The sequence below is a fragment of the Hesperophylax consimilis genome, chromosome 11 (genome assembly GCF_061612785.1).
Source record: "Hesperophylax consimilis isolate HC1 chromosome 11, BYU_Hcon_1.0, whole genome shotgun sequence".
Classification (NCBI taxonomy): domain Eukaryota; kingdom Metazoa; phylum Arthropoda; class Insecta; order Trichoptera; family Limnephilidae; genus Hesperophylax; species Hesperophylax consimilis.
In genome coordinates this window covers 409,949-1,563,381 of record NC_142846.1, presented here as the reverse complement: position 1 = coordinate 1,563,381, position 1,153,433 = coordinate 409,949, and the positions used below count along the sequence as shown (strand labels likewise).

The following is a 1,153,433-nucleotide window of genomic DNA, read 5'->3' as shown; positions in this document are numbered from 1 at the left end:
TTTTTTTTCATATCACTTAATTCAAATGTGAAAACGTGACCGTACATATGTTCTCTTCTAGACAGGTATGATTAATATCTGTAAAGAAATGTATATTAAATAAGTTTGCACGTAATTTATTCTTAACTTTTAATTCTATGATTTATTTATTTCTATTGTGGTACATCCTTTTTATAATATTCCCTTTTGTCAATAACATATCATTTTCTCTTATATTTTATTTTTTGTTTCCAAAAAGTATTATTAGTCTAGTCCTTACATTATAATCTAAATCACGTACATCTACCATAATAAATAAATAAATTAGTTAAACTTATTTCAGATTGTGAGAAAGTGAGTTGCCTGTATTTTTTAAAATGAACTAAACTTAATCTATAATTTTATTTATTTTTAAATCAATACCATTTACTTGCATTACAATTGTTACAATGTACGAAGAACTGAAATACTTGAAATTAAATGACACTAAACTGTGCTGTATATATGCATGTTATTATTATCTTACAACAAATACCGAGTTGACACAACTGTATTACTTATATTTATATTTACTTCATGTAAAATAAGGGCGTTAATAAATAAATGAATACGGGCATGAACCAAGTATGGAAGTTTTCTATCTCAATATTAAGACGTTCTGTTTCAATATTCATGTTATATACATACACTTGGACCACCGTTTCTCGCGATCAACGCCATTTTGAACGCAGTGAAGATTTCTCATACAGGTAGTGAGCGCGTCGGTTACAATCGTTAACGGTGTTTTTGTTACAAATTGTATAAAGACTGTAACAATTTCGATTCGAGTTCGTACTAATGAAAATATCTTCTACTGGACTCCGAAAGAACCGACAACGTCGCATTTTAGCAGACTGTGGAATTTTTGTGTTGAAAAAGTGAAGTTATTTCAGATACCTATACTATTTTTTATTTTTTTTTATATGTTCTTTATTCAGTAAAGTTTATACATTACAGTAAACGGGTAAATTTTTGGCCACCACACTAGGCACATGCCCGTGTTGTAGTGGTCAATTTTATGTTAAGTATAATAATACAAATTAAAAATAAGTTGAATGAAAACAAAATAATATAAAAATAAAATAAAATAATTTATACATCTAAAGCAAGTATGAAGTATAAAGGAATTAAAAATAATGCAAAATATCTACATAAGTTTAAGATATATGAATATAAAAAATAGATGTGGAAAACAGAAAAATTTAAAATAATATAAAAAGCATATCAAAGAAAATACGTATTATTGAATTAAAAATAATACAAGGAGCATGTATCAAAAAAAAAGAAAAAATACAAGTACATTTGTGTAATTAAAATAGAATTAAAAGTGTAGTAAAAATACAAGTACATTAAGTACAAGTGTATTTCTAAAAAAAGAATACAAATACAATATAAAATCAAAGAAAGTACTATTTGGTAAGAAAGTAGGGATAAGTTATATCTTGATGAGCGATTTGCATGTGCGTATTATGGTAACATAGGTGTATAAATATATAGGTATCGGCAATTTTTGTGTAAATACACGTTTGAGCTTGTGTTGACTCGACCTCCTAATTGTCCTAACTCGCTTGGATGAGGTTTTTATACCTCTTTATCCCCAGCGTTCAGTTCGCTTTTGCAAAATGATATCGTGCTGAGCCTAGCTAACTCTGAACATCCCCCGCCCCTGCGATATTGCACACAGTAAAATAAGGCCTTCGCTTTGGGGTTGATCTACAATAAATCCCTTAACTTCACGTTGTGTGATTTGTTAATTCGAAGCCCACCGTTATGGGGTGGTAGGTATTTAATGTCTCCTTTCCATGGTAACTCCCGGTTCTTTTTAGCCAAAGTGTGGGGAAAACGTCCATCGACCCTCAGCGAGTACTACAAGAAACGAGTACGTGTCTCACCTAACTTTCGAATACTGGACCCTATTGCTAATTGACCTAGTAGTTTCTATCATATCTCTACAATTTCCTTGTATCCCCGCCCTTACCTAATGTCCCCGTGTTTATAAATTCTAGATTGTGACATAGAACCGTACCCCCCCCCCCCTCCCTTTGTGTACGCGCTACTAAACCCTTCGTTGAGTGGGGTGTTGTTTCCGCATAAGTACTGGGACTCCCTCGTCGACCTCTGTAATGGTGTACTGAAACTAGATAGATGGATTTAGCTGTGGTTAGTAAACTTTGGGTGTTGCGAATGGAAAGTGGAAACGAGAGAGAAAAGGAGATGGGAACGGATTGAATGACGAGAAAAGGTTTTTTTTGCAAACTGGGTCGGCACCTCACTGCCCCAAATAAAATGGTCGCTATTCTTCCAAATGCACAACCCCAAGAACCAATACGTGTCTGGCTTTCCCCGAGGTCTGGTCTAACTTCTTCTTATAGTCGCCTTGACACCTCCGGACCGCTCACGTCAGAGGGAGAGGTAATGCACCTGTTGGAATATCCCAAATCACCCCGCCCCGCTTCCTCCGACGGACTACTTTACTGACTGTAAAAGGGGAATTTTCATTGCTTCCCTTGTCATGATGCTAAACGCGTGCATGTTTCAAATAGGTTTGTTCTGGTGAGGCTTTCAACGTCCACTAGCCGCCAGGCCTACTATCCACCTCACGAAGGTCGCTGCAAAGGATCTCGAGGGTTTTCCAGTCGAGTTGCATCAACCTCCGGGTAAACCCCGCTTTAGTATGTGTTCGTCCTCCGATTTTGAACCCTCGTTCATCACGCCGACGTCCCCTCCACGCGATTTTGAAAGACTTGGAGCCCGTTCAATTAAACGCCTTCGCAGCGAACCAAGGCCCAAACACTCCAACTTGACATTAATTTTCATACTGCCTCTCGTGTCCTCTCATCCGACCCGGCTCCGCGAAAAGGGATGACCTCCCGAACTCTTCGTGATTCTTCATACAACGTTGACGCCCGGAAATCGCGTGATGAGGAAAGTAGAAAAACTTCTGAGCTGAGGAAGTTGTGTGCTTTCTCAAGACAGCTTACGAACAACATACTCCAACGGTGAGTTCTAAGCCGAGGCCAAAGGTATTCGGGAATTTGTTAGTGAACATATAAGGTTATACAAATATTATTAATTTGATTTTTTTATTTATTTTGAGCATGAGTTGGTTGCAGCCAGTCGCTTCCATGTTGATTTGAGGTGCCTCTGCGCGGCTGCCAACTCGGTAGAATTTACGACTTTTGTCGTCAGGCACGGACGTCGAGTGATTTATGGGGTCCCTTTTCTTCCTTTTGGGTCGTGTGTCGCCACTAACTGCTTACAAATAAGTAGGTCATTGGCCTCGTGCTAAACACAGCTGTTAGAAGCAAGCAAACAGTTCTAAATGTGATACTATTTTATCAGTTGCAGCCCCATCTTCGTCGCAATTTTAACGTTCTGGAAATATATATTCATGCAAGATCACTCACCCAAAATCGTTATATTACCAGTCCAGTCGGGATATCGACGACATGTACATTAATCCACGTCCAGGGGCTGTAGGTAGGATGTAGAAGGCCCTAAGCCGTTAAAGGTTCGTATTAAATTCGAAATCGGTTCTCTATGTCACCCGTCTACTCGCCGGTAGAAACTATAACCATATTGTATCTAATTTTTCTAGCTAAAATTTCTACTTTCATACGCCGCTCCGTAGATAGCACATAAATTACCTGATACTAGAATTCGGAATGTTTAAGCGGATCATTTCTTTCAATAGAAGATCTCTTCCTCCCTAACCGTAAATTGATAGTTGACATGCATCGGTATCTGTTGGCCTCCACTGTACCTAGTCTAGATATCTCCCCCTAACGACTATTTTAGAGTATCTAAGTAAGTATTTGCCGAGATCTACCCAAACTCCCTCCCCCTCCCTAGAACCTTTCATATATTATTTGCCACGTTCACTTCGATTTTTTCACTAAATTCTTATATCGTGTAAACCGTTAAAAATCCTTCCCGTGCTCGCAAGGAAAACACTGTCTCTTCAATTTCACAATAAATTTAGAACTTTGTCTTAGCCGTTTTCGTCAGGTCATTTAATAGTTATTATGGTTCTCTATTTTTTTCTCCTCTAATGGCACACGCGTTATTATTAAACATTACTGCAGTTGAGTTTCATCGTTCTATATTAGTCCAAACCAAGAGACTCCAACCCGTGAATTTAGTATTGTCTAATTATGAGTCTACCCTTTTTTTTGGTTGAATCTAATTAAATTTTAAAACACTTCAATTATTTCAATTAATATTAAAAGCACTCTAGCTTCATGAAAATACCTTGATTTTCTAAACTCACAACTTCACTACATTTAAAACTCTTTCAGTTAAGTTTAAAAATAGCACGCCAAAACTGTCGCGACGCCAAAGATCTCGAAGACCGACTCCAACCAAGTTAGAACGAAAAGGCCCTGATTTCCTCCAAACAACGCTATTTAATAATGTTTTTTCGAATAAATCGACTTAAAATTTGTGCGACTTTCGCCTTTATGAATTCGAGGTTTCACTTCCCGTTAAGTTTAGAATTGCATAACCCCGTTTCAGGGTTTTTGGTTCCCGCCTGCCGAGTTGAGGTAGACACCTACCACCCTGCCGAGGCGGGTACAGGCGTGCACTCGGTGACCTGACTTTTGGGCGCCCTCCCGTTAATGATATACGGCGATGTAGATTATTGCGTAAAATTATTTGATTATTTTTTCTCGTACACGTGTTGTGTCCGTAATATTGGTTGATTTCCGGCCTATACACTAGGTGTAGCTCATTTCTATATCGTTGTTTTTGAAATCTTTCCGAGAAATTCGCTATTGATATCGATAATATAATCGATAAACTATCCCAACTAACGGAAGTTTTCTACCCATTATGTCCAGCGCTTGCGCATACAGTATCCTTCCTTGTGTGCTGCCTTCTAGTATTTGATTGGTGTCTACACGATCCGTGGGTGATCCCAGGACACATATACCTTCCCCTCGGTGATGACATACGTAGGCATTCGTTCCAAAATTTTGATCCGACACGTTTTTGTAATTTCGCCTACCTGTTTTGACCCTTTTCGTGATATCCGCCGCATATCTTCTGGTAATCTTTCGTACCCCATCGCTGTCCACTACCCGAATCGTTGAAACCCCTTCCATCATGAGCTAAACTACCTTTCGGGTTTCCTTTCGATTTCCGGTCCTTTCTTTTCGGCGATCTACGCCCAGTACATCCCTGTTTTTACAGTTTTTTGCGTCTAGTTTTAGCCCAACCCATATACTCTTTTCTCGCTTCATCTAGGAATTTCAATATATTATCCTCGTAACTTTGTTTACGCGCAAAAAATGTCGTAAAATTTTGATCGTTAATCAAAGACTTCGTGACCCATTAACTTTTATGTCTTTTCTTAATTACCCCACTTGCATCTCCCCCGTGTTAATATAATTAGGCAATTTCGGCCAAACGTCCTATCTTAAGTTAAAATTTGTGTTCACTGTGGCCACTTGAAAAGAGCACTCAGAAGTTCAGCGAACGTAAACAATTCTCTCTACGAGGATCAACTCGTAATATGTCTCCTGGACCAAACATTCTAAAACACCCTCTCCTTTCACCAAACCGTCACCCCCTTTTTTCGTTATCGATGGTTGGGTATCGCTTTGTTTCTGCCTTAGAATGCAAATTTATCGTCGAATCCCAAGTGCCTTTGCACGTGTCGCGAGGCCGGATCCCAAGGTTAACTCAACAGTAAATCAACCTCGAGTGTATCGTGTCTTAGACCGCCCTTAATCTCCGTGATTGGCGAAAAATTATTTAATTGATTTTGGGAATGATCTGATTCGTTGAGCTCCATCACGCCTCTTTTCAATTATTACGTGGTTAACACCTATTACCGACGTAGGTTTCTATAATAAAGCTTCTAGTATGTCCCAAAGATGTCCATAGTCTGTTCGTTCCTCCCTATTCTCTGAACGTATTTTAATTTATGAAAAAAAAATTCTTTACGTTATTTTACCCCAAACAGGTCCATTACAAGCTACGGCTAAGGATATGTACACAAATGTGGAATTATTGTCACAATATTTTTCGTAATAAACACTAGAGTATAAGAAACATATCAGTGGTGGTAAATATATTTTTTTAATGATGAATATGAAAAAGAAATATATTGTTTAGTAATATACAAGTTATTTAAATTATTTAAATAACTTGTATATTACTAAAAATTTAAATTAAATAACTTGTATATTACTAAAATTTACTTAAAATCTTAAATCATATTTAAAGTTTTGGTAGATTACATAATTAAAGCACCAAGTTGGGATTCATATTTCTAGTGTGCTACGAACCAGGGTTACATATATAAATTCGTGTACACGTTGCTCTCAGGGTTTCAAAATGATTTCGTAATACTAGTTATAAAACCCATATTTTATTTGCATTTCTCACTATTTATCGGATGTCTAAATGAACTAAGTTAAAGATCTAAAAACGCAAAATTTAGACACATTGTTTTACTGTACAATTGTTTAATTTAGGTTTCTTTGGGTAAAGCAATATTATATTTATTTATATATACGCCTAAATAGGCTTTTACATAAAAGTTGTACTTGATGCAGCGTACATAGGAGAATATCTGTACTATACAGGAGGTACCGACAGTAAATAGATATAATCCATTGTAAAGTAGGTACAAAATACACAGTTGTAAAATTGTGATTACAAGTATAATGAGAAAATATTAAGAAATGATTAAAAAAAATAAAACTAAATACCAAGCAATATTAGTAAAACGTAAGAGTAATATAGTAAAAAAGAAATTACAACAACACTACATATAAGACAAATCATTAAAATTAATTTATCAACGCTACTCTAATTTGTAGGATTCGACAACGTGTTGGTATAGATTATGCTTAGTTCTATAAATTGAGTCAATAAATAAATCAATAACATCCCCATACTTGTTGCCTAGATCATGCATCCTATTGGTCAGTGAGTGTGTCTGATAGTTGGTCGTTTATGTATTGCAGAAGAATGTTATATTTGGTCTTGTATTCCTGGTCGGCACATGGAGTTTAATATTGGCAACGATGGCAGGACTATCAATTAAGTTGTTAATGACTCTGTGTAACACAACCAGGTCTGAAATAATTCTCCTGTCAGACAGTGTTATTAGATGCAATCCTATTGATTACATAATTAATGTAATCAATGGGAATTCTGAGCTTAAAACTTTCAAGATCTGCTTAATGACCTTCAAAGCATTGCAGGGAATGGCGCCAGCCTATATATCGGAATTATGTGTCCGACAAAACCTAAGCGATAGACAGCTTACTCTGAGGTCAGCAGATCTAGATGTTACCAATCGTTTAATGGAACTTTCTCGGTCAAATCGAGCTGTTTACTATGATCGCTCTTTTCGTGTAGCTCGCCCACTCATTTGGAATAAACTTCCCCCAGCCCTTACCAATATACAAAATTTGGCTGAATTTAAACGGGTTTTAAAAACAAAATTATTCAAAAAATCATATTTAATAATTTAAAATCATTTATATTCTCATGAATCTAAGCTTCTTTTTTAATATATGTACTATAAAAAGCCAGGTTTTGAAGTTTTCCGGTAATTGTTTGGTTTCGGTTTCCTCCTTATTGTACTTTTATGTTTAATGTCCACCTATTATATAATATTTTAATGTTTTCCTGTTTTATATAATATTTTAATTTTAAAGTTCTTATTTTTCGTGCACTGTCACTGTCCTTTACTGTTGTCCTCTACTAAAATAGCACTGTTATTGTTAAATTTTATTCTCTGCTTTTGTGTAAACCGTTTATTCTTTATTTCACATTATGTAATTAATTTTTTTTTAAAGGAACACAATAGGAAATTTTATTAAGTTTATTATAGTTAAGCGCACTTGAAGTGAAACAACACAAAACTGCGCTATATAAATGGTATGTTATTATTATTATTATTAAAACTTACGTATTATAATATGTTTATTGTTGACAAGTTTGATCTCTGACCCTTGTCCGTTCGTCCACCAAGCCCTTGACGGATACCGTTACACTGCCTCTGGTTAGTTCTGCGAGCCTGGTGCGGTGGTAGGGACGACTATTGGCCTAGAAGTGCTTGGGGGATAGCTACTATGTCTAGGAGACAGTATGGAGCACTGTCCAAGGGAATTTCACAATAAGGGCTGTTGTTTATTTCAGCAGAGCGCCGCCTGAGTACTGAGATCTTCATACAAGGAGCTTTATTATACAATGTTTCTTACGTACTTCTACTCTGTTAGTATCTTGGCTTCGTCTCAACATTTTGTTATCTTCACAATATAGCACAGCTTGGAGATGTTTATCTCTGAATTACTGAATAAATAATTTAATAAGTTGCAATATTGTTAAAAAAGTGTACTTATAAATTTAAAAAAAACTTTTACTGTGCTGATGAAAACATGCTTTGTTGGATAGTTAGTAAAGCGGTTTAAAGCGACGAGTTTCCACTCATGCGTTTAGTTGTCTGCTAGAAAAAACATTTATCATTGCACAAGCAACGTAATCCGCTTATTATTAGCTATAATTAATATAATATTTATCAAATTTCTAAAAAAACTCAATTTACCGTTTAAATCTGAAATTTTCATACACACTACCTACTTCGATCAACGGAGGAGAGGAGGGCGCTCTTTTGAGACCAGGATTCAGTTAACTGAATTTCCCGAACTTCTGGTAGTTCGGAGTACTTCACAATTTTTCTAGTTCAAACTGCTAAAATTTAAAAAAATAAAACTAAAAAAAATTGGTAAAAAATCCGATTAATTGAATTTTTGACAAAAATACGGTCTGCCGAATTCGATTTTTTTTGTCAAGAGCCCTCTCAAAAAAATCACAAATACCCACAGAAATTTGAATGTTTATGTGACTTCTCCATTATTTGGTGCGAGGTGACTACCCATTTAAGTGATACATTTTTCGGTTCTAAGACAAAATAAATAAAATAAAATAACAAAAGTACCCAACTCAAAAAAAGCTGTGAATTGACACTCAGAACGAAATGTATGTTAAAATAATGGTTATGTGAAAGAATTTTTTGTACTAATGTAATTATTTGTATATTTTATGTACTTGTTAAAATTGTATATCTATTAAAAAAAAGTTACTGTTAAAAGAACCCGTTGACAAACTGATGTCAATCAGTTTAATAAAAAAAAATTACAATAATAGAAGATTTATTCAAACAATCTGAAACTTAAGTCAATTATCTAATTGAACTTCCAGTCTATCACGGTCATCTTCAGACTGGTATTTTTTTTTTACTTAAACTGTTCCGTGATACGCTGAAACCAGTAGCGGTAAAAAAGTGAATTTATTTTTTAAATTGTTTTAATAAATCACTAAAATGGATTCCCACCACGAATTGTCAGTATCGAAAGCAGTGTAACTCTATGACATATTTACCTACCTACTATATAATATTTTAACAGAAAAGTATTTTATTTGAAATTTTGAAATTGGATGACTGATATGTTAAAAATTCAGAAAAGCGATAAGTACCTACCTATTCATTCTGCAAGATTGAGGAAATGGTATTCGTTTTTTAATTTTTTAAAATAAATAATGTCATAACATAAATAACTGTTTTTATTGTTATATGGTTAGTTTTAATAGTAAAAATAAGTTTTCATTTTTTGGCTCTCCAAAAAACGGGTCAAATCTATAAAAACTGACCTGTGACGTTACTAATGACCAGTGTCAATAGCCAACATATTTTTGTTCAAAGTCCGGACGTTTTTTTATTCTTAAAGTAACAGTTTTTCATCGAAAAAGGTAGAATCTTGTCATTAATGTTATCGCATTGAATCAAGGTGCAAAAATTCATCCATGGCCGCACCTTTTTTCCGGTTATTAAACACCTGAATTATAATAGTTTCATCTGAATTATAGGAGTTGTCACAGCCTACGTTTAAAAATACCCACAAGAGATGAAGAGATTTTTGAATTCCCCAAAAATCCCTCCAAAGCGCCTTTACCTCCAAAATGAAACAAAATTCTATTGAGATAAATTTTAATTATGTTTTAATTTTTTCTCTTTTCGCATAAAGGTTCTCCCAGCAAAAAACCAAATTCTGGAAAAATTTCGGGTACTCTCCGCGAATTGGCAACTTGATGTGGATTTTATAGGCCACAGGTGTATTAATCGCGTAGACTGGTTGTGGTCAATCAGCAGTTTGGTTGTACCAACAAAGCGGTGTGTTTTAATGCTATGATATTTTATTCGTTTTAAAAAGACGATTTATAATTTCTGCATCTAATAATTTTTAATAAAACTAATATATTCAGAATCAGCGTTTGTTGATCTATGATATTTTTAAGCACAATATATTTTACTGCAGTTCCTTATTGTTCATGTTCTGATATGTGATCTTTACGTAAAATTAAATCTTAACAACTCCTACAGTTATTTTATTTTATTAAAATAATATTAGTAAAACAGGAAACAGTAACATAAAACATTATAGAAACTAGAACAATACTACATATAAGACAATCACTAAAACTACGTTACAGAAGATAATCAAATTTGATGGATTTAACAAAGTGCTGGTATAAATTACGCTTGATTCTATAAATGGAGTCAATAAATATATCAATAGTGCCCCCATACTTGTAGCCCAGATCATGCATCCTATTGGTTAGTGAGTGTGTCTGATAGTTCGTTGTGTATGTATTGCAGAAGAATGTTGTGATAATAATTATTATTATAATGATTTCCCGTAATTTTTCACGTATGTACGCCAGTATTACATTTAAAAAGAACAAAATATGTTTACAATATGTCACTGCAAAAAAAACCCTAATTATATTTCTTTTTTTTTCTTAAATAAAAAAAAACTAACAAATAATGTAATTTAAATGTCCTAATTGGCCCGATGTAGGCTGTGTGTATTGTGTGCGTGTAATTTGTTGGGTTGGTTTTGTAAGGCAACAAGCAGGCTCGTTAGGCATAACGTGAACAGAGCCGACAACAGCAGCATACGTAATCCACCCCCCCCCCCCCCCACCACGCCTCCTTCCCCGTGGAAGTCTTAACTAATTTACCTACCGTGCTTCCGCCATCTACCTGAGATGCTGCGTAGTTTGACGAGCCAATTAATATACCGGAGAGATTTCCCTAGACATCTTTCAACTTTTCTGCTTATTTAAAAAAATATTACTGTGTTACATATGTATCAGGTGCATGCTCTGTCTTGGCATACTATTTGTCCATCTCTTTAGTATGGGTGAAATAGTACCAGTATGCAACATTCTTCTTGGCAGTATAAATGGTCTGCAAAGTTTGCCAAAAGGTAGTTAAATACACCTCCTTTAAAGGGTTCCATTTGATTTTAATGAAATAAATAAGGTATGTAAACAATTGAAGTAGTTAGGTTGTCGAAGATAAAAACTATTGAAGTTGTAGGTTGTCAAAGGTAAACTTCCGAAATAGTCAGGTTGACAAATATAAAGTAAAGCAGTTGTCAATATTTAATAAAATGTAAATTATTACTTATTAAACTATCAAAGTAGTCAGGTTGTCAAAGGTAAACCATTGATTTAATCAGGTTGGCAATGGTAAACTTTTGAAGTATGTAATAAAGTTGATAAAAGGTAAACTATTGAAGTATGCAGGGAAGTTGTCAAAGAAAAACTATTGAAGTAGTCGGTATGTCAAAGGCCTATTACATTTTAATCTCTAAGCCTAGTTGATAAACAATAAGCGCAGATTAAGCGCAAATCTTATTTGTCAATTTATAAAAATGCAAGCACATTTCTGGCGAAACAGAATAGGCCAATCTCGTTTATTCTTTGTACAGATTTCCCCAAGGAGAATAAAGTATGATAATTCTTAATACCTTTAAAATGTTTAAAAAAACTGCGACTTGAACCAATAACGTTAACTCAAATTTGCACCTCGAACAGTTTTACGAGTGAAAAGGCTGAAATCTTCATTATTATTTGGGGAAAACGGGAATATTCGGGTAAATTCCCCAAATTAGGGTAATTTAAAGCCCGCGTTCCCGGAGTTAGCATTATTACTTCGCCAGCGGCGGCGCCCGTTATTACCGCAGTTACATAAATACCAAACAATCATTAAGAGACTTTTCTATATTTTCTTTTAAAAAATTAAATCCATTACAGCCAATGAAATTGGGCACACGAGATTGGCGTCTGTAGGTCAATAACCCACACAGTGGGGATTATTTAAGGCGGATTTCCAAAATTTTCTCTGTGTTTCATTTTTAACCTGAATCAGTTTCCGCCATTTATACAGGATGAACGAGATTGGCCTTATCTATATAAAATACGACCTAATAGGGAAATTGAATGACTTATAATCTTTTCAATTTAACCGAAGGTGTAGACAAAGTATGGACATACCTTGATTCATTTCATCAAAATATTAACTATTCACGACCATATTATGTTTGGGTGATTTAGCGCTATACAAATCATCCAAATATCAATATTATTATTGAAAATTTTATGTACATCCTTAGTTCGGAGTCGAGTTCCATTGAAATCATAAATTATAATTACTTGAAACTCTCAGATCGAAGAATTATATTCAGTTAGATATTTATGTTCACAATTGTTAATGGTAGTACACACAGGCCTTATTTAATTAACTTTATTGAATTTCATATACCTACGAGAGCTAGTCGTTCCAAAATTATGTTTAAATGTAACAATACTAGGACTGAGTATTTGAAACAATCACTTGTATCTAGATTATATTAAATAAGTAATAAATTAAGTTCAAATTTTGCATAACCGTACAACTTTGACGAACACCTTGTGATATCAAACAATCCCCTGTTTTAATTGTTCACTCAGTTGTAGTAGATCTTCCATACTGTTATTCCATACACACACATATATATTATGTCTTAAACTACATACTAGATCTTAAACTGCCTCACATGTACCATATTTCCGATGATTTTATTACGTAGTAAGATGTTAGATGGTCGCGCGGTTTAATTCTTTGAGTTGTCACCCAGACGTGGCGGGATCAATCTAGAGCTGGGTCTACCAATCATTTTACACAACCCGGTACGCACACGACCCACTGGCGAAGTGATCGGGTTGAGAGTACCCGTTCTATGATTGGGTACTTTTAAACATGGAAAAACGCCATGGAGTAGAGAATAGAAGTCCGTTTATGTCAAAAGTACCCGTCGTATCCAAGACTCAAATACCCGTCACACGATCTTTGATCGGGTACTTTCGTTTGACGTAGATGTATAATAGCCTATTTTAGATTTCAGATATCTTCCACTTCTATTTATATAAAGTGATTACAGATGCCCGGTTTACAACATTTACACATCTACTAAGATCGCTCACCCATCACGGTAAACAGGTTCTGACGGTTAATTTTTTTTTAATAACCTGATCGCTCATTGGTGGTTCGTTATCGGGTTATAATGATCGGATAGTTCATGATCGAACCAGGACTAGTTCAATCCTCTGCTAGCTAAGTCCTCCTACACATAAAAATTTTCCCGATACAATGTTAGTAGTGGAAAATTTAATTTATATGACAGGTAATTCATAAACTGGGAATATTTGTCTTTCTTAAAAAAAATTAAAATTTTATGGATCTCGACTTCACCAATTTTTGGTTTAAGTAGTTTCTTAATTTTTTTACAGATGCCCAATGTGATGTTGTTTATACTTTAATATTCTTCTTCCCTTTTCACTGAGCAAATATTATAATTTGGCCTAATTGTAACTTCTTATTTTTTCCCTTTTTGCAGTGCCAATTTTTGATGACTTGTATATTTCTCATTTTTGTTTTTACTGCTTGTGATGATCTCCATTGCACCAATTTGCAATGAACTGGTTTCGGTTTGCAATAGGTACTTTAGTGTGGCACTTCTGGTAGAGATTTAGTGAGTTATCTTAGAGTAATATTCAGGTTGAGTACTTGGTAATATTGTTTAACATTACTTACACTGTTTTTACTGTCGCAATAATTGTACAAGTTACTTAAAGGAAGTTTACTGGTAAAAAGACATAATACAAAAGCAGACACCCGTTTGTAGGTCAGAATAATCATGCTATCTTTTTCATACACGAATGTCTCTTTGTCCGATCTTCTTTTAGCGAAGGTCTCACCTAGTGTACCTTAAACCGGATATTAACGTTTTCTAAGGCTGTGGAAAGAAAATAAAGGGAAAATTTAAGTGTTGTGTAATCTCCCACGCTATATTCCGCCCTGGCCCGGGGGTGGCTTTGTTGTCCCAGACCTCCGTTCCGACTTCGGCCATCAGCGTCCGTTTTATTAAACTGTTTCCGACTCTATTTGCCTACCAAATTACGGCCGGGTTTTGTCGAAGCTCGTTTGCGGGATATCAACTTAAATAATGATTATCTTGGCCAATAAACGACAGTAAAAAGATTTACTTCAGGTTTCCGGACATGTAAATTTATGAAATCATTAAAAACAGAAATAAACCAGTTTTTCACGGTGAAAATTACGCTAGAATGTTATATAAAAATATTACTAGCGCAGACTCGTGAAAAATCACATTGTGAATCAAAAAATATTTGTCGCAGGATCATATTGCAACATTTGGTGGCACCGTTTTTGTACGGTGAATTTACATTAAATTTCATCTCATTAATCGCTCAGTTTATTTTACGGTGAATTTACATTAAATTTCATCTCAGTAATCGTTCACTTTATTGGATGGTGAATTTATATTAAATTTCATCTCATTAATCGCTCAGTTTATTTTACGGTGAATTTACATTATATTTCATCTCGGTAATAGCTCTGTTTATTGTACGGTGAATTGGCATTAAATCTCATCTCTCTAATAGCTTTGTTTATTGTACAGTGAAGTTACATTAAATTTCACCTCGTTAATAGTTCCGTTTATTGCAAAGTAAATTTACATTAAATTTCACCTCGTTAATAGTTCTGTTTATTGTACAGTGAATTTACATTAAATTTCATCTCTGTAATTACTCTGTTTATTGAGACGAGTACAATAAAGTTTGCCCTTTTTTTTATAGTGAATACCTCACAAGAGTCCCAACTGCTCCCGTCTGGAGCCAGTGAGACTATGGCATCCCCAATTGGGGGATGTTGTGAGGCTGAAGGTAAGTGGGGAAGGGAAAGAGGAAGGTGGGGAAGTACCTGGCTATTCAGATCTAGTCACTAAACACGGCTAAAGCCATTTGGAGCAACGTTTCAATTCTGAATGGTGGTCTTACACCAGGGCGATACTGGTAGTATCTTCCACTCTGGAACGCGCCGCAAATATACTATATATTATTTCAATTAATTAACTGTGAAATAACACAAATTAATCAAATAAAATTTATTTGCGCACGCCGGGTTCGAACCCGCGACCTTTGGAATGGCAGTCCAATGCGTTACCACTGGACTATGTCGGCCGTCATTGTACAGTGACAGTGTACAGTGAACAGTATTGTACAGTGAATTTACATTGAATTTCATCTCTGTAATTGCTCTGTTTATTGTACAGTGAATTGAGGCGAGAATAATAAAGTTCGCCCTGTTTCATTGACAAAAACGGCTAAAGATATTTATTTGTACATAAATTCTTGTACTATTATCTCTACCTTGAATGTAAGGACGGGCCAACTAGATAAGGGCGGAATGGGTGGTGAAGTAACCTAGTTAGTGGGGGTAGCAATTGGTGGGTGGCATTGGAGTTGGCGCCGGATTTAGAGGTGTAAACAGTAAACACCGTCAACCAAAGATAAGCCGTTTCCAATGTAAATGGCTGGCAACAATTATCCCTGTTTTACTTTACATCCCAGATATTGGTTTACGTGGTCTTTAGGACCATTTACGATGGTCAAATCCAAAATCAATATTAATTTCATGTTTGCATTGAATAAAATACACTATCTATGTTCTAATCTTAATTTTGGAGGTGGATATGGGTACCGCCGCCCCGGGAACCATTCATTGGATAAGATTAATTGGATTGGATGAGTGGTTCGCTACGTTGGTGACTTAGAAAAGGTGTCATGTTTCATGGGGTGAGGATTTTCTAGGTCTGCCTACCTACTGCGTGGCAGGACGGATTTGAAGAGACTGGTTGAAGGATATCTTTTTACCTCTCCAGCAGAACTCTCTCGACCCATGGCCTTGCACCGCATCACAATGGGTGGAATGATTTCAAACGTCCGTCACTTCTGGACACACAGATCCCTAGATCCCTTCCCACCTCTCATACCTATGCCTTCCCAGATCTTCCTTCCATTCCTTTTTTTCCAAAAATTTCCATTCCAAACCTCTACAAGCATCCCCAAAAATGGCATAGGTCCTTTTTTCAGGGCATTTTGTGTGGAGGGAGCCCAATATTATGTTTTAATTTAGAGTGGGGGGTTTTGCTAGCACCCAAACGACACCTTGTTTGCAAAATGTTCATTTTGCAAACTCGGGCTTCCTAGTGCAATATTTATCACCAACGACACGTCCTCATAAAAATATTTTTCTATTATAATCAGCTATAATAACACAAACAATATAGTAAAAGAGAACACCTAGCGGTTCATTTGCGTTTACAAAAAAACATAAATATTTAACATAAACGCTCCCATATAGTTAACTGCAGATCTGTTAACCCGGTCATTTGCCAATTTAAAAAAAAACAATATGTATTGCACAAAAATACAGAGTACAAAGAGTATAGTTTAAAGGTTAAATCCTATTTCTTCCAGCTAACACAACAAATACACATTATATTACATAACCATTGATGTATCTAATTTAGTTTATGTTCAATGTACATTAGGGTGGTTACAAGGTATAAGGTGAAAAAATATTTTCGTCTTAATGCCGGCCTGACCCCCCTAATATTTTTCATTTGTCTAGAAAATAAGATTTGGAAAGTTTTAGCTCAATTGGATAATGTTAACCTGTGCCTTATCGAGATTAAATATGAAAAATCGAATTTTTTGCAAAACAAAAAAACTTTATTTAATCACTTTTGATCAAATTTTGTTTCCTTTGAACATCATACATTTTTAAACAATATAATAAACAACGTCATATTTAACAAAATAATATAATATATAATAAAACAAACTTTTTTTTCAACTTGCAATGTGTGGCAATCTGCGGTAAATACTGGTCGCTTCAACGGAACCTGCGTTTTGTTAGAACTATTATTAGAGAAAAATCTTCTTTATTTAGCATGTCGCCACTTTATTTTATAAATTATTCTCAAATCAGTTTTTGATTTGAAAATAGGCACAACTACTGGGCCCCACTCGAATATTTTTTTAAACTTTCAGACTGGGTGGTCGAAGCTAGACAAGACAAAATACAAAACTGCTATTGAAAATAAAAATATTAGACATAAAATAGGGAATTCAGATGAAATATCAATTTTTCTTACAGAACAATTAAAAAACCAACAAACAAAGGATGATTACAAAGAATTAATTCAACTTTCGTTGGTTGTGTTAGGACGCACTCCCCCAAAAGATACTTTTTTCAAAGTTCCCGGTGCCATTCATCATGCTAGATGGATGGCAAAGGCCATTTATTGTATCAAAATATATCTTTTCAGGGATTACATTAAAAAATGTAGAAAAAAAGCTATCACTGACATTTGTTTATTTTTAATAAACATTTATGTAAAAGCGTGGTTTAACGCCCCCAAACCCACTTTGGCCCCCAACCAAGACCTACAATTTTTAAAATCTCTTGTAAAATGTAGAGAAATCGATAAAAAACTTGCAGACAAGGCACTGTTTAAAATGATAAATTATCTGTGGTACCTCAATTCCGAGCAAATCACTTTCTTTCTTCGATGAAAAGTTAGAAAAAAGTGTCAAAACAAGCATGACTGTAAAAAGTCTACAATTAATTCCAATTGAAGAACAAACATGTGATAGAGAGTGAAAGCAAAACTCAGTCTCCATCAAGTGGATAATTTATTTGACAGAGATATCTATTTTTTTGTTTCTCATCAAACTCAAAATTTTTTCAAAAGATTTGAAATTGATACAGAATTTTTAAATACGGATCCTGATATATGGTGTGAAAATGCACATTATTTAAAAGCAAAAAAAAATTTTGAACCGTTTCAAGGTTGTCAATGACACAACTGAAAGAGGGGTAAAATTAATCCAAGACTACAATTCCTGTTTGACAAAGACGAAGAACAACGACAGTTTCTGTTACAAGTTGTATCGGAATGTCGAAAATTTTTTCCTGAATCTTCAAAAGCCACGTTATCTAAACCATTACCACCTTAATCTGATAATTAATTGTAAATGTAAATAATAATAATAGTAACTTCTTTCTTTCATAATGCTTTCTTTTGTATTAAATAATAAAACTTTGAACATTATTTCTTCTTGTTTTTCATACCTTTTTGCATTTCTTTTCTCGTAAATTCATCATTTTCAATTTGGAAAATTCAAAAATAAACACGAGTGGATGGAAAACCTCCAGTTAAATCGCGATCTGTTAATTACGAGTATTAATTATTTTTATAAGCAATAATTGTTCGCCTGAAACACTTATCCACATTGAAAAATCTCCTGATAAAAAATACATGACGCCAACGGGACTCGAACCCGTGTCCATTCGATTTCCGGTCGAAAGCTCTGACCACTGAGCTATGGAGGCTTATCTCTTACCCGCGAAATTATTCAATATATGCTAGTGTTTCATTCAACAATTACTGCTTGTTACATTTTTTTTTTTTTTTTTTTTTTTTTTTTTTTTTTTCACCTGAGAACAACCAGCTTTATTTTATATGAGAAAGGTTAATATATATATATATATATCAAATGGTTTTTCTGGCAAACTGGCAACATTGATAATTATTGTACCACTGTTGCCAATTCATTCAGATGTATTCCACAATAGCCAAGTTATATGGTGTTAAAGATGGATCAACTTAGTCTAACAACTTCTTACTGGATCAACATACTACGGGAAGAGGGTCAATATATATATTGACCCTAATATAAATATTATAATATAAATATATTTATATTAATATATTATTAATATAAATATATTAATATATGTTAATATATATTAATATAAATATATCACAAGATCAAGTATTTTACCTAAAAATGTAGACAATTTGTCTCAACGCCATCTAGTGAGAGAGTTAGCACTTACAATGCCTTTCTCATATAAAATAAAGTTGGTTGTTCTCAGGTGAAAAAAAAAATGAAATAAAATAAAAAATGTAACAAGCAGTAATTGTTGAATGAAACAATAGCATATATTGAATAATTTCGCGGGTAAGAGATAAGCCTCCATAGCTCAGTGGTCAGAGCTTTCGACCGGAAATCGAATGGACACGGGTTCGAGTCCCGTTGGCGTCATGTATTTTTTATCAGGAGATTTTTCAATGTGGATAAGTGTTTCAGGCGAACAATTACTGCTTATAAAAATAATTGTTATCCTTTGTGCTATGCATAAATAAAATCTTGTCTTAAAAACATTAATTTATCAAAAAAATAATAATAACGAGTATATTTAAAAATTACAAATTCCTGAGTGTCAACTGAATCCTCCATCACGGCACAATAATTTTAAAGATTACAACTATTTTTAACGAGCTGTTTACGGCCGGCACTCTATCAGTTGAATCAGACGCATCTGTAATCATTACAATAATGGGGCGTCTCCGTGTGCCGGCTCTTATAATCAAACGACTGAACTGCCCACTGCCGGTGACCACCTAGAGGCTGGCCAATCCCTGTGCATTGATGCTGACAACCTAGATTCTGATAAATTCCTCCTTGCTACCGACTGAACCAGCCACATATGCTGACAACCTAAAGGCTGACGAATACCTGCTGGCTACCGACTGAACTGCCCACTGCCGGTGATCACCTAGAGGCTGGCCAATCCCTGCTGCATTTATGCTGACAACCTAGAAGCCGGCCAATTCTTCCTGTCTACCAACTGAATTAGCCATTGATGTTGAAAACCTAGAAGCCGGCCAATTCTTCCTGGCTATCAACTGAATTAGCCATTGATGCTGAAACCCTAGAGGCTGGCCAATTCTTCCTGGCTACCGACTGAATTAGCCATTGATGCTGAAGCCTAGTGGCTGGCCGATTCCTGCTGGCTACCAATTGAACTGGCCACTGCTCCAGCAGTCGCCTACGCCATTTGCTGTATCGTATGGCGCGATGATGCACAATGTGCTCCAATCTGAAATTATCGCTGAAAGAATTCCGGTTGTATCAGTTTTCTATCTGTGTTTTAAATCCCAGTTATATTGAAATACATATAACTATTTCTCGTGAATTGGGTTGGCTGTAAAAAATAGGAATTACCTATAAGCTTCACCCCTTTGTACGTTCTGTATACCAGTGCAATACTTGTAATTAAAATGTGAATTTCGATTCGAATCGTCTTTCTTTTATGATGGTTTGGATAGAACACCTCACGGTGTTTTACTTAAATCATTACCCAGGTTGAGGACTGATGTGTGCCGGTGCTTATTATTTACAGTCTTTTCTTGTGCAGGCAAACATGTCCCGTACAACATCCTCAAACGAGTTAGGTGAGTTGTGAAATTGAAAGGAGCGGGGAGAGGGGGGGAGGACTTGAGCAAGAGGAAGATTGGGTTGGGCTATAAAGATCCAGTAGGTTATGTTGTAAGTATGGTCGTCGAGGATGCGTTTACAATTGATTTCCTATAAAATAGAATAAATGTAGTAAGCTCTTATAATGTAAAAAAAATCAACCCATAAAAACAATTTTTTTTTACCATAAAACATATTTTTTTAATAAATGCATTTTAAAATATTTTTAAAATTATTTTTTTATTTGACTGAGGATTCAGTCTTCCTACCAACTTACTTAATCATAGACAATACCAGATTACTTGAAGTCGGCACCTTTTTCGGTGCAAAAATTCTGAGACTAACTACCATAATTTGTTTTTTTTTAATATTTAACGACAGATTATTAATCCATTTACAGTAAAATCTTTCCTTTCCAACACTCTTAAAATCTGGGAAGATAATGATTCAAAAAAAGACTTAATGCTATTTGAAATGGAATTAAATATATCCAATGATTCAGAAATTTCATTTAATAGCGCCATTCCTTGTGTACATGTTGTGTTAGAACATTCGTTCTACCGTTTGGTATCTTAAATAGGTCATGGCGACGAATATTGCAGTTTTCGGGCACGTATATGTCATATCATTCCAAGAGGAATGAGCTATCAATAGAGATATGAATTATAATAAAACTAAGAATTGCAAGGTTCGAAAATTTAATCTGTTTCCTCAAGAAAGTCTATTTAAGATATACTTATTGCTGCCCAGAATACTATAAGAGGGTAATATAATATATATTCTTCAGTGGACATCTTCAATTCTTTTTTAATTTTTTTTGGAAATCGACAGCTTACATTTAATCAGTTTGTACATAAGTGTTATTTAGTAAAATAAAACCAATTATGGATAATATTATATAATCAGATTATTTGAAAAATCTGATCAAAAACGTAGAACATGTCAAACACGCAACGTACAAACCTCGGTGGAAATGCCCACTTACGAGTTCCCACAGTCATTGTATTCCAGCCAACTGCCTAAAGGTTTTAGTCCATTATTCATAGAATTACATCTATTTCCGTCTGAACGTGGGCAACCTTCACTCAGTTATTTCTTAAAATGAACACTCGGGATTTCAAAGAGATATCGGTTTGAAATAATTGAATGAATTCTGAGCAAGGGATATTATTTTACCTTTCGATTTCTTATATAAACGTATTCAGATGAAAAGAAATTAATGTGTTTAAAAATATCCAAATTAAAAAATAAATATATTTAGATCTTTTGTAAGCTAATAAACTAACCTTCACGCTTTTTATCCCCAGGGGTAGGCAGAGGAGACCGACCACCAAACAAATTGGATCATTCATTTATATACACCGTCTCATACATACCCTTCTATTATTCTTCACCTGACCTTGCCTTTCTCGGGCGTCCCCGATATCTTCTACCATTAATATTAGCGACACAAATTCTGCTTACACTTCTTTTTTCGTTCTTTAAGCGAATGAACATGCCCAAACCATCTGAGGGTCCCTTTTTTAATCTTACTCATTACGCTTACATCAGCCTTGCAATCTTTGCGGATATCCAAATATCTCACACTATCAAACATGATTTCTCTACACGTACCCCTCAGAGATCTCATTTCTACAGGATTCTTTTGTATTTTACAAAATACTGATTATTTTGTCTTTACTACAGTAAAGACAATAGAGTTGTGGAAAAATTTGTGTATTTAGGAAGTATGTTCTAGAGTTCTAGAGAGATGGGAAGGCTGACAGAGATTTTGAAAGAAGGGAAATGCAGGTAATTCCGTTAATGGAGGACTGAACGCAGTTGCCGCTAGCAAAAAATTGTCCAAAGAAGCGAAGTTAGCAGTCCACAACGGAGTGCTGGTACCTACCCTGATGTATGGAAGTGAGGAATGGAACTGGAAAAGAAAGGATGAAAGTAAATTGAATGCTGTTGAAATGAGGCGTATGTGTGGTAAAACTATGTTTGATCGTGTGAGGAATGTGGAGATCCGCAAAGAATGCAAGGCTGATGTAAGCGTCACGAGGAAGATAAAGAAAGGGACGCTTAGATGGTTTGGGCATGTAGGGCGAATGAGCGAAGATAGGAGTGTAAGGAAGATATATGATGCGAATGCGAATGGTAGCAGAAGTCGGGGACGCCCGAAGAAGACATGGCACGATCAAGTGAATCAAATACTCAAGTCGGGCCATGTCACGAGTCAAAATAATAGAAGAGTATGTATGAGACGATATATGAATGTGAATGAGGCAAGGAGTGTGTGCCAAGACTGAGTTGTTTGGCGGTCCGTCCTCTCTGCCTACCCCTGCGAGGAAACGGCGTGATGGTTAGTTAGTTAGTTTGATTTCTTTGAATCTATCATTAAGTGACCTTATATTTTTTGGCAATTTATTGAAGAAATTTGTTCCTAGCATTTGTGGTTTTGTTGACCCAAAGTTTTTTTACAAATATACCTATAAGCCTGAGATTTGTTGTGTTTTTTATTGGTACTGTATTGTTTAATATATATTCTCTTTGTAAACTTGTTAGGTTGAGTGATACATGTAATATTTTCGCCTTTTCACCATTTTCTTTTATTTTTATTTGTTTAAAACAATATAAAATTTTCTTCTCTCTTGGCTATGACCGATATTTAATTTTTTCTCTAAGGCTTTGCATATGTGTTCGCAGGGATGGAAAATTCCTCCCCTACAACACATAAGCCTCCATGAAAATTGGACCCTTTTCTTTGATATCTACAGAAAGCTACTTAAAGCTCTCTTGTACTATATATCTTCATAGACATATGTACTCAACTAATTAATACGTTATTTACGAACTTGAACGCAAATATTTCCGTATTTATATTGTAATTAAATTCCATCAAACGTTGTGTAATTTTTTGATTTATGATATAGGATTTTAATTACCTTCATTTTTGTGGTAACCCCCTTGGTTCTGATCGAGGTGTTGAGTTTCACAATTTAATTGGTCTTTCCATTGCAAACCTAGACTTAAATGAATTCCCTGAATGAGCTAACTTTCCTATTGTAATTATTCTGATTCCCTGCACCCTAACAAAGTCGTAGTTAAACGCTGATAAAAGATATTATACATGTTTATTTGAACAGGTGATTAAATATAAACTCAAATGGTTAATTGTTAGTAAATTTGATTTTGGTAAACTCTTGTGTCTGTGTGGCGCCACTCCTTTATGATTCTGCTGCTATAAGGTACATGTAGAGATTGATTTAGTAGGTTAATGTAATTAGTTAATTGCATATTTGACGAACTCGGAATAGCCCATTTGCTGGCATAATTTGGCTCCAAATCCTCCTGCAAGTAAACGAGATGATCTTGAGTCAACAAGAAATTCGCACAATCCTTTGACACGGCTCTTTGATTGATACCTAAGTTATCGCGTCCCAAAAAGCCTTCCACGTCATCATGTACTGCCTTCAAGTTTCCCCTCGAGTCTCGATACCCCCAAATTCCGACTCCTCCTTGGACTACAATTTACTTAGGGCGAACCGGTTTCGTCCTATATACAATCATATACTCACGGTTGGTGTGGACTTACGGGTCGTGAATCCTCATTCCACGTTTAAAAGAAAATGCGAGAGTGGTCTATAAGACCTAAAATGCAAGCTGTATGCAGGTCCGCATTCTCCAGTAAACAGTACATACGAATAAATATATGTATACATACAGTTTGGGAAAGGTTTATAACTCGCAATACGAGGCTATCTACCTCGCATTCCGAGCTCGGATCTCGCACGAAGAGTTCTGCGAAACTCTAGGATTGGTAACCGAATATATACGTAAGAATAAGGTTATACTAATAAATACTAGTAGAATAAGATCTTATTTGATAGTTTGTTTTGGAGAGCTATCGAACTCCAGGCTTTTGTTTGTTTGATTTTGACGTTTTTATTTAAGAGAATCGCCATCTCTATTTGATTTGGTTAATGGTCTTGTTATAGGAGCGACCACTGCCTCCTATTGATGAACTGTATTTGTTTTAAATTTTTCCTCCAGGGTTCAACATTAATTTTTGTTCATCCTATCCCGTGATTTTCCAATTGTTTCAAGTAGTTGGTTGCCACATTAGAGAGTACTCGACTCTCAAATGTCTCAGGCAACTGATGGGGTTCTGTATGAGCACCCAATCAATAATATTCAAATGTTTCGTATAATTATTCAATATAACCCTACTAACCCGTGATTTTCCAATTGTCGATTGTGAATGATAAGTATTTGTAAGCACGCATCTTCCAGCTGTTTCAAGTAACTAATAAAAACTGTGCGATTATCTAATCAATGGTATTCAAATGTTTTATGTAATTTTTTGATATAAATCTGGCTAACCCGTGATTTTTCAATTGTCGTTTGTGATTGATAAGTATTTGAGAACACGCATCTTCCAGCTGTTTCGGGTAATTAATAAAATCCTTTGTGACTAACTAATTATGGCCAAGGTCGTTTCCAAACTATGCGGTTGGCCCCAATTCTCCAGTGATCCTTTGTTTTATCAACAAATTGAACAATGTAAACATCTCATTTGACCCACTAACCCAGATGTGAGATTGTTTATTTTAAAATATCTCGCGCTCTCCTTGTGATTCAGTTTTGTTACCGTTTATTGTGCGTAGTTAATTTAAATATTTTTAATTCCTTTATTGAAGTTAAACTACTTTTCATTTTCCGAATTTAGTAAATTTACTAGAGTTTAATTGAAGAATAAATATACATATATAAGTACACATATCTCGATTATCAAAATATGTTAACTAAGAGTACATATATTAATAAATAAATATAAAATATATGATTCTACATAGTCTGGAATATTAATAAATACATATTTTCTTTTTCAATAATATAGATATGTCCTCGGGTAGGTATTAAAAATCGCTACCATTTCGATGCTTCGATTAATAAATAAAATACATATATATAATTACATTACTCATATATATATTCTTTATATACAATATTTTACTTTACTTTTATATAGATAAATACACAATATATATATGTGTAATTCCTTTTTGTTGTTTTTACTTTAATATTCAATTGGCATACTTCCACTTCACAGCCCTTCTGTGTCTCCTGGGACCTGAAAATTATTTATAAAAGGAAAACTCACCCCAATCAAGGTATTTCCGGTTGGGTGTACACAACAACCTTGATGAAGAAATACTACCTAATTAATTGTATTTTTCAACTAATTTCAAAATAAATCTTTTCGACTATTTATTTCTATATAATATTTTATTCTCGCTTGAATCATATAAATTAGCTGATATTTAATTTTTCTTCCGAACGAAATCCTAATCCAGATAACCCGTTGATTTAATAACACCTTTCTAGTTTAGGCTTTTGAATGATAGCTGTTTCAAATTCTTTTTCGAAATGATAGACTGATGATTAAAATTCCGGTTAAAACGACAAACACTTTTAACACTGTCGCTATACGCACGATGGATTTTAATTGAACAATTTATTAATTCTAAATTTCTTTTTATATAAATTGATAAGAAAATTTATTCCGAATTGTGCAAACTTTTAATTAACTCGACTCTTAATAAATTAAATTTTTTTCTAACTGTTAATTTTAGAACAAAGGTTTAAACGTTTATTATTATCGAATCCTTTTTTTTTGTTTTTGTGTTTCTTTTAACCTAAGATGAAGTATTTACTATTAATAATTTTAAACAAAATTATAATCTATTTTTAAATATCAATTCACGAGCACATCCACTTTAATTTAACGATAACAAACTCTTAAATTTAATTTGAATGTTTTCACTTTGAATGAAATAATTATTTTTAGAATTTAATTAATTCACAATTCACTTTTTTGCACTTCTCACTTTACTTTTTAAGCACTGAGTTTAAATTATATTTATTTATTAACACTGTTTAATTAAATTAAACAGACTTATTAAAATTTCACTGATTTTAGCACTTGTACTCTTTCTGAAATTCTCTAAATCCAGGGACTTATTCAAAATTTAACACTTAAGGATTTTCCACTGTTAATCCTACCAAAGAACGTAGTACTGCCACGTAACAACTTTTCAAATCCTCGGCGCGACTGCCCGAAAACTGGTCTGTACCGTCATTTTATACCCTTCTCAGATTCCAAAAGACGTATCTGAATTTCCTCTGATGATCGATTCCATCTTTTACCAACTCGCAAATCCGAACATCCCTCCCATCAATATCGATTGTGCTTCCATAAGATGTTCTGCTTTCCGGCTCTAGGCGGTGGTCAGTTTCCATCTCACAAATCTAAATCGATAGGGTCCGAATCGGGTAAGTCTGTGTTAATCGCCCAAGCTCCCTTTGTCCTCTGCTCATACAAAATGTAGTTAAAATCTCATGATTTTGCGTTCCTTTTTTTCTCAATTCGCGATAGGTCCGTCCTCAATAACATATATGCAGATCTCAATTTTATGCATCTCGTGCAAAAATTGTTTAAATCCATGTCGAAATCTTTACCACGCATTTTTGAATTTCGATTTGTTTAAATTCTACTTAATTTTATTGTTACTTATATGAGCTTTTCCATTTCCACCCGTACTTTCTATCTCCCTGTCGCAGATTTGAGTTTTTCCTTTATCTTTGAATTTTATTTTTATCCGCGACGTTTTCTTGCACAATTTCTTCTTGATTCTTATGTCATTTCTCATAACTCTTATAATTACTCATTTTCCAAGTCGTATTTATTAATTTCACGGATAAATTCGAATTGTATCGCTTTTCTCCACATGGATCATTTCCTATCTCCGTTCTTTACCCTTCCTTTTATCTTTTCTTCACTTTTCCCGATGTGTGTGGTCTGCCGGGAAATTTCATACTTCATTTATTATTAATTAATATATAGTTTTCCACACTTCTATGGGAGATATACCTAATTAGACTCTGGGATATCTGTCATTTTTATTGCCTGACCCAATCTCCGCCCATTCTCCATCCCTCACTTACAAGATTTTACATAAATTATACGTCTGGACATATGTTTACGCCTCAGATTTTATGTACTATGGTCGTAAATTTTATTTAATTTCAAACCTATTAATTTTAATCTCTTTTGCCTAATCTAAATATTCCATAAGGTCCACGTTAAAGTTAATCGTCTCTCCAATCGTTTATTACCTTAACGTAAATAAAAATCATGTTCAAATTTCGATTGTTTATCCTTCAAAATATACATGAGACCGCCAACCTTTTATCTTGTTTCGATCCCTCTGTAATATTGTGTAACTCTAATATATATCTAACCTAATAATTATGTAAAATGTCTACTTTTCCTGAATCTAATCTATCGCTATATGTTCAGTTTTACTGTCTTCTTCTGATACTCAATTTTCATGTCCCTAGGACCTTCGTAGCAATTCAAAGTCTCTGTATTATCCTTCCATTCGGTCGCCGCACTTTTCTAAAATGTGTTTTTTTGCGAGATTTTTCATTCAAAATTGATTTACCAATATGTCCGTTTCATCTTAAATTGATAACGATTAATTTCCATTGTTTCCAACACTCACTCCTCTCTTTAGTACGATTTTTATCGAACATGACACCCTCCTTCTATCATAAATAATTGCACTACAGTTGAAATTCCGCCAGTAACTTTCCTTCGCTTTTCCCGTCCTTTTTTTATACTATCACGTTTATAATTTTTTTCATTGCATTTTTGTGTGTGCGCTTTACAACTTGTAAAACTTCCAAGCACCCGATTTCAATGGTTCGATACCCCATAAATGTCTCAGTTATTGTAAACATTCCCAGGAGTTTGTCACCTTGAAAGTCGATGTTGACCCTAAAGTGCGTTCACCTCTAATTTCTGTGAGAATCGAAATGTCGTTAATTATCTTTTTTATTGCCCGATCCACAGTTCATTCCTTTGTCTGTATTTGATGTACGCCTCTCCGTTCACTGATTGGTTACTCAAAATTTTATAGCTCTTTGTTCAGATCTATTGGTTGACAAAATTCAATATTTATTTTTAGGCCTAGGAAAGGGGAAGTACCAGTCGTCCTAGACGATTTTATGACCTCTCTGCTTTCGTCCCGGAACCTTGATTTAATTTCAACTATTACAGGTGTCTACTGCAAGCAAGCTGGATCAATTCTTTCTCCGCCAGATGTCGTTAGCATGTCCGTTTTCATAAATAATTTGCATATTTTTTTGCAGCTATGGTTTATCTGTTTTTTTTTTCACTGTGATTTAAAGCCTTTCATCACATACAGGAATAGAGTATTTAATTTTCTGACTTAAAATTCTTTGAATATGAGTTCAGATGAATATAAAAATGATTTCTTCAATATTATTTTAATTATTAGTTTTTGCACAATGTAAAGAGGTTGTGTGTGAGTTTTATAGGCGCCCCCCATCCTATTATACCATATTGGATTATGGATTGACAGAATGAGAAGTACGTCATTCTCAGTAGTTCTTTATTTAGAATATGTCTCAAGCAGCTAAAAATATAGGGTTATTTTACTCTGTTTTTGAGAATGGTTATATGTGGTATCCATTTTAGGCATTGGTCAATAGTGATCCCTAGATATTTGGTTGAAGTTTTGATTTCAATATTAGTACACAGTAAGTTACAGTGGTGTTGTTGAGTGTTTGGTGTAGAGTGAATCCTAATGTTTATTTCATGCGGCGTATTTGTCTTATTTATGAAAAATGGTACGTAGTGTGTTTTTTTAGAGTTTAACGTTAGTAGGGTATTGTCAAACCATGTTTTCAATTCATTGATGTCTGTGTTAGCCTTTTTGTTCAGTTCTAACCATGTGTTTGCTTTAAGAAGAAGCACTGTGTCATCTGCAAATTCAAATATATCATATAAATTTATTGAAAGAGATATCTTTAACCAAATACAATTTTTTATAGAAAAAAACAGAATCATAAATCCCATAAAATACGGATTTCAAAAAGAAAAAAGTACTACACAATTACTTTCTAATTTCACTGACCACATAAATTGTCATTTAAATGAAAAATATTACGTTGGTATAATTTTTATAGACTTTAAAAAGGCCTTTGACACATTGGACCATCAAACATTACTAAAGGCAAAGGAAGAATGTGGTATTAGAGGTCCTTTAAATAAAATGTTTAAAAATTATCTGTTAAATAGAAAAATTAAAGTAAAAATTGACGGAATTTTCAGTGATGAAATGTTAACAGACACTAGAGTAGCAACAGGGACTGTGGACATACGTGTTATATAATGCGACGGACAAAGGAGTTTTTCATATAAAGCTCCGTTGCTATATAATATGCTTGGAGAAAATATAAAAACTATAGGTACGTTAAATTCATTCAAGAAAATGGTCAAAATCTCCGTACTAGCTGAGAATGATGATTTTGGATCACCCATGTTGTCGCTTATATCATAATTCCTTGTGGAAGCTCTGTTTCGATACAATCCTTATTTACTTACTGCGCATGCACTTATTTACTTCTAAAATAACTTTTGGTTATTTATTATTATGTTACTTATTATTATTATTATCTACTTAATTATCGTATTAATATTTACTTTAATTATTGTCTAGCTAAAATATTTACTTACTTACTTTTTATTATAATATTATCTACTTACCTATCGGGTATTATTTACCTTTTTTTATTTAGTTATTTTTTATTTTTTCTTATAATCTATTATTCATACTATCCATGTTGTAATTGTCAGTATGGTTTCCCTATGCTTGTGTCTGATAAGCCAGCACAGGTACCTTGTACTTTAGTTAACAGAAGAATATTATTGTTGCCAACTTACTTAATAATGCTTCTTTTCTTTTCTTTTCTTTTGTTGACTTTTTTGACTTTTTTGTTTTTTGTTTTTATTTTTTTTTTCATACATTTGTTACTAAAATTTTGTTTATTTTTGTCTACCGGTCTCGAAACGTCCGTGTCATAAACTTTTCTTTTTTTGTTTAAATTTAATTTAATGTTGTTATTATTTTAAATTTACATATATGTATTTTTTTAAATGATATTATTGTAAAGCTGCACATCTTGATACAGGAATGCCCTAGTAAGATGTGCAGAGTATGCTTTTTATGTAAAAACTGTTTTTTGAATTAAATAAATAAATAAATGCAAGTAAACAGTTTACCTTACGTAATAAAACGTTGTAAATGTTACATGTTTGCAGATAATACTTGCATAATATGTGCTGACAGAAATCTACAGAAAATTGAGGAATTTTTACAAACAGACCTAAATAACATAATTAAATGGTCCCACGACAGTGGAATTATTATTAACGCAAAAAAAACAAAATATATGCTTATACACTCTCCATATGCAAGTTGTCAGGATAAAGAATTGCATATAAAAAGTCATTCATACGATTGTTTACACACAAAAAAACCAATCTCTGCCATGTAAATGCCCAAACATAGAAAAAGTTTACCAATATACATACCTTGGTCTTACAATAGATGTCAATTATAACTGGTCAAATCACATTGAAAATGTATGTAATAGATTAAGATCCATATTAGGGAAATTTTACCACCTAAAAAACTTTGTTAATAAAAATATATTATACTGTATATATAATTCATTAGCGGAATCAATTATAGGATGCGGAGTAAATAGTTACGGATTAACGTATAAAACGTACTTAAATAAAATAGAACAATTACAAATCCGTTTCCTAAAATTGATATCAGGCAAAAAAAAATACAATTATGTGAAGGCGATTATAAAAAAATGTTCTCTTTGTGTAATGTGCTTTCTATACATAGTAGGGTAGATTACCAACTAACGCTAAATGAATTCTGGAACACAGAATACAAAAAAACCTTTAAACCATAACTACCCTACTAGGCATTGTTACTGGTTTTATTTTAAATTAATGCCATCCAATACTCGGTCCTCGAGTAATGTTCGGGATGGGCAGAGCATGAAAACACTCACCAAGGCATGGGCACAAAGGAATACAGGTTCTACTAATTGTAGTGAAATGAAAGATGATAGTTTTTGCAAAGTATAAATCATGGAATATATATTTATGTTAACATGATACATATAATGAGTCGGCACTTACCCCCAGGGATCAAAAATTGGTTTTTAATTCTATTTAAACTGTCTAACCACTGAACAACAGGAAGTGAGCGGGGAGCTTCTATCCGGCCGGCGGTGATCTGTCCCAGACGGATCCAGCTGGCACCATCAGGGCTTTGGTCCGAGAGTAACGTATCCAGGAGACGGGTCCAGCGTCTCCGACAAGGTGACTGATAAGCGATTGATTTTATTACACAATTTTTCTCTACCACCCAAAATTTCATCAATTGAGAAGCATTTTAACAAAGAGAAATTTCTACCACAAACGGTTTTTTATAATTCTTATTCTGTGTGAGTTAATTGTAAAATGTGTTCGATATGGCTATTTCACATAAAAAAAACAATATACCCACCTGCTTTATGTGTACCAACTAGAAAACGATAAATTTTCCAAAGCAAAAAATTCATCTATCTAAAATTGAAATACCTAACTAGGTAGGCATATAATACAAAAGAGGCATTATTATCATAAATAATTTTATTTGAGTAGACCCCCAATTTGAAAGATAGTGCAATTATTTTTTATTATTTCTATTTAAACCACTAATTTTGTTTGTTTGTAATCCGCAATTTTCGACTACGTTTTAAGTACAGACGCCCAGAATCATTCGTACCGCGTGGGTGGTTTATTTATGCCCACCGTTTATTTGCTAATACAGCCAACCGAGCTCATCGTATTCTGTCACTAAATAAAAGTACAAATTGTTTGTTAAACAACCCAGAGTTATTTACAATATTTATTTAAGTGAAAACGCCCCTCATGGTCGTATGAACATTAATAATTCCTACATGCCTCTGTCTGAGAACAGTGGACACTTTTGCGAACATTCTCCACATTCTTTGAAGTGCATCTATAAATACACCTCCTGGTCCAATTCCCCGCTTTTGCTCCCAGCACAGCCATGATCCTGGTACGTGTCCTGAGTGGTCAGTTGGACCAGGAACAGTTATCATTAAATTTAATGTTTCTTCTCACACAAGTCCACTTTAAACTTTGCTGATATAACGACTACATCTAGATATACTTTGTGCTTAAGTATATGAAACACTTTAACAATATTATTTAGGAAGGTACTTTTACCTAACCAAATGTGTCCACTTTATAACCAGTAGTTCTGTGAACCTTACTGTGAATTCTGTGAATTATATAACCTCACGTCCAAAAAATTATACTAATTTTATTTTATTTAAAAAAAATCAAAACCAATTGTCCCTGAAATCATAAACTTTGTAAGGAGGTACTTAAATATCTACCCAATTAATAAAAAACCGTATATTTTATGTAACAGTTGTTGTACATTTACATTTTATACTTTTCTTCTAGTTGTTGTACTATTACATTTTATACTGTTCTTTCAGTTGTTGTACTTTTACATTTTATACTTTTCTTTGAGTTATTGTACTTTAAATTTTATGCTTGTTACTTTATACCTTTCTTTGAGTTTGTTGAACTTTTACATTTTATGCTTGTTACTCAATACTTTTGTTTGAGTTTTTGTACTTTCACTATTCTTACTTTTGTTGATGGCAACGTTATGCTGTATATATGAAAAATAAATAAACATTTAAAAAAATAAAATAAGTAATTATACAATTTTTATAAATAATGGTGACAATTATTTTTCGAACTTATTTAAGCAAGTGGGTAGTAGGTAGGTAATATAATATGTCGATTCACATAATATATTAATGAGATTACTGCAAAACAGTTTTTTTTTGTTTTTGTTTATTTTTTTTCTGGTTAACTTATACAAATTGATATTTTTTCCATTCTTTCCATATTGTACTATGACTGTCTTTAACTTTAATGCACGTAAATAGCACTTGCGCCGTTAATTATAAATAAATAAATAAATAATATTTAAGGAAAGCCAATAAATAAGTTCAAATAAACGCGACAAATTCACGTTTGAAAAAATAATCTTTAAGGCCACCATCTTGAAACTGAAACTGAACGTACGTATAAATTTACAGACAGACGAAATGCAAAACAGCCGAGTTAAAACAAGACTTCGCTACGCTCACTCGATATGTTGGTGTATTGAATTCGACAGTAGATTTTTTTTCAGTTCAACTGAAGGTATTATTTACAATATGTTAGAAGTTGGAACAACTTTTGACTTTTTAAGTGTACAGAACTTTAGTTAAGAACCATCCAGGAGTTCAGAAAGCAGAAGAGTAGCGATCACATTCACCAACTGAAGTAAGAAGATCGCAAAGGTGAACTGGAATTGGCTTTCTTCGTTGTTAGGAAAGATGTCAAGAGGTTGCTATTCACCGTGGACGCCTTTCGAACTAAAAAAAATAAAATAAAAAATTATATTATCAGTTAAAAGAATACATATACGTAAGTCAGTTGTAAATCTATTTGTGTGCATCTCTTTTACACTAAAAACAGTCGAACGAACTCGCCATAAAATTTAAACATAATTTTATGTAAGCAATAATTACTCGCCTGAAATATCAATACAAATTGAATATATCTCCCGAGTAAAAATAAATGCCGCCGACGGGAATTGAACCCGCACCTTCTGATTGCCGGTCAGGTGCTCTGAACCACCAAGCACCTTTTACTAAGCTTTTACTAAGAATTATTTGGCGGGTTGGGAATAAGCCGTCGTAGCTTAGTATTTCATGCGAGTAATTATTGCTTAAAATAATTTGATATCCTTTGTGCCATGCATAAAAAACCTTGTCTTATAAATATTAGTTTATCATAAAAAATAATAATTTTCTGCCTGAAATTTGTAGGTCAAAGCTGTTTTTATTTCCAACGTGCTTTAAAACATATAAATTACTTGTCATTAATGAATATTTTAATGTCCTGACCTTTTTATTAAAATTGTTAAGCTCTGGATTTTATTTTTAATCGATATTTTAAATTCTGATATTTAATTGATCTATCTCCACACGTAGCTAAACGAATGACCAAATAGACAGACATAAATAATCTCTAGAAATATCTAAACGAATGACCAAATGGACAGACATAAACAATCTCTAGTCGTAGCTAAACGAATGACCAAATAGACAGTCATAAACAATCTCTACAAATCTAGCTAAACGAATGACCAAAAAACAGACATAAACATTTTACCTATTTACATCGTATACCAACTACGGTTTGCATTCCCCGGTACAAAGTTTATACATTCTTTGTAACAAATATTTGAATTTCACTTTTTTTTCGAGAATGATTGAAAGAAAATCTTTGAAGTGGAAATTAATCCATTTTCCGACTTTGTCGATAACAATGTATTGTATTAGCACTTGGTGGCAATCACGCATACACACGCGGACACAAACAGATTTCTTTTAAATTGGATGAAATTGCATCAGTAAATATACTCAATCGGGATTTGGCTCAGTTGTTAGCACGGTTGACTCCAACCCCTGTGGAGGAAGGTTCAATCCTCAGTTAAACAAAATTTTACTGATTAAAAAAATATTAATGTAGATTTCATGGATATTGGCAGGTTAACTATTTTTATGATACAGATTATTTATATTTTCTGTTTCCTGGGCGTTTAAAATAAACAAAGTAATGTGCTTCATATTTTTAAATTTTTCACTAAGAAAAAGTATTGAAACTGAGGTTAACTGAAATTAACTTACGTTCTTTTGGTTGTGTGTAATTTAGCTTTGGTCTGAAGTCTTTTGGAAAGTATTGTAGGTTCCTCAGAAAACTGTACTTTATATTCTTCAGTATTTCTTCCGTGACGTTTGAAAGCATTTCCCTGCAAAAATTCAAGTATTGAATAGAAAAAGTTGAAATATTAGACATTTTTTAATCGCCGTGTCTTTCAAATCTTAATGAAAATGGTAATAATTGAATTTCACTCACTTTTCTGGAATGACCTGCTTGTAAATCAAGTCATCAGTAAGGCTCCCATTGGTCAAGGAAGTGTTAACGTTGACCATCTCTATGTCCAGAGTACCGTTAAGTTCATCAGTGCTTAGGATGGACCCGTACTCTGTTTGCTCTTCCACTGTTTCCTCGTAGTCCTGCTCCCTAAGCTGCAATTATTCAAGTAACGGTAAATTATTATCTTTACATGTCTATTTCATGTGTGTAGGCTCTTTTCCAGGAAAGGAAAGAGTTAAACTGGGTCTCAAGGTACCCCATGCTGTAGGAAAAAGGAAATACAGAAGCTGGCTAATCATTTGACAGTCGAGCTGTTGGGAAATATTATTTAAAATATATGAAAGTTCAGCATGCATTTTTCGGAGAAAGTGTAGTGTTTGGTGATTTAGGTTCGGGCAGGTTCGGGTTCTACCGAACATAACCGAACGCTACCAACGGCCTCCGATTACATTATGTGGGTCGCGAGGAGCTCATTCTCTCGCTAGACGGCCTTTAGGCAACTTGTTACTTGTATTGTCAGTTTATTATATTCAGAATTAAACAACGTCCGTATATAAGAATCTACGACTATTAATATATATTACCAGATCCCTTCCTCGTTAGAATACTGGAGATTAAGGGCCCAGTATTCTATCCTAAAAACAACGATACGTTACAGAAAGTTTGATTGAAATAGTGATAGTCATTTGACTATCCGATGATATATTTTTTCAGAAACAACAAAAAAATCTAGCACACGTCGTAACGGATCAAGTGATATGCGCTCTGTCTCGTCTTCAGGGTGCTGTTGTACTGAGACGGAGTGCGTATTACGACCCCACTAGGCGGTGGCGAGATGCTATTAATTTTTTTTATCCCTAAAAAAAAAAAATTATACATTGTCTGCATCAAATATGTTCTGGATTCGTTGGTTGAAATTCCTAGGAAATGTGTTTATACAGCCAGTTTATGTAAATAAATAATATTTGATAAAGTACCTTTGTAAACTCAATTTGTGCAATATGCGGTAACTTCTGCAGCTTGGGATAGAAGAAGGAGGCCGCCCTGTGGTCCGGAAATTTTGAGGTCTGCTGGTACACCCCCACCGGCTTCTGGAGCCTCCAGCGAGGGGAGGTGAAGGTCAGGCCTCCATCAGTGCCGGCGTCCAAGGGGTTGAGCTGCAGATATGTATAATTTTACCTCGAGAAGGTTCTGTATGTTTATATAGGAGGGATTTAGCACCACAACATAAAAAAGGATATTTGGTAAATTTCAATCTTTGCAACCAAGGCAAACAGTTGCTGATTTAACATTTTTTCCACACAAAATTTAACGCAATAGCATCAATTGTATCGAACTTCTGTCCCTTATTAATTATAACATACCCAAATTTCCTGAAAATTTTATTAACATACGTGGAGAAGCAGTAGACTTAAAATTTGAAAATTAAAATTAAAAATAGTGGACAGGATAGACATCTCTAGTCAGTTATTTTTATAGATTTTGCTCTGCAGTTAAGTGACAATGAAATTCAGTCATCTGTGCATTAAACAGCTGCATTCATCTGAATTATGTTGTTTGACAAAGAGGGCACCACTATTCCTGTTTCGTCGATTTACGACTAAAAGATTTAAATATTTTTGTCACAAGAAAGTGACAAAAATAATTTTTTAATTACAATGTGTTAATTCAAATTTCATTCTAAATTCTACTCTCTTGAGAGCTTGTCGTGACAGATCATTATTTCATGGTGCGAATGCAAGTTTTATTGTGCTGATTGCCGTCCGCTGCCGAATTTGAAGATTAACCTTGAGGTTAAGGAATTGCTACCAATCTCAATGCGAGTGATATATTCGGTGAGTTCTCTGTTCGATGGTGGCTGGATGATAATTGGTTTCGCTGCCTGCAGAATGAATTTTGTAATTAACTTTTTTTTCATAGGTAATTCATTATTCCCTGATGGTCTGTGTGGCTAACAATCCAGACCATCACCAATACGTACAAAAGAATTGTTTTGGAGTAAAAAATATCAATACAGTTAAATTTTTAAAACTTTAAAGCATGACATCGCACTCGAAAGTCATAAGCTGCCACTGCCTGCCATACAGCATTACTATTCAACACGCCGAATTACAAAACAATTGCAGCAACAAATAACAGTGCACTTCACTGTGTCTGTTCATCCAAACCAATGAGTTAAATAGTTTATTTGACACCCCGATAATGAAAAGCTCTTACATGTTTAACACTTCACACAGTGAATTCGACTTATTTAATACAGACCCTCCAATTTTCAAACCCAAAATCAATAAATAATATTCACACAGTACATATTATTCAACACTGACTATATACATCCCTTTTAACTATAACTTTTTCCCCCTTTCCTTCCTCCCACCAACCCAACCCCATAGGCAAGTGTAACTTTTTTGTCTTGTATATTCACAAAAAATTAAGATACACAAGTAAAAAACCCTTTATTGGTTTAGTAATCATTCTTATTTCACTGCACACTGTTAATACAAGAACTGTTGGTTTTTCGAAATTAAATAAAATATTTGCGTTAGTTAGTTTTTAATTCCTCATTTTTATTTTACATGGAATTTTCAGTTAGTAAAAAAAATACTCTTTACATGTCATTAATGGAGGAAAAAAATAATGTTGTTCCCATATGAAATCCCTGTGGTACTCCGATATATGATGCAAATGTGTAAAGTGTGAATGAATCAACGTTGAACGCTAAATATCTTCCCGATAGAGAACTCTTGAACCATTTCAAAATACTGCCTCTCACCCCATTTTTTTTTCTCTATGCAATTAGATAATGTGGTTTACTTTGTCCAAAGCCTAACTGAAACATCCCATCCTCGTCGCCACTGTAGTATCCTGTAGATTCACCTTAAAAGGAGCTTGAATTCAGGATTGATAAAATACGTAAGGCTGGTTAAATAATTACAGAGATCGTTTATTGCTTGTTAACTGTGAGACTACAGAATACCGAATGACAATACAGACTACCGCCGAAGTGCTCCCCGCACCTCGCGGCCCGTAGGTAGGTACCGTGTACCACAGTTTATTATTTTAGTGATTCTGAGTTCCCAAGGGAAGACTGTCATCAGCAGTTATTAGAATACTAAGTTGTAAAAGTTTTTTTATGGAGACTTCAACATTATATTACAACAATACAAACAGGAAACGCGGTTTAAAAAACAATCGCATTTTACCGTCATTGTTAAGTTTTCTAGCCATTCTCCCTCGCTGCACAAGTCCAGGCTGTTTACTCCGACAAACCAGTCAGGAGACGGGACTATCCTGCACACGAAGGATATCTGGAAATGAAAACAAAAAAATACTAGTGAACAAATAAAACTTCCATTGCAACTCGTCACTTCAATAAACATATCGAATCTATTTTAAAAGTGCACCACAAATACTAAGATTAATTCTAAGAATCGCAAATTATTTTTAAAGTATAGAATCAACTTTCATTATATAAATTGATAGTGCGAAATATTCTGGAATGCACGTCCACTAATCGTTCTCCCAATTAAGAGATTCGTTTAAAATCGAATCCATACAAAGAAAATCAAACCGTGTAATACTCGTAGCTTATCGTGAAGGTTTATATGATCAATTTGAAACATATAATGATCGAATTTCTCACTATAAGCTAAACTATCTGATAGCCAGAAAACCTAAATTTCTTGATGTATTGCTTCTACATGATTATATGCATAATTTGATACACCAGACATTTTATTCCCAAATTCACATTAATAAAATGTAGTGTTGATATTTGGTTGTAGGTTCAATACCGCCCAACGGATGTTGATACAGTGTGTAGATATAAGTTATTGTCATTTAGTGTATATAGATTCAACATATTTCCATATGTGGCAGTATTTACGCTACATGACAGAGACAACATGTCGTCTGTACACGAATGATTACGAGTACAGCCGATGCTAACCGATCCCTAGGCCAGCAGCTCAGTTCGAGTTCCTTCCATCGTTAGAATAATTTATATAGAACTGACGTATGTCGTGAAAGATATTCGTAATTATCTTACGACAATAAAGTTACATACTTGTAATCTTTCACGGACCGAAGCATTTATTGAAAATTCTCGACCTTAAAGTGTGTTCCACTTTAACGGCCCTCGCTATTAAATGTTTCTAGCTCGAATTCGAATATCGAACTCGCTGCACCAGCAGCTGGCAGGTGCGTTCCATTCAACATCAACACGCACAGAGCAAAACAATTTATTATTAATTAAAAATATTGTGATTATGAAAATTATGTTAAAATATATTTTAGAATGTAATGCAATATAACGATAGCTTGATTCATGGAGGAGGTTCTCAGTAACAACATTTAATATAACTTTTTATTTGGAACTTTTTTGATACATACATAGATGAGATGTATTACTATGTGTACCAGTGTACCCATACAAAGGTACATATAGTAATACATAAAGAGTAACAAAAAGCTTGGCCTTTGTTCCAGCCTGGTTTCGCAGTGCGGCCGGGCACTGTTAATACTAAATTGTCTAATTTGATTTGAGGTCACGGATTCAAAACAAATTTAATTTAATTTATATGAGTATATCATATTTTAAAATCATTTTTTTATATAGGTTCATATATATATATAATGAATCTGTACCTCGTTCCAAAGTGGAAGATACGTTCAGTATTACCCTGGTGAGAGACCATAATTCAGAATTGAAAGTTGCTTGAGAACGGCGTAGATATGTTTAGTGACTAGATCTGAATACTGAATAGCCAGGAACTTTCCAACCCCCTCTTCCCTGTCTCTAAATATGTGGACTACATACATTAGGAATATAAATAAAATTTCTTTTGAAGACACTTCAATGAAATAAAATGTTATTGATTTCTTCTTAACAATTCCTTCTTACATGTTTTGGTTTTAGCTGAAACCAATTTTACTTTACTTCTTTTCGGTATTAAGCACTTTTCTAAATACTCAGGGTTTCTAATAGGCATGCAGCGATTATGTCGAGGATCAATTAATTCGGGTAGCATGCAAAAATTGTAAAAGCGTTTCAGCTGTTTAACCATATTAGTCTGCCAAAATTCGTCATCCCGTAAAATTTTTCGATTTTTATTCCGAGTTCAATCCATACAACAAACATACAAATATCTTTTTTGTTCCATGAAATTGGCCCTGAACCTGGTTAAACCAGTCGTGAGATGTATTTACTAGCATTCCTCCATTTTTGTTAAGTTTCCAAAAGGTAATTTTTTTTTACTATACTGCTTCATATATGAGCATGCTGCGAAAGGATATTTAATTTTAATCACGGTGTCTTCAGAAGAAATTCCATCTGGGGTCGCACCCATATACGTATACTCTTCATCTATGAAAAGACCACACTTTTCTATGGTAATGCTTTTTAGTCCTGCAAGCTCCTTCAGGACATTGTATTCATGTTTTTGTCCGTGTCGAATTGAAGGAATATTTGACTAATGGAGCGCAACTGATATTTTGCCGCCGTTTGCACACTTTTCTAAACCACGATGCCGTAATCATATTGCGGCGCATCTCGATCCACTTTCCATTAGATGCTTGAAGTACTGTCGCCCTTTTAATTGCTTGCCTATCTTTGGCTATGGTAAAAAACCTTTTAAAAAAATCATCTTTGATTCTAATTTCTTTATGAGTTTTCCGGGACTATTACCAGTTGCAAATTTATGCAAAGAATAGTGTGGACGATTGGTGTTGAACGCTACTACTGCTGCAGCGCTCCTTCCATTGTAGGACCGTTTTAGAAAATAGTTGATACGCTTTCCGCCAACAAATTTAGCCACATCATTATTATAACACTCCACATTTTTGATGTCTACATCATGTATTAAACTTCGAGCATTAGATGCCAAAAGTCGAACGTGCTGCATGATTCTGGACATTTTCAAGCTCGAAGTCATATTGGGTACGTAATTAGTGTCGCCAGTATCCCGTTTGCAAAAATATGCCCGTTGCTTGCATAGTGAGTGGTCTCCAAATACATGTTATGGACCATTCAATATATCCAAATAAAACTGTTTTATTTTTCCTCTTGACTACAATTCATAGCCTTCCGGTACGATATTGCACAACGTACAGCCGTTCTCAGGCGTAAAATACGGCTTGACACAATCTTCCTCAGTGCTAAGGGATATTTTGTATCTTATGACAGTAATCTAAGTTTTTTGCAATAATTTCGAAGTAAGTGATTTCGGCATTCGATCTTTTCGACTGAAACATTTTTAAACGATGTGTTTCTTTTATTTTATTGTAAGTGCTGGAATATTTTATATACTTTTATATTTTAAAAACATCAAATTGTTTATTACTTTATTTATTAGAAACCCGAAAAAAAGTTAACAATAAATTAATTCTTAATAATATCACATTGTTTATTACCTAGAAACCCGAAAAAATGTTAAAAATATATTAATTCTTAATAATATCAAATTGTTTATTACCTAGAAACCCAAAAAAATGTTAACAATAAATTATTCTTAATAATACTATTTGACACTACACAGCTTCGACGGAAACGCACAGATGAAACATAAAAAAGGCGACACACTATTATAGTCCCTACGCGCAACGCATAGAGTGGAATATTGTTGAAACGTCACATGGAAGTGTAATAATTACGCGGAATTTCGAACTTTGAAAAAAGATTGAAACGACGGACCGTAGGAAGCGTGCATTCACGGCCACCTCATAGAGCCGAATGAGTAGGAGAATTCTTAGATGTTCATTATATTGTATTTAACGTAAATAAATTGTTAGTAAAAACATATATCTTGACAGAAAAATGTATTTATGATAGCCTAGCGTGGCTACATTGTCGATATTTTGACGATTAATAACTTAGATTGTCGTTTGAATCTGACAATTCATGATTCTCCATACAACGATTGAGATCGCTAGTAAGGAAGGCCCTTAAGAAGACAATTAACAATATACCAGTATATTAAACACATCATCAAGAAAGACAGCAAGGAGAATAAAACATTGTTTTTATTTTATATATTATAAAGCCTCCCATACAAGATATTTATTTCCTTCACCGCACTGATCTAATAATAAAATAGACATTTTTATAGATCCGATCAAACAACTTGGGAGGCGGCTTTGGGTTCCGCCACCCCGGGAACCATGTATTTGTTAATAACCATGGGTCATGCCATAAGTCACCATATGGCATCAAGTGGTTTCCTATGTTCGGTGATTTAGCGATGCCTGGGTTCATCAATAAGGTCTGTTCAGGATGCAACTGTCCATATGCTGCGTGGCGTGACAGATCGGGAGAGGCTGGTTTGGGAAGACCCTTTGTCCTCTCCAACTGGTCTCTCGAGCCATCGCCTTGCGCAGCAGTTAACAATTAAATTATCTTTGAAAAAAAATATATTTAAAAAAAAATAAATTACAAAATGATAACAAATTTATAATGTATTATTCCGAGAGAGTTTACAAAACTCATTTCGGGAAAGACAAAACAACATAAATACATTAAAATAAATAAACGCAGAAGTTATTTTGGAGTTCCAAAGAAATAGTGTGTCAGTCATTAATAAAACTGCTGAGGAAATATCTTTTAAGAGCTTTTGCCAATGTTTTTTCGTTCGTTGCCGGAAGTTTTAGATAACTAGGTAATGTGCTGTATTGCTCTGTGCAATGTATGTAATTAATTCCAAATTTAGTCGTGTAAGTAGATGACGATAAGTGTATTTTGCAAATTATGCTTTGAAATATGAATTGATTTTTTTGGTCATGTACATACGTAATATGAATATGAATATAGTTTTGTCCGTATAAAAACTCAATTCTTTCAAGAAAAGTTTTATAAATAGAATAAATAATGTATCGATGATTCAATCCAAAATTGTTTTTTAGATTTCATAGGCCTTGGGGAAAATTATTTTCCTCCAGTGTGGAGTTAATGTAAAATAAAGTTCCAGAGAGATGGGACTTTTTGGGACGAAGCAATGTGAAGAACAGAAGATTGGCTGTTGCTCACCAGCGAATGGTTCCCGTCCACAAACACCTCCTGCTGAGTGCTCCCTTCTCCAGTTCTGATGGCCTCCGCTGTGAACTGGTCGAACACGTGTTCGCCCCCGTCCTTGTCCAAGGAGGCCGAGGCCAGCCCCCGCGGGTCCCCCCGCTCTGCGAACCTCCGCAGTCCGGACGAAGAGGGCGCTCCGAACTTGAACAAACTGTACCTGGTATTGTGGCTTTGACCTGTTCAAAAAATAATCAATGTAAATTAGCAGGACGCTAAAAATTAAAGGAAAATTTAAAAAAATATATATTTAAATGGTTTCCTAGTTATGCAATTTTTTTTATTTATCTGTTTATTTAGACATACGTACACAGTATATTATTGTACAATTGATTTTTATTTTTTATGTGAAACCGCATAAGAGTCCCAACTGCTCCCAAACGTCTGGATCCGGTGACATTTGGCATCCCCAATCGGGTTATGCTAAGTCGTGGGTAGGAGAAGGAGATGGAGAAGATAAGGGTGGGGAAATACTCGGCTATTCAGATATGGTCACCATAGACGGTCCAAACCATTTCAAGCAAATTCAAATTGTTTAAAATTATGAAGGTCTAACACCAGGGTGATACTGAGAGTATCTTCCACTCTGGAACGTGTCACAAATATAGTATTTATTATTTTAAACGAGTAAATTAAAAAAGAAATATAAATTTTCAGAAATTCCATTTCTTTAGTGAAGATATATTTTTCTATGTGAATACTGCTCCCAATCGCCTGGAACCGTTGTAAATTATAGCGTCGCCAATTGGGGTATATTGTGAGACTAAGGTCATGGGGAAAAGAAGGAGATGATGAAGAGGAGGGTGGGGGAGCAACTGGCTATTTAATTTGGTCACCAAACACTGCTAAAGCAATTTCATGCGACGTTTCATTTCTGAATTGTGGTCTTACACCAGGGCGTTACTGAGAGTATATATTCCTCTCTAGAACGTGCCGCAAGAATACTCTATATATTATTTTATTAATTCATCAAATCAAATTTATTAAATCAAATAAAACACTTTGTTTATTAACCACGACTTTTTTATTATTACATCTACCGGTTTCGCTTCAGTCGAGCTTCATCGGGATGTGAAATATAACTAAAAACTAAGACAGACCTTATTCTTATAAATATGCATGACCTCTGTCTTAGTTTTTAGTTATATTTCACATCCTGATGAAGCTCGACTGTAGCGAAACCGGTAGATGTAATAATAAAAAAGTCGTGGTTAATAAACAAAGTGTTATATTTGATTTAATATATAATGTCTAACCACAAAGTGATTGCTTCCTACGAAAAAAAAAATCAAATTTAATTACGCGCGCCGGGATTTGAACCCGCAACCATCAGCTTGCTAGTCGAGACCCTTATCCCTCTACCACGGAGGCCTACATATAACTTTTGTTAACATTTAACTCTTTTCAGTTTCAAATAACGGACTTAAATATTTTAGATTCTCAGATCAACATCTCGAGATAAGATAAGATAAAATAATCAAAAGATCACCATCGATCCAATTTAGATTTAGTGAAAAATATCGAAACGATCTGAGAAGAAACAAGTGCAAAACGGAAAAGAAAAACAAAAGAGGAGCTGTTATGGAGAATTCCAATTAGTACGTAATTTCCCAAAATGTGTCCTACCATTCTAAATTCGAATTTTATTTTCTCAGAAGAAAAGTCTGTTAAAAGGAAAAAAAAAAAAAATTATGGTCAATCTCGCTTAACGACTCATTCGGGTAAATACAGAGGATAGAGCGAGATTTGAATGCAAGCTTTAACGATCTCGGTTGTCGTGTGATTACGATCCTCGGCTACGAATCCGGAGGTAGCGTGTTCAAATGAAAATGTATTCATTTAAAATAACATAACATGTTTGCGACACGTCACAGAGTTGTAGATACTTTCAGTATTGCTCTAGTGAAAGACTCCTCACCCCTCTCACTACCTTTAGCCGCACACATATCCCGATTGGGAATGTCATAATCTAACTGGGTACAGATAATTGGGAGCAAAACAGAGTCCCAACGGACTATAGTGCTGTAACCACATAAAAAGTAAATAGCAGGAATAAGAGAAAATTGCTTAAGGCGATTTACTACGTCGTGTAATATTTTAAATTGAGCCGCTATCAATAATAACCCTTACTTATTTTGTGGATGTTCAAGTATAAATTTTTTTTTCGATTATTTTATAAACAACTTAATTTGCCACATTATACAATAAAACGATAACAGAAAATGGATTCGTAAGTAGGAGATTTTGAACTTTAAAGCAGTTTTCATAGGCCTTATACATTATTTTTTTCTGGGCTTATAAAAAGATTTATCTAAAAAATACTCGATTATTTCAAAGGCCAAGATGTATTCTACTCGCAGTATTTAATTAAAGCATCTGAAACATTTTTGGGCGACCAAATTTTCAAACCAAAAACACATGATTTTGCATTACTACGTATGGCATCGCCTTAAGAACATTTTGCGTTTGACTTGTAGAGCGGATGGATGGATAATGGAGTGTCTAGGAAAAATAATAATGTACCTCCCCCAATTACGGGAACCTTGTGAGGCTGAAGGTAATTGAAAGTGGAAAGAGATGGATAAGAGGAAGGTCGGATGGTACCTGGTTATTCTGATGTGGTCACTAAACATTCAGAAACTCGTTATAATTTGAGATTTTCAAGATCAAAAGTATTTATCGTGATGGTTCTTAGTATCAAGTACTTGACGGTTACTATCAAAACTAAACGCCGAAAACAACATAAGTTTCACCAATTAGTATACTGAACTACCGGTCCTAGAAGGATTAACAAATACTTCGCCACAATCTACTACACATTTGCCCTGATGATGGACACTGGAACTATGTCCGAAATATTGGCTAAAAAAGGAGAAAGTGTCAGAAAAGTCAAATAAGTGTCTTCTATTCTGATATTATTAAATCCTTGATAGACCTATTTGATTCTGTGCATAGGAGGGCGGTCCGTCTGATTGACAAACCGTTGTTAATAGACAGACTGCCATCTCTAATACACAGACGCGATGTGCAATATGAAGGCTGAGTCTTATCTACAAGTATTTTAATGTAGCCTGTTCTAAGGAGCAGGCAGCATTGATCCCCGGTACACCGGTGCACGTGCGTGAAACTCGACGGACACGAGTGGAACACCCGTTCACAATTTATGTTGGATTCATGAGAACGGGCCGCTTCTTCAAGACCCGCATAAAAAAAACCTTCTTACAGCTCCTACCTTAACCCGTCTCATAACACTGCCCAACCGGGTGGCACCATAGCTCCCCTTCCTTTACACTGTACAGATAAGGGCGCTCCTGTGATGTATCACATAATAAAAAATCCCATTGCAAAAAGGCAAAAAAGATTCGCATTTAGGAATTGAAACCAAAATATAAAAATGAATATTTTTATCCAAGATACTATATAGATTGCATTTAGTTCGGGTAAAATCTTGCAATAATACGTAAAAATATTCGTTAAGAAAATGAAGATAATTTTGAAATATGATAAAATTAAATATGACCGAAGAGGAAAGTCGAGTTAGCTCAGTGGTATAGTGAAGCCCTGGGAATGCAATGCTTCTGGGTTTATTTAATCAATTAGTTAATTAGGAAGCGGCCGAATTTTTTTCTGTTTCAAATTTTTCCTTTGAGAATCTTCAATATTGTCTTCATGATTAGACATACTATTGGAGGTTTTACACAGTACGTTATTCCAAAAAAATATGTGTTTTTAAATATATATTTCCGTGCCAGGTTCTGAACCCATAACTCCTCCATCCGCAGGCAATGAGATTTCTGTTCTTATATGGAGGTTGTTTAAAACCATAAATAAGATTGGGTTAAAATAACAAAGGTAAACAAAAATTATAAAAAAAAGTTAATATGGAACATTTTCTGTATTGACGACTGTACTTTTTGACTTCATAAATATTAACCAAGGGAAATAAGTTGTTGTATAAAAAATTAAACCCCCAACTGAGCGGTTCCTTGATAAATCTTCTTCCGCTTTGTTTGCCAGACAATTAACACTTATTATCACGTTATAAATTATTTTTTTTAACTAAATTAAGGGTTGACAACCCGCAATCTCTTAAAATAAAGACCTGATAATTTATTTTTAAAAATTCCTTAAATGTTTGTTTTTTAACTTTATAATTAATAAATACATTAACGGTGGTTTATTAGCATGATTTCCTTCCACTCTACACCTTCAAAATTATTATGGTTACATCATTGATGTATTATTATATTCAGACGAGACATGAAGCGAAAAATAGGTAAATGTCAGTGCCATATAATTTTTTCTTAAAAAATTGATAACTCCTTCATTTGTACACACAATTGCTTCGTACGAAATTTTATAGCATATGATCAGCAGAATCCATTTCTAGCCAAAAAAAAATACCCTTGAAAATTCAAGTCTCTATGTCTATGAAAGGCGATTTTCAGCCCACTGTGCGACGCTCTAACTAAAACTACCGAATTCGCTCTACGCGAGCGCTGATCGCTTTCTAATAGTGGAACAAGTTTTGATGAGATATTATTTATTTATTTATTATGTGCATCTATATAGAAAGGTTTACATATATTTTTTGTCATTGCCTGTCTCACTAGGAAATCCTGTGTCGAGACAGACTAGTTTACCAATATTTTATAATATTAAAATAAATTACATTTTTCAATAAAGCAAAAATATTTCACAAAAAATTTCAGGTTGGTAGGTAGTGGTAACAATAATGAGATAGAGGATTATATTTGGGTTAGGTGACTAATTAATGCGCGACCTTTTTCGATGATCCATCGTTTGATGACGATTTTGTATTTGTTCATATTATTCGATTGTCTTGTTTTTTCAGGTAAGTTATTGTTTATTTTAGACGCAATGTATATGAAATTTCTTTGACCAAATTTTGTGTTTGCTTTAGGTGTTTGTGTGAGTTCTTTGGTTTTGTGCCTCGTGTTTACTATATTTTGGGTATTTTCATAAAATGTATGAGTTTTTTTTAAAAAGATGACTTAAAATAGTTTTTTGTAGATTTTTTGAATATCTAATACATGGAATTTGTAGAATATATCTGCAGTACTTATTATTTATTGAACTTGAAGAATAACATTCAATAAAAATAATAATAATTTTTTTGCCTTCGATAATGAATATACGCAGTAGCGCCTCTAATTTTAGCTCTATGTATTACAGGTCAATCTTTTGCTCGTATGAGAGAGTTTTCTAGACTTGCCGTTTCGCATCACTGAAGTAAACGCCCGGATGGCTGTGGTTGTTTTCTGCAAAGCTTGAATTATTACAATGTTTAAAAATTTTACGTCAAACAAATCTAGGTAAATTACTTACGTACACTGTTATTTCAGGGCACATAGGTAAAGAAAAACACACTCCGATTTCAATATTTGTCTCAGTTTATTTAAAATAGAACTATTTACATGACGACTTGCAATTGTTTAATCTTTTCCAAGATAAAGGACGGCTCGGCGCTCCTGAGAGTTCCAAAAGAACTGCCTCGTTTTGCCTACGAAAATAGACGAGATTATTAAGGAAGCTATTTGCATTTATCAATTGATCATACTAACACAATAGCAAAAGCATTGACAGAATTCTGTCTAATCAGATAACCCCTGTTACATACCTAATCATACCTAATCATAAAGAAACTGTTTCATCATATAATCAGTGAAACATAAGTAATACGGCGGGGTGCAATCAAGCTTCAAATTTAATATCTTAAGATGTATCCTAAGGAAAGGCAAATATACAAAGTTTAATCAAATGAGAGAAGAGCTGAATTAGATTCCAATTAAAAGAGACTGCTTTAAAATGTGTTAATGTTTAGACATAAAATTATGAATAATCAAATTCCTAAATACTTTAAGGATGAAAAAAGTTTTTTACAAAAATATTAATAATTATGATACCAGAACAAAATTGTCCAAAAAAGAGAAGTTAGCAGTCCACAATGGAGTGCTGGTACCTACCCTGATGTATGGAAGTGAGGCATGGAACTGGTAAAGAAAGGATGAAAGTAAATTGAATGCTGTTGAAATGAGATCCCTGAGGCGTATGTGTGGTAAAACCATGTTTGATCGTGTGAGGAATGTGGAGATCTGCAAAGAGTGCAAGGCTGATGTAAGTTTAATGAGTAAGATCAAGAAAGGGACGTTTAGATGATTTGGGCATGTAGAGCGAATGAGCGAAGAAAGGAGTGTAAGGAAAATATACGATGCAAATGTGAATGGTAGCAGAAGTCGGTGACGCCCGAGGAAGACATGGCACGATCAAGTGAATCAGATACTTGAGTCGGGCTATGTCAAGAGTCAGAATAATATAAGAGTATGTATGAGACGATGTATGAATGTGAATGAGGCAATAAGTGTGTGCCAAGACCGAGTTGTTTGGCGGTCCGTCCTCTCTGCCTACCCCTGCGGGGTAACGGCGTGATGGTTAGTTAGTTATGATACCAGAAATTTTAATAGAATTAGATTACCGCATATGAGAAAAACAGAATCACACAATGGCTGTGTAAGGTATTAAAGTTGCACGATGCCTGAAAGTCTGAAGAATGAATGAATTTAAAAAAATGATGTTTACCGCAAATATATAATTTCATAAATAAAGAAATATAACCATGTACATACTAGTTTATATACGTAAAATTTTAAATGAAATAACTCAAAATACAATAAAAAAGATTTACAACATAGAGGGCAACAGTAATCGCCATTAAAGCATAATTGCTTTTTTAAACACGTGATAAATAAATCGTTTTATGATAGGAAAAATATTAATATTGTGATGTACCTACATTTGTTCCCGAAATCACTGTGATAGAGGTGGGTCCTATGAGTACTTTTCGTTACTGGGTACAATGAGTACAGGTACAGAAAAATACCGGTGACAAAATACTCAAAAGTATTTAATACCGACCTGAGGATTGATTCAGAATAAGTCATTTTAATTCTGCCCACATATTCCCCACAAAGAGCTTGATTCCCCACAAAGAGCTTGATTCCCCCTTTCATTATTCGAAATCCACGGGGGAGGGGGGTAATTGTTAGAGAATTTCTGTAAAACATAATTCCCCACAAAAAAAATTCAAAATGAGTGCTCCCTACAATACCTATCATATCAAATACCAGTCACAAATACAAAATAACCATCGAATATACCCGTCAAAAATACCTACTAAAGATACCCATCAAAAATACCCATCAAAAATATCCATCAAAAATACCTACTAAAAATACCCATCAAAAATACCCAACAAAAATACCCATCGAAAATACCTATCAAAAATACCTACTAAAAATACCCATCAAAAATACCTACTAAAAATACTCATCAAAAATACGTATTAAAAATACTTAACAAAAATACCTATCAAAAAAACCTGGTAAATGAACCTATTAAAAATATTTAGTCACGGTATAAAATACTTATGAGTATTTTGGAACCAGGTATTTTGGAGATCCGTCACAAGTACAAAGTATTGCATGGAAATACCCCGTATTTTTACTGGGTACGATAAATACGCCTCACCTCTACATTGTGAACGTTTTGGTTATATTACGTTCGAATATACAGGGTGTATCAGCACGTACCCAAAATACTTTAACCAGTGAATCCAGAGCATATTTGGAGTTAAGATCACGTGATAGCATGTATCCATTGGCGACGCGTAATGAAAAATTTAATTAAAACAAAGGTTATCGAACAGCAAAATGACATGTTTATGTTTTACTCAAAATATGCCCAGGAATCGCAGTATAAAGTTTTTCGAGTACGCACTGCATATGAACATACTGTATGCAATATAAGGTTAGGTTATATTTTGTGGTATTTAAGAATAATCCCAAACCATTTTAAGAACTTAACCTAACAGAAAACTTTTCAAAATGACTCCGTTTAACACAAAAGCTCCGACCTAGATAGAAGACAGCATAAATTTAACCACTGCAGTCACATCAAAAGCTTTATATCTTAGTTTCAAGTTTCCCACATGGCACAACGCAGAACAACTTCATACCATACATTATCTTCCCGGGAATTGGAGTTGTCGCATTTCCACTGCATTGAATAATATTCCCTCACCTCAGCCGTATCAGGTATCTCAGTCGCCGCAGAGCATGCAACTGCAGGGTCTTTTCGTATAATAAGTCATGGTTTCTCAAACTTTTTAGAGTGGCGACCCTCTTAACCCCTCTAGCGTTTCAGGGTCGTATATGACCAGGCGTCCATATTTTATAAAAGTATTTTATCTTTTATTCTATCTTGCGGGACTAAATTTTAAAATTAGAAAGACATAATAATTCTTCCCAGTTTGACTCAAATATTTATACTTTAATCCATTAATAAAATCCTAAAAATAGCCAAACTGAATAATTAATATTTCACGCCGCTACCGCAACAATCGGTTTGGTAAAAAAAATATATGAACGAGATTAAAGTAAAGTTTTCAGTTACAGTTTTCTTACAAATTCTTTAAAAAAACAAAAGCGATTTCGAAATACCGGGTTCTCTCAATTTTTCTTAATTGGAGTAAAATCTTGAGTAAAAATGTGGTTATCTTTTTTGGAAAATTTTTCTCGTTTGATATTAAAATTTTATTATTTAGAAATATGATTTTTATTTTAAATGAATACACCGTAAAGGTAAATTTATTTAGTTTCAAAAACAGTAATTTTATTTAAAAAAAAAATAAAAAAACAAAGATAAACCCTGATGACCCCCTCACTAAATATTTAAATTATTTTTTTCATATGCATCAGATACTTTCTGATGTGATATTATAATCTATATATATAAATAAAATAATGTTTCTTTGTTTTTTTCATAGGCGTTCCTATACCATTCATTCCATTTCACTGATAATGTTTAAGTTTGTTCTTATTAGTGCCAAAAGTGATTAAGGAGTGGTTTGAACGCTTGAGAAAGACTTGACGCATTATCTCTGCATTAGAATAAGGTACTGAGTTGATTTTTGTTTATATTATGGAGACTTTTATGATACTATATGAAGTGAATGGAAGAAAAAGTCAGGAATACCCGAGGAAGACATGAATCAATTAATAATTTGTGGTAAAACGAAGAAAGAGGTGTAAGGAGAATGCATGACTTGGAAGTGAATTGTTGAAGAGGTCGAAGACGCCCGAGGAAGACATGGCAAGATCAAGTGAAAAATTTCTTTAATTACAATTACAGTAAAATTATTTCCACCGTAAAATTGCATCCATTGGTCAGGAACTCTAGAAAATACAACCTCAAAACTTTTCCTTTTGTAATTCACTGCATAAAATTAATTTGTAATTCACTGCATAAAATGGAATGGGGATCTGCCCAGACAACTTGAAGAAGCATTAAGAAAGCAAAATTGAACTAATAACCAAATAAATCTTACACATGTTACAATATTTTTCATAAGAAATATACTACTCCCAATTTACTACTTTGTATTAGTTTTCAGTGGGTTTTTTTCACGTTGAAAAGAAAGAAACAAAACTTATTTTAAATGTTGTTCCCTATTCATAATAATAATAATAATATTTTGACAATTTGTATGGCGCTGTTTTAGTGCAAAATTTAGGTTATTGCGCTAATGACAAAAGCACTGTCTTCCCAATCTTCTACCTACCCCCACCCCCTCCGCTGGACCTGAGCCCATTATTTGCAACCCACTGTAAAAACATAGTATATTTATATTATATTTATATTATACATGCAACTGTAAAATTTTTACTGAGTTTTTACTGCCCCGATGAAACTACAATTGCAATGAAACCTGATCGGCGCTTACCGAAAATTAAAATTGGTATTTAGATACAAAGTTATTGTTATACACATATTTCAATGTTTAAAAACGTTTTACATTATTAAGAACGGATTACTTCACGGAATTCGAATAATTTATCAAATTTCAAAGTTAAAATTCAAGATCTACGAAAGTACTATTTAAGTTCTGTGAGCAGTTTTGTGGCACAACTGGCCAGTAATGATCTAATAACAGAACTTGAAAAGAACCTTTGCTGAAATTGAAAATTGACTTGAATTGTTTGAAATTTGATGAAATATTCAAATTCTGGGAAAAGTCTTGAATATGAATGTCTCACAAGCAACTATTTGAAATGTCGGCTAACACTTCAACCAGAATTATTGTTTGGAAAGTTTGGGCTTGCACGACGATGTGAATACGGAAGCTTAGTAACGGATGCTTTGAAAACGAAATTCAGAAATCATCCTTCATCATTTAAGATTAATTTAATTTTGTGTATTTCAAATGTCAATCCACGTTTATAAAATCTTTTTATTTTTGGAATAAATAAATGTGTAAAACCTCAAATTGAAGACAATGTTAGCGACTCTCAAGAGAAAATTTGAGACAGAAAAATCAGAAAATGAAATGGTCGCATATAAGAACTAAACCCAGGACCTTATCCTTGCCGGGGCTTTGCTGTACCACTGAGCTTATCCGATCCTATGTTTTCGGTCACATTTAACTGTATTATACTTTGACTAAGAACTACCAACATCATCTTCATTTCAATTATGAATGAAACCTCAAATTTTACATATTAGAACAAAGTGTTTAATACCTAGATGCGACCGAAACCTTTTCTGATTTTACGTTTTGAATTTTCGTTTGACAATCTTTTATATTAGCTTCGATGATTAAATAAAATCTTCAAACTCAAACTCGCTTGATCATAACTTGAGATTCATTATTAATTTAAAGGATTACCCCCCACATACCTGATCGCGACACTCCTGGGTGTCGCGACACTCCTGGGGGTCGCAACACTCCTGAGGGTCGCGACCCACAGTTTGAGAAAAGTCGAAACAACCAAATACCCATATTATAGCATTCTATTCAAGACAAGATAAACTCTAGACTTATTAAATAAATATATTTTTTTTATTTACTTATTTATTATTGAATTTTTTTTTATACATACATGGTTACATAAAATATTGAAAAATGTATAAAAAATATTGAAACAAATGTACATAATTAAAAAAAATCCCACGAAAGCGAAGCCTGAGTGTGGGTATTATAAGTATTTTTTATCTTATTTCTATGTTTTAAGTGGAGATACAATATCAAATATAAATTTAAGTTATTTTAAAAGAGTTACTGCAGAGATGCAATACAAGAAACTAAATCATGAAATATGTAAAAGTTTTAAAATAACACAAAAAATAAGGTTAATACTAGTTTTGAAAGAAGACATCTTAAAAAGTGAATTAGCAGACAAAGCATTACAAACAATAAAATATATCCGCTGTTTTGTATGTATGTGAAATAATAAAAAATAATCTCTCCATGAATATAAATGTTATATCCATGTATACCGGCTATATCAGTGACAGTTATCCCCAAACCTTTAATACAATACACTTAAATAATAATAATAATTAAATTTGAATAAATTGGATAGAGCCGTTTTTGTTAAAAATGACCTCACTCATTGAATAAACCATGTTCTTCCTTGAATAATTTTCATGTGCTTATTCATATTTACTGTCACCATGTTTAATATGCAGAACCTCATTTAAATAGTTTTATTTTATTTTAATATTTAACAATTTGACGTGTACCCGGTGTTGCTCGGGGCTATGAATGTTTTGGAGTCAAGTTTTGAGGTTGTTTTACCTGAAAACTTGTAATACAAATACTATCGTAATAAATGAATAGTTTACTTTTAAACAGTATTTGTTTTCCTTGATCTTGACAAGAATTCATTTACCTTTCACTCTCACGTCATACATTGTTCTTACACTCCTTTCTTTCTTCACAATCAAATTGTATCACACTATTAATATTTGATTAATTTGATCATGCCATGTCTGTCTCGGGTGTCCCCGACTCACTGATGTATACCGCATTGTCGCTATTATAAACTAAATTTTATCTACTTTTATTCAACAGAGATAATGGGTTAAGTCTTCCTCGAGCGTCCTTGATTATACCATGCTAACCACTTTTTAAACACTCCTGGCACTAATAAGAACAAACAAACTTTGAAATTTTCACTGAAATCGGTTCAATAGTTTTGAGTCTGTAAAGGACAATAAAATGAACATTCATTTTTACAAATACAGATAATAATATTTATTTCATAAAATAAACTTTAAATTTATAAACATGTTTTGGTAATTTATTATTATAAACCGTGAATTTATAAACATGTTTTGGTGTGTTATTATTATAAACCGTAAATTTATAAACATGTTTTGGTGTGTTATTATTAAAAACCGTAAATTTATAAACATGTATTTGTGTGTTATTATTATAAACCGTAAGTTTATAAACATGTTTTGGCGTGTTATTATTATAAACCGTAAATTTATAAACATGTTTTGCTGTGTTATTATTAAAAACCGTAAATTTATAAACATGTTTAGCTGTGTTATTATTATAATGCGTGACAGCAATTTCACCTTCTGATGGCATTCTCAAATTGTGGAGAAGCCATCTACAGATGATCTATTTATATAATTTCTAGATATTATACAGGTGCTTGAAACATACATATTTTTTTAAATTGTTGATGTTAATTACCCTTTGATGTTTCAATACTTAATTGTTATATTATTGTATTGCTTAAATTTTAGTAAAGATCTATAAAGTGCGGATATTGATGTTACCAAATTAATAATTTGGGGTTTTTAACTGCTAATTGTCGATCGTCCAGTTAATTTCAGTTTAATAATGCCGTTGGAACGCGAAACAACTAACTTTTATTGAAATATTTAATTTGCTTATTTGGCAATACAGCACACCTTCCAAGTAGTCACTGAATTCCGGATAGAGCAATACATTACGCTGTCCGAATACCGTGACGAGATAATGATGTGATTACGAAATTATCTGAGTACTGGTATGTCCGTTACGAAAGTGTTAGTCAGTGAAATGGTCTGTTTGCTGACAGCCCTGGTTGTTTAAAGAGGCACCGGCAACAATAAAGTATGAAATGATTTAGGAGAAATTATGTTCGCCACGGATTTGGTACACGGTGTGACGCGGAATATTTTAACCACCAGAGACGTGCCCTGAATAAAATAAACGGTAATGTTGCCACCAGAGAAAATATCACTGGTGTTTATTATTGTGTCACTAAAGACGACGTGGATTTAGTGCTTCTTCAGTTTTGCCGCATTTTCATCAGAGTTGAAAGCTTTTTTTGGCGGAAAACACAAAATCATCTCAACAAGTTTCAAAAGAATGAAAAACGCATTCGTATCCCGTAAATCTAATTTTTAATTAAGGTAATTTTTATTTGATCAAATTAACAGAATTTAAAAAAAGTCTATTAGTTTAATTCATATAACAATCAATCAACAATCAACAATCATAAACGTCAGACGACTATTTGAATGCTCCAACATTAATCTAATCAAAAGTGTAGTAAAAAGTTAAGTGAATCACTTCAGTTTATGAAATACAGTGTAGTTTTTCGCGCACTATCATCGCGTGATCTTAGATCCTCAACTGTAACACCCGAAAGTATCAAAATAGTGTTTTGAAATTAAAACAATAAACTTCCTACTAGATTGCACAGTTTAATCTCATTAAAAATTAAAATCATATAGACTGCATTTCGACAAGAAGCTATACAAAACAAAGAGAACAATTGTAAATAATTCACAGTTTTTCGGTGAAGATAAGAAGTGAAATAACAAAATAAAAAAGTGCTAAAAACGTTACAAGTGCAACAATAAATACATGTGTATACCCAAGAGCATAAACAAAATATAAACAAGTACTAAATGAACTTTACACAAGTATATTTAAACGTATCCCACGGCTCTCACCCAAGGCTCCATAGCTCAGTGGTCTAAAACGTCAGCACCGCGCTATTCTGTCGATCACAGTTCAATCCTCAGACCGGCGAACAAAAAAAAATAATAAATCTTTTTTTTTAATAAATATAATAATAAATATTAATAAATAATACTCAACCCAGATTATAAAACTCTCACTTGGATTTTAAAAACAGCTTCACAATCAGCTACCATCACGGATTCAAACCAAAACACAACCTGTGTAACTGGTTTTGCCTGCCTATAGGCGCTAGAGAGTGTGCCAGTGTGTTTGCCTACCAACAGGCGCAAGCCTCAAAATACATAACCGGTGTAATTGATTTTGCCTGCCTTTAGGCGCTAGAGAGTGCTATTGTTTTTGCCCACCAACAGGAGCAACCCTAAAAACACAACAACATGTCTAAATCTCGCAGTAAATTCCCCAGCGCGAAGAAAACCACATCTTCACCACAAACTAGCACTATGGACTCACCGTCGGCGACACATCAATCTATGATTAATATAGACAGTGAATCAATATTTGAATTCATCAATACGAAATTCGAGGAAATGAAGACAGTAATGCTCAATAAAATTGAAACAGAGCTGCAAGAAATAAAAAACTTCACGAACTTCATCAATGACAAATATGATGACATTTTACAAAAACTTCAACAAATCATGGACATTCCAAACACCGTCAACAAAATCAAGGAGGAACTAGCGGATAAAGAAATCAGATTATCTACGGTAGAAATCCACCTGGCGGATATAGAACAAGCAGCCCTGCTGAACTCCATAGAGATAAACGGCCTAAAATTACAGGACAACATATCCCCAGTCCACGCTGTTACACGGATCGCTGAACTCGCAGGCGTTACGATGTCCCCAGAGGATACATACAAAGTCACAACAAACAAAACAAATGATCAAACAAAAATAACAATTAATTTTAAGGATACCACAAAAGCACAAACCATGTTAGCATCCAAACACAATGACCCGATAAAAAAATTCAACGGAGAAGGAGCCAAATATGTTTATCTTAATGCGGCATTAACCCAATATTACAAAAATCTGCACTGGAACACCAGAAAAAGAGCCCAAGAAAAAGACTACAAATATGTTTGGGTAAAATCAGGAAAAATTCTCGTCAGAAAATCCAAAGACTCAAAGGTTATGGAAATAAAACACCTAAACGATATATCTAATAAACTGACATAAACACGACTGTACATCTAACACAACCTCACATCACATACTTACACAAATACACACCAACATGGCAGATTACATGGAATATATAGATTCGGACAATCAACACTACTGTGAAAGTACAAATGATATTAACCTCTGGACCAAATTCACAAAAGAAAAACATAGAATCAATATATTACACCAAAACATTAGATCGATCAATAAAAATTTTGATGAATTTTTTATATACCTCCAACAGCTCGAAAATAATTTTGATGTCATTGTGCTGACAGAATGCTGGTTGAATGACAACTACATACCAAAAACAATCAAAAACTATAATACACACCATACAAAAATACACAAAAACCAAAATGATGGTATAGTTATATACGTCAGTGATAAAAATAACACAACCATTCAAGAAATAAACATAATCGACTCCAACTGCATACAAATTACATATGGAAAAGAAACATGTATCCTAGCTATGTACAGATCTCCATCCAAAAACAACATCACAAATTTCTTAACTGATCTTAACAATACATTAAATGATCTCAACAAATACAAAAATATCATCATCATAGGAGATCTTAATATAAACATTCTACAAAACGGACACCCACAAAACATAGAATACCTAGCAATACTAGCACAACACGGACTGGAGCCAATAATAAATGTCCCAACACGGGTCACACAAAACACTAAAAGCTGCATAGACCATATAATGATCAAGACAAAACTAAAAACCAAAACAGTAGTACTTGAAAGCACAATCACTGATCACTACATGAATATGATAGCAATAGACACCGAAAACACTACTTCCAAACAACATAAAATATTTACAAAAAAAATAATTGACTACTCAAACTTAAAAGAAAAACTCCAAAAAATAAACTGGAATACATTATACCAAATAGATAATGTCGATGAAGCCTGGAATACATTTACAAATACGCTTACGCAAGAAATAAATAATTACACTACAATAAAACATATAAAACTTACACACAAAGCAAAAAAAATTAAACTATGGATAACACAAGGAATATTAAACTGTATTCGTAAACGAGACAAAATTCACAAACAAATTAAACAAACACCGTATGACATGGAACAACTTAATTACTATAAAAGATATAGAAACATATGCACGAAAATTATTAGAGTAGCTAAGGAGATGTACTACAAAGAAAAACTTAAAAAAGCAAACAATTACCCAAAGGAAACATGGAGAATATTAAAGGAAGTTACATACACACAAAAATACAAACAAAAAAATACTATCGAACATCTAAATATTAACTCGAAAAAAATAGATGCCAAAACAAATATAGAAATGATGGCAAACCACGCAAATAACTTTTTTGCAACTATAGGGAAAGTTTTAGCGAATCGTAAAAAACACAGCACAAACACACTAACACAAACAAACAGATCAAACATCGATACCCAACCAACACAACACAGATTTATATTAAAAATAAGTTCGGAAATGGAAATTAACAAAATAATAAATACATTAAAAAACCAAATTGCTCCTGGATTAGATGAGATAACAACGGATTGCATTAAAATAATAAAAAATGAAATATTAAAACCTATAACACACCTAATCAACCTTAGCATAACACATGCCTGCTTTCCTAATACTCTTAAAAAAGGACTGGTAATCCCTATGTATAAATCCGGAGATAAAATGGAAATAACTAACTATAGACCAATCACTTTGTTAAACTCTCTATCAAAGATTTTCGAAAGACTATTAAAAAACCAAATAATAAAATACCTGGAAGAAAACAAATTAATCTCGGACAATCAATATGGATTTAGAGAAAAAAGAAGCACAAAAGAAGCTTTAGCTAGTACAATAGATTATATACATAGCAACTTAGATCAAGGGTTTAAATGCATAGCGATATATTTAGATTTGGCTAAAGCCTTTGATTCAATATGCCACAAAACACTTTTTAAAAAATTAGAAAATATGGGTATCAAAGACAAAGAACTACAACTATTAAAAAGTTACATGAGCGACAGAACACAACAAGTCAAAATTAATAACTATACTAGCAAACCACTACCGATTACACACGGAGTTCCACAAGGAAGCATACTAGGGCCAGTTCTTTTCATAATTTACATAAATGAACTTTGCAGCATGGAAATAGATGGAGAAATAATTAGTTACGCAGACGACACAGTTTTACTATTTAAATCTAAGGACTGGAATAAGGTTTATAACATAGCGAATCTAGGAATCACGCAAGTGAAAAAATGGTTGGACTCAAATACACTCACACTAAACATATCGAAAACAAAATTCACAACGTACAGCATAACTAAAACAGGACAGCCAAAAAACAATACAAACACCATAAAAATACACGAATGCATAAACACCAACATCTGCGATTGCCCCCCTCTAGAAAAAACAGAACAAATAAAGTATCTAGGAATCGTAATTGACCATAATCTTAGATGGACACATCACATCAAACAAATCACAAATAGACTCCTCAGAACAATACACATTTTCCTAAACATAAGAAACATATATAAAATAAAACAATTGAAAACAATATATTATGCACTATGCCAATCAATAATAGAATATGGAATAATTGCTTGGGGAGGAGCAACAAACGCAGCTATCGCTCAAATAGAAATCGCACAGAAAACGATATTAAAGGTAATACTCAAAAAACATAAACTAACCGACACAGACCAAATATTTAAAAGCTGTGACGTACTTGATATACGCCAATTATATGTTAAAACACTACTAAACTACATTTTCGACCAAAAAAACAAACCCCAACAAACACAAAATATCACTAATAGACCGGTCAGACAAGCGTACAAAGAAAACATAAAAACTCCGACGGTAAACACTACCTTTGGACAAAGACACCATAAATACCACGCTATTAAAGCATTCAACAGTCTTCCACTTGAAACAAAAATTGAGGAAAATAAAAATAAATTCAAACACAAAATAAAAAAATGGATTAAAGAACAAAAAGACAATATTACCAAAATTCTATAACATAAAAGAATAAAACATATACACGCAACACACAAAAAGATATAAAACACGCAACACGCACAAACACATATATCATTATAAATACCGATTTACATTCTCTTTTGATATTTTTCTTTTATTTTTAATCTTTATTTTTATTTTAAATTTATCTTTATTTTAATGTTGTTTTTCTTTTATTTTTAAATGTATAAATTCTTAAATTATAAAATGGGGGCCTCAGCACGGGTAAACAACCCAGTGAGGCCAACATTACTAAATTGAAATATGAAATATTGTAAAAAAAAAAAATGTATCAACAACAATTAGTCTACCTAAGTCAGTAATTTTGCATAAATAATGATATTATAAAAAAAATGTTTACCTACATCGATAGTTAACCGTAGCTTATATTAAACGCTCAAGAGACCATGCTAAATTAGGCGGGTTTTGTTTACCGGTTTTCGAAATATTTTATGTAAAGTTCTGACCGTGCTCGCATATATCGCCTAACACCTACTTATAACCATTGATGACGGATTTACTCAATATCATTGATACCCGATTGACATTTCAAATAGACTGTGTTTGATGGAAAATAAAAGCTTAGTCGATCGTGGTTTTTTCACAAGGAGAGATCATCAAAAGGAAGCCTTTACCTAGCGATGATGTTGGTTTCTTTTGGAGTCTTGTTGGTTTCTTGAAAATTCCATGGGTAACTATAGTTTATAGGTGTACACCTCATTAAATCACCATTAATGTTAAATTTTCACAACACGGCTCTGTTTTCATTCACCGCTCGACAGAATTGAGCTTGGGGATGAAATTTGCACTAATCCATAGACATATGAATATTAGTAGACCTGCCCTAAGTGATTAAAAGCGTATTATCCCCACTCCCCATACCGGTTCCATTGGAGCCGGCTGTGCTCGCGTATGGCCTCAAGTGAAATTTGAAAACGTGACGTCATCATTCTTGTGCGAACTATGGTCGAGGCATCATCGGTTCATTTTACGAAATAACACGGCAAAATGTTGACTTGTACTATGAAAACTTGTAAAAATAGATTTGAAAAAGAGAATAAACCCAATTGTCGTATTACATTCCATATATAAGCATTATTTTACTTTATTTTAAGCATATTCACATCGTATAATATAGATCAGTTTTAGAAACATATACTATCACATCGAGAAACGTCTGGACGCGAAACACAAAGCTGGTTGGTTGCTGGGAAGTAAATTATGAACATTTATAAAAGTGTCTTAACTAAATACTTAATACTAAATACGAAATATTCGACTCTGAAAATAGAACCGAATTTTTTTGCCGAATTCGGACTTCGCAAATCTGTTCATAACGTGGCGAGTAATTTGCGCTCCCATGTAAAAATGTCTATTCATTCAAAATCAGATTTTACTTTTAAGAAGTAAATGGTGATATTATAATGCGAGATGCCTATTTACTGTCAAATTGATTTATTGACGAATCACAGTCAGCCTTACTCCCTTCGTTCTTCAACAGTTGATTTTACCCCTCGCCATTATCTTCTCGTCTATTAATTCCTATGTCTGTGCACTAATCAATGTATTTTTCCAGTTATCATTAATACGAGTAGCGAAATGACTTGCACTGTCAACGACGAAGAGAATTCGAATCATAAAACAAATAACATTGTGTGTTAATAACAAATGAATAACACTGGCGTCGGTATGATTTATTTCAATTCTTGTTTTTTCCCAAGGTAAGACTTTTAGGAAAGGAACAAAGGGAAATGACAATTTGAATAGGACAGAAATGTAAAACCTGTATAAATGTTGAATATTTGTAATGTGCTATAGTCTCAGAACATGAACAGTCAGAGATGAGACATGAGGCACTACAATGATAAATGTTAACAAAAATAATGCATGTAACGGACGTAGTTGACCATATTATTTAATTTCATAAAAATTGTTTACTTTTATAAAATGTCCCTACTCCACGCCACTGGCAAAATCACCACTCCCCGCCACTGGTCATTTTGTCCAGTTTTCGGCCCAAGCGGCTTGAAAACTTTGACTCCGAATGGCTTCGATACCACATCGCCGGCTTACCTGCCGCGTGGATCAATGTCCAGCATTTTTTCTATGTAAATTTTACATAGAAAAATCAATTTTTAAACATTGCAAATATGTATATTTTACTTGTTCATCCCCTCGGCGGTAGTCAAATAAACACTATTTTCGATATACTACCGCTGAGGAGATATTAAAAAAGCTGTTTTTCACCCATATGTAAACCCATTTTTGAACAATATTTTTTACCTTTTTTGCGTGTACAAAAATCCAGGAACCTCGTAGCATAGTGAATCTTATCTCTTTCTGAGCGCTATGTTACGGGGGACCTCGGAAAAATACTAACTTAACATGTTTTACAAATTTGATCGCTTGAGATCATTTTTACACATTTATTTTACAAACATTTCTTATTTTTTGTCGTATCTTGGCAAACAAAAAATCTAGTTGTCAAGATACACATTCTCATAACTACTATGCTTTTAAACTATGTAATTGTCATTCATGTAAGCGTTCAAAATCTTTTCTAACTCGCAAATTTAAGCGACCACTATCACCATTGCTGCCGACAAAATGAATATGCAACAGTTTGTCGGAGGCTATAAACTCATTGTTGGCGCGGGTACAACCCCCCACCACTTTTGGGCTCCTAGCCCAATGTCGGGCGCGAGTCAGGCTAATTAAATATAAGCAGCCACATAATTAAAAATAAATCAGTTCATCTTTACCACCAAAACCAAGCGTTTTATTATCTACAAGTGACTCCTGCCCAACATCTGCCTCACCTCGCCGAGTCTTCTGCTCCAAGATCTTCTGGTGTTACCTCTTCGAGACCAGCCGGCCCTCCTTTGGAAAACCGCCAACACCAGAAGCGAGCAGAGACGAAAGCACACCCAGTGCCCACCATTCACCAAGCCTGGGTGCGGGAGGCAGATTTCATCACAATATCAACTACAATCATCATCATCGGCCGTAAAGGAGCATTCTCATCGGTTGAAGACACGGTTTGGACCCGGCGCCTAAATCTACAGTCTTGTGCGGACTCCCGTCCAGTACAATGCATATTAATGATGCAATACATATATAAATAGAATTACCAGTTACAAAATATTTCAGAGATCTGCGTCAAACATAAAAAAGCTCAATCACTAATCAACGTTAATCTGCAATAATAACTCATACTGACAGAATGCAAATTAACCAAATGAATAATGCGATATCGATGGAAATACACTAATTGATTCGCCACATTATTTTGTTTGGAGGCTTATTTGTAATACGAACATTGCAAATTAATAATGTTGATCATTCGAGTTGTTTCAATAATAACCAACGTTGTTTTTAAAAACAGAAATCATTTTGTTATGTAATTTTTTTCTGCGATGGAATATTCGTCAATTAATAACTGAAAAAATTGAGAAAAAATGAAAGTTAATATTGAGATTTCAATATAATTTACAATAAAGAATTTTATATTATGTTTTAATAATTTTTGTCAAATTAAAATTGTTTGTCAAATAATACAACCAAATTTGAAGGTTTCATTTCGACCAATTTAGTTTGTTGGAGACAATCGCCAGCTGTTGTAACAATTGTGGGACAATAAAGTCAGGTGTTTCACTAGATAAAGCGAGACAGATATATTATATTGGTATAAAAGCCCATGTATCAGCTTCATATCTCTCTCTTACATCCCAGCTAGCAACTAGAAAGCACGAATCCGCAATTTCTGTTCTCGATTATACAACTAACTAAAGTAATCTAAATTCAAGAGTATCATTATATTAAAAAAGCAAAAATTACAAAAGCGGATATTAAAGATATTCATTCAAATACACTAAAAAATAATACCAATTTCTCTTGATCTTTATTTATTAGAAATTAGTTAGGTAATCCATTTTGTTTAATTTCGCTCTCAATTCAACATTTTCACCTGTAATTAAAAACTTGCTCTTCAAATGGCTTTTGAAGTGAATTTTGTCGAATCGAAAACTCAAAAATTTATTTATTTGTTTACAGTACAAGGGCCTGTAGATAACATAATAAATAATTTATATTTCAGAAAATGCAAAAAAGTTATGTAAACATATTAAAATTATACAATTCAAATTTACAATGAAGAAATCGAAAACAAAAAAGTACACTTATAACTGTTTTGAAAAAATATTTGAAATATTTGACATTATTGGTTGAAAATTTTTTTAGAGATCCCATTACTATATTGGGAACATGAAGGCTGTGAACAATATAAAACATGACTCATAAGGCATGTAAATATTTGGCTTTATTCATACATCTCCAGAAAGTTTTTGACACAAAAGACCATAAAATGTTTTTGTCTAAGCTTAAAAAATAGGAATGGCCGAAACAACAATGAAGTTTTTGACGACATAGAGCGAGAACAATAAGTACAGATTAGCAAACAAAAGAGTAAACTATATCCATTAGAATATGGCGTCCCCCAAGGAAGCATATTGGGACCAATTCAATTTATTTTCGATATAAATAATATCACTAACCTCAACATTAAAGGAAACATAATAAGTTTTCCTGATGATACCGTTACATAATTTCAAGAAGAAAACTGGAGGGAAACATTTTATGTAACTAAAAAGGGGCTTAGTAGACTTCAACATTGACGAAAAATTAACTCACTCACCCTTAATATAAGCAAATATATAATATTTTGAATGAACTCAAGGGGCCAACCAGTAAAATCACTCGAACTAAAGTTACACAAATGCCATTGACATAATTTTCAGTGTCAATACCCAATTATAGAAAAGTCACATAACATAAAATATCTCGGGGTAATTGATGAAAATCTTAGATGGGATCTACATGTCAAAGGTATCACGGAAAAACTTGTATATTTCATTAAAAATCTAAGAAATCCATTACGCCTTGTATCATTCTCGTATTGAATATGGCATTATAGAATGAGATCTGCTGTTGCGTCTAAGTATATATATACCCTGAACATAATTCAAAAATAAATCTTAAAAACCATTCTGAAAGTAGCCATAAGAACGACTTCGATTGAAATTTTCAATAGTTTTGATCTACCAAATGTACAACAAATATATGCTAAAAATATATCATTGAAACTATTGAAAAATTCTGAATCATCTTAAGTACCGCGCATTCATCAAACAAGGTCAAATCACAATGACATAAAAAATATTCCAGGTCATAAAACCACATTCGGACAACGAAATTATATTTATTTTGCGACGAAACTCCACAACATCCTTCTCCCTGATATAAAGCGAATAGATACTTTGAATGATTACAAATCATGTATAAAAATCTGGCTGAAAGAGATAAATGAAAAAACTCATAAATGAATAACTTTAGTTTGCCTCAGCACAGGTCACCCTAGTGAGGGGGACTAAGAAATACAATTTACTATACACATATTTAATATCATATGTTGTATGTACAATGTTTAAATAGTCGCTTTAATAATGAAAACAATATATTTTGCCGACCTAAAATATTTTATGTTAAATGGTTGTTCTCAAGTCTCGACTCGGTAAACGAAAAAACGTATTATACTGCCCTGATGAAGCTACGGTTGTAGCGAAACCCGGTCGGCATTAAGTATTTGCCTATAAGTGATGTTTAGAAAGTTATTGTTTAATTTTAAATTATAATGTCACATCACCAAGTAACCGCTTCATATGAAGAAAGAAAAAAAACATATTTTTACCATAATATATTTTTTGAATAAAATAATAATGTGAACCAACATAGGTTCTTAACTGGTGTTTGAACCTTCCTACCCAGGATCTGAAGACGACCATTCTAACCGAGCCAAATCTCGTTTGGATAAGACCGACATTCATTGCGTGTATTAACTGCTTTAATCTCATCGAATTTCAGAGAAATACGTAAAAGAAAATAAAAGTCAAGTCGATCGAGTTATTATCACAAAGAATTCCTTTCGAGAGGATATTGGGAAGTGGGTTAGTTTCCACTTTCAAGATTTGAATTCATTCATTACCGAAATCAAAAGTGAAATTCAAATAGACACCAAATAAAATGAAATGGCTTAAAGACCTGCTTACTCAACAAAGCTATGTCATTTATAGCATCGTTTCAATAATTATAATTAATTAGGTAAGTCAAATTCCATCAAGTAGAAAATAAATCCAATTCAAATTTTAATCATTACTCGGGATGTTTGTAAGCTACTCTTAATTTTTATTAAATCGACGAGAGCCAAAAAGGCCTCCCATTAAAATGAAACTAATTTGGCTAACGAAGTAGAGGAGTCAGGAGGTGGATTGGCGACCATTTCGAAGCAATATCGGCTTGATTAAAATAATGATACCTTATCTGATCCCCAAATTCAGGATTAACGATTATTGTAAATTAGTGGGTCAGAAAGTAGAGGTCACTCGTGTAGGTTGAGGGGTGAGGGCAGTGATCCAAAAACGTTTGCCTTTGCAATATTTATTATAATAATTTATTTATTTTACATCAACTTTATAAATTCACCGTCAACAATTATGATTACATGTCACGATTAGATACAAACATGAAGACATATTTGGTTAATTTACCTAGAACCGTTTTCGTAAAAATTTTCACCTCAAAGGCGCGTAGATGACAACGAATACAAACTCAAGAAACATATAAAATAGAAAAGATTCGAATATAAATACAAAACATTGTAAGTAGACTTCGGTTAAATTAATATTTATTTCTTTACTAAATTATAATGCAAAATCAGTGTGTCGCGCTCTTTTAATTAAAATCAAATTAATAACTTTGAAAACATCACTTTTTAATAAAAAAGGATTGACATGTTTTAAAACCAACAGATTTTCGTCAGAATTAATAATAATATATATCAAATATGATTTAAGATTTTCACGGCCAAAAGTATTTTTGTTATTTGTTTTTGGGGTATTATGCCGTGTTGCGCTAACTCCTTCTTTAGCCAACGTTTCGGACAGCATTGCAGTGTCCATCATCAGGGCAGATGTTTAAATAAGACATCTGCCCTGATGATGGACACTGCAATGCTGTCCGAAACGTTGGCTAAAGAAGAAGTTAGCGCAACACGGCATAATACCCCAAAAACAAATAACAAAAATAATATATATGTATTTCTTTCGTTAAAATGTGCCTTAATTTATTTACAAGTACGTCAGATGCAGAGTGTCTGTAAATTTATTTGTATGTTCGGTTTCCGATAAGGATGGTGGCCATTTTAATGGTTCAGCAAAGATACTTTTTCAAATGTTAAATCATCGTGTTTACTGAAGAAAGTTAAAAAAAGAATTGTCACTGTAATAGTGGCATTTTTTGAACAAATTGTATAATTCCTTATTTGAAATGTTACACAAACTGTACGGATTATAATTAAATAGGTACCTAACTCAAAATCTTAAGATTTCAAAGGAATTTTTTTATTTTTATTTGTAAAACAAGATAAATTTTGTAATATAATTTAATTTTGTAATTGTTTGCATGCGAGGTAGTCTACAGCGCAAAACTTCAAACGTTGTTAGTTGATGAACAAGTGTGTTTTTTGTAACGTTTTTGTGGTAAATAATAATTTAGCACACAATTTGTATGTATACTGAAAACAACGGACATATTTGACCAGTATTCAGAATGTGCTCTTGTACCACATCGTGCGTACCCCTGGATAGAGTGTTCCATTAGGGTTGTCCATACAGTCTTTCGGCCGCTGGGTTTTTGTCTTAAATCCTCTAATCGTTGACATTAATCGGCTCGGGTTAATTAAATAAGGATTAAGGCCCTCCAGCGACAAAGGGATGGAAAAAAACATTTTTGAAAGGATAAGACCTCTTTTGCTTGAGTAGCTACTCGGGATTAAGTTGGGGTAACTAAGGAAATACTTTATTTTCCGTACAATTCTTTCAAAAAAATTATTATATAAATTTAATCTATGGAAATATTTTTTTTTTCTACTGCCATAATATACTTTTATGAACGAATTCTGATGTGAGTGATATGTAACAAATCAATCCGTATTTTCATTGACCTTTCCTCATATATGTGGTGTCTATTTACTACACATTGCTTCAAATAACTTTAATAACTCTATAAATTCTGGATTCAGATTTTAGGTATTCCTCCGTTATACATTTATGCACTGAATTAAAAAATAATATTTTACATAGTTTTCAAATTCAATTAAAAATCAGATTTTTGAAGTGAAACTTCTTTAGGCGAAGAAAAGGCTTTGAAACTTTTTTCGGGGACGGAGTAAAACCGAGTCAGGATCGACACGAAAATGCGGGTACCCCCACCACCGCTCACCGTTCACTGTCCCTCTCTCACCATATGCGCTTGTTGAGGTGGGGGAGCCGCTCACGAACGTTCTCTCTCTTCTCTTCTTTCCTCTCTCTCAGACACCAGCGAACTGCGCCACGCCAAGCATCAGCTGCTTGGTTAGTATACTGCGTCGTGAGTGTAATACGAGTGAAATACGTAATTGATTGTGGTTCATACGGTTTGGTACAGAATTTCAGTGTTAAAAATGAGTAGTGACGAGATAGAGGTGATGAACACATCAGTGGCACAAGAGGAAATATCCCCTGAGAATCACCAAAGAAGAGGAGAGTCTGATTCACACAGTGATGACATTAACATAAGGTAAATATAACCTATAAGAGTTGATAAATATTTCACAATATAGTAGTATTGTTGGAATAGGATTGTTTAATATATTGGCGAGATTATATTAACAGTGAAATATGATGTAGGAATGTCGTTACAATCAAAGCAATGGCCAACAGGCGGTACAGACAGCGGAAAAAAGAATTAAAGCCTCCCAAACCTCAAGCTAAAACGGCAGCAGAACGTTGTAAAGCATACAGAGACCGTCAAAAACTTTTTAATTGTAATATTGTTATTTATGTAATATTGTATACTTGTGAATAAATTGAAAATTTTTGGAACTATACATTAATCGAACGTCATTAATCTATAAGAAAATATTAGAAAAAGCAAATCCATGCTTCGTCGTTGAATTATTTAACCTCTAATTTTCAAACTAACCTAAGAGAGAAAATAGAGATGATGAAATGAAAATAGAGAGAGAGGAATACTAGAAGTTTCACTTCTGTGGATTTTCGGGGACGGAGTAAAACCGAGTCAGGATCGACACGAAAATGCGGGTACCCCCACCACCGCTCACCGTTCACTGTCCCTCTCTCACCATATGCGCTTGTTGAGGTGGGGGAGCCGCTCACGAACGTTCTCTCTCTTCTCTTCTTTCCTCTCTCTCAGACACCAGCGAACTGCGCCACGCCAAGCATCAGCTGCTTGGTTAGTATACTGCGTCGTGAGTGTAATACGAGTGAAATACGTAATTGATTGTGGTTCATACGGTTTGGTACAGAATTTCAGTGTTAAAAATGAGTAGTGACGAGATAGAGGTGATGAACACATCAGTGGCACAAGAGGAAATATCCCCTGAGAATCACCAAAGAAGAGGAGAGTCTGATTCACACAGTGATGACATTAACATAAGGTAAATATAACCTATAAGAGTTGATAAATATTTCACAATATAGTAGTATTGTTGGAATAGGATTGTTTAATATATTGGCGAGATTATATTAACAGTGAAATATGATGTAGGAATGTCGTTACAATCAAAGCAATGGCCAACAGGCGGTACAGACAGCGGAAAAAAGAATTAAAGCCTCCCAAACCTCAAGCTAAAACGGCAGCAGAACGTTGTAAAGCATACAGAGACCGTCAAAAACTTTTTAATTGTAATATTGTTATTTATGTAATATTGTATACTTGTGAATAAATTGAAAATTTTTGGAACTATACATTAATCGAACGTCATTCATCTATAAGAAAATATTAGAAAAAGCAAATCCATGCTTCGTCGTTGAATTATTTAACCTCTAATTTTCAAACTAACCTAAGAGAGAAAATAGAGATGATGAAATGAAAATAGAGAGAGAGGAATACTAGAAGTTTCACTTCTGTCTTGCGTAGGCTTTTTTGTTAAAAATCGGGAAAAATACACCAATACAATCAACCGTGTGACACTGCTACGCGAAGAGTGTGCGAGGAAATTACACGCTATTGATGTCCCGCTTTAATTCGCTATGCGGGAACATGAGACATCCATACGTCCGCAGTTGTATTTATAACATCGATACCTACGATAGCATAGCTGTGTGTATCCGTCCAGCGCGCCAGCGAGTCGGTCGCGGGCCGTCGTTAGATGTGGACTTCTCGCACGTTTTTTTTAGCATCTGCGAATGGATTTTTCATGTTTTCAGCAATCAAATTACAATTTTTATCTCATTTGTTATTAAACATAATAAACATAAGCGATAAGCTATGAATATTCATAATTTTTGACTAAGGATTCAACCTTCCTTCCCATAGACTGGAGTCAACCGAGCTAACAACAGCACCAAATCGCGATTGGGTAGGACCGAGACTTACTTCGTATATTAACATATATATTAAATTTCAGAGAAATGCATATACGTCCACGTGGGTATGGGTGATTGCCACTTAAAGTTGATCGATTGCATTATCATCGACAACGAGCCTAACTGCCTTGTTCTTTCAGGAACAACTTTTCTTTATACTTATTTTGAGGATTATACCCATCAATGTAATATATCATTGACATAGAAGATAATACTAAAAAATCTAAAAGAAACATGAAACAGAACAAGACACAGAAAACTAAAACAGAAAACAGTCACAACTAAGAATCGAACCCAGGATCTCTTTTGTTCTTTATTTGCTCAACATTAAATATATATAATTAGTATTGCTGATTTTTTTTAAATCTCTTAAATTTATTTGTAATACGGTTAAAAACGGGATTGTACGCCGTTTCCTATTATTATTTTTTAAGTACCTTCATTCATGAAAGGGGAACATATTATTATTTTTATGAACATGTGTTCCGACATCGCGAAAATACATTTCTCTTTTACTAAAAGCTTATAATTAAAACCATCAATTCATTAATTAAAGACTTGCAGTATCGTTTTTAACCGGTTTACGAAAAATTTGAAGAGATCCTTAATAAATTAGCAAAAATTTTTATCAGTAAGTTTAGTAAGAATTAATTGACACGAGGCCAAAATTTAGCGTCAACACACGACGGGCTAATGGTTCATGTTTATGTATTAAATAGGTAGGTTTTAAGTAGGCATATAATTACAAATCTCGTGATTTCAAAGAAAATTTTGGCGTTGATTTATTAAATTAGAGAAAAACAGGTATACAGTTCATAGAATTTCTAGTATAATCATTTGAGAAGATAATTTTTACAAATTTCAATGAAACAAAAACAGGAAACAATCACCCCCTGAAAGACAAAGTTTTAAAAATTATAATATATATTTTTTTGACCTAGTTATGCTATCCATTGAGCCGGCTAGTGGCCAATTTCAAATATATTTATATTTTTGGTTTACCTTAGGATTGATTCCACCTTCCAATTGGGTAGGACCGAAATTCAATTACAAAGAAATGCATATACTTTCGCGTGTGTATTTGACATCAAAAGTTGATACAATACATCGTCATCGACAACGAGCCCATCTGCCGAGTTTTAGCTCGATCGGATGTCGGGTTCCAAATTTTATTTCATTAATTAATAAGATATACATTTTTAAAAATCAATTTTTGGTGGCCCACACGCATTTTTCTGAAATCGAATGACATTGCATTTAAACATTTACAGAGGTTCATAAATGTCGGTACAATCCAATTAAAATAAAAAAAATTCAAAATTCAAAAAAATATTTTTTGCACAAAAAGAGTACAAAGAGTATAGCTTATAGGTTACATCCTATTTCTTCCAGCTAACCCAACAAATACACATTATATTACATAACCCAACAATTACATGTTAAAAAATGCATGTAAATAAAAAATATTATTTAATTTATGTAAGGTATTCATTTAAAGTGTAGTGACATTTGTTTAAAAGAAATGTTTTTAGTGTTGATTTAAATTTAAGTATGTCGGTTATTTGTTTGATGCTACGTGAAAGGTTGTTATCTGATAGTATTAATGTCCCAGCATTTGGACGATGTAGGCCCTCTGATTGGTCAAATTAAAATTGTGTGATTCTCTTAAATTCTGCATAGGGGGTCTGCAGGCAAAAAATACCAATCTGCCCCTCAATTTTAAGCAACCGTAAGGTTCATTTCGGTTTGCAGGCGACTGGATACAAAAAAAAATAAGACATTAAAAATTAAGACACGATTTCATACTGAAAAAGAATCGCCACATGTAATACGAAATTTCTTCAAAAATATCGTTTCTGCTCATACAATTTTTGGATAATATCGAAGAAAATATGTTTTAGAAAGTTCATAATTCATTGGATTAATTACATAACAGTGAAAATTATCCACAATAACGTGATTACGTTTGACGTTTGACGAAAAAAGCACGCGTTCATTCAATATGGCCGCGGCAATAGCTGGCTGACAGAGCGCACCTCTGGCGGTGTAAGAACTAACCAAAAAACTGGCGCGAATATTTAAATATGCAAAAATACTTGACCATTGCGTTTCATAAGAAGATTTCTTCTGGAAGTTTATTTAAACTCTGCAATGGCATTTTTCATTATTATTTATAATTATTTTTTGCTTATTAATTATATCTGATTTTATATTGACATGTATTCTAATTTCTAAAATTTAAAAATTATTTATTTGCGATGCTTTAATCCTGATTGTTTATTTATATCTTAAGAAATAGGGTAAAAATACCGTTTGAAGAGAATATGTTTATTTTTTTTACTTAGTATTCAACTATCAATTTATTAGAATAACCGTTATTAAATGTTATTTGTCTTATGAATATATTGTTTTATGGTTACATGCTATTTTTTTAGGTCTTAAAATACTTCACACAGGATATAAAGCATCGCAAATAAATAATTTAGAAATTTTAGAAATAAGAGAACATGTTTATAAAAGCAGATATAATTAACAAGAATTTTTTAATAAACTATCTTTAAAATATTTTCCCACTTAACTGGTCTTTCATATTGTAATTCCTAATTCTTATAAACCCAGCCTACTCTTACCCCTCCCCCTCCTTCCACTTCTTTTTTCCAATTGTAATCTATATTTAATTTTTGACTTCGGTGTATACTTCGTTCATGAAACATGTATTGGTTGTATATAATAAAGTGATTTAAAAAAAGTTATTTGTTTTTTAATAAAATAAAGTTTAATCGTATAACATTATTTTATCTATTTCCGTTGTATATCAATGCATACATACATAATAAAATGTAAACATTATATTTATTTATTAATTGGACAATTTGCCTAGCGCCGCTTTTGTGAGATATCACCTCAGGGGTGCTATATTGTAATAATCTACCTTTATATATAGATTTTTACTCTCCTGATGAAGGTGTATATTATAATCTTACTTTAAAATTTATTAGATACAGTAACAGTTTTAGGTAAAGAATTACCACCAGTTGGAGTAAAATTCACACCTTTTAATTAAACCGACTGCTAATCTCATCGCACAATTACCCCCCTATTATCCATAAACACGGGTACAATTATGAATATGTAATAATCTATTATTTAAGTCAACTTTGTTATAACTATATTTAATTGTGACAAACTATACGATATTGATTCAACTTATAGTCATTGACGGTTGTAACACCTATTTAAGCACTGCAAGTCTCCTATGAGCTAATTATATTAGGTACGGTAACAGTTAATATCAGTTGTAGACAATAATAGTAGTCAATAATAGTGTTTCATTTGAAATAATCCATTGCAAATACGTAAAATTTCATTTATTTAAACAACTGTCATTCTTATTTTGCGTAAATTTAGCATATCATTATACATTAACTCCTTCCTGTTCCGTGTTTTAACTATATATACTGACCCTCTCTCTGTGAATGATCTAATATCTATCTATTATGTAACTGTTGTTAATATCACTTAAAATGGGCGAATTCTAAGTAATTGCCGCCCGCAGGGACTAGCAGTAAAAAACCCGCGGAGCGTGTTTTTAACTGCTAGTTTACTTTAATGGCCATGTAGTGTGGTTAATTAATTAGGATTCAGATAAGGTGTTAGCGGTGTTGACTCTGGTCTCTGAGGAGGAAGCTGCAATGCTCAATCGAACCAAAATAGAATCATTTTTTGATTTTAATTTTTATAAGACATTTTAAAAATTCAGTTAATAGGCAATCGCTAGAGAGGAAAGTTTTATCCTTAGTCAAACCAAATATAATTTTTTTAAATAAATTATAAATATATGCTATTTAGTAAAAAAACATTGTTTTTGACGGGGGATTTTTAAATATATGATATTTAGTAAAAAAAACTTGTTTTTGACGGGGGATTTTTAAATATATGCTATTTAGTAAAAAAACATTGTTTTTGACGGGGGATCTTTAAATATTATGCTATTTAGTAAAAAAACATTGTTTTTGACGAGGGATTTTTTCTGCAATTAAGAACTAGCTAAATTGATGAAAAAAGGTAATTTACTAGGTGAAACAGTTAGCCTGTTTGATGTTCTCCGCGTAATACGATCTTCTTTTTGTGTCAGAGCATTTTATGATATGAAATAAATAATTTTTCACCGCGGAACAACACCGTGCTCCCCGGGGTTATTACTACAACCTAAATCCTCAGTACTTCTTAGCCTACTATAACTTTATAACCCGAATAACTTTACTTTACTCTGCATGTCTTAGGGCCAATATTTCAGTTGTTTTTTAAACCCGGCTTAACCTCTCGGGTCTGTGAAATATTTTAACATAAGGTCAGAATATTTCCGTTTTGCAATAAAATTCAAATAAAAGTAATATTTCTGAACTTATCTAAAAATTAAAAACTGTTTTAGAAAGATGATAAACTACGCTTTCTTTTTTTACTATTCGAAATAAACAGTAAAATAATTTTGAAACCCAAGAATTTTTAATTTAATCTAAATTTTAAAAAAGCTTTAAAAATAAGCCACATTCGTGTTACTGGACTAAAATGACTGAAAACGAAAAAAAATAAACGTTTCATTAGAAAAATGTATTTTAACATTATTGTTACCTCACTTTTTTGCAGTGTTATATAAAAATACATAATTCACGATATTTCATATTTTTTCTTAAATCAGAACCTTTGATTTCTAAGAGTTTTTTTTTAATTCTTCCGGATTTAACTTCTGGATTTGAATATAAAGTGTATTTTTTTTTCTAACGCCGTTTAGTTCATATTTATCGCCATGAAAGTAACGAAAATACAACGGTTTCTATAAGAGCATATAAGCTGTTCCAAAAAGCGAACCTAGCATAGCATAGCTTGCCTGAAGGGTTAAGAGTAAAGAGACATTTCCGTTCGTTTTCTATCGGGGAGGAAAATCCGGAAAACTCATTCCGACTTATAATAATACTGAAAAATCGATCTTATATTAATACAAATTGAATAATACAGTACATAGAATAAAAACTTACGCAGAAATGCCTTTGATATAGATTTAAATGGAAACCAATATCACCACAGATTCAGTATATTTGGTTCTAGTTCATTAAGGACTTTATCTCTTTCTCTACACATCGTATATTGGCATCCCGTTCCAATTTCGTAATGATGGAAAACAAACAGTTCTGCACCTGAAATTTTAAGCAAAGAATGGCCAGACTTTTGGATCCCACGTGGCTTTTTTGCGTTCTTCTTTATTCTGTGAAACAATATTTATTTTATGCAATTATTGAAGAAGTGAATATGTATTTAATAAAATTTGGTTTAAAACCACCATTTTTTCATTTATTTATTGACCAACCGATGTCGTTTAACTCAAACATCATCAGGATCAAAAGAGTATTAATTTGCACACAGTATTTATTTTCACAATGATGATGTTCATTGTTCAAGTTAAACAAATCCGGTCGGTCGATAAATTAACAAAAAATCGTGGTTTTAAACAAAATAATTGTTTTATTTCATTAAGTATGTCAAACCACAAAGTGATTACTTTCTACAAAAATAGAATATGTATTTGTTTACTAATGGTATTTTAAATAGATACATATTTATCTAATTAATGTATAGGGTTTTCCAATAAGAGGTGTTATTTTGAATAGCCCCCTATTTCGGTAGATGTTACTTTTGAAGCTGTCATTTTTTAACATTTGACTTGTAGAAACTACGCCATTAATAAAAATGGAACAATACACGCTTCAACAACGCATTTAAATTATTAAAATTCACTTGAGTGAATCAAATGCAAATCATCTTGAGTGATGAGGCCCATTTCCACCTCGGTGGCTTTGTCAACAAGCAAAATTGTTGCATCTGGGGCTCGGAAAACCCAAGAGTTATTGTTGAAAAGCCTCTCTATCCTCAATGTGTGACTGTTTGGTACGGTTTATGGTCCGGCGGAGTCATTGGACCTTACTTTTTCGAAAATGAGGCTGATTAATGATTTTTTATGGCCGTAATTGGATGGTATTGATCTGAACAACGTTTACTTTCAACAAGACGGCGCTACATGCCACACAAGCAACGAAACCATTGATCTCTTATGATTGAATATCAAAATAAAACTACTTATTGGAAAACCCTGTATGTGTGCTGCAGGTTTTATTTTTTGCTTGCAAATTCAATTAATGTGTGGCCATTATGTATTTTGTTGTTTGGAAAAAAAAGTATTGATGAAAATACTATTGTATACTTAAATCAGCAAAAAATATTTTAAAGTATTCTGTGTGAAACACTGAAAAGTGACAGTCCCAAACATATGGCAGTTATTTATTACAATAAAAGTGCTGTTATGTGAAATGTAATTTGTAAGTTGTATAAATTTAATTTAAATAATAGTTTTTTTTTAAAAGGAAGACAAACATTCCCGGATTACGAATAACCTGAAACTTTTTGAAATTCTCCTACTGCCACCACATTAAGCGGAAAATTAAGCTTATAGTTCAACACAAGAACTATTATTTGTTAAAGGTAAATACGATACATTTAAAAATATGGACAGTTCCCAAAGCCAACCACAAGATGTACACGTATCTTTTTTACTGACGAAACTACCCAACTACCAAATTAGAGAAATCAATTATTCAATCTTTAGTTTAGTTTGTCAGCATCTATGTTTAATCATTTCAGTTGCCGCTCAAAACCATCCTGCAATAGTTTGAATGATATTAAAAAAATAATAATAATCATGATTGCCTAAGGATTTGTGCGGCCGAAGGTAGCTACTTACTACCCCCTTCCACCCCTAAAGTAATAACCCTCCAGCAGCGATCTTGGCGGTTTTTTTACCGGGCTAGATAAGGCCGCGGGAGAAAGGAGAAGTGGTCGGTAAAAGTGGCTCGTAGCCAGCTAGCAGCCCCGCCACATCTCGGAGAACCCTAAATTAGGATTATCTCGGTTCAATGAATTTCATTTTGTGGTTAACATAAATTAATCCCTAGAAGAAATAATATCTCGACTCGCTGATATAAAAAAGCACTAGATGGGGTAATAAGGCCGCTTATCTTTTTAATCATTAAGATGAAACGTGGAACCGCTTTCGTGATTGCAAGACCAAAATTAATCTGGGATGGATTCTGCCTCTTTTGACCGTACGCCATTTATCAGACGAAATTTTTTGCATAAACCGGTATATTTTTTATTTGAGTTTATTTTCGCAACACAGTTATACATTTTAATTAATTTTACATTTGATATGTTTTCAATTAGGGAGCCCCGAGAAACTTTTATGGATTACCAACACCTCTGCCATAGGTAATCCAGAGGTTGGCTACATTTGATGACTTAGCAGGGGTGCCCGTATTCATCGGGTGAGATGTGTTCAGGATATATACAGGATCGGGAGAGGCTGGTTTTGGGAGACCCTTTGACCTCTCCAACTAGTCTCTAAATTATAAGGTCAACTTGATTTAAAATGTTCATAAGCTAAAAACCGATAGTTTTGAGACCTGCAACATTAAGGTCTATATATTTTTATGTTTACAGGTTGTAATGATTCTAAGGTAACGCATAATTAACGAGGTAACGAGGTCTTGAATCGAATCAACCGCCCCGAAGTTCGCACATGTTGAGTAAATTTACGAAAACCGCGTCGTGGTCAGTTTTTTTATGAAATTACCAAAGCAGTTATTCTCTTGTAAGGCAAACAAATGCAAGTAAATTTTTTCTTACCAACCTGTCTTTTTGTAATGAAAGAAAAAGATTAAGATAAATTTTTTTTTTACCTAAATGAAAAAAGACAGAGGTCAGAAAAAAGACCGCTGGAAAATCGAAAATTTCATAAGGACTAAGGAAAAAAAAGTTTTTTTCTGTTCATCAAAATGAATATAGAATACATAAATAAAACCATTAAGGGCGTATCGTTGAAAAAAAGTTGTCCCATAAAGGGTTAAAGGTACAGTGGAAAATATTAATATCTTAAATCGTAAGATTTGTAGATACTTCTGAGTAAAGAGTCAGTCTCGTTAGTTTGAAATATTCCATGCTTTCAACTTGTGCTACCTTGAAGATCCGTCTTAGCAGTGGCGGCTCGTCACTTTTGGGTGTACAAGAGTGCTTGCATTAAAAATGGTATTAATGATGTATTTATGAATGCAAATCGCGTAACGTGCTACCAACTTTGTCAGTAGAGTGCAACTGACGTCAAACCTGTAGCGTCGCTTTGTGTACGAACACTATCAAATTAGAAAACAAGGAAACATAAAAACTCCGACAGTAAATTCAAGCTTTGGACAAAGACACTACCAATACCATGCTATAAAAGCATTCAACAGTGTAAAACTTGAAATTAAAATTGAGGAAAATAAAATAAATTCACACACAAAATTACAAAATGAATTAAAGAACAAAAAAGACAATATAACCAAAATGTCATAGCACAAAATAAAAATAAAACCTACGCGTAACAAACAAAACCAATATAGAAACACATCACTCACAAACACAGAAGATTATATTTTTAATTTTTTTTAAATTTTTATTAATTTCAACGCCCTGGTGGGCTTTTACATAACAAGTTTTTTACATAACAAGCTTTTACATAACATAACACACAGAAACATTTTTTAAATGGAAAAAGATAGACTGTAAAAATAAAAATTAAAGATAACATTATATGAAAGATAGGTAGATGAATAGATAAGTTTAGGTAGAGTTAATTAATTGCAATAAAAGAGAAATAAACTAGTAGGTATGTTAACAATTACAAAATTACATGTGAATGGCTAAATGTGATACATGACAAAATTTATATATTAGTTTGTTCACACCTTGACGGCTTTTACATGCAAGGTAAATCATACAGGAGCATTATAACAAGTATATAGCATCATTAGAAGTATAACATAGTAAATAAAATAATAAGTTGAGCATGAAAGACATAAGTAGGCACAACACAGGTATTAGTATACGATAAGTTAGTTGTATATTGTATAGTTCAACCAGCAAATACTTATTTAGGCTCAGGCTACAGTACATTCAATTATAATTGTCACAATATTACACAAAACATAATTTCAAACATACTCGAAGCATACCGGTTGGCAGTGGTGTAAAACATTTTCTAGCGATTTATAAAAGCAGGTAATATTCTTGTAATTTAAAATATATAATTTGGTTTTTTTTTAAATGTATTATCATCTCTTTAAATGTATAATGTAGATTATTGGCTACCTAGAATTGCATTGGCAATTGATTAAGAAATTTTAATTGACAGTTTCTTTTTTTAAATTTATTTTTTATTATATATATTTATAAATATTATTATTTTTTTATCTATGCACGTATATATTGTGTTTAATTTTAATTTTTAATAAACTTCTCAATGTTCCCGCCTTTACACAAGAGTAATTTAATTCTCGTAAAGGTTATATATTGTATACATATAATGTGTTTTTACAGTTTTTTAATCAATGTTGCAGGCTTAATTACTCATGATTATGTTACATGTGTATGTATACAAAAACTAATAAAAAAAATAAAAAAATAATATTTTCATATTATAAACTGAAGGCCTCAGCACGAGCAAGCCACCCAGTGAGGCCAACATTACTGGAAAACTTTGAAATGTAAAAAAATATTGTACCAAATAAAAAAAAATAAAAAAATTTTAAAAAAAGTATGGCGGATACTCATGAGCGGCGCGTATGCTACGCGCACTAAACTCGAGTCGCTTGTAAATATCTCCGTGTACGAATGGCCTAACGCTTCAATTGCGCTTCTTCTCATACATCGATATATCTATATATTGTTACAAATTATGTAACATAAATTATGATGAACTTTCCCAGATTAAATATTATTACGTTCGTCTTAAATTTGCATGACCGGCTTAAAAATTTATATTTTAAACATAGAATGGGTTTTTCTGTTTAAAAATGATCAAAAAATGCAAATAGGTCGTAGATTTTTTGCGTTATAAAAGTCAACTGATTTTCCACCTGTAAAATCCATATTTTATTGCATCCAATAACTATCTAATGGAACCCGTTAAACGAAACTGCAAATAACTGCAGTCCACTTACCCCCTTCAGGCAGTTAAACCATTGGAAAAAACTTTAAACCAACTACCAGGAAGTTTTTTCTTTTCGTACAGAGTTTTGTGAAAAAAATACATTTTATAGTACTTACAGCGCTAATTTTTGACGTTTTTTTTTGGTTATTTGAAATGAGATTTATTGTTAAAAAAATAATGTTAATTAATTAATTAATTAATGTTACCTATCCGTAACCATCGCCAGCTGGAGAAATATTTTCCATTAAGGAATTAAATTTTTTGATTTCAGAGGTATCTTTGACCTAAATGGCTTCTAATACTATTATTTAACCATAAAATGTCACGATTTCTTTAAACTAACTGAAATAAATTTAATCATGATTGAAATTGAGACTGGTTTTTTGTAATGTGAACACTGCGCAAGACTTCTCCCAATCATCTAGGGCAAGAGATTCTATGGCATTACCAATTGGGGTATTGTATCGAACATTAAAACATGATTTTATTGCATTTAATATTTTAATATCTGCCAGTTGAAAAATGAATCAAAATAATCGATTACTTGGCGATTCAAGCCGGAAAAAATAATATTGAATACCTGACGCTGACTCATACAGACACTTGCGTGTGGAACGGTAAACATGTGGTTTTGATGAAATTGATATCACAAGAACGCTTGAAATTACGAACGCTTGAACGGTGAAATTACAAATAGAAAGTTAACGAAAAAATTTCGGGCATTCAAGAATTACCACGAGTGGACGAAACACCTCCAGTTACAATGCGATCTGTTATAATTTAAAATTATAAATTTCTGAGTGTCAACTGAAAGAATTTTGACCAATTCATCAAATTTTTAAGCTGATTTTCAAGTTATGTGAAGGTTCTATTCAAGTTCTGTGCTTATTTCCGTTTTGTGAAACAAATTGCCAATACTGATATAATAACAGAACTTGAATAGAACCTTCATTAAACTTTAGAATCAGCTTTGAAAATTGATGAAATGACAAATTCTGTAAAACAACCCGTCCTAAGAATTCTAAAAACTACTGAGAAATAGAAATCAACTTTACTACATCTAATTTTAAAACAACACAAATGCAAAACCATTATACGAGTATTTACCAAGTCATAAAAATTTACAATAATCTGCCCTCTTAATTGCTCTTCATTATAATCAACCAATCAAAGCAAATATTTTTTTTTTTTTAAATTTCGTAAAAACTAACATAAAAAATATTTACAATATGCAACCAAATAAGAATCGTGGCTCCCTTATCAGGCACAATAATTCTTATTTTCTAATAATATATTCATGATCAATTAAATGATACCCAAATTATTTATATTTCAATAAAAATTCATAAATATTTTTTTTAAATGTTAAAACGTTAACCAGGTTTGGTGCGATATAGTCCCCTTGGCTTTACACAGTAAATACAGAGGAGCTATTGTGACGCGGTACAATAAAATAACTGCGTGGTGAACCCACTTTCACTATTCTGGTAAATCGCAATACCAATATTTCGTTTGTCTATTAATTTTTAAGGTTGTTTTTTGTAGGGACATGAAGCAATCAGCATTAGGGTCTAATGCATACACCAAACCTGGAAATGCTCTCGCTACTGGAATTAATCTAATGAGCCGTCGTTAAGTGAAATTCGATTGCTCAGTTGGCACGGCGGTCGTTGGGCGTTATTACAGCTATCCAGAATACAATATCAGAGGCGTTCCACAAGGGCCAGTAACGGTGCAGCTGGTAAAGACTGCACGTAGAAACCATCGTTTCTAAATCCACTAGATAGGTGAGTCCTAAATATTAGAACATTTGCGATCTGTATTTATTTAATGTGAATCACCACTGGGACTGGGAAGTCCATATCCAACAAAATTAATTAACTAACCATCACGCCGTTTCCCCGCAGGGGTAGGCAGAGAGGACGGACCGCCAAACAACTCGGTCTTGGCACACACTTATTGCCTCATTCACATTCATACATCGTCTCATATATACTCTTCTATTATTCTGACTTTTGAAATGGCCCGACTCGAGTATCTGATTCACTTGATCGTGCTATGTCTTTCTCGGGCGTCCCCGACTTCTGCTACCATTCGCATTTGCATCATATATCCTCCTTATACTCCTATCTTCGCTCATTCACTCTACATGCCCAAACCATCTGAGCGTCCCTATCTTAAACTTACTCATTACGCTTACATCAGCCTTGCACTCTTTGTGGATCTCCACATTCCTCACACGATCAAACATGGTTTTACCACACATACGTCTTAGGGATCTTATTTCAACAGCAATCAATCTACTTTCATCCTTTTAGTTGAATTATTTTATTCCCAGAATATTCGAAGTATGATAGATTTAAATATGACTGAAGGCCCGATCGACTTAGCTCAGTTAGTAGAGCGGTGCCCCGGCAAGGCAAGTGTCCTGGGTTCAAGTCCTAGATGTGAACGTATCTTTTTCTGATTTACTGTTTCAAATTTTCATTTAAAAATCGCTAACATTGTCTTCAATAATTAAAAAAATAATTCTACCTTAAAGGTTGACGAATCTTCAAAAAATTGATGTGAGTTATTTTGCAAATAGGTATACGTACATTATATACACACCCACTTATTAAATTAATATCTGACAAATCGAATACACCGCAACAACTCGCAGATAATAATTTTTGAAGGATCTTCTAGGCATATTAGCGATGGAATTGTTGATGGAAGAAATTGAACATAAAATCTTCTTGAGCGATGGCTCTCTTTATTGAGGGAGATTTCTAATAATTGGCAACACAGATATGTATGTTATTGATTTGAAATTCTTAACAATATTTTTTCTTAGAGAGGATATCAATATTTTTCGCAAGCCACGATAAAATAATTAATTTGTGGGATACTTCCTCCATTTTTACGAAATTAATCCGTGGTGTAATTAATGTATCTGTAGTTTATGAGATATTATGACAGATTATCCAGCGGAAGATTGGTGGAAGGCTTAACAGAAGAATGTAAAATCTCAATAAAATTTATTTATTATTCCCTTTAAGGCTTTAACATTTATGTTAAAGGTAAGTTGTTCAGAGGTACAATACAAGTTCAATAATTGTATATAATAAAAAGAGTACAAAATAAGTACTTGAGGTACAATGAAAGTAGTTAAAGAGTAATGTTAAAAAAAATTGTTGACATTTATACAAAATAAGCATGAGCCGTTTGTAGTAAAGCAAGTTCGTATTTAGCAAAACCTCTGTAACGCCAGATTTATTGTTGTACAGAACATAGCTAAATTAATACAGCGATTAAGGGAGCACATAAAGAAGTATGAACGATATAAAGATATATAGAAAGTTGTTCAATAGAGTTTGATAAGTGTTTTATTGTAATAAAAGTATGTGTGTAACATAATGATAATTATAAACATAGAAAAAATAATATGAAGATACAAATGTGCTTATGAAAAAATGTATAGTACTTTTACAAATGGTGACGGTAAACATCGATTGAACTATCTATTAAACTACCAATACTGTAAAGCCTGATTTGGAGAATTATCGAAATAATTATTATCAGACTTTTTAACATTATACATACATAGCAGTCTCGCTGTATCTGTCTCATACGTAGTTACACGTATGGTAATAAGGGTGACTGGGTATGTCATCAAAATGACAATTCAACACACCTCCAAAAAGTGATGACACAAAAACCAGGTCAAATCGGTTAAACAGATAAATATTAAACCTAGTTTTTGTTTCATCACTTTTAATGACTCTATATCACTTTTTAAATGTGTGTTGAATTTTCATTTTGATGAAATATCATGGACCGGAATTAAACTTGTATTTTTCATTCAACAATTATTGTTTAAATGTAATAATAGCTGGTAATTATAAAATAATCTGCTAGCCCTATACAAGACGCCCAGTTTCTTGGAAGCCAAATTTACTCAGGTTTCTATATAGTGTAGAACCCCGATACTTTAGAAGATCTTATATACTTTCTCCAAGCATTTCAATGGAGTCTTTATTGGGTAGGGTGCTTCCATCAAATTGCACCAGACAGTCATTGATATCCCTCTTTGCTGAAATCAGACAAGCTTGGGTTTTTGAGACGTTGAAACTGACCAGGCTGGCCTTACCCCAGGCACAAATATTCTCGAGGTGGTAGTCAACTTTTTGTCATATAAAATACACACTAGGAAACCTTGATCTAATGAACTTTAATCCTAAAGGTAGGAGTATAAAAGTGAATCAACATTAATTTTGCTGGGTTATCCAACTGATAATTTACAAATATATACCAAAATTTGAATGATTTCAATGAATGTGAAAAAAACTTGTAATAAAATTCACCTGGAATTCCAAGTCTAAAATTATCTTACGTCATTTTGAAATCCGGTCCCATTGTTGTAAGAATTTTGGATAAATCGTGTAATTTATGCCTTGAATTTATCGAGAAAACCAATTCAAGTTCCCCTGTAACCACTATCGAACTGAACGGTTAAAATCGATAGAGAAATAAGTTCTTGTACTTTTTCCTTGTTGGATGTTTGAACATGGTTCATTTCGCTACAGTTTAGAGCCCCGGCGGAGTTTGTCGTGCGGTTTCTTGAGATGCAGTTGGGAGCAGGCTGTAGTTGCCAGTTACCAGCATGAAAACTTTTAAAACTAGTACAGATTAGTTCTTATTTAGTAAATAGTTCACTATTTGGTACCTATTTATATTAGACAGTTCATTAAACAGTGATAATCTCAAGAAACGTGTTCCGCGAGAAAACAGAATAGAACTTTGAATTAAAGTGAAGAAGAAAAACAGTACACAACAGAATCATTGAAGAAGAAGTTAATACTAAAAAATCTAAACTAAACATGTAACAGAACAAGGCACAGAAAAATAAAGACATCGATAAATATGGCGCTTAATAAAAAGGTCCCAATGGTCTAGTGATATAAGAGGCACTGTTTTGTAAATACTCTGATTTTTTACTGTTCTATTTTGTGACTGTTCTGTTTTGGCACCATACTGTTTTTTCACTCTTCTACTTTGTCAATATTCTGTTTTCTTATTATTTTTATTTGTTGCTGTTCTGTTTTATCCGATTACCTTGAACTAAATCGTTTTGAAATGGTTTTCAATGATCTTGTGACTTCTGGAACTCAAAGGCGAATCAAATTATTGATAATCTCTTCAAAAATAAGAGTGCCAGACACTCTCAATAACGCCCTGCTATCTAATTAGAATAAGCCGCGCTTGGTGACCAGATCTAAATAGCCAGGTAATTCCCAAACATCACCTCACAATAAGCCCCCATTGAGGACTCCATAGTTCCATTGTCTTTGAATAGTTGGGAGTCTTGGGCAAAATAAAAATAAGAAAGAGAAATAGGCCCACGGATAAGCCCTTTATTTTATTATTTTATGCCCTTAACACATTTCTAGGCGTTAATCTATTCAGTGGACCAGTAGTTATTATTTTAGTGCCGTTGGCCAGTCCATGGATTAAAACCATCGTTGGCTGGTGACTCTCGAGGGGGCAGTTAAAGATTGGAGGTGTAGTGGTTTTAGCGATTTCCTTCCGCCCTATACCATTTCTACTAAGGGACGCTCCTGTTTTCCCACTCTATTTGAATACGGTTATTTCCTCATACAAACCTTTTGTTATGTAAATAGTAGATTGTCTGAAACTCCTTTAAAACGATTAATTACCGCATGTTTACTGAATACAGTGACTATTCAAGACAATTTTAAAAAGTGATATAAAGTCATTGAAAACAACAACAAAAAATATTTTTTTTACCTAACCTGACCTAATCTAACCTAAACTACTTAACCCAGTTAATAAAGTTTTTGTTTCATCACTTTCCATGAATTTATATAACTTTTTAAAGATGTGATGAATTATCATTTTGATGATTTATCCGGTCACCCCAAACAATACCTCGTATACCACAGATATGTCAAAAGCTACTTTTCAGTGTATATCCCCAACACAGTGAATATGGCCCCATCCGATATTAAAAAAAATTCGTGCAGAGGCATCACGTAGTAAATATATATTTTTCTGATTCCGATGTGTAATTTTAGAATTTTCGTTCATAATCTTTTATTTAAAAAATGATCTAAAACCGCACATTCCGAAGCGTTTCTAACTGGCTACATACTTACCTTATTATTGTATCTTAATATATATTTGTACAACGCTCTTGATGTGATTTTGCACAAAAACGGCGCTTTCCAAGTCATCCAAATATTATCATTATTAAAATTATAATGACATACTTCATGAATATGTTTCGACTCAGAGAAAACTGTCACTTTGATCGTAACACTTTGCACCCTAAAATTAAAACGTTACACACATCTCATCCAACACGTTTTTCTCGGTGAAACACAAATTTTAAACTGATTAAATTCACTTCCTTCCTACCCCATCTATTTTAACATCCTAACATGTTACTTTGTAGTTCAATGTATATTGTAACTTTTAAAGATTTAGGAGCAGCGTCTTTTAGGAGATTTTATCACGGAACGGCGTTAACGGAGTACGATTATTCTATATCGCCCGGAACGCACGTCTTTTTTGTCGCGCTAAAATTTTGTTTCTGTTTCCTATTATCAGCGCTTGATAATTAACCGAAATGGGTGACAGTAACGAAATTTTGACTGGGCTTCACCTTCTAACGAAAACGATTGAAAGTTTGAGTGACAAAATGTTGTTTTTTGAAAGGGAACAGAATTCCCTTAAAAATTTGCTGACAACGTATGTCGGTAGCGTTAAAATGTGTACATGTACATGCAGTGTCTCTTCGTCGAACGCCGCAGGTCCGATCCCCCCGGACCCGCGCGTCTTGCCCGCCGCGCCTGCCGCCGCCGCACTAGCGGTCACTACTTTACTACGCTCGCCCCCCTCCGCCCCGCAGCTCTCAACGGGACCCAGCGACATACAGCCAAACAGAGCGGCTAGCCCACCGCCTGCCACAACCCAAGCTGCCTTAGTCGGCTGCCCCAACGCTCGTAAGATTACCACGAGATCTGCTACAAAAAAGGGCAAATCGGAAGTAGACCCTCAACCTGCTATAACATATGCTTCAATGGCATCATCTGTTCCAGATCCATCGGTTCCGATGTCCGGCCTATCTAAACCGAAGAAGATGTCAACTCCCGTTGCCCAACCTACCGATACTATAACATCGAAGACTGCAGAAACCGATACAGCAGAATCCAAATCGGAAACAGAAGCCTATACCTCCACTTCGGCTAACCCCAATTGGCGCCGAGTCACGCATAGGAAAAAAACACGACCAGTACTTCATGGTACCGCGACTGAGCATAAAGGCCTCATAGCCGTTGAAAGGCGCAAATATATACATGCCTGGCAATTCGATGTCAACACTACGGTCGAGGATATGGTAAATTTCCTTCTCAATATAAACAAAGAAATTGTTTACGATGTTGTCAAATTGACAGCCAAAGCTGACTACGCCTCTTTCCGGATTGGAGTCCCGGAATCGAAGCTTTCATTTTATATGGACCCGAACATATGGCCAAATCATGTTGCATTTAATGAGTGGTTTTTTCGGAGAAACGTTGCAACCAATGATAAAACGAAACACTCTAAGAGTGAGAAGTAATTCTAACCTCTCTATCTATTATCAAAACGTTCGAGGGCTAAATACGAAATTGGCAGTATTTAAAAATAACCTATTTGCTCGAGATAGCTTAGATTTAATAGCAATCACTGAATCGTGGCTGAAACCAAGTGTGCATAATTCAGAGCTATTTCCAGAAAATTATGTTGTCTTTCGTCGTGACCGCCTCACACGAGCGGGGGGTGTCGTCCTGGCTGTTCGTGCTGATTCTGTAACCCATGCTGAGAGGATTTCTTCAATGGACCTCCCCGACACTGAATCCCTGTGGGTGAAGCTATCCTTGAAATCTTCAACTGTTTTCGTATGTGTGATATATGTGCCACCTCGTTCTTCATCTTCGTTATACTACAACATGTTCGAAAGAATAGAAAGTAATTATAATCTTCTCAGTGACAAAAATATCTTAATATTAGGTGATTTGAACCTCCCTTCCTGTAACTCCAATATTGTGAACATGTTTAACTATTTTAAATGTTTCTACGGTTTGCAAGAATATAACTTGATATGTAATGATTATAATAACACTCTGGACATAGTTTTATGTAATGCCAAGGATCTTATAAAGTGTGTTGAGAAATGTCATGACCCTATTACAAACGAGGACAAGCACCACCCTGCTTTGTCTATTAGTATTAGTGAGACTCACTCAGGTGTTGCAAATTCATGTCTAAACCCAAGTCCAATAGAAGTTCCCTCCTATCATGGAGCTAGAACCATAAACGCATGGAGATTCAGCAAAGGAAATTTCCACTTATTATATGAATTGCTTTCTGAATGCTCATGGCAACCGGTCTGCCAAAGTTCAACAGATATAAATGCATTATGTACAAATTTTTACAATTCAATTTACAATATATTCGACAAGTGTATACCCATTTCCACACCTCGCACTACGGCACACAGAGTATATCCTAAGTGGTACACCAATAGTATTATTTCAAATATTAAAATTAAACATATTTTTCATAAGCGATGGAAAAAAACACGTCACAACTTGGACTATGCTAGTTTTTCAGCCTATCGCTCCATCGTAAAACATGAAATCAGTGAAGCTTTTAAAAATCATTTAACTTCAATGGAAGAAAAATTATCTATTGATCCCAAACAGTTTTGGAAGTACATTAAGGATCTAAAAAAATCCAACAACTCATTTAAGTCTATGATTCTTGACGGAGAGGAATTGACTACTGATGATAAAATCGCAAATAGTTTTGCGACCTTTTTTTCATCTGTTTACAAAAATGTCCAACCAACTCTCAATATTGACTCTACCCTTCACACTGTACAGATTGGGCCCTCATTCGACCTGGTCAGTATTTCAGAAAAAGATGTTAAGGAGGCACTCTCAAATTTAAAGAAACCTCACTCCATCGGTCCTGACAATATTCCAACATTTATACTAAAGGGTTGTTCCGACCTTTTAATACCACCATTATGTCATCTCTTCAATGTTTGCCTAAAAAACGGGATTCTCCCAGACATCTGGAGATTAACTAAAATAACCCCTATCTACAAGAAGGGAGACAAACGCGATATCCGGAATTATCGACCAGTTGCCGTTCTATGTTCCATCATGAAAATATTCGAGAAAATTCTACATAAATATATACTTAATCACGTTAATCCAATTCTTGATGACCGTCAATATGGTTTTAGACCCCAGATGTCAGTAACATCAAACCTCTTATGCATCTCAGATTTCTTATCACAAACTCTCGACAATCGGGGACAGGTGGATGTTGCTTATTTCGACCTGGAAAAAGCATTCGACAAGGTTGACATCGACATTCTTCTAAATAAGCTAGCTTCATTTGGTTTTTCCAAAAGACTACTCTGTTTTTTTGCTTCATATTTTCGAAATCGTAGACAGTTTGTTTATTATAAGGGTTCCAGTTCTTTGGAATTCACAGTTTTTTCTGGAGTTCCTCAGGGGTCTATCCTTGGACCACTTCTGTTTCTGATTTTTATCAACGATATTGGTTCAGTCATCACACATTCGCTGTATTTACTATTTGCAGATGACTTGAAACTATATCGTTCAATAAAAAACCATCTTGACTGTATTCTCCTTCAACGTGACATTGACTGCGTCTCAAACTGGGCCAAAATAAATGGCTTGAACTTCAGTACACCCAAGTGCAATATCGTCTCGTATACAAGATCAAAGAAACCGCATGTATTTGAATATACAATCAATGAAATTATTCTCCAACACCTAAATCAAATCAAAGATCTAGGAGTTATTTACGACAGCAAACTAACCTTTCACCAACACATCGATGATTTAATAAGCAGAGGATACAGGCTTCTCGGCTTCGTAATTAGAAACTCATATCCGTTTCGTAACACAAAAACACTGACGTTATTATATAACACACTAGTCCTAAGTGTACTTGAATCAAACTCGATCATCTGGGCTCCACATGAATTAACATACACTTTACGCATTGAAAGAGTCCATAAAAAATTTTTAAGGTTTTTATTCTCGCGGCTCTATGGACGTTACCCTTGGCTTTACCCATCGATTTATATATTAGGCATGACCAATTACCACTCCCTAGAGACACGTAGAGGTATTGCTTTGCTTAAATATTTTTTCCAACTAATAAACGGTCACTTATCTAATAATGAGATTCTGGCCCAATTAAATTTTTTTGTACCAGAGTCTCACTCTCGAGGACGTCATCACAATCTTCTATATAGTAGAGCAAGCCGCACTAATTTATTAATGAACTCACCTGTGGGGAGAGCTACGTGCTTTTTGAATGCGGTAGATAAGAAATTAGATTTATTTTTTGTGTCCTATAGCGCATTTGTGAGATTTTTGGCATTGCATATACACTGCATAAATGGTACAATTATAACGTCTTAGGCTTTATTACCTGTAATTGTTATAAATAAATGTACAAATTATATATAAATAAATAAATAAATAAATAAATTATAAAATGCTGACCATATATGTTTTCTCTTGATCACCCAAACCAAATTGCGCTAGTGAAAGATAACCATGAATCGAAACATTGTTGCTTGACGTGGCTTTAGCCGGGTTTGGTAACCAAATTAAAATATCCAGGCAATTAAAAAACCTCCATCTTCGTAATCTCTTTCGCCTCTCCACGTTTTACAGCCACAAATCGTGTCTCAAATGGAGACGCAGTAATCACACTGGTAATGGGCATTTGGGACTCTTGTGCAGTATTAACGTTAAAAAATGAAACGATTTAATACAAAATAAGTCGGAGGACATAAAAACAGAAACATGTACTTGATATAATCCCATCAAGATATATATTAAGATCGTCTAGTTTTTAGTCCGAGAAATCCAAAAATACCAAATTTGATTAAAATAATATGCAGTTATATGTAAAAACGTACACGGAATCGCATTCAATGCTCCGATTACTTACGAACGCTTAATACTGCCAAACAATTTTTTTTTTAAATGTTACCAATCTTAAGAAAAAATGTAAACTTTGTATGCCACGATCACCCTTAATGTATATACACCCTTAATTATCTTTTTTATTTGGTTTATCGGTGCATGCGTGATTTGAAATTGTTGTGCGTAAAATTATTCAAGTTCAATTCACTTTTAATTGTTCAAATATTCTATTGTTTTATGTCTGAATTTTCAAAATTAGAAACCGATACTATAAACCATAACAGTCAAGCTATAAAGTAGGTTTGAACATTATTTTATCACTTTAAAGAAAATTTATGAAATCCTACAAGTATTTTAAGGTTCATTCATTTTTCATGGGACAACCAGCGCAGTCATTTATAATACTACCAATAAACCTGTAAAGAATTAAATAAACGTCGTGAGATGTCTTACTAGAGTATCAGATCATAATTTGTTATTTTATGGTTCAAAATCGAATGGTAAACACAAGCATAATTTATGTATTTCTTTATATTGTGTTTTTACAGATGATCTCACTTACGTGCGAACAAAACCGCAGATCTCAGTTAACGCACACATACAATTACAAAAACATACTCAAACATAGGATTTATCAACATTCATACAAAAACATAACAAATATAAAAGATTTTTTCGTTTAAATTATAGACGAAAATGTCTACTTCAGCACTATATTAATTTTGAATTTATAGAATTTTTTGGGTATCGCGCGAAAGTATTAGGTACCTATAAATTATACATATATTTATAAACACACTATCTAGTAGTACCAAAGATAATACTGGGTCAGACAATACAAGTCAGTTATTATTAATAACGAAAGAAGAATCAGTTGACGCACGGCGAAAATTTAGCGTCAGCAAATGACGTGTTAATCGTTCAGTTAATATTATTTAATCAATGTCATCGATCGCACTTGTTAATTAAGTAGGTAGGTATTTAAGCCCCTACTTACAAATTTTAGGATATTACAAGAAATTTGGGTTTTGACTTCTTAAATAAGTGAAAATTAGAAAGATACTCTTTTGAACGCGAGGTTTAATGTTCACAGAACTACCCGTTAGTCTTTCATAACAATTCAACCCGCATAAAGCCAATAAAGTCTTCTTTCAAACAATTGTACAAAATAATTCAATTGTCGCCGCGTTCTTTTCCCGCACTCGCCATCGCTCCATTTTATTAATAACGACAAAATGTCGGTTCGGAGAGCTTTGAAATGCGCTAAAGCTTGCGGGGATATCCATTGAGATTCCCTCTGCATCCCCGAAGTATCTGATGGGTGGGGGTGATGGGGGTGCAGGGGTGTGTAGATGACGGGGTGTGGTTTTAAAGGGGGTGGGTTAAAAATCCGAGGTTTTTTCCCCGCAGAGCGTGCCCGGAATGTCGACAGCGGATTACAGGAAACGTGAATGTTTAATTGAATCTCGTGCAGCTCTGGTCGGACAAATTCTGCGTCTGTCATCATCAGAGGATTTATTTTGGACGTAATTTGGGACAATCAAAAATACATTCATAAACCGTGGAATATGAACCAATGTTATCTTTTTTTAATATTAGTTGAAATGTTTTCAGCTTATATTCTCGGACCGTGCGTGAAATCTCGGACCGCCAAATAAAATAATAATTTCGGGTGGGCGTTCCTTATGGAGGTCTGGTTCAATGAACTCTGAATTTAAGTCTCATTTTCAAAATTGTAACTGATTGAAGAATTCAGACACGCGGTAAAGTACCCACCTATCAAACAGCTGATTTTGGTAATATGAGCGTTAGGGTGTCCCAAAAAAATTAAAGTTGTTATTTTTGAACGCATACCCTCTAAATTTGTTTTAATAATGACAAAACACTTATAAAAAAAATTTCGTTTATTTTGGACAACTGCAACTCGTGCCGACTTGCATCGAAAGATGTCAGTCTTGTACATTAAGACGCCAGCGAGCAAACGTGTTGATGAGCTTGTAGTAACTTGCTATTTTGTTAGTAAACGAAAATCACTCGTTCAGGCAAGATGTTGTTAGATTTACGCACTTCTAAAAAGAGTATATTTTTAATAGGAGTCGTAAAACACCAAATATCGGGTTCTAAACTGCCATCTAATGGACAAGTTCTTGAAGTTTTGTTCCACAATATCCGGAAAGTGAATTTAACTGTCAATATATACCAAATATAGCCATAGTTGGTTTTTTAAAGCTGTGTTTGAAGTAAAAATCAGTCAAGTGATTACAAGCCCTGACATACCACTCTTCAAAAAGTTTCGAGATAACTGTAAAAATGTTGATCCCGATAAAATTCAGTGCTACAGAGAAAATCTCACATTGCACCTAACCGCTTCCGAAATCAATGATTTGCTTGACTTTTACCGTACTGCACTGACAACAAAAATACTTTTAGATGACTATTGAGAGTTTTTCGAGCTCTCTGTGATAGTTTTAGCAGGAGATACAGCGAGAAAATTTAAGATTCGGCCTCCATGTGCTCGATGGATGGCAAAGGCGCTTTATTCCTTTAAAATGTCATTAATTTGTGCGCAATTTAAAATTACCGGTAAGGATAAGGCGGCACTTTTAGACGTTTGCCTGTTCATAGTAACATCCTATGTCAAGCCATGGTTACAATGTATTATAGCAGTTAAAGCACCTTACCAGGACTTGTGCTTTTTGAAATCGATGAAGGCATAAGAAAAAATTGATGAAAACATCTCAATGGCAGCTTTATTTCTGTTCAGTAAGCAGTTATGGTATTTGACCGATGAAGGATCTATTTTATCGCTGTTTGACGATGCTGTGGATCAAACAACTTAAATAAAAATTCTCGAAATATCAAAAAAAAAAAATTTATCAACCCATGACAAATGTTACATCCCATCGAAGGAAGATCTTGATGGTAAATTGTATGGTAAGTTTATTAAGTAGTTTAAATTATGTTTTGTATTGAGGTTTTTGTTCATATCATAATTTAGTGACTTTTGTTTCAGAGAAAAATATTTACGACTTCATTTCAGTTAAGAGCAAGTATTTGTTTGATCGTCTGAACACAGATGCCAGTTTTCTTAACGAATTCCCTACGATGTGGTCAAATAATGCTTCGTATCAAGAAGTCAGATAGAAGGTGTCGCCGCTGAGGGTAGTGAATGATACAGCTGAAATAACTGTTAAGTTAATGCAAGATTTTCATGACTTAATCTCACGGTCAAAGCGGAACAAAAATAATGTTTGCTACGATGCGTTCAGGAACACCGGAAGATTTATCGTGACTGTAAAAAACGAACTATGAAAAAAAAATTTAATCAATAATTATTTTTTAAATATAAAATACTATATAATTGAACATTTGTGCATTTTTTAATTTTATTTATCCGACAAAAATGAAAGTTGAAAATCCTTCCATATTAACTCTGTACCATATGTTTGGCATCAAGTCGGCACGGGTTGCCGGTGTTTAATCAAAATAATATTTATTATATGAGTTATTTGGATCAAATGGAATAAAATAAGAGGGTATGCATATTTAAATTCATGAAAAAAAAATTCTTCCTTATGTCCTGGGACACCCTAATGAGCGTCAGTCCTGCGTGAAAATTTCTTCAATTAACTCAGCTCTGCTAAGTATTTAGGTGATATTTAAAAAATTAGAACTTATAGTCTGATAAATTCAGACACTAGATAAATAGGTACGTATCGATAATAAAATATTTTTATCACATTTTCAAAATTGTAATTGATATGTCTAGAATTCAGGCAATCCTGTGTTTTTACGGGTCTGTAAGATGAAGTAAACGAATGAAATATAGTAGAAAAATGTACCGTCTAGAACAGAGGTTCCCAAAGTGGTCTATATGGACCCTCAGGGGTCGATATCGGCATGCTGGGGGTCTATGTCAGCGAGAAAAAAAATTTGGGGGTCCACGAGATTCAAATGGGGGTCAACATTTAGGAGTTCCGTAAATGACACAATAGACCTAACACAAATATAATAGACTGAGAAATTACTTATTTGCATTTTTATATTTCTTAAAGTTGTTAATTGAGGTATATAAATAGAGTCAACGTTCCTTTTCTCGTCAGAATTAATATATTCAAGCAAAACATTGCACATTGAAAGCCGCGAATTTTCCTAGTTCCCGAACTTGTTTTTGAAAAACGTCCAGGGTAATAACGACATTCAACATTTAAATGTACTTTACACAGATTTCAAAACTAAGTTTGAGGACAGTTTGACTATCGAAATAGAACGTTGAAGAATCGGAAAACATGTGACAAGAAGAAATGACCGGAATAAGCACTGGCAAAGAACTTAAAGGGCAGTTCTGTAGGGCTAGCTACAGAAAGAAATTCCCGTTGCTTATCCTGCTTCATTTTCATTTGGTGCAATACCTCACAAGGGTGCCCCTGTCTTCCCAATCTAAAGATAGAGCAACTATACCGCCACCCGATTGTTGGGCAGGCAAGGGAAGGGAATATTTTTACTAAAATAATAAATGATTGTCACATGGAACGTTAATAGTTGTAGGAAAATTTAATATTCGGCAGGCAGGGGGTCTACGGAAATAAAAAAAATTTGGCAAGGACTACGGGGCAAAAAGTTTGGGAACCTCTGGTCTAGAACATGCCAGCTTAAAAAATTATATCATTGTCTTTCATAACGTATTAAATGGTCTTTGAGGAAGTGTTTTTTAATCTTAACCACACACAGAAGGTTTTGTGGAAAATAATTACCCTTAGGGCGTATGTCATTTTTGGGGATGCGATATGGAGGGTATTTTTAAGGAAATTAAGGAGAAGAAGTTCTTGGAAGGAAAAAGTTATTAAAGGTGGGTATGAATCTAGGGATCAATGTGTACAGGAGTGACTGACGAATGATCCAACACTTCCACCAAGCGAAACCAGTTGGGGAGGTCAAAGCAAACCAGCTTCCCCCGATCTGGCAAGCCACGCAACTTATGGACAGGCGCATCCTGAACACACCTCACCCGATGAACCCGAGGAGCACCCCTTCTAAATCACCAAAATTACCAAACCACTTGGGGTGATGGAACAGGTGTTGGTTATCCAATAAATGGTACGTGGGGCGGCGGTACCCTAACCCGCCTCCCAAATTGTGAAAATGCACACAATTAAGTGTCGTAATTAGAAGGCATGTATTCTAGTCTTTGATTATATATAGCGTTATTATTGATTTTTAATGATGCTAAATTTCAAATACTATGGAATACATTTTCTGCGTCCACTTTGAATGGGAAATTTTTATAATTTTGTAATTGATATGATTTCAAGCAGTACATTAATCATCTACATGATTTTACCTATATGATTAGGCAGCGATTGAAAAAAAAACATATTTAAAAATTATATACAACTACAATTTCGAAATATTCGCCAAAAAATATCCAGTAAAATATATATACTTTTTTTTATTTTTATTTTTTTTTTATTGGGTACAATATTTTTTACAATTCAGGTTTTCCAGTAATGTAGGCCTCACTGGGTGGCTTGTCCGTGCTGAGGCTTTCATTTTATAATATGAAATATAAACTACATAATACATTTAATAAAAGTAATTTTATAAAAAAATTTATACGTAACAAATGTACATTGTGAATAATAAAAACTCATTAAAAACAAAAAATGTCTAGAAATTGTTACATAGTGAATGTCAAAGAAATACAAAAAATTAATAAGAGTATTTGACAACAGCGAATATTTTATGAGGACGGCGGAACACGTGTTCATACAGATACTGATATTGATATAGACATACAAATATTGTCGCATTTCTTCATGATATCAATTAGGAATAAAACCTGTGTTCTCGATATATTCTGAATGATTTATATTTTATCAGGGAGTTGGCATCCTGTCACTTTTTTTAACAGGATCATTTTTCTCCGTGTGCGTTGCTTCATCAGGATCAAAAAATTTGATTTTTTCAGTTTAAATTACACCCATTTCCCTTAAGTCGACCACTAAACTATATTTATAAAAGAACAAAATCAGTTTACTTGTAAAAACACTGGTATCCATTACATTAGGAACTTTGTCTAGCAGCTTACATTAAAGTCAAGCAGCCAAAAAAGCAATTGCCCAGCATGTGTATTGTAAAAATAAACTGTTTATGTAAAACGTTTTTCTTTACCAATAGTTCCAGAGTTTCAAATGGGTAAAGTTGTCAAAACAGTATGTAAACCTGACAATTTAAGAGTCGATAGCGATTATCCTGTGAGAAAGTTCAAAGTTGGGCGCCGAGCGCAGAAAGAAAGAAGGTGTTTGGTCTGCGGTAAGAATTTTAAATTGCGCCGATAAGTTTGGAGTGATTTACGGTAGATGTCTTTTGGGTAGGTACGTCCTTCCCCGGGTTTATATTGCCTCCGGGAAAGATCTCGGACTTCCGGGGCAGCTGAAAGCGGAAATGCGGTCCTCTTCCGGGACGAAATGTTGCGGCGCAGCCACCTTCACGGATTCTATTTTAAGCTGGAAATGGTTGAAATTCTGGAAAAATATTTTCGAAGTTCGAGTGTGTAATGCTTTGATATAAATCATTACGCTAATTGGACTTCAAAAAACACCTTTTAGACGCAAAGTTGTACATATAATATATGCGAAACGCAACTCAGAACTTTAGAGGAATAAATTAGGTTAATTTTTTTCAGTTTTAACCGGTTTTAAACGGTATTAGAGCTTTACATTAAAATTTAGAATTTAACCACAAATCAATTATAATACACCCCTAAATTAAGCCAAAGGTTACAATCGAAATTTTTGAAATAATTATGAAAGTTCTTGATTTTTTAATTAATTATTTGTTACAGTAAGGTTTATAATACAATTTTTGCTAACAATAATTTTAGTTCAGTGTTTAAATGGAAAAAAAATATGGTGAGCCATTTTTAAAACTTTTTCTAAATCGTTTTCAAAATTGTAAAATATTAATATAATTCATACGAATTATGAATTATAATAATTAAGTTAGAAAGCATATTTTATCACCTTTCAAAATGGATTTTAGTTTTTGAATACATTCAGAAATATTCAAAATATTTGGATTTTATTGCAAAGCGCAAATACACAAAAATTCTCAGATAGTGTCTTTAAGTTTCTACTTTACGATATGGAATAACCACATGGGGACACTCTTGCAAAACTAACTTAAATTAACTTCAATTAGTACAAAATTCTATGATTAAATTACTAGTTCTAAAACAGATATTTTCACAGAGGCGAAACATATCACTATTGTATCGGAACTTGACTGTCTTACCGGTACAGGCCTTATTATGGCACAAAATATTGATTCAGCATATATCTGACTCTGAATATAAGAGGAAAGTCGAACATGAAAATAATACTAGGTTCACAACAAATGAAGGAATGCTTGTACCAAAACATAACAATAAATACGGACAGCGAACCCTGGAATACAACGTGCCCAAAATATTCAACATGTTACCAAGCAATATAAAAAAATGCGAATTACCTCAGAGATTCAGATATATGCTGAAAACATGGCCACTAAGCAGAGATTCTCTGTATTAGTAATACTTTTGATTATGGCAGTGGTTGGTGATAAATATGACGTATAAGTTGTATTGTAATAAGTAATAATATTATGAAAATATGTTATATTGTAATTGAACATGAACATCCTGTTGACAAACTGCTTAATTGCGGTTTAATGGGATTGTACTTTGAAGAACAATAAATAAAAAAAATAAATATAACGGTAAATGAGGCCTAAGGGGTTAACAAATAAAATAAATCATTAAAATATTCTACCGTTTTTCGAAATTAATATAAAATATTCTACCGGTTTCCGAAATTAATATCAAATATTTTACCGTTTTCCGAAAGTAATATCAAATGAATGATTCCGCAAACTGTTTATGTGCAAAATGAAAATTCCATTTTTAACTTAATTTATTTGTGTTTTTTAGATTAACTCTACACAGGATGCCCTGATGAAAATATTTTCCCTCAAGGTCTATGTCATCTTTGGGGATGCTGTGTGGGGGTGTTTTTTAGGAGAAAAGGGAGCGAACGTGGGACTTGAAGAGACCTAAGTTGTAGGAGGGAGAAAACTCAGGCCGGCAAATATTTGAACAGCCGAGCTGTTGAACTCAAGAACAGTCGTAAAAGCGACCCGTTCTAGTATGAAAATATCTCCACTGTTTCCATATGTCTTTAGTTTCTTGGAGCATCTTCCATTGTAATGCCGATTTTATATTGGACTAGCGCGATCCGGGAAAGATCACGAGTGGCTCTAAATTATTGGCAAATCAGTTCCGATTGATGAAAGTGAAAATATAATGTTATAGGTAAGTACCTACTTCATCGTTTGTCTGAATACTTCATGCAATCAGCTCCAATCCGATCCAATTTGAGTTAATCGAATCGAGTCTCACTCAGGACTAACTTAGAGCAATGAAAATCGAAATTATTATATTTGACTAGCGCAGACCAATTCATAATCACGGGATGTTTAAATATAATTAAAACTTAACATGACGTTGAACGCCGAAACAGATGTCACTACAATAAAAAAATACTCGCAGAACTTAATAATAACATTGTTATTTTTAATGTAAAAACTAATGTTTATAAGACAAGGTTATTAATGCGTAGCACAAATGATAACAAATGATTATAAGGAAAAATAATGACGACTGTACTAAACATACAAATATAAAATATATTTTATTTTTATTTTATTTTATTTTATAGTATAGAAACAAAAAGTAAATTATTTACAGAGGCCTCAGTACGGGCAAGCCACTCAGTGAGGCCAACATTACTGGAAAACTTTGAAATGTAAAAAATATTGTACCAAATAAAAAAAAGAGATGAAACAATATTTCATGTTGGGGACCAATGATATGCTTCCTTGTAATGTCTCTAAGTGGTATGTTTATTCCTTTATTACCAGGTAACGTCTGTAGTTAATAGGTGTGTGTGTGTGTGTGTGACGTGTGTAATGTATGTCTGAGTATTTGTTTGTGTGTGTCTGTATGTATGCGCATTGAATAGTTTAAATTATTGACATGATGCCACGTTTGAATTTGGGCGGTGGATCCGAAAAAATGTCTATGTTAGAGTTAAGACAATATTATTTAGAGTATGAAGAGCTCGGTTAATTGTCGAATTAGATGCTGCATTTGCTGCATAATCAAGAGTGTGGAATAGCACTGTATGACGCGTACGTCTCAAAGGTATGTTAAAGTTAATAAGGGAAAGAAGTTCAGTACAGTCAATGTCATTGTTTAAAATTCTGTTTATAAATATTCAGTCAGCTACTGCTTGTCTTCTCTACAAAGTTTCAAGTGTACACTCAAAGTTAATGTTGAATTTGTATGTAATATATTTTATAAATTTGTTTTGGATACGTTGTATACTATATATGTAAAGTTTATACTGTGGATTTCAAATTGGCGATGCATATTCAAGTGTACTCCTGACTAATGCGAAATATAACATTACAATTGTACGCGGATTACTGAATATTTTACTTACTCGTAGCACGAAACCGAGTAAAAATAAATGCCGCCGACGGGAATTGAACCCGCACCCTTCTGATTGCCGGTCAGGTGCTCTAAACCAAAACTACGTCAACTTATCCAATAATATTTCTACTCGTGAGAATTTTTTTTAATGAGTATTTTGTGAAATAAATATTAAATATTATATGAAATACAAATTAACAACATTAAATTTACTTACGCATGCTCGAATTTGAACGCGCGACATCCGGCTTACTAGGCGAGCCTAACTCTTTGACACTCCTGTACACATTGACCTCCAGACCCCTATCCACCCCTCTTACTTTTTTTTCCTTTCCATAACTTTCTCTCCTTCCTATATCTAAAAAAAAAACTCCACACAGCATCCCCGGAGATATAAAAGGCCCTGGGGGATTTTTCCTCTTTAATGTAATTTTTTTCAGATTTTTCCCGGGTGTGGGTAAGTTATATAAATATAGTTTAATGTAAAAGTGATATTAGTCTCGAAAAATTTAAAATTATCTTTTATGAAATAAGTAATTAACTGATTATATGTTTAAATATACCGCGATGCAGAAAACGCGAGACAAATCCTCAGAGATGATGAGTATTTTCAAATGGAACTGGATTAACCGATTTACTAAATGTTTTGTTCAACTGAAATCTAGTTAAAGTACCAAGGGCGTGCGGTTTACATAAATTCATTAAAAAAATCGCACTGAATTCAAAAATAACTCATCGAATAAGAAGATAATAGTAACAAATCTTAAAAAAAACGAAACATGAAACAGAATAAGACATATTTATTGGTATTATCTTCTTCTTCAATGATATATTACATTGATGGGTGGTTTAACCTTCAAAAGTTATTAAAATAAATATGTAGACTTTTAGAAAAGTAATACTAACAGTACCAATACTAACACCCACTTCAACCATTCCCAGTTTTTGAAAAAAATTCCCAGTGTTGAAGATTCAAAAATTATATTCAAAACAAATACTAACTTTCATTTACAAGAACCTAAACACATTTAAAACTTCACAAATTTCTAGCAATACTAAAACAAGAGATGCACACCAACTACTCATACCAAAAACCAAAAACTCTACAGATTCCAGGCCATAAAACTATACAATTCACTTCCAACACAGTATAAAACATCCAATTTTACAGAATACAAAAAACACGTATGGAACTGGCTACAATCCTTTTAATATATTTTTTTTTTATATTTTACATTTGTTTTTGTTTCGATTGAAATCGATTTTATATTTTAATTTGTATTGTTTCTCTGTGTAACTAACTCCACTGTATTGTTTACTATTATATAACTTTACAATTGAAAAAGTCCTCCACAACACAGGTGAACTCCAAGAGTGGAGGACAATATACTATACCTTTGTTATAGTAATATATCTAAGAATAAATAAATAAAAATTGGTATATTATAATAAAACAAATAAAAAACTTTATTCCACTTAATTTAATTTGACCGTAACCGGTTTCAGCTCGTCAAAGCCATCTTCAGACTGGTACACAAAATTCATAGTCTACGGTTTATATACACAACATATGGGGGAGGGGGGAGAGGGGTAGTTTATAGGGTTTTAATCAATTTTATTTGTTACTAAGTCGTTTAAGATTGTCGAATTTCTAAATATTTGGTAAATCCAGTAAGCTAATTACCTTGGGTTTGTAGCTCATTTCAATATTTATTAGGGAAAAAACCTCACAGGTAATATGCATTATTAATGACCTAATTTTATTGTCAAATCATTATTTATGATGGGATTATATTTGCTTTTTGAAAATATACATGTTTACATTTGAGAAATTATTACAGGAATTAAGAAAGTAGGGACTTAGCAACTAATACTAATAGCTTATTAATTACAAAGTTACTTATTGAAGGGGTACATGTTTACATTGAAGTAGGGATGGTCTAACCTAACTACATATTTTAATGTCGAAATTATTATGAAAATTACAATGGATACAAGAGCGGGGACTTGGCAAATGATTCTAATTGTTTATTCATTACAAAGTTAGGGTCTATTTTATTAATTAAGCGAGTAATTTCTAAAGATTCTAATCTATCAAGCTTGTGGCCTTTATTGCAAGTATGGAGGACTTTAACATCTCTGTCTTTATCAAACGAGTGTTTGTTTTCTAATAAATATGATGCTACATTTGACAATTCGCCTTTATTATTTACCCAATTTGTAAAATGTTCTTTAATACGGGTTTTGAAAGATCTCCCTGTTTGACCAACGTAATATGCTGGGCAGTTAGCGCAAATGTAAACATGTATATTTTCAAAAAGCAAATATAATCCCATCATAAATAATGATTTGACAATAAAATTAGGTCATTAATAATGCATATTACCTGTGAGGTTTTTTTCCCTAATAAATATTGAAATGAGCTACAAACCCAAGGTAATTAGCTTACTGGATTTACCAAATATTTAGAAATTCGACAATCTTAAACGACTTAGTAACAAATAAAATTGATTAAAACCCTATAAACTACCCCTCTCCCCCCTCCCCCATATGTTGTGTATATAAACCGTTGACTAAGAATTTTGTGTACCAGTCTGAAGATGGCTGTGACGAGCTGAAACCGGTTACGGTCAAAATAAAATTAAGTGGAATAAAGTTTTTTATTTGTTTTATTATAATATATTATAATGGAATTCCACCACGAATTATCGGTCTCAAAAATAGAAATATTAAAAATTGGTATTTCATATAAATTACAAATCGGATATGTATATATTGGAGCATGGATGTATGAAAAAAAAAATTATGATTGAGAGTTCTAAGAGGGGGGGATTTGTGCCTTATGTTAAAATAAAAATACGTGGGATTTTTCATTTCATTTAATTAAGATCTTCTGCCTCCGCAGTGACCCCAAAAATTGAAAATTAGGGTAAAAAAGTTAAAAGTTTATAAGGCGATACATTATGATTAATTTAGTGGTAAGTAGGTGTTAAATGATAAACAATATATATTAAGATGTTTATTTAGGCATCGCTCTAAAAAAAAAATTGAAACATAATTATACATTTATTATTTAGGTTTAAAATCCTTTTTTAGTTTAAAATTTAGGTATTTTGTTCCGCGATTCCAGCCTGGCATCACCTAGCCGCGACTTTCTTGTACACTGAGAAATGGAAGCTTCTGTCGTAGTCTTTACAGCTCTTGAAATTTGAAACAAACTTGAAAAATTATACATTTATTATTGAGGTTTAAAATCGTTTTTAGTTTCAAATTTAGGCATTATGTTCCGCGATTCCAGCTTGGCATTTATGGCATCTAGTCGCGACTTTCTTGTGCACTGAGAAATGGAAGCTTCTGTCGTATTCTTTACAGCTCTTTCAACAGCTTGAGTATGGCAGGGAAGCCTTATAAACAATAGTTCGCTTTCGCCACCAGATTCCACGATATTCTGAATTTCCTGGTCCGATAAGTTTTTCAAAATCGGTGGTTCGGTTAAGTTTTCCTGGCAATTTATTAAACCAATATATGTAGAAGCATTGAAATCTATCAATGGCACTTGAAACATTCTAGGTGTTGGAGGTTGAGTAGTACTGCGTGCCTTTAGTATGCGGCGGGCTGCCAGCTCTCTAACATGTTTTTTATCATCTGTTATCATCGCAAGTAGAATCCCTTCAGGATGCGCAAAGTAGCCGTTCCTTTGGATAACAGGATCTATAATTTTTTTTAGAGTTTCTGGCAGGTATCTGGAGGCCTTAATGATATTGAACAGATGACGCGTGCCATCTTTGCATGATGGTTTATTTTTAATTGAGAACCAAGACGGTGCGTAAACTTTGACCACAAAAGTAGCCAGAGTTTTCCAATTTTCAGATGGTTCTTCAGTAGATACATACAAACGTAGTATTCGGTTAGCACGCGTGATCCAACGGGCATGTGATAGTTTTCCTGGAGATTTATTGCCTAGGTCTTCTGGAAATTCACCTGAAATTACCGCCGAGACAATTTTATGCAAGTACTGTTGGTCTGAACTCAGATATTTGGCCTTTTCTGGTAGCATTTGACCTTTGATGCGTTCAAATTTTTTAACAAGCAGCTTTTAACAGGTTTCCAGTGATTTTCCCAGTGGACCAATATAAGATTTAGGTCCCGAAGTACACCCATCGATATGAAGAAACAGATGTCTCAAAGGCAGTTCGTTCATGTGAAGCAAACAAATTATCCACTGAAGTGGTTTTTGTAGCTTTTTCTCAAGCAGTCTTATAATTCCAGCATACTTTCCAGTATTTACATTCGTACCATCCCAACCAATTGCCATAATTCTATCTTGGGAAACTTCTTTATGTAACAGAAACCCTGTTATCGCGGTTTCTATTCCTTTTGCTGTCCCAACATCAGGTACCACGTATCCCATGTAAATGGATCCCGGCTCTTGAATTAGTGAGATATGTTCCTCCACAACCATAATCCTGTAGCATTTACCGCCCTTTTTAACAATATTCAAAGTTTTGTCTTTTTTCCCGTCAAAGTATAAGGCCAAGAGCTCTGTAATTGTTGCATTTTCCGTTATTTTTTCTCTAGTTTTAGTTCTCTCTCTTCGTAACTTGTGCCGATCAATGACCTCAACATCAGACCCAATGTCGAACAAAACAGATAATGTTACTGCTGCTGCCGCTCTGTCAGACACTCCATACCTATCCCATATCTTCGATAACGTAGGAAAATTAAGCGTCGATTTTTTATTTTCTTTTTAATAACGCCTTTGATCATGGAGCAATCAGATTTTTCTGTCTCTGATGATGTCGCTGAAGAAATACTAGCATTTAAATTAGCTAACTTTGAAGTGCTTAAGGATGTGTTTCGGCGATTCTCTCGTTCATGGTTCCTTTTTATAGTTTTTTGCATGTTCTTTGTAGCAGTTACGTCGATTCCGCTGATTACCATTATCCGAGACGTTCTTTGATCGGTCAAAAAAGTTTGCTCTCGTTTAGGAACCTTTTTATCCTTAGGACAGATACATTGAGCGAATTTTTTGCACTTGCATGCTGAAATATCAAAAAGTATCTTACTTCTTTGCTGAAAACTATTTAACTCGTCCGAGGAGAGCCTCTTGATAGATTTGAGTAGATTTTTGCACTTTAGATGATATGCTTTCAACATTTGAATGATCCTTGTTCGCGTCACTGTAGGAATAGATGCCGTTTGCCATATATTTTCAATTCTCGACGTTACTATGTCTGCTATCTCGCCAAAAATTGGTTCTTTTGCAGTTTCTAATTGCAATTTCAGTTGATGTCTCGTCCACTCATAGTATTTCACTACATCTTCATAAGTAGGTAGAACGTTTTCTTTCATCTCACAAACATCACCAAATAGAGGACATTTGAATACACTCCGAGTTCTTTGCATGGTTGCAACGAAAGATTATCGAACGTATGTTTAACGATAAACGAGCGTGCGACTGATCCGAGCCACGAACGATAGAGCACTGACGACGCGCGACTCGAGACGCGACAAGTGCAAGCAAGCTCAGTATCACCTCCCGCGCTTCCTCTCTCCCCTTATTTAAATTATAAAACACAAATTCGAACTTCTTTTTATTTTTTGTCAAATCTGTATTATACCAAGTAAACTTTCTTGATAAAAATAGGTAGGTATGTTTATTCAAAAATATCGTACATAAACATTACTTCAAATTAGAGTGTAAAGCCGATTATTTTCATAAATTTGATGCCGTTGCGGAGGCAGTTACCCTAAACTAAATGGTATAATATTTTACATGGCTTAAATTAAACCTAAAAGGCACCAAATTTTGACTCTTACATTACCTTCCAGTGAAAAAAAAAGATTTCACTCCACTCTAATGTATATCCTAGATAATATCTACTTTATTTTTTTTTAGAACTTTGTAATCATTTAAAATTGATGGCTGCTAAAAATGTGGGAAAAATTACTTTAAAGATAATATTGTTAATTTTGAATTTAAAATATAAAATCGACAAAAATTACGTAAAATAGGTCCCAATGGTTGAGTGGTTAAGGGGTCAGGGGTACCTAGTCAACAGTATGGAAAAAATTCAAATTTAAAAAAAAATTAGAGAAGTTTAATTTATTTAAAAAAAATAATACATAGTTTTTATATTATGTTTTAACTTTATTTGACAAAAAAAAATATATTTCTTTATCCCCATATTTGACAGATTATATTTCCAAACTTGATAACTTTATCTTGAAAAAATGCGATTAAATTATCAGAGACTGTCATTTTGTTTATTTTCAACCAAAAAAAGCTTATATGATGTACCAGGTACTAAATTAACAGTAAACGTAATGATTTTATTTGTTTGATTGATTTTAGATGAACCAGTAAACTGTTATGATGGTTCCCGCAAAGCCAAATTATGGAACAGGGTCCAACAAATATGGCGATAACTTGGTCTACAGTAATTTATATATATATATTGAAGTGAAACTTCTTTAGGCGCGTAATGGATTTTCGTGGACGGAGTAAAACCGAGTCAGGATCGACACGAAAATGCGGGTACCCCCACCACCGCTCACCGTTCACCGTTCACTGTTTTCAGTAAAAGCAACAAATCATTAGCATGCGCATAAAAGTTTTTATGTGTTTTATTTAAGTACTTTTTTACTCGGTAGTATAATTTTGTTTGGCGCATGCCTTAGCTGTGGTACAGACGTGGACAGGGCTTTCCTGTACCGTCCGTCCGCCGTTCAGTCTGGTTTACTCGTCCGTCGAGAGCGCTCGCGTCGCGCGCTTTGCCGTTCCATTCGTATTCCAGTATATAAATATTGTTTACTGTCGAGGAAGTTTCACTTCTGTCTTGCGTAGGCTTGACACACCCACTTTTTTTTTTTAATTTTTGCAAACGAAGTGAACAGATAATATATTGAAAAGGTATTATTATTTTTTTTACATTAACCTCACACAGGAAAAGAATTTTCCTCGGGGCCTCTGTCATTTTTGGGGGTGCTGTGTGGATGGTATTTTTGAGGAGAGGGAGTTCTGGGAAGTAAAAAGGTATGATGGGTGGGTAGGAATCTAGGGATCACTGTGTCCAGGAGTAACGAATATATTTGTATCATAAAATAAATGTTTATAAACAACATATGTTTAAAAAAATATATTTTAAATGTGTAATATTTTTTAAATAATAATAAATTTAATTGAATTTCACTCTTGGGAGGTGAAATTAACCAACTTCCCGACACCCGGTCAATTTTGTTGGTTTGACACAAAACTCAACTTTATCAAGCATATTGAAATAATAACCAATAAAGCTTTGAAAATGGTGGGATTTATTTTAAGGGTTATCTAATTATTTCAAAAATGTCAATACTATAAAAACATTATATATGTCACTAGTAAGGAGTCAGATATAATACAATTCCACGGTTTGGTCCCCAAACTACGAGGTTCATTCACATGCGATTGAAAGAATTCAAAATATTTTTTTAAGATATGTTAATTTTAAAATGAGCATTTCTAGAGAATGCCTAAATTACGATAACGTACTTTGTTCATTAAATTTAATAAAATTTTCTGATCGTAGAACCATTTCCGATTTAATCTGTTTGTATAAAATCATTAATTCAATGTTTGATATCCCTGATTTATTAATATGTAATCTCTTTTCATACTCCAAGCAGGTCAGTTACAAGACAGTACCTACCATATTATTGTAGCAATTCTACATCAATGTCCCAATATTACACATACAATAGCTAGGAAACAAATACTCCGATGTTGTTGATATATTTAGTATTTCAATTTCAATATTTAAGCATTCCTTATTGAAGTTTTTTTCATCAAGTAGGGGAATATTTTAATAAAGATATTTAATTTTATTAACATATTAACAGTATTTTGTTGACTGAAAGAAAAAAATATATTTTGGAATTTGTATATTTTGTACCTACATACTGTGTGGATCAAATTCAATAATATTTTAACTTTATATTTATTTTTGTGCAAGTGTTTTAAATAGTCGTTTCCTGCAATATTTACGTGTATAATTTCGTTAATATATTTTTTATTTATATATGTAAAAGCCTTAATAGGCGTGAAATTAATAAATATCAATACATTGTATCAACCAGTATTGGTGGCAATCCATTTAGTTTTATAAATAATTGTAGTTGTTGTTGACTCGACTTGGGTAGGAGGGTTCTATAACCAGATGATATGATTTATCAATTGTGCTGTATTGAATATGACCGTCCGCCACTGAGTTTCACATATTTAAATGTAAATTAGTGGGTACTTAGTTAATAAGCACTTTTTGCATAAATTATTATTTGTGTAAGTAATCTTCCCTGCATTAGATACAGTACTAGTAGATAGTATCTACTAGCCGGAGCAGAATGGGTCGTGTATTTGAATAGCAGGATTAAAGGATATTGTGCTCTTTGGTTAAAAGCACTCGTTTTCGGGTTAAGTGTGATACGGTCTTATGCAAATAAGGACCAATAATAATATGTACTCACGCGGCAAATTCAATTTGAAAATCTAATTCGTGGACTTAAATTTAAATTAACATTTAAAAAGCTTTTCGTTTATGAAGGGGGTGTGTATGTGTGAAGTATACCCTCTATAAATTGACCATTTAAAAACACGGGATAGTCTTTGATTATGATAAAAATAATTTTCTATAATAAAAGATATAAATTTGTTTTAGACCACTTTAATTTTAATTGTACTCTACAGGTTTCGGAAGCACCCTTCCTTCGTCAGGAGAATGTTAAAACTAACCTATGATACAAAATATTGACAGATATATACACAAAAAATATAATTTAGGTGTTGGAGTGGGAGGTTAACAAAGGGGGACGGGTAATTGGGGGAACTCCAGCAATAACAGAGCGGTTTACTGGAAATATATCTAGAATGGGACTAAACGATAAATTAATTTGGTTATTCAATATACTAGCGTTATTATTAAGGGATTTTTTTTTCAAGAACTTCTAAGTTATCCAATCTTTTGCTTTTATTATTACGGTGAAGAATTTTAACCCCTGTGTCTTTATGTGAAGAAAGGGTGCTTCCGAAACCGGTAGAGTACAATTAAAATTAAAGTGGTCTAAAACAAATTTATATCTTTTATTGTAAATTATGACGAGCCACAAAGTAAATGCTTATTACAAATATGAAATAATTTTCTGTTCAAAACTTTTTTTTTTAGGGGCTTGCTTAATCGCTTTTTTGAATTCTTCATACTATCATTTCAAATTTTGAAATGGACACTTAAAATTTAGTACAAATTTGAGTAAAATTTGTAGAACTCCATTTATATGTTTTTAAACTTAATAATTGTGAACTGTTTTGACCTGTTTACCGCGTTTTTGTACTTAAAACAATTAAAATATCTGTCACCAAATAACACGTCATCATAAAACTATGTTGTGAATTGTTTACCGCATTTTCGTACTTAAAACTACTATAATATCTATCACCAAATGATACGTCCTCATAAAACTATGTTATGAATTGTTTACCGTGTTTTCTTACTTAAAACCACTATAATATCTGTCGCCAAGTGCCACGTCCCCAAATAAACTCTATTGCAAACTGTTTTCTTACTATTAAGTAATATCTGTCACCTAATGACAAGTTATATTTCCTTATTTTATTTGCAGACATATATTAAAATATAAACAGATTGACAAGGAGAGAACATCAAGCTTTTTCTTTGTATTTAAAAGTTTGCCACAGACGCTCTTGCAGAATTTTAAATAATTACATACAACTGAAAACCGCCAAACAGCTCACCCAATCAATGGTTGTCTATTTTTTATAATTGTTTTTTATATTAGGTGTCCGCGGGTAAAGTACACTAACTTTGGGAGGTGATTCTACATGATAAGTATCTACAAGTAAAAACAAATAAAAAATTTCGAAATTGTCCATTATCAAAATCACTTTCTACACTTATATTCCCGTCAATGTCCTTATCAACCTTTTTCTCTCAATATCAAGATGCTTTACTGAAGTTCGCTTTCATGAACATAGTATATTATAGAGTATTTATAGTATGTACTGTGCATTGTGCTGTTCAACGTTAAAACATAAACCAAATCTTTGTTTATGTGGAATCGCACCAAGTCCCAACTGCTCCCAATCGTCTGGGGACAGCGAGACTTTGGCATTCCTAATTGCGGTATGTTATGTGGAGGGAAATGTGATGGGAAAGAGGAAGGTGAAGAAACGACAGACAGAAGGGTTTATTTGAAAAGTAACTCATTGGAGGTAAACCTATCTGCTTCTTTATCAGTGGATCTGGACGATTCGATGAAATATGGAATATAACTCCGCTCATTTGACTTACTGCAACTACCCTGAGGTGGCCAGCCTCGGGCCATTTGTTCGCAGTAATGGCGTGCACACATCAGCCAAAGCCAGAGACGTATTTAGACTTCATTCATATTTTTATTTATTTATTAGCTGACATGTATCTGTCGTCGCTCGGGGTTATCAACGGTTCGGAGTAAAGTTTTAAAGTCGAGAATTCTAGTGCACTTGAAAACTGGGTGTAGTTTTATGGTGGAAATAATATTATTGTTAAGAATTGAACAAGTTATTTTCCTAGTACATATTTTTTTCGTAATTTTAAAAAGCATTCACTTTGTGGCTCATCATAATTTACAATAAAAAACACATTAATTTGTTTTTGACCACTATAGTTTTATTTTCACTCTACCGGTTTCGGAAGAACCCTTCCTTCGTCAGGAGAATATTAAAAACTGATCTACTACACAAAATATTGACATATAAATACAAAAATGTTAAGTGTTTGAGGGAGGGGTGGACAAAGTGGATGGGGTAATTACGTGAATTCCAGGAAGAACAGAGCGGTCAACTGGAAATATGTCTAGAATAGGACTATAAGACAGATTAATTTGGTTATTTATTATACTGGAATTATTATTGAGGGATTTTCTGATTTCAAGCGCTTCCAAATGATCTAATTTTTTGCCTTTATTACTACGGTGAAGAATTTTAACCCCTGTATCTTTACTAAAAGTATGATCGGTGGAAATAAGATGATTGGCAAACTCTGAAAAATTATTGTTATTTAAACATCTTAAATGTTCCGCGATTCTAATATTTATATTTCTAGTTGTCTTACCTATGTAGAACGATGGACAATCATTGCAACATAGTTGGTAAATGTCTGAGTGGCTGAATTTGTGATCTTTATCTTTAGTATTTTTGAGTAATTTTCCCAAGTTGTTATCAGTATAGAACGCGGGTTTAATGTGGGTAGGCAAATTTTTTGTACTAAGTGAAGAAAAATTGGATATGTGCAATTTTTTTCAGTTGATCGTGCCATGTTGTCCTCAGAGGTCTCTAACTTTTTCTACCACCCACTTCCACGTCATGCATTCTTCTTACACCCCTTTATTTGTTCGTCGTATGCCTCATTTTAACACAAATAATTATATGATTCATAATAATTTTTTATAAGAAAATAAAATTATAAATAATAAATATATAAGCGGTAATTGTTGACTGAAGTAATAGTACATATTAAATTATTTGGCGTGTTTGAAATAATAAATAAACCGACGTGGCTCAGTGGTCCAGAGCGTCTGGCTGGACATCAGAAGGCGCGGGTTCAATTCCCGTCGGCGGGATTTATTTTTACTCTGGAGATATTTTCAATCTGTATTGATAATGTAGGCGACCAATTATTGCTTATAATAATTTGTTATTATTTGATTCATGCCTTTCTTGAACGTTTTCGAGTTTTATTATAAATAATACTATTTGGATTATTTGTATATTGCGCCGGTTTTGTGCAAAATCACCTCAAGGGCGCTGTACAAATATATAATACAACTACAATGATCTATGTTATGACTAGTCAAACTACTATTAATGTATGTTTAACAGATTGCATCCACCGGTTCGTCAATTACTAATACAAAGCTATTATGTACAATCGCCAACCTTCACTTCATATAGTATCGTGAAGTATACCGGATTGTTACTATATGTTACTATATGAGATAATGTATTAAGTCTTCTTCGGGAAATCTTCAGTGAGGATTTTTTCAGTGAAATCTGTGCATTTTTTACAAACATATAAATATTGCCTTTAATTTAATTAGATTTATTAAACTTATGAGCAAACACATATTGTTTACATTTTAATTTGCTAATTTTTAATAACTTTTTCATACATCATTTTTGCATCTCTCTTTAAATATGCTTAATATATATTGTAGATACATCTTTTGAATTTCACTGGGAACTAAGCTATACATTTAAAATCACGCACCCACCCGAAGAAAAATTAGTATTGCGAATCTCTTTATATTATTGGCAATCCAGTTAAAAATGGGATTGGCTGCCGATTCCCGATAAAAATTTATCAAATTTCTAAAATATCGGAATACATGTTTATGCACGTGCATTTTCCTAATTAACATACAATAACGATATGCGAAAATATTAGGATTGTGGGACGTGTTCCGACTTCGTGATATTCGTCATTTACTAAAAGTTGTTGAAACCTATTAAGGCGATGCCATACGTAGTAATGCAAAATTATGTGTTTTTGGTTTTAAAATTTGGTCGCCTAGAAATGTTTCAGATACTTTAATTAAATACTGCGATTAGAATACATCTCGGACTTTAAAATAGTCGAGTATTTTTTAGATAAATCTTTTTATAAGCCCAGAAAAAAATAATGTAAAGGCCTATGAAAACTGCTTTAAAGTTCAAAATCTCCTACTAACAAACCCATTTTCGGTTATGATTTTATTGTATAATGTGGCAAAGTTATTTATAAAATGATCGAAAAAAATTACTATTTATGTCTGAACATCCTCAAAATAAAATAAAAGGCACTCTTTGGTCATGTTTTTATCTTGCATAAATCAAAACAGGCGGATAGTGTTAAGCGGGAATTTAAACCTTATCGCTATCTACGTAAAGGTTGTTATTGATAGCGGCTCAATTTAAAATACTACACGACTCAGTGCATCGCCTTAATTTATTCATTAAAACCTCCAATCCCATTATAACGGATATAGAATAACGATTAATTTGAGATTCTCAATAAATAGGCAATTTTTTTTCGTACTTGCACTAGCAACCGAAATTGGTAACTCACACAATTATTTAAGGTGCCAACCGGTCCTGAAATCACCCGAAACCATCCACAACTTGCGGCAGACAGGGTGGCCAGATAGCCTAACGCGCCCGTGCAGCACCGGGCAACGCCGGATAACAAATTTGGTTTAATGCAAATTAGCCATAACCAATTAATGGGTTACCCGGACCACGTGACACGTCCCAGTAATTTGATTGGTCGGCTCCGGTCCTGTGAGTTCGCCCATACACGCCGCGGGATCAGTTACGGGATTAGTGGGAACTAACAGAACTACCTGCATGTTACTGGCTCGGGTAGGTACCCATTCTCAAACTACCCATGCAACCCAAATTCCATGCATCATGGTAGTACAAACCAATTTAGGGGGATGAGTTATTGAACTGTAGTAATAATATAATTATATATACGGGGTATCCGGGAGTAGAGTGCTCCAACTTCGGGAGGCTATTTATTCTACATGATAAAAAGAGTAAACGCTTTTTAGAAATTCCAACTTTTATGGATAAATTTCAGGTAAAAGTGTAAAATTGATCCGACGTGTGCGGCCAGCATTATTATTTTGCGTTGTTATCAAACCTACCGTCCCGTACCCCACCACTACCCCCTGCCGAATCAATCAGTATATTTACTTGCCGTGTCTTGTGTCAATGACTTCTATTTTATTCTTTAAGAACTTGATTCACTTGCTAATGTAATATGTATTTACAAAGACTTACTTAAACAGACATATTTATTCAGTGAGTGTTTTCTCCAAAGACTTACTTTTAACATTGTGTTTTTTTTTGTTATTTGTTTTTGGGGTGTTATGCCGTGTTGCGCTAACTCCTTCTTTAGCCAACGTTTCGGACAGCATCAGACAGATGGACACTGCAATGCTGTCCGAAACGTTGGCTAAAGAAGGAGTTAGCGCAACACGGCATAACACCCCAAAAACAAATAACAAAAATACTTTGGCCGTGAAAAATCTCAAATCATATTGTGTTTTTTAGTTGTAGACTTACCTCTCAGAATTAAAATTAATTACTGTAACAATGTCTGGCATTACACACAAAGAAGGGAAAAAAATCATTGTAAACGGTAAAATATCGGTCTTATGTTATTGTTTATGTGTGGTTTCCATGGAAACAGACCAATCTCAAAAATGCAACGTTGCCGCACCCGCTCTCTGCGAGTTCACATCGAATTTATCGGGTAAGTTTGTACCTCACACTAAGGATTTTTGTGGTTATGTCTATATATTTGTGTGGAAAATTATGTTGGAAATTTGTAAAAAGTTGTTTTTTTTACTCCTACCATCATGTATAATCATCTCACGAAGTTAGTGCACTTTACCCCCGGACATCCAGTATATGTTAATATTAAAATTTATTTCAATTAAAAAATATATATTAAAGGAGAGACAAACGTACTGGATTATTTGAAAATTTCTTACCACCAGCAAGTAAATTACTCAGAATTACAGAAATGGGAAAAAGTTGCTTTTGTCGTGAAGGAAGACTTCGGCACCCGGGGAATTTTTGAACTCCGGGTGCTCAAACGCGATGCCAACGTAGCAACTAGCTAGTCGTTCGTTTAAATTATGTATAACACTATGTATGTTCAGTCGCGTAGCTATGGCACTATCACGAATAAGTTCAACTCTAGAGGGGAGGGGTTAAATATCCTACATTACTAAAAACAGTATACTATGCACTGTGCCAATTCCAATTAGCATACGGCATCATAATATGAGGTGGTTTTGTTTAAAATATTATTCATCTTCTACAATATGCACAACAAATAGTAATACGTGTTATTAACAAGCGACCGAAAAGATATTCCTCTATTCGACTCTTCATCTCAAATTTCTTGTTTATAACACAAACAAAAACACTCTTATAACAAGTCACAACACAAAAACTATAATCAAAGGACACTACAAAACATTAGCACTATGACAATTTATATACCTAGATTCTAAATCTTCAATCTTCTCCGTGGTCAAACACCGAAACTAACATACACTACGAAATATGGAATAAAATTTCTTAACTATATTGCCTATTCACTCTAAAACATTTTTCCAGATATGTCTAATAACAGCCGGAATAATCCAAAAATTCAAATTAAAGCTTTAAAATATTATTTTTTTAACATATAAAAACGAAAATACGTAATTCTTGTCGCGTTGCATATTGTTTTGTTTCTTTCTCTCTTCGTTCTATCCCCGGTATTTGTAATCTATTTTTACCATTGGATTAGTGGGTAAGTACCTTTTTTAAATTCCTACCTTGGATCTGTGCTTATGTATATATCCCTGTCTGTTTCTTTTTTATTGTTTCTTCTTGTTTGTTTTACTTAACCCCTCCTTTTCTATTTGTGTACTGTTTTGTGTGTGAAACTTATAATGTCGAACAAAATATCAATGTACATAGAATTGTACCAATTATCTCCCATCTATGTATCGTAAGTTCCTCTTGTCCTACAGTGAGTTTTGTAACTTATCGAGGTTGCTCTAGCAAGAAATAAAAAATAATAATAAAAACTCAACTCCATACTTTGAAACCCACAAATACCTCTATAGAGCCTTACATCTGCAATACATTGCAATTATAACACCCATACATTCGATACTCTAACCACCTAATCTCTCTTCATACATCTCTCACATTCCTTATCCAATTTTCTTAAATAATAATTATAAACATTTATCAAGAATAATATCAATCTGTTATCTTCTCCCGCCATAACCACCGGCGAAATAATATCTACAAAAATGTGTCTAGCGTGAAATAAAAAAAATATATTATTGTATTGTTTTATTTTCTTTTATTTTTTTTTAGCCAGAGTAAAGTTGGCCTCTCAGAAGCTGGGCGTACTGTACAGGGCCCGCAGATACTTTAATAGTACACAACTGCTCACCCTGTACAAATCGCAAGTGCGCCCTACTGTCGAATTTGGCAGCCATCTCTGGTCTGGAGCCCCAAAATACCTGAAAAAAACCCTTGACTCTGTGCAGAAACGGGCGGTCCGTTTGATAGATTCCCCAATCTTAACAAACGGACTGCAATCTTTAGAGCACAGGCGTCAGGTAGGTATGCTGTCCTTGTTCTATCGGTATTACAATGGAAGATGCTCTGAGGAACTAGCGTCATTGATCCCTTCGGCACCGGTGCGTAGTCGGGATACACGCCAAACGCGCGCCCAACATTTGTACACAGTTGACACTTGTCACATGAGAACGGGTCGCTTCTACGATTCGTTCTTAAGTTCAACAGCTCGGCTGTGGAACGAACTGCCGGCCTCTGTGTTTCCTCCCTCCTACAACATGGGACTCTTCAAGACCCATGTTCACTCCTTCCTCTCCAAAAAAAGACCCTCCACACAGCATCCCCAAAGATGACATAGGCCCCGAGGGAAATTATTTTCTTCAGGGCCTCCTGTGTGGAGTAAATATAAAAAAAAAATTCTGAAACTGAGGGCCGTTATCAAGATGGTGGCCGTTTTGATAGTTCATTAAAGAGTTTTATCAAATACGAAATTGTAGTGATATTTCCACATTCTTATTCGCATTTTTTCAATATTTTGTTATCTACACTACAGGTCTAAGAAAGTTTGAAAAATAAATTCTCATTGAGATGGTCACATTTATTTGGAAAAAATGTATTATTTTTTATTTTAAATTTAAAAAAATGTTCGGTTTCATAAAATATAGGTTTTTAACTAATCAAAATATGTTTACAAATATCAAACACTTTTATTGGACACGTGGTCTACTATTGACAGAACTACAACTGGTAGTAAAATTTGTGAAAGTCGCGGTGATTGAATAACTACGTAACATAATAATCAAGTGGGAATGATTCAATTACTATGAGTCAGTGCCAAGCCTCGAAGTTCAAAGGTCAAGAGTTCGATGCCCATTTCGCGGATATTTGAGATGAATCATTTGATACTGATCTAGATGTTGGGTTTTGTCATACACAATTCGAAAGACTTGACCAACCTTGCAGTATTAAGGCTGCTTTACTTTAGCTTAGTGCGTAGCATTCTCGAGAATGGATCTCAGGTATGGGGGCCAGAGGACACTGTCTATGTACTAATGGTCGAGAAGATACAAAAAAAGTTTTTACGATACCTCTACATGAGAGAGTTTGGTTATTACCCATGGCTGTTTCCAACAGCATTTATCTCGGGAATGCTGGGTATATGCAGCCTTAGTTCCAGAAGGGATGTTGCATTACTCCTGATGGCGTATAAGCTACTAAACGGTTTAGTATCAATACCAGACATTCTGGCTAAAATAGGATTTTATGTCCCGGATAATTTCGCGCGAGGCCGCCAACACAGGCTTTTGATTCTTCCTAGGTGCAGAACTAACTTACCAATGGTGATGCCCTTGGGAAGAATCACTAGGTTAATTAACTGCCTCGCAGGAAATGTGGATATTTTCCACATGTCCTACAACGTATTTAAACGTGAAATATTATTATTCAATACTTAAAATTGTAAATCTAAATTTGAAACTTTTTTCTTTGTCCCACTTGTAAATGTACCTATTTGTTATTCACTTTTTTGTAAATGTTAATTATCGATATTGCAATGTTCTGGTTCATACTGTTTTTGCAAATAAACAATAAATAAATAAATAAATAAATATCATATATGTAATGGATTCAAGTACTGAGAATATTGTTATTAAATTACGGATGTTAAAATGAAATCGATTAATAATTCATTTAGTAAACAATTATGAGTTTAAAAATAATATTCACTTTTTCGTGATGTTTTTTATATGCATAAATCAAAACAGGCGACTGGTGTTTAGCGGGAATTTAAACCTTATCGCCATCTGCATAAGGAGTGTTATTGTTAGCGGCCCGATTCCAAATGTTGCATTTGCAGGCGATGCATCACGGTTTTAGCACACTTTTATTATTTATTTTTTTCGTTTTATAATTCATGAGATATTATTATAATATTTTATAATTAAAATTATTTTCTGTTAATTTATTATATTTTAAATGTAGGTTTTACTTTATCGCTTGTCTGAATTATCCATACATCTTGATTCCAATTCTGAAAATCTTAATCCAAAATTTTAAAAAATTTGAGTTCATTGAACGTGAATAATTTCACTTTGTGAATATTTCACATTTCGCACATAAACAACTGAAATTATTATGTTTGATTAGGGCTGACCTGTGAATAATCGCGGAATGTTATAAATGCAGGTTTTGTGAAGCGGAAATTATTTATAAAATATTTGTCTTTCAAAAACAAAAATTTCAATTAATTTTTCACAAATTAGCGAGATACTATCGGAAATTTTCCTTTCGACTATAAAAATCTAGAAATATTTAAAAAAATTTTACACCTACATAATTTTTTTTAATTAGTAAATTGTAAAAATAAAACATTAATAAATAAATTTCCTGTCAGCCTTAAATTTTAAATTTTTGAATGAAAATGTGGTAGAAAAGAGAAAGCTTGGTATCCTCTATTTCTAAAACTGTATTATAAGTCTGACCATAATGGAATGCGGGGGGATTGATGTAAGAGCCGATTTAGCTTACAAGCTAAACTGGGTAGGACCGATATTTATTTCGTATATTAACTGCAGTAATCTCATCCACTTTCAGAGAAATGCGTATATGTTTATACGTTAATTTCCACTCCCAAGAATGCATGTCACTATATGTATGTATGTCATGTATTTAAAAACGATTTATTCTGTGTATTTAAAAATAAATTAATACGCATTTCGTTTTATTTTCGTCATGCAGTTTTGTTCTCATCTTTTTTTATTTTAAAAATTTTAAGAAGAAGGAGATAAACAAAACAATTTTTTGAGATTTGAAATGGTAATTTATATACCGGCCTCTTTGGTATTTGTAGCAGTACAAAAGAAACACGTTTCATCAAACAAAAGTAAAATAAGTTGAAGCTTACCAAACACAACGGACCACTGTGCCGGGGGTCTGAACTTGGGGTAACTCTTCGGGAACTTTTCCTCGCTCCAAAACGTCCTTAAATTCATCCTGTACACAGCCATCCTTGCGATGTCACAGTTCATATTCTCCAGCTGAGAGGTTTCGAAATAATTCACATCGAAAATGGCAGCTTTTGCGAGGTACACCACAAGAAAAAATATAATCACAGAAGTTACTGCCATCTTGGGACGATGGAAAAAAACCGTCAAAGGCAAGCTTTAAATTCACTTTTAAAAATCGCCACTTTTACGTATCTACAAAAAATAAACTAACAATTTAATTAAAAATATGGTAAATTTACAGAAAACAGGGACACGGTTATTACGCACTTTGAATAGAAAAAACCATGTATAAAAGTTAGATAACAATGAGAAGTAAATATTTCAGTTTAAGAAAAAAGGTAATTAATGCATTTTATTATCTAAAAAGAAACTTATATTTTGAGATCTATTCTTCACGCATGTTTTGACATAATTTTTTAATTGTCCTTTGTAAGCTGTTTTTTTTAAATATATTTATGTTTTAATTAAGCCCAAACTTATAACCTATTTTAGGGTCAAGGGTTCATTTTCTGTTTAAATAAGGAAAGAAAAATAAATAAACCTTAAAAAATTTATATCAATATAACAATGGCCACCTATTCAGGTTAAATTTTAACGATATATCCAATAAAATGCACTAATTTCTATTTACGAAAACTGAAATACTTACTTCTCATTATTATCTAAATACTAGCAAGTATTCTAAAAATGAAATGTGCGTATTTTCTGTATATTTACCAAATTTACTTTTGCTGCTATCGAAGTACTCGCGAATTAGATTTGTTTGTAAATTGTTTGGATGTAATTGATAATGAGCAGAGCTTTAGAGTTTCTGGTGAGGTGAGTTAAAGCTACGAAGCTCAGATTGGGACTGATGTGTTACGCCGTGGTATACGGACCATTGCTCTCTCTGCAACGTAATAAACACACGAGTGTGACTGAAGTTTACGAGCGTGACTCACATCTCACCATCATCGTACTACAGGAGAAGTGGCGTCAAGAGGAACGGCTGTGCGGCCTTTATCATACAAAACTTATTTTAAATTTACATACAAACAAATTTTTGTTGTTTTTAATTTAAATTTTTGTCCATCAACATGTTTGTTAATAATAATTGATAAATAATCTCAAATATGGAAAAAATTGCGAATTATTTAATGGCTATATTTTAAAACTTGTGTTTCAATATTATTATCTAAATAAGCCAAGAGCCATTAAAGCCTTAAAATTGGATAATTTGGGAGGTGGGTGTGGATACCGCCGCCCCGGGAACCATTCATTAAAAAACCAACACCTCTGCCATAGGTCGGGCTACCCGGGTTAGTGTGGTTAAGGATTGTCTAGGTTTTGGCGATAGATCCGTCTGCCAATCAGCTGCGTGGCGGGCTGGATCGGGAGATACTGATTAAGGGAGATCTCTGACGTCCCTTGCACTGCAGTGGGAGGGACGGATTCGGAGAGACTGGTTGAGGGAGATATTTTTACCTCTCCAGCAGGACTCTTTTGACCCAAAAGGAAGCGTTCAAACGTCCGGCACTCCAGGATACTGACCCCCGAATTCCTACCCACACCTCATACCTTTTACTTTCGCAAATCTCCCTCTCCTTACATTTAAAAAAACGCCCTTTCACACACGACTCCCAAAGATGGCCTTTTAAAATATAGGAAATAGGCGCTGAGAGATTTTTTTTCCTCGTGGCCTCCTAACTGTATGGAGCTTATGTAAAAAAAAACGATCATTTAAAGTAGCACGTATTTGTACTAGATATTTGCTAAACCTTTTGATAAAAAATTATAATTACTAATTTTTGTAAAGTATTTTGGCATGAGATTCAAATTTAAATTTTGAATGAAAAAAGACGCGCATCCGTTCCTCTTTAAGAGAGAGGAAATGATTTCAATAACGTCGTGTTTTACTAAAGTTATTAATCACGAAAATGAGATCCACTCCTGGTGGTGGTTACAACCTTATAGTGTCGTCGATAATTATCTTTGGCAAGGGCAGAGCATTGTGTTCCAAGCAGTTGGTTCTGGACAAGTAATCGAATCCTGGCTAGCCAAAAACATAAGATTTTGGGAAAATGATTTATTAATCCCTCATATTAAACATAGACATTCAATTTTATAGATTTGTCCTAACATGAAATCCTAGCATCATTTCGACGAGCTGGAGGCAAACCATATGACCATATTTTTGGCACCAGGAGTTTTCGAGAATGTCTTGAATAATCTACGACATAAGTCGTACGTTGAACGCTGAAAACTAGATGCTGCCCAAAAAAGTCAATTTCTCTAAAGTAAGGCAACTGATTGCAGCGCAGTCCAATGTGGAACTTTAAAGTAAGGCAAAGGATTGCAGCGCAGTTCATTGTGGTACTTTAAAGTAAGGCAACCGGATTTGCAGCGAAGTTCATTAAGGAACACTAAAGTAAGGCAACCGTTTTGCAGCGCACTTCATTATGGAACTCTAAAGCAAGGCAACAGATTGCAACGCAGTTCATTGTAAAACTCTAAAGTAACAAGCAATTCGTAAGCATATTATATTTCCATTGATTTAGATTACGGAATGGTGATATTACAATGCGAGTTGCTTGTGTATTCATTTATTGATAAATTACGTAGTGAACTTGTTTCATGATCCAAATATTTGTGCGATCGGGCAATAAACTTTCAACAAAAAACTGTGTTTAACCTAATTCCAATGAATGGATATCTACGATGTCAGGCGAGTGTAAGTTAGAGAGAACTGATTGGCTAAATGGAACATTTATTTACATTTAAATTTGTACGGAAGGCATTTCCAGATTTCTTCTTATCTATGGTATTACATGTATTGAATTGAAATTTAAATATAATACTTTAAACCACAAACTTTGTTTTCTTCGAAAACTTACAACTTTCATACGTTGAAAGCAGGTGATGTCAGTATGGTTCTGACGAAAGCCGATAGAAAATTAATATAGAAAAATATCACACAGTTTTGAAAAATAAACACGATCTGATGAAAATTGTAAAAAGCATAATTAGACCTTTTTTTCAACAATATTTATTTTATCAAAATTTTGGCTAATCCAGTGAAAAATTTTGTGAAGGCTGTTGGAAATTTCAGGAAATTATGAATTTGTGTTAAAAAAAGGTATTAAAAAAGTAAATTTCCTTTTAAGACTAAGAAAAACTAAACGGAAACACTACTACAACTATTTTTAAAATTTTACATAGATTTCTGCTCTAAGATACCCAATGAAGGAAACCTAAATAAACTGTAAATTATTCAAAGGGAGTTATTTGATAAGAATTGCAAACATGCAAATATTAATCAAACGAGATGAGAGCTAAATTTGATTTCCAATAAAAAACAGACCGCTACAAAATGAATTAATTTTATACATTTAATTATGAATAACCAAATGCCTAAATACTGGAATAAACCCGAAGAACGAGGAGTAAGTGTAAAAACCAGCAAAAAAACATTAATAATGGCCTTTTCCCAATACTCTGAATCCACACCTCTTCACATCCCATTTCATCTGAGCGCCGTTTGACATTAATGCTGAAAGCTTTACACATTATGGAAACTATTTTAGTCCCGATTGCTGCTTCAGATTAGAAATGCCAACTATTCCACGAAAAATTGACGCGGAATTCACGAAATATATTTATAAACTGGGCAAACGCTGCAATCGAAAATTCATCGGTTAATTGTAATTTTTGCTTTGAAGTGCATTAGTATTTTCATTGCGCGGATGGAATATTTAATTGAAATGTTTTCTTGCTTTCGTTTATTTTTGCGTGGAACTCTGATATAAAGAAGATTTATTAGAGTAATCTAATCAATTGCGTTATTGCTATTATTGCTTTTTATGAAAATCGTTTCAACAGGCAAAAATGTGTGTATTCACAGTGTGCCTTATATCACACCGAATATACATAGGTAATAGGCATAAAAATTGCTCGTCAAACGGAGTTTAGCGACCAGATCTGAATAGCCAGGTACTTCCCCATCTCCTTCCCTCTACACACAACCTTCAGCCTCATAACATATAACATAACTGCTCCCAACCGTATTCAGCCACTGAGGCTACCTCCAGCTTGCTTGTCGAGAGGCTTAATGAGAGTCAAGAGATTTAATAAAAACAGACATTATATATGTATCCTTTTAATTCAATAAACCAATAATAACATTTACAATTCAAACACACTTTTTAAAAATGAACAGAAAACAATATTTAATTATATAGAAAATTATTTATGTTTTTAATTACTGTAAAGTCGGGAATTGCGCAGGGGTCGCATCTTGGACCCTTGCTGTTTGAAATCTTTATCAACGAGACAGTATTAAGAATAAAAGCTAAAATTAATTGCTGTCTGTTATGATTTTAAGTTGTACAAATAAATTACATCATTTAAAGATTGCACCAATTTGCAAAAATACTTATCATCACTTCATGAATGGTGCAAACTAAATTATCTATATATGTGTGCTGTAATTTCCTGCACCAATAAGATTAATAAATTTTCAAAGACACATTAATAATATTGCTTTATTTAACACAATTTCAATCAAAGACTTGGGTGTGACATTTCACTCGTCACTTAGCTTCAATAATCATGGAGATACAATTTCAAAAAGTGCATCATAAATATTAGGTATAACATCTTATAAGTGCAGAATAAACATTATATAAATTAATTCTGCGAGGAATTCTCGAATACGCATCAAATATTTGGTCTACCAAATATGAGATTCATAATTATAGAATCGAGTCCATAAAAAGAAAATTAACACGTGAAATCGCTTATCGTGAAGGTTTATCTGATCAATTCGGAACGTATAGTGATCGAATTTTTAACCAAAAACTTCACTCTCTTATTTAAATTCTATTACAAATAAGATCAAAACGCCATCAAAAAAAGCCTACTACAGATATTTAGAATTTTAACCCCTGTACCGCGAATATTAAAATACGATAAAACTTTACACTGCTCTAAAAATTAAATTAAAATTAAAAATTAAGAACTTAGTTGACAATAGCACTTTCTTCATTTTTTTGTAATGCCCAAAGCTCGTTGAGGCCAATTACTCGGGAGCTTTGGCAACTTGCACAACGGCTTTCTTGCGCTTCTTTCTGATGCCAGCTTTCAAAGTTGAGTAAGGAACACCGCCAACCTTTGTTAAATAATTATTTTTAAACCTTTTTCCGTCATCCGCATTAGCTCCTTGCTTTCTGGTTTTTATTTTAAATACCACAATTTCTCCAACAAATATAATAAATGCAGTGATATACATAACCACCATCAGTGTAAAGATGTTCAGAAGGTATTTTAAATTGATTTTATTGACGTTCGAGCTAACTTCACTCGGTAATGTCCGCTTCATCAGCTTAGCCACTATCCCAGAGGCTACCAGCTGGCTAGCTTTTTTGCGTATATAAGACGTTAGCCGATCCGCATATGTAGAGAGAAGACAATTCGGATAACTGGTCATCTTGTCAGGCAGAAAGTAGTAATTTCTCACAGATATTAAGGGAAGCAGTCGATCAAAATGTTTGTGGTCTAAAAGCAATGCAAATTCCGTTCCAGACTCTGCGTAATGTTTGACTAAATTTATAAAGTTTTTGTTTAACTTTTGAGTGCTTTCAATAATTTTAAAATATTTTTTCAAGGTTTTGTAATATCCGAAGCGACTTTTAAGTAGTTTCCGTCATATGTCAGAGTCATTATTTTCGAGTCCATTAGTTCGGAGTTTGTGTTATATCTCATAACCTTCGGGTTAGAAAGAGTTTTGAACAATTTGTAATAATAACAAAGAGTTAGGACGGATGATGAAAGGGTCCAGCTGAAGAATATGATTCTGTGCAAGTACCGTCGCGGCTGCTTGGGAACGGACACGGACAAGAAGATGGACCACGCTAGCAGGGCGGTGCATTGCAGTGGGAAACGCTGTCCGGTGGCATGCTCCAACAAAAAGGATATCACCAGGATGCTAGCTGCTCCCACCGCAATTGAAATCACCATATTCCAGTTGAACACCGCGTCCGAGGGGTTCACCACCACCCACACTATATCATCCGTCCCGAGACAGATCAGCGTCTCTGGGGGGACGCTCCCCGTGAATATATACTTAAAGTTAAACCAGTACATATCGTTGAACAAGAAACGGATATACCTTAAGTCATCAAAGTCAGAAAAAATGATACCTTTTTCTTGAGAGTTGATTACAGTAGCCAAACTAGTATTTTCTGTTGACAGAAGTAAAGAAAGCATTTTGTAAGTAGGATGCGAGAAAACGTATTCTTTAATCATTTTTGAACTATCCGTGAACATGTATGTAGAAAAATAAATGCCAACCACGCAGGAAGATGCACTGTTTTCCACAGCCATGTCTTTATTTGCAGAATTCCTAGAGTATTCATTTGGGAGATTGACAAGTTTCCTTTCGGCAATCATCCACGCGCGTGTGGGTAGTGCTTTCACGATTCCGCACTCGTTATTTAGATGTTCCCCAATGAAGACCAACCGCTCTTTAAAAGCAGTGAAAATCATTTTGTGTGGTTCGTTCGCGGTGTAAATAATCGCAGAATCTTGTAGTGGGGTCGCCACTATCTGGACTCGGTCATCTCGTCTCAGAACTGTTGGTATCTCAAAGGTCACATTGCTCAAATAATCTATGAGAAATAAAAAATCACAATCACGGTATATCTCCTTAGAAAAAAGGCTACTTGAAACGTCGTAATAATATTCCTGGAACGTATTTAAGTCGAATTTGTAAACCATCTTGTGACGTAGGACGGCGAGGTCGCTTGAAAATACTGAAAAAGGTCCACTAGGTTCATGCGAAAGAAAGGAGAAATCAGACATCGTTATTCGTACCACAACGAGTCGTGGAGCTTTAGCTATGTTTTTAATGTACTCGTGTATCACTAAGGAGAAGTCGACATCGTGATAAAGAAGTTTTTGATAAATATCACGAGCGTGAGCATGGGCCAACTCTGGGGAGGATATACACATCAGTAAATAGCACAGAAGCAATATATAAGCCATACTTATTTTGTAACTTCAATGCTTTCTTTCAGGAGAATATCTAATAGGAACTTAGGAATCTTAAGAATTTTGAAAATTTGATATGGTTGCGGAAACTGTACTTGCTACTGAAATACTCAATTTTTCTAGATACGGTTCCACTATTTATACAACGCTTTAAATGTTTTCTCACCACATTTTCTCAAACTTTATAAGGTACAGTATAGGCGTAAATAATAAATAATTTTAGCAAAAACTTCTTGAAAAAAGGAATTGGAAAAAAAAAAAAAAAAATCAAGTGAAAATATTATAAGAAGATTTCTGTCATTGATTAAACTGTAAGGACGTGCTGTTTCAAAAAATTTAAGAATATAACCTAACCTAACAGAACTGTTATTTCATATTTTATGTGTAATAAATAAATTAATGCAGTACAAACAACACACTTCCAATTACGTGAATTTTTCATTCTGCGAATTTTGGCTGTTAGTAATTGTGTTCGGTAATTTACCGAATACCGTAACTGTCTAAGCATAGTTTCATTATTTAAAATTTAATATTGTGCCACAATTTTACTTTTTTTTTTTTTTTACAGTGAATACCTCACAAGAGTCCCAACTGCTCCCGTCTGGAGCCAGTGAGACTATGGCATCCCCAATTGGGGGATGTTGTGAGGCTGAAGGTAAGTGGGGAAGGGAAAGAGGAAGGTGGGGAAGCATCTGGCTATTCAGATCTAGTCACTAAACACGGCTAAAGCCATTTGGAGCAACGTTTCAATTCTGAATGGTGGTCTTACACCAGGGCGATACTGGTAGTATCTTCCACTCTGGAACGTGCCGCAAATATACTATATATTATTTTAATTAATTAATTGTGAAATAACACAAATTAATCAAATAAAATTTATTTGCGCACGCCGGGTTCGAACCCGCGACCTTCGGAATGGCAGTCCAATGCGTTACCACTGGACTATGCCGGCCGTCTTCCCCGAATTCATCAGTAATGCCGTATTACTGATGAATTCAATTGCTTGTCAAAAATTTGTCCAATAAATCAACAGTTTGATGTGTTCGGTTTAAATAAGTGATCATTTATTTTAATGCTTTTCGTGCTTTTTAAATTTTAAAAAGTAAATTTATTTAATACGTTTAAAAAGAGATTTTGCATTCTTTATTTTTCTTTTTATCTAAACCTGTATTTTCCCACATTCCGCTATAAAACCAAAGATTTGCCTTAACGACATCAATTATGAACTAGAATGATTTGTATTACTTTTATTGGCGGGGTGTAAAGATTAAATTTTAAAATTAACCCTTTGGGACCTGATTTAAAACTGGCAGTAGAAAAAATTTGATGCTTGCTAACAATTGGTAGAGTAAATTTAAAATTTTCGTTGTTTTTTTTTCAATACTTTAGGAGTTGTTGCTAATTTCATTTGAAATATCGTTAAACCGTCAAAGCCAGAGTCAAACTTCTGACAGTGGCCAACGACAGCTTAAAATAAAATATTTTCACATTATGTTAATTAAAGAGGTTTTAACTAGTGAAACTTTGACTTTCAAAATAGTTTTTACATTACAGTTATTTGACATCTCAGACTGTATCTTCTACGCGTCCAGGGATTTTTTTTAAGTGTGCGATATTTGCGTAGACTGTCGACACGTGGGTTTGATTATAATGGTTATAATCTAGGCAGGTATGTGCCTATGCAAATTAACGCTCTGTTCGCTGAATCAAAAAGATAGGTATTCGCAAATGTGACTTACGGAAGAGTTGGTTGTGATGTTCGATGATATTGAACTAATTATAACTCCGGCTATAATTCGAATTAACACATCGGTTCTTTTATCGGTACAGTGTTTTGGTCAACTGTCATAAGATGAAGTTTTCGCTGCGGCACCGGTGCGGGCACCTAGATTCAACGCAAAGCAACACTGCGCAAATTCAATCCAGTAAAATTTAAATCCTAGCCTCTTTATTGGTTAGAGCGGAAAAAGCGTTAAAAAAATTCAGCGTCACGAAAAAATAAGTAAGACTAAGAATGTTTGAATTTAACTTATGTTTTGTGCTTCAGTGATAGTTATTTCTGCCGATTTAATTCAGGAATAACAATAAATCTTTTCATCAGCTTCCCATAAATCCTGTGTAAGTACTTATTGGTTTTGTACGCACATAATAGTGCCTGCTAGTAACCTCAAATTTCCCTCCAGTCCCATAAGTAACTTCATTTCAGTTAATTACTTTGACCGCGGTGGATCCATTACGGACTAATATATGGCGGACTCACTTATAAATCCACAAAAGACAAGAGGTATAATATATAAAGAGGTATATATATAACGTGCAGTAAGTAGAAGCGACCGAATCTCTTTCTGATTTTTCTGATTTAAATGTTCCATTAAGAATCGCTAATATTGTCTTCCACAAATGAAGTGTTATTTTATTTAATCTTAATTTAATGCTGTAGAAATGAGATACCTGAGGCGTATGTGTGGAAAAACCATATATGATCGTGTTAGAAATGTGAAAATTCGCAGATAATGCAATGATGATGTAAGCGTAATGAGTAAGATTAAGAAAGGAACGCTAATATGGTTTGGGCATTAAGAGCTAATGAACGAGGAAAGGAGTGTATGAAGAATATATATCGAGAATGTGAATGGCATAAAAAGACATGGCGCGATCAAGTGAATCAGATACTTGAGTTGGGCCATGTCAAGAGTCAGAATAACAAAAAAAAGGTATGAATGTGAATGAGGCAAGGAGTGTGTACTAATACCGTGTTTTTTGGCGGTCCGTCCTCTCTGCCCATCCTCGTGGGGAAACAGCATAACTGACCAAGTTATTTAGTTTATTTTTGCCTGTTGAAGTTTTTTGGTACATACATAATATAAGTGTGAAATAGTGTAAGAAATATTAGGTTTTGTTTGGAAACAATCCCGAAATTTTGTATTCACTCAATATGAGATTTGTGGTCAAGATTTTTACACAGCAAGCAATGTATACACTATTTTAAAAAGGACAAGCATATTACATTTTCATAGATAATGATTTTATTTTATTTTTATTTCTTTTTATTTAGGAAGCAAACAGTCGTACAGTAAAAAATTATAACAATAAACATTCATATGTTCTAGACCAGGGGTGCTCAAACGGTCGATCGCGATCGACCGGTCGATCGCGAGTGCTTTTTGAGTCGATCTCGAGAAAAATTTCCCATTTTTCATGTCTTCTTTTTTTATTATTTATTTGTAGTTTGTAGAATTTAAAATATTGCAATCGACTAACTGACGAACATATGTCATCGTGCTTGCAATTAGCACTCGGTAATTACGTACCATCGTATGAAAAGTATGCTGAGGACATGCAGTGCCACGCTTCAACATCCAAAGTCATTATTTAGTTAATTTTAGAAACTAGAACTCGTTTGTCTTTTGTAAGAACCAATAAACTTGCAATTTTGAATAAATATAAGTTTTTTCATGGACTTTTAGTGCAGACCTCCACCTACCGTGACTAAAAAAAATGCATATTGCGAACTAATTTCTGTCGTTCCTCCAAATTCTATGTGGATTCGTGGCCATGCAATTATGCAACGTCCCTATATATACATATATACACTTATACCTGCGCCATGATACACCCTACCTACATAGACGACAATTTTGCATCACACATACTTGCAGCCTCTTGGAGTCGATCGATCGGAATCTAATAATATTGAGGTAGATCGCCAGCAGTTCAAGTTTGAGCACCCCTATTCTAGACTAATTAAGTTCCATTGAGTTAAATGTTGATTTAGTATTTTTTACCTACACAACATATAAAATGGCAAAAAAAAAACATAATAAAGAAATACATAAAATTAAAAACAAATAGAAAAAAAACAACTTTTTGCATAGCTATACTAGGTATTCACTACGTGTGATAATAATGTAATTTTCACAACAAAAAAATCTAATAAGTATGTTAATTTATTAATTTATTAAGCTGAATTTCATATGATATCAAGTTATGGTTGAAAATGTCTACATCTCTAGAGGCATTGTGAGTTTCACAGATACGTACTATTACAGAGTTTTGCGCGTATTTGGATTTACAATGTGGTATTCTAAATAAATCGTTCGATCTGGTGTTTTGCTTGGGGCAACGAAATGCAATCCTTTCTAACAGATATGATGAATCAACAAGGCAGTTCACGATTTTGTGTAAGAATAATGCATCAGAGATTTTTCTGCGTTTATATAAAGTGACAGGGACAAATCGATGGTCACTAAAACGATACGATAGGTGTTTCATAAATTTGTTCTGAATATTTTCAATGCGATCAATATATGTTTGATATTGAGGATTCCAAATTACTCAGGCGAATTCTAGTTGTGACCGTACATATGATATATATAACAGAATTAGGGTGTGTGCTACCGTAAAAGGCTTTGTAATGCGAATAATGAAACTCTTTCTGAAACTTATAAGCTTTTTTTAGAATATTTTCAATATGGTCCCTAAATAACATTTTAGAATCTAGTATTACTCCAAGATCTATTATTGTTTCTACTCGTTGTAGGGGTACATGGTTTAATTTGTTAGTATAATAAATTGAATGTTTTTTTCGTGTAAAAGTAATAATATTACATTTATCTATGTTTAGATCTAGTTGATTGTTTTTGCAATATTCCTCAATTTTACCAAAGTCTTCTTGTAATTGGTCGCAATCATCTATGGATCTAATAGATTTATATAATTTCATGTCATCAGCGTAAAATAGGAAACAAGAATTACTAATAACACGGTTCATGTCGTTTATGTATAAAATAAACAAGAGAGGCCCTAGATGGGAGCCTTGCGGTATCCCTGAGGGAATAATTATAATTTGTGACATGTAACCTTTTAAATCAACAGTTTGACTTCTATTTTTAACATATGAAGAGAACCATCTCAGAAGATTTCCACATATACCAATCTTCGAGAGCTTGTTGAGTTAAGAAAAAAATCAGTAAACTGTCCTAGGTTCGAATCAACAGATCTGCCTTGAAAAAAACCATGTTGATGGGGGCTAGTAATAGTATTTTTGCAAGTTGTATTTTGAGTCAAAAAGTTGGTTGCACACGATTTTTTCCAAGATTTTACTTAGGATACATAGTTTAGAGATAGGTCTATAATTTTCAATGTTGTGTTTGTCCCCTTTTTTAAAAACAGGTGAAACAAAAGCTTGTTTCCAAATGGTAGGAAATACACCTTCTTTAAAAGATTTTTGGAATAGTAGTGTTACAGGAGTAACTAGTGTTTCAGCACAATTAACAATAAAAATTGGGTGTAACTTATCACAACCGGCACTTTTTTTTGTGTCCACATTTTTTAGATGTTTTAACACTAATGATGCGGTTATATCAATTCAATCAAAATTAATTGAATTTATGGTAACATCATTTTTTTTATGCTTCCGATTTTGTTGTTCGTGTTAAATCTTCCCCATAGGAAAAACTAAACCCTTCCACTCACTTTTCCACAAATGATCAGCTAGTCAATCAACACTATGCAAGTGCATTATATAACTAAAATAAATACAAAACAATACAAGAACAACAACACGTCAACTCACCAGAGATCAAATGGGAAAAAAAATTCACCGACTCCAGATATTTTCATATCAGAGGGTTCGGCTCGGTAGAACTTCTAACAGGGCCTATAAATCCTACTGATCCCTCAACATAAATATTAAAAAAATCTTTCGTTATCCTACATGTATTCAAAATGACCGACTTTTGCATCTTTATATATATTTTTTTGATAGATCTAATACTCCTAAATTTTTAATGAAAGAGCTAGGTATAATGCCAGTAGCCGAAATAACGAATGGTAATATTTTAATAGTTTGAGAATGCCAAATTCTTTTTATTTCGTTTCCTAAATCTGTGTATATTCTTATTTTTTCATTAACAGATTTTTGAATGTTACAGGAATTTGGAATAGCGACATCAATGATATAAGTTATTTTATTAATTTTGTCACGTAAAACTATATCGGGTCTACTATGACTAATCGATCGGTCTGTGAGTATAGTTTTATCATAATATATTGTAAAAAATTCGTTTACTAAAAATGAATTTGGTTCGTATTCATAATATGGTACTTTATTACGGCAGTCAATCAAGTTATGTTTAATTACCAAATCTTGGTGAATTATTTTTAAAACTTGATTGTGCCTAAATGTATACTCGGACGGTGCTAATATAGAACATCCCGATATAATATGTTCTATAGTTTTCGGAAAATCTAAACATTTTCTACAGAAATCATCTATTTGATTTGTATCTTTGATTATATGCTTTCTATAATTTTTAGTATTAATGACTATATCCTGAATGGCAAGCATAAATCCTTCTATTTCTGCGCTCAACTCTCCAATACTCAAATATTTGTTTGACGAAAATTTGTCAACATACGTTTGGTTGAGATAATTGAAGTGTTTTGCGGGAAAAATTTTATTTGACCAGGAATCAAATAATTCCTGGTTGGGATTTATAAAAATGTTGGCATTCTCATCGTAAAAATTTAAAGGTGTAATATTTCTATCTGCCTTGCAAATTATTTTGTGCATTTCTGAGCTATGAGCTTTCCTATGGAAAAAAGTTCTTAGCATTTCTACCTGATTATGTTTCAAAGAAGTTATTTTGGCTATACCTCTACCTCCTAAATTTCTAGGTAAATTAACTCGTTCTATAGCTGAATTTGGATGATTGCAATTAAACTTTGTTAGCGTAGTTCTAATAAATCTTTCTAAGTTATCTAAATCTGTATCAGACCATTTAATTATGCCAAATGAATACGTTAATAGAGGTATTGCCCAAATATTTATTGCTTTTACTAAATTTTTAGCAGATAGATTGCATTTTAAAATTTTCCTGATCCTAGTTTGAAATTTAATCCTAATATCATTTTTAATACGACTATGGTCTTATCTATTTGATTGTGGGTATCCTAAATACTTATAAACCTCATCCCTTTTCATACTAGTAATTTGGAAATTTCTAAATATACTCTCGTCCCCATCTACAATTTTGCCTTTCTCTATATGGATCGTTCTACATTTATCTAAACCAAAAGTCATTTTGATATCATCTGAAAAGTTTTTAACTACCTCGATCATTTTCTCTAAATTTTGTTCAGAATTCGAAAATAATTTTATGTCATCCATATATAATAAATGCAAAATTGTACTACTCTCCCTTGTATTACCCTTAATTTTTATTCCAAACTTGCTTTTATTTAACATTTTAGATAGACGATTCAATGCTAAGTAAAACCAAAGAGGACTCAATGAGTCTCCTTGAAAAATTCCTCTTTTAATTGAAATGCCCGGTATTACTATTTTCTTACCTTTTAAATTGATAAATAAATTGGTATTCCAAAAGGACATAATATTTTCCAAAAAGCTTATAATAATGGGGATAATTTTATATATATTTAATACTTTAATCAGTCACGAGTGCGGGACACTATCGAAAGCCTTTTGGTAGTCTATATAGCAAGTATGTAAATTACGTTTTCGAGTTTGAATCTGTTTTAGAATTACAGAATCACTAACTAATTGTTCTTTACATCCCATATGTTTTCTGCGACAACCTTTTTGTTGTTCAGATAAAATATTTTTTTCATCTAAATGAGTATATATTAAATCTGTCAAGCAAGAGGTTAAAATTTTGAATATTGTCGGTAAACATGTAATGGGTCTGTACTGAGAGGGATTAATAATATTTTCGCTTTTGGGCAACATATAAGTAATGCCCTTAGTTAGAAAATTTGGAAAATTTTGTGGTTGACTGACAAATTTTGAAAGATTTTTTGCCAAAAGAGGATATAAAGTAGTTAGGCGTTTGTACCAAAAATTATGTATTCAATCGCAACCCGTGGTTTTCCAATTATAAGTATTTTTAATATTTTTGGTTAACAATTCAACCGATATATTAGAAAAACTCATTTGTTCAATGCCTGAAAAATTGAGTTCTTCATTTTCTATCCATGGACTTGACTCGTTATGTTTTATATCTTTACTCCAAATTTTAGTCCAAAAATCGCGCATATCTGATTCAGATGGCAACGGAATATATTCGAAATAATATTTTGTTTATCGTCAAGTTTGGAATAAAATATTTTTTCATTTTTCTGGAATAATCTGTTATTATTTTTTTTACTATACGTATAATTATATCTTTTTAATCTACTAGCTTTTACGCCCAATTTTTGTTTTAATAAATCCAATAAATAATTGATTATATTTTCATTATTATGACTATCTATGTAATAGCCAAATTTTCTCCCAATTTCATCTACATGTCTCAAAATTTTCCTACTTCTATTCCCATTTTTATATTCCATTACTCTAGCTATGTTACTTCTTAAAAAAACTACATCATTTTCTAATCTGATCTGCCATTCTGGTTTACAATAACTATATAATCTATCATCAGAGGATGATAATTTGATTCCTAACTTATTACAAACAGTAACATCACTGGCATATACTATTGTATGAAGATCTAAAAAACTAATTTCGTCAAAAATGATTTTTTGTAAAATTATTTTATTTAATTCAAAAATTAATTTTGATAATTTCTTTGACGTATGCAATTTTGGTCTAATTGTTGGTGCCACATCTATATAGGTATCTGTTTATATTATTATTTATTTTATTTATTTATTAATCTTAAGTTAGCTCACATCTTCGTGTGTGCTAATAGTTTTATAAACATATAAACATGTACATTGTTTGGCAAACATAATCTTTCTTTAAATATTTCAATAAAGTCACAAAAAAAAGAAACATTAATAATTGAGATAGACATATTTTCTTAATTCATTTTTGAACTTATTAATATTTTCTATCACAGCAATTTCCTTCGGGATTTTGTTATAGAGTTGAAGTTGTTGTTGTTATGAAGTAAGTTAGCTAATTCTCTTACATTATCATCAACAAAGTTTAAATTTGCAATGTTGATTTAAAATTAAATTATTGTATCAACAATATTTATGGATGTTTTATTAGTAGTTTTATCGGGGATAAGGACAGATTAGAAGTAATCGTTAAAAAGATTGAAAATTCGTTGACCATCACTTGAGGAAATGTTTTTGTGATACACCTTATTAGGTACTTCAGAAGATGACTGTTTTGATTTCACGAAAGTCCAACAATATTTCACATCTTTCCTTATATTTAACTCGGCTTTCTTTATATAACTAGTATAACACTCTTTTTCTTTTTTGGCGAGTCCTGAGTAATGAGAAGGTATGATAATCTGATGGGTGTGAATAATTTTTAAGCTTTCGGTGATACTTTAGCTTTTCTTTGATGATTTTGATTAGGTAGGGAGTGTACCACGGGGGATATTTGGGAGACAGATAAATGGTTTATGATGGTACGTAGTGATCAATAGCTAACGGAATAACAATGCGAGTCAACTGTGTACTATCAGATTCATTTATTGATAAATTACGAAGAAGTGCACGTGTTTCATGATCCAAATATTTGTGCAATCAGGCCTTAAATTTCCAACAAAAAAACTGTTTTTACCTAATTCAAATGGGATGGAAACCTACGATGCCAGGCGAGTGTAAGTCAGAGAGAACGCTGGGCTGATTGGCTAAATGCAACATTTATTTACATTTAAATATGCACGGAAAACATTTCTTGTTTTTTCATATCTATAATACGTTAAACCAAAAAGATTGTTTTTTCGAAAACTTACAACTTTCATTCGTTGAAAATAAATTATGTGAGGATGGCTCTGACGAGAGCCAAATTCATCTTTCTATAAATTTATATAGAAAATTATCATACAGTTTTAAAAAATGAACACAATCACATGAAAATTGTCAAATGCATAATTAGCCTTTTTTTTCAACAATATTAATCCAGTGCAAAATTGTCTGAGGGCTGTTGGAAATTTAAGCCAATTTTGAATTTGTAATAAAAAACGTATCAAAAAAGTAAATTTTCTAAAAAAACTAAGAAATAAACAAATTAAAAACACTAGTAAAACATTTTTTTAAACTATAGCAGCTTAACATTTAAATTTCTGCTCAACGATATTACATTTACTTTATGAAGAAAACCTAAATAAACTATTAATTATTCAAAGGGAGCTATTCGATAGGAATTGCAAACATTGTTATGTCAAAATGCATCATATTAATCAAACGAGGTAAGAGCTAAATTTGATTTCCAATAAAAAAGAGACTGCTACGTAATGCATTGATTTTATAAATATAATTATGAATAACGAAATGCCTAAATACTTGAATAGACCCAAAGAACGAGGAGTAAGTGTAAAAACCAGCAAAAAAAAAAACATTAATAATGGCCTTTTCCAAATACCCTGAATCCACACCTCTCCACCTCCCACTTCATCTGAGCTCCATTTGACATTAATGCTGAGAACTTTACACATTATTGAAGCTATTTTAGTCCCGATTGCTGCTTTAGTTTAGAAATTCCAACTATTCCACGAGAAATTGACGCGGAATTCACTAAATATATTTATAAACTGGGTAATCTGTGCAGTGAAAGATTCATCGGTTAATTGAAATTTTTGCTTTGAAGTGCATAAGTATTTTCATTGCGCGGACGGAATATTAAATTTACACGTTTTCATGCTTTCGTTTATTTTTGTGTGGAACTCAGATATAAAGAAGATTTATCAATTGCTTTTTATTGTACCTATTGATGAAAATCGTTTGAAGAGGCGGATATGTGTGTCTTTTTAGTTCGCCTTATATCACTACTAATATAGGTAATAAGCATAAATATCGCTTGGCAAATTGCGTTTAGCGACCAGATCAGAATAGCCAGGTACTTCCCCATCCTCCTCGTCCCCATCTCCTTCCCCTCCACACGTAAGCTTCAGCCTAGTAACATATAACTTCACTAATTTTTAAATGAAACCACACAAAAGTTCCAACTGCTCCCAACCATCTCGAGCCACCTAGGCTACCTCCAGCTTGCTAGTCGAGAGCCTTTACGATAGTCAAGAGATTGAATTGAAACGGACAATATATAGGCATTCTTTTATTTCAAAAATAAAATTTACAATTAAAACACACTTTTAAAAAAAAAAAAGTATTTTTTTTTAACTTTATGTTTTAAATTACTGTAACGTCGAGAATTGCGCAGGGCTCGTATCTTGGACCCTTGTTGTTTTTAATTTTTATCGACGAAACAGTATTAACAATAAAAACTTTAAAAATTTAAATATTGAAGACAATATTAGTGATTCTTAAACGCAAATCTGAAACAGAAAAATCAGAAAAGGAAACGGTCACATCTGGGACACGAACCCAGGACCCTTGTCTTTCCGGGACAATGCTCTACCAACTGCGCTAATGGGACCCTATCCTCATCGGTCACTTTTAACTGTATCATACTTCGAATAAGAACTACCAACGTTGTCTTCATTTTTTCACCGCACATTTTTATTGGCAACTATCTTTATGTATCAACTATCTTTATCCCAGATGTGACCGTTTCCTTTTCTGATTTTTCTGTTTCAGATTTGCGTTTAAGAATCACTAATATTGTCTTCAATATTTAAATATTATAATTTGAGGTTTTACTCAATAAGTTATTCCGAAAAATAATAATAAAAACTTTAACTTATTTGTTGTTTGTGATGATTTTAATTTGTACAAATAAATTTAATCATTTGAATATTGCACTGATTTGCAAAACTCACTTCATGAATGGTGCAAACTTAATGATTTATATTTTAACAAAAAAAATGTGCTGTAATTTCCAGCACAAAGAATATTAATAAATTTTCAAACATATATCACGTTAACGATATTGCTTTACTAAACACAATTTCTATTACATACTTGGGAGTGACATTTAACTCGTCACTTAGCTTCCATAAACATGGAGATACTATTTCAAAAAGTATTTGTTCTCCCTAATATGAGATTCATAATTATAGAATCGAGTCCATACAAAGAATCGAGAACTTATCGTGAAGGTTTATCTGATCAATCGGAACGTATAATGACCGAATTTATCACTATAAACTTCACTTCCTGACAGCCATACCTAAATTATCTGATTTGTTTACCAAATATTTTATTACAAAAAACATCAACACACCATCAAGAAAATCAACAATACGTCACGCAAACAAAGAATATTTCTCCCCTGTACCGCGAACATTCAGATGCTATAATACTTAACACTGCTCTAAAAATGAAATAGACATTTTCAATGACCAATTTAATTTAATTTAAAGAAATTGATATTGATATTGTGATGAAGCCCTCTATTTAAGGAAAGGCAATTTTGTACCTGCCAAATCACTATCTCATTAGTACAGGGGAATTATGTATACATATATCCATGAGTGCACGTGACCATAGTAAATTGTTTATTTGGTTATTTTAAATCAAACCATCCATGTTTATAAAGTTTATGGCACCTTACATAATTTATGTACAGAAATGAAATAAAGTAATTGAACAGTTTGAACACGCGAAACCTGCAAAAATAAGGATAAACAACACTTCCATAATTTTAACAAGAATAATGATGCTTAATTATTTGTAAGAACTTAGTTGACAATAGTTCTTTCTTCATTTCTTTGAAATGCCCAAAGCTCGTTGAGGCCAATTACTCGGGAGCTTTGGAAACTTGTACAGAGGCTTTCTTACGCTTCTTTCTGATGCCAGCTTTCAGAATTGAGTAAGGAACACCGCCAACCTTTGTCAAATATTTATTCTTAAAATGTTTCCCGTCATTCGCATTAGCTCTTTGCTTTCTGGTTTTTATTTTAAATACCACAATTTCTCCAATAAATATGATAAATGCAGTGATATACATAACCACCATCAGTGTAAAGATATTCAACAGGTGTTTCATGTTGATTTTACTGACGTCCGAGCTAACTTCACTTCGTATTGTCCGCTTCATCAGCTTAGCCACTATTCCAGAGGCTAGCAGTTGGCTAGCTTTTTTGTGTATGTAAGACGTTAGCCGATCCGCATATGTAGAAAGAAGACAATTCGGATAACTGACCATCTTTTGAGGTACAAAGTAGTAATTTGTCACAGACACTAAGGGAAGCAGCCGATCAAAGTGTTTGTGGTCTAAAAGCAACGCGAATTCCGTTCCAGACTCTGCGTATTGTTTAACCAAATTTGTAAAGTTTTTGTTTAACTTTTGAGTACTTTCAATAACATTAAAATATTGTTGCAAGCGTTTGTGGCTATCCGAAGCGACTTTGAAGTAGTTTCCGTCATATGTCAGAGTCATTATTTTCGAGTCCAAGAGTTCGGCGTTTGTGTTGTATCTCATAACATTCGGGTTAGAAAGAGTGTTGAACAATTTGTAATAATAACAAAGAGTTAGGACGGATGATGAGAGGGTCCAGCTGAAGAATATGATTCTGTGCAAGTACCGTCGCGGCTGCTTGGGAACTGACACGGACAAGAAGACGGACCACGCAAGCAGGGCGGTGCATTGCAGTGGGAAGCGCTGTCCGGTGGCATTCTCCAATAAGAAGGATATCACCAGGATGCTAGCTGCTCCCACCGCCGTTGAAATCACCATATTCCAGTTGAACACCGCGTCGGAGGGGTTTACCACCACCCACACTATATCATCCGTCCCGAGACAGATCAACGTCTCCGGGGGGACGCTCCCCGTGAATATATATTTAAAATTAAACCAGTACATATCGTTGAACATGAAACGGATATACCTCATGTCATCAAAGTCAGTATAGATGATACCCTTTTCTTGAGAGTTGATTACAGTAACCAAACTAGTGTTTTCTGTTGATAGAAGTAAAGAAAGCATTTTGTATGTTGGATGTGAGAAAACGTATTCCTTGATCATTCTTGAACTATCGGTGAACATGTATGTAGAAAAATAAATGCCAACCACGCAGGAAGAGGCACTGCTTTCCACAGATTTATCTTTATTTGTAGAATTCCTATAGTAATCATTTTGGAGATTGACATGTTTCCTTTCGGCAATCATCCACGCGCGTATGGGTAGTGCTTTCACGATTCCGCATTCGTTATTTTGATTTTCCGCAATGAAGACCAACCGCTCTTGAAAATAAGTGAAAATCACGTTGTGTGGTTCGTTCGCAGTGTGGATAATTGCAAGGTCTTGTAGTGGGGTCGCCACTATCTGGACTTGGTCATCTCGTCTCAAAACTGCGGGTATCCCAAACGTCACATTGCTCAGATCATCTATGAGAAATAAAAAATCACAATCACGGTATATCTCTTTGGAAAAAGGGTTATTTGAATCGTAGTAATATTCTTGGAACGTACTAAAGTCGAAGTTGTATACCATTTTATTACGTGGGACGGCGAGGTCGCTTGAAAATACTGAAAAAGGTCCACTAGGTTCTTGCAAAAGAAAGGAGAAATCAGACATCGTTATTCGTACTACGACGAGTCGTGGAGCTTTAGCTATGTTTTTAATGTACTCGTGGATCACTAAGGAGAAGTCGACATCGTGATAATGAAGTTTTTGATAAATATTACGAGCGTGAACACGGACCAAGCCTGGGGAGGATATACACATCAGTGAATAGCATAGAAGCAATATATAACCCATACACATTTTGATAGCGTCAGAGCTTTCTTTCGGGGGAATATCTTTCTTTCATCAATATTGTAGGTACTTTTTAGGACTCGTAAGAATTTAAAAAAAAAAAGAAATGTTTCGAAAACTGTACTTGTACTTGTAGTTGCTACTGAATTACTCAATTTTTCTAGATAGAGTTCTACTATTTATACAATGTTTTCTCACCACATATTGTCAAACTTTACATATAAGCGTATTTTTTTAGCAAAACCTTCTTGAAAAAATGATAAACTAGAAAAATATTTTTGTGTCTATAAAAAAATATTAACAAAAACCAAGTGAAAGGATTATAACAAGATGCCTGTCATTGCTTAAACTGTAAGGATGCGCTGTTTCCAAGAAATTGAACAATTCATCAAATTTCAAAGTAAATATTCTATTATATTATAACACAAATAATTTTGTTCACATCACTTTAATATATATAACCTCCACATGTTTCATGAACAAAGTTCACCTCATCAGGAGTAAATATATACCTAAGTCAAAAATTAAATATAGATTACAATTGAACAGTGGAAGGAGTGAGGAGGGGTAAGACTGAACGGAGTTTTTCAGAATTAGAAATTACTATATTGTTAAACGAGAAAGACCAGTTAAGTGGGTAAATATTTAAAAGATTTTTTTGCTTATTAATTAAGTTTGCTTTTATATAAACATGTTTTCTGATTTCTAAAATTTCAAAATTATTTGTGAAGCTTTATATCTTGTGTGCAGTATTTTTTAGACCTGATTTTTTATCAAAAGTGTGATCATTATTCAAAATACGATCTGCAAACTCAGATTCACTATTTCCATTTAATCAAAGTCTATTGGTTCGTTCTACCTATGTAAAAGAAATTGCAATAATTGCAATTGAGTTTATAAACTCCTTATTTTTTGTTTGACTATCGCTATCTCTATTATTAAGAATATATTTCTTTGTTTTTTTTATTAGTGTAAAACGCCGGTTGAATAGTATCAGGAATGTTTTATTTATAATTTTGAAAGTTTCGTTACTAACAAATAGAATTCTACGTTATTGTTTATTTCCATCATTAGAAATAGGGTAAATACACCGTTTGAAGATATTATATTTAATTTTTTTATTTAGTATTTCAACTATCAATTTATTAGAATAACCGTTATTAAATGCTATTTGTTTAGTGAGATTTAATTCTAAAGTATAATTTTGAACCGACAAAAGAATAGTAACTAACCTATTAATCATAGAGTGGAAATCCGCGATTTTTTGACAAAAAGGATGATTTTATGAATTATCTATAACAATATCTGTGTATGTATCTTTACGGAAAATATGAAATTCTATTTTAGTAACTCTTAATGTCAAATTTAATTCTAAGAAATTTAAACTCTTATCTTTACCTATCTCTAGTGTGAATTGAATTTTTTTATGTAATTTATAAGAACATTTTAAGTTGTCTTTCTGTTCCTAACCAAATGCAAAAAATATTATCAACATATCTTTTCCAACAACATACATTTTCAAGTATTAAGGCACCGTATTAAAAATCTTATTTTCTTAAGTATTTAAAAAAATTTAATCTTCCGCCACAATTTTACTGATGAATTAAATTGCTTGTCAAAAACTTGTCCAATAAATCAACAGTTTGATGTGTATGGTTTAAATAAGTGATCTTTTATTATAATGCTTTCCGTGCTTTTTAAATTCTGCCCCATAAATTAATTTAATACGATGTAATTTTAAAAAGAGATTTTGCATTCTGTCTTTTTCTTTACACTACACCTGTATTTTCCCACATTCCGCTATAAAACCAAAGATTTGCCTTTACGACATCAATCAGAATGATTTGTATTACTTTTATTGGCGAGGCTTAAAGGTTAAATTTTAAAATTAGCCCTTTGAGACCTGATTTAAAACGGGCAGTAGAAAACAATTGATGATTGCTAACAATTGGTAGAGTAATTTGAAAATTTTCGTTGTAGTTTTTTTTTTCAATACTTTAGAAGTTGTTGCTAATTTCATTTGAAATACAATAAGCCTCCATCGAAGCCAGAGTTAAATTTTTTACAGTGGCCAATGAAAGCTTAAAATAAAAATATTTTCAGCTTTTTAGTAATTTAACTTTTACCTTCAAAATAATTTTAACATTACAGTTATTTAACATCTCAGAATATATCTTTTACGCTTCCAGGGAATTTTTATAAATAAGGCTAACACTGGTTAAAGTTGACTTATGTTTTGTGTTTCAGTGAGGGTTAGTTTTGCCTGCTTTATTCAGAAATAATAATAAATCTTTTCATCGGATTCCCATTAATCCTGTGTAATATTGGTTTCATACGCATATGATAGTGCCTGCTAGTTACCTCATATCTCCCATCAGTCCCATAAGTATGCGCGGATGTAGCCGCGGTGGAGCCATTAAGGACTAATATATGGCGGACTAACTTAACCCGTCACGCCTCGGAAGAACATTACTAGCCACAAAAATCATATTCCATTATAGCCTCTGAAGGACAGATCTGACCTGGGCGACAATACATTTTACATATGTGCTATGTTCATCATTAATTCACAGAAAGATAAATAATTACTCTACACAGTTTGTACCAAATATTTATACATTCTTACATGGATAAAATATTTAAATAAAATTCTAGCGCATGATTACGAATTACGGCATGTTTTCATTGACAGTTGAAAATTTAAAAAAATATTAATATTTTTTATTGTACAAACGGTCTAAAAAGTGATGTGATAGCTTTATTACTTACTACCTACACAGAAGGAATATGTTTTAAAAATATCGAATTTTTTTCAAAATTATGGACGTTCCGAGTCAAAATGTTCTGGTAAGTTTTTTTGTTAAAATATGTTTGGTATTAAAAAATATTTTTAAGAAAGATTATTTTTTTTTAAATGCAATTATTTGAAAGACAATTAGCTTGATGCTAGATTAGCTTCTAAAATTGTACTTTTTTAACGACAACTTCTAAGTAAGTAATTTTTAGCATATTTTAGATACCTTGGGAGCATTCCAAAATTCCAAGAAAATTCACCATTTCGTTGGGATTTAAAAATATTTAAAAAGTCATAAAAAATATTTAAATGTATCTTTCTGAATTTTCTGTTTTAACTGTTCCATTAAGTATCGCTAATATTGTCGTCAATAAATTGTTATTTTATTTAATGTTAATTGAAAGCTGTAGAAATGAAATCCCTGAGGCAAATGTGTGGAAAAACCACGTATGATCGTGTGAGAAATGTGGTCATTCGCAGAGAATGCAAGGCTGATGTAAGAGTTATGAGTAAGATTAAGAAAGGAACGCTCAGATATTTTGAAAGAAGAAAGGAATGGCATAAAAAGACATGGCACAATCAAGTAAATCAGGTACTTGAGTCGGGCCATGTCAAGAGTCGGAATAATAGAAGAGTATGTATGAATGTGAATGAGGCAAGGGGCGTGTACTAATACCGTGTTTTTTGGCGGTCCGTCCTCTCTGCTCACCCTCGATGGGAAACGGCGTGATGGTTATTTATTTTGTTTTTTTTTGCCTTGGTATTTATTACTGTTTAAGATTTTTTTAATGTTCTTATTTTTATTTCTTAAAGACATATTTTTTTCGTTTGTTTTCTATTTAAATTTTTCAATTTTTTAAGTATTTTTTGTACCTTTATAATATTCAATTATTTTTTTTAATGTTCTTAGTTAAAGTTAATCACTCGTAATACACATAACTATTAAAATACAAACAAATCAATGCATTTATTTCAAGGTGAACAATAAACTATTAGTTACGGCTTAGTGGGCATTCAAATTTGGTTCATAAATTCAATTTTTAAATAGTTTTGTGTTAAAATTTTATATACTCGTAATTCGGGATAAGATATAATAAAGTAAGTACTTTTAAAAAGCGGTAGATGAGGAAAGTATTGTTTAAATTGACCCAATTCAGCTGCAGGCAGTAGACAGACCTTGAATAAGCAATATTCTAAATTAACTTATGACCAAGAGACTTCGCCAAAGTTCAGAGAAGCTGTAATTTATTAAACGCATGTAATTATGATATTCCGGGCGCCGCTAAAGGTTAACCGATAAATTTGCAATCTTGATTAATAGTGGTAGTTGATGGCAGCAACAGATGCCGCCGCGTGTATTATATATATACAGCCATTATACTAACTGTTCAGTTATAAATTTATTATATTCATATCATACATTAAAAGTTCTACCACGCCGAAACCACCCACACAAACTAGACCTTGACTTTGATTCTTATTATTCTATCATATACTAAAAGTGACTTGGTTTTTATTCCACTGATGACTAATATATACTAAAATCATTAGACAAGATATATTCAATGAATCTAAATATTTTTTTTTTCTGTATAATATTTACAGCGTTCACATAATTATTTATATTTGTACATGATATATTTCAAACTTATAACTATAATATGTTGTGTGTAAGGTAGGTTTGAGAAGGTGAAACTGTATGTGAGTAATATTGTATGTTTCGTGAACACCTCACTAGGAGAACCTGTGCTGAGGTGTTTACGTGGTTATGTTTAGGTGTGACAAGTATTTATGTGTTGTAGAAGAAAGTTTTTAATGGTTTTTGTAAATTGAATATTCATAATAAATATATAAAAAAAATATATTAATAAATATTAACATATATGTAAGTGACAACAATATCTAATTTGGGAGGCGGGTTCAATTTATTGGATAGTTTCCGTTTTCTATGGTAGGTAATGTAGAAGGAAGTTTTAGTCACAATAAATTGCATTTAAATTGACGGCCTCAGTGGTCAAGCGGTAAGGCTCTCGACTTGCAATCCGAAGTTCGCGTGAACATATCCCAGCGTGCGCAAGTAAATGTTATCTAATGAATTTATATTATTTCACAATTTAGTTATATAAAATAATATAAAGTACACTTGCAGCACATTCCATAGTGAAAGATACTCTTAGTATCGCCCTGGTGTAAGACCAGCGTTCAGAATTGAAACGTTGCTTGAAATGTCTTTAGCAGTGTTTGGTGACCAGATCTGAATAGCCAGGTACTCCCTCGCTTTCCTCTACCCCATCTCCTTCCCCTCCCCACTACCTTTAGCCTCACAAAATATCCCGATTGGGGATGCTCCAGTATCTCTGGCTCAAGACGGTTGGTAGCAGTTGGGACTCTTGCGGATTTCACTTTTCAAAAAATTTGGGTTTGTACAGGATAACCAAAGAATAGGAAGACACGGGTCGTCGCTATCATCAGCTCCTTATGGGATTTACCATTAGTCTCCACACTCTAAACACATATGAGTATTGCAAAAGTGACAATCATACTTTGCCTTGTATTTTTTCTTGTTAAAACATGTTTTACACTTGCTTTTTATATCAAGGAGGTGGTTGATTACGCATAATGCCAACAAAAATATGGCATCGGATTGTAAGTGAATTAAATATTTTAGGAATTTCTTTGGAATCATAGTTTTCTCTAATTTAGTGCTTCAGTATCCTCTGCGGTAATCATTATGCATAGTGGAAATCATATAAAAAATTATTACACAAGAAAATTTCTAGTAAAAGCCTATTTTAAATGTTTTTAAAAAACTTTTTTTTCTCCATATATTGGTTAAATAGTAAATAGATTTATTTAATAAAAAATGATAACTACTTACAGAATAACTACTTGTTATGATTACCTGCGCGGACTTTGACGACGTATGCTTCAGCGTGGGAAGAATTAATATCTCTTCACTTAATTTTAGCTTGACTGCTTAGCGGCAGCTACCGAAAAGCATGAAATTTATGCGCAAATTTAATGATGCATATGAAAATGTGTATATGGATACTAGGTAAAATGATAGCATGTCATCACTGATGTTATCGTATTGAATCAAAGTTCAAAAATGCATCCATGACCGAACCTGATGAACAATTTACCGGTTTTTAAAATCCTGCATTAAAGTATTTGCATCGGTTCCAACGTAAATGTGGACCAGAGTTGCCAATTTATGATTTCTCACAAGTTCCTTTGTCGTCAAAATGAAACGAAATTCTAATGAAATATGCATTGTTTTTTTTTATTATCTAGTCATTTTTGGATTTTTTCTTTCGTTCAGGCTTAAAAATAGACTGAAAATTTGCCGAAAACGAAGTATAGTGCCTTCTCACAACTATTGTAAATATTATTTTTCAATTTAACCTATTTTTTTCTCTTTTCTGCCGTTGGTTACCCCAAGTGGTTCGCCACGTTTTGAGACTTTGCAAAAGTGTCAGGGTTCACCGGAGAGGCCGGTTGAGGAAGATCCCTTGATCTCTTCAGCCGGAATCTTTCGACCCATTGCCCTCACCGCATTATGACAGATGGATTCATACGTACATCACTCCATGACACACGACCCCCAGGTGTTTTTCCACGTCTCATATTTTCTCCTTTCTTTCCTTAACATACTTCAAACAGCATCCTGAACGATGACACTGGCCATGAGGGAAATCACATTTTTCAGGGCCTTGTGAAGTTAACGTAAAAAATATTCATTCACACACTAACATTTAAATCTATTAGCTTTTTTGAGATGTGTAAATTTGAGCACAAGTACGAGTATTTTGTGAACATAGTAATTCAGGTAGTGCAATATTCGTACGTGAAATTCATGCTGGTGAAATTTATTGACACCAGTATGTTACCAGGTTTAGCAGCCACGAATTCCAACTTTGAAATATTTTATTTTATTTCAACGGACTTTGTATAATTTTGGATCCAGGTAGAAATTTAAACCACTTATTTCGCCAGAAATGTTTATTGCAGAAGAGGAAGAAAATTATAAATCAACCTATTTTTAGCACTTTAGACTTTTAGCAGGGGAGCATTTATGGCGACATCTATTGAAAAAACTATCAACTTATTTATTAACTTCAGTCCGTTGGAAAGGCAAGCATCTACACACAGAGACATCTATGCAAAGCCAACAAACTCCAATTTCTAACATAAACTCCCCCCGAAAAAAGGATTGGAGGTCATTTTTTCTGAAACAAACCCCAAAACATAAGAATAAAAATTAAGCAGCTAAATATCTACATATATGCCAAAATTAATTTGGAAGAAACAAAAATAGTAATTATTTACTATTACTGTTAATACAAAAAAAAATTGATTAACAATAAATATTTGAAATAATAGGTAACCTATTTCTAAGCATAAGTTTAAACATAAGACTACTCTAAAAACGAAATGACAATTTCAAACTAACTAAAATTATACAAATTAATTATGAGATTAAAATTATTACTTTCGTTCAAATCAAATTCATGCAATTCACTAAGCTATTCTATACTATAATTTAACAACTAAGATAATTCCAATAACCTTGTTCTAACAGAAATCATAACAATAATCAAACATAAAACAAATAATATAGACAACACAACATGGAGCGCTGGTTTCCTGGTCATCCTTCTTAAGGGTTTGTGTTTTTCTATAGTTCATTACCACATTTATAATTAGTTTCTTCAGATGTATTTGTGTAGTTTGAAATTACATATAGCCAGCAGGCTATCTCGGTTTATAAGCGTTCATTTTTAAAGTGTTTTTTTTTTTTTCTTGGTATATACGGATCTACAATCCTTTTTTTATTTTGTACATTTTTTATCAAACTCGCAAGTTTTATTGTTATCCACTTTTTTATGCACTGTTTTTACCTTTTATTTATTATTATTTCTTCCTTATCTTCTTTTAATTTATTATTATTATTTTTTATTTTTATTTATGATAATATACAAAAATTTTATATTGTTTTTATCACGAAACTTTTTATATTGTTTTGCACAAAACCTTTTTTTATTTTGCGCTTACTCAGCGTCTGGTCCGTTGGGTGGGGGTGTCGACATTTTCAACTCCTCGTTGTCATCTATTGGCAACAGACAGATCTTTGATATGGCCCTCTGGATGATGCCTTTCGACGTGATGATGGTCGCCACGCGAACTCTTCCATCAGCGCCAGGATGAACGGCGCTCACACGTCCCAGCCTCCAGTAGCAAGAAGGGACGTTGTCCTCCTTTATTACGACCATGTCGCCAGACCGCATCTGCCTTTGATTCCTATTGGTCCATTTGCTTCTGGTTTGAAGTTCTGCTAAGTACTCCTTCCGCCACCTCGACCAGAAAAATTGTACAATCTGGATTAGTTTTTGGTAATTGTTTAATCGATTGAATGTGATATGTTCCAAATTTTGTTCTGGAATCGCCGCTAAACTAGTTCCTATTAGAAAGTGACCGGGAGTCAAGGGATTAAGGTCATAAGGATCATTTGATAAGGGAGACAGTGGCCTGGAGTTTAAGCAAGATTCAATTTGACACAACACCGTATTAATCTCTTCATAAGTTAATGAAGCGATACTGGTTATTCTTTTTAAGTGATGCTTAACTGACTTTATCCCAGCCTCCCAGAGCCCCCCAAAGTTCGGCGCACGAGCTGGTATAAATTGCCATTGTATTCCTAATGTGGATAAATAATTATCAATTTTATCATTAGACATATTTAAAAAATTATAAATTTCTCTTAGTTCATTATTAGCCGCCTTAAAATTGGTTGCATTGTCCGAGAACATTTTGCTTGGTCTACCACGACGCGAGATAAACCGTTTCAAAGAGTTTAAAAAACTCTCTGCGCTCAAGGACAGCACAGCTTCTAAGTGCACGGCTTTAGTGACCATGCATACGAATAAGCAAATATATGATTTAACGCTATGTGATTTTCTGTGAATACCCGACTTTATTAATATTGGTCCACAGTAGTCCACTCCTGTTATCTGAAATGGCCTACATTCAGTTATTCTTTCAGCTGGCAGGTCGGCCATCAACTGCTGTTCGGATTTGGGATTACATCTATAACAAATTATACATTTTTTTATTATTTTTTTTTACAACATTCCTTCCCTTAATCGGCCAAAATTTCATTCTAATCAACGCCAATAATGACTGCGTTCCCGAGTGTAAGTTCAAGTAATGATAGTGTTTTACAATTAACTCTGTTAATTTATGATGCGAAGGTAACAAAATTGGGTGCTGCTGGCCCTCGGTTACCATTTTACCTTTGGAGAGCCTTCCCCCCACACGAATTAGATCCCTTTCAATGAAAGGATCTAATGACTTTAGTGCACTATTCCTAGGTATATTACCTCCATTATTTAAAACTCGAATTTCGTCTCTGAAACAGTATGATTGCGCCCGAGATATTAATTTGTTTACTGAATTTTCCAACTCACTAACTGTCAATTTACTATAGCGGCGCTGCGAAGGGTTTCTACAATTAAAAATAAATCTATTAAGGTATGCTGTTACTCTCTGTAATTTGGAAAAATTGGAATATCTATCAAAAATGTCCCAGTCCTGTTTCACAGCAGACAACAGTGCCGAGCTTGTTTTGATCTCTGGTGGATCAATACAAAATGAGTTGGAATTTGGCCAGCACGCTGAATCCAACGTCAGCCAATCTGGACCATGCCACCAAATGCTGGAAATTAATAACTGTGAAACGCCGATTCCTCTGGAAAGCACGTCTGCTGCATTGTCTTCTGACCGTACATGGTTCCATTGCTCCGGCTGACTGGTTTCCTGGATTTCCGCCACTCTATTAGCAACGAAAGTGTTCCATCTTACCGGCTGATCCCTGATCCAGCACAGTACTATTTGGGAATCACACCAGTATGTAGTAGGTATATCCGGATTACATAGAGCATCTTTAATGTAATTCACTAGTCTTGTCAGTAATATGGCTCCACATAATTCTAACTTGGGTAGAGAAACACTTTTCAAAGGCGCTACCCGTGATTTGGACATTATCAAATTGGAGTACTTCTTACCCAATTTGTCAGTAGACACCATATAAACACAGGACGAATATGCCTTTTCTGAGGCGTCACAAAATCCATGTAGCTGTAAATTTACATGATCTTGACATATTATCTTTCTACCTATTCTTAAATTATTTAATTGAGGCAGTTCATTCACATATACTTCCCATGTCTTCAACATATTATATGGAATGGGCTCATCCCATTGAAGCTTTGCCTGCCACAATTTTTGCATCAATAATTTAGCAATAACAGTAACAGGACCTATTAATCCTAACGGGTCAAATATGGACGCAATGCATGACAGTATTTGTCGTTTGCTATTAATTGGATTTTTTAATAACTTCACTGTGTATAGGAAATTATACTGCTGATTGTTCCAAGACAGGCCTAATATTTTGTTGTCATTTGAATCTGTACTAATAATCATATCTGACATGTTTTCTTCCTTCGAACATAACGAGGGCAAATTCGACCGCCATTTCCTTAAGTTCATCCCAGCGGATGCCATGATGGATATTAGTTGTTCTTTAATTATTAAACAGTTTTCTTCAGTTTCATCTCCAGTAATTAAATCATCCACATAAAAATTATTCTTTATAATCTGACTGACCTTGTGGTTTGATGATATATTTTCATTTCCCAGCTGTTGGAGGCATCTAGTTGCCAAAAATGATGACGGCCCCAGACCGTAGGTAACGGTGTTAAGTCGATAATGCTGAATTTCCTCCTCCGGGAAATTTTTCCATACTATTCGCTGTAGATCTCTGTCTTCGGGTCGCACCAATATTTGCCTGTACATTTTCTCAATGTCGGCTGTTATCGCGTACTGGTGTTTTCTGAAACATATCAATTGTGCGGCTAAATCTTTCTGTAAAACAGGTCCTATCATGAGAGCATCGTTTAACGATATACCATTGGATGATTTTGCTGAACCGTCAAATACCACTCGAGTCTTAGTGGTAGTGCTCGATTCTTTCAATACTGCATGATGTGGCAAATAAAAATAACAATCTTCATTAGAAGGTGCTTCGCACTGGGTCATGTGACCCAAGTCTATATATTCCTGCATGAATTCTTTATATTTTTTCATCAGGTCAGGATTTGAAGAAAATTTCCTTTGCAAATTGCAAAGTCTTTTTTCCGCCATGGGCAGCGTTTCTCCCAACTGTTTAACACAGGGGCGCTGTGGTAAGCTTACCATGAAACGACCATTGTCATTCCTTTTATAAGTGTCCTTGAAAATCTCCTCGCACGCTCGCTCCTCATGGCTCCGGTGCTTCACCGGTTGGAATTCTTCTAATTTCCAGAAGTTTTCAATCTGTTTATGGATTATATTTAATGATAGTTGACAAGATTTTACTGGCCTTTTTATTTTTGTTGTGACGATGGGTCCTGACACCAGCCATCCGAATTCAGTTCTCTGTAATATGGGTCCTGAGTCTCCATTTCGAAGTTGATCTTGCTTCATAATTTCCCAAAAGATTTCCGCTCCGAGTAGCATATCTATGGAGCTTGTTTCATAGAAGGCAGGATCCGCTAACTGAAGACCATCAGGTATGTTGGCATCCTTTTTCTGTAAAGAAATTTGCGGCAGATGACTTGTTACTTCTTTCAAAACGAGACATTCTATGTCTCTTTCATACGGTGAATAGTTCGAGAAAATTCTTAAATTTATGCTATTTTTAATATTCAATATTTTGTTTTGGATTCCGGTAATCGGTATGTTTGCCCTTTTGGGTTTTAATTGCAACCTTGTTGCAAATTCTTCTGTTATAAAATTGGATTGAGAACCACTATCCAATAAAACTCTAGCCTTAATCAAATTTCCGTTATTATTCAACACTTTAATAACGGCGGTAGATAACAAAACAAAACTATTAGATATTTTCGTAGAGTGATTTGTAACTAAAGGTTCATTATTTGATGTTGATGGTGAATCCTTATCCTGAGACTTCGAATTATCTGTTTCCTTTTTTAAATGCAACAAAGTATTGTGCGAGTTATTTTCGCATATACGACAATTGTATTTACTTTTACATTCTTTTAGCTTATGACCCAAGCACAAACATTTCAAACACGCATTTACTTGACGTATCTTTATAATTCTATCCTTAGTATTTAATATTAAAAATTTTTTACAATTATAAACCTTATGATCGCCCTTGCAAATAATACATTTTGTCATTTGAGGCGTTAAAGAAATCATAGCTTCTTTTCGGTATTTGAAAGGAAAAGTTTTATTTTGATTAAATTTTCCTTCAGTAATCCCAGCAAATTCTAAAATCTGAACTCGATCTGATAAATATTTTATAAACTCTTTATATGTGGGTAGATTCTCTTTTGTGGCAAATACTTCCCAATGATGTCGAGTTTCACTATCTAGTTTTCGCGACAATAAATATATTAACATGATATCCCAATTTTCGGTGGGTATATTTAACTTATTTAACGATTTTAAATGTAATTCGGATTCATCGATAAGATTCCTTAATGCTACGGAATTTTCAAATTTTATTTCAGGCAATTTAAATAATGCTTCAACGTGCTTATGTATAATAATTTTTATATTTTGATAGCGAGAAGTTAACATTTCCCATGCAGTATGATAGTTCTCCTGGTTATTTGGAAGTGAGGTTAATAATTTAGCTGCGTCACCTTCGAGGCATGATCGCAGATAATACAATTTTTGAATAACTTCTAAAGATGGATTATTTTCAACTAAAGCAACAAAGGTATCCCGAAAATTCAACCAATTTTCGTAACTCCCATTAAATTTTGGCAACTCAAGTATAGGCAAACGTATGTTATGTGATGTTGTATTCTGAACTTTATTTAACAATTTATCTTTAGCCTTAGCAACAAGATTATAATATAAATTTTCAAATGCTTGCCTTTCTGTTTTGGTTAATTCTTCCGGCGAAATTGCTTCTATGTTATCTTGTAATGAGTCGAAAGTGTCTAAAATTGGTTCAAGTTTCTTCAATCTGACTTCAATTTCAGATTGCGACAAATTATCACCGTTTATATATTCATTGAACCTAGTTAATTTCGCCTTGCAAATTCCACGCTGGTTAATCAAAGTTTTGAGATCCATTTTTAAATATCAAGAAAGGAGGTATTCACAGAACGTATTGTCAAATGATAATCACTTGTAATCAATCACTACACGTGCACTGTCCTTGATCACAGAACTTTACTAACTAACCGATAAACAATGAATTTTATCTGAATTTTATAAATGCAACAGCTCGATGGCTGTCAAAAAGAAAACAATTTGACACTATTGTTATTCTCTCCACAATCTCCACCGCGCATGCGTCAGCTTGCTTCGCGGCTGGGTTGGTGTTTTTACCGACTCGCGGTAACTTTCGAAATTTAAACTAACGGATTTTCAAATATAACCGCTCGTAATAAATCTTTTAAGAAATTTAAAATACTTGCTTTGTATTCTAACTTCTTTTTATATTGTTGTAACAATTATTATTGCTTACTACAATTTCGATGATGGGTATGAAATCAATTCAAACAACACTTGGTAACAATCAGCCCGATTCAATTTTAAAACAAACAAAGAAATACGGCTGTGTAATAAATCATGCTCTCCTGCCTGGGAAAATAAGGTAGGTATATGGGATATGGTCACTTGCCCGTTTTTCTGAAGATCCCCTCTGATGTTGGATGTTGAAGATGTTTGCTGGTTCTTTTATCATCCGCGATTCAATCGATAATACGGATGCGGCACGAAGGTCCAATGTATAATTTTGGATCCAGGTAGAAATTTAAACCACTTATTTCGCCAGAAATGTTTATTGCAGAAGAGGAAGAAAATTATAAATCAACCTATTTATTGACTTTTAGCAGGGGAGCATTTATGGCGACATCTATTGAAAAAACTATCAACTTATTTATTAACTTCAGTCCATTGGAAAGGCAAGCATCTACACACAGAGACATCTATGCAAAGCCAACAAACTCCAATTTCTAACAGACTTCCTTAAACAGGCCGAAGCAAATCCCCGGTAATTTCAGCACCGTTCGGGCTGTCTGGTACATTCTGGAAAGTTTGTTCATTGGGTAAAGTTTTGTACTGCCACAGAGGCACTAAAGATTTGGCCGTGGATTTTATAAGGGAAATAACTCTAAAAGGGAGTTATTGCGGGGCATATAAAAGATGGTCTCAACGACGAATACAAAGTTCAAGGTAACTTGGGCTTGTGGGAAATTTGGTACAATCTAATAAAATTTAATAATAATGTAGCAATAACTTCTTTCATCATCATCCTTTCTCACTTTAATACGACTTATATATATGCTGGTTTCATGTTTTATAGAATGATGGAATTAACACTGTGAACTTAAAATAATTGTGTTGAGTAAAAATTCCAGATTGAAAAACCTGCTCAAATTCCAAGCTAAAGTCTTGATGATATCTGCATATATATAGTTGCGTTTTTAGTATCGATGACTTTTAACTTTCCTGGAAAGTCTTGACGATATCTGCATATATTTAGTTACGTTTTTAGTATCAACGAATTTAAAATGTACTGGGAAAGTCTTCACGATATCTGCATACATTTAGTTACGTTTTTAGTTTCATTGACTTTTAACTATCCCGGGAAAGTCTTGACAATGTCTGCCATCTGAAATATTTAGTTACGCTTTCGTATCAATGACATCTAACTGTACCGGGAAAGTCTTGAGTTATTGGCGAACGAGTCACCCTGTTTAAAATGTCGAGAGATTCAAAGAATCGGATATTGCGAAAGTTGGACGGATATAAAAGCCCAGTATTTTTCCAAGATCAATTGTGGGAAAGTTTTTATCCCCTTCTCCCTCCTAACAAAGTAATAGTTTATGGAAATCGCGGGAAGTGATTCTAGGAACCCGCCGGTGGCAATAGGGACGGTGTTTATTGAATAAATTATAATAACTATATCGATGGAGAACCGCTGTCGCACTGGAGGCGAGCAGATCGGAATAGCCAGTTATCTTTTAATGACATCTTGTTCGCTGTATATATAAATAAAGTTGAGGTCGGAGAATTTTGTAAATGAAATGTTGTAGAATAGATACGGAATTTCTTCGCTGGAAGAGAATCTTTGATAAATCCCTGGTATCGAGATAAGTACAAGTTGCTCATTTTATATTAATAGTGGAGAAGCATTAGATTTAAAACTTAATTTAAAATTATTTTAATATACAAACATAATTAATTAATTAATTTTTAAAAATAGAATAGACAAAAAGCGACATCTCTTGTCAATTTCGCATAGTGTTTTCTCTGCAGGTGAATGATAACCAAATTGCGGTCACCTGTTACATCTGTTCAGTAGATTCATCTGAGACATGATATTTCGTCAAAAGAGGTCTATTTAAGATAAAAATAATTAAAATATATATTTTTTGACAAAATAAAATGTCACAAATTCGACACTGTGTGTTACGATGAATGTGCTGATTCATCTCTATCATTAATAATTTTTCTCTCTTGTGAGCTGGTTGTTCCTTATAACCTTTTCGAGTGCAAATGCAAAGTGATTGCTGATTGCTGCCTGAAACTGAAGCTGATGACAAAAATAGAAGACCTCCATTTGTGAATGCCATTCTTGGGTGAGTTTTTCTGTTCATTTGTATTTTGGTGACTGGTTTGTTATTTTTCTCCCTGCAGAGATAGTTTATTAATCCACAATATATTTTTCATAGGGAAATATTATATTCTCTAGATGATCTGTGCTACCTACACGCCAGATCATCATCCATAAGTTTGGTCCTACGTAGCTCGGATATATTGCTAGCGAAAATTGATTAATATTTAGTGATTTAGATTTGGAAACATGATAAATGGATGTTCTATTCACGTAATTTTTTTTGGTGATTTAAGAAGTACCTATCAGTACCAATTTCTAGCATACATAAATAATTTTTCTAGCATTAGAAATTTGCGTATTTTTTGGTAAATTTCATTAAAGCTCAAATTACTTAATATTATTTAGGTATAGTGAATTTAGTTTCGTTTTTTTACGTATTCTTTGGTAGATTCGAAAGATATAATATATTGGAATTGTCGTAATTTTTGGAGAATTCTAATTTACAATACTTACAACATTATTGTTTACTTTTTTTGGTGAAGAATATTTTGTCATCTCATTAAAAATGCCGAGAATTACTGAAGAAGTTTCTGGAGATATTCAGGATAGAACGTTGACTCTTTTGACGGCAAAAAAGGAAAATCTTTTTTTGCGGATGAATGAATTGTATAATTTATCAAATAATTTAAATACCTTCGAGTCAAGAAAAAATGAAGACTTCATGACAAAGTCGGATATGATTGAAGACTTGAGAGTTCAGTTTGAAACTGTTATTGACAAACTTAACGACCGTCAGTTGACTTTGGACGACTCATTTAAACCGGATTTCCAACAATTAAATGCATTTGATGATATTTATTTGAAGGTCAAACGAAGTCGATTTAACCTTCAAAACGCGTCACGCAACGATTCGCGGGATCATTGTATTATTAAATTGCCACCTTTGGAATTACCATCATTTGATGGTAAAATGGGAAATTGGCCTACTTTCTACCAAGCTTTCAAATCTAATGTACATAATAATAGACAATTAACCGACGCCCAGCGTGTTCAATATTTAATTGGTAAATTGACACACGGCGCTTTAAAGGTTACTGCAGGCATTGTACCTGGAGGTGACACATACAATATAATCTGGAATGCTTTGGTAAACAAATTTCAAAATAAACGTGCACTAGGCACACATTATTTAAATAATATTCTTGATGCAAAAAATTGTACAAATACATCTGGCAGTCTTGACTTTTTTATTGAAAATTTTTCTGCATCAGTAGCAGCGTTAAAACAATTAGAGATTGAAAATTTAACTGATTTTATCTTATTTCATTGTGCATTTAGAAAAATTGATTTTCAAATCGCACAGATTTTCGAGCTGTCAGTCAGGAATAAAGAGATTCCGACATATGACGATTTAGTCTCGTTTGTTCAAGATCAGGTTAAGATTTTAGAACGTTTAGGCAATTCAAATGAAGCCGGTAAAAAACTGTCCACCACGTCATCATTTCGTTCTAATAAAAATTTTAAATCGTTCCTTGCTAGCAACGAGAATGTACCTCGGTTTACGGCTTCGCGCACAAATTGTTGTCTTGTTTGTAATAAAACTAATCATACAATTAAAGATTGCGTTAAATTTAAAAATATGAGCTCTTCACAGGCGCGTTTTGAATGTATAAAGTCAAAACATGCTTGCGTAAATTGCCTTAGTGGAGGGCATACAATAAACGCGTGTAAATCGGTTTTAACTTGTGAGTTTTGTAAAAAACGTCATCACACTTTGTTGCATTTTGGCAGTGCTGATAACAATGCTAAAACTCCATCAAGTACCCACGCACACACGTCGCGAACATCTACAGGGACATCCGAAAATTGTGATACACAATTAGAAGAACCTCCGCTAAACATAAATAACTCATGTTCCCTTTCTGTGAAAGCGACACATAATACGATTCTATTATCAACCGCGCAAGTATTCGCAAAGAGTAAAAATGGAAATAAAGTTATTGTTCGGTGCTTAATGGATAACGGTTCACAGAACAATTTAATTACTGTTGATTGTTGCAAGATCCTTAACTTACCAATCATTCCTTTAAACAATTCCTTTGTAAAAGGAATCGGTTCAGCATCCAAACCAATTTTGGGTTACGTTTATTTGGACATTGAGTCCCGCGTGTACCCGAATAATAAATATAATATTTATGCGCTTGTCATTGACAGTATTACAGATCAGCTACCTAATCACTATATAACCAAGGGTGATATGAGTTACTTAAAGGGTATACCTCTCGCTGACTTAACGTGGAATATTCCTGGATGCGTGGATATAGTATTAGGTGCACAACTGTTCCCATATATTTATTTAGGGAACAGGGTTGAATCTGGTAACGGCGAACCTCCGGCATTAGCGACTACTTTCGGTTTTGTATTAATGGGTGACTACCCTAGTAATGTGCTTAATACAAGTACGTCATTTTCGGCACTTGCGCTTAATGACTTAGTACAAAAATTTTGGCTGTTAGAGGAAATACCCAACATGCAATTTCTAAGTCCGGAAGAGACGGAATGTGAGAATTTATTTATATCATCCATTTCTCGCACCGTCGACGGAAGGTATTCTGTTGCTTTACCTTTCTGTAAAGACCCGAAGCAATTGGGTAATTCCCTTGCTACTGCTCAGCGCCGATTTATGGCTTTGGAGCGAAAATTTAAACATTCACCGGCTTTGCGGCAGAATTATAATAAAGTTATTCATGAGTACATTGAAAACGGTTATTTAGCAAAAGTTTCAAGGTCGGATATTACCGATGACGGATATTACATTCCGCATCACGCTGTCACTCGCCCGGATAAACCTATGCCTCGGATTGTACTTGACGCGAGCGCTAAGACACATACAGGATTGTCATTAAATGACGTGATTTATACTGGTCCGAATTTGCAAGCCGATCTGTTTTTGCTTCTGTTAGACTTTCGTCTTTTTCCCATTGCTATTACTGCAGACATAAAGCAGATGTATTTGCAGATTGAGGTTCCAAGCAAGCATCGCAAATATTTGAAAATTCTATTTCGGTTCGCGGACAACGATCCCATACAAACCTTTCAATTCAATCGGGTCCCTTTCGGACTAACAGCTAGTCCATACTTGGCAATGCGCACTGTTCGACAGTTGGCCCAGGATATGAGACAACATTTTCCGGACGCTGCCAATGTGGCAGAGTCTAAGTTGTATATGGACGACCTGGTATATTCTATTGTAGATGAACCCAGTGCCGTACGTCTGTCGCGAGAATTGATCTCGTTGTTTAAGTCCGGTGCCTTTGATTTGGTAAAATGGACTAGTAATTCTTCAGTGGTACTTGAGAATCTTCCAGATTCGCACCGAAGCCCTGTGGACTTTACTGTTGGTTCTAACAATGCCCCTAAGGTGTTAGGCCTTTCGTGGGAACCAGCTGATGACAGCTTCTTCTTTACGTCTTCTTATGTTCAGGAGAAGTGCACGAAGCGGAACATACTCTCCATAGTAGCCCGCTTGTTCGATGTTCTCGGCTTGGTCGCCCCTGTCATTCTGTATGCGAAATTACTTATTAAGGAGCTATGGCTGTGTAACATTGGTTGGGATGATATACCCCCTGAGAGCGTTATTCAAAGGTTTTCGGCTCTCACACAGGAATTTCCTTTAATTTCGACAGTAAAAATTCCCCGCCATGTTGGCGTCCTAAAGGACAGTACAGTGCTCGTTGTCGCCTTCTGCGATGCGAGCATGAATGGTTATGGCTGCGTGATTTATTTGCACACCACTGATCTCTCTGGAAATATTTCAGTGAGGTTATTGTGTGCAAAATCAAAGGTTTCTCCCACGAGAGTGACAACTCTCGCTCGTTTGGAGCTTTGTGCCGCAGTTTTGATGTCAAAATTAATACGGACGGTGCAAGATAATTATCGTGCGCGTCTTTCTATTTCAGGAACATACGCGTTTTCAGATTCTACCATTGCGCTCTCCTGGATACATTCCTCACCGCATCGTTGGTCGGTGTTTGTTAGCAATCGTGTAGCTCAGTGCCAGGAAAATTTGTCTCCGGAAAATTTTTACCATGTCGCCGGTAGTGAAAACCCGAGCGATTGCCTTTCTCGTGGCATGCTACCCTCTCAACTCGTTTCGCATGATTTATGGTGGAACGGCCCATCATGGATTCGCCACCCACCTTTGGAATGGCCAGTAAAACCGTTTCGCCCCACCAATACCGGTGAAATGCCTGAACACAAAGTTAATGTGCTCACTGCAATGGTTCTGGGTGAACAATCGGTTCTGGGTGAACTGGCCCAGCGTATATCCACTTGGGATAAACTACTAAGGAGTGTCGTTTATATTCTCCGATTCATAAAAAAGATATCACCTTCCTCTGGAATTGTCAATAATCTTGTGACTGCTGAAAAGGCTGTACTTCGTTCCGTGCAAATGCTCATTTTTCAAATGATATTGCTGCACTTCAGAAAGGCAAATTCCACTCCAAAAGGCTTCAGGGTTTGTCTTTATTTCTTGATGAGGACAATTTGTTACGTATCGGGGGACGCCTTTCTAAATCGGACTTACCTTTTGAGGTTAAACATCCGGTATTACTACCTAAACATGACTGTGTTGTAAATCTTATCATAGATCACTTTCATGTCATGAACTGTCATACCGGTCCAGGACTTCTTATGTCTATATTACGTCAGCGCTATTGGATATTAGATGCTAGGACGGTTATTAGGGCAAGGGTGCGGAAATGCAACTGCTGCTTCCGCTCAAATCCATCACATCCTACCCCAAAGATGGCAGATTTACCTTCATATCGTATTACTGAAGCAAAAGCCTTCGTTCACACCGGTGTTGATTACGCGGGTCCTCTACGTATTACGCTGGCTCGTCGGAGAGGACAACATTCGCAGAAGGCATATATTTGTCTGTTTGTATGCCTTGTGACCAAGGCCATTCATATTGAGTTGGTCTCTGACTTAACTTCAAATGCTTTCCTGGCTGCTTTCAGCCGTTTTATTTCACGGCGTGGCCCTGTGTCGTGCTTGTATTCGGATAATGGTACCAATTTTGTGGGTGCAAAGGCACAATTGGATGACCTTTACAAGTTTTTAGTTGAATCGGAATATGAGCCCGCGTTAAAACGAGAACTCGCCAAGCGTCGTATCGAGTGGAAAATGATTCCACCCCGCGCACCCCATTTCGGAGGTATGTGGGAGTCTAACGTGAAAAGCATGAAAACTCACTTATACCGAGTGATCGGAACTCAGCTTCTCACTTATGAGGAGCTTCAGACTGTGTTGGTGCAAATAGAGTGCATAATGAACTCTCGCCCGCTCACAGCCGTATCTTCCGACCCTGATCCGGAAATCATAACACCTGCGCATTTTTTAATGACTACACCATTACAATACTTACCTGCATCTATCCCGACGGGCAGTAAAATTAATTTCGCTCAGCGCAAACGATTATTGGATAGTATGGTTCAGTCTTTCTGGAAAAAATGGCGTGTGGAGTATCTGCACACTTTGCAAGTCAGGCAGAAGTGGGCTACCCCTGATCATCCGATTGAGATCGGAACTGTCGTTCTAGTGGGACAGGAAGATTCCCCTCCGTTGAACTGGCCTTTGGGTGTAATCACTGAGGTCCATCCCGGATTGGACAAAATTGTTCGCGTTGCGACGGTGAAGACACGATTTGGGTTCTTCAAACGACCGGTTATCAAGTTATATCCCCTTCCGACTCAATAATTTGCTTACTTCTATTTTTTGTTTTTATTTTTTGTTATTTTTTTTGGTAGTTCAAATTATCTCCGACTATGCCATGATATTCCGTTACAGTTAATTGTACTCTTGTCAGTTGAACTTTATTAAGTTTATACTTTTCGTTCTGTTGAAAGCTTTTTTTTGGTGACCTTCCGACGTAATTCTTGGATATTATATGTGAATAGAGTCACTTGAAATGATTTGACGTTTATTTATTTGTACGTTGTTCTCTTACTTCTTTGCAAGTTCTGAGAACTTCCAAGGCGGGGAGTATGGAGAAGCATTAGATTTAAAACTTAATTTAAAATTATTTTAATATACAAACATAATTAATTAATTAATTTTTAAAAATAGAATAGACAAAAAGCGACATCTCTTGTCAATTTCGCATAGTATTTTCTCTGCAGGTGAATGATAACCAAATTGCGGTCACCTGTTACATCTGTTCAGTAGATTCATCTGAGACATGATATTTCGTCAAAAGAGGTCTATTTAAGATAAAAATAATTAAAATATATATTTTTTGACAAAATAAAATGTCACAAATTCGACACTGTGTGTTACGATGAATGTGCTGATTCATCTCTATCATTAATAATTTTTCTCTCTTGTGAGCTGGTTGTTCCTTATAACCTTTTCGAGTGCAAATGCAAAGTGATTGCTGATTGCTGCCTGAAACTGAAGCTGATGACAAAAATAGAAGACCTCCATTTGTGAATGCCATTCTTGGGTGAGTTTTTCTGTTCATTTGTATTTTGGTGACTGGTTTGTTATTTTTCTCCCTGCAGAGATAGTTTATTAATCCACAATATATTTTTCATAGGGAAATATTATATTCCCTAGATGATCTGTGCTACCTACACGCCAGATCATCATCCAAATAGTATAGAGAAAAAGAATGCTTGTAATCACTGTAAGGTAGAAAGAGAATTATGGCGGTGATTCCGATCGATCTATTTGGTTTAATTTAATGAATCGTATTTATTTATTTCAGCATTTGTCTGTTAATTTGTTTGCGTTTGTACTGAAGAAAGTTTTTAAATGAGTTATCATTGAGATAGTGTCGTTTATGTGGAAAACTTGTATAATTCATTATTTAAAATAAAAATGTTAAGCAAATAAAATATGATTTGTTTATTATTAATTAGGTATGTTTTTAAGCAGAAACATATTAAAAATTCTTATGATCTTATGATCTGGTCCTGATGATATTCCAGAAATATTACTGAAGGTACAAGGTACAGAAATATTACTTACTATATCTAAGCCAATTTGTTTGTTATATAACTTGTCAATATCATTTGCCACTTTTCCGGACTCCTGGAAAGTTTCTTTTATCAGACCTATTTTCAAATCAGGCAATAAGTCGAACATAGAAAACTATAGACCCATATCGATATTATCCCATATTTCTAAAATATTTGAGTCAATAATCACGAAAAAAATCACACATATCTTTAAAAACGTACTGATCAAGGAACAGCATGGATTTAGATGTGATAAATCTACTACTACTAACTTACTATCCTTTACCAATTCCATCGTCAATGGCCTAGAAGATAACCCATAAATAGATGTTCTATATACCGACTTCTCTAAAGCTTTCGACAAAGTAAACCACTCAATCCTTATGGCCAAACTATATGCTATCGGTATTAGAAACCCCTTGCTATCCTTCTTTAATTCTTCTCTAAGCAATAGAAAACAAAGAGTTAAATTAAACAACTTTGTGTCTACTATTATTGAAGTAACGTCCGGCGTACCTCAAGGAGCACATCTAGCGCCGCTTATTTTTAACTTATACTTAGATGTGACCATATCTTTTTGTGATTTTTCTGTTTAAGATTTTCGTTTAGAAATCGCTTATATTGTCTTCAATAATTAAATATTACAATTTGAGGTTTAACTCAATAAAGTTATTCCGAAAAATAAATATTCATTCTAGACTTGCAAAAAAGTCAATAGATGTCGCACATTAAAAATAAAAAATAAGATAGGTTTATCTAAAAAGACGCTGTCTGGATTACATTTAGTTCGGGTTGAATCTTGCGATCATACATAAAGATAGTTGACAGTAAAAATGTGCGGTGAAAAAAAATGAAGACAATGTTGGTAGTTCTTATTCGAAGTATGATACAATTAAAAGTGACCGAGGGGGATAGGGTCCCATTTTCTCAGCTGGTAGAGCGGTGTCCCGGAAAGACAAGGGTCCTGGGTTCGAGTCTTAGATGTGACCGTATCCTTTTCTGATTTTTCTGTTTCAGATTTTCGTTTAGAAATCGCTAATATTGTCTTCAATAATTAAATATTACAATTTGAGGTTTTACTCAATAAAATTATTCCGTAAAATAAATATTAATAATATTTGCTTAGCAACTGTTACATCTATTAAAGACCCTGGTGTCTCTCTTGATAGCAAACTTTCTTTTCGGGATCACATACCTAACTGCAATCGTTAATAAATCCCTCAAACTACTTGGCTTCGGACTTCAAAAACGTAAATACCCTTAGAACTCTTTACTGCTCCTTGGTTCGTCCTCATTTTGAATATGCTTGTGTTATCTGGTCTCCTTTTTATGCTATCCACATTCGACGCATTGAATCTGTTCAACACCGGTTCTTAAGAGGGATTGCTAGTAGGCTAAGATTAGAAAAAGGCAAATACTCATATGATGAAATTGAACTAACTCTAAACCTCTCTCCTTTGGAAGTCCGTCGAGAAAAAAATGACCTCATTTGCTTCTTCAAAATTATAAATGGTATTATTGATTCACCTTCTCTACAAGACAAAATAAAAAATAATATACATTACTACAAAATGAGTAATGTATATTATTTTATGAATTTTAAGAAATGAAGAAGAAACAAAAACAAGAACGAAAAACTCGTTATGCAGGGACCGCGTTAAAATGCCAAAAAATATTTCATTAACACATTTTTATACTTTAATAGAGGCATATTAAAAACATCAACTAACACAGCAGAATAGTTACGAGTGGTGTATAATAACTATTAAACAAACAAAAAAAACACTATTAAGCCTACAGTACTATATGGATCGTTCTTCCGGGGAGGTATAAACTAGATAATCTGAACAAACGCCAGATAGCTAAATTGCTCAACTTCGGGACATTGATTACCTGAAAAACGTCAGAAAACCGGTTGATTTATTTTCATCCTAACCCATTTTCTTACAAAACCAATAAAGTTGCCATTCTGCGCGAAATTAGATTCTATTCAGAAAAAAATATAAGAAAATTTATTAGAGGCATTTTTCTCTTTAAAATACCTTTTTACACAGATTCTTTCGGCAGGTAGAGGGAATTAGCTGGAGTGGCGGGAGATTCTTGCAAGAGATATTTTCTGCAGGAGAGAAGAGGAAATCTCAGTTTAATTAAAATTCATTCCTCCACACAGAGCCAGATCTACGAAAATATTGCAGAGTAATGCAATACGCCAGCCACGGGAAAGCGTTTACGAGATAACCTGAAATTTATTTCGATTTGTAAGTAGCTAGTTCTTGGTTTCGGGTAACAAATTACTGCCTTTACTTCAGGGACACAGTGATCAAACTCGTGATCGTGGTTTCGATTCGCTGTATCAATTTGGAGATTCAAGGAAAAATACGTGTTTCTGTCTTGTAGTCGAATGCGTAGTTGATAAACGTTTCTGGTTTCATGTCAAATGGCTGCCTGCCATCTTCCGCGAGTTTTCTATCTTTTATGATTGTGAATTGAAGCGCTATTCAAAAATGTGTTATTTATATTTTATTTATCTATTATGTTTTTACATTTTACATCTAGGGTAGGTACATATCTAATATAAAACTACTATTTTATTACCTACGAGACTCGTACGTACTAAAATTTTAACTGCACAACAATGGGACTTCACAACACTGCAAGACTTTTAACTTCTATTATTTTTAAAAAGATTTCATTGAACATTGATTTTATACATGGTGATTTAAATTTTGCAGCGTTTTTCATTTCATCTTCTGAGAATATTATAAAACAAAGTCGCTATCTGCGTCTGTCTGTTAGTCTGTCTTAGTTCTTGTAAACTACCCAACAAATTTTGATTGGATTTTCACTATCAATAGAGAATTTATATTTATTAACACCTATGAAGATAATTACTATACAAAAAAAACTTTAGGCTATTTATAGAAGAATTATATATATCTAGTGCTTCTGAGATTTCATTCAATAGCACCATTCCTCTTGTCATGCTATGTTGTGCTAGAATATCTGTTCTGCCGTATGGTATTTTAAATAAGTCGTGTCGACGACTACCGCTGAAGTTTTCGGGCACGTATAAACCATAGCATTCCAAGAGGAACGGGCTATCAATATAGTTATGGATTATGTTAAAACTAAGTATTGCAAGATTTGCATGACGTCTAGTTTCCAAGCTAAATCTATTTGTTGCCTCAAGTAAGTCCACATGGTGCATGAACCTTGGATAAGTTCCACGCATCCGCATATAGACATACCTGAGGAATTTTTTCTGGATTTGTTCCAGCATATCAATATACTTAGTTTGGTGCGGAGTCCACACACCACTAGCATACTCCAGCTTACTTCGTATGACGCCATCAAACATGGCTATCATTGCATCTGGGTCGTGAAATTGTTTACATGTTCTGGTGATAAATCCCAGGAGTTTGTAGCATGCTGTAGTAAGTCGTGATATGTGGTCCGAGAATGTTAGTTTGGGATCAAAGACGATACCGAGATCTTTATAGCTATTGACTCGGCATAATTTTTTCTCTTTAATGGTGTAGTCAAAAACTACGGGCTTCTGAGAGCGGGTATATGTCATTGTTACGCATTTTTTATATTAAATTCTAGTTTGTTTTTATCTGACCATTCTGCTATAGCATCAAGGTCAGATTGCATTTTTAAGCAGTCTTCGTAAAATATTATTTCTATCAAAAGTTTGAGATCATCCGCAAATAAAAGACATCTGCTATATTTGACACAGACCTGGATGTCGTCTATAAGTATTAGGAACAACAGAGGACCAAGGTTTGACCCTTGGGGAATACCTGACAAGGCGGGGAATTGTTTAGATTCCTGTCCATTTATTGATACATATTGTCTTCTGGATTTTAGATATGACGCAAAGAAGATAAGTGTCAGTTGATCGAAGCCAAGTTTAAACATTTTAAGTAATAAAATATCATGATCAACTCGATCAAAAGCCTTGGCAAAATCCGTATACACTACATCTGTTTGGTGTCTCGAGTCCAGTCCGACGGCCACCAATCGCGAAAATGTTAACAAATTTGATACCGTGGATTTTCTTGGCATGAAACCGTGTTGGTTTTCTCCTAGAAACGGCATAATTTGGTGATGTAATTTCTTATAAATAATCATTTCAAATATTTTGGGTATAGTTGACAGAATGGCAACAGGTCTGTAATTCTTAATATCAGCCTTGTCTCCAGCTTTGAAAATTGGGCTCACACGCGTGAGTTTCCAGGAATGGGGGAAACAACCAGTAGAAATGCTTAGATTATATATATAACTCAGTGGATGACTTATGATTTTTGAGATATAAGCAATTGTATTAGGGGGTATTCCGTCTGGGCCATTTTAGTGAAGGAAGAAGAGGAATTTCTAGGAAGGAGAAAAATACCGAGAGGTGGGTAGGAATCAGGGAAGTCAGTGCGTACAGGAGTGACGGAGGCATGAATCCATCTCTCCCACTCCCACTGTTGCAAGTTGGTCACGCATCTAACAAACCTTTCCACATAAATCCAAACGTTGCGAACCACTTGTGATGACCTATGGCAGGGGTGTTGGTTATCTAATAAATGGTTGCTGGGGTGGCGGTACCCATACCCGCCTCCGAAATTGATTTATTAAATAAAAAAAATCATGAAATACCGTTCGAAGAACTACTTGTTTTAATTTCCATGTATTTTATTATTTATATTTTTTCTAGGTAATCTGTACCCATGCTGTATGAATACAATCGTAAATAATTATTTTAATATTTTATTATATTGAGTAGAATGATTGTTTTCTCTTGATAATACATATTGAAATACCCACTTTTATGATCAAAGTTGTTAGTTCTCCGAACTAACCCGAACCCTCCCAAACCTTCGCTTCCTCACTACATTAATACCTCCATAGCAGCCTGGCAAGAGTAATGTCAGTATTCCCCTGGCGGAGGTTAAGTCGCAAACAGCCTACCCGGTGGAGTCACAGGGGCACCATCAGTCCTGAGTCTCAGTCCTTACCTCCTACCCCCTACCCCCTACCCCCGACCCCCTAACGCCAACCGGCCCAAGCTCCACAGGGGTAGGCAGTCACGGCTGCTGAACGCGTTGAGGGTACAATCAATGCCATGTCGAATGCTGTAAATAATACTGAGTTGGATAATGGAGTGAGGCTTTGTTTTCAAGGAGTTTCAAGACACCGTGGGAATTGGGATTTTCCCTGAATTTACCTAAATAACTCATTCTTTCCTTATATACAGGGTGTATCGGCAAGTACCCGACAAACTTCAACCAGCTATTCCTCAGCACATTTGGAGTAAAAAATGTTATAGGCGCTTTGCTGTCCGGTAACATTTTTTTCCATTAAAAACAAAAAATAAATAAAAAATCCACACTCCGTCACTGTCGTTTGCCTTGTTTCTCGCGTTCAATAGCTGTTATTAGCAAGTGCGTCAAAAAGTGTCCTCGCTTTTTCGTACACACCAAATAATAACAGTTAAAAATGAGACAAATGGTGCTGTGCCATTTCGTTGTGATTGTAAAAGCGCGCCAACGTAGGTACGTACGTACATTATTCAACGAAATTTGAACAAAATATTGCCAGACGGGTTTTCAAACTTTGACAAAGGATAAAACATTGGTGACATGTGGTGAAAATATGAATACTAAATTTTTTTTTTTTTTTAAATGTTACCGGACAGCAAAGTGCCCATAACATTTTTTACTCCAAATGTGCTAAGGAATAGCTGGTTAAAGTTTGTCGGGTACGTGCCGATACACTCTGTATAGTAAGAAGATTCATAAATAAATGCAAGTATTACAATGGAGTGCCTTAGTTTTGCTAACGAAATCTTTTCAAGCATCGTGGGAACTTGTAAATATGTTTATAATAATAACTCGTTCTCGGCCTACATTTTGTAAGAAAATTAAAAAATAGTTACAAGTTCACATATAGTTACAATGGAGTATCTAGGTAGTAAAATGAGTTACATTCGAAAAAATTGAAAGGTTGCTTATAAATGACTTCAGTAGTGTTTGTTGACCAAATTTGACTAGCCAGGTACTTTCCCTTCCCACTACCTTCAACCTCAGAACTTATCCCAATAAGGGATGCCATAATATCACTAGCTCCAAACGGTTGGGACTCTTAGCAGTATTCACAAAAAAATATACCTTAAATCTAATTTAAAACTTGATTTTTTTTTCATTTTGTTTGTCAGGGAATTGAACCATGACTTGTAGACCGACCTCGCCATTTATTTCGTTTTTTAACTGCTGTAATTCCATCCGATTTCATAAAAATGCGTACATGTCCTCGTCTGTGTGCGTGATTGCCACCAAAAGTTGATAGAATGCATTATCAGCTACAACGAATCCATCAACTTAGTTAGATATAGGGAAGTGGATAAATTTTAGCTTCCATGCTATTCATTAATTCATTGACTAACTCATTCCCGAAAACAAAAGCGAAATTCAAAGAAACGTATTTAAAAAAAAGTCCTGAATCACTAAAAACTTTTTTTTAGTCACTCTAAGTTGCCACTCTAATTTTGGAAAAATGTTGTGTGGCGGAAGGAAATGAACAATATAAAGTAGAATGACGTTCGTAGAATATCCTGATATATATATTTTCAAAAAATATAACAAGTCTGAATATTCAAAATGGCGCTGATTGGTATGTTAAATATGGGGGAAATTTGACGGCAAATAAATTACCCTAAATATGAGTAATTTGACAATTTTTTAATGTCATTAATTTCCAGAACGTATTTTAACATCCTACCTGAAATATGGTTCGATGAACTCAAATTTGCTTTGAATTTAAGTGTGTTTTTCCAAATTGGAACTGAGATTGTATGAAGAATTCAGATTAGCGATAACGTAGGTACATAAATACTTTATTTGAAAATTGTTTTAGTTTGCATTTTCAAAAATGGAACTGATCGTGTGAAGAATTCAGATAAGCGATAAAGTACCTACTTATCAAATACATACATTTTGGTAAATATTTTTTTTGGAGCTTTCTGCAGCAATTTTACTTGTTCCGAATAAACTTTCAGCTTCAGAAATCCTACCATTATAATATCCCGTGATTTTTCACGGGTCAGCGCTAATATCTGAAACAAATATGGTCACAAATTAATCTCATTATTGATTTCCATTTTATATCAATGTTTTCGATTCGACGATTCCATATTTCGACTAGAAAGCAGATATTTTAGAGCGAGAGGCCCCACTTGTGTGACCTCCCCCTCGCACCCGCGCACAACTGTGGGTACGTGAGCAGAATGATCGCACAGTGGGGTGATAAAATTTCCTAATTTCGGGGGACAATTTGCAAAGTTTCCAAAAGGAGTTTGGAAGCAGTCCAAAACAGTTGCGTGGTGAGCTTCACACTCTTGCATACATACTAGCAATGAGTCGTTTATGAGCGAGCCGCACAAATGAGGTTGTATTCGTACGAATCCTGGTAAACCGTAAAACAGCTCAATCAAATGGCTACCTTGTCTATCAGGAGATATTATAGAAAAATATCGCCATCAAAATAATCCGAGTATTAATTGTTATAACATATTTCTGAGACGTGAACGATCTCTGACAGTCCGAATTCTGGACTTGGACATATGTACCTACACCTACTAACTATCTTGCATCTTATTTATCTCGTGTTATTAGGCGGCTTACCAGTACCAAAAACAGTAAGCGTAGGTTTCTTTCACCTGCGTCAAATCAAATCTATAAAAAGAAATATTTTGGCTAACGCCACAAAGATGTTCGTAAACTCCTACGTTGTATCACGACTCGACTATTGCAATGGTATATACGCAAGTCTCCCTAAAATATACACTGACAGACTTCAGTCAGTTTTCTATGCTGCAGCAAGGCTGATAACTGGTGTTCCCAAATATTCCCACATCTCACAACATTTGCGGAACCTTCATTGGCTAAGTGCCCTGAGAGAATCCAATTCAAACTCTGCTGGATGGTTTTTAAGGCCGTACATGATATGGCGCCACCCTACTTGTCGGAACTCTGCATTCCAAACGATGTTAATGTTAGGCAAGCAACGCTTCGATCAGCATCTTCAACGGCCATAGGTAGACTTTCAGTACCTATGCGCAATCACAATACCAATTTTGGATACCGAGCTTTTGCAGTAGCAGGCCCAACAGCTTGGAACAAACTTCCTTCATATTTGCAAAAGATCGACAGCTCATCTGAGTTCCGAGCAATACTAAAGACTCATTTTTTCAACTTTTCGTATCCAGAATGATGACCTTTTTTATTTTTTTTTCATCAGTAGTATTTCATTGCTCAGTCCAGGGGATTTTTCCACTTGACTTTTGTTTTTTCACCGTTATTAACCGTTTATTGGGCGTAAAATTTTTTTTTTATAATATTTTATAACTGACACCACGGGCAGAAATCATAACAATCGGTACTTGTAAATATAAATTAAATATGTATGTTAGTCGTAAATCTCTAGTTTAAGCCGTAGTTGTAAGTCGTATTATAGCGGTATTGTGTAAATGCCCACTTGGTCATAAAAATATGCATAGTTTAAGTCATTAGTTAAAAGTCTTAGTTGTAAATCACTCGACATTAGTGTTAGTAACAAGTCTCTCTCTATCTATGAAACTTAGTTATAAACCAAAAGTAATTAAGTCTAAGTGATCAATGCATAAATTAAGTTGTTAAGCGCCCTTGAGGTGATTTTCTCACGAAAACGGCGCTATATAAATAATCCAATCATTATTATTTATTATCAAGAGTCGTACGATCATTCTTACGCTGGGAGCTAGGAGCTGGGAGCCGTATCGGGGGAGCCGTACCGGGGGAGCTGTACTGTGGGAGCTATATCGGGCGAGACGTACCATGCGAGCATGATATTTTCACTGCTCTGACCTTACGGCTCTCGTTCAATTGAGCCGTCGTTCAATTGAGTCGACTCTTTGAGCCATTATAAAATATTGAGCTGGTACCGTGATTCCCGCTCTAAATAAAATGAGTCATGACTCATCGATAATATATACGCGTCCTCTGCACTATAACTATTACATAACTAGACATCATGCCGTTTCCCAGCATGGGCAGGCAGAGAGGTAATATAATTTTATACTTCATCTATACTCAATCAACCGTGCTTTTCATACCTTCAATAATATTTTCCATAACATTAACATCGATATTTTTTCGGACTCACCGACAACATTAATGGCGGATTGCTTCACGAAATTTGAAGAATTCATTGATTGATGGTTCTATGCCAGTTCTGTTGTTATATCATTATTGGCCAGTTGTTTCACAAAACTGAAATAATGGAAGAACTTGAATAGAACCTTCACAGAACTTAAAAATCAACTTTGAAATTTGACAAAATGTTCAAATTCTGTAAAATAACAGGTCCTTTGAACAAGATTCTTGGCAATGGGAACTGTTCAACGCGCATACAATTGAAGTGAATTTCATAATAATAATAAGAAGTCATTGAAGAAGAAGATAATACTAATAAATCTAAACGAAACATGAAACAGAACAAGACACAGAAAATAAAAAAAGATAACTTCACGAACAACTTTTTCTTTTTAATTTATTTTGAAGGTAATGCACGTTGTTCCGGTACGACAGAGATCCTGTATTCGATTCCTGGTTGAGACCGTTAACTTTTTATTTATTAGTAACTTTGTAAATTTTAGATTTATTTGTATTTTATTCTTCTGAACGACCAGTACACAGCTTCATACCTTTAAAGACCACGACTGTCATATTGGCGGCAGATCACAGGGAGTGTAATTTTTGTTATTATATAAAATAAATAAAAAAAATATTTAATGAAATTCCTTACTTTATATGATTTGGAACATAGTTGGTAGAATTTAATTTACAAAAACATAAACGTAATGAATATTCGGCTACAAATACGAGCGCAGAAATCAACATGAGATAGAAAACTAACAACTCGCATCAAAATCGTCGCTCTCATGACACCCGTCACTCACGGAGAAATCCAATTGTACCACTCACAACTAAAACATCTCTCGCTCAAAGACACTTCTCATTCCTAGGTCCAAAACTATACAACTTCATACCTGATGCTTGGAAAAAGGAAAACACAGCTGTTCTTCATAAATTGACCAATAATTGGTTTCATCAATTAGGTAGAAAGGAGAGCGAACTTTTACTACACAAAAAATGAAATCAAACACAAACCAAAAAAACAACAACAAAAACTCAAACAAAAAATAAACTAACCAACTAACTAACTAACCATGACGCCGTTCTTCCATTGTTCTGACTCTTGACATGGCCCGACTCATGTATCTGATTCACTTGGTAGTGCCATGTCTTCCTCGGGCGTCCCCGACTTCTGCTACCATTCACATTTGCATCGTATATTCTCCTTACACTAATTTCTTCGCTCATTCTCTCTACATGCCCAAACCATCTAAGCGTCCCTTTCTTGATCTTACTCATTACGCTTACATCAGCCTTGCACTCTTTAAATAAACCATGTAAAATATACCTTTATGTTCTAATCTTTATCATTATGTGTATATATGTACCTACCTAGTATTTTTAAATTAGAATGCTTCCCAAGCACCAGTTAATCTTATGCTTAATTGGATATTTTATTTTATTCTATTTCTTCTCTTTGTTATTCATATTTATACCAAATATGTTAGTAGGCTTAGGCACCAGTTAAAAGTACATATACCTATTATTTCATTATTATTTTAATACTATACTTATCAAACAACTTATCAAAATGTTAACACTCATCCTAATTTGACTGTCCTAAAACGGAAATCCTCCTAATTGGGCAGTCAAAACATTTCTTAAATAACGTATATAAATGTATAATCTTTTACAAAAAAAAAAAAATAAAAAACAAAAAAAAAAAAACAAAAACAAAAAAACAGTGACCAATCAACGTACATATCGAGTTCAAATGAAAATTGGTATCAAATAATTACAAGCAATAATTAGTCTCCTGAAATATCAATACAAAATTGGAAATATCTCCCGAGTAAAAATAAATGCCGTCAACGGGAATGTTCGATCAGGTGCTCTGAAACCACTGAGCTACGTCGGCTTATTTCCAACCCGCCAAATGATTCAATACATAATAGTAGGTACCTCAATCAACAATTACTGCTTATTACATTTTTTCCACCTATAAACAACCAGGCGACTAATTATTGCTTATAATTATTTGTTATCCTTTGTGCTATGCATAAAACCTTGTCTTATAAACATTAGTTTATCATGAAAAAAATGAAAATGAGTATGTTGTAAACTTGGAGGAAAAGGGTTGTAAACAAACTCAGCTTATTGGCAATAACCGTCACATTGACGGCAGTATCTTTGTAGGTATAAACCATTATATTTCAAAAATTAAATAAGATACGTACCGGTTTTTTTCATCAAAGTCGAAAAGTTAAAAAAAAATAATCAAATTAATTAATAAGAAAACATCGTCAAATTACATCGGGCAGCCTTCAAAATGACGGCTACGGTATTTCTAATGTTAAAAGGAACGGCTGTGCGGCTTTTTTCATGAAAAACTAAAATTAAGATTTGAGGCCGAAATACTTACTAAATACCAAATAAACATAATAATATTTTCTTACAAAAGAGATGGCAAATATCTAGTACGGATATACTCTTTTATCTTTTAAATTAAAATATATAGGATACTTAAGAATGTTATGAGAATGATACTTAAGAACCCCGCAATGAGTTTATTAACTCCTGGGAGTACGATGCTTTATATAATATACTATATTCTGTATTGTATACTTTTAATAAATAAAATAAAATAAAATTATTCATGATTTTATGGGCAACATTTTTGTGAATTATTTAATGAAATATTACTTTTTTATTGTTTTGTTTCATTTATTAGATACTAAAAATATAATTAAACAATAATGTATCTTTGACTGTCCAAATGGGAAGGTTTCCCGTTTCAGAACAATCAAATTGATAAGAAATATAATACTTAAATATAATGAAATGTAAAATAAAATAAATATTGTGTTGATATGCGTCAAGTTTGTGTTCTAACGACAACCGGTCGTTTGTAATTTTAATTTAAGCCAATCATAATGATTTTTCAACAATTTATATTTGATTAGGTTGAAATAGAAAATTTGATGAAATTATTTTATTAAAAAAATTTCATTTAACTCACAAATAATTGCCAATGTTGCCTATAAGGTTACCCACCAGCTCTTGTGTAAATCAAGAAACCCACCAGCTCTTATGTATATCAAGATGCCTACCAGCTCTTATATATATCTAGTTGCCCACCAGCTCTTATGTGTATCGAGGTACCCACCAGCTCTTATATATATCGAGTTACCCACCAGCTCGTCTCTATATAAAGATACCTACCAGCTCTTATGTATATGAAGATGGCCACCAGCTCTTATGTATAGAAAGATGACCACCAACTCTTATGTGTATTGAAGTACGCATCTGCTCTTATGTATATCGAGGTACCCACCAATTCTTGTGTATTTCAAGATACCCACCAGCTTTTATGTGTACCGAGGTACCCACCAGCTCTTATGTATATCAAGATACCCACCAGCTCTTATCTCTATAAATATACCCACTAGCTCTTATGTGCATTAAGGTATCATCAATTATTTATTATTTCAAGTCATCCGATTTAATTTTGTCAAATAATATTCATAATATTGTTTGTATGAATCAATTTTGCTACATCAATAATTCATCGCTAACACACATTGACCAACCAGATGGTAATTTACTAAAAAGACTGGCCTTCTATCAAGAGAATAAAAGAGGAAGTACAACAAATTATTGTGCCTATGGCCTGAGTGCTAGCGAGAGCTATGCAAACCGCCTCCTTGTCGTGTTAATTTGTTTTGTTTCTGTCATTTATTTTCTAACTCCGACAACTTGAAAGGGGCCGCCTTCATCTCACCAGCCAACAGTGAACTGGACGGCTCGAGGTGCTGTGACGAGAGTCAAAGATGAGGAGGAATGCAAATCATGCTGGGCGTTCAGTTCCGTGAGTAATTTTATGTAATGTAGTGTCTGTGCTACTGCATCCTTTGGAGAGTCCTGACCGCCTCTAGGTTTCCCTCCCATCCCATATGCAGTGTTTTCCTCCACACCATCCAGTCCCCTCCAGCTGAGTCCTCCAAATGCTCCTTCCGTTATTTTATTTCTTAAATTAAGCTCTTTGGTGGTGTTTTTGTATATTTGCTATCAATACTCATTAACATTCAAAACTTTTTTTTCGATGATATTTTGAGCTATAAAATTTTATGTCCAGTTTATAGCTTTTCTAAAACTACTATGATAAAATTCTATTTCCTACGCACTAAAATTTGGACATGAAACAATATAAAAATATGTAATGTATATCATATTGTTTCTTTGAAAAAAATACATTATATTGAATTTAATTCGATTGCGCATCTCATTCCAGTTCAGATTTCTTCTACACGAAGAAGAATGATATTGTTAAAAAAGTGAGATCATGTCAACTTTCTGATAAAATATTAGTATTTCAGAGTATATCATTACATTTTTTTTTACCGAACAATTGAAATAGATGGGATGGTTAAACGTATAATTTGAAGGTAGTTCTGGGAGGAAATGAGGTAGTGAAATGTAGTGGAGCAAAAAATGGCGAATTTCATGAAAGTAGAAATAATCACCGTTTGAGTATTTTGAGTGTTTTGGAAAAGAACTTTCTTTTTACGAACTTGCCGAGAGATTCGTTGAAAATTCTTCATATTTAGCACGAAATACCAGGGTAACAAAAATATTTTCATATTGTTATTATTTAATAAATAATTCGTTGTTACATAAAAGTGTGATTGTTTGGTTCCTACTAGCATCTCATTATTTTGCTGAAAAATATTTGAATTATGGAACATGATAATTAGAAATAAAAAGAGCAAATTCGAATTCATTTGTTTAAAAAAAAAATGGAAATAACACGTGTTCTTGATATACTCTGAAAGACTAATATTTTATCAGAAAGTTGACATGCTTTCACTTTTTTAACAATATCATTCTTCTTCGTGTAGAAGAACTCTGAACTGGAATGAGATGCGCAATCGAATTAAATTCAATATAATGTAATTTTTTCAAAGTAACAATATGATATACATTACATTGGAAGAAAGTTCTTGAGGTTTTTCGTATCTCGTCGTAAAGTGTACATGATTTCGTTGAAAAGTAAAAATAAGGAAGTTGATTATCTTGTAAGTTCGTTTTGTTGTGGCGATAATTACCTCCAGATATCGCGGTGAAACTCACTATATTGTGATTGTGTTGTGTGTTTCTCGCAGAGATGCAGTGGTAAGGGATTGGTCATACCGTTTTACTTCCTTCCATACTTTGTGCATTTCTGCACATACTATCACAGAATACCAGCAACCAACAATTCATTTCTTTAAATTATTTGCAGTCCATTTTCAAGTGCATCTGAAGTTGTAACTCGTAAGGTGTTTCAGATGTAAAGATATTATCCAAACACACGATGGGAAAAATAATTTGTTCAATTTAATGTATTGCTATCGATTAGATAACTGCTATATATTTTACCTTTTACCTACCTATGCTTTTAAGCGTTTTTCTGATGTCTGAAAGGTGCTTTCAATGCTCGAGGACCGATCGTCTGTATGATTGATGATGTCATGTTTTCCAGATGTAAAGCTGAATTAAGAGCTGGTTAGAGAGCAGAGAGCAGAAAAGTAGTCTTAGTCAAATGCAATTCACTTCATTAAAAATTTTGCAAAATACGCCAATATAATTAGATTAAAAACTCAACAAAGCATCTATTTATCATATGATAAAATATTATGACGACTAGTTTTACTTTCCTTTTATTGCTTTTCTTAACTTCAATAAATCGATATTTCTACTTACAAGATTTTACAAATTTACGAATAGGTAAAAAACTGAAATTTTACACAACATGGTTAGTTTTTTAGAACAAACACTGCCTAGTTAGAAACTAATGTTGACAGAGCCATAACGTTTTCCCATCTATATTGCAGCTTATTCTCATCGCACTTAGTTCCATATTATATTATGTATCTTACATTAAAAGCCATAAAGATTTTTTAGATATTGAACTAGAACGGGCCTAGGTGGGATCCTTGGGGGACACCGATGTTTCCATTTGACTTAATCCCATATAGTTTTTATTGTAATGTATTATTAAAATAAATTAATTTGTAAAGACGGCACCTATCGCGGCGTCCCTGCGCACACATATACATAATTCGTTTATTCTAAACACGAGTAACTGAAGATCTTTCATGTTCTTTGATAGCACTGCATCATCAGTACACAAAAATAAACAGATTTTCATTCATTCAATTCCGAATTTTATTATTTCGGTGATTTTTGGATCTTGCCAGAAGGTGTGACACATACAAAAAAACATTATTTTGTAAATTATATTATTTATTTAAAAACATTAAATTGGAGACATCATATATTATCCAATCATTTTTTACATGGTAAAAATACACAAAGTCAACTAAAATGAATGAGCTCATTAGTTACTATTTTTTTTAGTAAAAACAATTCAAAATTTGAGATCTATGCTAATTTTCCCTAAGACTATGTTAAAATTAACATAAATCATTGTTTAAAATTGATCAACTAAATGGTGATTATGTTGAAAAAATATAATTGATAGGTAAATTGTATTGTTTTTTTTAATTATTTTATTACGTTATAATTATTTACCTTTATCACTGGACGAACTTTTATCTTAGAAGGAGTATGACTTACTTTGTATGCGATCGGTGCTGATTGCGAATATACACAAAACACGTACTTATTAATTGACAGTACATTTTAATAATATCATGAATGCATTGCACACCGCCCAATTCATATTGGTAAGGGGAAACCCGGTGTCATTTCACTGGCAACAAAAGCTAATAAGTAACGGGATAGCACAGAGGATAAATATCTCACAGATTAATTATCAGAAATTTCCACTTTCCTTTGATAATATTTACATTAAATACATAAAATTATTGTAATTTTGATAGATTTTCTACCACCAATAAATGTGATTGACTTTGGTGGTGATTCCTCGATACAGATGGTTAAGTTTGTCATGGAGTAGATTACTCCAAACTCGGGTGAGTGATTGTCTATAAACTTAAATAATACAATTGAAATACAAACAAAGTGCTAAAAAAGCATTAAATAAACCAGCGATGATGCAACGCAAATTTTGCAGAGGATGACGTAGAACACGCATGATATAATGTGAATACAGTTTACTAACGCTAATATTTTTAAAGTAGGTACATAAATATTTTTTCTCAACTCTCCGAAAAACATTTATTCAAAGAAATCATTGATTTGAAAACGTAAAAATAGCTGTAAAGATTATATTACACTCTTAAGTATGGTAACATTGACTTACTCTAACTTAATCTACCATTTTAATGTAATTATTAAACCTGGCCGAGAACAGCAACAGTTTGTTATTTGACACTTCCGAAATGTTTTATTAAGCTTTCTGAACTGAAGTGTTTTTTTGTAAAATAGATTTTTTTTCTTAAATTAAGTCGCACTTTTTTTGTACTGGCATAAACATTTGCATGCCTCTTATTTCAACCCGCTGGAAATTAGCTGGAGTGTGTCTAGCTGGGATGGTGGGGCGAAGGACTGATATATCTTTAGCTTAATGGACTACTATTGAAATCCCTTATCAGGACGAAAAAACTCTTTGAAGAAATAAAATGATTTGATGTTTGTAAATTAATATTGTTATTTTAAGTCTAATCTTTATCAGTCATCAGTTTGTTATCTCGTGGTTTCGCAATGTTTACCAATTCTATCTGGGCAGCCTACTAACTGGAAAGTCGGTATTACAGGGACATCTTATACCAGTTTGCATTTTCGTCAATCCAATTCACGAAAGGTCTGAGAACTGATCTTAAATTATCGAAAATTTTTACAGTATATATTTTCTAACAAAACTTCAGAATTTCGCATAAGATGTGAGGCGCAATTTAAAACAATCATCGCATCGTATCAATCTTTTGGTCTTCTTGTTGTTTTTAGTCTCTTTATTTCATTACCGCCCATTCAAGTTGCTTGGTGTTTTTTGCTTCTATTTCCTTTTTGACTTCATTGATACTGAACAAGATGGATGTTAATTCTGTAATAATTGCTGTTTGTAGGCATGCTTGATTTAGGTATTAAATTCAAGTTTGTTTTTCTCTAGCACTCTTTCTAGATGTTTCTAACAAAATTTTCTCTAAAGCTGTTCATAAAATCTCTGATGAACTATTTACTGCAATTATAGTTTGATGAATATTCTTCTTGTTGATTGTTTCACTAGTGAAAAGTAGTACTCTGCCGCTCCAGTGTACAGTACAGTGTACAGTGGGTGGTGTCCGTCTACCAGTTGAAGTATCCTTTAGGGCAGTCCCTTGCGGAGCCGCACCAGCGCGTCTGTAGCGTGGGCGGGCACGCCGTGCCACCCCGGCGCGCCTTGCGCACCACACGTCGGACCCTGCGCGTCTCACCTATGCCGCACGTGCGCGAGCACGCCGACCACTCTCCCCACTCGGATACGCGGCAGTCGCGGGATGGACCTGGAAAAGAGACTAATTTATTATTGTGTCACTATATTGTTTTCTGGTGGTTTCCAACCCATCCTTGAAGATACCAGCCTAGAGTTAGACCAACGGTTGGGATGATATTGGTTGTGACCGCACGAATGGAAATCGATGTTTGCCCTTACGATAAACTAACAGACCTTATTAATAAAACAACATTTTATGGATGTTTTGTAAAAACAGAATGATGATACCAAGAAATATACATTATAAACGCACAAAATTTGATAACTGATAATTTATTCTTACTGTTTCCTAAAAAGGTATCCATCAAAATCGTAGACATCACGAAAATAGCCCTAAATTATTCATCTTTCCTGAGAAATTATTCGTACAGAACTGTAAAGTTGTTCCTAGTATAATATGATTCTGATTCCTCACATATTTACGGGACATTACCTTATGAATATTAATAAGTTAACTGATAATGGATTTTTGCAAGTAGCCAATAATGCCAAGAGATGGCACGGATTTGTTTGCAGCTGCTGTATATAGGCTTAGATTTTCAGTTTCATTAATCTCTGGGATTATCAGCCTTTTGGCTAAGATGAATCTGTTGTATCAGTTTAATTATATATAAGAGTAATAAATATTGTTTTTTTTACAATTTGATAAAAACCGTCGCTCTAGTTCGTTTTTATCCAACAGACCAAATCGTAAATCGGGAGAAATAGCGCTTCAGAGTTTTTTTTTGATGAAAAACGCATAGGTACACAATGAAATTAGCTCAATTCTAAGCTTACGAAAATGATTTCAAGGGATAGAAATTATTATTTTTAAGTAAAATTCGTACCAAATGTTTAAAATTACGCAGAAAACACGTTTTTAATTTGGATGTAGGACCAAATTTTGGATAAACACGTTCGGAATGTTGTTCAATTTTGGTGGACTTAAGACAAACTGCCTCTTGAAAACACATTAAAAATATTTTTTTCACTTGAATCGTATAAATAAATACTCTCTGAGAACAACTGCATACTTTACTAAATTTCGCCAAAAATGATCTGTTGAAAACTAAGGCGACGCAACGTAAAATGAATGAATGGTTTCTATTTGTAAATACTGATAAATAATTAAGAAGTCTCATTAAAGTATTGAGAATTCTCAAAGATAAGAGTAGTGAATACTATGAAATCCTTGAGGAATAAATCATCTAACAATAGGTTAGTAACAACTGAAATAATATCATGAAAGCGAATAAAATGTTAGTTATTTACTGCGAAATTATCAGGAACATTCGTGTTGTAACGCAAAAATTTTCATGCCCACGTGTTTCGAGATCATGATAAAGTATTTGTAATTTAATTAAAGTTTATCAGGATATTCTGATAATTCGCATCTCAAAACATTTATTGATCCGTCACTTCCAGTAGATTTATTCGTATGGCCTGTTTTAAACGGAATTACCAATAATATTAAGAGAATGCTTAATAAATTATAAGTGGATTTCCGCCAAGGAACTGGAGCCTTTTTGTGCTTTGGACAAGCAAAATTTTTCGCATTTAATGATGGGAGAAGTAATTAAACTCTACTAACGTGTCTTGTGGTGGAGATGCTTCCTGCGCTTGCCCCGGTAAGAGCGCGCGATGCTGCTGAGGATAGCCTCCTTGTCTCCCCGCGGCAGCTCATTGTTCACGCGGGGCTCCACCGTGCTGTTCCTCTCGATGCTGGGACTAAATAACATTACACAGGAATATTAGCAAACATTAGCACCAGGTTGTCAAAAATATTACTAAAATATAAGATCAAAACAAGATGAGATGCCAGAATTCATAAAAACAAAATACTGACACATTCGACACAAACTCTTATGCTTGGTCCACACCGAAGCCAACCTTCCAACTTCAAACGTTTGGACGATCGTGTGGAGGGGTAGTTCGTGCGTTGGAAGTTCGGGTTGGAAGGTTGGTGTTTGAATTGGCCTGGGATCGCCTTCGAGGCGATCGCTACGGCCAACTCTATGGCCAACTAAGGCCAACCCACACGAACCGGCCGTCCGAGCTGTCCACACATCTCTGCGAACGCCAGGCAATCATAACAAAAGTGACATTTGCGTATAAGTGACGTTTACGTATTATATTTTTCGCGCCAATCCGTTAACACATAATGGCAGAGTGGAGTAACGATTTAATATTGTCGGACTCGGATTCGTTCAAACGTTCGGAGTTGGAGGGTTGGCAGCAGTTTCTCTAGGTGGTAACCACACGATCGGCCAACCTTCCAACTCCGAACTAAGTTGGGAGTTGGAAGGTTGGCGTTGGTGTGGAAGAGCCATTAGAGTCAAGAAACGCCGGAAAACGGATCACGCGTAATATGAATAGCAATGACTACTTTGAAATGCTTGAAGTAAGTGTATCAGATTGATTCAAGTATCGGGGTTCCATAAAAACTAGAGTAAATCTAACTTCCAAGAAACTGGGCGTCTTGTATAGGGCCATCAGATTCTTCAGTAGTAACTAGCTGCTAATACAAATGTGTAGTACGCCCAATAATTGCATTCATGAGCCACCTCTGGGCTGGAGCCCCAAAAGCCAGGCGGGTTTCAAAAGTGATTCCCAAATGTTAATGCAAATAACAGAAAATTTGTGATTTTTTTTACCGTAAAGGTAACGATTTAGAAAAACCATGTTTGTTTTGATATAGATTGTTATCTTTTCTGTGGCGTCTATTTTTTCCGCACGGTTGAAATCCCTATTCCCGCCACAAAAACGATAATTATTTTGACATCTGCTTATTGTGAGTTTTATGGAATTTCTGCCATCATTGATTACTTCATTTAAGATGAGATATCAATATTTTCTACTCGAATTACAAATATTTCAACGCATAAAGATGTGTTCTATAGTAATAACATTAGTTCAATTCACTGTTCACAGTCATTTGCCAGAATATCGTAAATGAATTTCAATGTTCATTCAAATTAACACTGGTAGTGACAGACATATTTTCGACTATTATGGCAAATTTTTAAAGATATTAGATATTTATTTATTTCTGAATGAATTTCGGTTAAAATTTTATTTGTTTCAAATCTTAGAGATTATCACTACATTTTAAATGTGTATTTTTGACATGAAACAGTTATTTGTATTACTTTTGTGTTATGTTTATTTTACCTTACTATTTAAAAATACGCTCTGACGTCCAATTTTAAGTCAAATTAACGTAGAATAACTTCTAAAAAAAAAAATTAAATATCACAAATTTTAAAATAATACATATTTTATGTATGTAGAAACAATAATGCGAGTGTGCAAGGGTTAATATAGAGCACATAATTGTACACTTTTCGTTGTTAAAATACAGTCAATCTCGATTACTCCACACTAGTATGCCGTCGATATCTATTAGTAATTACCTGGCAGTGTATTTGTTCTCCGGCGTCGTCTTGTAGCCGCCGTCCCTGTCCAGTATCCTGGGCGGCAGGACGGAACTGGCTGTACTGGCCATACCGACGGAAGGGTGCGGTTCCCGCTCAGCGCGCTCCTGCTCGATGGCCAGTGACAACGCGTTGTTGCCGTCGAGCACGTCGATGTTGTTGGCGGACGGTTGCTCGAGCCGAAGCACGTCGTAACTCCGCTCGTCCGACGAGTGATGAAAGGTCTCGGAGAGCTCGTATTCTCGCAACTGTAATTAATTTAAAGTAAAACAGTTAATACTTGCTATTTATGGATTACACCAATCACTCTGGTAAATATTTAATATTCCACCTTGGAGAAGCAGTCAACTAAAACTTAGTTAACTTAAAATTAAAAATAGTGGACAGGCTAGATTTCTCTGGAAATTCTCGCATAGATTTTGCTCTGCATGTAAAGTGATAATGAATTACAGTTATCTATGCATTAATCAGCTGGATTCATCCGAATCATATTATTTGACAAAGAGAGCACCACTATTCCTGTTTGGTCGATTTAAGACTAAAGGATTAAAAATATTTTTGTCACAATAAAGTGACAGTACTTTAGAATTACAATGTGTTAATTCTTTTTTATTCTAAATTCTACTTTCTTGAGAGCTGGACGTGACAGATTATAATTTCATGGTACGAATGCAGGTGTTATTGTGCCGATTGCCGTCTGCTGCCGAATTTGGAGATTAAGGAATCGCTGCAAACTCAATGCGAATGATATAATCGGTGAGTTCACTGTTTTTATGTATTTGGTGGCTGGATTATAATTTGTTACTTTTCCTGCAGAGTGAATTTTGTAATCAACCCATTTTTTCATAGGGAATTAATTATTCCCTGATGGTCTGTGTGACTTACAAGCCAGATCATTACCACACCTAGTTACCAAAAACAAGGTTAGAAAAAATATTACGGCTCCGTAGTAAACATTAAAAATGAAGAGTATGTTTTGAACGAAAGACATGTTAATACGAATTTAAGAGTTAGGGCGCTGATATAAAACAACGCATATACTTAATAGTCAAGAAAAAAAAATCTTACTCAAACACAACAAAAATCTCGACAAATGGCAATATTTAGAATGCAGAGTGAATTGCAGGTGACGTGCATTAGAATATAGAATATATGTTGGTTACGTGAGGATAGGTTAGGTTGTCTTATTTAAGATTAGTCGTCGACCTACTCAGTGCTCATCAATGATGAAGGAAGTAATGGAGATTAGATTAGAATCAGACCGGTGCTGCCTGGTTAACTGGGTAATATCGGTAATGGAACCCCGAACCAACTAAGCAGTCTTACCAGCAGTCACAGCGAGGCAAGACCCATCCGTCAATATTGGCATTCGTCGGTACCGCCACTGTGGGCCCGCTCACTTGTCAGGGCAAACATTGACTCTGCTAGATACAAACAGACACACAACCACACAGTAACAGCCACACAGACTAAGGACCACACAGTCAAACTACCACTCATCAGGCAGAGATACCGCTATAACTTCTGCCGAGCCGAGAGGCTGTTTTTACGGAGAATTAAAAAAAATAAGATGCATAATTTATGTTTATAAAAAAATATTTGTTTGTTAAATGTGGTCGGCAAACTCAGAAAAATGATAATAATTCAAACACCTTTTATACTTATTTATTCATTAACGCCTTTTTGAGGAAAATAGTAAAATCACACAGTTTATTTAATTCTCTCAGTACTCAATTGAACTACCCCAGCAACATTATTGTATTTATTTAGTGATAAATTTAAGATGTCTACTGACTCGATATAATTATTACTGCCCTACATTAGTATTCCGGGCAATGAGGAGTACATATGGTAGTTAATGCCAAAATTTCTGCACTGAAATAAACCCCCACATCTAGTATTATGTAATTAAATCCGAAAGGGTGTCGATGCAAGCAATTCTAGACTATTAAATGCTTCATGATATAACACAAAAAAAAAATGTGCTGGATGTTGTTAAAATCCATCAATGAAATGGCCCCACCCTACATCTCTACTATGCGTCCCGGAAAACACTGGTCTGAGGCAGTCAACTCTTAGATCAGCAACATCAGCAGCTGTAGGCAGACTGATGGAACGTAAGCGCAAGCCAAATACTAAGTTTGGTGATCGCGCTTTTGGAGTATTTGGGCCGAAGGCTTGGAATAAACTCTCTCCGGAACTAAGATCCGTAACAAGTCCAACAGAATTCAGGTCTAAACTAAAAACTTACCTTTTTAAGCTGTCATACCCGTAAATTAAATATACTATTCCGGAGAGAAAGTCCAGTTATATCTAATTTTCCAATTATGTCCTAAATCCTGTATCCAAATTTCGCTAAAAAACAATTAGGTAGTTAATGTTAATTGAGAGTTAATCTCAAGTGACCTACCAGGTAAGTATTGTACTGTATATTATCTCCATATATAGTAAGTCATTACATAGATCATTGTAAAAATGTATTATAAATTTGTACAGCGCCCTTGATGTGATTTTGCACAAAAACGGCGCTATACAAATCATCCAAATATTATTTTTATTATAATTATTATAAGAAACACAAAATGTATTACTTAACGATACATCATGCTGTTACGCTTGACAGCTGATCCAAAATTTTAATAAACACTGTGACGGGCCGATAATTGGGGGTTACTTTAAGTTTTAACTGAAATGGAAAAGAAGTGAGTTTAATTGACATGTTTGCATCCTATATATCTAAAAAGTGAATAAGTATAATAATTAAGAATAAGGAAAAATCTTGCATTATATTAGCTGCCAGTAAAAATATGCATTAAGGAAATGAATAAAATGTCGCTAGTTCTTAGTTTAAGTATGATACAGTTAAATATATCCGAAGGAGATAGGGCTGAATTAGCTCAGTGGTAGAGCAAAACCATGGATTCAATTCCTTGGTGTGACAGAATCTTTTTCTGTTTTAAATTTTCATTTGAGATCGCTAATATTTTCTTCATTGATTGATTATGTTCAACAAGATAATACTAATAAACCGAAACGAAACATGAAACAGAATAAGCACCCTTTTTGGTTGATCACACAGTTATAATGAATTGGTTTGTAACCTAGATAGTGTCTCGGATAAACACATCCAATTTTTGAAGTGAAACTTCTTTACCCGCGTCATGCAATTTCGAGTACCGGAGTAAAACCAACTCATGACCGAAACGAAAATGCGGGACCGATTAAAGTTCATTTGATCTAGTCAAAGTTTTGAAGTAAAATATAAATGCTTCTTAGCTCATCTCGACAACTGGCGTTGGTGGTGTAATGGTCAGCGTAGTTGCTTTCCAAGCAGTTGATCCGAGTTCGATTCTCGGCCATCGCACATTATTTTTTTGTTTTTAACGCCTTTTTTTTTTTCAATGGTTGACCATAATATCAATCCACTAAGTAATATTTTAGGCCTGTAGCATACTTGAAAAGTTAAAGAATGATATAAAATTTTTTATGATGTTAACGATAAAAAAATAAAAAAAAACATAAAATTACCATAAAAAATGGGCCAACGGCACGCGGTGTTCCCAAGCGGTCACCCATCCAAGTACTGACCGCGCCCAATGTTGCTTAACTTCGGTGATCGGACGAGAACCGGTGTGTTCAACATGGTATGGTCGTTGGCAAACGCTAAACAATATTAATTTCTATTCTACCTGCCAATAAATATATGAAAATTAGTATAAAAAAGCCCTAATAATACTGAAAACATTAGCAAGGTGTGTGCGACGTTGATAAAAATAATCATTACATACGCGCTTGAAAAAGATCGTAATTACATCCATAACTTTGCAGGAATTTTTTTTTTCAATGGTTGACCATAATATCAATCCACTAAGTAATATTTTAGGCCTGTAGCATACTTGAAAAGTTAAAGAATTTTATGATATTATTAATGATAGTAACGATAAAAAAATAAAAAAAAACATGAAATTACCATAAAAAATGGGCCAACGGCACGCGGTGTTCCCAAGCGGTCACCCATCCAAGTACTGACCGCGCCCAATGTTGCTTAACTTCGGTGATCGGACGAGAACCGGTGTGTTCAACATGGTATGGTCGTTGGCAAACGCTAAACAATATTAATTTCTATTCTACCTGCCAATAAATATATGAAAATTAGTATAAAAAAGCCCTAATAATACTGAAAACATTAGCAAGGTGTGTGCGACGTTGATAAAAATAATCATTACATACGCGCTTGAAAAAGATCGTAATTACATCCATAACTTTGCAGGAATTTTTTTTTTCAATGGTTGACCATAATATCAATCCACTAAGTAATATTTTAGGCCTGTAGCATACTTGAAAAGTTAAAGAATTTTATGATATTATTAATGATAGTAACGATAAAAAAATAAAAAAAAACATGAAATTACCATAAAAAATGGGCCAACGGCACGCGGTGTTCCCAAGCGGTCACCCATCCAAGTACTGACCGCGCCCAATGTTGCTTAACTTCGGTGATCGGACGAGAACCGGTGTGTTCAACATGGTATGGTCGTTGGCAAACGCTAAACAATATTAATTTCTACTCTACCTGCCAATAAATATATGAAAATTAGTATAAAAAAGCCCTAATAATACTGAAAACATTAGCAAGGTGTATGCGACGTTGATAAAAAAAAATGGGTGTGTCAAGCCTACGCAAGACAGAAGTGAAACTTCTAGTATTCTTCTCTCTCTCTCTTTTCATTTCATTCTCTCTTTTTTTCTGTCTATTGACATATTTATAAGTAGCATGTGATAAAAAAAATTAAAAGTTATAAAAAAAGAAAAAAAAAATTAGTTAAAGCGGGGATCGAACCTCGGTTCTTCACGACCACAGTCGTGCGCTCTGCCTGTAGACAGCGAAGATGAGTTAGGAGAGTGAGTTAAACTAGGTATATAATATTAGCTAGGCTCCTATAGCGAAATGATCCCGTTTTTTCGTCACGGTCATGAGTCGGTTTTACTCCGGTCCTCGAAATTGCATGACGCGCGTAAAGAAGTTTCACTTCAAAAAATTCCTGCAAAGTTATGGATGTAATTACGATCTTTTTCAAGCGCGTATGTAATGATTATTTTTATCAACGTCGCATACACCTTGCTAATGTTTTCAGTATTATTAGGGCTTTTTTATACTAATTTTCATATATTTATTGGCAGGTAGAGTAGAAATTAATATTGTTTAGCGTTTGCCAACGACCATACCATGTTGAACACACCGGTTCTCGTCCGATCACCGAAGTTAAGCAACATTGGGCGCGGTCAGTACTTGGATGGGTGACCGCTTGGGAACACCGCGTGCCGTTGGCCCATTTTTTATGGTAATTTCATGTTTTTTTTTATTTTTTTATCGTTACTATCATTAATAATATCATAAAATTCTTTAACTTTTCAAGTATGCTACAGGCCTAAAATATTACTTAGTGGATTGATATTATGGTCAACCATTGAAAAAAAAAATTCCTGCAAAGTTATGGATGTAATTACGATCTTTTTCAAGCGCGTATGTAATGATTATTTTTATCAACGTCGCACACACCTTGCTAATGTTTTCAGTATTATTAGGGCTTTTTTATACTAATTTTCATATATTTATTGGCAGGTAGAATAGAAATTAATATTGTTTAGCGTTTGCCAACGACCATACCATGTTGAACACACCGGTTCTCGTCCGATCACCGAAGTTAAGCAACATTGGGCGCGGTCAGTACTTGGATGGGTGACCGCTTGGGAACACCGCGTGCCGTTGGCCCATTTTTTATGGTAATTTCATGTTTTTTTTTATTTTTTTATCGTTACTATCATTAATAATATCATAAAATTCTTTAACTTTTCAAGTATGCTACAGGCCTAAAATATTACTTAGTGGATTGATATTATGGTCAACCATTGAAAAAAAAAATTCCTGCAAAGTTATGGATGTAATTACGATCTTTTTCAAGCGCGTATGTAATGATTATTTTTATCAACGTCGCACACACCTTGCTAATGTTTTCAGTATTATTAGGGCTTTTTTATACTAATTTTCATATATTTATTGGCAGGTAGAATAGAAATTAATATTGTTTAGCGTTTGCCAACGACCATACCATGTTGAACACACCGGTTCTCGTCCGATCACCGAAGTTAAGCAACATTGGGCGCGGTCAGTACTTGGATGGGTGACCGCTTGGGAACACCGCGTGCCGTTGGCCCATTTTTTATGGTAATTTTATGTTTTTTTTTATTTTTTTATCGTTAACATCATAAAAAATTTTATATCATTCTTTAACTTTTCAAGTATGCTACAGGCCTAAAATATTACTTAGTGGATTGATATTATGGTCAACCATTGAAAAAAAAAAAGGCGTTAAAAACAAAAAAATAATGTGCGATGGCCGAGAATCGAACTCGGATCAACTGCTTGGAAAGCAACTACGCTGACCATTACACCACCAACGCCAGTTGTCGAGATGAGCTAAGAAGCATTTATATTTTACTTCAAAACTTTGACTAGATCAAATGAACTTTAATCGGTCCCGCATTTTCGTTTCGGTCATGAGTTGGTTTTACTCCGGTACTCGAAATTGCATGACGCGGGTAAAGAAGTTTCACTTCAATAATCATTACATACGCGCTTGAAAAAGATCGTAATTACATCCATAACTTTGCAGGAATTTTTTGAAGTGAAACTTCTTTACGCGCGTCATGCAATTTCGAGGACCGGAGTAAAACCGACTCATGACCGTGACGAAAAAACGGGATCATTTCGCTATAGGAGCCTAGCTAATATTATATACCTAGTTTAACTCACTCTCCTAACTCATCTTCGCTGTCTACAGGCAGAGCGCACGACTGTGGTCGTGAAGAACCGAGGTTCGATCCCCGCTTTAACTAATTTTTTTTTTCTTTTTTTATAACTTTTAATTTTTTTTATCACATGCTACTTATAAATATGTCAATAGACAGAAAAAAAGAGAGAATGAAATGAAAAGAGAGAGAGAGAAGAATACTAGAAGTTTCACTTCTGTCTTGCGTAGGCTTGACACACCCATTTTTTTATTTATATGCGACACCAATTGACTTTTTTTAAAGTCTATCTGCTTTACTAAAAAATCTACTTGTTAAATCATTTGTTAAACGTTGTTTTTGTTACACATTGTATAAATACTGTGAATGTTTAGATTATAGTTAGTACTAATTCCGGTCATGAAAAAGCTAAGCTATTTCGAACATATCATTTTTTAATTGACTGTTACCGCGTGAATTAAATAAGAATTCTATGAAAGCGGTGTAATTAAATAACATAATTGTTTTATGTATGTACAGGAAAATATAAATTACAGAAATCAACGTTTGATTTTGCGCTAACAATGAATTCAAAATACTTTTATTTTCTCTGGGGATTATTATGATATTTTTTTATTGTATGAACGAGATAAAAAGTGAGGTGAAAGTTTTCTAGCAAATTCCTTCATTAAAAGGAATCTTTCTTCAAAATTTCACAATCTCTCAATTTTTGACGTTGGGAGTAAAAATATGGATGTTTTTTTTTCTCTTTTAAAACTTGTTTCGTGTTTGAAATAAAAATATTCTAATTTTTCAACATAAAAGTCTATTTGAAATACAAAAATTTACAAGGTCATTTTATTTAGTTTCTTTAATGGTATTTGCTTTTACGACATTTTCAAAACTAAGAAATATATACTATATTTAAAATACCTTGGAAATATTTAGAAATTTAAAGTTTCTACAGCGAATAAACAACCCCTTTTCGCTGTGTAAACAATTTATTTATCATTTCATGAACTATTTTATGTCAGTTTCTATATTAGTAATGTTTTCACATTTCAATTTGGTAGGCGGGAATGGGTACCGCCGCCCTGGGAACCATTTATTGGATTACCAACACCTCTGCCACAGGTCACCCCAAGTGGTTCGCTACGTTTGGTGACTAAGCAGGGGTGCCCGGGTTCATGGGTTAAGGTTTGCCCGGGTCTTGGTGGCGGGTGCGTCGGCCCACCTTCTGCGTGGCGGGCCGGTTGGGAGATGCTGGTTGAGGGAGACCCTTTACAACCGGTTACCGCTGTCCGGGCCGCTCGATAGTACAGGGGCCCGACCCTCAGGCTCACGACTAAGGGTGGGCTGCCCCATCAGCGAGTGAAAAAACCCCGCCACTGCTGTTGTGCCGGTTCGTGACCGGAGGGGACCCAGCAGCAGCGTTTGGGGCGCATTGGATGCCCTCTCCAGCCGGACTCTCCCAGCCTATCGCCTAGCACCGCAGTGGGTGGGCTGGAACCAAACGCTCATCACTCCTGGACAGCCTGAACCCCAGATTCCTACCCACCCCTCATACCTTTCCTTTCCAGACCTTTCCTTTCACCTCCTACCCTTATAAAAAAAAATAAAAAATAATAATAAATAAATTCATGAACATACAACACAACAATTTTAACATCGTTACAGCGGCGAGCAGCAGGCGTCCCCGGTGCGGGCCAAAACTGTTGGTAAATTTTGCCAACATTCGCGGCCTGCACACAAATTTAAATTCCGTCCATCACCATCTTTTGTCCCAACGTCCCAACCTTCTTTTCCTATCCGAAACTCAGATAGCCGAGCCGCCAGACTCCTCCTATCTGGACTGCCCGGGCTTTACCCTCGCAAGCAAATTCCGACTGAAAGGAGGAGTCTGCCTCTATAGTCGAGCTGACGTCAACTGTGTGCGAATATTGAGTCTGGAAAACTCCAGATTCGACGTAATGTGGGTGCGCGTCAATCTTGCCAGTACGGCAAGATTCTACGCATGTCTATACCGCTCACCGAACCATAGCGAATCAGACACTTCCGAGCTCTTCAAACATTTGAGCGATACTATTGATGATCTCTTGCCCCGCTACCCTTCGGCCGAGTTTATTGTTCTGGGGGACTTCAACGTTCATAACGAACCATGGTTGAAGTTCTCAGGCCCAACGGACTTGGCTGGCCGACAGGCGGAATCCTTTGCCATTTGCTACGGATTAGAGCAATTGGTTCAGGAGCCTACAAGGGTTCCTGATGTCCAGACTCACCGCTCCAATCTGTTAGATCTTTTCTTAACTACTGTGCCACACGGTTATAAGATTGACGTCACAGCGCCTCTGGGATCATCTGACCACTGCCTAGTGACGACATCAATCCCCGTTAGCCTCAGACCAACCAATGAGAGGCTGAGGAGAAAAGTGTGGCACTATAGGTCAGCAGATTGGTTCGGTATGCGGGCCCATTTCAACGCTTTTCCGTGGTCAGCTGTTTGTTTTCGGACTTCGGACCCTTCAAGATGTGCCCAGGAGATTGGTGAAGTCATCAAATCGGCGATGGATGGCTTCATACAATCGACTACTAAAGAAACTGGTGTGGGCTCAAAGCCGTGGTTCAGTCGACAATGCTCCGAAGCAGTCCGACGAAAAAACGCGGCTTACCGAGCCTACAACACATCTCGAACGCCCGAAAGCAGATCAGCATACAACAAATCGGCAAAGGAATGCAAGAGAATCATCAATAGGTCGAAATTCGAACACGACCTGCAGATCAGCAAAAAGCTGGCTGCCTGCCCGCATGGCAGCAGAGCATTCTGGTCGCTTGCGGGCTCAATAGGTCGAAATTTTTGCAAACCCAGTTTGCCACCTCTTACCAGACCTGACGGCTCACTAGCAAACACCGCCACCGAAAAGGCTAACTTATTAGGGAAAATGTTTGCGGAAAACTCGACCCTCGACGACGGGGGTGCTGTTCCGCCGTCGGTTCCTCACTGCGGCTTCTATATGAAAAAGCTGAGGATCCGGCATCGGGATGTACTCCACGTCATACGGGGGCTCGATGTTAACAAAGCTAGTGGACCTGATGGAATACCTGCCCTGGTATTGCAGAGGTGTGCTGCGGAAATAGTTCCAGTTTTGACAAAGCTCTTCAAAATGTCCCTGAAGTGTGGCACTGTGCCCTCTGGTTGGAAAAAAGCGGTCATTCACCCTATTCCCAAGAAAGGTGACCGCTCCAACCCGGCCAACTACCGCCCCATAGCGATCACATCAGTTCTGTCCAAAGTGATGGAACGTGTGATCAACGACAAACTGCTCACATACCTCGAGAAGAACAAAATTATCAACGACCGTCAATACGGATTCCGGCGGAACCGCTCGTGCGGTGATCTTCTCGCGTATGTGACGCATGTTTGGGGGCGGTGCCTGGAACGTCACGGTGAGACCCAAACGGTCGCACTAGACATATCCAAGGCCTTTGACCGGGTCTGGCACCGAGGACTTGTCAACAAATTGCATTCTTACGGACTTCCCGCATCCCTGTGTACGTGGATTGCTGACTTTTTAAGGGATAGGTCGATTCAGGCGGTTGCTGACGGTTTCACCTCTTCCTCGCACTCCATAAATGCTGGCGTCCCACAGGGATCGGTTCTGTCTCCGACTTTGTTTTTGTTGCACATCAATGACCTTTTGACATGTGCACCGATTCATTGCTACGCGGATGACAGTACAGTTCATGATAGCTTTTTGTTTGACAAGCCCCCAAAGGGCACACAAACTCCAACGGCTCGGAGGGCTTTGAAGCAGAGAATGGACGGTTATCTCGAGAGTATTTCCTCCTGGGGTAAAAATAATCTCGTCGAATTTAATGTTTCAAAGACCCAATCCTGTCTGATTACGTCTAAAAGGGATCCAAATGATAATCTAGTCTCCTTCAACGGAAGCAATCTTCCGAACAGGCCTTCCATTGATATGCTTGGTGTAACTATAAGTGACCAGCTCAGGTACGGGGGCTCCATCGAAGCCAGAGTAAAGTTGGCCTCTCAGAAGCTGGGCGTACTGTACAGGGCCCGCAGATACTTTAATAGTACACAACTGCTCACCCTGTACAAATCGCAAGTGCGCCCTACTGTCGAATTTGGCAGCCATCTCTGGTCTGGAGCCCCAAAATACCTGAAAAAACCCTTGACTCTGTGCAGAAACGGGCGGTCCGTTTGATAGATTCCCCAATCTTAACAAACGGACTGCAATCTTTAGAGCACAGGCGTCAAGTAGGTATGCTGTCCTTGTTCTATCGGTATTACAATGGAAGATGCTCTGAGGAACTAGCGTCATTGATCCCTTCGGCACCGGTGCGTAGTCGAGATACACGCCAAACGCGCGCCCAACATTTGTACACAGTTGACACTTGTCACATGAGAACGTGTCGCTTCTACGATTCGTTCTTAAGTTCAACAGCTCGGCTGTGGAACGAACTGCCGGCCTCTGTGTTTCCTCCCTCCTACAACATGGGACTCTTCAAGACCCATGTTCACTCCTTCCTCTCCAAAAAAAGACCCTCCACACAGCATCCCCAAAGATGACATAGGCCCCGAGGGAAATTATTTTCTTCAGGGCCTCCTGTGTGGAGTAAATATAAAAAAAAAAAAAAAAAAAAAAAAAAAAACATACACGGCCGTTTATCAATTGAATAAAAATTTCACCACGTTTTTTAGTAAGACCGTGGGGAAATATTTAATTTTTCATTGGAACAAGTTTTCTTAAATAATTTTTATAGCTTATACGTTTCGTTTTGTTTCAATTAATTTTGTATTCTTCTTCAATGATATATTATATTGATGAAGGTTATTGAAAAAAATGTTCCGATAAAAAAATAAACGAAAATAATTTTGTTTACCACTATGTTAACTTTTTTATTTTTTATTTATTGTTTTTGTGTTTAATTCGTAGAACTCCATTTAATTTTTTTTTAAACTGTACAGTTTGAAAATGGCCTTGATAGCCTAAACAGCTGTAACAATAACAAAAACCAAAAAATACTTCCAGAACTTAATATTTACATTATTAAATTTGATTTTAATTAAATAAAAAAAAATAAACAAATAAAAAACACTATGTTAACAAAAAATAAAAAAGCATTTTTTGGCCCGTGCAAGCTTGCCGTCAGTAGAAGGGAAGAGAAACGAGGTTAGTATTTTAAATTTAAATCCCCAATTTCCCTTCCTCAGCGCGTTTGACTCATTTCCTTTCAGACAGAACTGCGGAATTGGATTTCCTCAGACAGCTGTCATTTTTTGTGACATCAATGGAGGCTTTTGTAGAGGTTTTCGTAACACAGATATTTTAAGTTAGTTAGGTATTCGAAGACGGGCCTCAATTGGGAATCTACAACCTACTTATAGAATAGAAGATAATTTAGGCAAATTAAAAGATTTTCCAGAATGGTTTGTGATTGATATTTGTATTTGTAATTGCCTATTTGTAATAAAAATCCCAAAAAATATATTTGTGTTTAAGGTACAATAGATTAGAATTTTAATTCTGTTTTTATTGCACAAGTGACTAACTACCACTCTATTTCCCACTGGGATAGACAGAGTGGATAATCTGACGGATATGAGGGTTAAACCGAAAAAAAATTTAAATTGGCTACAATCGAAAAATGATGATTTATGATGAATTGGTCGAAAAATAAAAATAGATGTATTATAGTTAAAAAAAAAATGGGTGTGTCAAGCCTACGCAAGACAGAAGTGAAACTTCTAGTATTCTTCTCTCTCTCTCTTTTCATTTCATTCTCTCTTTTTTTCTGTCTATTGACATATTTATAAGTAGCATGTGATAAAAAAAATTAAAAGTTATAAAAAAAGAAAAAAAAAATTAGTTAAAGCGGGGATCGAACCTCGGTTCTTCACGACCACAGTCGTGCGCTCTGCCTGTAGACAGCGAAGATGAGTTAGGAGAGTGAGTTAAACTAGGTATATAATATTAGCTAGGCTCCTATAGCGAAATGATCCCGTTTTTTCGTCACGGTCATGAGTCGGTTTTACTCCGGTCCTCGAAATTGCATGACGCGCGTAAAGAAGTTTCACTTCAAAAAATTCCTGCAAAGTTATGGATGTAATTACGATCTTTTTCAAGCGCGTATGTAATGATTATTTTTATCAACGTCGCATACACCTTGCTAATGTTTTCAGTATTATTAGGGCTTTTTTATACTAATTTTCATATATTTATTGGCAGGTAGAGTAGAAATTAATATTGTTTAGCGTTTGCCAACGACCATACCATGTTGAACACACCGGTTCTCGTCCGATCACCGAAGTTAAGCAACATTGGGCGCGGTCAGTACTTGGATGGGTGACCGCTTGGGAACACCGCGTGCCGTTGGCCCATTTTTTATGGTAATTTCATGTTTTTTTTTATTTTTTTATCGTTACTATCATTAATAATATCATAAAATTCTTTAACTTTTCAAGTATGCTACAGGCCTAAAATATTACTTAGTGGATTGATATTATGGTCAACCATTGAAAAAAAAAATTCCTGCAAAGTTATGGATGTAATTACGATCTTTTTCAAGCGCGTATGTAATGATTATTTTTATCAACGTCGCACACACCTTGCTAATGTTTTCAGTATTATTAGGGCTTTTTTATACTAATTTTCATATATTTATTGGCAGGTAGAATAGAAATTAATATTGTTTAGCGTTTGCCAACGACCATACCATGTTGAACACACCGGTTCTCGTCCGATCACCGAAGTTAAGCAACATTGGGCGCGGTCAGTACTTGGATGGGTGACCGCTTGGGAACACCGCGTGCCGTTGGCCCATTTTTTATGGTAATTTCATGTTTTTTTTTATTTTTTTATCGTTACTATCATTAATAATATCATAAAATTCTTTAACTTTTCAAGTATGCTACAGGCCTAAAATATTACTTAGTGGATTGATATTATGGTCAACCATTGAAAAAAAAAATTCCTGCAAAGTTATGGATGTAATTACGATCTTTTTCAAGCGCGTATGTAATGATTATTTTTATCAACGTCGCACACACCTTGCTAATGTTTTCAGTATTATTAGGGCTTTTTTATACTAATTTTCATATATTTATTGGCAGGTAGAATAGAAATTAATATTGTTTAGCGTTTGCCAACGACCATACCATGTTGAACACACCGGTTCTCGTCCGATCACCGAAGTTAAGCAACATTGGGCGCGGTCAGTACTTGGATGGGTGACCGCTTGGGAACACCGCGTGCCGTTGGCCCATTTTTTATGGTAATTTTATGTTTTTTTTTATTTTTTTATCGTTAACATCATAAAAAATTTTATATCATTCTTTAACTTTTCAAGTATGCTACAGGCCTAAAATATTACTTAGTGGATTGATATTATGGTCAACCATTGAAAAAAAAAAAGGCGTTAAAAACAAAAAAATAATGTGCGATGGCCGAGAATCGAACTCGGATCAACTGCTTGGAAAGCAACTACGCTGACCATTACACCACCAACGCCAGTTGTCGAGATGAGCTAAGAAGCATTTATATTTTACTTCAAAACTTTGACTAGATCAAATGAACTTTAATCGGTCCCGCATTTTCGTTTCGGTCATGAGTTGGTTTTACTCCGGTACTCGAAATTGCATGACGCGGGTAAAGAAGTTTCACTTCAAAAACTTCGTTCATACAAAACTGATATTCAGTTTGATTGTGACGCGTCATGTATGTTCGTCCCTTTTTAAATCAATTTCTCTCAGAAATTGGGAAATACCAATTCATCATAAATCCTAATGCAAGGCCGAATTTGAAGTGTCACGGGATCAAGTCAGTGCCATCGAGAAATGAAATTTTGCAAATGGCGGCGATTATCCTTAACACTGCTGTTCCCGCTGATTTGTGCGTTGTTTTACCGCCAGTGTATTATGGCAGTGTCACGTGACGCTAATACTCTCACAGCGTTTTTTGGGCGTGGCCTTTACAGATTATCTATAATAATAATAATAATAATAATACTTGGATGACTTGTATAGCGCCGTTTTTGTGCAAAAACACCTCAAGGGCGCTGTAAGAACTTATCATACATTTCTACAGTGATCTATGTTATTACTTAACTATTTATGGAGAAAATATACAGTACAATACTTACCTGGTAGGTCACTTGAGATTAACACTTAATTAACATTATCTAATTGTTTATCGGCGAAATTTAGATACAGGATTTAGGACTTAATTGAAAAAATTTAATATAACTGGACTTTCTCTTAGGATTGGTATATTTATTTAAGGGTACGACAGCTTCTGTTGTAGTATCACACGGAAGCCACAATATTCCTCTGCACCTAGCATTAGCATAAGGAGAAGTGGGAGAGCAAGGAATATCATTTCTTTTTACGGGATCTGTTCGCTATCAAGCTGACGCGTGACCACGGCAGTTCCCTAATTCACACCATAGACCATCAAATTCAAATATCGCTCAACTAGCAGATCACGGCACAAAAATCTAAGCCAAGCTCACACGTATGATTTATTATTATTTAGGTACAATATCTTATATTTCTTAGTACAATTTAGTAATTTTGGCCTCCGATTTAAAATTCAAAAAAATATTCATAATGCATTTAATGAAAATATATAAAATGTTGATAAAGAAAAAAAACATTAGATTAAGATAAATTTAAACTAAAAATAAAGATTTAAAATTAAAGTAAAATAAAACTTAAATGAAATAAAGTAAAAAATCGGTATATTTATATTATATGTTGTGGGTTTGTGAGTGATGTGTGTTTTATATTGGTTTTCTGTGTTACATTATTTTTATGTTAGGAAATTTTCGTAATATTGTCTTTTTTGTTCTCATTTTGTAATTTTGTATCTGATTTTTGTTTTGTTTTCCTCTATTTTATTTTTAAGTGTTAACTGTTGAAATTATTATTTTATTATCTGTCTTGTGTGACATGTCTCTGTGGGATGTACTCCTCTAGTAGGTACTGACTAAGATTAAGCTGCCCTAAAATTTTTGATATAAATTATGATATTAATTTTTAATATTTATAATATATTTATCTTTAAAACATATTTTTATCATTTAGTTTAATCGTCAATTCTATTATGGTTTATAGAATAATATGTTTTATATTCCATGATCTTCTTTGCCCTTGTGTTTTATTATTTGTTTCTACTAAATATTATTTTCCTAGTTCTTACATACGTTAAAATTTAAAACATGTAGGTACGGCTAACATAACACTCATGCCCGTGTCTAGTATGGTAGTTCAGAAAATCACTTAAATTGTGAGTAATAAATGGAAATATGGTGATGTGGGCCGCACTCAAACAACTCTTTGAGAGTGTTGTAATCTTTTGTGTTTATTAAATTAAAATATAACACTTTTAGTAACTGGTTTTATTGACGATGCACGTATTACAAGAAAGATGACAGCAGTGTACAGAGCACAGAGAAAACAAAAGAAAACCAAATGGGTTGCCACACACAACATGTTGCCAACTTTTAAACTAACATTATTATTTTAGAAAATACCTAATGTATTTTATTATTATTTTTTTTTAAATTAAAAAGAAAGACAAACATTCCCGTGTTACGAATAACCTGACAATATTTGAAAATCTCCTACTACCACCACAGTAAGCGGAAAATGTTGCTTGTGTTGTGATGGAGGACTTAGCCAGTCGAGGAATTGAACACACTACGCCTGAATGGGACCCAAGCGCGACGTCAACTCGGCCACCGACCGGTCACAGTGTTCCGTTCATTACATTGAATGTTTTAACAGAGAGTTCAGCGTCGTGTGGCACAACCATTCAAGTATTTTACCTAGTGAAGTTTACTTAGCGACAACACTGGTTCAACGCTGATCACTGAAGGACCGTACTTTAGTCGGCCTTGTCATAATTTAGAGTTTTTGAAGATGTGGTTTTCAAAAATGTATTTGTATTTAAAAACACGGCAAAGTAAACACATTCTTGGTGACAATATTCGAAAACCACGGTGGTGATATGTGAGGATTTACCATGTTTTTTTAGGTTTTCCGTGTGGGCGGCTATACCTATTGCCTAGTTGCTGGTGGGCCGGTAGCTTGTTGAGAGTGGGCGGAACGCCACTGTGATGTCACGTGCCGTGAAAGAATGACAAACTAATGAAGCGACCCACCTGGAACCACCCCCACCCCCCCTCTCCTGGAAATACACGGTGGCTGGAATTTGAATACTCACCTTTTTTTAATTAATTCTTATTCATGTTAATTTATTTTTAACAGAATGGAGACGTGGCTTGAAACCGCTTTAGCTATGTTTAGTGAATAGATATGAAAATCATGTAGGTACTTACCCTATCTCTGGCTAAATCCACAATCCGTTATGGAATCACTTATTGGGGACATTCTTGTAAAACTAATATAAGTTATATCCAAACAGTACAAAACTCCCTTAAAAAATTGTTAATCCACAAATATACCAATGCACACAGAAGCGACACTAAATTAATATACAAGTCTCTGAATTTTTTACCTGTCAGAGGATTATTGTTTTATAATATTGTAAGTCAACATCTTATATTGTCTGATTCCTTGTATAGGGAAAGAGTTTTCCATAAACATAATACAAGATTCACCCAAAATGAAGGACTGCTGGTCCCGAAATGTAGGTACCAATAAATACGGTGAAAGAACCCTAAACTTTATTATACCCACAATATTTAATAAACTACTAGTGACAATTAAAAATATAAACGTTTTTACAGCCAAAGTCAAATATAATCTAAGGAAATGGCTATTAGATAATGTGGATTTATATTGATGCACTACTGAAGACCTTTTTTTCCCAATTGGAATTCACATTCTAGGGAAATGGAAAATCGTTATAAATTTGTATTACCTTGTGTATATTAAAACCTTAGAAGTACTTGTTGATTATATTCATTTGTTCATATTAAATTCATTTGTATTTGTGTTGTTATATGAGGCTATTACTGCTTCTTACATATTTATATTTATACAATTCTGTAATTTAACCAACTTATCATTTATTGTTAATTTATCATCAACATTATACATACCTTCATACTGTTTACCATTGTACCATGTTATTGCAAAAATGTTGTCATTATGTACTTGCTGACAAACACATAAGTAGTTTAGCAGGTTTAAATGTTAATAAAAAAAAATAAAAATTAAAAAAAATCCACTCGAGCGATGGGTGTCATATGTATTTATCATATTATTCGTCAACATATTTTTATGAAATTATATGAAACCGATTACCGTAGTTTAAAGCCAATGAATCCACCTAGATTGCACTGTTTTTCAATATATTAACGTTCAATAAATTTGGCATAATCTGCCAAAAATCGCTCCAGTGATGTACAACAACTCTTATCGATTTCCCGAAAATCAATTGATAAGGCAAAAAAATTCTCAAAAGGCAAAATCTGACGTTATGATGGAATCGTACAATTTTTCTTATATGAAATTTCTATGTCAACGCTACCACTTTCAGGTCTCAATCATATTGACATTATAAACTGTAAATACCTTCCGACTAAGCTGATAAAAAATAAACGTCAACTTGTTTGTAACAAGGTACCATTGGCAGTTGTTCTAGGAGAAAGAAAATTTTTTAAAAAGAGATAGGGGAAGTCTTATATTGAGAGTTCCTTTGAATAGTTCCGTGGAATACCTACAACTACACAAATAGAGAGTTCACGTGGAGTATCTATAACTACACAGTTAGAGAGTTCACGTGGATTACCTATAACTACACAATTAGAGAGTTCACGTGGAGTAATAATCACAACAATATAACATTAGTTTTGTGGTATTTTATTTCCAGTGAGCTTTACTTTAAAATGAAAATATAATAAAAAAAGATGAGGCAGAAAAAAGAACATTCTGAGAAGTCATTAAACATACAAAGTACAAAAAGGAGGAAACCGAAACCAAACAGTTGCTTGAGAATGTAGCTTATTATAATACAAGTAGATTGAAAATAAGTTAAGATTTATGAAAAGTGTGTATCTTTAAGTAATTACGAGTGAACGTGGAATAAATATAACTACCTACTAATAATAATGTTAGCGTGAAGCAACACACCAAATGCCAATGGAATACCTTAAACTACTTCGTTACAGAGTTCATGTCGAATACTTATAACTACCTACTTATAAAGTAAGTGTGAAGTAACACACCAAATGCCCATGGAATACCTTAAACTACTTCGTTACAGAATTCAAGTCGAATACTTATAACTACCTACTTATAAAGTTAGCGTGAAGTAACACACCAAATGCCCATGGAATACCTTAAACTACTTCGTTACAGAGTTCACGTCGAATACTTATAACTACCTACTTATAAAGTAAGTGTGAAGTAACACACCAAATGCCCATGGAATACCTTAAACTACTTCGTTACAGAGTTCACGTCGAATACTTATAACTACCTACTTATAAAGTAAGTGTGAAGTAACACACCAAATGCCCATGGAATACCTTAAACTACTTCGTTACAGAATTCAAGTCGAATACTTATAACTACCTACTTATAAAGTTAGCGTGAAGTAACACACCAAATGCCCATGGAATACCTTAAACTACTTCGTTACAGAGTTCAATTCGAATACTTATAACTACCTACTTATAAAGTTAGTGTAAAGTAACACACCAAATGCCCATGGAATACCTTAAACTACTTCGTTACAGAGTTCACGTGGAATACTTATAACTACCTACTTATAAAGTAATCGTAAAGTAACACATCAACTGCACGCCCACATTTGTGCACGGTTGACATTTGTCACATGAGAACGGGTCTCTTCTACGACCCGTTTTTGAGTTAAACAGCTCGGCTGTCAAACGATTTGCTGGCCTCTGTTTTTCCTCTCTCCTACAACATGAGTCCCTTCAAGACACATGTGTTCACTCTGTCGTCTACTCAAAAAAATCCTCCACACACTATCCTCCATACAGATGACCTAGGCCCTAACGTAAATCATTTCCCCCAGGGCCTCCTGTGTGGAGTTAATGTAAAAAAAAATTTACATGAAGTACATATAACAACGGTTACAGAGTTCACGTGGAGTACATATGCTTACAAAGTTGGCGTGGTGTACCTATGTCTCCTTTGACTGAAAGCTTGTCGAAAAATATTGAAAGTGTTTTTACGAATCTACTATTTTTTTTATTGATTTCTGTTTTACCTTTAATGAAAGCATTTTATTTCGATGTTTCAAAATTGATTATAAACCGCCTATAATGCCAGGACAACCTGCAAAGCCAATAAGGGTGGCGGGGGGGCAGATATAACCAGTAGAAAACTCGAGAGTCTTACCCCGTCACGTTTTCTGCGAATGTCTCATCGCAATACCAACCATCCCACCTAGTAAATATTTTCGTTTGACTGATTAGTTTCAGGAAGCTGATTCACGATTTCGTGGACAGAAATAGATTCGATCACGGAAGGAATACGTAAATCTATTTAAAATGAAATTACACGCCTGCGATAATGTCTAATACGCATATAATACAAGAAAACAATATTTTGAACACGTGGTCTAAAAAAAATTCAAATGAAATGTAGTTATTCTTACGTAAGATAAATAGGGCTACACTAAAACTTTCAGTAAATTTCTTCACAGCATAACTTATTTCTTGTGGAAATGGGGGTGGGGGAATAAGTTATCTTTTGCAATAAATGAGTTGTATTAAATTGGCGTTTAATGAGTTGAATGTAACATACATATATTATCAGACCAGGAGTTCTTTACTCCAATAAGCCTACGTTAGTTAACGCAAAACCCCTTGTGATCGCAATGGGCGAATCAAGAGAAAACTGTAAAAATTAATTGTGAACATTGAAGTTGACACAACTATGGTTGGAGATGGTGAACATGGAGTAAGGAAGAAATCCTACTTACCTCTTTGATGTTCTTCAAAGATGTTGATGGTTGGTTTCACTCACAGGAGATATGATTTATTTTATGCACAAGCTTACATAACATCCAGGTTGGATACGAAAGACATTGAGGGAACCAAATATATTCACTGCACAGGCTTCTACCCTGAGTTGATATCAATAACAGCACTGATAACAAAGAGATGTTCATCAAACAGGTTTCATCAATAAACTGCTTTGACAGTCGCTTTTATGGTTGCAAAATGTCAAAAACATACGTGGGTATACATTGTAGGTAGAATAGGATGGGAAAAATTTCAAGGACCATTGCAATGGAAGATTAATAGTTGCGTCAACATCCCTCAATTCAGAATTTATTATATTTTGTAAATAATTAGTTACGAATCTAAAGAAATTAAATACAACTTGTTTTTTCTTTAATCACAGTGTTTGGTGTTTGCCTCTTTGTATTTTTTGAGATGGTGAGCCAAAATATTTTTATACAGTTTTTTTTGTGGACCTACATGGAACGTCGAACTATATGTTAACTTGACGCAGGAGGCCATGTGATCTTTAGCGAATTTTGTGTGGGCCTTTTAAAAGAAAATAATGGGTTTACATTGTTAAATCTTGCTGGTTCAAATGCAAAATTTTAAAAGGTACATCCGGAATCCATTTTCCCCGAATCTATGACTAACTGAATGATTTTTTTGACGTATTCTTAAGATGATTATTTAGAAAAACGGTCTGGTAAGAAAACCCGTCACCACAGAGACATTGAGTAAAAATAAGGGTAAATATTCGGAATCGCTGGACAAGGATTATATGAAATATTTTTAAATAAAACTTTCTGATTTACCTTAATTACCATAAAAGGAAACTGACTGCATTTGGGATATTTTTAATTTTAGCATTTTTATTTTTAATTACGTAAATCGAAAATTCACTTTCGCTGAATGGGATGACAGCTGGAATGATTTCTGTTGATGACATTTTCTCTGGTTGGTATTCCTGATACGAGTAGCTAGAATTTGAATCATTTCAGAATGCAAATTCTAGTTAGGTACTGTTTTGGCCAAACTCGAAAAATAAAATATTTTTATGTTACTTAAAAAACTTAAATTATTTATATTTAGGTATTATTATAATTATTGTTTTATTTAACCAAAACTATAGTAACCTAACCTACAATAATCCAACCTAACCTAACCTGAATCCTAAAAATAAACCAACCTAACCTAACCTATATCCTAATAATAATCCTACCTAACCTGTAATAATCCAACCTAACCTAACCTAACCTATATCCTAATAATAATCCTACCTAACCTATAATAATCCAACCTAACCTATATCCTAATAATAATCCAACCTAACCTAACCTTACCTATATCCTAATAATAATCCAACCTAACCTATAATAATCGAACCTAACCTACAATAATCCAACCTAACCTAACCTAACCTATAATAATCCGACCTAACCTATATCCTAATAATAATCCTACCTAACCTATAATAATTGAACCTCACCTATAATAATCCAACCTAACCTATAATAACCTCACCTTTTTTAATTTTACTATTTTATAAAACATACCTAAATATCTTTATTTTTTTTTCGAGTTTGGCTAAAATAGTACCTACCTAGTATTTGCACATGGTAAAAAATATAGCCACTCGTATCAGGAATCCAACAAAAGAAAATTTTATCAACAGAAACTATTCCAGCTGTCATCCCATACAACGAGAGTGAATTTTCGATTAACGTAATTAAAAATTAAAATGCTAAAATTAAAAATATCCCAAATGCAGTCAGATTCCTTTTATAGTAATTAAGGTAAATCAGAAGGTTTTATTTAAAAATATTTCATATAATCCTTGTCCAGCGATTCCGTTTTACATTTTATACTTTTAGATATTTTAACATTTTATACCTGTCACTTTATACTTTTCTTTGAGTTGTTGTACTTTTACATTTCATACATTTCTTTGAGTAGTTGTACATTTACATTTTATACTTGTTACTTAATACTTTTCTTTGAGTTGTTGTACTTTTAATTCTATACTTTATACTTTTCTTTGAGTTGTTGAACTTTTAATTCTATACTTTATACTTTTCTTTGAGTTGTTGAACTTTTACATTTTATGCTTGTTACTTAATACTTTTGTTTGAGTTATTGTACTTTCACTATCCTTACTTTTGTTGATGGCAAGGTTATGCCGTATATATTATGTAAAAAAAAACCCTAGTCACACCGCTACCCCCACTTCAACATTAAGTTATATATTATGAGAAAGGAACGGTTGTTCCGCAACCAATCGGCTTATATAAAAAAATATATAGTGGTTCAAACAAAGTCACATTGACTAATTTATTTTTACAGTATATTTATATACCGTAATACTAACCGTGTACAACATTTTAAAAGTTGTGGTAATACATATATAGTAATTGAACCAATAAAAGTTTTTCATTAAGTGTTTCTTAGTAAATTATTAGTGAATATTAAAGAAAAACTAGTTACAATATAGCGAGAAGAATAGTGGGAGAAAGGTTTTCGTAGATAATGTGTATGGTGTGAATGTTATTTATTGATTTTAGGTTTGAAGTTGTGAGTTGCTGAGTTAAATTAAAATGCCATTAAAAGTTAAAGTCGAATTAACTGTATGGAGTGTTAAAAATGTATGAAGCGTGGTGAATGAATGTGTTTTGTTTGGAGTTAGTGTGGCATTGGGATATTTTTAATATGTGGTTTGTCTGGTTTGTCTGATGGGCACTCTTTGATCAAGTTTTTTTTTCGTTTTTTTTATATTAACTCCACACAGGAGGCCCTCAAGAAAATAATTTCCCTCAGGGCCTATGTCATCTTTGGGGATGCTTTGTGGAGGGTCTTTTGTGGAGAGGAAGGAGTGAACATGGGTCTTGAAGAGTCCCATGTTGTAGGAGGGAGGAAACACAGAGGCCGGCAGTTCGTTCCACAGCCGAGCTGTTGAACATAAGAACGAATCGTAGAAGCGACCCGTTCTCATGTGACAAATGTCAACCATGTACAAATGTTGGGCGCGCGTTTGGCGTGTATCCCGACTACGCACCGGTGCCGAAGGGATCAATGACGCTAGTTCCTTAGAGCATCTTCCATTGTAATACCGATAGAACAAGGACAGCATACCTACCTGACGCCTGTGCTCTAAAGATTGCAGTTCGTTTGTTAAGATTGGGGAATCTATCAAACGGACCGCCCGTTTCTGCACAGAGTCAAGGGTTTTTTCAGGTATTTAGGGGCTCCGGACCAGAGATGGCTGCCAAATTCGACAGTAGGGCGCACTTGCGATTTGTACAGGGTCAGCAGTTATGTACTATTAAAGTATCTGCGGGCCCTGTACAGTACGCCCAGCTTCTGAAAGGCCAACTTTACTCTGGCGTCGATGGAGCCCCCGTACCTGAGCTGGTTATTTATAGTTACACCAAGCATATCAATGGAAGGTTAATTAAGTATTATAAGAAGTAATTCATTATGCAGACATAGGTCAGGGTAGATTTTATATTTTCTTACCAGCCCTACAGATTAGAGTCGAATAACATTTTCAACGCAATATTAGGACTAAAAAAGCGACTGAGAGGAGGCAACTATTCTATATCCAAACTAATGGGCAAAATAAATAATTATTAAAACGACTTGATGTCACGCGAAAAATTTCACGTGCATAAATGTTGGGCGAAGCAATGACGTATATATAATATAATAGTTCAGTATCAGGCGACCATTGTTGAGTTGAGTCACCCAGTTTCAGGGAACGTGTGGGTGGTTCAAGTTGACCAATTGAATGTGATAAATGGGGCTGGTAATCAGCTGTGACGCGTACTACAAGAAGAGTGTTCTTCCGAGCTACTGTGGCAGATACACGGGTGTCCAACAGCGCCAGGGGTCGCATACTTCGGCTCGCGAGCCACATTAGATTAATTAAAAGTGGTGTAAACAAAGTGTTTCATTTATACCAAACCTTCATTGTTGCAACCTAACAAAGATTAACGTTATGTTTTTCTTCAGCATGTTTTTCCACTAAATATATTTCTTGTATAATGTTATGTTTTCCTTCTATTATTATAAAATTAAATAGAGTTTTACGAATTAAATACAAAAACACTAAAAAAACTTTTATTTCGCTTTATAATTTACCCTTTGTTAAATTTTGAAACGTTTATAAAAAACTAACTTGAAAAAACATTAACATACTAAAAAAAACCTCGACCAAATTGATAACACACACAAGTAACCATAAACAATGTGACCTTAGAACGTGATACGCCAGAAAGGTCACATTATTTTCAACAGTTGTAAAAAATTATAAAACAAATAAATATATAATCAAAAACGCCACAAAGTAATTTTACAACTATTAATACTACGAAGAAGAAATAAATCATTAAAATAAAAAAATATAACTAATTAACCATCGAGCCGTTTCTCCGCAGGGGTAGGCAGAGAGGATGGACCGCCAAACAAATCGGTCTATGCACACACTTCTTGCCTCATTCACATTCCTACATCGTCTCATTCATAGTCTTCTATTATTCTGACTCTTGACATGGCCTGACTCAAGTATCTGATTCACTTGGTTATGTCATGTCTTCCTCGGGCGTCACCGACTTCTGCTATCATTCACATTTGCGTCATACATTCTCCTTACACTCCTTTCTTCACTCATTCGCTCTACATGCCCAAACCATCTAAGCGTCCCTTTTTTACTCATTACGCTTACGTCAGCATTGCATTATTTGCAGATCTGTACATCTCTCACACTATCGTATATGGTTTAACGCACGTACGCCTCAGGAATCTCATTTCTACAACATTCAGTCTACTTTTATCCTTTCTCTACCACTTCCATATATCATACATCAGGGTAGGTACCAGCACTCCATTCAAGACTGCCAACTTCGCTTCTTTGGACAATTTTTTGTTAACGCCAACTGCGTTCAGTCCTCCATTAATGGAGTTACCTGTATTTACCCTCCTTTCAATATCTCGATGCGTACGATCGATTATTAATATGAGAGTATGGAATGTATCGGCAGCATCTCCTATCCTCTTCCTAATTTCCTCTTCCTCTCCCCTTCCTTTAACACCAAATTAATTTTAAGAAACTAAAACTTCATTTCTAATGCACTTTAACATAAGAAACTTCTGTGGCTTGACTTCAATTTACTTGTATATTTATATCTATCACTGCATATTATATAAAAGCTGTTTGTTTCTTACAAAATAAATAAATAAATCTCTATCAGCCTTCCCATCTCTCTAGAACATACTTCCTAAATACACAAACTCATCCACCTGCTCCAACTATTCATCATTCGCAACTATGATTATTGTATTGTAAGATATATTATATAGTTTTATTTGGTATACCCCTAGTTGATTCTCAATTTAAATCCTTGTAATGTTGATGTTTGGCTCTTTTGACTAATGAGTTTAACGACCACTGAACTGGCCCCGGCCATACATGGGGCACAATGGACTGGCCCGGCCCGGCCTACTGACCGACAGCCCACGACGGATGCCGTATCGGGCACTTTCGCATTCAGTGTGTACGGTACACTGGACACGGGACACCTCTAGTGCACTGTACTGTCACTAATAGTACTGTACGGAGACTTATAGAAACTAAGTCAGTTGTCAATCACTCTGTTCTAATTGATTGCATCCCTTCACGTAATGATTAATAATTATTCGTTTTTAAAAAGGAAAATTATTTTTAAAAAATCTTGGAAACTATAAAGCATAACAGTTTTTATTTTAAATTATTATTATATTTTTTTTACATCCAAGTTCCCCTTAGGAGGCCACGAGGAAAGTTGTTTGTAGGTAATAGAAAACTATTGAACGGAGAGTTTTGGGATCATTGAATTTGAACAGAGTTTTCTATGAATTTACTGTTATCACCCAGCAACGTCATTTCCACAATGACTTACGAAGTTAGGAGGTATTTATTTTATTGTTTTACGCTTATTATTTTAACATAATTATATCTAAAAAAATATTTACGAAATTATGAACGTAAATATTGGATGAAACGACTATTTAAAACACTTGCACAAAAATAAATATAAAGTAAAAATATTATTGAATTTGATCCACACAGTATGTAGGTACAACATATAAAAAATCCAATTTTTTTTTTTCTTTCAAACGACAAAATAGGGTTAATGTGTTAGCCAAATTAAATACCTTTATTAAAATATTCCCCTACTTGATGAAAAAAACTTCAATAAGGTATGCTTATTTATTGAAATTGAAATACTAAATATATCAACAACATCGTAGTATTTGTTTCCTAGCTATTGTATGTGTAATATTGGGACATTGATGTAGAATTGCTACAATAATTTGGTAGGTACTGTTTTGCAACTGACCTGTTTGTAGTATGAAAAGAGATCATATATAATAAATCAAGGATATCAAATATAGAATTAATGATTTTATACAAACAGGTTAAATCGGAAATGATTCTACGATCAGATAATTTTATTAAATTTAATGAACAAAGTACGTTATCGTAATTTAGGCATTTTTTAGGAATGCCCATTTTAAAATTTACATATCTTAAAAAATTATTTTGGATTCTTTCAATCGCATGTGAATGAACCTCATAGTTTGGGAACCAAACCGTGGAATTGTATTCTATATGACTCCTTACTATTGACATAAATAATGTTTTTACAGTATTAACATTTTTGAAATCACTAGACCCTTAAAATAAATCCCATAATTTAAATATTTCGTAAACAACCAACAACAACAAGTCAAGTTGCTGTATTGTTTGATTATTTTCGAAGGTTTTCAATTGATACCAGAAAAATATATTCAGGTTTATATGAATTAAAGCATACTCAGGCAAAGTTGGGCAATAAAGATAGCAATCAATAAAGTATATAAAAAAGGTCAGAGTTTGAGAATAACGACAGAAATCTGTATATATTACGGTGTTTAGACCAAAGCAATTATCAAAAACATCACTAAAAGTCACCAGCCGCCACTGATCTATTTCTCCTTATTATTAAAAATGAGCATTGCAGTCAGAGTTGTGATGTTGGTCGTTAAATTTAACGAACCTTATTAAAATGGCTGTGCAGCTGCGGTAATAAGGAACATTGATAAAAAAAAACATGAAGAAGTTTGATCTGAAAACCAGCCTTTTCAGATTTAAATCCTTGAAGTGGGAAGAACTTCCTGTAAAAATCTATTTATTCCACGGCAACTTTTCGGATCATTGGTCACCATTAGTTACATACAGCTGTCGTACCGCTATGTATATTCAACCTGATTTGGAGATAATGTTCCGCTGAAATACCCAGCACGATAATAATTCGAAAATAAAACGAGGCGCATTAGAATGTAACATTTCACGTTTTGAAAGAAAAATAAATAATTTATTTCCCGAATTAAGCGCGGAATTCTGAGTAAAAGTTGGGCGATGGAAACATTTCCGTAACCAAATGACACGCATCACCAACCCGCGCCTCCCCTATTTCAATTTGTGAAAAGAAATCCGCCATAACCTTAAATTTACATCGTTATAATTCAAACGTGTGAAAATTTTCCCCGTAATTTGGGGTAATATTTGAAAAATTCCCCGCGGCCAATTAGGGGACCGGGCAGGATTCTCATCTGTTATGTTTTATAGCCCCGGGCGGGAGAGGGGGAGAGGGGGCGATGTGGCTGGAACTCACGTCTTATTAGGGTCGCGCAGGTCGTATCCATAAACCCAGACATTGTAAGCTCTGCACAAAGAGTTGGGAGGTTTTCTCAACTCACACCTCCCCAGTTTTACACCACAGCGCTGTCTTGATGTCTTTGACAGGTATGCAGAAAAATATCTAATAAAGAAGAGGTAATTTATTTTCGGATTGCTTGACTTTTTAGACGATATTCATGTCACAAGATGTATTTGTCTCTCTCATATATCAGATACGACAAAAGGCGAATAAATTGATACCAAAATGTCCATTTTAAATTGACCTTTGCAATTTGGGGGCTTTGCGATTAGGATCACAGGGGCCTAGCTACAAAAACTGATGTTTTGAGTAGAGCCTGGTTCATAATCATATTTATTAGTGAAACAAAGCTCTATCTCGCACATACAGCCATTTAAGATATACACTTGGGCATATCAGTTATGCATACAGTTGGGCATATGAGCATTCCAATCTTCATTTGCGTTTATCTCAAAACTATGCTTATCCCTAACTTCTGAATTTGAACCGGTTTTATTATTAAATTAAACATACTTTATGACTGTATTACTCCGGAACTAAGATGCAAAACAAGCCCAACAGAATTCATGTCTAAACTAAGAACTTACCTATTCACGCTCTCACATCCTTACATTAAATAAACCTAATTGATAGTAGCATTCTTGCATTGCCTATAATATATCCTAATCATATTTTTCTTATTGAATTTACACTATACGAATTCTTATTTCTCATTCTATCTCATACCGAGGGACGAATCACATTTAGGTAGGTATATTACTATTCTCGTACTGTAGTACCGAACAACACTATGTTTGCTGTTCCTCTTCTGAATATGCTCATTAACGAACATAAATATATATTATTATTATAACTCTATCTAAATTTCTCTAATAGACAATAAACAGTATTAATCTCAAGTGACCTCTCAGCTGAGTATGGTCCTGTATATTTTCTGCCTGTACCGAGGATAAAAAAAATAATAATATCGGTACATTTTAAGGCAGCATCACGTTCATTTGTCAAATACATGTGCATATTACAGCTGTTAGTGATCGAAGAATCGATGGACGCAATCTTTTAATAATAGTTTGTCGAGTCTATAGTTAGCAATAAGTTGGAGCATTGTAGAAATGTATATTTATATAAATATTTGTACAGCGCCCTGGTAATTTGTTTACAAATACGGCGCTATAAAAATCAGAATATTATTATTTGCTTCGAGTAGGTAGGTGTGCTAAATCTTGGTAGATTTTTTTTTATTTCACTGAGAATTAAGGTACATACTTTGATTTGAATACATTTATACAGTAAACAATTCCGTGTTTTCACAAATTCATTCTTCATTATTTTATTATACTTTTGTCGTGTGTAGTGTTTGTAGAAGTCTGTAATATAATTAAGTATGCCTTTATAGTAATAAATTATTGCTATAAACTTATTTGATAAAATTAAAAACGTTGCAGAAAATTTCTTGTTTCATCAAAATATCAAATTTCTTGCATTTTCTGTATTTTTATCAACTCGTATTTATTACACTTCTATTTGTGTCATTGCTCTATACCGGATTATATGGAGGTTTTTAATCTACCTACATTACTAGGATTGAATTCGGTTCCGTTATCTTGGGTTTTTTCAATATTTTTTTACTCTTCTCACTTTTGAAAAGTGCTGACGCATATACAACTGAACCACAAACAGTAAATAAGAAAAATAAAGTATTGTCCGGCGATTCGGTATATTATATTCCTCGTTATTACTCCTCGCCCCTGAACAAGGTGGCGGCCCACGCCTCACAGAGAGACAGCCCCATTCCGGCCATATGTTGACACTAAAACCATATGTTTATTGCCAAATTTAAAGCGGGAATATTGCTGCAGTAAATCCGTTTGTTTATCGGCAAGACTCTTTCCTTTATTGTCCGGTAATCTTTGCTCGTTTGGCGATACTAAACTAATTATTTTACGACCCCGGGCACTCGCGGCGCCGCTAATCCACAAATTAGACCCGAAAAGCTCGCCATATACAACTTCTGATTACGTTTTCAATTATTGAATATTGCTTCTAAAATTCCCGATAGTAAAATCTTATGGGTTCTCCGCAAACAGCAGAGGTATACACAATAACTTCTACGCTCTAACCTTTACCACTTTGTACACTGTACCTATACATTAATATTATTTTGGTGCCTGTCTCATTATCCAGAATACTAAAGATCGCCTGGGAGCAACCACCCGAATTCGTTTTTTTCAGTTATTTCAAGTATCGGGTCGTGTTTTCGTACCAACTCGTGCACGTAGTGTCACGCAATGACCTGTTGTTACAGAAATATTACATCTCTACTCAACTTGGTAACGCACCGATAAGCGATATTGTATGTTTAATTATACATAATTGGTCCACCTAACCGAATTAATCAGGGAAACCTGAGAATTTTAGCTTCATCGAGATAGTAAAAAAGTTCTAACTGTTCTCCTGAAAAAAATAATCCTTACACAAACCATATTATTTGGAAATAAAGTAACAAAAATATGACTCACTGAACAATGCCATATTTTTTTTTTTTTTTTTTTTTTTTTTACAGTATTACCGCACAAGAGTCCCAACTGCTCCCGTCTGGAGCCAGTGAGACTATGGTATCCCCAATTGGGGTATGTTGTGAGGCTGAGGGTATTGGGGAGGGGAGGGAGATGGGGAAGAGGAAGGTGGGGAAGTACCTGGCTATTCAGATCTGGTCACCAAACACGGCTAAAGCCATTTCAAGCAACGTTTCAATTCTGAATGGTGGTCTTACACCAGGGCGATACTGAGAGTATCTTCCACTCTGGAACGTGCCGCAAATATACTATATATTATTTTAAATTAATTAATTGTGAAATAACACAAATTAATCAAATAAAATTTATTTGCGCACGCCGGGTTCGAACCCGCGACCTTCGGATCTGTAGTCAAAAGCGTATACCACTAGACCACGCCGGCCGTCAACTAGAATGCAAAACCATCTCTCGTATATAGTATATTTTATAAAATCATATTGAAGGCATTTCATATGCGGATTATCAGGCGCTTGCTTATTGAAATTTTTACTATGCGAGTCTCACGGTGCAACTACAAGACCACCACAACTACTAAATCACGTGTTCGAAATCTGGATCATCCTGGATATAATTCAAGCTCAGGGGTTTGAGGTTGGTCCAATGAGGGTTGTGGAGTTGGACCTTATGGCCGGATGGTCAAGGTAAAATGGTGCACCGCTGGGAATTGCTTATAAATTCAATAAAATGGAACTCGAAAGAAAACAAAACAAGGAGAGGATGTGAATAAAGAACCACACAGATAACCAAGGATAGCCAAGCGATTCTAGAGTTGTGGGGTTTACAAATTCCTCTGATCTTTCCCATACCATGTAAAAAATACCTTCATCATGCAATTACAATTACAATTGTCATTGACAGTTATTGTGGTATATGTATTGTGCTAAAACTTGCTGTATTTGTATTGTGTAGGTATATGCAAACAATAATGTAACCTAAAATAATGTATTGCTGTATAGGGACCTATATTGAAAATTTATAAGGAAACAAAAAATGCCAGACAACAGACAAAATAGACAAAATGCGAGAAATAATTAACTAAAAATTCTGCCTCAATACAGGCCCAGCGTTCGCCTAGTGAGGCAGGTTATGGACAACTTAAAATATAGTATATGATGGCGTTTCTATATAACACTCTTACATACATATTTACTTTTTCTTATATTAGAAACTGCTCTATTATTGTAACATTATTCTTTCAACAATGTCATTTTTACTAACTTACATATGGTTATAAAACTTATTAATGATATATTCTGTAATTTTTTGATGAAATAAATTAATTTGTAAAAAAATTCAAAATATCGTTGATAATTTCTATGTGGAAAATCATCTACTTTAATTTTTTATTATTAATTCCTATAAGTTATTGCTTCTTCAAAATCACCTTTAATTTCAAAATAATATACTAATGGTATACAGTTATAGGCCTACAGTTTTCTCACACTTCCCTAATAATAGGTTTGTGACCTTAGATTCATTTTGATTTTCTTATTATGTTCGTTATGACAATTTCTATGTAGAACATTAAATGTATTTTTTAAATTATTAGTTCTAAGGTTATGATGTTAATGATATTTAAGTCTTTAAATAGTTTTCTTATTTTCCCGAATATTGGGATTTTGGAGTTAGGTATATTTAAATCATTCCTTAAATCGGTACATCTTTTGATTTTCAATTAATTTCGTGTCAACTTAGGTAAGTTTAGTAGGGAAAATAAATAAATTTAAATGTTTTTGTGTAGCATCTCTCTGTGACCAATCTCTAAAAAGTGATGTCATGATGAAACAAGGTTACAAAGTTGAAATAAGATAATGTTTTATCCCAAAGAAAATCCAAATATGGTGTTGCATCTGACACCGTAATGTGTTGATTTTTATAAAAACAATGTATTTTGTTTTATACAGAACCGTTGCAATTTCTTTAATATTTTTAAAGATTGCAAAAAAAAATAGCATAATACTTTCTACGGCATGGGTTCTATGTAATTTTAAAAGAGAATATTACTTTTGATAACTGTTTCACTGAATTATTATGTTCATGTTTGTAAAAGCCCATATGGGCGTATAATATAAATAAATAGATAACAACATGTGTTTTAGGAATACCTGAAGTATTGATTTGATATTGAATGTATTTAAGAAGATACGGGCGATTTACAGAGCGTGGTAGACTTTCATTACGTTATGGATACGGCAGGGTTAAATGAATTTAGGCTTAATATGGTATTCGCTAGTGCAGATATTGAAAGCTAAAACGCGGGACGTAATACGAAGAGCATGAGTTTGTCGGTTTTATATTTGGCTTGACTAGACGGAGCACCAGTTGTATCGCAGCAACGTTTGGCATGAATTAACAATTGTTTCAACATGTTTTAAACATTTGTTAAAATACAACGCGTTATGTGATTTATCTTTACCAACTTTCTGGGAGGAGAGAGAGAGCTGTAAGAAGTACCAACAAGTCGATATCCTGACCAATGTTTGTGACTGAATCATATTGAGAAGACGACGAGTTTGCCGTGGTTATTATGAACGCCACTCTTCAGCTTTTATTGTTGTTATGTGTGATCGTCCAAATGCGATTCCGAATTATAGTAATTTATCTCTAGATGAGTATTTTAATTACCATGCATAACATTTACCAAGGTGACAAACAACTCCAAAACCTCTTAACCAACATTTTGTACCACGACCGACACAACTTTATACTTCATCTCTCGTACGGCAGCTAGGGCCTACACACGCCGAACACGTACACAGGCTTACCCGTTGAATAAAGCCATAATTCAACAGAGCAACTTACTCCTTTTGTCATCCCTCGCATCCGATCCATTTGACGGCAGATGAAATTCCTGCTATGAATCTGTGAATTATTGAGTTTTTCTTTCCCTACGAACTGCCCTCACATGCTGCCTCGAATTCTGGATTCGACATTTTACTGAAATCACTTCTCACCAGAAATTCTACAAATGTTATTTTCCATGCTGGTGATGCTCTAAGGGGTTGGGCGTTTATGTACCGACAGCACATCACGCAAATGGACAGCAAATAGTAATGCGCTTTGAACATGTTCAGACTTTTTTCAACAGACTTCAACAGACTTTTCCCCTCAATGATAGACAGACTCATACTGGAACGACTGGATATCGATATTGATGCCAGTGCTGCTGTCGTAAAACGATTTCTCATTTTATTTTTGGTATAACTTAACGAGTAAAACCTTAATATGAAATATTTAATCCTTGTTTTTTTATACATCTCTAAAACATCGCTAATCATTGTAGAGTCCTAAATACCCCCACCCACCCCAAACCTTCTACCGGTAAATGCTTTCCAAAGATGTGGCTTTCGATTCCAACATTGTCTATGCAATCTTTAAGTATTATTGACGGTTCTGTCAAAAGTTGGAATAAGTTTTTGTAGTACCCTGTACAATGGATTATTTTTTTCTTATGAAGCTCTAAAGATTCATCTAAGAGTTTTCGTCTCAAAGCTAACCAAAATTCTTCCACATTTAAACATATTGAGAACTGCGCCGTATCTTAAAATCCTTCGATTGCACAATATTTCCGCACTGTCTCTTCACCCAAACACCATGACATTAGACTTACTTAAATTCACAATTAACTAATTCTTCGTACATGGTTGGTTCATCCTAGGCATGAAAGACTGTAGATCTTTCACACTGTTAAAATTAATCAGCTTAAATAAAAGATAGCAGAAAGAAATTGTGATACTGCTCACCTTTATGAACTGGAAGGTGGCGATGGGCGGCAGGCGCTTGACGTGCGGGTAGTAGAAGCTGCCGGCGGGGTGCGCGGGGTAGCGCGCGGTCAGGCGGAATGCTACCCCTTGAGGCTGCGTGGGCCAGTTGGGAGCCGTGAACGTGAAGCCGTTATCCGTGCCCGCGTCGATGGGGTCCACCTGCAAATAACAGTGAAAGAAAAATATAAATTGAAAAAAATTTCCGAGAAAAATTAATGTCCCTGACGGGAATTGTACCCGCACCTTCTGATTGCTGGTCAGGTGAACGAAGCCACTGTGCTACGTGAGTACTAATATTCGATAAATTTGATGAAGTTTAGACGAAAGTCTTGCTACTAAGAGGTTGGGAGTAAGTAAAGTTGGTTCTTTGAAAAGGAATATGCAATGTTTCTTAGTAGACTTACTAGTCTTTAAGTTATTCTTATTTTTCTGGTGTCTTCCTATATAAGCGGTTGAGTAATATAATGGTAATCTGCACCTAGCAGGCTGCAGCTCAGAAAAAAACTTAAAGATTATTAACAATATATTTTCTTAAATGTTTACCTCGATGGTTATGCTATCGAGCCAGTTTCCATTGACGCACAGGTCAAAACTGTCAATGCCAATAAACCAGTCGGGGGACGGAATCATTCTGGACATTACGGACACCTGAAATAAATAGACAAATTGGATTATAATATTTTCCGTTCTTGTACACACATTTTACAGATGATTACAGTTTACATAGACAGTATAAAGCAAATGTTAATAATCAGTAACTGCAAGTACATAAGGTAGTAGTTGTGTTTTGTGAACACCCCACTGGGACAACCTACACTAAGGTAGTATTTTTGATAAAGTGTTATTCTGCCATCATAAGTTATGCTCATTGAGACTCTCAAGGAGGACACAGCGGTCCCAAGAATTTCGGCAGTATCTTATATTAAGTAAGTATCAGTTGGAAAGTGAGTTAGCTAAGAGCTTTACAGATGCACTCATAGAGGGCAGTGCAAAGAGCTTGCTTGGAAGTCCGTAAGATGGCAGCTAGTAGTCAGTAGTCGCTTGGGCCAGTTAGGCTGCTTCAAAAAAAACATGGTGTTTGCCGATCTCATTTAGCCAGCTCCTAGATAGGTAGACCATCGAAGTCGCTCTTGTAATACTCGAAATATTGAATAAATCACTGATTTCATATAAAGAACTTATTCCTTAAAATTCCTTCCACGACGAGTTGGAGAACTGTTTGTGGGAACACAACAATTATTATCATAATATTATATAGAGAAAATTTAATAAGTACAATGTAGTGAAAACAAATTAAAAGGATACTAGTCGAAGTGATGATAATAAATAACACAAGTATCATTTTTTTAACAGTAAAATTTTGCTGCAGTGTTGAATAAACAATGCAACTGAATTGCAAGGAAACAAGGTAAAGGGTACTAAATACAGTTTTATTTTTACCTATAGCGCATAGCAGTAACTTACATGTATTAAAATCAATAATAATAAATTTACACAAATTACACTTTACAGTATAGTGCATTGGTAATGGTACATAGCTAAAGGCAAAGCACTAGGAAATAAGTTACTTTGAAAAGTTGATCGCTTAGAAATCTTTTAGATGCTTTAATTAAGTCCCACTTTTAAAAACACCTTGGCTTTTTTAATAATTTAGCGTTTGTTTTATAAGTCCAGAAAAAAATAAAGTATCGGGCCTGTAAAACATGCTTTAAAGTTCAAAATCTTCTTCTTACGAACCCCTTTTCGGTTATGGTAAGTCGTATTATGTGTAAACTGTAGAATTTACGTAACTAGGGTATATCTTAACTATAGAACATGGGTAACTAAGGTTAGGTCTAAGCTGTAGAAAATAGGTAACTCGTGTTATGTCTAAACTGAAGAACATAGGTAACTCGAGTTATATCTAAACTGTAGAATACAGGTACCTTGTGTTATATTTAAATTGTAGAATATAGTTACCCCGTGTTATGTCTAAATTTTAGAATATAGTTACCCCGTGTTATGTCTAAATTGTAGAATAAAAGTACCTCGTATTATGTCTAAATTGTAGAATAAAAGTACCTCGTATTATGTCTAAATTGAAGAATATAGGTAACTCATGTTATGTCTAAGCTGTAGAATATAGGTAAATGTATTTACAAAATTCAAATAAAAAGGATAGACAGATAGATATACTCGTTAAATGAATACATCAACATTTTTGCTTTTATGTATTTGAGAAAAGTGAACAATATCTCCAGGAGTGTTCTCGTAAACTACTTCCGTTGGAATAGGCTCGTGTGGAGGACCCTTGGAGGAATATTGTGCCGGGGTAAAATGCTCTTTTTTATAGTGTTTATCGATTCCGGGAACTGGGTCCCGAAGGAACAATCCATATTTACACTGGAACCAATGAAGGAGATCGGAAAATCTGACCCTGGCTTTAAAACTGTGGGAATCGGATAATATATTTTTTTAAAAGATAGTCAAACATTTTCGGATTACAAATAATCCCACAATATTATTTGAAAAACTCCTGCTACCATTCACTATTTTTTATACTATGTGTAAATGTTGCTTGTGTTATGAAGGATGACTTATCTAGCAGAAGGATTGAACCTACGATAGCTGAAATGTAATTCAACGCGTTTATCAATCCATCCACTAATCGGTATCATTGACTGAGCGTGGCGAAGTCCTGTTTGAACTCGAGCGCAATGCGTTTCGTCTATCTGTAAATTTGTTTGTGTGTTCCGCATCTGATCAATTCTGTCAAGATGGTTGCCGAGTTAGATAGTACCTTTTTAATCCCCCAGATTTTGCACGAGCTAGTTACATTAGGTCTGCTATTCACAGAACTTAGTTTAAAAACAATTTTGTGTTTTCGCACATTATTGCTCCCTGAGAGATCATCTTGTGTGCTTGCTTGTGGTGAAGGTAGATTAAACAGAAATCCTTTTTATTACCGCCATACTATCGATATTATTTTTCTATTAATGAATTTGTAATACCATAAAGCAGTCTTCTCTCTGGTAAAACTGCAGAGCAAAAGTGATGCCTAAACTTGGCATCTCTCAAAGGTGATTGAAACTGCAGAAGACGGGCAGGAAATGAGGTATTTCCTGAAAACGGCCAAGACCCCCTAAGGGTTGAAGCACCGATGATGTTTGTAAAATACTTGAAAATAAAAGTAATTTTACAGGGCTGAAGTTTGATGAGCTGCATATTTCCTTGTTCCTATGTATATTGTTCAAACCATTACGAATACTACCTGATGCTATTTTCGTACCAGTCTTCCTAAATATTTAAAAAAAAAATGGATATCAGTAATATCCCTAAAAAGGTTCCAGGTCTCCGCGTGGCCGGTTTCATCCCTCCCCTGAGAGCCGCGTCTTGGGGAAAGGGGGGGGGGTTCGATCAGTCCGTAGATGGAAAAGGGAAAAGAGGGAGATGTGCATACTATAACAGGATATTTTTTGAGATTTCAAATATCTTTTTTTCAATGTTCGGGGCTAAATGGTTCTTTTAATATTAGTTTTTATAGTGTTTAAACGTTTAAATTCAATAATATTATGTGACGAAGAACTGTTTCAGAAGAATAGGAGATATTTGATGATATGAAAATATGTTTTAGTGGTGTCAAAATCATAGAGAATATGAAAAAAAGTGGAGAAATATATTACGTACAACTATATGCAGTGTTAAATATGTTTGCCCAGAAATGCCAAAGACCTTGAAATTTCGCAATGTTTCCAACGTACATTAAATAATAAGCTAAATATTTATAAACTTATAAAAGAAAATACAGGTGGTCAAAAATTTACGCTAATTCTTTTTCTAAACTCGTGTTTAGTTGAAAGTGCGCGTCCTCCAATTGTGCGCCGGTTTGCAACGCAAACTGCAAAGCGCTCAAATATGATTTGAGATTTTCACGGCCAAAAGTATTTTTATTATTTGTTTTGGGGTGTTTTGCCGTGTTGCGCTAACTCCTTCTTTAGCCAACGTTTCGGACAGCATTGCAGTGTCCATCATCAGGGCAGATGTGTTATTAATAATAGTATGATGGACACTGCAATGCTGTCCGCAACGTTGGATAAAGAAGGAGTTAGCGCAACTCGGCATAACACCCCAAAAACAAATAACAAAAATGCAAAGCGCTCAATCAATACGCATGGTAATTATAAACCCGTGCACGATTGGAGGATGAGCGCATTGAATTAAACACAAGTTTAGAAATTAAACAAACCCGTGCGTGTTTCAACGCAATACGCGTGCGGGAAATATTTTTCTCAGGGCATATGACATATTTAGGGAGGCTTTGTGAAGGGTCTTTTATTTCTGTTAAAAACGAAATAAAACAAAATATTGAAATCTTTTAAATTAAACTGAATATTGATTAAATCATGCTTGTGAATTATCGAGTCCTTAGGTACCGGTCGGTGGCCGAGTTGAAATCGCGTTTGGGTCCCACCCAAGCCAGTGTGTTCAATTCCTCGGCTGGTTAAGTCCTCCATTACAACACAAGCAACATTTTCAGCTTACTGTGATGGTAGTAGGAGATATTCAAATATTGTCAGGTTATTCGTAACCTGGAAATGTTTGAATTTCTTTAAAAAAAAAAAAGTTCAATTGCGAAATAAACACTTTGCAGATAAACGCATAAAAAACGCAAAAAAGTATTCTTGCAGCAATTTGTAAGCAGTGGGGTTTCCCGAGGACTCATTATGGGAGTCGACAGAACGCAGACCGCAGACCGCAGACCACAGGCTCTTGCTGCAGACATTTAAATAACGCTGCACTCCAATGCTGGTTTTACATCCAGTTTGTCTATTACGGATTCGGAGTGAAAAACAACTAACATTATGTGGAAATGTTCTGTGTTTATTTCGTTTTACACTAAAAAATTTTAATAAAAAAGACCATACCCAACAATTTAAACATGAGTTTATTACCGACTGTAAATGTGTATAAAGTACTGATAGTTTTTGTGAATCTCACGTGCATTTTTGATGATTTGTTAACATTTTGTGCATTTTGTGCACTGGTGACATTGAAATTTCGCCCTAGCTGGATTTGTTTGAGATGCGATTTAAAAGGTCTATGCAGTGAGAAAGTGTATTAAAAATTTATCTGAATCGCTTGCGCTTGAAACACTTAATTTTCAATTACACGCATCTAGCCTCTCGGGAAGTTCACAAATTAAATTATCTGTGACTGCCATAATTAAATTTCAACTGACGCTTGCAACTAAATTTACTTAACTAAAAAATTTCAAAAAAGTATAAAAGTCTTTATTTATTTGAAACTTTCGGCAACACAAAGCAATATAGGTTATAAAATATTCAATTAATTCCCTTTAATGTGGCTGACAGATTACACTATACGCATCATGGTTTGACTTATTTCAGCATATCCTCCTTACTTAATTATAACCTTAATTAATATTCCATTATTCTCGACAGCTAACGCCATCTATGGGTAGCCTAATAGACTAATCTAATGCCATCTGTGAGTGAGCTCATACATGAATATTAATGATATTATGGTATTTTGTGTATTATTGGAAAGTGTCAAATTTGCGAATTTTCCCGATTCAAAAGCAAAGTTATCAATAAATTCATATATATCTACGCTACCGAAGTTGAAGATCGGTAGAGAAAAGTGGATGATTTTCTGTGGTTCTTAAAAAGACAAAAGCTTGACGAGCCGGATTTTAAAAGGAAATTCCTAGGAGTGCGAGTTTCTCAAGTACAAGTTCGTGTTCGCACGTTTAAAGTTGCCATAAATCAGGACAGAGGAAATATTCCCAGTAAAAACATCTCTCCTCATCAATCTTCCCCGGAGCAAACTGTCCGCTGAAGGGCTGCGGGATGCAGGGACTGGAGTGTGCTAATGTTCGGCCCTGGGTACTAGGCACTAGGCACTGAGGAATTGTCCGATCCATTGCACACATTTCCATTTGGCACTGAAGAACAAGTACAATTTAAGTAATGTCAGGTTATTTGGCATTAAGTAGCATTTATGATTATGGCAGTTTGCTTTAAATAAATTTCAATTTGGGATGCTATTATAGGTACCGCCGCTCCTGGAACCATTTATTTGATAACTAATACCTGTGTCATAGGTCACCCCAAGTGGTTTGCTCCGTTTGGTGACTTAGCGGGGGTGCCAGGGTTCATGAGGTGAGGTTTGTCCGGGTCTCGGCGACAGATGCGTCTGCCCACCAACTGCGTGGCAGGCCGGATTGGGAACTGATTGAGGGAGACCTTATGACCTCTCCAGCAGGACTCTCAGAACCTTACACAGAAGTGGGAGGGATAGATTCATACATCTATCACTTATGCACATACTGATCCCCAGATTCCTACAAAACCCTCATTTCAAACAATCGCAAACTTTGACAAATCTTTCGCATTCATGTTAGGTTTTACGGTCGATGTCTTTTTAAAATACATTATAACTGTACGGTAATTTTTTAGATGCAAATACAAAGCGTGGTGCTATTTATTTCGAAAACTGCTTAAATCATATATCTCACCGTAATATAATAGGAAATGTAACAACTATACTATGAGTCCGTCTCAGTTTCGTACCGAGTTGACCCTATTGATACAAAAAGGAAGCTTCTTGTGAAGTCACGGACGTTTTCGCGGACATTAGAAAATTGACAAATTTATAATTATTTTAAATATTAAAATTTACTATAAAAAAACAGTTATTTAAATTAAACGGTCATTTTTGATAATTAAAAATGGATTTTAGTTCATCATTGCTTGACAGTTGTTTCGACCTTCATATTCATTGTAAATCGTGGCAATAAAAACTGGCCTATCTGAATACAAACCGAAAATGTAAGTTTGGAAATGAGCTTTCATTAAGAAATAAAAAAATGAGGATAGGTAATTAGTGAATTTTTTGCATATTATATGTTCTGGAACGTACATAGCTTTACGTCGCCGAAAAATCACCAGAGCTAGGCAGCACAGGTTTTTTTATTTTTTCCAAGAGTTAGGACCAATCTACCCATAATCATGCTTTTGGGGAGAGTGACTATATTCACTACCTTTCTTCTGAGGGAGACATTTTTCAGTTTAATTTCAATTACGTCAATATTGCAATAAATATATTTTTAAACCGTGTTTGCGTCTCAATTGATATGATTAATAAAAATTGATATAGTTAAAAACAATTGATATAATTAAAAACAATTGATATAATTAAAAACAATTGATATAATTAAAAAAAATGATTTAAATTAATAACAATTTATATAATTAATTACAATTGATATAATTAATAACAATTGATATAATTAATAACAATTGATGTAATTAATAAAAATTGATATAATTAATAACAATTGATATAATTAATAAAAATTGATATAATTAATAACAATTGATATAAATTAATAACAATTTATATAATTAATTACAATTGATATTATTAATAACAATGGATATAATTAATAACAATTGATATAATCATTAACGTAACAATTGATATAATTAATTACAATTGATTTGACTATTAACGCAAAAAATAATACTATAATACATAAAATGTGTGCAAAAGCGTAGGTAAATGAATGCATTAGTAACCAAATGGTTTTCGATCCAAGCACAACAACTTTCGCCATAAAACCGCTATTGCGAACAAACTGAAAGGCATTTCTGAAAGTTCCTGAAATCCCGAAACGTTTCGACATTCGGCGCTCGATGGTTACTGGTTAGGTAGCTAGTTTGGCCAGCCCTGTTCGCTGAATTGCCCAATAGTTGGTGTAATTGGGAAAGGAAAAACTCCGTCTAAACAGAACACGATGTTTTCTTTTGCTCGGCGAACCTGCTTGGAAAGTATAATGACGTCAGAACGGGTCTGGAATGGTGAATCCGAAAACGGATACAGCGTCCCTAGCTACTGAATTGTTCCTGACAAATGAATAAAATAAATAGATCGTTTGATACTGGCATGAAGTATTTACGCTGGGCTAGTTAATAAAGCACAACGCGTGTTCCCATGGCGATTGAAAAATAAATACGAACTAGGATTTGCCTTTGCTTCCTGTATATTCCAGAAAGCATCTATCATCATTACTTACTAATTTCGGTTTTCGGTCTGTCTATGAGTGATTATAACCTTGGTTCAATGAATTTAGATTCGTTTTGAATTTCAGCGTCGTTCATACAAGCAACTGAACAAAAATAAGAAAACTGGAAGTATCACTGAAGAAGTAGATAATGCTAAAAAATCTATACGAAAACAAATTAAACAGAATAAGATACTAAAAATAAAAATATAACGGTAATAATATAACTGGAAATCGAAGCCAGGATATCTGTGTTACCGGGACAACGTCTTTATCCACTGGACCATTGGAATCTTCATATTATACGTTGTCCTGGTAAGACAAATATCCGTGTTTCGATTCCCAGTTGAAACCGTTTTCTTTTTATTTTCTGTGTCTTGTTCTGTTTCATGTTTCGTTTTGATTTGTTGGTATTATCTTTCTTTTCAGTGATAAATTGAAGCAAATGGGTAAATGATTAAAAAATGTTAAAGAAAAGTTGTTCCAATAAAAATTGAAAATTTAAAATGTTTCCGTATGAAATTGAATTTTTTTTTATTTAAAGAAAGCAAGACAAAAATATATATTACAGTAAATAATAAAATAAAATACAAAAAAACAGAAAAGTTCCAATAAACTAATTTTCAGTAGTTTGTCGATGGCAACTTTTCACATAAAAAATATTAAAAAAAGATAAAAACTTATTTCACTTAATGACAACAGTGATAACAATAAAAAATAACAATTTGTTTTAAAAATATAAAAAACATATACACAACAGTGATAGTATCTACCTATAGTTTGTATTAGACTCTAATACAAACTATTTCTTTCAGCGAGCCAATTTTTCAACATAATATTTGTTTTTACATTTGTACTTTTTTTTTATTTCAGCCGGTAACATATTTAAGCAAGTAGGTATCATGTAGTCCAGTGTTCTTTGTTCATATTTGTTTAAATGCTTAGGTACAATTAGTCCTTCAATTTAACGTAAAACGAGTAAAACGTTAAATGAAAACAAATGTGTTTCTGACTTATTACCTTTTAGTTCTAGACTATTTTTCACTCGTTCTGTCTCTCTATAACTTTCCTCGAATTGTATATCACCATCACTTTTGAATTTCGTAATCATGGTGAAGTACTGTATGGATTATATTTGGAACACAAAACACGCCCGTAAGGCACTTCTTGTGTTATTCTTTACTCTATGCCTACCTATAATGTAATATATTTTTTCCAGAAAATTATTTTATTTCTGTATTTGAAATGTGTATTTCTTTCGTTAAAAGTTTTAAGTGTTAATCTTCACAGTTAATTCAGATAATGTGATTTTTGATGGTTATCTAATACGAATGTGCACGGGATTAAATGTTTAAGTGCGTGTTGTTTCGGAGAATTTGAACAATTCACCAAATTTCAACGTTCATTTTCGGGTTCTGTGAAAGTCCTATTCAAGTTCTGTTACTATATCCTTGCAGGCTAGTTGCTTGACAGAACTTAAATAAAAACAGAACTTGAAAATGAACGTTGAAATTTGATGAATTGTTCAAATTCTCCGAAACAACCCGTCCTAAAAGTAAGTACATTTTTATTCTATATTTTAAACAATGCAGTTAAAATAGGTTGACCTTTAGAATTAATAGGTTGACATTAAATTAAAATATGTTCCGTAGAGCGGAGAAGGTTTAAATGAAATTATAAAAGTAGCATTTGTTTTCGCTGTTGAATAATTGGACACGATTTTTACGTCCCACCAATATCTAAGCGTCATAAATCAATTATTATAATTGACATTTCAGGCAATAAACAAAAATAATTGACGTTTCATCAAAATAATACTTCTTTTCTGAGACGCTGTGGAAAAGAAGTGCGTAAAAAGCGAAATTACGAGTTATACTGAAGAGGGGTGTCGCCAGGCGTAATGACCAATTATTTGTGCGCGATCTCGGTCCAGGAATGGGGAGGAGGATGGGGGAGGAGGAGGGGGAGGGAGATCAGAAAAGCTCCTCATCATCATCTATCATCGTCCTGACATGTGACACACACTTCTTCCTAGCCCACACCCCCCAGCGCCATAAGGGGGGCTCCTTGTATTTTTCATTGGAAAGGTGAGGAAGGGTATAGTTTTCAAATACTCTCCGTGAGATTTTTTCGGCATTAAAATAATAAATCATGTATGAAATATAGAAGAAAAACAAAAATAACAATAAAAAAGTATATAATTTAAAATAAAAAAGGGGAAAGAGTTTAAGAGAATATATATAGTATACAATTAAAAAATAATAAAAAACCCTCCGGATCATTTCCATAAGTGCAGTTAGCAAACAGGCTGGATCTTCATACACCTCTCTCTTGACAAACAGACATTGCGTGTGTAATTTATTTTTATCCATTGGCATATTTCTATTAGATTGCTAAAATCACAGATTCCTTAAAATGCGATTTAAAATTTTCAGAATTAAAATGAATCATAATGCAAATGTCTCCAATGAATAAACAAAACAATAATGTAGACAGATTTTTCTTAATTTTATAATTAAAAGAGTCATGTAATCACGATGTACTTTTTGCTATTTAAATAAAAATATAAAATTTACACTATTTGTATAAATATATGCTTTCTCCCGCAATACACTATTCGTATAAATATAAATATGGTTTTTCCCGCAATCTACAAAATATTTCAGTCGTTTTTCTGTAAAAACAGAAGCTGAACACAATTCTCATAACGAAATTGTATCCTAATTTATAATCGGCATTTTTTGCCTTGTCTCCGACTCTAGCAAGCATTAGAATCATTAAATGGTGCCATGTGCCAAATCTGTGACCGGTCAGTGGCTGAGTTAACATCCTGACACACCTAGAATTTGTGATTTCAATTCCTTGGCTGGCTTTCAAGTCCTTCATCACGAAGCAAGCAACATTTTCCGCTTAATGTGGTATTATTAGGAGATTTTCAAACATTGTTAGGTTATTCATATTCCAGGAATGTGTCTTATTATTATGTGTATATTTTTTGAAACGTTTAATTCTCGTATAAGGTACCTACAATGCGCACGAAAGTTACACTGAAACAAATATAAATTAATAGATACCTCTTCTTACATCTTTGTTGTCATTCAATAAAACTACAAAATATATGATAACTTTACAAAACATACGTACTTTTTAAGGTTTAAATGCAGCAATGAGGAGTGCCTGCCACCCATTCCTATAATTACTCGCGCGATCACAACTTATAACCACTACGAAAAACTACTATGTTTAGATTCTTTACTAATACACAAAACTAATTCATTCTTTTTTTAGCATGATGTAATTGATTTTAAAAGTACCTGCACTTTTTCATTAAACTTTTATTAACTGTCAATTACAACTCGCGAGCATGTCATTTTTAATTTCAATTTTTTTGTTCGTCTCTACGCAAACATCTAGTGTGTAAATAAATAAATAAAGCAAGTAATTTAATAATTGACTTTGACTTGCTAAGTCCGTCTTTCTCTCGCTTAGAAGATCAATAGAAAAAGATACATAATCTGTTGATATTTACTGAATAACTAGTCTTCCTTCAAAACTAACTACAAAGGCGGCTGGAATTTGAGGTCAGCTCAAAATATGCAAAGTTCCTACAAGTTAAACTGTGGACCAGTGCTTCTCAACTATGGTCCGCCTTAGACCATGGTATATTATTTTCAACATGCCAAAATCAACACAAGGAGCCAAAGATACTCAGCAGAATTGCATTCTTGTTAGCCGCGTCTGTTTTGAAATCAACCTCGATTATTTTATTTTATTTATTATTAAATTTTTTATTGCATTTCTTTACTGACAATTACCCAATAATATCATAGTAAAAAGTATATATACGACCTGAAAATTGGTAGAAAATTATTGAAGAAATCTTTAAGGACGCAGCTACATCTGAATAAAGTATCGAATGCCAAATGGAACATTGATTTCTGAATATTGTTTTGATTATTTACACGATTCGTGCAATTTCATAAGTTTTTCCAGCTTAAGTACATTCCAACCCTAATGACTGTGATAATTATCCATCAATTTTTCTAATTTTTAAGTCCATAGCTACAATTTATCAATATCGTACATATTATATGTTTATTATTTATTAAAATGTGTGCAGGTGTTATAATGTCTTATCAGATAGATATTTGTTCCAAGCTAGGCAGATTGCCTGTTCTAAGGAACTTAATGGTTGTGAAAATGCTAATAAACTGCATTATGTAAATTAAAACACTTTTTATTAAGACTACCTTCTAAGTGCTTCATTAATAGGTAACTATTTATAATTTTGGGTGACAAAATGATTTTTTCAGACTCCCCTGTACCCAAACCAATAAAGCATTTATTTATTGATGGACCAATGTGGAACATTTTGCAACTTTTAACATTTAATTCTGCTGGGATATTACCTTCTAAGTGCTTCATTAATAGGTAACTATTTATAATTTTGGGTGACAAAATGATTTTTTCAGACTCCCCTGTACCCAAACCAATAAAACATTTATTTATTGATGGACCAATGTGGAACATTTTGCAACTTTTAACATTTAATTCTGCTGGGATATTATTATATAATTCCGGACCCAGATATGTTTAATATACATATTATGTAAACGTATTTTGGTACATTTCCGTGTTGCTCCTCGGAACCATTAATATTTGTCCTTGAATTAAATATCTCTCAATTAAAACAGAGGGCAAAATCATCTTACTGTTTTTTTTTCACAGTTGAAAATTTTCTAAGTATTATTGAACATTGTGAGATAATAAAATTTCAAATTATGGCCACTATTAACGTTTAGGCTGGAAATAGTACCACGCGTTCGTCATCGATCGCTTGCCGTAATATGTAGGTGAATGAGTGAAGAGCTGTAGTGTCACGCGCTGCGTACGAGGACCATCGGTCTGCTATTATTTTATAATTTAAAACATAAATAAATAAAGTAGCATGTATACGGACTCGATAGTTGCCATACACATACCTTATACCTATACAAAAACGAGTTCTGTGATTTTGACTTCTTTCAAAAGGGAATAATGCAAATAAATTGTCAAATGAAAAATTTGCATTAAAAAAATAAAAAATTTAAGTTCTTTAATTCTTAGTATATTTTTTTGTAGATTACATGGACTGAAGGTTGGGAATCTCTGTTTTAGACTGTGGATAATCATAATTAATGTGAAGCCAAAGATGCTTAGTGTTTAGTTCAGTTGACCGCCCCAAACCACTGCTCTTCTTCACTTTAACTTCTTCATTAAGTTCTTTAATAATCCCGAACCGAGAGTAATTATTATTTGGCAGTTACTTCTGTTGGGCACAGCGAGGCAGTGGCTCGGAATCTGGGGTACATGATACGAGTGGGGTCACGTGCGCGGGCGCCATTGCTAAATACTCGAAACGCGACACTTGTCACTCGCACGTGCTATCACATGAACTTTATAGTTAGTTCGAATAAACATTCTGAAAGACAAAATAGAAATGGAGTTGAAAACAACTTCAGACTACATAGCAGAAAATCTGCGACGAAAAAACAAAATAAACACAATACAGCCAAATTCAAACCAAATTTCTAAGCCAGATTCTAGATAATATTATTGTAAAATAGTAGCGTTGGCACATAAAATTTAGACATTAAAAACCTCAGTTTCTTAACGCCAGAGCTCACCACTCAACAGTTTGGTTTTAAAGTGATGATTATTTATTTATGTATTGCATATCACTATACATTAAACACTTTTTTTCACATAAAATCAACCTCACTAGGACTAAGCCTGTACCGAGGTTAACAATTTACATTTGAGTGAAACAAACATAAGAGTATCACAAACATAAAGTAATTCTACATACAAACACAAAATATTTCAAAATTAAAGAAAAAATGAGTATTAGATGTCCAGATGGGTAATTTGACAGTATATTGTAACAATATTTGAACCATAACTAATCATTAATCATTATTCAAAAGAAGAAGCAACTTAAATAATAAAAACACATGTTAGATTACATAAAAACCACGGGATATTACAACTGTAACATTGAGGAAACAAACGGTTTCAATTTTGAATATTACACTTATATAATTCAAAGTAAATTTGAGTTAATTGAACGTGAAAAATTTCATGCGCAGAAAACCAAAATTAGTATTTTTGTTAATGATTGGGTGTAGTTAATTTATCCGTTGAAAGGATAATTAGAATTCTAAATGAATTACTAACCTACCACGTTATTAATACTTTCGGAAAGCGAAACAGTTATCAAACATAAATACAAAAGATATTTAAAATAGGTATTCAGGATGTCAAGGAACGTACTTGACTTACTTTAACCGGTGAATCCTGTTATTATTTAGTAAGACTTGATCAGCTAAGGTCGATGTAATGCTACGTAAGACAAAATATCCGCGAACCGGAACGGAGCAACCGCAAACGGCTGCTTTGTTCCTTTCCCGTATTTCGTGGTAAGGGATTGAGCGGTCCCTCGGCCGAGGGACCAGTGACGACATTGTAAAAATATAATATTTTATATTTTGAAAAAAAAAAACATTAAAAAAGTCAAAAATCTTCAATTTTTTAAAGATTTTTGACTTCAAATATTGTCAGGAATCACTGGTTAAATGTAAGTCATCTGAGTCCAATGATTCTAATTTAAAAAATCCGGGTGTATTTTCAGAAAAGTTTCGTGATCCCTGTAAGCCGTTAGATCCGTTCCAAGAAGGAGTAGAGATTAAATAATCTTGATCATGTTACGGTTAGTGTTCTAACTTTACCAATTTATTGAGTGCTAGAACTCTCTCACACTAACCTCGGTTGGTGGACGGGACACATAGACACTGAACACTGAACAGTATGAACAATGCCCGGACACCGCAAACCAAACACAAAACAGCAGCGAACAGAAGAAGATAATGGTCATATTAAGCTTAGCTTTTTTAGTTCAGTTTTTACATGGTTATCTTTTCATGTGGATTCGGGATGAAAAAAAAAACTCGATCTATTTTGGAACCGATTTTCGTCGTACAGCTTAAGGTTCCATATAAGTTTCAGTTTTTGACTTAAGCTGTAAAAATTGTATTATTTTTAACTATTTTATTGTTTTATTGATACATAATTTAGAGAGTACATGTGGTTTTTTTGTGATATTTCACCCTCCATGCTAGGGATGACCCTGTGTTATGGCGGGTGAATTTTACAGTTTACGGACATAGAATCTATACATTATTATAATAAAAATAATAAACATGATGTATACCTAGTTTGGATCGCAAGAAGAGGATGGAGAAGTTAGAGAATTATAATAAGATGAGATAAGATATATTATGTTTTGTCTGAAAGGTGATTAAATTGATGAGAGTGTAGAATAAATGGGTATTGTATAATTGATTGTTTATTTAATATTGTGGGTACAAGAAACAAGAAACAAGTGTACAAGGAGATGGACTTTCCGAGCGTCACAAGGTTTGTTATCTATGTGAGGATACTGTGTCAGCGCTTAATTAGCAGCAGACACATACCTGGACGGATGACGAACCTCGTGCTGGCACTGTTGGTGGCGCGGTGCACTCTTTCGCTGCAGTAGCTGGTCCAGTTTCCTCACCACCTGGGATTCTTGCTGCAGAGTCTCCATCCTCTACCTTCGTCGAATGTCACAGCGGTGCTGCCAAGGTCTGGAATCCATGAGAGGACATTGTGTCAGCGCTCTATTAGCAGCAGACACATACCTGGAAGGATGACGAACCTCGTGCTGGCACTGTTGGTGGACGCGGTGGACTCTCTCGCTGCAGCAGCCGGTCCAGTTTCCTCACCACCTAGGATTCTTGCAGCAGACTCTCCATCTCCGTGTCACCTGTTTCTGTACTTCATTTTATTTAACTTAATTTCAATTTGTAATATTTATATTATTTTTTTTTGTAATATCTGCATTAACTGTACAGCGTCCCTGAGGTGATATTTCGCAAAAGCGGCCCTATAAAAATCATCCAATAAATAAATAAAAATAAATAAATACAGCATTGTTAAGAGTCCTTTCACCATACCTATTAATTGGTACATTTCAAAACCACCAATGAGTGAATATTGTATCCTTTGTGTTAGTAGAGCATTTAAATCTGTTATTGCTATACAGTTATTGAAGTTTTAAGATTTTCTACAGATGACAGAGATGGCATGTCGGTCATACCCGAATGGTCGTACCGAGTGGTTACGACTACAGCCAATGCTAGCCGATCCCTAGGTAGAGAGCTTACTTCCAGTTGTTTCCCTCATTAGAATAACTCATAGTCTCTGATAGAACGGAAGTATGTCCTGCTAGACATTCATTGTAATTATCATACGATAGTAAAGTAGTCGTAATCTTTGACGAACCAAAGCATTAATTGAATACTCCCGATCTCAAATATTTTCCATTCTATGAAAACTATTATACAATACACCAGTATATTACACTCACATTAATTAGACACAACTAGTTGTTAACTCGTATAATATTATATGAAGCGCCTCTTTAATACCCCTGTATTGTTACTTCCCCCTGGTAAGGTGAAAGTTTTCATCTGTTCGTAAAAGATACGTTCCGAAGTTCGGTATGTTTGTTCGGCTATTTGGCTCTTTATCTCTAGAAGTTGGCTGCGTTCCTGGCCGTTAATGTGCCCGTGTTATTGTATTGTCTATGTGGGTTGCTATAGATCCCCGGCCTCGCACTGCGGATGTAATGTGCACTGTAACTAGTGCTAACTAAAGCATCGTGTCATGAAAATCCCATAGGGGCAGGTAAACTTTAATCAACAGCAATACCAAAAAGAATTAAAGTTGTGGCTGTACAATGCAAATGTTGAAGCATTATTCATTTAATTTTTTCTATTTTGTTTCTGTATAGTTATTATTATTTTATTTTGTGTTCTTTTAATTCATAAATATTATCTTACAATCTTTATTTTTACTTTGATTTATTTTTAATATGCTCCTCTTGCACAATCTTTTAGAATAACTTTAATTATAATCCTACCGTTTTTCTTTATTATGCTTACTGTTTTTTATTTTATTTTTACTGTTATATATTTTTAGGTACAAAAATCTAATGTATTAAATTATATTACCCACGCACAGGCTGCGCCTTAGTGGGTTCCCTTTCATATTATTAAAAAACTTGTATTGTGAAATATTTAAATTGGGAAAAAATAAAGGAAATAAAAAAAAAAAAAAAAAAAAAAACTCCACCAACTACATATATGCAAGCTCTATCTATAATTTAATAAACAAGCACGATATGGTACACATTATCTGCAGTATGCACTGTATGCTGCCTTTTGGATTGGAACTTTTGCAATGTAAGGACACTGAGATATACTATTATATGTATAAGTCCTCTAAAATCTTGGTTTTTGAAAGAGAGAGCACGAAAACAGTGTGCAATATTGTTGTACACTATGAATACTTTAAGCCAGTGGATGAGTTTGCGTATTTGGGAAGTATATTTACGAGAGACGGAAAGGTTGTTTTATATTTTTTATATTATACGCCTGTATGGGATTTTAGAAACATTTGATAATTCAATGGAATTATAATCAAAAGTAAAATTTGAATTTAAAATTATATAGAACCCATGCAGAAAAATGGTATCATAATTATATTGACAAAAACCGTCAAATTGCGGTGAGTCTGCGGTAGTCATTTAAAATTTAACATGTAACATTGCATTTTATGAAATCTTAGATTTTTCAACTCGTCCCAATTTTTCACTTTAAAAACGCGTTGAAATGAAAGCTGACCGGATAACTCATCAAAATGACAATTTAACACACCTTTACAAAGTGATGTAGGTAGTCATTAAAAGTGATGAAACAAAAACTAGGTTGAATAGGTTACGTTTTTTTTTTCATCGCTTTTAATCACTTATTATTTAAAGGTGAGTTAAATTGTGATTGTGTTATTTTTTAATGATAAACGAATGTTTATAAAACAAGATTTCTATTCATAGCACAAAGGATAGCAAATTATTATAAGCAATAATTACTCGCCATAAATATAAATACAAATTGAAAATATCTCCCGAGTATAAATAAATGCCGACGATAAGCAGTAATTGTCGATTGAAGTACTTGTACATATTGAATTATTTGGCGGGTTGGGAATATGCCGACGTAGCTCAGTGGTCCAGAGCACCTGACCGGACATCAGAAGGTGCGGGTTCAATTCCCATCGGCGGAATTTATTTCTACTCAGGATATATTTTCAATTTGTATGAATATTTAATTGAACGAAATTACCAATGCAGCCAATCAAGATATGAAGGTTATAAAAAATTGGTTCGATGGCAATTTATTATCACTCAATACAGAAAAAACATATTGTATTCCTTTCACTCTACAAGAAGATGTGCCAAATAACCTAATTAACATAACAATTCATTCTAAAAATTGTGTAAATGACGGTACATGTAATACGGACTGCGCGAAACTAAATCATAAATCTAACATAAAATATCTTGGTATCTTAATAGATAAAAATGTTAAATGGAAAGACCATATTAATCTCACTGTTGAAAGAATAAGAAAACTTATCTATATTTTCTATAATATACGAAATATTTTTAATAAGAAAACTATCAAAATTGTCTATTATGCATTAATTCAGTCCATATTGCAGTACGGGATTATTGGGTGGGGAGGGGCTTTTAAGGTTTCTTTACATCCCATAATTACAATTCAAAGAATAATTATAAAAATCATCCTTAGGAAACCATATGACTCCCCTACTTTAGAGATATTTCGGGAATTTAATGTACCATCTATCACAGAATTGAATAAGAGAATCGCCTTATATCAAATTTATAAAGAATATTTTATTTATAAAATTCACCCCTCAGATAGCATAAGCAATAGATTCAAAACTAATGGCTTGATAGCCATTCCTATGCTTAGAACGACCACGGCTCAGCACCACTATTCATATTTAGGTGTGAGATGGTAATATATATGATTTTCCAAAAATAAAATTAGTGTAACCGAAACTGTGAATTATGAACAATTCAAAAAGTTAATTAAATCCCTAAAATTGGATAATGATACATTGTACCCCTCATTTTCTTACCCTTACTCAATCTGTAAAAAAATATATATATATTAATTTAATTGTCTTTAAAAAACTATTTTTCTAATTAATAATTAACTAACTAATCTATTAATCAGTATTAGTTCTATAATCAACGTGAACGGTCGCGCGCAGCGAAGTAAAGTATTGTCGCAAAAATTGCAAGCGCTGCCGAGCGCCGAGCGATTTGCGCCGAGCGCAGCGATTTAACACATTATGGACACGGCCATTGTTAATATAAAAACTGAAATACAAAAAATTACAACAGTGAAAGATTCGAAAGCAAAAACGAACCTAGAACAAAATGTTTATATATTAGAAGAGCTTTGGAAAACTGAAAAAATTAAACACCAAAATGAAATAATCAAACTACAAAACAAAATTATCGAAAATTACGAAGAACTTACGAAGAAAATTGAAAAAGTCGTAGAAAAAAACAATAAAATACCATCTTACGCGCAAGTTCTAACAGCAAATAAAAAAGAAATTTCAAAAGAAGAGAGGTTCTCAATAATAATATCATCAACTAAAAAAACAACAAAAGCTGCAGAAATATATGATAAGATACAGAAAGACATCAAACTAGACCAACTTAAAATTGGAATAAATGGATTAAGAAAAACAAATAAAGAGCAAGTAATCATATCCTGCCCAAAAAAAGAATATACCAACACTCTTACGGAGGAAATTAAAAAACTCAATTATAACTTAGAAATAAATGAAATAAAAAAGAAAAAACCCAAATTAATTTTGAAAGGACTCAAATCGAACTTGACGGAAGAGGAAATAGTAAATGGGATACTCACACAAAACGAAGGGATTCAAGACATTGTAACGAAAAACGAAGAAAATAAAATAAATTTGATTACTGAAATAAAATACAAACATTCTAAGAAATACCAACGTGGTACTCGGGATCAAGAAGATGAAGAACAAAACAAATTCTCGAACTATATCGTGGAAACCAGCGGTACAACACGAAAAAAATTGCTATCCTTAGAAAAGATAAATATCCAGTACCAAAGGGTTAACATAGTGGATTGTGATCCTTTAACCCAGTGCTACCACTGCTGCAAATTCATGCACACAGCCGCCAGATGCCTAAATCGAATGAATCCATCGGTGTGCCCGCATTGCACGGGTGATCATACTTTTGCTAAATGCCCTGAAAGAGAAAAAACACCGGTTTGTGCAAATTGCACATCGCAAAATAAGAAATATGGCGAGAAAAATAAAACAGACCACACAGCTTTCAGTAACTTATGTCCGTACAAAAATAAAATGCTGAAAGTAGCAAGAGACAGAATAGACTTCGAAGAAAAATGACAGAATTTTTATATAACGCACTAGACGAAAAAAATAATATTGACGAAAAAACATATAGCAGCTATCAAGAATATCGTACCCACCAAAACGATCTCAATCTCAGTCCTTTAATTCTACACATGAATATAAGAAGTTTGGAACGAAACATGGATGAATTTTTGACAACAGTAAATAATGATCTCAGGAAGCCCGCTTGCATTGTGTTAACGGAAACACATTCAAGTGGCGAAGTGGCGTACTATATACCGGGATATACCTGTGTATCTACTACAAACCGAATTAACAAAAACAGTGGAATCGTTATGTTCCTACAAAATAATTGTGACATATTGTGCGAGGAAGAAATTAATGTGAATGGAACAAACTGCTTACACGTACAAATGAAGTGTTATAACAAAAAAATTGATATTATCTCTCTATACAGAACGCACTCGTCTACTGTAGGTTTGTTTATAGAAGAATTAAGACATGTGTTATTAAACTACAGAAACGCGAATACAATAGTTTTAGGTGACATTAATTTAAATATATCGCACGATTATACATCGAACGATAAAGATAATTACTTAAATATGATGGCGGAATTGAATTATGTGTCGTGTATTAACTCTTACACCAGAAACGTCAATGGGCAACGTCCATCATGCATTGATCACATTTTCACAAATATCAAGGATATAAATAATTTAAACTCGGGAATTATAAAAACCTCAATTACCGACCATTACATGACTTTGCTACATTACAATTCAATAATACCTCAGGCGATAAACCAACATTGCGGACAAACTGCTAATAATAAGAAAGAAATATCTATTGTTAATATCGAATCTTTGAAAAATAAATTGTCATCGGAATTATGGTTAGATATTCTCCGAAGTGAAAACGTCAACGAGTGCTGTAAAATATTTGAAAATAGATTAACAAACTTTATAAATGATTCAAAACAAATTATTCCAAAAGGAAATACAGCAAAATTTCGTAAAATCAAACCGTGGATAACACATGGGCTTGTTGTGTCCATAAGACACAAAGAATGGCTTTATAAAGAAACAAAAAAAAACCACTAGACATTAAATTAAATGTTCATTTTAGAGAATACAAAAATAAATTAACCACGCTCATAAAAAACACGAAAGAAATTTATTATAAAAACAAACTTGATGATTCTGAAAATGACAGTAAGAAAGTTTGGAATATAATCAATGAAATCATGGAAAATAAACAAAAAACCAAAAGTAATACTATTAAGAGTGTAATACAAAACAATAACATAATTAACTGTATTGAAGAACCTAAAAAAGGAGCAAACGCTTTTAATGATTTCTTTGCAAATATAGGAAAGAGTCTAGCAGAAAAAATTACCGTGAAAAAAATAAATAATATGTATATTGAAAATATTCCGAATATAGAAACTAAACTTGAACTCTTCGAACCAACCAATCCGTCTGAAATTGTACAAATTATATCAAAAATGCGAGGTGGTTCTGCTCCGGGATTTGACGGTCTCACCGTAAAAACACTAAAAATCATTAAAAATTATGTTTCTACACCAATCTCTCATATTATAAACAATAGCTTTAAGACAGGAGTTTTCCCGAGCACGTATAAGAAAACCATAATCTCTCCAATATTTAAGTCCGGTAGCCCGGAGGACATTTCTAATTATAGACCCATTTCACTCTTATCTAATATATCGAAAATTTTTGAAAAAATTGCTAAAAAAAGACTAACTGCATTCTTAAATAAAAACAAAATTATAAATGAAAATCAATTCGGTTTCACAGAGGGAAAAAGTACCCAAGATGCCATTGCAAAAATTTCATCTAGTATTCAGAGTACCCTGGACAAATCAAATAAATGTATAGGAATTTTTATTGACTTAAAGAAAGCATTTGACAGCATTTCCCATGAAAAACTTATATTAAAATTAAAACAAAATGGCATTGACCACTTAGCCCTTAAATGGATAGAAAGCTACTTAACAGAGAGACCTCAAATTGTAAAATTAAACCAAACTTTTAGTACACCACTAACAAGTACATTTGGCATTCCTCAAGGCACGGTCCTCGGACCATTACTATTTTTAATGTATGTAAATGACATTTTCCAACAGAAAATCAAAGATGAATTAATCTCTTATGCTGATGATACTGTTCTATTAATAAAAGGTCAAACATGGGAACTAGTTAACAAACTTGCAAATGAATGTATTAATATCTTAAAATCATGGTTTGATAATAACCTACTCACACTTAATGCTAAAAAAACAACATATGTATTATTTTCACTACAAAAAATACCTAAACACGAAGTAAATATCATAATCCATGATGAAAATTGTGACAATATCAACTGTCAACTACTTAATCCTATGTGTACTGTAATCAACTCTTCTTCTGAAATCAAATATCTTGGTGTGATCATCGATGAAAATCTGAAATGGAAAAGCCATATTAGGGAGTTAGTAAAGAGAATAAGGAAATGTATATATATATTTGTTAGGTTAAGAAATATTTTAAATGTGAAAATACTAAAAAATGTATATTATGCTCTTGTCCACTCCCTGCTTATTTACGGAATCATAGGTTGGGGAGGATCTTATAAAAACAACCTAAACTCAGTAAAAGTCTCGCAAAAAATTATTATAAAAGTAATACTTAAAAAAAACTCTACTTTCCCAACAAAATTGCTTTTAAAATTGTTTCCAGTACCAAATATTGATGATATATTTAAGCAAACTTCCATTATAAAAATGTGTAAAGAAAAAAATAACACAGAATATCAAGAATTTTATAAACTCATGAGAAATGGAAATCAATTTATTACGCCAATCTTTAAAACAACTCAAATGCAAAACCATTATATTTACCAAGCCATAAAAAACTACAATAATCTCCCTTCCGAATTGCGCTGTATTACGAACCAACAAGAACAAATAAATAAAATCAAACTTTTTTTCCAAAAAAACTTATATTAAACAAAAATAAAAATATATATATATATTATTATTATAATATATATATTATTATATTATTATTATTATATCTCATTATGAATTATGAATCTAAGTAAGAATCGTGGCTCCCTTATCAGGCACAAGAGCTCCTCTTTTCTGATAAGGTATACATGACCATATATGAACCTTAATATTATATTTTGCAAAATATGTATGTATTAATGTAACCCATATGATGTATATTAAAATAATAAAAAAAAAAAAAAAAAAAAAAAAATTGTTTACCTGATAAATTGTACCCTTAATTTCCTCACGCTTACTTAATCTGTAAAAAGATATATTATTTTAACTATATTTAAAAACACACTCTTCTAGTTTGTGTACCTATGTTAATATTATGTTTTTTATTTAAATCAAAAGTTTTTGATTATTGTTTAAAAAATCATTAGAACTAAAGGTAAATACTCCTCCCATAAACACGAACTCCTGGAGCTCAACTTATGGAGTAGTAGAATAATAACGAAAAAATTATTTATATATGTCTGCATATTGTTATCATTTATAATGTTAAATAATTTACAAGTAGGTAATAAATAAATAAATAAAAATTCCGGCGAGTAATTATTGCTTTTAATAATTTGTTATCCTTTTGTGATTGTGTTGATTTAAAATTGAAAATAAAACGTGGCTTACGGTAAAATTGGAAATATCCGCGATAATAAAAACTGTTGCTTACCGAGTCACCCACGTGAAAAATAATTGTTTTTTCAGGTGCTCCTTTTCATTCGGAGTAATTCGGCGGTCAACTCGCGGCTCAGTTATTCGGAGGTACATGTACACTGTGTACCAACGTTATTTCCACCAGCTTAAGATAAACACTGTGTTATTATTGAGTTGATGATAGAGTTTAATAGGCGTGATTTTATTTGTACAGTGTAATTTTAATTAGTACAATGTGTCTTATTAGAACTGAATTCATAGATGTAAAAATTGAAGACATTTAATTTTTCATTTTTTTACTATTCAATTCAAGTTATAAAAAAAATATTTTATTTTCTCATTTGATAACCATTCCATCGACAAAAAAGTTCATTATTTATTTTGATTTAGGTTGGTTTAAACATGTGGAGTTTTCTTGACTGAGAGACCAAGTATAGATCTCCTCATTATAACAATACATTGTATTTTACAAAATAGTATTTTTAACAATTAACAGTAATTACATTACGAATGAAGATAATTAGAAAAATATATACATAATGCTTTTGGTATTATTTGTTTAAAATCAGTGACTACGGGAGATTTAGAGTTGGGGTATGTTGTGAGGCTGAAGGTAGTGGGGAGGGGAAGGAGATGGGAAAGAGGAAGATGGAAAGTACCTGGCCATTCAGATCTAGTCACCAAGCACGGCCAAAGCCATTTCAAGCAAGGTTTCAATTCTGAATGGTGGTCTTACGCCAGTGCGATACTGAGAGTATATTTCACTATAGAACGTGCAGCAAATGTACTATATATTATTTTTAATAAGTAATTTATGAAATAATACAAGATGATCAAATAAAATTTACTTGTGCGAAATTTACTACGTCGGGATTTGAACCCGCGACTTCCAGCTTACTAGTAAAGAGCCAAGGGGGGGGATATGGTAAAAGGGTTCCATGATAACTCAACACAGTGACAATTCAGAACACTTTTAAAAAGTTATATAAAGTCATGAAAAACGATAAAAAATTTTTAACCTTACCTAACCTACTTAACCCAGTTAGTAAAATTTTTGTTTCATCACTTTCCATGACTTTATATAATTTTTAAAGATATGATGAATTATCATTGTGATGATTTATCCGGTCACCGGCAAAAGATGCTGATATTTTTTTTTGTATTTATCTTAAAATTTTGTTTTCTCAAATAAACCTTCGATTAATGATGAACTTTACTTTAATAACACACGCCATTTCGGGTGACTTAATTGCTTGACCAGCTTAGTTATCCTGACTTAGTTTATTTCCGCGTGTGGGTGTGTGATTGCCACCAAAAGTTGATAAAATGCATTGTCATAGACACTGTAGGGAGATAAAAAATCAATAAAAAGCATCGCTAACGAGCGTCTCTGCCGAGTTTTAGCTAGATCGGATGGCAGGAAGTGGGTATAAAACAAAAGTGAAATACAAAGAGATGTTTTTAAAACTCACTTCAATCCAATATACTTATTTGTTCCTGTGTGTGTTCAAATACACTGGCGTCGTACGTAAAAGTTAAAGAGTTATAAATTTATAATATACGCCTGTCAAAATATATAATGAATTTCACGCCGAAGAAAATGTCTCTTGTTACTCTATTTATTAATTTTCCCCGTCATTAAGGACGAACTTGTAATAAGTTATATATTTTCCATGTAGAATTTTATACAAATTATCGCAAATTCATATTGAACGATAATTACAGTGAATTTTATGCAAACCTTGTAATTAATTCGGGGTCTGATGTTGACGGAGGACTCACTTAGCATATACGTAATATACTACATAGCTGGAACTATATGTTTTATTAATGTACTATTTTGTGTTTAATATCAATTCAAAGGAATATATTAATTTACTTTTCGCTGTAATTACAAAGTGTTTATTTTTAAACATGTAGCTAGTTTTTCACTTTGGGCCAAATTTGTATTACAAATAAAACAATACAAATATTGAAATAAGTGTTGCTGTGGCTCAGTATTTTTGTGCAGATAGAGAAACAATAGCACGTGTTGCTTTTACGTCCAATAGATGGCGCTGTTTAAAAAAGCATGTTTTTACGTGCCACACGTGACATCTATATAATAAAGGTATTTAAAAATAAGCGAGTATTCGAATGCAACTTTTTGTTTGTGCGCGTATTCGAATGCAACATGTTTCAATATTTCAAACCAATCGGAGAATAACTTTCGGAGATTTAATATTTTAAGCAAATTACAATTATATTTTAGTTTAGATAGACTTTATAGATATCTTAAACAAATGTCTGGCTGATTACTGAAACAATTAGAAATGATTAAAACAAATTTGTATTTTTTCTGGAACTCTTCCATTCGTCAGATACTTAGCTCAAAACTCAGCTTCTAATCTACAAATCTTAAGATTTTTTATCGGAACCGAATATTTAGTAACCTGTTGACATTTTTTTTGTTTATTTATGCTGGGTTTCTACAGATGATCTCGTTTACGTGAGAACAATCCAGTTATAAAAAAATTAGGATACGTTCACCTGTATACATCTAAATAAAGATTTAAAAACAAAACAAATAAAAATACTAAATTATAAAATTTTATAAACGCTCACTCAAAATGTAATGTAGGAGACACAAATAGGGTCGCAAAAGACACAAATGAAGACAAAAGTAATATATAATGTAATTAAAGCAACATTTTTTTAGCAGCAGGAGAATATTTTTTCTGAATCCGTATAAATTTTCGGCAAAAATGTCTACTTCAGCACACCTTAAATAAGATAAGGTGTGCTGAAGTAGACATAAATTATCGGCAAAAATGTCTACTTCAGCACACCTTATTTTATTTTATAGTCGAAAAATTTGGGTCAAAGGGCTAAAATAGGCGATATCATTTTTAACATAATATTCAAAACACAGGCAAATGTAAATTACATTCGAATAATGGTGAGCATTAAAATATTGATTTCCACACTTACATTGATTATTTTATTTAACTTAATCGTGCCCTGCCTTCCTGGAGCTTCACCAACATAAACATAATTATTGAGTGATTAACCGATTCCCGACTTATTTGGTACATAAAAAGTCCCAAATACAAAGAGCTCACCGCGTTTTGTAATAATAATAATTGACATAAAATATTGAACAGCGCTTCGCATCAAATAAAAATTCAACGCCAGGAAAACGCTCAAGAATGCATATCGATCAAACCGTCACTGCACATCCCTAGGGGTCCATAAAACTCCGAGCAAAACACGTCCAATATTCCTGTCGGTGTGGAAATATCGATTGCCAGTTTTCCCATCCCTAGCTATTGTCACGGCGAACAATTTCCCGCCGTTTCTATACTCATTCCCGCATTTATTATACCGCCATGTTTCCATGCAAATGTTTGCTTTTCATTTTTGCTATTTGCGCCAAATGATAATAAAAAAGCAATGAAGGAAATTCTGAAGGGAGGGGGCCGTCTCGCCCGAGAAATGCCTAATCGATTTTATATTCTATAAACGGTATAAATGGTGCAAATAAAATACTTGAAAAAGCGTTCATGTATTGGAGGTCTACTTCAACAGAGCATTTGAATAAGTGGAAATCCTACATCGTGTTATTAATTAAAATTGAAATATCAGTATCAACAGATTTTTGCTACCCGACTTTGACCGAGTATGAACAATACCTTTTCTTCTTTTTGAGAAAATTGTATACTTACCGAATGGAACAAACATACCTAATAAGTATTTTTGCAAGTTACATGGTTCTTTCCACTGCTCTTCCGAAGTTGCATGAATCATTTCGTTTCGATCTGAAATTACAATTTAGGAAGAGAAAGCTGTGCCAATTTCTCAACATAACAATTTATAACGTACGAGAGCTTTTTTAGAGCTTTATATATTATCTTGCTTTCTGAATATTACTTTTGATTTTAAACGTAGTTTTTTCATTCAATTAATCATTTACCACATTAATAATAAACGCGTGTTAAATTTAACACAACTAATAAACTACCACTAATTAAACATTCATTCATGGTTGTTAGCAATTGTGTAAAATTCAAAATTTATAAGTAGGTGGGTAAGTCTGTAATTGTAAAACCTGATCATCGCATAGGATAAAATCTGTGCAAATTATTTATTAATTAATTAACGGACTTATGTCTAATATATTACAAAACGACACGAGATTTGGGACAATGTACAATGCAAGAGTAAAGGATGGTATATAAAAGCAGAGAAACAGGGAAAACATAAGAAAATAGAAATGAAATAGAAGTGTCAAGTCAAATCAAGACCTTGCTTAAACTAAAGTAATACAAAATATCCTCAATCGCATGAGCGACAAAAAACATTATGACTTATACCAAAAAAATCAAGGTCTTGACGTGAAATTCGTGAAATCCTAGTTATAGTAAGACATAAAAACAAATATTGGTCACGATATATTTGAGAACATCTAGTAAGGAGAAAATTACTTCTCGCATGTGCGAATTTTCCTAAAATTATATTATATTTGACCTTAACATGTACGTACCTGAAGATAAAAATTAGGTATAATTTGAAATGGAGTCGCAAGGGTCCCCCACAAAATCGCGAAGCGACGGTGTCTCCTAATATTCATTTCGTACTTTCCAGTAACACTTAGATATTACGTACTGCTTTAACCGGACATAGCCAATGTTTGCCCAGCAGTCAATCGCTAAGTAATTGAATGCAATTTGGTGACACAAATATTATAATATTATTCTAGTCATTTCCAGTAAAGTATAACGAGTAATAAAAAGTCAGAATTTAATAGTTTTTACTTAATATCTTTCATATCAGTAACGAGATATATATTTTGAAAATACAGATTGAACACCAAATGCTTACCTAAATCAGAAAGCACGTGGAAAATTATGTTCTCCCTAATTTAGGTTTTACAAAAAACAACTAAGATATAGCACAAAACTCCCGTTTGGGGTAAACGTATTACCCCCTTCGGAACAATTATGTTAATCTTTGTCAAAATCTTTGGAATCGAACATCAAAACGAAATATTCAAAATGAGGACAATTAGACCTTTTTATTTCTTTTTATGAATATTTGAACAGTGATTTGAACCTTTTTTTCGTTTCACCAATACATTATTAACTAGTAGCTAAATGTATTTCCGATAAGTGAAATATGAAGTGTGAATGTCTCGAGTGGTTGAGTTGGGTGGGGGGGGGGGTGTCGTGGCCCGTGAAAATGCCAATCGAAATTGCCACTAAACTTGTCACTTTTATATGCCTGGAGGGTCTACTAAAATGGGGGAATATATTATTTTTATTAGCAACAATTCAATTCAACATTCATTTTTCAGACGTGTGGATTCAATGGAAAAGCCAAATTGAAAATTCGATTAGAATCAGTTTGATGACGCTCGAAGGATATTTTATTTTAAATAAATGAAACGAAAATATATGGTTTTAAGTCACTTTAGTGATACATTTTCACTGTCTACCGGTTTGGTATCTCCGTATAATATAAAAAATTATAAAAATAATTCTATGAAATACAGAAATACACATATATATACACATATTATCAAGAAAGAAAGAGAAAGTATACTAGAGTGGGACAGTGCGTCAGATGAGGGAGAGAGGAGGGGGAGGGGAGTATGGGATAAGTGGAGTAATGGGGAACATACTTAGAATTGGACTGACGATTAAATTTAATTGGTTATTAATGATTTCAACCTTTGAAATTACGGATTTTTTTATTTACAAAGCTTCTAAATTGTTAAGCCTTAAACATATTCCATTTTCGTGTCGGACTTTCATTCCCGTATCATGGTTAAAAGTATGATATTTAGTAATTAAATGCTTCGCGAATTCTGAAAAACCTAAACCAGTTAAGTATCTTAAGTGCAGAGTACTGCAACATTTTCCAAGCACTATTACAAGTTTTACTAATATATTTGAAGTGAAACTTCTTTACGCGCGTCATGCAATTTCGAGGACCGGAGTAAAACCGACTCATGACCGAAACGAAAATGCGGGTACCCCCACCACCGATTAAAGTTCATTTGATCTAGTCAAAGTTTTGAAGTAACATATAAATGCTTCTTAGCTCATCCCGACAACTGGCGTTGGTGGTGTAATGGTCAGCATAGTTGCCTTCCAAGCAGTTGATCCGAGTTCGATTCTCGGCCATCGCACATTATTTTTTTGTTTTTAACGCCTTTTTCATTCAATATCTTATTTTTTAGTAGGTCAGAACATTTTTTAAAAGAAAATAATATTGCAAAATAATAAAAACACTTATCTCACTGTGATAAAACATTACTCCGCTAGAGCGCGCTTTGCGTTATTGTGTTGGATTAAAATTATTATCTAATCCGTATATTATGATAATTGTATTACATTTATTTATTTATTTTGATAATATGTAATAATTTACAGAAAAAAAAATTAAAACTATCTCCCTCTGATAAAATATCCGTTCGCTAGAGCGCATTACGCGATCTTGTGTGGGATTCTATTTCTGTACATTGTACATTATTTTTAAAAATATATTATATTTTGGGTGTGATGTAGGTAACATTATAAAACATAACAAGCTCTCATATTTTCAGAACCTACATAATATAATCAATTTATGCGGCTTTGCTTACAGTTGGTGCTCAGCGTGGTTGGCTTTCAATCAGTTAAGCGAGGTTCGATTCTCGGCTGTGGCATTTTTGAAGTGAAACCTTGTTGAGGTGGGGGAGCCGCTCACGAACGTTCTCTCTCTTCTCTTCTTTCCTCTCTCTCAGACACCAGCGAACTGCGCCACGCCAAGCATCAGCTGAAACTAGAAGTTTCACTTCTGTCTTGCGTAGGCTTGACACACCCACTTTTTTTAAGTTTTATTTTAACCAAGAAACTAGAACAAAAAAACAGTGAAAATATATCAATAAAGTGACTTAAAACCGAGTATTTTCGATTAATTTATTTAAAATGTCAAGTCACAATGTGTTTACTTCTTTTGAAAAAAATTTTTTTTTTGTAAATATATATTAATATTTATTATTTTCGTGACATGTTCCAGGGTGGAAGATACTCTTAGTATCGCCCTGCTGAAAGACCACCAATCATAATTGAAACTTTGACTTAAACGGCTTTAGCCATGTTAAGAGACTATAGCTTAACCGTCAGGCAATTCTCCCAACTTCTTTTCAACCATCTTTTTCCTCTCCCCACTACGTTCAGTCCCACAAGATACCGCAATTGGGGATGGCAAAGCCTCACAGCCTACAGACGATTGGGAGTAGTCGAAATTATAAAACATGGTTTACGACAGTTCAAATGTTTAAATCTCGTACATCTATTTGAAAGTCACTTTTGTTTTCGGTAATAAGTCAATGCAAATTTTGGAAGCGGAAATTAACCACTTTACGACATCCGATCAAACTGAAACTTGGCAAATAAACTCGTTGTCGATGACAATGCATTCCATAAACTTTTGGTGGAAATCACATACATATTTCTCTGAAATCGGTTGACATTACCGGAGTATACGAAACAAATATCAGTCCTACTTGTTCTTCATTTGTCGAGGTAGGTAGAGTTGTTGAATCCAGTTCTTGGGTAGGGAGATTCAATCGTCAGTGAAACCAAATACATACGAGTGTGTATTACACGAAAAGAAAATATTTACGGGTTGATTAGTTTTTTATGTTCTGTAAGATACTTTCACATTAGAAGTCAATCTTTATAATCTGTGTAATAATTGGTGACATTAAATAAAGTAGTATCATTAAAGTATTTAGTAAAGAAGTGGAGGAGAACATTAAGAGAACGTCCGCGCGGTCTTTTTCATACTTAATTTAAATTTGGATTTGATGCCAAAATATCAATAATGATAATAATATGAAACAAATATTAATCAGCGATACTATTTTTAATAAGTTTTGTTTAGAAATACACATAATTTGTATGATATTTAACTCGGATGAGCTCATAACAAAGTTCATTGTATTATAAAATCCACACTAGGGAAGCTGTGAACTGCAATGAACTTGGAAATATTTTCATAGCAGTCATAATTATTCTGAATTAAGATTATTATCAATGCAAGCTGCTACTTCTATATTTAGCAAGAAATACCAGCTTTTGTCGAGCTAGGGGATAGACGCTAGCAGTGGCGTGCGCTGAGTTTTGAATCAGGGTAATTTTTTTCGGAGGCACCGACACATGTAAATCGATGCTATATTATTCGCTGGCTGTCGCAGTTTGTCTCTATTTAAATATAAAGACAAACGGGTCATCTTTTGAATGAATGACTCGCAGTCACATATGTACAATTTTTGTGTAGTTTTAAGTAACATTTTATAAGCTAACGCAAGCGAAATTTATCAAATTTAGTTTCTGCTTTTGACACGTATAGTGTGCGGTCTCGGTACGGTGCGCAATTCGTGGCTGGAACTTCGCGCGTATTTTTGAAGGTATTAATTGATTTCGTACAGTTTATAAAATTTAATAACCCATATTTATATGCAAGAAAGCCAGGGTAGGCGGTGCTTATGTGCCTACATGGAAAAACAATACTGAAATTAATTAATTATTAGTAATCTAGTTAAAAGAGGATTACAGGCCTTTAACGAATGAATTGATAGGTGTTCTAATAAAATTTCAGTAAAACACGAATGCATTATCGCGACGTTGGAACATAATGTTCATAAAGATTCTTATTTTTTTGCATTTTGTCATTGTATATTATCAGCACCAGCGCATGTGCATGAACACTTGGATTTTAATAAATCATCAACACTCATTTTTCTCCGTGTATATGGAATGTACGCCTCTGAATTCTAGTAGCTACTTCCGCGAATTCCTTTGCATCGTGTTTGTCAAATTCCTTGCAATTATTCCCGTCTTCTGTTATTCGCGTAGAATCCTTTGGGGAGGAATTCATCCCACTCGCTGGACCGTAATTAACCCGTCTGCATTAGAAGTATACAAGTGCCGCCCTTCCAAACACATTCCTCCGGCTGGTCTCAATTGGAGACATCCCGATGCGGGCCGCGGGAGGTGGGAAGTGGGAGGTGGGAGGTGGGAGGTGGTTGCACTAATGCAGGCCCCGTGGGATATCCTGCAATTGCTTGATCCGCTGGTAAGGGCTAAATTACCGCATTATTCATCTTAACGAATTCAGACAAAGGTTACGGGGTCACCCTATCTCAGTAAAACGCTACATACAACTGAACTGAATAATATACATGTACCAAATCAATACTTTGTTATATGTTAAATAATTAGTTTGCTACGTTTGGTGACTTAGCAGGGCTGATTGGGTTCTTGAGGGAGAGGTTTGTTTGTTATTAATATGATTATTGCAAGGCGATGCAGAGTATTTTAAAAATTATTATTATTAATTTACAGTATTTAACATCAGTTACTTTTAAAATTATTATTGCACTATCAAAGATATTTAATAATGTCAAATGAATGCAAAAGAAAAATCAATTATAATCATGAAGCGCGTGGGATATGGGACGAAAATGAAAAATTCATGAGATTGTATAAAAGCAAAAAATAAAGCATATTTTTGATTCCGGACCGTGAAACTTTGTAATGAAATTCCATAAGAAATTGCTCAAAGTACATTGTTTGAATTTTTAATAAGCATCAACATAGTCATACAATGTAGGCAGAAATTTAGGTATACTAGAGCAGAGAATCTAGTGATTTCAAATTAGATATAGCAAGTAATCAATAATGTATATCAGAGCAGAGAATCTTGTGATTTCAAATTAGATTTAGCAAGTCATCAATAATTTACGTTTTTAAAAGAGTCATTTTCCTCTTTTTTGAAGGTCACGTGTGCGAAATTTCATCAATCTCAAAATAAAACTGAAGATTTTTATGATAAACGAAGGCAAACCGCTTGCTCGCCACACACATTCTTCTTCAAAGGACGAATACATTAGTTTAGGTTCTAGGTTAGGGTAGATGAGGTTAGGTGGGGTTAGGTTTGTTTTTGTTGAAGATAGGTAGAAATATATCTTAAAATAACGCTTTTACTTCGTTAATAGCGATGTTGCATTGCAAGAAAATTCACAATCTAGGTCTCATTTCTCTTTTTTTTTATATTAACTCTACACAGGAGTTCCTGAAGAAAATAATTTCCCTCAGGGCCTATGTCATCTTGGGGGATGCTGTGTGGAGGGTCTTTTTGTGGAGAGGAAGGAGTGAACATGGGTCTTGAAGAGTCCCATGTTATAGGAGGGAGGAAACACAGAGGCCGGCAGCTCGTTCCACAGCCGAGCTGTTCAACTTAAGAACGAATCGTAGAAGCGACCCGTTCTCATGTGACAAATGTCAACCATGTACAAATGTTGGGCGCGCGTTTGGCGTGTATCCCGACTACGCACCGGTGCCGAAGAGATCAATGACGCTAGTTCCTCAGAGCATCTTCCATTGTAATACCGATAGAACAAGGACAGCATACCTACCTGACGCCTGTGCTCTAAAGATTGCAGTCCGTTTGTTAAGATTGGGGAATCTATCAAACGGACCGCCCGTTTTTGCAGAGTCAAGGGTTATTTTCAGGTATTTAGGGGCTCCGGACCAGAGATGGCTGCCAAATTCGACAGTAGGGCGCACTAAAGGAGTATAATTATTCCGGTTATTACATTTTTAATTAAAGGACGAAAAAAAAGGTTTCTTATACACTTCTCTAAATGTCAAATGTCTCAACATTTAAGGATTAGTTTAGATAAACCCTCACATGTGAACAATGACCGCTTAATCTGCACGTGTGACTATTATACCAACTAATACTATATATATGTACGTGGGGTATTTTCTCCACCAGTGTATTTTGCACGCGTGTGTGTCCGGAGATGGTAATTGCGGGCAATTTATTAGAATTAGCAATAGGGAATAATTACCGCATCCCGCAGCCGGAGAGCTCCCAAAGGACCCGGCATCATCGGGAATTAGCACATTCGGAATTAGTACCTACTTCGCGCTCAGCCAATCAGAATAATAATAAGGCCAAGCAAGTTGTGGTGAATTGGTTCAGCGAAGCTACCTTCACTTGGCGCATGCCACCGCCGCACAGAGGACCGAGTAGAACAAGCCAGCCTGACTAACAAATCTATTATCAAAGTTTTATATAATTATTCTCAACCCAAAAGACGCAGCAATTGCATACTGCGAATAACATCGTATGCATGGACATTTTGGAGATCTTGTTTTGAAATTTTAAATGTTGACTCGTTTTATCAAAAAAATTAGCGTCCTTGCGAGAGCTCTGAAGGGGTACCATCAGTACCTAAAACAGGGTGGGGAAGTGGTGGGCCTCCTCCAGAACCCAAAAGGAATGGCGAGTCACTAAAGTTGAAGTAGCGAGATATTTCAATTTCCGCCTGTATTTTAGCCTTTTAGTACTTCAATCGACAGTATATTTTTCTCTATGCAGTCCTGTGAATCAAAATGTTGTTATGAATTCACCCCGGTACAACTTATAATTAATTTAAGTGTTTGAAATGTTCTTATTCCTTTTCTTTTATGTTTGAAGTACTTCCAAACAATGTGCAAATGTTAATCTATTTTTGATATTTGTATTATTAAGAACAATTTATGTACAACTGGAATAAAAATGGATTATTACTGAATATTGCCCGGTCGGTGGATGAGTTGACATCGCGTTTGGGTCCCACCCATTGGTAACGTGTTTAATTCTTCGGCTGGCTATCACATTGCTCCATCACAACACAAGCAAAATTTTCCGCTTACTGTGGCGGTAGTAGGAGATTTTGAAATATTGTCATGTTATTCGTAACACGGGAATAATTGTCTTTCTTTAAAAAAAATATTTATTGATTTTGATATCCGTTGCAATAATGAAGTGAAGTAGTGAGTATGTTTGTTAGGTCATTAACACCTTTATATCGTTTGATAAATTTTTATGCGAAAGCTTTTGAAATTGTGATTAAATAAAATAAAATATTAATAGTTTTTTTTCAATCCCAATCTATCTCTGTCTTCTCCTACGGATACAAACATCTAGGTGATAAATGTACAAAACCATTTCAATTTCATAATTATAATAATTCTCATTCAAAATATACTCCGAAATGTACTCTATATAAAAGTCATAAATAACGCTTTATACTCGTATCATTAAATGCTTTGAATGACCAAATAATATCGTATAAAAATAATGTTGACAAGCTGGTTTGTTCTAGACGGTCCACTGTGCGCCCCCAGCCGCATTCTCTCTACCCATCTACCAGGACCCACTGTTTATTGGGATGGCATGGCAGGAGGATTTGGTAATGGTCAAAGGCCGCTCTGTGCTCACAGGAAACAGAAGGATTGATGATGGCATGATCAGGAAATGTTCATGCTATAATACTACTTCTATTTCTGGCCTTATTCATTGGAATGAAGATAATTAAAGCGATAGAAGAGTTAGTATTACTGGTCGCATTCCCTCTGCAGTAATGTTACAATATGTTGGTCAGGCTCGCATTTGACAAGAAACAGAAGTGGTAATGATTTTGTTTTATTTAAGACCTCTTTCATAATATGTATTCTTGTCGTCTTGGGGCTATTAAATACTGCGTGTTTCACTGGACAAACCGAGACATTATATTAAAGTACACAAAAGACAGAAAGTTATTAAAAAAAACTTGAAAACACAACAAAATTGATGGAAAAAAAAGTTAGTCAAGTTAAAAAGTGGATGTTATAATATAGTCTCCAGCCATCGTGGTCGAGAGGTAAGGCTTTTCACTAGCAATTCGAAGGTCGCCGGATCAAATGCCGGCGTGCCCAAGCAAATTTTATTTGATGAATTGTGTTATTTCACAATTTATTCATTCTAAATAATAAGTAGTATAACTGCGGCAGGTTCCTGAGTGGAAGAAGATACTTTCAGTATCGCTCTGACGTAAGACCACTATTCAGAATTGAAACGTTGCTTTAAATGTCTTTGGCCTTGTTTGGTGGCCAGATCTGAATAGCCAGGTACTTCCTCACCTCCATCTTCTTCATCTTCTTCCCCTCCCCACTACCTCCAGCCTATCAACATTTCCCGATTGGGGATGCCGTGGTCCCACTGGCTTTAGACGGTGGAAGCAATTGGGACTCTTGCGTGGTTTATCATATATATTTTTTTGCAAAACCGAAATCTCACAATATATTTAACATTTTCTAATTTTGCTTTTCAATCTTGTGTGAAGTACATATTTTAAAGAGAAATATCTGATAAGAATGTAGCCCTATCTTGGAATGACATTAGGGAAATGTAATTGGAACCTTATGCAATTAATTATTGTGCCCTAGCTAGTTGAATATGATTCTATCTGCCCGTTAAGGTTAATATTAAGCTGGTATATACGTCCTATTAAATTATTTTCCTTTAAAATATGTTGTGTAGAGAAGTAAGAGAAATTAGCAAAAGGCACTAAGTGGATTGACTACGAAGCAATTGGAAATGAACAGTGGCATTTTTTAGTTCAGAGGAATGAGAAGGTTTGCCGATTGCCGATATGAGACAGCTAATGGCCATTCCAAGGTCACAGAATTGAGACGAATCGATTTATTTGGGATTTTAAACTCCAGGATCACAAAATGGCCAGTCTTGCTTTCATTGAAAGCACTTTTTGCCAAGTATTAATTAGCCATTTTAAGCCTAAGATTTTCCACTTGTCAAATAGACCTGATTTTTAAAAGCGTTCCCTGCAATTTCATAATAATGAGGGATAATGTTTTTTTTTCATTTTAATTAATTTTCAGTTTCCTTTCATATGTTTCATATGTTTTATGGGGCTTTTTTCGAGGGCTCTCGACTAGAAATCCCAAGGTCGCGGGTTCAATCCCGGCGTGCGCTTGTAAATTTTATTTGATGAGTTTGTGTTACTACACAATGTATTAATTTAAAATAATGTAATGCGGCACGTTCCAGAGTGGAAGATACTCTCAGTATCGCCCTGGTGTAAGACCACCTTTCAGAATTGAAAAGTTGCTTGAAATGCCTTTTAGCCGTATTTGGTGACCAGATCTAAATTTCCAGGTATTTCCCCACTTTCTCCTCCCCATTTTCAATCCTTACAATATTCTACAATATTCTATACAATATTCTAATAATATCTTCTCTAACATTCTCCGATTGGGGATGCCGTAGTCTTACCGGATCCAGAAAGTTGAGACTTCTGTGAGTACATATTATTCTCATCTTCATTGTAATTTTGCTCACTTATCTTGAGATTGAAGATTCTATTAATGTTTTTGGTTACGGCCACCGCTATCGAGAAGGAATGTGTACGCATTATATATTCTACCCATTGATGTATTATACCGACAATGGTACTACCTCATTGCCTATGGTTCTTTTACCACTAACTTTTAGTATATAATGTATTCGTTTATAATTTATGTTGTCTTATGAATGTACTGTATTCGTCTATAATTTATTATGTTGTCTTACGTATGTACTGTATTCGTGTATAATTTATTATGTTGTCTTATGTATGTGCTGTATTCGTGTATAATTTATTATGTTGTCTTTTAGTATATACTGTATTCGTGTATAATTTATTATGTTGTCTTTTAGTATATACTGTATTCGTGTATAATTTATTATGTTGTCTTTTAGTATATAATGTATTCGTGTATAATTTATTATGTTGTCGTATGTAGTACTCGAATACTTTTGTTGTTTTTTATGTTGTGTTCATGGGTATAAGTTGATTTCATACATTTTAGATTAATTGTTCAATTCGTACAGTATTCTGATTTTCATTAAGTTTTTTCATTTCTTGGTACAGCTTTTTTTTGGGTATCTGGGTTATAAATAAAGATAAAATTTAACCCTTTCTGAAATATTATTTTCTTTGTGTTTGTATGCCCATATTTCACTTGGATTATTTAGGTGGGAGTGGATTTAACTAATGTTAACCCTCTCTACATGTTAATACCTCTTAAAAACGGGACTACAAGCTTTTAACGAATGAATTGACAGATTTCATAATAAACTTTCAGTAAAACACGAATGTGTTATGGCGATGTCGGAACACGTGTTCATAAAAAAAACTAATGTTTTCGCATTTCGTCATTATATAATAACAAGATAAACACAGTTGTATGAACGCGTATTCCGATATATTATGAAAGTACTAATACTCGTAGTTTATTAGAAAATGACATGCTATCACCTTTTTGAGAGGGTTTCAATGAATCAGCAATACTCATTTTTCTCTGTGTTCTTGTGCTGTAGTTCTATTTAGAAAGAATCCCATGAATGAAACTACATAGATGGTCAGGGTCCAGAGAAGACAAGGTCAGGATTGAATCGGATTGTCAAGACAGTGGGGGGAAGTGGGCTGGGAGAGGGGAGAGAGGGGAATAGAAGCACAGGTTGAACTGCACCTGCGCCACTGGAATGCCTAGGAGCCGCACAACTTTAGCAGGTCGTTATTTTTACTCCACATTATGTTCCGTCGTGGCCCCCTCCCCTCCCCCCTCCCCCTTCACACTCCGCACCTACCACCGGTAGGGTTGCCGCGAGACTTAAATACTTTATCACTTGTTTTTAAAGTTTTTATTGTTTTCTCGCCGAGTTGGTAAATAATAGTAGTTACTTTGGTAGACGGATAATAATATGTACGTACGTAGGAGTAAGAACTTCGGAGTGTTCTTCTGGGAAATGTTCATATAACTTTATGTGGTTGTGTTTGCAAAGCAGAGACAAGTTTATTTGAAGAAACTTATATTCTCACGCTTTTCATCGACATTCATTTCCAAAATAAATTTCATAAAATATCCAACAAAATAATGTTTTACATACATTTATAGAGAGGCTGGGAGAAAGATGAGATTTTTACATTAGTTCCACACAAGAGAGAAAAAAAATTCCCTCGAGGCCTACGTCATCTTTGGGTATGCTGTGTGTAGGGTATTTTTTAAAAAAGGAAGGACCCTCATGGAAGGAAAAAAGTATGAGGGGAAGGTAGGAATATGGCGGTAAATGTGTCCACTGCGATGCAAGGAGATGGGTCGAAAAAACTCTGGCTGGGCAGCTTATTCCCAACCTGACCCGCCATGCAATAGGTAAGTAGATGCATCCGCCGGGAAGACCTAGAAAAACATCACCCCCATGAACCCGGGCACTCCTGCTTACTCTCCAAACTTATCGAACCACTTGGGGTAACCTACGTCAGTAGTGTTTGTTATCCAATAAATTTATCTTGGGGCGGCGGTACCCACACCCGCCTCCCAAATTGAATTTATCAATTACAAAAATTATTCAACAGAGGAACCAGAATGGGAAGATTTCCGTTTTACGACATTCAAATTGACAAGCTTATTTCAAATCACAAAATAAACAAAGTAAAGTAAATTAAAATAATAATCATTTAATAAAAAAATAAAAATGTGCAGATGAGTTATTTACCAACCATCCTGTATACGCATTATAAGAACAGTTATTCGGTATTACATACTCAAGGAACTTAGATTGCCAACGTTATAGAAAGAAGAGAAATGGGTGGCTTGATTCAGACTTACACAAATTTATCTGGACATTATACATAGGTGTCTTGGCATCCAAGAAACCCTCAACGCCAATGTAAATTATAAAAAATAAAAATAAAAACCTTTGCGTCCAATTCTAGGAATCGCTTCCTTGAAAATACAGGGTTTTCCAATAAGAGGTGTTATTTTGATCTTTAATCGTAAAAGATCAATGATTTCGTTGCTTGTGTGGCACTTAGCGCCGTCTTGTTGAAAGTAAACGTTGTTCAAATCAACACCATCCAATTTCGGCCATAAAAAATCATTAATCATCTCTCACCGTAACTGTTGCTCCAGCCTCATTTTCGAAAAAGTAAGGTCGAATGACTCCGCTGACCATAAACCGCACCAAACAGTCACACGTTGAGGATAGAGAGGCTTTTCAACAATAAATCTTGGGTTTTCCGAGCCCCAGATGCGACAATTTTGCTTGTTGACGAAGCCACCGAGGTGGAAATGGGCCTCATCACTCAAGATGATTTCCATTTGATTCACTCAAGTGAATTTTAATAATTTTAATGCGTTGTAGAAGCGTGTATCGTTCCATTTTTATTAATGATATAGTTGTCAAATGTCAAAAAATGACAGCTTCAAAAGTAACATCTACCGAAATAGTGGGCTATTCAAAATAATACCCTTTATTGGAAATCCTGTAGATTGGTTCATAGAACAAACTTCCAACACGTGTCATCGATGTTACGAAAATAAAGCAATTTAAATCATGATTGGGTTATTATTTGAAGAGGAGAAAGGATTAACTTATATTTCATTTAAAACAACTCAATTACTGTTCAACTTATTGTAAATTCAGATATGAGCTCATCAGCAGAATGCTACACGTTTATTACATAATAATATTAATTGTGCTAAGCAATAATACTAATATTATTGATGCGAGTATGTAAAAAAATATATATATAAAAATGCAAAAATTCGTTATACTAAATACATGTAGGATTACGAAAGATTTTTTAAATATTTATGTTGAGGGATCAGTAGGATTTATAGGTCCAGTTAAGAGTTCTACTGAGCCGAACCCTCTGATATGAAAATATCTGGAATGGAATTCATTGTTTGGAATTGGAATTATTTTCCCATTTTATCTCTGGTGAGTTGACGTGTTGTTGTTCTTGTATTGGTTTGTATTTATTATGCTTATATAATGCACTTGCATAATGTGAATTGACTAGATGATCATTTGTGGAAAAGCATGTGGAAGGGTTTGGTTTTTCCTGTGGGGAAGATTTAACCCGGACATAAAGTCGGAAGAAAAAATGATAGGCCAGAAAAATTGAAAAAAATGTCAGAGAAAAAAATAAATGCCGCCGACGGGAATAAAACCCGCATCTTTCTGATTGCCGGTCAGGTGCACTAGCCACTATGCTATGTCGGCTTATTTTTGAACTTCCAAATAATTAAATACATTTCAAGCCATGTTTTCGATTGTGAATAGGACAGTTCCTGGCCCATTGCGCAGTGGACCTAGCACTGCGCATCCCTGGTCCGGCGAACAGATTTTGGCGTCCCCATTACAAGCGAACTGCGGACTGCGGACTGGACATATTCATGTGTCTCTGTTGCCGTTGAGCGGCGCAGACAGGCTATACCATATACTATACAAACACACCACACCAACATGGCTGCTAACGGGATGCTGAGGTTGGATAACTGTTCCCATAAACATTCTATTAACCAGACAAATATCCGCCAAGCCGAACCACGCGCTAAAAGGAAAACGAAAACCACCAGAATAAAAGGTGGAGGATTATTTTCAAGCCATCGGCATCGTGTAGTATGTTAGACTAAGATATTTTGTATAAATACTAAGTATTATATATACATAGACTGAATGTTTTACAAATGAGATTCAGGTATGGTAAAATCATGTGTGAGCGTGTGAGAAATGTAACCATGACGAGTTGCTTTCCCACCTTCTTTTTACACATCTCCTTCCTCTCCCCACTATCTTCAGCAGCACAACATACCCCAGTTGAAGTTACCATAGTATCACTGACTCCAGCCAGTTGGGAGAGGTTGAGAGCAGTTGGGACTCTTGCGCGGTTTAAATTAGAAAAAAATTAAATAATGATAAAAATTCGATTTTTTTTTTAGTTATTTATTAAGATAAAAGAAATACATATTTCGCTTTATTAACTTAAGTGTACATTGATTAAAACAAAATATATATATATAATATATATATATATATATATATATATATATATATATATAGGTCCCACAACATTTATTGCGTCCGTGCGTAAATCCGTCTTTGGGCGTCCAGCACTTCTAGTTCTTTTTTTTAGATTGTTTTTGTGAATATTGCACTATGTTTTACTCACGATAATCGCTAATATCATATTTTTTTAATATTCATAATAATGCAGGTTTTGATGTTTATTACACTTTCATACATTTCTAGCGTCACGTACATACTCACGTCCGGGTGTATATTTTTTGTATATTGAAGGTTCCTTTTAATATAGGTTTCACGTCCGTTCACTCTAATTCAATTGTTACGTCTGCCGTATATTGCTGACTATTCTAATAAAGGTTTCACGTCCATACTGAATAATATATTCTTGCGTCCGAGTGTATATTATTTGTTTGTTACATGGCGTTTTGAAGGTCGATTTAATTTTTACGTCTTCCGTATATACGGCCCTTGACTCTTGGATTTGTTTTGAGAGTTTCAAAAGGTAAATTTAGGCCGTTGTTATGCCCCTTATATTATTAAACCCCTTAGGATTACATGACTTATTCTGATATGGGAGATATATTTCACCTTAAAAATAATTAATATAAATATTGTTTATTTTAATTCTTTTATATATCGAGACAAATAGACATCTATAATTTTTGCAATATTTTCTTTATTTTGAATATCTACTTATGTGAGACTTCTTATCATTTTTACCAATGTATCTTATTTTATTAAACGCTTTTGTTGTAAGATTTTTTTTTTCATTCTATTTTGTTTTCTCTATTGTTTTAATTTTGAAGAATTTATAATAACTGCGATACTCAACTATTAAACTAGAATGTAAACGTCTATTAGGTGTAATAAATAAATTAACAAATAAATAAACAGCACAAAATATTTCTTACTTTTCTAGTGAAGTTTTCACGTTCATAGTGAATTAATTAATTAATTACAGCATCTGTGGTTGAGAGATAAGACTCTCGACTCGCAATCCGAAGCCCGTAATCTGACGGTCAAACCCGGCGTGCGCAAATAAATTTTTATTTGTTTGTGTTATTTCACAATTAATACATTAAACATAATATAAAGTGTGTTTGCAGCACGTTCCAGAGTGAAATATACTCTCAGTATCGCCCTGGTGTGTGACCACCATTCCGAATGGAAACGTTATTTCCAAGCTTTTGCCGTGTTTGGTGACCAGATATAAATAGCCAGGTACTTTTCTACATTTCTCTTCCTCATCTTCTTCCCCTCCCCAATACCTTCACCCTAGTACTCAGATTGGGGATGCCACAGTCTCGCTGTTCTAGACGGGAGCGGTTGAGACTCTTGTGCGGTATATAAAAAATATATGTATATATATTTATGTTTTATTTTTTTGACATCCAGAAACACACCAGACCTGACAACAAACTGTCTATTGATAGTGAGAACTTTTAATGAATATCTTGTCTCACCTTGTATACAAACGTACCTACTGAGCGCAGGCGTGCGACAATTTTTTTTACAACGATATCCTTAGTAAAAATGTATCATTTCATAACGCGCCAGTTCGCTCCATTGCAGAGGGCGGTCGGACATTTTTAGGTCGGGATATCAATTTACCGTCCACTGTAAACCATCTTACAAAAATGTCCACCCGCGCAAGGCGCTTTTTAGTTCTGAGTGCTAAGTGGCAACGTTGTAAATGAACTGAATGTTGCCAAATCTGGGGTTTTGCTTCACCAAGGACTCAAACAATACATAAAAATGTACAAATTCGCCAACGGCCATGGGGACGCAATACTATCGACGAAATGCGTGGACGCAGCACGGCCGTCGTTATGTATACAAAATAATATCTACTAGTGATTGGTCACGAGGATACAATACCATCGACGCAGAACTTCTGTCGTTACGTATTCAATATAATAATATCTGTTTTTATATTTAACTTAATTAGTTCAACCTCAAATTGCAATATTTTAATTAATGAGTTAAACTTATTAATACCATTAAGTTCAAAATAAAAATATTTTTTTTATTTTTATTTCTTAACATCTTTAGTGTTACAATATTTACAACATAATATTAAATAATATTTAAATCACTTTTCTAATAAGTAAGATGCTTGTGCTTAGGAGAGGACAACAATATATTTTTACATATTTATATTGCAAATATTATTACAAAAACTATTAATAACCTTACAAGAAAATACAATAAAAGTAATAAAAACAGGTTAGTCATAAATAATACCAAGGAATGATAAGCAGAAACATAATATGTGGAGTTTATTAAGCAGAATTGATTTGAAAGTACCTACACGGCACATACGCTCATGTAATCTAGTAAAATAAAAATGCTTGTCTTAGAAGAATATGTTCAACATATGTATAACAACATTCTCTCTGATTCTATCTTCGATGTAACCAAAATAAATATAAAAACTATATTAAAAATGTATTAAACGTGTACCAAACTGCATAAAATGTTATTATATTATGTTATGACATATATTATGTAGTATTACGTTATAATAATCTTCTGTTTTAATAATCTCCTGTTATAATAATCTCCAGTTAAAATAATCTCATGTTATAATAATCTCCCTCTTGAATAACGTTATATTTTTTACAAAATGAAACAATACTATGTTTTAAACCACTTTATATTTATTTTATACAATATTTGGGTCCAATCCAATCCAAACCGGTCGACGAAATATAAATAAAAATAAAGTGGTTTAAAACAAAGTATTTGTTTCATTTTGTATAATGTCAAGCCACTAAGTGTTTGCTTTCTTCGATAAATTTAATATTTTTTAGTTTATAAATAAACGTGTATAAATAAACCACACTGTAAACTGTTGATTTCCCTGAAATAAAATAAATAAATAAATAATTTAAAACAATAAGAAAATTTATTAGGTGGTATTAGAGAATTTTAAATTGTTTTTTTTTTTGTAACTGTCATAATTTTCCTCAGATATATCCAGGAGTAATTTATTGAATAATTTTATACCGTTAAATAAATAATGATGTTTTGCTGTTGTAGTTCGAACTAGTGGTACGGTTAGTCCTCCAATATAAATAATTATTTAGCTTAAAATTAATTATGGAATATTATTTTTATCAAATAAATCTTTATGTAATTGAAGTTCTTAATGTACGAGTATTTTTGTCATACATTTTTGTGAGAAGGGGAACCGGGAAACCTTGGAAAACATTTATTGTTGGATAGTTATATGGCTTTTTTAAATATGATTTTTATTAATATTTTTTGAATTGTCACAAGTGGACGTAGGTATGATTTATACGCACCCCCCCCCCCGCAAACCACGATTTCATATTGTAGTAGTGTAGAATGTGCAAGTGCAAAATAAATACCTTTAATTTTTTTTTAATGATACAGTATTTCTAAGTCTAAAAAACATAAAGATGAGTTTTCTCATTCTGTCTACTGTGGAGTTTATTTGACTTTTCCATTTGATGTTATTATCGATAATTATTCCAAGATGTTCACAGCCTAAGCACCCTGATCAAGTTTCTGAAAGAATCGCTTGGGTACCTACTGGATTATAAGGGTATAACGAGCTATGTATTCGATACATGCGATTATATTAATTGGCTCATTATTTAGATTCACTAATTGACAAACAGTTTGCGTTACATATTGGTATTTCGTTAACATTGATATCAGTAAATTTTTCTTTAGCATAGACTACAATTCCACTACTTTTATTTTTGTGATAATTTGTGACATATTGTTTGCAGTTTGGAATACTTGGTATATTTTTATGTATTGCATGCGAGTGTGCCTCGGATAGTATTAAAAAATCTGGTTGTGGACATAATGTTAAATACATAGGTATACCAGAAGTTCGTCCATGTTTCAAATTATAATCCTTATGTTTAAGTGCAAGATTGTTAGTAGATTTATTATATTGTTCTAGATTTTAGTGCATTCGCTGTATGTTTCACATACGTATTCTTCTATATTTTGATTTTTTGTTGATTTCATTTAAGTTAAAGTTTTCATTGCATTTATGAAGGTGTGATAAAAAATATATTTATAATTCTATGAATATATTAATAATAATCCTCACAATTTGTGTTACGATATTCTTGCTAGATTTCAATTCATATCTTGAGGTTTTTATTTTATTCTATAAGATTTATTTTATATTCAGATAATATTCGGGAACTTATAAATTGTTTGTTTAATTGACAACAATATTTAATTTAAAATAAAACAATAACTTTGTAAACACCACTTTTATTTTTTATACTTTGTGCCGACCGGGTTTCGCTCCCAAAAAAAACGCTTTTTCTTTTAAAAAAAACACAACGGACGCAATACTACCAACGGAATGCGTAAACGCATCACGATCGTCGTTATGCATTAAAAACTACGCAGGATGCTTCTTTGTTCTTAGTGTCAAGCGGCATCGTTGTAAATTAACCCAACGTTGCCAAATCTGATGATTTACTCAACCAAACGCTCAAATAATTTATAAAAATCTACTCGTGAATGGCCATGGGGACGCAGTACTATCGAAGTAATGGGTGGACGCAGCAAAATCGTCGTTATGCATTAAAAACCACGCAAGACGATTCTTAGTTCTGAGTATCAAGCGGCATCGTTGTAAATTAACCAAATGTTGCCAAATCTGATGATTTACTCAACCAAACGCTCAAATAATATTTAACAATGTACTCCGAATGGCCACGAGGACGCAGTACTATCGACGTAATGCGTAGACGCAGCAAGACCGTCGTTATGTATTCATAATAATATTTCAACGTGATCGGCCATGGGGACGCAATACTATCGACGTAATGTGTGGATGCAGTACGACCGTCGATATGTATATAAAATAATATCTACTCGTAATCGGTCTCGAGGACGCAATACTATCGACGTAATGCGTAGACGCAGTACGATCGTCATTATGAGTTAAAAATAGTATATTCTCATGAGCGGCTACGGGGACGCAGTACTATCGACGTAATGCGTGGACGCAGCACGACCGTCGTTATGTATATAAAATAATATCTACTCGTAATCGGTCTTGAGGACGCAATACTAACGATGTAATGCGTAGACGCAGCATGATCGTCGTTATGTATCGAAAATTATATTACTTCGTGGACGCGGCAAGATCGTAGAAATGAATAAAAACATACACTGCTCGATATATACATCGTGTAGCGAACCTGTCGGCAAAATGTCAAACGTTCAATATTCGTTTCCAGACATTCTGAGACATTTTTTGCTTCCACAAAAATTTTTGCCATACGATTCTACATGGGGTAAGCATCGTTCTGGCCAATTTTGAGGTCAAAACATTGCAGCGTCCGTATATCGGACGCTGTAAGTCGGTGGACGCTGCAATGCTATGGAGTTTTTAGGGGTCGGACGCAACAAATGTAGCGGGATATATATATATATATATATATATATATATATATATATATATATATATATATATATATTAATAATTATGGTTTACTACCTTAGTAACGTGTTTTTCTTAAGTAAGAGCGTTTTGGTTTTGCTCATTGATCTTGAGGGCAAACAGTTTTTTCTTAAATATATTTATTCTATTTACGGTTGTCAGGCTATCAGGAAGGAGATTATATATGTGTACACCCTCATGGCCTATGTTTCTTTTACCATACTCTGTCTTTGCTGAATTTGTCTATAATTTATTATGTTGTCTTGTGTGTGGTCATGTACTTGTGATGTTTTCATAAATGAAGTATTTGTGTGTATGAGGCCATTTTGGATTTTGTGAATTAATAGGCAAATGTTGTATTCGTACAGTTTTCTAATTTTAAGTAAGTTTGTTTCTTGGTATGCTCTTTTGATTCAAAATTTTAAATTTGAAAGGGCGGTAATAATCCAAGCAACCACTGCGTGATACGATTGTGAAGATGTGGTATACGAGCGTGAGAAACCTCGCCGATTGCATATTAGTGCAAGTATAATAATGGTATGGCGGCCATTACTGCTAATTGCTTCATAATTTTGCCATTTTTTAGTGAAACAAAGTTGCCTTCTTTGCTACAATTAAAAAAAATAGTGTTCATACTGAAATAATTGTCTTATGTTTTATAGTTAATTGGTGCGCTCACGCGGTTCACGAAGAATTGCTTAAATTAAGTCGCTACTCATCTAATTAAAACATCCATTGCATTAGTGGACCGTACACAACATTGCATAGAAAATAGGGATGTACATACGCACTAAATAATGCAAATGTGCATTATATAGCTAGTTTGATCGGTCCTGGGTGTTGTGATGTTAAAGTTTAAAGAGCAGATAATAAGTATGAATGTGCATGAAGCAAGATAGACACGATTAAAGTATATGGTGCGAAATTGAAAAAGTTATAAAAATAGTAGGAAAATTAAAATTGCGCCATTTTAAAAAATATATTATATTTTTGGGGTAGGTAATAGATATTTGAAGTCAAATTTATCGTTGAAAATTTTATAAAATTTTAATGAATTAACCTTTCAGAGGGCAATGCGGCCTGGTCAGGCCATTTCGATTTTCAAAAGTGATTTTTTTTTTCCGTTGACTTTTTGGCAAGCTGTATTAATATACTATAAAACTCAGTGAGCTGCGTCGAATAGTGCTTTTGCGTTTAGCTTATAGAGTGAAAAAATAACAGAAAAACTTCAAATACTGTACCACATATCCTGGACAGGCCATCGCAGATGGTATCAAGGTCAAGGTGGGTCTGCGATTTGGATACCAACTACCCGCTCAGAGGTGAAGTTAATCAAGATGCACGAGTGGTGTTGGAATTAGTCGACAAGTATCGCTATACCGGCCAAACAGTATGCTGCAATAACTTATTTAAGTTACTCGACTAAGTTTGGTGGAAAAGAGGACGTGTCATCGTTGTTACTGTTCGCGCAAACATTGTGTTTATCCTGTTACATACACATATTAGATATATTGACACATTCATACACACTTTTGCACACCTGCCTTTATATAAAACTAGTTTAAAGCTCACACCTCTTCTATGGCCTGACCAGGCCACATTGATTATCCCATCAGAGAGTTAAAAAATTTCTTCGTCGAAGAACAACTTTAAAAAAAAGCATCAAAGTTCAATCATCGCACACGTTTGAACATAATTAGACACCAACTAATTTGATACATACATTGCATGAAAAACATGCAAAAGTGGCTGTGAATTATGCAGTCGTGCGATATTCGTTAGAAAATAGTCAGAAAAGTTAAAGAGGAATTATTGTGCACGGAGTTGTTTTTATTACAAAATAATGATAGTTTCTTCAGTTCATATGGTTCCGAGCAGTGTGGTGCAGTTTATGCAAATCTGATTTATCTGTAATCTGACAGGAACGTGCTACGTGCTTATACACCCAGAGGAGCTGCTGTAACTTTGCGTTTTTGCCTAGTTCTGGATACTGAAGTTAGCTACACAACTTCGTACGGAATATTCAGTGAATATCAGATAAGCTTTAAACATTGTCGTTATTCGAAACTTTGATTAAAGGTAATTTGTATATGAACTACGTCTGAGAGGAAACAAAACACATAAACTGTAAATTTTTGTAAAAACACTTTGGTCACGTAATCGCTGTATATACACATAAAATTGCTGGTACATGTTTTTTGTAATCCCCTCCTTCTTGATCCAACGTTTCGCACTCTTTATGTATTCACCATCAGTGATTTGCTACGTTTGGTGTCTTGGCAGGGGTGCCCGGATTCATGAGGTAAGATTTGTCTAGGTCTTGATAGCGAATGCGTCTGCCCACCTACTGTATCGGGAGATAATGGTTGAGGGACACGTTTGAACTCTCCAGCCGGAATCTCTCGACCAATCTCTAATCTCTCGCCTTACACAGCAGTGGGAGAGGTAGATTTATACATCCGTCACTCCTAGACACACTGACTTTTATTCCTCTAAAATACTATCTACACAACATCACCGAAAATGATTTAAGCCCTGAGGAAATAGTTTTTCTCTGGCCTCCTCTGTGGTGATAAAAAGGCAGATCCGTTGAGTGATTTACACAGTTGATGATGGACACTACAAGGTTGTAAAATAAACCACAAGAAGGTGATTTTAGAAGTCAGTTCGTATTCGTTTCTTTGCTTTGCTACTCATCTCGTTAGGGAATTCCTGTGTCAAGATGAGCAGCTTTACAATTATATTCAATCAAATAAGTAAGTCACATAAAACATACACAGATGAATCAATCGAATATGGGTATCCTAAGGTGACTCATGACAGGAGTTACAATACGTGGTACCTGCCTTTTGATTTCGTTGTATATACGAACAACTTTGTAAAAATAATGTGATTTTTCAACAGTTTGGTCCTATTCAGAACAATACAACCTCCATAACCCTTGAACTTAAGAAGATTGTATTTAGTTATGCTCAGAGTATTAAAAGTTCAAGCTAGATTTAACTTTACATTTTATGTTAACCTCTCGACTCGGGTAGAATGATCCTATCAAAGAAATTTGATGGCAGGAATGTCCCTTGCAAGCGACGAAGGAAAATTCACGGACATCGCAGAACGAACAAAATTTGATGTGTTTTAACCCCTATTTTTGAACTGCTTTATTGGTACCTTCTATTTCTATAATTCTCATCTCCATATATATGAGAGATGAAATAGATAGCCATTTCATTCTAACTTGAAACGATTCTTTTAATGTCGATAGCTTGCCTTTGTAATGTAGTAGTAGTCTTTTTGTCACAAAGAATAGCATAAGTTTATATCATCAATTCATTTATATCCATTTCATTCACAGGTAGTTTAATAAAACGGTTGTCACATTGAGCGCAGCTGTATCATTAGATTATTTATTTTTTTATTTCTTTTTTTTTTCCAATTTGTATATTTGACATTACAGTTTTATAATAATAAGAAAGAGAACCCACGAAGGCGCAGCCTGTGCGTGGGTAATATAAGTGTATACATTATATTTTTGTACCTGAAAATAACAGTAAGCATATAAGGAAAAACGGTAGGATTATAATTAAAGTTAGTCTAAAAGATTGTGCAAGAGATGCATATTAAAAATAAATGAAAGTAAAAATAAATATTGTAAGATAATATATATGAAGTAAAAGAACACAAAATAAAATAATAATAACTATACAGAAACAAAATAGAAAAAGAGAAAAAAGTAAAAATTAAATGAATAATGCTTCAACATTTGCATTGTATAGCCACAACTTTAATTCTTTTTGGTATTGCGCTAGTTTAGTTGTTACTTGAATTTTTTTTTGGTAATAGTTAAAAGTGCGAGGTCCAATAAAGCTACTGTGAGTTTGCATTAGTTTGGTATTGGTTTGTGGGGTATAAAATACATGATTTCTTCTAAAGTTGATTTTGGGTTCATATTTTTGAAATTTGTTTTGGTTTTTCATGACATATTCAGGCTTTGAAGTAAAAATAGTTTACGGAAGTTGAATATTTGAGATTCCTTGTACAATTGATTAGTCGAAAATGTCCTCTTTTTATTATAAATAACCTTGATAATATGATTTTGTACTAATTGTAGTGGTTTTATTATTATTATAGATTATTTTGCTCTTCGAAATCGACAATAATTATGGGCATATTCGGTTGGGTAATGTGGGGTTGTGCGCAGAGACCCAAAATAAATGAGGGGGAATTTTTTTTTACATATACCCCACACAGGAGACCCTGAAGAAAATAATTTCCCGCAGGACCTATTTCATTTTCTTTGGGATGCTGTGTGAAGAGTCTTTACGGAAAGTAAGTTCTGGGAAGGTAAAAGTTACGAGGGTTGGGTAGGAATCTATGGATTAGTGTGTCTAGGAGTGACAAAAATATGAATATCTCTACCACTGCTACTAGAACGGGTCCAATCGGTCTAATGTACCTAGTACTCTAATGTCTGCCCACCGCCAGTGTTATGAAACGAACTTTTTTAAAATTAAAACATTCAACCCCGTAATATTTTCTTAAAATCAGGTACTTTGTGTTTTTTAAATTCTTTCATATGGTAACCCCTTGGGGGCGTTGACCATTATCGGGAGAGGCGGGGGCAACGAGCGGTCCTCAGCTCGGCTTGGAAGAGACACCGGCTCTTTGGTTTTAGCGCTTGCAACGAGAGGGTGTTACGCTCTCGGCTTTGAATTTGAGACTTGCTTTGCTACACAGTGTGTTGAAAGTGTTTGTCAATTAATTACTAGTATATTTCGATTCATTTTTTCTACTGCCTGCCCCCTGGACGTCTACAAAACTACCTGCGGTATCTTTTCATGCTTTATTTTATTAATTTCTGCCTCTGCTTTCTTCTTATTAATTTAACATCATTTTTTCATTCTTTTAACCATCCACAAAGAGATTTAAGCTTTTCCTACGCGTAGATTCCAGTGCTGTAATATAGGTCTTTTTGAAGGCATTTAAAAGCACCACAATAATAGTGTTTTATTTCCAGAAATCCCGTTGTTTTGTCCCCTCCTAGAAGGCGTCTGATCTCTCTTAACTCAAACGAACTAAAAACACGGTACCTGCTTGAGCTAGCCAGGCATTCTTGAATATATATTACATTTCTATATGCGGTTCGATTCCGTGGAAACGCATTATCTAACAGTAGCTACCTAACCTTGAATAGTATTTAGCAATCACGCTTCACCATGCATTATTAAAATTTAAAAAAAAAGTATCCATATTTGTGACCAATTCAAAAGATTTTTAGATTCTGAAACTCTTATCAAAACAAGAGACTGACTTTTAGATGCTAGATAAAAAGTTTTTCGTATTAAATTAAATTAGCATTTAAACCTGCTTTTCATCAGACCTGATATGCGTAGTCCTTAAAACTAGAACCACATTTACTCAATTACAATAAATCTGCTTTATCGCTACTAAAATATACAATGCTTTGAACACCGATATAAAGTCAAATAATACTATATTTCTTTTTACTACAGTTCCATATTGTATATTTTAAAGGGAACGAGTTTCTAGATTACACGAGTTTCTAACACTGTTCTAACAAAATAATGAAAGCCGCGCTAAAAGTAGAGGCAACTACCGTATGTCGGAATCATATTCTGAGATATCGCTAACAAACCATAGATGACGGATTTCGTCAAGTCGTAAATCGTATTGCTATAGGATTTTATCGATCATCAGTGCTAGACCTTCTGACTTTTGCCAGCTTACAAACTCAGCCGAAAAACTACTGGTTTCCATAATTATGTAAAAAAGTAATTGTAGGAGTTTTGCTTGCTTCTGCCGCGTGACTCCAGATGTCACAGCTTTGAGAAGAACGTTCTAGAGACGTGATATCGCACTGTATTATTTTGCGCAATAAAATACAACGACGCGACGTCGAGTCTGCTCGTTGCCTTTGGTGTAAAAAGTCGCGCGTGGGCGGCGAAGGGTTAAGTGGGTGCTCCAAACTTTACTTCATACAATTTTGCGCAATGTTCTGTGTTCTGTTCTCTTCTGTACAATACCATTATTGAAAATATTCCTTAAGAGATAAGATACACTGAAAAAGGTTTCATTAGGTTCGTTTTTGGGAGGCTCGCTGCCATAAAAACTACTACAGAGTATTGGCGTTTGTTTCATTGCACATCGGTTCAAAAGCAGTTCAGTTATGGAGCAGTTTTTGGTAGCTACTGTAACTAGGTATTTAGATATTATATCTATTCGAGTATAACATTTTATAAAACGGCACTAAAAGTTAGAACCCAAGTCTTGCATTTGTGCCCGTAACACAGATTAGTATTTTACGAAAATGCTTTTGAATTGAGATATTGCTGTTTATTCCACTTCAGACCAAATTTAAACGTGTTCAAAATTCCATTCGTTTCGCCATTATAGAGCATGAGAAAACGACATTGAAAGTTTGAACCCGAGTTTTGTATTTGTGCCAATGGGACTGAACATTTTTTCCAAAATGCAACATTATTGAGATATTGTAAATGATTCTACTTCAGATCATAATTCATAGTACGTGTGTAAAATTTCAGTCCGTTCTGCATCATAGAGCCTGAGAAACCTGCATTAATTAAATCTTTCAGTAGACGGCCTCCGCGATCGAGGCATCGTAGACGGCCTCCGCGATCGAGGGATAGTAGACGGCCTCCGCGATCGAGGGATTTGGATCTCGACTAACAATCAGGAGGTCGCCTGTTCAAATCTCAAATCATTAGGTTTTTCAGGTTCTATTTTTGTACTTTTCAAGAGTGTATCCTTTTAGATAAATTTGCACGATACCGATAAAAAAGTTACACATATTACGGGATATGAAATTAATAAATAAAAAAAATATGTATATTAAATTGTTTATGAAATATATTTACGCATTATCTTGTAATTAAATTAAGAATCATCATATGAATTATACCGAATCCATTAAATTTCATAATTTTAACTCCCTCCAAACACGACGTCTAATTTTTGATCAAATCTTATTATTTAAAATCCTAAATAATTGTCTGGACTCACCAGAACTTACCAATTTAATAAATCTTCATATTCCGTCTAGATCAACCCGACAATCTGATTTATTTTATCTACCCTTGTGTAGAACAAACATTCGAAAAAATTCCCCAATTCCTCGTATATGTGCACAATATAACACAAAATTTTACAGCATTGACATTTTTGGTAATAACCTATAGAAATATCGATTTGAAGTAATGCGTACGATGGATTATTAATATGAGAGCATGGAATGTATCGGCAGCATCTCCTATCCTCTTCCTATTTTCCTCTTCCTCTCCCCTTCCTTTAACACCAAATTAATTTTAAGATACTAAAACTTCATTTCTAATGCACTTTAACATAAGAAACTTCTGTGACTTGACTTCCGTTAACTTGTATATTTATCTCGTATATTATATAAAAGCTGTTTGTTTCTTACAAAATAAATAAATAAAGATACGTTTTTTCTTAAGAATAAACTAACCATTATTGGAATTAAAAAAAATATTGTTGTTAAAACACGTTGAAAAGTTGTTAGTATTGAATATAGAGAAAAAAAAGATTAATAATACTATAACGTGATAGGTGTAGTTCTTTTAAAGATGAGAGAAAATTCACAGTGTGGACGATACTCTACAACCAGTTTAGGCAGTGATGGTTTTTTTTCGGTATTTTGTTGATTGATTTTACATTCATTAAGTTGAACAGTTGCTCTCTGATTTTCGTTGAGATTTTGAATGGAAATCAACAGTTTCAGTCTATTCGTTGAATACATTTTTTTTTAAATTTATTTATTTATTGTAAGATTTTTAATAAAATTTCAAATTTTAAATGCATATTACAAAAATGAATAGTTTTGAGTGACATAAAATAAAATACACTTCATAAAATGATGAAGTCATTTAAACAAATTCATCGCTATTATTTATAGATCTTTCTAAACCGTTTTCAATAGAGAAGAATTTATTACCCCACGTGTAATTAATAAACAGGGATCACCTGAACAATGAACAGTTTAAGACACACGCGTCTAATTGAGCAGTTAATCCTCCCAACAAAACAGAACCAATAAACACATCAACTTCCAACAACATCTATAGAGAAACACTTAGACACACAGTAAAGCTGTCCATTCTGTTTGTACAAGGCAAATAATACCTGCTCTTTTTAACCACTGTTTCCTTTATACAATAAGACGACGGGGATTTCTTTCTTCCGATGGCCGAGTTGGGGGCTAACTCTCTTTGTATAGTATAATAGGTATACGTATAGGTATATTTGGTATATTTATAGGTATATGTGGCGTACCAGGATCAACACACCACCCATGTTCGTTATGTCGCGAAATCTCCGGAACAATCTATTTGCAACTCTAGCGCAGACCCTTGAAAAAACACTGGATTTCAAATTTGTAGAATTTATGAAGCATTGATCAACCATTACGTAAAAAATTGTAGGAATTTTAAAATACCGACTGTAAAAGCCCCATATCAAAAGGAAAGAATAAATAAATAATTTTATTGCTTGAAATGACTTCAGTAACTTTTTGCGACTATATCTGAATAACCTCCCAACGTTTCTTTTCTTTTTCTTCTTCTTTCTATTTACATCAGCCTTATATTATTATAGAAACATAAATAAATTCAAGGATAAAAAAACATGTTAATGGTCTTAATAAGTCGCACTTTGATGGTGTTAATAAGTTTTATTTTTGATACAATATTTTACATTTCATAGTACAATCCAGTAATGGTGGCCTCACTGAGTGGCTTACCCGTACTCAGGCCTGCATTTTGTACTACAAAAAATTAAAAAAAAATACTATTAAAGAAAATATCTACAGGGTTTTCCAATAAGAGGTGTTATTTTGATATTCAATCTTCAAAGATCAATGGTTTCCATGCTTGTGTGGCACGTAGCGCCATCTTGTTGAAAATAAACGTTGTTCAGATTAATACCATCCAATTCCAGCCATAAAAAAATCATTAATCATCTCTCGATAGCGCAATCCATTCGCCATAACTGTTGCTCCAGCCTCATTTTCGAAAAAGTAAGGTCCAATGACTCCGCCGGACCATAAACCGCACCAAAAAGTCACAAGTTGAAGATAGAGAGACTTTTCAACAATAACTCTTGGGTTTTCCGAGCCCCAGATGCGACAATTTTGCTTGTTGACGAAGCCACCGAGGTGGAAATGGGTCTCATCACTCAAGATGATTTGCATTTGATTCACTCAAGTGAATTTTAATAATTTCATTGCGTTGTTGAAGCGTGTATCGTTCCATTTTTATTAATGGCGTAGTTTCTTCTTGTCAAATGTCAAAAAATGACAGCTTCAAAAGTAACATCTACCAAAATAGCTGGCTATTTAAAATAACACCTCTTATTGGAAAACCCTGTATAATGTTAGTGAAGAAAAAAAACATAAGTTTAAGGTAAATTTAAACTAAAAACATCGATTTTAAATTAAAAAAAAAAAAATATATTAAAATAAAAAGAAAAAAATATATATATTTATATTATATGTTGTGGGGAAAAAATATGAAATAATAAACAACGTATAATATAAAACAACGTTTTAATTTTATATTTCGTTATATTAACATAGTAGGTTCGTGAAGATCTTTTCTAAAAATTACTTTTAACTCTCAAAAAAATTCTAAATCTGTCTTTAAATTCATGAATAAAATATACTTTAATGGCCTTTATTGTGTAATACTTAAACATACAAATAAAAGCGCCAGTATCAAAACTACATTTTGCTAGAACTTTTGGTTTTAAAAAAATGTCGTTCATGCATTTTTCTTAAAAGAACTAGGTATTAAATGAAAGATGATAAAGATTCCACCTCCTTAATGTCGTTGACACCCTTACAGAGGAGTAAGCACTCTACTCTGTATGACTTGAGACTCAGCTTTGATACCAGACGCATGTGACGTCATCCGGAGTTCCTCAGTTTTGCAATACCACATTTCCACAGTTCCGCAAGAAAACCATTGGCAGTCAACCCTCTGAATTGAGGAATTTTCCACGTGACAATAAGAATGTTTTATCGATTTACCTTGATTGTATTGCACACGGGTTCAGATATCACAACAATATATTTGAAATGACCAGTTTAAACCTGTTAATTCATTTGTAAGGTTTTATTATGAATTTTTGATATTTAAAAATTAGCAACAGTCATTTTTCTCAGTGTAGTAACTTGTAACTGGTAGCAGGGAATCAGAAGACAGAAACGTTGGGGGGATGATTGCCGTGTTACATGGCCTTATGGAAAATGTTAAAAGAGACTGTTATTTATTATATGACGAATATTTCCGTCATTGACTGAAACCCACATTCAGCTCTGCACGGAACTCGGGGCTTTTCAGCTTGATTTTACATTCATTGAGTTGAACAGTTCCTCTCTGATTTTCTCTGAGCTTTTGAATAGAAACGAACAGTAAAAGTTTATTCGTTGAATGCATGTTAAATGCGATCTTATTAAATAATTCAGTTTCACGCGAGTTTTAATCCACTTCTTTCTTTGTTAAAATCTTCTACTTATTAAAATTATTTTCAGTACATAAATTACTGTAGCGGCTTTTTTTTTATTGTTTTATTTATTGTTTTTGTGTTTAATTCGTAGAACTCCATTTAATTTTTTTATAAATTTAATTTAGATTAAATTTGATAATATTATTATTAAGTTCTGCAAGTGTTTTAGTTTTTTATTATTGTGACAGCTGTTTCGGCTTACAAGGCCATTTTCAAACTGTGGTTAGTCCACAGTAGTACTGTAGCGGCATTCTTTTCTTATCCAACGACGGTTTAATGAAACAAATGACAATTCCACAAAATAGAGCAATGAGAACCATATTGAAGAAAAATGGATACACAAAAATTAAAAACATGTTGAAGGAGTTAAATATCTTGTCATTTAAACAAATTATTTACTTTAATACCATATTTTAATCTACAAGATAATCAATGGCCATACGTCTAGTGAATTCCTAAGAAAAATTGATAAACTACAGAACAAACTCACACATGAGACGAGGAAAAGAAATGAATTGAGACTCCCCTTCAGGAAAAAAACACATGAGTCAAAAGTCATTGATGTACGGAGCGTTGAAGATATTTGGAGAGCTACCAGAAGAAATAAAATCAGAAGAAAACATAAAAACATTTAAAATTAAATTACGAAAATATGTGATTGATTCATTTTAAATGTGTTACTATAATTATATAAGAATTGTATTAGGACATAGATAACTATGTACCTACTTAAAATACCGCAATAAACAATAAACATATCTTCCAAAATAAAAGCGGTAGTATTCTGTAGGAGAAGTTTAATATGACGTAATAACATCCATTACTAAATTGGAGATCACATAGTTTTACTATCTCCGGGCTGCAAGAACTCTCGTTTCAAGTACAGGTGTCTAGTCTTGTTTTTCACATGTTCATATACGTTTTTTTAAAGTATAATAAAAGTCCCACAAGAGTCCCAACTGCCTCGAATCGTCTGGAGCCAGTGAAACTATGGGATCTCTTATTGGGATATACTGTGGACTGAAGGTATTGGGGAGAAGAAGGAGATGGTGAAGAGAAAGGTGGGGAATGACCTAGGTATTCAAATCTGGTCATCAAACACGGCCAAATCAATTACAAGCGATTACGCGATATTTCAATTCTGAATGATGGTCGTACACCAGGGCGATACTGATAATATATTCCACTCTGGAACGTGCCACTAATAGGTATACTTTATATTATTTTAAACGAGTAAATTGTGAAATAACACAAAATAATGAAATCAAATTTACTTGCGCACGCCGGGATTTGAACCCACCACGACCACGACCACGGAAGCCGTCCAATATGATGAAGTCATTTAGATTATCTATGGCTTTTAACAGTTTGGCATCATCGGCAAATAATTGTATTTTTGATTAGTATTGTTGATATAATGTTACTTTTTATTATTATTATATTGTATATTATTGTTTAAAATAATATATTTTCTGATACTTTTTATACCTACCTTTATACATAAATATTTATTATTTAATACTTTTTGTACTTATACAGAAAATTGAGCACTGCTCATTTATTAAGATTTTCTTCTGATTATTTTTAATCCGGTTTAAAACGGGATTGTAATCCATTTCCTGATAAACTTTAAATACATTCCCCATATCTTCGGAGCACATGTTCACGCACCTGCATTTTCCTTGAAAATATGCAAAGAAGAAATGCGGAAATATTAGGATTTTTATGCACATGTGTATTTTTATATATGTGTATACACATCATGATAATACATTCGTATTATACTAAATGTGTTCCGACATCGTGATAATAAATTCGTATATTACTAAATGTGTTCCGACATCGTGATAATACATTCGTATATTACTAAATTTGTTCCAACACCATGTTAAAACATTCGTATTTTACTAAATATGTTCCGAAAATGTGTTAATACATTAGTGTTTTACTAAATGTGTTCCGACATCTTTTTAATACATTCGTATTTTACTAAATGTGTTTCGACATCGACATAATACATTTTAGGAAACCTATCAATTATTTTGTTAAGTTTTAGATTAGTTTAAGATTATTAATAAATAAGCAACATTCGTCATTGGTAATTCTTTTACGTGTACACCTTTTTTTAAACTATTTTATACTTATTCATATTTTTTACACTTCATACTTGTAACTTAATACTTATGTTAATGGCTCATGTTAAAATAAAAAAATTCAAAAATACATAGTGGGTTTACAGGAAGTTCTGTCAACATAATATATTATGAGTGGCTTAAGTTCTCAATAAATAGTACAGAAACCTTGAAACACTTCATTCCGCTGAAAAGTTTTGTAAAGGCTCCGGTACCGAAAGGAAAGTTCCCGTGGAGCCGAACTTCAGCAGTCAATGACGTCCATTATTCCCGCAACTGGAACACTCTCCACTAAGTTCCAGAAAGTTCTAAACGCAGGGATTATTACAACGCGCTGGCTTAACAAAAGGAACATTTCCAATACTTTTTAGATTTATTGGCATCTTTAGGAGCCCGTTTATAAACAATTATTAATCTTCGGTAAAAGCATTCGAATGGATAAATACAGAATTTTAAATTATATTAATTCCTAACTCATAGCTACATACGTTTACAAATATAGTAAGTACAAATATTCAATTGTAAGCCGTGTGTGTTCCGTGCTTATAGTTCACAGATTTAGTATGAACAAAAACAAAATTTGAAGACGTATTTGTTCCGTGCTAATAGTTCACAGATCTGCTATAAACAAATATAAAATTTAAAGACGTATTTGTTCCGTGCTAATAGCTATAGAAGGTACTTACAATGATATTTTTATGTTTTATTTACATGGTGATATCCCAACCAACTAATGTAAGTTCATTTTTTTGATCGTGAAATTTGATGTATTTCGTTTCGTTTCAAAATTCTAATCCGAGTGGTCGTATGAACACTAGAATTCGAAAAATTTGTTTTGAAAATAAAGTCCACATTCTTATCTCACGTTTTGATTCGTTTTATTATTTGAAATGTCACAAGTCTAAGGTTGACTGAAATTGGGTAGAGGATGGAAAATGATAAAGAAATAGAAAAAAGGAATGGTTGTGAAATACTTTGATATTGATGATCAAACCACAAAACATATCTACCAAAATTTCAATCACGTTTCGAATTTGGTTTCACATATGGGCGATATTGGGATTGCCTGTTCTTCTTTCAACTAGGAGTTACATAATAATTACCTGTGTAACCTTTTGGTTATGGCAACGTTGTTTATTTTAGTATTCTTCCGTTTGAAAGATTCTCCTTTACTAAGAAACTGATTGCAATTAGGTCATCGTGTTATTAATATCTATTAAGATGCTCCGAAGAACTAGCGACGATGATTCTAGGACACCGGTGCAAATTCGGGAAATACACAACACGCCCAACATTTATACACAGTTGAACTCTGTTACATGAGAACGAGTCGTTTCTACCACTCTTTGTTCTTTAGTTCAACAGCTCAGCTGTGGAATGGTTTCCCGGTTCCTGTGTTTCGTTCCTTCTACAAAATGGGTCTCTTCAAGACCCAGGTTCACTCTTTCCTTTCCACAAAAAGACCTTCCACACAGCATCCCCAAAGAAGACATCGGCCTAAGGGAAATACAAAATCACGTATCCATATATCGAAGAAAAATAAAGACATTCCGTAACTGTTTGCATAAATTTGTCGCGCTTATAAAAGTAATCGAAGTTTTGATATTATTTTTTACATCTTTTTCCAATTTCTTCTGAAAGTTTGAATGAAACTGGTGCCTGTTTTTCTCCTTAAAAGGTTGCTCTAGATGGGTGACACGTGTGGGAGGATCGACTCTAAATGAAAACATCAAAAAGTTCGAAGGAATAAAGAAGAACACGTGTCATACATAAGAATATTCTCATATTCTGTTTTGACATAGGATATAGGCGCACGAATACTGACAAGATTTAGAGCCAATCAAAATTAACACATCAATCTTATAAGTAAGTATCCAGGCTCTTCAAACGTCTCTATGCCGAAGGAATTGAAGATCCACTGCAAATCAAGACTATTATAATCTAATTCAATATCACTGAAGATGGAAACGAGGGAGGTGAATTTTGAATGGAGCTCAACGAAGTATTATTTAAAAGAAATAATCGTTAGATATCCGAGTAAGGTTTTAAAAGTCTGTGAAACTGCGAAATTCAGATGTAGAGAATTTTGTGAGAGTTCTTCAAGTCCCAGGGTCAGGTTCATCCTTGGATTTTCAGAAAACCAATGTTCATAAATCATATTAGATACTGATGTATGTATTATGAGAGTTAAGTCTCTGATTCAGGTCCATCTTTGGATGTTAAGAAAACCAATGTTCAGAAATCATATTAGATACATGTATGTTTTTGTGCAATTTTTCATTGGTCTATTGAAGTGTAGTAAATTTGTATGTACTCTTCGTTCATTTGTACTGTTTTACTTAGTTCAGGTTATTAAACTCGTTTGTAAAATTCTTTGCCTGTCCAACTAGGAGAAATTTTGCACAGCTAAAGATTAAAAAAGAGAAGAAAAGAAAAGAATTAAAAAAAAAACGAGGGAAAGAATAAAAAAATAAAACAGATTAAAACATAACGAGTGGTTTTTTGATTACCAAACTTATTAAAATAAGACATACATTAACTTAGTAATAAAGGTTTCAAAATAAATATTTCAATAATGAAGACAATATTAACGATTCTCAAACGAAGATCTGAAACAGAAAAATCAGAAAAAGATACGGTCGTATCTAGGGCTCGAACCCAGGACCCTTGGGAGGAAAGTAATACAACAATAATTGGTAAGTAGGAACCTACTTAGATATTCGATTTGAGACTATTTTTATAGTTTTCAATCTAAAATACGTACACGTGTACCTATTTTCTATTTGAATTTGACTGGTTAAATTTACATGGAAGCATTAGAATCTGAAGTCAAGAACCTTTGTGGGCCATCAATGGCATTAATAATGATAGATTTTTTTCACTGTAGAAGGTTCGGTGAGAACTAGAAAGCTGTAGGAGTGGATTAGTTATTCCCTTAGTGGGGAATACCTAATTAACTATATACATCTCCCACCCTCTCGAATGGGTGTATGAATAAGGCAGTATATGGCTGGTTACATACTGGCTGGTGGTACGAGCTAAGAGTGGCTGGGTATCGAATAAATAGCATTTATAATGAACATTTAGATAACTACTTATCTACTGGTTTGGTACAAAATTTTATATTTTCTCTTTGTTCTAGTTTTCTAACCTTCGAAGTTTTCTATGACGGTTTCACGTTGTCCAACGTCGAAAAAATAATAATAACACGAATTAGAGCGGCTCTGCTTGAAATTTTTTAATGTTATTTTAAAGCCAGGTTTTTGCCAAGTACACATTTTAGTAATTCGCATCAAAATTATGTTTTTAGCTTATTTTTTCAAAAAATTGGAAATACGATTAACATATCTGCATTTTTGCCAAGCACCCGGTGGTGTTAGATTCAACAATACATTTCTTTAAGACTAACTTAACTTTTTACAGTTTTTTTGGTGTTTTTAAAAAAATCGCGAAATTTACTTTCTATTTATGTTGTCTACATGGTTTTGAATAATAATTAAATATTTTTTTGGCATTTATACAAAATTCTTAAAAATTGGCAACCGAGTCACTATAATTGTGAGTGATTGCGATTTTTTTTTAATCTAGCAACGCTATAATAATGTTTCAACTAGCAGCTCTTTTCTTATCTCTCTCAATTTGACATATATATTTGCAAGAGAAGACGTCTATGCCAGTCTGGGCTTACTGCAGTTATGAGATTCTATTGAGTTACAAAAATTATTGCTCCGTATGTAAGAATATTTGTTTGTTATAATCTTTTTCAATTTTTTTAAATAAAATGAAATATTTCCCTTGATTTTGTCAATTTAATAAAATTTTGATCTTGTATATTCCATTTGTATAAAATACTGCTCAACTTTTTGATTCGAAACGTTTTTATGGGTCATTTTTCAACAGTATACACGGAGAAAACTTTCTGTTACAAATTTTTTTTTAATTTGTTGAAAATCTCTTTAAATTATTTGTATTCCTGTCAAAAACAGGATTGTGGGCCATTAACTGATAGGGATCTTGATAAAATATAAGTTAAATACCAATGTTTTGTCACAATGTCCGAACACGTGTTCATATATTATTAAAACCAACGCAGGTGGAAGAACACGTGTTCCGATATTATCACTACCAACATTTTACCAGGAAGCGGCTTGCAGTCCTGTTTTTAACAGGATGACTAATAATTTCAAGAGATTTCAAATAAATCAGCATTATTAGGTACCTATTCTGGGAAAGGGACAATCATTTTATCTTTTATTTTCTTTCAATTAAATCTGTGTACCTGTTTAGATAACATAAAAATTTTACCTTGGAGTGGTTCCCGTCCACCGAGAAGTCTGCATCCGTACGGCCCGCGCCCTGCGCCACCCCCGGTGCCGTGAACATGTCCAGCACGCCGTGCGCGCCCTGCACGCCCAGCACGCCGCCCGCGTCACCCGCGCCCTCCGCGGCGGCGCGCACTGCGCCCGACACGCGCGCGCCCAGACGGAACAGCACGTGCGACTGGTCATGGGACTGGCCTGCAATCAGAAAAACAACAGTTAGATTTACGTAGAATGTATTAGAATTAGTTTAAACATGTATATAGTGTAGATACGGTAACAGTATTCTAACAGGCATAATGGCCATGAACTCGAATTAGAACCTACGTGGCAGAACAATACATTTCCTATATCGATCGAGATATTCGAAATCGAGAGGATTGAATAATCGGCTTGGGCAAAAAAGTTTTTTAAACTTTAACCCCACGCAGGAGGCCCTAATGAAAATAATTTACGTGTTGATGATTGATCGCTGAACGAAATTTAGACATGTTTTGATTGTTCCAAAAAATAAATAGCGAACATTAAATTTAATTACCTTTCAAATCCTCCTACTGACTTTATTACATCATAATTATATGATTTGAGATTTCCACGACCAAAACAATAATCGTGATTATATAATATCTAATAAATCACAATTGTATTACACCTAAACAAAATTAATTACTTTTTAAAAGATTATTTTTAAAGATTAACAAATAAATATACCTTAATATAAGAGTGATTGCGCACTTGGTCATGGTGATTCCCACAATAATTACAGTTATTGCTAACTTGTTCATGGTGATTCCCATAATAATGACAGTGATTTCCCACTTGTTAAAGGGGATTCCCACAATAATGACAGTGATTTCCCAAATGATTTTCGTTTTCACAAATCCCAGATTTGATAAAAACAACCTGAAGATGGTGCACCCTCATTCATATTGTTTTTATAATCAATAAAAATATGTAAACTATAAAGTAAGAAATAACTCCAAGATTTATAAGAACACATATTCTTATTTCACTTTTACTGGTGTGGTAGAAATGCAACGCTTGGGTTAGAACTTTGAAAGCCGCTTTCTCAGGATCTATAGCGCCGAGCGGATGAAATTGGTACTTAGAGTTGTGGTCTCAAATGGAATCAATAACCAAATCTCAGTAATGTGGCATTTGTGGAAAAAAAATCATTCTTACGGGCATAAATGCGAGGCTTGGGTTTGACCTATTTAAGCTGTTTTTTCCGGTTCTATGCCGTCAAACGGACTGCATTTTCAGTTAGTACTAAAAATTACAGTCTAATGGAAAAATCAACATTCTTACGGGTATAAATATAAGGCTTGGGTTCAAACTTTGAAAACCGTTTTCTCAGGGTCTACGGCACTGAACGGTCTGAAATTTTCGATTCGTTATTATGATCTGAAGTGAAATCAATACAAAAATCTTAGTATAGTGGTATTTGTGAAAAATTCAACATTCTAATGGGCACAAATAAAATAAAAAGCTTAGATTCGAATTTTTCAATCCAGGATCTATGCTGTCAAACGGACTGAATTTTTGAGTTGTTGCAGAGAATTATGATCTGAAGTAGAATGAAAAACGAAATGTCGGTTAAGTGGCGCATGTTAGTGATATAGCAGTTTGTCGATTTACATTAAACTAATACAGATAAAATTAAAGATTTCGGTTGGTTATGAACGGCGAGAAAAGAACATTCAATTTTAGGGTGGGCAATTACTACCTAGTTGCGGGCAAACACAGTCGAACTTACCCTAAATTATTGTTTTAATTATTACTCTTTTATACGCCCAAAGGGCTTTTACTACCTCTCATACTCTCAGTATCGCACGGATGATAGACAAGAAAAAATAAGAATCAAATGGAATAGATAGTTAACAATAAAAAAATCGTTTTGTTACTAAGCCTTGTAACGTACAAACCAGGTACTTCACAACTTTGTTCTTTAGCTTATTTTATATTTTCCCACATAAAAGAAGATAAGTATTTACTAAGCAAAACTTGTGTGCATTTAAAAGGTTAGACCGTGTCAAGGAATTTTAATAATGGCCTGCGGACGCCTGCAAATAGCGATAAAAATTCATCGTCTAGCAGTAGTTATTTTCTGGATCTGAAAGAACAGTATAAATATATTTTTTTAAATACTCCATCCATGCTGAACGTCCCCGCGCTACTCTGCTTCATTAATAATTTTATTTTATATTTATTTTAAAAAGAAAGACAAACATCCCCGCGTTACGTATTCATCAGATTTTAAAATATTTTACATTGTGTTTGAAAACCTTTTACCACCATCACACTAAGCGGAAATGTTGCTTATGTCGTGATGGAGGACTTTGAGGCATGGTGAGCACCCGATGCGTTGCCAACTCAGCCACCGACCAGTCTATAAAATGTAACAGATCAAAGGGCAAAACTATGAAAAGCATTTCAAAAGAAACATTCTATAAGAAAAAGAATATGCCTTTAAAAATAATATATTTTATTAAAGGAGCTATTGAAGGGAATGAAAATCATTATAACTTTTGAGAAGTGTTTTTTTTTTGTTTGCTTTTCAGACGGTCAATATACATAGACAGACAGTCAATATACATAGACAGACAGTCAATAAACACATACTCATAAGCACATAACATACTGACACTGACATGATCGTTATTGGCATATGTAAACAATTACACGCATTCAATCAATGGATTTAATTCAACTTATATGTACCTATATATCAATATAAATAATTTTGCACAGTGGTGCAGTTTGATTCACTTTTTGCATCCATTGGCACCTTATTAAATTTATAACGTACAAGATAATTGAATGTTCGTTGACCGTCTTTATTAGTAATTTTAGGAATTTTTTACTTAATATGGTGTTGTGTGTTTTTCATATCCTTTTTCTTTATATATGGAGTCCGACAATAGGTTTTGGCATACAATTTCAAACTATAATATCCTTATTTTTTATTGATAAACTAATGTTTATAAGACAAGGTTTTATGCACAGCATAAAGGATAACAAATAATAATAGTTACTGCGTTGGGAGGATCATGTCAATTTCACAACAAAAAGACACCGTAAATTGTGTTATATATTTCTCTCTCTCAGATCAATCCTGAACCTTCAAACAATGAGATGCATATATTTTGCCCTTTTCCAATCAATAGCTACATACGGTTTCGTGGGATGGGAAGGCTTTGCAGCTTCAATTATTTATCCCATGATCTTAATTCAAAAACTGCTACTAAGAATGATATTAAAATGTCACCCATCTCACAATTCAGACCCACTTTAAAAAAAATCGCAATCCTAGACACTAGACAATTATACGTTAAGACAATTCTCATACACATAAGGAAAAATGATTTAACACGCAATACTCAACAAAATATTTGCACCCGCTATTCATCACACCAAAAATGTAAAATTCCTCCAACAAAAACAGTCTTCGCCCAGCGACAGTTCTCTTATATAGCGCATAAAATGTTCAACTTACTGAGTATTGATATTAAGACATCGAAAACTGATGATCTTTATGCCTTAGTGTACAGAACTGGTTATTTGCTCAGGGAAGGAAATATTATAAAGAATGCCCTACATCTTAAAACGGTTCTTATTTTTTCATATTTCTCGAGTAAAAATTTTATCTCTAAATTAACATTCAACAAAAACTTTATATTACGCTGATGCGATTATTCTTGTTTTTATTTCTATTATTCCTAACATTATCTTTTATTTTTATTTGTATCCTACCTTATTTTTATTTGTATCTTTATTTTTACAAGATTCAATCTACCTAATATTATATATTCAGAATTGGTTATTTATGAAGGGAAGGAACTATTTTAAAGAATGCCTGCCATGATTAAATTAAGTTCATTTGCTTTATTATTCTTTTCTTTTCATTTAAATTATGTTTAAAATTTCTTTTTAAAATAATTAATTAATTTATCTTTATTTTCATCTCTTTCTTATTTTACCTATTTCACAAATACATTACATTTCAAAAATAATATATTAACAAATTAATCATGTATTGCATTTATACATATAATTATACACAAATTTCGACTTCCATAATACGGACATGTGTCTAGTGTGGTAGTCGAAAAGCATGTAAAAAACTGTATTCAAATTAATTGTTATGAATAAAGAAAAAAAATTAAAAGCAATAATTAGTCTCCTGAAATACCAATACAAATTGAAAATATCTCCCGAGTAAAAATAAATGCCGACAAAGCGGGAATTGAACCCGTGCCTTATGATGTCCGGTCAGGTGCTATCTTTATTTATTGGTGTATTTCAGTATTTCAGGAGACTAATTATTGCTTATAATTATTTGTTATCCTTTATAAAACCTTGTCTTATAAACATTAGTTTATCATTCAAAAATAATAATATTTGACAAGTCAAAAATATTTCACCAGTAAATGAAGATATTATGTGTCTCGACGCCATCTAGTGAGAAATTTAGCACTAACAAAGCCTTTCCTACGAAAATAAAGTTGTTTGTTTACAGGTGGAAAAAATATAACAAGCAGTAATCGTTGATTGAGGTACTAGTACATTTTGAATCATTTGGCGGGTTGGAAATAAGCCGACATAGCTCAGTGGTTACAGAGCACCTGACCGGACATCAGAAGGCACGGGTTCAATTCTCGTTGGCGGCATTTATTTTTACTCGGGAGATATTTTCAATTTGTATTGGTATTTCAGGAGACTAATTATTGCTTATAATTATTTATTTTCTATAATATCCTTCAAACAGGTAATATATTAATCGACTCATAATTTTATATCTGTTCTTCGTGCATAAATACTGTTGCTTATTAATATTATATAACATTGATGTGCTCTGTGTGAATTGTTTCAATGATGTAAGCATGTGATTGTAGAGTTACAATGCGTAGTACTTAAAAGGCTTTGTCCGGGGGTGGTATATAACAGGATATTAAGGGTATAGTTTGTTGAATTATTATTGTTGCTTCACTATTCTCTCCAAAGTACCCCCAATAGAGATAAACCAAGCAGTATTATGTTTATTATGATATAATTATTAAATTAACTTGTAGGGAGCGTGTTTACTTTAGAGTTCATTTTCACTGAGTTATGTCCAGTTGGGATATGAATAGAAATTTAATGTTGTCAAATTCCACAGTGACTGTAACTTTACTACCGTGACTTAATCCTATTATGAACATTAATCATGTAGTGAAATTTTTAGAACTAAAGAAATGCCATGTTGGCCAGAGGTCGAATAAGTATAATAAACAAAATATATGAACGAAATATTTAAAACGAGTCAGAAAACTTTATTTTAATTTTAAAAAAAATTTGTGCTTATTGTTTTATCATATTTTGCCTAGACCACTTTGCATTTCGTCTGTCTGTTAATTTGTTTTTGTGATGGTAAGATGGAAGCCATGATTGATAGTACTATTTTATTCCGCCAGAGCGCATGGGCGTTGCGATTCTACTGTTCTCAGAACTACTAGTAATTTAATAATAAAGTAATTCTATGTTCCAGTTTGTTTAAAAATGTAATATGGAGTTGATTAAATATTCAATTATACAAGTAAAGCTTAGAAATCATATTTGTTATTTTCAACCAGAAGCAATTATAAAAATATCTCACCTTTATAAGGATAAAAAATAATGTAATAAATAATGTAACTTAACCGAAAAATGTATCATATACCTCATATGCATATATGTCAGCGACATGTCATTGGTACCAATTATTGTACTAACTTTTATAATTTTGTAACTATTGTCATCTATGTAATTATGTACTGTTTGTTTCTGCAATAAACAAAAATAAAATTAAAAAAAATAAAAACAAATTTTTTCACTGACTGAAAATCACCCTTACGAATCTACGAATTTAAAAAAATTGTTATTTCAATGTAAAAGTTACATTAAAAAAAAGAAAAACTTATTTACCCAAGTAATAATAAATTTATACAACTTATGTGAACTTTTGATTAAGGTTCACATAAAAAATAAAACATTTTAACAAATTACGTAAGGGCCTAAAACATTTTTTTATTCCGAATGCTAATTGCTTAGTTTTCTTATAACATCCTTTAATTTCCCAGCGTAAAAAATACTCAGTTAATTGCGCGAGTTCCGCTTGAGGTATTTTTATTTTGTCGTGGAACTTTGTAGACGGAGAAAGCTTTCTTTAATTTTATCACGTCTTAAATATCCGTAAGCAAAGTTGTGCGAATCTGCAACAAGTTTTAATTGCTTCGTTATAAAGCGGCAGGAGGCAGATGGCTCAGTGCGATATGCTAGGAGAGGCTGGGAGGGAGATTTCTTACTCTGATCTGCGAGGAGATGTTTCACTGTTATCTGTTCGGAGAGACTGGAAAAGTTGGCTCACTTTGATCCGTGATGAGATAGCTATCTGTGACCTGCAAAAGTCTGGGAGGGGGGTGGCTTTCTCTGATCTACGAGGAGATGGCTCATCGTGGTCTACATGGAGAGACTGGAAATGGTGGCTCACACTGATCCGTGATGAGATAGCTATCTGTGACCTGCGAAAGGCTTGGAGGGGGGGAGCTTTCTCTGATCTGCGAGGAGATAACTCACCGTGGTCTACATGGAGAGACTGGAAATGGTGGCTCACACTGATCCGTGATGAGATAGCTATCTGTGACCTGCGAAAGGCTTGGAGGGGGGGAGCTTTCTCTGATCTGCGAGGAGATAACTCACCGTGGTCTACATGGAGAGACTGGAAATGGTGGCTCACACTGATCCGTGATGAGATAGCTATCTGTGACCTGCGAAAGGCTTGGAGGGGGGGAGCTTTCTCTGATCTGCGAGGAGATAACTCACCGTGGTCTACATGGAGAGACTGGAAATGGTGGCTCACACTGATCCGTGATGAGATAGCTATCTGTGACCTGCGAAAGGCTTGGAGGGGGGGAGCTTTCTCTGATCTGCGAGGAGATAACTCACCGTGGTCTACATGGAGAGACTGGAAATGGTGGCTCACACTGATCCGTGATGAGATAGCTATCTGTGACCTGCGAAAGGCTTGGAGGGGGGAGCTTTCTCTGATCTGCGAGGAGATAACTCACCGTGGTCTACATGGAGAGACTGGAAAAGGTGGCTCACACTGATCCGTGATGAAATAGCTATCTGTGACCTGCGAAAGGCTTGGAGGGGGGAGCTTTCTCTGATCTGCGAGGAGATAACTCACCGTGGTCTACATGGAGAGACTGGAAAAGGTGGCTCACACTGATCCGTGATGAGATAGCTATCTGTGACCTGCGAAAGGCTTGGAGGGGGGTGGCTTTCTCTGATCTGCGAGGAGATGGCTCACCGTAGTCTACATGGAGAGACTGGAAAAGGTGGCTCACACTTATCCGTGATGAGATAGCTATCTTTAACCTGCGAAAGGCTTGGAAGGGGGTGGCTTCCTTTGATCTGCGAGGAGATAACTCACCGTGGTCTACATGGAGAGACTGGAAAAGGTAGCTAACTTAGGTCTCACTGAGGGAGATGACTTACTTTGATCTGCAAGATCATTTACTTTGATCTGCAAGCTTACCGTGGTCTTATGTGAGGCTGGTAATGGAGGCTCACTCCAAATTGTGATGAAATAACTAACTGTGATCTACGAGAAGCTAGGTGGGAGAAGGATCACTTTCTGAAATGTGAAGAGAGGAAAGAAGGAAGATTACTCATTAAAGTTTGCCGGGAGAGGATTAGAAAGGTGACCCAATCTGATCCGTGAAGAGATGGCTAACTATGATTTTCGAGTGGAGACTGTTATAGAAATATATCACTTTGATCAAATACCAGAAAACTGCTTAATCAATTAATTTTATCTGTTAACCTGGCATAAATTGAAGATTTAAAAAGGTTGAGGAATCAATTTAATGAATTAATAACGAGTGAAGTAAGAAATAGCTATTTTAGGAAAATTTCACGAAGCAATTGTAGCCACTCGAGCAATTGGTGTCATATATATACATTTACCATATTATTTAGTTAATACAATTATTCAAAACATTACTATGGAAAAGACTGAATTTTACCGTTTATCCCATACTTTTAGATTGGGATTCTTTAAATTGGGTACATTATAGCTTTTGCAAACTTGACATGATATGCCAAAAATCACTCGAGTGGGTAAATAAAGAACTTCTAATGATGATGATTGCTTGGTAAGACTTATCACTGGATTTAATATTCACTTAGTGCGGAATGTTTCGTCCACAATATGCAATGAAGTAATTAACAAACATTAGAGTACTTGCAGGTCCCACAAACAAATCATCCTAAAGCACGTTTCTATGTAAATATATAGGCTATGAGGCAAATAACATTGAAAAAATAATAAAAAATAAGAAATTTAAAAATAAAATCAATTTAATATATCCGGTAAATAACAAAAATATAGAAAAATTTGCATGTCTCGAATTCCTCGGCCCAATATCTGAAAAAATTGCAAAAGAAATTAAAAAATGTGGTTTAAATATAGCTTTTCGAACAAACAATAATTTAGGAACAAGCCTTAAAAACTCTAAAAGTAAAATCCCTATACTCAATAACAGTGGCATATATGAATTAAAATGTGACCACGCCGATTGTAACGCCACTTACATCGGACAAACGGGGAGGGCATTCTCAACTAGATTCCAAGAACATATACGATGTTATAATAATAAAAACACATCCTCAAAATTCGCAGAACATCTCTTGGTGAATAATCATACCCCACTTAACAACAAGGGTCCTAAACCATTGCATATAGAAAAAAAGGGCATTAGATTAAATTTACTTGAACAATTAGAAATCAATAAACGAACGAATGACCCAAATTTAACACTAATTAATAAAGTACGGAAAATAATTTACTCACCACTTCTTAGTATTTTCACAAAACCCAAGCAGTATAATGCACCCAAATAATTCATAGCAATAAAGTCATTAGTAAATAATTAAGAACCCATTACCATTTACTGAGGGGAAAACATAGATTGGTTTAACCGACAATAGATCATGTCATCGGTGTAACCAGTAATAAATCAATGTATGCACCTTCAAAATTTACATTTGAAATAGTATAAAAACGTCGTCTCAATGTGGACTAACCACAGTTTGAAAATGGCCTTGTAAGCCGAAACAGCTGTCACAATAATAAAAAACTAAAACACTTGCAGAACTTAATAATAATATTATCAAATTTAATCTAAATTAAATTTATAAAAAAAAAAAAAAATAAAAAAAAAATATAGAGCAAGTGGAGGACGTGAATAGATTATCCTCCTTTATGGGGGAGTACGCTATAACCATGGGAATTAAAGCCGAGGTTTGTGTTTGCTAATCAGGCGCGTTACCACTAGTCGCCATCGCCAGTGCATTATGGCCGCTCGGGGCGCATTATCAACTTCATTTAAATATTCATTTTATAATCGTCTGTTTGTGGCCTTGGGCCTGATAACTTCCCCCCAACCCCTCCCCAATTAGGCACCACGCACGCTGATTTTGCACGATTCTGTTCTGTTCATTTTTCCAGTAAATCTTTAATTGAAAATAGAATAAAAAATATTAAAAGTTTTCTGATCGAACAGTAAATTATATGTATATTATCACTCAACAAAATTAAATTGCAAAAGTTATTCTACGCTATCTTTCTACAAGTTTAAATAAGAAAGATTTATTGCATTACATTATTATCGAGTATCAAATATTCCATTCAAAAATATACAATTACGCCTTTAAATAAATAAAAATGAATCAATTCTTATTTTATAATTTATAGTTTTAAACCCATAGTGTTTCGTAAGTAATGCTCCCTTCTTCAGAGCTTACTTAAAATTAAATTACAAATTAATATAAACTTTTCGACAGGTTAATTTCGCATAATTAATAATAACACTAAAGCACACATTTAACGAGAAGCCACAATATAAAAAGTAAACATATAAGTATAACATGTTAGGTTACTACAATACCAAGGCATAAAATACATAGACAGATAGATATAACACAGTCAACATACTCATATGCATACACACATACTAAAAGGCATACCACATACTTAAATATACTCATAGGCATATTTATACAAGTATGAGCATAATTTCAATGGATACTTATGTACAGGGTTTTCCAATAAGAGGTGTTATTTTGATATTCAATCGTAAAAGATCAATGGTTTTGTTGCTTGTGTGGCACGTAGCACCGTCTTGTTGAAAGTAAATGTTGTCCAGATCAATACTATCCAATTCCGGCCATTAAAAATCATTAATCATCTCTCGATGGCGCAATCCATTCACCGTAACTGTTGCTCCAGCATCATTTCGAAAAAGTAAGGTCCAATGACTCCGCCGGACCATAAACCGCACCAAACAATCACACGTTGAGGATAAAGAGGCTTTTCAACAATAACTCTTGGGTTTTCCGAGCCCCAAATGCGACAATTTTGCTTGTTGACGAAGCCACCGAGGTAGAAATGGGCCTCATCATTCAAGATGATTTGACCATTTATTTACCTTTTTTTAGTTCAGTGGTGCTGATTGATAATAATTGAGATTATTTAATGTAGAATGTACAAGATAAGTGTATGTTGGTTGGCCGTATTTATTGATAATATGAAAGCTCTTTATAATTTCTAATATTTCAAGTTTATCCATATGATACCATCAATACTACAATGTAACAACTTTATTCCATTATTATTATCAATATGACGCTTTGTCTCCAATAAATTATTATCAAAGTTCGACATTTTTTTTCTGTTTAAACACCTCCCTTTCCACTTACGACCATTCTTCAATATTTTTAACTGTACATTTTTACTTTATCCTGAAGAAATGGTCAATAAAATTGGTTAATACGAAGGGAACCAAGGAGGAGTGGAGAGGAGAGCTGAGGCCACCTTTCTTGAACTCTTCCGGGAACCAAATGGGGGGTAGACTCTTCCGTCGGGGGGCCTTCGGGGAACCAAGGAGGAGTGGAGAGGAGAGATCAGACCTTGAAAGATACTTTGTGGCACCAGAAGAAATAGCCTCATATCCAATGACAACCCTGTTGAAATTTATAAAAGAGACCCCTGTGACTGTGAAAAGAATGAGATAAAATATAAGATGGCACAATGGGCTTATGGCCTAAGTGCTCACGAGAACTATATGTAAACAGTCTCCGCTCTGTTAAATAAATAAATGAATAAAAAACAAAGTGCTGATTAGTTTTTAATTAAAATAGTGCTGAATAAGTTTGCTGTAGGTACTTGAAGAAGATTATGAATTAAAAAAAAAAAAAACTAAATTCATATACACAAGAAATTGTTATGACAACTTAATTAACAGCTATTATTTTCAGAAGAATCTCTTTTATACATTATGTACCTTTCTCGATATGATTTTGCCTAACAGTCAACTATTATAACTCGCTTATATTCATTCTGTCGCTTTATTGTCAACTTCCTAACTTTGTTATGTAATTAGTTTGTTATAGTTAACAGGATCAAAATGAGGCTAGAGTACAAACTAAACATGATTAGCATCTGAAATTTATGCTCATAAAGTAATATTAACTATTTAGATTGTATTTATGTCAATTACCGGTTTTATTTCTTTTATAATAGGACACCTGAAATTGTTTGCATTTTTAAAGAAAATATTGTTATTGCTCAACTGATTTACCACAATTCTACAGAACGAAAGAGTGCGGACAAGCTGAAGAGCCTAAGATATCCAAATATATAGACTTGCCCTAACATAAAAAGCGGGTACCAATTCGACGACCTGAAGGCAACAACAGGAGGGTCCGAGATTGCTTTGAATTATCTGCAACATCAGTCGTACATTGAACGCCGAAGAGCGCATCTTGAAATAACTAGACATTCCACAGAAAAGCAAAGTTTGCTAAAGTAAAGCAGCGGTTTTTGCAGCGCAGTCCATCGTGGAACTTTTCTCTGAGGTGGGTAAATTATAACACTTTTGTATAAGTGTTCAGTGTAACTTGAATAGTGTAAAAAAATATTTAGTTTTAGAAAAAGGCAAATTTTTTGTTCACCTGATACGGGATTTGTGGTTAAGTTTGTCACGCAGCCAGCAATTTGCGCGCTATTCTAAATTGACCAAAAAACCGTAATCAGATTGTATTTTTGCGGATTTAAGGTGATATTATCGATAACTGATGATTTCCCGAAAATTAATAAATAAATAAATTACAGTGCGACTAAAGGTGATATTACAATGCGGATTAAAGTTGATATTACAATGTGAATAAAAGGTAATATAGCAATGCGGATTAAAGGTGATATTAAAATGCGACTAAAGGTATATTACAATGTGAATTAAAGGTGATATAACAATGCGGATTAAAAGTGATGTTAAAATGTGACTAAAGGTATATAACAATGTGGACTAAAGGTGATATTACAATACGACGAAAGGTGATATTACAATGCGGATTAAAGGTGATATTACAATGCAACTAAAAGTATATTTCAATGCGGTTTAAAGGTGATATTACAATGTGACTAAAGGTATATTACAATGTGAATTAAAGGTGATATTACAATGCGGATTAAAGGTGATGTTAAATGCGACTAAAGGTATATAACAATATGGACTAAAGGTGATATTACAATACGACTAAAGGTGATATTACAATACGATTAAAGGTGATATTACAATGCGACAAAAGGTATATTTCAATGCGGATTAAAGGTGATATTACAATTTGACTTGCTTGTATACTGTGACCTTTCCGTGGTTGGCTAGTCTATCAAATTGTATGTCTATGGGAAGAGCGCCATGTCCCCGCACAGTAATAATGCGGGCAATATAATAGTCATTAGCACGATATTCAAACAGGCGATTCGAATGCAAATCACGTTTATTATTCCCGCGGATTTATTCTGTCGTTACCGCTATCGTTATGGCGAGAGAGGAATATACGCAGCTTTTATTTGTATTGCTTAAGCTCTCAATTACTGACAAAGCTTTTCGGAATTCATTATAATTATAATGTATGGAGGATTTTTGCTGCGAGGCATTTATTTATTGAAATTGGTTTCCCCACATTACCAACACTTAATATGTCTATTATACCATGGACAAATATATTATTTAATTATTTTTTTCACAAACAACTATCTGAGAACGTGAAATTAAAAAATATATTTTTTTGGAAAAACCTAATGAATAAAACTTAAAATTGTAATATTTAATTATTTAAGACAATATTAGCGACTATATCCAGAATCTTAACGTCGTAAGTAAAGCAGCCGTGCACACAAATATACTTAAATAAATAAATCGATCTTTCCGTGGTGTTTATTACAATTATTTCTGATGAACGTTTTACAAAAATCTAAAATGTTTCCATAGGGATCCACAGAGAAATTACTACTTCACTGTCTAGAAAAATAAAATCGAATGCTTACCCCTAATTTTGTGGTTTTGATATTTTAGTAATACGTTCAGCTGAAATAATTAAAATGTGAGCGTCGTTTGAGCGTCAAACCGTTACCCCGTTCGTTCGTGAATTTAATGACCGTTAGATAATCACAATTTGATTTAAAGATGAAACAGGCCGAGAACTGGAGACAGTTCAAATGCTAAAAAATAGCGCTGTTAGTGAATCTATATGCCGTCATCTGATCACAATCGGATCAAAAGCTGATACAGACCGAGAATTATTGGAGATCGTTCAAATGGAAAAAATAATAACTCTGTTCGTGAATTTAATGGCCGTCAGTTATTCACAATTTGATCTAAAGCTGAAAGTGGCCGAACATTAAAAAAAGCGCTGATCGTAAATATGACCCTCGAGAGTGGTGAAATTTGAAACACATCAGCCCTGAGTTTGAGGGTAGAATATATTTAAGCGCGCTCTACACTCGCGGCGCGAACGGCCGCGAAGGCCGCGAAATGCGAGTGTGGATCTTATTCACGCCTTCGCAATCTTCGCATTCGCGCTTCGCGCCATTCCCCGATTTTTGTCGGTTTTTTGGCCCGCGACAAAGGGTTTAGTCGCGAACAAGACTGAAGCTTTGCGAGTGTGGATGGACACAGTTCACGCGCGAATCGCAGCGTATATTCACGGCGTGAATTCACGGCGCGACTTCGCGCGCGAGTGTAGAGCCAGCTTTACGAAAGAAAAAAATCTATAAAAACCTAACATTAAGAAATATTCAATATGTATTTTTTAGGTTTCTTATTATTTTAGAGTAAATAAAAGTCGATGGTGAAAGAAGCGTTTGTGGAGCTTAGTCTTCTCTGCCTACCCTCTATAGCACTCGGGGGCGTGTCGGCTTAACCCAGAAGTTGGAGAGATCTTATGCGGGGGATAGTGTCAAAGGAAATGTATGGCTGGCTGAAAAATACAGATTCAGAGCCTTGGAAATGCAAATCCCATGGAAGAGTAATGGATTAGATTTAAAAAGAGACGTTTAGATACATAATTTAGTTTGAATTTTTGTAACTGAGCATAATATCGTAGGGGAGAGGAGTGGAAAAAACACAAGGAAAATTTAATATGCATAGAAGCGTACATAAGATTTAGTTTCCTATCTGTGGTATTTTCCACAGTATCCGGAAACTCGCAGTACAACCGGGAAACTGGTGAATCTACATCACATAGCGTCATAGAGAACCAAAAGAAACCATTTATTTTACGAAATGAGCATGAGCATTTCAATTATTTACAGACAGCTTGTCTCGACGCCATCTAGTGAGAGAGCTAGCACTTACAATGCCTTTCTCATATAAAATAAAGTTGGTTGTTTTCAGGTGAAAAAATCTAACAAGCAGCAATTGTTGAATGAAACACTAGTATATATTGAATTATTTCACGGATAAGAGATAAACCGCCATAGCTCAAGGTCAGAGCTGTCGACCGGAAATCGAAAGGACACGGGTTCGAGTCCCGTTGGCGTCATGTATCTTTTATCAGGAGATTTTTCAATGTGGATGTGGAGTGTTTCAGGCTAATAATTATTGCTTGTAAAAATAATTGTTACCCTTTGTGCTATGCATAAAAAAATCTTGTCTTAAACATTAGTTTAGCAAAAAAAATAATAATGAGCATTTCAATTTAGTTTTGATAGGATAGCGCTCGTGTGAGACTAGCATAATGATAGGATAGCGTTCGTGTGAGACTAGCAAAACGATAGGATAGCGCTCATGTGAGACAAGCATAATGATAGGATTGGGACACCTGTTGATCTTAGCAGTTGGAGGGATGGATTCATACGTCCGTCACTCTTAAACACATTGACCCCCGGATTTCTACCTACCCCTCATACCTTTTTCCTTCCCAAAAAACTTTCTCTCCATAAAAAAAACCTCCAAACAGCAACCCCAAAAGATGACATAGGCCGTGAAAATGTATGTTCCTTTAGGGATTCCTGTGTTTCTTGTATTTAATAAAGTTATACAGGGTGTCCGGGGGTAAAGTACGCTAACTTCGGGGGTGATTCTAATTGATAGTACAAGTAAAAAGATTACTATTTTTTTTCGAAACTCCAACGTTTTAAGATAGTTTTAGGTAAAATAAAAAATGCATTGTAAGAATGGGAACATAAATGTTCTTCTATGGAAAAAAAATTTTATGTGAAAATAAACTTTGCAATTTTGAATAAAGTTATATATTTTGGTTACTTGTACTATCATGTAGAATCACCCCCGAAGTAAGCACAATTTACCTCTGGATACCTGTATTAAAACAGGTTGGATTCAAATGAAGAAATTAGCAATGAAGTCGACATCACAATAAGACTGAATGTCGACGAAAGTGATAAATTAATCCTTAAGGAACGCAGCCTCCAGCGAGGATTATAATACTTTTTATCTTCTACCTTCTGCTGACTTTGAATATTATAACCATCTTGTTCCTAACACAATACACTACTCACGTTTGTAATGGCCAGCTCACTGTAACTTTGTGAAGTCAGTGACGGTTAATCGTGTAGTCTCTCAACATTCTAGGCAAATACTTCTATAGTATTAACTATGTCCATTAGGTATATTAAGTGCACAACACACTGGGCCCACGTAAGCAACGTGTGCATTACTAAGTTAGTGATGTGCACACTTTTCTTACGCAACCAACGCAATTTTAATCATATTATCGCGAAATTCAACGCTACGTGTGCATTTCTTAGTTAGTAATGTGCACACTTTTCCTACGCAATTTTAATCGTATTACCTCGAAATCCAATGGATTTTACATTTTAACCTTTCCTTATCTGTGGTGTGTATTTACTAGGTACACATTGCTTCTGATAACTCTAAAAATATAATAATTTCTGGGTTCAGATTTTAGGTATTCCTCCGTTATATATTTATGCACTAAATTAAAAAATATATATTTTTTATAGTTTTCAATTCAATTAACAATCAGAGATTTTTGTTAAAAATCGGAAACAAATACACCAATACAATCAACCGTGTGACACTGCTACGCGAAGAGTGTGCGAGGAAATTACACGCTATTGATGTCCCGCTTTAGTTCGCTATGCGGAAACATGAGAAATCCACACGTCCGCAGTTGTATTATGATTTAGAGCATCGATACCTACGACCGGTCGCGGACCGTCGTTAAATATTTATTTATTTATTTGTTTACGCCCAATTAGGGCTTTTATATATAATAGAATTAAAAATACACTTGATAAAATAAGAGAGTAAAAGAGATATAACAACTAACAATAAAAAATGTACCAAATATAGAAATATTAACTTAAAGCAATAAACAGAATAAACTATATGATGCACATTCCTATAAATTTGGATACATTGAAAATTTATAAACATTACAAAGCTATCAAGATAGACATACAGATTTAATAATAATATGGACCCCTCGTACGTTTTTATAGCATCTGCCAATGGTTTATTCATGTTTTCAGCAATTAAATTACAATTATTATCACTTTTGATATAAAATATAGTAAACATAAGCGATAAGCTATGAATATTCACATTTTTCCGATAGTAAATCGCTTCTTTGAGATGTGTATTGACTACACAGCACCGGAACGCGTTGATTTTTTTAGCGCAGTAAGGGAAAGGTTAAAACACTTCGTACCATCTTTTTTTTCCACATCTTTGAGGATATTGTGTGGAGGGTCGTTTTGGGGAAAAGAAGGAGAGGAAATTCAGGGACGGTAGTTAATGTGGGTTAATGTATCAAGGAATGACGGACATATGAATCCGGGGATGGGACAGAGAGTCTGGCTAGAGAAGTAAATAGGTCAATAGACAATAGACACAGAAGTTAATTCTCAACTCTCGACTAGCAAGTTGGAGGTCGGTTTCAAATCCCGGCCTGCGCAAGTAAGTTTTTTTAGATTATTTTTTTTAATTTCATAAATTACTCATTATAAATATATTTGCGGCACGTTTTAGAGTGGAAGATTCTGTCAGTATCGCCCTGGTGTAAGACCACCATTCAGAAATGAAACGTTGTTTGATATAGCTTTGGCCGTGTTTGTTGACTAGATCTGAACCCCGACACCCCTGCTAAGACACCAAAAGAAACGAAATACCACTTGGGGTGATCTGTGGCATAGGTGTTAGTAATCCAATAAATGGTTCCCGTAGCGATGCGTTAAGAATTCAGACAAGCGTATACCTGACTGTAATATAATATTTTATTATCTCACCTCACATTTATATTGGCTGCTATCTTTACGTATGATCGCAAGATTAAACCCGAACTAAATGCAATCTAGACAGTGTTTGGGATAAATATATCCTTTTTTATTTTATTGCTCTACATCTATTGATTTTCTGCAAGTCGATAGATATTTTTTGGAATAATTTAACGAGTAAAATCTTATTTATTTTTCGGAATAACTTTATTGAGTAATACCTCAAATTGTAATATTTAATTATTGAAGACAATATTAGTGTCCCGGCAAGACAATGGTCCTGGGTTCGAGTCCTAGATGTGACCGTATCCTTTTCTGTTTCAGATTTTCGTTTGGAAATCGCTAATATTGTCTTCAATAATTAAATAGTTAAATCTTAATGTGTAATAATTTACTATTGAAGACAATATTAGCGATTCTTAAACAAAAATTTGAAACAAAACCATCAGAAAAGATACTGTGACATCTAGGACTAGAACCCAGGACCCTTGTCTTGCCGGGCGCCGCTTTACCAACTGAGCTACTGAACCCTATCTCCTTCGGACGTATTTAACTGTAATTCCTCCCACGTAATTATATACTACATTATAATACTATGTAATATATTATGAACTGTATTATAACGCTTTGTAATATATTAAGTACCATACAATAATACTATCTAATACATAAAGTACTATAATATAATACTATGTTCTATATTATAATACTATATACTACATAATAATACTATGTAATATATTAAGTACTATATTATAATACTGTGTGATATATTAAGTACTATATAATAATACTACGTAATATATTATAAACTTTATTATAACACTATGTAATATATTAAGTACCAATATGTACACATATTGAATTATTTGGCGGGTTGGGCAGAGCACCTAATATATTATTTTGAACAAATTACTTGTAATTGTGCTCAATAGCGGCTTTGGAATGATTTTCCGGTTTCTGTATCTCCTACCTCTAACAACATGAGTCACTTCAAGACCCACTTTCATCTCCCTTCCTTTTAAAAAGACCGCACACAGAATAATCCTCACATAACAAGCCTCTAGGGGAATATCGCAGAGTCTTCTGTGCGAAGTTTTTGTGAAAACACATTTTTTCTTTATTCATATAGTTTATGCTAGGCATGTACATTATTAAATTAAAATAAATAGTATGACGACAATACATAAATAAACTGACTTATTGTATCGGATTACCCGATTATTTAATTAAAATGGTTGTCTATTGTCAGAATAACCAGTTATTTTTAAATGGTTATTCTAATTTCAGGTATCTATTACGTATAGCTGGAACCACGGAACGTAACAAAAGTCAATCTGCTATATTCCATAACAATTTTAAAATCGTTAAGGTTCGTGAACACTCCCTTACATTGGGCATTTGCATTTTTATTAAAACCGGACCGCCATAACTTTTAACTAAAGGCCATCCCTTTATCGATTATAATCGATACGGTTATTTTCCCCGATCATATTCGCCCCTTTCAGTCATTTGAATCCAATTAGTGTCTGAAGCCAAAAACATCGAACGAGATCAGGTAAATCTGAAATTTAAACCCGTACACGCTCTTCGCGTTCTTCGTCTCATTGTTCACGTCAGACTGGTAACTTGATATTAGGAACAACATACCTAGGATGGTAAGCAAATATAAACCCAAGAATGTATGAAAACATACTGTTACTGCATGCTTTTCTTACAGGCCTATTTTATATTTATGGAAAAAATGTTTTAAATTGAAGGAAAATTGATTTTAGAACGGTGCCGAATAAAATGGAATGGCTTTCGCGAGAACAATAACACATTTTATTGTTTTCGCAAAGGATAAAACATGACACAAAATTGACATTACTTCGGGTTGATATTTCTCTTGGCAGGATTTGGAGGATCGGGTGGATTAGGGTGGTCGGGGGGAGTGGTGGGATCGGGGGGTCGGAAGATATTGAGGAGCATTCGATGTAGTTTTTCACTTTATAAAAAGAAAGAAAAGTCTCGCGCGTTTAGAGCAACATCTGTTGGCCCGACAAATCAATTCCGAATTCACGGAACGTCGAGGAATCCGCCCGAAATGTGTCATTTTGGCGTCGGAACACATATTAAAGTAAAAATTGAAATCTGTTGGAGGAACTCCGATGGGTTGATGGAACCCGAGAACCTCGGTGAACTAGTAGACGTGGCGAGATTCCCAAAACACTTTTATAGACCTCGCACATTAAATATTGTCTGTAAAAAATGTTTGTTTGTAAAAAATGAGTCTGGAATACCTCCCTCGCACGCGCGCTCGCGTTTACGTTCACGGTGCGAAGGCCCATTGCGCGCCGGTTATATCAGTAATATGAGCGGACAAACTTTCATATTTGTTATTTTTTTCACGCTTATTTCAATATGTGACCAAGATCTTTTTCCATTTAAATCCTAAAGGAGAAAGTAAATAAAAATAGGAAAAAGAAAAGTACTCGTTTAAATGGAGCCCTTGCCTGGAATGATGCCGAATTTTACACGGAGAAAAATGAGAATTGCTGATTTATTAAAGATTTTCACAAATTATTCGTAATCTGGTTAGTAACGGGATTGCAGGCCGTTTCCTGATAAACTTTCAGTACATTCCTAATATATTGGTACACGTGTTTATGTACCTGCACAATGCCATGATATATAATATCATTTCACCTTCGCTTCTACCTCGATCACGTGAAGTTAGTAATAGATACACAGATGTGGCGGATATGTTTAACTGCACGGAAAATAGGTACAAGAAGGCTATACTACCATATTTTTTTATAAAATATTAATTAAACCTATGGCTTCTTATATAGTTTAGTATCTCCTTCCAGATATTGTGCTAATTTTGACACAGTTTTGGTATATTTATTCGGTGGATATTAAATAAATAATGGCGAAATGCGATTATATTATGATTTATGATTTACGCGTTCCAATATCGTGATAAATAAATTCTTTTTTACTAATAAACCTATAAGTTCATTCACTAAGGGCGTGCAATCCCGTTTTATACAAATCATCCAAATATTTTCATTATTAATTAAACGGATAATGAATAATTTGATTTTAAATAAATTAGATTTTTATTAATATTAATTTTCACAGTTTTCTCCGTGTATAAGATCCCTGTCTGAAAAAACTACTTAGCTAAAAATCTAAAAAATATTTAAGCGGCTTTTAACTCTGTCTTACGGTTTACTTAACGTTTTAGACAGATAATAAAATACGTACATAGTTGTGAGAAAATTTACTAAAAAAATTCAATATATTTAAAAATATTAATGTATTAATTAATTTATATGCATAATATTTCGATAATTCAAAATACATGCAGAATTCCGTTTTTCCTCATTCATATAATTCCGGCCTCTTCTTTTCCTACAGCCTCTACCTTAACCCGCCTCACAAAGCTGCCCAACCTTTACACTATACCGACAGGGGCGCTCTTGTGAGTTGTAAAATAAAACCTCCATCAAGTACTACATAAATTCAATTTACCGCCATTAAAAGGAATGTCAGTCATCATGCTACACTAACTCTCTCTGGCGGCTAGATTTGTTGATATTGCCATTGTTTCACTGGAGTTGGGCGTATTATTAATTTCGTTATGTTCGGTATTTTTTTTTATTAATAAATAACTACGAAATTTGGCTGAAGCGGTTTTGGTAATTATTCGGAATCGCTGGACAAGGATTATATGAAATATTTTTAAATAAAACCTTCTGATTTACCTTAATTACTTTAAAAGGAATCTGACTGCATTTGGGATATTTTTAATTTAAGCATTTAAATTTTTAATTACGTAAATCGAAAATTCACTTTCGTTGTATGGGATGACAGCTGGAATGCTTTCTGTTGATAAAATTTTCTTTTGTTTGTATTCCTGATACGAGTGGCTATATTTTTTCCATGTGCAAATACTAGTTAGGTACTATTTTAGCCAAACTCGAAAAATAAAATAAAGATATTTAGGTATGTTTTATAAAATAGAAAAATTAAAAAAGGTGGGGTTATTATAGGTAAGGTTGGATTATTATAGGTTAGGTTAGTTTATTATTAGGATTTAGGTTAGGTTAGGTTAGGTTGGATTATTATAGGTTATGTTGGATTATTGTAGGTTAGGTTCGATTATTATAGGTTAGGTTGGATTATTATTAGGATATAGGTTAGGTTAGGTTAGGTTGGATTATTATTAGGATATAGGTTAGGTTAGGTTGGATTATTATTAGGATATAGGTAAGGTTAGGTTAGGTTGGATTATTATTAGGATATAGGTTAGGTTAGGTTAGGTTGGATTATTATTAGGATATAGGTTAGGTTAGGTTAGGTTAACCTAACCTAACCTAAATCCTAATAATAAACTAACCTAACCTATAATAATCCAACCTTACCTATAATAACCCCACCTTTTTTAATTTTTCTATTTTATAAAACATACCTAAATATCTTTATTTTATTTTTCGAGTTTGGCTAAAATAGTACCTAACTAGTATTTGCACATGGAAAAAATATAGCCACTCGTATCAGGAATACAAACAAAAGAAAATTTTATCAACAGAAAGCATTCCAGCTGTCATCCCATACAACGAAAGTGAATTTTCGATTTACGTAATTAAAAATTAAAATGCTAAAATTAAAAATATCCCAAATGCAGTCAGATTCCTTTTATAGTAATTAAGGTAAATCAGAAGGTTTTATTTAAAAATATTTCATATAATCCTTGTCCAGCGATTCCGAATATTTACCGCGGTTTTTAATATAACATCCGAAAACAATAAATAAACGTATAAAAACAACAAAATGATTTACGAAAGAAAGGTTCGAGAATGTTCCGAAGCGCATCACGTAGGCAAAATAATTCTATCTCGATGTCGCGGTTGCTAGTACTGTACTGACCATTTCGTTCACGTTGTCGCTTATCTAGGTGGAAAATAAAACATTCTCGAACAATCCAGTTGCTACAGAAACAAATATTAAAAAAATAAAAGAAAATCCAAGAAGCTTGTTTGGAAACTTCTAGAATAACGTTCGAGTCAAGTAGTGGCGTACCACTACATTAATATTATAGGGTATTTGGTATGATTGATATAAAAATATACTCAAAAATCGTAATTTAATATAGCAGTATTAATCAAATTTGACACTTTCATCTATCGAATAAATGTTCATTACACGTCCAGGGTTAACTAGTTTCATTAAATAATGAATGAGTTGTTTTAGATGAAAAAAATATAAATTACATTTTGCATTGTAATATTGATGTACATATTATATCAACAACATCGGAGTATTTGTTTCCCAAATTATTAAGTAATCCAGACATAGACATTTATATCCAACAAATATTACAAGAAACAGCAAACACATGTCGTACAAAACTAACCACTGACTAATACTACGCTGTTGTAGTTAGGTACTTAAACTAAACGTTCTGAGCTTTACACAATGCGAATTCCAAATCCCGAATCAGGCTTCAGTTGGATATTAGCGGAATATTACTACATCTGTGGGATTATCCGTCTTGTGGGAGATCAAATTTATCTGTTGTGGGGCAGAAGTAATGGGAGGGAAGATTAAAAAGAATGGCATACGAGTGAGCTAGGGAGAATTATAACGTGCTACTCGTACCTACAATCTCACCGCAGACGCAGGAATTATACGTGTGAAGGAGAGAAAGGGTTGGAAAAGGTGGACTGTCTGCGATACCAAATGAATTTACCCGCGTTACATGGCAAATTCTAGGTGTTTTCAATTTTTCGGATCAGAATTTCAATATCATCACACACCCGGACCAGAGGTACCTACCTACCAACAAAATATGATTTTCTTATAGTACTTTCGTATTTTTCAGTGTGATTACCATTGTGCAATAAAATGTGAATTGAAGTCTTTGTCTAGTCTTCTTGAACAAGAAGAGTTCCTTTGTAATATACATGCACACTAGAGATACAAAAAACTGCATCAAAGGCGATGAACTCCAACAAATAAAAAGTTACATGAGTAATAAAACGCAACAAGTCACAATTAATTCACTATAATAGCAAGCCACTGGCGATTACATATGGAGTTCCACAAGGAAGCGCATTACGGACCGTTTATTTTTATTTACAGAAGCGATTTACAGAAATAGTCATTAATGAGATTGACGTATAAATATACAGACTTGCAGAGGGTAGTTTCACTGTTCAAAGCTAATACTGAAATAATGTATAAAACATAGCGGAGCTAAGAATCTCAAAATTGAAAAGAAAGGTAGACAAAAAATTCTCGCACTAAGCATATTGAAATGGGAAAGCTAACAACGGATCTATCAGCGGTGTACCGATATGAAGGTGAACTCACTTTCATGGTTCAGATCGTGACCCGAACGTCGCGAAACTTTAGTGGCCTGCTACCTAATACGTGTGCTAATTTATTCTAACATCATTTTAAACGTATATCTTTTTGTTTTAAAGATATACGTTTAAAATGATGTTAGGTTAAAATAAATTTTATTATAATTATTGTCGTATTTATCTAAAATGCCAAGATTTAAAAATAATATTCGGTATATTCTGCGATATGCTTCAAGTAATAGGTTTTCTACACTATATTTGTGAAACAAAAACAAACAGTTTTCTGTAAATGTTGATTCTAATTTGGAGTAATCGAGTATGTCAAATTTATTATAAAAGTGTTCTTGTTAAGGCTTTCTAACTGCTCAAATTCTCGCAAGATCTTCCAATAATAATAAATTGAATCCCACTCAATCAAACACCACACGAACCTTAACGACGTGGAATAATCTCTCCTCCCCGAAGGCTCCAATAATACTGAGACGTCATCGCATCCAACAGCCCTTCCTTCCCCCTCAACCTCTCATGATACTATCGTTTCTTTCCAATATAAATAGAAGGGATCAATTGACGTTAACAAACACTTTACCAGACGATGATTTGTTCTTGTACAAAATACAACCAAAACTAGCTAAACGTTTTGAAGGGGCAAATATATAATTTTTTTATAAATTTAATTAAGATTAAATTTGATAATATTATTATTAAGTTCTGCAAGTGTTTTAGTTTTTTATTATTGTGACAGCTGTTTCGGCTTACAAGGCCATTTTCAAACTGTGGTTAGTCCACATTGAGACGACGTTTTTATACTATTTCAAATGTAAATTTTGAAGGTGCATACATTGATTTATTACTGGTTACACCGATGACATGATCTATTGTTGGTTAAACCAATCTATGTTTTCCCCTCAGTAAATGGTAATGGGTTCTTAATTATTTACTAATGACTTTATTGCTATGAATTATTTGGGTGCATTATACTGCTTGGGTTTTGTGAAAATACTGAGAAGTGGTGAGTAAATTATTTTCCGTACTTTATTAATTAGTGTTAAATTTGGGTCATTCGTTCGTTTATTGATTTCTAATTGTTTAAGTAAATTTAATCTAATGCCCTTTTTTTCTATATGCAATGGTTTAGGACCCTTGTTGTTAAGTGGGGTATGATTATTCACCAAGAGATGTTTTGCGAATTTTGAGGATGTGTTTTTATTATTATAACATCGTATATGTTCTTTTAAATTGTATTAGAATCGATAAATTTATGAATTACTAGCTGACGTGAACCCGGTGTTGTTCGGGTTACGAAGAGTTTGAAGTAAAGTTTTGAGGCTGTGAATTCTAGTGTAACTGAAAACTGGATGTATTTTAAAGGTGGAAGGTGGATCGTGCCATGTCTTCCTCGGGCGTCCGCGACTTAAATCATTCACCACTCTATACCACAATGTTACTACTAAAAAAAATACATTTAATCGGCTTTATTCGACTCCGTATCTCAATTCAATGCGGAGATAATGAGTTAAGTCTTCCTCCGGCGTCTGCGACATTTTCTACCATCCAAATCATTATCTAAATACTATTGACACTAATAAGAACAAACTTTGAAATTCTCAGCCAAATCTGTAAAGTAGTTTTTGTGTCCATGTGGGACAAACAGAAAAACTAACATTATTTTTTTTATATATATAGATACCCAACTATGTTTAGGTATATAGAGTTTTATTATACTGTGCGGTATTTGTTCATTTGATTTAATTTTTTATTTTACTTCTGAGAAACTCGTTGTGAATATATTTTTATTAGCTGTGGAATTTTGATTGAATATTGAGTTAACGAAGTTCAGCTTTAGAATTGGGCGGAAACGTCAATTTTTATTTAGTCTTCATTGTGCTTATTTTCCAGCAGAAAGTTGTCCAGGCGCCTCTTTCGACGCCAATCGGCTAACTAAGTTGTCTCAAAACGATAATAACTTCGCCCTCCTTGAAACAATTCTTCACCCCGTATGGCGGAAAAATTCTATTGGAATTTAAAAAAGGAACACGGCTTTCCAAATTCGATTTAAAGGAAAAATATGATTAGCCTTTCCAGCGTCCTCGCAGCCGAGGAGAAATGAATTCCGCTCGAGGCGAGGCGAGCTTAGAAATTCGCAAAAAATCATAAAAATTCACGAAAAATGCGTAAAATAATGACCCGAGGGTGGGTTTATTTTAGCCCAAGCTCCGGGCAAGGGATGAAGTAAAAAAGGACAAACCCTCCCCACACACAAAACGGAGGGCGACTGCGCTGCTCATCTTTCATTTTATTATTTGTGATTGATGAATTATTATGTTACGTAATCCCGCATTTACATGGATAGGGGGAGTCGGGAGGATATCTCGCGTCTGGGGATGATCGGCTATCTGCGAGGGATTTCATTTAAAGGAAGGAACCTCGCTGTATTGAATAACACGTATAATGGCAGGTGAGCAATTCCCTACCGCTCAATCTGAATTATATTCAATTTGCCTCCCATTTAATGTATAAATAATTTTCCCGGTATTACAGGCGCTGCCTCCGGGGTTTCTTTTTAATTGAGAAACATTATTTTATTTTCACATCAAATGCCTAAAATACCAAACACAATTATATTTATGTCCGTACTTGATCGAAATCGCTCATTATTAAAATCTGTATTAATTACTTGAATATTTTATAAAATAAGTGGTTCTTCTGTGAAAAGCTATATGTCCCTCAAACTGAATCTATTGATATATTGGTATTACCTATATCAATCGGAAAAGTTTGATTGATATAGGTAATACTAGCTGACGTGAATTAGTAGTACCTATATCAATCGGAAAAGTCTAATTGATATAGGTACTACTAGCTGACGTGAACTAGTAGTACCTATATCAATCGGAAAAGTCTAATTGATATAGGTACTACTAGCTGACGTGAACTAGTAGTACCTATATCAATCGGAAAAGTCTAATTGATATAGGTACTACTAGCTGACGTGAACTAGTAGTACCTATATCAATCGGAAAAGTCTAATTGATATAGGTACTACTAGCTGACGTGAACTAGTAGTACCTATATCAATCGGAAAAGTCTAATTGATATAGTTACTACTAGCTGACGTGAACTAGTAGTACCTATATCAATCGGAAAAGTCTAATTGATATAGGTACTACTAGTTGACGTGAACTAGCAGAACCTATATCAATCGGAAAAGTCTAATTGATATAGGTACTACTAGTTGACGTGAACTAGTAGTACCTATATCAATCGGAAAAGTCTAATTGATATAGGTACTACTAGCTGACGTGAACTAGCAGAACCTATATCAATCGTAAAAGTCTAATTGATATAGGTACTACTAGCTGACGTGAACTAGTAGTACCTATATCAATCGGAAAAGTCTAATTGATATAGGTACTACTAGCTGACGTGAACTTGTAGTACCTATATCAATCGGAAAAGTCTAATTGATATAGGTACTACTAGCTGTCGTGAACTAGTAGTACCTATATCAATCGGAAAAGTCTAATTGATATAGGTACTACTAGCTGACGTGAACTAGTAGTACCTATATCAATCGGAAAAGTCTAATTGATATAGGTACTACTAGTTCACGTCAGCTAGTAGTACCTATATCAATCGGAAAAGTCTAATTGATATAGGTACTACTAGCTGACGTGAACTAGTAGTACCTATATCAATCGGAAAAGTCTAATTGATATAGGTACTACTAGCTGACGTGAACTAGTAGTACCTATATCAATCGGAAAAGTCTAATTGATATAGGTACTACTAGTTGACGTGAACTAGCAGAACCTATATCAATCGGAAAAGTCTAATTGATATAGGTACTACTAGTTGACGTGAACTAGCAGAACCTATATCAATCGGAAAAGTCTAATTGATATAGGTACTACTAGCTGACGTGACCTAGTAGTACCTATATCAATCGGAAAAGTCTAATTGATATAGGTACTACTAGTTGACGTGAACTAGCAGAACCTATATTAATTGGAAAAGTCTAATTGATATAGGTACTACTAGCTGACGTGAACTAGTAGTACCTATATCAATCGGAAAAGTCTAATTGATATAGGTACTACTAGTTGACATGAACTAGCAGAACCTATATCAATCGGAAAAGTCTAATTGATATAGGTACTACTAGTTGACGTGAACTAGCAGAACCTATATCAATCGGAAAAGTCTAATTGATATAGGTACTACTAGCTGACGTGAACTAGTAGTACCTATATCAATCGGAAAAGTCTAATTGATATAGGTACTACTAGTTGACGTGAACTAGCAGAACCTATATCAATTGGAAAAGTCAAATTGATATAGGTACTACTAGCTGACGTGAACTAGTAGTACCTATATCAATCGGAAAAGTCTAATTGATATAGGTACTACTAGCTGACGTGAACAAGTAGTACCTATATCAATCGGAAAAGTCTAATTGATATAGGTACTACTAGCTGACGTGAACTAGTAGTACCTATATCAATCGGAAAAGTCTAATTGATATAGGTACTACTAGCTGACGTGAACTAGTAGTACCTATATCAATCGGAAAAGTCTAATTGATATAGGTACTACTAGTTGACGTGAACTAGCAGAACCTATATCAATCGGAAAAGTCTAATTGATATAGGTACTACTAGCTGACGTGAACTCGTAGTACCTATATCAATCGGAAAAGTCTAATTGATATAGGTACTACTAGTTGACGTGAACTAGCAGAACCTATATTAATCGGAAAAGTCTAATTGATATAGGTACTACTAGCTGACGTGAACTAGTAGTACCTATATCAATCGGAAAAGTCTAATTGATATAGGTACTACTAGCTGACGTGAACTAGTAGTACCTATATCAATCGGAAAAGTCTAATTGATATAGGTACTACTAGTTGACGTGAACTAGCAGAACCTATATCAATCGGAAAAGTCTAATTGATATAGGTACTACTAGCTGACGTGAACTAGTAGTACCTATATCAATCGGAAAAGTCTAATTGATATAGGTACTACTAGCTGACGTGAACTAGTAGTACCTATATCAATCGGAAAAGTCTAATTGATATAGGTACTACTAACTGACATGAACTAGTAGTACCTATATCAATCGGAAAAGTCTAATTGATATAGGTACTACTAGCTGACATGAACTAGTAGTACCTATATCAATCGGAAAAGTCTAATTGATACAGGTACTACTAGCTGACGTGAACCCGGCGTTTCTCGGGGACTTTTGAATGATTTGGGCTAAAGTTTAGAGGTTGTGAATTGGGTGCATTTTTAAGGAGAAAATACCATTGTGATAAATTCTTGTTTCACTTGATCGTGCCATGTCTTTCTCGGGCGTTTTCGACCTCTTCAACCATTTCTAAGTCATACGTTCTTCTTACACTCGGAGGAAATAAGGTCCCATTAGCTCAGTGGTAGAGAGGTGCCCCGGCAAGGCAAGGTTCCTGGGTTCGAGTCCTAGATGTGACCGTATCCTTTTCTGATTTTTCTGTTTCAGATTTTCGTTTAGAAATCGCTAATATTGTCTTAACCATTATTTTGTAATACATATATATGTGATCCTTCCTCGAAAAGCTGTTCTTTATATCTCAATCTGTAAAGGTCCAATTTATCTAAATGTATCTAAATAATATTTTTCATACATATGGATGTGATCCTTCCCGAAAAGCGCGCTAACGAGCTAATTTCGACCCTCTTTTAGTTTTATTTATTTATTTATTTATCGTTTCTTTACATTGTATCTTTTTTTTTAAGTTAGAATTTTTAACCTCACTAGGACAAGCCTGTGTTGAGGTTAATAATTTTACAAAATATTAAAAAAATAGTACAAAGATTATAAGAGATTTAAAATAGTACAAATATTAAAAAAGAATAGATAACAATATTGTTACATTGACGTTTCTGCGAATTGGATACCTACATGGTACCTATCAGCCTATTCATTACAATATAATGCTGTAAACATGTAGGGTGACCATGATATTTAATTGCAATAAAAATGTAACAAACTATTATTTTTTTTTTAAAACAGAGAAGAAAGAAAGAGAGAAAAAAACATTTACATTAAAAAAAGAAAAGGATGAAAAAATTAACTTATTCAAAATATTATGCCACAATTTAAAAGGACAAAGATGAAAGAATATGTTGGAAATCCTCGGATGACAGAAATAATTTAACATTCTTTTTAAATGTACACAAGGAATTTGACGATTTAATGTGATCTGGAAGGCTATTAAATAAAAGTGGAGCCTGGTACAAATAATGTCTCTGCCCAAATGAGGATTTAGGGTGAATTGCCATAAAGTTCAGACCAGAGCCAATTCTTGTAGTACGAATTTGTTGCGTTCTTTTAGCAGAACTAATATTGTTAAAAAATCTGCATAACGTTTGTAGGATAAATAGTTGTTTTAAATTCATGATATTACATTCCTTATAAAGTAACTGTGTAGGATATGTAAATTTTTTCTTATACATAACTTTGAGAATCAGTTTTTGGGCAATATTAAGTGGTTCTATTACAGTCTTCAGGCAGGAACCCCAGCACACTATATTATATGAAAGTAGGCACTGAATTATAGCAAAATACACTGTTTTTAATTTTTCCTTGTCTAGTACATGTCTGAGATCTTTAAAAATATAGATAAGTCTCCTAACTTTATTTACTAACATTTCGACATGATCATTCCACCTCAAAAATTTATCAATTTTTACCCCCAGGTATTTGAGGCTGTCTACACTTTCCAAGGGGTTGCAGTTACACGTTTGCACACAATTGTGAATAATCAAATTATGAGAGGTAGATGGCTGACTTTTATAAGAAATGCTAAAAGTGATGTATTGTTTGATTGAATACATTTAATATTTGTGGTAAAAGTTGGTTTTTCGGTTTGTAAAGTTGTTTGATTTCCATCATGTTAAATTAAATTCTCAAAACTGCGAACCTAAATGGTCTGGCTTTTTAGTAGCAGAGTAAGAAACTTGTAAACCATTGAAGTTCACAAAGACTAATGAACTAACGTTTACAGCTTGTTGCTTCAAGTTTAGTTAAGCTTAGTGAGCTGAGCGAGTATTGCCGCCGCAACCAACCAACTACCCTTTGAACTCTGTACCGAACTATATTGTACACGTCTTGAAGAATATATATTTTATCTGTGTAGGTTCACCACACAAGTGTGTTGTAAACCATTGACTGATATTTGCAAGATGAGCCCCCAAACGTCCGGTGTTGTTTTTTGTTTTGTTGTTTACTACTTAGTTAAATTTTGTAGTATAACAACTGACACTTTCATTAGAAACACTAAATTCCAGGGTCAAAAACATATCTAGCAAGCTACTGATAATACAAAATTTGGTCAAAAAAGCTTCCTATAGTATGGTACTAAACTCTACAACAAAATCCCATGTTTTACAAAACGTAAAGACAAATGGCATATTATGAAGTGCGATCAGTCAAGACATTTTTCAAACTTCGCCTTATGCCTTAACTCGAATGGCTGAGTTATCAGGGAGAAGGTTGAAGATTTTAGAAATTAGGTCGCTTTACTACGAATATTCTTAAAATTCTTTGATGTCGTCTGTTGTCTTTAGTTAGATAAATGGATATGGTAGACCATTGTATAGTACAGTATTTCTTTCTTTCATTATTTTATTCTTACTAATTATTTAGTTTCTAATTTTTTGCACACTTCTATTTACACTATTCTTTACTTAAACTAAAATTTTGAATTTTTATTTTTAAACATAAATAGTTTCCTTTTTATGCGATTTTAACGACTGCTGTCACTGATTCTTCTATTTGATTGAAATTGTTGAATTTCAGTATTTGGAAGACGAGAGTAGGCCGCTTTTCACATTCATCAATTTGACAAGTCAATGTCAGTTTCTTCAAGAAAAGACCAATCTAATGAACACGTGCTGTATCAACAACTATAACAACTTAATACTTGCAAACATACTTATGGGAGATTCTCTAACAAAGCTAGCTTAATCGCACGGTTCATACAGAGTAGTACATCAAAGACTACGAGGAGTGGTAAAGGATAAGGCTCAATATTATGATATATCGACGATGGACCATTATTAAAGCCGTATTAGCTCCGCACAGGAGGCCCATAGGAAAATAATTTCCCTCAGGGCCTATGTCATCTTTGGAGATGCTGTGTGGAAGGTTTTATTTAAGGGAAATAAGGGGAGGAAGATCTGGGTAGGAAAAAAGGTATGAGGGGTGATTACGAATCTGCAGGTCAGTGTTTTATCATCCCTCCCACTATGGTGCAAAGCGATGTGTCGAGAGAGTTCTGCTGAAGAGGTATAAAGATCTATTTCAACCAGTCTCTCCAAATCCGGCCACACAGTAGGTGGACCTAGACAATCCTCACCCCACGAACCCGGGTACCCCTGCTAAGCCACCAAACTTAGCGAACCTCTTGGGGTAACTTATGGCAGAGGTGTTGGTTATCCAATGAATAGTTCTAGAAGCGGCGGCACCCACACCCGCATCCCAAATTAAAGATATTAACCAATACCTACGGCGTTTTCTTTCGTGTATTTTGTATTTTAAAGCTTATATTGAAGTATACGAAATCTAAGAAGACAAAAAAAAAACTGTCAACATCTTATGATGAGCAACCGTTTTGAGAATTTTTTTAACTCTTTTCAACTGAACATCTTTGTAAATATTTATTTACTTCCTAATGGGCTTTTACAAGAAATTAAAATGAAACAATTGCATCAACTATTTGTTGTAGTTACACTTGTAGAGCAAGAAAATGGTTACAGTTATTAAATAACATGGAAAACCCACTTCTTTAAACAGTTAACAAATAAAATACGCAAACAATGTAAAATATAAAATGAAATTTCAAAAAAGGATGAAATGTTTATTCACTACAGAGTTGTAAACAGAATCGTGTTGGTATTTCAATAAATTATTTATGAAGTATCGTTTAATCACTAATTAGGAATCGTCAAATATATCGTCAAGACTCCTTTATCTTTCACCGAAATTATGCAGTTATTATAGATCTGTAAGCTTGATATTTTGTTTTTAATTGTCACAGAAAAGGGAAGCATTTTGTCTCATATTTCTGGTCGGTATATTTGACGTTATTTTGGCGATTTTCAGAGCTGTCAATACCATCATTAATAATTTTATCTAATAGAAAACTGTCAGAAACATCCGCTTCATCATCACATTGCTTTATCAAATTCAACAGTTTCGTCAGAATGATATAATTAATATTTTGACATGGAATATTTAGCTTCAAATTAGTAAATCTAAGGAATTTTCGTTGCACCCTTTCTGTATTATTGAAATATACTTTGTAAAATTAGAACCAATTACACATTACCTGACTTCTAACCAAATGTATAGATTTATTTTACACAACTAGAACATAGTTTAATAAGTTACACGTAGAAAGCCAATGTTTATACGATACGCTTTCTAGGTTACAAACCAATTCTTAAGAAATTGTAATAATTTTAAAATAAAGCTGACAAAAATATGCAAAAAAATAGTTGCAAGATAATATTTTAAATTCTGAATTTGAAATATGAGATCGACAAAAATTACGCATAATAATTAGGTCTCAATTGTATTGTGGCTAATGTCATTGTCCGGTAATTTTATTGTTCGCCGATGATTGTAAGATTTTTAAAATTATCCACACATTACTTGATTCAATACTTCTTCAAAATGATATCAACAGAGTTTCTAAGTGGTGCATTGACAATAGAATTTTTTTTTATATGTTCTTTATTCAGTAAAGTTTATACATTACAGTAAACAGGTAAATTTTTGGCCACCACACTAGGCACATGCCCGTGTTGTAGTGGTCAATTTTATGTTAAGTATAATAATTCAAATGAAAAATAAGTTGAATGAAAACAAAATAATATAAAAATAAAATAAAATAATTTATACATCTAAAACAAGTATGAAGTATAAAGGAATTAAAAATAATGCAAAATATCTGCATAAGTTTAAGATATATGAATATAAAAAATAGGTGTGGAAAACAGAAAAATTTAAAATAATATAAAAAGTATATCAAAGAAAATACGTATTATTGAATTAAAAATAATACAAGGAGCATGTATCAAAAAAAAAAAAATACAAGTACATTTGTGTAATTAAAATAGAATTAAAAGTGTAGTAAAAATACAAGTACATTAAGTACAAGTGTATTTCTAAAAAAAGAATACAAATACAATATAAAATCAAAGAAAGTACTATTTGGTAAGAAAGTAGGGATAAGTTATATCTTGATGAGCGATTTGCATGTGCGTGTTATGGTAACATAGGTGTATAGATATATATCGGCAATTTTTGTGTAAATCCACGTTTGAGCTACGGCTAAGGATATGTACACAAATGTGGAATTATTGTCACAATATTTTTCGTAATAAATACTAGAGTATAAGAAACATATCAGTGGTGGTAAATATTTTTTTTTTAATGATGAATATGAAAAAGAAATATATTGTTTAGTAATATACAAGTTATTTAAATTATTTACTGGTGATATAGGTTCATATGTTCCTTAAAGAAATTTCGCCCCTTTTCAGATATCCATTTATGCACACCGGTTGCAAAGTGAGTAAGTGTTTTTGATGTTTTGATGTCGTTTTTTAACGTGTTGAATATTTTAGGTGCGATGTATGAGTATTGCCTTTGTGAAAAAGTGGTTTTTGTTACAGGAATTATGCATTTTCCGTGCTTTGAGTAGCGTGTATGTATGTCCGTTTGTGTAGAGTTTATCAATCCATTTTTCCAGATATGGATAAGAGCTATCTTGATATACAGTTGGCGAATATCAAGGGCTGTGAGTTTCTTGAAGAGTGGCTCTGATGGATGAGAGGGGGAACATTTGAAGATGACCCTTAGCAAAAGTTTTTGAACGGTCACTAGAGGGTAGAGGATGGATGCTGCACAACCTCCCCATCCTATAATGCCATACGTTGCTATCGATTGAAATAGAGAAAAATATACAGTTCTTAGAGTGTTTATATCAAGGATTGATCGTAGAGAATAAAAAATATGGCATAACTTACGGAGTCTCTTAGTTATGGAGTTAATATGGGCCTCCCAGCGTAATTGGTTATCTATAATGACTCCTAGGTATTTTATTTCATTTGATGGTTTAAGATTTGGGCATGAGCAGCAATTATTGGGTGATAGTGGAGATGTGTTTAGATTTTGTGAGCAAGTGTGAATGATTAATTTGGGAAGGTTTTCTGAGAGTGTGAATTTACGGATTGAAAAGTGTATGCATTGTGTTTTTTGTACATTTAGGGTGAGGAGGTTGGAGTCTAGCCATTTTTTAATTTTGTTAATAACATAATTTGCCTTCTCTATTGATGTCTTCCATGTTTTGCTAGTGAATATGATAACCGTATCATCAGCAAAAGATATTATATTGCCATCAATGTCCAGTTTCAATAGTAAGTTCATATATATGAGAAATAGGAGCGGACCTAGAACACTTCCTTGGGGCACACCGTAGGTGATAGATAGACATTTACTTCTATATGCTCGGTTTGAGTGAATAACAGTTGTTTGCGATCTTTGTGTAAGGTATATATCAATGTTTCTGAATGTTCTGAATGTTCTGAATGTTTCTGAATGTTTCTGAATTCTTTAAAATGTGTCCACATAACTTTTACACGTAAACGCAACTCTATCTCAACTCAATATTTTATCGACGGTACTAAACTCCAGGAAGTGACAACCACCTAGGCGTAATATTTGATAAAAACTAACTTTCACACCTCATATCGACAGCATTATTTGTAGATCCCTGAAAATGCTAGGATTTATCAAATGAAAAAGTAAAAATTTTCAGAATCCCAAATCAAAAATAACGCTGTACAATTCCTTTACACGCAACGTGTTGGAGTACGCAAGTTCTATATGGAGTCAAACCTACAAAGTTCATATTCAGCGAATAGAGCGGGTTCAAAAACATTTTATTAGCGTATTGTGATAAGCGAGCTCGATCACTTCCTCATTACACCGATAGACTAAATTTCTACAATGTACGCACCCTTGAACAGAGAAGACTAAATATTGATTAAAATTTTCTTTTCAAAATTGATGCTCTAATAAACTGCCCTTTTTACTCTATCAAATTATGTTCAACGTTCCTAGAATTGGTTCCCGTCTTATACATTATATTCCGTTAAATATTAAAAAATATAAAACTAAGCTGGGGTATGACTCACCTTTACCGAGAATGTGCCGTTATTTTAACGAGACATATAAAAGTCATTCCATTGATTTGTCAATGTCATCATTGGCCACCTTCAAATCAAACGTAAACAAGACTTAAAGCTACCTATCGTGTTGATCTAAAAAATAATTACTGTTGCTGTTATGAAATGTATATGTAAGTGTATGTATGTGTGTATACATGTATGCATCTAGGTGCATACATGTAAATTATGCTTTACTTACAGTGTTGTGTTCATCAATGTTGTGTTTGTCTGTAATTAGTGATAGTATCAACCAAGTTTAATTATTGTAATTGTATTTCGAGAGCTTTGATATGAATCACTATTGACAAACCTTTAAAAAAAAACAAAGTTCCTTTATTATTATGTATATTCCCAGTTGAGATAGTTATCTTTTTCATTTATTTTTTTATTGTTATTAAGTTTAATTTGTAGAACTCCATTTTATTTTTTTATTTTTTATATATTCAATAATATTGTTATTGTGTTAATAAAAACAGTTTATTTTTAAAAAAGTTCTGCTGTGTAATTATTATTACGCGTGACAGCTGTTTCGCCCTCTGAAGGCATTATCAAACTGTATACTTTTTATTTTTCTGTGTCTTGTTCTGTTTCATGTTTCATTTAGATTTGTTACTATTGCCGTCTTCTGCACTGATATATTAAGTAGCTCTTCAAATTATTGGTAATTAATTGCCTCATGAATAAATTAAAAGGTTTCCTGTTAAACTTTTAGTAAATTACCAAAATATACGAATAGAAATCAGAAAACGTGTTCATAACAATCCGAATATTTTTGCATTATAACGAAAATAATTTGTATCGTCATAAAAATATCGATAAAACTTTCCTAAAATGATGTTTTAACATGGCCAGTTAATTTATCGTGAGGTCAAAAATCGATTTCTCTCTGTGTGGCTGTAATTAAAATACATTATTACTTATTGTAACATTCACTGTCTTTAATTCTTCGGTTGTGTTCAGAGAACCATAACAAACATAATTTTTTTGAACTAAAATTAATTTAACATAACGCAATACTATTTTGTAAAAATTCCTTTTTTACTCTGCATTGTTTTCATTATATTTCTCTGTTTGACAGACAGTTGGATAAACCTTTGAAGAGCGAAACGGCCACGCGAAAACAAAAGCTTTACTAAATGTATTTTTAAATAGAAAAAAATTGTTTGAGTAATATTGAATACAATTTCAATGACAAGTATATCAAGATAACATGTTTGCGTTTGATATAAAATTATCAAAAAAATCATTTCTACTAGATTTCAATGAACCTTGACAGGCGTCTAGACACAACGTTAGTTTAAATTAAAATTTAATAATATCTGACTTATGTACATACTAAGAATAATTAATACTATTTTTCAGTAGTATTATTTCTCATTTCAATTCAAATTTCTTTTATTATTCCAAAAAAAATTAACTTGCAAAAATATATATTTTTAATATTCATCTCTGTCTCCGTCAATTGTTCTCCTTTTTACTGCCAAAATTTATTAACTAATTATTACTGTTATTTCAAACTAGTGTGAAAAATCGGTGGATAGTATCTTAGTAGATCTAGTTAGTGAAAAACGCATCCTTGAAAGTGGAAAAATAACGCACCATTGAAAATCATAAAATCTCACTTTACTTGTCAAGAATATCTTAAGAAATTTAAACAAAAGAAATACAGAATTAAAATAATTTTCTGGCAGAAAAATATTTTACTACAGGTAGAGGTGTCTTCAGTCCCAATTTTGAAAAAGGATTTTTTTTATTAAATATTAAGTTATTTGTTGGTACTTCTTACTTGGTTCTTATTTTGAAATTAACTAACACTAAGGACGGGTTGTTTCGGAGAATCTGAACAATTCATCAAATTTCAACGTTCATTTTCAAGTTCTGTGAAAGATTTTTTCAAGTTCTGTTTCTAGTATATCATTGTAGGCTAGTTGCTTGACAACACTGAAATAAAAACAGAACTTGAAAAAGTCTTTCACAGAACTTGAAAATGAACGTTGAAATTTGATGAATTGTTCAGATTCTCCGAAACAACCCGTCCTTAAATTCAAAGAAAATCCATGTTGAATCTAGAGTTTATTGAACGGGACTAACAGAAAAACTACCAAAATTAGTAGCTTTAATATATTTCTACAACCTACCATGTATACGTAATGAGTAAGATTAAGAAAGTGACGCATATGGTTTGGGCATGTAGAGCGAATGCAGAAAGAAATGAGTGTAAGAAGAATACATGACGCGAATGTGGATGGTAGGGGGGCGCCCGAGGAAGACCATGTCAAGAGTCGGAAAAACAGAATAGTTTGTATTAGACGATGCATGAATGTGTGTGCCAAGACCAAGTTGTCTGGCGATCCGTCCTCTCTGCCTACCCCTGCGGGGAAACAGCTTGATGTTAAGTTAGAACTTGTACAGTTTCTAGAAATTGTCATATATTTAGATCGAAACCTTTTCATCTATTGTTATTAAAATGTCACTTACAGCCGTATATCTTACTTTTTGAATAAACGGTTTATAAAATGATGCAGAATCTTTTCCGGCAAACGAACTGCTCTTCAGAATATTATATAAAATAAGAGTCATATATTATTCTACTGTATTAACCCATATTACCCAGAAGTAGCCCTTTTCTCTGAAAAATATTACCGCACTAGTTCCCAAAACAAAACATGACGGATTTGTATTCTGAAAGTATTGGCAGGAGTCATTTACCATTTGCAGCTTTTAGGCAGTTATGATTTATTTGTCGAGAAAGCGACTTGTTTATTCTAGGGAAGATGGACTCGCAACCACAGCATCTATGTAACGAGACGAGTGGAGATTGCAGAGGGCGAAACGTTTTGATAAATACGTGGCGCCCGGCGTAATGAAAAGACAAGAATTTATGGATGATTGTCTTATATTAAAATAGAGATGATAAATCGTGCGGTGGGATTCCCCGCCTGGGGAGGCAGTGCGGAGGGAGACTGGGAGGCAGTGTGGCTAGATGGGGTGGTGAGTCGCTTGGCCTCAGTGTCATGGTCTGACTTGCGGCTCTTCCGGTTATAAAGCGAGGGATGCACCCCGGATACCATCGATTGTTATCTTATCGAAGATAATGGTCGGGATTTATTTCAGTGCAAATATTCTGGTACTAGCTACCATATACATTCAAATTGCTCAGAATATTCATGTAAGGAAATAATTGTACCGAGTTTAGTGGACATCTTTAAATTATCACTTAACAAACAAAAGATTGTTACTGAGACAGTTTAGTTATGTACCGTAAATATGTACAGTAATACGTATTTTTTCTATTCATATGAAAAAGCTCCTAAAAAGGGCGTAAATAAATTAATTAATAATTAAAAGGTTGTTCAGATTAATTAAAATTGTATTAAAACGACTACAATTTTATGTACCTGTGTATAAACCCACAAACCCCCTTACTAATAAACGTGTTTAAAATTTTACGCAATTGGTTAATAATTATTTACAATATATTGATGGTTGTTTAGCAGGTGTGTTAAATTTAAAACATGTTTATTAATAAGTGTTTAAGCAACAGTGACGTAACGTTATTTTCCATGGAGAAAATTTTTGTTGATGATTAAAACAAGATTTTTCCTTGAATGCTCATTATTTTTCTGTTTATATATTGAAACAATTCTAGGATATAAAATTCAAAACAAATCTTTTCCACATAAAAAGAGAACCAGAATAGAAAGATCTATTTTTTTTAAATAGTAGATGTATTCAACTGAATAGAATTTATTTTAGTATTTAACCAAGCTGAGGTAGCGTAGGGGTTAGCGCGGCTGACCGGAAGTCAGAAGGCTGCGAGTTCAATTCCCGTCAGCGGCATTTATTTTTTCCTGGAAGATTTTTTCGATTTGCATAAAATCCTTGACTATAAATTTTAGTATATTCTTAAAAATATTAAATGTTAGATTTTTATTATTGTTTCGCATGTGTTTTATTTTAAAATTTTATTAACAAATTTTACTTACTAAATAATGTTCTCCTAAATTGTTTTTAAAAGCCAATTAAAAATTTAAATAAATAAATATAAGCACAACGAAATTAGAACCTATTCTTTTAACACTTCGAAAATAGCTACGATACACAATATGATCGTTCCGCCATAAGCTCCACAGAATAAAATACGTGAATCTTCGTATCGAGATAACGGCAGACCGTTTCCCCGAGAAGCCTCGGCTAGTCCTGTCCTGGGGCATTTACCCGGAAACTTTGCCACCCCCGCCTCCGCCCTGTTTATATACGATAGCGACTGAGCGCTCTTCACTTGTTTCTTCTTTGCGGCGATTTGTTTGTTTGCGATGGTTACTTTATTTTATTTTATTTTATTTGGAAAACCAACAGTTATAATCATTACAAGGTATGGTGTAGTAAGTGTTAAATTATTTAACCAATAATAGGTTTTCACTAAGGTATTTTAATTATTTAGTGAACATATATAATATTTATGTTAGAAAAAAAGTTACAATTAGCCTATAGGGATGGGATGGCGGAAGGGAGGGGGATGGGATGGATCTAGTCTGTGTAATGTGTAACATGTACGTATGTGTATTAATAAAAACATAATAATGATAATATAATTATTCATTGATTTTAGGTTTGAAATTGTGGGGTGCTGAGTTAAATAAGTCTAATTTACTGTGTGAAGTATTAAAATTGTATGAAGCACGGTGAATAAAAGCATTTTGTTTTGAGTTAGTGTTACATTGAGGGATGTTTAATGTGTGATTTTGTCTGGTTTGTCTGATGGGTACTCTTAATTGAATTCTTTCTAGTAATTCCGGGCAATCTATCACAGAGGTGGCAATTTTTTGTAAAAATAGTACGTCTGCGGAGTTTCTACGACTTTCCAGTGACGAAATCCTGAAAAACGCTGCTGACTCCTCGTGACTCAGATGAGGACGATAGGCCCGAAAATCAAGGTATCGTAGAAAACGATATTGCACTTTCTCAATCCTTTCTATGTGTGACTTATACCTGGGATTCCAGACTTGAGAGGCGTACTCCAGAGAACTGCGTACATACGCAAAGTACAGCATTTTCATGGTATTTACTTTTTTAAAATTTTTGCAAGTTCTGAGTACAAAGCCAAGTACCTGGGAAGCTTTTGCAACCATGGATTCGATATGGCGCTCAAAAAGTAATTTTGAATCTAACACTACTCCCAGATCCTTAGCCTCTGTCATTTTGCTCAGTATTGTGCCGTTAAGGGAGTAATTAAAAGAAATGGGATTTTTATTTCGGGTGAAGCTGATGGTGCCACATTTTTTTACATTTATTTGCAGGTTGTGTTCTGCACAATAAATATTTAGGCGATTTAGATCTTCTTGCACGCGGGTACACTCATTGATACACGTGACAGGGGAGAATATTTTCATGTCATCTGTGTATAATAAAGTTCTGGAGTGGTGAAAACATTTCCCAATGTCATTAATATATATATTAAAGAGTAATGGTCCCAATAATGACCCCTGGGGTACTCCCGACGGCACGGTTTCCCAGTTCGATTTATAGCCACCGACAACTACTGCTTGGCTACGGTTTTCAATATAGGACGAGAGCCATCTGAGGAGGTCTCCGTGTACACCGATTTGTAAAAGTTTTCTCAGCAAGATATCATGAATAACTAAATCAAAAGCTTTGCTATAATCTGTATATATTGCATCTACCTGTATACGCTGATCCATGTTATCTTGTAAGAATTCGGTGAATGCCGTTAAGTTAGTGGTTGTAGATTTCCCCCTCATAAATCCATGTTGGTTATTATTGAGTGACGATCTCAAGGCCGAAAACATCTGGTCATACACAATTTTTTCGAAAACCTTACTAAAGATGCAGAGCTTTGAAATTGGCCTATAATTTTCGACGTTAGATTTTTGGCCATTCTTGAAGATGGGAGTTACAAATGCCGTTTTCCAAGTGTTTGGGACTATTCCCTCTTTAAGGGAGCGACTAAAAATTATGGATAGCGGTTTAGATAGGCTGCGGGCACATTTGTTTATGAAGAAAGGGGGAATTTTATCTGGGCCTGCGCCTTTTTTGAGATCTAAATCTTCAAGGTGTTTCTGTATATGATGCTGGTCGACTTCAATATTATTAATGCTAGCAACACAGAGCTCTTTGGGGTTGTCCGGTAGGATCTGGATGTTTCGAGCATTATTGTTGTAGACAGACATGAAATATTTAGAAAATAAGTTACAGATGGCAGACCCATTTTCAGCTTTTTCGTCTTTAAATGTCATAGTGTTCGGAACACCGTGAGATTTGGAGTTGAATTTTATGTAATTCCAAACTTTTTTTGGGTCGGAGGATATATCACGTTCGATTTTTAATAAGTAAATATTGTGGCATTCCCAATTAAGTTTTTTGTGGCGTGATCTTAGTAAAGAGAAAGTGGCGTAGTCAGATGGGTTTTTGTATATCTTAAACTTTTTAAAGTATTTGTATTTTTCTGATGTCAATTTAATGAGGGCCGAATTATACCATGGCGGGTATTTAGAATTCCTATATAGTTTTTTGGGAATGTGTGCGTCTATAAGATTGTTTAATTGTGAATAAAAAAATTTTAATGCCGTGTTTACATCACCAATCGAAAGGAGCTCATGCCAGTTTACCTGGTCGAGACATGTATTAATTTGTTCGTAATCACCGCGCCTAAAGACGTAACCGCTTCTTAGTTCCTCCACTAGTGGATCGGGTTCAGAAAATGAAACTTCTATGATTAGTGAGGTGTGATGAGGGTCTTCTGAAATTAATGGTTCATCACATGCAGAGACCGTGACGAAGTCATTACATAGGACGAGATCAAGAAAGTGACCGTTGGTATTTGGAATTCCATTATATTGGCGCAATCCAGAAAAATGCATGCAGTCTATAAATGATGTGCTAACAGGCGATAAGCGATCACTGGGTATAAAGGACGTGTTATTGGGAGACTTATTCCATGAAATGTCAGAGAGGTTGAAGTCACCTAGGATAATGAATTTGTCTGAGGGAAATTGCAACGTAAGTGCAAAAATTTGGGTGAGGAAGCTTTCCATATTTTCACGATATGTTGGTCCTTTAGGGAGGTATACACAGCATATGTGAAGATTTGTGTGTTTGGATCCCTTGGATTCTAATGATATCCAGATGTCCTCAGCTCGCGAATGCCACCCTGGGCGCTCGTGAGCTACCAGTTCACGACGAACAGCGACTAAGATACCCCCGCCCAAGCGCTGCCCTGTGCAAGCGTAGTCCCGATCTCGGCGGTGTACATCGTAGCGATCATCAAATAACTCTTCGTTGCAGATGCCATCAACAAGCCACGATTCGGTCAGAGCGATAACGTCATACTCGTTGGATCGAACTGCCATCAGCAATGTGTCAGTCTTTGTGCGTAGCCCTCTTACGTTTTGGTGATATATATTTAATTTATTTAGAGTCATTGGACCGAGAAAAATCGATAATTAAGTTTGTAATTATTTTTATATAATTCCCAAATATTTTTGCAAAATGTTTAAAGAACGAAAAGTGTGTTAGTATGAATAGATTCTTAGGGTAGGTGATGGGGATGAGGGAGGGAAAGGTACATTTAGAGTAATATAAAACATTAAGAATAGTTAGTTGAAATACGATAAATTTGAATGGTCTTATCTTGAGGCTTGGCTCGGCTGAGGGCCTGCTGCATCTCCTCGGTTGGGTCCTGTGGCCGGAGGCTCGCGGTCCATCTTCTTCAGGTCTGCCTCCTTTGATATTATGATGGGCGCTGATGACGTATTTCGTCGAGCGTGAATTATGCAGTTTTTTGTCCATACAAACTGAAAACCCTTTTGTTTCGCGAGAAGCCTTGCGCGGTAAAATAGCTGTTTGTTTATGCTAGTGAGATGGTCACCTACATAGACGTTTTGCGGGAATCCCGTAAATCCTAATTCCGTCGAGGAGATCCCTTTGCGGTCTTTTACCGCCTGCAGAAGCTGGTTTTTTAAGTTTCGGCTGGTAAATTTCACAACTATTGATTTTGTTTTCATCTTCCCAGTCTCGCGGCCTCTGGGAGCAACACGTGTTACGAACTCCATGTCCCTTTCGCCGATATCCACGTTGCTCAGACTAGCGATTTTTGAAATAATGGTTACTAAGTTTTCACCCTTCTTATCCGGGATACCCCTTATTTCTAGGTTTTGCAGTCTTGCCCATTGGTCCTTTCTGTTTGATTCCTCGACCATGTTACGTACTTCTGTTCTCAGGTGGGAGACTTCTGCCTCCAGATGTTCGACTTTTTGAAGTCGATTTTCCATATCGGCAATCTTGTTTCCGAATGTTGCTACATCATGGTGACAGCTCTCAACCGACTTTTGAACGCCTTGTACTTCTTCACGGAGGATTTTAATATCGTCGTGCAGTGCCTTGAATGACGACAAGTCCATCTGAATCCTTTTGATATCTTCCATAATGGTGGTCAGATCGTGGACGCCGACGGCAATATTTGAAGATTTGCACCTGCTGCATCGCCAAGTACTTCTCAGGTCCAGTTTCAGCTTTTTATAATTTTCTTCCGACGTACCTCCACACTTGTAGTGCAGATTTTCTTTACAGGACGAGCATTGCACGCCTTGAGTTATAGAGGATTTGCACACGCCACAGTTCATTTTTAAAAATGATGTATTTATTTATTATTATATTAAGTATTTATTTATTTCGATATTATTTCAAAATGCGACCTCTATGTGGTGAATAAACTAACAGATCTGCAGTATTTTGTTTTGGTAATAATGTTATTTGCATGCAGACACAGATGGCGTTAAATAATCGTAAAAAATAAATAAATTAATAATGTAATGCTTTTATTTATTTAACAGATCTGATTTAAGCACTAGACGTGAGTATTTATTTTATCAATATTTATTTTTAATTTCACTGTATTTTTAAATGTCTTTAGGAAAAATATTATTTACGTGGGTAGAGTAACAAAAAATATTGATACGCTTTGTTGTAACTGTTTTTGTTTAATATTCACTATAAACGACAGAATTCACTTGTGCAACGTCACTAAAAACAACAGGTTTCTACTGCTTAATATTAAATATCACTAATTTATGATTAATGTTGATGTTTTTAGGCAGTTTGGTTATTTTTTACGGGAGCGAAGTAAAGACGTGACCGTTGTCGTAGATATTGTATTGTTATTACATTCTTGTTTTGTTGCTATCAATAAAACTTGCGACCGAATCAAGCAAGCTCTTTCTGTACTTCTACACTTATGCTGGGCGTCTTAGGTAAGAACATATCGACGAAAGGTCGTAGACTTTAGCAGTATTACGACAACTGTACCGGACTTCTGACCCTAATTAATTAAGACGTATATAACACGCCATACAGCGCTATTCTACACGCTGAAATACAGAACAAATACAGCATCGTGCTCTTCATACCTTCAATAATATTAGTATTTCCGCTAACATTGACATTTTTCTTTTAATTTACAAATTGAAAAGGAGCATCATGTAATTTATTTAAACTGTTCAAAGCGCATACAAATTCACCACATATGAGGCCCTGACAAAAATAATTTCTCTAAGGGCCTGTGTCAGCTTGTAAGTCGTAGAAACAACCCGTTCTCATGTGACAAATGTCATCCGTGTTTCCTGATTATGCACCTGTGACGAATGAATCAATGACGCTAGTTCATACCTATCTGACTCCTGTGCGCTAAAGATTCCAACCCGCATGTTACGATAGGGCAATGTATCACTCAACCCGCCCATTTCTGCACAGACTCGAGGGTTTTTTCAGGTATTTTGGGGATTCTGGGAGATCAAAGATGGCTGCAAAAATCAACAGAGTGGTGGGTCAGCAATTGCGTACTATTAAAGTATCACGCGGGTCATTTACAGTGTACAGTGTACTGGCTAAGGGACGCGGAGGCTTAGGCGCATTGTAGTCAGGCCGCTCGCCACGCTCATTGTTGCCGGGACTGCCCCGTGACAGTGGGGTAAACTGCCCTCGATACATGGCTTGAATACTTTCTTGTGTTAATCATACTTCCACCTGTAAATATTGTTTTCTTTCTTTATTATTTCACTTTAGATGCTAAACCAACAGGCGAACATATCTCTGATTTGTCCTTATTTTGAGTTACTTTTAATTATGCATACATTATTTAGTACTAACAATCATGCATGCAGGGACATTGGAGGGCCTAAAATCGTTTTAAAAATAAATTTAGTTTCTTTTTACAAAAAAAATAGCATCCTGACATGTGCGGGAAGATCTAAGGAGATTAAAAAATCGTTGGGAAAGGGTGGATCCTCTCCAATGTACAGTGTACGCCCAACGTCTGAGAGCCTAACTTCACTTCACTTCTGGTTAAACATAATATCAAAGGTATCCACTATAAAATATTTATTATCTGTAAATAATTGTTCATCATTGTCACCAATGTACTGTTTTGTTTATTAAAGGTAAATTAATTATGCATTCGTTTTTTTTTTCATTTTGTGCTAAAATGTAATTATTAAAGTTGTGTTTTTTCAATATACATAATTCGTCAGCCCATAAAAAGCAAAATTTTTGCACGGATAAAATGTTTTTTTTAAATTCAGTCTAGCGACAAAGTACAATTTGTTACGGGCGATTAATTTTATTCGAAATATGTGCGCAAATGGCTTAATATCGTAGGCCATTATTAAAATTGGAAATATATGTTGACATGAATTTTTTTTTCATGAATTTCCTGTACAATAAGTAATCACAGAAGTAAGGCCTTTTATTTTTTTAGAAATACAAGTAATTAAATTTTTTTTTGATAATTTTCCAACTTTTTTTTGTGCATAACAAACAAAGTGCGGCGTGTGTGCGTGTGTGTGTGTGTGTGTGTGAGTGTTTGTGTGTGTGTGCGTGTGTGTGCGTGTGTGTGCGTGAGAACTGCCAAAGGTTGATAGAATACACTGTCATGACAATGAGTTTAAGAAATACATTTATTTTGTAAAAAAAATATTTAATTTTTTTTAACCACTTTTTCAACTTCACATAAGTCTTATATTATTACTGTTCCCTTTTTTCTTTTACATAGATACTTAAATATCCTTATAGAGTTTCTTCAATGGGTGCACAGAACAACGTAGATAAAGAACACTCACATACCTCACACCACGATCATAAATTTAGAAGAAATAAGGTAAATAAATAAATAAAATAATTCTGGGTCTCATACAATATAGTCTTCAATTGGAATGTTTTTGTTTTTTTCTCGTATTTTACGAAAAAATGTGAATATTGTTTGTCCATCAGCGGTAGTTGGTTGGTTGTCTATATTCTAGGCAATCTATACTTCCGCGGCGCCGAGACTGCCGGATCCTAACTCGTCTAAGATTGAAAAGCAAATTCCATTCGCATTCCTGATCCGTGGGGTGGGAGCTATTTCAACCCCCCTCCCCTTTTCTTATTTCCCTCAGCCCACCTCCCACCACCCCCCAGCATCACCCGCACTCTACTAACATTGCAATGAAGATGCTTGCACATACAAGAATTGTTTTTTTTGTTTCAGTTTCGGTACCGATGTTAATAATTGATTTTTAATGGTTAATTAAATTTCTTTTGAAAAAACACACTTTGTAATACACCACTACTTCTTCATTGAATTAATAACTGACAGCCAACCTGATTTATCTTATCTCGAGCTTCGTCGGGGCTATTATATTAACATATAATATAATAGTTAATATAATAGCTATGTTGTAGATCGAGTTAATCGAAACCTGGTTATAATAGTTAATATAATAGCTATGTTGTAGTTCGAGTTAATCGAAACCTGGTTGGCTTTCAGTTTTTATTTCAATAAAAAAGTGGTGTATTGCAAAGTGTGTTTTTTCATTTTATATACAATGTCACATCCCAAAGTATTTGCTTCCTTCGAATAAATGTTATTCAATTACGGTTTACGCGGTAGTTTCAACTGCTCTAAAATATCGTATTATAAAAATAAAGATGAAATCATGAAATTTAATTTAAATTGAAAAGAATGGTTTAGAAAATAACGTATTAGGTCACCTTTAACTAATACACAACGTTCTCGTAGTGGTGGAAACAATGCATGAAATACCATAAAACTGTATCTTGGTACCTACTTCACCCATTGACTTATTACATACACAAATTATTGCCCTTCTTTCATATATATATAAATTATTATTCAAACTCTTTCGTACCGTTGGAAGTCAACGACTATTCTTCCGTCCACAAGCAAGAATACGAATGAAGATAATCAATATATATTATAAAAGTAAGTGTACAATGTGCCTGCCGCTAAAACTCAGGCACGAGACCCGGTACGATCGAGGGAGTTATATGGTGTGGTAGCCCTCTATCTCTCATTCAGGAATAAGTTTTCCGGTTATATAAGGGCTAAAAGTTTCGCACTCAGAAATTTCTAGAACAGTCCAGAACATTCGAGAGTATTCGAGAGCATTCCACAACATTCCAGAACATCCCGGAACATTCTGTAATGTTGTGGAATGTTCGGAAATAGTCTAGAACGTTCAGAAACATACTGGAACACACTAGATTATAATAAACTAAAAACGGGATTACAGGCTGTTTCCTGATAAACTTTTAGTAAATTCGTAATCGTGACAATACATTGGTGTCTCTAATCTCTAAATACTATAAAACAAAGACACTATCAGCGTTTGTCTGTTTGTGTGCTTAGTTCTTCATATCATGCGTTTATTTTATTAACTTCTAAATATACTACCTCAAATAATCGATTCAACTAAATTAACTTTTAATACCCATATTGCGGAAATATATTACAAAAAAATCACAGTAAAAATGTACAGTCTTTGGCTCGGTTAAAAATGATTTATAAAAACATAAAAACGAAGGTGAAATAATATGTTTACTCGGGTTGAAATAATTCATCCCTTGTTGTTTTAAGAGACAGCGTTTGATGTGCTCCCTCTCCCACCCACCCTAGTTTCTGCTGCGGAAAATACAAAGGAAGAAAAGAGTAGAAAATATTACCTATAAAAATACAGAGAGGCATATTTAATAGTGTTTTTGATAAATATTTGTTTCCATCACACAACAGTTCGGCGGGGATCAATAGGAATAACGTAAAGCTCTCTCGTGGACACAAAGGAAAGTATTTGAATAATTCATTCAGAGAATGTACATAGATTTTAGGCAAAAAATACTGCTGTTAGAGACAAGAAAACAGGTTTTACTATTCTAAATAATTTATTTCCATCAATTCAATAAAACACACTGATTTAATTAATTATTTATTTCTACATACAAAAAAAATTAAATATGATTTAAGATTTTCAAAGCCAAAAGTATTATTGTTTTTTGTTTTTGGGGTGTTATGCCGTGTTGCGCTAACTCCTTCTTTAGCCAACGTTACAGTGTCAGCCCTTTAGAGACAAAGTTCTTTTTATAATACACCTTTTAATTTTTTTTTATACTTTAAATAATTTTTATATCGACTGAGGATTGTATGTTCAACACCCGTTCACGGTTGACGTTGGCTTCATGAGAACGGGCCGTTTTTACGACTCGTTTTTGTGTAAGTCGGCTCGTATGTGGAACGAGCTACCGGCATCTGTTTTTCCTCCCTCCTATAATCCGAGCCTCTTCAAGGCCCGCATTAATAAATCCCTTCCTACAGCCCCTACCTTATTCCGCCTCACAACGCCGCCCAACCGGGTGGTGACATAGTTCCCCTTTCTGTACACTGCACAGGCAGGGACACTCTTGTGAGGTGTCACATATAAAAAAAAATAGTAAAAAATAAAAAATAAAAATAAAATAATAAAAAAATGTACCTTATTTTCCAGGGAATTACACCAACAACCTTGCCAAATACAGATCGAGTAGGATACGTCTAGTAACTGTAATAAAGTCATTCGATTTAAGAGAAATAGCGTGTGTACGTGATTGCGACCAAAAGTTGATAGAATGCATTGTCATCGACAGTGAGTCTATCCGCCGAGTCTATTACCGCTCGATCAAATGTCGGTCGAGAAGTGGTTTGGCCAGCCTTAGGCTGGCCGCATACATACGTTTTCCGTATTCGATTTCCGAATTCGTTTTCCGTATTCGGACATCCGAATGCACGGAATCAGTAGAAAATACATTAACTGCCGCACACGTTCGTTTTAGTTCCGAACGGAACAAATTCTTTACGCACGTTCCGAATGCGAGCCGGCGCGTTCGGAGATACCGAATGGAAAAAACCTAATGACGTCATGTGGAACGCAGCTATTGCATACAGTTTGTTTGTGCCGACGCAAACGTTCGGAAATTTCCGTTGAGTTGTTGCCAACGGATCTTGACCTAATATCGCCGTTTCTCATACATAAGGTAGCGTAAAGTAGCCGAATTTGCTGTTAGGTGGGACATGTTTAAAATTGATGTTTTTACGTGAAAATAAAAATTTCGTGGGGGGGGGGTGGCTAGAGAATTTCAAAAAAATAAAATTTTTCCCCAGAAAATAAAAAAAATTCATGGGGGGAGTGGCTAGAGAATTTCAAGAAAATATAAAATTTGTCCCCAGAAAAATAAATTTCATTGGGGGGGGGGAGGGGTGGCTAGAGAATTTCGGGACATGTTTAAAATGAAAATGTTTTTGAAGTAGCTTAATTGGCGACCAGTCGCCTTTTAGATTTTTTCGGCGCCGATTCTCGCTCTGAGTAGCCTAAATGGCGATATATCGCCCTTGTTGGCAACACTGGTAGTGACGTTTATACATTCCGAATGAAGAAAAACGAACGTTTGCGCTAGTCTCACGGATTCCGAATACGGAAAACGAATTCGGAAATCGAATACGGAAAACGTATGTATGCGGCCAGCCTTAGTGTCCGCTTCCAAGATTTGCATTAATTCATTACTGAAAAGTCAAATTCAAATACATATATTTAAAAAACATTCAATTTCTTTGCTAAAGCATCAAACATGCTCAAACGGTAACTCTGGCGAAATTAAATTTGCACAGATTTTTGTTTGTGGAATTTATAGATCATTTGAAATCTGTTTATATCGCTTCATTAATTCCACCAAGAGCTGTGGCGCTTCGAAATTCAATCAATAATTATAATGGAAGATACTTTCATCATCGCTCTGTTGTAAGACCACCAATCAGATTTGGAACGTTACTTGCAATAGCTTTAGCCGTGTTCTGTGACCAGATCTAAATAGACACATAATTCCCCACATTTCTCTTCCCCATCTACTACTCCACCCTATTTCCCTAATTGGGGATGTCATCACTAGCTCTAGACGATTGGGAGCAGATGGGACTATTGTACGATATTCACAATAATAAAAATAAAATAATATTGAACATTTCATATTTCTCATTTGCAAAGTAAGAATATGTTTATTTTAACTCGTTTGAAACCGGATATTACAGCTATTAATTTGGTATTATATATTATAGGGAATGCAAACTAATTTGTCTGGTATTACATGAAATGGGCTTTCAAAAATAATGTCTTCCATGATGGTACCAATCAATTAATTTAATATTATCGGCCAACGAGTAGGGGTATTTTTCTCCCGTATTAAGTTTTCCCCTTTCTACCAATTCCCGCCAGGCGGAGCGAAGTGGAGAGAGATTTATGAATGCCTTCGCTAATGAGTTAATAAGTTGGAAACCAAGATATTTCCAATATTGGGAATTCCGCGCATACTAAGGCGCCGGCCTGCTCCAGGGCTTCTCAACTGAAGGGAAAAACATGATTAAACTTTTAACCCCTCAAGATAATTTGTTCGGTTTTGTGAACAGCGCGTATAGGCTTCATAGAAATCTTTTTGTCCCCCTTACTGTTTATATATTGAGAATCTCTTCAAATATTGATATTTGATATCCGATTAAAAACGGGATTTTAACGAATGAATTAACAGGTTTCCTGATAAATTTTGAATATATTAACGCTTTTTTTTATTGATACATTTTGAATGTTATTTCAACCGCCATGCTGGATATGCAATATAGTGATTGAAGAATTTAATAGTATACATCATTGCTCACACTTAAGGATGCAGTTAATAATATTGAGATTTTTATATATTGGATTAAATTCAGTAAGTAAATAATTTGGATTGAATGAATTAAGATCATTATACGAGTTGAGACAATACAAACAACTAAGATGATAAAATGTTTTTGAAATATTAATATATTTATAGGAATTACCATAATTCTGAGAGTTAAATAATTTGAGTGAATAATAGTAATTAACAGAATTTAAAGAATTACAATAATAATCGAATGAATCACCACAGTCTAGAGAATCAATATATCGTGAAACTTGTGAATTCATTCGCTAAAGGCCTACAATCCCGTTTTTAATCGGGTTACCAATAATTTTAAGAGATTATTAATAACTTAGCAATACTCATCTAAATGGTCTTAGACGAAGAAAACACCACGCTTTATATTCAAATCTATAAGTTAACCAAAGAAGACGAATCGAAATGTGCACCTCTATAAAAACATAATGATTTTAACAGAAATAAATTCTTATTTTGTATGATTTTCTTTTATTAACTGATAAGAAGTACATTTGTTTTAGAAGTACACTCGCTTTGCAATGTCACAGAAGAGAAGAGGAGTACATATATTCTACCTACAACAAGGTCAAGTTAGAGTTACTACAAAAGGGCGGGAAATTTAAATCCATCAAAACATTTAATTATTTTTATGAAAATTTTATTTAACTAAAATTTTTAATGAATTAATTTCTTTTAAAACCACAAAAAGGTGGCGTTAACTTTTATAATAGATTTGTCTAATAAAAGTTGGGCGTGTTGTTCTTTTTTTTCGTTTTCAGTACCTAATTTAAAAAATATATGTTTATTTGTATTTTATCACCTTCCTAAAACAGTTTTAGTTTTCGGATATGTCCAGAAATATTATATTCAATTGAATTTTATTGCAGAGCGGAAATACTATAACCTTCTGACAGAGTATGCCAGAGGCCTGAGTGGTTAAGATATTTGGTATTAAGGCAGTATTATAGCGGGATGGTTTTATTACCCCTCTGGAGATAATACCGCGAAGGAATTTCCTCTAAGGATAATACAGATATCAAGATTTTTATTTTAACTATTTTTTTTTATGTAGGTACTGCACAGGAGTTCCAACTGCTCTCAACCGTGTGGAGCCAGTGAGACTATGGCATCCACAATCAGGGTATGATGTGAAGCTGAAGATAGTTGGGAGCAGAAGGAGATGCGGTAGAGGTATTTGGGGTAAGTACTTGGCTATTCAGACCTTGTAACTTGATTTTTTTTTTCAAGCAACGCTTAGATTCTGTGTGGTGGTATTTGTTTGGAACGTGCCGCAAATACACTTCGTTGCAAAATTGATTAACTGTTCCAGAAAAAAAGTCCATATAACATGAACATAATGTTTAATCAATTTCAACAGAAGTAAGGGAAAAGTGACCTTAATTTTTGAGACACTTCTATTCTTCAGTGATCTCTTCAGGTCTGGTTACTGATTCCACAGACATTTTAAGCAACCAATCTGAAAAGTAAGTCTTTTAATAGAACGCTAATAAATTCTGCTCTCGAACGAGACCAACCCCTGTTTCCAGAGTCAAAGAGTTTACAGCTCAGTCACGGAAGTCATCGATGTTGAATTTTCAAATATTCAATTTTTTGGAATATTTTTTGAAGGTTATACACACCGACTATATATCATTAAATAAGAAGATAATATTAATAAATATAAACAAAACATAAAACAGAAAAGAGAGAAAATAAAAATGGTACGGTTGCAACCGGGGTTTGAACACAGGACCTTCTATCTTAATTGGACAACGTTCTAACCACCAAGCTATTGATACCTAAGAGACTGTGAACAAGGTTCGATCCCCAGTTGAAACAGTGTATGGTTATATTCCTTGTTTCTTTAAGATTATTAATATAACCTTCGATGAAATAGTGTTTCGCCACGTTTTGTGACTTAGCAGGGGTCCCCGGGTTCATGGGCTGTCCTACTGACCTTTTGACCTTTCCAGAAGGACACTCCCGCAACTCAAACTTTCGTGAGAGAGACGGATTCATTCGTCCTTCACTTCCTCCCCACACTAAAACTCAGACTCCTAATTCCTACCCCTTTTACCTTTTTTCCTTACCAGCATTTTTTCGTGTTTTCCTAAAAAGACCCCCTACTCGGCATTCCCTAAGATATCATTAGTCATGAGGGGAATTATTTTCTTCAAGGCCTTCTTTATGAAGCTTACGTTTAAAAAATATATGTATATATATTATTAGTCCCGGAAAATTAATAACTTTTGCGTGTTTGCCATGCATTTGTTTTTTCGTCCTTTCAATCAATAACGCTTTTTTCTTCTGTATGAATTTTACTTGTATTCATCAGTGTGTTTAATGTGTGTGTATAATGTAATGAAGTGTGTAATTGTGTCAATGGATCCTGTGCATTAATAACGCTCAGTTCACATGGACCACTAATGGAAGAGGATTATTCTTGTAGCGTGTTCAACGGGCTGGAGAACCTGAATGACCAAATATGGTAATAGTGGCAATAGTGGCAGCTGAAGTACGACTGACCCAGTGCAGGTAGATTTTTATTCAAATATTGTATACAGACGGCCTTCTTGGTTGAGAGGTTACGATGCTAGGCTACGAATCCTGAAATCGCGGGCTTAAATCCCCTGCGGCGTGCGCAAATGTTTGATTAATTTGTGTTGTTTCATAACGTATTAATTACAATAATATATTAATTTGTGTTGTCTCACAATGTATTCATTACAATAATATATTAATTTGTGTTGTTTCACAATGTATTCATTACAATAATATATTAATTTGTGTTATTTCAAAATGTATTCATTACAATTATATATTAATTGGCGTTGTTTCACAATTTATTCATTAAAATAATATATTAATTTGTGTTGTTTCACAATGTATTCATTAAAATTATATATTAATTTGTGTTGTTTCACAATTTATTAATTAAAATAATATTATAAATTTGTGTTGTTCACAATGTATTTATTACGATTATATATATTTATTTGTGTTGTGTCACAATTTATTCACTAAAATAATATATTATTTTGTGTTGTTCACAATGTATTTATTACTATTATAAATATTTATTTGTGTTGTTTCACAATTTATTAATTACAATAATATATTATTATTTATTATTTTTTTGGTAAACTAATGTTTAAGACAAGATCTTTTATGCATAGCACAAAGGGTAACAATTATTTTACAAGCAATAATTATTCGCCTGAAACACTCATCCACATTGAAAAATCTTCTGATAAAAGATGCATGACGCCAACGGAACTCGAACCCGTGTTCCTTCAATTTCCGGTCGACAGCTCTGACTACTGAGCTATGGCGGCTTATCTCTTATCAGCGAAATAATTCAATATATATGTACTAGTGTTTCATTCAACAATTACTGCTTGTTACCGAGTGTTTCAGCCGAATAATTATTGCTTGTAAAATAATTTTTTTTTTTTTTTTTTTTATATTTTTATTTATTTTATAAAATACAGTATAATGTTTAAATTTACATAGTAAGAACATATTTCAATAAAAATTAACATGTTTACCTTTACAAGAGTCTAAAACTCGTGTGTAAAGGGAAAATAATAAAAACTTAACATACATATGTAAATAGAAGAAAAAAAGAATCATAAAAACATATAAAGTGAAGAGATTTTAGTTTTTTTATATAATAATTTATAAAATAATTTAGTGAGATATCATCGTCATTCTAATTCGTTAAATTATTTATTGTAGTGAAGTTAATTTTATTTTTAAATTTATTAAAATCCGGTTCTAATCTCATCTCAGTCGTTAATTTATTAAACCATACCACTAATTGTTACAATAATTTATAATAGTGTGTTTGCGGCACGCTTTGCGGCCCAAGTTAGGAAAGTGAAATGTAAAATTTCTTTTAACTTATAATTAATAAATAAAAAATAATAATATACACTTATTATAGATCTGGTGATAAACCACCATTCCGAAACGAAACTTTAAGTATGTCATGACGATGATAGAGCTGGGGAGGGTACCTAGCTACTCAGTTCTGCTTACAAAAAACAAATAAAGCCATTTCTGAAATTAGTTATTCTGAAAACACGTAACTCTGCACTCTAAATACTTGCTCTTGTGAAGAAACGTCAAAGAATGAAATATTGTATTATTAACTTGGCAAAAGGTTTAATCCTCCATGGTCGAGGGGTAATACTCTCGACCACGAAATTTTATTAGATTAATTTGTACTAGTTTACAATATATTCCCTTAATATAATACATAGATTATCTTGGAAGATTCTTTCACTTTTGCCCCGTTGTAAAACCACTATTCAGCATTGAAACGCCGCTTGAAATGGCTTTAGTCACATTCAGTGACCAGATCTGCGTAGCCAGATACTTCCCAACATTCCTCTTCATTATCTCTTTCCCTTCCTGACAACATTTTTTAGCCTCACAATATATTTACCCACCTGACAACATTTTTTAGCCTCACAATATATTTACCCACCTGACAACATTTTTTAGCCTCACAATATATTTACCCACCTGACAACATTTTTTAGCCTCACAATATATTTACCCTCCTGACAACATTTTTTAGACTCACAATATATTTACCCACCTGACAACATTTTTTAGCCTCACAATTGGGTATACCCAATTGGGAATGTCACTGTCTAATTAGTTCCAGACGTTTGGGAGCAGTTGGGACTCTTATGCGGTACTCACTTAAAACTGTATGATGTTATGTAGGTATTCATTCTATTTGCCTACCGTGTGGGGAAGGCATGCAGGTGATGTTTACCTGCATGCATATATGTGTATATTTTTTAATACGGTGGATAACATCGTTATTTTTAACACAATTAGGTCTTTGTAAGGCTCTTCCGAGGCGTGAACTAATCGATATGTATATGAACAAACTTATTATTAACATGGCGAAATGCAATAAATTAACATTTACACGTAATAAAAATAAAATATCCTTTGTATACACACTAAACGGCACACACATCAATGAAGTAAAATATATCAGGGACCTTGGGTTAAGACTGGATGTTAAATTAAACTTTATCCAACACACTGATGACATCATTAACAAAGCCAATAAAATGCTGGGATTTATAATTCGCATAGCAAAACCCTTCCACAACATAAACACTCTATATTCCCTTTACACCTCATATATTCGCCCGCACCTGGAACACTGTACACCGATCTGGACTCCTTTATACCAAGCCCATATCGAAAGAATAGAAAGAATTCAAAAAAAAATTTTTGAACACATAAATTATAAACTAAACTTACACTTCTCAAATTATACCGAATCCATTAAATTTCATAATTTTAACTCCCTCCAAACACGACGTCTAATTTTTGATCAAATCTTATTATTTAAAATCCTAAATAATTGTCTGGACTCACCAGAACTTACCAATTTAATAAATCTTCATATTCCGTCTAGATCAACCCGACAATCTGATTTATTTTATCTACCTTCGTGCAGAACAAACATTCGAAAAAATTACCCAATTCCTCGTTTATGTGCACATTATAATACAAAATTTTACAGCATTGACATTTTTGGTAATAACTTAAAGAAATATCGATATGAAGTAATGCGTACGATTGATTATAATCAATTAATATGAGAGTGTGGAATGTATCGGCAGCATCTCCTATCCTCTTCCTTTTTTCCTCTTCCTCTCCCCTTCCTTTAATACCAAATTAATTTTAAGATACTAAAACTTCATTTCTAATGCACTTTAACATAATAAACTTCTGTGGCTTGACTTCAGTTAACTTGTATATTTATCTCGTGTATTTTATAAAAGCTGTTTGTTTCTTACAAAATAAATAAATAAATATCTACACAGCTGTAAATATTGAGAAAACAAAAAACAATGTTTGAAACATATAAAGCGGGTAAGTTCCTCTTATCGCCGCCTGCAGACAAGTTTATAGGATAAAACAGTAATTAATTTACTACGTTGAAACCCAAATAAATATTGTTACATCTCGAAACATTTTGAAATACGGGAAAGCCCAAAATAACGGCCAGAAGAAGACTCGGTGTCATCAATCAAGCTTTTGTCTTTCGCGCTGAGAGCCGGAATCTGACACAAAACGCAATACTGTTTGCTTTGTCACGTCAGATCCAGGATTGATGATTTTCTGGAAAGTCCGGAACGTTCCAGGAGATGTAGGTATTAGGCTTGCTTGACCGCCGGACTCCAGCTACAAGTGCGGGAGGGGTGGGCGCTGTAGGCAGGTAGGGGTGGGAGGCGATACCCATGCCGGGGCTTGTTAGGACTGCCTCCGTCCAATTTGAATCCCCGCTGAAGTATTTGATTTTGGCTACCGGGATGATTAGGGTAGAATGTGACGAGAGTCCGTAAGGAGGGAGGAGAGGGTGGAGATGGTATCTGGAACACGAGCAGGTAGGGTAGGGAGCGTAGCACCAACAACTAACATTTGCGAATTTCATTTTAGGGGATTTATACCCAATTGCGGAAACTCGTGCTAATATTTCGAAATAGGATATTTCAATATATACATCAATATTTTCAGATGTAGTTTTAGTCTGTGATTTATCAATAACTGAGTGCATAGATACAGTATACAATATAAAGAACATTGTACAATATACAATCATCACTCGCGTTCACTCAATCTTCCGAAACCTCAACTAATATCGATTACACATTTTCTACCCTCAAATCATCAAAGGAAGTTAAATATTGGGAATTATCACGGACAAACAACTATGCTGGGAAGCCCATATCAACGATATAGTGAAAATACTCCGTAAGCTCTGCCTTATAATCTTCTCTCTTAAGTCCACCTTAGACTTGCTGACTCTGAGAAGCTTCTATTTTGCCCTTTTACAATGTGTAACAAAATGCGATGTTGTAGGACGAGGTGGTTATGCTGAATCTGTTATCAAGCCAATTATTGCAGAACAAAAAATAATTTTGATAATTATATTTAAATGACAACCTTCCCACCCCTGAAAAAAACTATTTTCTAAAAATGGAGTTTTGAATGACTACACTGATCCGAGAATATTTTCCATTCTACTGGAAAGTCCAAATGAAATGAAATATGTAGATAGTCATCAAAAATATGTAAAATTCACAAGATTCCCCAAAACAATCCAGGCCTCATTTCTCTCACCCTCTTTGAACCAGAACTAAATCAAATCAAATTAATAATAATATAAGAACATACAATTATTTTAACGCTGTCAATAACAGTCTTTTTACGTAATCTTGCTTCAGAACGAGTGTTTTATGAATGCCTAAAATATTACCCAATAAAATATAACACTAGTTTTTCTGACATCTTAAAAAACGACCGCCATCATTGAAACTGCGGTTGTTAAACTCATCCCTCGAGACGGATATAAAACGGAGACGATAGGGAGGAATTTGATAAAATCAGACGTGAGGTTCGGGAAGAGAGGGGAAATACGAGACGGGAAGGAGGAGGGATGATTTAGGGTAGAGGAATGCATGTTTCAGGAATGGGGAGGATTCCGGCGGCTAAAAACGTATCGCGTACGATAGGCTGGCGTATCAATCGATGATTTTTTTTTGATATTTCTGTTAAAGTGTCCTTCAAAGTGATGAAATTAAAATTAAAATCTTGGGACGGGTTGCTTAACAGAACTTGAACAATTCATCAGTTCTGATAGTTTAGTGACAGTACCCTTCAAGTGCTGTTATTAGTTCAGGTGTGTGAAGAAACTGGCCTATAAAGATATAATGACAAAACTTAAATGGAACTTTAGCAGAACTTGTTAATCAGTGCGATTTGATGAATTTTTGAAATTCTGTGAATAATTTCTTTTTTTTTTACATATGCAGGAGGCCAAAAGAGACAGAGAATGAGACAAATGCCAACCGTGTACATAAAAGCTGGGCGCGCGTTTTCCTGATTATGCACCGGCGTCGAAGGGACCAATGACTGATGGAGCATCTTCCATTGTAATACCGGTAAAAGAAAGACAGCATACCTATCTGACGCCAGTGTTCCATGGATTGCAATCAAGATGATGCTTTCTTTTCAGTTATTTTAAGGCTCCATACCAATGCAATACATTAAAAGATTATACTTTCTGAATTTGAGTTGACCCTCTTATAGCAAAGCTTGAACTTTTTCATATATATTTCCACGGTTTTAACTAACGGTGGCAAAAACTTCTGCGTTCGCCGGCTGTTGTTCAGATTGTATAACTTTAAAGTGGTTTCTTACATAAAACATGATTATGATGAAAGTATAATCTTATATTCATAATAGTGGGAAAACTGTCAAATTTTCTGTCGTTCAATAATCAAATAATCAGACAAGTTAAGCACTTATTATGTTTCTATTTTTAATAAACAACAAGTTATAAAATTGACGGTTATTTGGACTTCTATGTTCCGGTAGTGATTGAATAACAATTATACTAATTCAATGTTTTTTTCAATTGTAAGTATCGCAGAACAAACACCTGCTCAAATGAACAAGTGACAAAATACTGAGTGGACACTTGAACCTCAAAAAACTCACTTAACCAATACGTTCTAATGTATCTATAAAAAGGGACAAAAACAATATTAGTAGTTGTTGGTTGAAGATAAAACAGGAAATCTTATAGTTGCAGTCAAATGAAAAATAAATCAACAATTATTTTTTTTTAAATGTTGGTACTGCTTTGGGGCTAAAAGTTTCATGACAATAATAACGTATCGAATATTATTTATTTTATTTAAAACGTACATTTACAGTAATTACAAGCAAAAATAAACATACATTTTGTTACATATTATTATAAAACTTTAATTTAATTTGGTACATTTATTTTAAATTCATCTGTAATCCAATTTTAAAATATTTTTCTTATTAAATTTCTATGATACAATGCCCGACAAAGTTAAAACATGGCTCAGAGAACTGAGTGATAATTAACTTGCGAACATTATGAACTCAACGTAAAGACATCTGATAATCTAAACAACAAAAATGTTTTTTAAAAACCACCACAGGCCACCTAAGAACAGGAAACCCTAGCGAGGAGGATTGTGACATTATTTTTATACATATTTTACTTAACTACGACTTTAGTCATAATCCTGTACAAACATAGCTTTAATAAAAGGAATGAAAAATAAAATAATATGTATATAATATATATATTATACGGTTAATTAGTTCTGTATCCATGGAACTACAAAAGTAATCCTGTGAAATTATCGGGAACTTAAATCGCTTTTTTGTATTTAACCATCAGGAATACAAATATGACCGTTCAGAATGCAGATTTCCTTCTATCGGTGAGAATCAAAAAAGCTGATGGATATAACCAGGAATAATACCCTAATATATAAACAAAAATCTCGGAAACTCTTTCTGCACTTTCTCTATCATAAAGGAGTAAATAAAATCCACTGGCACGTATTAAGCTAAGAATTTGTGGGTCCAGCCTAACGCACCGCATAGTATTTGTATGCGGCCCGTCGATAGGCCACCCGCGGGGACGCGGTCATCGGTCAAGACGATAAATTGTCGTAGCTGTGGACAAACCCCTTTACTAGAATCTGATTTCAACGCTATATTTTATTGCGAAGTCCCATGCAGTTGTGCATTTTTTCGTTTTGTATCCAACTTTTATGTTCGGAAAACATTATTTTTTGCTTGTTCAAGCTGCTGCTTTTGTATGACTACTATTCAAGTTGTCGGTTACCATTGAACCGGTTTGAATGTTTACTTTTGAACATTTATTTTCATGCACTACGTTTCTCTTGCATAACCGACATTTTCTGTTAATTCTATTGCTCAAATTTGAATAATTTTCGTGGTAGTTAGCAAGATGGTTTATTGCATAAATCACAACCTTTTCACAGCAAAACAGCCTGCGACATCTGCCAATGGAACTTAACTTGTTTATAATGCCTTGATTTTGGTGAGAATCTTAATATTTATATATTGGTGTGTAATTATTTTAATTCTTCTCAAGGAAAACAATAGAAAAGTTCTAAGTTATCCAAAGCACATTTTTTGGTCTTCATAATGTAAACCAATTCTTAGTCTTCATAATGTAAACCAATTCTTGGTCTTCGTAATGTAAACCAATTCTTGGTCTTCATAATCTTAACCAATTCTTGGTCTTTAATGTATACCAATTTGTAGTAAATTTATCAAAAATAGAGATTTAGCATGTTTTGAACATCAGAGAAGATGTAGTGTTACAGAGACCATCATCATGGCAGATGTAACATTACAGTGTCCATCACCAGGGCAGATGTAACGTTACAGTGTCCATCATCAGAGCAGATGTAACGTTACAGTATCCATCATCAGAGCAGATGTAACGTTACAGTATCCACACTCAGGGCAGATGTAACGTTACCATCAATCACAATATCAGTGTCCATCAATCACAATAAAAGAATTATATTATTTTTAAGAGCATCTAATGAAAAAATTGCTACCAATACATATTAAAAGCCTATTTTCTCGTTTTAATATTATTTTTCTAATGCCATATTTTAAGGATATGATCAAAATTCCAATGAATTTCATACACGAGATATACGATATAATAATTCTCTTGGAATATAATAATGAATACGTGATAGCTGGCATCCCGAGTGAACATTCCTCGTTGGCTGAATGCGGCGCGAGTGCCATTCAGCATGACGAGCTAAATAGACACGTCTGCGCCACTTGCCACTCCTCTCCCAGTACATCCACTCTACTCTAGCTCCATTGTCAGCCTCCAGCTTCCCGCGAGATGAACAGATGACGTTCTTCCCCTAGGCGCCCATTTGTTATCTTAATTTACCGCTGAAATCTCGCGGAAATTAACTCCTTCTAACTTCGCGGTTTTCGAATCCGCGTTATTTTACTTTTTTATGTATTTTGTTACAGCTTTACTCCGTTCGCTGTTGTATGAAATATCTGTATATTTATGACCTTTATAATATTTTAGTGCTTCAATAGACACATGTTGTACCAAGCAATATATTCTTTTAATTGAAGATCAAATGGAAAGATATTTAATCATTGACGAAGACAATATCAATAACTCTCAGTGAAAATATGAAAAAGACAGACACAGAAAACAAAGAGGTAAGGTTCTTAACCAAAACCAAATACCAGAACCGGTAAGACTAGAGGACATTAGTTCGTGACCCAGTTGAGACAATTTTTTTTATTTTTTTTTATTTTTTATTTTTTTATTTAATATTTGAAAAAAAATATTTTTTTACATAGATAAGTGTATACAGGATATAAACAAGATATAAAACAATAGAAATTAAAGTAGCCTTTCCTCACCATAAAGAGACAATGCTCTTGTGTTTGCTGAGGGAATTCTAGTTTAATTACATATGTTAGTATTAAGGTAAATAAATTATTAAGAAACAACACAAGATTTAAACAATATTACTTCTAGATGTAAGTAGTGAACGTATTTTGGACTTATAATAGTTTAATGTAACTTTTTAATTTAAGGTGAAATAATTTAATTTTAATATCCTTTTTATTTTCTGTGTTTATCCCCATTAAAGATTTTTGTAAAATAGCATCCCAATATTTAAGGATTATTTTCACCCAGCAAAGATGTGGGGATTATTTTGGTCTTGGCAGTGGATGCCAGGCTGCTTAATGGATATCATATTGCCTCTCCAGCAGGACTGTCTCGACCCATCGCCTTGCATTGCAGTGAAAGGGATGAATTCAAACGTCCGTCACACCCAGGAGTGACCCCCGGATTCCCTACCTACCCCTTACACCCTCTTCATTTCCATAATCAAAAATCAACTCGCCAATTAAACCCGCCTAAAACCTTTGACGTTTCAAAAGTTCTCAATTTATCAGTGACAGTAAAGACCACAGATATACCACTCACATAGAATAGTGAAGAATAAAGCACATTCCCTTATTTAAATCATAGACAATACGGGTAATATTACTGATATCAAGGCTTCCCACAGCGCTAAGCTCGACATTTCAACCAAGCCGAGATTTAATTCAACCGATATACCGGACCATTACCGTTACCGGGTTTGTCGAGTTAAATAATGATTAGGTTTACATATTTTCTAACAACTCGCTCGAAAACGTTTTGCCATTCGCGACACTTTGAATTATAAGGCTCTTTAGTACGTGGCTTCGTGAATAACTTGTACACACGTGAATGTTCTAGTTCTAGCGAGTAGTGCAATTCTCTCCCACAGATGGCGGCAGTGTCGCGCGGCGGTTAAATATGGCGGCTGTCACTTGCAGCAGTCGACGAAGGATTGTCACTTCTCGCTCACAACTCACTTGTCGGCGATGGCCCATCAATCTGACACACAGCACCCGGCACTCTACTGCCATCTAGCGGTGGTGGGACGAAGTAATGGGCTGACAATATAAATAATGGAAAATTGCCAGCGAGGAAATGTGAGGTGAAATAAAATAAATTGTGATCTTGTGAAATGTATGTGTTGATATCAAAACGCCGGAATCGAACTATTAAACTCTCGACACATGAGACGAACGCGGTATGAAGGCTATGACGCTTTTCCGATCTTATTAATGCCAAATCACAATTTTGATTAATTTTTATAACGATTAAAATATACTTTAGATAAATTGAAGATTTTCCTATCGTTTCGCTTGAGTAGAATACAAATGAATAAATAAATTACTCAATAAAAAATATTAATGTAAATTACTAAAAAAAATATTATTTCAATAGAAATGTATGAACGCATATAGGAAACAATTAAAAAAAAAAACAGTATTATAGCATCCCTAATTGGGGCATTCTGTGAGGATGAGAGTAGTGGGAATAAATGGGGTATTTCTGGTCACCAAATATGGTTAAAGCCATTTCAAGCTACGTTTCAATGGTGGTCTTACACCGGGGCAATATTTAAGGCGATGCACTACGTCGTGTAATATTTTAAACTGAGCCGCTATCAATAACAACCCTTACGTAGATGGCGATAAGGTTTAAATTCCCGCTTAACACCATCCACCTGTTTGGATTTATCCAAGAAAAAAACATGGCCAAAAAGTGCCTTTTATTTTATTTTGTGGATGTTCAGGCATAAATATTTAATTTTTTTTCAATCATTTTATATATAACTTAATTTTCCACATTATACAATAAAATCATAACCGAAAATGGGTTCGTAAGTAGGAGATTTTGAACTTTAAAGCAGTTTTCATAGGCCTTATACATTATTTTTTTCTGGACTTATAAAAACACTTATCTAAAAAATACTCGATTATTTTAAAGGCCAGGATGTATTCTACTCGCAGTATTTATTTAAAGCATCTGAAACATTTCTAGGCGACCAAATTTTCAAACCAAAAACACATGATTTTGCATTACTACGTATAGCATCGCCTTAAAGAATCTTCCATTGTGGACGTGCCGCAAATATTCTTTGTATTATTGAGAGACTTGCGTCTCGACCACAAAGGACTAAACATTTTGTCAAGTTATTAAGGACAGCATCTCAATCTTTAACGTTCCTTCGTAAGCGTACGTATTTCGAGTGTAGATTTATATACTTTCAGAATCGCTCTTTTCAGAAATTACTTCTCTGTTATTTTGTGAGCAGAAATGAATAGCTATGACGCCTCCCCACTTTATTCATCATCATAACATACCTCAATTAGGAATGTCACAGTCCATAAATTTCATATTTAAAAAAAAAAAAAAAAAATTATTTAAAGAAAGCAAGACAAAAATATTTATTACAGTAAATAATAAAATAAAATACAGAAAAAAAAACAGAAAAATTCCAATAAACCACTTTTCAGTAATTTGTCGATGGCAACTTTTCACATAAAAAATATCAAAAAAAGATAAAAACTTATTTTATTTTATGACAACAGTGATAACAATAAAAAATAACAAATTGTTTTAAAAATATAAAAAACATATACACAACAGTGATAATAGTATCTACCTATAGTTTGTATTAGACTCTAATACAAACTATTTTTTTCAGTGAGCCAATTTTTCAACATAATATTTGTTTTTACATTTTTACATTTTTTTATTTCAGCAGGTAACATATTTAAGCAACTAGGTATCACGTAGTCCAGTGTTCTTTGTCCATATTTGTTTAAATGCTTAGGTACAATTAGTCCTTCATTTATCGTAAAACGAGTATTGTAAGTGTGGTCCAGTCTATTTATGTATATAGGGCTATTCATATGCTGAAATATAATTTTATACCACAGAATTGATCTTACTGATAAAATTTTAAGATTCTGATAAAGGTATGGAACATTATGCTTTTGTTCGTATAAACTTTTATGAGCTAATAACTTAACTAGTGAATTGGAAAATTAAATACCTAGCTTCAAGAAAACATTATATTATTATTGTTGATACAGTCTAGGAAGGCACATTTTGGAAAGATTATCGGCGGTAAAAAAAGTTTTTCTAACACTCAACTGATAATCTGAATGAATTATGAGAGGTCCAACCTTTTAAATAATTATAATGGGTCTGAAAGGGTTGATGTGGTAAAGAGAACGGAGCAGTGGGGTGGAGAGCAATTTTGCCGATAATCTTAAGGGAAATTGACATTCATTATCTACTGAACCATGTGTCAACCCCTTAACCCCTTACCCACTCGACCAAGATCTTAATTCAAGTTCTTCGTGTTACTTTTATGGATATGTTCTTTCAAGTATACTAGTAGTTCCGATCGGGAGACCTCGCGTCGTATAATATTCTTGCCGCATGTTCCAGAGTGAAAGATACTCTCAGTATCGCCCTGGTATAAGACCACCATTCAGAGTTGAAACTTTGCTTTAAATGGCTTTAGCCGTGTTCGGTGACCAGACCTGAATAGCCAGATACTCCCCCACCTTCCTCTTCCCCATGTCTTCATACTATCTTGAGCCTCGCAACACACCCCAATTGGTGATTTCATAGTTTCACTGGCTCCAGACGATTGGGAGCAGTTGTGACTCTTGTGCGGTAATCACATAAAATAGCATGTTTCTAATTTTCCTTCATTTAATAAATCTTTGCCGAAATTTCCTCTGAAATCATAAGATGTGTAAGTAGGTAAATTATAAACCATTTATATGAAGTAACTTTAAACAATTCAACTATCAATTCTTTGGTCAAACTTTCTTCAAGTAGTTAGGTACCACAATATCGATAAATAGAAAAGAAAAAATTCCAAATTAACACGAAGAATTTATATTTTAAAAAAATTACTTCACCATTAAAACAGCCACTATATTGAAACGGAAACGGAACGCGCAAACAAATTTACGGATAGGCAAATTTCAACATTTTGTTCTGTCAATTAACTTTACTTCGGACGGGTTTTTTCGGCGATTTGAACAATTCTTAAAATTTAAGTTAATATTGAAGTTCTGTGAAAGGTTTTTAATGTTATGTTATTATTTAAGTTTTGTCAAGCAACTAACGTATAATGTTATAAAAACAGAACTTGGATAGGATTTTCACAGAATCCGAAAATGAACGTTGAAATTTGATGAATCGTTTAAATTCTCCGAATCAACCCGTCCTTTGTAAAGTATTACCGTCCTAATATTACTGCGCAATTAAAAAAAAAACTTTCTTGTCCAATTTTTTTCTACCAGTCATCAAATAGTTACGTAAAGAGGAAATTTGTGTAATCCAGAAAAGGTTTTTCCCTTAATTATTTTTAAACGTAATTTATATCTAAACCGACAAGGAAATTAATTAAAAAATTTAAAAGCGTGGACGGTAGGTAATAAAATATCAACATTGCCCATTTTATATTCCTTCAATAACTCAAATATTATCTTTCAAACTGAAAATTAAAAACCTTCCAGAACTTAAGTAACAGGTGGAGGGTATAGGGGAAAGGCGGAGAAGTGGGGTAGTGGAGGTCTTGGGCTAAAAACGTACCCCTAATTAATTGTGTAAATCCGGCGGCATGAATCATCCCCGCCGCGGTATCTTCACGTTAAGTCGGGCATTACCGTCAACATTTAATTGGGAGTCGTTTTGCGTGGCAAGCGAGGTTCTAATCTTCCAACAATACAACCAGCCCACTTTACCCCACACCACCCCACACGACCATACACCACCTCACACTACCCCACGCTACCCCACGCTACCCCACACAACCCCACACAACCTCACACAACCCTTGCAACCCGCACAGTATTCACTGAGTGTGTACGGTACTTAGTTCAAGTTCCAAGACGCTGAAGGTTCTCAATAGAGTTAAAGACTATATAGTAACGATGAGTCGTTCATATACAAGCCGCACAATTGAGATAGCTCTTTTTTATGAACTCCTGGTAAACCGTTTAGCAGCTCAATTGAACAGTAACGCTTTTTTAAGGAGATATTTAAAAAAAAATAGCGCTATTAAAATTGTTCTGACAGTCCGACGTGTTGGAAGTGTATGTCAGTACGGACAAGGGAAGTAGGAGCTTCATAGATGCACGCACAGATGGCAGTGCATATAGCTTGCGTGGAAGTCCGCAAGATGGAACCAGTGGACAGTAGTCGCCAGGGCCAGTGGGAAGGCTCCCAGAGAAACTTACTGTTTCAGATTAAGTCGTAGATTTTGTTAGGTCGACTATCGAGTCACTTTTATAATACGCGGAGTAGTAATAAATCTTGATTAATCTAAAAGAACCAATTATTTATAAACTCCTTCCAAGACGAGTTGTAGACCTGTTTGTACGAACACAAGAATACACTTACGCTGGGGAGCAGAGAGCCGTATCGTCGTACGAAAATATTGAGCTGGCGGAGTGACTCCCGATCCTATTAAACTGAACGAGTCATAACCCATCGCTACTACATGGGAATGTAATGTATATGTATGCATTACCTATGTAAGGGTCTCGGAAGTTTTTCAATAATTAGTGGAGATTGCCGGAAAGCAACTTCACTATGCTTACAAGATTTTAATTCAATATGAAAGTTAAATAAAAAGTAAATTTGAAAAGTTATCGCGAAACGTTACGTGGTATTCAAAGCTTTGAGAAAATCTGAGAAAAATATCAGCGTAGGAATATATAATAGCGATCCATCGATTCGATAAGAAAATGTGGTAAGTACAATGGTTATTTTTCCGAGCCATTTCAATTCATTTCCACATCGTTATTTATTTATTTTTAAATAACACCCACAACAATAACGCTCGAAATAACAATGAATTCCGCATTTCTCTAAGAACGCTGCAAGAATATAGTGGATGAAATCTTTGAATTGTTCCTACACGCTATAGAACTCTTTTCTGGACATTGATGTATTATATCTAGATGAGGCATGAAGCGAAGAAGCAGGTTCTACCTTTTTACCTCCAATTGACCTCCAACGCTCTAACTAAGGCTCAGAAGACACTATCTTGCGCCGCGTACTGCGCGCGAGACTTATAGTCCCTACTACGCTCGGTGTAACGACATATAATACGCATTCACCATGGCCGTGCAGAAGAATTTGTATGTAGCGCGATGTATACGCGTAAATGAGCTGCGCATGATAAGCTCAGTGTGTTTCCGTCTTAAAACCAACGAATCCGCTATAAACGCACCGCTTATCGCATTAAATAATAAAATAATATATCATTAGAGAATAACTACTTTGTTAAATCACATTTCTTCTGTGATTGACATTTTCAATTTGAACCAAAGAGAATTTAAGACGGCAATAAGCATACTATTTAACAAATCTGGTTAATCAGATACTATTGATGTACTTACCCATGCAAATAAATGTATGTACTTACTTATTATAAACTGTAATTTATAAACTGTTATTTGTGAAATGTAAATGGATTATACTGTTTTTCACAATAAATCAATAAAATAAAATAAAATAAAATTATTATAGTACGCAATAACACCTCTAATTATAAGGCTTTATACTTCCAGATATATATGTACAAACATCGCTCAAAAGGATTGCTTTACAGGAATGTTTTTAAAGTGCGTTTAAATAAGAAAAAAACGTTATTTTTTGTTTCACTCCTTTTCTTTTCTGTGTATTTATAATCATCCATAATTTATTTTAATCGAATAAGCACCTTTGTGCAAATTCCAACCATATGTTTGTGCTTACATATTTATTATTGTTTGTTTCTTTTTATTTTTCTCTCGTTGTTTATTCTATTTAACCTATCTTGTTTTTTTTTGTACTGTATTGTAGGGAAAACACGTATTTTTGAAATCGAAATACTTACGTAAAATTCCTGCTTCATTTCATTTCCTTAAATTCCTTTCGTCTTAAAATGAAATTTATACCTCGTCGGTATTTATCTATCAAGATTTTTTTTAAATCTATACATAAATAACAAAGTTTTTTTTTTTACTATGACACATCTATTTAAAAATATCACAAATAAATTGGTTTGGCTGAGAATTAAACCTTCTTTCGTATGGACCGGAGTCAACCGCGTTACCGACCTAGCCAGATATTGATCTTGATTATTTCGTATATTTACTTCTGTAATTTCATCGGAGAAATTCGTATATTTCCGCGTGTATGCGTGATTGCCTATTTATAGAATGCATTGTCATCAACAACAAGTTTACCTGCAGAGTTTCAGATCAGATCAGACGTCGGGAAGTGGGTTGATTTCCGCTTCAAAGATATGTGTTCGAAAACAAAAGTTAAATTTAAATTATTTAATTATTGATCACAATGTTAGCGATTTTTAAATTTAAATTTGAAACAGAAAAATATACGGTCACATCTAGAACTTGAACATAGGAACTTCACTTTGTCGGGGCGGTGCTCTACCAACTGAGCTAATGGAACCATATTCCTTTCGGTCATATTTAATTGTATCATTCTTCGATTAAGAACCACTACTATCTTTATGTATGATCGTAAGATTCAACTGAAACTATTGTAATCTGTTTAGCTTCTTTGATAAGAAATAATATATCTTCTTTTTTTAATGAGTGACATCTCTTAACGTCTAGAATGAATATTTATTTTTGGAAAGTCCTAGATGGGACGTTTTTTTTCTGATTTTCTATTTCCAAATATCGTTTAGCAATCGCAAGCATTGTCTTCAATAATTAAATATTTCAATTTGAGGTTTTATTAATGAACTTTTTCCAAAGTTAAAAAAATAGAGTAAATTATTTTGCATAAGTTTATTGCAAATATTTGCAATAAAACATAATTGCCAATTCCAGAGAATTTCCACCTTATCTCCAGTGTTATATCACCTGTAATGCTCATATCATCACCGTTACTTAGAAAATCGATTCAAGATGCTCTTTGTCTTATGGATTGCCCGATAACAGCTTCCTCCGCCTTCTCCTTCTCCTCCTCCCCCCTCCCCCTTCTCCTCCTCCCCCCTCCCCCTTCCACCCCTCCTCCTCGACAGGTACTTTATCTCCCGATCTATCCGAGAGCACACTTATTACTCCTAATACAATGAAGTTTTCTTTGAAATTTATTCCACCCGTATTATTTTCGCTAATGTTTATTTTACTACCAGTTGAGTTATTTCATTTATGTTTTCTTCTAAGAAAAAAGATTGTAAAATGTACGAACTGAGTAGATAAAAAAAAGTTAATTTACAAAAAATACATATTTTAATTGCGAATTCCTCACGAGAGTCCCAACTGCTCCTAACCGCCTGGAGCCAGTGAAACTATGGCTATTCACTAATTGAGGAATATTGTAAAGCTGATGGTAGAAGTGATGGGAAAGAGAAAGGGTATAGAAAGGTAGGAAAGTAACTGGCTATTCAGATCTGATCACCAAATTTGGCTAAAGCCATTTGAAGCAACGTTTCAATTCTAAATGGTGGTCTAACACTAGGGGGATACTGAAAGTTTCTTTCACTCTAGAACATATCGCAAATATAAGATGTATTATTTTTTATTTATAAAAAAATACTTGCCTATAATCTAACACTCATCATACCTACTGGTAGACAAATATTCGTAGAAACGTAGATATGGTTATTAAAGACATTCACAAATATAGCAAATCAATGTTTTATTGTTAATTACCTATACCCCGCCATGCGATGATGTGGCTAAGTCTGACTGTGCAGATAGAGAAAAAATAGCACGTGTTGCTTTTACGTCCAACAGATTGCGCTGTTTAAAAATAAAACATGTTTTTACCTGTCACAGATGACATCTATATAATATGGATATATAAAAACACACGCTTATTCGAATGCAAAATTATGTGAAAAATTCAAAGCAATCATTGAATAACTTTCGGAGATTTAAGATTTTAAACAAACAAACCTTTGCATTTTTATTTATATTGATTGAGAATCGAATTATGTAATCGTATAAGTAGACTAATTTATAAATTTATTAGATGCATTGTATAATAAATTATATAGATAGTTTGAAAAAAAAATTACCGTTAAATTTTGCGGTATGAGCGAGAATTTGAATTCAGCTACGAGTATCAATTTGTAAATCATACATCTGTTTTTTTTTCATTTACGCAGAAATTCATACAAAAATAAAGAATTTGTCGGTTTCATTATACTGCCTGATTTCCCGGAATATTTCCATTTGAACAACGGATAATTTGGTTCGAGTTCTGATTAAAACAACAACCAAATAAAAGGCAAGAATCCATTAACCATAAATGTAGTTGTTCGCCAAATAAACACGTTTAAATGGATATCCGAAAACTCAACGCTTTGCGCATTTAATTTTAGTTGCGTTGGCTCGCCATAACATTGTATTATTATTGCCATTTAACATAATGCAATGGATTAACCTGTTCCAGAGTTAATATAACACTTAAGAGGAACGGATGCTCTGTGTTTTTCATACAAAACTTAAATTTAGATTTTTCTGCAACCATATAAAAGGTTGTAGCAAATATTAAAACATATTGAAATAAGTATGCTACTTAATTAATTTATTGAAACTTTGGCAACTATTTGTGAGTTTTTTGATGATAATTTTTCAAAAATATACCCTAATTAATGTAAACGTATAAAAACAAAAAATACGAGATTAGCATTTTGATGAGTTTGAATTTAAATTACAAAGTACCAATTTACGCTGGATCACAAAATTTTCGTATAAAAATTTAAAATTTCAATCAAAAAGAGTTCAAGATGTTTAATTTTTTCATTTATATTTTATTACAATAAAAAAATAATATGGGCAAAATATATTTTTTTGATAATTACGATTAATTCACAAAAAATTGTACTGCTGTCACTGAAATCAAGAAAAAAATAATTCTTTATTGGTCTATATTCCATAATTTAAAACGCAAATAAATAAAGCAGCACTTATCTGCATTTGCAAGATTTTTAATTTAAAAAATATTATTGTTTGCTCGAGTATTTTGGCTTTAAATCCAAATTTAGGTTACATATGAAAAAGGCCGAGCAGTCTTTCCACTTAATCCCTCGCAAACCCAATTTCTCTAATAGTTTTTAAGTTTAAAATAAATTATTTTTGAAGATAATATCAATACGAAAACGAAATAAACGTTATGCCGAAACGTTTATTATATGAAATTTCCTCCATAGAAAAAAATCGTAAAGTAAACTCCGTAAATTTTTGAAAACGCGTTTTTTCTGTTATTGAATATGTTATAGTCATGAAAAAATTCACCGTGTATTTTTAATGCAACTAAAGCATTTATCGAGAGATTTTAGCTCAATTTCAAACGAATCGTGTTTTATTAAATATTTTCACCATTTTCGCCTAATTATTATCGTTTTTTTATATTAGCGGGCTCTCTCTAACATTCGTTTTTACATATCTCCCTTTCAAACCATCTTTGGGCGTTAACTCTAGAATCAGTAGCCAAAATTATCTAAACAATTCGAACTATAAACTTATGGTCTTTATTCTTAAGGAGACGTTTATAGCTTTCTTTCACTTTTATGAATGACCAGACCGGTTTCACCTTATAACAGGCAGATTAGTTAGAAGAAAGTTATAAAGGTGTTTTAATCCGTAAGAAAGTCATATTAAAATGGAATTCTGCCATGAGTAAGAAGTTTTAAAATTAGAAATAATTAATGTGTAAGATTAGGTGAAACTTTTCACTAGAGCATTTCGTTCCTATGCACTTACTCTTATCTGATAAATAAAGAGACCCTGAAAACCTCCCTTGCAGCAAAATATAGTAATTAACACGTAAAGCACGGCATATAACTTATAACTGTTAGTATAGCTAAAAGTTGTACAAGGAATACATATAGTTCTGTGAATAGTAGTTCTTAAATACGTAAAGCACAGCGTATTACTTATGACAGTTGGTAAAGATAAAAGTTGTATAAGGAATCCTAATAGTTCGGTAAACAGTAGTCGTCGCGTCAAAATATAATAATAAAGACGTAAAGCATGGCGTATAACTTATAACAGTTAGTAAAGAGAAAAGCTGCCGCAAAAAAGTATAAAACATTTAACTTTAATAAATCAATGCCAATATTTTCTCTGAAAATTCAAGACTTTTTGTAAGAAGATACATAAATACCTACATAATTAATTATAACCTTTATAATTATTTTGTGTTTATTTAAAAATAAGGAATTAATCTCCATGATAATACTTTTTTTTAAACTTTCTACGTGCAGGTAGCTAACATAATATATTTTTTAAATGAGAGTAAGTAATTAAAAATAAACACGACGATTTCACATTTGAAAACAATCATCTTTTCAGAACCATGGCCAAAATTAGCCACCTAGTTAAAGTTAGCCATCTGGTCAGAGTAAATCCAGAAAATAGTGTTAACATCTATGTTGGATCGGAAAATGCTTGTTCTCAATTAAAATTCACAGGATACTTTGAAAAAATATTAAACTACTGTTTAACGTAGTTGCTGTCGAAATCGAGACATTTCTGTAGTTGGGACATCAGATTTTGTATGCCAGTGGCATAGACCTCCACCGTAGGCTCTTTTAACCATTTCTTCACAGTTTCCTCGACCTCTTGATCGTTGGAAAACGTTTCCCACCCAAAAACTCTTTTAGTTTGGTGAAAAGGTGATAGTCCGAAGGCACCAAGTTGGGTGAATGACAATATCCCGTCCAAACGATATCAGCAGCTTCCGTGAAGAAAATCCCCTACTGTCCCAAAAATAGATGCCATGTATTTTCCGGCAAAATGAATTACGCCACTGAAGTAATTGTCTTTTGGATTTTGGGATGTAGTAACACACCCACATTTCATTCCCCGTCACGATAGACTTCAAAAAAGTTTCTCCGTTCTGTACGAACCGATCCGAAAATTCACGCGTTACGGTCACGCTATTTCGACAAATCTCGCACGCACAGAAGGCGGCGGGAGCGAGCGACGACCTCTCCATCGGAAGAATTTACTGTGATTGAACAAAATGGCCGACAAACACAAGACACCAAACAAACTGACCTTTGGGGACCCCCGTACACGCCAGATGCACCAACTCCGAAATAAAAAAATTCCTCTGCCTCAGGAGCCCTTGTAAGCTTACTTTCTGAATAACACTTACATTAAATTCTAATAAAAAACAATATTTTTCCTTACTAATCTTAGACGTACCTACTACTGAGTGCAATCTTTTTTCCTTTTCTCGTTCACACATAATGTTTTCCGCTATCTGTTGTTTTTTTAACTTTCTTGCTATTTCTGAAAACTTATTTTACCATGGTTATCCGCCCTTTCAAGATGAGCGAGTTGCTCTCAAAAAAGTCGTCTTAATGTGGTTTATCTTTCATTTGTTCATATTAAGAAAAATAATTGATTAAATAAAATGAATAGCTGTAATTTTAAGAAGCGCAATACTCAAAATCTATGGTTTTAAAAACAAATAGAAAAAATAAATTTAGGCAAGAAATGTAATCTTATTTATTCCACTGGCGTAGACACTGGCACTCTTACTGGTGGTGGTAGTTGGTATGGTGCCGTGACCGGGAGCGGATAATAGCTCGTGGAACCGTCTCGCTGTGAACTGACAAACAATTTATCACCTTCTGGTGATTTGGCCGCGGAGTAAAGTCGGCTGATTTGTTTAGATTTTCAATCTAAAAATCGAACACGTTTTCGATTATCCGCCGCGGCGAGCACATCGCTATTGCCGCTCGACTTCATCTGCCATTCACCGCTCTCGGCTGTTTTGTTTACTGGTGGCTGGGCTACATTCAAATTGCTGTTTATACATTCACAGTCAGTCATGGAAAACTTCAATTAATGTGGCGAACCAACGTAGGAATTGAAATGTTTGTTCATATGTATAAAATATATGTTGAGTTTCTTCGGGCGCAAATTCATTACGAAATTATCATCAGCAAGCAATTCAATATCATGTTTTTTAAAAATTAAACCAATTAATCGTATTCGTAAAATTTTGCTGAATTAATGCAAAACGTTATTTGCGTATTATTTGCAGGATCTATCAGTCAGTGGTCACCACATTGAAAGAGCGATAACTATATCTTTAATTCATTTTACACATTTTATAAACAATTAAAAATACTAATTTGAGTTTTTGGCCTGACTACATAATCAATGATTTGTTTTGTATTTAAGTAACATTTCCAAAATTAGAAATGATTGTGTAAATAAATCAGACAAGCTTTAAAGTACTTATACATAGGAATAATAATAAAATTGTATTTTTTACCAAGAAATTATTTCAATTCTGTATTTGAAATGTGTTTTTCTTTTGTTTAAATTGTTCAGAGTTAATTTAGACAGATAAAGTCATTTTTCGTGATTTTTAAAGGGTTTTCGTATTTTGCACATTCAATGTAGGGTTAATTACTAAATATCTAGATTTACTGACATAATATCCAGTGATTTTTTTACGAGTCTGCGCTAGTTCTTAGTAATGTCAAAATAGACAATTAGTGAATTATTTGGCATATGCGTTTTGATTATTTGTAATATGCATTAGAAATAAAATATGGGATTAGTTTAGAACGAGGAATTCATAGATTTCTACCAAACATAGACAAATATAAGAACAAAAAACATCTTCAAAGATTTGAGATTTTTCCTAGATATTAAAGTTTTTTAGAATATAAAGATAACTATTAAAAATCGACTTAAATGATAAGAGCCGATTTAAAAAAAACATCATTAAGTTGAAAAGTATTCCTTGTCGATCGACGGTAAATATGTTCGCGTTGGATATTATAACTTATAACACCCGATTCTGTCTAACTTTCATTAACAAGTTTATGCTAACATCGCAGATCCTAAACTTAGTTCAAATAAGGAGAATAATCTAAACACACAGCTGATGTGTTCCTATACCAAGTTTATGTCCAGTGGTGGATTAATTAACAAAAACTAGCAAACATATATGAAACAATAACATAGTGATAACAATTATGAAATTGCCATTGGAATGTACACAAGTACACTCCAATTAAAAATGTTCACAGCATGCGTAAATCAAGGTTTAGTTGTTATTAGGTTGAGATGGTACAGGATGTAGCAAAATAGACAATGCAATTTTGAAGTACCAGTACATCCTGTGTGGTGGGGGTAGGAACCTGGGAGGTGTCTTATTGTATCGGGGGGGTCGTGCTTTGGTTTGGTCCGGAAAAAACCCCGGCTTCGCGGTCGCACATTTCTTGACAATGACAGTTTTTTTGTCGCCAACCAGCGGACCTTCGAGCTGCAATTTTCGACTTCTTCCTGTGAGGCTGCCCGAAGGAAAATATTTTTAAGATCGCTTTCATCAATTTATCGCTGCTGGGGGCCATCATTTTTCTGATGTCATCTTCAAAACTTGATGCGTAAAACGGCATGATCTACCAAATAACCCCATTTTTTATAAATAAACACATTTTTTTAAGCTTTAATTGCGCTTAGTACGAGCCGCCCCTGTTCTAAACTTTGATTCGCGCTCCTAAGCTCGGTTTACATTTTTTGTGTAAGTTAAATCTCGACGTTAAACTTTGACTTTGTATCGGCTGTGCTAATCGGTACAATATTTTGGTGAAAACTACTGAAAACTATTGAAGTTTCAGGGTTTAGTTGGAAATGCCTCTCGCTTCCCGTGACCTACTTTTAAAAGGCCTGGAATATATTTTAGCCCTTTCTTTGATATTGCCAAGTAAAATGTGTACTTAATATTGATAGCTTTGGTTATATTAATAATAAGCTTCAAGTTTAACTTCAGGATTAACTTTGTGAATATAATTAGTGTTGTGAATACAGTTATTAACGCTTGGCATGCTATTTCGTGGTTACAACGTTTGTTAATATTGATAAATTCGTTAAATAAGAAATTTACAGAATTAATCTCTAATTCAGTGGAAATTATATAATCCGTTAATTTGTTTAATTAAAAGCTGAAAATATTTTTATATCTAGATTGTATTTAGGTTGGGAAGAATCTTCCAATTTATATAAATATAAATAAAAATGCAAATGTTCGTTTAATCAAAATCAGAAATCTTCGAAAGTTATTCAAGATTGTTTTGAAATTTTGACCCAACGTTACATTATATATGTCATATGTAAGGTCACAAATTGAGTTTGTCTTAGTCATTTGGAATCCTCAATATCAAACATACATTGATCTATTGAAAATATCAAATCCATTTAATTTATTAAACACCTATCGTATCACTTTAGCAATCATCCGTTGACCCTACCGCTTTATATAAACGTAGAAAAATTTCTGATGCCCTATTCTTATACAAAATTGTGAACAGTCTTGTTGATTCATCATATCTGCTAGAAAAGATTGCATTTCGTTGCCCTGAACACAAAACCAAATCGAACAACTTATTTAGAACAGCACACTGTAAAGCCAAATATGCGCAAAACTCTTTAATAGGACGTATCTGTAAAACTCACAATGCCTCTAGAGATGTACACATTTTCAACTGTAATTGAAAACATATAAAATGCAACTTACTAAACTAATAACTTATTTTTTTTATTTTGTGAAATAATCCTATCATTTTAGTTTATTTTATTGATTTTATTATAATCATGCGAAAACTGTATTACTACTAACTGTCTTTAATTGTTGTTATAACATTTTGTAATTCTTAATAATGTTTATTCTTCATATTCCTTTGTCATTTATAAATATATTTTATAGGTGCAAATATTGAATCAACGACTAGAATTAATGAAACATTATTGGTCTAATATTGTAAATAATTGTTTTTTTATGCCAAATATATAAATGACTGTTTGTTTCCTAAATAAAATAGAATAATTAAATTTTTTTAATTAGTGTACGCGTGTGTTTTTATATATACTTTTATTGTATAGATGTCACCTGTGATAGGTAAAAACATTACTTTTGATAAAAATCTGTTGGACGTAAAAGCAACACGCGCTATTGGTTCTTTATCTGCAGAGACAGACTGGACCACATCGACACGAGGCGGGGAACAGCTATTTATAACTAAAAATCTGTTGGACGTAAAAGCAACACGCGCTATTGGTTCTTTATCTGCAGAGACAGACTGGACCACATAGACACGAGGCGGGGAACAGCTATTTATAACTAAAAATCTGTTGGACGTAAAAGCAACACGCGCTATTGGTTCTTTATCTGCAGAGACAGACTGGACCACATCGACACGAGGCGGGGAACAGCTATTTATAACTAAAAATCTGTTGGACGTAAAAGCAACACGCGCTATTGGTTCTTTATCTGCAGAGACAGACTGGACCACATCGACACGAGGCGGGGAACAGCTATTTATAACTAAAAATCTGTTGGACGTAAAAGCAACACGCGCTATTGGTTCTTTATCTGCAGAGACAGACTGGACCACATCGACACGAGGCGGGGAACAGCTATTTATAACTAAAAATCTGTTGGACGTAAAAGCAACACGCGCTATTGGTTCTTTATCTGCAGAGACAGACTGGACCACATCGACACGAGGCGGGGAACAGCTATTTATAACTAAAAATCTGTTGGACGTAAAAGCAACACGCGCTATTGGTTCTTTATCTGCAGAGACAGACTGGACCACATCGACACGAGGCGGGGAACAGCTATTTATAACTAAAAATTGAAGCCAATAAAAATATGCAACATTATAGAAAATCAAGAAAATGTGGTACAGTTAAATATGACCGAAGGGGATTGGATCAAATTAGCTCAGTGGTAGAGCAAAGCCCCGGCATGGGCATGGGCTAGGGTCCGAGGTTCGAATACGACCAAATATTTTTCTGCTTCTAATGTTCGTTTGAGAATCGCTAATATTGTCTTCAAAGATTAAATATTACAGTTTGAAGTTTTACTCGTTAAGTAATTCTGAAAATAAATAAAAAATAATTGAGTCGTTAAAATATTTGTAGTGTAAAGAATTTGTAACGTTGTTTACTAAAATGAGTAAAACTGAATAAAAAAGATGTACCTACTAGAAAGAAAGACGGCAAAACAATATCGTTTTATGACCCCGTTTCCTCGGCAGTTTCTTATTGGTACTAGAAGCTCCTCGTTATAAAGGTATAAATATACAGCGCCCGTACCCGGTTAGTGCGCCTCGGGGCGTTAAGTTGTCACCTTCATTTGTAATATCTCTCACAATAACCGCCCCCCCGTCAACTCAGAACCTATAAAGGAAAATTATATCGATGGGAAAACAAACCCATGATAAACCTGTCGCGGGATAACGAGGGAGGAAGACACGTCCAGTGGGCGGAGGGGCGGATAGTCGTGTATAATCGGAAAATCGGGATATGATGAGGGGGGCGGTAATGTGTGGTCAACTGCACTACGACTACAACTACAACTCCCGGTCCCCATTCATATTCCACATTGCCCCCTCCGCGCCCCCCATTTTAATTCCCGATTCTTCACTTTCCATTTCCGATTATCTATTCGATAACCGCATCCCTCATTCCCCATTCCCCCATCTCCATTCCAAAATTATCATTCCCCATTTTACCTTACCTATGGCCCATTTCTCATTACGTTTCATATTTTACGTTTACCTTTCCCCAGTCCCCGTTTTTGTTCATCGTTTCCCTTACCCAGTTCTCTATTCCTTAGTTTCTATTCCCTATCATCCATCCAAATTCTATATTTACCATTCATATTCTACATCCTCTTTTTCCCAGTCCCTTCTCCCAATTCTCCATGCATCATTCCCCATCAAAAATTCATCATCCCCCTTTTCCACATTCCCCATTCGAATTACATATTTCACGTTTCCATTCATACTCATCATTTCCTTTTGCCTAGTCCCCTGTCTCATATCTCCATTCATCATTCCCTATTCATCATTCTCAATTCACCATTCCCTATTCATCGTCCCCCTTCCACATTCCCCATTTCCCATTCCATATCGCCCATCCAAATTTCACATTAACATTCCACAATCTCTTTTCCCCAGCCCCCAGTTTCCATTAATCATTAATCATTCCCCATTCATAATTTCTCATTCCGTATTCCCCACAAATTCACAATTCCCCATTTCTCAGACCCAACCCCCAGTCCCAGCCCCCCAGCCTCAAGAAATGTCTCGGTACCATGATTCTATCCCCAGAAAAAAATCATAGCATCCAAAAACCATCGTAGGCTCGTTGGTAAATAATGTCTATTTTAAGTACAGGATTTCCACAAGAGTCCAATTTAGGACCAGTACAACACGTGTTTATTTTTGTTTTCACAAATTAATAAAACCTTTAAACGCGTTTTGTGTATATGAGATATATTGTAAGTATGTTTTTACTTTTATTTTGTATGTTGTACAATTGTACATATCTATGTAGGAAATCTAAACACGGAAGCCAGCTGTCAAATAAAACCCCCGCACGACAGAATAAGCCCTGTAGCGGTTTGCCCTGATGACCTGCGAGCCTGTTCGGCCAGGTGACTGTATTATTTAAATCTTATTTGATTTCCCAAGGGCCACCCTACCTGACACCCCCCACCTGCCACCGCCCCCGCCCCCACCCCTAGTTAGCCGGGATTAGAGCAGCTTAACTTTTCCACGCAAAATTAATTTGCACTCCAACCCCCTCCGCAGGGGGAAACACACCTTAAGTATGGCTCTGTACTACCACAAAATTAAATTAACACGATTAAAGAATTTATCACTTTTAAATTCGGCCCGCCCATCCTTGCCAAAATATCAAAATTAAGCATGTTTAATCTATTCCCAGGCAGTATTTTGAGTGCAGAATGAAATTTTCTAAATTAAATCGTGGATTACGCGATGGATAACACGGTGGATTTGGGAAAATTAAAAATAAGTATTTCAAGTGAGATTCCTTTGTTTTCATTCCTTCAATATTTACGAAAAATTTGACCGCGGAGTTGTATTATCAGTTTTATAAAACAAACGTTTCTTTACTGCAACATATAACCCTCGTTTTAACTATTTATAATTCAGACTCCTGCTTTCAACTTCAGCTACGCCACCCAGATGAGAATGCAGATCATATTTTAATGTTCAATGTGAGTTCAGAAGACAAAAAATAATCAATTTCACTTACCTGATTTAAAAAAATAACAGGTTACATTTTCGTTTTACCACATCAGCAGACACTTAATCAGAAATTTTTTGAAATGTGCGTTGACTTACCTGAAACAAAGAGAAAATTACCGTGTTAAAAATTTTATATTAATATATAAATCAACCATATCTGTTAAATAGTTTTTTAGACTCTTTATTAGATTTGCTGGAACTGCTCACGCGTATTTAATTTTTAGTTACTGGCAAGTTCTACCAGCTGGAAACACCGAAAAGACACAGAGCCTCCATTAGCAGGAGTGGCAAACTGATGAAACATTCTTACCTTTATTTTTAATAAACAATTTTCCTTTTTTATTCATGTCCACAACCCGCGACCTTTTAAGTACTGCTTTGAGGTAAGGCACAGTTAACAATACTGCAAAAGAATATTTGAAATATGTTTACAAACCAATACATTCATCATCATCATCACTTTTGGCTCTACAACCCCTGGTGGGTCTTGCTTGGCCTCCTCAAGAGTCTTCCTCCACTCATCTCGGTCCCGCGCCAGCTCTCTCCAGTTTCGAAGCTCCAAGGCAGACAAATCTTTGAGGACGTTGTCGCTCCATCTTAACCTTGGCCTTCCCAGGCTCCTTCTCCCTATCGGTCTTGAGCTCAGCAGGGACTTTGGTTCTTGATGCTCGCTCATTCTCTCCACATGACCTAGCCACCGAAGTCTTCCCAGTGACATGAACTTTGTGACGTTTAGCTCCTTAAACAGAGTATAGAGCTCATTGTTATAACGACAAACCAATACATTACCGATAATAAAATACATGAAGAAATATTTTGTTTTTTATCAAACTGTATATAGAAAATACACACAAAACAAAGTCGTTATGTTTTGAAATTATTTTATAAAAAATATGGACAAGCGACGAGAAAATACTAAATATTATTCAACATGTTAGAAAAACCGCGCTCTCGGTACTTCACATTTAAACAATTATATCTTAGAATATATAATCAAGACATGATCTAAATTAAGAATAAATCTTTGAAATTAAATATTTTACAGTAATACTGGACAACAAACTGACTTTCTGAAAACAAAAAACAAATTGTTTTGAACATCTCACTGTTGGGAAGAATTAGAAAATTCCTATAAACAGTTTCCAGTAAAAATGTATACTACTCAATGGACTATACTTAAATAACTGTGGCAGTATTCCATTCTTAGACAACAATGGAATAATGAAACTAATGACAATGTCACAAAACAAAACTATGAGAATTACATTAGAGAAAATATATTTAAGACAATTAAACAAATGTTAGAGTTAAAAATCTTGTCATTTAAATGAATTATTTATTCCAATACTTTATTTTTAATCTACAGAATAGTTAATGGCCATATATCAATTTGTATTTGTAACAAAAATTGAAAACCTGCAGTTTCAACACAGATGAGAACAGGAAAATAAATTTTAAAAAGGATGTAAAGTCGTTGATGTAGGGAGCAATGAAGGAATTTAGCGAATTACCAGATGAAAAAAAAATTGAACTAAATTTAAATTACCAAAACATGTGATAAATTTATACATTTAATATATATATATATTTTAAAGTTCTAATATTTAATAAGAATCGTAGTATTATTAAAATCCAATAATAAATAAGCGGTGCGTTTTTAATATTTTTTATGTAAAACCGCACAAGAGTCCCAACTGCTAAGAACCTTCTGGAGCCAGTGAGGATATGGCATAACCAATTGGGTTATGTTGTGAGGCTGAAGGTAGTGGTGAGGGGAAATAGATGGGCAAGAGGAAGGTTGGGAAGTACCCGCTATTCAGATCTGGTCACACAAACACGGCCAAAGCCATTTCAAAAAAAGATTTGATTCTAAATGATGATCTTATACCAGGGCGATACTGAAAGTATCGAATACTGGAACCTGCCGCAAATATACTGTGCATTATTTAATTTAGTAAATTGTGATATACATAAATTAATTTAAAAAAATTGTTTGATTTGAACCCGCGTCCTCCAGCTCGCTTGTCGAAAGCCTTACCCATCGACCACGGATGCCTTCAAAGTACTTATTTGAAATGTGAAAGCTTTTGTCCTTTCGAGTCGAGAACGCGTAGGGGGCTTGTAGAAAACACACGCAGCGCACGAAGCGACTTATAAAACGACAAAAGTTTCCAACTTAATTAGGCAAAAAGTTCACGGGAAGTTTTAATGAACTTTTTCAGCGGAGACAACTTCGCGACAATGTGCTTTAATTACCATCACAAAGTGGAGTGTTTAAAAGGTTTCCACTTAAAATACATGACATCCTGTCTACCTTCAACTAATACCTACAGCAGTGACTTTTATATAATAACTAGCTCTCCTCTCCTCTCTCGACTTTGCCCGAGATATAAAAAAAAAGTGGAACGAAGAATAAGCGTTGGTTTAGCGTCAGACAATCAGGAAGGAACTTAATTAAACCTGTAGCTATAATTACTTCCTAGGGCATTCATGTAGCTTATTATCTAACAAGAATAATAATTATATAGATTCTAGAGTGTGGATATTGTAGAACTCAAATTTATTATTTACTGTGAAGCAACAGTCAGTTTGTTCTAAATGTAGAATTGAAATTATTTATAGGGTTTTCCATTAAGAGGTGTTATTTTGATATTCAATCGTAAAAGATCAATGGTTTCGTTGCTTGTGTGGCACATCTTGTTGAAAGTAAACGTTGTCCATATATCATCCTATTCCGGCTACAAAAAATCATTAATCATCTCTCGATAGCGCAATCCATTCACCGTAACTGTTTCTCCAACCTCATTTTCGAAAAAGTAAGGTCCAATGATTCCGCCGGACCATAAATCGCATCAAACAGTCACACGTTGAGAATAGAGAGGTTTTTCAACAATAACTCTTGGGTTTTCCGAGCCCCAGATGCGACGATTGCTTGTTGACTAAGCCACCGAGGTGGAAATGGGCCTCATCACTCAAGATGATTTGCATTTGATTCACTCAAGTGAATTTTAATAATTTCAATGCGTTGTTAAAGCGTGTATTGTTCCATTTTTATTAATGGCGTAGTTTCTACTTGTCAAATGTTAAAAAATGACATCTTCAAAATCAAAATCTACCGAAATAGCGGGCTATTCAAAATAACATCTCTTATTGGAAAACCCTGTACTATTAATTATTTATTCTTTACATCAGGGTGTGAACAGAACTCGAAGAGATTTAGTCAGTTAATTAATCTACGTAAATATCATAACAGCTAAGTAAAGTGAATATTCGTGTCTGTTGATTCTATTGGGCTTCATATCGTTTAAACGTAAACTATGTAAATATAAACTAAGTTTTAAAGTTATAATGGTAAACGCAAGTTTTAAACTATTTATATTTAAAAATGTCGCGTGTTCCACTGACGACGCCATGTTGGTCTAATTCTTTGTGATGCCGTTCCAATTTCTATTCGATATAAATATAACGAATACCGTGGATTAACATTCTAATTTATTACAGATCTTTGTGAATAGGTTCTTTCGCTAAAGTTCATCATGTCAAGAGGTTTTTTAGCAACATATTTTATAGTTAAGTTTCAAACTGCCATTTGAACTACCTCCCGCGAACATGTTAATTTCCTCGTCACAATCACCGCACGTCCCATCTCCCATCAAGCGGGCTACAATGTATCCCCAGTATAGCTGAAAGGCGTCATTCTGCGCTCCCTCTGTATTAATGCGCCCCCGTTAAACATTCACGGCCTTTCATCACAGGCTCAGTACAAAAAACCTCATTACCCTTACAGCGTGCAGGCTGTAGTGCGCTGACTACACCGAACAGTCCCCTCAGGTTCCAGGACCTCGAGCGACCCGGCCCCATTGTGCGCCAAATTAAAAGTGAATATTAATAGGTCGTTAATATTTGGACAGAGTTGTGCGAACAAGCGTACAATGTTCACGGAGAATTCTTCGTTGGAGGACCCGAACCTGATTAGCACTACCAATTACTTTAGATTGACGGGTGGATGCGCATTGTGCATTCACATGCAAAATGTATGAACCTTCTTCCATTTCAGCGAATAGTAAAGAGAACTATTAATTACGATGTTAATTTAATCAAAATCGGTTCGAAATGTCAGGTTACTTTTCTACTGAAGCAGATATTTGACAAAAGATATTTTTGGATATTGACAAAGCTAAAGGCTCTCGACTAGCAATACGAAGGTTGCAGGTCCAAATTCCGGCTTACGCAAGTAAATTTTATTAGAGAAATTTGTGTTATTTAACAATTTATTTATTTAAAATAATGTATAGTATCCTTGTGACATGTTCCATTGAGTGGAAGACACTCTCAGTATCGCTCTGGTGTAAGACCACCATTCAGAATTGAGACCAGGTCTGAATAGCCAGGAACTCCCTCACCTTCCTCGTCTCCATATCCTTCCCCTTCCCACTACCTTCAGTCTCAAAACATACCCCAGTTGGGGATGCCATAGTCTCAGACAGTCGGGAGCAGTTGGGACTAGTTTGCGATATTCACATAAATAATAATACGAAATTGCTTGTGTTGAATGTTTAAGAAAATGCACGTTACAAGCCAGGTCTCCCGCGACAAAATATTTAAGTAAATGTTTCATCAAACATTAAACATTGGGGCGTGACCATAAACATTTACACAAATGTATTTGTTTTCAAACAGCCTCGGAAAGCAGTTTGTCACAAGAGACCCGGCTTTGCATAATAATGCACGACAAAATCCTAATTTGCGCTTATATAAGAAGTGTGAATTCTTTTTCAATTTTTCATTTATTTATTTTGTTTGTTTTGTATGCCCATAACCTCATTATTATAATTATGTATTCAATAACGATAGGTAAAACCATTTTCCTTGTTCAATATTTTAAAAGTGAGCGTTTAATATTGGTTTATTTTTGAGGGATTATGCCCTGCTTGGGCAGATTTGAGATGAGACATTGTAATGCTGTCCGAAACATTGGCTAAACAAAGAAAATAAATCACTATAATACTTTTGGACGTGAAAATTTCATATCATAAGAGTGTTTAAATATACTCATTAATAAATACTAAGCTGAAAAGTAAGAGGAGCAGCTACCAGGAATATTACGACAGCTAATTTACAGAAATTGAAAAAAAAAGTGTTTTTAACACTATTAAGACCGTGCCGTCATTTTGACGGCTGCCCTGTAATATGACGATATTTTCCTAAAAGTTTAATTTTAATATAAATAATTTCTCATCTATTTTACTTTTCGTGATTCTTGATTTAACGTCGATGTTGAAAAAAACAGGTACGTATCTTTTATGCTTTTTGTAATATAATGATTTATACGCGAAAAGACCGCAGCCGTCAATATGGCGGTTAGGGCCATTATGATTAGTTTGTTTACAACATTTTTAATTTGTGAAAAATATAATAAAACCCGAACAAATGACGTTTATAATACCACGTATTTGTACCAAATGTGAACCTAATTAAATATAGTAAGCAATTTCACCAAAAACGGTTTTATTTTATACTTTACCAAAAATCATCCGTCAATATGACGTCGCGGTCTTTATAGGTATGGAACAGTACCCGGTCATTATAGTGTTAATTACGAAAATGAAAAAATAAATCAATATTTAGAAATTAACGATTTCTCTGTGTTTTACATAAATTCGTAAGGCGGATAATTTGCTAGATTATTAAATTCCGCAAATTAAACTTTCACCAGACTTCAAGAATGTCAAGTTCGTTATAATATTATTGAGGCAGTTTGAAGGTGGAATAAAATGACTTTATTCTCTCCGGAACTTTCCATTTCCTAATCCTTTGTCACCCCGGCCTATTCCTGTTATCATCCCCTCGTCCCCCTGGCATTCCCGCTACAAACCACCTAACCCCACGGTAAAACACCCCCCACGCCATAGTCCGGAAGACGTGACAAAATTATTTGAAAACTTTCATTTTGCAGCGCTCATTTGCAAAACGATTTTAAATGGACAAACTCTAAACACATGGAACTCTAACGAGCTCTGAGAATAATGTTTTGTAACGAAACAAGCAATGTGGAATAAATAATTAATCAGAGCAGGAAACAAGCTAAACAACGCGAAAGCAAACTTTAAGGCACGTAACTACCAAGTAGACATAAAAGGCCATACTCATACAAACAGATGTACGTATCGAGGTTGGCACAGAAACCTGCGTCCTACATTACACCCTCATAGCTTGAAAGGCCATGGTTACCTTTTATACACCATTCGATATATCTCTCATACTTGTTCATGTGCACCTTAACTGTATTATTTAGTTATGTTCTGTACAACACCCAATCTGGCCAAATAAATATTTGCTGATACAAACATGCTTTACAAAAAACTGTTCATGTCTATTTTTTTAATAAATATCAACAAAGATACTATACATTGCTCTATAACTACTTTCATAGTACTTTAAGTACGTACTCTGATTATTGAATTCAATTGCACAAAAGAACTATTTATAGTACCTTGTATTGTTTATACTCAGTTTATTATGTAATGTACTCACTTGTTATTATGACAAACAAATTACCTATAACAATGTATACATGTAAAAGACTTGAATAAATAAATAAATATATTTATGTTGGAGTTATATATTTATATAAACTGTTGTGATGGATAAAAAGAAGGTATGTGTGAATAGGATTTTAGAACGAAACCTTATATTGCTAACATAACATATCAGGGCATCCATCATTTCATGACAACATAATAAACCATTTACTAGGAGCTGAATAAATAGACGGGGAAAATAGCACAAAACATTAAGACGTGTTATTATTCTAAAATAAAGCTAGAATCCTAACGACGTAAGTGAAGCAGCCGTGCACAAAAATTGGCGACGCGCGGCCCATGTGCATTTGACAGACCTGCGGTTGAATTATCCCTATCAAATCTCTCAAATAAAGTGGGTATCTTAACGACATAAGTGATGAAGTCGCTTAAAAACTATATTCTTTGCTAGACTTTGCCCTAGCAGGCCTGTAAATTCGATCTTTCCGTGGGGTTTATTTTAAATTTTCCAGAAGAACGTATTGCTAAAATCTCGAATGTTTCCTTCGGAAAATTACTAATTCATCGTCTAGAAAATCTGCTTACCGTTAATTTTGAAGTTGTAACCTTTATATAAAATTTTAAAATCGTTTTACACAATAAATTTGATGTCCTCATCTTCATAATTTATTTGATTTAACTTATTTATCACCATGATATTTTTGATTACATTTGTAAGGGCCATATATTATTTTGAAGCATGGAATCTACTGTTTTTCCTGACCAAAAGATGTATTTATTTTTGGATGTTCGTTAGATTTTCGGTTTTCATTCTTGCCGAGTAAGTTTGTTCAATGAGGTACCAATTTTTTCTTTTTAATTTGACTTGAACTATGTTTGAGTAGAGCTTTATAATAAAAAAATTCAATTGTGAATAAATTATAACTTGCTTACACTAATTTATTTTGAATCAAACTTTTTTCAACTATCAATTATTAATTACATTGGAATATGTTTCATAATATTGAAAAAGACAATTGAAATATTTTTTTGTTTAAATGGATAATATTGCATTATAACAGGTTAGTGCTTTGTCGCTTGTCTGATTTCTTCAAAAAATCAGTTCAAATTTTGAAAACGACAGTTGATCAAAGTTGGACCAAAGTTACGCAGGACGCACGCATGACTGAAATTAATATTTTTGATAGTGATTTTATTGAACAAGGTGAAAAAATGTACAAAAAAATACTAATAAATTATTTTATCTTCAAATCAAGACAGAAAAACTGTTTCGTTATTCAAAACGATATCTCACTCAGATTGGGGCACATACATTTTCAGATTCATCCATTTGGCAGCTGGCCCGACCACTACGGAGCTATGGGCAGATTTAATAGATGCGGTTGTTTTCTGTTTCTCGGACGTTAGCAGCGATCAGATCTACTCCACTTAACCCAATTTTTAACAAAGGCAGAGTTGTTTTTGTAAGCCTCTGATGTTATTGCGATGCTCCGCCAAATCCCTCCTCGAATACAGTTAATCGCGTTCCTCTAACCCGCCACTGATGCTCGCCAAGAACATCGCATATTATCTCAGTGATGTTATTCATTGCTTCTTCCTCGGACGCTTTTTGCTATGGTGTTAGTAAAGCAAGTACTATCCACTAAAAAGCTTAACTTTGAATGTGTACATTTAAAATGACTATTGAAATCTCGTTGTAAGTTGTAAAGCTATGCGATTTCCAGTTCAACGCATGAATCATTTTCAATTCGGCTTATCCTAGTGACATAAAAATGTACCTAGTTTTTTGCTTAATGCGAATACCACATAAGAGTCCCAGCGATCTAGAGCCGATGATACTATGGCATCTCAATTGCGGTATCAGTACAGGTACAGATCTGGTCACCAAACACCGCTAAAGTCTAATAAATCATTATGAGCAATAATTAGTCACCTGCATTATCAAAACAAATTGAAAACATCTTCCTAGTAAAAATAAATGCCGCCGACGTCAATTGAACCCGCGCCGTCTGGTCAGACGCTCTGGACCACTGAGCCACGTCGGCTTATTTCCAATACGCCAAATAATTCAATGCATACAAACCAAATCTTTTAAACATTAGTTCATCATTAAAAAAATAATTACCGCTAAAGTCATTTCAAGTGACGTTTCAATTCAATTGTGGTCTTACAACAAGGCGATACTGAGAGTACCTTCTACTCTGGAACGTAGCGCAAGTATATTATATATTATTTGAAACGAATGAATTGTAAAATAACACAAATTAATCGCATAAAATTTACTTGCGCACGCCGAAGGCCATCAAAAGATAAGTGTTTAAAATGTGTACATTATATATTATGTATGTTTATATTAGACCAAATGAAATGAATATATTTTAAAATTTATTTTTCACTGGGGAACTTTTTAAATAAATAATATCTCTAAACTCACAACTCACTAATTCAAAGAATGTAAATTGCTTTTTTTCATTATTAAAAAAACAGCCTCAAAGAGAAATACTCGTTTATCACAAATTTTATCATATTTATTCATGAAAAATTTTTTTGTTGAAGGTGATTTAAATAAAATAATAAAAAGTTTATTTAGTGGTCCCGGGCCGATATCTCCCTATCGGAGCGCCATTATAAGAATCTTTAAAGAATAAAGATGGTTTTGGTTTCTCCTATTTCTACTTCCTTATCATTAAAACTTCCGCTCTTCCTTCCGGGAAACATTGCGAAACTTACTGTTTTTGTTTGTTTGCAAATGGCTTTTTATGCGCCTCGGGGCAAGATACACTAAACTTTGTACTATACAGAATTGAGAACAGGGATAAAAACTTTTGAATTCCTAAAATACATCTTTATTGATGCTTTAAGAGTTATTTCTGATGTTATGAAATTTCAATAAAATTCCGTACTTATTAAGTAAATTGAGTAAAATTAATAACTGAGGAACTTTGAGAATCTAAGCATTCTTAATAAATTACTGACTTTAATATTGGGAAATAAAGCGGAAGGTTTTAAAATTATGGTGCAAAAATAAAATTAATTGTGAAAAAAAACAGCCAGGCTTTGCGGGTTAACTTGTTAACCTCTCTGCTATCTCCATTATTACAAAAGCAATATTTCTTATGTATGCTGATAATGCGGTGCTGATTTCTAACAGTACCGAAGAACTACAGTCTCTCGTGTCTTGGATAACGAAGTATGTATGAAAAATCTTTTTCAAAGTTTTCGATGAAGTAAGTAAATAGAAAGTAATGGTGTTTGAAAGAGAGAGTACGAAAACACTGTGCAATATAGTCGTGAATGAGGAATACTTGGAGCAGGTGGATGAATTTGTGTATTTAGGAAGTATGTTTACGAGAGATGGGAAGGCTGACAGAGATATTATAAAAGGGTAAATGCAGGAAACTCTATTAATGGAGGACTGAACTCAGACAAATTGTTTAAAAAAGCGAAGTTTGCAGCCCACAATGAAGTGCTGGTACCTACCCTGATGTATGGAAGTGAGGCATGGAAATTGCAGAGAAAGAATGAAAGTACACTGAATGCTATTGAAATGAGATCCATGTGAAATGTGGAGTTGATGAAGATGTAAGCGTAATGAGTAAGATTAAGAAAGAGACACTTAGATTGTTTAGGCATGTAGAGCGAATGAGCGAAGAAAGGAGTGTAAGAAGTCGAGGACGTCCGAGAAAGACATGGCACGATCAAGTGAATCAGATACTCGAGTCGGGCCATGTCAAGAGTCAGAATAATAGAAGAGTATGTATGAGACGATGTATGGATGTGGATGAGGCAAGGAATGTGTGCCAAGACCGAGTTGTTTGGCGGTCCGTCCTCTCTGCCTTCCCCTGCGGTGAAACGGCGTGATGGTTAGTTAGTCAATATTTCAAGTATGAGAAATGAAGAAACCAAAAGTTGACAAGTTTATTTGTAACCGGGGAGTGCTTGATTTCCTTTGGCAATAGAAATATATTCGAAGCACGCGATTTGGTTTTAGATCGAAAATTTATCATTCTCCACAATGGACCAATGTATGTGACTTTACAAAACAATATAATAAATATGGGCCGTGATTATCTGTGGAGTTCCATGTACAGACCTGTATAATAACAAATATACTTCATTTATATGACGTGTCAATATCAATTAATATCGTTGCCTAATAACATGGGTATGAAATACATGGCGCCATGTTTTAGTAACACGAAACGGGCATCCGAATGCACAAAACCAAATGTAAGCCATTTAACCCTTCAGGCGGGATACTCACTACATTACCCCATCCTCCATAGGGGGTAAAGCAGAGACCCCACAGCCGGAAATTCAGATCCATTCACTGGCCACGTTTAGATAACTCAAAAAGATTTGATTCCGAAGGGTGAAATAAACCACTTCTGTAAATTAATGAAACTCTACAGAACGCTCAATACGCAAGTGTTTAATATATTTTACCATCTTTGGAAATTTCGTAGTTTTCTAACAGTTGGTTAATTTATTTATTCCACCCACACGTTTTTATACGCCTGTGTGGCGTTTATATGAGGTACATGAAACGGATACATTTTTTAACTACATAAAGTATAGTAATACACAATGATTGCATCTGGTTTTCTCTTACATTCTATTCAGTTCACTTGATCGTGCCAGGTCTTTCTCAGGTGTTCCCGACTTCTTTTACTATTAACGTTGGGGTCGTATATTCTTCTTACAATCCTTTCTTCGTTCATTCAAGAAAATAAAGGGTTCCTTCCTTAATCGTACTCATTACACTTACATCATCTTTACATACCATGTTTTACCACTCATACGTCTAAGGGATTTCATTTATACAGCAAAATCCTATATACGCGCAGTGGGCACCGATATCGTTAGTGGAACACGTTTTGACAAGAAAATTATACCAAGTCAGGGGACACCTTCAATTTATGTTTAAACAAATATAAAATGTTTTTAATGAAGCAATTCGGTTATGTACAATAAATAATGCATATTTCTTAATATTTCTTACAAAGGGCGATAATAAGGGCGTTAATTAATAAATAAATAAATGAAAGAGCTTAAATCGGTTCAACCCATGTTAAAATATCACGTGCCCGGTACATGGAGAAACAGGCTGATTAGCGAATGAAATATTCTCAATTGGGCTAATCAAGGTTTGTTAATTACAAACGTGTTTTACAACAAACTGTTCGTGTTTATTTTTTATAATTATATTACAATAATATACTTATCAAATTTCGTTGTACAACTTTCGATGTATATTTATATCTTTCATAATTCTTCATGTGCACCATTTATCGATGTATCAATTTAGCTATGTTCTTAAAAATACCCAATTAGGCTTAATAAAGATTTTCTAAATACAAACATGCTTTACAACAAACGTTTTGTGTTTTTTTACAAATATAAAAGAAAGTTAGTACACATTGCTCTGTAAGTAATTTTTATGGTTATTTTATTTTAATTATACCATTATATTTTTTCATACTGTTGATTTTTGTGTATATTGTAGGAATTCTGCAACCTCACCACTATGCAGGGACATCGGGGGTCTAGATCCTTGTTTTTATATTAAATGTAGATCATTTCACCAAAAAAATAGAGTCCTTGTGAGAGCCCCGAAAGAGCCTGAAATATCCTAACAAAATGAAAATATCTCCCGAGTAAAAATAAATGCCGCCGACGGAAATTTAATCCGCACCTTCTGATGACCGGTTAGACTCTCTAGACCACTAAGCTAAGTCGGATTTTTTCCAACACACCAAATAATTCAATATGTACTAGTACTTCAAACGACAATTACTGCTTAATATTTTTTTTCACCTGTAAACAACCAACTTTATTTTTGTAGGAAAGGCTTTGTTAGTGCTAAACTTTCCTACTAGATGGCGTCGAGACATATTATATCAACATTTTTTGGTGCAATATTTTGACGTGTCAATTATATATTTTTTTTAATGATAAACTTATGTTTATAAGACAAGTTTTTTTATGCATAGCACAAAGGATAACAAATTATTATGAGAAATAATTAGTCGACTAAAATATCTCACGAGTAAAAATAAATGCCGCTGTTATGAATAAATGTCTTGTAAACATTAGCTTTTCATTAAAAAAAATATTATTATTTTGTAATCTTGTTAGAAATTATTGAACTCCTTTGCATAACAGAACTCTTTATAATAACTTGTATTGTACCTGCTTATATCGTTCATACTCACTTTATTATGTTATGTATTATATATATATAGGCTTTTTATTGAACTCCTGAAATCTTGCCTACAACAATATTTACATGAAACAACCCTTAAAAAGTGAGTGAATAAATAAAATAAATTGAATTCAAACACGTGAGTCGCTAATATTTAATAAAATTACCACTGAAATATTCTGTTCTTATAAAATAATTGAATAATATGTAGATTATTTCGCACTATGCTAAAGTCACCTAATGCGTTTATCATATTAGCATACCCACATAAGAGCTTATTTTCGCTCATTATAATAATATTTGTGTGCCGTGTCTGACAAGCGAGCTAATTATGTTACCTATTACATCATCTACACTCCAAAGCAAGAGCGAAGAGTGCAGAGAGAATATAATATGAATACACGATACCAGAAGGCAGCGTATTAAACTAATCATTCTTTGCTTACAAGTGAAATGGTATCTGATACATAAATTAGTCGGTATTGTGCTGTGGCTCGGCTTACAGATAATCTTATTACCTAAATATTATAAGCCAGTAAATAGGTAAGCAAAGCTACTCGTCGGCATTGATGTATTATATTTAGATAAGACATGAAGCGAACAAAAGAGGTTCCACCTTTTCACCTCCAACTGACATCCAACGCTCCCAACGCTTTAACTAAAATTACCAAATCCGGTCTACACACACCGTTTATAGCGCTCTAATTGTGGAACTCGTTTCAATAAGATATAGTGCCTCTAATTGTAGCTCTATACTCGTCAGCTCGTTCTTCTAATACTATCGATTTATTCCAATGAGGTTGTCTCCTTCAACGAAATTTCTCTTTTTTCCTTGTTTACCCGGCATTGCACGGGGTTATACACGGTTCGGTATAAAGTTTTGAGGTGGAATTCTGGTTTACCTGAAAACGGGGAGCATTTTATTAGTGGAAAAATTCTAAGAAGACTTATCAGAAGAAGCATTGTCTCTGCACTAGAACGAGATTTAGAGTCGAGTTAAAGTCAACGTAATGTATTTTTTTAACAGTAACAATGTGAATTTCATGATAATACGAGTAAATAAAGTGAAAAAATGAATAACGTAATTATTTGTAGTAAAATGAGACGTAAGTGATGATCAGTGGGTAAAAAAACTAGGACAAGGCTTAACTTAGTTAATAAGCTAGCTGCAACTAGCTGAGGATGTGACGCCAACACGCTCAGAACAGCATCCATTGCCCTGGTTTTCTTAACGGCTGAATACTGTGCTCCAGTATGGGCTAGAAGCGCCCACACTTCCATAGTTGACGTTCAACTTAATGCCACAATGCGAACCATCAGCGGGACTTTAAAATTCTCTCCCTTGGCTCCCCGTACTTGAAAACATAACCACGCCAAAAATCAGGCGAGAAATTGCAACACTGAGGGAATACAGGAAGGCGCTGCAAAAAAGCGCAATACCTTTGCACGAAGATGTCGTCTCCCACCCGGCATGCTGCATGAAGTCCCGAAAGCCCGTGTGGGCGGAAGGAGAGAGGCTCCTCCGATTACCTCTCACCCCAGAAGATATGTTGAAACTTGAGAGGCAAACGGCCAACGTGGGAAATGCCCATCTCATACAGGACCCCACCGAGAGACAGCCTGGGTTCTCATTGCCTCGCAAAACCTGGTCCGCCATCAATAGATTAAGGTGCTCCCATAGCCGTTGTGCCCACATGATGCACAAATGGGGCCTTAAAGAGTCGGCGATGTGAGAACGTGGTGCGATACAGACCACCGAACCTGTGGTCAACGAATGCCTGCTCCATTCATTCCTCGGCGGGATTGATGAGGTTCACATGGCGACGCTTGAGGCCCTAGAATGGTTTGCAGACCTAGATGTCCCCCTCTGACCACCATACGAAAAAAGAAGAAGTGATGAACAAAGAAAGAGGTGTAAGGAGAATGAATGACATGGAAGCGAATGGTTTAAGAAGTCGAGGACGTCTGTGGAAGACACGGTACGATCAAATTAATCGATTACTTGATCTAGGTCGTGTCATTAAAGTATGCATATAGAAAATGATAGATAAAAAATTTAAATACCATTTTTATGGGATGTACACATTGCTAATGTTTGTAAACGTCAACGAGCTATTGTGGGTAGGATTTATAAAATAAAATATTTCGTGCCTATAAGTACTTTAAAGTTAATCTACTTATCTCTGGCTGAATCCACTATACGTTATGGAATTACTTCTTGGGGACATTCTTGTAAAACTTATATAAGCTATATACAAACATTACAAAACTCCATTATAAAATTGTTAATCCATAAATGTGACAATCAACACAGAAGTAACATTAAATTAATATACAAGTCTCTGAATATTTTACCTGTCAGAGGATTATTGTTTTATAATATTGTAAGTCAACATGTTATATTGTCTGATTCATTGTATAGGGAAAGAGTTTGCCATAAACATAACACAAGATTCACTCAAAATGAAGGACTGGTAGTTCCGAAATGTACTAATAAATATGGTGAAAGAACTTTAAACTATATAGTACCCAAAATTTTTAACCTATTACCAATGACAATTAAAAATAATTACACGTATACTGCTAATGTTAAATATAATCTAAGGAAATGGTTATTGGATAATAATGATCTATACTGATGCCCCTGAAATGGAATTCATATTCTTAGAAAATGGAAAAACAATTATTTTGTAAAACCTGACTACCTACCTCTATTTATGAAACTATTGATGTATTTGTTGATAATACTAATTTGTTCATACATTTATTTTTACTTGCTTATTATATAAGGCTTTTATGCTGCTATTTAAACTTTTCTGCAATGTAACCAATTTATGTAATTATGTACCGTTCAAATTGTATCTTATGAGTGTATAAATGTTGTCTCTATGTCCCGGCTGACAAACTACATAAGTAGTTTAGCGCGTTTAAATGTGAATAAATAAAACTAAAAAAATGTTCATTATTGGCACTGAAAATAATTACAACTGAATATTTATCAATATGTAGGTTAGTATTAATATCATATCCGGCGATCAAAATGACTCGTGTCCCTTGCCAGAATCCATGATGATCCTGGGGGAATGAAACGAATGAGGTGAAATGCGCCGGAAATGACCCGCATGTCCTGCCATTGTTCCCGTTGTGTTGCAGATCGAGGGGAAGATAGTCCTGCCACTAAGAGCTCCGCTGCAACATCTCTTCATATTGTATGCGTTGTTTATAGGAAAGAAGAGGCGGTATCGGGGGGGTCATTACGTTGGCTTTGTTGCCGGAGGGGGGAGTTTTTTTATCGTATCGCGGAAACTTTCAAAAGTAATGATATTGTTGCGTTGTAACAGGATCTATCGTAAAGGATAATGGATTTCTCATAATGTTTACATTGGTCGTTACAATAAATATCGTGAAAGCGGCATGAGCCTAGTTTGGTAGACGCTAGAGTTAAAAAATCTTTGTAACACAAAGGGGTCAGGCTCTCGACTAGCAATCCGAAGGTCGCGGATTTAAATCTCGGCGTGCGCAATTAAATATAATTTGAAAAAATTGTGTTATTTCACAATTTATTCATTTATATACTATTTAGGACGGATTGTCCAGGGGCTTAACAAAACTTAAAAAATAACAGAACTTGAATTGAACTTTTACAGAACTTCAGAAACTCAACTTTAAAATATGATGAATTGTTCAAATTCTGTGAAACAACCTGTTCTTAGTATACTTGTAGCACATTCCAGAATAAAATATACTCTCAGTATCGCCCTGATGTAAGATCACCATTCAGCATTGAAACGTTGCTTGAAATGGCTTTAGCCGTATTTGGTGACCAAGTCTGATTAGCATTCTTTCCCATATCCTTCCCCTCTTTATTATCTTCAGCCTTACAACATACTCCAATTAGGAAAGCCATAGTCTCACTGGTTACGGACGTTTGGGCGCAGTTGGGAGTCTTGTGCGGTTTTAACTTTTCAAAAAATGTGTTCAGAGACGTATCTGATGTACCATTGATTTTTGACATAATTTGGATGAATACGGTAGGACTGGTCACTATGCCAAGTAACCACCCAACTCTCACCCTGTTTAATGTCTATCGATATCTGTAAAAGAAAAAAGTCACCATTGATCAAAATTTTATGTACATTTTTCATTCCAATAATCTAATATTTGAAAAACAATGTCCACGTTTGGTGATTTAGCAGAGTTGCCCAGGTTCATCGGGTGAGTTGTGTTCAGGAGGCACCTGCCCACTAGGTGAGTGGTGTGCCAGATCGGGAGAGACTGAAACTGGTCTCTCGACACGTCCTCTTTCACCGCAGCAGGAGGGATACATTCATACGTCCGTCACTACTGGACACACTGATCAATAGATTCCCAGAACTTCCTCTCTTTCCTTCCTTTAAAAGAGACCCTCCACACTGCATTTCGAAAGATGACATAGACCCTGAGAGAAATTCAAGTAGTTGCACTTTATTATTTGACCAATGATATAAAAATTCTTGTTGGGAAGTAAGAGCTTCAGAGATGCATTCATAGAGGGCAGTGCATAGAGCTTGCGTGTAATTCCGCAAGATGGCAGCTAGTGACCAGTAGTCGCCAGGGCCAGTGAGAATGATCCCAGATAAACTTAATGTTTCAGATCTCAACTAGCCAGCTTCTAGTTAGGTCGACTATCGAGTCACCATTGTAATACGCGAAATATTATTAAATGCCTGATTTATCACAAAGAACCAATTATTTATAATCTCCTTCCACGATGAGTTGGAGAACTGTTTGTGGGAACACAACAATTCTCAACACTAATATGATTGTGAGCTGTTTAACGCAAATAAATAAAATTTAATATATCATCATCCAAATTCGCACAAAAATCTATTGTTTTCTTCAATTTCAACCCATCAAGTATTCCGATTTATTTAATGATTATTTATTCGATGGAATCTAGTTTCAAACGGTTAGTTTAGTAATCAGCTATGTTATTAATATGAAGTAGCCGCTTCCACTTCTACTTGTTACTCGCCGAGTAATGTTTCTATAAGAAAGGATGAATTTTAAATGGAGCTATTACCTGTAAGTGCTTGAGACGGCTATTTTTGTATTCCGACAGTGAAACAAATCCAGACAAACAAATCCTTTGATATTTAAATTAGGTACAAAGAACTGGGAAGAAAAAAATAATAAATGCTAGTTATGAAAATGGGATTTGATTTTTTTTTCGATTGAAAAGATAAGAAACAAGAATTTTTTATCTTTAATTTTCTTTCAAACTTAACATAATATTAGCACAATGGGATATCACGATAAAACGAAGTATATTACACGTTTTTTTAGTTTTCGGCTGAATTCCATCATTTTATTTTTATAATTACGAAATAATAACTACATTAAAAAAAGATTTGGCTAAGCAAGTAAGTCCAATAAATTAGTATAAGAAAATAAATTTAATAAGAAAGTCTAAGAACATAAATTCAATAAGATAACTTTTTTTTTTTGTATTATTTACAAACCAAAAAATTAACATACATTTTTTTTGGTATAATCCACCTTACTAGGCTGAGCCTGTTCCGAGGTGGCGAGAGTTTGATCTAATTTTAGATAATGCGAATAAACATAGAATTAAAGATATAAATAAAAAGATAGATGGAAATAATATGATAAATAAAAAAGATATAAAATTAGATAGATAAAAATTTAAAAAAACATAAAAAAATAATGAAAATACATATAAATGAATGAGAACAAAAGAGAAAAATACAGGCGTGGAGTGTGCTATAATTTATAGTATTGTAGACATAAGAACATAAATTCAATAAGTAAGTATAAGAACATGATTTAAATAAGACCGTATAATGACAAAAAATCAATAAATTAGTATAAGAAAATAAATTCAATAAGTTACTCGCATTATCGCCCTGGTGTAAAACAAAAATTCAGAATCGAATCGTTGCTTGAAATGGCTTTGGCCGTGTTTGGTGACCAAATCTGAATAGTAATAATACTTCCTAACCTTCTTCTTCCCATTTTCTTCCCCTTCCACTACCTTCAGCCTCACAACATACCCCAATTGCGGATGCCATAGTCTAATTGGCTCCAGATGTTTGAGAGCATCTGGGACTCTTGTGCGGTTTCAAATTTTTAAAAAAGTAACACAAACACACGAGAAGATCATAAAATTTGCTTGTGAATGTATTCACATATCTAGATCAACAATAAAACAAATTATAATGTATGGAGTTATTGTAGCGGGTGAAGGTCGTAAACAAAAATGATAAGTACTTGATCTTATACTGATATTTATTGGGGAGCTGCTTGTAACAAAAGAGAGACGATCCTAGTATGCATCGCCTTTTATACCATCTCGCAAGCATGCTATCTCGCTTGCACTTACACGCATTCATACAGACATCACACAAATATAATATTCCGGGTCCAAGATGGGTGTTTGATAAATCAATGTTTTATTTTTAGCAACATTACCGACTGTCATCACTTCGACTGAAATACTAACTACCGCCAAGTAACGCGATTTTTTATTGTTAATTCATTAGAATCGAAACGTGTTTAAAAGCGTGTTTGTAAATGATGACTTTTTACATCAGAATGAAACATGAATAAAACGTCCATTTCCTGCCAGCCAACGTGATGCAAATTGCGATACGATAATGACAGTTTTTCCACAGACTGCGTATAGCCACCTCCCACCTACATCATCCTATAGAAGTCGATATCTGTGGAAAGGTATAGGTACTGTGGTGCGCCCATTGGTTCACTTTGTTCTAGATTGGGTATAATATGAGAGATCGCAGAAGGTTGTAATAATGTTAAAAAGTTTACCAAGCTATTTTTATTTGCATATAATCGGATTCAGACCTCGTTGAGTTACTCGGTTGATTGGCGCGTTCTGAAAGAAAAAGTCATCGCCATGGGTTCTCCAACGAGTATACCTGTTAGCCACATAGTCAATCTCTTTGAATATAAGTGGATTAAGTATAGTTCCAGAGATTAGTTAAAAAGAAAATTAGTTAAAAGAAGGAGGAACTTTAACTGGGAAGGAAAAACATATAAGGGGTGGGTAGAAATATAGTGGTCAGTGTGACCATGCATGACGTATAAATCAATTCCCCCACTATATTGCAAGGCGTTGGGTCGGCAGAGTCCGACTGGAGATGTCAAAGCGTCCCCCTCAACTGGTTTTGGTAAACTTGTCGAATTCAATTGCATGGCTCCGAAACTCTTTGTGAATGAGTGCACGGATTTACAGGATAACCTTTAACCGAAGGGCTCACCTACTGAACTCTTTGTGAATGAGTGCACGGATGTATTTGTGGGGACGGATCGCGGCCGGTGGTTGAAATTGACAATAAATAATTTAAATACAATCTTTCGATACACATTGGGGGGAGGAAATTTAATATGCATTGATATTTGAAACGAAAAATATAAATTGGCTCTCTCAACGTAATATCATACCTCGTTATAATATTCAACGAAAATGACTGATTTTCAAAACCTCCCGTTTACTTCATGAGCAGAATGTTCAAATTTTAATTAAATATTACAAACTTATGTATGGGTGTATTTTGCTAAGCTATTGCAGGTTTCATTTGTATGGTCATATTGATCATGTGGCCATTACCTGTGGAAGAAAACTGAGGGTATTACAATAATCAGCTTCACTTTCACAACTACTTCTGTACCATGAAACGAGGAACTGGTCATAGAGCAAAGGTTCCCAAATAATGGGTCGCCAGTGTCACCACCCTAATGGGGTGGTGAAGGGTTTTTTTCTGGGTTCGGTTCCCGGAACACAAAAAACATTTTTTATATTAAAAATATTTCTGTTTGCATGTACCTGTGTATATAACTGTAAATCCAGTTTCGTGTACTCTAGAATTTTGATTTGAATTTAATTGTCATCTTTATCGAAATCGGAAGTGATTGTTTGGAGAATTCAGACAACTAATGAATTACCTAATTTTAATATACTCCATGAAGGAATTAACTCTCAGATAAAATACTTGTTTTAGATTTTTTCTAATTGATAATAAAATTATAAACAGCCCTGATTTACCGAGCCTAATCACCTTCAACTGCCAACTAGAACTACTCGGCCGAAAAATATCAGGACTGAGTTATTAAAATATTCGCTTGTACCAAAATTGCATGCATTTGGCTTTCTTTTTGCAGCAATTGTAGATGTGTTATATAAGGCTATAATAATATACATAAATAATAGTAATTAAGGTTAGCATAATACGATTCTTCTGCGTGGGTTCTGTATAATATTAATAGCAAATTTCAATTCACGATTACTGTTCCACTTAAGTATTATGTTTATCAACTGTTTATAAAAGCCTGAATGGGCGAGTAATATAAAATAAAATAATATTTTCAACAGAAAAATATTATAATTGCCATCTTAAAAATTTTCACTGTTTTTCCAAAAATTCTGATCGTCCCATAATTTTTTTATATAGGTAATTATTCTATTGTAATATTATGAGCCTGGGGGCTTGGAATAGAATTCTCCAGAAGACGTTCCCTTAGAGCAACAAGGTTCTATCTGCCATTGACATATTTGAGAAAATTAATGTAAAGAACTAATTTTTTTACATGTGAAACCGCGCAAGAGTCCCAACTGCTTCCAACCGTCTGGAGCCAGAGAGACTATGGCATCCCGAATTGGGGTGTGATTGAAGCTAAATGCAGCAAGGAGGAGAAATAGATGGGAAGAGGAAGGTGGAAAGTACCTGGCTAATTAGCTCTGGTCACCAAACACGGCCAAAGCCATTTCAAGCAATCTTTCAATTTCGAGTGGTGATCTTAAACGTGCTGAAATTAAAAATAAAAATAGACTCACTGGCTCCAGACGAATGGGAGCTGTTGGGTTTCTTGTGCGGTACCTACTCCAATTAAAAATGATAAAATTTGCTTTTACTAAAAAAAAATCGCAAGGTGTTCGGGGGAAAAGTGGACTAACTTCGGAAGGTGATTCCACAACAAGTGAGAAAGATAAATATAACTTGCATCCAAATTACAACGTATTAAGGTAGTTTTCAGGGAAAAAGGTTGATTTGTTTCTACAAAATAAAAACATTCTTCTATCGAAATTTATAATAAAAATAATATAATTTCCAAAAAAATTAATTGATCTTTTTTATTTCTGCAATCATGTAGAATCACTTCCTGAAGTTAATGCACGTTACCCAAACACACTCCGTGTAACAGTATTCCAACATCAATTAATAGTTTTAGCAATAAGCTGAATATTAAAACGCGTGTCACAAAACCGAGTCTATCTCTAACTCTAAAGCTCCGTATACAATGTGATAGTACAGTATGCTTACCTGTGCTCATTTTTTATTCACCAAAGTCAACCTGGTCCATTCTATATCAATACACCCAGCCTATGAATACAAATTTGTTGTTTTACAAATAACAATTATAATAAAAGCTTGCCGGGCAAAAAACAATGAAATGGCCGTTTGTTGTTTTAATGGTTTGTAGTGATAAATGGGGTAACTAAAGGCATAAAAACATCGGGGTTAAATGGCGCGGGAGAGAATCGGACAATCAGAATATGTTGACCAGGACAGAACGGAAATGGTCGCAATGACATATTGCACTACTATCACAAATATTTTTTGTTAATAATGTATTCAACTCATGTTAGGAAAGGGAAGTTAAAGGTGACAGTTTAAGGTGGTACTTAATAACTAATTGCAGCATGTTTGGGCATTTTTTGCATTAAAAGCGAATGTTTATTTGCAGCAGAAAACGTAATGCCCTCTGCCTATGAGAGAACACAATTGAAAATATTGACTTTACTTCTTATTGGCTTTGGCTACGCTTAACCAACACTAGAATATAAAAAACTTTTTTGGGTTAACTTGTGTAACCTTGTATATACCTTAGAATATAAATTACATAAAACCGTTTGTTTAAAACAAAAACATACTCAGCCTCCCAACATTCTGGTTCCGGGCAGTTAAAATTCTAGTTTGGTACGTACATATAAATTGCTTGCATCAATTCACGGGTCAGGTAAAAGGAAATCGATCTTCCTCTGCTTAATGAAGACCTGTGATCCCCGATACAGAGGAATGCCCAAAACAGAGAATTTACACAATACTGCTTTAGTCCTTTCTCGTGGTGATGATGCTTTGCAGTACAATCCTGTTTCGTATCAGATAACAAGGCACGTTAAAACACTAATATATCTCGGCGATTGACATGTGAGATGGCTATGCATTTCCACGACGCGGTTACTTCGACCTATATAGGTCGTTGTCGATATGGGCAATAGGTAAATTGAACGTTTTGCAGCAATCACGTCGAATTATCAAGTCGTGATAAAGTAAGAAGTACTTGAACACTCGTCGCAAGCAGCGATCGAAAACTTGTTTAGATTCAAAAATTAATGTTTGAATCCTGCCTCTGCGATTGGTGAGAACAAAACAAAACCATCGATAACAAATGGCATCACAAAACACATAGTAAAGAAAATAATTTGAAATATACTCTTGTTACTCAGGATAATTCTTATTGATACTTGTTCGGTAGATTGAACCTACATAATTGCTTCACTGTAATCTTTCTGAAAGTTTTTTGTTCTAATTGAATCATCGATACTGATTACTGTCATTAACATTCTGACGTCTGATTAATGCTGGTATATGTAACGTCTGTGCACGTTTAATTATTTTCAGTAACCTACACTTGCCGACGATGTGATTAATAATCAATTAGCTTGCCTATTAAGTTGTCATGTGCAGCACGGTTTGTCATGGCGCACGGGCTCGGGGCGCGGCCCGTAGCTTGGTACGATACCGCAACAGCGAAGGTATGTACACACACTTTACGAGTACGTAATACGATGCTCGTTGCACAGTTTTCAGGTAGAATAAATACCTAATAGGGCGGTTCAATGGCACGTCGATCAGCACGGAGAAGCCGCAGGCGGTAAGCTAACTGGAAACACGGTGAACCGATCTCGATAGATTTACTCGTATGTACTCCTGGGGCCCCTAGTACAGTGAAATCAATAGTTACGCCTATCGATCCGCTATTGTTATCGGATCGATAGGTGTAACTACCGGAGATTTTATTCAGATTTCCCGATCACAATCGCGCTGTTGATACCCAGACCGACGTCGTTAATGCAATAAATTAGAATTCAATATACGCTGGCAACACTGGCACTATGAATTGACATTCTTGAACGTCGGACGGTTACGTTAAAGTTAATAAAAATACTAATTAATTTACAAATGTCCAATTAAAACGATAACTTTAATACACATTGGCAGTTTTTGACACTAAAATTGTAGTTAATTAGTTCATGAAGTCTTTAGTTATGGCTAACTTTTGTTTCTCCTATTTTGAACGGAATCAATTGATCGAGTCTAGATGAAATAACTACGTCCATGGATCGTGTATATGATTTCTTTCAATTTTAAGAGCTTAGTTAATTCTCCTACATTCATTATTAAGCCATTTATTTTGCATAACGAACGATATTGCCCAAAATATTGTGTATATTGACAGCTTATCAACACTACCACTCACTCCGACCCCTTTGCAGCGGTTTTTTTCTACCGACTGTCGGATTCATGTTCTTACCGTGCTCTCAAATATCGCTAAACTGACCGTAGATGACAGATTTCGTTAATATTGTATAGATATGCGGCTTTCTTCGATCGTCCGTGCTAGACCTCCAGGTACATTCATTATATTGTGCATTTCACATTATGACAAAGTATAGTCAAGAATTTATAACAAAAATTTTGAGGCGCATCTTCGGACCGGTTCTAGAAAATGGATTTTGGCGCAGACGTTATAACAATGAGCTCTATACTCTGTTTAAGGAGCTAAACGTCACAAAGTTCATGTCACTGGGAAGACTTCGGTGGCTAGGTCATGTGGAGAGAATGACCGAGCATCAAGAACCAAAGTCCCTGCTGAGCTCAAGACCGATAGGGAGAAGGAGCCTGGGAAGGCCAAGGTTAAGATGGAGCGACAACGTCCTCAAAGATTTGTCTGCCTTGGAGCTTCGAAACTGGAGAGAGCTGGCGCGGGACCGAGATGAGTGGAGGAAGACTCTTGGGGAGGCCAAGCAACACCCACCAGGGGTTGTAGAGCCAAAAGTGATGATGATGATAGTCGAGATTTTAGACTCAAATTTCCTTTATGGGAATATTTAGAAAAATAAAGTGATAGAACCATAATAGAGGGGTGAACGACGTTTCAATCTAAATGTTTCAAAAAAATAAGTGACCACTTTAATTTACGCATACATCACATCACATTTTTCTGTTATTCCACTAATGCATGACACACACGGAGAAAAATGAGTACGGCTTTTTTATCAAGATACTGTTAAAAATATGTCTGCATGATCTTTCCCAATAAAATTCAGATCATTCAGAATATATCTGAAGACGTGTTCAAGCAAGTGCCCTTGTCAAAATAAATTTAAAGAAGACGTGTTCCGACATCCACATAACATATTCTTGCTTTACTGATAGTTTGTTATGAAATTTGTAAAATCATTCGTTATAGGCCTCCAGTCCCATATTTAACAGGAAAATTAATAATTTGACCAGATATATAATAAATTTACAATATTTTTTTTATTAAGTTTTCTCCGTTAATAATAATATTAATTATCAATAATATTTGAAAACTGGAAAACAAAGGTATCAAGATTAATCTGAAGGCTACCGTGATAGTTTATTGGTTGGTCAGTCGTGACAATGACAGCTTTTCTAGTTAACAAAAAATATGTTTTTAAAGAGTATAATTATAATACTTAAGAATGTGAATTCCTGTGAAAAGCGAATAAATTGTATACATTACATGACATCTTGAACATTTTTTCAGAGAAAAATCAGTCTTTTGTGATTTAGATTTTTTGAAAAGTGACTTTGAAATACAACGAATCCATTACACTGGAATATCTTTTCAATTTCTTGTTTGATAAAAATTGATTTGAAAATTATTCCAATGTTGAAAAAGACATTTTTATTTTTCACAGAAAATATTTTTTTCTTTTTCGCTAGTCGGATTTTTCACATAATCAGTTTTAATTTTAAAAACGAAACTCAAATTCATAGCAAATCTGTGTTTTATAATTCAACCAAAATAAGTATTTTTGAAATTAATATTTAACACACCATTTAAACTTTCCATACCAACGTAATACGTACTACATGATATCCCAAAGCGTTTCCTATCGGCAACGGGCTACGGTAGTTACGAGTGCTACGCCAGCTCGGGTGGTATCGTAGCAGGCTGTAAATACTCCCTTATTTGAATAGTGACCCGCGGGCTTATCTCTCCGACACGGCCGCGGAGCTGCCTCGACCAAATGTGGACTGTGAAATGGAAGTTTTGGAAAACTAAACTTGCATGTCGTCAATTTTGATTGATCCGCCTATATTTCTTATCTTTTGTATATTATTTCACCATCAATAATCAAAATTACTGATTTCACTTTTGCTGGAACTCGGATTTTATTTTAATTTAAGTGTCATTTTCAAAGTTGGTACTCATTGTGTGAAGAATTCAGACAAGCGATAAAATAGCTAGATATAACATAGTATTTTAACAGAAAAATATATTAATATCCATTTTCAAAATTGGAACTGATTAATCGAGAATTCAGACCATCTGTGATTTTTCTTATTACTATTATGTTGTATTAGCAATTTTTTTTTTTTTTTTTTTTTTTATTAAATATCAAAATAATATACAAAAAATCAAAAAGTCCCAATAAACTACTTTAAAGTAGTTTGTCATTGGGTGCTTTTAACTTAAACAGACGATATCAAATGTATACATTCATATCATGAGAGGTGTAATACAATAAAAATAAAAACAAAAAACAATTAAAGCGTATGCAGTTAGAAATAGTTTGTATTAGAGTCTAGTACAAACTATTTCTTTCAGCTAGCCAATTTTTCAACAAAAAATTTCTTTTTATATTTGTACATTTTTTGATTTCTGCAGGTAACATATTTAAACAATTTGGTATCATGTAGTCTAGCGTTCTTTGTCCATATTTGTTTACATGCTTTGGTACGATTAGTCCTTCATTTAATGTAAAACGAGTATTGTAAGTGTGTTCCAGTCTATTTATGTACATAGGGCTATTTATGTGTTGAAAAATTATTTTATACCACATAATTGCTCTTACCGAGAGGATTTTCAGATTTTGATAAAGGTATGGAACATTATGCCTTTGTTCATATAAACTTTTATGAGCTAATAATTTAACAAGAGAATTTTGAACTGATTGAACATGATTCATATTTGTTTTAGAGGAAAATCCCCAAGCTGTAATTCCATACCTCATGATAGATTCAGCCAGTGATAAATAGATTATTCGAAGTGTGCATCTTGGAACATAAAATTTTAATTTATATAATCTACTAACAATAGATCTCAGTCGTTCACAGACTTTATTTATCTGTAAATCCCATTTGAAAAAACAATCAATAATAACACCCAAATAAACATATTTTTTAACCAGTTCAATATTTTCACATGTACACAACGCAGGGATACCAACATGTAGGCAATCTGAATTGTGTGTTTTAATTTCGGGTATAATAGTATTTACCTTGGCATTTGGTGATCTAATGTGTATCAATTTAGTTTTTTTTGCATTTATGATTAGGCCAGAGTCGTGAGACCATTTTAAAAGTTCAATGTAATCTTTTTGTAAAAGTTCAATACATAATTGCAAATCACTGCAAGAAAACACCAATGCAGTATCATCCGCGTACACAAAGTGTTTTACATGTTTAAAAATAAATTTAATAAAAGATACATAAATTATATATAAAATAGGACCTAATATGGAACCTTGAGGAACACCTGCTAAGATTTTTCTTTTTTTACTTAATGTGTTCAAAAGCTTTATTTGCATGCACCTGTTGTTCAAATAATTTTCAAATAGTTTTAGAAGTTTCCCTCTTATTCCTATGATTTCTAGTATTTTCAACAATTTTTTATGGTTAATAGTGTCAAATGCCTTGGAATAATCTATAAATAAGACTAATACATGATGTTTATTATTTAAATTATTATTTATCAAGCTGGCAAACTTTTGAAGTAGCACTTCAGTGCCCTTTTTTTTGGAATCCATATTGGTTAGTATCAATAATAGAAAAATCTTCCAAATATTTTATTAATTTAATTTGAATGTATTTTTCAAGAATTTTTTCGAGTGATGGCAAAATACTGATTGGTCTATAATTACCCAAAATGGTGTGATCACCTCCTTTATAAATGGGTCTGATAATACTACATTTTAAATCATCTGGAATTTTTGCTTCAAATAAGATTCTGTTTACAAAATGGGTTATAATTGGACCTAATGTTAATATATGTTTTTTAATATCGCTCATTCTGATATTATCGATTCCAGGAGAAGAGCTTTTAAGTTGTTTCACAATGTTTTCTATATCAGCAATTTTAGCCCTAGGTAGGTACATGCTTTGAGGCATCTCCTCTGGTTCAAACCCAGTTGTCCTGTGATTACATTTATGTAACATATTGCAAACATTGTCAGAGAAATAATCAACAAAGTCATTTGTTACGCTTTCTTCGGTCCGATCTTTCATCAAATATTTGGATGCAACTTGGTCACAATCATTTTTACATTTCTTTCCTAAAATTTGATTACATTCGTCCCATGTTTTTTTTGAGTCTTGAATGAATATCTAACTTGTCTCACGTCTATTCTATATAATGCTCTAAGCTCTAAGTTATTCTGAAGCGGGGAAATCGCATACTGAAAATGCTCGCCTTTAGATCGGCTAAGGTCGGCTATCTTCACAACCATTCGGATATTAGAAACAAATGTCCGACAATTGTCTTTGTCATGTGGTACTACTACTGACACCTATGGAGATACCTTACTACTACATAAAACTATATTTTTTAATGACATCTGTTGAGGGACATTGAAAATAAATATTAACAAACACTTCAATAATGTGACAATTTGACAATAAATACATAGGTACATTTCTAGATAAGCGCGTAGCACATTTAACCTCTGTTAAAGAAAAAATAATAATTTGGTATAATTTTTCAAGTATTTTAATCTTACTTTTAATATTTTTGTCTCTTTTTTCTTTAAAATATCTTTTCGTCTATCAGTTTAATTTGTAATTTTATTTCTAATACGGTTTCTAAAATAACATATTTTTTAAATTTTTGTTTTACTATAACATGTCCTTTATTAATTTAATTATTTTTCCATAATATATATAATTTTGCTATTCAGTTAAAACGTTTCATTATAAATAGTAAATAATATTTTTTTTTCCATTTTGCTATTTCATCTAATATACCAATAACCCCCACTCACCGTGTCAGAATGAAAGCCTTGATATTGCAAATGCCAATTAAATGTACTCGATTTAATATATTGCTGAATTGATATTAAATGATCGCATTACCCGCACTTGCTGACTAATCAATGCTCTAATCTGATTAATATTCTGCACGAGTAAGAATATCTTCGTGTTAATTCACACATAATCCTGAACAGAATCCGTGGTTGAAATTAATTAGTTAAAATGATGGCACGGCGTATTACGCATTCTTTTGTGAGAACACTTCACCTCTTGACCCTACAGAGGTGTAAATCGCAACATTAGGTGGCCAAAAATTATTTGTAAAAAATAAGAATCCTACTATACTGCCTATACTATCAAGAATCCTAAAATAGTGTACATAATCACTGAATGTCACATTTTTGTATGGTATAATAAGGATTAATCGAGATGGTATCTATTCCTTGATATAATTTTCGGTAAACGTAACATTAATGTGAACTGCATTTTTTCCAGTTGTAAATTAAGGTCTCAAAAAACACTGGTTTGAAAATCGTTTTAGAAAAAAAATCTAGGTATAAAAACAACAGAATAATATGTAAAATTCACTTAAAACATTAAAAAAAATCATCTAGTAAAAAAAAGGTTTTTTTAAAAACTATTCTATTTTTAAAAATACTCGGGGTAATCCCGATTCCAAGATTTGAATTAATTAATTTCCGAAAACAAAATTGATATTCAAATATTTATTTTTGATTACGCTGTTTTTTTCTTCTCGTGAACATGTTACAATATATGCAATACAATGACTTTTCTATTTTGGCCAGAAAGTTTAAGATTAGGACGTTCCTGCAGTTACTTCGTCTCACTAAGAGCTTCTCGGCTCGGGGTTATTTAACTAACTGGGGTTATTTCACCATGGGGTTGTTTCAACAATCTGAGTATTCCAGGCTTCTGAGGATCTTACCTTTATCGAGTTATTATATTGATACCGTATACCCAAATCGTTCCTCTAAGCTTTCGGTCTCTAATTACTTGTTTTAAGACCCCATCGGCTAGTGCCAATAATGCCTTAAATACTGGAAATCCCCGACTCAACATTTCTGTGATTGTTTAACATTATAATAAATATTTGACATTTCTGAATTGTTGAACTTACCGTTGCTTACATTTCATTTCGGCTGAGAATTGGGGAATCAAAATTCTGAAATGGAAATGGGAGAGGAAAAGGCAAGGTAACGGAATTCCTGTGAATTCGATCCGCTGTATTTTCGCTTTATATTCGGTTCCAGATAATTTATTTGATTTTTACGTATTTCAAATAAAAACAACTGACTTTGAAAGCAGATAAAAGCCTCTTTTAGATATTAGTATTACAGGTTTACATATCCATATAAAAAGATTAAAATTTTGAAAGCAAACGCAGATAATGTTTTTAAAGTCGCTTACCGAAAGTTTTTATCGTATAAACAGTAATCACCACTTTGCATAAAAAAAGCGTATATAACTTGAAAAAAGATTTTATAAATCTTACCGTCTCTTTTCTTTTTCTTCGCTTAATATCAAAATATTAACTAAAAAATTTGCAAATCTTTTCAGCTATTTTTAAATGCTTATAGTTATTTCGTGGATTTTTTTTTTCGCGAGCTTCTATGGTAAACTTTTAAATGCAAATGCAAACCGCGAGGTTCTCTGTTTCTAATACTGTTTTAATCATTTCACAGGATCAAATCAGAATCAGATAACACAGAATGAGATTCCTCAGCACGGACAAGCCACCCAGTGAGGCCTACATTACTGGAAAACTTATATTGTAAAAAATATTGTACCAAAAAAAAAAAAAAAAGACTTTTGTCAAGCTGGGAAATATATCTACAAAATTTTGCTTTTGGATTTAAATGTAACTGAATATTTTTTTTTATACCAATATAATAATTTTAAAATGTACAGGTTCTTACCGGACCGTACGACATATTTTACCATATCATTTACCAAAAAAGGTGAAAAATAGAAAAAAAAATACTATGATGCACGTTTGCTTCTCATTCTTTTCTTATTACAAAACTATATTCAAAATATGTAGATAATTGCAGCCTCTATTCACTACAGAAAATATAATCTATATAGACCTTCCAATAACAACAAACACAGAACTACTTTTGACAATGTCCAAAATGCTCGCGATACTAGAATCAAAGATCCTTGAATATGTATATCCATTTCACTAAAACAACTTCTGGCCAAAAAAAATTGAAATACTTTGCAATAAAGCTTAACAATGCTTTTCCACTGGCCATCATTAGACAGAACTCAACTTAGTAAAACTATAAATCAGATTAGGATGACGATCCAAGACAGATTTAATATCGAATTTTATCTAAACCAATTTATATCAATGCATTTACAATGGTACGATAATGATTGTTTTTAACTTGCTCATAATATCAAGTTATTATTTTTTATTATGTTGAACTACGACACTCTGTTAAATTATATGAATATGCTCAAATTGTTAAACAGAAGAATTTTCACTGACTTGGTATTTACTAACTATCTAACTAACCATCACGCCGTTTCTCCGCAGGGGTAGGCAGAGAGGACGGACCGCCAAACAACTCGGTCTTGGCACACACTCCTTGCCTCATTCACATTCATACATCGTCTCATACATACTCTTCTATTGTTCTGACTCTTTACATGGCCCGACTCAAGTATCTGATTCACTTGGTCGTGCGATGTCTTCCTCGGGCGTCCCCGACTTCTGCTACCATTCACATTTGCATCGTATATTCTCCTTACACTCCTTTCTTCGCTCATTCGCTCTACATGCCCAAACCATCTAAGCGTCCCTTTCTTAATCTTACTCATTACGCTTACATCAGCCTTGCACTCTTTGCGGATATCCACATTCCTCACACGATCATACATGGTTTTACCACACATACGCCTCAGGGATCTCATTTCAACAGCATTCAATCTACTTTAGAATTATAGATATTATAATTATATATATTATAGATTGGAGAATTCTAAATGATTTAGTTGATAGTCCGGTAATGCTAGAATTGATAATCCGGATTTCACAACTAATACTAGAAGTCAAGATTTATTTCATTGCAGAAATTCTGGGAGTAACTACCATGTGTATTCCTCTTTGCCCAGAATACTAATGGAGGGAAAAAATTATACCAAGTCAGTGGACGTCTTAAATGTATCTTTAAACAAATGTAAAATGTTGTTAATGAAGCAATTCAGTTATGTACAAAAAATAATGTATATTTCTTAATATTCGTATGTAAAAGCCCCAAAAAAGGGCGTTAATTTATAAATAAATAAATAAACTGAGCCTGCTCTCAACACAGGAGATCCTTACGAAACTGGCACAACATATCACCCATAATGAAATTAATAAAGATTAAAAAAAGGAATATTCCACTTACTATGCATAGAAACTAATATATATTTATGATCAACGGCTTGATGATGAGCAAATAAGAATTTAAACTCAATATCGCGTGTCTTTATTAATTTATATCCGAGCCCGTAATCTAGCACGTCGTTTTAACGCAAGGTTCTAAGCTGATGTAATATTTATTGGGATGTCAATCACACGTCGCGCGTCTTCTTGTCTTATCGTGAGATTTTAGCAGCGAGAAGATGAATGCTTATTTTACCTTGAGGCTTGTTTTTACAAAAGGAATTCAGATAATATACGTGTGGGATGGAGTAACTAATGAAGTTTCGTTCTCGTGCTGGTAAATCTAATTTATAAAAAAGTAAGTCATCGTAAAAAGAGAAAAAACGCCTGTTATCACGGAACTGGGATAAATAATAACTTTTAGTGACCGACCGAAGTTTAAATTTCGGCCAAAAATATTTGGCCGCGGTAGCCAAAACCTGCGTTCGTGATGTGGCGGATCATGTTCGGCTTCAAAATAGAAACACTCTGGGTAGGCGTAAGCTACATAAGCAACACAATCCAGTGGAGCTTATTTGGCCAATTTTAAGATATATTACTATTATTTTTTTTATTATTTCAACAGTTCCCGCCTCTTCGTAACTGCTTTATTTACTGATCTAATAGTTTTATACAGCAAATGACTTCATCTCGTAAATATGGAGAGAGTGGCGTCACGCCTCCAACGAGTTGATTTTACATCTATGATTTTTAATTATCTATGCATCTACTGTTATGTTTGGTATATTGATGGTTGTTTGTTTTGACAGTTAGCTTTATAAAATAGTAAACTATGTAAGTTGTCCTCAAATTCGCTCTCTGAATCGCAAGATATGACAAATCTACGTATTGCGTCTGCTGACAAGAGAAACACATAAACTTAACATAAAAATAAATATTAAATCAACGGACGCGTCTGCATGCCGTGTACTTAAGAACTAGAGATCAGTTGTTACGTCGTCACACGCGTTGCTGGTGTAGAACCAGTGTGCACGTTGACCTGGGAACGTAGTAGAGCGTGTATCGCGCACGTCGACCCAGTGTGTATCTGCCTTTACTGGAGCGCGTGTGTGTTGTATACCTCTACAATTAATTAAACCACATTTAAAAATAAGCTGTTGTTACAAATTGTCTTTTTCAAAGTTTAAAGAGTTTGTAATTTTCAAATGTTACTAAATTTTGTCAAAGAATAATAATATTAGTCAGTATTAATCAGTATCAGTAAGTAATATTAGACTGATTAGTCTGCTTTATTAAGTATCTGTAAGATTTTTTTAAAATTTTTGTAATACCTTAAATTTTTAAAAACTTATAGCGTATATTGAAGAACTGTAGCACATAACGAAAAACCAAAAAAATACGTAAGGTAGATCGATCTTATTTTTGTTTTTTTTATTTATTTTATTTGGGCATTTTATTTAATAATAACTAATGGACCAAAGAACTTTTACTACCAAGTGTAACTTAAAAATGTTTAATTTGTGTTAACTAATGTTTTTTAACTTATTTAAATAGGTTTCGGTTTTGGTCGATAGCTAATATTTAATTTTTAAATAACTCCATTTCATCACGGTTTGCCATGCAGCATTAAATCTTTTCGATTGTTTTTTATTCTTTTCTGAGTGTGGGTTCTTTAAATGTTAATTTTATTGTGTTTTTAATTTCAAATTTGATTTATGTGATACTAATGTCAATTTGGTGAAAGCACTTCCATAGTCATTTTGGTGGAAGTGTTTCTTGCGTTACTATTATTCCTTTAACCCCAATGCAAGAAATGCTCATATGACGACAATATTAATATAATTTCTTGAATGTTAGGAAAAAAATGGTTATTATGTGATAAAGGCGCAGTCTTACTGTAACCATTTGGACCATTTATATTTCTGACTAATGGTAGCACTTCGTGACAACAGTGGTGACATTTATATTGCCTGTCATTAGAAGGAAAATGTCGCCGCGCTGAACTATTTGCTGCTTCTGATGGGACTTAACATTCTCATTCTAAAAATTACGTTTTTATAACTCATAACCACAAGTGAAAAATTCTTAATTTACAAAGTTACACGGCTTTGGCTTAATTTTCAAACGGATTATCATTAAAAGAGTATTTATTATACTTCGTTGGCAAAAAGCATAAAGAATAAAGTTAAACATAAAATATTAGTGTCTTGCTGACAGACACCTACTATACAAGGATTTAAACCATTAATCTACTTAACATTCCAAAATTACATATTTTGAGCAGAAAAACCATAAATTACGTGCAAAAAAATTAAGTACCCATCGTAATAAACATGTTTTAAAATCATCGTCAAAATATGGTTAGTTAAACATGAAGAATTTATAAATGAATAAGTTACACCAACACAACAAACCTAAAGATTATGAAAATATACAAAAACTATGGTGTAATACCATCACAACAATCAGTCAACAAACATGATGTTGAAAAAAATTTAAAAAAAACTATGATGCAAAACCAACACCTACAAATACAGTCCACCTCGAAACCCCAGTGAGGAGGAATGTGAATATATCTTTATACTATTTGTCTTTAATAGACGGTAGAGAGTTACAAAGTCTTTAAGCTCAAGTCAGCTAAAACGTGTGTAAGTCACCTATCTAACCCAGCTTCAGCCATCAAAGCAACAGCCATTTAAGCTACACCTATTACAGCTTTAGCCGAGCACAATATTTCCGCAAAATGTCATTGGAACCACTATCCAGAACGGTGAATTTTTTGTGTTTGGTGAATGTACGAGTAGCTCTGGTTGATTTATTCAACTTTGCGGGTGAGTTTACCCGCTGCGCTACATGCACTCCTGGCATTCCTGGTTGGGGTCAGGGGACCGTGGGGGTGACCCACACACCCAAACGCTTACAACACCTATCTATTCAGATAGGATTGCAAAATAATCTACCAAATAAGTAAACAAAATGTGGTATTGTACCATCTAGTGGTGTTATATCACATTTGTAACCTAACCTAACCTAACTTAACCCAACCTACAGTGCGCTTCGGAACATGAATTCCTTGTGAAGAGGACAGTGAATCTACTATGTTATCTATCTTTAATAGTCCTTAAAAAAGAATAATAAAAAATCTGTACTATAATAATGGGTTATATACATTTTTCATATTGCGCCCCTGACCACAACACCCGCCAAGGTTGTAAGCGGCATAGTTCCACAAAGCCACAGAGCCTCCGTATGGCACAATAGGTGCATCATTATTGAGGTTCTGTAGTCAAAGGGTTGCAGAAAGAGCGAGGGGCTTCAATAGATCTGAGCGAGTTGTTACAGAAACTTATCAAAGAAGAGATGTCACTCATTACTGCCTTCTTTAGAGAACTGTGACTTTATGAGTAGCAAAATATATACTATAACAGAGAACCACAAACACGGTTAAGGCTAAAACATACAAACTCGTTCACTTATAGAGAGATTCATCATTAAAATTTACATCATTGATTATTGCCACCATTGCGATACGCACATCTTTATGTTCAAATATTGTCATTAGACATACTAATTTCCCTTGTGATGTCATTAGTAGTGTCATTTGTCTAGAATTCAGACAATCTCGTGATTTTTCACGGTTCTGCGCTAGTATAAACAATATGTTAGTGATGGATGTGATATAAGTATCTAAAGTTCTGAAATTCAAACATACAGTGTTACAATGGTCAGCGTAGTTGACTTCCAGGCAGTTTATCGGGGTTCGAAACTAGGCGGTGGTAATTTTGTGTTTTTTCATTACAAAATGTTATATATTTTTATTTGTACTATTTATTTACTGCTTTTAATAAGGGAACAATATGTATTCAAAAAAAATATATATATTTATATATTTTTTTTATTTATTTTTTTATTTAGTACAGGATATATACATTTATATTTGGAAAATTTTTTGACATTCCAACTAGGAGGAATTCCTGTTTTAGGACAGGCAAATTACATATTTTGTGCGACTAAATATTGAAAAAAAAATATATATAGATATATTACAATCGATTTAATCATAAAATGCTTGAAGTTTGTTTATCTAACTACCAATAATAATAAAATAGGAGATACATAAATTAATATTTTAATATTTGAAACTGTTATTTCGTGGTGGAATTCCATTATAAATATATATAAAGTACCAGTCTGAAGATGGCCCTAACAGGCTGAAACCGGTCACGGTCAAATAAAAACAAGTAGAAAAAGTTTAAAATTGTTTTCTTTATAAATAGATACATAAATTGATAACAATCGATTAAAACATTGAGATTGGTAACTGTTGGTCGCATTCCATATTAAAGTCCAATATAATCATTCATATGTTCTTATTTTATAAAACAAAATAATAAAAAATAACAAAATAAGTCATAAATACACATTTAAAAAAAAGAAAATTTGATTTTCTTTTTTTAAAGTGGTTTATTTTTGCGGTATTAAATGGCCGTGAAAATATCAAATGGTATCTTTTTTTTAGTTTTTTTTTTGTCATATGGTGCTATAAAAATATTTGATATATAAAAGAACAAAAAAAGAAGAGATAAGAGAAATATTGAAATAAAATAATTGATCCGAACATAATGTTACACGAGTATAATAACCTAAAAATACAAAATATTAGTAAGCATTTTAGTTTGTTCAGGAACAACTTTTATGTGTTTACTTATTTTGAAGGTTATTAACCCATCGATGTAATATGTAATTGAATAAGAAGACAACACTAATAAATCTAAACGAAACATGAGACAGAACAAGACACAGAAAATAAAAAAAGATTACTTTCCCAATTAGGAATCAAACTCGAAAATACGGAAAAATAAGTTGCTAGATTTTATAGTTAATTCTGAATTTGAAATATGAGGTCAACAAATATTACGTTTAATAAATAGGTCACATTGGTCAAGTTGGTTAAGACACCTTTTAGTTGTGTTTAACCCGTTCAGCGTTTTGAGGTCATATATGATCGGACGTCCATTTTTTTTAAAGTGTTTTTATCTTTTTTTATCTTGCGGAAGTACTTTTATTTTTTTGACGCCAGAAAGAGAAATAATAGTTTTTTCCAGTTTGCCTCAAATATTTTTTCTGGAATCCATTAATAAAATCCTAAAAATATCCAAAATGAGAATTTCATATTTCAAATACTAAACGAGATTAAAGTTAGGACACATTTTTTTTACAAATTTTCCCAAACAAAACGAAACTGTTTTCGAAACATCGAGTTCTCTCAACTTTTCTATGATTGGAGTAAAAAATTAAGTAAAAATGTGGTTAGCGTTTTTGACAACATTTTTCACATTTGATATTAAAATTGAATTATTTGGAAATAGTAATGTTTATTTTAAATTCATACCCCGGAAAGAAAATTTTATCTTGTTTCTAAAACAGTATTTGTTTTTAGGGAAAATTAAAAAAATAATATGTATGTAGCGCATTTTAATTACATAGAAAAAATTGTAAAACATTACTGTACAATAGTGATGGAAGTACTAAACGGTTGACGACGCTTGATTTATTGATTTACTACTACGTACTTACTTGCGTGGTACTTGTAGGTAATTTTATTATGAGTATTTTTTTTAAATGACCAATTGTGGCGATGTCAAAGGATACCACGACGAAATCACTGAACATTTCACAACATAATTGGTACCAGATTGATACCACGTTATAGTTTATCATATTACAGGGGAATACAAAACCACTTTAAATAACCCCAAATCATATTTATTTTACAACCGAACAAACATCAAGTTGTTCTCTCTACAATATTTGCACATTTAAATAAAGGTGTAAGGTTTAAAAGCATATTTGTTTTTGTTGTATCCATTAACTTCGAACAGGAGGCCATAAGGAAGAAAAATTAGGGCCTACGACATCTCTAGGGATGCTGTGTGGATTGTCTTTGTGAGGAGAGGAAGGAGTAAACATGGGTCTTGAACCTACTCGTTGTCAACTGACAAATTTCAACCGTGTACATACGAGTATATTGGGCGCGCGTTTGGTGTGTTTCCCGAATATGCACCGATGCCGAAGGGATCAATGACGATAGTTTTTCGGAGCAGCATTCATTATAATACCGGTGTAATATCACATACCTGAAACCTGTGCTCTAAAGATTGGAATCCGCTTGTCTTTTCGGGTATTTTGAGGTGGCTGCCACATTCAACAGTGGGGCCCACTTGCGATTCTTACAAGGTCAGCAGTTGTGTACTTTTAATGTATCTGCGGGCATATACAATACGCCATTGTTGGAAGGAAACACAAACCCACTTCAAATAACCCAACTCATATTTATCATATAACCAAATAAACATCAAGATGTTCTCGCTACAAAATAATTGCACATTTATATTAAGTTTAAATGCAATTCCCTCGGCTCCAGCGCGAGTAATGAGCTCTTCATTCTCTCATTTCCTCAATATCCTGATGAAGATATTCTCGCCTGGCGGTGAAAATCGAAACTAATAAACTAATTCTCGCACTTACAAAAGTATCCGCCAAATTCGGTTTGTAATTTTTCCCCGCGAGAAATGGGTCGGACTTTTTAATTAAATTCGCAAATTTATTGACGGCGCTGTAATTAAATTCTTATATTGTAACAGAGTCTTCAGAGAAGTCCGCGCTCGGCCCTAATGGCCCTTTCAACGGCTAAGAAGTTTTTCGATGTTTGACTTTTATGGCCGCAAATTAACTTATCGTCTGTTACCGAGCTCGGAAAGACAGGGTTAATTAATAACAAGTATTAAGCTAAATTAAATAGCGTTCTTTGTTTTAAAACTTACAAAGTGGGTAGTAAGTTATTTTGTTTATTTTTTTTATTTAAGAAGTTGTGGCAACACACTGGATGCGATTTTCAAGATTTTTTTATGTGTTGTCTTTTTTGTTTTTGTTTTTGTACTATCCAGATTCAGTGAAACAATTGCATCCACATTAAGAGATTGTTTCGAGGTATAACGAAGTGAAATCTATCATTTTAAATTTTGACGATTCCGGTTATAATTGAATAATAAATTGTCCTTAAAATTGACTTTTTCGTTAACAGCGATTCTCGGATGACAGAAAAAAATCGTCAATATTAAGGTTAAGATCAATTCCTTATCCAAGTAAAACTGGAATCGCCCCTCTGGTGTAATTAATATTTCTGAGGTGTTATCTTACTGCAGTGATCTGAGAGAATCTGCCATCTTTCTAAATTTTATTTTAAATTAATTTTTTTTTGGCCATCGTGATAGAGACTAGAAAGTTGAAGATCTCAGATCAGATGATTTAGGTAATTAGAAAATAAATAAAAATAACATTGTCTTGTTATGTCCAAAATTTACAGTTTTAACCATCATTTTATTAATATAATGCATCAACGTGTTTCTGAAAAAATGGTTAATTAAGTAACGATTTGGTTAATTTTTGATGATACATTATTTTTTTAACTAAACATGGTGGTAAAAGTACCAAGTACACAAAGTAGTTTTACTATTGATGAAGAAATTAATAACAAATTATTATAAGCTATAAATACTCGCCTGGAATATCCAAAAATATGTAAAAATAAATGCCGCCGACGGAAATTGAACCCGCACTTTCTGATGTCCGGTCAAGTGCTCTGGACCACTGAGCTACGTCGGTTTATTCACAACCTGCCAAATAATTATTTTCAATTCCTTATCCTTTGTTCTATGCATAAAAACCTTATCTTATAAACTTTAGTTATTTAGTTATTATTTTATCATTAAAAAAATAAGAAGAAATTAATGTTTCAGTTTAGTTACGATCTTCATATATAAATAAAAGATGATGTCAGTTTATGTGTGTGCCCTATAGATTTAAAAGTACTTGACCGATTGTACTGAAAATTTCAATTTTTGTTCTTATTAGTGTCAGGAGAGTTTAGAATTGTAGGAAAATTCAGTGACGCTTGAGAAAGACTTGAAGCATTATCTGTGCACTGGAATGAGATGCGCTGTCGATATAATGTAGTTTTAAATAATAAGAATGTGGTACACAGTAGTGAATGATATACAAAGTCGGAGACGTCCAATTAATCAAATACTTAAGTGTGGTAAAACTAGGCGTTTGTAATTAACGAGTGTTTTCAATTTTTTACAATGATATTATTTCCACCTTGAAAATGTACCTCTCAGGTATACTGGAATTCACAGCCTCAAAACTTTACTCCAAACTGTTCATAACCCCTAGCAACGCCGGGTTAACGTTAGCTTTACACCCTCTTATTTACATAAACTCCCCTCTACAAAGCATTTCCAAAGAAGATTTTGGCCCTTAGGAGAATTATTTTCCTTACAACTTTCTGTGTGGAACTAATGTAAAAAAGATGATTATAAATAAAATATTCATTTAACGAAGTACAATAACATTTTTCATTAATTTATTCTATTTATATTTAAGTGGATGATAATGAACTTAGGATGGATTCTCGCGTTGACGCTTTTGCATTGCCTTAGTGCACCAGGCAAACTGACGATCGCACTTATTAAATTATGTTTGCATTTAGAAAATTCTGTAGCTACATAGCATGTATAATGCAGCCAAAATGTCGCTACCGAAGTGCCGATAAGAGCTTTTACAAAAGTTTCGAAAAATGATAAATGCCATAAGCTTCATAAAAATATTACACCGGAAAATATACAAGCTGAAGTTAAGCGCTTGCTGTAGTGTACAGCGTACATAAGACACATGGTACAGTGAGCAAACATAAGGCGAACAAAGCATGAACTGCATACAACAGTGTGTCGTGCATCTGGGTGGGGTGGTTACTGAGAATGGGCAGAACTCGGTTTGTATAAATAATTCCCAAGTAAAACTTCGCAGAGAACAAGCAAACTTAATTACTCTCGCTGTGGCAGGGTAAAGGTCCCGCTGGTGGGCCGGGTTTATGGCCTGGCCTAAGTGAAGAATGCTGTTCCGAATTATCCGGTCGGGGATGCCACCCCAACCAACCCCCCAACACCTCAACACCTTAACACCTTGGGGTCATTTGAATCATTTTAGGGCGGTTACGACACTTAGAGGGGAGTTGGTATGCAAGTGGGGAACGAATACGCCTATTCCTGTAGCACATACAACGTGTTTTAGTTGAAAACTTCCGTAAATACCGCCTCCATTGTGGAATAGCATTGAAGGACTGAAGGAATGTCAAGTGAGAAAGAAAAATACTCGGCAGCAAAAATCCTGCATGCCACCTTAACTCCTGAAAACCCTTCTGGATGAAATGAGAGAGCCTTCTCAGATTATTTCTCACTCCAGAAGATAGATGACAACTTGAGTTGTAATTGGTTGACGTGAAAAATGGCCACTCCACTGAGAGACTACCTGGATTCTCACTGCCTCGTAAACTCTGGTCCGCCATCAATAAGATAAGGACATCCCATTGCCACTGTGCCCACATTATGTTGGGGCCTTAAAAAGTCGGCGATGCGTGAATGCGGTGCGGTGCAGAAAACCAAACATGTTGTCAACGAATGCCCGGCGGGATTAATGACCTCATCTCAGTTTACAAGGCATTGAGAATCTGCCTCTCATGAGATGGGCATTTTTCACGTCGGTCGATTGCCACTTAGATTTCCACCAGTGAGAGGTAATCGGAGGAGTCTCTCTCCTTTAATCCAGAAGACTTTTCTGGACTTCGTTACGTTAAGTTACTGCGCTTTTTTGCAGCGCCTTCTTGCATATTGTGGACCTCCACAGGGCGAAGCCTGAAGCCCTAGACTGGCTCACTGATATTCCCCTCGGACCCCCTCCCCTCACTACACAAAAGAACAATAACTTGACGACCTTCTGTGATGAAGTGGCAAGAACTATGTCTATAACCCTTAACATTACTCAAGTTTGAACAATCTGGTTATTAAATTAAGAGAAGTTAATTTAAGTGAAAGATTCTCTTTTAATTCTAAGTAATTTATTTCCATAAATTACTTAGAATTGAACAATTGCTTGAAATGCCCATCTGTTTGTTTGATAGTAGTACCAGAAGTTCATAGAGCTCATCTTTAGTCAACCTTTTTTGTGAGAAGTTCGATTTTCTTAGCAAAATATGGTTAAAAATTATTTTTTAAGAGAGTTATTTTTCTAACCGTTAAATCAACTCTCATAAAAAGAAAACACCAGATATTTTTTCAATGGAATTCAATAAGAACAATAATAAAAGTTTTCTATTCCACTTGGAAGTTAAAATGCTAATAAGAAATGAGACGCAATTTGAGGACAATGTCAGACTAATAAACGAACTTAAACAATGTTGCTTTTTCCTATGAATTGAGAATATTTTTTAAATTGAAGTGCTCAAAAACAATGACTGGTTTTATACCAGGAACTTTTCGTTACATGTTTTACTATTTTCCTCGGTAAAACTTTTGTTTAATATTATTTGTAGGTGACCTTTTCAAAAAAATAATCTCTTTCCTAAAAGTGGAATCTCTATAAAGCTTTTTTCGATACAATACAAATGTAATTTGGCAAAGTTCGAAAACACAAATATATTCCGAAAAATACTTGGAAAAATTTGTTCTGGAAAGTATTGAAACTAGAACAATGTCACGGAACACCCCTGTTAAAGGTACCAAAAGTTTAAAGTTAAATAATGACGTTGAGTAATTAATTCAAAATGTTCTTCAACTTTATTTGTTTTCTAATTAGATCTGAAAAAGGTAAACAAAGTTTAAAATTCAATTGTTTGACTCTTCAGGCCTCTGGCATATTGACCGTTAAATTTCTTAAAGATGCTGTCAGAAAGTCGATAGAATAAAATCCAAAATAAATGGAATATTTCTGAACGTATCCAAAAACTAATAACTGTTGAAAAACACAACATCATTGATTCCAAACGTATTTTCGTCTAAACACTGAGCAAAAATGACTCAAAATTAACAAATAAAAAACATATTTTATTAGAAAAACATATTATAAACATTACAGCTATTTCACTTTTTTGTAGTTTCATATAAAAAGAATTATTGAAAAATGCACAAAGTTTCAAAATTTCTCTCTTTCATAAATTGCAGTAGGAAACTTAGTCTTAATAGAGGTGTACATTTTTAGAATTTTTGGGTTAATTTTTATATTTAATTATAATGCTTGGATTTTTTTTCTAACACCGTTTAATTCATGTTCATAACTATGGTGTTAAAGGATACACAACGATTTCTATGAGACCAAATGAACTATTCTGAAAAGCGAACAAATCAACCGATAATAGTTGTTAATTAAAAAAAGCGAACAAATTGACCGATAATAGCTTTAAGTTAAAACAAGCGAACAAATTGATCGTAATAGTGCTAGTTAAAAAAGCGAACAAATTGACCGATAATGGTGTTAGTTAAAAAAAAGCGAACAAATTGACCGATACTAGTTGTTAGTTAAAAAAAGCGAACAAATTGACCGATAATAGCTGTTAGTTAAAAAAAGCGAACAAATTGACCGATAATAGCTGTTAGTTAAAAAAGCGAACAAATTGACCGATAATAGCTGTTAGTCAAAAAAAACGAACAAACTAGTCTAAGAAGTAAGGTAATGTTTATTGATTAATCTTTGGAAATCAACAGTTGGATAGTGATGAACAGTCAGTAAACCAATACCTCGACCAACCAATCAATTATAATGCAAAATAAAATGAATATCTCTAATATCCAGGTGTTCATAGTTCGGTTGAAACCGAGCCAACTTGGCACTTGCGTTCGTTTGCCATATTACAAGAAAGCGCTTTTATTTTTATATTACTTTTTAACTAATTTCTAAATTCTTTGCAAATCGAACATAAGGCATTTTTTCAGAAAATGTGGCCTAAATGAATTAGCCAAGTAAATATTATTATTTCATTACCAAACTTTTCGGCTAGGGGGTTACAACAGAGTAAATTTTTATGAATTCTATCAAATTTAATTAGTACAATTTTGATAGTCTTTTTAAAACATTAAGTACCAAATTATTTAACTTCAATTATCAACAGGTTTGATGTGTTTTTTAATGTTTTAAGGTATTTGATAAATTGAATAAAGAACGACCAAAAACATTAAATAAAAGCGAAATGGTTAACCTATAAAAACTTCCAATTAGCTTTACGAGCAGTTCAATTTATGTGAAAACGTGCCACCGGCCAGTTTGCCAGATTACCAGCTCTTTCCAGGTTTAGGGGTACCTTCCGGGTTCCAGGTAACTTAATGCTGATGACAAATCATATTTATTAGCTTTCAAATTAAAAAGGAAACCTATAAAAAAAACATTTAGGGCAACTCAATGAAAATTTTCGGGCGTTTTATTACCAGTCTCGTTTCCTTTGTATGGGAATTTTCCGTGATGTGAAAGAACGACGTAACTCGGTGTTAAGCAAACTTTTTGTTTTGGATCTACACATCATTGTTTTTTTTTTGTTCAGAAAATCTTTGTATACGGTACACGAAAACCAGTGTCGTTTTTATTGGAAAACGTGAGTATCTGATATCACAATACTTAATACAATTTAATTTCCAACATTTCTACATAATTGGCATTTGTTGCACGAGAACGGGTCGTTTTTACAACTCGTTCTCGAGTTCAACTGCTGTCAGTTCAAGTCTGGGACATCCGTGATATCTCTGCACCGTAATGAGATACGGAGTCGAATCAAAGTTGTTTTTATTAGTGCCAGAAGTGTTTATAGAGTTGTTTGAATAGTAGAAGAAGTCTGGGACATCCGTGATATCTCTGCACCGTAATGAGATACGGAGTCGAATCAAAGTTGTTTTTATTAGTGCCAGAAGTGTTTATAGAGTTGTTTGAATAGTAGAACAAGTCTGGGACATCCGTGATATCTCTGCACCGTAATGAGATACGGAGACGAATCAAAGTTGTTTTTATTAGTGCCAGAAGTGTTTATAGAGTTGTTTGAATAGTAGAACAAGTCTGGGACATCCGTGATATCTCTGCACCGTAATGAGATACGGAGTCGAATCAAAGTTGTTTTTATTAGTGCCAGAAGTGTTTATAGAGTTGTTTGAATAGTAGAACAAGTCTGGGACATCCGTGATATCTCTGCACCGTAATGAGATACGGAGTCGAATCAAAGTTGTTTTTATTAGTGCCAGAAGTGTTTATAGAGTTGTTTGAATAGTAGAACAAGTCTGGGACATCCGTGATATCTCTGCACCGTAATGAGATACGGAGTCGAATCAAAGTTGTTTTTATTAGTGCCAGAAGTGTTTATAGAGTTGTTTGAATAGTAGAACAAGTCTGGGACATCCGTGATATCTCTGCACCGTAATGAGATACGGAGTCGAATCAAAGTTGTTTTTATTAGTGCCAGAAGTGTTTATAGAGTTGTTTGAATAGTAGAACAAGTCTGGGACATCCGTGATATCTCTGCACCGTAATGAGATACGGAGTCGAATCAAAGTTGTTTTTATTAGTGCCAGAAGTGTTTATAGAGTTGTTTGAATAGTAGAACAAGTCTGGGACATCCGTGATATCTCTGCACCGTAATGAGATACGGAGTCGAATCAAAGTTGTTTTTATTAGTGCCAGAAGTGTTTATAGAGTTGTTTGAATAGTAGAACAAGTCTGGGACATCCGTGATATCTCTGCACCGTAATGAGATACGGAGTCGAATCAAAGTTGTTTTTATTAGTGCCAGAAGTGTTTATAGAGTTGTTTGAATAGTAGAAGAAGTCAGGGACATCCGTGATATCTCTGCACCGTAATGAGATACGGAGTCGAATCAAAGTTGTTTTTATTAGTGCCAGAAGTGTTTATAGAGTTGTTTGAATAGTAGAACAAGTCTGGGACATCCGTGATATCTCTGCACCGTAATGAGATACGGAGTCGAATCAAAGTTGTTTTTATTAGTGCCAGAAGTGTTTATAGAGTTGTTTGAATAGTAGAACAAGTCTGGGACATCCGTGATATCTCTGCACCGTAATGAGATACGGAGTCGAATCAAAGTTGTTTTTATTAGTGCCAGAAGTGTTTATAGAGTTGTTTGAATAGTAGAACAAGTCTGGGACATCCGTGATATCTCTGCACCGTAATGAGATACGGAGTCGAATCAAAGTTGTTTTTATTAGTGCCAGAAGTGTTTATAGAGTTGTTTGAATAGTAGAACAAGTCAGGGACATCCGTGATATCTCTGCACCGTAATGAGATACGGAGTCGAATCAAAGTTGTTTTTATTAGTGCCAGAAGTGTTTATAGAGTTGTTTGAATAGTAGAACAAGTCTGGGACATCCGTGATATCTCTGCACCGTAATGAGATACGGAGTCGAATCAAAGTTGTTTTTATTAGTGCCAGAAGTGTTTATAGAGTTGTTTGAATAGTAGAACAAGTCTGGGACATCCGTGATATCTCTGCACCGTAATGAGATACGGAGTCGAATCAAAGTTGTTTTTATTAGTGCCAGAAGTGTTTATAGAGTTGTTTGAATAGTAGAACAAGTCTGGGACATCCGTGATATCTCTGCACCGTAATGAGATACGGAGTCGAATCAAAGTTGTTTTTATTAGTGCCAGAAGTGTTTATAGAGTTGTTTGAATAGTAGAACAAGTCTGGGACATCCGTGATATCTCTGCACCGTAATGAGATACGGAGTCGAATCAAAGTTGTTTTTATTAGTGCCAGAAGTGTTTATAGAGTTGTTTGAATAGTAGAACAAGTCTGGGACATCCGTGATATCTCTGCACCGTAATGAGATACGGAGTCGAATCAAAGTTGTTTTTATTAGTGCCAGAAGTGTTTATAGAGTTGTTTGAATAGTAGAACAAGTCTGGGACATCCGTGATATCTCTGCACCGTAATGAGATACGGAGTCGAATCAAAGTTGTTTTTATTAGTGCCAGAAGTGTTTATAGAGTTGTTTGAATAGTAGAACAAGTCTGGGACATCCGTGATATCTCTGCACCGTAATGAGATACGGAGTCGAATCAAAGTTGTTTTTATTAGTGCCAGAAGTGTTTATAGAGTTGTTTGAATAGTAGAACAAGTCTGGGACATCCGTGATATCTCTGCACCGTAATGAGATACGGAGTCGAATCAAAGTTGTTTTTATTAGTGCCAGAAGTGTTTATAGAGTTGTTTGAATAGTAGAACAAGTCTGGGACATCCGTGATATCTCTGCACCGTAATGAGATACGGAGTCGAATCAAAGTTGTTTTTATTAGTGCCAGAAGTGTTTATAGAGTTGTTTGAATAGTAGAAGAAGTCAGGGACATCCGTGATATCTCTGCACCGTAATGAGATACGGAGTCGAATCAAAGTTGTTTTTATTAGTGCCAGAAGTGTTTATAGAGTTGTTTGAATAGTAGAACAAGTCTGGGACATCCGTGATATCTCTGCACCGTAATGAGATACGGAGTCGAATCAAAGTTGTTTTTATTAGTGCCAGAAGTGTTTATAGAGTTGTTTGAATAGTAGAACAAGTCTGGGACATCCGTGATATCTCTGCACCGTAATGAGATACGGAGTCGAATCAAAGTTGTTTTTATTAGTGCCAGAAGTGTTTATAGAGTTGTTTGAATAGTAGAACAAGTCTGGGACATCCGTGATATCTCTGCACCGTAATGAGATACGGAGTCGAATCAAAGTTGTTTTTATTAGTGCCAGAAGTGTTTATAGAGTTGTTTGAATAGTAGAAGAAGTCAGGGACATCCGTGATATCTCTGCACCGTAATGAGATACGGAGTCGAATCAAAGTTGTTTTTATTAGTGCCAGAAGTGTTTATAGAGTTGTTTGAATAGTAGAACAAGTCTGGGACATCCGTGATATCTCTGCACCGTAATGAGATACGGAGTCGAATCAAAGTTGTTTTTATTAGTGCCAGAAGTGTTTATAGAGTTGTTTGAATAGTAGAACAAGTCTGGGACATCCGTGATATCTCTGCACCGTAATGAGATACGGAGTCGAATCAAAGTTGTTTTTATTAGTGCCAGAAGTGTTTATAGAGTTGTTTGAATAGTAGAACAAGTCTGGGACATCCGTGATATCTCTGCACCGTAATGAGATACGGAGTCGAATCAAAGTTGTTTTTATTAGTGCCAGAAGTGTTTATAGAGTTGTTTGAATAGTAGAACAAGTCTGGGACATCCGTGATATCTCTGCACCGTAATGAGATACGGAGTCGAATCAAAGTTGTTTTTATTAGTGCCAGAAGTGTTGATAGAGTTGTTTGAATAGTAGAACAAGTCTGGGACATCCGTGATATCTCTGCACCGTAATGAGATACGGAGTCGAATCAAAGTTGTTTTTATTAGTGCCAGAAGTGTTTATAGAGTTGTTTGAATAGTAGAACAAGTCTGGGATATCCGTGATATCTCTGCACCGTAATGAGATACGGAGTCGAATCAAAGTTGTTTTTATTAGTGCCAGAAGTGTTTATAGAGTTGTTTGAATAGTAGAACAAGTCTGGGACATCCGTGATATCTCTGCACCGTAATGAGATACGGAGTCGAATCAAAGTTGTTTTTATTAGTGCCAGAAGTGTTTATAGAGTTGTTTGAATAGTAGAACAAGTCTGGGACATCCGTGATATCTCTGCACCGTAATGAGATACGGAGTCGAATCAAAGTTGTTTTTATTAGTGCCAGAAGTGTTTATAGAGTTGTTTGAATAATAGAACAAGTCTGGGACATCCGTGATATCTCTGCACCGTAATGAGATACGGAGTCGAATCAAAGTTGTTTTTATTAGTGCCAGAAGTGTTTATAGAGTTGTTTGAATAGTAGAACAAGTCTGGGACATCCGTGATATCTCTGCACCGTAATGAGATACGGAGTCGAATCAAAGTTGTTTTTATTAGTGCCAGAAGTGTTTATACAGTTGTTTGAATAGTAGAAGAAGTCAGGGACATCCGTGATATCTCTGCACCGTAATGAGATACGGAGTCGAATCAAAGTTGTTTTTATTAGTGCCAGAAGTGTTTATAGAGTTGTTTGAATAGTAGAACAAGTCTGGGACATCCGTGATATCTCTGCACCGTAATGAGATACGGAGTCGAATCAAAGTTGTTTTTATTAGTGCCAGAAGTGTTTATAGAGTTGTTTGAATAGTAGAAGAAGTCAGGGACATCCGTGATATCTCTGCACCGTAATGAGATACGGAGTCGAATCAAAGTTGTTTTTATTAGTGCCAGAAGTGTTTATAGAGTTGTTTGAATAGTAGAACAAGTCTGGGACATCCGTGATATCTCTGCACCGTAATGAGATACGGAGTCGAATCAAAGTTGTTTTTATTAGTGCCAGAAGTGTTTATAGAGTTGTTTGAATAGTAGAACAAGTCTGGGACATCCGTGATATCTCTGCACCGTAATGAGATACGGAGTCGAATCAAAGTTGTTTTTATTAGTGCCAGAAGTGTTTATAGAGTTGTTTGAATAGTAGAACAAGTCTGGGACATCCGTGATATCTCTGCACCGTAATGAGATACGGAGTCGAATCAAAGTTGTTTTTATTAGTGCCAGAAGTGTTTATAGAGTTGTTTGAATAGTAGAACAAGTCTGGGACATCCGTGATATCTCTGCACCGTAATGAGATACGGAGTCGAATCAAAGTTGTTTTTATTAGTGCCAGAAGTGTTTATAGAGTTGTTTGAATAGTAGAACAAGTCTGGGACATCCGTGATATCTCTGCACCGTAATGAGATACGGAGTCGAATCAAAGTTGTTTTTATTAGTGCCAGAAGTGTTTATAGAGTTGTTTGAATAGTAGAACAAGTCTGGGACATCCGTGATATCTCTGCACCGTAATGAGATACGGAGTCGAATCAAAGTTGTTTTTATTAGTGCCAGAAGTGTTTATAGAGTTGTTTGAATAGTAGAACAAGTCTGGGACATCCGTGATATCTCTGCACCGTAATGAGATACGGAGTCGAATCAAAGTTGTTTTTATTAGTGCCAGAAGTGTTTATAGAGTTGTTTGAATAGTAGAAGAAGTCAGGGACATCCGTGATATCTCTGCACCGTAATGAGATACGGAGTCGAATCAAAGTTGTTTTTATTAGTGCCAGAAGTGTTTATAGAGTTGTTTGAATAGTAGAACAAGTCTGGGACATCCGTGATATCTCTGCACCGTAATGAGATACGGAGTCGAATCAAAGTTGTTTTTATTAGTGCCAGAAGTGTTTATAGAGTTGTTTGAATAGTAGAACAAGTCTGGGACATCCGTGATATCTCTGCACCGTAATGAGATACGGAGTCGAATCAAAGTTGTTTTTATTAGTGCCAGAAGTGTTTATAGAGTTGTTTGAATAGTAGAACAAGTCTGGGACATCCGTGATATCTCTGCACCGTAATGAGATACGGAGTCGAATCAAAGTTGTTTTTATTAGTGCCAGAAGTGTTTATAGAGTTGTTTGAATAGTAGAAGAAGTCTGGGACATCCGTGATATCTCTGCACCGTAATGAGATACGGAGTCGAATCAAAGTTGTTTTCATTAGTGCCAGAAGTGTTTATAGAGTTGTTTGAATAGTAGAACAAGTCTGGGACATCCGTGATATCTCTGCACCGTAATGAGATACGGAGTCGAATCAAAGTTGTTTTTATTAGTGCCAGAAGTGTTTATAGAGTTGTTTGAATAGTAGAACAAGTCTGGGACATCCGTGATATCTCTGCACCGTAATGAGATACGGAGTCGAATCAAAGTTGTTTTTATTAGTGCCAGAAGTGTTTATAGAGTTGTTTGAATAGTAGAACAAGTCTGGGACATCCGTGATATCTCTGCACCGTAATGAGATACGGAGTCGAATCAAAGTTGTTTTTATTAGTGCCAGAAGTGTTTATAGAGTTGTTTGAATAGTAGAACAAGTCTGGGACATCCGTGATATCTCTGCACCGTAATGAGATACGGAGTCGAATCAAAGTTGTTTTTATTAGTGCCAGAAGTGTTTATAGAGTTGTTTGAATAGTAGAACAAGTCTGGGACATCCGTGATATCTCTGCACCGTAATGAGATACGGAGTCGAATCAAAGTTGTTTTTATTAGTGCCAGAAGTGTTTATAGAGTTGTTTGAATAGTAGAACAAGTCTGGGACATCCGTGATATCTCTGCACCGTAATGAGATACGGAGTCGAATCAAAGTTGTTTTTATTAGTGCCAGAAGTGTTTATAGAGTTGTTTGAATAGTAGAACAAGTCTGGGACATCCGTGATATCTCTGCACCGTAATGAGATACGGAGTCGAATCAAAGTTGTTTTTATTAGTGCCAGAAGTGTTTATAGAGTTGTTTGAATAGTAGAACAAGTCTGGGACAGCCGTGATATCTCTGCACCGTAATGAGATACGGAGTCGAATCAAAGTTGTTTTTATTAGTGCCAGAAGTGTTTATAGAGTTGTTTGAATAGTAGAACAAGTCTGGGACATCCGTGATATCTCTGCACCGTAATGAGATACGGAGTCGAATCAAAGTTGTTTTTATTAGTGCCAGAAGTGTTTATAGAGTTGTTTGAATAGTAGAACAAGTCTGGGACATCCGTGATATCTCTGCACCGTAATGAGATACGGAGTCGAATCAAAGTTGTTTTTATTAGTGCCAGAAGTGTTTATAGAGTTGTTTGAATAGTAGAACAAGTCTGGGACATCCGTGATATCTCTGCACCGTAATGAGATACGGAGTCGAATCAAAGTTGTTTTTATTAGTGCCAGAAGTGTTTATAGAGTTGTTTGAATAGTAGAACAAGTCTGGGACATCCGTGATATCTCTGCACCGTAATGAGATACGGAGTCGAATCAAAGTTGTTTTTAGTAGTGCCAGAAGTGTTTATAGAGTTGTTTGAATAGTAGAACAAGTCAGGGACATCCGTGATATCTCTGCACCGTAATGAGATACGGAGTCGAATCAAAGTTGTTTTTATTAGTGCCAGAAGTGTTTATAGAGTTGTTTGAATAGTAGAACAAGTCTGGGACATCCGTGATATCTCTGCACCGTAATGAGATACGGAGTCGAATCAAAGTTGTTTTTATTAGTGCCAGAAGTGTTTATAGAGTTGTTTGAATAGTAGAACAAGTCTGGGACATCCGTGATATCTCTGCACCGTAATGAGATACGGAGTCGAATCAAAGTTGTTTTTATTAGTGCCAGAAGTGTTTATAGAGTTGTTTGAATAGTAGAACAAGTCTGGGACATCCGTGATATCTCTGCACCGTAATGAGATACGGAGTCGAATCAAAGTTGTTTTTATTAGTGCCAAAAGTGTTTATACAGTTGTTTGAATAGTAGAAGAAGTCAGGGACATCCGTGATATCTCTGCACCGTAATGAGATACGGAGTCGAATCAAAGTTGTTTTTATTAGTGCCAGAAGTGTTTATAGAGTTGTTTGAATAGTAGAACAAGTCTGGGACATCCGTGATATCTCTGCACCGTAATGAGATACGGAGTCGAATCAAAGTTGTTTTTATTAGTGCCAGAAGTGTTTATAGAGTTGTTTGAATAGTAGAACAAGTCTGGGACATCCGTGATATCTCTGCACCGTAATGAGATACGGAGTCGAATCAAAGTTGTTTTTATTAGTGCCAGAAGTGTTTATAGAGTTGTTTGAATAGTAGAACAAGTCTGGGACATCCGTGATATCTCTGCACCGTAATGAGATACGGAGTCGAATCAAAGTTGTTTTTATTAGTGCCAGAAGTGTTTATAGAGTTGTTTGAATAGTAGAACAAGTCAGGGACATCCGTGATATCTCTGCACCGTAATGAGATACGGAGTCGAATCAAAGTTGTTTTTATTAGTGCCAGAAGTGTTTATACAGTTGTTTGAATAGTAGAAGAAGTCAGGGACATCCGTGATATCTCTGCACCGTAATGAGATACGGAGTCGAATCAAAGTTGTTTTTATTAGTGCCAGAAGTGTTTATACAGTTGTTTGAATAGTAGAAGAAGTCAGGGACATCCGTGATATCTCTGCACCGTAATGAGATACGGAGTCGAATCAAAGTTGTTTTTATTAGTGCCAGAAGTGTTTATAGAGTTGTTTGAATAGTAGAACAAGTCTGGGACATCCGTGATATCTCTGCACCGTAATGAGATACGGAGTCGAATCAAAGTTGTTTTTATTAGTGCCAGAAGTGTTTATAGAGTTGTTTGAATAGTAGAAGAAGTCAGGGACATCCGTGATATCTCTGCACCGTAATGAGATACGGAGTCGAATCAAAGTTGTTTTTATTAGTGCCAGAAGTGTTTATAGAGTTGTTTGAATAGTAGAACAAGTCTGGGACATCCGTGATATCTCTGCACCGTAATGAGATACGGAGTCGAATCAAAGTTGTTTTTATTAGTGCCAGAAGTGTTTATAGAGTTGTTTGAATAGTAGAACAAGTCTGGGACATCCGTGATATCTCTGCACCGTAATGAGATACGGAGTCGAATCAAAGTTGTTTTTATTAGTGCCAGAAGTGTTTATAGAGTTGTTTGAATAGTAGAACAAGTCTGGGACATCCGTGATATCTCTGCACCGTAATGAGATACGGAGTCGAATCAAAGTTGTTTTTATTAGTGCCAGAAGTGTTTATAGAGTTGTTTGAATAGTAGAACAAGTCTGGGACATCCGTGATATCTCTGCACCGTAATGAGATACGGAGTCGAATCAAAGTTGTTTTTATTAGTGCCAGAAGTGTTTATAGAGTTGTTTGAATAGTAGAACAAGTCTGGGACATCCGTGATATCTCTGCACCGTAATGAGATACGGAGTCGAATCAAAGTTGTTTTTATTAGTGCCAGAAGTGTTTATAGAGTTGTTTGAATAGTAGAACAAGTCTGGGACATCCGTGATATCTCTGCACCGTAATGAGATACGGAGTCGAATCAAAGTTGTTTTTATTAGTGCCAGAAGTGTTTATAGAGTTGTTTGAATAGTAGAACAAGTCTGGGACATCCGTGATATCTCTGCACCGTAATGAGATACGGAGTCGAATCAAAGTTGTTTTTATTAGTGCCAGAAGTGTTTATAGAGTTGTTTGAATAGTAGAAGAAGTCAGGGACATCCGTGATATCTCTGCACCGTAATGAGATACGGAGTCGAATCAAAGTTGTTTTTATTAGTGCCAGAAGTGTTTATAGAGTTGTTTGAATAGTAGAACAAGTCTGGGACATCCGTGATATCTCTGCACCGTAATGAGATACGGAGTCGAATCAAAGTTGTTTTTATTAGTGCCAGAAGTGTTTATAGAGTTGTTTGAATAGTAGAACAAGTCTGGGACATCCGTGATATCTCTGCACCGTAATGAGATACGGAGTCGAATCAAAGTTGTTTTTATTAGTGCCAGAAGTGTTTATAGAGTTGTTTGAATAGTAGAACAAGTCTGGGACATCCGTGATATCTCTGCACCGTAATGAGATACGGAGTCGAATCAAAGTTGTTTTTATTAGTGCCAGAAGTGTTTATAGAGTTGTTTGAATAGTAGAAGAAGTCTGGGACATCCGTGATATCTCTGCACCGTAATGAGATACGGAGTCGAATCAAAGTTGTTTTCATTAGTGCCAGAAGTGTTTATAGAGTTGTTTGAATAGTAGAACAAGTCTGGGACATCCGTGATATCTCTGCACCGTAATGAGATACGGAGTCGAATCAAAGTTGTTTTTATTAGTGCCAGAAGTGTTTATAGAGTTGTTTGAATAGTAGAACAAGTCTGGGACATCCGTGATATCTCTGCACCGTAATGAGATACGGAGTCGAATCAAAGTTGTTTTTATTAGTGCCAGAAGTGTTTATAGAGTTGTTTGAATAGTAGAACAAGTCTGGGACATCCGTGATATCTCTGCACCGTAATGAGATACGGAGTCGAATCAAAGTTGTTTTTATTAGTGCCAGAAGTGTTTATAGAGTTGTTTGAATAGTAGAACAAGTCTGGGACATCCGTGATATCTCTGCACCGTAATGAGATACGGAGTCGAATCAAAGTTGTTTTTATTAGTGCCAGAAGTGTTTATAGAGTTGTTTGAATAGTAGAACAAGTCTGGGACATCCGTGATATCTCTGCACCGTAATGAGATACGGAGTCGAATCAAAGTTGTTTTTATTAGTGCCAGAAGTGTTTATAGAGTTGTTTGAATAGTAGAACAAGTCTGGGACATCCGTGATATCTCTGCACCGTAATGAGATACGGAGTCGAATCAAAGTTGTTTTTATTAGTGCCAGAAGTGTTTATAGAGTTGTTTGAATAGTAGAAGAAGTCAGGGACATCCGTGATATCTCTGCACCGTAATGAGATACGGAGTCGAATCAAAGTTGTTTTTATTAGTGCCAGAAGTGTTTATAGAGTTGTTTGAATAGTAGAACAAGTCTGGGACAGCCGTGATATCTCTGCACCGTAATGAGATACGGAGTCGAATCAAAGTTGTTTTTATTAGTGCCAGAAGTGTTTATAGAGTTGTTTGAATAGTAGAACAAGTCTGGGACATCCGTGATATCTCTGCACCGTAATGAGATACGGAGTCGAATCAAAGTTGTTTTTATTAGTGCCAGAAGTGTTTATAGAGTTGTTTGAATAGTAGAACAAGTCTGGGACATCCGTGATATCTCTGCACCGTAATGAGATACGGAGTCGAATCAAAGTTGTTTTTATTAGTGCCAGAAGTGTTTATAGAGTTGTTTGAATAGTAGAACAAGTCTGGGACATCCGTGATATCTCTGCACCGTAATGAGATACGGAGTCGAATCAAAGTTGTTTTTATTAGTGCCAGAAGTGTTTATAGAGTTGTTTGAATAGTAGAACAAGTCTGGGACATCCGTGATATCTCTGCACCGTAATGAGATACGGAGTCGAATCAAAGTTGTTTTTATTAGTGCCAGAAGTGTTTATAGAGTTGTTTGAATAGTAGAACAAGTCAGGGACATCCGTGATATCTCTGCACCGTAATGAGATACGGAGTCGAATCAAAGTTGTTTTTATTAGTGCCAGAAGTGTTTATAGAGTTGTTTGAATAGTAGAACAAGTCTGGGACATCCGTGATATCTCTGCACCGTAATGAGATACGGAGTCGAATCAAAGTTGTTTTTATTAGTGCCAGAAGTGTTTATAGAGTTGTTTGAATAGTAGAACAAGTCTGGGACATCCGTGATATCTCTGCACCGTAATGAGATACGGAGTCGAATCAAAGTTGTTTTTATTAGTGCCAGAAGTGTTTATAGAGTTGTTTGAATAGTAGAACAAGTCTGGGACATCCGTGATATCTCTGCACCGTAATGAGATACGGAGTCGAATCAAAGTTGTTTTTATTAGTGCCAAAAGTGTTTATACAGTTGTTTGAATAGTAGAAGAAGTCAGGGACATCCGTGATATCTCTGCACCGTAATGAGATACGGAGTCGAATCAAAGTTGTTTTTATTAGTGCCAGAAGTGTTTATAGAGTTGTTTGAATAGTAGAACAAGTCTGGGACATCCGTGATATCTCTGCACCGTAATGAGATACGGAGTCGAATCAAAGTTGTTTTTATTAGTGCCAGAAGTGTTTATAGAGTTGTTTGAATAGTAGAACAAGTCTGGGACATCCGTGATATCTCTGCACCGTAATGAGATACGGAGTCGAATCAAAGTTGTTTTTATTAGTGCCAGAAGTGTTTATAGAGTTGTTTGAATAGTAGAACAAGTCTGGGACATCCGTGATATCTCTGCACCGTAATGAGATACGGAGTCGAATCAAAGTTGTTTTTATTAGTGCCAGAAGTGTTTATAGAGTTGTTTGAATAGTAGAACAAGTCAGGGACATCCGTGATATCTCTGCACCGTAATGAGATACGGAGTCGAATCAAAGTTGTTTTTATTAGTGCCAGAAGTGTTTATACAGTTGTTTGAATAGTAGAAGAAGTCAGGGACATCCGTGATATCTCTGCACCGTAATGAGATACGGAGTCGAATCAAAGTTGTTTTTATTAGTGCCAGAAGTGTTTATACAGTTGTTTGAATAGTAGAAGAAGTCAGGGACATCCGTGATATCTCTGCACCGTAATGAGATACGGAGTCGAATCAAAGTTGTTTTTATTAGTGCCAGAAGTGTTTATAGAGTTGTTTGAATAGTAGAACAAGTCTGGGACATCCGTGATATCTCTGCACCGTAATGAGATACGGAGTCGAATCAAAGTTGTTTTTATTAGTGCCAGAAGTGTTTATACAGTTGTTTGAATAGTAGAAGAAGTCAGGGACATCCGTGATATCTCTGCACCGTAATGAGATACGGAGTCGAATCAAAGTTGTTTTTATTAGTGCCAGAAGTGTTTATACAGTTGTTTGAATAGTAGAAGAAGTCAGGGACATCCGTCATATCTCTGCACCGTAATGAGATACGGAGTGGAATCAAAATTGATGCAATGTAGTTTTTTAACAGTAACATTGTGGTATACAGTAGTGAAAGACATTAGCAATGGCGAAGCATTGAGGTACCCGCTAGTATAAAATATAATACAAAATCAAACAGTACTAAAAGACAAATCACTAAAACTATATTCGATTTTCGGTCGACAGCTCTGACCACTGAGCTATGGCGGCTTATCTCTTATAAAAATAATATTAAGAGATAAGCCGCCATAGCTCAGTGGTCAGAGCTGTCGACCGGAAATCGAAGGGACCCGGGTTCGAGTCCCGTTGGCGTCATGTATCTTTTATCAGGAGATTTTTCAATGTGGATGAGTGTTTCAGGCGAATAATTATTGCTTGTAAAATAATTGTTACCCTTTGTGCTATGCATAAAAAATCTTGTCTTAAACATTAGTTTACCAAAAAAAAAAATTGATACTTGACAAGTTCTAGTATTTCACCTAAAAATGTAGACAATTTGTCTCGACGCCATCTAGTGAGAGAGTTAGCACTTACAATGCCTTTCTCATATAAAATAAAGTTGGTTGTTTTCAGGTGAAAAAATGTAACAAGCAGTAATTGTTGAATGAAACACTAGTATATATTGAATTATTTCGCGGATAAGAGATAAGCCGCCATAGCTCAGTGGTCAGAGCTGTCGATCGGAAATCGAAGGGACACGGGTTCGAGTCCCGTTGGTGTCATGTATATTTTATCAGGAGATTTTTCAATGTGGATGAGTGTTTCAGGCGAATAATTATTGCTTGTAAAATAATAAATACACTACTATGATTTGCAGGATTCAGCAAGGAACTTGTACAAATTGCGCTTAATTCTATAAATGGACTGAGCAAACATGTCACTAGTACCCTAAACTTGTTACCCATTTAATACATCCTATTGATTAGGGAGTGTGTCCGATAGGAGGTTGTGTATGTGTTGCAGAAAAATGTTACATTTTGTCTTGTGTTCCTATTTGATACATGGAATTTAATAGTGGCGACGGATGCAGAGCCGTCAATCAAGTTGATAATGACTGAATGGTATGAAATAATTCTTCTGTTAGATTAGATGCGCAATTAAATGCAATCGATTCATCAAACTTACATAATTAAGGTTCTCAAATTGAATTTTGAGCTTAAAAAATACTTACTTAAGAATTTTTTGCTGAACTAGTCGTGAACCATATTCCAAATAGGTGAATTATACTCCACTTGACTTCCAACTAATATAGAGCGTTTTAATACAATCTGAGAACGTGAAATCATTAGTTCTGAAAAAGAAGACAAGCATCTTAAATAAGTTATCTTCGAATATTATACCTAAATCTCGATTTGGTTACACCAGTATTAATTTAATATTATTTTACGTATATAATCATGAAAGACATAACAATGGGTTTTGAAAAGTGTTATTATTTGACATTTCTAAATGTTCAAAAATAAAGCATATTTTGTTCAAACCATTGATGTTTTTGATCTAAATTAAAAATTGTAATATTTGGCCATCATAATATACATTTGGTATTATTTTATATATTTTTAGGTCGTCTGCAAACAGTAGAACTTGTACCTCTTTTAGTTTGATAATAATATTATTCAATAAATAGTAACAAAAAAATTGGAACTATTTTGTCAAGAATTCAATTGAAAAGCAAAGAAGTACCTATATTTTTTCACCCGAAAGTTGTTTTAATTCTATATTTGAAATGTGTATTTCTTTTATTTTCTTAGGTTTTATCTTGGCAAGAACTTTTTTTTCCATTTTCAAGAAACCTGAGTTGGCATCGGGTTTTGTTCCTACTCAAGCGTAGTGTGTTCAATTCCTCGGCTGACTAAGTCCTCCATCACAACACAAGCAACATTTTTCGCTTACTGTGGTGGATTTAGGAGATTTTCAAATATTATCAGGTTATTCGTAACCCAGGAATGTTTGTCTCTCACAAAAAAACCGGCGATTTTTCACGTGTCTGCACTGATACTTCATATTCCTGAAACATCGTTCAGAATGTAACATTTGAACATTTTGTCCGATCGTTTGGGCGAACAATCTAACCGAGCGGTAGTTTCATTTCTGACAGCCTGGTACGAGAATTTTCCTGTAATCGAGTTCGACAACGAGGATACGTTTAAAAAATTGCTAGTAAAGGTTGCCACCAAGTAAAAAGGTTTTATCAAAATTTTTATAAGCAATAATTATTCGCCTGAAATGCCCGTACAAATTGAAAAAATCTCCCGTCGGCGGCATTTACTCTTTCTAAGAAGATTTTTAAAATTATAAAACCGTGTCTTTTAAACATTAATTTATCATTTATAATAATAAAAGTTTTGATGATTACAGTGAGTTAAATTTTAATTCTTTTAAAACGTTTGTCCTTTTTTGTGTGGGGGTTCAGTTACGTTTATGAAATGAGTGTAGTACCAACACTGTAGTATTTCCCGTGGGCTAACGTTGAAGCAACACACGATACCCTCTCAGCTTCATGTGCGCCTGGTCCATTTGACCCGGGATGAAAATCTCACACCACTTTATCCTTGAAACCAAGTTTCTTTCGGAGGTAGGAAATGTAGGAATTCCAGTGCTCTTGCCTGTTTATGGTCCTGTTTTAAAAATCTCGTATTTCTTTATTAAAAAAGAAAAGTTCCACGACGTTCTTTTTTACTTGAACATACTGTGTGTCTAGAGTTCTATATGAATTTATGTAAAAAAAACTAACAATCTTATTTTAATTAAAAGCGAGAATGAGAATAGATATGAAATATATGAAAAATTTTGAGAAAGTTTATTATGAAATGTGTTTTATTATTGGAGAAAATATTCGTTGAACCTTTCTTATGTGACTCCACACAAGTGCGCACCTGTCTCTACTGTATAAATAGAGGAGAGATATGTCACCGCCCGGTTGGGCAGAGTTGTGAGGCGGGTTAAGATAGGGGCTGTAGGAAGGAATTTATTCATGCGATATAAAATCTAGTCAAAGAAGCGGCCCGTTCTTATGAATCTAACATCAACTGTGAACGAGTGTTAGGCTCGTGTACGTCGAGTTACAAGCATATCCACCGAAGATCAATGCTGCTAACTCCTTAGAGCAGACTCAGCATGCCCACATTGCATCTGTGCCTTGGAGATGGCAAACGGTCTGTTAACAATGGATTGTAAATTAGACGAACTGCCCTCCTTTGCACAGAATCAAGTAGGTTTTGCATGTATTGTAGGGCTCCAGCCCAGAGGTGGCTCTTAAATTCAATGGTTGCGCATACTTGAGATTTGTATAGGGTTAGCAGCTTGTTATTATTGAAGAACATTTTAACCCTATAGAAGACGATCTAGATTTACTTATAGCCCAGTCAATGAAGGTTTTGTGTCGGAACTAATTCCCCGGAAGCTGAATTTTTCACAGATGTTAGAAGACCTTTAGACATGTATTTTTACAAAAGTCCCCGACTTTCCCCCTTGTGCTTCCTTCCCCACCCCCTCTTGAATATGTTTTTCAAAGCCTTTCGGAATACGCTAATATCTCCTTAGTGGTTTTATTAAATCAAATAATTTATTTTTTGTTTAGTTTCTCATAAGTTATTCTAAAAAATTGTATTCTTTCATTTTTGCGAGAAGAGCTATACAATCTCTACAATTTATTAGTAAAGGAAAAATATCAGTTTTTAAAATAGTATTTCAGAATATATTTGCACATAACTTTTTTCTGAGCCTGTAAATGACAAAAAATAAATCAATAAAACTTGTAGACAATACTTTTAGCTATAGAAAAATGTATATAATAATGGGTTTTAATTTATAATAAGGCACGTAGACTGTTAATAAGGAGCACGGCGCTCGGCGGCTCGAACGCGCAGCGGTTCGCGGCGCAGCGAGAAATTACAAAAACCTAAGGAAAGTAATGATTAATTCATGTGTTTGCTTTTTTTATAACAAATTCATTTAACGTTGAAGAGTTTAATTTATATTTACCAGTTTTAGTTCGGAGGGGAGGGGGGGAATATAAATATTTTCCCCTGCCCAATGAAGCGCTTTCATTATCCACCAACCGCCGTGCCCCGGTCTGGCTAAACAGTCATATTATGTTGTATGATTGTTTGTTACTTATTATTTAAATAAATGTATGTGGGAAATTTATGGGAATCACTTTACGCGTCCTCAACAGTAACCCACATGCTCCATGGACATGAATATTCTCGGGCAAACAGAGCCTACACAACAGCAGCGTCTCTTGTCAACGTAATCAGAGAAGAATACTGAGATATTGATGGGAAATTAAGACAAATAGAAAATATGTATCAAGATTTAGTTACGTGGAAAAAATATATGGAGGAGGTTAAGACAATCTAAAAGAGACGATTCTATATACTGAAGCAAGTGAAGACAGGATTAAGGAATCATCGAGTAGTACTGCCAAGTTGTGGCTTTAACTTCTACATTGCATCGACCTCATGCTTAGATTTATATTTGCAGAGAAGTCCGGGAATTGGAAAATGCACCTAAATACTATTGTTGATATGCTTCCATTTTTCCACCCGGCAGGACATTTACCATACGCAAAATCAGCACATATCTACGTTCAAAGTATGTTGCAACTCGAATCAAGAATAACTAAAGAAGAATATAAGCTATTCACTGAAAATTGGTACTTTACATGAGACATGAGACATCGAGTAGTGTCTCATGCGACCAATGAAGTCAGTAGGAGGTTTGACACATGGGCGCGGAATCACTGACAGGAATCAAAGTGGAAACTTGGAACCACTTACTGCGTGAAAGTGCAAGAGAGCATTGAAGAATTCATCGGTTTAGAATTTAATTTTACTGAACAGCATGTTGAGCTGCGCGAATCACGGAAGAAAAGGGATGAGCTAGATATAGGAAAATATACATCATGGCTAAGACAGCACAGCCCGTTCACCAAGCTCTCGGGAGAACTGGTGTCTTTATCTTCAGGGTTTATTTCAGATAATAGTGTCAATTGTGATAACGCCTGGCAGCTATGCAAAAAATGAAAGGATGTAATTTTGGAGATATACGACTGAAAAGGAAAGACATGGTGATTACCCAGCAAGATTCAAATCCGCAACTGTTAGGACGAGACAAGCTGCAGTAAACCCCAGCAGCTATTTAACAGAATACTGTGCATTAGTGATAGTCCTAGCAAGCTTTAGACCTACTTAGGATATGAATTGGCTTCAAGACCCCTTCTATTTTTGATGAAGTCTCCCTTCGTAAAGGAACAAAATCATGTACGGCGAAAGTATTTAGCGAAAGTATTCATGACGAAGTTGATTTGGAAAATGCTGCAATAGTCATCGATGGGGGATACCTCCTACACTCTGTTGTTTGGAAAACTTAAACTACTTACGGAGACATCATTAAATCATACTCACGTTTCGTCCATACTAAATTTAGCAAACATTCTATTGTCGTTTTCGATGGATACCCTGAAGAACCGACTGTAAAATAGGAAGAGCAAAGACGAAGGTTGGCTAACAACTCATCGTGCGATATTGAATTAAACTTCACTACAAGTTGTTTGACTAAAAAGGAAGCTTTCTTATCTAATAAGAAAAACAACAAAAATAATGATTGAAGCACTGTGTCATGAATTTAGTGAATCTGGTTTGAAAACAGTCACGGCCGAAGGTGATGCCGATATTGACATTGTACTAACCGGCATCGAACAACTCAACTTCTTCTCAAAAGTGATTGTTGTTGGCACGGATAGTGATCTTTTGGTATTACTTGCTCCTGAAGGAAAATTCGTTTTTTCGAAAAATTTTTTCTGTAAAGATGTTGGTGGAAAGGCCCCTTCCAGAACTTTCTACATCATAGAGAAACCTATAATGTTACATAAAGATATTCGAAAACACATGCTATTTACCCATGCCATTACAGGCCGTGATTCGACCCCATCTTTATATGGGTTAGGAAAGATAAAAGCTGTTGACATGATGAAAAACAATCCCGAGGCAAAACGCGCAGATGAGGCATTTCTGGAAAAAGATGCAACTGAAGAGAACTTATTGCAAAATGGAGAAAAATTCGCTCTCGCCATGTATGGTCTTGGTAGCTTCTCTAATTGAAACGAAGCTCGATACTATAAGTTTACCAGACTAACGACAAAATCAGCTTTTAAATCTAAAAACTACCACCGACTTCAGAATCGTGTCATCAACATTTTTTTATTTTTTTATTTATTTAATATTTGAATGTTTTTTACAATAAATATACAATTATACATATTATTTTATTATACATCAAGGTAAATAATAATAGCTTTTCCTCACCATAAAGAGACGAGGCTCTTGTGTTTGGTGAGTGAATCCTAGCTCAATTATATGGAATCATGTAAGTAAGTAAATAATACATTTGCAAAACCAAAGGGATAAGTAAGAAATAGGCAAGTTTTATCAATAATACAGTTTCAAGATTTGAAGGAAATAATAATAAGAGGAGAGAGAGAGTTGTTGAGAGTTTATTTGCAAGTACAGTTTTGGTTAGGAAACAAAACTAAACCCTATAAACTGGGGATGGAGGTATGAAAATGTAAATGAAAATTGTTGAAAGAAGAAATTTTTAAAACCATTTGCTCCTGATGACCTTCTTTCTCTGGTGTCCTGTTCCTGCAAGTCTGGATGTGGAAATTACTGTGGCTGCAGAAAATCTGGATTTACCTGCTCTGCCACGTGCTACAACCGTAACGAATTATCATTTCTGAACACACCCCAGTATGACGAACAAATGGAAGACTCTCTTGACTAGAAAATTATTTTAATATTTGCCTAATGTTGTCATAGATAATATTGATAGGTATATAATATAATTTACAAACCGTTTTGTCATTATAATATTTTTTGAGGTATATTTTAAGAAGCTTGTTTGAAAGTAAACCATTTTAGATCTATGCACTGTTTTAAGTGATTTGTTGTTTCGGTATTTTATTGTTGATAGGTGCATATGATAAAACAAGTGAGAATTTCCATAAAAGATTTTTTAGAACTTCACCATAACATAAGGTCTGCAATATTTTAATGTTGTGAAAGAGTAGTCTCACGCTGTTGTCGGTATTTTTGGCTTATTTCACATAACTTTATTTAAATAATAAGTAACAAACAATCATACAACATAATATGACTGTTTAGCCAGACCGGGGCACGGCGGTTGGTGGATAATGAAAGCGCTTCATTGGGCAGGGGAAAATATTTATATTCCCCCCCTCCCCTCCGAACTAAAACTGGTAAATAACAATTAAACTCTTCAACGTTAAATGAATTTGTTATAAAAAAAGCAAACACATGAATTAATCATTACTTTCCTTAGGTTTTTGTAATTTCTCGCTGCGCCGCGAACCGCTACGCGTTCGAGCCGCCGCGCGCCGTGCTCCTTATTAACAGCCTACGTGCCTTATTATAAATTAAAACCCATCATTTTTTTTTTTTTTTTTTTTAAAAAAGAAAGACAAACATTCCCAGGTTACGAATAACCCAACAATGTTTGAAAATCTCCTACTACCACCACAGAAAGCCGAAAATGTTGCTTGTGTTGTGATGGAGGACTTAGCCAGCCGAGGAATCGAACACGCGACGCTCGGGTGAGACCCAAGCGCTATGCCCACTCAACCACTGACCGGTCGAAATGATATACATTATTTTATAGCTAAAAATATTGACTACAAGTTTTATTGATTTATTTTTTGTCGTTTACAGGCTCAGAAAAAAGTTATGTGCAAATATATTCTGAAATACTATTTTAAAAACTGATATTTTTCCTTTACTAATAAATTGTAGAGATTGTATAGCTCTTCTCGCAAAAATGAAAGAATACAATTTTTTAGAATAACTTATCAGAAACTAAACAAAAAATAAATTATTTGATTTAATAAAACCATTAAGGAGATATTAGCGTATTCCGAAAGGCTTTGAAAAATATATTCAAGAGGGGGTGGGGAAGGAAGCACAAGGGGGAAAGTCGGGGACTTTTGTAAAAATACATGTCTAAAGGTCTTCTAACATCTGTGAAAAATTCAGCTTCCGGAGAATTAGTTCCGACATTGGGTCTTTTTTTCCCTTCATTGACTGGGCTATTAGGCTTCTATAGAGCTCCGATACTTGCGACGGACTGATGTATTTCCATGCATTTCAATGTAGTCTTTATTGGGGAGGGTGCTTCCATCAAATTGCACAAGACTGTCATTGATCTCCCTCTTAACTACTGTATAAAAAACTAATTCGCATCAAAAATAAGTTTTCTGTTTTTCGTAGATACCAAAAACGTTCGAAAGGCGACCTGTGACGTTATGAAATATAGAAAGCACTTTCGAAATCAGTCCTCAACGTCGCTTACGTTAAAAGCGATGATTATTTGAAAGAAAATCCATGTACCGAATCAAAAACAAAATTTTCTGTTGTGTGCCTGTCCTGCGTAACTCTGGTGCAATGAACTCTAGAACTCAGAATATATTTTAATTTATGTTTAATTTTCAAAACTTGAACCGTTTTTTAAGAATAATTGAGACAAGTGATAAAGTAGTTACCTTCCTGTATTCAAAAAATTGTTTTATTTTATCAATTAATATATTTTAAATGTGTTTTTTTTGTTGTTTAAATTGTTGACAGACTTCGTTATTTTTCATACGGGAGGTTAATTTCTGATAGCCTCTCTAGTTTGTCGACAAAAAAATTGACAATATTGACATTTATAGATGCTTTTCAAATCCTTCAATCATAAAACCCTGTAATTTTTAACTGGTCTGCGATAGTATGTAATAAAAATAATGATTTTTTTGATAGTAATAAATTTATTTCACAGGAATATTCGCTTATTTAATGTGTCATAAATCTATTTATTGCCGTAACAACACGTAGGCGTAACGTATTCGTAAAAAACGGAAGGACCTATAACTGATTATCCGGGTCAAACAACAATCGAATAACAAGTAAAAAATAATCACCGTCTAGACTATGTATTATGTTTTTATACATAGAAAACAACTTACTAAATCTGAAACTGGCAGATTCATATATGTGGGGTTTAAATTAGAACTGCGCCAGCCCTAACTAAATTATACTCACAGCCAATTTTATATGGGTGGAAAAACCGCGAACAGGAAATGTCGGTTCAATTTATTCTTCATAACCATCAGAGTAACTGTTACGTTGGCTGGTATTTATGGCGGAAGTAATAACGTTGTTGGGAATTCGTGAACGAAGTATTCCGAGTTTTCACCCATGAATGAATATGTTCTCCTGGTAGATTGTATTTCTATATTGTTGAGCAGTCAGCGATTCTCAACTTTTTTCCTCAATTTTAGGCCGAAAATTAAACCAAATGTTATCTGATAATTTATTATTATTTATAGTTAATATATACTTCTCTATCTTATTCTTCCTCATCTCATTTCCCTCCGCACCACTCCAGTCTCACAACATACCCTTATTGGGGATGCCATAGTCTCACTGGCTCCAGATAGTTGGGAGTAGTTTTAAAAATAGTTTTTTCTTCACTTGTGGCTACTATTTTTTTTTAAGCATTATGGTTTGATTATGTACGTACCAACTATCAAAAATGATAACAATCATGAACCGTAATTTTGCACAGGATTAGTTTCTTAGAACAGGTTACAAATCTTATGTTGAATAAGTATTTATTTGGAATACATTTACATACAGGATAGTTATTGATAGTCCCAGTTCTAATTAATACAAAATACAGATAGTAAATAAAAGTTTTTAAAGAAATAATATTCATACATATCTTAGGGAAATCAACATTGCAAATTTAAACTTTGTTGATGATAATGTAGTAGAATTAGCTAACTTACTTCATAATAATATAAAAAAATATATAGATGTAGAGCCAACAGTTAGACCAAAATTACCAAAATTACATACGTCAAAGAAATTATCTAAATTAATTTTTGAATTAAATAACATAATTTTACCAAAAATCATATTTGACGAAATTAGTTTTTTAGATCTTCATACAATAGTATATGCTACTGCTATTACTGTTTGTAATAAGTTAGGAATCAAATTATCATCCTCTGATGATAGATCATATAGTCATAGTAAACCAGAATGGCAGATCAGATTAGAAAATGATGTAGTATTTTTAAGAAGTAACATAGCTAGAGTAATAGAATATAAAAATGGGAATAGAAGTAGGAAAATTTTGAGACATGTAGATGAAATTGGGAGAAAATTTGGTTATAATATAGATAGTCATAATAATGAAAATATAATCAATGATTTATTGGATTTATTAAAACAAAAATTTGGCGTAAAAGCTAGTAGATTAAAAAGATATAATTATACGTATAATAAAAAAAATAATAACAGATTATTCCATAAAAATGAAAAAATATTTTATTCCAAACTTGACGATAAACAAAATATTATTTCGAATAATAATATTCCGTTGCCATCTGAATCAGATATGCGCGATTTTTGGACTAAAATTTGGAGTAAAGATATAAAACATAACGAGTCAAGTCCCTGGATAGAAAATGAAGAACTCAATTTTTCAGGCATTGAACAAATGAGTTTTTCTAATATATCTGTTGAATGGTTAACCAAAATTATTAAAAATACTCATAATTGGAAAGCCACGGGTTGCGATTGGATACATAATTTTTGGTACAAACGTCTAACTACTTTACATCCTCTTTTGGCAAAAAATCTTTCAAAATTTGTCAGTCAACCACAAAATTTTCTAACTAAGGGCATTACTTTTATGTTGCCCAAAAGCGAAAATATTAATGATCCCTCTCAGTACAGACCCATTACATGTTTACCGACAATATACAAAATATTAACCTCTTGCTTGACAGATTTAATATATACTCATTTAGATGAAAAAAATATTTTATCTGAACAACAAAAAGGTTGTCGCAGAAAACATATGGGATGTAAAGAACAATTAGTTATTGATTCTGTAATTCTAAAACAGATTCAAACTCGAAAACGTAATTTACATACTTGCTATATAGACTACCAAAAGGCTTTCGATAGTGTCCCGCACTCGTGGCTGATCAAAGTATTAAATATATATAAAATTAACCCCATTATTATTAGCTTTCTGGAAAATATTATGTCCTTTTGGAATACCAATTTACTTATCAATTTAAAAGGTAAGAAAATAGTAATACCGGGCATTTCAATTAAAAGAGGAATTTTTCAAGGAGACTCATTGAGTCCTCTTTGGTTTTGTTTAGCATTGAATCCTCTATCTAAAATGTTAATTAAAAGCAAGTTTGGAATAAAAGTTAAGGGTAATACAAGGGAGAGTAGTACAATTTCGCATTTATTATATATGGATGACATAAAATTATTTTCGAATTATGAACAAAATTTAGAGAAAATGATCGAGGTAGTTAAAAACTTTTCAGATGATATCAAAATGACTTTTGGTTTAGATAAATGTAGAACGATCCATATAGAGAAAGGCAAAATTGTAGATGGGGACGAGAGTATATTTAGAAATTTCCAAATTACTAGTATGAAAAGGGATGAGGTTTATAAGTATTTAGGATACCCACAATCAAATAGATTAGACCATAGTAGTATTAAAAATGATATTAGGATTAAATTTCAAACTAGGATCAGGAAAATTTTAAAATGCAATCTATCTGCTAAAAATTTAGTAAAAGCAATAAATACTTGGGCAATACCTCTATTAACGTACTCATTTGGCATAATTAAATGGTCTAATACAGATTTAGATAACTTAGAAAGATTAATTAGAACTACGCTAACAAATTTTAATTGCCATCATCCAAATTCAGCTATAGAACGAGTTAATTTACCTAGAAATTTAGGAGGTAGAGGTATAGTCAAAATAACTTCTTTGAAACATAATCAGGTAGAAATGCTAAGAACTTTTTTCCATAGGAAAGCTCATAGCTCAGAAATGCACAAAATAATTTGCAAGGCAGATAGAAATATTACACCTTTAAATTTATACGATGAGAATGCCAACATTTTTATAAATCCCAACCAGGAATTATTAGATTCCTGGTCAAATAAAATTTTAAACGCAAAACACTTCAATTATCTCAACCAAACGTATGTTGACAAAATTTCGTCAAACAAATGGTTGAGTATTGGAGAGTTGAGCGCAGAAATAGAAGGATTTATGCTTGCCATTCAGGATAGAGTCATTAATACTAAAAATTATAGAAAGCATATAATCAAAGATACAAATCAAATTGATGGTTTGTGTAGAAAATGTTTGGCTTTTCCGGAAACTATAGAACATATTATATCGGGATGTTCTATATTAGCACCGTCCGAGTATACATTTAGGCACAATCAAGTTTTAAAAATAATTCACCAAAATTTGGTAATTAAACATAACTTGATTGACTGCCGTAATGTAGTACCATATTATGAATACGAACCAAATTCATTTTTAGAAAACGAATTTTATAAAATATATTATGATAAAACTATACTAACAGACCGAGCGATTAGTCATAATAGACCCGATATAGTTTTACATGACAAAATTAAAAAAATAACTTATATCATTGATGTCGCTATTCCAAATTCCTGTAATATTCAAAAATCTGTTAGTGAAAAAATAAGAAAACACACAGATTTAGGAAATGAAATAAAAAGAATTTGGCATTCTCAGACTATAAAAATATTACCATTCGTTATTTCGGCTACTGGCATTATACCTAGCTCTCTAATTAAAAATTTAGGCGTATTAGATCTATCAAAAAATTTATATATAAAGATGCAAAAGTCGGTCATTTTGAATACATGTAGGATAACAAAAGATTTTTTAAATATTTATGTTGAGGGATCAGTAGGATTTATAGGCCCTGTTAGAAGTTCTACCGAGCCGAACCCTCTGATATGAAAATATCTGGAGACGGTGAATTTTTTTTCCCATTTGATATCTGGTGATTTGACGTGTTGTTGTTCTTGTATTGTTTTGTATTTATTTTACTTATATAATGCACTTACATAGTGTTGATTGACTAGATGATCATTTGTGGAAAAGTGAGTGGAAGGGTTAAGTTTTTCCTTTGGGGAAGACTTAACCCGGACAACTAAATCGGAAGTTTAAAAAATTACAAAGTAAATGAAATCAATGAAGAAGAAAAACAAAAATATAAACAAATACGCACTGCTCAAGTGTTTAGTAAGTACATTTTAAACTACAACAGATGAATATTAAAAACATCAGCTATCTTAGCAAAAGAGTTACCAACGGGGTGTAATATATTTATAACAGAACTATTGTCTGAAACCGTCGTATTTTTATTTATTTTTTTATATTAACTCCACACAGGAGGCCCTGAAGAAAATAATTTCCCTCAGGGACTATGTCATCTTTGGGGATGCTGTGTGGAGGGTCTTTTTGTGGAGAGGAAGGAGTGAACATGGGTCTTGAAAAGTCCCATGTTGTAGGAGGGAGGAAACCCAGAGGCCGGCAGTTCGTTCCACAGCCGAGCTGTTGAACCTAAGAAGGAATCGTAGAAGCGACCAGTTCTCATGTGACAAATGTCAACCGTGTACAAATGTTGGGCGCGCGTTTGGCGTGTATCCCGACTACGCACCGGTGCCGAAGAGATCAATGACGCTAGTTCCTCAGAGCATCTTCCATTGTAATACCGATAGAACAAGGACAGCATACCTACCTGACGCCTGTGCTCTAAAGATTGCAGTCCGTTTGTTAAGATTGGGGAATCTATCAAACGGACCGCCCGTTTCTGCACAGAGTCAAGGGTTTCAAATATACCTATATTGCAATTTATCCTCTATGCATATAATATGTATTTATTATTTGCATACAAAAAGACTATAAAACCATTTTTAGATCAATATTAATAAGTACCTTATACCTTATCATTTTTCTTCTTCTGATTAGTTGTGTGGTTTACAAGCCATTATTTAGTTTTTATAATATCGCGAAACATTATCGGTAAAAAAACAGGTTCGCGGAACATCGGTTAACAGTCACTGTAATTGTGGAGTATCATTTTCAATATCAAACAGATGTATTTCAAGATAACGTATTTATTCCTTGTGCTTATTGAAGGTAAGGATTTTGGCAGAAGATTACGGTTTCTGCGGAAGTCTTATCTCGAAGAGGTTGTTCATAAATATTTATTAATTTATTAGCAATAATTTAGTCTCTTCGAAAGGTATGTTCCTTAAAAGGGTTTTTGTAACCATTAAACGACATAAAGATACATTATTATATTCTGTAATCTCCTTTCAAATAATCTTACATTAATATATTATGATAACATTGAACGACGAAATTTATATAAATTGTTTAGTGAGGTGTTACATGAAATAAACAATTGGAATAATAATCAATTAATTCAATATTTAAGATTTTCGTATCTTAGAAATGAAGGAAGAGGTCAGAAAAACACACTAAGTCAATGTAAGTGTAATAACAGAAAAAAAACACCAGGCCAATGTGAGTGTAATAACGGAAAAGTACACCAAGCTGATGTAAATGTAATAACAGTAACACCTCAGTTCGATGTATATGTAATAACAGAAAAATACACCAGACTGATGCAAGTGCAGTAACGAAAAAGCACACCAGGCCGATGTAAGTTTAATAACAGAAAGCACACAAGGCAGATGTAAGTGTAATAACGGAAAAGCACACCAGGCTGATGTAAGCGTTATTACAAGCACAGGGCGGTGTAATGGTATCAACATATTATTTTTCAACACTTTAGTTTGACTTATTTGATGTATAAATAAAAAAATTAACCTGAGGGTACTGCGGATATTCATAAATTGTTAAAAATTTAATAAATTGATGTTATGAACACATTGTCTGATAAAATCTGCCCAAATTCTTAGGAGCCGAAATGGATTATGAGTGGACGTCAAAGTGGATCTATGCACATATACAAGTATAACATAGTAAAAGGGCTTTCTACAAACAAATAGATACACCAAACATAACACGCACCCAAGACTCGCTACTTTAAAACTAACAAACACATCACGCTGTCTGTGCTCCGAGTGGCGCTGTACTGTGTGGCGTGGTGTGGTACATAATGGTACCGTGTTGTGTATTGGTGTTCGTGTGGCCGAACCCACGTCACTGTCAGGATAACACATGTAACCAGAATGGCTATAATTTACAACAAAGAAACAGTTGAATCCCGCCCTCGGTCTAAAATCTAACCACCACACACATTCAGCCCTTCTATATGAAGGTACATCTAAACAGGGATTTCGCAAGAAAGGATAAAACAGGGTCCCGTAACTTAAAAAAGAACCACTTAATCCGAAATTTACTTGGCACTTAGTATACGAACACATGCCATAATTCCTTTTACAACATCTGTTCAATTAGGGTTTAAGAAAAATAAGGTTGTTTTATTTGATTTTCTTGTTGGTAGACCGTTCGCTGGAAAACAATTGCAAAATATTTGTATATGTAGCGCACATTAGTTATATTTAAAAAAAGGGCACTCTTTTGACATGAATAATCGGTTAAAATTTTTACGTGTATTGGGATAATAATTAGATATTTTTAAATTTTATAAATTAGGATGAGTGTTATTAGTCAATTAAATATTATTAATAACTAAATATGTTTAAACAGCCATCTCTTAAGATATGATTATTGTGATTATATAAGATTTTCACGGCCAAAAGTATTATAGTGAATTATTTTTGAGGTTAACTAACTAACTGACTAACCATCACGCCGTTTCCCCGCAGGGGTTGGCAGAGAGGACGGACCGCCAAACAACTCGGTTTTGGCACACACTTCTTGCCTCATCAACATTCATATATCGTCTCATACATACTCTTCTATCATTCTGACTCTTGACATGGCCCGACTCGAGTATCTGATTTACTTGATCGTGCCATGTCTTCCTCGGGCGTCCCCGACTTCTGCTACCATTCGCATTTGCATCATATATCCTCCTTAGGGGAGACCCAGGCAAAGCGGATGTGTTAAGGGAGATATTAAATAAAACACACAATGTTTGCATAACATAAAAACTTTATAAAACTTTGTTAAGAAAATATCTGTCTTCAGACGTAAAATAAATGAAAAGGTAAAATTAATTATAATTATAAAAATAATGCAAATTTAAAAAAAGTCTTCGTTTTGTTCACTTTGCCCGGGTACCCGGGCAAAGCGAATTTGGACTCCGGGCAAAGAGAATTAGGAATCACAATCGTAGCAGAAGTAAGAACCATATCCACTATATGACGTGCATGATTCGTGAACCCAACTTTTACACTGGCTGCATTGAATCCAATCCTCTGTTAATTTTTTTTTTTTTTTTTTATTCTTTATTTTGGCTTTCACCCATTGAGAGTGATCTTGGCCATACATTACAACATTTTTCTTATTAGTAAATACAACAAATTACAGGATAAAATTGACATGATTGACAAAACAACATTGATAAAACAACATAACATAAATAAACCAAACATAACATAAACATAACATAAACATAAACATAACATAACATAAATATAACATAACATAAGCATAACATAACATAAACATAACATACTTAAAATAAACGGTACACAGCTGGTAACAGTAGATTATCACAAAATTATAAAAATAGGAACCTGTGTACAATATAAGTGGGCGCTTTTCGTTATTAATCCAAAGATTTTTCTAAAATTAGTAGCGTTTTTTAAAAATAGAATTATGAAATGGGCAATCTTATAAACAAACACAGCATATGGGAGTAAACAAATGTGATTATAAAACATAAAGAAAAACATAACACAAACATACTATGAACATAACATAAACATATCATAACATAACATGAACATAACATATCATAAACATAAACCTACCATAAACATAACATGGGTGTAACATAAACATAACTTAACAAAAACAATACAGAGCTGGTAATAATGGGTAATTACAAAATTATAAAAATAGGAACCTGTGCACAATAGTAGTGGGCATTTTTTGTTATTTAAAAGAACAGATTTTTCCAAAATTGGTTCAACATAATTTTCGTCACAAATAAGGCATTTCAAATTTTTATTTTCATTTGTTTTTGCTTTGACTTTTAGTCCGCTGGTAGATGGGCCAAGTTTTTTTTTCTTTATGATTTCATTTTTTTTATTTTTTTGGATGTTGGCTTCATTTTTCTCTTTTTGTATGTTTTTTATGGGAGAAGAAGTAAGAACTTCTGACTTTTGGCATTTTCTTTTTCTTGTGGCCAAATTAAAATTTGCTTTGGGCATTGGTCTAATATCATATGGTGACTTTATTTTCGTTGATGATGAGTGCGTAGATTTGACCGGTGTTTTTTGAATTTCGTTGATTATTTCTGTGATGATTTCAGCAGGAGGCAAGGAAGCTTTATCTAAAACAGGCACAGAATGCGGTGGTTGATTCGTTGGAGATGTGCGGCCTTCTGGTTCAATAGGACGATCCGTCACTGTAGCAGGAGCATAATCAATGTCACTAAATGAATTCCGATTGTAAGGCCATATTCCTGGTTTTTGAAAGCCACTGACTGCATTTTGTACAGATGCTCCTTTTGAAAAACTGGGTGCAAAGAGTTTTGCCATGTCATATTGATTGACTATGCGTCCAACATGATTCTTTTGAAACATGTTTAGTTCTCGTTCAAAGTATTTTTTGATAGGCCCCTAAACAGCAACATCAAGTGGTTGCATACGATGTGCTGTATGGGGGGCAAAAGACACAAAATGCACATTATTTTTAGAGGCATAATCCAAAGCTGGGTAATATTTGTGAGCTTCATGATTGTCCAAGAGAAGTAATACCTTGCTGTTGGAAGACGGTCTTACAGTTTCAACAAAAAACTGCAGCCATAATAAAAATGAAGAACCGTTCACCCATCCATTGTCCGTGCAACAAGCTTGAGATCCTGGTGGTGCACCATCGAGTAATCGATCTTGCATCCTTTTCCTGGCGAAAATAAAAAATGGTGGAATAAAAGATCCCGCTGCATTGCAGCAGCAAATAACTGTTGTCAGTTGCCCTCTTTCTGTACTGCTAATAACTCCCACTTGATTCTTGCCTTTTAATGAAAAAATCTTTGGAGGCTTGTTACTTGAGGTTTTAATACCTGTTTCATCCATGTTGTAAATACGAGTGGCCGAAATGTCATTTTTTTTCAATTTAATCCCACAAAATATCATAAAATCTATCGACCTGAGGACGATTGAATCCTCTTGCCCTGGCTATTGATGTTGGTTCCGGAGAACGTAACGATATCAACGGATTTCTCAATTGAAATCTATGGAGCCAATCTTCTCCAGCTTTTCCATTTTTAAAGGGATGTAGAATTTTATTTTCTTTAGCATAATTATACACCAATGAAAGGAAATCACAACGCGTTAACCCGTAGAAAACGCTCTCCATTTTCAGCAAGTAATCGCAGAGTTCTTTTTCCTGTTTAGAAGAAAAAATTGTAGAAAAACGGCCTAACTTCTTCTTTGTGGATCCCGATTTGATGTGGCGATAGAGTGTTGCATAAGGAATTTCATATTTTTTAGCTAAGGCTGTAATGGATTCCTTGTCTTCGGTCACCTTTTTCATAGCTTTGGCCATCGTTGACTCAGTCCAACTTGCCTGGTTTGTTTTTCGTACGTATGTATACACCATCTATAAAAATATAAACATTGTAAATATGTAATACGCAATTGCACATAATCAATCAGAAAGTTCATTCACTCGGGCAAAGCGAATGGTCCATCCGCTTTGCCCTATTCGCTTTGCCCAAGGCAGTATCAAATAACATTTTGTTAAAAAATACTATGTGGGTGCTGTATTTCATAACTAAACTAAGTTTTTTAAATAGGAAACAAATAAAAATTGGATGATATAAACTAATCTTCACATGAAATATAACCAAATAATAATAATCACAAATACCTTACCTTCGTTTATCGTAAGAAAATTTAAAAAAAATCGTTTTTTTATCAAAAAAAGCGTGCGTTCCTGCCAAACGACAAATATTCACTGTCATGACGTCGGTAGCGCTGCGGTACACCGATTGTGAGACTATTAGCGCCTTCTAGTGGTAATTTTCGGAAATATTCAAGTCATCCGCTATGCCTGGTCCATTCGCTTTGCCTGGGTCTCCCCTACACTCCTATCTTCGCTCATTCGCTCTACATGCCCAAACCATCTAAGCGTCCCTTTCTTAATCTTACTCATTACGCTTACATCAGCCTTGCACTCTTTGCGGATCTCCACATTCCTCACACGATCAAACATGGTTTTACCACACATACGCCTCAGCGTTCTCATTTCAACAGCATTCAATCTACTTTCATCCTTTCTTTGCCATTTTTAAAGGGATGTAGAATTTTATTTTCTTTAGCATAATTATACACCAATGAAAGGAAATCACAACGCGTTAACCCGTAGAAAACGCTCTCCATTTTCAGCAAGTAATCGCAGAGTTCTTTTTCCTGTTTAGAAGAAAAAATTGTAGAAAAACGGCCTAACTTCTTCTTTGTGGATCCCGATTTGATGTGGCGATAGAGTGTTGCATAAGGAATTTCATATTTTTTAGCTAAGGCTGTAATGGATTCCTTGTCTTCGGTCACCTTTTTCATAGCTTTGGCCATCGTTGACTCAGTCCAACTTGCCTGGTTTGTTTTTCGTACGTATGTATACACCATCTATAAAAATATAAACATTGTAAATATGTAATACGCAATTGCACATAATCAATCAGAAAGTTCATTCACTCGGGCAAAGCGAATGGTCCATCCGCTTTGCCCTATTCGCTTTGCCCAAGGCAGTATCAAATAACATTTTGTTAAAAAATACTATGTGGGTGCTGTATTTCATAACTAAACTAAGTTTTTTTAATAGGAAACAAATAAAAATTGGATGATATAAACTAATCTTCACATGAAATATAACCAAATAATAATAATCACAAATACCTTACCTTCGTTTATCGTAAGAAAATTTAAAAAAAATCGTTTTTTTATCAAAAAAAGCGTGCGTTCCTGCCAAACGACAAATATTCACTGTCATGACGTCGGTAGCGCTGCGGTACACCGATTGTGAGACTATTAGCGCCTTCTAGTGGTAATTTTCGGAAATATTCAAGTCATCCGCTATGCCTGGTCCATTCGCTTTGCCTGGGTCTCCCCTACACTCCTATCTTCGCTCATTCGCTCTACATGCCCAAACCATCTAAGCGTCCCTTTCTTAATCTTACTCATTACGCTTACATCAGCCTTGCACTCTTTGCGGATCTCCACATTCCTCACACGATCAAACATGGTTTTACCACACATACGCCTCAGCGTTCTCATTTCAACAGCATTCAATCTACTTTCATCCTTTCTTTGCCAGTTCCATGCCTCACTTCCATACATCAGGGTAGGTACCAGCACTCCATTGTGGACTGCTAACTTCGCTTCTTTGGACATTTTTTTGTTAGCGCCAACTGCGTCCAGTCCTCCATTAATGGAAGTTCTATACAGTATTTATTGTTTTTGTGTTTAATTCGTATAACACCATTTGATTTTTTTGAAAATTTAATTAAAATTAAATTTTATAATATAATTATTAAGTTCTGCAAGTATTTTTTTATTTTTATTATTGTTACAGCTGTTTCGACTTTCAAGGCCATTTACAAACTGTAAACTGAAAGCCGAAAGAGCTGTAACAATAACAAAAACCAAAAAATACTTGCAGAACTTAATAATAATATGATTAAATTTTATTTTAATTTAATTTTCAGCAAAAAAAAACTACTGTGTTACGCTAACTCCTTTAGCCAATGTTTCGGACAGCATTACAGTGTCAATCATCAAGGCTGATGTGTCTGAGAAAAGTTGGCTAAAGAAGGAGTTAGCGCATCACGGCACAATACCCCAAAAATTAATCACAATAAGCCATCTCCTAAACTTATTTTCACATTCACAAGTACAAAATATATATTTTTTATTTAATCATATTAGTTTGCTACTCCTCGATTCTGCTGTTTAATACAATTAATATTTTTAAATCATTTTAAACATTTTTTTTTCTTTTTTAAATTAGCTAATTATGACGGCCGGCGTGGTCTAGTGGTATACGCTTTTGACTACAGATCCGAAGGTCGCGGGTTCGAACCCGGCGTGCGCAAATAAATTTTATTTGATTAATTTGTGTTATTTCACAATTAATTAATTAAAAATTAATTAATTAAAAATAATATATAGTATATTTGCGGCACGTTCCAGAGTGGAAGATACTCTCAGTATCGCCCTGGTGTAAGACCACCATTCAGAATTGAAACGTTGCTTGAAATGGCTTTAGCCGTGTTTGGTGACCAGATCTGAATAGCCAGGTACTTCCCCACCTTCCTCTTCCCCATCTCCCTCCCCTCCCCAATACCCTCAGCCTCACAACATACCCCAATTGGGGATGCCATAGTCTCACTGGCTCCAGACGGGAGCAGTTGGGACTCTTGTGCGGTAATACTGTAAAAAAAAAAAAAAAAAATTAATCACCGCTAAATGTCATTTTTTTTGTCTGCTAGTATATTTGTGTATACTTTTTGTCTATTCTTATATTTATTAATTTTCGGTAGGTATACGTTATATCTTGGAGAAAAAACCATTTGTTTTTAAAAATTTTGACTATTTTGAATAAATAATGGTTTTTTCAATATTATGAAATGACGCCACAAAGTGAATTTGTGATTAATGAAGAAGTTGTACTTCACGCCGAGTGTATTAAACAACGTACAACCCATAAATACCATATCAACGTATATTTCAAGTGGAACATGGTTGAATACCTACGTATCTGACAGGCAGTACCTATCTTAAGGCTTCGAATTTTACTTGAATGGAAAGGGTTAATAATGCCGATGAAGAATAATGTTGTTGTTATATCAAGTTAGCACGGGCAACAATGATAAAACGTATTTTTAAATTTAAATAATATGTTAGTTGTAAGACTGTAATTTTAAGCCACAGTCGTATGTCATACAGCAGAATTGGCTGTCATTAGTTTAAAGTTACTAGTTACAAGTCCTAGTTGTAGGTCACTAGCTATTTTATTAGTTTTTCACTTGTAGCAAACACTTTGTGGGTAAACATAATTATAATAATTGAAATAAAATAACTTTGTTTGAATACAGCTTTATTGTATATATTTAAAACCAACCGGACTCAGTTCAACACGAACCTTCATCAGAGTTAATAAAAACATCGTTAATATGTTTTTATTATGATGAAGGTTCGGGTTGAACTGAAACCGGTTGGTTATAAATATATACAATAAAGTAGTATTCAAACAAAGTAATTTTATTTTATTAGTCTTACATATGTAAGAAACTAGTAGTTTAAGGATGTTTTCTTTCACAGAATTTGAACAATTCATCAAATCTCTAAGTTGATTTTCAAGTTCTGTGAAGGTTTTATTCAATTTTTGCTATTATTTCAGTTTTATGAAACAACTGGCCAATAATGATAGATTTAATTATGATTTTGCAACTGATTTTGTTTTGGACCATGATTCTTATAACGATTCCAAAATTTTATCCCGTTTTATCATTTTTTCAGGCTTTATTTTCAGGCTTTCAGGCAGCCTAAAAAATGGCTTTTTAAGTTCGAACCCATGTGTTTGCGGAAAACTCGACCCTCGACGACGGGGGTGCTGTTCCGCCGTCGGTTCCTCACTGCGGCTTCTATATGAAAAAGCTGAGGATCCGGCATCGGGATGTACTCCACGTCATACGGGGGCTCGATGTTAACAAAGCTAGTGGACCTGATGGAATACCTGCCCTGGTATTGCAGAGGTGTGCTGCGGAAATAGTTCCGGTTTTGACAAAGCTCTTCAAAATGTCCCTGAAGTGTGGCACTGTGCCCTCTGGTTGGAAAAAAGCGGTAATTCACCCTATTCCCAAGAAAGGTGACCGCTCCAACCCGGCCAACTACCGCCCCATAGCGATCACATCAGTTCTGTCCAAAGTGATGGAACGTGTGATCAACGACAAACTGCTCACATACCTCGAGAAGAACAAAATTATCAACGACCGTCAATACGGATTCCGGCGGAACCGCTCGTGCGGTGATCTTCTCGCGTATGTGACGCATGTTTGGGGGCGGTGCCTGGAACGTCACGGTGAGACCCAAACGGTCGCACTAGACATATCCAAGGCCTTTGACCGGGTCTGGCACCGAGGACTTGTCAACAAATTGCATTCTTACGGACTTCCCGCATCCCTGTGTACGTGGATTGCTAACTTTTTAAGGGATAGGTCGATTCAGGCGGTTGCTGACGGTTTCACCTCTTCCTCGCACTCCATAAATGCTGGCGTCCCACAGGGATCGGTTCTGTCTCCGACTTTGTTTTTGTTGCACATCAATGACCTTTTGACATGTGCACCGATTCATTGTTACGCGGATGACAGTACAGTTCATGATAGCTTTTTGTTTGATAAGCCCCCAAAGGGCACACAAACTCCAACGGCTCGGAGGGCTTTGAAGCAGAGAATGGACGGTTATCTCGAGAGTATTTCCTCCTGGGGTAAAAATAATCTCGTCGAATTTAATGTTTCAAAGACCCAATCCTGTCTGATTACGTCTAAAAGGGATCCAAATGATAATCTAGTCTCCTTCAACGGAAGCAATCTTCCGAACAGGCCTTCCATTGATATGCTTGGTGTAACTATAAGTGACCAGCTCAGGTACGGGGGCTCCATCGAAGCCAGAGTAAAGTTGGCCTCTCAGAAGCTGGGCGTACTGTACAGGGCCCGCAGATACTTTAATAGTACACAACTGCCCACCCTGTACAAATCGCAAGTGCGCCCTACGGTCGAATTTGGCAGCCATCTCTGGTCTGGAGCCCCTAAATACCTGAAAAAAACCCTTGACTCTGTGCAGAAACGGGCGGTCCGTTTGATAGATTCCCCAATCTTAACAAACGGACTGCAATCTTTAGAGCACAGGCGTCAGGTAGGTATGCTGTCCTTGTTCTATCGGTATTACAATGGAAGATGCTCTGAGGAACTAGCGTCATTGATCCCTTCGGCACCGGTGCGTAGTCGGGATACACGCCAAACGCGCGCCCAACATTTGTACACAGTTGACACTTGTCACATGAGAACGGGTCGCTTCTACGATTCGTTCTTAAGTTCAACAGCTCGGCTGTGGAACGAACTGCCGGCCTCTGTGTTTCCTCCCTCCTACAACATGGGACTCTTCAAGACCCATGTTCACTCCTTCCTCTCCACAAAAAGACCCTCCACACAGCATCCCCAAAGATGACATAGGCCCTGAGGGAAATTATTTTCTTCAGGGCCTCCTGTGTGGAGTAAATATAAAAAAAAAAAAAAAAAAAAATGTCTTATAATAGCGCCCATAAGAATGATGATTTTTCAAAAATTAAACTTTATGCAGATTTTGTTTTGGCCTATGATTCTTTTCACGATTCCATATATTCAGCCTCTTTGGTACCATAGAGCCTGAAAAAATGGCTTTCAAAGTTTGAACACAAGTCTGAAATTAGTGTCCATAGGAATGATGATTTTTCCAGAAATTAAACTTTAAGCAGATTTTGTGACTGATTTCATTTTGGACCATTATTTTTATCACGATTCCAAAATTTCAGCCCGTTTTGTACCACAGAGCCTGGATGATAAGAACAGAATTTGCAAAGAACCTTCACAGATTAACAGAGTTAAAATCAACCATGAAATTTGATGAATTGTCCATAGATTCTGTAAAACAACACGTCCTTGGTCTTAGTAGTTATTTGCTAGATATTAAAGTAAGAGATAACTATTTATAATTCACGTGCCTCAGAATTTCACAGACGGTTCTCTTTCATATTAACATGAGCAGAATATTAAATGTTCACACGAGAGTTAACTTTTGTTGTCTTCTTAGTGTTAAAAAAAAGAATATAACTTGTGGATGATTTATCCTTTATTAATTAATTGAAACAATACAACTTAAAATATGTAAGTACAATTTCAAAGGGAAACTATTAAGTGAACAATACGACAAGCAAGTGCTTGGATTCGATACACGGAATAGAGTGGTCTGGAAGCTGGAGTTGGGGTTTATATAGTCCATGCTGGTGCGGTGGAGTGGGGCGTCATCTTCCTATTTTCGGGCTGCGTGTCAAAGTGTCAATGTGTCATTCCGATAATGGGGTTATTGTACCAGTGCACGTGGAACACGTGGTCTTTCTTAAATCGATCCTTTGTTTTGGGATTGCTGCGCGTGTGGCCGCGTGTTGTTTTAAGTTCATCTAAATGTTCGTTTGTTTATTAATGGTCTTCTCCAAGTAGCCGTAGAAGGGTACGTGTTGATATGTCGTTTCAGGGATTGTGATTAGAGTATATCGTCCCGGTGATTGTCCTTGTCCGGATGCAACTGCTATCCATAAACTATTAAGGTTTAATAGTTTATTTTAGGCGAGATGAAGTGCTGGTTGTAATGGGCGTGCTGCGATGTCTTCCTGTAGGTGAGGGTCGTCTTGGGTGGTTAACTCTCCCCCCCTAAAATCGAAACTCCTTCGCACTGTGAAGGGTTTATATCTTCTCCAAAGGATATATCCGATGGCCGTAATTATCAAGCAGCTGGTAAGTGTGATGTGTATAGTTCCTTCAAATCCCGTCGTGGTGGTAGGGATATCGAATTCTCTGCGTGGTTCTTGTATTTCATCTACATGTAGGATGGGTAGTTTTAGTACATGTAATTCTTCCTTTGAATATGTGATGAGTAATGTTTCTTGGTTAACGATTCTTCCCATAGTGAAGGTTTTGCCTTGTATACTGCACTCGTCATTTGTTACAAGTACAGATTTGGAAATTACTATATTTTGTTGGTGTTGAGGGCATTGTGCTTGTAATGCTGTTGGTTCGTTGCGAAACAGGTACATCATATTATCTCCAATGACATGTGTATATTCTTCTGGACATATAATCTGGCGTAGACTACAGTTTTGTTCGCTGTGGTTTTCTAGTACGGTAGTTGTGCAGTCATCAATAGAGTTGAGTTCCTTGTTGCATATGCTGAGGCTGTCTGTAATAACTTGGCACTTGTGTGCATTATACATCTGCTTTCCATCTCTCAATAATCGTCTCGGTAGGAGGTGGGGTTCGAAACATTTATTGTTAGTTTTGGAAATGATGGGAATTATTTCGTTATACATATAAACGGTGCGTTCTACTAAAGTTAGAGAGAGAATAAAGTGTAAAGTTTGTTTAACTTTAACGAATTTAACTTGCAAAAAGCGTTGAATAATATCAAAATCTTTAGAAGGTAGTTGTTCAGGATTTACATGTGAAATAGATTCCATAAATACCTTCGGTTTTATAATGCTAGGGTGGTACATTCCATGAGAGGCAAACGTGATAGCTTCCGTAATTCTAGTTATTAACTCGGTAATAGTTTCCGTCTGATAAATCAAATGTGTAATCAACAAGTCTGTTTTATTTTACTAAGTAAGGCATCTAGGCCCATATGACGTTGGTTCTCGATATGCGTCGAACGAATTACTTCTTTTTGTTCTTCTAAATTTATGGGTTCAATCTTAACATTTGTGAAACGTATTAATTTTAACGAGTTCTTATCAATATTTTTTCTATAGCATTCGCTTAAACACTCATATAGTCTATCATTATTTATAATTACTGCGTATTTATCCTTATCTAAACATGTTTTAATCAATTTTAAAAATACCGCTTCCGCATTTGCTAAAGGAATGCACCATACAAGGTCCGTACCTTTTTCTTTAGCTCTTAAACTATTCTTCTCAATATCGCTTAATTCGATAAAAATCCTATTCATACGCGGGGGTGGGTGTTCGTTACGAATTGGGATTCCACCCTCATGGTCATCCACATTGCTATGCACGGTGTCAGTGACACTCTGGGCACCCGAGGTGGCTTCTACTCGTAATGAATCGTGCTCCTCACCGTCCTCACTATAATGAATTTCGACCCTTGAAAGTGCGTCGGCTACATGATTATTACAACCTCGCTTATGTCTAATTGTATAATCATATTCTTGGAGTTTAAGTCTCCACCTAGTAAGTTTAGCATTGGGTTCTTTCAATTTGGTTAACCATACTAACGGTTGATGATCCGTTTCTATAATAAAATGTTTACCATAAATATACGGACGGAATTGCTGGAGGGACCATAGTATACCAAGCAATTCTTTTTCCGTCGTATTATACTTGGTTTCCGTTTTCGACAGTGTCCTAGAAATATAGGCAATAGGTTGAGATTTTTGGCTCAACACAGCCCCCAGAGCAATGTTACTTGCATCTGTGGTTACAGTGAATTCTTCGTTAAAGTCGGGATATTTTAATATTGGGGCATTCATCAGTAATTCTTTACATAGCCTAAATGCATTTAAAAACTTTTCGTCTTGGTTATTTATTTTTACGTTTTTTCGGGTACATTCTGTGAGTGGTTTCGTCACTCTGCTTAAATTTGGGGCGAATTTACGGTAGTAACCGATTAGTCCTAGAAAAGATTTTATATCCCTGACTGTCTTTGGTAAGGGAAATTTTCTTATAGCATCAAGTTTTGCGGGATCAGGTTGCAGTCCATCACCATTAAGAATATGGCCTAAGAATTTAATTTCTTCCTTGACAAATTCACATTTATTGATATTTATTTTTAAATTTGCTTCCCGCAGGGCGTTGAAAACTATTTCTAAGCGCCTGAGGTGTTCTTCTTCGTCGTTGGCATATACTATAACGTCATCTAAATATACCAAACATATTTTCCCTATGTATTTACGTAATACATTATTCATCATACGCTGAAATGAAGCAGGAGCATTTTTTAATCCAAATGGCATTCTAACAAATTCGTAGTGTTGATTAGGAATAGTGAATGCTGTCTTTTCTATGTCTTGATCGGACATTTTGATCTGGTGGTACCCACTTGTCAGATCTAAAGTTGAAAAGTATTTATTACCATGTAACTGTGAAAAAATGTCTTCGATGTTTGGGAGCGGAAACTTGTCACTACGTGTCTGTTCGTTGAGTTTCCGATAGTCTATGACCATCCTCCACTTTTTTATACCCGATTGGTCGAGTTTTTTCTCGACGATGTGGACAGGGCTTGCCCAAGGCGAATCGCTTGGTCGGATGATTCCATCCTTCAGAAGTTGAGCGACTTGTCTTTCAACTTCAAGCCTCTGTTCGTACGGTAATCGATAAGCGCGTTGATACACGGGCTCTTCTTTAAGTAATTTTATTTCATGTTTTACATGAGGTGAGCAATTAACTACCAGTTCTTCAGAGAATAAATCCCTATTTTTCTCCAATAACTCATCAAGTTTACTCATATCCATTACATGGAACAACTGAACTTGTTTGGTTGGAGTTTTTAAAATATTATTTGAGTTGTTTAAAATTAATGTTGCATTCATTAATTTTAACATATCTATTCCCATTAACACATCGTATTTATGGGAAAAGTCAAAAATATAAAAACGCATTTCAGCATTATTATTGCCGAATACTTTTCTCCAAAATGGCGTCACGACTGTACCTCTATGGGCGGTCGTAGAGTGCGCTGTTTGTACAGTAAACTCTTCATTTATATATCTACAGTCACAAAACAATCTATTATATACATTTTTAGTCATGAATGATTTGGAGCTTCCCGTATCAATCAGAATTTTCATATTTAATGGCGCTACTATATATGGTAGGCCATTATTGATATGATTCAGGTGGATTAGGTTTCTCGGGGAGATTCTTGGTCTTCCCAAAAATCCGGCCGTTCCTGATCATTGCTGTCGGTATAGAATAGCTCCTGCGCCGTACGTCCGTTGCCGAGGTCGATGACCGGGCCTTTAGGAGGTCGGGACATTGGGGCCGTTCTCATACTGACATCACCGGCACGTGTCTGGTGCGTATTAAAATTGTTGTTGTTATTTTCGTGCCACGGGCGGTTTTGTCCGAACTTATTATTATGCGTCTGGTTATTATTATGCCACGGTTTATTATTATAGTTATTGTGATTAAAATTATTATGTGGTTTGAACGAGCTTTGCGTTTGCGGAGTAAAAGGTTTATTTGATTGTTGTCCTGGCCGCATAAAATTAGATGGTCCTGCTTGTGGAAACACAAGATTTTGTTTAGACCGCTGGTGGAGCTCGCCATGGGCCTCCAACATCCTTATTTCTGTGCACAGGGCATCATAATTTTTTGTTAAGTTTGCGCATTTAATGTGCGTTGGCATGAGGTTTAATAAAGTATTTCGAGCCGTATCTTTGTATGGTTCCATCAATATGTGGGCACTAGGCCCTCCATATTGATCGGAAATTTTAATTTTAATCGAAAAGAGAATTTGGTTGATCTCATGGATCGTTGAGGAGAAATCCTTCTGACCGCGGTTGAAGTTTATCAATTCTGTTTGTAATAACGTCACAGACTTATTGTCCCCACATTCATTTTTCAATGTTTCTAATATTGTTTCAATATTGTTATCATGATCGCTCATGAGAATTACGTGAAGTGCTTTCCCACGTAATCTTGAGATTATTTTCTCAACATTATTTGGCGTATTGCCGTTTCGAGTAATATACCCCCTGGCTGATTTTATAAATAAATTAATATCTTGGGGAGAGCCACTGTACTCCAATATCGATTCCGAGTATTGGGGAGCGGGCCTCTCATTTGGCTGTGCCATTTTAATAAATTAGAAATATACGAAGTGACTTTTAATTAAAAAAAAATAGTTTTCTCTCTAACCTTTTGGATAAGGAAGGGAAGGGATCTATCGTGCGTATGGGATAGACGATCAATTGAAAAATGTACTCACAGAAGTATTGATGCGATGATCTTCATTGCCTAGTTAACGAATTTGTTTGGTGTGTGGTCCTCTTCGCGTCGAGATATTAAAGAATATCTAAGAAGTCCTGGCTACGGCCAAGTTTAACAGCTTCTTCGAAATGACCCACGTACTGGGCGCCAGTTAACTTTTGTTGTCTTCTTAGTGTTAAAAAAAAGAATATAACTTGTGGATGATTTATCCTTTATTAATTAATTGAAACAATACAACTTAAAATATGTAAGTACAATTTCAAAGGGAAACTATTAAGTGAACAATACGACAAGCAAGTGCTTGGATTCGATACACGGAATAGAGTGGTCTGGAAGCTGGAGTTGGGGTTTATATAGTCCATGCTGGTGCGGTGGAGTGGGGCGTCATCTTCCTATTTTCGGGCTGCGTGTCAAAGTGTCAATGTGTCATTCCGATAATGGGGTTATTGTACCAGTGCACGTGGAACACGTGGTCTTTCTTAAATCGATCCTTTGTTTTGGGATTGCTGCGCGTGTGGCCGCGTGTTGTTTTAAGTTCATCTAAATGTTCGTTTGTTTATTAATGGTCTTCTCCAAGTAGCCGTAGAAGGGTACGTGTTGATATGTCGTTTCAGGGATTGTGATTAGAGTATATCGTCCCGGTGATTGTCCTTGTCCGGATGCAACTGCTATCCATAAACTATTAAGGTTTAATAGTTTATTTTAGGCGAGATGAAGTGCTGGTTGTAATGGGCGTGCTGCGATGTCTTCCTGTAGGTGAGGGTCGTCTTGGGTGGTTAACTCGAGTGACTTCACCTAAACTTATGTTAAGTCCTTTTGTTTGCATTTTAATTGCGAACAGCTTTGGAGGATTATCATAATTTTAGCACGTTACCTAATCCATGCTTTAGTTATGTGTCCTACTACGTATATTGTTCAACGAAGGTTTGTGACATTAACAAATTGAGGTGTGTTTTATAATAGAAAGTGTCGAAGAGGAGAATTTTTCATATAAATAAAATGTTTTTCAGATGAATAGATTCGAGAAAGAAAATATAATTTTATAAGACCCTGTATATATTTTCAGTTATACAAATAACAATGCCATGAATACGGCGAAACAACTGTTTCGCATGAAAATACCTAAACCTAACTAAAAATAGCAGAAAAATGGTAGAACCTGGAAAACTACTTGTTTGTTATTGTGTTAATTATTGTATATAATAATGTAATATGATGTTTCACTTTAACAAGCGTATTGGAATAAAAATGTTTATATTTTTACTATACGAAATAAATATGAAAATTAAGTTTTGCAAAATAATGCAAGCATATATTATTACTGAGTTTCGAATGCATTTACAATAATGACAAAAAACATTGACATGGCGGTAAAACAGTTACGTTAATAATTGTTCGGTGTACGATCTGGACTATTTGAAACTATTAAAACAAAAGGTGTTGGGGTCGGAATAGCTTCGTTTCTAATTTTCAATTTGAAGCCGTTTGAATTTAAATTGTAAACTTTACAAAACATATAACTAGATGACGTATACCCGGCGTTGCTCGACTTTAATTTAAATTGTAAACTTTACAAAACATATAACTAGATGACGTATACCCGGCGTTGCTCGACTTTAATTTAAATTGTAAACTTTACAAAACATATAACTAGATGACGTATACCCGGCGTTGCTCGACTTTAATTTAAATTGTAAACTTTACAAAACATATAACTAGATGACGTATACCCGGCGTTGCTCGACTTTAATTTAAATTGTAAACTTTACAAAACATATAACTAGATGACGTATACCCGGCGTTGCTAGACTTTAATTCGACTCCGTATAATGTTTTCTAATAATTTATTTTTTATTTTGACTATAATATATTTATATTGCTAGAATTTTAATAATAACAAAAACGTAGTCACGCTAAGCTGCCACGAGGCAACTTGTTTGCAGGTACTGCCACAAGGCAGCTTATCTGCAGGTTCTGCCACAAGGCAGCTTGTCTGCAGGTTCTGCCACAATGCAGCTTGTCTGCAGGTTCTGCCATTTTTCTTTAATTTAATAAACTTAAAACAATTGACACAAGCGCCAGCTTCTATAGAAGAGGAACATTCAAAAATCAAAAGCAGTGAAAACTAATTTTATGAATTATTTTAGTTAACAGTTTTGTTTAGTTAACATTAATGATAATACTCTGTAAATTGATTAATTATTTAACACTAATATTTTTTTTTAATTTTAATAAATTAATTTTTGGTAAATTTTGATTCACGGCAATGTCTATCCGTAATGCACCAATCTCTTCTTCTGACTGTAGCTGCTTCCTTTAACGTGTTTTCAATGTTACTCCTCTGGATTATGACTTGAGTAAATTTTGTAGGTAGGTGTCTCAAATTCAAACGCAATTGGACTACCTCATTTTTATGAATTTTCGAATTCCTGATAATGCTTACATTCTTCATCGGGCATCTCCGACTGATTCTACAATTAAAACTACTCTCTAAATACTCCTGGGACTAACAACAAACTTTGAAATTTTCAGCGAAATCAGTACAGTAGTTTGAGGGTCTATAAGGCACAAACAAAGAAACATTCATTCATATATGTACATAGATGAAAACCAAAATAGTAACAACGAATCGATATACATTGGGATAACCTCAGGTGAACTGAGCGGACAAGGGCGCAGAAGGAGGGATGGAAATAAAGTTATACCATCGCACAGTTTGCGGACACAAACGAAATTAGCTTTGACCAAACGAATTCAATTTTAATACTAAAGTAAGTTTCTCTTGTATTGGTACAATGTTTCATTGAAATGTATAAAATTATCGAATTAAAAATTCAGAGACTAATTAAAATTATTTTAAACAAACTACATTCCCTAACAACCTTAACAAAGACCTTTTGTCTAACGACAATGAGGTTTTCTCTACAACGAGATTACATATTTTTTTTACAAATTAATCACATTAATTAGAGCATATTTGAGAATAACATCATTTTTTTTTTAAATTCTGCATAGTAGATAATTTATAAGTAGTCAACATTTATATTTTTGAAAAGCATATGACTTCCCGGTAAAGTCGCGCCGGTACTGCAATGCTGTAATTTGAATTATGTATTGAACTGAATTGTGTCACCAGTCATCGTTTTAAATTCGTCATTTTTGGAGATATAAAAAACTAATTTTACTTTCGTTAGTAATTCTTTAAGCAGTTCACATTTTCATCACGATAATAATAATTAGAAGACAACCTCATTGCTCCTCGAAGGTACCAACTACCTTTATCCAGTAGGACAATGGTGTCTCCTATTTGCAAAATTTTATGAGGTTAGAGAAAGATCTGATTGTAAGATGATTTCAGACAAGCGATATTGTATTGATATAAAACATAATATTTTTGTCATTAAATATAATTGTCTGTTTTAAAATAACGACTGATTTTCATGTAGAATACAGACTATTCCGTAATTTTTCACGGGTATGCATTATTTTAAAATATTTTTTTAAATCAAAGTTTTTTTATCAACAGTTTTGCACTAAAACAGAAATCATACTCGCAACATCCAATCTAATCTGTCGATTAAAAAGTGAATTATTTCACATCACTGTATATCTCTGAAACTCCATCGTAACATGTGTAGATACCTACAGATGTATCCGAGGAAAAAGTTGATTACTTTATCTGTGGAATCGACGCAATACTCCGAAAATGTCCTCCAGAAAGTCTTTGATGGAAACGTATTTGTGAAACAGGATTGAGAATTAGATTTTCCGATAATATTTGCAATCGATTTGTAAAGCGGCGACACAAAGTAGGGAAATCTTCCCACAGCACTTCAAATAAACCCGATCTCCAACTGATGTTACTCCGAAAGAGGGAATTCTGAACGATGTCAATTCACAGGGAAACAAGTCGCAATGTCGCATATATTTTTTATGATAATCTGTACATTTTTCAGTAACGTGAATAAGATAAAGGCGTGACATTAATACAAGTGAAAAACCGTAGTATTAATATTCCTGAATGATTTAATTGTAGCATTAATATTTCTGAATGACTTAACTGTAGTATTAATATTCCAGAATGATTTAATTGTAGTAGTAATATTCCTGAATGACATAATTGTAGTATTAATATTCCTGAATGATTTAATTGTAGTATTAATATTCCTGAATGACTTAATTGTAGTATTAATATTCCTGAATGAGTTAATTGTAGTATTTATATTCCTGAATGACTTAAAATTAGGTTGATTGATGAGAAAAGTCTAATAAGTCATCAAAAAGACAAAATTATTTCTGAGAATCGATAAAAAATCCTTATTTTTTTATGATAAACTAATGTTTATAAGACAAGGTTTTATACATAGCATAAAGGATAACAAATTATTATAAGCATTAATTACTCGCCTTAAATATCCATACAGATTGAAAATATCTCCAAAGTAAAAAAAATATGCCGTATCTAGTAGGGAATTCAGCGCTAACAAGGCCTTTCCTACAAAAATAAATTTGGTGGTTTACAGGTGAAAAAAATTAAATGTAAGCTATATTTATTTCGTAGAATAATAAAATCATTAATTTATAATTACTCCATCAATGATAGAGTGCTAATAACTGTAACCAAGGTAAATGATTTGTGTGAATACTTTGATCAAAAACTAAGTTTATTTAATTATATTGAAATCAGATCGAATATCGCTTTGAATAAGTTGGGTTTTGTATTTACAATATGCAGCCAATTAAAAAATATGTCATTAGTTAGAAGTCAAATCGAGTACAACTCAACAATGTGGGCGTCAAGTTACGCTATTCGTTCATGAGAAAAAGAATTCATAAGATTTATTAAATTCAGAATGGGTATTACAAGGGAATGTCAAATATAAATCTACTGTATCAAATTTAATTTATTAAAATTATCTAAAGGTAGAATAGTTAATGACTAAACTTTTTTATATAAAATCATAAATTAAATAATTGACTGCCCTTAATTATTATTATTACCTCGCAAACTACCATCGAGGCAATTTCTACAGTTTTATTGTGACAACTCCTACACAGCATTACAATTGTATACTCCCGTTTGCCGTGTACAGAATTTGGGCAGTGATTATAAGGATTGTTCACACAATATTTAACTTATCATTATCCAAATAAAAACAGGTCCTAGTAGAATTTATATCGGAAAAAAAGAACAACAAATTAATTAAACAAGCTGCCTAGTTTGTAATTTTTGCAAATATTTTTCAATCTTGCACTGTGAAATATTTTGTTTTCGTGATTTTATGTTCAATGAGATGTTCTTTTTGTGAAAAAAATTAATAAACGTGTAAAGCTTATATGAATGTGAAATTCAAAATAAATATGTATAAATTATGATGTGTGTTTGCATGCTAAATGACGATTTCCATACATCGCAAGAATATATATGTGTTCGATATCCGTTTTGTGTATTCCATACACATGCTCTAGTCTCCAGAACATTCACCCTTTGATACTTTGCAGGATTAAATAAATTGAATTTAAATTACATTTCGTTCGTGTCGCCAGTTCGATGTCGCCGGCGGTGCTAACTGTAATTGGTCGGCGCTCAAAAATATACCAAATCCTCTTAACGTGATTGGACGTACAGCGTACACCGTACAGTGTACGTGTACAGCCGCGCGACATCACGTCATTTCACATTAGCACGTTAGCTGGCCGCGGTCGTGTGAACAGGCCTTAATATACAGCGAAGCTTTCAGGGGTAGTGCTTTTAAAATAATAGTTTCTATATCCTGTGGTTTAAAATATTAAGTTATCTTATGAGTGAGACATCATAATTCACGGTCGTTTTCACAAATTTGTTTTGACCGGTCAGATGCTTCATCACGACATAAGCAACATTTTCCGATTAATGTTATGGTAGTCGGAGATTATTAATTATTCTCAGGTTATTTGTAACACGGGAATATTTGTATTTCTTTAAAAAATAAATTATTAAATGTCTTTTCACTTAACGAAGGATCAGTAAATATCATCAAATTGACTGTTTTTTAAACTGTGCGATCTTTAGTTAAAGTAAAATCTAATGTTCTTTTATGCATGCTTGAATATAAACACTTTACATAATTTTAAGAATCTTTTTTTTTATAAACTGAGAGAAAAGAAATAATACATATTGACAGAAGTGAATTGACAGAGGGTTAATATTAAGAAAATTACAAAGTATATATACCAACCATCCAATGACGGTGTACAAAAGTACATTATTTCAAATGATCTACATAAGGGTAGGTATATGATATAAGTTTCAATTTGTTAATTAATACCTCCCTTATTGACAATAACTTGTGTTTAGAGAGAAGGTGTCGTCTCGAGATGTATGCATTAAATAATTTTAGAAATACTATCACTCAGATGCTAATTCTATAAGCTAATTATTGCAAAATTTAAAAAATATGTATTTTACAACTGTGTATATGTATTCTACAACATGTATTTTTAACACTGATTATACAATAACCAAATTATTCTGAGGTAAAGTGTATTATAAGTTTTATTTTTAACTTTTTTTTTTTTTCCATTATTTCTGGCTTTCACCCTTCAAGGGTGTTCTTGGCCATCATTTAAAATTATTGAGAAAGGTGTATTGAAAGGTGAATTTAAATATTAATTTTATTTAAATAGGCAAATTTCAAAATTATAATGAAAATTGGAGTCGAGTTCAGACTTAAAAGTGATGAAATGTTGAATGGAGGGGAGGCAATTTTAGTTAAGGCTTGATAGAAGAGAGGATATTTGTTTAGAGAGGGACAACCAAAAAATATGTGATCTAAAGTTCCCACTTCTAGACCACAGAATGTACAATCTGGGGAGTCAAGGACGTGAATTTTAAAAAGATGGGAAGGAACGGAACAATGACCGATCCTCATTCGAATGAGTGAAGAAATTTCTTTTTTGGAAAAATGAGGGAATTGCTGAAACCACGGTTTTGATGGTATAGTCCTTTGTATTGAGGCATAGCAGGCTCCCTTGGATTGACTAGCAATGTGCCAATACTCTGACCAAACATTGCGGGATCTTTCTTTGATGATGGAAAAAATGTCAGATAAGGGAATGTGGTTTACGAGGGTAACAACAGGGTTGGACGCTCCTTGTTTTGCCAAGGCATCCGCAATATCATTACCCATGACACCAACATGTCCAGGAATCCAAATCAGAGTTACAGATTTACCAGAGCTTTGAATGGATGCTATCATCTCTCGAATAAGGCATACAAAATGATCATCAGGATGAAGAAGAGGACTGGATTTAAGTTTTTGGAGGGAACTGAGAGAGTCAGAGAGAACGAGGGAATGTTCAAAATTATTTTTGATTATATATTTGAGAGATTCTATTATTGCAATGCACTCAGCTGAAAATATTGAAAATTGATTTGAAATTGAATGAAATATTCTATCATTAGAATTATTGTGGTAAACGTTAATACCTATACCACAGTTAGGAGAGTCGGGAGATTTGGATCCATCAGTAAATAAAAGAGAAAAGTTGGGCCATTTAGATGAAATAATGTCATTGAACATATTATTGACAGTTCGGGCCGGGAGATTGGAATGACTTTTAAAGATTCCGATCCCTTCTAATATTGTTGGGGATAGGGTGACGTGACTATATTTTAGTTTGTATAAGGGAACTAGATCATTTTGGATGATGTGAAGCTCTGAGAGAGACTTAAAATTTTTACAGATGTCAGGAAGAGGTTTAGTTGAAGCTCTGATTGTAGATGAATGGTTTGAGTCAATGAACAACGAGACGCTGGGGATAACCTGATGACATTTAGAATTTAAACATTTAAGAACAAATTTGTCAGCAAATAGTTGACGCCTTAAATAAAGAGGAGGATCAGAACATTCTACTTGAAGGGAATTGATGGGTGACGATTGCATCGCTCCAGTTATTATTCGCAAAGATTTAGATTGAATTTTGTCTAATTTATTAAGTACATTTTTTGAGGCAGTACTAAAAAGTGGGCAGGCATAGTCGAGATGGCTTCGAATAAGTGCATTGTAAAGCAACTTAATGCAAGTAGGGTGAGCTCCCCACCAAACGCCAGATAATGATCTGATGATATTTAAATTTTTTTCGCATTTAGTAACTAAATTATTAATATGGGAAGACCATTTAAGTTTCCTATCAAATGTTACTCCCAAAAATTTTACTTCAGAAGCGTTGGAGATTGGAGAATTTTTAAATAAAATTTGAACGGGGGGGTTTTTATGGCGGTTTGAGAAGGTGACACACTGAGTCTTTTGGATTGAAAGTTCAAGACCATTTAACGTGAGCCATGTGCAAAGGGCATTCATGGCTTCGTTAAGATATTTGACGGCAAGAGGGATGATTTTGGATGATAAGAAGAAAGCTATGTCATCTGCGAACTCGATAATTTTTATTTGTGGGGGAATAGTGACATGCATATCATATGTGTATATATTATACAGTAAGGGGGACAATACATCGCCTTGTGGTAAACCCTTCCAAATAGACCTACTTTGAGGAGAAATATCTGGAAGTTCGATGAAAATTTTTCTATCTAGAAATAGATTAATAATTGATTGGACAAACATGGGGGGAAGGCCAAGGCCTAGAAGTTTTTTTTTCAGGATTGGGATGGAAACATTGTCAAAGGCGCCTTCTATATCTATAAAGACGGCAAGACAAACTTCCTGTTTAGAAATTGATAAATTAATATCAGTGCTGATGATGGCAAGGTTATCCTGAGTGGATTTTTTTTCCTAAATCCAAATTGAGATGGAGAGAGAAGCTGTTTACTCTCGACAAAAAATTCTAATCGGTTTTTAATTAATTTTTCATAAAGTTTACTGAGGGTGGATGAAAGAGCGATTGGCCTGTAGTTGGATCCAAAATTTGGAGATTTGTTTGTTTTTAAAATAGGGATGATTATTTGAGAACTCCAGTCATCAGACATTATACCAGTCTGGAAGATTTTATTTAAGATGCTTAAGAAGTGGTTTAGAACATTATCATTACTATTTTTGATTATGCTGTAAGGTATACCATCTCTGCCTGGAGATGAGTCCTTGACTGTTGATAAACAATTCTTTAGCTCAATTAAGGTGAATGGAGAGTCTAGCCAATGATTAGACATGGGAGTATTATAGATGGGCGTTATTTCATCTAAGTTAGGAACAGAAGGGGGGGCAATTTTGTCCAAGAATTCATCTATCCATTTAGAATGGGACGCTCGAGGAGATGGTGAACTGAAGGAGGATCGAAATCTTCGGATCATAGACCAAACTTCCGAAATTGGAGTGTTCGGAGATACTGAACTGCAAAAGTTGTACCACCCGGATCTTTTTTTTGACCTCAATACCCTTTTGGCATTGGATTCAGCGTTTTTGTATATAAGATAGTTCTCCATAGTCATATTGTAACGATAGGAAAGAGATTTAGCTTTCCGAATTCTTACTACTTTGGAACATTCCTCATCCCACCAGGGAGTTGGAGGGAGTTTTTTGAGAGATTTAGTTTTAGGGGGAGGATTTTATTTATTTATTGCAGTTATGAGCATTGATTTGAAGTTATTATAATCATCTTTGACGGAAAATATATCGGTGGCGGGTGAATTTAGTAGGAACTTGTCCATATGAGAGTTAAATTCATCCCATTTGGTGTGTTTCGTTTTAATCTTTGTCGAAATATGAGACTTGTCCGATTGGAAAGAAGTTTGATAAGTAATGATGATCGGGAAATGATCACTGGAGCAAGGGTCGGGGGACACCACCCACGAGGAGAGAGAAGCCAGACTAGTAGAACATATCGAGAGATCCACTGCACTGGGGTTTGTGCTGGGGCGTGAGATCCTAGTAGGAGATCCGTCATTCAAAAGGAAAAGGTTGGATTGATCCAGGTAATCCATCACACTTCGACCATCTCGGTCGGAGAAAGCAGAACCCCAGACGGGGGAATGGGCATTAAAATCGCCTAATATAAAGAAAGGAGGGCTTAGTTGACTTACAATTTGCAACCAAGTTTGTTTATTGAAGTGGGCTGTTGGGGGAAGATAGACTGAAATAAAGGATGTGTCCTTTATTTTAGCTGCAACCATTTGGAAGTCAGCATTGGGGGGTTTGATATTATTTATTGGGGAAAATGATATGGATTTTTTAATAAAAAGGGCAGCACCGCCGCCCGAACCTTCCGGGCGATCGTCGCGGAGACAGGAATACCCTCCCACATTAAAGTGGGTGGATGGAGTAAACCAAGTCTCCGAGATAGCAGCCAAAGAAATAAAGTTGGAATTTAATAGGTTAAGGAGATCAGATTTGTTAGAAATAGCACTTCGGCTATTCCACTGAAGTATTCTGACATCCTGAAGAGCCATTTTGAATAAATGATTTTAATGTGGTAATAATAGTAGCAGCGTTGGACGGTAGATTAGTTTGAGAAGAAATAAGGTCAATTAGAAGCATAATAAGAGTTTGGATAAATGAAGAATTGTCTTGGGAGAGTTTTTCAGAAAGTTTAAGAGAGTTCATTGAGGACGGATTATAATTATTTGCACACCCATTTGTGGCATTTGAAAGAGGTGAACCATTGGGATTTAAGAGCAGTGAGTTGTGTTGTTGCTGATCGTATCCAGGAGCCTGTTTAGAGATAGCGTTTTTGTATGTGAATTTAGTTGAACGAGAAGAACTTGTTGTAGTGGAGGGAAGAGGGTTGGATGAGGAGTTGCTGGATAAAGCCTCAGCAAATGATTTTTTGACAGGCGGGAATAATTTAGAAGCCTGCAGAAAAGACAAGTTCTGAGAGGCCATTGAAATTTTAATATTTTTTTGGCGAGATTGTTCTGGGCAAGATGTGTTGATAGCTGTATGTGAGCCTGAGCAGTTAAAACATTTAGGTGAGGAGGAAGAAGGACATTGGTCAGCTGCGTGGTTTTCTCCACATTTAAAACATCTGGGTTGAGATCTGCATGCAGCTTTGGTATGACCAAAACGGCAGCAATTGAAACATTGAGTGGTGGGATATGTATACATTTCAACTGGTAATGAGTTGAAGAATAAATATATATGGGAGGGAAGAGATTGACCTTCAAAGGTGATAACAACAGATTGGGAGGGCTTCCAGGTAATTATACCCTCAGAGGAGTCCTTGTAATTTAGCCTCCTGGCTTTTATGGGATTGCCAATGTGTTGGGGGGTTGAAAGTGAAGACAGAATTTCTTCGATGGACAGATCGGTCGAGATACCTCTGACCAGGCCCATGCGAGTGACATTGAAAGTAGGGATATATGCCTTGAACTTTGAATTAGATGAAATGAAGATATTTTTGATGAAACTGTTGGCAGCTGGCCCTGAGAGGAATTCGACGGAGATTCGGAAGCGACCCTCGGCTTTTACACCTCCAGGTTTGATTGAAAGATCCTTGCTATTTGATAGGAATTTGCCAAATTCAAGAGGGTGGATGGTTTTTCCTTGCTCAGTTTTTTGGGCGTATGCTATGAATGGGCCACGGGAATGAGGAGAATAAAAGTTTGTTGGAGGAAGTTGAGAAAGTGCTGGTGGGGACAGTGAAGTCGAAGGCGAGTCAAGTTTTATTGGGGAAGAAGGAGTAAATTTCCTTTTTTTGGTAGAAGTCAAGATGACAGAATCACTGTCAGAAATTTCTACATTTTCCCCGTCTGGGGGGTCTGGAGAGGGATCTGGGGGCTTTGTAGGGGGTCCAGGAGGGAAATCTTCCTCCATTATTCACAACAGTAAACAACTACAATAATAGTATGAAAAATGACAGAAGTAAAAAAGTTTATAAATATCTGGAAATCAGCAGCGAAAAGTGACTCCTGGAAGATCAGGAGGGAGAAGAAACCTCAAGGCACAACACACTACACTTTTTTTTGCCAGAAAACAAAAAAGAATGGTAAAAAATTAATTTTAGATAGAGCAAAACAAAACAACTGATGACAGCCAAATGTTATTGTTGCAATCAGTTTCTATTTTTAACTTATTTTTCACACATTTTTTTAACAATAAGATCACGCTATTGTATCTTGGACAGTTAAACATAAAGCGAAGGTTAATTCGTATAAATCTTAACTTTTAGGAAGGGTTACCTGACAATAATAAGGCATTTAATTAGACGGTATTGTAAAATTTATTAATTCTATGGCAAAGCTCACTAAAATGTCTTCAAAGCTTATATTAAGGCATTGTGGATAGATATTATTAAATAATATGTATTGAAGGCATGTCGCCATGATCTATAAGTTAATTATTTATCTTGGCTAAGATATTATAAGCCTGTTAATAGAAATTAATTATTTATCCTAGCTAAGAAGCCTGTTTAGCCTGTTATGTAAACACTCGTGTCGTTAATTTAAATAAAATCCTTGATAACTCTGGAATTAACTTTACAGTCGGATTAACGACTTATTTTTCCAGCATTCGTCTTGCGTAAAGGACATTAAATAAAAGTTAAGCATTTAAGATTTAACGATAGACTTTTATATTTTCCTGAACTCGTTAAGCGAACTGTCATAAAATGTTATTTTTTAGTGCTTACCTGGAACTTGAAAGTGGCCCTCTCCTACCTTTCAAAAACCGACCCTTTAATTCCCTCCCTCCCGTCGACACCTTTGGGGGGTCGTAAAGTTGTTTTTTTCAATTACGAGGGTAGGTACCTAACCGGAAATACTCGTACCAACACGGAAGTTCTCACCTTACCGGAAGCGTTCAACGCCCTCTATCAAGTGTAGCAGTTAGGAAAGTTTTGTAGACGTTTACTTTTTGGCCGCGACTGGAGATTGCTTGCCCTTGCCTCGTAACCCAACCTTACAACTTACAACTTACAACTCTACTAACCGGGTTAACGTACTAACTATTCTTGGTTAGACAGCTAACCACGAGTTTGATGTGCAATGAAGGAGAATCTGATCTAAAATACGTTCAATTTATATTTGGGAGCGCAGAAGTAATCTCAACAAAGCATTCACTTTGGTTTAACTCGATTATTTATTAACAATTTAAACAAATCAGGCATAGTTTAAATTTTAGGTCATGTGTATTACAAATAGGTGGTGTACTAAGATTGCAAATGTGGCAAGTTCAGCAAATATTGGCTTCAGCAAATGTTGACTGAATTTATTATTAGATAAAAAAAACCAACGAAGTTACTGAAAATACCCCATCTTGAAAATGAACGTCAAAAGTCACTGGAAACCCTTCTTAAAACTTTACACCTAGTTCGCTTCAGCACAAGATCTGCTAATGAGAAGGATTGAGAAGCTATTCAATTTTTTTAATGAGCTTTTCGCACAAGAGTCCCAACTGCTCTCAACCGCTTGGAGCTAGTGAGACTATGGCATTCCAAATAGGGGTATGTTGTGAAGCTGAAAGCAGTGGGGAAAGGGAGGAGATGGGGAAGAGAAAGGTAGGAGAGTACGTAGCTATTCAAATCTAGTCACCAAATACGGCGACAACCATTTCAAGCAACGTTTAAATTCTGACTGGTAGTCTTACACCAGGGCAATACTGATGTTATAAGTTTTCACACTTATAACATTCGACTGCGTTTTGGTAAAACCCTTCAAGCCACAAAATCAAAGCTTTACAGAAGACCAAAAAATCAAATGTTTACGCATTCATAAACTAATTAAAAATTTGAAGCTTATTTATGAAACTAAATTATTCATACCTAAATTTTATTACAATACGAGTAAAGTATTTATAAACATTTAAACTCTTCAGTTAATGATAAAACATATAAGTAATCATATTATTTTTAGGAAATGTAATATTTACTCAATGAAGTCAATATTAGCGAAAAATTGGAACAGAAAAATAACAAAAACCTTTGGTTGCAACTAGGAACTGAACTCAGGACATCATTATTGCCGGGGTTTTGTTCTACCAATGTAGATCTAATCCGCCCCTATGCCCTTCGGCCACATTTAACTGTTCACACTTCGACTAAAACTACAAAAATTGTCTTAATTTTTTTTTGTTGACTATGTATTACCGCAAAATTCTTCCCGAGCTAAATGCGATCGAGATAGTGTCTTGGATAATGTATCCGTTTTTATTTTAATGTGCGACACCTTTTGACTTTTTGCAATTCTAGGATGAATATTTTTATTTTTGGAATTACTTAATGAGTAAAACCTCAAATTGTAATATTTAATCATTGTAGACAATATAAGCAATTCTTAAACGAAAATTTTAAACAAAAAAAGATACGGTAGTATCTAGGAATTGAACCCGGAACCTTAGCCTTGCCGGGGCGCCACTCTACCACTGAGCTAATTCGAACTAATTTCCTTAGGTCATATTTCACTGTGTCATACTTTGACTAAGAAGTACCAATATTATCTTCATTTTCTTAACGCATATTTTTATTGACTGCTGTCTTGATGTACGGTAGATTTGTCTATTGTCTTCAATGATTAATTATTATAAATAGGTATATGGTTGTGATTTCCAACTGCCTTTAAAACATTTCAATTTGTCTTCCTGCCATATAATCCTTGAGGGCAATAATAGAATGAATGTGTCGGCATCACGCGATACAGCCATATAAACCATCGCATGTCCGGGTCCGCCGAGTGCCTAGTTCCTACCCCGGTACGGGCAGGAGGGCAGGAGGGCAGGTGGGCACGGGGCACCTAGTACTGGGTACGTCTTTAGCTTCACAATGCGGAGGTTCTATTCCGCGCTACTAATAGAGCCTTCTCTATTAACCAGCTATCGACAACCTGCTGACTGCGAGCACTGTACTACCATTTGTTTATTCGTTAAAGATTTAATATTTTAATCTGACGACCTCCGTGGTCGAGGGGTAAGGCTCTCGACTAGTAAATCAAAGCTGGCGGGTTCAAACCCCTACGTCCACAAGTTAATTTTTTGTTATTTCACAATTTATTAAGAAAAAATAATACATGGTGGAAGTTACTATCTGTATCGCCCTGGTGTGAGACAACGATTCAGAATCGAAACATTGCTTTAAATGGCTTTATCCAAGTTTAGTGACCATATTTGAATAGCCAGGTACTCCTTACCTTCCTCTCCCCCATCTCCTTGCCCTGCCCACTACCTTCATCCTCACAACATACCCCGATTGGGGGTAAAGTCTTATTCGCTCCAGATGGTTGAGAGCAGTCGGGACTCTTGTGCGGTATTACATACCTACATGGATAGAATCGTGCGTTGTAAAAAGTTTTTCCATGAACTCCTTTACCTTGGCTCTAAGAATCAGATAATTCGAAACTGCTGATTCGTAGCGAAATTCAAACTTATAAAAATAAAAACACTGAAGGTGTTCAGACAGGACAGTTCACAGGTCTGAAGATGACCGTGTGTGATTTCAAATACATAAATATGACTAAGGTCCGGTATACCGGTTGTTTAAAGTTCTTCTTGGATGGAATGTGGAGCTTAGTGCAGCTGAAATAAAATAAGCCTAGATATCAGCAATATTACACGTATTGTCTATGATTGTATTAAAGGAAAAGTACTTGATTTTATGTGCTGTGTGAGTGGTATACTTGTAACTCTGCTCCTACGTCATCGGAAGATCGAGAGTTTTCAAATTGTGAATTTTTTTACGCGGGCTAATTTACGAGTTGATTTTTTGATAAACTTCCCCACTTCAAACAGCATGGTGGTGTGATAATAATTTTTAAATAGTATTGGTTTTGCTATAGTCAATGCACTATTCATAAAATTGTGACAAACAAACCACTGGAAACTCTGTCCTGAAGTTAAATGATTCCTACCTTACCAGACTATTTGTCTATTTTAAATTGACTATCAATAAATTAATAACATCAACACCCCCCACCGTTCGATAAATTTAATAGTTCATACTGATAAAATTATGCAATTTATGGAAATTTTGGTGAGATTTCAGTAATTAATTACCTATGCAAACATCATATTCGACAATTTTCACTTGAATCTAAAAGAGGAACTATTCTGAGGCTTACCAAGGCTTAAGTGCCTGATTTATCTTGCTTAAATTTGCGCGAGGAATGTTGCACATAGCGAGCATACGGGCTGACTGATATACCAAGCCAAAGTCATAGGTTTAAAAAAAATGATTTTTAAAAACTTGCTTTTAAATAAAATTTCCAAGTGCTTTTAAAATCTTTTTTTCTAACACCAAAATTATCATCAATTTTTTTCCTTGGTTGTAGAAGATTTAGCTTTGGAATTTTTTTTTTAAAACATGTGCATAAGCTCCTCATAAATGAGTGTGAAACTCGTTTATTGACCTCCTCAGATACCATACAAGTATCATCAAATTATTTTTATTTTTTGAAACAAGAACGAAGACATCTAAAAAGGTTTTTCACCCTTTTCATAGTTACAGTTCAGGGAACCGGAAGTTCTTCCGTCGCTATTCGTGAATAAGCCTCGCTGTAAGGTATAGTTCAGGTATAGTGTAGGTTCTACCTTATTTCACTGACATGCAACAAATCAATGCGAAGGATTTCCGATTCAATATAAATGCGATATATTCTGGTTGCCATATGAATGGCGCCGTGCAAGAGAATGGTTGCAGCTGTCCCCAGCGGAATATAGCTTTTCAAAATTAGTATCTTGTACACGATACTTTATTGTAAATAAACGCCTAGCCGTTTTATAAACAATCAACATTTTAGTATATTTATTACGTGGTTAGACACTTTTAAAAGTATTTAAATCAGGTGAAAGGACAGGAATTAGATTTGAAACACGAGGGTTTTTCGTTAATCGTGAAAGTTAAACCAATTTATATAAAGATTAGTGTTTGTTTCAGAAACAAGAAGAAGTAACTGTCTACATTATTTTTAGTCTGTATTCGATGAGAGATTATCACAAGTTCTTCCAAATTAAAACGCATTTTTATTTTATTTTTATTAATGACTAAATAAATAATCGTTGTATTATAATAATATCTTCACAATCTTCTTTAATGGGGATCCCTGCTCCGAGGCGAAATTTAGATTGTTATGTTGGCGTTAATAAATATTCTTCCTGTTTTCCCCATCCTCATATTTCCTGGTTTCCTCATTCTCGTTTTTCCTGATTTCCTCACCCTCATTTTTCCTGATTTACTCATCCTCATGTTTTGTGATTTCCCCGTTCTCATTTTTCCTGATTTCCTCATTCTCATGTTTCCTGATTTCCTCATCCTCGTTTTTCCTGAATACCTCATCCTTATTTTTCCAGACATCCTCATCCTAATTTTTCCTGATTTCCTCGTGTTCTCTTTTGTTGAATTTCTCATCTTGTGTGTTCATATTGAACTACTTAAATATACTTGAATCTGTCCAAAGAAAATTTACACGGATTTTGTCTTATCGATCAGGTGTCTACCATCTTCTAAATGGGTATGAACAAAGACTTACATATTTCAAATTAGAGAGTTTAGTTAAAAGACGAAATATAAATGACCTCTTAATGCTTTACAAAATTGTGAATAATCGTGTTAATAGTAACTTAGTCAATCAAATCAATTTTTACGCCAGGCCCAAATACACTAGAAATATGAACATATTTTGGACCGAAATTTTTGCCAATAACACTGGATATTTTAATCCTATGTCTAGAATGTCTCGATCATACAATGATCTTGCTAAAATACACACTGTCATAGATATTTTTGCAAATAATATAACGTGTTTCAAGAAATATCTCCACGATTTCTGTACTTAAAAAAAAAAAGAAAAATAAATAAATAAATAAAATGTTTAGTGGTTTAGAATTTTTTTTAATATGTACTCTTTAAATTTTTCTACTTATTATGTGCTTCAATCTTTGTAATTAAGTTTTAAGTTTTGTATTTAAATACTGTCATTATTTTACATGTTTGCTTATGTGAATGTGCAAATGTGATTGCTGCAGACACATTAGTCTAGGGATATTTATAATTGTACTTTTTTATTTTGTAATCCATTATTAATGTTTTTATAAATATCCTGTTTGTGTCTCGAATAATAAAATAAATAAATAAATAAATATTATTATTCCCTTTTTCATTAAAACAGTGAAATTGGTAAAAATGTCTTCCGACTGAAATTATATTAATCATCTATTATTAATTTTTAAGATCTTTGGTACAAAGGAGATTTTTTTTAGTTTTAGCTTATTTATACGAGAATGCTTATATGGTGATCATTGCATTATTCAATAAAACTAATAAACAGAAATAACTAAAATAGTAGTGTTCGCGCTTAGAAGCTGCAGACACGTATCTATATAAGCTCCCGGACTTTAATTCTCCTGACGGGGTAGTTCTTATACTAGTGTTCTGAAAGTTCGCCCTAATAAGTGAAATATTAAAATTGTTGTGTTTTTTATGTTAAAATAGTTGTTTAGTGTAAATTCTAATAGATATGACAATTTAAAATATTGAAGTAAGAGTTTTATTCAAAAACTTTTAACAGACATAGCTGTATTTAAAAGTGCAGTGTGGGTTCACAGATGGATGCCACATGTTTTTCTGCCGGGGTGGAGCGATGACCGGTGTAAGGTTACGTTTTATTTTTTGTGGGAACATTTCGAAATGGGTAGTAAGGTCATAAATCATGATAAGATATACTTTGGACGAACTGTATGGCTTACGACCCTTACCGGTAATAAACAATCATAATAGTTTTAATAGTGGTGATAATGAAAAGGACAATGGTGTACTTCTTCCCCAACGTAAGGGAAGGAAACGAGGGTGTAGAGCCGGAAGGAAGGTAAAATTAGTGAAAAATCTGCGGTTAGCACAAACCAGAAATTTGCGTCCACCTAAGTCTCTGAATGTTGCGGCTTGGAATGCGAGATCCATTGCTAATAAACACGAAGATATTGTGGATCTGATAAAGGGCAAAGATATTCATATTTTGGCGCTATCGGAGACTTGGCATGAGAATGCAGACTCATACTCCATCAAAACACTTCGGTCAAGCGGTTTCTCGGTGTATGAAGCTGCAAGACCGATCAAAACGGACACAAGCAACGTTAATTTTACAAATCACGGGGGGGTTGCAATTGTAGCGCAAAATGGTATTCGCTTAGACAGTATAGGAATACGTCAGGTGTATACCACTTTTGAGTTTGTCGGCTGCAAGGCTTCAGCTAATGGTGCATCCCTCGTGATAATTTCCATCTATCGTCCCGGGTCATGCACACCGACTGCAATTTTTTTCAATGAATTTAGGTCTCTCCTGGAGTGCACCTCCAATTACAATTGCGACGTTGTTATTCTGGGAGATATAAATATTCACTTGGAAAAGAAAGCCAATCCCATGACTAAAAAATTTAATAAAATTCTGCGTGACTTCGGCTGCGACCAGTGGGTTAACTCACCTACTCATGATGCAGGAGGCACACTTGACGCAATAATTTCCCGGGTCGGTTTTCCTCCGAAAATCGTAGATGTTACGGACATTGGACTATCGGATCATCGTCTCGTCACATCCGTGTTTCCCTTCGATCCTCCAAAACTGGAGTTTAAATCTATTATCTCTAGAAATTGGAGAGAATTCGACTTCGAGACATTTTGCATCGAATTAAAAACCTCGCCTCTATGTGATAAGGAAAAGTATTGCGAAATGCAGGTAGAAGAGTTAGTTACTCTCTATAATTCTACGCTACTGGCATTAATTGATAAAAATGCTCCTTTCACAGAAAAGATCTGCCGCATTAGAAATTGCAGTAAATGGTTCGATGTAGAATGTCTTCAAAGGAAAAGGGAAATGCGTAAATTGGAGAGGGCTTACAGACGGAACCCAACTCTCAGCAATCGGCAGCTTTGGATTGCAAAGCAAAAAGTGTATAAGGAAGAAGTGACGAAGAAAAAATCAAACTTTTGGTGTGACCAAATTGAGTCAGAAAAGGACCCTCGAAAGCTCTGGCAAAACATAAAGACTCTGTCTGGAGAGAGCAACATCAAGGTTGATTCCTCCCTTGAAGCAAACAGCCTCGCAACACACTTCAGAAATAAGGTTGAAAACATTCGGGCCCTCAGTGTAGTAGGATCGCCTTCTGTCGCAGCACCAAGTCCGCTCTCTGGTGACTTCACTACTTTCGCAGCTGTAACGGAAGAAGATGTCACGCGTGCTGTGATGTCTTGTCCTAATAAACAATGCACACAAGACCCCATACCTACCTGGCTCTTAAAGAAATGTCTTCCGGATATAACGCCTATAATTACCGCAATTATCCAGAAGTCACTAGTAAATTCACTTGTACCGGGAACACTCAAAAAATCAATTATAACTCCGATTCTAAAAAAACAAAATCTTGATACAGACAATACGGATAATTACAGGCCAATATCTAACCTACCATTTCTGTCAAAACTGCTTGAGAAAATCGTTGCCAAACAATTGGTGGGGTACTTGAACTCGGCCGGTCTATTTGCCAAAAATCAATCTGCTTATCGACAGTTTCATTCAACGGAAACTGTCCTTTTGCGGGTAATTTCAGATTTGATCATCGGGATGGAAGCAGGTAAGTTGGGTTTGGTATCTGTTCTTGATATGAGTGCGGCATTTGACACTGTAGATCATAGTATTTTATTAAATGTGCTTGAAACCGAATTTGGCGTTCGAGGTGATGTACTCCAATGGATGTCATCGTACCTGTCTGGACGAGTAGCTTCAGTAACTTTCAATAAATATACATCACCTGAAACTCCCATCGAATTTGGATTTGGTTCCCCAGGGTTCTGTACTGGGTCCCATTCTCTTCATTCTATATACTAATCGTCTCGAACGACTCATTCACTCAGCTGGCTTTGAATCACAAGGCTACGCGGATGATCGTTTGATTTTCAAGTTTTGCTCCCCGGATGAAAAAGACGTCCTTAAAAACGAGGTGGTTAGTTTCATTGACACGGTTTCAAGTTGGATGTCTGTTAATAAACTCAAACTTAATCCGACAAAGACGGAATTTATTTGGATAGCTTCTCCTGGAAGACAAGCCCTCATCGACTCCAGTCCAATCCGTATTCAGAATACAAATATAATCCCTTCTACGGAAATAAAATTTCTAGGTTTCACTTTAGACAATTGTCTTTCTCTTGAATCGCAAATTTCAAAAACTGTAAGTGCTGGCTTTTTCCATCTAAGGCAGATAAAATCAATTAGGAGATGCCTTCCCTTTGATGGAGCAAAATCACTCAGAAATTCGTTCGTTGTCTCACGTATGGACTATTGTAATAGTGCATATGCTGGCCTACCTAAAAAACAATTCAACAGAATCCAGTCCGTTTTCAATGCTGCGGCGAGAATGATTTTTGGTGAATCTAAGCATTGTCGTATAACCCCGCTTCTAAGGGATCGTCTTCATTGGCTTCGATGCCCTGAAAGAATAGAGTTCAAGATCTGCTTAATGACCTTCAAAGCATTGCAGGGAATTGCGCCAGCCTATATATCGGAATTATGTGTCCGACAAAACCTAAGCGATAGACAGCTTACTCTGAGGTCAGCAGATATAGATGTTACCAATCGTTTAATCGAACTTTCTCGGTCAAATCGAGCTGTTTACTATGATCGCTCTTTTCGTGTAGCTGGCCCACTCATTTGGAATAAACTTCCCCCAGCCCTTACCAATATACAAAATTTGGCTGAATTTAAACGGGTTTTAAAAACAAAATTGTTCAAAAAATCATATTTAATAATTTAAAATCATTTATATTCTCATGAATCTAAGCTTCTTTTTTAATATACTATAAAAAGCCAGGTTTTGAAGTTTTCCGGTAATTGTTTGGTTTCGGTTTCCTCCTTATTGTACTTTTATGTTTAATGCACACCTATTATATAATATTTTAATGTTTTCCTGTTTCATATAATATTTTAATTTTAAAGTTTTTTTCGTGCACTGTCACTGTCTTTTATTGTTGTCCTCTACTAAAATAGCACTGTTATTGTTAAATTTTATTCTCTGCTTTTGTGTAAACCGTTTATTCTTTATTTCATATTATGTAATTAATTTTTTTTTAAAGGAACACAATACGAAATTTTATTTTAAGTTTATTATAGTTAAGCGCACTTGAAGTGAAACAACACAAAACTGCGCTATATAAATGTTATGTTATTATTATTATTATTAGGTATTCCATCGTTGAAGTTTTAATGAGTTATCCTACTTCATAATTATTACAATTTTTTTTAGTTCGCTATCACTCGAATATCGACTCCAGTATCACGGAAAGTAAGACAACAACCTTAAGAAAGGGGAAACATAATTAATAACATTACATTTCAAAATTATTATCCATAAAAATATTCGCAAATTGAACCGGTTGGTGCTGCCTCCGGTAAATCTACTGTATTGTAATTTATCACTTTCGATTGGAGCAGGAGAAAGAAAGATAGGATTAAAAGCCTATGAGAAGTTTAGTGAGAAGTCATCAATTCAAAGACGAATAACTTAATGATGTGGAAGTCTGAATTCTTCCAATAAGTTAACTCGAGTATAAATATTGATGTTTCCTGTTTCAGTCATAAGTTTGTTTTTATCTTGTAATATTGTATAGTTTCGTTGTATTATATACCAGAGTTTTAAAATAAGACATTTACGAGCCCAGATTCATTGTTATTTTGACTGTATCGTAGAATACACGATACACTTGAGTTGATTTGTTGCAAAATGAAGTTAAATTTTATTATTAAATGAAAAAATACGCTTTGTAATACACCATTTTTTATTGAATGAATCAGTTAATATAAAAGCCCTGATGAAGTTTGAGATAAGCGAAATCTGGTTTGCTGTCAGTTATTAATTCAATAGAAAAGTTGTATATTACAAATTGTGTTTTTTTTAATACACCACTTTTAATGTCACAAGCCAAAGTATTTGCTTCCTTTCTTTGTTAAGTTCTGTTGTTTACTTGGAAGTAATTTTCTAGTTGCATGACAGTGCAGTTTAGTCTATAGAGCCTTTATAAAACTTTGGTAGACAACTTATTTGTACAACTTTTCTTATCATCACCCCTTCTAATACGCATTTTTATGGCTCTCAATAAAACCGAGCTTCTTTGTAATCCTCATTTTCATTTTATTCTCAAATCAAATGATTTATGAACACATAGATATAATTTAAGATTTTCTCGGCCAAGAGTAATATAATTGATTATTTTTGAGATATTTCTATCTCCTTCTTTAGCCGACGTTTTGGATAGCATTACAGTGTCCATAATCAGGGCAGATGTGTTTACACGTGTTATGAAGGACACTGTAATGCTGTCCAAAACGTTGGCTATAGAAGGAAGTATCGCAACACGGCTTAGTACCCCAAAAATAATCCACTTTAATAGATTGATACTTATTTACTAATTTAATTATTTACGTTCTTGGCTTTTACGTGAAATCAACACAACATAGGTAGGTTTGTTGACTAATGGTAGAGCAAGTAGGTACAATACGGTATTAATTTACAAAGATGCAAAACACAATTCATGAGATAAACACATGTGAAATTACACAGAAGCAAAATCCTTAAAAATGAAAATAAATTGGAGACTTAAATACCCAACTATTGTAAAAACATAATATTTGCCCACCCCTTAAACAAAAAAATAACAGATATTCAACAATACCTGGCAAATGTAAATAATATACGAGAGTGTAAAATCCAGTAAAGATATTAATTAGTTTTTTTTTCAAAATTGTTATCAAGTTTAATTTGAAGAACTCCACTTTAAGTATTTCTTTCAAATATTCAATTTATAAAAAAAAACAGTTTATTTATGAACCAGTTCTGCTATGCTGTTTTGTCTTCTGAAGGCATTATCAACCTGTAGTTTGGCCACTCAATCCAGATTATTAATTCGGAAATATTTATTTTTAAGGACCTTCAGTCAAATTTAAACAATACAAAAAAGTGGGGCATTGATAATAAAATTTAAAAAATTTGATGATATTTACAAGCAACTATGTATGTACATAGAAGTAAAATAAATATATATTCTTTGAGTGGCAAACCACAGTTTGATAATTCTTTCAGAAGTCGAAACAACTGTTCGCATAGTAATTATTACACAGCAGAACTAATTTATAAACAAACTCAGCAAAATAGTCAACATTACGGCTTGCTCTATATTCCACATTGCAGAAAGGACTCTGGCCCAGTGTTACATGGCAAGCATTTCAGTCAAGGACTTATAAATATATTATTACACACATAAATACATACATATATTATTGTTAAATATTTAAAGATAAGTTAATAATGTAATGTACATTGTAATAGGATTAAACAAATCTGTAATACACAGTATTAGAAAAAAGATTAAATTAAAATATTGAATATAATGTAAGAAAAACTTATTAATTAAATAAATTTAAAAAAGATGTAGGAGTTATGACGTGTCCTGCTCAACAAACAAGAGAAGATATTACTGAACTAAACTTAACTATCATATCACTAGAGAGCTTCTATTATGTCTTGTAGCATTTATTTCAAACGTTACTGCCAAAGTTGGTTAGTTTTGTATTCACACATTGTCGGCCGCTTGTAGGGAGAGTCTTACTGACGATTATTGCCTGGAATCTAAAACAAAAGCTCTTATCGGCCGAGCAGATTGCAGACAGTAGGCAGGTTCCTTCTCTGCGAGGGGAGAGGCTCTAAATACTACCCCTATTCCCTATAGCAGGGCTGTCCAACCGAAGGCAGTCCGAGAGCAGCATTACAAAATATCCGATGGCCGCTTCTCGAATAGTAAATGCAGTCCCCTTTAAAGCGTGGTTGTTCATCGCAATTTTTTACCAAATGAACCAAGAAATGGCAGTTAACGCTGTAAATTTAAAAATATCAAAATAACGCTAATTGCCGATCTGATGACGATATCAAATAGTAAAATAACAGGATCACTTTAGCATATTTTTTTGTAAAATATTACTTCAAGCGCAAATGTACCGGGTGTTCAAACAACTAAGCAAAGAAAGGCTATTAGGGTAGTAATGTTTGGACACAATTTTCAATTTTTCGTAAGGCGGAAAAGTCATGGTTCATATAATTCATCAAACCGCAAACACTGACCAACAGGGTGGACATGTACGTTTTGATAGGTCACTAAAGTAGAAACATATAAAATACTACTGTATATCATTTTAAGACTACTTGCACTACAGTATTATTATATTACAGTAAAAATGAAGATATTTCTTAAAATACAATTTCTTATTAAATACTCTAAAAATACATACATTAGAAGATAGACGTAAAATAAACGATTTAACGTTCTTATTCAAAATATTTAACTCTAAATTCGACTGTTGTGAACTCCTCCAACTTATAAACATACATACACCCACAGTAACAACACGACAAAATACAATATTCTACAGCAGCACACATAAACGTAACTACATTGCCCACTCTCCGATACAACGACTTCACACCATGGGAAATCATTACTTGGGTGATGTTGACATATTCAATACCAACTTGGCAAGTTTTGTGGATCATTAAAAACATTTATTTCAACAATACTCTTAAACGCATCATGTAAACCTACAAATAGCTGTAATTTTCTGTTTTTGTTTCTTGTGTTTGTATGACTTGTTGCATAGCTTTTATCAAATGTAATTTTATTCTTATTTTTTATGTTTCAAAGTATTTGTCAAATTAAAATTATACTACCAACCATGTAAAAGCCCTTTGGGCGTTAAATACATAAATAAAAAAATAAATAAACATCGTTACTTAATGAATTTCATCATCAAAAAGAGTTATCCCACAAATACGAGCTCTCAAGTATTGAGTACATTTTTATCACATATAATAATGATATTGTTGACAAATAGTTGTAGTTTCAATATAGCTCAACAGATAGCGTTAATGTAGTTATGTTGATTAAAGTTATTGTTATTTAGTTTATATAGTTTTAAGATATATCCATAGGTGGCAGTTGTGACGCCACATGACAGAGACAGCATGTCGGCCTTACCCGAATAGTTACGAGTACTGCCAATGCTATCAAATCTCAGGTGAGCATTTCGGTACGAGTTCACTCCCACATCAGAATGGAGTCTTCTATAAAATGATGAAGTTCTGCTAGATATTTGTAAATATCTCACAATTATAAACTAATGCTTAAGCATTAGATTGATCTCAGACGAACCGATGTATTCATTGAATGTGTATGCCTAATTAACAAGAGAATTGACAGAATGCTACATATAATAATATAACACATTTTGTTTCATTTCGATTAGTTATTATTTCGTTTTCTCTTGTACAAATCAAAAAACTCACAGGCGGACTGCACAAAATTACGGGCCGCGTTTTGGAAATCCCTACTCTATAACATGAGGGGATGTTGTTTAGTTGGTTTTGTATACAACAAGATGTCACCACGATATGAAAGATAATGCCCAAGGTTCTTAGAAAATGCTTACGCGCTGTATCTATGTGTACACATTGTGTTTGTCGGTGAGGAGGGGTAAGGAGTAAGGAGGAGCGAATAGGATATTCCCGCACCCCTTTAGCTTATTTTCCAATCTTTACTCTCCGTCCCTGCCATTAGTTAATCTTATCTTACCATCCAAAGTTCTAAATTTATAGGATATTGCAATGATATTATAGGTAGGTCTGATGGAATGGATTGGATAAACTCTTCAGGATTAAAAAAAACGAACAGGATTTTATGTATTTAACGAAAATCTTGAGCGATTTACTTAAATGCTATTAAGGTATGTATTTTTAGTGTGTATATTGATGGGAAAATTTTACATTTTTTTTTAAATTGGTGGTGAATTACTGTTAAATGAAACAGTGTTTTTGGAAACACAATGAGGTTGTCCCCTACAACGAAATTTCATGTTTTTACAAAAAATATCATATTAATTTTAGCATGCTGAATTGAGAACTTTTTGAATTTTTCAAAAACACTGATAATACTGTCAACATATTGATATTTGCAGACAAAATATTGACTTCACGATACTGGCGCGGCGGTACTGCAGATTTGCCATTCGGATTATGAATTGTAATAAAATTGCAATCGCGCGACATCACGAGACAACATATAGGTATATATTCATCACAAGTTCACTTAAAAACATAAAATGTCAATAAATTTTGAATATTCGGTAAATCGTTTTTCTGTCGTTATTAACTCTTTAAATATAATACATTTCCATAAAAATAAAAATACAACAAGAGATAACCTGATTGTAATAATAATACGCAGCCAGATTTTGTTATAACCTTGCAGTCCTCAGGGTTGAAAAACTATTCGTAAAAAATGTCGTAAAGTGAAACATGTAAATTTACAATGTTACAGTGTTTTACAAAAAACATTTTATTACTTTTATATGTTTACAGCTTTGCAGATGTTCGCACAGGGAAAGGTGCATGGGTTCATTGCTTTGAAGCGCCACAGAGTAGCCGTAACGAGTTAGCGCTACCGGAGATCGGAAAACACTCTTGTCCAGGCTGTCGCCCAGTCGCAGGGCGCGCTCCTACACCTTAGATGGAGAACTTCCCTCAAGCCACCGTAGTACAAGTGCTAAATATGTTTACAATTTTATTTTATTTTCCATTTAATATCACGCAATTTATTTGTATGTATGCTATTATATGGCAGACAGAGTATCGCACTTACCGCTCTGTTAAGTTGAAATAAACATTGTTATTATTATTATTTAATATAATATTTGATAAGGGATGCCCGATGTCTTTTTTCCGATATCCTAGAATTAATTTACATCAACCCTTACAATCATAAAAAATTCAATTATTATATCCAATTGAATTTTCTCATTTAATATTATACATTTGAAAGTTTAAAAAAATGATTCTAGCTTTAGTCGTCGAAGAAGGCTCTACCCCCAAAACACCAAAACTCAAACTGTAATTAAATAACCTCACACCGCCATTTCGACATTGTTCCAACTTTATAATTTATATATTTTAAAAGGGTAATCCCAACCCTTATCAAGCGTGATGAGATATCGAACGGCGAAGGGTTTTAGGGCGGTCAACAGGGGGTGAAGCCTGCAGGGGGAGGGGGTAGTTAAGTTATGAGCGCTATCATTTGTTGGTGAGATAGCGACTGGCAATTTTTGTACTTGTTAATTATTGTCGTGTTGACCTTTAGTTCACAACTAGTTTTCATGTGGAAAGTCTGGAGTTAAATAATCGAGAGTTGTCGAGGTGGACCGATACTTGTAATATATTAATGTTAATGAGTGGGAAGGTTACAACACCAAAATTATTATGTATACTTAAAAAATGTTTTTTTTTGATTGAACCACTTGTTAGTAGGTACTTTCTGTTCCTTCTTCCTTCATCAACTGTAGCTACTCTCTGATTATAATTATAATTATCTTAAATTTTTCATATTGCATTTGGGTTGCCACATTGATGTAACATTTCCTTATCTGTGGTGTGTATTTACTACACATTGCTTCTAATACCTTTAATAACTCTATAAATATAATAAATTCTGGGTTCAGATTTTAGGCATTTCTCCGTTATATAGTCTTCCCGAAGAAGTTAAAAAATTCCATATTTTATTTTATTAAAAAAAAAGATCAAATTTATATTTAAAAAAAATTAATATTACCTTTCAAATTTTATAACTCCAATTCATGTTACAACCAAAATTAACGTCACAATCCTCTTTTAAGATTATATTTATTGTACTGTATTTATGTTAATTATGAACATGAAATAATTGTAAAATAACTCCTACGCCAAGCTCAAGAGAAATCTTTGAAATCTCTCTTTTCGCTCCATTGGAGTAGAAATTCAAAAAAATATGTTTTTACTATTACCTATTATTACCTAATTTTATGTACAATGTAACAATGTTATAAGTTAAACAATAAAAAAAATAAAAAATAAAATATATATATATATATATATATATATATATATATATATTTTTTTTTTTATATATATATTTATGTACTGAATTAAAAAATAATATTTTACAAAGTTTTCAAATGCAATTAAAAATCAGAAATTTTTGTTAAAAATCGGGAACAAATACACCAATACAATCAACCGTGTGATACTAATACGCAAAGAGTGTGTGAGGAAATGACACGCTATTGATGTCCGTTTTAATTCGCTATGCGGGAACATGAGACATCCACACGTCTGTAGTTGTATTTTGATTTAGACCATCGATTCCTATGACCGCACAGCTGTGTTTGTGCCAGTCGCCAGCCGCTAGCCAGTCGGCCGCGAACCGTCGTTAGATGTGGACCCCTCGCACGTTTCTTTAGCATCTGCCGATGGTTTTTTCATGTTTTCAGCAATTAAATTACAATTATTATCACTTTTGATATAAAACATAATAAACATAATCGATTAGCCATGAATATTCATATTTTTCCGATATTAAATCGCTTATTTTGACATGTGTATTATTGACTACACAGCACGGGAATGCGTGGATTTTTTTAGCACAGTAAGGGAAAGGTTAAAAACCGACTTTTAAACCCCCGAGCCCCACGTTACCCAGCAAAAAAAAATAAAAATTGGAAGGGACATTTTAGCGTGCAAGAGTCATCTTGTTTTCAAATTATTTCAAATTTAATGTATTCGAAAGTGATTTTTCATGAATTTTTACGTACACCCAAAGTTTAGAAGATATTTAACATACTTCATAGACTTTGATCATTTTTTCGCATTTTTTTGTTTAAATTTTTTTAATCATTTGTTTCTCGGAAGTCATCAAGAAGTTACTAAATTTAGCTGTTTTTGCCGGGTAACGCCAGATGTGAGGATTTGTCGAGGTCGAAAACTTGGTTTCAACTTCACTGTGGCGACCCTGACGCTATATCAGTAAGGAATTGTATTTTTGTGCTACTCGTAAGTAAAACCTTTTGATAACGTTTGGAAATATCGACGTTTTTCGAGGATCATCAGACTGGTAACTGGCGGCCTCCGTGGTCAAATAAAATATTTTTGATTTATTTATTTATGAAGAATATTTTAATATACTATATTTGCGACAAGTTTCAGAGTGGAAGATACCTTTAGTAACTATTGATTTATTATTAACTATTTGTCAAATCACTGAGCTGAATTAAGTATTTGTTGTAAATTTTTAAAAGCATCGCTTATCCAGTAGAAAAGGTTCATCTTACATACGTAAACAAATAATAAAGCCATTTCAAAGATAGTCTAGTTGAGGGAACTCACATAATGCATAGTTGAATGGTCAGCGGAGAGTTGCGCCGCCCACGGCACGGTCTAGCCGGGCGCACCCGCCCCCGCCCCCGCCTACTACCACCACTCTCTTCCACACATCAATAATTCATATACTCCCTATGTTGCATAGAACTGGCCCTTACTGCGATACCTGAGAAACCATTTCGCACAGTCTGGGACCTCCAAACCCGGCCTGACTTGGCAATAATCTTAAGTAAGCAACTGGGTTTATTTATATCTTCAAATTACAACCTGTGTTTACATCTGTGTCAGATAAAGCGACATTTTTGATAATTTCAACTTGTTGGCAGAGCGTAGCGAAGTTCTGTTACCTAACCTAACTCAACCGTTTTGCATTTCGTCTGTCTGTGAATTTGTTTGTACGTTCCGCTTCCGATTCAAGATGGTATTCATTTTAATAATTTACGTTCAGTAAAGATTTTTTTTTAATGTGATATTGCCGTGTTTAATTGGACTTTCTTTTTCCCATTTTTTTGTAAATTTTATGTTACCTGCCTGCCTGAAGCAAGTTTATATTGGGGTAGTGACGTTTCTTTTGAAGTTTTTTTAAATGCTGGATTCACTGTAATATTCACAATAATAAAATAGATTTTTCGCATTCTTCAAGTCCCGCAAATCTTCTCTGGTGAAGAATCCAATGTGATGTCTCAGGTAGTGCAATCATTGCTTCTTAATGGGGCCAGGGTGGGAATTACTTCCAGAAAGGGGAGAGAAAAGAATGACTGCAATGGGAATGCAATCACATCGAGAGACGATGGATGATCAGGTGGGGGAGATTTAGTAAAAGCAACATTAAGAAAATCGAAAGAAGGCAAACGAAAATTCTCGTTTTGTGGAGTCTCGAGAAAAAATTGAAGTATGGTAAAATCAAGTGTTTTTGGTTTGAAAATCTGATAGCTCAGAAATATTATGAATGCTTGCCTTAATCGAATATTTTATCGGGCCACAAAGATGTTATTTAATGTGGAAAATTAACTACTTTAGATAATGATGTGGAAATATTTTTTTTTCTGCTTGAACTTCGCAAAATAAAATACAACACTTTTTTTGGATATTTTTTTTTCTTGTGTTCAACGACAGTTTAAACCTTAAAGCCACACGGCAAAGGATTTCGCTCGATTCTGAATGTTACACGCCGAGGTGCATCGCCTTGAAGGGCATTTTGTGTGGTGTGATTCTACTTATTCTATTTACGCATTTAAGTTTGAGCGATTGAGAATTCAAATAATCCCTTAACATTTGGTAAATTAATAAAAATAATTTATTTTATTCATAAAAAGAAATTGAGCAACGGGTTTTTATTCTCATAAAAAGATTTATTGGGAATTGCTACTCTGAATTTGAATAAGATTATGTTAATTAGTATTTTAAAATAGTTCTAGAAATAAGGATATGATATGCGTATAAGATATATTAGCTTCAAGCAGACACTTCACACAACGTACGTTAGTCTTTAACTAACTAACAAATAATTATGCAGTCAAAACGGCAAACAAAAGTGAAAAAAATAAATTGTTTAATAATGTATTCGAGCTTTTGATTTAATGTTCAAACGTTTATTAATGGACTCACTAACTGGGAACGGTTCACGTGCGTTGTGTAGGGTTCCATGATAACTCAACACAGTGACAATTCAACACACTTTTAAAAAGTGATATAAAGTCATTAGAAACGATGAAAAAAAAATTTACCTAACATACTTAGCCCAGTTAATAAAGTTTTTGTTTCATCACTTTCCATGACTTTATATAATTTTCAAAGATGTGATGAATGATTTATCCGGTCACCAAATAATTCATATTTAACTTATAAACAATTAAATCTAATGACAGGTTTACACATAAACATCAAATTATAAAAAAAAACTAAAGGTCCAGTAAACTTGGACTAAAATATTTACAAAACTTCAAAATTGTAAATATTAAATAAATAATAAAATAAGATATAAAATCATAATAAAATGGAAATAGGTATATAAACAAATTATCCTTCCTATGCTACAAACAGCAATAATCACTAATAAATACCTGCAACTAAATTAAACAAATGTTTATAAATTATTAGAGGTACAGTTATTAGGAAGAAATTTTTTTTTTGGTTATACTAACATGTACGAACTGATAAAATATAAGCTGTCGATTTCCAGAAAATAAATTAATAATCGGCAATCTTATTCATTTATTAATTTATTTATTTGCACTTTTGCGCAGATTTGGATAATACTGGATATGTTATTAAATATAGTATAATCTAACAAAACCATTTAAATAGTCCAAGTTTTAATCAAAATTAAGTACTTTATAATTAATATAGCTCTACAAATAATTACAATAATTAATATGGCTTTTCTAACAATATTTATCAAAGAATGTATTAAAGTAAATGCTGTTACACTAACCAAACTTTTAAATATCTCTTTATTTAGTGGAATTTTTTCTGACAAGTGGAAAATCAGTTATTTGACTCCAATTTTCAAAAATAATGTGATGTTTGTAACTGCAGACCGATACAACATACCTAAAATCTGTATAGTCTTATACTGGATAAATTACGCAAATAAAACCTATAATATCAACTTACCAATTTGGATTAATGTCAGGTAGAGGTATTTTTGACAAATTAATTATCTAGGAAAATTTCATAACTAATGCTTATAAATGAAACAAGTGGGCTCTGTTTTTTTCTGATTTTAGAAAAACCTTTGATACAGTTTCCCATAAAATTCTTATTTCGAAACTAGAAAAGCTTGGTATACGGGGCAACGTATTAGCATGATTTTAGAACTATCTTACTGGTAGACAAAAAATATTAAAATAAAATCCTGCCAGTCAGAAAAAATTAATGCAACAAGTGGAGTCTCACAGGGTTCACACCTTGGCCGTATATTATTTATAAATGATATTACAAAAATATTTCATGATGTATTTATCTTACTTTTTGTTCAAAATTTTAGAACTGTTCAAAATATTTGTCAACGTAATATTCTGCAAGATAATATCAACAAATTGTTAATTTGGTGCAATGAAAAGAGACTTAACATAAATATCTCTTGTCAAATTGTCAGATTTTTTCGAATAAACAATTAAATGGCCTTTGATTACCAAATTGATAACAACACTTTTGAAACATTAACACAAATTAAAGACTGAGGCATCACTTTTCAACCAAATCTTCCTTTTGTTAACCACATAACGGAAATCTTAATATCAGTAAAAAAATTCTGGTATTACCATATGTATTTCTCATTGCCCAGAATACTTTTGGATGGAAATAATAATACCGAGTCAGTGGATATTAATTTATCACTTGACAAACACAAAATATTATTACTGAGGCAGTTTAGTTGTGGATAGTAAATATGTATCTTATTAATTTATATTTTTTACTATTCATTTGTAAAAGCCCCTAAAAAGAACCTTAATAAAGTAATAAAAAATACAAAATAAATTATTATTATTATAACTGTTCCAAAATTGTAACATAGTGTATGTAATTGAAAAATAACATATCCCACCGAAGGATGAGAGGTCCTAGAATAGGTACCGCCGCAGGCACTGGGTTGGTACCCCTGACGCGGGCAGGGGTATGGAGTAGAGGGTAGCCATCTCCCAGAGTCGGGGTTGCCTACATGAATTTTTCATTAAAATACATTGAAGAAACTCATTGGGATTTTTCAGTCCCCCACTTGGATTTCCACACTCAGGGGAATTGTTTGGGGGAATATGGATGAAAGAGGTTGCAAACATATTACAATAGAGAACTTCATTTTGCGGTTCTCCAATGAAATAAGTTGTAAAGTGTAAAAACATAGAATGTAAGATTTAATAGGTTAAGCGAAACATTTGAAATGTGAATCATTAGATCTTTCTTTTCAAACTCCTGAGAAACATAATTTCCTTTAGGGCTAATGACACCTTTGAGTACACTGTGCGGAGGGTTTTTCTTAAGGGATAGTGGAGTGAACATGGATCTTGAAGAGACCCCCATGTTGTAGGGGGGAGGAAACCCAGAAACCGGAAAATTGTTCCACAGCAGAGCTTTTTAACTCAAGAACGAGTCATGTCCGGGATCAAGCGTCCGGAGAATCAACTGTCCAAAGAATCGGCCAATCAACCAACAACCGGCCCGGTTAGATATAATACCGTGAAAAGGGTCTCCAATTGAGGATTGTCTGCTTGAGACGAAAATCTGCCGCATTAGAACAGTTTTTAAATTAACGGCTCAGTTGTATTAATTAGTATAACTAGTTGATTTTTTGCATATTTTTTTATGTCTTGATCAGTGTTCCCAGCAGGACGTAAGTTTTCCATGAGATATGATATAACAGGGAGGGGGTGGTTTTGCTAGCTTGATAAGCTCCTTGTGTTCAACCCACGCCGCACCGCCACCACCCACCCCCATCTCCACCACAAGCCCCAGCTACAAAGGAAGCCTCCATTATATTCTGATCAAAGAATTATACGTTTTAATTATTCTGAATCAAAAACATGCCATAAGCTTTCGGCAGGTGCTTCTGAATGAGAAATAAATTTAAATTTAAATTCAGAAATCTGAGATGGCGCGTGGATCCGAAATACATTATTAGTTAAAATGCGATTCCAAGAATAAAAATTTAATTTTCCTACCTCATCTCATATGACTCTTTTGTGGGTAGTCTTTGCTGTTCGGTGCGGTGTGCGCACGGGAATATAATTCTCCGCAAACAGCGGAACAAATTCTGTACGTTAACTTACCTGGAACAAAGAGAAACAGAACACATTAAAAATCGTTAATACATTAAGTCGGTTCGTCAGTATATTGTACAGTGGTTGAAATAAGTATTGTGTGGAAAAGTTTCAGTTATTATTTAGTGAAGTTATGGTTTTTGGGTTGCTTTAAAGTGAAATGCAAAAAAGTTCATGTTTTGTTTTCATGGAAATAACTTTGTGGTTTTGCAAATTATTAAATTAAGTAAACACTACGTTTTAAACCACAAATTTATTTAAATCTACAAACCAGTTTCTTTTGGCTTGAGCTTTATCAGTGCAACAATATATAGTAAACAAAATCACGTTGAGTGAGAAAGGGAATTTATCCGTACATACTTATTCGTATAAAGAGAGAGGCATGATAAAAAAATGGAACATTGGAATGAAATGCATCATAATGGGATTAAAAAAAGAGACACGACGCCAAGGAAGGAAGGGACAAAGATGGGAAACATATCTGATATGGGACTAAAGGTCAAATTGCATTGAATTTTTTTCTCCCTCTTTATCTACATACCTGTATTAACACATATATTGTTTACTATAAATTGTTATTCCAATGAAGTGCAAGCTAAGAAAAAAAAAGGTTGGTCAATTAAAATAAAATAGTGGCTTAAAACAATTCGTATATTTAATCTCGTCATATTGTATTTCCACTTTCTCCATATTAAATTATTAAAGTACTTTGCAATACAATGAATTCGTCACTTAAAAGAGTGGATATATCGCATAAAATGCTGTAGTTATGATTTTTTTGGTATGTTTCACATGAGGGACGCCTAGTGTAAACAATTTGGACGCGGCAGACCTCCGTCTTTGTCAAAAATCCAAAAAACAGCGAATTTTTGCTAATTTTACCCCGTAAAAGACTAATTCTTCATCAAAGAATGTTAATAATTTCTTCAAAATGTTCAAAATCTATGGAAGTCCAAAATTGGCATTTTTTGAAATTTTAACCGTTTTAACTTGCAAATCTGTGAAATACCTAGCAGGGGCTCAGAAAATTCAACAAATCCAAACCTTGTCTCAAAAGAGTCTCCCCACCCTCTAATAATTGATATTTAAAATTTGAGAAACATGTGCCAAAAATAATAAACGCAATTGAGTGTGACTAGTAATATAAAAACAAGATTAGTGTATTCGAATTTTTATATGATTTAATTGGATAAAGATTTTTTTAGCATTCTTAATACATAAATGAAAAAAGAAATAAAATTTATATTATATCTATATCTGATCATGCTAAAAGCAAAAGTATAGTAGTAACCTTGCAGAAAACAACCCTACATGTTTTGGGTACACATTACAAAAGCCACCGTTTTTGAATCCCCGGACGTTATCATCCCCCCATCCCCCGTAGCCTACAGCCAGTATAGTTAAAACTTTCTCAGGGATGAAAAAATAATAACACCCCTACGTCCTTTTATTATGCCTTTATGGCTCCTGGAAGATGAACAAAATAAGTTTAAGGGAGAGTGGAAGGGATTTTTAAAAATAATTTTCATTTTTAACTTGCTCTATTCCATCGAGTTGGAAAAAAAATAAAATTGTGATACTTGGGAATTTAATATAAGCGGGCATAAAAATAATTCGAAAGCAAATGTGTTTTCTTACGAAGAATATAAGTAGATAAGGTAAAGTGATACAGACAAACTCTAACTGTATATCTTTTTAAGTTAGATAAACATAATTAAATATATCGTTTTATTCAGGGATTTCTGTTGTAAAATATACGATTCTTTTCTTTGAAACCGCTTTAGTGATAAATGCAGATAGTTACAAATCAAAACATATTTTGACCGAGCTCGCAAATATCGCTAACTGACCGTAAATGACAGATGTCATCAATATTGTATGGAGGTTTATCGATCGTCCGTGCTAGACTTAGCGTGTGATTTTTTGAGGACTCATATTAGATTCAAAACCCACGTGGAAAAAGCATACTTAAGAAAAATACTCTCTATATATTGCTCCTCATGTTTAGTAGAAAATGTAAAGATCAGACAACAAAGAGACTTGAAAGTTTCGAGCTTCGAAATTAGCGTCATTTTTGAATATCACAAAAAAGAATAATTTAATTTATTTATAATTTATTCTTAATTAATTTACAGGTCTCTACGAATTAGTTATGAGAACTTAAGAACCCTTAACTTGAAACAAATAACATCTATGTATCTATACTAGAGAATGCTTACATTTCATCTCCTGAAGGTGATTGGCTACCATCAGGGCAGTCGGCCACCCTTTGAACTGACGCCAATATAATTAGAGGTAGAAATGTTCAGAGCTACTTGGTACGGCGCGCGTCTTCGTCTCTGAGAATTTCATCAATATTCTTATAAATTAAATTTATTTGAGCAGGGGAATTGAAATGAAAATATCTGTATGAATAAGACCATAATAAGCTAAGAAAAAGAGAAGATTTTTAAATCAATTTTATTTTTAAATTGTATTCACGAATCTAAGAAACAAAATCATACAATCAGTCTTCTTTGCGAACCTATCTGTATTCACGTATTTGCGACTCCAATTATTTTTTCTTTACGCACGAACAATTCGATTACTCGCGTCCATTAAATGCAGAACGCCGTATTTTTATAGCGAAGCTCCCCACCTTCTCTACGTGGAAGAATTACAGGATGAGCTGACATCTATGGACGGAATGTGCATTAAGTACAAAGCTCCCTGGAAGATATGGAAAGGTTGTACCGACCTGCTATTCCGTTGTGTTTTTTCGTCAGAAAGGCTAACAACGCGTTTTGTTGAAAAAATAAAAGCAGGGGAGATCTGTTTATTATACAAATTTAAAACAGGATCTGGATAATCTCAATATCTGTACGTGATTTGTTTCGGGTGTCATTTTCAAAGGAAAATTTTGAATAGATGAACATTTTACTTTATATAAGATAACATTATGGGAAAAAAATTGAATGCCAATTCCACGGCCAGAATTTGAAACAACGTATTAACTACCATACATGGTGGACCGTTGTCAACGAACATATACTATTATATGTAATGAACGAATTACTTAAATATATTAATGATACATTCGTCTATTCAAAAGATGGCATGATTATGCCGCCTGGTATAAAGGGGTATGTCTGCTTTTGTTACATGTTGTTTTCCTAGATAGTGTAATATAATATGGGAAAAATTAGTTGCAAGCTGTGGCGGCTCGTGACTTTTGGGTGTACTAGAGTGCTAATATTACACAAAATGGCATAATTTATGTTGTTGTTATATTTTTTGTAATATTAGGACTCTAGTACGTAGAAAAGTCACGAGCCACGGCTTGCAGTTGAAAGGATTTGGGTTCAATTCGTACTGTTGGTGCTTATTAAGTTAGAATAATCTTGAGTCTTAAAAAATATATATTATCATTAGATATTAGCTAAATCTGGCTGCAATAGAAAAAAACTATTTATTATAAACAAATCAGAACCTAAGAAAACAGTAAAATCCTTCATTTGTAAATTTGAGAGCTTGGAAAAAAATATTTTTGTAGCGCCCTTGAAATGATTTTTTTTTCAAATCATTGAAATATTTTTATTTGTCAACAACAAATAACATTTTAGTAAATAAAAAAAAAACTCTTATTGTTTTTTAGTTCTTCCATAAAGAGTATTATTCAAATACGCATTATCAATCTAAGCACGATACAATTCCTCCCCTTTTAAATCAGTGCGACAATAAATTCAGTTTGAAAGTTCCCTTAATGATAATTCACCACCTAGTTGGTCTCACAAAGCTATCTTCGACGAGCAATTTACTCCGATCCCTTTTAAACAAATATATCGCATCCATTTATGCAGAATTTCAAAACAATCTCAAACACAAATCTGTAGGCTTCAGCCCTACAACCCCTAGCGGGCAGGAGGCAGGAGGGTGCAACCCTTACTGAGAGGGTTGCTGCTAAAAACATCGCTAAATTCCGAAATATTTATTCAGATTTAAACCCCCTTTACGGAAAAGTTTTTTTTTCAATGGAGGAAACTAAATAAATTGAGTAGATATTGGAAAAATGCGGTAGATGAACTACGGTAATTAACAGGTATTTCATTTTACTTGTTTTATTAATATTGATTTGATTTTTCTTCATATCTCTCTGAAAAATGTTTCAATAAATACTTTTGCTTGCAAACACATATAGAAAAATGCCGAAAAATCACAATATTTCCACATAAAAAAAATATAAATTTTTGTAAGCAAGTATTTTTTCTTGTTTAACAACTGAAAATTATAAAAAAATCTGTTTGGGTGTTGTCTTGTTAGTATTAATGTTAACCGACAAATACAATTGGAATTGTTTTGCTCACCGTTCAAGAATTGTCGATGCTTCATTCACAAACATTTTTTAAATAGTTAATTTAAATCGATGGTACAAACGTTTTAGGAAAATTAATAAAGATAGTTCTTGGGGAATTTTAATTATCTTGCAAGAAAACAACATGTTTGTGATAGTGTAAAGAATATTATTGTTTTAATGCATAAGAATTTTCATCATATTGTTTTGGAGTAATTCTAAAATATCTGCGAATTTATTAAATTCCCAACAAATTAAAGAAAAAATCCAGATTTTTTTTATGAACGCAAGTTACCCAGTCAGCATTTAATATTATGGAGGTCTTCATTAAACATTTTCCTTAATTTTTGACAGGCCAAGATGTCTAAACAAAATATCTGTAACCAAGTGGGTGTTCAGACGACCCCATGCATTTTTCTGTCTTATGGGCTTTTAAACTATAGAAATCCCAATTATTCGGTTAATTATTAGTGGTAACTTTTATATTTGCACATGAATACATAAAATAATAAAATTATATGTCAAGTATTTAAGCTAATATAAGGAGGATAGTAATTTTGGGTACTACCTACTCCTCCACTTGGCTGCGGGATAGTTAATAGTTTTACAAAGGGCCATTTTTTGTTGATTTAATAACGCAATAATACATTAAAAAAAAAACACTTTAAAAGGGAGTAGGTGTAGTCATTTTAAAAATATATCTACAGTGATAAATAAATGTCAATCAATGTGAGAATTCATGGAACATATCAAAATATGGTCAAATTATTATATGTTTGTGATAGCTCTATGTTTGCTTCACTGAAATGTAAATTGATATTGATGACCTCGATACAAGCTTAGTCCCAGTGAAATTGATTTATATGAGAAAAATAATAATTTTTGTATAGTAAGATGCAATAAATAAATAAATTTATTGAAAGAAGGGAGGAGTGATTGATAATAACCTTTTCATATTCTGAGGTAAGTTGTAGAAAATTTTATATCGAGTATTTAAAAAAATGCCACATTATTTTTAAGTCCTCAATATTTTTTTTAACATATAGAAAAAATAAATGTTGTGAGGATTTTTTGGAGGGCCAAAACCAGAGGGACTATTGCACTCTTTTTGGAAAACGCTGTAAGAATTCTGGTAAGGGGAGGGGGAAAAGAAGATAACGATTTTCATACAACATTTCATTACAAAAATGAAAGTGTTATAAAACTCAGATATTTGTCAATTGTTTTGATCTTCAAGCCAAGATATAAAACATAATTTTGGTTGCAACTAAGGGGTTAAAATAAACGTCAAATTACGGTTTTGTGTTTATAGGTTTAAAAAATACTAAGATTATAAGTTGTTCAGTAAAAATTATTCACGAACATAAGTAATTTCAGAGATTTTATAAAACCCCGTTACCAACGGAACGGTTACGACGGACGTCAGTTTTAGGGTTATATGATATAATTGTGAATAATTATTTTAGTTTCCATGAAATAAATTTTAATAATTATCATAAATTCGTTAATTCCACCCACTTCTGCCGCTACGAATAACAATACCTCTCTATAATTAAGGGCCGATTATTTAATATTCCCATTATTATTATCCTGATTGGAAATTTCGATATTAATATTTCCTTCTAAATAAATACATTTTATTTTCATTAAACTGGAACATTATAAAATAATTTTAAGCGCTGAAAATAATAAAAATAATATACAACCAAAATATAAATGAATGTTTCTGCCGTAAAGACTCAAAAACTAATAGACTTTTTAAGAGTAATAATTATTAACAGTATCTCCTGCCTATATACAACAATCCCAAATCCTCGTATGTGATACATAACCACGCCAAAAGTTTGTAAATTATGTAATGCAAAATGTACCTGCTTACGTTACATCCAAGTGCAAACACCTGACATCCATAATATGTTATGTCGCTTGATTTAGGAAAGTGCATCACTTCAGAAAACATCCCAAATAAAAAAGTGTTCATTCACCCTTTCATACGCTTTTACCCTCTGCCTATCACATGCTACCTGCAATACATGACATACAAGCAGTGGGGTGCGAAGCTATTTGCCTTTTTAAATATTATTGTCTTCCTCTATTTTTTTTGGAAAACTGTATAAATGAGCGCACATGTTTTTGAACTATTTGTATGTCCACCGCCATCTTTTATTAATGCAAGCCGTGCTGTAGAAAATGAACTAACAGTCAAAGAGATATGTTTTCGGACTTTCGGACTGAGTTAGTATTTATAGTTGTCTAGTTAGTATCGATTAGTAGCAGCAATTAGTACCAAACTCTGCAAAACCCTGTGAAAAAGTACAAAAACAGGTCTCTTTAACTGTCAGTTCATTTTCTATAACATGGCTTGTATTGATAAAAATGGTGGTAGTATATCATATTGACTATGTTTTGATAGAAAACATTATTATTTAATGGTTTCATGGAGAATAGGTTTCAAAGTACAACACGGTAAAGTAATATTTGCTGATTAAGGCACTTTAAGTACCAAAAACTAAATTTATTCTTACAATTTTATTTTGGTTACTTAGAGAAATCCGTAGCTGAATTAATAACCCAAACCTTAAATATCTCAAAATTGCTATATTTTGAAATACATTATAACCTCTTTCATAGTATAATTCAATAAGTTAAGATATTTTAAGTACGAATCCGTGATTATTTAATATTTTCGTAGAAAGCAGTCACTTTTTGGTTTGACATGTAAAAAATACAATAATTTTGTTAATAAACACGAATTTAGTTTAATTTAAGACCGACCCGTTTATCATCAGATTACAAATTTAACTGAAGTGACTGCTATTTTGTTGATACATAATATAAACATTAACATAATTTATAGCTTAAAAACTTACACATTTCATTAGACATATTACGTATTGTAAGCGTTATTTTCACCTTTATTTTTTGTCATTTCATGTAAAAATAATTAATAAACATTTGACAATTTTTTTTCTCAGATTGCTTTCGAAACTGTTAGTTTTATAGAAATATACATTTAAATTATTCTGTGGTTAGATTTGAATAAAATGCGTTTCAGATTTTAATATAAATATTTTAGATTTGAATATAAAGCGTACGGGTTTCTCTTTCTAACGCTGATTAGATAATATTTCTCAACATCTCGGTAAGGGATATAATTTCTATGGAACAATGCGAGCTGTTCCCAAAAGCGAATAGATTAACCTGGGGGATTAAGGCAGTACCAGTTCTTTAACCATGGACTGTACGCCACTGGCACCAGGCATCAGGTAGCTGACAATATGGGCAAAGCTCTTTGGCTCAGCAATGTTCCGCCAGACTTTTTTCGTGTGCAAGTCATTTAGTATGCAACTTTAACACGAAAGTCGTATGAATATTCTAGCGACAATGCAACGTGATTTATCCGCTTTAAGGCTTTACCCATAAAAAGATTATCTTTCAAGGTTCAAGGGTTTATTACACTAAGCCTACCAAGATACTTCAGCACTACGGAAATTTTCCTGAGGGGACGAGTGCACTCTTTTAGGGCGCTTCTCCGCCACCATGGGAAGCTTATGGCGCAGACTACGCCAATCAAATAACACTATCATCACAGCCAGAGGCGGCTCTAGGGATTCAAACGTTGTAGGTAATTTAAAAAAAATGTGTGACTAATTTTTATTTGATATTGTGAAAAATGCCCATACATTATTATCTATATCAATTTGTAAGGCCGCCACTCTAAATACATTTTATGTTAATATAGTAATCTAATAACAAGCTTGAGAAAAAGAACACCGGCCTCGAAGCAAGAATTGAAGTATTAGAAAACCAAATGGAGCAAATAGACAGGCTAAATAGGACTAAAAACGCTGAAATCAGGGGGATCCCGGAAAATAATGGGGAAAACTTAAATAACCTCATATTCAACATCCAAAAAACTACTAATTCAAACGTGGAAATGAACAAGATTGACGCAGCTTACCGCATCTCCCAAAAAATACCTAAAGACCAATGTAGGCCCATAATCATATCATTTAAAACCAGTATTGACCGTGATGTTTTCCTGTCAGACATAAAAAAGTTCAACAAACAAGCTAACAATAGAGAGGAAAAACTCAACACCACCCTCGTCGGAATTGCAGGACCTCGCTCTCACATATACGTCTCGGAACACCTGACGTTTCGTGCGAAACACTTGTGGTTCCTTGCACGTAAGGCTACACGGGAAAACTTATATAAATTCGCCTGGACCCGTGGAGGGCAAGTGTACGTCCGTAGAGATATTGGAACACCAGTCATTATTATCAATGACAAAAACAAACACATCTTATCTCACACACCCAATAACTTGTAAAAGAACTATAACTATTGTATTTATGTTTATAAAATATTTTTTACTTTACTCAAAATTCATTAACATCACTATTTTAACTATTAATCTCAACCTATTATATGAAACAGAAGGGCACAGGTATATGGTTACAGGGGAATTTAAATTATTTAATTTGTATTTCTCTAGTTTTCTTTTATCTCTTTACCCAAACACTACATTTAGTTTTAGCATTAACCAATATAAATCTTGTACTATGTATCTTCAATTCATAGTTACACTATATGCCTGCTATAATTATGTAAAATACTTACAACAACTAAAACCCTATAACACCTATATACTTTACATGCTTATGCTTATGTTTTATTTTCTCTATATACTTATATTTTATATGCTTTATATGCTTATGCTTTATATGCTCGGGATATATACTCGCAACAACTATATGCATACTCTGTATACTTATGCCAATGTTATGCATACTTTTCACTCTTATGTTAAATATCCGCAACAACCAAATCCATATATCACTGGTATACTTTATATGCTTATGTTTTATTTTCTTTATATGCTTATGTTTTTTAATCTCTTTAAGCTCATGTTTTATTTTCTCTTTATGCTTATATTTTATATTATTTATATGCTTATGTTATGTATTATTTATATGCTCATGTTATACATTCGCAACAGATATAAGTACACTTTATTCACTAATAGACACAATACCGATATAATTATAATAACGGAGCGTAATTCTTTTAATTTACTCTTCATAGTTTTGGCAAGCTTATGGATGTATGTGCTATCAATTGCTCTAAATGAATTAAAATTAATTTTAAATGGATGATTTTATAGCTAGCCAAATAGAAAATTTCTACAAAATCCATGAATACGAATGTGCAAGCACAGAGACATGTAATGAATTTTTCCCACATAAATTTAACGGTTTATTCATATTACACCAAAATATTCGTAGTATGTTTCAAAATTTTGATGAATTTATTATTAAAATCAATAATCTAATATTACAACCAGACTGTATAATATTAACAGAGACATTTACAAATGATGAGTCACCAGCCTTTCAACTTCCTAACTATACATACATCCCAACTAAAATAAATATCAATAAAAATAGTGGAATCGCAATATTCGTTCACACCAAATTCAGTATTGTCACGACTTTAGAACACCCAATATTACTAACTAACTGTATTCAAATCGAAATTAAACTCGATAAATATATATATCACATAATTGCCATTTACAGAACACACGAATCAAATATTTCACATTTTATAACTCAACTGAAAAATATATTACTACCACTTAAAAATAAAACCTGTTTTATCGCGGGTGATTTTAATATTAACATTAACGAAAAATCAGAAAATATTTTCAAAAATGAGTTCCTAAATTGTATGACTGAATTAGATTTTAAATCATGCATAAACAAAAATACTAGAGAAATGCACGGACAAAAATCGTCTTGCTTAGATCATATTTGGATAAACATAAAATTACAAAACCTATATAAAATCAAAACAATGATTTGGCAAACGAATATTACTGACCACCACACTTGCTTATTATTATATGATAATGAAATAAAATCACAAATTAAGGCTCCAATTACTATTAAAAAAACCACAAATATTGCCACTTTAGAGAAAAAATTGAAAGCAGAAACTTGGTGTACGATACTACAATCTAACGATGTCGAACAATGCTCAAATATGTTTGAAAAACAAATTATGGATCATATTGAAACCTCCACAACAGAGGTCTCATTATACACGAATTCAAAATTCAGACGTATAAAACCTTGGATCACTTGTGGCCTAATAAAATCTATCAGAGAAAAAGAAAGGCTATATAAAAATACAATTAAAAATCCACACGATGAAAATGCTAAGATAATTCTCAAAAAATATAGAAATAAATTAACAGCTTTAATTAAAAAAAGTAAAGACGACTACTTTAAAAAAATAATCTCTACTTCAGAAAACAATCTAAAAGTTATTTGGAAAACGGTAAATTATGCAATTGAAAATAAGAAAAAAAATAATTCTATAAAATATTTAAAACATGAAAATAATATCATAGATGTATCCAAAGACCCAAAACTAACAGCAAACATTTTTAATTCTTACTTCTCTAAAGTAGGAAACAATCTCGCTGATAAAATCACTAAATCTGTACACACACCAAAAACTATAACAACTAATACCCAAAAACAAAATACACTATCCACTTTTAAAAAAACTACCGAAACTGAAATACAACTTGTAATAGAAAGCATGAAAGACGGATCCTCTCCAGGTTTTGACCACATTTCTGTGAAAATTCTTAAAGAAATGAAAATGTATCTACTGAAACCACTAAACCACCTTATCAATCTCAGTCTGACTAAAGGCATATTCCCAACAAATTATAAAAAATCTATAATATCCCCTATCTTTAAAACCGGCGACCCGCAAAATGTTTCAAATTATCGACCGATATCACTAATATCGAATATAGCAAAAATATTTGAAAAGATTGTGAAAAAAAGGGTTGTTGATTTTCTAGAAAACAATAAAATATTACATTCCAATCAATTCGGATTCTTAAAAACAAAAAGCACACAAGATGCAATAGCAAATGTAACATCATTTATATACTCTGCACTTGATGAAGGAAATAAATGCGCAGGAATATTCATAGACCTAAGAAAAGCATTCGATAGTATCTCACACGCAAAGCTTATCAAAAAACTGAAATTAAATAACATCAATGATAAAGCCGTCCAATGGATAGAAAGTTATTTGAACAATCGTGCACAATTTGTTAAAATAAATGACCAAACTAGCGACCAAGAAACATCAAATTTTGGTATCCCACAGGGCACCGTGCTTGGACCAATATTGTTCATTTTGTATGTAAACGACATATTTATTCAACCATTACATGGCCAAATTATCTCTTACGCTGATGATACAGTCCTTATAATAAAAGAAAAAACTTGGGAAAAAATTAATCTAAAAGCTACAGAAGACATAAATAATCTAAAAATATGGTTTGACAATAACCTCTTGTCGTTAAATAGTGATAAAACATATGTCATTCCTTTCGAAATTAACACTAACATTGTACCTCCAAATCTTCAAATATTCTTACATAATCATTCTCTCGCACAGCACGATAATAATCACTGCCAACAAAAATGTTCACTTCTGAAAATAGCGGATAAAATTACATATCTTGGAATAATCATAGATAAAAACCTAAAATGGAAAGATCACATCGACCATACAATAAAAAGAGTTAGGAAGTTAATTCATATATTCTTACGGATACGAAACTTTTTATCAACGAAAAACCTATACTCAATATACTACGCATTAGTACAGTCTATTCTTCAGTATGCCATTATCAGCTGGGGAGCAGCTTACAAAACCAATCTGACCCCCATAGAAATTGTTCAAAAACTAATAATAAAAATTATACTAAAAAAACCTCCAGACTTCCCAACTGACAGCATATTCGAAGAATTCAAAGTTCCAACATTTAAAAACTTATTTATAAAAAATTCAATTATACAAATTATAAAAGAAAAAGATAAATACACATTCATAACTGAAAATCGTACTAGACTTAAACATGTATTTGTGTGCCCTAAATTAAACACTTCTTTTGCACAACACCATTATACTCACCAAGGAAAATTCTTTTTCAATAACCTACCAATAGAAATCAGAAGCATTAGGAACAAAATTCAATTGTTGAACTCCATCAAAAAGTATTTTAGAGAATGTCACACTAAAAATCTTACTTGATTTTCTTCTTACTGAATACATATATGTTTACATATTTTAGTTAACGGGTCTGATTGCCATGTGTCTATATTACCTACACATACATATATATTGAAATACATGATTATAGTAAATAGTAATTATAATTATATGAAATGTATTAACTATATTAACTGTATTGTATTAACTGTACACGTGACTTTATTTGTACATAATATGTGAAATGTTAACTCTTCTTCCATCCACAAGCTAAGGCTTTTAATGGAAGACCAGTAAAATTATAATATAATATGTAATTCTTACTGTTTTCTGTTCTGTAGCATTTGTGAAATTGTTTTATATGTAAGAAATCATGAAAAATCGAAATCTTCAATGAACTGTATTTCATAAAATTGGGAACACAAATAAATTTAAAAAAAAAAAAAAAAAAAAAATTGGCAATAACTACACAATCTATGTACTTACGGCAAATTATTTTTAAAAGATAACGTTTTAATGAAGTTGTCAACAACATTAAAGTAAATAAAAAAAGAATCCCGAATAGAAACGCCCGTCCGCAGTATCCAAAAATACTGGGTGCGAAAGCAATTGAAAAACAACCAATGTTCCACACACGGCAAGCGTGTAAAATGAAAAACCGACATATGTTTATGTCACCATCTTTTTAAAACATACGATGTTCATCGAGCTGTATCCCTCACGGCCAAGACCTAAGCGTCCCTATGATTTCTTCGGTCCTAATTTTTACTTTGACAAAAGACATGGCGATCTTCTGTCTCTATGGCGCGCATGGGGACAGAAGATGCCAAAGGGGACATTTTTTAAATTGACCTAGCGAATCGTGTGGACTTGTGAATGAAAGCTTATATTAGAAACAACAGATGTCACTGCTCGTCATTCGCCGCCGCAGCTCGCAGCTCTGCTGTTTCGCGGTAAATTTCAAATTAATTAAAAATAAGACCAGTTGTTTTGACGCATATTATTCATTATTATTGTTGTCTTATAATTTTGGAGGGTCAAACACAAGAACCGCCACTGATCACAAACATGGTTGCCTGGATGGAGTCCCCAATGATGGCTCTCTGGAGGTGGTTCAAATATCCTCAATAAACAGCTGCCTGCACACATTTTTTATTTCTATTTCGCATTGCCTATCTGTTTATTTTTATTATTTGTCTGTTATTTTTAATTCCAACAAATTGTTGAAATCTTGACTGTAGAAGGAAAATAATAATTTCGGGCAAAACAGTTGAAATCTAATTACGACATTTTAATAATATTATTTCCCGAAATGAAACTCTTCAAATTTGTAAATTATTAACATAGCTAATTCTAATCAAAATTTCGTATTAGAATCCATCCTACCGCCAACGTAACACTTCTATATAGATTAGCGGCACAGCTAATTAAATTATTAAAATAATTGTTAATAATATTTGCCAACAACGTTTGAACCAGTCTTTATGCCCGGAGCTTAATAAAATTTCAAAACAATTAATCAATATTCAAATTCAGTGAAGTGACAAAGCAAAATAGTTTTTTCAAACGATATTATTTTTTATAGACATGAAATTTGAGCCATATGGCTTACTTTCGCTGGCCATTGTTATAAAATACAAAATTTGCGTGGTTAAATATCAATTCCTTTGTTCGTAGAGATATGATCAAACAGAATATTATATAAGATGGATTCTCTTATCCACATGGATAACTGTTTATGACATACTAATATTAATATAATGCATTGTTTATTGTACCAGTATTATAATGAAAGGTGCTACGAAGAACGTAATTAATCCCTACGGTACTTTTGTGCTCTGGGAGACATTTTTGTTAAAATACCGCAACACCCTTTAGCCAGTGAGATTATGGCATCTCCAATTCAGGTATGTTGTGATTCTGAATGAATTGAGGAAAGAAAGGAGATGGGAAAAAAGTGTGAGAAAATACTTGACTAATCAGATATGGTAACTAAACATGGTTAAAGTCATTTCAAGAAACGGTTCGATTATGAATGGTGGTCTTACTCCAGGGCGATACTGAGAGAATCTTCTACTCTGGGACGTGCGGCAAATATACCTTTTAATTAATCTGTTGCGAAATAACACAAATCAATCAAATAAAATTTACTTGCGCACGCCGGATTTGAACCCGTGACTTCCACATTGCTAGTCGAGAGCCTTACTCTTCGACCACGGAGGCCGTTGGTCGGAGACGTACGAAACGCTTTTTCAGTATTTGGAGAAGATTATCATTTCCACATGAGAACGGGTTGTTTTTACGACTTTACCCTTCTGGTGGTCAAATGATTACGAGTGTAGCTGATGCTGTCCGATCCCCATAAAAGCAGATCAGTTCGAGCGGCTCCCTTTCTTAAAATAACAGTCTCTAGAGATTCATTATAATGATAAATAAATAAAATAAAAATGTGTTGTTTTAAACCACTTTGTTTGAGTTTTATAGGTCGACCCTAAGAAGGTTAAGTGCAACATATATAACTTAAATAAAGTGGTTTAAAACAAAATTAAAGAAAACAACAAATGTCAAGCCACAAAGTGTTTGCTCTCTTCCATCATTACTATAGTAAAGTACTCGTAATATTTGTCAAACCAAAGCATTTATTGAATACTCACGATCTTAAGTGTATTCCATACTAAGAAGATTATTAGACTGACAAAATAATTTGTTAACCGACACAGGCATTTGAACTTCGTCGACACAAGCGAATAATTCCCGAGAAGCAAAAACCTGTAAGCGCTAGCGGAATGGTGGAACCCACCTGTGCAGCTTTAGTCGCCGAACACAAAGGGACCTCATCATGAAATAAACCCAATTAGGCCCGGGCAGAGAGAACTACAACTATGTCGTAAACTGGGTAAACTACCAACTCTGGAGAAATGCTTCCTTAACGGTAGAAACACGTTGTACTGGGTTTAATTCTGAGTGCAGTCTGCAATAGCTGTACGTGGGGGCGGGATAACAATAGTGCTCACTTGTTACTTTACTCCGGCTGTGAGGGTGTCGGCTATTGATGCAGGGTTCAATTCCCCAGAATATCAAATAATATACGTTGTATCGTATACGGATCATTGTGTACCTAATTGAAAATTTATTCACAACAAATAATATTACATAATTTACAGAAAATATTGTAATTATTTCACCTAATTTTATATAGAAGATAAACCACCATAACAATAATAATAATGATTCATTGTCTTCTTTTCTTAGTAATATATAGAGATAATGATATCCTCACTGGGATCTCCCATGCTGAGGATGTCATTTACATATTATAATTTAATTATAAGAAATTAATATTACAACAAAGTAACATATGAAATTAATTATAAACATATATCATGTAGTGTAATTTTTTTAGTTGTTTAAAATAAGTAATATAGTGTTTTTTTTGTATAGTTCAGTTTAGTAGATTCGGTTTTAGTCTGTGTTTGATATCAGTATATTTTCTATTTCAGATCTCCCTATATTAAGTATCCAGCTTTTTATTTAAGATTTAAATGTTATAATGTTGAGGTTTTTGAGTGAGAGTGGTATTTTATTGTAGAGTTTAATACTATGATATAAGAAGCTTTTTTACCCAAACGTTGTATTAGTAGTTATTTGTTGGATAAATTTTTGACCATGAGATCTAGTGTTTCTATTGTACGTTTTTGTTGTTATTTCTTGGGTTTTGTACGTATGAATGTAATTGAGTATAGTTTTAATAAAACTACGCTTGTGTATATGGGGTATGTGTCAATTTGTTCGTTATTTTGTATGCAATATGCCAAAGTGTTTAGAATATTATCTTGGCAAATTTATAATGTTGCATGATAGCAGTATTATGTATCAAGTTATCTGACTGTAAAATCTTTAAACAGAAGTTCCGATGAATATTTATATGGTTTAAATAGAATTGTTTTCAATATTCATTTTTGTGCTACATAAATCGGTTATGTGTGCTTTTTATAAAACGCTTATTTGGCTCATATTATATGCAGAGATTTTTCCATCTTTTTCTCATGGACTGCAGCTCAAAATTCTACCGTCTTATCGAAATTCCGTGTTAAAAACACAATAAATGCTAATGTTGACATGTTGATAAATAAAATTGAAAGGTTTTTTTAATTCATATAAATGTTTGGTGTGCGTATTTTATTTTAACACATTCACTTAAATGTGAAATTTTTATAAAATATTTTACCTACTTCTTCACATAAATACCAACTTTTTTTCTTTTCACACTTGTTGAAATGAAATGTGAAATTGTCATAACATTAGTTAGTATAAGCAAAAAAATATTACCAATAAAACCGTTCGGGTTCCAAATAAATTAATTTAAAAATAAGCATTACATATTTTTGCTAAAAAGCCAATTAGCAATAGAAAATTTTCGTTTCAATCTTGATAATTTAATTTTTTTTAAATACCTTATTTGGAGAGAGCTTTTTGACAAAAGAGCCAAGTTAAGGTTTTAATTTTGATTGGTTTTGAGTTATGAATGAAAATTTTACTATAAAAGTACTAACTCAATGTGTTTCGTCACGCCATTGGTCGTGTTAGCTTGGCTTTGCTTCCCAGCCAATGACAGAAACAGGATGTACTCGAATACGCAGTATAAACAGAATACTCGCATAAACAGTCCCAGCGCTGAGTTTGTGATGAGTCATTCATCAACTTCAGCTTGATCACAACATGATTCTTCGATGAGTAGAAACTGCTGATCAATTTTACATTTAAAAGTTCCTAGTAATTAACTACTTATAAAAACGCTGTGAACGCTGTAGAAACGCTGTGGAACGCCTAATCATTGCAAGTGATGTTCGCTGTGCTTGTGTAGTGATTAGTGTCAACTTAATTCTATATCAGTTGCTCCTTTCATAATCCGCCGGAAACGTTGTAATTTGGTCGTTGTGATTAGTGTTTTAAAGCGACTTGTGATTCATCTATCTGAACATTATCTAATTGCGGGCCCGTTATATCAACAAAATAAATAAAATCAAACTTGCTGAATATTACAATCTTGTGTTTTACTTTGTGTGTTTGGTTCTGGGGCAGCGCGATCCGGGATCACAAGTTTCCTTAGGCAGAGAGAGGATAGCACCGTTTTTTCTGATCCCGTACGTGACGACACCGTACACAATATTTTCGTATAGTACTCAAAATATTTCAATGTAAATATTTCATTGTAATTTATGAAACCCTGACACTCGGGTGCCACCAGTTTAATGTATTGTAATTGATTGTTAAAGTTGATGAATCTTACAATAAAGAGAAAAGCTCAGAATTATAGTAAAGGAAATTGAAAATAACTTCATTTAACTGATTTCTAAACAGTAAGCAAAAGGGAAATTGCCTTGCGAAAGTGAGAATGATTTCGGATGGTAAAACAGACAAAATATTCATCCCCAGAGGCCTGTTCTGTCTTAAGTTGGCCACGTCCCAAAACTATTGCCTTCGCGGGTGAGGAATGTATAATTCTTACATTAACCACACTCTTACACATAGCACTCTTTTTAGGGTGAATTGCCTAATACAAAAAAAAAAAAAGAGTTTTACTATCAACGATTAACTTACTAACTAATCATCACGCCATTTCCCCGTAGGGTTATGCAGACATTACAAAACTTTGTCTTGGCTTACATTCAATATTATAGATTGTCTCGTGCATAATGTACGCAATCTTGTGTTATTCCGACTCTAAACATTTTCCAACTTAAGCATTTGATTTTATTTATCAACCATTTGCACATCAAATCTTCCTCCGACATTGATTTCGGACGTCCGTTGCATTATTGTTATATCAGTGAAACAAGATTTTAACTCAATTTAAGTGAGATCTAATTTCTGACACACGTCAGAAATCATCTGGGATCTCATCTCAATTTACTTTAGCCGGTATAATCATTCTGGAGCGTGCCCAACTTCTTATTTTATACACTTTGACGTTATTTATTCTTCTTATTTTTTATTTTTTATTTGAGTTTATATTATAGAAACAAACAGTACATGATTTATAGATATGAAACAATATACAGGAATAAGATACTTAATTTTAGGTACTTATGATATGTTTCCTTGTAATATCTGGTAAGTGGTATGTTTGTTCCTTAATTACCAGGTGACGTGTGTAGTATATAGGTGTGTGTGTGACGTGCGTAATGTATGTGTGAGTGTGTGTGTGTCTGTATGTATGCGCATTATACAGTTTAAATTATTGACATGTTTGAATTTGGGCAGTGAATCCGAAAAAATTTCAATGTTAGAGTTAAGACAAATATTATTTAGAATATGAAGAGCTCTATTAATTGGCGAATTAGATGCTGCATTTGTTTTATAATTAAGAGTGTGGAATATCACTGTATGTCGTGCACGTCTCAAAGGTATGTTAAATTTAATAAGGGACTGAAGTTCGGTAGAGTCAATGTCATTGTTTAAAATTCTGTATATAAATATTGAGTCAGCTACTGCTCGTCTTCGCTGCAAAGTTTCAAATGTACACTCAAAGTTATTATTAAATTTGTAGGTAATATATTTTATAAATTTGTTTTGGATACGTTCTATACTATCTATGTAAAGTTTATATTGTGGATTCTAAATAGGCAATGCATATTCCAGTGTACTTCTGACTAATGCGAAATATAACATTACAATTATACGCGGATTACTGAATACTTTACTTACACCTAGCAGGAAACCAAGCATTTTATATGACCTATTCACGCAACTTATGCAACTTTCTATATCTGTACATTATAAATAATAATTTTAAAAACATTTATTTGACAATATATTGTTTCATATTTTTATATTTAATTGTTTATTACATTGATTCTTTTTAGAAAAAAGGTCCCTGCTCGGCTATGCATCTGTTTTTTTCTCGAAATGCAACTGATTTTTAGAACTGCCTCTAATATAGTATACAAATATACGTTTCCACGTTATAATTGAACAATATGACAGCAAACACATGTTTGAATCCCTTTGATTGTAAATTCTATCAATTATGATGTTGTGCGGTTGACTATACAGTCAGCAACAATGCGCTGCAGAGCTTTTTGAAGCACTGCGATGATGTCGATATTCGAATAGAGAATGGTATTTCATTCCAAAGTTTTGATAATGTATATCTGTAACTACCCTCAAATACAGCAGTTTTATGTCTGGGGGGGTGACTAAATGATCTCTTTGGCGAGTACTGTGTGTATAAGAGTCAAGGGACCACTATAGTCTATCAACCAGTTAGGCAGGAACCTTCGAATTCCTCAAACTATAAATTTGACACATTTTATGTGACTTTCTTCTGTTCGACATATTTAGTGTCCCAAGCCGATAGAGTCGCGTCTAGGGACATTATAGCAATATTAGACACATGCATTTTGGTTACGATGCACATGTTTTGTTTTTTTTTTGTTGTTTTTCAATAAATAGGGATCATAAACTGTGTCTCCAATGTCCAATATTAAGAAAACAAAACTATCTGTAATAATCTAGCTCAATTTTACTGACATATAATCTCTTATATTATACAATAAACTATTATTAATTCTAAAAAGTCTCGAATAGCACCTTAGCGTCTATTTCTTTATCTCTTTGATTACACTTACATCAATCTTGAGTTATTCACTTATACGTACTCGCAGGTAGTTCATAGTTTTATTATAGATCAGTTTCATAGATATCAGTAAATTCAATGTCTTATTGGCATACAAAAGGGTTGGTGCCATATCTCCATATAAAGAACTATCATCCTTGCTTTATGACAAATTTGTATTAGAATTTACAAAATATATTACGTGGGTGTACTCATAATGCCAAAATTTGTTGTATTTACGAAAATTTTTATAATATTTCTCCTTATTTATCTAACATGTTATTAAATTAATTAAATACGTTGCTGGCCGTACCCCTTGTAGGGTAACCCTTAAAGAAGGGTCGGTTATATTGTGCCGGGAACATAATACATGGCAGCACCTTACTGAACGTAATTCAGAAAACAAGTCTGGACGAGAAAATAATAATATTATACCCGTGTACGGTAAAGTAATTACACATTGAAATAAAGGTTGCCGCGTATGTTTCGTGTTCCCCGTGTCCCGTGTTCCCTGTGTGATCCGTGTTCCGTGGAGGCTTTCATCAAAGAGAGATCCTCTTTGATCCGAGATTCTAAAAGACTTCAGATCCACGTAAACGAACGTATTTCTTGACATATTGTTATTTCGGAGAAACATTCAATTAAAGTAAGATGCTGAAATGGGATACGTTTGCTAACGGTCGCTTCAATCGTGGAGAACTTTGATTTGGGTTGGTTGGAAGAAATTGCCAATTAAATAATAAGCCAATAAGCTCACATTCATACTACCATGTAATACAGCTACTATTATGTAGGTAAAAAAATACCTGAATTATAATTACTGCACAAGTGTAATGTTTTTAGCAACAAAACATATAAACTAAAAGACTAGAACTAATCCAGACCAATCCAAATTGTACTGTAACAAGTACAGTAGGATGCTACGCTAACTAAATATTATCTGTGTGGCAACGTTTGGATGTTTTCTGGTTATTTATTAAAAAGTGTAAGTAATTAGAAGTGCTGTTTTTGCTAAGCTGCTATATGAGAAGTTACGACGATTTTAGGTTACCGAGAACAAGTTTATCTGGAACACAAAATAAAAATTTTGACAGGGGTTTTAAAATAATTAACGTGAAGGAAGTTAAAAAGGATTGAAAATTTTCGAATGTTACGTTTCAATGTTGTAAAATCTAAATTTTATTAAAAAAAGTTAAAAAGTAGTCCCAATTTTTTTTAAATTCTATAATACATAAAATATACTACAACTACTACTACAAAAAATGATAAATTAAGCTTACTGTAGAAGTTATCTTAAGCGGAACACGTAAATCAACTTATTTTTAAGAATTGTTCAAACTTTGTGAAAGAACCCGTCCTTAGTAAACAGTTCCCCAAATCGATACAAATAAAAATTACGACAACAATGATACAATCAAACGGCCTATTGTTAGAATTCTGTGAAAAATTGTTGAGACGAGACAATACCCAAAAACAAAGCCAGAATCTTAACGACGTAAGTGAAGCAGCCGTACACAAAAATATGCGACGCGCGGCCCGTTATATTGGACAGACCTGTGGTTGAATTTGCCTTATCAAATCTTTAAAATAAACTGGGAAGTAATGAAGTCCTGTAAAAACAACATTCTGCACGTGGCCGGTAATGGACGGACCTACAGTCGATTTCGCCCTAGCAGGCCCAGAAAAACGATCTTTCCGTGGGGTTTATTTTAATTATTTCTGATCAACGTATGACTAAAATTTAGGATGTTTCTAATGGGATCGCTCGAAAAGTTACTGATTTATCGTTTAACAAATAAAATCTGGTGCTTACGACTTATTTTATAGTTGAAAAACGTTTTATAAAATTTACAAACCGATATACATAAAATATTTTTAAGTTTAGGTGCTATTTTTATTGATCCTAAATATAAATAACTTACATACGAAGGGATCCCTCTAGAAACATTTAAGATTATAGTAATACGTTCATCAGAAATAATTTTAATGTCAGCGTCGAGCAAACTTCGGTTATTAGAGTCTTATTTCGTCGGGTTGCAAATAAATTAGTTTATAAATAAGCATTTAAATATGTCTGCTAAAGAGCCAATTAGTAAAATGATGAATCGTTGATAAAAGTTATTTATTTGGAGACCGCTTTTTGATGAAAGAGCCGAGCTAAGTTTTTCATTTTCAATGGTTTTGAGTAAGTGAATGAAAGTTTAATTAGAAAAGTACTAATTCAATATGTTCGTCGTGTACTCAAAATATTTAATTATAAATTAAATTTCATTGTAATTCGCGAAATCCTGTCATTTCAACATTATGAACAGTTAAATTAATTGAAATAATTATTGGGCGGAGTATTTCACAAAGGAAAGCTTATGAAGCTTTGACGTAAAAAGTTCGCAGTGATAAAATAATGTTTTCATGGCGCGGAGCGTGGCTTTAATAGACAAAAGGCACAACCTGTTACGCGGAGAAAAGCAAATTTAGAATTCATAATACCAACTATAAAAAAATTGAGAAAAAAAAGACATTGTGTATTCAAAAAATAAAAATATATTTTTTTTGCACTTTAGCATTGAGTCAAAGGTTATTACTTTTTGCCCTTGTGAGAGACCACCATTTGGAATGGGAGCGTTCCTTGAAATCACTTTAGCTATTGATTAGTGAATATCTAGGTACTTCATCTTTCCTTTCTCCTTTGTCTTTTTACATTAACGATTCTCTCAGTCCAACGACGTTCCCAAAAAAACATAATAAATCGAAACACGTGCTCATGTACCTGCATTTGCCTTTATAATATATAATGACGAATAGCGAAAATTCCAACGTAATGACGATAACACATTCCCTTTTTACTAAAGTTTAACAGAAAAAATAGGAATTTATTCGTTAAGGGCTTGCAGTCCCGCTTTTACCTAGATTACAAATATTTTACAGACATTTTTAATAAATTATCAATATTGATATCAGTGATTTGTCTTCACGCATGCCTTCTTCTTGACATGCTCTCCCTCTCTCTCTCTCTAACATACTTATACGCATTACGCATCCATAATTCGCAGCATTCTTGAGTTCGGTATTGTTAGTCCATTACCTATATGAGAATCACAAAATAAGGATTGAATCAGTTTAAACTAGACATAAAAGCATTATCCTATAGAACCGGATTGTCCACACTCTTTACCGACTTCAAGAAACGCCGAGAATATTTCAAGTAAGAAAAATATTAACGTAGCGACAAAAATGACATCAAAATTTTGAATAACCGTGTACAATTTTCCAAAATTCCAATCTTCAAAATCAATATCAATCATCGTTTATTAAGAAATCACAAAACTTTCTATATTCCTTTTCAAAGAACCAACTTAACCATTTCCCAGCTTCTTTTGCGAATGTTTCGAATATCTGAACATCTACTGTAGTGGCAAGATTCCGGACATATTTGGCGATAGCCCCCAGAACTTTAAAAACATTTTCGAATCTCTTGTTATTACTTGACTTCACTTGACCCAAACAATATTGTTTGATGTTATTTTGTTTCCGTTATTTTACATACCTACCCCTATGTTTTATTTTCACATTTTTTTGTACATCGTTTGTATTTTTGTTTTCACCCTCTGTCTGTATCTGAGTGTCTGTTGTAAATAAAAACCACCTTAAAATGTTCCTCATTTATTTAGCCTGTAATGCCCGATAGGTATTCGGGTATTACAGGCTAAATATAATATGTCAGTGGAACAATTGTATACTAAATAAGTATTCTTTTGGAATCGTTTCACCTTCCTCTAATAACATGTATATCTTCACAGAATTTCCAACGTCCATTATCTCACATATCAATGAACTTATTGAGTACAGTTCTAGGTCAAACGATCGATCTCCAGCCCCAAAACTCGAGACCAATAGACAAGTGATCTGTCTTCATCACCACTAATTAAATACGTACGAGTAATGTTTCTTTAGAGCAAACATCGCCATTGGCTACACAAGTCAACTCAATTAACACGACACGATTTGTTACAAGGCGTCAAAGGCTCAATAAACTTTCCCGTTTGATCGCCTATGGGTATAATATTATGTCCACCTACTCGTATTATTGAGTCTAACAAGACGGAGATAAAAACATTGTTGTTCAAAATACTTGATACAAAACAACATGTTTTGCGTAGTGAGTTTTTAATCAGTTTCACCATTCAACTCAATTTCATTCAATTCGTCTTTAATTTGTTTATTTCTTCAGGAAGTAACTTATAGAACTGACTTATTTGTCTAAGCTATATGTAACGTTTGTATCAGTCTGAAGATGGAAGTAACAGGCTGAACAACGCTGGTAAGGTCTAACGGTGGAAGAAATTTTGTAATTGGATTTATTTGATTATGGTAATAGTAAATATTTCGTACGGAATAATTTTTTAATGAATATCTTATAAAGCTATTTACTTGTGTTATCTTAGATGTTAGTTTGAGGTATTATTTACAGACTTTACTCGCAGCAATAAGACAGAAAATCGGAATAATACTAATAACATGTCATTTTAATAGCGCAGTTTAGTGTCATAGAGATAAACAAATTCCATTGCTACCAAGGACAAGGTTTCAAATCGTAACTAGTCTGCTAAAGACACTGACCTACAGGCTTTCCAAGCTTAATTATAATTATCACAATATAAGTCCTTAGTGCATTGTTTGATCCTGGAGTTTTATTGAAGAGTGATTAGTCACCGGGAATCACTTGAAGGCAATCAGGATAACTTGTAACAGCTTCACATGACACATGTAACATGTAGGAAAGCGTGTTGAAGAATTTTTTAGGACGAAGATTTGTCTTACTCCTCTAAACATCATTCAAATAAACCTCCACCTCTTACAGTTGTACAGTTTTCTTGGTGATAGCAGCTCGACTTAATTGGGTTGTTTCCGTATTCAGGAGAGACTAACTGGGGGAGCGTGGTGTGTAGTCGGTAGGCTGTAGGCTCTATTCCGGTAGGTACTGTTCATATGTGCGCAGAGCATATTTACCCAACAGAGCCAACAGAGGTAGGACGTCAAGTCTATTGGCTTCTAGGCTTACATGAAGACTTCTTCGCCAGAAAAGGCTGCAGACATATTACAATAGAAGTCTTAAATCCTAAAGATGATTTAATTTCAGCTTAATATTATTGAAGTACCTACCTATGACTTATGTATAACGATGGTAAAAACGGGCAACATGCTTAATATATTCCACATCTAAGGGGACCGATTTCAATCTTTAGATCAGAAATTTGGTGGAATAGAGCGTTTTTTCTACTTTTTCTATTATAAAACTACTTATTTTTTAGCCATTTTTACGAATCTCTAATAATGTACTAATAAGATAACCTATCGCATCGGTTCTTTAAAATAGTAAGAGAAATGTTGTGGGTTTTCACGTGTGCATGGGTTTTTATTGCTATTAATTTCTTAGTATTTTGATATTTTTGAAAATAAAAGCAAAACCTTTTCTAGCCTTCACTTTTAACCACTTGTAACTACCAATGTGAATCGTAACTAACAGAAATTTGTTTTTAATGAAGAGATAAGATAAGACATGAAATTTGTACATATTTTCCGGACTAAAATAAGTAACTATCTTTCTAAATAGTTATATCGTTCAACGCAATTCCACCATGAGGTATTGAGATATTTCACAATAGTAAAATTTGTTAAGAAATTGACATTTTTTATTGTGAAATATCTTGTAAAAGAGGAAAGGAATGCCTATACTTTAGTAACCTCTATAACATGATGCACAGACGGGACCTCAAAGAGTCGGCGATGTGTGAATGTGGTGCGGTGCAGACCACCGAACATGTGGTCAACGAATGCCCGCTCCATTCATTCCCCGGCGGGACTGATGAGGTTCACATGGCGACGCCTGAGGCCCTAGAATGGCTCGGAGAAATAGATGTCCCCCTCTAACCCCCCCTCCATACGAAAGAAGAAGAAGAAGGAGCTGACCTTTTCTCCCATAAAAAAGGTTTTCATGTAATGGCAGAATTTACAAAAATCTGTTTTTCGCAAATAAAATCTCCAACGTTAAAAAAAACGTATCCCTTCAGAGTGTCCCTTTAATCAACATCAAAACATATTATCCCGATTAAACCAAACAGCAAAATGACCTAAAATCGTCGTAATCAGAGTAATTGCCGATCGATTACTGTCCCCTTCTGATCCATCCCATTAAATTTAAGGGAGCTATTCCTTTCCCTTTCCCTTTCCCCTCCACCACCCCCTCAATGTCCCGCTCCAGGCAGATCACATTAATCGGGAGAAGAGACGTGATTTGATTGTCTATCTCCTCTAAAAGGGAAGAAAGAAATCTGACCTTGGTTTAAATGCGTATTAATAAACTCTGTTTTATTATTATGGAATTGATACGTCAAACTATCTTTAATGAAATCTAGAATTTGTGTACCTACTGACTCTATTCACGTATAACACAAATCGTACAAATTGCGTATAAAATTATTGTACGTTGGACGATGGGTAATGTTTGGTTTGGTTTTATAGGAAATCGTATGTTTTATTTATTGATAAACCGTAGACAGTGTATTCATTATTTTTGCTCTAAATCTGCTTCGTAACTTCGTCTAGTGAGGCGAGTTATGTCCAACTATTTTATCTATATTACTTTAACATTATACATTTCTTATGTACCTAATAACTTGAATACTTCACGTGTTTATATTCATGTTATGTTCTTATTTTATTTAAATGATAAGACGAAGGAAATAAGTAGGAAAGTACATTATGTTGATTTATTTTATGTCAATATCATGTCTTATTTTGACATCTTCTATTACCACCAGAGTAAGGTTAATAAAAAAATGTTTTCCTTACTATTCATGTGCGATTTTTTGATTGATATAAATTTCTTTTAAATTAGGCCGTTTTAATTGTTTACATGATGTTTTAACTGTTTCCATGATGTTTTAACTGTTTCCATGATGTTTTAATCGTTTTGATGATGTTTTAATTGTTTCCATGATGTTTTAATTGTTTCCATGATGTTTTGATTGTTTCCATGATGTTTTAATTGTTTCCATGATGTTTTAATTGTTTCCATGATTTTTTAATTGTTTCCATGATGTATTGATTGTTTCCATGATGTTTTAATTGTTTCCATGATGTTTTAATTGTTTCCATGATGTTTTAATTGTTTCCATTATGTTTTAATTGTTTCCCGGATGTTTTAATTGTTTCCATGATGTTTTCTTTGTTTTTATCATGTATAATGGTTTCCATGATGTTTTAATTGTTTCCATGATGATTTAATTGTTTTTATCATGTTTTAATTGTTTCCATGACGTTTTAATTGTTTCCGTGATGATTTAATTGTTTTTATCATGTTTTAATGGTTTCCATGACGTTTTAATTGTTTCCGTGATGATTTAATTGTTTCCGTGATGTTTTTATTTTTTTGTGATTTTTTAATTGTTACCATGATGTTTTGTTAGAAGTAAAGTAACAAGGAGGAAATCTATAAGTGGTTTTATCTCGGCTCTATACTAAGATGAATACTATTTGCATTGGTTCTAAGTCCATAATATCGGCTTAAGCTATTTTGATGTTGATTTGTCTTCACACATTCCAGATCTCCAATTATTTTTATTATGTGTGATTGTGTGTTTTGCGATTTGGCAAAGATCTTAACAGTTAATTACTTGTACAGCAACATTGTTAAGTACCCTTTCACAGCTGGCGACATCGGTAAATATCAGATTACGTTTTACAGCGAGTATTTCAAGGGTAGTTAAACAATTAGTTATTCTTTCGTTATTCTGTCTAGTGTTTAAGGAACTCTTAAGAAAATTTCTATTTAAATTTTGTGGGATGTTTTCAATCATCGATGTTATTATTATTATTTTAGTAAGCGAAACTTCACAAGAACGCTCCTTTCTATAGAGGAAAGACAGGGGAACTATTTCACCACTCGGTTGGGCAGTGTTTTGAGGCGGGTGAAGGTAGAGTCTGTAGAAAGGGATTTATTAATAAGGGTTTTTAGGAGGCCCGGATAATATTTGGGTGGAAAAACAGATGCCGGTAGCTCGTTCCATATGCGAGCTGACTTACACAAAAACGAGTCGAATAAACGACCCGTTCTTATGAAGCGAACATCAATTTCGAACGGGTGTTCCGCTTGTGTCCGTCGAGTTTCACGCACGTGCACCGGTGTGCCAGTGATCAATGCTACCAGCTCTTTAGAGCAAGCTCCATTAAAATACCTTTAGAACAGACTCAGAATTTCCTCATTGCGTGTGTGAATTGGAGATGGTAATCGGTTAGCACAAAATCAAGCAGATATACCACGAATTAAGGGGCTCTAGCCCAGAGGTGGCTCACAAATACAATTGTTGGGTGTACTTGAGATTTTTATGGAGTTAGCTTAAGTTTTATTTGTATAGGGTTATATTGGTTTTCTTGCTACTTTTTATTTTATTTGGGTTTTATTGTACTGTTTTATAAAGTATGAAAATGTTATGTAGATGTAATGAATAAAACAGATTTATAATATAATTTCACGATGTAACTTAATATGTAGTTTCTTCCTAAGAACAACAAGGGTAAACATACATTATTGCGTCAACAAAGCTTTGACCTTTTTGCAGAAGAAAATATGAGAATTTCTTTGTCCTTCCACCTTTATTTACCCCCGCTATCCAGGCTGGGCCAGGAACAATAATAAAGCGGCCCTCTATTTACCTGCGAAGACAAACACCATCCACCCTCTAGGCACCCACTGCTGATAGCTCTCTTATAGCCTCTCCCTTTTTCATAAATGTCGCATGCAACAGAAAGAGAAGTTCCGATGGAGTTTCAAGAAGAAAGTCACCCAGACTCGTCCATTAAGACACCTTCTGTCCCTCGCATCATATGAAACCAATCAATTTAAATGTGATTTGATTTGTCGTGGTGTTGCTTCAGAAGTGATCAATTGAATGTGCTCTCTTGGTGTTTGGACAAGGCAGGAATTGTGATTTTTTTTACATTAACTACACACAGGAGGCCCTAAGGAAAATAGTTTCCCTCAGAGCCTATGCACTGTCTGTGGGGATGCTGTGTGGAGGATCTTTTTTTAAGAGAAGAAGGAGTGAATATGGATCTCGAAAAAACCCATGTTGTGAGGGGGAAAAACAAAGGCCAACAAATCGTTCGACAGTCGTTCTCATGTGACAAATAATGTCAACCGAGTACATATGATGGGCGCGTGAGGACCTACTATAAAATAGCGGACAAGTCATTTAATTTAGTGGTATTAATAATGATTTTTTAAGCCCTCCCAGTCAGATTTATAAAAAGTTTTAATTTCCAAAAAAAAAAAATTAATTCATATAATTTTATTTTCTTTTTTACCTTCATCATATTATTTTTTTGTATTTTTCTGTTAATTTTAAAATCTTAAAAAAAAAGTTACAAATCAATGTACAATATACATCATAATATGCATTTATAGTTGTAATGTGCAAGCTTTCTTAAGTAAATAAATATATATAATTTTTATTATATTAATACATTTGTTATGTCGAAACGTTAATTATGTGAAATTCCCTCGATGGAAAAAAAAATCGCAAAGTAAGTTGCGAAAGTTATTTAAAACAAATTTTTACTCTTATTTAATATGCAATAGGCATGAAAAAAATCACAGTATATCTTTAAATGCAATAAAAGAATTTGACGAGAGATTTTTGTTCTATTTCAAACGAATCGTGTTTTATTAAATATTTTCACCATTTTCGCTTAATTATTATCGATTTTAAAACTCTCTCCCTTTCAAACCATTTCTGAACGCTTACGACGGGGCCTCAAACTACGTGTTTTCTATTCATGGCGGATTAATAGTTTGCCTCGATGGCCCTTGGTAATATTAAATGTCAGTCGTAAAACATTGTTCTAGGGTAAATTTATAATACGTATACAACTAACTATTTCAATATTTATATAGTACTTGATTTAGTTCTGATTTTCACTTAATCAATGCGATGATAATTTTATTAATCTGCGGCATTTTATTTACTTTTTCTGATTAGTAATAATATATTCTGTTTGCGGATGACCTCAACCTTCAGATGGAAATAATCTCTTACCAAGACTACTTACAAATACAATTTGACCTTGATGCAATTTTTTAAAATTTAAACAAGATAATATTTCATTTTGAAACTTTCATTTTTTTTTTTACAATATATGTTTATTTTTAAATACATTCATTTTTCCTTCATTCTTCAGATATTACATCATAAATCTTTAGTCCTTTGTACATTAGGCAGTTCTATGATTTTGATTTCTTCATAAATGGCAATCTAATTCTATTTACATTTCTGGTTTAGTAATTATGAACATCTCTATCAAAAACGATTTCATCCTTAAAATATTTTGGAATTTGGTTGTTCATGACTTTATGCACAAAAATTAACACATTAAAAAACAGTCTCTTTTTTATTTGAATTTAGCTGCTCTCTCATTTGATTAATGTTTGCGTATTTGCCTTTTCCCAGTATAAATCTCATAGCTCTATTCTGTATAACATCAAGTTTATTCAAATTTCCTTCATTGGCCGAATATAACATAGTAGAGCAGTAATCTAAATGTGGAGCAACTTTAGTTTTATAAATGAGCTCTGTAGTGTTTCCATTTAGTTTATTTCTTAATCTTCTAAGAAAATTGACTTTTTTCGATACCTTCTTTAGCACATATTCAAAATTTGCTGTGGAAGTGAGCTTTCAATCGAATATTACACCCAGGTACTTAATTTCATTTTTTTCATCATTAATTGTCAATTTTAATTCTGTGATATGCATTTTGTTGCCTATTTCCATATATTTTGTTTTGTTTACATTAAGTTTTAATTTGTTTAATTTCACCCATTTCGTTATATTTTGTAGGTTTTCATTTAATTTATTGATTGCATCTTTGTACTCTTCACATAATATATAAATTAATTTATCATCTGCAAATAATCTAATTGTACAATGTTTTATGGTTTTAATTATATTATTTATGTAAATAATGAATAGAATCGGACCTAATACCGACCCTTGCGGAACACCGAGGTTGTTTTCTATTGGTTTTGATTCTGAGCATTCAACTTTTGTTACCTATCGTGGAGAAATTCTGTGAAAGATTTAGAGTTACTTCATAAAGACCTATATCTTCTAATTTTTTAAAAAGTTTTTTTTTTCCTTTCTATTGTTTCAAATGTTCTTTTGAAATCTAAGAATGCTGCAAGAATGATTTTTTTGTCTATATTTTTCTCGCAGAATGGTCATAATAAAACAGTTTAAATTTAATATTAAATAATACGTAACAATGACCTATACCCGCTCCCTAAAGCCCATAGTTTTTGAGAGAAACATTATGCCGAGTCAATAGCGTTAAAGATCTCGGTGTCATTTTTGATCTCAAGCAGACATTCTCGGACCACATATCACATGCTCACTTCAGCATGATATAAACTTCTGGGGTTTATCATCAGAATATGTGAATGGTTTTACGACCCGGAAGCAATGATATCCATGTTTGATGGCGTTATAGTCCAGTCAAGATGTACATCCGTGCTTGCAAAAGGTCCAGTCATTCTGAATTTTTTATATGTTGTTAGGACCTAAACCAGTATTAAAAAAAAAAATTTGCAACTTCGAAAGTGCTGTGCGAGCGGCGGTGGACCTAAAAAACCAGGAAATTTTCGGATTTTTTTCAGTTTTTGCTCAATATCTCAGTAAAGGAAGGGTCTGACCGGTGTAGTCTGTATACATACTTTTAAAGAATACTAAATTTGCTATAATTTGAGACCAAAGCAGGCTATATAAAGCCATTGGTTTTCAAGATACAGTTCTTCAAAAATAGGCAATTTTTTCCAAAAAGTGAAATTTTTTCGAAATGGCCACTTATTTTGTAAAATAATTTCTAAAATACGCATCTCACGTCAAATATTGTATGAAATAAAGTTGTTGTTAATTTAATAAGCTTTTATTTGAGACTAAATTGATATCTGTAGACTAAACGGTTCTCTCAAAAATGGCAGATAACCAAAAACAGTCATAAGTGGGTTTTGGGTGAAATGCAAATAAACTGTTCTCGCGTCTTTTTATGGTTTTATTGTGCTGTGAAGTAAATCCATTAATCATCGTGGGTTTATCCTAGGGTTATAATATAATTACGACTTTTTCAAATTTCAAGTACCCATTAGTACCTATACCCATGGGTACCCATATGAATGGGCACGCATATTCACGAGCTGTTCGAGCCCACATTTTGGCAAACCTCACACTGGCCAGCATTGTTTTTTATGAGGTTGACATAACTCCATAGGAGCGAGACGAGACTGAAAAATTGCTGCGAGACACTGAAAGGTCTCTCACTATATCAGCAGAAGAAATTGATACCTACCAAATACTAAAGGCAAAATTTAAAAGTGCCTTGGAGAAAATTAAAGCGAATGGTCCAACATCACAGTTGTGGGTCCAATACTTTCGTATGACCACTTTGATAAAACTATTCATCCAGGCAGAGCGTGCTGGTGATTGGAACCTTCATTTGTACACTTTCCACAAGATGCTCCCTTTTTTCCACGCAGCTGGACATTTTTTGTATGCTAAGAGCGCGCACCTCTATCTTCAGGATATGATGGCTCTATAAGATCGGATGGATAAAAGTGAATACGACATGTTCACAAAAGGATCCTTCACCATTCGCCGGTCTGACAAGTTTTGGTCTGGGTTGTGGTCAGACCTAACAATTGAGCAGAAGCTGATGCGATCCATGAAAACCTACGGTGGGTTGACCCAAGGAAGAGGAATCTCCGGAAGTGTTCTGGCAAGGTGGACAACAGGAATGGTGTTTATGTTGAACATTTGTGAAGAACTGGAAAGTTTTTGCAGCTTATCATGTCATACTGGAGAGCAGCATGTAGACATGAGACCTTCTCGAATCATCCGAGATAATAGTGATGTGGAAAAACTAAAAAACTGGTTTGCTCTCCACCCTCCATTTCCCAAAACTGACAGTTTAATTTCTATCAGTAGTGGTTTACTGGCAGGTCCTGAAATTAATTTCCACACAGCCCAGAGAGTTGGAACGGAAGGAGTAATGAAAATTGTGGGGAAAATGTACGACAAGGTAGTAATAAAACGGAAAAATAAAGTTACCATGCTGGCATCGATCACCTCAACCGTTAAACTGCCGGACAAAAACAAAAGAGTGGCTGTGGATCCGCTCACAATTTTTCAGCGAGTGTGTATTGCAAAGAAATCTGAACAGGATTTACAGGATGACTTCAAGTATGAGTTGGCCCCGTTCCCGATGTCTCTGTTCAATGAACAAGGGATGCGCAAGGGCACAAAATCTACTCTGTACTCTGCCTTCACTCCTCTTTCCAGCCACACGCCGATAGATGCCAGCACTCACGTCATTTTGGATGTTGGCTACCTCTTGCACAAGGTCGTGTGGCAGCGGAAGAGCACGGTTCGAGCACTTTTGGCGCGTTATACCACCTACGTCCGAAACCACTTTGGGAAGAACGTCTCCATCGTTTTTGACGGCTACCCCGAAGATGCTACCAAAAGAAAACACCAAAACAGCGGAACGACTCCGGCGCTACACAGCTCATTCCAGCTACGAATTGACTTTCGATGAATCCACAGTAATTCAAATTGCTCAAGAGCATGTATTGGGCAATGAAAACAATAAGAGACGCCTTATAACTCTTCTCTGTGACGCTTTTCAGAAGGAGGGAGTAGAAATGGCTGTTGCCGAAGAAGATGCTGATCGAGAGATCGTCATGATGGCGTTATCAAAAAGAGCAGATGCCGATCGGGTCGTCATAGTGTGGAGAAGATGTCGACCTGCTCGTTCTTCTCAATGGTTTAGGCGCTGAAAAGACGAACGTCTATCTTCAGAAGAGCACGAAGGGTGAAGCTGGTTGCTGTCACTACTCTACGACCTCCTACAACAACCAGGACTCCCGACAATTACCAGGAACGGTACTATTTACCCACGCGTTTGCCGGGTGCTCTACCACCTCAGCACCGTTTGGCCAAGGAAAGACCAAAATCATAACACTTCTGAGCAAGAGTGAACCACTTGCTGAGCAAGTGGAGGTCTTCCTTCGGCCAGACTCTACCCCACAAGCCGTGAGTGAAGCAGGCATCAAGTGCTTCGTGGCTCTATATGGGGGTGACATCGCGAGGGATACTTTGTATTTCCTGAGGTATAAGACGTTTGTCACTTCAACAAACATAAACCTCGCCCGTTTGCCACTGACAGAAGATGCTGCAGGCCACCATGCAGCAAGGTGCTACCTCCAAGTGCAGAAGTGGCGGGGAGTCAACTTGAATCCCACTGAATGTGGGTGGAAGCTGTCTTCTCAAGGACTCACCCCCATCCCCACCACGATGGATCCCGCACCTCCTGCTCTTTTGCGAAAAATTTCGTGTAAATGCAATAAAGGATGCTCTGGGAGCTGCTCGTGTAGAAAGGCTGGGCTCCATTGCTCAGTCCTCTGTCAGTCATGCGGTGGCAAATTTTGCATTAACGTCCCGGATGTGGAGCTGAAATGCTCGGACGATGAAGATGACCCGACTACAGACTGGGCGCCTCTCCCAGCTAAGATAAAAAGAAAGATATGATTTGGCAACCAAGACACAATACCTACATGTTTTATATTAGTTTTATTTTTTGTGTACATGTAATTTGTCCTCATAGTAGGTACCATGATGTTTGTACAAGCATTTTGGTATGTAGGAATATAAAACAATGTTTGAAGATGACGTAATTCCCGATAGATGTAATATCTTTTCTTTTTTTCATCAAAAATCTGTTAACTGTTTGATAAATAAAACCATAAAAAGACGTGAGAACAGTTTATTTGCATTTCACCCAAAATCCACTTATGACTGTTTTTGGTTATCTGCCATTTTTGAGAGAACCGTTAAGTCTACAGATATTAATTTAGTTTCAAATGAAAGCTAATTAAATTTACAACAACTTTATTTCCCATAATATTTGACGTAGGATGCGTATTTTAGAAATTATTTTACAAAATAAGTGACCATTTCGAAAAAATTTCACTTTTTGGGAAAAATTGCCTATTTTTGAAGAACTGTATCTTGAAAACTAATGGCTGTGTATTGCTTAATTTGGTTTCAAATTATAGAAAATTTAGTCTTCTTTAAAAGTATGTATAACAATTATACCAGTCAGACCCTTCCTTTACTGAGATATTGAGCAAAAACTGAAAAAAATCCGAAAATTTCCTGGTTTTTTAGGTCCACCGCCGGTCGCACAGCACTTTCGAAGTTGCAAAATTTTTTTTTTAATACTGGTTTAGGTCCTAACAACATATAAAAAATTCAGAATGACTGGACCTTTTGCAAGCACAACCCCCTTTTCATGTTTAACTTGACTGGACTATTATAAGAAGTGTCTGGAGTATGCTAGTGACAAGTGTACTCCCATGGAACTTATCTGAGGTTCATGCACCATTTAGACTTACTTTAGGCAACAAATAGATGAATCAATAATATATTATTCATATTCATAACTCTATTGATACCCCATTCCGTCATGACTAGTTCTATATACCACACGGCACAATAATAAAAAATAAAACTCTAATGACAAATTTTACCGACAAATATTTAAAATTCTGACAAGGGTAATTTAAAGAGGCGTTTTAATGACTTGACTATTAACACGTGATCAGAACCCTGAACGAACAAGGAAAAGACAAGCAAGGGACATGGCAGGAAAGAGGAAGGTTCGGGTGGGCGGCATGACAAGGAAAGGACACGCTTTTCCCTTCAAAAACAAAAGACCATTTGTCATCTGAGATTAGGGACAATTAATGTTGACATTTTGAATTTCGTGAAGGTACATGATATTTATTTTGATTTACGAGTATTTCGCCATTTGTATTCCGCCAACCCGCGAGTTTTTAGTACATAGCAATATACTCCGATATATTATATTATAATGGATTATGTAACGGGTTGGGAAAGCAGATATCTGGAGGAGCAACGCTGACGATATTTTGTATCATAATAATAGACTCGAATAAAGATTTTTTCGTCGAAAAGAAAATAACAGAATATTGATTGTTTCTTAAACAACAATCAGGAAAAATAATAAGAACAAAACAGACTCTTTTTCAAAGATCTTTTATGCTTTGTTTGATTGAATGATTTCTTCTTGGAACTTCTTGCAATTATGCTTTACTATCATTTTAGGAATATTTAAGGAAAGATAGGAAGAAACTAGCGTTTTTTTCAAACTGAAGGTAGTGGAGAAAGGATGGTGATGAGAAAGAGAAAGGTGGGGAAGTACCTGGCTATTAAGATCTGGTCTCCAAACACGGCCAAAGCCATATCAAGTAACTTTTCGATTCAGAATGCTGAATTCATACGACAAAAATTTTTAATACAGAAATTACACACACACATTAAAGAATATAAATATAGTCTATTGTCTACCACAGTACCTACTTTTAATAAAATATTTCCTGCATAAATTATCTATTTACATTGTATATCAAGTTTTAAAATTTTAAGAAAATAATTTCACTCTGGGCTGATGTCATCTTTTGGGATGCTGTGTGAAGGGTTTTATTTGAGCAAAGGAAGGAGAGTTAGTTCTGGGAAGGTAAAAGGAATGACGGTTGAGCAGAAATCTAAGGATTGATAAATCCAGGAGTGATGGACATATGAGATCGTTTGGAGAGATCAAAGGGTCTCTCAAGCGAACAACTTAATGTGACCTATGACAGAGGTGTTGGTTATCCAATAAATGGTTCCCGTGGCGGCGGTTCACCAACCCCCTTCCCAGATGGTATCAAAACATTTATTTCAAGTGAGCTATATTTTTTCTCACAATATTTCACGTCACCAAAAACTAGAACGTAAATATTCGTTATAAAAGCGTATATTTTCATCGGGCCATTTCCCGAAAGCCGAGCGAGCTCTGATTTAAAATGAATGGGAATTAACAGATGCCACAATATAAATTACTTAAAATTTATAGACTTTAATAAATGGGCTCAGCACAGCATCATTGGATGGTGATAAATCTCACTTTTTGGATCTTTTCGGCTGTTTTCGACAATTTTCATCGGTGAATCATTGTCATCTGAATAGTACTTTCCACTTTCTATATAACGCAGTGGGTTTGGCGCCTTTTAAAATTGGAACCAATTTGACAAACGATTAAATGTGAAGATTTTTGTCAAATTATTGACTTTGATTAATAGAGTGTGGTGTTATTTATTAAATACGATTATGTGGAATAAATAATCATTTGATAACGAAATAAAATCACAAACAGTAATAAGATATGGAATAACAGCCTGGCGATTTTCCTGTAAAACTAATATCGACCATGTTCAATCCTTTCAAAATTCATTGGTAAAATTATTACCTGAAAAAAATGTATAAAAAGAAAGGCGTAATATACCATACTTCTATCAGAGTCTCAAAATTCCTTCATTGAGAGCAATTCTGTTGTACAAAATTATATTTCAGCGCATAAATAACCCCTTATATATAAACAGGCTGGAATACAATCATAATACTCGTTTTAATTTTAATGGAGGACTTATTGTACCTAAGCATACAAATAAATATGGACAAAGAACGTTAAACTATATGATTCCCAGTTGTTTTAATATGTTACCTGCTGAAATTAAAACCTGTGCCTAAAACAAACAATTGGTGAACTTACTGAAGACTTGACTTACTGAAAGAATTAATTTTTATTAACTTAAAATGATATATTATTCTAAAGACTTTAAAAATTGTTATTTAGGTTTTTAATAATTTTCTTTTGCTATATTTCTATAAGATATTATAAGATTTATAATTTGAAGAACCCGTTAAACAAACTGCTAAAAAGCAGTTTATCGGGACTTTTTTAGCCTTTTATTTGTAAAGTGTGTAATATATAATAAAAAATATCATAAAAAAAACACTATTGTTTACCAAGTTTGGTAAAACTAAATAGCTGTTAGAACAATAGTTTGTGAAATAATTTATATTTAAGACTCATCATCCTTAAGATATAAGAAAATAATACAAAACCTAACCAAATAAAAGAATTTAAATTTTATTCGAATGTTAAAAAAATCTCAAAAAAGGTTTTAAGGTTTTTAATAATTATTAATTCCGAAAAGGGACGAAGTTTTTAAATTCATCTATTTTAATTAATAAATAAGTGGAATCTTGGAAATAGAAATCAACCCAATTCCGAACATCCAAACCAGCTGAAACTCGACTGATAGTCTCGTTGTCGATGACAATGCATTCTATCAACTTTGTTGCATTCACACACACATTGACACATAAAGGACATATGAGCATTTCTCTGAAATTGGATGACATTAAGGCAGTTAATATACGAATTAAATGTCAGAACTACCCAATTGGGATTTGAATCAGTTGTTAGTGCGGTAGACTCCAGTCCCTCGGGAGGAAGATTCAATCCTCAGTCGAACCAACAAAAGTACCTACTTTTAAATACATCTATAATTAAAAATAGACGTATTATAGTAACAAAAAAAGGTTTTATGACTTGATTCGTTTTTGATCGTATCATAATGCCGCAATCTTTTGTAGCATCCACGCATTTAATTTCTCCAGGAATATTGCACGAAAATGCGAATCTCGCGTGCCGAAAAATACGTAACTTTTTATTAGGTTTCCCCTCCATAGGGATACCTTTTAATATCAGGTAAATCCCGGAATTGCCTCCCGCCCATCCCAGGCTGTATGAAGAAATTGTATCTCTAGTTGCACCCTGAACCCGGGTCTCTGTGTGGTTCCCTCCCCGTGTGTGGCCCCTCCCGTGTGTCCCCTCCCGTGAGGCCCATCCCGTGCGGCCCCATCTCCGCGTGCTTCTCCCCCAGCTCATTCCTCCCCACGCCGTCTGCCCCCGAGGCACTGGACTAATAAATTTATTATAGCCCATAAACAGTGCAGTACCTACCGGCTTACCTGCAGTGAAAGTGAGAAAATACTGAACAGGAATACCAATGCAAGCTATATTTTCACATTACTTCTTGCTGGGGATTATGTTAGGTGCTTTTATGATACGAATTACTTTTAATTTATGGGTATACCGGTATAACCATCGTTTGCGAATGCACTGAGCGTGATATGTGCAAAAATTTACTATACATTATTATTATGTTAAAACATCAAAATGTAATTCGAATACGTGTACCCATAACAAAACATCGTAAAAATTAAATTGAGGTAGTAAAGCAAGTTTAGTGTAAAATCAACCCTTAAAAAAGAGAGTTTAAGAAAAAATAATACATAATTTGAACCTTTCTTTACAGGGACTGGGGTCAACTGCGTCACCAATTTGGCCAGATGCCGATCGTGTTTTCGAAATTTATATCATTATTGTAATATTGTAATACCGTCCGATTTCAGAGAAATGCGTTTATTTCCAAGTGTGTATGCGTGATTGCCACCAAAATTTAATAGAATTTTTTTATTTTTTTTTTTTTAAAAGAAAGACAAACATTCCCGGGTTACGAATAACCTGACAATATTTGAAAATCTCCTACTACCACCACAGTAAGCTGAAAATGTTGCTTGTGTTGTGATGGAGGACTTAGCCAGCCGAGGAATTGAACACACTACGTCTGGGTGGGACCCAAGCGCGATGTCAACTCAGCCACCGACCGGTCACAGAATGCATTATCATCAAAAACAAATCTGTGTGATGTGGTTTTAATGTAAATAAAAATAAATCGGTGATTGCAGGAATTGGGTTATTTACCAGTTTTTCCCGCGTTTCATACAAAAATGTTGTTGTTCGTGACATCATTTCCATTAATTGCATATTTGTCTCTGACCCAAATGCAAAACTTTATAGGTAACATACTCGTACGTACCTACTTTATTATAATATGTATTTGTATTTAGCTTTTGCGTTTGTTTTGCAACAAATGTAAATTTGCTCTCATAAGTTTTGATTTAAAATAACATTGAATATATCAGACAGAAACAAGTTATTTAAGCCATTTCGTTTATACTATCGTTAAATAAATAAATACTTAAATCTACGAAAATACAGAGTAATTTATGCAAAAACAGCTAGTTAAAATAATTCCTAGGTGTAAAACGTTTTAACACCTACTACATATAATACTGACTTATATTCACATTCAATTTATGAATATTTTGGTAAAGTTCCCGGCTTTACCAGGGCTTTACGCAGAGTTCACATGCAAACAGTAATTTTCTTCCCATTTTGAACGTCAGGTGTGCAAAATTTCATCAAATATCGCTATTTTGCTTTAAAAACTGGGTAAGGAGATTTGGATGTATACAGTCATCTTTCTCGTCTCTTGAAGGTCAAGTGTGCGAAATTTCATCAATCTCGAAATAAAAAATTTAGATTTGTATAAGACACTCTTCTTGCATACTAAACCAGCAGTTTTTTTTATTTATCTATATAATTTTTAAAGCATTTAAATAAACAGGATTACTTGTTTACTACATTTCAGACGATTTAAACAATTTTTCAAATTTCAAAGTTAATTTTCAAATTTTGTGAAAGATTTTTTATTAAGTTCTGTTATTATTTCAGCTCTGTCAAACAACTAGTCCACAATGATGTAGTAGCAGAACATGAATAAGACTTTTACAGAACCTGGAAATAGACGTTGAAATTTGATGAATTGTTCAAATTCTATGAAACTACCCATTCTAGAATGAATGGATTTTACAGTAAAAAAATATGTTTAAAATAATGATAAATGAACAAATTTTTTTTTTACTGAGAGTTAGTTGTAGAATTAGGCATGAACTGAATATGTCTGGAACATATCTATTATGATTTTACGACAAAACAGAACATTGAAAAAAAAACAGACCTAACCTAATATTTCCTTTTATAAATGATATTGGATAACCAATAACTCTGCTACGAGTCACCTCAAGCGGTTGCCTATCTTTGGTGACTTGAGCAAGGGTCTGCCTACCAGCTGCGTGGCGGGCCGGATAAGAAGAAGCCGATTGAGGGAGACCCTTTCACCCCCCAACACAGACTCTCTCGTCCCATCGTCTTGAACCACAGTGAGAGAGATGGATTCATACTTCTGTCACTCCTGGACATAATGAATCCTAGATTCCTACATTTTTCTCAAACAATTTCATTCAAAGACCCTGCACCAAAGATATTAGAAGAACGAGATATGCTATGTTGGCCGCCGGACCGTAGCCGGAGTACTACCTAATTAGGGTACTTTGAACGGTATCGGGACGTGTACGCACAGAAATCTGTTCTATGTATTAGTGCGGATACCTTAGCGCAAGCGAAGGTGTGCAGTAGTATTGGTGAACAAAGCCGGCGACACTCGGCAAAACAATTCCACTCAGTACGAACTGCGCATAGCACATCTCGTTCTTCTAATATCTTTGCCCTGCACACAGCATTACCATAGACAGCAATTATACCTCCTGTTGGAGCTGATTTAAATAAAAAAACCTCTTATCATCTTATTCTTCTTTGTTAACGGAGCCTTAAAGAAAAAAACACCCTACCAATAGTAGCCTATTCGACCAGAGCGATCATTGGTGAGTACTTCGCGGTATAGGCAATAGTGCATTTCAGGTTGTGAGGTAACTTCCCTTCATTAATATATAACGTAATAAGGCTGCACGACCAAATAATCCAGACCGCATTCCGGACAGAGAACCCCCTTCTTCCATTCTACCGGATAAAATATTCCGACACTTCCCATGTAAGTGGCGAGGGTAAGTGCACTGAGCGATTCCGGGACTGAATTGGTATTAATAAATAAACATAAAAGGTAAAGGCTTTAAATATCGATGGAAAGGGTTTTCCTCTTTGGAGAGATTTTGATAAATTATTTTATCTTTTGGCCACACAAGAGTAGTTGATATCAAATGGGGACTTAAGGTGACAAAGGCCCACATATTTTATGCTTATTTTTTAAATAAGTCCCTATGGTTCTTAGTCGTGATGAGTCATGAGTTCATTAACGAGCCGCGCAATTGAGATAGTTATTTTCGTCTTTATCTATTTACCTGGTCTACCGGTAAATTATTCCACAGCTCAATTGAGAACGGGCGGCGTCCGACAATCCAACATATTTTTTAACATTAGTTCCATCCTAGACCCTCAGGAAAAAAATCATTCAGGGCCTTCTTCTTCGGGGGATACTGTGGGGTGGGTTTTAAAGGGAAAGGAAGTTTTTGGGAAGGGAAAAGGTATGAGGGGTGGGTAGGAATCTGGGGGTCAATGTTTCCAGAAGCGACAGACGAATGAATCCATCCCTTCCACTGGCAAGGCAATGGGTCGAGAGAGATTCCGGATGGAAAGGACAAAAGGCCTCCCTCAACCCGTCTATGGGTGCTAACTGCCACTAAGGTGGGCAAATGCATCCATCGCCAAGACCGAGACAAACCTCACCCCATTAACCATAAGTCACAAAACGTAGCGAACCATGATCTGCTATGTATCCCACGTGGCAGAACGGACGTAATGGCTCGGCATAGCATGACACGAGGTATGGCGCTGTTAAACAACGCCTCCAAAACTATCGATATTTTTAATAGTTGCCTTGAAGAATTCAAGAGGCATGTCAATGCCAAAAATCACTATTTATAACTTGTTATTTCTATTCTTTTTTCTTTCATTGTTTCGTATCATCTATTTGTAGTTAATGTTACATGTGTATTGTAAATGGACACATAGTCTGTAATACACAAAAAAAATCACTTGGGGTGATCTATGGCAGGGGTGTTGATTATCCAATAAATGGTTACCGTGGTGGCGGTACCCACACCACCTCTCAAATTGTATCTTGTATATTATATATGTAGGTACACTTTCTACCTTTTTTTTATCCTACATAGGAGGCCCTGAGGAGAATAATTCCCTCAGGGCCTATGTCATCTTTTGGGATGATAATGCTGCATGGAGGGTATTTTTAAGGAAAGAAGGGAGAGGAAATTCGATGATTGGGTATGAATCTAGGGAACAGTGTGCCAAGAGTGACGGACTTGTGAATATATCATTACTGCTGAGGCGCAAGGCGGTAGGTCGAAACCAACCTTTCCCGATCTGGCATACCAAGCAGCTGATGGGCAGGTGCAACCTTAACACACCTCACCCGATGAACCCGGGCACCCCCACTAAATCACCAAACGTAGCGAAATACTTGGGGTTACAGCAGAGATGTTGGTTTTCCAATAAATAGTTCCCGGGGGGAGCGGTACTCAAACCCGCCACCTAAATTGAAAACCTAGCATACTATTTTTCTCATGGGAGGAGGCAGCGTACCGGTACTAGGAGTAGTACGAACTATGAATGATCGCTTCGCTGGGGTGGGGTGTGCCGTATTGGGAAAACCATATCGAGCGAGTCGTATCGGAAGAATCCTATCTGGCAAGCACAGTTTGATCATCGCTTATATGCCTCGATCTCACGGCTCCCGTTCAATTGAGTGAACTCTTTGAGCTGGTACCGTGACTCCCGCTCTGAATCGTGACTCATCGCTAAATTTAAACATAATAACATTAGTAAATCCATTGAGGAGTGCTGTATGTTAAAAAATTTGATTTCTCCAACTTCCAAGTTTTCACGTGACACAGGCAAACTTACTTACAGGTTTGTTATCGACGATAATATGAAACTAATATGAACATAACGAGGCATATTGAAAATGTTGCATGGTTAAGATAGGAGTAGAAACTTTCAACCACACATTTTCTGTATATTTTGCTAATATTTCACATATTTTTCTAATAAATACATTTTTTCCATTATTCAAGAATAATTTATCGGTGCTACCTACAATTGGTACTCAATAATATCACAATAAGTCGGGAAAACTTTAAATACGTTGTATTCAAACTGCTTTGGTTAACTAAAAATAGGATAGGACAAATCTTTTCTTGGGTTTTTTGTTGCATTGTGTTTTTCTTAGTGATTTTGAGTTGCATGGTTCGCGTCTAAGATGTTTGCGACTGTTTGTTTTAACGGAATCTGTTGTTAAATCAAAACAATATTCTAACACATGCCACCACAAGTAACGTGGATTTTTTTTTTTGTAAATTTAAGGTTAACCGCGCCTCCATGAAGATGTTATCGCAAGTCAATAAAATTTTGAGTTTTTTCTCATATAGTATAGGAACAATGATAACACATGTGAGGATTTTGAAATTCTAAGAATGAAAAAATTTACATTATCACTTAAGTTAACATTTTATTTTATTTTCATGTCCCAACTGCTCCCAACCGTCTGGAACCAATGAGAATATGGCATCCCCAATTGAAGTATGTTGTGGAGCTGAAGATAGTAGGGAGAGAAGGAGAATTGGAAGTACCTGGCTATTCAGATCTTGTCACCAAATAATCTAAATATATTTCAAGCAACGTTTCTATATCTATTTATACTATATCTACGTATCTATTTCTTTATGATATAAAGAAGAGTGTCTGTGGCAGGCAGGCAAATGTACAGTTTTATTCCAACGTTGATGAAATTTTGCTCAATTGTCCTTCGTAACAAGAGGAAGGTCACAATTAACATGAACTTTCAAAAAAACACCCCTTACAGCAAAATTAGCCCGAGCAATGCCGAGTGCTTGAACTAATATCATTTGAAGCGAATATATTGTGAAATAACACATTAATGAAATAAAATTTACTTGCGCAAGCCTCCGGATTAGTGGCCAAGGATCGTAACCACTTAACCACGGAGGCCGTCACAAAGAAATGTTATGTACTATAAATAGCGTTTAGATTTTTGTGAACCTTTGAGTAAAAAGAAAAGGTGGTTTCTAAAAGTTTTCTGTTTTATCATTATACAAACAAAAGGTGTCTTGTTGTCCTGAATACATTATTTTAATAGGGTTGCAAAATACATAATTATGTAGGTCAGGAGGTGAACTTCGTGTTCCACGTGCCCCGTATTATCTGTCGGTGTGTTCGTTATCTGGATTATCACTAGATTGTGAAATATGATAATACAATCTAGTTAATATTCCACGTGTCTCACACTTGGGGAAGTAACGGAGAATTAGCCAACAGTCGTTGATGGTTAGTAACATGTGACCGCACTTGCACCCACCATGACTCGCCTAACTCGCCCAGCCTGACTCACCCTAACTCACCCCACCGGGGGCCACCCTAACCTACACCTTATTTCTGCTTTATTAGCTGGCCACCCGGCGAGACTGGACTAGGGTCACCACAACACTTATTTTCATTGAATACAAACACACGACAGCCCTTACTATGACAACAGCGGGCTTATGGGAGGGATCGTGTTGTAATGTTTGGTGTAAACCATGCACTTTAAAATGTTAGTTTCCTGTGACACTTCCATTTTTGGAATTACTCTCCTATAGTAGTATTTATTGATCGTCGTTAAACCACAGAAAGAAGTTCATATATTTTGAGGAATGATATTATTTAAATAACATGATAAATGTATATATCGCTCGAGTGAGTATATAAATAATATGATAAATGTATAAATCACTCGAGTGAGTATATAAATAATATGATAAATGTATATATCGCTCGAGTGAATATATAAATATTATGATAAATGTATATATCGCTCGAGTGAGTATATAAATAGTGTGATGAATGTATATATCGCTCGAGTGAGTATAATAATAATATGATAAATGTATATATCGCTCGAGTGAGTATATAAATAATATGATAAATGTATAAATCACTCGAGTGAGTATATAAATAATATGATAAATGTATATATCGCTCGAGTGAATATATAAATATTATGATAAATGTATATATCGCTCGAGTGAGTATATAAATAGTGTGATGAATGTATATATCGCTCGAGTGAGTATAATAATAATATGATAAATGTATATATCGCTCGAGTAAGAATATTAAAAAAAATAAAATAAAATATGTTATTGGTTAAATTTTAATAAAAAGTAACATCAATAATATCGTAATTTCTTTTTAAGTTATTTTTTATTTAAATATTATATTAAAGGTAGATACTTTGTCGCTTGTCTCATTTTTTAACACAATCTGTTGTAATTTTGACACATAAATTCAAAACAAATGTGAGTTCAATGAACCAGAGTTGCAAACAAAGTCAGTTGACTGAAATTTGTCTTTTTAATTATTTAAAAAAACAGCAAATAAGAATTGGTAAAAAAATGACGCTGTGAAAAAAAATCAATGCAAAATGATTATTAACGATAAAAAATAATAGGCTTATAATTATTCACCATAAATAGGTACTTGAACTCCCCATACTACCTGTAATATCGTAGAAATATACGAATAGATACATTAAAATTTACATTCTAATAAATTATCATTACCAAAAATATCAAATAACCATTGATCATTGAATAATATTTAAATGTAACGATAAAAAAGACACTCTTACAAAAACGCTTCAGAGAAATTATTTAGATTTTAAACAAATGTTTTTGTTCTCGAAATCTGAATATTAAACTAATTCTTTTTAAAATGACAAAAAGATTTCTTTATTAGATTGCTGACGCGAGCGCTATTTTATCCATGCAGAAAAAATGACGAGTCGAACAATTCAGATATTATATTTTATTTCAATCTAAAAAAGGCTGTCTTTGAAAATCCCAATATACCCTTAGCACGGTCAAGAAGGGGGACAGATCAACTGCTACTGGAGGCAGCTGCCGCTCTAAGTGGTGCACATATTGGTCAACTGAGGGGTTGGAATTATTCCAGGAACACTCCTCCCCCCACCCACCCACAGCGCCGAAAATAAAAGAAGAAAAAAAAGAAAAGCGATCGATCTGTTTACCGTTTTAGAAAGTGGGGCAATTTTTGTCGAAGTCGATACGACCTGTAAAGTTTGTCTTACAGGTTTGAATGCGGAGATTTCTACAGCGGGAAAGAAATAAGAAAATAAAGCAGGTGTATCGAGCGCCATAAAAATGTTGCATTAATGATGTTGAATCAACGTCCATATTTTCCAATTGACATTTGATTTTATCTGAAACCGCATAAGAGTCCCGACTGCTCCCAACCCTCTGGAGCTAGTGAGTTTGGTGAGACTGGAGGGAGTAGCATCCCCAACTGGGGTATATTGTGAGACTGAATGTAACGCGGGGGAGGGGGAGATGGGGAAGAAGAAGGTGGAAGTACCTGGCTATTAAAATCTGTTTGCCAAACTCGAGTGATTTATGAAATAACACAAATTAATCAAATAAAATTAATTGCGCACGCCGGGATTTGAACCCGCGACCTCTAGCTTGCTAGTCGGAACCCTTACGCCTCGACAAAGAAGGCCATGTTCTTAAATACTACAGTAAAGTTGTTACACATAAACATTTTATTTTAAAAATAATTATTATTATGTAAAAACCTGTGTTGAAACAATATTAATAACTTTGGTGCTATTTGGACATAAATCTTTGTCTACCGCTTGTCGGGCGTTTTTAATGAAAAAAACTCTGAAAAAAACATGAAAAACAAAACAGAAAACAAATAAAATAGAATTTAGTAACTTTAGTCCGTTTCAGCACAGGTATCCCTATTCATTATCATATTTTGTATGTACGATGTTTTAATATCGCTGTAATAAAAAAATATTAAGACGATTTTCATTCAATAACATATACCATAAAGAAATAAATTGAGTTTTTTTTTTATTTATTGTTTTTGTGTTTAATTCGTAGAACTCCATTTAATTTTTTTATAAATTTAATTTAGATTAAATTTTATAATATTATTATTAAGTTCTGCAAGTGTTTTAGTTTTTTATTATTGTGACAGCTGTTTTGGCTTACAAGGCCATTTTCAAACTGTGGTTAGTCCACATTGAGACGACGTTTTTATACTATTTCAAATGTAAATTTTGAAGGTGCATACATTGATTTATTACTGGTTACACCGATGACATGATCTATTGTTGGTTAAACCAATCTATGTTTTCCCCTCAGTAAATGGTAATGGGTTCTTAATTATTTACTAATGACTTTATTGCTATGAATTATTTGGGTGCATTATACTGCTTGGGTTTTGTGAAAATACTGAGAAGTGGTGAGTAAATTATTTTCCGTACTTTATTAATTAGTGTTAAATTTGGGTCATTCGTTAGTTTATTGATTTCTAATTGTTCAAGTAAATTTAATCTAATGCCCTTTTTTTCTATATGCAATGGTTTAGGACTCTTGTTGTTAAGTGGGGTATGATTATTCACCAAGAGATGTTCTGCGAATTTTGAGGATGTGTTTTTATTATTATAACATCGTATATGTTCTTTGAATCTAGTTGAGAATGCCCTCCCCGTTTGTCCGATGTAAGTGGCGTTACAAATGGCGTTACAAATCCCTATACTCAATAACAGTGGCATATATGAATTAAAATGTGACCACGCCGCGCCGATTGTAACGCCACTTACATCGGACAAACGGGGAGGGCATTCTCAACTAGATTCAAAGAACATATACGATGTTATAATAATAAAAACACATCCTCAAAATTCGCAGAACATCTCTTGGTGAATAATCATACCCCACTTAACAACAAGGGTCCTAAACCATTGCATATAGAAAAAAAGGGCATTAGATTAAATTTACTTGAACAATTAGAAATCAATAAACGAACGAATGATCCAAATTTAACACTAATTAATAAAGTACGGAAAATAATTTACTCACCACTTCTCAGTATTTTCACAAAACCCAAGCAGTATAATGCACCCAAATAATTCATAGCAATAAAGTCATTAGTAAATAATTAAGAACCCATTACCATTTACTGAGGGGAAAACATAGATTGGTTTAACCAACAATAGATCATGTCATCGGTGTAAACAGTAATAAATCAATGTATGCACCTTCAAAATTTACATTTGAAATAGTATAAAAACGTCGTCTCAATGTGGACTAACCACAGTTTGAAAATGGCCTTGTAAGCCGAAACAGCTGTCACAATAATAAAAAACTAAAACACTTGCAAAACTTAATAATAATATTATCAAATTTAATCTAAATTAAATTTATAAAAAAAAAAAAAAAAAAAATAAAAATAAAAATAAAAAATAATTTGAGGTAAGGTAAACTGGTAAAAAGTGAGCATGACCTCTCAGCAAGCGGCAAATCTAGGTTCAAGTGCAGAGGACACCTACATATTAGGAGCCCCCTGGACTTGAACATGACTGCTCAGCAAGCGGCAAATCTAGGTTCAAGCCCAGGGGGCACCTAAATATTACGAGTCCCCTTTACTTGAACCTCGATTTGCCGCTTGCTAAGCGGTCATGCTCACTTTTTACCAGGTCTCCCCTTACCTCAAATTAGTTCTTTATCACATAATATATTATTCAAGTCTAGGGACCACCTAAATATTAGGAGCCCCCTGGACTTGAACATGAACGGTCAGCAAGCGGCAAATCTAGGTTCAAGTGCAGGGGGCTCTTAAAAATCGTTTTCTTTTCTGTATATTCCTTTTTTTGCTAGATGCAATAACTTAAAACGTTATTTGATAATATGAGCCTCACTGAGTGCTTTACCCGTGATGAGACCCCCATTTTACAGTTTTATATCGTGTTAACTCAAAAAATAATTTGTACTAATAAATTGAAATAAAATAAAATTAAACTGAGATGAAATAAAACCAAATACAATAATAAAGCTGGTGTAAAAAATATTTTGAGGTCTGTTGCAGATAATGATAGAAAGCTCATTTAGCTTATATCTACATAATATATGTGTAGATCCAAAGGCTTTTTTATTTTTTAGAGAGCGGAGACGGTTAACATATAGTTCCCGTGAGCACTTAGGCCATAGGCCCATTGTGCTATCTCTCATTTTACCTCATTTCTTTAACAGTCACCCGGTCCCTTTTATTAAGTTCACCAGGGTTGTTATGCAGAGGCTTGGAATTAGAATTATTATTATATATGCATTGTGGCATTGAGGCTTTAACTAACTGATTAAATGTTTTTCAAATGTCAATCCACGTATGGAAAACCTGGAAGTGAAAAACAACCTCAATCGTCCCATTAATTAATTCATTCATCGTTATCTATTAGTTTATTAGAAAGTAAGTATTTGTAACACTTGGTTATAACTCGCAATTTACTGTTTATTTGAAGGAATTTTCGTATATGTCACAGTACCTGATCTGAAATTATTTTTTGAGTTAATACGATCTAAAAATGTAAAATGGGGTCTCATCACGGGTAAAGCACTCAGTGAAGCTCACATTATCAAATAACGTTTTAAAATATGTAATGTTATTGTATCTAGCAAAAAAAAACGAATATACAGAAAGGAAAACGATATTTAAGAGCCCCCTGCACTTGAACCTAGATTTGCCGCTTGCTGACCGTTCATGTTCAAGCTCCTAATATTTAGGTTCCCCCTGGACTTGAACCTCGAGATTATGACCTCCATTTTTATTTAAATCTATCTTAAAGACTCGTCTTGTTAAAATGTATTCCTACCTCGCCTTGTTTCCCGCGCAATTCCGAGATTTGATAATAACCTAATTTCCCGTCTGATTAGCCTTTTGTCTTAAAGTTTAATAGAAAATTGCCCGAAGCAGGAATTTCCTTATCAATATCGCCTGTTCGACAATGTTCGGAGTTTCCTTTTGCGGAATTTTCCCGCCATTATTCGAGATAAAGGATTTTCCGCGGAACGTCTTTATCTGGCGGAACTGAATGCAATCAGGGTTGCGACAACAAGCTGACTGCAGGCAGGGTTGTCAACGGTGATAGTAAATTTAATTATGTTAAAATGTAAAAAAAAAGAAACGTAATAAAATAGGTACAAATGATTATTACAAAATAGAAATGTAATTCCTTAAAGTAGCAAAATTTATCAAAGTGTGAGCTCTAGCGTCATGAATTTTGCACAGCTTTTCCATCATTCGCTACATATGTACCTGAGAAATATTCATTTGTCTATGTAAAATAAGAACAAACATTATATTTTGGGTTTCAAATAATTACAAAATAATGATATTTGCAATCATACAAAATGATAGCACCCAAAAAATGGAATTTATCGGTAATTCTTGAATAGAAATATGAGATCGATAAAAATTAAGGAAAAAAATCAGGTCTCAATAGATCAGTGGTTAGAGTTATACAAGGTGTGAAGGGACCAAAGATATTAGAAGAACGAGATGTGCTATGAGCAGTTCATACTGTGTGGAATTGTTGTGCCCAGTGTCGCCGGTTTTGTTCACCAATACTACTGCACACCTTCGCTTACGCTAAGGTATCCGCACTACTACATAGAACAGATTTCTGTGCGTACACGTCCCGATACCGTTCAAAGTACCCTAATTAGGTAGTACTCCGGCTACGGTCCGGCGGCCAACATAGCATATCTCGTTCTTCTAATATCTTTGGAAGGGACATACTTGACTTACTTTAATCAGTATTTCCTGACACTATTTGGAGTTAAAAATTTGAATTAAATTTTGTCTCCGGTGAAATTTTTGATGTTCTTTTTTTGTTAAACTGATAAAATTGGGAATTTGACAGCTAGGGGTGTTGTGAGGAGTTTGGCGGTTATTCGTCTGAGTTACCAGTGACGACAAATTGGAGAATTTTGTTAAAAGTGCATATGAAAAAAAATAAAACTTTAAAGAATAATACTTGTATAATATATAACATACTGAAATATGTTATAATGTCAGGAATCTCTTGTTTTAGTAATTCAACTACGTCCCTTAACACCCGGTTATTCCTCGGTTTAATCGAGAGTTACGACTGTCAGCTTTCTATTTTCTGTGCCTAGTTCTGTCTCATGTTTTAGATTTATTTAATATTATTTTATTTATTTGCTAAATAAATACAAAACAATACAAGAGCAACACGTCAACTCACCAGAGATCAAATTCACCGACTCCAGATATTTTCATATCAGAGGGTTCAGCTCGGTAGAACTACTAACATAAATCCTACTGATCCCTCAACATAAATATTTAAAAAATCTTTCGTTATCCTACATGTATTTAAAATGACTGATTTTTTCATTTTTATATTTAAATTTTTTGATAATAATTATAATTTATTGTATTCTTCTTCAATGATTAAGTATTACATTTACGTGTATAACATTTAAAATTTATTCCAATAAATTTAAGGTTTATTAGAATATAAAAAAATATTATTGTTGATTGAAGTACTGGTACATATTGAATTGAAGCCGACGTGGCTCAGTGGTCCAGAGCGTCTGACCAGACATCAGAAGGCGCGGGATCAATTCCCGTCGGCGGCATTTATTTTTACTCGGGAGATATTTTCAATTTATATTGATATTAGAGGCGACTAATTATTGCTTATAATAATTTATTACTTACTTAAGTTCTGATTCCGAATAATATGGCAGCCAATTATGAATATTTAGAAAAATAATTATACACTATCACAAACTCAACAAATACGAAACAAACATCGAAAGTATTAATACGTACAAACATAAAGGAGTGTGTGCCGTGCATCTACCGCTAGAGGCGCTGTCAGTGTAAATACATTTACCAAGAAAGGTATATTTATCGCTACGAATAACTGGTAAGCTAAGCCACGGTTTAAATTTACATCCCTTTAATATAATCACATACGCGAATATGTAGATTAAATAACATATCGTGTAAATAAATTAATGATTTCCCGCTCAAACGCACACCCGTTCACTTTGCTTTCGAATCAAATGGAATATATTATAATATGTCCTTTGATCATTTACAAGGCGTTCTGACATGAACATTGATCATTATGTAGAACACAGAGAGGAAAAGAACCAATGCCTTAGTACCAGACATAGATTTCATGTTTGAAGGTTGATTCTAATTTCTTGTTAACATTAAAACTTACATATAATAGCCAAAAATCGAGAGAGAAACCTACTAGCGTTCCGACTGCGCAGGAAAGTGTTTAGACATATTCGGTGTCCGAAAACTGGTAGTACAAACGGGAATCTTCATCACATAAAGAACATAAGACTTTTGACTAGCAAGCCGGAGGTAGCCTGTTCAAATCCCGGCGTGCGCAAGTAAATTTTATTTAATTAATTTGTGTTATTTCTCATATAAAATAATATATATTTACGGCCAGTTGCAGAATAGAATATACTCTCAGTATCGACCTTGTGTAATTGAATTCAGAATTAAAACGTTGCTTGAAATGGTTTTGGTCGTGTTTGGTGACCAGATCTCAATAGCCAGGTACATCCCCGTCTTCCTCTACCCCTCCTCATTCCCCTCCACAGTAACTCTAGCGTCACAATATACCCCTATTTTTTATTTTTTTATTTTTTATTTTTTTATTTATTGTTTTTATTTTAGTAATTTGTACATTTAAGTTTACAAATGACTAATTAATTATTACATTCAAATATACTATGTTTTTTTTTCTTGCTTGATGTGGCTCCTACACAACATCTTGAACTTTTCAATTGGGGCAGACTTAAGGTTTTCCGGCAGCGCGTTATAGTATTTCATCCCTTTATATAATATAGTATTCTGGGTATTCGCTTTGTCCTTCTTTGGTAGCCTAATTTGATTGTACGTCCTAGTTTTATGTTTGTGTATGTCCTTGTTGTATACAATTTTATTCGAAAAATATTTGGGTAGCAGGTTGTTTAAAATTTTGTGTAAAAATATCATCGTGTTCAAGGTCAACATCTGTTTCACCGTTAGCCAATTTAGTTCGTTTAACATTTTATTTACTTTTGAATACCTATTTCGTCTGAGTATTGTTCTCATTGCCCTATTTTGGAGAATTTGAAATTTATTTTGCTCTCGGTCGTTACACAGGAAAAGGATAGTTGAGCAGTAATTAAAATGTGCAGCAATAATGGAGTTATAAATGGTGATTGCAGTTTTTTCGGACAGTTTTTGGCGAATTCTTCCCAAAAAAGATATTTTTTTACCAATTTTTTTTTGGGTATATTCCGCATGTTTGTTAAAGTTCAGTTTGGAATCTATTATAACTCCCAAGTATTTTATATTGGTAACATTTTCAATAATTTCACCATCAATTTTGATTTTGCTTTCACTGGATGTCTTCTTATAACCAATTACCATACATTTTGTTTTTTTGTATTTAATTTAAGCTTATTTATTTTTAGCCATCTTGATACATTATCTAGTTAATTATTTAAAATATGTATTAGTTCTTCATAGTTTTCTCCAATTATATATATAAGTGTATCATCGGCAAATAGTCGTACTTTGCATTTTGAAAATATTTTCACCATGTCATTTATATAGAGTATGAACAATAGAGGTCCAAGGACTGATCCCTGTGGTACTCCTAATTTATTTTCCATTGGTTTTGAAAATTGATTATTAATTTTTGTTACCTGTATTCGGTCTTTCAAATACTCTTTTATTAATTTAATGGCTAGAGTTGAGAAACCAATTTCTTTAAGCTTTCTTATCAATATTTCTCGATCTATGGTTTCGAATGCCCTTTGAAAATCCAAGAATATTGCTAAGATAAATTTATTACTATTCATTCCTTCTTTCCATTCTTCAACGATTACATTTAACGCTGTTTCACAAGAATTATTACATCTGAATCCCGATTGTTCTTGGTATAAAATATTGTGTTCATCTAAGTATTGCAATATTTGTTCTTTTATTATCACTTCAAGTATCTGTTCATATTTCGGTAAGGTGTTTATTGGTCGAAATTCTTCACATTTTCTGGTGTTTTTAACCTTTGGGACCGGTATAATGGTAGACAGTTTCCATGACTGTGGAAATTTTCCCTCTTCAATTGTCTGATTAATAATATTTAATAGAGTAGATCCAATTACTGGAAAAGCATCTTTTATCAGACTAATAGTTAATCCATCTGAACTATTTTTTGATTTAATTTTGTTTAAAATGTTAAATAAATATTCTGCAGTTATTTTTCTGAAGACCAATAATTCTTTGTTTGAGTTGTTATTATCATTTGTGGGGTTGAAAACAATGTTGGGTATTAATTTGTTAATTTGAGTGATGCTTTCTGTAAAATATTTATTAAAGCTATTAGCCATGTTTTCTTCGTTTATATCTTTTGGGAAGTTTACTATTTTTATGTCGTTTTTGTTATCGCCATGTACTAATTCTTTAATGCTTTTCCAAATTTTTTTGGGATCCCCTTCTTCCGAGTTTATTTTATTTTTTATGTACTCATTATGCGTTCTTTTTATGTCTTTAGAGTATTTATTTCTCATTTTTTTGTAGTTATTCCAATCCATAGTACTATTAGTAAGGAGTGCTCTCTTGTAAAATGTATCTCTATCGTGCTGCATTGTGCGTAGTTCTTTTGTGAACCATTTATTATTGTTTCCTTTATGTATCTTCTGTTCTGGAACTACTTAATCAATGGATTTTTTAATGTTTAATATCATCTGGTCAGCTTTTTTGTTATATTCCATTTGATTTATTTCATTCCAATCAATAGTCTCTAAGGTCTGAATGAAGAGTTCTTTATTGTATCTTTTGTAATTTTTAAATGTTATTACTTGTGTTTCTTTAATGGAGTTGTAGTTTTCTCTGTCATTTAATAGAATTTGAATCATATTATGGTCGGTAATTTTAGGTTTATCTAATACATTAACACATAGGTTAAATTTATTTGAGATAACCAGATCAATCAATGTTTTAGAGGTATTAGTAATTCGTGTGAAATCTTTAACTAATTGTTTCATACCTGCAGTTTGAATAATAGATCTCAGTTTATTTGTGTATATGTATGCATTTGCTTTAACATTTATATTAAAATCTCCAACTATGATATTAATATTTTCATCTTGCAAATTTTCTATGCTCCATCTTTGAAAATATGTTAAGAAGTCGCATTTACTTGTGTTTGGTGATCTATAAATAACAGTGTATACACCTTTCTTGATTCCTGATTTAATGCTGATGGCTAATTGGCTAATGGCTAACCTATTGGTCTACACCGGAAGAAGTTGGGACACTTGTGCGGTTTCAAATTTAAAAAAAAGAGCCAATTGTATTTTAAAAACTTTTTTTTCTATTTATCGGTAACTAAAGGTATAAAAAAGATTTTGGAGCCGGATCTACGCTTCAACGCATTTTAAAATACATTAAACAGCTGATATAAGGCCCATAGACCTAAAATTTTCCACCTTCCAACGGAAAATTAAAAAAAGTAATTCCATAAAATTGACTCTTATTTATCATTAACATGTAATGTAGATTTACCAGTTTTCCGTTTGTGGGAGGTAACCTTGGTAGGCCGACATTAAAATTTAATGTATATTTACCAGTTTTCTGTTTGTGGTAGGTAACCTTGGTAAGCCGGAATTAAAATGTAATGTAGATTCACCGATTTCCCGCTTGTGATAGGTAACCTTGGCAAGTCGACATCAAAATGTAATGTAGATTTCCCGCTTGTGGTAGATAACCTTGGGAAGCCGACATTATAATTCAGATGTAGTAACAACGTCCAATTAAAAGTGTGTGATTACGGAGCACATATATTGCGCAAACCGAAAAGCAGTTTTCATTATAATTACAATATTATAATGAAAATCTCACGATATGAAAAAAACGTAGTTCGAAATAGGCAGATTGCTATACATATTTTATGTATGTTTCTAGTTCGTCTCCCACTCGCTCGAGCCCATGTTGTCTTTAGAAGTAGGTACCTACCATCAAATCGATTTTTTAGTCCTCACGTAAATTGGCTGCGCTCTATACAGTGTGGCAACATTTATAAAATAATGAGATTTTTGTCTACAAGCCGAACAAGGCACGCAAAACAGCGCGGCTGCGATGGCAGGGATGTTCAGAACAAGGGTTGGCACGGAGGACCTTTGTGTTGCCAGAAATCTCGTTTCGCTTCGGATTCAAACAGGCAGAATAATGAGAAGATTTGCATGGAAATGACTAGAGACCGTGTGTACGCACGGCATTACATTTTACACGGATTTTACACAGCAAGAGGTGAACACGCGAGAGCTATCGAAAAAATAATTGAAAAATCCCACTCTAGTTTTTTTACAGTAGAATTGGCATTTTCAATGCCACCCTAAAAGTTCATACATTAATTTAATCTCTCGTCTACGTATAATGCACAGAAATCTCGTTTATGAAACACTTAAAAAACAAAAAAATAAATGGAAACGCTTCGCTAGAAAACTCCACAAATATATGCTAAGAAACAAAAAGAAATATAATGATTCGATTTAATTGCACAACAAAACACTCGATTTTATTCAATTATATCTAAACATAATAAAATACATTATTATTTTTAGGCTCTGTGGAAGATTACACAGTCCTAAAAATACACAAAAAGGTTTGTTCATAATATAATATCACATAAATGAAATCTTAAATTTATTAGGATTCAATATAACTTGAAAATAGCAATATCGCTCGACCCATTACTGTTAAGTTAATTTGAAGACATCTTTTTGGAACCCAAATACTTAGACTTCATCTATTTGATCGATAGACTGATATTAAAACACTTCAAAATTACATCGGAAGTGATTCTTACTTCGTTTTGTCTGCCTGTTGTTATTGCAATATTAGGGGTTGCTATGGGATTATTCGAGGATCTGTCTTTTTTATTACGTGAAGACAATGAAGATACAATAATAAAAAATGCATTATAAAGCCCTTAAAGTGGCAAGTAAAAGAAACGCTAATTGTCGTACTTCGATTTCGTAGTTTTAAAAATAAACTGATATGCATCGCGTAAGGTCGTGTGCTACCTTTAACTAAATTCCATTAAAAAGTCCGAGAGAAATTTTTTTATTCTTAAATACCCGCAAATTACGCATTATTATAGAATAATACAATTATTTCGATTGTTTTCCTAAATTTTTTATCAATATTGGAGAAAGTGACATAGCGAATGTAGCAATAATATAAAACGAACAAACTACTGACAGTAGGTCGTCTAATACAGCATTCCGTATTCATATTAGTGTAAACGAGTAAGCGTATATTGTCATTTCAGTCACACCCGCAGGTAGAATTCAGTATTCGACGCAACTTTTAAACACCGTCCGGTCCGATCGTAGATTTCGTTCACACACACACACGCACATTCTTTGAATGTTTATCATTGACATTCATGAATAAACATAAGAGTGTTTTCTACTTGCCACATTTTGTCTTAATTTGGTGATACAGTAACAAGTCTATATGTATTGTAACTTCATTGATAATTTTATAGCGAGCTAAAAGCGAGTCAAATAATTTCATCAGATATTTTGCGTCCTAGAAAATTTAAAATGCGAAATTGCGATGATTATTTTGACGAATACCTTATACTATAAGAGTGGCAAAGAAAACAAAACTCAACAACGAAAATGTTGAAATGGGATAATGGTACTCAAAGATTAAGAATAATTATAAATCTAATGTTAGATTCATACTAAAGTCAAACATGCGTAAACAACATTTTAATAAAATCGATTATTTGGACATTAAAAACAAATTTTCTTCAATAACTTGTAGAGCGGATCGGCAAGAAATGAGAGTAAAACGTATGGCGTTCAAGCTTATGGGAGAAAATGTCGGGAATGCCTTATCAAGATATGAACAATCAAAAATAGTCTCATGCTGGTCTAACTTGAGTCGGCAATAATTAAAGAGTAGATTCAAATGCATGGCTATACGGCATTTCATTCTTTCTGCCTACTCCTGCAATACAATAGCCAGCTCGTTATCTAACGCATTATGTATGTTTGTCGGAGAAAATATACTAACAGAAAACAAGTCCTTTGAACAACACACATGTATTGTAAATAAATATAAGAAAATCGGTTTGAATTGAACGAGAAATTTCAAAGTCACCATCAAATTAACCCAGATCTGGGATTGAAGCCTTGAATGTGTTACCCACACAGAAAAACAGTGGCGAGAATTGAAGTTAAACGCGGTCCAATGTGTGTAAATAGCGTAAGAATACTGTACTTTTGGTGGAATGTTAAAATCCACTCGAAGGGCACATCCGCAACTAAACAGTGGATTTATACATATTAAAGTCTACGAAACGTCTCTATAAAAGAAAATTGGTGCTGTTAAACTACGAGTTTGTCCCGGCGAATTCTGCCAACACCATTTATCTTTCTTCCTCCCGGGAGGGAGGGGGAAGCGGGGGAGCACCCCACGCCTTCTAACTGTGACTTCCTCCCCACTTTCTCCCAAACTTGCAGAGATCTCAATGTCCTCACTTCTACTTTGTTAATTAAGTTCCTAGCAAAATTTAAGAAGGTCACACCCTAAGAATAAATACCATAGGATGGTTTTCATGTATAAAGATACAACCATTTTAAATGTCCGTTTAGTCCATGAAGTTTGAATTGAAATACTAAAAATTAAATTATTATGATTGACGACATTTGAAAACTATCATAACTATGTTAATTTTGTTTATTACTATTTAAACTTTCTGTGTTATATTTAACTGCCATCTCATTTTTCTATTGAATGTGAATGAAGCAAGAAGTTTACATCATTACACACGTGCGTGACAGTGAAGTCATGACGTTAAAGTCATGACGTTGAAGTCATGATGTTGAAGTCGTGACGTTAAAGTCATGACGTTGAAGTCGTTAAAGTCATGAAGTTGAAGTCATGATGTTGAAGTTATGACGTTAAAGTCATGACGTTGAAGTCATAACGTTAAAGTCGTGACCTTAAAGTCATGAAGTTGAAGGCATGACATTGAAGTCCTGACGTTGACGTCGCAGCGTTTACTTGTACATATGACTCGTTTAGTTTAGCGATATCTTTTATCATTTAAGTATTTGCTTACACACTTCCCAAAAGAGAGATGGAAAGGCTGAAAGAGATATTGTAAAAATAATACATGCAGGTAACTCGCAGGAAGGACTGAATGAGAATGGCGCTAACAAAAGAAAATGTCCAAAGAAGCGAAGCTACCAGTCCACAATGGAGTGCTGATACCTACCCTGATGTATGGCAGTAAAGCATGGCAGAGAAAAGATGAAAGTATACTGAATGCTGTGGAAATGAGATCCCTGAGGCTTGCGCGTGGTAAAACCATGTATGATCGTATGAGAAATACGGAGATTCGCAAATAATACAAGGCTGATGTAAGCGTAATGAGTAATGAGTAAAATGAAGAAAGGAACGCTTAGAAGGTTTGGAAATATAGAGCAAACCTAGAATTAGTCGGGAACGCCAGAGATAGACACAACACGATCAACTGAACCAAATAGTTGAGTCGGGCCATGCACAAGAGTCAGAAGCAAAAACAGAAATGTATGTTAGAAACGATGTGTGAATGTGAATGAGGCAACGAGTGTGTGCCAATACCGAGTTTTTTGACAGTCGATCCTCTCTGCCTACCCCTGAGAGGAAACGGCGTTATGGTTAGTTAGTTAGTTACTTACTTACAAAAAACGTTGAAAGCTTTATCAATATACGTAAATTTATGGAGACAAGAATTATTCTCTCATTATTCTTATATTAAAACTCGCCTATTGATATTTATTCCAATGTCGCTGAACGTTTTAATTTGTCTAAGGAATTTCACCGCCTTTTTTGTATTTGGGACGTTTTTAAAATAAACACCGTTTGAAAAAAATGTATTTTTAATGGGAACCGCGAAATTAACATCGGACTCAGCTATGTCTAGGTTGGCTCATTCAGACATAAATAAATAAATGTACACGTCACTTAGGTAAATGATTAAACTTTTGGCAGCTGAACAAACCACACTTTTTCATACACAAATAAATAATAAATAATTGTCTTACATATATTAAAGTCAAAGAAAATTTGAAGAAAGATTGAAATAAATTTAGAAATACCTGAGGTTCGCCTTTCTCCTTTCATGTCGGCTTAACCTCATAAAATGTATTTCGAATTTGTGCTGTTGGCTTACCTGAAACAAATAGAAATAAAACAAATTAAAAAAAGATAAATCCTTTATAATTATTGATATAAATCGTTACTCAATACTGAGAAATATGTTAAAAAAAGTCATCTTTAGAGATGTAGAGTGTCTTTAAGGAAAGGAGGGAGAGAGAGTTCTGGGAAGGAAAAAGGTATGAGAGGTGGGTAGGAATCTGAGGGTCACTTTGTCCAGGAGTGACGGACGGACATATGAATTCATCTCTTCTACAGCGGTGCAAGGCTATGTTGCGAGAGAGTCCTGCTGAAGAGGTCAAAAGGTCTCCGGTGATGACGCGTCTGGAAGGCAGATGCATCATCCCATCTTATGAACTCGACACCCCTGCTAAGTCACCAAACCGAATAAAAAAACAACTTGAATCATAAAATACACGTGGCGAGAAGTATGTCTTTGGGCGTAGCTATAGCATTCACGTGTGGGGGGTTTCAACTCTAAGGGGGGGGGGGGGTTTAAACCTGAGGGGAGAAAGGGATAAATGAGAGGGGGTCGGAAAACTTATTAATTAGATCACAATGATAAAAGAGAAAATGCAAATAATATTGTTGTTTATTCCACGAATGTAATCTATGAGTGTTATTCTCTATGCAATACTGTGGCTGGATGGGGGGGGGGGGGATTATGTGTCTAACCTCCCCCCCCCGATGCTTAAAATGAATTGTAATAGTGTGCTATACAAATTTATTTTGTAAGTCAAATATTTTTTAGATTTTGGATAGTAGTTTTGCAGGCTATAATCAACAATGTAATAATATAGGTGTCTGTAAAACAATCATTATGTGATCGAATTTTCAATACAATAGAATAATACGGCAGTTTTGATGCTTCACACATGATGATAACATACTTCTGTAGAAAAGCGACAACAGTGGATTTCAAAAAAGACAATATATATATATCCCGCTACATTTGTATTACAATATATATATATTGACCTCTTCCCGTAGTATGTTGATCCAGTAAGAAGTTGTTAGACTATGTTGATCCACCTTTAACACCACATAACTTGGCTATTGTGGAATACATCTGAATGAATTGACAACAGTGGTACAATAATTATCAATGTTGCCAGTTTGCCAGAAAAACCATTTGATATACTGTTCATAAAATTTTCTAAATTTGTATGGAAATCGGATGCATAATTTATGTTGATCTACCTAAATTGGCATACTTATGTTGATCTCATATATATTGATCTATTCCCTTAGTATGTTGATCCAGGTAAGAAGTTATTGGACAAAGTTGATCTGTGTCCCTATATATGGTTTTACTAAATGAACCAATCAAGAGCAATCGGTGAACTGTTCATCACAAGGTTTTATGTGATTCCGTAATCTTTTGTGATATTGAACTCAAAGTATTAGTCTCTAGAGTCGGATATCGCATGAAATGACTGTGAGATGGTACCGTTTCAAATCAAAATGACGTGTTCATTCGACTGTTTGTTGCTTGAATTGTTTATAAGAAATGTATGCGTATTTAGATTGAAACGAAACTTTCGCAAAAATCAAATCCATTAAAAAAATGCCTACTGCGTGGCGGGCCGGATCGAAAGAGACTGGTTGAGAGATACCTTTTGACCATCAAAATCCAAAATGGCGGCAAAAGGCATAATGTTATATGGGAAATATTGAACTTGCATCTATTACCATCTCTCCTGATTACGCTTCGTGACTTAGTAGGGGTGGCCGGGTTCTTGGTTATAATGGGTAATTAATGGATGATTGGACGAGGTTGGAGCTAAGAAAAAACTGTCCAAAGAAACGAAGCTAGCAGTCCACAATGGAGTGCTGGTACCTACCCTAATATATGGAAGTGAGGCATGGAACTGGCAGAAGAAGGCTGAAAGTAGACTGAATACTGTAGAAATGAGATCCCTGAGGCATATGTACGGTAAAATCTGCTGTGTCTATTCTACAGATATTTTATTAGAGCCTGTTAAAAGGAGCTAGCAGCATTGATCCCCAGTGCACCGTGCACGTGCTTGATACTCGACAACTCGACGGACACGAGCGGAATACACGTTCACAGTTAAGTTGATGTTATCTATACATATATGAACGGGTCGTTTCTCCGACTCGTTTTATCGTAAGTCGGCTCGTATGTGGAACGAGCTATCGGCATCTGTTTTTCTTCCTCAATATAATCCGGGCCTCTTTAAGACCCGCATTAATAAATTCATTCCTACAGACCCTATCTTAATCCGCCCCATAACGCTGCCCAACTGGGTTGAGACATAGTTTCTATGTATTTAACGTATAAAGACAAGGGCACTCTTGTGAGAGGTGTCACATAAAAAAGTCATACCTCCGAATTTGAATATAGAGACATACAAAATGATCTATATTATAAGCAATGAATCCACCCATCTTTTATCGATTATCACATTATTTTAGAATTTAAAAAAACTCGTAAGCTTAATAATCGCAGAACTCAACTCAACTTCAAATATTAATATTCTGTATAAACGATTGTTAAATCTTACCGGAGATGACCAGATAAATCATCAAAATGATAATTCATCACATCTTTAAAAAGTTATGTAAAGTCATGGAAAGTGATGAAACAAAAACATTATTAACTGGGTTAAGTAGGTTAGGTTCGGTTAGGTTTAAATTTTTTATTCATCGTTTCTAATGACTTTACATCACTTTTTAAAGGTGTGTTGAATTGTCACTGTGTTGAGTTATTATGGAACCCTTACCGGAAATGTTTATATTTTAAAGTTCTCTAAATAAAATGAAATGCTCTTAAAAGAAACATCTCATATTTAATATTATACAACAATATGACCGGAAGTCGGCATCTTTCTTTGAAATAAATAAATCATAAACTAAAAAACAGCTACAAGGTGGTTACAAATGCAATTATATTTAATCAATTTGTTCGATTATATTTTATATGAAGTTTTTTTTACAGTGGGCCAAATGAATTCTATATGTGGCCAATTGAACCAATTCAACCAAAGTTGTCCAATTTTAATAACTTCGACGAGGAAAAGAAGTTTTTTAATTAGTTGAATAATAATTTTTCAAAATTTCAATTATGTTTAACGTAATACACTATCTGGCATCAAGAAAATCATTCTAGTCACGAATCGTAACTATTTAGTGTAATAAAATAAAAAAATAAAATTATGTTTATATCATAGTTTGCTTTAATCTCAATAAAAAAGAAGGAAAAAAGTTTTTTTTTTATGAATGAGATAAAACTTTCCCCCAAACAACGTGTATATTTAACTAACTAACTAATTAACGATCACGCCGTTTCCCCGCAGGGGTAGACAGATAGGACGGACCGCCAAACAACTCGGTCTTGGCACACACTTCTTGCCTCATTCACATTCATACATCGTCTCATAATACTCTTCTATTATTCTGACTCTTGACATGACCCGACTCGAGTATCTGATTCACTTGATCGTGCCATGTCTTCCTCGGGCTTCCCCGACTTCTGCTACCATTCACATTTGCATCATATATCCTCTTTACACACTCCTATCTTCGCTCATTCGCTCTACATGCCCAAACCATCTAAGCGTCCCTTTCTTAATCTTACTCATTACGCTTACATCAGCCTTGCATTCTTTGCGGATCTCCACATTCCTCACACGATCAAACATGGTTTAACCACACATACGCCTCAGGGATCTCATTTATGAATTAAAAATTAAAATAGCAACTTCACATTAGGAACGAGAGGACAACGAACAAATAAGTACATTGACTAAGTGTTACGGACGGACATGCACTTGAGCAAGACTTGGGAGCTGTATTCACAGAAACTTAAAAAAAAAAACTGACGTTTAGTTGTAGTACTGGGTCAATTGTACTGGTATCCCCCGAAAACATAAAAACATAAACAATATAAACTAATTTTTGAAAAGAAAGACAAACATTCCCGGGTTAAGAATAACCTGGCAATATTTGAAAATCTCCTACTACCACCACAGTCAGCTGAAAATGTTGCTTGTGTTGTGATGGGGGACTTAGCCAGCCCAGGAATTGAACACACTATGCCTGGGTGGGACCCAAACGCGATGTCAACTCGGCCACCGACCGGTCTAAAATATGGCAGAAATCGCTCCAGTGGATAAATAATAAAATGTAGTTTATAGGCACTTTATAAAAAAAAATCGTCTAAAGAAACAGAAAAATTTTTAAAACAGTAATAAATAAAATACATTCTGGAATCGTTAATAAGTCGTTATGAAATATTTAGCCGTGTTAAGTAATCAATAGTATCGCGGTGGCAAAACGTGGAATTCCATAGCCGTTTTTAATTTATTAAAAATATTTATGATATCAAAGACAAAACAATTAAATTTATTCTAATCAGGGTGTCGTTATATCCCGGCCGGCGGCTAGAGTTAGAGTATTATTACTTTAAGGCCTGAGTCCGCAGGTGCATTATCTTAACAAAGAAGAGTAGGTCTGATCAAATTCACAATACAGTATTATTTTATTAACGAAATTAGTTTTCATACAGAGAATATCCAAAAAAACGTTTTTAGTGTATAAAAACATATCGGCTTCTTTTTCTGGATGTGGTGTGATTTCATTTGTATTTTTTTATGAAACATTAATATGAATCATCGAGGAATTATCAAAATTTAAATAAAAAAATATTGAAGTGTTTTACGCTCTCCTCTAGCTGGTATTAGTATAGCACTGCACGTGTCATCCATAAACTGTGAAACAAATCAGCCTCTCGTTGGGTGGTCATGTTAAATGAATGTTATTCACTGACACTATTTCTGTTTTCATTTAAAAAAAAAAATATGAATATCACACCAGAGTCCCTGGAGCCAGTGAGACTATGGCATCCCAAATCGGGGTTGTCGTGAGACTGAAGATATTGTGAACCTCGAAGGAGATGACGAGGAGGAAGTTGGGATAGTACCTGGCTATTCAGATCTGGTTGCCAAACACTAATTGTAAAATAGTACAAATTAATTTTAGTAAAATTTATTTCAGCCCGCGACCTTCGGATTGCTAGTCGATAGCCTTACCCCTCGATAACAGAGGCCGTCATTTAGGTACGTTTTAAATTATGTTTTACATTTGAAAGTAGACGTTTATCACAATTTGGGAGGAGGGTATGTGTACCACGGCCCCGGGAACCATTTATTGGATAACCCACACTTCTGCCATAGGTCTCCCCAAGTTGTTTGATATGTTTGGTGACTTATCAGGAGTGCCCGATTTTATGGGATGAGGTATGTGAGGGGCTTGGCGGCGGATGCGCCTGCCTAATAACTGCGTGGTGGGCCGGATCGATTAGTCCTCTTTCAACGCATCGCCTTGCAACGCAGTAGGAGAGTTAGATTCTTATGTATATCACTCAAACACACTGAACCCCAGATTACTACCCACCCATCAAACCTATTTACTTCCCAGAACTCACTCTCCTTCATTTCCTTCAAAATTCCCCCAACACAGCATTCACAAAGATGACATAGGCCCTGAGGGTTACGATTTTCCTCAGGGCCTCCTGTGTGGAAATGATGTAAAAAATATAAGAAATAAACAACAATCTCGCTAAACGTTGACGGTGACCTATGGTAGGGGTGTTGGTTATCTAATAAATGGTTCCCGGGGCGGCGGTACACATAATTGTAATAGTTCTCGAGGGCTCTGATGTACAGACATTATGGCTCCTGTTGATTGACGAACATATACTAAAACATCGTTGGTTGGAATCGGTGCTTGAAATGACTTTAGCCATGTTTAATAAACAACAAATTTAAATAAATTTATAACAATTTTAATTTAAAATTTGAAATTATTCAATTCTCACCAATCTAATCGCCGCAATTTTAATAGGCACATATTATGGATATTACGCTTTGTTTCAACTTAATCATTACAAGAAACTTAAGTCGGGAGAGATGGTAAAAGATAAATTAAAATAAAATTCTATTCAATCAAAGTTCAAAATTTCTCTTATAAAATAACCCAGACAAACCTTACCCCATGAACCCGGGCACCCCTGCTAAGTCACGAAACGTAGTAAATGATGTATTAAATTTACAATTTTTGTTTAATCAAGTTCAAAAGATTTTTTTAGCATGGATTTGATGTTTGCGAAAGTTTTTCAATATAAATACTCGTGAGGCAGTCTATCCTCTTTAAGTACAAAGTCATTTTCATAGAATATGGATGTTCTAACACAATCTAAAAAGTACCACAACGCGCGCGAAATCTGCGGTTTTCAATTTACAACGCATGCAAGCCGTCAAGTTTGTCAGAAATATATAGATCAACAAAATAAATCGTGTAAAATGTATATGCGACCGAAAAATGTGCGTGGCTTACAGCTAAATCTCGATGACACAAGTTGATCTATAGGGATTTACATATGTATGCCAGCTTGGCTAATGGATCAACATATCCGAGGTGGATCAACAAATGCAAACGGATCAACATATACCTGGCGTACCGTCGCGCAAGATCAACATAGTACGAGAGGGGATAAATATATATATATATATATATATATATATATATATATATATATATATATATATAATATTTCAAATCATCTTTTGAATAATGATCACACTTTCGATAAAAAAAATCAGGTCTTAAAATACTTCACTCAGGATATAAAGCATCGCAAATAAATAATTTTGAAATTTTAGAAATTAGAAAACATGTCAATATAAAATCAGATATAATTAATAAACAAATAAAATATAAATAATAATGAAACATTCCATTACAAAGTGATAAGCTTCCAGAAGAAATCTTATTATTAAACGCTTGTTAATCGTAAGTAGTCAAATATTGTGAGCTGCATTTTTAAATATTCGCGCCATTCATTTGGTTCGTTTTTAAAGCGCCAGAGGTGCGCTCTGTCGGCCATCTATAGCTGTGCGTATCGGCCATTGAAGGAACGCGTGATTTTTTAATAAACGTCAAACATAATCACGTAACTGTGGATAATTTTCATTGTAATGTAATTAATCCAATAGATTATGAACTTTCTAAAACAGTATATATATATACAGGGTGTATCGGCACTAACCCGACAAACTTTAACCAGCTATTCCTTAGCACATTTGGAGTAAAAAATGTTATGTACACTTTGCTGTCCGGTAACATTTTTTTTCTTTTAAAAACAAAAAATAAATAAAATTTCCACACTCCGCTACTGCCCACAGTATAGGGGTAAAATAATTGGCAACGCCGCGCTACTGTCATCTCTTTCACACATATTCTGTCTCAAGTCCCGTGTGGTTCCCGCCACCCCGTCTCGTATCAGTGGTCAGTGCTGTTTTGGGAGTTCGCATGTCATCAAGTTTCTAGTTTCGTTTTTGTTTTGTTATCTAAGTTTTTACTGTTGAAATATGCCCCTCAATTATCCACCTGCCGAGCAAGCAGATATTGTTTTTGTTTATGGATTTTGCAATGGAAATTCACGAGCAGCCGTAAGGGAGTATCGCATGAGGTTTCCTGGAAGACGCGTCCCACACCATGCTACCTTTGTCCAGGTTTGTACCCTATCAATTGTTTATTGAAACTATTTACATTCATTGATAATGCCAAAAAGCGCTTTTGAAATTTAAACTGGGAACATTAAAAACATAACAAGGGGCCACCAACTTTAAAAATGTAAATTGTACTTTAGGTGATTTGTGTTCAGTGGTCACTAAACGGCGTTTTAAAAAGTTAATTAATTTTAATCTCTAATAAATGCATCATTCACTGCAATTGAATTCACTCCCTTTCTCACCATGGGATTATTTAAATTACTTGAATTCAATTTCACCCCTGTGAATCCAAGATATCAACCGTACCTAGTTAAGAAAATTATAATTTAAAACACTTTGTTATACATTTTACTATAAAAAAATGAAATAAATGAAGAGAAAACGTAAGTTTTCTGATATGTGCCTAAAATAAGTGTTCTTTAAAAATAAAATGAGTGAAAAAGCCCGCGATTGTTTATTTGACATTATTACTGAGCTGAATAATAAAAGCAGTTGTTATTTGTTGTTTTGTTTCAGATGTATCAACAATTGCGTGACTGTGGCATCGGACGGATTGAAGGCGCCGGCGGAGGACACAACATCGTTCCTGTGGCAGTTGAGGAGAGAATCCTGAACTTAATTACCGAAGACCCCACGCTGTCCGTGCGTCGGGTCGCTCTGATGATAGGACACAGGGAACACATGGCGGTATGGAGAGTTCTGAAGAAGCACGGGCTCAAACCTTTTCACTATAGGCGCTGCCAAGGCCTCATGGAGAATGACCACTTTTCCAGAGTCGTGTACTGCAGAAGAATGCTGCATAATGTCATAAGAGATGCAGACTTCATGAAAAACATATTGTTTACCGACGAAGCACAGTTCACTAAAACAGGAGTGCTAAATGTGCACAACTTGCACCATTGGGCTGAACAAAACCCCAAGCTTGTTCGGGAGTCGTCGAGCCAGGACAGATTTTCCATCAACATGTGGGCAGGAATCCTGGGAAATCAAATACTCGGTCCAATCGAGTTGCCTCCCAGACTAAATGGACCGATGTATTTGGAGTTCTTACAAGTGCAACTGGGCGAGATTCTGGAAGATGTGAACCTCGAATTACTACGGAGAATGTGGTTCCAGCACGATGGAGCCCCACCACACTATTCGATTGCCGTGCGGAACTACTTGGATGTCGAGTTTCCTGGTCGTTGGATAGGCCGTGGAAGTCCGGCCATTGCTTGGCCACCAAGATCACCCGACCTGACCCCCCTGGATTACTACCTGTGGGGGGCTCTCAAGGAAAAAGTGTATGCTAAGCCAATAGCCTCAAGAGAGCAACTGCTCGAACGAGTGATGGAAGCCGCTGCAGAAATTAAAGCAAATCCTGCAAACTTAAATAATCAAAATATAACAAGACTACACGCTTGCATCGAAAATAATGGTAGTCACTTCGAACAAATGCTCCAATAAAAAAATTAACATAAACTACATGTCCGCATTTTCATTTATTATTTATTGGTAAAATTCTCACAATGTCATTCATTTACACATCAATATTACCTACATATCAATATTTAATAAAATCTGTAGAAGAGTATGCCCGTCGGCATTCAACAAGTTTTTCGACAAGTGTGTCGAAAAGCGTCTTCTCTCTTTCCTACACACTAAATATTAATGGTTAAAAATGAGACGACTGATGCTTGTAAGCGCGCCAATACGTAAAAACAACGAAACTCGAATAAGAATTGCCAGGTGGGTTTTTTAATCGCTTTAATCTGACTTTAAACAATAATTAAACACGTAAAAATTATTTAATATAATATTACAGTACAGTACTTTGAACCTTCGCAATAAATTTATTTGATTTTAAGTTTAGTTTGTAGAACTCCATTTCAATTTAGAGATTTTTTTTATTTTAACAGTCTTATTAAAAAATTTATAAAAACAGTGTGTTTATAAACAAGTTCTGCTAGTTGTAATTATTATTACGCGTGACAGCTGTTTCACCTTCTGACGGCATTATCAAACTTTGGTAAAGCCACTTACAGACGACGTAAGTGATAACTTTCTTTTTTTATTATTCTGGCTTTATTGATTTCCGAGTAAATTGTCGTAAATTATTATTTGCTAATCCCAATATTATTTGCTAATGCTAATAATTAAGTGAAATTTTAAACAATGCAATAATAGGATTATTGCATTGTTAATTTCACTTAATGTCGTTGGTATTTCCAACTGATGACTCAGGGGTTTATTTCCCTGAATAATTAAGTATTTTGGGGTCTAATTATTATGCATTTCATTACATCCGATAATTTAAACAATTTTTATGTTGAATTGGGGTAAGTTTTATGGCTAAGGGAAGGAGTGGAAGGTGAGGAAGTACCTGGATATTCAGATCTGGTCACCAAATACGGCTAGTCATTTCAAGCAACGTTTAAATTCTAAACCTGGATATTCAGATCTGGTCACCAAATACGGCTAGTCATTTCAAGCAACGTTTAAATTCTGAACCTGGATATTCAGATCTGGTCACCAAATACGGCTAGTCATTTCAAGTAACGTTTAAATTCTAAACCTGGATATTCAGATCTGGTCACCAAATACGGCTAGTCATTTCAAGCAACGTTTAAATTCTGAACCTGGATATTCAGATCTGGTCACCAAATACGGCTAGTCATTTCAAGCAACGTTTAAATTCTAAACCTGGATATTCAGATCTGGTCACCAAATACGGCTAGTCATTTCAAGCAACGTTTAAATTCTGAACCTGGATATTCAGATCTGGTCACCAAATACGGCTAGTCATTTCAAGCAACGTTTAAATTCTAAACCTGGATATTCAGATCTGGTCACCAAATACGGCTAGTCATTTCAAGCAACGTTTAAATTCTGAACCTGGATATTCAGATCTGGTCACCAAATACGGCTAGTCATTTCAAGCAACGTTTAAATTCTGAATTAATTAATCAATTACGAAAAAGCGTGGGGTTAAGAATATTTTTTTTAAATTATAGTTGTAATTTATTGTCGATTTTTTAAAAAAATTGCGATATTTTAAATAAAATTTAATAATTATTGTTTAAATAAATTAGCAATCTGGCAGCATTCATTTGCAGGTGGTCAATCCAATGCAGTCATGACGTTTGTGTGAGTGCTTTCCTTTGTCTCAGTGTGTTGCGCAGCAGTTTTATATGAACCGTTTTTTGATTCATCGGGATTGTTTTTAAAACTATACATTCTTTGTACCTTCAAATTAGTGGAAATAAACTTAAGTGTGTCAAGCTGCTCGTTATATTCCGGTAATTCTGGAAGGCTTTTAACATAAGCAATAATATTCATAAATCACATTCCGCGAAGTTGTAAATAACTAAATTTATTAAAAAATATACGTTGTAGGATAGCCTAGCAAGTAACATTTTGACAGAGCACTTACGGTGATTTAAAAAACAACGGCGCTGTTCAAATAATCCAATTATTATTATTGATAAGTACCTAAGTGAGGAAAATTGTTTTTAAAAGTGCTCAGAATTATTGGACTTCGATTATAAATTCAGGAAATCTACTAATTAGTTTCTTAGTTTCAAAATTAGACTATTTAATACGTGAAACGCGTAAGAGGTGAAACCAAAGCATTCCAGAGGTGAAACAATTTAGATACAAAAATAAAACTGATGTGTACAATACAAGAAGACAATCAGTGATTCGCATACGAAAAATGTGAATAATCATTATTGTTAAATAAAATATTTCTTTTCTGGTACTGGATTATGTAATACGGGCTTCGTTCGCAGCAACACGCGAGAGTTGCGATGTTGCTTTCAAATTTTGACAAAGGATAAAACAGTGGTGACATGTGGTGAAAATATGTTTAATTAATTTTTTATTAAAAAAAAACGTTACCGGACAGCAAAGTGCACATAACATTTTTTACTCCAAATGTGCTAAGGAATAGCTGGTTAAAGTTTGTCGGGTTAGTGCCGATACACCCTGTATTTATCCCCTCTCGTACTATGTTGATCTCGCGCGACGGTACGCCAGGTATATGTTGATCCGTTTGCATTTGTTGATCCACCCCGGATATGTTGATCCACTACCCAAGCTGGCATACATATGTAAATCCCTACAGATCAACTTGTGTCATCGAGATTTAGCTGTAAGCCACGCCCATTTTTCGGTCGCATATACATTTTACACGATTTATTTTGTTGATCTATATATTTCTGACAAACTTGACGGCTTGCATGCGTTGTAACTTAACCGCCAATTTCGCGCGCGTTGTCGTACTTTTTAGATCCTGTTAGTACATCCATATTCTATGAAAATGACTTTATACTTACAGAGGATAGACTGCCTCACGAGTATTTATATTGAAATGGAACTTTCGCAAACGTCAAATCCATGCTAAAAAAATCTTTTGAACTTGATTAAACAAAAATTGTAAATTTAATACATCATTTACTATGTTTCGTGACTTAGCAGGGGTGCTCGGGTTCATAGGGTGAGGTTTGTCTGGGTCATTTTAAAAGAGAAATTTTGAACTTTGATTGAATAAAATTTTATTTTAATGTATCTTTTACCATCTCTCCCGACGTAAGTTTCTTGTAATGATTAAGTTGAAACAAAGCGTAATATCCATAATATGTGCCTATTAAAATTGCGGCGATTAGATTGGTGAGAATTAAATTTTACAAATTTTAAATTATGATTGCTAAAAAATCTATTCTAATTTGTTTATTACTAAACATGGCAAAAGTCATTTCAAGCTACGATTCCAACCAACGATTTTTTAGTATATGTTCGTCAATCAACAAGAGCCATAATGTCTGTACATCAGAGCCCTCGAGAACTATTACAATTATGTGTACCGCCGCCCCGGGAACCATTTATTAGATAACCAACACCCCTACCATAGGTCACCGTCAACGTTTAGCGAGATTGTTGTTTATTTCTTTTATTTTTTACAACATATCCACTCAGGAGGCCCTGAGGAAAATCGTAACCCTCAGGGCCTATGTCATCTTTGTGAATGCTGTGTTGGGGGAATTTTGAAGGAAAGGAAGGAGAGTGGGTTCTGGGAAGTAAATGGGTATGATGGGTGGGTAGTAATCTGGGGTTCAGTGTGATTGAGTGATATACATAAGAATCCAACTCTCCTACTGCGTTGCAAGGCGATGCGTTGAAAGAGGACTAATCGATCCGGCCCACCACGCAGTTATTAGGCAGGCGCATCCGCCGCCAAGCCCCTCACATACCTCACCCCATAAACTCGGGCACACCTGATAAGTCACCAAACATATCCAACAACTTGGGGAGACCTATGGCAGAAGTGTAGGTTATCCAATAAATGGTTCCCGGGGCGGCGGTGCACATACCCTCCTCCCAAATTGTAATAAACGTCTACTTTCAAATGTAAAACATAATTTAAAACGTTCCTAAATGACGGCCTCCGTTATCGAGGGGTAAGGCTATCGACTAGCAATCCGAAGGTCGCGGGCTCAAATAAATTTTACTAAAATTAATTTGTACTATTTTACAATTAGTGTTTGGCAACCAGATCTGAAGAGCCAAGTACTCTCCCAACTTCCTCATCTCCTTCGAGGTTCACAATATCTTCAGTCTCACAACAACCCCAATTGAGGATGCCATAGTCTCACTGGCTCCAGACGGGAGCAGTTGGGACTCTGGTGTGGAATTCAAAACTAAAAATCTACAGCTAATTTCGAGAAGTTGAATAAAGTGTTTTTAGCACGGCAAAATGGCGAAATTTCAATATTATTGTAACAATAGCAGACTAACATGTGACATTAATACATCAATGAATAACACTCATTTTACATGACCACCCAATGAGAAGCTGATTTCTTTCACAGTTTGTCTAGAACCGAACACGTGCATGTTATACTAATACCAGCTAGAGGAGAGCGTAAAACACTTCAATATTTTTTTATTTAAATATTGATAATTCTTCGATGCTTCATAATAATGTTTCATAAAAAAATACAAATCAAATCACACCACATCCAGACAAAGAAGCCGATATGTTTTTATACACAAAAAAGGTTTATTTGGATATTCTCTGTATTAAAACTAATTTCGTTACAAAATAATACTTTATTGTGAATTTGATCAGACCTAAACTTCGTTGTTAAGATAATGCAGCTGCGTGGCCGCCCGCGCCGCGATATATCCATGCCGGCGTTCTTTTGTTATAACGACACCCTGATTAGAATACATTTAATTGTTTTGTCTTTGATTTTATAAATATTTTTAATAAATTAAAAACGGCTATGGAATTCCACGTTTTGCCACCGCGTTTCCGGATACTATTGATTACTTAACACGGCTAAATATTTCAAAACGACTTATTAACGATTCCAGAATGTACTTTATTTATTACTGTTTTAAAAATGTATCTGTTTCTTTAGACAATTTTTTTTTTATAAACTGCCTATAAACTACGTTTTATTACTTATCCACTGGAGCGATCTCTGTCATATTTTAGACCGGTCGGTGGCCGAGTTGACATCGCGTTTGGGTCCCACCCAGGCGCGGCGTAGTGTGTTCAATTCCTGGGCTGGCTAAGTCCTCCATCACAACACAAGCAACATTTTCAGCTGACTGTGGTGGTAGTAGGAGATTTTCAAATATTGCCAGGTTATTCGAAACCCGGGAATGTATGTCTTTCTTTTAAAAAAGTAGTTTATATTGTTTCCGTTTTAATGTTTTCGGGGGATAATTATACCAGTACAACTCAATTACTGTCAAACTTGTTGTAAAATCAGATATGAGCGCATCAGCAGAATGCTGCCTGCTCATTACATAATAATAATAATAATAATTGACCCCGTACTACAAATAAACCCAAGTTTTTTTAAAGTTTCTGTGAGTACAGCTCCCAAGTCTTGCTCAAGTGCATGTCCGTCCGTAACACTTAGTCAATGTAATTATTTGTTCGTTGTCCTCTTTCCTAATGTGAAGTTTATATTTTGATTTTAATTAATATATTTACACGTTGTTTGGGGTAAAGTTTTATCTCATTCATAAAAAAAAACTTTTTCTTCTTCTGTTTTTATCGAGATTAAAGCAAACTATGATATTAACATATATTTGTTTTTCTTTTTTTATTACATCAAGTAGTTACGGTTCGTGATTAAACAGATTTTCTTGAGGATATATAGTGTATTACGTTAAAAAAAAATGAAATTTTGAAGAGTAAGTTTAAACTAATCCTAACTAAATTAAACTAATACTAACCCCGGGGTCGGGGTCATTGCAGCATTTCACTCAATTGGTTTATGAGAATATAGCTTAATTTATATGAGATTGAAAAAAAATCATATACGAATTTGGTGGGCAGTTAAATTGTCTGACGTTGATTATAAGTATTTTTTTCGTAAACTTTATATGCAAGACGTAGAAAATGTTAAAGTCAAATTGGTTCAATTGGCTTTGGTCTCCTCTACCGATGAAGCAAGTGATTTAATTGTATTTCATTAATATTCATTGGGCCTCTGTGAAAAATTCTTCACATAAAATATAATCGAAAAAATTGATTAAATATAATTGCATTTGTAACCACCTTGTGGTGTTTTTTTAGTATATTCCACTGAAAGATGCCGACTTCCGGTCATATTGTTTAAATAATATTAAATGTGAGATAATTCTTTTAAATAAGAAGATTTAATTTTATTTAGAGAACTTTAAAATATAACGATTTCCGGTAAGATGTGACAATAATTTAAACAGAATATTAATATTTAAAAAATAATGTTTATTCGATTTGAATGATTTATGCCAATCATTGGGACTTTCTTTTCAAGAGTTATGTGATTATAAAGTTTACGATTTTTTTAAAATCCTAATAAAAAGTGATAATCGATAAAAATTGTGTGAATTCATTGGTTATAACTTATAATATAGATCATTTTGTATGTCTCCATATTCAAATTCGGAGGTATGACTTTTTTATGTGACACATCTCACTAGAGCGCCCCTGTCTTTACACGTTAAATACAGAGAAACTATGTCGCCACCCAGTTGGGCAGCGTTATGGGGCGGGTTAAGGTAGGGTCTGTAGGAATGAATTTATTAATGCGGGTCTTAAAGACGCCCGGATTATATGGAGGAGGAAAAACAGATGCCGATAGCTCGTTCCACATGCGAGCCGACTTACGATAAAACGAGTTGGAGAAACGACCCGTTCATATATAAACAGGCTCTAATAAAATACCCCTAGAATAGACACAGCATACGCACATTTCGTCATACATGATTTTACCGCACATATGCCTCAGGGATCTCATTTCTACAGTATTCAGTCTACTTTCAGCCTTCTTCTGCCAGTTTCATGCTCACTTCCACATATTAGGGTAGGTACCAGCACTCCATTGTGGACTTGCCGGATCGAAAGAGACTGGTTGAGGGATACCTTTTGGCCATAAAAATCTAAAATGGCGGCAAAAGGAATAATGTTATATGGTATATTTTGAACTTCTTACCACCTCTCCTGATTACGCTTCGTGACTTAGTAGGGGTGGCCGGGTTCTTGATTATAATGGGTAATTATTTAAAATGGGTAATCAATGGATGATTGAACGCGGTTGGAGATAGCAAAAATTTGACGGCCGGCGTGGTCTAGTGGTATACGCTTTTGACTACAGATCCGAAGGTCGCGGGTTCGAACCCGGCGTGCGCAAATAAATTTTATTTGATTAATTTGTGTTATTTCACAATTAATTAATTAAAAATAATATATAGTATATTTGCGGCACGTTCCAGAGTGGAAGATACTCTCAGTATCGCCCTGGTGTAAGACCACCATTCAGAATTGAAACGTTGCTTGAAATGGCTTTAGCCGTGTTTGGTGACCAGATCTGAATAGCCAGGTGCTTCCCCACCTTCCTCTTCCCCATCTCCCTCCCCTCCCCAATACCCTCAGCCTCACAACATACCCCAATTGGGGATGCCATAGTCTCACTGGCTCCAGACGGGAGCAGTTGGGACTCTTGTGCGGTAATACTGTAAAAAAAAAAAAAAAAAAAAAAAAAAAAAAAAAAAAAAAAAAAAAAAAAAAAAAAAAAAAAAAAAAAACTGTCCAAAGAAGCTAGCAGTCCACAATGGAGTGCTGGTACCTACCCTAATATATGGAAGTGAGGCATGGCATCATATTCTGTCTACTTTCAGCCTTCTTCTGCCAATTCCATGCCTCATTTCCATATATTAGGGTAGGTACCAGCACTCCATTGTGGACTGCTAGCTTCGCTTCTTTGGACAGTTTTTAGTTAGCTCCAACCGCGTCCAACCATCCATTAATTACCCATTATAACCAAGAACCCGGCCTCCCCTACTAAGTCACGAAGCGTAATCAGGAGAGATGGTAAAAGATACAGGTTCAAAATTTCCTACATAACATTATTCCTTTTGCCGCCATTTTGGATTTTTGTGGTCGAAAGGTATCCCTCAACCAGTTTATTTCGATCCGGCCCGCCACGCAGTAGATGGGAAAATGCATCCGCCGCCAGGACCTAGACAAACCTCACCCTATGAACCCGTGTACCCCTGCTAAGTTATGATTTTTTTATGGATTTGTTTTTGCGAAATTTTCGTTTCGATCTAAATACGCATACATTTCTTATAAACAATTCAAGCAACACACGTCATTTTGATTTGAAACGGTACCATTTCACAGTCATTTCATGCGATATTCGACTCTAGAGACTAATACTTTGAGTTCAATATCACAAAAGATTACGGAATCACATAAAACCTTGTGATGAACAGTCCACCGATTGCCCCTTGATTGGTTCATTTAGTAAAACCATATATAGGGACACAGATCAACTTTGTCTAATAACTTCTTACCTGGATCAACATACTACGGGAATAGATCAATATATATGAGATCAACATAAGTATGCCAATTTGGGTAGATCAACATAAATTATGCATCCGATTTCCATACAAATTTTGAAAATTTTATTAACAGTATATCAAATGGTTTTTCTGGCAAACTGGCAACATTGATAATTATTGTACCACTGTTGTCAATTCATTCAGATGTATTCCATAATAGCCAAGTTATATGGTGTTAAAGGTGGATCAACTTAGTCTAACAACTTCTTACTGGATCAACATAATACGGGAAGAGGACAATATACAGGGTGTATCGGCACTAACCCGACAAACTTTAACCAGCTATTCCTTAGCACATTTGGAGTAAAAAATGTTATGTACACTTTGCTGTCCGGTAACATTTTTTTTCTTTTAAAAACAAAAAATAAATAAAATTTCCACACTCCGCTACTGCCCACAGTATAGGGGTAAAATAATTGGCAACGCCGCGCTACTGTCATCTCTTTCACACATATTCTGTCTCAAGTCCCGTGTGGTTCCCGCCACCCCGTCTCGTATCAGTGGTCAGTGCTGTTTTGGGAGTTCGCATGTCATCAAGTTTCTAGTTTCGTTTTTGTTTTGTTATCTAAGTTTTTACTGTTGAAATATGCCCCTCAATTATCCACCTGCCGAGCAAGCAGATATTGTTTTTGTTTATGGATTTTGCAATGGAAATTCACGAGCAGCCGTAAGGGAGTATCGCATGAGGTTTCCTGGAAGACGCGTCCCACACCATGCTACCTTTGTCCAGGTTTGTACCCTATCAATTGTTTATTGAAACTATTTACATTCATTGATAATGCCAAAAAGCGCTTTTGAAATTTAAACTGGGAACATTAAAAACATAACAAGGGGCCACCAACTTTAAAAATGTAAATTGTACTTTAGGTGATTTGTGTTCAGTGGTCACTAAACGGCGTTTTAAAAAGTTAATTAATTTTAATCTCTAATAAATGCATCATTCACTGCAATTGAATTCACTCCCTTTCTCACCATGGGATTATTTAAATTACTTGAATTCAATTTCACCCCTGTGAATCCAAGATATCAACCGTACCTAGTTAAGAAAATTATAATTTAAAACACTTTGTTATACATTTTACTATAAAAAAATGAAATAAATGAAGAGAAAACGTAAGTTTTCTGATATGTGCCTAAAATAAGTGTTCTTTAAAAATAAAATGAGTGAAAAAGCCCGCGATTGTTTATTTGACATTATTACTGAGCTGAATAATAAAAGCAGTTGTTATTTGTTGTTTTGTTTCAGATGTATCAACAATTGCGTGACTGTGGCATCGGACGGATTGAAGGCGCCGGCGGAGGACACAACATCGTTCCTGTGGCAGTTGAGGAGAGAATCCTGAACTTAATTACCGAAGACCCCACGCTGTCCGTGCGTCGGGTCGCTCTGATGATAGGACACAGGGAACACATGGCGGTATGGAGAGTTCTGAAGAAGCACGGGCTCAAACCTTTTCACTATAGGCGCTGCCAAGGCCTCATGGAGAATGACCACTTTTCCAGAGTCGTGTACTGCAGAAGAATGCTGCATAATGTCATAAGAGATGCAGACTTCATGAAAAACATATTGTTTACCGACGAAGCACAGTTCACTAAAACAGGAGTGCTAAATGTGCACAACTTGCACCATTGGGCTGAACAAAACCCCAAGCTTGTTCGGGAGTCGTCGAGCCAGGACAGATTTTCCATCAACATGTGGGCAGGAATCCTGGGAAATCAAATACTCGGTCCAATCGAGTTGCCTCCCAGACTAAATGGACCGATGTATTTGGAGTTCTTACAAGTGCAACTGGGCGAGATTCTGGAAGATGTGAACCTCGAATTACTACGGAGAATGTGGTTCCAGCACGATGGAGCCCCACCACACTATTCGATTGCCGTGCGGAACTACTTGGATGTCGAGTTTCCTGGTCGTTGGATAGGCCGTGGAAGTCCGGCCATTGCTTGGCCACCAAGATCACCCGACCTGACCCCCCTGGATTACTACCTGTGGGGGGCTCTCAAGGAAAAAGTGTATGCTAAGCCAATAGCCTCAAGAGAGCAACTGCTCGAACGAGTGATGGAAGCCGCTGCAGAAATTAAAGCAAATCCTGCAAACTTAAATAATCAAAATATAACAAGACTACACGCTTGCATCGAAAATAATGGTAGTCACTTCGAACAAATGCTCCAATAAAAAAATTAACATAAACTACATGTCCGCATTTTCATTTATTATTTATTGGTAAAATTCTCACAATGTCATTCATTTACACATCAATATTACCTACATATCAATATTTAATAAAATCTGTAGAAGAGTATGCCCGTCGGCATTCAACAAGTTTTTCGACAAGTGTGTCGAAAAGCGTCTTCTCTCTTTCCTACACACTAAATATTAATGGTTAAAAATGAGACGACTGATGCTTGTAAGCGCGCCAATACGTAAAAACAACGAAACTCGAATAAGAATTGCCAGGTGGGTTTTTTAATCGCTTTAATCTGACTTTAAACAATAATTAAACACGTAAAAATTATTTAATATAATATTACAGTACAGTACTTTGAACCTTCGCAATAAATTTATTTGATTTTAAGTTTAGTTTGTAGAACTCCATTTCAATTTAGAGATTTTTTTTATTTTAACAGTCTTATTAAAAAATTTATAAAAACAGTGTGTTTATAAACAAGTTCTGCTAGTTGTAATTATTATTACGCGTGACAGCTGTTTCACCTTCTGACGGCATTATCAAACTTTGGTAAAGCCACTTACAGACGACGTAAGTGATAACTTTCTTTTTTTATTATTCTGGCTTTATTGATTTCCGAGTAAATTGTCGTAAATTATTATTTGCTAATCCCAATATTATTTGCTAATGCTAATAATTAAGTGAAATTTTAAACAATGCAATAATAGGATTATTGCATTGTTAATTTCACTTAATGTCGTTGGTATTTCCAACTGATGACTCAGGGGTTTATTTCCCTGAATAATTAAGTATTTTGGGGTCTAATTATTATGCATTTCATTACATCCGATAATTTAAACAATTTTTATGTTGAATTGGGGTAAGTTTTATGGCTAAGGGAAGGAGTGGAAGGTGAGGAAGTACCTGGATATTCAGATCTGGTCACCAAATACGGCTAGTCATTTCAAGCAACGTTTAAATTCTAAACCTGGATATTCAGATCTGGTCACCAAATACGGCTAGTCATTTCAAGCAACGTTTAAATTCTGAACCTGGATATTCAGATCTGGTCACCAAATACGGCTAGTCATTTCAAGTAACGTTTAAATTCTAAACCTGGATATTCAGATCTGGTCACCAAATACGGCTAGTCATTTCAAGCAACGTTTAAATTCTGAACCTGGATATTCAGATCTGGTCACCAAATACGGCTAGTCATTTCAAGCAACGTTTAAATTCTAAACCTGGATATTCAGATCTGGTCACCAAATACGGCTAGTCATTTCAAGCAACGTTTAAATTCTGAACCTGGATATTCAGATCTGGTCACCAAATACGGCTAGTCATTTCAAGCAACGTTTAAATTCTAAACCTGGATATTCAGATCTGGTCACCAAATACGGCTAGTCATTTCAAGCAACGTTTAAATTCTGAACCTGGATATTCAGATCTGGTCACCAAATACGGCTAGTCATTTCAAGCAACGTTTAAATTCTGAATTAATTAATCAATTACGAAAAAGCGTGGGGTTAAGAATATTTTTTTTAAATTATAGTTGTAATTTATTGTCGATTTTTTAAAAAAATTGCGATATTTTAAATAAAATTTAATAATTATTGTTTAAATAAATTAGCAATCTGGCAGCATTCATTTGCAGGTGGTCAATCCAATGCAGTCATGACGTTTGTGTGAGTGCTTTCCTTTGTCTCAGTGTGTTGCGCAGCAGTTTTATATGAACCGTTTTTTGATTCATCGGGATTGTTTTTAAAACTATACATTCTTTGTACCTTCAAATTAGTGGAAATAAACTTAAGTGTGTCAAGCTGCTCGTTATATTCCGGTAATTCTGGAAGGCTTTTAACATAAGCAATAATATTCATAAATCACATTCCGCGAAGTTGTAAATAACTAAATTTATTAAAAAATATACGTTGTAGGATAGCCTAGCAAGTAACATTTTGACAGAGCACTTACGGTGATTTAAAAAACAACGGCGCTGTTCAAATAATCCAATTATTATTATTGATAAGTACCTAAGTGAGGAAAATTGTTTTTAAAAGTGCTCAGAATTATTGGACTTCGATTATAAATTCAGGAAATCTACTAATTAGTTTCTTAGTTTCAAAATTAGACTATTTAATACGTGAAACGCGTAAGAGGTGAAACCAAAGCATTCCAGAGGTGAAACAATTTAGATACAAAAATAAAACTGATGTGTACAATACAAGAAGACAATCAGTGATTCGCATACGAAAAATGTGAATAATCATTATTGTTAAATAAAATATTTCTTTTCTGGTACTGGATTATGTAATACGGGCTTCGTTCGCAGCAACACGCGAGAGTTGCGATGTTGCTTTCAAATTTTGACAAAGGATAAAACAGTGGTGACATGTGGTGAAAATATGTTTAATTAATTTTTTATTAAAAAAAAACGTTACCGGACAGCAAAGTGCACATAACATTTTTTACTCCAAATGTGCTAAGGAATAGCTGGTTAAAGTTTGTCGGGTTAGTGCCGATACACCCTGTATTTATCCCCTCTCGTACTATGTTGATCTCGCGCGACGGTACGCCAGGTATATGTTGATCCGTTTGCATTTGTTGATCCACCCCGGATATGTTGATCCACTACCCAAGCTGGCATACATATGTAAATCCCTACAGATCAACTTGTGTCATCGAGATTTAGCTGTAAGCCACGCCCATTTTTCGGTCGCATATACATTTTACACGATTTATTTTGTTGATCTATATATTTCTGACAAACTTGACGGCTTGCATGCGTTGTAACTTAACCGCCAATTTCGCGCGCGTTGTCGTACTTTTTAGATCCTGTTAGTACATCCATATTCTATGAAAATGACTTTATACTTACAGAGGATAGACTGCCTCACGAGTATTTATATTGAAATGGAACTTTCGCAAACGTCAAATCCATGCTAAAAAAATCTTTTGAACTTGATTAAACAAAAATTGTAAATTTAATACATCATTTACTATGTTTCGTGACTTAGCAGGGGTGCTCGGGTTCATAGGGTGAGGTTTGTCTGGGTCATTTTAAAAGAGAAATTTTGAACTTTGATTGAATAAAATTTTATTTTAATGTATCTTTTACCATCTCTCCCGACGTAAGTTTCTTGTAATGATTAAGTTGAAACAAAGCGTAATATCCATAATATGTGCCTATTAAAATTGCGGCGATTAGATTGGTGAGAATTAAATTTTACAAATTTTAAATTATGATTGCTAAAAAATCTATTCTAATTTGTTTATTACTAAACATGGCAAAAGTCATTTCAAGCTACGATTCCAACCAACGATTTTTTAGTATATGTTCGTCAATCAACAAGAGCCATAATGTCTGTACATCAGAGCCCTCGAGAACTATTACAATTATGTGTACCGCCGCCCCGGGAACCATTTATTAGATAACCAACACCCCTACCATAGGTCACCGTCAACGTTTAGCGAGATTGTTGTTTATTTCTTTTATTTTTTACAACATATCCACTCAGGAGGCCCTGAGGAAAATCGTAACCCTCAGGGCCTATGTCATCTTTGTGAATGCTGTGTTGGGGGAATTTTGAAGGAAAGGAAGGAGAGTGGGTTCTGGGAAGTAAATGGGTATGATGGGTGGGTAGTAATCTGGGGTTCAGTGTGATTGAGTGATATACATAAGAATCCAACTCTCCTACTGCGTTGCAAGGCGATGCGTTGAAAGAGGACTAATCGATCCGGCCCACCACGCAGTTATTAGGCAGGCGCATCCGCCGCCAAGCCCCTCACATACCTCACCCCATAAACTCGGGCACACCTGATAAGTCACCAAACATATCCAACAACTTGGGGAGACCTATGGCAGAAGTGTAGGTTATCCAATAAATGGTTCCCGGGGCGGCGGTGCACATACCCTCCTCCCAAATTGTAATAAACGTCTACTTTCAAATGTAAAACATAATTTAAAACGTTCCTAAATGACGGCCTCCGTTATCGAGGGGTAAGGCTATCGACTAGCAATCCGAAGGTCGCGGGCTCAAATAAATTTTACTAAAATTAATTTGTACTATTTTACAATTAGTGTTTGGCAACCAGATCTGAAGAGCCAAGTACTCTCCCAACTTCCTCATCTCCTTCGAGGTTCACAATATCTTCAGTCTCACAACAACCCCAATTGAGGATGCCATAGTCTCACTGGCTCCAGACGGGAGCAGTTGGGACTCTGGTGTGGAATTCAAAACTAAAAATCTACAGCTAATTTCGAGAAGTTGAATAAAGTGTTTTTAGCACGGCAAAATGGCGAAATTTCAATATTATTGTAACAATAGCAGACTAACATGTGACATTAATACATCAATGAATAACACTCATTTTACATGACCACCCAATGAGAAGCTGATTTCTTTCACAGTTTGTCTAGAACCGAACACGTGCATGTTATACTAATACCAGCTAGAGGAGAGCGTAAAACACTTCAATATTTTTTTATTTAAATATTGATAATTCTTCGATGCTTCATAATAATGTTTCATAAAAAAATACAAATCAAATCACACCACATCCAGACAAAGAAGCCGATATGTTTTTATACACAAAAAAGGTTTATTTGGATATTCTCTGTATTAAAACTAATTTCGTTACAAAATAATACTTTATTGTGAATTTGATCAGACCTAAACTTCGTTGTTAAGATAATGCAGCTGCGTGGCCGCCCGCGCCGCGATATATCCATGCCGGCGTTCTTTTGTTATAACGACACCCTGATTAGAATACATTTAATTGTTTTGTCTTTGATTTTATAAATATTTTTAATAAATTAAAAACGGCTATGGAATTCCACGTTTTGCCACCGCGTTTCCGGATACTATTGATTACTTAACACGGCTAAATATTTCAAAACGACTTATTAACGATTCCAGAATGTACTTTATTTATTACTGTTTTAAAAATGTATCTGTTTCTTTAGACAATTTTTTTTTTATAAACTGCCTATAAACTACGTTTTATTACTTATCCACTGGAGCGATCTCTGTCATATTTTAGACCGGTCGGTGGCCGAGTTGACATCGCGTTTGGGTCCCACCCAGGCGCGGCGTAGTGTGTTCAATTCCTGGGCTGGCTAAGTCCTCCATCACAACACAAGCAACATTTTCAGCTGACTGTGGTGGTAGTAGGAGATTTTCAAATATTGCCAGGTTATTCGAAACCCGGGAATGTATGTCTTTCTTTTAAAAAAGTAGTTTATATTGTTTCCGTTTTAATGTTTTCGGGGGATAATTATACCAGTACAACTCAATTACTGTCAAACTTGTTGTAAAATCAGATATGAGCGCATCAGCAGAATGCTGCCTGCTCATTACATAATAATAATAATAATAATTGACCCCGTACTACAAATAAACCCAAGTTTTTTTAAAGTTTCTGTGAGTACAGCTCCCAAGTCTTGCTCAAGTGCATGTCCGTCCGTAACACTTAGTCAATGTAATTATTTGTTCGTTGTCCTCTTTCCTAATGTGAAGTTTATATTTTGATTTTAATTAATATATTTACACGTTGTTTGGGGTAAAGTTTTATCTCATTCATAAAAAAAAACTTTTTCTTCTTCTGTTTTTATCGAGATTAAAGCAAACTATGATATTAACATATATTTGTTTTTCTTTTTTTATTACATCAAGTAGTTACGGTTCGTGATTAAACAGATTTTCTTGAGGATATATAGTGTATTACGTTAAAAAAAAATGAAATTTTGAAGAGTAAGTTTAAACTAATCCTAACTAAATTAAACTAATACTAACCCCGGGGTCGGGGTCATTGCAGCATTTCACTCAATTGGTTTATGAGAATATAGCTTAATTTATATGAGATTGAAAAAAAATCATATACGAATTTGGTGGGCAGTTAAATTGTCTGACGTTGATTATAAGTATTTTTTTCGTAAACTTTATATGCAAGACGTAGAAAATGTTAAAGTCAAATTGGTTCAATTGGCTTTGGTCTCCTCTACCGATGAAGCAAGTGATTTAATTGTATTTCATTAATATTCATTGGGCCTCTGTGAAAAATTCTTCACATAAAATATAATCGAAAAAATTGATTAAATATAATTGCATTTGTAACCACCTTGTGGTGTTTTTTTAGTATATTCCACTGAAAGATGCCGACTTCCGGTCATATTGTTTAAATAATATTAAATGTGAGATAATTCTTTTAAATAAGAAGATTTAATTTTATTTAGAGAACTTTAAAATATAACGATTTCCGGTAAGATGTGACAATAATTTAAACAGAATATTAATATTTAAAAAATAATGTTTATTCGATTTGAATGATTTATGCCAATCATTGGGACTTTCTTTTCAAGAGTTATGTGATTATAAAGTTTACGATTTTTTTAAAATCCTAATAAAAAGTGATAATCGATAAAAATTGTGTGAATTCATTGGTTATAACTTATAATATAGATCATTTTGTATGTCTCCATATTCAAATTCGGAGGTATGACTTTTTTATGTGACACATCTCACTAGAGCGCCCCTGTCTTTACACGTTAAATACAGAGAAACTATGTCGCCACCCAGTTGGGCAGCGTTATGGGGCGGGTTAAGGTAGGGTCTGTAGGAATGAATTTATTAATGCGGGTCTTAAAGACGCCCGGATTATATGGAGGAGGAAAAACAGATGCCGATAGCTCGTTCCACATGCGAGCCGACTTACGATAAAACGAGTTGGAGAAACGACCCGTTCATATATAAACAGGCTCTAATAAAATACCCCTAGAATAGACACAGCATACGCACATTTCGTCATACATGATTTTACCGCACATATGCCTCAGGGATCTCATTTCTATAGTATTCAGTCTACTTTCAGCCTTCTTCTGCCAGTTTCATGCTCACTTCCACATATTAGGGTAGGTACCAGCACTCCATTGTGGACTTGCCGGATCGAAAGAGACTGGTTGAGGGATACCTTTTGGCCATAAAAATCTAAAATGGCGGCAAAAGGAATAATGTTATATGGTATATTTTGAACTTCTTACCACCTCTCCTGATTACGCTTCGTGACTTAGTAGGGGTGGCCGGGTTCTTGATTATAATGGGTAATTATTTAAAATGGGTAATCAATGGATGATTGAACGCGGTTGGAGATAGCAAAAAACTGTCCAAAGAAGCTAGCAGTCCACAATGGAGTGCTGGTACCTACCCTAATATATGGAAGTGAGGCATGGCATCATATTCTGTCTACTTTCAGCCTTCTTCTGCCAATTCCATGCCTCATTTCCATATATTAGGGTAGGTACCAGCACTCCATTGTGGACTGCTAGCTTCGCTTCTTTGGACAGTTTTTAGTTAGCTCCAACCGCGTCCAACCATCCATTAATTACCCATTATAACCAAGAACCCGGCCTCCCCTACTAAGTCACGAAGCGTAATCAGGAGAGATGGTAAAAGATACAGGTTCAAAATTTCCTACATAACATTATTCCTTTTGCCGCCATTTTGGATTTTTGTGGTCGAAAGGTATCCCTCAACCAGTTTATTTCGATCCGGCCCGCCACGCAGTAGATGGGAAAATGCATCCGCCGCCAGGACCTAGACAAACCTCACCCTATGAACCCGTGTACCCCTGCTAAGTTATGATTTTTTTATGGATTTGTTTTTGCGAAATTTTCGTTTCGATCTAAATACGCATACATTTCTTATAAACAATTCAAGCAACACACGTCATTTTGATTTGAAACGGTACCATTTCACAGTCATTTCATGCGATATTCGACTCTAGAGACTAATACTTTGAGTTCAATATCACAAAAGATTACGGAATCACATAAAACCTTGTGATGAACAGTCCACCGATTGCCCCTTGATTGGTTCATTTAGTAAAACCATATATAGGGACACAGATCAACTTTGTCTAATAACTTCTTACCTGGATCAACATACTACGGGAATAGATCAATATATATGAGATCAACATAAGTATGCCAATTTGGGTAGATCAACATAAATTATGCATCCGATTTCCATACAAATTTTGAAAATTTTATTAACAGTATATCAAATGGTTTTTCTGGCAAACTGGCAACATTGATAATTATTGTACCACTGTTGTCAATTCATTCAGATGTATTCCATAATAGCCAAGTTATATGGTGTTAAAGGTGGATCAACTTAGTCTAACAACTTCTTACTGGATCAACATAATACGGGAAGAGGACAATATACAGGGTGTATCGGCACTAACCCGACAAACTTTAACCAGCTATTCCTTAGCACATTTGGAGTAAAAAATGTTATGTACACTTTGCTGTCCGGTAACATTTTTTTTCTTTTAAAAACAAAAAATAAATAAAATTTCCACACTCCGCTACTGCCCACAGTATAGGGGTAAAATAATTGGCAACGCCGCGCTACTGTCATCTCTTTCACACATATTCTGTCTCAAGTCCCGTGTGGTTCCCGCCACCCCGTCTCGTATCAGTGGTCAGTGCTGTTTTGGGAGTTCGCATGTCATCAAGTTTCTAGTTTCGTTTTTGTTTTGTTATCTAAGTTTTTACTGTTGAAATATGCCCCTCAATTATCCACCTGCCGAGCAAGCAGATATTGTTTTTGTTTATGGATTTTGCAATGGAAATTCACGAGCAGCCGTAAGGGAGTATCGCATGAGGTTTCCTGGAAGACGCGTCCCACACCATGCTACCTTTGTCCAGGTTTGTACCCTATCAATTGTTTATTGAAACTATTTACATTCATTGATAATGCCAAAAAGCGCTTTTGAAATTTAAACTGGGAACATTAAAAACATAACAAGGGGCCACCAACTTTAAAAATGTAAATTGTACTTTAGGTGATTTGTGTTCAGTGGTCACTAAACGGCGTTTTAAAAAGTTAATTAATTTTAATCTCTAATAAATGCATCATTCACTGCAATTGAATTCACTCCCTTTCTCACCATGGGATTATTTAAATTACTTGAATTCAATTTCACCCCTGTGAATCCAAGATATCAACCGTACCTAGTTAAGAAAATTATAATTTAAAACACTTTGTTATACATTTTACTATAAAAAAATGAAATAAATGAAGAGAAAACGTAAGTTTTCTGATATGTGCCTAAAATAAGTGTTCTTTAAAAATAAAATGAGTGAAAAAGCCCGCGATTGTTTATTTGACATTATTACTGAGCTGAATAATAAAAGCAGTTGTTATTTGTTGTTTTGTTTCAGATGTATCAACAATTGCGTGACTGTGGCATCGGACGGATTGAAGGCGCCGGCGGAGGACACAACATCGTTCCTGTGGCAGTTGAGGAGAGAATCCTGAACTTAATTACCGAAGACCCCACGCTGTCCGTGCGTCGGGTCGCTCTGATGATAGGACACAGGGAACACATGGCGGTATGGAGAGTTCTGAAGAAGCACGGGCTCAAACCTTTTCACTATAGGCGCTGCCAAGGCCTCATGGAGAATGACCACTTTTCCAGAGTCGTGTACTGCAGAAGAATGCTGCATAATGTCATAAGAGATGCAGACTTCATGAAAAACATATTGTTTACCGACGAAGCACAGTTCACTAAAACAGGAGTGCTAAATGTGCACAACTTGCACCATTGGGCTGAACAAAACCCCAAGCTTGTTCGGGAGTCGTCGAGCCAGGACAGATTTTCCATCAACATGTGGGCAGGAATCCTGGGAAATCAAATACTCGGTCCAATCGAGTTGCCTCCCAGACTAAATGGACCGATGTATTTGGAGTTCTTACAAGTGCAACTGGGCGAGATTCTGGAAGATGTGAACCTCGAATTACTACGGAGAATGTGGTTCCAGCACGATGGAGCCCCACCACACTATTCGATTGCCGTGCGGAACTACTTGGATGTCGAGTTTCCTGGTCGTTGGATAGGCCGTGGAAGTCCGGCCATTGCTTGGCCACCAAGATCACCCGACCTGACCCCCCTGGATTACTACCTGTGGGGGGCTCTCAAGGAAAAAGTGTATGCTAAGCCAATAGCCTCAAGAGAGCAACTGCTCGAACGAGTGATGGAAGCCGCTGCAGAAATTAAAGCAAATCCTGCAAACTTAAATAATCAAAATATAACAAGACTACACGCTTGCATCGAAAATAATGGTAGTCACTTCGAACAAATGCTCCAATAAAAAAATTAACATAAACTACATGTCCGCATTTTCATTTATTATTTATTGGTAAAATTCTCACAATGTCATTCATTTACACATCAATATTACCTACATATCAATATTTAATAAAATCTGTAGAAGAGTATGCCCGTCGGCATTCAACAAGTTTTTCGACAAGTGTGTCGAAAAGCGTCTTCTCTCTTTCCTACACACTAAATATTAATGGTTAAAAATGAGACGACTGATGCTTGTAAGCGCGCCAATACGTAAAAACAACGAAACTCGAATAAGAATTGCCAGGTGGGTTTTTTAATCGCTTTAATCTGACTTTAAACAATAATTAAACACGTAAAAATTATTTAATATAATATTACAGTACAGTACTTTGAACCTTCGCAATAAATTTATTTGATTTTAAGTTTAGTTTGTAGAACTCCATTTCAATTTAGAGATTTTTTTTATTTTAACAGTCTTATTAAAAAATTTATAAAAACAGTGTGTTTATAAACAAGTTCTGCTAGTTGTAATTATTATTACGCGTGACAGCTGTTTCACCTTCTGACGGCATTATCAAACTTTGGTAAAGCCACTTACAGACGACGTAAGTGATAACTTTCTTTTTTTATTATTCTGGCTTTATTGATTTCCGAGTAAATTGTCGTAAATTATTATTTGCTAATCCCAATATTATTTGCTAATGCTAATAATTAAGTGAAATTTTAAACAATGCAATAATAGGATTATTGCATTGTTAATTTCACTTAATGTCGTTGGTATTTCCAACTGATGACTCAGGGGTTTATTTCCCTGAATAATTAAGTATTTTGGGGTCTAATTATTATGCATTTCATTACATCCGATAATTTAAACAATTTTTATGTTGAATTGGGGTAAGTTTTATGGCTAAGGGAAGGAGTGGAAGGTGAGGAAGTACCTGGATATTCAGATCTGGTCACCAAATACGGCTAGTCATTTCAAGCAACGTTTAAATTCTAAACCTGGATATTCAGATCTGGTCACCAAATACGGCTAGTCATTTCAAGCAACGTTTAAATTCTGAACCTGGATATTCAGATCTGGTCACCAAATACGGCTAGTCATTTCAAGTAACGTTTAAATTCTAAACCTGGATATTCAGATCTGGTCACCAAATACGGCTAGTCATTTCAAGCAACGTTTAAATTCTGAACCTGGATATTCAGATCTGGTCACCAAATACGGCTAGTCATTTCAAGCAACGTTTAAATTCTAAACCTGGATATTCAGATCTGGTCACCAAATACGGCTAGTCATTTCAAGCAACGTTTAAATTCTGAACCTGGATATTCAGATCTGGTCACCAAATACGGCTAGTCATTTCAAGCAACGTTTAAATTCTAAACCTGGATATTCAGATCTGGTCACCAAATACGGCTAGTCATTTCAAGCAACGTTTAAATTCTGAACCTGGATATTCAGATCTGGTCACCAAATACGGCTAGTCATTTCAAGCAACGTTTAAATTCTGAATTAATTAATCAATTACGAAAAAGCGTGGGGTTAAGAATATTTTTTTTAAATTATAGTTGTAATTTATTGTCGATTTTTTAAAAAAATTGCGATATTTTAAATAAAATTTAATAATTATTGTTTAAATAAATTAGCAATCTGGCAGCATTCATTTGCAGGTGGTCAATCCAATGCAGTCATGACGTTTGTGTGAGTGCTTTCCTTTGTCTCAGTGTGTTGCGCAGCAGTTTTATATGAACCGTTTTTTGATTCATCGGGATTGTTTTTAAAACTATACATTCTTTGTACCTTCAAATTAGTGGAAATAAACTTAAGTGTGTCAAGCTGCTCGTTATATTCCGGTAATTCTGGAAGGCTTTTAACATAAGCAATAATATTCATAAATCACATTCCGCGAAGTTGTAAATAACTAAATTTATTAAAAAATATACGTTGTAGGATAGCCTAGCAAGTAACATTTTGACAGAGCACTTACGGTGATTTAAAAAACAACGGCGCTGTTCAAATAATCCAATTATTATTATTGATAAGTACCTAAGTGAGGAAAATTGTTTTTAAAAGTGCTCAGAATTATTGGACTTCGATTATAAATTCAGGAAATCTACTAATTAGTTTCTTAGTTTCAAAATTAGACTATTTAATACGTGAAACGCGTAAGAGGTGAAACCAAAGCATTCCAGAGGTGAAACAATTTAGATACAAAAATAAAACTGATGTGTACAATACAAGAAGACAATCAGTGATTCGCATACGAAAAATGTGAATAATCATTATTGTTAAATAAAATATTTCTTTTCTGGTACTGGATTATGTAATACGGGCTTCGTTCGCAGCAACACGCGAGAGTTGCGATGTTGCTTTCAAATTTTGACAAAGGATAAAACAGTGGTGACATGTGGTGAAAATATGTTTAATTAATTTTTTATTAAAAAAAAACGTTACCGGACAGCAAAGTGCACATAACATTTTTTACTCCAAATGTGCTAAGGAATAGCTGGTTAAAGTTTGTCGGGTTAGTGCCGATACACCCTGTATATATATATATATATATTTATATATTTAAGAAGGCGAAACAGCTGCCTCGCGCAATAATAATACTTACACAATCAGAACTTTTTCATAAATAAACGTTTGAATTCTGTATTTTTTGGTGACCAGATCTGAAAATCCAGATTCTTCCCAACCTTCTTCCTCCCATTTCCCTCTCTCCCCACTACCTTCAACCATCTGGAGCCTTCATAGTCTTATTGTCATTGTCAAAAAAAATATTAAATAAGCCCGGGCTGCGTCGGAGACTTCAACTAGTTAAATGTACGTAAAAGAAAAACTTTAAATAAAAAATGGAGTTCTTTAAAATTAAAAGTGATAACAATAAATAAATACTACATAAAAAATCTTTTATCACACCCGTGAAGAGATTTCATATCGTTAAGAAGAGATTCGCAAAAAAAATGTTTTCAGTATATAAATCGAAATACTTTTCTCTGTTTGACAGAACCACATAAATGTCAAACTCCGCAGTCCTCAGAAGTGCCTTTCAAGAAAGGAGTATATAAAATATATCATCTTTTCCAAAAGCAAAAACAGCTTCCACAAGAGAGTTTCAGAATTCGTAGCCGACAATAGCGTTCCAGCTAAACCAGGTGATGTTTTCTGGAGAGCTTTTTCGTTATTTCTTTGAAGGAAAAAGTTCGGAAAAGTCGGTTTAAAATAAAATAAATGTGTGTTAGAAATAATCTCCCCTTGAGAGGAAATCACGAAGTAGGTTAATGCGGGATGTGAACCCCGGGCGAGGCGGGGCGAGGCGGGGCGAGGCGGGGCGAGGCGGGGCGAGGCGGGGCGGCCCGTTTAGGGCACATTTCACATTTAATACATAAGTTGTGTAGGGGGCACATTTAATACATAAGTTGGTGGGAATAGGGGGCAACCTATACTTGAGTGGAGCAGGGGTGGATTAGGATACACGCAAGGTTAAATCCTACTAAATTACATGTATACATTACGCAGTCAAATGTATCCAAAGGAATAATGCTATTTTAATTTTCTTGTACTTTATTTTAATTTTTTTAAACAAAAAAGATGGGCAATAATTCGGCCTGTATCATATTTGGGGATGTTTTGTGGAGGGAGTTTTAAAGGAGAGGAAATCTGGGAAGGAAAACGTTTTTTAACATAAGTCCACACTCCACACAGAAGCCCTTGAGGAAAATTATTTCCCTTAGGATCTATATCATCTTTGAGGATGCTGGTTAGAGGGTATTTACAATGAAAGGAAGAAGAGAAAGTTCTGGATAAAATTTTTTTACACAACTCAACACTAGAGGCCTTAAAGGAAAATATTTTTTTCCTCAGGGCATACCACATATTTGGATATGCTATGTGGAGAGCCTTTTTGAAGAGATAGAAGTGAGAATGGGTCTTGAGGATACCGATGTTGTAGGAGGGAGAAAACACAGAAGCCGACAAATCGGCAGCAGAGCTGTTGAACTCAAGAATCAGTCGCATATCGCATTTAAAAATGTTTGGCGTGTTTACAGACTATGCATGAAGGGTTGGTAGGAATCTGTGAACTGTGTTGGTGTGCAGGAGTGACGGACTTATGAATCCATCCCCACCACTGCGGTGCAAGGCGATGAGTCGAGAGAGTCTATAATCGAGAGGTATACGCATACGCCGCCAAGACCTGAACAAACCTCTCCCTATGAACTCGGGCATCCTTGCTAAATCACCAAGCATAGCAAACCACTTTGGATGACCAAAATACTGATATCGTTGAATATTTCTACATCGGACAATTTTATTACCTGGCGAGTCAGTCCTCCTCTGTCGCACTCTGGAAACTTTGGATGTCGGAGTAATTTGTAACGCGAAAATTCAGAATGTTCTGCGCTCAAGTCCTCGATAATAATGGGATGTTTTAATGTGTAGTCCCGACCGACCGACCTACAACTGGGTGTTGCGGGATGCTGGAGATGGTGAGGGAGAAGCGCGAGATGGGCCCAGCAGATTGCAGCCAATGAGTTGTCTCGCCTCGGGTGACTATTTACTTTCGTCAGTTTGCTCACTTGGTGAACATAGTCGCTGATATTTAGATTAAAGATTTCAATTAACTTGAGATGATGGAAAATTAACAGCCTCGAAATTCACATTATCGTAACATGAATTTAATCAAAAACTAAATATGAAAAGTAATTACTAAAATATACGTACCTAAGTATTTATTAAACTGGCACAGATTCGTGGAAAATAGAGGATTTTGTAATTATATGTATATATTTTGTAATTTTGTATTATAGGTTTCATGAAGCTAAAAATTTATGTGAATAACACAATAAAACAAGGACGATCATCAAGAAGAAATATCCACGGATAGACATTTATTACAGATTAGATTATGAATATTACAGTAGCAACTTTTTAAAAATATTTTCATAAATATTTTTTCTTGATATACTTTAATTATTTTTTCGTGATATACGTAATTCTTGACTTTCTAATCTCTACTTAAAAACGACAGTTAAAATAATTTTCTGTTAAATATTATTTTGATTAAAGGTAGTTTTTTTATAGCTTCTCCGAATTCTTAACACAATAGTTACGATTTAAAAAAATACACGTAAATTTTTAAAAAACCGAGTTTACTGAAACAAATTTAAAATCACAGACAAATATTATTTTAAGCGATGCCTTCTAGCAGTTTTGTGGCTTCAATTTGTATTGGTACAATATTTGAATTAAAAGCTTTTAAACGTAAGAAAATGGATTTAATTCTAAATAACACAGAATTGAATAAGAAAACGTATCCAGTAGTCAAAACCAATTGCAGTAACAAACAGTATCTGAGAAAAAAAATCAGTAATCACCTTCGAAACAAAATGTAATCTAGTTTCGATACAACGTTAGATTAACTACCCTTTTCCAATTACCAATGGACACAACCGGTACTTCAATATGGTATAAAAATAATAAGATCATAAATTATTATAACTCCAAATAATATATTGAAGCAAAATAATTGTCTTATTAATAATTCGCTGTTACATTGCTGTAGAATGAAAGCTTATTTGTGAAAAAAAATCAATTAAAACTAACTAACAGCCATCACGTCGTTTCTCCGCAGAATTGGCAGGATTGACAGGATCGGCAGGATTTAGCGGACTAACAATCAACTCTGTCTTGGCACACACATCTTGCCTCATTTCCGTTCATATATCGTCTTACACATACTCTTCTATTATTCTCTGGAAATGGCCCGACTTCAGAATCTGATTCACTTAATCGTGTCATGTCTTTCTCGGGGGTTTTCAACTTCTTCGACCGTTCACATTTGCGTAATTTAATTTAATTTAATTTTAATTTTTTTAAAAAGAAAGACAAACATTCCCGGGTAACGAATAACCTGACGATATTTGAAAATCTCCTACTACCACCACATTAAGTTGAAAATGTTGCTTGTGTTGTGATGGAGTACTTAGCCAGCCGAGGAATTGAACACACTACTCCTGGGTGGGACCAAAACGTGATGTCAACTCGGCCACCGACCGGTCATTTATTCTCATAAAACTCCTTTCTTCATTTATTAGTTCTACATGCTTAAACCTCATCATCACTTTCTTAATATTACTCAGTACGCTTACTTCAGCCTTGCATTACGAGTATTTGCGGATCTCCATATCTCTAAAACGATCATACATAGTTTTACAATTTTTGGACAATTTTTTACTAGCACCAATCGCGTTCAGTCCTCCTTTAATTGAGTCACCTGCATTTACCTTCTTACAATTTCTCTATAAGCCTTTCCATCGCTCGTAAACAAACATCCCAAATACACAAACTCATCCATCTGCTCCAAGTATTCATAATTTACAACTATATTATGCAAAGTTTTCGTGCTCTCTCTTTCAGACACTATAACTATAGACTTGTTCTTGGATAGAGATGGCTTGGAAAACTCCGAAATGTAAACTTGGAAAGGTCCGTCATTCATATTCAACACTCTGTAACTTTAAAATAAGTATATGTGGTCATAAATCGCGTTCGCACTTTTTTTAATATTCTTTTAAGAAGTGGGCCAGCCTAAAAACCTAGCCGGATTTACGCAAAGCATCGAAAGTTGTAATGGCGCGCACGCCAATTGGCGAGTGCGGAGTTTCTCGAGACATTTGAACTCCGCCAAATGGCGGAGTTGTCAGTGAACATGTTAACTGGAATGATTGGCTGGAGTCGGATAGTAACCGTTAGCACTTCCCAGGACTGTTAGTAATTCGAAACTTTATTCCCAGTTACCGACTTACTTCATCACGGTAGAAAATATATAAATGAGATGTGTAAGGTTGGTTTTAGCGGCATCAAAAATGACGTATTTCGATCAATCTGGTGTGTATGAAGATTGGACTTTTTCAGAAATTTATAAAAACTTAAAAAATATTTTTACCGTAAAAAACCCTTGTATAAGATATAAGATAATTTTAAATACGATTGCTAAGATGAAGAAAAAAGGCTTCCTTCTAGGTACTGGTTGCCGTGTGCAAAGATATTAAGGCCCGACTCAAGTGTTCGTTCACTTGATCGTGCCATGTCTTCCTCGGGCATCTCCGACTTCTTCTGCCATTCACATTTGCGTCATATGTTCTTCTCACACTTTATTTCGTGCAATCGTTCTACATGCCCAAAACATATAAGCGTCCCTTTCTTAATCTTACTCATTACTTTAAATCAGCCATGCATTATTTGCGGACCTTTGTATTTCTCACACATGGTTTTACCACACAAATTCCTCAGGGATCGCATTTCTACAGCATTAAGTCTACTTTTATCCTTCATCTTCCAGTTTAATGTCTCACCGATGTATGGCATCAGGGTAGGAACCAGCAATCCATTGTGGACTGCTAGCTTCGCTTCTTTGGGCAGTTTTTTGGTCACGTATCCTTCTTTCAATATCTTGTAGCAGTCTCGCCCGTTAAAGTACCTACCGGACTGACATTCAGATTCTCAAGTTGCCGTCTTGTTTGGCGTTCGAGTCTGAAGTGCGCATCGTTTGGATTTGGTTCGTCAGTGTTGGCTCGAGTCCCGAAGGCACGAGACGTTCTGAAATACTTGCTGACCTTGGCGAACCCTGAATTTACGTAAGAGGCCCTTTAAATTGAGATTGACATATTTTTAGTTTATTAGGGATTACACTGATAATTTATAAATTTGTTCAGAATTATCTAATTCTGAGCTGGCGCCCATTTATTTCTTATAGCATCATTTATTCTTTGTAAAATCTTCAACTGACATGACTTGCATTTTAACTATCGAGCATTTCTGTCTCGACACGCTTTGAGATATAACCTTTATATTGAGTCTCTTGTTTCTTTTATTATTTCCTAGAGCTATGTGTTTAGAAACCGCATTTTATAAAATAAATCTTATATTTGTTATAAGAGTTTTATTACTGGTGCAAGCATTTAATCTACCTACATATATCTTGAGTTCCTTTGTGAGAAATATTCAATACAGGTAAGATTAAATGTTACAATCTCTAAATATTCTTTGCGAATTTTCGCATTTCTCACAAGATTATACGTGGTTTTACTACACATACGCCAGAGAGATCTCATTCTTATAATTAAATTTATTTAAATACCCACGGCACAACAGGTATAAAATTATTGCTGTACCTACTTTCATCCTTCCTATGCCTGATCAATGCATCACTGTTATTCATCAGGGTAGGGTTCTTTCGAATCTTTCCTGAATTGACGGACAAAACTATTTATTCAAATTCATATTGCGTCTGTACAGGCGCAAATAAATAATTCGTATTCATATTTTAAAGCATAACTTGCAAAAAGTGTAAATTCATAAAATAATTTAGTTAACTCTATCTATTACGTGATAACATAGCCTTACGTTACGCTTGCAGAAAAAACACAAACATAATTTTCTTTTACTTTTAAACATAACTATACACATTTGGGTAATTCGTTTAATTTCCGAAGTAAGGTCACGTCGCAGGAACCATGTCAACGGCGGATCCGATTTTTCAATCGGCGTTTATAGTTTCCATGGCTCGTATGAAGGCATTAGGTAGGATTCGATCCGAGATTGCGTTTATCAGAACATCTGTATTCCCAGGGGAGACGTTATAAACGGGAATTGCAGTCGTTACACGCGCCCCTGATGAAAGCGTGCCTCCTAAGATTTCAACCAAGAAAGGATTCATTTATTAAATTACGTACGAAAGCTGCCAACTCATTTTCATACAAAAGTCTGCCAGTAGTCAGTGGGATTATGGCATATTTGGAATGTGCTGAGTCAGCGGCGGCCGGCTGCCGCCTCAGCGTCTCTACAGATGTAATATGACAACACGTCTGTTTGGCTGTTTAAATCCGTTTATTCATTATTTTTGGTTGGTGGTTAATGAATGGACTTAAAAAGCCCTGGACAGAGCATTAGTGCAATTTTGTATGACTGGCATTGAAGCCGAATCTCGGGTGAGGGTATATCGACTGGCAGCCATCTTGTAGGACTAACTTTTGAACTGATTTGTATGCAAAATGGTGCATAGTGATTTATTATTAGTTTTTTTCGTGTTGTTTGATTTTTTGGGTATTTGGTGAGACAAGGAATTGGATACATCATTAAAAAAGTAGGTTTTGACATTTTCCATACATCTTACCCCTCACCTAGTGGATTCAAATTTCTCCGTCCAGAGCTTTTTAGGTCGATGGGTGGGATGTATGTTTTAATAGAGTAGGTACAGATTATAGTCACTATAGAGAATGCTTTAGTGACGCTGTAAATTTGGAAATGAATTATGGCAAGTTTGTTTTAATTTGTGTAGTGGAGCATTTTTCGAGGAAAAATTTGTTAAAAAGTACAGAATATCAACAAAATTTAGCATTTTTATTTAACAATAGATCTGGTGACATTGAAGTTTTTAATTTGATAATTAGGAGCGTTTATATATTTATAATATGGTTGTTGGATATACATATTTGTTGTTTTGATGCAGAGAATTCGTGACAGAATTAATTTAAATGATGTCCATAAATATGTATTATTATTTTATTTTTTGGAATAACTTTATGAGTAAAATCTCAAATTGTAATATTTAATTATTGAAGAAAATATTAGCAATTCTTCGAATATTTGAAACAAAAAATCATAAAAAGATAGACAGTCACATATAGGATCTGAACTCAGGACCCTTGCCTTGCCGGGGCACCGCTTTACCAACTGGGCTAATGGGCCCCTATCTCCTTCGGTCATATTTAACTGTATCATACTTCGAATAAGAATTTAGTTCGAGTTGAATCTTGAGATCATACATAAAGATAGAAGCCAATACGAATGTTCAAAATTATTACCTATTACCATGTAAAGATGTATCCTATTAAAGTATGACAATATGCAAATATTGATCACGAATCGATATTTGCATAATGTCATACCAGAGATACAAAAATCTTACCAGTGTGAAAATCGCCGTGATTTCAAGTTGAAACCGGTAACTATCAGATATTTTTTAAATTGTTTCAATATGACAATGTTGGATATTATTGGAATGGAATAATTTGTGTGCTATATTTTGTAGTGTAACTATTTAAGGGTATTAAATTTCCATGGAAACCTCTAATATATCCCAACAACCTGTTTACGCAGACACCATTTCGATTTTCCACCATTCACCATGATGTAAAAACGTGAGTCAGGTTGTTTTTTAATAAGAGGATTTTTTCCTTAGAACAAAGGGCTGTTTTTGCAAAAAGGCCGCCCGACGAAAACAATGCTCGAACAAATATGAAATTTACAAGAATATTCTAATAATTCAACAAAAACACGATGTTATTCAAACCCAGCAAATCTCATTTGTGAGAAGAGACCGTACAACTTGTTTTTATGAAGAAGTTTATAATAATAATGCCACGAATCTAATTAAGTGTTCTTATGAAGTACGCTGTTTTTCTCAGACTCAATCATTATAAGTAGATGATTGACAAAGAGAGACAACATAAAATGAATTACTTCAAATAATCTATACATATTCATACGTACAAGTAAATAAAACTTTAAAATATTAATTTTACTAAGAATCTACCTTCCACTCATACTAAATAATTTTACTAGGAATCTGCCTTCTACTCATATTAAGTACCTAATTTTACAAAGAATCTGCCTTTTAATCATACTATTTATTCCATTTAGTCGATTATTCTATTTATTCATAATTATTTACTCCCCGCTTTTTAGTATATTGACAAAACATAAACAATATAACACAATAAAATAAATTTATAGCAGCCACATCATTATTAAACAATTAAAATAACATTAATGTGGGGAAAACAAACTTCAAAATACCTCACAGAATATGAAATCTATTTTCACAATTATTCTATAAGTATCGGTTTTACCGGTAATAAATCATTTTAAATTGGGAGGGGGTAAAATAGAATCATATAAATAAGTCGTCTAAACGTGGTTATATTTTATGAATATTCAATTTACAAAAACCAAAAAAAATAAATAATAATAATTAAAATTAAAACTTGTAAAAAATAAAAACTTTCTTCGACAACACATAAATACTTGTCACACCTATACATAACCACGTAAACACCTCAGCACAGGTTCTCCTAGTGAGGTATTCACTAAACATACAATATTAATCACATACAGTTTCACCTTCTCAAACCTACCTTACACAAAACATATTATAGTTATAAGTTTGAAATGTATCATGTACAAATATAAATAATGATGTGAACACTGTAAATATTATATAGAAATAAATAAATAAATAAACCACAGTTTGAAAATGGCCTTGAAAGCCGAAACAGCTGAACAATAACAAAAACAAAAAAATACTTGCAATTAAAAGTAATTATACTATTTAATTTGATTTCAATTAAATTTTAAAAAAAATAAATGGAGTTCTACGAATTAAATATAAAAAAAATTAATAAATTGGTAATTATTTAATTTTTAAATAAAAAATAACTTTTTTAAAGAGAAAACATTCAAAAAGATTTATTTTTAATACTGTTTAACGGAATTAATTAAAATGTAAGTCTCAAAATTACCGTTATTACAGTATTCTGTTGCCTTAATAAGAAATGTTTTGTGTTTTTTTTTATATAGACAGGGGATAGGGATTTGTCTTAATTTCTTTAGAAAATTACACATTTATTTATCAAACGCCATAAAAGGCTTTTAAAATAATGTGATACATGAGATTATAAGTACTCAGTGGTACATAGGCGAATATTAGAATTACATTTAAGAACACAACAATATGTATACAAAACGACATTGAATGTGATACAGCTGAAATTTTCTTAAGGCATAGAATGCTACAATAATAGAAAGCACTTCATTTAAACAGGATAAAATATACAGAAAAGGTGACTTGCCAACAGATATAATCTAGCAAAATATTATAATAGCGCAAATAGTAGTGAGTTTATTGTTACAATCAAAGGGTATGGCAAAGTAGCTTCAACAATTCAGGGCTGTCAGAGAATTGACAATTAAAAATAACATTTTTCATTAAGATAATACATATGTTAGCCAACACAATAAGTAGATCTATGAGGTATGTAGATGAAGGTATTCTTAAAGGTTCTTAAAGTGTTTGCAGTATCCTAAGCACCAAAGTCCTGACTTGCCCGCCTAAGTTTAGCATCACCAGCCTGCTGCACATTCCTCAGCGGTTTCGACATTGCACAAGACTTTGAAATTTGCAAAGATCTTTGCAAAAGAATGCCAGTTGCAGTTCTGACTTTTGATTGTAATTCCCTCCAAATCCACAACATTTAAGCATTACGCCAATCCAAAAACACTATGAAGCTTATATGTATATATGCTGTATTATATTATATATTACCTGTTCGCGTGATGATACCTGGAATAACAAAACTAAAGGATTTTGCAAATTTTACCATTTTTTCTTGAACATCAATTCGTAAGGTATTTCAGTCATCAGTAGCTCTATAGAGCTAAAAAATATCCATTTAACAGAAGATAAAAATGATAACATGTGTTCATTTCATAATGTTTCAATTATTGTTCAATAAAAAAAAAACGGTTTTGAAAACTGAGTACGTAATGATCAATTTGTTTCATCGTTTTCCAAAGAAATAATCCAAACTACACACGAATCCTGGGGATTTTGTTAAATGTATTATTATTTTTGTTACGCCTGAGTGTAGACAAGGGTACTGTATTGACACTTGGTTGGCAAGCGTTATGACGGGGGTTGAGGTAAATAATAATAATAATAATAATACTTGGATGACATTTATAGCGCCGTTTTTGTGCAAAAACACCTCAAGGGCGCTGTACAAACTTATAATACATTTGTACAGTGGTCTATGTTATTACTTAACTATTTATGGAGAAAATATACAGTTCAATACTTACCTGATAGGTCACTTGAGATTAACACTTAATTAACATTATCTAATTGTTTATTGGCGAAATTTAGATACAGGATTTAGGACTTAATTGAAAAATTGAATATAACTGGACTTTCTCTTAGGATGGGTATATTTAATTTAAGGATACGACAGCTTAAAAAGGTAAGTTTTTAATTTAGACCTGAATTCTGTTGGACTTGTTATGGATCTTAGTTCCGGAGGGAGTTTATTCCAAGCCTTCGGCCCAGATACTCCGAAAGCGCGATCACCAAACTTAGTATTTGGCTTGCGCATAGGTTCTATCAGTCTGCCTACAGCTGCTGATGTTGCTGATCTAAGCGTTGACTGCCTCAGACCAGTGTTTTCCGGGAAGCATAGTTCAGAGATGTAGGGTGGGGCCATTTCATTGATGGATTTAAACACCATCCAGCACAGTTTGTACTGGATTCTTTCAGGGCACTTGAGCCAATGAAGGTTACGAAGGTGTTCTGAAATGTGCGAATATTTTGAAACCCCGGTTATGAGCCGTGCTGCTGCATTAAACACTGATTGAAGTTTGTCAATTTGATATTTTGGAAGGCTGGCATAAATGCCGTTGCAGTAATCGAGACGTGAGACTACGTAAGAGTTGATAAGTAGTTTTGTTGCTTCTGAAGGAAGGTTTCTTCGGACAGACTTGAGTTGTCTTAGGTGAAAAAAACCGGTGCTTACAGTCCTATTTATTTGACTTTTAAACGAAAAGTCTGAATCTAAATTGACACCGAGAAGTTTGACTGTTGTTTTTGGGATGATATCGCTGCCGGAAATAGTAATAGGTGAATTGTCTATGAAATGTTGACGTTTGTTTGTGGCTATACCCAGAGAAACTCAGTCTTAGATGGATTGAGCTTCAGCTTGTTTGAAGACATCCAACGAGTTATTGCTTCTAGGCATTCAGTTATACGGATTTTGAGACTATTGACATCATTTGGAGCGCAGTAAAAATAAACTTGCTGATCGTCAGCGTAGCAGTGAGACAAGAGATCAAACGACTCGATTATTTTGGCGACATCATTTGTAAAAAGGATGAAGAGAAGTGGACCCAAAACGGATCCCTGGGGTACCCCTGAAGATAGTGTTGCGAAGTTGGACAATTTATTTCCAACCCTCACGGCTTGTAAGCGATTGGATAAATAGGATACCAGCCAATTTTTTATGTCGGAATTCAAACCAAATGTTTCCTCTAATCTCCTAATGAGTAATTCATGATCAATCGTGTCAAACGCTGCACTCATGTCTAGGAGTGAGATAAGTGATAACTTACCTGACTCTACGGCCAGAGTTATGTCTGATAGCATACGAAGTAGTCCGGTTTCAGTTGAGTGGAACTTTCTGTACGCAGATTGACGTTTTGCGAATAATTTATTTGAATTCAAGTGACTGGTTATTTGTGCGGCAGCAATTTTCTCCAGGATTTTTGAAATAAATGGTAAGTTTGAAACGGGCCGATAATTACCTAAGTTATCGGCGTCTAGTTTTGAATTTTTCAGGATTGGTGTAACTACAGCTGACTTGAGTGGTTCAGGAAAGTCACCCGTGCTAAGTGATTTATTAAAAACGTGAACTAGGAATGGAGCTAAAACAGTAGAACATTGTTTTAATAACCATGTCGGTATGGGATCAAGACTGCACTGTTTATTAGGCGAGCTTGAAATAATTTTTATTACTTCTTCCAGCGTTGTGGGTTTGAAGGAAGACAAAATTCCTTTAGAATTTAAAGTGAATATTGGCGGAGGGGCGTGAGACGCGGAAGCATGAATGGATTCAATTTTTTCCCGAAAAAAAATTGAGAAAGCTTCCGGGGTAATATCTATTTTCGTTGGAACAGTGACTTCCGAAATTACTGTCTTTATTGAGTTCCAAAGACGTCGCGGGTTGGTTCGCTCAGAGTTAATCTTTTCTTTCCAATAGTCTGATCTTTTGGAATTAATTTTACACGTATACTGTTTTTGAGAAAGGATCCACTCATCTCTTGTAGTTACAGAAGAGTTTTTCCTATAGGTCCTCTCTAATTTCCGCATAAGTCTCTTCTGGTTTCGACATTCATCGTCAAACCAGCCGTCAGACTTTCGAACTTTGCGTGTTTTTGATGATGTCGGGGCATATTTATCTAACAGACATGAAAGTGTTTTATTATATGTCTTGACAAGTTTGGTAGGGGTCTTTGTTTCCCAAACATTGGGTGTACATAAGAGAGAGGTCTGTAACTCTTCCAGAAAATCGCTAAAGCAAAATTTACGCCATTCCCTTGATACAAATGTTTTATATGGTACTTTAGGCGGGTTAAAATCAATATCAGTGCAAACGAGCCGATGGTCTGACAGTCCTATATCACGAATATCTGCTGAAAGCGGTGGATCACTGTTCTTTGAAATTAGTACATCTAATGTACCACCAGCATCATGAGTTGGGACGTCGACCCATTGGTGGCATCCAAAGCTGGCTAATAGATCTAAGAATTTAACAGTGTTTGGTGATGTCACGCGCTCGAGACGAATATTAATGTCGCCTGTAATAATGAGTGTGTCGGAGAGTCCGACTGAAACTTCCAAAAACTGTGAAAACTCATTATAAAATTCGACAGAGATTGGTTTCGATCCGGGCCTATAAAGGGTGCACAACATGAACGACGTTCCTGAAGAAGAAACCCTGCATCCAATATACTCAAACGTGTTAAATGTACCGAGAGCTACTTTGTTTAGCCGTAATCCTGGTCGGGCTATTATCGCGACACCCCCGTGATTCACGTGTGAGATATTGTTTGATGGTAGGTCCCTACTAGGTCGGGCTTCTTCAAGAACCACATACCCTAAAGCTCGGAGTCTCTTAATTGAGTACGAATCACTGTTCTCGTGCCAAGTTTCTGTGACAGTTAGGATATGGAGTTTTTGGTCTCTGAAAATATCGTCCACCACCTCTAGTTTGTTGTTAAGGGATCGAGCATTCCAGGAACCAATCGCAAGCTGTCTGCTCCTATAGTTGGCATGTCGTTCTAATCTAATTTCATTTAAGTTGTTGTGGAATTTATCAGAATCGCGGAGGGCTTTAGACGGTAGGTAATTCTGTTTGTCGATCGGTTCGACTACTTGAACATCCAGTACTGACGGAGACTTATTGTTATTTTCATTACCACTGTTATTATTATTATTAATAATTTTTGGAACGTATTGTTCCTCCCTGCAAAAATATTTTGTTTTTTGTCCACCGCGACACCCCCTGTATCTAAATTTCACATTCGGATCACGGACTGGATTGTATATGGTTTCTTTTGCAGTCACTGAAAGGTTCAACACACTATCACTTTTAAAACTTAGGAGTGTAGCCCGATCACTTACAGCAGGAGTGTTTTCGGCCTGTGCTGCATCACAAAGTATTGTGTCATATTGTTCCTTTCTGATGCACAGTGTATGTTTTTTATGATAGCGTCCAGCACGGCAACCACGAAATCTTATTTTACGAGTAGTAATCATTATCGCGTCCAAGGTCATATAATGATATTTTTGCGGCTTATTTAGGGTCCAAAAAAACACTTTCACTTTTGAGATGTAGTAGTGTCGCCCTGTCGTATCGGATATTGTTTACAGTCACCATAGTTCAAAGAATACCCATTATAAATCACTTGACGCATTTACACTTGACACGGTTGCTCGCTTGTCTTTCATACTGCACATGTGGCCAATTATTTCGACCGATTTTACCGATGCTGCAGCGTTATTATGCACTTCTAGAACAACGTGGCAGATTTGAACTTAAAATATTTGAAATTTTGTATTAAAACTTGAGTTAATCTCGAATCAGCGACACTAAAATTATTTTATTTTTATACATCTAACTTAAAAATTATTACGGTTATTTTACACTTTATCTACACCGAAAAAATTGAAAACTTCCCAAGATTTTTCAAAATAAACGCGGAGCGCTTAAAAAAGCAGCCGGCCGCCCCTAGAGCGCCTTGTATTTTTTTCCTATCGTAGTTTCCTATCGTAAGTTTCCTATCGTAGTTTCCTATCGTAATTTTTTATCGTAGTTTCCTATCGTAGTTTCCTATCGTAGTTTCCTATCGTAATTTTTTTCCTAGGTAGGGGTATGAAGGATTATATTAATGTGGTCTTAAAGAGTACCTAGATGCCGGTAGCTCATTCCAAAATAAACGAAGCTTGTTCGTGAATCAACTAATAGTTTTTGAGTGGTATTTTATTTTAATACATACAAAGTCATACTCATGTTTAATGCAACCGAATTCATAATATTAAATGCTGTTAAAAAATATAAAAGTAAAACAAAACCTTTTTTTAAGATTTTCCATGAAAATGCTGTGTAAATAAACAATGTTCCATCATGATTGTGTGCGCATACATAATGTGCTGAAGTCAGGAAGGGCTCTCAGCGAGATAATCCCGGGAAGACGTTTCCCTTAAATCTGACCTAATTGCTGCCTCTAAAGGGGGGGCTTTGTTTCCTTATTATATTAAACAACAACAACCTCAGCCGGTCAGCTCTGTCATACAAATACTAGATAGGAAATTCAGCTCACTAAATCACCAAATGATTTTTTCGTACAGTTTGGAATAGTTTGCGGATGTCAAAGAGATTATTCAGATAATTTACGGCATCGGGAGTCACTTGTTTAAGCACAAATGTGTTTTCCGAGAACTGATGAAGAGGACATTCTTCTATGATGCCTTTTGTTGCTTTAATATGTCCAAATTCACACAATTCAGAATCCTTTATGTCCCTATTTATGCATCATATATGCACAACGGCAGTAACTACACAGGATTCGGTCTACGATGAGGTGTACGCCTTCGTAGGGAGAGAAAACCATGATAGTTTTATGAGGATCCATATATAAAACTATATAGTGAAATACATCCACAACAAGGCGCTTGTTGTTCACGTCTGAAGTCTGAGAGATATGCAAAAGTGATATATTTATGAAGAAAGTTCTCAGTTTGTGAATCTCATCTCTTCTTTGAATAAATCTCACTTTGGCAGCTTACAGCAATCTTGTCATTTTAATAATAATAATTAATAATGGTGACCCCATCTCCGGACATTTCATCCCTTGTACGCTTGATCCCTCGGATACTCAATCCCCTAAAGGATTATTTCTTTTTTTTTTTTTTGGTAAACTAATGTTTAAGACAAGATTTTTCATGCACAGCTCAAAGGGTAACAATTATTGCTTGTAAAATAATTGTTACCCTTTGTGCTATGCATAAAAAATCTTGTCTTAAACATTAGTTTACCAAAAAAAAAAAAATAATATATGACAAGTTCTAGTATTTTACCTAAAAATGTAGACAATTTGTCTCGACGCCATCTAGTGAGAGAGTTAGCACTTACAATGCCTTTCTCATATAAAATAAAGTTGGTTGTTTTCAGGTGAAAAATGTAACAAGCAGTAATTGTTGAATGAAACACTAGTATATATTGAATTATTTCGCGGATAAGAGATAAGCCGCCATAGCTCAGTGGTCAGAGCTGTCGGCCGGAAATCGAAGGGACACGGGTTCGAGTCCCGTTGGCGTCGTGTATCTTTTATCAGGAGATTTTTCAATGTGGATGAGGATTATTTCTGTTGTATTTTCTCTCTAGTTACGTATGAAGAGAGGATATACGGCCGTACAACAAAAGTCGATTTACTTATATCTGCAGGCGTTTTGAGTGGCTAATAATAATGTTGTGTCCTCAAAGGTATATGCAGTAAGGATGTACCGCCGAATAACAAAATGTGATTTATTTATATTATTTGTGTATATTGCTTTAATTTTTATTAAAAATGCCCCTATTAATTTCTGAGTAAATTATCGGAAAGCAAAGTTTCCCTAATAGAATGTCATGTATTGTATTGTATTGTTTTAATTTGACTAAAGATTGTCAAAGTCGGGTGTTTAATCAAATTAATAATTTAGAGACGAGGTTTTCCATGGGTTAAATAAAGTTCGTTGTTTACAGGTGAAAACATTTAATAAGCAATAAATGTTGAATGAAATTCTTGTATATATATCGAATTTTTGTTGTTTGTTTTTGGGGTGTTATGCCGTGTTGCGCTAACTCCTTCTTTAGCCGACGTTTCGGACAGCGTTGCAGTCTCCATCATCAGGGCAGATCCGGTAGATCCGAAGATCAAAGAAAAAGATCCGAAGACACATCTTCGGATCTACCGGATCTGCCCTGATGATGGACACTGCAACGCTGTCCGAAACGTCGGCTAAAGAAGGAGTTATGGCAACACGGCATAACACCCCAAAAACAAACAACAAAAATGCTTTTGGCCGTGAGAATCTAAAAAATATATCGAATTGTTTGGCAGGTTTGGAATAAGCCTAGTGCTATTGCTGTCGGGTTAAATCATGCATGTTTTGATAAATTTTTTTCTCAATTGTTTAATTTTAATAAATATTTGATAATAATTATATGGTAATGTTTTCAGATTCATTGTTGGTCGTGGTCCCATCTAGCGTAGAATACACCAGTGTTTTTTGGCTTTCGCAATACAAGCGGAAGTAGCGACCGGCCCGGAAGCAGGGCCAGAAAGCCCCCAGATAACGGAAGCGTGAGGGTCTGTGATCTCGGTGTACAGTACCACAGTACCTACCTAGAGTACAGTAGCTACAATGGCTATTTACCTCACAGTACAGCCTCCCGCAATGTTTAATGGCGGTCTGGCGGAAGATTAACTGCAATGATAATCGGGGATCAAAATCTAGTTTACTAAACGCAGATTAGTCATGTACTTAGAATAATGAAGAGATTTAACTGCGTCATTTGTAACCAGGAGAAAATTTACTTAAAATTTAACTTAACTTAAGTAAAATCTTATAAAGTTAGGCGTAGACAGATTTTTTTTGTTTCATTTTGTTGTTCAAATTATATCAACTTCGTTTGTTGCGCACTTAATTTTTCAAGCCTTCAAATTGCGTCTCCCGTTTTGTAATATTTATGCAAACTAATTATTCAAATGACTTGATTCATTTATAAATTGCATAATTTATATAGCGCCGTTTTAGTTCAAAATCATCCCAAGCGTGCTATACAAGTTTTATTTTTTATAACCTTTACCTTATTACTAGCGCGTGAAGTGAAAATCACGTGATTATTTTTTTAAATTAAATTAGATAAAAATAAATAAAAGTAAAAAATTATTAACTGCAAACTATAACTATAGAACCCAAACTTAATCGCTTGAAAGGCTACTTATGCCCCTAAATATTTTAATATAACGACGGCATTTCATTATAATAATGTAGGTACTACACTGAAAATATGATAATATAGTGCGTCACGTGAAAAATCACGAGGTATTGTAATTCCAATTTGGAAAACGCCATATTACAAGAAAATCGTGTCAAAATAATATTATATTTTCTTCGTAGGTACCCACTTTATCGGTTTTCTGGATTTACACAAACAATTCTAATTTTGAAAACGAATTAAATTCAAAGCACATCCCTAGAGTTCATTAAACCGGAGTTACAGACACACAACCGAAATTAGATTCAGAAACATATTTACCTAAAATTACTGAATCTGGAATTATCTATAATTATTTATATTTCATAATATTTTGTTTTTTTTACAATTTCACGGACTGCGAAAAGCTTTACATTTCTTGTATCTACTCATTTGCACACTATTGCAAGAAATAGTTTTGCAATCTATACGCGACTGTAAGTAGTAGCGATGAGTCGTTCATGACCGAGCCGCCCAAATGAGCAAGCTCTTAATGATGAGCCGTATTCGTGCGACTTCCTGTAAACTGTACCACGGCCCAATTGAACAGTTACTCTCTTTAAGAGATATTTTAGACAAATAGCGCAATTAAAATTATCCGAGCGTTCAGTGTTATTACATACTCTGTTCATGACAGTTCGACATCTGGACTTGTACCTACACCTGCTAATTACATGGCATCTTGTTTTTCTCGTGGTACCAGGCGGCGTGCCGGTGCCGCTGACAAGAGTCGTACGATCATTCATACGCTTATGCTGGGATCTAGAAGGAGCCGTATCGGGGGAGCCGTATCGGGGGAGCCATATTGGGGGAACCGTAGCGATCGAGCAGTAACGGGGTAGCCGTATAGAGCCAGCACAGTAATGTAATTGCCGTAAGCTCTGAGCTCACGGCTCAATTGAGCAGTCGTTCATTCGATTGGACTCTTTGAGCCGTGCAAAAATATTGTGCTGGTAACGTGGCTCTCTTTCTTAATAAAATGAGTTATGACCCATCGCAACTATAAGAAAATCTTTCAAGAAATACCGACCAAAGTAAAAGAAGATGAAAATGTATTAAATTTTAGATAACAAGTAACGCAGTAAGTATGGAGAGGGGAGCTTTTATTTTATGTAATTTATAAACTTTAATCTATGGTTATACCTACTGTACTTATTTTGTAACTTCATTGCTAAGTGACTACATAATATGTAACCTCTGTAAGCACTATTTTAAGTTAATTTCTAACCGGCTAGCTAACTTATGTTATAAATTATGTAAAATAGGTCCATTTGTGTTTTGAGATTACATCTGACAAAAATATATTAACATTTTCCACGCATTCCTCATACCACATCTTTCGTCGCATTTAATCTACACAGGGAGTGAGAAATGTCTCTAAAATAAATATTTTTCAGAGCTGTCATGTCAAATAGGCTTGCATGATTTTAATAAAATCATTTTATCATGCAAATGATGATCGTACGTATTCAGAATATAAAATGGCAGATTGTAATTTGAATGTTAAAGCGGTTTTGTGATTACGTGAGATGACACTACATTAACTGGATGTCTTTGTGCTAGACCACGCGTCATGCGTGCGGGTACGGCAATTTCTAAAATTCAAAAAGATTTCATGAAATATCGAAATGGTTAAATATAAATAAACTAAAATTAAATCTAAGTAAAATTAAATTTATGGTGTTATGTAAAAAACTAAATGAACTTATTACTCTAAACATGGACAACAAATTATTATAAGCAATCATTACTCGCCTGAAATCTCCATATTATAAATATATCCCGAGTAATTATTGCTTATAATAATTTGTTACCCTTTGTGGCATGCATTAAAACCTTGTCCTATAAACATTAATTTATCATTAAAAAATAACTAAACACAGAGAATAAAAATATTGAAGAAGTAGAAATTAGATCTTGGAAATATAATCGATTAAGTTAACCAAACCATTGAAAAACTGGTGAACTTAAGAAAAGGACATTCTACATTAAAACAAATAAATTCGACCTAGGAAATATAATCGATTAAGTTAACCGAACTATTGAAAAACTGGTTAACTTAAGAAAAGGACATTCTACATTAAAACAAATAAATTAGACCTAGGAAATATTATCGATTAAGTTAACCAAACTATTGAAAAACTGGTGAACTTAAGAAAAGGACATTCTACATTAAAACAAACAAATTAGACCTAGGAAATATTATCGATTAAGTTAACCAAACTATTGAAAAACTGGTGAACTTAAGAAAAGGACATTCTACATTAAAACAAATAAATTAGACCTAGGAAATATAATCGATTAAGTTAACCGAACTATTGAAAAACTGGTTAACTTAAGACAAGGACATTCTACATTAAAACAAATAAATTAGACCTAGGAAATATTATCGATTAAGTTAACCAAACTATTGAAAAACTGGTTAACTTAAGAAAAGGACATTCTACATTAAAACAAATAAATTAGACCTAGGAAATATAATTTATTAAGTTAACCAAACTATTGCAAAACTAGTTAAATAGGTGAAACTTTTAGTAATAATAGCATAGTTCATAGCAGATGATGGACACTGCAATGCTTTAGGAGGTAGCGCAACACGGCATGATATCTCAAAAATAAATCACTATCTCAATATTATATTTAAAATGTGAGAACGAAAATAACACAGAGAGATTGGGCATAGTTTTAAACTCGTTCGACATTCGAACAAGATCTTAATTTGAATACGTAAGCATTTTACCTAAATAATATCAAAAGGTTTTCTTAGAATCCGATCGAAGTTTAAAAAACCTGTTTTGAATAAAATGACGTGCGCATTTTTTTATGGACAGCGATAGAATTATCTGTTGTTACAATTATGAATTGTTTTGATCTGCTTGATGAGATATTTTCTAGGTAGTATTTTACGACCAGAGGTGAATTGGACTGGACTCGTTATGTTGTATGAAACGATTGCTCTTGATAACGGTGACTACCAACTGTAACAAACTAACTATCACGCCGTTTCTCCGCAGGGGTATGCGGAGAAGATGGACCACCACACCACCTGTTCTAGTACACATTCCTTATTTCAATCACATTTATCCAAGTCATCATCTCATACATACTCTTATATTTTATTCTGACCCTTGAGATGATCAAAATCTTTTTTTTTTCTTTATTCAAGTCTGGAGGCTTTTTAATGCATACATTAATAAAGGTGTGATATCAGGAGCATAATAATAAGTGTATATTATGTACAAAAATAAGCTGAGTATGAAATATATCAATAGATTCAATACAATATGTATTTTCAAAGATGTACCATGAGTTCAATAAGTATGTATAATTTGGTGCAATACAATACGTATTTTCAAAGTTGTAACATGGAGTTCAATAAGTATGTATAAATTGGTGCAATACAATACGTATTTTCACTATCATAGAATGTTGTATAAATGAGTTCAATGTGAGTATGAAAAATGGAAATTGGTTCAATTCAATATGTATTTTCACTATCATAGAATGTTGTATAAAGGAGTACAATAAGTGTGTATAAATAGGTTCAATACAATACCATTTTCAGTATCATAGAACTTTGTACGCAGGATTTAATAAGTGTGTATAGTAACAAGTAAGTACTATGAAAGTAGTTATAGAGAAAAATGTAGTAACTTTGTTGAAATTATTATAAATATATAAATAGGTTCAATACAAAACGTATTTTCACTATGGTCGAATATTGTACAAAGGAGTTCAATAAGTGTGTATAAATAGGTTAAATACAATACGTATTTTCACTATCATAGAATCTTGTACAAATTAGTGTGTATTAAAATAAGTAGTTACTATGAAAGTAGTTATAGAGCAAAATTTAGTAACTTTGTTGATCTTATTACAAAAATTAAACAGTACACAGACAGTTGTTTTTTTGTAAAGCATGTTTGTAATCAGCAAACCTTTGATACGCCCACTATCATTTGCTTTCAAGTAATATATTCTCTTTACTCATTTCTTGCTTCATGCATTTTGGGCCTTCCCAGCTTAAAGTTCTGGGAAGGCCTAAAACGTATAAAGACAATAAATGATATCCACAAAAAACCAATTAATATTAATAGGGACGACACCGAAAATGTTTTTGGATTACGATTTTAGACGGCTGTACCAAAACTAAACCCAGGAAATCACATTAGGCAGATTAACGTTTGCACACACACTAACTCATTGATTATAAACATTGTAACTATATGTGTAATGTCATTGACTGTAATGCTTTCCGAAATGTTGTCTAAAGAAGAAGAAAGCGCAACACGGCAAAATAACAAAAGAATTAATAATTTTACGCCTGAAAATCTCAAATAATATTTAACTTAAATTATTTGAAATATGAAAACGCACAAGAGTCCCAATTATGCTCCAAACCGTATGGAGCCAGTGAGACAATGGCATCCCCATTGGGGTATGTTTTCAGGCTCGAGGTAGTAAAGAGGGGAAGGTGATGGGGAGGAGAAAGGTATGTAATGTAATCTGGTAATTCAGATCTGGTCACCAAGCCAAGGCCATTTCAAGCAAATTTTCAATTCTGAATGGTGGTCTAACTACTGAAAGTATCTTCCACTCTGAGTATATATATTTTGAATAAAATTGTCTAGCTCACTACCGAATTTGTTAGTCGAGAACCTCGCCCCCGACCACTGAGGTATAGAATATATTTCTGCGCAAAGTCAAATGCGTACACAGCAACTCCAAGTCGTATTCCAACAGCCAACCTTCATAAAAGGTAACTTTGAAATATTACAAATTAAATTGAATTAACGACGCTACGTTAAAATGATTACTGTCGTCATTACCAGTTCAACTCTCGTCTTACTGCCATTCCAGTTCTAGCACAGAATATACGAATGTAACCTAACGTCTATAATATTATTATATAGTCCAAAAAGCCTTAAAATTCGCCGTTCAAAATGTCGGCTCCTTTTGACAAAGTCGGTCCTGCCCCGGGCGAGAGGCAAATGCCCCATAAAGATAACGTAGAGGCCTTTGTGTTTGGTGAAGTGTTCGAGTGGAGAAGGAGAAGCAGAAGTAGGAAGTGTATAGACTCGACTCGTAGATAAATCAACAGGTATTTTTTGCGCTATTTATCTAAGTCCGTCGCTACAAATAATGTAATTTGTCTCTGGAAGGAATAGTTTTTTTTTATCGCGGCTTGTTCGACAATGTTCTTTCACAATCTTGTCGAGTGTTTAACAATTCTTCTTTGCGCCTAAAATATTATCATTCTTGGACTTTATCAAAACGTTGTTCAGACCGTGACTTCAGACATTAGAATCTTTATGTACATTTTTCTCATTTCTTTATTCATGTATGTTTAGGAATTAAACTATTGTTTTATCAGATAATTACATTGTTAAATGAATATATCGATACCGGAAAGGCAAAAGGGCGTAAGCGACAATTTAAACAAACATGAGTTAATCATACAGTTTTGATTAGAATTTTTGTCTAAAAAAAACTGTACATTTAAATCTTTTTTGACTAAATTGTCGCTTACGCCGTTTTTACATCTATATAAAGGGCGTTGTTTATTTATTTATTTATTTTTATTTAAGTACATAAAACAGGCATGGTGCCCAAGAATTTACATACATGGATGTTTAAATACATAATAATAAAAAAATGATAATAACAAAAATAGTACCAAAATGAATAAGCTAATTATGCAGAAGTAAATAACAAATAAGAATGGGTAAAAGGTAAATACAAATTATGTTCATAAACGATTTGTTATTGTCACACCTGTACTAGTGAGACACTGATTAGGTAGGTACAATGTTGCTTCTCTTTAAATAAAGGGCTTCATCACAATATCAGCTTAATATTATTAAAGAAAATACGTTTTTTTTAAGTGTTTAAATTAAAAATTAAATTTAAATTGGTCATTAAAAATGTCTATTTCATTATTATAGCCATGTATAATGTTATAATTTCTGAATGTTCGCGGTACAAGGGAAAAATATCCTGCATTTGTGTGGTAGGCTTTGATATAGAAAATGTCTTTCATCCTCCTTGTTGATTTTCTTGATGGTATATTAATGTTGGGATAAAATGTTTGGTGTATGAACTGATGCATGTATAATTTTGTGTAGAAGCAGTACGTCAGAGAATTTACGTCTGACCATCAGTGAGTGTAGTTTATAGTGCAAAATTCGGTCATTATATGTTCCAAATTGACCAGATAAACCTTCACGATTGTGCTAATGGACATACTTGACATATTTTAACAAGTTATTCCTCACATTATTTGAAGTTAAAAATGTGAATGAAATTTTAGAATTCGGTGACTTTTTTTACGTTTTTACCAGAGCGAGAGGTGAATAGATAGTAAAGATATTGTCTATTGAATCGTGAGTATCATCCTACTCAGAACAATGCTGCTTAACTTGTGCAGATTACATGTATGGGGCTCTTTTGAAGTGAACGTCACGATTTGAGAACAATACTTCGGATAAAGTATTGTTCTCAATATGCGATACAGATGACGAATCTAGGTATAGATACAAGATTACCAAAAAAATATTTAAACATTCATTGAAAAGTTGTTAGATGTTAATTCTTTGACACTCACGAGAAGACGCAGGGGACAACATATTATTTTGACAAAGGTCATCGCGTTGTAATTATGTATCTTTATTTTTATTAAAGATAACTTACAGAAGCTTTTAAACTTCATTTTAATTATTTAAAAATATAATATCAACAAGTTTCAATGAAAACCTGAAACAGACAAAGACACAGAAAATAAAAAAAAGTTAACGGTCGCAACTGGGACACGAACCCAGATCCTCCTGTCTTACACGGAAAATTCACTGAAAAACTCTACAACGTATTGGTGATCAGCTTAAAAACGGGATTGCAGGCCATTTCTTGGTAAAACTTTTAGTAAATTCATAATATACTGGAACACGTGTTCATGCACCTTAATTTGCCTTGATAATTTACGATGAAGAATGGTGAAAATATTCGAATTTTTATGAACACGTTTTTCCGACATCGTGATAATACATTCATATTTTAGTGAAACCTATCAATTCATTCGTTAAGGGCCCACAATCCCGATTTTAACCGGTTAACGAATAGTTTGAACAGATTCTTAATACATTGGCAACACTCATTCAGTTATTTTTATAAAAGTTTACACCATAAAGTATCTGCGAACGCTTTTCATGGTTCCGAAATCCCTGGTCTGCGTCTAGTTTAGCAGACGCTTACAGTATTCAGTTCGAATATTTAACATCTCATAGAAACCGCCTCTACATAGTTTTTGTTAGGTCAACGAAGCTGTGAAAACGTGATAAATCTAAGTTGTCGACAGATTTTTAGTAGTAACCAGCAAACATTATTTTTATACCATGATTTTCTTGTGTTGGGGTATAATAATTGGGTGTATGCTTGGAAAACATTATCATACTCGTAAAAGAGAAAAACGTTGAATATGATTTTCCGCTTCTTAAGAATGTAGAAATCATATTTTAACAACAGCTGTATAATAGCAAAGTATGTGACTATAGGAGCAACCCGACCACGTCTTTCTCAGAATGTAGAAATCATATATTAACAACAGCTGTGTAATGGCACATTTTGTGGTTATAGAAGCAATCCGACCACGTCTTTCTCAGAATGTAGAAATCATATATTAACAACAGCTGTGTAATAGCGCATTTTGTGGTTATAGAAGCAATCCGACCACGTCTTTCTCAGAATGTAGAAATCATATATTAACAACAGCTGTGTAATAGCGCATTTTGTGGTTATAGAAGCAATCCGACCACGTCTTTCTCAGAATGAGGGATATTCGTAATGTGCGAATATTGCGAGCTTCTGAGTCTAGTCAATTTCAGAGTACCTACTCGACACCATAGACATGGACTATTTCAATGTCGCCAACAAACAAATTATGTAACAAACTCGCCAGTTCCTCTCATACATAGTTTGGCAAATGAATATACCAATGATATCGACAATTTAAATGTAAAAAATTGTACTTTGTTTGTGTCTAGATTTATTATTTCTGTTAATTTCGGTTAATAATTCTAAAAACACCGCACAAGAGTCCCAACTTCTCCCAACTGTCTGGGGTCAGAAAGACTATGGCATCCCCAATTCCGGTAGGTATGTTGTGAGGCTGAAGGTATCGGTACGGAGAGAGGAAGACGAGGAGGAGGAGGAGGAAGGTGGGGGAGTACCTGGCTAATCAGATCTGGTCACCAAACATGTGGTCACGGCTAAAGCCATTTCAATTCTGAATGGTGGTCTTACACCAGGGCGATACTGAGAGTATCTTCCACTCTAATAAATAAATAAATAAATCATTAATTAAGAAATACATGAGACCTAAATAATGGGAATAATTTATTGGATGTTTCCGCCCATCAAAATGCGTGGTAGGGCGATCGGGAGAGGATAGTTGTTGACAAAACTTTTTTAAATCTCAGCTACTACTCCTACGGAACATCGCCTTACACCACAGTGGGAGGGATGGATTCATACGTCTGTCACTCCTGGAAACACTGATCCCTAGATTCCTACCCACCTCTTATACCTTTATCATTCCCAGATCGTCCTCTCCTTCCTTTCCTAAAAACGACCCTCCATACAGCATCCCCGAAGGTTACATAGGTCCCGAGGGGAATTATATTCCTCAGTGCCTCATGTGTGGAGCTGATGTAAAAATAAAATAATGTTCAGAATTTATTTTAAAATAAACATCAACATAATTATTTCCCTTTCGAAAGAAGTCAAAACCACAAAACTCATTACCACATAGAGCGTTAAATATGTTCCAAAAATTACCGATTACTTAAATACTGTGATGTATGGTAATTAGGTTGAGTATTTAATCGGTAGATGGCGGTAGACATAAAGCCTACGCCAGGGCCCGTCAGATGACGTTAGGGTATAGCAGGTACTAGTGATAGATATTATCGGCAAAGCAAGCATCTGCGCGCCCAGCTATTTTATTTTTAGCTACAACTGTTCGATACCGAAGACGTAGCCAGACAGGTAATTGTAACGTAAATAAACAGTATTATATTAAGAACCTTTTACTGATTATATGAGTACTCAACACCCAAAGTCTGCTTAAGTAACGGCAGATATAACAAATACCTACCCAGTTTGTAACTTTATCGCTGCATATTATGTGATTTTTATATTAGTACATAATATGAATGTTCTATTTTAAGTTAAACAAATAAATAACGCACAAGAAAGCGCGAGGGAAATTAAGGAAATAGGACTTGGACTGCTCTGCCACGGAGATAGTCATTGTCGTTAAGCATCTAAATCTTATAAAACTGTGCTTGAAAAATAAAATTCACCTGACATTTTAGAAAGCTCTCTCATAAAATAATTAGTAGTAAGTATGTCACAAGACGAATCCATCTGCCTCACCTGCCGCGAGACATTGGCAGAGCCAGGTTTGTAGGATTGTATTCCCAGACAATGAGTCGACCTTGGCCGGGCGCCAAGCGGATGAATACATCTCCCTCAAATACTTCTGGAATCTTCTCCTCTGTCGTGTTGGCGTTACCGCTACTTCCTACACTCCACACGAGGAGATTCTTCGAATATTTCCACGCTTTTTTTGTTCATTTTTACGTGTACCGGCCACCGGCTTATTATGAAAGATTGACACGAGCGAAGCATCTGTTTAGTGTTATTTTGGCTAATCAACTAGATTTCAGACGAAATATTTAAAAATATTATAAGCAGACGCATTATGTACAGGGTGTTAAGAGACGTACCTGACTTACTTTAACCAGTGATTCATGATATTATTTGAAGGGCAAAGAGTTTAAAACTTGGTCTCCTCCGACATTTTATTTTTATTTTTACAGACCAAAAAAATCGTTCCCGGATCACTGGTTAATCGGCTGAGCAACCGTCTAATATTATTGCATGAACAGACTATACAATAATTGCTATAGCGTATTATCCAAGGTGGATATTTTCATTTGCGAACTTACCTAATACAAAAGGTCCATAAAATAATATTTCTCTAATGGTTTTTGAATAATGGTGTGTCTTTTTTGTTTGTATTTCTATTATGATTTGATTTATATCTACAACCTCTCTCCATGGCTATAAATGTATTGTTAAATAATTTGTTTTCTAAATTTTTTGTTTTAAGTAATCTTTTGTTTCGTATAAATTTTTGATTTCATATTCATTTCTTACAAATTTAAATTACTTATTCCTTACTATGCTGTCTCAGTAAAGGTAAAGTCACAAGGAGGACATCCATAATTGGTTTTATTTTGGCTGTATAATACTTATGTTCAAACGCAAATAAATGTAAACTGTCGATTACCTGAAAAGAAACAAATAATTATCCCATCCCGACCGTAACTGTACAAATAAATAAGTACCTTTTTTATTTTAGTAGAAAAAAAATTCGCTGGAAACAAAATAACAATTGTATTTTTCACACAGGAATCACTTACGCTTCTTAACATCCTGTGTGAAATCCTGGAAAATGTATGAAATACGGTTTCAGATCAAAGAAAATGAAAAGTCTTGCTTGGGAACCAGAATCAATTTTTCGAGCATACGAAGCATCTAAGAAAAATGGTGTATTTATATCTACAAGAAACTACAATATTTTTGCTGTTAATCTGCTTTGATATCCTTAAAGGCTATCTGGAACCACAAATAACTGGATAAATACAAGACACAAATTTTCCACCAAGCATTTCCCGGTCTTTCAGATCCACGTGTACATCTAATTGTAATGGGACAATTAGTCAGAGCAATTTTGTTTGTAATTTATATTTTCTCTTTCTTTAAAAAAGCTTAAAGAAAACATGTCTTAATGAAAGAGTGACATTAATTGGCTTGAAACATAAAGGCCGGTGACTAAGCCTGGTGAAGCGCTGTAGAGATCGGTGGCAGGAGAGCTGGCCACCACCGCTCCCGACCGGCGTCCCATTTTAGGAGACTTCTTGGCCGCCCTCCAGAGTTACCCCACCTCCATGTGTCATCCACGCTATAGGAATATCCCGGATGGGGTGACCACTGGCCGCTAACTCACAACGATTAAACATTTCGGTTGTTGGTGCATGGGTAAGTCGTGTGAAATATTTGTAAAGTTCACGAAAGAATTTTATTTTCAAAATTGAACCTACTTACCGTATATCAGACAATGAATAAAGTATTTAAATTACCATGAGATTTAATTCTTCATTCGAAATGCGTATGTAGTTTATTAAAATGTTTTAATGAATAAATAGACATAGGTTAACTAGGTCCAGTGGACATACTTTAGCGGTCCATACACATAGTGTTTGAATTACCATCCTTTTCATAAGCGGAGTTACATTTTTCGATCTATTAGAATAAATATAGCGTGTCTTGTATTTTTTATAATGTCGAGCAGTTCAGTTATATGTAAAAAAGAAAAAAAAACTTGTTAAATTTAACTGTTTCTACGTTAAAGTTCCTACAAAGGGCTTAAATAAATAAATAAATTGGCTAGATTTCGTAATTTGGTAATTCGATAAGTAAATTCCTTTTTTTGAGACAATGATGAATGGAAAAATCCTTTGTTTACAAATATTTTCATCTTCATAAATCACACAATTATAATATCCAGTCATTTTTGTGTAAAATAAAATAAATCATTCGAAAAACGATCGGGAAATCTGTTTTTTTATACTTTGACTTCTGATACATTATAAGTAGGGGAAGGTTTTCTTTTCGTTTTGTTTGTTCGACGTCGGGCGTCGTTCACAACACATCGTTCATTTTTGTTTTACGGATTTAATAGAGAAGATAGAGGAGTCTGTTGTTGGGCTAAAGCAGGAAAGGAAATATGTAGGTTTGGAAGTACCTGACTATTTAGATCTGATCACCAAACACGGTCAAAGGTATTTCAAGCATCTTTTCAATTCTGATTGGTGGTCTTATTTGTGCCATATTGAGAGTATCTTCCACTGTGAAACGTCCCTCAAATAGAATTTGTATTAATTTTGTGCAACAACTACTGTAATTGCTAAACTACCACTTCCCCATCTACTTCCCCTCTCCACTACCTTCAGCCTCTCAACATACCCTAATTGGGGATGCCATAGTCTCATTGGCACCAGATGATTGGAAGCAGTTGAGATAATAGAAAAAACAGCAAATTAATTGAATCGAACTCGCGACCTTTAAATTCGTAATCGAGAGCTTTATACGACCACGACATCTCGACCACGGATGCTGCCTATCTTTCGACATTGTGAGAAGTGCTTGTGGTTAGTTTTACAATACGCTATTCATGTTATTGGTATTTGTCGGTGTTATTGTATGGGTTTATTTGAGGTACATTCACAAGATTACGTTTGAACAAAGGCACAGAATCCGCGAACTTGATATGGAATTATATTCTGCCATAAACTGTGACATTAAAAGCTAAAAGCGCTGCAAATATCAATGAATTCTAAAATAAGCTTTATGCCTTGGCCCAGCTGAGGGGTGAATCGTTTATTCAAAGCTCGCATTTTCCCCTCTAAAAATAATATTATGATGCTTTTGAATGTCACATTCATGTCGTTAAAATTAAAGTACTGCTTACAACTTTACTTACGAGGGCCCATTTCTCGGGAATATACCATTAAAAATAGAAATCTGTTTGTTCGTTGCGGGAAAACTCTCAAACGATGAGCTCTAGCGTCATTTAATTTCCTGACATTTTTATATCGGAGACTTCACAGGGAGAATCACGTGCTTTAAAATTTAGACACATTTGTAAGTTTCTCAAAAATATAAGACATGATTTTGTACCGTTATTCTGGAATTTTTAAAACTTTAGGTGAATTTATTTACATAGAAAAACGCTAGTCAAAAATTCAAAAAAAAATTATTGCAGAAAAATACAAAGGGTATATATAGCTTATAGGTTACATCATATTTTTTCCAGCTAACCCAACAAATACACATTATATTACATAGCCAAACAATTACATGTTAACAAATGTATGTAAATAAAAAATAAAAAAACAGAGGTATTTAATTTATGTAAGGTATTAATTTAAAGTGAAGTGACATTTGTTTAAAAGAAATATTTTTAGTGATGATTTAAATTTGAGTATCTCGGTTATTTGTTTGATGCTACGTGGAAGGTTGTTCATCAAGGCATTCATCCCTGTTACATATTTATACAGGGTGTCCGCGTAAAGTGCTCGAATTTCGGTGGGTGATTCTACATGATAGTGCAAGTAAAAAAGATAAATAACTTTTATCGTAATTCTAAGGTAGTTTTTAAATTTAAAAAAATTAAATTGTTTGTACGAGAAATTAAATATTTTTAATAGTATGGCACACAGGATCCTTATTACTAGCTCTTTATTGTTTTCGTAAAGTTATGTTTATGCTATGCCTATGTTATGTTTATGTTTATATTATGTTTACGTTATGTTTCTGTTAGATAACAATAGCAAATTAACGAGTTTTATAGACATTACCATTTCCCTGAATCTCATTAGAACACCTACCTAACATAACATAACGAAATGATAATTGATTTTGTTTAGTTATGTTTGGCATCCTTTGGTCACCTCAAAAAAGGACGTCCTTCAGAGGTGTGAAAAATGTATTTCATTGCGTCACACAGGTGATTCACTAAACAAGACCCATTCCTTCCTCCTCATTCTTGTACTCTCTCCACTTCCTCCTGTTCTTCCTTCTACTTGTGTAACTTTCCGCTTTCTCTTTCCGCGTTTCCTCGCCTCGCTCCCCGGAGAATTAATCATTTCACCTAGAAGCAGAACCGCTTTCACGTGTTAAGTGACTCAAGTTTGGGCGTAATTCGAGAATACTAGGTAGGCATATTCAGTTAACAGTGAAAGCGCGGAATTTGAATGGGACCCAATTGTGCGCCAGAAGGCGGCTAATTTCACAGCTGAATATTCTAATTGAATCTTGATTATTGGAATGGAGATCTTGTTTCCGCCGAGATCGTTCTTTCGGGAGATTATACAATGGGCACTAAGGGAAGCGACAGATATCAGCACTTTACTATTGGTAGTGTGTTATTAGTTACAATCGCAGATCCGTTTAAAGAGATAGTAAATAACGCTTTCTAGAAAATGGAAAAAAACGCAGACCCTTGAAATATCACGAAATCTGACTATACTTGTAAAGATCAACCCTAAGAAATTTAAATACGAAAAAATACACATTTCAAATTTAGATTTTTTTCATTATAATTCTTCACAAAGCAATCAGTTCCAATTTAGAAAATGTCATAATATCATATTTTAAATAAGTTAATCGCTTGTCTACATGGAGAAAACTTACTGATTAAAAAATATTGCTTATTTATCAAGAATCTCATTAAATTATTCGTAATTCGTAATATATCCCGTGTTTAATAATTATTAAACACGGGATTTAAAGCCTTTAATCAATGAATTGACAGGTTTCCTGATATACTAGCAGTAAAACACGAATGCGTTATCGAGACGTCCTAAAACGCGTTAAATGTGAAAATATTATAAAAATTATAAATTATTATTATTTAATTTAAATTTCATCATGTTTTATTATCAGGACAAAAGCTGGTGTATGAACATTGAATATGTTTTCCCGATAAATTATGAATGTACTAAAAGTTTCAAATAAATCAGCAATACTCATTTTTCTCCGTGAGATTTCCTGACAAATTCAGTTCAAATATAGAAAATTACAATTCTTAAATTCAAAACAAAGTTACAATCACTTGCGGATAGACACATAACCGAAATTATTATACCTGCCTGGTACTGTATCTCTGATTGCCGTGAAGATTTGTTGTCATATTATGTAAATAGGACGGTGGGTAAGTTATTTCGGGAGATTAGAAACCGTGGGATGTTATCTAAGGGAAGATACTAGGTAAGAGGAGAGATACCACCTGTTTGTTATCGATAGTGGATTATCTGGTACCTTCTGATTGTTGGGAAGATTAATTATTATTGTCATTTTATGTACATCGGCGTGGTAGGTAGGTTCTTTTAGGGAAATAATGTTTTAGACCTAAGGATATTATCTGGAGGAATTAAATTTATATGAGAGTATATTTATCAATATTAATCAAGGGCTTGCTATTGATATCGAATTATTAGAATCCTTCCAATGATTTTGAGGATAAATTTAAACGGGCTTTAAAAACAAATATATTCACAGACATATGAATATAATAATCACACAAGTTTTCATAACACAAGTCACCATTTTGCGGTGTTATTTCGTAAAATGAACCGATGATGCCTCGACCATAGTTCGCACAAGAATGATGACGTCACGTTTTCTAAATTAATGGGAGGCCATACGCGAGCCCAGCCGGCTCCAATGAAACCGGTATGGGGAGTGGGGAATAATACGCTTTTAATCACTTAGGGCAGGTCTACTAATATTCATATGTCTATGAATATACATATTAAAAAATCTTACCATTTATAAATCTTAACCTCTTTTCGATATTTTATAATAAGCCATATTCTAAAATTTCCGGTAATTGTTTGGTTCCGGTTGCCTCCTTATTGTACCTTTTAAAATGTCTGCTCAGAAGATTCTCATTTCTGAGCACAAACCTTCTGTTTATTATTATTCTACGTATTGTCATCACTTTGTATAAACAGTATATTTATTGTTATAATATTAGATCTGTATTGGGTAAGACACACTGTAGGAATAATTTTAGGAACATGACTACTAATACCAAATTACCGTTTTTAAGTTTACTATAGTTAAGCGCAATTGAAGTGAAATGTTACTAAACTGCGCTATATAAATGCCATGTTATTATTATGACATGGCATTTATAATAGTAATGAAAATTTTCCAGGAAGTTCGTGGGATATCTAATGAAGAAAGAAAAGGATTTATACTAGTATCAGGTGTTTGTTATTGATGCTGTATTATTAGGTACCTACTGACTGTCGTAAGAAATTTTACAATCATATTTGTAGATTTTTTTTTTTTAATGTTTTTTTTATTAGTAAAAAAAGATACACGAATTACATAATATAACAATTACATAATATAATTACACAATATAGTAGGTTATTAATTACATAATATAAGTATTCGATGTACCCCCATAAATAAGCAGGGCTTGTGCGTATGGGGGTGTTGTTACACTGAAAGAAATGTTTAGGTACGATTTACCAAATTTTCAGTAATTATCTACTAAACAGTTTAGTTGCTGTGGTGACTGCCGAACTTTTAGCTACTGTTTGCTAAACAGCAGTTTATTTATGACAGCTTAACGATTCAGATATTCTAGCTAAACTAATCGGTTGAGACAGCTTTCTGTGTTTAGTTGTGTTACCTAAACTGTATTTATGACAGCTTAACGATTAAGATATTCTAGCTAAACTAATCGGTTGAGACAGCTTTGTGTTTAGTTGTGTTACCTAAACTGTATTTATGACAGCTTAACAATTCAGATATTCTAGCTAAACTAATCGGTTGAGACAGCTTTGTGTTTAGTTGTGTTACCTAAACTGTATTTATGACAGCTTAACGATTCAGGTATTCTAGCTAAACTAATCGGCTGAGACAGCTTTGTGTTTAGTTGTGTTACCTAAACTAAAAATTATATACCTAAACCATTTTGTAGTGTTCGGTTAGAAAAACTGAACTGTTTAGATGTAGTAACCTTATTATTTAGTTAATATTACAAAATGGTTAGGTTGATTAACTAAACTTCGGTTGGAATAGCCCTACCGATATAGGTGTTTTAGCTCTCTACTGCTAGCTAGCTTTAGGTACTGTAGCTTAGCTTTTTGGTTAGATTATCTAAATTAAATAGGAAGTGCAGCTTTGCAGTTTAGCTGAAAACAATACAGGGTGTAAATGTTACCACCATCAACTCGAAGGATTATACCCATAATTCAGAATCGTGGGTTAAATACTTTGAGTTGCAGGTAGTTTATTACAACCCTTTTGAGAGATGAAACCTAAATAAATAAATATTATGTTTTGTAAGACTAGAAAGTACTTATTAAAAACCTCATTCATATAAAAGTTATTTTGTTAAAAATCGTCTCTCAAAATATTGTTTCCAGCTACCAGCAAAGCCTCAAAAAAGAAAACACGTTTGATCATACACACATTTATATTATCATTTTTTATTATAATTTTTTTTTTAAATATAGTAAAAGATGTTTGTGTCCTGATTTGGCAAATTCTTTTCGGCGCTGCCTGTATGTGTCTAGTAATATATCTTTAGCAGCAATTTTTTGGGTAGGCCCAAAACACACATATGGGGTGAAATATACAGCTGCGCTTTCTTTATTAAAGACTTTGGTGATTTGAAAAGCAAATTCATAAAATCTCTTGCTTGTAATGGATCTATCTGGATTACCCTGCAATTCCTTACTTATAATAGTACTGCACAGTCTGGCAGAATTGTCCAACAGACCCTTTGACTCAAACTGCATTAAAAGTGCTTGCCCTTCATTGATTGATAGGAGATGATTGCGTAAGTCCTGGAAAACAAAATTAAATTGCATTTTGATTACATAACTAATAACCACTTCTATAATCATCATAATATCAGTCACAGGATGGCTATTCTACGCTGCCACTACTAAAATACATATATCGGAATGTATAAAACAATTAACCTAAGTTACTTAGGTATCTGAAACTTACTAAAATTATTTAACTTACATTCGAAATTTGCTCTTCAAAAGCTTCTTGCGTTAATCTTTGTGATTTGTTTTTATTTTCCAGCAAGGAAATGTCATTTACAAGGAAGTCATCGTGTTGATAATATATGGGCGTTGTTTGTTTGGAAGTTGAAGGTATATCTTCAATCTGAAACAAAAAGCGGGTATGTACACAAAGGGGAAAGAAAGGGTGAAGGGGTCAAGCTTTGTTTTATCCCTTTGGAATTGCTTGACCTCCCCGGCAGTCGATTTATTCATTAATTACAGGAATTATTATTTTAAATACTATTATTTTTGTATCAAAATCGCGTCCGGTACAACTATTTCCAAATGGTTAGCCAAAAAAGGCCTAGGTATACAATATGTCATCATTACTGCTTTTAAAAACTTACACTTATGACAGGTGGATTAATAACATCCTTGAGCGCATTAATGTGTGCTGTAGGCAGTGCCCGGTGCCCTACAGTCGGAATCAATTCTTTAATATCATCTTGAGATATTATCAGGAGTGTTTTCGAGTCTATGGCTTGAGTCTGAAATAAAGAAAAAAAAACGACGAGAAAATACAAAAATTTTCAAAACAAGAAAATAAAAATTTATTTTTCAAAGGAATGAAAATTATTCATTAAAAAAATGTATATTTATACAACAGCAGATACCGAACACCCTGTATCATGAATCAAGCGGAGATAAAATAGTTTTAATAATGAAATTATTTCATTTATATGACAATTTCAAATGTAAACATTAACAATGGGTGGTAAACCCTGTATTTAAAAAAAAAATATCCCTCCCAAAAAAAAAAACAACAGAATTCAATGTTCAAAATGTTATGTCCGAATTAATAATTTGCAATACACATTTATTAAAATATAATATATACGATTTCAAAGCTAGTTTGGTTGGTTCTAGTTTCTGGCTAGGGTAAAATTGTAACTTAGAAAATACTACAGTTTCAAACAACATTCGTTCAATACAAAATAATACTGGCGGAAACAAACAAAGAAATAAAGGCGCCCTTGAGTTGATTTTGCACAAAAACGGCGCTATACAAGTGATCCAATTATTATTTTTTTTTATATACCACTCTCTGTAATTTGTGTCATGACTCCTGACACAATCTTGGTTGTAGCGTCAACACGCACTCTTCAAACTAGGTACATAATAAATACAAATCTTCTAAATCTATTGCGTAGGTACTTGAGTCATGGAATAATGAAGGTGCCAGTTTCTAAATCAAATAGAATGGATATTATCATAATATATAATATCATAGTTCCATGATCTAAATTCCAAATCAATAAAAAAATGAAAAAAGAAAACTCACCTTTAAATGTTTCTATGTAAGCCTCCAGATTCCAAGAAATTAAATAATCCTCCACGGTTTTGTCTGCCATTATCACTAGGAACTAGGAACAGCGGTTAACATAAATTCAATTCAATTCAAAAATAAATTCGCAACGCGCGCAACGACAGTCAATTCACGTATGGTGCGAAGTGTGGCGATCTGATAACTGCGTCGTAAATGAACACCTGCGCGATAAACAGATCTACCAAAGTTCGGGAGATTTTAACTAAAGTTTTGTTGCACTTTGCCTAAGTTTGTGCAAAGCAACTAATTGTTATGTAAAAATACCAAATTTAGATATTCCAACCTCAGTTTTGCTATATGAACAAAACATTTAACCAAACTAGATGTTTAGTTAAATTTAGCTAAATACTTTGGGAAGTAACACATAAACTTAAGTTACTAAAGTGAAATAGGTTTAGTAAATTACTTTAGCTTGATTAACCAAACCGATTATTTTGTTTAGGTAAGTATGCTTTTAGTGTGCTATTATTAAAGTTTAGTTGTATTAGCTCAAGCACATTTTACTAAACAACGACGGTATCTGCACATAAAGTATTTTAGGTAAAGTAGCTGAACTTTAGGCGATGGTTACACAACTTCAATTAGCTTAACACTTTAGCTAACTCATTTTTTTCAGTGTATATTTGTTTATATTTGGTACGATTCAGTTCAACTGTTCGGAATACTTTTTAAGGTGGCTTTTGAATTCGTTTATATTTGCATTCATGTTTCTAATTTTTTCTGGTAATGAGTTAAAAAATTTAACTCCGAGATATTCATGGTTGAACTGTCCTATTGTTTTTTTACATTTAGGAGTAGGAAGTATTGACGTTTGTCTAAGATTTCTGTTATTTTTAAAGGGTGCAATTTTATTTTGAATGTTGTTTTTATAAATTTGTAATGTTGCATGGTAGAAGTATAATGCACTTAATTTTCTGACCTTAAATTGTTTGAATAAAAGTTCGGACGAATATGAATAGGGTTTTTTTAATATGGTTTTTATTATTAGTTTTTGTGATATGTAAATTGTTTGAGTTTGATTTTTATATGTACCGCCCCAGCCTATAATGCCGTATTGTATAATTGATTGACAGAAAGCGAAGTATGTTGTTCTAAGTAATTTTTCGTTTAAAATATCTCTTAAACATCTAAATATATATGTTAGTTTCCTTATTCTGTTGTTCAGAACATTTATATGTGGGGACCATTTTAAACGCTGGTCTATTGTTATACCTAGGTACTTAATATCGGTCTTGCTTTCTATGTTTGTGCATAACATATTGCATTTGTGGTTTTCTGTATTTTTCACAGAGTGGATAATTATGTTTATTTCTTTAGGTGTTTCTTGTTTTTTAATGAAAAATGGTAAATAATAAGTTTTTTTAGAGTTTAAAGTCAACAGGTTTTCATCAAACCATAATTTTAGTTCATTTATATCTGTATTTGCCATGTTATTTAGTTCTGACCAGGTGTTTGCTTTTAGTAGTAGGACTGTATCGTCAGCGTAAGAGACAATGTCTCCATATTTGGAAATATTGAATATATCATTGACATATATAATAAATAACAATGGTCCCAAAACCGTGCCTTGGGGTATTGAAAAGTCGCTATATTTTGAATCGCTGACTTGATTGAGTAATTTTACTTGTTGAGGTCTTTTATATAAATAACTAGTAATCCATGCTAAGACTTTTCCACTAATCCCTACTGATTTTAATTTACTTATTAATTTTTTATGTGATATGCTGTCGAAAGCTTTTTTGAGGTCTATAAATATGCCAAGACATTTTTTATCGGAATCTAGGGCCGTATATAAATAGTTGGTTATTTTTGCTATCGCGTCGTGAGTACTTTATTTTTTTTTAATCCGAATTGGTTATAATTAATTATTTTATTTTCTTCTAAGAATGTCCAAATTTGTTTTTTTACAATTTTTTCATATATTTTTGATATATTCGAGAGAAGTGAAATCGGGCGATAATTTTGTGGATCTTTACGACAGTCTGTTTTAGAAATGGGGGTTATAATTGCTCTTTTATAGTTATTGGGAAATTCGCCATTTGCTAGACTTAGGTTTATTATATGTGTTATGGGGTGAATTAAGTATTCTTTCATCGATTTTATTGTTTTAGTATCTATGTTATCAAAGCCGGGGGCAGAATCTCCTTTTAGTTTCGAAATAGTTCTGTCAATGTCGATTTCTGTGACTGGGTGAAATTTATTAATTTGACATTGTGTTATTTGTTGTGGATTAGATATATTGGTCTTATTTATGGATTTTGCTAGGTTTTTTCCCACGTTATTAAAATAGTTATTTAAAATATTACAACATTTTTTTGTGTCATTTTGTACGTTATATATTATTTCCCCATCTGAGATTTCTGATATGTGCTTATATTTTTTCTTTTTATTTATTATTTCATTTATTGTTGACCATATTTTTTTATTATTGTCTTTAGCTTCTGTTATAATTTTTGAGTAGTAGTCGTTTTTCGTTTTCCTTATTAGTGTAGTTAGTATATTTTTATACTTTTTATAGTATAATACAATTTTATTGTTAACTAGTGGCCTTTGTGTTATTTTATAAAGTTTATTTTTTTTCCTAGTGGCTTTTATTAATCCTAGAGTAATCCAAGGTTTAATTTTTCTTGTTTTTGAGTTGGGGACGATTTGTTTTTTTTTTGTTGATTCTAAAACGTGTTTATTTAAAGTGTTTTCAAACAGTAATGCACTATGGTTGGCGCATTTATTTATTAAAATTTCTTCCCATTTTTCAGTTTTTAGTGATTTTTCTAATAATTTGTAGTCTATTTGAGAATATGGAAGATTTAATTTGGGTTTTGTATTTAGTTTTCTATTTGTATCATGTAGTATAAGACACGCGTAGTGATCAGTTATATTAGTTTTCCACACAGTAGATTTAATATTTTTTATTTCATTCAAATGTATATTACACCAGATGTGATCTATGCATGATGGCGTTTGGTTTTTAATTTGTCTAGTGTTATTATTAATAAAAGATTTAAAATTGAGGTGTGTCATCATGTTTATGAAATTATTTTTTTCAATTGAGTGATGGTTTGCAGAAATATTTATATTGAAATCACCACAAACAAAAGTAAGTATTCTCGGTAATTTGCTAAGATATTCACATAGTTCGTATGTAAAGTTGATTATGTTTGATTTGTGCGTTCTGTACACTGTTAACATTCTGTATAATTTATTTTTTTAATTTTATATCTATTTTTAGACAGTTTACATATTGTATATAAATTTCTTCAATGTCAGTTATTTCATACTCATCATTAACAAATATAATTAATCCACTATTTTTGTTAATCGGTCTTGTTGTAGCGATGCCTTTGTAGTTTGGTAGCGCATTTATGTATTGATTGTCATTACAGTGCGTTTCCGTTAACACTATGTAGGTGGGTGATGTATGCAGATCATTAATATTTATCAAGAATTCATCTAGGTTTTTTGCTATGCTTCGGATGTTCATATGTAATATTAAGAATGGGTTATTGTTTGTAATACACCATTTATTGACTTCCGTAATATTTTGACATATTTCTTCGGTTATTTTGTATTTTTCGTCAATTTGTTTTATTATAAAATCGGCCATTTTTAATTGTAATCATTTTTTTCTTGAGCGAAGGCAAGCATTTTCATCCTGTGTTTACATTTTTCGCTATTTGATTTGTGGTCTGTTGTATTTGTGGTTTTGAATTTTAAATTAAGTTCTGTGCAATTTATGCATTTTGGTGTTTCGTTTTTACTGTTGCAGTCTTTAATGTTGTGCTCACCCGCACAATGAAGGCATTTTGGTTTGTTGGGAAGTTGAAGACAACGCACTGCTGTGTGCCCATATTTTTGGCAATGGTAACACTGCATTAGAGGGTTGCAATCTTCAACTTTTATTTGGTAAAAACCAAGGTTAACTTTTTTTTTCGTAATTAGCAGATTTCTCAAATCTCCACTGGTTTCGAGGATGATATTTTTTTGTAGAAATTTTTTAATTGGAATGGTTCCTTTATATTTTATTTTATTTTGATCCTTTTCATATATTATTTTTATATCTTCATTTTGCAGAATTAGATCCGATATAAATTCTTCATGTGTGTATTTTTCGTCGATTCCTTTAAAGATCATGCACGGTCTTTTTTTATCAATGCTTTCAATTTGTATTCCTTCAAGTTTTAATTTTGTGATTTCATTTTTGATGTTGGCCATATCATCTGCTTTTTGTAAATTGATTATTAATTCATTTTTTGATGTCTTTCTGATGCTACTTACTCCGATTCCTAGTTTAGATATTTTTACATTCTTCATGATTGTTTCTTTTATGTCTTCATTTTCGTTTTTAGTTTTTATTATAACGGGGAATACTGGAATTTTAGGTGTCGTGTATTTTCCACTTGTGATGTTAGCGTAACTTCTCGTAGTTGTTTTATTTTCGAGATTTTGATATTTTTCTAGGTTTTGATTTGTTGTGATTATTTTTTTCTAATTTTTGACTGTAGTTTTCATTATTAATAATTATTTGGTCTTGCAATTGAATTATTTTATTTTGTAGTTTTAATTGTTCACATTTTATTGCTTCTTCCACCTTTTTAATATTGTTTTCCAAACTTTGTTTTATTTTCGAGTCTTTTACAGTTGTTATTTTATTAATATCGATTCTTATGTTTTCTATTAATTCCTCCATATTTAGTTCAGTTCACTCTTTCGGTCGAGTGGTTATTGAATTTACATGGTTTATTAATATCGAATTACAATAAGAAATAAAAGTCTATAAAGAGATGCGTCAGCTATTTGCTTGGTACCTAATTGATATCTAACCTCAAATCACAAAAACAAAAACATCACTTTTTGACACAATATCATTTAAAGTATACGATTTACACTGCGTAAATAAAGCGAAATCGTGTTTGGTCGCGTCAGCACTCCGGTACATGCGTTCAATTTTGGATTTTACTTGTTTTTTTTTATAAATTTGCGCGAACATTTGACAAAACGTCAGACGAACTCATAAGAGCGTATATGTGTCCATATTATTGGGAACAACAGTCATAGAGGAAGCTTTAGCAACCAACCCTAAGAGTATTTTTGGGCGGGCTAACCCCAGTTCTTAGCCATGAAATAAATCATTATTGAAAAATCATTAACTCTCATATTTATTACAAAGATAAAACCTACTGATATGAAATACTGTTAATTTATTAAAAATCTGTTCAAATTTTTCGTTTTATTGTTAAAAATAGGACTGCAGACCTATAGCGAATGAATTGAAATAGTTCCGAGCAAAGTATCAGTCAAAATCAAAAGTCATTATATGTATTCGGAAAAGAAAACGTGTTCTTCATATATTCTGAATGACTAATATTGTTTCAGGGCTCACGTGACCTCTGTCAACGTATTATAAGTATTACGAGCACTCTTCACGTTTACATTTCACCTAAATATAATTACAAATAAAAGGCCGAGCTCACTGAAAATAAATTCAGTCATTTTCAGCTTTGCAAGTCCACCAAGTTGTTGACCCTTTCCGCGCGGTGAGCACTCAATGCTATTTGTGATCCTCTTTAATTTTAAAACAACACGGTGCCTGAATGCTACGGCCCGCAGTGCAATCACTAACAGAGAGGGGAATGAAATATTAATGAACCAGTCAACCAGTTGGCGATGAGTCGATCATGAACGAGCCGCACAATTGAGCTAGATCTTTTTGAAGAGCCGTATTTGTTTGACTCCCACTTTATCCTTATCACGGCTCAATTGAACGGTTTGTTATCAGGATATTTTTTAAAAATAGTGCCATTTAAATTATCCATTATAAATTGTTATTATTTTTTATGATAAACTAATGTTAATAAGACAAGGTTTTTTATGTATAACACAAAGGATAACAAATTATTATAAGCAATAATTAGTCGCCTGAAATATCCATACAAATTGAAAATATCTCCCGAGTAAAAATAAATGTCACCGACGGGAATTGAATCAGCACCTTATTATGTCCGGTTAGGTGTTCTGGACCACTGAGCTACGTAGGCTAAACGCCAAATAATTCAATATGTACTTGTACTTCAATCAACAATTACAGCTTATTATATTTTTTCACCTGTAAACAATCAATTTTATTTTTGTATGAAAGGCTTTGTTAGTGCTAAATTTTCCACTAGATGGCGTCAAATTATAAATTGTTGTTGCGTCTTACAGTCCGATATCTGGACTTGGACATATGTACCTACATCTACTAACTTTCTAACATCTATTTTTTATCGTATTAATAACGGTGTAACGGCACCAAGAGTTGTACGATCATTCATACGCTTACGCTGGGAGCCAGGAACCATATCGGGGGAGTCGTATTGAGCGAGTATCGGGCGAGAGTATTCTGATTGCTCATACGCTCTGAGCTCGCGGCTCCCGTTCAATTGAGTCAATTCTCTGAGCCGTACAAAAATATTGGTACCGTGCCTCCCGCTCTTAATAAATGAGTCACGACCCATCGCTACAACCAGTGTCTGACCGCGACGGTTCGTCAAAAGCTCCCGACGTTTATCAGATTTACCGAGAGCTTTGAAGACATTTCACACAACTGCAAGAGCGCAAAGCTCCAGGTTTACATAACGTGCAATCGCTTATTCACTGATCTGAAGCTCTCGGTGAAAGTAGGAATTAAAATTTCAGGATTTATTCAACTCCCTCATCCGTTGCGCGAGTACCTACAAGTATAGGCAGGTGGAAGCGGCCATTAATATTCCAGTTCCCTGAATAACTTTCGTCGCTGGCTCCGGAGTCATTATTGGCATGTTTACATAATTAAATTTTATGGCTAAGTCGGTGATGGAAATTGTATAATGACGCCAACACAATTTTGCAAAGCAAACTTTCAGAGTATTATAGCTATGTCCACAATAATTGGTTTAATAATAGCGAGGACACAATATGATGAAAGTCTCTAAATAGTAATAGATAGGTGTTTTCGTAAGCTTTTAACTTCAAAGAACTCTCCATCAAACAGCAATAAGAAGTTGAATATTACTGATATATATGGGTCGGTGGCTGATTTCACATCGTATTTGGGTTAGTGAGTTCGATTCCTCGGCTGGATAAGTCCTCCATCACAACACAAGCAGCATTTTCCGCTTACTGCGGTGGTAGTCGGATATTTTTAGATACTGTTAGAATATTCCGGGTTACGAATAATATGTGTTTGTATTTCTTTAAATTTTTTTTGTGATGCCGCATAAGAATCCTAACTGCTCCCTACCTTCTGGAACCAGTGAGACTATGGTATCATCGATCGGGGTATGTTGTGAGGCTAAAGTTAGTAGGGAGACGAAGGAGATGGGGAGTACCTGGTAATTCAGATCTGGTCATCAAACACGGAAAAAGCCATTTCAAGCAACGTTTCAATTATGAATGGTGATCTTACACCAGGGCGATACTGAGAGTATACTTTGTAAAAGCCCAACGGAGCGGAGTTCAATAAGTACACACATTTTTTTTATTGAACAAACTTTAACATTTCATGAATTATATTTATTAGAATTACAAGTAGTCCAAAAAAGAGTCACTGCAACTTATCTGCAGGTTCTGCTCCGTATCATTATATAACAATTTTGAGTACAAGTGTTTTATGGATACATTTATCTAATTAAAGAAATACTTATTGTTAGCTTAATAATTGATTGTTCAAATATACAAGGATTGCCCATTTATTGTTTTTTTTGTTAAGTTCGTTAAAAATCAGGGGTAAACCATTTTACTCAATTATATTATATTAAGTAATAATAGTTATTACTATTCGGCTACTGCCATTATACCTAGCTCTCTCATTCAAAATTTAGGCGTTTTAGATCTTTCAAAGAATTTATACATAAAAATACGTCATTTTAAATACATATAGAATTACGAAAGATTTTATAAATATTTTTACTGAGTGGTCAGTAGGATTTATAGGTCCAATTAGAAGTTCCACCGAGCCGAACCCTCTGATACTAAAATATCTGAGTCGGTGAATTATTTTGCCATTTGATTTCTGGTGATTTGACGTGTTGTTTTTTGTATTTATTATGCTTATACAGGGTGTATCGGCACGTACCCAACAAATTTTAACCAGCTATTCCTTGGCACATTTGGAGTAAAAAATGTTATGGGCACTTTGCTGTCTGGTAACATTTTTTTTTAATAAAAAATTTACTTTTAATTTTTCACTTGTAGCAAACACTTTGTGGGTATACATAATTATAATAATTAAAATAAAATAACTTTGTTTAAATACCACTTTATTGTATATATTTATAACCAACCGGTTTCAGTTCAGCCCGAACCTTCATCAGGGTTAATAAAAACATATTAAATTAATTACAGAGGTGTATGGGTACTTATAGTTAAGCTGGAAGAGGGAGAGAGAACATCAACTTTGGTGGGGGTGGAAGACTTAGGTAGGAGAGAGGGGGTAAACATAGGTGCAGGAAATGGAAATATATTTAAAATGGGGCTGTTTGTTAAATCTAATTGTTTATTTAGTAAATTGATTTTATTGACTTTAAGGGATTTTTTTATCTCGAGTGCTTCTAAATTGTTGAGGCGTAGACCTATCCCGTTTCTATGTAATACTTCTACACCTGAAGGCTTATCAAATGAGTGATCTTTATCTATTAAATGTGTTGCAAATTCCGAAAAACCTATGTTGTTTAAGCATCTCAAGTGCTCAACTACCCGCGTTTGAACATTTCTTGCAGTTTTACCAATGTAAAATGCTTCGCAGTCGTTACATTTAAGATAATAATAATTTAATTAACTTAAAAGATAAAGAAAATAATTTAAGTCATTCTGGCATCTATAAACTTAAATGTAACGACTGCGAAGCATTTTACATTGATAAAACTGCAAGAAATGTTCAAACGCGGGTAGTTGAGCACTTGAGATGCTTAAACAACATAGGTTTTTCGGAATTTGCAACACATTTAATAGATAAAGATCACTCATTTGATAAGCCTTCAGGTGTAGAAGTATTACATAGAAACGGGATAGGTCTACGCCTCAACAATTTAGAAGCACTCGAGATAAAAAAATCCCTTAAAGTCAATAAAATCAATTTACTAAATAAACAATTAGATTTAACAAACAGCCCCATTTTAAATATATTTCCATTTCCTGCACCTACAGTGGGTTGCCATATTAATAGGGACAGTTCTAATATTTCCTGATTTTTATGTTTACGTTGTCTCTACTTCTAAATAACTTGGATATGATGGCCATGCCTTCGTTATTTTTGTTGCTGGTATCACCACTGATACTTTTAAGAAGTGGCAACACTCGCAAAGTGCCACATCCCTCGAAAATTTAAGGTTTTTTGCATGTGGTAAGCATTTTTGTGAAAATTCGTGATTGAAGTTCTGGTAAATAAATATACATAATAATTATATTTAAGAGTTTTAACAGTTTAGCTGTACAAAATTGTAAGTAATTATTAATTATCTATTAATCTTGTAATTTTTTTTTTCATATCTTATTTCAGTGAATAGTTTTTCCATATTGAGTCCAATGTTCTGTTTTTTCAGTATGGCTTGGTCTTCAGACACGTCCCAAAGAAAATGTGCGGAAGTGAAGTCACTATTGTTAAACACTCAACATTTCCAAAGGGAAATAGCAACCATTACAGGCATTTTAAAGTCTGTGGTTAACAGGATAAATTAGAAAATCAATCAAAACCTGCCCCTCGAATTGAATCACAATGGGAAATGTGGCAGAAAACGAATCACTACACCTCGTACTGACCGCAAAATCAAAGACGTCTGTCTCCAAAACCGCAAAAAGAGTGTGGCTCGTCTGACCTTGATGATCAACAAAGATGATATCGAAGTCTCCCAAAGGAGAGTCCAAAGGAGATTGGCTGAGGAGAACCTCATTGGTCATCGGCCAGCTAAAAAACCTCGCCTCACAGTAGATATGAGGAAAAAACTACTGGAATGGGCCAACGCACACCAAAACATGACTATAGAGAACTGGAATATGGTAATTAACAATTTTGTGGTTATCAAACTTAAAAAAAAATTCCATTAGTTTGATTATGGCCTTTTTTTAGGTGTGCTTCTCTGACGAGTCCATATTCCAAATTTTGTTGGATAAATCATCGTTCGTCCGACGACGCCCAGGAGAGAAATTTCATCCGGACTGCCTTGTAGAGACGATCAAACACCCTACCAGTATCATGTTGTGGTCAGTCATCTCTTCCAAAGGGATGGGGCGCATCCACATCGTGCAAGGGACTATGAGGCAGGATCAGTATAGACAAATACTGGAAAATCGATTACTGCCTCAAGTCGGAGAATGGTTCCCTGGTGGCCAGGAATACGTTTATATGAACAACTCCGCACCCTGTCATAAAGTCAGGACTGTCACTGCACTCCTGGCTGAAAAAAAATGTGCCGGTTTTACCTTTGCCGGGGAATTCCCCTAACATGAACCCTATTGAAATCCTGTAAGAGCTCACCAAGAGGGAGATTGCCAAGGATGTGGTCAAAACGAAGCAGCAGCTCATCGAAACCCTCATCCGGGTGTGGCATCATTCTCCTGAACTAAAGATTACTGCAAAATTGTGCATTGAGAGTATACCACGGCGTGTACAAGCTGTTATTGCGGCCAAAGGCGAAATTACGAAATATTAACTTTTTGTTCGATAATGTTTAAAAATAATAAAAAAAATAAAATAATCGCAGATTAAGGACAAATACGGTGTCTATAATTTTCAAAATTCAATGTCCTTGTTAATAAATAATAATAACCGCACCTAAAATTATAAACATCTTTGTTTTATGAACACAAAGTATGAAAAACACATTTTCCATAAGTGTCCCTATTAATATGGCAACCCACTGTATGTTTACCCCCTCTCTCCTACCTAAGTCTTCCACCCCCACCAAAGTTGATGTTCTCTCTCCCTCTTCCAGCTTAACTATAAGTACCCATACACCTCTGTAATTAATTTAATATGTTTTTATTAACCCTGATGAAGGTTCGGGCTGAACTGAAACCGGTTGGTTATAAATATATACAATAAAGTGGTATTTAAACAAAGTTATTTTATTTTAATTATTATAAAAAATTTACTATTCATATTTTCACCACATGTCACCAATGTTTTATTCTTTGTCAAAGCTTGAAAACCCGTCTGGCAATATTTTGTTCGAGTTTCGTTGAATAATGTACGTACGTACCTACGTTGGCACGCTTTTACAATCACAACGAAATGGCACGGCACCATTCGTCTCATTTTTAACTATTATTATTTAGTGTGTACGAAAGAGCGAGGACATTTTTTGACACACTTGCTAATAACAGCTGTCGAACACGAGAAACAATGAAAATGACAGTGACGGAGTGTGGATTTTTTATTTATTTTTTGTTTTTAATGGAAAAAAAATGTTACCGGACAGCAAAGCGCCCATAACATTTTTTACTCCAAATGTGCTAAGGAATAGCTGGTTAAAGTTAGTCGGGTACTTGCCGATACACCCTGTATAATTCACTTGCATAATGTGAATTGATTAGATGATTGAAATAATTGATGAAATATGAAACAATATCGTGTTTTTGGTCGTATTTCAAATAAATAAAAACGTACTGAAAATTAGAGTACCTACTTACTTTGGATACTGCACATCTTGATACAGGAATGCCCTAGTGAGATGTGCAGGATATGTTTTTTATGTTAAAAACTGTTTTTTGAATAAATAAATAAGTTCAGAATAGCTTGCGATAAATATTTCCTTACAAAGTACTTTTTATTTGCTGTATGCAGCTTCTCTAACAGCTTTGAAAATAAATAAATAATCTGTAAAAAAATATAAATATATATAATTTACAAATTTTAATAAATTATCTATGATTTTTCAGTGTGTCAATTTTTCTCAAGGTCATGGTCGTCACCAGATTCAACTTTTTAAAACCAATCCCAAGCACTCCTGGCACTAATAAGAACAAACTTTGAAATTTTAAGCGAAATAGGTACAGTAATTTTTGAGTCTTTGAGGAACAAACGTTAATTTTTATTTTTATACATTAATATACAGACATTAAAAAGATAAACAGTTTGACGATAATACGAAGAAAGAAACGACAAAAAACGGACCGGTGACGATCCTTTTTTCTAAAGCAATATTGCTGCATCATCAAATGAAAAGCTACAACTTTTTTAAGTAACGAAATATTTGGGGTTACTCATAGACTCTGACCTCTCGTGGAACTCCCATGTTGAGAATGTAAAATCCAAAATTTCCCCGATAACCGGTGTACTTTACGACTTCAAGGTGTGCTCCCTACATCTTTACTGCGTGCCGCATATTATGCTATGATCCACTCCCACCTTAGTTATCTAGTTAGTATCTGGGGCACCATTACCAAAAAAAGGTTCCGAAATACAATTCATTCAAAATAGAGCCGTACGGAATTATATATAATCTAACATGGGATACACATGTCAAAGATATATACTCACAGACACACATACTTCCTTTTACGATTCTGCCAAAGTATACCATCACAACTGCCATTCTACAAATAATTCAACACTCACACACCAACCCTAAACCAGTCTTTAATTCCGACATATACCAGCACAAAACACGATCACAAAATTAAATACACTTATCGTCATCTACTTACACGACTAAATTTGGAATCAACTCCTTACAATAAATTGCACATAAGCAATATAACGCATTACCTAGTAATCTAAAATTTCCGGCAACGAACAAAAAAACATTGGCAAAAACTCTTAAAAACTATTTCCTCAGCAGTTTTATTAATGACTGACACGTTCTTACTTTGGAACTTCAAAATAACTTCTGTGTTTATTTATTTTAATGTTTTTATGTTGTCTTGTCTTTAATATAATGTTGTCTTTCCCAAATGAGTTTTGTAAACTCACTAGGAATAATACAATATAAATTTGTTATTATTTTGTAATGTATTATCTTGTAATAAATAAAATTAATAATATCTCTTTCTGTCACCATCTTCATCCTCTCGAGGAACAAACAATACATCAAACTTCTGATGGTCCTCGTTGATGCGCGCAGCCAAATCAGAAAAGAATTCTATTATTTACACCAAACGTTTCACATCTTCCTCATTTAAAATAAATCATAGCTGCTTATTCCTTGTCACGGCCGCCTGGGGAATTGTATTTCAATAAAAAAATACCTACATCAAAGGACACCCTTTTTATTTCCGTCAAAGTCTTTTATTTGTTTTACATTTTTTCAACCCTAATGCTAATGCTGCTACAAAAATTGAAACGAATGAAATCAAATTTATTAAAAGCGTTACTAAACGAAATCTTTACGACTTTAAACAAACCCAAGGCATTTTCTTAAGGCATTCGCTAGGGAAATACAAATAATTGATTTATATCGCGGTAAATTACTAAAACAACGTGCAATGTAGTTGTAAATGACGAGTACTTGGAGCAGGTGGAAGGGTTTGTGCATTTGGGAAATATGTGTACGAGAGATGAAAAGGCTGATGGAGATATTGAAAGAAAGGTACATGGAGGTAACTCCATTAAGAAGAAGCTACAAGCCAAACATTTGTATATTCTTGGTATACCTTATATTGTAGATAATAGGCATTAAAATCGCTTGACAAACGGAGTCTAGAAACGTTCGATTTCAAGCACAAAACTGTTTTTTATTTATTTTCTAATTACTTTTATAAGAAAATAAATAAGTTAATCAAGTGAAACAGTCACAAATAATCTTAGCTGTAATACTGTATTTTTTTAAAGTTGTTTCCCATACGCGTTCATACAATTCTATTGAAAAAATATTTTTTTTGTAGTTTACATTTATATTTTTTATTGAGTAATTTATTTTTTTAATTGTATTCTACTCAAGCAAAACGATAGGAAAACCTTCAATTTATCTAAAGCGTAGTTTTAGTATTCATAATGTTCACCAATTCGTTATAAAGATTAATCAAAATAGTGATTTTGCATTATGCTTCGCCTTAATGCAGGACTGAACGCGGTTGGCTAGCAAAAAAATTGCCCAAAGAAGCGAAGCTAGCAGTCCACAATGGAGTGCTAGTACATACATCCGTGAAGCATGTAGCTGAAAGAAGAATAATAATAAAAGTAGACTGAATGCTGTAGAAATGCGATTTATAAGGAATTTGTGTAGTAAAACCATGTATGAGAAATATAAAGGTCAGAAAAAAATTTAAATGCTTTAAACGTAATGAGTAAGATTAAGAAAGTGATAGTTTGGTCGTGTAGAGCAAATGAACGAAAAAAGGATTGTAAGGAGAATATATGCCGCAAATCTGAATGGTAGAAGTTGGGGGATGCCTGAGGAAGTCATGGCACGATCAAATGAATCAAAGACTTGAGTCTGGCCATATCAAGAGTCAGAATAAGAGAATAGTATATACGTGACGAGAATCAAGGAGTGTAGGAATGTCAGAAGTGAAATTACTTATTTCTTATTGATTAAAGGTCACATTTAACATCATTTCCATTAAATAGGCAACTATTAAAAGCTGAGAGGCACTTTGGCAACAATATTCATCATCAGCAGCCAATCGGGTTGATTAATTACGCGGGTCATTTTAATTTCGGGTCCTTCCGATCGCTGAATGGTGGAAAAATGTCTCCCCAATTAACTAGAGAGCTTTCATTCGGTCTACGTCACCGCGCTCTACGGGAGGTCGGGGGGTGCCGGTAATGTTGAGGAGGTGGGGGTGGGATGGGTGGAGTGGGTGGTTGGTCACCTCGGACCGCCATTGTGAGGCCGTGTCCATAATAACGTCATTAGTCACCCGCTGAATGTGAGAAGGGTTGTGTCTGGTCGAAAATCGAATAAAGTATCTGTATAATCATTTTTGTTGTAATCAGGTGTCATGTTTTTATACCGCGGAGGATGATGGGTTGAACCATTAGAGCTAGATTTTACGTACACATGGTAGAAATAGTTTTGTAGGTAGTAATAATAAAAAATATTATCGTCCATTGCAAATACTGTCTGAACTCCGTTTAATATTTCTAAATTTGCACACTAAAAAAAACTTTAAGCATGATTTTCCAACAAGCAGGTTGAAAACACTCCTCTTTCTATCAACACTGATACTATCTTCAATACTATCAACGTTATGGACATAAAATAGCTCTTTGCAAGATCTATCTTGATTAATTTACACCAAAACAGCAAAACACTATACAAACCAACTCAAACGATACAAAATACCCGAGCCAAAAATAAAAAACTTCTCCAAACTCCTTTTGCTAGAACCACCTTTGGGCAAAAACATTTTAAATACACAGCTTGCAAACTATACAATACACTACAAGCCACGATTAGACAAACAGAGTCAATAACCAAATTCAAACATGAAATAAAGAAATGAAAAACAAGTATTGGGCGCCCCACTATCGCAAACATCTGTAAACCAAATTACACGTAAACAATAACAACAATTCAAATATAAAATAAAATATTAGAATCAATAATTTTATAAAAACCCTTTTGTAACTACGTCCTCCAACTAAATGCATTTATATTACATATATATTTACAATATTGTCGTACCCGTACCTACTCTTTCTATTATCTATCTATTGACTCCATAGTTTAAAATGTATACAACTTTGTAATTTTTATTTTGATTTTGATTTAGTCATGCATGTAAGTATTCTTTAAGTATCTGAATACGTCTGTCTTGACACAGGTGTACCCTAGTGAGACAGATGTCGATAAATACAAGTAAAAAACTTTATATTGATAGATAAATAAATAAAAATAAATAAAAAAAAACAGAATTATAAATTGCTCACACTGTGAAAAATTTACTGGTAGATTCCCCAATAACAGCGTACAAAATGACTGGCTGACTTTCTTATTGTAATTAGATTTTTTCACGCCAATTCAACTTTGGTATTGCAAAACCAGCCTTAAGCCTGGTTTAATGCCGCTTTAACCATACAAACCCGCGCAGTGATAATAAGATAAGATTTTCACAGTTCCGACCTTACGCGCCGTATAATATTTACACTATTATTCTACGTAACCGAACTGACTACAATGACAAATTTAGCAAATTATTTATATCTACAGTTAAAGTAACATTTTAATCATTTCTAAACGACATATTTATTTTTTACATTAAATCCAGGAGGCTTTGAGATAAATCATTTCCCTCAGCACCTCTGTCATATTTGAAAATGCTGTGTCTTTTAGAGGAGAAAGGAAGTGAACACGAGACTTGAAAAATCCTCTGTTATAGGAAGGAGGAAGCATAGAAGCCGCCAAATCAAGTCACTATGTAAGTCAACAGGTAGTTAAAGTCCTGAGTTATTAGTTTGATAGACCGTACGACGTAATAAGCATAGAAATCATTTCTTAGTTTTTTTGGATTTCACTCACTATTGCAAAGTCCATCTGAATTAATCTCTTTAAAATTACCTTATTATTAATAACATTAACAAGGAAGCCAATGAATAATCGCTCAGCGTTTATTCGGAAGCAGAGTAGCTTTATTAAAGAGACTTACTTTTTCATACAAAATATTACTTTGGATTTGAGACAAAAAACCTAACCAAACTAAATAATTGTTTTTCTAACCAAATGTTTGGTACGAAAATGTGCTATTTATTTATTTGTGTTTAAAATTACGATATAAAAGGTGTCCGGGTGTAAAGTGCACTAAATTCTGCAGATGATTGTACATGGTAGTACCTACAAGTAAAAAAAATAGTAACTTTTATCGCAATTTAAACGTTTATAAGCAGGTTTCAGGTAAAAAATGGTGAATTTTTCGTAAGGGAAAATAGAAATTCTTCTACGGAAATATATTTTTTATAGTGAAAATAAACTAAATTTCGAAAAAAAAACTCTTTTACTTCTTCCGTCACGTAGAATTCCTTCCCGAAGTTACTTCACTTTACGCCCGGATACCTTTATAGGCCCTTTAGGAATTCAAATATTTTATTTTTGTCATGATTTAGAGGTAACTTTGGCATTTTTTGTGTGTTAACATAATGAAGAATAAAATATTGTTAAAAAAGCGTACTTTTGGTATAAGTTTTAATGTATAGACCACAAATTTGTGTTTCAAATCGGTCATTTGTAACTTTAATTATTTTGTTTTTTTATTAAATATTTCGTCAAATTTATAAAGTAAATAAGGAAAAATATTTTTTTACAATTACCATTAACTCACAAGTGATGGCCAAAGTAATCTCTAAAATAATTTAAGATTAAAAATTTTAACGGTTTCCATTTCATAATTTAAAACACAAATAAATAACGAAGCATTTATACTTACTAGATATTTGTTGTACATGAAAGTAATTACTCGGTTTGGTTGTGTATTTTGGCCTTAAAACCAAATTTCAGTTTGACTATCCTCTTAGAATGTAAGTGGGTGAGAACGCGTAAAAACTCTTTTGAATTTTCTGCTCGCACTAAACATTAATTTAAAATACCCTCCCCAATCCCCCTTGTAATACAAACTTACAATGTACAGGGTACGTTTAACAATAATGCTGGCTTCTGTGTTTAGTACAAAATTTATGTAATCCAAGACGCGACAAAAGAGATTTGAACAAAGCAACTTCGCGCGGAATTATTCACTTTAGAAATGTAGACTGAGAAAATCATCAAGCAAAATAAAGTAAAGTTGTTTGGGGGGATTATTTCCAATTCGTTCTGTCACGCCAACATCTCACGGGCCTCGCACCGGGCCGTTTCGACTCAATAATATATTATTTTGTATTGAAAAGTTGCGAACAATATTGTTTCCGTATTGTACTGGGATATGATTCACCTGTTGCCTTTACTTTGCGGAATTGTCGCTTCGGAATGAGCTCCACAAGATTGGGGTTTGCATAGTAAAAATGACAATTATTTGTAACGTGAATATTGGGGCTCCGTTGAAGCCATAATTTTGTCTCACAAAGGGCTAGAAGATTCTTCAATAGTGATCATCTGCTAATCCTTTACAAATCTCAAGTACGCCAAGTGCTCAACTGTTCAGAAACGGGAGGTTCGCTTAGTAAAGTACCCTATATTAACAAACGGATTACAATCTTTAAAGCACATGCGTCAGGTGGGAATGCTGTCCTTGTCTATCGGTACCGGTGCATAGTGGGAAATGCGCGACGTTGACAGTTGTCATATCAGAACGGGTCGCATCTACGACTCGTTCTCTGCCGGCTTATGTGTTTCCTTCTTCATACAGCATGAATCTCTTCAAGACCCCTGTTCACTCCTTTCACTCCTTAAAAAACCTTTCATCACAGCATCCCCAAAGCTGACATAGGCCCTGATGGAAATAATTGTCCTAAGGACCTCCTGTTTTGATTTAATGTAAAAAAATCTCCATAAAAGGGAAGAGTCAATCCGTTATATTTTATTAGTAGTATTATTTTGACTTACATAACCAGCGAGCTAACTTGTGTGTATTGGGCATTGATTTTTTTAAAAGAAGGGGGCTTTTCTCGATTGCAATATATCGCTGGATTCTTTGACCCCAAAGATGCCAGTAAGTAGAAAAGCCTTCGCTTTTAGGATGTTGAATTTTCAGAAGTCTGAAAATATAAATAAAATTCAAGAGGTTGGGAATTTTCTAAAATATCAGGAAATATGTAAATATTGCCTTCCTGAACTCCAACTTTAGAACCATCCAAAATGAAAACAAAAACTTTCCAATATTGAAGTGGCCTTTGTATTGCGGATATCGAAGGTTAAACAAACACAAACCTGATAATATATTTACTAAATTTAAGATCGGATTGGTTCACAGAATTTGAATTATTCATAAAAATTTCAACATAACGTGAATAGGACTTTTACAGAACTTGAATGTCAACTTTGAAATTTGATGATTTTTTCAAATTCTCTGAAATTAGCCGTCCGAGAACAAAGAAATACTTCAAGGCCAAAGAAAATATGAAAATCAATCTTAGACCTCATTCTTCCAGTCACGTATTATTATCGAATCGGTTTTTATTCTGCTACGACCATCTTTAGACCGGAAAAATTATAACTTAAGCTTAAATGTAATAGATGAAATATTAAATATATAAGGTAGCTTAACACTAGGGTCTTCCTAACAAACTGTTTTAAAAAGTATACAACTATTTATTTATTTAAATACAAACGGCACGACATGTGCCATTAACATAAAAATAAATATGAAGTTAAAATCAATAGTAGTGAAACTAAGACACTAATAGTTAAGAAATACAAGGTATAAAGTATACAGTAAAATTTTTAAAGTATAATATACGGTATGAAGTGTTAAGGTTGAATGTAAAATTAAGTATAAAGTATAATTTACGGTGTAAAGTGTGAGGTTAAACATAAAGTTAAGTTAATTAAAAAGAATAAATTATTAAAAACAAGTACAAAGGTAAGAAAAAAAATATTGTTAGTAATGACGATAGTGAAAACTATAATGTATGTTTAATTACTTATATTTTGATTCTTGCATACATAAAAAATATATTTTTATACATCTTTTATATGATAACAGACTTCCTTCATCATTGATATCAAAGTATCAATTTCCTAATCTATGCAGGCGATAAATTAAAGAATTTTTTTCTGCATTAGTAGCAGTATTGTTACAATAATAAGGCAATACGGGTCAAGTTGGTCTACTAGGTACATGATAATTGATCAGCGAGACTAGTTCAGGGGAGTCAAACCAGTTACTGTTTAATTTAAATAAAAAAATTAAATCATTAAAAATTCCTTTTTATCTTTTAACGATAAGAGTCGCAATTAAGGTATGGTAAATGGTTGTTCACGCATTTATTTGTAAAGAGGCTGCTAGGCCCTAGCTAATATTTTTAGTCAGTCGTTATTGCTGTCTATTTCTTTTTCGAAAACGCAATACTTAACCTTATTCACAAAGTTATTGCAACAGAAAATTAAGTAGGTAATTGAGTTTTTTTTACATATTCAAAAAGAAGTTGCGTGTGGATAGTTAGTATATTTAATTTTATCAATTACAACAGAAGCGAACACATTGTGACTTGACATTTTAAATAAATGAAACGACAGATTGTCAGCCCGATTCCAAGTGTGCTCCACACAGCAACGGCATTTATGCCAACCTTCCAAAATATCAAAATGACACACTTCAATCAGTGTTTACTGCAACAGCACGGCTCATAACCGGGGTTTCAAAATATTCGCACATTTCAGAACACCTTCGTAACCTTTACTGGCTCAAGTGCCCTGAAAGAATCCAGTACAAATTGTGCTGGATGGTGTTTAAATCCATCAATGAAAAGGCCCCACCCTACATCTCTGAACTATGCGTCCCGGAAAACACTGGTCTGAGGCAGTCAACTCTTAGATCAGCAACATCAGCAGCTGTAGGCAGACTGATGGAACCTAAACGCAAGCAAAATACTAAGTTTGGTGATCGCGCTTTCGGAGTATCTGGGCCGAAGGCTTGGAATAAACTCCCTCCGGAACTAAGATCCATAGCAAGTCGAACAGAATTCAGGTCTAAACTAAAAACTTACCTTTTTAAGCTGTCATACCCTTGAATTAAATATACCATTCCCGAGAGAGTATCCAGTTATATCCAATCATGTCATAAATCCTGCATCTAAATTTCGCTAATAAACAATTAGTTAATGTTAATTATGTGTTAATCTCAAGTGACCTACCAGGTAAGTATTGTAGGTACTGTATATTATCTCCACATATAGTTAATAATAACATAGATCATTGTAGAAATGTATTATAAATTTGTACAGCGCCCTTGAGGTGATTTTGAACAAAAACGGCGCTATACAAATCATCCAAATATAACTATTATTTTTACTTCACTTATCCCACGTTCCCCTCCCCACCTCTCTCCCACAACTGACGCACTGTCTCACTCTAGCATACTGTCTCTTTCTTTTTTGATAATATGTGTATATATATGTGAACTTCAGTATTTAATATTATATTTTTTATAACAGTCCTGACGATGGTACGGATGTATCGAAACCCGGTAGACAATAAAATTATAAAAATAAATTGACTTAAAACCAAGTATTTTCGTTTCATTTATTTAAATAGTATATTTGTTTGTATTTGTAACATCTGATCAAATTGTCCGATTCAATAATAATTATTATTAAAGAGCGTTGTTTTTGTGAAAGATCACCTCAAGGGCGCAGATTGCATGAAATAACAAAATACTATTCCGTTAAGTGACTTTTAGGCTAGCGCCACACTTGACGGAAATTCCGTCGCGTAACTTCCGCGACGGAACGCCAATACATGTAATTGCATATAAATTACAAATAGCGGGCACACTACGCGGAAGATCGGTCGTTCCGTCGCGGACAATCGGTCGCTCCGTGGCGGACCGCCGACACTCGCGTCTGTTCCGTCCTCCGCGCACCGATCTTCCGTCGGCGGAAGATCGGCAAAGTCGCATTCCAAGTATTTGTATGCATCGCGCCACATTCGGCGGATAACACGCGGCGACGACGAACGCACAGGATGTTCGACACTGAAAGATTTATTATCGAAGTGCAAAATAGAGTTTGCCTTTGGGAGAGATATAGCCGTTCTAAGTTTTGTATTTTGCTTGGTAATATAATCCTTCGTTAAATTCAGTAATACATCAAATGATTGTATGGACATTCGATAATATTCGAATACTTTATCTGGATAATTTCTTAGTTGCATATACAAGGTATGAAATTGCCCAATTTCTAGTCGAAGAGTATTTATGGGATGAACCCAATATTTACGCTTTCTTTTTCTTTCTTCTTCTAATGCCTCATAAATAGCTATCACTTCTATCGGATCCATTACGACCACGCTGTATAAGCGTTGGCAGTCGACTGATAATCCGCCACTGAATATTCAGTGTGGCTGCAACGTATGGTAACGGATTGACTCCAGCGGAAGATCCGCGACGGAATTTCCGTCAAGTGTGGCGCTAGCCTTAGTGCTTTAGTTATGTTAAGACTCCGTAGTAAGTGTTCAAAAAGAAGAAGATGGTTTCTAAGTGAGATGTGTAAATACGAATGTTAAAGAGAGCGCGCTAATATGAAAAAAACAAGACTCATTTAAAATAGGGTAAAAATATCTCAACAAATGCCTAAGTTGCATTTAAAGATACAATGTGATTGTCATACATATAATGTTAAATAAAAAAAAAAACAAAATATGTATTTAATTAAAGCTGGCACTCTACGATGCAGTGCTGTTACCTACCCTGATGAATGGCAGTGAGGCTTTGAAAACTGTTTTGGCAGAGGAAGGAGTAGACTGAATGCTGTAGAAATGAGATCCCTGAGGCGTATGTGTCGTAAAACCATGTATGGTATTGTGAGAAATGTAGAGATCCGCAAAGAACGCAAGGCTGATTTAAACGTAATGAGTATTAGACTAAGAAGAGGACGCGCAGATGGTTTGGGTAAGAAGAGCAAATGAACAAAGAAAGGAGTGAAATGAGAACATAATATGAAAATTTGAATGGTAGCAGAAGTATACTTGAGTCGGGCCATGTCAAGAGCCAGAATGATAGAAGTATATGTATGAAGGTGAATGAGGCAAGGAGTATTACAAGACTGAGTTGTGTAACGGACCATTTTCTCTTCCTACCCTTGCAGGAAACGGCATGATGGTTAGTTGTTACTTTAAATGAGTAGATATGATTTTCTGAAGAGATCAGTTTAACTTTAAATCATGAGTGGTGAATTTAGAGGGAGTTATGTAAAACATTTGTACTCTTCGAATAAACAAAACAATGAAGCTTTTCACTACTGTAGAGAATGATTTGGTGGTAATACGAGGGCTTGTCGAGTGTGAGAAGTTCCCGAATCACTTCAACTACCAATTTACTTGAAAAACAAATACTGAGTTACGATTTTGTATGTTTTCTCAGCAAGTCTGAAATGTTAATTCTGTTTGTGGTTGAACAAGTGTGTACCCGGCGCTAGATTAATTCATTTCATTAATATTCGAAATGGTTTCAAATTTCCTACTTGGCAAATACAGCCAGATCCTATCTCTTCCGTCGAAAACATTGGGATTTCGAATTAAAACTGGATAAACGGGAAGTTCTGAAAACAACAAGCACCCATTTTTTGTCAGGTCTAACTTGGGTAAGCATGAGGTCACAGAGTACACACGAATAAATGCTAATTTGAAGGTTAAACTTTGGAAAGATATTAAAAATGATTGCCTTGGTTATTTATAAATAATTTAATTTGAAAATGGTATTTCGTTCCACTTTTTCATTTAATTTATTTTGAAGGTTTTTATTTATGTATTAATTAACGCCCTTTTTCGGGGGTTTTACATATGAATATTAAGAAATGTACATTATTTATTGTACATTACAGAATTGCTTCATTATCAACATTTTATATTTGTTTAAAGGTAAATTGAAGATGTGCACTGACTTGGTATAATTTTTTCACTCCATTAGTATTCTGGGCAAAGAGGAACACATATGGTAGTTAGTCCCAGAGTTTCTGCACTGAAATAAATCCTGAGTTATTAACCTATCAATGTAATATATCATTAAATAAGAAGATACTACTAATAAGTCATTGATCCCTTCGGCACCGGTGCGTAGTCGGGATACACGCCAAACGCGCGCCCAACATTTGTACACGGTTGACATTTGTCACATGAGAACGGGTCGCTTCTACGATTCGTTCTTAAGTTCAACAGCTCGGCTGTGGAACGAACTGCCGGCCTCTGTGTTTCCTCCCTCCTACAACATGGGACTCTTCAAGACCCATGTTCACTCCTTCCTCTCCACAAAAAGACCCTCCACACAGCATCCCCAAAGATGACATAGGCCCTGAGGGAAATTATTTTCTTCAGGGCCTCCTGTGTGGAGTTAATATAAAAAAAAATGTAAACGATGATAATTACATGAAATAGAAAAATATATAAAAAAATTAAAAGAAAACGGTCACAACTAGGAATCGAAACCAGGATCTCTTGTGTTACCGGGACAGACGTCTTAAACCACTCGACCGTTGACACCTATTAATTAAACGTCATTTTGTCGATTTCATATTTCAAATTCAGAATTAACAATATCATCTTGCAACTAATTTTAATTTTTCCTTGTCCTTTTCTATTTCATGTAGTTATCTTCGCTTAGATTTATCAGTATTATCTTCTTCTTCAATGACTTATTAATTTATTTATTAACGCCCTTTGGGCTTTTACAAACAAAATGTTTTAAGAAATAACATTAGTGCATTAAAATTCACAAAATTAAAAATATTTTTTATCATTTTTGAAGACAATTTTAGCGAATCCTAAACGAAAATTTTAAACAGAAAAAGATACGGTTACATCAAGGACTTAACCCAGGACCCTTACCTTGTAATCATGATTTAATTACCAGCTATATGAATGGAATATGCAGTTCAAATAATCCATTGGCATTGTAGAAAACATTAGAATATAAGAAATAAGATGAGAACAAAATTAAATTAATTAAATTAATTTTTTTTTTTTTTTTTCATTTAATTTTTTGTTACGCATATTTTTATTACTATACCTCAACCTCCCCTCCCATCCTACCCCCTCCCTATTCCCCTCTAAATAACTTGTCTCTTGAAATGTAATTTTCCTTAGTAAATATCTCGGAATCACTACACTTGTATGTGTAAATCACTACCTATGTGGAAACCTGTAAATGGTTTAATTATGCTTTTATTTATGTAAACTGTTAGTATCCAAAATAAAATAATCAAATTATTACTTTATTTTTGTGATTACTCGATGTTTGACAAAAATACTTTTGGCCGCGAAAATCTTAAATCATATTTAACAATAGATGACATCTATTAAAAAGAGACCACGTTGAACAAAGAACAATAATTGAGCACATCTATTAATCTATTAAAAGGAGACCATGTTGAACAAATAACAACAATTGATGACATCTATTAAATCCATTTAAAGAAGACCATTTTGAATAAAGAACAACAATTGATGACAACTATTAAATCCATTTAAAGAAGACCATTTTGAATAAAGAACAACAATTGATGACATCTATTAAATCCATTTAAAGAAGACCATTTTGAATACAGAACAAAAATTGATGACTTCTATTAAAAGAAGACCATGTTGAATAAAGAACAATAATTGAGCACATCTATTAATCTATTAAAACGAGACCATGTTGAACAAAGAACAACAATTGATGACATCTATTAAATCCATTTAAAGAAGACCATTTTGAATAAAGAACAACAATTGATGACATCTATTAAATCCATTTAAAGAAGACCATTTTGAATACAGAACAAAAATTGATGACTTCTATTAAAAGAAGACCATGTTGAATAAAGAACAAAAATTGATGATATCTATTAAAAGAGACCATGTTGATGAAAGAACAACAATTGATGACGTCTATTAAATCTATAAAGGAGACCATGTTGATCACGTAAACTAATGAGCATTTTCAATAAAATATATATTTACTTGCCTAAATTTTAATTCCAATTGATTCTGGAAACTAAGAAATATTTTAACTAAGGTCACCCCCGTAAAAAATGTAAATAGAAAGATTTTACAGTTGTCATTTTACTATAAATATTGTTCATTCGTGAAATCCGACAGATTTATACTTGCTTCATAAAAAATATGTACTTCGTGTCGCTATTTTGACATTTCACAAGTGTTTAATGTCACTGAACAAGTATTACACGATTTAACGTTTTTAAATAAAATTCTTCATGGCATTTATAATCTTAGCTGTTGAAACGTTTTTCCTTCACACGATGAGAACACTACCAAATTAACGAGAGATGGGAAGGCTGATAGAGATATTGAAAGAAGGGTAAATGCAAGTAACTGTTTGATTGTATTTGGTGCATATTTTATTTAGCATATTAAAGAAGCGAAGCTGGCAGTCCACGATGTAGTGCTGGTACCCACCCTAATGCATCGCAGTGAGGCATGGAACTGACAGAGGAATGAGGAAAGTAGACTGAATGCTGTAGATTTCAGATCCCTGAGTTGTATGTGTGTGAAACTTTGTATGATCGTGTGAGTAATGTGGAGATTCGTAAAGAAAGCGAGGCTGATGTAAACGTAATGAGTAATATTGAGAAAGGTGTGTATGAAGAATATAGGACGTAAATGTGAATAGTAGAAGAAGTCAGGACGCCCGAGGACGACATGATACGTCAAGAGCCAGAATAATTGAAAAGTATGCAGTAGAAAATGTATGAATGTGAATAAAGCAAGGAGTGTGTGCCAAGACCGAGTATTATGGCAGTCCGTTATCTGTGCTTACCACTGCGGGTTAGTTAGTTATTAAGTTACGATGAGAATAAACTAAATTTTATTCAAACATCATCAAAAATTAGTTGAACGTTAATAATTCATAGTAATGTAAATTCTCACGATGACTGCGGGTGTAGATGATTCAGAATTCATATTCGCATTAAAACCTTTTTACCCTTTCCCGGCGCAAGGGCGGCTGGGGCGGAAGGGCGGCAGGGCGGCAGGGCGGTAGGGCGGTAGGGCGGAAGGCCGGATGAATGAAGGGGTAACTCACCTGTAACAAAGGAAACATTAAATATTATTATCTCTGACGTAAACTGTATCACGAGGGTAGCACTGCGGGTCCAGTGTCTATATGCCTAACCAACCCACCTCACCCGCTGCTCCGGGCACTGCCTCCCGCTAATAGTGGTAAGGGAGTTCATTAAGTCCACTGAGTTATTATTACGATTCGTGTTCGCGAGCACAATGCTAATTTTACCGTATGTGTCCTGTCGTACCATTTTAAAAGTTCACGTATAAATTATATGGACTATTACGATGTGTCTCCACACTAATTTGTAAAAGGTTAAATATGCTTTGTTTGTATTTCCACCAAATTGTTGCTCATACTACGACAGGAAGTTGAATAATATTATATAATTGTAATAACCATAGAAATATTATTTAACTAATAATTCCTTTTTCACATATACTTCTTTCTGAACATGGTAACTGCAATGATGTTTATAATTTACTCTTTTTCAGTAAATGTCCGAAAATTATCACATCTTAAGTTTTTAAATTTTTTTTAACAAAGTTTTATTTTTTATTACAAGATAATACATTACAAAATGATAACAAAGTTATAATGTATTATTCCCAGTGAGTTTATAAAACTCATTTCGTGAAAGACAACATTAGATTAAGGACAAGACAAATACATAAAATACATTAAAATAAAAAAACGCAGATGTTATGATGGAGTTCCAGAGAAAGATTGTGTTAGTCATTAATGAAACTGCTAAGGAAATAGCTTTTGCCAATGTTTTTTTGTTCGTTGCCGGAAGTTTTAAATTACTAGGTAATGCATTATATTGCTTATCTGCAACATTAACTCATTTCATCCTATGGTCCTCTACCTATGGTAATTTTCTAAGACTTTTGCCTAGCTCTAAATGTAAATACTTTTATTTTTTGGAATAACTTTATTGAGTAAAACCTCAAATTGTAATATTTAAATATTGAAGACAATATTAGTGATTTCTAAACGAAAATCTGAAACAGAAAAATCAGAAAAGGAAACGGTCACATCTGGGCCTTCCTTTTCTGATTTTTCTGTTTCAGATTTTCGTTTAGAAATCACTAATATTGTCTTCAATATTTAAATATTACAATTTGAGGTTTTACTCAATAAAGTTATTCCGAAAAATAAATATTCATTCTAGACTTGCAAAAAAGTCAACAGATGTCGCACATTAAAAATAATAAAAAATAAGATAGGTTTATCTAAAAAGACGCTGTCTGGATTGCATTTAGTTCGGGTTGAATCTTGCGATCAAACATAAAGATGGTTGCCAATAAAAATGTGCGGTGAAAAAATGAAAACAATGTTAGTAGTTCTTATTCGAAGTATGATACAGTTAAAAAGTGACTGAGGGGAATAGGGTCCCATTAGCTCAGTTGGTAGAGCACTGTCCCGGAAAGACAAGGGTCCTGGGTTCGAGTCCCAGATGTGACCGTTTCCTTTTTTTGATTTTTCTGTTTCAGATTTTCGTTTAGAAATCACTAATATTGTCTTCAATATGTAAATACTTTTAATGCTACGTAATATATTACAGAAACATTACACATGGCGACGTGACAGACAAAAGGGTCAATAGTTTGGTCACGTGGCACGTGGATTGTTACAGTCATTCACGTGCAAATACCACAATACACATATACCTAACAATACCATACCATGTCATGTAAGACACATCAGTATCGGAACTCTGCTATGCGTTATAAGCCATTTCCCAAAGGCTTTGTCTCCGAATCAAAATTAATCATGTTACCAATCAATCCGTTCAAACCTATTATTATCAGTTTATTGGGTACCTACTCAACTTATCAACAGATTCTCAGTCTTGACTAATACTATTTTATTATTAAAACATCATTACGAAGCATACATATTTTACGAAACGATTAAAATCATGATAATTTTCCCGAGAAGTCAAAATTTCATTTCCCTCAGGGCCTATGTCATATTTGGGGATGATGTGAGTACGTTTTTTATTGCAAATTTTTACAACACCATGTAGTTAATATTTTTTGCTTTAACCTTTAAGTAGATTAAACTTTACGTAACTGAAGACTGAAGGTAAAATTCACGTACAAACATCGCTCCAAACATCACCCATTTTCGCCCAGATATCAATCAATAAGTACCTAATACAAAATGGTAAAAGAAATTGTCCAATATAAATTATTGTAAACTTTTCCATTAACCCTTAGAAGATGGCTATTATTTTGTAAATATCTCAAAGCCAAATATAATATTGAAAATAATATTAAAAATAATTGAAGGCATCTATAATGTCAACGTTTTACTTAGGAATTTTCATGGACAATATTTAAATGCGTTCAAAACTTCTAAAACCTAGCTTTATACCCTGCACATTGCACTATACCATGGTAGTCATGATTTAACTACTGAAGTTGGGCCAAGTATATTATATATTCACTGCTGAAACGGGGTTATAATTAAGAAAACGTTTTTGTATTTAATTTATTATGTCACACCATAAAGTATTTTCTTTTAACTATATTCTATTTATGTTAAGAAGAGTTTTGTGTTGCAAACCTGACGGACGGCGTAGGTTTGATTTGTATACAAATACGCAGTTTTATTCCGAGATTGACCTTCAAGACAACAAAAGGGTTACTTTATACAATATATGTCGAAAAACTCAGTGAAAAGCCCGGGCAACACCGGGAGCTGGTTGGAAATATAAAAAATAAAAAGAGAATATTATTTACTGTCAGTATTTACTCTCTACAAAAGAAATAAGATGAAAGCAATACGGTTCTCAGAACAAAACACATAAAACGGTCTGGCCGGAGCTCCGAGCGCGCCAGCAGAGCAGATAATCGCATTAATTGCAGGCGAGCGCCCCACACGGCCTCTCCACTGACTGCACAAAGCATCTCTCTCCACGCAACTACCTTCCCCACTCTTACTACTTCTGAAGATGTCACTCCTTGCATATTTCTATTGGATGGTGTCGCATTGTATGACTCGAAGCTGCTAGTTACAGTTACCTGTATCTCAACCTGATAACCGCTGCGCTCCTGTTATCGGAACTTACGTAATAATTCTCCCGTAATACGTGGAAGATTTTACCTGTGTACATGTTCAGCTTTGCTTTGATGTTGAAGACTCCTGAAATATCAGGCATATGACGTTATTATCGTGGGGGAGGGATCGTTAATTTTTAATTGCTTACTGCCAAGGATGTAGAAATTATATTAGGATGCGTTTTAATTAAGTTTTTATTATTCAATTCGATTAAAAAATGACATGGGCTCTCAGGGAATATCTTTTCCTCAGAGCCTCCTATGTAGAGTTGATGCTAAAAAATAAGAAAAAAATAAGTAGGTACTTTATCGCTCATCTGAATTCTTGGCACAATCAGTTCCAATTTTGAAAATTTCCCTTATTCCAAACAAATCTGAGTTCATTGAACCAAGCAGTCCTAAAACAGCACTATTACTTACACCTTACAGAAATTTCAGGGTACCACTGTAGTGCACATTTATATTATGTGTTTTCCTAGTATCAAAATTTTCCTACAATGCTATTTCAGAGTTTGTAAAAATGTCCGACATCAGTTAGGACAAGCGTGTAAAAAACGAATAAATGGTGCTTTGTCAGATTTAATTTAAGATGTGTAATTAATTATAAATTTTATCTGAACGTTTATCGATAATGTAGTAGTATATATTGTAGAATGTATAATGTTTTCACTGTTTACAAATGTCAACACTGAAATTCAACCAGAAAATGTGATTTATCAATAAAAAAATGTTTGGTGAATTTCAACAATATCTTGTTTGGACGATTGAGACCGCAGTTCGATTCAATTTCAAAATGTCTTAAAATATTGACCCGTGAAAACAAAGTTTTTTTTACTACACTACATCTATTTTAAAATGTCTTTAAAAACTTAAACAAAAATAATAATCGGTTTGACTGAAGATTGTATCTTTCTTCCAAACAACCTCGTAAAATGCCGCTCGGGTAGGACCGATATTTATTTCGTATACTAATTGATGTAATATCATCTGTGCGTGAAAAATACGTACGTGACACAATTTGATAGGATCCACTGTCATTTACAACGAGTCTATCTGCCAAATTTCAGCTCTATCGGACGTCTGAAATTGATTTTATTTCCCGTTTAAATATTTGCAATAATTTACTTTAGAAAACGAAAGAGAAATTCAAACTTCAAGACTTATTTTAGAAGAAGCCAGTAAAATTAATATTTGAATCTACATCTAATCATAAATCGAACCTTGTTAAGTAAAAACCGCAATTACACTTTAATATAACAAGTTAATGTTTATCAGAACTTCTAATGGGTCCCTCGTCAAATATGTTAAATTGCGGTTTAGGTTGCTTTGCGTTCAGGTGACAAAATTAGGTTTATAAAGCTGAAAGCTTTAGCTAAACCCACAAATCAAATCGAATGCAGTTATTTCCGTCTGCATTGGTCACAATACATTCAGGAAACGATCGATTGGTAATAATAATGAACATGTGTCTATCACTGAATACATTATACACACTACAAATATCTGAGATATGTAGACTAATTAAATAACTAACTAACCATCACGCCGTTTTCTACAGAGGTAGGCAGAGAAGATGGACTGCCATACATAGTACTCCACTGTGGACTGTTTGCTTCGCTTCTTTTGAGATTTTTTTTGTTTGCGCCAACCGCGTTAATGTAGATTTCAATTTTTATTTTATTTCATATTTTATTCTATATGATCATGAGGCTTTGAGTCCCAACTGCTCCTGACCATCTGGAGCCAGTGAGATTATGGCTTCCCGAATCGGGGAGGAAGGAGATAGGGAAGAGGAAGGTTAAGGAGTACCTGACTATTCAGATCTGGTCACCAAACACGGCTAAAGCCATTTCAAGCAACTTTTCTATTCTGAATGGTGGTCTTACACCGGGGCGATACTAAGAGTATCTTCCACTCTGTATACTTTGTATTATTTTGAATTAATAAATTGTGAAATAACACAAATTTATCAAATAAAATTTACTTGCGCACGGCGGGATTTGAACTCCCGACCTTAGGATTTCTAACCAAGAGCCTTACCCTTCGATTTCGAAGGCCGTCGAATGTGTCATATGTTCATTAATGGTTGTTGTCAGTAATATTGCATTCTTCAGTAATTTAATATTACAATGATAAAAGACAAAAAGTCATCCATAATTAACTAGGAATTTTAATTTTTTTTTGTGTAATTATATTTCTCTTAACTTTTGTTTACCGCGGAGCATACCACATTGGTGTACAAATAACCGCATTTCCCCCCTATGCGACTTTCGTGTGAAGTTATGCAGGGTAATTATTATGCTCCTCCTCATTAAAACAACCTCCCTTTATTGTTTTGCCAACTTTTAATTAGAAGGGTACGAATGCGTCGGGACATCAAAGTCCTTAGAAGGACAAGGCGCTTATTGTCTTACTTTTAATACCCCCTCCTCCCCAACCCATCCTCATCAAACCATCGTACTTTAATTCCTTTCAAAGTTATAATATATACTACCAAAAATACTATTTTCGGTTGTAACTAAAATTCAATGAATTTTTGAACCGTTCAATTATTTTTGTAAAGACGTCTCATAAAAATCAGTATTCATTACACTTCTAGGAAATATTTTTTCACTGTACAAGGCGCCAACTAATGATTATTTAAAAAAAAAATCTAAGCCCGCCATTTTTTTCGGAAATTAACGGGGAATTTGGAATTATATTGAAATAAAACATTTTTGGCATGTGATTTTAAGGGATACTGTAAAACACATCAATAGACTTTTACTAAGAGATCAACTCAAAAAATATATGAAAAACGAAATAATTTTTTTAAAAACTAACATAAATAGCTGTCACTCAAAAGTTTTTTAACATCACCTACAACTTGATAATATCTATGGTCAGTAACTGCACATTGTGACCTTTTGTGGTAAAGGTACTGCGTCATTGCAAATTATGAAAATATAATGTGATGGCTATTTTCCCAAAGCCTTCCAAAGAGTAAATGTATCGACGAGTATAACCTCTCTGTTTACCGATAAACTAAATGCAAAATCACTCGTTCAAAACAACATGGTGCATAACTCATTCACCCGATGCCCCTGTCAAACGGTCAAACCGACAAACAGGGCGAGGCCGAGGGTCGCGTCGACTTTGCGCCCGGAATGTAGAATATTTAGAAGTAATAGAGTTTGCGGCCAAATCCCTCCTCCCCTCCCACCGCAGAGCTTGTAGCTGTTTGTTCGGGTTTTTGTCCCGCCCCGGGCGACCCCGGGCCATCCCGGACTTTCCCGGTATCCGAAATTTAAGACAAACACAACTAGTCCTTCTCGAGTATCAGTGGCGCACTGGCTGGGGGACGAGGGTACGAATCACTAAAGGACAAAGGTGGCCAACTTTTAAATTAACTCGTTGCTTCGTTTCCAGAATTTAGGGTAGTTTTCAAATCTGAAGCTCCATAAAAAAGAAAAGAAAAGAAAACAATCTTATATCATACGTACATTGTTAAGAAATTGCGATAATAATGATATGATATATTGCATCAGAAACCAGGTAAAAAAAACTTCGACGAAGGATTAAATTGTGTTTGTTCAACTGATAACCTTTCAGCATCAGTACACAACACCCCAAATGCGGGTTCAAAAGTGTACTCGATTTATAATTTTATTATCATGAAAATACTTCGTTTACGACTGGTCCTTGTGTTTAATTCAAGAAAGTTCGACTGTGAAAAGATTTGCATAGCCCAAAAAAGGCATGGGCTAGAATCCTGAGGAATACCTCAAGGCTTCGCTTTCTATATAGTGGTAAAATCATAATAAATTCTGTTTTTCAAACCAAATCTTTGGCAAACTCGACAAGTGTATTTTACAATACTGCTTAGAAATTAAAAATCAACTCGTTATTGTGGAATTTAAAAGCGCCGCTTAAGTGAACTTAATGACTTGGCGCCAGGCGGTTTGGGCTGTGACGCAAACTTGAGATAGTTGGCAGTTGGCATACTGTTCCCATTGGACACAACAATACCACAAGAGAGGCGTTCTCAAAATATCTTGCCTCTATTTATAAACGGATGATATCCAGAAACTCTTCAAGAAAACGGAATCATGGACAAACCTTTGTAATGTATTTGCAATGTATGATTATATCAATGTAGTCCAGTGCATACAAGTAATAGACTTATTCTAACCGTTACATTTAGGCGATTCAGGTTTAAAAATAGATGAACTAACGAAATGTTTTAGCAGCAACTCAACGGTTGTATTTTCAGAATTTAAATTAGTTTCACGGAAGTAGCTTTCGAGAGTTGCAAGAGTTTATGTCTTTCTCAAATTATACAATTTGAATGTGTCATGCATTAAACCCTTTTAATATCAGTGTTTTTCTTCAGAGACTTTTTTATTTATTTTTATTAAAAGATAATAAAATTACGAAATAATTTGTTATTTGCCCAGTGAGTTTACAAAACTCATTTCGGTAAAGACGACATTATATACAAGACAAGACAATATAAATACATTCAAATAAATAAACGCAGTTAAAGTTAAAGTTATTCTGGAGTTCCAAAGAAAGAATGCGTCATTCATTAATAAAACTGCTGAGGAAATAGCTTTTAAGAGCTTTTGCCAATGTTTTTTTGTTCGTTACCGCAAGTTTTAGATTACTAGGTAATGCGTTGTATTGCTTCTGTGTAATGTATTGTAAGGAGTTAATTCCAAATTTAGTCGTGTCGACTTAATAACTTTGTATATATATATATGAAACAATTAGCATACACAACCGTAATTTATGTATCGCTTATGCCGGTGTTTTTTTCTGCTAGGTTGCAGTTCGTTAGGTACGTACCGCAACACATTCAGTGGCAACTCCCGTATCGGCGGTATTGCTTTTATGCATTATTATATGTTTTATTATTTTATTTTAAAGGCATGTTACTTATTCATGTTATTCTTTTTTGTTTTTAATTAAATATTATTCTTATATTTAATTAAAAGCAAAAAATTGTTTCATAAAAAAAAACTAAAATAAAATTTAAAAAAAACACACATTTTACCAAACAGTAGGTACAGTAATATAACATTAGTATTTTAGATTGCTGTCTACGAAATTTCTCAAAGAACAGCTGTTCCTTCGTTTAGGAAATCAACAGCTTTCATGTATTATTGAATAAGTGTTTATACCATTATGACATTTACTATTCTGACTAGGAATATAGATTAAACAAGAGTTACACAACCACTCTCACTATCACAAGTCAATTAATTGTATGCATAATTTAAAAAATTAGTCAGCAAATATTACTGATGTTAAATGATTCCACACTGTACGATGTATACGTATAAAGTAGGTATTCTACGTACTAACACTTAACCTAATATCATCAAAAATATTGTTAAAATTGTAATTACGTTGATATTTATTAATTTACAGAAATATGTTAAGCCCATAATATGAGCTTTTACAAACGTAATATAATAGGTACATAATAATTCAGTGGAACAATAATTAAATGTAAAATTTTACAGAACATGCATAAATGCTAATCTGAATTGTTATTATTACTGAGGTTTTTATTATAGCCTTCTTGTAACTATATTCCGTGCAGTTGAACACACGTATATAATCACATTTTAAATTATCACGTATACGAATTAGGTACATATGACGAATGTTTGATGGTTCAGTCAATATCGGATTGTAATGTATCTTCTTTTATTCTTTTTGAATTATTATTGACCCTTGAGCACCGAGGCTATGGGTCCATGGTGCTATCTCCCATTTTAGCTCATTCCTTCAAAAAGTAATCCGGCCGCCCTGATAAAGTTCACCAGGGTTGTCACTGGATATTCTGCTGGTCTTCTGGTTCCACAATGTGTCTTCTCAGGTAACTTAATCTAATTCCCAACGGGGCAGGACATTGTCACCATAGATGAATAAATTTATGAACTTTTGCTCGATTAAAGTATTCACTTTTACTTTGTACCTGCAATAACACATATTAATTTGTTACGTTAAATTCCTGTAGATGTGGAAATACGAAATATATTTAAAAATAAAGGTTTTTATTATAAACTGTTAATAAGTCCATAAAAAAATTATATATAATCTAATAAATTATAATCTAATAAATTATATATAATATATAATCCATTTAAACTATTATAAGTCCATAATACGTTCACTACTTACATCTAGAAGTAATATTGTTTAAATCTTGTGTTTTTTCTAAATAATTTATTTACTTTAATACTAACATGTACATAATTGAACTAAAATTCCCTCACCAAACACAAGAGCATTGTCTCTTTATGGTGAGGAAAGGCTATAATATCTATTGTTGTATATCTTGTTAATATCCTGTATTTATCTATGTAAAAAAATATTTTTTCTAATATTAAATAAAAAAAATAAAAAATAAATAAAAAAATAATAATAATAATTTTGTTAACATACTTACCTTAACAACGTTATTATATTACAATAATACAGTTATAAAACTCCATTGTACAACTTTCAAGCTACTAACAAGCTTTTTATTTCCAGAAAAAAAAAATTTAAAATAACATTTTTCACTTAGTTAACTAGAATTTTAATTCTATTACATTGTTCTACAGTACGATGTTATTCACTTTCAATGTGTGTTATCGTATATGTCTTACTTTTGAATGTGTTATCTGTGTACTATATTGTCTTGTAATTTTGAATGTACGTTATCGTATTGTCATTCAAAGTGTTAGTGTACTTGGGACGCTTTGGTGAGTTCTATGATTGTATGTAAGAGTCTGTTATTTTTTTATATAAAACGGTAGACTTATATTGTATTATAATTATATATTGAGATAGAACCTGCAGACAAGCAGCCATGTGGCAGTTTCGTGGGACTATCTATACATTGACTAAAAAAAAAAAAAAGTTAAATTTTTTCAGTCAATAAAGATCAGCTTAAGAAAAAAATATATAAATATATATTTTTTGAATCATTTAATATTTGTATTTTTTACATTAAATATACAATTTTTACATTTCATATAGAATTATAATGCTAAACAAAAAATAGCCTTTCCTCACCATAAAGAAAGAAGGCTCTTATGTTTGATGAGGGAATTCTAGCTCAATTATAAAAAATCGTATAAGTAATTAATAAAATATTGTAAATAATAACAAAAAGATAAGTAATAAAAACGCAAGTTTTATCAATAAATAGATTGTAAGATTTTTGAAAATAATAGCAGATATGTAGACTCTTATAGTGGTGTAAAATAATTTTAAATTTTAGTTAAAATTCATGAATATTTTCATTAATTTTAGATTTAAAGGAAGATTATTAAAGTAAGTTATACCTAGATAGAGATAAATAATTTAATGTGTTTGGTATTAAATCATTATGTATTTCATTATTTTTACAGTGCAATTTTTATCGTTGTATTAATTTAGTTTTGTTCTATAAAACACCCAATATAGTGTAATAAAGGTTTGATAAATACAAACATGCTTTAAAACAAACTGTTTATAAAATCAATAAATTTACTACATATTGCTCTCTAACTACTTTCCAAGTACCTATTTTGAACTCTTGTTATTATATAATTATTGAACTCCTTTGTACAACAGAACTCTCAATGATAACTTGTATTGTACCTGCTTATATCGTTTATTATATTATCTACTATACACATATTATTGTTCTCCTTAACTTACCTATAACAATTTATACATGTGAAGGCCTTCGAGGCTTTAGTTAATAAATAAGTAAAAACGTAGCTCTGAAAAGTTATTTTCAAATAATTCTAGACAATTTTTGGTATCACATATAAGGTAAAATAACATTTCGTTCAGCATATTGACTTTTTATTGAAATTTTCAATAATTTACGCACCTCTATTAAGTGAGTAATGTTGAAACGATGACTAGGAACAAGTCACTCATCCAACAGAATGAAGGTTCCCGAGAAGGCTGACGGGTTGCTTGTTTGGTTTAGAGTTCTGACATTGAAACAATACCGCCCAACTTAGGGGTAGTTAAGTTAGGGGTGGTGGGCGAGCAGTGGCAGGCGGTAATGTCTGTGCGAATGAACGAACTATAAAAGTTTAATCAAGGCCGCCAGGGTGAACTGACCGAATCACTTTGCGTCAGCTGTCCGAACAATGTCGGTACTTATAATTAACTTTCAGGATCCGGCCAACTACCCACAGGGTTCAGTGTTTTAGGCCAAATTAGAAATTTGTGGTTTGGTGGTCTGGTAGTAGAGGCTTTTGGTTTCCATTGTAAAGGTCGCGAGATCAATATTAGGTAAATTTAATTTTAATGTGAATACCTCACAAGTTTTCCAACTCCCCGGAGCCAGTGAGACTATGACATACCCAACAAGAATATGTTGTGAAGCGAAATAGAGTGAGAAGGAACAAGCCGGTAAAGAGAAAGGTTGGAAAAGTCGTTAGTCAGTAAACACAGCTAAAGCAAGTTATTTAAAAATATATGTATGTTGCAGAGTCTCAAGATGCAACCAACCATCTTAAGCCAGTTGGACGATTGTATGAAACTGAAACAAGTGAACAATATTGGGAAAATGTAGGTTGGGAAGTACCTGGCTATCAATCTAAATCTAAATGGTGATAGTTTACCAGGGCGATACTAACAGTATCCATCACTCGGGGCTTACTGCACTTACACAAGAAATCAAAAAGATTTTTTAAAGGTTCACGGTCATAGAGGTTGAAAATTCTAAGCCCGAAGTCAGCAATTAAAATACCATTTTTCATTTTGTAAGCTCTGCTTGAGAGATCGCGATTTCAAAGCTTTTCGGTACCTACGCTATAAATAAATATTAAACATATACATATTTTCAACAAACAAAAGTTTTCCAATTTGGGGATTCCTGACAATGAAATGATTTTTTTTTATAAAATCTTCAACAATGAGTTGAAATGACATACCAAGCCAATGTTTTCAATTAAATGAAAACTCCAGAAAGCCAAACAATTGAAAAGAAATTCGTTATGTAAAATGAATTATAAATTATTATAAAAGATGTGGAATTCGGAACCTTATTGTGAAACCATCTAACAGATATTCCAAACAAGTGTAGTACCATACCGGTTCAAAATATACACAAGATGTCTCGACTCCTGTGTCCCAGATTTCAGAATTTCAGCAAAAGTAAGGAAAAGATGGGCTTACTCAACCCTTAATCTGGTTTTTTATCTTTTAAAATACGCTAATGTAAATCACAGATTATTTAAAAATTAAAATTGTTACCGTTTTTCACATATTGGTAGTCATGTAATGTGTCATCCGATAAAGATGAGTATAATATTTTATCTCAAGCTTCATCCGAAACCCGATCAACATCTTCCGAGATAGAAAACTATAAAGTGCCGCCAAAGCAAATGAATAACTAGTTTCAATGAACAATATTGCCACAATCGTCGATTTTTACACCTATAATTACTGTTCATTTACCATCCATCCATCTAGAATCTAGACAATTTAAATGGAAAACAAAAACAGAGTTAGTTATAAAAGACAACTTTCTGGAACATACTATCAGCATGACAAACATATGTGAATCCGCACAATAGTCCCAACCGCTACTGCTACCCTACTGCTACCCAACTGCTGTCTGGACCCAGTAAGACCATTGCATCCCCAATTGTGAGGCTAAAGGTAGTGAGGTGGGGAAGGAGACAGTGAAGAGGAAGTTGAGTAATACCTGGCAATTCAGATCTGGTCACCAAACACGGCCAAAGCCATTTCAAGCAACTTTTCAACTCTGAATGGTGGTCTTACAGAAGGGCAATACTAAGAGTATCTTCCACTCTGGAACTTAACGCAAACTTACTACATTTTTAATAAGTAGTTTGTCAAATAACACAAAATAATCAATTAAAATTTACTTGCGCACGCCAGGATTTGAACCCCCGACCTCCAGCTTTCTATTCGAGAACCTTACCTCTCGACTACAGAGTCCACCAAATCTATTTATGTTCATAAAAAAAATTATCTAAAAATGATTCCAGATAAGAAATAATGTCCGATGCAATATCAATAAAATGCTATATACACATTTTATTATGCAAATAAAATATTTCAATATAATATTTCCCGAGTAAAAATATTCAATTTGTATTTATATTTCAGGAGACTAATTATTGCTTATAATTATTTGTTATCTTTTATGCTATGCATAAAACCTTGTCTTATAAAAATTAATTTATCATTATATACTCCAAACAGTAGAGATAACATACGAGTATCTTCTAAATGGGAGTGGATAATTCCATTGCGCTCTGTTAGAGAATAAAAGCAAACATCTAAAACACTCTCCCTTCCGTCAGTCTGGACAATAATATGGGTCGGTGCCAACATCTGTTCGGGGTTACGGGATCCAGATCGGACGAACTCCGAACACGGACGCATTACTCGGACAAGTGACCAGACACAGGTCACTGCGCAGTGCGGACCTCCGAGTACTATGTACTAACAGGAACTCCAGATACGACTGACTTACAGTTTTATTTCCACAGTTTAGTCCATCTAATTCTAAACCAACATCATACAAAAAAAGCTAGGTATTAAAAGAAAAGACTATATTTAAGAAACAACCAAAAACAGATAAATAATAGTTTAAGTACTTTTTAATCTATGGATATTTAACAGTGTGTCAATCGATCATTTTGAACGACGCGGGTCGTTCACGATCGGGTTGAGAGTACCTGCGTTTTGATCGGGTACTTTTACATATGGGAAAAATCTTCTCTATAGCAGAGAAGACAGTTACATTATAACTCAACACAATGACAAGTCTTCTTTGGTGACCGGATAACTAGAATAATAATAATGATAAAGTCATTAGAAGTTATGTAACAAAAACTAGGTTAAATGGTTACCATCCCTTTTCACGACTTTATATCACTTATGAAAGGTGTGTTAAATTGACATGAGTTATCCAGTGACTGAAAATTTTTTAAATGTTCAAATTCCGTATAACAACCCACCCTAAGTGTATGTAATAACACTCTCTATGAGATGTGTGGGATTGCACCAATCACCCTTAAATTCCGAAAAACAGAAATTATTATTAATATGGGCTTTAACACTGCGTGAACATCTAAATGCTTTAGGATTATTATTTTTTTAGTTATAACGCCGTGTTGCGCTTCCTCTTTCTTTAGCCAACGTTTCGGACAGCGACGTAGTTTCCATCATCGGGGCAGTAGGGTTCTTAGGGCTAGAATTTCAGTAACTATACTAATTAGTTAAATAATTGTGGTTTTTTATGTTTAATTTTGGTGTTGTCATCAAATACTGGAAACCATTTAAAAGTATGTCAATAATTACATATTATTTCGGTGACCGGATAAATCATCAAAATGATAATTCATCACATCTTTAAAAAGACATGGAAAGTGATGAATCAAAAACTTCATTAACTGGGTTAAGTAGGTCAGGTTAGGTTAGGTTAAAAAAAAACGTTTTTAATGACTTTATATCACTTTTTAAAAGTGTGTTGAATAGTCACTGTATTGAGTTAGCATGGAACCATTATTACATATCCACACATCCTTAATTACTTATCTCGTTTAAAATTAGAAATTTAATTGCAAAAAAAACTGTTCATTTTTGCTGTTCTGTAAAGTAAAAACTTTAAATGAACATTATTTCCTTTGCTTTCCAGGTAGGTACAGAAAAATAGGAGTAAGTACAAAACAGTAGAAAAAGACATTCGTTTGAAGCTTGTAAGATTTCTTTCCTAGATTTAACGTGCTTTTTTTAGTCATCCCAGCTTTCGCATGTTCTTTGTCCCGGGATAGTTTGTTTTTTTCTTTTATTACATGTGCATTACTTTTTTCTCTTAGTTTGTAACTACTTCAGAGCTTTCAGTGTTTAGTTTTTTGTGCCAGAAAATAATAATAAAAATAATGCTTGCCTCGTATTTTTCCAAGATTTTAAACGCTTCTAATTTGTAATGTGTTTCGTTTCATCTACGAGTAAAAAATAGATGATTTATTATATTGCCAGACTGTACTTGAGCTTTTATTTATTGAGGCGTGTGTTCATTTTTTACATTATTCTCTTGTTGAGAAAATTAAAATCTCTGCCAGAAACATACAATTACTACAAACATTATTATAATTATAATTATGAATATTGATGAAATTGGGTTGGGTTAGGTTAAGTCAGAGGTCGGCAAACTTATTGGCCAAAGAGCCAAATACGTACATTACAACGATTAAAAAAATCTGAGAGCCAAATCTGTTTTTTAATTAAGTAAACCTTTATTATAATTTTAGACCTTCATTAAATTACGGGTACACTGAATAAAACTTGATTTCACAGCTAATAAAGGTTTATTCGTTGATAAACAGTAATATGAAAGTAAGGTATCCAAAAATTTAAATCATGACAATGACTGACAAACACTTAATGCGAACAATGTCCTTGCATCTCCTTGGAAAGTTTCAGTAAGTCAGGTTTGTCTGTTGTTGTTTTTAATTTTAGGCATGATTCCAGGTTCTCGTCAATAAGACGACTTCTCAGTTTACTCTTGATAAAGTTCATGCTTGAAAAAGATTGTTCACATTAATATGTAACCAAAAAAGGAAAGAACAGCAAACGCGAGTTTTTTCAGCTGATCATAAGAGTCAGGAATACTATTCCAGACGTTGAAAATGATCATGTCTTTCAAAGCAGACCACTTGTGTTGTGAACTAAGATCACATTTGTTCTTCTTCAATATTTCCAAATCAATGCAAAGACGTTGAAATTTAGAGCTCCATATTACCTCCGTTTTTTAATCCTGCAATTGTATTTCAAAGTTACCAATGTCAATACCAAAAGGAGAAAATTTCGACTCAGTTATCGTAGCATTAAGGGGATTTTTGACGAATGTTAAGGTCGCTCTGCTGTTTTTAAACTCCTGAAACCTGCTGATACCTGCTGCCCGTGCATATTTGTGCCAGAGCCGCACTCAAGAAGCCAAAGAGCCGCATGCGGCTCCGGAGCCGCACTTTGCCGACCACTGGGTTAGGTCAAGCTAGCATACTTAAAAGCAAATGTTTAAATGTTTATTGTTATTGTGATAAGTATGATCTAAACGACGTTAGAAAGAGAAAACACAACGCTTTATATTCAAATCTAAGTTAACTACAGAAGAATAAAAGAGAAAAGTGAGGTGACAGAAACGTTTGTAATAAATAGATTTCTCTAATAAAATGCGTGTGTTTTATATGTTTCGTTATCAGTAATTTTAGTTATAAAAAACATAATATCAGCAAATTTTTTTTTCTGCCCTCAAATTTTTAATATTTTAAAAATTTGTATGTTTATTTCTAGTAATAAAAATTGAAAACGTATTTCATCATCTTTGAAAATTTTTTTTTTACTTTTCGAATACGTTCAGAAATATTCCAATTATTTGGATTTTATTTCAAAGCGGAATTACTCCGATCATTTGTCAGAATTACTCCGATCATTTGTCAGAATTACTCCGATCATTTGTCAGAATTACTCCGATCATTTGTCAGAATTACTCCGATCATTTGTCAGAATTACTCCGATCATTTGTCAGAATTACTCCGATCATTTGTCAGAATTACTCCGATCATTTGTCAGAATTACTCCGATCATTTGTCAGAATTACTCCGATCATTTGTCAGAATTACTCCGATCATTTGTCAGAATTACTCCGATCATTTGTCGGAATTACTCCGATCATTTGTCAGAATATGTAGGAGACCTGAGGGGTTAAACAATATAATTTTTGTGTTTATATGTAACATTATAATTCTTATGTATACAGTTTCAATTATTTCTTTAATTCATCATTATAAAAACCCGCTAATCTGCCAAAGCAGTTTGCCAGCAGTTCAATTTAACAGTAAAGCACAACTAATATAACGAGAAACCGTAATATATAAATAACATTACAAGTGACTACAGTATAAAGACATAAAATATTATACAGATAGATATATATACAACAACTACTCACTGATTTACACATACTCAAAGGCACAAAACATTACACGCATCTCAAACACACTCATATGCAAAATTATACACAAGATTGCAAGCATAAATCAATGGATATTAATATACAAGTGCATATACAGGGTGATCCAGGGTAAATTGCGCTAACTCTGGGACGTGATACTACATTACGTAGAAGTAAAAAAAATGTTTATTTTGCCATACAATTTTTTTTCCTTAAAAGAATAATTATATTTCAAAACAAATATTTTTTTTACCTAAAAACTACCTTTAAAAATTTCAAAACATTATTAATCATTTTTTCTTCTAAAATCTTTACCCCCGGAAAAACTGTTTCAGCATTTTTTGTGAACGGTGGTGTAATTTGATTCAATTTTTTTAGTTATTGGCAACTTATTACATGTAGTAGATACAAAATAAGTGAAATTTTTGTCGCCCGTAAGGTATTTATATGGAATTTTAAAATGCCATGATTAAATTTCACATTTAAAACAAGCCACTGTGATCTTAAGCTACCGTAATATTCTTGTTGTTCTGATCTTGTTTGGTGGTCACATCATACATGTACCTTAAAGTTTTAACTGTGTTTGTTTGTGTAAAATCCTACTAGTAACAACATTCGGAATAAATAGGAAGTGGTCGGCAAAAGAAAAAAAAAATATAAATAGAATGGAAATTGTGAAAAGTTTAAGCCTGAGTGAACATCGAAAACGAGAAAAAACAAGTTTAGAAAACGCTCCATAGAGCTCGATGCACTGGACTTGGTTTTGTTTCTCAGGGACAGGGAGGAAATGTGTTCGTAACGATTACTGAAACGAGTTAATTGAAAAACCTTTCGGAAATGCATTTCCACTAGAGCTTCTGAAATAAGGGCTGGTAGGTTAGCTCGATGGGGTCGGGAGGTTCCATTCACATAGTTATTGTGTTTACGTGCATCTCCCCTTCCCCGCGATATTGGACAAAGGAATGTGTCGAAAAATAATACACGTTTTATCCCCCGCAATCCCCGCGGACAAAAGAAGAAATGTTTCATCCCAGCAATATTGTTCGGAGCTTCGTGCAGAGAAAAACTAAAGCATTTGGAAAAGTGATGGGATAGACTGCCGATGTTGCTGTCTGCTGCCGAATATTCTTCGATTATTTTTCAGCGTTAATAGAATGTTTAACGAAAAATATTAAAATCATTGAAAAAACTACGTTTTATGAAAATTTTATGTTATTTTCTCGGCTTGTAAATGTGTTTGGTGTAGTGTAATATTTTATAATAAATGGCATATATAAACGAGCAATACATAATCATATGTTTTTGTATTAAAATTTAATCGCCTAGAAATATTAAAAATGTTCTTATTAAAACTTAGTATAACACTTTTTGGCCATTGCTATAATCGAGCACTTGATCGAATCGAGGATGAAGCGAAGATTTGAGAAAAAATAAAGCATAAAAATAGGAAAAAGGCTTCAAAATTTTACAGATATGTTTTTATTGTATAATGTGGAAAATTAAGTTTTTTACGTAAAGCAATATATTTGTGCCTGAAGATCACAAAATAAAATAAAACATGCGTTTTGGTGATGTTTTTTTTAAATTGAAACTAACAGGCATCCAGCAATTTGAACCTTGCGTAAGGATTGCATATTGTCGCCTGATTCCGAGTGTTCTGCCGATATTTTTCCACATCCCTACAGCCCACCAATTGTTTCGCCCTCTATAGATACTCATATAAAGCTCCAGCTGAGATTCCTTCTTGTCTTGCGAATCCTTTTGTCCTTCTTTAATCCACTTGTAACAATTTATTGGACAGTGTAAACGTAAACCTACACACATACACACTTACTCCTGTACATTCCTTCGGATTTTCGCAGAGAAAATCTTTCAACGGGTTTACTCTGATTGTACGGTATCAAGTAAACTAGTAGTTCTGCGAACAGTAGACCAATATGTTTCTCTTTTTATCTTACTCAATAAATCAACATTATAATTTGATCTGAAATCAAATGGTTTGAAGGTAAGTACTTAAATTCCTATCTGCGGAATTATAAGTGACATAATATTGTATGTGACAATTTTAAAGTTCAAATAAGGAATTTTAAAATTTGTCCAAAGAAACGTCACTATCTCCAAAACAGTTATTCTTCAAATTTTCTTCAGGTAGGTATCCGCTAGATAAAAAATGCTGGTATAAAAGCTGCAATAAACACGAAGATTTCACATTTAAAAAAATATTTTTTTCTGCACCATTAAAATGAACACCATTTTGAAACGGAAACGTAACGTACAAAAATAACTTACAGAGAGGTGAAATGCAAAATGGTCTAGTAAAAATAGGATTTTGCTACGCTGCCCGCTCAGTCAATACTGCAATTTAAAAACAAACTACAGCTTAAAATAATATGTAAGTTGTACTCTATGCAACAGAGAAAATTTGTGTTGCGATTCCTGGCAAAGTTTCCAAGCAATAACTTTTATTAAGACTATCCTCGAAGGCTGAATTATGTTCTCAATAATTTTAACTGTTTTATACACTGTTTCCCAAAAATTTGTTGTGTGGAAGTACAGAGGTAGAACACCCTTAGGGATTTTTAGAATTGTTTGACACTATTTTTAGGACACCCTGTATACACTTCCAACTTATATTGTTAAAACACTTGCATCACATTTTTAAAATTTTTAACTCACTGTTAAAAATACCCTTTCTTTAAAGCACAACCAATACCAATTTAATTTAAAACAATTTATCTAGTTCCTTGGTTTGCAAAAAAGATCACTTTTAAAAATACTTCATCTAGTTCCTAGGATTGCAAAACAGATCGCTTTTAAAAATAATTCATCTAGTTTCCTCGGTTTTCAATAAAGATCGCTTTTAAAAATACTTTATTTAGTTCCTCGGTTTGCAAAAAAGATCGCTTTTAAAAATCTCAAGTAGATTGCTTGGAGGACTTTTGATCCAAAGTTTCAAAGGAATGCATCGCAAAACTTGCGTATTAAATATGTAACTATAAAGCATTTTCCTGGTGAAGCATAAACATATTCAACGTCATAAAATTCGAAATTTTTTTTCTGTAAAGAAGCGCAAATATGTTCAGGTTTCATTTCGACGTTGTGCAGAAGGCTTTTCAGGAGAATGGAAAAACTCATAAAAATATGTTAGAACAATTTTAATTTACATCAAAAGGATTTTAGTACAAACATGGATATATAATATTATATGGTTACTATTAGTATTATTTGTTATCCAAAATGGTTCGCTGCGTTTGTTGACTTAACGCAGGGGTGCCAGGATTCAGTTTGGTGAGGATTGTCCGGTCCGTCTTCAAAACCCTCCACCCAGCATCCCCAGATATGACATATGCCGTGACGGAAATTATTTTCCTCAGAGCCATATCTGTGCATGGAGAAAAATAAGTATTGCTAATGTATTAAGAATCTAATTATTTTTTCATGATAAACTAATGTTTATAAGACAAGGTTTTATGCATAGAATAAAGGCTAACAAATAATTAGTCGCCCGAAATATTAATAAAAATTGAAAATATCTCCCGAGTAAAATATATTTTCGAGATATTAGCAGATATTTTCAATTTGTATTAATATTTCGGGGGACTATTGGTTATAATTATTTGTTATTAAGAATCTCTTCAAATTATTAGTATTTCGGTTAAAAACGGGATTGCAGGCCGTTTCCTGATAAACTTTTAGTAAATTTGTAATAAATCAGAACGCATGCAATTGCATTTGTCTTTGTGATGACGAAATGCGAAAATATTATGATTTTTATGAACACGTTTTCCGACATTGTGATATAAGTTTAACAGGAAACCTTTTAATTCGTTCATTAAGGGCCTGGAAACAGTTTTTAACCGGATTAACATAATTTGAAAAGATTCTTAATAAATTAGCAGTACTAATTGTACAGATAATGCTTAAAAATATTAAACTTCATAAAGGACAATTAATTATTCCTGGTTTTAAGTCCTTTTCCTACGATATTGACGAACTAACAACCAACTAAAAAAACTTAAGTTTTTCAATATTGGCGGACCGAAGTATTTGTGAAGGCGCGATCCCTTTATTCGGCGAAGTCAATAGAATTTTCACTGCTGCCTTTCCATTTAGCAATCCACCAACAGAAAGTACAAAGTAAGAGCCGCTACCCTCAAATAGTTGAAACTGAGAAACTTTTCAGACCGTACTTGTGTAGAACACGAATCATTTTTTCCCTTTTCGGGTAAAAGGGGTATATTGGGGTAAACGAGGTACACGAGGTCGCGGGGGATGGTCGGGCAGGGGGGAACGAATCTATTAAGTGCTACCGGAACATAAAAAAACTTGTACCGTTTGTTGGCGAAGTTTGTTTTATTAAAAGACCCGTAATTCCGTGTAGTTTTTTCTACAATAAATCAGACCGCTGAGAGTTAAATTTCCCTGGAAGATTTTGCATGGATAATAAATATGTTGGAAGTAAACGGTAAGCACGATAAACCGTGAGTTACTTCACTGTATGTTTTACTACGCATTAACACTTTTATTGCGAGATAATGTTGATGGCGGTTATTGGACCAGTAAAATAATGATGAAAGAAACGAAAAGTATTTATGCGATACTGACTTATTCCAATTTTTATCAAAATTTACCTCTGAATGCTATATATTTCCAGACAAGATTTTCGCGATACAATATTGCGTAAGCTACTTATTCCAATAGATTAAAATAGTTTTAGAATGACTATTTCTTGCAAACTTGTCTTATTCCATCCAATGTTACTATCAACACAGCTTTTTCCATTTCAGCCAGTATGAAAGTTGCCGTCAGTTGCATTAAATAGCGCTTCAAAATCAGTTTATTCCAATTGGCAGTTGGTTGCGAAATAGTATTATTCCAAGATTGTATTGCAAGACAGACTTATTCGAAATATAAAATGTCATTAGGTACATTTCAAGATGTGTGTTTACATTGTATGATTCAAATAAAGAACTATTAAAAGTAATGTAATAATAAAAAAAAATACAGAAATAAAATCAAATATTTGACATATATATATATATATAATTTTTTTTATGATTTCCCAATAAAAAGTTCACGTGGAATAACTCAGTTTTCCATTAATACCCCTCAAATACTACACCATTTCGAGTTCTGTATTAAAGCCAGTTTAAGTGTAAAGTTTTTAAGCAATATGCTTCCAAGTGGTTGAAACTAGAAGAGACAAAAAAGCTTTTATAAAAGTGGCAATGTATTACATACTGTATTACAATCCTCTACATTCAATCGAGGCTTTACTACAAACAACTTTGATGCGAAAGAATGTTGAAAGAAAACGTCTTTGGTGCGGGTTCGTTTCCGAACATATTCTATTATTTTCCGAACATATTCAATCACTGCCATAACAATAATATATGATTGGTCCGCCCATAGGAGTGATAGGAAATTGACCGTTTAAGTTTTGTAAAAGCATCAATTCAACGATGATGCATTTTTTAAGCAACGAAAAAAAATATCTTTATTGCGGATATTTTTTATATGCCAAATATTTTTTCAATTTGGGTGGCGGGTATGGGGACCAACGCCCTGGGAACCATTTATTTATATTTTTAATTAACATCTCTGCCATATGTAACCCCAAATGACTCACTACGTTTAGTGACTTAGCAGGGGTGCCCGGGTAGATGGCGTTAGGTTTTGCCCACCTACTGCGTGACGGGCCCGATCGGAATACGCTGTTAACTGAGACCATTTGACCTCTCCATCAGGACTATCGACCCATCGCCCTGCAGCAGAACGGGAGAAATGGATTCACACGTCCGTCACTCCTGGAAACACTGATCCCTAGATTCTTTCCTAACTAGAATTTCCACTCCTTCATTTAATTTAAAACACCCTTCAAACAGCAATCCCAAAGATGATATAGGCTATAAGGAAAATTACTTACTTGAGGAGCTAATGGTAAGAAAATCCAACAGAATTAGTCAACTCTTGAAAACTCCAATATGTCACAAAAATAAAATAAAATTATTACTCCCTCCACTTTGAGCAAATATTCAGAATTGATTCCAGAATCCAGTTCTAAAGTATTTTTTTCCCATTGCGAAAACACGCGTGTCGTAAAAAAAGTGGGCAAGATTTTTTTGTAAAACAATTGGCGTAAACGGCTGCGATCCTTTCATAAATCAAAAGTTCCGCCGTTAATTCCCCCTGGCGCTCGGCGCAACCCATAACTACCTGTCTACCTGCAGCACGCTGCTTCCTGCTGGCGCGCGCTAAACTAAGCTCGAACTGTTTCATACGAGGCGTCTTGTGTCGCGTCGTGAACAACTATAATAACACTAAAGCAACACAGTTGTTAAAATGTTATTAAATATAAAAACACGCGAATAAATTAGATTTATTATTTTTATTTTATTTATTTACTATACGCCTATAAGAGCTTTTACAAACATTTGATAATATGAACATAACAATTCAGTGAAACGGTAATCAATATTAAAATTTGAATTTAAAATTGTACAGAACCCATACAAAAGAATGGTGTTATGCTAAACTTAATTGTTATTATTATTGAGGTATTTTATTATAGCCTTCTTGTAACTATATTCCGTGCAGTTGAACACATCTACAATTTCTGAGAAAACATTTCCAACTGCATGCAATCTAGGTACAAGCGAGAATCTAAATGACTCAGTCCTGATATTTTACGAACTTTTCTGTGATGCAACTGTTAGTTTTCCATTTGAAATCTGCATTTAAGATATAGGTGCATTGTCGGCTTGGTTCGAGATTTTCAAAAACATACGATTTTCGGTTGTTGGTACACGGAGAAAAAATACTGATAATTTATTAAGACTAAATTTTTTCGTAATGCGGTTAAAAACGGGATTGTAGGTCCTTAACAAATGATTTGATAGTTTCCTTATAAACTTTCCGTAAAATACGAACATTTTACCACGATTTCTGAAAACGTCTTTCAAAATATTATAATTATTAAGACAAATGAAAGTGCATGAACACGTGTTCCAATATCTTAGAAATTTACCAAAAAAATATCAAGAAACGGCCTGCAATCCTGTTTTTAACTGAAAGGGTATTTAATATATTTGCAAAACTTATTTTTCTTGTGTAATGTGGTTGGTGATTTGAAATACTACTGCGTCGTGCGTAGCATTATTCAAGTTCAATGGACTTTTCATTTTCAAACTTGGAATTACTTATCAAGTTCAATGGACTTTTCATTTTCGAACTTGGAATTACTTATCAAGTTCAATGGACTTTTCATTTTCGAACTTGGAATTACTTATCAAGTTCAATGGACTTTTCATTTTCAAACTTGGAATTACTTATCAAGTTCAATGGACTTTTCATTTTCAAACTTGGAACTACTTATCAAGTCAGACAAGCAATAAAATAATATTTAAAAAAAATATTTTATTAATTAATAATTATGTATTTGAAATGTGTAATGTTCCAGATTTTTATATGAATTAATAGAGTTAAGATACGTTATTTAGACAACGCGTCTGGCTTCACTGAACTGGATCCAGTAGGCATATTTTAGCGGGCCGTTCATATAGCTATTTCATTTGTACATCCATATTCTTTGAATGACTATCCTTTTCATAAGCGGTGCTATATTTTATGTTCGGTTAGTTAAGCATACATTTTTATATATTATTATCATAGGATAGATCGTATCACATCGTAATTTAATATCTTGAATGCTGAAGCAAATATTGTTATTATAATACAGTTTATAATATCCCGTGATTTATGGAATAAAAACGAGAAGAATCTATATTTTATAATCTTAATCAGTAATATTTATATTTCGATACGACCACTAAGGCAAAAAGAGCATGTGAATATATCTTGAAAATCGATCTCATGAAAAGTTTCAATTCAATTCAGAGAAGTAGAAATTATCGCTGACGAAGCAAACAGAGATTGTCTAATTCGTTAATAAATAATGGTAAAATTTCAAAACAGTATAAGTACCAACAACTAATAAATAACCAATAAATAGAATCTACAGCCGCGAAAGCTCCGAGCTTACCTAGTACGGGCGCTGCGCAAGCTTATTTACCCGCCTTATCAATAGCCCACAAATGCTGGGAAAACATCATCACCATTAACTGTATTATCATTTGGTGTTTATCCATTTATTTCAAAGTGCGACAGTGATCGAATAGCTATAAAGTATTCCTCGCACACGGCCGCGGGCTTAGGGCCGGCCACCGTGGCTAAATAAAGAAGAAAATTGTTCGTGAAATCCTAAATCAACAGTACCATGTTGACACGAGCGAGTTTATTTTTTCACCCACCGACGGCGCTAGTGTCGCACGATAAATCACGTGACAGAACAAACATTCCATGTTCCATTTTCGAATTTGAAACTGTTCCGTTTGAAATGTTTGTGCAATCATCCCAACGCGGCGCAGGCGATTTTCTTTTTGGTTTGTTAGTTCTTACATTGTTAGTTCTGTCACCTACACAGACCAATCTCTTCCAGCTTCATCCTCTTTTACAAATGTGCCACTTAAACAGAAGCTTTTGATGAATTATTTTTATGCTATTTGTTATTGACTGTTTATTTATTGATTGCTGGGTTATCAAGGAGTGACAGGAGAAAATATAATGTAGTTTTAATGATTTTTTTTTGTGAGAACATTATGTACCCACCTATTAGAATATTTCACGATTTGTCAGTTAATTTACAAATATTCTACTGAGAATAATATTAGCTGAATTCTCCAGCGTTGTCCGGGCTTTACACAGATTTTTCGAAATCAGATTTAGTCACAATTTTTAATATTTACAGGATGTTAAGGGACGTATTTCACTTAATAACCTGTGATTCCTGATATTATTTGGAGTAAAAGTGTAAATTAATTTTCGGATCAGGTGACATTTTTGTTGTTGTTTTTAACTTAAAACATTAAAAAATTAGTAGGTATTGAACAGTTAGACTCACGGTTAGGGGTTAATTGGTTACTAGGCTGAGTGACATGTGACATGTGGGAGAAAGAAAAAGGTTTATGATTCAAAATTTCATTCACATTTTTAAATGCAAATAATGTCATTAATCATTGTTTGAAGTGAGTCACATTCGTCCCTTAACACGCTGTATATAAAGATACATACAAATATATATAAAAGTACTAACGTACAGATATCTACCTTCATTGACACTTATTCAAATTTGAATAGCCCCTATTACTTAACAAGTATTCTAATGTTGTTTAATTTGATCGCACTTACAGTTTTCAGAGAACGAAAATTAAAGTATTTTCCAAATTCATCCAGCCTGTAGTATTTTGCTCAGATAATTATCATTGATATGTGGGGTTAACAGGTTTCAGTGGAGTGTCGCCTCACGTGCATCATCTATCAACTTGACCCCCGCCCGGGCCACAGTCGGCGCCGCGGCGCCACTGCCCTCCACCGTCGCGACGGCCGTGCCGTCGCCAGCCGTTGCACCCGACAACCACGCTAACAACAACTTTACATTATAGGCATACCATATACCGCTGATAGATCCGGTGTTACCTATTTGTCTTTCTTGTATACGACGTGTTTAACGGAACTGAAGGTTATAAAAAAGCTATCGGATTAGCAATAAAATATTGTTGAGCCTGTTGTAAAATGGAAACATGCATTCAAAATTATTCGCAACCTGTTAATTTATTTATTGTTTGTGTATGTTGTTTCTCTTTTATGTTATTTTCTATCTTTATTTGTTATATTTCTTTTTTGCAAACTCAATAATATAAGTTAGTTAATTTCTAAAAGAATTTTTCTATTATTTGTGTAAACTACCTATGCTCTTTGATGATTTTTAGTTATCTTACGTTTCTCCGCTTACAAGTGCTTTTCTTTCAAAAAGGTTGTAAAATGGAATGTTAAGAAAGTTCAAAGCCTTCATGTATTTTGTATATTCTTAAGATTATTAGATATATATATATATACCAATGATACATTTAGTTATATGTGGTATATTGGCGAGGTATCTACACCACGAAATCCCTACTGCCATTATGCATAAATATACACATCGGTTCATTTTAGAAAAGTAACGAGAGGATTCGGACCCGTTGGTTGGCCTAAATGTTCTGATTAAAATGCATAGAACATTGAGCTGTGGATTTTATTAAATAATGCAGTGAACGGTAAGAGTTCCATTATTCTAAAAGGTTGAGAAAAGCTTTGGAGTACATTTTAAATTATGTTCAAATATATTCAAATAATCTTCCTTGAAATGCTGGCCATTTTTATGGCAAGGTAGAAGGAATTCTGTCTTTAGCAACCGCTTTTGTGCATTCTACAAGACACACTCATTATAGCAAGGCAGAAGGAATTCTGTATTTAAAAACCGCTTTTATGCATTCTACGGGACAGATTTTTTATAGCAAGGCAGAAGGAATTCTGTCTTTAACAAACGCTTTTGTGCATTCTACAAGACACACTCTTTATAGCAAGGCAGAAGGAATTCTGTCTTTAACAACCGCTTTTGTGCATTCTACGGGACAGACTTTTTATAGCAAGGCAGAATGAATTCTGTCTTTAACAACCGCTTTTGTGCATTCTACAAGACACACTCATTATAGCAAGGCAGAAGGAATTCTGTTTTTAACAACCGCTTTTGTGCATTCTACAGGACACACTTTTTATAGCAAGACAGAAGGAATTTTGTCTTTAGCAACCGCTTTTGTGCATTTTAGAGACACCATTTTCCCTAAATCTAAAGGAACAACCACAACTATCTAACTTTTTAATGAAAATGTGGTTCTCTGAAGTTACCTGACGGATAAGTATGTTTTTTGTAGCTGTGTGTAAATAATAAGTCTATGAAGTAAATCTATGTATGTAAATAATAAGACTGTGAACTCATTTTACAGCATCTCTGAGGTGATTTTTCACAAAAACTTATTACAAATTATTGGAATATTATTATTAATAATAAAACTGATTTCCCCAGCACGGTCCGCTGTTGTTAGCCATACCGATTTTGTAAATGCAAATTTATATGCGCTGGCAGCACGGATATATCTGTCTATGCATTGACATTACTAAACGTCAAACGGCTATTTAAAAGTTAAAAATACTAATAAATTGACAATATCAAATTGAAATATTAAATCAATCATTGGCAGTCCGCATTTTATTTTGACAATAAAAATTAAGTTAATTAATTAATGTGATTCATAAAACTCATAACTTATAACTTCTTATTGTTTCTCCAAACTGGAACGTAATTAATTGATCTCTCTATGGATCCTGCATACCATTTTTTTTTCAATTCTAAGAACTTATTTCACTCATTTTCAATAATAAGGCACTTATTTTAAAATTATCTAATAAGTTTTGCACATTGAAAGCTTGTCCGACGTTTACCAACTGTCGGAATCATATTCTGACTGTGCTCGCAAATATCGATAGCTTACCACATATGACGGATTCCATCAATATATTTATCGATCATCTATGCCAGACTTTCAGAAGTATGGCAAATATTACTCATAAACTTCCGTGATTTTTCCTAGATTAATAAACGGTTAAACATCAATAATATAATTAGTGTCTCTTCGCTTGAAAATGAAATGATTCAAACAAATTGCAAAAACTGTTTGATTTATGATTATTTTTACTGTGGGTATGAAATGTTAATCGTGGAGATTAATGATTCCGTGAAACGTAGCTTTCTGAATTACCACTACAAATTAATGAAATATTTGCTCTGCTTTTGGGCCAATTTTACGTAGGAGTTCGCCACTTTTTGTGAGGAACGTGTGTCTGAAGATATGAAAGAGACAACTATGCATGAATGAGACAGAATCTTAGTGGGTATGTTTTAAATAAGCTTGAATGATTTGTCTCTCGTATTTTACATAATTACCAGCCAATAGAGTAAACTTGAATCCCAGTGCAAATAATACGAGTTTATATTATACCCATTTGAGTATTTATTTATAACCATCAAAAAGAGAAATTTACTTGGAAAATAGGTCAAAGTAAGCTCATAAACTCAAAACGAGAAATCATCGCACCAACATATTTATATGGCATAACTTTTCCAATCACCAGTAATACATTTTTTTACATAGGCTCCACACAGGACAAAAATAATTCTATTATAGGTCCATGTCTTTTGGGCAATCCATCCCAGTACGTGGGCAATCCATCCCAGTACATGGGCATGCAGACCCTTGCCAGGGGTGTATTTCACCAATCTTAGCGAACATTTTGTTATTGATTATCCGATAGTTCGCGGGGTGGCGGTACCCATACCCGCAGTAATATTACAGGTTAAATATTGATATATTATATTTAGATGAGACACAATGCGAAAAAATAGGTTTTGTTTTTTTTTTACCTCCAACTGACCTCCAACTCTCCCAACTTTCTAACTAACTACCGAATCCGATCTACGCGCAGTGGTTATCGCGTTCTAAGTTTCGAAGAGATTTTAATTCGCAGTAGCGCCTCTAATTGTAGCTCTATGAGGTAAAATAGGATTTGATAAAATACAAATTCCATGCATTCCTGCATAGTCCGTTCAAAAACGTGGTGGTATACCCCTGTAGGGAATTAAAAAAATACATGTTTACAAATTAGGTCGAGCGAGTTATTTTATTATTGTTTCGAGTAAAATTGAATGAGGCTACTCTTGTGTCGATAGAATCAATATTTGTTGTGATAAAACAGGTTTTGGGTAAAGAAACGTAAAATAAAACTAAAAAATTGAAATGGTTAACAATTATTTTTCACGGTATTCATAGTTTATAAAAATACCCAACTGAACTTTTTTTGTGACAATTTTATAATTGGTATTATTACTAATATTTGATTTCTTCTCTAAATGTTGACTTGTGCCTTTTTGCAGCAGACGTGGTTTTGACTATACGCTTTTAAATAGAAGTCTAGTATTAAATGTGATGCCATAGGGGACTAGGGGAGTTTGTACCTAGTTTGTAGTTAGAACGAAGCGCAATTATAAAGTTCGATGGCCAATAAGGAATGGCGAATGCGTGTATCTGTGTGTGAAGCGATTATAATCTCCGGCGAGTGGATTTATTAAAGCGCTCATTCCTGGCGACAGTAATGAGGGTTTTTTTCCACCGTTGAAATAATTCAAAGTTCTTTGATAAATGAGCAGCATTCCAAATATGTAACAACAAAAAAAACATGAAAATAATGTGTTTTTCACAGCGCGGCGGCGATCAAAGCAGAGTAACCTTCGAGTAGAATGCAAATACAGGAATAGCTAACATATCATAGATTCCGCGACAAAAGATACGTACTACTCTCTTCAAAGAGTTATCATAATGTGGTTATATCATACGAGTAACTGCCAGATAATATTTTTCTTCTCTTCATTTGTAACTTGTAGCGCCACACTAATAATCCAGACATTAAATAAATAAACGTGCATTTTGTAGGTACTGCGAGTCTTGCACAGTGAAATCAATAACTTTACAATATCGGTTCGATAGGCGTAACTACCGATGATTTTATTCAAATTTCTCGAGCATGGTCGCGCTGTTGATAGCCAAAACCCACATTGATAATGCAATAAATAAGAAATCGATATATGCTTGCAACACTGGAGGTATTGTCTATTAATTAACATTCCAACACGTCAAAGGTCGAACAACTACGTAAAAATATTAAATTGAAATACTAACCCAAATATGCAATGGCAGCTCGCACTTATTTAGTTGATGAGATCTTTGTTCACAACATGTTACATGAACAACTTTCATTTATCTGTACAAGGAATCTCAACTATTCAATCTCCGTAAACTATTTTTACTTCAAAGCCTGAAATATGTCATGAAAAACCAAAACAAATTTCATAAATATGAACCCAAAATCAACTTTAGAAGAAATCATGTATTTTATACCCCACAAACCAATACCAAACTAATGCAAACTCACAGTAGCTTTATTGGACCTCGCACTTTTAATCTACTACCAAAAAAAATTCAAGTAACAACTAAATTAGCGCAATACCAAAAAGAATTAAAGTTGTGGCTGTACAATGCGAATGTTGAAGCATTATTCATTTAATTTTTACTTTTTTCTATTTTGTTTCTGTATAGTTATTATTATTTTATTTTGTGTTCTTTCAATTCATATATATTATCTTATAATCTTTATTTTTACTTTGATTTATTTTTAATATGCACCTCTTGCACAATCTTTTAGACTAACTTTAATTATAATCCTACCGTTTTTCTTTATTATGCTTACTGTTTTTTTTTATTTTTACTGTTATATATTTTTTAGGTACAAAAATCTAATGTAGTAACTTATATTACCCACGCACAGGCTGCGCCTTAGTGGGTTCCCTTTCCTATTATTATAAAACTTGTAATGTGAAATATATAAATTGGGAAAAAATAAAGGAAAAAAAAAAATCTAAGTCCAAACCAATAAAGCGTTAATGTTGGCCCGAACGGATTCAACTCACCACGTACACCACTTCTTTCAATTCTAAGAGCTTCATTAGTTCAACTCCGTTCGTTTATAATCCAGTAATTTTACACAACGAGCAACATTATTAAGAAATATGTGTATTTTGACAGAAAACCGAAGCTTATCTAACTTTATGGAGGTCACGTTAAAACTTGTCTATCGGCCGTCGGAACATTTCTAATCAATTTTTGATCGTGCTCGCAAATATCGCTAACTGACCATAGGTGATGAATTTAGGCAATATCATATTCACATAAAGCTTTATCGGTCGGCCCTTCTAAACCTCCTGATCATGGTTATTGATGAAAGATGCATTGTGTGTTGGTAATCACAACTCAATATGCTGATGGATTATTATGAGGTTGTTGTTGACAATAATAGCTTTTAATTTTATTAATTCAAATGAGACAAAAATTTATGGAAAAATCTAATTTAAAAGTAGAATCAGTGTAACAGTAATCTTCATTGGATTGTAACTTCAAAAAAGTGTATCAACTTTAAAAGTAAAGTACGTGAAGGTACAGATTTTTTTTATTTTTTTTTATAGTGAATACCTCACAAGAGTCCCAACTGCTCCTGTCTGGAGCCAGTGAGACTATGGCATCCCCAATTGGGGGATGTTGTGAGGCTGAATGTAAGTGGGGAAGGGAAAGAGGAAGGTGGGGAAGTACCTGGCTATTCAGATCTAGTCACTAAACACGGCTAAAGCCATTTGGAGCAACGTTTCAATTCTGATTGGTGGTCTTACACCAGGGCGATACTGGTAGTATCTTCCACTCTGGAACGTGCCGCAAATATACTGTATATTATTTTAATTAATTAATTGTGAAATAACACAAATTGATCAAATAAAATTTATTTGCGCACGCCGGGTTCGAACCCGCGACCTTCGGAATGGCAGTCCAATGCGTTACCACTGGACTATGCGTTATACCGATATTTGTGTATATAGAAAGTAGAGAATTATGGTTTTATTATTAACTGTTAAAAAGGAGAATTTATTTTACACAATTTTTTTCGAAATCAGATGTAGTCAGTAATTATATTCTCCTATCGTGATTTGTTTTTTGAAGTATTATGCCACGTTGCGCTTTCTCTTTATTTAGCCAACGTTTTAGGTAGTGATGCAATTTCCATCACCAGGGATAACATCAGATGTATAGATTGTGGTGAAGATGTGTTTATGTTATAATTATCTCCTTATTTTGAAAGACAAGTGCGCAACATGTTATCAAGAAATGTCATATTTCTGCTTTAAGGAGTAGTGGTTTTTTTAAATCTTATGTGAAGAGCTTTTATTATATTTCGAATGTCACGTGTGCAAAATTTCATTTGTAGATTTGTTTACAAAAGAAGCCCACACCAGAACAATCTTCTTTTTGCAATATATTATAGAAGATAGATTTGATGTAAATTGATTTTGTACAATGTTATCGTAAATTATCCAGGAAATTTTATCATTGTAACAACTAATTTTGTGTTTTATAGTCATAATTTTATATCTTGTCGAAAAATACTGAAAAAGATCTACTCTATAATGGCTAGAAACATTTGAAATGAGGCTCAATAATGCAGTGGTGATAACCGCCCATTTCCCAAAAGAAAGTTCCCTAGAAATGGTTAAACGCTGAAGCTTTAGCAGCTTGAGATCGCTCTGCGGATGCTGCAAGTCATGAGTAATGGCACCGCGCTGTCACTCTATGAGACTTTTTGCGCACAGGACACTGTTATTATTTTATACCCATATCTCTAAGCGCAAGATTGATTGTAGAGTTTCACAAGAAGAAAATAACTTCAACACACACAAAACATTCTTGTTTCGTAACCGACGATTGGTACTTGGAATGGACTGTATTTTAACTTGAAGAAAAATACAAGCGATTGTATTTATTTAATACAATTTAACACTATGTAGGATTGAGGAAATGGAAGCCTTTAATAGTGGTGGTTTCTTTCGAAGTTCTTGTGGTTTCTGGAAGATTCCGTGAGCACTTACAGTTCATAGATGTACATCTTGAAAGCACCATTAATGTTATAGATTTCCACAATACGAAATCTTTTGCATCGACTACTACGACGAAATTTCAAATATAAAAAAACATAACACCTGCGTTGGTCTTCTTTTGTCAAATTTTCTTTCTTCTAAGACAAGAATTTTAGGAAAGGAACAAAAAACAAAGAAAAAGGCGATGTGATTAGGAACGTGAAATCATCATAAAAAATTTAAATATTTAACAATTCTAATAAGACCGAGAGCGCTCTTCATTTTTATAGACTGTAACCATGTATCAAAAGCTAGCTCGAAAACTAATAAAGAAAGACAAAAAAGACTAATCGATCAGAGTAATAAAAGCACAGTTGGAATAACATTAAAAGTGTATCCATGTAAATTTTCCTCGAAATAAAAAAACATAAACATTTGTCTGTATGTATGTTAATGTACTCTTTCTGATAAGTATTGGTTTTCGGGGTTATTTGTGTACTTTTATCGCCATGTAATGAGGTTATTTTTGAGAGAAAGTTTTGTTTGTTTTGGGTATTGGGAGGTTTTATGTGAATCCGATACGCTTTTTTATGGTCTGAGTAATTTATTGGAAATTCGTCTGAAGGGCACAGCTCCAATATGTTTGTTTTATTTATTTGATTGAACTGTATGAAAAACAATGTATGTTAAAACAAAAGTCATATTTCAATAGCGATGGCGTACAGCAAAATTATTGTATTTCCTTCAACCATTATTTCAAAATACACCAAATTAAATATTTTAGAATTGAAAAATTAGACTTAAACGCGTTGCAATAACTTTTTTTTAAATTGTCTTTATTTCTTTGATTTAAATTAAAGAAACAAACTTTGTTAGTATCACTTAATTAAAATTATCGACAGGTTTAACAACCAAAGGTTTCTTCGTCAGGATATATAATGACAAATAAGTATATAAAAAATAAATGCCTATAGACAACAATAATATTATAAGTGGTGATTAATTAGTCTTAAGTAACTAACTAACCATCAAGCCGTTTCACCGCAGGGGTAGGCAAAGAGGACGGACCGCCAAACAACTCGGTATTGGCACACACTCCTTGCCTTATTCACATTCATTCTGACTCTTGACATGGCCCGACTCGAGTGTCTGATTCACTTGATCGTGCCATGTCTTCCTCGGGCGCCCCCGACTTCTGCTACCATTCACATTTGCATCGTATATTCTCCTTACACTCTTTTCTTAGCTCATTCGATCTACATGCCCAAACCATCTAAGCGTCCCTTTCTTGATCTTACTCATTACGCTTACATCAGCCTTGCACTCTTTGCGGATCTCCACATTTCTCATACACCTCAGGGATTTCATTTCTACAGACAGCCAATAGACAACAATAATATTATAAGCGGTGATTTATTATTTATTGTTCTTGTGTAATTCGTAGAACTCCGTTTAATTTTTTTTTATTTATTTTAATTAAACTCAAATTGAATAATATAATTACTAAGTTCTGCAAGTATTTTTTTGGTTTTTGTTATTGTTACAGCTGTTTCGGCTTTCAAGGCCATTTTCAATCGGTGATTTATTACTTATTTTTATAAACAAAAAATGATTATGATCATAGGTATAATTAAGACGCAAAAACGAGATTTGAGACCTTAGCGTGATTTTTAAAGCAAATCTTTCTTTCAAATCACAGCTTCCTTTTTGAATGATTACAAACTTATAAAGAATTGGTTCGTCACCTAGATAGTGTCTCGTATAAACATATCCGATTTTTATTTTTATGGGACACCTATTGACTTTTACTTAAAGTCTAAACATATATTCAATTTCATTGGAATAACTTTTTTATATTAAAAACTTTTAAAGATTATACCCATCAATATACGAGTAATATCGATAGACAAAGATCCTGGGTTTGACTCCTGATTGAGACAGTTACCTTTTTATTTCTTTTGTGTATTGTTCTGTTTCATTTGATTTATTAGTATTATCTTCTTTTTTAATGATAAAGTAATAACCGTTGTATACCCACTCGTCGGTCAGTTCTCACGAACATACAAACAAAATTTAATTTCACGACCATTTATATTGGAATATCCTTAAAAGCACATTAGGCTCGTGCAATAATAAATCATGCTTAATATAATCGCTATTTAATTCGGGTTAGGGCACAGGTTGGCAGTTGGCATACGAGCCTCGGCCCTAAGGGATGCAGCGGTCTTCAATAAGGACACGCAGCCTGGACCGCCAGCCATCTGTTGTCTCAAGATAATAAAGGACACCAGGACTAGCAGATGGTTGGCGGGGATACATCCAAGAGAAGGACATATTATAACCACTACTCAAGTATCTCAAATTTGTGTATTAAAATTGGAACATAGATGCAATCTGTTTAATTTATGCAACAAGTTACATAAATTATGCATATAATTTTTTTTAAATTTATATTTTTGCTATTTAGTTCACAGCCAGGTTCTTAAATTAACTTATGTATTGGCTCAATTTATTTCTAACGAACTTAATATTCACTTCCACATTCGACGCATTGAATCTGTTCAACATCGGTTCTTAAGGGGGATTGCTAGGAGGCTAGGATTAGAAAAAGGCAAATACGATACGATTAAATTGAACTAAATCTAAACCTCTCTCCTTTGGAAGTCCGTCGGGAAAGAAATGACCTCATTTGCTTCTTCAAAATTATAAATGGTATTATTGATTCACCTACTCTACTGCAACTCATTCCCTTAAATATCCCCTCGCACAGACTCAGAAATAATGAACTGCTCTTCCTCAACCATCATTCGACAAATTTTTGATATTATTCACCATTGTCCAGAATATGTAGACTGGTCAACTCAAGACAAAACCTTAACTTTTTTGGGATAAGTCTGAATTTTATTTGCCGGTCGCTAAACAAGTGACGGAATATTATAAGTGTCCCGTGGTCCTGACCCACGGCGTAGTCTTGACTTCATTCGACTTGTCACATTATTTTCTTATATTATATCTGCCTTATGTCTTTGCTTTCATGTACCTTTGTCTAATCCTTTATTTTTCATTTTACTGTATTCGTGTTATTATTTGTTATTATTTCACACAGCAGGTATGCAGACGTATCCACCGCCAGAGCAAGTCCTAAACAATCCTCACCCCATGCACTTGGACACCTCTGCTAAGTCACCAAGCATATTAAACCACTTGCTGTTGTGACCTATGGCAGAGGTGTTGGTTATCCAATGAACAGTTCCCGGGGCTTTGGTTTGGAGTATTGAGAAGACCGCAAAAGAGCAATCTAAAAAACTGCTCACAAACATCCAGAACCACTGAGATTATGACGTCCCCAATTGGGGTGGACTGTCATGATAAAGAGATTGTGGGTATTCCACCCAAGTAATTCGACATACATATATCAGATTTATTTCAAATTTACTTCCAAAGAATGCTTCCTACAAAAACAGGGATTAATCTGAAAGAATATGATATAAATGAAGCAGATTTTTTTTAAAGCACAGTTCTGGGACCTGGGTGACGTACAAATACACTTTCTTTTGCATTAAATTTACAGGAAAAATCTACGTTTTTTCAGAGCACGAAAAGTCCATCTTTAGCTATACAGCTTTCGAGTATTCATTTAATTTTTATCTTGCGAGGGGTTATTTTTTTTAAATAATGATGTGTAGAAAGGCCGGGTCAAATAGCTAGTCACAGTCTAAAAAATAAAATAGTTACAAGTAAATCAAATTGACAAAAATATGTAAGGTTTTATTGTAAATACGACCAAAAGATTACATTAAATAACAAATCTGAATACTTATATGCAGAAATAAACCTTTATTGGTAAAAATATTTGCCTCTGTTCCGTTGGCCTACTTGTCGGTTACTTGGGGGATTAATAATCATCGCGTATCAAATAAATGCAACCCATAATGCTCCATATGCTCCATTACATGCAGTTGCTTTTTGCAATAATTTAATGTGCAATTCTTGTTTACAGAGATTACATCTTATGGGGAATAAAGTTTGATCTGTTGAAATATGTTATTATAACAATACAGCATCATTTAAAAAAAATGCAATAATCCTTAAACGTATGTCCCCGCATTCCATTTTTTTCTACGGATTTAAAACATATTTCTCTCAAACACAAGTTTTAAAGATCCCTTAAAAATATATGTTATTTTTGAAAATAACATATAATATATGCATTATTAATACCAAGAAGGTAATTATATGAAATTCCTACGATAGAAAAAAATTGCTAAAAAAGCTCCGAAAATGTATTCTATGAAATTGAAATTAATAAAATACTTCGTTTTTTTTTTTTTTTTTTTTTTTATTAATTTCAATTAAAATGGTGCCACAAAATAAGTTTGCTGTGTTAGAAGAAATACATATTCCGTTTTTGGGTAGTAATATTCATAGTGTAAAGATGAGTGGTGGGGATCTTCCAAAAGCTGACACCCAATATTATGATAGAATAATAATCCTTACCGCGCGACAAAAAGCCCCGGTTCGGGACTTTTAAGAGGCTTTGGGACTGAAAGCTCACCATACTAAATTTTTAAGAGAATATAAAACGACTACTTTGCATTTTGCCCGTTACTGGAGCTCTCTCCCGTAGACCGAAACATCCCAAAAAATCGTTGCCTATTCATCACGTATCATATTTTCGCCATTTCGCGTCGTCGGGAGTAAAATATGATGTTTTTTTTTCATTATCTCCAGCGGGGCGGCCGCATAAATAATTTATTGTCATTTCGGGAACGTCGTAAAGTTGGGATGGAATTGTATCGTAAGTGGTATTTTCATAGATTTAGGCAACACCTTTCATTATTTATGAGCTCCTGATAAAGTAGCAATAATATAATACAACGGACAATAAATATATTTTATGAAACTCTATTTGCGTCTTATTTTTTGTACTACATATTTGTTATTTGAGTGAGCTTTTCGTTTTATATTTTAATCTTTATTTAGATGTATGAAAATTAATGTATGGTCGTACCTATTTGAATACTAACAAAGTGTTTACAACTGGATTGTTCTCACGTAAGTGTGATCCTGTGTAAACACCCAGTATAAATAAATAAACTCTAAAGTTTGTGGATACGTACGTACATAGGAGGAGCTAAAAAGAAAAACCCTCAGGGCCGATGTCATGTTTGGGGATGCTATGTGGTGGGTCTTTTAAGGAAGAAAATGAAAGTTCAGAGAAGAAAAATGAATGAGCGTCAAGACCAAGACAAACCTCACCCAGGCACAAGTCACCAAACGTATCAAACCATTTGTAGCGATCTATGGGCAGGGTGTTGGTTATCCAACAAATGGTTCGCGGGGTGGCGGTACCCACACCCGCCTCCCAAATTGTTATTATTTATTCTATAAAATTGTCTCCGTGTTTCCAAGCAGAACAATTTAGCTGAAGTTAATTTACATTTATCTATTCTTGTTGCTAAGGTCACTATTTCTAATGATTTTTCCGTGAACAAATAATAATGTACTTAATTTCTACGGCGAATGTTATTATTTAAACACTTTTAGTTCTGCAAATTGTGTGACAGCAGTTTTGACTTCCAAAAGTACGAAATAATATACGAGTTTTAAAAAACCCGCAAAAATATGTTTTCATGCGGCTGTTTTTTCCACCGGATTCTTTCCAATTAAGAATAAATTTAAAATATGGTTACACGACTTTAAATGACTTAATTACTTAGCCGCTAATTAAAATAAAGCTTCGTATAAGTACTTTACTTTATATTATAAATGAAAACCAGTATTTAATGCTGTCGCCGGCTGTCAAACTGGAAAAAGGCTCGTGGGATATAATGTGGATAGAAGGCTTTAGTGTCACTCCTTGAAAATTAAGTTCAATCGCTTTGGTGGAATTAGTTCTATGCAATTGAGCAAATTTTAACTTTTACATTCTTCAGTTGTATTATTTTTAATGTAAATACCTCCTTACCAATCTTTTAACACTTTTTTTAACATTTTTTCCCTTTGTAACGATCATATAATTAATTCCCTTTCTTATGTAAAACTGCACAAGAATGCAAACCGTCTGGAGCCAGTGAGACTATGGCATCCCACTTGGGGTATGTTGCGAGGCTGACAGTTGTGGGGAGGGGAAAGATATGGGAAAGAGAGAGGTAGAAATTAACTGGCTATGCAATTCTGGTCAATAAACACAGCCAAAACCATTTCAAGCAACAATTCAGATCCGAATAGTAGTCTTACACCGGGGAGGTACTGAGAGAATTTTCCACTCCAGATCGTGCCGTGAGTATAATTGATATTATTTTTAATGCGTAAATTGTAAAGTAACAAAATTTGAACCCGCGACCTCCAGCTTTCTAGTCCATAGCCTTACCTCTCGACCACAGAGGCTGACTAATAATGAACTCTCCCCACTCCTCTTCCTTCCACTCGTTTATGAATTCTTCTGCTGATTTGGGTTTGCCCCTTCTTTCTCCCTTTAATCCTTCTCGCAATGTTAATATTTATTCAACTTTAGTATACTAATCATCTTGACCAAGTTCTCACCGTGATAAATAGAACTTGGCTTTCGATACATGTAGATTTTGCAACTCGTAAAGCTGTACCAACAAAGTGATTTGACTTTAATTCCGTAAAACATAATTTAAACAGCAAAAAATAATACGGAACTCCAGTTAAAAATATAGATCAATAAACGCTGATTCAAAATATGTGAGTTTTTTTGTACGTAGAATTTATAATTCGTCATTTAAAAACACCATCACATTAAAACACACCGTTTGGTTGGCACGTCTGAATCTGCTGATTCTGATACGTTCTGACATTACAACCTGACTAAGTGTGTAATATATCTATAGTGTACGGTCCACAACAGGACCGATGAGAATGTGGTTTTTAAATATCGGTTAATCATTTATGAGGTACGGTCATGGATGTATTTTTGAACTTTGGTTCAAAATTAATAACATTACTGACGAGATGCTTATCATAAGAATATAATACGTTTCAACTCCCATACAAAATATATAAAATACGGCGCCGGAGACGTCACTGGTCACGTCCATGGATTTGGTGCAATTTTAGGAAACCCGAAAATTTTAAACTATATAAAAATTAAATAAACTATAAGGGGCCGTTCAAGTATTACGTAAGCAGATTTATTACAATTATTTACCCCCTCTTCCCCCTTGTCACTAAAAGTAAGCAAAGCTCTTACCCCCCCCCCCCCCCTCCCATGCTTACGTAAAAATTGGTACCTTTATGAATTTTTCTGTTAATATATTCTGTTTTTTTAAGCGAGTACCTAAACGTATTAATTATTTGTGGGAATCCCCGAATATGTATTCGGTTTTCAAACATAGACAATGTGTGGGTTACCAATGTGTAAAAAATATAACTACTGCTGAGCAGTGCTGACGTAATCACTATCTCGATCCCCCCACCCCCCCATGTCATCAAAAATAAGCAAAGCAAAGACCCCCCTGCCCCCTCTCATAGTGCTTACATAATACTTGAACGGCCCCTAACAGTAAAAAAAATATTTTAACTTTTCAAACAAACTATAACAAAAAATATATATAAACTATTCAAACTAACTATAACAATAAACTATTCACATTAACTTTAACAATAAAAAAAACATATAAACTATTCAAAATAACCATAGCGATAAAAAATTATATGATCTATTGAAAATAATTATAACAATAAAAAAGTATTTAAACTATTCAAACTAACTATAATGATCTAAAATATACTGGTATTTAAGTTAAAAGGTCATTGTTGATAAACAATAAAAAAGCGGCTGGAGTTCCTTATATACAATACAAAGAGTCGAGTGGTAAAGATTTTGCGGATAAATTTAGACAAGTTTTCTAGAGTCAAAACCGTTCACCATTTTACTTTCCACAAGTTATGCACTTTGATGGTCATAAATTTCATCTTAAAACTTAAATCCTTATCAGAATGACGTCGAAATAAAAGTTTGAAGGGTTCGAGACCGATCGGTAATAAAACTTCCCTTCTTCAGTCCGTCGCTACCCTCCCCCCACCCACCCCCACCCCGCCCCCTACAGCCACGCTGTGACGGGATTTCCCCGTCGGAATATCAAACTGGAAATAAAATCACCGCATGAAAAATAGCGGTGAAAGCAGTTCAAACCGGAGCAAACAGACATTATAAAACAGGAAACTGTAATTTGATCGTAAATTCTCCTCAACTTTCCGTCTCCCTGTTGCCAGACATATAACCTTAAAATAAAATGTCGCGATGCATCGACATTACCTAAAAGTAACTTTTACCCATACCCGTATCAAATTATTATTACAGTCAGTAAGAAATCTAGACTACCATGAAAAAGGTATAGGTTGTCAGTGCAAAGTATTATTTAGGAACAAACTTAAATAATCGAATTCAAATATAAAAGAAAAACAACATTAGTCGGGCGTATTTTTCTAATACATTAAATTAATTGATGGTTATGAAGACTTTTCATGATTTTTTATGGGTTATTATGCCGTGTTACAATGTTCAACATCAGGGCAGTTGTGTAAATTGTTGTGAATTGTTTGTTAAGTATATAGAATTGATATCTTTAGTACCGGTGTATTATCGAGAATTACGCAAAATCCGCGCTTAATTTTTGCACAAGATTGACATTTTTTGTCGTATAATTTCAACAGATCTTGAGTTCAAAATATCAACCCGTAAAAAAACAGTTTTTTTTAAATACAATTATTTTTATTAATAGATGTACTTAAACTTATGATTGACCGAAGATTGAAACTTTTTCCCTAGGGACTGGCTCTTAACTGCTGTGAAATTTTGAAATTTCTTGTAAAACTAAAAAAATGTTTGAATGAGGATAGAACCTTCATCCCCAGGGACAGACTGAAGGATAGATCTGTGACTTTTTGCGAGTATTAACTCGCAATAATTACTGTATTTTTTTCTGAGAAAGTGTGCCACCAAAAGTTCATAGAATGCATCGTCATCATCAACGAGTCAGTCAATCTGTCGAGTTGAGCCTAGCGACCATGTTTTCCACAAGGTTTTGACGGATTACATCAGTAGATACTGATATAGAACTTTCAATATGTACGCTTTACATTCAATTTTATTACATAATGTGCAAATTTTAGTTGGTCTTAGTTAAATATTCGAAAGAATATACGTAAATGTTTCTTAAGTGTTGGTTTTCGATCTAAATTACCTAATACAAATATCATTGTAAACACTGATATTTCTATAGGACCTTAAAAATATTTAATGCAATATTGGTTGCCTATTGATTTCGATAATATATTTATCAGGGCATTATTTTACCAACAACAATAAAAATTGAGATTGTGCACAGTATATTACACAAACACATAAAACAGTTTGTTTTCTGTGAAATTCTGTAAAAGATGGATGCTTTGTTTTGAAAATAACATTGTGCTCGCATTGGTAGTTGTTATTTTTACCGAATTTTAAAAAAATAGCCCACATTCATCGTTAAACACAAAGGGGAAATGGTACATAAAAGTAAATCACCTAGTCCGCGTGTATGCAAGTGTGCCAAATATTGCCAACCTGCTGCATTTTTCACAGCCGGAGAGACGATAAAAGATAATTGCACAAAGCCATGTTAGTACAAGTATCTCTGGCCCGAATAAAACTGGTGACAAATTAGTCTCTTTCCATTACCGGCGACCGCGGCAGGGCGGGCGGCGTGCTAGGGCGGGCGTGGCAGAGCGCAGGGCGAGTGGCACGAAATGTTGGATGGGCGGCAGTTATGATTACCTCAACATACGCCACACAACTGTACGTGTTCGAATGACCAGTCGGAATATTGCTGATTTCATCGCAGATATTGTGCTAGAGCTAGATGGAGACTCGATGCGCGGGTTCGTGCAAATCCTTTAATGACACTTGACGTTAAAATGACAATACATTCATATAGCATGAACTGTGAGTAATCCACTGAAAATGGGCTTTGCTCTAATAGCATGACGTAAATACCAACCTTACATTTACATAGCTAATCTGTGGAGTCCATTGGTGCTATTCCGAAGCAAAATTACTCTGCAGTGGTGTTAAAATACTATATTTACATAGGCTATCTCACTTGCTCACAGTTCTGGAAAATATTTTTCAGTTTCAGTGCCGATAAATTAGATTTCATAGAAAAATTATTTTTGTGGTTTTATACAAAATAATGAGATAGGTGCCATAATTTCCTCATTCATTTATTTGTATGCTTTATTTTACCTACCTGTTTAGGTGTAACCTGTTTAGAGGTAGGTAATATGAATTATTTCATAATAAAAAATACAAAATAATAAAGCAGACGGTGTATAAAATAATATACAAACGATTTGTACTAAAGTCTGGAAAAAATTTACAACATTATTCTATACTAAAATATTACATTAAAATAATTTATACAGCACATAACATCGATAAAGTTTATGATAGTAAAGATATACTTTCGGGAAGACACTACACAAGAAATATATGCCATTGAAAAAAATGGAACAAATTATTTTACGAAGATTTTTTTTTTATTTAACGCCCAGAGGGCTTTTACATGTAGGTGGTACAATTTTAATGACAGTTTTGAAACATGATAAACAAATAATAAAAATAAAACTACATTAAAAAATACAGCGATTTGACTGGCTTACAAAAATATAACTTCCATTTAGGAATAGTGTTGAAATAAGTTTTTTACGTAATCCACAAAATTAGCAAAGTTAATATTAAATATATCGACATCACCTAAGTATTGGTGAATAACATACCGAAGACATATTATAAATAATTTTCTTTTCAAGACCCCCTTAAATTCTGCAAAAATATATAATTACGATACACCAATCTTCATATTTACATCATCTTTGAATTACTTTGTAATTCGTAAATTAATTGGCATAGGTACAATTAGCTGAGGCCGACTACAGTACAGGTCTTAACGCGCAACTGTTTTTAAAGTGTCACGTGATCAAGTCAGAGCCATCGCGCAACGGAATTTCGTAAATGGCAATGATTGTCGTTGATACTCGTTGTTACGGCTGAATTGCATGTTGTTTTACCTCAAGCACACGAAAAATAATTTGCACTTAGTGACAGCACTGACTTCGTAATTTACTGTACTCTAGTAGGCCTTGTGAATTAGAAAAACCGTAACATAAGAATTGCAAAAAAAATTACATCTGTCAAAAGCCGTCAAGAAAAGATTGACCTGCTGTTTGTTAGGACACTTATTATAACGTTGTTGGTTTTGTCATGACATTTTGAGACAGCACTTTAAATTACTTACAATAAAAAACACACTTGTGTTGTACTTTTTAGCAAAGAAAGCAAGCTTATAAAACAGTTGAAATGAAATGTACCTAGATTTAACAAGAACAAAAATTACAGAATACAACTTGAGCATTTGGTTCCTTGGAAAAGGAAATGTGCCTAGATAGGAACGATTAGTTATTATTGTTTTATGGTTAAATATTTTAAGTTAGTTAAATCTTGTAGTGGAAATGACTTTTCATTTTCCGAAACCGTGAAATTCTAGAACTTTAATCAGTTTGTATCACTGAAAACTATCGAACAGTTTTCTTTATTTATTAATTTGTTTTTAACGGACTTGGGTGCAATTTACAAAATAAGTCAAACGAATTAGAAGAAGATTGTAAATTATAGGTGAAGGGTGGCAAATCGATTAAGCAAAGACAAATAGAGATAGAAATAAATGCAGTAAAATAGAAGTCTTTACTATAAAGCGGAAAATCTGTTTGTTCTAATGAAAACTCTCGAACTGTGAGCTTTGCTGGCAAAAATAAGAAAAGATACCTTATTATTCATCGTGCATAATATGTAACAAACTTATTTAAAATAAGAAAAGATACCTTACTATTCATCGTGCGGAATATGTAACAAACTTATTTAAAATAAGAAAAGATACATTATTATTCATCGTGCATAATATGTAACAAACTTATTTAAAATAAGAAAAGATACCTTACTATTCATCGTGCGGAATATGTAACAAACTTATTTAAAATAAGAAAAGATACATTATTATTCATCGTGCATAATATGTATTAAACTTATTTAAAATAAGAAAAGATACATTATTATTCATCGTGCATAATATGTAACAAATTTATTTAAAATAAAAAAGATACCTTATTATTCATCGTGCATAGTATGTAACAAACTTATTGAAAATAATAAAAGATACTTTATTATTCATCGTGCAGAATATGTAACAAACTTATTTAAAATACGTAATTGTAAAAAGCATTCACTTTGTGGCTCATCATAATTTATAATAAAAACACATAAATTTATTTTTGACTACTATAGTTTTATTTTCACTCTACCGGTTTCGGAAGATCCCTTCCTTCGTCAGGAGAATATTCTCCTGACGAAGGAAGGGGTAGAGTGAAAATAAAACTATCGTGGTCAAAAACAAATTTATGTGTTTTTATTATTATTTAAAATAAGAAATGATACCTAATTTTTCATCGTGCATAATATGTAACAAACTTATTTAATAATAGATAATAGAGACTAAACTCACCAGCGGCGAAATCAGAGATCTTTTCATTATTTGATTTCTTTCGTGCTATAAAATTATCATATACCATTATTTTCATGCCGTTCCAATGGTGAAATAATAATGGTTGAAATCTCACAAACCAAGGGCCCTTTTCCACACTCATTTAAATGACCATCTAATGGTGCACCAAATCATCGGACTGCGGGGCGGGTTGGGGGAGGCTGTAGGTTGTAGGGGTGAAGTGGGTTGGGTCGTTATGAGGAGCGGAAAAGGAGCAAGAGGAAGGGCGGGGAGGGTGGCGATGAAAGTAGAATTAACTGGAGCCATAATGGAAGCTTTAAGCCCCGCGCGATCGGATGTAACAATTTCATTTTTTTATTTTTTATTTGCATCGTTAAGTACAGGAAATAAAATATATATGGCACCCATTTTGGAATTTCTACTTTTACAAAATTGCTTTAGATAATGTTGCAGTTTTATTTACCTGTAAAAAGACCCGTTAGATTATTTTTTTTACTTTAAATACTTGCATAAATTTTTGCGATCTGTTTTACAAATAATCTCTTATGAACGCGCATTGAATTCAAAATGAGCTTTGAAAAATATCAATCAATTTATTCATCAAATTTCTTACGCTCCAAATTCTCTAATATTTTTTTTATTTCTTCTTTAAAATTATAAGTAAGCGCGTATGAATTGAAATTTCAAGTAAAAATCAATATAATAATTTTATTGATTCTATTACATCTCGGTGGCCTTACTTACTATTATTTTTAAAAAAAAATTATAATTTGCTCATGGTTTACGACTGGAAAATAAGCTTTATACCAATATGTTTTGCTAATATTTTACAAAAATCTCTCATTGAAACACGTTTTTTCCGCTGTACAAGAATAACAACTCGAATTTTACCCACAAATGGTACTTTATAATTTCATAATAAGTTTGTATTGGTTCACCAAACATAGGACATCAATAAAATGTTCTTGTGTTGGGCATTATTTAGTAAATAAGTTTATCATCAAGAAATCGAAACGCAGGAGTATTTTGAGTTTTAGGGCCCGTTCCCACTTCCGTTTTCAAATCGGGGGCGGGTCCCGTTTTCAAAACGGATGCCCTAGTGGCTGTAGTGGATGTATGGAGCTGTTCACACTTGTCCGACACGATTTGAAAACGGATCCGACATTTTTTGTCGGATGGCTCGCCTACGCAGCGCGTCCGTTTTCAAATCGTGTCGGAACACGCTCGCTCATAGTGTTGTATGGAGCTGTTCACACTTGTCGTCCAGTCGTTCCGGCAGAGTCCCCGCCAAACCCCGACCCCTCCCCGCCCGCTCCCTGTCGCAAAGAAGCAGGCACGCTGCGTGCTTGTATTTGGTTATTTTGTTAAGTAAATAAATCAAAACTACAATAATGGATAAGGAAATAAATCCCGAAAATTTAATACCACTGGTCGAAGAAAGAGTATGGTAATATTTTATCTTTAACCAAATAAAAACAAAACACTTGGTGTATACAACTTTTGTACATCAAAATTTTTATTTTTATTTTTTTAAGTTTACTTTTTTTAAATTTTAAAGCTTTAATGAGATGCACGGAAGAGCTTATTATTTTAATAAACACATAATAAAAAATATTTGAGTTGTTATTGTTTTCTTACTTTAAAATATCGATAGCCTTTCTTCAGGACAAATGCACTTTCTCAATTTTGTATTTTGATATGTTAAGTTCTCTGAAACTCATTCCAGTAGATGGTTAAAGGAAGTGATAGACATTCTCTTAAGCCATTAAGCGCCCTTGAGGTGATTTTTCATGGTGAAAACGGCGCTATATAAATAATCCAATCATTATTATTCTAAAATAATTAAAGAACTTTAGTTCATCACTTCTCAACTCACCAATTAACACTTGGAAAATTCCTACAGAAAATCATTCGGCTATGATTGGGTGTACCCAAAATTTTCTTTTCACTTTTTTCCTTCTTTTTAATAAGTACAACATGACAACAAGAGCTTCATCGTCGTCCATTGCGCACCATTACTGAAGAATGAGCAAATAACATGTTTTTGTTGAATCGACATTTTTTTTTGTAGAGTATGGTCCGTTTTTAAAACGGTAGTGTGAACAGGACCATTGGCCATCCGTTTTTAAAACGGGACCCGCCTCCGATTTGAAAACGGAAGTGGGAACGGGCCCTTACGCGACTGTTTGTTTTAACAGAAATCACTAGAAATAGTTGCAAGCGCGATAAACAATAGCAACACACGTGCCACCATAAATAGTAAAAAAAAATAAAAGTTACATTACATCTTGTAACAAGTATAAAATTAGTTTTATTGTAAATTTAGGGTTAACCTCGCCACCTGAAGATGTTAAGATCTTTTGCTTATTCAGATCTGGCCACCAAACACAGCTACACCGATCAACGTTTCAATTCCAAATGGTTGTCTTTTGACAGGGTGATGCTGAAAGTACTTACTATGTAACGTGCTACATGGATATGATATGGTATGTCTATATGCGGATGCGTGGAACTTATCGAAGGTTCATGCACCATGTGGACTTACTTGAGGCAACAAATAGATTTAGCTTGGAAACTAGACGTCATGCAAATCTTGCAATACTTAGTTTTAACATAATCCATAACTATATTGATAGCCCGTTCCTCTTGGAATGCTATGGTTTATACGTGCCCGAAAACTTCAGCCGTAGTCGTCGACACGACTTATTCAAAATACCATACGGCAGAACAGATATTCTAGCACAACATAGCATGACAAGAGGAATGGTGCTATTGAATGAAATCTCAGAAGCACTAGATATATATAATTCTTCTTTAAATAGCCTAAAGTTTTTTTTGTATAATAATTATCTTCATAGGTGTTAAGATTGTCAAATTGAGAATTGTACAGTAATTGGATAATCTATCTGTTGTGCAATAAAAAAAAAATATATATATATATATATATACATATAACTTTACTTCGGAAATACATAGTTTGATAATAGCTTCCCAATGCTGTAAAATTCAAGCCTATTTAGGAACAGGCAAGAGATTTATTGAACCATTTGCGTGGTAATGCGAGGACGCACTCCGTTATAAATTTTGGTTCAACCGATCGGGATTTTTTGAACTGTCACATTTATATATTGAATGGCTGTAGTGAATGAGTTGCTCAGAGTTAATTTATGTCTTCTACGAGTGTTTTGAAAATTGATAGGTTTTTGAACTCGCATTAAATTCATGTTTACTCCACACTGACAAAATTGACTTTTACTGGCTATATTTCATTATTTTCAAGGTAATACTTCGAAAATCTTTGCAAATATGAGATGAAAGTTTTTTTACTATTTAAATAATGTTTTCTTTTCTTTTTTCTCTATCAAGTTTTTACTCTGTTTTTATCAAAAGAGAGTCAAATAATTTGTTTATTCATTATTTTTATTTGTAAATCTTTGGTCCCAAATTTCTACTGTTTCTGAGAATTAAAATATTTGTGCGATAAAACATACAATGAAAGAGCCACTAACATTATAGAATTTACCATATGTGTATTGATTTTCCAAAAATATCTAAAAAGCAACTAGTGATGAGTCATGCGTTTGCTCCGTTAGTTTTCACATTCTTACAATGGTACATTTTTGATAAAATTCTTATCACTGAAGAAGCTTGGGACCAATGCAATTAATTTTAATGAATTTTCTGCATTATCGTTCAACTCTGCCATCTCATGCATTCCTGTGGAGAGAGAAACGTACAATTTTGCCCAATAAATGAAGGAGTGACTGATACAAGCAATCATTCCTCATCCGACAGTAGTCGGAAAACGAAATACGTTGTTTTATTGACTACCTGGCTTACTTTTTTTGCTGTTTTACAAGCTGGACTCTACCTGACCATCTCAGGGATTAAGGTGTTCATGTTTGCTGGTGACCTGTTGAATTTACAGTATTTTTGCGGGCCCTACTTGCCCCATTATTTAAATAATTAGTCGTTGATCTACTGAGCAATGAAGATGTTTGGAGAATAACCAGAAGAAATAAAATTAAAAGACAATATAAATAAATTCAAACTTGAAAGATCATTAAAAAATGTGATCGATTTGGTCTAAAAAAGTTTTTCAATAATGTTTGTATAAGAATTGTATTACAATATTTAATACTTACGATGTACCTATTTTAAATACCAAAAATAAAAAATATTGTACGTTTTTTTTCAGTTTCACTGCCGAAAATCCGGGCGTTTATTTTACTGCAATTTTTTATGGAATAGTAAGAATTATATAATTTTTTTTCCGTTTTTATGTCCGGGTTAAATTTTCCCCACAGGAAAAACTAAACCCTTCTTCACACTTTTCCATGAATGATCATCTAGTCAATCCACACTGTGCAAGTACATTATACAAGCATAATGAATACAAAACAATACAAGAACAACACGTCAATTCACCAGACATCAAATGGAAAATAATTTAGCTTGGTATGACTTCTAATTGGGCCTATAAATCCTACTGATCCCTCAATTTAAATATTTAAAAAAATCTTTCGTATACATAAATGTATTTAAAATGACTGATTTTTTGCGTTTTTATATATAAATTCTTTGACATATCTAATACGCCCAAATTTTGAATGAGAAAGCTAGGTATAATGCCGGTAGCCGAAATAACAAATGGTAAATTAATGATGGGTGGATGGTGTGAATGATACAACTGAACACAAGAATACATTTATTTATTTACTAAGGGCCTTAGTAAAAATTATATTTTAATTAAATGGTTGTTTATCAGTTGTGTTAAATTTAAAACACACTTATTTCTAATAAGGGGATAAATATGGCGTGTGTATAACTTCTTGCAGCCGAATGCTGCCAAAATCATAATCAATAATTTAAACTTAACACAACTTTATCAGCAACCAATTCATTTAAATATATATGTATATATTAGTGAGGCCGTTAGTAAAAAAATAAATGTATTTTTGTGTTCGGTTGTATAAAATCCACACAAAAATGTTGGCCCCTTTATTGAACACATAAATAATAAACACGGCGCGGCTGCAGCACGCGAACCTCGGAAAATAAGAAATAAGAAAGTGCATGTGGAAACAAGTCAGGCATTTTCAAAGAGAATGGAAATTCCTTTCATCTGTACCGGAAAGGAAATGAGGGAAGAGAGAACGTTAAAATGGTCCGGATGGGACTGAAGCAGTCATGTGGACAAAACTTCCTTTCCGCTTCTGTATATACACTCTCCCAGTTTCTCCACTTAACTAAGCCTTTCTTCTCACTGCTCCGTAGAGAAATTATTAATATCGATTGAATGAACTTTCATTTATTATCACCGGAAAGTCAAAACAAAACCTAAATGTCACCAAATATTCTAGTTTTACTTTTAATTTAAACCTGCTAAACTGCTTTTTCAGTTTGTCGGCAGGTACATACAGACAACACTTCATACGATGACAAGGTTAAGTTAATATAACAGAATAGAAAAAATAAAAATCATTGGGTTGAATCATACCCCACTTAATAACAAGGGTCCTAAACCATTGCATATAGAAAAAAAGGGCATTAGATTAAATTTACTTGAACAATTAGAAATCAATAAACGAACGAATGACCCAAATTTAACACTAATTAATAAAGTACGGAAAATAATTTACTCACCACTTCTCAGTATTTTCACAAAACCCAAGCAGTATAATGCACCCAAATAATTCATAGCAATAAAGTCATTAGTAAATAATTAAGAACTCATTACCATTTACTGAGGGGAAAACATAGATTGGTTTAACCAACAATAGATCATATAATCGGTTTAACCAGTAATAAATCAATGTATGCACCTTCAAAATTTACATTAGAAAATTTACATTTGAAATAGTATAAATACGTCGTCTCAATGTGGACTAACCATAGTTTGAAAATGGCCTTGTAAGCCGAAACAGCTGTCACAATAATAAAAAACTAAAACACTTGCAGAACTTAATAATAATATTATCAAATTTAATCTAAATTAAATTTATAAAAAATAAAAAAATGGAGTTCTACGAATTAAACACAAAAACAATAAATAAAAAAAATAAAAAAAAATCCATTGAGAATTCCAATTATCTATACAAGGGCCTCAGTAGGACATCAGTACATATCATCTGTGTCCAATAGCCATTTTCTTAGATTATATTTAACTTTAGTGGTACATAAGGTATTATTTTTGATTGACATCGGTAGATTATTAGATATCTTGGGCACAATGTAGTTTAGAGTTCTTTCTACGTACTTATTGGTACATTTCTAAACCACTAATCCATCATTTTGAGTGAATCTTGTGTTATGTTTATGGTAGACTCTTTCCTTATACAAGGAATCCGACGATATAATTTGTTTACTTATGATATTATACAACAATAATCCTCTAACAGGTAAAACATACAAAGACATTATTTTGATGTTACTTCTGTGTGCATATGTGTATTTCAAATTTATACATGTAAATATGATTTAAAATTTTCACGGCCAAAAATATATTTTTGTTATTTGTTATTTGTTACACCCCAAAAACAAATAACATTAAATACATGTTTTTAAACGTAAGCCAAACTGTTTCGACTTTCAAGGCCATTTTCAAACTGTGGTTTTAGCCACGTTTAGACGACTTATTTATATGACTCTATTTTACCCCCTCCCAATTTAAAATGATTTATACTGGTTAAACCGATTTACTAATAAAATAACTGTTACAATAGTGAACAAATAATTGTGACAGTATCTAACAGCTGTAACAATAACAAAAACCAAAAAAATACTTGCAGAACTTAATAATAATGTTATTAAATTTGATTTCAATTTAATTCAAAAAACAAAAAAAGCTTAGTGTTATATCTATATTATTATCTAAATCTGTTTACACAATCCATTTGACCAGAATAAAAAAAGAGACAACATGTTTTATGACGGACCAAGTGGTTCCGTATAAGTTATACGATTATGAAGTTGAATGTTGTCACGTCTCCTGTATTTTCAAAAACAGCGATTGCGATTAAAATAGAGGTTAATTAACGCCAACACATACGAGTAATATCACTGCAGACATTAGGAATAAGATTTTTCTTTTTTTTCGCACTCCATGAATTTTGTAAAATTATATACATGGAATGCGGTGAAATGCATTAAAGTGGGTTTAAAGTGGAATATTAAGCTGGTTGCAACAGAAAGTGCTTAAAATATTTGCTTTGTAGACTTGGAGGTGGGTTTTAATGGGGCAGCTAATTCACAGGTGTGATGCTTATACTCTGATGGGAAAAGTGAATTATCTACGATTAGCGACGGTTTTTCCTATCATTCTAGCGATATTTTTCATAAAACGATAAGTTAGTACCGTGGAATTGTTTTATCACATCGTCAGATTATGAATAACCTGTATGGTTTTGACAACTAGGCTACTAACGACGGCCCCCGTGGTCAAGAACTAAGGCTCTCGAGTTGCAATCCGGAGGTTGCGGGTTCAATTCCTGACATGGGCAAGTAAATTTTAATTGATTTATTTTTTAATTTAATTTTAAAATATGTTATATAGTATATTTGTGGCCTTTTACAGAGTGGAAGATATTCTCGTATCTCCCTGGTGTAAGACCACCATTCAGAATTGAAACCAGGTCAGAATAGCCAGGTACTTCCCCAACTCCTTCTTCTCCCCACTGCCTGTGCGGAGAAGGAGATGGAAGTCCGCGGCTATTCTGTGCGATATTCGTAAACATGGTGGCTTTTTTTGGGAAAATCGCTCTGGTTTGCTAATATAAAAAGTCTTTGAAAGCATGTACGCATTTGTTCCTTTCGAAAGCAATTTACAGAATTTTTTAAACATGACTTTGGACATTTCATACTTCCACGTTTAATATTTACCCGGGCAATGTTTTACACAACTGATAATAAAACCTCCGGCGATAACAGCTTTTTACACTCTCGTACTCCGTCAAGCACCGAGGTACTCAGATGGCCGGATGTAAAATTTTCCCAAGAAATAGGCGCCCCCGCACTTTTTGCAAAAGTTTTGAAAATATTAAATGTAATACGCCATTTCGCGTTAGCGAGCAGGCCGGGTCTACTGTCAAAACAATCTCCTGACTTGATCCACGATCTGGGAAAACAACACAAAATAAACACATAAGGCTAAAAGCTCACCTAGTTTTTTTATTATTATTTTACAAAATGGTTTTATCTCTTTGGGCCTTGATAATCGAAAAATACTGAAAAAAGTTGTATTACTAAAAGAAAGATAGAAAGAAAGATAGATAGATAGTTTGTGGATCGAAAATAGATGTTATTCCAATTTAATAAAATATAAGATGTCATATATATTTTCGCATTTTGATTTATTTATATTTATTATTTACAGCTGAAGTTCACTTTCAGGGTGTATTATATATTTTCGCCATATATGCCGGTATTGAAAACTGCTTTATTTATCTCTATTATTCCAAGCTGAAGTTCACTTTGAGGGTGTAATACATATTTTCGCCATATACTTAAATGTAAAAAATGGATGTATTTATCTCTATTATTCACAGCTTAAGTTCACTTTGAGGTTTTAATAAATATTTTCATATACGTACGAGTTGAAAACTGATGTATTTATCTCTATTATTCACAGCTGAAGTTCACTTTGAGGTTTTAATACATATTTTCATATACGTACGAATTGAAAACTGATTTATTTATCACTATTATTCACAGCTGAAGTTCACTTTGAGGTTTTAATACATATTTTCATATGCGTCCGAGTTGAAAACTGATGTATTTATCACTATTATTCACAGCTGAAGTTCACTTTGAGGTTTTAATACATATTTTCATATACGTACGAGTTGAAAACTGATGTATTTATCACTATTATTCACAGCTGAAGTTCACTTTTAGGTTTTAATACATATTTTCATATGCGTACGAGTTGAAAACTGGTGTATTTATCACTATTATTCACAGCTGAAGTTCACTTTGAGGTTTAAATACATATTTTCATATGCGTACGAGTTGAAAACTGATGTATTTATCTCTATTATTCACAGCTGAAGTTCACTTTGAGGTTTTGAAACATATTTTCATATACGTACGAGTTGAAAACTGATGTATTTATCACTATTATTCACAGCTAAAGTTCACTTTGATGGTGTAATATACTGTCAGTATCTCCCTGGTGGAATACCACCATTCGGAACCGAAGAATTATTTTTAATATTTTTAGCTGCACAGAGCAAAATGAGTATTGCTGACTTATTAAAAATATCTTCATATTATTGATAATCCAGTTAAAAAAAGGAATGCAGGTCGCTTCCTGATAAACTTTTATTAAATTCGTAATAATATCGAATCACATCCATGCACCTGCGTATGTCTTAATAATATATAATGACTGCTAAAAGTTTATCATGAAACATTTCAATTCATGAAGTGAATCTCCCCCTCAAGTAGCCATTATTTTACGATGGTTTTTATAAACGTGCGAATTAATTGTGTAGTTATACCAAAATAAGAGTGTTATATTTTGAATAATGTACGAACAAAAATAATATTCAAATAAACACTAAAGCTTTCGCTTAAATAAGCATTTTTGTTGCTTTAATTTATTCAGTAAGCAATTTAAGAAAGCTTTCAGGCGGAGATAAGCCCAGTAAGTGGAGTTCTTGAAATCATTTCCTGAAATTGCGGCAATAAAACATGGAGAACAACGACACGGTGTATCCTAAACCATCTACTTTCTGTTGTACACTCTATTGCTATACCCCATACGCTGTACGGTACTGTACACTGTACACTCTACACTCCAGCGTAATGTAGTCTGTTGTGATATCACTATGTTATATTCGTATCAACAGAGGTTAGCAAAGTGAACGTGAAGTCACTGAGAGACTGGGGAATGTACTCAAATATTATAAGGAAAACATTTTGCTTTATGAATAAGAAATTGAGGAAGTTCAGCGTTCCCGTGGGCTAGACGTGGGCTAAAATTTTTTAATAATATTGGGTAAATTATTTTTTTAATGATAAACTAATGTTTATAAGACATGGTTTTATGCATAGCAATAATAAATAATAATAATAAATAATTGTAAGCAATCATTAGTCGCCTGAAATATCAATTGATTGAGGTACTATTAAATATTGAATTATTTGGCGGGTTGGAAATAATCCGACATAGCACAGTGGTTCAGAGCACCTGACCGGGCATCAGAAGGCGCGGGTTCAATTCCCGTTGGCGGCATTTATTTTTACTCGGGAGATATAAATTTGTATTGATATTTCAGGCGATCAATTATTGCTTATAATTATTTTTTATATTTGGTAACCACTAGTTATTCTCCTTTGATGAATAGGCTGAAAAATACAAGATTTTAGACCCAGAAAGCTGTAAACACACAACGGAGCGAAGATATTTACGTACCCCGGTCACAGAGATGCTTTTTTTGGAAAATTTAGAAAATTGATAAGCCAAATGGTTTGCGTATACGCCATGATATGAAACTTTAAGCTTGCGAATTGCATCGAACACCATCATTATTATCAATGATACCTTCTAAAGTCTAAAACAGATCATCATAAGATAATAGGCTGATGAGCATTGGCAATAGTAGAGGCTATAACTAAATTAACTTTGCCACAATTCAAAGATTAATAACTCTAAAAGCACTGATCCATCAATACTTACAAAATTCTATGCACATTTTAGAAAACAAAATCTTATTTAACTGGCAGTCCGCCTCTGAGCGGAGAGTACATTTAACATTGCAAGACGGGTATTATTTAGTGCCGACTGTATGCTGTAGGTAGTGTAAGACTATATGCGATTGGAGGGTGTTCTTCTCCGGGAAGTACTTATCTTGTTGGCGAGTTGTAGCCAGTGTTCCACTGTTGTAACTTGTACTAGTAGTGTTGGATGTAATATGATAATGCTGGGCAAGATGACAAATAATAAGAGCAGAGACAAGTTCAACAACAGTGGGATTGGGAATGTAATCTAATGTTAACCGTTTGACAGATGGACCACATTTCGATGGAAATAAATAATACGGATTTTTTGTCAGTGTTAGGTCTGGGATGTGTCATAAAATCTGTATGTTAATGTTATGAATGGACAGATGAATATAGGAGAAGACGAGGTAGATAAAGAAAGGTACAGTTAAATAGTTTGATCATGTAGATCAGAGTAACGGAGGAAGGAGTGTTGTTGGAGATACTCTCGAAAATATTCTTGTGAAAGACCACCGTTCAGAATCTAAAACTTTGCATGAGCTATTATTTACTGGCGCTTGGTAAATAGATTTGATTTACAAGATGCTTCCCAACCTGAGCCTAACCCATCTCCTTGGACTAACATTTTTTCATGAATTAATGAATATTCGGAGTCCATAGTTTATAATTCATCCATAATTCCTGCCAAATTTCCTTAATTGATTGAAACGAGTACCGTTTAAACAATTGAGACAACTGTACGGAAAGAAAGGTTGGTTAGCAATGAATTTCTGAGTGGCAGGAGATACTCCCATTTATTAGAAACATGTTGAAAGCCTCCCCCGAAGGTAATTTTAGGCAAATGCGCGGGAAAGTTGCGTCTAGCGGAAACGGAACATGACTCCTTTGTCTCCAAAACAAAATGGAGGGAAAGGAAAAAACGTACACAATGCCGGCCGCACAGTGGGGCAGAAGTCTAATTTAAGCAAAAAAAATGTTTCCTTGCCATTAAAAAAGTTTAAAAGCAAAAATTTTGGTAGAATGAAGTTTTTTTATGTTTAATTTTATATTTATATAACGTCTGGAAGGAAAGGTATATAACGTCCAGTTAAAACAAATTGAGAAAAAATATTCTTTTTAAATTAACCTACTTCCGTAAGTGTAATTGAAAATCATAAAAATACAAGGCGCAGCATTCATCACGAAAACAAACCAATTCCTTCTTGGGAAAATAAAATATTATTGTATGATAAAAATTGTTTAGGTCAAATCCCGGTGTGCGCAAGTAAAATTTAATTTGTTTTATTTCACAAATTACTCATTGGAAATATATGCATATTCCAGAGCGGAAGATACGCTCAGTATCCCCCTGGTGTAAGACCCCCATTCAGAATTTGAGCACCACTCAGAACGTTGCTTGAAATGGCTTTGGCCGTGTTTGGTGACCAATTTGAATAGCAGGGTACTTCCCAACCTTTCTTTTTTCTTATTTCCTTCTCTTCCCTACTACCCTCACCCTCACAAGATACCCCAAATGGGGATGGCATAGTCTCACTTATGCGGTTTTACATTAAAAACAATATATATAAATTGCCAGGGTTTTGAGAATACTTCACCAGTGTGCGGCTGTAGGCTGGCACTAAGCAGCAAGCACTATAGTAGTAGACAGTAATTCCAGCCGAACCCGGCCGTGTTTAATAACAAGGCGAAAAGCCTTTCTCTGGCAGCTTCACAATTCACAATGCTTCACCATAATGCCAGGGCATGCCACTCAAGCCAGGTGATCAGTTCGCATTTTATGTTTATTTACGGGGAATCCATAATTACTTGGTCAACTACCACATTCCACCCTTCAAATGGCATAGCACATGTTTGTTTACTCACTCACCAATACCCAAAATTCATAACTTTGAAACGAAAATTGATGTTTACATATAAGCGTATCTTCAACCCTACCAACCCACCTTCAACTCTGTTCTAAAACACAAAAATTAACTATTTATGAATTTTCATCAGGTTACGAGAAAATAACATTAATTTAACCAACGTTCTTGAGTATATTTAGAGTATATAAATATTAATGTCATTTTGCTGTACGATAACATTTTTTTTCAGTTAAAAACTTAAAAAATACATTTCCAATACACGTCGCGTCGCCACTGGGTTTAACCAAGTGTATCACGTGGTATGTATTGCGTCTCGTTCCAGCAGCACTGTACAGATGAGACAGAACTCATATTACGTTATCATATCGGCGACTTGTGGTAGAAAATAAGTATTTTTTTTAATTGGAAAAAATATCATCGGACAGCAAAATAATAGTCATGAAAAAAATAATAATGCTTGTTTCATTCAGCCGAATAGAGCGGTGAGTGCAATACTTTGTCTGCCATATAAAAGCAAACATTTGAATGAATTACATTATGTAAAATTGAATACAGAATAAATAAAATGAAAAATAAATATTTTGCGCTTAATGGTAACTTAACTATAGTGTTTGAGCCATGGTGTAGGAGTGCGCCCTGCCACTGGGCGACGGCCTGGACGAGAGTGTTTTCCGATTACGGTAGCGCTGAATCGTCCCGGCTTCTCTGATGATACACCTGTATAACTGGGGGGGTAAGCTGCCCTCGATACGCGGCTTGTATATTTTCATGTTTTAATCATACTTACACCTGTCAATATTGTTTTCTTTCTTTCTCATTTCTCTTTAGATGCCAGAACATCAGGCGCACACATATCTGATGTGTCCTTATTTTTAGTTACTATTAATGTAAGTATGCTTACATTATTTCGTTCTAACAATCATGCATGCAGGGACTTTGGAGCTTCTTTCCACAAAAAAAATAGAGTCCTGACGTGTGCGGCTAAGGAGGTTAAGCAATCAGTTTCCTCACACAGACGTTGGGAAAGGGTGGGTCTCCTTCAATGTATAAAAAATTGTATAATTTTTTTCTTAGAGTTCGATATATTTTTTCATTTTGCGTAACTGATACCGAAAAGAGCGAAATTTGGTAGTCACTTCGAGATTATTACTCGATTGCTTGCTGAGCACCGTCCTCACTCGATTAAGGAATGTGTTTTCGTTGAATACATTCTTTAATCGCTGCCATTCGCTTGTAAAAAGCACATTTCATTTTATAATTCTTTTTTTCTTTCTAAGAGTACTGTTTTTGCCTGCGCAAAGAGTTTTTTAAAGGTGATTTATTATTCAAATATTTGTAAAATGTTACATACATTATATTGCACGGAAACCAAACTAAAAACCGACACGGAAGATAAAACTTTTGAACTATGGATGTCATCGAATGGCAAAAGTTGCGCAATTTACATTTTCAGTACGAATGCAAGTTCCGCTTATTCTGTGATAAAGATTGCGATTGATTGTGTGATTGCGTTGATGATAACCAATCTCTGATAGAAGAGTCACCAGCAGGCGGATTATTTATACTTAGCTAAGGAATACACCTATCTTCCTTATTTTAGCTATGCCATAAATAAAGGGACTGGGATAACCGCGTATCCTTAGCAATTTATATCCTTAAAATTAACGGGAATCCGCTACCAGAAGGAGATAAAAAAAACTGCACAAATGAAAAGATATGAATTTTTTTGTCGCACAACCCTGCAACGGGGACATATCTTGATTTTGTGTATATAAAATATATTTGGATACGCGCAACCCTGCCACGGGAACAGATATTGCTTTGGTGTGTATAAAATATATTTGAATACGCGCAACCCTGCTACGGGAACACACTTTGCTTTTGCTTTTCTGCTTAAAGGTGTTTACATCTTTTTGTTTCATCTCTTCTTAATGGCGACTGTCTAACTCCACAGGGTTTTGTTCCTTTTCCTGTTCCTACCGTAACCCCACCTACATTTATACTGCGGATCCATATTTAAAGTATTAGATCCAAAGTGGCAAGTGTCCTTTTAGTCCTTTCTGTTCCAGTTCTTCCTCCGCACCGGTAGTTTTAACGATCCCGTAAAGTCTAAGTAATTGCTTTTGTGTACAGCTTAATTAAAGCAATAATTATTGCCATGGCATTTAATAATTATGGCGTAAACTGTCCGAAAATACGCACTACGTTTACGCATATGTTTTAGCCAGTGATGGTAATAGTTGTAAATACGTTTTAAATTGTTTCCAATTCAACAGATTGCTTCATGCACCTATTAGTATTTTTTTATGGTCGAGGAGATTTAGAATAGAAAAGATATATTATTTTATAAATGACGTGAAGCATATGTACACTAGTGTGTTGTGCAAATAATTCAATTTTTTAATTTAGGAGGCTGCTATGGTCAATCAACACCCCTCTCATAGGTCACCCCAAGTCTATAGCTGCGTTTGGTGACTTAGCAGGGGTGCCCGGGTTTATGGGTGAGGTTTGCCTAGGTTTTGGCGGTAGATGAGATGAGCGACTGGTTGAGGGAGATCTTTTTAACTCTCCAGCTGGTATCTCGACCCATTGCCCTGCACCGCAGTGGGAGCGATGAATTCATACTTCCGTCACTCCTGGACACCTTGAACCCCAGATTCCTACCCACCCCTCAAACATTTTTTTCTTATCAAGACTTCCTATCCTCCCTTTTCCTAAAAAGACCCTCCACAAAGCATCGTCAAATATTTCATAGGCCCTGGCTTAATTTTTTTAATCGGTGTCTCCTATATAATGGAGTTAGTATATATATTTTTTAAATATATGTGAAGCCAACGTAAAAAAACGTTCTGGAATAGGAAATGAATGAATCCACCTTTGATCGAGAGGTTCCCTCAATATTCAGGGACAATATTTAATGTTAAATGAATGAATGAAAGCTTATCAAAGGCACCTCCTTCCGCTACATGACATTTCAAAGACAGAAAACCTCCCAACTCTCAAATACATCAGCAGAAAAACTACGGCAAATGATAATACTCAGCAGGTGCCCGCAACAGGTGAACATATTAACGGCGGAAGCAGATGTGAATACCAAAGTCCGGGCAAGTCTGGAATATGAGTCAGCCAACGTAAAGCTGACATGGGTGGGTATCCATTGTAAATTTCAGCAAATTAAGAAACTAAGGGCGAAGCAAGCCAAAAACAAAACCACCGTTTCAGAGTCGACCATCGTGAGGTGACAATGAGCACTGCAAGAGTATCATAACCTGAATATTGACACAATAATAAATAATAAAAAAAAACTCGATACCTTCCGTTCTCCTGGCGTCTGTTCTTTCTACCGAACTCTGGCGTGAAGCCTCAAGCTCGCCGCGTTTCTCTTATACAAATGGTATTTGAATTATGACAGACCTGGTTGTATTACACAGAGTCATTAACAACTTAATTTACAGCCCTGCCATCGTCGCCACTATTAAATTCTTTGTAGTGGCTAGGAACACAAGATAATGTAACATGTTTCTACAATTCATACAAACCAACTATTAGACACACTCACTAACCAATAGGATGCATGATCTGGGCAACAAGTTTGGGGGTACTATTGATATATTTACTTACTCCATTTATAGAATTAAACGTAATCTACATCAACACTTCGTTGAATCCTACAAATTTTAGTAGCGTTGGTAATTTAGTTTTAGTGATTTGTCTTATAAGTGGCATTGTTCTTGTTTATAGGTATATTATTTTATGTTACTGTTGCATATTTAATTGTTATTGTTTTATATTTAGTTTATCAATGTAACGTTATTTCATTAAAAAACATTATGTATAACTTTCGATAGCTCACTAGGTATATTCTGAACTTATAATCAGGCGTAAAACCAAATGAATAAGTTACTAAACAATGTATAAAGATGTTTATCTGCTGGAAGCACCAACCTACGTGTATAATGCAAACCCTGTTGTTTAGTCAATAGCCTTATTTCCGCTTTGATATAGACTGTAGACAGAAATTTTTTTACACTAAGGACAAGATTTTAACATTGAATTCTCAAAAACTACAAAAAAAGTGTACAATAATTATATGTAAGAATTAAGCACTAAGTACGTACATAAAACAGCAACTAACAATGGAGACTAGACTGTTTGGGTCAGATGAAGTCAAATGACAACAAGGGATTCGAGAAATTCGAGAAACATTTGCCATTACAGTGGATTTTATATAGTCGACGCATTCGCATAAGGCGTTGGGAGAAGTTTAAGTTGGTTATTCGAAAAGGAGTATGAAAAGTTTCGGGTATCTTTGTAGATGGTGATTGATATTGATTTTAAATGTGGCCAAGAGGAAAAATTCTATAATTTTGAATGAAATTGTTTCTAATTCGAAATATTCTAGGTGTTTTTTTTATTATTAATGTAACTTATAATAAAATGATGAGAGAGTATTCTATTGGTATTTAAGTAACGTATGGATATTCCAAGCGTACCACATACCAGTGATGCTAATATGTCACCGAATAGAAAAAGAAGTTAAGTTTAAGTCGGTTAAGTTTTGAGTAGAAGCGTCTCTCCAATGAATGATACAAAACAGAAATAGTTGATGAAATAGGAGAGATGGAAATAGACTGCGAGGAAACCTGGTCCCCCACATAGATTCCACCGGACAGGAAGACGAAGTATTTACGACATAGTTACGGAATCAAATATTCCCAACGTTGACACTAACAAGCCAAACTCCCTTCTATGCCGGATGTCAAACTAATTACATATATTCCCATTCCGAATTTACATATTGATATGTAAACATTTTAGCTCGCATCCTCCTTTCAAATCTTCCTTCCTCCTCTCTTTTTTTTGAGTAATCTCAGAAAGTTAAAACAACGTTACGATAGTGACTATTGAAGAAAAAATTTATACACCAGATAATCATGACCTACCGATTTGCATGTGAATATTTACTAGAAATGCAAATGTTTGAAAATGACAATTTACACTTTGCCAACAATATATTATAGTATATTCCACTCTTACTATATTTTTTTTATTTAAAATTGCAATATTTTAAATTGCAAATTTACTTCATAACATACACCGCTAGTGAAACTTAAAAACCATTAGCGATTCAGACATAGATCTGTCAAACATTTGAACAAAAGATATACTCATTTCAAACAAAGATTATTCAAATTTTCAAAATTGATCTTGAATAATTTTACGCCTTACGCAAGAATTCAATTACTTGTTACATCGATAGCCGAAAGTAGTAGGTTTAATTATAAAAATTGTGACACGATGCGAATATAAAATCAAACACGTATTGATTGAAAATCTGTTCTTTGTGCTTTTCTGGAAAGTTATTCATATTGTTCCGTCACACCGATTTGCTTTTGACAGGCCATGTGCTGACCAATAGTATGGTCAGATTTTGAACTGTACAGTTTGAATTCACACACGTCAACTATAATCACGGAGTGCCGTGAGCCATACAATCGCATAAAAACGTTCGTCTTGTACTTGTTGTATTTTATCGCAATTATCGCAATCCAATTCAACATAACGAGTGCTACCGTACAACGATCACCTTTCCAGTGCTGACAGATGATTCTCGAGATTCAGATTTCGTTCGCCACCCGGTAAGCTGACTGTGAATTAACCTTACAAATTGTGTTCACGCATTCGCCTGTCATAATCCATAGGCGTTATCCATGCTTTATCTGTGTGGAATAGCCCTTTAAAATACGGCTATCCCAAACCTTGTTCGTTCATCGAACACATATATTTAGGAATTATTAATATTTTCATCCCAGATACATTAGAATCATAATTATAATAATATAACTTAATTACGGATATTATGGTGAATAGCGTAAAAATATAGAAGAAGTTTTAAAACATATCTGGTGTTAAAATCTGTTCATCTACATAAAAATGTAATTTGTTTGTGTGTGTGCAGGTAGTAGTTAATATAATAGGTGCACTAAGCTACAGTTTTCCTCAACGGGAAGTGACCGGTGAAATGATTTAGGGTATAAACTAAGTCATTTGACCCTTTTGTACCTCGGGGCTACAAAGTGTCTGGGTCGTTATCCGCCGCATTGTCCCCGCACAAAGAGACAGATAAGGGCCGGGCTCGTAGGGGTTACTCTCAACTAGTGACGTATCGGCAAAATAATTAGCCGTTGAAAACAACAGATAAATGCTGTCGAAACCTAACGCAATTGGTGAAAGTTTGCCTCAGCAGTGGGATATAAACGAAAATATCAGCGACTAAGAATTTCGACTTCAACTTCGAAAACAACATCGAATATTATTCAGCACAACGCAAGGCAATTTATTATGCGTGGAATGTCAACCTAAACGCCATCTACATAAGGAGCGTTACTGTTTGTGGCCCGATTCCAAATGTAACATGACGTGGTGCATCGCCTTAATGATATTAAGCGTGTATTTTTTTAGTTATTCTTTCTAATAGAAGACGTTGTGATATTTCCTACACGATACGTGGTACCAAGCATCAAGCAATTCTACAAGTGGTAAGTAAAATAACATAGTAATTTTCATTACAAACAAATTTCCCAGATGTTGGAACTCCCTAAAGATGGGATTCGATGACATTATTAGGATCCTTGATTGCTATTATTACGCGTCCACGATGGTGTTATTTTCAACGGTTATATTTAACTGCGCTAATAACGATGAAGGTGTTGGCGTTTTTTCGAATTGTCGACAGCGCCCAGTATGCGAGGTCTGGTAGGGATAGGGGTCAGGGGACGGGCTCAGATGGGGAGGGACTGTGACGAGAAGGATCAAGTGTTTAATGTAAATGAGCCCTTGCTCATTAGGGCCCTAAGTATAAGTCGGGTTCCTTTCCATGACATTTTCACAGAGTGTAACAGTTTTTCAAAGCATTGTGCAACTAAAAAGGCAAGAATAAACCGAGAGAAGTGTGTTGTGGGCGTGTCCGTGCGCTCAAAGTAAACTCGTTTTTTTAGCTTTTACGTCTGAAAAAATTGATCAAACTTTTCTTTAGAAGTTGTTTTAGAACAGATAGTAAACTTAATTGGCATGTGAGGGGCCCAGGAGTCGAAAGTTCGTATATAAATTGTGTTTTTCTCTCACATGGTTATAAATCACACTTCTAAAGATTTTCTGTTCAGTTTGCTCTGGCAAATATATTTCAGATAAACTTTTGCATAGGTATGGATTTTTACTAGTAATAATGGACAATATATGAGATTAACACTATATTGGGGAAATACTTTTTTTCGAATAAATGCGTCATTAATATTGTGTAATTTGCATTAACGAGTCTTTTGTTCATCTGGTTTAATCATTATCATAAGTGATGGCATATTTATTTCCGATTTCTTGGAAAGAGTATTTCAATAGGCTGCACACCGTCTTTACGAAGTTTATAAACGTTTACAAATGTTTTTACGAAGTTTACTTCCCGCACGCTGTGCGGTATTCGACCGGAGAGGGTTATTAAAATCCCTTGGACTAACTAACTAATTAACTGACCATCACGCCGTTTCCCCGCAGGGGTAGGCAGAGAGGACGGACCGCCAAACGACTCGGACTTGACATACTTCTTGCCTCATTCACATTCATACATCGTCTCATACATACTCTTTTATTATTCTGACTCTTGACATGGCCCGAATCGAGTATCCCCGACTTCTGCTACTTCTGTTTTCTTCGCTCATTCGCTTTACATGCCCAAACCATCTAAGCGTCCCTTTCTTGATCTAACTCATTAATCTTACATCAGCCTTGCATTCTTTGCGGATCTCCACATTTCTCACACGATCATATACGGTTTTACCACACATACGTCTCACGGATCTCATTTCTATAGCATTCAGTCTACTTTCATCCTTTCTATGCCAGTTCCATGCCTCCCTTCTGTACATCAGGGTAGGTACCAGCACTCCAGATGCGGACTCTTGGACGTGTATCCTAAATAATTTAAAACATGTCTTCATGTGTTAAATTTTATAAGATAATATTCATATAATTTATTTGTAAAAAAAATATTTATACTACTCATTCCTTATCTTCAATACTGTTTTGAATCTATAAATGTGTTATTTAATCGATTTAAAATCATCAACTTAACCCAACACCATTAAAACATCTTTAATACTTATATCCAAATTAAAATCGAAACCTTGGTGGAAAAATTAATGTTTAAAGCTCAATTCATTATCATCGTAAGTGGGTACATTAACAAATGAGAACTTCCAGAAAGTCCAGTGTCCAGGTTTTATATCTGCATTGGAGGGACAACGGAAGAATACATTATATTACGTCGTTCAAGTGACCATCCTTTTTATTTGTAAGATCCAACCAAGATTGTTCCATGCCTGAAGCACTCCTCTCAAAGCTTCGAGAGCTTCTCTTCTCAATGCGCTGCACCAAGTCTGCAGGTTTCAATTCCAACAGAGCTTTCACTTTCAAGGACCTTTACAATTTGGACGAAAAAACACGGAATCAAAATATTTATTCACGTAGTAAGTTGGATTTCTGTGGGCTGTGAGTGCTTTCAGAGTGAGACTTGAGCTGTTCTAGGTAATTTAAGAGCATAGGAGAGAAATAGGATTGTCACAATTTGTTGAAAATGATGTATTTTAAATTTAAATATAATTAACCATTTTTAAACACCACTATTTAAGCCAAAAGTACAATTCCTCTTAAAAACAAGATATTGTGTAATTCCTTTTATTAACAAGATATTGAGCAATTACTCTTGTAAACAAGATATTTTACAATTCCTCTTATAAACAAAATCTTGTGCAATGTCTCTTTTAAACAAGATATTGTACAATTCCTCATATAAACAAGATCTTGTGCAATTCCTCTTATAAACAAGATCTCATACAATTATTCTTGTAAACAAGATATTGTGCAATTTCTCTTTTAAAAAAGATCTTCTGCAATTCCTTTTATAAACAAGATATTGCGTAATTCCTCTTTTAAACAAGATCTTGTGCAATTCTTTTTATTAACAAGATATTGAGCAATTCCTCTTGTAAACAAGATATTGTGCGATTTCTATTATAAACAAGATCTTCTGCAATTCCTCTTATAAATGCAATTCTTTTTTATTTCCTATAGGTATTTGTTAAGTTTTAACTCCTCAGGATAATTTTATTGGCTTTGCAAACAAACAGCTATTATTCATGGTCTCATAGAAATCATTGTGTCTCCCTCACTTCATAGTGAGAGATACGATCTAAATGGTGTTAAAAAGAATAAGTATGTTAAGTGTGAGACAGCGTCTAATTTACAATATCTTTATATTTATATTTAAGCTAATAATAAGATGCTACTGAAATACATGTTAAAGAATGTAAATTTAAATTTTTAAATACATGGCTACCCCACGAAAGGCTTTATCGATTTTAGAATTCCGAAAACAAATTTGCCGGGAACCCAAAATAGGCCCTACTTTAAAGGATTCAAGATGTTCAATGAACATTGAACAACTGACGGATGTTAAAGAAGCTAATAGCCTTGCAGCTTTTCGTGCGTTATGCCTAAATGCTATAAAAAAATAGTGTTAGATTTTTGTAAACGTTTATTTACTATACATAAAAATGTAAGTTTTGATAACTAAAGAAAATAAAAAGTTTTAAAAAAACGCTACACATTATATTCAAATCTAGAAGTTAACGACAGAAGAATTAAAATGTGCACATCTACGAAACCAAAGATACCAACCGCAATTCGAGAAAAATTTATGAAAATTCACGAACTTTTTATATGAAACGACAAAAAGAGAGACTGTATGTAATGTTGCTTCACTATACAATTGTTTTATTATTATTTATCCGTTATTTAAGTTCAGTGTTTATTTAGACGAAAAAATGTAAGCTTAACCATTTTTAAACATTTTATGTTTGCATTCAAAAATAAAAATATTTATAGAACTATACGTATATTTATGACAGTAAATATATTTACAGAATCAAACGTATATTTCTGACAGTAATGAGAATTATATGCATATTTCTGACAGTAAATATATTTAGAGAATTAAGCGTGCATTTCTGACAGTAAATATATTTAGAGACTTATACATATATTTCTAACAATAAAATTTGAAAGCTCATTTCACCAACTTTCATAAACGCTTTTTAGTTTTCGGGTACGTTAAAAAATATTCTATTACTTTTTTATTCATTTTATTTCGAAACGGAAAAACAATCGAATTCTCCGACACTCTCTGACAGCATCTTTATGATGTATGACAGATGTAGGTCTGTGGGGTTAACAAGCAATTAAGATGTATGACAGATGTAGGTCTGTGGGGTTAACAAGCAATTAAGATGTATGACAGATGTAGGTCTGTGGGGTTAACAAGCAATTAAGATGTATGACAGATCTAGGCCTGTGGGGTTTACAAGCAATTAAGATGTATGACAGATGTAGGCCTGTGGGGTTTACAAGCAATTAAGATGTATGACAGATGTAGGCCTGTGGGGTTTACAAGCAATTAAGATGTATGACAGATGTAGGCCTGTTGGGTTAACAAGCAATTAAGATGTATGACAGATGTAGGCCTGTGGGGTTTACAAGCAATTAAGATGTATGACAGATGTAGGCCTGTGGGGTTTACAAGCAATTAATATGTACGACAGATGTAGGCCTGTGGGGTTTACAAGCAATTAAGATGTATGACAGATGTAGGCCTGAGGGGTTTACAAGCAATTAAGATGTATGACAGATGTAGGCCTGTGGGGTTTACAAGCAATTAAGATGCATGACAGCTGTAGGCCTGTGGGTTTAACAAACAGTTAAGATGTATGACAGATGTAGGCCTGTGAGGTTTACAAGCAATTAAGATGCATGAAAGCTGTAGGCCTGTGGGTTTAACAAGCAATTAAGATGTATGACAGATGTAGGCCTGTGGGGTTAACAACACGCAATTAAAGAAATATTCTTATTGCGTTGCGATGGTGCGGGTTTTAGACCGTTTTTATACACAATTAATACACTAATTACTAATTTGAACCTTATCCCATTATATTCATTTTTATCTCAAATCGTCGGCAAATATTTAATAAAGGATTATAATAAAGCATATTAGCTTCAACGAAGTATCTATGGCATGATAATCATTTTTGCAAGCCTTTGGGTCATTTCTGACTCACCACCGGAGTTGCTGCCTTCAGTCCTTAATGAATTGAATTTCCTGCTATCACCCTTCTGTCAATATCTCAATCAGTCTTCCCATCTCTCGTGAACACGCCTCCCTGTATACAAGTTAATTCACTTGCTATTAAACAAACTTATCCAACGTTCAGAACTACATTTAGTAAACCAACTTACATAATTACATGGAAACTGCTTGATATTTAGAATAGCCGCAAATATCAGACATTTCATTAGAAAGGTAAAATAATAATCAGGACTTTACCTACCTATTTTAAAGTATGTAAATGGAATTAAATTTGTGAGATTCAAATATTAATTTGGATATCAGATAAAAAATTATTACGAGTGAATGGTAAAAATATTAAACATTGAAGACAATATTAGCGATTCTCAAACGAAAATTTGACACAGAAAAAGATTGAAGTGGAATTGAACCCACGACCTCAGCCTTGCCGAGGCGCTGCTCTACCACTGAGCTAATTTGATTTTATCCCCTTCGGTCATATTTAACTGTATCATACACATGTGCGTTAAGAAAATTAAGATAATACATATTCATTTCTATACATATATTACAGTGTCTACCAAATTATTAACATTTTTATGTAATATATATTTTTAAAACTGTTGTTAATATGGTGTTTGTTTTAGTCTGGGTGTAAGAGTTTGAGTAGGTGAAACTGTGGTGGGTAATGTTATATGTTTCGTAAACACCTCACTGGGAGAACCTGTGCTGAGGTGTTTACGTGGTTATGATTAAGTGGTACAAGTATTTATGTGTATTGGTTTAATTTTCTTATCTAAGTTGGTAAGTTGGTTTTTTTAATAATTGTTTCACACTGTTATTTAAAAATAAGTAATTTTTTTTTTCTTTATTCATAAAAATATATTTGAATACAGTTTTTTACATGCTTTTCGACTACCACACTAGACACATGTCGGTATTATGGTAGTAATACATATTGTGGTGGTATTATGGTGGTAAACACATGTAGGTATATATATACTCTCATATATACACACATACACATACTCTCATATACACCTACACACACATACATACAATGTGCGCGTGTGGACAGTAGGAAAATTCAATGAAAAAGTTGTTTACTTCATAGGTCTTTTTAATAGTCTTAAGTTGATGTATGATACAGTTAAATATGGCTGAAAGAGAAATAGGGTCGGATTAGCTCAGTGATAGAGCAAAGCCGCGGAAAGGCTATGGCCCTAGGTTCATTTCCTTGGGGATAATTTTTTGATTTTTCTGTTTCAAATTTTAGTTCGAGAGTGGCTAATATTGTTACAATTTGTTGTTTTAATCATCGGGTTTTCCAAAAAAAAAAAAAAATCTTTTTATTGTAATTTTTATTTTTTGTCTGTAAGAGAATCACATGGGTACGCGTAACATTTCTTAAGCTAAAGCATAAAATTCTACAGAAAGCATATCTTTCGAAAGGTACAAACTCATTATAATTCAAATCTTAAAAGAAGGTCCACACACAAAGGACTTTGAACAAAGTTGTATTTTTAGTTGGTTTAAAAAAAATTGGAAACAACTTAATTATTTCCCAAAACCCTTCAAATGTAAGCGACTAAACGCGTGATGAAAGAAAAGTGTTTAAAGTTGGTTCCAGAAAGTATTTACATTTCTTTTATACGAATCACCTTAACCTTTAGGCGACTTCCCCAATGGGTGTTAATAAATTAATTAAAGTAGGCAACAAAGCCGTTATATATGGCAAATATTTACTATCTTGAAAATTTGTTATTTTCGACAAAAACCAGAGACTCTATACAAACTTGTTTAAGCAAGTCCCTCCCAGTCCCCAGTTTCTTTAGTCCCTTAGCCATAGCTGTAGACACAGAAGATTTAACTTCGCGTGTTACAAACTTTATTGAAAAATAAATTATTCGTTAGCAAAAATTTCGGATGAATTTTAGCACCAACGTGAAAATTTAATTTGGCCACAAACATTGGAAATAACTCATACTAGATAACCACAGACATTGGAAATAACTCGTACTAGATAACCATAAACAGTGGAAATAACTTGTACTAAGTCATTAGTTCTAGTATTAATCATTTAGGAAATATATTTGTACAGCGCCCTTGGGGTGATTTTTCACGAAAATGGCGCTGTAATGACCATATGTATATTATTTATATTGGAAATAACTCGTACAAGATAACCACGGACATTGGCAATAACTTGGGCTAGATAACTACAGACATTGGAAATAACTTGGATTAGATAACCACAGACATTGAAAATAACTCGGGCTAGATAACCACAAGTATTGGCAATAATTCGTACTAGATAACCACAGACATTGGAATTAACTCGTACTAGATAACTAAGGGTGTGACGTATCAATAACACATAATTGAATATCACGTGTTGAGAGTCACTGGCCTCGTACGCATAGCATAATTTAGAAACACACAAACCATGGTAAAAAAGGACACCGAAAATCATTACTTTCCAAGTTTATGACAAAGAAACAAATCGAGGAAGACGTAGACTAACTGTTTAGAAGAGGATTATAGCGGCATGGGAAATCCTAAGGGCTGGAAAATAATATGATAAGTCCTGGAGTCAGAAATTTTGTAGAAAAGTCAAATTCTACGCACAAAAGATGTGGCGCTGAGATAGACATTGTTATTTTCTGTTTTCATCAAAACCATTCTAACAATTCCTATATCAGAGACAACAGGATGTCAGGCGACCAAAACTTTTGCTGTATGTTTTTCCCTAACAAAGCTGAGGTGAAAAAATATTTTTTGGCTAACTCATTATTCAACAAATCTGTGTAGAAATATTTAAACAAGGACGGGCAGCTAGCGGAGTTCGGTGGATAAACACGGCGAGTCACTTTAAACATTGAAGATATTCAGAAGCTGCCTTCATAGCTTCGTGGCTTTGTTACTTGGCGGACAATACCATTTTGGCGTTTCAAGTCTCTCGGAATAAATCGAAAACACGTTTTTAAGGACAAAATCATATTTAGAGGTGGAAATTATAGGTTCTATTTCAGTGGAAGTGGATCTTTTAAATTTACTATCACACATTTGATCTGTCTGAAATTTCGGGTTTGAATGCCCTTTAGTCAAAAATGTATGTGGCTAGCTGAATTTGCGGCGATTTCGGCGGAGTTTTCCAAATCTGATATATACACTAATTTTCTTCGTTTTGAACGCCAAATGTGCAAAATTTTATCAATAAGTATCAAAGTTCTGCTTCAAGGGGTTGTAAAGGGGGTGGTTTTTGAAATCACAGGGATAACTCAATCTTATCCTGTCTTAAAAATGAAGTGTTCTAAATTTCATCAATCTAGGAATAAAACTGTAGATTGGTTTACAAAACAAATCCACACCGAGACACACTTCTCTATACATATGATATATAATATACAGATATATGACTCGACCATAATATTTGTATAATATTGTTTATTTCATGGTTATTTCTCATGTTAAAGTGATACTACTTACCTGTAAAAACCCTCTGGGTATTAAATAAATACAATCAATCGAATTACATCTCACCATAAATATATGAAAATCAGATGGATGGATTTTATTAACCACTCGTGATTCCGAAAATTTCAATTAAAAAATTTAAAAAAAAAAAAAAAAATTATTTATAATTTATTATTCCCAGTGAGTTTAAAAAAGATTCAATTTGGGAAAGACATTAAATAACTTTGATAAAATAAAATAACTTTAGTTTACATAAAAAAATTATTTAAACGGATGTTCAAGATACATAGATTTTAAAACGGATTAGACAGACTAAACACAGTTAAATGGAAAATATTTCATAAATACATTAAAAGAAATAAACACAGGTTGGGAGTTCCAAAGAAATAATGTGTGACTCATCAATAAAACTGCTGAGGAAATGGCTTTTAAGAACTCTTGCCGATGTGATTTTGTTCGTTGCTGGATGTTTTAGGTTACTAAGTAAAGCGTTGTATTGCTTATACCCGAATATGCTACTGTATTTGCATTGTTTAATGGGGCTGGCAACATTAATTTCATACTAAAAATAATAATGGCGTTAACAACCCGTCCAAAGCTTCCCCGTTAAACTGAATATTTAAATTCTCTCGTATGTGGTGACCCCGCCTCGAAGTTTCCATTCTCAGTATCCCGTTAATATTGACTTACATTGTTCATTATCGGGTGTACGTGGGCAATATTGCCAATACAAAAGTTTTGCTTTTAATCTAAAATCATGCACCGAACCAAGCTCGAACAAACTTCTTTCATAAGGGAGGATTACGTGGGTCGGTGGCGGCAGCATAGTTCACTTTAAAGTCTTGGAATCTTACCATTAACTCTTCAACATTACATTTTCCCTAAATAACTTTGAATCCGATCAGTTTATCACAAAAGGCAAGTAACTGATCGCGTTACGGATCTAACTATTTAAAGCAAAATTGGCGATTTCGTATCCTTTTGTTAGTTCAGCATCTTAAGGAGAGTCTAGAAGTCATAGAAGTTGAAGTGGAGATAGGCAATATTAGTTATCTAAGACGGGGTGTTTTAGAACGAGCAGAGGGTAGAACGGATGGGCTTCCTGAAATATCAGACCTAAAGACTCAATTACGGTATCTGGATTAGCGGCAAGATGTTGCCAAACTTTTTAATTTATGAGTACATTAATAGTGAAATATTTTGGAATTATCTTAAATCTGTTTGAAAGGAGATCAATTTAAAGTTTCATTGACAATTTCAAGGTGAATCGAGTGAACCTTTGACGAAACGCCGGAAAACTATTTAAAAGCACGTTATAAATTGTACATTTGTGTACACGTCGTTATTTCTATGGAAAAAAATCTAGTTTGACATTACACGCACGTACGATAGGTACATGCAGTAAATTCACAAATCAATCGTTTAAAATTAAATTCACTTAAATCACAAATGTATAGAAGTGAAAATATAGAAACAAAACTCTCGGCATCTAGCACGGTCGGTCGAAAGGATTTTTTTTAAATTTCAATTTATAAAACTGTGATATAGTTACCCGAAAAGACCAACAAAAATGGAGATGGACAGGTCATATGATCCGAGACCCACAAGAGAAATGGTGTAAAAATGTCACTGACTGGTATCCCAGAGATGGCAAGAGAAGTAGAGGACGTCAACACATGAGATGGGAAGACGACCTAAAACTCACGGCTGGACATCGATGGAGAAGAGTAGCGCGTGACAGGTGCCAATGGAAATTGTTAGAGGAGGCCTATGCCAAACTGAGCTTCGGGATATATTATAACAAACAAAACATATCTAATATACCTAACAGAAGTTCAGAATAAAAGGCTTATTATAATTATATATAAAACTGGCATGAGGTTGGAAAATTTATAAACATGGGTGTTTTAATACAAAAAATATAATGATTAAAAAAATCGATTAGGACTACAAATACGTCCAGAAACAATTAATTATTGTCACCTTTACTCATAACATGTACTGTTGGCACCTAGCATCGTGCTACCTACCTTTATATCCTTTCTAAAATTATTGTGGCCTATCTACCCCTCCTCTCCTCTCCTATGCCGACGTTAGTTGAGTTAAAATATTCGTCCTGTCAACATCGTTTGATTACGGAGCCCCCTTTATCGACCGTGTCGAAAATCAAAGCCATCGTGAGCTCGCGCATGGTGAAATTTGTGAATTGTTGTGAACCAGCGCAAAGAAGGATTTGAAAACCGTGAAAGAATAGAAAAGGGTAAGTCGGCATTCCGAACCTTTCCAATTCTTATTATTCCGCGTTGCGACGGTGCTATATCCGTCCCCAACATTGGTCATTCGAGCCTGATAATTTATATTAATTGAAAAAATTGTGGTTAATTTAATTATTTCAAGGTTAAATTGTTCATAAAAGTTGATCTATGTGTAAAATTCGCATCAGCCGTGCTGTTCGCGAAAATTGCCTGTAGGTAGTAAAAAATACTTAACTGGTGACAAATTTGTTAATATTTAAAATAAATTGTTGTATTCACTCGGCATTTTTGTGCAGATTAATTTCTCAATACAAAGGCTGAGAAAAAAGTACTTTTGTTGCAATCCCGACGTGAGCGAATAGTATCTCGTATTCGTATTACGCAAGAGCTCATAGCGAGCACTTATGATGATAGTAAGAAAAAAGATACGTTTCTTGCTAGATGTGAAAAGTTAAAAGATTGGTTACAAGAATTTGAATCAGTTCAAAACGAGATTGAGGAACAATTACTGTCATTAGACAAGATTACAGAAATGTCAGAACTAGGAAACATTGCGAATAATGTTGATTCAATGTATTTCGAGATCATGCAAATGAAAAGCGTTATCACTAGTAATAATGAAAATTCAATTCCAAAAACGGCAAGTAATTCGGTGATTCGTGCACCAGTGATAAAGCTGCCCACTTTTGATAGTAACATTAAAAGTTGGTGCTCATTTCATTCATTATTTAAAAGTCTTATACATGACAGCAATGCATACACTAATGTAGAAAAATACCATTATCTTTTATCAGTTATTACAGGGCCGGCACTGGCACTTATACAATCATTGCCTCTTATCGAAGAGAATTATGATATTGCCTGGAATATTCTGGTAAATCAATACCAAAATTCTAGAATTCTTTTCACGCATTATGTTGATGAAATTCTTAATTTCAAAATATTACAAAACGAGTCTGCGTCAGGTATAGCGCGGTTACTCAGTACGTTTCAAGAGAATTGCGCCGCTATAAAGGCGATGGAGATAGAAAATATCTTTGATAAATTTGTTGGTCATATTATGATACGATCGATGGATCTGACAACTAAACGTCAATTTGAATCCAAATTGCCCGGTGAAGAGATTCCAGAATTGGATTCAATTTTCGAGTTTCTGAGAAATCAAACGCGAATTTTAGAAATGTTATCTCCACATACTACAAAAGAGAAAAAAGGTTCGTTTAAAACGTTGTTATCTGCCAATAAGAATGATAATAACCTTCATTGTCCATTATGTAAAGGTGCACATTTTCTTTACAAATGTGCATCTTTTACATCTTTAAGTCCCCATCAAAGGAGGGACAAAATTAAAACTTTGAACCGTTGTTTCAATTGTTTGAAACAACACCATGTAAAAGATTGTGTATCAAAATTCACATGCCAGGTTTGTAATAAAAAACACCATTCAATGTTGCACATTGCCGCCGAACCATCGGGCGAAAATGAATTTAATAATTCAAGTGCAACCCTGGCCGCAACAACGATTCCGAGCGTTTCTACCGTTTTGTTAGGAACTGTACAACTTGAGGTCCGAAATCAATATAATGATTATATACCTATCCGCGCCGTCGTAGATTGTGGGAGTCAAGTCTCTCTGATTACGGAAAGATGTGCTCAGCTTTTGGGTTTGTCAATTAAAAAACATCGTATTTCACTGAACGGTTTAGGAAATTCTAGTTTAAATTCTTGTCATGGAAAAACAAAATGTTTTATAAAACCTCGAAATAAAAAAGGGCCTACCCTTCAATGTCAAACTGTCGTGATTACAGAAATCACTTCTAATCATCCGTCATATGATTTACCATCGAGTGGAACGTCACAATTTAAAAATTTAAAATTAGCTGATGAATCATATTACATGTCGGGCAAAATAGACCTTTTGTTAGGAGCTGACGTATACTTGGATATATTTAATAGTGGCCATGAAATAATTCACGGCTCTCCATGTGCTGTAAACAGTGTATTCGGTTACATTATAATGGGGAAGATGGAAAACTCGTCATTTCAAACGCCTTCGTCTTTATTTGTTGAAACAAATTCGTTAAGCAATACTCTTAGAAAATTTTGGGAAATTGTAGAAACACCTTCAATTGTGACGAGTAATCCGGACGACGAATTAGCCGAAACAATCTACGCTTCGAATCACTATCGAGAATGTGATGGTAGATATGTTGTACCATTATTAACAAAATCAGAAATTATGCCTTCTCAAAATTCCTTAAAACTTGCGGAATCGCGATTGAACAAACTAGAAATTCGTTTTAAAAGGGATCCCATGTTAGCAATTAATTACGGAAATTTTATACAAGAATATGAGGGTCTGGGACACATGACACGGGTACCTCGGAATTTAGATGCATTCTATTTACCTCATCATTGTGTTTTGAATCCTGACAGTAAAACTACAAAACTACGTGTGGTTTTTGATGGGTCGGCAAAAACCCAACCAAATAACTTATCTCTAAATGACTTATTATTGAACGGTCCAAAATTGCAAACTGAAATTCCACGTATGATTTTAAATTTTCGTTTTCATAAGTATGTATTTACAGCTGATATTTGTAAGATGTATAGGCAAATATTAATTATTCCATCTCAGCGTAAATTCCAAAATATTTTGTGGAGAGAATCTCAGAATGAACCGGTTATTGATTTCGAGTTACAAACTGTAACGTACGGGTTGTCTAGTTCACCATTCTTGGCCATTCGTACCCTTCGCCAGCTAGCACAAGATGAAGGATCAAAGTATCCTGACGCTGCCAAGGTTCTATGCGATGATTTTTATGTAGATGATTTGGTAACAGGGACAGAAACGATTAGCACAGCCCTCAGACTAAAACAAAATATCATTGGATTGTTAAATCTTGGGAAATTAGAACTTAGTAAATGGCAATCTAATACACCGTCACTTTTGGATCACGTTTCGCAAGAGCACCAGCAAGATGGTCATTCTTTTGATAACGCCGGAACTGATCAAATTGTTAAAATATTAGGCATTCAGTGGAGTCCAACGACTGATAATTTTACCTACAAGGTCGATCTACCTTCAAATAAGATATGCACAAAAAGAACAATTTTATCAACGGTAGCTCGTTTATTCGACCCACTTGGGATCATCACCCCAGTGACATTTTTCGCAAAATGTCTATTACAGGAACTATGGAAGTTAGGTGTCGATTGGGACGATCGTGATGTTCCACCACATATTCATAATACGTGGAGTAAATTTTTAAGTCAACTTTCATTACTTCGAACATTGAATATTCCTAGATATTACAACACGGTGATGACAAGTCGTCTTTTCCTCGTAGGGTTCTGTGACGCTTCACAATTGGGTTATTCTGCATTGGTATATTTATTAGAGCGTAATAGCAATACCACTCACATCTTAATGGGAAAATCGAAGGTCGCTCCTTTGAAAACCCTGTCAATTCCACGACTTGAATTATGTGGGGCCGTTCTTCTCACGAAACTTGTAAAGTATATTATGTCATCTGTAAAGTTTGCCGAACAAATAGAAAACGTTTTTCTATTTACAGATTCGACTATTGTACTAGCGTGGCTAAAAACGCCGCCATATTTATTGAAAACATTTGTCGCTAATAGGGTTGTACAAATACTGGAAAATACACCAAATGCTGTTTGGAAGCATGTTGTCTCGGAGGAAAATTGTGCCGATTCTGGTTCAAGAGGGCTTTTCCCAGCAGACATTATATCACACCCTTTGTGGTTTACGGGACCAAAATGGCTTCACCAACCAATAGCACTCTGGCCTTGTTCAGCTGTGTACAATCAATCTGACGGAGAAATACCAGAACTCAAAACATGCAACCTTAAAACGTTTGTATCATCTCAAATAGTACCTAATTCGATTATTAGTAAATATTCTTCATTTTATAAATTGCAACGCGTCGTCGCTTGGATAATGCGTTTCGTAAATAATTGTCAGAAACGTCCTGGTAGTGGAAATTCAAACTCGACTTATCTAAGTTCTCGCGAATTAAATGATTCGCTTATGAAAATCGTACGCATTGAACAGAAAACGTATTTTTCTGTTGATATACGTAATATGCGAAATGGCAGTCCATGTTCAACGCAAATTCAAAACTTGAAACCGTTTCTTGATAGCCACGGTATTATCAGGGTGGGCGGTCGACTCAAGTATTCAAATTTGTCATATGAAAGTAAATTTCCGATCTTACTTCCGAAAATCTGTCATTTAGCTTATTTAATTATAGATTATTATCATAAACTATATCTTCATGTTGGGCCACGAAGCCTTCAATTCACTATTCAGCGTAAATTTTGGATAGTGGCTGCACGGAATAAAATTCGCTCACAACTGTCGAAATGCATTGTCTGCTATAAAATGAAATCTTCGGTGCTACCTCCCCTAATGGGTGATTTACCTCCCTCTCGAGTGCAACAAGGCCGTGCTTTTTCTCGAGTTGGTGTAGATTTCGGAGGACCTTTCACCTTGAAAGATCACAAACGTAGGGGAGCAAAAACGTCAAAGGGTTATTTATGTCTATTTGTATGTATGGCGACGAAAGCAGTTCATTTAGAGATCGTGTCTGATTTATCTTCTGAAGCATTTATTGCAGCCCTTAGCCGGTTTACAGATCGTCGAGGGTTATGTTCTGAAATCATAAGCGATAACGGAACCAATTTCGTCGGTGCAAATCGGTACCTACTCGGTATAAATAAATTCTTGGCATCACAGCGTGATGTTATATCTAATCATCTAATTCAGAGCGGCATTATTTGGTCTTTTAACCCTCCAGCAAGTCCTCATTTCGGAGGCTTATTTGAGGCGGGGATAAAATCTGTAAAATACCATTTAAAACGGGTGATAGGTGAGACCGTTCTAACTTATGAAGAATTTGCGACAGTTCTCACTAGAATTGAGGCCATCCTCAACTCCCGCCCTTTGTGTTCAATGAGCTCAGACCCCGAGGATGTGAATGGACTCACCCCGGGCCACTTTTTAATCGGTGGATTCCTACTAGGTTTGCCTGAATATGACTTTCTTGACACCACGTCTAATCGTTTAAGTAGGTGGCAACATCTCCAAAAGATGTCGCAACATTTCTGGAAACGTTGGCATTTAGAATATTTAAATACGCTTCAACAACGATCAAAGTGGTGCAAAATAAATCCAAACATTAAATTAGGTCAATTAGTGTTAATAAAGGACGATCGTCTTCCACCGATGAAGTGGGTATTAGGACGAATTATCCACGTTCATCCCGGTAAGGATGGAATAGTTAGGGTAGCTACTGTTAAAACTCAATCTGGTTCCTTGGTTCGACCAGTGATAAAGCTTTGCCCGTTACCGGAAGAATAAAATTATTATTAGTGATAATTCTTGAGATATACATCTAAAATAGAATACGTTTTCATTTTCCAGTTTTGTTATGTTTTATTTTTATTTTATTTACCATTGGGATCTCTATAATTTTTTTGTTGTTGTTTTAGATGTCTATACTCTAATTCTCGTTTTGTTTCTTACTCAGATTCTAGACCAAAGGAGTTATTAGCAATTTTAAATATTTTTCAAAACCAAAAATTTTGTTGTGGTCCAGGAACCATTCTTCGAAAAGTTATACTTAATTTAGTAAAAGTTTTTTTTTTTTTTTTTTTTTATTGTTTTCTGCGAGGCATTACGGATACAACTTGAATGAACAATTTACCTACGTATATATTTAAATTTACCTTTTATTAAATTTTGTATCATATTTATTAATTTGTTCAAATTAGGTGGGCGGAAATGTTGGCACCTAGCATCGTGCTACCTACCTTTATATCCTTTCTAAAATTATTGTGGCCTATCTACCCCTCCTCTCCTCTCCTATGCCGACGTTAGTTGAGTTAAAATATTCGTCCTGTCAACATCGTTTGATTACGGAGCCCCCTTTATCGACCGTGTCGAAAATCAAAGCCATCGTGAGCTCGCGCATGGTGAAATTTGTGAATTGTTGTGAACCAGCGCAAAGAAGGATTTGAAAACCGTGGAAGAATAGAAAAGGGTAAGTCGGCATTCCGAACCTTTCCAATTCTTATTATTCCGCGTTGCGACGGTGCTATATCCGTCCCCAACATGTACTGATGAGACACTGATTTGGTAGGTACAATAAAGGGCTAAATCACAATATCAGCTTGATATGATTAAAGGTAAAACTTTTTTTTAAAGTGATTAAATTGGTCATTAAAATTTTCTATTTTTTTATTTTAGCAGGGTGTAGTGTTGTAGTATCCTAATGTTCGCGGTACAGGGGAGAAATATCCCGTATTTGTGTGGTAGGCTTCAATATAGATTTTTTTTCATCCTCCTTCTTGATTTTCTTGATGGTGTATTGATGTTAATTTGTAATAAAATGTTTGGTGTATCAACTTATGCAATAAATCAGAATGTTAAATATTTATCGATGACTTGTCATCATACCGGAGTTCTACTACAGATCGCTAACGTACAAACAGGAGTTCACGTCGGATAAACTCAGAACACTTAGTCGTTGTGAACTATTTTCTGTTCGCTGACTAGATACAGCTAAGCTCGGGGACGATGGCAAATTACCGATATTATCGATCGACCGTAAGATATATTAGATACCCTGGTATTTGGATATTACCACTGTGTTGTGAAATGTAAATTTAGCAAATTTTTGTCTTGTTAGCTATTTCTATTACTGTAAATCCTTCATTGTGTTTTTTCCATAAAATGTAATTTTTAAATCACCTTTGAAAACCTACCTGCCTATAAATATACACTACCTATCGATTTTAATTTATATATTAGATTGAAAAATTATATTATTATAGCTTATTATGAAGGTCGAAATTTCTTCTTCAAGGGGTTAGAAAAACCTTTGACCTCTCCCTCCAACTGGACTCTCGATCCGTATAGGGAGAAGTATATTTATATGTCCGTCACTCCTGGACATACTGATCCCTAGATTCCTACCCTCCCCTCATCCCCTTTTCCTTCCCAGAACTTTCTATACTTATTTCCTTAAAAATACCCTCCACACAGCATCCCCAAAGATGAAATTGGCCCTGAACGAAAATATTTTCCTTAGGGCCTCCTGTGTAAGGTAAATGAAAGGGGATGGAGTGGTTTTTAAAAATCTAACGTAAAGAATGTCCTCTCTTTTGTCTTGAAGGTCAAATGTGCAAAATTTCATCAATCCAAAATAAAACCCTGGATTTGTATTAAAAACATATCCACGCCTCCCGAAAAACATCTTTATGTAGTAGATATAATAGCAGAAGTCCCCGGCGTTGCCCAGGCTTTGCGAAAAGTTTCGAAATCTAATGTAGAGAGCGACCTTTCTCTTGTTTTGAAGGTCAAATGTGCAAACAAACTCGGATTAAAACCGTAGATTTATATTAAAAATAAATGAATGGTGCCTGACCGATGTCCACGACGCGGCCACCCGCTACAGACACTCTTATAGATATATGAACAAACCATTTGATATTAACTACGTTTTTGAGTATGAAATGGAACACTGCAATTTTATGTAGCTATATCTGATATTGAAGTGAAAATCTCATAATAGATTAAAAAATCTATTACTAGTTTTCAAGAGCTCGCAACAGTTTGGCATTCGCCTAAGGGCCCCCCATTACAACATATCTGCAATGAAGGAAGGAAGACAGTGGCGTTAGATGACTGCTTCAGACAGGAACATTTTTAATTAACACCGGAGAATTGTATCCAGAGGAGGCGGTTCAGTACCGGCCCAATTACTACCCCGGGCCACAATATCCCAGCCTCTCTCTGCGCTCCTGTTAGCTCGTCTCGCTGGATAGCTACATCCACCGGACCAATTTAACTCGCAGATGCGCTCAATTAAAAGATAATTAAATGATTTAAGATTAATGGTTTAATCCAATTTAAACGAAAATCTGGTACATTCATCAATGAAGTTTTTCACGTCTATAAATCACGCTATTGACATTGAGTTATATATATGTAAGTAGAGTCTACATTCCTTGCAATATCATTGTGAAATTTTGTTCCCGTGCGGGAAGAAGGAAGGAGGGTGTGGCGGCTGTCGATGTCGCCCGAATCTTTCTAACCGCAATCGAACTCAACGAACGAGCCGAAGGTGACTAAATGCTCCACGATTTTTTAACATTAATAAGTCGATTAACATTAATACTGATTATGGTAAAACATTACTTACCGCTGGAAGATTATACTATTGATTTCCATATATTTTCCAGTACGGCTTGTACAATAACTCAGCGTGCATGTCGACATTTTGAAGTTATCGCCGGAGACCTGTGCTCGGCGAGCGCTTGTAACCGACAGGTGCCCGAAATATATCACATCGGATAGTGACGCATTGCATGGAATGGCTTTAGGTGTGTTTGGTGACCACATCTTAAGCCAAGTACCTACTTCTCCACTTTCCTCTTCTTCATCTTCTTCCCTTCCAAACTACCTTCAGTCTCACAATTTGCTAAGTCTGACTGGTTCAACAAAAAATATAATAATATAATGTTTCTTTAATGAATGCGATATTAAAAATTACTTGAAATACATTGTCAGCCGTTTATAATATTTATGTATTTATAGAAGCCCACATGAAAGCTAAAAGCTCAATAATGAACCATGAAAAGGTTTGAGATTAAAAGGGCATGTGTCACGACACAACCCGTTGAATAATTAACATCCGATAAATAATATTCGGCACGTTATTCCGGGTCTGAAAATATGAATAAAGCCTCCGATAGTAAGCAGATCCCTTCCTTTTCACCTGCGACAGTTTTAGGGGCTGTTTATGGCATCGCCGAGGGAGACTGAATTAATCATGGCGCCTTCACAATTAGTCTTCCTAACAGAGGCACAGGTAGCTACACTACACCCCTAAATTGATATTAAAACAGAGAACTGCCGCCCCTGAAGCCGACAGAGAGAACAATTATTAAAACCCTACAATCCCACCCCTTCCCTCGTCTCAGAAAACCACCCCCAACTGTCGGGGATTAAAAAAGTTACAGATAAACTTTTCCCACTTTGAAGAATGAATTTTATTTCAAAGTATTGTTTTGATTTCAATTTGTCGCGAAGTCAAATTTGATTCAGAGAGTGACGAAATGGTAATGTCCAAAAGATCGCTTTTACTTTCCCGCCGTACTTTGAAGCGTGTAAAAAATATTATCTTTTGAGATTATCGCGAAATTTTCAATTTAAGTTTTGTTTGTAATGGCAATAGCGGAGTTTTGATAAATAACAACTTTGCATACACGGATTTGGGAATGAAACGAGATGATAATATTTTGTATTCAAAGTGCCTAAAGTATTTGAAACAATTATTTTACTTTCTTGTTTACGGGAAATTAACACAATATCTTTAAAAAATTGGAATGTGATGCTTTATAGAATATCGTTTTGACATTTTTGGTAACGGATTTAAAATAACGTTTTTTCTATTGGTGCCCTTTTTTACTCATTTAAAGTACGCTCTAGCGTGTTTAAATCGCACTTTAAAGTTACCATGACCACATCAACAAATCAACAAAATGTGAAGTCTAAATGTCAATTTTTAACTATAAATCTGACAGGAACATTTTAAACGTCAAATAAAACATTACAAATGTTTCAAAATTTTTATTCAAATGCTTTGTACTGTTCCGACATTTTCTGAAGGTAAGCAAGCACAACTCGTTCATCTACATCTACTACGTTTTGCTCCTCCATCCATGTTATGAACCTTTCATTTTTTTCACGTCTTTGGATTTTTCAGGTATTAACCGCGATTCTGCTTTGGTATTTAAATTATGAATGTTAGAACTCATTTTACAACACACAATAACTAGTAAAAACTGTGATGTCAACTATTAATCTTATGTGACAGATTGCAAATTAATGTTTGTGTTTTTCATTTCCATGACAACAAGATATTGTGATGTCACATCACGAATTCATTAATAGTTCTTATTTCCAAATTTTTAATAATAATATCAATATTTATGTTTTCAAAGTGTACCAATAAAAAAAATAGCGTTAAGTATTCGTGGATAACGGGTCTTTAAAACACTTGCTTTATTTCGAGCACTCGGCTACGCCGTCGTGCTCGAAAAATCGCGCGTGTTTTAAAGACCTGTTTATCCACTTATACTTTAATATACTATTTTAAAAAAACACTAAACAATTTCAATCGGTAAAAGCGGCATATTACGATATCTACATTCATCAGTTTATATTATCATAGATGCCGATATTACATTCATCAGTTTATATTATAATAGATGCAGATATAACATTCATCAGTTTATATTATCATAGATGTACATATTACATTCACCAGTTTATATAATCATAGATGTACATATTACATTCATCAGTTTATATATGAATTTATATATATATAGGTATATATATTTTTTTTAAACTTCCGATTTAGTTGTCCGGGTTAAGTCTTCCCCAAAGGAAAAACTTAACCCTTCCACTCACTTTTCCACAAATGATCATCTAGTCAATCAACATTATGTAAGTGCATTATATAAGCAAAATAAATACAAAACAATACAAGAACAACACGTCAAATCACCAGAGATCAAATGGGAAAATAATTCACCGTCTCCAGATATTTTCATATCAGAGGGTTCGGCTCGGTAGAACTTCTAACAGGGCCTATAAATCCTACTGATCCCTCATCATAAATATTTAAAAAATCTTTTGTTATCCTACATGTATTCAAAATGACCGACTTTTGCATCTTTATATATAATTTTTTTGATAGATCTAATACGCCTAAATTTTTAATTAGAGAGCTAGGTATAATGCCAGTAGCCGAAATAACGAATGGTAATATTTTTATAGTCTGAGAATGCCAAATTCTTTTTATTTCATTTCCAAACTTTCATTTTCAAACTTTGAAAAGTTTGAACATGGCCTTGTAAGCCGAAACAGCTGTCACAATAATAAAAAACTAAAACACTTGCAGAACTTAATAATAATATTATCAAATTTAATCTAAATTAAATTTATAAAAAAAATTAAATGGAGTTCTACGAATTAAACACAAAAACAATAAATAAATATATTTTTGTTAATAAATAGATTTAAAATAGTTTTTTTTTTCTGAGAATTGAACTTCCCTCCCCAGGGACTGGCTATTGGCTTCTATAAACTTTTAAAATATCTTTTATGACAAAAAAAATGGTTTGGTTGCGGATTGAACCTTCTTCCCCTTCGTCTGGAGCCACGAATGCTAACACCTAAACAATTATATAATGTTTATTAAGTGTTAATCTCAAGTGACCTACCAGGTAAGTATTGTACTGTATATTATCTCCATAAATAGTTAAGTAATAACATAGATCACTGTAGAGATGTATTATAAGTTTGTACAGCGCCCTTGAGGTGATTTTGCACAAAAACGGCGCTATACAAGTCATCCAATTATTATTATTATTATTAGGCCAAATTCTAATTGGATGGTACCGACATTTATTTAGTATTTTATAAGTTAATATAACATGGTTAAGTTAATATAACAGAATATATATAGTTGCAGTATAAGCGTTATATATCAGACATCGAAAGAATGTCCATATTTAGCATCCATACGTAGGAACAATTTACTATTTTTTTTTTTTTTAAGTCCCATTGTGAATTCCAATTAGCTATACAAGGGCCTCAATACATATCATTTGTGTCCAATAGCCATTTTCTTAGATTACATTTAACTTTAGTGGTACATTAGGTATTATTTTTGATTGACATTGGTAGATTATTGGATATCTTGGGCACAATGTAGTTTAAAGTTCTTTCTCAGTACTTATTGGTACATTTCGGAACCACTAATCCATCATTTTGAGTGAATCTTGTGTTATGTTTATGGTAGAATCTTTTCTTATACTCGTACAAGGAATCCGACGACATAATTTGTTTACTTATGATATTATACAACAATAATCCTCTAACAGGTAAAACATTCAAAAATTTGTACATTATTTTGATGTTACTTCTGTGTGCATTTGTGTATTTATGGATTAATAATTTAATAATGGAGTTTTGTAACGTTTGTATATGGCTTACATTTGTTTTACATGAATGTCCCCAAGACGTATTTCCATATCGGATAGTGGATTCGGCCAGAGATGAGTAGATTAATTTTAAGGTATTTATAGGCCCGAAGTATTTTATTTTATAAATCCTACTTACTATAGCCCGTAAACGCTTACAAATATTAGTAATGTGTACATCCCATTTCATGTAGCAATGGTTAAACCCAGATATGCATATTTTTCGACAAATTCAATGGTTCCACAGCAACAGGGCTGTGCAACATTTTTATGTATGCCGTCAAATGTGTGTGTGTGTAGCGAATGCGTTTCATTATATCTGGCGTGTGGAGATCTTATGTGCATGATTTTAGTTTTCAGTAGGGCGTTGAAATCAAGCTGCATAAGGTTCATTGCAGTAATCAGGTCTTCGTGTGATATTACGAGTGCCGTATCGTCTGCATAAACTAAATGTTTAACGAAGGAAAACAATCAACTCATAACTGAAACATATAATATAAAGGGTTGGCCCTAAAATTGACCCCTGTGCGACACCTGATGAGATATTTATTTTTTGCTAATTTTTTTTAGAATTTACTGATATTTGTTGATTTGTTAGTATTTTTTTAATAATACTAGCAACTTTCCTGTGATTCCTATTGCCTCCAACGTTCATAGTAGTTTTTTTTTGTATCGATGGTATCAAATGCCTTCGAGTTATCAATGAACAAAACCAAAATATGTTTTTAAAGATTCAATTCGTGATTAATGTGATTTGAAAATTCCTGAAGAAGCAATTCCGTCCTTTTTTCTTCTGAAATCCATACTGGTTAGGATTAAATAAGTAGAATGATTCTAAGTATTTATTAAGTTTTATGGAAATGTATTTTTCAAGTATCTCTTCTAGGGCTGGTAAAATGCTAATTGGTCTATAAATTTGTATATCTGAATGTTTGCCACATTTGTAAATTGGCCTAATGATGCTACTTTTAAGTGCACATCAAAATTAAATTGACCAAATGGGTTATAAAAGGTCCTAATATAATATGTTTTTTTAAGTCACACATTCGAATGTTGTCAATCCCTGGTGACTTTGAATGGTTTTTTTTTATTTATTATTATTTGGTACATTATTTTGTTACAATTTATGTTTTCCAGTAATGTAGGCCTCACTGGGTGGCTTGCCCGTGCTGAGGCCTTCATTTTATAATATGAAAATCTAATCTACATTTTACATTTAAAGAGAAGATAATAAATTTGAAAAGAAAATAATAAATTTATAATTAAAAATACGAAATACATAATAATACATTTAAAATTAAAAAATAATACAATGAAAATAATCTTGTGTGTTTGTGAGTGATGTGTGTTTATGTTGGTTTTGTGTGTTACGTGTAGGTTTTATTTTTATTTTATGCTATGACATTTTGGTAATATGGTCTTTTTTGTTCTTTAATCCATTTTGTAATTTTGTGTGTGAATTTATTTTTATTTTCCTCAACTTTAATTTCAAGTTTTAAACCTTTATTTTGCTAATAATAATAACGATTTCTTGGCGGGTAGCTCTAGGTAGGTCCATACTATGTTGCTCTTCTATCGGTTTGACGATGCTAAATAATCACATATATGTATCATAGAGCTAACACTATTCCTGAAATGTTCTAAATTTATTTGCTACGGTTTCTTCATTGTTTGTGTTTAACATATATTTAGATATTGTTTCGTCACAACTACTTTTAGATTTGCGTCCTAATATTTTATTAATTTCATCCCAAGTATTTTTTGTATCTCTGAAACAATTTTTGAATTTATTGTTAAAAAAGGTAGACTTACATTTAATTTTTTTTTTGGGACCTGATTTCAAAAAGTTTTAAATTCTAATACAAATAATTGATTGGTAGGAGAATTCTTCCACCTTTTGTATATAGAATCTTTTTTTTAATGTTTTCTAAGATATTCATGATTTTATAGCGAGAGGCCTTTTTTAGGTTTACAATACAAAACTATTTTACTTTGTTCATATGTAATGTAATGCAGATTTAAGAAAAAAAAATGTGCGAGTGCCATCAAATTTGATAGATTGCATGGTCATCGACGATGTCAAACTTCAGCTCTATCAAATGTCGGGAAGTGGGTTTATTTTCATTCCCAAGATTCCGCTTCATTTAACAATATCAAAACTCTATATTTAGTCACAACGCATCTATTTAAAAATAGCTTTTTCTACAATTTTCACCAATCCAATTTCATCACTCTTCAAAACAATGTATTTCTCCACGCATACTAAATTTAAAGTACTAGATGGATAGCTGTCATCGTAAAAAATGCTAGGTAATGAATTATTATTGAACACATTGTGTGTTTTACTACTTTATTTTTAAATAAGCAAAGTAATAAATACTCGCTACGAACTTGTTCAATCGCCGAATATTTTACCGGTCTTTCAGATTTCACCTTGGCATACAGCAAAGAAAATCATTTGTATCCGGTAAAAATGAAAATATTAACAGTCATGATTTGTGAGGTTTTAGACGTCTGAGTAAACAAACATCAAAATGCTTTGTTAGCAAAACATTATACTCTCGATTTAGTGGAAATCAAAACCACAACATCTGATTCACTTCGAAGACCTTTATCACTAGACTATGACCACAGCGGCTTTAGACAAAGGAATAAAACACGCCATAAAGAACCATGAATGAGTCTCTGGGACTATATAGAATCGCTTATTCATCATTCGAGGTCATTTCTGTTATGCTCGTTCAACATTTCTCGGTCAAAATAAGTCCGTTTGACCTACGAGATGAGAATTGGCTTGTCCTTATTAAAAGATACCATCCAGTGACATTAAACACTTATAATAGAGGTGACGTCAGAAAAATATACTCAAAATGTCAATTGGTCATAATTAGAGCAACTGGTATGATAGGCCAATTTGTAAATTAATCAAAACCAATTTGACAAAGTTATTATTATATCAATTTAAAAAAGTGATAAGATTCACTTGTTATTAATGTTGACAAGTCCCAAATGCAAATATTTTTTTACGATTACCGCACAAGAATTTCAGCTATCCGGAGCCAGAGGGACTATGTAATTCACAATGGTTGGGGCTATTGGCTACGTAATCCACAGTAAATTGTTGATTTATTGTATATTTTTATTTATTGTTATTAAGTTTAATTTGTAGAACTCCATTTTATTTTTATTTTTTTATATATACAATAATATTATTATTGGGTTTATAAAAACAGTTTATTTTTAAACAAGTTCTGCTGTGTAATTATTATTACGCGTGACAGCTATTCTAATTAATGAACAAACAAATATAATTCGTTCACCCCTACTAGATATCTTCAAACCTAATGCAAATATGAGTGCACTATGAAGTACTTAATTATGCTATTAAAATAACCCTATGAGTCATCGTTTGGGAATAACTAACATAAAGACATTCAGTCAAATTTAAACATTACACTAATTGGGGAAACTTTGCTGGGGTAATAACCATTAATAATTTTTGATATTTTACTTAGAAATCAATTAAGAAATCAGTAAATGAAATTAAAATACCTACCTAGAAATAATATAAATTTATCGTCTGTAAGTGGGCTACCCACAGTTTGATAATGCCTTCAGAGGGCGAAACAGCTGTCACGCGTAATAATAATTACACAGCAGAACTTGTTTAAAAATAAACTGTTTTTATAAACCCAATAATAATATTATTGTATATATAAAAAAAAAAAAAAAAAAAAAAAAAAAAAAAAAAAAAAAAAAAAAAAAAAAAAAAAAAGTAAATTGTTGAGACTATGTAATCCACAATGGTTGCCGATATTGACTACGTAATACACAATTAATTTTTGGGGCTATGTAATCCACAATTATCGGGACTAAGTAAACCACAATTATCGAGACTAAGTAAACTACGATTATTGGGACTATGTAATCCACAATTTTCTGGACTATGTAATCCACTTTTGTTGAGATTATGAAATCCACAATTATTAGGTTTATGTAATCCACAATAATCCATAACTGTTTGGACTATGTAATCCACTTTTGTTGAGATTATGTAATCCACAATTATTATAATTATGTAATCCACAATTGTTTGGATTATGTAATCCACTTTTGTTGAGATATCACTAATCCACAATTATAAAGATTATGTAATCCACAATTATCGGGACTAAGTAATCCACAATAGTTGGGAATATATATTTGTTGAGACCATTGTAGGGATTTGGGTAAGAGGAATGTAAGGAAGTATGTTATGCTATTCAGATATATTCGTTATACGACTAAAGCCGTTTTAAGCAACTAGTCTATTCTGAATGGCAGTTTCTATTTATGGCAATACTGAGAGTATATAGTACACGACTCTGGAAACTGCGACAAATATACTTAAGTGACCAAATTTAAAACTGAATATGTTTTATCTCTACTCAATAATAATTGAGTGAAATTTTAAATGTTATATTATTGGTAATTTTTTGTACCACATATCGATTATCGGAATCCCTTATAAGATATTAAAAAACTAAATAGAGACATACAAAAAATCTTAATTTAGTTCAAAATTTAAAACATTCAAAGTGGAGCGACATGAAAGACAAAGACACCATCTACCTAAATCATCTTTGTACAATTCTATGAATTTATTAAATGATAATGGGATATTGTTGCTTAAAAATGTCACATCTGAACGTAACAAAATATTTCTAAATGCTCAAACTACAAGACTAACTGCAAAGCATGAACCAAGATAAACCCAAAGAACCTTATAATACCCTCAAGTGTGTCCAAGCATTTAAAACATGCTACTAAATTTCATTTAAAAAATGTTTAACTAATTTTCAGAAGAAAAAGCTAGCTGAAAAAATGGTTTAGTGAGAAAACAAATTATACAAATCTTGTTTTCTGTGTCTTTTTTATTGTTTTTTCTATAACTATCTTATGTGTATGATTAAAATCAGAAAGCACTTTATATAATATAATGAAAGATACTCTCAGTCTCCGTATCGCCCTGGTGTAAGATCACCATTAAGAATTGAAACTTTCGGCCATGTTTGGTTCAGCCCCCACCTTCCTCTTTCGCATCTCCTTCCCCTCTCTACTCCCTACACTTCAGGTTCACATCATTCACACTGGCTTCAGACGTTGGGAATTTAAAAAAAACATGCACACAATTAAGTTAAATAAAATGTATATGCACACGCTAGGATTTGAATCCGCAATCCCTGAATTCCTAACAGTTCAACTATGGAGATCGACTATTTTTCGTATATATCCTTTTTTGTAAAATATATTTACAAACAAACGAAAGCCACTTAAAACCTAATCCAATTGTGCTTTTAGAATACTAAGATTAAAATACAAAATGTAAAAGTTTCTTAAAACACGTAGTTTAAAAAAGACTCGGTAAGTAAGGAATTTCTCATTATCATTTACTTTCATATTTCCTTACCCATGACAGAAGCGTGTTAAATATTTGAAATGTTTGCGATTTCTAGAGACGAAGTTTTTTGGTATTTATTTTTACACCTAAAGCTTTTTTCTTGAACTCGTATTAAAATACGGTCTGCAGATTAAGAGAGTAATCTCCGACAGAGAAAAGTAATCTTCATGCTAAGTCGGAATTAGAAATGAAACTTGTTCCCAAAATATTATCCTTAACATTTTTACAGGAAAAAACTTTAAATGCTTTTAAAGACATTTAGATGATATCATCACATAAATTTAATCATTTTCAGCTGCTTTCACAGTAACAGATAAAATTTCACTCAGAAACACACTTTCGGTGTCACCAAGGCTATTTTCGCTTAGCGGCGCAGCGCACACAAGTAGTTATGACTATTATGATGTGATAATATATGGCGTGCAAGTGGATGGAATCACTAGTTACGGATGCCCCGGGAAGACAAGGTATGAACACATGAATCAAATACTTGAATCGGGTCCTGTCAATAGTTGGAATAACAAAAGTTTTTTTTTAAATATATTATTCAATTTATAAAAAGCAGCTGTAAACAAATTCTGCTGTGTAACTACTACTATGCGTGATAGCTGTTTCGCCTTCTAAAGGTATTATTTAGGTAATTATTTTTTTTGGCAAACTAATGTTTTAAGACAAGATTTTTTATGCATAGCACAAAGGGTAACAATTATTTTACAAGCAATAATTATTCGCCTGAAACACTCATCCACATTGAAAAATCTCCTGATAAAATCAGAATCAGATAAATCTCCCGAATAATTATTGCTTGTAAAAAAATTGTTACCCTTTGTGCTATGCATAAAAAATCTTGTCTTAAAACATTAGTTTACCAAAAAAAAAATATTTGACAAGTTCTAGTATTTCACCTAAAAATGTAGACAATTCGTCTCGACGCCATCTAGTGAGAGAGTTAGCACTTACAATGCCTTTCTCATATAAAATAAAATTGGTTGTTTTCAGGTGAAAAAACATGTAACAAGCAGTAATTGTTGAATGAAACTCTAGTATATATTGAATTATTTCTCGGGTAAGAGATAAGCCGCCATAGCTCAGTGGTCAGAGCTGTCGACCGGAAATCGAAGGGACACGGGTTCGAGTCCCGTTGGCGTCATGTATCTTTTATCAGGAGATTTTTCAATGTGGATGAGTGTTTCAGGCGAATAATTATTGCTTGTAAAATAATTATTTAGGTATATTAAACAAACCAACGTTGGTACCTAAGTATTTGACGTGAAAGACAAACCAACGTTGGTAACTAAGTATTTGCTTTAAATTTTCGTTTACCTTTTTCTCCTATAAACGGAGGTTAAATGTATAATCTCACAAGGATGCTGTGGGAAGATACGTTACTTATTCAAATATATTATCTTATAATGCAAACAAAGATAAGTGATTGCTTTTTGTGAAATTTTATTAGTGTGTTTGTATCGTCTTGTATATCTGAAATCAATGTCTTGTATATATATATAATATCACTGAGGCCTGTGAGAGATTCCGGTTCCACTAAAGGTTAAGGAATCATCCATTAATTATAATTATTAACGACTTTTAGATTGCTGCGATTCCACTTATTTCGGATGACAGCGTAGTCGCTAATTTTAAGTTTAAGGCCAATTCCTTATCCATTAGAAGAAGTGAAATCGCACTTCTGAAGGGTTTGTTTGGTTTTACGCCCAGCCGGGCTTTTATATAGATTTTAAAAACAGAATACACCTAGTGAGCAAACGAAAATTTTACAATTTTTTTTTAAAACATGGTATAACAGTAAACTGATAAAATGAATATGAAACAATATTAGTAAAACATGTAACAGTTACATCCAATAATATAGAAACTAGAATAATACTACATTTAAGACCAATCATTAAAACTACATTACCAACGATACCATAATTTGTAGGATTCAACAAAGTGCTGGTATATATTACGCTTAATTCTATAAATGGAGTCAATAAATATATCAATTTTTTTATTTTTTTTTTTTTATATTTACTCCTCACAGGAGGCCCTGAAGAAAATAATTTCCCTCAGGGCCTATGTCATCTTTGGGGATGCTGTGTGGAGGGTCTTTTTGTGGAGAGGAAGGAGTGAACATGGGTCTTGAAGAGTCCCATATTGTAGGAGGGAGGAAACACAGAGGCCGGCAGTTCGTTCCACAGCCGAGCTGTTGAACTTAAGTAGTAATAGTATCTTGTTACCCAGATCATGCATCCTATTTGTTAGTGAGTGTGTTTGATAGTTGGTATTATATGTATCGCAGAAGAATTTTACATTTTGTTTTGTATTCCTGGTCGGCACATGGAATTTAATAGTGGTAACGATAATGGTAAGTAATCCCCGTTCTAGTCATCAGTGGATAAACTGGAGCGAGGCTAGACAATTTAGATATGTCCGGAGGAAGATCCAGTGAAACCAAACATGCCATCCAACCAACCTTGTAAACAGTATGTGCGGGAAGTCACGTGCCTATCGCGTGTGATTAAAACCGCTATTTTTTACACCACACAGGAGGCCAAGAGCCTTACCTTCAGGGCCTTTGTCTGGAGGGTTGAGAAAAATCCTGCAAGACATTCGACTGTCAAAACCTTTGTTTCATTTTAACGAATGAAGTTTGTTGCCATTTTCTTTTTTTTTAAATCTTCACAGTACAAATAAAATATAAAGTACAGAGGATTTGTTTACCATACAGGTTTATCATTTTTATTACAGTCAACTCAATATATAATGAGAAAAAAGACATATACATAAGTAATGTGGACATTATAAAGTGTAAAGTGAAATTTAAACAAACTATTTATAAAACTAATACTTGAGAACTAAGTCATTTGTTAAAATATTATTTAGTTAACAAATATTATAATTTACGAGCGTTGATACGCATTTTCGATCAGTACCTTTGGTAAGTAAAAACTAAGCTATGCTATTTTGATGCTTTCGGCGTGCACAAAAAGATTCATCAAACAAATCAAATAAATCAATAACAACACTTACTTTTCAGACATTCATATTTTATTACATTTTAAAGTGATTATCTTATGAACAATCTGTAGCCTGTAGGATTTTGCGGAGTGATATAAATAAGCAAAGGGATGAATTTACATAACAACCTTTAGGCCTTCTAAAGGGCTGTTTTGGGGGTGGAAGGCTACAGTCCTGCGCCTATCTAAGCCCCCCCCCCCCCCCCCTCCCCCAGTTCCCAGTCCTTGGCCCAGGGCGGGCGTCACGGATGAGATGATAATCGACACTGTATTAAATTACACTAATTTCTAATACAACTTACGTAATAAATTATGCTTTGGTTTTACTTGTTACCATATAAATAATTAATATCTTTATTGTTGTAAACAGTTCTCGTACATAACAACATCTTCTTCACACAAAACACAGCGTTATTTTTTGATGATATTGCTTATAATAATTTGTTATCCTTTGTGCTATGCACAAAAACATTGTCTTTTAATCATTAGTTTAACATTTAAAAATCATCAGGAAGGAAATGGGGAAGAGGTAGGTGGGGAAGTACCTACCTCTTCAGCTATGGTCACCAAACACGGCCAAAGCCATTTCAAGCAAAGTTCAAATTTTGATTGATGATCTTATATCAGAGCCATACTGAAATTATCTTCCACTCTGGAACGTAGCGCAAATATACTTTACAAATTATATAAATGAGTAATTAGTGCCCGCCGGGAATGGAACCCGCGACATTCAGCTTGCTAGTCGAGAGCCTTACCCCTCGACCACGGAAGCTGTCAAATCGAGACCACAAGATATATCTAAAGGTACTCGAGCCAGTTTTGTCGTCTAGTTCGAACTATCACAAAACTTTTGTACGAGTATCAAACACTTCACATTTAAATTGCGCATATTGTAGTGGTCGAGAGTATAGTTGGATTTATGTACAAATATCAAATAGCAAAAGCTGGCCAATTTTTCTTTGCATAAATGATTGCATTTGATCACTTTAATTAAGCCTACGCGACAGTGGGACCAAGGCATCTCAAATTCTGGAAATGTTCTGAGAAAGAAGTGAGGAGGAAAGGAGATGGGGAAGATGAAGGTTGGGATCTACCAGACACTTCAGTTATGGCCACTTATCATGGTTAAAACCATTTCAATAAACTTTTCGATCCAGAGTTATAGTCTGTTACTAGGGCGATACTGACTATAACTCTTGATTTAAGAAGATTAATGGTAAGCTTCAAGGTATGCATCGAAAGGTGGAATTGTTAAACCCATATGTTGCAACCTTTCGCTAAAAAAATAATTTTACTTTGATTTTAAAATTGACACGTTTGATAGCTTTGAATATTTCTTGTGTATTGTAATAGGATTTCATCAATCTGTAATTCAATAAATAAAAAATAAAAACAAAAAATTCTTCTTTAATTCAACCAAATAACATCAATTGAAACTGGGAACAAACTACACTATTCAATCAAGAGCATTATAAAAATGCTTTATTACAGTACTACTATGCATTAATTCCATTATTGAAAGACCTAAACGAAAAGCGTGGTTTTTGTAAAATGACAAAATAATTTCGCTTTAAATAATAATTGCAAATTCATTTTGTTGGGTAATTTTAATTTAAATAAAATAAATAACTTTGTACACACCACTATTCAATCAAACTAATCGATATTTTTAGTCGTCCGGATTCACCTTACTCTTCCCCATCTCCTTCCCCACCCCTCTACCAGCAGGATTCCAAAGTCTCACTGGCTCCAGGCGGACAGGAGCAGTTGGGACTCTTGTGCGGTTTCATTTATGTTTTTGAAACGTACAAAAACTTATTTTCTGTTCTGTTTAACTTAACGAAGAAACCATTGGTTTTGAAACATGCCGACCTTTTTATTGTTGTGTATACCAAGTTATTTATTTTATTTAAATTACCAATTATTATATGATGATATTTGAATAGTTGTGAGGAATTTAATATAAGCCATCTACGTATTTATTCAATGGACACAACACTAAACAAATGTAATGAGATTTATCCTAAGATCAATATGTTCCAGAACCAATGGTTCCTTCACCAGGACACAAAGTGTAATATTCAAATTACTCATTATTTTATGATGATATTTGAATGGTTGTGAGCAATTTAATATAAGTAACCCACGTATTTATTCTCTGTACACAATACTAAACATATGTAATGAGATTTATCCTAAAATCAACATGTTACAGAACCAATGGTTCCTTCACCAAGATACAAAGTATAATAGTAAAATTTGTCATTTCGACATTATACTTTGTATCTTGGTGAAGGAACCATTGGTTCTGAAATGTTGATTGAAATATGTTGATTCAGAACCAATGGTTCCCTCACAAGGATAAAAAGTATAATATTGAAATTTATCATTACTTACATAAAATCATAATTAAAAAAATAAATAGATACATTTTGTTACAGAAAAAGTGCTATGTTTAATTTGTAGTAATTTAATTTATTTTATGTGATAATACTGGGTAATTAACGCCTTTGTAATTATCTGCTTCCACTACTTATAGTCATATTTTTTTTTTGCTTGTTTGCAAATGTTGTGTACAATGCGTTAATTTCGAACGTGCTTTGTATCTTGATGTAAGAATCATTGGTTCTGTAACTTGTTAATGTCAATTATTAAATAATAGCTAAAAGAAAGTAATTAATTATCGGATAATTAAAATAGCTCCACAACGCTGATTTACAATAACTATTGAAGAAGTTAAATATTTTAAAATTGAAAAATGCTTTATAATATATTCAAAAAGCAAAATTCCTAACTTAAATTTTAATCGCAACATAACGAAATTGGATCGTGTTATATATATAAACAACATATATCTAGTTTAAAAACAAATTCAAATAGCTACAGATTAAATTCATCTCAACCTATAAATAAAAAATCTAACTTCTGATTTTTTCTGTTTCCTGTGACTAAAAGTGGACTTATGTACTTAACATTGTATTTCTACATTCTACAGACTTGGTTTTACCTTACAGGTGTGTTTACTTTCAGTTAAATATATTTCACTTAATTAATGGGGGGTTTTCACCCTCCCACCCTCTCGGTACTTTTCTCCCTTCCCGAGTTTCCCCTTTTAATAAGCATATTCCAAAACATTTCTTGGTCAATTAAGAAAAAATATTTTCCTCACATTTTTTCAACCGAACAAAAGTTTTTTCGATGTCTTCAACATTTTGGGGGTAAAATGTACTCGTATTTCAACTGCAAGGGGCTGGGAGACCGGGGAAATATCAAAATACCACTCTTGATAAAAATGAGACTCTCAGAATAATAATACAGTATGATTCCAAATCTGATATGAATAAAAACTCTGATATGGTGCAGTGAGAATTTTTCAGTTTTTGAAGTTAGCTAGGTTCTTCATTCACATTAAGATGTGAAAATTTTAAATAGTAAAAAATTATAACTGTCAAAAAGTCAGACAAGAAATACAATTAATTAACAATTAAATCATAAAATCTAAAAAAAATAGTTTGTATATTCAAACGAATTCGGGTAATAACGACTTTAATATAATAACATATTCTAATAATACCAAAGGTAATTAAAAAATTTCAACATTGTTATTCTTATAAATAATGACATCACAAAGTGATAAGCTTTCAGAAGAAATTTTCTTCGAAAAATTAATGTATATTATATATTAGAAGCCTGGAAAATATAAATTAGAGATGCGATGTCTGTCGCATTTTGTAAAGGCAAAACTGTTCAAATCAGCAAATACACGTCCTCTTTCGTTGAATGGTGACGATCCTTGGCTACGAATCCGGAGGTCGCGGGCATAAATTAATTTGTGCTATTTCGCAATATATTAAGTTTAATATAAGATGTAAGATATTTGCGGCATATTCGAGAGTGTTGGATATTTTCATTATCGTTCTAGTAAAAGACCACTATCAGGATCGAAACATTGCTTTAAATGTCTTTAGCCATGTTTGATGACCATATTTGATGAGGCACCGGGTCACTGGAGCCAGGATGCGGCTAATGGCCTCCGCCAACACGTTGGTGACCGCAGCCTACCAGCACCAAGCGCCACTCCTGAGTGAGCGCTGGGCCCAAGCGCACTCAAGACCACACCCTGCATAGTTTTCCTTATTTGATAATTTATTATATCTATTGTACAAAAAAATGTATATCTATATGGGACGTGTGGGATTGCACTAACCTCCCCACATCCTGGAATAAAATATTATTATTATTATATTAGCCCGGAATTTCCCCACCTTCTTCTTTCTCATCTTCTTCCTCCACACACTACCTTCAGCCTCATAACATACCCCAATTGGGGATGCCATAGCCTCACTGACTTCAGACATTTGGAAGCAATTGGGATTTGTATGAGGTACCTATTTACAATCGTTGTTGTTTAAATTCTGTTACAGAGGTGGTCTTCATTAATAATTAACTCAGTTTTTTTATCACTGATTTTTTTTATTTATTTATTTATAATGTATTACAAAAAACATGGTAAGTAACACATTATTCCCAATGAGTTGAGATAAAACTCATTACTCATTACTCATTACTTAAAACGTCCGTTTGTTTGATAACGTACGCTGCTATTATTTGTCATTGGGATGAACTTGGAAGTTATAAAAAAGACTCGACAACTAAATAACTTCATGCGTAGTTGCGTCCAACAATGAATTTAAGTGATTGATTTCCATGATTGGATTCCAGGAAATATTTCGGACGTCAATTATGGTTGTTATTATTCTGGCGAGAGGATTTATGGTGGCAAAGACGCATCGTTTATCATTACCGCTTATTCTCTATTATCGGTGATAAACTGGCATCACATTAGGGGAATGTGGAAGACAAATCAATCATTGTGGACCGCGGGACAGGATCGGAATAATCGATACGGCGTAAAAACAAAACAAACTTTTTAAAGAAATGTTCAAAATATTCTCTCATGTACTGAAGGTATACCACGGACGATAGATAAAGCCCTATACGATATTAATGAGAGCCACCTTCTCTATGATCAGATAACAGTCAGACAGTCGGTAGACAAAAGCCGCTATCAAATACGCTGACAATATGCACTTGGACAGTGTCGTTTCTTCGTGCAAAATAACTGGCTTATTAATGAATGGGGGTGAACAGAAAGATATCGTGTACATGTCCCATGGACTGACTTCATTCATCTAAGATGTGATCAATTGATTCCTTTTCAAATGAACTAATTAACTCTCTTTTTAGTGTGAAAAAGTACATGTGGACTGCCAGTGTATATTAAAGTAAATATTTTGATTCGAGACTGTCAATTTATTAGTATTTTTTTTAACTTTAACGTATCCGTGTTGCTAGCGCGTGTCAATTTTTAGAATCAATATTGGTCTGGGTAGATATCTCGGGAAATCTGTATACAATCATCGGTGGTTTGGTAGCCGATATTGTAAAGCTATCGAATTCACTGTGCTAGACCTCCTGGAACAAATGGGTCTAGAAATCTTTCCCACATCGAAAAAGTAAGTTTTATCGTGTCACTCGTCTGATTTCAACTGAAATAGAATATTTGCTTCCTTTTCTCAACAACCGTAGTAAAGTGTTACAAAACTCTACCAGTAACTCGTACGTTGTGACTATAAATGAATTGTAATATTAATAGATATGTGTACCTAAAATAGCTCTGAAAGATTTTATGTAACCATTTGCGTATAAAATGGGTATTGTTTTGATAGTCAGTCAGTTTTGCCCATAATGATCCGGTCCTGTGTAGGCCCAATCGATCGATTCGCGGCAGATAAAAAGTGTAGTGCGGACAGTGACAGATGGCCTTTTAAGGGAGGATGGAAATAAATGACGGATGAGTGAGTCGCGAGCTTCTGTCAACGTGGGAGACGCGGTACCTTCAGTATCGAGGTGCCTCGCCCCAACCGGGAATAACACATTACAGGACAAACACACGCACACGGTTTCCATCGGTGAATAGATATACATACACAGTATAAAGAAGAACACGACAAATGCCAAGTTTGGCAGATCGGGCCTAAAATTTCCAATTCAAAAGTGAGTTTCATCATTACGTATTATTCAAATGGGATAGCGATATATGCCAGTAATGGAGATACAGCGGGAGCTAAATAGGCTAAAACTATAAAGTATTAATTCTGTAGTTTTGATTATTCTTCTTAAGGTATTCTGTTATCTGTACAGCAGTTAGTAGGCCTCACCTATGGAATTCAATCTGCCTCTTTCGCTAACCACAAGGCACTAGGCAATACGCAGCGCCTTGATCTGTCCCCATAAATTAATATTCACGGTGTTTGCTCCCACGCGCTAAACTTACATTATTTATCAATGGAGTCTTGTACAGCGAGCAGAATTTCGTAAATAAATATTAAATTTTGCAAATATTCGTGTACAGGGATATTTACTACTGGAAGGAGTCACTGATTAAACACGTGATTAAATAATGCGATATTAAAATACATTAATAAAATTTGCTGGTTTCTATGCTCATTGCGTGTTATGTAAAACAAAACTTTTATTGTATGTATAAGGAAAAAACAGTCAATTTAATTTAATGTTTGCAGATATTGACTGAAAGTTTCGATAATTTATCGAGGGCGAGGTTATAGTGTTTCCTGTTTGGAGTAATTAGTAATAACTACATACGAGTATGTACAGAAACCATTTTATCGTTTTCTGATAAAATCATTTCTCTGCTTGCTTTTTTAATAAATCTTGAATATTTTTCAACAATGAAAATAGTAGCTGTTGTAAATTTTACTGAGATTTTAATTTCTAACTCGCGTATTCCCATGAAAAATCCCAGAATATTATATAAGAATTTAAAAAAAAATGTAAATAAAATAATTTTGGCCTACTGCATCGTTTGTATTAATTTTGCACACAATCATTTCCTATCTTGTAAATGAAGTTTAAATTCAAAGTTAATCAGAGTTCTACAGCGCATCGAATTAGAGGTACAGACAGACACACGAGCTAAATTAGCGTGATACAATTTTAAAAAAAATGTTTCACTTATTTTACAAAACAGTATACCCAAATGTTAAAATCAATTGAATAGTATGAAAAATGAAATAAAATGGTTGGTCTTCGAAAGGTAAACCGATTTTAAAAAAAAAACGAATAGATTTATGTGTGCGGTTTGTTGTTTTAAGGGTTCGCAATAAATTCACATCAAAATAATTAGGCTAACCAAAAAGGGACAGATTCTCAAATGTATGTTTGATGTTTAAAATACGTTCAAAATTGTATTTTAAAAATTAAAAAATTAAGTGTGATCTTTAAAAAAAGTATCAATAATAATAGAGAAAGGTTTACTTTTTTAAGCCTATCGTATTTTTTCATTAAATTTATGTCAAATCGGTAAAGCACAAAAACTGTTTGGTTCATCCTGATACATATAAACCTTCCAAAGGGTTAAGTCATTAAAAATGGGCCTCTTCTGGAGTTGCAGGTCAAAAGACAACGACATTCACACCAGACACTTCGGAGCTTTGAAATATCCATTTAACTGCACATATTGAAAATGAATTCCATCAACATTTGAGTGTGTTCTAACATAAAATAAATTTACTGTGGTTAGACATTATATATTAAATCTAATAAAACACTTTGTTTATTAACCACGACTTTTTTATTATTACATCTACCGGTTTTGCTGCAGTCGCGCTTCATCAGGATGTGAAATATAACTAAAAAATTTATTAATGTTCTTCATAAAAATATGATCTAAAATGACGCAGTAATAAATGCAACATTGGGTGCATATTGTGCTATTTACTTCTGTAAAAACTTGCATTTTTCTCAATAAATAATTTTGCATTTTAATAACAACAATAACCACATTTAACGTAACTCAAAGTTTTTCTTTTAAAATTAAACAATAACTTTGTAAACATCACTCAAAGTTTTTCAATCCAAATCCTTGGCGAAACCGGGCATTAAAACATGAATACGAATGTTAAATAAATTTTAAAATCTCACCATAAACTTGCGACCATTGTGCTGGTGGTCTCCAGTCAGGATAGTGTTTGGGGAACTTGTCCCTGGTCCAGAAGGTATGCAGGATCATCTTATAGACCGTCATCTTCTCCGGCTGGCATGTCTCCCCGGAGCCCGGGGCTGGGGGCGACACCAGGGCCCCCACGCTCAGCACCACTCCCAGCACGACCACCACGCTCAGCGAGACCATCGCTGCTCATCAACAAACACTCACTCAACACGAATCCACTTAACTGACTGACTATCAGATCTGAATACGCGCAACGCTGGCACTGTACCTGCTAGGGCAAATCCAGACAACGGGAAAACTACTGCTACAGAATCAGAAACTACTGTCAAACCAATATACTCGTATATATAATAAAAAACAGATTAAAGTTTGTTTTTTTTTAAACTTTCTGAGATACACTTTAAATGAGTGCAATCAAAATTGTTATGATTTTTTAAATAAATTTTATTCGTATTAACCAACGTTGATCAACCAAGATAACAAGTTAGGTTTAATTAAAGAATTAAAAAGATATTTAAAACTTTTGATATGCACTAGTACAATGTTGCATTCAGAATTGTTTCGTTTTGTTAATGTTCCAGATCATTGCACCCATTAATGCATATCACTGGAGCATGACGGATGTGGGAACAGAACTCGAGCAGAGCAACGGAGCAGTTGTTATAATAACATCTCCCTCATGCTACAGCTGGAGCAGAGCCAAGTCTGAAGAGAAGTCCATTACACCGAGGAGTCTTCACGGGGAAGTGAGGCATCTGTGTACCACTGGATGGAAATAGATCACGCGGCTCCAACCGACTTCCAACTGGGTCGGCCGGTGGAAATAGTAATAGTCACACTAGACAGTTATAGTTATAGATCACAGGGAATATTCCTTACTTTAATTGTCTAGACTTTCATGAATTTATTTTACGAGTGGTTTCATTCAAAACATTTGATAGTTTCTGCAAATAAATTGGCACTGTTTGTATCTGCGGGAAAAGCGATCCGCTGAATCACCGGCACTGCTATCTGTACTGTGTATTGGATGTAGTTCACAAACCGGGAAAGGTTCACCTCCCGTATGTGCGGCTGATACTTTTTTGCACTCTGTTTATTTTTCAAACGATATAAACACGGAGCCGCTCAGGAACCGGCATTCAAGCGTTGGGGGGGAGGATGTTGCGCCGGATGCGACTTCCGGACAGATATCTGCTTTATCTGAGGCAGACAGAAATAAATCGCGGAGATTTGCCAGCGATCGCGTAAAAAACCGGAGAAATCGACAAGTCAAGCAACGCGTCTACTCACTACACCTCCTCCGAGCAAACTGAGGTTTAACGTGGATTCGCAGCCCCGTCCACGCCGCTACGCCTAAAGGGGGAGCGCCGACTAAACTCAAACCACCAAGCAAAAAGCTCCCTAATTCATACCGATTTCTGTCAAATAAAATTTGTTTGTTGTTTGTATTCGCTACCTGGTGCCTCGTGCCTGTTTATATTGTGTCCAATGAAGCCTGATCTGCGCAGCATCAAAGGAAAATTATTATCAGTTAAGCGGCTTTAAAGTAAAAAATGTCAATTAAAAGTATTGCAATAATTCGCGGCTCATTGGAGTTTTAGAACTTTTCTATTAATACTTTTCTGTGAAGAGCTTCCCGTCCCGCTTGATTGATCGAGATTCAGAGGAGCATTAGACGGGGAGAAACGAGAGGAGAAAACACACGCGAAAGGTGTCGAGGGAAGGAAGGGAGTCTGGGTCTGGACCAGTAAGGCAGAGTAAGTGGAAAGGTGGGGTCCCGAGGAGAAGACAGAACAACTCGGAGCAGACAGACAGGCGACCGGACTGAGAGCAAACATCAGACAAACAATAATAAAAACCAGCTTTCGCTCCATACGAGCTTTTAATGGATTCATTATTAAATATTACAATTGGTGCTAACAAGAATACCTACTTAAGTTATATTTCATACTGTTTCCAGCTAGATCCTTACTTTAGGTCGTCAATTTTATGAGTATATTTATTACTACTATTTATTGGTAACAAACAAAATTACGTTTGATAAACCAAAAAAAACAAAAACAATAATTTGACGGCCTCCGTAGCCCAGGGGTACGGCTTTGAGGTCAATATACCCAACTTAATAATCATAGTTTAGTTCAATATACCCAACTTAATAATCATAGTTTAGTTCAATATACCCAACTTAATAATCATAGTTTAGTTCAATATTCCCAACTTAATAATCATAGTTTAGTTCAATATACCCAACTTAACAATCATAGTTTAGGTCAATATACCCAACTTAATAATCATAGTTTAGTTCAATATACCCATCTTAATAATCATAGTTTAGGTCAATATAGCCAACTTAATAATCATAGTTTAGGTCAATATACCCAACTTAATAATTGTGGATTTGAGTTCATTTTACCCAACATAAAAAATATGGGCGTGAGGTCAATATACCCAACTTAATAATTATGGATTTGTTGTCATTACCCCCTACTTAATAAATATGGATTTTACGTTAATATGTGGGTTTTGTCAATGTAATCTCAAGATGACTAAAAACGATTTTTAAAGCCAACTCAAGAATTATGTTAAATTCATCAACATAACAAGTGTTCCATAACCCAAATACACTTATAATAAAAAAAGCTTTAAAAAATAAATACCGCCTAATACATAAATGTTAAAAACTATACTTAAAGTAATACTATTTACAAATATTTACAAATACAGCAGTAACTTTCTATATACACAAATTTAAACAAAAGTTTATCAGTTATTTTAATTGGTGAAAAGATATGAATTATAATAAGAAGATTAAAATTTAATATAAACTTGTCAAGTTTAAATTTAAATTTAAACTGTTAAATGTTATTGAGCTTGTCAACGTTGGAAGTATAACTAGAATCACTAAAGCCTTCAGATTTCAAAGCATTTTAAAATATTGCGAATAAATTTATTCTAGCTAAGACTTATTATTATCTATGCAGGCTGGAACTTCGCCAGGACCAATCACAGAAGATTTACGTTTTGAACCAGCTTACTACCTTTAGCTACTACCTTCAGACAAAGACGTGATGTGACATGACAACTTAGAATAGTTATCTAATTATTAGTATTATTGACTTGGTGCAGGCATTAATTTATTTCCTTATGTCTTGTTTACGCTTATAATTGAATAACAACCTGTTCAATATACTCGTATATTGTGGTTTTTAGAGGGTTATCTGCCTTTGTAGTCAGACCCGCTTTCGGCGGGAGTATGTTAAATTGTAAAGATATGTATATTGTCAAAAAAATTTAATTTTACCATAGCAACCAATTTATTTACTTGTCAATATAGTAGATTCCTGTGTTACCATGATAATAAAGACGCAATATAAAAGTTTTCAACAGACTAACACACTTGAAAATAAAATAGAGGGAAACAAAAATAAATTCAGACACAAAATTACAAAATGGATTGAAGAACAAAAAAGACAATATTACCATAATTTTATAACATAAAATAATAAAACCTGCACGTAACACACCAAACCAATATAAAACACACATCACTCACAAACACACAACATAATATAATATAAATATACCTATTTTTTGCTTAATTTCATTTCAATTTTTTTTAACTTTAATTTTAAAACTATATTTTTAGTTTAAATTTATCTTAATATTATTTTTTTTTCTTCATCAACATTTTATATATTTTCCTTAAATGTATTACGAATATTTTTTGTATTTTAAAATGGAGGCCTCAGCACGGGTAAGTCACCCAGTGAGGCCAAAATTACTAAATTGTACTAAGAAATGTAACATATTGTATTTATTTATTGTTATTAAGTTTAATTTGTAGAACTCCATTTTATTTTTTTATTTTTTATATATACAATAATATTATTATTGGGTTTATAAAAACAGTTTATTTTTAAACAAGTTCTGCTGTGTAATTATTATTACGCGTGACAGCTGTTTCGCCCTCTGAAGGTTTGATAATGCCTTCAGAGGGCGAAACAGCTGTCACGCGTAATAATAATTACACAGCAGAACTTGTTTAAAAATAAACTGTTTTTATAAACCCAATAATAATATTATTGTATATATAAAAAATAAAAAAATAAAAATAAAAAAAAATAAAAAGTAACATATTGTACCTAAATAAAAAAAATGTTCTTTTATTTTCCCTTACCATTATTTCTCTTCAAATTTTCTAACTCTGCAATAAATAGTTTGTGACCGAAGCGTCCTTGTGTTTTAACATTATAAAAGGAATTGAACTGAAAATTAAATGGGACCGAGTGCAATATTTAACGTTGCATTACATTTCTGTAACCAGCATTGCAAAAATGTCACCGGAGACCAAAATCTCATTTTATATTTAGCATCCTGTACATGTATGAAATCTTTTAACTTATTTTTTTTCATTAACCCAACACAAGAGGCCCCGAAGAAAATAATTTCCTTCAGAGATTATGTTATCTTTGGGGGAAGCTGTGTGGAGGATTTTTTAAGGAAAGTAAGTTCTGGGAAGGAAAAACTTATCCAAGAGTGACGGATACATATATCCCTCGATGGTCATGGGTCGAGAGACCAGATGGAGAAGTTTGAAGAAAGGTTCTCACCAAATCATCCTCTCTCGATATGGCGGGCCATGCAGCTGGTGGCGCCCGGGCACCCCTGCTAAGTCACCAAACGTAGCGAATCACTCGGGGTGACCTATGGCAAAGGTGTTGGTTATCGATTAATGGTTCCAGGTGCGGCGTTAACCAAACCCGCATCCCGAATTAAAGTCTCACAGCAATAACTACATCCTTCTATGTTAGCTTCGTACCTATACCAACAGAGTTTTGTTATTTCAAGTTAACACTTCAAGATAGTGAAAACCTATTTTAAAATTTACGTACCTATGTACCTATTTTAAAATTTAAAATCTTTAACCGTATACACACTCGTAAATGTGCATGTTATTAAGTTATTAATACATAAATACCGAAATAAATCTCCGGAAATAAATTTTGGTTGTAACCTATGTTAATTTTACCAAATATATTTTACACAGCACCTTTGAGGTGATTTTTCATAAAAATGGAACCATACAAATCATTCAATTACTATCATAAAGTTGGTATTTTAAGACGGGATTGTTGAAATTTTCCATTACTCTAATAATTTATTGACATTATCATATTATTTTATTTGAACTGTATACAAACATAGATCCAAAAATCAATATCAAAGCAACTTCCATTAATGATTATAGTTAACACTGGTGTAAATACTGCCTGAAATGTACTGTCAGAAGCTGGTTTTATAATCCCTCCACCTATTATCAATTTAACCGGCTAGTAGCCAAGTGGACAAATGCTACAGATTCCAACCCAGGCGTCGCAAATTCAAATTTTGAGTACATCAATTTATTGTTGGTGATGTGACCCAGCAACTGTGTTTCTTTTGTTGTGAAGGTTGAAGATGTGTCCGGTGTTGAAAATAAACTAAAAGCCTGTAGAATCCTTTTCGGACTCTGCCCACATCTGATGAAATACTTTTTGCACGAACATACGACCTGCATATTTATAAGTATCGCTAGAGTTTTTCTTTTATAAGATCTGCAAGATGCACATCTTTTGCGTTGTTTGCTATCAATATTTTTGAAAAATTTTCTTAAGAAAATTTTTGGAAGGTTTATATTCTTCGATGTTTTCAGCCTGTGCCATCAGGTATAGGTACGATTTTATATAGAGCTGTTACTGGCCTATTACAAATTACCTCAAAATGTATATCTTTCATTAATGATAATAACTGTGCACAATACTTATCAATAATATAATAAACTTACTTAGATTTGAGAAATACGAAAACAACTTACCCTTGTAATTCATACCACACTAATAATACTACACTGGGTTCATACGGACCCGACTTTAAAAAATCTTTAAAACCAAGATAATTGGCGTCCATTTCCAATGGCACTAAGAGTACAGTAGAAGGATGGCATGCACATTGTACAATGGTGAGAAAAGAATTTAGGGTCCGCATGGACCCAGTGTAATACTTACGGGAATTATGTATTTTAATATAAAGCGCCTAGAGTACAAATTACCGTAATTTTAATCTTTCTACAAAAAAAACTTTTACTTTTGCAAACTAATTTATTAATTAAAATATTCGAAAAAATTAGACCCGGAAAGGATTTCCATCAGCGGGGGTGGCGGTGATAAAGATAAGGTTAAGGAGGGAAGGCCACTCATACCCCCCTTAGGGCTCCGGTCCCCCGGGGCCAATAGAACAGGAGCAGCGGAATCAATCCTCGGACCCTTGGCCTGACCGGAATATATTTAACTCTGAAGGAACGGGTCAGCTAAACTTACGAAGGTTTACACTTAACACTTTCACAGTTACGGGCACTGAAGATATAAATTACTAGCGCAGTTCCGTGAAAATCACAGAATATGAATTCTGTGAAAAAACCCGTCTATTTTTTTCTGGTTTAATCTCTTCAAATTAATAACTTTTAACTTCAGATTAATATTAGTTTTTATGAGCTGAATTTTCAGTGTTGAAGACTAAAGGAAATAACAGAGTTTTACCGTAATTTAAAGTTAGTTTTTTTCTGTCTAGCCACTTTTTGATAATAGCAATCAATATATTCGCTAGCGTTATTCTGTCCAGCCACTTTTTGAAAATAGCAATATATTTGCTATCTATATTCATTAGCCACTCTTTGACAATAGCAATATATTATTATCTTTATTCTGTCTAGCCACTCTTTGATAATAGCATTATATTTGATATTATATTATATATTCTGTCCAGCCACTCTTTGAAAATAGCAATATATTAGCTAGCTATATTCATAAGCCACTCTTTGACAATAGCAATATATTATTAGCTTTATTCTGTCTACCACTCTTTGACAATACCAATATATTTGTTAGCGTTATTCTGTCCAGCCACTCTTTGAAAATAGCAATATATAAATAAATAAATGTAGAATAATAGTTAATAATAATAGTTAAATACATGTAGGATAACGAAAGATTTTTTTAATATTTATGTTGAGGGATCAGTAGGATTTATAGGCCCTGTTAGGAGTTCTACCGAGCCAAACCCTCGGATATGAAAGTCGGTGAATTATTTTCACATTTGATCTCTGGTGAGTTGACGTGTTATTCTTGTATTGTTTTGTATTTATTTTACTTATATAATGCACTTGTATAACGTTGATTGACTAGATAATCATTTGTGGAAAAGTGTGTGGAAGGGTTTAGTTTTTCCTATTGGGAAGATTTAACCCGGACATAAAATCGGAAGTTTGTATAAATTTATTGTCTTTTTTTCTTAGTAACATATAAAGATAATGATATCTCCCGTGCTGAGGATTTCATTTACATATTATAATTTAATGATAAGAAATTAATATTCCAACAAAGTTACATATGAATTTCATTAAAAACATGTATCATGTAGTATAATTTTTTTTTAAATAATTTGCAAATAAGTAAGATAGTGTTTTTTTGTATAGTTCAGTTTAGTAGATTCGGTTTTAGTCTGTGTTTGATATCAGTATATTTTGTTTTTCAGATCTCCCTATATTAAGTATCCAGCTTTTTATTTGAGATTTAAATGTTATAATGTTGAGGTTTTTGAGTGAGAGTGGTATTTTATTGTAGAGTTTAATACTATAATATAAGAAGCTTTTTTACCCAAAAGTTGTATTAGTAGTTATTTGTTGGATAAGTTTTTGACCATGAGATCTAGTGTTTCTATTGTACGTGTTTGTGGTTATTTCTTGGGTTTTGTACTTATGAATGTAAATGAGTACAGTTTTAGAATATAGTTGTTTAATTGACATGATGTTAAGATTGGTGAAGATTTCGTCAGTGCTAGTTCTTACAGGAACTTTCAGTATAATTTTCATTATGGCATTTTGAGTTTTAATTAGTGGATTTAGTATATTTTTACTGCCCCATCCGATAATATTTTTTATATTTTTTTTATTTTTTTTAATTTTGAATGTGATGAATTTGGTTTTATTAGCATTTAGTGTAAATGAATGGTAGTCTAGCCATTTTTAATCCTGTTTAGTGTGTCTTCTGCTTTCTTAAATGTTTCTGTCCAGTTATTTCCATTTATAAGGAGAACAGTATCATCCGCAAAACTGATGATTTCTTCGTCACATTCTATGTGGCATAGGTCATTATTTTAAATAAGGAACAGAATCGGACCCAGAATACTTCCTTGAGGCATCCCGAATTTGACATCAATACTCTCACAGGTTATGTTGTTAAGTTTCACAGTTTGCTTTTCCCATGTAGCTTTTAAAGAATATCAGTTAATTATCAGTGATTCCTATGTTCTCTAGTTTAAAAAAAAGATGTGAGTGATTTATTATGTCGAAGGCTTTAGAAAGGTCGAGAAACACTCCGATGCATTTGTATGTGAATGTAGAGAATTTTTGATATATTCAATTACTAAGGCTATGGCGTTGGATGTTCCTAGATTTTTTCTGAAACCACATTGTTTGGTGATAACAGTTTATTTGATTCTAGGTAATCGACGAGTTGAGTTTTAACTGTTATTTATAAGATTTTAGATAATGTGTTCAGAATTGTGATTGATCTGTAGTTAATAATATCTGTACGATTTTCCGATTTAAAGATTGGTGTAATGGTCCCTATTTTGAGTTGGGATGGAAATCTGCTTTCCGTAATAGATTTGTTTATTAGAAAGAGTATCGGTTCGGTAATTTCATCTTGTATAAATTTTAATGTTTTCATTGTGATTTCATCACTACCAGATGAAGATGTTGGTTTGAATTTAGAAAATATTAGTATTAGTTCTTGTTTAGTGATTTGTTTTAGAGCAAATTTAAACCTTTGTGGATTTGGGTGTTTGTTTATTTTCGGCTTGGTTATTTTATTCGCTAAGTTCGAGCCTATGTTTGCAAAAAAGTTGTTTGCGTAGTTAATTAGTTTATGTACGTTTTTGTTGAACGAGAGTGTACCGTTCTCTGTGTTGATTTCTTCCAATGGGTTTACTTTTTTTTGATTTGTGTAGGTGATTTTTTTAATTATTTGCCAGATGAGTTTTGGATTATTATTGGATTGATGTATTTTAGATCTATAGTAATTTTGTTTCGCCGATTTAGTAAGATTGGAGCAGATGTTTCTATATTTTTTGTAAAATAGTGTTAGGGAAAGGTCGTATGGATAGTTTTTTACTTGCTGATGGATCTTGTCTCTTTTTTTATACATTTTAGTAGGCCAGGTGTGATCCATGCTTTTTTGATAATTTTATTGTGTGAATATGTGTAAGTTTTTATTGAGGTGTGGTTATGTATTTTTAATTGCAATAGTTTAATAAATAATTTCCAAGCATCTTCAAGGTCTTCAGCTTTATAAATTAATTCCCAGGTTTCAGTTTATAGTGAATTTTTTAGTTCGTTGTAGTCTATAACATGTCTATTCCCCGTTAAATTTTGAGTCGATGGTCGATTTTCCTGTGCATGGATGTCAAGAGATTGCATAAATTAAGTTGTTAAGCGCCCTTGAGGTGATTTTCTCACGAAAACGGCGCTATATAAATAATCCAATCATTATTATTAGTGATCAGTGATAGTGGATTGATGTATGATTGTGGCGAATTTTTTATTATTATTATTATTAATACATTATTTTACAATATTTCATATTCTAATTCAGTAATGTTGGCCTCACTGGGTTGTTTACCCGTGCTGAGGCCCCCATTTTATAATATAAGAATTTATACATTTAAAAAAAAAAACAAAATTAAAATAAAGATAAATTTAAACTAAAAATAAAGACTAAAAATTAAAATATAACTATCACACTAAAAGAAAAACATTAAAAGAGAATGGGAATCGGCATTTATGATGATTTATGTGTTTGTGCGTGTTTTATATATTTGTTTGTGTTGCGTGTATATGTTTTATTTTTTATGTTATAGAATTTTGGTAATATTGTCTTTTTGTTCTTTAATCCATTTTTTTATTTTGTGTTTGAATCTATTTTTATTTTACTTAATTTTTGTTTCAAGTGGAAGACTGTTGAATGCTTTAATAGCGTGGTATTTATGGTGTCTTTGTCCAAAGGTAGTGTTTACCGTCGGAGTTTTTATGTTTTCTTTGTACGCTTGTCTGACCGGTCTATTAATGATATTTTGTGTTTGTTGAGGTTTGTTTTTTTGGTCGAAAATGTAGTTTAGTAGTGTTTTAACATATAATTGGCGTATATCAAGTACGTCACAGCTTTTAAATATTTGGTCTGTGTCGGTTAGTTTATGTTTTTTGAGTATTAACTTTAATATCGTTTTCTGTGCGATTTCTATTTGAGCGATAGCTGCGTTTGTTGCTCCTCCCCAAGCAATTATTCCATATTCTATTATTGATTGGCATAGTGCAAAATATATTGTTTTCAACTGTTTTATTTTATATATGTTTCTTATATTTAGGAAAATTTTGTATTGTTCTGAGGAGTCTATTTGTGATTTGTTTGATGTGATGTGTCCATCTAAGATTATGGTCAATTACGATTCCTAGATACTTTATTTGTTCTGTTTTTTCTAGAGGGGGGCAATCGCAGATGTTGGTGTTTATGCCTTCGTGTATTTTTATGGTGTTTGTATTGTTTTTTGGCTGTCCTGTGTTAGTTATGCTGTACGTTGTGAATTTTGTTTTCGATATGTTTAGTGTAAGTGTATTTGAGTCCAACCATTTTTTCACTTGCGTGATTCCTAGATTCGCTATGTTATATACCTTATTCAATTAAAATTCATATTAAGATAGTATCTTGATTCACGTCTTGCCAGAGTCACGTCCACTGTCCAGTACCTGAACTTCCTCCTTTTATGGATCCAAATTAAATAATCATGGCCTCCGGGCTCGAAGCCCCCGCTGGACGTCCGGAGGCCTTTGGCACACTCCGGATTGAGTTTGAAAGCTTCAGTAGGGATGTGCAGTTTTGTGACGATTAGTTAGTAACCCACACGTTACAATAGCAATAATCGTGGCCTCTGGGCTCGAATCCCCTACCGGACGTTCGGAAGCCTTCGGCAAACTCCAGCTAGAGTTGGGAAAGCTTCAATAGGAATTTACAGTTTTGTGACGATTGGGTAGTAATCCACACGTTACAATGGCAAAAAAGTATTTTCAAAACACAGTGAAAACATTTCTAATTCCCAAGGATACTTGTACGTGCAGGAGCAGCAGGGACTAGATGGGGGAAAAAATCGAAGAAGTACTCGCAGTGTGTAGAGGTCTACCCAGTAGTAATGAAATATACGATCTAATTCAATGACCACGATTTACGTTAGGGTCACTAGCAGCTGAAGTCGATTGTAAAGTTGGCAAACACTGGCTGGCAGCTTCCTAGTGCCTAATGAGGCGGAAAGTGGTAAGGACCTCGGCGGGGGGACACTTTACGAGTGTATCCACCTTCATAAAACAAGACGTGTCAAGTCAATGCGATAAATTGATGAGTAGTTGATCATGTGTGAAGCAGTTACCTCATGTGAATACTTTTAAAAACTGTACCAAGTACAGACGATTTATTTTGCGGCTATGAAGCTTGCAGCTTACTTCGTACAATGTGTCAAAACTAATTAAATGTATACTTTTTACTAAAGCAATTTGATTTTAATTTTGTTATTTATACATTTATGTTTACATATTATCTACTATTTTGTAACTAACATTCTATTTCTGAAACTAATCTTAACTTCCTTGTTTTTATATCTATTTTATTTTATCTTTTATTTCCACATTTTGATAATTTTTCTCTTTCAATGTCCTGTTGTATATAATTTTATTTAAAAAGTATTTAGAAAACGTGTTATTTATTATTTTATAAATAAATATCATTGCGTTCAATGTCAGCATCTGTTTCACTGTTAGCCAATTTAATTTGAGGGAAACAACAACATAAAGCAGGCTTTAAACAAAATACATTAAGAAAGACAAACATTCCCTCGTAACGAATAATAATATGGTAAAAATTGAAAATCTCCCACCTCCACCACAGTTAGCGGAAAATATTGATGGTATCGTGATGAAAGATTTAGCTAGCTAAGGAAATGAACTCACGGCGCGACGTCTGAGTGGGAACCAGACGCGATTCCAACTAACTCAGCAACTGACTGGTCAGGCATGGAGCGTTGTCTTTTTAAATTTGTGTTAATTGGTGTTATTTTGGTGCCATTCCTTTTTCAACTCTTGTTATCTTTCTGGTCTATATTTTGACTTTGACAAAAACTTTGTACGTTATTTCATGTTGAATTGTGTCAATAATTGTTTTAGTTTTTCCATTAATTCTTCTTTCCTTTAGTTATGTGGAACTCCAACATTATGCGCGAATATCTTTATTCGTTTTTTTCATTTGTGTTCGCGGGCCCAATAAAATCCACTTTTAGTTCCAGGAGTATAATGGCTTCTTTCCTCCTGAAGGCAACCCACAAAATTCTACCCTTTCCAATTTCAAAGCAGATAAATTTTATCTAAACAAGCTACCCCTTCCTATCCGAAGTACAAATATTTGAACCTCACTGATTTTTTTTTGGTTCGTTTTATTTTTACTCAATTGCTTCACGTTTTGAAACATAGAGTCACTCAAATAAGTGCATATTGCGGTCGCACTGCAAACACGGTTTTTATCTTGTAAGACTACATTTATCAAATTTGTGTTTGGAACTTTTTTTAAATACGCTTTTATGGAATGATTTTCTAATAACGAATTTAAAAACAAAAGATTGTTAACTTGCTTTAACCATTATTTTTTAACATAATCGAAGAAGGCATTTGATTGTGGCTTGTCATAATCACAATATTTTCCTCCAAATCACTATTTAGAATATTCGCCAATTAGAGTTCAATTGATGATTACCGCCACCATTCAGTGTCCAAACTAAAATTCGCCAATCATAGTTCAATTGACGATTACCGCCACCATTCGGTGTCCAAATTAAAACTCGCCAAGTAAAGTTCAATTGATGATTACCGCCACCACTCAAGTTCCAAACTAAAATTTGCCAATTATAGTTCAATTGACGATTACCGCCACCATTCAGTGTCCAAATTAAAACTCGCCAAGTAAAGTTCAATTGATGATTACCGCCACCACTCAGTTTCCAAACTAAAATTTGCCAATTATAGTTCAATTGACGATTACCGCCACCACTCAGCGTCCAAACTAAAACTCAGTCTGTTAGAATATGTATAATAGATCTATAATTTGTATTCATATGCAGATTTTATCTTTATATTAAGTTTTCCATGTTCTGTAAATGATTATGAAAACAAATTTAATTTAACTAAGTTATTATATGACTATTAAACACTTATCATACTCCATTAAACCGATGTATTAATTTAGCTGTATCGATCAATCGGGCGTAATAAAGGTTTATTCATTACAAATGTGCTTTACGACAAACTGTTACGTTTATTTCGCTAATATTGTCTTCAATAATTAAATATTACAATGGTGAGGTTATACTTATTAAATTATTCCACAAATAAAATACTCATCCTAGACTAGAGAAAAAGTCAATAGATGTCGCACATTAAAATAAAAATAAGATATATTTATCTAAGACACTGTCTAGATTACAATTTATTCTGGTTGAATCTTGAGATCATACATAAAGTTAGCAGTGAATAAAAATGTGCGGTGCAAAAATTAAGGCAATGTTCTTTTCAGTGGAAGTATGATACAGTTAAATATGACCGAAGTAAATAGGGTCCCATTAACTTAGTTGATATCTTTTTCTGATTTTTCCGTTTCAAATTTTCGTTTAGGAATCGCTTATATTGTTTTTAATAATTAATTATTAAAATTTTATTTATTTATTTTACATACATAGTTCATAAAAAAATAATATTCTGAAGATTGCAGGTTCACAAAAGAAATAGTAAAAATACATATAACCATATCCATTTGACATATTATCAGCAAGTAAATAGTACAAAAATAAGAATATTCCTACTCCTAAGTTAAACTCCATTATACTGCTTTATTAATTTAGCTGTATCTATCGATCAGGCGTAATAAAGGTGAACTAAATACAAACGTGCTTTACAAAAAATGTTAATTTTTATGTTTATAAATATCTATATAGTTGCACATTGCTCTGTCACTACTTTCATAGTCCTTTGTGTTCTTATTTTGTACTCTTGTTATAATAAACAATTAGTCACACTTAATAATATTTTTATATAAACACATAGATTTGTTTCAAACTCATTTATTTAGACTTACTGTTTTACCGGTTTCGGGAGGGATTACAGATCGATGCATGTCATCTCTTACACAGTTCAAACTGTTTATATAATGTTAGATCAATGCATGTCTTGTCTTACACAGTTGAAACTGTTTATATAATGTTAGATCAATGCATGTCCTGTCTTACACAGTTGAAACTGTTTATATAATGTTAGATCAATGCATGTCCTGTCTTACACAGTTGAAACTGTTTATATAATGTTAAATCAATGCATGTCCTGTCTTACACAGTTGAAACTGTTTATATAATGTTAGATCAATGCATGTTCTGTCTTACACAGTTGAAACTGTTTATATAATGTTAGATCAATGCATGTCCTGTCTTACACCGTTGAAACTGTTTATATAATGTTAGATCAATGCATGTTCTGTCTTACACAGTTGAAACTGTTTATATAATGTTAGATCAATGCATGTCCTGTCTTACACAGTTGAAACTGTTTATATAATGTTAGATCAATGCATGTCCTGTTTTACACAGTTGAAACTGTTTATATAATGTTAGATCAATGCATGTTCTGTCTTACACAGTTGAAACTGTTTATATAATGTTAGATCAATGCATGTCCTGTCTTACACAGTTGAAACTGTTTATATAATGTTAGATCAATGCATGTCCTGTCTTACACCGTTGAAACTGTTTATATAATGTTAGATCAATGCATGTTCTGTCTTACACAGTTGAAACTGTTTATATAATGTTAGATCAATGCATGTCCTGTCTTACACAGTTGAAACTGTTTATATAATGTTAGATCAATGCATGTCCTGTTTTACACAGTTGAAACTGTTTATATAATGTTAGATCAATGCATGTTCTGTCTTACACAGTTGAAACTGTTTATATAATGTTAGATCAATGCATGTCCTGTCTTACACCGTTGAAACTGTTTATATAATGTTAAATCAATGCATGTCCTGTCTTACACAGTTGAAACTGTTTATATAATGTTAGATAAATGCATGTCCTGTCTTACACAGTTGAAACTGTTTATATAATGTTAAATCAATGCATGTCCTTTCTTACACAGTTGAAACTGTTTATATAATGTTAAATCAATGCATGTCCTGTCTTACACAGTTGAAACTGTTTATATAATGTTAGATCAATGCATGTCCTGTCTTACACAGTTGAAACTGTTTATATAATTTTAGATCAATGCATGTCCTGTCTTACACAGTTGAAACTGTTTGTAAAATAGAAGTTTTCAATAAATCGTCAATCATCCTCCAGATTTTTTCAATTGTAATCAAATTTAAGATGAAAAAAATACATATCTTAACCTACTTTACTCTGTTTTTATAAAACAGCCTATTTACGATGTAGTATTATTTTTTTTAAATTACGCAAATCAACAAACACTCTAATCATTTTTGTTGTTTGTTTTTGGGGTGTTATGCCGTGTTGCGCTAACTCCTTCTTTGGCCGACGTTTCGGACAGCGTTGCAGTGTCCATCATCAGGGCAGATCCGGTTCAATCATTTTTTATGTATAAAAAGACAAATAAGTTTAAAATAAAAATATTTTCCAATAAAACGGCTAATAAATAATTATTGTTAATCAATGAATTATTTGTTAATTTTTTTTTCATGTGCACATTACATAAAAACGCTTACATCTTCGTCTACCGTTCATTGCGAACTATATAACTTTTTTCTTGGAAATGGCTTATTTATTTATAACACCGAGTTAAAACGCACTTTAAGATATTTTTTAACACTAAAATAGCGAAATATGTTCTTTGGCACTAAATCTTTTATTATTTTATGTTCAACAATAAAATATTACATTATTTACAATTTAAAAAAAAAATTGTTTTTGAACACTTTTTTTAATAACACTCAACCGTACCCATCCTTCTTCAGGACAACATTAAAAACTCTATGGTTTTATTTTTAATACTCTCCCGATGAAGGAAGGATGCATATGAAACCGGTTGCATATGAGCTTAATTAAAATAAAGTGGTCAAAAACAAATTTATGTGTTTATATTGTGAAATATTATATTTTATTTACCTTTCGTTTTGGGGTTATCTTTTTCTTCTGCAAAGTTTACTTTCTCTCTCTGTCATATTCAAATGTATTTTTTGACATCTCTGACATTTGAAATTAATTTTAGTTACCTAATAATAATTTTGTAATTTACGAAATAATTTTGATTTGGTTAAGTTTTAATAAGCTTCACCTAAACTAAACATATATCTGTGCACACCGATGTGGTTCAAAATACTTCGGAAGTCCGCAGCCCCCTCTTACCCCGCAGTAGCTCTACGATACAGTACACCAATATGTAAGCAAGAATCTTTTTAAAACGATTATACTGAACTAGAGCTTTTTTGCTGTAGTAGTCCCAGACAGAGCTCGCATGTATGTCATCATGAAGCGTTCAAATGCGACGTACTTCTTATCTTGCTTTGTATAATATTGACGGGTGACAGTACTATTTCTCTTCATTTATTTTTTATTTTTTATGTGACTCCTCACAAGAGTGTCCCTGCCTGTGCAGTGTACATACAGGGGAACTATGTCACCACCCGGTTGGGCGGCGTTGTGAGGCGGAATAAGTTAGGGGCTGTAGGAAGGGATTTGTTAATGCGGGCCTTGAAGAGGCTCGGATTATAGGAGGGAAGAAAAACAGATACCGGTAGCTCGTTCCACATACGAGCCGACTTACACAAAAACGAGTCGTAAAAACGGCCCGTTCTCATGAAGCCAACGTCAACCGTGAACGGGTGTTCAGTTCGTGTCCGTCGAGTTTCGCGCACGTGCACCGGTGCATCAGGAATCAATGCTGCTAGCTCCTTGGAGCAGGCTCCATTGAAATACCTGTAGAACAGACACAGCATGCCTACATTGCGTCTATGCATTAGAGAAGGCAATCGGTCTGTTAACAACGGATTGTCAATCAGACGGATCGCTCTCCTTTGCACAGATTCAAGCAGGTTTATCAAGTATTTTGGGGCACCAGCCCAAAGGTGGCTCACAAATTCAATAGTTGGGCGGACTTGAGACTTGTACAGGGTCAGCAGCTGGTCACTGTTGAAGAATCTCCTAGCCCTGTACAAGACGCCCAACTTTTTGGAGGCCTGATTTACTCGGGCTTCTATGGATCCCCGATACTTGAGCTGGACTTTAACGGGACTTTTAAAATATACCTAGTATTGATAAGTACCTTTATTTTCCGCTGTCATATTAAATGATTTTTTGATTTCTTCATTTTATATTTGTACAGTATTCGAAACCACACGAGCTATCTTTAAAGATAAAAACGTTTTCTTCCTTTCTAATAAAAATGAAATTGGATCTTGTTTCCTTCACTATGTTCGTTAACTTTGGTTGTAAAAATACGTATGGATATATTTCTGCTTTACGACTTTTATAACGCTACCATATTTGTCAAATTTGCTGAATTTAATTTAAAACGCGATCAATAATAATTAGAGATTATTTAGACAACCTGTCTCAATTAACCGAATGTATAAATAAGCAAAAGCACCGAATAAACATCCCATTCATTGCACGGCAGAGTTTACTGGCGTGCATATAATCAGTCGACCAGTACTCGATACGGCCAATCAATTAATTATGTTGTTTTACTGGGCGAGTACGTCAACACATTTAATGGCAAATTTATCGAGTGGAATCAAACGACCATGTGCCGGTATGGGATGATTTATTTCAGTATTGATTTTAAACCCCTCTAATACCGTCAAAGACTTCCATGTATGTGGAATGGTTGGAGTGCCATCAATAATTTATCACGGGGAGATAGAATTTTGAAGCTCGGACTGCATTTTGCAAATTTGTTCTACCGGACCATGATAAATCTTTCAGCTGTATTTAACTGTCACGAACATTTGTTCTCTAAACACCAAATAATGTGTAAAGAAAAACCAAAACCCTAAGGCACTTCGTTTACTCCCGTAAGTTTTCACCTATATACGAGTACATGTTGAAAATACTATATTGACTTTGTTTTTTCAATATTGTCATGTTCATAGTTCGGTTTTTCAGATGTTTTCAGCCTTCATTAATGCCAGCGATCAGCGTGGAAATACATTTTTTTTAACAAATATATTTTATAGTTTTTTTATGGATTCTTTGCAAATTCAACCCCAGTATAATCTTTTAAATCTCCTTCTACTTTCGTATAGTGGGGGGGTCAGAGGAGGACATCTAGGTCTGCGAGCCAGTCTAGGGCCTCAGGCGTCGCCTTGTGGACCTCATCAATCCCGCCGGGGAATGAATGGAGCGGGCATTCGTTGACACATGTTCGGTGGTCTGCACCGCACTATGTTCTCACATCGCCGACTCTTTAAGGTCCCATCTGTGCATCATGTGGGCACAGCGGCTATGGGAGCACCTTAACCTATTGATGGCGGACCAGGATTTGCGAAACAACGATATCAATATAAATATAAGATAGAAAACAAATGGGTAACTGTAATATCCTTGATATTAGTATACAAGATCACCCGTAGATGGCACTGGATTAGTATTATGTATGGCGTTAGATGTCGAGATTAACAGGAAAATAAATAAGGTGACAACCTAAAGGTCAAGATCCAGATTATTTCAACCGCCAGCTAATTCAGATATTAATTATAAATTTTTAATCAAAATAAAGTTCAAGTGTTTTGTTGATGCCAGCGTTTTTATTAAGAATTTAGATAATCCCAGAGGTACAACAGTAACGGTCGTAACTGTTTTAATTAATTATACACTCTCTGCATTCAGTCAAGAATACGGTGATTCGATTTGATCCCCCGACAGTTGCCCCACCGATAGTTGGCCTGCCGACAGTTCATCCCTCTGCTAGTTGATCCCTCGGACATCTTCTGTACGTCCTGTTTGATAAAGTAAGTAAGCAGAGATGACATACTTATATCTGTGGGCTTCTTGAGTGGAAATCTGCAGCACAGAATTTTTTAATAACAATAACACCATGTCCCCGAAGTGAAGATATACGGCTGAATAACACAATACGTTAATTCATAAAATGCAAGAATGCACATTTATCTATTTCCACAGTGGCTTTCTACCATGTGTAGTACAATATTGCACTATTAAAAGTAGGTTCTTAGTACCTTACAAATTATTTTAATAACCGTTCATACTAGCGGACAAATATTTAAAAAAAAATAACAATCTAAAATTCAATCGAAGATCTATGTATTCGCCAGAAAACGAAATCGCAGCTCTGATACCATCTTATCACAACACATTATTCTGTGGATTTCCACAATTTAGTTGTTAATTTATTTTACTAAACTATAAGCATATTGACTTGGCAGCCGAAACATATTTGGATGATTGATTAGCGAAATTTAATTTAAACATCGAAATCGTTGGAAAATGTGTGAACCTCGATGAAAGCGATGTGAAGAGTACGTAAACTCACATAACTTGTTAAACAATTCTAAAAATTTCATTATCGTTTTCAAACACAACAAGAAGCCACTAAATATTCCACCAATTCTCGACTAGATTTATTATATTAACCATAGGATTCGATCTTTAGAGCACAAGCGTCCCCTGGGAATGCTGTCCTTGTTTTCCCGGTATTTCTGAACTAACGTCATTGATTCCTCTGACACCGGTGCATAGTCGGGAAACACACCAAACGCGCGGAATTATGACTTTAGACATGGAATTCTTCCGTGCCCTTTTTTGCAGATAAAATAAACACATTTGTAAGCGACGGAACGACAAGCTAAAATAATATTAAGATTTAATATTTCTCTGCCAAGCAAATGAAATATATTTTAGTTTGTTAGGAGCATTTTTTAAGGTTCAAAATACCATAAAATCGAGTCAGTGGAACTCCATTAACTACTGGGAAATCCACGATTGATTCTAGGGATTAAATCTTGGATTGAATCTCAGATTTCGTAACACTCCTACAAGAATATTGCCGCCAATATGAGGTACCATTTTTACAACCCTGTTTTTAATCTTGAAAAGATGTTTAATGCCTACTATTCTGTCATCCCCTAATGGACGGATCCAGAAGTTAGCTAGTGTGTTGTTAGTCTGCAATAGTAACTAATGAATAGACTGTTGTCCGCACAGCTAACCACAGTTGTTATTGGTTAGGATCTGCCAATGTGATTGCTGCAGGTTTAACTAGTTATAAACATCTGTCCGCACAGCTAGTGAGTTATAATTAGAATGATAATGCAGCCAAAGCTGACTATTTAAGTCGAGTTACATGTCATGATACGAGTAAATAAAGTCTATAGCCACAATCAGGATTACCTTACACTAACTGGATGGCTATTAGTTTTAATAAAAACAGCCATAAACAGCTAATTCCCATCTTATTTTACATCGGAGGTTAGTTTACTGATTTGTTTAAAAGTTCCGTTAACGTTTTAAGATGGTGGCCGTTTTAAACGTTCAGTGAAGATAATTTATTCAAATGTGAAATCGTCGCGTTTATTTCGACTTTCTTGCTCGCATTTTTCAATATTATGATAGCTACCTAGGTATTAAAAAAAGAATTGTCATTGAGATAGTTATGTTTGTTTGGAAAAATAGTTTAATTCCTTGCAAGATAGTTAGATTCTTTTTGAGATAAAATATTTGGTTTATAATTAATTAGGCAGATATTTAAGTACCGATTTACAAATCTTATGATTTCAGGGAATTTTTTTTTAAATTTATTTAAGAAGAAAAAATAATACTAGTTTACGAGATAAACTGCACTCTGCAGACTGCAGAAGAGTCGCATTTATTTCAGTCACATCAGTGTCAAAGCCATGTGGTTCTGCTTCTTCCATAACTCTAATAAAAATAAAATAATCAAAAACAAGGTTTAAGGGAGAGGACAAACAACCCTGAAAATGTCCTTATCATGGAATTCCCACAGAGTCCAGAATCAAGCATCGCAGCGCACTGGAGAATGTTGTTAGCTCCGTTAATATAATGCTTAACGTCTTTTCTTGGTGTTGTTCTTACTATTGTATATTATTGTAATATTATTGTATATATTTTATGGGATGTGTGGGATTACACAAACCTCCCCACATTCCGGAATAAACTCGTTATTCTCCTTCTCTAAATTGGTGACCCTTTGGTTTTTTTTAAAATATTTTTACTCTTCATTATAAACATCCGCTTAACGGCCAAAGTAGTTTTTCAGCAGGTTAATTCCACAATAATAATTATAAAACAAAAAAAAATATGATGAAAACCATAATTACTTCGCGGGTTACTTCCTCCCTCTCTAATCGATTTACCATGCTATGATTCACTCACATCTAATATATCTCGCCGGAATCTGGGGATTTGCTACAAAAAAAATGATTCCAGAAGTCCAAGTCGTCCAAAATAGAGCCCTGCGAAATATTTTCAGTTTACCTTGGGACACACATGTCAAAGACATCTACAGAAACACCCAAATACTTCCTTTTAATACCATTCCCACTTTTAAAATAACGAAAACTATATTACAAGTAATTCAACACTCGGCACATTCCAACACTACACTCTATTACAATTACGACGTACACCAACACAACACAAGAAATCACAACAAACTACATATACCAAAAATCAAATCAACAAAATATGGACTAAGATCCCTAGAATACATAGCTCACACAAAATATAATCAACTACCCAACGAGATCAAATGTGCAAAAAAGACCCAAACTAACATGCTCAAACTTCATCTTATTAATGACTATCTGAAATAATAATGTTGTGTATGTCCCATCATATGTCCATTTAATACATACAGCTATATGTTTCATGTAATGCGTATCATTCCCGCAATGAGTTTATTAACTCCTGGGAGTACAATGCTTTATATAATATACTATATTCTGTATTGTATCCTTTTAATAAATAAAAAAAAATAAAAAAATAAATAATAAAAAAAGAAATTTGACTATTCATAAGTTCAAAAATATATCCACATTACCATACTTTTAATTTACCGTATCAATTATTGTTGAATTTCCGGGTTTCTCCTCCAAACAGAAGACTACAAAAAACCGGGAAAACAAAATGAAAGAAAGTTTACATCTTTAATAATCATTGTAAAAAATATTTTTTCATGTTTTGTCCTCCAAAGGCAGCCTTGTTCTTGAAAACAAAATATATTTATCACTGTTTGCATCACGTTTTTAAACAGCATAAAATCGTATTGATTAGTCTCGGTTTAACAATGTCTTCGGAACTTAAATCAGCATATGCAAAACTAGATTGTTTTTTGATAAGTTCGATAGTCATATAATGAATAATAATTATTATTATTGGATTATTTATATAGCGCCGTTTGAGAAAATCACCTAAAGGGCGCCTAACAACTTAATTTATGCATTGATTACTTAGACTTATAACTAATTACTTTTGGCTTATAACTAAGTTTCATAGATAGAGACTTATAACTAGTGGCTTATAACTCAGATTAATGTCGAGTGATTTACAACTAAGACTTTTAACTAATGACTTAAGCTATACATATTTTTATGACCAAAAGGGCATTTACATAATACCGTATAATACGACTTACAACTACGGCTTAAACTAGAGATTTACGACTAACATACATACTTACATTTACAAATACAGATTGTTATGATTTCTGCCCGTGGTGTCAGCGGTAAGGTTTAAAATATTACAAAAATAGTTTACGTGTAATAAACGGTTATTAAATTAAAGTGGAAAAAAATTCAAGTAGAAAAATCCTCTGGACTGAGCAATGAAATACTAAAGATGAATAAAAAATAAAAAAGGTCATCATTCTGGATACGACAAGTTAAAAATCGAGTCTTTAGTTTTGCTCTGAATTTAGATGAGCTGTCGATCTTTCGCAAATATGAAGGGAGTTTGTTCCAAGCTGTAGGTACTACAAAAGCTCGGTCTCCAAAAAAATATGGTATTGTGATTGCGCATAGTTACTGAAAGTCTACTTGGTCTGATCTCGCAGTACGCAAAAAAATAGGCAACATTTTAAATTTCCTATAACTCATATCAAGAAAACAAACCCAACATATTTTGATTGAAAAAATGCAGCCTGCGACGACTTGACATGAAATTAATTGAAACTGATTAAAATATCGCGAGTTGCGCTGATGTTCCGTGAATTTATTTCACGTTTGGTTTGGCCGCAGCGCAATCGGGCTTGAAATACCGCAAAGTGCTCCGGGCAAAACAATCAGGTACTAGTCAACTAGCAGGTTCCCCACCGAAGAGATGTGGTGCACAGTTGGGTACAAACATAGAATAAATAATAATGGGTACAAGGTTGTATAAGGTACTGTATGAGGTGGACATAGTTTCACTAATAAGGGTGCATTGGTGTTTTGATGCTTACCAAACGGCTTAAAGATAAATTATCTTAAGTATCCGTTAAGTAATGGAAAACAGAAGAAACCATTTTAAATAAATTCACTCAGTACTTCTCTGACAGCATCAGCTCGATGTTACTTCAGAGGAGTCTAACGTATCACCGTTAAATTGCCGCATAGCTAGTACCTGCCCAGAGCTACCTGTAAACATATATGCAGGATTGTTAGTCATTTAAACAATTCCAAGTCACCAGGGATTGCCAAAGTTCGAAGTTTCGACATTAAAATACATACCTATGTCCATATTCTATGTCCGGTAATAACCAATTTAATTAATAAAATATTGTCAAATACACACTGAAATAGAAAACTATGGACCAACTGGTATATTTCCAGTGAAAAAATTCCAGCGAACATTCAGCGAAAACAATCTATGTAAATTTAATAAAATACCTCGAAATTTTTTCCATTATTGATCCCATCCCAAACAATACGGATTTAAAAAAAAAGCACCGAATAATACTCTGGTCTTATTCATATACAATCGGTTGATCGGGTGAAACTGTGGCGATAGGAAACTGGGGGAAAATTACTAGAACTTCTCAAAAACTATTAAAAAATCGACAAATTAAAGTGAAACTCATCCGAACTTATAGCAAAGCTAAATACATGTCAACTGTGGGAGTCTCACAGGAGCAATTCTCGGCCCAACATTATATTAATATTGGTTTCACTCGTGAATAAAATATTCAACTTTGTTAAACATTGTGTAAATGCTGATGATACGGCGCTAGTCATATCGCATGAAGAATTATCCATTAAAATAAAACTCATGCAGCACGATTTCTTTTCTTTGAATATACAATCTTACCTCTAGTAAAGTTGCATGAGTGTATACACAATTTTACAGAGCCCTGTAAATGTGGAACTTTTGAGCTGGTACAAAAGTATAAGTATAGAATTTACAAAATTAAATATTTCGCACCTATAAGTACGTTAAAAATAATATATTTGTCACTAGCGGAATGTTAGGGCATAACGCTAATAAATTATAATTATTTTATTACCTACATCCTATTGTTCCCACCTTGCCATCGGGATATAGGGATTTGTTCTGACCGGCGCTCGCCAGTACAATTTCTACCACCTACCGATACGCGTCTCGGGTCACATTTCAATGGACATTTCTTTCGTGGTCGATACCTAGTGACGGAAATAGATTAATACTGTGTGAGATTGGTGCCATCACGGAAGCTGTAAGGAGATACCAGTACAAGGTAGGACTTTCCTTTAATTCTGGTGGCATCCTCAAATTTCCTATTCCCGTTCCCGTATATCTATCAATTTGCACCCGACAAGACGCTAAAGTTTTTCAAGAGCTATCGAAACATTGGTCTTCAGCCGGATAAGATTTGCGTAGGAATTGTATTCAAATAGTAAATGGTTCAATAATCGTACGATTAAAAGATTATTTCAAGTAGTTATTATTTCTTACCGCGCGCCGCGGTTGCATTTCATAGGTGGGTAGTAATTTCAGTACATATTTCAAAATGGACAAGAATGAATCCAAGATTGGTTCTTTAAAGTTAAAAAGGCAAAGATTATTTGGGCGTATACAAGCCGCATATGATCTTATTAAAGATTTAAGTATAATTTCAAAGTTATGTCAATTTAAGGCTAGAATGGAAAAAATCGAGTCGACATATGAGGAATTTCAAAGCATACAATGCGAACTGGCGGACCTGGTTTCACTTCCCGAATTTGAGTCAAAAAATGATATTTTGGAAGTTTCCCGTGTTTTTGATGAATTGTACTTCGAGGTCACGTCGGCGCGTGACACTCTCGAGGCGAATAAGAATGGTCATAATGACTCATCAGGCGAGGAATTGCAGCGCCCGGGTCGAAGTTTTCTGGCACCAGAAATAAAAATACCATCGTTCAGTGGCCACATTAGAGATTGGCCTCCGTTTTTTAATTTATTTAGGAGTCTCGTTCACGAAAATACAGTTCTCACTAATATTGAAAAATTTCACTACCTACTAAGTTCTTTGAAGGGCACAGCATTATCCCTGGTTAAAACAATTCCAATAATACGAGAAAACTATGAATTAGCCTGGGAAACATTATTAAATCAATTTTCGGAGTCGAGAGCATTATTTATACACTATGCAAACTCTATTTTAAATTGCGATTTCACTAGCAATGTGGAGATATTAAATGGTTTACGTGAAAATCTTTCCGGTCTATACGAACTAAAACGACACAAATTATTCGAGGAATTTATTTGCCATTTTGTTTTACAAAAAATAGATTTGAATACGCGGCGGTCCTTTGAATCTAGGATTGATAAGGATGAAATTCCGAATGTCGAAAAATTAATTGATTTCTTGGCAACGCAAAACCGCGTAAATATGCTTTCAGATTTAAAAGAAAATCGTAAGTCTAAACGGGTTTTATTTGTTAAAAACGATTACACGAAGAAAATTATTTGCAATCATTGCAAAGCCGATCACCACATTACAAAATGTAAAATATTTCTTGGATTACAAGTAGACAGTAGGAGGGACTTCGTCAAAAGAGAAAGATTATGTTTCAATTGTTTAAATCCACATCTAATTAAAAATTGCCGATCTAAATTTCGATGCAGAAGTTGTAACAAGTCACACAATACCCTTTTACATAGTGACGAAAGGTCACCTTCACCGAACCGCGATTCTGAAAACAATAATTTAGCAAACTGTAATGCTGCGTACACAGTGACAAAACGCTCTATTTTACCTACCGCGCTGGCAGAATTCCTTGACATTTCAGGACGCAGAAAACGCGCCAGGATATTAATTGACTCGGGCAGTGAAATTTCGTTCATGTCTGAAAAATTATATAATGCTTTGGGATTAAAATCGAAGAAATGGTTAGGTACTGTCACTGGGGTCAATAATGCAATAGTCAACAATGTGCAAGGTTTAGTTACTTGTAAAATATATCCCATTCAGAATCATTCTTTTGTGTCAGGACAAGCGATAGTTATTTCAAATATTACGTCCAAGCTTCCGCCCGTTAATATGCATGAACCGTTTGAAGAATTCAAACAGTTGAAGCTGGCGGATCCAGATTTTCAATTTCCAGGCGATATCGACTTCTTAGTGGGAACTGACTTGATATCAAAAATATGGAGACCAGGATGTATTTCAAGCCGTAAATGTAATTTGCTGGCCGTGAATACAATATTCGGATACGTAGTCATGGGTTCATGTGTAGCACAAATGAAAGATGAAACACAGGCTTTTGTGACGTCAGCTTTAACTGCAGTCGAAAACAACGACTTAAATTACGCGGTAAGACGTTTCTGGGAAGTCGAAGAGATTTCTAACGAAATTATTCATAATAAAGATGATAGTGAATGCGAAAAGATATTTAAGGCAACGGTTAAACGGGATATTTGTGGCAGATATGTAGTAGCGCTACCTTTTAAAAATAAATCGGAAGTAAATTTAGGAAGTACATATGATATCGCTCTTAAGAGATTATATAATTTGGAAAAACGTTTGTCGTTAAATCCTACCTTAGCGGAACATTATCGTAAATATATGAAGGATTTTATAGAGCAAGGCTTCATGTCAAGAGTTACCCAATCGACTGAGATACGGAATACCAATTACATTCCCCATCATCCGGTCGTGCAAAAAATTAGTAATGATATTAAAATTCGAGTGGTTTTTGACGCTTCCTGTAAATCAGACCGACAAATTTCTTTAAACGATTGTTTATATTCAGGTCCCAAATTACAAAATGAGATAGGACAAATTTTATTAAAGTTTCGTATATACCCGGTAGTATTTACTACGGATATTCAAAAAATGTTTTTGCAAATACGAATAAGAGAAGAAGACACTAGCTATCAAAGGATTCTTTGGCGTTTTTCTCCTTTGCAGCCGGTAGGGCAATACACACTTAGCACAGTCACGTTTGGTGTGACTTCTTCGCCCTATTTGGCAATCAGAACTTTACATCAGCTAGTGCAGGATGAGGGTGCACAATTCCCAAAAGCTTCCAAGGCACTGTTGTCGGATACATACGTAGACGATATTGTTACTGGTGATTGGGAGCCAGACAGCGCCTTTCAGCTTCAGAGGGAGCTGAAAGAACTACTTGCGAAAGGAGGCTTTCAATTAAGAAAATGGATGAGTAATTCGCTGTCGGTATTAAAGGACATCCCGAGTGAACATCGGATCCACTCAAGTGGTCAGGTTGTATTTAATGATGAAACATCTGGTTCGTTAAAAATTTTAGGCTTAATTTGGGATCCAGAAAAGGATACCTTTTCATACTCCGTGGAAGAAAAGTTAACGGTATTTTCAAAGCGTGCAATACTAAGCTGTGTTGCTCGCATATTCGATCCTATTGGATTAATAACCCCTGTGGTTTTCAAAGTAAAATGCCTTTTGCAAGAAATATGGAAAATCAAGATAGGTTGGGATGACTCGCTCCCTGAAAATATTGTCATTTTGTGGCAAAATTTCTTAAATGGATTACCATCGTTACGTTTTTTACAAATACCTAGACATTGCAATACAATTAAACAGTCAAACTGTATTTTAGTAGGATTTTCAGATGCTAGTGAGTTGGGTTATGCTACTTGTGTATATTTGGTTACGAAGGAAGCACACCCTAAAGTGACATTACTTACTAGTAAATCTAAAGTTGCGCCACTGAAGACATTGTCAATACCGCGCCTTGAGCTCCTGGGAGCTCATCTGCTTTCGAAACTGATAAAAATGACGAAATCGTCGATTGAAACTCTTATACCAATTACAGATATAATATTATTTTCGGATTCTACAATTGTTTTATCATGGATTAAGGCACCTCCTCATACCTTAAAAACATTTGTCGCGAACCGCGTAATTAAAATACTCGATCAAGTCGAGGACGCAAGGTGGTATCACGTTGTTTCAAAGGAGAATCCAGCAGATTTAGCTTCTCGCGGTTTATATCCGCCTCAAATAATAGATAATGAATTATGGTTTCAAGGCCCTCCGTGGCTAGTTCAGTCGTTACAGAAGTGGCCGTTAGCTTTACCGGAAACATTAAAGGTTGAACAATTGCCAGAGGTAAAGTCTCACGTCTCAACGGTTCATGAGCCGCATGACTATTTTAAGGGCCTAGGATTTTTCCGGTTTTCATCGTGGACACGTCTCGTGAACGTGGTTGCGTGGTCCCTCAGATTCATAAACAATGCTAGGCAACAGAGCAAGAGCGGTTGTAAGCGTGGAATTCTAACCTGCTCAGAAATAAACCACGCGACTATGGTCTTGTTAAAATGCGATCAGCAGTTTCATTTTCCTGCTGAATTCCGAAAGCTCAAAGGAGATGGGGTGACCACAGTGGCTTTTCAAAAATTAAATGTTTTCATTGACAACGAGAATTTACTTCGCGTTGGCGGGCGGCTCTGCAATTCTCGTTTAAATTACAATACTAAGTTTCCAATAATCCTTGCGAAGAATAGTAAAATAGCTGAGCTTCTTATATTATATTACCATAATATATATTTGCATGCCGGATCACGAACCTTGCAGTTCCTGATTCAGCAAAATTACTGGATTATATTTGCCCGCAATAAAATAAAGAATTTAGTCTCAAAATGTGTGAGATGCGCACGATTGCGAGCCTTACCAGCAACTCCTCTCATGGCCAGTCTGCCAGAAGCTCGTGTCACACCGAGTCGCGTATTCAGTTGTGTAGGGGTGGATTTAGCGGGCCCATATAGCATAAAGGAAGGAAAACGCAGAGGTGCTAAAACATACAAGGCTTACTTTGCGATTTTTGTTTGCATGTCAACGAAGGCGATACATCTCGAGGTACTCTCGGATCTTTCGTCTGAGGCCTTTATCGCTACACTTAATAGATTCGTTTCAAGACGGGGTATCTGTCAAGCCATTTATTCTGATTGTGGTACAAATTTCGTTGGGGCTAAACGCCATTTGATTGGAGCACAAAAATTCTTAAATAAATGTCGTGATGATGAACTTATAATGCGCACATGTTCGGAAAGGGGAATAGTATGGAATTTTAATCCTCCTTCCAGTCCCCACTTCGGGGGACTATGGGAAGGTAACATAAGAGTGGTAAAGAATCATTTAAAGAGGGTATTAGGAGATAGTTCGTTAACGTACGAGGAGTTTACTACTATTTTAACCAAGATTGAGGCCATACTAAACTCGCGACCGCTGTGTTCCTTATCATCAGACCCTGAAGACATTCAAGCTCTCACTCCAGGTCATTTCTTAATAGGTGAACCGCTAATTTCAATTCCCGAATATAATTATTCCGAGGTTAAGACCAACCGACTCAATCGCTGGGAACACTTGCAGAAAATCACGCAACATTTTTGGCAGCGCTGGAATACCGAGTACTTACAAGAGTTACAAAATCGCGTTAAATGGTACAAGGCTACACGTAACCTCCAAGTAAATGACCTGGTAGTCATTAAGGATACCAGGAGTCCTCCTTTAAAATGGCCGCTCGGCAGGATAAGGGAGGTGAAACCAGGTTCGGACGGGGTCGTTAGAGTAGCCTCAGTTAAAACTAACGACGGGGTATATCTAAGGCCTGTGACAAAGCTTTGCCTATTACCCATAGAATAAATAGTAAAGGTCGTATATATTTTTTTTGTATTTCGCACGTGTATTTTTAGTTTCGCGTGCATCTAGTTTGTAAGTAATAGACTAACTGTTAGGATTAAGTTTCTTTTCATATACCTACTGTTTTCACGTAGCTTATTTGTTTTTATTTTTTTTCGGGTTCGACCAGTTTCGATGGGTATTGAAAAATTGTTAATTTTGGCGGGCGGTATATGTTAGGGCATAACGCTAATAAATTATAATTATTTTATTACCTACATCCTATTGTTCCCACCTTGCCATCGGGATATAGGGATTTGTTCTGACCGGCGCTCGCCAGTACAATTTCTACCACCTACCGATACGCGTCTCGGGTCACATTTCAATGGACATTTCTTTCGTGGTCGATACCTAGTGACGGAAATAGATTAATACTGTGTGAGATTGGTGCCATCACGGAAGCTGTAAGGAGATACCAGTACAAGGTAGGACTTTCCTTTAATTCTGGTGGCATCCTCAAATTTCCTATTCCCGTTCCCGTATATCTATCAATTTGCACCCGACAAGACGCTAAAGTTTTTCAAGAGCTATCGAAACACGGAATCTATCAGATACGGAATATCGTCTTGGGGAAACTCATGCAAGACAAATATAGATTACATTTAAACAATCCAAAACTCTATGAGTAAGCTTTAGGTAAGCAAAAGCATTTATGCACAAAGAAGAGACGTTCAATTATTGTATGAGTCTTTTAATACATTACCCGTTCGAAGGATGTTATGGTTTAAAATTGTATGCAAAAATCTATTCTCTGATTTCATAGATAAACAAGAGGTAGATCACACCCACAACATAAGATTTAGTCAAAATGAATGTAAATCCATTCCAAAAATTACAAATAAATAAGGACATTTACGTATCTTGTGCCATCCATATTTAATAATAAAAAAAGCGAATCTAACTTCACAACTGAACAAATAAAAAGCTAAAGCAGTGGTTAAAGGCTCAAAATTTTCTATATTGATATTTTTTACAATACGTATTAATTGATTGTATTCATGTAATTGTATAAATATGTATATGAGTGTGTGTGTGTGTGCTTATGAGAATGTTGACTGTCTTATATCTATTTTTTCTATGTATTGAATATATTTGTATCGTAATTCCTTCAAATGTTATTCTTCTTTAGCTATTTTATTGCGGCTTTTCGTTTTATGTGTGCTTCTGTTGTATAATTAATATATAATTAATATATAATATAATTAATATATATATATATATATATTATTTTTTATTTTTTTTTATTGAATAAATAGTTAATACATATCAACAAACAAGTCCTGCTTAGCCAATTGAATTGGCTTGTCAACAGGTGCTTAAAGTTTAGTTTCATATTATTTGTATAAGTTATAATTTACATCTTATATCTACAGAATCAACAAATTTTTCATACAATAAATAAATAATATGAACATAATATGAACATGACCTGTTGACAAACTGCTTTGGCAGTTTAGCGGGGGTTTATATTTAAAAAAATAATAAAATAACTTGTAGCATTGCGCCTTCTAATATTTTATTCACATTTTCATTATGTTACCACAATGATTGGACTCACCTAGTTTCACACAATCCTTGTTTTGCAATCTTTGTGAATCTCCACATATATCACACGATCATTCATGGCTATAAGTCTCATGCAATTCAGTCTACTTTACCCTTTATATGCCTCACCGCCATACATCATGAATTGAACTCATGACACCTAACAAGGAAACATATCATAGGTACCCAATATGTAATATCTAATTCCTGTTTCATCTGTAACCCATCTACTGTTCGTTTCTTTATAATCAAATTTAAATCATCACTAAAAACATTTATTTTAAGCAAATGTCACTAAACTTTAAATGAATACCTTAAATAAATTAAATACCTATGTTTTATATATATATATATATATATATATATATATATATATATATATATATATATATATAAAACATAGGTATTTAATTTATTTAAATACCTATGTTTATATATATATATATATTTGTTAACGTGTAATTCTTGGGTTTTGTAATATAATGTGTATTTGTTGGGATAGCTGGAAGAAATAGGATGTCACCTATAAGCTATACCCTTTGTACTCTGTATTTTTGTGCAATAAATGTTTTTTGAATTTGAATTTTAATACCAAATAATTAAATAAATAATAACGGAAAGATAGGCTTAAATCTATAATGAATTTCTGTGAAATTTGCTAACGGTTGATCTTGATTGAACACAACGCCAAAATTTGAACCCCCGATGTCCAGATTTGTAGTCGAGAGGCTTACCCCACGACTACGGAGGCTTCCATTACTCAAAGCGATGAATAATAGCGGAAAGAAAGGCTTTAATCTGTAATGAAATTCGATGAAATTTGCTAACAGCTTCACCTTTTAGACATGACTGATCTTGTTTGAAATTTTACAAGTCGTTATTAAAATTTTGACAGCAAATTATGATTAATTTTACATTTATGAAAGTCAATAATTGTGTAATTATTCCCTTTTGTCTAAGCTGACATTCATTGCTGAAATATTTTTCTCAGCTGAGTCCCAGATTCCCGCAGTCGGAGAGAAGTATGTGTTGTGAGGATAAATAATTCGGAAAGGGAAATGGAAAATAAATCCATTAGGGCATATGTCATTTTTGGGGAGACTGTGAGGTGGGTATTTTTGGGGATGCGAAGGAGTGAACATGAGTCTCGTGTTGTAGAAGGGGAGAACGTAGTGTCAAAAACGTCGTTGACATATCACAAATCTCATGCGTATATACATGTCGGGCACGCGTTTGGCGTGTGTCCCAACTTTGCACCAGTGAAGTAAAGATATCAATGATGCTAGTTCCTAGTAGAATCTTAGAACAAGGATAGCATTTCTGGTTGAAGTCTGTGCTACGTACAAAGATTGCAATCCGTTTGTTAAGATTGGGGAATCTGTCAAACGGACCGCCTATTTTTACACAGTCTAGTTCTTACATACTTTTAGCTATAGTCATTTCCAGAAAACTTTTTTGGCACTTGTGTGGTGTATATCTCTATATCTCTCAACATGGCGACACTGGGAGTTCCTACCACTGTGAAATAAGATGAACATTGATGGTATTAGAGGTACTTTCCGAATAAATATTCAAAAAATCTATTCTGTTAAATTTTTACCGCGAAATGTAAATAAAATATTATGAGAGGCTAAAATAATTAAAAAATTCTCAAAATATTTTAGTAATTTTATTTACTTAATAAGTGCTATTTCACAACTTATTAAATAAAAATAATACATAGTATTCGGTGATGTTCCCTTGCTATATGAATGTTTTATTATATCAAATGTAGAAAGTGATTGTGCTTGTTATTTTGAACAGCATGTGTGCAAATTCCATCAAGAAGTATCAACGTTCCGCTTTAAGGAGTGGCAAAAAGGGAATGAGGTGGTTTTGTCGGAATCTCATATCAAAAGTGACCTTCCTCTTGTTTTTTGTCAAGTGTGCAAAATTTCATCATCTCGGTATTGCCTTAGTGTAAAACCACCATTTAAAATTGAAACGTTGCTTGATATGGCTTTAGCCGTGTTCGTTACTTCCTAACTTTCCTCGTCCCCACATCCTACCCCGGCCCACTACTTTCAGCGTCACAATATACCCCACTTGGGGATGCCATACTCTCACTGTCTCAAGACGGTTGGGAGCGGTTGACACTGAATTGAGTTTTTAGTCAGATAGTCACCCCTAACAGATTATATTTAAATGTCCCAACCATTTAAAAAGAATCATTTCGTACTTACCATTAAGTGGGTACTTAATCACTTCGGTCTGCAATTTGTGAATAAAATGACCATAAATACAGAAACCCGCCGCAGGGAACACCTCAATAAGCAAATGGATTGGAAGAGGATCGATTACAGATTATCGGGGAGGAGAGATCCACCCCCACCAGACTGAGAACAACTTGGAACACACACACACACCTAGATAGTGTATCTAGGGTCGAATGGTTGGGTGGATTTGTTTGGTAGATAAGTGTTATATTTTTCATGTCACCTCTGAAGCAATTCATCGAGTTACTTGTCAGCCCTTGGGCAAAAATGGTTTGTTGAAAACTGTCAACTTTTTTTTTGTGAATTCTTTACAAGAGTCCTAACTGCTCCCAACCGTCTGGAGCCAGTGAGACTATGGCATCACCAATGGGTTATCTAGGGAGACTGAGTGCATTTTATAAAATATGCTCATGCCCGTTGAATGATAAAATCCTCCATACTGCCTTGGAACTGCAAATGTTACGAACAGATTGATATTTATCCACTTCATTTTGTGATTAGTTAAACATAGCTTGATTGTTACTTTTATTTATAAATTTGATTGGTTTTACCGAACTGCAAAACTCACCGTTGATTCGAGTGTTGTAAGTAGTGAGTTATAGGGAACGGTTGTTAATTTTATGATTTCGCACAGTGGATGATTGGTATGCCTTAAAGGGCAATTTTTATCTGCATTAAATTCCTAACGTAACTAAAATATTTAATTGGATAAGGATTTATAAAAAAAAGGAAAAGATAAAAATGATTACTGTGGGTTATCCTTAAGAGATAGACATATACCATTGCTTAATTTTCTGTAGGCCTTTTAAAGATATTGTTACGTAATACAAGTCACCCTACATAAAAAGGATGCTCACTTTAACCCCACTTTCCCCATGCAAACGGTCGCGGCATACGTGACGGACCACCCACAGAGTCCACGGCTCGAGACCCATCGCTGCCCGCCGAGCCGCCAGTCTAATTTTGACCCCGGTCCCCTCAAGAGCGTGGCCGCTCGCGGAACAAATTCAGCAACGCTCGCATTGATTGCCGCGCAAATTATGCATTATTAGAAACAGACGTGATCTTGTTCTAGTTTATAATTAATATCACACACCCAAGTCACAAACATGTGCCGACATCTCCACTCCAGCTTCACCGTCGGAGCCTTGCTTCCGGTAAATTCCAAGTGTGACGCAATAACGATTGACCGTTGCGTACCCCAGAGACGCAGTACATCTACGACTCGACACGCCATGCCGCTACCCATCATCAGAACCTGGAAACCTGTAAGCTTCCGTTACACCTCTTTCTTGTGTTCAAATCATTAATACATGTGAAATCCTCGTTTCATCCGGTCGTTACAGAGAGAGAAGAGATTAGAGATCCAATTCAACCCTGTGTTTTCTTTAGAAGATGATTAATATACCTTGTACCTTTTACTCATGTGTTATTATTGTGATGGCCTTTTCCAAACTCCTGACTGACGGACGAACTAATGAATAAAGGAGTTCCTCACCCCTGATTGTATCCGAGTTCTCATCTGCTTACCCTTTGACTGAGCTAGCCAATTTACAACACGGGTTCAAGTCCCGATGGGTTATAACCATATTATAGCACTGAGCTCTGTGTATTATAGCAATATACAATTCTGTAATACATTATTTTGCTGTATCTCATAAGGTTTAGCCAGCGTTAAACTACATTAAAATTTATTTTTTACGACTTATTGCAAAACATAGATTTTTCTCTACTGTGTATAAATATAATATGCATCTATTTTATATGTAAACCTTCCGGAAGAAATTGTCTAAATAAAAATGAAAATTCAATCAAAATCCGTTGCGTAGTTTAGAAGAACTAAGCGCACAAACAGACAGACGTGGATAACGACTTTATTTTATACTATTTAGAGATGTCTGTGCTTGTACCGTAAATAAAAAATTAAAAATCTAAACAATGTTATTTTATTCGTGGTTTGAAATAAATACACCGCTCATATATTATACTCATTATTATTTACATTAAAGAAATATATTTTGACGTGTGATTTAGTTTTCGGATCTACATTTAGACCGGTCAGTGCCTGAGTTGGCAAATGCGTCGGATTCCCACCTAGGCATCATGAGTTCAATTCATAATAAAAAAAGTTCAATGAAGCGAACTAGCAGTTGAGTGCTGGTACCTACCCTGATGTTTGGCGGTGAGGCATAGGAAGGGTGAAAGCAATCTGAATTGTGTGAGACCCCTGAGGCGTATATGGTAAAATCATGAATGGTGTGATAGATGTGGAAATTCGCAAAGAATTTAAGGCTGATGTTCGGTCAAGTGTCAGAGTAACAGAAAGGCACGAGAAAACGTATGAATGTGAATGAAGCAAGATTGTATGAAACTAGACAAGTGCCCGGATCATTGTGGTAACGTAATGAAAATGTGAATAAAATATTAGAACGTGCAATTTTTTTTCTTTTTTTTTTTTAAAAAGGAAGACAAACATTCCCGGGTTACGAATAACCTGACAATATTTGAAAATCTCCTACTACCACCAAAGTAAGCTGAAAATATTGCTTGTGTTGTGATGGAGGACTTAGCCAGCCGAGAAATTGAACACACTACGCCTGGGTGGGACCCAAACGCGATGTCAACTCGGCCACCGACCGGTCATGCTAAAAGTAATTTTATTATTATTTTGTATTCTTCAATATCCGCTATCTAATTACCCGGTTAAATGCCAATGCAGTTTGTCAGCAGGTTATGTTCACAATATTATTTGTACGAGACCTGTAGGCCTGTACAAGAAAAATGTAAAATATAAGCACCGGTACACATTCTTCTTTGTCTTTTGTAATGATTCAAATAAACCACTTGAGGTATTTCATTTGAATCGTCTTAAAATTATTTAGACCACCATGAAATTAAAGGGATTTTCGACTCTAGTAGTGTTTTATGTATTTGCTAGGTGTAATGTTTTTAACCGTCTACCCTACCTTCTTAACGAACTAATATTTTGTTACGTTTGATTTTCAACTTCTCGCGGTTCATCAACCCTTCAATCTTAACGAATTAATATGTCACGTTGTGTAATTTTTTGTTTCGACAGTGATTAATTCATTGAAGGATCCTTTTAATTGGTTGTGGTAACTTTGGTTCTTTTTAGATGAGGCGTGTTACATTCTGTATGGTTTGAAAATAAGACAATGACCGATTACCCTGATTTTAACTACCTTTTCCTACCTTGTTTGCTCGCCCAAACGTTTCCGGTTGCTGCAGTTGATAATGTGCTAATATAATGAGACAATTAATTGCAAGTACATGAAATTCGCTATAGACAATTCAATTCAAGATGCACAAAATTTTAAGTTAATGATTTAACTATGGATTGTTAGTTTTGTGAGTTATTTCTAAGAGTAGGTATTTTCGGGAATAGCTAGAGACAAAACATGTGTTGCTTTCGATTGGTCTCCGTCCAAATCCCATCCATCAACGTGGCCAGCTCGAGAGCAGCCAAGTTGATGGTCCAATCCCAACACCTCCAGAAATTAATTGAATATCGCTCAGCGACAGATGAAATAATGACATGTTTTGCCTCCTGCCGGAGGGTGATGAGGGTGGGATGTGGGTCCTTGTTGGTAAATGATGATGTTGATGATGATGATGATTGAAGAAGATTCATCTTATACCGTTAGGTATAAGGAGCTGCTCCGGTTTGGTGGCATGATAGCCTGGTGTCAGGAACCATTTGGGTCACGTGGGTAGCGCGAGGTTTAGGTCGCGTCAACCTCCCCCAAATCAATGATGAGTTAAGCTTCGCCAGTATGCCGAAAGTTAGGAGTCCACTCTACTAACCTCAAACATAAACATATACTGAAGTGGTTTGCATCAGCAACGTCAGGAGTTCGGGAGTCCCGTGAACACCCATCTGGTTTACGCTCGTAAGAATAATGATGAATTCAGCTTCAGTTTGTTCGACTTCGCCTCTGCAGTCACGCTACTCCAAATAGCTCCTGGCTCCAGTCTATACAGCTTCTCGTTCCAGTAGAGGTAATGACACATATTTATCATATGTACAATACAGAACATACTCCAAGTCTTTTGTCCACACTCAAAATAGTCATTTCAATATTTGATTTGAATGAGGGCGTCCATCCGACATAACGAATGTTTCCGAGACGGGAGATTTTACCCCACTTCAAAGTCATGGTCATTCGCTCTATCGTTTGTCACCCTCCGCTCGCTTCAAATATCAAAGAATGGTAGAAAATGATATCCTCGACTTCCGGCGCTAAGGATCAGGGATACTGGAATCATCAGGTCGTGAATCTGAAATCATCCGATCTCCGTCAGCTCAAACGGTTTCAGTCGGAGTCAATTCCCAACCTAATTCTGGATGACTACTCCTCCTATAGTGGGGTAAGTATTTATTGAATTTGACAGGAAAGACGTCAGAAATCGCTGAAACAACTTCATATTCGCCACGGTCCCTTCGTTCTGTCAGCGAGAAAATCCTCCTCATACGCCAGACAAGAATAGCATAGCCCTTATCCGCTTTGTTCCTTCGTCCACCAAGCCAACTCAAGTAGGAAAACCCATTAGCAATCTTCGTTCCCTTCGATTTGAACTCCGTGAAAGCGTCCTCTCACCAGCTGAAAATACTCGAAACAGGGGTCTATTCAGGGTGACTATCTAAGGCTGGTCCCCCAACACCTTCGACAGAAACCGATGCTTTTACGGGAATAACTCAACCACACCTGAGCAGGGGAAAAGCCGGCGCTGCTCTACTGAAATAGACTTTATCTCGGTATCCAGGGTTATCGACTTTGCTAACACAAAAGTCCCTATTAGGCAAGCCAATCACAAATTTCGTTCCCTTCGCTTTTGTCGCTTTGGTAAGATAGGACAGCCTACGGAAAATTCGTACACTTCGTCCCCGCCAAACTTACGAAAAATGAAAATCTCACTTGATAGAATAGGAATGCCAGACAGATGCATTCTCTCGGCGGCTAGCGTCAATCCGCTGCGTTATCCCGATTCAAAAATGAATTAAAATTATATGCTAACAGAGAAACCCCTGTAATAACAAGAATACACCGTAGCCTTCACAAAGTTCGTAAAACGGACTTGGAAGTAGGTATTAGTGGTACGTAGGTATACGCACGTGGCTCTAATAGTTGAAATAAAGGTGCGCTCGCGGCACACGGCTAAGTGAGGATGATGTTTGGATAAGTTATATTTAATTAAATATATTCTATGAATTCCGTGAAGAATAAGTTGAATTCCCAAGGAGGATACGATAACTCATTGTCAAATAACAGGCATTGAAGCATATAATTAACCGTTCCATTCGTTACCACTCCGCCTATAGGTATCTGATTGTTTCGACTAATAACCGTTCGCCGAATTATAAAAACATCGCATAATTACAATGGTTTATATTTTATATATTTCTGACGCGAAATATAACTACTGGAGAATTATTAAATTATTTTAAATTGCAGAAAAAATTGTCTAACTCATAAATAATGTCTATTGTTGAATGATCTAAAGCATTTTCAGGGTAACCGCTCTTCGTCCTTTTTGTAATGGCCTCGTAATTTATGGCCTCCTTTGCTAACGGGTCCGGACTATTGTCACAAGTTCTTCCGTTCAAGATTTCAACCTAATTACCTATAGTACTCAAGTTAAATACCCCTACTTCAAAATACAATTGAATTATTTGGTTTACATTAGGGAAATAAGTGTTAATAATTAGATTATAATAGACTTACCGATACATCTTAGTGTCAACAATCCAAATAATTATAAAAAACAAACACAGTCACATGCAGTAAAATACTCATGCTGTTAGAAAACCACACCTTCTACACTAAATGACTTTAGCCGTGTTCGCGTCCCGACGATTAATTCTTGTTGACGCGCTTCCTAGTTTTTACTGACTCGACTATCTTAAAACGCTGACCGATCCTGATTATTCCTGACCGTCTCCCAGACCTTGAAACTCTGACCCCTTAACTCTATTTGATCGTTTCCCAACGCTTTCAAAACTGACTATCTTGAACCGCTTTTTTCACCCTCGACTATCGACTTCCTTCTCCCGTTCTTCAACGCTAACTGTCTCGACCGTCTCCCCGCGCTTTCAAATCCAGACCCCCTTCCCAAACCAACCCCGCCTTTCGCCATATGCGATTTCTTATTTATGACTCCTGAATTCTCAAAATTTCGTGTATCCAAGGACAGAAACGCACTAAAAGACCCCATCAATTATGAGCTCTAGAACCCGTCACATTAATTTAAATCGTTTCAAAACCAATAAATTGTTACTTCTCAAGTAAACTGTCCAATTTTTTGTTCAAAGGATGAAACTTGACCCTTCCAGTCCAGTGGCGTGTTGGCCCACCAGCATTTTAGCTCGGCTTACAATTATCAACACGGTCTAGGATGTATTAAATAATTATGATGTAATAGTTTTATTTTTAAATCTTCATGCGAGATTTTAATTTAATTAGGCAAATTCCAAACTCGTCCTGTTAAAATGTTATTTACCTCGCTATTCATAATTATAATTCGTCTAAATCCTTAGAAAATTACGTAACTATATTTAACGGCGTATTTCATACTTAGAAAGTCACTTAGTAGCATTGCTCAACCTAGTGAATTGTTTCTTATTGATCTTGTTAGGGTTTTTTTTCTATCCGCCCCAAACTAAATTCGTCGCTACTCCACTGAATAAAATCTAAGAATTCAAACCACCCCGGAGATCTCTGACGATACAGTGCATGTTCCAAGTTTTTTTTTCCTACCCTAATAAATTTAAGCACTTGCTCTTAGAATAACTTTAAGGCCAACATCTGGAAGTCTCTATTTTGTGAGATCGACTGAAAATTTCTTTCTCACCATAATAACTCAATAATAAAAAAAATTATCCCAGGGCGAGTCCATCACATAGGTTCGGTTTATTATTATTTTGGGGAGGTTATTACACCAATATTATTTTAACAAATCATTTTATTTCATTACAAGTACCGTTCATATATGCGATTATCATAATGGTTTAATTATCTGTGGTCTAATTTCTTCAATTACATCAAACAAATTCTAATGAATTTTATTTTATTTTAACAATGCAGTTAAATATGTTAAACTTCTCACAGCTTAATAATTCTTTCTTATTATATTGAAAGCATCTGGCTAAAAGAGATTAATGAAAAAACTCTGAAAACACATTAAAAATTAGAAAACTAATAAACTATAAACGAATGAATTTCACCTCAGCACAGGTCACCCTATTGAGGAGGACTAAGAATTTAGTTCGCCTCAGCGCAGGTCACCCTATTGAGGAGGACTAAGAATTTAGTTCGCCTCAGCACAGGTCACCCTATTGAGGAGGACTAAGAATTTAGTTCGCCTCAGCACAGGTCACCCTATGGAGGAGGACTAAGAATTTAGTTCGCCTCAGCACAGGTCACCCTATGGAGGAGGACTAAGAATTTAGTTTGCCTCAGCACAGGTCACCCTATGGAGGAGGACTAAGAATTTAGTTCGCCTCAGCACAGGTCACCCTATGGAGGAGGACTAAGAATTTAGTTCGCCTCAGCACAGGTCACCCTATGGAGGAGGACTAAGAATTTAGTTCGCCTCAGCACAGGTCACCCTATGGAGGAGGACTAAGAATTTAGTTCGCCTCAGCACAGGTCACCCTATGGAGGAGGACTAAGAATTTAGTTTGCCTCAGCACAGGTCACCCTATGGAGGAGGACTAAGAATTTAGTTCGCCTCAGCACAGGTCACCCTATGGAGGAGGACTAAGAATTTAGTTCGCCTCAGCACAGGTCACCCTATGGAGGAGGACTAAGAATTTAGTTCGCCTCAGCATAGGTCACCCTATGGAGGAGGACTAAGAATTTAGTTTGCCTCAGCACAAGTCACCCTATTGAGGAGGACTAAGAATTTAGTTCGCCTCAGCGCAGGTCACCCTATGGAGGAGGATTAAGAATTTAGTTCGCCTCAGCGCAGGTCACCCTATTGAGGAGGACTAAGAAATACAATTTGCAATTTGTATGCGCAATGTTTAAATAGTCGCTATAATAAAAATATATAAAGTCTCTTAATGTGGATAGAAAATTCAATTCAAAATTCAAAGAAAAAGAACCCCATTATAATGCTCTAAATTATTTATTTTTAATATGTCAATTGCAAATCGTTCTCATAACAATCAATTTCTCTGTATTTTATGAGGTAAGAAATTCAATTCTATTCCACATTTCGCATTATTAGGTTTTATTTTAGAAATTCCTAGGAATTTGGCTCTAATTTTCAAAAACTCTTTTTTCATAATTTAGGAATGATTAAGTAAGTCTAAAGTCATGGTGTTTGAATGAGACGGAGTATGAAAACATTGTGCAATATAGTTGTGAATTAGAAATACATGTAGCAGGTGGATGAGTTTATGTATTTAGGAAGTATGTTTACGAAAGATGGGGAGGCTGACAGCTCCATTAATGGAGGACTTAATGGAAGCAAAGCTAGCAGTCCACAATGGAGTGCTGGTACTTACCCTCATGTATGGAAGTGAGGCATGGCACTGGCAGAGAAAGGATGAAAGTAGACTGAATGCTGTAGAAATGAGACCCCTGAGGCGTATGTGCGGTAAAACCATGTACGATCGTGTCAGAAATGTGGAGATCCGTAAAGAGTGCAAAGCTGGTGTAAGCGTAATGAGTAAGAAAATAAAGCGACGCTTAGATGGTTTGGGAGTATAAGGAGAATTGCTTAGAAAGGAGTATAAGGAGAATAAATGACACAAATTTGATTGGTAGTAGAAGTCGGGGATGCCCTAGGAAGACATGGCGTGATCAAGTTAATCAGATATTTGAGTCGGGCCATGCCAAGATTCAGTATTTATTCAGAATAATAGAAGAGTATGTATGAATGTAAATGGGGAAGGAGTGTATGCCGAGACTTGAGTCTTTCTGCCTAAACGGCGTGATGATTAGTAAGTTAGTTAGTAAGGAAGAGAAGGGAAAGGATGGCTATGTATACGCAGATATTTGAGTCGGGCCATGCCAAGAGTCAGAATAATAGAAGAGTATGTATGAATGTAAATGAGGAAAGGAGTGTATGCCGAGACTTGAATCTTTCTGCCTAAACGGCGTGATGATTAGTTAGTTAGTTAGTAAGGAAGAGAAGGGAAAGGATGGCTATGTATACGCTGTTTTTTCTTTATGTTGGAGGATAAAAATGATAAAAAATGGAACTTCTTATGATGTCAATCACACTTCCTTTCCTTTTATTATCAATAAAAAAAACATGGAAGCTTAGTCATAAGATGTTCATTAGATTTGAAAAAATAATGGCAACAAAAAACAAAAGAACACAAATTATCATGGTAACCAGGAATCTACTAAATTGAAAACAAAATAAATTGGTTGCTATGGTAAAATTGACATATCTGTTGACAATAAGATTATATATCTTTAAAATTACACATGCACATTTAAAGTTATTAATGTATCCCACATTTGTGTAGTTCTAACGAAGATACTTTCAAAAGCTACCCGACGGTAAAATAATATTATTGGATTCTATAGAATAGAAATCTTTATACAAAAACAATCGAAACGCTGTCAAGTGTGAATTAGAGAGTAAGAATCTGGAGGTAATAGTCTAACAAGTTATTGTTTAAGTAAGGGATACAAAGCACGTTGTGTGATTCCGCAGTTCGTGTCCTTGTTCCTGGCCATCTTGATGTAACCATTGAGGCCCCATTTCTTTCCCCAGGAGTTCTTTACGAGGTAGTAATCCATGCCAGCTGATTTGTCAGTTCCGTAGCCCACGACGAGGACCTGCAAATTTGCAAGTATTGTACGATTATAAATCGGCACTGTGGAAATAGGGTAAAGATTTTATTTTTCTTGCGTTTATTGCCACATGTATTGATAAACAGTAGTCAGTTTAAGAATTATTTTTTGTTAAAAAATCTGCTCCAATTCAGGTTCACCTAGTGAGGCTGGTTATGCCCAACTTAACTATGTTGTATCTTATCTCTTTACTACACTGAATCTTTTTATTCTGTGCTCTTCTACATTTTTTCTATTACTGTTCTTATAACTTAATCGTAAAATTGTATTTAAGCCTCAAAGAAAGATCGAAATTTTAAAACATAATGTTACCTTGTTCGCGTAAAGATTTATATTTAGTATGTTCGGTTAATGATAGTAAAAGAAAAAATAAATAAATGAAATTAAAATAAAAACAACGTTCTTCCAGAAAAAATGGGAATTCCCCGGCAATATCGGCAAGTAGCAAAGACGTGTTAGAGAAAATCTTAATTCTGCATACATATACACATTTCTACATCCCCCTGACAATCACAATTTGAAATGTCTTTATATTATCAGAATATAAGAGGCATAAGAAGCAAATTAGATCAAATCTCTATGAACACTCTCTCCTCAAACTATGATGTTATATGTTTAACAGGGACATAGCTAAATTCATCAAATCAAGATGCAGAGATACTGAATAAACGATACACTATTTTCAGACAAGACCGAGAAAAACTAATATCCAGAAAAAAAGACGGAGGGGGAGTTTTAATAGCTATCAAGAAAAACATTGTGGCCTATCAAATATATGATGAACCCTCTAATATTGAACATATTTGGGTAAGAATTAAATCAAACGGATCAAATAAAAAATTAATAAAGATTTGTACAGCCTATCTTCCACCAGATTGCAACTGACGCATTTACTAATTTCATCAACAAGTGCCAAGATATCTGTATTGAATCACACATCAATTCTCATACATTAATACAGGGAGACTTAAATATTCCTTCCATTAAATGGTCAGTTAACGCAAACAAAGATAGTAATTATGTTGAATCATTTGGTAATCAAAAATCTTCATTGTTATTAGAATTTCTACATTTCTCTTACTTACATCAGTATAACTATACAAAAAAATGTTAACGGTAGAATACTTGATCTAGCTCTTTCTGATTTTACGCTTAATGTTCAACCTGCCCTCGCTCTTTCTAAAATTGATGTGCACCATTCACCAATTTAAATGGATCTTACTATTAATACAATGCACAATCTTAATGATAACCTTGAACGTTCTTTATTCAATTTCAAGAAAACAGATTATCTTAATTGTACCAAAGAATTATCCCTAATCGACTGGACGACCCCAATGGTAACACTAAATTGCAAAGAGTCTCTTCAATTCCTATATAATAGCATCTGGCCAATTATAGAGAAACACACACCAAAAAATGTGAATAAAAACAAATATTCTTACTGGTATTCCAGTGTTGTTATCCATCAAATCAAAGAAAAAGAAACTTAATCCTAGAGACTATGATAGTTTCACAATCCTACGATCAAGGGTCAAAACTGGAATTCACAAATGCTTCCAATCTTATATTAATTCTAACGAAGACACTTTACATCATAGTACAAAACCACTATGGACTTATGCAAAATCAAAAGGTATGACTCACTTAATTCCTAAAATAATGCACTTAAATGAAACTGTACCAAACAATGGTCATGAAATTAGTGAACTTTTCTCAAATTACTTCTTCTCTGTTTTTAATACAAATTATGTATCAAATCAACATGTAAATTGTGATTATCAAGAAAGTACCTACGCGCTCAGTCATGTCGAAATTTCAAGGACTGAAATATTCAACGCTATGAAATCACTAAACTCAAACAAGGGTCCAGGTCCAGATGCCATTCCACCATTATTTATTTCAAACTGTGCTAAATTTCTTGTTTATCCTCTCTATGTTATATTTCGTAAATCTTTTAAAGAAAGTGTTTTTCCTGATCTTGGAAAATAGCACGTATCACTCCTATCTTCAAATCTGGGAATAAAAGTGACATCTCTAATTATTGCCCAATAAGTATACTCTCATTTTTTGGAAAAATTTTCGAATCCTTAATCTTTAAAAGCATTTTACACATTTTAAACATATTTTAAATTCTGTTCAGCATGGATTCGTATGCAAAAGATCCACTACCACAAATTTAATCGAATATGTAGTTTTTTTATGTACCAATTTTGACAAAAAGAACACAAGTAGATGCATTCTATACTGATTTCCGAAAGGCTTTCGATAAAGTCAGTCATCCTCTTCTAATCCAAAAACTAAAAAGAACAGGTTTCCATGGCAACCTCTTGAGATGGATTAAATCTTATATCTCTCACAGGAGTCAATATGTACAAGTTAATAGTTATGAGTCCTCTCCCAAACTTGTCACATCTGGTGTCCCTCACGGATCCCATTTAGGACCACTACTCTTTATTATATTCATAAATGATCTAACGGCAAAACTTTTTTGTAAATGTTTACTATATGCGGATCACTTAAAAATTTTTCATCCCGTGAATTCACAAGAAGACTGCAAAACTTTGCAAAAATACCTACTCACATTGTCTCAATGGTGTATAGATAATAACATGGAAATAAATATTAGCATATTTAATATCATCTCGTTCACGAGGAATGTCCGTTAAATTGATTTCCCTTACACCAACTGTGATGAAATCCTAAAACGAGTGGACTCCATTAGACATCTGGGAATCTTACTTGACTAGAAGCTAACCTTCAGAAACCATTACCAAAACATTGTCAATCAGGCTAGTAAAATGCTCGGTTTCATCACCATAATCACTAAATCATTTAAGGACACCAGTAGCTTCATAATCTTGTACTACTCATATGTAAAAAGCATCTTAGAGTACGACTCTGTGATTTGGTCACCACATTATGCAATTTATAGTAGGAAAGTGGAGTTCGTTCAAAAAGAATACTTAAGAATACTAGCTTACAAATCTGGAGTACATCGGAATCTCTGTAACTATGCTGAAAGACTTACTCACTTTAAAGAAGTCTCACTCGCCAAAAAAAGAAACATATCAGATATAATTTCTCTGTTTAAAATCATTAACAATGTATATGATTCATCTTTAATTAATCAAATTAACCTTAATATAAGACCGAAATCCACAAGAAACCCTGTAACCTTTTGAATAGATACTTGTCGTAGTAATTCAAATTTTTTAAAACCAACATCGAGAATGACTCGATTGTATAATAGATACTGCAATCTTCTAGATTTAGATATATTTTCAAACTCAATTTAGACCTTGAGAAAGAACTTACATATACTTATATCTGATGATCTAATCACTTAGAGAGATTTTATTATTTAATTTTCTTTTCCAATCACCTACTTATTGTGATGAAATAGACTTTCCCCAAAAGAAAATTTATTTAAGAAAAACTAAACCTCAATTACGTAGAAATCACTACACTAGAGACACCTAGCGAATATAATTAGACTAACTACAGGAAACTGTAATTAGAAAAATAGGCGTTTTTGTGGGATGTGTCTATCCAGATTTATGATTAAAATTAACCAATCATAGAGGGCTTTTGACAGGACAAAGGAATAAGCCACGTTATTTATGACATGGAAACGTTAGCATCGACTTGAAGGGTCAATGAACGGTAATCTAAACAAGTCCACATGGAAGACTTCATTGATCGACAACTTTCGGTGAAAGGAACGAGGAGAAGTTGATAAAAATGACAAAAAGGATAGATTGTAATTTAAAATCGAATAAAGTATCATAGACTGTTATCTGGGAAAAGCAAGAGACTATTTAATAAGTGAAATTGACGCGTTAGATTGAAATGGACTCAGACGAGTCTGAAAAAACTGTGTTGGGAGGTGAGAACAAAACAAAAGAAAGTGATTTATTTGGAGTTTGGGATGATGTGAGGAAGCTACACTTACAAATCAATAAAAACCACGCACAATCGATATGCAAATTTGAGAAGTTCGTACTAGACTGTTATCAGGCAAGGGGCCAAAAGTTGAGGATCAGCGACTGTGAATACAATGATTTGATTCATAAATATATGTATTTACATTGAGATAAACAATACAAGACCCACGGTCATTATGAACTAATTAAGTTGGAGTAGGGCAATTAAAATTACACAGCAACTATACGGCTGTTTACATAAAACCAAATACATTAAAATTAATTACAGACACCAAAATACAATATAATATCAGAGTACATGTGAGATCGGTAAACAAATAAGGTAATAAACTATATTTTAATTGCTTATGACGGGAGAGAGAGATGAAATTTGGGCGTATTTAGAGAAGTGTGGGGAAGCACTGCCCTTTTACAGAGTCAGATTAGAAAATAAAGCCGGGAAAAGTGCTTAAAGATTTAGAAAAACTCCATCAAAATTTGAATGAATGAAAAGGAAGAAAATAACACGATAAGAAAACTGAGAGAAATGATATTGGAACAGAAAAGATGTTGAATTTTAACAATGAGTACATAAATTTCGCATGAGGATATAAATAAAAACATTTGAGCTCTGTTTTCCAAATGAAATTTAAATAGAAAGTTTGGTTTTGGAAAAAGGAACGCATACAGACTGACAGATTGACAAGAACTGGAATATACACGAGAATAAAAGTACTATGAGATTGATTTCAGATAGATATAACAAAAATACTATATTGGGAAGGTTTTCACACATCATATGAGCATGGACACAAATCTAAAGAAACATTATAATCAGAGGAAGATAGAAAATGAACATAAACACTAACAAACATGATTGGATTGAGGGAATCCACTGCGAACATAAACTTACCTGCTAAGACAAGAACAATAGTGATTGAATTATGAAACACAATCCCAAAAAGAAGAAAAATTAAAAATTGAAGACAATATTAGTGATTTCTAAACGAAAATCTGAAACAGAAAAATCAGAAAAGGAAACGGTCACATCTGGGACACGAACCCAGGACCCTTGTCTTTCCGGGACAGTGCTCTACCAACTGAGCTAATGGGACCCTATTCCCCTCGGTCACTTTTAACTTTATCATTCTTCGAATAAGAACTTCTGACATTGTCTTCATTTTTTCACCGCACATTTTTATTGGCAACTATCTTTATGTATGATTGCAAGATTCAACCCGAACTAAATGCAATCCAGAAAGCGTCTTTTTAGATAAACCTATGTTATTTTTTTTAATTTTTAATGTGCGACATTGTTACATTGTAGCACTGTTCCGGAAAGATAAGGGTCCTGGGTTCGTGTCCCAGATGTGACCGTTTCCTTTTCTGATTTTTCTGTTTCAGATTTTTGTTTAGAAATCACTAATATTGTCTTTAATATTTAAATATTACAATTTGAGGATTTACTCAATAAAGTTATTCCGAAAAATAAGAACAAAAATTTGTGAGAAAATTCTTTAAGGAATAAAGAAATAGATAAGAAACGTTGAATATGAAATGTGCATAGGGAATACTGTGATTGACTGGTAATATTCCCAGAAAACAGACGCGATTAAGCACAGCTTGAAAAACATATTTAACTTTACGATGAACTCTATGAAAATAATTAAAGGATACTGATTCAGCCCTGCAACTACAAAAAACAGAGACAAGAAATTAGAGGCGTTGTCGGATTATGACTATTAGGGCGGAGTGAAAAAACTTTTTTTCAAATTTCGTGTTTCCTATATTACCAATGGGTGCCTTGGTCATCATTGCACTGCATTGTCATCAAATTCCAACTTCATCTTCAGGTGGCGCACTGACCCTAAAGTTCTACAAAAAAATGTGTTTTTTCAGATTTTGTTAGTAAACGAGCACATCATCTAATCCAGCTTAAACGTCACAAAATGTATTTTAGTTTTAGCCATCTAACTTAACCTTCTTCCCTTCACCCTTTGACACTATTTTGCGTAACAACAGCCGCAGTCAATCAGTAATTAACAGACATTAGCGTGGAGTGCACGTTCGTTGGAACAGCTGCGAAAACTTGATTGTGATTTCTTTGTAATATACCTAAAACAAGAAAAAATTCAATGTGTTCTATGTTTGGTGGCCCAGAAAAATTAAAAGACAATGTGTTGCCAACTTATTCGGATGTAATAAAGTATTATTTGTGGATTAGAAATTACGTTGTGGAATAAAGTCAATAAAGCGTCTATTCCTATTGTAACTGAACGTCAAATTGTAACTAAACTAACCCGGTATTATCACAAGTACAAATGCTTAAAGAAATGTCGAGTACCTAAAAAGAAAACTGAATTTTATGAAGATGCAACAAAAAAACTCTTTGATATTGCTGTTTGCAAGTGCATTTGTGTCGATTTTTGTAAATGTTTAGTGAAAATACCCAAGAAGGAGCTAGAATTCCTGCAAGATCAGAAAAGTAGCCGCAAAATGTATATCGTCTCAAATGATATAGTGGCAACCAAGGTTTTGGAGCGTTGGCAATTACGACTGATGAGGCAAAATAAATTACTTCAAAAACAGACTGTTGAGAAACCTCTGAGCCCCTCGCCAGAGACTTCAGAGATCTCGGATGATAGTGTAAGATTATTAGACAGCAATCAAGATCCAGACTTTTATACACTTTTTCTCGGCATACTCCACGCCATCCACATCGAAATCACAAACAAATCAGATGAGGCATCGATTAAAAAATCTTGCCACTGCCTGTGACAGGACTGGTGTCTCCGACAGATCAGCATCAACCATCGCCAGTGCAGTTCTTCAAGATATTGGTTTTATTACTAAACAAGATTTCTCAAAAGTAATAGATAGAAGTAAATCACGACGCGAGCGCCGAAAAGTTCGAGAAGAGTTGCAAAGAAAGCAGATTTCGAACTTCGGGAGTTCTGACGGTAAAATAAGTGGGTTATATTTTGATGGTCGGAAAGACAAGACCATTGTGCAGGAAAAACATGATAACAAGTACCACAGGAGAACCATTACTGAAGAACATATTGTTTTGCTCTCCGAGCCAGATTCTCAGTACATTGGCTACGTCGCGCCTCATTCTGGAACCGCTAATTCTATTAAGGATTCATTTGTAGAATTTTTAAATTTGCACTTCGGAGATTTATCAACCATTGTAGCCAATGGATGCGATGAAACGGCTGTAAACACGGGCTTCAAGAATGAAGCAATTGCATTGATTGAAAGACATTTAAATATACCATTACACTGGTTTATATGTTTGTTGCATGCTAACGAATTACCACTGCGTCATCTTTTTAATACTTTGGATGGCAGTACTTCAGGTCCCAATACGTTCGCAGGAGTCATTGGCAAGATGTTACAGCACTGTGAAGACGTCCCTGTGGTGAAATTTGATAAAATTACGACAGTCTTACCCAATATCGACGTGAAAATTCTAAGCAATGATCAAAAATATCTGTATGATATTTGTCAAGCTGTAACACAAGGCAGCGTAAAAACTGATTTGGCTAATAAGCAACCAGGAAAGCTCGCACACTCTCGTTGGCTAACCTGTGCAAATAGAATATTGAGACTATATGTAGCAACAAAGTTTCCAACTCATAGTCTAGTTGAGATTGCTACGTTTGTGATAAAAGTGTATGCGCCAATATAAAAACAAAACCTTCATGTAAAGATGGTCCGAAACATGTCCTTAGTATGATAAAAAGATGTTCCTAATTAAAATATGAGCTGAAAACAATTGTTTTTCGAATAATCGAGCGGAACTCTTTCTTCACTCATTCTGAAAATATTTTATTAGCGATGCTACAAGACGAAAGACAGCATATAAAAGAATTAGCAGTAAGAAGAATTCTTAAAGCCCGACAAAATGCAAAGGAGAAAATAGTAAGGACATTCTTGACTCCAAAACTAAACTTCGAAGAAAACGATTATTATGATTTGATAAACTGGAAGACAGAACAAATATTCGAGCCACCATTCACAAAAAAATACGGTGACAGTGAATTATGGGACAAAATTATGAGCGAACATATAAATATCCGGATTGAAAATTTTCCCTGTCACACACAGGCTGTGGAGAGAGGTGTGAATCTGGTCACTGAAACTAGCTTGGCTGTTTGAGGAAGTACAGCACGCGATGGATATATTCGAGCAAGAATAAAATCGAGAAAAGAAATGCCGAAATCCGAAACAAAATTACGCTTTTCCTTTGGAATTCAGGGAGCTACCCCGTACGCATATGACACGACTGAAGGCTGAAATGATTAAAAAATATATATATATATTCTTAATGTTCCTTATATTTTAATGCAAATAATAAAGTTAAATATGATAATAATTTTGTTTTAAATTTTTTTTAAATTTCTAGAATCGATCATTTTTTCAAAATTTCAGGTCCTCTGCGCCACCTGAAGATCATATGTCAAAAAAAGATAAAATATATTTTTCAACAGCTATTTATCTACAGCAACATTAAATCATATAGGGTTTTTGAAATTCGAAGAAAATTTTTTTTCGACCTCTTTCACTCCGGGCTAATGACTATGTCGTCCGAATAAGTGACAAGATTTAAATATCCGAAACTAGTGGCTATGTTCAAATTTACGAGTTGATTAATGATCTAATTGTCTGAGAGGTGAAATCGACTTAAGTCATTTTGGTATTGAAGACGGTATAAAAGCAAGTGCAGAGCGCTTTTCAGGAGAGTTTTGAGGAATTCGGAAGTGGGAAAGGTGCGGTTTAAGCGCGTGTATACGTCGGATCAGGTAATTAATCAAGTCTTTGGACTTAGAAAATTTGGTGAATTTTCTACAAGTATTAAATTGAGTGATAACAGAAACCTCTTTGAAAAATCCCAACAGAGTAAATTTTTAATAAGTCAGTTTTAATTTAATAAACCTGTTGCGGCGTGAATGGACATACTATGAACCAAAATACTATGCAACAATTATAACTGGCCCGAGCATAACCAGTGAAAATAAAATAGAGTTTAAACTCAGTTGTTAAGAATGCTAAGTGTTAAAAGTGCTAAGTGAATGGTAAATTATTTAAATTCTAAAATAATTATTTCATTCAAAGTGAAAAACATTTAAATTCAATTAAGTGTTTTATCGGAATCTAAAGTGAACGTGATTGCGAATTGATATTTAAAAATAGATTTTAATTTAGTAAAAATTTGTTTAAAATATTAGTAGTAAATAATGACATCTTAGTTTAAAAGAAAAAAACAAATTAAACAGTTCGGAAAAGAAATAATAATAAATACTTATACCTTTGTTTTAAAAATAACAGATCGAAAAAAATAACAATGATTGGATGTGAGTTAATTTAATCTTTTTGTATTTTATTTTTCAGTTAAAATAAGTGCGAAGAAAATTCAGCGAGTACTTAAAAAGTTAAAATAATAAAAATAAATATTGTCTCTTTGTTTAAAACAATAGTTAAAATTAGAAATAAATAATTCATCGGATACTTTAAAGTTCAAAGTTAAAGCTAAAATAAGTATTACCTCTTTGTCTTAAAATAGTGGTGGTATGGAAAAGGTAACCATTTTTATATTTTTATGTGAAGTGTTACACTTTTGGTAGATTGCTTTATTTATCAGTTGGTATTTTGAGATGCTTATATACCAATATGGCGGTGTACTCACTGCATTGTTAAGTTGGTTTCCATTGCAATTTGGCTCGTAGTAGACCCCGGATTTGTAGTGTCTAAAGGAATCCATGACTTCGATGAGCACCGCGATGGGCCCTATGTTGGCTACGGCTTCCGTTAGACTCTTCTCACTGGCCTGAACGTACTCAAAGTCGTAAACGGTAGCTCCTGAGTCCTTGGGGTTGTACCTGAACAAACGATGAATTGAGTGAGTCGTTTCAATGAAGACTTAAACCAATATCGAAAACTTTCACCTTGTGATATTGTCAGTACAATATTGAAGACTATAACAGTCCATATTATAAATGATAAAAGCACATCTGTTCTTAGATAACTAATAAAAAACAGAGGTTGAAATAATATAAGGGTAAACGATATCGACGTAATTACATACACGTCATATTCCAAATTCCTGTGTATGGGTAGGATTCCTCAGTACTAATTCCTCCTACTTCCATGATGTCCATATACGCATACTCCGTTGTTCCTATATCGCACGGTACGTTGAATACAGTACAATCCATCAGGAACTGCTCCGAGAGTGAGACGAGTTTCCCTTTCTTCAGGAAAACCTGACCTTCCAATGATCCAGTCTGCCAAATAAAATAAAAATTTGATTCCATAGAAAAAATCAAAGAAATTTGCATGTTCTATGTCTAAATGTATTCAAATATTTAATTAACCATTTTTAAATAATTAATAATAAACAATGCCATACTGCGTTTGAAAAAAATTCTGTTTAAGCAACTTTTTCGCGGTTTTAATGATTATTAGCAAGACTGGAAGAAAGACACTAGCGAAGAGGCTTATTTATTTATTTATTTAGAATTAACGGCACAAATTCCATTTACATACAAAGACTTTATTTAATTTTTAAATATATATACACAGTGCAGTATTAAATTTTTATGAGAAAAATTAAAGAATTAAATTTAGTTAAAACATAACAAATAAAATAACAGTAAAGAAAGAAGCAATGACAATAGCCTATTATTTAGTGACCTCATTAAAATAAGTGGCGTTAAAATGTGTTATTAGTGCAGCTTTATACTTTACCAGGGAAATATTAAAAGTATCTGCGATTTTAGCATAAAAGTTCCCAAGTGTGTGCAATCTATTTATAACTGAGTTATATCCTGAGATTGTGGTATAATTGTTACAATAATACATACTAGAGGACCTTGCTCTAATGGTAGGTACATGAAATTGAATCAACATTAATATGTCAGGGCTATCCAACTGATAATTTATAATTTTGTATAAAAATATAAGATCAAAAATTTTTCTTCTATCACTTAACTTAAGCAATTTCAATGAATATAATAAGAAATCAAAATCTATTGTTTCTAAAGGAATTCCAAGCCTAAAATTAACACACCTCAAAGAATTGCGCTGGACTCTTTCAATGGTATTAATGTGATTATTAAAGACAAGTGACCAAATTGTACAGTTGTATTCTAGAATACTTCGAACGAGAGATGTGAACAGAATTTTTAATGTATATAATATTTTTTAAATCCTTGGAAATTCTTACTATAAAACCTAACATTTTCATAGCCCTGTTAGCGATAGAAGTTATGTGAGATACAAAGCAGATCAAACGTTATGCCTAGGTCGAGTTTTTCGATTACAGAGATTAAGTTTACAAACATTACACAATGAATAATTATACATTATTGGGTGTTTGATTTTGTGGAACCTCATAACTTGGCATTTGTTAATATTTAGTTGCAGTTTATTACTAGAACACCATTTGAAAAAGTTGTTAAGGTTCTCTTGCAAGATTATGCAGTCGTACACATCATTAATGACCCTAAACAACTTCATATCGTCAGCAAAAAGTAAAACTTCGACATTGTAGAAAATGCTGGTAACGTAATTGATGAATAGGATAAATAATAAAGGTCCCAGGTGTGAACCTTGTGGGACTCCACTGGTAGCAATAAATTTATATGATAGACAGTCATTAATCTTAACAAAAAGTGATCTATCAGATAAGTAACTGATCAACCATGCCAGTAAATTACCACTTATCCCATATTTTACAAGTTTATTGATAAGTATTTTGTGGCAGACCTTATCGAACGCCTTGGAAAAATCGTTATATACGGATTCTACCTGTTTCCTGTTAGACAATGCTGTATTTATGTAGTTTACATATACTGTAAGGTTTTCGAGAGTAGATTTAGATGAGACAAACCCATGTTGGCGATTGGTAAGAACGTGTTTAATATTAGAGGATATTTTGTTTAGATTGATTTTTTCAGAGAGCTTAGGTATACTAGATAGAATACAAGTAGGTCTGTAATTGCATACATCATTTTTAGTACTCTTTTTGAACACTGGAGTGAGATAGCTAGATTTCCAGCTATTGGGGAATTTTCCTGTTTCAAGAGATTTGTGAAAGATTAAGTACAATGGATAGGATAGACTATTTACACATTTTTTTTTTAAATATGGGCGGGATATTATCGGGACCAGAACTTGTGTTTGGTTCCATGAGTTTAATAGAGGCTATGATACCATTGCGTTCAATTAATAGATCAGATAGTTGCAAGTTAATATCAGTGAAAAATGCAGGAACACTGTCAACAGAGATATCATCCTCATATACGCTTTTGAAAAAGTCAGCGAATAGATTAACAATATACTCAGTTTTGGAACAAGTCTTACTACCATAGTTTATAATATTAGGAATGGATGCATAGTTGTTTTGTAATGATTTAGAATAATTAAAGAAAGATTTAACATTAGATTTTATGGAGGTTTCAACTTCTATTATATAATTCTTGTAACATTTATCAGAAATTACAGCGCACTGCTTACGCATTTTGTGAAATTCAGTATAATCACCGAGTGTTCTCATTGTTTTGAATTTATGGTGAGCAATCTTTTTTTTTAAAACTAAGTTAATAAGATCATTGGTGAACCATTTAGGAAAAGTTGATGTATTACGTGAAGTAACAGGTACATGACTTTTAATAGCTTGTTTTAAGATACAGTAAAATTTTTCGATATTGTCATTTAATTCGCCATCATTCAGAAATGACCAATCAACATTTCGTAGGAAGTTACAAATCTCAGTGTAATTTGCTCTATGAAAGTTTTGAGACATTAATTTGATTTTAGGATTTTCACATATGGTGTTGTTTATTTATTTATTTATTTGAGGAATATAAACAGTCTTAGTAATACAATATGCATAAGAGGATAACAAAAACAGACCAATTATTAATGTTCACAGATAGATATTCAGAAACATAAAACTAACCTGTTAACTAGAATATTTAATAAAAATAGAAAAAATTACAGAATAAAGTAGCAAATAAGAAAAATAATAATACGAATGAAAATTCAACAAACGATAAACCTATAATATGCCTACAATAAACAGCAATAAAATAAATGTGATTATAACTATACTTAAATAGACTTGGATTGGAACGGGAAAGGGGAGGAGAGGGATAAGGGAAAGTTGCAACGCAAGTAATATTAAAATATTAGGTACAACCAATTTAACAGTCGTGAATATGAGTTAGAATGTGATACAATGAAATTCTGTAATGATAGTAACTAGCAGTGAATATGTCAGCACGAGTGTCTATATTTGCAAATTTATTATTATAGTAGTTACATGTCCTTTGCATAAATTCATTTTGATTAGAATTGGTATTGCATCTATCAATGTAGAAAAGGGTATTTTGTCTGCTATATCGAATTGGCGCATGGAAATTTATTTTGTTTAGCAACTCCGGGCAGTCAACTTTTGAGTTAATAAGTTTATACAAGAGCATCTGAAAAGCGACAATCCTCCTGTTGAGTAGTTTCGTGATTCGGAAATGTTTCTCGATTTCGTCGTAAGAGTTGTATATGTTGAATGATTTAAAATTGAGGAATTTGAGAAATCGTTCCTGAACTCTTTCTAACCTGTTAACATAAACAATATAGCGCGGGTTCCAAACCGGTGAACAGTACTCCAGGTGAGGACTAACATGTGAATTGTAGAGAGTCAGATGTGTCTTAGTATTTTTGAAAAATTTGCATGTTCTCAGTACAAAACCAAGACTTTTTGATGCTTTGGTGACAATGTTGTCAACGTGTTTATCAAAGGTAAGTTTAGAGTCCAAGAAAGTCTTTATTTGTTAAAATCAATCCAGAGATGGTGTAATCATGCAGTATTTTCACACGGTTATGTGTGAATGTGACTTTGCAACATTTAGAAATATGGATTAAAAGCTTATTTCAGAGACAGTAATCCGTCAGTCGATCAAGATCTGCTTGTAAACGCGCAGAACAGTTCGTAGAGCTTATAGGAAGGTATATCGTCATATCGTCAGCAAATAGTAAAATTTGAGCGTTGTGGAAACATGTCGTAATATCATTAATATAGATAGAGAAAAGCAAAGGACCCAAAATGGACCCCTGAGGCACACCGGAAGTAATGATTTTCCAGACGGGGGAAAATCCACCCACTGTCACAGCCTGGGTCCTGTTTGTTACGTATGAGGATAACCAACGAAGGAGATCTCCATGAATACCATGATTAGCAAGTTTTCTAAGCAGAATGTTGTGGTTGATCTTGTCAAAAGCCTCGCCATAGTTGGTATAGATTGTATCAACTTGCACACGTTTATCCATGGAGGCAGACAAGAAGTTTGTAAAAGTTATAAGATTAGTAGCAACAGAGCGACCTGCAAAGAATCCATGCTGAAATTCGTTGATCGAATTCTTTGTTTGTGGTTATATCTGTGGATGGATGGTAATTGTCCAAGGGAAGAAAAATTTCTGAGGATTTAGTTACAGACACAGATTAGATATTAGAAAAAACTAGATCCAGGGTTCGGTCGTTGCTATTTTTGTTATAATTTAATTGATTTAAGTTTAAAAAGTTGGACATTTCGAGTAGTTCTCTTTTTTTAAATTTAAATAAATAATCCTGCAAATAGGAGTATTGGCCGGTCAAAACTAGAGGTGACTGCATCTAGTGCAGACAAATACCGCGGCCTAAGAGCGAGCAGAACAACGAAATATGGGAAAGGAACGTACCAACCCGCAAACAAAGCCGTTTGCGGTCGATTCGGCTCGTAAGTGTATACGCTGATTTAAATGTGTTCAACTGCAGGGAATATAATTACAAGAAGGCTATAATAGCATACCCCCTAAGTAATTACTAAATTTAACTTTTTTTTTCTGTACCACTCATAGGTTCATCGTATTATATGTATTTACCAAATTTACTCCCCGATTAGTTGCACTAAATTATCACGTATGTAAATGCTCTTATGGCCGTATAACATTATACAAAAATTAAGTATTGTTAAAAAGAGAAATAATTAGCGGGAAGGAAACAACAGGAATGGAGACATTTCTGAGAGCGGCCAGGACTGTGCAGTGTTTAAGGCCAGTAGCACCGAACATTTAACAGAATTACTCACGGCACTGAATGCATAGCTTGCTCCGCATTTCCCCTGATCTTTAACTTCCGTCACGGCACCTTGAGCTGTCCAGTTAACGCTGTCGGGAATCTTCAGATTGGCCGGTGAGATGAAGGTAGCTCCTTTCAAGTTGTCGGGGCTGGAAGAAGGAATGACAAAAATACCATTTATATTATCATCGACAAGGAGCAGGTCTGCATAGCTCTCGTTTGCACTCAGCCATAGACACAATTGTGTTACCTCTCTTATTCCTTTGCCACTGGCCCAGTCTCTATAGTCAAGTTCACCGGAGTCGTCAATAGGTGCCAGCGATGAATTATTAGTGCAGCAAAACTTGATTCACGCATATTTTGCAAAAACCAATTCAAATAAAAAATTAAATTGAAAGTTTTGAAATAACTAAAAAATCTGAATTTCTAAATAAATAAAATAAATCCATAAATACATATTTTTTTATGTCAATACCGCGCAAGAGTCCCAAACTGCTTCTAACGGTCAGGTAAGACTATTGCATCCCCAATTGGGGTACATTATGAGACTGAAGGTAGTGGGAAAGGGAAGGAGATAGAAAAAGTAGTTTCAATTCTGAATGGTGCTCTTACACCAGGACGATATTGAGAGTATATCCTAATCTGGAACGTGCCGCAAACATACTTTATTTTATTTTTAACGAATAAATGGGGAAATATTACAAATGAATCAATTAAGATGTAGTTCCAGTGATCTAAATAATAATTAAGTTTTCGTCGACGGTTTTACCAGCGATTTTTGTTCGACCAGTGCTTTTGTGGATGGTAATATAGATGGGTACCTACGCCAGATTTATCTGAAGAAGTGGCACCCCAACAATAGAAGAATGTAGCGAGGTGAAAGATAATGAGAAGTGGGTGACTTAAAACATCACATAACAGATGAACATCGTGCAGTTCTAGTTGGTCATCGTAATGGTTGGATAGTGACATGAATTTACTACCTACCTGGTATACTTGAAGCCGCTGTGAGCGGCGATGAACTCGCTGAGAAGCATGTCTGAGTAATTGTTAATGCCCTGACTGTAAGAAACTAGACCCTTCTCGTATTTTTGGTTGTGCTTGTCGATCTTGAGCTTATTGTCCATGAAAATCATCTTCCTGAACTTCTCCTCAATAAGGTTGTTATACTTTTTGTCGTAAATTTTTGCAATTTCATTCAGAATTTTTCAATGGATATTAGGATGGTTCTTCGTAAAATTGCAAGTTGTATTTGTATTATATGATGTGCATACCTTGAAGGCGTTCCACGCATCTTGCACATTTGTTGCATCTGCGATGGATGTGCACTGTGATGTCGCAAACACAACAAACAACAAAAATATCAACTTCATTATTAATCTGTAAAAAGCAGAGTCAAAAAATTATTTAGTTTAAACATCGGTTGCAAAACTATTTTAGTCAAAAATTTGTTAGATTGTAATAATCAAAAAAAATAGTTTACGAATGTAAAGTGTAATGCTACGTATACACACGCGAGATGTCGAGCTGAACCTCATGTTATGGGAAAGGAACGAACGAACTTTCCCGTAATTGGTCTTGGCTCGCGTTTCGATTGGCAAATGTATTCATACCGTAATACATCAGAGCGAAATAGGTAGACTTGACCTGAAATTTGGCATTCTTGAGGCCAGTTTTAGACGTATTGACACTTTTCTAGAAAAAATCACAAATTGATTTTGAAAGATCGTTATTTTATCTAGTAAAGCAAGATGTTAAATTTTGAAAAATAATTTTATTTTCATATCATAATAACGTGTTACCGTTGGACGTTGCGCAGATTTGTTTCATTTTTAAAGGTGAATTTGTATTATACAACAAATATTTAAAATCATATATTGATACAGTATGAACAATCGATAAATTATCTACCAAAAATATGTATAAGAATTTTGTTTTTATTTCAAATAAAATTACTAATAAATAAATACGAACACGCGTTTTGTGACGAAAATCCCTGAATTTGACTATTTATTTATGGTCTTACAAATCGGTATAGTTCAAATTTTTTTACAAAAATAATTTACCAAGACATTATTGAAACATTAAAAATAATTTATGACCAAAAAATATATTCTTAAAGTATATAATAGTAATTAATTTCGATTCGCGGTTTGTGCATTTTTATTAACTCGGCGCAAGACAAAATTTTGTCATTCTCCGCCGCGACCGGGCGGCGAGCGGACGTGTAGTCCCCGCCGGTCTAGTTAATTACTTTTTAAAGAAATTCCTCGCATAAAAATGGGGAGGAAAATACCCTTGGAACAAAAGTTTTATTAGAAAACACAAATTACGACATCGAAAACGTACGTGGTAGATATATTTAAAAAAAAAAACAAAGGTTAGTGCTATTTAATTATCCGCATACATTGTACTTACTCATATGCTACAGGGTCATTTTAAAGAATCAGTCAGAATAAGCACATATTTTTTATAACATTGGGCGATAATTTTGTGTTGTTTAATTTCCAGGGAAAAGAATCAACTATTAGGACTATCAGGAGTTTATGTCTGTCATCGATGTTTCATGTATAAATGTTAGAACTTATGCCAAAGTACGTAAAACTGTTTGTGATTGGTGGTCAAAAAGTGCCACGAACCAAATGAATATTGATTCGTGATATGCGATTCAAATCATTTTATTGTTCATAATTTCTATTTTATTGTCCAATTCACTATTACATTGGTATAATTCAACTTATTTAATATTTTTTGTGTTACTTTTTGTCAGTTTCATAAAGTGAATTGAACTTCTTGTTTTAGGAAAAAAGACGAGGTTATTTTTGACATACTAACCTTTGATTTTTCAATCGAAATTTACCTCGAGAATTTAATAACATTTCGAAAATTAGACGAGTCAGGTCGCTCCGTTAACCTTGAAAATAAATACATGAAAGCGATACAATATTATGCAATTGCATAACTACATATGTAGGTAGGTACCGTAGAAAATAGTTGGAAATAAAACCTAGTTTTAATATATATGCTACTTCAGTTTTAAGGAATAAACCCTCTTTTCAATGTCATACGTATCAAATCAAGTAAAAATTTTTAAGATAAGTATTAGAAATAAAACTTACCCGTAATAAATACATTTCGGACAAACGAATAAATAAGTAAAACAAAAGATTTTTACTCACCTTTGGAAAACTACATATTTTATATCTACCATGTAAACAAACTGCATTTGTATTTATTTATGTTTACGCACTCCAACGTATAATTTACAAATATGTATGTAACTACTTATTAGGATGAAAGCTATAACCGAGAATTCAACAACAATAATTGTTATTTCATCGGAACCATGCTGTAGTTTTCGTCAGCCGCGCGGGTATACAGCTTGCAATGGAATGAATTCGGTATTTCTGTCTCGTTCTAACAAAACGTCCGATCGCGAGACCGTCTTCTTATACGTAATTGTGTTATTTATTGATTGTCAAAAGAGTTTAGTGGGTCCATTGTATGTGTCTGTGTATGTTGGGCGATTGGATTCAACAAAGACTTTTTAAGTTATAACAATGCGCTCAGTTAAGGATTGTTTTATTTTTCCTAGCACAAACCACAATTTCAGTTAAGACGATTTAAAAAAATATAGTTTTTCAAAGAATTAAATAATTGAAAAATCACAATCATCAAGATAATTAAATTAAGACCAGAAAAAAAATTAAAAGAAATAAAATGACTATGAGAAATAAATCAGTTAAATGATTTAAGAAAGTAGAAATGATTAGAAAAAGGAAAGAGTTTTAGAAATCACAGTAATTAAATTAATCAATATTACAAAAAAATACTAAGCAAATCAATTTACTCAGTAAATTAGATTCTTTGTTTCAATTATATTAAAAAGTATGAATTATACAAGTTAATTTAATGAAAGGCATAAAACCGAATGAGTAAATCACATTAATTAGGAGAATCAATGGAATTTTACTTTTTAGAGTAGGAAGTAGTGATATAGATCAAAGTATTGAGATTATTAAATTGTGAATTAAATTCAGTAAAAACTGAATTGGATTGAATGAATTAAGATAATTATATGAGATGAGTTGAGACAGTGCAGATAACTAAGACGATAAGATGTATTCGATAGATTAAGATATTTAAAGGAATTACTTTAATTAATAAAATTAAATAATTTCAATGAATAATATTAATTAAGAGAAGTGAAAGAATTTAAAGAATTACAATTTTTATCGGATGAATCATCACAGTCCAGATAATCAGAAAATTTGAAAGTAGTAAAAGAATTATATGAAAAATGTGAAATAAGAAAATTGAAACAAATTTGGAAATAATAAAATGGTTCAAAAAATTACAGATAAAGAAGAAGAGTTTGTATGGGTATTTAGACAAGTTAAAATATTTGGAATGGATTCCAGAAATTAAGGGAATTAAATAAAATTAACTAGTTAGGAGTTAAATTCGATAAATTTGTAAGAATTTAAGTAGTTAAACCAATAAAAGTAGTTAGTAAAATAAAAATAATTTAAGATGATGAGATATTTGAAAAAATTAAACAGGATTTTATATAATCAATGAGTACAAATATTGAGATTAGATCCTTAAACACGTCTTTGAGAACTAGTAAAAATAAAACATTTGTGAGAATTAATAAAAATAAAATTTAGATTATTGAGAGAATTTGAAGAATTACAAGAAAGAAAAAAGTGAAAGGAATTTCACTTTTGAAGAAAAGTGAGGTAATTTCGTCTGGAATAAGTTTGGTGCTACGCGGAGCATAAGAAGAACCGAATTTTTGAAATTGGTCCAAACACATGACTAAAGAGGTTCATGAGACTAGCTTTCTCAATCCAGACCGCTTTTTATTTTTCAAGATACATTTAGCCTCTGTATGGGCGCGTTTCACTGATAGTTTTTTTTTTTAATTCATGCATTTGCGGGAAATGGAAACTGTTTCTTTTATAGAGTTAACAGTGCATTCTTCGTCGCCCCACGGGGTCGAATCTTTTGTTTTAATGTTAACATTACGCTTTGGAATGTATTTTTCTCTGCTTTTATAACTACACTAGGAAATAATTCACATTGTGTTCTGATGTTCCTAAGAGAAGACCTTGTAGATTTAATAAGAGAGTCTAATTCGGAAGAAAAAGTTCTCCAGCTCGCATCATTTGTTTTAAATTAAAAATTATGGTTAACCTAAAGGAATGAGAGGATTTTAGATGGTTGAAAGAGACTTATAATAGGGAAATGGTCAATAGAAAGGGTATCATCCAAGAAAATTTACGTATCACCGAAAATGACCAGAGAGATTAATCGAAAAAGGAGTGTGTTTTTGTGAATTTAGAGTAATTTTTGTCTATTTTAGTATCTTTTTAATAGATTTTTTTTTAATTTCTGTTACTTGGCAACACGATCAAAAATAATCAAAGCTGAAATTGTGTATCGACAACTGAGTAATAATTCAAATTATAGCAAAAAAAGAACTCACCACTTTTAGTGAGTGACTGGTTAAGTGCGCAAAGATCCGAGTCCGACCAATGAAGGTTATTCGATTGTTGCTGGTAATAATTGAGATTGTGTTTTTATAACGATTTGATTCACGAGTCCCATGACAACTATGGATGGTTAAAAATTATATTTTTTATTTAACTACCGGCTATAAAAAACTTTTTATTTATGACGTGAAACAAGTCATATATCACCTGCAACAGACTATTCAATAAAACATACTATTCTAGCAGAGAGGAATTTCTTTTTTGAAGTAGCTGACTTGTACCCAGAGTTGCTCGGGGACTTATAAATGGTTTCGGGTAAAGTTTTGATGTTGTGAATTCTGGTGTACCTGACAACTGGGTGCATTTTTAAGGTGGAAATATTATTACTGTATCATAATAAGTACCTTATTTCGATCGTGCCATGTCTTTTTCGGGCGTCCTCGACCTCTTCAACTATTCACTTCTAAGTCATACATTCTCTTTACACATCTTCTTCGTTCATCAAATAATTATTTTATTCATGTATTCCTCGGGCATCCCTGACTTTTTTCTAAAATTTACTTCAAGAAGCATCATGGAATCCACATTGTTACTTCAAGTAGCATCAAGGAATCCGCATTGTTACTTCAAGTAGCATCATGGAATCCGCATTGTTACTTCAAGTAGCATCATGGAATCCGCATTGTTACTTCAAGTAGCATCATGGAATCCGCATTGTTACTTCAAGTAGCATCATGGAATCCGCATTGTTACTTCAAGTAGCATCATGGAATCCGCATTGTTACTTCAAGTAGCATCATGGAATCCGCATTGTTACTTCAAGTAGCATCATGGAATCCGCATTGTTACTTCAAGTAGCGTCATGGAATCCGCATTGTTACTTCAAGTAGCATCATGAAATCCGCATTGTTACTTCAAGTAGCATCGTGGAATCCGCATTGTTACTTCAAATAGTATCATACAATCAGCATTATTACTACAAGTAATTCAATTCGCATTGTTATTGTTTAAAAACTACATTACGTCGACATTAGTTCGACTTTATATCTCATTCCATTGCAGAGAATTAAGAGAGCATTAAGTCTTTCTTCGGTTACCCTGACTTCTTTTACGATTCCAACTACTCTCTACTAATAGGAACATACTTCAAAATTTGCAACAAAATTGGATGAATGGTTTCGGACCGCGTACCGGTCACAATAACATAATATATATAGAGATAACTTAATGAGTAAATTGATGACAATATTAGCAACTCACAAACGAAAATTTGAAACATAAGAAATAGGAAAAGATTCAATAGTAAATGCACACCGATCCTCAGTCATGTCGGGGTTTAAATAGCAGCCAAATAAATAGGAAAAGATTCAATAATAAATGCACACCGATCCTCAGTCGTGTCGGGGTTTAAATAGCAGCTAAAGAAATAGGAAAAGATTCAATAATAAATGCACACCGATCCTCAGTCATGTCGGGGTTTAAATAGCAGCCAAAGAAATAGGAAAAGATTCAATAATAAATGCACACCGATCCTCAGTCATGTCGGGGTTTAAATAGCAGCCAAAGAAATAGGAAAAGATTCAATAATAAATGCACACCGATCCTCAGTCAAGTCGGGGTTTAAATAGCAGCCAAAGAAATAGGAAAAGATTCAATAATAAATGCACACCGATCCTCAGTCATGTCGGGGTTTAAATAGCAGCCAAAGAAATAGGAAAAGATTCAATAATAAATGCACACCGATCCTCAGTCATGTCGGGGTTTAAATAGCAGCCAAAGAAATAGGAAAAGATTCAATAATAAATGCACACCGATCCTCAGTCATGTCGGGGTTTAAATAGCAGCCAAAGAAATAGGAAAAGATTCAATAATAAATGCACACCGATCCTCAGTCATGTCGGGGTTTAAATAGCAGCCAAATAAATAGGAAAAGATTCAATAATAAATGCACACCGATCCTCAGTCATGTCGGGGTTTAAATAGCAGCCAAAGAAATAGGAAAAGATTCAATAATAAATGCACACCGATCCTCAGTCATGTCGGGGTTTAAATAGCAGCCAAAGAAATAGGAAAAGATTCAATAATAAATGCACACCGATCCTCAGTCATGTCGGGGTTTAAATAGCAGCCAAATAAATAGGAAAAGATTCAATAATAAATGCACACCGATCCTCAGTCATGTCGGGGTTTAAATAGCAGCCAAAGAAATAGGAAAAGATTCAATAATAAATGCACACCGATCCTCAGTCATGTCGGGGTTTAAATAGCAGCCAAAGAAATAGGAAAAGATTCAATAATAAATGCACACTGATCCTCAGTCATGTCGGAGTTTAAATAGCAGCCAAAGAAATAGGAAAAGATTCAATAATAAATGCACACCGATCCTCAGTCATGTCGGGGTTTAAATAGCAGCCAAAGAAATAGGAAAAGATTCAATAATAAATGCACACCGATCCTCAGTCATGTCGGGGTTTAAATAGCAGCCAAATAAATAGGAAAAGATTCAATAATAAATGCACACCGATCCTCAGTCATGTCGGGGTTTAAATAGCAGCCAAAGAAATAGGAAAAGATTCAATAATAAATGCACACCGATCCTCAGTCATGTCGGGGTTTAAATAGCAGCCAAAGAAATAGGAAAAGATTCAATAATAAATGCACACCGATTCTCAGTCATGTCGGGGTTTAAATAGCAGCCAAAGAAATAGGAAAAGATTCAATAATAAATGCACACCGATCCTCAGTCATGTCGGGGTTTAAATAGCAGCCAAAGAAATAGGAAAAGATTCAATAATAAATGCACACCGATCCTCAGTCATGTCGGGGTTTAAATAGCAGCCAAATAAATAGGAAAAGATTCAATAATAAATGCACACCGATCCTCAGTCATGTCGGGGTTTAAATAGCAGCCAAAGAAATAGGAAAAGATTCAATAATAAATGCACACCGATCCTCAGTCATGTCGGGGTTTAAATAGCAGCCAAAGAAATAGGAAAAGATTCAATAATAAATGCACACCGATCCTCAGTCATGTCGGGGTTTAAATAGCAGCCAAAGAAATAGGAAAAGATTCAATAATAAATGCACACCGATCCTCAGTCATGTCGGGGTTTAAATAGCAGCCAAAGAAATAGGAAAAGATTCAATAATAAATGCACACCGATCCTCAGTCATGTCGGGGTTTAAATAGCAGCCAAAAAAATAGGAAAAGATTCAATAATAAATGCACACCGATCCTCAGTCATGTCGGGGTTTAAATAGCAGCCAAAGAAATAGGAAAAGATTCAATAATAAATGCACACCGATCCTCAGTCATGTCGGGGTTTAAATAGCAGCCAAAGAAATAGGAAAAGATTCAATAATAAATGCACACCGATCCTCAGTCATGTCGGGGTTTAAATAGCAGCCAAAAAAATAGGAAAAGATTCAATAATAAATGCACACCGATCCTCAGTCATGTCGGGGTTTAAATAGCAGCCAAAGAAATAGGAAAAGATTCAATAATAAATGCACACCGATCCTCAGTCATGTCGGGGTTTAAATAGCAGCCAAAAAAATAGGAAAAGATTCAATAATAAATGCACACCGATCCTCAGTCATGTCGGAGTTTAAATAGCAGCCAAAGAAATAGAAAAAGATTCAATAATAAATGCACACCGATCCTCAGTCATGTCGGGGTTTAAATAGCAGCCAAAGAAATAGGAAAAGATTCAATAATAAATGCACACCGATCCTCAGTCATGTCGGGGTTTAAATAGCAGCCAAAGAAATAGGAAAAGATTCAATAATAAATGCACACCGATCCTCAGTCATGTCGGGGTTTAAATAGCAGCCAAAGAAATAGGAAAAGATTCAATAATAAATGCACACCGATCCTCAGTCATGTCGGGGTTTAAATAACAGCCAAAGAAATAGGAAAAGATTCAATAATAAATGCACACCGATCCTCAGTCATGTCGGGGTTTAAATAGCAGCCAAAGAAATAGGAAAAGATTCAATAATAAATGCACACCGATCCTCAGTCATGTCGGGGTTTAAATAGCAGCCAAAGAAATAGGAAAAGATTCAATAATAAATGCACACCGATCCTCAGTCATGTCGGGGTTTAAATAACAGCCAAAGAAATAGGAAAAGATTCAATAATAAATGCACACCGATCCTCAGTCATGTCGGGGTTTAAATAGCAGCCAAAGAAATAGGAAAAGATTCAATAATAAATGCACACCGATCCTCAGTCATGTCGGGGTTTAAATAGCAGCCAAAGAAATAGGAAAAGATTCAATAATAAATGCACACCGATCCTCAGTCATGTCGGGGTTTAAATAGCAGCCAAAGAAATAGGAAAAGATTCAATAATAAATGCACACCGATCCTCAGTCATGTCGGGGTTTAAATAGCAGCCAAAGAAATAGGAAAAGATTCAATAATAAATGCACACCGATCCTCAGTCATGTCGGGGTTTAAATAGCAGCCAAAGAAATAGGAAAAGATTCAATAATAAATGCACACCGATCCTCCGTCATGTCGGGGTTTAAATAGCAGCCAAAGAAATAGGAAAAGATTCAATAATAAATGCACACCGATCCTCAGTCATGTCGGGGTTTAAATAGCAGCCAAAGAAATAGGAAAAGATTCAATAATAAATGCACACCGATCCTCAGTCATGTCGGGGTTTAAATAGCAGCCAAAGAAATAGGAAAAGATTCAATAATAAATGCACACCGATCCTCAGTCATGTCGGGGTTTAAATAGCAGCCAAAGAAATAGGAAAAGATTCAATAATAAATGCACACCGATCCTCAGTCATGTCGGGGTTTAAATAGCAGCCAAAGAAATAGGAAAAGATTCAATAATAAATGCACACCGATCCTCAGTCATGTCGGGGTTTAAATAGCAGCCAAAGAAATAGGAAAAGATTCAATAATAAATGCACACCGATACTCAGTCATGTCGGGGTTTAAATAGCAGCCAAAGAAATAGGAAAAGATTCAATAATAAATGCACACCGATCCTCAGTCATGTCGGGGTTTAAATAGCAGCCAAAGAAATAGGAAAAGATTCAATAATAAATGCACACCGATCCTCAGTCATGTCGGGGTTTAAATAGCAGCCAAAAAAATAGGAAAAGATTCAATAATAAATGCACACCGATCCTCAGTCATGTCGGGGTTTAAATAGCAGCCAAAGAAATAAGAAAAGATTCAATAATAAATGCACACCGATCCTCAGTCATGTCGGGGTTTAAATAGCAGCCAAAGAAATAGGAAAAGATACAATAATAAATGCACACCGATCCTCAGTCATGTCGGGGTTTAAATAGCAGCCAAAGAAATAGGAAAAGATTCAATAATAAATGCACACCGATCCTCAGTCATGTCGGGGTTTAAATAGCAGCCAAAGAAATAGGAAAAGATTCAATAATAAATGCACACCGATCCTCAGTCATGTCGGGGTTTAAATAGCATCGAAAGAAATAGGAAAAGATTCAATAATAAATGCACACCGATCCTCAGTCATGTCGGGGTTTAAATAGCAGCCAAAGAAATAGGAAAAGATTCAATAATAAATGCACACCGATCCTCAGTCATGTCGGGGTTTAAATAGCAGCCAAATAAATAGGAAAAGATTCAATAATAAATGCACACCGATCCTCAGTCATGTCGGGGTTTAAATAGCAGCCAAAGAAATAGGAAAAGATTCAATAATAAATGCACACCGATCCTCAGTCATGTCGGGGTTTAAATAGCAGCCAAAGAAATAGGAAAAGATTCAATAATAAATGCACTTCGATCCTCAGTCATGTCGGGGTTTAAATAGCAGCCAAAGAAATAGGAAAAGATTCAATAATAAATGCACACCGATCCTCAGTCATGTCGGGGTTTAAATAGCAGCCAAATAAATAGGAAAAGATTCAATAATAAATGCACACCGATCCTCAGTCATGTCGGGGTTTAAATAGCAGCCAAAGAAATAGGAAAAGATTCAATAATAAATGCACACCGATCCTCAGTCATGTCGGGGTTTAAATAGCAGCCAAAGAAATAGGAAAAGATTCAATAATAAATGCACACCGATCCTCAGTCATGTCGGGGTTTAAATAGCAGCCAAAGAAATAGGAAAAGATTCAATAATAAATGCACACCGATCCTCAGTCATGTCGGGGTTTAAATAGCAGCCAAAGAAATAGGAAAAGATTCAATAATAAATGCACACCGATCCTCAGTCATGTCGGGGTTTAAATAGCAGCCAAATAAATAGGAAAAGATTCAATAATAAATGCACACCGATCCTCAGTCATGTCGGGGTTTAAATAGCAGCCAAAGAAATAGGAAAAGATTCAATAATAAATGCACACCGATCCTCAGTCATGTCGGGGTTTAAATAGCAGCCAAAGAAATAGGAAAAGATTCAATAATAAATGCACACCGATCCTCAGTCATGTCGGGGTTTAAATAGCAGCCAAAGAAATAGGAAAAGATTCAATAATAAATGCACACCGATCCTCAGTCATGTCGGGGTTTAAATAGCAGCCAAAGAAATAGGAAAAGATTCAATTATAAATGCACACCGATCCTCAGTCATGTCGGGGTTTAAATAGCAGCCAAAAAAATAGGAAAAGATTCAATAATAAATGCACACCGATCCTCAGTCATGTCGGGGTTTAAATAGCAGCCAAAGAAATAGGAAAAGATTCAATAATAAATGCACACCGATCCTCAGTCATGTCGGGGTTTAAATAGCAGCCAAAGAAATAGGAAAAGATTCAATAATAAATGCACACCGATCCTCAGTCATGTCGGGGTTTAAATAGCAGCCAAAGAAATAGGAAAAGATTCAATAATAAATGCACACCGATCCTCAGTCATGTCGAGGTTTAAATAGCAGCCAAAGAAATAGGAAAAGATTCAATAATAAATGCACACCGATCCTCAGTCATGTCGGGGTTTAAATAGCAGCCAAAAAAATATGCATTAATATCGCTTTATGTTTCTCTTTAAATGTAATAATAGAATTGTTAATATCTTTGGAAATATTTCATACTGTAATTGCATTTCTTATCGCATGTAATGACTTCCTGTACATTGTTTTCATACATAATTTATAATAAACAATAAATAAGTAAAAGATTTTTTAGAATTATCTTCTTCTTCAATGATACAATGTATAACATTCTTCTTCTTCTTCCTAGCACTATCCCAACTCATTGCCTAGGTAGGCTGTTGGGGTCGGCTCTTCTCGTTCTCAGGTTATAGCTTCTTCGGTTCTGAGTGTCGCTTTCATCTAGGCCGTTTCTTTGTAGGATTTTGGAGCATTGGGTCATCCAGGAGTTCTTTGGTCTATACAATGTATAACATTGATGAGTATAATATTCAAAAATGAAAGAAAAGTTTTTCCAATAATAATTAGAAATAATTCAATAAGTATCCAATTTAAATAAACATCGAATATATGTTTATCACAAACCAATTCACACAAAATTTGTGACCATTCAAAAGTATGGGAAATATTAGTTGCATGATAATATTCTTAATTCTGAATTTGAATATGTCGTTTAATAAACTAGGTCCCAATGGTCGAGTAGTTAAGATGCTGTCCTGGTAAGACAAGTGATCCTTGGTATATTTATGTTGTGTTTTGTTCATGTTTCATTTAGATTTGCTAGTATTATAATCAATAAGTATTTCAAGTTAAGTAATATAGTATGTCTAATATCATTTAATAAAAATATTTTTATTCTCATTAATTTCTTATCGCAGATAATGTATTTCCGTATTAAGGTACGAGTACTCGTAGTGACAGACCACGTTATATGACCTATACAGATTATATGTTGAGGTGTCATACTAACCTATAATCTACCTCAGGAGAGGAGGTCAGATCAACTAGGAAACTGTCGCGGAATATCATTTCTTTGTATGGGATCTGTCACTTTTCAGATGACAGCCGCATGATCACAGCGCTCCATACATTGATTTAACCCCTTCTCCTGCCGATTTCAGCATGGATATTACTGTTACTATACTATCTACGTAATAATTGGTTTTTTTTCTTTGGTTTTGTTTGTTACATACTATTATAAACAGCCTTAAACTCGTAAATGGGAAATTAATTACTTTTTTAATTTTATTTCACAATTTAAGTATTATAAAACAACTGTTTCCTTTATTTAGTAAAAAATATTCACAGCTGTGTAGGCGTTGAGTTACAATGTATTGAAAATGATTAAAAACATGGTTACAAATAAATATTTCCACTAGAGAATACTTGTAAGCTTAAGACTTAGGTTCCAGTAATTTAATATACACTGCAATATTTTGATCTCAATATGCATCTGAGATACTTGGAAATTTAGATACATTGTAATTTTTCACTCAGATATAAATTTACAAGTAATTTGATATACACTGCAATGTTTTTAATCTCAATATGCATCTGAGATACTAACCTTAAAGAAAAGGATGTCAAAAAATGTAAATTTTACGAAAATACAAATTTTTCTCTTTTTTATGTACCTTATAATCTTAATTATATTAATAATCTTAAATTTATGTTGTGATTACGTTGATGGGCATGTCAGACCTAGCTGCGAGTATAAATGTAGTGGCTTGGCCTATTTTAGTGGTCTTCCCATTGGGAATGTATGGCGACCGATATGTTGAAATAGGCCATCTACTATATTTATAGCTAGGTCTGACACAGGCATGACGATTGTTGTCAACGTATATGTTTTCACAACAATAATTGTTGAAGAAAAATAAAATTAAGGAATGAAATTTAAAACACTTTACCTCTGTTTTAATATTCGGCCTGGTTTTGGTGGATTAGAGCTTGGATACGTATTAGAGTTAAAACACATAAATTATATACCTATTTATTTTATGAAATTTTATTTTTTACAAAATTAGTATCAATAATTTTTACACAAAATTGTACTGGAAATGAGATATTTACAAAAAACCAAACCTAGTCGCGTAAAAAACTTGTTTTTTTCAAAAATATAGGCACCTTTACGACTTTCTACCTCGGTACCTATTAGAGATTGAAGAAAATTTGTTTTCACAAAAGTTGTAGGTAATTTTATGTTTTACTTTAATTTTTAGCTAATTTAGCCAAAAATTGCATTGGGAATGAGATATTTTGGAAAAACTAAATTTTGGCGCGATTTCAGCCGGTTTTTTTTTAAATCGTGGCGCGTCACAGGTGCGCCATGGTCGGAAATTCAGATTATACATCAAGGGATCAATTTATAAAACATTAAAAAAAATTGGGACTACAGGAATAATTACGATCGCAACCCCCTTTTTGGCGCTAAGTGTACTGGCCTATAATACGGAATCCCCAAATATATCGACAACATTTTCAAATATATATTTTAATCCCAGATAACATGTAGGTACGTTTATCATCAACAAATCAATTTTTTTTTTTTATGTGACACCTCACTAGAGTGTCCCTGCCTGTGCAGTGTACAGACAGGGGAACTATGTCACCACCCGGTTGGGCGGCGTTGTGAGGCGGAATAAGGTAGGGGCTGTAGGAAGGGATTTGTTAATGCGGGCCTTGAAGAGGCTCGGATTATAGGAGGGAGGAAAAACAGATGCCGGTAGCTCGTTCCACATACGAGCCGACTTACACAAAAACGAGTCGTAAAAACGGCCCGTTCTCATGAAGCCAACGTCAACCGTGAACGGGTGTTCAGTTCGTGTCCGTCGAGTTTCGCGCACGTGCACCGGTGCATCAGGAATCAATGCTGCTAGCTCTTTGGAGCAGGCTCCATTGAAATACCTGTAGAACAGACACAGCGTGCCTACATTGCGTCTATGCATTAGAGAAGGTAATCGGTCTGTTAACAACGGATTGTCAATCAGACGGATCGCTCTCCTTTGCACAGATTCAAGCAGGTTTATCAAGTATTTTGGGGCACCAGCCCAAAGGTGGCTCCCAAATTCAATAGTTGGGCGGACTTGAGACTTGTACAGGGTCAGCAGCTGGTCACTGCTGAAGAATCAATATCAATACAATAATCAATACAAAAACCGACCAATATCATATAACAACAAAGGCAAAGGTATATGGCAACAAAGAAAAAAGAACAGGTATCCGCTAGTAAGCAGGGTGAAAAAATCAAAGGCAGAATAAAGAACAGAGAAAAAATGTGCAATTAATGCTTGCTTCTAGACTCAGCGATATTCCACCTCTATCTATATTACAGCAGGTAATTTATACACTTGTATATACCCGTCTATACGTACTTATACGCTCGTGTGTATAATGCCAAAATTTGATTGAAAAGTGAATTGACATAATTTTTCTAATATTGTTTTTATTTCATCACGAAAATACTTAATATATCAATAATCCGATGTCGAAAGGACCGATTTCACCGGAGAAAAATTCTGAGCAAGTAATAACTGATTTAAACATATAATTTTACTATGAACGTATTGAAGTCGTAAAAAATTTTAAAATACATATTTCCCATACATATTGTTTTCAATTGACGTAAATAAAGTAAAAGTTTTGTTTACACAGGAAAAGAAGAAACCCGTTATTCTGGAAGGAGGGAGAATAGAAGACATATTTTTTCTTTAAATGTATTAAATAGAATTTCGCAGCACGACTCTCTTAATGATTGTAATTATCTAACTTAGAGATAGTTGAGCGTATACTTCGAGATGACAAGTTCTGGGAAGAAAAAATGCTTATTAAATTAACTAATTGTTAAATGGATTGCATTCTTGTCAAGCTTATCGATCCTGGAGTCACAAGGTCTATGAATTTTCGTGATCCTCCACATATCTTAGATATTGCATGTAAAGAACGTCAATTTGGAAAGAGTCGTTTAGATTTCGACGAAATGCTAGTTTATTGAATAATTATTTTCGTTTTTTATATAAAATTATTTTTACTATTTCTAACTTATATAATAATAAATGATGGCCTTTATACAAAAAAGTTGCATCGTAGGCTTTTTACATTACATAATTATTTGTTTTATGTAACTTTTTGTAAACGATAATAATAAATATAGAAAATGACTGATATTTTATTTATCTTGTCAATACATTCAGATATAATTATGATCAGATATTAAGAAAATGATTCGTGATTGAATACCGTTTTGCTTTGACATCTGTCAATGAAGAACACGTCGGTTACGAGTCATAAGTTACTGCCTACCGTCTAGCAGTATGGTTGATGATATCGACTAATTCATCAAACAAGTTTGACAGAAATCTGATAAGAATCATAAAATCATGAGCTTTTTCTGCAATGGGTAACGTTTCTATCGAAATTTACCTAAAACATGCACATACAACATAATATTACTATTTACATAGTTTGAAAGACGCCCATTATTAAGCATTTCATGTTCAAACCTTACTCATGGGTACCATCTAGTGGATTTCATCGCTGCTCTGACTTCGAACCTCAGATTAATAATACTAATAATCTTCGAACTGAGTTGACCGAGCGAACTTCGCGTGTTCCCCGTTCTAACTTACTTCATTCCTCTCCACCCCGAAATATTATTATATTTGTTACGATGCGGCGGTCAGGTGAAACTTCTTTGGCATCGCCCACTTAAAGCGCGTTCACACCCATAACTGATATTTTTTTGGGATCTTATTTCGCCTTAAGAAGGGTGACGTAACTTTCATAAAAGAGGCAACTCGCCTCCTGAAAAATTGACCAGGGGAGATTCACCCAAGAACTTCCTGTATCGTACAATCTGGTGCGGATCTTCATTTTTGAAGAAAATTATTTTTTATTTCTATGTCTGCTTTTTATTAAATATTTCATTATATTACTGTGCAAATATTATTTGGGGAAAAAATATTATTTTAAATAAATATTATTAACTCACAAATAATTGTAAACATTGCTTCTATGTCTGAAAAATAGAATTCTTTTATGGCCTGTGTTTTATAATTGAAAACACAAATAAAAATACCATATATTCATAGTAAATATTGGCTAGAATTTTCGATTTCAACAAATATGTTCAGTTTGGTAGTATTTTAAATTTTTGTATTAAAAATAGCAATTTGTATCATCGTACTTTCAGTTCCCTTTTGTTAAAATCCCTGTGAAATAGACACAGAAATTTTTCAAGTTGTATTTGTGCCGACGATTACAATCCGTTCGCCAAGGGGATTCTGTTTGACCTCAACTCGAGTCGAGAAATCTGTTTATATATCAATATTTTGAGTATACTATATTTATTGATAAATTTTAAATCACGTGGAAAAAATAAGGAAAGTATAAAATGTACAAGGGTTTTCCTTTGTCTGTGTACCTACCCTCCTAGCTACCTAACTTTAGTTAAATAGTCAAGGGTTACCCTATTTTTGTGTACCTACCCTACTAACTACCTAACTTTAGTTAAATAGTAAAGGGTTACCCTGTGTCTGCGTACCTACCCTCCTAGCTACCTAACTTTAGTAAAATAGTTGAAGGTTACCCTCTGTCTGTGTACCTACCCTCCTAGCTACCTAAATTTAGTTAAATAGTCAAAGGTTACCCTCTGTCTAGCTACCTACCCTCCTAGCTACCTAACTTTAATTAAATAGTCAAGGGTTACCCTCTGTCTTTGTACTTACCCTCCTAGCTACATAACTTTAGTTAAATAGTCAAGGGTTACCCTCTGTCTGTGTACCTACCCTCCTAGCTACCTAACTTTATTTAAATAGTCAAGGGTTACCCTCTGTCTGTGTACTTACCCTCCTAGCTACCTAACTTTAGTAAAATAGTCAAGGGTTACCCTCTGTCTGTGTACCTACCCTCCTAGCTACCTACCTTTAAGTAAATAGTGAAGGGTTTCCCTTTGTCTGTGTACCTACCCTCCTAGCTACCTACCTTTAAGAAACTAGACAAGGGTTTCCCTATGTATATGTACCTGCCCTCCTAGCTACCTACCTTAAATTAAATAATCAAGGGTTTCCCTTTGTCTGTGTACCTACCCTCCTAGCTACCTAACTTTAGTTAAATAGTCAAGGGTTACCCTCTGTCTGTGTACCTACCCTCCTAGCTACCTAACTTTAGTAAAATAGTTGAAGGTTACCCTCTGTCTGTGTACCTACCCTCCTAGCTACCTAACTTTATTTAAATAGTGAAGGGTTACTGTATCAGACGTAATCGTGTGACACACAAGACTGTAAGGAGGCCGGTGATCCCAATCCGTGGAGGCGGAAGATGTCGTTCTTTAGTGGCGTGGAGGGGTAGAACGGGGCCGTCTCTGAAGCCGCTGTAGAGCTGGTCCGATTACTTGTCGCTTGTTCTTGATGCTGATTCCGGGTCTAGTCCGAAGGGGTAGGCAGTCCGCGGTCCAGGGTGAGGCGGGGGTCAGAGTGAAAGAAAGCGAGCAGAGTCAGAAGTCGGAGCGAGGTAGAGGGCAGAGCAGAGAGAAAGGTTTAGAGCTAGTGGTGGTTTCTGGAGATCTGACGTTTTGAGGGCCTGTTGCCCGTTTTATAGCCGCCAGCGGGCGCACGACGCGCACACGGGCCCACTTTCTCTTTTATTCCTGGAATCCGTTAGCCGTGTTTGCGACGCTATCGCGGCGCCCCGCCAGGCCGTCTACCGCCGCTTGGCTGGTAGTTTCGGGCCGTGGTCGAACGTGACCACGGCCTTCTTTTGTTTGGGCACGATCCTCAGAACCGTGCCCGTGGGACGTAATGACGGCGTACCACCGGTCATTTGTGATGCTATGACGGCGCATGGCGCACGGCACGTCTTCCCACTACGTTTTGGCACGGTTCTAACAATCGTGCCCGAATTAAAATATGATTATGATTTTACCAGCTCTCACAATACTTCTCTACCCGTATACCTCTAGCCAAGCTCCGACGTTCATTTATTATAAGATCACAAAAACATTTTCATTTTCACACATCAGCATTTTACATTTAACAACAGGGCAAATATCAAATTTTAATATGGGGCGACCGCGGCCGAGCCCCGTGCAGTACGTCCGTTACAGTTACCCTCTGTCTGTGTACCTACCCTCCTAGCTACCTAAATTTAGTTAAATAGTCAAAGGTTACCCTCTGTCTGGGTACCTACCCTCCTAGCTACCTAACTTTGATTAAATAGTCAAAGGATACCCTCTGTCTATGTACCTACCCTCCTAAGTACCTAACTTTAGTTAAATAGTCAAGGGTTACCCTCTGTCTGTGTACCTACCCTCCCAGCAAACTAACTTTAGTTAAATAGTCAAAAGTTACCCTCTGTCTGTGTACCTAAACTCCTAACTACCTAACTTCAGTTAAATAGTCAAGGGTTACCCTCTGTCTGTGTACCTACCCTCCAAGCTACCTACCTTTAAGTAAATAGTGAAGGGTTTCCCTTTGTCTGTGTACCTACCCTCCTAGCTACTTACCTTTAAGAAAATAGACAAGGGTTTCCCTATGTCTGTGTACCTGCCCTCCTAGCTACCTACCTTTGGTTAAATAATCAAGGGTTTCCCTATGTCTGTGTACCTGCCCTCCTAGCTACCTACCTTTAATTAAATAATCAAGGGTTTCCCTCTGTCTGTATACCTACCCTCCTAGCTACCTAACTTTAGTTAAATAGTCAAGGGTTCCCCTCTGTCTATGTACCTACCACCCTAGCTACCTAACTGTAGTTAAAAAGTCAAGGGTTACCCTCTGTCTGTGTACCTACTCTACGAGCTACCTAACTTTAGTCAAATAGTCAAGGATTACCCTCTGTCTGTGTACCTACCCTCTTAGCTACCTAATTTTAATTAAATAGTCAAGGGTTACCCTCTGTCTGTGTACCTACCCTTATAGCTACCTAATTTTAGTTAAATAGTCAACGGTTACCCTCTGTTTGTGTACTTTCCCTCCTAGCTACCTAACTTTAGTTAAATAGTCAAGGGTTACCCTCTGTCTGTGTACCTACTCTCCTAGCTACCTAATTTTAGTTAAATAGTCAACGATTACCCTCTGTCTGTGTACCTACCCTCCTAGCTACCTAACTTTAGTTAAATATTCAAGGTTTACCCTCTGTCTGTGTACCTACCCTCCTAGCTACCTAATTTTAGTTAAATAGTCAAGGGTTACCCCCTGTCTGTGTACCTACCTTCCTAGCTACCTAAATTAAATTAAATAGTCAAGGATTTTCCTCTGTCTGTGTACCTACCCTCCTAGCTACCTAACTTTCGTTAAATAGTCAAGGGTTACCCTCTGTCTGTGTACCTACCCTTCTAGCTACTTACCTCCAATGGTAGGGTATACTTTACCCATATAATAACACAAATCCAGAAAAATGAATCGGTCCATGGTGAGACATTATAGATTTATTTATTTAAAAACTTTATTAAAAAAATATTTTACTAAAAAGATATCGTAGAAGTGCAAAAGGTAAGAATAAAATATTAATAATGACGTATTATTAATATTACTAACAGTATTATGAAATAATAATCAGTAATATGATAATACTATAAATAACTAACTATAAATAAATTATTCAACATAGAATTATTTTCCGATGATGCCAAGCTGTACAAACCCATAAACAGCCTAAATGTTTGTCTAATGCATGTATAGGACGACTTAAGGGGAACGGCTGCACGACCTTTTTTATATTTCGTGTTGAGGCCAAAATACCCAACAAATATCTAGTATAGATATTAGGGTGTCCCAGGACATAAGGAAGAATTTTTTTTTCATGAATTTAAATATGCATACCCTCTTATTTTATTTCATTTGATCCCAATAACTCTAATAATAAATATTATTTTGATTAAACACCGGCAACCCGTGCCGACTTGATGCCAAACATATGGTACAGAGTTAATATGGAAGGATTTTCAACTTTCATTTTTGTCGGATAAATAAAATTTAAAAATGCACAAATGTTCAATTATCTAGTATTTTATATTTAAAAATGGTTTATTAATTAAATTTTTTCTTCATAGTTTGTTTTTTACAGTCAGGATAAATCTTCCGGTGTTGCTGAACGCATCGTAACAAAAATTATTTTTGTTCCTCTTCGACCGTAAGATTAAACCATGAAAATCTTGCATTAACTTAACAGCTTTTTCAGCTGTATCATTCACTACCCTCAGCGGCGACACCTTCTTTCTGACTTCTTGATACGAAGCATTATTTGACCACATCGTAAGGAATTCGTTAAGAAAACTGGCATCTGTTTTCAGACGATCAAACAAATACTTGCTCTTGACTGAAATGAAGTCGTAAATATTTTTCTCTGAAACAAAAGTCACTAAATTATGATATAAACAAAAACCTCAATACAAAACATAATTTAAACTACTTAATAAACTTACCATACAATTTACCATCAAGATCTTCCTTCGATGGGATGGAACGTTTGTCATGGGTTGATAATTTTTTTTTTTTGATATTTCGAACTTTTTTTATTTTAGTTGTTTGATCCACAGCGTCGTCAAACAGCGATAAAATAGATCCTTCATCGGTCAAATACCATAACTGCTTACTGAACAGAAATAAAGCTGCCATTGAGATTTTTTCATCAATTTTTTCCTAAGCCTTCATCGATTTCAAAAAGTACAAGTCCTGGTAAGGTGCTTTAACTGCTATAAAACATTGTAACCATGGCTTGACATAGGATGTTTCTATGAACAGGCTAACGTCTAAAAATGCAGCCCTTATTCTTACCGGTAATTTTAAATTACGCACAAATTAATGATATTTTCAAGGAATAAAGCGCCTTTGCCATCCATTGAGCACCTGGAGGCCGAATCTTAAATTTTATCACACAGAGCTCTCAAAACTCTCAATAGTCATCTCCAAGTATTTCTGTTGTCAGTGCAGTACGGTAAAAGTCAAGCAAATCATCGATTTCGGAAGCGGTTAGGTGCATTGTGAGATTTTCTCTGTAGCACTGAATTTTATCGGGATCAACATTTTTCCAGTTATCTCGAAACTTTTTGAAGAGTGGTATGTCAGGGCTTGTAGTCACTTGACTGATTTTTGCTTCAAACACAGTTTTAATACCAACTATGGCTATATTTGGTATATATTGACAGTTAAATTCACTTTCCGGATATTGTAGAACAAAACTTCAAGAACTTGTCCATTAGATGGCAGTTTAGAACCCGATATTTGGTGTTTTCCGACTCCTATTAAAAATATACTCTTTTTAGAAGTGCGTAAATCTAACAACATCTTGCCTGAACGAGTGATTTTCGTTTACTAACAAAATAGCAAGTTACTACAAGCTCATCAACACGTTTGCTCGCTGGCGTCTTAATGTACAAGTACTGACATCTTTCGATGCAAGTCGGCACAGGTTGCAGTTGTCCAAAGTAAACGAAAAAAAAAAATCTTTTTTTTTTCACTATTAAAACAAAATAAGAGGGTATGCGTTCAAAAATAACAACTTTAATTTTTTTGGGACACCCTAATAGATATATACTAGAACCATTCTAGAATGTGCCGCAAATATATCATATTTATTATTTTATATCAATACATTGTGATATCACATAAATGCTATAGCTAGCAGATTCTTCATTAGTGACCAGCTGCAAACCCTATAGAAACCTCAAGTACGCCCGTCTGATTGACAATCCATTGTTAATAGACCGATTGCCATCTTAGATGTGGGCATGATGGGTCTGTTCTACAAGTATTTTAATGGGTCCTGCTCTAAGGATCTAGCAACATTGTTCCCCGGAACACCGGTTCCACGTGAATCTCGACGTACACGAGCGTAACACCCGTTCACAGTTGATGTTGGCTTAATGGGAACGGGCCGTTTCTTCGATTCGTTTTTGGGTGAGATGGCTCGTATGTGGAACGAGCTACGGGCCCGCATTAATAAATCCCTCCCTTGAGCCCCTACCTAATCCCGCCTCGTAACGCTGCCCACCCTGGTGGTGACACTTTACAAACAGGGGCGCTCTTGTGATGTGTCCCACAACACGTGTAGAAGATCAGCGAGTAATGTTTCTAATAATATTTCCTGGCACTAGTCCGCAACATTTCTCGGAAAGGGGTCTCCGTGTCGCTTCTATTTAACTGTAGACCCGGCCCAGCCAACCAGGTACCCGGGTAAACAGGTAACTTGTACCAGTGAGCGTGCTGAATGGAATTCCTCCGCATCTGAGAAAGGGTCGACCTTCGAGAATCCACGATTCCTGTTTTGTCCGCCTATTGTTAAATCGACCAGACCTAACTGTTGATAGAAGCCGGAGCTACCGTTCTTGTTCGATACTGTTTGAAATAAAATGAAATCAAGCTCTAAAGGATTTATACGCCACGTCTGCCTGTGGACGTTAAATAAATATGTATTTTAAAGTATTTCGGTGACGCGTTTAAGTATTTCAATATATTGTTTATGTGATGCCATACAAAAGTTTTAATTGCTGGAGCTAATGGGAAAGTGACACTATCAATTATTACTTTAGCAAGATTTAATTGCTGGAGCTAATAGGACAGTGACACTATCAATTATTACTATAACAAGATTTAATTGCTGGAGCTTATGGGACAGTGACACTATCAATTATTATTATAACAAGATTTAATTGCTGGAGCTAATGGGAGAGTGACACTATCAATTATTACTATAACAAGATTTAATTGCTGGAGCTAATGGGACAGTGACACTATCAATTATTACTATAACAAGATTTAATTGCTGGAGCTTATGGGACAGTGACACTATCAATTATTATTATAACAAGATTTAATTGCTGGAGCTAATGGGAGAGTGACACTATCAATTATTACTATAACAAGATTTAATTGCTGGAGCTAATGGGAGAGTGACACTATCAATTATTACTATAACAAGATTTAATTGCTGGAGCTAATGGGACAGTGACGCTATCAATTATTACTATTTATTATACTATATTTATACTATGATATTTATGAATTTCTTCCGTGAATTTGAAACAATTCAATGTGAATTATCAGATTTCGTTTCACTTACAGAGTTCGAGACAAAGAACGATATTTTGAAGGTTTCTCGCGAATTTGAGGAATTATATTTTGAGGTTACGTCAGCGCGCTCTACTACCGCTGCAAGTCCAAGTAATAATTATGTACTGGACGGGAGTCCGCACAAGACTGTAGATTTAGGCGCCGGGTCCAAACCGTGTCTTCAACCGATGAGAATGCTCCTTTACGGCCGATGATGATGATAGTAGAAATATTTATAATGAAATCTGCCTCCCGCACCCAGGCTTGGTTAATGTTGGGCACTGGGTGTGCTTTCGTCTCTGCTCGCTTCTGGCGTTGGCGGTTTTCCAGAGAAGGGCTGGCTGGTCTTGAAGAGGTAACACCAGAAGGTTTTGAGCAGAAGACTTGGCGAGGTGAGGCAGATGGTGGGCAGGAGTCACTTGTTGATAAATAAAACGCTTGGTTTCGGTGGTAAAGATAAACTAATTTTTATTTTTTATGTGGCTGCTTATATGCAATCCCGACATTGGGCTGCGAGTCCAAAAGTGGTGGGGGATTCTATCCGCGCCAGTAATGTGTTTATATGCCCCGGCAAAATGTCGTATATTCATTTTGCCGGTAGCATAGTCGAAGGTAGTCGCTTAAATTTGCGAGTTTGAAAAGATTTTGAAGGCTTACATGAATAACAATTACATAGTTTAAATGCATAGTAGTTATAAGAATGTGTATCTTGACAACTAGATTTTTTGTTTGTCAAGATACGACAAAAAATAAGAAAAGTTTGTAAATAAAAGTGTAAAAATGATCTTGTGCGATCAAATTTGTAAAAATATCGTTAAGTTAGCATTTTTCCCAGGTCCCCCGTAACAAAGCGCTCAGAAAGAGATAAGATTCACTATGCTACGAGGTTCCTGGATTTTTGCACACGCAAAAAAGGTAAAAAATATTGTTCAAAAATCGTTATACATATATGTGAAAAACAGCTTTTTTAATATCTCCTCAGTAGTAGTACATAGCAAATAATGTTTATTTTACTACCGCCGAGGAGATGTACAAGTAAAATACAGACATTTGCAACATTTAAAAATTGATTTTTTCTAGTAAATTTTACATAGAAAAAAGTTGAACATCGATCCGCTAAGCGCGCGATGCGGTATCGACGCCGTTCGTAGACAAAGTTTTCAAGCTGCCTTGGCCGAAAATGAGAACAGAATGACCAGTGGCGGGGAGTGATGATTTCGCCAGTGGCGTGGGGTAGGCACATTTTATAAATGTAAAACATATTTTATGAAATTAAATAATGTGGCCAACTACGTCCGTTACACATTATGTATTTTTCGAGGAGGTACAACGTGCTTTTGATAGTTTTTTGGCTCCGAAAATAAAAATTTTATCATTTAGTGCGCACATTCGAGATTTGTCGCCGTTTTTCATCATTTAAGAGTTTAGTGTATAAAAGCAGTTTTCTAGGCTACACTGAGAAATTGCATTATCTGATAAGTGGTTTGAAGGATACAGCGTTATCTTTTATTTAAACTTATGAATTAGCATGGGATTCGCTATTAAATTAATATTCGGGCTCAGGCAAACAAGTTCACGAGTCACATCGATACCGATCTTTGTGCCGTCAGCTCTATTTGCAGTTGACACCGACCTCTGTGCCGCCAGCTCTAACTGCTGTTGACACCGACCTCTGTGCCGCCAGCTCTAACTGCAGTTGACACCGACCTCTGTGCCGCCAGCTCTAACTGCAGTTGACACCGACCTCTGTGCCGCCAGTTCTAACTGCAGTTGACACCGACCTCTGTGCCGCCAGCTCCAACTGCAGTTGACACCGACCTCTGTGCCGTCAGCTCTCACTGCAGTTGACACCGACCTCTGTGCCGCCAGCTCTAACTGCAGTTGACACCGATCTCTGTGCCGTCAGCTCTAACTGCAGTTAACACCGACCTCCGTGCCGTCAGCTCTAACTGCAGTTAACACCGACCTCCGTACCGTCAGCTCTAACTGCAGTCGAAAAAACGATTTGAATTAAGCGGTAAATAGTTTCTGGGAAGTCGAGGAGATTTTTATATAAGGAATGCAAACAAACATTTTAATCAATAGTCGACCAGGATGTATGCGGTAGTTACGTTGTAGCATTGACTTTTAAAAATAAATCTCAAGTACATGTAGGTGGTACATACGGAATAGTACCTACAATATTTAATAAAAGTTTTTACTTAAATACAACATTAGCGGAACATTATTGTAAAAATATGAAGCAGTTAGAAAAAGCTTAAGGTAAAGGCTTCATGTCAAGAATTTCCAAATCCACATGCTAAATACGTATTACGTTTCACATGCGGTTCTGCAAAAATGTAATAAATATATTCAAATTCGAGAGGTATTTGACGCTTCTTGTAAATCTGATATATTAAGCGTTTAATTTAATATATTTAAATTTCACTTAGCGACTGTTCATGTTCATATTCGGGTTCTAAATTATAAAATGAAATAGTTCGTATCTTATCAGCATTACAGCTCCGTCCACAACTGATCGTATTTACCACGGAAATTCAAAAAATATTTTTGAAAATTCAACCTGGGAAATTGCCTTTGAAAGGCAAATACTTTTTTTAAATACTTTCTGAAAAAAAAAATCCTACAATTTATTCAATACTTTCTACTTAACAAATCTAATTTATTATAAAATTCCGCGTAATATAGTACTACATACAAAGTTATTCGCTTATTTTAGGTAATGTTTTAATGTTTTTTTAAGAAATCATGAATTCTTCCTTTTTTTTTAAATTGCCTGTCAGATTATTTCATTATGTTTAGAAACGTAAAGATAAATATAACAAATTGACTATAGCGATGTTTCATAGAACAATGAATAAGATAAATTAGTATTCACAGCATGAATGGAGAACAATCGTGGTATTCGATTGTCTGCTTCTCGAATTAATGAATTCATTTAGAATTTTAACGAAATAATTTTACAACATTCGTCTTTCATGAAGATTACATTTTTTTTTATTTATGTGAATACCGCACGGTTCTCTAACAGTGAGACTAAGGCACATCCAATACCGCACGGTTCTCTAACAGTGAGACTAAGGCACACCCAATACCGCACGGTTCTCTAACAGTGAGACTAAGGCACACCCAATACCGCACGGTTCTCTAACAGTGAGACTAAGGCACACCCAATACCGCACGATTCTCTAACAGTGAGACTAAGGCACACCCAATACCGCACGGTTCTTTAACAGTGAGACTAAGGCACACCCAATACCGCACGGTTCTCTAACAGTGAGACTAAGGCACACCCAATACCGACCTTATACGCGTCTCTGAATATAAAACCAAGGAAAAGAAGGCTCCTTGAACTAAAGGATCGACTCTGAATACGGGTGTTAGAAAGAGAGATCCTAATTTTTTCTTTTCAGCAATAAAAAATAAAATGTATACCGGCTAGGATACGCCGGCAAACAAGTGGTTTAATCATAATAGACGAGCGAGAAAGTAAATACCAAAATTATTTTATTTTCATGAATAATTCTGTATTGGAAATTCGTATTTTTTTTCATTTTGACAGATCTGCATAGGAATAACGCTGTTCATTCTAATAGTAAATTTCTGAATGTCTCTAATTATTTTTTTAACTGCCAACATTTACTTTCAGCTTACAAAACTTACAATTATACATTTCGTGAACAATGTCTGAGCAGAAGCGGTTAGCGATAAAACTTGAATTGGCAGAACAGAAAATCTCTAAAATTATGGGGGAAATACGACAAGATGAGTGAAGAAGTCGTGTCAAATAATATTCGGCGCGCGGCCCAACGTAATGGACGGACCTAAAGTCGAATTTGCCCTAGCAGGTGAGGAATATTTTAGTTATTTCTGATATACGTAATTCTAAAATCTCAGTTACTAATTCATCCTCCAGAAAAATAAATTCTGGTGCTTACCGCCAATTTTATATTTTTTGAAAAACGTTTAATAAAATTTTCAAATCCTTTTATATAAAACTTTAACGGTAAGGTCCTGTTTTCATTAATCTTAAATATAGATAACTTACATCCGTAGGAGTTTTGTCGCTAACTATAAAACCGTTGTTTGTATGCCACAAAAAAAAGTAAAAATGTGAGCCCTGGCTTCAAGAAATGGCACAACTAGTGTAGTTTCTAGTGCAGCGTGATTATTTTCAGCCCTTCACGTCATTTCCATCATGACCTGTGGATTATTGAATTATGAAATTAACCAAGTACCTACCTAAGTAAGTAATTCAATTATTCTCCAAAAGATTTTTTTATAAAACAGATTGCTTTTTAAAAGTGATATAAATTAAGTTGCAGGGTAAAACCTGGTAATAAAACCACAGCAATTGAAACCTTTATTTATTGTTATTAAGTTTAATTTGTAGAACTCCATTTTTAATTTTTATTTTTTATATATTCAATAATATTGTTATTGGGTTTATAAAAACAGTTTATTTTTACAGTTTATTTTTTAGTTTATTGTGATATTATAATAAACTTAATAAACTTAACAGTAATAAACTAAATAATAAACTTAACAGTTTATTTTTTACCTACTAGATATCTTCAAACCTAGGGCAAATATGAGTACACTATGAAGTACTTAATTATGCTATTAAAATAACCCTATGAGTCATCGTTTGGGAATAACTAACATTAAGACATTCAGTCAAATTTAAACATTACACTAATTGGGGAAACTTTGCTGGGGTAATAACCATTAATAATTTCTAATATTTTACTCAAAAATCAATTAAGAAATCAGTAATTGAAATTAAAATACCTACCTAGAAATAATATAAATGTATCGTCTGTAAGTGGGCTACCCACAGTTTGATAATGCCTTCAGAGGGCGAAACAGCTGTCACGCGTAATAATAATTACACAGCAGAACTTGTTTAAAAATAAACTGTTTTTATAAACCCAATAACAATATTATTGAATATATAAAAAATAAAAATTGAAACCTTTATAGTTACTCGAATAGACCAACAAAAATGGAGATGGACAGGTCATATGATCCGAGACCCACAAGAGAAATGGTGTAAAAATGTCACTGACTGGTATCCCAGAGATGGCAAGAGAAGTAAAGGACGTCAACACATGAGATGGGAAGACGACCTAAAACCCACGGCTGGACATCGATGGAGAAGAGTAGCGCGTGACAGGTCCCAATGGAAATTGTTAGAGGAGGCCTATGCCAAACTGAGCTTCGGGATATATTATAACAAACAAAACATATCTAATATACCTAACAGAAGTTCAGAATAAAAGGGTTATTATTATTATTACTATTATTATTGAAACCTTATTTTTAAATATTTTGTAAATACCACGAAAGTAACATAATATGAATATTATCAGAGAAGTAAGCAGTCGGCAGTAAGCACTAGCCGCAGAGTTCCGCACAGTTCACCGGCGGAACCGCTCGGAGATTTTATAAACTTGTTGAAAAACAATGAAACAATGCACGGCACAACTAGGAAGGGTGCAATTCGAGCTCTGAATATTTAATCTCCGACCCCTCGAACACACACACCCCCCAGGGGAGGGGGGGGGAAGTTTTGATGAATTCTATAACCGTTTTTTGTGATCCTGACTCCTTCAATGTGTCCAACCGTGTAGATAAATATGTTTGATTGATTAAAACATAAAAAAGATGACTAATTTTTATCGTTTTCTCAAATTTGGAATCAGATTTAAGTCCAGTGGTATTTACATTTTTACTAAGATACATGCCATAAATATATCCAATTTTTTTAAGTGATTCCCTAACCTCCCAACCATCTGGATCCAGTGAGACTATGGCATCCTCAACTGGGGTATGTTGTGAGGCTGAAGGTAGTGGGAAAGGGGTGAAGATATGGAAGATGAAGGTGAAAAATTACCTGACTATTCAGATTTGGTCACCAAACACGGCTAATCCTTTCAAGTGCCGTTTCAATTCTGAATGCTGGTTTCTCGGTCAATTTTTAAGAGCGATCTGAGAGTATCTTCCACTCTTCCGACGTGCTGCAAATATACTATATAATATTTTAAATTGGTTGATTTGTGAATTAAAAAAAAAAAAAAACAAATAAAATTTACTTTCGCACGCCGGGATTTGCACCAGTGACCTCCAGCTTGCTGGTAGTGAGACTTACCTAAATGAGTGTATCGACCGGTCGGTGGCTGAGTTGACATCGCGTTTGGGTCTCAACCAGGACGTAGTGTGTTCAATTCCTCGGCTGGTATGTCCTCCATCACGTTATTCGTAACCCGGGAATGATTGTCTTACTTAAAAAAAAATACATATACCTATCTGTCTTTGTCTTCCGACATTTACAAAGTCAAACTACGAAATAATATGAGTATAATTTAAATCTGTAAAGTTGGATATTTTCAAACATGGCAAACAATTAACAAGAGGTACAAAACAAAGGTACGTTTAAGCATCGCAGAAATCCAACAAGGGGTAAAAGCCAAAAAGATTGAAACATTGCAAACATCCAACAAGAGGTACAAGACAAAAGTATGTTTAAACAGAAGACAAAACAAAGACCTACAAAGACCCTTTACTATAATGTCATTACATGAACTATCCGTGGTTTGAATATATTTGCTATGTTAACCTTTTTGCTTGTTTTTAATGTTTCATCTTATTTTTATATATATATATATATATATATATATATATCAACAAAAGTAAGAATAGTGAAAGTACAAAAACTCAATCATTAAGTAACAAGCATAAAATGTAAAAGTTGAACAACTCAAAGAAAAGTATAAAGTAACAAGTATAAAATGTAAAAGTACAACAACTCGAATAAAAGTATAAAATGTAAAAGTACAACAACGCAAAGAATAAATATTTTTCTTTTTATTATAATCTTTGGTTTGTATATATTTTTTAATTCATATTCCTTTCTCACAAATTTAAATAACTTATTCCATATTATGCTGTCTCAGTTAAAGTCACAAGGAGGAAATCCATAATTGGTTTTATTTTACTAACTAACTAACAAACCATCACGCCGTTTCCCCGCAGGGGTAGGCAGAGAGGACGGACCGCCAAACAACTCGGTCTTGGCACACACTCCTTGCCTCATTCACATTCATATATCGTCTCAAATATACTCTTCTATTATTCTGACTCTTGACATGGCCCGACTCAAGTATTTGATTCATTTGGTCGTGCCATGTCTTCCTCGGGCGTTCCCGACTGCTACCATTCACATTTGCATCGTATGTTCTCCCTAGCGTCCCTTTCTTGATCTTACTCATTAAACATTTGACCATATTGATATGTTAACAAAGAATATCAGGAGACTTACATTTATTTTTAAAGAACTTCGACACATATTGGACAAAGAGAAATTAAAAACTGTCTATTTTGCCTTAGTCCAATCTCGACTTTCTTATAACATAGTATGCTGGGGATCATGTCTAAAGTCCAATGTTGAACCACTAAATATTACTCAAAAATTGATCCTTAAAGTGATGTACAAAAAAAAAATCTGTTATCCATCCAACCTACCTTATAAGGAATGTAATGTTATGTGTATAAAACAGCTATATATCACTCAAATACTTTGTCGATTATTAAAATTGCTGAAAGAACACAACAAATGCGGACAACTAGAATTAGCTCTACATTGAACTTTGTGGCGGTACATACTAAAACTTCTTTTTGTCAAAGAAATTATTTATATCAGGCACCACTTATGTTTAATATTCTTCCAAATCATATTGAGTCTACCAATTCCTTAGTTAAATTTAAAAAGTTAATTAAGGTTTTTCTATCGACAGACGATAGTCTTAATATTTTTTCATCCTTTTCCTTTCTTGAATAATAAGATTTTATATAAGTCCCATTTGCTAAAAACTGAATGTCACCCTATCTGATAGTATTAATACTTCAGCGTCTGGACGGTGTAGGCCCTCTGATTGGTCAAATTTAAATTGTCTGTTTCGGTTAAATTCCGCCAACTTGAAAATGACACGATTTCATACTAAAATAGGATCGCCTCATAATAATACGAGATTTCTTCAAAAGCATCGTTTCTCCTCATATAATTTTTGGATAATATCAAAGAAAATATATTTTAGAAAGTTCATAATCCATTGGATTAATTACATTACAGTGAAAATTATCCACAGTTACGTAATTATGTTTGACGTTTATAAAAAAATCACGCGATCCTTCAATGGCCGATACGCACGGCTTTAGATTAGATCGCCGACAGAGCGCACCTCTGGCGGTCTAAAAACGAACCAAATGAATGGCGCGAATATTTAAATATGCAGCTCACAATATTTGAGTACTTACGATTAACAAGCAGATTTCTTCTGGAAGTTTATCACTTTGTAATGGCATTTTTCATTATTATTTATATTTTTTTTGTTTATTAATTATATCTGATTTTATATTGACATGTTTTCTAATTTCAAAATTATTTATTTGCGATGCTTTATATCCTGAGTGAAGTATTTTAAGACCTGAATTTTTTATCGAAAGTGTGATCATTATTCAAAAGATGATTTGCAAACTCAGATTCACTATTTCCATTTAGAGCCGTGCGATATTCTTTAGTTCTGACTTCAAAATTTCTATTGGTTCTACCTTTGTAAAAGAAATTACAATCATCCCAGTTGAGTTTTTAAACTCCTGATTTTTTTGTTCAACTGTCATTCTTATTAAGAATATATTTCTTCATTGTTATTAGTGTAAAACGCCAGTTGAATAGTATCAGGATTGTTTTTATATATAATTTTAGAAGTATCGTTATCCACAAACAGAATTCTACGCCATTGTTTATTTCTATCTTTAGAAAGACCGTTTGAAGAGAATATGTTTAATTTTTTTATTTAGTATTTCAACTATCAATTTATTAGAATAACCGTTATTAAATGCTATTTGTCTTATGGATATATTGTTTTAAGGTTGTATGCTATTTGTTTTTTTCAGGTCTTAAAATACTTCACTATAAATAATATATAAATTTTGGAAACGAGGAAACATGTTAATATAAAAGCAGATATAATTAACAAGAATTTTTTTATAAACTCTCTTTTAAATATTTTCCCACTCAACTGGTCTTTCCCGTCTAACGATATTGTAATTCCTAATTATTATAAACCCAGCCTACTCTTACCCCTCCCCCCTCCCTCCTTCCACTTCTTCTTTCCCAATTGCAATCTATATTTAATTTTTGACTTCGGTGTATACACAATAAAATGTAAACATTATATTTATTTATTTATTGGACAATTTGCATAGCGCCGCTTTTGTGAGATATCACCTCAGGGGCGCTATATTGTAATAATCTACCTTTATATATAGATTTTTACTCTCCTGATGATGTTGTATATATAATCTAACTTTAAACTTTATTAGATACAGTAACAGTTGTAGTTAAAGAATTACCACCAGTTGGAGTAAAATTAACACCTTTTAATTAAACCGACTTCTAATCTCATCGCACAATTACCCTCCTTTTATTCATAAACACGGGTACAATTAATCAATATGTAATAATCTATTATTTAAGTCAACTTTGTTATAACTATCTTTAATTGTGACAAACTAAACGATATTGATTCAACTTATAGACATTGACGGTTGTAACACATATTTAAGCACTGCAAGTCTCCTATGAGCTAATTATATTAGGTACCTAAGATAACAGTTAATATCAGTTGTAGACATGTAGTCAATAATAGTGTTTCATTTGAAATAATCCATCACAAATACGTAAAATTTAATTTATTCAAACAACTGTCATTCTTATTATGCGTAAATTTAGCATGTTATTATTAATTAACTCCTTTCTGTTCCGTGTTTTAACAATATATATACTCACCCTCTCTCTGTGAACGTCCTAATATCTATCTATTAAATGTAACTGTTGTTAATATCACTTAAAATGGGCGAAGCCCAACGAAGAGCCGCCCGCAGGGCTTAGCAGTTAAAAACCCGCGGAGCGGGTTTTTAACTGCTAGTCTGTCTTTATTATCTATTTTGCTTCTTCTTTTGAATAATTATTATGGTTCAAATATTGTTACAATATACTGTCAAATTACCCATCTGGTAACACATCTAATAATTATTTTTTCTTTTTTAAAAATATTTTGTGTTTGTATGTAAAATTACTTTATGTTTGCTTCACTCAAATGTAAATTGTTAACCTCGATACAGGCTTAGTCCTAGTGAGGTTAATTTTTATGTGAAAAAAAGTGTTTTATGTATAGTGAGATGCAATAAATAAAATAAACTTACATCAGCCTTGCACTCACACGATCATACATGTTTTGTTACCACACATACGCCTCAAGGATCTCATTTATACAGCATTCAGTCTACTTTCATCCTTTCTCTGCCAGTTCCATGCCTCACTTCCGTACATCAGGGTAGGTACCAACACTCCATTGTGGACTGCTAACTTCGCTTCTTTGGACAATTTTTGGTTAGCGCCAACTGCGTTCAGTCCTCCATTAATGGAGTTACTTTCATTTACCCTTCTTTCGATATCTCCGTCAGCCTTCCCATATCTCTAGAATATACTTCCTAAATCTGTTCCAAGTATTCATCATTCACAACTATATTGCACAGTTAGTTAATGATATTGTGGTTTATTTTTGGGGTATTATGCCATTACATATCTGCCCTGATGGTGTACACTGTAATGCTGTCCGAAGCATTGGCTAAAGGAGGTAGCGCAACGCGACATAAAACCCAAAAAATAAACCACTATAAAATAGTCATAGTTTCAAAAGTACGATAAAACATAATAAAATGCCAAAGAATGTATAAATACACAATATTCGCCATATCCGAAAAAAAAACTATTTTCATAATTAAAATATTTACTGAAAAAAAGTCGCAGCCGGTAGGATTCGAACCTACGCTCCCAGAGGGAATCTGATTTCTAGTCAGACGCCTTAACCGCTCGGCCACGGCTGCTGATGCACGACTGACTGAAATTGTACAATACAAGCTAAACGCCAAGGCTTGCGGGCTCGTAATTTTGGCGGTTTGCGTCTTCGCTTATCATGTAAAGAGCCAACGAACTAGAATATTGTATAATATTTTTTGTACTTATTATGTGCTTATGACTAGACATCGGATTATATGCATTTGCATATTTGCATATGCAAATGCATATAACTCTCTAATTACGACGTTAATGCATATCTACGTATAGGGATCTAGGTGACGATGACGCTAGGGGCACGAGCGCGGTGGCTGAGTGACTGAAACGGATTGTTAGGCATAAATCACCTTACAAAAGCGTGGATGAAAAAATCTGCATGTTTGTTTCTGATGCTGCGCCATACATGGTATGGTGCAGAAGAGATACGGCAAGAGTATGGGAATGTTAATAAATTGATTTCCTCTTCAAAAAAAGTGTTTTTAAAAGCACCGTCGCGTGTGCAGTCTTATAAAGAGCAATTTCCAAATCTAGCATTGCCGCAAGAACCCATAATTACTCAATGGGGTACTTGGCTAAAGGCAGTATTATTCTATGCTGAAAATTTTGAGGCCGTAAAACAAGTAGTTGGGCAATTTGACAGTTCTGAGGCCATTGCAATTTATTCAAGCAAGCTAGCATTTGAAGACGCATACATTAAACAGAATATCGCCCTCATCTCAACACATTTCCACAAGTTACCAGATACCATAAAAAAATTGGAAACAAAAAACCTTCCTCTAATTAAAGCAATAGAAATACTGGAAACAATGATCGAACTCGCCAACGCCCTTCCTAATTCAATATCAGAAAAGATTCGTAAAAAGTTGACTCTATTTTGCTTAAAAACCCGAGTCTTGAAGATATGAAGAACATTAATGCCTACATCAACGGCACAGGTCATACCCTACCTAAACAGATATCTCCAGAAATGGCGCAAAATTTTAAATTTTGTCCAATGACGTCAGTTGACGTAGAGAGGTCGTGTTCGGCGTACAAATTAATACTGGGTGACAAACGTCACAAATTTGAGCTCGAAAATTTGGAATAATACTTAGTTGTATATTTTTACAAAAACTATACATAATTTTAAGAATATTTCGCTGTTTTTGTACGGTCTTTAATTAAAATATATAAAAATATAAATGGTTTTTTGATTTTGCACTGTGCATATTTTGGGCAAATCAAGAGTTTTTAGTGCATATTTCGGCCTTTTTTAGTTCATATTTGCATGCATATTTTGGCACTGTTTAGTGCATATAATCCGATGTCTACTTATGACTTATGACATGATTAAATTTATTATAATTGTATTCTCGGAGCCAATTTTTAATTATGAAATACAAAAGAAGTAATTAACGTTTAACCTACGATTAATTGAAAAAATCTGTTTATATTTTACTCTCTGATGATAATATCACAATATTATTGTGAGATTTATAGTGAAAAACTAGTTTACTACCTACATTTTTTTAAATAAATTTTCGCTTCGACCGCGCCCTACGTGTGATTAAATATTAAAATTGTCATTTTCATTTATATTCCGTTACAAAAATTGTCCCACATAATGAAAAATGGTGAATGGAATTGAAAACATTAATATTGTTCTTTCATCCTATGAGAAATTTTTTTTTTATTTCAAATTTTAAAAATGGAATTTCATGTAGCTATTTGTAGGTTTTTAAGCAAAATACATCGAAGACACGATGACTATTTGTACGTTGATGTTGGTCAAATAAAATTACATCTAAGAAACGATAACTATTATAATTAGTAGGTTTATTTTGGTAAAATTATATTGAAGACACGATAACTATTTATAGCTTCAGCTTATTTATCATCCAAATGCTTCAATATTTCCTTGTGAAGCAAAGGTCATTTTTTATCAGTTGGTTATGAAAACTGTAATAAAAACAAATACATGTCGTCCACTCCACTCAGCAGAGAACTTTTAAAGTTTGTTTTGTTCACTAACGTTTTAAGCTTGGAACGATCGTCTAAGCAGAAAACTATTTAAAATTTCAGATAGGTTCCGATTAGAGAATCGAAAAAGGAATTTAGGAGTAGGCACCTATAAATAAAGTATTTGACCAAAAAATCTTAGTTATGACTCGAAAAAGGTGAATTTTAGCACTTTAAACCACACAATGATACATTTCACGAGATTTTCTAAGAAAGGTTTTATAAGATTCAATAATATATATTTTTTAATTTTTTTATTTATTACTTATTAAATCCATGATGGGTTTTTACACGATGTTTTCCAGAAAAGCCCCATGGGCGTATAAAAAGAGTTTAAAAATAATGAAGTTCACGTCGAAAACACTGCGAAACTTTTTTTATTTTGATATTTGACAAAAATAATAACGTTTTCCTAAATTAATGCGAATTTCGCGAAAAATAACGCAAATTTCACCGAAAAATAATGCGAAATTTTCAGGTCCGTAAGTGAAAATCATATTAATACGGTTTGCTTTTATTTGTATTGATATCTGGGTATATTTACACAGATCTTGCTTTACCTGGTAAATAAAATGGTTTATAATATTATAATGTACCTACGGACATTCTGGTGAAAGCGGTAAATAGTACCGCCCCCTTCCGGCAGAGGCGGGAAGCAGGAAGTAGGTTATATATAACGTGTATAGCCGGATATGGCATTAATCAGTCGTCTCCTTCTGTTTTCATCCCCTTTCATCCCCCCGGGCTGGAACTACCCCCACTAGAGGTAGCTACTTGCTCCACACTCAACACATACTCCTAACAGGTGAGGGTGGTTCTGATTGAGAGTTCTGTAGGTGAGGTGGCAGTACAACATTACACTTTATTTACCCCTTCGTCGCTGAACTATTGCGAGAACTTTTATTGAACATTCGTAGTATTAATAAATTGTGTTAATCTATGTATACAATAATGAGTGTTTCTTTGTTTGTCCCCTGTCTGGATGGAATTATTGTAGTTTTTTAACAGCACCACTATGCTATACAGTGAATGGTAGAAAAAATCTTGGACGCCCGAGGAGGCTTAGTGCATTAACCAAAGATATTAGTTCTTCTAATATCTTTGGCATTAACTCTGCACAGTATGATGTTACGTCCTTTCATACTTAAAACCTCTTGCGTCCTGAAGTACACTGTATTGTACCTGTGTTGTTCTTTTTTTCCTGACAATTTTTTTTTTTTTTTTAAAAAAAAGAAAGACAAACATTCCCGGGTTACGAATAACCCAACAATGTTTGAAAATCTCCTACTACCACCACAGAAAGCCGAAAATGTTGCTTGTGTTGTGATGGAGGACTTAGCCAATGTTAAAATGTTACAATGTTATTAATATTTTTACGCTGACAACACTTTTCATTTTTGTCAGCTGTAGTATTTATCACAAAATTATTATTTAAAACTTGTTTCAAAGTCTTGTAAAGTCCATTATTTCAAAATGGCGTCGGGTTCCTCGTCTCGCCCGGGTATGTTATTTAATTTCTTTTGAAATGTTGAATATTTTAATGATATTTAATATAGTTATGAAAGTAAAATAATTACTTGTACGATTATTCATTGTGTATATATTGATTGTAAAGTAATCCAATTTGTCAAAACAATAGTAGGTACTTTGTAGTGTACCTCGGGGCAGTTTTGTGACGTTTCATGTTTGTTTTATTCTTTCAATTCGGTTTCTGAATGACGATGATGTTTCGAACATCTTCAAAGGGAGCGATGTTGAAGTGTCCGATGGTGAAGAGTCTCTGAATGAACCTCTGAATGAACCACCAGAGGATCTCTTCGAAGAGGAAGAAATAATGGATAAGCAGCCCAGACTTTTGCCATGGCTTTCAAAAGTTAAAAAAGATCGATAAGATCCGAAATGTGTTGTTTTATGGGTCGTTTTGTTAGGGTAGGCACAGATTTCAGCATTAATGACTGCCAGTTGGACACTAATGGAATCAAGCCAAAGCTCGAAATAACAGATGCAGGTATCATGCTAGGAGATACTACAGAGATTTAAATGACGAACTCGAGAGATTTTCACGCCACGAAGTAAATCTGTGCAATGTATATAACTGTGCATACATAGTTTAATACGAAGAGAAGATGGGATTTGTCAGTCCTAAGACTATTTGTGCAGTGAATGCACCCCACTCCCCACCCACAGGTGGACGGGTAAGTCAGTACTCAGTAGTTAGGTGGGGAGGCACACAAAGTAACTTCCTGATTTGTATGTTCATTTGAGGGGAAATCGTTACTCACGTCAACCGGTACAATGGCTCCGTCGCTCCAAGGCGGCTGCTACCACGACAAGGCTGACTGATTTCTGTTTACTGCTCTAGCTCTGCGTTTGATGCCTGATGTGATAAAAAAGACAGACGGTCTGGATGCCAATGTCCTCTCTGTTAGGCTCAAAAAATCTCCATACGGTAGCTAGCTAACTTTCGTTCTGAACTGAAAAGCGAACCTATATACTATATATTACCAATAAAAACCTCAATGGCACAAAGACAATTTAACTTTCTTGCTCCAAAAATATTCAATAATTTAACGTTAGAAATAAAATCAATAGCCAAATACGACAGTTTCAGGAAAGCGCTCGGGGATTTTTTGATGTGTGATTGTTATAGTGTTGGTAGCCTATTCCAAGTACTCAGATAGAGGTGTATATATTGTTTATATGCGTGAGGATGCGTCATATGGGTGTATGTATACATGTGTTGTGATATGTATATAGGTACCTATGTCTGCTGCTATATACACATGTGTGCTTGCATGCACACATATTAAAAATTATATATATAATTATGTACATTTTTACAATCTAATGCTAATTTACTTCTTTCTCCTTTCTAATTTCTATCTTCTACTTTTTATTACAATTTTTCCAAAATTTTAGCTTCATCTATTGTTACTAATTTCATATGTTTACACTAGATTTCATATTTCATACAAAGTAATTACACTCAATTGGTCACCATGAAACAGGCAGCCGCCTAGTATGGTGATTCATTATATCTACTTTATGTAAATTTCAAAACAATGTAACATGTATTAAATAAATAAATAAATATAGTGGAGAAACCTCATGAAGAACTTTATGATATACTAACACTAGAGCCATCATTGAAGTAGCAAGTTATTGAAATTTTCTGTGAGAAACGCCGAAAAGGCAATGAATTTGTTTCAGCTACATATACTAGAGTGGTAGGTACTTTAAGGATCACCCCAGCGGAAGACAACCATTCAGAATGGAAACAATGTTTGAAATTACCTAAGCCGTATTTGTTGAGCAAATCTGAAAATCCAGATACATACATTCAGCACATAGGATAAGGAAGAACACAAAAAATGCTTTATGGGCGTGTTTCGTGATCCAAATATTAGCCTAAACAAGGCTTAAATTCCCAGTACAAAACTGTGTTTACGAAATTCAAATGGTATTGAGATCTACGATGTCAGGCGAATGTGAGTGGGACAGAGCGCTGAGCTATTCGCCTAAATGGAACACATTCAGATTTGCATGGAATATGCTATACCCCAGTTGGGGTTGTTATAATCCCACTGACTTCGGAAAGTTGGAAGCAATTGGGACTTTTCTGCGGTATTCTCATTAAAAACGCCCGGAGGAAAAACATGAAAGCCTTTATATTGGGTATATTATTATGGTTAGCAAAAATTACACAAATTTAAGAATGAATAATAATAATATTTGGATGATTTTTGGCGCTTTTCAAATATATAATACACTTCTACAAAGATCTAATAACTATATATGGAAATAATACACAGTGCAATAGTTTCATAGGGTTTATAATTGGATAACATTATCACAATTTTGATAGTTTTTTTCAACATTTTCAGAAGTAATATTTTGATATGAATTATTTGTTTAGGTATATTTTTTACATCGAATTTGTCAAGTTAAAAATGTCGATATTATTTGTATATTCGTTCGCTCACCTATAGGCCAGGAATTTGCTACATAATTTGTTTCCGAGCAGTGATTATGAAATTATCTTAACTAGAGTAATGGAGTATAAAAAAATATTCATCAATAACCAATGACAAAAAGAACTCTCTTCAAATATGACGTCCTTAAACGCTACTCTTCATAAGGAATCAATATCCCCACTACTCTATAGATAAATATATTTCATATTTTATTTTATTTGTACCTACTTATCTCTGTATATAACATTGTAGTTATATTTTATGGAATGTGTGGGATTGCACTAACCTCCCCACATTCTGGAATAAACAATTATTATTATTATTATTATAGACAATGAAATACGCTTTCAAATAATAATAATGTCAATACTTCCTACTCCTAAATGTAAAAAAACCATAGGACAGTTCAACCATGAATATCTCGGAGTTAATTTTTTTTAATCATTACCAGAAAAAATTAGAAACATGAATGCAAATATAAACGAATTCAAAAGCCACCTTAAAAAGTATTCCGAACAGTTGAACTGAATCGTACCAAATATAAACAAATATAACAACACCCCCATACAAAAATAATAAAAAAATACCATATAAAATAAACACCCCCATATAAAAAAAATAAAAATAAAAAAAAATAGTATTATTACAATTAAATAATAAAATGTTGATTCCAAACTTTTTTTTTAAATTGCACTCTTTACTTGTTTGTGATTGAAATGACTGACAACGGGAAAAAAACACACGTTCATGTAATTAGACCAATATATTACATATGTTATTGTAACCTCGATTTTTTGTTGTTTCGTATATTTAATTTTTTTTTTTTAAATCGCGTAAAATATTTTCAAATTGCCGTTCGAACCTTTAGTTTCATAAATGTGTACATTTTAATTCTTTTGAGGTTAACTTCTAGATTTGAAAATTGCATATAACCAAATCAGATAAATAAATTTAATAACCTCTACTTACCCATTACCTCAATATATATTGATTAATGTCTTCTTTGTGATACTTCCTTTAGTTTAGTTTGCTGCGCTTATTGTAGCGTATTTCTTTAGTAAGCATTAAAAAAGAATAAGTAGATGTTATTTTATTTAGTTATAAAATTACATTTTATATCTAGTATAAACCTTGTCTTACTTATTTCTATTACATTGAGGACACTTTACAATACATCTAAAACTTATTCTTTATCGTTTAAAATAATTTTAAATACGAATGTTAGAGGGAGCGCGCTTATATAAATAAAAAAACGATAATAAACGAAAATCGTGAAAATGTTTCTCTTATAAAACAGTAAAAATATTTTAAGAACTTAAAACTTAAATGGTTCAAGAGTAATGGTTCAAATTAAAGTAATACATAATATATAAATATCTTACAAAATCGGTAGAAATTCAGAATGCCGGGGCTTGAGCCAAATCTATAAGCAATATAATTTGTAGCTGATGGAATAGATTGAATCGTTCCTCACTTTGACGTGCAGAAGGTAATGACTTCATGACGTCTGGTGATAAAATATGTTTAAGTCAATGTTGCCATTTCTGGCTCAGAGCTATGTCTACGGGTACAGTTAAGTGGCAAGCTATTAGTCTGTAACTGTCAGTGGAAGACAAATCTGAAGCCATCCATCGAGTCGACGATTACCGGAGTTTGAGGCCGAAGTGGAAGCGAAGTGAGAGAAGTAGGTGAGTCGAAGTGAAGTTTCCTAGCAGGACAGTCGCAATCTTGCGGGCAATGTGCGCGGTGCACACGGGCGGCCCGACCCAGGGGCGAATTCTTCAACTGTTATTAAAATGAATCTATATACAACTCAAAACATTGCGATTACTGTTGTAGGTTTTGGCCGCACAAGAGTCTCAACAATCCGGAACCGATGTGACTATGGAATCCTCCAATTCGGGGCATGTTGTTAGGATTGAGTCACTAAACACGCAGAAATATCATGCAATGTGTTGTAGACGTTCACCAGGTCGATAATGAGAGAATTAAATTTCTTTAAATTAAAATGTAGTTGCAAAAGTACATAATTATAATAATGAAATGTTATAATATTAACTACACATATATGTGGTACAATTGTCACGATCAATAATTTAGAACATGCGTAGGAATAAAAATAAATTTCAATGGACAAAGATATTCATTAATTTTTTTTTTAAATTCATCAGAGTTTTACAAAGAGACAACCGAAGGTTGAAGAAAATGGTTGGAATAGGTTTTTAATATGACCTAAAGAATTCAACCGTTAATTTTAAGCATGTCCAAATGACATGGTATTAAGTATTGGTGTCCCATAGTGTTGCACCACTGCATCAGAGAATTAGCAATGCTGTTGCGCTTCTGCATACTGCGGTAAAATGGAATATTGTGTCGTTATTTTCACCAAATAACCTGTTACCGTTTTACGGCATTAAATCCGTAAACTGCACAGACAGAACCTACTTTTAGGACACTTTTTAAATATAAATTTTTATCAATAATGTTGTTAAAAAATATATATAAATCAAATTTAAAAATATTATTATTAACCCTTCAGTACGTTCATCACTTTTGTTCAGTTTGCATTGTTTTCTGTGTATACATCTCATTTTTTAATTTTCCGTACACACAATTATTCTTTTGGAAACAAAATATTTCAGGTGTATGCATAAACATTAATATTTCTAAATAATAAAATTTTAATATCAAACGAGAAAAATGTGTCATAAACGCCAACCACATTTTTACTTAAATTTCTACTCCAATCATAGAAAAATTGAGAGCACTCCATGTTTTGAAAACACATTCGTTTTTTTTGGGAAATATTTAATAAAACTGCACCTTCATTTTTATGTAGTTCATATAATAAAAAATAAAAAATCATTTTGAAAGTTTATTCATTTTAGATATTTTTAGGATTTTTTAATGGACTCTAGTATAAATATTTGAGGCAAACTGGAAAGAATTATTATTTCTCTTTCTAACGTCAAAAAAATTGAGTGTTTCCGCATAAAAATACTTGTATAAAATATGGACGCTCGGTAATATATGACCCTCAAATGCTGGAGGGGTTAAGTTCTATAAGGATTTTGGATTTTATTATTGTTACAGCTGTTTCAGCTTTCAAGGCCATTTTAAAACTGTGGTCATACCTCGTTTAGACGACTTATTTATATGATTTTATGTTACCTCCTCCCAATTTAAATTTTATGATGCCTAAAATGATTTATTACCGGTTAAACCGATTTACTGATAAAATCATTGTGACAAAATACCCCACAGAATAAGAGAATAAAACAGTAATAATAATGTTCAAAATACTAAATAAATCTAACTTGCTGCATTGAAATGAATATCAAAGTCAATATGCTGCACTAGCGCCTCCAGCGGCCAGCGTTGTTGATATTGTCGCTATTTCACTGGAGTTTGACGTACTATTAATATGTTAGGGTATTTGCTCTGTACCAGCGTTGTTGATATTGCCACTATTTCACTAGAGTTTGACGTACTATTAATATTATAGGGTATTTGCTCTGTACCAGTTATGTACTTATATTTATTCTCTGTTAATAAATAAATTCTTGTTTTTGTTTTGACTTAGTGAGGCGTATTTATCCCTCGCTCTGGTCCTGCGAGGAAATGCCTCCTCCCTCGAACAAGTAACGAACTTCCCGCCAACATTTATTGTTCAATCCGGAGTTTCCATTTTCATTGAGTGATTTACAAAGAGTTCACCAACTACAGCTAAAGCGGGGCGACTTCATTTTATTAATTGATTATTTTCCTCCGCTCGCTGCGGGTGAGAAATTGACTGTCGATTACTTTAAGATTTAAAGAGAAGATAGTTAATTTATTTCTTTGGGAATAATTAATGCTTTGCTCCAGAAAACTTTTACTTTTATTCAAATGTACTCTCGTAGGAAGTGAAAAGGTACTTAATATCCTTCTAAAGTCTAAGTACTAGTAAAGCCAAATGAACCGAACAAAAATCTAAAGTAACATACTTTTTCGTATATTACACGGAGAAAAATGAGTACGGCTGATTTATTAAAATCCTATTAAAATGTGATGGCAGAACATTTCCTAATAAAAAAATTGAACATTCTGAATATAGCGTAACACGTCTTCATGCAACTGCGCTTATAGTAATAAATATAATAATGAAATACGACATCATATTTACGCTTATTTAGTTTGGTTTCTTATTTTGGCCTCAAATTAAAAAATTAATTTTTTTATGAAAAATGCCCAGTGATAAATTGAAGATATCCACTGACTCGGTATAATTATTTCCAGCCATTAGTATTCTGGGCAATGAGGAATACATATGGAATTTAGTCCCAGAATTTCTGCATTGAAATAAATCCTGACTTGAATTTAGTGATGATGGGCTGCAGGCTACAAAATCAAATTTCCACATGGCCATATCACACCTTCACCTGCGTATAAACCTGCTCACGCCCGTCAGCTAAAAGTCATAATTGAAGATAGGCTCAAACTCTGACCCAGGCCCATGGCCCATGGCCCAAGGCCCATGGCCCACTGCGCCGGGGGGAGTTATAAAGTAACCCGATTTGTCGCCAGGAGACTAATAAGATAAAGTGCAGCCGACCTGGGCCCAGTGGACTAGCGGAGGGCGGCGAGGGGAAGGATAATTGGTAATTAAATCACTCCGCGCCTCCGGCCAGTGGCAGATGGGCTTCGTAACGAAGTCGATGACATTTTTTTTATTATTTTGATCAACACGACGCTGGAGGACTCAGCTAATTGCTGATTGAAAAAGGGTGACGTTTTCGTCACACCTGCCGGCACTGAGCACACTAGACTGCCATACGACAAAAAATACCTAACGAAGAAAATGTTGATGTATTTGGACGACAAGATATATATTTAAACAAACATTGTTTTCTTTAACCTAACGAATATTTTGTAGAAGTTCGTTTGAAATTTCATGACGTACCTACTGGCTCATCCAGCGCGTCATGTTCGATTGATAAATATGAATCTTGTAATATTTTTGTAGAAGTCCGTTTGAAATTTCATGACATACCTATCATTCTCGCGTCATGTTCTATAGATTAATATGGATCTTGTAATATTTTTGATTTTCAAATGAAAATTCTGAAGCACCATGGTTTATGATGGATTGAATCTAATAGCGCGCAAGTGATGTTGACCTGGAAATTCGACAAAAAACTAATCAATTTTCTTGGCTTGTGATATTATTAGTAGGTGATTACAAGTATATCAACAAGTAACGGTTCTATAATCATTTACTCGGTCGAAATCCACCTAGTAAAAATAGGTATCTGGACAATTCAGGACCGTGACATTTCAACTTACTTTTGAAAAGTGGTATAAAATTATGAAAAGAGATGAAAAAAAAGTTTAGTAGGGCATGTTTTATTTTGGCTACATAATACTTATGTAGGTACTGCTGTGTTCCCACAAACAGTTCTCCAACTCTTCGTGGAAGGAGATTATAAATAAATGATTCTTTGTAATAAATCTGGGATTTATTAATACTCCGCGTATTACAATGGTGACTCGATAGTCGACCTAACTAGAAGCTGGCTAAATGGAATCTGAGAACAGTAAGTTTGTCTGGGAGCCTTCCCACTGGCCCTGGCGACTACTGGCCACTGCTGCCATCTTACGGACTTCCACGCAATCTCGCTGAGGGCTCTTTCTGAATTGCCCCTTAATTTATTATTTGGTGCTTATTCATATTATTTCCGATTCTTCAATTGTCTATTTCAAAACCTTTGAATGTATGACGTCATCACCCTGAACGTTTGTCAATGACAGTTAGTTGGGGTACTGGGGAAATTCGCGCCTTCCAATGTAACCTTGGGAACCACTGCTTTTAACCTAACCTAACGTTACATATTTATCCAAGTTTATTTCATATTTTTTCATAACTTTATACCACTTTTAAAAAGTTTTATGAAATGTCACCACAATCCTGAGTTGTCCGTTTACCAATTCTTCTTCTTGGATCATACATACCATACCACTAAATATACCACTGACTATAAAAATTGTGATGTATGGTAATTAAGTTGAGTATTTAAGCGATAGATGGCGCTAGTCATAAAGCTTACTCTAGAGTCCGTCAGATGTCGCTAGAATGTAACAGATGCTTGTGAGGTTATAGTGACATGGAACAAGCTTCTCGAACCAGAGAATTACCAACTCTCGGGTAATGAACAGTGTAGCTAAATCCAAACCTATTATTTGTATCGTAAATAAACACAATTATAAGTAGAACCTTTTACTTTTTAAACAAAGAGGTCCCAACCCATAAATCTGCAAAGTAAGACAGATTACTTACTTTGATATTGGTATATACCTAAGTAAACAACATCTCAAAGTTCAGAAAAACTGGATAAAATAAAATAAAGTGCATAAAAATAACCATGTATATCTATCTACCCCTCATCGCTAGTTCCAACAACCTGGAAGCCTTCTTATAATCTGTCGCGAACTCGGCTACCTATGAATACAATTTCCGTTCTGATCCATTTAACTTTAAAATCTATTTCCTTTAAGAGTTGTCAAGTCACTACACAAAACTTTATAGACTGCAACATATTCGTTTAATTCGAAGGATGACAGACAGCCTCTTTCATCCCAAGAGGAATATTTCTTCCGAAGTTTCACAATAGAAATTTGAAAGATCAAGAACGGATGATGTTCAGTTCTCCCTGCCCACTTTATTCTTTACCCTAACTCCGGGTGAGGGCTCTCTAAACATCGAGTGGTAAACAAATACTAGAGTCATATTGAAACGAGTCAGTGAAGTTCGCGCTGCAAATCAATAACTAAACTAAACCGTTCTGTTATACAGCAAATAATAAAGCCATATTATACTTCAACGATTGCTGCACAAAACTGTGACGGTGACTACAACAGTTGCTCCTCATTGTAATGAACTGATATAATTTTTTTTTTCGTAGGAAGCAATCACTTTGTGGTTAGACATTATATACATCAAATCAAATAAAACACTTTGTTTATTAACCACGACTTTTTTATTATTACATCTACCGGTTTCGCTTCAGTCGAGCTTCATCGGGATGTGAAATATAACTAAAAACTAAGACAGAGGTCATGCATATTTATAGGAAAGCAGAGGGAGACAGAATATAACACATTATAAAAGTGGGAGGAGACAAATATTACAAAGGCATAGTGAATTAAAGATATATAATAACAAATTACAAAAAAGCATGTTTACATGAATTATATATATTATAATACATTTTAAAATCATAAGAAAAAACCTAAACATATTATTGGATTGGAATGGATTGTGGGAAACAAGTTAAATATAGGACTACAGAATGTGTTTTTTTGAATAGATAAATTAATTTGTGTATTTAATAAATGGTCTGACAAGTTACTGTTTATAGATTTCCTGATTTCTAATGATTCTAAATTGTCTAACCTAATGCCAATACCATTTTTATGTAAGAGGCTAGTACCTACCTGTTATTTTATTAAATCTATGGTCTGCTGATATTAAATGGTTGGCGAGTTCCGAAAAACCTTTGCCATTTAAACACCGTACATGTTCCTTCACTCTGGTGTTTACATTGCGCGATGTTTTACCTATGTAAAAGGCGGGACAATCACTACAGTTGAGTTTATAAATACCCGAATGGCTTAATATGTCATCATTGTCCTTAGTATTAATCAAAAAATTTCCTAGGGTATTGTTTGTATAAAAGGCAGGTTTAATATCTAAAGGAAGGTTCCTAACGCTTTGATTTGAAAAATTATTTCTAAATAAAATCCTACGCCAATGGTAAATAGGGGTGTTGATATTAATTGAAGGAATACTGCTACTGAGGTGCGACTCTGTAATGAAGGAATCTCAAAATAACCTGAATAGATGTTGACCTGGAAATTATAAACAGAAAAAAGTGTGTGAATTCCAATGGAGGAGGTGGTAGGTATCTCGGTGGCTAGCAGTTGGAAGGGTTGAGTTCGATACTTACAGCGGGGAACCGACTAACTCTCTTCTCAGCACAAGTTTTGCCTGGTGAAAATATTTCGAGTTTTGGTGTTTTTGTTTTTAACTCATGTGTTTTTTTCACTTCAGATATACAGATGTTGTGTTTTGTAGTTAAGACGTTACAATGAATCTTTTATCGCATAGAGAGAAACATGATTTTCTGGTATAAAATAATGTACAAATCCTGACTCAATTTGTTCAATTTCATATGTGGACACGTAATAAAAATCAGGGCAGCAATAAAATGAACAACCCGCCCATCCTCTCTCCCCAGAGACGAAACAGAATCCGTACTTCCGGTCTGTGAATTACGCGCGTTTCCGGTCACCTTGTTGTTTCCACTTCCGCGTCTCGTTTGTCTTTAGGATTTCAACAAATTCTGCAGAGGGCCGACTACCATTAGCTCTTGGCTTATATTATGTCATAATTATACTATCACATATTTTTATTCCTTTGTAATCGTTTCTGTCATATAATAGTTTTTATTGCTCAAAACACAATAATTCATAGTGTAATATTTTCTATTGAGTATTTTCTGGAGAACCTTATTAGTTAATATCTAGTACCGATGTGCTCAATAATTTATTTATTAACGGACTGACGATTTATTACAACACGTTAACACAAGGAGAAATGGTGAAATATAGGATTTAAAAATTACTACTACGACAAAAATTCGACAGAAAAAACAATTAGGATAATGTCAAGTCAAGACAATGTTTTTATGGAGTTATAGAGGTTAATAGATAGGTATCTGCTGTACATAGATACCCAGCCTCCAATAATGAATGGGACGAAAAGACCCGCAGAGCTGCAGAGGATAGGTACCTGCTTTACATAGATACCCAGCCTCCAATAATTAATGGGACGAAAAGACCCGCAGAGCTGCAGAGGATAGGTACCTGCTTTACATAGATACCCAGCCTCCAATAATGAATGGGACGAAAAGACCCGCAGAGCTGCAGAGGATAGGTACCTGCTTTACATATATACCCAGCCTCCAATAATGAATGGGACGAAAAGACCCGCAGAGCTGCAGAGGATAGGTACCTGCTTTACATAGATACCCAGCCTACAATAATTAATGGGACGAAAAGACCCGCAGAGCTGCAGAGGATAGGTACCTGCTTTACATAGATACCCAGCCTCCAATAAATAATGGGACGAAAAGACCCACAGAGCTGCAGAGGATAGGTACCTGCTTTACATATATATACTTTCATATATACTTTCAATTCGTCACTCTACCGTGGTAGTGTGTAGACGTGTTTATAGAAAGACAATACATTATTAGAGAATTGTCACATTTATCTAAGTTTTTCCGGGAGCGAGGTGTTCCGCGAGGCGGTCACAAGCTTAACCCATTATGGACGTGCTGTCGATAATAGAAAACATAAAATTAGAAATTTCAAATATTTCTACGGTAAAGGACTCGAAAGCTAAAAATAATCTGGAATTAAATATAAAACTATTAGAAGAAAAATGGACTCAGGAAAAAATATCTTTTCAAAACGAGATTGTTTGTCTCCAGTCAAAAACTAATTGAAAAATAAGAAAAAAAATCGAGAATACGAGCAATTTTGAAAAAAAAACATACGCAAGTTGTCTCAAAGTAATCCCGGAATCCAAATTCTCATTGATCATCAAAGGTGAAGATTCGAACATGACATCGGATGCTATTAAAGAACAAATCGTAAAGAAAATTAAAATAGCAAACTTGGGTATCGCAGTGAACGGAATACGAAAAGCCTCGCAAAATAAATTAATTATATCTTGTCCTTCAAAAGAACATGCAGAGAAATTGACAGATGAAATCAATAAAACCCTTAAAAAAAACATGGTTGCAGAGGAATTAAGAAAGAAAAATCCAAAAATATTCATAAGAAATCTTCAAGTAGATTTAACTGAAGAGGACATAATTGAGGCAATAAAAACACAAAACGATGGAATAAAAGATATCATGAATAGCGATACTAAAAACACGATTAAACTAATAAAAATGTTTAAACCAAAAAACCAAAATGGACTCACTAATTATATATTTGAAACCAGCGGAGCAGTAAGGTCTTACCTCATGGAAAAGGAAAAAATTAACATTGGTTTTAGCAGAGTACGAGTGGAAGATGCCAGCCCCTTGACGCAATGCTACCATTGTCTCAAATTTGGTCACACTGCATTAAAATGTTTTAATAAGGACAAACGTGCGACGTGTTTACATTGCGCAAAAGATCACGAATGGAAGGAATGCCCTAACAAAAACACTGAAGAAAAATGTAGTAACTGTGCACATCAGAACACCTTATTCAAGATGACCCTAAATACCAATCACAAAGCTAATAATACTAATTGTTCTTACTACAAAAAGATGATGCATATCGCTCAAAGTCGTATAGACTATGATTAGGTATGTATTATAATTCTAAAAAACAATTACAATGCTAATCACAATTTTTTCTTTTTTAACTTCATATTATCACTTTCATTTATGCATCGTAATGTATATAATTTATTGAGACATAAATATTTCATATCCTTGCCGAAATTTTTTGACATTTATGTTACAATGCATTATCCCATTGCCACAGTGTTAAACGCTAGTATACTGAAATCTATGATTTTATTGATGTTCGCGCACTCTTCGTGTATTCGTATGTGTAGAAAAAGTTCAATATGTAATTATTGGTGCCAATTAGTAAACCTACCTTGTTCTGTACAAAACTATAATCTAACCTGGAACATATCGGAAATACTTACTGCAATATTGTTATGTATCTATCGTATTTATATTTATAAATCCCAATACATGTTTATATATTATTGCTGCCAATTAAAATATTATTCTATATGGGTGACTTGAACTGTGATTTTGATACAGCAGAAATAGATTATGAACGCACGTCAATTTTTGAAAACTGGGCTACAAAAAAACATGTGTTAGGAAATAATAAAATAACTGCCCTCAACTTAAATATACGATCTTTATCTAAATATTGGGACACTTTACTATTAATTGTTTCTAGCTCTTTGAGAAACATCGACTTAATTTCGCTATGCGAAACGTCTATTAATGAAAATAATATAAATCTTTATAAATTACCGGGATTTAATTCGTACCATTTTTGTCGAACAAAAAGATCGGGTGGCGGTATTATTGTGTACGTGAAAGATCACCTTACATTTGAAAAAATAAATATTATGACTAATAATTTTGAATGCGTTTACGGAACCATTTCAGTAAACAAACATATTCGCTTACATCTTTTAGCAATATATAGACCGCCTAATACAAAAAAAAAATTATTTCTTGATGAGCTGGAGACAATATTGGGAAATATTGATATAAAAGAATCCGTATTGGTTCTAGGTGATACGAATATTAACTTATTAAATGTACACGAACCCATAACTATGCAATATGAAAACCTCATGTCTCATTTTGGAATGACCAGATGTATAAATGATGTGACTAGAGAAGCGATATTGACTAACTATGTAACGGCTTCATGTTTAGACCATATCTATGTAAGAGTGAAGGAGACGACCGAAATCAGTTCATGCGTATGCGATTCAATAATAGCTGACCACTACCTAACTGCAGCTAGTATTAACTTCTGTTACTATGATAAATGTACCGTCGACAAGTCGCACCAAGAGTATTACACTGCACTATCGGACAAAAGGATTGATTTATTGATCGAAATCACCGATTGGAATGCAATGTTAAAATTGTCTGAACCAAACATTATTTATGCAGAATTAAAATCGATTTTTAAAAATATTTATGAAAAAATTACTTTTACAAAATTAAAAACAAAAAAATTTCGAAATAACCAAAAAACTTGGATGAATGACAGTCTCGCTGAAAGTATTCTAATACGAGATGCCATGTGGAAAAAGTGGAAAAACACGCCTAATAATAAAAAATATGAAATCTCTTTCAAAAAATATAGAAATAAACTTAATAAACAAATATTAAACACAAAAAAGGCATACTATAATAACAAATTTAATCACTGTTTCAAGGACATTAAAAAAACATGGAATGAAATTAATACAATTTTGGGTAGGAAAAATAAATCTGGTTGCGATGAAGTCTTATCTAAATATTTCCTAAAGTCACAATCTTCTGATGCAGTGGCAGAAAATTTTGCTAACTTTTTTGATGAAGGAGTTAATAAGTTGTTACATGAATGTGATTTCCGAGCGTCTAATCACTTGCAAGAATCCCTACCGCATTCAATGTACTTACCTAGAGCTAATGCTAAGCAAATTGAATATATTATCGGAGGTATGAAAAATTCAAAGTCACCGGGCATAGATCTAATTCGTATGTTTGATTTAAAAAAACATGTCAAATTACTTAGCCCTGTTATTGCTCACTTTATCAACAGAATAATCGATACCAGCCTCATCCCCGATGAATTAAAAAATAGCATTGTAAGACCTATTTTCAAAAATGGAGATCACTCCGAAATTAACAATTACAGGCCAATTTCTATTCTCCCGGCACTAGAAAAAATTTTAGAAAAATATATTTCGATAAATTTAGATAAATATTTGAATAATTTGAATATTATAGATGAATGCCAGTACGGGTTCCAGAAAAAAAAAAGTTGTGATAAATTGCTGGAAAAATTTTCTGATTTTATAAATTCTCAACTTAATTCTAAAAAACATGTACTGGTGCTTTTTATTGACTACTCAAAAGCTTTTGACACTCTCAGCCATATACAATTAATTAAGGTTCTTGAAAACATTGGAATCCGGGGTAAGCTCCTCTCATTCTTTAAAAACTACTTAACTAATAGAAAAATGAACGTAAAGATTTTAAATGATATGAGTAAAGGAAGACATATTAAATCAGGAGTACCGCAAGGATCAATTTTAGGTCCAAAATTGTACATTATATATGTTATTGTTATGTCAAAACTCTTTAAAAAGGCCTTTAGATTCATTTTTGCTGACGATACTGCACTTGTAGTATCCAATGAAAATCCTATCATAGCTATTCAACAATTGCAAAGTGACTTTAACGAGCTACTTAAATGGGCTCATGATGTTGGTTTAATTATTAATGTTATAAAAACAAAATGTATGTATGTAAAATCACCAAGCCTGGGAATATGGAATATACCCAAAATAATGGCTCATAATTCTGAATGTATTCATAGAAAAATTGAAAATATTTGCCACTGTGAAACAATTGACTTTACTAACGAATATACTTATCTGGGACTAATAGTAGACAATAAATTTAAATGGGATAAACAAGTGGCTAAAATCTGTAACCAGCTCCGATCTTTTGCAAGTAATTTTTATAAACTGAAATTTGTTTTGCCTCATTGTACTCTTAAAATAATTTATTTTTCTATGGTCGAATCCATACTCAGATATGGCATACGAACTTGGGGGCACTCAAGCAATATTTATATTAAATATATACAAAACTTACAAATTGCTATAATAAAAAAAATTGTACCACCGAATATCTACAGACAAAGAAGTAATCTAAAACTACTATATGGTTCTGAGGGCCTACTTCCAATAAAGGGTCTTCTTTGGTACATTATTATAATAGATAATGAGGGAGATAGCAAATATAAAAAGCAACCGGTGCATAATCACACAACAAGATTCACTGAAAATAAGGGCCTCATTATTCCAAGAGTAACAAATAAGTATGGAAGCCGAACGCTTAAATATTTAATACCAGAGATTTTCAATAAATTTAATAATTATTTTAAACCTCAGAATAATGAGAGACCCTGCCCCAAAAACACTAAGCGTTGGCTAATAAGCGACGAATCAATGTATCTCTGAACATTATTATTGATGTATTCCTGAACATCTCAACGTACCTGCCTAAATAATTTGTATATAGGTAGGTACTTTGATATATATTATTTTGTGATATTGTTTATTGTATAATTTTGTGTCATACATGTATTAAAAATTAAAAATGTTTATACATATTATTTGTAGAACCTACAGACAAGCCGTCATGTGTGACAGCTTTGTGGGACTGCATATACCTGTATCTTTAAAAATTTATAATAAAAAAAAAATATAAAAAAATAAAAAAAAAACATAGATACCCAGCCTCCAATAAATAATGGGACGAAAAGACCCACAGAGCTGCAGAGGATAGGTACCTGCTTTACATAGATACCCAGCCTCCAATAATTAATGGGACGAAAAGACCCGCAGAGCTGCAGAGGATAGGTACCTGCTTTACATAGATACCCAGCCTCCAATAATGAATGGGACGAAAAGACCCGCAGAGCTGCAGAGGATAGGTACCTGCTTTACATAGATACCCATCATCCAATAATGAATGGGACGAAAAGATTATAAGCAATCATTTTATTATTATTGATACATTAGAAGTATTTTTTTAAAAATATTATTTATTTATCCAAGCCTCACTGGGTGTTTTATGTGACAAATTGTATGTAAATAAAATGAATTTACTGTAATTATGTTAAATTGAACGGATTTAAATTAAATATTAAGAAATAAAATAAAAGAAACAAAATAAAACACAGTAATCAAATTAAGGTACTTATAAAAGTAGGCAGTGTTTTTATGTATATTTGGCGTATTTCTAGTACGTCAAACATGTTGAATATTTGGTCACTCTAAGTCATTCTATACTTTTTTAAGTATTACCTTTTATGATTGTTTTCTGTGTAATTTCCATACAACTGATAGCTGAGTTTGTTGCTTCTCCCCAAAAAATTACACAGTATTCTATAATGGATAAGCAAAGAGCATAAAATATTATTTTAGTTTAAATTTATTTCTTATGTTCCGGAAATGTGTATTGTTTTGAAGAGTTTATTAGTGATGTGTTTGATATGATTTGTCCATCTGAGGTTATTGTCTTTTCAGAATTCTAGGTATTTTATTTGGTCAGTTTTTTCTAGAATAGGGCAATCGAAGATGATGATGTCTACGCATTCATGTGTTTTATGGTGTTACCCTCAACCTTCTGACTGCCGGTCAGTTGCTCTTAACCACTAAGGTACCTCGGCTTATTCCAAAGCCGCCAAATATTTTAATATTTACTAGTTTTTCATTCAACAATTATTGGTTACTAAATTCTGTAACCTGTAAACAACCAACTTTATAATGGTAAAAAAAGCTAAATTAAAAAATACAACCCTTCCCTTTATCCAAAGATATTTTGTGTTATTATTGATGAACCAGTTCCAAAAATAAGTGAGTTAAGAACAGGTTCCACATCAGTCCCCGGTAACCGGAACCGCAGTGACAAACCATTTCAGGTATTAACCATCGGTAGGAAGTAGGGGAGTGAAGATTGCCAGCGGTAGGTAGGTAGGTAGGCAGGTAGGTAGATTGGTTGGTTGCAGAGGAGACGTAGACAAAATGAAGATGTAAGCTGAGAAGGATTTAATCTGCGGGAGTTCAAAGAGACAGAAACAATAGCTCGTCTCGAAGATGCTCTCTTCCTTTCTCCCTCCCCCTGCTTCTTGTCGTCAATATAACGCCGTTTCTCAAACAGTGAATGTTTATAAATTATTTATTGTAAATATTTCATTATATTGACTAATCCAATGCCGTGTGAACATTTGTTTGCAAATGATACTTTTGGGGATAGTAGGCAGAGACGAATTAAATAGATTGTAATATCACAATGTTTATTGAAGTCAGTGTTGTCGTAGTGAAGACTTCGGACCGACGCTCGACGCAGTTGGTGAATGGATGAAACGATTATACAAAATCTTTTTTTTTTTTACTCTAGAATTTTTATGGGCACTAACGAAATGCGTTTAAATCCTAGCTCAACACGCTGCATTGTGCAGTGCAACTCAAGGTTGTACTAATTTCAAGGGACTGCAAATGTAGCCAGCCGCACATAGGGGTTAAAGGTAGTAAACAAATGGACTATATACATAATCAGTTACTTTTCATGTTGATATCGTTTTTCGAGAGTGTGTTGAATTGCCACTGTCCTGAGTAGCCCGGTTACCGCGGAAAACTTGACGATTGTATCTCCCATTTCATTCGTCTCATCCCTTTTTCCACTCTCTTTACAACAAATCACAATATACCCAGGTTGGACATGTTATGTTTTGCCTGTTATGCGGTATGTATTCATATCACAAAAACGTTATAATTAAAAAAATTATCGAATTCCATTAAATTCACCCACTTGTCAGCTAAGCCTTTGCATTAGCGAATGCAAACCGAGCTTTAAAAACATAATTAATTAATTTTGGGTTTGTTCCCATTAAAAAAAACGCAAAAACCGTTTTTTTTACATTAACTCCGCACAGGAGACCACGAAGAAAACTCTTTTCTTCTCCAATCTGTTATGTTATAATAAATTGTACAAATTGAATCAAAGAAATAAATAAATACACTGTTCTATCAGTTGTAAGCAACGCTAATTAAAAAATGTAGAACCCCATTAAAATATTTTTACCACAGTTGTAAGCAATGCTAATAAAAACATGTTGAACCCCATTAAAATCCCTTTACAGAAGTTGTAAGCAACGCTAATAAAAACATGAAGAACACCATTAAAATATTTATTTTAAAAAAAAAACCATTAAAATACTTTTACGGAAGTTGTAAGCAACGATAGTAAAAATATGTTGAACCTCATTAAAATTGTTTTACAGAAGTTGTAAGCAACGCTAATAGAAACATGTTGAACTCCGTTAAAATCATTTTATATCAGTTATAAGCAACGCTTATAAAAACATAAATATTAAATAAAATACTAAAAACATCGAATTGTCCCAAAGTACTAATCTGAAAGTGAATGAAGGAATGACTTATGTATTTTAAGAAGCTTTTCGTAATAAACGCTTTGTATGCCGTCTCAGTCACCATATGTCACTTCCTCAGGAAATGTTCTGGGAAACAATGCACCGAATTCAGACAAAAGATTGAAACATGTACCCACATCATCTTCAGTCCACCCCTTCTTTGCGTAAGGAATGGTGACGGAGAATGAAGTAGTGCAGAGAAGAAGATGAGCTAAAAGTTAGAAAACCGAAAACATTCAAATATTATGTGAAATGATTTAACCCCTCAAGAAGACAAAAAGGCAATATTCCATTTTTGGAATAACTTAATGAGTCATACCTCAAATAGTAATATTTAATTATCTAACTAATATTAGCACATCCTAAATGAATATTTGAAATAGAAAAATCAGAAAAGGATACGGTCATATCTAGGACTCGAATCCAGGACCCTTGCCTTGCCGAGGCACTGCTCTACCAACTGAGCTAATGTGACCCTATCTCCTTCGGTCATATTTAATTGTATCATACTTCGAATAAGAACTATCGACATTGCCTTCAATTTTCTCACGACGCATTTTTTTGGCTTCTATCTTTATGTGTGATCGATCCAACTCCCAATAATATTCCCGTTTGAAATAACACTTTATACAAAACAAAAAACATGAACTCTTCAAGTTCCCGCTAAATTTTCGCCGTCTGACAGCTGATTCTACTATCGAAATAATCTTTTTTTGCAAAATTATGTTTTTGTAAATGACTTACCAGATGGTGTTTTCATATATTTGTAAAAATAGTACGTACATAATCTGCCGAAAGTAGTTTCCCCGGAATAGCTCAGAAAAATGATTTTTTTATTAATGCTTATGGATATGGCGGCACTCCAAAGATTAAGTCGAATTTTTCAAATTTAAAAAAAATTAAAATGCAAATTCACTTTCCCTCTCTCCATAATTTTAAATGATGGCTTAAAACATCTTTGAAGGGTGAAATCCAAAAAAACGATTAAAATTATCTTTTATAATTATTAATGCCTTATCACTTTTTTTGTTTTACGTAAAAAAAATAGATTTTTTTTGAATTGGAAAACCTTGACACGACCTGTTTTACGGTTTTTTTGTTTTATAAAATTATTCGAAATTATACCTGACCGTTTTTGGCAAACTTTAAAATGCAGAGAGAAAGCTCGCACACAAGATAAAATATTTAAATAACGAACATAATATTAATATTAGTGGTAGTAGGAGATTTTCAAATATTATCAGGTTATTCGTAACCCGGGAAGTTTGTATTTCTTTAAAAAAAATTCAATAGGTTAACGAAATGTACGTAATTCTCACGGAAACAACGTGAAAACCAAGCAAAATACTTTATTTTCCAAAAAAACTCGTTATTTTGAACACTAATGATTTCGTTAGAAAATGAATCACCAACCCAACCTATCAAACCAAACAAAACACGCCTACAGTAAAAAAAAACCCTAATTGAAACGAATGGAGCAGTAATTACGCTGAAAACAAACAAAAAATAATTTAATACAAAAGCTCCAAAATTCTAACCACCCTTCAACATTATACATTAGGCTGGCCGTCAATGTATGGAGTTTTTTTTTGTTTTGGGATAACATTCTCTTAGCGGTCTCAAAAGATATATATACAACTACATAGACTGCAAATTATTTATGTTATTATCAGACATTATGATTAATTTACCGAAAACCAGTGAAACGATAGCACTAATTGCAAAGTTTTCTTTATTTGAACACCACACAAGAGACAACTATCCGAAGACAGTGCCACTACTTCATAATACCACTCTGTCACGGTGGAATCAGCATGTTTTAATAATTATTGACGTGATATTTTGGTAAAAAACATTACGAAGAATCACTACCCTAAAATAAAGTCGAAATCATAACGGCGTAAGTGAAGAAGGCGTGTATAAAAATAAGTGATGCGCGGCCCCGGTGTATTGGACGGATCTACGGTCGAATTTTCCCTAACACGCATAGAAAATTGATCTCTCCGCAGGTGTTTATATTAATTAATTCTGATATACGAAATGCTCAAATCTCTAATTAACTCTAGAAGCCTAATCTATTTTATAGTTACATAAAGCCTTAACATACGTCTCAGAGGCGTGCACATATAAATGACAGCTAGTAGGCCAAAATATACCTATTTGTTTCCTATTTTTCGATGGAAAGTTAAGGTTGATATGTAAACTAATAATAAAACACAGTTTGATCAGTGAAAAGTACTATCACAGGTATTTATTACAACGAATCAAAACATTATGCTTATTTTCAAACAAAAAATCATCTTCTTAAAACTCAACTTGAACATATGTTTTTTTTAAATAATCATATATTTTTTAAAGATTAATTTCTTATTCTTAGGGCAAACATTAAAAGTAATCATGCTTTCAATTACTAGCTATAATTTTAGAGCAATCTACACAGACATCAACTTTGTGCTCAGAAAATACTGACTTTTTGCACTTACAGCACACTAATTTCAACATTCTCTTTTTTTTACGTTTTTTGGCTCTGGTTCTCCTGCCGGAAATTTATTACCTGAATCAGTAGGTTTTTTCGAGAATTTGGCTTATATTTTTAAGACGGAGCTTCAAGTCTGAATCCAAGGCTTGACCGAATCTGTTGTTGTTGTTGTTTAATGCATTATCTTTCGTTTGAGAGTATATTTGATCATGTTGTGGCCATAAATTACAGCAGAATTAACAAAAGCCATGATTAAGATGCCATAGAAAACAGCCATTGACCATCTATTAGTTTTGCGGCTGCACGACATTGAGGCGCACATTTGATCAAATGAATCTATTCCTCCTTTTGTTTGGTTCTAGAAATGAATAGTGTCCGATTTGCCGGTTGAATTATTAATTATTGCATTTTTATCACAACAAGATAAAAGGTAAACCATATTTGTAGGTTTTGGCTTGTACGATAGAAGTGTCCGAGGGCCATCAAAACAAAACGTAGAACTGCCAACACGTCTAGATCTCGAGTTCTTCAATTTTTTGTGCATTATTTGATTCCCGCTTATTTGATCGAATAGTGCCCACTAGATTTAATTTGTAATTTGAGCTAGTCCTCGAGAGGTGCGGACTGAGTTGGCAGATTGCGAAGCATCAGCAGAATCATATGCTAGGTCAGCTTTTTAAATTTTGAGTCGGCTTCTTCTTATATTAGATTATTTTCTTGGTCTAAGATTTTTAAAATATCGCCACTGTTTAATATATTAGACCATGACACGTTGGTATCTGAAACAATGCCAAATTAAACATAAAATGGACGAAAAATTAACGAAAGTAAAAACACATAATCTTAGTTAAAAGTTAAACAAAGCCTAAACATACGTCTCGCAGGCGTATTATACCTCAAAAACTCAAAAATGGCTGGACTTACCTTAGTGATACAGGTACCATCGGCGAGCTTCTGTCGGCCACTGGGTTGGTTAAAGAGTACGAGGCGCTAACTTCAACCGTTAGAAAGAGAAATAGAATTTAAGATTGTGTGTACGCCTCGCAGGCGTAGATAAGGCTTAATAATAAATAATAATAATAATACTTGGATGACTTGTATAGCGCCGTTTTTGTGCAAAAACATCTCAAGGGCGCTGTACAAACTTATAATACATTTCTACAGTGATCTATGTTATTACTTAACTATTTATAGAGAAAATATACAGTAAAATACTTACCTGGTAGGTCACTTGAGATTAACACTTAATTAACATTATCTAATTGTTTATTGGCGAAATTTAGATACAGGATTTAGGACTTAATTGAAAAATTGAATATAACTGGACTATCTCTTAGGATTGGTATATTTAATTTAAGGGTACGACAGCTTAAAAAGGTAAGTTTTTAGTTTAGACCTGAATTCTGTTGGACTTGTTATGGATCTTAGTTCCGGAGGGAGTTTATTCCAAGCCTTCGGATACTTCCAGAAATTCCAACGGAAGTGGCGACATCTTGTGGCGAATTCTGAAAGCACAGTATTTATGTTAGCCTTAGTATACTCCAATACCATATAATAATACAATATAAAACCATTGTATTTATACCTTGATACTGGGTACATCTACTTTAACCGCTGTCAATCGGTTTTCTAATTTTAGAATTCGCCACAAGATGTCGCCACTTCCGTTGGCATTTCGCACTTGGACGGGCCCCAGGCCACAAACAAATAAGCACAAACTCGACAGCCAAAATTTACACATCTTCGGATCTACCAAATCTGCCCTGATGATGGACACTGCAACGCTGTCCGAAACGTCGGCTAAAGAAGGAGTTAGCGCAACACGCCATAACACCCCAAAAAAAAACAATAAAAAAAACCATCCAGCACAGTTTGTACTGGATTCTTTCAGGGCACTTGAGCCAGTGAAGGTTACGAAGGTGTTCTGAAATGTGTAAATATTTTGAAACCCCGGTTATGAGCCGTGCTGCTGCATTAAACACTGATTGAAGTTTGTCAATTTGATATTTTGGAAGGCTGGCATAAATACCGTTGCAGTAATCGAGACGTGAGACTACGTAAGAGTTGATAAGTAGTTTTGTTGCTTCTGAAGGAAGGTTTCTTCGGACAGACTTGAGTTGTCTTCTAGGGTTAATAACTTTAAAACCTAGAACCTAGTGTTGTTCATGGTCCAATTGTTTTTATATTCTAAGTCAGATTTATACTGAAACAATTTTTTGTCACATAGTTGAGGCCTGCACAGGCAAGATATTTAAGTTTCGATACAATAATGAAATGTTACGTCTCGGTGAAAACATGTGTCATTTTTTTCCGTTAATATTTCAAAATTATAAAAGGTATTTGACGGCCAGCCTATTCTACTTTGCCAGTGAGAAGATCGTGAGTCATATTTAGTATGAGTTGGAATGAGTCGGTATGAGTTACTACGAGCATGGGACGAGTTGTGTTGAGTTGAGTTGATTTGAGAATAGGCTTTGTTTCCACTGCAAATTGGGTTGAAGCCATTCATTAGTTACCTTTACACCGCCAGCAAAGTCAGAAGCTAACGAGCGTTTAAATTTTTTGTCAATTTCACTTTTAATTGACACGAAAATATATCAAAAATAGCGAATATTCATTAGTAGACGAACTTTTTTTGATCTGGTAACGAATAGATGTCACAAGTCTTGTCGATTATTCTATTTTTAGTTATGCTGAGAATATTCCCAGGTAAATAGGTACTTTAAAATGGGGTGACTTTTTCAATTCTCAACATTGAAACTAAAGAACTTTTTTATAAAAACATTTGTGTCAGAAAACTTTATGTTACCTTTATTACAGATATTCATTATTCAACTGCCGAAATATATATAAGTTAAATATATGTAAGTTATTTTGATAAGCGCGTTAAAATGTAGCGAGTAGTAGACTGACTGAGTACCTTCCCGCTGTCGCTTATATAAAATGAAGAACGTTCCTGAACATTCTAGTTGCTATGGCTACAAACATTGCCACCCGTGACGCCGAACAACGGCCGAAATTTCCAGTATGTACTGTGACGGCCTAGGTACCTTAGCGCTTGTCACTGTGTACTAAGTAGTACTTGACACCGTCCGACTCGAGTAGTGGCGTAACACTACACATGCAATATATGTGTTAAAATCAAAATAAAACTAAAAAGGACTATGCATTTTTGTAAATTTGAGTAGCTTTCTACGGATCACACTTCTAGGGTTTATCTATTCGGCGTCAAATAATTTAAGGCATGCTCGGGATTGCCTATGACTAATTGAGACCAATAGCCTGTTATTTCTTTCGTGTCTAAAATCATGTAGGGTTGTAATTAAAACATTATGTAGATTGAGGCGATTTGTGCTTATTTAGTTTATACCGCGAAACGTTTAAACTAATTTACCATGTTGCGGACCCAAAAGGAGCTTGTTGAAAAGTTCTCATAAAACTCGTTACATATCCTTTTCTATTAGAGTTACACATTAAAAAAACAAAGAGATTTAGAAGAGATGACAGCAAGCTTTCATTTTGCATTTTGAAGTTAACAGTAGATGCTCCCGTATAAATTGAAATAATCAAATAAAACAGAAAAACGACAAACAGCCGTAGAGAGAGATTGAGAGGTTCGCTTCTGAGTTAAAAACTTGTGGTTTTTCTTGATATCTTTTAATACTTTGGACAGAGAAATAATAAATTCCATGCTATAAAATTGTTCAATGCTCTACCAAATGAAACCAAAAAAATAAACGAAATGAGTATATTTAAAACAAAAGTCAAAACATGGCTTAGAGATCAAAGTAATAATCAACTTACAAACATTATGAAGACAATGTAAAGACAATTCAAAACTAAATACAAAAATTTAAGAAAAACTACAGGCCGCCTCAGAACAGGAAACCCTAGTGAGGAGGACTGTGAAAAAAAATACAAAAAATATACTTATATTATACTTTAAACCTACATAATGTACAAATTTTGCTATTGATATTAATAAAAAAAAAAAATAAAAAAAAAATATGTCACACAGAAGAGGGTAGACATTAAAACTTAGAAAGAGAAGCGAGAGTTGGTTGATAATGAATGTAGACTGAATGATAATTTAGAATTCAATCTATCTGGATCACAACAAGCTATTTATAACCAAACAATATTTGACGTGACCACAGACACAAGATATTATAGACGCGAAATTTATGACAATATTACACTATGACGTGCCATAGACAAAAATATTTAACATAAAAGGTGGCATAGACAGAAAAAGATAATGTAAAAGGCTCTACACATCGAGATTATAACATGAGAAAGTGAACGAGTTTAGGCTTGACTGAATTTAAATATAAACAAGACAATCACAAGATACGACACGCGATCGCGACAGTTCTCGCGATCATTATTTAAAAATTTTAAAAAAATTAAAATCATTTGAGTACATGTTCCAATATTTTTTTTTAATATATTACACATTTTACAAATATAAGGCAAAAATGCTTTTTAGCAGTTTGTCTAACGGGTTATTTAGATTTAAATCTTATTATAATGAGTTTACAGTTACATTTTTACAATTATATGTAAAAAAAACACCAATTAAAATTTTTACAGAAATATAGCAAAATAAAATTATGAAAAACAAAAATAACAATTTTAAAAGTCTTTACAATAATGTATCATTGCAAGCTAATACAAATTAATCTTTCAGTAAGCCAAGTCTTCAGTAAGTTCACCAATTGTTTGTTTTGGGCACAGTTTTTAATTTCAGCAGGTAACATATTAAAACAACTGGGAATAATATAGTTTACCGTTCTTTGTCCATATTTATTTGTATGCTTAGGTACAATAAGTCCTTCAATAAAGTTAAAACGAGTATTATGATTGTGTTCTAGCCTGTTTATATATAAGGGGTTATTTATGTGCTGAAATATAATTTTGTACCACAGAATTTTTTCACTGAAAAAATTTTGAGACTCTGATAGAAGTATGGAATATTATGCCTTTCTTTGTATAAATTTATTTATATAAGTCGGCAGATTGGAACAAAAAAATTTAGTTTATACAATCTGCTTATATAAATATAAACAAACAAAAGAGTGTAAATTCAAAAGCAATTACATTTATTTTAACAATATAGGAGCTGACCGAGCGCGGAGAAATGTTAGTAGAAAAGATGTGTTTATACGAACGCTTGTATAATGCACGAAATAAGAAATGTAAAGAATAATAATTTTGCTACTAATTAAACATTTTTAAGGTATTCAGAATAAAGGTATTTTTTACGAACGCTTGTCAAATGCACAAAAAAAATCATCAAACATTTTTATTTAGATACTAATGAAAAAAATCCAGTTTTGAACACGTTGTATTTAAAAGATGCTGATGAATTTTTTTGTTCAGAAAATACATAAATATCAAGTTACATCATGAATAAAAGTTTGAGAATACAAAAAAAAACTTACTGTTCGATTTTATTAATTTTGGGGTAATAACGACCCCAGAGTTTAGTCCATTTCTTTAACAAACATTTTATCCGACAAAATTACATAATAAAAGTTAAAACAACTTTTCTCATCGGAAAGAAAAGAAATGTCAGTAAAATCAGAAAGCAACGAAGCCTAAAAGCTTCATAAAGCTAAATAAGTCTTAAAAAGTGGGGATATTTTATTATTTAGAACATAAACTCTGAGCTTCTTATATTAAAGTAAGAAATATCTCACATAAAAAATAAAAACAGAATTAAGTTGGCATTCGATAATAATTTTTAATGAACATTTTACCAAGCAGAAATTCTCTTAAAATTTCCAACGTTTCTGTGAAGAATTTGTACAGGGTACACCAGATAAAGCTGGAATATTTAAAATTGACTGCTGTTCGAAACATATTTTATTTTGTAACGGTATTAATAATAATCAAATCCTTTTTTGTTATTTGTTTTTTGGGTGTTATGCCGTGTTGCGCTAACTCCTTATTTAGCCAACGTTTCGGACAGCATTGCAGTGTCCATCATCAGCACCGCACCGTGCCCCGCAACTGGCTCCCGCATCGAGCTGCAGGTACAAACGAGAAACCTCAGCTTCACCTGCGGTTCGAGCCCACCATCATCAGCCAACCAGTTCCATCGTACCTTCGGCTTTCTTACTTCGCACTGAAGTACCTGGTAGACCCATAGTCTTCACCAGTACTGAACATCACCCACAAATTCGGTCTCCACCAACGCGGTGTAGAGCTACCAACTTCATGGCTTCGACCACTCCAACACTATTAATCTCCGCTCAATCTGGCGTTGACCATTGACCTGGAGGATTCGCCATCGACAACATCCACCGACACATTTTAATGGGATCATGCTACACTAGCGTCTCCTAGCGGCATGAGTTGTGCGCCTTCGTTTTCTCACAAACATTTGAATTGACTTGACGTGAAATATATTATTTATTTTACGTTAACAAATTAAAGAAATCGAAAAAAAAAAATAACCCACATACCGACCAGCTCATACACGACAATTCTGCTTTTTTGCTCATACAGAAAACATATTAAAGCTCAATTATCTCTGTCTTTTTGATGGTTCAGAAAGGTAGTAAATTATTTGAAGGTAATCATATAATTGTGACAAATTTTACTAAAATTTTTATTAAATATAAATGTATTATATATGAATGTATTTAATATATTCAATAATAAATTCAGAACATCAATATTGATGATTTATAACTTCAACATTCTCACGGAATGCTAGATCGAACACTTCACAGCTTTTACCTGAAATTTCTTAATTATATTTTTCTTTGTATTATCCACTTTTTACGTAATCAATTTCATTGTTACTGCACACAAAGAACTTAGTATTTGGAACCTTTTTACATATTTTTTTTATAAATATTGATCAAAGCAAATTTAGAAATCCCAAGAAACCGCCATCAAGTACTAAATATACTACACTAGCGCCTCTAGCGGCGAGAGTTGTTGACATTGCCACTATTTCACTGGAGTTGGGCGTATTATTAGTACTATTGGGTATTTTTTTTTCTTCATTTGTAATCTCTGTAATATATACGTGTACTTTAATGAAAAAAGGGTGATTATCGAACTGTTTTCATTGAATATTCAAAAGATACCATTTTTTTCATAAAATGCTTAACAGCTTAGGCTTTTCTATTGCACCCTGTGTTAAAGCCTTTAAGGCTGGCGGGGCTAGACGGGCAGCTGGGTAGATGGGGTGCAGGGTTTAAAGGGGGATGTTGGGGGTGGCGAAGTAATGAAGCTTTACGATTTGCTGAAATGAGGAACCAATAAAGTATGATACCATTTTACATTAAAATAATGTTTATACGATGAATCTGAATTTTTTACGGGAAGATGGATAGAAATCTAACCAAACCAAACCTACATAACCTAAACTACCGCTTAAAAAGATTTTTTTTACACAACTAAAAGCTCTGTGAACATATGTAGGAATGTAGGTAATAAAATATGACAAGAAATAATATGAAAATCGTGAAATCGTGTAAATGGATAATTTGTAGCTAACACGCCTGATGTTTAATTCCATGTATGTATCTTACCTTAAATATTTACGCAAATAATTCGTACATACTTGATGCAAAAGTGTTTTGGAAAATTGTTGACAGTGATTTATGGTCTAATTTGGCTCTCGAACTCGTCAATTAAAATTATTTATTTACTAACGAGTGCTACGAGGAATGATTTAGAATACACCTGATGTGGTTTTGCTATGTCAAAAATAACCCAAAATCAGAGAGTAAGGAAAAGATTGTCCACAAGGGCAAGGAAAACAAATCTAAAAAATTTTCACGGAGCAGGGAGTGGCGTGACTAAACAGGCACCTCTCATTGTAATATCACCATATAGTGTGAACTAGTCCTTTTTGCAATGGTGCACAAGTTACCCAAATCGGGTTAGCAAATATTCGGGCTTGTTTCCAAAATGTAAAATTTTGATACACTATTTGGTTAGACATTTTTATAAATGTGTTATAATTTACCCACCAATTTTAACGTCACTACGCCAGGCGAATCGTTTAAAAACGAACATTCAGATCCTGCAAAGAAAAGTCCAACAATGAACTGTACTGTAAACTGTTTGCCTTTCTTTAGGGAACTTTACTTTTCTGCGCAAGGTCTGGTTATTGTTATGTGCGCTTTTCGGCATTCAACGTACGACCGATGTCGTAGATTATTTTCGAAGAATTCTCTTCTGACGTCAGTGGGCATAATTGAAATCACTTGACCTGTTGCAGAGGTGCTGGTTATCCAATAAATTTTAGTTAGTATTAGTTCAAACCCGACTCCCAAGTTTCAGTAGGTTAGTTCATAATAATACTGCCCTTAGGAAGATAAGGATGTAACCGAAACGAATAGACAAAAGAATATGATTAATTGCAGCATAGCTGTTAAAAACAAAGTAACTTTTTAATTTATTTACAATTATTTGGGCAAGAGAGTTAACGAAAATCTAAAACTTATGGTGACATCGAAGGGCTCACCTGTTGTGTTCTACATCAAAGGATACCATATATTATTGATGCGTATTATTTGATCCTTGTCAACCCTCGTATTGTCTGTATATTTTTCTTATTTTATAAATAACCCATTACATCAGATAATCTTGACAGCCAAACAAACGATTCAACATCAGTATCGGTATTCAAATCTTCCATTTACCCAATAATATGATAAATTATATCTAAAAAAATTGAAATAACACTTTTACGTGATCATGTTGAGTTGTAAATACATATTTGGGGCCGTTTTACGTCTGTCAGCTCCAGTAATTTGTACAATCAATGTCATCCACATGCTGTAACTTCATTAAGTTTTTCCAGTAAACATCTTCAGAAAGGATGTCAGTTTCAGCAGTCTTGGGATATCTTCACCACGCGGTGGTCAGTCATATTTCAACTTTAGTGTTTTTTGTTTTACTTATTTAACTTTTCTAGCAAAGATGTCATTTTTATGAACTGATACATAATATTCAGGCACAAATTTTTCTTTTTAACTTATTTTTAAAGATATACCCATCAATATAATTATATCATTGCAGAAGAAAATAATGTTAATAAATATAAACGAAATATGGAACTAGTAACTAATTGTGACCGTTTAAACTAATTGTTGTTTTTTTTTATTTTTCTGTGTCTTGTTCTGTTTCACGTTTCCTTTAGATTATCAATATTATCTTCTTCTTGAATGTGGAACAATATTTTGTTTCTTGAAACTCCTTTCGATAAATTTCCATTATTGTAATAAAATTTAATAAAAGGGTACGTAAAAATTAATAAAAAAATTTCCCCAGATTAATATAAATAGAATCTAATACATTTAGTAAATGTCATGCATCATGATTAGTGTATGGTACGCTGCAGGACTATGTCCAGCACACACTCCAAGCTTCAACTACTTTAAACCTTAACCTCATTTAAATACTATTTTAATTTCACTTTTATTTACGGTAATAAATGAATGCAAATCTTGGAAGTGTAAATTATTACACTTTTCGACATCCAATAAAGCTGAAACTTAGCAGATACTCGTTGTCGATGACGATGCATTCTATCATCATGTGTACACAAGGGGATACAAACACGATGACATTATTTCAGTTAATGTACGAAGTATTAAAAGATATTTTAAGGCGACATGAAACTATAATAACGGGGGTTTAACATTTTAATTATTTCTGATGAACGTATTACTAAAATCTCAAAACCCTACGGAAGGAAGTTATTTATATTTAACATCAATAAAAACGGGACCTTAACATTGAAATATTTTATGTAAAACGGTTTAAAAATTTTATAAAACCTTTTATAACTGTAAGATTAGCGGTAAGCACCAGATTGTATTTTTCTAGACGATGAACTAGTAACTGACGAGCGCCAAATATTGCTTTTACAGAACTTTATTGCTTATTTCTTTAAGACTCCCACTTTATTTTATAGATTTGATAGGGAATATTCAACCACAGATCTGTCTTATACACCAGGGCCGCGCGTCGCACATTTTTATGCACGACTACTTCACTTACGTCTTTAAGATTCTGGCTTTTTAGGTTACTGACTTGTCACATAGTTGTTTTTTTCTGTTGATTTTCTGTTGATGATGGTTGATTTTTTGCCCTTCAGTAATTTTTCAACCTTACATTATGACAAATATGATTTAAGATTTTCACGGCCAAAAGTATTTTTGTTATTTGTTTTTGGGGTGTTATGCCGTGTTGCGCTAACTCCTTCTTTAGCCAACGTTTCGGACAGCATTGCAGTGTTATTATAATAACACATCTGCCCAGATGATGGACACTGCAATGCTGTCCGAAACGTTGGCTAAAGAAAGAGTTAGCGCAACACGGCATAACACCCCAAAAACAAATAACAAAAATTACATTATGTCAATTTAAAATCAAACCTGTTAGTCAATTTAAAGTCAAACCTGTAGGATAAAAAAAATCAGTTTTTTTTAATATGTTTGGCATTTAAACATAAATAAAATTTACAGAATTTTGCCGCTGTTCTTAATGTGCTTTATTTTGTGAGATGTATTTTACAATAACGCACCTAAAAACTACAAGATATACTTTTATTTCAAGCATATTATCACGAGTGAGTAGAGTTTCAAAAAATCGAATTAATATTTAAAACTTATTTTCATTTAAAACCTTCATTCCAGGACCGCCTTCATAGAAAAACCACTCTGGGAATTACGGAGAGTTCAACTTTTGTTTACAAAAATGTAAATGTTAATTCTTCAATGTCAAAAGGCCGTGAAAATCTTAAAAGCCCAAACATCCCTTTATCCGCTCGTTGAATAATATTCTTTCTCGAGGTTCATATTTATTTTTAGATAGAGAAATAAACAAAAGGAGTTGGAATAAGAGTACAAAAATATCTCGGGCTTAAGATAAAAGTGAGGGAATAATTCCGAGATGAAAAAACACTTATCACAGAGGAAAGACAGGATATCTGACACAAAGAGGAAATTAAAGAGTCCTGTAGGAAGATTAATCCTTAAATGGGGGCAACAAATACCACAACAGAATGTCTTGAGGAGGTTTTAATACTTTTATAAATATTATATCCTATTGTGCTGCAGAGAAATGTTTTGCTTTGTCTGAAGCTACCATTATTTATTTTCCTAAAGATACATTTTTCAAACATGATTAAGTGTGCATTGTGTTGTACTAGCGCTTACCTATGTTCATAATAGCGCAAGCAATTTCATTGTTATTTTTTATATATTTCCCAAGAGTTGTCAATGTTTTTGTGCTTTAAATAATAAATTACATACTAAAATGAACTATTATCAAATAGACAATATTATCAATGATGTAATAATTTGTTGAATCTTTTCCAATTACTAGATCAAAAGTTGTGTTTGACATTGGACTGGCTGAATCAGATATGGTTGCAAAACAACAAGGTTAGTAAATTTATTTACTATTTACATTTTTAGTTACATTTTATGCGGGCGCATTTATCAATTCTTAACTAAGCGATCTTTCTCAACAAATCGACTGAGCTCAATTTTCATCCATGGTTATTTAGTTTAAACACCGTTTTTATCATTTTGATTATAAAAATACTTTGTTTTTATATAATTTTATTGGGTACACAAAAACATGTGACACCAACCGGTTTAGCCTGAATCTCAGGGCTGTATAAATACTTTATATATGCAGAGGTGCATCTGACTTAAATCCTGTTAAACTGTCAAATCTGACGATCCATTAAACTGTCATTAAATCATTTGCTAAGATAAACAAAGGTAATATTTCGCTAATGGCTTCATCTGTACTACATACAAATTATGGAGTCAAATTTTTCATTACATATCGTTAACAATCAGTTCTCAGTTAACTCAATTTGGGAGGCGGGTATTTATTTATTTAAACGCCACAAAATGGCTTTTACAATAGAATGATACATCGAATTATAAGCATAAAATGATAAACAGGAGAATATTAGTAATAAATTACAGATCAAGTAATGTGTACACAAAAATACTATTGCAAGTGATATAGTTGTTAATAGAAGTGCAGTGACACAATACATAATTAAAAGAAATATATTTTAGCGTAATAATAGTTGAATGAATACCAAGTTTATATAAGACTTGACATAAATCGAGGTATGAGGTGTTTATGATAATAGATAGTAATTAATATAAAATTAATTCTGTTATGGTGTAGAATGTTATAATAACAGAGAATATTTTATTCGTACAGAATATTAATACGTAAAATAAAAAGTGACTTGTTAACATGTATAATCTAGAAAAATATTATAATAGAGTAATTAGTAGTGATTTTATTGTTAATTGTTACCTTCAAAATTAATTCCAATTGGAATAGCTGGGCAGGTATCGCAATTTGGCTTTAATAATTCAGAGCTGTCAGGGATTTAATGATACTTTTGGATAAGAAATAATAATTTTTAATAAAATAATATATATGATAGCTAACACTATACGATATATGGAGTAAATAGTTTAGATGTAGTAAAATATGATATAGGAACCACGCAGAACAGTATTATCATGCCTAACATTGATTATTGTGATTTATGTATGTTATTATAGCCTTCTTATAACTATATTCCGTGCAATTGAATACATCTACTACTTCTGAGAAATTACCAACTGCATATAATCTAGGTATAAGGGAGTATTTAAATGACTCAGTCCTGATATTGTTGTTGAACTTAAAAATAATTTTGGATCGACTAGTTCTTGTAGGTATATTATTGAAGATATTTAGGCCTTATAAATCAGGGCTGTCTATAATACCATTAACAATTTTAAAAATAAAAATCAAGTAGGAAACAAGTCTTCTATCTGAGAGTTTTAATAAGTTTATTTATTTATTTATTTATTTATTTACACATATACGGCACAACACGTGCCATTAACATAATTGACATACTTATAATAGTACAACAACATGAAGAATAACAGTATAATGTTAGTAAAATTTAAGAAAATAGGTAAAAAGTAAGGTAATAAGTAGTGTATAAAAACTATAATGTATAAAAGTAAATTGTAAAGTGAATAGTTTAAAATATAAAGTATTAAAGTACAAACCATAATTTATTAGGAAAAAGTATAAATAAAAATAAAAATTTAAAGATTGAAATAAAACAATAAAATGTACCAATAAGATACCTATCTCAAGGTACCGACAATGATTTAAATATAAAAGTAATAAATCCTGGATTATGTTAACCGATATGATAAATTTTACAAGTACTTATGATTTCAAGTGCATTAATAGTTTTAGAAGTACTGGTAGGCATATTATGTTTACATGATGTATTTACGTGGTACTAGCAAACAAATTTAGTTTAACGCATCTTTTGTATGAAGACAGATTACCGGCAGCGTGATCAATATTAGCATATTCATTGCCTAAAATATGCAAGCGATTGATGGTTGAGTTTTGTTCTGCGTTCGTCATAGTATTGTCACAGTGAAAAGGTGTTTTGAGTCGAGTCGGTCTACTAGGTACATGGTAATTTATTAATGAGACCAATTCAGGGGAGTCAAACCAGTTATTGTTTATTTTAAATAAGAAAATAAGATCATTGAGTATTCTTCTATCTTTTAACGATAAGAGTCTCATTTTTTGTAATAAAGATTCATAGTTTATGTCAACCGCAGGAATACCTAATTTGAAATTAATTGATCTGAGAAATTTGCGTTGGATTCTTTCAATGGAGTTTTCATGGCTTTTGTAGAAAGGGTTCCATATGGGGGAATTGTATTCTAAATGACTCCTAACCAGAGTTGTATATAGTATTTTAAATGTTTGGATATTTTTAAAATCTTTACAAATTCTTACAATGAAGCCCAGAATTTTCATTGCTTTACCCGTTATTATATCAATGTGATTGGTAAATAGTAGTTTAGAGTCGAAGGTTATTCCAAGGTCCCTTATTACAGGTACTGACAATAAACTGTGATTGTTAAAAGAGTAACTATATTTGATAGGGTTTTTAATTCTAAAGAAACTCATGATTTGACATTTTTTTATATTAAGTGTAAGTTTGTTAATGGTACACCATTCTACGAATTTTATAAAATTGGATTGGAGGGACAAGCAGTCGTATATATTTTTTATGATTTTATATATTTTCATGTCATCGGCAAATAATAATATGTTAACATCAGTGAATATGGAAGTGACATCGTTTATGAATAGTATAAACAATATTGGACCAAGGTGCGAACCCTGAGGCACACCACTAGTGGCTTCAAATTCGTAAGATAAGTGTTCTTTAATACAGACAGTTAGTACACGTTTTGATAAATAATTCTTAATCCAACATAATAAATTACCACTTATTCCTAATTTAGACAATTTATTTATAAGAATTTTAATGCAAACCTTATCAAAGGCTTTACTAAAATCCGTGTAAATTGAATCAACTTGTTCTCTATTAGCAAGAGCACCAGAGATAAAATGTTCATACAGTGTAAGGTTAGTTAAGGTAGATCGTCCAGAGATAAAACCATGTTGAAATGATGAGATATTAAATTTTATGCAAGAACATATTTTTTGGAGAATTAACTTTTCAAAAATTTTTGGTATTGACGATTGTATGCATATTGGTCTGTAATTTTCAACTAAAGACTTGTCTCCGCTTTTGAATATAGGAGTGAGAAAGCTATTTTTCCATATTTGTGGGAACTTGCCTGTTAAAAGTGATTGATTAAATAGTAGGTACAGAGGGTAAGAGACACTACTCCCACAGTTTTTTAGAAATACGGGGGGAATTTTATCTGGCCCTGAGCACGATTTAGGTTCCAGTAGTTTGATACATGCTGCAATTTCTTTAATCTCAATATGTATCTGAGATAGTTGTAAATTTATATCGGACTCAAAGTTTGGAATGTCTTCATCAGGGATATCTGTTTCATATACATCCTTGAAAAAATCTGCAAACAAATTGACAATATCTTTGATTTTACAGGAAGTTTTCAGTTTATAGTGCATAGTTTCAGGTATGCCAAGGTTGTTGTTATTTTGAGCTTTACAATAGTTGAAAAAATATTTTACATTGTTACCAATCGAAAATTCCACATTCTTAATGTAATTATTATAACAAATGTTTGATAATTTATTACAATCTTTTCGCAGCTTGCTGAAAATTATAAAATCAGAAAGATTTGTTGTTTCTTTGTAAATTTTATGCGCTTTTTTCTTCTCAATTACTATGTTAATGAGGTCCTTGCTAAACCAGCGAGGGAAATTTGAAGATAGTTTATAACTAATTGGGACAAAGTTTTCTATGGTTTTATATAGATGATCGTAAAAGGCTTTAATATTCTCATCGAGATTACCTCCTTCTAGTATAGACCAGTCAGTGTTATATAGATAATCGCGTATTGCAACATAATTGGCTTTATTAAAGTTAGGATATTGTGTCTGGTTTTTAATTTGGCATTTTATAGGGTTACACAATACAGTAATATCTAAAGGTGGGTGATGAGAATCAGGGGGAAGAACTGAATCGAGTGACTTTCCAACCGCAGTTGACAAGTCGGTACAAAGAACAAGATCTAGTAATCTATTATTGTCATTTTTTACATTGTTTAATTGAACTAGGTTAAGGAAATCACATAATTCAACTATTTCTTTTTCTGTGTCAGTTAAGCTAGAGTTTTGAGATAATGTAGAATTGTCGCGGGTACCCCAGTTGATTTTTGGTAAATTGTAATCACCGATGATAGTGATTTTACTATTTGGAAATTTAAACGACAGTTGTTCAATATCCTCGAAATGACTTTTGTATACACTTATATCTGATGATGGCGGAATATAAACACTGCCTATGATATTTTTTTGATTTTTGCCGTTTAGTAAAATGTAAACTTGTTCCACATTAGAATTTTTGGTTTTCAGAAGTTTTGAAGGATGTATCTTGTTGACAGCTATCATGACGCCACCGCCTCTAGATTTAGCGCTGGTTTGTTGACTTCTGTCAGACCGGTAAATATGATGGTGGGGTAGACCAAGCTCAGCAGAGTTGATGGATGGTTCCAGCCAGGTTTCCGTAAGAATGAGGATGTCATGTGGCAGTGTTGGGGCATGTATTTTAAAGTCCTTAAGTTTAGTTTTCATGCCTCTGACATTTTGGTAATAGCACTTCAGTTTGTTTACATTGTGTCGTTTTTTGGAAGGGTTGTAACAATAGTTGGTTTGGAGTTTATGTACTTTATGGTAAGGTTTGGTTCACCATTCTCTTGACGGAACAATAACTGCTTTCTAAGCTCCACCAATTGATTCCTTTGGAGGATGGTTAAGTCATTACTTGCTTTGATTCCGTCTTTAAATTTGGTGCTATTACGTAGGAGAGTTCTCGGTGCGATATTGTTTGTAAATTCCAATTTAATTGGACGATTTTTGTTGGCAATTTTCTTGGCACCCAGTCGGAATACTTTGACGTTGATTAGATCTAATGACGGGTCGATAGCTTTTATAGCCGAAGAAACTTTATCTCTATCTTCCGTAATGATGACTGCCTTTTCATCAGACAAGCTCTCGGGAACGTTATATAATATGACGTTGTTAGATCTGATGGCCCTATCTTCCATTTCGGTGACAATATCACCCATATTAATGTCAATCGGGTTGGTCCTGCTGAGTTGCGTATTATTTTTCATTGAATTTAATTCTCCTTGCATTACTCCAAAATCGACTAGATTTAGTTCTTTAATTAAGTGATTGTCGTTTATTGTTTCGATTGGTAGACCGAGTTTATAGTTAATGAATCTAAGGAATTTATGCTGAATTTTTCAATGTAGTCAGAGTGGATTTTGAAGTTAGGGGACCAAATAAAAGAATTACACACGACTTGACTTCGAACTAAAGAAGAATTTTTATTAGATAACCAACACACCTGCCATTTGCTACGTTTGGTGACTTAGCAGGGGTGCCCGGGTCCATGCAGTGAGGTTTGTCTAGCTCTATCTCTGCCCGCCGACTGCGTGGCGACCCGGTTCGGGAATCGGGTGAGACTGGTTGAGGAAGACTTTTGATTTTGTTGAGAATGACTTTCTCCAGCAGGACTCTCTCGACCCATCGCCTGGCACCACAGTGCGAGGAATGCATTCATACCTCCGTCACTCCTCGACTTTCCTAGAATTTCCTCTCCATCCTTCTTAAAAAGACTCTCCACACAGCATCACCAAAGATGACATACCTCGAGGGAAATTTTTTCCTAAAAAAAACATATTAACTACACGGCGAAAAACGAGCATTGCTAATTTATTGAAAATCTCTTCAAATTATTGGTAATCTGATGCAGACGAATGAATTAACAGGTAATACGATGTCGGACATCAAAACACATGTTCCGACATCGTGAACAGGAAACCTATTAATTCATTTGTTAAGGGCCTGCAATCCCGTTTTTAACCGGATTACAAAAAATTTTAAGAGGTTCTAATATTTTAGCAAAACTAACTTTTCTCCGTGTAATACGGTAAGAAGATCGCTTTCCAAATATTTGTTGAGAGACGAACGTCCGGATCTTCTATTCCCTGTGGAATATTTGTTGAGAGACGAACGTCCAAATCTTCTATTCCGTGTGGAATATTTGTTGAGAGACGAACGTCCAAATCTTCTATTCCGTGTGGAATATTTGTTGAGAGACGAACGTCCAAATCTTCTATTCCGTGTGGAATATTTGTTGAGAGACGAACGTCCAAATCTTCTATTCCATGTGGAATATTTGTTGAGAGACGAACGTCCAAATCTTCTATTCCGTGTGGAATATTTGTTGACAGACGAACGTCCAAATCTTCTATTCCATGTGGAATATTTGTTGAGAGACGAACGTCCAAATCTTCTATTCCGTGTGGAATATTTGTTGACAGACGAACGTCCAAATCTTCTATTCCCTGTGGAACAATCGTAAACAAACGTAGGTACCTACATATAAGAAACTGGCACCCTCAGTACGAGGATGCTCCCGCAAAGTAAATTTAGTAATATATTCAATTTGCTTCTCTTTTTTAGGGGATCCCATAAACCTTTCTTAAAACCGTACAACACATCTTCGGTGCCTTAAAAAAAGGTTATATTATCTTCGTTTTATGTTAGTCGCCGTTGTTTCGGTGTACGGACCGCAGCAGGTGAAATCTCTATCTGGAACTACAAACGTGTTTATTATGCCAATAATTCCACTTGAACTGCGAAAGGTTATTGCTTAGGGTACCAGCTTGGTACGAGCCAACAGATAATACCAAATCTTTTGGAACAATCTCGTGAAACGTTTTTCAGATATTTTTGGATTTTTTATATAAATTTAAATAATCTATTTATATTTTTTTCTGTTGCTTAGTTTTGGATTAGTAGAAGTAATTGTTTTATAAGCAGTGAACTTGTTGTAGGTTTTTTGTTAAATGTGTGATCACTGTGATCAGTTAACAAATGGTCATGAGAAGGTAGTTATATATTCGAAATATTGTACCAGGTTGTCTTTTTTAACATTCGCTCCACACAGGAGGCCCGGAAGAAAGTAATTTCCCTCAGGGCCTATGTCATCCTCGGGGATGCTATAGAGGGGTTTTTTAAGGAAAGGAAGGAGAGAATGGATAGGAAGATCGGGTCGTCTGGTCATCTGGCATCCGCCACCAAGACCTAGAAAGTCCTCCCTCCATGAACTAAGGCACCCCTACTAAGTCACCAAACGTAAAGAAACACTTGGGGTGAGCTATGACCGAGGTGTTGGTTATCCTATGAATAGTTCCCGGGGCGGCGGTACACATACCCGCTTCCCAAATTGCGAAGAGTTGTTAGATTCGTCAAAAAGCGGTTTCCATTCCATGAAGCGAATTTTAATAATAACATTAAAAACAAGCAATCAAATATTATCAGAAAAGAATTTTTTTCAATAAAATTGTCAAATGAATGTGTACATCGGTATTTCAAACATGTTTCATTTATTTCCAGACGTTTTCTTTTCTAATAGAAGCCTCGCTCTTGATTCAATAGGGACCAGAAGATTGGTAGATGACACATTTCACTACGCCATGGGGCGGACTCTGGCCATTGGGCAGTGCGTGGGTATCCTTCCCATCACAGGCATTCTGAACGTCGATCCTATAAATCTCAGGTAACAGTAACAGTAAACAGTATAATATTATAATGTACGAGTGCAAGTCAAATATTATCTAAACTAATCGTTCCACAATTAATTTACAAAATAACAGGGGTTCAACATGTACATTGTTTCTCGGTACTCAGTACCCGCAATTTGTCTAGCGGTACACAAGCTTGCATAATCCTTCGAAGAACAGGGTTTTCGGTTAGTTGCGACGCCACTTTTGCACTGATTCCTGCTAAGTCTGTGCGAAATGGACGACCTCGCCCAATTGCCCAAACAGATGAAAGTCAAAGGGAGCAAGATCTGGGCTGTAGGGAGGATTTTCCAGTATCTCAAAATTGACTGATATCCGAAGAAGACGCTACCTCACCGATGGTGTCTCACATATTCGCTAGAACCATCTCGTTAGCTTGTGAATCTTCTGTCATCCTTAGTGGAAGTTAACGGGCGTCCTGTTCCCTTGTCATCCATCACACTCATCCGGTCACTTTTAAACTTCTCAATCCACATGTTAAAACACCGTCTCCGTATGACGATAAAAGTCCACCGTGAATTTCAGTCCCTTAAACAACTTCTGACTTGAGAAATAGTATCACTGCTCGCTGTTCCTCCGTGGTGCAAACTGCTAGAGGAGCGAATATATTTACACTGTACTAGCCGGAAGGCAAATGACGCGATCGGGATCAAATTTCGCACACGTGATCATAGTCGTACCAATTCTAAGCACGCATGCACAGAAGGCGTAGTGTGGCGAAAGTGACGATAATTTTTAACTAACCCTGATGTCAAACATAAAAGTTTACCACGGGAGTTGGTGTACGGATGAGAATTAAGCGAGGAGTGTGTGCCAACACAGTAATTATCTAAAATATACTAAAAATACTAAGAATCTAATATGTTTCAGATTCAAATGGAAAAGTTGGAGAGTAGCATATAGCCTGTTGATGATAGCAGGAGCCGCTACTCAGTCACTGTTGTGCCTTATGCGTATAGTCGTAACCGGTCTCAACATCCTGAAATTTGGTAGGCAACTAATAACTAGTATAGTTACTTAAATAACATGTATATTACTTAAATATAAATATTAGTTCCTCCATATACTCTAAGGTGAAGGAATCACTGATCTTTAAGCTGTTGTATCTTTAGGAATGCTGTTCTTCTATACTGCAGTGTTGTTGTGTCTGATTCTATTTCTCCTGTTGGCGCAAGAATGGGAAAGTGTTAGCGCTACAATATCATCAGGAGAGAAGGCCTTTCTACTTAAATCTAACACAGGAAGCAAAATTTCTGTTCGTAAGAGATTTTTCATCAACACCGTCATATTCGTTTTTATAGCCACATGTAAGAGTTTAATTTCCCTGTTAATCTTTTAAAACTTTTTTCTCAAAGTATTTTGATAATTTCCATGTTCATCTACAATTTTTTTAACTCTTAAGTACTGCACTGGGTCCATGCAGACCCGACCGAGAAAATATTTTATCCGGCTTCTGTTTTGCGTGCCAAACCACCGCTGCCAATGGTACTGTCAGTGGCGTTTAAACAGCATTGGGAACATAACTTTAGTAGTCATAATTTTAGAGATATTTAGCGAGTCGGGTCCGTGTGTGGTTAGTGAGGTACTAATTAAAATGAATTTGTTGAATTTTTTAAATTTGTGTAATTTTATTATATTTTTGTGATATGTGAAGACTGATAAACATTTTGAGGTAATTATCATGGGTTATTCCATGGCCATACATAATAATCGTACATAAATCTTATTGTACAGCATGAAAACATTGAAGAATTTCACCTTCAAGAAATCTTTTAAGAGGGGTGGGTTGGAAATTTAGCAAAAAAACTGATAGTAAAGTATGAGTTGTGCAATGCAGTATATTTTTTGTAAAAAACACTATTCTTTAGGGGGATATGCTTTTTCAAAAAATGCTTAAGTATATTAAATGGTAGAAAGCACTTTTTTTTCGATTTCCATTCCGAAAAAAGCCCGGTTTATAAGCGTCGTTATTTTGAAAAAAATATTTTCTTATGTTTGTACTTAAATTACCACTAAAATCACGGATCCGTGTGGACCCAGGTAGTATTAACGTTTGTCGAAATTAAGTTTTTTTACTTAAGGATTAAATATAATTATTGCAGTTGAACATTGCATGAGCGTCACATCTGCAATAGCCAATGCATATGTCTGTTCTGCAGAAAGGCCTTTGAGCAAGAGTTACGCCACCCAGCAATTTGCCCACATATTCGAATTTACTGAATACGCTCCATGGAAATCACTGTTAATGCAGGTAATAATCTTAAGTTAATAAAATATTAAAGTAGAAAATTAAAGCCGAGTTTTAGTTCCATAATATGGGAAAAACATTATTAAGTGATATCTTATTTTTTAAATAACTAAAAAAATAATGTCATTGAAAATTTAAGCATTGTTAAAGCTCAACGTTGATGCGTTGTTAGTGGGCAACAAATAACAGATTATCCGATTTATGTTCAGGATTATTAGATTAATCTTGTGACTATATTTGTTCTTCCCTCATGGACGCAAGACTGAATATTATGACGGACTATTTTTCAACAATTTACTGACAGTATTTGATTTCTAAAGATTTGGAACGTGCAGGCAACTCTGATGTGGAACTTTGAAGATCTTTTTATTATCCTTATCAGCCTCGGATTGGCTATCCGCTTCGAGAGTTTAAATGAATACCTCGTCACATCAGCGCCAAAGGTAACTGACATAAACTTAATAGAGGATTAAATCAGACACAGTTTTACTCTTTAAATTTAAGGATTGGAATAATGTATATAACATATCGAACACAAAATTCACAACATACAGTATAAATAGCACGGGACAGCTACAAACAACACAAACACCATAAAAATACACGAATGTTTAAACACCTACATCTGCGATTGCCTTCATCTAGAAAAAATAGAATAAATAAAGTATCTAGGAATCGTTATTGACCATAACCTTAGATGAATACCTCACATCAAACAAATCACAAATAAACTCCTCAAAACAATACACATATTCCTAAACATAAGAAACATATATAAAAAAAACAATTGAAAAGAATATATAATTATTGAAGACAATATTAGCGATTTTACTATTTGAGGTTTTACTCAATAAATTTATTCCGAAAAAAAATAAAACAATTGAAAACAATATATTTTGCACTTTGCCAATCAATAATAGAATATGGAATTATTGTTTGGGGAGGAGTAACAATTCGGCTATATAGAAATCGCACAGAAAACGATCTTAAAAGTAATACTAAAAAACATAGACTGACTGATACAGACCAAATGTTCAACAGCTGTGACGTACTAGATATACGCCAATTATACGTTAAAACACTACTAAACTACATTTTTGACCAAAAAAACAAATTTCAACAGACAAAAAATCACTAACAGACCAGTTAGACAAGCGTACTAAGAAAACATAAAAACTCTGACAATAAATACAAGCTCTGGGCAAAGACACTATCAATACCATGCTATAAACGCATTCAACAAGCTAACAATTGAAAATAAAATTGAGGAAAGCAAAAATAAATTCAGACACAAAATTACGAAATGGATAAAGAACAAAAAAGACAAAATTACCAAAATTTCATAATATAAAATAATAAACCTACACGTAACACACAAACCAATATAAAACACACATCACTCACAAATCCATAAGATTATATTTATTTCTCTTTAAATGTATTATGTATATTATTTTTTTTATATTTTAAAATGAAGGCCTCAGCACGTGTAAGCCACCCAGTGAGGCCAACATTACTTTTTAACTATGACATGTAAAAAATATTGTACCAAAATAAAAAATATATTAAAAAAATCTTGCAAAACGGTATCACTTAAAACCACAATCTTTTAAAACTTTGTACAAAATCTGCCCTTAAAACGGACCCTGTAACTCTGTCCAAAACGTTGGCTAAAGAAGGTTAAAACATAATACCGCATGATAACCCAAAAATCAATCACGAAAATAACTTTATATATATTTTTTGGTTCATCCGGATAATGCCACTGACAGACAGAAGCCAAAAGGTTTCGTGTTATAAAATATGGAGATGTACACAAAGTTACATTGATATTTTAATAAAACTCCATCGCAAAGTAATTCGTTTCCAAAACAGTACCAATACAACAAGTTAACACGTATTACTAATTAGATTCTCATATGCCGGTTCAACATTGGTATGGGAAAGCTGGTCATAATTAAGCCTGGTTTAAGGCCGTTTTAACAATAAGTCAAGTTGTTCATAAGCAAGAGAGTCAATTAGTGTTACTATTATCGCAGCACCATTCGATGGAGTTCTGGCAAGACGTGAGAACGCAGTACGTCAATCTGTCCCAGGTGGTGAAGAAAGTCGACGGAGCCATCAACAAGATCATCGGTCTCACCTTCTCTGCCAATCTCTACCTCATCTGCCAACAGATGTTTAACAGCCTCAGGTAACTGATTGAGCTATTCTTTCTTTCTAATTCTAATTTCGTAAAAAAACAGAGGTACATTATACTGCATGGCAAATATTCAATTTTAAATACATAAATGCATCGACTCCACTACCTGTAATTGCTATAAATTGGAATGCGTAGACAGTATAAAATACCTTGGTGTTATATTAGACAAATATCTTATATGGGACGGACACATAGATCTAGTTGCCACATAGGTTAGAAAGCTTACGTACATGTTTATGACAATCAGAAATATCTTTCGTAAAAAAGAATTGAAACTCATCTATGATGATATGTGTGGGTCACTTCTAGACTATGCATCCTTAGATTGGGGTGGGTGTGCAAAAACTGTTTAGGACAAATTAGCAAAAGCTCAAAAATCACTACTAAGGGTAATCCTCAAAAAAACATTTAGATATCATAGCGATGCACTTTTTGAAGAATTCCGAGTTCTGGATGTTAGACAACTATACATGAGAAAATTAACCCATCTATTAACCACTCTCACGACACCCGTCACTCACGGAGAAATCTAATTGTACCACTTACAACTAAAACATCTCTCGCTCAAAGACACTTCTCATTCTTAGGTCCAAAACTATACAACTTCATGCCTGATGCTTGGAAAAAGGAAAACACAGCTATTCTTCATAAATTGACCACTAATTGGTTTCATCAAGTAGGTAGAAAGGAGAGAGAACTTTTACTACACAAAAAATGAAATCAAACACAAACAAAAAACAACAACAAAAACTCCAACAAAAAATAAACCATGCAAAAGATACCTTTATGTTCTAATCTTTATCATTATGTGTATATACGTATGTACCTACCTAGTACTTTTAAATTAGAATGCTACCCAAGCAGCAGTTAATCTTATGTTTAATTGAATATTTTATTTTATTCTATTTCTTCTCTTTGCTATTCATACTTATACAAAATAAGTAAGTAGGCTTGGGCACCAGTTAAAAGTACAAATACATATTATTTCATTATTATTTTAATACTATACTTATCAAACAACTTATCGAAATGTTAATACTCATACCAATTTGACTGTCCTAAAACGGGAATCCTCCTTGTTGGGCAGTCAAAACATTTCTTAAATAATATATAATCTTAAACTAAATAAAAAAATTAACTAGGTCGATTATTAAAATTATTTATTTATTGTCGGCCTGTTATTTTTTTAAAGCTTCTATGTTTGGCAATGCGAACTATCTATGCGGATCGCGCGAAAATTTTTTCGTTTACATTTGATTCCAGATAAATGCTCTGATTTTGAACATATTTCGAAATTCAATATGGTTTTTGAATCAGATTAAATACTCTTTCATATTTTTGTAATTTCAATAAACATTATTACAGCCCCTTGAAGTGATTTTTCACAAAAACGGCGCAATCAAAATCAATAATATTACTATGCATTTAAAAATATTAAATTTTGAATGCAAACAGAGTTTTTAAAGTGTCTTTCCGATGGTTTTATATTTTAATAAAAATTTATTTAATTTAAATTGCAATGGTAGATCTCACTTCACTACTTTTTAGTTTTATATCAAAATATTTATTAATATGTAAACAAATATTTATCAAACGCTAAATGTTGTTTTATAGAATTATTTAAAATCTTTCGGGAGCATTTGTGGTAAACTTTTAAATAAAAATACAAAGCATGGCTTTCTCTCTTACTAACACTATTTAGATTATATATTTCACCATAGTATAAAATAAGATTTTTATGTGTCGGTGTGAGCCTGGGAGAAATATCTCACAAAAAGACTTACCGGGTATTTGACGTCTGGGAGAAATATCTCCCAAATTGCTCTAGGGGTTAAAACAAATTAGTGTTGGTTTTGAACTACTGGTTTATTCCCCTAGAAATATTTTCACATTAACGTTTGTTCTAGCACCGCCCAAGATAACAAGTATAATCCAGATGCCTGTAAGACATTGAAAGAAAGGTAACAAAATTCTATTTATTTCTACGAAAATCGTATAATGATAATATTTTATTTATGTCTTACTGACGATAAAAAGAGCAAAAAACTGTTTTGTAATCTATTTTAAGCTAAAGCGATGACTTCTGTAAAAACATCTGGAATTTTTAGGCAACGATATGTTTTCATTAAACGATTAATTGTGACCTGAAAATTTAATGTTTTTTGAAAAACGCGATTTTTTATAAAATATCTATGAAAAAAGTACTTTTTTTTCTTTACTGATAAAAATAATTGTGACAATATTGTCAAAATTATTTTTATCAGTAAATTGGTTTAACCGGTAATTAATCATTTTAACTTAGGAGGGGGTAAAATAGAATCATATTAATAAGTAGTCAAAACGTGGCTTAACCACAGTTTGAAAATGGCCTTGAAAGCCGAAACAGCTGTAACAACAACAAAAACCAAAAAATTCTTGCAGAACTTAATAATTATATTATTAAATTTGATTTTAATTAAATTTAAAAAAATAAATGGAGTTCTACGAATTAAACACAAAAACAATAAATATGTTTTAATTCTGAATTGTGATCATATAACAGGTAGATACTATGGAGTATCTTCCACTCTGGACCGTGCCGAAAATATACAATATATTATTTTAATGAGTAAATTGTAAAAAGTTACTTGCGCACGCCGGGATTTAAATCTGTTAGTCGAGATCCTTATCCCTCAACGGATAGTTGTCAGATTAAGAGCAAATATGAAGAATTTTAAAATAACACAATATTTCATTACTTTTGTCACAAAATACCATAGGGTATATACACAAAATACCATGGCTGAATATAACACCGCTTGTCCCAGAGATTTTATAAAAAATATCGCGAATTACACCAAAAATAACGCGATGATTTTTTCTAAAAAATAGCGCTTAATTTTCAGGTCCTCATTAAATTATTGACAATTCATCAAACACCTTCCTAAAATAACTCAATCAACCCACACTAACATCGAGTCACTTTACAATCAACTCATCCACAACCACAATACTCGAAATAACAAATCAATCCGCATTTCTCTAATACAAACCACAAAATATGAGATAAAATCTCTTAACTATGATATTCCCTACACACTCTATAGCTATCCTAATTTGGGAGGCGGGTATGGGTACAACCGCTCCAGGAACAATTGATTGGTTAACCAACACCTCTGCCGTTGGTCACCCAAGTGGTTCGCTACGTTTGGTGATTTAGCAGGGGTGTCCGGGTTCTTGTGTCTGATATTTTTTAGGAGAATACGTCTGTCCAGCAACTGCGTGGCAGGCCAGATCACGAGAGGCTGGTTGAGCCTATTGACCATTCCGGCATAACTCTCTCAGAACATCGCCTTGCACCGCAGTGGGAGGGATGTAATCATACGTCCGTCACTTCTGGACACACTTACCACTTGTTTCCTACCCACCCTTCATACATTTTCCCTTATCAGATCTTCCTTTCCTTCCTCTCCTTAAAAAAAACCCTCCACACAGCATCCCCCAAAGATGACATGATCCTGAGGGAAATTATTTTTCTCGGAGCCTCCTGGTGGAGCGAATGTAAAAAAGAGACAACATGGTATAATATTCATGGTATAAATATATACCTACATTCTCATGACAATTTGTTAACTGATCACCCATTTAACAAAAACATTTAACAAGTTCAACACAAAAAAAAAATTATTCTACTAATCCACAACCAAGCAACAGAAAATTATATATTAAGATTATTTACATTTGCATAAAAAATCCAATCCACCCCTCATGCCTTTTTACTTCCCAATATCCTCTTCTTCCTGTCAAGAAAGACCCTCTACACGGCATCCCCAAAGATGACTTAAAAAACTAATCAACTTAAAAAATAATAGTTATAACTCTCTTCCAAATATGTCTGTATATGTTTATAAACAGCCAGCATCATTTATTTATTTATTTAAACGCCATATAATGGCTTTTACAATACAGTGATAATCGAATTACAAGCGTACAGTGGTAAACAGGATAATAATAGCAATAAATTAAAGAACAATTAATGAGTAAACAAAAAAACTATTGCAAGTGATTCAGTTATTAATATAAGTGCTGTAAGACAATGCATAATTCAAAAGAAATATTTACCAGTGTAACAATAGTTGAACTACTTTATACTAGGTTTTTATAAGACCTGTCATAAGTTAAAGTAATAAACAAATCAAATTAATTCTTCCTTAATTCATTTTAGTGTTACTGAATAGGCCCCATTCCCACCTAGGGTTTGGGCTTATATCTACATCCTTTTATTTTCGTTTTCTATTGTGGTTTGTTTTCTCTTTTTAAAATTTTTATAGCATTATTTTTTTTTACATTATCTCTACCAGAGATGTTCTTTATTTCAAATAAATCCATTTCAAATGGAAATGCAAAATGCAAAATGGGTATTTGCCATTTTGCATTTTAAATGATTTTCTAAAAACCATTTTGCATTTTGCATTTTAAATGCTTTTCTCAATGCATTTTCCATTTTAAATGCTTTTTGCAACATTCTTCCTACTATCTCCACTCATCAGCCCCAAATATCAGTCGGTCCTCAACCTCGCTATGAGAGATAATTTATAATTGTTAAGTTGCTCCCTGGTAGGAGCCCTAGCAATTGAGTGATACCATTACAAAAAATACTGATTCAAATACTGAACATGGCCATGACGCTGTAGTATTAAATGTTAGATAGCAGTTTCTATTTTTTTATGTTGGCAACATTAGTCCCGCGCAAATTTTTTGTGGTTTCATAATCTGTAGTCGTGGTGTTCTTGGATTTACCATCATGTAATATATTCTACATTGATGTCCATTGTTAAATGACAAAATTGTATAATTATTTTAATTGTTTGACCTGAGAAACCATTTTGCATTTTCAATGCATTTTGAAAATAGGTATTTTGCATTTGGCATTTGAAATGCTTTTCTAAAAACCATTTTGCATTTTCAAATGGAAAAGTTTTGACCCATTTCCATTTTGCATTTCAAATGGTTTTGGGTACCCATTTTGCACATCTCTGATCTCTACACAGGATGCCATGAGAAAAATAATTCTCCTCAGGGCCAATGTCATATTTGGGGATACTGTGTGGAGGGTCTTTTTTAGGAAAGGAAGGAGAAGACGTGACAGACCTATGATTGCATCACTCGCTGTACCACTGCGGTGCAAGGCGATGAGTCAAGAGAGTCTTGCTGGAGAGGTAAAAAGATCTCCTTCAACCAATCTCTCAGTATACAGACGCATCCGCCGACACGAGTTAGATAATATCATCCCCATGAACCTGAGTGGGCACCCCTGCTTAGTCGCCAAACCTATTTAACCACTTCGAGTGACCTATGGCAGAAGTGTTGGCTATCCAACGAATGGTTGTGGGGCGGCGGTACTCATACCCGCCTTCCAAGCAATAAGTTAAGTTATAAAAAAAAATAAGTTAATAATTCATGCCAGTAGAATCATTTTATTGTGGGTATCGTTGAGTGATATTTGACTCCTTTGGTGTTGCAGCATGTTTTGGCCTTTCCTGATAGACATCGTGTACTTCATCTATTCGTCCAGCTTCCTCGTGGGGCGATTTCTCATAGTGTCGTTGACGGCCGCCCGCCTGAACTCCGCCACCAGACAACCCAAGGCGCTCCTTCTGGCCGTGTCCTCGAGCCACTACTGCGTTGAGGTTCATCAATAGAATTATGTGTTATCGTGTAGAAATATTTTAATTCACCCTTTCACTTAATAATACACAACAGCCCATCCATGCTGGAAGAGCTAGGCATCCAAAGTATGTTAATTAACCTTTTCATTTAATACTACACCACAGTCCATTTATGTTGGAAGAGCTTGGCATCCAAAGTATGTTAATTCACCTTTTCATTTAATATTACACCACAGTCCATCCATGCTGGAAGAGCTAGGCATCCAAAGTATGTTAATTCACCTTTTCATTTAATACTTCACCACAGTCCATCCATGCTGGAAGAGCTAGGCATCCAAAGTATGTTAATTCACCTTTTCATTTGATACTACACCACAGTCCATCCATGCTGGAAGAGCTAGGCATCCAAAGTATGTTAATTCACCTTTTCATTTGATACTACACCACAGTCCATCCATGTTGGAAGAGCTAGGCATCCAAAGTATGTTAATTCACCTTTTCATTTGATACTACACCACAGTCCATCCATGCTGGAAGAGCTAGGCATCCAAAGTATGTTAATTCACCTTTTCATTTAATATTACACCACAGTCCATCCATGCTGGAAGAGCTAGGCATCCAAAGTATGTTAATTCACCTTTTCATTTAATACTTCACCACAGTCCATCCATGCTGGAAGAGCTAGGCATCAAAAGTATGTTAATTCACCTTTTCATTCAATACTACACCACAGTCCATCCATGCTGGAAGAGCTAGGCATCCAAAGTATGTTAATTCACCCATTCATTTAATAATAAACAACAGTCCATCCATGCTGGAAGAGCTAGGCATCCAAAATATACTCAATAAATTGAATTCTTACCCTAACTTTTAAATAATTAGACATAGCAACAAATGCAACAAAACTTAGCTTAAAAATAGCTCATGCACAATACGAGTATATACTATCCCTGTAAGTATATATTCATGTAAGTGTTATAAAATTGTTAGGAATTTTTTATATTATTTTTCATGTCATCTTGCACACACATATATCTGTTTATATAAAGAATAGTGTATTTGGCGGAAATTTGAGTTGTATACAAATCGACGGTTTGTTTTCCGAGAGTTTTGAAATTTAACATACTTGTTTTTCAAAAAAACAAGTAGTCCACTGTCAACATCTGATTGAAAAAACTCTACTTAAAGTACGGGCAACTCCGAGGACTTTAACTACCAAATAAATTCCGGGAATCTGTTTTTCTTCAGAAAGGACATGTTTGAGGAAATGATAGTGAACAAAGGTCGACCTGAATCTTTCGTATATTTTCCAGGTGCAAAGATTCCTGGACCAGGTGAATACAGACAAAATAGCGTTTACGGGACTCAACCTATTCGGCATTACCAGAGGACTCATTCTAAAGGTACATGTTCTTTTTTAATGTACTGACTGTTAACGAAGTCGTCCTCAAAATTTGAGAATTTTATGATTAGAACGGAATTCGTGCCTTTGGGACAACAAGGTTCTATCTGCCATGTATCTGGATGAAACGGAGTATTAGGGTGCAAAGTTTGAATCGCAGATGGTATATTGTTGTTCGAAAAATAAACTAAATTGCAGATGGAATCTTTTTGTTCGAAAAAATTAATGAAATGCATTTTAAACATAACTTTGATGCATAATTATCTGCAATTTTTTTTCCAAAATGTCAGATAAGACCTTGTTGTTCCAAGGAAATGAATTGGAAAATGCAAGGAGAAAGAATAGAGATTGAAAAGGCGAAGAATAAAATACGAACGCTAAAAATTTCATATGTTGACGGTTATTAATGTCTTTGAAATTTAGAAATGAAGAGGCTTTTAAGACTTATTTAGACGATTCTATTTAACCCCGCTCAATTTCATTTTTTATGATGTCTGAAATGATTTATTACCGATTTACTAAGAAATTAATTGTGACAATAGATTCTCTATTCTCTAGGGTACTTTGAAATTTGTTTTCCCCACATTAAATGGTAATGTTTTATTAATTGTTTAATAATGACGCGACTGCTATTAGCTTACTTAAATGTATTGTATTGCTTAGTTCCTGTGACCAAATTGAGAAGTGGGGAATACATAAGTTTTCATGCTTTATTAAATAATGTTATTTTTTCATCAATCATCATCATAGTTCATTGTTTGCAGCATAATACGTATACGGTAAATCGATTATTATGGTAGTTAAGTACATATTTGCATTAACACAACTTGTAATGTTCTCTAACAATAATTATTCATGTTTTTCATACCACTTTTTTAAAATATGAACTCGAAGGTTTTAGGGAATTATTTTGTTGAACATATGCTTCGATTTGTAACACTGGCGTCTGAAGGTACCTACTGCTATAACAAGTGGATCACAAAACATTTATGAAGATTGTTCATCTCACCAAACAAGTGATATATCATGAAACTTTTTAAAACTTTTATCACAGTCCTCCTTGCAACAAATTCCAACTTTCAGTAAAACAAAAAACACCTGAAGAAAAACACAAACTGTTAACAACATGGCATATAGAAGAATAGCGTGGAATATACGATAACATTAAGGACGTTACTAATAAACGTGTTTCTAATTCTACACAACCGGTAAACAATAATTAATTTTGGGTAAATGGTTTTTTATCAGCTGTGTAAAATTAAAAACACGCTTACTAGTAACTCCCTATAAGCAAAGCAATGTTATTTATGACAGCTTCAGAGACAGAAATTAATTAATTATTTACTAACGCGAACGCGTCACATCTACACTGATGATGGACACTGTAATGATGTCCGAAACGTTGACTAAGGAGGTAGCGCAAAACGGCATAATTTCCCAAAAATACATTTTTACATCTATAAAACATATATTTGGCTCGAAAGAATAAATTTTCCTCTCTAATGTTAGTGAGCTTGAAACATTACAACATCTATCTCATCTAAAAAAACATTTAAACAAAAAAAATACACATATAAAATAAAGAAATACTAATTAATAAAGTAATTTTGTTACATGCTTTATCGCTTGTCTGATATGAATTATACTTATCAGTAAAAATTTATAAAAATAAAATTACATTGAACATCAATCATTTTACGCATTACGCAAGAATACAATTTCAAATCGCGCACCCGTACACCGACAATCAAAATGAGTAATAACGTTTAATTTTACAAGGTCACAAGCCAGTTTTTACTTAACGTCACAGACAAATATGTAAAAAGTAGAACGGAGGCAATATTTCGGTTTCTAAGAGAACACTCTCCTTTTCTTGCGGGCATCGACTTGTGTTTTCATATGTCGGACCGTTTTGCATAACATTCTTGACCAAAGCCGATTAGCGGTTACTTTCTCTGACGTCAGTGAGTGGCGAATGTGTATCACTATAAGTTTAAGTAATAACAGAGTACAATAACAGATACACCTTCGATAGCTCAGTTGGTAGAGCGGTGGACTGTAATGTAGAATGATTGTTGTTATCCATAGGCCGCTGGTTCAAATCCGGCTCGAAGGAATCAATTTTTTTTAAAATAATAAATTAAAATAGGTACATGCATAGCATTACAAATAAGATCGACACATTTTGTAGAGGTTAGATAGTACTTGTCTAGAGGCCTAAGGGCTGGTTTCCCTCTCGTAGACCTTCTTATTCTTGTGCTCTCTCCTATCGCAAGTTGACCAACATCAGATTTTTGAATGTGCATACTGAATTCTCTTTCCATTCTTCTTCCTCTCTCACATTTCTCTGATTAGCATCCAGCGTTTTCTAGAAATGGTGCGATTTAGCAATTTTTTGCAGGAAAAACGAGAGTTTTTTTCCAACCGCCTGGAGCCAGTGAGACTATGGCATTCCCAATCGGGGTATTTCGTGAGGCTGAGGGTATTGGGGAGGGGAAGGAAGTATTTGGTTATTTAGATCTATTCACCAAATACGGATTACTCCATTTCAAGCAATTTTTCAATTCTGAATCGTGCTTTTTCACAGGGTCATGCTGAGCGTATCGTTCACTCCTGAAATATGCTGCAAACATACTGCATATATTATTTAAAATTAATTGTGAAATACAATTAAACCCACCACCTTCTGATTCAGAGTCAAGGATCGTAACCGCTCGCCACCAAATCGATTACAAATAAAACCAGTTTCTTTAATTTAATAAAAACTATTCCTAGTCCCTGAAGAGAATCAAAGTGCGCAAAATGAGCACATCGAAGGACGTTGCATTGTTGCAAATGCATTGTTACATCCTTTGAACGCACGAGAATATTTAACAATGTACAATGGACTCGCAACGGATATCCGCTAGCGGAACCTGTTGCCCCGATGTGTGCAAATACATATACATATACTCGTATAATGCACTGCGCCTGATATTTGACAAACAAAATGCAGTACTAGTATTGCAGCTACTGGTATGCTTGTACTTAGATAGAGGTGCGCAAGGGCCGGGCCTAGGCTGCTGGGCTCATGGTACATACATGCCACGTAAGAGCTACACATTTACTCGGTGCGATCTGTCCTAAATTTGAATTAAATTATCGTGTACTATAGATATATGGGATACTACAGATATATGGGATATTTTTTAAGATTTTATAAAAAAATGTTTCTCCTTGATTTATCGGTGTGAATTAATAATAAGTCAAAACATGGAAGTGTCATTTACGTAGTAAACCACTAATCCGCTATTTCGCAAATGAAAATTATTTGGATGAAGCAGAGAATTTTGCTCTAAATGGTGATTTATTCCTCCTTCCTTTCGCGGCAAATACATGGTGATTTCTTCGTCTTTCCCTTCGCAGCAAATACATATGGTGATTCCTTCGTCTTTCCCTTCGTGGCAAATACATGGTGACTCCTTCGTCTTTCCCTTCGCGGCAAATACATGGTGATTCCTTCGTCTTTCCTTTCGCTCTAAATATATGGTGATTCATTCCTGTGAATATTGATATTGTATTCGTAAATAAATCATTATAGATAAGACAAAACTGATTTTTGGCACAGAAATTTCGAAAAAAACTTTACAAAAAGGTGTTATTTTGCAGATCGCAGGAACGGTGGTCACCTACGAGCTGGTACTGCTGCAGTTCAACGCCCCTACACTAAGTCGGTATGCAAACATTACCATCTCTGCCAAGGACATCGAGAATAAAATGACAGTCAATGCAATTGTGTAAAAATGTTTTGTAAAGGACGTTTTACACGATGCTTTTTTCCATGCAGTTTCCATGTGGGTCGAATTTTCATATCGATTCGGGATGGAAAAAAGGAGTTCTATTTTGGTATTTACCGATTTTCAGATAGTATAAGATTACGTGGGACATTATTTGACGCCTGTTGTCTATCGTTGTTTTATGTCACTGAATTATGTGGTAATGCATATTTAGTCCATTTTATATTTAAAATATTGAAAAAATACCTTAAAACATATGTAATTTTTATGGCAGCGGCAAAGGCAAATTACAGATGTTTTGGATGTTTTGATGGTTTAATGGTGGTCTTTCCCAGTACGATACGGACAGTGTCTTCCACTCTGGAACGTGCCGTAATTATAGTAAATATTATATTTAATTAATAAATTGTAAAATCATTCATCAAATAAAATTTACTTGGTCACGTCGGGATTTAAACTCGTGACCTTCGGCTTACTAGTCTAGAGCCTTACCCCTCGACCACGAAGGCCGTCAAATGCTCGTGTAAAACAAATATTTTTCGTAGTTGCCATACGGGGATCGGTATGAAAAAAATCATCGTGTAAAACGACCATTACCATTATTAATTAGTTGCTGCCAGTCGGCCGCACAAAACACATGAGACACTACCAATTAGCCCAATAAATAATCAAACAATCAAAACGGCAAAGTAAACTGTTTGAAATCAATTGTGACAATATATCAATATTCAAGTAGTAGGCATTTATTAACTTATTTGCTCGTTGGGAGCGGATCAAGTACGTTGTGTAGCCCATCTAGAGGCAACCATCCAAGTGGAGATTTGTTACAATAGCAATATTAATAAAAAAAGGTTTCAGATTTATTTATAACGCTTTATTTTACATACCCAATACCCATGATAGTCCTGTGAAGGCGCGATTGGATCAGTCCGCTCCGGGCACTGTTGCAAAGGCGCCAAGGAGCCAAGTCGCCAAGTCGCTGATAATACATACCTCTTAACACAACGCTTTTGCATGGCCAGTCCTGTGAAAGCGCGATTGGATCAGTCCGCTTCGGGCACTGTTGCAAATGCGCCAAGGAGCCAAGTCGCCAAGTCGCTGATAATACATACCTCCTAACACAACGCTTTTGCATGGCCAGTCCTGTGAAGGCGCGATTGGATCAGTCCGCTCCGGGCACTGTTGCAAAGACGCCAAGGAGCCAAGTCGCCAAGTCGCTGATAATACATACCTTTTAACACAACGCTTTTGCATGGCCAGTCCTGTGAAAGCGCGATTGGATCAGTCCGCTCCGGGCACTGTTGCAAAGGCGCCAAGGAGCCAAGTCGCCAAGTCGCTGATAATACATACCTCTTAACACAACGCTTTTGCATGGCCAGTCCTGTGAAAGCGCGATTGGATCAGTCCGCTTCGGGCACTGTTGCAAATGCGCCAAGGAGCCAAGTCGCCAAGTCGCTGATAATACATACCTCCTAACACAACGCTTTTGCATGGCCAGTCCTGTGAAGGTGCGATTGGATCAGTCCGCTCCGGGCACTGTTGCAAAGGCGCCAAGGAGCCAAGTCGCCGATAGTACATACCTCCTAACACAACGCTTTTGCATGGCCAGTCCTGTGAAGGTGCGATTGGATCAGTCCGCTCCGGGCACTGTTGCAAAGACGCCAAGGAGCCAAGTCGCCAAGTCGCTGATAATACATACCTCCTAACACAACTCTTTTGCATGGCCAGTCCTGTGAAGGTGCGATTGGATCAGTCCGCTCCGGGCACTGTTGCAAAGACGCCAAGGAGCCAAGTCGCCAAGTCGCTGATAGTACATACCTCCTAACACAACGCTTTTGCATGGCCAGTCCTGTGAAGGTGCGATTGGATCAGTCCGCTCCGGGCACTGTTGCAAAGACGCCAAGGAGCCAAGTCGCCAAGTCGCTGATAATACATACCTCCTAACACAACGCTTTTGCATGGCCAGTCCTGTGAAGGTGCGATTGGATCAGTCCGCTCCGGGCACTGTTGCAAAGACGCCAAGGAGCCAAGTCTGCAGTAATGACGAACACAAGTAATGCGAAGTGGATGTGTTTCGTGATCCAAAAGTCTGATCATTTTGATCTTAAATTTCAAACACCGAAAAACAAAACAATATTTTCATTTCGATCAAAATGGAATGGCGATATACGATGAAAGCAAGTGTAAGAGAGACAAAGCGCTTGCTAAATAGTGTATTTGAACTGCTTTCTCATTTCTCTCTTTTTTACTAGTTTTCAAATATTTTAGAACATTATAATTCTACGTATTTTCTATCACCTCGGAACGCGCTCAGCCTAGATGGTTTTTTTCAAAAAAAATCTCTTTATTTTTCCCCTTATTAATTATACTGGATTAGAATGATCACTCAAAAATATGTATGTAGGTACCCACCCGACTATCAAAAGTAAAAAAAATATGCATGTAGGTACCTACCCGACTATCGAAAGTAAAAAATATGTATGTAGGTTAAAAATATCTAGTCTCCTTCAACGGAAGCAATCTTCCGAACAGGCCTTCCATTGATATGCTTGGTGTAACTATAAGTGACCAGCTCAGGTACGGGGGCTCCATCGAAGCCAGAGTAAAGTTGGCCTCTCAGAAACTGGGCGTACTGTACAGGGCCCGCAGATACTTCAATAGTACACAACTGCTGACCCTGTACAAATCGCAAGTGCGCCCTACTGTCGAATGTGGCATCCATCTCTGGTCCGGAGCCCCTAAATACCTGAAAAAAACCCTTGACTCTGTGCAGAAACGGGCGGTCCGTTTGATAGATTCCCCAATCTTAACAAACGGACTGTAATCTTTAGAGCACAGGCGTCAGGTAGGTATGCTGTCCTTGTTCTATCGGTATTACAATGGAAGATGCTCTGAGGAACTAGCGTCATTGATCCCTTCGGCACCGGTGCGTAGTCGGGATACACGCCAAACGCGCGCCCAATATTTGTACACGGTTGACATTTGTCACATAAGAACGGGTCGCTTCTACGATTCGTTCTTAAGTTCAACAGCTCGGCTGTGGAACGAACTGCCAGCCTCTGTGTTTTCTCCCTCCTACAACATGGGACTCTTCAAGACCCATGTTCACTCCTTCCTCTCCACAAAAAGACCCTCCACACAGCATCCCCAAAGATGACATAGGCCCTGAGGGAAATTATTTTCTTCAGGGCCTCCTGTGTGGAGTTAGCATTAAAAAATGGTACCTACCCGATCATCAAAAGTGTAAAAATATATATGTAGGTACCTACTCGACTATCAAAAGTAAAAAAGTTTTTCGTAACGTTATGAGCCATTTCCTTCTAAGGAATATCAAGTCATTTGCGAATAAATTCCTAATGTGCTTTCGCAAAATGAATCCCGGTGCGGAATGTGTTAACTGTAACGAGGTTTTATGTTTATAGCGACATTAAATTTAACAAATGATATCATAATATTTGACGCGAACCAACATGGTAACATTGTAACATTTTTTCGTCTCAAATTTTCTCGATGTTATTAAATTATATAGGATGAATGTTTATTTAATTTAATGTTATGTCAAATATAACACATCACATTCGTCAATTACAATTATTTAATATTAGAAATATAATAGATTTTAAGTATTTTGAATAAAAAATAATATATTTAACAAATTTATTTAATATATTTAACCTTTCAGGAATATTTTGTGCATTTCCGCTTTGCAATAAAATCCAAATAAATGATATATTTCTGAACTAAAAACTGTTTTTCAAAATTTGATTTATTGTTGTTTAAAATTCTCCGCAGAGAATTCACATTATGAAAAACAGTTCTGCATTTATCATTATTAGTTAATCTGGAAATTTTTGTTAATATTTCTGTATTACATATTTAAATGGATCCAGAAAATGGTCAGTATTCCGGTTTTCAGTAACACATGGACAAAAAGAGAAAATACAAAATTGTTACGTAACATAAATTGTTCACAAAATGTCCACCTTTTATTTCCTTAGTTTGGGTTGTGTTTGGTTGCAAGCTTCAGATTGATTAATTAGTTAGTAATGTGTGGAAGTTTTCCACAGTTTTCAGGGCCTGCTAATGACCGGGCGGCGGGCACATATCCCTGCAGCTTTGTGAGGGGTGTAACGTTAGCTTAATGGGAAAATGAAGGCCAGTAGCTTCGTTTAAACTTTTGTATGCGAAGGGAAGTTAGTTATTACGAGAAATATTAGGCAAATTCATGAACATATTTTTAATTGCTACAATATTATGTATTTGGCAAAACACAGATGATTTGTTTGGCTTGTATTTTTGTTGTTAACACTCCCATTTGCTTCCATATTTAGAGCATAATTTATGATTTATCACGCCTTACATAAAAAATACTTTTTCATGCTACATGAATACATTTAAAGATAACATTAAAATAGTGAGGATCCCAGACCAAGCAGAAGCAGGACGGCTGAAACGGAATTTCTCTGTAAATTTTTGCGGGAATAAGGTTTTAAACCTGGCAGAAAACATATTATATCATTCTTTCATAAGCAAAACTTCCCTTTACGATTCTTCCAAAGTATAACATCACAACTGCCATTCTACAAATAATTCAACACTCCTCACACACCAACATTAAACCAGTCTTTAATTCCGACATACACCAGCACAAAACACGATCACAAAATTACCTAGTAATCTAAAAATTCCGGCAACGAAAAAAAACATTGGCCAAAGCTCTTAAAAGCTATTTCCTCTTATTAATGACTGACAATTCTCTCTTTGTCAAAATAACTTCTGATTTTATTTATTTTAATGTATTTATGTTGTCTTGTCTTTAATCTAATGTTGTCTTTCCCGAAATGAGTTTTGTAAACTCACTGGGAATAATACATTATAAATTTGTTATCATTTTGTAATGTATTATCTTATTAAATAAATAAAGAAACGTAAAATACAAGGGTTTTTGTTTCAGTCAATCAAGAAATACTATTTTTTTCTTCATTTTACTGCGGAAATACATTGGAATTGAGAGGGTTAAAAAAATGTGTACTGTCACACATTTTATTAAATCGTTTGTTTTTTTTTCTTTATTCAAGTAATTTTTTGTACACAGCTATTCGACTACCACTGTAGGTAAATGCCTGTATTGCGGTAGTCGATTTTTGTGTGTATAATTAATTAAAAATAAAAATCAGCGTAAGAATAACCATATAACTTTACTTCTTGAAATAATGTAAAAATATAGATTAGAAAAAAGTGTTTTTAAAATTAAGTAAAAAATGTAGAATGCAGCAAATTAACTTATTTGAATGATATAAAGCATTCTTTAAAATAGTTTCTTCCCTTTGTAAATAACCTATTCTAAGCATTTATGGTTTAACCCTTTGGGGACGATATATATTCTACATGTTTTGATAGTTGGTCGTAATATTTTTCCACAACCTAACACCCTAAATGAACACACGTTTACTTACGCATTTGCTCTATTATCTTTGTGTTCACCTGTAGGTCACTAAGCTTTTGGGGTGACCAGATTGTTATTGTTTGAAAATAAATATGTAGAAGGTGCACCAGTGTTGCCAAGTTAGCATATTATATGCTAAATTTGGCATAATTACTCCATGTTTAGCATAACTATTATGCTTTTAGCATATAGCATATTTATTTGGCTTATTTTTACAGAAACATGAAAATAATAAAAACCAATTTTTTAACTAACAAAAATGATATCGATTGAAAAACTGGTGACTCAATGGAGAAACATAGTTCACATTAAATGGGAATCCTTGACTTCCACTGTAGAGTTTTGGAATGAAGTCATGTAATATAAAGATGCAGCTAATAATAACCCTTTCGGTGATTTATGTCAGTTTGCAATGTCTATTTTAACATTGCCGCATTCAAATGCGGATATTGAACGTGTATTTAGCCAAATTGGTCAAAACAAAACTCCGAAATCGGTTGGCGGTGAGAACCTTGAATGCCATTGTGTACGTGAGATTTGGCCTAAAGAGAGCAGGAAAGTGCTGTTATTCTTACACTGTTCCTGACGAAGTACTACGCTGCATTGGGACCAAAGAAAGTTACGACTCCGTCTCTCAGCCTTCCACATCAGCTGCTGTTAATGAAGATGAAGATATTGATATTTTATTTCACTGATTTTATTTCTAAGTTAAATTTATGTTAGTTATAAATAGCTATAAATAGCTTTTTTTGGCATTTTTTAAAGGAATTTAGCATATTTCTGGCATATTTTCCCCATCACTCTAGCATATTTTGAAGTATTTGGGTTGGCAACACTGGGTGCACGTACGACGGGTGCAGTAGGTACCTACATAAAAGGCGCCTGGGGGCAAAGTGCACTAACTTCGGGAGGTGATTCTACACTATAAAATAGAAAATAGTTTTTATCGTTTTTACTTCTACCATCATGTAGAATTACCTTTCAAAATTGGTGCACTTTACTTAATGATTACTGTTCCACTAAATCATAATGTATATCACATGTTTGTAAAAGCCCCTATGGGTATAATATATGATAATAAAATTAACAACAATGGCGTCATTTATTAAAATCTTGCGTACAAACATTCGCCTTCTCATTATCGCATCACCTATCTCACTCTTATAAACTCATACATACTACAATTATAACTTGTAAAACAAATATAAACGATGATAAGGATGACCTTTTATCTCCGTGGTTAGAAAAATGACAAAACAGGTTATGTCAGTCAAGACAATATTATTCTTAAATTAAAAAAAAAAGATTCCTTCGAGCCGGATTTGAACCAGCGGCCTATGGATAACAACAATCATTCAACTTTACAGTCCACCGCTCTACCAACTGAGCTATCGAAGGTATGTGATCTGGCTTGCTATTCTAGAAAGTTATTTCGAGCAAAATCGCCGAAAACCAAATAGATTTAGAAAACTAGGACACTTGCCGCTTGTTATTCTTGCTAATACCGCGGTATCAACATGAACCTTCCTATCCGAGTGCAAAGGAGACATAATATGAACCAGCGCATTATGTATAATTGTATAGCAAGAGCAATGCTCATAATATGAACTATGCAAACCTTAGTTAATTTCGCTACATATCACGAAAGGCAATGCACAAATGATTAAGTGCTTAAAAACACGCGCACAACGTTTAAATCTTCTTATATCTTGGATATATTAAAACAAAAGCTTTAAATGCACCTTTTTCAACAGCTTTTGGGTGATTTTGTGGTGACAAAAAAAACAGCGCTACACAAATTATCCAATTATTTATTTTGTTATTAATTAAACTTTTGTACGTAACAAAGAAATAATAATAACTTACAATGATAAAATAAGAAATAATAATAAAATACAATATATTACAATGGGTGATTTTGTATCTTATGATTTACTAGCTGACGTGTGCCCGGCGCGGGCGTTGCTAGGGGTTATCCTTAGGAGATAGACATGTACAATAATGGAATTTTTTGTAGGCCTTTTTAAGACATACAATTCCGTAGTACATTATTTTGATCTATCTCATAAGGTTTAGCCAGCGTTAACAATGTAGTGCCCGAAAACATATTTTTATAACTTGATTATAAAACATCGACTATTCTATACTTCCTATAAACGAAATATGCATGTTTTAAATATGTATACCATCCGGAAAAAAAAATCTAAATGATTATCAAAATCAGTTGCGTAGTTTAGAAGAACTAAGCGTACAAACAGACAGACGCGCACAGCGACTTTCATTTATACTATTTGGAGATTAGAGATACTGCTCTTCCATTAGAAGCATTTATTTTGCTTGTGGACGGAAGAGAAGTGTACATTCGGAAAAGTGTACATTCGATGAAATAAGTAGTATGTATTCCTGTTCAAATTGAGGATTTTTTTAAATGTACGAATTTTATTGCGGTAACTTTGTAATCATAATTATACAATTAAACAACATGTTTATATTTTTAGAAAGAAGAAAAAATATTATGGAGGAAAAATTATACACATGATTTGAGATTTTCACCGCCAAAAGTATTATAATGGTTTGTTTTTGGGGTATTATGCCATGCTGTCCGAAACGTTGGCTAAAGAAGGAGGTAGTGCAATACGGCATAATACCCCAAAAACAAATCACTATGAGAATATTATACGATTATTTTTATGATTTTCAGTTTTTTTTTGTAAATGATTTCCGTAAAATATTTTTGATTCACTTCTGTATTCGTATTTTATCATTAATGCTTCTAATTTCGTCAGGTAATTCATTAAAGAAACATTTTCCTTGGTGAGTTTGATAGATTTGGGCCAAGGAAAAGTTTAGTTTGGGGCATGCAAATATATATTTAACTCTAGTATTTACCTGTGGTATTTACGAAGTTAATTATTTTATTTCTTTATAGCTTTTTCTAATAATTTGATTAATTGAATTTTTCACAAATAAGTTTTTAAATATTATTATTATGCGCTTTGTTTGATTTAAGAACCAAAAAAATTTGGGAGGCGGGTGTGGGTACCGTCACCCCGGGAGTCCGGGTTCATGGGGTGAAATTTGTCCTTTCGGGTGAGATTTTTTCAGGATGCCCATTGCCACCAGCTGCGTGGCGTGCCAGATCGGGAAAGGCTGGTTTGGGGAGACCCTTTAACATCTTCAACTGGCCTCTCGACCCATCTCCTTGCGCCGTAGTGGGAGGAATATGTTCATATGTTTGTCACTCCTGGACACACTGATCCCTAGATTCCCAGCCATTCCTCATACCTTTAACTTTCCAGAACTTCCTTTTCTTTAAGACCTTACACACAGCATCACAAACGATGACATTATGGGAAATTATTTCGTGGGGTTAATGTTATAAAAATAAAAAATATTTGTTTTAAGATTTTCAATGAAGAGCAGACTTTGACAGTTTTTTGTAATCAATGTTGACGTTAATCTGGGACAACAATTGAGGACCAAGAACCAATAATAATAATTATTATTATTGTATTCCATTCCTTTTGAAGAGGATTCCAATGTAGTTTTTTCTTCGCCTCGTGCCCATTGTATGCATTCATAATATGTTTAGCAAACATTGAATGGCTTCTTTTTGTCGGAAGTTTGGGACGATTCTATTGTTTATTATTTTCTTGACGACACAATAATATCTTCGTTTGACGAATGAAAACAAATATCTATTATCATTTGATGTACCTAGTGAGGTCCACGTAACAAAAATGTTTTTTTGTAGGTATTCAATTTTAAAAAATTGAAATGGTCGGAAAAATAAATTTTATCGTAATTATAATTTTAGTGCAAAATCTCCTAAGAACTCACTATCGGACATAATTTTATTGTATATACATTTGCGGCAAATTAAATTCTTTAGATAATGATGTTTGTCCCTGAACATCACAAAACATATTAATGTTTGTGCCTGAACATTACAAAACATAATAATGTTTGTGCCTGAACATCACAAAACATATTAATATTTGTGCCTGAACATTACAAAACATAATAATGTCTGTACTTGAACAACACAAAACAAATCAAGGATTTGCGATGTTGGGAATTTCAACCTTTGCCTGATAGTACGAGAGCCCACGACCAAAACCATGTCTCATAGCAATACGGCAAAAACCCTATAAAATCGTTAGATTGTATGATTCTGAACCCGACTAGGTGTGTAGTAACGGTCGAAAGTGTAGCAACTGCGTGGGAGGCCATTTCTGCTGTGTCAAAAAAAAAAAGACAGTCGGTATTATAGCAATACGTCTGATAGTGAAAATGTACATAGATTTTATAATTGTATTACGAAAAAGTTTGTTTTCAGACATTTTGCGCGTAGCATATAGCCTGAGCGCATTTTTGAAAATGTCAACAAATTTAGCCGACCTGTATCATAGCAATACGGATAATTTTTTTTTCAACTTTTCGTATTGCTCCCATGACTACCAAAAACCTGTTTTCAGACACTTTAAGTGTAGCATATACTCCCAAAAACGAAAATAACGTTTCGGAGTCGCCTGGCCGACGCCTCTGTTAAATGTTTTTTTTAAATTTACAGCCTTCATAGATATTCAAGAATCTCCCTTGTCTATTATATGTACTTTGACAGATGACAGATGTCATTACTTATTTCTTTTGTAAAAGTTACTCAAGTGTGCTTTAAATAAAACCAAAACTATCAAATCAATCAGTATTTAATTTCAACAGCCTCAGAAAATTCAAGATGCCTCAATACGATTTTTAAATGATATCTGAGTATCGAAAAGTTGTCTGATAGAGAAGGTGCTACACTTAATTTGTCTGATATAAGTTTTTTGCACATGTGGACAACTTATTTTATCATGTCCAACAATTTTCAGACATATTGCTATGATACCGATCGGTAAAATTTGTTAACATTTTCAAAACGGTCTCAAAATTTAATGCGTTCACATTTCCGTCTGAAAATTGTTTTGTTCGCATCAAATAACCAAAATTTACTAATAAAAAAGATTTTCAGACGTATTGCTATGAGACATTTTTTTGTCTCATTTTTAATTTTCTTAAGTGATTTTACGGGTTTGCGCTACACCACTAACGTCTGAAAAATATGTTTCCGGTATCTCAGAACTATCATTCAACTACAGTCTGCAAATCAGACATATTGCTATGATGCAGTTCGGTAAAATTCTTTGACAATTTTGAAAATTCGGTCAGATCAAACGCTACGCGGAAAATGTCTGATATTGGTATTTTCGAGTTCAGGATAATCGTATCTATCGATTTGATGCGGTTTTGGCCGTATTGCTATGAGACAAAAATTTTGGTCGTGGGCTCTCGTACTATGATTCCGAATATTACCCGCCGAGGTGCATCGAGTTTAATTTTGGGTACCTACTTGTGCGTTTTTGCGTGTCCTTCGGTAGTTACCTAAGTCACAAATCAAAAGCAATTCGGAGTTCCTTAATAGATTCATACCTCGGGTATGAAATCAAAAAAACGTTTTGAGAATATAATGTTCTAATTATAATAATATTTGGATGATTTGTATAGCGCCGTTTTTGTGAAAAAATCACCTTAAGGGCCATGGTACAACTACACAATATATTTTTTAAATGCCATATCTTATTATTAAAACTGGAAAAACAGTAGAAACACTAGAAACTACAAAATTATGATATACATACAATGATGTAGGTATTAGACCAGTGAATGTGCTGTGTTGGAATGTATTAACATATATTATTATTTATTTAAATTCTGTATTTGCAAATACGTTGGAATTTACTAATATTTATTATTATTTATTTAAATTCTGTATTTGCTGTTAATATGCTTTGTTGGAATGTATTAACATATATTATTATTTATTTAAAGTCTGTATTTGCAGTTAATAACTATACAGGAGTATACTTACCTGGGAGTAACTTTAGATTAACACTGTTTATTGTTTGTTATAGAAATTTAGATACGCAGAAGACATAATTTGGAACACATGTTATTGAAAATGCTATTATTAAATCTTGGTATTTATTTTAATAACATATATTTATATTCTTATGAACGCGTTTAGAAAATAAAAGCAAAATTTGTGTTAGGCTGTATGGCAGTTATAAAATAAGAAGTAGATTAGAATTTTCTTCCTAAATGTAATTCGTCCCTCGTCATGAGACAGATTGAGGTGTTAGGCTGTAAAAAAAGGTTTATTAGGATATACTATAGATATTTAATTTAAGAGTGAGAGCCTGAACTTGTTTTTTTCAGTTGAAATGCCGCGTTTTGCATATTTTATTTCCAAAAAAATGGATTCCTTCGAGCCGGATTTGAACCAGCGGCCTATGGATAACAACAATCATTCAACTTTACAGTCCACCGCTCTACCAACTGAGCTATCGAAGGTGTGTCTGTTACTGTACTCTGTTAGTACTTAAACTTATTGTGATTCACATTCGCCACTCGCTGACGTCAGAGAAAGTGACCGCTAATCGGCTTTAGTCAAGAATATACATTTCAATCCGAGATGTAAAAATAAAGCTAGGTGTCTATGTACAGTGTACATATCAAACACAACCTGTAGAGGAATAGCATGTTTCCGATGGAAGGATGTGAAAGGAACCAACACTAATTAATGACTTTTAAGAAGACACCTCATAAGATAAATACATATAAAAACAGATAAAGAATATTTTTCTTAGTCCTCCTCTCTAGGCGATATCGTTATGTGGTGAACTAGGTTTTGGTAAGAGGGTTTTTAATGACTTACGATTACTTCAAGGTTTGTTGGCTAGGAGATTTGCAATAACTTTTATCACAACGTTTTTTTTAATAACTAGTCAATTCTTTTCCTAGTAATTTCTGAAGCCAAATTTTGCTGTAGTTATTAATCGATTCAATAAAAGTAAAGCTACAATTACACTGAACAATTGTCATTTTTTTGTAATTAGATATATGCTTTAAAAACTGTAATATGGTTTTGTTCTTAGATTATCGTGAATAACTACCACCAAAGTCTCGCGGTATGAGCGTGGAACGAGGTGTACATGTTTATATTATTGCACGTTCCATAGAGTTTTCATAGATTATCGTGATAAATATATCCCCCAAAGTCTCGCGGTATATTATAGCAATTTCTATTTACGTACAGACGAACAAAGTGCAGGTGTTTTCCATCCACGTTTATTTCCAAATGTTACGTTTAACATTGATCAAAAAGATATTTCTAATCTTTTGCGGATTGACAGTACCCTCTGTCAATCCTATATAGAGAAGGTGTAAGTGAAGGGTGGGAGATTTTCTGCCAAAGCTTTCTACAAAGGGTTGTTGAGGAGACAATGGATGAACGATCCCATTAATCTGTATTTGATAAAAGTTTTAATGTTTGGTTGTTTTGCGAGTCTCGAGGAAAGATTATTGGTAGGTATTATTAGATATATTTAGATGCAAAATAAAAAATAAAATTCCAAATATTAGATGAATAAAGTAACTACTATGACCAAACACCAAACAAATAAAGAAAATAATAAATGAATGAACTATTTAAAAAAAATTATCCCGCGCTTAGCCTGTTGAAGATTGCACTAGTTTTTTTTATCAAAATCCAATGATATCAGTCTTTAGAGTTAACACAGTATTCTTGTTACTTTTTAAAAGGTTTGAAAGCTAAAGCTACTTTAGTTTGGAAGAGAATTACTAATTATTTTCATCACGCATGTTTTTTTTCTCGTATTTATTTTATTTTGAGGCCCAGAGGTTTGGAATATTAGAATAATTAATTAATTGATTGACGTATGTAGTATATTTATATATATATGAGTTATTTATTTTTTTAGACTAATAATTCTGTGAACAGCGTAGACTTCGCGTCCAATTTCTTTTTTAGACTAATAATTCTGTGAACAGCGTAGACTTCGCGTCCACTTTCTTTTTTAGACTAATAATTCTGTGAACAGCGTAGACTTCGCGTCCACTTTCTTTATTAGACTAATAATTCTGTGAACAGCGTAGACTTCGCGTCCACTTTCTTTTTTAGACTAATAATTCTGTGAACAGCGTAGACTTCGCGTCCACTTTCTTTTTTAGACTAATAATTCTGTGAACAGCGTAGACTTCGCGTCCACTTTCTTTTTTAGACTAATAATTCTGTGAACAGCGTAGACTTCGCGTCCACTTTCTTTTTTAGACTAATAATTCTGTGAACAGCGTAGACTTCGCGTCCAATTTTTTTTATAATTTTTGGTTTTTCTTCTTTTAAATCGCTTTATTTTCCTCCTGCATATCGTGAATATTTACAAAAATTATTTAAAAGAAATTTACGTACTAAAAAAAATTCAATTTATAATTCACATAAATGACCATGTACATTGTACAATTTGACCTTAGAACGGGGAACCCCAGTAAGGTCACATTCCTTTAAATAAATGTTAAAAATTATTTAAATTAAAAAATATAAATAAAATATCAAATTTCCTCTGAAATCAGAAGATTCGTTAGTAGGTACTTAAATACCTACTCACCTAATTGTAAACCATAATTTATTTCACGTAACATTATTTTATTTCAAATAACGATTTTGCAATTTCTCCAAAGAAACGTCACTATCTAAATGACAATCCTTTTTTCGAACGTTCTTGGGGCAGGTATTTTGAAAAAATATAATAATAAAGTCCAAAATACACGACTATTTCGCATTAGAAAAAAAATACAGAAACATCAAAATGGCCACCATCTTAAAAGGGAAACGGAACGTACAAACAAATTTGCAGACAGGTGAAATGCAAAACGATCATGTTAAAACAGGACTTCTCAAGGCTTAGTCAACAAATGGAAGAATGTGTCCACGTGTACTCCAAAATTAATATTGTACACCGCGTCGTGAATTTGTACACTGAAGAGAGAAAAGTTATGTTTTCAAATGAAAACCATCAACTCACAGTTAATTATTAATACATCAACAAAAAGTGTGTTAATTTTCTAAAAAAAACCAAAGACTTTGGTCTGATACTTTATTTCCTGGGCTTTTCGATTAATTGAAAGGCGAAGAAGTATTCTACTGGCAACATTAAATTAAAGCATCTGAAATATTTCTAAGCGTGCGTAGCCTCCATTAAACACCAGAACTGCCTAACTATTGATTTAATTCGAAGTAACCCAACAGTTATTATAATATATTAATTTTTGAAATAATGGGAATAATAAATGATGATAATAATAGAGTGTATGTAATATTAAATCATAAAATAAACGTACATCCTCACCGTTCTGCCCCCAACCTTTCCAACGCTTCAAACAAAGGACTGAAAATCTCCGTAAAATCTTTCAGGATAATTCGAACAGTTTTACATACAGTTCCCGAACATCGCTTCACCGCTCGCTCATCCGCTGCGCACTACTCACTGCGCACTAAGCCGTATACAATCATATTATACTCTGCACGTCTACCAGAGATTTGCACAACACTAGATGGACAGGCGATATCTGGTAGAGCATGTCATAAATTAGTTAGTTTGAAAGCGGTAAATAAGTTGCGTAAAAATATATATAAATCCTTTCACTTCGTATCATTTTGTCTAGCACTACTTAAGGTAGGTTTAGAAATAAAAACGCAGTGAATGTTTACGTATTTTTAGTTGGAGAGCCTGAAATCTTGTTTTAAAATAGTATCTTGAATAATCACGTCCCGCTTGACAACAATGAACTTAAACCCTCACATATAGAAATAAATGGCCTTAGATTAAATTTACTTGAACAATTAGAAATCAATAAAAGAACCAATGACCCTAATATAAAATTAATTAATAAAGTAACGAAATGTATTTATTCCCCGCTTCTAAGTATGTTCACAAAACCTAAATAATAAAAAATTTAAATAAATTAATAGCAGCCACATCATTATTAAACAATTGAGATAACATTAATGTGGGGAAAACAGACTTCAAAATACCCCCCACTGAATATGAATGAATATCAGTAAATCAATTTAACCGGTAATAAATCATTTTAAATTGAAAGGGGGTAAAATAAATTCATATGAATAAGTCGTCTAAACGTGGTTATAACCACAGTTTGAAAATGGCATTGAAAGCCGAAACAGCTGTAACAATAACAAAAACCAAAATATACTTGCAGAACTTAGTAATTATATTATTAAATTTATTTTAATTAAATTTAAAAAACTTAAAAGGATTTCTACGAATTAAACACAAAAACAATAAATACCTTTTAGATTTTTTCGATTCGACAACGGTGTATATTGTACTTTTAAAACGATTCTTTATCATTTTAAAGACACGTCCATACAAACAAAAGCAAATTTGACGACATAATACAATTTGACATTTTAAAAATTTGTTTTGCTTGGATTGGTTTGGTGGCGCTCGAGATGATGCTCGTTACCTGAACGGAAAGTCGCGGGTAAGAATCCTTTCCACGACAACTTGTCCTAGTCTTCACTACACAAGCTCTTAGCTTGGTGTGGAAATAGTAGAAAACTGAAATAAGTCATTTTTGTGCAAAACGGCAAACGATCAAAATTAACTTTTGGCTTGTAGGTATTTTAAAGTTCTACTTTGTCTAAAGCGTTTTGTTTGTCACATAAAAGTGGAGAACCTTTTTACGATGGATAGCAATTTGCATCGTCAACTGCTTAAAAAAGGCATTATTTTTGTTACGAAATACAATCATTCTCTTTTCCAACCTTAGCTCCACACAGGAGTGAAAAAAAGCCCTCAGGACAAAGCCCTATGTCACCTTTGAGGATGCTGTGTGAAGGGTCTTTTTAATGGAAAAGACTAAGTTCTGGAAAGGAAAAGGGTGTGGGGGTGGTTAGGAATCTGGGGGTCAATGTGTCCAGGAGTGATAGACTTATGTATCCATCCCTTCCACTGTCAAGAATGTCTGGCTGGATCAAAAGGTCTCCCACGACCAGTCTCTCCTGACCCGGCCTGCCCCGCAGTAGGTGAGCAAAAGTAACCGCCACCAAGACCTACACAAACCTCACCCCCATGAACCCGGGCACCCCTGATAAGTCATCAAACGTAGCAAATTACTTGGGGTGGCAGAAGTGTTGGTTACCCAATTTTTTTTATTTTTTATATTAACTCCACACAGGAGGCCCTGAAGAAAATAATTTCCCTCAGGGCCTATATCATATTTGGGAATGCTGTGTGGAGGGTCTTTTTGTGGAGAGAAAGGAGTGAATATGGGTCTTGAAGAGTCCCATGTTGTAGGAGGGAGGAAACACAGAGGCCGGCAGTTCGTTCCACAGCCGAGCTGTTGAACTTAAGAACGAATCGTAGAAGCGACCCGTTCTCATGTGACAGATGTCAACCGTGTACAAATGTTGGGCGCGCGTTTGGCGTGTATCCCGACTACGCACCGGTGCCGAAGGGATCAATGACGCTAGTTCCTCAGAGCAACTTCCATTGTAATACCGATAGAACAAGGACAGCATACCTACCTGACGCCTGTGCTCTAAAGATTGCAGTCCGTTTGTTAAGATAAATGGTTCCCGGGGCAGCGGTACTCAAATCCACCTCCCAAATTCGGGATATGCTGACAATAGTTTAAAATCTCCCACCGCCATCATTATAAGCGGAACCTGTTTGTTGCTTGTCCAGTGATGGAGGACATAGCCAGCCGAGGAATTGAACTCTCGACGACGATGGGTGAAAACCAATGGCACTAGCCAATAAAATTCACTGATAATAAAAACCGTAAGATTGATAGAAAAATAATTGTTATGCGCTTCGAAATAACAAAGGAGTTTTGTGGCATTTCAAGGTTAGCGGCGGTCATCATAAAGCCAGAATCTTAACGACGTAAGTGAAGTAGCCGTACACAAAAATATGCAACGCGCGGCCCTGGTGTATTGGACAAACCCAAGGTTGAATTTGCCCTATCAATTCTCTAAAATAATGTGGGAATCTACGGCCGGACGTAATGGACGGACCCATGGTCGACTTTGCCCCGGCAGGCTGTTAGGGGGGTAGATATGATGATGTCTCAGACAGACAAAACCTGATTTATCAATCAGGCTTTGTCTGTCTGATGAGTCACCAGCTCAGGGTAGCAATAGTAAATGACTCCATACTCAGGAGGTGGGCACTGTTGTCAATATTATTTGGACACTGTGTAGAGGGGTCAGGGAACAGGTATAGAATAAAATAGCTTAAATGGATCTCAAGAAAATAAGGTTATATTATATTTCATAAGAAAATCGACCATTGTAGTGTGAAACTAGCTAGCTAATACGAATCGTAGGTATGGCCATGAATGAAGAAGATGCTGGCGATGACGAATTCGAAAGATGAACATCGACCAAAAAAAGGATTAGATGTGTTATTGGCATCGACTGATTAGAACGAAGGAAAATATTTTTCCTTGATGCTCCAGGAGGTTTGGAAAAACATTTTTAATTAAGTTTCTCTCAGCCAAAGTCAGATCTACTTGTAAAATTGCTTTTAGCCGTCGCATCATCTGGCATTGCACTACACTCTTGGAAGGAGGCCGAACCGTACACGCGAGCGACATTCCCGCTAAAAATTTCTACTGATGATACACACAGAGTTTGTAGTATTTCCAAACGAAGTTATACTGGAAAATTGATAGTGACTGCTCATTAATCATCTGGGATGACTACCATGTCGAAGAAAACTTTCAGGAATCATCTTCGAGTTCCTGGCCACCCTTGAGATATAAATTAAATAAAATGCAAATAGAGTCCTTTTATAAATCCAAGCTTAAAATAAATTATATTTCGTTTACTAGAACCTGGTGTTTCATTTCCTTTTGGATATTACTATTATTGATCTATTATATTAGTGCTAATGTGGCCGATCAATGGGTTTTTACTACAATCAATTGTTATAATCTATACATTTATAATATTAATTGTCACATTGGCGTCCAACGTGGTAGAACTAGTTATTGTACGTAAAGGAAATTTTGTTAACAATAATGTCACTTTTTTTTTGTTCATGTCGGTAGATAATGAATTTCTGACGGTAAAGTAATGGTTTTTTTTCGTTCTTGATTCGATTGTATGGTTGGATTGGTTTATTGGTTCATTTTTTTTTTTTGTTGCTCTGCGGGATTTGATATAATTGTTGAAAGAGTTCATACTCAAATATGAGTATATATTCAACATTTGTCATTATATTTGTATATAAAGAGAATGATTATTACAATATGTGTGTTATTATTGTTGTTTGTTTTTGGGGTGTTATGCCGTGTTGCGCTAACTCCTTCTTTAGCCGACGTTTCGGACAGCGTTGCAGTGTCCATCATCAGGGCAGATCCGGTAGATCCGAAGATGAAGAAAAACTTACCTGTGTGTTATTATTTTTTTCCATTATGCCACGTAGGTAAAAAATATTTCTCCAAACACAAAGACAAGAGGAAAAGGATTCGATATTGGATGATGTAATCCAAGTACCGGAATACGAATGCACCTTCTTGTAACTATTTCATATTAGAGTTATATTCTGATTTTATAACTTTTCGTTTTGAGGATTAATTTGTTTACTTTTTCAGATGATGTTATGAAAACCTTATTATATTATGAACCGATTCAGTTCTAATGCGTAATAGTGTAACAATCTAAAGCCTTTTATATAATATATCTACAACCTCTCTCCGTGGCTATAAATGTATTGTTTTGTAAATTTTTCGTTTTATATAATCTTTTGTTTTGTATAAATTTTTTAATTCATATTCCTTTCTCACAAATTTAAATAACTTATTTCTTATTATGCTGTCTCAGTAAAGGTAAAGTCACAAGGAGGAATTCCATAATCGGTTTTATTTTACTATATATTACTTTTTTTTTATTTACAGGTGAAAAATATATTATAAGCAGTAATTGTTGATTGAGGTACTAGTACATATTGAATTATTTGGCGGTTTGAAAATAAGCCGATGTAGCTCAGTGGTTCAGAACACCTGACCGGACATCAGAAGGTACGGGTTCAATTCCCGTTGGTGGCATCTATTTTTACCCGGGAGATATTATCAATTTGTATTGATATTTCCGGCGACTAATTATTGCTTATATTTTTTTTATTTATTAACCAATATACATATAATACATAATTAAACAATATATATAATATTAGTGGTAACAATACCTCCCTAATTGAGAAACTCTCGTGTTTAGGGAGGGAGCACTATCAAATTGACAGTACTATACATACTTATCAGTTGTTACAATTTAGATGCATGAAGGACTACTTTGTTTATACATAATGAAAATATAAGTTGCAATTTTTTTTTTGTACATAATGAAATTTTTTTTATAAATAATGATAAATATAAGATGGCATTTGTTTTGTACATAATGTAAATATAGGTTGGCACATCGTAACACATGCTTAGAAATTATTTAATAGTAAAATGTTTTTTGAGTTTTTGTTTAAAAATTTCATAATTCCTCTCGGATTATATTTCTATAGGGAGTTCGTTAAAGCATTTTATTGCTGAGTATGTGTAATGATGTTGGGCTGTTGTAGTATTAAGTTTAGGGATTATTATTTGTCCTAAGGTTCTCGGTCTGGTGCTGAATGACTTTATTGTTAGTTTGTCTTTATGGATTTGTAGTAATGCGTTTTTTTGATAAATTTTATTAATTGGTAATACTTTGAATTCATCGAATAATTTTTGGGTTGAATAGTCTAATTGTTTCTTTAGAATTATTTTGATGAGTCTTCTATGTACTATTTCAAGTGGGGTTAAGTTGGTTTTATACGCTCCTCCCCATCCTATTATTCCGTATTGTAGAACTGATTGGACTAATGCATAGTAAACCTTTAGTAGCAAAGATTTTTGTAATATATTTCTTAGTTTGAGGAATACGTAATAAAGTTTACGCATTCTATTTACAGTTTGCGTAATATGTTCTGTCCATTTAATATGTTGGTCTATAATTATGCCTAAATATTTAATATTACTTTTTTGAGATTTTTGAGCATTTAGGTGAATTGCAGTTGTCAGTATAATTATTACAAGAGTTATGGATATGTAGTGGTACACCACTACTTCATTCGAACGGAATTCTAGAAGTCTCGATTTTTCCAAACAAGCTTCTTGGATGTTCTTTTATTTATTTGTTTGGAAAATTCTACATAGCAACCAAATTGTTCCAGAAGCTTCTTCACCTTTTAAAAGCGACAGCATGAAGAAGTCAGTCAGTCCTTCACCTTTTAAAAGCGACAGCGTGAAGAAGTCAGTCAGTCAGCGTGAAGGAACTCGCGAGCCAGCGTGAAGGAACTCGCTAGTCATAGTGAGTCGAGTCAGTCCAGTGAGTCGAGTCAGTGTCGAGCGTGAAGGAACTAACGAGCCACAGTCGAACTTCAGTGTAAAAAAAAACCAGCAAACCAGAACTCAGGCCAGCCGAGTCAGTCGGAGTCATGAACCTGACACAAAACCTCGAGTCGCTACTGAATGACCTCCGCACCAAAAACCCACCTCTGGCAGTCATTCAAGCTTTTATTACCACTCTCCCACCAGCCACCACAGCCACGACCTCGCTTTCGACCACCACACCACCACCCAGGCTCCCGACTACAAACTACACTCCTCAGCTCCTGTCTCCCATAGTGTCACCCGTAAAGGCCCCCGCCCCGCCGCAAACCAAGCTTGCTCCCAAGACCCAGCTAAACCTCACCACCATACTCCAACCGACCACCACCGCACAAATCCACGCCCCCCAGCCCACGGAAGATTTCCCCCCGCTGAACGGTGAATGGAGTGCCCCTGCCCGGAAGAAAAGGAGGGCCCCGCCTCTTCCCCCCGCCCCTCTTCACCGATACCGACCCATAACAGCTTCACCATCCTGACCACCCCGGACTCCGACCCAACTGAAACCATCATCACCGACGTACCCGCTACCGCTGGCCCCTTCACCACCCCCACCGCACACTCTCACCGCACGGCCAAAATTCCGCCCATTTTAATCAAATCTGCAACAAACTGGAACGCCCTCCGTACAAAACTGATGGCGGCGGGGGTAAACATCGCCCACGCAAAGGTCATCCCCCACGGCATCGCACTCACCACCTCCAACTCTTCCAGTTTCCGTCTTGCGACAAAGATGCTTGATGAGCAGCTGACCCCCTTCCACACTTTCGAGTTGTCCGAAGACAAAACGACAAAGGCAGTTCTCCGTGGCATCCCTACATCAATAACCACCGAAGAAATCAGAGTGGAGCTGGAAAACCAACAACTCCCGGTGATTTCAGTGACAAGAATGCGAGCTGGACCCGACCGCACCGACGTACCAATGGTGCTCGTCCAGCTCACCCACGGAGAAACAGGGAGGCAGATCTTCCAACTTACCTCCATATTCCACCTTATCATAAAGGTGGAATTCCTTGATCAGAAATCTGCCCCCTCCCAATGCCACCGATGCCAGTTCTTCGGACACTCCTCGAAGGGCTGCCACCTCCCCCCCCGCTGCGTCAAATGCGCGGGGCCTCACTTCACCGCTGAATGCCTGAAGCAGAGGGAAGACGGCCCCGGCAAATGCGCAAACTGCTCTGGACCCCACACCGCCAACTACTCTCTCTGCCCAAAGAGACCAGCACCATCCGCCCTCCGAACAAACTCACGTGCGCAGGTACCCTCCCAAACCACCTTCTCCTCCCGCCCATCTGACCCAACCATCTCCTACGCCAGGGCCTCAAACCCGAGCGCCCCCCCAACCCTTACCGCCCCCCTTAACATTAACGCCCCCCATACCGTCCCCCTCACAACCACCGCCCCCCTTATCGCCCCCCTTTATACCGCCCCCCTATCTACCGCCCCCCTCTCTACCGCCCCCTCTCTACCACCCCCCCTTTACCGCCCCCCCCTTCAGTTTTTTCGATTTTATCGCCAAAATAAATTTCTCCAAGATCGGAGAACTCTTCTTCGATCTCCTCCCAAAGTTCATGTCGGCGGGCTCACCGTCCGACTACGTCACCATCCTTCTAGCAGCAGTCCCCCAAATCTTTGGTCTTTTCTCCAACTAAAATGGCTAGCTCGACTACCCTGCCCTCCGCGCTACGCATTGCATTCTGGAATTCAAACGGTATCGGAAACAAACTCCCAGAGCTCCGTCTGTTCACCAACACTCACAAATTGGACATTTTATTAATCAACGAAACTCACCTCACCCCCGCTCACACACCAAAAATCGCAAACTACACGATGTACCGGAATGACCGCACACACTCTCGCGGAGGCGGCACCGCCATCTACGTGAGAACTAAACTCGCACACTTACACAACCCCACACCCACATTAACAACGCTCGAATGCACCACCATAACCATATACACGAAACACTCCGGCCCGCTGAGACTTAGCTCGATTTACAACCCCCCCCAGCAGCGGCTACGGGAGTCGGATCTCGAGCTACTTCTTGGCGGCGACGTACCTACTATCCTAGCGGGAGACTTTAACGCAAAGCACCCCGCCTGGAATAGTAGAGTCACCAACCCCAACGGCATCTTTTTACACAAATTTCTCGATACCCATCCAGACACCATAGCCGTCGCCCCCGTGGACCCCACCCATTTCTCCGACCTGGGCTACACCCCCGACGTACTCGACATAGCTCTATTCTACAAATCATCCTGGAATTACTGTATTGAATCCATCACCGACCTCAGTTCTGACCACAACCCCGTGTTGTTAACCCTCCAACGTTTCGCCCCCACGCCACCACCTACAATGAAAACCAAAACTGATTGGACATACTTTTCGCACAGAGTCGGCGAAAAAACCCAAATAAATTCATCCATCCAAAACACCGCGGACCTGGACCTCGCGGTTGACGAACTCACCGAAACCATCTCCTCAGCAATATCCGAAGCCTCAAAATCTCACCTCATGAAAAGCCCCCCCCCACTCCAAGATTCTCTCCCCTCTCCAATAAAATCACTCATCCAAACAAAAAACTCCCTTCGTCGCCAATGGCACAAATATCAAAACCCCAGAATCAAAACGGTCATCAACCGCCTTCAAGCCCAAATTAAAAAAGCACTAACAGAGCACTCCAATTCAACCTGGAACGACAAGCTACAAAGCATCAACCTACAAGATGGCTCCTTATGGAAACTTGCAAAAGCCCTTCAAACCACCTCCACACCAAACCACCCCATCCAAACCTCATCCGGGCTCGTCTTCGACGACCCGGACAAAGCTGAGGCGTTCGCAGACAGCCTAGAAAAACAATTTAGCCCCAGCCTCAAACACGCCGACCCCATACACATTACTAACGTCAACCGCAAAGTAAACTCAATCTTCAACAACCTCCCCTCCACCAACATTCATTTCACCACACCCGCAGAAGTTCGCCGAACTATAAAAAGTCGGAAGAACAAAAAAGCTCCAGGTCCCGACGGCATCACAAATTTCGCACTAAAAGCCCTCCCCCGCAAAACAATTCTGGCCCTAGTAAACCTCTTCAACACCGCCCTTCGACTGCGCCACTTCCCCAAAAGCCGGAAGCACGCCCACGTCATCGTTTTAGCCAAACCTGGCAAAGACCGGCTCCAGTGCGAAAACCACCGACCAATCAGCCTCCTCTCCAACATTGGAAAAATCTTCGAACAAATCCTCCTCACCAGGCTCCTCAAGCATTTACACGAAGTCTCTACACTTCCCGACGAGCAACACGGCTTCAGAGCTGAACATTCTACCCTTCATCAACTCCTAAGAGTCACCGAACTCATTCTCGGCGGCTTCAACTCCCAGCGGTCAACTGGCACCATATTCCTGGACATAGCCAAAGCTTTCGACAAAGTATGGCTCAACGGCCTACTTTTCAAACTCCACGAAACAGGGATCGATCCCCAGCTACTCGGGACCCTAAAATCTTTCCTACATCGCCGCACCTTCCAAGTGAAGTACGGCAGTGCCCTCTCCACCACTCGCTTCATGACAGCAGGCGTCCCCCAAGGATCCCTGCTGTCCCCCACCCTCTTCAATATCTACACACACGATATTCCCCTTCCAGAAAATTCAACCCCCCACTCCAAAAAAGCAATTTACGCCGACGACACGGCCCTTCTGGCGCAATACAGTTCTCCCAGGATGATAACTTACCGACTCCAACAAGACATCAACAAACTCCAAGACTGGTATGACAAGTGGCGCATCGATGTGAACCCCTCCAAAAGTGTAGCGGTTTTCTTCTCCCATAGAAAGAACCGTTGCACCCCTTGGAGGGCTGTAACTCTTCACGGCGAAGTCATACCATGGCACAACACCGCCAAATATCTTGGAGTGACCCTTGACAAAAAACTTTCCTGGACCGCCCACATTTCAGAAACGCTTAACAAGGCCAGGAAAACCTCTAGTGCCCTCTACCCCCTCCTTCATGCAAACTCAAAAACCTCTCTTTACAATAAACTCACCATCTACCGCGCTAAAATCAGACCTATCATTACCTACGCCTCCCCCATCTGGGCCACGGGGAACACCAAACGTCTGGAACAATTCCAAAATGCAACGCTCAGACGATACACCAAAAGTCCATGGTTTGTCAGAAACTCGATAATAAATTCAGGCACGAAAATCCCCCCACTTAGGAAACACATAGTCGATCTGGCCAAAACTTTCTTCAGCAACCTAGCATCAAACCCCAACCCCAGCATCTCTAGCCTGGGTAAACCCAATCCAAGCGACACCCTCTCCAAATACCCATACCCCATCTCCATTCTACTCCCCCCCTAATGTGCGGGCTTAAAACAATATATTTTTAAAAATAAATAAATAAATCACACATACCAAAATAAAAAAAAAACAATCTCACATCACTCAGTCGCCTAAAGGCAGCCCGCACATAGGGCACAAAACCCCCCCTCCAGGTACCTGCGCACTTCAGACAACGAGAAAAAAAGCTCCTAACAAGAGACTTTGCACCTCGGAAAAAAAAAAATCCATTAGATATCAACAGTCAGTCAGTCATCAATCTGCCATCAGCTAACAAGGTGCTCAACGAGTGATAATCCGCGCACCTCACTTGCGCGAAGGAAATTCTTCCCGGCTCTGCTCATGGACTCCATCGGGATATCATCGTAGCGTTTTGGCCCAGATCGCCGTCCCTGGCCAACGCTACATGGATTACAGCGCCCTGGTTTCAGCGTCTCTGACCAGCGCTTCATCCACGCTCCATGACCACCACGAGGAGGCACGGAATGAAAGATGTTGTGAAGGTCAGAGTGTTTATTTGATGAGTCAGGTAGCCGTGATGAGATGACGTTGGACAGATGTAGTATTCTCCGGATGCTGGCTGTGATGGCAGGTCAAGCGCGGGTCTGTGAGTCGACGCCGGGCGCTGGTGACCGGACTCGTTGTATGTCAGGCACTGGCGATCTTGGCAATCAGTACTCCAGTGCTGACGGGAAGGCCAAAGGTACGGTGGACCTTGTAGGCAGTTGAAGGGGGAGCTGGTAGACCAGTGAGGATGCTGCGTGTCCTCGTGGTGGTCATGGAGCGTGGATGAAGCGCTGGTCAGAGACGCTGAAACCAGGGCGCTGTAATCCATGTAGCGTTGGCCAGGGACGGCGATCTGGGCCAAAACGCTATGATGATATCCCTATGGAGTCCATGATGAGAGCCGGGAAGAATGTCCTTCGCGCAAGTGAGGTGCGCGGATTATCACTCGTTGAGCACCTTGTTAGCTGATGGCAGATTGATGACTGACTGACTTCTTCATGCTGTCGCTTTTAAAAGGTGAAGAAGCTTCTGGAACAATTTGGTTGCCATGTAGAATTTTCCAAACAAATAAATAAAAGAACATCCAAGAAGCTTGTTTGGAAAAATCGAGACTTCTAGAATTCCGTTCGAATGAAGTAGTGGTGTACCACTACAGATAGTTATATTGGAATCGATTGTTGGGTGCATTTTGTCTGATAATGTGAAAGTCATGAAATAGGTTTTGTCAGAGTTTAAGGAGAGGTAGTTGTTATCCAACCATTGTTTTAAGTTGTTTATTTCTATATTCGCAGTTTGATAGGCTTCTTCCCAAGTATTTTTTTCTATGATTCAAACTGTGTCGTCGGCGAAAGATATGATTTTTCCATTTTTTGGTACTGTAAGCATTTCATTCACATAAATGATAAATATTGGGCCTATAACTGTCCCTTGAGGAATTCCAAATTCGGAATAGGTGGGTTCACTCAAAATATTGTTAATTTTTACGTGTTGGTGTATTTTATGAAGATAACTTTTAAACCATTCTTTAACTGTTCCTTGAATTCCAATATTTTCTATTTTTTTTATTAGCTTCTTGTGTACAAACTGATTAAATGTAAACTGTCGATTTCCCGAAAATGAATAAATAAATAATCTAGCAACTAACCTTGTTCCTTGTCCTTAAATCAGATAATATAAATAATCTTAAATTTGCTAATTTTTTTAGTATTTTTAATTAGAAATCTATCAACTTATTTAAGTAAAACTTTTTTGTAACGAATAACCCATTAATTATAAAAGAAAATGGTTATTTGCTTAAACAATTTAATGAAAAATAAATTTGTGAATATCAGATTTCTACATTACATCAATGCAGTCATCATTTTTGGAATGCTTTAGAGACAGAAAAGAGACGTCTTGTCTGTAATTTCGGCAGACCGCTTGACTTGGCAGCTTAAACTATCAAATATTTCATAATGAGATTTAATTATTTGATTTTTATACTGATAATTTTCATTGCGCAATGCGAGGTGATATGATTATATATTCTATGAAGGATTTAAAGAAGTTTTATCATTTTAATTGGTTTCGGAGGAGATTATTCACTAATCAAAGTAAAATCATTTCTAATTATTATTTTTTCTTAATTTAGACCTTCAAAAACATTTATTAGAAGTACTTAAAATTGATGACTGGAATTACATCATCGGGGATTTTTGGAGTATGAATTTTTATAATCAGATTAACTAGTAACTTTTACACTTTTTAACATTATTTTAAGGATTTGTGAAGTCAGACGTTTATATTTTTGTTATGTTTTGAAAGGATACGATCATTTTTGTCTTATGTTTCCTCAAGTAGGGATTTTTAGACAGATCTTTCTAAAGTTATTAACAAAGTGTATGTTACTTGAATATTTTATTACAATATGTAAAGAAACCATGTTAGAAATAAAAATATTTTAAAAGGAATGGAAATAAAAATCAAAATTTAGGGGTATTAGATACATCAAAAAATTTATATATAAAAATGCAAAAATCAGTAATTTTAAATACATGCAGGAAAACGAAAGATTTTTTAAATGTTTATGTTGAGGGATCAGTAGGATTTATAGGCCCTGTTAGAAGTTCTACCGAGCCGAACCCTCTGATATGAAAATATCTGGAGTCGGTGAATTATTTTCCCATTTGATCTCTGGTGAGTTGACGTGTTGTTCTTGTATTATTTTGTATTTATTTTGCTTATATAATGCACTTGCATAATGTTGATTGACTAGATGATCATTTGTGGAAAAGTGTATGGAAGGATTTAGTTTTTTCCTATGGGGAAGATTTAACCCGGACATAAAATCGGAAAAAATAAAGTGAGATTAAAATAAATATGATTTAAGATTTTCACGGCCAAAAGTATTTTTGTTATTTGTTTTTGGGGTGTTATGCCGTGTTGCGCTAACTCCTTCTTTAGCCAAATAACACATCTGCCCTGATGATGGACACTGCAATGCTGTCCGAAACGTTGGCTAAAGAATGAGTTAGCGCAATACGGCATAACACCCCCAAAACAAATAACAAAAATAAGATAAAATTATACAAATTATTTAATATGAATGTATTTGTATATATATATATTTGTAAATAATTATACGCAATAATTAGTCGCCTGAAATATCAATACAAATTTAAAATATCTACCGAGTAAAAATATAATAAGCAGTAATTGTTGATTGAGCTAATCGTAAATATTGAATTATTTGGCTTGTTGGAAATAAACCGACATAGCTCAGTGATCCACAGCAACTGACCGGACATCACAAGGCACGGGTTCAATTCCCGTTGGCGGCATTTATTTTTAATCTGGAGATATTTTCAATTTGTATTGATATTTCAGGCGACCAATTATTGCTTATAATTATTTGTTATCCTTTAAGCTATGCATAAAACCTTGTCTTATAAACATTAGTCTAAAATTAAAAAAAGAATATATGTATATGCGTGTTATATGAATGTATATATATTCTATATGAATGTATATATATTCTATATGAATGTATATCTATATTTTAACACAGATTAATCATGGTACGTATTTATCTAGAATAGTGTATCTGTTTACGGTCAGTGTCACATTTGAATTTAGTGATATAAAAAATTAAAATCAAATTAGAGAGGTTTTTTTTGATATGGTGATAATAAATTAAATATTTTATTTTGTAACTTATGATTTATACTTTTCAGACGATCGTGCAGGTTCACTTATAAAAATATTTCTTGAAAACGGTTTTATTTATATCCCGTTCTCCGTAATGATAATAAAGATGTTGTTGACATATTTAACGCATCAATTAACCAAATATAAACAAAAAATCTAATTGAACAAACTGCCCTAGTATACATAGCTCGGGTTTGACTTATTTCTATTTATTTATTGTACTATTGTAAAGTATTTTGTTTTAGTAATGTTACGCTGATTTAGAGGTTTTGTCTTGAAAACGAATAAACATCTAAAAGCCCATCTGAGTGAAATTAAAATAAATAAATTAACTACTCTCAGTATCGACGTGGTGAAAAAACACTTTTCAGAATCGAAAGATTGCTTTAAGACCATCATTCAGTATTGAAGTGTTGCTTGAAATACCTTTGGTCGTGTTTTGTGACCTTTGGACCCTTTGGGGACAGTTCAAGTGTCAAAAATTAAAAATGGCGTAGCAATCGACAACACCGTCAGCAAAAGTTAATAGTTCCGTTCTGACACCGAGAAGCATGTAACGCATAACAGACAAGTGCGAGCAAGTGTCGGTTGGGAGCAGTTGAGACTCTTGTGCGGTATTCATATAAAAAGCAATAGTTGAACATTAATACAAAGACTCGAATATTATTAAGTCCCAATTGATTTGGCTAGCTTAGTTTAAATTTGATAACTGTAAATCATATCAGACGAGCGATATAGTAGGTATCTGAAATATTTTATTAATTATTAATGATTTATTTGCTAGACAAATGTCCATCAAATTCTACATATGTCCCACAAATCATCCTAAAAGCAAATTTCTCCTCTTGAAAGTCAAATATCCTGTGTAATTTTTTTTTGTAAATACTTTCAGCTTCACAATATAAATATTACATAAGATTCCATTTGGGAGGTCGGTATGGATACCACCGGCCCGGGAACCATTTAATGGATACCCAACACCTCTGTCATAGGTCACCCCAATTGGTGACTTAGCAGAGGTGCCCGGGTTCATGGGGTGAGGCTTATCCGGGCTGGATCTGGAGATACTGATTAAAAGACACCTTTGGACCTCTCCAATAGAGGACTCTCTCGGAGCATCGCCTTGGAGACCCACAGATTACTACCCGCCCTTCGTACCGTTTTCCTTCCCATAACTTCCTATCCTTCCTTTCCTAAAACGACCCTCAACACAGTATCCCCAAAGATGATATAGGCCCTAAAGGGAATTAATTTTCCCAGCCCCCCTATGTGGCGCTAATTCAAAAAAAAATTGAAAAGGGTCTGAGCATGTCCTTAATAATGTGTTACAAAAAAATTTCAAAGAATTGCAACACTTGTAATTTATAACTCTTTGAAATAAAAAGTACTTTTGCATTTTCTCACATCCCAGCTAATGGCGTGTCGCGCGTCGGACCTGGGGGGGCCCTGACTTTCCCTCGGCCAGCTCAGATGCGGGGGCATGAGACGTCTCTCTCATAGTCAGGGTTCGGGGTCAGCGCGAGGCTCAAGAATCCATATCCCACCGTCTACACAAAACACTCCCATACAACCGCTATCCCCAAATGAAAGAGGTTAGGTTTTTATAAATCAACATTGTATTTGAGCGGCAAAATGGACATTACATGGGTTAATGACAATAGAATACAGGTTGTTACATCCTAACTAGAATTATCATCAAAGGGTTCCCTAATCTCTCTCTGGGAAATAATTAACAGCTCTCTAGACCGACAGGCAGCGTGGACGAATTTAGGTTATTAGCGGACACATTCAAGGGTAATAGGAAATGTAAGAGACTCACAGCATGGTGTTGTCGGGGTATCCTGTTGATTGCAGGACGGTGCGCCGTGTTTCAAACAAACGGTGCCAGCCTGTCGATGTTCAAAGCGCGACATTGTCGTACATTTGGCTTCTCGACCGAGCGGTGCGAATTGGAACGCGGGCGCCGAAACGAACACACGTCCAGCTAGGTCAGAGGTCGGCGCGTAAGAAGGAGGAACGAGGAGCTCGGTCGCCGGGGGTGGGGGGAACTGTAGCGGATCTTTTGCGCGTTACGTTTGACCCAGCAACTAGCCTGATAATTCCCGCTACTCAAGTTGGCAACTGTAGGATCTTTGCGCCTAAAATCTGTTATATGACACCTCCCCCCGCGCTCGTAAAAAGGGCGACGTGGTAATGGAGCATCAGGGTTAAAAGATCCTCTATGTGCCTCCCTTGGGGTTTTTGACAAAACAAGAGTTGCCCTTAGTTTGAGAGACTTGGATGGCCAGAGAGATGCCTAGCTAAAACATAATGACTAGCTTATGCCATAGGCTAGGTAACAATATTTGTGGGGAGAAATGAGGAAGGGTACATAGCATGTTTGGAGCAAATAATTTTGGGGAGAGAGCAGGTGTGGAAACAACAAGTAAAATTATGCAATTAGAAAACAAAAGACATGGTTATGCAATTGAAAGACAAAAGACAACATTATACAATTGAAAGACAAAAGGGCATGGTTATGCAATTGAAAAAACAATAGACAACATTATACAATTGAAAAAAACAAAAGACGGAATGTTAAGGTGTGATTCTAGGGTTTCATTGGTCTGGAAGCTAAGTTTGCGTTGCGTTGGTTTTTTGGTTTCGAAGAGTTGCGAAGGAAACGAGATTTCACTGACTCTAAAAGATTACATTATCACTGTAATCTGACCCATTGAGATAACACTCAGGAGTACACTTAGGCCTTGGAAAGAACACTTTGCTTCGTTGTGGGCGTTGATGTTTGCGAAGTGGGGCTGTGGTTTGCGGGGCTGCGGCTATGGTTACAGTGGTCATTGGAGAGAGTAGTCCAGGTTCCGTAGTTATGCCAGTACGAGTCCTATGTGCTATTATGGTGGGCACGGATCGTATGTGTTGGTTATTGGAGCATAATGTAGCTCAGGATAACTTTTTAGAGATGCGCAGTTTGTGTTTACTGGAGGGGCAAAGGGTAATTATGTTTCACCCATGACCTGGTATGTGTCACTGCATGACAGAGCAAGAGACGGTATAACTGGCATTGGCATTGAGGGCAAGAAATTTGAACTCCGGGACTAGCGTGTCCGAAAGGTAGTTCAGAGTGTCATAAAGTATAGTGGGACAACTCGGCTTGCAGTGGTGTGACAAACGTCATACATATGAGTGGTATGGTCTGTGCTTTCAGGAACAAGATGGAACAAGATGGAACAAGTGTGTAGCGAGTAGTAGTCGAGGGGCCTTTGTAACCACAGCGCAGGCTGCTAGGAGGTGAGGCTCAGCTTGGCTGCCGGAGATGGCATCCGCCTGGGCTTCTTTTTAAATCCGGGGGGAATTATTATTAAAGCAAATTTCTTGAAGTTTACCTGCCTAGGGACCAATGAAGAAAAGTTTGGAGAGAAACAAAATGTGTCCAGAAAAAATAAACAAACGAGGTTTAACTGCCGGTCCAGAGAGTGACGAAGAGTGTGAGAGAGAGGTAGAGAGAGGTTCCTAACTAGTTTTGATTACATAAACATTATCCTTTATTAGGATGACTTGGCGTTTGCCGAATGACAAACTGTCTTGGTTGAAAAAACAACCGGCCTTCTTTGGCCTATGTTAACATACAGGTGGTAACATTTTCGTAGGATTTCAAAGAACAAGACAAAAAAATTCGTGAACGAGTCACGGCAACAGCAGGGAAACTAATTCATGAATAAAGGTTGTCAGAAAAGACAGACGATACGCCAAGTGCGTATCATACATATTCAAAATTCATGAATGTGTTTTGTTGAGGAGAGAAAAAAATGACAACATACGTGAAAGGTGAGGTAGGAAGCCTGTTGGTGACCGGAACAATTACCGATTCGAACTCGAAGTGAGGGCGAAATATGGTCGACAACAGATTTTCCACTTCATACATATGCCTGAGGGCATGGGGGTAGGGAGTGGGAGGAAAAAGGACGGGAATTGAGTTACGAAATTGCTAGAGACTGGACTAATTTCCAATTCAACCTCTATGTGAGAGTGAAACATATTCAACCAGCAGATTTCCTGACTCTTTACATTTTAATAAAGTGGATTAATTTTAAACAGTATTTGAATACACATTGTACTAAAGAGGCTAATCTTTTGCGTGTATTTGGCAAAAGATTAGGGGTCGTTTTAAACTTCTACATGATTGTGAGAAAAGACAGACCCTAGTTCCAATTTCACAAACCTGGGATTCTTTTTATTCGTTTCCCAGACGACGAGTTTAGTGGTTTTGTGCCCATCGATTAACTCCTGCGGCACTATGCCCCATAATTGACAGTGAAGCTGAAAACTAGTCCTTTTGGGATAGTAGATATTCCTGGGCTTCTTTTCTTTTTGGAAAGCAGCAAAAACAGGAAGTCCACGGGCATTGGCGTTGAGCAAAGAGGTTTCTGTGAAATACTTACGTAGTTCACATATAAAGGTTTGATATTATTTCGTTCGCACGATTCATGGTGAGTATTGTAACGTCTTCACGTATAGTGTACGAGTATGCAGTATATGCAAGGTACAACTCAATTATAGACAGAAGTCAAAGAGTGTAAAAACAGTTCCTTAAAGGAGATGACGATGTCGATATTATGTCGTTCACACGAATCACGGTAAGTATTATTATTACGTCTCCACGTCTCGTGTACAGGGTTGTACACAATTATACACAAAGGCGGTTCTCATGACATGTTAATGACACACGACCAGATTATACACAAGGGCGGTACTCATGGCAAGTTAATGTCACACGACCAAATTATACACAAAGGCGGTACTCATGGCAAGTTAATGTCACACGACCAAATTATACACAAAGGCGGTACTCATGGCAAGTTAATGTCACACGACCAAATTATACACAAAGGCGGTACTCATGGCAAGTTAATGTCACACGACCAAATTATACACAAAGGCGGTACTCATGGCAAATTAATGTCACACGACCAAATTATAACACATGGTTATAAGTATTAAGTAATTGTAACGAACTTCTCGTGTAGTGGTGGATTTTTTAAGGATCTCTCCTATCGCGTGACAATTTTTACATTTAAATATAATTCAACAAAAGCTAGCAGTATCATTTGATACTGTTTGCAAAGATTTGTTAGATTGACTAACTCCGTAGCCTGGAGAGGCGTACGATGGAACAATAGAGAAGATAAACAATTTCAATGTTACTTCATTTGTTACAAGGTGCAAGATGATGGTAGGAGGTATTTCTACTTACATCGTGCGATGGGTGAGAACAGGCCCATAATGGCTTTACATACTGTTCATTGTAGCGTGCAATTGGGTTGCAAACACTTGGTTAAATGGTGAGACAAAGGTTGGGTGTTTATATTATGCAACGATGATCGAACAAAGTCCTGTTGATTTACGTTGTGATATAATTATTTGCGTTCGAAGATCAGGATAACCGTAAGGTTTTACTAACCTGTCCCGTAGAGTTGAAACGTGAGGTACGAGACATACGTGACGTAACAGTAGAGAAAAGAAATCGAGATCTCGTCATACAATAAAAGACCTTAATGGGTTTTACATACTTTTAGTTGAAGCGAATCCAGTTATGGTATGTGGTTTTATAGGACCGACATTTGGTTTTCTTTTATAAATACAATTTCCCAAAATGGATGTGTCAAAATCCGATTTTTGGTAAATGTGAGCTTGGGTAGGACGCCATCAATTTTTGAAAGGAAAAAATTGAAAAAAATGAAAAAATTATATACATACAAAGAAGACAATTATGTGATTAATTGCTACTTGGTTCTTGCCTTTGAGACCACTATAGGGTTTTACATACTCAAGGTAACGTTGAATTGGACAAGAAAGAATTAATGGCTGTACTTGACAGGTTTTCTTTTTTTTTTAAAAAGGGTCGGTATTTAACACTTTGGAATTTACAAAATCCGAACTCTTTTGGATGGCACTCTTATGAGTGATTACCAATCGTTATTTTACAAGGAACAAAAACAAAAGTGGGGTGGTTCTTTCTAACACGACGGAGGGAACAAAATGAAACGAAAATGGGGTGACATGACATAAACATTGCATAGTGTAGAAGTTGAGAAGCAAAAGCGGGTTCGCGACTTCCCGGCGATTGTAACTCGAAAACGTGTCTCTATTCTAAAATGATCAGTTTCAGAACAGGTGAGAAAATAAAACGTAAAAAGAGAGAAAACGATTGTCGTGAGGGAAAGAACGTTATTACAGGAATAATACTTCATGGTCATAATATGTTAATATACATTTATTTACAAAGGTAGGTTAAACTCGTTTTTGACGAATAGGTTGACATGTAGTTGACACTTTACACGCCTAATTATGGTAAGACTTCATAAGCTTACAATAGTTTGTGATAATACACAATGGGTTAGTTTAAAGTTGCTGGGGTGGTGGGGCAGTTTCAACTGTCTCCTCACTTCCAGACTTTACAATGTCCTTAATATGGTAATTACCAGTATGTTTGCCAGAGGAGTCGGACAGGTAGTAAACTAAGTCCGATATTTTTCTTACAACCTTGGCTTTGACAAAACGGGGTGCCAGCTTGGCAGAGAAGTACAGGGCTCCTTGAGAGAGGGTGTTATTCCTTCTCCAGACAACATCGCCTACATTAAAAGTGATGTGTTTCCTACGTAGGTTATATCTGTCCGCACTTTTTTGGTGGGCCAGCAATAGGGCATCAGTAACTTCACTATAAATGGCAGTAAGTTCTTCCAAACGATGAGCGTAATCAACGGCAGGATTGCTTGTGGAGGTGGTTGACGTGGGGAAATTCGTGTTCCAGTGCAATGAACCATGTACCACCTGTTCCATACCGTGTTTTAAAAAGAAGGGGGTGTAACCAGTGGATAGGTTAACAGTGTTATTCATGGCAGCTTGAATTTTATCTAAATTCTTACACCAATTACGTTGGTCTTTGTCAACCAAAATGGCCAGAGCTGTGTTAATAGTCTGGTTATACCTTTCGACAGTGTTATTTTGGGGAGTGTACAAGGTATTATAATAAATATCTTTAATCCCGTATTTAGCAAGGAAATCTTTAAATTCTTGTGCTATAAACTGTTTTCCGTTGTCAACTATTACGGTTTTGGGTGTTCCGTAGGGTATGAAAATGTGTTTTTCCACAAGTTTGACAATGGCGGCGGCGTTGGCTCTTTTTAAGGGGAAGATCCAACAAAATTTGGTAAAGATATCCACAATGCTGAGTATATGCATGTGTCCAGAATAACTCCTGGGAAAAGGTCCGACGAGGTCCATAGATAACGATTGGAGGGGTCTATCAGCACGTTTGGGTTTTCCCATTAGGCCGGCAGGGGGTGCCGTACTATGTTTGTAAGCTTTACATGTTTCACATTTGGAGATGTAGTTGCGAACTTGCTTGAAAAGACCAGGCCAGTAATACTTCAAGGAAATCTTTTTATACGTCTTGAAGGTTCCTGGGTGTATAGAGTCGGGGGCACTATGATTGTTGATGATTACTTGTTTTCTCTTTTCGAGGGGCACAACGAGTTTCCAAGAGTAATCTTCAAGGATGGACAGTGGGGCCTTACAATTGCGATATAGTTGTCCTTTTTTTATAATAAAATTGGGAAACTTTTGTTGATTGTTTTTGCATCCTTCATAGATTTTGAGATACCATTCATCTTTTGTGGATGGGGTAGAGGCAATTGTATCGATGTTTAATGTGGCAAGTTCAATTCTTGACAGGGCATCTGGGACAATATTGTCCGCACCTTTACGGTGGATGACATCGAAAGTGTATTGGGACAAGCGAGAAGCCCAGCGAGCGAGTCTGCCGGAGGGATTACTTAGAGAGATCAACCATTTCAAACTACTATGGTCTGTGACTACAGTAAATTTGCTACCGTCTATGTAACCGCGAAAATGGTGAACAGAATCCAATACTGCCAGTAACTCTTTTTCGGTGATTCCGTAATTTTTCTCGTGTTTATTCAAGGTGCGGGAAAAATAGGCTACCGGGTGTTCGCCATCGGGGAATTCCTGAGTTAGGACTCCACCGATCCCTACGTTAGAAGCATCCGTGTGGAGGGTAAAAGGTAGTTCAAAATTAGGACAATTCAGGACAGGGGCTGTTTGAAGAGCATTTTTTAAAGTCGTAAAAGCTTCTTCGGCTTCAGTAGACCAACGAAAGTTGCTGATACCTTTACGGATACCAGTAATTTTGTTTAATGGGGCCGAAATAGTGGAAAAGTCTTTAATGAATCTCCTATAGTAACCTGTAAGTCCAAGGAAACCTTTGACTTCTTTCGCGTTTTTGGGTCGGGGGAAATTTGCCATTGCTTCCACCTTAGTAGGATCTGTTCTCAGACCTTTTTCGTCGACAATGAATCCCAAATAACGCAGGCGAGACTTACAAAATTCAGACTTCTTTAAATTGATGGTTAGACCAGCAAATTTAAGTTGTTGAAAAACTTTTTCCAGCATTAACAGGTGTTTTTCGAAGGTGTCACTAACGATGATGAGATCATCAAGGTAGCAGAATAGGTTGTTGTCAACTTCAGGGCCGAATAGTTTGTCCATCAGCCTCTGTAGTTCGGCGGGGCTATTTTTTAGACCAAAAGGTAGCCTTTTAAAGTGGAACATTCCCCTACCAGGTACAACAAAAGCAGTTTTTTCGCAGGATTCCGCATCTAAAGGTATTTGCCAGAAAGCTTTGCTTAGATCAATGGAAGAAATGAATTTGGCATTGCGTAATTTGTCTAAAGTTGCGTGAACGAAAGGCAGTGGGTACGCGTCGGCTTCAGTGCAAGAGTTCAATCGTCTACTGTCGAGGCAAAAGCGTGCAGAGCCGTCTTTTTTTGAAACCAAAAGGGTTGGGTTGGTCCAAGCACTTCTGCTGGGAACTACCACTCCCATTTTCAACATTTCATCAAGTTCATTTTCTAAAAGTTTCAATTTTTGGGGGGCTAAATTGTAGTAGCGTTGCTTGATTGGTGGGCCGTTGGTTTTGATGTGGTGTTTTACCAAATTAGTTAAACCCAGTCCGCATTTTTCGAAAGATATTGATTCAAATTTGTTGATCATTTCCTTTAATTGGAGAGCCTGGTCAGTGCTTAGGTTTTCGTGAGGAATTATAGTGCGAATCTCACCAACTTGAGCGACCGGAGGTTTTTGGCCAAGAGTATTAAATACTTGTGGAGCAACGTTAAAAGCCTTCCAGAAGTCAACGCCAAGGATGAAATTCTGGGATATAGAGGGTACTATTAGAAAGTTAATTGTAACTGTGTTATTGTTACATTTAATTGGTAATTGCAGAGTACCGATGACTGTCTGGGGAGCATTGTCCGCAGTTGTCACGAGTGTAGGTTTGGAAAAAACTTTAAAACCGTTGTTAACAAAAGGCAGGTGGGCATTGTTGCCAAGGCAACTAACAGATGCACCACTATCTAGTAGTCCAGAGAAGGGGACATTGTTAACGGAGAAAAGGGCATAAGGTCTTCCATCTTTAGCTTGTTTGCAACAAACCGAAGAAACATTTAAGGTCTGGTTAAAATATTTAATGTGTGATAACCAATCAGTCCATTCCTTAGACCTTGGTACAGAATGAATACCTGAGAGGTTATTATTTAGTTTTTTGGTTTTCTTGCATGAAAATTCGGTGGGGGTTTAGAGAAATCCACTTGAGGTTTAACAAAGTGAGGGTCTTGCAACCTTTCCATGTTATTTCTTGATTTTTTGAAAATTTCACGCAGTTCGTCGCGTGGAGGAGAACGATCCCTGGAGCGATGTCTCTTTAAGGTTCTGGGTTCTTTAGCTTCCAGAAATTTGGCCTGCTTGAAACAAGTGGTAGCTAGGTGACCTACTTTTTTGCAAAAGGAGCAAACTTTTTTGTTGTCAAATTCTGGTTTTAATCCAGAAGGACGGCTTGGTACAGTGATATTGTCCGTGGTGGTTTTGTTGTTTTTCCTGTCTTGGTGGGATTCCAAAATGAGGCAAACTTCGTTTAAATGGGCCAACGACACAATTTTCTGTGAGGTGATAATGTTTTCATATCTTTGTAGGAGGCCATCAGTTATAACTGGTAGTAATTCGGCTTCCGGGACAGGGTGGGAAAGTTTGATGTTGATGGATTCGGCCCTCTCTATGAATGTTGCCACAGTTTCGTTTACTAATTGTTTAATGGATAGTAACGATAATTTAATTCTGTGTTGGGCCTCTGATTTGCCGAAGCTAGTGATCAGGGCTGATCTGAGTTTATTCCAGTCCTTGCATTTTGATTTTTGTATTCGGTGCCACGGGATTAATTCTGGAGATATTAGTTCTATAAAGTTTTTCTGCAGCACGTCAAATGGAACATTTTTAATTGAGGCCGTTTCTTCGATTCGGTCAATGAAATCCAGTACATCAGAAACACCGTTATATTTGATCTTCCAAGGAGTGAGATCGTATGTTTTTTCTTGTGCCGTGATGGGTGCATTGTCTTGTTTTACTGTAACATGTGTCCTGGTTTCTTTGTTAGAAACGGGGATTTCCAAAACTGGGGTATTGGGTGCCTTGTCTTCACTTGCAACGGATAGGTTTATTTTCCTGATGAACTTCTTGTTGAATAACAAAGCGTATGCTTTCAATGCTGACTTTGATTTGTTTAGTGGTGATATTCCTCTGTCTTTTAAGACGGCTTGTAGGTGCACTTTGGATAAGTTGTGTACATTGGGAATGACACCCATGTCCAAAGATGTAGCCATTTGATTGGAATTCATTGTTAAAAAATGGTTTAAAAAAGGGAAAAAAAAAACTCCGAAATTTTTCTAAGTCTTTTTGAAGAAAATTTGGCCAGGGGGACACTTTAGGATTTGCATTATTTAATTTTGTGGGCACTATTCGCACTTATATTCACTGCACTCGAGGAAAGGCACGAAAAAGGCACAAAAAAACAGCACTTTAGAAGCGAAAAAACACTTTTGATGGAAAGATTTTATATTTGCTTCATTTACTGGCACTAAATCGTGAGATTGAACACACGTTCTTATTATTGCGTCGAGAAAGCACTTCTTTGCAAAAAAACACTGCACTTCTGAGGTTAATTTGAAACAATTCACTTAAAATCACTTTTATAACAGTCAATGCTGAAAAAAAAACAAGAAAATGGACAAACACCGTACCTATATAATTAATCGGGATAAAGAATTATTTGTGTTTTACAGGTTGTAGCTGATATATTTTTTAGAAATCAGCTTCGATGGGCCGTTGGGTGTATTGTGCTTTTTTTTAAAAAAAATCACTTCCGGTGTAAAAATTGGCTTCACAGTTCTAAATCCTGACTGTTATTATTACGGTGCAATTTATGCCGAAATTAAAACAGTGGGTTTGTTTTGTTTAAACAAAGAAACACAGAATCTATGTTATTGAAGAAACATTATGTTCAAACTTTCGTTATCACAGCATTTTGGCGGGAATTTCGTGCGTCTCTTTTATTCGTTCGAGAGGATTCCTACCGTTATTTTTTCGCGGCAAAATGCGCTTGGCAACAAACAAAAGTTCTCGCGGCGAAAATGCGCTTGGCAACAAAATTGCATAGTACATGTTTTCAAATTGGGGGCAATCGTAAAGGCAATTTTGTGCAGTCGGGAAGGATATGTTTAAAAAAAAATTCTGCCCTAAGTTGGTCGCCAGTGTCGCGCGTCGGACCTGGGGGGGCCCTGACTTTCCCTCGGCCAGCTCAGATGCGGGGGCATGAGACGTCTCTCTCATAGTCAGGGTTCGGGGTCAGCGCGAGGCTCAAGAATCCATATCCCACCGTCTACACAAAACACTCCCATACAACCGCTATCCCCAAATGAAAGAGGTTAGGTTTTTATAAATCAACATTGTATTTGAGCGGCAAAATGGACATTACATGGGTTAATGACAATAGAATACAGGTTGTTACATCCTAACTAGAATTATCATCAAAGGGTTCCCTAATCTCTCTCTGGGAAATAATTAACAGCTCTCTAGACCGACAGGCAGCGTGGACGAATTTAGGTTATTAGCGGACACATTCAAGGGTAATAGGAAATGTAAGAGACTCACAGCATGGTGTTGTCGGGGTATCCTGTTGATTGCAGGACGGTGCGCCGTGTTTCAAACAAACGGTGCCAGCCTGTCGATGTTCAAAGCGCGACATTGTCGTACATTTGGCTTCTCGACCGAGCGGTGCGAATTGGAACGCGGGCGCCGAAACGAACACACGTCCAGCTAGGTCAGAGGTCGGCGCGTAAGAAGGAGGAACGAGGAGCTCGGTCGCCGGGGGTGGGGGGAACTGTAGCGGATCTTTTGCGCGTTACGTTTGACCCAGCAACTAGCCTGATAATTCCCGCTACTCAAGTTGGCAACTGTAGGATCTTTGCGCCTAAAATCTGTTATATGACAGGCGCTAGTGACTAGTACAGTAATGTTCTGAATTCGGGTGACACTTGGCAGCGAATAAAACAATAATGTTTATGGCTGGAACTTCCACACTAAATCACTGCTGGTGTTATTATAGGTAATTTCTTGTCTGGAGTACATTCATCGTCACATTCATTGATAAAACTAACATCAGATTTCACCCCTAGTGTATAAAAGACGCTTGATTACCGGTTCTCCTCTAGATGCGGATTCAATACATTTAAAAACAATGTGGCATTAAGTTTTATTTTTTTACACGCAATATTTACTTTTTTCCTAAAACAAAACCGATCAAAAAATTTAAAACAAAAACTATGGCGCATCTTTAACCAGAAACCGACACCAAATGAGCCTTTTTATTTGTGATACCGCACAAGAGTCCCAACTGCTACTAACCGTCTTGAGCCAGTGAGACTATGGCATCACCAATTGGGATATTTTGTGAGAGTAAAGGTAATGAAGAGTGGAAGAAGAAGGGGAAGAGAAGGAAAGTAGCTGGTTATTCAGATATGGTCACCAAACACGGCTTAAGCCATTTCAAGCAACATTCAAGCATCGAATGGTTGTCTTACATCAGGGCAATACTAACAGTATATTCCTTTTTGGAACGTGTCGCAAATATCCTATATATAATTTTATATGAGTTAATTGTGAAATAACATATATTTGTCATACAAAATTTACTTGCGCACGCCGGATTCGAACCTGCAACTTCCTGCTTGCTAGTTGAGAGCATTCAACTCGACACGACGAAAATTGAACACGCCAAATGATGTGAGGTCGATGTAAAAAACTACCATACGAAACTAACCTATGCCACTAAGTTGAAACGTAACGGCTATACTCTCTGTAGAAACATTCAAAATATCCAGATAGATTTGCATTTGATGCAAAGTAAACAATCCAGGGTTAAGGTTCCCACCTGTGTATTCCATACCAATGCAATATCCTCAGTTTCTATGTTTATTGGCTCCATATAATTCTCCCTTCCAGTTCGTCTATTCCGCTCGTTCAATGTATCTCCAAGTTAGTTGGGAACCGCGGGCCCAGAGCAAGTTATTGCCCCGACAGTTGTGTTATTTATTGTGTTATTTGGAGACTGCAGGCGACTCCGGCAGAATTTGAATGTCGCTGAGAATGAATGGTCGCGAATGCTGGCTTCTTTGGAGATATGGATATTTATGCAGCGATTGGATGCACATAAAACTGAAATATGCTACTGTTTTAGATTTAGACAAGAACCATTTCCTGGTAGGGGTTCGTAAATGTCTTCATTCGTCTTTGATTATCACGTGGTAGAACGACTAGTAGATATTATTCTGTGTGCATAGATATTTGACGTCCATAGAAATTTCTAATGTTTTCTTCTCTCTATACAATATGTTCAGGGACGTACTCAACTTACTTTAACAATTTCTGACATTATTTGGAGTAAAAAATGCAAATCAAGTTTTTGAATCCGGTGGATTCCAAAATTTCATTGATATTTTTTACTCCAAATAATGCCAGGAACCGCTAGTTAAACTAAGCCAAGTACGTCCCTAAACATGCTGTATGTATAAATAATGTCAGGAACCACTGGTTAAACTAAGTCAAGCACGTCCCTAAACATCCTGTACATATAAAACAAATAATTTTTATTTTTTGTCCCCTATAGACTGAACAACTACTGGACCGATTTCGCATGTTTGGTGTTATCAGTTTTAGGAGTGTTTAGAGATAGAATAAGCCAAGAACGCTCAGGAAGACTTAACGCATTATCTTTGCACTTAAATAAGATACGCAATCGAATATAAGTCGATGTGATGTTGTTTTTTTTAAATTATAAATTTAGTAATGATGTGCTTTAAGCATATTAATCATTTATTTATTGTTTCTTTACATTTTATCTTTTTTACGTTAGAATTTTTAGAAAAGTCCATATATGGTAGTTTGTTTAATAGTTACAGTAGTATACAGTAGGAAACGTAGAATTCAAACGAATGATGTTTAAACTAAACCATAAATCTAATTAAAAAAGTCGCATCTGCAGCAGGACTAACATTTAAACAGGCTGATATCAGCAGTTCAAACAGATCCACGGATCGAAGAATTAATGGTCTACCTAAAATCTTTGTAAAATTTACGGACATAAAACAAAAACATATTCTTCTAACTAAAAAAAGGGAACTGGACCTCGATTTACTAAAAGAGTTAACCAGTGAAAAGATATATATATCGGGGAAATAATAAGTCCCTATTGAAAAGAGTTGCCATGAAAAACCAAAACATTGGCCAAAGGAAAACAAATGTATATGTATGGTTTGAAAATGGGAAAATAATGGTTCGTGAAGGTCAAGACCAAAAAATTATTTAAATCAATCATTTAGATCACTTAGACAAATTAATCTATCGAAACACCCAACTGAACCAACCGCACTCAAGTACTCCTAAAATTGATAAGGAAACAATTTATACAAATGAACCAGATAAACTGTTAAATCTGAAAAACAATTTTGATATATTAAATAAAAATATAAGAAGTGTCAACAAAAATTTTGATCAACCTCAAATCCTAATTCAGAATCTAAAAATTAATCTAGAAAAGTATAATTTGAATTATTTATTTTATTTTCGACTTGTGTCCGGGTTAAATCTTCCCCACAGGAAAAACTAAGCCCTTCCACGCACTTTTCCACAAATGATGATCTAGTCAATCCACATTATGCAAGTGCAATATATAAGCATAATAAATACAAAACAATATAAGAACAACACGTCAACTCACAGAGATCAAATAAGAAAATAATTCACTCACTCCAGATATTTTCATATCAGAGGGTTCGGCTCGGTAGAACTCCTTACTGGACCTTTAAATTCTAATGATCCCTCAATTTAAATATTTTAAAAATCTTTCCTAATCCTACATGTATTTAAAAAGACTGATTTTGGCATTTTTATATATAAATTCTTTGAATTCTCGTCTCTTGTGTTATTGTATTGAACCAAAGTGCCAAAATACATCCATGACCGCACCTGAAAAACAATTTACATATGATTGTGTTTGATTCTTTTTTAAATGACGATTTATAAATTCTACATAAAATTACATATTCAGAATCAACGTTTGTTGATTATTCATTTTATAACATTTTTTTTGAGCCATAATATTTTTCACTGGAGTTCCTTATTGTACAGCAGGGGTCACCAATTACTTTCATTAGGGGTCCGTTTTTTTTTTTTAAATACATGACTGTAGTGGTCCGGAAGGGGAAAAGCCTACCAACCTCTGGCTTATCAATTGAAATAATAAATTGTACTTTTTAAATATGTGTAGATACAATATCAATGAACGAATAAAATGAATATGTTCCGGAACATTATTTTTTTAAATAATAAACAAATGTTATGAATAAAAAGAAGTTTAATCAGAAAAATGTCATTTTTTGCTTTTGACTATCCGTCTGAAGTTTGAACTAAGGTTTGTGCAGGCTATTGTCATTAAATCTTGGAGATATTCATCGGTAACTCTGCTCCGGAATTTATTTTTAATGAAGTTCATCTTGGAAAATGATGCTTCACGAACATACGTTGACCCAAACAAAGTGAGAAGTTTCAAGGCCATTTCTTTTAATTCTGGGTATTTATTACCGCAAACAAATTTTATCCAAAACTCTTGACAAGAAACCTCCCGTTTTTAGTGTTTTAATACTGCACTTTCTTGTAAATCGATCATTTCCATCTAGAGAGCAGCTTTATTACTCCCAAAAATATTTGCAGCTTCATTGCTTCATTCATCACCGGGATGCAGTGAGTAAATATTACTGAGGATTTCGACGACATTCTCAAATTTCTTAAAATCTGTGAATCTATTTTGTGCGGACCTTTTAACATAAGGTCCGCACAAAATAGGTCGGCGGTCCAGATCTGGACCGCGGTCCGCCATTTGGTGACCCCTGTTGTACAGTGTGCACGCTGCTACTATTACTAGTGTTCGTCACTTTAGTCATAGAAAGGCCAGTTGAATAATTATTTAATTATAAAATTGCCGGACGAGAAATGCTCTGACCACTGAGCTAATTCGACCTCTTCAGATTCTACCCGAACAGATAGTTACACAATCTGGATAGCGTCTTGAATTAATATTTCCATTTTTATTTTAATGTGCGACATCTATTGAATGTTTTACAAGTGAGGGATAAATATTTTTGTAGTGGAATAACTTAATGATTAAAATCACAAATAGTAATATGTATTATATTCACTGTGAATAATTATTGTTTATCTGCTCAGTAAAAAATCTAATTCAGCAATAGTACGGGAACATTGTCCAAACTTCGGGCACACCAGAATAGACAAACTGATAGAAGAAGTGTGTTACTTGTGTCTTTGAAATTAGTCAAAGTGCCGTGGTCTATAATATCATCTCATGAACCTTCAGTAAAAATAGCAATGTGATTTTAAACTTAATTGGCAATTATTTGTTAGGCATCAATCTGAAACGCAAACAAGTGACGTATAAAAATCCATTTATTAAAATATATATTCTGCTGAGGCAGTAAAGAAAACAAATTGATAATTTAAAAAATGTTAATGGACGAAATAGAAGCAATACAATCATTTTACTAATTGATTTACTAATAAGTTCGGCAAAACGATAACTTTTAAATTACCGAAAACCTTTTTGAACAGATTTTCGGGACTTGAAGTTATTCAATATAAAAATATCAATTTTGTTCGCTTGTCTGGAATGCAGTTTAGACTTACTAGTATAACCTTCGTCCTCAAAAACTTAAAGAAAAAGTTGTACCTGAATATTCATTTAGACTTTTTTTAAATTCAATAAGTATCTCATGTAAATAAAAAATATGTTTAGCTCTAGGTTACAAACCAATTTATCAGAACTTTGTGATCATTTAAAAAGGTAGCTGCCAAAATACAGGAAAAAAAATTTTGTACGATGATATTTATGATTCTGAATTTTAAATACGATATCGACAAATATGACGTTAAATATCTCGGTTCCATTGGTCGAGTGAATAAGACGTTGTCCCAGTAAGACAAAAGTTTCTGGGTTCGATTCCTAATTGTGACCGTAATTAATTACAGAGTAACAATGTACAATGTACATTTTACATGTAACATAGAAGACGAAGAGAGAACATCACATTTTGAGGGGAGACGAGGGGGAGATGGAAGATGGGGATTTGTTTAAAATGGGGCCATTAGAAAAATCTAATTGTCTTTTTAATAAATTTTTATATTTAAGGCTTTATTACGGAAAGTAAAATTATTTAAATTTAAAAGTATTGATAAACGCACTTTTGGAATGGATCAGATGTCTAAATCAGTCGTACACTTATGACGCCACATTATAAAATGTACCCGTGCGAAGCCGGGGCGGGTCACTAGTAAAATATGAAAATTCAGCTTGCGTATGTTTTTGCTCGCAAAACTCGAAAAGTAGTTGACCGATATCGGTGAAAATTTCAAAGTTTGTTCTATTAGTGCCAGGAGTGTTGAGAGATGATAGAAGAAGTCAGGGACGCCAGTAAATATCTCTTAGTCAAATTAAAGTCGATGTAATATAGTTTTTCAACTTTGTGGAATACAGTAGTGAATGGTGAAAGAAGTTGGAGGCGCCCAAAAAAGACCGGATCCACTATTATAATATAAAGACCACTTTGATAATATTTACACGCGTCATATTTTGCACTCCTATGGCAATCTTGTGTACCCTATTCCATTGACATTATGGTATCTCCTGAAATATTATGTTCTCCCATCCGTCAAAGCTTTTGTCTGTATAAAATGCCCGCCTCGCATTAAATACTTCCTGCCGTGTTTGTCTACTTGATGAGTGCGTTTTCATTTTTACGAATATCCCCATGTAAATATAAAGGAGGCTTTGAGGGATAAAGCTATTACGGAAATGCTTTCACGTCCCTGAAAAATAATTGAGAAGATCGGTTCCTACTTCCTGCAAAAGTGGATCTCAAGGATTACAGTTTATGAGTTAAGGTAAAGCATCATATTATGTAGGTATTTTTGGATTAATTACACATTCCGATTTCTCTGGGAGATGGAGGAATGAATGTACAGTTAACCTTTTGAATAGTATTATTATTATTAGTGAGCAGGCAGCAATCTGCAGATGTGCTCATATTTGAGCTGTTTTAAATTTTAAATATGTTCATCCTTTATTCTCTCCAAATAAGAATCCAATCGACCTGTAAATTGGTTTATATTAATAGTACCGATGACAATGTGGAAGTTGGTTCCATGGATTCACCACTCTATTTGAAATGGGGTGATAGACACGGAGATGAGGAAGGTGAGGGAGTACCAGCCTGGCTATTCAGAGGCTCTATTTGGAATGGTGGACGTTGGTGTTAGTCTTTATTTGGGAGGCGGGTATGGGTACCGTCGTCCAGGGAACCATTTATTTGATATACAAAACCTTGGATATAGGTCATCTCAAGTGGTTCACTACGTTTGGAGACTTAGCTCCCAGGTTCGTGTGGTGAGATTTATCCGGATGTTGGTGGCGGATACGTCTATCCACCCCTCTAGTTTTTTTTCCTTCCCAGAACTTCCCCTCCTTCTTCCCCTAAAAAGACCCCCCCACACAGCATCCCCTAAAATGACATAGACCCTGGGAGGAATTATTTTCTTAAGGGCCTCCTGTGTAGAGCAAATGTTAAAAAAGAGCCAAATGTTTCACCAATATTTTAATACAACATTGTCATTGAAGCGCCAATCAACCCAGATTCAAAAAATTTCAAAAGAAGCAAACACATTATGACTAGACATTTAAAATAAATGAAACGAAAATACTTGGTTTTAAGTTACTTTATTGATATATTTTCACTGTCGCGGTTTCGGTACCTCCGAACCGTCTGTTATAAAATAATGCTATCAAATACTGAAGTACACACATATATGTATACACATATTTCAATACACCAATAAATTGACTTAAAACCAAGTATTTTCGTTTAATTTATTTATTACTCAATTTGGAATGATGGGATGGCACTCTCAGCAGCATCAAACCACATCAAATGATTTAATATAACTAACGAAAGAAATCTTCAGACCTTCCACGTGTACAAAATATTTCTCTGAAAATATTCTAGTTTATCGGCTAAAAAAGGTCAAACATCTCACATAATCATAAAACCAAAGCAAAGCGCGCAGACAAGCTAAATAAACACAAATGTAATAAATAACCTATGGACCCAAAGAAAATCTACTCAATATCAAACAAATGAGATCGAAATTATGGCTTGAGGAATTAACAGAAAAATAACTGATTAGTTTACAAAATATCGTCATAGAATTTATTAAAAATCCCCAATCCAAACGTTGTGATTGAACCAAGCCTCTAAACAAAACCAAGTTCTCATCAGCACAGGATCTTCTACTGAGGAGTAATAAGTAAATATTGTGTTTAACTTCTACCACCATGTACTGTTTAGTATTGAAACAGTTTTTTGGATAATACCTACCATTTTTCACATCATATACTATCCATCTCCTTCCCTAAAAACAGCCTTACGCACATTGGAGAAAATAAGAAGATTTATGTTGCACTGTAAATTGTCGCAAGTCTGTCGAATTCGTGTCGTATACCAAGAAGGTGTCATCTTAGTATCGTCGTTGTATTATTCACATGCAAATATCAAAATTCTCTCATTTTTCTCGTTTATTTCGTTGTGGAGGAAATTTCACCCGAACGGATTCATGGGAATCCAGGTATTTATTTATTTATTGGATGATTTGTATAGCGCCGCTTCTGTGAGATATCACCTCAGGGGCGCTTTACAGTTAATGCAGATATTACAAAAAAATATAAATATTACAAATTGAAATTGAAATTAAGTTAAATAAAATGAAGTAAAGAAACAGGTGACACGAAGATGGAGAATCTGCTGCAAGAATCCTAGGTCTTGAGGAAACTGGACCAGCTGCTACAGCGAGAGAGTGCACCGCGTCCACCAATAGTGCTAGCACGAGGTTCGTCATCCGTCCGTCATAGAGCCCCTGGGGCTCTATTCCTGAATCGAGGGCGCTCGTAATCGCCGTCGAAAGTACGTACGTTGGTCGTCGTTGCTATTCCCGAAATTGGTCGAAGGTACATACTTCGACGCCAAACGTCAAAAGTCATTCCACACAACATCTACTGGGTATAACCAGTAGAAACAGGGCAGAGAGTGGTAGGTTGTTGGCGTTTCTATGGAATTGGCTGTCAAAATCTAGTCTAGCTGTCAATTTTTGTTTTACCGCGCGGATTCCGCAAATGTAAAAGTGGGTGAAAATTTCCCACTTACTAAGTCTTTATCGGAGCTTACAAGCTCAATTAAGAGTTGCTTTTGGCAATTTGTAATATGTCCCGCAGCCATTTTTGTTTTGAATAACGAATAACTGTTGTCTGTTTGACAGTCACACCATAGAAATCCCAAAAACATCAGAAACATAGACAATATTCACAGGGGTGCCAATATAATCATCTCTTCTACCAACTTCGACCGTTCGACGCTCAAGAATACGTAAAATTGAAACAATCGAAAAAGTTAGTCGCGACGACTAGTAGTTTTTCACTCGAAGACGGCGCATACGAAAACGATTGATCGTTTAACTCCAGAATCGCAGGCCAGGTATGTGTCTGCTGCTAATAGAGCGCTGACACAATGTCCTCTCATGGATTCCAGACCTTGGTAGGCTGTTTCCTTCATTCCACTTTTCCCGTAATTTATTCAGAACCAATTGAATGAGCTCTTCGTTGTCGTTTTTTAATATAAATTTGATTTACAGTTCATTTTAATGTGTAATTGAACACGTTACATGTACTTTACCCCCGCACACCTGGTATTTTACACATCTTCTTAAAAGTCAAAATTAAACAGTAATTAGTAACCAATGAAATATCCGATAAAAAATGAACTTCTTAAAAAAAGAAGGATGGGATATTTCAGAGAATTTGAAAAATTCATCATATTTCAATGTTCATTTTCGGGTTTTGTGAAAGTTCTGTTATTATATCATTATATGATAGTTGCTTGACAGAACAAAAATAATAACAGATCTTGAAAAAATTTGAAATTTGAAGAATTGTTAAAATTCTCTGAAACATCCCGTCTTTAGATTTATCAATATCATAATTGTATTTTTTCGGCAATTCGGAACAAGTGTCCCAACTATCAGGAGCCAGTTGGCCTATGACATTACCGATTGGTTTTTTTGTGAGATTGAAGGTAGTATGAATGGCAGTGAGATGAGGAAGAGAAATGTTAGGAGTTCACGCTCATGGGCTTGAGAAAATAACAACTGAATCTCCTAAAAATACAAATTCTACTCGTATACTGGCCTGAGTTTTACAGTACCTATGTCAAAATGAAATGAAAGGGAATGCTGGTATCTGCAGACCTGGTTCTGGGAGGGACGCCACATTTACTACTGATTGTTAATTATCAATACCAGATATATTGGCTGAAATAATTTTGGTTTGTTTCACGCGAGACCGCCAACACAGGCGTCTGAAGACTTACTAGTTTACTTAACGACATGTTCTTCGAAATGACAGAGCACGAAGTATTATTTATCCTTTAAGTATGTGTATCTTTCCAACAATTTATTGTAATTTTCTTTATCGCCTTTGCAATGTATCGGTTTAAATATTGTTTCTGCAAAATAAATACATATAACACACACTTTTAATTCTTACACAAGAATGGTCTAAATTTAAATGAATGCTGACGGTCCCAGAATTCCAGTAGTAGTTCAAAACAACTAGGCTTAAACTACTACCGCCCACTTCACAAACACTAATATTACAAAACATCTCCAACAAACGTCACGAAAACTTTACAAGATGGAAACACCTCAGCTTTCCAATAACCCTCAATAATGTAATAATTTCACAGCTATAACAATGGGTGTTGTCATCGACCATTATTGTTTGTCTTAACAACCATTGTTGGCACCAATAGTAACAATGACAATAATAATTGTCGGCAATGAAGAGATCTGCCCAATTTTATAACTTCACCCCGGCTGCAATAACAACTTGAGTAGAAATCTAATAATGTATGGATGGTGTCTCAATGGGAAATAGTACACAGACAGCAGGAAACAGATCCAAGTGCTAAAAACTATAAAGGATGTCCCCAGACAATAATTATATTTGTCCGGTATAACTCCGATGGCACGTTATTGCAGTCGTCAAGCAGACAAGTGTGATTAGTGTACTTAATTGCAGATGTTTTCTGTTGCAATTACGGCAGCATTATTAATTGCTGAAGTCTTCCATTTAAAACATTACATAATAGAGTAAAATTTTGTTGTAATGATGCTTTCTTTCAAGCGGTGGCACCTTTTTACCGGGGGTTCAGAAAACCAACAAAAGATATTATATGTGTATATCTACCTATTTCATAAAATCTTACGGAGTCCCCTTTTTTCTAGCCCTTTTCACGCGAACTCACATTATTGGTAGTATTTTGTGAATCTGTATTGTTTATTTCTTTCAAAAATAAAATGTTGCATTTAAGTTTCTGATCTCCCATGTCAATGACCATGAGTTTATTTATGAAGAAATTTATATGCAATTTTTTTGCAATTTTTACTATGGGACATAATGTCGCCGTTTTTGTTAACCAATACCACTGTGCGCTTTCGCTTACGTTAAAGTTTCCGCCCTTTCTGAACTAACACATGAAACGTATCATTTACGTAGGCACTAATACTAGACCCCGTGCCTACACATTCCGACGGCTTTCACGATTAGTGATACATACAAATCCAAACCAATATAAACGGATAGGGATTGCAAGACACAAATCGATATAAAAAATCGATATTTCAATCAAGTTATTCAATTTTAACTTTCATTTCATATAAAGTTCTCATTCTTAGAACAGAAAATAAAGAATAAGTGTGATCTGTACTCTGGACGCGTTTGGCGTAACAACCTTTCATACCTACAATCACATTTTTTGAGGCTGAAGGTAGTGGGGATGGGAAGGAAATGGGAAAAAAGGAAGGTGGAGAGGTATCGGGCTAGTCAGATCTGGTCGCCAAATACGGCTAAATCCATTTCAAGCAACGTTTCGATTCTGAATCATGGTCTATCACCAGGGCGATACTGAACGTATCTGCCACATTTTTTTACAATGAATACGGACAGAAAACGTTTGAATACAACATACCGAAGATATTTAATTTATTACGAAACATAATCGACATTGACCATAATTTTAGATGGACACATCACATCAAACAAATCACAAATAGACTCCTCAGAACAATACACATTTTCCTAAACATAAGAAACATATATAAAATAAAACAATTGAAAACAATATATTATGCACTATGCCAATCAATAATAGAATATGGAATAATTGCTTGGGGAGGAGCGACAAACGCAGCTATCGCTCAAATAGAAATCGCACAGAAAACGATATTAAAGGTAATACTCAAAAAACATAAACTAACCGACACAGACCAAATATTTAAAAGCTGTGACGTACTTGATATACGCCAATTATATGTTAAAACACTACTCAACTACATTTTCGACCAAAAAAACAAACCCCAACAAACACAAAATATCACTAATAGACCGGTCAGACAAGCGTACAAAGAAAACATAAAAACTCCGACGGTAAACACTACCTTTGGACAAAGACACCATAAATACCACGCTATTAAAGCATTCAACAGTCTTCCACTTGAAACAAAAATTGAGGAAAATAAAAATAAATTCAAACACAAAATAAAAAAATGGATTAAAGAACAAAAAGACATTATTACCAAAATACTATAACATAAAAGAATAAAACATATACACGCAACACAAAAAAAAATATAAAACACACAACACACACAAACACATATATCATTATAAATGCCGATTTACATTCTCTTTTGATATTTTTCTTTTAGTGTTATAATTATATTTTAATTTTTAATCTTTATTTTTTATTTTAAATTTATCTTTATTTTAATGTTGTTTTTCTTTTCTTTTATTTTTTTTAAATGTATAAATTCTTAAATTATAACATGGGGGCCTCAGCACGGGTAAACAACCCAGTGAGGCCAACATTACTAAATTGAAATATAAAATATTGTAAAAAAAATGTATCAATAATAAAAAAAAAATAAAAAAAAATTACCTGACACTATAAAGCAATGTAAGTCTATGAATAAGGTTAAATATATGGTGAAAAATTGGCTATCGGAAAAAAAAAATTTACTTTGATATGTATGAAAAATTGTATGAAAAAATTGTTGATTCTGTAGATATAAGATGTAAATTATAATTTATAAAAATGTATATGTAACTAAACTTAAAGCACCTGTTGACAAGCCAATTCAATTGGCTTAGCAGGACTTGTTTGTTGATATGTATTAACTATTTATTCAATAAAAAAAATAATCATTAAGAATAAAAAAATATTTTACAATAATAATTTCGTATTTTTCCTTTTTTATTTTACTCTTTTAATACGCCTATTGGGTTACATTTACATTTTTTAGATTGAAATGTTTAAAATTTTGCTTAGGGTTCACTGTAGCGAGTGAAGTAGAGGTTGTGGGTTCACTTGTGAGCTAGAAATAACAGAAAATATTTAATCATTCTAATCTGATTAAAATTCTAGAAATATGCCTTATAAAAAATCAATAGAAAACGCACCAAATCGTATATAGCTTGAATATAGAAACAGCCCATGTAAAAATTTTCTAAGTTTTTTTGATGGATTAAAATCACTCGCGAGACGAGCAAATTATGCAATGGTAAGTAGGAAACCAGTTTCCCTTTCTCACCGTTGCACCAATCCAGTTGTCTTTGATTTTTCCTTTGGAAATCTGAAATTATTTATGATAAAAAACTGAGATTAAAAGCTTAGATAAATTATAATTATAATTAAAATTAATAAATATTCACATTTTTTCATGGAATACGGAAAGAGTCCTAACTACCCCCAACCGTCTGCAGACATCCTCATTGGGATGTGTTGTGAGGCTAAATGGGATACAGTGAGACTCACAGTGACGCATCCTCATTAGAATGTGTTGTGAGGCTGAATGGGATACAGTGAAACTCACAGTGAGGCATCCTCATTAGAATGTGTTGTGAGGCTGAATGGGATACAGTGAGACTCACAGTGATGCATCCTCATTAGAATGTGTTGTGAGGCTGAATGGGATACAGTGAGACTCACAGTGAGGCATCCTCATTAGAATGTGTTGTGAGGCTGAATGGGATACAGTGAGACTCACAGTGAGGCATCCTCATTAGAATGTGTTGTGAGGCTGAATGGGATACAGTGAGACTCACAGTGAGGCATCCTCATTAGAATGTGTTGTGAGGCTGAATGGGATACAGTGAGACTCACAGTGAGGCATCCTCATTAGAATGTGTTGTGAGGCTGAATGGGATACAGTGAGACTCACAGTGAGGCATCCTCATTAGAATGTGTTGTGAGGCTGAATGGGATACAGTGAGACTCACAGTGAGGCATCCTCATTAGAATGTGTTGTGAGGCTGAATGGGATACAGTGAGACTCACAGTGATGCATCCTCATTAGAATGTGTTGTGAGGCTGAATGGGATACAGCGAGACTCACAGTGAGGCATCCTCATTAGAATGTGTTGTGAGGCTGAATGGGATACAGTGAGACTCACAGTGAGGCATCCTCATTAGAATGTGTTGTGAGGCTGAATGGGATACAGTGAGACTCACAGTGAGGCATCCTCATTAGAATGTGTTGTGAGGCTGAATGGGATACAGTGAGACTCACAGTGAGGCATCCTCATTAGAATGTGTTGTGAGGCTGAATGGGATACAGTGAGACTCACAGTGAGGCATCCTCATTAGAATGTGTTGTGAGGCTGAATGGGATACAGTGAGACTCACAGTGAGGCATCCTCATTAGAATGTGTTGTGAGGCTGAATGGTATACAGTTTCCTTATTCAGCTTACTTCTCAATACGCACAAATTATTTAAACAACACATTGTTTCAACTTAATTACTACAATAAAGAACTATTTCCGTCAGGAGAGACGGTAAAAGATGCATTTTTTCAATCAAAGATCGTTGGTAAAAACAATCATAGGTAATAATATTTGGTATTTGAAAGAAAAACATTGCCTTTTTTCCCATCATCATCATCCAAAGCAATAATTATCAACAAAAATAATTCATTCAATAAAAACAGTTGGTAAAATTAAATATTAAATATATGTCGGTATTTAAAAAAAATCGCGTCCCATCACTAGCTTTGCTGTACCGGCCATGATAGATTCTTCGGCAGAGTGCGGGGGCTTACGTCAATGACAACTTTTAAAATTAATTTTTTAAAATTCGTATTTTAATGTTGTACTTCATATCATGTCGATATCAAAATAAATTTAAAATTATACCTATTAACTACCTGTGTATTGTAAGTTCCTCCTGTCCTAAAATGAGCTTTGTAACTCATAACAAGAAACAATAATAATACAATTTTAAAACAATATTTACTTCTGTATTACTGTGGGTATCTGTACTTCTTCAATAAAAAAATATTGAAGATCCCGACGTGAAAAGGGTACAAAACTGAGCATAAAAATATAAGCGCGTTTGGTAAAAATAACCTCGAATCTATTGTAAAATGATTATTCCTAATTGTGATTCTATTGTAAAATTACTATCCCTAATAAAAACTAAAAGGTAAAATCAATATTCCTAACCATTAAAGTTGATATTCGACAGGAAAAATGGTGTGCATTTAAAACACCCCCGTGTTTATCGAAATCGAGCTGCAGTTGCTTTAACTGAGCTTTCCAAACTTAGCTAAAGCTCTCCGCCTGCTGCTGGCAGAGAAGACACAAGTCACTAATTGCAACTAGGATTATATGCACCATATGACCCATGCAGCAGTCTGCATTATATGTACCTGCACCCACGGACTTGCGAGGAACAGTTTAACTTTATGAAATCAAGGAGTGTTTTCGTAATTATGATCTTTTACAGTTATGTTGTCTATTTTGACTATTAAATAAACTTAGAAGTTTTAATTAATGTTTTGGATACAATATTTCGACTACCATAATACGGGCGTGTGTCTAGTGTGGTAGTCGAAAAGCATGTAAAAACTGTACACATTAATATTTCATGAATAAAGAAAAAAAAAAAAAAAAAAAAAAAAATATATATATATATATATATATATATATATATATATATATAATGTTGCTTCTAAGAGAGACTCGAGCATCCTGCAGAGTTTTTTGTGCCTAATTAAGGTTACTTATTTATTTTACAAATATAAAAACACAACATTACAAAGAAATACATATCAGTACATACAAATGTAAAATACGGTTCCATGATAGCTCAACACAATGACAATTCAACACACCTTTAAAAAGGGAGAATAAAGTCATCAAAGCGCTGAAAAACAACTGACCCGTAATTATAATCTACGTAACCTATTTAACTAACCTACGTAACATATTTAACTGACCTTTACACCTAACCTAATCCAACCTATTTAACTGACCTGTAAACCTAACCTACGTAATCTATTTAACTTACCTGTAAACCATAAACGATTTAACGTTCTTATTCAAAATACTCAACTCTAAATTCGACTGTTGTGAACTCCTGCAACTTATAAACATACATACACCCACAGTAACAACACGACAAAATACAATATTCTACAGCAGCACACATAAGCGCAACTACATTGCCCAGTCTCCGATACAACGACTTCACACCATGGGAAATCATTACTTGGGTGATGTTGACATATTCAATACCAACTTGGCAAGTTTTGTGGATCATTTAAAACATTTATTTCAATAATACTCCTAAACATATCATGTAAACCTACAAATAGCTGTAATTTTCTGTTTTTGTTTCTTGTGTTTGTATGACTTGTTGCATAGCTTTTACCAAATGTAATTTTATTCTTATTTTTTATGTTTCAAAGTATCTGTCATATTATAATTATACTACTAACCATGTAAAAGCCCTCTGGGCGTTAAATAAATAAAATAAAACCTAACCTACGTAACCTATTTAACTGACCTGTTAACCTAACTTACGTAACCTATTTAGTCTAGTTTTTGTTTCATCACTTTCGTAACATATTATGAATCACTTTTTAAACATGTGAGGAATGGTCACTGTGTTGAGTTGTTCAGTTACCAGTTTCATTGACTCATCTTTGTGAAACTTCAAATTTAGCATGGCCTTATTATAAGTTGTCGGAAAGGTTGTGGAAAAAGGGAACCTTCTGATGTGTGTATTTTTCTTTACGAAGATTACACATAGGTACTTACTTCATAATACAGAAGTGCAAATGCACAATGCGGATACTGCAGGGAAGATAATATTTGCAAGGGAATTGAATTGCAAGGCGGATGGCAGTTAAGCCTTTCTATATTTCGTCCAAGAGTTAAGCAAACATATATTATACACTCTAGATAAGGTAAATGTTGTGTTTCCACAGAACAGTTCTCCAACTCATGGTGGAAGGAGATTTTAAATAATAGGTTCTTGTGTTTAAATCAGGGATATATTAATACTTCGCGTATTACAATGGTGACTCGATAGTGGACCTAACTAGAAGCTGGCTAAATGAGATCTGAAAACACCAAGTTTGTCTGGAAGCATTCTAACTGGTCCTGGCAACTACTGGCTACTAGCGAACTTGCTGCCATCTTGCGGACGTCCACGCAAGCTCTATGCACTGCCCTCTATGAGTGCAATTGTGAAGCTCTCACTTCCCAACAGTAAATAAATAACATAATGTCAAGGGAATTTAAATGTAGAAAAGATAATATTTTTAAAATACGCTCTTCAAGAAAATGCAAATGTTTATTCATTATATATATACCCATCTAATCATGCAATGTTATAATGATATTCTTGTTGTTATATAACGTAGTAATGTAACAATATTTATGTAAAATAATTTTCTCGGTTTACCCGCTTAAAGTAGCCCTTAAAAAGAATTTTTAACTTCTGACGTATCGGACAGATCTCACTGTCCATCTTCAGAGGCCTTATGTCTTGAGTTTTACTCAAACTGATCGCTTTTGCGCGTCTGTTAAATCCAGAAATCAAAACCTAAGTGAGTGCTTATCAATTCTTATTATATCTAGTAGGGGCGTTACACCCGTGAAAACCTTAACCATATATTTAAACTTTTCAGTAATACATCAAAAAAGTATTTAAAAATTAAGTCTAAAATCCGTTACTTGTAAATTTTATTTAACGGCAATATAAAGTAAAGTAAAAAAGATACAATATTAAGTAAAATAAAGATATAAAGTGATGTAGTTTGTTCTCAGTCCTCCTCACTAGGTATCCCTGTTCCGAGGCGGACTGTAGGTTGTTGTATTTGTGTTGATCATGATTTCCTCATCTTCTAATTTGTTGGTTCCCACAAAATATAAAATAAATTAAGCAAAAAGTATTTATGTTTGTTGTCTGTAGGTTGTATTGGGGTTACTTCATAAATTTAATAATTTCCTCATCTTCATGTTTAGTTAGCCATAATTTGATTTTAAACTTTTCTATATCCATGGTGTTTTTATTTAAAATTAAAATTAATTAAAACAGATACTTTACCTATGATCAAACATGCTTATTTCGGTTGTGGTCCTTTCTCTGCCATGTGAAAACCTGTGATTCCGAAACCATTCATAGAGTAACAGAAAATATTGTATTCACCAGCAGGTTTGATTACCTCGATGTGTCGATTTGAGTGGGGCCTGCACTCTGAAGATGTTAGGATAAATTTGATCACAAGCACTAATCACAGTTAAAACACTAATCACAGCAACACAAGCACACGGCAATAGACACTTGCAATGATTACGTTTTCCACAGCAATTACGGCTGACTGGACCAGCAGTTACTGCTCCAGAGCAATCGACATGTAATATTGAACGTTTTAGCAGCGATCCATACTCATCGAATGATCACGTGGCGGTACAGCTGAAGCCCTTGTCTGTAGTTCTTGTGGCTGAAGACTTTTCGAATAAATTTTTTTAATCCCAACACTGTGATTGGCGGGAACAGAACAAACCCACCGGAACCAATGGCGTGACGAAATAGAACCTACCTTTAATTTGAATATATTTTTATCAAGAAAAGTATTTTCTTTCTATATTTTAACGTGTATTACTTTCGTTTAAATTTCTTAGGGTAATCGTGACAAATAACGTAAAATTTCGTAATTTTTTAAGGGTCTGTACTTTTTCCATTTCTATGAGAGCGTTTTTTACCTAGTTAACTAACGATGTTCGATCGAAAGGTAAAATTTTGATAATCTCTCTTATTTGTCAACAAAAAAATATCATTGAAATTTTACAATATTTTTTTTGGGAGGCAATGGCCCCGAAGCAAAACAAGCTAATAGAAATTAGTAAAAGACCAAATTTGCAACAAGCAACAGCAACGTGAAACTTACTAAACTTGACTTTACTAAGCTCAAAAAGTTCTATATTATAATAGCCTGTGATTTCTCACGGGCCTTACTGGGTGCATTATCCGCACACCGATACAGGATACCCTTAGGAAAATAATTCCCTCATGGTCTGCGTCATCTTTAGTTATGATGTGTAAGTTTTTAACGGAAGGGAAGGAGAGAAAAATCTGGGAAGGAAAAAGGTATGAGGGGTGAGTAGGAATCTGAGGGTCAGTAGGATCAGGATTGGCGAACGTTTGAATTCTACTCTACAACTGCGGTGCGAAACGATGGGTCGAGAGAGTCCTGCCGGAGTGGTAAAAAAATCTCCCTCAGCAAGTCTCTCCAGTTTGGTTGTCCAATGAATGGTTCCCGGGGCGGCGGTACTCTTACCCGCCCCTAAATGGTCTGAAAGTTGAGGTATCTCCTTGCCGCGATCAGGGCACCTTTTTTCTTCAGAGATCATACGTAAGGTAAGATAAGAAAATAATAGTGAAATAGTTAATAATTCGTAAGATTTAACATTAATCATACTATGTGATTTCCATAGGGCTGGCCAATCTGGCTATCTGGCTATACTACTTAAAAGTAATATTTGTCTAGGTGAAGATGTTACGGTCGCGTCGGTGGAGAATAATTTAATTTGTGCGGCGAAATGTCTTATTATTACATTATGCGATTTCCAAAGGGCTGGCCAGATGGCTATACTATAGTAAGTAATATTTCTCTGGTGGAGAATAATTTAATTTGTGCGGCGAAATGGCTTTCGACACCGACAGTTTTTTATACATTATCAATATGGATTTAGATAAATCCTGAATTCTAGTATTACGTTGTAAAATCACTAATCAATGTGATGAACTATAATATTTACTAGATCCCATAAGTCCTAAGTCCCCGGCGTCATCCGGGCTTTACAAATGTAGAGGTCTGATGCTGAGGCAGACATGATCTTCCTCCTGTTTTGAAGGTCAAGAGTGAAAACTTTTATCGAGAACTTCTCTGGTACTAACTAACGGTGTGGAATTTACAGATAAATCAGTATTTCTTGGGTTAGCTAAATAAAAAGTGTATGTTTTGGCTGCTGATTGTTAAGGAAGTCGTCTTACCGATAAAGAAAGCTTATAGTTTAAGATCTTCTTCACTAGTACTGGCTAACCGTGTGAAATTTACATATAAATCAGTATTTCTTTTGTTAGCTAACTACAATTTGTGTATTTTGGCTGCTGACTGTTAATGCAGTCGTCTTACCGATAAAGAAAGATTACAGTTCAAGATCTTCTTCACTGGTACTTACTAACTGTGTGGAATTTGCAGATAAATCAGTAATTCTTTTGTTAGCTAACTACAAAGTGTTTGTTTTGCCTGCTGATTGTTAAGGCAGTCGTCTAACCGATAAAGAAAGATTACATTTTAAGATCTTCTTCACTGGTACTTACTAACCACGTGGAATTTATAGATAAATCAGTACTTCTTTTTGTAGCTAACTACAAGGTGTGTTTTTTGGCTGTTGACTGTTAAGACAGTCGTCTAACCGATTAAAAAAGATCACAGTTTAAGATCTTCTTCACTGGTACTTACTTACCGTGAGGAATTTACAGATAAATCAGTAATTCTTTTGTTAGCTAACTACAAAGTGTTTGTTTTGCCTGCTGATTGTTAAGGCAGTCGTCTAACCGATAAAGAAAGATTACATTTTAAGATCTTCTTCACTGGTACTTACTAACCACGTGGAATTTATAGATAAATCAGTACTTCTTTTTGTAGCTAACTACAAGGTGTGTTTTTTGGCTGTTGACTGTTAAGACAGTCGTCTAACCGATTAAAAAAGATCACAGTTTAAGATCTTCTTCACTGGTACTTACTTACCGTGAGGAATTTACAGATAAATCAGCACTTCTTTTGCTAGATAACTACAAGGTGTGTGTTTTGGCTGCTGACTGTTAAGGCAGTCGTCTTACCGACAAATAAAGCAGGACATTCGTCTTATATAAATTAATAGACGCCCAAACAGAAATTTTACTAATCTTAATTTCGAATTTGTTATTGAATATTAAATTGGGACTATTTTAATTTTAAACAGAAATACGAAGGCTCCGAATTTGAAAGTAATGCTAAATATCAAGTCATACTTTTCCGTCTGTTAATCCATGATATTGCCCAACTACCCAACCCCCTACTCTTGTGAGTCTGTCCCATAATAGGATGGAATTCCGTCCCGGAGAAGTGGAGAGCACACATCCTCAGGATATTTCGTAGGTAAGAACTAACATCCCTTCTGCCTCCACCTGGTACCTATTACCCTGTACATACAGTGTACATATTTATCAAGATGTCTTTAGACTGGATTATAATTTACCGCTCCGCCATGTGAATATTTCATTTATATGATGGATCGAGCAGAATCGTGAACTATAAATAGAAAATTATTCCACTACAAAAATATTGAAAATTCAATCTAGAATTTTTACAAAGCCAATAGATGCCGTGAATTAAAAATAAAAATGGAAACCTTTAACCAAAAATATTTTCTACATTTCAATTGAATTCAGGTAGATTCTTGCCATATATATAAAATAAATATGTATAAAGATAGCAGCGGAAAAAATATGTATTAAGCAAATTAAGATAGTGTTGACAGGTCGGTGGCTAAGTTGGCATCGCGTTTGGGTCCCACCCAGGAGTAGTGTGTAAAAATTTAATTTTAAAAAAATTATAGTTCCTAGTCGAAGTATGGATACAGTCAAATATGACCGATGAACATAATTTTTTTTATTATTTTTTTGGTAAACTAATGTTTAAGACAAGATTTTTTATGCATAGCACAAAGGGTAGCAATTATTTTACAAGCAATAATTATTCGCCTGAAACACTCATCCACATTGAAAAATCTCCTGATAAAAGATACATGACGCCAACGGGACTCGAACCCGTGTCCCTTCGATTTCCGGTCGACAGCTCTGACCACTGAGCTATGGCGGCTTATCTCTTATCCGCGAAATAATTCAATATATACTAGTGTTTCATTCAACAATTACTGCTTTTTACATTTTTTCACCTGACAACAACCAACTTTATTTTATATGAGAAAGGCATTGTAAGTGCTAACTCTCTCACTAGATGGCGTCGAGACAAATTGTCTACATTTTTAGGTGAAATACTTGAACTTGTCAAATATTAATTATTATTTTTTTGGTAAACTAATGTTTAAGACAAGATTTTTTATGCATAGCACAAAGGGTAACAATTATTTTACAAGCAATAATTCACGGGTTCGAGTCCCGTTGGCGTCATGTATCTTTTATCAGGAGATTTTTCAATGTGGATGAGTGTTTCAGGCGAATAATTATTGCTTGTAAAATAATTGTTACCCATATCTTTTATCAGGAGATTTTTCAATGTGGATGAGTGTTTCAGGCGAATAATTGTTGCTTGTAAAATAATTGTTATAATTTTTTTTATTAAATTGGCTCCTTGGATAAATTTTCGGAATATCGAAAACGGGTTAAGGATTGCAAGAGAACTCTAAGTAGAGCTAAGAGCGACCACGACCAAAGAATTGCCAAAAAGCTGGCAGACTGCCCCACTGGTAGCCGTTATTTCTGGTCGCTCGATAGTTCAATTGGGAGAAATTTGTACAGAACCACTTTTCCACCTCTGACCGATGGCGGCTGGCTGACTCAGCCCGCGAGTTATTGGGCTGCTCTACGGAGCCAGCAGCATTGATCCCCAGTGCACCGGCGCACGAGCGTGAAACTCGACGTACACGAGCGGAACACCAGTTCACAGTTAATATTGGCTTCATTGACACGTTTTTGTGTGAGACGGGTCGAGTCGTGTGTGGAACAAGTACCGGCATCTGTTTTTCCTCCTTCACATAATCCAGATTTCTTCATTAAAAAGTCCCTTCTTACAAGAGCGCCCCTATCTCTACAGTGTAAAAGCAGGCGAGCGTTTTTAGAAGGGTTAAGGTAGGGTCTGTAGGAAGGGACTTTTTAATGAAGAAACTTGGATATATATATATATATATATATATATATATATATATATATATATATATATATGTTAGGAAGTAAGAGCTTCATAGATGCACGCACAGATGGCAGTGCATAGAGCTTGCGTGGAAGTCCGCAAGATGGAGCCAATGGCCAGTAGTCGCCAGGGCCAATGCGAAGGCTCTCAGAAAATCTCACTGTTGCAGATTCCAATTAGAAAGCTTCTAGTTAGGTCGACTATCGAATCACCATTATAATATGTGGAGTACTAATAAATCCCTGATTAATATAAAAGAACCATTTCATTATTAAACTCCTTCCAAGACGAGTTGGAGACCTGTTTGTACGAACACATATATATATATGTATATTGTCCTCTTCCCGTATTATGTTGATCCAGTAAGAAGTTGTTAGACTAAGTTGATCCACCTTAAACACCATATAACTTGGCTATTATGGAATACATCTGAATGAATTGACAACAGTGGTACAATAATTATCAATGTTGCCAGTTTGCCAGAAAAACCATTTGATATACTGTTAGTAAAATTTTCAAAATTTGTATGGAAATCGGATGCATAATTTATGTTGATCTACCCAAATTGGCATACTTATGTTGATCTCATATATATTGATCTATTCCCGTAGTATGTTGATCTACCCAAATTGGCATACTTATAGATGTTGATCTCATATATATTGATCTATTCCCGTAGTATGTTGATCCAGGTAAGAAGTTATTAGACAAAGTTGATCTGTGTCCCTATATATGGTTTTACTAAATGAACCAATCAAGGGGCAATCGGTGGACTGTTCATCACAAGGTTTTATGTGATTCCGTAATCTTTTGTGATATTGAACTCAAAGTATTAGTCTCTAGAGTCGAATATCGCATGAAATGACTGTGAAATGGTACCGTTTCAAATCAAAATGACGTGTGTTTCTTGAATTGTTTATAAGAAATGGATGCGTATTTAGATCGAAACGAAAATTTCGCAAAAACAAATCCATAAAAAAATCATAACTTAGCAGGGGTACACGGGTTCATAGGGTGAGGTTTGTCTAGGTCCTGGCGGCGGATGCGTTTTCCCATCGAAATAAACTGGTTGAGGGATACCTTTCGACCATAAAAATCCAAAATGGCGGCAAAAGGAATAATGTTATGTAGGAAATTTTGAACCTGTATCTTTTACCATCTCTCCTGATTACGCTTCGTGACTTAGTAGGGGAGGCCGGGTTCTTGGTTATAATGGGTAATTAATGGATGATTGGACGCGGTTGGAGCTAACTAAAAACTGTCCAAAGAAGCGAAGCTAGCAGTCCACAATGGAGTGCTGGTACCTACCCTAATATATTTTGCTTGAATTGTTTATAAGAAATGTATGCGTATTTAGATTGAAACGAAACTTTCGCAAAAATCAAATCCATAAAAAATACCTACTGCGTGGCGGGCCGGATCGAAAGAGACTGGTTGAGGGATACCTTTTGACCATCAAAATCCAAAATGGCAGCAAAAGGCATAATGTTATGGGAAATTTTGAACTTGCATCTATTACCATCTCTCCTGATTACGCTTCGTGACTTAGTAGGGGTGGCCGGGTTCTTGGTTATTATGGGTAATTAATGGATGATTGGACGAGGTTGGAGCTAACAAAAAACTGTCCAAAGAAGCGAAGCTAGCAGTCCACGATGGAGTGCTGGTACCTACCCTAATATACGGAAGTGAGGCATGGAACTGGCAGAAGAAGGCTGAAAGTAGACTGAATACTGTAGAAATGAGATCCCTGTGGCATATGTACGGTAAAATCATGTATGACAAAATGTGCGTATGCTGTGTCTATTCTACAGATATTTTATTAGAGCCTGGTAAAAGGAGCTAGCAGCATTGATCCCCGGTGCACCGTGCACGTGCTTGATACTCGACGGACCGAGCGGAATACACGTTCACAGTTAAGTTTATGTTATCTATACATATATGAACGGGTCGTTTCTCCGACTCGTTTTATCGTAAGTCGGCTCACATGTGGAACGAGCTATCAATGTAATCCGGGCCTTTTAAGACCCGCATTAATAAATTCATTCCTACAGCCCCTACCTTAACCCGCCTCATAACGCTGCCCATCCGGTTGGCGACATAGTTTCTATGTATTTAACGTGTAAAGACAGGGGCGCTCTAGTGAGAGGTGTCACATAAAAAAATCATACAGCCGAATTTGAATATGGAGACTTACAAAAACTTCCGTCTGGAGCCAGTGAGACTATGGCATCCTCAAAGGAGACCTCAAAGGAGATGACGAGGAGGAAGGTGGGAGAGTACCTGGCTATTCAGATATAACCAAACACTAATTGTAAAATAGTGCAAATTAATTTTAATAAAATTTATTTGGACCCGCGACCTACGGATTGCTAGTCGAGAGCCACCTCAAGTAGTTTGATATGTTTGGTGACTTAGCAGGAGTGCCCGGGTTTATGGGGTGAGGTTTGTTCGGTTCTTGGCGGCGGATGCGCTTGCCTACCAAATGCGTGGTGGGCCGGATCGATTAATCCTCTTTCAACGCATCGCCTTGCAACGCAGTAGGAGAGTTGGAATCTTATGTTTATCACTCGAACACACTGACCCCCAGAATACTACCCACCCATCCATACCTATTTCCTTCCCAGAACTCACTGACCTTCCTTTCTTTCAAAATACCCCCAACACAGCATTCACAAAGATGACATAGGCCTTGAGGGTTACGATTTTCCTTAGGGCCTCCTGTGTGGAGACGATGTAAAAAAATACAAAAAATAAACAACTATCTCGCTAAAACGTTGGCGGTGACTAATGGTAGGTGTATTGGTTATCTAATATATTGGCTCCCGGGGCGGCGGTACACATAATTGTAATAATTCTCGAGGGCTCTGATGTACAGACATTATGGCTCCTGTTGATTGACGAACATATACTAAAACATCGTTGGTTGGAATCGGTGCTTGAAATGACTTTAGCCATGTTTAGTAAAAAACAAATTGGAATAAATTTTTCAGCAATTTCAATTTAAAATTTGAAAAATTAAATTCTCACCAATCTAATCACCGCAATTTTAATAGGCACATATTATGGATATTACGCTTTGTTTCAACTTAATCATTACAAGAAACTTACGTCGGGAGAGATGGTAAAAGATACATTAAAATAAAATTTTATTCAATCAATGTTCAAAATTTCTCTTATAAAATGACTTAGACAAATCTCACCCCATGAACCCGGGCACCCCTGCTAAGTCACGAAACGTAGTAAATGATGCATTAAAGTTACATTTTTGTTTAATCAAGTTCAAAAGATTTTGTTGATCTCATATATATTGATCTATTCCCGTAGTATGTTGATCCAGGTAAGAAGTTATTAGACAAAGTTGATCTGTGTCCCTATATATGGTTTTACTAAATGAACCAATCAAGGGGGCAATCGGTGGACTGTTCATCACAAGGTTTTATGTGATTCCGTAATCTTTTGTGATATTGAACTCAAAGTATTAGTCTCTAGAGTCGAATATCGCATGAAATGACTGTGAGATGGTACCGTTTCAAATCAAAATGACGTGTGTTTCTTGAATTGTTTATAAAAAATGTATGCGTATTTAGATTGAAACGAAAATTTCGCAAAAACAAATCCATAAAAAAATCATAACTTAGCAGGGGTACACGGGTTCATAGGGTGAGGTTTGTCTAAGTCCTGGCGGCGGATGCGTTTGCCCATCTACTGCGTGGCGGGCCGGATCGAAAGAAACTGGTTGAGGGATACCTTTCGACCATAAAAATCCAAAATGGCGGCAAAAGGAATAATGTTATGTAGAAAATTTTGAACTTGTATCTTTTACCATCTCTCCTGATTACGCTTCGTGACTTAGTAGGGGAGGCCGGGTTCTTGGTTATAATGGGTAATTAATGGATGATTGGACGCGGTTAGAGCTAACTAAAATTTGTCCAAAGAAGCGAAGCTAGCAGTCCACAATGTAGTGCTGGTACCTACCCTAATATATGGAAATGAGGCATGGAATTGGCAGAAGAAGGCTGAAAGTAGACAGAATACTGTAGAAATGAAATCCCTGAGGCATATGTACAGTAAAATCATGTATGACGAAATGTGCGTATGCTGTGTCTATTCTACAGGTATTTTATAAGAGCCTGTTAAAAGAAGCTAGCAGCATTGATCCCCGGTGCACCGTGCACGTGCGTGATACTCGACGGACACGAGCGGAACACAGGTTCACAGTAAAGTTGATGTTATCCTTGTATGAACGGGTCGTTTCTCCGACTCGTTTTACCGTAAGTCGGCTCGCATGTGGAACGAGCTATCAGCATCTGTTTTTCCTCGTCCATATAATTCGCGCCTCTTTAAGACCAGCATTAATAAATTCATTCCTACAGCCCCTACCTTAACCCGCCTCATAACGCTGCCCATCCGGTTGGCGACATAGTTTCTATGTATTTAACGTGTAAAGACAGGGGCGCTCTAGTGAGAGGTGTCACATAAAAAAATCATACCGCCGAATTTGAATATGGAGACTTACAAAAACTTCCGTCTGGAGCCAGTGAGACTATGGCATCCTCAAAGGTGACCTCAAAGGAGATGACGAGGAGGAAGGTGGGAGAGTACCTGGCTATTCAGATATAACCAAACACTAATTGTAAAATAGTGCAAATTAATTTTAATAAAATTTATTTGAACCCGCGACCTACGGATTGCTAGTCGAGAGCCACCTCAAGTAGTTTGATATGTTTGGTGACTTAGCAGGAGTGCCCGGGTTTATGGGGTGAGGTTTGTTCGGTTCTTGGCGGCGGATGCGCTTGCCTACCAAATGCGTGGTGGGCCGGATCGATTAATCCTCTTTCAACGCATCGCCTTGCAACGCAGTAGGAGAGTTGGAATCTTATGTTTATCATTCGAACACACTGACCCCCAGAATACTACCCACCCATCCATACCTTTTTCCTTCCCAGAACTCACTGACCTTCCTTTCTTTCAAAATACCCCCAACACAGCATTCACAAAGATGACATAGGCCATGAGGGTTACGATTTTCCTTAGGGCCTCCTGTGTGGAGACGATGTAAAAAAATACAAAAAATAAACAACTATCTCGCTAAATCGTTGGCGGTGACTAATGGTAGGTGTATTGGTTATCTAATAAATGGCTCCCGGGGCGGCGGTACACATAATTGTAATAATTCTCGAGGGCTCTGATGTACAGACATTATGGCTCCTGTTGATTGACGAACATATACTAAAACATCCTTGGTTGGAATCGGTGCTTGAAATGACTTTAGCCATGTTTAGTAAAAAACAAATTGGAATAAATTTTTCAGCAATTTCAATTTAAAATTTGAAAAATTAAATTCTCACCAATCTAATCACCGCAATTTTAATAGGCACATATTATGGATATTACGCTTTGTTTCAACTTAATCATTACAAGAAACTTACGTCGGGAGAGATGGTAAAAGATACATTAAAATAAAATTTTATTCAATCAATGTTCAAAATTTCTCTTATAAAATGACTTAGACAAATCTCACCCCATGAACCCGGGCACCCCTGCTAAGTCACGAAACGTAGTAAATGATGCATTAAAATTACATTTTTGTTTAATCAAGCTCAAAAGATTTTTTAAGCATGGATTTGACGTTTTTGAAAGTTCCATTTCAATATAAATACGCGTGAGGCAGTCTATCCTCTTTAAGCACAGAGTCATTTTCATAGAATATGGATGTTCTAACGGAATCTAAAAAGTACCACAACGCGCGCGAAATTGGCGGTTACAAGTTACAACACATGCAAGCGGTCAAGTTTGACAGAAATATATAGATCAACAAAATAAATCGTGTAAAATGTATATGCGACCGAAAAATGGGCGTGGCTTACAGCAAAATCTCGATGACACAAGTTGATCTGTAGGGATTTACATATGTATGCCAGCTTGGGTAGTGGATCAACATATCCGGGGTGGATCAACAAATGCAAACGGATCAACATATACCTGGCGTACCGTCGCGCGAGATCAACATAGTACGAGAGAGGATAAATATATATATATATATATAGTAATTTTTTTACATACGAGCAATATATACCCTGATGAAGCTTGAGATAATCGAAACTTGGTTGGCTGTCACTTGTTATTTTAATAAAAATGGCTTATTGCAAAGTGTGTTTTTCATTTAATATAGTTATTTAATGTCACACCTTAAAGTATTTGCTGTTTGAACAAAAACTTATTTACTATTAAATCACTCCTACCCACCCTTCTGGATATCGACCCATACGTATAATGTTAGAAGCAAGTACGGTGTATGCCTGTAGCATGAAGCTAGCAGCAGGTCGTGCGCGGGCTATAAATCTCCTGTGTACACGTCACGGGGCATCAGTGCAACCAGCGCGAGCGGGGAGACGCGTGACGTCACGGGAATACAGATTCGTAAGCGGGTGCAACCAATCCATATTGATGCAGCATGTGGGGGAGCAGGGGGGGACATATTTGCCGCTAAACTCAACTCAAGAGGTTAGGTTGGGTTAATGCGATGGTTCTAAGGGCTCTGCGATACTTTAGTTTAATCTGAGGAACGATATAGAAGCTTCTGGGACACAACAGAAATGGAATGCTAAAAGCAGTGGCGGCTCGTGACTTCTGGGTGTACTAGAATGCTAATATTACAAATACCGGCTAATTGGCTAAGGAGTTGGGTTTACCTAAGAGCAGTGGCGGCTCGTGACTTTTGGGAGTACTAGAATGCTAATATTACAAATACCGGCTAATTGGCTAAGAGTTGGGCCTACCTGAGCTGGAAACAGTAGGAAATCACAAAATTATAAAAATTGGAACCTGTGTACAATATAAGTGGGCGTTTTTCGTTATTTAACCAGAGATTTTCCAAAATTAGAATTTTTTAAACAGAACTACGTAATTGGCAATCTTATTAACAAATACAGCAAATGCGAGTAAATAAATGTGATTATAAAACATAAAGATAAATACTACACAAACATACCATGAACATAACATAAACATATCATAACATAAATATAACATAACATACCCATAACATGAACATATCATATCATTAACATAAACCTACCATAAACATAACATAACATAAACATAACATAAACATAATATAGGTATAACATAAACATATTATAACAAAAACAATACAGAGCTGGTAATAATAGGAAATTACAAAATTATAAAAATAGGAGCCTGTGTACAATAACAGTGGGCGTTTTTTGTTATTTAAAAGAACAGATTTTTCCAAAATAAGTAGCATTTTAAAAAAAAAACAGTACTATGAAATAGATATAAACAAATACTATAAATGAATTAGGAAAAATATACAGATGAATATAGAATGGTGTTTTAACAGTCAAAATTTGCTGAGTTGGGATTAGTGAAAATATATGAAAATAAATATGAAAATAGGAACCTGAACAAATATAACAAATGAAAGTGAAATAAATTTAGTTTATAATCAGATATAAAGGCCATTTTTATAAATAAATTTTGCCAACAAATGGTAAATTTCAGGAGTTTTTAGACTAAGAATGCGAGGTATACTGGTAGGGAATTCAATATGAAGTTGTACCAATTCATTCAATTGGTCATTGATAGGACACTCAAACAAAATATGGTCCAGAGTATCCTCTGACCCACAATCACAGTACGGCGAACTGACTATGTCAACTATGTGAGAGAGAGAAAGTAGGAAATGTAGGAGGACGAATATGTTCAAGATTTCGTCATTGCCCGGGTCTGAGTCTTGTAGGTCTTTCGTGGCTCTTTTGAACTCGTCTATGGAAAATGAAGCATCTAACCAAGAAGAAGAATTTGGGGTGTAAGATAAAACAGACACTTTGTCAAGATTAGGTACATAGGGGGGAGCAATTTTTTTAATAAAGTCAGAAATCCAAATACCTGAACTGTTGACTTCGGCCGGGAAAAGGAAGACCTAAACCTGCGAATCATGGACCAAACCTCCCCCGCAGGAGCAGCAGGGGATATATTAGTGCAGAAATTACGCCAGCTGTTTTTTTAACAGAATATACGTTTAACAACAGCTTGGGCATTCTTGGCTTTCAAGAAAATTTCCATTTCCATCTGTTGGCAGTATGTCTATTGGCCGCTTTCCTCTCCTTCAGCACACGAAGGCATTCTTCAAGAACCCTTAGAGAGGAGAGGGGGCATTGAAGTCACCCAGAATGACATATATTTTCCTAAACATGCGGATCCATAATGAAATTTCAAATGAGGTAGAAGGGGAATGTAGAGGGATACAAATGTAATATTAGAGACAGTAGCTGCCACTAATTGGAAGGATTAATTTGGGGGTTTAATGGAAATAGGGGTGAAGGACACATAGTTTTTGATTAGAAGGGCTGCACCACCCTTCCCATCAATGCGGTCGTCCCGCAGACATTGGTAACCACTCACTTTGAAGAGCTGAGACGGTCTAAACCAAGTCTCAGAGATAGCAGCAATATAAATTGTGTGTAAATGTAGAAGGCGGATGAGGTCAGCCTTATTGGAGAAAGCGTTTCTACTATTCCACTGAAGAATTCCTGCTGTCAGGGCAGCCATTAGAAACAAGAGAATTTAAGGAGGAGAGTAAAGAAGCAGCGTTGGACGGTAGGGAATTATTGTTATTAATTATAGAGATAAGTAACATGATGAGAGTTTAAATAAAAGAAGAATTGTCATTAGAAATGATGTTGTAGATTTTGTCATTACAGGCTTCCGGTGTGACGATTTTGGAGGAATAATATTTTGAGATAGCTGAGGTTGAGAAGCGACTTCTGCAAAAGATTTTTTAAGAGGGAGCTATTATTTTAGATGCGTGGAAGTATGATACGCTATTGGAAGCCATATAACTTATAAAGTTTTTCTGGCGTGAAAGTTGCAGTTGATGCAAGTGGGGGGATTAAAAGGGAAGGGTCATTGGTCTGCTCAATGACTTTCTGAATATTTCAAACAGCGAGGAGAAGAACGACACGATTGCTTGGAATGGCCGAACCGATAACAGTTAAAGCACTGAATTGACGGGTATGAATAAATTTCCACTGGTAGAGAGTTGTGGAAAAGGTACACAAGAGAAGGGAGAGATTGGCCTTCAAATGTAAGAACTACAGTTTGGAAGGGTTTCCAAACTATAGAATCGGAAGTTCTATCTTTGTAATTAAGCCGCCTAGTTTTTAAAACTTTCCCCGAAGATGCTGGGATAATCAGTTCCGCGATGAGTTCATTCTCGGAGAGGTCTGTGGAGATGCCTCTCACTAGACCCATCCGCGAGACATTAAACGAAGGGATGTAAGCCTTGTATTTTTTGGCATGGAAGTATTCAAAGGAATTTATGAATTTATTGGCATTGAGTGCAGTTGTGAACTCTACACAAATGCAGAATCTTCCCTCCGATCTGATACCATCTGGGGAGAGGCCAAGTGGTTTTTTCCTACAAATTTACCAAAATCAAGGGGATGCAGGGAGTGGCCTTGTGTGTTGTTTTGCACATACACGATGAAGGGGGCTTTCGCTAAAGTCGGGTACAGTGAAACGAGTGACGGAACGACAGTCTCTACAGGAACTGCAACCTGAGAAGATTGGTTTTTCGGAAGGAGAACGAGAACTTTTCTTTTTTTTGGGAGTAGAAGAATCCGTCATTATATCTACCCCGCTAGCAATATCATTTTCAAAATGAATAGAGTCAGGTTCAGGAAGGACGGGATCTGATGGTTTCTTCCTCATGGCAAATGCCATTGGAGCAAAAAGGAATGTATATAAAGAGAAAATAAAACTTATTGGACTTGGTCCGCAATAAAGGCACTCAAAGAGGACAAAACATATAGTTTTAACCTATAAAAGGCCATAAAAAAAATTTTTCGTATTCGAACGGAAAAAAGCAACAGAATTCTTCAACTGTCAAAGTTCGAATCCAAAACAAAAATTAGATTAGTTATTCTTTTATTTTAGTTTATTTAGGAATCAGACAGTTGTACGTGTGAATTAATTTTACATTTAAGTTGAATTTAAGGTAAACCAGTTAAGTTCCATTGACAATCTTTTTTATGATTACAGGTTGGGAAGAAAGTAGATATTTAAAGACATTTGTTAAAAATGAATTAAAAAATAGACGAACAATAAAAAATAATCGTTATGATTAAGGTACATTGTAAGGTTAATTTGTTTTTAAAAGTTTTTAGGGTACAGTGGAAAATATCTTAAAGGAGCCACATTGTAAAACATAAATAAGATATAAAAAAATCCATTTTCATAATAATTGTGAAAATAATGGTAAAGTAAAGTTGTAATGCGAGTTCGATTTATGTAGACAAAAAGTGTGCGATGTAAATTTAACCTCTTACGAGACATATGATATGCCGTAACTTGATTAAAAGTAATTTGTTTACTGGATGTTATAAGATCAAAGAATAGTTTTAAATTGTGTACGCTACTTAAGGCTGGCTGCATACATACGTTTTTCGTATTCGATTTCCGAATTCGTTTTCCGTATTCGGACATCCAAATGCACGGAATTAGTAGAAAATACATTAACTGCCGCACACGTTCGTTTTAGTTCCGAACGGAACAAATTCCTTACGCACGTTCCGAATGCCAGCCGGCGCGTTCGGAGAAAACGAATGGAAAAAACCTAATGACGTCATGTGGAACGCAGCTATTGCATACAGTTTGTTTGTGCCGACGCAAACGTACGGAAATTTCCATTCGTAATTCAGTGTTGCCAACGGATCTTGACCTAATATCGCCGTTTCTCATACATAAGGTAGCGTAAAGTAGCCGAATTTGCTGTTAGGTGGGACATGTTTAAAATTGATGTTTTTACGTGAAAATAAAAAAATTTCGTGGGGGGGTGGCTAGAGAATTTCAAAAAAATAAAATTTGTCCCCAGAAAATAAAAAAAATTCATGGGGAGGGTGGCTAGAGAATTTCAAGAAAATATAAAATTTGTCCCCAGAAAAATAAATTTCATGGGGGGGGGGGTGGCTAGAGAATTTCGGGACATGTTTAAAATTGATGATGTTTTTGAAGTAGCTTAATTGGCGACCAGTCGCCTTTTAGATTTTTTCGGCGCCGATTCTCGCTCTGAGTAGCCTACATGGCGATATATCGCCCTTGTTGGCAACACTGGTTTTGACGTTTATACATTCCGAATGAAGAAAAACGAACGTTTGCGCTAGTCTCACGGAATTCCGAATACGGAAAACGAATTCGTAAATCGAATACGGAAAACGTATGTATGCGGCCAGCCTAAAAAAGCTAAATGCGAAAAGAAATGAAAAGAAAAACGATTGTGATTAAATGGTGTAAGTGAAATCATTGGAGTATTTAAAGGAGTCATGCTATTTTGTTTATATCTGCCTCAGAGGAAATTCGAATAACAGGAGGACCGTCATTTTTTCTCATAAATATATAACAGTTTTTTACCAAAGGTATTTATAATTTTTTTCACAAGAAACCTGTTAGAAGGCGTGAAGTGATTATTGAGGAATATACGGCTTGCTACTCCTGGAAGGCCGATATCTGCTCAAGTCAAGGTCCAGTGGCAACGAGCAGCTGCCAACAAAGCGTCCTTGCAATCTCGCCGAAGAAGACGTATAATTATATTTGATGTAGATGTGGGTTTGGGTGTGATTTTAGAAGCTGCCATTGGCCATGGTCGCAATCTATGAATGAAGTCAATGTCCCCTTTTTGTAGTTGGTATCCAACTTTCTGGGATATACTCATTATAATATCTTGAAGGTTTTCACTTCTTGACATCGGTAACTACAACGGTAACGATAACTCTGTAAATTTTAACATGACATAGTCTATCGTATTGTTCTCGTCGATTCATTTTTACGTCCTTTATAACTTCCTTCAAATGAATAACTTTGCATTCCAGAGAATCAATTTTAGTGGTTTTACTACACAAAGCTAACAATTTGGTGTTTAAAGTTTAAATTTTTGAAGATAAAATTTCCACTGATTTTATAATAGGTTTTAATTGATCTGTAAAGTCCTTGAATCTTGCGTCTAGCTTACAAACAATGTTTGAAATGTATGAAATTATTCCAGTAGGAGTTATTTAACCCTTCAACCCTCGGAAGGACACCATTAGCCACAAACATCATATTGAATTATAGCATCAGAAGGACACATCTGACCGGGAGGGTCCGTAAATTATAAAAGTATTTATGTTCTTTTTGGTTGGTTTTGATGAAATAATCATACAATAATAGTATGTTAAAAGAGAACGTATTTCAAATTCACCAGAATGTGTTATAAAAGTAAATGTTTTCGCATCGAATTTGCAATGTTGGATTTATAATTATGTGAATATCGTGATAGAATTTATTTTTAATTATTATTCAAGAAAACAAGGGGCTCCATCGACAAATTTAAGTAATCATTTTAAATTTTTACCAACGATGTGTAAAATTTTGCCATTTTAATGGACCGATTTCGCTGAAAACACCACCAGCAACCAGGAGAGCAGATGGTAAAACAGGTCTGTGGCAGCCAAGTTACCAAGTAAAACCACCCGATAACCGATTGATATGCATTGCTGGAAAATTCAATTTCCCACAAACTATCTCTGGAGACATCCTGACAAAGGATATATGAGGTAGAGCACAGGATACACGGCCCGAGTTATTCTTCGATCTCACAGACACGGCAAAGTCACCCATAAATTCATTTATCGACTATTACGTAGTACTACTTATACTCTAGTCCTAGATCTAGAACATTTAGTTTGATAAAATACTGTTATAATCCAATTTAACGCGGTGTCTAGAATCTGACGGCGAAATAAGAAAAACATTTTTTTAAATATAACTCCGCAAAAGAATTTCCCTTAGGGCCTGTGTCATCTTTGGGGATGATTTGTGGTCTCGAAACACGGGTCTTTTAGAGGCCCATGTTGTAGGGCCCAAACACAGAGGCCGGTAAATTGTTCCACAGCCGAGCTGTCGGATTAAAGAACGGGTCGCGTTATCGACCTGTTCTGGTGACATAATTTCAATCGCGTATAAATGTAATGTAAGGGCCTATGTCACCTTTGGGAATGATTTGTGGAGGTTTTTTGAGGAAATGAAGTAGTGAACACGGGTCTTTTAGAGGCCCATGTTGTAGGGCCCAACGGCTCGGATTAAAGAACGTGTCGCAGAAACGACCTGTTTTACGTATTCATATTGAAAATGCGCTATTTTTCGACCTCTCTTCCCTGTCACTGCAGCGCCAGCGCTCCGACGCCCTTTATCTAAGACCGCATATTACTCGAAAATTAGGTTATATATTTACGCACGCTACACAAAGAAAACATATATTTACGCACGCTACACAAAGAAAACGTATATTTACGCACGCTACATAAAGAAAACGTATATTTACTCACGCTACACAAAGAAAACGTATATTTACGCACGCTACACAAAGAAAACATTTATTTACGCACGCTACACAAAGAAAACGTATATTTACGCATGCTACACAAAGAAAACGTATATTTACGCACGCTACACAAAGAAAACGTATATTTACGCACGCTACACAAAGAAAACATTTATTTACGCACGCTACACAATGAAAACATATATTTTCGCACGCTACACAATGAAAACATATATTTCGCACGCTACACAATGAAAACATGTCCTAATTATATTATTGTTTATTACATCCAAACAAATTCATGTCAAAGCACTTTGAGAACAAAAGATTTCTGATCTCATATCATCAAATTTATTACGTATAATATGTAGGTTTATTATTATTTGGTTTTCCCCTTTCTCAGCAAATATCTTGACCCAGTTAAATCTTCTCAAAAGTCCAGTCGACCCTCCCTATTCACAGGAGGACAGAATCTAAAGCGGATATCTGATGACTCTGATCATCAGTTCCTTGTGCACAGTCCCAGTGCAACACTGTGCATGTCTGAACTCGGAACTTAATGACCCGTTCGGGGAGATTAAAAATACCTGCATTTCGTTGCCAATAACATGAAAAATGCTTCAAGACATTTAATACAGAAGAACTGAAATGGATTGTTCATAATATACATTATGTAGTTCAAAATTTAGTACTGATTCTTACCCTAATGTAAGACCGTGACACACGGAAATCAGAGGATGGATGAAAGTACACTGAACGCTGTAGAAATGAGATCCCTGAGGCATATATATGGTAAAACAGAAATGTCAATGTGAAAAATCAATATAAAAATAAATAAAAAATGAATAAATTGATGACCACATTAGGACTTTATGGTGGCTTGAGTGAAATTTTCCATCTCCGGTGTAGAGGCGCCACTGGCCAATAGCCTGGACAAGAGTGTTGTCCGATCTCTGGTAGCGCTAACTCGTCCCGGCTATTCTGTGGCGCATCAAAGCAGCGAACCCATGCACCCTTCCTTCGGTGAACATCTGTGAGGCGCTGCATCGCCAGGGGAGGCCAAATAGGGCTCTGTATGCGTGGTTCATGACGCCTTGTGTGTATGTCGTCCATAGCTCGCTAGTGTATAAGCTCATACAGTATGTTTGGAAAAGTTGCTTATTCACCGGAGGACTGCACTTGTTGAATCTTTTAGAACATTATAGATACTAATTAAAAATACTGGTCTAAGGCAGTCAACTCTTAGATCAGCGACATCATCTGCAATTGGAAGGTTGAAAGAGCCTAAGCGAAATCCGAACACTAAGTTTGGTGATCGTGCATTCGGAGTATCCGGCCCCAAGGCTTGGAATAAACTTCCTATGGAATTGAGATGTATAACCAGCCCAACAGAATTTAGATCCAAACTAAAAACTCACTTTTTCAGACACTCATTTCCATAAATCCGTCATTCTATCCAAATATTTCTTTTTTTTCATTTTTTTATACCGTAATTGTTACATTATCTAGCGATTCCGTTCATTCAATTTTGCTATTGACTTGCCTACCAGTGGACAATGGACAATATCAGCGGGAACATAACAAGTTAATCGGTTTAATTGTTGGCAGATGAATCATCTAAATGCGTTTAAGATTGGCGATTGATTGATTTTATTCATTAATTTAATTCATTTAACATATAATATATCCAGCTAACAATAAATCCACCCTAATATAATAGAACTTCCTTCTTCTTCTGGCGTTAGTAAGATTAAATTGTTAATTTTAATTTTAGTTGTAAGTTGCCAAATATGTAAATACTCGTGTATATGTCGTTAAGATAGTAGTTATAGGCCTTAGTCGTAAGTCACTAGATATAAGTCTTAGAGATAAGTCAGTAGTTCTAGTATTAAATATTTAAGAAATATATTTGTACAGCGCCCTTGAGGTGATTTCTCACGAAAACGGCGCTATATAAATTAGCCAAATATTATTATTATTATTAATTAGGCAATCCAAGGAATGGAAAGTTCATTCACCAAATTAAGAACTATTCCAAATCATCTTATTGTACCGACATATTTATATTACATTCTTGCCTTGAACAGTTTAAGTGCTGAACATATTTTTATAACAGTCGCTTAGGTTTATCCCTATTAGTTACAATAGTTTTTAATGCTAGCGCCTTCACTCTATATTCTTATTTACGTGCCTCTCTTTCAAACAATCTTCATTAATCTTCTTCTTCTTTTTGAACATTGATAACACATTGAGACGTCATTTATTTTAGAAGTGAAAAATGACTTTATTAGCTGATTCTCTAAGAAACACCCGCTATCACAATGGGTTCCCTTTAAATAAACGACGCAAGATACACAATATTTCCGACAAAATTAACAGTGGCTTTTTCTGAGCTCAAATGATGACAGGACTTTTCAAATGACGACCCGCCACTCTAATTCGTAAAATTTTCCTACACAGCGCAAACATCATTCGTTTGAAACGATTTGTACTGTGAAATAACGTAAAGTGATATTTTCTATTGCCACATTCAACTCAAAATTAAATAGGCACTTTCTGTTCCAACCAGCTACCATAAACCTATTTTTTAATTAAAATATTTTAGTTGTGATTAACGTGCATATATTTATTTCCTCAATTAATCTGTGTTCGTTCAAAGACCAGGAGGTCTACTAAAACGGACGATCGATAAATCCCTATGTCAATTCGATATTGACAAAATCCGACATCTATAATCAATTAGCGATATTTGCGAGCACGGCCAGAATACGACTCCGACAAAGCCACCACTTTTATCGCGGCCTCCAAGGTGTCGGAAAAGCTGTCAATATGCACGACCTTTTGGACGTTCGCTATACTAAATTACTGGCTTAATTACGAATAGAGTTGAACTTAGGAAGCTATTAGAATTGAAAGAAGTCATAAACGCGATGAATCCGTTCGGGCCAATGACGCTGAATTGGTTCGGGTCTGGAAAAACGAAAGTCATTCACACAACATGTTGTCTATTAATTATCGATTTGCAAAATATCTGGCTTATTAATGAATAATAGTTAAATAACTAAGCTCTTAGATCTGAAATAAATCATATACACGATTCATAGACTGAATTGATTCCATTCCATATGTTATGACTAGAGACCGGATTATATGCATTTGCATATTTGCATATGCAAATGCATATTTAGACCCTTTTCAGGGGTAGTTGCATATTTTAGCAAATAATTTGAGATCTTGCATATTTACGCTTGATATCGTTCAGATGCCTCACATAGCGACACTATAGACGTCAGATAGCAAGGCGCGCGGCCAGCGAAGAACTGATAACTGATCTTACTGATCGCTACGGCCGGCGGCCGGAGCGGGGGGGAACCTCTCTCATCTTCGCCTGCGCTCACGCCTACTCAGCTTAATTCGGCTAATTGCCGAAAACAATTTATTCATTCGTATGAGGGGTGATTTGGTATATTTTTATGGTAATTCAGTGAATTGCGAATTTTGTTTTTGACTGGTCGCACGCGCTGTTCTTTAGAGTTTCGTCTAGTGTTTTGTTTGTTTGCACGAAGTTGTATATTGTGAAAGTGAACCATGCCCCCTGATAAAAAAGTGCCCATACGTGGATAGCTGAATATCCTGGAATATTTACATACGACGGAAAAGTTTTATACTGCCGAGTTTGCGAGAAAAACATTTCTAGCACAAAAAAGTTCCAAATAGTCCAGCATGTCAAAACCAGTGTTCATATCGCAGGAGTGCAGAAGAAGGGCCCACGACAACAAGTTTTTACAGTGGCAAGTAGCAGTAACAGTGAAGTAACCTCCAAAGGTAAACAACAAAATCACTTTAGCATGGATCTATGTGAAGTATTTCTTGCAAGCAATATCCCTGTATACAAACTGACAAATCCTGCCTTGAAGGATTTTCTCAGAAAATATTGCATAAATCAAAATATACCGGATGAATCTACTTTACGTAAAAATGACATACCATCAATTTATCTACATGTGCTGGAAGAAATACGCAATGCACTCAAGGATAACATCATATGGATTTCAGCTGACGAAACCACCGACACTTGCGGCCGTTACATTGCAAATTTGATTTTTGGTGCATTAAAACTTGAACCTTCACCTTCCTATTTGGTGGCCTGCAGAGAACTTGAAAAGGCAAATCATTCTACGATCGCCAGATTTGTGAATGAGGGTATAAAAAAAATATTTCCTGAATCTCCTGATGAAAATGTGTATGTGTTGCTCTCAGATGCTGCCCCCTATATGATCAAAGCAGGCAAAGCCCTCCAAGTATTTTATCCCAATTTGATTCATGTGACGTGTTTTGTTCACGGAATTCACAGACTCGCCGAAGAAGTGAGATCCACGTTTGCGAATGTAAATAACCTGATTTCATCAGCAAAGAAAGTGTTTCTTAAGGCGCCTGCTCGTATAAAGGCCTACAAAGAAAAACTGCCAAATATCCCTTTACCTCCTGAGCCAGTAATAACACGTTGGGGTAGATGGATCGAAGCTGCGATGTTTTACCATGAACATTTTGAAGCCATCAAGGGTGTTATCAATGACTTCGATAGTGCAGAGGCTTTGGCAGTTTTCCAGTGCAAAGAATCGTTTGACGACGCCAGTATTAAAAAAAACCTAGCTATGATTACCACTCATTTCGCCTACATACCTGCAAGTATAAAAACGCTTGAAACTCATGGATTGGCGTTGAATGCATCTATTCAGGTTATGAAGGAAATTCGCCTTATGAATTCCTCGTTGCCAAAGCTATTCCCGAGTAAACTCAAAGAAAAATTTGAAAATATACTGAATAATAACCCAGGGTTTGAACCTTTGTGCCAAATTGATAACTTCATCGACGGGGCAGGTGAAATTTTGCCCGGAACAATAAGTTCAAAAATCGCACCCAAATTTAAATTCTGTCCAGCCACATCAGTAGACGAAGAACGTTCCTTTTCCGCTTACAAAAATATATTAAGCGATCGTAGACACAATTTGTCTACAGAACATTTAGAACAGTACTTAGTCATATACGTTTTTAAAGATAAATTCCTAATTTTATTGTTATATACATTTTATAATTGATATTTTCGAAAATATAATTGTTATCCTTGAGAACTAATAGCTTACTTAAATAAAAAAAATATGTAAAAATACGACTTCCTGTATTATTTCATGTTGCATATTTTGACCCTTTTTATGGATTTTCGTGCATATTTTAGCTATTTTTATTGCATATTTGCATGCATACTTTGAGCTATTTTTGTTGCATATAATCCGGTCTCTAGTTATGACTTATGTTCTCAAGAACTAATTAACTCCCTTTTTAGTAAAAAAATTACATGCGGATTGCCAATGTGTATTAAAGTTTATTTAGTTTCAATTTGACATTGTCAATTTATTTTTCAACTACTACTTACGTTGCCGTCTGTCGTTGATAGGAATGCCAATTCATAAAGAGATGCGCCAGTGTTGGCAGTGTATATCGATTCTGATTTATTGCGTTATCAACTTCGGTCTGGATATCAATCATCACCACCGTATAACAGGAAATCAGTATAACATCATAGTTAGTTACGCCTTTCGAGCCGATATTGACATCTGACAATAAGCCTACTTTTATGCAACCGTACAGCTAACTATATGTAAATAATGAGGAAGTTGGCGGAATTCATAAAAGCAACGAAATCAACAAAGCTGTCATTGTAAATGTACTATTTCTTTTGCAAAGTTAGAAATAAGCCCCTCAGTCTCGGTGCAAACTGGAAAAGCGTGCTGGATAATAGAACTCTGTTATTGAATGTTCAGTTGTTGCAGCTTCGTATAGGATAGTCATAACATCCAATGGGAAATAGAATCGCAGCTTTAGAACAACAACAGACTTTAGAGGGAAGAAACGGCTACCATTTCGCACAGCTGCACAAAGATCCGAATATAAACTTTTGCTGAACAAAAATAATTATGATAATAAGAAATTGAGGTGTTGATTTCTTCGGTTAGAGTCATCAACATAATTATATAAAAATGTAGATCTGGAGGTAAAGCACGAACGATCGATAAATCCCTATATCAATAAAATATTGACTAAATTCAGTCTAACCTACGGTCAGTTAGCGATATTTGCGAGTACGGTCAACGATTGATAAGAAATGTTACGACGTGTGAAATTTAATGGAAATTAGGTTTTGTAGGATTTAAATTTTGTATTTTCTATTGGAACGAATTTTGACATGCACTCTGTTGATATAATGGATTGTGTCAAGAGTTAAAAATGGTCTGTAATCTATTAATAACAGACTGAAACCGTAATATAATTGTAACAATGATACATACTAGGGAACCTTGTTCTAGTGGTAGGAATATGAAAGTGAATCAATATGAATATGTCAAGGCTATCCAACTGACAATTTACATTTTACATAAAAATATAGCACTTCACTTAACTTCAGCAATTTCAGTGAATGTAATTAAAATCATCAAATCTATTGATTCTAAAAGAATTCCTAGTGTGCGTATTTCTTAGAAACGCTTTTTATTACAAGGCGTTAACAATTGCAGTATTACTAAAATCACTATCCGTTGGGTAATCAGTTTCTCATTTGCCGCTCAAAGAAAACTCATATTTTTTCCTGGCGCTAACTACAAAATAATACGTTTCACGAAGTTGAATAAAAACCGGCTGCGGAAGCCATCAAGACCCTACTTGTCAAGGGAACATGCTCGGAAAACTCTGAACTTCACAAAAAATTAAGGGGCGGCGCTAAAATCACAATTTATAGGCCGAATCACCCCTATCCCTTCTGCCCACCCTGACTAGTAAATAATCAACCGGACTGGTTGCCCGCCCCTTCCCTGTCAAGGCCAATCATCGACTCTCGACCCCTGGTCCGCTCTCACAGTTTTAAGCGATGGATCGAAATCCTGAAAGTCCCGGATAACTGGACGTCACTTTGAAACTGGAACATGGAAGCAATTAGCTGGGATTTACAGCTGAACCTTTTTACAGATTTATGTTTTAAAATATCGTGTGACGGCTAGTACGTAATACATAGAAAACGTAATCGAAGCTAAATGATAAAAAACACGTATGTAAACTAGTTTTAACAATAACAGATTGTAGAAGTTAATAAATAACATGTGTACACCAAAGAATTAAAAATACTGAAGACAGCAATATCAAATGAACTTGCAAGAGGTGACAGTATAGTGTTATGTTACTTTGGTACAACTAGAAAAGCTTGATAACAAATACTAAAGACAACAATATCAAATGAACTTTCAAGAGGTGACAGTATAGCGATATGTTGCTTTGGTATAACTAGAAAAAGTTGATAGCAAATAGAGCAAAATAGAAATGCAAAAATGACATGGGGAAATGCGTCAAGAGACAATATTGTTAAAACAGTCTGTAAGTTTAGTTCAAAATGGCAATGGTTATTGATCAGTACAACAGTAGTAGTTCTGTTGATTGACGCATTCTGCAGAAGTCTTCACTTTCGAAGCATAAACAAATTTTAAAAAATTATCCCCACAAGTATGTCAGACCGATAACTTAATACAAAAAGTCAGTAACAAATGTTTAAAATTGAAAATTGATTAGGAAACTGATTATTAAAATGTAATAGCAATATTAAGGGAACATTTTGTACAAAATAAAGTTTAAGTTCTGTTTTATGTTTTACATCTGAAAAACACAAAACAGTAATTAACATCATTAAGTTTATATATTTAATGTCAACGGAATTAACGCACCATATGCAATAAACCATACAGTTAGATAAATCCGCCACATCCGCGTATCTATTATCACTAACTTCGTGTATTTTAGGTACAAGTGAGTGTTTGAAATGCTGTCTTGGTGTTCCTACATAATATAAACAAGATTTTGCAATAAACAAGAGTAGCAGATATATGAAATTCAACCAGGTTAAGTAAATCCGGAAACTGTAACTGTAGAAGGTAATTATTGCGACTCACAGAGTTGGGTCCTAGAATCGCAGTCAATGACAGGTTGTACCTTCTGTCTTCCACAGTTTGAGATAATTTTGGCTGTTTTCTCCTCCCGTGCTAAGTGGGTCAGTGGATTTATTCCACTGACCGCCGATATATCCTTCGTCCTTCGAGTCTGCTGCTGAAGTGTACCCAGTCGGCAGATTCTATTGGGGATATATTTATTATAACAGGTATCTACATTTTGAGATCTGTATCCTGACATGAATGGTAGAGTGATCGGAATCTACCGTAGAACAAGCGATAAGTACATGCTCCTATTAATGACCAATATGATTTATTCAGTGAATTTCCAATAATAATTTTAAAAAAAATTGAACTGAATTATAACTGCTCCCAATGTAGGTACAGGGGAGCTATGCAGGCGTAATAAATTGTAATAAACTTATTATCATCAAATCTTCCAATTGCACTTTTAAGTAAAAGAACTATTCGTACATTTATTGATAACATTGTTTGGTTATTGTGATTGTAACGGACGTACTGCTCCGGGATCGGACGCGGTCGCCCATGTTAAGATCGCCCATGATCTACATCAGTGCTCGGCAACCGGTGTGCCGTGGCACACTGGTGTGCCGTGAGCCGGACACAGGTGTGCCGCGGTCAAATTCAATGTATTTGACATTTTACAATATATCATTACGTATTTAATACACAATGACAAAATATTTTTTCATAATATTGTCTTTTATTGATTGCCTGCCGATACTGTTAAAAGACGTATTCACAATATACAGGGTGTATCGGCACGTACCCGACAAACTTTAACCAGCTATTCCTTAGCATATTTGGAGTAAAAAATCTTATCTGCACTTTGCTGTCCGGTAACGTTTTTTTTTTTTAATAAAAAATTTATTATTCATATTTTCACCACATGTCACCACTGTTTTATCCTTTGTCAAAGTTTGAAAACCCATCTGGCGAATATTTTATTCGAATTCCATTGAATAATGCACGTGTATACCTATATTGGCGCACACTTACAATCACAACGAAATGGCACGGCACCATTCGTCTCATTTTTAACTATTATTATTTAGTGTGTGCGAAAGAGCGAAGACGCTTTTTAACATACTTGCTTATAACAGCTGTTGAACACGAAACGCAATGCCAATGACAGTGATGTAGTGTGGAAATTTTATTTTTTTTGTTTTTAATTGAAAAAAAATGCTACCGGACAGCGAAGTGCCCATAACATTTTTTACTCCAAATGTGCTAAGGAATAGCTGGTTAAAGTTTGTCGGGTTAGTGCCGATACACCCTGTATTATGAACACTGATTAGAAAACTGTTATTGGCTGAAAAATTTGCGCTTCAGATCGACGAAACAACCGATATTAAATATAAAACACAGTTGATAGCTCTTGTACGTTTCGTTGACGAGTACTTTAGAACATTATTTATATTGTAAGGAGGTTCAAAACGAACTACCGGTGAAGAAATTTTTCAAGTAACCGATGATTTCTTCAAAATATATAATTTAAATGGAGCAATTGCATTGCTGTTTGCACGGATGGCGCTGCGGCAATGACGGGTAGTAAAGAGGGTTTTGTCTCTTGTGTAAAACAAAAAAATCCAACGTTACAATTTACACACTGCTGCATACATTGCGAAGCATTGATTGTCAAAAATTTACCAGAGGAACTTTTGAACACGATGAATGAATGCATTAAAATTGTAAACATAATTAAATCAAGAGCCCTAAACTCGCGAATCTTTGGAATACTCTGTGCAGAAATGGAAGCCGAATATGAATCCTTATTGTTATACTGAAATTCGTTGGCTATCCCGAGGCAAAGTTTTGGCTAGATTGTTTGAGCTTCGTCACGAGGTGCGTGAGTTTCTTTTAAATCAAAATATGCCCGAACTATATCAGCACCTCGATGATAATTACTGGATAGCCAAACTTGCATACTTGGCTGATATATTCGAGCATTTGAATGAACTTAATAACGAACTATGGCAGAAAGAGTTGCAAAAAGATGTTTGGAAATGTAACAAAGGACCAACCACACTACAATTGAAAACAAACAATTAACTGTGGATCTGGCCCAACAACATTTAAGTATGCATCAGCAGAAATTTGGTCAGTATTTTTATTCCATTAATACGGAACAATACGATTGGATTCAAAATCCTTTTGCAACCAATGCAATAAATTCTACAGAAGCACTGCCTCTGCAAATTCGAGAGGAATTTACAGATTTAAATAATGACATGACATTAAAACTTCACTTCTCCGAAGATCCATTAGATGTTTTCTGGATTTACGTTAAAAAAGAATATCCTTGCATTTCCGTCAAAGCATTCCATTTTTAACGACATATTTATGTGAGCAATTTTTTTCAACGCTTGTATTATTTAAAAATGATAAGCGGTCATTTTCAAAAGGTCTTGACAAAGAACTTTGGGTTGCGCTGTCAAAAATCGAGCCGAATATAAAACTTTTGTGTTCATTGAAACAAGCGCAGGTTAATTTAACAATTAATTGATCATTAATTTATTATTATTTTTATAATAATTGTTAAAATTGCGTTAAAATAAATATGTTATAGTTATATGCACGTATGTATACTTTTCAAATAAAAAACAAGAAATTATTGTAAAATTTGTGTATCAATTTAATACCTATATATTTTAGCTTCCGGTGTGCCGCGGAATTCTAGGAAAAAAATTGGTGTGTCGTATATGAGAACAGGTTGCGGAGCACTGATCTACATCATCTATTTAAAAAATATAAATAAAAATTCATGTTAAATATACTGCCGAAATGTTAAATTGTATGTAAAATTATGTAAGAATGTAATGTAAAATGTAAAAACAATAAACGAAACGTCGGAGCTTGGCTAGAGGTATAAGGGCAGAGAAGTATTGTGAGAGCTGGTAAAATCATAATCATATTTAATTCGGGCACGATTGTTAGAACCGTGCCAAAACGTAGTGGGAAGCCGTGCCGTGCGCCATGCGCCGTCATAGCGTCACAAATGACCGGTGGTACGCCGTCATTACGTCCCACGGGCACGGTTCTGAGGATCGTGCCCTAACAAAGGAAGGCCGTGGTCACGTTCGACCACGGCCCGAAACTACCGGCCGAGCGGCGGTAGACGGCCCGGCGGGGCGCCGCGATAGCGTCGCTACACGGCTCACGGATTCCAGGAATCAAAGAGAAAGTGGGCCCGTGTGAGCGTCCGCGCGCCCGCCGGTGGCCTATAAAACGTGCAACGTGCTGGACCACGGATTGCCTACCCCTTCGGACCAGACTTGGAATCAGCATCAAGAACAAGCGACAAGAAATCGGACCAGCTCTACAGCGGCTACAGAGACGCCCCGCTCTACCCCTCCACGCCACTGAAGGAAGACATCTCACGCCTCCACAGATTGGGATCACCGGCCCCATTTACAGTCTTGTGTGTCACACGATTACGTCTGATACAGTGATGTCGTGTCGTAAGTTATATATAATTTTAAGTTATTTGATAGTTGTTAATATTTTCGAGAGAGCAAAGAAATTTTAATTTATTCGAACTAAATTTGTATAAGAAATTATAACTTTTCTTGAACGAGCATTGTAAAGCGCAAAATGGCTGTTAAAATAACCACATATATATTTAACTATATCTATTATACCTATATACCATAATTCCATCATGTTTCTACCATTTCTCTCTAATAAATCATAAATAATATCCATTATTCCGATTTGACACCTCGTAGCAGGAACCACGATCATGCGAACTCTAGCGGGATAAAAACGTAGTATCCAAAACCGCGACCATCTTGAACCGGAAACAGAAAGTAACAAACAAATGTAAAGACTTCCTTATAAGTAGAGATGGCAAAATTTAGTTTTAACTAAAAACGCGAAAAAATATTTATGGTTCGAAAATAGGGCATTTATAAGTTTTCTTTGCGTTTCAAGGCATTTGAAAGTGTTTCCAGTGATTTCTATTTGGCGAATTAACGCGAAAAACGTGATTTTGACCGTATTTCAGCTAAATTATTCTATTTAGCGAAATAGGCGCGAATTAAACTGAATAAACTGGACAAATTGTGCGTGAAGGTAAAGTGTGTGACTTGGTGCAAATGTTGATGGCAATGAAAGTGACAAACTCTGCCTTTGCTGGGCCAGCCCTACAGACAATTTGGGCCCCTGTAAATAGTGTTGATGCAGAGCGTTTTTTCAGTCACTACAATTTAGTACTGACTGACAAGAGTACGAGAATGAAGGAGCCCACTATTGAAACGTGCGTAATGCTATCATTCAATCAGTAAAGTGCCTTTTCCATTGTTTTTTGTATTTACCTGTATTTCAAATATGCCTACTTTATTTCATTTTTGGAAGCCTGTCCTACCTCTTTTTTCAATTTTGTTACTATTTTATGTGTAAATATTTAATATTTTTAATTTATACTGTACGCTGAATTTAAACGCTTTCCGAGAATATAGCGTATTTCAGAAGTCAAAGAACCATGCAAATTGGAGAAGCTGATACAGTAATATTTAGTCCAGTACAACTAAAGAAGAATTGAGAAAAATGCATAAGGAAGGTAGTTTCATGTGAATGTGCTGGGAAAAGTATTATGCCTACTTTATTTCATTTTTGGAAGCCTTTCCTACGATTTTTTATAATTTTGTTACTATTTTATGTGTAAATATTTAATATTTTTGTACTGTAGTCTAAAATTGCTTTTTGACATTACACAAATGGTGCGAAATAAATTACGCCTATTGATGTTAATCGCAATCTGCATTTATTGTGTTTGTGTTCGACCCGTACTTATTAATTTAATATTAAAATTAATTATTTATAATCTTTCACATGGAAATACTTGCAAATGAAGGTTAAACATATATTTTACCAAAAATATGCGCTAAAAACATTCAGGAAATACATTTTTTTCTATTTTGCTACAAAACGCTAAATTATGCCTCAAAATGCTATAAAACGCAAAATTTCCAATTGTTAATGCTAAAAAATCTGAAAATTAATGCTAAATTTTGCCATCTCTACTTATAAGCCACAAGTAATAAGTGATATGTTTTTTTTATTTTTATTTAATTAAAATCAAATTTAATAATATAATAATTAAGTTCTGCAAGTATTTTTTGGTTTTTGTTATTGTTACAGCTGTTTTGGCTTTCAAGGCCATTTTCAAACTTTGGTTTTAGCCACCTTTAGATAACTTATTTATATGATTGGAACGTGATAGGAATAGATTAAATGATAGGAATAGGAAGTGATAGGAATAGATTAAATGTATACATTAAGTTGTTAAGCGTCCTTGAGATGATTTTCCCACAAAAACGGCGCTATACAAATAATCCAATCATTATTTTTATAGATGTAATACCCGATCATGATAATAATAAAAATATTATAAATTCTTTAAATTAAAACGTGGTATCTTCCGCTATCTAGAATTAAGATAACGCGAACATGCAAAATATTTAGATAATCAATAAATATTTTTTTAATTAGTTAAAATTATCTCAAATGTGAATATTGTAATTCCGCATTATTGGTAAATGCACATATGTACAACTTATCCCTCGAGTGGAAACAACACATAGCAAAGCTAATAGCTTATGTTAATAGTTTTAAAATGCCGTAGACAAGCGTTTTTCCCTCTGAGAAATAAAAAAAAATATTACAAAAATTACAGACCCTTCCATTATATATATATAATAAATATATTCCCACGGGCTGCTGGAGTGTTCAGTGAGTTACATTCGCCGTGGACCGGTTAATTGTAATGATGCAACGTAAATTATTTTCTTAAAACTGCTTTGATAGTATTAGTTCAAGTGGTTTTAATGACATCATAAACTGCAGATTTTCTTTCACGACCTGGCATTAAAGAATCTAATAAAAACAAAGCTGAACAAATATCGTTCGAGTAAAAAGTCAATATTTCTACAATGGATAATGTATTAAAAGCATTGTATCTTATTGACATATTCCACATATTGACATAATCAGCATCAGCAGCCGTGGCCGAGCGGTTAAGGCGTCTGACTAGAAATCAGATTCCCTCTGGGAGCGTAGGTTCGAGTCCTACCGGCTGCGGAATATTTTATTTAAACTTATTTTTATCTTACATTTATTTGTGAAAAATCATACGTTTAGACTGCCTGACATCCAAATTCAAAGTTTCGGATTAATCAATTAATTTCATTAATAATTAATTACTGTTATTTTTTGTTTGTTAGAGCTTCATTTTATATAATTTAAAGTATTAAAAATAAAATAATATGTATTATAATTTTATGTTCAATTCATAAATCATAGAAATGTGACAAAAATACCATATTAGTCCCCAGCACAGGCTTTTCCTTTTTGATTTTTTTTTAATTAATATTACCTAATGTTTTTATTTTATTTGGATTTACGCCAAGTTGGGCTATTACAGAGATTGTAAGAACAGAATATACCTAGAAGTTTTTAAAGCATGAAACAACGTTAAGCTGATAAACGAAATATGAAACAATAATAGTAAAACATGTAACATTCTACTATTTCAATTGATTATCTTATGTATTACTTGCGTCTCTATATGTGTATCTTGTGTTTCTATTTGAGTTTCTTTTGTCTCTTACTCTATTGAACTAATTGTCTTTCATATAAGAAAAATGAAATGTAACAGTTACTAATACTATATTATTTTCATGAGCTGCTTCTCGGAGTGACCTAGCGGTAGCTGTCACACTTCTCCAAGTGACCTGGCGGTAACTGTCACACTTCTCCAAGTGACCTGGCGGTAACTGTCACACTTCTCCATGTGACCTGGCGGTAATTGTCACACTTCACCAAGTGACCTGGCAGTAACTGTCACACTTCTCCAAGTGACCTGGCGGTAACTGTCACACTTCTCCAAGTGACCTGGCGGTAAATGTCACACTTCTCCAAGTGACCTGGAGGTAACTGTCACACTTCTTCAAGTGACCTGGCGCTAACTGTCACACTTCTCCAAGTGACCTTTCGGTAACTGTCACACTTCTCAAAGTGACCTGGCGGTAAATGTCACAACCGTTTTTTTTTAAGAGAGAATCGTCATGAGCTCTTTACTCTCTAAATCTGTAAATAGGATTTAATTAAATTAAATTAATTACCGGTTGTGCCCCGCCCTTAATAATAATAATAACGTAACATTCATACAGTGCAGTTTAGGGTTATTTCACTTTCACGCGATGATGTTCCGATGCTCTGTAGGGAACCCGCTTGCACAGCGCGGATGTAAACTGTGCACCCTAAAGTTTAAATTTGGAATTCAATACTTCGTTTGTGTGAAAGCACTATGAAACAATACATGATCTAGAATCGAACTCGGGACAACTGCTTGGAAGGAGACTATGCTGACCATTACAGAATACATGAAAATAAAAGAATATTTATGCATAAAGCACACTATACAAAAATATACAATCACAAAACACATATTAAAGAAGGTGTTGAAAGAAATTCATTATGATATCGATTAAGTGATAAAAAAAGAATTTTACAAATAATAAATGTAAACATGTAAAAGACATAAACCAAAATAGAAGAAATACGAATTGTATAAGTAATAAAAATCCGTTACGAGTATAAAAAACATCAAAGAATATTATAAAATAGACGTTATAAAAATGTATAAATAAAAAAATTAAGCTATGTAAATAACACAGGTCTACAAATTAACATTTTTTTTTTTTAAATGGTAATGGGTGAATTATATGTATTTTGGTATGCTGAATTCGAGAATGCCAATCCATTTCGACCCATCGCGTAAGGATTTTCCAGTGGAAATTAAAATATAGGCAAAACCCCCCTTACGCTACTTCTGTAGGGAACGTTCAAAAGAAAAAATTATAAAATTATATAAATTTTATTAATTTTAAATCATAAAATATTTTCTTTACATTATATACAATTATAAATCTCAAACTCAAAATTCAACACACCCTGAACAACTCCAACTCTATGCGGGGCCCAAGATTTGTCCTGGTCCGCTATCTTCACACCAAAATACGCAAAATACACTTTTTTTAACAAAATCAGTAATATTTCTTTGTTGTTTTTTTCACTACAAATTCATCACAAATATAGCAAAAACTCTCAGAAGAATTTACACAACCTCTTGAAGTCATTTTAGAAACGCACTTTACGAAAGTTGGAACAGAAATAAATAAATGAAAGGCAATGGAAGGGATGGGCACCTTGGGAATTCCGGCATTCTCTCATCATACTTATTATGGAAAATCCCGATATATATGATTTTAGGCTTACTAATTTTATCGTCATGAGTTACTAAATGTTTTGTTTCAGTCTATAAAACAAAACATTATCTTAAAATAAGTTGGAATTGAAAATATATATTTTGGACATAAACCCCGTTTTGCGCCTTAAGATAATCGTTAAAGCAATCCCACAGTATTTTGCGTTTAACGGAAAAAACCTTACGTGATGGCATTTTTTTGATAATTTTCCTGAATTTGTGATGTTTTGAATATCGACAAAAACAAACGATAAATAATAAACGAACGTGCTCAAAAAAATTTTTTTGTTTAGACAACGACGGAAGATTTATGGACAGACAGGCCTGGAGTAAACAGATTCCCACGGGAAAGGAGAGACCGGAGAGACAGTCGAGTTTTGAACTTGGGTGCATTGACAGCCCCGAGAAAGGGATACAAATCAGAAGTGTTGTTTGAAATTACAGTTAATTATTGAATTCAAGTGGTATTAGAGAGTATTGCGGAATATTGAATTAAAGTGAAAGATTATTGATCCGGTGTTTGTGTGAAGTGAAAGTGGTTCGACTCAGTGGGAAAACAATTAATAATAATGACAATAATAATAATTGGATAATTTGTAGAGCGCCGTTTTGTAAAAACCCACCTCAGGGGCGCCAGGTGTTGTGCAATCGCGATTGTGTTATAAAGTTGTGTTGATCTAAACGTGATTTCGTATACAGTTCGAACTAGATTGCTTGTCTTAAAAACATGAAAATAATAAAAATAATGATTGCGTTTTTAAAACTGAGTGAATGTACTTAAAGGCAGGAAGTGTTTAATCGGGCTAAGTTATTGATTTGGCGAGATGGCATTCTATCCACGGTGACCGAAAACCAGAGAATCAAATAGATTATTAACTGTGGGTTCGAATCCTAACAGATTAGGGAGGTACAATTTTATTTACAGGAATATTTAATTACCCTTTTATAAGCGTAGGGAGGAGGTCGAAAATTAAAGTGATTTAGCTATATAGTGTAACCAGGTAAGTTTCACACGAGGATTTGGAGGTGACTAACAGGGTGAGTTTTTTTATATTATTTATTAAATTTCAGAGGACCCTTTTAATAATAGGATACAACCGAGGTACAGGAACCGAGTTTACAACACCTGCCGCCCAAATAATGTTATCATTAACAGGGATGTGCTAGGCGAACCGTCAATCAGCTGTGAGCGAGAGACGAGTCAACGACCTTTTCATATATAGGCCGAGAGGCGCGGAGTACAGTCAGTCAAAGGGGAAGTTTTGCTAGCGTATGCCGTCCCAAATTGAAAGCGATCGGATGCAACCAGACGGAACGAAATGAAAACTTTTCTTCTGTTATTTGACTTTCTAATTTAATACTTTTCATCTATTATTTGACTTTCTAAGTTACGAATTGGGATGCACAAAAACAAATCTAAAGTCGAAAGAGGGAGATGGTAATCTCCGAAATAAAACTACCAACCGAACAACTTTTCTCAACAGGTATCTTTCGAGAGGTAGGCAGCCTCTTTAAATTAAATGCAAAAAATCAAACCAATTATCCGTTTATACCTTACCTGAGAGGATAGGTATTCAGTAGAAGTTACCCATACCTAATACACGAGGATGCTAGTAACCTCATAAAATAAATACTGGAACCAAATATTAAAATACAGACAGTCCTCATCCCAAATTTGGCATTTCGAGTAGACCTTACATATATCTCACATGATAATTGGCTGAATGGGTAGGCACACAACCTATCGTTAATAAGCAGGCAAAATGTCGACAAGATCGTCGTGTGTTACCTATGTATTGACCTAGAAAGGGATGTAAATCCCCGACGGCGTGGGAGTTACAACGTTTTCTGGAGGTGGCACGTAACTTAGGATCTTGCGTGTCACATTTTCGCGACTAGATTCGTGACAAGGGATGTCATGGTTTTCCCCTTCTACACTCAGTAAAGTAGATTTTCCTGGAGGTGTTTGAGATTGGGGCAATTCTGAAATTGGTGATGAGACCTGGTTTTCTTTATTCTGGCGTGAAGGTTGCCGATTTGGAACAAGGGGAGACCCGGCCGGTTGTGATATCCAGACACGCAGATATCGATCGCCTTGCTCAAATTATCATCCATCAGTTTTGTTTGGTAAGAGGAGGAGTCAATCTTAGCTTGAAAAAAATTCATTTCCTTTCCTCTCCTTCCCCTCCCAAAATATATACATGGATGGCGCCGACAACTAACACCATAAACTTATCGTATGTATATCACATATATAAAATCTAACACTTTATTATATTCACATTACCCTACGATAGGTAGAATCGAGTAGCTAGTGGGGGGGGAGCAGGCGACTTAGAAGATAAGGTTTATAAAATGGTTTTAAAACACAGCGGTAATGGATTCAACTCACTCTATCTCAAAAGAACCAAGGGATACCACACATACATAAATAACTAGGTTTCTAAACCGAGAAACAAAAAACCAACACAACGTTCGGTGAAGCCTTTTTATACTGAACCGTCACGTGAAATGAGTACGTTCAAGGTCGTACGTCACGTAGACAAACTAGGATGTACACTCTTGAAGGGGTGTGTAATAAAGAAAAGACGGCAGGGAGGACCTTCCCTCCCCGGATATATATATAACCAAAGCCTTATGGAAAAGTTACCTACGGGACTTAAGGAAAATTATCGTAGAAAGAAGAGAAGGAAAAGTTTGAAGTAGAAAGGGCAGATCATTACAAATTCACAACCAAAAATACATGGGAATTACCTCTTATTTCAACGAAAAAAAGTCGCAGTGTAATATAATATTGGAATGATAAATGAAACGTACTTGACAAAAGATGACATATAAAGTAAATACTTATGGGTAGTTATAATAAAAAAATTTAAATATATATTTCAAGTTGAGAAGATGTCCACATTTTATAAGAAATATAAGCAATTTACAATGAAAAGCACTTGTGGGCATATAAAACACCAAATATAAAATTCAAGAAAATCAGTAAACAACAAAGCAAGAATGAATAATAAGAAGAGATATGAATATAAACAAGGAAACATCGATAAAAAATCTAGGTATATTAAGATGAACATTTTGTTTCTGTATTTTTAATATTTTACATACCGTAGTACGGCCATCTTCTTCATCGAATCTGGTCCGCCATATTGTTTTGTGTCTTTGCCACATATTTTATTTTATTTTAACGTCTGCAAACAAATCATTAAGGCGATACACTACGTCGTGTAATATTTTGAAGCCGCCATCAATAACACTCCTTACGTAGATGGCGATAAGGCTTAAATTCCCGCTTAAAGCCATCCAGCTGTTTTGATTTAGGCAAGAAAAAAACATGGCCAAAAGTGCCTTTTATTTTATTTTGTGGATGTTCAGGCATAAATATTTAAATGTTTTCCGAGCATTTTATAAATAACTTAATTTTCCACATTTTAGAATAAAACCATAACCGAAAATGGGTTCGTACGTATCTCACAAATAGATACAGAGGTCATCCTATGAACGGAGAAAATAATAGCTAATTCTATTTAGATATATGTTTGATTCTGTGCAAAGGCAGAGATATTCGGTTGTTAACAAACCGCTTGTCCTCTCTAACGCGCAGACGCAATGAAGGGGTCTGTTCTAAAGTGTATTTCAATAGACTCTGCTCTAAGGAACAAGCAATATTGCTCCCCTGTACATCGGTGCACGTATGTGAAACGCCCGTTCACATTAGATGTTGGCTTCACGAGAACGGGTCGATCGTCGATTCGTTTTTATGTAAGTCGGCTCGCTAGCATCGGGTTTTCCTCCTTCATATAAATCCTTTGCAACAACCCCTACTTAACCACAACTCACAACGCTGCCCAACTGATTGGCGTATTGCAGTTTCCCTGTCTTTACACTGAGCAGTTAGGGCGCTCTTTTGAGGCATATCAAGAAAAAAGATTCGCATTTTCTATAACCACTAACAATAATACAACTCGAAAATCAATCAATCATGGGTATTTATGAGTCGGGAGGAATATTTCGCCCTCCGATAATGTCGTGACCGCATCGACATCCCAACCCTTTAGCCATCCCTAATCCTCGGGCTGGGTTAGGGTTGGTGTGCAGGGTGGGGGCGGTAAATGTGCGGGATGGAAGGATAAACGCCACGTAATGTGATGTGAACAGAGAACAGAACAGAGACCAGTGAAAAGAGAACAAGGGGCATTTGGCTGCCAGTACTGCAGAGTGTTCCCTGTACATGACAACGCGACCGGCTTGGTTTATTCCAGTAGAAGATTAATACCACCCTTTCAACATTTGCTGTATAATTTCTTGATAAATCTCAGTAGGGTTAGACCGTATAGTCGTATGGGTCCTTTTTTTGGCATAGTCGGTTAATCAGATGTGAAATAAAGTTTTTTTTTACTTGTTTATTTTTATTTAGCAAATAAAACATTTGTACAAATTTAGGGTAGTCCCACAAAGCTGTCTGTGTGTATTAGATAATTTAAATTACATCTATAAAATATGTCAATATACCTGCCTAATAACAAGATATGTAGGCCTATAATGTAGACATTAAGAAATTCAAAGATACATGAAATTTTCGTTAATTAACCACAGCTTTATCATTTTAGGGCATAGTCTCTCATTTTTTTCAAATTTTAAGTTTTTATTGTATTTATTGAAAATCACTGGAATTAGGTATTGAAGAGTACGGCTTCCATATTTATTCAATATTCGAGGAGTTTTTAAGCCCTTTCCTTCTTTAAATTTTGTGGTATGTTTGTATACCCGTGGGTGTTAGTATGAGCTTTCCCACATGTTTTGTTTTAATTTCTAAAAGTTACAAGCTAAGGATTTTTTTGCCACTTGTTTATCCCACTTAAAATTATTATCAAAAATTTTTCCCAGATAAGTATATTCATTTGGAAAAATCAATCTATTCACATTCGCAAACATTAACAATTTCTTTATTTATACAGTCAAAACTAAACCATATTAGCGGTTATTTTAGGTATATTCCACATTTTCAAACTCGGTGATCTTAAATACATGCATTTAGTTTTTTAACATTAATAATTAGTCCTACATCATGGGTCCATTTGAGAAGCTCGTTAAAGTCTCTTTGTAATTCTTGTATAGCTATTAAGGGATTTTCATTTGATACTACAAGAACAGTATCATCAGCAAAAATGAATCTACGATCTTTTTTTAAATCTTACACAAAGCAATAACATATATAATTTTGAACCTAGAATTGACCCTTGCGGTACTCCTGATTTGATATATCTTGATATACTAATTATATTTAAAATCTTCACAATCATTTTTCTATTTGATTGATTGATTTATTGATTAATAGTTTTTGAAGAATAAGAGGAGTTTACCCCGGATTTCTATAATTTCAAGTACTTTTATTATTGGTATATAGCTGAGTGTATCGAAAGCTTTTGAGAAATCAATAAATATAACCAATACATGATGTTTAGAATTAAGCTGTGAATTTATATAATTTTTTAAATATTTATCTAAATTTATAGATTTTTTTTCATTTTATTTATTTAAAAAAAATTCTAATGCGGGTAGTATGGAAATCGGCCTGTAATTATTTATTAAGTAATAATTTCCAATTTTAAAGATAGGCCTTACAATGCTATACTTTAATTCATCAGGAATGTGGCTCGTGTCAATTATTCTGTTAATTAAGTGGTTAATTACAGGACTAAGTAATTTAACATGTTTTTTTTTAAATCATACATACGAATCAAATCCACGCCTGGTGTCTTGGAATTTTTCAAACCTCCGATAATTAATTTAATTTGCTTTGCATTTGCTCTTAATAGCTACATTGAATGAGGTAAATATTCCTGCATGTATTCAGACGCTCAGGCATTACATTCATGTACTAAGTTATTTACTCCCTCATCAGAGAAGTCTGCAAAATTTTCAGCCACTACATCTGTCGATTTAAGAAATATTTTGATATGACTTCATCACAACCGGATTTATCTTTCCTTCCTAAAATTTTATTAATTGCATTCTATGTTTTTTTTAATGTTTTTGAAACTCTGATTAAATTTATTGTTATGGTATATTATTTCTGTGTTTAATATTAGTTTATTTAATTTATTTCTGTATTTCTGAAATCGATTTCATATTTTTTGTTGTTAGGTGAGGTTTTCCATTTCCTCCAAACTGTCTCTCGTGTTTGTATATTTTCAATGAGGCCATTTTTTGTTAATTTCGATGGTTTTTAGTTTTTAATTTTGTGAAGCTACTTATTATTTTTTTTTTTTAATTTCTTCATACAAAACGTTTTGCTCTGATAATTTTAACATTTCATTCCAATCGGCGATTGAGATAAATAGTTCAAACTTTTTTTCGGAGAGTGCAGTATAGTACTCAGTGTGCGATTTGTCTGAAGTGTGTTTATCGTGGGTAGAGAAATAAATCGTCGTTGCAATTAGGTAGTGGTCAACTATTTTTATTTCACAAATGCATGAACAGATTTCAATGGTCTCCCTCTCTCTTATATAGATATGATCTAGACAAATAGCCGTTACATAGTTTGACAATACTGATTCTCGTGTCACATCATTTATAGTTTTAACCATTCCGAAATGAGCATCAGGTTTTCATATTGGATCACTATCGGTTCGAGTTCATTTAATATGTTTATGTTCATATCACCAAGTATTAAAATGGGTTCTTTAATGTCAATATTGCCCAATATAGTTTCCAGCTCATGGAGAAATAATTTTTTATTTGTGTTTGGTCAATACATTACCAATAGATGTATATTTTTATGTTTGTAGATAGAAAAAGTTTCGTAAACGCATTCAAATTTAGTTGTTACTATATTTATTTTTTTCGAAAGTAAGATGATCCTTCACGTATACGATAATTCTGCCTTCCGATCTTTTTGTACGACAAAAATAGTGAGAATTAAAATCCGATATTTTGTAGAGATTTAAATTGTTTTCATTTATCGACGTTTCACATAGGGTGATTTTGTTAATATTTCGCAAGGAACTAGAAATAATTAGGAGGAAAGTATCCCAATATTTTGATAAGGATCGTTATATTATTATTTCCCAATACATGTTTCCTAATACAGACCAGTTTTCAAAATTGTGAGTACGTTCATAATCAATTTCTGAGGTGTCAAAATCTCCGTTCAAATCACCCATATTGAATAATATTTTAACAGTCGGCAATTGTATATAAACAAGTGTGATGATTTATCACGGCAAATAATATATGTATCAATGTTTTTACAGAAGTAAATATTACCAATATATTCCTTATTTGATTTTTTTTATACTTATCTATGAAAAAAAAAAAATTTACATAGATAAGTATACCTACAGGATAGAAACAAGATATAAAACAATAGAATTAAAGTAGCCTTTCCTCACCATAATTAGACAATGCTCCTGTGTTTGGTGAGGGAATTCTAGTTCAATTATGTACATGTTAGTATTAAGGTAAATAAATTATTAAGAAACAACTGTAAATTTCAACATATTTTTGTATCGCGGGGTAATTTGGAAAATAATTAGATAGAGTAGGTATATAGATGACTGGTACTAACTGGTACGATATTAGATAATGTTGAACGTCAAAACATCGCTGTCTTAATGATTATGACTTATGTTTAACAATAACAACAACAGATAAACAATAACAACGACGGATCAAGGAAAAGGGGATCTTAACCCATTACCTCCATGACGATGTCTATAGGCATCAAAAAAATAGAAAAAAAGTATGATTTTTTTTCACTGTGAATAAAGCTTAATTCCACCAAGTTGTTATGCAGCATTTACAGATTGGTATGTTAGCTTTCAATAATTAACATAATTTAATAAATTTTATTATTTATTCAATTTTTTATTATTTTTTACTGAAGACCTGAAAACAGACTCATTTTAAAAAAATAAAATAAAATTTAAAACGGAAAAAAATAAAACATGTGTGAATCACATATTGTTATCAAAAGGTTAAATGGTTGGCAACACTGTTTCAATATAGTATTTTATGCATAAGATGACCGCTAGATGTCACTGAAATCAGTTGATGCCTGCGCGCAACGTTTGGAGGTTAGCTGTCACAGTGTTTACATACGTTTTTGGTTAGCTTGCCGTCAAATAATAGGTTTTGTAGTGTTTTTATGAGTGATTTTTATTAAAATTAATAGTTTGTCTGCGGTTTTCGTATATTTTTAAACAGAGAATGTTGATGAACAGACGGACGAAGAGCTGATTGACGATGATTTGATAGCATATCACGACTTGACTGGAATCAGCCTTTGACATCCTCTGGTGCGAGTCGTAATACCTTGCGAATATCTATTTCAAATGCACCAGCAGCCAAAAATCAAAACTTCAGTAAACTGTTGCGTTCCTGAACCGCTGAATGTGGTGCATAAAGATATGTACAAAAAGCTTATAATGCTTTCCAAGAGTTTTCACTATTCTTTGATGACGAAGTGATTCACTTTATTCTTGAGAGTATGATCAAATACGCTCGATTTAAAACCAATACCGAATTCCAGTAAGATATATACGAATTGAAGCGTTTTCTTGGTTGCTGTGTTGACCGGCTTCAATCAGCGGCGTAGCTACCTAGGGGCTACGCGGGGCAGTGCCCCGGGGCCTTCAAGCTCGGGGGGCCCTTAAATCTTTACCAGAAATCTCGATCGAACTGAACTTTTGGAAATTTCTCCCATTTTCAAAATAAATATGACAGGTTGCAACTTGCAACCCCACTTTAATCATGACAACTCAGTGGAGAGAAATTCAAAAGTTATGCCTAGGGAATTCCCCTAAATTCTTTCTAAGTAAGTAAGTTTTTTTATCGTTTTATTTTGTTTTTAACTGTTTAACTTGACTTGACTTTTTTGAAATGTTTTTTTATGTTTTTAGGATCTACAAGATATCTGAGTGCAACAATTCAAAATGAAATGATTGAGAGCTTGGGGACCAAACTCGAAACCCATCTACTAGAACAAATTAGAGCGTCACCGTATTTTGCAATCATAATGGATACGATTAAATAGAGGGTCAATACGATATCTGCAATAAAACTTCTTTATTTTGATATTATCAAAGCATTATCAGAAATAGTTCTAAAGAGTCCTAATAAAGATGAGCGTAGTGAAGCAGAGAGTATTAAAACAAAAATGCTAAATTTCGAGTTCGTGTTGCTTTGCGAATTCATGCACAGTGTATTGAACGACATCAATTATGCATCCAAAACTTTACAAAAATGCGACATCAATTTGGGCGAGGCGAATAAAGTTTTAGCAGAGACCAAAGCAAAGTTGCATATTTATAGAAATGATTTCGAATTATTCAAGTGCAAAGCCAGTGAAACTGCAAGAAAATATGGTATTGATACCCATTTTCAAGAAAAAAGGCAAAGAAAAGTTAAAAAACATTTTGATTAATTAGCTGCTGATCACCGATTTCCAAACCGAGAAAAAATATTTAAAATTTAATGTACTAGACACAGTAATATCTCAATTAGATACACGTTTTATTGGTATAGTGCAGTCTGTCATATATTCGATTTTCTAACACCAACATTTTTATTACATGTTGATGAAGCAACTTTATTACAAAATTGTGACGAATTCCAAAGAAAATATTCAGATATAATAGGCCATAGTTTTTCACTTCAATTTATTAATATTTACCATCTAGTTTTATCTCAACTAACTCAAGCATGGACTGTTCACCAATTATGTAAGGAAATAATGAGCAAATATGGAGTGCTAGAATGCGACCTAACGGAAGTACGTACAGCAATGTTAGTATTCTTTACAATTCCTGTCACTTCTGCAGCAGCTGAAAGGTCATTGAGCAAATTAAAAACAATTAAAAATTATTTAAGAAATAAGATGGGCCAAACTCGACTCCGACATTTATCGTTAATAGCAATTGAAAACAAAACCGCATCAAGCCTGGATTTAAACAAAGTCATTAATACTTTTGAGAAATCTAAAGCTAGGAAAAAAATGTAAATATAATTGTTATTTAGTCAGTTGGTAGGCCCGACCTTTATATAATAAACCTTTGAATCTTCTCTATTTCGTTTTATTAGCCAAACCTACACCGAGTATGAATTGTAATTTATGTTGTTACTGTTTAGTATTTTTATTACCTGCCCTGCAGTCTGCAGTGCACAAAAAAGAGCTTAAGTAGCTTAGCATTTTTAAAGTGTCTGTATATTTAATATTTTTATTTGATAAAAACCTAATCAGTTTACATAGCAGTGGGGCCCCATTTTTTTAATTTGCCCCAGGGCCCTTGGTTACCTAGCTACGCCACTGGCTTCAATACATTGCCATCTACCACAGATTATTATTCGTCTGACCCGACCTTGGGTGTAAGCGTCATCAAAAAAGGAACCAACGTCCACATTTCGAGCTTATAAAGCGCTATATACATTTTTGCGATAACAACAATTGAGATATAACCGACAGAATGGCTGAGGTATAGTAGCCATAACATAAACTTTTTTAGTATTCTTCGACTAACGTTCCATCTTTATGTGTAGGTTCGTCCATTGTTTAACATGCTAAAAGTGAAATATCTTTAATTTGGTGTTTTTGCACACAAACTTACCATCGACGAGCAAATGGTGCCATATTTCGGTCGACATTATTGCATTAAGAATAAGTCAATCAAAGTTGGCTACGAGATTTGGCGTCTTGCTTCCTCCGAAGGCTACCTGTTTCGAAGCAATGCCATATTCCTGAGCATCTGATACATATGGCCCCGTATTAGTTCAGAGATTATCCGTCGTACTGTCTATGATGGAATATATAGAGTTCCCCGCACGCCATGATGTCAGAGGCGAATTTGCCCTTAGGCCTATGTAGGCCCGGGCCTAGGGCGGCCAGATATTAGGGGCGGCCAATCGTGACAAAAAAGTCACAGATGATAACAAGAAATTACTTCCTAAGTACCTAAATATTCTACGTACGAAATAGCGATATGCAAGAGCGTGTTCACACACAGCACACAGCGCGCCCCCACGCCCCGCAGCCGCCCTCGCCACACCTATCATGCTCCGTCGCTCGCCCGCTCGCGTATTTCCAATCCCTACCGTGATTCAGTTGCGCTAGTGACTGAACCGCGTTAGGTATTGTTATGCATAATAGCGTGTTCACACACAGAGCTATAATATGCGGGGGATGGCGTATTTCAGCATATCGCTCGCCATACTTTCCAATTTGGAATGTACGGCGAGCGATATGCCGAAATACGCCATCCCACGCATATTATAGCTCTGTGTGAACACGCTCTTAATCACCTTACAAAAGCTATAATAAATATATAAATCAGAGATTATACAATAATAAGATGTTATTTATGCCAATTATGAACTTTCCACTGATGATAGTGAATAATAAAGTGTGACATTATAAAGGTATTTTCTTTAAAAAATAAAAATATATATATATATATTTTTAGTTAAAATCTATGACAAAGGGGGGGGTGGAGGAACGTAGGAATAGGATTAAGAGGCAAAGGATTTTTATTTCTTTTTAGCATTGTTCTAAAGTAGCCTACGGAGTTCGGATTTGTGACATCTATGGTCGAAATAGATAAAACATTGCAATTTGCAATAGCTCCATGTTAAAATAAACGGCTGGCCAAGAAAATGTTTTAAATAATTACAATAATTTTTTTACGAATGGTAGGAAATGTGGTCCATTTTTGGACCGAAATCAATCGCAGAAAAATAAAAGTGGTCCGTTGTCCATTTTTCGACCGAAATCGTTCCAGAGGAATAAACCCGCGTAGGGATTGGAAATACGCACCCGCTCGCGACAGGCGACAGCAGTCAGTGCCGGCAGTGGTCAGTATGCCAGTGTGCGTACAGCAATTGGAGCGAGTTATTCATATTGCGTATATGAGGGCGCAAACAAATAATTTGTCTTAAGGCCGAGTGTAGTTTTTTTATTAATTTAAAATAATGATTATATTATTAAGCAAATCGATTATGATAGTGTTTTCAACAAGTAAAAAAAAATTTATACTTTTTTTAAATTAACATAGGCTTAGTAATTATCAAAATGAAATCGAAAATATTACCTTTTTCAGACCGTAATACGTGCGTTTTAAAAAATACTATTAAAGGCTGAATATCGTCAAAAAATACCTGAAGGGGTTTTCTTTAAACGTACGAAAAAAAAAACTAAAAAATAAATAAAATAGGTTCGTAGTTTCATTTTTTCATAAACACTAATTGTACTTGTTTTTAAAATGCAGAGTATAAAACTTTGGATACGTTTATTTAACAAAACTAAACGAAAAATTATTGGTATTATATTTTTCCATTTTTTAAAGTTAATTTAATATTTTTTATACTACAATTTAAGAAAGAACACTTAGATTTTTAAATTACTTTTAAAATAGGCCGTCTGCTGGCGCCTATTTGAAATTTTAAATACGGTAGAACATCGAACTAAAAGCTTCTTTTAAATATCCCAACAGATGGCGCTATCATGGTTCGCTATCGACTCTTCCCATGTCCATAAGCCAATATTCAACGTATAAATCGGTTTCAGTTATTCAAGCCAAACGGCCACTGGCTTAGGTTATGCTATTCTGTACACTATACCTACTGTAAAACTCTCGCCTCGAAGTTTGCGAGATCGAATATCGGAGTGGGCAAGTAAATTTTATTTGGTTAATTTGTGTTATTCACAATTAATGAATTAATATACGTATGGTATATGCGCGGTACGTTCCATAGTGAAAGATACTCTCAGTATCGCCTGGTGTAAGACCACCATTCAGAATTGAAACGTTGCTTGAAATGGCTTTAGCCGTGTTTGGTGACCAAATCTGAATAGCCAGGTAGATTCACTTATTCAATAAATAATACCCGTTCTGCGGTCTAAATTTAAATAATGATTTGTGGTCTTTCATCGGGGCGATACTGACAGTATCTAACGCTCTGGAAAATGCCGCAAATATAATACTTATGTACCTACATTGTGAAATAACACTAATTATTAAAATAAAATGTAGGTTGGTACTCGTGCACGCCAAGATTGTAACCCGCGACGTCACGGAGGTCGTCATCCTGTTGAGTCGGGCCATATCTCGATATTTATTATTGTTTTTGTAAATTATTCTAAAAAAACATGAATGAAAAGACCAAACACAAATAACCTGACTGCCATATGTTGTAGAGTATTGAGTACTGTAAAACAACTTACAAAAATGTCCACCCGCGCAAGGCGCTTTTTAGTTCTGAGTGCTAAGTGGCATCGTTGTAAATGAACTGAATGTTGCCAAATCTGGCGTTTTGCTTCAACAAGGACTGTTGAATACAAGCGAATTTTGGGCCCGATGGCGTTTCTGTGGGCCTTAGAAAACAATAATGTTATTTATAACGGTTATTGTTGACCGAGGTAGAACGGACACAGGTACTCTGTTTTTTGACCAGATGTAGGTATATTTTTTACAATGCGTGCATCTGACGGCCGGTGATGAGGCTTTGGACTCCCATTCCGAAGGTCGCGGGTTCGAACCCGGTGTACGCAAATAAAGAAGTATTAGCATTTATATCTGAACCTAGATATTTATTCTGGACCACAGAATCAATAAAATTTTATTTTGTTAAAAGTATTTTGGTATTTAAAATTTTAAGTACTTAAAAAATTATTTATTTATATTATTTCATTTAATTCATTGTTATCTATTGAATTTAATGTGTTAATTATTGTGCATAAAACTATGTAAAACCAAATGCCAAAATGTTTTTAATAGAGATATACATAATTAAGAAATTGGCACATACATCATCATACATGTCATAATATGGAAAATTAGGACTAAAGATATATGAAGAAATAATAATAATATAAGCGATTAGTCATAATAGACCCGATATAGTTTTAATGAAAAATTAATAAAATTAACTTATTTCATTGATGTCGCTATACCAAATTCCTGTAATATTCAAAAATCTGTTATACAATACAATAAGAAAATACATAGATTTAGGAAATGAAATAAAAAGAATTTGGCATTCTCAGACTATAAAAATATTACCATTCGTTATTTCGGCTACTGGCATTATACCTAGCTCTCTAATTAAAAATTTAGGCGTATTAGATCTTTCAAAAAAATTATATATAAAGATGCAAAAGTCGGTCATTTTGAATACATGTAGGATAACAAAAGATTTTTTAAATATTTATGTTGAGGGATCAGTAGGATTTATAGGCCCTGTTAGGAGTTCTACCGAGCCGAACCCTCTGATATGAAAATATCTGGAGTCGGTGAATTATTTTCCCATTTGATCTTTTGTGAGTTGACGTGTTGTTCTTGTATTGTTTTGTATTTATTTTGCTTATATAATGCACTTACATAATGTTGATTGACTAGATCAGGGGTCTCCAAACTACGGCCCGCGGGCCGCATCCGGCCCGCCAGTGTCTTCCATCCGGCCCGCGACATCTTATGACCAGTGTCATCAAGGACCCGCGACAGCTAATGGCTAAGACCTTGCTCAGAAGGGGCAAAAACTCCGCGAATTTTTTCGTGCGAATAAATAAATATGCTCGTTGGCGAGGTACTTGGCACCAATACATTGCGTCCACAAGTGCGCGAATATATCGAGAGGATTTTTTTGAAAAATCTTTATTTGATTCGCAATGAAATCAAGGTCTGAGAAACGAGTATCAAAAATTATCTTCAAAGCTACGTTATCTAAATCTATATTTTCATCCCTGAAAATTCTATTGTCTACCCCCCCCCCCCCCTCCCTAGGACAGAAAATATGGGTGTCTAGAAATTAAAACGGTTTTGGCCCTCTGAACTCACTGGAGTAGTCAATGTGGCCCTCCGGCTGAAAAGTTTGGAGACCCCTGGACTAGATGATCATTTGTGGAAAAGTGAGTGGAAGGGTTTAGTTTTTCCTATGGGGAAGATTTAACCCGGACAACAAAATCGGAAGCATAAAAAAAAAGAAATGTCAGGCTTTCTGTAAAAATATTAAAATACATACAATTAAATTAAATGTTACCTTGTATATATTCGTTTATATTCTAATTAAATAAATAATACAAAAAAATAGTGCCATCTGGTAACTGAAATTCATAACTTTTATAACGAAGATTTACATTACCGCCATCTTACTGTTTTCAGGCAAAAGTTTTTAAAATAAATTCTAGTTAGAAAAAATATTGTTTTGGAAATGAACAACAGAGTTCGTGTGTGTCGAAAATAGTTGGTTTTGTTAGGTATACAATCACTCTTAAGGTTAAACGCAACGCTCGTTGTATTTTACGTGTTCACAGATGGCGTTAATTAATTAATTTTGTTTAAATACGCTTTTGCAAGGTATTGCTTTACAGTATTAAGACAAATTATTTGTTTGCGCCCTCATATACGCAATATGAATATGAATAAATAGTTTTGTCCATATAAAAACTCAATTCTATCGAGAAAGGCATACAAATACAATATTGGATTGAATCATCGGTAAAATATTGTATTTGTGTGCCTTTCTCGAAAGAATTAAGTCTTTAAACGAACAAAACTATTGATTCATATTCATATTGCGTATATACGGGCGCAAACAAATGATTTGTCTTAATATTGTAAAGCAATACCTTGCAAAAGCGTATTTAAACAAAATTTAATAAAATAAAATACTTTTTTGTTTTAAAACCACGATATTTATTAATTTAAGAACCGACCGGTTTCGCTTTACTTAAGCATCATCAGGGTACAAATTAATACTAAACAAGAAGTACATAATGTGTGTATATATATAACAAAATATAGAGGGAGACAACATGATACAAATATAAGCAACACAAAGACGGTCATAAAATACATTAACATTAGTGCACAAGTAATGGAAAAACCGCTAGATAATTATGTAGACTAATGGGTTACATCAATAAATCGGGAGAAACAAAGCATCAACTGGCATGGTGGTAAGGAGGTAAGGAGAACTGGGATTTTTTTTTTATGGGTTTATTGGAAACAGACCTAATATTGGACTACTTGATATGTCTAATTGATTATTAAGTATCTGACTATTGGTTTTTACAGCTTTTTTAATTTCTAGTGCCTCTAAGTTGTTTAGTCTGTTACCATGCCCGTTTTTATGTAAGATCTTAGCACCGGTGCTATGACAGAATGTATGATCTTTATCGATCAAATGATTTGCGAATTCGGAAAAGCCGTTATTATTGAGACAACGAAGATGCTCCTTTATCCTAATATTAACATTACGTGATGTCTTACCGATATAGAAAGCCGAACAATTATTGCAATTTAATTTATAAATCCCCGAATGACTTAATTTATCGTCCTTATCTTTAGAATTAATTAGAAATTTACCTATATTGTTATTAGTATAAAAGGCCGGTTTGACTTCAGAAGGAAGGTTTTTTACACTTAAGGTAGAAAAGTGATTAATAAATAAAATTCGCCGCCATTGATAATTAATATTATTATCATTGGTTTGAGGACAAGGACTAGCGAAGAGGAAGCGATTAATGGCTATTTGTTTTAGCTTTTTATTTAAGATAAAATCAATAAAATTTGATTCATAGCCATTATTTACTGCTATGTTTTTAATTAGTTTTAGTTCACTATCAAAATTACTATCGGACATTGGAATTGTGACTAAACGATGGACCATTGAATGGAATGCGGAGTGCTTATGTGAAATAGGGTGATTGGAGGTGCTGTGTATGACAACGTCAGTATAGGAGGGTTTACGAAAAATGTTAAAATTAATTCTGTTATTAACAATCGATAAGGTAAGGTCCAAAAAATTTAAGGTTGAATTTATGCCTATTTCTAATGTGAATTTAATCTTATTATGAAAAGAGTTAATAAGATTGAGGAAGGAATTCAGTTGACGCTTAGTCCCTGTCCATATACACAACTGATGATGTTTTGTGTATATGGACAGGGACTAAGCGTCAACTGAATTCCTTCCTCAATCTTATTAACTCTTTTCATAATAAGATTAAATTCACATTAGAAATAGGCATAAATTCAACCTTAAATTTTTTGGACCTTACCTTATCGATTGTTAATAACAGAATTAATTTTAACATTTTTCGTAAACCCTCCTATACTGACGTTGTCATACACAGCACCTCCAATCACCCTATTTCACATAAGCACTCCGCATTCCATTCAATGGTCCATCGTTTAGTCACAATTCCAATGTCCGATAGTAATTTTGATAGTGAACTAAAACTAATTAAAAACATAGCAGTAAATAATGGCTATGAATCAAATTTTATTGATTTTATCTTAAATAAAAAGCTAAAACAAATAGCCATTAATCGCTTCCTCTTCGCTAGTCCTTGTCCTCAAACCAATGATAATAATATTAATTATCAATGGCGGCGAATTTTATTTATTAATCACTTTTCTACCTTAAGTGTAAAAAACCTTCCTTCTGAAGTCAAACCGGCCTTTTATACTAATAACAATATAGGTAAATTTCTAATTAATTCTAAAGATAAGGACGATAAATTAAGTCATTCGGGGATTTATAAATTAAATTGCAATAATTGTTCGGCTTTCTATATCGGTAAGACATCACGTAATGTTAATATTAGGATAAAGGAGCATCTTCGTTGTCTCAATAATAACGGCTTTTCCGAATTCGCAAATCATTTGATCGATAAAGATCATACATTCTGTCATAGCACCGGTGCTAAGATCTTACATAAAAACGGGCATGGTAACAGACTAAACAACTTAGAGGCACTAGAAATTAAAAAAGCTGTAAAAACCAATAGTCAGATACTTAATAATCAATTAGACATATCAAGTAGTCCAATATTAGGTCTGTTTCCAATAAACCCATAAAAAAAAATTCCCAGTTCTCCTTACCTCCTTACCACCATGCCAGTTGATGCTTTGTTTCTCCCGATTTATTGATGTAACCCATTAGTCTACATAATTATCTAGCGGTTTTTCCATTACTTGTGCACTAATGTTAATGTATTTTATGACCGTCTTTGTGTTGCTTATATTTGTATCATGTTGTCTCCCTCTATATTTTGTTATATATATACACACATTATGTACTTCTTGTTTAGTATTAATTTGTACCCTGATGATGCTTAAGTAAAGCGAAACCGGTCGGTTCTTAAATTAATAAATATCGTGGTTTTAAAACAAAAAAGTATTTTATTTTATTAAATATGTCAAACCACAAAGTGATTGCTTTCTACAATAATATTAAACAAAATTAATTAATTAACGCCATCTGTGAACACGTAGAATACAACGAGCGTTGCGTTTGACACATGTAGAGATAATACATAGACTGCACAATGAACTTATATATTCTTTAGGGTGAATTGCCTAATATCTAATTATTTCTCTAATATATTCGAGTTGAACTTGACACATTAAAAGCCAAATTAGTTCAGCACTTTTTAGTTGATGTAAATAACGTGTTAAGTTTTGATTGGACGGAACTTGTAAATGATAACACATCAGAAACTTTAAAATGACTCTTGACTTTTATTTGCTCTATTCCCAATTACATTGTGAATATCAGGAGGTCCAAAACTACCCAAGACAGACCAAGGAGGTTGTCTTAACTATTAAAAGCGTTAGCGAAAAAAGAGGAAGGTACAATGAAAATCAAATCTTTTATAATCTGCTTGGGAGTTTGCACCTACCGACATCTATGTATGATTTCTACAACTAATTATCTTGGTTACATACAATTCAATTTTATCTACTTGGAGAGGTGTGAGTCCTAGATAAAAACCGCATTATTCAATTTTAAACATAACGAGTAATCAAAATTTACGCATATCCTTGAGTATTCACAATATCTTTTTCTAAATATTGTTATTACTCATATAATAATAATGAAACATTTATATAAATAAATAAATAGAACATTTTTACATATTTTTTAACATAAATTCTATTGACAAAAAGGTCACTGCTCAGCTATGCATTCCGGATCTCTCCGGGAATGCTGCTGGTTTTCAGCAGTGCCTCCAATATAATAATAATAATATATACATATTTAGGTATAATAATGAACAATGAAATAATATTAACAATAAGAACTCAAATCAACACAAACAAATAAAAATAGTAGGTATTCAAATCAGTGCAAATTAATAATATAGTCAACAAAAATTCAAAATAAACAATTTACAAAATCGCAACCACGTATCCTCTTTATTGTAACTATAGCAACCATTCGCATCAAAGCTTTTGAAGCAATGCAACGACGTCGATATTCGAATTGACAGTGGTACTTCGTTCCAAAGCTTTGACGAAGAATAGCTATAACTACCCTCAAACACACTAGTTTTATGTTGTATATTTATATATCGGCCGAGTTTATTGTTCTGGGGGACTTCAATGTTCATAACGAACCATGTTTGAAGTTCTCAGGCCCAACGAACTTGGCTGGCCGACAGGCGGAATCCTTTGCCATTTGCTACGGATTAGAGCAATTGGTTCAGGAGCCTACAAGGGTTCCTGATGTCCAGACTCACCGCTCCAATCTGTTAGACCTATTCTTAACTACTGTGCCACACGGTTATAAGATTGACGTCACAGCGCCTCTGGGATCACCATGGTGTCATTTTTACTCGCGAATACTTCGAAACTCCTTAATTCAGTATTGGCCGGTGAGCCGTGCACGCTGGTTGTGTTTTTGACTGAGGAAAGATAAGTTGAATTATCAATTTTGAACATTTAATAACCTTAATTTTAATTCTGAAGACACGAATAGTGTTTGTATCTGTAGTCTAAACTATACTAGACAGCGCAACACCTTGGTCATCCTGACTTTTTGCAGCCAAAGATTGTACCAAAACACTGCCTGCAGGGGATCGCTTCCACTTCTGGCTGCAGTTCTCTTTATTGTTTGATGATGTCGTTCAACTATACCGTTTCCAGCTGGTCGGTATGCCGCGCGAAATCTTTGATGAACATTCCATCTCTTATACTTATCTGCAACACTGTAGGAACAAAATGCAGTAACATTGTCCATGAGAACTACTTTGGGCGGGCCTCTCTCCCGAAACACTTCTTCCAAATATCTGACAATCGACGCTGCATTATCTGACTCAATTTCCTGCCACATGGCAAATCTACTTGGACCGGAATCGATAAATGTGAGTAAACATTTCCTACCGAAATGAGTAACATCAACTGCCAAGCGACTCCAGGTTGTCACAACATTAAGATTACCCGCTTCATGGGATGATGGCGGAGGGTCAATTGTCCTGCATTGTACGCAGGAACGCACGCATCTATCGACGTCCTTTCTTCTCACCTCGGGATCGACCAGCCGGGCAAGATGAAGCGTTCGCTTTACTCCAAAGTGATGCTGAGCATGAAGAGTTTCTACGCTTAAAGCACATGTTTGCTCACCAGTTCCACTCTCAAGTCTCTCCCACCTATCTTCATACTCTGAGGAGTCTCTTTCACAACGTTTCCTGTCATGGCTACTCTTTGCCCGGGTCATGCAAACCCTAGTAAGTACATCAGTTTTATTTCTACAGGACAACAAGGGTGATCGACAATGTCAGATCAAATTCTTCTACAATCTCCTTCATCAACCCCAAGCGTCACTTTACGAGCATCTCTGACACGACTACTCCCGGTCAGTGTAGATCTCACCCAGCACAAAACCGTCGCCGAATCTGTAATGATCTCTAGAGTTTGAAGATTTCACGTGAGAGTCAGATTTAATCCATTAAGGAAGGAAAAGTACCAGCATTTACAAGACTTAAAACAGACATTAGAAAAGGATTACCACTCCTTTTACCTTCCGCATCATTAAAATGCATCTAAATAGACTGCCTCGACATATACATATTATACGAGTATATACTAGCTGACCCGGAAACGTTGTTCTGCCATATAAATTATCTCTAGATGGGGACGCCCTAATTTTTCTGGAAAGGGACACTCTAATCACCTAGTGGTAAGAAATATACTTTGCGACCCATTCTCAAATCTAACAAATATACATACAAAATTTCATAAAAATCAGTCGAGCCGTTTCGGAGAAGTGCGACAACAAACACTGTGATTTTAATTTTTTATATATTCAATAATATTGTTATTGGGTTTATAAAAACAGTTTATTTTTAAACAAGTTCTGCTGTGTAATTATTATTACGCGTGACAGCTGTTTCGCCTTCTGAAGGCATTATCAAACTGTGGGTAGCCCACTTACAGACGATACATTTATATTATTTGTAGATATGTATTTTAATTTGAATTACTGATTTATTTTTATTTATTTTATTTTTTATTTATTTAATACATGTTACATTATTATGAAATTTACATAAAGTAGATATAATGAATCACCATACTAGGCGGCTGCCTGTTTCATGGTGACCAATTGAGTGTAATTAATTTGTATGAAATATGAAATCTAGTGTAAACATATGAAATTAGTAACTATAGATGAAGCTAAAATTTTGGAAAAATTGTAATAAAAAGTAGAAGATAGAAATTAGAAAGGAGAAAGAAGTAAATTAGCATTAGATTGTAAAAATGTACATAATTATATATATAATTTTTAATATGTGTGCATGCAAGCACACATGTGTATATAGCAGCAGACATACCTATATACATATAACAGCACATGTATACATACACCCATATGACGCATCCTCACGCATATAAACAATATATACACCTCTATCTGAGTACTTGGAATAGGCTACTAACACTATAACAATCACACATCAACAAATCCCCGAGCGCTTTCCTGAAACTGTCGTATTTGGCTATTGATTTTATTTCTAACGTTAAATTATTGAATATTTTTGGAGCAAGAAAGTTAAATTGTCTTTGTGCCATTGAGGTTTTTATTGGGGGAATAGTATAATTCGATTTGTTGGAATATCTTGTATTATGGGTCGATTCAAAAATATTTTTTTTCGTATGTTTGAATTTATAGTAGGAGGATATGTTTTTGACGTATAAGGATTTTATGTTGAGTACTTTGAAGTCGTTAAATAAGTCCTTCGTGGGGTGAATATAGTGTACTTTGTAAATAGTCCGCATTATCAATTTTTGAGCTTTAATTAATGGATCTAATATCGTGCTAGAGCATCCTCCCCAGACTATTATACCGTAAGATATAATTGATTGGCATAAAGAAAAGTATACCGTTTTTAGTGTATTTTTATTAAGAATATTTCGTAATGACCTGAAGATATATGCCAGTTTCCGTATACGGTTTGTAACATTTATTACGTGATCTTCCCACCGTAGTTTATTGTCAATTATTACACCCAAATATTTAATGGAATCTACTCGTTCTAGTGGATTGCACAGACAACTAGAGTTATCTCTACAAGAATGTATTTTTAGTGTATGATTGATTGAAGGCTGACTCGGAATGTTAAGACTAAACGTTATATATTTCGTTTTAGTTATGTTTAAGGTGAGTAGATTATCATCCAACCACTGTTTAATAATTTGCAATGTTAGATCCGCTCTGTGAAATGTTTCTTCCCATGTCTTACTTTTTAGTACTAGGGCAGTGTCATCGGCGAAAGTGATTATATTGCCATCAATAATAGATAGTTTACATAAGTCATTGATATAAATGAGAAAAAGTGTGGGACCGAGTACACTACCCTGTGGCACACCAAAGTTAATGCTAGTTGAATGGGATGGTTTATGCGATGGTAGCTTAACACATTGCTTTCTGTCTGTGAGGTACGATTTGAACCAATCAAATGCCTTATTCTTTATTCCGATTTTTTTGAGCTTGGCTAGAAGGATTGGATGAGATACTGTATCAAATGCCTTAGCTAAATCCAGAAATATTGCCAGACATTTATCACCTTTGTCTAAGGCTTGTGTTATATGTGATGTTAGTTCTAAAATAGCTGAATCTGTATTGAGTCCTTCTCTAAAGCCATACTGGTTTGACGAGAGTATGTTATATTTTGTAAGATGGTCGATAAGTCTTTTTTTTACTATTTTTTCAATAATTTTTGATAGTGATGATAATATAGAAATTGGTCTGTAGTTTGTTATGTCAGTAGGATTTCCGGACTTAAAAATTGGTTGAACTAGGGCAAGTTTGAGTTTGTTTGGAAATTCACCTTTAGTGAGACTGAGGTTGATGATATGTACTAATGGATGGATTATAAAGGGTTCAACTGTTTTTAGTATAGTTGAGGAAATTTTGTCATGATTGCACGAATGAGAGGGCTTTAATTGTCTAATGGTTTGAGAAATTTCATCGTAGTTGGTCGGGTTTAAGGTGAGTATATTATCTGTTTCACTGGCACATTGATTGATAATGTCGGCAAGGGCATTTTCATCGGTTGATGTCTTATTTAAGATCTTTGATGCTAGATTTTTACCGATATTGCAAAAGTATTCATTTATGTGATTGGTCACAGTGTCTGGATGGTCATTTAGGGAGGTGTCTTGGCCGTTGATGTTTAATTTATTGATTGGTTGTACTGGGTGATCAGTGTTAGATATTTCTTTGACGATATTCCAAATTTGTTTGTTATTATTACCGACTCTGGACAGTTTTTCTTTGTAGTAGTTTTCTTTTGTGGTTTTAATGATATTATTACATATATTTCTGTACTTTTTATAAAAAATTTGGGCTTGAATGTCTGGATTATTGAGTAAGTTTTTGTGAAGCTTGTCCCGTTTTTTAATACAAAAAATTAGGCCATCTGTTATCCATGGTTTCAGTTTTTTATTTTTTGAATTATTCACATGGGATTCTTCAGTGACATCCTCAATATGTTGCAAGAGAGTTTCAGAGAAGGTATTAAAAGCAATGTCTACGTCTGTGGAGTTTAGAGTGGAGAGCCAATTTTCTAAAATAATTTTAGAAGTTAGTTTCTCGAGATTAATGTGTTTCTTTTTTATATTACTACGTGACGTTCCGGTAGTGGGTTTATTATGCATAAGACCAATTGCTATTGAGAAATGGTCCGTTATGGTTGATTGATATATAATTCCCTTTGCATTTTTTTTTGTTCGTAGAAATATGTGATCAATACATGAGTTACTAGTATCAGTTACTCTAGTAGGAGCATTAATATAAGAAATAAGCCCGTGTTGAGTCATGAGATTTTTATAGTCGAGAGTTTGTGATGCTTTTGGTTTAAGTAAATCTATGTTAATGTCACCGATCACCATTAGCTCTTCATTTTGTGTACAGTTAAATAAGGCCAAGTCTAAGGATTTAAGGAAGGATGAAATATTTTGGTGTTTAGGTGACCTGTATAGTGCAAGAATTGTGGTTTGGATGGTTTTTATTTTAAGGCAGTTGGCATTATCAATGATTAATTCAGAGATAATCGGGTCCAGCTCAGATTTTACATAGACAATTACTCCATCTGACTGTGTCTTATTATTTTGTGTATTGAAAACTGTAAATCCTGTAATTTTTTTGTGAGTGTAATTTGATTTGATCCAACATTCAGTTAAAATTATTATGTCAAAAATATTATTCAAATCGGCAAGTGTTACAAGAAGGTCATTATAGTTCTTATCAATGCTTCGAATGTTTGTTGAGAATATTTTTAATCGTTTATAGGGTTTTAGAATATTTATGCACTTTGAGGCATCATTGGTTTCAGGAGAAATCACATTACCGTGGTTTTCTATTTGTAGATTAATATCAATCATTTCGTTTGACTAGTACCAGCTAATTGTATCACGAGCATGTATGAAGAGTATGGGTAAGTGTGATGAATAGATAAGAACAAGGTTAGTGAACAAAGATGTAATTAAAACAGAGTTAGAGCATTTCCAGTAACTTTCTTTCCAAGATTTAAATAGTATTGAGGTAAATGTATTAAGTGTTGTCAAGAAACAACCGCAAATATTAATACTGGTGAGAAATATTCGTGTTAATAAAAGTGGTATTATTTGTTTATATGGTGAGAATGTCGAAAGATAGGGTAAAACATTAGAATTTGTGACAGTAGTTATGTCAAAACTAGAGGAATCTGTTAAGGAAGGTATAAACACATTATTTTGGGTAAATACATTATTGATGATGGTGTAAATCATATAAAAACATGTGAGTAGGACAATACGTATGGAATGATCTACTGTTTTCTTATAGAATATTAAAGAGTCTTTAGTTTTTATCAAAATTAATAAACTATGGTAAGAGTAATTACAAGATAGATTAGCAATTTTTGCAATAGTTATGCTGTTACAAGAAAGTACGAATATGTTAATTTGAATGGTTAATAAATGGAAAATAGTTGTATGGATCATACAAAAACATGTTAGGAAAAAAATATTTACAGAATGATCTATTTTTTTCTTGAATAATGTTAAAAAATAATGTGTTTGGATGATAAGAAGTAAAATATGGTGAAAATGTTTAACAACAATATTAGCAGTGATTACAAAAATTATGTTCATACAAGAGAAATCTACTAAAGAAGGTAAGAATACATTATTTAGAGTATTTAAATTGTTAAGAGTGATACGAGACAAAGAGAAACTTGCAAGGAAAATAATATTTACGGAATGAACAAATTTTTCCTTAAAGGGTACTGAAAAAACTCGAGTTTCAAACAAAGGAGATAAAATATAGTAAGAATAGTAAGTAGCAAGATTAGCAATGATTACAATAATCGTTCTGTTACAAGATAAAAATACTAAAGACAGTAAAGATGCATTATTTTTTGTATATACTTTGTTACTAGAGATCCGGCACATATAAAAACTTGCGAAAAAAAAGATATCAGCCGAGTGATTATTATTATTATGTAGCACAGTAAAGAATGAAATACCTTTTATCAACCGTCACAGTGATTGACGTTTTTGTCGATCGAGATCAAGGACATTTTTTATTGTGATGATTTTGGAGGTGTCCGTTTTTCTTAGCAGAATACGCCCCGAAGCCGTCCAGGAGTGTTTATAATCGTTTTCTTTTGAAAATTTTTTTGTTTGCGAAAGTAGATATTTTCCTTTTTGTGTCAGGTGTTCGGACACATAAATACGTTTGGCTTCTTGTGACAGTCCTAGGTCCGCTGTGTTTAGTTTATTTGTGGTGGTCGCAGTGGATTTTTTATATGCTTTAATTTTGTTAAGAAAATCATCACGTGATTTAATATTATTGAAAGACACTATTAATGATCTGGGATTCTTCTCGGACAGTTTCGGTCCTAGCCTATGTATCTTCGTAATTTCAGATTGTAAGGGTAGTGCGGTATCTCCATAGTTAATAATTTTGGATATTTTTTTTAGTGTTTCAATATGATTTTCAGTGTTTGATTCTGGAATACCTCTTATATCGATATTGCATATTTGGTTTAGGTACTCCAGTCGGTCAATTTTGTCTTCTTGTTGGGATATGGTATTTTGTAGGATAGAATTACGCTTATTTAATTCCATCATATCAGTATTGACTGTTTTCTGTGATTGTTCAATGTCAATTATGCGCTTTTTTAAATCATCCTGTTGTTCCGATATAAATTGTATTGATTTAATAATTTCTTGATTTTGTAAGATGATCGATTCATATTTTTGGGCATATGAGTCTAGTTTTTTTTCAACAAATTCCATTATATCAGTTTTAAAATTTGATAGTTCATTAATAAATAATCCTGAAGTAAGAAGCCCATTGCCATCTGTGGTTGTAATTGATAAACTATCTGTCCCTTTTGGCTGGACGGGTGCAGTTTTTGGTGATTCACTCATCTGTTTACCTTGTTTGACGATAGATGGCTCTTCATCATTTAATAATAAAAAATCATTTTTTGTCATCTGCTTCAGTTTATTTTTTGGATGTTGAATGCATTTTTTACACTTCCATTGTGTATTTCTTGCACTTCGACGGGAGGATTCCACAATTTCCGCACAGCCGAGATGATAATTGCTTTCACAGAGACAACAGCATACAAAGTCTGATGGGGTGTCAATATTTCGTTGACATATGATGCACTGAGTATTCATTTTGGATGTTGTTATAAGCGAGATCTACGTAAAAAATGATTTTTAGATGATAGCTTTCAATATAAGATGGTAATCACTTTAGTTGACACTTGTTTACTTTATAACGGCAGAGTTTTTTTTTTCCGAAAAGATTGACACTTGGTGACAGTTTTGTACTTGGGGTAAAAACAGTAAAAAACGCAACTCCGTGAGATAAGAATACACAGGTGTGATGCGCGATCCTCAATTTATTATAAATTAAAACTTTAAACTTGGTACACTATCTTTTTGTTTGTTGATTTTGTATTTGTTTAATGTGGACATAGAGAGACGTCAACACTAGACTGGGTGGGTATGTTGATTGTTTGATTATGTTGTTGTATGTTGATTGATTTCTGAGTAAAATGTTAGAAATTATTAATGGTTATTACCCCAATTACTGTACACTACTACTGTACTGTTACATAATTTAACGGCACAGTTGACCATTTTTCTATGTTTTTTCAACGTTTTACTAGGAGCTCAATACGCGACCGAGGTGTAATAGCTAATGTCAGCCTTCTCCGTAAAATTCCCCAAAAATCACACTTGGAGCGCGCGGGCACACTTCACATGCTGTCTCTCTAGTATCCATACTCTTTTAGCCCAGCTACACTACTCGTGAAGTTGATCGAAGTTGACCGAATACGATAGTGTGGGCACGAACTTCGCTTCGCTTCGGGCAACTTCGCTTCGCTTCGCCCGACTTCCGATTGTTGTCGGTAAATGCGCCCGAGTCAAAGGACTCGAAGCGTCACGGCATAAATAAACCAATCACTGACTGGTTGGACTGAGTTACTCGCGAAGTTGCACGAGTGTGTGGGCACCAGAGATGTGCTTTATTTCAAATAAATCCATTTCAAATGGAAATGCAAAATGGGTATTTTCCATTTTGCATTTTAAATGCTTTTCTAAAAACCATTTTGCATTTTGCATTTTAAATGCTTTTCTCAATGCATTTTCCATTTTAAATGCTTTTTTGCAACATTCTTCCTACTATCTCCACTCATCTTTTTTTCATAAGCCCCAAATATCAGTCGGTCCTCAACCTCGCTATGAGAGATAATTTACATTTGTCAAGTTGCTCCCTGGTAGGAGCCCTGGCAATTGAGTGATACCATTACAAAAAATACTGATTCAAATACTGAACATGGGGCCATGACGCTGTAATATTAAATGTTAGATAGCAGTTTCTATGTTTTTACGTTGGCAACATTAGTCCCGCGCAATTTTTTTGTGGTTTCATAAACCGTAGTCGTGGTGTTTTTGGATTTACCATCATGTAATATGCTAAGTTTTTAGATTCTCACGGCCAAAAGCATTTTTGTTGTTTGTTTTTGGGGTGTTATGCCGTGTTGCGCTAACTCCTTCTTTAGCCGACGTTTCGGATATGTCGCCACTTCCGTTGGCATTTCGCACTTGGACGGGCCCAGGCCACAAACAAATAAGCACAAACTCGACAACCAAAATTTACACATCTTCGGATCTACCGGATCTGCCCTGATGATGGACACTGCAACGCTGTCCGAAACGTCGGCTAAAGAAGGAGTTAGCGCAACACGGCATAACACCCCAAAAACAAACAACAAAAATCATGTAATATGTTTGTTCTACATTGATGTCCATTATTAAATGACAAAATTGTTTAAAAATTCTATAATTATTTTGATTGTTTGACCTGAGAAACCATTTTGCATTTTCAATGCATTTTGAAAATAGGTATTTTGCATTTTGCATTTGAAATGCTTTTCTAAAAACCATTTTGCATTTTGTATTTTCAAATGGAAAAGTTTGGACCCATTTCCATTTTGCATTTCAAATGGTTTTTGGTACCCATTTTGCACATCTCTGGTGGGCACGCACTTCGAACTTCGTCGAAGCGTCGAAGCGAGTAGTGTAGCGGCCACTTTTGGTATTAACCATTCATGCCCATCTTTCGACTAGTGGTCAATCATTTAAGTAATGTAAAAAGGTAAAAACTGATAGTGGAAAAGCGAATGTGACTCGATTATTACGACACAGCCCTTTCTATTAAAATGCAACTTTTATGGTTGAGTTCGTAGCTTGCGGGCTCTCGCCACGTGGAGTACTCAGTAGAGGGTGTATGGTAGGGATAGGGATGGGGAAACGATGTTAATAAGCTGACGTGAGACGGGAGGATGGGTTTATTTACAGAATTTCTTGTAAGTAAATTATTTTATATTATTTCTAATGCAATTTTTTTTTAAATGTATATCGATAACTGAATAGTTTTTCTTTTTTGTACCTAAATTAAAGAGTATGTGGTGTAAAAAAAAAACTGAGACAGCATTAAACACATGTTTGGTAAGCAAGTGTTAAGTCACCGGATTCCAAAATTTCATTTACATTTTTTACTCCAAATAATTTCAGGAAACACCAATAGATGTAATAGACTCAATATAATGATTTTTTATAATTACAACATAGTATACTTCAACTTGGACAACTAGGTTACCGGAGGACGCTAAGGACAAATTTATGGTCAAAAATCCATTTCATTAGGCTCTGTTGCAATACTTTCAAATTTCTAGCTTCGTTCTGCCGTCGCGATAAGTTCGAACATCAGACCGAAGTTTAAAAAAGTTTGTTCATAATTTGAATTTCTTAAAAATCCTAGTTCGTGGATAAGTTGTGAATACTTGAAGCTAGCTAGCTATTTCTAGTTATGGGAATCTGGAAAGTTATGTAGGAGAGATGGAAAGACATGTAGAATGAAGGGTAAATGCAGGAAACTCAATTAATGGAGATGGAGAACTGAACGCCGTTGGCGCTAATAAAATTATTAAAAGAAATAGTAAGAATAGCTAGTGTTGCCAAGAATCGGGAAAACAGGATACGTATGACGTAGGGCAGAAGGCTATCAATCATTTGTATATTACTCAATATACAACTGTGATAAATCTGAATATTCATTAAAAATCAATTACATAATACATAATATTTACTTTCAATTAACGATAACCCAAATTTAGCTCTGAATAATTTCTATGAAATAATACAAAAATATATTCTAAAAATTCAAGAACCAATAGCACCACCAAAAAGTAAGCATAAACACATAAAACCATAGATTACGCGCAGACTTATAATCTCAATAGAACACAGAAACAAACTTTTCATAATCTATAAAAATCACGAAAAACATTGCACATCCAATAATGTAGAACAGAACCATTCCAAACATAATGAATATATTATATTTAGAAACTACTTAAACACAATCATAAAAACACAAAAACAACAATACTACTCTACACAACTACACAATGCGCACACCGATTTTAAAAAAAACATGGAAAGTCATTAATGAAATTACAAATAGAAATTAAAAGGTCCACAAAATTCCTCAAAAAATCATTACTGACAATAACGAAACCATCGAAGACGCCGAGAGCATTGCTAACAATTTCAATCACTTCTTTACAAACATCGCCTCAACCCTTATGGATAAGAATCCCAATCTTAGTAATCACTCAAATCAAACTCTTCCCGGCCTTTCAGAGACTAAAAATACTACCTCTGAGCTTTCTACTTTCAGAGATATAAAAAAACCTGAAATCTTAAAACAAATTGATAACCTTAAAGAGAAGTCTGCAAATGGCCCGGATAACTTAAGCAATACCACAATCAAATCAATTAAAAACACATAATCATCCCATTACATCACATCTTTAACAGTTGCATCAGACATAGCATTTACCACGACAATTTTAAACTCTCCCACATCTTTCCAATACATAAATCCGGATCCCAATGCAAAACAGATAACTACAGACCTATCACTCTAACTTTGCAACTATCCAAGATCTTCGAAAAGTGTTTAACGATCTAGTAAAACATGGTGTTCCACAAGGAACTGTCTTAGGGCCACTACTCTTTCTAATCTACATCAATGACATATGCAACATATTAAAACCAGGTAAAATTCTCTCTTTTGCCGATGATACTGCAATAACAGTACAAGGTAAAACATAGGAAGATACAAGTAAAGCCAACAAATGCATTGCAATAGTCAAAGATTGGCTAGACAGAAATCTTCTTAGTCTAAATTATGATAAAACCGTTTTTATTCCCTTCTATAATTCCCAAAAGGCATCCCCTAAAAATAATCCTAACCTGAAGTTCCATAATGTTAATTGTAACCCTGAGACATGCTCAAACTGCGAAGATGTAAAATTAGGAAATTGACTTATCAGGTAGAAAAAACTGTCAATAAACTAAGGCACCTAATTTACATAATCAAACGCGTGAGCAATATCGTTAACATAAGAACTATGAGGCTTGTTTATGATGCATTGGTACTTTCATCCATTTCCTACAGAATAATCGCCTGGGGAGGAACACACAATAACCATGTGAAACCTCTAGAAATTATTCAGAAGTCTATCATTAAGATAATGCACCAGAAGACCAAGACATATCCCACCAATCAATTGTTTCAGGAAACTGACATTATGGAAGGCGGATCTACTGTGTCCAATGTCTTAAATTTATATACACTCGTCCTTATAATTTCTGTAAAAATCCAAATCGTTCTAGCCAGAGACACAACATATGCGTGTACACAGTGCCTCACTGCAAAACTAGGCTAGCCCAAAGACACATTAACTATATTGGCCCAAAATTGTTTAATTCCTTGCCGAGTTCCATCAAGATGTGCCAAAACCTAAACTAGTATAAAATAAATGTCAAAAGCTGGGTAAAAAAGTATCTGGAAGTGAGAGATTTTTTTCTTTAATTTATTCTACGAATATGATACCTAAAATAAGCCATTACCATCTACATTTAAAAAAAAGTTAACTTCTTTTAAACTGTTTTTTATTAAATAAGCAAAAACTCCAGTAAAATCATATTAAAGTAACTATATGTGCTATATATATATTTTTTCTTTATTCATATATTTTTTTTAAATTTAAATCATATATAATGTAACCACCACTGTTTTGAATACATACCTTATAATTCCCCTTCTTTTGTTACTGCCTTATGTTTTGTATAATTATATATAATTATGTATGTATCAAAAAAATTGCCAATAAATTTAAAAAAATTGTTTTAAAAATGACTTCTGTTTTTGACAAAAATCAGTAGATTAAACAAGCGTTTTATTAAAATCTAATTTATTTTATCAACCATTTTATAAATACAATAACATTTGTGACATGTATGTACCTACGTACATTAGTAAGATAAGATATTTGTGACAGTTTCAAATATTTACATTAATTTGAATTTTTAACATTTTTCAATATTCACATAAATTATAATTTGTGTAAGTTTCAAATATACATAAGTAATGTTAGAATATGCGACAGTTTATAAATTGTACAAAGTAACAACATACAATAATTTAACATTGGTTAACAGGTTCGCTGCCGGCGACTCCGGTCGAAGCCATTCGGGGTCTTGCACTGGGTGCGGTAAGTAGTATGCCTGCACAAACTTCATTTTCCTGTAACTGGCGTTGTTGTTGACAATTGTACCAACATTTTACAGCAATTGGTTTTCAAAGAAAAATTAGGTTATCATTGTAAAGGGCCATTGAAAAAAGTACACGATAAGTTTGTGTTCTTTTTTAATTTTTTGTGTCAAAATCTTCTTACTGTCATAATAAGTGATGATGCTGGACCATCGATCGATAGGACCAGCTAATGACTTATTATCCATGTGAAGGAAAAAAACCCAATCAGATGGTGGTATAAGAAAGTGTTCATCCACACACTTCAGATACTTTTGATGAACAAACAAGTTGTACAATAGATATTCTGGTCAAAGAAAAATACCACTCTACAACTTCAGACTGTCTATAATACAAGCACCACTTCCGCCACCATCACAACCTGTTACAAGTCAGCCTACCAAATCTCCTCATAGAATACAGCTTATATATGTCCTGATAAACTTACTTCTGAAAGGATAAAGCGCAAGAGATGCCGATTATGCACGAAAAAGGGAAGAGGAAGAAGGCAAACAAGATACCACTGTATTGATTGCACAGATAAACATGGTTTGTGCGTTGAGTGCTTCAATGAGTACCACCAAATTTTATAAATACTTTTTCTTTATTCATGAGATGTATATTACTTTCTTTATTTTATTTCATTTGATTTGCTACTTGTATTTTGTAATTATTTGTACAAAAGACAAAAAAAAAATTGTCTATTTTTGTTTGCTTTTTTTATCAAAATAAAAAGTAGAGAGTAAAAAGAGTGCGACTTATTGGACGAAACCGCCGACACCGATTGTCAACCGTGGTGCCGTCGGCTCCAGAGTCGTGATTTTTTTATTTTTTTACATTTCCATTGAAAAAAAAAACTTTTGCAACAATATTTTATTCTTGTAAGTATATTTAAAAACTAAAAAAATTATATTTGGCACCTAGGATCAAATATATTGTGCATAGGCAGCAGTGAACCTGTTGGTGAAGTACCTACATACATACATATAGGTATACCTGCAGCTCGTCCCTTCACTCTAAAGCATGGATTTATTGCTATATTCTTTGTGCAGAGGTTTGTGAAGAACAGCGAGCAGTGAACATAGATTAAAATACAGCTGAGACACATCAGAAGATTTTATGAAACAAGTTCTGTTTCCTATTCTATTATTGAATGACCAAATAATGTAATACTGAATGAAGATTTCCAGAGAGTAAATAATATATAATAATAATTGTTAATTCCATATTAGACGTACTGTTTTGTTTGTATCCACACAAGATCCTTTCGCATAATCCGTTGCTCGGGTCGCGTGTATATGCAACATTATATTATATAATACACATTTGTAAAAAGTTGTGCACATTGTGGCTTGCCATAATTACCAAAAACGAATTCACGATTCATTTAATCTACATACATATATGCAATTAATTAAATAATAAAACAATGGATCATAAGTTACATGTTTATATTATGTGCATTCTGAAGACGATTGTTGAGCCCGGTTGCACAATCTCCTCTGTCTTTGTTCAAAGCTTTGATAGTCTGAGAATATAGGTAGCCAGTAGCCTTCAGGCTGACTAACACCGGTTGCGTCTCGGAAACACCAACAACTAGTTCTATTAATGATGTAGATTGCGGCTCAAGGTGAGTTCAAAGGGTTTACGTTTAAAGAAATAGCCGTTGTTCAAAAGTGTCGGAGCCCTTACATACATACTATAACAATGTAAGGGGCCGTTCAGGTATTATGTAAGCACTATAGGGGGGCAGGGGGGTCTTTGCTTTGCTTATTTTTGATGACATGGGGGAGTGGGGGGGTCGAGATAGTGATTACGTCAGCACTGCTCAGCAGTAGTTATTTTTTTTTACACATTTGCAACCCACACATTGTCTATGTTTGAAAACCGAATACATATTCGGGGATTCCCACAAATAATTAATACGTTTAAAAAACAGAATACATTAACCGAAAAATGCATATAGGTACCAATTTTTACGTAAGCATGGGAGGGGGGGGTAAGAGCTTTGCTTACTTTTGGTGACAAGGGGGAAGAGGGGGTAAATAATTGTAATAAATCTGCTTACGTAATACTTGAACGGCCCCTAATATGGTTTCCGTTACATCCTGAGGCTTTTGACTAATAAGCAATCAGTTTGACCAACATTTATGAAGTATAAGGCTGCCTTCAGATACGTAAGTGTTTTCCCGTAAGTAGCTCTCGTACTTGCGTAAGTAGAGCACGTAAAGCCAGCCTAAGACTTTTACCGTATAATATTCTTAAATCACCTAAGACCATTACCGTATAATATTCTTAAATCACCTAAGATCATTACCGTATAATATTCTTAAATCACTTAAGACCATTACCGTATAATATTCTTAAATCACCTAAGACCATTACCGTATAATATTCTTAAATCACCTAAGACCTTTATCGTATAATACATATTCTTAAATCACCTAAGACCATTACCGTATAATATTCTTAAATCACCTAAGACCATTACCGTATAATGATCTTAATTCATCTAAGACCATTACCGTATAATATTCTTAAATTACCCAAGACTATTACCGTATATGTAATATTCCTAAATCACCTACCTAAAAACAAGCAAACAGTGTGTAAGATTTTCAATACTATTTAAACATTAGGAATCTGTATGATTGTATGTATTTGTATTCTTATTTTAATTTATAAATGGTTTAGAGTATTTTGCTTCAAGATAAAATAAAAATTAGATGTGAAAAAAAGTATTTTCATCTTTTTTACCAAATATGTAGAACAAAAAGTGCATTTACGAATTGTTAGGATTTCTCAAACATTTGGCAATTTACGCGTTCAACGGCAATAGATTTTTACAAACTGTAAACTGTGTATATACCATGAAAAGATTCGAATCAGCAACAACTACAACTACAGTTGTTATTGAAATATTTAGTCATAAATTTAATAGTACACAATTCCTGATTTCACCATGGTCAAACTCTCAGCAGCTGGATTATATAATGCAAAGTATCCTCTTAGCTCATTGTTCATTGGGAGAAAACGTATAGTTGATGTAGGCGACAAAAGGCGATATATTAGTAGCGTGGAAAGTGGAGACTGGAGGGCCATAAGCAGGAACATGAGCAATGAGGGTTGGGCAGAGTCACCAGCTGATCCAGGGCGGCTGGTTCATGCGGTGGATGTCCACGAAGGTCATGTTGACAGGGATGTTGATGAGGGCGTAGGGCAGGTCCAGCATCTCCAGGGTGCTCTGGATCTGCGCCCCGTTGCGCCCCAGCAGGAAGCCCACCGGGATGCTGACTTCTCGGTTGGATCTGATAACAGGTATTAAAGACAAAAGATTAGAGGCCCGTTTCCATTATATAAGTAGCTTGGGCGTAAACTACAAGCAGCTTCCATTGTGAAAAACCTCAACTTACAGAACCATTATAATAATATTATTTGACAGTGGAGTATTAAAAGTAAGTCTCTTGTTGTGGCAGTTACTGCAGTATGTATATATATGTATACTGTCAATCAGTCTAACGTTAAGACACCTCAAGCTGTTTTTAGTTGTTGTCTTATGATTTAAACTTTATTAGAAGATGTTTACATAATGAAAAGGAAATAGCCCTTTTCTTGAAAATTCTTCATACATATGGCTTAATACAAATTAATAACACAGGGCATAATATAATTTGATTGATATAATTCGATTCCCACTGACAGTTGTCCTAACTAACTAACCTTAGTACACTCTCCAATGAGAAAACTGTGAAGGAGATTAGCAAATAATTGACGAATTTTAATATATTATGTGTCTTATTTTTCTGATAATATGGATTTTTTACTGGATCGAGAACTAAATGATAATACGAAAATCTAAACCATTCTGATCTCTCTATATACTACTGTATGAATATAAGGTGTAGCTGTTCTCGACTCAATCCAACACAGATTTACTATTATCGTTTTCAGTAAAGCTTGGTAGAAAGAATCAGTTGCTATCCCTGGATGATACTGTAGCTGTTCTCGACTCAATCCAACACAGATTTGGTATTATCGTTTTTAGTAAAGCTTGGTTGAAAGAATCAGTTGCTATCCCTGGATGATACTGTAGCTGTTCTCGACTCAATCCAACACAGATTTGGTATTATCGTTTTTAGTAAAGCTTGGTTGAAAGAATCAGTCGCCATCCCTGGATGATACTGTAGCTGTTCTCGACTCAATCCAACACAGATTTGGTATTATCGTTTTTAGTAAAGCTTGGTTGAAAGAATCAGTTGCTATCCCTGGATGATACTGTAGCTGTTCTCGACTCAATCCAACACAGATTTGGTATTATCGTTTTTAGTAAAGCTTGGTTGAAAGAATCAGTTGCTATCCCTGGATGATACTGTAGCTGTTCTCGACTCAATCCAACACAGATTTGGTATTATCGTTTTTAGTAAAGCTTGGTTGAAAGAATCAGTCGCCATCCCTGGATGATACTGTAGCTGTTCTCGACTCAATCCAACACAGATTTGGTATTATCGTTTTTAGTAAAGCTTGGTTGAAAGAATCAGTTGCTATCCCTGGATGATACTGTAGCTGTTCTCGACTCAATCCAACACAGATTTGGTATTATCGTTTTTAGTAAAGCTTGGTTGAAAGAATCAGTCGCCATCCCTGGATGATACTGTAGCTGTTCTCGACTCAATCCAACACAGATTTGGTATTATCGTTTTTAGTAAAGCTTGGTAGAAAGAATCAGTTGCTATCCCTGGATGATACTGTAGCTGTTCTCGACTCAATCCAACACAGATTTGGTATTATCGTTTATAGTAAAGCTTGGTTGAAAGAATTAGTTGCTATCCCTGGATGATACTGTAGCTGTTCTCGACTCAATCCAACACAGATTTGGTATTATCGTTTTTAGTAAAGCTTGGTTGAAAGAATCAGTCGCCATCCCTGGATGATACTGTAGCTGTTCTCGACTCAATCCAACACAGATTTGGTATTATCGTTTTTAGTAAAGCTTGGTTGAAAGAATCAGTTGCTATCCCTGGATGATACTGTAGCTGTTCTCGACTCAATCCAACACAGATTTGGTATTATCGTTTTTAGTAAAGCTTGGTTGAAAGAATCAGTCGCCATCCCTGGATGATACTGTAGCTGTTCTCGACTCAATCCAACACAGATTTGGTATTATCGTTTTTAGTAAAGCTTGGTAGAAAGAATCAGTTGCTATCCCTGGATGATACTGTAGCTGTTCTCGACTCAATCCAACACAGATTTGGTATTATCGTTTTTAGTAAAGCTTGGTTGAAAGAATCAGTTGCTATCCCTGGATGATACTGTAGCTGTTCTCGACTCAATCCAACACAGATTTGGTATTATCGTTTTTAGTAAAGCTTGGTAGAAAGAATCAGTTGCTATCCCTGGATGATACTGTAGCTGTTCTCGACTCAATCCAACACAGAATGTTATTATGAATTATTTTTTCAACAGTTCTGTTGAAAAAATAGCTATTCCACATGATACTAACTAACTAACTAACCATCACGTCGTTTCGCCGAAGAAGTAGGCAGAGAGGACGGACCGCAAACTACATACATCGTCTCATACATTGATCGTGCCATGTCTTCCTCGGACGTCCCCGACTTCTGCTACCACTACCACTACCACTAATTACAACTATCTAATAATGTATGTGTTAAAGCAGTTTATACATATCCTTCTCAAGCACACATTGATACTTTTCTTGACCACCTAAACGATTTACTTCGTTCTGTACTAACACATAACCACCAAGTGATTTTATGTGGCGACATCGATATAAATATTTTGGATACGAACAATGCAAAATATCAACAATATCTTTCACTCATGATTTACCACGGTTTAAAACCATCTACTTCACCGACTAGAGTCACTTCAAGTTCATTTATTGTCCGCCTCAGCACAGGTCACCCTAGTGAGGGGGACTAAGAAATACAATTTACTGTACATATATTTAATATCATATTTTGTATGTACAATGTTTAAATAGTCACTTTAATGAAAAAATAATAAAAAAGTACTGAAAGTTGTTTAGACCACATTATGGAAAAGAGGATCTTCAGAGTTCTGTCTTCAGTACCAGTGTTACAAACCATTTTGCTACAATATTGAAATATCCTACATCTTCAGTAATAAAACTAATTGTGGATAAATGACCTGCTAAATTCAAAACTAAAAGGGGAGAGAAATAGTTTTAGGAGAATAAAGGCAAAAAAAGCAAGAATGGAAAATAACAAAACAAGCATTGGATATGCAAAAGGAATCAGATCTATAAATGATAATCCAACACTCATTACTAACCATGTGAATAATAAGTTATATAGGTCAAAATGTTGCTAATATTTTGTGCAGTTCAAATAACACCAGTGAAGATTGTTTAGTTAAAAATTGTAATCCAACACATTCTATGAAAAATGCCAGTTTTGAATTTAACGCGAATTGTAATGAAGTTCTAAAGGTGATTAATGATCTTAAATCAGGTTTTTGTAGTGGAAATGACAGTATAAGTGCAATTAATTTTCACGCAAATTAATTTTCTTCTTGAAAGATATACGCAACATTGTTGATAAGAAAACCATTAAAATTGTGTACTATGCTTTGTGCCATTCAATTATCAGGTATGGCATACTAAGCCTGGGCGGTGCAGCCAAGACTATACTATGTAGATCCTTTAGCCAAGGCACAAAAAGCTGTAATAAGAGCGATGGATAAAAAACCTTATATCTATCCATTGACACCCTTATTTAAGGAAACAAAATTATTAGACGTAAGACAGATTTATATACATGCACTCATTATGTACTATACGAACAATCCCAAGCTTCATAGTCTTGTAGATCACAGTTACACAGGTTAGACTAAGATCAGAACAAAGGATGATAGTACCAAAAATGAACACATCGTTTGGACAACGTTTCCATGTATTCCTGGCTCCAAAAGTGTATAATGGGTTCAAGCAGCAATGCAGTAGCATTGCAGGTTAAAACAGGCCCTCTTCAAAAGCAAATTACCGTATGGCTGATAGAAAGTGGCAGAACGAAATCGGAAAGCTTCCTGAAACAAATTATTGTCTGACTGAAGAAAGACCATTAAGTGAATTCATTCTGACTTTATCCCTATTATAATGTATATATTTATTATTTTTGTTTTTTTATTACCATTTGTATAACGATATATGTACAACATGGTATTATTGTTTTTATATTTTACCACCATAATACGGGCATTTGCCTAGTTTAGAGTATGAATAAAATAATAAAATAAATAATTGTCTACAAGCAAAATGCTTCTGAACTAGTTCTACCTATTACACACGTTGTTAAGGTTAGCTTTGTGAATGGCTTGTTTTTTGTTTTTATAGTGAATACCTCACAAGAGTCCCAACTGCTCCCATCTGGAGCCAGTGAGACTATGGCATCCCCAATTAGGGGATGTTGTGAGGCTGAAGGTAAGTGGGGAAGGGAAAGAGGAAGGTGGGGAAGTACCTGGCTATTCAGATCTAGTCACTAAACACGGCTAAAGCCATTTGGAGCAACATTTCAATTCTGAATGGTGGTCTTACACCAGGGCGATACTGGTAGTATCTTCCACTCTGGAACGTGCCGCAAATATACTATATATTATTTTAATTAATTAATTGTGAAATAACACAAATTAATCAAATAAAATTTATTTGCGCACGCCGGGTTCGAACCCGCGACCTTCGGAATGGCAGTCCAATGCGTTACCACTGGACTATGCCGGCCGTCGAGTTTCCTAATCGCTGCAAAAATGTTATACATTTAAAGGAGGGGATAACCTAGATGTTAATAATAATAGTGAAATTAGCTAAAATTAGGTTGATGTCTTATTTAAAAATATATGAAATTCTATCAGATAACCAGTTTGGCTTTCGAGAGAATATGGGAACCGGTGATGCCTGATCAACTCGGTCGTAGAAGCTCTAGATGCTCTGGTATGATGCTTTGTGGTATTTACATTAAAAGGTTTTTTGCACACAGCCCACAAAGGTAAGCAACATATCAGATCTATCGACTGATTACACAAGATGGTTTCATGATAGATTCTTTTGTTTTGTAATCAACTCTCCTCATTGGCATTATTGACGCATCTTGTGCCGTTGTCAACGTACGCACGTCTCTTTTGTCATGCCATTTTCCAGCCCTCACCTTTCTTCAAGTTTCTTCTTGACAGTCATTGGTTGCTTGATTGGTGGCATTGGTTTGTTTACTTTGCAGATAATGAAACAATGCTGGACTCGTGTACCAGTTGTCAGTATAAACAGTATGACCTTTCCTTAAATAGTCTGCCAACAATGATACCACTACTTTACCGGAAACACCTAGCTGCTGTGAAAGTTCTTTACTTACGTCATTATTTGGCATTTCTGTTTTCACTCCACACTAAATCACCAATTGTAACACTAAACCACCGGTATCCCCAAGATACTGCTTTATTTGAAGCCTCCCTTTGAAGAAAACCAATGATTCATCAATACACAATAAACTATACACCTGTATAACGACAAATGAAGACTCCATTCGTCTACAAATCAATATCGACGGTATAGTAGAGTGGAGTCATCAAAATAAACTTCATTTTAACAGTAGTAAGTGTACAATTATGTGCATTACAAGGGCAAAGCGTACTTTATATTTTAACTATAAAATGTCTGGTACCTCTCTAAAACATATTTCGATAACGAAGGATTTAGGAATCACTTTTGACACGCGTCTGACTTTTCGAACTCATATCGATTCGGTGTGCAACTCTGCAATGCGAATGCTGGGTTTTGTTATATGTAATTCGAAATCTTTTACGAATACGGCAGTCATAAAAATGCTTTATTTTACTCTGGTTCGCAGCATTCTTGAGAGTGGATCGATAATATGGGGACCAGAAGATGCCCTTTACTCAAACGATGTAGAAAAGGTGCAAAAAAAGTTTATGCGATACCTCTACATGCGAGAGTTCGGATATTACCCTTTATTGTATCCCTCTGATTTTCTTGCTGGAATGCTGGGGATAGAACGTCTAGACGTTAGGAGAAATATTGCAATGGTGTTAGTGGCGCACAATCTGCTAAATGGGCACATTTGCAATCCAGATATTCTGGAACGAATTTCTTTTTATGTCCCTGATAATTTCATCAGAGCTAGACAGCACAGATTATTTATTTTTCCAAGGGGCAGGACCAACCTACCAATGATCATGCCTTTGGGGAGAATAACTACTTTGTTAAATCACATTTCTTCTGTGATTGACATTTTCAATTTGAACCAAAGAGAATTTAAGACGGCAATAAGCATACTATTTAACAAATCTGGTTAATCAGATAGTATTAATGTACTTACCCATGCAAATAAATGTATGTACTTACTTATTATAAACTGTAATTTATAAACTGTTATTTGTGAAATGTAAATGGATTATACTGTTTTTCACAATAAATCAATAAAAATAAAAAAATAAAAAATAAAATTAAGATTAAAAGGATAAAAATACTTTTTACACGCTGAATCAACAAAGTCTCTTATTTTATGGACGGTGTCGTCCTTTGCTTGTTTTTCATTGTCTTTTAACGGTACTGACTGATTCGACCCTTTTTACTCTGAACCATCAGCATAGTCAATCCGATGAATATGTACAATTCGTCAATGATAACATCCTTCCATTTATGGATTTGTGACTGGGGGAGGAACGCTTTATCGGTCTTTACTTGATCAAAGTATCTATTGGTTTCATCCATAACTCCGCTTACAACATCGCGACTCAGAAATAATTCGACCAAGTCAATTTCCCGGCTTTCTTCATTCAATTCGCAATTTCGTAATCCAGTTTGCTGTTTCAATTTGTGTATTATTGGACAAAAGCTGCTACCGTTTATCCACACAGGCCGAAATATCCATTTATTTCTAATAAATCCAATCTAACAAATCTCAATTTCATCATCACTTATTTCTGAAGGAACATCTGAATCCTCTAAATTGTCCACTGCATTCTCATCATCGTCACTCATAGAAAAATCTGAATCAATCTCTAAAACATAACATTCTACGTCTTCCTCTTCTGTTGTTAAAATAATAATATACGGGACAGTGGGGGGAGGGGTTTTTCAATTCAGTGAATGGAATGAATCTTACTTGTCATCGACCATCTCAATGAAGAAGTCGGAGTTGGGGTCCTGCAGGTTGTCCTCCTCCGTGACGATGAGAGCGCGCGCCCCCGCTCGCTCCGCCACCAGCGTCTTGTGCAAGAAGGAACACTCCCTGCACACAACACGTGTTACAACATTGAATCAAACAAAGTTATAGTTATCAGTGACTTTTTGGCAATAGAATTTATGTTAAAAAATATGTAAAATTTATCTATTGGCAAATAAATGTTTTATTATTATTATTATCAACACAATGAATTTGGGAAATAAGTTTTACCATACAAAAGCTGTCTCATCCAACATTCACGAACTTAAATTCTTGAGTGAGATGTCTTTAATACCACTTATTATTCTGTTTATACGCGATAACCATTTAATTGAATGCTTCAAACCTGACTTGGGTGACTTACCCACGAACAGCGAAGGCTACGTTTCCCTCCAGCTGCTCCTGGTTGAGGGGAACGGTGCAGCCGTCAATGGGCTCCATCACCACCAGCTTTGTGTTGGTCATGCAGAAACTCTCATTCTGTAATCACAATTAACACATCATTGACATTCTGCCATCACTTAATGGCTTCATACTGACTACTGGCACACATTTAATATTTATACCACAACAGGAAAGCAATAACAATTACAGTTATTATTAATCTAATTAATTGCTATAACTAAATCTTCAGACTCGTATAAGTTGTTTCCTATTAAGATTTCAGGTCACTTCAATAAAGAAAAACATACTGCGGTTTTGAAATATTCATCGAGTTTATTTACAATTGCACGGCCCTCCTGCTAGTTCTGAAAGAAATGCCAATTCGCATACGAAATAGACACAAGTGATTTTTAAGGAAGCTAACCAATGCAGTATCAAAGCAAGGACAGAATTCTGTGTTTACAGGTAACCTCTGAAGTAGTATCCATCTTATCAATAGCTTTATCATATAATCAGTGAAACAGAGTAAGATTTACAACATAGAGGGCAATAGTAGTCACCAGTTCCTATGAAATGAAGCACAACAATTATGCACATAGGTAGCGGGTAGTGGCAGATGCAGCAGTATATACACCAGTGACAATATGCATAATATATATATATATATTATGTTGTTGTTATCCTTTCCGGTAATTCGTGACTCGGCTTGCGGAAATTTTGTCCTGTTTATACGGACTCTTAGATAAAAAAAGGATTATTTACTGCATTTTAACCAACAGCCATGGGTGTAAGCGACGCACCATTTGGGAACAGATTTTCATTTATTTATTTTCGGGAAATCAACAGTTTTTATTTCCTCATTTTTTACACATAAGTATGTCAGTTAGTACACATGTAGTGTAGCAAAAATAAAACTAATTTTCCTTCTTGAGACTATACCTCTATAAACACAACATAATAGGAATAAAAAATATTGAAATAAGAAAATTATATAAAAATATTGCTTGTGAAAAGTAAGAAAAACATTTATTTTATGGTGCTTAATCTTATGTGGGTTTCATATTAAGACATTATTTCATCTAAATTTATAAAAAGCATGTGTCACTGTGTTCTAATCTCTGTAACCGCCCAACCGATTTCAATGAATTTTTGTGAATGTGTATGGTTGGTTCCAACTTTTGGACCTGACAGGTAGCACTGTTGTTGTCGAGATCTGAAAGTTATTATTAAAGTTTTTCAGCCAATTTTGTTTTTTTTCAGTTTTATCATCCAAAAATACATACAACCACAATTTTCAACTTCTCTACACGCTTCTTTAAGCGGCAATGGATCTATTAGCGCAATCCGAGAACTGTGGGTGATGTTGAATAGCTAGGTACAAGAACGTTCCTACTTCTACATGTACAAACAGAGCAATCATGTAATTTAATAGTTACTGTGGGTGATGTCGAATAGCTAGGTGTGTACAAGAACGTTCCTACTTCTACATGTACAAACAGAGCAATCATATAATTTAATAGTTACTGTGGGTGATGTCGAATAGCTAGGTACAAGAACGTTCCTACTTCTACATGTACAGACAGAGCAATCATATAATTTAATAGTTAATGTGGGTGATGTCGAATAGCTAGGTACAAGAATGTTCCTACTTCTACATGTACAGACAGAGCAATCATATAATTTAATAGTTACTTCGGGTGATGTTGAATAGCTAGGTACAAGAATGTTCCTACTTCTACATGTACAGACAGAGCAATCATATAATTTAATAGTTACTTCGGGTGATGTTGAATAGCTAGGTACAAGAATGTTCCTACTTCTACATGTACAGACAGAGCAATCATATAATTTAATAGTTACTGTGGGTGATGTCGAATAGCTAGGTACAAGAACGTTCCTACTTCTACATGTACAGACAGAGCAATCATATAATTTAATAGTTAATGTGGGTGATGTCGAATAGCTAGGTACAAGAATGTTCCTACTTCTACATGTACAGACAGAGCAATCATATAATTTAATAGTTACTTCGGGTGATGTTGAATAGCTAGGTACAAGAATGTTCCTACTTCTACATGTACAGACAGAGCAATCATATAATTTAATAGTTACTTCGGGTGATGTTGAATAGCTAGGTACAAGAATGTTCCTACTTCTACATGTACAGACAGAGCAATCATATAATTTAATAGTTACTGTGGGTGATGTTGAATAGCTAAGTACAAGAATGTTCCTACTTCTACATGTACAGACAGAGCAATCATATAATTTAATAGTTACTGTGGGTGATGTTGAATAGCTAAGTACAAGAATGTTCCTACTTCTACATGTACAAACAGAGCAATCATGTAATTTAATAGTTACTGTGGGTGATGTCGAATAGCTAGGTACAAGAATGTTCCTACTTCTACTTATACAGAGCAGTCATGTAATTTAATAGTTACTTTGAGTGATGTTGAATAGCTAGGTACAATAACGTTCCTACTTCAACATGTACAGACAGAGCAATCATATAATTTAATAGTTACTGTGGGTGATGTCGAATAGCTAGGTACAAGAATGTTCCTACTTCTACTTATACAGAGCAGTCATGTAATTTAATAGTTACTTCGGGTGATGTTGAATAGCTAGGTACATTAATGTTCCTACTTCTACATGTACAGACAGAGCAATCATATAATTTAATAGTTACTGTGGGTGATGTCGAATAGCTAGGTACAAGAACGTTCCTACTTCTACATGTACAGACAGAGCAATCATATAATTTAATAGTTACTTCGGGTGATGTTGAATAGCTAGGTACAAGAATGTTCCTACTTCTACATGTACAGACAGAGCAATCATATAATTTAATAGTTACTGTGGGTGATGTTGAATAGCTAAGTACAAGAATGTTCCTACTTCTACATGTACAGACAGAGCAATCATATAATTTAATAGTTACTGTGGGTGATGTCGAATAGCTAGGTATGTACAAGAATGTTCCTACTTCTACTGGGTGAATGTGAATGAGAAAGATGTTAGGAAATTAAACATGTCTTACAAATTCTCCGCCAAAATTGGTGGCCGGCCTTATTCTGTAAGTGTACCTGAGTTGGGAAGGCTCCACTATCTCAAAGAATACATCTCCGCCCACGATATAAGGAGTCGTTACCCCTTCGTGCATATTCATGTTATTTACTGAAAAAATACAACAATTTACATTACATTCACACCCTTCAAAATACTCAGTTTTATTTATTTATTTACGTAGAAATCATCCTAAACTACATCTGTAGTCAGTTATTGTCCAAATGCTCGCAATATTCATTCATTAAAAATCGAAATGAACTAGCGTAGTTAACTCGCGTAACTTTCCATCCAAGAACATTCATAAAGGTTGAAAAATAATTTTGATAAAATTGTTGAACTTCGCTGCACACTTAATACGCAAAAAAATGGTTTTAACCACAGACATAGGAATTAATAGACGAGAAGATAATGGCGAGGGGTAAAATCAACTGTTGAAGAACGAAGGGCGTAAGGCTGACTGTGATTCGTCAATAAATCAATCTGACAGTAAATAGGCATCTCGCATTATAATATCACCATTTACTTCTTAAAAGTAAAATCTGCTTTTGAATGAATAGACATTTTTACATGGGAGCGCAAATTACTCGCCACGTTATGAACAAATTTGCGAAGTCCAAATTCGTCAAAAAAATTCGGTTCTATTTTCAGAGTCGAATATTTCGTTTAAGTATTTAGTTAAGACACTTTTATAAATGTTCATAATTTACTTCCCAGCAACCAACCAGCTTTGTGTTTCGCGTCCAGACGTTTCTCGATGTGATAGTAACAACTGATTCATATTATACGATGTGAATATGCTTAAAATAAAGTAAAATAATGCTTATATATGGAATGTAATACGACAATTGGGTTTATTCTCTTTTTCACATCTATTTTTACAAGTTTTCATAGAAGTCAACATTTTGCCGTGTTATTTCGTAAAATGAACCGATGATGCCTCGACCATAGTTCGCACAAGAATGATGACGTCACGTTTTCAAATTTCACTTGAGGCCATACGCGAGCCCAGCCGGCTCCAATGGAACCGGTATGGGGAGTGGAGATAATACGCTTTTAATCACTTAGGGCAGGTCTACTAATATTCATATGTCTATGGTTTCAACTTAATTACTAGAAGAAATAAAGGTAATTATAAAACCTTTTGATTCCCCTTAATTACTATAAAAGGAAACTATCTGCATTTATTTTAGCATTCTAATATTTAATTATGTAAAATTGACATTCGTTTTCATTATATGGGATTGATTGGATGACAGATGACAGCCAAATTAATTTCTGTTGATGACATTTTCTGATGTTGGTATTCTTGATACTAACATAAGAAAATGTTGATGACATCAAGATATACAAGTGGCTAGAAGAGTTGTTATTACCATTACTCTATGCAAATTAGAAAGGTACTATTTTGGCGAAACTAAAATAAATGTATTTAGGCATGTTTTTTAAATATAATAAAAAATTTTAATAGTTAGGTTAGTATAGGTTAGGTTAGTATAGGTTAGGTTGGTATGGATTAGGTAAGGATAGGTTAGTATAGGTTAGTATAGTTTAGGTGAGGTTAGTATAGGATAGGTTAGGTTAGTATAGTTCAGTACAGATTAGTATAGGTTATGCTGGAGGGAGGGGGTTAGAAAGCATGAAGTACTTTAGGATTCGGAACGGGAGTAGGTAGGGATGGAATCATATTCATGGGCTAACTGCTGTTCCAAAAATTGTTTTACAGCTGGAGAAAACCATGAAAAACCTCAGCCGGATCTGTAAGAAAAATTGGATGCTTCGCTAAGTGGATAATTTCTTATCTGTTTAACTTAGCCATTTTTTTGGGAAAGGAAGTGTTCTTCTAAGATTATATTTTGAGTTTAATTCTAGTGTTTTGTTGTTCTAGCCAAACGGATGCAACATTGGGTTATTATACGTAGGTTAGGATAGGTTAGGTTAGGTTAGGTTGGGTTATTATAGTTTAAGTTTATTTCAGAAAGAAGTACTTGGAAACGTCAACAAGAAACAAAAGACAGGCGTATGAACAAGTGAGAAAAGAAACGAATAAGCTGATACGGGGAAAGAAAAGAAAATTCTTGAATGATATATGTACTGCTAAAAATGGAACAGGACTTTGTCAATAATAATCCTAGAGAAGCATATAGGGGAGTAAACTTCTTCAAGAAGGGTTTCAAACCGAATACAACACTATGCAAAGACGCTGATGGATCAATTATATCAGATAAGGAACGAATAAAAACAGTGTGGAAAAACTACTTCTATAAACTTCTCAACCCTAATAGCGACCTGAGAAGTCACCCTACCAACATCCCCACTGAATCAAGTAATGAAGAATCAGCGAATCCACCAACAATGCAAGAAATAAATGCTGCACTAAAGAAACTTAAAAACAACACATCACCTGGGAAAGACAACCTCCCGGCAGAGTTGTTCAAATATGGAAATGAGCATCTGAGAAATCTGCTACTCAATTTAATAACTAAAATATGGACACTGGAAAAAATCCCATAGGAATGGCAAATAAGCATAATATGCCCAATTCACAAGAAAGGTGACAAATTAAAATGCGAAAATCATAGAGGCATATCACTTCTATGCACAGCATATAAAATCTACACCATGATACTGAAACAAAGAATTGATAAATATGCAGAAAACCTACTGGGAGAGTATCAGGCAGGCTTCCGCACCGGTAGATCCACAACAGACCAACTGTTCACCGTCAGACAGATCTTGGCAAAGTGCTGGGAATTTGACATAGACATACACCAACTATTCATTGATTTCAAGCAAGCATATGATAGCATAGATCGGGAGTGTCTATATGACATACTACTACAATTCCAGATTCCACCTAAACTGGTTAGGCTCATAAAAGCCACAATGTCAGACTCAAGATGTCAGGTCAAAATAGACGGAGAATTGTCGGAAGAATTTACAGTATCACAGGGACTTAAACAGGGGGACAGTCTGGCTCCCACTCTCTTCAACATTGTGCTCGAACATGTAATACGAAAAACACTAATAGACACTGGCTCCAATATTTGTTTCAAGAGCAGTCAAGTTGTCGGATATGCGGATGACATCAACATTGTCGGAAGATCAATTTCAGCCATTAAGGAGGTCTTCGACCCTTTAGAAACAGCGGCGCGGGAAGTAGGACTGCGAGTTAATGTTGACAAAACAAAAATGATGGTACAGAGCAGGAACCCTTCACACAGAAGAAGAAGTAGTGCACTATTTAAAGACAGCTACTCATACGAAGTGGTCGACCAATTCACCTACCTGGGCTCCAGCCTAACAGAGAACAATGAGGATGCAGCAGAAATCAGAAGGAGAATCACAGCAGCCAACAAAACATACTTCTCTTTGCTGCCAGTGTTTAAGTCACGTAGTGTCCACAGAAAAACCAAAATAACCATATATAAGACCATTGTAAGAACTGTATTGGCATATGGATGTGAGGCGCTGACACTGACGGTAAAGATGGCTGAAATGCTGGATACTTTTGAAAGAAAGGTGCTGAGAAGAATATGTGGACCCGTGAAAGAGGGCGAACAGTGGCGTATCCGGCACAATATAGAATTGTACGATATATATAAGGCCCCTAGCATCTCTGCACACATGAGACTCCTCAGGCTGAGATGGGCTGGGCATGTACAGAGAATGCCGGATACACGCGTCCCAAAAAGAATTCTGACTGGTCACCCAGGTGGAAAGAGAAAAGTGGGAAGACCCAGACTGAGGTGGGAAGATGAGGTAAGAGGGGATGCAGCACAGCTTCTCCAGGTGACAAACTGGAAGTCAGCCGCTGAGGACAGGAGGAGTTGGAGGCGACTGTTGCAGGAGGCCAAAGCTCGATATGGGCTGTAGCGCCATCGAAGAAGAAGATTATAGTTTAGGTTATTATAGGTTAGGTTAAATAAAATAATACATAAATAAATAATTTATGCTTTTTAAGTAGGCACTATTTTTCCGGAATATTGTATTACATTATTTTTTTTTTTAATTTACGTTATTCAATTGTCTCTAGCCGTTCGTTGTGTTTTCGTTTACAAATTAAGTATCCAAAATAATTAACTTATCAGCGGGACGTGAGAAATATATTGTGTGAGAAATTTATTATGTTTCCAATAAACCCATGAAAAAAATAAAAAAAATTCCCAGTTCTCCTTACCTCCTTACCACCATGCCAGTTGATGCTTTGTTTCTCCCGATTTATTGGTATAACCCATTAGTCTACATAATTATCTGGCTGTTTTTCCATTACTTGTGCACTTATGTTAATGTATTTTATGACCGTCTTTGTGTTGCTTATATTTGTATCATGTTGTCTCCCTCTATATTTTGTTATATATATGCACACATTAGGTACTTCTTGTTTAGTATTAATTTGTACCCTGATGATGCTTAAGTAAAGCGAAACCGGTCGGTTCTTAAATTAATAAATATCGTGGTTTTTTAAAACAAAAAAGTATTTTATTTTATTAATTATTTCACATTATACTGGCTGGTAGAGTAAAAAATCATTGTTTCATGTCGCTAATATTGTAAACAAAAAATTTTCCCTCTTTCATTTAGTTTGGAGTAGCAAACAGGGCAACATCTTGCAGCATTAAGTTTCCTTGCTGTAGGGGGAATTACATCAATAAAATGTCTTTCAGTTAGACGTAAGGAATTTTGGTTGCTTGATGGTAATATTTTTTTCCCCTGTTTTCTGGTGACAGGACGAATCGCCAAATGCTGGTCAACCCAATCTACTCCACCCATCGTAAAATTATATAAGTTTGCCAAGCTTCAGTTTGCATCATCGTGCAGTTACGGACATAGTAACTAATAACTGTGCTAATTCTGGTGACAAGTAAAAATAGTCTGTTGTCCTTACCCAGCAGTACCCCTTATTGAGCAATGGTCTCATTAGTGACATAACCACTTGGGAGGAGACTGGAAGATGTTTGTAGCTCTGGTATATAAATAATTGTGGACCATATATATCCTAAGGTGGACTCACACAACATGTATGTCTTCACGCCGAATCTCCATCTTTTAAGTGGAATGTACTGTATCCATCCTAAACGTCCTTTGTATAACATCTAACTTTCATCTATGGTCATATTTTTCTCAGGATATATCTTTGTTTAAATTCTTTTTGCAAGTATTGATACACAGGCCATATTTTATTCAGTTTGGGATTGGGGTGGGTCGATTCATTGTATTCAGCATTATTGCTAAAATGCAAAAATTTCTTTAGCAATAAAAACTGCCTGCGTTAAAGGGTGCGTGCAAAAAATGGAGTCTCAAATATCGGACTTTTGGACGAGTACTTTTCTTTTCTCTTCTCTTCTGGTTTCTTTACCACACTTTGGATTGAAGTTTTGATTGTTGTTGGATGCCATGAACTTACAAGGCTTGTCGAAGAATGTGGAGTAGAAGTGTTAAATTCCACTATCAGTAGCATCAGTTCTTCATCAATAAAGTAGTTGAAGAATTCATATTCATCTTTACAATTATTTAGTGGTTCAGGAAAGCCAGATCTCCATGTAAATTGAAATGGTGGTTGCAAAACATCTCCTTCAGAATTTATATCCACCCACTCCTGAGCACTTGTAGGAACGTCTTCTACTTCGCTTTCATGTTCATCTTGTGAAGTAGAAAAATCCTTACTTATGATAAGTGGTCTCACTTCCGGAGGTGCTAATAATTTCATATTCACTCTCACTTGACATATTGGAACACAAAAAAATCAGTTTTTGATAAAACACAAAATACATAAACGGTATTAAAAAGTCACTAATAAATAGATATACATTCACATAAAGTTCACTAAAAAACATGTAACGTAATAATATTGTTATGAAAACTGAGCCACTTGCGTAGAGAACCACCGACTAGCGACGTAACTTGTATAGGAGTGACGAAAACACACCCGTTTGCTTCGGCTGACCTCGAAATACTAAACGGGATGACGCAGGAACAAACTTGACGTGTACGAACGTATCACGAACATTTTGTGGGTTTCGGTATAATTTTTTTTGTCCCTGAGTGTACAATATACGGCTTGTTGCGTTTGGGTGATACTACGGTACATTCGTATGGATGGGGCGGTTAATACATGTACATTTTAATCTCCACCAATATCGAAGGAATTGTATTACTTTCCTCTCAATATTACCTACTAAGAATGTACATCGTGTATATAATACACTATAAACTAACCAAGAAGGGTTGATATATAATATAAGCGAGTGAATTATTCTTACGGGCAGGCTCATTCTCACACTCTTCTCTTTGTTATTTAACATAAAATAGATAAACTTCATTTGAATAGTAATTTACTATTTCTTTCTACTTTACTGTTATATTTACTGAAAATAATTAATTTTATTCAAAAAAATTTTCAGACTTTGCAAGATTTAAGGTCGAAAGCCAAATTAAAGAATGCCGCCTTGAGATGGCATGCGGCCGGGACTAGTGGGGAATCAATGGCCCCAGCAGCCAACCTTAATGCAACTGACGAGATGATTCTACGAGTCAGTTTTGATAACGGGCCATACGGGAGTTGCAGAATCAGAGATGACCTTCGACTTTTCTTCCCTCTCGGAGGATCACAACCTGTTGCTGGCTGCAGCAGCTGGCAGTCTCCCGAGATAGTTGAGGCACCACTGTTCTCGGAGGCACCACCACTCTTGGAGTGGTGCACATCCACCCGTGCAGACTTGGGGATGAACTATGGCATCTCATAGAGTTGTCGATTCCTTAAACGCATCCAATTTGGGGATCGGAACATTTTAAATCAGTCAATTTTTTGTTAACCAGCTGCTGGTTTTAATGACAATGCTAACAGAATCAATTGAAGCACACAATTTAATTTCAATTGAGTGATTATATTTAATAATAAAACTTTTAGAAGAATCAAAGCTTAATTCGCCTAATTAGCTTAATTTGTGAGAGACTAATTCGTCATCATTAAACACTTGACCAATAATATATCCTATTTTGAACAGCTCTAACAGCTACTAAATCTGGGTTAATTCTGTTAACAGCCCCCGGCCCACTCTCAGCAATCAGTCCTAAATCTAGATTATGATCAATCAGGTATTCTGGAAGATCAAATTTATCATATTGTGAACTACTAGGCATGCATTTATAATTTTGTTGCCTTCTCGGGAGTATAATGAAGAACTCTGTGTTTACAAAGGCACCGGAATAAAAAATTTTAAAATAGTGACTACAAGCCGACGTACTAAGGCTTTGATAAGTCTAAAATTCCTGACAAAGTCTTCGTCTGTCAAATTAGCGGCTGCTTCAGCTAGCTCTACATTATGCATTGCAGCCAACACTGCCGGTAAATCAGCCATTATATGGGACCTTAAAACAACTTTGTAAAAATATACAATGATTGTCCTTCAAAGAGCGCGCGGGAAACGATCTTAGGTTAGGATAAAATATAATAGATTTTGACAGCTGTCGAAGTCAAGACGGTATCGACTGGTTCGACCCACTCGTACTATATACATATATATGTACTTTCGACGGGGATAGCGAGCGGCGCGGATTGGAGAATCGCTACCCTGGTAGTAATTAAGTTCAAAACACATGCATTTTATATTTTTTGCGTACTAAGCGTGCTGCGTAATTCGACAAGTTTATCAAAACTACGCAGTTAATGAAATGTTTTGAAAGGTTATAAACACAGCATTAAATAGTGAAAAAAAGAAATCTTACCGCCGCTCAGTGAATATGGCACCTGCAGCATTATAAGAACAACTATGCACAATCCGTAGCTTTCGCACAGTCTTCTTACATTAAACATTGCTGATTAGCAATTGCCAATATGACAGTTGTTATTCCAACTCTGTGACTTCACTATTCACCATATTTCACTATTCACTATTCACCTGTATGTACCATACTAATTGATACCAATCAAAATCAATGTATCAATAATGACTGATAATGACCAAATCATGGACCAAATAATGATAATAATAATCAAATTTGACACACTGCACTAAACTGTCATGTGTCATCGGATGCCATAGACAAAATTCCGTTTGCTCTATTCTCTGGTGTAAAAACCGGAATATGATAGGCAAAGTAATAGAGATGGCAGTGGCAAAATGGTTTGATTTCACAGAAAACAGTTTTTCGTATGCCATTCCCAGACTTGATATTTTTTATTATAAACTATTATTTTTCACCAAGCTGAGTTTTTTTTGTAATTAATGTAGACATTCGACCATCATAAATAAAACACTGATACTTGATAAAACCCACATTTATAACTTCGTTTATAGCGTTAATAATGATTGTAGACAGTATTTTTCATTTAAAATGTGTCGATTTATAACAGTAAGGTTTCGCTCCGTGTTAAGTGCATTATTTATATTTATAATTAGTCATAATATTATGTAAATTTATAATTAGTAATAATATTATGTAAATTCATAATTAGTTATAATATTATGTAAATTTATAATTAGTAATAATATTATGTATACATATTTACATTGTAATTAAACATTTACATCCTGTTTACAAACTGCTTGGGTGTAGTTTAACGGGAAAAAACTTTGAAGAACGATAAAAAATAAAACAAAATTGAATGTCTTCAAATATAATGTGTACAAAGCGCTAATAAATACCTCGATTCTACATCATAGATGCATAAGTACCACGGCAAATATTCCAGGGATTTTTCCCTTTTATTAAAACATTCGTTTTAATTAATATTAATTATTATAATATTATGCATTTTAAATAAATCATTGTAAATGCATTCTGTCACTTGTATTGCAGTAAATTCAAATCTCCCAGGAAAATGGGCTTCTACCTACGTCACAATTTTCTAGCCAATCACAGCTCTACCCTATCGATGAGCTAACCTAAGTTATTCTACGGACCTTGGATCTATCCACCTTAAAATTATAGGCATAGACAATATAACAGAAAGTTGACTTTCTTTTGAAAGGCCCTTCTGACAGACAGAAAACAAAACATTTTGTTCAATTTTGTTATTCCACTGACAGCAACTGACAGCTTCCTTCGCTCTGACGTGTCTGACGTGCCGGTTCGAGAAAACGGGGAATCCTTGATCGTAGCCAACAAATAATTCCGGTTTATAGTTATTAATTTAGTATTTCCTTTAAAACATACGTTAATCGATAGCTTTTAAGTCTCTCTTTTAAACCTTTAAGTCAATATTTAGTTCGTTATCCAAAAGGACGTCTTATTACATCGTTTTATGAGGTGAGTTGCATCACTTTTTCAGAACTTTCACGGAAAACAGTTTAAGTTTCTATAGTACGGGCATATATCCAGGGAAGTGTTTCTAAATATTGCGCCCTGGGCGAATATGATTCACAGCCGCCACAATACCCGAGAATGGAAAAAGCTATGAGCTGACAAACAAAAAGTTGTGCTTTGTTTCTGTGGTTATTTATTACTCTTATAATTAGGCATTACAACTTACGAATATGTAAATATTTCCCTAACAGCCGCACTTTTCATTGGTACAGATTATGGTAATTATCAGTTATCAGATTACTCAGTCTAATTTGTTCGGTTTTTTGAACAAACAGCTATTATCCGTAGAGTCAATCTGTTCACTTTTCTCCCTCACCGTCATAGTTATAAATATGAACTAAACAGTATTAGAAAGATAAAATATTTATATATTCAAATATAAGAGTAATCAACAGAATAAATAAAATGCACACCTCTATGAAACCAAAGGTTCTGACTAGAGGTGAAGCGTATATACTAGAACAGATGTTTGAAACAGAGATACTTTCGTACATAGTATTGCGTATACCTCTATGAAACCAAAGGTTCTGACTAGAGGTGAAGCGTATATACTAGAACAGATGTTTGAAACAGAGATACTTTCGTACATAGTATTGCGTATACCTCTATGAAACCAAAGGTTCTGACTAGAGGTGAAGCGTACATACTAGAACAGATGTTTGGAACAGAGATACTTTCGTACATAGTATTGCGCATCTTGCCAGTCTTGTAGATATCTATAGGCATCTCATTTACTCGCCTACGTAAGAACAGTGTTTCCCTAGTATTTGAATAGTATCAATCTTATGTAGGTGAGAAAGGATATTATACTGAATTTAGAACCAAAAGTCTCGGTACTCTTTCTCGCTTACTCGCCCACATAAGAAGAGTGTACGTTCAAAGAACTTATGAGGTACCTACACCTACGTCCTACTTAATGCATCTTTATTTGTGAGATTCTCAAAATATTCAAATATCGCACAGACTAACTAGGGTTTTCGTCAATTTGTATTTTTGAGCGCTTAATAAAATAGTTAGTTAAAATTTCATTTAAATATTGTAGTGTTGCATGGCGTGGGATCATTTTCTGGACAACGTTGAATATCGCGCTGAATATGTTAAAAAACGACTTTTTTTTTTACTTCAGTTTAAAATTTTATGCATTTGGCAAAAGTGTATATGTTTACATATAATTTTTTTTATAACGTAATATGTAACGTTTTGTTTATTATCAACAATGAGGGTATTTTATTTATTTATTAAACTCCACACAGGAGACCTTGTGGAAAATAATATAAGGGCCTATGTCATCTTTGGGGGTGCTGTGTGGACTAATTAGTGTTATTAACAATTTATTAATTGAATATATTATATTGTACGTTTGCGGCACTTTCCAGAGTGGAAGATACTCTCCGTACCTCCCTAGTATAAGGCCATTATTCAGAATTGAAAGATCGAGAAATCAGATCAGAGTCTTCGTAAACCTTTGGCGCTATTCCTTATTTCTTCTTCAGCCTTTTCTTCAAGTGTCTTAAGATTTTTAATTTTCAATTAATTAGGTTAATATCTGCAATGACTTTAATATCTGCTCTTTGCAGACTTTTCAATTAATTAGGTTAATATCTGCAATGACTTTAATATCTGCCCTTTGCAGACTTTTCAATTAATTAGGTTAAAATCTGCAATGGCTTTAATATCTGCCCTTTGCAGACTTTTCAATTAATTAGGTTAATATCTGCAATGACTTTAATATCTGCCCTTTGCAGACTTTTCAATTAATTAGGTTAATATCTGCAATGACTTCAATATCTGCCCTTTGCAGACTTTTCAATTAATTAGGTTAATATCTGCAATGACTTTAATATCTGCCCTTTGCAGACTTTTCAATTAATTAGGTTAATATCTGCAATGACTTTAATATCTGCCCTTTGCAGACTTTTCAATTAATTAGGTTAATATCTGCAATGACTTCAATATCTGCCCTTTGCAGACTTTTCAATTAATTAGGTTAATATCTGCAATGACTTTAATATCTGCCCTTTGCAGACTTTTCAATTAATTAGGTTAATATCTGCAATGACTTTAATATCTGCCCTTTGCAGACTTTTCAATTAATTAGGTTAATATCTGCAATGACTTCAATATCTGCCCTTTGCAGACTTTTCAATTAATTAGGTTAATATCTGCAATGACTTTAATATCTGCCCTTTGCAGACTTTTCAATTAATTAGGTTAATATCTGCAATGACTTTAATATCTGCCCTTTGCAGACTTTTCGAGACTAAATTAAAATAGCCCTCCGGCAGGTCCTCCGACCGGCGACGATCCTGCCGCCCAGGACGATCCCCCTATGTCACTATATATAACTACTTATAATGTAAGTTTCTATATTTTCAACAACAATAAACATTGCAAGTCAGTAGCAAAATATTCAATCTTCCAACTGATACAAATAACTCTCGATAATAATCCCCGACAACCTTCTTATAGTGGTATTTGAGATTACGTCGACAGGTGGGTGTTCAATTTCCACCAATCTCAATAATTGATTTTTACATGAATACCGCACAAGAGTCCTCGAGTCTATAGCATCACCAATTGGGTATGTTGTGATGCTGAAGGTAGTGGTCAATTCTGTATGGTGGTCTTTCACCAGGGCGATGCTGTACCTATACACCTAATGAATTCATTGTTATTTGTTTGACAGAGCACCAGCACAGCAAGATGGCAGAGGAAATGAAAGCCAGGCCCTACCAGAACCACATTGAGCGCCAATGCATGGCGCAGAACACCATCATATTCCTGCCCACTGGCTCTGGGAAGACTTTCATCGCTGTTCAGGTAGGCTCTCGATGTGGCTTCCATTAGTATTCACCTTTCCACCCAAACAGAGCCAATACGAGGAACGCTACATTACATGTTGCAGATCATAAAGCGCCAGCAGAAGGACATCCAGGAGGCATATTCGCGCGGAGGCAAGAGGACCTTCTACCTGGTGAACAGCGTGGTGCTGGTGGAGCAGCAAGTCAAGGTGCTGCGGGACCTGACCAGCCTCAGCGTACACGGCTACAGCAGCCAGGACAAGGTGGACCTCTGGTGCCTCGGGGACTGGCAGAAAGAGCTCGAGAGAGTTCAGGTATGTGGTGGTGGGAGGTTTTTTAGGAAGTTTAAAAAAACACTGAAATTTTCGATAGAACACGAATTTGTCATTTGTGTTTAGTCCACTTGATGTACTTCTCCTATTGAGGGTTGTAATAATACGGCTGTTATCGTATTTGTAATGAGATAAATATGTATATTTTCAATTCAATATGTTTACTATTTGTTTACTAATATGTATATTTAACTCATTACAAATACATTATCCTACGCCCCTACAAACTTCAACTACAGGAATCTGCATTTCTCTTGATAAGTCCCAAAAAATGATCATGCCTGTTTAAGTTGCTGTGTTTAATTTACTTGTATTATTATGCCAATGTCTGCTGAACATGACCGAAGACCGCATTCTACATACACCGACAGATCAATATGATAGGAAGAGTTAAAAATGAGTTCTCTTATTAACCTGTCCGGTGGTATGACCGTACAGGTACGGTGAGAAAAAAAATCCTCGTAAGGAGTATGACCGTACCCGTACGGTTGCGCCTAAAATTAATTAACTATTGAATTTCTTCCAGAAAACCGATAGTTACTGCTATCTAGGGACAATTTGTCATAACTTGCAAAAGTTTTTATCGATTTAGGTACATTACCAACGGAGTTATTCACAATTAAAATATTCCGTGACGTCACCGTCTGGCAGTTGGTGGTAAACAACATTTTTATTGCGAGCGACGTCTTTTGTGAAGTGAAATTTGTAGTTTTTGTTTGTTTTTACACTGAATAACCTAATCATCTTGCATTAAAAATTACCTCACGTGTTTGGATGTGAATATTTATTACATATATTGTACCGACAGTGTTTGTTTTCAGTTTGAATACAGTTTTTGACAGTTTGAACAAAATTCAATAGTGAATCTTAGTGTTATGAACTATTTGAAATATTATTCGTTATACTGTATACACACTATGAGCGGGAATGGTCGCGGCCGACTGGTGCTTATCGGCGGGACGGGTAAAAATATCCTTTACGCCGGCTCCACTTCAAAGGCGAGGAAGGTAAAGTTACCCCATTATTTCCCGTGACTATTTAATCTAAACGCTTGAAGACATTACAAACTACACACACACGTAACAAAAAAAAGATAAGCCGTTGTTTCTTTTATGTACACACATACTTTTGCGCAGCTCAATGAGAGATTGCGCGTAATAATTAGGCAATTTTATCGTGTTGAATTTCAAAGATTGTTTGTTAGTTGAACTGGGAATATGAGTACCTATTATATTTTTATGACGTCTTATAAATTCATTGGACCTTTACTTTTATGAGATAATCCCGAGGATGTTATGACAATAATCATTTCCTGAATGAGAGATAACACAAAAATTGTTTAGCAATTGGATGTATTCCCGGTACTCGTTACTTGTGAAGATAGAGTGGCGCTAATATACACGTGCTTTAGTTATGATATACAGAGTTACAAAACAGACGTGTTTTTAGTGGAATTTATTTAATTGATATTTTCTTTAACCCTTCAAAAATTTCTTCAGATACTAACGAAAGGGATGAGGATATATTTTTGTGCTAATCGCGAAAAACATCCGCTATAGGCTAGAGTCTATTGTTTGAAACGCCCGACTACAAAGTGTTATTATCATTGACATTTTATTATTTTAGGTTATTCATAATTTGGACAGTGTTTTACTGTGATTTGACTTTGTGATTCGTATTGATAACTAGTTCAATTTATATATTTTACTTTTATAAAAAAATGGTTAACCCTTTGAATGAACAAGACATTGCTGACATTTTAATCGAAAGTGAAGATGAAGATGTTTACGAGGATCTTCATGATTTGCCAATACATTCAGATAGCTCATCCGACGAATCTGATGGGGATGAAACTTTCCCTAGTTGTTCAACATCCAAAAAGAGAAAAGTTGATCATCGTAAATGGGATCAGGGTAAGTTCACGCCCATTATTCATGAATTCGATTCAACTAACTCAGGTATAAGAGCAAATATTCCCGTTAGTGAAAATTCATTGGAAATAGACTTTTTTGAGTTATTCTTCACACTTGATATAGTAAAAATAATTGTCAGCGAAACAAATAAATACGCTGCAAAAATTTCTTTAGACATTTCTCTGAAGTCTAAAATGATGAAGTGGAAAGACACCACGGAGGCTGAAATATATACATTTTTAGTCACGATTATGCTTATGGGACTTGTGGGAAAAAACTCGCTGAAGAAATACTGGACAAATAATCCAATAATTGAAACACCTTTTTTCAAAGTATTATTTCCGCAAGATAGATTTTTTCTTTTGCTCCGAGCTCTTCATTTTTCTGATAACGATACTGCGACAACCGATAAATTATATAAAATAAGAAATCTTCTGGAACCATTGAAGACCATTTTCAAATCAACTTTTTACCCATATCAAAATCTGTGCATAGATGAGAGTCTCTTGTTGTGGAAGGGAAGACTTTCATTCAAAATTTATATTCCCTCAAAACGACATAGATTTGGGATTAAATTGTTTGTACACTGTGATGCACTCACCGGATATGTTTTGGATGTAATTGTGTACACTGGCTCTGAATCAGACATACAAATGAATCCCGACATTGGTATATCAGGATCAGTCGTTACCACTATGCTTGCAGATTATTTGGAAAAAGGTCACACTATGTTTGTAGATAATTGGTATACAAGTCCAGCCCTGTTCGATTTCTTGCATAAACATAAAACTAATGCATGTGGAACGGCTAGAGCAAACCGAAAAGATATGCCCAAATTTGGTAAGGAGAAAATGAAAAAAGGGGAAATGAAGTCTTTGAATTCGAACAATCTCATGGCGCTGAAATGGCACGATAAAAGGGATGTCCTTATGCTTAGTAACATACATACAGATGCAATGATTGTTACTGATAAAATTGACTTCTCCACGGGAGAAAATAAAATAAAACCAGAGGTAGTTTTAGATTATACCAAGAATATGGGAGCTGTTGACAAAGTGGACCGCATATTGGGCTTCGCAAGCAGTTCCAGGAAGTCTCTAAAATGGTATAAGAAAATTTTCTTCAGATTGATAGACATTGGAACACTAAATGCTTTCTTTTTGCATCGTTTGAAAACGCAAAAGGTTTTATCATTTAGCGAATTCCGGGAAAACTTAGTGTCTCAAATGATCGAAAAATATCACACGCCAAGGCCGGCATCATCTGGAGGAAGGAGAGTAGTGGATCAACCAACTCGCCTTTTAGGAAAACATTTTCTCCGTCCTGTACCAGAAACTGCAGCCCAAGGAAAGCGAACTCAACGACAATGCCATGTGTGTAGACATACAGCAGTTCGAGCTCAAAAAAGAAGTGACACGAAATATATGTGCACCGACTGCAATCTTGCATTTTGCGTATATCCATGTTTCGAAGACTACCATACGAAAAAGCAGTATTAGTTAGTGAAGACAATTTTATTCCTAAGATAGTGTACATAATAATTAGAATAGTGTTATTTTTATCGTAATTATTGACTGCATATACATTGTATACCTATGTTTAATTTTTATAATGAAAATACAATAGTATTAGTGTAAATAATAATACGTATATGTTAGTGTGTATAAAAAGTCGTTCTTCCCCCCTTGGCTTCATTAAAATTGTGGTAAGTGAATCTGATTTTTATTAAGTAAAAACAAAAATCTGCTCCGATTTCGATGGTTGGCGATTTCTGCAAAATTGTTTTTATTTTTTCCTTCTAAATAGCTTAGTATTTGTTTTTTCGTGATAGTTTCTAAGGATTTTATTTTTATTTTTTTATACTCTACGAGGTGGCATTTATGTTTTTCTATATTTTGATTGTTGAAAAAACTCCCTCCAGCGGGACCGTTTTCTTTCCAGAAACTCACCACCGGACAGGTTAATGTTCATTTTATATTAAACAATAACAATGCGCTGAACTAGGCCCATTTCATGTATTACAGGAGTGCAAGTCAAAAACAAAAACCTACCTATAACCGTAGTTTATCTCTAAATAGTATAAAACAATGTCACTAGCCGCGTCTGTCTGTTTGTGCACTTAGTTCTTCTAAACTCAGCGACAGATTTTATATTAAACAATAACAATGCGCTGAACTAGGCCCATTTCATGTATTACAGGAGTGCAAGTCAAAAACAAAAACCTACCTATAACCGTAGTTTATCTCTAAATAGTATAAAACAATGTCACTAGCCGCGTCTGTCTGTTTGTGCACTTAGTTCTTCTAAACTCAGCGACAGATTTTATATTAAACAATAACAATGCGCTGAACTAGGCCCATTTCATGTATTACAGGAGTGCAAGTCAAAAACAAAAACCTACCTATAACCGTAGTTTATCTCTAAATAGTATAAAACAATGTCACTAGCCGCGTCTGTCTGTTTGTGCACTTAGTTCTTCTAAACTCAGCGACAGATTTTATATTAAACAATAACAATGCGCTGAACTAGGCCCATTTCATGTATTACAGGAGTGCAAGTCAAAAACAAAAACCTACCTATAACCGTAGTTTATCTCTAAATAGTATAAAACAATGTCACTAGCCGCGTCTGTCTGTTTGTGCACTTAGTTCTTCTAAACTCAGCGACAGATTTTATATTAAACAATAACAATGCGCTGAACTAGGCCCATTTCATGTATTACAGGAGTATCTCTGAATAGTATAAAACAATGTCACTAGCCGCGTCTGTCTGTTTGTGCACTTAGTTCTTCTAAACTCAGCGACAGATTTTATATTAAACAATAACAATGCGCTGAACTAGGCCCATTTCATGTATTACAGGAGTATCTCTGAATAGTATAAAACAATGTCACTAGCCGCGTCTGTCTGTTTGTGCACTTAATTCTTCTAAACTCGGCGACAGATTTTGATAGGGTTTTCACTATCGTTTAAAGAATTTCTTCCGGAAGTTTTACATGTATATAATACATGCATATTATATTTATAGAAAGTCGAGCAACGCTGAGTACACGTCAGCTAGTAGATAATAGTCGATATGTTTTTGGATAGGAATGAACCGTTTACAAATGCCGATGGGTCGATATGTTTTTGGATAGGAATGAACCGTTTACAAATGCCGATGGGTCGATATGTTTTTGGATAGGAATGAACCGTTTACAAATGCCGATGGGTCGATATGTTTTTGGATAGGAATGAACCGTTTACAAATGCCGATGGGTCGATATGTTTTTGGATAGGAATGAACCGTTTACAAATGCCGATGGGTCGATATGTTTTTGGATAGGAATGAACCGTTTACAAATGCCGATGGGTCGATATGTTTTTGGATAGGAATGAACCGTTTACAAATGCCGATGGGTCGATATGTTTTTGGATAGGAATGAACAGTTTACAAATGCCGACGGGTCAATATGTATTTTAAAACTACTTAATTGGATGCTTTTTTAATTAATTAATTTAAACGCCCTGATGGGCTTTTACATGATTATATACGTAATACAGTGACAACAGAAGGTTTTTATGTTTAAAACAACATCAACAAAATGAATAACCAAAATTTAAAAAATGATCATAATACATGGTACATATAATTTTCCATTTAAATGTATATAATACAAGAAAACAGAAAAACTAAATAAACCAATTATAATGATACACTTATATTAAATATGTGGATATTTCCAAGTGTATGAAGGTGAGATATAGGTGCACTAAACTGCGCTATATAAATGCCATGTTATTATTATATTATAGGTGTGTGTGTGTGATTACGGGTCTAACACCCAGCATTATACACTTTGCCCGGTTGGTCCATCTTGTAATTTAAAGTCGATCAGATGCAAGAGTTCACAACAGTCTAGTTTGGAATGAATATTAAATTGTTAAAAAATAAGTGTACAATCCTTGTGACGTCTGTAGAGAGCGAAAGGTATTTTTCATTTTTAAAAATAATTAAATCTTTCTTAAGAAATACAATTAGTCAAGTTAGACTCGATGCTTTGTAAGTGCTGAGTATTGAAAATTCAATCTACAAATAGGTATGATTTTTTCGTAATTAAATTTATTTTATTACTACAGGTATGTATGTATAGTGTCCAAGATTTTTAGCCATTTTTGTGAGCAGCATCCAACTAATATGATTTTCTATATTTTTGTTATAATTTTGAAAAGGAAAAACATTTAAATATTACAGTAGATGGTTCTACGTAGAAGTGGGTCAATCGATCATTTTACATGGCCCGGGTCGCTCACTACCTACTTGCGTCGTGAGCGGGCCGCGACTACGGCCGCCGGCCACCGTACCAGGTCATTCACGGCCCCAAACCCAATTACCTGTCACCCAGCTACTTTCACTTTCGTTTGACGATGGTAGGTAATATTCATAGTATGAATTTATAATTTGTGATGAAAGGCTTTAAATCACAGTGAAAAAACAGATAAACCATAGCTGCAAAAAAATATACAAATTATTTATGAAAAAAACGGACATGCTAACGACATCTGGCGGAGAAAGAATTGATTCAGCTTGCTTGCAGTAGACACCTGTAATAGTTGGAATTAAATCAAGGTTCCGGGACGAAAGCAGAGAGGTCGTAAAATCGTCTAGCACGAGAAAGAAAACCCCCTTTCTAGGCCTAAAAATAAATATTGAATTTTGTCAACCAATAGATCTGAACAAAGAGCTATAAAATTTTGAGTAACCAATCAGTGAACGGAGGGGCGTGTGTCTACGAAAGACAAAGGAATGAACTATGGACCCGACATTAAAATAGATAATTAACGACATTTCGATTCCCACAGAAATTAGAGGTGAACGCACTTTAGGGTAAGCATCGACTTTCAAGGTGACAAACTCCTGGGAATGTTTACAATAACTGTGAAATTTAGGAGGTAGCGAACCAATGGTAATCGAGTGCTTTGAAGTTTTCATGTTGGAAAAACACACACACGAAAATGCAATGAAAAAAATTATAAACGTGATAGTATAAAAAAGGACGGGAAAAGCGAAGGAAAGTTACTGGCGGAATTTTCAACTGTAGTGCAATTATTTATGATAGAAGTAGGGTGCCGAGTTCGAAAAAATCGTACTAAAGAGAGGTGAGAGTTTTGGAAACAATGGAAATTAATCGTTATCAATTTAAGATGAAACGGACACATTGGTAAATCAATTTTGAATGAAAATCTCGCAAAAAAAATAGACATTTTAGAAAAGTGCGGCGACCGAATGGAAGGATAATACAGAGATTTTGAACTGCTACAAGGGTCCTAGGGACATGAAAGTTGAGTATCAGAAGAGGACAGTAAAACTAAACATATAGCGATGGATTAGATTCAGGAAAAGTAGACATTTTACATAATTATTAGGTTAGATAGATATTAGAGCTGCACAAGATTACAGAGGGATCGAAACAAGATAAAAGGTTGACGGTCTCATGTGTATTTTGGAATATAAACAATCGAAATCCGAACATGATTTTTATTTACGTTAAGGTAATAAACGATTGGAGAGACGATTAATTTTAACGTGGACCTTATGGAATGTTTATTTAAAGCAAAAGATATTAAAATTAATAGGTTTGAAATTAAATAAAATTTACGAGTCTAGTACCAAAATTTGGAACGTAAACAGATGTCCAGACGTATAATATATGTGAAATCTTGTATGTAAGAGATAGGAGATGGGGCGGAGATCAAGTAAGGCAATAAAAGTGACAGATATCCCAGAGTCAAATTAGGTATATCTCCCATAGAAGTGTGGAAAAATATATATTAATTAATAATAAATGAAGTATGAAATTTTCCTGGAGACCACACACATCGGGAAAAGTGAGAAAAAGATAAAAGGAAGGGTAAAGAACGGTGATAAGGAATGATCCAAGTGGAGAAAAGCGATACAATTCTAATTTATCCGTGAAATAAATAAATACGACTTGGAGAATAAGTAGCTGTAGAGTTATGAGAAATAACATAAGAATAAAGAAGAAATTTGTGGAAGAAAACGTCGCGAGTAATATAAAATTCGAAGAAAAAGGGAAAATTCGAATCTGCGACATAAAGAAGAGAAAGTACGGGTGGAAATGGAAAAGCTCATATAGGTGACAATAAAATTAAGTAGAATTTAGACAAATCGAAATTCAAAAATGCGTAGTAAAGATTTCAGCATGGATTTAAACAATTTTCGCACGAGATGCATAAAATTGAGATCTATATATATGTTATTGAGGATGGACCTATCGCGAATTGAGAAAAAAAAGGATTCGATAATAATAAACGTTTAAACCTTTGTTCTAAAATTAACAGTTAGAAAAAATTTAATTTATTAAGAATCGAGTTAATTAAAAGTCTGCGCAATTCGGAAAAAATTTTCTTATAAAAAATAAATAAAAAGAAATTTAGAATCAAAAAAATTGATCAATTAAAATCCATCGTGCGTATAGCGACAGTGTTAAAAGTGTTTGTCGTTTTAACCGGAATTCTAAACATCAATCTACCATTTCGAAAAAAGTATTTGAAACAGCTATCATTCAAAAGCCTAAACTAGAAAGGTGTTATTAAATCAACGGGTTTTCTGGATTAGGATTTCGTTCGGAAGAAAAATTAATTATCAGCTAATTTATATGATTCAAGCAAGAATAAAATATTATATAGGAATAAATAGTCAAAGGGTTTATTTGAAATTAGTCGGAAAATACAGTTAATGAGGTAGTTTTCTTCATCAAGGTTGTTGTGTACCACCCAACCGGAAATACCTTGATTAGGGTAAGTTTTCCTTTTATAAATAATTTTCAGGTCCCAGGAGACACAGAAGGGCTGTGAAATGGAAGTATATCAATTGAATATTAAAGAAAAAAACAACAAAAAGGAATTACACACTAATAGATGTAATATTTGTATTTATCTATATAAAAAATAAAGTAATATATTGTATATAAAGAATATATATATGAGTAATGTATGTGCCTACTGGTATATATATATTTATCATTTAATCAGAACATCGAAATGGTAGCGATTTTAATACCTACCTGAGGACATATCTATATTATTGAAAAAGAAAATATGTATTTATTAATATTCCAGACTATGTAGAATCATATATTTTATATTTATTTATTAATATATGTACTCTTATTTAACATATTTTGACAATCGAGATATGTGTACTTAAATATATATTTATATTTATTCTTCATTTAACCTAGTAAATTTACTAAATTCGGAAAATGAAAAATAGTTTAACTTCAAAAAACGAATTAAAAAAATATTTTAAATTAACTATGCACAGTGAACGGTGGCATAACTGAATCACAAGGAGAGCGCGAGATATTTTAAAATAAACAATCTCACATCTGGGTTAGTGGGTCAGATGAGATGTTTACATTGTTCAATTTGTTGATAAAACAAAGCATACACTGAAGAATTGGGTCAGTCAACTGCATAGTTTGAAAACGACCTTGGCCATAACTAGATAATTTGTCAGGGTTATAAGGATAATTACCAGGATGTCATTGTACAATGCGCAGCGATTTTTGCGTATTCACAAATACCTATCATTCACAAACAACAATTGAAAATCACGGGTTAGCAAGATTTATATCGAAAAATTACATGAAACATTTAAATATCATTGATTAGATAGTCGCATAGATTTTTATTAGTTACCTGAAACAGCTGGAAGCTGCGTGCTTACAAATACTTATCATTCACAATCGACAATTGAAAAATCACGGGTTAGTAAGATTATATCGAATAATTATACGAAACATTTGAATATTATTGATTGGGTGCTCATACAGAACCCCATCAGTTGCCTGAGACATTTGAGAGTCGAGTACTCTCTAATGTGGCAACCAACTACTTGAAACAATTGGAAAATCACGGGATAGGATGAACAAAATTAATGTTGAAACCTGGAGGTAAAATTAAAAACAAATACAGTTCATCAAATAGGAGACAGTGGTCGCTCCTATAACAAGACCATTAACCAAACCAAATAGAGATGACGATTCTCTTAAATAAAAACGTCAAAACCAAACAAACAAAAAGCCTGGAGTTCGATAGCTCTCCAAAACAAACTATCATAAGATCTTATTCTACTAGTATTTATTAGTATAACCTTATTCTTACGTATATATTCGGTTACCAATCCTAGAGTTTCGCAGAACTCTTCGTGCGAGATCCGAGCTGGGAATGCGAGGTAGATAGCCTTGTATTGCGAGTTATAAACCTTTCCCAAACTGTATGTATACATATATTTATTCGTATGTACTGTTTACTGGAGGATGCGGACCTGCATACAGCTTGCATTTTAGGTCTTCTGGACCACTCTCGCATCTTCTTTTAAACGTGGAATGAGGATTCACGACCCGTAAGTCCACACCAACCGTGAGTATATGATTGTATATAGGACGAAACCGGTTCGCCCTAAGTAAATTGTAGTCCAAGGAGGGGTCGGAATTTGGGGGTATCGGGACTCGAGGGGAAACTTGAAGGCAGTGCATGATGACGTGGAAGGCTTTTTGGGACGCGATAACTTAGGTATCAATCAAAGAGCCGTGTCAAAGGATTGTGCGAATTTCTTGTTGACTCACGATCATCTCGTTTACTTGCAGGAGGATTTGGAGCCAAATTATGCCAGCAAATGGGCTATTCCGAGTTCGTCAAATATGCAATTAACTAATTACATTAACCTACTAAATCAATCTTTACATGTACCTTATAGCAGCAGAATCATAAAGGAGTGGCGCCAAACAGACACAAGAGTTTACCAAAATCAAATTTACTAACAATTAACCATTTGAGTTATATTCAATTACCTGTCCAAATAAACATGTATAATATCTTTTATCAGCGATTAAACTACGACTTTGTTAGGGTGCAGGGAATCAGAATAATTACAATAGGAAAGTTAGCTCATTCAGAGAATTCATTTAAGTCTAGGTTTGCAATGGAAAGACCAATTAAATTTTGAAACTCGACTCGTCGATCAGAACCAAGGGGGTTACCACAAAAATGAAGGTAATTAAAATCCTATATCATAAATCAAAAAAATTACACAACGTTTGATGGAATTTAATTACAATATAAATACGGAAATATTTGCGTTCAAGTTCGTAAATAACGTATTAATTAGTTAAGTACATATGTCTATAAAGATATATAGTACAAGAGAGCTTTAAGTAGCTTTCTGTAGATATCAAAGAAAAGGGTCCAATTTTCATGGAGGCTTATGTGTTGTAGGGGAGGAATTTTCCATCCCTGCGAACACATATACGAAGCCTTAGAGAAAAAATTAAATATCGGTCATAGCCAAGAGAGAAGAAAATTTTATATTGTTTTAAACAAAGTAAAAGAAAATGGTGAAAAGAGGCGAAATATTACAAATTTTATCAAACCTATTGGCGATCAACCTTCCCGTCATTGGGAACCGGTTCCAAAAGTATCTGAAAGAAGAAGCGGTTCTATGTAGTTCTCCGGTTACTGGAAACGGGAACCACAACGTTATAACGTCTCCACTCTATCTAACCGGCGAACATACCTTGATCTCATGACTCTGTATAAAATCTGTAACAACGTTATTGACTGTCCCGACTTACTGAAATTATTTTTATAAGCAATAATTGTTCGCCTGAAACACTCATCCATATTGAAAAAATCTCCTGATAAAAAATACATGACGCCAACGGGACTCGAACCCGTGTAAAGTTGGTTAAAAATAAAATTGAAATAAAGTTGGTTGTTCTCAGGTGAAAAAAAATGTAACAAGCAGTAATTGTTGAATGAAACACTAGCATATATTGAATAATTTCGCGGGTAAGAAATAAGCCCCCATAGCTCAGTGGTCAGAGCTTTCGACCGGAAATCGAATGGACACGGGTTCGATGTGGGCTCAAAGCCGTGGTTCAGTCGACAATGCTCCGAAGCAGTTCGACGAAAAAACGCGGCTTACCGAGCCTACAACACATCTCGAACGCCCGAAAGCAGATTAGCATACAACAAATCGGCAAAGGAATGCAAGAGAATCATTAATAGGTCAAAATTCGAACACGACCTGCAGACCAGCAAAAAGCTGGCTGCCTGCCCGCATGGCAGCAGAGCATTCTGGTCGCTTGCGGGCTCAATAGGTCGAAATTTTTGCAAACCCAGTTTGCCACCTCTTACCAGACCTGACGGCTCACTAGCAAACACCGCCACCGAAAAGGCTAACTTATTAGGGAAAATGTTTGCGGAAAACTCGACCCTCGACGACGGGGGTGCTGTTCCGCCGTCGGTTCCTCACTGCGGCTTCTATATGAAAAAGCTGAGGATCCGGCATCGGGATGTACTCCACGTCATACGGGGGCTCGATGTTAACAAAGCTAGTGGACCTGATGGAATACCTGCCCTGGTATTGCAGAGGTGTGCTGCGGAAATAGTTCCGGTTTTGACAAAGCTCTTCAAAATGTCCCTGAAGTGTGGCACTGTGCCCTCTGGTTGGAAAAAAGCGGTAATTCACCCTATTCCCAAGAAAGGTGACCGCTCCAACCCGGCCAACTACCGCCCCATAGCGATCACATCAGTTCTGTCCAAAGTGATGGAACGTGTGATCAACGACAAACTGCTCACATACCTCGAGAAGAACAAAATTATCAACGACCGTCAATACGGATTCCGGCGGAACCGCTCGTGCGGTGATCTTCTCGCGTATGTGACGCATGTTTGGGGGCGGTGCCTGGAACGTCACGGTGAGACCCAAACGGTCGCACTAGACATATCCAAGGCCTTTGACCGGGTCTGGCACCGAGGACTTGTCAACAAATTGCATTCTTACGGACTTCCCGCATCCCTGTGTACGTGGATTGCTAACTTTTTAAGGGATAGGTCGATTCAGGCGGTTGCTGACGGTTTCACCTCTTCCTCGCACTCCATAAATGCTGGCGTCCCACAGGGATCGGTTCTGTCTCCGACTTTGTTTTTGTTGCACATCAATGACCTTTTGACATGTGCACCGATTCATTGTTACGCGGATGACAGTACAGTTCATGATAGCTTTTTGTTTGATAAGCCCCCAAAGGGCACACAAACTCCAACGGCTCGGAGGGCTTTGAAGCAGAGAATGGACGGTTATCTCGAGAGTATTTCCTCCTGGGGTAAAAATAATCTCGTCGAATTTAATGTTTCAAAGACCCAATCCTGTCTGATTACGTCTAAAAGGGATCCAAATGATAATCTAGTCTCCTTCAACGGAAGCAATCTTCCGAACAGGCCTTCCATTGATATGCTTGGTGTAACTATAAGTGACCAGCTCAGGTACGGGGGCTCCATCGAAGCCAGAGTAAAGTTGGCCTCTCAGAAGCTGGGCGTACTGTACAGGGCCCGCAGATACTTTAATAGTACACAACTGCTCACCCTGTACAAATCGCAAGTGCGCCCTACGGTCGAATTTGGCAGCCATCTCTGGTCTGGAGCCCCTAAATACCTGAAAAAAACCCTTGACTCTGTGCAGAAACGGGCGGTCCGTTTGATAGATTCCCCAATCTTAACAAACGGACTGCAATCTTTAGAGCACAGGCGTCAGGTAGGTATGCTGTCCTTGTTCTATCGGTATTACAATGGAAGATGCTCTGAGGAACTAGCGTCATTGATCCCTTCGGCACCGGTGCGTAGTCGGGATACACGCCAAACGCGCGCCCAACATTTGTACACAGTTGACACTTGTCACATGAGAACGGGTCGCTTCTACGATTCGTTCTTAAGTTCAACAGCTCGGCTGTGGAACGAACTGCCGGCCTCTGTGTTTCCTCCCTCCTACAACATGGGACTCTTCAAGACCCATGTTCACTCCTTCCTCTCCACAAAAAGACCCTCCACACAGCATCCCCAAAGATGACATAGGCCCTGAGGGAAATTATTTTCTTCAGGGCCTCCTGTGTGGAGTAAATATAAAAAAAAAAAAAAAAAAAAGAGTCCCGTTGGCGTCATGTATTTTTTATCAGGAGATTTTTTCAATATGGATGAGTGTTTCAGGCGAACAATTATTGCTTATAAAAATAATTGTTATCCTTTGTGCTATGCATAAATAAAATCTTGTCTTAAAAACATTAATTTATCAAAAAAATAATAATTACTGAAATTAATAAACTTCAAAGTACCACCCAGAGTAACAAGGCTTAACGACTTATTCCACATTAGCAGGACGCGTACAAATGCTGGTGTCAGGGATCCAATCAGAAGAATGTGCGAATCACTTAATCAGAATCAAAACCTCAAGGATTCTGACTTATTTTTGATACACGCACTACTTTTTGTAGAAAAATGAAGACTGTTTTCCTACATAGTTCAAAGTAAACAACTTAGACATACTTCGTTTAAATATATATTTTTTTAAATTTCTGTTTAACATTGTTTATCTATTCATATATATATTTTTTTTGTTTTACCCTCTAAATTTTTTCAAAAATAATTTGTAAATTCTTATAAGGATATTGCGCATTTCTTTCATATCTCTATTTGTAAAATAATATTCTTATGTATATATTTTTCCCCTATTTATAAGTCAAAATATTTGTATATGTTTTTAACTGCTGTTTAAGTCAATTCGTGAGAAATAGTTTGGATGCATTTTTGTGATTTGTTTTTGGGGTGTTATGCCGTGTTGCGCTAACTCCTTCTTTAGCCAACGTTTCGGACAGCATTGCAGTGTCCATCATCAGGGCAGATGTATTATTTGAGGTTGTGTTAAAATGTGAGCATAACACCCCAAAAACAAATCATCGACCGAACGGGTAGAACTATTTTTTTTTTAATAAGCTGTAAAAGTACCATTTTAATTTATTTATATAAAGTTTTTATTATTTATTAAAATTACATAAAAATAACCTCGTCAATCCCGCCGGAGAATGACTGCAGCGGGCATAATAATCTAAATTAAATAAAATGGTACCCAAAGTTTGTGCACTTTCCCCCCCCCGGACACTGTGGTACTAAAAAACCTATTTAATTACACAAACGTATTATGAAGATTATCTTCTTCTTCTTTCGTATGTTGGGGGGTCAGAGGGGGACATCTAGATCTGCGAGCCATTTGAAGGTTATTGTAACGTTTTTTCCATTAAATAATAACCGAATACTGAGATTAGTTGTTCTTATAGCCCCGTAATGCTGTTGCTGATGTTTCTTTTCAATATATTGATACATAAGCAAGTTCCGAGTAGTACAAATATGGGTGTTGATCAAACATTGCTTTATGTAGGTTTAATAATAATATTGTTGAAATTAAAATGAGCTACGAGCTAATTGCCTGTTGGCTTATTGGCTTGTGTTTAATACACAAGTCCCAATTAGAAATTTCCCAGAATTAGCCTTTAAACATAATGCAGAACATTCTTATTAGCGGGAGCCAAGGAACGGTGGCTCAATTGAACAGTAGCCAGCTAAATATAGAACTCAGAGCGTATGAGCAATGAGAATACTGTACTCGCACGATACAGCTCCCGGCTCCTAGCTCCCAGGGTATGAATGATCTTACGACTCTTGTTACCGGTACGCCGCCTCGTAACACGAGATAAATAAGAGCTCAGAGCGTATGAGCAATGAGAATACTGTACTCGCACGATACAGCTCCCGGCTCCTAGCTCCCAGGGTATGAATGATCTTACGACTCTTGTTACCGGTACGCCGCCTCGTAACACGAGATAAATAAGAGCTCAGAGCGTATGAGCAATGAGAATACTGTACTCGCACGATACAGCTCCCGGCTCCTAGCTCCCAGGGTATGAATGATCTTACGACTCTTGTTACCGGTACGCCGCCTCGTAACACGAGATAAATAAGAGCTCAGAGCGTATGAGCAATGAGAATACTGTACTCGCACGATACAGCTCCCGGCTCCTAGCTCCCAGGGTATGAATGATCTTACGACTCTTGTTACCGGTACGCCGCCTCGTAACACGAGATAAATAAGAGCTCAGAGCGTATGAGCAATGAGAATACTGTACTCGCACGATACAGCTCCCGGCTCCTAGCTCCCAGGGTATGAATGATCTTACGACTCTTGTTACCGGTACGCCGCCTCGTAACACGAGATAAATAAGAGCTCAGAGCGTATGAGCAATGAGAATACTGTACTCGCACGATACAGCTCCCGGCTCCTAGCTCCCAGGGTATGAATGATCTTACGACTCTTGTTACCGGTACGCCGCCTCGTAACACGAGATAAATAAGAGCTCAGAGCGTATGAGCAATGAGAATACTGTACTCGCACGATACAGCTCCCGGCTCCTAGCTCCCAGGGTATGAATGATCTTACGACTCTTGTTACCGGTACGCCGCCTCGTAACACGAGATAAATAAGAGCTCAGAGCGTATGAGCAATGAGAATACTGTACTCGCACCATACAGCTCCTAGCTCCCAGGGTATGAATGATCTTACGACTCTTGTTACCGGTACGCCGCCTCGTAACACGAGATAAATAAGAGCTCAGAGCGTATGAGCAATGAGAATACTGTACTCGCACGATACAGCTCCCGGCTCCTAGCTCCCAGGGTATGAATGATCTTACGACTCTTGTTACCGGTACGCCGCCTCGTAACACGAGATAAATAAGAGCTCAGAGCGTATGAGCAATGAGAATACTGTACTCGCACGATACAGCTCCCGGCTCCTAGCTCCCAGGGTATGAATGATCTTACGACTCTTGTTACCGGTACGCCGCCTCGTAACACGAGATAAATAAGAGCTCAGAGCGTATGAGCAATGAGAATACTGTACTCGCACGATACAGCTCCCGGCTCCTAGCTCCCAGGGTATGAATGATCTTACGACTCTTGTTACCGGTACGCCGCCTCGTAACACGAGATAAATAAGAGCTCAGAGCGTATGAGCAATGAGAATACTGTACTCGCACGATACAGCTCCCGGCTCCTAGCTCCCAGGGTATGAATGATCTTACGACTCTTGTTACCGGTACGCCGCCTCGTAACACGAGATAAATAAGAGCTCAGAGCGTATGAGCAATGAGAATACTGTACTCGCACGATACAGCTCCCGGCTCCTAGCTCCCAGGGTATGAATGATCTTACGACTCTTGTTACCGGTACGCCGCCTCGTAACACGAGATAAATAAGAGCTCAGAGCGTATGAGCAATGAGAATACTGTACTCGCACGATACAGCTCCCGGCTCCTAGCTCCCAGGGTATGAATGATCTTACGACTCTTGTTACCGGTACGCCGCCTCGTAACACGAGATAAATAAGAGCTCAGAGCGTATGAGCAATGAGAATACTGTACTCGCACGATACAGCTCCCGGCTCCTAGCTCCCAGGGTATGAATGATCTTACGACTCTTGTTACCGGTACGCCGCCTCGTAACACGAGATAAATAAGAGCTCAGAGCGTATGAGCAATGAGAATACTGTACTCGCACGATACAGCTCCCGGCTCCTAGCTCCCAGGGTATGAATGATCTTACGACTCTTGTTACCGGTACGCCGCCTCGTAACACGAGATAAATAAGAGCTCAGAGCGTATGAGCAATGAGAATACTGTACTCGCACGATACAGCTCCCGGCTCCTAGCTCCCAGGGTATGAATGATCTTACGACTCTTGTTACCGGTACGCCGCCTCGTAACACGAGATAAATAAGAGCTCAGAGCGTATGAGCAATGAGAATACTGTACTCGCACGATACAGCTCCCGGCTCCTAGCTCCCAGGGTATGAATGATCTTATGACTCTTGTTACCGGTACGCCGCCTCGTAACACGAGATAAATAAGAGCTCAGAGCGTATGAGCAATGAGAATACTGTACTCGCACGATACAGCTCCCGGCTCCTAGCTCCCAGGGTATGAATGATCTTACGACTCTTGTTACCGGTACGCCGCCTCGTAACACGAGATAAATAAGAGCTCAGAGCGTATGAGCAATGAGAATACTGTACTCGCACGATACAGCTCCCGGCTCCTAGCTCCCAGGGTATGAATGATCTTACGACTCTTGTTACCGGTACGCCGCCTCGTAACACGAGATAAATAAGAGCTCAGAGCGTATGAGCAATGAGAATACTGTACTCGCACGATACAGCTCCCGGCTCCTAGCTCCCAGGGTATGAATGATCTTACGACTCTTGTTACCGGTACGCCGCCTCGTAACACGAGATAAATAAGAGCTCAGAGCGTATGAGCAATGAGAATACTGTACTCGCACGATACAGCTCCCGGCTCCTAGCTCCCAGGGTATGAATGATCTTACGACTCTTGTTACCGGTACGCCGCCTCGTAACACGAGATAAATAAGAGCTCAGAGCGTATGAGCAATGAGAATACTGTACTCGCACGATACGGCTCCCGGCTCCTAGCTCCCAGGGTATGAATGATCTTACGACTCTTGTTACCGGTACGCCGCCTCGTAACACGAGATAAATAAGAGCTCAGAGCGTATGAGCAATGAGAATACTGTACTCGCACGATACAGCTCCCGGCTCCTAGCTCCCAGGGTATGAATGATCTTACGACTCTTGTTACCGGTACGCCGCCTCGTAACACGATATAAATAAGAGCTCAGAGCGTATGAGCAATGAGAATACTGTACTCGCACGATACAGCTCCCGGCTCCTAGCTCCCAGGGTATGAATGATCTTACGACTCTTGTTACCGGTACGCCGCCTCGTAACACGAGATAAATAAGAGCTCAGAGCGTATGAGCAATGAGAATACTGTACTCGCACGATACAGCTCCCGGCTCCTAGCTCCCAGGGTATGAATGATCTTACGACTCTTGTTACCGGTACGCCGCCTCGTAACACGAGATAAATAAGAGCTCAGAGCGTATGAGCAATGAGAATACTGTACTCGCACGATACGGCTCCCGGCTCCTAGCTCCCAGGGTATGAATGATCTTACGACTCTTGTTACCGGTACGCCGCCTCGTAACACGAGATAAATAAGAGCTCAGAGCGTATGAGCAATGAGAATACTGTACTCGCACGATACAGCTCCCGGCTCCTAGCTCCCAGGGTATGAATGATCTTACGACTCTTGTTACCGGTACGCCGCCTCGTAACACGAGATAAATAAGAGCTCAGAGCGTATGAGCAATGAGAATACTGTACTCGCACGATACAGCTCCCGGCTCCTAGCTCCCAGGGTATGAATGATCTTACGACTCTTGTTACCGGTACGCCGCCTCGTAACACGAGATAAATAAGAGCTCAGAGCGTATGAGCAATGAGAATACTGTACTCGCACGATACAGCTCCCGGCTCCTAGCTCCCAGGGTATGAATGATCTTACGACTCTTGTTACCGGTACGCCGCCTCGTAACACGAGATAAATAAGAGCTCAGAGCGTATGAGCAATGAGAATACTGTACTCGCACGATACAGCTCCCGGCTCCTAGCTCCCAGGGTATGAATGATCTTACGACTCTTGTTACCGGTACGCCGCCTCGTAACACGAGATAAATAAGAGCTCAGAGCGTATGAGCAATGAGAATACTGTACTCGCACGATACAGCTCCCGGCTCCTAGCTCCCAGGGTATGAATGATCTTACGACTCTTGTTACCGGTACGCCGCCTCGTAACACGAGATAAATAAGAGCTCAGAGCGTATGAGCAATGAGAATACTGTACTCGCACGATACAGCTCCCGGCTCCTAGCTCCCAGGGTATGAATGATCTTACGACTCTTGTTACCGGTACGCCGCCTCGTAACACGAGATAAATAAGAGCTCAGAGCGTATGAGCAATGAGAATACTGTACTCGCACGATACAGCTCCCGGCTCCTAGCTCCCAGGGTATGAATGATCTTACGACTCTTGTTACCGGTACGCCGCCTCGTAACACGAGATAAATAAGAGCTCAGAGCGTATGAGCAATGAGAATACTGTACTCGCACGATACAGCTCCCGGCTCCTAGCTCCCAGGGTATGAATGATCTTACGACTCTTGTTACCGGTACGCCGCCTCGTAACACGAGATAAATAAGAGCTCAGAGCGTATGAGCAATGAGAATACTGTACTCGCACGATACAGCTCCCGGCTCCTAGCTCCCAGGGTATGAATGATCTTACGACTCTTGTTACCGGTACGCCGCCTCGTAACACGAGATAAATAAGAGCTCAGAGCGTATGAGCAATGAGAATACTGTACTCGCACGATACAGCTCCCGGCTCCTAGCTCCCAGGGTATGAATGATCTTACGACTCTTGTTACCGGTACGCCGCCTCGTAACACGAGATAAATAAGAGCTCAGAGCGTATGAGCAATGAGAATACTGTACTCGCACGATACGGCTCCCGGCTCCTAGCTCCCAGGGTATGAATGATCTTACGACTTCTTGTTACCGGTATGCCGCCTCGTAACACGAGATAAATAAGAGCTCAGAGCGTATGAGCAATGAGAATACTGTACTCGCACGATACAGCTCCCGGCTCCTAGCTCCCAGGGTATGAATGATCTTACGACTTCTTGTTACCGGTATGCCGCCTCGTAACACGAGACATATGTCCAAATCCAGATGTCGGACTATCAGACACATCTCTGAGTACGTAATAACAACTGATAGAAAAGTAATAACAACTGATAGAGTCGCACCAATTCAGCTCATCAAAAAGAGCTAGCTCAATTGTTCGACTCGCTCATTATTATTTATTAATAAAAATACCTAATGACATCGGAAATGAAGGATGAAATCGGAATGAACCCGCGCTCTTTGGTTTGCTGTCTACATGGAGTGTTTTAAAACAATTATATAGTGATAAAATAACTATTTTTAGTGGTAGTTTATTTGTTAAGTTAAATGTTATATTAAGCGTATAAATATGTATTATTTGTTTTATGTGTGTAACGATATGATAAGTTGTATAATTAAGATGTTTAAGTAGTACTTGGAACGGAATGGCCGACAAAGATGTCGATGAGGTTCGCTATCCATCACATCGCCAACCCTTCGGTGGCGCAAAGAGGAGGACGGAACGTGATCAATGTCGAATTGGTACATGGAACATTAGAGGAGGAATGGAAAGAAAGATGAACGAACTGTGTGATACTATGGTGAGCAAATGTTTGGACGTACTTTGTATAACAGAGAGTATGAAAAAAGGTAGCGGTACAATGCAGCATAATGATAGGCTCGTCATTTGGTCTGGGAGACCAGATACGGAGAGGGCTTGTCAAGGTGTTGCAGCGCTACTGTCTCCCAGAATGATTGAATGTATGTTGCAGTATGAATGTGTAAGTCCGAGAATAATGTGGATCAGATTTAAAATCGGTTTGACAAGGGTGTTTCTTGTTATTTGCTACGCCCCTGTTAATTCTGAAAGCGATGAAGTGAAAGATGATTTTTGGACTGGTGTGAATGTTGTAATGAGACTAAAAAATATGAACGAAAGGATTATAATGGCAGGCGATTTGAATGGGTGGGTGGGAATTAGACGTGACGGATTTGATTCGGTCTTAGGTATGTTTGGGGATAAAAGAACGAATGACAACGGGAACAGAATGCTTGAAGTATGTTTAGAGTGGAACCTGTTTGTGTCGAATACTTTCTTCGATCATAAAGGTATCCACCAATATACGTGGGAAAGAGGAAATGAGAGGTCAATTATTGATTTTGTAGTAATTGACTCTAGGTTGAGAGCTGTTACCGAGGACACAAGAGTTTTCAGAGGGGCTGAGGTCGAAACTGACCACTTTCTTGTAGTGTCGAGAGTAAACCTCTTTCGCGGTTGGCGCTCTAAAGTGAAAACGGTACCAGCTCCGACAAGAGTCAAAATAGAAAAACTGCAAAACGATAATGTGAGAAGTAAGTATGTGAATTGTGCAGAGATAAGATTGAATGCGAAGGAAATGGATGGTCTAAGCATAGACGAAACATGGAACCACATAAAAGTGTGTCTTTGTGAATCTGCTAGGGAGGTTTGTGGAATAAGTACGCAAGGTAGGAAGAAAGGTGATGCATGGTGGGATGATGAGATTAAAGCACTGGTCTCAGAAAAGAAGAAAGCATGGTTGTGTCTGATTGCGGCTGGCAGTGCTTCCAGCGAAGAGAAGTATCGAGCGAAAGAAGTATATAAGGAATGTAAGAAAAAAGTAAGAGTTGGAGTGAAAGAACGAAAGAAACGCCTGGAAGAGGAAGAAGGAATGAAAATGACAAACCATTTCCAAGAAAACATTAAGTTGTTTTGGAAAGAAGTCAAAAGGTCCCGGAGTGGCCCAGAAAACGGAAGCATGAAAGTGATAAAATCAAAAGATGGAAAAATGTTGACGAATGAGGAAAAAATAAAAGAGAGATGGATGAATTATTTCGAGGAAGTCTTCGAAAGCGAAGTGAATGACAGTGATTCCAGTGGCGAATCAGATATGAATGACGATGGAGTGAATGTTACCGAAATTAGCATGGATGAGATAGAAAACTCGATTAAATGTATGAAGAATGGTAAGGCTGTTGGGTTTGACAATATTGCTGCTGAATATTTTAAAGGAGGTAGCCGTGTAATTCTCACATGGTTGTGCAATCTTTTTAACCAATGTTTAAAGGAAGGTTACACGCCTTTAGATTGGAGAAGGGCTGTGATCATGCCATTATACAAAGGTAAAGGGTCACGTATGGAATGTGGGAATCATAGGGCTATTAGCCTGCTTAGTTCAGTTGGCAAGCTGTATGGTAGAATTTTGATTGAAAGAGTAAGAAAGGAAACAAAGGATAAAATATGGGATGTGCAAGGTGCTTTCATGAGTGGAAGGGGGTGCATGGACCAGATCTTCTCATTGCGTATGCTCACTGAGAAGTTTCTGGCAAAAAACCAGAAACTTTTCTGTGCCTTTGTAGATTTACAAAAAGCATACGACCGAGTCGACAGGAAAAAGCTATGGAAGGTGTTGTCCAAGTATGGAGTGAATACGAATCTGATTCAGGCAATTGCGTCTCTGTATGAGGGAAGCGTTGCATGTGTTAGGGTAAACGGTGGTTTTACGGGGTGGTTTGATATCACAAAAGGTGTTAAACAAGGCTGCGTAATGTCACCGTGGTTATTCAATCTATACATGGATAATTGTATGCAAGAATTGAAAGAGGTGGGATTGGGCGCGAATTTGAATAATTTTAAAGTATGTTGCCTGTTGTATGCTGATGATGCGGTGCTGATTGCTAATAGTATAGATGATCTACAGTCTCTCGTGTCTAGGATGAACGAAGTATGCATGAAGAATGAGTTAATGATGAATGTAAGTAAGTCTAAAGTAATGGTGTTTGAAAGAGAGAGTACGAAAACAGTGTGCAATATAATTGTGAATGGGGAATACTTGGAGCAGGTGGATGAGTTTGTGTATTTAGGAAGTATGTTTACGAGAGATGGGAAGGCTGACAGAGATATCGAAAGAAGGGTAAATGCAGGTAATTCCGTTAATGGAGGACTAAACGCCGTAGGCGCTAACAAAAAATTGTCCAAAGAAGCGAAGTTAGCAGTCCACAACGGAGTGCTGGTACCTACCTTGATGTATGGAAGTGAGGCATGGAACTGGCAAAGAAAGGATGAAAGTAGATTAAATGCTGTTGAAATGAGATCCCTGAGGCGTATGTGTGGTAAAACCATGTTTGATCGTGTGAGGAATGTGGAGATCCGCAAAGAGTGCAAGGCTGATGTAAGCGTAATGAGTAAGATTAAGAAAGGGACGCTTAGATGGTTTGGGCATGTAGAGCGAATGAGCGAAGATAGGAGTGTAAGGAGGATATATGATGCAAATGTGAATGGTAGCAGAAGTCGGGGACGCCCGAGGAAGACATGGCACGATCAAGTGAATCAGATACTCGAGTCGGGCCATGTCAAGAGTCAGAATAATAGAAGAGTATGTATGAGACGATGTATGAATGTGAATGAGGCAAGGAGTGTGTGCCAAGACCGAGTTGTTTGGCGGTCCGTCCTCTCTGCCTACCCCTGCGGGGAAACGGCGTGATGGTTAGTTAGTTAGTTAGTTAAAATACCCCAAACTTGGCAAATGCCCATTTTATGGTGACAACAAAAATACAAATAAGAATAATATAATAACAATACATAATTTTTATTTATTTTTTAGTATTATTAGATTTGTAAGTCAGGTGCATCCATAGAGCTGTTAACTAATTTTAGTTAAATCAAGTAATTTAATGAAATCAATTTGTTCAATGGTTATGGAGAATTATTTGAAATTGATAAGAACATCTACTGATAAAATAAAGATAGCTAATCTAGGGAGTAATTTAAAATGCCATTATGATAAATGTTATTTTATTACTACATATAGTAGCTTACCAAGAATTGTGTTTACCTTCACTTTGGTCTACACGCTACACAATAAATCACGCAGCGATGATCAGTCTACTGAGAGAGCTGTCGTAAGCCAATGCCTGTGCAACAACAATAATACAGTAAAATATTCAACATCTCTGTTTATTGGTGGCTTTGGGATTTGGGTAAGGCAGAAGATGTCATGTTGGATAATGGCAGACTCCGAGAAATCTGCTTCAGTTCTGTTCATTGGTAGGCATAGCAAGGAAGAAGATGTCATGTTGGATAAAGGCAGACTCCGAGAAATCTGCTTCAGTTCTGTTCATTGGTAGGCACAGCAAGGCAGAAGATGTCATGTTGGATAAAGGCAGACTCCGAGAAATCTGCTTCAGTTCTGTTCATTGGTAGGCACAGCAAGGCAGAAGATGTCATGTTGGATAAAGGCAGACTCCGAGAAATCTGCTTCAGTTCTGTTCATTGGTAGGCACAGCAAGGCAGAAGATGTCATGTTGGATAATGGCAGACTCCGAGAAATCTGCTTCAGTTCTGTTCATTGGTAGGCATAGCAAGGAAGAAGATGTCATGTTGGATAAAGGCAGACTCCGAGAAATCTGCTTCAGTTCTGTTCATTGGTAGGCACAGCAAGGCAGAAGATGTCATGTTGGATAATGGCAGACTCCGAGAAATCTGCTTCAGTTCTGTTCATTGGTAGGCATAGCAAGGAAGAAGATGTCATGTTGGATAAAGGCAGACTCCGAGAAATCTGCTTCAGTTCTGTTCATTGGTAGGCACAGCAAGGAAGAAGATGTCATGTTGGATAAAGGCAGACTCCGAGAAATCTGCTTCAGTTCTGTTCATTGGTAGGCATAGCAAGGAAGAAGATGTCATGTTGGATAAAGGCAGACTCCGAGAAATCTGCTTCAGTTCTGTTCATTGGTAGGCACAGCAAGGCAGAAGATGTCATGTTGGATAATGGCAGACTCCGAGAAATCTGCTTCAGTTCTGTTCATTGGTAGGCATAGCAAGGAAGAAGATGTCATGTTGGATAAAGGCAGACTCCGAGAAATCTGCTTCAGTTCTGTTCATTGGTAGGCATAGCAAGGAAGAAGATGTCATGTTGGATAAAGGCAGACTCCGAGAAATCTGCTTCAGTTCTGTTCATTGGTAGGCACAGCAAGGCAGAAGATGTCATGTTGGATAAAGGCAGACTCCGAGAAATCTGCTTCAGTTCTGTTCATTGGTAGGCACAGCAAGGCAGAAGATGTCATGTTGGATAATGGCAGACTCCGAGAAATCTGCTTCAGTTCTGTTCATTGGTAGGCATAGCAAGGAAGAAGATGTCATGTTGGATAAAGGCAGACTCCGAGAAATCTGCTTCAGTTCTGTTCATTGGTAGGCACAGCAAGGCAGAAGATGTCATGTTGGATAAAGGCAGACTCCGAGAAATCTGCTTCAGTTCTGTTCATTGGTAGGCACAGCAAGGCAGAAGATGTCATGTTGGATAATGGCAGACTCCGAGAAATCTGCTTCAGTTCTGTTCATTGGTAGGCATAGCAAGGAAGAAGATGTCATGTTGGATAAAGGCAGACTCCGAGAAATCTGCTTCAGTTCTGTTCATTGGTAGGCACAGCAAGGCAGAAGATGTCATGTTGGATAATGGCAGACTCCAAGAAATCTGCTTCAGTTCTGTTCATTGGTAGGCATAGCAAGGAAGAAGATGTCATGTTGGATAAAGGCAGACTCCGAGAAATCTGCTTCAGTTCTGTTCATTGGTAGGCATAGCAAGGAAGAAGATGTCATGTTGGATAAAGGCAGACTCCGAGAAATCTGCTTCAGTTCTGTTCATTGGTAGGCACAGCAAGGCAGAAGATGTCATGTTGGATAATGGCAGACTCCGAGAAATCTGCTTCAGTTCTGTTCATTGGTAGGCATAGCAAGGAAGAAGATGTCATGTTGGATAAAGGCAGACTCCGAGAATCTGCTTCAGTTCTGTTCATTCCAGTCCTCTTGGTATACTTATATCCTTCAACTTCTTAACTATATGTATTTGCATATATGTAGTTATGAAACAGTGTAGTTACCAGTGAGGCTGGGTAGTTGGATTGATTTGGGTTTGATGAGTATTCAGGAGTATTCAGTTCGATTAGTAGCGTGGCAAACCCACCGCTAGGGAGTGGAGAGGAGAGCTGAGACCACCTCAGAACCAAGGGGGAGTGGAGAGACTCTTCTCCCAAGGGGCCTTCGGGGAACCCAAACAAAGGGAGACTTCCCTTACCGCTACAGGACCTGCACAATGGGCCCGTTACTCGAGTGCTCACGGGAACCGCTTTAATAAAAATAAAATAAATATATTAAATTAGGCGAAGATGAATGATGCATAGTGTTATTGAACATCCGCAGGTAATGGTGATGACCAGCCAGATCCTGGTGGACATGCTGAACCATAACTTCGTGCCGCTGGAGAGGATCAACCTGCTAGTGTTTGACGAGTGCCACCACGGAGTGGATGACCACCCCATGCGACAGATCATGAAGGCCACTGAAAGAGTCCCCAAGAAGCTGCACCCCAAGATCATCGGTAACTCTCTTCAACCTTCAATTGAACATCTAACGATGCACTATAAGTTGCTGCCCGCCTTCACTACAGTTTGAACGCCCATAGTTAAATGATGCGTTGAAACTGTGTTAGCACATACAATGTATTTATTTCAGGTTTGACGGCCACTCTACTGAACAAGAATATAAAGCCCGAGCGAGTGGAGCAGGAGATCCGGGAACTGGAGAAGACCTACAACGCCATCATCTGCTCCACGGATCCCGAACACATGTCCCAAGTTATCATGTGAGATTGTTTTTTTGTTATTATTTATATATCTGTGGCCCAACTTGACATTTCGGTACCCATTTCAAATCTCTTGTCCCTTTTACTCTAGTGCTTTTCTAATACATGATTCATCATCATCACTATGTATATACATATACCTCTTGCTGTGCTACTGGCTGTGGTCTCTTGCCATCATCATCACTATGTACATATACGGTTGGGATTTGGCCTCCTCTTGCTGTGCTACTGGCTGTGGTCTCTTGCCATTCGCCTCCTCAATACATATACAGAATCTTCCAATGGTCTTATGCTTCATAACATAGTTCATGATTCGTATGATCCGTTATCGGGTGTGAGTTCACATTAATACATGATTTTATATCATTGTGGAGTATTATGCATTATAAAATCTTCTTAAAACATTTGGTGAAGAGACTGTAATTCACCTACGGTGCCAATGTCACGCCCTGGTGGGAACAAGGCTCAGATACCTGGGAAGACACATTTTGGAAGCAGGAGACGTAGCCAAATATCCAATGACAACCCTGCTGAACTTTATTACTGTAAACCGTCTCCGCTTTATTATTTAAACAAAGTTACTTTTATCGAAAATGAACTGCTTAATTCGTACTGAAGGCGACAGAAGGTAGTGATGATCGCACTAGTACATACTTGGCACATTTTGGCAGTCATTCTATTTATTTATCTACATGCCACCAGGCACTCAACGAACCCCACGGAGATCATCATCCCTTACAAGGCGCCCTCCCCGCTGGGGGTGGAGGAGGTGGTACGCGCGGGCCTGCTTCGACTGTCTGCGGTGGTTGGTATCATGACCCTGGAGCCGCTGCCCCCCTCCTCGCGGGTGCCCAACGCTGTCAAGATGAAGGCCAAGCCTGACAAGGTGCCACACATGCATACATTTAGCTCTCTGCGTCAGTTCATCTTCACTTGTATCACTTCAGCTATATTTGTATATTAGTTCTCCTTTGCGCTGTATGACCAAAACTGCTCTCCTCCACAATCAGGATTTTGAAGATACAATAGTTTATGTAGGAGGGGTCGGTATGGGTTTTGCTTTTGTTTAACAGTTCGAGTGGAATAGTATTTTTTAAAGTATATGTAATGCAAATATGTAGTGCATTAAAAAGTGGTTGAGTTGGTTCAACTCAAGTGCTTGTTCCAAAACCCAAACTCAAAACGGCGATTTCAAAGTTAATGTGCGCGATATTCTCCTATGTACACTGTGTACTTATGATTTAATGCGTCGATGATCTTTTGTGTAAAAGCCTCTTTAGGCGTATAAATAAATAAATCCCATATTACTTCATGAGAAATCTTTCGGGTTTTGAAATATTCCAGCCAAATTGAACCTGGCAGTCTGTGCTGTCAGTAGGTGCTCCCAGTAGGTACTCGTGTTTATGACTTATTAAAATTGTTTTCAGATTAAGAAATTTATAAAAGGCTGCACGGAGAGTGTGATGCATTACTTTGAGGATTTTGGAGTGTACGGCGCGTCACTGGCCCTACTGGCGTACACCGTGTCCTCTGAGCGGTTGAAGCTGCACTCTGACACGGCCGCACGTCAGGCTGCTCTGCAGCTGGCTATCACGGCCTTCAGCCGCTCTCGCGCCGTGCTGGAGCGCGCCATGGGCGGCTACCGCGGCCTCGACCGCATTGAGAGATTCTCCTCGCCCCGCGTGCGCCATGTGCTGAACATCCTCAAAGAGTACTCCCCCCAGTACATTGCCTCCGATGCGGGTAAGATTCTACCTTTATTTCACTGGGTTAACTGTCGAGTCGGACATATATAATACAATGTATGCCTTTGTTTTCAGTGCCCAAGTACAATAAGTTCAAGGAGAGCCTCTCCGCCATGGTATTTGTGCAAGAGAGATTTGCCTGCAAGGTGCTGGGTACCATCCTCAAGCATGCCGCAGCCAACTGCCCCGAGCTGGAGTACCTGAAGGTAGACTTTGCCGTGGGCTTCAACCTCAACCCCTTCTCCGACACGCGTGAAGGACTCTTCGAGAAGAAACAGAACAAGGAGGTCGTCATGAAATACACCTCAAAGTAAGTACATATCGCTCATTCTGCTTATTTTGCTTGAACCGAAACTCTGTAATCATTCGCACATTTTATTTTTAATAACAATATAAAGTTTTTTTATAGGTTTTTTTTCTATGTCTGTCTCACTATGATAAACCTGCGTCGAGACAGACGTATTGAGTACATAAATTAATGTTTACATATTATTTGATACATAATATTTAATAACATTAAATGACAATGTGAAAATTATAAAAAATGATAAATTGATTAATAAGTATTATTACATACTTATGAGGGGATTTTTATAAATTTATATTTCGAAAAAAATTCGTTCAGTCTAATGGCTAGTGGGAGAGCATTATATAGCCTTGTTGCAAAATATCTAAAATTTCCCTGGCCAAAAGTTGTTTTAGCGAAAGGGATTTGTAAGAGATTATGTCCTTTGGTTCTAGTATCACGAGCAGTTTGGACATTGTCAATAGTAGTTTTGTGTTTGAAGAGATATGCTAGTATGTTTTTGGCATAAAGTTGCCTAATATCCATAACACAGATTTTCCTAAAGATTTCATCCGAGCTGCTTGTGATTGGTAGTTTGAGGATAATCTTTATTATAAGTTTCTGAGCTTTAGATATTGGATCAATGGCGGCAGCGTTTGCTCCTCCCCATGCTATGATACCATACTATATTAAAGATTGACAAAGTGCATAATAGATTGTTTTGAGCTGGCTTAGGTCGAAAATGTTGCGAGTTTGTCTAAAAAAGTAAATAAATATTCAGTTTGTTTGCTGTAGTGGTTATATGTTGTTTCCATTTCAAATTGCTGTCAAAAATAATACCTAAGTATGTAATTTTAGGAACCTGTTCTAAATAAGGGCAATCATATTTGTCAGGTTGCAAGCACATATTTTAATTTGATTTTCTGGGGTTCGAAGGATTAATACTAAATTCAATGTATTAAGTTTTGGTTTTTTCATTGTTAGTGTATTATTGTTTAACTATCTTTTAACAACAGTTATGCCCCTGTTAGCTTTTATGTATACATAATTCCAATTGCTTGATTTGAAGAGGAGAATCGTATCATCAGCGATACTTACAATTTTGGCATCTATTTGAAGATTACATAATTCATTTATGTATATTAAGAACAAGGTAGGACCTAAAACGCTTCCTTGAGGCACGCCGAAGCTAATTGGTAATTGATTGCTATTGCAGTTGTTGATTTTCACACTTTGCTTTTGGTTTGACAGGTAATCGCTAATATGTAATAGTAAGTTCATCACCACTTATACCAATATTAGATAGTTTTTGTAAAAGTTTATAATAATACATAATAATAATGATTTATTCTCTTCTTTTCTTAGTAACACATAGAGATAATGATATCCTCACTGTGTACTATAATTTAATTATAAGAAATTAATATTACAACAAAGTAATATATGAATTTAATTATAAACATATATCATGTAGTATTTAGGGTGAGAGATAGTATCAAATGCTTTGCACAGGTCTAAGAATATTGATATGCATTTTGATCCCTTGTCTAAGTTTTCATTTAGAAAATCGGTAACTGTTGCCAGGGCTTCGAAGGTGCCTTTATTTTTCCTGAATCCAAACTGGTTGAGTGATAGTATGTTATTTTGTTCAAGGTATTCAATTAGTTGATTATTAATAGTTTTTTCAAAGACTAGATAGTGAATTTAGTAATGTAATTGGACGATAGTTAGTTATGTCCGCTCTAAAGCCTCCTTTATGTATTGGGATTATGATTTTAGGATGCTTAGGTTAATAAGATTTGTTAAAGGAGTGGATTTCTGATACAAGTTTTTTTTAAGGCAATCTTTGATATATCGTCCAAGCCAGTTGAAGACGAGTTTTTTAATAAGTTTATGATCAATCTAGTATCTTCATTTGAAATTTGTTTTAGACTAAAATGCAAGTTGTTGGGCAAATTTGAATTACAGCTTAGTGAACTGGAGTTGGTATGATTTACGTCGATATTTTTTGCGAGTTCTTCACCTATTTTGAGAAGTTTGCATGATTAACAATAATATCGGGATTACTAGAAAAACTAAATATTTTATCATTTACTTTTAGTTGTTTTAAGTCATTCCTAGGATTAGGTTGAGAGTGGGTGACTTCTTTAAGTGTTTTCCAAAGTTTTTTAGGATCATTATTACAGTTTTCTATTTTCTGTTTGTAATATATCTCTTTAGCCTTTCTTATTATTATTTGGGTACAATTGTTTCTATATCTTTTATAAAAGTTTCGAAGTTGTATATCATAAGGATTGTTAATAACGTTTTTGTGGAGTTTGTTAAGTTTACGGATAGATTTAATAATAGTGTGGTTAATCCATGGCTTAATTGGAAAAATGTTATTTGGTACATGTTTTATAATTATGTTTGTATGTTGGTTAATGGTAGTTGTAAATAATTGATAAAGTACGTCCAGGCGTCTTCTGGATTTGTGATTTTAAGTAATTCTGACCACGATTTACTCATCAGAGATTGACGAATACAATCATAATTGATTTGAATGATTTTTTTCTTATTTGTTGTGTTTTTATGTTTGTCTTTTCTGTTGCATGTTTGTATGGAAAGAATAGTGGTGTAGTGGTCTGTAAGTGTAGATTCATATACAATAGATATTACTGGGTAATTAGATTTGACCATGATGTGGTCAATGCATGAAATGGAGTCTAATGTAGCACGTGTGGTAGTGTTTATGGTGCTTTGGAATCCATGGTATGTGAGCGTATTTAGGTATTCTTGGCACTGAGAATGTTCATTTGTGGGCAGAATATTTATGTTGAGGTCACCAGCAATAATACAATTTTTAATATTACATAATTCAGTTAAACAGTTATTAATCGTTTCTAGGAATGGTGAAATATTGTAAGAGGATGGAGAACGGTATATTGCTAAGATACATGTGTCATTATTGAGAGTTATTTGCAAACAGTTTGCACCGCTGACTTGGATTTCATTGACAGATAAACCAATCAGGTCAGTTCTGGTATAGACAACAACTCCATCATTTTGTTTAGTTTGTATTGAAGTGCTGTAGTGATCATATCCTTTCAAAATTTTAGTAGCCTAATTTTTTGGTATCCAGCATTCAGTAAGAATAATAATATGAAAAGAGGTTCCAATATTATCAAGTTGTAGAAAAAATTCTTGGAAATTGATCTAATATTTTGCTGTATGCATGCTTCTTTTATGTGTTTGAAGAGAGGATGAGTGTGTTTGTAGTAAATTTTTAAAGAATTTAGGATTTGACGTCCTATAATTGGTAATACAGTCCATTTTTAATAATATCCATTACAATAAGGGTTTTCTCTAGGGCTAAAAATCTACGATACCATTTTTTAATGTCACTTTCATGTTTGATCTGAATGATTTTTTCCCCCGGACCCTTACGAACAAGTTACAACATTGGCTTTAAACCACACAAATTCGAATTTTGTTTCTTTAGCTTTCATTAGTAAATTACAAAATTTTATATCTGAAGATACATAATTATTAATTTTATCAGAAGATACTGTTTCATTATCTAAAATCAGTCTAGCCATTTTTAATTTAATTTAATTTAGTATAGTTAGTGTAAATGTAAATTTGAAGTTTTAGTGATTTACGAATGTGTCTCCATTTTTTTTAGATCGTTTTTGTGTTTAATTTGGATTATTTTTTCCCCGGGTCCTTTGCGTACAGCGACAAGTAGTCTGTTGGCTTTGAACCACACAAATTGGTAGAGCATTTTTTTGCCGTTTGCTTTATTTTCCACAGTACTTCTCTTATAATAGGGTGTGAGCACTTCACTATTGTATATTGGCGAGTTCGAGTTTTGTGTTTTAGCCGCATTTTTCAGTGAGAGAATCGACTCCCTAGATTTTGGATTGTTAAAAGAGATGTGCAATTTATCCGGTGTGTTCCGCCTGCGGTCTTGAGTCCTGGTCAGCAGACGAATGTCCTGTTGTGGCAGGGACAGTCCCAGCGAGCTGGCTACCCGAAGTACAGCTTCCTTAGGATGTTCGCCCGGCTGCAGCCCCACACCAAGTTATCCTGTTCCAGTTCTGCAAGTCTGGATTCAAGGCTCGAGATTTTTATGTTTTTCTTGTCATTCTCCTCCCGTAAGAACTTAGTTTCTTTGTGAAGATCCTGCATTTGTTTGAAGCTTGAGACGAGGTCTTCATATTGGTTACCAATGAATTCACTTCTTCTTCGATGGCGCTACAGCCCATATCGAGCTTTGGCCTCCTGCAACAGTTGCCTCCAACTCCTCCTGTCCTCAGCGGCTGACTTCCAGTTTGTCACCTGGAGAAGCTGTGCTGCATCCCCTCTTACCTCAAATGATGAATTCATGCAAACCGATGAATTCACTACTTCTCTTTAATTCACTTATTTTTCTTCAAACATTTTTTTTTATTTCAGTTATTTTTCTGTCAAAATGTTTGGTGATTTGTTCAAATAAGACGTCAGTATCTGTATCAGAATATGAAGAGGGTGAGCTCGGTCGACTTTTGCATTTCGGACAGTTCCAAGATAATTATTTTACAAGCAATAATTATTAGCCTGAAACACTCATCCACATTGAAAAATCTCCTGATAAAAGATACATGACGCCAACGGACCCGTTGGCGTCATGTATCTTTTATCAGGAGATTTTTCAATGTGGATGAGTGTTTCAGGCTAATAATTATTGCTTGTAAAATAATTGTTACCCTTTGTGCTATGCATAAAAAATCTTGTCTTAACCCTAGATTCATAACCTTATCTAAGAGGAACATTATTCATAAACATTCGTCTCACAGACGACTAAATTTAAGTGACGAGTTTTGGGGTACTTGTAAATAAAATAAATAAATTAAGTATGGCACTCTTTAATATGTTTAATTAGGTAACAAAAAAAATAAAAAACGAGTTAAAATTAAATTTCATCGCTACATTCCACACACATGAGGCCGCGATGGTCCATGCACATATACTTTTTGCATTGCTTGCCTTGGAACCTTGTCATATGCCGTTTTTTATAATCACAATAACCACAAACCTTTTTTTGAGTACCACTTAGACCAGGTGTGGCAATGGTAGGCATTTCATCTAAAACTTCGGCCATTTTCCTTTTTAGGCATCTCTTCAAAGTTAGCATTTCGTGTCTTTTACGTAACCATGTCGTTATCACTGTCGGAATCTGTCGGGACCATTTCATCTAATTCAACATGATCTTCGACATCACTGATTTCTACATCCTTTTGCTGACTGGTAAAATCATCATCACCAGAATCAGATAAACGATTCAAATGGTCATCAATTTGCCGATCATCCATTCTAAAATAAAATAAAGATTTGATGTAAAATACACACAATAATACATTTTGAATGATAAAATAAGATGTAACTATAAATAATAAACCATATAGAATAATATCATATACTTACTTTTACTCTGTATAACCAGAACTCATCAAAAACAATGTTTTCAAAATAACTTGCAGTCTCGTCAAAAGTTACACTATTCATAAACATTCGTCTCTCAGACGTTCAAAAGTCTATAACTTGTCCACAAAACTTCACTGCAAGGCAAACGCACCCCCGTTACTAATGAACAAGCCATCTAGGAAGGTACTTGAGAGGTCATCATTCTATCTCTTTCACTCGAGACACTAGAAACAAATTTACGTTTTGAGCGGTCTCTGGGACGAATGGTTATGAATCTAGGGTTAAACATTAGTTTACCAAAAAAAAAAATAATAAGTTCCAAGATAATTTATTTTTAACTGCCATTCGTTTGAAATTTGAGTCTGAGATGTTGACGCAGTGATTGTGGAACGAGATGTTACAGTTGGCACAGGTGAGTACAGGTGAGTGATTTCCATTTCAGACAGCTGAACTGCCTGGTGTGTACACAGGTGATGGAGGAGGGCATGGACGTGCCGTGCTGTACACTGGTGCTCCGCTTCGACCCTATTCTAAACTACCGCTCCTACATCCAGGCCAAGGGCCGCGGCCGCCACAAGAAGGCCGTGTACGCCATGCTTGTGGCCGAAGAAGTGTTGCCCAAGTTCCTCTCCAGCTACCAGGACTTCCAGAATATAGAACGACTGCTCAACAATGTAAGTATCTTCATTCCAGACTTGCATTATATCAGTTTGATCAAGTTTAACTGATTATCACACTTTTGAAATATCAATCATAATTTTATTTCCTTCCTGTTTTGTACAGCATATAATATTTAATTTTTGATAATTTTTTCTAAGCCATTTGAAAATCCATTGGACTTAATCCTTTATAAAAGACGTTATAGCGAGTTGTCACTGGCAAAGAACTCTAGCAATTGTTTGTCAAAAATGAAACAGAACAGAATGGTCAAGATGGTCGCAAACGTTTTTTGACAGGATAATCTCGGGATCGGTGCATCGCTGAAGATTTGCACGGATTGTCACTGCGGTTTTAATGTCAAAGAAACATGCGTAAGGTTGTTGATGTATTCTACTTTGATGAAGTGAAGAGATCGGCTGATCACAGTTGCCATTGATCCTTTAGCGAGCGATGCATTCTTGTGGTGCCATTGATTGGGACTATACGGGATATAATTCTATTCTCTCATGAAGACAGAGTTGCGGCAAATGTGTGATGGCGCACTAGGCTCTGGAAGACTTCATAGTGCTTTCACACAAACCAAGTATTGAATTCTGAATTCTGAAAGTCTAAACATAAACTTTAGGGTGCACCGTTACATCTACACCCGCGCTGTGCTAGCGGGTTCCCTATAGAGTTAAGAGTTATGGTTACAACGAGGAAATCTGTAATTAATTATTTTTTTATTTCAATAATTGTTTACCTGTATGTATAAGTTTATTTGTGGAACTTTTGATTTACCTAAAATAAAATAAATATATAAACATGGTGTCCGGAAAGTAGTGGTACAAGCGGGAAACTGGTGAATCTGCATCACATTTGGAGTCGATTTTGTGGCATAACTTTTTGATTTGAGCTTTTGTTTTCGAGTATCGACTCCATGGCCGATGGCTATGGGTTTACCCTCAGCTGTTTATTGTCTTTTTACCCCTCGGGCCCCGACAAAATAACATCGATGGCTATGAGTTTACCCTCAGCTGTTTATTGTTTTTTTACCCCTCGGGCCTCGACAAAATAACATCGATGGCTATGGGTTTACCCTCAGCTGTTTATTGTCTTTTTACCCCTCGGGCCTCGACAAAATAACATCGATGGCTATGAGTTTACCCTCAGCTGTTTATTGTCTTTTTACCCCTCGGGCCTCGACAAAATAACATCGATGGCTATGGGTTTACCCTCAGCTGTTTATTGTCTTTTTACCCCTCGGGCCTCGACAAAATAACATCGATGGCTATGGGTTTACCCTCAGCTGTTTATTGTCTTTTTACCCCTCGGGCCTCGACAAAATAACATCGATGGCTATGGGTTTACCCTCAGCTGTTTATTGTCTTTTTACCCCTCGGGCCTCGACAAAATAACATCGATGGCTATGAGTTTACCCTCAGCTGTTTATTGTCTTTTTCCCCCTCGGGCCTCGACAAAATAACATCGATGGCTATGGGTTTACCCTCAGCTGTTTATTGTCTTTTTACCCCTCGGGCCCCGACAAAATAACATCGATGGCTATGAGTTTACCCTCAGCTGTTTATTGTTTTTTTACCCCTCGGGCCTCGACAAAATAACATCGATGGCTATGGGTTTACCCTCAGCTGTTTATTGTCTTTTTACCCCTCGGGCCTCGACAAAATAACATCGATGGCTATGGGTTTACCCTCAGCTGTTTATTGTCTTTTTACCCCTCGGGCCTCGACAAAATAACATCGATGGCTATGAGTTTACCGTCAGCTGTTTATTGTTTTTTTACCCCTCGGGCCTCGACAAAATAACATCGATGGCTATGGGTTTACCCTCAGCTGTTTATTGTCTTTTTCCCCCTCGGGCCTCGACAAAATAACATCGATGGCTATGGGTTTACCCTCAGCTGTTTATTGTCTTTTTACCCCTCGGGCCTCGACAAAATAACATCGATGGCTATGAGTTTACCCTCAGCTGTTTATTGTCTTTTTACCCCTCGGGCCTCGACAAAATAACATCGATGGCTATGGGTTTACCCTCAGCTGTTTATTGTCTTTTTACCCCTCGGGCCTCGACAAAATAACATCGATGGCTATGGGTTTACCCTCAGCTGTTTATTGTCTTTTTACCCCTCGGGCCTCGACAAAATAACATCGATGGCTATGAGTTTACCCTCAGCTGTTTATTGTCTTTTTACCCCTCGGGCCTCGACAAAATAACATCGATGGCTATGGGTTTACCCTCAGCTGTTTATTGTCTTTTTCCCCCTCGGGCCTCGACAAAATAACATCGATGGCTATGGGTTTACCCTCAGCTGTTTATTGTCTTTTTACCCCTCGGGCCTCGACAAAATAACATCGATGGCTATGAGTTTACCCTCAGCTGTTTATTGTCTTTTTACCCCTCAGGCCTCGACAAAATAACATCGATGGCTATGGGTTTACCCTCAGCTGTTTATTGTCTTTTTACCCCTCGGGCCTCAACAAAATAACATCAATGGCTATGGGTTTACCCTCAGCTGTTTATTGTCTTTTTACCCCTCGGGCCTCGACAAAATAACATCGATGGCTATGGGTTTACCCTCAGCTGTTTATTGTCTTTTTACCCCTCGGGCCCCGACAAAATAACATCGATGGCTATGGGTTTACCCTCAGCTGTTTATTGTCTTTTTACCCCTCGGGCCTCGACAAAATAACATCGATGGCTATGGGTTTACCCTCAGCTGTTTATTGTCTTTTTCCCCCTCGGGCCTCGACAAAATAACATCGATGGCTATGGGTTTACCCTCAGCTGTTTATTGTCTTTTTACCCCTCGGGCCTCGACAAAATAACATCGATGGCTATGGGTTTACCCTCAGCTGTTTAGTGTCTTTTTACCCCTCGGGCCTCGACAAAATAACATCGATGGCTATGGGTTTACCCTCAGCTGTTTATTGTCTTTTTCTTCCTCGGGCCTCGACAAAATAACATCGATGGCTATGGGTTTACCCTCAGCTGTTTATTGTCTTTTTACCCCTCGGGCCTCGACAAAATAACATCGATGGCTATGAGTTTACCCTCAGCTGTTTATTGTCTTTTTACCCCTCGGGCCTCGACAAAATAACATCGATGGTTATGGGTTTACCCTCAGCTGTTTATTGTCTTTTTACCCCTCGGGCCTCGACAAAATAACATCGATGGTTATGGGTTTACCTTCAGCTGTTTATTGTCTTTTTACCCCTCGGGCCTCGACAAAATAACATCGATGGTTATGGGTTTACCCTCAGCTGTTTATTGTCTTTTTACCCCTCGGGCCTCAACAAAATAACATCATGTCATCAAATATTCCCACATTAAATTTCAAATAAATTTTTTAATTTTTTAAAATTGTTTCAAAAAAAAAAAATTTTTGAAAGCACATGAAAGCTCTTTCAGATTTTGGTGTTACAAATCAACATTTGCAATAAAAAATATTAAAATTTTGGTATTACAAATTAACATTTGCAATTTAAAGATATTAAAATTTGGAACAAATTGTGTAAACTTTACAGTTTACACAATTCGGAAACATTCGGAAATTTCATGAGAAATTCGGTCGAAGTGAAGACTTTTTTGAAAACATATTTAAAATACAGAAGGGTTAAATACGTTTTAAAGTTTCGTGTAAAGTGGTAATTACTTACCACTTTACACGAAACTTTAAAACGTATTTAACCCTTCTGTATTTTAAATATGTTTTCAAAAAAGTCTTCACTTCGACCGAATTTCTCATGAAATTTCCGAATGTTTCCGATCTATTTTAAATTTACCAAATGCTTTAATTTTAGATTTACATTAAATTTTTAAAAAAAGAATTTAAAAGTGGTTTTTTTTAAATTATTTACTTAATCAATTAAAATAATGTAATAATGCAGACATATAGGTAAGATAGTAGGTAAACGTGTAAAGTGTCCGGGGGCAAAGTGAACTAACCTTGAGAGATGTGTTAGTTACCAGATTAAAAATTTTAATTGTTTGTATGGATTAAAAACTTCCATGAAAAAAACATTGTCCGATAAAACAATGAAATTTCGAAAATAGTTATTTATGTTTTTTTTTTACTTCTACCATAATAATATAAAACCACCTCCCGGCCACATGGTATAAGACGAATATACTATACATAATTTACATATCAAAATGGTGTATGTCAAATAAATGTAACTTTCATAGTCTTCACAAAACAGTTGTACACCAATATAATATTACCGAGAAGATTACAAATTTAGAACACAAAAGTATAGCAAATGATAAATGGGTGAAATGTGAAATACTCCAGAGTAATATTATTCATGATCCATGAACTCAAATTTGCTTTGAATTTAAGTGTCATATTCAAAATTAGAACTGCTTTTGTGAAGAAAATTTCAGATATGCATGTAATGGGTACATACCCATAATATTTAACTGAAATTAGATAATTATTTTACAAGCAATAATTATTGCTTGTAAAATAATTGTTACCCTTTGTGCTATGCATAAAAAATCTTGTCTTAAACATTAGTTTACCAAAAAAATAATAATTAATATTTGACAAGTTCTAGTATCTTCACAAAAAAATGTAGACAATTTGTCTCGACGCCATCTAGTGAGAGAGTTAGCACTTACAATGCCTTTCTCATATAAAATAAAGTTGGTTGTTTTCAGGTGAAAAAATGTAACAAGCAGTAATTGTTGAATGAAACACTAGTATATATTGAATTATTTCGCGGATAAGAGATAAGCCGCCATAGCTCAGTGGTCAGAGCTGTCGACCGGAAATCGAAAGGACACGGGTTCAAGTCCCGTTGGCGTCATGTATCTTTTATCAGGAGATTTTTCAATGTGGATGAGTGTTTCAGGCTAATAATTATTGCTTGTAAAATAATTGTTACCCTTTGTGCTATGCATAAATAATCTTGTACATTAGTTTACCAAAAAAATAATAATGAAATTAGATAGCTTTGCTTAAACTCAAACACGGTATTGTATTTACTTGAAAAGTTGTTATAAAAACATAAGGTTGTTAATTTCTTTAGAAATAAATATTATTACACAATGTTCCAAAATAAAACCAATTTTCGTGTTTCGAATTTCGAAGATGATCCGCCCCATCACTAACTAAACAGCTGACCAAAAAAAAAAATATTAACATTTTGAGAGTTTCGCTAAGTACATAATTATCTTACGTGTGACATATTTTATTTCTATGCGAGTTTATTTAATTAACATGTAAGTATCTTTGCATAAAATTATTTAGTTAACATTGTCTTCTATTATTACAGAAAAAGCTTGCAAATTCTGATATTTTTCAAATCTCTTGGATGGCTGTTGGCCGCAGGAGCTGGCCCCTTTTGCTCAGCCAATCAGAGGTTGTTTAGCGATGGTTAAGATGGTTGCTTGAGTTAAGGCGAGACAACTCATTATTACTGTAGTACTGTACTGTACTGTACTGTACTGATTACTGTAGCTCCCTTCGTGGCAGCAGGACGCGTCCCAACGCGTCCTCCAACCGCTTTGTGTTTTTTTTTGTATTTTCAAGGGAAATGAGGCAAAATCCCTTAAATTATACTTTCCCTTATTTTTAAAATTAATCAAATAACATTTTAACTTTAATAAAAATAAACTTAACAACCAGTTATTAGAACTTTATATTATGTGATTTGATTGCAGTGTTTTAAAAGTGAATATTCTGAAATTTTGCTCAAAAATATTCAAAACGAACGTCAATCGGTAAATGCACCCCAGATGTTTTCAACCGAATTCTCGGAAACTCTGAAGGCAAGTGTTTTGCTAAGCCCAGGGTAATTTATTATCCCGTCGCTTTTTATTGCGGGCAGAATGCACCACTTCAACAATCACCAGGAACAGGATTACATGGAGATGAATGATGGACTCGCCGAACGTCACAACAGTGCTGCCAGGGTCTCTTATCTATCTGAGGTGTCAGCGCTTTATTAGCAGCAGACCTACACCTGGACGAATGACGAACCTCGTGCTGGCACTGTTGTTGGACGCGGTGGACTCTTTCGCTGCAGCAGCTGGACCAGTTTCCTCACCACCTGGGATTCTTGCTGCAGAGTCTCCATCTTCTATCTTCGTGTCACCTGTTTCTGTACTTCATTTTACTTAACTTAAATTCAGTTTATTTTTGTAATATTTATATCTTTGTAATACCTGCATCAACTGTAAAGCGCCCCTGAGGTGATATCTCACAAAAGCGGCGCTATACAAATTGTCCAATAAATAAATAAACTGCTCTTTGGGCCGGATTGATAAAATGTCCCGTTAACCGGCAGGGCAGGTTTTCAAACATTAGTTTCCTATCTGTAGGGCAGGTTAATGTTGTTCTATTTGGACGTTCAATACAGTTCATATGGTTTCAGAGAAATATGATTTAAACAGTGTTAGAAAGATAAAAAGTTAGAAATTAACCACAGAAAAATTTAAATTTACACCTCTATGAAACCAAAAATGAAGTGATAATAAAGTTTGTAATAGTAAAATTTGAAAGCGTATTTTATCACCTTTCAAAAACAGTGTTTTATTGCAAAGCTAACATTGGTTTGGAAACATGTGGATTCCGGCCCGGCTTCATCCTGCTACAGGAATCTTCAGTGATCAGTAATATTAAAAGTATCATATTTGCGCAGGTTCTGGTGCACGATGTGGATGGACGAACCTTTCCCTCCACCGCTGAGCTCAATGAGAAGTTCAGGAAACTGTGTCCCCCGTACGTCTGTGGAAACGGTAAATATTGCTCATAACTGAAGTTATTTGTTGAATGTTGTTGTACTAACCTAACATACTCCACTCAGCCATGATGTATTCATCGTAATTGGTTAATACTGCCTTATAAATGTAAACAAAACACACAACCTCAACTACTCAAAACACTGCGCAGTACTAACATCGCGTGATCTCACCACCTCGTGTACCGGGTACCTTAAGTCTCGCTTCCGAGTATGTTCGGGAGTATTCCGAGTTGTCTTGGGTGTAGTCCTTTTACACCCGAAACTGCATAAGAATTTATACACCTTTGTGTGAATGAACTGTAAACAATTATTATGTACATTCTATTCAAAAAGCATGTTTTAGAGTACTTTCTGGTACCCAAATCAAATTCCAAAACTGACATAGGCACTTCTAGCGTTAACCCCCAGAATTTAACTACAGTGATGTTTGATGGAATTGGGTTGAAGTGAATGTAGTATACAAACGGGGAATGGTAGGAAAGGTATAACCTAACTGCTTACCATGAGAACATCTGTTAATGATTAAGAGCGCAAATCAACAAATACGAATATGAAAACATCGACCACCATCGAAGACAATTCATTTGTCTTCTTGCTCAAAACAATATATTCATTTAACTCAATTAGTTTTAAACTGAGTAGCGATCTTAACACACTAACCGCGGGAAGGGTATTCCATTCTCGCAGTGCGGTGCAAGGCAATGGGTCAAGATAGTCCTGCTGAAGAGGTCAAAAGTCTGTTTCAGCCAGGCAGCCCTGCAAGTCTCCAAACGTAGCTTGCCACTTGGGGTGACATAAGTGTTGGTTATCCAATAAATGGTTCCATACCAGCCACCCTCTTTTCTCTTATTAAGTAGACCACACTCACAGCATCCCCAAGATGACAAGGGGATGTCCTAAGATGGTAATAGTGTAACTATTGAGAGTACTAAGAAGTGGTGCTGTATGTTTAGCCTCGGTGACGCTGGAAACGGCCATGAGCTTGGTGCACCGCTACTGCAGCTCCCTGCCGCAGGACAAGTTCACCTGCCTCCAGCCCGAGTGGTTCCAGACCAAGCTGGAGGAGGACCAGTTGTTCCAGGTGTCGGTGCTGCTGCCCCCCTTCTGCCCCATCAAGAAGCCCATCAAGGTATGGTTGATTATTAATTTCTACATGTTGTACTGCTCAAGTGGTTGGGAAGGTCTATTTTTAGATCATTGTTTCCACTTTACGTGTTAGTTGGTCAAGTTAAAAACAATGTTAAAGCTTCGACTTATATATGGAAATTATTGTTTATGGAAGTCGTGGAAACAGTTTTGCAGTTCTGAAAGACACAATCCAAGTGCGTGGGTTGCTCTTACTGACAAAGGTTCCGTCTTTGCCAAAAGTTTTTCTTTCGGCACATAATACTGTAATGTAACGGTAATACTGTCCACCGTTTCGAGGTTTCTGTAGGATTAAATATTTCACTCAACCAATCAAATGGCAAATCTATGAGATATTAATTAATTTACCTATTTCCATATAATTCACAAAATAAACACAAAAGAAAACTTATTTGAATAGAAAATTAGATTCTTACCTTAATAGTTGAAGAGAAATGAGGTTTTTTGTGGCAATGCTTTCCTCTAACATCCAACTGTCATAAAATCTCTAACTGAATGATAAAAATGTAGGTAAACGTGAAGTTTTGGGCAGCGACCAATAGACGACACTATTAGTTACTTCAATATTCGTGTTATTTTAAAAAGCATACTGCTTCTCTAGGAAATAATTATTCTTTACATGTGCTCACAGGGTTAAAAACCTTTTTTTTTTCTTCCTTCGGTTTTTAACCCTGTGAAATAGGGTAAAAAATATTCTCAATTACTGTAATATACAATGCATTGAAAAAAGAACCCCCATTTACCTCAAGTCAACATTTAGGAGTTCCTTAAATGACACAATAGACCTAACACAAATATAATAGACTGAGAAATTAGTTATTTGATATTTTTATATTTCGTAAAATTGTTAATTGAGGTATATAAATAGAGTCTACGTTCCTTTTCTCGTCAGAATTAATATATTCAAGCGAAACATTGCACATTGGAAGCCGCGAATTTTCCTAGTTCCCCAACTTGTTTTTGAAAAACGTCCAGGGAAATAATGACGTTCAACATTTAAATGCACTCCACACAGACTTCAAAACTAAGTTAGAGGACATTTTGACTATGGAAATGCGGCATTGAAGAATCGGATGTCATGTGACAAGAAGAATTGACCAGAATAAGCACTGACAAAGAACTTAAGGGGCAGTTCTGTAGGGCTAGCTACAGAAAGAAATTCCCGTTGCTTATCCTGCTTTATTTTCATTTTGGTGTAATACCTCAAAAGGGTGCCCCTGTCTGCACAATGTAAAAACAGAACAACTATACCGCCACCCGGTTGTTGGGCAGGCAAGGGAAGGGAATATGTTTACTAAAAAATTAAATGATTATCACATGGGACGTTAATAGTTTTAGAAAAATTCAATATTCGGTAGGCGGTGGGTCTACGGAAAAAAAAAATTTGGCAAGTGGTCTACGGAGCAAAAAAGTTTGGGAACCTCTGTCCTACAGAATCAAAGAAAAATGTTTTTCCTTGATTCCTCAATCGATGTTAACACGTTGACTGCCACGGCAATTTTCAGAATTCCGTTCTAAAAAGCCAATTTCATTTAATCATATTATATTAAAAAAAACTCTTAAGTTTTTATAATTATATTTTCTGTTTATTTATTAATAAATTTTCTGTTCTGTAAGCCAGCATTGATTTTTCGTTCTCTTCCCAGAAGCCATCTATCCATATTAGCACTACGGATTCTATGGTATTTTAGCGAATATGACAAGTAAACACACTACGAGTTATCTCGTAGTCGGCGTCCTAGCAAAGAACGCAATCTACGAGTTATCTTGTAGTTGGCAGTCAACGTGTTAATTTTAATATTTTTTTATTTTATTTTTTCTTGTTTATTCCAGATCTCGGGGAGGGTAATAATAACGCATTGTATTCCTTTTTTGGTGGATGTTCATTTTGAGCTACAACTTGTAACTGTTTTGATTGATCAAAGGATGTTTCTCTTGTGTATTCGGCACTGGTAAAATCCGAGTTTGTTATGTTAGTTGGCATCGGCAGTCCAAAATCCTTAAGGGGATCTTTTCTGGAAATTTCAATTTTGTTTATTAGAAAATAATATTATGTTTTGAACAAATAATTTATTCTTCTAAACAATGAGAAAACAAAACGTATTAAAATGTTTAAAACAATTGCGTAAAAAAATATTTCCAGAACTTCTATAAATAGCTTAAAATTCGAATATATCCTCTAATTCTAAATACAGGAGAATTTTAAATATATACATTATCACCACGTCAACGTTGTGTAAACGATTAGAGAATAAAATTATTTTAAAAAGCATTAAAACAATGCTTAAATAAATAAAAACAGTTTTTCAATAATAAGATATTGTTACTTGTATCACCGCATTATATAAACCAGTGTCTGAGATGGCTTCAAAGCGAGAGCATGTTTCATTTTACAAAAAATAAATACTTAAATGTGTAGGCACATGAGAAAAGAGATCACACTAAAGGTTAGTCGTTATGTTACTATGTATCATTTCTAGCCAAAGTTGACTTTTTTACTATAAATCCCGTTTTACGCGACACTTGGCCAGCCGTCTGACAACCAGCGGCACATAATGTTATAGAGTGCCCCTTCACTAGTATCTGCTACTAAGCAGATGGCGATTGTAGTACATATAAGAAAATATTAGAAGCTCGACCCTATTCAAATATAACCGTAGAGAAAATCGAATGTCGGAATCACCTTCTACGTAATTATATAACTAAAATCAATTTACTTTCATTAGATACCCAGTACCCTACACGCTTATGCAAAATTATTAGTGAAAGATTACTCCGCTTGCGTAGATCAATCACATCTGCTATTAAGTATAGGATTTCAGAAAATTGTTTGATGGATACGAAAGTCGGGAATTTAAATAAAGATATTCTAAATAGCATTAAACATGTGTTTGGCGACCACTCTACCTGTGACGACTTACTGTAAGCACGTAGATGAGAAAAACTACATTCAAGATTTAAAATTGTGCAACTTATTTAAAATTCCCGCAGCTTAATATATAATGTTGATAGCAATATTGCGGAATCATATAACAGCGTTGTCGCCAAAATGGTAGGTGGGAAAAGAATTATTTTTTCAACTAAACAGTCTTATACTGGGAAGTGCGCAGCATCTGTTGTTGCGTTTAATACAAAACGGCCACACTATGTTCTCCATAAAACGGTTTTTGATAGCAGCCCGCGAAAACTCTTGAAAAGTTTTGAAGCAAATAAACATAGAAGACTTATTAACCAAAATTATAAGTACAAAACAAAAAAAAAATGAATTAAACACAAAATTCATTAAAACTAGATTCCGAATATGGTGATGCATGTCAAAGCCGGATATGGATACCATATCTTTTGATGCTGCAAAAAAGCAGTTTTTAAAAGATTTGCAATGTTCTTCCCCAGAACGTAGGCGAATTGAAAGGGAAATTGGAAATTGAAAAAAAAAGGGAATTCTACAGTCTGAGAGTGATGAACGGTTAGAAAGGCGTCAAAATCTTTTGACAGCGTCGTGGTTTGGTGAGATTTGTAAGAGAAGAATGATTAATTGTGGTCCATTAAAAACTTTACTAAATGGACATTCTTTGCAAAATGTTGAATCAATTGAATATGGGAAAATAAATGAGCCAATCGCAATGCGGCAGTTATGTGAACAAGAGTCCATAACTATTGAACAGAGTGGCTTATTTATAGACCCTGAACATTGGAGCTACACCTGATGGTTTGTCCGGTAATAAGTGTATCGTCGAAATTAAATGCCCATCTTCTGCAAAGGGTATGTCTGTTAAAGACGAGATTGAAAAAAAATAACATTTTGGAAATTAGACAACAAAAAGGATCGCGTTATCCAAAATCACGATTGGTATTTCCAGGTACAGGGCCAATTACACGTTAGTAATAAAAATAATTGCTCTCTTGCCGTTTGGACTGGCTCACACTTCCCTCTAAAAGTTGAATGTATACTTGGAGATGACAAGTTCTGGAAAGAAAAAATGCTTATTAAATTAACCAATTTTTATATGGATTGCATTCTTATCGATCCTAGAGTCACAAGGTCTATGATTGTTCGTGATCCTTCATATATCTTAGACGCAATAGTATGTAAAGAACGTCAATTAGGAATCGTGTCGTTTTTATTTCGACGAAATGCTAGTTGATTGAATCATTATTTTCGTTTTTTATATTAAATTATTTTTAGTATGCCTAACTGATATAATATTAAATTATGGCCTTTAAATAAAAAAAGTTGAATCTTATGCTTTTTACATTACCTAATTATTTATTTTATGTAACTTTTTGTAAACAATAATAATAAATAAAGAAAATGACCGATATTTTATTTATCTTGCCAATATTTTCAGATATAATTATATATAATATATGATCAGATGTTATGAAAATGATTTGTGATTAAAAACTGTATTGTTTTGACATCTGTCAATGAAGAACACGTCGGTTACGATTCATAAGTGTAGTTGATGGTATCGAATAATTTATCAAACAAGTTTGATAGAAATCTGATAAGAATCATAAAATCATGAGCTCCTTCTGTAATAGGTAATGTTTCTATCGAAATTTACTTAAAACATGCACATTCAACTTAATAAACATAATTTGAAAGACGCCCATTATTAAGCGTTCCATGTTCAAACTTTACTCATGGGTACCATCTAGTGGATTTTATCGCTGCTCTGACTTCGAAATGAGTTGGCCAGCGCGCGTAGCGTGTTTCCCGTTCCAACTTACTTCATTCCTCTCCACCCCGAAATATTAAAAAAGTTTTAAAATTTTACCGACATCGGTCGACTGTTTTTGAGTCCAAACATGTGGAGGTTGAATTTTTTTAATATTACTGGCTGTATTCCCCGGCGTTGCTCGGACAGAGTTTTTAAAAATCAGACTTAGACAGTGATTTTCCTCTTGTTTTGATGGTCAAGTGTGCAAAATTTCATAAATCTCTGAATGAAACTATTGATTTGTATTAAAAAAAAATTGTACCAAACAAACGCCGGCCGCCACAGGCAACCTTGATTATTGATGGTTTAGAGCAAGGCTGCCCAACCCCAGGCCCGCGGGCCACATTGAGGCCCGCGAACGAATTATAAGTGGCCCACGTGAACCATTTTCAAAAAACCCGCCAATTTGAAAAAGTGTCACGAAAATATCTAACCTCTTGAACTTACTTTTTAAACAAAAATACACCGGTTTTTGATATAATATTTTTTGCGTCCGAAATGGAATCGTAGCCACCCCCCCCCCTCCATGGAATTCGAAAAATTGTTGTGGGGAATCACGTAGATGTTTTTGGGTGTGCGGAATTTTTCTCACCGTAACAACCCCCCCCCATGGATTTCAAATATTTTGTGGGGAGCACTCAATTTGAATTTTTTTTGTGGGGAATTATGTTTTATAGAAATTCTCTAACAACCCCCCCCCCCCATGGAAATAGGAACTGTAAGTATTCAGTGGCCCGACAGTGATTTTTAAATCGTCAATTTGGCCCAACTGTTAAAAAGGTTGGGCAGCCTTGGTTTAGAGTAAAGGTTGTGCATTCTAGTAAACCGGTTGTGGTTCAAGGTGGAAATAATAATATTTTCTATAATTGAGTACATTTTGTAGGTATTTGATTGACTTTATCGTGCCATGTCTTCCTCGGGAGACTTCAACTTCTTCTACTATTCACTTCCACGACATACATTCTGCTTTCACACATCTCTTAGTGCATCGATACACCTCATTTTACCAATTATTTGATTCACTTTTGCCACATATTCCTCGGGCTTCCACAACTTTTTCTACCATGAACTTCCATCTCATAATGTAGTAATTGTGAGTCGTGCCCGTTTGTTTATTCTGCAAGGTCATTGTTCCGTTGAAATCCAAGACAAGTGTTGCCATTCATGCTGTCTCCCTCAGGCACGCGGAGATCGCCACAATATCCGCATACACGCGGTCGCCACAATATCCTTATCAGATAAACAGAGGGTGCAACTGATCGATTATATAAAAAGTGGAAAAAATTAAATTTAAATTAAGGAGCATTTTCACAAAGAGAAATAAGTAAATAATGATAATAAATAAGTCAACAAATACTATATTCTTTCGTGTGAAAGTCTTCAAGGCACGAATAAATAAATCAATATTATAATTGAGGCCGCGAAGTTTGAAAGTAAATGTGTTTGGTTACAGGGAGTGGCTTTGCTGGGGCTGAAGAACGCCAAGAAAGCGGCGGCGCTGAAGGCGTGCGAGCTGCTGCACAAGGCGGGGGAGCTCACTGACAAGCTGCTGCCCCGGGACAGGTACGCTCCCCGAGACTCTTGGTCGCCTTTAGCCTTCAAACTATCGCTGGCCACCAATCCAATCAACAACCCTCCTTGTTTATATCAACTATGTACATACCTGGACAGATGCTCTTTACGGTAGTTCAACCGAAGATTAAAAAGGACTTGAGGATTGCTTGAGAAATGCTTAGTAGAATGAAGATATGTTACTGAGACAATGCGCTTGGTTTTGCTGAACTAGATCTAGTGGACCGTTCATATACATATTCTTTGAATCGCTATCCTTTTACGCACTTCTAGATTTTTTGTTCGATTAGTTATGAATATAACGAGTCTTGTATTTTTATAATTTCATAGGAATATAAAAACGTGACATCTTCAGTACGTAACTTATTTTAACAACAACTTAAAGCACTTGCAAAATACTATTCTGTGTTTCCGTGAAAAATCACCTCAAGGGAGTTGAGGTGAGAAACACTAGAGAAAAGCACTTCTGTACCTGGATGATATGTGTTGTTCTGAATATGTATTTACATAAAACTATAGAAAGGTTGGTCCGCTCCAGGGTCACCGAGTTGTTGGACCCCAAGATTGAGGCCATGTTCTTCTCTCACTGGAAGCCGCAGCCCGAAGATGTCGACCGCACGCTGGGAACTAAGAGAAATAAGAGAATATATAATAAAAAGGTAATCTTATTACATATTATTATTTAATGAGCAGGCAGCATTCTGCTGATGCGCTCCTATCTGATTTCACAATATGTTTAAAAGGTGATCTTATTATTATTATTTAATGAGCAAGCAGCATTCTGCGGATGCGCTGTTCCACTGTTTTTATGTATCCCAAAAATTAGAAGTCTGAGAATGACGTACCTCCTCAGGAGTGCAAGGGATTGTCTTCAGATGTAATGTCCTCCTCAGGAATGCAAGGGATTGTCTTCAGATGTAACGCCCTCCTCAGGAGTGCAAGGGATTGTCTTCAGATGTAATGTCCTCCTCAGGAGTGCAAGGGATTGTCTTCAGATGTAATGTCCTCCTCAGGAGTGCAAGGGATTGTCTTCAGATGTAATGTCCTCCTCGGGAGTGCAAGGGATTGTCTTCAGACGTAATGTCCTCCTCGGGAGTGCAAGGGATTGTCTTCAGATGTAATGTCCTCCTCGGGAGTGCAAGGGATTGTCTTCAGATGTAATGTCCTCCTCAGGAATGCAAGGGATTGTCTTCAGATGTAACGCCCTCCTCAGGAGTGCAAGGGATTGTCTTCAGATGTAATGTCCTCCTCAGGAATGCAAGGGATTGTCTTCAGATGTAACGCCCTCCTCAGGAGTGCAAGGGATTGTCTTCAGATGTAATGTCCTCCTCAGGAGTGCAAGGGATTGTCTTCAGATGTAATGTCCTCCTCAGGAGTGCAAGGGATTGTCTTCAGATGTAATGTCCTCCTCGGGAGTGCAAGGGATTGTCTTCAGACGTAATGTCCTCCTCGGGAGTGCAAGGGATTGTCTTCAGATGTAATGTCCTCCTCGGGAGTGCAAGGGATTGTCTTCAGATGTAATGTCCTCCTCAGGAATGCAAGGGATTGTCTTCAGATGTAACGCCCTCCTCAGGAGTGCAAGGGATTGTCTTCAGATGTAACGCCCTCCTCAGGAGTGCAAGGGATTGTCTTCAGATGTAATGTCCTCCTCAGGAATGCAAGGGATTGTCTTCAGATGTAACGCCCTCCTCAGGAGTGCAAGGGATTGTCTTCAGATGTAATGTCCTCCTCAGGAGTGCAAGGGATTGTCTTCAGATGTAATGTCCTCCTCAGGAGTGCAAGGGATTGTCTTCAGATGTAATGTCCTCCTCGGGAGTGCAAGGGATTTTCTTCAGACGTAATGTCCTCCTCGGGAGTGCAAGGGATTGTCTTCAGATGTAATGTCCTCCTCAGGAGTGCAAGGGATTGTCTTCAGATGTAATGTCCTCCTCAGGAGTGCAAGGGATTGTCTTCAGATGTAATGTCCTCCTCGGGAGTGCAAGGGATTTTCTTCAGACGTAATGTCCTCCTCGGGAGTGCAAGGGATTGTCTTCAGATGTAATGTCCTCCTCGGGAGTGCAAGGGATTGTCTTCAGATGTAATGTCCTCCTCGGGAGTGCAAGGGATTGTCTTCAGATGTAATGTCCTCCTCAGGAATGCAAGGGATTGTCTTCAGATGTAATGTCCTCCTCAGGAATGCAAGGGATTGTCTTCAGATGTAACGCCCTCCTCAGGAGTGCAAGGGATTGTCTTCAGATGTAATGTCCTCCTCAGGAGTGCAAGGGATTGTCTTCAGATGTAATGTCCTCCTCGGGAGTGCAAGGGATTGTCTTCAGACGTAATGTCCTCCTCGGGAGTGCAAGGGATTGTCTTCAGATGTAATGTCCTCCTCGGGAGTGCAAGGGATTGTCTTCAGATGTAATGTCCTCCTCAGTGAGTACTGCTTGCATCTCGAGTGAACTCGCATCTGAGTATTCGGCTTTTATTTTAGTTTATTGGGGAAACAAACAGTTATATATATATATATTTCATGGTGACCGGATAAATCATCACATCTTTAAAAAGTTATATAAAGTCATGGAAAGTGATGAAACAAAAACTTTATTAACTGGGTTAAGTAGGTTAGGTTAAAAAAAATATATATTTCATTGTTTCTAATGACTTTATATCACTTTATAAAAGTGTGTTGAATTGTCACTGTTGAGTTATCATGGAACCATATTTTATATAAATAATTACATTTTACATGTTTGCATGAACCAGTCAAGTTTCCACATAAAATTCATGTTACATACAGAAAAAAACATAAATAAAAAGGAAAACAAAGTGAAAACATAAAAACAAGTTAACGAAAATAAGAAAATAACTTGGATATCTTACACGCAGCCGGGGGAGAGGGTTCCTTCTCCAATATGCATTTAGTACTAAGAACTAAGGACAAATGGAAAATATCAGCGTCTGAAAATATAGTATTGCATTTTGTTCATGTCCTTCTGAAAAATGAATGTTGTGTGTAGTTAGTTTTTGAATGCTGTGGATGTGGAATAGTTTGTTTGACTGTGTGTTTCCAACTAGACAGTGGAAATTAACATTGTCCAGAAGGTAGTCGTTGTCAACAGCGTTCTGGATGATTTTGAATAAAAAATTTTGGTTGGATATATCTCGTCTATGTTGATAGTTTGTGGAAAGCTAATGAGTATTTTAAATGTTGTGGTGGTCGGAAGGATTTAAAGTCTAAGGATGGGTTGTTTAATAGAATTTGAACAATTCATCAAATTTCAACGTTAATTTGCGAGTTCTGTTAATGTCCTATTCAAGTTGTGTTATTAAATCATTATAGGCCAGTTGACAGAACCTGAAAAGAACTTTCATAGAACTTGAAAATTGAAGAATTGTTCAAATTCTCTGAAACAACCCGTCCTAAGTGTTTAAGAACCTTTGGGATTCCATATTACTGATCCGATTTCTAATATTGAGCGAACGAAAGAGTATTTTTGTTACATGAGGTGATCTGAATGGTTTTGTCACTCTTATGATGAATCCTAGAATTTTGTAGGCCCTGTCACAGATGAAATTTATATGTGATCCATTATTATACTTAAGTCCCTTACTTCACTACATATTTTTAGTTCTACGTCGTTGATTTTGTACAGGAATATTAGAGGGTTAATGCTTTTGGTGAAGTATATTGGGTTACATTTTTCCAGCTTGGAACAGTTGGTTGTTCACACATTCCATTCCAAGCCTATTAATATAATAATAATAATATATTTCACATTAAATTATACAATAAAGCATATGCGGAAACTTTGACTAGCCAACGGATCCTTTTTTAGGCCAGTCAAATTGACAAATTTAGTTCATATTATAATTTCATATTCTTCTTCTTCTTCTTCAATGGCGCTACAGCCCATTTGGAGCCTTGGCCTCCTTTAACATGAGCCTCCACCGCCCTCTGTCCTCGGCCGTCGTCTTCCAATCTGCAACATGGAGTAGTCCTCTGGCATCTTTCCTGACATCGTCCTCCCATCTCAGCCTAGGTCTGCCCGCCTTTCGTTTGCCTCCCGGGTGTCCTGTTAGAACCTTCTTTGGTACACGTGTGCTTGGCATTCGGTGAACATGTCCGGCCCATCTTAGTCTTTGGAGCCGTAAATGAGTAGAGAGTCTGGGAGCTTGGTAGATGTCATATAGCTCCTTATTGTGGCGGATTCTCCATGCCTCTCCCTCTCGCACCGCTCCTAAGATTCTTCGAAGTACCTTTCTTTCGAAGGTGTCCAGCCGTTCCTCAGACTTTGCTGTCAGTGTTCCCGCCTCACATCCATAGGCCAAGACCGTTCTAATAATTGTTTTATACAGGGTTATTTTGGTTTTCCTATGGACGTTTCGGGATTTGAACACTGGCAGCAACGCGAAGTAAGTGTTGTTAGCGGCTGTGATGAGCTTTCTTACTTCTACTGGGTCTTCGTTGTCCTGCGTTATGATGGAGCCCAGGTAGGCAAACTCTTCGACCACTTCAAAGTTATAGGAGTTTTTAAAATTCACTTTATCTTTTATTCTGCGGTGTGGGGTTCTGGTTTGCATCATGATTTTAGTTTGGTTCTCATTGATTTGCGCGCCCACCTCTCTTGCTGCAGTCTCCAAAGGGTCAAACACCTCTCTTACAGCCTTTAAGGATCTTCCGACAATGTTAAGGTCGTCTGCATATCCAACTATTTGATTGCTTTTGTAGCAAATGTTTGAGTCGGTAGCAATCATTGTCTTCCTCGCGACGTGCTCCAGAACAACATTGAAAAGAGTAATACATAATTTCATATTACATTGTTTAATTATAGAACACATTATTTTATAGAAGGAAAAAAGTGTTTGAATTCCTGCTGAATTTCTGATGGTGTATTATAGAAACGTGTTTTCTGAAAAAGCCATGTTGATTTTTATATATGGTCGTTTGTACAATGTACTGGTTTTACTCGGAAATCTTCTTAAAACCCGAATACGCATCTATCAGATTGTCGATGACGTGCACAAGAATACTGTCGGTGTTTTGTGTACAAAAAGACACAGTAATTAATATTGGTCAATGAACCTCTTGGTCAGCTGCCGGCCTGTCTGGATGGTGCGGCTGGTACGGGAAAGAGCACATACTACCTGCACGGCATCAGCATTCAACCGGTGCGCGAGGACTCCACGGCGGAGACACTGTACGCCCTATTGGAGCAAGACGCCGGCCTGCTCGTGCTGACGCAGAGCCCGCTGCCCGAGCTGCCGCCCTTCCGTCTCTACCTCAGCTCTGGGGAGAATAAGGTGCGGCTGATGGTCAACCAGAAGACCATCACCCTGAGTATGGACCAGCTCAATGATATCAAAGCGTTAGTGTTTATTTTCTGTTTAAATCATTGTTTCCAGTTTGTGCTCCATCAGTAATGTTTTGCAATATACCGACACACCTATACCAAGTTCTAAGATTGCATTGGTTGAAGGAGATCTTTTTACCACTCCAGCAGGAGTCTCACAACCCATCGCCTTGCACCTCAGTGGGAAGGATTAATTCATACTAATTCATGAACTCATACCGCCACTCCTGGATACACCCACGTTGGTTACCCAATTAATGGTTCCCAACACAGATACAGGCAGTAAAAAAACATTAATTGGGGAATTCGCCTGCATCCTAACTATTTCTCACAGATTAACGCTGGTAAGGGTGGCTGTAATAATTTACCCGCAATTAAGCTTGGAATAGACTGAATAATTTGTACAGTTCACCTCCAATTCCTATCTCACTCCTTGATCCCGCAGACTTATAGAGAAGCTTATCACTAATATTTGGCTGTAGATTCCACTGTCTGCTGTTCTCCGACGTGCTGGGCATGGTCAAGTCCTTCATGTGCTGGGACGGGGGCGTGGGCCCCAACAGCTACCTGGTGGCGGCCTCGCAGGGCTACGGCCCCTCGCTGGCTGTGGACTGGGACGCCGTGTGCGGACACACCAGCGTGGAGCCCTGCGCAGAGCCCGAGGTGGACACCCGCAGAGCCACCAGAACAGACGCCCACTACTACGGGGCCAGTGTGGTGGAACCCTGGTATAGAAGTGGCCAACAAACCCGGTATGGAAACTGAGCTATTCCATGCTAAATCTACTTATGAATCTGAATTACTTGGGTCGAAACTGGGAAAACTGGAGCCCACATAAATATGAGCTTTTTTGGTCTCTGTATCTGTCTTTGACACAATTATGGAGCTTTGACACGGTTATTTTATATGAAAAGTGATTTATTTGACATCCTAAACATTGGTTTCAGTCATTGTTTTTTTTATTAATATTTTATACCTATACAGAGTGTAATAACACATATCTAAAAGACTTTAATCAGAGATTAACAAGCATATTTGGGTAGTTGGATACAGCCTAGCTGGTCATGTGATACGCACTCTGTCTCGTTCGTGCAGCACGGTAACAAATGAGACAGAGCGCGTATAATTAGATCCGCAATGTGGGATATATATATTAATTGAAAACAAAATATCATTGAACAGCAAAATGACAGCTACTTTTTTATTTGCTCGGGAATCGCTGGTTAAAATCTGCAGGACACTTGCTGTTATACCCTGTTTATTACAACATTTAAACTCTCACTAAACACCCGTGTGGGGTGATAATCTTAAACTGTGACTAATGACTGATATTCTGCACCACTGTGCACTGCAGGTACATAGTGGTGAACGTGTGTGAGTACATGACACCCTACTCCCCGTTCTGCGACCCCTCCATAGAGTCCTTTGCAGCCTACTACAAGACCAAGTACAAGCTCAGCGTCCTGGGGCCCGCTGACCAGCCCCTGCTTCAGGTACCCACCCATTTACCTCAGTTACATCAGTGACGCAGATTGTCTTAGAGTGTAATAATAATATTAAGGTGTGTTTCCCACCAGGTACGTTACCTGAGCCGCAAGATGAACGCTCTGCTGCCACGCGCCATCACGCTGAGAGGCGGGAAGAGCGCGGGGAGCGGCGGCAGCTCTCGCTTCAAGCGTAACCAGGACGGCCAGGAAGCACCCTCGGACGAGTTCCTGGTGCCCGAGTTCTGCATCCGCTACGGCTTCCCGGGCCTGCTGTGGCTCAAGGGCACTCTGCTGCCTGCCGTACTGCACAGGTACTATAACTCTGATAGTAAATTCATCACCTTCCCAGCCTAGTGAAGTGACAGCAGATAGTTACAGTATAAATATACTAATATGATTCAAATTAACTCAAATTTAATATAAAACAATATATAACTTCTTCAATAGTTGCAAAATTACTTTGTGGTGTCTTTTTAATTATCTGAAAATTAAACACTTTGTATGCACCACTTTTAATTCACTCTTTGCTGCGTGTGAGTATGGACTTTTTGCCGTAACAACAGTGGATATGGAAATTTTTACTGCCGATATTCCAGCACTCTTTCGTCATAAATGTATTTCCCGCTCACTTGGACATTCGTAGAACTATCACGATGTTGACATCTACAAGAATTTCTCGAAAATAAAATTGTATTTCATAAAAAAACATCGATAATCAGGTGCGCCTCTTCACGTCTTCGAGTGACATAGTTTACAATTTTGTCAACGAATGGCGTTAGTACTAGTTTGTTATCTGCGCTTGCGCGCGCCGAGTTAATCTGCGGAGTCTGCACCGTTTTGCAAAGTTTTAATTGTTTCAGTGTATTATTTTGGAATACTAGTATTATATTATTGTTAAGCATATTAACATTTCACCAGATTTGGTTTTATTTTTATTATTTTATTTTAATTCGAAAAAGTATTTTATGTTTGGAATAACTGAGTAAAACCTCAAATTCTAATATTTAATTATTCAAAACAATATTAGCGATTCCTAAATGAAAATTGGTTTTTGGTTTTGATTTTATACATTTCAGTGTTAGTACTGTAATCCCATCAAAACCAGGAGCAGAAGAACCTCCTTTCATACCTGTGATGATTTGTTAGATTTTTTCTGGTGCTGTTGGTTGAAATAGTTCAATTTTATGCTCATTATTTACTATAGAGTTGGGTTCATTGAGACTCGGATTTTGTTAGCTAGTTTTTTCCCTACATTTGCAAAAAAATCATTAAATATATTTGCAGCTTCAAAGGGTTTTTCTTCACAACAAATTTTAGAATTGTGAAGGTTTATGTAGTTGATTGTTTTGTTTCCTTTTACTATCATTTTCAGTTAATTCCAGTTTTTGTTTATAGTAATTATCTTTTGTGTTTTTTTTATCTAATATGCCTTTAAATGTTTTTGTAATGTTGTATTTTCCAGTTATTTTGTATATTGTTTATAGAGTGTTTCTTTGTGTCTGATTGAAACGATTGATCCCTGGGTTACCCGTGGCTTAATTGGTATAAAGTTTGATGTTAAATATTTTGCAGCACTCTTCTACGTTGTTACATTCATATATATCTTGCCATTTTTCTACGTCATTACATTGATTTATATCTTGCCATTCTTCATTTTTACTTAATATTTTTATGAGAGAATTTATATGAATACTAAACTTGTGTAGATCAGTCTTAATTAGGACAATTCCAGTTGGTAAAGGCTAGTTCTGATGTGCAAAATGATCTGTTATCGATGTTTTTATCACGGCAGATGTTATATTTTGTGTATCTCTGATATTTGTAAAGTAGTGATCAATGCAGGAGGGCCGTTGTTTGAGAATGTTTCTAGTGTAAGAATTAACACATGAAATTAGATAATTATGTTTATCGTTAGAGGAGTAGTCTTTAATTTTTTTTTTTTTTTTCATTTCACGATTCGTAATACATTTTTTCATTCTTCTTTGTAGGCAGTAATTGAGCAGCGTCCTCGTATGGACTCCAGAAGCCTCCAGTCAGGTTGTAAGGCTGATCAGCTTGTGTTGGCTTCTTTCGTTTCACGCAAGGATTGGCTTGCCGTTGAGATAGATTTGAGGTTAGCTTCTCAGTAAAACACTTGTGTTTTTTGTTGATGCGTTTAATATGTCACACAGACGAGGGTAGACATTAAAACGAGGGAGAGAAGCGAGAGTTGGTTGATAATGATTGTTGAAGAATGCTAATGTAGAATTGCAATGTAGAATTGAATTGTATCTCGATCACAACAAGCTATTTATAAACAAACATAGATTTGACGTGACCACAGACATAAGATTTTAGAGATGCGAAATTAATGACAATATTACACTATGACGTGCAATAGACAAAAATATTTAACATAAAAGGTGGCACAGACAGAAAAAGATAATGTAAAAGGCTCTACACATCGAGATTATAATATGAAAAGGTGAAAGAGTTTAGGCTTGACTGAAGTTAAATAAAACAGGACAATCACAAGATACGACACGCAACATACTCCCGGCTTTGACAAACTAAGTTTGTTAACAAAATCATGATGAAGTCGATGAAAGTAAAGTTCACTGGGTTTCACTGTGGGGAATGTCACTGGAGAGTCATTGCATAAATTTCACTGGAGAAAGTTATTATAGGAATTCACTGGAGAAGTTATTGTAGGAAAGTCACTAAGGTGACAGAGATGATGATGATGATGATGATGATGACGACGATGATGTTGTATTGTCAACGGGTAGTAGACAGAGCCGGTTGACAGCCCTTGTTACTGTCGATTTAGAGGTAGCGACAGTAGCTGCTCGTGTGATGCCATCAGTGCCAGGGTGTAGTGTCAGAATGCGACCAAGAGCCCACTTGGTAGGAGGTAAGTTGTCCTCAAAGAGCAGCACCAAGGAGCCTGGTTGCAGCACGTCTGGGGTTTTGGTCCTCCATTTAGCTCGTTCCTGCAAGAGAGTGAGATACTCCTTAGACCACCTTTGCCAAAAATGTTGAACGAGCTGAGTGGTTCGTTCAAATCTGGAGAGCCTTCCAGAATTCGTAGCGGTCAGGTCCAGTTGAGGTGCAGCAACCAAAGATTCGCCAATAAGGAAGTGACCCGGGGTGAGAGGAGTGAGGTCAGATGGATCGGTGGAAAGGGGAGTGAGCGGACGAGAATTGAGGCAAGCCTCGACCTGCGTTAAAACAGTATACAGCTCCTCAAAAGTCAATGACAGGTTACGGAGAACTCTAGTCAAATGATGCTTGGCTGACTTCACTGCGCTTTCCCATAATCCGCCAAAATGAGGAGATCTAGCTGGAATAAAGTGCCATTGAATAGAATGAGAACCAAAAAAATCCGAAAATTCATTCTGAGTCGAAGAGTTCTGCAAAAAAGAGGTTAAGGACTTGAGATCATTTGAAGTTCCTGAAAAATTCCCAGCATTGTCTGAGTAGATATGAGCACATTTTCCACGTCGTGCGATAAAGCGATTGAAACATTTGAGGAAACCCGTAGTAGATAAATCAGTAGCAAGCTCAAGATGAACTGCCTTGGTAGAAAAGCACACAAAGATACACAAATAAACCTTGAGAGTTGTTTTACTACGAATATTTCCAGATTTAATGTAATAAGGTCCTGCGTAATCAATACCACACGTAAGAAACGGGCGTGTTGGTTGCAGTCTAGACTGCGGTTGGTTCCCCATTAATGGTTGAAGTGTTGTAGGTTTTGACCTGAAACAAACTATAGATTTACGAAGAACACTGCGTATGGTGCGTCTTCCACAGAGTGGCCAAAATTGTAAACGAATGGATGCGAGTAACGCTTGCGGTCCAGCATGTAATAATTGACGATGAAAATTATTTATAATTAGGTTAGTAAACTGGTGATTGGAAGGTAAAACTACAGGATGTTTTTGATTATAGGTGAGATTTGCATTTGATAGACGTCCGCCAACGCGCAGTACGTTCTCCGAGTCTAAAAATGGGTTCAATGAGAGAAGTTTACTATTTGACAAAAGACATTTTGATTTTGACTGTAATGCCTTTATATCTGATGCAAAGCATTGTTATGTATTTGTGTTATGAATGCTTGAGTAGTGGTTTTCTGTTCCGGAAGTTCTGGTGAATCTGGGATGACGGTAGTTGGCCAATGTGTCTCATTTTGAGATAGCCATAGAGGACCATTCCACCAGAGGTTGCAAGATGCAAGATCCATTGGAGAAACGCCTCTAGATATGAGATCAGCAGGGTTTAGTTTAGTTGAAACATGTCTCCATTGTCCATGAGAGGTTGTGTCTTGAATCTCCGATACACGATTGGCGACAAAGGTTTTCCATCGTGCAGGCGATGCGGCGATCCACCCGAGAGTTATCGTAGAATCGCACCAGTAAGAGGTGGATCCTTGAAATGTTAATGAGTCTGTTACCTTCTTCATGAGTTGAGATAATAAAAGAGCTCCTGATAGTTCTAATCTAGGCAAGGAGATTTTTTTCAGAGGCGCCACTCTTGAGCGAGCGCATAGCAATCTGCAGATCCAGATGCCGTTTTCGAATGTCCGTATGTAAATACATGCTCCATATGCGCGTTCTGACGAATCGCAGAATCCGTGTAATTCAGAATATTCCTTAATTGTAGGTACATGTCTAGGTATAGATATTAGATTAATGTCTTTCAACTGATGTTGAAAGTTGAGCCATGAAGTTTGAATATGACTTGGAACGTCTGAATCCCAGTCAATTTTTAATTGCCATAAATCCTGGATGAATAATTTTGCAGTGATATTTATTGGAGCAATTAGACCGAGAGGGTCGGATAGTTTTGCGATTTGTGACAAAAGATTTCTTTTAGTTATAGATGAATTTACAGATGATGTAGCAGGTTGATATCTAAGTGTTTCCAGAGTAGAATTCCAACTCAGACCGAGTGTTTTGGAGGTTTCCGATTTTCCCAGTAATGTCGAATCGACAGACTGATTGAGGGATTTTTCGTCTGCGATGAGATTGTCGTCATTGGATTTCCATTTTCGTAGATTCATACAGGCAGAACTTAATATAGAATTTATACTATACTTGAGTTTTAGCGTTGTCTCAAAATCATTACTTCCTGTAAGGAGATCGTCGACGTAAAAGTCATGTAGGATGCGCTGACTTGCGTCTGGCGACGATTCTTGTGAATCCAATGCTAGTTGCCGTAGACATCTTGTCGCCAAATACGTAGCTGATGCCGTACCATGCGTAACTGTGTTGAGTCTGAAATGAGACAATTTGTTTGAAGATGGGTTTGACCAAACAATTCTTTGTAAATCACGATGTTTGGGAGTTATTAAGATCTGACGGTACATTTTTTCTATGTCCGCGGATATTACATATCTGTGAGTTCTAAAACGTAGGATTATTGAAAGGAGATCATCTTGAATGGTCGGTCCAACCATGAGGATGTCATTTAGAGAGAGCCCTGAGGAGGTTTTCGCAGATCCATCAAACACGACCCTCAGTTTGGTGGTTTCGCTGGATTCACGTAGAATAGAATGGTGAGGTAAGTAGAAATGATGGTTAGAGGATGAAGTGTTGTCCTTAATAGATATTTCAGACATATGGTTTAGTTGAATATATTCATTCATGAATTCAGAGTATTGCAATTGTAATGGAGGTGAGAGTTTCCGTTCAACGGAGAGCCATCGTTTTGTAGCTGCGTTTAGCGAAGAACCCAAGTCTTGTGGGTTTCCCTTGAGCGGAAGCTCCACGACGAATCTACCATCTTCATTTCTGTAATGTGTGTCAATGAAGTGTGATTCGACAGCCTTTTCTTCCAAGGACTGAGGTGGATGAGAAAGGTTTTCTTCCATATGCCAGAATTTAGTCATGAGATCATGAAGGGCATTGTTGTCTTTAATGGAAAATAAAGAAATACCTTCGTCAGCTGGTGTGTCGGTGTGTGTAATTACCCAGCCGAAAGCGGTTTGTTGAAGTTGTATTCCTGAGATGTTTGTTCGCCGTTGTTCTAGGCAACTCCAGAACATGTCACAGCCAAGAAGGATGTCGATTGATGCAGGTTCATGATAGGTTGGGTCCGCTAGCTTCATGTGTGATGGGAGCGTAGCTGTTGCTTTGATGGTGATCTTGTGTACTGGAATGTTTGGAGTAATTTCATTTAAACAGATGCAAGATAATTGTTTTACAAAACGTTTTTTATATTGTGAAGCAATGGTTATATTAGTTTTGAAATTACTTTTGAATGATGCGCCGGTTATTCCAGTAATTGGGCTATCTGACTTTATTAGCTGAACGCCTAGCTGCGTAGCTAATTTTGTGGTAATGAAGTTGCTTTGACTGCCAGAATCGAGTGGCCTGGATGAAATGTCCTTGCGCATTCTTCACATTGAGAATAACAGTAGATAGTAAGGCATGAGATTCGTTTGCCATGGATGTAGCGGAGATGATTGGACCTTGTTCAGATTCAGTTTGAACTTCTTTGTGAAACAGAGTGTGATGTTTTTTGTTACATGTTTTGCAACGGAATTTGCTTTGACATTGTTCGTAAGAATGACCCTTTCCTAGACAGTTGTAACATAATTTAAAAGTCTTAGATGCATTTATTCTGTCTTGAAGAGTCATTTTCTGAAGTTTAGGGCATTGATAGATGGTATGATTTTCAGAACAGACATTGCAACAATAATTTGGAGATGTTACAAAAGTGAAATTCGGTTTTTTGCTATTAATGTTTTCAGATTTATGAGCTGTTGCAGATGACTTTGGAATAGATCGAAGCATATTAGATTTATCGGTTAAAAACTTTATGAATGTTTCCATAGAATGAATGTAAGTATTTGGTTCTGGAATAGGAATTCGTTCCCACTCACGAGATGTTATTGGATCAAGTTTTTTTGATAAATAATGAATTAGTAAGGCATCCCAATGTTCTGTAGGTAGGTTTAAATTTTTCAAAGCCCGTAAATTAATTAAAATTTGATCTAAAAAAGCTTGAATTTCTTTGGAAGATTCAAATTTAATGCTTGCAATATTGTATATAGCTTGGATGTGGTTTTGAATTATTAAGCGTTTATTTGCGTATCGATCGATCTGTTAATAAATTCCATGCAATATGATAATTATTTGATGAGATTTCCAGAGATGTTAATAATTTGGAAGCGTTTCCGGTTAAGCATGATTTAAGATAGTGAAATTTTTGAATTGCAGATAATTCATGGTTTGTTTCAATTAATGATTGAAAAGATTCTTCGAAACAAGTCCACTCAGAGAATGTCCCAGAAAAAGTAGGTAGTTTCAAAATTGGTAACTGAATTTTAGAATTCATATTTAATTGTGATTGATGTGAATTATGTTTGGAATCGATCGTCAGACGCGATTTTGCTTCGGAGATGGCCTTGAAATACATTGTTTCAAAGCGATCGGTCTCATCATCCGAATCGAAATTCAAACTTTCATCACACAGACTGATTCTAAGTTGAATTTCCATGAAAAAGTCATGCAAAGGTTCGATTTTTGCCAATCGGACTTGGATGATTGACGGATCCGTTTGGTCTTCATCTAACAATGACTGAAACTTCGTTATCAGCCCTTTGATCTGACCCCTTCTGGCTGTGAGAGCCTTCAGGTTGTCCGCCATTGTCAGATGATTAGAGATCCGTGCCTGTTATGATCGAGAAACAGCAAAAGTATTAACACAGTAAGGAGGGAAAGTTGAAAGGATTGACTTAACTTTGGTGCTTGCTGTGATGATTGCTGATTTCTCCTGTGGTGGCTTGGGTGATGATTGCTGGTGCAATCCGGCGAAGGACCATGAGCAGCGTCCTCGTATGGACTCCAGAAGCCTCCAGTCAGGTTGTAAGGCTGATCGGCTTGTGTTGGCTTCTTTCGTTTCACGCAAGGATTGGCTTGCCGTTGAGATAGATTTGAGGTTAGCTTCTCAGTAAAACACTTGTGTTTTTTGTTGATGCGTTTAATATGTCACACAGACGAGGGTAGACATTAAAACGAGAGAGAGAAGCGAGAGTTGGTTGATAATGATTGTTGAAGAATGCTAATGTAGAATTGCAATGTAGAATTGAATTGTATCTCGATCACAACAAGCTATTTATAAACAAACATAGATTTGACGTGACCACAGACACAAGATTTTAGAGATGCGAAATTAATGACAATATTACACTATGACGTGCAATAGACAAAAATATTTAACATAAGAGGTGGCACAGACAGAAAAAGATAATGTAAAAGGCTCTACACATCGAGATTATAATATGAAAAGGTGAAAGACTTTAGGCTTGACTGAAGTTAAATAAAACAGGACAATCACAAGATACGACACGCAACAGTAATAACCGAAGAATATGTGCGATAAATAGCGAAGATATTAAAAGAATTATTCATAAAACCTATCTCCATGTTTAATATATTTACTACTATTTCTTTTATACTGGTGACAGCCTAAACATTCGATATGAAGATGACAACGCCGCTATTCTTGTTTATTCCTTGGATTTCGACGTCTCTTATGAAGTTTGCTGGATTTTATTAACCGTGTGTTTTAATGTTTTGTTTTCATTTAGCACTTCTTTATTTTTTTTGTAAATTATCTTTCCTCCTCGTAATCGTCGATTTTTTTAATCTAGAAATCTATTGCTTTAGTTTTATAAGTATAAGTAGTTTTTTTTTTACTTCGGTGCTCAGTTTCTCTATAATATATACTATAAGGTTTTCATCCTGGTAATTACCTATTTTGAGCGTGAAACAATTGTCACATAAAAGACAATGTATGTGACAATTTCGCCATAAGTGATTGTAATTCGTTAAGCCTCTACATACATGTTGTATGGTAATATAAATTACACTTGGCACAGCATAAATCTTTATCATGTGTTGCCTTTTTTCATCGAGCACAGTGAGATTTATTAAAAAGAGGCGTATCAGAAATTTCTTCCCGGCAGCTGTCAAATCAGAACACTATTTGCTGACGTTTTGAACAGTTTTGTACTTGGAATTACGTAAAACAATGCAGTTTTTTCACCTTTTTTTATTAAGTGCACTTTGGTTATTTTATAATCAATAATTTGATTGTTTTACCGGAGCGATAACAAAATGTATTCCGGGTATAAACCATTGATATGTAATGAATTAAAATATTAAATTAAAGTAGATTATTGTTATTTAAAAGTGGTGTATGCAAAGTATTACATTTTCATATAATATGTAAAATGGTTTTTGTAAGTTCTTTCAGTGCTATCTGCTACTTCTGCATATTGGTTACCTAAGCTGTGTAAGTATCGTGTATACGGGAGTTAAAGACGATTTGTTTTTAATACTATTGCTGCAGTGAGTTATACTCAATTTGGCTCCGGACTAACAAGGTACATGGTTAACCTTCTGCGTTTCTGCAACAGGATGACAATGCTTCTGCAGTGCGAGGAGCTTCGGCGCTCCATCGCCGAGGAGTCGGGCCTGGGGCTGGTCACCCTGCCCCCGGGGCAGAGTTGGAAGGAGCTGCACTGCGACACGCACGCCGTACGGCAGAGCCAGAAGAAGGAGGGTGGAGCCCCCAAGGAGCGACATCCCTCTCCCCCCGAGGCTGACGAGTCCATGGAGGTGGACGGTGAGTTGCCGCTGGCCCCGCCCGTCTCCGGGCTGCGGCAGGACAACTATCGCCTGGAACTGAAGAAGCTGCAGAGCGAGTTCCCTTGGGAGGTGACTTTCTTTTTCTTAACACCTTAATAATGATTTTAATGTTTAGTGATTATTGCTAATTTACACTTAACAATTTTAATTATAATTGTTTATTTTGCCAATACATCTCTACCATTCATGAATGTAAAACGAAAAATATGACATAGCAGATTTAGTAGACAACACAACACCAATCCTACCAACAGTACATCAACTAATGATTCCAATGTAGTATAATATATTAGCCTCTGCCATATTTTGACAGAAGGTCGGAGTATTCCCGCTTTGCAATTAGACAGCAGATTTAGTAGACAACACAACACCAATCCTACCAACAGTACATCAACTAATGATTCCAATGTAGTATAATATATTAGCCTCTGCCATATTTTGACAGAAGGTCGGAGTATTCCCGCTTTGCAATTAGACAGCAGATTTAGTAGACAACACAACACCAATCCTACCAACAGTACATCAACTAATGATTCCAATGTAGTATAATATATTAGCCTCTGCCATATTTTGACAGAAGGTCGGAGTATTCCCGCTTTGCAATTAGACAGCAGATTTAGTAGACAACACAACACCAATCCTACCAACAGTACATCAACTAATGATTCCAATGTAGTATAATATATTAGCCTCTGCCATATTTTGACAGAAGGTCGGAGTATTCCCGCTTTGCAATTAGACAGCAGATTTAGTAGACAACACAACACCAATCCTACCAACAGTACATCAACTAATGATTCCAATGTAGTATAATATATTAGCCTCTGCCATATTTTGACAGAAGGTCGGAGTATTCCCGCTTTGCAATTAGACAGCAGATTTAGTAGACAACACAACACCAATCCTACCAACAGTACATCAACTAATGATTCCAATGTAGTATAATATATTAGCCTCTGCCATATTTTGACAGAAGGTCGGAGTATTCCCGCTTTGCAATTAGACAGCAGATTTAGTAGACAACACAACACCAATCCTACCAACAGTACATCAACTAATGATTCCAATGTAGTATAATATATTAGCCTCTGCCATATTTTGACAGAAGGTCGGAGTATTCCCGCTTTGCAATTAGACAGCAGATTTAGTAGACAACACAACACCAATCCTACCAACAGTACATCAACTAATGATTCCAATGTAGTATAATATATTAGCCTCTGCCATATTTTGACAGAAGGTCGGAGTATTCCCGCTTTTCAATTAGACAGCAGATTTAGTAGACAACACAACACCAGTCCTATTTAAATATAAAGCTCAGTTGGTAGAGTAGCGCCCCGGCAAGGCGAGGGTCCTGGGTTCAAGTTCAAATTTTTATTTAAGAATTGCTAATATTGTCTTATAGGTAGTACAACATGCCTAGGTTCTTGCTATAATTTTTGATATGCTAAAATTTTGAATGCGAACATAAAAAAATTTAAAAATGGCTCTCCTTTCATTTTTTTGTAACTAACATTACTGATAACTTAAAATATATTAAAAAAACACAAGCATTTTATTACACAAATGAATTACAAATGTTACTATCACCTCACTTTTTTGTCGTTTCATAAAAAAATAAAAAAATTTAACACAATTTTAAAAACATTTGGTATCATAAAGGTGCATTTTTTTTACTTCTTCTATGGTTAACTTCTAGATTTGAATATATAGCATGGTGTTTCTCACCATGACAATAAGGGAGTCCATTTTCCAAGCAGAGTCTCAATCTTCTATCTTCATGTCACCTGTTCCTATACTTCATTTTACTTAACTTCACTTTATTTTTGTAATATTCATATTTTTTTGTAATACTTGCATCAACTGTAAAGCGCCCCTGAGGTGATATCTCACAAAAGCGGCGCTATACAAATTATCCAATAAATAAATAAGTCTGAAAAGTTAAGATATTCTCTAGAAATATCAGGAGTATAAACAAAAAATTTTATGAATTCTTAATTCTTCTAACTGACCTCAAAATCTGAGATATAATTGTTTTGAGAGAATGCTGGATTCAAGAAAAAAAATTCCCTAAAATGATAAGAAATTACAATCACTATAAAACATTACGTAACCAAACTCAAAACGATGGCGTTATTGAATACATTTTTTACAAAATTATACAGTCAAACTTGGTTATAGCAAGCACGGGGGGACCATTTGCTTCTTATAACCATTAATAGTTATATCCAAATTATAGTGATTTGTTTTTGGGGTATTATATCCAAAATACGTTTTTTAATCTAAGTCGTATGTACCTACCTATGTGTCTCTACTATCAATATATTCGCAAAAGTACAGTTAATTTCCAAAATACGAGTAGGTATTACTTATTGAAAAAATAATTAAAAATACAATTTTATTACTCAAATTTATTATCAATGATTGTTTTAAAGATTTAGCTTTCATGCTTCTCAATTTCCTTTTCAAAACAATCAACGCATTAAAACTATCATCACCTGGTTCAAGGCTTCCAAGAAAAATATCACAAAATTGTCTATCTTATTATCAATACATTGTGCGTACTGTACCTACCACTTGTAAAATCGCGCTTGTCATAAATAACTAGCTTGCGTGATTGTTTTGGTTTTCGGCTGTAAAATTTTACTTGTCACAAACCAGTGATGCACAACCCGCGGTCCCATTCTTGCTGCTCGCATGTCAAATTCATACGGCCCACTTGGCCATAGAGAAAAATCTAAATATTTGGAGTAAATATTTTTTAACATAGCCGACAATCTTACACAGGTAGTGCCATAAAAATATGTATCCGTCTCCAACGGGATAGGTAATTCTTGAATAATTCCCAACTATTTTTTCAGACCCAACGGCCCATTCATGTATTCAGAAATTGTGTTGAAAAAATTATTTGCTCGGTATATCAGTGAATCGAACTCGTTTTAACAGTTAACAATTATATGAAGATAAGGCTGAACTAAAATATCATTTTGTAATTTCTTATTATAGCCGTGAACTCGCTATAGCTGTGATCGTCATAGTAAAGCTTGACTGTATTTTTAAATTCTGATTTTGAAAATATAGGAATTTTTTTCACAATTGTTTTGTCACCTGCTGATTGTTTTTTCTTGTAAACTGTAGAAATACCACTTTATACGAAACCAAAAAAACACATTTGTTGACACAACAGTATTATAAAGGTTTATTGTCACTTAAAATTATTAATAAAAAAATCACCCACTTTGACAAATCTTTCACACAATTTTAAAATTTTACAGTCAATGACTTTTTCGAATACACGTGAATGTTGATTTAGTAAATATTTCAATGTCATTTTAATGTCTGCAGCAAAATCTGGAGCCCGTGGATATAGAGCGCAACTTTGACACGGTGACAGTGGCCGACATCGAGTGCTATGAGAACTTCGTGCTGCAGCAAGTGTCGCCAGGGGACAGCCCGCCCACCGTGCAGCCTCCCGTCACCCCGCTGCACCAAATCAAGTCCGCCCGCGCCATCTGTGCTCCCCCCTACAAGTATGTCTATAATATACTCTTCACTGGCCGTACACGCATCTCCGAAACTGCCCAACCGATTTCAACAAAATTTCTCATTGAATTTCGTAATATTTCCAAGGTATCCAATATATCTCTTCTCTTTGAAGATATTGTAAAAGCAAATACCATTTTTAGAAGCATGATAAAATTTTCTTTCAGATTTTTGTATTTTAAATTAATATTCTTTAATATTTATGAATTGGAATATTTAAATTTCAAATGTGAAAATTTTTACTCCAAAAGTTGAAATATTGTAGAAAATAAGTTCCTTTTATTTATGGAATCTGCAAGAAAATCTGCGCATCATGTCGCAATGCGAAATGGGCACTGTGCATTGTGTTTTGCCTTTTATTGGTCTAGAGTTAACCTATTTTGCTTCCCAGCTATGGCTGGGCAAGTCCATTTTTTCAATCACAAAAATAACCCAGTTCAAATATTTTAGATTTAACCCATCGCATACTTTATTTCAGAAAATTTAATCGAGAAAATGTAGTACAAAAAAAATATAAGTACCTTACAGATAACGTGAAGGTAGCGTATTAGCAAATGTCAGAAATTAACAGTGTTTAATTCAAGCAAAGTTTCTGACATCATCCTTCACACTAATCCAAATCATGACGTCATGCAGTGTGTGATACACTATTAATCAATACATATACACAATACAATATGGCACGAGACCAGCACATGATAATTATTGATTGGTTGTATGATGTTGGTTAAAATCACACGTTTTTACTTGATACGCGTGACAACAATTACAGCAGTTAATATACGAAATAAATGTCGGTCCTACCCGATCGGCATGCATTTGGCAAGGTTGTTAGCGCGGTTGACTCTAGTCACTGGGAAGGAAGCTACAATCATCACTTTTTTCCGCAGATATGTAAAGTTGTGCCTATATTCGAAAAAAGGAGACAAACACAACAACAAAAAAACACAATGTAAACGCTTATTTAATGAGCATAAATAAATTGATGTTATAACCATGTAATCCCTACCCTCTCTCAAGCTCTGTCCTCGTCTAATATGATTTCTCTCGCTTTATTTTAATATTATATTTTATACACTATTAATGTTTGCACCTAGACTAGTTTTCTATAATGCTGTCCTATAAACCTAAGAGAGTGGTAGTAGTGTCAAGCCACAAAGTAAATGCTTTCTTTTATAATTATATACTATTTTATAGAAATAATTTTGTAAATTAATAAAACTTTTGCCCAATAGTAAATATGTTTACGTTTACCGTTTTGGTTCAATATGTACATGTGCATAATCCAAAAAGTAAAAATGAGGAAATAAAAATCATTTTGTGTTATTTATTAGTCCTTTTCCTGATTCAAACCTGATATAGCAAAAAATGTTGGTTTGGTGACGGCTTTGTATTCAAACTACAATAACATCTCGGTAACAAAATGAACGCTCTTCATTCGTTTCGCTTACGACTTTAGAAGCTTTTACGAAAAGTTTACAAGAATTTGGATTGTTAAGTTCATCTCCGTATCTTGCGACGCGGGCTGTTTAGGCTTTCTTATTGGTTGATAGAAGAGCAAACTACATTACGGGATTTGAGGGATAACTTTGTGCTCTGTTTTAGATAGAAGGGAACATGCATTTATATTATCTAGGCTTTCTAAGCGAGGCGGCGGAATTCGAAGAGGAATTGTATTGTGAAATTACTCAAATGTGTGGTTATTTTCAGATTGGAATTTTTTTTTTTATTAGTTGCCGGAAACCTGGGCGTTTATTGCAATTACATAATTAATATAACAAATGTGAAAGTAACCCGCCTCACTAGAAGGTTTCTGTTCTGAGGCGGGTACATATATTTGCTTACACATACATTTATACAAATATATACATATATCAATATATACATGGTGAGCAGCGTCCTCGTTCGTGACTCCAGAAGCCTCCAGTCAGGTTGTAAGGCTGATCGGCTTGTTGGGCTTCCTTCGTTTCACGCCAAGGATTGGCTTGCCGTTTGAGAGAGATTGAGAGGTTCGCTTCTGAGTAAAACACTTGTGTTTTTCTTGATATGTTTTGATATGTCACACAGAAGAGGGTAGACATTAAAAGTTAGAGAGAGAAGCGAGAGTTGGTTGATAATGAATGTTGAAGAATGCTAATGTAGAATTGAATCGTATCAGGATCACAACAAGCTATTTATAACCAAACAATATTTGACGTGACCGCAGACACAAGATATTATAGTCGCGAAATTCATGACAATATTACACTATGACGTGCCATAGACAAAAATATTTAACATAAAAGGTGGCACAGACAGAAAAAGATAATGTAAAATGCTCTACACATCGAGATTATAAAATGAGAAAGTGAAAGAGTTTAGGCTTAACTGAATTTAAATATAAAACAGGACAATCACTAGATACGACACGCAGCACATGGAGCATTCCATATATAGTTACATACATATATAGTTAAAAAAAAAAAAACAGGAGTTTTGTAGGAACTTTAAATTTACAAAATCTAAATCTAAATCTCATAATAAAAACATATCAAAAAATAGTTTTAAACAACAGTATTAGGTATTGATAAACTAGGCATGCGTAAAACATAAGGAGTTTTAATAAGAAATAGAAAATCACCACAGACATAGGAATTAATAGACGAGAAGATAATGGCGAGGGGTAAAATCAACTGTTGAAGAACGAAGGGCGTAAGGCTGACTGTGATTCGTCAATAAATCAATCTGACAGTAAATAGGCATCTCGCATTATAATATCACCATTTACTTCTTAAAAGTAAAATCTGCTTTCGAATGAATAGACATTTTTACATGAGCGCAAATTACTCGCCACGTTATGAAAAAATTTGCGAAGTCCAAATTCGGCAAAAAAATTCGGTTGTATTTTCAGAGTCGAATATTTGGTTTAAGTATTTAGTTAAGACACTTTTATAAATGTTCATAATTTACTTCCCAGCAACCAACCAGCTTTGTGTTTCGCGTCCAGACGTTTCTCGATGTGATAGTATAATATGTTTCTAAAACTGATCTATATTATACGATGTGAATATGCTTAAAATAAAGTAAAATAATGCTTATATATGGAATGTAATACGACAATTGGGTTTATTCTCTTTTTCACACCTATTTTTACAAGTTTTCATAGTACAAGTCAACATTTTGCCGTGTTATTTCGTAAAATGAACCGATGATGCCTCGACCATAGTTCGCACAAGAATGATGACGTCACGTTTTCAAATTTCACTTGAGGCCATATGCCAGCACAGCCGGTTCCAATGGAACCGGTATGGGGAGTGGGGATAATACGCTTTTAATCACTTAGGGCAGGTCTACTAATATTCATATGTCTATGAAAATCACTATAAATGTAAATAATACATGTTTGTAAATAAGGAATGAGAATTAGACTAAGGGCCTGTTCCCACTTCCGTTTTCAAATCGGAGGCGGGTCCCGTTTTAAAAACGGACGGCCAATGGCCCTGTTCACACTACCGTTTTAAAAACGGATCCGTTTTAAAAACGGACCATACTCTACGAAAAAAAATAATTTTCGATTCAACAAAAACATGTTATTTGTTCATTATTCAGTAATGGTGCGCAATGGACGACGATGAAGCTCTTGTTGTCATGTGGTACTTATTAAATAGAAGGAAAAAAGTGAAAAGAAAATTTTGGGTACACCCAATCATAGCCGAATGATTTTCTGTAGGAATTTTCCAAGTGTTAATTGGTGAGTTGAGAAGTGATGAACTAAAGTTCTTTAATTATTTTAGAATAATAATGATTGGATTATTTATATAGCGCCGTTTTCACCATGAAAAATCACCTCAAGGGCGCTTAATGGCTTAAGAGAATGTCTATCACTTCCTTTAACCATCTACTGGAATGAGTTTCAGAGAGCTTAACATATCAAAATACAAAATTGAGAAAGTGCATTTGTCCTGAAGAAGAAAGGCTATCGATATTTTAAAATAAGAAAACAATAACAACTCAAATATTTTTTATTATGTGTTTATTTAACTAATACGCTCTTCCGTGCATCTCATTAAAGCTTTAAAATTTAAAAAAAGTAAACTTAAAAAAATAAAAATAAATATTTTGATGTACAAAAGTTTTGTACACCAAGTGTTTTGTTTTTATTCGGTTAAAGATAAAATATTACCATACTCTTTCTTCGACCAGTGGTATTAAATTTTCGGGATTTATTTCCTTATCCATTATTGTAGTTTTGATTTATTTACTTAACAAAATAACCAAATACAAGCACGCAGCGTGCCTGCTTCCTTGCGACAGGGAGCGGGCGGGGAGGGGTCGGGGTTTGGCGGGGACTCTGCCGGAACGACTGGACAACAAGTGTGAACAGCTCCATACAACACTATGAGCGAGCGTGTGCCGACACGATTTGAAAACGGACGCGCTGCGTAGGCGAGCCATCCGACAAAAAATGTCGGATCCGTTTTCAAATCGTGTCGGACAAGTGTGAACAGCTCCATACATCCACTACAGCCACTAGGGCATCCGTTTTTAAAACGGGACCCGCCTCCGATTTGAAAACGGAAGTGGGAACGGGCCCTAAGAAGGGATTGCTAGAAATTTGCTGATGCATGCTCTTTTTTTATGTAGTAACCATGTGTTGAAATGTTTAAGTAAACTGTTTGGGTGTTTATGAGTGTTGCAGTAAGTGGTTTTTTTTAGGAAGGTGTTGAAGATGTAAGGTGCTAGGAAGGATTCGTGCTTTTTTGCAAAGGTTGAATTAATTTTTGGCACTTGAAGTTGATTCTGTGATTTTGCCCTTGTGTTATGTGGGTGAGTTACGTGGCATGGTGAGGATTTTATGCAGTTTATTTGAATGATCTTTTTAATGAATAGTTTCCTAATATCTAGTATATTATTTGTAACTAGGAGATTTTCCGTTTGATGCATATAAGGTTTTTTGAACATAATTAACTCCAGAGGGCAAATGACTTATTACATCAATGAGTAACAGTCAATTAAAAAAGAATATGTCGGAAACAACTTAATTCTTTCAAGACGGTAACCTCATGTCAGTCTGCCAAAATGCGGCGTTGCCAGTTCTTTCGCAGCCAGTTAAAGACATTTTGTTACTGGCAATTATTTGAAACAGAAATTGTATTCTATTCGATGTGTAACTAAACTAGACTGTTAACGGTTGGGAAGTGTTTTTTTTTAGTAAAGCTGAAAGTAAAGAAAAACACAAGAAATGGTGTGTTATGTGATCCACAAATCAGGTCTTAAATTTTAAATACAGAAATTAATTTCATCAACATTACGTAATGGCGATTTATTTTTTCTTACGTGAATGTGAATCAATTTATATTATGTACAAGAGTCCCAACCGCTACTTGCTAACTGGAGCCAGTGAGACTATGGCATCCCCAAATGGGGTATGTTGTGAGGCTGAAGGTAGCGGGGAGGGGAAGGAGATGAGTCGAGGAAGGTGGGGAAGTACCTGGCTATTCAGATTTGGTCACCAAACACTGCTCAAGCCATTTCAAGCAATGTTTAGATTCTGAATGCTGGTTCTCTCTGGAACATGTTGCAAATCAGCTGTTATTAAATTTGTCTAAAAAGTCCTCGTAGTGATAAATCTATTAAATTAATAAAGTGTCTTGTACACGTTGACCACGGAGGTGTAGATTGAGATGTAGAATTCAGGCAGTGTAAGAGAGACAGAGCGCCATGTCAAAGGCATTAAACCGTTTTGTATGTAATGTGTATGTGTGTTGCAGATACAATGATAGAATATCCATCCTGTCAATCCGCGGACCCTCCGTGCTGGGACCGGAACTGGGCCGCATCCTGGAGGCTCTCACCACCGCCAAGTCCAACGACACGGTGAACCTGGAGCGCCTGGAGACCCTCGGAGACTCTTTCCTCAAATTCAGCGTCAGCCTGGTGCTGATGCACACCTTCCCCACCTACCACGAGGGCCAGCTCACGCACCTCAAGGGCAGGGTGGTCAGCAACAAGTTAGAAATGCACTCAATTAAACTACCTACATATATTATAGAGGGCTAGCTCACACACCTCAAGGGCAGGGTGGTCAGCAACAAGTTAGAAATGCACTCAATTAAACTACTTACATGTATTACAGCTCACACACCTCAAGGGCAGGGTGGTCAGCAACAAGTTAGAAATGCACTCAATTAAACTACTTACATGTATTACAGCTCACACACCTCAAGGGCAGGGTGGTCAGCAACAAGTTAGAAATGCACTCAATTAAACTACTTACATGTATTACAGCTCACACACCTCAAGGGCAGGGTGGTCAGCAACAAGTTAGAAATGCACTCAATTAAACTACTTACATGTATTACAGCTCACACACCTCAAGGGCAGGGTGGTCAGCAACAAGTTAGAAATGCACTCAATTAAACTACTTACATGTATTACAGCTCACACACCTCAAGGGCAGGGTGGTCAGCAACAAGTTAGAAATGCACTCAATTAAACTACTTACATGTATTACAGCTCACACACCTCAAGGGCAGGGTGGTCAGCAACAAGTTAGAAATGCACTCAATTAAACTACTTACATGTATTACAGCTCACACACCTCAAGGGCAGGGTGGTCAGCAACAAGTTAGAAATGCACTCAATTAAACTACTTACATGTATTACAGCTCACACACCTCAAGGGCAGGGTGGTCAGCAACAAGTTAGAAATGCACTCAATTAAACTACTTACATGTATTACAGCTCACACACCTCAAGGGCAGGGTGGTCAGCAACAAGTTAGAAATGCACTCAATTAAACTACTTACATGTATTACAGCTCACACACCTCAAGGGCAGGGTGGTCAGCAACAAGTTAGAAATGCACTCAATTAAACTACTTACATGTATTACAGCTCACACACCTCAAGGGCAGGGTGGTCAGCAACAAGTTAGAAATGCACTCAATTAAACTACTTACATGTATTACAGCTCACACACCTCAAGGGCAGGGTGGTCAGCAACAAGTTAGAAATGCACTCAATTAAACTACTTACATGTATTACAGCTCACACACCTCAAGGGCAGGGTGGTCAGCAACAAGTTAGAAATGCACTCAATTAAACTACTTACATGTATTACAGCTCACACACCTCAAGGGCAGGGTGGTCAGCAACAAGTTAGAAATGCACTCAATTAAACTACTTACATGTATTACAGCTCACACACCTCAAGGGCAGGGTGGTCAGCAACAAGTTAGAAATGCACTCAATTAAACTACTTACATGTATTACAGCTCACACACCTCAAGGGCAGGGTGGTCAGCAACAAGTTAGAAATGCACTCAATTAAACTACTTACATGTATTACAGCTCACACACCTCAAGGGCAGGGTGGTCAGCAACAAGTTAGAAATGCACTCAATTAAACTACCTACATATATGTGTGCTCTCTTTCATACCGGTAGTTAATAATAGTGCTACTTCCAGGAACCTGTACTTCTGTGGACTGGAAAAGGACCTCCCGGGAAGGATGAAGGTGGATAACTTCGCCCCCAAGGCAGATGGTTCTGTGCCCTCCTTCACCGTGCCCATGGCACTTAAAAAACTGCTCAACGATGCTGGGGTAGGTTACTTGAATCTACCATTCACTTATTTTATTTGTTTTGTTACTAGCGTAACCCCATTAATATTATTGTATAAAGATTTGTGAAGCTAAAAGTATTGCCTCAGGATCATTGCCTTTCAAAAAAATAATTAGAGACAAATCATAAATTTACCATTCAAATGAACACCGTTAGTAAACTTTAAAAATCATTATTCAGAGTTAGATCTAACAAAATTACAGATCTGTCCAAAAGAGTAACAAAAGAAATACACATTTCAAATTTAGAGAATTATTAAAATACATATTTTGTTTTTTTTTTAAATAAATCTTGTATTGAAATACGGGTAAAACAAGGACAGCATTCCTACCTGGCGCCTGTGCTCAAAAGATAGACAAATTCATGTCTCTGGTATTATGGGGCTCCAGGCCAGAGGTGGCTGTCGAATGTATCAGGCCAGCTTCTGAGAGGCTCGAGAGACTTGACTCTGTCAATGAAAGTCCTGTTGGGAATATTGCTTTAGTAATAATAATTTCCAACTTGACTCTGGCTTCGATGAAGTCCCCGTGCCCATTCAACAAGCATGTCAATGAAAGTCCTGTTGGGAATATTGCTTTAGTAATAATAATTTCCAACTTGACTCTGGCTTCGATGAAGTCCCCGTGCCCATTCAACAAGCATGTCAATGAAAGTCCTGTTGGGAATATTGCTTTAGTAATAATAATTTCCAACTTGACTCTGGCTTCGATGAAGTCCCCATGCCCATTCAACATGTCAATGAAAGTCCTGTTGGGAATATTGCTTTAGTAATAATAATTTCCAACTTGACTCTGGCTTCGATGAAGTCCCCGTGCCCATTCAACAAGCATGTCAATGAAAGTCCTGTTGGGAATATTGCTTTAGTAATAATAATTTCCAACTTGACTCTGGCTTCGATGAAGTCCCCATGCCCATTCAACATGTCAATGAAAGTCCTGTTGGGAATATTGCTTTAGTAATAATAATTTTGGTATCTACTGAATCGCCCAATGACTATAAGGGGTTTTACATATGTATTTAATGGACGCTGAAAAGTAGCCATAAAAATAGCAAGGTGCTTTCGCTATTTTTCCTTTCCGGTGTTGATATTATTATAATGACAGGAGTAAATTTAGGTTATACAATTAAGTAGAACCAATCAGTGATGTAGAAGAATAATATGTTTACAATAGTTATTATTTGCTATTATAGCCTTCTTGTAACTTAGTAATTTATTTTTGGGGTATTATGCAGTGTTGCGCTACCTTCTCCTTTAGCCAACTTTCAGACAGCATTACAGTGTCTATCATCAGGGCAGATTTGTAAAGATTGTGGTGAAGTGTGTGCTTATGTACGTATATGTGATACCGTGTTGCCTATTAATAATAATATTTGGCGATTTGTATTGCACCGTTTTTCTAAAAGATCACCTCGAGGATGCTGTACAAGAATATATATAATAAGATTAATATAATTGGCTTACAACTAAAATATTATCGAGAAACATTTTTTGTGACTTACATCTAAGTCTTATAGCTAGTAATCTATGACCAAAAAGAAATTTGTCAAAAATAAATTTATTTTTCATTTAAAATATCAATAATCAAATTTGAAATGATTTAGATGTGTACCGTTGACTATATGCTGATTCCTACCAATGCAGGTGTGCCCTTCCGTACTGTACTCGCTGAGCCTGTCTCGTGAGGAGGTGCTGAGCGGTAAGCTGTCACCGGGGAGCTGGCGGCAGGTGATAGAGGCCATCAAGAACTGGGCGGAACAAGGAGAGGAGGCGGGAGGAGAGAAGCAGAGGTTTGTGGAGGGCATGGACAGCTTCCTGGGACGCCAGGCCGTCATGGACAAGGTAAGATCATGTTATTGTAGCAATAGTGTCCTGCTCCTGACACTATCATGCAAAGCAGTCTGTCTCGTGAGGAGGTGCTGAGCGGTAAGCTGTCGCCGGGGAGCTGGCGGCAGGTGATAGAGGCCATCAAGAACTGGGCGGAACAAGGAGAGGAGGCGGGAGGAGAGAAGCAGAGGTTTGTGGAGGGCATGGACAGCTTCCTGGGACGCCAGGCCGTCATGGACAAGGTAGATCATGTTATTGTAGCAATAGCTGCTCCTGACACTATCATGCAAAGCAGTATCTGATTGTGAATGTTGTCATTTGGTTCCAGATGGTGGCGGACTCTGTGGAGGCGCTGATCGGGGTGTACCTACTGGACGGGGGCATGGTGGGCGGCATGCGCCTGCTACAGTGGCTCAGGGTGCTTCCTCAAGGGGTAACTATTCTTCTTCTCGAGTAGCTGCCTCTTCATTCTGAAGCTCCAATTGCCCTGATGACCTAGGATCCTCCACGCCTCATGGTCTAGCGCTGCATGGAGAGTGAGGTTCCAGATGGTGGCGGACTCTGTGGAGGCGCTGATCGGGGTGTACCTACTGGACGGGGGCATGGTGGGCGGCATGCGCCTGCTACAGTGGCTCAGGGTGCTTCCTCAAGGGGTAACTATTCTTCTTCTCGAGTAGCTGCCTCTTCATTCTGAAGCTCCAATTGCCCTGATGACCTAGGATCCTCCACGCCTCATGGTCTAGCGCTGCATGGAGAGTGAGGTTCCAGATGGTGGCGGACTCTGTGGAGGCGCTGATCGGGGTGTACCTACTGGACGGGGGCATGGTGGGCAGCATGCGCCTGCTACAGTGGCTCAGGGTGCTTCCTCAAGGGGTAACTATTCTTCTTCTCGAGTAGCTGCCTCTTCATTCTGAAGCTCCAATTGCCCTGATGACCTAGGATCCTCCACGCCTCATGGTCTAGCGCTGCATGGAGAGTGAGGTTCCAGATGGTGGCGGACTCTGTGGAGGCGCTGATCGGGGTGTACCTACTGGACGGGGGCATGGTGGGCGGCATGCGCCTGCTACAGTGGCTCAGGGTGCTTCCTCAAGGGGTAACTATTCTTCTTCTCGAGTAGCTGCCTCTTCATTCTGAAGCTCCAATTGCCCTGATGACCTAGGATCCTCCACGCCTCATGGTCTAGCGCTGCATGGAGAGTGAGGTTCCAGATGGTGGCGGACTCTGTGGAGGCGCTGATCGGGGTGTACCTACTGGACGGGGGCATGGTGGGCGGCATGCGCCTGCTACAGTGGCTCAGGGTGCTTCCTCAAGGGGTAACTATTCTTCTTCTCGAGTAGCTGCCTCTTCATTCTGAAGCTCCAATTGCCCTGATGACCTAGGATCCTCCACGCCTCATGGTCTAGCGCTGCGTGGAGAGTGAGGTTCCAGATGGTGGCGGACTCTGTGGAGGCGCTGATCGGGGTGTACCTACTGGACGGGGGCATGGTGGGCGGCATGCGCCTGCTACAGTGGCTCAGGGTGCTTCCTCAAGGGGTAACTATTCTTCTTCTCGAGTAGCTGCCTCTTCATTCTGAAGCTCCAATTGCCCTGATGACCTAGGATCCTCCACGCCTCATGGTCTAGCGCTGCATGGAGAGTGAGGTTCCAGATGGTGGCGGACTCTGTGGAGGCGCTGATCGGGGTGTACCTACTGGACGGGGGCATGGTGGGCGGCATGCGCCTGCTACAGTGGCTCAGGGTGCTTCCTCAAGGGGTAACTATTCTTCTTCTCGAGTAGCTGCCTCTTCATTCTGAAGCTCCAATTGCCCTGATGACCTAGGATCCTCCACGCCTCATGGTCTAGCGCTGCGTGGAGAGTGAGGTTCCAGATGGTGGCGGACTCTGTGGAGGCGCTGATCGGGGTGTACCTACTGGACGGGGGCATGGTGGGCGGCATGCGCCTGCTACAGTGGCTCAGGGTGCTTCCTCAAGGGGTAACTATTCTTCTTCTCGAGTAGCTGCCTCTTCATTCTGAAGCTCCAATTGCCCTGATGACCTAGGATCCTCCACGCCTCATGGTCTAGCGCTGCATGGAGAGTGAGGTTCCAGATGGTGGCGGACTCTGTGGAGGCGCTGATCGGGGTGTACCTACTGGACGGGGGCATGGTGGGCGGCATGCGCCTGCTACAGTGGCTCAGGGTGCTTCCTCAAGGGGTAACTATTCTTCTTCTCGAGTAGCTGCCTCTTCATTCTGAAGCTCCAATTGCCCTGATGACCTAGGATCCTCCACGCCTCATGGTCTAGCGCTGCATGGAGAGTGAGGTTCCAGATGGTGGCGGACTCTGTGGAGGCGCTGATCGGGGTGTACCTACTGGACGGGGGCATGGTGGGCGGCATGCGCCTGCTACAGTGGCTCAGGGTGCTTCCTCAAGGGGTAACTATTCTTCTTCTCGAGTAGCTGCCTCTTCATTCTGAAGCTCCAATTGCCCTGATGACCTAGGATCCTCCACGCCTCATGGTCTAGCGCTGCGTGGAGAGTGAGGTTCCAGATGGTGGCGGACTCTGTGGAGGCGCTGATCGGGGTGTACCTACTGGACGGGGGCATGGTGGGCGGCATGCGCCTGCTACAGTGGCTCAGGGTGCTTCCTCAAGGGGTAACTATTCTTCTTCTTGAGTAGCTGCCTCTTCATTCTGAAGCTCCAATTGCCCTGATGACCTAGGATCCTCCACGCCTCATGGTCTAACGCTGCATGGAGAGTGAGGTTCAAGTTTTCGGTTTGACAGGCAACGTGTCCAAAGTACTAGGATTGTAGATATCCCATTTTTGATTTCAGCTCTTGTATAATGACAAATTTACTTCCTACTAAGATGTGCTCAACGAGGAGAAGATAAATATGTATATAGCAATCAGCCGACAGGTGTTGAAGGAACGGAAGAGCTCTTTTGGTTGACTGTTAAATCAGTAATTGTTGTATCCCCAGGATCAATGGTTGGATCTGCTCACCCTGAAGCTGGCCAGCCCTCTAGACAGTGGCGCCACCAGCACGGATCAGGTGGCCTTCTTGCTGGACTACACAGGGCCGCAGATTGAGGAGATTGTGGGATACAACTTCAAGGATCCCAGCTTATTGTTGCAGGTACCATGTTATTTCAAAATTTGAAATAAATGCATATTTAGACATGTCTGGGATGAATTTGTAACACGTTGAACACCTGGTTACAGGCGATGTCGCACTCGTCCAACTTGCGCAACCGCGTGACGGACAGCTACCAGCGCCTAGAGTTCCTGGGCGACGCCGTGCTGGACTTTCTGGTGACGTGCCATGTGTACGAGCACTGCGGCCAGCTGAGCCCCGGGGAGCTGACAGACCTGCGCTCTGCCCTAGTCAACAACAACACTCTGGCCTGCCTGGTGGTGCGTCTCGGCCTTCACAAGTTCCTGCAGAACTCCAGCGTGGGACTGGATGTGGTTATTGCCAAGTTCTGCCAGTACCAGCAGCAGCGGAACCACCTCATCGACGAGAGCGTCCTCTTCCTGCTGCAGGAGGACGAATGCAATATAGCCGAGTATATTGAAGTTCCCAAGGTAATTACCATCTAAACCTGTCAGGGGAAGACCTGACACTGTCATTAACCCTCCTATTCTTAATGACTGCTGCAGAATATCAACTATTGTATAGTCACGTCTTACCTTCAAAGTGAAATCTAACATAAGAGATGATGCCATCGCTGTATTTGGCAGGTGCTGGGCGACCTCCTGGAGTCCATAGCGGGCGCCATCTTCCTGGACTGCGGAGGCGACCTGGCGACCGTATGGCGCGTCTTCTACCGCATCATGCACCAAGAGATCGCCATGTTCAGCGAAAATGTGCCCAAGAACCCCATCCGGATGTTGTATGAAAACATTCACTCATCGCCCGTCTTCAAGTTTGTGCAATTTTGTATTATTTATTCTACTTGTAATTCCTTTTCTGCCTGCCAAGCCACTCGAGTAACCAGCAGAAGGAAGAGGACGTTTGTAGAAAAGAAACAGGCAAACCCTCGTAGTTAGGTGGTTCCTTCTTCACCACTCCAACGATAGCGCTTTTACAAACAAAGAATGTTTTGAATGATGGAGGTATTACTATTCTTACTTAGAAAAGTTTTAAATGAGACATACTTCATAACAATAAACGTTACTATTCTTACTTAGAAAATGTTTGTCAAATTTTTGCACAGTGACATACCATTTTTCAATTGCAAATAACAGACTAAAAATTATCCTGGAATAAGAAAAATTATATCTGCTTCTTTATTTTACTTAAGATGGTTAAAATAAATATCACGGCACTAAAAACTAACTCATCTGACAGCGGCGGAGGAATATACGCTTCAGTACTATATATTTAATTCCAGTATTTACAGGGAATACTTTCTATAAAGAACAAATTGAAATGTTAAAATGAAGATCTACAACATTTTTCACTTCACCGGATAAGTGAACTCGAAACAGGTTTTAGCAAAATGTTTCTAGAATATTCCATGAGATGACCACTAGTGACATCTTCTGGAACTGGACAGAAGCTTAACTAAGCTAGCGATTTTACGCGTTATTATTCATTACTCAAGAGTCAGAGCGACGTGAACTAAATTTAGGTAGGCACCGTTGAAGTGGCTGTAACCATATCTTGCTTGAGAGACAGACTTCTTCTTTTTCTAATATATAAAGGAGAGTGTCTCTTTGTGGCGGGCTGTCGGGCGGTGTGGATTTAATTTGTATACAAATCTACAGTTTTATTCCGAGGTTGATGAAATTTTGCACACTTGACCTTAAAAACAAGAGAAAGGATACTGTCTAAGTCCGATTTCGGAAAACTTTGTGTAAAGCCTGGGCAATGCAAGAAATCAAAATGCGCTAAGTATTTATTGTCTAAGAATCATAGCGCTACGAACATCCTACTATTATAAGGTATCAAAGGCAGGAACTAAGCATGCAAACTAGCTTTTTGCATGTTGCAGGCAACTAAATGGTAAAAATTAATTAATTTAAACTGATGTACAACAAAAATGTGTGATATAGTGTTTAATGTGTGTGTTTGAATGTGAATGAAACAACACGCGTGTGCCTACAATTAGCTTTTTGCCCGTTGCAGGCAACTAATAGGTGAAAAAAAATAGTTGATGTAATGTTTGAATGTGGATGAAGCAAGATGTGTGTGCTTAATTTCATATTTATAATTTGATGTTTGAATGTGGATGAAGCATTCCATCAATTGAATATATATAAAGATTTAGTACCTACCTTCCTGCCAGCAGCTTAGCCATTCTTACTTCCTTCCTTCTCACTTCCTACCGCCTATCCTGACTGCATAGCCTATCTGTGTGTTTGCGATTAGGAAGTATTTGAGGTGTAACAATATAATGTGATGCAGGCCGTCCGAGCCCATGGGGAACGGCACCATGATGGTCCCGCTGGAGCTGCGCGTGGCGGGGCGCACTATGCACGTGCACGGCTTCGGGACCAACACGGCGCAGGCTCGCCGGGCCGCCGCCAAGGTGGCGCTCCGCATGCTCGAAGTGGCCAACTGCTAATGCTCCTGATCTTCGTCAAATTTATCAAGGACTTTTTTATACAAGGTGTACGGAAACTCATAGTACAAGCAGGAAACTGATGAAATTATTTAATTTTCTTTCAATTTATCACTTAACAAATACAAAAGATATATATAATAAATATTATGTACTGTATTAATATATGAATTTTACTAATCGTATGTAAAAGTCCCTAAAACGGGCATTAATAAAGTAATTTATATGAAATTGAAATAAACATTTGTAGTCGATTTTGTGGTATAACTTTATTTGATTTGAGCTTTTGTTTTCGAGTAAATCGAGTCCGAAGTTCGAATTTTTTAGGTCAATTTTGAAAAAAATCGGCCACTAGGAGATTAATATCGGCTGTATGTCTACAAAAGAAAGGTTTTTTAACCCTATAGTTGCCAGATGGAAAAATAAATAAATTGAATTCTGTATATGATGTAGATTCACCAGTTTCCCACTTGTTACTACGAGTTTCCAGAAACCCGTGTACGTAATATTAACATGCAATTTATGAGTTTTGTGTAATTTTTACACCTTTCTTTTTCTACGCTAGTGAAAATTATTATATATTTTTCAAAAAAATATTTGTAATAAGGGGCCGTTCAAGTATTACGTAAGCAGATTTATTACAATTATTTACCCCCTCTTCCCCCTTGTCACCAAAAGTAAGCAAAGCTCTTACCCCCCCCCCCTCCCATGCTTACGTAAAAATTGGTACCTATATGCATTTTTCTGTTAATGTATCCTGTTTTATAAAAAATTCAACTTTGGCGAAAGAGGATCAACGGTAACACAAATATTAACTTGCTTTGATTTGCTTACAACACGTCAAATCGTCAATCGTACTGAAACGAAACAATAGATTGATGGAAGAAATTTTGACAAGTGAGTAGCGCGCGGTAATTCCCCCATTCGCTTCTAAGCGAGTACCTAAACGTATTAATTATTTGTGGGAATCCCCGAATATGTATTCGGTTTTCACACATAGACAATGTGTGGGTTGCCAATGTGTAAAAAAAAATAACTACCTCTGAGCAGTGCTGACGTAATCACTATCTCGACCCCCCCACCCCCTCATGTCATCAAAAATAAGTAAAGCAAAGACCCCCCTGCCCCCCTATAGTGCTTACATAATACTTGAACGGCCCCTAAGAGTGAATTTGACTGTCGGGTGTGACCAGCTGTCGTCATCCGTCAGCCAGCTTTACAAGCTTCGATAGAGAAACTGTCATTCTGTCGATATTCTCCACAAACACATGCGAATATATGCATGAGTGGGTAGTCGATTCATACGCTGGGAGTCATTTTGTGCGAGCACAGTATTCTCATTGCTCACGGCTCCCGTTCAATTGAGTGGACTCTTTGAGAATGAAGATGACGGGCCTCCAGTAACTATGTCTTACTTTATTCTGGTGCACCATTTAGCTTATAAGAACTTTCCCACCTGTGGTGTCCGGAGGTAAAGTGCTCAAACTTCGAGGGGGGAAAGGACAGATACCTGAAAACTACCTTCAAATGTTGAAAGTTATTTATCTTTTTTACTTGTACTATCATGTAGAATCACCTCCCGAAGTTTGTGCACTTTACGTTTGTCTGTATTTTTACTTGTAACTTTTAAGTCGTTTTGTGTGGAAACATTTCATGAGATGAAATGTTTGCCTTGTTGTGGCTTTTATTATCATAGTTATAAAACGGTTCCACGTCAACTCGGGACAGTGGCAACTGAACAAACTTTTGAAAATAAAAATGTAATTTTTGATATACAGTCGAACTTGGGTATAACGATCACGGCAATAGCGAGTTCACGGCTATAAAGAACAATTACAAAAGGATATTTTAGTTCAGCCTTATCTTCATAAACATAATTGTTGACTGTTATAGCGAGGTCGATTCACTGATAATACTGAGCAAATAATTTTGTCAACACAATTTCTGAATACATGAATGCCGAATTTTTACAGCACTCCCTGTGTAAGATTGTCGGCTATGTGAACCATTTCTATCCATCAGGCATAATGTAAAATAGCGATATTCAAGAGTTACGGTTTCTATTGATTTTTTTGAATTTCCTGTTATGCAAACCGGTTTTTCAAATTTGGTTTCATTTGGGAAATGCAGCGTAAATTAACCAAAACTCCATAAAAAAATCAGCCAGGGTTTTCAAAAATAACCCCAAATATTTAGATTTTTCTCTATAGCCATGTGGGCCGTATGAATTTGGCATGCGAGCAGCAAGAATGGGACCGCGGGTCGTGCATCACTGGTTTGTGACAAGTAAAATTTTACAAATTATAAACAGTAAAATTTTACGGTAGGTACAATACGCACAATGTAGTGATAATAAGATGAACAATTTAGTGATATTTTTCTAGGAAGCCTTGAATCAGGTGATGATAGTTTTAATGCGTTGATTGTTTTGATAAGGAAATTGAGAAGCATGAAAGCGAAATCTTTAAAACAATCATTGAAAATAAATTTGAGTAGTAAAATTGTATTTTTCTAATAATTTTTTTAATAAGTAATACCTACTCGTATTTTGAAAATATACTGTACTTTTGCAAATATATTGATAGTAGAGACACGTAGGTAGGTACATACGACTTAGACTAAAAAACGTAGTTTAGATATAACAATTAATGGTTATAAGAAGTAAATTTCGTCGTCCCCTCGTGCTCGTTATAACCAAGTTTGACTGTATTAAAATATTTAATGAGAACACAAAAAAAATTAAAAATGGCTCAACTTACGTTTTTTGTAACTAAGATTACTGATAATGAAAAAATATGTGAAAAACAAGTAAAGACAGATGTATTACAAACGTTATTGCCACCTCACTTTTTTGTCATTTGATTAAAATAATTAATAAAATTCCACTTTTTTTTTTCAAATTGCATTCATAATGTTTCATAAAGGTGCACATTTTAATTCTTCTATGGTTAACTTCTAGATTTGAATATAAAGCGTGGTGTTTTCTCTTTCTAACACTGTTTAGATGATATTTATCACCATGACAGTAAGGGAGACAGTTGACCTAACCTAACTTAACCTATTTATCGTAATTTCATTCACTTTTAATGACTTTACATCACTTTTCAAAAATGTATCAAATTGCCGCTGTCCTGAGTTTCCCGGTTACCCTATAAAACATGAGGAACGACTCTGCGGCCTTTTTCATAGCCCATTTTTAGCCTAAATACTTAACCAAACTGAAAAATCATTTTATGAAGCAAAAGGTATTAAGAAAATATCTAGTACGGATGTGTGCTACTTTATTTATTTGTGTTTTAAATTAAAAAATATAGGCCATTAAAGAATTAATTTTTTGTGAGTTAATTGAAAAATTAATAAATAACAATATATTGTGGTAAGGCTCTCAACTAGCAATTCGCAGGATGCGGGTTAAAATCCTGGCAAGTAAATTTTATTTGAATGGTACATAAATACTTACTATGTCAATAAAATAAGTTGATGAACTTCGGAATATAATATTAACTTTTAATTACAAATTTGTGTTCCTATCAGTGGCGGCTCGTGACTTTTGGATGTACTCGAGTGCTAATATTGCAAAAATTGGCATTGTTGATTTTGTTGTAGCTGAAGCGATTTTTTTTTTTTAGTAAATAAGATTTTTGATATGAAGATTTTCAGGAAATCTGAAATTTCCGGAAAAATTTTCACACAAAAAATTGAATTTTAGACAAAAAATAAAAAAATCGTTTTCAGCTACAACAACATCAATAATGCCAATTTTTCAAATATTAGCACTCTAGCAGAGATGTGCAAAATGGGTACCCAAAACCATTTGAAATGCAAAATGGAAATGGATCAAAACTTTTCCATTTGAAAATGCAAAATGGTTTTTAGAAAAGCATTTCAAATGCAAAATGCAAAATACCTATTTTCAAAATGCATTGAAAATGCAAAATGGTTTCTCAGGTCAAACAATTAAAATAAATATAGAATTTTTAAACAATTTTGTCATTTAATAATGGACATCAATGTAGAACAAATATATTACATGATGGTAAATCCAAAAACACCACGACTACAGATTATGAAACCACAAAAAATTTGCGCGGGACTAATGTTGCCAACGTAAAAACATAGAAACTGCTATCTAACATTTAATATTACAGCGTCATGGTCCCATGTTCAGTATTTGAATCAGTATTTTTGTAATGGTATCACTCAATTGCCAGGGCTCCTACCCGGGAGAAACTTGACAAATGGAAATTATCTTTCATAGCGAGGTTGAGGAACGACTGATATTTGGGGCTTATGAAAAAAAGATTAGTGGAGATAGTAGAAAGAATGTTGCAAAAAAGCATTTAAAATGGAAAATGCATTGAGAAAAGCATTTAAAATGCAAAATGGTTTTTAGAAAGGCATTTAAAATGCAAAATGGAAAGTACCCATTTTGCATTTCCATTTGAAATGGATTTATTTGAAATAAAGCACATCTCTGCACTCTAGTGTACCAAAAAGACACGAGCCGCCACTGGTTCCTATGTAAATCGGTCATTTGTAAGTTAAATTTATCAAAATGCTTTTTATAATGATTTTTATTTTATATTTCATCATATTTACAAAAAAGGTAGGTCAATATTACTATTTTTAACTAGCCCACCACGTCACACAGCCTCTCTGTGAAGATAGAGAGCAATATCGCAATCATTTTATTAATATAGATAATTATAATTAAACTGGCCTCTAAAAATCAACTTCTTGAATGTCCTTAATTTTATAATTTGAAGCTCAAATAAATAAGGTAGCACACATCCGTGTTTGGTTAAATATTTTGTATGAGACAGGCCGCTCAGCTGTTCCTTGGAACAATATTAATAATAATTATATGCAATTGCTAAAGCGTTGACGTCTTCAGTAATATTTGTATGTATGACATTAAGACTGAGAATATTTGGCATTGTTGATAATAAAATGCTGATTTGGTGCTCGTATAAGCAACTATTAATTATGTAATTGTTGTCTTTTTAATTGTTTTTCTTATGGCTACTATGGCAGGATCACACAAGGACAATATTGTCCTGTCCCAGCTCTGTGAACAGCCTCGACCGCACAATTCTACCTTAGTTCAAACGTGGAACATGAGTACACGCGGTAAAAGCGAGTTTGCGAAAAATATTATGTCTTTTATACCAAGATGTATTGTGGGGTTCCATTTACGCTACATTTTTAAGAAGAAATACGAGATCCGAATGCCGAGATACGCACGAGTGGAGCGACAGGTTATTGTCCTACTGTCTTGTCCAAACGTGTTTACACGCGGACAACACGGCCGGGCGCGGAATTCTGCGGAATAGCTGACCCGTCTGTCTTGGTTCAATGTTCTGTCCTCCAAACTGTTCACAGTAGGACAATGAGTCCGGAGCTGAGACAAGACAGTATTGTACTGTCCTCATGTGACCCTGCATTAAGAATAAACTTTGGCTCTGTCCAACATGCCACTGGGAACATCAGAAAAGGGGAAATTATCAGATATATAATGTTTAGTATTATTAATTTCTAAATATTTCTATTTTTACTATTGTGACTTATTGTGTTGTTTCGGTGTTCAAGACCATTATCAGACTAATAATGAAGACTTTTTAAATCTGTTTTCTGTAGCCACTCTGATAAGGCGAATCAATTTGCAACAATAAATGAATTAGGGTGTCCGCAAAGTGCACTAACTTCGGGAGGTGATTCTACAAGTAAAAAAGTAATTTATCTTTCCATTCCACCATCACGTAAAATCCCAAAGTTTGTGCACTTTACCCCCACCCCGGACATCCTGCATTATTCGAAGAGAATCAAATAATTTAACTTTGTTGGTAAGTTAGTAATTAACTATGTATTTAGTTTTAATTTCATTCTGCCTTTGAATTAACCCTCCTGGCTAACTTGTTCAGTTTAGCGAACCAAAATCTAGTACCTATTATTATTAGTATTAGTCTTTGTACGCTTGTTTGAACAGCTCAGCTCGTAAAAAAAAAAATTCCTGTTTTGTATTTTCTTACATTTTATACCTATGTTAATGGCACATGTTGTGCCGTATGTTTTTTAAATAAATAAAAAGGTCTAATGGTAACTCCCTTAAATGTAGTAACTAATGCCTGAATTATAACCTGCCGAGGCGAGACAGACCCAGTCGAGTAGGTACCCCCACCCCACCTTCATACTCAAGTCGGCTCTGCTCGGTCAGTCAATGGTGGCATTTGTTGTTGTAAAACTCTCTTCATTATGGAGAAACCATGTTCACTGTAACCTATTCTCAATGAACTGACTCGTCCACAAGTTGGATCTTCAATAAGTTGCTCGGCCGAGCACTCGACAGGTGTAATTCGGCCTTGACAATCTCAACATTGCAATTGAACCAACTCAAGATGTAGACATGGGCTATATAATATGGCTTACGGAAATGATTTTAATTCAAAATAATTATAACTCTATAGAAATGTTTGTGAAACAATTATTTTTTTATATAATTTAATTATTGTGCAATAGAATATTCTGAAAAATCTATGTTATTAGAAATATGAATAATAAAAGTTTTAATTCAATTAATTTGACATTATTATTTACAAAGAACCGACTGGGGCTCAAGCTGGACGTGTCCGTCGTTTCGGCGTAAGTCAGCCTAGATTTTCATCCAAAACAACTGTTTCTCTGGTGAACCGATTTGGAGATATTTAGTTTACCGCAGCGGGTGGATAGTGAACAAGGAAAGGTACCAAACAAAAAGAGTTATTTCCACTGTTTCAAGTGTTTATTATTAGATTTTTATCATGTTAACAATTAAACGCCTACTGGAAGTAGGTGTTGGGGCGACGCATGGAGAAGGTGATGAGGCGCTTGCGGTTCTGGATGCGCTTGGGCAGCGGGAACTTGATCTTGGAGTCGTGGAACTGCTTGATCTGGGGCCGGCGGCAGCTGGATGCCTTCAGGATCTCCACTTTGATGATCTGGATGGAGTGAGCGCGCGCGCGATGGCGAGCTCCCATGTCGCGGTAGCACTGGGTCACGGCGCCGCCCACGGACAGGTCGCGGTACTCCCGGTACATGTTGTGTGTTCCCGAGCGGGAGTCGTAGCGCAGCCACACACCGAAGTTCTTGATCTTCAGAGGAGACTTCTCAGGGATTTCCTGCAAAGAGAGATACAATTAGATAATGTACTCTACCACTACATAACCAGTTCCACTACAAACTAATCTGTTCCGAGAACGTTCACTAGTGTCATGTTCGCCTTGCCTTGGTGGCTACTAAAAGTGCATTTTCAACAATTGTCAATATTCAAATCTGACCAACCAAACACATAGGACGGGTTGTTTCAAGTTGTTGACATTTCAGTTTGGTGAAACAACTGACCAACAATGATATAATAACAAAACTTGAATAGAACCTTCACAGAACTTGAAAATCAGCATTGAAATTTAATTGTTCAAATTCTGTGAAACAACCCGTCCTTAGTCTTTGGCACAAAACTCGGTAATAATGTCCTCACTTTTAGGCTCAGATTACGGAAATTACACTTTTTTCCAACTTAATTACTGTAAGACTATTATTGTCGGGAGAGAGATAGTAAAAGATGCATTTTTATTCAAATTTTTCTTATATAACGATCCTTTTGCCACTGTTTTGGATTTTTTTAGTATGGATTGACATTTGTGAAAGTTGAGAATTCTGCCTCACAAATGTGAGGCAGAATTTTTTTGCGTATTAAATAATACGCAAAAAAATTATAAATAGCAATTGGTTTAAACATTAAATTACGACAAGAAAATAACTATTAATGGTAAAAGATGCATTAAGTTCCATTTTTTCTCATCGAAGTTAAGTTTGAACGTTGAGAAATAGGCATAGAATTTAAGGTAAAATTTTACTTAAAAATACCGTTTGTAAATTTTAAAAAAATAAACCTTCGATTCAAATTAATGACGATAAACGAAAACTTTTTGCATTTACGACATTGAAAAATAGTGTTATTTAAAAATTAATTTACGAGAAAATCTTCAAACTGACTGTTTGTAGTCACTGCCAACCTGACAATAGAAAACACATAACGAGAAGGTTGAAACGATTGTAAAATTAGCCAACAAATCACTAATCATATACACTCTCAAATGGTGTTATTTGGAGGGCTCAAATGAGTGTAAGGAAGGTGATGGATGTGAGGTTCGATAGGTAGGTACTGCTAAAAATCACTTAACCAGGGGCTATAAAGTGCTGTGTGGCGGTTTTAAGGAAAGGAATATCTGGGAAGGGAAAGGTATCAGTAATTCACCCCTCCCACTGCAGTGCGGCGAGGAGTCCCACTGGAGATATAATCCTCACCCCCTGAACCCGGGCACCCCTGCCAAGTCACCGGCCGTAGCCAACCACTTGGTTATCCAATTAATGGTTTCCTTTACCAGCCTCCCAAATTATATAAATAAATTGTGTTTTACAAAAAATTACACATGTAATTTATTCATATAAAAGAATAAATAAATTAGTCAGGGGTATTTCATTATAAAAATATTTATAATTTATATAATTTTAGTGATTTTGATTCGAGGTTTGTTTACTATTTTTACAATCCATTATTATATATATTTTTTTCATTTTCATACCTATTTTGACTGAGGGAGACCCTGCGTTTATAACTCCTGGTTAAGTGATTTTTTAGATTGGCAGTACCTGCCTATCGAACCTCACATCGGTCAGCTTCCGCAATGTTATGTCAAATATGAGGGATTTAACGCATGTAAATATTTACGAAAATAATATTAAATAGCACTATTTTTCATAATTGTGCAAAAAATCATTGTCATTAAGTTTAATCGAAAGGTTTGTTTAAAAAAAATAGCATTAGGTAATAGGTAGCAATGATTGTGTCGATTTTTGGCAAATTATCGGACTGTCGGACCTACTGATGGTAGGTATTTACATATGTTTTATAAAAACGAATCGGTTTAGAATACATAACTAAACGTTTATTGCAATTAAACCAGCAACGGGAACAACACCTAAAAGCAACTTGACACGAGGATGTTGTGACATCACAATCTCGCCAGCCAATGGTGTCTCATTTATTGGTATTTGAATTTTCATACAACTTTAAAAGTGAAATAATTAGTTAAAAAAGAATTTTTGGAGGTTTCAAGTTTGATATTTGCGTTTAGTTTAATTCTTTACATATATTAAATGCATAGAAAACTCAATGTTACATACACTGCATGTACCATATTGTTGAAACAAAGTGAAATTTTCATAATCTGTGCCTAAAAGTGCGGCAGTTAGGTACATAAGTACCCAAAACTCTAGTTGTTTATTCAAATAAATCAAAAAAGCTTGGCTTTGTGTATTTACCTATTCTTATTAAATAAAACACGGGGAAGGACTGACAACAAAGCGCTTTTAGCAAAATGATAACTCCCCTGCCAAGAACCGTGAATAAAGTTTTACTTGTTAAGTTTTGAACTCGCTAAACTCTACACATACGTAATATATTTTGAATATAGCCAACATCACAGAGTACAGCACTCAAACTCGACTTACCTTAACCGAGACGATCTCTCCGGTAGATTTCTTGAACTTCTTGAGTTGACGCAAGAAATACCAGAAACGAGACTTTGCTACGATGGGTTCTGGGGCAAATATCCTCATTTTGTAAAGGGGGGTGACCTTCTCCTTCTCGGTCGGGAGCTTGCGCCCGATCACCTCGAACTCTTTCAACTAAAAACAAACAATACAAATCAGTTCAGACGTTTTGCATACATAACCTCTTCGAGCTGTCAAACTAGAAAACTGTAAATAAATGCGAAATTCTGTTTAAATCTTCAAAATTTGGCCAACTGGAGATTTAAGAACTTATTTAGATTCACAATCACATCATTCAATATAAATGATCACAAAATTAATGTAAAAACCACGCGTCAACACGTTGCCCACATGTTAGGATTCGGCCATACAGGGCAAATAAAACATGATACCGTTTCCCGAAAACATTGTATAAGTTGAAGAAATATATTTAAAACAAATTAATTGAAAATTGACACATTCATTATACGAATTTAACGTAAAAATTCGTAATTACCTGCCCGCTAGCCTTCATTTTGAGGAGAGCAAATGTAAAAGGAAGCGGAAACCGTTTTTCAAAGATGGCCGCCTATCAATTTGTGATGTTCTGCGATATGCAATCGTGTTAGTGGCCAGTTGTAAAATAAAAGGTACTTACCTAAGACTAATTCTGTACCTTTTAAAAATAAAGCTGTCCGAGATCATAAATAAAAGAGTTCATTTTCTTCGGTTCAATTCAATTTTTTGAACAGGTTCTGTTCAATTTGCTTGATTTGTGGCAAGGGCTGTTGATCGCCTAGCAAT

At 34.8% G+C, this 1,153,433-nt stretch overlaps 8 protein-coding genes, 1 long non-coding RNA gene and 15 other non-coding genes across 25 annotated transcripts; 10 read left to right on the top strand and 14 right to left on the bottom strand.

The window, feature by feature from the left end:
• Positions 1–33,396: 33,396 nt before the first annotated feature.
• Positions 33,397–122,761, bottom strand: LOC149419623 (spondin-2-like). Its single transcript, XM_089636962.1, has 8 exons — positions 122,638–122,761; positions 121,818–122,112; positions 43,539–43,759; positions 38,722–38,826; positions 36,496–36,675; positions 35,498–35,670; positions 35,269–35,390; positions 33,397–33,948 (listed from the first exon to the last, which is right to left on the bottom strand). Exons 2-8 carry the CDS (start codon positions 122,038–122,040, stop codon positions 33,845–33,847), a joined length of 1,128 nt encoding a protein of 375 aa, XP_089493088.1. The 5' UTR covers positions 122,041–122,112; positions 122,638–122,761; the 3' UTR covers positions 33,397–33,844.
• Positions 122,762–151,303: 28,542 nt separating this feature from the next.
• On the bottom strand, positions 151,304–157,251 carry LOC149419622 (uncharacterized). Of its 2 annotated transcripts, none has more exons than XM_089637187.1 (2): positions 153,990–157,251; positions 151,304–152,408 (listed from the first exon to the last, which is right to left on the bottom strand). In XM_089637187.1, exons 1-2 carry the CDS (start codon positions 154,013–154,015, stop codon positions 151,373–151,375), a joined length of 1,062 nt encoding a protein of 353 aa, XP_089493313.1. In that variant the 5' UTR covers positions 154,016–157,251; the 3' UTR covers positions 151,304–151,372. The 2 variants fall into 2 exon arrangements, with proteins under 2 accessions (XP_089493313.1, XP_089493312.1); XM_089637186.1 differs by having other exon boundaries at positions 156,271–157,251.
• A 24,172-nt stretch (positions 157,252–181,423) lies between these two features.
• On the bottom strand, positions 181,424–754,123 carry LOC149419610 (spondin-2-like). The gene is made up of 7 exons (XM_089637182.1): positions 752,796–754,123; positions 287,140–287,351; positions 222,374–222,478; positions 221,810–221,989; positions 186,983–187,251; positions 185,161–185,297; positions 181,424–183,600 (listed from the first exon to the last, which is right to left on the bottom strand). The coding sequence occupies exons 1-7, from the start codon at positions 753,001–753,003 to the stop codon at positions 183,404–183,406; spliced, it is 1,308 nt and encodes a 435-aa protein (XP_089493308.1). The 5' UTR covers positions 753,004–754,123; the 3' UTR covers positions 181,424–183,403.
• Positions 190,543–190,661, bottom strand: LOC149419621 (5S ribosomal RNA). The gene has a single exon (XR_016302815.1). It is a non-coding gene; the product is annotated as a 5S ribosomal RNA (ribosomal RNA).
• On the bottom strand, positions 190,985–191,103 carry LOC149419620 (5S ribosomal RNA). The gene has a single exon (XR_016302814.1). It is a non-coding gene; the product is annotated as a 5S ribosomal RNA (ribosomal RNA).
• On the bottom strand, positions 191,427–191,545 carry LOC149419619 (5S ribosomal RNA). The gene has a single exon (XR_016302813.1). It is a non-coding gene; the product is annotated as a 5S ribosomal RNA (ribosomal RNA).
• Positions 192,216–192,334, top strand: LOC149419618 (5S ribosomal RNA). Its single transcript, XR_016302812.1, has one exon. It is a non-coding gene; the product is annotated as a 5S ribosomal RNA (ribosomal RNA).
• LOC149419617 (5S ribosomal RNA) lies at positions 192,658–192,776 on the top strand. The gene has a single exon (XR_016302811.1). It is a non-coding gene; the product is annotated as a 5S ribosomal RNA (ribosomal RNA).
• On the top strand, positions 193,100–193,218 carry LOC149419616 (5S ribosomal RNA). The gene has a single exon (XR_016302852.1). It is a non-coding gene; the product is annotated as a 5S ribosomal RNA (ribosomal RNA).
• LOC149419615 (5S ribosomal RNA) lies at positions 200,072–200,190 on the top strand. The gene has a single exon (XR_016302843.1). It is a non-coding gene; the product is annotated as a 5S ribosomal RNA (ribosomal RNA).
• Positions 200,514–200,632, top strand: LOC149419614 (5S ribosomal RNA). The gene has a single exon (XR_016302832.1). It is a non-coding gene; the product is annotated as a 5S ribosomal RNA (ribosomal RNA).
• Positions 200,956–201,074, top strand: LOC149419613 (5S ribosomal RNA). Its single transcript, XR_016302821.1, has one exon. It is a non-coding gene; the product is annotated as a 5S ribosomal RNA (ribosomal RNA).
• TRNAS-AGA (transfer RNA serine (anticodon AGA)) lies at positions 544,525–544,597 on the top strand. Its single transcript has one exon. It is a non-coding gene; the product is annotated as a tRNA-Ser (tRNA).
• On the bottom strand, positions 620,374–622,274 carry LOC149419611 (uncharacterized). Its single transcript, XR_016302793.1, has 4 exons — positions 622,123–622,274; positions 621,188–621,328; positions 620,797–620,943; positions 620,374–620,612 (listed from the first exon to the last, which is right to left on the bottom strand). It is a non-coding gene; the product is annotated as an uncharacterized LOC149419611 (long non-coding RNA).
• A 42,409-nt stretch (positions 754,124–796,532) lies between the features above and the next one.
• LOC149419609 (cathepsin L-like peptidase) lies at positions 796,533–813,136 on the bottom strand. Its single transcript, XM_089637507.1, has 6 exons — positions 813,038–813,136; positions 812,751–812,932; positions 811,774–811,912; positions 806,729–806,931; positions 806,334–806,526; positions 796,533–796,703 (listed from the first exon to the last, which is right to left on the bottom strand). Exons 1-6 carry the CDS (start codon positions 813,134–813,136, stop codon positions 796,533–796,535), a joined length of 987 nt encoding a protein of 328 aa, XP_089493633.1.
• A 33,916-nt stretch (positions 813,137–847,052) lies between these two features.
• On the bottom strand, positions 847,053–847,134 carry TRNAS-AGA (transfer RNA serine (anticodon AGA)). Its single transcript has one exon. It is a non-coding gene; the product is annotated as a tRNA-Ser (tRNA).
• Positions 847,135–905,024: 57,890 nt separating this feature from the next.
• TRNAY-GUA (transfer RNA tyrosine (anticodon GUA)) lies at positions 905,025–905,115 on the top strand. Its single transcript is given in 2 exon segments — positions 905,025–905,061; positions 905,080–905,115. It is a non-coding gene; the product is annotated as a tRNA-Tyr (tRNA).
• An 8,413-nt stretch (positions 905,116–913,528) lies between these two features.
• On the bottom strand, positions 913,529–913,619 carry TRNAY-GUA (transfer RNA tyrosine (anticodon GUA)). Its single transcript is given in 2 exon segments — positions 913,529–913,564; positions 913,583–913,619. It is a non-coding gene; the product is annotated as a tRNA-Tyr (tRNA).
• A 4,904-nt stretch (positions 913,620–918,523) lies between these two features.
• TRNAY-GUA (transfer RNA tyrosine (anticodon GUA)) lies at positions 918,524–918,614 on the bottom strand. The gene is given in 2 exon segments: positions 918,524–918,559; positions 918,578–918,614. It is a non-coding gene; the product is annotated as a tRNA-Tyr (tRNA).
• A 79,272-nt stretch (positions 918,615–997,886) lies between these two features.
• TRNAS-AGA (transfer RNA serine (anticodon AGA)) lies at positions 997,887–997,968 on the top strand. Its single transcript has one exon. It is a non-coding gene; the product is annotated as a tRNA-Ser (tRNA).
• Positions 997,969–1,034,408: 36,440 nt separating this feature from the next.
• LOC149419603 (PRADC1-like protein) lies at positions 1,034,409–1,054,307 on the bottom strand. Its single transcript, XM_089637185.1, has 5 exons — positions 1,054,006–1,054,307; positions 1,046,252–1,046,388; positions 1,043,189–1,043,304; positions 1,042,765–1,042,890; positions 1,034,409–1,035,915 (listed from the first exon to the last, which is right to left on the bottom strand). The coding sequence occupies exons 1-5, from the start codon at positions 1,054,091–1,054,093 to the stop codon at positions 1,035,744–1,035,746; spliced, it is 639 nt and encodes a 212-aa protein (XP_089493311.1). The 5' UTR covers positions 1,054,094–1,054,307; the 3' UTR covers positions 1,034,409–1,035,743.
• A 956-nt stretch (positions 1,054,308–1,055,263) lies between these two features.
• On the top strand, positions 1,055,264–1,149,585 carry LOC149419601 (endoribonuclease Dcr-2-like). The gene is given in 39 exon segments (XM_089637506.1): positions 1,055,264–1,055,529; positions 1,058,273–1,058,406; positions 1,058,492–1,058,701; positions 1,085,318–1,085,495; positions 1,085,630–1,085,759; positions 1,086,462–1,086,645; positions 1,087,187–1,087,502; positions 1,087,580–1,087,814; positions 1,093,678–1,093,909; positions 1,100,540–1,100,636; positions 1,101,595–1,101,770; positions 1,107,965–1,108,074; positions 1,108,622–1,108,742; positions 1,113,157–1,113,428; positions 1,113,896–1,114,165; positions 1,114,768–1,114,906; positions 1,114,991–1,115,211; positions 1,124,310–1,124,610; positions 1,127,887–1,128,229; positions 1,128,476–1,128,485; positions 1,133,835–1,134,074; positions 1,135,533–1,135,668; positions 1,137,330–1,137,593; positions 1,137,596–1,137,754; positions 1,137,841–1,137,945; positions 1,138,061–1,138,165; positions 1,138,281–1,138,385; positions 1,138,501–1,138,605; positions 1,138,721–1,138,825; positions 1,138,941–1,139,045; positions 1,139,161–1,139,265; positions 1,139,381–1,139,485; positions 1,139,601–1,139,705; positions 1,139,821–1,139,945; positions 1,139,992–1,140,145; positions 1,140,473–1,140,628; positions 1,140,715–1,141,077; positions 1,141,234–1,141,418; positions 1,142,903–1,149,585. Coding segments are annotated over 38 exon segments (6,549 nt in total). The 5' UTR covers positions 1,055,264–1,055,529; positions 1,058,273–1,058,289; the 3' UTR covers positions 1,143,063–1,149,585.
• LOC149419602 (uncharacterized) lies at positions 1,117,055–1,123,009 on the bottom strand. The gene is made up of 2 exons (XM_089637184.1): positions 1,120,010–1,123,009; positions 1,117,055–1,117,872 (listed from the first exon to the last, which is right to left on the bottom strand). The coding sequence occupies exons 1-2, from the start codon at positions 1,121,277–1,121,279 to the stop codon at positions 1,117,862–1,117,864; spliced, it is 1,281 nt and encodes a 426-aa protein (XP_089493310.1). The 5' UTR covers positions 1,121,280–1,123,009; the 3' UTR covers positions 1,117,055–1,117,861.
• A 230-nt stretch (positions 1,149,586–1,149,815) lies between the features above and the next one.
• RpL18A (ribosomal protein L18A) lies at positions 1,149,816–1,153,233 on the bottom strand. Its single transcript, XM_089636961.1, has 3 exons — positions 1,153,147–1,153,233; positions 1,152,609–1,152,785; positions 1,149,816–1,150,213 (listed from the first exon to the last, which is right to left on the bottom strand). Exons 1-3 carry the CDS (start codon positions 1,153,162–1,153,164, stop codon positions 1,149,875–1,149,877), a joined length of 534 nt encoding a protein of 177 aa, XP_089493087.1. The 5' UTR covers positions 1,153,165–1,153,233; the 3' UTR covers positions 1,149,816–1,149,874.
• Between the last annotated feature and the right edge of the window lie 200 nt (positions 1,153,234–1,153,433).

Excerpts from the sequence above, each read along its gene's own strand:
- LOC149419609 (XM_089637507.1), bottom strand. The coding sequence starts at position 813,136 with ATGAAGTTGATATTTTTGTTGTTTGTTGTGTTTGCGACATCACAGTGC. Across the intron at positions 812,933-813,037 it reads ATGCGTGGAACGCCTTCAAG|TATAACAACCTTATTGAGGA; the intron begins GTATGCACATCA and ends TACGACAAAAAG. Across the intron at positions 806,932-811,773 it reads CAAGCTATGCATTCAGTGCC|ACTGGATCATTGGAAGGTCA; the intron begins GTGAGTAATTCT and ends TTTATTTGGCAG.
- LOC149419602 (XM_089637184.1), bottom strand. The coding sequence starts at position 1,121,279 with ATGCGCAAGGACATTTCATCCAGGCCACTCGATTCTGGCAGTCAAAGC.
- LOC149419623 (XM_089636962.1), bottom strand. The coding sequence starts at position 122,040 with ATGGCAGTAACTTCTGTGATTATATTTTTTCTTGTGGTGTACCTCGCA. Across the intron at positions 43,760-121,817 it reads ACAGTGGTCCGTTGTGTTTG|GTCAAAGCCACAATACCAGG; the intron begins GTAAGCTTCAAC and ends TTTTTTGAACAG. Across the intron at positions 35,391-35,497 it reads AAGCAGGTCATTCCAGAAAA|GGAAATGCTTTCAAACGTCA; the intron begins GTGAGTGAAATT and ends GAATTTTTGCAG.
- LOC149419603 (XM_089637185.1), bottom strand. The coding sequence starts at position 1,054,093 with ATGTTTAATGTAAGAAGACTGTGCGAAAGCTACGGATTGTGCATAGTT. Across the intron at positions 1,043,305-1,046,251 it reads CCAATTTTGGCGGAGAATTT|AATGAGAGTTTCTGCATGAC; the intron begins GTAAGACATGTT and ends TTGTGATTACAG. Across the intron at positions 1,035,916-1,042,764 it reads ATTGAGATGGTCGATGACAA|ATCCAACCGAGAAGTCAGCA; the intron begins GTAAGATTCATT and ends ACCTGTTATCAG.
- LOC149419622 (XM_089637186.1), bottom strand. The coding sequence starts at position 156,473 with ATGGATCTCAAAACTTTGATTAACCAGCGTGGAATTTGCAAGGCGAAA. Across the intron at positions 152,409-156,270 it reads GAATTAACCAAAACAGAAAG|ATGTAATCCCAAATCCGAAC; the intron begins GCAAGCATTTGA and ends AATTTGTTATAG.
- LOC149419610 (XM_089637182.1), bottom strand. The coding sequence starts at position 753,003 with ATGGTCTCGCTGAGCGTGGTGGTCGTGCTGGGAGTGGTGCTGAGCGTG. Across the intron at positions 185,298-186,982 it reads GAGAACAAATACACTGCCAG|TCCCAGCATCGAGAGGAACA; the intron begins GTAATTACTAAT and ends AATGTTATTTAG. Across the intron at positions 183,601-185,160 it reads GCATCTCCACCACAAGACAC|GTCCATCCCGCGACTGCCGC; the intron begins GTTAGTAGAGTT and ends TCTCTTTTCCAG.
- RpL18A (XM_089636961.1), bottom strand. Across the intron at positions 1,150,214-1,152,608 it reads GAGAGATCGTCTCGGTTAAG|GAAATCCCTGAGAAGTCTCC; the intron begins GTAAGTCGAGTT and ends CTCTCTTTGCAG.